General features: G+C 39.2%; 25 protein-coding genes across 47 annotated transcripts; 17 read left to right on the top strand and 8 right to left on the bottom strand.

The window, feature by feature from the left end:
• Positions 1 to 23,623: 23,623 nt before the first annotated feature.
• Positions 23,624 to 25,718, bottom strand: LOC113023410 (ecto-ADP-ribosyltransferase 4-like). Its single transcript, XM_026169409.1, has 3 exons — positions 25,652 to 25,718; positions 24,747 to 24,867; positions 23,624 to 24,466 (listed from the first exon to the last, which is right to left on the bottom strand). The coding sequence occupies exons 2-3, from the start codon at positions 24,858 to 24,860 to the stop codon at positions 23,624 to 23,626; spliced, it is 957 nt and encodes a 318-aa protein (XP_026025194.1). The 5' UTR covers positions 24,861 to 24,867; positions 25,652 to 25,718.
• A 4,935-nt stretch (positions 25,719 to 30,653) lies between these two features.
• On the bottom strand, positions 30,654 to 34,401 carry ftr84 (finTRIM family, member 84). The gene is made up of 7 exons (XM_026169278.1): positions 33,693 to 34,401; positions 32,790 to 32,885; positions 32,372 to 32,605; positions 31,977 to 32,133; positions 31,823 to 31,879; positions 31,655 to 31,708; positions 30,654 to 31,553 (listed from the first exon to the last, which is right to left on the bottom strand). Exons 1-7 carry the CDS (start codon positions 34,263 to 34,265, stop codon positions 31,021 to 31,023), a joined length of 1,704 nt encoding a protein of 567 aa, XP_026025063.1. The 5' UTR covers positions 34,266 to 34,401; the 3' UTR covers positions 30,654 to 31,020.
• A 2,604-nt stretch (positions 34,402 to 37,005) lies between these two features.
• tppp2 (tubulin polymerization-promoting protein family member 2) lies at positions 37,006 to 42,390 on the top strand. Its single transcript, XM_026170414.1, has 4 exons — positions 37,006 to 37,167; positions 37,960 to 38,151; positions 40,280 to 40,433; positions 41,283 to 42,390. The coding sequence occupies exons 2-4, from the start codon at positions 37,961 to 37,963 to the stop codon at positions 41,472 to 41,474; spliced, it is 537 nt and encodes a 178-aa protein (XP_026026199.1). The 5' UTR covers positions 37,006 to 37,167; position 37,960; the 3' UTR covers positions 41,475 to 42,390.
• Positions 42,391 to 125,877: 83,487 nt separating this feature from the next.
• LOC113023930 (uncharacterized) lies at positions 125,878 to 134,188 on the bottom strand. Of its 5 annotated transcripts, XM_026170413.1 has the most exons (6): positions 134,022 to 134,188; positions 133,116 to 133,167; positions 128,926 to 129,954; positions 126,996 to 127,151; positions 126,656 to 126,751; positions 125,878 to 126,405 (listed from the first exon to the last, which is right to left on the bottom strand). In XM_026170413.1, exons 3-6 carry the CDS (start codon positions 129,952 to 129,954, stop codon positions 126,088 to 126,090), a joined length of 1,599 nt encoding a protein of 532 aa, XP_026026198.1. In that variant the 5' UTR covers positions 133,116 to 133,167; positions 134,022 to 134,188; the 3' UTR covers positions 125,878 to 126,087. The 5 variants fall into 5 exon arrangements, with proteins under 5 accessions (XP_026026198.1, XP_026026196.1, XP_026026194.1 ...); XM_026170411.1 differs by having other exon boundaries at positions 128,926 to 133,167; XM_026170409.1 differs by lacking the exons at positions 125,878 to 126,405; positions 126,656 to 126,751; positions 126,996 to 127,151 and having other exon boundaries at positions 129,896 to 132,674.
• A 48,582-nt stretch (positions 134,189 to 182,770) lies between these two features.
• On the bottom strand, positions 182,771 to 265,892 carry tusc3 (tumor suppressor candidate 3). Its single transcript, XM_026170406.1, has 10 exons — positions 265,708 to 265,892; positions 223,912 to 224,081; positions 221,334 to 221,451; positions 219,041 to 219,181; positions 215,973 to 216,113; positions 215,673 to 215,762; positions 198,556 to 198,619; positions 195,374 to 195,448; positions 187,442 to 187,532; positions 182,771 to 183,074 (listed from the first exon to the last, which is right to left on the bottom strand). The coding sequence occupies exons 1-10, from the start codon at positions 265,810 to 265,812 to the stop codon at positions 183,059 to 183,061; spliced, it is 1,011 nt and encodes a 336-aa protein (XP_026026191.1). The 5' UTR covers positions 265,813 to 265,892; the 3' UTR covers positions 182,771 to 183,058.
• Positions 265,893 to 272,301: 6,409 nt separating this feature from the next.
• On the top strand, positions 272,302 to 663,528 carry LOC113023928 (zeta-sarcoglycan-like). The gene is made up of 8 exons (XM_026170405.1): positions 272,302 to 273,168; positions 480,636 to 480,845; positions 534,758 to 534,859; positions 562,126 to 562,213; positions 589,482 to 589,604; positions 591,896 to 591,968; positions 633,461 to 633,584; positions 662,339 to 663,528. The coding sequence occupies exons 1-8, from the start codon at positions 273,130 to 273,132 to the stop codon at positions 662,543 to 662,545; spliced, it is 966 nt and encodes a 321-aa protein (XP_026026190.1). The 5' UTR covers positions 272,302 to 273,129; the 3' UTR covers positions 662,546 to 663,528.
• LOC113023925 (uncharacterized) lies at positions 292,031 to 296,116 on the bottom strand. Of its 2 annotated transcripts, XM_026170400.1 has the most exons (8): positions 295,967 to 296,116; positions 294,982 to 295,106; positions 294,350 to 294,706; positions 294,042 to 294,261; positions 293,497 to 293,720; positions 293,174 to 293,321; positions 292,959 to 293,068; positions 292,031 to 292,726 (listed from the first exon to the last, which is right to left on the bottom strand). In XM_026170400.1, the coding sequence occupies exons 1-8, from the start codon at positions 296,004 to 296,006 to the stop codon at positions 292,418 to 292,420; spliced, it is 1,533 nt and encodes a 510-aa protein (XP_026026185.1). In that variant the 5' UTR covers positions 296,007 to 296,116; the 3' UTR covers positions 292,031 to 292,417. The 2 variants fall into 2 exon arrangements, with proteins under 2 accessions (XP_026026185.1, XP_026026186.1); XM_026170401.1 differs by lacking the exon at positions 295,967 to 296,116 and having other exon boundaries at positions 294,350 to 294,728; positions 294,982 to 295,019.
• On the top strand, positions 296,352 to 300,447 carry LOC113023926 (uncharacterized). Of its 3 annotated transcripts, none has more exons than XM_026170402.1 (4): positions 296,352 to 296,605; positions 297,507 to 297,879; positions 297,972 to 298,052; positions 298,628 to 300,447. In XM_026170402.1, the coding sequence occupies exons 1-4, from the start codon at positions 296,367 to 296,369 to the stop codon at positions 299,000 to 299,002; spliced, it is 1,068 nt and encodes a 355-aa protein (XP_026026187.1). In that variant the 5' UTR covers positions 296,352 to 296,366; the 3' UTR covers positions 299,003 to 300,447. The 3 variants fall into 3 exon arrangements, with proteins under 3 accessions (XP_026026187.1, XP_026026188.1, XP_026026189.1); XM_026170403.1 differs by having other exon boundaries at positions 296,366 to 296,600; XM_026170404.1 differs by lacking the exon at positions 296,352 to 296,605 and adding an exon at positions 296,631 to 297,230.
• On the top strand, positions 487,103 to 493,220 carry LOC113023924 (uncharacterized). Its single transcript, XM_026170399.1, has 2 exons — positions 487,103 to 488,303; positions 488,334 to 493,220. Exons 1-2 carry the CDS (start codon positions 487,833 to 487,835, stop codon positions 492,516 to 492,518), a joined length of 4,656 nt encoding a protein of 1,551 aa, XP_026026184.1. The 5' UTR covers positions 487,103 to 487,832; the 3' UTR covers positions 492,519 to 493,220.
• Positions 663,529 to 685,029: 21,501 nt separating the features above from the next.
• On the bottom strand, positions 685,030 to 695,484 carry LOC113023923 (uncharacterized). 2 transcript variants are annotated; one of them, XM_026170397.1, is made up of 6 exons: positions 695,422 to 695,484; positions 690,460 to 691,055; positions 688,604 to 689,068; positions 688,366 to 688,521; positions 687,251 to 687,343; positions 685,030 to 686,247 (listed from the first exon to the last, which is right to left on the bottom strand). In XM_026170397.1, exons 2-6 carry the CDS (start codon positions 691,024 to 691,026, stop codon positions 685,930 to 685,932), a joined length of 1,599 nt encoding a protein of 532 aa, XP_026026182.1. In that variant the 5' UTR covers positions 691,027 to 691,055; positions 695,422 to 695,484; the 3' UTR covers positions 685,030 to 685,929. The 2 variants fall into 2 exon arrangements, with proteins under 2 accessions (XP_026026182.1, XP_026026183.1); XM_026170398.1 differs by lacking the exon at positions 695,422 to 695,484 and adding an exon at positions 691,290 to 691,679.
• Positions 695,485 to 768,590: 73,106 nt separating this feature from the next.
• On the top strand, positions 768,591 to 821,908 carry LOC113023919 (ATP-binding cassette sub-family A member 1-like). Of its 4 annotated transcripts, none has more exons than XM_026170393.1 (49): positions 768,591 to 768,640; positions 790,555 to 790,663; positions 791,834 to 791,927; positions 792,712 to 792,853; positions 792,970 to 793,088; positions 796,805 to 796,926; positions 798,583 to 798,774; positions 800,293 to 800,382; positions 805,723 to 805,966; positions 806,086 to 806,225; positions 806,310 to 806,426; positions 807,190 to 807,384; positions 808,411 to 808,619; positions 808,701 to 808,877; positions 808,960 to 809,182; positions 809,413 to 809,634; positions 809,810 to 810,014; positions 810,120 to 810,233; positions 810,357 to 810,531; positions 810,670 to 810,801; positions 810,895 to 811,034; positions 811,145 to 811,282; positions 811,397 to 811,626; positions 811,804 to 811,876; positions 812,022 to 812,224; positions 812,352 to 812,403; positions 812,621 to 812,734; positions 812,970 to 813,118; positions 813,329 to 813,453; positions 813,701 to 813,799; positions 813,939 to 814,128; positions 814,415 to 814,509; positions 814,621 to 814,653; positions 814,766 to 814,871; positions 815,106 to 815,180; positions 815,759 to 815,928; positions 816,026 to 816,203; positions 816,329 to 816,444; positions 816,540 to 816,684; positions 816,823 to 816,946; positions 817,055 to 817,184; positions 817,293 to 817,476; positions 817,600 to 817,706; positions 817,855 to 817,996; positions 818,213 to 818,347; positions 818,476 to 818,579; positions 818,693 to 818,785; positions 819,006 to 819,249; positions 819,341 to 821,908. In XM_026170393.1, the coding sequence occupies exons 2-49, from the start codon at positions 790,598 to 790,600 to the stop codon at positions 819,482 to 819,484; spliced, it is 6,816 nt and encodes a 2,271-aa protein (XP_026026178.1). In that variant the 5' UTR covers positions 768,591 to 768,640; positions 790,555 to 790,597; the 3' UTR covers positions 819,485 to 821,908. The 4 variants fall into 4 exon arrangements, with proteins under 4 accessions (XP_026026178.1, XP_026026179.1, XP_026026176.1 ...); XM_026170394.1 differs by lacking the exon at positions 768,591 to 768,640 and adding an exon at positions 786,623 to 786,777 and having other exon boundaries at positions 812,621 to 812,725; XM_026170391.1 differs by lacking the exon at positions 768,591 to 768,640 and adding an exon at positions 786,623 to 786,777.
• Positions 821,909 to 822,208: 300 nt separating this feature from the next.
• spink4 (serine peptidase inhibitor, Kazal type 4) lies at positions 822,209 to 824,043 on the top strand. The gene is made up of 4 exons (XM_026170396.1): positions 822,209 to 822,276; positions 822,845 to 822,876; positions 823,027 to 823,139; positions 823,892 to 824,043. The coding sequence occupies exons 1-4, from the start codon at positions 822,225 to 822,227 to the stop codon at positions 823,935 to 823,937; spliced, it is 243 nt and encodes an 80-aa protein (XP_026026181.1). The 5' UTR covers positions 822,209 to 822,224; the 3' UTR covers positions 823,938 to 824,043.
• A 78-nt stretch (positions 824,044 to 824,121) lies between these two features.
• On the top strand, positions 824,122 to 832,510 carry stra6l (STRA6-like). The gene is made up of 18 exons (XM_026170395.1): positions 824,122 to 824,608; positions 825,030 to 825,102; positions 825,856 to 825,956; positions 826,522 to 826,652; positions 826,737 to 826,857; positions 827,081 to 827,126; positions 827,287 to 827,412; positions 828,076 to 828,149; positions 828,781 to 828,889; positions 829,018 to 829,171; positions 829,455 to 829,530; positions 829,666 to 829,747; positions 829,858 to 829,906; positions 830,163 to 830,280; positions 830,381 to 830,500; positions 830,904 to 831,067; positions 831,475 to 831,618; positions 831,735 to 832,510. Exons 1-18 carry the CDS (start codon positions 824,583 to 824,585, stop codon positions 831,953 to 831,955), a joined length of 1,935 nt encoding a protein of 644 aa, XP_026026180.1. The 5' UTR covers positions 824,122 to 824,582; the 3' UTR covers positions 831,956 to 832,510.
• A 472-nt stretch (positions 832,511 to 832,982) lies between these two features.
• On the top strand, positions 832,983 to 850,446 carry tdrd7a (tudor domain containing 7 a). Of its 4 annotated transcripts, none has more exons than XM_026170388.1 (22): positions 832,983 to 833,064; positions 833,699 to 833,926; positions 834,045 to 834,189; positions 834,353 to 834,467; positions 834,584 to 834,679; positions 834,862 to 834,890; positions 835,415 to 835,455; positions 835,724 to 835,894; positions 838,166 to 838,597; positions 838,760 to 838,956; positions 839,952 to 840,144; positions 843,251 to 843,362; positions 843,514 to 843,725; positions 844,398 to 844,532; positions 845,140 to 845,223; positions 845,361 to 845,495; positions 845,599 to 845,709; positions 846,279 to 846,450; positions 846,600 to 846,760; positions 847,328 to 847,521; positions 847,805 to 847,965; positions 849,679 to 850,446. In XM_026170388.1, the coding sequence occupies exons 2-22, from the start codon at positions 833,723 to 833,725 to the stop codon at positions 849,900 to 849,902; spliced, it is 3,324 nt and encodes a 1,107-aa protein (XP_026026173.1). In that variant the 5' UTR covers positions 832,983 to 833,064; positions 833,699 to 833,722; the 3' UTR covers positions 849,903 to 850,446. The 4 variants fall into 4 exon arrangements, with proteins under 4 accessions (XP_026026173.1, XP_026026175.1, XP_026026172.1 ...); XM_026170390.1 differs by having other exon boundaries at positions 832,985 to 833,070; positions 835,418 to 835,455; XM_026170387.1 differs by having other exon boundaries at positions 832,985 to 833,070.
• Positions 850,447 to 851,391: 945 nt separating this feature from the next.
• Positions 851,392 to 872,574, top strand: tmod1 (tropomodulin 1). 2 transcript variants are annotated; one of them, XM_026170384.1, is made up of 13 exons: positions 851,392 to 851,971; positions 855,246 to 855,323; positions 855,445 to 855,504; positions 855,730 to 855,866; positions 861,172 to 861,328; positions 863,353 to 863,469; positions 865,120 to 865,209; positions 866,546 to 866,676; positions 866,945 to 867,052; positions 868,122 to 868,265; positions 868,635 to 868,779; positions 869,428 to 869,527; positions 870,376 to 872,574. In XM_026170384.1, the coding sequence occupies exons 4-13, from the start codon at positions 855,744 to 855,746 to the stop codon at positions 870,392 to 870,394; spliced, it is 1,134 nt and encodes a 377-aa protein (XP_026026169.1). In that variant the 5' UTR covers positions 851,392 to 851,971; positions 855,246 to 855,323; positions 855,445 to 855,504; positions 855,730 to 855,743; the 3' UTR covers positions 870,395 to 872,574. The 2 variants fall into 2 exon arrangements, with proteins under 2 accessions (XP_026026169.1, XP_026026170.1); XM_026170385.1 differs by lacking the exon at positions 869,428 to 869,527 and having other exon boundaries at positions 851,416 to 851,971.
• A 1,667-nt stretch (positions 872,575 to 874,241) lies between these two features.
• On the bottom strand, positions 874,242 to 891,061 carry cplx2a (complexin 2a). The gene is made up of 4 exons (XM_026170383.1): positions 890,842 to 891,061; positions 889,412 to 889,495; positions 876,162 to 876,340; positions 874,242 to 874,920 (listed from the first exon to the last, which is right to left on the bottom strand). Exons 2-4 carry the CDS (start codon positions 889,440 to 889,442, stop codon positions 874,729 to 874,731), a joined length of 402 nt encoding a protein of 133 aa, XP_026026168.1. The 5' UTR covers positions 889,443 to 889,495; positions 890,842 to 891,061; the 3' UTR covers positions 874,242 to 874,728.
• A 13,410-nt stretch (positions 891,062 to 904,471) lies between these two features.
• gne (glucosamine (UDP-N-acetyl)-2-epimerase/N-acetylmannosamine kinase) lies at positions 904,472 to 930,011 on the top strand. Of its 6 annotated transcripts, none has more exons than XM_026170379.1 (15): positions 904,472 to 905,689; positions 916,545 to 916,568; positions 916,675 to 916,746; positions 916,983 to 917,131; positions 917,809 to 918,055; positions 918,553 to 918,760; positions 918,847 to 918,999; positions 919,106 to 919,318; positions 919,858 to 919,945; positions 921,699 to 921,909; positions 922,017 to 922,146; positions 922,233 to 922,454; positions 923,228 to 923,410; positions 925,640 to 925,756; positions 928,789 to 930,011. In XM_026170379.1, exons 1-15 carry the CDS (start codon positions 905,687 to 905,689, stop codon positions 929,022 to 929,024), a joined length of 2,256 nt encoding a protein of 751 aa, XP_026026164.1. In that variant the 5' UTR covers positions 904,472 to 905,686; the 3' UTR covers positions 929,025 to 930,011. The 6 variants fall into 6 exon arrangements, with proteins under 6 accessions (XP_026026164.1, XP_026026165.1, XP_026026166.1 ...); XM_026170377.1 differs by lacking the exon at positions 904,472 to 905,689 and adding an exon at positions 912,346 to 912,785; XM_026170380.1 differs by lacking the exon at positions 916,545 to 916,568.
• A 13,189-nt stretch (positions 930,012 to 943,200) lies between these two features.
• On the top strand, positions 943,201 to 955,664 carry clta (clathrin, light chain A). 2 transcript variants are annotated; one of them, XM_026170374.1, is made up of 7 exons: positions 943,201 to 943,526; positions 944,183 to 944,211; positions 945,253 to 945,370; positions 945,912 to 946,023; positions 950,460 to 950,513; positions 953,081 to 953,116; positions 954,496 to 955,664. In XM_026170374.1, exons 1-7 carry the CDS (start codon positions 943,349 to 943,351, stop codon positions 954,665 to 954,667), a joined length of 699 nt encoding a protein of 232 aa, XP_026026159.1. In that variant the 5' UTR covers positions 943,201 to 943,348; the 3' UTR covers positions 954,668 to 955,664. The 2 variants fall into 2 exon arrangements, with proteins under 2 accessions (XP_026026159.1, XP_026026160.1); XM_026170375.1 differs by lacking the exons at positions 950,460 to 950,513; positions 953,081 to 953,116 and having other exon boundaries at positions 943,204 to 943,526.
• A 4,554-nt stretch (positions 955,665 to 960,218) lies between these two features.
• On the top strand, positions 960,219 to 963,895 carry LOC113023913 (sialic acid synthase-like). Its single transcript, XM_026170373.1, has 6 exons — positions 960,219 to 960,616; positions 960,724 to 960,939; positions 961,254 to 961,353; positions 961,815 to 961,969; positions 962,689 to 962,955; positions 963,149 to 963,895. Exons 1-6 carry the CDS (start codon positions 960,485 to 960,487, stop codon positions 963,332 to 963,334), a joined length of 1,056 nt encoding a protein of 351 aa, XP_026026158.1. The 5' UTR covers positions 960,219 to 960,484; the 3' UTR covers positions 963,335 to 963,895.
• A 20,476-nt stretch (positions 963,896 to 984,371) lies between these two features.
• LOC113023912 (sialic acid synthase-like) lies at positions 984,372 to 992,293 on the top strand. Its single transcript, XM_026170372.1, has 6 exons — positions 984,372 to 984,640; positions 984,748 to 984,963; positions 985,404 to 985,503; positions 989,887 to 990,041; positions 991,084 to 991,350; positions 991,544 to 992,293. Exons 1-6 carry the CDS (start codon positions 984,509 to 984,511, stop codon positions 991,727 to 991,729), a joined length of 1,056 nt encoding a protein of 351 aa, XP_026026157.1. The 5' UTR covers positions 984,372 to 984,508; the 3' UTR covers positions 991,730 to 992,293.
• A 30,298-nt stretch (positions 992,294 to 1,022,591) lies between these two features.
• Positions 1,022,592 to 1,027,601, top strand: LOC113023911 (sialic acid synthase-like). The gene is made up of 6 exons (XM_026170371.1): positions 1,022,592 to 1,022,723; positions 1,022,800 to 1,023,015; positions 1,023,577 to 1,023,676; positions 1,024,093 to 1,024,247; positions 1,025,923 to 1,026,189; positions 1,027,111 to 1,027,601. The coding sequence occupies exons 1-6, from the start codon at positions 1,022,592 to 1,022,594 to the stop codon at positions 1,027,294 to 1,027,296; spliced, it is 1,056 nt and encodes a 351-aa protein (XP_026026156.1). The 3' UTR covers positions 1,027,297 to 1,027,601.
• Positions 1,027,602 to 1,032,211: 4,610 nt separating this feature from the next.
• LOC113023910 (sialic acid synthase-like) lies at positions 1,032,212 to 1,041,792 on the top strand. Its single transcript, XM_026170370.1, has 6 exons — positions 1,032,212 to 1,032,463; positions 1,033,080 to 1,033,295; positions 1,033,374 to 1,033,473; positions 1,039,848 to 1,040,002; positions 1,040,349 to 1,040,615; positions 1,040,741 to 1,041,792. The coding sequence occupies exons 1-6, from the start codon at positions 1,032,332 to 1,032,334 to the stop codon at positions 1,040,948 to 1,040,950; spliced, it is 1,080 nt and encodes a 359-aa protein (XP_026026155.1). The 5' UTR covers positions 1,032,212 to 1,032,331; the 3' UTR covers positions 1,040,951 to 1,041,792.
• Positions 1,041,793 to 1,047,270: 5,478 nt separating this feature from the next.
• Positions 1,047,271 to 1,066,067, top strand: slc24a2 (solute carrier family 24 member 2). Of its 2 annotated transcripts, none has more exons than XM_026170367.1 (10): positions 1,047,271 to 1,047,505; positions 1,048,507 to 1,049,634; positions 1,058,169 to 1,058,204; positions 1,058,556 to 1,058,673; positions 1,059,928 to 1,060,011; positions 1,060,856 to 1,060,935; positions 1,061,093 to 1,061,230; positions 1,061,448 to 1,061,537; positions 1,063,048 to 1,063,214; positions 1,063,327 to 1,066,067. In XM_026170367.1, the coding sequence occupies exons 2-10, from the start codon at positions 1,048,714 to 1,048,716 to the stop codon at positions 1,063,574 to 1,063,576; spliced, it is 1,884 nt and encodes a 627-aa protein (XP_026026152.1). In that variant the 5' UTR covers positions 1,047,271 to 1,047,505; positions 1,048,507 to 1,048,713; the 3' UTR covers positions 1,063,577 to 1,066,067. The 2 variants fall into 2 exon arrangements, with proteins under 2 accessions (XP_026026152.1, XP_026026154.1); XM_026170369.1 differs by having other exon boundaries at positions 1,047,272 to 1,047,505; positions 1,058,556 to 1,058,667.
• A 2,454-nt stretch (positions 1,066,068 to 1,068,521) lies between these two features.
• xpa (xeroderma pigmentosum, complementation group A) lies at positions 1,068,522 to 1,072,898 on the top strand. The gene is made up of 5 exons (XM_026170366.1): positions 1,068,522 to 1,068,943; positions 1,070,171 to 1,070,276; positions 1,070,796 to 1,070,961; positions 1,071,783 to 1,071,900; positions 1,071,995 to 1,072,898. The coding sequence occupies exons 1-5, from the start codon at positions 1,068,673 to 1,068,675 to the stop codon at positions 1,072,147 to 1,072,149; spliced, it is 816 nt and encodes a 271-aa protein (XP_026026151.1). The 5' UTR covers positions 1,068,522 to 1,068,672; the 3' UTR covers positions 1,072,150 to 1,072,898.
• Positions 1,072,899 to 1,073,616: 718 nt separating this feature from the next.
• kpna7 (karyopherin alpha 7 (importin alpha 8)) lies at positions 1,073,617 to 1,077,544 on the bottom strand. Its single transcript, XM_026170365.1, has 12 exons — positions 1,077,373 to 1,077,544; positions 1,077,129 to 1,077,272; positions 1,076,972 to 1,077,057; positions 1,076,542 to 1,076,710; positions 1,076,269 to 1,076,368; positions 1,075,978 to 1,076,060; positions 1,075,450 to 1,075,536; positions 1,075,179 to 1,075,355; positions 1,074,751 to 1,074,984; positions 1,074,195 to 1,074,377; positions 1,073,932 to 1,074,078; positions 1,073,617 to 1,073,771 (listed from the first exon to the last, which is right to left on the bottom strand). Exons 1-12 carry the CDS (start codon positions 1,077,436 to 1,077,438, stop codon positions 1,073,685 to 1,073,687), a joined length of 1,563 nt encoding a protein of 520 aa, XP_026026150.1. The 5' UTR covers positions 1,077,439 to 1,077,544; the 3' UTR covers positions 1,073,617 to 1,073,684.
• Positions 1,077,545 to 1,108,111: the final 30,567 nt, after the last annotated feature.

Raw genomic sequence — 1,108,111 nt, 5'->3', positions numbered from 1 at the left:
ATAAACACTCTTTTGATAATTTAATACCAATACTAGCTTTATTTTCTTAAGGACAGATACATGAGAAGCTAATTGGGAGATGTCCTTCAAGAGCCGTCTGTAATGACAAATGATACACAGGACACAGGAGACAATAAAAATCCAAATCTTAATAAAAAAAGTGTACATGGTGGTCGGGTGGCAAACTAACCAGCTGGATGGACGAGAAAAAAAGACAGGCAGAAGGTTATTTGTGCAGAAACATAATGAAGCAAAAATAAACAAAAAAAGTATGGCCAAAAAACATTGAAACTCAAGAAACTGCTGAAATACCCTCAACGATCTGGTGTAACAACCCAACTAGCGTCAGTGAACAGGGAAACACCGAGGGGGGGGGGGGGGGGGGGGGGGGGGGGGGGGGGGGGGGGAGAATGTTTACTGGGTTGCTCCTTTAGTTTCTCAGGTTGTGGTTTTTTCTGTGCCTCAACTTGAAAGTGTTAACTTGGACGTTACCTGTGCAACCTCACCTTTTCCCATGCCTGCTAAGGTCAAGAACCGCAAGGTTTCGTCTGCTATAGACAGACTAGCAAAAGATTTTGGTTTGAGCTCTACCGAGCTGTTTGCACAGGTTCACTTTTCTGTTCCCCGGTTAAGTTGGTTTAACTCTGTGCACCATGCTTTTCAGCCAGGTTTCATGGACTCTGTGTGCACTACGTCTCGGGGTACGTCCGGTACGGCTGCGAGTAGCGTGGTTCCATATCCAGGTCATCCGGACGCTGCTTGTATGAGTTTTCCTGTACCTGTGGCTGCCCCTAGACCCACTCTTTCCAAGACAGCTAATGATGCCCTGGACAACTTAAACACAGCAGCGATGCTAGATCCAGCCCACTATAAGTCTCTGTTTACTGACACTGTATTTGACTCCAACAACTTAGTTCACCCAGTCACTGTTTCTGTTCCTATGTGTCGCTCTCCACCTCCAGTTCCTATAACCAGGGCAGCGCGGGCCCAGCTTTCCCTTGCACCCGTATCAGCTCCTCGGGTGAGGGTGGCTGAGGTCCAGCTGGTCCCTGCTTCTATCCCCAGCCTGGCAGAGGCTCTGTTCATCCCGGCACCCGTACCTACCCCTCGGGTGGGGTTGATGGACATTCAGCCGTCACCTCAACCACAAGCGCACCTACCACTATACCTGGCATCTCTGTCCACAACGCAGTCTGTAGCTCAGTCATTAGCACAGTTTCTTGTTTTGTCACCAGTCCAGACTTTAGCACAGTTAGCAGCTCATTTACCCGCTCAGTCATCCGCTCCGTTGTCACCTCAGTTTCTTCCATTGCTTGTTCAGTTCTTAGCTGTTAGTAACTTTGTTTCCTGATCAGTCGGTAGTTCAGCAACTCGTCCAGTCACCGCCATCCTCTGCTAGAAGCTCTTGTGAGCTCACTCAGCCAGTTGAGGACAGCGTCGTGCTGACAAAGCTTGGACAGACTGTTAGCCCTGCACAGCCCCAGCCGTTGCCTTCTAAGCCGACTGCGCGCCCTGTGCAGCCACAGTTAGCGTCCCCTCAGCCAGAAGTCTCTGCACCAGCTGGCTCTGCATCTGTTTCCGCTGGGGGTTCAGGAGGACCCCTCCAGCCGCTCCTCGTCTCCGCTGGGGGTTCAAGAGAACCTCTCCCGCACCTCGTCTCCGCTGGCGGCTCAGGTCAGCCCGGCCAGCACCACCTCGTCTCCGCTGGCGGCTCAGGTCAGCCCGGCCAGCACCTCCTCGTTTCCGCTGGCGGCTCAGGTCAGCCCGGCCAGCACCTCCCCGTCTCCGCTGGAGGGTCCGAGCGGCCCGTTCAGCCTCCCGTCTCCGCTGGAGGGTCCGAGCGGCCCGTTCAGCCTCCCGTCTCCACTGGAGGGTCCGTGGGGCCCATTCAGCCTCCTGTCTCCGCTGGAGGGTCCGAGGGGCCCGTTCAGCCTCCATCAGCCTCTGCAGCTCCGCCTGGTCCAGCCTCAGCCTCAGAAGCATCCGAGACTTCGTCCTCGTCTGGTCCAGCCTCCGCCACGCCTGGTCCAGCTTCAGCCTGTGCTTCGCCTGGTCGAGCTCCAGCCTCTGCATCTGCACCGCCTGATCCGGCTCCGTCGCCTGTGGCTGCCACGCCACTGTCTGGTCCGGCTCCGTCGCCTGTGGCTGCCACGCCACCGTCTGGTCCTGCCTCGTCTGGTCCTAGGCCCACCGGGCCTCGGCCAACACGCCTGAGAGTGGATCGCCGCCGCCGCTGCCTTCCGCGCGGTCGGCCCCCTGAACTGCTCCGTCGTCTCCTTCGTCGCTGCCTTCCGCACAGCCGGCCTCCGGACCAGCTCTGTCACCTGTTCCACCCGCCTGGTCGGCCCCCCGACCGTGTAACCCGTGAACTTTTGTGCCGGTGGGCTCTGGGTCGGCCCCCTGAACTTTATTTGAACTATGGTCTTGTGCTCCTGTGTTTTCTGTTGTTCGTTTTTGTTTCCTGTTCTGGTCCCTCCGTCCTGGTCCCCCACCTCCCGCCCTGGGTGGGTTGTTTTCTGTTTTTGTCTTGGTTCTCGGGTTTTGGCTGTCGGGAGCCAGCCCTTGTGGGGGGGGGTACTGTCATGGTCCTGGGCCATGTTGGCCCAGTATTCTTAGTTTTCTTGTATGTTTGTATTTTGTTCCCTATTTAGGCCATGTTTCCTGAGTTGCCCTGTTGTGTTGTTCCCTAAGTGTTTTCCCTTCGTGGCTTTTACCCCCTGTGTGCCCCTCTGTGTATCTGTTAGCCCTCGTCTCTCCTTATGTTTTATTCCATGTTTCCCCTGCCCGTTATGTCTAAGTTCTCCCCGTGCTCTCTCTCCCCCCTGTGTGCCCCTCTGTGTATTTATGAGCCCTCGTCTCCCTTTGTGGTTGTTCCATGTTTCCCCAGCCCGTTATGTCTGTGTTTTCCCCGTGCTCTCTCTCCTCCTGTCTGAACCTCTGTACTTCCTGTTTGACTCTGCCCGTCTCCCGTCAGTGTTATGTTCACCCCGCCCTGTCTCGTTATGGTTATCTGTGTCAGCTGTGTTCCCCGTGTGTTCCCACTGTCCTCGTTAACCCTCTGTGTATTTCTGTCTGCGTCTCCCTCTGTTCGGCGTCGCGTTCTCCCTCATTGCTGTGTGGATTCCCTGTGTCTCCCTACGAGTGTTAGTTTATTGATTCCCAGTTTAGTTGAGTTCTGTATTTCCTATGTTCTGCCTGTCAGCAATAAAGCTGCTTTTGAGTTCATCCCCGTGTTTGTGAATCTTGCGATTGGGTCCTCCTCCCGCCTGCCACGCAGCGATCCATGACAGGAATGCAGTTTCAAAAGTGAAACAACAATCTGAACTAGAAGGCTAACCTCACATTTAACCTTTAATTTCAACTATAAAAATGTAGAACTGAACTAATAACCAGAATTATACATATAATAGACATGTATTATCTTATTTAATAGCGAAACCACATCACAACAATAAGGTTACTGGCTGATCTGGGCAATGATAATTGATTGTTCAAATCCATTTTTATGGTAGTGTTTTAAACACTAAAGTAACTATATAAAAATGCTTTAATGGATTTTCTATTCAACATATGCTTTTTTGTGTGCCTCCCATTTCTATTCATGGTACAAATATGCAGAAGAGTTACATTGTTGGGTGTGTGATGTGCAGAACAGATAATATATGTCAGTTGTGGGAAAAAATGTTCAGTAGTAACACATTTCTCATAAATGCTACAGGAAGTAATTAAAACGGCCAGTAATGCAGTTTCAAAAGTGAAACAACAATCTGAACTAGAAGGCTAACCTCACATTTAACCTTTAATTTCAACTAAAAAAATGTAGAACTGAATCAGTAACCAGAATTATTCAATTCAATTCAATTCAATTTTATTTATATAGCGCCAAATCACAACATAAGTCACCTCAAGGCGCTTCATAGATACAGAGAAAACCCCAACAATCATATGACCCCCTATGAGCAAGCACTTTGGCAACAGTGGGAAGGAAAAACTCCCTTCTAACAGGAAGAAACCTCCGGCAGAACCAGGCTCAGGGAGGGGCGGCCATCTGCTGCGACCGGTTGGGGTGAGAGAAGGAAGACAGGATAAAAGACATGCTGTGGAAGAGAGACAGAGGTTAATAACATATATGATTCAATGCAGAGAGGTCTGTTAATACATAGTGAGCGAGAAAGGTGACTGGAAAGGAAAAACTCAATGCATCATGGGAATCCCCCGGCAGCCTACATCTATTGCAGCATAACTAAGGGAGGATTCAGGGTCACCTGGTCCAGCCCTAACTATATGCTTTAGCAAAAAGGAAAGTTTTAAGCCTAATCTTCAAAGTAGAGATTGTGTCTGTCTCCTGAATCCAAACTGGAAGCTGGTTCCACAGAAGAGGGGCCTGAAAACTGAAGGCTCTCCCTCCCATTCTACTTTTAAATACTCTAGGAACAACAAGTAGGCCTGCAGAGCGAGAGCGAAGTGCTCTAATAGGGTGATATGGTACTACAAGGTCATTAAGATAAGATGGGGCCTGATTATTTAAGACCTTGTATGTGAGGAGCAGGATTTTGAATTCAATTCTGGATTTAACAGGAAGCCAATGAAGGGAAGCCAAAACAGGAGAAATATGCTCTCTCTTTCTAGTCCCTGTCAGTACTCTTGCTGCAGCATTTTGGATTAGCTGAAGGCTTTTCAGTGAGTTTTTTGGACATCCTGATAATAATGAATTACAGTAGTCCAGCCTGGAAGTAATAAATGCATGAACTAGTTTTTCAGCGTCACTCTGAGACAGGATATTTCTAATTTTAGAGATGTTGCGCAAATGGAAGAACGCAGTCTTACATATTTGTTTAATATGTGCATTGAAGGACATGTCCTGGTCAAAAATAACTCCAAGGTTCCTCACAGTGTTACTGGAGGCCAAGGTAATGCCATCCAGAGTAAGAATCTGGTTAGATACCATATTTCTAGGCTTTTCAGGGCCGAGTACAATAACCTCAGTTTTATCTGAATTAAGAAGCAGAAAGTTAGCGGCCATCCAGGTCTTTATGTCTTTAAGACATTCCTGCAGTTTAACTAATTGGTGTGTGTTATCTGGCTTCATGGACAGATAGAGCTGGGTGTCATCTGCATAGCAGTGAAAATGTATGCTATGTCTTCTAATGATACTGCCTAAGGGAAGCATGTATAATGTAAACAGAATTGGTCCTAGCACTGAACCCTGTGGAACTCCATAATTAACCTCAGTGTGTGAAGAGGACTCTCCATTTACATGAACAAATTGGAGTCTATTAGATAGATATGATACAAACCACTGCAGTGCAGTACCTGTAATACCTACAGCATGTTCTAATCGCTCTAATAGGATATTATGGTCGACAGTATCGAATGCTGCACTAAGGTCTAGCAGGACAAGCACAGAGATGAGTCCACTGTCAGAGGCCATAAGAAGATCATTTGTAACCTTCACTAAAGCTGTTTCTGTGCTGTGATGAGCTCTGAAACCTGACTGAAACTCTTCAAATAAACCATTCCTCTGCAGATGATCTGTTAGCTGTTTGACAACTACTCTTTCAAGGATTTTTGATATGAAAGGAAGGTTGGAGATTGGCCTATAATTAGCTAAGACTGCTGGGTCTAGAGATGGCTTTTTGAGTAAAGGTTTAACTACAGCTAGCTTGAAGGCCTGTGGTACATAGCCGATCATTAGAGATAGGTTGATTATATTTAAGATCGAAGAATTAATTAATGGCAGGACTTCTTTGAGCAGTTTTATAGGAATGGGGTCTAAAAGACACGTTGATGGTTTGGAGGAAGTAATTATTGAAGTTAACTCAGAAAGATCAATTAGAGAAAAAGAGTCTAACTTAACATCAATGGTACTAGGAGTAGCTGTAGATAATATTACATCTGTGAGATGATTACTGGTAATTTTTTCTCTAATGATAAAAATTTTATTTGTGAAGAAGTTCATGAAGTCATTACTAGTTAACGTTAAATGGATTGTTGGCTCAAAAGAGCTCTGACATTTTGTCAGCCTGGCTACAGTGCTGAAGAGAAACCTGGGGTTGTTCTTATTTTCTTCAATCAGTGATGGATAGTAAGATGTTCTGGCTTTGCGGAGGGCTTTCTTATAAAGCAGCAAACTATTTCTCCAGGCTAAATGATGATCCTCTAAATTTGTGACACGCCATTTCCTCTCCAGATTACGAGTCATCTGCTTTAGGGTACGTGTTTGAGAATTAGACCACGGAGTCAGGTACTTCTGATTAGAGACCTTAGTTTTCACAGGAGCTACAGTATCAGTATTATACATATAATAGACATGTATTATCTTTTACGACAAACAATAACAACCATTATATAATGGTTCCACAGTAAAAAAGAAAAAACAAAAAAGAATGGTATTTGTGATTAACAACAAGTTTTTTTTTAAAATTTAAAGTAATTTTATTGCTGTGTCTGGTTTTATTACTATGTGCATATTTGTATTGTACAGCACTTTTGTCTACCAGGTGTGTTTTTAAAGTGTTATTTACATAAATGATGATGATGATCTGGGCAATGATAATTGATTGTTAAAATCCATTTTTATGGTAGTGTTTTAAACACTAAAGTAACTATATAAAAATGCTTTTGTCCGGGTCCTGGGTCGGAGCGACCCAGGGTCCCCGAGCAGTTATGAATTATGTTGTGATATGTATTTGTAATTCTATGCTTCTGTTCGGTGTTCCACTTATTGTATGTGTAGCCGTGTGTGTGTATGTGTGCGTATATATGTGTGTGGATGTCAAGCACCTGCAGGCCTGATGGGCGTGGTCCTGCTAGAGGATTGGCCATGCCTGCTGCTGATCAGGCTCGTCGGGGGAGCTATTTAGGAGACCGATGGAGCTCCCACCGACGCGGGATTATTGCGACACGACACGTCACGGGAGAGCACGGGGATTTATTGTTGTTGGTTTCCATACATTGTAAATAAACGCACTGTTTACACACAGAGCTCCGCGCCTGGGTCCTCCTTCCCTGCATCCTCACGGTTTGCCCTGCCAAACCGTGACAGCTTTAATTGATTTTCTATTCATCATATGTTTGTTTTTTTATGTGCCTCCCATTTCTATACATGGTACAAATATGCAGAAGAGTTGCATTGTTTGGTGTGTGACGTGCAGAACAGATAATATATGTCAGTTGTGGGCAGGGCTGGACTGGGACAAAAAATTGGCCCAGGCATTTTGACTAGAGACTGGCCCCCCCAGGTATTATAGGAAAAGCCATAAAGCCTTTGAATGAAAACAGACGCTGTTGTAAAAGTGATGTACACTGTCTTGTTGGTATATGTATGATTTCCATACATTTTAGGTCAGATAAAAACTTTGGTTGTAATCTTCAGATAATTATTTAATAAAAGCGAGACATTTTAAATGAGAATAAGAACGTATTTCTTTGCGCCCCCTTTTCCCTGTTAATGCCCTACCTGGCCCCCTGGCAAAACTTTGCTAGATCCGCCCCTGCACAGTTACCAGCTGTCAGTGTAAAAAAGGATCCTGGTGTTATTTGTCTCTCAGAAACGTAACTATTTTTAAATCCCGGTAGCTCTGCAACCAAGTAAGCTAGCGCAATAATTTTTTTTGCATATGAAACTGGAGGAGTTGTACTTACATCTTATGCCATCAGCTTGTCCTAGGTCACAGTTTCCTTCCACATATAGCTTTGCAAAAACTGCATAAAAATCACTTGCAGCAACAAAAACATAATATTCCAGAAACACGCTTCGCCGATCCATCAGCTGTTTGTAACACTTCCTACGTCCATCAGCGCGAACTATCACATGACCGCATGACCTGCCCGAAACCGGAAGTGACGTCATTTTGCGGAAATGTAGTTTTTTACGATCGGGGCCTTATGAGCTTGTGTTTTACTTGTTATGTGTTTTAAAAAGTTATGTTTGACTTTATGACTTTCTGTGTCATTTCTGGGATGCTTAAGACTCATATTGCACTGCTGGAAATAGTTTATTTTGATGCATATGCTGTTATTTTGCAAATTTGCACTATAATATTTATTTTCGTTTTTCCTGCAGTATATAAAAATTGGTGTATTTCAAAAATAAAACTATGAAGACACTCAAAATAAATTTCCTGTGGTGGGAAACTAGTTTGTGTAACTTTTTTGTATTTACAGTTTTGAGGGATAAGCCTCTTAAATTTCTCTAACTAGAAATATATGTTAAAAAAACAAAAACGATTTTCAATTTTTTTGTAGTTTATTGCACTTTTTTGCAATTTATGTAATTACTATGCACCTAATGCAGACATATTATTAAAGTTTGGGCTATAATGGTTGTATTGATGTATAGCAACTTGAAATGCTCCCAAAAATGGCTCCACAGCATGTAAAAATATAATATAAGCTCTGGCGAACTTGGTTCTATGGTAGGTCTTAAAGGGTTAACTCATTCCTGTCACCTAAAAGGTAAACCTGTTTGTCCATCACCTGTTCAGCTCTGATGATTCAGTAAGGACATCTCCTGGTTTCATCTTCATGTTTCCCTCTCACCACATATCAAACCGACATCATGACCAGCAGCTTAATAGCTGTGGCTCCAGCAAACATCAGCTGATACTTGAAATTGATATTAAATCAATTCTAAAAACAGCTGATCAAGCTTAAACGTGCAGCTGTTGTTTAACGCGACATCCGCTGGTTTCCTCTTTCTGGCGCAAAGTGGGCGATAAACAAACAAGAGAGAAAAGCTGATCATTGATCAGATTCATGATCATGTTCATTGAAGTAGAAACAGGTGAGGGAGGGGGAAAAATGAGCGAAGAAGAGGCAGCTGACAGCATAAAGACAGAATAACTCAAGCTTTGTGTCTTTTCCATTGTAGCTGAAGTCCGGGACAAACTGTGCTCCTTTTTTAGCTCAATACAAAACGCGTAATATTTTCTCTGAATGCGGGACGATTCCGTCTTTTTACGGGACGGTTGGCAACTCTACTAACAAACCTTATGAATTAAATAAAGTTCACTATCAGTAACATCATAGCACCCACCCAGCTGTATAGAAACTCCGTCATGCTAGCTAGTACGCAGTACGAGTTATTGTAAACTGACTGTAAAAAACAAAACAAAAACTGACAGCACAACAAAAATAAACTCCACCTAAACTTGGTTTATATCTGACCCAGATAGACTGCAGGTCATAACCGGCGGCTGCCTCTGGTCTCTCCTTCTCTTGCCTCCCCTTTCTCTCATCCACCTGCTGTCCTCCACCACTTGCTAATGTTACTGAATCTGTGGAAGCATCGCGATAGCCATCACCAAACAACTGAGTTATTTTTACACACCAGCTAGCATCTGACCAATCCACCACCTTTCATTGTTTATACCGTTACCAGAAAAAAATAAAAAATCATCGGCCCATAAAAATGAAAAATCACCATTGGCCCACCGGGCAAATGGTTGTGGGAAAAAATGTTCAGTAGTAACACATTTCTCTTAAATGCTACAGGAAATAATTCAAACGGCCAGGAATGCAGTTTCAAAAGTGAAACAACAATCTGAACTAGAAGGCTAACCTCACATTTAACCTTTAATTTCAACTATAAAAATGTAGAACTGAACTAATAACCAGAATTATACATATAATAGACATGTATTATCTTATTTAATAGCGAAACCACATCACAACAATAAGGTTACTGGCTGATCTGGGCAATGATAATTGATTGTTCAAATCCATTTTTATGGTAGTGTTTTAAACACTAAAGTAACTATATAAAAATGCTTTAATGGATTTTCTATTCAACATATGCTTTTTTGTGTGCCTCCCATTTCTATTCATGGTACAAATATGCAGAAGAGTTACATTGTTGGGTGTGTGATGTGCAGAACAGATAATATATGTCAGTTGTGGGAAAAAATGTTCAGTAGTAACACATTTCTCATAAATGCTACAGGAAGTAATTAAAACGGCCAGTAATGCAGTTTCAAAAGTGAAACAACAATCTGAACTAGAAGGCTAACCTCACATTTAACCTTTAATTTCAACTAAAAAAATGTAGAACTGAATCAGTAACCAGAATTATTCAATTCAATTCAATTCAATTTTATTTATATAGCGCCAAATCACAACATAAGTCACCTCAAGGCGCTTCATAGATACAGAGAAAACCCCAACAATCATATGACCCCCTATGAGCAAGCACTTTGGCAACAGTGGGAAGGAAAAACTCCCTTCTAACAGGAAGAAACCTCCGGCAGAACCAGGCTCAGGGAGGGGCGGCCATCTGCTGCGACCGGTTGGGGTGAGAGAAGGAAGACAGGATAAAAGACATGCTGTGGAAGAGAGACAGAGGTTAATAACATATATGATTCAATGCAGAGAGGTCTGTTAATACATAGTGAGCGAGAAAGGTGACTGGAAAGGAAAAACTCAATGCATCATGGGAATCCCCCGGCAGCCTACATCTATTGCAGCATAACTAAGGGAGGATTCAGGGTCACCTGGTCCAGCCCTAACTATATGCTTTAGCAAAAAGGAAAGTTTTAAGCCTAATCTTCAAAGTAGAGATTGTGTCTGTCTCCTGAATCCAAACTGGAAGCTGGTTCCACAGAAGAGGGGCCTGAAAACTGAAGGCTCTCCCTCCCATTCTACTTTTAAATACTCTAGGAACAACAAGTAGGCCTGCAGAGCGAGAGCGAAGTGCTCTAATAGGGTGATATGGTACTACAAGGTCATTAAGATAAGATGGGGCCTGATTATTTAAGACCTTGTATGTGAGGAGCAGGATTTTGAATTCAATTCTGGATTTAACAGGAAGCCAATGAAGGGAAGCCAAAACAGGAGAAATATGCTCTCTCTTTCTAGTCCCTGTCAGTACTCTTGCTGCAGCATTTTGGATTAGCTGAAGGCTTTTCAGTGAGTTTTTTGGACATCCTGATAATAATGAATTACAGTAGTCCAGCCTGGAAGTAATAAATGCATGAACTAGTTTTTCAGCGTCACTCTGAGACAGGATATTTCTAATTTTAGAGATGTTGCGCAAATGGAAGAACGCAGTCTTACATATTTGTTTAATATGTGCATTGAAGGACATGTCCTGGTCAAAAATAACTCCAAGGTTCCTCACAGTGTTACTGGAGGCCAAGGTAATGCCATCCAGAGTAAGAATCTGGTTAGATACCATATTTCTAGGCTTTTCAGGGCCGAGTACAATAACCTCAGTTTTATCTGAATTAAGAAGCAGAAAGTTAGCGGCCATCCAGGTCTTTATGTCTTTAAGACATTCCTGCAGTTTAACTAATTGGTGTGTGTTATCTGGCTTCATGGACAGATAGAGCTGGGTGTCATCTGCATAGCAGTGAAAATGTATGCTATGTCTTCTAATGATACTGCCTAAGGGAAGCATGTATAATGTAAACAGAATTGGTCCTAGCACTGAACCCTGTGGAACTCCATAATTAACCTCAGTGTGTGAAGAGGACTCTCCATTTACATGAACAAATTGGAGTCTATTAGATAGATATGATACAAACCACTGCAGTGCAGTACCTGTAATACCTACAGCATGTTCTAATCGCTCTAATAGGATATTATGGTCGACAGTATCGAATGCTGCACTAAGGTCTAGCAGGACAAGCACAGAGATGAGTCCACTGTCAGAGGCCATAAGAAGATCATTTGTAACCTTCACTAAAGCTGTTTCTGTGCTGTGATGAGCTCTGAAACCTGACTGAAACTCTTCAAATAAACCATTCCTCTGCAGATGATCTGTTAGCTGTTTGACAACTACTCTTTCAAGGATTTTTGATATGAAAGGAAGGTTGGAGATTGGCCTATAATTAGCTAAGACTGCTGGGTCTAGAGATGGCTTTTTGAGTAAAGGTTTAACTACAGCTAGCTTGAAGGCCTGTGGTACATAGCCGATCATTAGAGATAGGTTGATTATATTTAAGATCGAAGAATTAATTAATGGCAGGACTTCTTTGAGCAGTTTTATAGGAATGGGGTCTAAAAGACACGTTGATGGTTTGGAGGAAGTAATTATTGAAGTTAACTCAGAAAGATCAATTAGAGAAAAAGAGTCTAACTTAACATCAATGGTACTAGGAGTAGCTGTAGATAATATTACATCTGTGAGATGATTACTGGTAATTTTTTCTCTAATGATAAAAATTTTATTTGTGAAGAAGTTCATGAAGTCATTACTAGTTAACGTTAAATGGATTGTTGGCTCAAAAGAGCTCTGACATTTTGTCAGCCTGGCTACAGTGCTGAAGAGAAACCTGGGGTTGTTCTTATTTTCTTCAATCAGTGATGGATAGTAAGATGTTCTGGCTTTGCGGAGGGCTTTCTTATAAAGCAGCAAACTATTTCTCCAGGCTAAATGATGATCCTCTAAATTTGTGACACGCCATTTCCTCTCCAGATTACGAGTCATCTGCTTTAGGGTACGTGTTTGAGAATTAGACCACGGAGTCAGGTACTTCTGATTAGAGACCTTAGTTTTCACAGGAGCTACAGTATCAGTATTATACATATAATAGACATGTATTATCTTTTACGACAAACAATAACAACCATTATATAATGGTTCCACAGTAAAAAAGAAAAAACAAAAAAGAATGGTATTTGTGATTAACAACAAGTTTTTTTTTAAAATTTAAAGTAATTTTATTGCTGTGTCTGGTTTTATTACTATGTGCATATTTGTATTGTACAGCACTTTTGTCTACCAGGTGTGTTTTTAAAGTGTTATTTACATAAATGATGATGATGATCTGGGCAATGATAATTGATTGTTAAAATCCATTTTTATGGTAGTGTTTTAAACACTAAAGTAACTATATAAAAATGCTTTTGTCCGGGTCCTGGGTCGGAGCGACCCAGGGTCCCCGAGCAGTTATGAATTATGTTGTGATATGTATTTGTAATTCTATGCTTCTGTTCGGTGTTCCACTTATTGTATGTGTAGCCGTGTGTGTGTATGTGTGCGTATATATGTGTGTGGATGTCAAGCACCTGCAGGCCTGATGGGCGTGGTCCTGCTAGAGGATTGGCCATGCCTGCTGCTGATCAGGCTCGTCGGGGGAGCTATTTAGGAGACCGATGGAGCTCCCACCGACGCGGGATTATTGCGACACGACACGTCACGGGAGAGCACGGGGATTTATTGTTGTTGGTTTCCATACATTGTAAATAAACGCACTGTTTACACACAGAGCTCCGCGCCTGGGTCCTCCTTCCCTGCATCCTCACGGTTTGCCCTGCCAAACCGTGACAGCTTTAATTGATTTTCTATTCATCATATGTTTGTTTTTTTATGTGCCTCCCATTTCTATACATGGTACAAATATGCAGAAGAGTTGCATTGTTTGGTGTGTGATGTGCAGAACAGATAATATATGTCAGTTGTGGGAAAAAATGTTCAGTAGTAACACATTTCTCATAAATGCTACAGGAAGTAATTAAAACGGCCAGTAATGCAGTTTCAAAAGTGAAACAACAATCTGAACTAGAAGGCTAACCTCACATTTAACCTTTAATTTCAACTAAAAAAATGTAGAACTGAATCAGTAACCAGAATTATTCAATTCAATTCAATTCAATTTTATTTATATAGCGCCAAATCACAACATAAGTCACCTCAAGGCGCTTCATAGATACAGAGAAAACCCCAACAATCATATGACCCCCTATGAGCAAGCACTTTGGTAACAGTGGGAAGGAAAAACTCCCTTCTAACAGGAAGAAACCTCCGGCAGAACCAGGCTCAGGGAGGGGCGGCCATCTGCTGCGACCGGTTGGGGTGAGAGAAGGAAGACAGGATAAAAGACATGCTGTGGAAGAGAGACAGAGGTTAATAACATATATGATTCAATGCAGAGAGGTCTGTTAATACATAGTGAGCGAGAAAGGTGACTGGAAAGGAAAAACTCAATGCATCATGGGAATCCCCCGGCAGCCTACATCTATTGCAGCATAACTAAGGGAGGATTCAGGGTCACCTGGTCCAGCCCTAACTATATGCTTTAGCAAAAAGGAAAGTTTTAAGCCTAATCTTCAAAGTAGAGATTGTGTCTGTCTCCTGAATCCAAACTGGAAGCTGGTTCCACAGAAGAGGGGCCTGAAAACTGAAGGCTCTCCCTCCCATTCTACTTTTAAATACTCTAGGAACAACAAGTAGGCCTGCAGAGCGAGAGCGAAGTGCTCTAATAGGGTGATATGGTACTACAAGGTCATTAAGATAAGATGGGGCCTGATTATTTAAGACCTTGTATGTGAGGAGCAGGATTTTGAATTCAATTCTGGATTTAACAGGAAGCCAATGAAGGGAAGCCAAAACAGGAGAAATATGCTCTCTCTTTCTAGTCCCTGTCAGTACTCTTGCTGCAGCATTTTGGATTAGCTGAAGGCTTTTCAGTGAGTTTTTTGGACATCCTGATAATAATGAATTACAGTAGTCCAGCCTGGAAGTAATAAATGCATGAACTAGTTTTTCAGCGTCACTCTGAGACAGGATATTTCTAATTTTAGAGATGTTGCGCAAATGGAAGAACGCAGTCTTACATATTTGTTTAATATGTGCATTGAAGGACATGTCCTGGTCAAAAATAACTCCAAGGTTCCTCACAGTGTTACTGGAGGCCAAGGTAATGCCATCCAGAGTAAGAATCTGGTTAGATACCATATTTCTAGGCTTTTCAGGGCCGAGTACAATAACCTCAGTTTTATCTGAATTAAGAAGCAGAAAGTTAGCGGCCATCCAGGTCTTTATGTCTTTAAGACATTCCTGCAGTTTAACTAATTGGTGTGTGTTATCTGGCTTCATGGACAGATAGAGCTGGGTGTCATCTGCATAGCAGTGAAAATGTATGCTATGTCTTCTAATGATACTGCCTAAGGGAAGCATGTATAATGTAAACAGAATTGGTCCTAGCACTGAACCCTGTGGAACTCCATAATTAACCTCAGTGTGTGAAGAGGACTCTCCATTTACATGAACAAATTGGAGTCTATTAGATAGATATGATACAAACCACTGCAGTGCAGTACCTGTAATACCTACAGCATGTTCTAATCGCTCTAATAGGATATTATGGTCGACAGTATCGAATGCTGCACTAAGGTCTAGCAGGACAAGCACAGAGATGAGTCCACTGTCAGAGGCCATAAGAAGATCATTTGTAACCTTCACTAAAGCTGTTTCTGTGCTGTGATGAGCTCTGAAACCTGACTGAAACTCTTCAAATAAACCATTCCTCTGCAGATGATCTGTTAGCTGTTTGACAACTACTCTTTCAAGGATTTTTGATATGAAAGGAAGGTTGGAGATTGGCCTATAATTAGCTAAGACTGCTGGGTCTAGAGATGGCTTTTTGAGTAAAGGTTTAACTACAGCTAGCTTGAAGGCCTGTGGTACATAGCCGATCATTAGAGATAGGTTGATTATATTTAAGATCGAAGAATTAATTAATGGCAGGACTTCTTTGAGCAGTTTTATAGGAATGGGGTCTAAAAGACACGTTGATGGTTTGGAGGAAGTAATTATTGAAGTTAACTCAGAAAGATCAATTAGAGAAAAAGAGTCTAACTTAACATCAATGGTACTAGGAGTAGCTGTAGATAATATTACATCTGTGAGATGATTACTGGTAATTTTTTCTCTAATGATAAAAATTTTATTTGTGAAGAAGTTCATGAAGTCATTACTAGTTAACGTTAAATGGATTGTTGGCTCAAAAGAGCTCTGACATTTTGTCAGCCTGGCTACAGTGCTGAAGAGAAACCTGGGGTTGTTCTTATTTTCTTCAATCAGTGATGGATAGTAAGATGTTCTGGCTTTGCGGAGGGCTTTCTTATAAAGCAGCAAACTATTTCTCCAGGCTAAATGATGATCCTCTAAATTTGTGACACGCCATTTCCTCTCCAGATTACGAGTCATCTGCTTTAGGGTACGTGTTTGAGAATTAGACCACGGAGTCAGGTACTTCTGATTAGAGACCTTAGTTTTCACAGGAGCTACAGTATCAGTATTATACATATAATAGACATGTATTATCTTTTACGACAAACAATAACAACCATTATATAATGGTTCCACAGTAAAAAAGAAAAAACAAAAAAGAATGGTATTTGTGATTAACAACAAGTTTTTTTTTAAAATTTAAAGTAATTTTATTGCTGTGTCTGGTTTTATTACTATGTGCATATTTGTATTGTACAGCACTTTTGTCTACCAGGTGTGTTTTTAAAGTGTTATTTACATAAATGATGATGATGATCTGGGCAATGATAATTGATTGTTAAAATCCATTTTTATGGTAGTGTTTTAAACACTAAAGTAACTATATAAAAATGCTTTTGTCCGGGTCCTGGGTCGGAGCGACCCAGGGTCCCCGAGCAGTTATGAATTATGTTGTGATATGTATTTGTAATTCTATGCTTCTGTTCGGTGTTCCACTTATTGTATGTGTAGCCGTGTGTGTGTATGTGTGCGTATATATGTGTGTGGATGTCAAGCACCTGCAGGCCTGATGGGCGTGGTCCTGCTAGAGGATTGGCCATGCCTGCTGCTGATCAGGCTCGTCGGGGGAGCTATTTAGGAGACCGATGGAGCTCCCACCGACGCGGGATTATTGCGACACGACACGTCACGGGAGAGCACGGGGATTTATTGTTGTTGGTTTCCATACATTGTAAATAAACGCACTGTTTACACACAGAGCTCCGCGCCTGGGTCCTCCTTCCCTGCATCCTCACGGTTTGCCCTGCCAAACCGTGACAGCTTTAATTGATTTTCTATTCATCATATGTTTGTTTTTTTATGTGCCTCCCATTTCTATACATGGTACAAATATGCAGAAGAGTTGCATTGTTTGGTGTGTGACGTGCAGAACAGATAATATATGTCAGTTGTGGGCAGGGCTGGACTGGGACAAAAAATTGGCCCAGGCATTTTGACTAGAGACTGGCCCCCCCAGGTATTATAGGAAAAGCCATAAAGCCTTTGAATGAAAACAGACGCTGTTGTAAAAGTGATGTACACTGTCTTGTTGGTATATGTATGATTTCCATACATTTTAGGTCAGATAAAAACTTTGGTTGTAATCTTCAGATAATTATTTAATAAAAGCGAGACATTTTAAATGAGAATAAGAACGTATTTCTTTGCGCCCCCTTTTCCCTGTTAATGCCCTACCTGGCCCCCTGGCAAAACTTTGCTAGATCCGCCCCTGCACAGTTACCAGCTGTCAGTGTAAAAAAGGATCCTGGTGTTATTTGTCTCTCAGAAACGTAACTATTTTTAAATCCCGGTAGCTCTGCAACCAAGTAAGCTAGCGCAATAATTTTTTTTGCATATGAAACTGGAGGAGTTGTACTTACATCTTATGCCATCAGCTTGTCCTAGGTCACAGTTTCCTTCCACATATAGCTTTGCAAAAACTGCATAAAAATCACTTGCAGCAACAAAAACATAATATTCCAGAAACACGCTTCGCCGATCCATCAGCTGTTTGTAACACTTCCTACGTCCATCAGCGCGAACTATCACATGACCGCATGACCTGCCCGAAACCGGAAGTGACGTCATTTTGCGGAAATGTAGTTTTTTACGATCGGGGCCTTATGAGCTTGTGTTTTACTTGTTATGTGTTTTAAAAAGTTATGTTTGACTTTATGACTTTCTGTGTCATTTCTGGGATGCTTAAGACTCATATTGCACTGCTGGAAATAGTTTATTTTGATGCATATGCTGTTATTTTGCAAATTTGCACTATAATATTTATTTTCGTTTTTCCTGCAGTATATAAAAATTGGTGTATTTCAAAAATAAAACTATGAAGACACTCAAAATAAATTTCCTGTGGTGGGAAACTAGTTTGTGTAACTTTTTTGTATTTACAGTTTTGAGGGATAAGCCTCTTAAATTTCTCTAACTAGAAATATATGTTAAAAAAACAAAAACGATTTTCAATTTTTTTGTAGTTTATTGCACTTTTTTGCAATTTATGTAATTACTATGCACCTAATGCAGACATATTATTAAAGTTTGGGCTATAATGGTTGTATTGATGTATAGCAACTTGAAATGCTCCCAAAAATGGCTCCACAGCATGTAAAAATATAATATAAGCTCTGGCGAACTTGGTTCTATGGTAGGTCTTAAAGGGTTAACTCATTCCTGTCACCTAAAAGGTAAACCTGTTTGTCCATCACCTGTTCAGCTCTGATGATTCAGTAAGGACATCTCCTGGTTTCATCTTCATGTTTCCCTCTCACCACATATCAAACCGACATCATGACCAGCAGCTTAATAGCTGTGGCTCCAGCAAACATCAGCTGATACTTGAAATTGATATTAAATCAATTCTAAAAACAGCTGATCAAGCTTAAACGTGCAGCTGTTGTTTAACGCGACATCCGCTGGTTTCCTCTTTCTGGCGCAAAGTGGGCGATAAACAAACAAGAGAGAAAAGCTGATCATTGATCAGATTCATGATCATGTTCATTGAAGTAGAAACAGGTGAGGGAGGGGGAAAAATGAGCGAAGAAGAGGCAGCTGACAGCATAAAGACAGAATAACTCAAGCTTTGTGTCTTTTCCATTGTAGCTGAAGTCCGGGACAAACTGTGCTCCTTTTTTAGCTCAATACAAAACGCGTAATATTTTCTCTGAATGCGGGACGATTCCGTCTTTTTACGGGACGGTTGGCAACTCTACTAACAAACCTTATGAATTAAATAAAGTTCACTATCAGTAACATCATAGCACCCACCCAGCTGTATAGAAACTCCGTCATGCTAGCTAGTACGCAGTACGAGTTATTGTAAACTGACTGTAAAAAACAAAACAAAAACTGACAGCACAACAAAAATAAACTCCACCTAAACTTGGTTTATATCTGACCCAGATAGACTGCAGGTCATAACCGGCGGCTGCCTCTGGTCTCTCCTTCTCTTGCCTCCCCTTTCTCTCATCCACCTGCTGTCCTCCACCACTTGCTAATGTTACTGAATCTGTGGAAGCATCGCGATAGCCATCACCAAACAACTGAGTTATTTTTACACACCAGCTAGCATCTGACCAATCCACCACCTTTCATTGTTTATACCGTTACCAGAAAAAAATAAAAAATCATCGGCCCATAAAAATGAAAAATCACCATTGGCCCACCGGGCAAATGGTTGTGGGAAAAAATGTTCAGTAGTAACACATTTCTCTTAAATGCTACAGGAAATAATTCAAACGGCCAGGAATGCAGTTTCAAAAGTGAAACAACAATCTGAACTAGAAGGCTAACCTCACATTTAACCTTTAATTTCAACTATAAAAATGTAGAACTGAACTAATAACCAGAATTATACATATAATAGACATGTATTATCTTATTTAATAGCGAAACCACATCACAACAATAAGGTTACTGGCTGATCTGGGCAATGATAATTGATTGTTCAAATCCATTTTTATGGTAGTGTTTTAAACACTAAAGTAACTATATAAAAATGCTTTAATGGATTTTCTATTCAACATATGCTTTTTTGTGTGCCTCCCATTTCTATTCATGGTACAAATATGCAGAAGAGTTACATTGTTGGGTGTGTGATGTGCAGAACAGATAATATATGTCAGTTGTGGGAAAAAATGTTCAGTAGTAACACCTCTCTCATAAATGCTACAGGAAGTGTTATGATCCGGCTCGAAATGACCGTAACAAGAGCGGTGTGTCCGTGACTTCCCACGCCCAAACAGACACAGTTTGTAGGCGGGGAGGATGGCAACAGCGCACACCGGGGGCGCTGTTGTATTTTGCTTACAGGGATAGAACAGTTTCAACGTATTCACATGACAAACCCTGGTTTTTCGCCGCTGATCTGGAGTGCAAATCACATAATGGTTATCGTCGAGTTTACATTCAACACTGTAAGGACCAGCAAACTGTGTTAGTAAACTGGACCCTACTACAGGCAGTAACATCAACACCCTCTCCCCTGGTTGAAAACTTCTATCCACAGCTTTTTTTGTCAAAACGAGCCTTCATTTTAGTTTGCACTTGCTTTAGGTTTTCCCCGGCTATTTTCCACGCTAGGCGAAGCCTGTCTCGAAGCTGACTCACATAGTCAGGTACACTACATGGCTCCTCCGGGGCCTCCGACAGCCATTTTTCCCTCAAAAGTCGGAGAGGGCCTCGGACCACATGTCCGAAAACCAACTCCGCAGGGCTAAATCCCAGCGACTCCTGTTTAGCCTCTCTAATGGCAAACAACAATAGGGGCAACCCCTCATCCCACTCTTTACCAGACTCCAAACAGAACTTACATAACATAACTTTGAGAGTTTGGTGGAACCTTTCCAAAGCACCTTGACTTTCGGGGTGATATGGACTTGATGTAACATGCTTAGCATGTAGTACTTTAACAACCTGTGCAAAGACTCTGGACATGAAGTTGGTGCCTTGGTCCATTTGAATGATTTTTGGCAACCCAATCACAGAAAAAAATTTGATCAAAGCTTTAATTACTGCTTTGGCTTTCACCGTACGCAGCGGAATGGCTTCCGGAAATCCCGTTGCTGAACACATTACAGTAAGAATATACTGATGACCGGCTTTTGTTCTCGGCAACGGTCCCACACAGTCTAGTATTACCTTTTCAAAAGGTTCACTCATTATTGGAATAGGAGTTAACGGCGCAGGTGGAATGGGCTTATTGGGTTTGCCCACCAACTGGCAGGTGGCACAAGATCGACAGTAAGCAGCTACATGTTTTTTAAGCCAGGCCAAAAGAAATTGCCCAGCACTCGGTAATAAGTTTTATTTATTCCGAGGTGCCCAGCAATGCCGGCATCATGTGCTAAGCTTAGCACCTGATCACGATGCTGAGATGGTACCACCACCTGTGTAACACTTGATGTTCCACTCTGATCAGAAGACCACCGCCTCATTAACACGTCATCCTGCAGGAAAAAACGGGGAAGGGTGCTTTCCCCAGCCGTGACAACGGCTGCAAAACAGGAACTCAAAGACTTGTCGTTTTCCTGAGCTCTTACCAAAGTTTCTTTATTCACATTGCCGCTCAATGCCGGTATTAATTTTAGCACACTGCATTTATCCCCCACACTGTCTTTCTCCCGTACAGAAGGTTTTTGCTCCCCAGCCACAAACGTATCTGCGATACTAACCACATCAGCAGAAATCACCGTAACAAGAGCGGGGTGTCCCGTGACTTCCCACGCCCAAACAGACACAGCCACAGCATCGGACTTTTAACAATAGTTTATTGACAACAATGGCACTCACGGTAGTGGGAGTGTATAATTTCGGGGTGAGCTAAGGCCAACACAACAAACAAAACTCAACCTAGGCTTCGGTTCCCCTCTGACCTGTTTACGGAAAAGAAAAGAAAGAAATAACACAGTCTGACCTCCCTGGTCTAAAAACACAGGAGAAAAGAAGGCTTCCCAACATAATCGGCAGCTCACCCCTACTTGCTCCGCACTTCACACACATACCCGACCTTTTAACCAAATAGCTATTGCTACGGCTGCTCCATCTGGACCTGAGGCAAGTGCACGGGAAGTCTGCCACACCCCCCGCACCGCTGCTCTTCGGTCGCCCTTTTATAGTTCATGTCCACAGCAGGAACCAGTTACATCAGGCCGCTCCTTCGGTCCACCAATCACAGCCGGGCCCCTGCACAGGTGAATTTGCATACACACATTAAGAAACAGATAACCCACCAACACAGGTCAGGAATGCAGTTTCAAAAGTGAAACAACAATCTGAACTAGAAGGCTAACCTCACATTTAACCTTTAATTTCAACTATAAAATTGTATAACTGAACTAATAATCAGAATTATACATATAATAGACATGTATTATCTTATTTAATAGCCCTAACTGAGGGAAACAGAAAAAGCACGAGTTTCTTCAAAAAACGTAAGCATATGATTTAAAACAAAAACAATCTGAATTCATGTTGTGTCTCAAAATAAAATTAATACATTTCTAATGACGATAACGTAAACAGAGTAACGATAGCTATTATTGTTAATACAGGTATTTTTTATTCAGCATTTAAAAGGTAAACAAATGACCTCAAGATTGTATTGATTAGAATTTATCACAGTTTACTGACAGTGGGTTGCAGCATAACAAAATAGCTTCACAACTGTAATCAGACTCTGTTTCAAATGCTGCTACAGTGATCGATGAAATGACTTTTAATTATTTAGTTGTTCTGACCTTTATGTAAGAACAGCTTACATCTTAGGTATTTTCATATTTGGCATCTCAAAGGTGCAGAAAATTTACACAGAAAAACATAACATCAACTTTTCTAACAGCACCCCATTATAAACTAGAAAGACATGAGGAGACAAAAACAAATACAAAAATACTGGTGGCCGACAGTGCTACACCTCAAAGATTCTACTTCTGCTGGCAGAAGAATCTTAATAGAGCATCTTTTCAAGAGCTTGAATCACATAACGAGACAGTATCGTCGTTTCAGAGAGTCGGGGCCTCGTTTGTATTTGGTCAGGTGACATTCTGAAGAACCATATGGGCCTTGACACAGGCTTCATGTGGACACGTCCACATCCGTGTGGATGCTTGTCTCTGGAAGCTGCTTGAAGTGGACCTGGAAGTGGACCTGGAAGTGGAGCTGCTGTCCTCTCCTTTCAGGATAAGCACAAATTCACCTGCTGGGATTCCACTAAATGTCACCAGGAAATCGTTGCTTCCTAATGACTGCATGAGACCAGGAGTAATATGCACTGTCAGCAGATTGACAGTCATGACAAAATAATATATAACTAAATCTTTACTGCAGAGTAGGGCAGGTGCAAAGACTATTTTTGCGGGATATTTAAGATATGAATATTACCTTCCATGAAATACCTTCAATGAAATATCATTGCAAGAAATGGCTGCCTTCAGGGTGTTGAATTAATTTCCTTGGCATATGATACAATGTTAATTAAGCTCTGCAGTGCTAAATAAATCTATATATTTGGCTATATGCTAAAATTTTAACTTTTTAATAGACCTTCCTTCCTTAAAAAGGAATCTGATCAATCTGAAGGCATTTGAAAATGAAAGTTTTTATGTGACTCAATACAGGCTTGTGGAAAACTACCTAAAGCCCATGGCTCGCAGAACTATTTTTAACAAAAATATGACGCAGTTGTTTTCTTATCAGTCCCTCATATCTCCGTGAAGGAATTTTGCCTGTCTAAAGCATATTGTTTGAGAAATCTTGTGGTTTGTTCAGATGCAACTTTGCAGATCTAATCTGTGCTGACATGTTCTTTTTAGAGATCAGATGTTTTCTCTGTCTTGAACTTTAGCATTTAACTCATTCACTGCCATTGAAAAACTTACGTTGACTGCCATTGACGTCTATAGACGTCAATTACGTTTTTCAATGGGAGGGGCTAGAATACAACCTCGGGCAGCTTGTCAGTGAATTTTGGTGATGTAAAGAGGCAAAAAACTGTCAAAAAAAACAAAGGCAAAAGAACAATGTACATGATGTGACAAATGATTTTACTTTTCATGTATGTTTGCATGAATGTATGAAAAACAAAACATATACATGAAGAATAAAACACAAAATGCAAAGATCAGCCTAATATAATCCACAATGTGGCTGCTGTAACTTAGATGGAAAGGAAGAACCATAAACAGCATTGGTTTTATGGTACACTTTCACCAAAACAAAAGGCAACAAAAGACAAATTAGAACAATACAAATAATAGTAAAAATGACCCAAAATCCATCTACTACTGCAGATATTGGATGCAACATATTGCTTTCTTTGCTATAAACACAGTTCATATTGCTCGTGAGTCTATAGCTGATTCTGCATTCCTTTGTTTCTGTCTGGATGTCAGTGACTTTGAAAATCTCATATGGGGGAATTAGGACCTGATTATTTTTTTTCAGGGCAGAGTAATATGTTATGTCAGCGCCAAAGCACGTTTGCACCTCAAAACATGAGATGTTCCTTGCAAAGTCCCACTCATCAGAGCCTAACATGAAGGTGCTAAACCGAACCTGTTTGTTAGAGATGTTCAGATGTAAAAGTGTCTCTGCTTGAAAATGTGTACTAACACATGTCACCTGGCTGTGTTTTAAAATCTGAATGCCTTCAGTTAGAAAAGAATAAAGTGAGCGTGACTCAAATGTCTCCTTTGGTTTCCCAGTTCTATTTGCAGACTTGAAGTTGAGGTTTACAGATTGCAACATAGATTTTGTGTACATATATAAAGCAGCAGAATGATCTTTCTCCAGGTGCTTGTGTTGAGGCTTTCTGGTGTGTTGCTCTGCATTTCTCCAGGCTTCACTGAAGTTTTTACAGCAGGATTCCCATTTTTGCATCATGGAATTATCATTTAAAACTGTAACTTCAAATACGCAGTCATAAAACGTGGCATCACTCTGGTAAAAAGTCAAATTCTCAGTAGATGTCTGAAATTAGGAGGAACAGCTTGTTAAAAATATCCAGCAGATGGCGATATGCATTAAATCAACAGCCAGCATTCATCTTCTTTTAGTCTTTTTTAGATAATGGCTTCAAGAATCACATTAAAGGTGTAAAGATTTCAAAACACTGGCTATGAATATTATGATAAAGTGCCATAAAAGAAACCAAAACATAGAAAACCCTTTATTTTACATCTAACTTTAGCTTGAATCAAAAACAAAATAGTGTAAATTATGCAGTATTAAATAATTTAAAGTGGTATACCTTTTTAACAGTATCCTGCAGGCTGAATGGTAGATGTGTGACAACAAAAATAAGAGTAGTAATGGCACATATGATTGTTTTTCTCTGACACACTCGCGACACTGAAGAAGCCATAATTCATCTGAAAAAAAAAAGAGAATTTAGTTTAAAGTGAATTATTTGTGTTTTCTTTTCTTTTGTGGAATTAATTGGCAAACCTGTAAAATGTCAGTGTATGTCATGTATCTTGGCACAAACCCCCCACCCCCCAACATATTTCACAACATGACTGTGTACAGTTTATTTGCTTGCTCTACACAATAGAAGTGTAATAAAAGCCTGTTTCAGTCTATATGTCTATATATACACATATGTCTAGACATCTATTTGCCCTATATATATATTAGTTTAAGGCATGCTGGGTTGTGTGATAACACTGTGGTGAATCAAAGTCCTACTATGTGAGAGAAAAAAGAGCTACTTGCATGAACTCAGCTTGTGTTGTGTGTCTTTGTAACTAAACTCTTTAGAAAATACGAATTGCCAGTGTTAGACAAAACAAAACTTGAAATGTTTAATAAAATACACCACTGCCAGAGGATCACATCATTAAATGTTATATTCAAATTGATATTGTTGCAGCTTGTCACAATGAGAGAACTACGTAGGTCCTAAATTCCTGACACAGTCTGTAAGTACGTAATTCCTCTAACATCAATGTTTATAAACTGTCATAGACAAACCAAAATGTAAATAGAAAATTAAATAAATAAAGTTTTTCTCTGTAAGATTTATCTGAACATATCACAGTAAACAGAGGGTAACAACATACTGTAATGTCTCTGTATTTATGTGGAATGGCTAGAAAAGACATTTAAAATATGCATTTCAAAATTCTGTCTATTTTCTTTTTCTTTATTACTTACAATATTATGAACAGCACTACAGTTTAAGGTGGTCTTTTAATTCCAGAGTGAAAATGCTTTAGTTCCCTTTTTGTGTTTTACGGTTGAAAGACTTGCCTTGGTTTTCTGCTTGAGCTAGTCACCAAACAGGATTAGCTAGTATTACCACCTGTAGGACGTCCCTCTTTGAATGTAAACAGTGATACTGACAGAACAAGTGTGCAGGAAAGTTTTCACCCACACGTAGTAAGTACATGTGAATGTGAATCTGCTGCAAACTGAGAAAACAGTTCAAAGTAAAAATTAAAAAAAATTGTAAAAAGCCATTCACTGAATGCGAAGAAGTTAATCAACAAACACAAAATACTGCGTAGCTATCTCATGCAATCTAAGATCCATTTTAGCTCTCCAACCTTTGTGAGAGTGTAGAAGAATTTGCACACAGCATCAGATTTCTTTCATACTTTTTTACACGTGCTTGCACTTACTATTGTATAATATTTATCGATATTCAAACCTCATATTACTTCAATAAGAGTTTCTGTCCTGATGCATGCTCAGTCATCCAGGCAAGGAAATCCCAAGAAGGGACGCAGCGTCATCCAATTGACTTCTTCAGTCTTAGCTGACTGCAAGTTTCCCCACCCTTATAAACAGTACCTTTGCACAATGACTGAAACTAGCACCAGTGGCGAACAAGGGGCTGTGAGGTCATTACTTCAGCAAGAGTAATAAACGTAGATCCAGTGGCAGCTTGACTTACATGCTGGGCTTCCATCAGTTTACTATGAAAGACCAGAGGTTTATCCATACTGTGCATGCATAAACAAGAAAAAAAGCTTCTGGCTTCTCAGCTTGCCAAGCTTAAGTCATTGTTAATTGGAGATGGAAACACCAACAAAGCAGAGACAGCTACACTCTCCTATAAAATAAGTAGAGCTTTCATCTTATCCTGTCAGAATGTCATTGTTTTATATGTGAAGCAGACTAAATAAGGGTTATGTTTATATGTGCAGATTGTGATCCTCTAGTTAGGGTGATGTTGAAGCCTAGAAAAAAAGAGCCATGTATCAGTGTACTGGCAGTTTAGAAACAGTGCCATCGAGTGATCATAAATCATACATCACAAATGTACTCCCATTTGTTTTTCATTTTTGTATGCCATTACATTAGAAACAGCAATTTTATTTTTAAAAAGCCACCGAAATACAACAGCAACAAAAACAAAACAGTTTACTTCATACTGAAATATTTAGATCATTCACAGTCCTGTGTATGATCTAAATGAATTGATGTTGTTAAAAAGAATTAAAGCTCCTAAAACAGAAGAATTTTCCATTCCCGCAAATGTAGAGAAGGAGCTGTAGAAACCCAGTTATTAAAAATAAGCTTATGCAAATGTTAAAGGCACTAGGAACATCAGCAATGAAACAATGCAATGGGAAAGGAGCAATTATAACATTATAATAATTGGCATGATTTTCATCATTCATCTCTTCAGTGTATTATTGTTCTTCAATAGAATAGCAATAGAATAGCATTACAAAGAACAAAAACACATTTTGAAAGAAAAAACCCACATAGACATGCAAAGGGTTTGAATATGTGTACATAGAGTACATGCAAGAAACAGAGGCAATCAGCCAAGCAAACAACTATGCACCACTCTCTATAAGCAACATAACAAGGTGGACAACATTAACATAACACTCAATATAGATTAAGTCAGAAGACCAATGGCAAAATGAATGCTTTGAATCAGCCTAGTAATGTCAGTTTTACAAAAAGGATGTAGAATGAAGGAATAGAGACAAAATATATCTTAGCTATATCTTAGAAGAACATGGTGTCAAAGTGCCTCTGTCTCATTTTGATATTTGCCAAATAACATATACATATACATATAGACCCAGGATATTGTTGACTGCATTGTATGCATTCAGACTATCTAATTTAATTTGGCATGTCTGCAGAAACCCACGACCACTTGTAAGGTCTCTTTTAAGGTTTTACACTGCAGCACACAATAAACATGTCGTGCATACAACACTGCAATACTTACTATAGCAGTTAAGTTTGTAATAAGACCACAAATATTATTAGACTAAATGTGTACAGTGTAGCATTTGATAACACTTCTAGAGTAGTGTGATGACTGATTGCCTCTAACGCTTGAACATTTGCATATGGGGGTATGGCCGTGCTTCATGTCTGCATGTGTGAGGTCAAGAAATGGCTTTTGGCAAATACTCTTATCCTCAATGATAAGAAAACGGAAATTATGATTTTTGGTAGTAATGCCCTTCGTGCCAAACTTCGGGATGCCTTTGGTTTTCTCACTAGTTCTTTCTCTGACACTGTTAGGAATCTGGGTGTCTTATTTGACAGCTCATTTAAACTTGATAAACAAGTGTCTGCTGTTGTCAGATCCAGTTTTTACCAGCTTCGCCTTATTTCTAAGACCAGGCATTATATCCGGTATAAAGACCTAGAAAAGCTCATCCACGCCTTTGTAACGTCAAGGCTTGATTACTGCAATTCACTTTATTGTGGTCTCCACTCTTCCCTTTTACATAGATTACAGACAGTTCAGAATGCTGCAGCACGCATTCTAACTAAAACCAAGAAGTTTGCCCACATTACTCCTGTCCTTGCTGATCTGCACTGGCTGCCTGTCAAATATCGTATTCAATTTAAAATTTTGTTGTTTACTTTTAAAATTACCAATAACACTGCACCAAGCTATCTTAAGGAACTTTTAAACCCATATGCTCCTGCTAGGGCTTTAAGGTCATCCTCACAGTTACTGTTGGTTCAGCCCAGATCTCGACTGAAAACTAGAGGTGATCGATCGTTTGCTCTAGTTGCACCGGAGCTGTGGAACAATCTCCCGATTGGCATCCGGGCGTCTGATTCTATTCATTCTTTTAAATCACGGCTAAAAACATATCTTTTTAAACTTGCCTTTTCTACCAGTTAAATGCTGGCTTGCTTGCAGTGACCTATTGACCTATTGTATTGTATTGTATTAAATTCTCTGCTATCTTTCCATTATTGGTGTCTTTTATCATGGTGGTACAGTCTTACCTTGCTATAACCTATGTGCTGCAGTTTACTCTTATTGGTGGCTTTTATCTGTGAACATAATCCGTTACTTTTATGTATTTGATGTTAATGTGTGAACTGTTTTATTTTTTATTGTTTTATGTAAAGCACTTTGGTATGCCCAAGGCTTTTAAATGTGCTCTATAAATAAAGATTGTTGTTGTTGTTGTTGTTATTGTTTTGTTGTACCTTTGGGTAATTTGTCATGCAAATCATCTAAGCAAATTGAATGCGTGTCCTATGACCCAAATTGGAAGTTAAAGGTAATAGCTTAAAAAAATATACAGTGAACAATAAAGGTAATCATTATTATTAAATGAGAAAGTTTATCTTTCTTTTTTCCCTCTGCTGATAAGGTTCTCCTGCCACTCAGATCCTTGACCAGAAAAAGCCAAAGAGAGCATCAGAGAGAAAAGAGGAAAAAGAAATAGGCTTTTTGTTTACTGAATGAGGTCCCTGTAAACCACATGAAAAAACTGCTGTAAGAGATGTTGTATGATGCAACATATTAATTAATTTCCTCTCAAAACATTATTATTTATGTAATTAATGTTATCTAAGAGGACATTACAAATGACTTGCATATTGTTCGAAATGAAAACAAATACTTCATTCGTTTCTAAAATGGTACTTAAGTTGTTAGCATCCTTTGATGCTAGATTAACTGGTTTGACTGGTTAGATTTACTGGAAAACAGAGAAAACAAAAGTGTCCATTTGAAATTCCATGAGCAGATGATAAATTATTATAAGAAGATATTAGAAAACAAAATCACAAACACACAGAAACAAAACAATAACAAAGACACAGCACTTTCGCTAAATATAATGTAAAATTGATTGTTTTTAAGTACAGCAATGAATACCAAATAATAATAAAAGCTGTTATAACATAAAATGTAGCACATGCTATGCTTAGGACACGTGTATCTGTCTTTTTTAATGACTGACAGACTGCCCCTAATATTAGCAAATGACAAATTCAGATTTTTTTTATTATTAGCATCCTGTCGAGCTGCATCACTGTGTGGTTTGGAGCCTGCAATGCGTCCTGTCATAGAACCCTCCAACGCATAGTGAGAGCTGCAGAGAGGATCATTGGTGTCTCTCTCCCCTCCCTCCAGGACATTTACAGCACCCGTCTCACTAAAAAAGCCCTTTGCATAGCGGCTGATCCCACGCACCCAATGCAAAGCTTCTTCAAGCTGCTGCCGTCGGGGAGGAGACTGCGGAGTCTCCAGGCCAGGACCAGCAGACTGAAGGACAGCTTCATCCATCAGGCTGTCAGGAAGCTTAACTCCCTCCCGATTCTGCCCCCTCTCCCCTCTCTCCTCCACGGTCTCACTGAACTCTGTCACACACACACAAACACACACACTCTCTGACTCACTCACTGGCCTGCACCAGTTACCAGTCACTTTGTGGAGCATTGGACTGCCATTACCTCATAAGACTTTGTTGTTACACTTTCTCTTACCGGACATTACTAAATCTCCATTTGCACTATTTGCCTATTTGCACTACTCTGCCTGGTTTACACTCAATGTCACTTACCCATTATATTGTATATTGTATAGCTTTCTTGTTATATGTAAAATTGTATTTATTTAAATTTTTACTTTTTAATTATTTTACTTGCATTTTTAATCACTTTTATATTTAAATATATTTAAATGTTCATTTGCTATTTATCTAGGGATTGAGAGTAACGCAATTTCTATTCTCTGTATGTCCTGTACATGTGGCAGAATCGACAAATAAAGTTGACTTTGACTTTGACTTTGATTATTATTATCTAACCCTAGTATTTTTCTCCAAGCAAATATTTGTAGATTTATAGCATTTCTACATTTAATACATTAATTCTAGAAAGTTTTACCTTAAAACGCATTTATAATTCAAAGTAATTTAACGTCCCGTGCTGACCAGTGGTTCAATTTCTTACTTTGCAGGAGTGATTTTGAGATGTATCCATGACTCCAGTGATATCAGTTTACATGTGCAAAAGATAGATCACCTTCTGACCAGACTAAGCCAGAGGAAAGATTGTGGCTGGGTGTGGTCAGAGATAATTTGACCCCGTTGCCCCAAACTTGGTCCACATTTGTTGTAAACAGGCAACTGTTTACTACGAAGTTTTCCTGGTGTAAATTTTGTTGTTGTATCCTGTGTATTTTGCTAGTATAACTGGTAGTATATTGTATTTTGCAATGTATGTCATTATTATTTACATATTGTATCGGTGTAAATTCTTTACTGGTAATGGGTAATTTTTGCACTTTTTAGTTAATAAGGCTGTTTTAGCTGGCAGAGGGTAACTGAGGAACCTACACCAAAGCCAGCATACAAAGGCTCGGTAAACTGAGCTTTGAATCTGTGGATAGGTGTCATAGTGCCTGACACTGAGTAAAAGGCCACTGTGTTTCCAGGATAATCTAGGTACACACCAATGCGTGTAGCCCTACCAGCACCAGGAAGGTCTCTGTCTACTTTCTTGTGCCAGGCAGAGTAACCAGAGTCTGAGCAAAGGAGACTCCAAGACTTGTCATTGTAGCCAAGCAGGCTGTGTGAATTCTTCCCTTTACGGCTGATGCTCCTGTAAGCCACCCCTATGGAAAATTCTCCACTCCATTCAGCTTCCCAGTAAAACCTGAAACCAGTGAGAGGCTCCTTGCACAGAACTTGGGAGTAGCCATCAAAGCGATCTGGATGATCTGGGTAAAACTGGGTTGTTTTCTTCCGGGTGACCTTCTGATTCCCATCTGTCAAAACCAGCTCTTTATAAACTGTGTTAAGATCAAAGGACAGCTTGCAGGCATCTGAAAACACAGCCACAACATACATTTATAAATGTCTTCTGTTTAGATAACATTAAAATGTTGCTCTTGAGTACTAATTCTGAACCATAAAATTTACTTACATCTCAAGAAGTCTGTTCTGTTTTTTGGCTCCTGAAAATCTACATTCGAAGGAACTGTTTAAATATAAAAACATAACATATGTTATAAAATGTGCAACAATATTATGTTTAAAAAAAATTGCCAGCCATGTACAAAATAGCACGAATGAAATTATTCAGCTCACTTACCTTTGAGTCGTTTGCTTCCATTTCTTGGCAACAATATGTACACGGGAGTTTCGCTCACTGTAAAAATATAAATTCAAGTATATATGGATTGCAGCAAAAACTAGTGAGCCAGTAAAAGGTAATTGAAGTGTTAACAATGACTAGTGGAACAAACCTGTCTTGGAGAGTTTACCCATTTCCTTTTTACAGATGTCATCCAGATTTTCTTTCATGTCACTGGCCGTTCTGCTCATCTCTCCAAAGGAGAACTGAGGGTTAATTAGCACTTTGGGGACCATGGCCTCAGGAGCAACACACAGGGTTGGGAAACTCTGTTTTTTATCGAGAAAAAGAAGTGTAATGATTTTTTACTAAAAACATAAATATATACATAAAGAAGTCGTGGTGTTGTTTTGTGTTAGTCAGTGTAACGAGGTAGCAAGAAATGCTGAGCATGCTATAGCAACAGGCGCTGGAAGTGATAAGTACATTAACTGTTTTTTCTGTGCTACATTACAAAGCAAGAAAGACAGACATGAATTATTGTAGCTCTGGCTGATTTTCCAGTACCTGCAGAAAGTAAATGTTGTCCTCCGTCTCGAGGATCTGCCGTAATTCTGCATCTTGACGTTGTAGCTCCATTATCTCCTGCTCCAGACGATCCACATAGCCTTCAGCCTGTGACATTGCTGATTGCATGTTGGCCATTATCATCTGATTGATTTCAGACTTCCAGCGTTCAACTGCCTGCAGCATTTCATGGAAGGTCTTGTCACTTTCTGCCTGTGCTCGCTGGGCTGCACTCTGAAAGGTAAAGACAGTTTTTTCCAGGAGCTTTTAGTTACAATAGTCATCCTTGATATTACCACTGGATTCCTTTATATAGTGGTATTAACATGTAACAGTTCTGTAAAAAAAAAAAAAATGAGACCATGTCAAATTTACTATGAAGAAAAGTAATTTATGTTGGACCAGGCTATGATCTTACTTTTAGAACATCAATATTATGCTTAAGTTCCTGGAGCTCCTTCATCCTCTCTTGAATGATGTTCTGGACTTCAGTTTGGGTGACCACCAGGACTTTCTGATAAAAGACAAGAATACAGGATTTTATCACTCTAGAGCAGGGGTCTCAATCTTTTGGCCCGGAAGCCACTTGCGGCCCACCCTCACCTCTACTTGTGGCCCGTATATTGACGTTAAGAAATATAATGCAATTTGGCCTTTGAAGTTACTTTTATCATTAGGGAGGATTTGTATGTTGTTAAGCGTAATGTTAAAATAAGGTATTCAAAGGGCAAAAAATGATTTAATATGAAGGCAATATAAGCAGAGAGTGCAAACATGTTGAGGGATTGGCTGTGTTAGTTCAGTGAGAGAGTTATTTGTAAAGAAAACAATTTTCAAAAGCAGTTAAAACTAAAGTGTACACTTGTGTCTGCATTTTTATTTTGTTAAATATGAACAAAATTATAGCAGAAATGCTGCCATGTGTCTGGCCAGAAAGAGGGTAAAAGTTTGTTATTTGGTTGTTCAATGAAAGGCTTCAGTTAGTTAAGAGCGAGAAAACAATTTGCGGTCTTGTTTGCAGTTTTGTCTTGTTATACAATATTTGAAATTTTGAAAAAAATAAAAGACTACATATTTGTCAGTGTTTTCTTCTTTGTTTTTTTGTTTTTGTACTTCTCAAACACTAAAGCGGCCCTCCAATGAGATGACAGTGACAGCAGTGACCCACAGCTCATTTGAGACTCCTGCTCTAGACTCCAGAATGACTCTTTTCATCATCTAATGTATGCAAAAACTGATGAAAACGTCATATCAAAATAAAAAGAGTATTAAAAGATTTTGAGATAGACTCAGCAATAACAACAATAAAAAAAAACCTCACTTGTTTCTCATTGCGTTCGTCTTCTGCCGAGGTAATGTTGTGGCTGCGGTGCTCTCTGACAGTACACAGCACACAAATACACATCTGGTCAGTGCGACAGAACAGCTCCAAACCTTTCTCGTGTTGTGGGCAAATCTTTCTGTCCAGATGACCCATCTCATCTACGAGTTTGTGCCGCTTGAAGGTAGATGACTCATAATGAGGCTTGACATGTGTTTCACAGTAGTATGCCAAACACATCAGACAAGACTTGACGGCTTTGTTGCGACGGCCAATGCAGAAGTCACAGTAGACTTCACGATTCAAGTAGGGGAAAGGAGTAAGCTCTGGAAGCTCTCGTTGTGGCTCATGGTATACATCTGGCAGGTTTCGCTTCAGGACAGGCCGAGGTGTGAATGTTGCACGGCACTGTGGGCAGCTGTACACACCAATGTGGTTGAACTGATCCCAGTAAATCTTGATGCACTCCAGGCAGAAAGTGTCACCACAGGGGATAGTGACTGGATCTCTCACTGTGTCCGCACATAGAAGACAGAAAGCCTCTGGTGGTAATGGGAACCCAGAATCAGCCATAATGCTCAATAAGATCAATATGGAAAATTATTAAGAATTCTTTGTGTTGACTAGAAGTCCATCAAATATTGGACTGGTAAGTCCAGTGTTGTCAGTCAGAATGATGTCCAGAAAACGTCCATCCAGATAACCTGCTGTGATCCTACCTCTCTTCAAACCAGATACTGCTGCTTTCTGCTGACATTTAAAGGGAAGGCTTTGTTTCTACAGTAAACAACCTGATAATGTCTTCCCACACAACACCTTTCCCAGCATGAGTGAAATCACTCTGGTCTTCACTATACACTGGAATTGGCCTACCAAGCAGGGATTTCAGGTCACACAGTGAGGTCAAGTTGTCAGCAAAATAAACTTTACCGTTGGCTATCTGTCACGGTTCTGGGTCTTTCTGACCCAGCTTTTTGAGTTCAAAACATAAGAACAAGAAGTTCTTGTTCTTATGTTTTGAGTCCTTTGTTGTACTGTTTCTTATTTCCCTAGGTTTCAGTTATGGTCATCATAGTTTAGTTCTTAGGTTTTGTAATATGGCTTCCCTGTGTTCCATGTTGTGTCTACTGTGACTTTTTGTACCATGTTTCGGGTTCCTATGTTCTGTCTCCCCAGTTGCTGTTAAGTTTTCGTGTCTAGAGTTCAGTCAGTGTGTTTCCTGTTTTACTTTGAAGGTCCGTGTATCATGTCAGTGTTTCTAGTTTTGCTTCCCTTTTCTCGTCTAGCCTGATTACTCCCAGCTGTGCTCTTCTTCTGTCTTTCATTCCCTTGTTATCCCTCAGTGTATTTAAGCCCTGTGTTTCTCTTTGTCAGTGTCGTAGTCTCCCTCATAGCTCTGTGATTTTCCCTGTGGCTCCTTGTGCTAAAAACGAGCCTCGGAAGTTCTAACATCCTCAATTAAAATGGTTTAATTAAATCAATAGGCTTAGTCAAATTTCCAAATATTTACTGCTGCCCTAATTTCATTCTTTTGTCAAACTTACATGTTTCAGACCAAATAATTTTAATATTGGAAAAAAAACAACCAGATTACATGTAAAATTCAGTTTTCAATAGCTCTACATGAAACATTTATTGCTTCTGAAACCTAATAACTGGTTATACCACCCTTGGCAGCAAGAAAGTGCAATCATGAGTTTGTGATAACTGGCAATGAGTATTTCACTTTGGTGTGGAGGACAAAGAGAAGTTAAAGACAAAGCTAAAATAAAAATCACACATGTCAGGATCTGTAGAACCTCAACAACAGATGAGACCAAACTCACTGACAGCTGTCCATCTGGAAAGGTTTTCTAGGCCACTTCTAAACCTTGTGCATGGTGACGCATGGACAAATGTGTCACTGTGGAGAGACGGTGAGAGCCACCATCCACAAATGAAGAAAACAGTAGCAAAGCCCCCCAGGAGTGACTGGCCTACAAAAAGTACTCCAAGAACACGTCAATGAATCATCTGACTGGACGAAAAAAATTATCCATGGGAAAGTCTCCACTGACCAAAGAACTCATTTGAGACTTGAGACCTTTGTCTCAGATCATTAAACAAAACATGTAAAGTCCTTGCACCTTTTCCATTTGACTGAGCACTGAGTTTCATGATGGTGTGTGATGTCAAAACAGTTTTCTCTGTTATTGCTGTGAACAAAATACAAAACGTGGGTTCCCACATGCCTCCATTGGCACGTCAACAAAAAGGTGAAAAGAAAACAAAAACAGTGCTGACATAACAATATATTAATCTTTAATTTTTACATCATTATTGTAAAAAATATATATAAATATGTAAGATTGGGGCCTTTTTATTTGAATTTGAATATGTTTTCTCTTCCCCCTGTGTGTACGTTATGTCTGTGTACACTATCCTCCTCCCACAGTTTGTAGACATCCATGCAAGCCAAAGAGTAATTATAAATTGGCCAAGCATGTGAGAATGCATGTGTGTGTGTGTGTATCTGTGTTAGCCTGTCTAACCAAGCACTGCCTAACATAGTTAAGGCTATAGGCATGCCTATAGCTAGGATAAACCCAGCCTGCCTGTGAAACACTAAGAACAATGACTGAAATAAAATTAAACCTTGAAGTTATGGGATATCTCCAAGTGGCCAAAACAATCGAATGAGCTTTCACACAGTGAAAGTCAGCAGCCTCAAGCAATTAATCATCTGCACATTTATTGTATTTTTGTGTCAAACTTTGGTGGCATAAAAATTGCTACTGTCCAAAAAATTTCCAGTCATAGGTATAGTTTTGAATCTTCAGGCACGTTATTATGCATTATATTTAATACAGAACCATTATTCTATGTGGTTGATATGACATTGCGAGAGAGAATAGTTATTCTTGTAAAGTGTCAGATTTATGTTGTCACTGGTCTTTGTTCTGTCAAGGGGCACTCTCATCTTTGCTCAAACAAGAAGGCTATTGTGAAAATGACAGCAAGAGCACGACAGATATATATCTGTGAGTTGAATTAAATATTCCAGTCAGAAAAAGAGCATGGTAAAAAATCATTTTGGGTAAAAAACTGAACAGCAAAATGTATTTGTGTACAAGAGAATTTTGGTAAAGGTTTAACTCCACAGAATGTTGTATAACATAACAAAGCCTTGAGCAAGTCTGTGAGAGAGGCAGGAAGCTAATAACAGTGAGCAGACAGAAGAGAGGCTGAGCACCCATGATGTCATTGACTGTGCTTGTCGGTACTCTCTCCCCCTCCCATTGCCTTCCATTTCTCCTTGCCTCTCTGCATCCTTCCATCCTTTACGTAACTGTCAGACAGCCTGGGAGTGGCAGGAAGGAGGAGAGGCAGAAGCGGAGAAAGAAGGAGGAGAGGCAGAAGCGGAGAAAGAGATCAAGCAGCTGTTAGCAATTCCGGATTTGGCTAACTATCCACACGGCATCCTTCCATTTAGCAGGTACATCTTATATTTTTGTGATTTAGTGCTTTACTGTTGTATCATTTAGTACCTGCAGTGCTGCAGTGAGAGGGCAGTAGAAATAATCTTGAAAAAAAATATATGGAAAGATTACATGTAATAATAGTTTGATGTATATTTTTACACCCACCAGCACTGGTAATTATTATTATTATAATTATTATTTTTTAGGATTATTCGTAAACTGAGATGACGCCATACTAAAATGCATTAGTTTTAAAGTGTTCATTGAAACATTTTCTGTGCTATTTGTTTTTATGGTTATTTTTATATGCAGTGAATATTTAATATAAATTTCATATCAGTGTAGCTCGATCAAAAGCCACATTTGGTAACACTTAACTCATGAATAAGTAAGTGTCAGTGAGTGTGATGGAGAGACGGGGCAGAAGAGAAGGAGAAGGAATGTGTTTGTTCATTCACTATAGACTGAACAGCAGAGAAGCCATTTGGAAATTGAGTTGATTGAATTAAATGGGCTTGAGCGCAGTTTTAGACACACTAGCATAATGATGGATACACAGTAAAAGTGTGTGTGTAAGACAGAGAGAAAATTAGATGCACTATCTTGGCAGCTATGTCTTGGCAGGCCAGCAGCCAGTTAACCTATAGTTATTACTGTAATTTTTTTTTACAAAATGTCTTCACAAAGGATATTTTATCCAAGCTATTTAAGGGCCTTTTTTTAGATTATTATTTTAATCAGGAGAACAAAGTGTTACAATCTTTTGTATTTGAATTGACTAAAAACTGCATGTGTTCATCTGTCAGCATGGCCGAGGGTTCGGTGTCTCTAGAAGAGGTCAAGACTTCCTTCCAGAAGTTTGCAGTCCACGGAGACACAAAAGCTACAGGGAAGGAGATGAACGGCAAGAATTTTGCAAAGCTCTGCAAAGACTGTAACATCACTGATGGGAAGAATGTGACTACCACAGACGTGGACATCGTTTTTAGCAAAGTCAAGTAAGATTTCATTTTGACTTTGCACAGCAAAAACATAATGGTTTGAATGTATGTCACAATGTGGTTATTGGTTTTCAGTAACTGAACAGTCAATTTTTAGTTAGTGACTCTCTGTTGTTTTGGGACTACCTTACAGAATAAACTTCATGATTCATGTAAATGCAAAGGATTTAAGACATCTCATAATCACATTATAGCATTGTAGCATCTACTCATTGCTTGTCCCTTGACAGTATACACTGCTCAAAAAGAAAGGAACACTTTGAAAATGCATCAAATTTCACATCATTGTGTAAATGATCAACCTACAGAGGACTGAATTCAAAGACACCATGAAAGTCAAGGTAAAAAATATGATGTAGTAGTTGAGTCCATTTTGCAAGTTCATTGCAGCAATTATTGTAAGAATGGTACTCAGTAGTTTATTTGTCCCCCATGTGCTTGTATGCACATCTAACAATGTTGGGCTATACTCCTAATGAAACAACAAATGGTATCCTTGGGAAATATGCTACCAGATCTGGACCAAGGCGTCACTGAGCTCTTGGACAGTGTGAGGTCCAACCAGAGAGCATTGGCTGGACAGAAACGTAATGTCCCAGAGGTGTTCTATTGGATGTAAGTCAGGAGAGTGTGAGGTCCAGCCAGTAGTATTGATTCCTTCATCCTCCAGGAACTGCCTGCATACCTTCGCCACATGAGACCGAGCATTGTGTGTGACAGTGGGTCCAAAGATTTCACCTCGATACCTAGTGGCAGTCAGGGTGCTGTTGCCTAGTCTGTCGAGGTCAAGGTGAAGTTTATTTATATAGCACATTTCCAACAGTTCATGCTGCACAGGGTGCTTTAAAAACTAAAATGTAACTAAAATAAGTAAAATGCATGACAATGATGCAATAAAATATGAAAGAAGAGGAATAAAACAGTAAGACATTAAATGCAACTAAAACAACTACAGCTAAGGTGGTTAAAAAAATAAAATAATATATGGGTCAACGTGAGCTAAAAGCCAGTCATTAAAAATGGGTCTTTAAAGATTTAAAATGTTCCATTGTTTGTGGATATCTTATATTTAGAGGCAGACTATTACAAAGTGTGCGACGTGCCACAGAGAAGGCTCTGTTGCCATGAGATTTATGTGTAGACTGTTGGATAACATTAGTTTTGAATTGGACTTCATGTTTCTTTCTGGACCATAAATAAATAGGAACTTAGATAGGTAAGAGGTAGCTTGGCCGTTAAGTGATTTTAAAGCAAAAAGTATGATTTTAAATTGGATCCTGTAAGGAACAGGAAGCCACCAGCATGAAGAGGCCAACACTGGGGTTATATGCTCGAGGTCTTTGCGTCACATCCGTAGATCAGACAATCACTGATCCTCCACTAAAGCAATCATGCTGAGTGATGTTAATTCAATTCAGTTTTAAATAACGCTAAATCACAACAGAATGTTGCCTTAAGGCAAGTTTTATATCGTAAGGTAGAGATCCTACAATACTACAGAGAAAACCCCAACAAATGACCACCTCTGAGCAAATACTTGCCAACAAAGGGAAGGTGTGCACGGGGTGCCTGCCAATCCTGGTATTGTACTGGAAAATTACCAATTAGGCTCTAAGGTGACAGACAGTGCACACAGGGGCCACTAGAGGATGTTGTTTCCTCTCATGGTTCCTCTTCAATCTCATGAAGACTATTTCTGATTGTTTGATCAGACAGGCAGGTATTAATGTGTGATCCTGGAGGAGTTGGAGTACCTGTGGAATCTCTGTAGGATCTAGATATCACCTCATGCTACCAGTAGTAACCCTGACCTTAGTCAAATGGAAAACTAGTGAAACAAAACTCAAAAAAAGATGACGAGAGAAAAAATGTCAGAGGTGTCCACCTGAAAAGCCATTCCAGTTTTGTGGGTTGTGTCATTGTTACCCATCTAGTGCACCTGTTGTTAATTTCATCAACACCAGAGCAGCTGAAACTAATTAACAACAACCTCTGCTGCTTAACTGACCAGATTAATATCCCTGATTAAAAGGTTTTCTGTTCATTATTTTGAGCAGTGTATATTATATTATTCATTTTGTTATTTCTCTCAAAATATAGTTGGCAACACTCTGTGTTTCCTCAGGGCAAAGTCAGCTCGTGTAATCACATTTGAGCAGTTTAACCAGGCCCTGACAGAGTTGGCTCCCAAACGTTTTAAAGGCAAGAACAAGGAAGAGTCACTTCAGCAGCTTTATGGTCTCGTTGTTGGTAAAGAACCTGCCAACATTGGTGTTACTGTGAGTATTAAGTCATAATAAACTCAAAATTTGCTGCTTAGAAGTCGGCAGCAACCAGCTACTACACTTATGCATCCCTTTAAACTTATATATGTAGTAGTAGTTTGACCCTCAACCATACAATTAAATTTAAACTGTAAAACAGATCATCTTAGGTAAAATTTGTTTAAGTGAGATTAATGTATTAACATGTTTTGTTCTCTTGTGTTGCACTTCCTATTACAGCTTGGTAATACAGTGGTAACAGTAGGGTAGCAAGGTGGAAACAAGACTGTAATAATGTGGTAATTTCTACCTTATTACAACTCAATCATCATAGTAATAACCACTTAAATTCCAAGTAATATCATGATAGCAGCAGTGGTTACATGTATTACACTGAAATTTATGTAATTGGATAATAAGTGCCCAAAAACTAGGGGCAAGATTGTGGAAATACACCTCAGTTATAAGGTGATAATGATGCTACCATGATATTACAAGGATAGTAATTGGTTATTACCTTGGTAATTGAGTAGTAATAATGTAGAAATGACCACATTATTATGTTCTTGTTTCCACCTTGTCACCCCACTGTTATCACTTTATTACTGAGCTGGAATAGAAAGTGATACTTGTTTTTGATGACCAAATCTTTGTGTAACTGTTTAGGTCACAAATCAGAAAAAATAGTTGACTGTCAGTGTGTTATTTTGGATCTAAAACTGGATTACCAAAGAAACTCTAGATACAAATCATTGCATCTTGAAAAAGACACTACAATACAGAGTTTTTGTTTTACTGGGTTAAAAGGGGAAAAAATTTAAAAAAAAGTTTATTATATCAGTATTCTGTCTTCCATTTTTTTAGAAAGCTACCAAGGCAGCAGCAGTGGACAGATTGACTGACACCTCCAAGTACACTGGTTCACACAAGGAGCGGTTTGATGACACAGGAAAAGGCAAAGGAAAGGCTGGGCGTGAAGACATCCCAGACACCAGTGGTTATGTGGCAGCTTACAAGGGCAGCGGCACTTACGAAGACAAAGTGAAAGAGGCATAACACTGCTAGCCATTATTGTGTTTCACCAATAACTTAGATAGGGGTACTAAACAGAAGTTAATGCCTGTTTTATTTAGTTAAACAAAACAAAGTGGGAATTTCATGATGTATACAGCATGTACAAGTAAAAGTGTTCTGTGTATTTTCTGCTGGAACCAAAAAAGAAACTACATGCTTCATATTGTTACTCTGCTTTGCTATACACTGTGCCTTACTAAACATATAGCCGTTAGTGTGAATACTATGATACATTGCTATGCTCTGTTAATCATAATGCAAAGGATAAAAACATAGCTGGTATCAAGAATGGCGCTATCTCAGTAGCTGCTCTGCGAGCTTTTCATTTTATATTTCAGTGCCTTTGTTACATGACCAATCAGTGCCCATTATTTTCATCATAGTTTCATAGTATGAAATTAATAGTTTTTAACAGTTTATTTAGAAAAATGCAATAGGCATGAAAGAACACAGTGCAACACTCTTTGATTATTAATAAAAACAAAAAAACAAAAAACACCAAGCAGCGAAGAACAAAGAGTTAGATTCTGGTACTGATGAAGCTAAACATATGAATTACTTAAACAGTTTTTTTTTTAACTTTCTTTGTAATCATAATGGGACTTTAAATCCTCCTATTACATCTCTTTTCACTATGTTTTGTCTTTTTAAGTTTAATGAATAAAGAATGCCCATTTTCACCATGAATGGAAATGTAATTTAAAAGAAGTGATTGCAAATATCTAAATAAATATCTAAAATGCAAAATTTGATCATACATGGGAAAATAGTTCCTTGTTTTACATGTCCTGTAATGTAACATTAGAAAACAAACAAACGAAAAGTCTGTAGGATCCTTTAAATAACAATTGGAACATATAGTACTCAGGAAGTTATAATACGTACACTACAAATGCAATATAAGTGATATGTAAAATATGTATATTTTACAGCATGTTTCTAGAAGAGTATGCCTGTGTGTTAAATAAAAGCAATATTGAGTAATGTGCTAGTCATTTAAATGTTTGAATAGCAAACAAATACAAATCCATACAAATGCAACACACACACACACACACACACACACACACACACACACACACACACACACACACACACACACACACACACACACACACACACAAGCCCATTCAGCTATCTTAGTGAGGACCTTCATTGACATAATGGTTTCCTAGCCCCCTTACCCTGAACCTAACCATAATCTAATTGTAACCCTCACACTAAAACCACATTTTGAGCCTCAAAAAGCCTTTAAACTTGTGAGGACCAGTGAGTGTGTCCTCACAAGTGACTGTTGGTTCTCACAATATAGTAGAATGCAGCTGTCAGTCCTCACAAAGATAGCTAGACAGGAACACACACACACACACTCAAAAGCTCTTTGTGAGTTTTCCAGCTCTGTGGAGGTAGAAGACAGGATAAGAGCCTCCAAACCAAATCATTAGAACATAACTTAAGGGCTTCCAGATCCACAGTGTATCCCAAACTATGTTCCAAGACATGTAGGATATAGTAATCAGTGGTAAATGACCAATAACTGTAATCACCTGTAGAATCAAGATTATGTATATAAAACACCCAGCACGCCCCTGCGGGCGGTTTATCCTTCAAGCTCGGGTCCTCTACCAGAGGTCTGGGAGCTTGAGGGTCCTGCGCAGTATCTTAGCTGTTCCCAGGACTGCGCTCTTCTGGATAGAGATCTCCAATGTTATTCCCGGGATCTGCTGGAGCCACTCGCCTAGCTTGGGAGTCACCGCACCTAGTGCTCCGATTACCACGGGGACCACCGTTACCTTCACCCTCCACATCCTGTGGAGCTCTTCTCTGAGCCCTTGGTATTTCTCCAGCTTCTTGTGTTCCTTCTTCCTGATATTGCTGTCATTCGGAACCGCTACATCGATCACTACGGCCGTCTGGGCAGGGATAGCTCAGTAGGTAAAGTGGTCGCCCCATGATCGGAAGGTCGGCGGTTCGAATCCACTTAACGGCTACCCTGAGGTACCCCTGAGCAAGGTACCGTCCCTACACACTGCTCCCCGGGCGCCTGCTTAGTGGGCTGCCCACTGCTTCACTGAGTGAATGGGTCAAATGCAGAGAAAAACAAGTAATTTCCCCATGGGGATCAATAAAGTATCCATTATTATTATTATTATTATTATTCTACTGTTTGTCTACCACCACTACGTCCGGTTGGTTAGCCGCCACCATTTTGTCCGTCTGTATCTGGAAGTCCCACAGGATCTTAGCTCGGTCATTCTCCACCACCCTTGGGGGCATCTCCCATTTTGACCTCGGGACTTCCAGGTTATACTCGGCACAGATATTCCTGTACACTATGCTGGCCACTTGGTTATGGCGTTCCATGTATGCCTTGCCTGCTAGCATCTTGCACCCTGCTGTTATGTGCTGGATTGTCTCAGTGGTATCTTTACACAGCCTGCACCTGGGGTCTTGCCTGGTGTGATAGACCCCAGCCTCTATGGATCTTGTACTCAGAGCTTGTTCTTGTGCTGCCATGATTAGTGCCTCTGTGCTGTCTTTCAGTCCAGCTTTGTCCAACCACTGGTAGGATTTCTGGATATCAGCCACCTCCTCTATCTGCCGGTGGTACATACCGTGCAGGGGCCTGTCCTTCCATGATGGTTCCTCGTCTCCCTCCTCTTTCTTGGGTTTCTGCTGCCTGAGGTATTCACTGAGCACTCGGTCAGTTGGGGCCATCTTCCCAATGTATTCTTGGATATTCGTTGTCTCATCCTGGTCTGTGGTGCTGACACTCACCAGTCCCCGGCCCCCTTCCTTCCGCTTAGCGTACAGCCTCAGGGTGCTGGACTTGGGGTGAAACCCTCCATGCATGGTAAGGAGCTTTCATGTCTTTATGTCAGTGACTTCTATCTCCTCCTTTGGCCAGCCTATTACCCCAGCAGGGTACCTGATCATGGGCAGGGCGTACGTGTTGATGGCCCGGATCTTGTTCTTACCATTCAGCTGACTCTTCAGGACTTGCCTGACCCTCTGCAGGTACTTGGTGGTTGCAGCCTTTCTAGCGGCCTCTTCATGGTTCCCATTCGCCTGCGGGATCCCCAGGTACTTGTAACTGTCCTCTATGTCTGCAATGTTGCCTTCTGGTAGTTCAATCCCCTCAGTTCTGACTACCTTCCCTCTCTTTGTTACCATCCGACTACACTTCTCCAGTCCGAACGACATTCCAATGTCATTGCTGTATAGCCTGGTAGTGTGGATCAGTGAATCGATGTCTCGTTCACTCTTGGCATACAGCTTGATGTCATCCATGTACAGGAGGTGGCTGACAACTGCTCTGTTCCGTAGTCGGTATCCGTAGCCAGTCTTGTTAATGATCTCACTGAGGGGGTTCAGGCCTATGCAGAACAGCAGTGGGGACCGAGCATCTCCTTGGTAGATCCCGCACTTGATGGTGACTTGTGCTATGGGCTTGGAGTTGGCCTCTAGTGTTGTACGCCACATCCCCATTGAGTTCCTGATGAAGGCTCTTAGGGTCCCATTGATCTTGTACAATTCTAGGCATTCCAGTATCCAGCTGTGGGGCATTGAGTCATAGGCCTTCTTGTAATCAATCCAGGCAGTGCACAGGTTGGTCAGTCTGGTCTTGCAGTCTCGGCTGACTGTTCTGTCTACCAGTAGCTGGTGTTTTGCGCTGCTGGTATTCTTGCCAAATCCTTTCTGTGTCTGGCTCATGTATTGACCCATGTGCCTGTTCATCTTAGCCGATATGATGCCTGACAGGAGCTTCCATGTAGTACTGAGGCAGGTTATTGGTCGGTAGTTGGAGGGGACCGGTCCCTTCTTGGGGTCCTTGGGGATCAGGACCGTCCGACCTTCGGTTAGCCATTCTAGGTGTCTCTCGTTAACTAGCAGCTGGTTCATTTGTGCTGCCAGACGCTCGTGGAGTGCAGTCAGCTTCTTTAGCCAGTAGGCGTGAACCATGTCAGGCCCTGGTGCTGTCCAACTCTTCATACTGGAGACCCTTTCTTGGATATCTGCCACTGTGATGGTTACTGGACCCTGTTCAGGGAGGTCGCTGTGGTCTGCCCTCAGATCCACTAGCCACTGAGCATTGCCGTTATGGGTTGCGTCCTTCTCCCATATGCTCTTCCAGTATTGCTCCGTCTCCAGCCTTGGTGGTGCTGTTCTCTTATTATTATTGTTCCCTTGCCACTGAGAGTACACCTTTGCTTGTTCTGTGGAGAACAGCTGGTTTATTCTCCTGCCTTCTATCTCTCTGGTGTACCTCCTCAAGCGGCTGTGAGTCTTTGCTTGGCAGTTTCCAAGGCCTCAGGTATGGACAGCTTGCTGTATTTCTTATGCACCTTCTTTGTCGCACCTTTCTGCAACTCCGTTAGTTGGCTAACCTCCCTCTGTGCTACTTTGATCTTGCCCTCTAGCCTCCTTCTCCATGGAGGGTACTGCCCCTTGTGGCTGTTCAACTTGTAGCCAAGCATCTCACTGATCACTGCTGCCGTATTGTAGATCAGCTTGTTAGTGTCGGTAATCATGGTTGTAGGTATTGTCCTTAGGGTATATATACACCCAGCACGCCCCTGCGGGCGGTTTATCCTTCAAGCTCGGGTCCTCTACCAGAGGCCTGGGAGCTTGAGGGTCCTGCACAGTATCTTAGCTGTTCCCAGGACTGCGCTCTTCTGGACAGAGATCTCCAATGTTGTTCCCGGGATCTGCTGGAGCCACTCGCCTAGCTTGGGAGTCACCGCACCTAGTGCTCCGATTACCACGGGGACCACCGTTACCTTCACCCGCCACATCCTCTCAAGCTCTTCTCTGAGCCCTTGGTATTTCTCCAGCTTCTCGTGTTCCTTTTTCCTGATATTGCTGTCATTCAGAACCGCTACATCGATCACTACGGCCGTCTGGGACAGATATATATCACTCACGACCCATGTTTGGTCTTTATTGGACCTATTTCTTAAGGATGCGACTTTCAGATACTGTTCACCTGCTTTTGATTTCCTGCCTGCTCTTTCTTCTTCTGTCTTCCATTTGTCCAGGTTCCTAAGAGTCTTTTTTATTTTATTTTTTGGAAAAACATGCTGAAATATGCCACATTTTTAGCTAATAGTTCTTTGGTGCAAAAATACTATTTTAGTCATTTCATGCCATTTTATTCTACATTTTATGTGGATTTCCTGTAACTGAATGAGAGAGTTTTGTAACAGGCTGTTGGTAAAATTCCTAAACATCCAATTAAAAATTGCTTCTTTGTCAAGTTGTTGGTTGTACAGTGTAGGGACCGTTACTCAAAAAGTAATACATTGCAAATTACTTGTTACTCTAAAAGTAGTGTAGTAAGTCACTTACTCACCAGACAAAGTCATATGTTACACTTCTCATAACATTACTTTCTTGCTAACTTGTAATAAAACCAACAACTCATTATCACATAATTACTAATTAAAATCATAAACCTTAGGCTACAGTCCCTATGATACAAATCCCTATTATAACACAAGTAACGACATATCTCGACGACTTTCTGTAATTAATTACTGAATTACAGTATGAATCGAAAATGTAATGTGATTACAACCAACACTGGTTTTGTAAAAGCAACACAACCTTTTTCATGCTTTATTCATTTATAGGTCAGTATTTGGCTTAACAAACAAAAAACATATTTCTGAATATGGTCAGGTGCAAGTGCTGGACTGAAAATAAGTGAAAAGGAAGCCAATGTTCAAGGAATATTTTTGAAAGAACTTTAGAAAATCCAAGAGAACGACTGCTCAAGATCATTTTACAAATTGAAAGAAAATGCAGAAAATGCAGGATGGAAGCCACATATAAAGACATTTATTTGTTTCTAGTTGCTTCCTAGAAAGACTGATAGGTACAAATAATTGAAAGTACAAACCTTGTCTAGTTCTTGAAGATTATTTAACATGTAAAGTTGGAGCTGCATCTTTTATAATATAAGTGGGGAAAAATGCGCTGAACTGCATCCAAATAATGGCTATGAGTACCTTCCTGGCATGCAAAGCCTGTTGATGTGAGAACATAATTTGAATAAACAGGGTTTGGTGTTTTCAGACTTTGGCATAAGTGGCCACTTATAATTTTCCATAGAAGTATGTAAACGTGTGCAAGGGTTTAGATAAAACAATGAAAATACATGGATTCTTAGTCAAATTAAATTCTTTGCAATATACTCATAGCAACTCTCCGTGAAATAGTCTCCTACATCAGAATGGGTGAGGAAATACAAGAAAAATACTTGTGGTTCAATACTACCACAATGTAGGGACAAAAAACACAAACAAACAAAAAACAGAGTGAACAGATGAACCAGTTGAAACAGTTAAAATATTCATTCATCTTTCATGAGTCCAGCAAGTCAAGATGCTGCAGAGATGCAACAGTACTGTGTAATTATAATTTTGTGCATGTTTTCCCACTTAACTTAAGACATGCATTCAGAATTACGATGTGTTAAAAGTGATATGTAAATATTATCTTTTTCTGACTTGGTAAACTTGCCATTGTGACTTTTACAGAAAAGTGACCAAGATTGGCAACTACACATGAAGTTGACACATTAAGATGCCATCAGATAAATAGAAAGGAGTGCAGGTCTGAAGAAGTCTATAGTGAAACTAGTACATGAAAGATCCAAAGAAGTGTACTTCATATAATTACAAAGCACTTATTTGTCCTCCTTGTTTTCCTTTTGAAGAAATATACCATGTGGTACATAATTCTATACAGTATAACTGGTATAATTACAGTCTCAGGGGTCATTATATCCTCCCTTAGTTATGCTGCAATAGACATAGGCTGCCGGGGGATTCCCATGATGCATTGAGTTTTTCCTTTCCAGTCACCTTTCTCACTCACTATGTATTAACAGACCTCTCTGCATTGAATCATATCTGTTATTAACCTCTGTCTCTCTTCCACAGCATGTCTTTTATCCTGTTTTCCTTCTCTCACCCCAACTGGTCGCAGCAGATGGCCGCCCCTCCCTGAGCCTGGTTCTGCCGGAGGTTTCTTCCTGTTAAAAGGGAGTTTTTCCTTCCCACTGTTGCCAAAGTGCTTGCTCATAGGGGGTCATATGATTGTTGGGTTTTTCTCTGTATCTATGAAGCACCTTGAGGCGACTTATGTTGTGATTTGGCGCTATATAAATAGAATTGAATTGAATTGAATTGAATTATATGTGAAAAACAATGTGCAGCAATTTTATTTTTTTTCTTGAGTTTTTGAGTTCTGCTGAGATTGTCGAGAAGACTAACACATGCAAGCCAAATCATTACAGAATTCCCTTGGTGTTTCAGGGCTTTAACACTGTTGAACTGTAACCAAATTAATGGCCAAAGGTAATCTAGAACCTGTATGCAGATAATTTGAATAAAGATGATGTTTCTTAGCTCTTGTAGTGCCAAGATTTAAATTATAGTTTCCATGGAAAGTTTTAGAAGCATGGGGATAAAAATGCAGAAGAATATAATGAAAATAAATTTAAGTGAAATTTAGATTCTTGAATGTATATTTACTGTCTTCCCTAACTATACGCCCGCTCCTTCTTTAGCAACACAGAGGTTGATTGAGCAGATGAGTGGCCATATTAGAAGAAAAACTCCTAAAAACATGGACAATCAAGAAAAGACCATTTTAGAAATGTTTTTAAGTTTCTGTTACAAGAAAAAGAGAATGTAGGGGTTTATGATGATGATGTCATGATTGAACATATCCGTTGGGATACAAGAAACTGTTTGTCTATTTGGCACATAGATGATGTTTTAAATTAAGTCACTTCTCATCCAGTCCTCTTTTGCTTTATTTCCAGTCCTAACCCTGTTATGCCTAATTTACCATCACAGTATGGTAGATTTCACATATTGTATCTCAGTATTAGGGCTGTTCGATATAAAGATATATATCGGATGACGATAAAAAAAACATCTATTGTTTCATTTTACGCTATTGTTTGTTTCGTGGTGTCGCAAAATAAACTGTTTACGGCATTATTTTTTCATCGTTTTGATGGTCACTGTAGTGGCTATATTAATTTCTTAAAGTTCTCTCTTTCTCTCATATTTAATATAACCACACTACAGACGGACAAGCGCCTATTTTTATACGTTTACATTAGCAGCAATGACGGTAAAACCATCAGGTGTCTGCTTGTTTATTTTCCACATAAACCTTTCACAATAAAGCTCAAGATCCTGTTGAGACTTTTCAAGATAAATTAAATCACGTGAAAGAGTATGCGGAGCAATTACGGATGAGAAGCAAAAAATAGCCGTGAGGTGCCAAAAAATAAACCTTAGACTCAAACGTTAGAACAGGCTTTTCCCCGCAGCACGCCGTGTAATTAATACTCACAAAGAAAACGGCGGCTGTTACAACTTATGTCTGAAAATGTATAGTTTCATCTGTAAAATCACTCAACTGCAGGTACACGACGCCCAAATGGAAACGCTTCATGCAAGTCAAGCTGCCCTAGATTCACAAAATTTACAGAAAATATAAAAATTTGGTGATTTATATCGTTATCGGGACGGTAGATGTTTTATATTTGCATATGAGATTTTGGTCATATCGCACAGCCCTACTCAGTATCATATCACACTGGCCCAATAAGTTTACCTTTCGAGATCTGTGAAACACTTCTTTTGCCTCAAATCATTTGGCTACATAGCTGCTCTGCTGCAACTCGTTGTAGCATTCCTTTTAGTATTTGCACAATAAATTACATATCTGAATGTACTTATTATTGCTTTGGATTCCATCATAGTAGCCCAGTATTCACATACATATCCATCTATTGTAGTTATTTATTCTATTTTTCTAGTAGTAATAATACAGAATACAGACTACTATGTAGTTTTTGTATTAATTTTTTAATCAACATATCACTATGTCACAATCACATCTACTTGAATACATTTCTTTGGAGTATAAAATATTTGTTTGTATAAGTAAAACAATGCAACAGACCTCAGAATACACATGTCCAATTCTTTTAATTGCAAAATACCAATGGAAGCTCACCTAACATTAAATAACTAAAATACAATGTTGCTGATTTTTCCACACAGCACCCAATTTTTAATGCAACCTAGAGGCTGGCTATTCTTGGGTAAAGTTTTTACTTTGAAAACTAAATGCCAAACAAATAGTACCAAGAATACTAACTATTCAATGCCATGTATTTCTAAAACAAAGGAATTGAAATGCAAATTTTACAAATAAAAGAAAAGTAGCTTCAAGTGTAGCTATGCTGAAAACAATTTGCAAATAAATAATTTCTTGTGAGTTTCCCAGCTCTGCGGAGATAGAAGAGAGCATAGAAACCACCAAGCCAAATCATTAAAGCATAGGTCAAGGGCTGCCAAATACATAGTGTGTTCCTGTCCAATTTCCCAGCTAAGTAGAACACAGTGATCAAAGGTACATAGCCAACAATTGTAGTCATCTGGAATATCAGGACTATATTGAAAGCCCTTCTCTTTACCAAATTGGATCTCTCCCTCTCTCCCTCGCCTGGTGATGGCTGTTTCAGTGCTTTAAGAACTGATATGGAGCAGAACGAGTTGATGATGACGATAAACACAACACAAGTGGTATAAATGCCCATTGTTATGCGATTGCACAAGTATATTTCTGATAAAACAGGCAGGATGGATTGCAACCACATTACACAACAAAAGCTCATCCTGTACCTTAAAGGTTTATACCTGAGATACAACAAGGGATGCACCACTGCAATATAGCGTTCTATGCAGACACTGCACTGAAACTGAACCCTAGCTGTAAATATTGTGTTGATGACTTTGTATTATTTCGGTATTAAAATAAAAACTTATAATCAATAAGGGTGGCCCCAGGAATCCAAAAAGTAGCTCTGCAAGGACCAAGTGGAACTCAAAGACTTCCATCTGATCTGTCCAGAAGACAGGAGATGATTTCATGAGCCATAGCACCCAGCTGTTAGCAGGCAGAGAGATCAAGACATAAGGAATGACTGCAGAATTAAATAGAAGAGGGTTCAAACAGAAACCACACTCAAAATCTGTGACGTTTTGTTTGCCCGGTGGTAGGTTTTTCATGGTTCCTGTAAATTGTGGTGGAAAAAACAATAAATGTAGTGCAGAGGAGTTCTTTTTAATCATGAGACTGATTTGACAAATGTATAAAACCAGTCATTATGTTTTTGACTATATCACTAAATTTAGTTAAAACAAATCTACAATAAAACACTCAAAGTAAATTTTAAATACACAATGATAAGAAAACACGATCAAACAAAGAATTTAATAAAGTGACAATTGTCTGTTTAATATGTAAACAAAAAGTTATACTGTTAAAAAAAAAAGCTACCTAAGAGAACAATTTCATAATTTGTTATTGCTTTACTGAGTAGATTTCAAAAGATGTAGCATAAAAAAAAGGAAAACTTTGTCCTACCTAGAATTTGTTTGAAGTTTATTATTAAATGTATAGTAGGAGTTCCATCAATGACTTTAGATGTGTTGAACTGTAACCAGATAATGCGCACGAGTTCTTTACAGGCATGCAAAACCTATGGATATGCCGTACAAATTTGAATGAAGAGGGATGGGTCCTTTTACCTCACATGCTAAATAAATTGGGAATGGAACTATGCAAAATTATGTAGCAAAAAGATATATTCAGACATTGTTTAATTTATAAAATAAGGCTATTTTTATTCATCTCTATTTTAGAGATGAAATTACAATTGCACAGGACAGATCCTTTAAACTGGACAACATCCTGGGTTTTTTAGACCAGGTTTACTAGGAAGAGAAACAAACGTGACTAGGATCTTAAAATTAAAAAAAAAATCTATGGACAGTGAAGTCAGTTTTTCCTTTAGCACCATCTGATGGTAATATCAAGAATGGCATTTAGTTATACACAATTGTCGGTAGGTTTATACTTAAATTCATATCCAGTCAGAAAAGTTGAGTTTTTGGAACTACTCTTGTATTTTTTTAGGAAGGTCAAACACCATCTTACTAGCTATCTGATAATGAAGCTGGCATTGTTTTCCATCTTATCAGGGATTGTGCCACAGCCCATTCCTCAAAACAGAATCAAGCTTGAGTGATTACACATAATTTCTGTGAAGGTTCTCAGACATCCAGGTCATCGTAGTCAAAGGAGCTTGCAAAGAAAAGCGTCTGGACTTCTTTAAGTTGCTTGAAGACGTTTCACCTCTCATCCGAGAAGCTTCTTCAGTTCTAAGGTCAAATGGTGGAGAGTCCCAGATATAAACCTAGTGGGAGTATCCCCCCACAGAGGGACAAAAGGACCCCCTGATGATCCTCTAATCGCCTGAGCCAAGGTGTGAAACTGGGTGTGGGTCCCAATCAGCCAGAGTTTCGGGTGAGTTCATTGTGAAACCTGGCCCCACCTTATCATGCGAATTCCTGAAATCAGATGGCCCAGGATGTGAGTGGGCGTTAAGGCGTCTGGGAAGGGATCTCAAAACTGGATTATAGATGGCAGAGAGTTGGTGTCGTAAACCACCGCCTCTGTTCAAAGATGGTCGCTCACAGTGGACATAGATGTCTTCTTTCACTCCTCTTTCAAACCATCTGTCCTCTCTGTCCAAAGTGTGAACATGCCAATGTTCACACTTTGGACAGAGAGGTGAAACGTCTTCAAGCAACTTAAAGAAGTCCAGACGCTTTTCTTTGCAAGCTCCTTTGATTACACTTAATGTTTACAAGGTCATTAGGATTCTCTCTCTGCCTGTGGGAGAAGTGCAGAGTTACTTCACCTCTGCAGAAATTCTCCAGGACAAAGCTGATTTTGACTTAAGGAAGTTACTTTTTAGACAAACATTTTTTTTCTTTTGCTACCTAAAGCTTAAATTGCTAGCAGTTTAAACATACATAAATTTTATCTCCAGATTATCTCTTAAAAATTAACATGATCAATCCATGCTAATATAGGTGAATGCATGTTAATATATTAATATTAATATAGGTTAATAAAATAACAACAAAACAAATCAAAAAAGCTTGTGACCCAAAAATACACTTTTTTTGTTGTACATAATAATTTCAATGCTGACAGAAGCAACATGAATGCAATAAAACTCAGTGGATGGCATTTCATTATTCAGAGAGACATAAACCTACAACAAAAGCAACCAAAGAGATTTTCATGGTGGTAGAGTACCCTTGACTCTCCCATTCAGTCGTTTGATCTCAGCCAACCTGAGCTGTGTTCTGCTGGTTTAACACCAGACTAAAAGCCTGATAAAAGAGAAAGAGACAGTGAATAGGTAGGTCGTGAGAAGATAGCATTTAGTGCAAACTGCCAAGGTATTTCCATAAAATATAAAATGCAATGTAAATAACATCAACGGCCAAAGAAAGAGAATAGCTTTAGAAAACATTATTTGTGAAAGGGAGCAGTTAATATATATATAATATTTATATATAATATATATATCATTAATTACCAGTGGATCGATAGTTAGTGAATAGCTGAAGAGGAAAGTAAGCATGCGTGTGTGTTAATGTGCTGCAACTGTGATAACTGAAGGCTGTGTGTGATGCTTCTGTTGAAGAAAAGGAAAATGGAAGAGGGCGTTTGCATGTTCTCCTCATGTTTGCTTGGGTTCTCTCTGGGTACTCCAGCTTCCTCCCACAGTTCAAAGACATGCACTCATTGGAGTTAGGTTAATTGGAAACTTTAAATTGCCCATAGGTTTGAATGCAGGAGTGAATGTGATTGTGAATAGTTTTCTGTGTCTACGTGTAAAACCTGTGACAAACTGGCGACTTGTCCAGGATGTACCCTGCCTCTCGCCCTAAGACAGCTGGGATAGGTTCCAGCGACCCTGAAAAGGATAAGCGGAAGCGAATGGATGGATGGATGGATGGATGGATGGATGGATGGATGGGTGGACTGTTGTGTTTTGAGGCAGTTGTGGCTTTGGAGCCAAAGCACGTCATCTGTCATGGTCCGGGTGAGTGGCATGTTGGTTTGCTGTGCTGTAGGTCTCCTCCCCTGGGCGGAGACCTTCATTCCACGTAGGATTCACACCTGAGGCTGATTATGCTGGCAGTATTTAAGACCAGCGTTTGAAACCACTTGTCACCTGAATGTCTGCTAATCACCATTAGTGCTAATCTGTTCATGTCTCTTGCTGTTGTTTGTATTTGTGCTAGCCTAATTCTCTGTCCTCAGATAAATCCATGGACCATGCCTGCAAACTGTCACTGTTAATTCAGTCTGGTCGCTAGTCGCTTCTGCCAACCCACTCCATTCCTGGCCAGGTACGGATCTCTCTACTTTTCCTCACCTGCCTGCTCCCCCCGCCTCAGCGCTCGACCCCATTTGGATTCACGACGTTGCAAACTCACCTGGACCTAGCCTCCCTCCGAAGCAATCTCCACCTGCTCACAAGTAAGCCTGAACACACTCACTACAGAAAAATCCTATCTTCAAAATCCACCCAGCTACCTTTAACTCTCCTCTTCTGTGATTACAGAGGACCAGCGCCCTCTGTCTTCCATTGGACTTTTAGATCCCTGCTCAGAAGATAAGAACCCCTCCAAGCCTTAGTGTCATAGTTCCAGTGTTGGAAAGGTTACTTTTAAAATGTATTCCACTACAGATTACAGAATACATGCCCCAAAACGTATTTTGTAACGTATTTCGTTACGTTACTCAGTGAAAGTAACGTATTCTGAATACTTTGGATTACCTATTATATCATGCTTTTTACAACTACATGAATGTACTATTGCTGTGTGAATTATTACTTTTACTAAAGGTTACTCGCCATAGCAATACCGACTAGATTTTTAAATCTTAATATAAAATGAGTTACAGCAGGTTGACATTAAGTAAGGCTGCACTTTTTGCAGCGATCTCGTATGGAGATCTGTTTCACACATATATAAAACAGGTCCGCGGCTCTGAACTGTAGTAAAGGGACCTCTAGCTAATACGTCGGGTTCTGTGTCGGGCTTGTAGCCGAAAACTAGCTTTACTTTGTTTGTGTGGGTCAACTTTGCTAGCGAGAGACAGAGAGAGGCGTTGAAAGGCTGCTGCAACGGAACTTATTGTTTCGGAGAAAAACACGAAAAAAGTGTACAGTCGAGTCTTAATAGCTTACTTACAACTGGGCTCGTCAGACACTCTTTTTGGCTGCAGTGGTTATTATTATACATGTATTTACATGCTTCTATCTCCCGCTTCTGGTCGGTGATGACTTTTCGACTCCTTTTTCTCTCTCCCTCGTGCTCACAGACACATAACAGGTATGGCAGTCCATTCTCCCTGCAGCATGGACTACACTGCCCATGAGGCTACATTCTTTAGGGCTATGCCTGTAACACTCTGCCTATTACCTTCATATTAAATAATTTTTGTGAATAATTTTTTTAAATATTTCTTCACGTCATTATGCGGGCCGCAAGTAGAGGTGACATGGGCCGCGAGATTGAGACGCAGGGATTAGAGCCTCTTAATGCGTGTTTTGTTTGGGGTGTGGAAACCAAAAATAAAGAGGGCAGAGCCGAACATATGAAACAGGAAAAGACTGTGGTGTCATCCCTTTATTTCAACAAAGTAACTGTATTCTGAATACCACCTTTTTAAACGGTAACTGCAACAGAATACAGTTACTCATATTTTGTATTTTAAAGGGAGACGAGTCTACGTACAGAGACGAGGTGGAGCAGCTGACGTCATGGTGTAAGGCCAATAACCTCCTCCTCAACACTTCAAAAACCAAAGAACTCATAATAGACTTCAGAAGGAAAAAGGCAGAGATCCAACCACTATTCATAAATGGGGACTGTGTAGAAAGGGTGGCAAGCTTCCGCTTCCTGGGAGTCAATATAGAGGAGAACCTTTCCTGGAGTGTGAACACCTCCGAGCTGCTGAAAAAGGCCCAACAGAGACTGTACTTCCTGAGAATTCTCAGGAGGAATAACATCACACAGAGACTGCTGGTGTCCTTCTACAGAGCCACCATTGAGAGTGTTCTAACTTACTGCATATGCATCTGGTACACTAGCTGCACAGGGGCTCAGAGGAAAGCACTCCAAGGGATCATTAACACTGCCCAAAAGATCACTGGCTGCCCTCTCCCCACACTGGAAGTTCTACACAATGCCCACTGTTTTAAAAAGGCCCAAAACATCATAAAAGACACCTCACATCCTGGCCACTCCCTGTTCGAACTGTTGCCCTCAGGCAGACGGTACAGGGCAATCAGAGCAAGGACTAAGGCTACGTTCACACTGCAGGTCTTAATGCTCAATTCCGATTTTTTGATCAAATCCGATTTTTTTGTCTGCTCGTTCACACTACAAATAAAATGCGACAGCAAACGCTCTCTAGTGTGAACGCTCAAAGCGGCCCGCATGCGCAAAAGAAGATGTCACACACAACGCGCTCTGTTTAGACCCAGAGCAACAGTATTGTTTGACTGATGGCCCTTAATATAAAGACTTCGGACTTCACGTTTCCCAATTTTTGCTTTAAGTTATTTTGTTATTTACATAATAATGTAAATAACCTAATAATGATCCTTATTGCCGTTTAAGAGAGGAGCGGTGCTTCAAAGGATAGCTGTAGATTTCTGTCAGAATCTGCAGATTATACAGTACAAATAAAATGTTTACGTTGTCTTCCCAACAGTTTCACTGACATCTACACTGGATGGCCAGGAAGCGTTCGCGATGTCTTCTCGGGCGCTTCTCTGGCGCTGATAATTGGCTTCAGTCTTGTGTCGGTGACGTAAAAGGCGGATTTAATGCGACTTGACCGTTCAAACAGCAGTCGCTTTCTAAAACATCGGATATGTATCGGATTCAGTACCACATACGAAAGTGACCCAGATCGGATTTGAAAATATCGGATTTGCGCCGTTCACACTGTCATAGCATGATCGGATATGGGTCGCATAGGGTCAAAAAATCGGATTTGATGCGCTTTCGCCTGCAGTGTGAACGTAGCCTAATAGACTCAAACACAGCTGTTATCCAACTGCAATAACACATCTGAATACTACAAAAAAATGTCCATCACGCCACTCTTGTGTTAATCTATGCACGGTCTGAAGCATGTGTGTGGGAATGTATGTGAATGTTTTACTGTTATATCTTATTAGTATTTTAAGTATTCTATCTATTTTATTTATTGAATTTTATTGTTTTATTTATATTTTGATATTGCTAGGGATGATGCAATGATCGGGGACCATTCTTAATTTTGTTGTTCTCATGACAATGACAATAAAGTTTCTGATTCTGATTCTAAATACGTAACGGTGGTACGTGTGTTCCGTTACTCCCCAAACACTGCATAGTTCCCACAGTCATAGTCTCCAAGCCCCTGTTCATAGTCAAAGTCTACTGCTAGTGAATTTTATAGCCCTTCATTGCCTGTTTCCTTTCCAGGTGTCAGTCAGAGCAGTTCCAGGACACAGTGTGTGTTTATCAGCCTTAACCTTTGTATATCCCCAGCCCAAGTGTACTCGTGTAGTGTCCCCACGTTTCGCTGTCCACACTGCAAAAGCACCGTCTTCGAATGTATTCTTTTTCGAGAGCGTTTTGTAAACGCTGCGTATTCCTTCAGGGAAAACGCTGTCTCAGTGTGGACGGGAGGCCAATACGGAGAGAAAACGATGCGTTTTCAAACGAAAACCAATTAGTGTGGACGTAGCCCAAAAATCCACATTAGTGTGTATTCATGTTTTTGTCACTTGCTGTAATAAATTCTTGTCACGTTCACCCGGTGTCTGTGTTGAATCAGTTTAGAGTCCAGTTCGCCCTATACGGCCCGCGCCGTGACATCATCTACCAATCACAAAGTTTGTGTTTTGATTTCTGACTCCTCTAGTCTGAATATCTAAGTGTCTTTAATGCCTCTGGCAATTTGAACCACAATTGTCCAAATGCATGAGCATGTGACAGTGGAGATTTTCAGTTTGTTTGTTTTTAACTTAAAAGACTGAATGGATCAGTGCTTTTCTATCTTCAAAAACACAAAAACTGGACCCTGATGTTACAACAGCTAAATGGAACTGATCAATCACTATTCGATTATGTAATGCAGTGCAGTGATATCAAATAATCTTCTGTGAAAACTATTGACTTCTTAAGATATGTTCTATCAACAAATTCCAGTGGATGGCAGCATTGCCAATGATTTGGCCTCAAATCACTGGGCAATGCTGAGATGTTCTCAACACCTACCGCTGTTTGTTAGTGCCCAGATTCAAGTTTCTCTGTGTGCATTTGTTGGTATATCTTGGTCCTACTGCATTTTGATAACATTTCATTATTCTCAGCAGAAAACAGATAGTAAGAGGTGGTTGGAGAAATGTGGAGAGCAGAGAGAAAGAGAGAAATTGCAAAGCCAATAGGAGGGAGAAGGGATGTAAGATGCTCTGAGTGCTGATGTAAGGCAAAACACAGAAATACTGCAAGTGAGGGAGTTTTTTTAATTTTTTTTATTTTGGAAGAGAAATGATAAGTCATGAAAGCTAGAGAGAGATATTCAACAGGTATCAGAAAAGCTTTGAGTGTTACATACAAGGCCCAGTAGAGACAGAAGTGCAAAGCCAGGAAGACCAGGTATGAAGACTGAGCTGAAATCAAGCTAACAATGAAGGTAATCCTTGTGAGAAGATTGGAGGGATTGGTGAAGAGATTTTTTTTATCTGTAGTGTTTATGTGATTGAGCTGCTTCATACCTAAGAGAGAAGCAGGGAAACATAGTAATATAGCAAAGGGGAAGAGGAAAAATAAAAACAAAAATAGAGAACAGGAGAATGAGTACAAACAAAGGTAAGAGTATATGTGTGGGTGCAAAGGGTGTAGTGTTAAGTGAATTACTCAAACATTCCCAACAGAGAAAGGGGTTAGTATGGCTGGGAAGGAAGTGAGTGGAGAATGAAAACGCAGAGTACATACTGAGTTAGCTTTGGCAGTAAGAGAGAAAATTGATGCTTAGGAAAAGGGACAGCAGCAAAAGAGAGATCGAGAAAACTCAGATGGGCAGAAAGAGACATAAATATGTGAGAATATGAGTGAATGAACAGGAATGAAAGAAATAAAGATAACAGGGAAAGGAAAGTTTGAGGACAAAAAGTAGGGATTGGTGGGAGAATAGGAGAACAATAGGTAAATGTATAGCTATAAGAAATGAGAAATCATCAAGAATGATGGAAAAAAATGGGATAAGAAACATGATTTTGTAAATAAGGACAGGGGCTCAAAGAATAAAAATAAACAAGACAAAAGAGGGAAGATATGAAAAAACAAGAAAGGGATGAAGGTGAAAGTAAAATAAGAAATGCTGACTGTTAAAGCAATAGTAGAAGGATGCATTACAGATGAGGAAGGTTCACAGTACTGGCATCATTTATGTGGAATTTACCCAAGATGATAAGGAAAATGAGACTATGTCAGGATATTCATTCACTTTTGGTAAGCTGCCATGATGTATTGTTTCTTTGTTTCTGAATTACTCCCCATTTATGACCCTGGAGAGAATAACTTTGTGTAGATAAGTTTCGACAGTATATGGAAATTGTGGTATGATGAAAGAGTCTGGTTAAGGTCTGACATCTTGAAAAGTTTGTTAGTTCTATATAACAATCAATTACAAAAAGGCAAATCGCATGAATTCATTTCAAGCTCATAACTTGTGTGATTGTCAGTAAATGAATTATCGAATGACCATTGCACAAGTCTAGAAATGTCACATATGAACAGAAACTCCCAGGACACAATTTAGTTCTAGTCCAGGTAGTAAGGAACGTAAGAAGCCTTCAAATGAACCTTTGGTGAAAAAAGTGCAAAAATTGGAATCAAGGCTATCTCATATTATGTAACTAAAGCCAGACAAGCAATCCATGAAATATTCATCGTGACAGAAAACAAACAAATTTACCTCGTGTTTTGATCTCAAGCTCCACTTGGACATGATAGATGGCTGTAGAGGCACATGAAATGGACAGAGTTTAGAAATGGATTTTAGTTTCAGCAAAGGAAGGTTGAGGAGGAGGGATGGAGATGATGTGGACAGATGCAGGGTTGGGTGGATAAAAAGGCAACACGTTACAGAGTGGAGGAGGTGTACATAAAAGAGATAACAGTGATTTACCACCTTCTGAGAAGCATGACGATGGATATTTTTTATGTATTTTTGGTGGATTTGCTCCAGCTGATAGCAGCAAAGATGAAAGGGAAGATGGACAGGGAGAGAGAAACTGGGGAAAGAAAGAGACTGGCATGTCAAGGCAATATGATGCAGTCTATAGATATATTAAATCAGCTTTTCCACAGAGAAAATACATGTAGGGAATATATATTTTTATACAGATCTTTTTCTTTAAGGTTTTGTCAGTACTTTCTTTCACACATTAAGTATAAATACACACAAAGGGGGGACTTTTCAGGGAATTACCTCAAACTAATACAGTTATACTGCAATGATAGACTGATCTAAAAGGTTAAACCAAAAAAATTAATAAAATAAGAAATTCAGGAAGATGTGAAAGCCTGAAAGGGACTGCTTTGGAAAACTGATGATGGAGACTGCAAAAAGCAAACTGAATGAACGTTTGCACTTTATGTGAATCTGACCGTGGCAGATGCACTGAAAATAGAAGAAGCAAGTGGAAAGGGATAGATGGCAAAGGCAACAAAAGAGGCGGGAAAGGACATGGATAAGTGATATGGTGTGTTGAGTAAGTCCTTGTTGAAATGGAAGAAGATATCTTCTTCAGGCGAGTCACAGAGACTGCAGAAAGATACATTTATCATACAAAATTGGTGTACTGTCGTGTGTGTAAACATGTATCCTCTATTCCTATTTTATCTCTACTTCATAGTAGTGTATGAATCCATATAATACTAAGTCTAACAGCTTTGAGAGGGCAAATTGAGACAAGACCGTTCCCTTTTGTCTTTCCATTTTCTATTTTTTGTTCTGTTTTGGGATTTAATTTTGCTTAATTTTTGTCCCTATTTTATGTTTTCTCTCCCTTTATATTTTCAAAAGCTCTGTTTATGCGTGATTTGTGTTATTCTGAAATAAGGACAACTTGAATAAGCCCTGTAGTAAGATGTATAGAATATTCAAAAGAAATCTGGATTAGGAATGTCAAGATACTAGACCACCCAATTTGAGTTTTTAAGAAGGGAATAGAGAGAATAGAGAATATAAGAAGGACTAAATTTTGATATTATTGGACATCGAACTTAAACTCACTTTGAATTTGTTGAATGGTTTTGTGAACCTATCTTTTAGGTATATCACAACTTGTTACTCCTTAGATCTGAAAAACATGGCAGGATAATTAGGATATTGCCCATTGCTTTTTTAATCGCTGAGAAAAGGTCTAAGGCAGATCTATGTTGATAACTGTACTAGTTGCCATTTTCCACACATAGCTTGAACACATGTCCCATTTGTTTTAAAGGTAAGATGTTGGAGCTGGAAGTGACATCACTCCTGAATTGAATGTGTTCTAGCAGTAAAGTCAAAAAAGCAAGGAAAAACTGGATTTGTTTTGATCGATAGCAAGGCCGAGTGATTCATGCATCACTGGTATTACAGCCCAGTGCTTGAAAACACAGCTGCAGCACATTCAGTGATAGAGCCTGGTCAGTGCTATGTATGTGGCTTATTTAGCGAGTCACAAATAAAGAACACAACACAAAGCTTTACAGGTTCACTAATGTATACATGCATCACTTCCATTACACAGGGAGAATCAAAGAGTCTGTGTTTGCTACTCGGAATAACCAGATGGCTAATATAAACTGCGAAACAATACATTGTACTTATGTTAGGCAACAATTTCCAGCTACAATCATACCCCCCCCCCCCCCAAAAAAAACCAAAACAACAACCCCAAAACAAAAGAAAACAAAGGAAGGCACATCAGACTTTTGTAAATGACATGTTTTCAAGGAGCCTATGGCAACACTCCACAGCCAAAATGTTGCACTAACTTCCGTGTTGAGCCAGTTTTAAAGACAACTTTTTCAGACTCATTAAAAATCAGTGAATGTCCCAAGGTAATGTTTGTCCCGAGTGACTGGGACATTTGGTACCACATTAATGCTCTCTCTTCCACTTTTTGTCTCCTCTGGTTTTAGACTTCTTTCTTCCTTCTATTTCTCTTTACTTTACTATCAGGTAGCATACAATGACAACAGCAGTAGTCCCCAGAGCAGTGCTATCACTCTCACTTCCTGCTGTACTTCAAATGAACTCCGCTGAAAGTAACAGCGGTCAGGAGTCAGGAGTCACAGTGAAGTTTCGGGAAATAACAATAATCACACAGTGTGTGTGTGTAACTTGTGTGCGTGCTTGTTCTTCATTTTTCAAAACAGACTGACAAAGATTGATAGAACAGCATGTGGCAACAGAGGTATAGGCTCTGCAGCTGATGAAAATGAACATGAGGACATGCTACAGTCTGGCCCTAGAAAACATGGATGATGACTGACATACAAAACAAATGGGACAAACTTTCAAAACAGACGGCTTCTAAAAAAATATGCTGTACCTGCGGTCTAAATGCAAAAGTTAAATTATTTCTTTGTTTAAAAAGTGATTTTTGTCAATAAGCCCTTTATAACTGGAAAGCTTGTTTATTTCCCCTTAAATGGTGTCACATTTGTAAGCAAAATGAATTTGTGTGTAGAGCAACACAGTTGAGTATGTGGGCTATGCCCACATAAAAACTTGTCAAATCTTGACTTTTGTTTTGAGCATCTGGTACCCCAGGTGCTGACAGTCAGGTGCCTGAATGATGTCCGATTAGCGGCATCTATGAGCATGGGCCCTCCTACATTGGTCAATTTTGTCTGCGCCAAGCATGCCACGTTTAACTGATCTTGACAGGACCTGTGCCATAGGGCAACTTCAAGCTGGTATCCTGCAAAACCAAATTGCAGTAGTATTTGAAATGAGCACTGGTACATCTTCAATTTAGAAGCCAAGTTGCATATAACGGGGGACGTGAGAGACGCAAAGTGGGCGCCCAAGAAGATGACACCACAAGAGGACCATTCCCTCACCTTGTTAGCACTTAGGAACTGTAACCAGTCTTTTACAGATTTGTTGTGCATGTGAAGGTTTGCAGGTTGATATGGCCAACGGCTCTCTTCCAAGACAATTTGAAACAGTCTGCAAGCAGCCGATCTTGTGTCTTATAGGGGTGCTAGGAGGCTTGCCAGAATTGCACTTCACCATCAGGCCTTTTTCTGCAGGTGTTAGCCGCATGTGCACTGGAACCTGAAAATGTGGAGGAACGTTATGTTCAGTGATAGTCCAGATTTTGAATATGGCAACTGGATTGCAGGGTCAAACTGTGGAGAAGATGCGGATAATGCTATGCTGATTGCTGCACTGATAGGTAACGCTTTCCAACCCAATATCACAGTATGTATTAGATACAGCCCACTGTGTCCATTTCACGCATGCGGAAGTTGCACTACACTGCAGTAACAGCAGAGGGAACTATTTTATTTCAACCCAACATGAAAATAATCATTGGAGACTGTTTAAACAGACATAATTAACAGATTTACATGTACTGTATTGCCAAGAATCATTGTCACAACAAAAAAATAAGTGACCAAACACAAATGCCCTTACTCTTACGGCCCAGCAAGAGTTTTATATAAAGATACTTTCATCCAACCATTTAAATTTGTGATTCAGGAGACAATGGCACCTCATCTGCACTACCAGAGACCCAACAGAGTTCCCCTGTTTACCTACAATACCTACACTGCTGTTCACAGACTGTAAAAAAAATGTTCTAAAACAGTAGGATGTGACAAATCAAAATTTAACAGTCATGCTACATAAGATGTTGTGCAAGCACTCTGCCCAAAGAAATCAGGGGCTCAATCAAGTCATGTCTTCATGTTGCACCTTTTGATATTTACATAATTATCCCTACTTGACCATGCAAGTATAGATGTGGGTTTGAAAAGAACTTACACTGCCATGACATCTTTCGACGTTGGAAACATCACTGACTAAAACTTGCAAGGAAGAAAGGCTTTTTAAATCTGTAATTAATGCAACCAAACTTATTTAAACAAAATTCATATTGTTACGGCCCTAGCTGGTCCAGTGTGAAACGAAGTGTTATTTAAAGTCTAGCATTTAATTAGCAAATGTAGCCTACAAAAGAAACGTCAGTCTGTGATGTGCCAGCTACAAGCGATTATGGTTCAAGAGCATAAAACAAGCTCTGTTTCTTCTCCATTCCTGGCCACCTGTGCTCACTGTTTAAAGCAAACTCAAAGCAAATCGATTGCTTCAAAGAGTTGAACTGGGTTAACCGACAAAGTTGCCAGCCTAGACGTTGGAGCATAATTGCTGTGTTCATTGGTCACTGTCAGAGATCAACTAATTGTAATCTGCCCCATGACGGCCTCGGTCAGAGACTACATATGCTGAAGTTTGTGGACACAACCATTTCACCTGACTCTGGCTACCACAATGCTTTTGCCATGTACCTCATCTGTGCCAGAACCCTTCGGGGAAGTACACTTTTCTGTGATCACCCCATTAGTGATAATCTTTCCCATATCTTACTACTTCTGTGTTATGGACATCATTAAATGCCACATATCCTTACTGCTCGTAATCGTTTCTGCACAATGGTTTTTTTGTAACAATCTATTTGATACAGCTACCGTTGCTGTTCTTTGTAATATTTTCTTCAAACAGCAAACATGCTTTCCAGTTAAACTGATACATGCCACTGCACATCAATCATGAATGTGAGTGGGTCAGAATATTGCTGAAACTGTGTTAGTGTGGATGTTACCATAATTCAGTGTCATTGTGGGTTTACTGGAAACATGGCATTGTGCAAAGAATAGAAAAAAATCTTTTCTAAGTACCCTTGGCTCGTGGTAAGGATCTGTGGGTTTCAGAAACCTCTAACTGCTGTCATCAAATCCAAGAACAAAACCAAAGATGAAAAGGAGACATAGATGGAAAATGAAACAAGATAGAAACCAAAGAGGAAATTAAAAGAAACAGAGAGTGACGACAGAAATGATCACGTCACCATATGAGGGTAATACTCAACAATCAGAGTTTTTGACACAACTTTATACTTCCAAGATACACAGAGGAGAAAAAAAAGTTAGAATAAGTCAGAACTTGAAGCATTTATAAAATAAATTTATGGCCAGGTTAAAACATTTTAATCTGTGGCTCTATTCGTGGTCATTACTGAATTAGTGATCTTTGGTTTCAACTCAAACCATTTAGAGTCATGGTCAAGAGTCTTGGTCAAGATGACCTTCTTTAGTTCAAATCAGCCATCAGAATATGGAAAAACATTGATTTAAGTAGCTATGGGTGCTTGATGAGCAGGTCTGAGGATTATACAGACTGCTGATCTGCAAGAATTTTCCCACACAACCATCTCTGCAGCTTATACAGAATGGTCTGAAAAAGTGCAAATATCTGGTGACCGATAGCAACATGAAAACATGGATCCATTCTGCCTATCAAAAGTTCAGCATGCTGGTGGTGATGTAATTATGCTATTTTGTCACACTTTGGGCCCCTTAGTATCACTTTACGATCGTGGCTCAAGAGTTGGGAGTTCACCTTGTAATCGGAAGGTTGCCGGTTTGAGCCCCGGTTCTGACATTCTCGGTCGTTGTGTCCTTGGGCAAGACACTTCACCTACCGCCTACTGGTGTTGGCCAGAGGGGACGATGGTGTGATATGGCAGCCTCGCTTCTGTCAGTTTGTCCCAGGGCAGCTGTGGCTACAACTGTAGCTTGCCTCCACCAGTGTGTGAATGGGTGGATGACTGGATGTGTAAAGCGCTTTGGGGTCCCTAGAGGGGACTAGTAAAAGTGCTATACAAACACAGGCCATTTACCATTTTACTATTTACTTTAGGGTTATACAGAGAAGTAATGTTGAATATATTGGACAAAGGATGTTAAATGTGGAGATGCCAGTCAGGACAAAATGAGGAAGTCCAAGAAGAAGATTCATGGATGTTGTGAAGGAAGACATGTAGAAAGTTGGTGAGACAGAAGAGGTTTTTTTTTCTAACTGATATTGATTTATTGTTTTTATGACCTTTTATAATTTTAACTACCTATTTACAATTCTGTAGTGTTTTAATTTGCATTAATCCAAAAGTCTCTCTCGTTGACTCTCTTTTGTGTGGCACTTTGAATTGCATTTGATTTGTTTCCAGTGCTAAATAAGCAAAACTTGATTACTTAATTGGCTTCTATGGATTTCGTTGAGGTGACTAAATCACTCAAACAATTTAGTTGAGTACACATAAATTGGAAAACATTCTTCAGAAAAACATGTAACAAAAAACAATTGAAACAGTTAAATAACTGCAGAATCATAGCACTGCAGTCAGCTGTACATTGTTTCATGTAAATTCAGGGAACAAGTAGTGCAGAGGTACTTTGAATAAAATGACGAGAAATCTTTGACTCTGACAGGATAAGTTGATTAAATATACATTGCAAGTTAAACACAGAGTTGAAAGAACACATCTCAGGGAATCATATGTAAAAGCGTATCTATTTCATCTATATTTACTGCTTTGGCCTTTGCAGTATGCCCCCTGCAAATCCTCTGACCACTTGAAATCAATATATGATGCAAATTTTAATTATAAATCTACACTATCTAGTCACTGCTACTTATAGCCCTTGCTCAGATAATACTGATCTGCCTCTGATACCTAACTTCTTGAGAGTTTCATTGCAGCTCAATAAAACATGTCCATATTGTTGTTTGGTTTGATTTGGAATGTAATTCTGTTGGATTCTGAAAGTTGTTTGCAGAGCAACACAGTGGGAGGAACGGAGCATGCTGAGCGTTGGTATGTCTAGAGTATTGAAAGAAATTTTGCTTTCAAGAGGTGAAGTATTTTATCTGGATGTATTGACTCTTTTTTTACTTCAAAATGTGTGCCCCACAGTCACACTTTTTGTGACTTCCACTGCGCGCTGCAGTTTCATGAAGCCCACAAACCCCATATTTTCCACTGGACTGTGTGGCTGCCACAGGTTTGATTTGTAATTAGTGTGATGAGAGATAGTGGATGTGAGTAATGTAATTCATTCAGAGAAGAAAAAGAAAAAGGTTAAAAGGAGTTTTATCTAAAACAGATGAATGGTGAAAATCAATGTAATTTCTTTGTTTCTTTCTTGAGTAAACTCAACTGTAAAGTCATTGACCCTGGCAGTAAACTCTGAGTTGAAGATTCCATCTTATTCTTTGCGCCCTGCAGCTGATTATCAACTGGGTAAACAGAAAGAAAATGTGTATTTTAAATATGACACTTTAATTACAAAATCCAACATTGCACATGTTAATCCAATCCAGGGACTACAAGTAAAAATATCTTTATGAATGTGTACAGTACCACTGTGCATTGCGTTTTTATTGGAAAAGATGGTAAAACATGGAACAATTATGAACCATTTTCTAGTGTCCAAGCACTTCTGAACAATGTCTTTTGGAGAGAAAAGACCAAAGTAGATTCATCTGGCTAAAATACACAGCATATCAGCAGAAACACTTCATACCAACTGTCACACAGAGTGGTAGAAAAGTAACTGAGCTTATGAGCTGTCACAGGCTGGGTCTCCGACCCAGCACTCTGAGTTTTCTTTGTATTTTTTGATATGTTATTAGTTTTTGTGTTATTTCCTATTTTGCCTTTAGTTTAGGCAGTTATTGGTTATTGTTCCTGGGTTTTCTATGTTTTGGGGTTTGGTATTTATTCATCACGTGTTGGGTCTGTTGAGTTGTGTTGTCATGTTTAGTTTTAGTATTTCCTGTTTTATTCTGACAATGTCATGTGTTCTCTGTTAATTGTATTTAGCTTTTCTCTCCTGGTCCTGTCATTAGGTTTATGGCTGTCAGCTGTTTCCCCATATGTTTCCACTTCCCCTGATTCACCTCATGTCTGTATTTAAGCCTTTTGTTTTCTTCATGCCATTGTCGGGTCGTCTGTTTATTCTGCCCTAGTTCTAGCCTGGTTCTGTTTATTTGACCTCAGTCTTAGTTACGGTTTTTTGTCTGTTATGTATTATTAGTCATGGTCTTTGCTTGTTATTTTCCACCACAGTCATAGTTTAGGTTTTGGTCTCAGTACCGTTTAGTATTTTGTTTCTTAGTGTCTTGTCAGTTTACTTTGGTTTCCTGGTTTACTCCTGCAATCATCCAAATAAAGGATCGCTTTCTGTTTAAACCTGCAACACCTCGTCCACATCTGCTTTTGGGTCCTGTTTCAAAAACACACCGGCGCACCCCGCCGTGACATGAGCAGACACAGGACCTGGGCACCTTGCAGATATTGAGTGGAACATGAACTCCTTTGTATACCAGAGTATGCTAGAGCGATTTGTCCAACACCTAAAGCTTGACTGAAACTAAGCCATGCAGCAGGACAATGATTACCAAGCACATCAGGAAATGACTGAAAAAGTAAAGAATTATGGGGTTGCAATGGCCCGGTCAAAGTCCTGACCTCAATCCAGCTGCTGTGGCAGGACATTAAAAGAGCTTTGAATAAAGAAATGCATGCAAAAATGAATGAACTGAAGCAACACTGTAAAGTCGAGTGGGCCACAGTTCTTCAAGTTATCACCTATAAAAGTGATTATATAAACTGCTCAATCATGGCATGTGCTTAGTTTATTACACACTGTTTCTGCATTTCACCTTAATTTTTGTTAAACTATTAGCAACACTGTAAAATATGTCATGTACTTTCATTCATCTAAGGCAGTCATTATGTAATTGTAGACCTGGTAAAGACCAGATGACTTTTCACGTCTTGAAAAGTAGAACCTTAGAAGTGAAAGGGGCTGTACTTTTTCACACAACTAATGGGATGATTTTGCATTTGTCATGAAGGCCATTCCAAATGATTTCACAAAAAGAGGGGCTATTTAGAAGCTGTTAAATTCACTGTACTTGTGGATGACGTGGGAGTTTTGTTTTTGTTTATGGTTTTGTTTGTGGTTATGGCATTTAACATTCACCTGACCGTCTAGTTAGGAATACAGGACCTCATGTGGTTTCTTTTGATTATTATAGAGGTATTAAATTATTGCCAGAATAATTTAATGCAAATGTTTGATCCATGCAAAGGAAAGATTTATTATGGCGTATACATTTGGAAAATGATCTGTTAAGTCCGTAGTGTCCTCCCTCAAGAGACTGGATGCTAGGTTTGGATCGTGTCCCAGCGTGTAAAAATTTGCTGACTGACATTCTGCAGAGTGCTGAAGCTTCCAGCAAAATCCCTAACGTCACCTTTAATCTCTCTCATCCTCCTCATTTTTCTCTATTTTCTAAACTGATTTTCTCCCTGCCCATCTCACTTTTTCCCACACGGCCTTTTTTCCATTTTATTTCTACTTTCTTTCCTACACATAGTCTCTTTTTCCATGAGAAATGAGTCCACTGTCAGCCGAGTTACTCCATCTTGAGTGGTGCAAAACGATTTCAAACAAGCACAAGAAATAGCAAAAATAGTCCTGATAATCTTTTGTTATTTGTAGCATAACTAGCATGAAAAAAATATTTTAAATCAACAGATCCATCCATCTAGCCAACCATTTTCTTAACTGCATACCAGTTTCATGGTGATGGGGGTGTTGGAGCCTATCATTGTTTCACTGGGCTTGGTCTGGCTGCTGCAACTATGCTCACTTACTACATGTATGTTAGATAAATAATTAATTTGTTACTCAATTGTGCCCATATATACATTGCATGCATATATACACACACCAAAAACTCAAAGCTGCAATAGCACACACTTTAATATTACCCATTGCAATCTGATGGTTATTAGGCATCAAGCGCCTAATCTTTAATAACTTAAATCAGATGTAATGCGATATGGTGACAACATCCAGAGGGAAATATCGTATACAGTATTGTCCGTGTGTGTGGGACAAGCTTGTAAAGACGCCTTGTGAAGTGGTGTGATTACAGGTGTAGTCAAAGCAATCACCTCCTACACTTTTGCAGTGTGTGTTAAAGGAGCATTTGTGTGTGTGTGTCTACGTGTATGTGTGTGTTCTCTCTCAGATTATAGCACTTTGTGGACTGTGAAATGGCAGGTTAATGGGAGCCGCTGTTCTCACGTCATCTATTTACATAAAGAAATGCACAAGCAAAAAGACGAAGAAAAAAGATTTCTTCATTGTATTCACAAAAAATGACTTCGTCTAATCTTCTGAGTCATGATTATAGCAAAAAACAAAACAAAAAAATACATCTGACTTTCCTATTAACACACAAACACTTGTACATTTAATGTCTTAATTGAAGAGACTGACTTATTTTGGGGGGCAGGCTGAAAAACTAAGTAAACTTTTGCGCTAATAGCTTCTCTGAAAACTCCCTCGAGACAATTAAGGAGAGAAGAATTGAAGTGTGGGTTACTGAAGCACCCATTACAAAAAAGGCATACAGAATATGATAAATGAGTGGGGTGTTTTTGAAAAAGTGTTTGGTCTGAGCTGTCTTCATCAAAACAGGACCTTTAGGTGAAGATGCAATATAAAGATGAATTAAGCTAGAATAGGCTACTAAAGTGGCAGCACGGTGGCATGGTGGTTAGCACTGTTGCCGCACAGCAAGAAGGTCCTGAGTTCAATTCCACCATCAGGCCGGGGTCTTTCTGTGTGGAGTTTGCATGTTCTCCCCATGTTTGCGTGGGTTCTCTCCAGGTACTCCGGCTTCCTCACACCGTCCAAAGACATGCAACTTGTGGGGATAGGTTAATTGGATAATCCAAATTGCCACTAGGTGTGAATGGTTGTCTGTCCTTATGTTTTAGCCCTGCGACAGACTGGCGACCTGTCAAGGGTGTACCCTGCCTCTCGCCCTATGACAGCTGGGATAGGCTCCAGCGCCCCCCGCGACCCTGAAAAGGATAAGCGGAAGCGAATGGATGGATGGATAGGCTACTAAAGTATTTCTAAAGACCTGGGTGATCATCAGTCTGTAATGAGAAAAGCTGTCTGAAAAGGGGGAAATTCTGGAATGCTTTTATTCTTCTACCTTCGAAAGGGGATCCTGCCAAGATCTTGCTAAAAAAGGGGGGAATCTTGAAATCCGGTCGTTAAGTCTGAAGCCACTAGCCGTCTCTGGACCTAAACTCCGCTGCAGGTCCATAAATCAAACGATCACTGTGGCATCACTGAGAGTTGAAAAACTGTCTAAAGTCTTTCATCTGTAATAAAATGATCAGCATTCTGCGCTACCATGTGTAACAATTGAGTTTAACATCCAGGCATCCATGAAAACGGAATTTATGACATTTAAGTTAGAAATTAGTAGCAAGTCAGCTCGCTAGCTTCCATCTAAATACAATATAGCATGTCCTGACTGTGGGGTTTTGGAAACAAATTAAAACGTACAGCTCTGTTATCACTTCCAACATAAATGAAGACAAAACTAAACAGCAGTGACGTTTGTAGGGTTACTGAAGTTTGGCTAGCTGGTATGTAATGATGTGCTACGTGACCGCTAGCAACACAGCTATGTGAGCAAAATATGAACACGCTAATTTTTTTCCACTCGATAAAAGTTAACGTGAGTGTTCGCGGTGGTCAGGAACAAATGTAATCTCATGACAGGATGCTGTAAAGGCACCAAACTTCAGCCAGGAGAACAACTGAGATAATCCATCCATAATACGAGGTTAGTCATTCATATACTGCTGCATGGGCTGGGCTGTAGTTACATCCTAAGGTTTTAAAAACTGAGCTTAAATAAATGATTAATAAAAGCCGAGGGAGGTCAACAGGGATCACTGACTGTTTTAGGAGCTTTTTGAGATTAAATAGAAGAAAATACAAAACATTAAATATGTTAACAACACAAAAGCCATATTAAACGCAGACTGCTTTAGGCCCGGAAGCAGGATTCGTCACGTCATGACGATGCATTAACTATGAAATGGATTAATTTGATATTGTTAAATGGGAAGGCATCAACAACTCAGAATCTAAAACAAACAAAGCAAAAACAAACAAAAAACAACCCTGCAATATGTCCCAAGTTTGCAAAAGATAAGCTGAAAAGAATGTTATATGAGATCATGAAGTGAGATTATGAAAGTTCATACATCCCAACTAAAAAACACTCTCAGTAACCACAACTTTACACTCAAAAAAACAATAAAAGATATGAAATAATGAAACCATCTCACTATTAGACACTAATTTTCAAACATGTTCTAAATTAACTTCCTTTTCTTTTCCTTTAAAGGTTTTACAATGAGTATTTCAAAGGTAAGACCTTAAACCAATCAAGATGTTATGGACTCACATGAAGGAGGCTGTTCAAGCAAGAATCCTAAAAATATTGACTGAACTGAATCATTTTTTGTAAGGAGTAATTGTCTAAAAATGTCCCATCTCTTCTTCTGTTTAAATAAAAGTTATAAAATATACTTCAGTTTTTAAACTGTCCATGGCTTGTTGCTCAGAAACTTAAAAAAAAAAAAGCATGTAAATAATAAAGGCTGACATGCATTTAATGTTGTAATGTCCTCTACTTAGTTAGACAGAACCCTTACTCACTGTTGTCTAACTATCCAGAGTGTGATGTGATCAGCAAAGCGAAGCTGTCCTTCTATGCCGTGCCTCTGTGTGTATCTGTCTTTTGTCCTATATATGCCTCAGTGTGTGGGCAGACAGCAGCAGTGTGAAGTATGCTGATGGTAATGAAGGCAGTAGGACCAGGGAAGAGGTGGAGAGGAGGTCAAGTAGTCCACAGTGAAACACACAAGCAAGCGTGCACACACACACAAGCGCACACAAATGCACACACACACACACACACAGACACAGATATATATACATATATTATGCCACCCTGCTGACTTAGAGGACAATGTAAATTTAGTCAAGTATGAGTAATAACATTGCACTTTGAATAACATACAGCTTTTCCTACACATACACACAACCATAATTTCCTTGGTTGTAATTTCTGACAAAGCAACACCAGTGTAGACCTCAGGCTCATAATAAGCGGAGGGTAAAAATAGAAGCACTGGGTATGCACAAAGCCCAGATGCTCTGCTTCCAGAAAATGCAAATTCTGTTACAGAGCTGTGCAGGAATGATGGGGTGTAGCTTTTTTCTTGAAAAGCAGAAAACAGACATGTAAGCCAGTCAGTAGCATTTACCAGCAATTAACTGCCACTAAGTTGTATTATTATTATTATTATTATTATTATTATTATTATTATTATTATTATTATTATTATTATTATTATTATTATTATTATTATTACAGAACTCAGACAATACAATTCATATAGTATAAAGTATTAGTGCTATCTCTCAATATTGACTCAATATTGAGTCTGTGTTTAAATTATTTCTTTGACTTTACCATCCCTGTAGTGTAAATACCAGAAATAGCTTAGTGAAGTCATAAATAGTGGAAATACCTAGAGATTGATGTGTGTGAGAATACATTAAAAAATAGGAAAAGAAAAGATTTTTCAGTGGCTTGAGAAGAATTTGAAACAATATGTCTTGTCAAAAAAACCCATGAAATAGAGATTGAAACTGACTTTATGACAAGTGGACCTGATAAAGAGGAAACAGGTAGGAGGTTTGAAAGCTGATGAACAATAGAGCGCCTCACACCAGAACTTCACAATATGTTTACTAAACATTTCAAAAAATATTAGTTTGGGTCTTTTTTCAGGGCAAATTTCTAACAAGTAAAGTTCAGTGAAACTTTGGCCTGTATGTCTTTGGATAACTTTTGGGTGAGGTGGATTGTTGAACACCTTCAGAAGTCATTTTTCACTTCACAGGTTCTTCACTAGTCAATGCTCATCATATTCTAACAACATTAGAGCTGGCTGTTTTCTCTGCCCCAGATTTGCCTGTGAGTGGGAGTGCGGGACTGCAGGGAATTTTGTCCAGGGGAGAAAAGCGCAAACTTCTAACTAGGTTTCTCAGGAATATAATGATGCACCTGTCCATTAACACCAAATCAGAATACCAGGTCATGCATTAGCTAAATGCACACACAAGAAAATATGTTCTAATGTACACTATACTTTACCATATTCCCTGTTCCTGTTTTCAGTTAGGCATAAAACCTAGTAGAGCCTGAGATAGAATATATATATACAAGATTCAAGATATCGTTTTTAAATTGTGTGTGATGATAGACACCAATACCAGCTCAAGCAGATTTAATTTAGGAGAAGGTCCAGCCAAGGTCAACAACAACAATATATTAGGCCTTGTACATGTGCCTAAGTATTTGACCTTGACCTTCACTTCACTGCGCCCAATATGACCCCCAAGTGTCGTCATATTGTTATATAAATTTGTAAAAAAGTCATGGATCTTATATGAATTTATTATACAGTCTGTGTAATATGTGATGACTGAAAAAATAATATTAAATATCAAATCAAAACATGATGACATCAGCACATTGTAATAAAAACATCATAAAACATAAATACTTTAGTATAGTCTTTGCACACCGGGGGGAGTTGCGCTGTCAGAGAACTGTTGTATTGCACTTTGATTTTTAGTTTTTAATGGTAAAAAAACCCCCCAAAGTCATAATTATATAGTTTTAAAATAGAGTCCTATGTATTAATTAGGATGATACTTAAGTACCTAGAAAATGAGTCTAAGATACCAGGAAGCGCCACAGCTCTCTGGCTGATACTGACTACTCTGCGAGTTCAAACATTTTTGCTTTAACTTTTTATTATAAAATCAATCATATTTACTCTTTTTAATAGCCCTGGGAAATGGTGCCTGGATTGGTTGTCTATACATCTTTTTTCACTGTTGCCACCAGCTTTTGAACAGACTTTTTTGGTTTGCTGTGGCTCGGGAGATAGAGCAAGTCATCTAAGTAGTTTGATCCCTGGCTCCAGTCTGTCTCCAGTCTGCATGTCTAAGTATCATTGGGCAAGATACTGAACATAAAGTTCCTCTTCAATGCTTTAATTGGAGTATGAATGTGTGTGAATGTTAGAAAGCACTTAAGTGTAGAAAAAAAGTGCTTGGGTGAATGAGATATGTTGTATAAAGTGGTATGAGTGCGTGAGTAGAAAAGTGGTATATAAGAACCATTTCTTTTCTTGAAGGGCTTCAAAACAGGCAACCAACTGTCATCCAACTTGGTTTTTCATGTGACCTTAGCATACTACTCAACTGTATTATTGGAGTTTAAAAGTATATATATATATTTTTTACTTTGTATTGCTTTATACAATAGCAGTGTTAGCCCTGTTGATAACCGTCTATGTCCCGAAAATGACTGCTCTTTTAAAAGTAAGCAAGTACCAGCCATCAATGACCTGTAACTTCAGTTTGAAGAATAGAAGCATTTGCCTCTTAGAATTAGACAAATGACTAACAACAGAACAAGTAGGATCCACTCAGGGATTGTTTTATGAAAAAAGCATAAGGAACATACTTTTTTTCCATCCTCCTCTTTGTAAAATAAGGAGTGTCGGAGGAGTTATGGCAATGAAAGGCTGAATTTTCAATGAATTCTCAATGTAGTTTACATAGTTATTTTCTTCTGTTCATCATTCCATGTGCTGTTTTGATGGTGACTACATTATGAGGAAAAGAAGTGATGGTGTGGTGCAACAGTTTTGTTTTTATACCAGTGACTGCTGGAATACCATTCAGAATCATTAGAAGGCAGAAGGTTATCTATTCTAGGTTCAATGAGAAGGACTATGAAGGGGCCTAAAAAATCTGGATATAAACATTATTTTTTTCTGTCTCTTCTTCATTTTCCTCTATTTCAGCCTGTTGTTACAACCTTTGAATGTCTTATACCTCTGTGGACAGCCTCAGTGTTATGGGATCTTTGTTATTGTTACATCAAATGCTGTTATATTAGAGGTTATCACTAGAAATTATAAATCCAATACAACACAACATAACTGGTTTAATTCGATTCCACGGCCTCCATTCTTACTATCATTTCCTGATGAGTAGCTTTGAACATTAACTTTTAAAAATCAGATGACTGCTGGGTGTGAAACTTAAGTAAAGCATCCACAACGTGTTGTTTTGATTAATACTCAATAAACAGAAAAATCGACGGGCAAATTAACACAGATATTTCAGTTCTCACAAAAACAAAACCATCACAAAAATAAAAAGTTTCAGTGATTGCTTTTACATTTTTTCACCGTCAGAGATGATGTAAGCTCAGGCTTCACAAATGCACAAATTTAGTCTCTGCATTAAAATGAAACTGCTATCAAAAAATAAAGATTTCATTTCTTTGTAAGTGAGCAGATTTACAAACAAAGAAGGGGATCAAATAATCATTTCCTACACTATAAGATCAAGGAGATATAGAAGGGTATCATGAGAGACAGGTCCTGGAAAGAAAAAGAGGTACAAGATGTCCATCACTGAGGCTCTAGAACTGCCAAACAAAGGCTCAAAGCTCTGGTCACTAGGTTGAAGAGATATACCAGAGAAGCAGAGACGAAGAGAATAAACCTGTTCTCCAAAGATTCCCCCTAGATGTACTCTCAGCTATTAGGGAATAATAGCTGAGAGTTGAAACTGAGCAACATTTGAAGAACATATGGGAGAAAGACCCATCACCCAACAAGAAGCAAAAGCCAGTTAACATTACAACAGTAGACTTCCAATAATGAATCTGTGGAATGAAAAACTGAACAGGGTCTGATATGATCTACTTGTACTGACTTAAGAAGTTAATGGCACTCCACAATCATTTGGCAGCTCAAATAAGGGGGCTGCTAACAGCAGGCAGTCATCAAACTTTTAATACAGGGCAGAAAAATTCTGATCACAAAAGGTCCCCACAAGAAACAACGCAAGTGACAGTTACAAATGATTTTCTTACGGCCTCTGACAGTGAAGTAGTCTATGCTTGTCGTGCTAGATCTCAGTGCAGTGTTGATCACAATATTTTACTAGTGAGATTAAAACACGTCATAAGTATTAAATGTACTGTGGTATAGTGGTTTTGAATCATATCTGTCTAACCAACTTCAATTTGTTCATGTAAATGGACCATGGGGGAGGTCTTGTTCTTCTTCACAGGATTCAGGTGCCATGCAGATGATGTCCAGCTTTATCTGTCCAAGAAACCAGATCACACACACCAATTAGTAAATGGAGCTGGCAAGGAAAAGAAGAAAACCCCAGAAGAGGTTCACGGCTGTATTGAAGGAGAACATGCAGAGGGGTTTGTGTGAGAAAAGAGGATAGTGTCACTACAGCAGCTCATATATAATATATATTCCTTAATCTAGGCCCAGATAAGCACATTCATGCCATACTCTGATTGCAAACTGTGGCACACCCAAAATGTGTCCATGTTTGTGTTAATCTTTTAATATAATTGATTTAATTTGTTTATTGGCTATTTTCTGTGACTATGAGGACTTAAAACAACTTTGGAAATGACTAATATCTGTAATATATTATTTTTGTCACAGGGACTCTACAGAAGAACAGAAAAAATGGAGCAACACCACAGGTGGAATTATTGATTTCAAGGCAGGTGTGCCCCAATTGCTGACTTCCGGCCACTACTCAGATCCAATCTGGAAGGCAAACCGAGTGCACTGTCTTCATTGCTCCTGAACTTTATCTGCAATTGCAGGAATTTTATCTTTATTATTGTGGCACCACTCCTGAGTCCCGTAACAGAACTTTTTTTTACTCTTCTTTCACATCAAAAAAAGCTTGATCTTCATACGATACTTAATTCCACATACATGTAGCTTCTCTTAGTCAAACGGTTTGTGTAAACACTTGTCACAGAGGTGAAAAGGCTTCCTTGTACAAAATGGATGAATAGACTGATCATGTTTTTAAATTTCATTTTCAAATGATTTTTAACTGTATTTGTTTTGATAGAAGCAAATACAGTGGCCTAAGAATCCTATCTATTTGCTGCCAGTGCCAGGAAGAAATTGGAAGAGTCCCAATTGGGTAAAGAAGTGCTGCATGCATTATTCTTGGTGTTGATCCACAGAGAAGAGTAGGGGAAACCTATTAAAGGGTGTAACTTGTGTGAAATAGCATTTGGAATGACAAAGTTCAGAAAATGAAGCTGCATTGATTTTCATAGTTGAGCACAACCATGTTCCATAGCTCTCAGTCTGGAGTATGCACTTATGGAGAACACGAAGTCTAAAGGTATAATTTTTTTTTTTTATCAAAGTTTAAGATAGATGATATAAAACTACAGAGCACTAACAATCTGCTGGCTGTTGCCACTCAAACACATATCATCAGCTCATAGATAGTAATAAAGAGACAATAACATACTGTGAAAAACACTAATGCCTTAGAACAGAGCACAGGCTCATGCCATGCAAAAGCTTTCTGATTGTCTTTGAGATGACTCTGCCACTCTGAGCTCAAATCTCAAGGTAGATAGGTGATGATTACCAGCCTGCAGATCATCATTTCTGCAAAGGGAAACTCACACATGAGTGCATTTATTTATACGAATTCGCCAGTGATCACTTGCAAATGCCCTTGTACACCAACATGACTTTCAAACACACAAACACACACCATCAGGCAAACACTGTACACCTTTGCAGACACAGTATAGATTTGCCATTCATGTGAAAGAATGCTGATTGACTCATAAGATTATATACAATAGTGTAAACTGAACTCTTGTGCTGTCATACCTTTTTCCACATTTAATTAGGGAATAATAAAGGGTGTCTGTAGTCCAACACTGTAATTACCACTCCATACTAAAAGTTCATATAAAATCAATGAATTTAATTGAATCATCATGCTATACATTAAGCATTGGTTCTTGAGATAAGCTTCTACTGGAAAAGACTGAAAAATAATGTGAACTATCCTCTTGTGCTTGAAACTGGCAACAAGAAGGAGGAAAAAAAAGTCAGCAGGCAACTGCTCTAAAAAATGTCAGGTTTTTGACGACATTTTGGCTCTCATCTGAGAGGTTTCTTCAGTTATAAATCAACTGGTGATCTAGGTAATAGAAATGAACATGGCCGTGATCATGTGAGCTGTCACACAAGCCAAGGTGTGAAAAAAAGGCATGGGCCATTACGGTCACCTGGTCTGACAGTTGAAACCTCTGTGAGATGCTGCCCCATCCCATCACCATGTGCGCTATTGAGGCCACATGTGGCAAGGTGTACACGTCTACTTGTAAAGAAAGCTCTTAAAACATATCATTATCCTAACTGGGCTTTCATGACAGAATTAGAAAAAGACTAAAAACAGCTTGCTTGTAAGGGTTTCCAGGATGGGCTTATTTTCTTGCCAAAAAGAATATTGCAGCATTGCTAAACTTTGAAAAATTGCATCTCAGCAAACTGCAAGACATGTAAAATAATGTACTTTGGACCAACAAGGCCAAAGTGGAGATGCAAGACTCAGTTTTGCAAGGATAAGTCCAGACCTCAAGCAAACTGAAATGCTGCGACCAGTTCTTTAAAGAGGTTTGCACAAACCTCAGTGAACTCAAGCAATGCTATAACTCCACAATGATACAAGAGCTTGACAAATGCATGCAGAAAACAACTACTTCGACTTATTGCTGCTAGAGGTGGTGCTATAGGCTATTGAATCATAGGGTGTAGTTAGTTTTTAATAGAAATGCATAGATTCCTGTTAAAATGTTCTTTTCCAGACTGCTGTATTCATATGAGTCATCTAAGTAACTGAGCAAGCAAACAAAAAAATGTTGTGATATGTAGATGAATACTCTGGAAAAGGTAAGGCAGTTGGATTGAAATTAATGAGAATTTTGGCATTATTGGCTGCATTTGGGGGCAGCATGGTGGCACTGTGGTTAGCACTGCTGCCTCACAGCAAGAAGGTCCTGAGTTCAATTCCACCATCAGGCCGGAATCTTTCTGTGTGGAGTTTGCATGTTCTCCCCGTGTTTGCGTGGGTTCTCTCTGGGTACTCCAGCTTCCTCCCACCGTCCAAAGACATGCAGCTTGTGGGGATAGGTTAATTGGATAATCCAAATTGCCACTAGGTGTGAATGTGAGTGTGAATGGTTGTCTGTCCCTATGTGTTAGGCGACCTGTCCAGGGTGTACCCCGCCTTTCGCCCTATGACAGCTGGGATAGGCTCCAGCGACCCTGAAAAGGATAAGCGGATGGATGGATGGATGAATGGCTGCATTTGTATTTTTAAATTTATGTCAACAGTCCAGAATAAAAAAAAAGAAAGAAAAAAGAATGGTAGGATGAACTAGCAGAAAGTGTTTTCTAAAAAAAAGTCAGTCATTTTTTAAATGGTGAAAATCTAATTTAGTAAGAGGGATGGAGGAGGAGATAAAGAGGAGGGAATGAAGTAGTTGTTCATGGGATATGTGCAATAGAGACAGAACTAAAGGAGTGACATAAACTACAAGTCTTTCTAATAGACTTTCTGTGTGTGTGTGTGTGTGTGTGTGTGTGTGTGTGTGTGTGTGTGTGCGTGTGTGTGTGTGCGCATTATTTAATAAATGTGTTTATTGCGAGTGTTCATTTCAGATAAGTATGCAGGACCAGAAGTGTGATATTACTATATTTATCCATATGATGGTCTCATACATATTAATCTGCATACTTTAGTGTGACTCCATACTATGCTCCCTACACTCCCTCTTGTACCCTCTTTTTGCACACTATGCATGAACATAAAAAGACACACTGACAGTATTTCTCATCTGTCCTGATAAATGTTGTTACCTGCTGCATTTCTTTCCTCTCATCATCTTCTCACCCCTGCTAGTCAATCTTGTTTTATGTCTGACATACAGGTTTTATGCACATATCTGTACTTATATATGTGTGAGGACCTGTCACTAACATAATACTTTGACGAGTTCCTTACCATAAATGCCTCAACCCACTAACTCAAATCCCAGACTCTTGAAGTTCTTTCTGACAACAAACAATCTAAATATTCTCATGTTCCAAAAATACTCAGTTTAATGTTCAGTTTTATTTTATAGCACCAAATCACAACAACAATTGCCACAAGTTGCTTTATACTAAGGTAAAGACCCTACAATAACACAGAGAAAACTGAAAAAAAAAATCAAACAATCCCCCTAAGCAAGCTCTTGGTAAAAGTGGGAAGGAAAAACTCTCTTTTAGCAGGAAAAAAAACCTCTGGTTGAACATGGCTTGGGAAAGGGAAGCCATTTGCTGTGTGACTGGTTGGGAGTTAGACAGGACAAAAGAAAAATCCACACAGTGAAAATATCTTTCAATTGAAGACTTTCAGGGTCTAATATTTAAATAGGACCTCACAAAGATAATGTGTGTGTGCGTGTGGCACTCACGCACACACACACTCACACGCACATGCACAAACATCTCAATATGAAAGATCACCCTGGTCCTTCTGCTGACAATGCACTATTGTGAAGTTTTCCCTTTTTTGTCCTCCCCCATTCTCTCACTCTTTTTTTTGGTTTCTCATCTTCTTCTGTTCTTTCTAAGTTTAATGCATTTTCACACACGGTGAGGTTCAAAAGTGCAGGAGATTCATAATACATTTTTATCACCTTGCTTATAAGAATTGCATTAATTTGCTGCTTCAAAAACTGCAAGAAGATAATGGAAACCAGAGAAGAAAAAAAAAAAAAGAAAAGAACGAGGGAAAAACCTGACATAGAGCAAAACAGAAACTTTTCAAAATGGGATTTTCATGAATTAAATAAGTGTTAGATTAGCACTATAGCAAATTAAGAAACGAGTTTCAAGGCATTTAAGTGCCATTATCCATGAGTCCAATATTTTCTGTACAATTTTCATATAAATTACAAAAGATCTACATAAAATATGACTTTAATAAATGCTTTTCCCTATGAAGTGTGGAGTCAGTGATTTTGCTTTGAATGCTCTTTGGTTCTTGATCAATTCATTTCATATGCATTACATTTTCTGTATCAAGTATTCATCAAATTGATACCAATTTAGAAAATTTCTCAAGCAGCTAAGGCTCACATTTATTTTTCAAAGGTTGTAACTTGACACTGATATAACGTATAAAGGGTTTCCTTGACACTCAGTTGAGTTTGGGACCAAAATATCATAAAATATTTAAGAAGCGTTTTAAATTTAAGTTCAGTCTCACTTCACTTGTTATTAGCCTAAGCCTGTAATGTCATTCATGGAGTTACTTACATTACCTTTTCCCCTGTATATTCTGTTCATAGCACTCATGATTGCACAAATGACTTCTTATAAAACACTGGCTTCCTAGGCAGGGATGTCCACCAGTCAGATGTCCTTACTTTGGCTGTGCTGCACAGAGCTCCGTTCTGTCATAAAGGTAATGCATTAAGAGCTGCATGTTTAGAATGCCCCATTCTAGACATCTCTGAACTCTCGAGCAATGTGTTAGTGTGTTCCAGAAAAAGTGAGGAAAAATGGATTTATTTAGCATCGTAGCAAGGTAGAGCCATTCAGTTATCACAGGGAATACAGCATAATACTTAAAAAAAATGCCACTGCAGCACATTGCTCTGTGTATAGATTATTTAGCGAGTCAAACAACAGTGGCTTTACAGATGACAGTGTGACTACTGCTTCCTCTCGACCTCCGCGCATCTGATTCCATTGCACTGTTCAAATCATGATTAAAAACCCACTTATTCAATCTTGCCTTTCCCTCTAGTTAATATTTCTTTTATGATTTTATGATTTTATATCATGCACTTTTATGCTCATTTAAATTCTTGTTTGCTCTGTACATGTTGCTTTCTTATGTATCAGTGACAGTTATCTGATTGCATACTTAGTACTTTCTTTGGTCCTATTTCTATTATCCTCCTCCTATTCTCTATCTTACTTGTTAAGCACCTTGGGATACCCTTGGTTTTTAAGTGTGCTTTATAAATAAAGTTTATTATTATTATTATTTATTAGGTTCACTGTGGCCAACTCAGGTTGCTGCTCCTACTTTGCAAGTAGGAAATCCGAGTTGAGGTGGTGTTCCAGATTTAATTGAGATATGAAATTTCAACTTTGATTTATTCAGGAACACGCCAGAAGTCATGACAGGATGGGAACAGGATGTATTAAAAAACAGAAACATTATAATACTAGATTGTAAAGTTATTCTCAGTGAAAAACAGATACAGTGGCTTGCAAAAGTATTCGGCCCCCTTGAACTTTTCCACATTTTCTCACATTACAGCCACAAACATGAATCAATTTTATTGGAATTCCAGGTGAAAGACCAATACAAAGTGGTGTACACGTGAGAAGTAGAACGAAAATCATACATGATTCCAAACATTTTTTTACAAATAAATAACTGCAAAGTGGGTGTGCGTAATTGTTCAGCCTCATTTGGTCTGAGTGCAGTCAGTTGCCCATAGACATTGCCTGATGAGTGCTAATGACTGAATAGAGTGCACCTGTGTGTAATCTAATGTCAGTACAAATACAGCTGCTCTGTGACGGCCTCAGAGGTTGTCTAAGAGAATATTGGGAGCAACAACACCATGAAGTCCAAAGAACACAGCAGACAGGTCAGGGATAAAGTTGTTGAGAAATTTAAAGCAGGCTTAGGCTACAAAAATATTTCCCAAGCCTTGAACATCCCACGGAGCACTGTTCAAGCCATCATTCAGAAATGGAAGGAGTCTGGCACAACTGTAAACTTACCCAGACAAGGCCGTCCACTTAAATTCAGAGGCCGAACAAGGAGAGCGCTGATCAGAAATGCAGCCAAGAGGCCCATGGTGACTCTGGACGAGCTGCAGAGATCTACAGCTCAGGTGGGGGAATCTGTCCATAGGACAACTATTAGTCGTGCACTGCACAATGTTGGCCTTTATGGAAGAGTGGCGAGAAGAAAGCCATTGTTAACAGAAAACCATAAGTCCCGTTTGCAGTTTGCCACAAGCCATGTGGGGGACACAGCAAACATGTGGAAGAAGGTGCTCTGATCAGATGAGACCAAAATGGAACTTTTTGGCCAAAATGCAAAAGGCTACGTGTGGTGGAAAACGAACACTGCGCATCACTCTGAACACACCATCCCCACTGTCAAATATAGTGGTGGCAGCATCATGCTCTGGGGGTGCTTCTCTTCAGCAGGGACAGGGAAGCTGGTCAGAGTTGATGGGAAGATGGATGGAGCCAAATACAGGGCAATCTTGGAAGAAAACCTCTTTTAGTCTGCAAAAGACTTGAGACTGGGGCGGAGGTTCACCTTCCAGCAGGACAACGACCCTAAACATAAAGCCAGGGCAACAATGGAAAGGTTTAAAACAAAACATATCCATGTGTTAGACTGGCCCAGTCAAAGTCCAGATCTAAATCCAATCGAGAATCTGTGGCAAGATCTGAAAACTGCTGTTCACAAACGCTGTCCATCTAATCTGACTGAGCTGGAGCTGTTTTGCAAAGAAGAATGGACAAGGATTTCAGTCTCTAGATGTGCAAAGCTGGTAGAGACATACCCTAAAAGACTGGGAGCTGTAATTGCAGCAAAAGGTGGTTCTACAAAGTATTGACTCAGGGGGCTGAATAATTATGCACACCCCACTTTGCAGTTATTTATTTATAAAAAATGTTTGGAATCATGTATGATTTTTGTTCCACTTCTCACATGTACACCAATTTGTGTTGGTCTTTCACGTGGAATTCCAATAAAATTGATTCATGTTTGTGGCTGTAATGTAACAAAATGTGGAAAAGTTCAAGGGGGCCGAATACTTTTGCAAGCCACTGTAAATATAATGCAAATCAACATTTCAATGTGCTAGGCGATAAACTTTGATACAAAGTGAAAGGCTTGTTAATTTTTGTTTTCAAATTTGTAAATAATATTGCAACAATTCCTAAAAAACTGGGATATTTTTTTATAGAATTTTTAAAAAAGTAAATTCTAACAATTGTAACATTGGGATATTTTGTCTGTGTCATCCAGGTCATGGTAATCTAAAGAGCTTGGAAAGAAAAGTGACTAGACTTCTTTAATTTTCTTGAAGACAGACTACCCAACATCTTGGGTCATTTGAGCTCAGTAAGTCACATATAAGGGTGGGGCAAGGTCTCTCAATGGGTTCACCTGAAACCTTGGCTGATAGTGACCAATGTTGGGGAGTAACGGAATACATGTACTGCTGTTACGTATTTAAAATACAAAATATGACTTATGATGATTACACGACGGTCTTTTCCTGTTTGATATGTTCGGCTATGCCCTCTCTATTTTTGGTAATTCCACGCGGGTTGCTGTATCCCCATGTCAAGCCTGCGTCAACAAAACACGTATCTCAATATGTGTTGTGTCTCAATCTTGCGTCTCATAATGACGTGAAGAAGTATTTTAAAAAATGATTTAATAAAGGCAATAGGCAGAGTGTTACAGGCATCGCCGAAAGAATGTAGCCTCATGGGTAGTGTAGTCCATGCTGCAGGGAGAATGGACTGCTATACCCGTTATGTGTCTGTGAGCGCGAGGGAGGGAGAAAAAGGAAAAGTACGAGCTGTCATCGAGCAGAAACGGGAGCTGGAAGCATGTAAATATCATAATAACCACTGCAGCCAAGAAGAGTACCTGATGAGCCCAGTTGTAAGTAAGCTATTAAGACTCGACTGTACACTGTGTTCGTGTTTTCCTCCGAAACAATAAGTTCCGTTGGAGCAGCCTTTCAACGCCTCTCTCTGTCTCTCGCTAGCAAAGTTAACCCAGACAACAATGTAATGCTAGTTTTCGGCTAGGAGACCGACACAGAACCCGACTTATTAGCCAGAGGTCCCTTTACTACGGTTCAGAGCCGCGGACCTGTTTTATATACGCGCGGAATAGTTTTCTATATGAGATCACTGCAAAAAGTGCAGCCTTACCTAATGTCCACCCTACTGTTACTCATTTATATTAAGATTTAAAAATCTAGTTTGTATTGGTATGGCGAATAACCTTCGGTAATAGTAATAAATCACACAGCAATAGTACTGTGTGTATTTATGTAGTTGTAAAAAAGCATGATAATATGTTAAGTAATCCAAAGTATTTGAAATACGTTACTCTCATTGAGTAACGTAACAGAATACGTTACAAAATACATTTTGAGGCACGTATTCTGTAATCTGTAGTGGAATACATTTTAAAAGTAGCCTTCCCAACACTGATAGTGACCCACACCCGTTTTCACACCTTCGCTCATGTGATTAGGTAGAGGATCAATAGGGGCTCCCCGACCCTCTAAGGGACCCTCCCAATAAGGCTTAAAATCTGGGACTCTCCACCAATTGCTCTTAGAACTGAGGAAGCTTCTCGGATGAGAGGTGAAACGTCTTCAAGAAACTTAAAGAAGTCCAATCACTTTTCTTTCCAAACTCCTTAGATTGGGATATTTTCAAATTTAGGGAATACAATATCAGTCAATAGTTCGGACATTGTTACCATACTTAAATGCTTAAAAAACAAAGGTTTGCAACAATGCATAGAAACGACTGGCAATAAAAAGAGAAAGGAAAAAAAACCCACAGATACAGCTGAGCATACTCACATCTGAGTCATGTACATTGTGATTCTATAGCAAGCCTTAAAAAGGTCAGCTCACCTGTTGATGGGACTGATCATATTGCTATAGGTTCCTGTGTTTTAAGGGAATATCAGGTGTTTTTCTTTGTGTTTAAAGCTTATTACAAAATGAAACCACTTCTACTACTCTGAATGCATATTTTATATACAATACCAATATGTGAAGCTCTCATTCTGTATGTTAAAGATTAGAACTGCTATAAGGACTTTACATAGCTTATGTTTGGCACCTTGGACATTTTTGTAAAAACAAATAGATAATCTAATGTGATATAGTTGAGCCAGGGCTAATTATAAAAACTGTATAAAGTTTCTAATTGTGACATAGATAATGCAGATGAACATCAAAAAAGATAATTACTTTAAACCCAATAAGAAATTACTATAATTCACAAGGGGCAATTACAATCTGAGACAACCAGCACAAATTAGTTATATTAATAGAATTGCACCACTGTCACAATGGTGTTTGTGATCATAATCAGGCCATAAGTATACACCACTGAAGAAGCATTTCTAAAAGGTAATTTGAAAGATTTGTTTGGCTTTAATTTATGCTATACAATCAGCTCCTTTATTCATTCATTGTGCTTTGCACACACCAGAACATATTTGTGCCTGATTGGCTTGCAAGCATAAAAAAAACCCCACTTTATATACAGTTTATCAACTGCTCTATGTCAACAAAGATAGTATGTTTAATGGGATGAAACCACAAAAATTACTCACTGTATTGGCATGGCACAGCAAAGCAGGGCTCATATTGATTTATATTTCAACTGAATTCAGCAAACTTTAATTATGACATTCTCTCTCTGTTTGAGTGCATCTTGACAGTTAGCTCCATATGTTTTTGAACAATGACATAACTGTCAGTTACTGGTGCAATTACTTTTGTGCATCTGAAAATGGGAAACTATGTATAAAAATGGCTGCAATTCCTAAACAGTTAAACCTCTTAAATTAAAGTCGACCATTTGCACATATTGCAAGTCACATATTGTTCGATTAAACCCATCCCGTTTCTTTTCTTGTATGTCATTTTACCCCACAGTCTCAATAAGGACTCTTGGTATTGAACATGTTGAAATGATACCTCAAGCTGTGTTGTATTCTCCATCACACGATATCATGCAGTATAAATGCAGTAATATAGGCATGCACATTCTATGTCCTCAGATAGAAAGAGAGATAAAAGTGAGATAATGGCAGAAGCAGAGGACTGACTTTACTGCAGATGATGCATCAGTGTAGTTGAATGGGAAGCAGGGAGAGCTGGTGGTGGGTGATGAGGATAAGATGGCTGTGGCAGAGGTGTTGGCAGGAAGACTGCAAGGATGAGTATGAAACCAAGCCCCAGGCCAGAAGTGGCCGGAAGGAAACAAAGAGCAAAAAATAGAGAGAGATCTGGTGACAATTAGGCACAGGCTCGCTCAATTTTATGAAAATGCAGTGTGAACAGACAGATATAAGAAAGAGACCAACAAAGTCAATAAATACAAAGAGCAAAAAAACCAAACAAACCCAAAACAATAAACAAACAAAAGCCAACAACAAAAACAAAGTAAGAAAACTATCAGCTCATATATGACTGTAAGTATGAGCTGAACCCAAATACTTTGGCTTAACTGCCATTACGTATCCTTTGTTACATTAATTACACAATACAGCACATAGAAACAAATATAGCAACAAAAAAGACGATAGAGGTTGAAAAATTCTGAGGTGAGTTACAAGCATTGAGCACTAGTATATGTTTGACATATATCAAATACCTATTTCTTAAAAAAAACAAAAAAAACCCTCTGCTTTAGGTCTTGTAATTGTCACAGGCTGGGTCTCTGACCCAGCGCTCTGAGTTCATGTTTGTATTTTTCTCATTTTGATATGTGATTAGTTTTTGTGTCATTTCCTATCTAGCTTTAGTTTAAGCTGTTATTTATTATTGTTCCCTTGGTTTTCTATGTTTTGGGTTCTTGTATTATTCTTCACGTATTAGGTCTGTTTAGTTGTGTTGTCATGTCTAGTTTTAGTATTTCCTGTTTTATTCTGACAGTGTCATGTGTTCTTTGTTCATTGCATTTAGCTTTCCTCCTCCTGGTCCTGTCATTTAGGTTTATGTCAGTCAGCTGTTTCCCCCATGTGTCTCCACTTCCCCTGATCACCTCATGTATGTATTTAAGCCCTCTGTTTTCTGCATGTCATTGTCGGGTCGTCTGTTTACCTCACCTCAGTCATAGTTCTAGTCTTCGGCTGTATTTCCACGTTAGTCATAGTCTTAGCCTGTTTATTTCCACCTCAGTCATAGTTATAGTTTTTGGTCTTAGTACCTTTAGTGTTTTGTTTCTTAGTGTTTTGCCAGTTCGTTTTGGTTTCCTGGTTTAACCCTGCCGTCATTTTAATAAAGCCTCACCTTTCTGTTAAGACCTTACTACTCCTTGTCCTCATCTGCTTTTGGGTCCTGTTTCCACACACATCGGCGCACCCCGCCGTGACAGAACGACCCGACCAGTATGGCCCCAGCGGATGTCTGCGAGGATTTTTTTGAGTTCAGCACTCAGGTGACCATTCTCCGCGGACAGTGGATTTGCTACTCCGCGTGCAGACAGGAGAATGAGAAGGAGTCAACCAGAGTCCAGCTAAAACAGATTTTGTCTGCATATCCTGCTTACGCGGCGGGATTGCCGGAGGATGTGCAGGATTTTGTTCGCACAGTTTTGCCACCGCAGCAGCATCAAAACCATGAACAGGAATCACTGCTGCTGCCTTGCGAGCCTGAGACGGTTCGGGTCGGTTCGCTGAGACTCGCCGCAGCGGTACCACCTCTCAGCTCATCAGTTTCCACACCCTCGTCACAGTCTTGCCACACTCTTGCCACGGTCCAACGCGAGGAAGCGCTGGACACCATAGATTTGGACCACGACGAACGTCAGACTATACTCAGCGCTCTATTGGAGGAGGAGCTCCGGTGGAAGCCATGGCTCATTCCGGAGCACGAGCACTCCTTCCGGGGAACTCGACTGGCTCTCGGGGGTCCCCGGAGCTGCCAGGGACTTCCACCCATCGCTCCGCCGTCTCCCACTGTCAAGAGAAAGCGGCGTGCGCGCCACCAACGCGCCGCACTACAAACGGAGGTGAGCGACTCTGTTTTTGCCCCTCACGTCTCCGCTAAGGAGGGTTCTGTGATTAAGACTGTGTTGCCGGTTGAGGGGCCCGTCTGTAAACTAATGAGCCATGCCAAGCCAAGCTCTGAGACTGAAATTACTTCTGCCACAGCGTTCGGGGTTCATGTGACTGCAAGTGAGGCTGCTAGCAGCAGCCCTACTAGCATGACAGCTAATGTCAACTCACAAGGGAAGACCTCCACGGACTGTGTTAATTTAACTTCTCCATGTATAGACCCTATTGAGAACTGTTGTTCCATAGAGTTTATTAATGAAACTTCACCAGTGCACAATGCAAATCACGAACCCCCTGGCGCAGTGTCCAGAGACTGTAACATTGTGACTAGCCCTTGTTTAAATTTATCTGTTAAGAATCAAAGTTATGTGAGTATTTTTCAAGAAAAGCAGCTTAACAACTCAGAGTCTGAGATTCTGTCTGAATCGTGCTGTACTGTGCAAAGCACCAGGTTGAATAGAGCTGAGAGAGAAGCCAAAGAGAACTTGGATCTTGTCCATGATGCTGTTAAATCAAAGACTGACTCTGTTTTAGCTCCTGTAACTGTGGTGCGAGAAATCAATATTCTGGATCCCATGGTTAATAAGTGTAACCCATCTTTACAAACTGTTTTTCTGAAGACCAGTAATGATCCTGCTCGGGATTTAAGATCTGTTAGTGATCCGGTGAACTGTGAATTCATGGTCAAGTCGGTGTCTTGTGCGTCTAAATATGCTCACCTAGAGATGGTCATGAATCGCACTAAAGGAGCAACGAATAACTCGGGCTGCATTTCTGAGTCTTTAAGTGTTAAGCAAACTGTGTTGGCTGACATGACTTCTCCCATGAATGAAACGCAGTCAAAGCCATGTTATGAGTCAGAGAACACTGTGTTTAGCTCCACTGAGAAGACAACCACTGATAACGGAAGCTATGGTAATAACTTGATAAAACAAAGTACTGTTTCAGGTGTTGCTTCCGTTGCTGGACCTCATGGAGCCAACGTTCCTGAGGTGGAAACTCGTGTCCTATGTACTGTAGGTTCCTGTGACGTGAAGGTTAAAAATAACAGGGTGTGTGACTCAACCGTGGAGACCAATAAAGAACTGCTAAGTGATGTTTCCACAGGCGGCACCCTGAACGTCATTCAGGTGGCCAGCTTGACACCCAGTCATTCTGAGAAATCTAGCACTATGACTGCTGATTCAAGGTCTGTAGACATTAATCCCACTCAGTTCATGGACACTTGTGGTAAAGAGGTGGGCACAGAGGACTGCCTTCCCCCCGCCCTCAACGAGTGTAAAATTGTGCCTCAGACTGTTTCTGTTCAGTCGCCAGCTCGGACTGCAGTTTTCCAGTCTCCAGTTCTGATATCCTCACGGTCCCCTCCTCAGCCACCACCTTCACCTGCTGAGAGCTCGGGGGAGCCATCTCAGCCGTCCGCAGCAGCCTTATCTGAGGACTCAAACAAACTCATTTCCCCCACTATAGGCTGTGTGTTGCTGCAACTTGAAAAGCAACCTGCCACGTCAGCTGGAGGGCCCGAGGAGCCCGTCCAGCCTCCTGCCACGTCAGCTGGAGGGCCCGAGGAGCCCGTCCAGCCTCCTGCCACGTCAGCTGGAGGGCCCGAGGAGCCCGTCCAGCCTCCTGCCACGTCAGCTGGAGGGTCCGAGGGGCCCGTTCAGCCTCCTGTCTCCGCTGGAGGGTCCGAGGGGCCCGTTCAGCCTCCTGTCTCCGCTGGAGGGTCCGAGGAGCCTGTTCAGCCTCACGCCGCATCAGCTGGAGGGCCCGAGGAGCCTGTCCAGCCGCCACCTGCGACCACCTCGTCGTCGCCTGGTCCGGCTGCATCCGATTCTTCGTCATCGCCTGGTCCGGCTGCATCCGCCTGTGCTTCTGCTACGCCTGGTCCGGCTGCATCCGCCTGTGCTTCTGCTACGCCTGGGCCTGCCTCTGCCTCGGCTTCAGCGTCGCCTGGTCCTGCCTCTGCTTCAGCGTCGCCTGGTCCTGTGCCCTCCAAGCCTCGGCCGGTACGCCTGACACTTGGGCGCCGCCGTCGCCTTCCGCGCGGCCGGCCCCCTGATCGCCATCGCCTGAGTCGCCGCCGTCGCCTTCCGCACGGCCGGCCCCCTGAACTTTTGACCTCTGACCTGCTATGCTCTTGACCTCCGGGTCGGCCCCCTGAGCTCATGGATTTTTGGACTGCTGGACCGTTGGCCTCCTGGTCGGCCTCCTGAACTTTTGAACTTTCTCTTGTTTTGCTGTCGGCCTCCGGGGCGGCCGCCTGAACCGCTTCGCCATTCGCTCCTGTTCTGCCGGGTTCATGGTCGCCCTCCTGAAGCTGGGTCTCGGACTTTTGTGCCCTTGTTGTTTTTTGGCCTGTGTGCTTCTGGTGCTTTGTTTTTGGTTTTGTTTCCGGCCCTCCGGCCTGGTCCCCCTCCGCCCGCCCCGGGTGGGTTGTTTTGTTTTGTGTTTGTTTTCTTGTTGGTTTCGGGCGTCTGGAATCCGCCCTTGAGGGGGGGGCTCTGTCACAGGCTGGGTCTCTGACCCAGCGCTCTGAGTTCATGTTTGTATTTTTCTCATTTTGATATGTGATTAGTTTTTGTGTCATTTCCTATCTAGCTTTAGTTTAAGCTGTTATTTATTATTGTTCCCTTGGTTTTCTATGTTTTGGGTTCTTGTATTATTCTTCACGTATTAGGTCTGTTTAGTTGTGTTGTCATGTCTAGTTTTAGTATTTCCTGTTTTATTCTGACAGTGTCATGTGTTCTTTGTTCATTGCATTTAGCTTTCCTCCTCCTGGTCCTGTCATTTAGGTTTATGTCAGTCAGCTGTTTCCCCCATGTGTCTCCACTTCCCCTGATCACCTCATGTATGTATTTAAGCCCTCTGTTTTCTGCATGTCATTGTCGGGTCGTCTGTTTACCTCACCTCAGTCATAGTTCTAGTCTTCGGCTGTATTTCCACGTTAGTCATAGTCTTAGCCTGTTTATTTCCACCTCAGTCATAGTTATAGTTTTTGGTCTTAGTACCTTTAGTGTTTTGTTTCTTAGTGTTTTGCCAGTTCGTTTTGGTTTCCTGGTTTAACCCTGCCGTCATTTTAATAAAGCCTCACCTTTCTGTTAAGACCTTACTACTCCTTGTCCTCATCTGCTTTTGGGTCCTGTTTCCACACACATCGGCGCACCCCGCCGTGACAGTAATGCTACTGTGAGGACTTAAATTTCTACATTTCAGTTAGCAGGATATCATAAGGAAATGTGGAACCAAATAAACACAGACTACAAACTCCTGATCACACAGAAATCCAAAATAATTAAAACATTTTTAACGCCCCCCCCATCATAGACTTTAAGTTGCAATTTCAATATCTCTCCACCATACACACCAACATTTTTCTTTCACCATCTAATATTTTCTCCTAATTATTAAAAGTTGCACACCTTTCTGCATTTTATTTACAAAATCGTAAAGCCCTGACAAATAATGCCATGGATAAATGTTACTGACTTGCCAACCAACTCAATTTCTCACCAATTTCCCCAATGTTTGGTTGTTTGTCCTGCTCACACTCCCTCGCTCAAAGCAGAGTGTGATTAATGGATTGCTGACTGAAAAGATGGAACATTTCTGAAATATATAAACTATATGGTATGTCACTCTACGGTCCATTTATTATTCTAAAAAGTCAATTTAAAGATCACACAGTGGAAATAAAAAAAGAGATCATGGAAATCGCTTCTGATTTAGTTTAGAAATCGAAATGACTCATGCACACAAAACACAAGTTTTAAGAGGTTATACCACTTATTGTGATGGTAGATTTGGCCAGTGGAGTGTTTGACCTTGAAAGTTGTGCCATTATTCACATCTACCAATCAATAAAACACTGCTGCCTTAAATGTAAGGCATTAACTCAATTAGATTATTCCCAATACAAATTAGAATTTTATTAAGACTGACAGCATCTACCACTACAGTGATGCACATTCTTTATTTTTTACTTTCAGTGTCTTCAGTGTCTCTCTTCTTCTGATCTACAAAGAATGAGACATATTTTTCTTTAAACTGAAAGAAATATACATCTAGAGTCACTACTATTCTAAAACTACTTATCTAGCTAGTTTTCTGGCTCATATATTTTAAATTATTTTAAAGGTTTTATCTACATTTTGCCCTACAGCTGATATTACCTGATGGCTGCATGTGGGTTCTGTAATGACCAAAATAACCGACTTGTTTCATGGGTTGAACAGCTGAACAGAAAGAATAACTTGTTGTGAAGTTCTCAGGTGTCCATACCGCCTATTCTAGAAAACCTTTTGCTCTGGGTGTCATGTGAAGGCTGTGTGCAGGCAGGAGTGGTGGTAAGAAGGACCCAATGCGCAGACACTCGGAGGCAGAAAGTAAACTCAAACTCAGATTTATTGGTAGATGGCAAGCAGCGAACTAGCAAAACTGAGAATACAAATACAGTGGAACCCCGACTTACAAATACCCCATTTAACAAAAAATTCAAGTTACGAAGGCAATTAACGGCAATATTTCTGCCCATGTTACGGCAAAATGCCCGCGTAACGAAATCCGCTGGTTCTGATTGGCTGAGCCCAGAATGCCTACAATGCCCACAATGCCTTCCGAATCATGTGACAACCCCCTTGGCTTTCGTACTTCGCTGTTCCACTTGAACGACATATTGTTGCAGTTAGCAATTAGCCTATAGCCTATTGTTCACTCAAAAGGCGCGATGGGTGCTTCGACTTAAGACAATTTTCGACTTGCGCAAGACCCTCGGGAAAAAATTAATTTCATAAGTTGGGGTTCCATTGTACTAAACTGAAAATAACAATAACCTGAACTGGCTGGCTGGCTGGCTGGCTGGCTGGCTGGCAGGCAGGCAGGCAGGCAGGCAGGCAGGTGAGGGTAGATGACGACACGGACACAGGAAAACACAGGGCTTAAATACACAGAGGGAGCAATCGGGGAATGAGAGGCAGGAGGGAAACACAGCTGGGACAAATCAGGGCTGACGAGACAAAGGAAGCAAAAGCAGATGCATTAATATGAGACACGGACTTTCAAAGTAAAACAGGAAACATAACACAGAGACGCAGGCTTGACATGGGGATACAGCAACTATGGATCACAGTCAGAAAACCGGAACACTAAAACTCTAACAAAACCCACACAGAGAACCTAAACTAAGAATAATCTTATAACCCATAAGGCAAAGCTAGAATATAATGAAATAAACAAAATCAAAGAACCAAAAACACAAAACACTGGGTCGACGACCCAGGCACCCTAACACTGGGCTCCTCTCAACCTGATGTCCACAACTTGAAACAGTACAATATTGACTTCCTAACTTTGGTACGAATGGATAATGACACCACCATCCCCGGTCGTGTTCCATTACTATAAGACCTCCAGAGGATACCAGCTCTTGACTCTATACTGAGCCTATTGAAGGCACAGTCCAGGGCCTTAACAGAAATATAATGAAAATGAGATCTCCAGTATGTTAGATAAGGATCCCATAGAGAGAGATTTCGTGCCAGATCTGTGCACAAACAACACTGCAGACCAACAGTTTGAGCTTCTGAAGCAAAACCTTACTCAACTTGGTCAGTAGTCTGATTCCAGCACTGGGTTGCAGCATTGGTTGGTTCTAGAAACCACTACATTTGAACTCCATTCATTTCGTTCTGCCACATATGGACTCATTTTGCTAGCTATTTTAGTTTTTTTGGGATGGAATACAATCAAATCACCATGGGTCAAAAACATAAAAGATAAACATTATTTATGCAGGCTCAGTTGCTTCACAGGTGAAAGTGAGCACTGAAAACACCTGTTTTGTTTTAGACTCATCCTATTTGGCACCCAGATTTGGTTTTTCCTTTTTGATGCAGAGATGGAAACTGTTTTGTTTATATCACATTTAAACAGAAAGCTATCCATAGTGACGAACAAAAATTAATTTAAAAAATTTCTAACAGACTTGCAGCAGTTTGATATGTAACATATTGAAAATATTTTTTTCCCTGACTAAGATTTTATTTTTGAAGAATTTTTAAAGAATAACATATAAAAACATGATTCCTGTAATAAAACAAACACACAAAAAGAAAAGAAAAGAAAAATTCCAAAACAATTCCAAGGCTGTCATCATTAGAAATTCAGTTTTGAAAATGACCCAAACTACCAGTCATCTGAATGGCAAAATTTTAGCAACAACAAAATAACTGTCTCACATTTATCATAAAAACTTAATTAGAGTTTGGAAGCTATCTCTGGAAAAAGCATCTGAGTTTTAGAAATCATTCATAAGTATGAAAACGAATGCCCCTGGATCCATTTCCCCAGAAATCAGTTCTGAAATCAGGTAATATTGACCACATCAAATATTTTTGAGGTTTTTAATATTGAAATATCATTTCATCTGAGAACCTGTTTAATAATCAGTTCTCTACCACTTAGATGCATGTCATTTGCTTGTAGGTTGAGCTGTACCAAACAGCTCAAACGGTAGTTTCTAAAGAGTACAAGTTCATTAGTACTGGTGGTCCACATTAATCTATTCTTGGATATCTTTCATTAACATTTTACCCTCAAAAGAAGTTACTGCGTTGGTGTAGACTATTAGATAATTTGACCCTTGGTACCATGTGTTCCTAAACACTGTAACATCACATTCTTACCCTATTTACACAGTAAATTTAAAGTAATTTGCATTTCTAGAATATTTTGCAATCTTTTGTCTCAAAATGAAGTCAGGTAAACTGTAACTGCAGACTATTGCATTACAAGCAAATATAATGTGCAATGCAGTGTATGTAGTTCAAAGTGTTACACTCAACACTGGTGGTAGAGACCTCTCAGGAGTAGGAAGACCACAACACATTAGTAACACAGAAAACACACACACACACACATGCACAAACACATGCAACTCAAAAGGCACAAGATACCAAGTCAAGTGCGATGAAAACAATGAGAGGAAGCTGTGACGGCAAAGCCAGACATCCAGACATCAGGATAATCAGTAATGGCAGCACGAGTCATCAGGAATAACAACTTGTAACATGTAGAAACAGTCAGTGACATGAAGGATCAGAGAGGTGAAAAAGTGAGTACATCAGATAATCACACATCACTGCCTTGTTTTCAGTGTAATTAGCACAGGTAATAGTCAGCTGATACTGCTCAGCTGATTAGGTGCAAGGGTGTTCTAATTGAGGTGGCTGTTTTGTACCATTCATGATGAGTTGAAAATACCTCCATGGTGAATGGGCAAGTCACATACACTTAGTGTTTCTTTGTGTGTAGCTTTTTAATGCAAATAAGCAAATTTATTCAGTCATATTCACTCTAAAATTTCAAATGAGAGGAGAAAATGAAAGATGAGTGTCTCTGTTTGTCTATCCATGTAAATCCATTGTTGTAGGGAACAATTTTACACCTGAGGAAATTAGCACATCTGCAGGAAGTCAGAACATGTTCTCACGTTCTGTTTAAAATTCAAGGAAGTGTACATAAGGCATTTTTTTAAGGATAGGGTTAAGTTTAAGTCATTGGTTAAGGGTTGCTGTGATTGTTAGGGTGTGGATAATTGTCTTAGGGAGTGATTTATTAGGAAGTCAGTTAATCCTCACAAAGAGAGACATAGGTTTGTAAAAAATGTTGAGTGTGTTGTTAGTGTTAGTGCTAGAGCTTATTGCATATTAATTACAGTTATGTTAGTCAGTGTTCTTTTTAGAATCCATAATGAAGGATCACAGACACAAACACAGAAATCCACCAGGGGATTTGCTACACATATGAATCAGAGAGAGGATTTGCACACTGCAGAGTAATGAATCCATATGGGAAATTACGTTTACATATTTATGTGCATGTTCTCAAGTGAGTACATACCAGTATTTAACCTCCCTCCAAATTCTTTTCATAGCAACAGTTACTATGCCTACAAGGCTGCCAAAGATTTATCAAAGTCCTGCAGATTCACTAGTTATGCACAACTTGAAGAAGAGGCAGCTGCTGAGATCAAATTGAGGAGAGTAATCCAAAGTCAATGACAGATCTACCTGAATCACTGACAGAGATGAAATTAAAAGAAGAAATGGAAAGAAGGGGAATATTCTGAACACCCACCCATCTAAGTCCAGATACTGCAACTAGATTCAGGGCAGAAAAGGATGTTCTGTCTGTCTGTCTGTTTGCATCATGTTGTGGTGTCCTGTGTGGTTACATTATAACTGTGTGATTCAACTCACTTTGGTGTGTGTGTGTGTGTGTGTGTGTGTGTGTGTGTGTGTGTGTGTGTGTGTGTGTGTGTGTGTGTGTGTGTGTGCTGCAAGTCAGAGGAGCGAGAAGGAGAGTTAGCCATATGCCAGGCCATATGGGTCTGCAGGGGTTCTGCTTTGTCTGCCTGAAGGAAAGTAAACATCTCTGAAACACACACAAACACACAAGTTAACATCGGGCCAAAATGCTGCTGTTGATGACACCATTTGATAAATACTCTCAACCCCCATGGAGACCAGAAGGGGAAGAACGACCCAAGGCTAACATTGTATTGTTTTGCAATTAATTTGCCTTATAGCATTTTACAGGACACAAAAACTAATAATCATCACACTGTGTGCACATACATATGTATAATAACACATAAAATCACACAATAGCTGCAAGCAGGTTGAGATTTAATCACAAGGAAATACTATTATATACAGTATTTATTCTGTGATGGACTGGAAAGCTGTCCAGGGTGTGTGCTTTCTTTTGTCCTGTGGCAGCTGGAATAGGCTTCAGTACCCCATGTGACTCTGAACTGAATAAGCAGAAGAAAGCGGATGGATGGATGGATACTTTTAATATTGTTTCAATATGTTTCTTAAACAGTAATTTTCAGATGCTATAAGGGAAACAGATCATTCTCTGTTCCGATTAATGACTTTTACTTATGAAATTCCTAATTTACTAAATATTTCATAATAACTGACCTTTCTGGATGTTAACACTTCGGTATCACCTGCTAAATTTCCTAAATTTTGCATGTTAGTAAACTGTTGCCTATTGAATCTATCTAATTATTTTCAAAATAAACACAGGTCAGATTACGTTTTAGAGGTTGTTGCTATTCTTAAAACGAGCTGTGTCCAAAAGCACTATTAATGAGAGCACTGAGCGTGGATCACAATGGTGGGGTTTTTTTTTATCTGAAAATACTGTTCATAAGGTTTTGAATAGCTCAAACGAACTGCTGGGTTCAACCTTTCTTATTACATCACTAATACTAGATGTGACCTATTATTTATGTGAAAAGAAAGCATTGGCTTAGTTTTGATTCTATGTTTTTCATAGCTTTTGGGAGAGCAACTTTGTTTAACTTCATCCATCACAACCACAGCCAATTCACAGTGTGGCAAACACAATACTCCCACCCAACAGAAGGCACCAAAACCCAACACACTACACCACAGAATCATCCTTCATTACCTAATGTGTTACTCTTTTTCTTTGTGTAATTTTGTGTTTATGTGCTTACTGAAGAGGAATTTCTGCAAGAATTCTGGCTGGCTACCGCACTTCTGTGAGGGCACGATAGGGTGCAGATTCCGTCATGGCTGTTTTATAACCATTTGTGTGGTGGACTGCCAGCTAACATCTGTTGCTTGGCACAGATTGTGCCAGCTTCGTTTTGCCTCCTTCATCAGTGGGTTGTTTTCATTCTTTGGCTTGTTAATGTCCACTTGGGGAGCAGGGTGGGGGGTGATTCTTAACAAAAATATGCAGCCCTTGTGAGACTCCAGCATTCTTTACCAATTTACTATAACTTTATGTCACAGTTGCCATCTGTGACCCTATCATTAATGGCTGGTATCTTTAAACAATAAGCCACCCTGCCAAGCCTTTAATGAGCTCTAAAATGTACTTATCTAATTGGCTCTATCATTCATACTTAATGGCTATTGTTTCAAAATGTAGCAAGTTAAACACACTGCAGGTAATTTTCCTTCATTTCCTTCTCTAAAATTCTTACTTTCCATGTACATTTTGTCCTAAGATTCACACCCTCCCATCCTGTCATCCTGTAATTTCCCCTTATTCATATCCTTCAATGTAGCAAATCATTTTTCTCCAGTCTCGGGGAGAAAATGAACGAGTATGCGATAATTCAAATATCGCTGGGGCCCAAGGTCATAACACATCATGAAGTAAATTGCAACTCAGAGAAATAACATTATTATAACCAATCAAAGTCTTCCATTCAAGATCATGTGCTAATATTGGTTTGGAGACTGGCATGCCACAACAAGGTGATTGATCATGTTTTTATGTTTGAGGTGAGTCTATGTACCACTGCAGAGATACATATTCACTTTTGCATGATTTCAAAATAAATCTTCCTCATTCAATATACAGCTTTAAACACAGGCTCTCAGTTTTAGTGTGGAGACTTTTGCTGTAGCTGTCAAAGCACATGTGTGGGGGTTTGCACACCCACATGCATTCAACCACACATAACCAGTATGCCTGTGTGTCTGTGTGTTTGCTGCAAATGCAGATATTTTCCTAGTGTGTTACCTTCGCGTTTGTGAATGAATGATTGCATTTTACAAAGCAAGATCAGATCAGAAGTTTTCCATAGAATGAATATGTGTGTGACAGAGAGAGAGAGAGAGAAAGTGCACAAGAGACTGGGTGTCAGTGTATTTAGTATTTTACAGTCTTCTCCTGTACCTGCTGTAAGCACTCTGGGATTTGAGTGGTACCATGTCCAATACGTGTGTGTGTGTGTGTGTGTGTGTGTGTGTGTGTGTGTGTGTGTGTGTGTGTGTGTGTGTGTGTGTGTGTGTGTGTGTGAGCGAGCTTGTGATACTTGGATTTCATGACAAAAATGTAGGATGAAAGGTTCTTATTTTAAACTTACTTCTCACCCCACAGCAGTTTGCACTTTAGCACGCCAGTCTTCAAACCTTTCGTTTCTCCAGGCAGATAGCATCCAATCACTTTTATCAGTTCTCTTCACATATCACCACAGTTTTCTTACTCTTTTTGCATGTTTACTATATCCCACCACTTGTCCATTCACATTTAGAAATACCTTACTACTGAACCCTTTATTCATATTTGGCATATAATTTCACACCATTTTCCCACTCATTTTGGTGAATACATTGTACATTTTGCTAGTGGTGTTTAAGCGCAACTTTGACTTAAGAATTACATTTTACAAAAGCAGAGCTATTCTGGAGAGAATTCATTTCAGTCACTGGATTTAGTTTCATTTCAACAGGTTGAAACAGAAAAAAACGAACCATTGACAGGTTGTAAATGTCAAAAACACTTCACTACAACCTCTATCCTGTAATGTGAAGCCAGCTTAACCTATCAAGGATACCTGTCACAAAAGTCATTAACTTGATAGGTCAACCAAAGGTTTATTAAACTAGCCTTGAGCATCTTCACATAAAAGGGACTGTTGGCAGGACTTGAAAAACTATTATTTTGGAGGCATTTTACGAAAACAATGCAATGTCTTCAAATCAAACTCCAGGAACACTCATTTAACTGAAAGTGTTTACATGAGTGACTCAACAAAACTGTGGCCTTGCTATTAGACTAAGTCTTGAACAGCCCTAACTAGACAACTACTGATGTTTAACTAATTCATTCAACATCATCATGCTTACTGAGATGATACAGAATATACGATTAAGACTTTTTTAGTACACTAAGTTTAGAAAGAACATAATTGTAGTCCTGTCCAAGATTATTTATTCACTGAGGTCATCTGGAAATATCTTACTTAAGTCTTACTCTAACTATTATTATGATTATGATTTTTTTTTCTCAAATTGTTAAAATTTTATTTTTGAACAAATTCAGAAGTCATTACTAGTTCTGACTGTTTGTAAGCCTGGCTACAGTGCTAAAAAAAGAACCCAAGGGTTCTCAGTGATGAAACAGTGACAAATAGTAAAATGTCTTTGCCTTACAGAGGGATTTCTTATAGTGCAACAACTTCTTTTTTCAGGCTAAATGAAGTGCTTCTTAATTAGTGAGAGATCATTTCCTCTCCAGTTTACAGGTTATCTGCTTTAGGGTAGGTGTTTAAGAGTTATTCCATGGAGTCAAGTACTTCTGATTTGAGGCTTTCTGTATCAGAGCAGCCAGAGTATCTAGAGTCGTATGCAGTGAGGATGTAACACTATTTGTAAGATAAGCGACCTCAGTGGGAGTAGAGTTTAGGTAACTGCTCTGCACTGTTTTGGCACATAGCACTGAAGAAGATAACATTTATATCCTTAAATTTAGTTACCACAATTTCAGAAAGACATCTATTGTAATGTATGTATTCCCAATTGCTGTGTATTTCATTATTTTCAATTTAAATATTATAAAGAAATGGTGTGACAAAAGAGAGTTTACAGCGAACACTATTAAACGTTTATTTCCTATATGATTTCATATGTGAGAACAAGAGTCAGAGTATGATTAGACGTGTTGTTGGGATCTTTAACATTTTGAAAGATGCCATTTGAGTCTAATAACAGACAAAATTCTGGGTTAAGGGTGTCATTTTCAGCATCTATATGGATAAATATTTTATCTGAATTGAGCATTAAATGAGATATAAAGATAAATCTGAGTGGACAGTAGATGACAACATACTGTTTTTTGAGTTTTCCAGTTCGGCAAGGGTAAGAGTTAGGCTTTCAAATTGACTAATCCTGGAATGCCTAAACCACAGGTGTCGAACTCCAGGCCTCAATGGCCGGTGTCCTGCAGGTTATAGATGTGTCCTTGATCCAACACAGCTGATTCAAATAGCAAAATTACCTCCTCAACATGTCTTGCAGTTCTCCAGAAACCTGGTAATGAACTAATCATTTGATTCAGGTGTGTTGACCCAGGGTGTTATCTAAAACTTGCAAGACACCGGCCCCCGAGGCCTGGAGTTTGACATCCCTAGCCCAGACCTATAAAGGCTCAACGGGACCCTAAGAGCCTTCATCAGGAACTCAGTGAGGATGTGGTATACAACACTGGAAGCCAACTTCAAGCCCATAGCACTGTTCGCCATCAGGCATCAGGCAGGTTCCAAGGAGTCAGCTGAATGGTTAGAAGAAGATCCAGGTTATCAACACCTACACCCTGCCTGTGATGAAGTCGCCTGTTGTGATAATAAGCTACTGACCTCAAGATAAGGGAGCTCCTGACAATGCATGGAGGATTTCACCCCAAGCCCAACACCCTGAGACTGTAGGCTAAGCAGAAAGAAGGAGGCCAGGGACTAGTTAGCAGAGGTGTGGACTCGAGTCACATGACTTGGACTCGAGTCAGACTCGAGTCATTAATTTTATGACTTTAGACTTGACTTGAAAAAATGTTCTAAGACTTGTGACTTGACTTGGACTTTTACACCAATGACTTGGGACTTGAATTGGACTTGAACCGGTTTACTTGAAAAGACTTGATATTTTACCCAAAATATAAAATTTAACATGCATATTATATAGAGATTGAAAATGTGACGTCATTCACGGGTAGAACCACAAAGGATTCTGGGAACTCGTGGCAAGCGGTAGTAGCGCACGCAGGCTTTCAATTGAAATCAGTCACACAGCGATAAAAAGAAACACAAAAATGTCAAGAAGCCGTTGTATGATTAACTGCAATAGCCGGTCGCATGACAGCCACGGGAAGCCGACGGGTAAAGAGATCGGTTGTTATCGGATGTCAGGGACCAAGCAGTAAAGCATAAAGGACACCGGTGGTTTTAATTCAAAAAACGGGTTTTATTGACCCAAAAATATGAAAATATATTTAACAAAGCCAAAACTTAAACAGGCAGACCAATAAAAGAGGTCAACTCAACAGACTAAACTCAAGATAATAATTAACAAAACCTCAAACAAACATATGGTAAACTGACCTGTTGAAATGACACACAGGGGGACTTAAATACTGGTTTAGCTAAACCAAATGACACACACGGGGGAAAACAAGATGGCTGCCATATAACCAACTAATACAAAACATTTAAACAAACATGAAACACCCCCCAGGCAATGAAGCATGTGGTGCAATCCAATTAGGCTGTCAGCAGTACTTCAGGTCTCCCAGCCCTTTGCCACACCTTTTGCCAGACAGGAGGAGACACCAACCCCCAGGTAACATGTGTGGCATGCCATCACACACCTCCCCTCTTCAGAGCTCTCGCTGGAACAGCGAGAGAGATAGTCAGCAGTAAGGTTCTCCTTGCCTGGTACGTGGCGGACAGTGAATCGGAATGGCTGTAAGGCCAGGTACCAGCGGGTAATTCGCCCATTTGTGTCCTTCATCTGCTCAAGCCACTGTAGTGCTTTGTGATCAGTTTCCAAGGTGAAGTCTCTTCCCAGTAGATAGTAGCGGAAGGAGTCCAGGGCCCACTTGATCGCTAAGGTCTCCTTCTCTACTGTGGAATACCGAACTTCCCGTGGAAACAGTTTCCGGCTGATGTAAGCCACTGGATGGCGGCCTTCCATGGTTTCCTGAAGGAGGACAGCTCCCAGGCCCCGATCTGAAGCATCAGTCTGTAATATGAATGGTTCATCAAAGTTGGGACTGTACAAAACTGGTTGCTTACTTAGTGACTGTTGTATGTCATGAAACGCTGCCACTGCCTCCTCTGTCCACTGGATGTAATTGGGGGAACGTGATCCCGTCAGGTCTGTGAGCAGAGCTGCCCTGTTGGAGAACTGAGGGATGAAACGACGGTAGAAACCTGCCATGCCCAAAAAGGATCTCAGCTGCTTCCTTGTTTGGGGCAGGGGGGATGATTCCATGGCCTCGATTTTGCTGACTTGTGGCCTGATAACCCCCTTGCCGATGACATGGCCCAGGTATTCTGTCTCAGCAGCGGCGAAAACACACTTTGACGGATTCACCGTCAACCCAGCTGAGTGCAGGTGGTCCAGAACAGTTCGCAGGTGTTCCACATGCTCCTCCCAGGTGTTGCTGTGGATAACAATATCATCCAAGTAAGCAGCAGCAAAGTCAGAGCAGTCATGTAATACCTGATCCATCAGCCGTTGGAAAGTTGCTGGAGCTCCATGTAGTCCAAATGGCAAGACTGTAAATTGGAAAAGCCCCCATGGTGTTCTAAATGCTGTGAACTCTCTGGACCGTTGAGTGAGTGGGACCTGCCAGTAACCCTTACACAGATCTATTGTGGTCAGGTACCTTGCTTTTCCCAGACGTTCAAGTAGATCATCAATTCTTGGTGTCGGGTAGGAGTCAAACATGGATATGGAGTTCAGGTACCTGAAATCAATGCAGAACCTCATACTCTCATCCTTTTTGGGTACCAAGACCACAGGGTTGCACCATTCACTCTTAGATCTTTCAATGATCCCTAGAGATAGCATCAAATCGATTTCCTTCTTCAATGAAGGCAGCAGACGTTCTGGGATCCTGTAACTTAATCGTCTCACAGAGGCACCTTCTCGTACCACAATATCATGTTCGACAATGTCAGTTCTCCCTGGATTCTCTTGAAAGACTGCTGATTTACACATTTCTCTCACCTGCTGCTGCTTGTCCTCTGGGAGATGGCTGAGATCATAATCTAGAGAGCCAGCAGGTGGTAGATATTGCTCATCTGCTTCATCTTCTTCAGGCACTCGCCGTATGAGCATTGCATCCGCCTTGTGTTCAATACGCTCCACCCACTCCTTCAGAAGGTTTATATGCAAGACCTTGCTGGAGCGCAACTGCCCTGGGGTGGACACCTCATATGTGGTGGGTCCCAGCTTCCTCATGACTTCAAATGGCCCCTGCCACTTTGCCAACAATTTGTTGTTGTCACTGGGGAGGAGCACGAGCACCTTTTGTCCTGGCTCAAACGCACGCTGACGAGCAGATTTATCATACCAAGACTTCTGCTGCTGCTGGGCCTCCACCATATGTGATTGAGCTAGTTCACCCATTTTCTCCAACCGTTCTCTCATCTGAATGACATAAGACAAAATGTTCTTGGATCCCCCCTCCACCTTGTCTCCCTCCCAAATCTCCTTTAACAGAGTTAGAGGGCCACGAACCTCATAACCATACAACAGCTCAAAAGGTGAAAAACCTGTGGAGGCTTGGGGGACTTCTCTATAAGCAAAGAGTAGATATGGCAGCCATTGATCCCAATCGTTACCACTGTCGTTGACAAACTTCCTGAGCATCTGTTTCAATGTCTGGTTAAACCGTTCTGTCAGCCCATCAGTTTGAGGGTGGTATGGTGAAGTTCTCAGACTCCGGATGCCCAACAACTGATAAACTTGCTTTAACAGAGTAGACATGAAGTTAGTGCCTTGATCAGTTAGTATTTCTCGTGGAAACCCAACTCTTGCAAAGAACTGCACTAAACAAAATGCAATGGGCTTGGCCTTTATAGATTTTAAAGGGAACACCTCAGGATATTTTGTGGCATAATCTGTTACAACAAGCATGTAACGATTTCCTGCTTTGCTCCTCTCAACAGGCCCTACAATATCCATTCCAAGACGCTCAAAAGGAGTGCCGATGACAGGGAGAGGTTGGAGTGGAGCTCTATGGGGGATTTTAGCAGATGTTATCTGACACTGTGGGCAACTTTTACAAAACTGAGCCACATCTTTGCTAAGACCAGGCCAGTAGAAATGATGTTTGATGCGAGCTGTGGTCTTGTGTTTACCAAGGTGGCCAGCCCACGGAATAGAATGCCCTAAGGTGAGAATGGCGTTTCTAACCTTCTGGGGAACCACCAGCTGCAGCACCGACCCCTGCTGACGATAGAGAATGTCATTTTGCAAGATGTACTCACTGTTAACCTGCTCCACTCCAGGTTCCTTTTCTTTGGCCTTCCGGAAAAGAGATATTAAAGATTGATCAGATTTTTGGAGTTCAGCAATTTCAGTTGGAATATTAAACCCTAGGGGTGACGGTGTTGGCTCAGCGTCTGTTAGTGTATCCACAGGTGAAAATTTGAATTTCTCCTGCCTTCTTTGTCTGCGGGTCTTCCGTGGCTTCACCACAGTTGTCTCAAACTCCTCATTAAAAAAAGGCAGGGCACTCAGGGTCTCAGAGTGGGTACTGACTTGCTTAGCCTGAGCTCTGGTAACAGCTACATTGCACTCCTCAGTCTGCTCAGACTCCAACAAATCAAAAAGCACAGGAAGGTCACGCCCTAACACGGCAGAGTAAGGCAAACTGTTCACAACACCCACATTCAGCAGATACATCTGGTCCTGAACTTTAATGTAGATGTCAGCTGTCGGATATCTTTTCTCATCTCCATGGACACAACAGATTGAAATTGTATCACTGGTGCGAACAATATTAGGTGGGGCAAAATCTGAGTGAATAAGAGACCGAGAACTGCCAGAGTCAAGAAGGGCATTGAGTAGAACCCCATTCACTTCAATCTGGCTCATTTTGATGGATTTGTCACTCTCCTGCTCAGGATCAGCATTAGAACGAGGAGCAAAACACATTTGCACCATTTTAGCAGAATTTCTTGGGCACATAGGTTTTGTATGGCCCTCTAATCCACAAAGATAACAAATGAGCTTCTTACCAGAGGCCTTTGGTGGTCTAGTGGTAGACTGAGAGCTCTTACTGGTGCTTGTATTTGCTGAATCCAGATGGTTTTGCTGAGGTATCTTCCGGGTGTCCCTCGATACCTTCCATGCATTATGGCTCCATGCTTGCCCCTTCTTTCTGGCAGCAACAAAAACATCAGCTAACCGAGCCGCTTCCATTGCTGAACCAGGGTTGTGTTCTCTGATCCAAACCTGAAGCTCAGGAGATAACATTCTGAGAAACTGCTCCAAGATTATAGTTTCACCAATGTCATGAATAGTTTTACCCTTTGGCTGGATCCATTTCCCATAAAGCTCCTTCAGTCTCGCATATAGCTCACGAGGGCTTTCATCTGGTTGAACGTCCAGGGATCTGAATCTTTGCCTATATGTTTCAGGGTTAATGTCATATTTTGACAGAATAGCTGATTTCACTTTATCATAGTCTAATGAATCATCAATGTCCATGTGAACATAGGCACCTCTAGCTTTACCAGTAAGCAAGGGTATCAAATGAAAAACCCAATCTGACTTCTGCCATCGATAAGCTGTAGCCATACGTTCAAATGTGATCAGGAAATGTTCAATATCATCAGCTTCAGTTAATCTTTCCAATCTGCCCTCTATTTGTAGGGGAAACTGAAATGCTGGTGAAATGGCTGGATTGGAATTAGTCATAACTGGTTCAGCCTGGGCCTGCTGAACAGAGGAAGAAGGATGAATATCAAACTCTAATGATTCAGAGCGAGCTTCTGCAGAATCTGATGGTGATGTTCTGACTTGGATTTCTGACTGCAAAAGTCTAAACTGATGTTGAAAGGCTTTAAATCGCTGTTCTTGTCGTGCATTTAACTCACTCTGTTTTGCATCCCGGATGTCCTGTTGTTCCATGTGAGCATGTAGCATATTGACTAGATCAGACAAAGTAGGCTCCTTTTCAACTCTCTCCACAACTTCAGTGACTCCTGAGGCTCCATTTTCCTCCTCTTCGCAGGTTTGCTGAGCAGATCCCTTTTTCTTTTCATTCTTGCCACCACGATGCATTCTTCCTCCTCATGGGGAAAAGCAGAAGAAAGAAAAAAAGAAAAAGAAAAAAAGACCTGTGTCCAATACTGGATGATCCCACCGCTGCCACCAATTGTCAGGGACCAAGCAGTAAAGCATAAAGGACACCGGTGGTTTTAATTCAAAAAACGGGTTTTATTGACCCAAAAATATGAAAATATATTTAACAAAGCCAAAACTTAAACAGGCAGACCAATAAAAGAGGTCAACTCAACAGACTAAACTCAAGATAATAATTAACAAAACCTCAAACAAACATATGGTAAACTGACCTGCTGAAATGACACACAGGGGGACTTAAATACTGGTTTAGCTAAACCAAATGACACACACGGGGGAAAACAAGATGGCTGCCATATAACCAACTAATACAAAACATTTAAACAAACATGAAACACCCCCAGGCAATGAAGCATGTGGTGCAATCCAATTAGGCTGTCAGCAGTACTTCAGGTCTCCCAGCCCTTTGCCACACCTTTTGCCAGACAGGAGGAGACACCAACCCCCAGGTAACATGTGTGGCATGCCATCACATCGGATTACGTCGTTGAAGAGAAATTGTTCGAGCCATGTTTCCGAAGTAACAAAGACGCGACGGATGGCCTGGATTGCAGCCATTCAAAGATCAAATATAACGTCCCAGAACCCTCCAGCTCACAGGTTAGTCTGCTCCAAGCATTTACACGAAGGTCAGTGTTTTTTAGTAGTTAATACGTCATTTTCATAACATAATTAGTGATATAGGTTACAAGCAAGTCTGGCGCTGAACAGAAATGGTCGCGCTATGCTCCTTTGTTTATTGTGCATAAATAGTGAATTGTCCTGACACAATATTGCGTTTCGCTTCTGTTATTATGGTACATTGACAAAAACATATACTTTTATTCACAGGATAAAACAGGTTTTTTGTATCACTAATTGCCCAGTACGATTACAGCATACAATATTATTGTCACTGCTACATTTCTGTGATGGGTACCAGAAATTATTTCCACTGCTAATTAATTACCGCTGAGCTCAAAGGTCCTATTAATAAACGGTTAAGGAATGTGTATTTATGACGACAATTTGTGAGACTGGTAAACTTATGATACGTACGATGGTCTTTCGTTCTACATGGTGCATTTCAAGGTCCTGTACCCATCCGTCGGTAAACTGTACCTGGGCTTGTTGCAGTGACCTGAAGTTACTAAACTTCATGAGTGTATGCACTCACTCCAAGAACCGTATAATTATAAATATGCATATAAATATGCTACAATGAGATAGCTGACTTCATCTAACTAGCAAATGTTGTCCAGGCTACGTTGGTGATGCAGTTTTTTTTAATGTGTATGATATTTTTGTCATGCGATTTTAAAGCCGGTCCTACAACCGCATCCAAGAATAACATGCAGCTTATCTCAGAACTGTCGGTGAAAATTATTCTTGGAGCTAGGTTTAATTGAGCTGCATTTTAAAGAGGTGCAATTTCACAATTTGTGTATATTTTCTAAGTTCACTATTTTGTCATGTGTTGAGAAAAACACAGATTTTAAAATTACATGGTCTAATATTTACATTTAGCATAACTGCAACATTATTTTTTCGTTTTTTTTTTTTAAAGACTCGAAAGGACTTGAAATTCAAAGTTTCAGACTTGTGACTTGACTCGGACTTTTACACCAGTGACTTGAGACTCGACTCTGACTTGCCTGACATTACTTGAGACTTACTTGAGACTTGAGGATAAAGACTTGAGACTTGCAAAACAATGACTTGGTCCCACCTCTGCTAGTTAGTGTCAGTACCACAGTCCAGGAGAAGACAACGAACATCCACAAGTTGTAGCAACCCCTTATTCTGTTATAGCACCACTGGGGGGGGGGGGTTGCCCTACTATTGTAGTAGTTGGATGAGTCTCCTAGTGGGTGTGTGAGTATATTGTGGCAGCCATTACATGCTGCTCGTGTGTCTGTTCCAAGAGAGACCTTACCATTGTAACAGCTTGCACCGGTGACTCCCCATCCCCGCACATGTATGTATGGACCGAGTAGAGCCGTGGAGACCTGGCTTGTATGGTCTTATGCTGCTAACGTCAAATAAAGGTCTGTTGTTTGATTTAGCTGACTGGCTTGAGTTATCCCACTAACCTTCACACCATATGCCCATCTGACCTGCTACCAGCTCCTTTCTTGCCAGACTGCTGTTACAAAGTACATCAGAAGGATGGCCATGACCAACCGCATGCTCAGTGAATACCTCAGGCAGCAGAAACCCAAGAAAGAGAAGCAAGAGGAGCCATCATGGAAGGATAGGCCCCACCACCAGCAGATAGAGGAAGTGTCTGTCATCCAGAAATCCTACCTGTGGCTGGACAAAGCTAGACTGGAAGAAAGCACAGGGGTATTAATCATGGCAGCAAAGGAACAAGCTTTCAGCACAAAATCCATAGAGGCTGAGATCTGCCACACCAGGCAAGACCCCAGGTGCAGGCTATGTAAAGATGCCACTGAGACAATTCACAGGGTGCAAGATGCTAGCAGGCAGGGCACAAATGAAACACCATAATCAAGTGGCTGGCAGTTCAGCCCTTGAATGATTTGAATTGCAATAAATAACTGGAAAAATTGGCGTAATTGAAGAGAGAGAGAGAGAGCGATATGGATATGTATTGCACTCACATAGAAATGACACACGAAGACAGCTGACCATTAGTCTTCTACAGTAGCAATGTTATATTTAATTATATTTTGGAAATTTGTACTCAGCAAAATGAAAATGGAAAGAAGATTTTATTTATCCCCTTAAGTTCATCCCTTAGACAGTTCTCAAAAACACTGAAGTCCTGGTGCAACAAACAAGATACTTGCCCTCTTCATATGCCGGTGCAGTCCAAACATAACCTCATGACCTTATCATTAGCAAACCTATAGAGAGCATGCTATCCAGTCAACATCAGAGGAGAGGCTGAATAACAAGCTGAGGCTTTGAAGTACTAAACTGCACTGCAATACCACAACCTCTGTTTCAACCACTGCATTCCACATGTCCAAGAAATACATCAATACAATTGTAATGCTTCCTCATGAGTTAAATTTTTGTCATTCCTAATGAATAAAAATAAAAATATTCAAATCTTAGTTAAAAAATAAATGTATGCAATGGATAGAATTATATATACAAAATATCAGCCTTCAAAAACTATTTTTCAGAAAAAAGTTGTGTGTTACCTCAATCATTTCCTAGGCCTGTGGAATCAATGCTAAAGTTATTATAACCATATTGTTTTTAAACAGCCGTCATCTGCAGCACAAGCTATATTATTAGCTTTTCTGTCAGTTAGTCCTGGGATTGTTGTCTAAGCCCTCACAAGCAAAAAGAACGAAATCATACAGTGACTGACTGAAACACTCAGACTGGCAGAAACAGAAACAGAGGAAAGCACAGGGAGATTTTATAGCTTGTTACAAAGTGGAGTCCTGGAGTTTCCTATATAACACCCTGTCCATGTTTCTGTTGCTCTATTTATGCATATCTTGTTTGGAAGAAAATCTAAAACAGAGAAAAAAAAAAAAAAAGAAATATGTTCCAAATGCACTGAAATACTGAAGTATTTGTATATAGTATTTGTATTTGTATTCTATTTTTATCTTATTGTATATTTATTTTATTTTATTCTACTGTATATAGTATTTTATTTTATTCTATTCTGTACAGTTGTGTACTGTATTTATTCTTATTGTATTCTAATTTTTGCCTCATAACTTTTGCACTGTCCACTTCCTGCTGTGACAAAACAAATTTCCCAAGTGTGGGACTAATAAAGGTTATCTTATCTTAACTTATCTTATCTTATCTTAAAACAACGATGATTCATCAACCCAATTAAACTTGCTATTTTCCCCAGATCTTTTATTTATTCCATTACTACTTTTTTTAACCAACATTTTTTCTGCTTTGATTTACCCGTTTACCCTTTGAAACTCCATTAAAAGGAAAAGAAAAGAAAGTAACTTGTTTGTAGCTCATTGCCCTGACTGCACGCAGCAGAGAGTGGCTTAAAATCAATGAAATCCTGTTAAGACTCTCACCATGACGCTTTGGAGGGAAAAGGCTGTTCTTTGCTTTGGATTTCTACATTTACTCAGACATACATCTCTTTTATCCCCTTTGGTTGCAATAAAGCAGTATATATTTTTTTCTTCTTACTTGATGAATTAAAACGTTATGTAAGACTCGGAAAGGGGTAGTGCTGGGCACAACCTATTGCCCCAGGAGTCTTGTAACAGCCTTTGCAAAATTACGTTACAATTGGTAGCATGCACACTTAGGGTTCGCCTAACACTTTTCTAACCAACCATAATGGTGTAACTGGTATATTTTTCTTCTTGTGAGTCATTTTGTGAGTATGGCACAAATTATTTGTGAGTAAGAGATTTGACAGTTGTCTGGTTATGATCAGACTGTGTCAGTTCAATACCATTCCAACATTCAACATGCAGTCCTAAAAGTTTATATAGTTGTAGTCAGAGGTTTACACATAATAATCATGGGGATTGATATCATGGTAATGTTGGGCTTTTAATTATATTTTTTTAAAATGTTCTTTTTCCAGTCTGAAATGACTGTACATCATACATCTTAAATAACTTTTAAAAAAAAATAGGTGCAAAAAAAGATTTCTTTTGGTGTTGGATTTACATACATAAATGACCCTTACCTAGTTGCACCTCTACTAGACACTTTTGGCATAGTTCTGGATGAATATTTGACCACTTTCACTAAGAGGACTGCTGATATAAGATTGGCTAAGTGTGTGTTTAAGAGGAGTATGCTGTATGTGTGTGTGTGTATGGATTGGGGGGTCCCAGTCCTTTGTGGGTCTTAAAGTCTGGCTGTGTGAGTGGCTGTGTGAATGGGGAGTGGGAACAGTCCATTTATCAACCTCATAGCTTGTGCAAAGAACCCTTCCAGCATCCTGCTGGTTCTGCAGCTGATGCTCATGTACCTCTTGCCAGATGGCAGGAGGGAGAACAGGCCATGGGAGGGGAGGGTAGATTCCCTGATGATGTTGACATTAGCATCCAATGTGAGAGCAGAGTCAAAATTAGCCGAATGTTCCTGATAGATGATTTAGCAAATGTCGCAAGGGGACCAAGAGCTTACATTACCCCAGGCTCAAATCAGTCAGGGAGCAAAGAGGGGGTTTAAGTTTTTTCTTCATCAATTTGGAGAAAGCTGTCAGTCATCCAACATTTAATGGAGTCAAAGCACCTATGCAGCTTAGAAACATCTTGGGATGTAAAAGAGATATATAACCAAATATCATCTGCATAGCAGTGATAGCAAATGTCCTCATAGCTCAATGTTTTTCATATCTGACCATTAAATCCTTTCTCTAGAAGTCTTGGCTCATCAATGTAAGCAACTGCATATACAATACAACTTTATTTATATAGCACATTTAAAAACCAAAGGTACACCAAAGTGCTTCTCAATAATACAATAAATTTAAATTAAATTACATATGGGGCAATTGCAAAGTACAAAATACACTGACAGATGGAAGGCTCTAATTACCCAGGAATGCAAGTTAAATATATGAGTATCAGAAGATAATTTACGAATTAAATCAATACATACATATGAGTATCAACTGGAAGGTTATTCCAATGATACAATAGCATAAATTAAGATTACCTAGAGGTGCAAATTTCATATTTCAGTCAAGCTTGAAAGTTCCATTTTTGGAGCAGGGTCTTCTTTCTTGGTCACCTTCTCAGTCCATGGCAATGGAAAACTCAATGTGGACAGTAATGCTGTGGACAGTAATGCAGGTCACCTGGGTTTTTCCTGAATCATAACCAATTTTTTCTCATCTGAGAAAGCAATTTAGGTCTTGTCTGTGAAGGTTCTCAGTCATACAGGGCATCGTAGTATAAGGAGAAAAGCGTCTGCATCTGCATCTAAAGGATAAAGGACACTCTTTCGAGGATGCCAATGTTCACATTTTGGACAGAGAAGAGAGATGGTTTGAATCAGGAGTGAAAGAAGCCATCTGTGTCCACTGTGAATGACCATCTTTGAACAGAAGTGGTGCCTTACCACAGCAACTGTCTGCCCTCTATAATCCAGTTTTGAGATCCCTTCCCAGATGCCTTAACGCTCATTCACGTTCTGGGGCATTTGACCTCAGTAAATCACATGATAGGGTGGGGCTAGATTTCACCATGGGTCCACCCAAAACCTTGGCTGATTGTGATCCACACCCGTTTTCACACCTTGGCTTGTGTGATTAGGCAGAGGATCAGTAGGGAGTCCATGACCCTTTTGGGGACACTCCCATAGGGCTTAAAACCTGGGACTCTTCACCAATTGCTATTAGAACTGAAGAAGCTTCTCAGATTAGAGTTGAAACTCTCTCCAGGAGGCATTCACAACTTCTGTAAATCTATAGTTGTCCTTTTAAGAACTACACCAAGACCTTTACACTGTTTTTTTAATTGGTAAATGGTAAATGGACTGTTTCTTATATAGCATCGGTCCCCAACCTTTTTTGCGCCACAGACCGGTTTATGTCCGACAATATTTTCACTGACCGTCCTTTAAGGTGTCGTGGATACTGTAAATACAACAGAATAAAACCAGTACCAGCACCAAAAAAAGATTTATTCATAACACAGAGGAACAGACCTAGGGAAACCGAGTAAAAAAAAAATAACGATAAAAACTGATAAGCCTCAACTCTCGTGGCCCAGTACCAAACGACTCACGGACCGGTAAAGGTCAGTGGCCTGGGGTTTGGGGACCTCTGTTATATAGCCCTTTTCTACTCTATCTGACCACTCAAAGCACTTTACACAACTTACCTCATTAACCTATTAACACCCATTCGCACAAACACTTTTTTTATGCAAGCGCTTTCTTTCTAACACCACAGATGGATGCATCAGACAGCATCTTGGGGTTAGTATCTTGCACAAGCAGACCGGAGCAGATGGGGATCAAACCACAAACCTTCTGATTAGTAGGTGACCTGCTCTAACACCTTAGCTAATAAATGCTGTCAAACAAATACTATTTATGATGACAAAGAGCAACTACTAGTTGTATTAAATCATGATCACTAATGAGAACTTAATAGGCCTCGGCCTTGCCAATTTAAAAGACACTCTAAAACCTTCAGCATCACTTATTAAAATATCAAAGTGATTTTAAGACTAGATATTTGAGCCTGCATGTATACTTTAGCCAATTCTTGTTGTTTTAGAGTCATTAGAGATGCTGGACCATCATTTCCTCCTGGCAAAAGAAGAGTTCAGATAAAGCATTAAAGCCCTCAAGTTACAATGACATTCATGCCCATGTTCAGTGTATGTAAACTTATGATCACCGCTGTAGGTGTGTAGTTAAAATTAAAATAAATGAAGAGTTTAAAGAAGGCTGTGGTGTGTGTTGAGTACTCACTCACAGTTAGTTTGATCCCATTTCAATATAACTTCTAGTTTGTTCATATATTAAATTCTATCAAGTTTTTTCTCTTTTCCCCACTTACATTTCTTTCACTTTGCTCGCTGGCATCTACAGCCTAATTTCTCAGTGAAACGTTTTGCTAATAAATTATTGGGAGAAAAACAAACAAAGGAAATGACTCAAACAATTCCTCTTTCACTTTGCATTAACCCAAGATGCGAATACCATTTACCCAGTAGAATTAAAGAACCACCACCTCATTTAGCATGGCATTGGAAGACATCTATTAGGATTGGCTGAATAAACTCCAGTGATAAATGAGAGGTTTATAAACATTCAGTTCTGCTTGGTTTAAGTCATTAAGCTTAAAAGGCCATTAGTTGAGCACCCCTGTGTGCACTGGCCAGGCCTCAACGTGATACACATGAGTTAGCATTAAGTTTGGCTTGCTGAGTTCTAAAAAGCCATAAGGGATTTTGTTTTAAACAAACTTCACAAAGCTTTATGAAATAATGTTTAAAGAGTAACAAAATTTTTAGCTCTAACTAAAGGATGCTTACCTTCAACCATGTATGATAGCACTATCTCTCTAATCCACAAGCCTGGTAAGGATCCTTTGGAACCTGGTTCGTACAGACCAATAAGTCTATTGAACGTAGATAATAAAATATTGGCAAAAATTCTGGCTATGCGATTAGAGATAGCTCTCCCAACAGTTGTGTCGGAGGACCAAACGGGATTTGTAAAAGAGTAGACAGTTATCTTTTAATATTAGAAGGCTATTCAATATTATATATACACATAATACTTAAAAAAAAATACACATAATACTTCTGATCAATCTGAAATATTACTTTCATTAGATGCAGAGAAGGCCTTTGACAGAGTTGAGTGGGATTTCCTCTTCTCGACCCTGTCAAAGTTAAGCTGCTTTACACAAAACTTAAGGCCTTGGTTAATACAAATAATATAACTTCTAGTCCTTTCCTCCTCCACCGCTCTACAAGACAAGGGTGCCCTTTGTCCCCATTGCTATTTGCACTTGTCATAGAACCTCTTGCCATTCAATTACGCTCTACAAAAGATTATAAAGGAATAAGGAGATTTGGTGTAGAACATAAGGTGTCTCTCTATGCACATGATTTGTTGCTATATATCACTGACCCTACTAAATCATTGCCAAAAATTATGACAGTTTTAACTGAATTTGGGAAAATTTCTGGATACAAAATCAACTTAACAAAAAGCATATTGTTTCCGATTAGTTCTTTAGAAAAATTAGATAGCGCTACATTGATCTCGTTTCCTTATACAATCTCAAATACCTTCAAATGTCTTGGAATAACTGTAACCCGTGAATTCTCTGGCCTTTTTAAACATAATTTTATTAATTTATACCATCAAACTGAACAGAACTTGGAAAGACTGTCTAAACTGCCCATCTCGCTTGCTGGCCGAGTAAATATCATTAGGATGAGCACTTTACCCACATTTTTATTTTTGTTTCAATGTATCCCAATATTGATCACAAAAACTTTTTTAAAGAAAATAGACCAGTTAATCTCTCAGTTTATCTGGAACAAAAAGACACCCAGAATAAAAAAGATATTTCTCCAAAGAGCCAAGATTACAGGAGGAATGGGGTTGCCTTCTTTTCAGTTTTATTATTGGGCCTGTAATATACGTTGAATGTCATTCTGGGGCGGGGAACATAGACCTGATCGGGAACGGATGGAAAGTATGACTTTTTTCTCCAATACTCTTAAATCTTTGGTTCATTCAAACTCAGATCTGGGTAAGCATAAATGTAAAAATCCGGTAGTGTCTGACTCACTAAAAATTTGGTCTCAAATTAGAAAGCCTTTTTATTGGCGTCAATGTTCAATCTTTACACCATTAATTCATAATCAAGCATACACATTGCTCTCAGGATCAACATTCCAGCTATGGACTTCCAAAGGGATACACACAATCAAGGATCTGTTTATTGATAATCTTTTTCCTTCGTTTCAACAACTTCAGCAAAAATTTTCCATAGAAAACAGAGATTTTTTTCAAGTATTTACAAATACATCATTTTATTAAAGAAACGTTTCCATCCTTTCCCAATGAACCACAAAAGCTAGTTTCAGATGATTTATTCTTAATGAACCCGCTAAAGAAAGGAGCTATTTCTAGGATCTACAACCAACTTTTGCAAATAGACAGTACAACTACATTGGACCACTTGAGAAATGCTTGGAGTGAAGAACTGGCTACTAACATCACTAAAGATCAATGGACTAAGGCACAAGAACTGGTTCACTCCACTTCTGTCTGCTGCAGGCACGGACTACTACAATTTAAGGTCTTGCATAGGCTCCATCTGTCTAAATTGAAGGTTTCTTTTTTTTTTTTTCTTTTTTTTTTGGCCTGTCCCGTTTGGCTCTTTTGCCATCAGAATTGTTGTCTAACAGCAAAGAAAGATGCCCAACGGATTTACTTTACCAAATTGACCATCCCAGCCTTGCCATAATGGTCCATTTGATTCACCTTTTATTGTTTATTTTATTTTCACTTACTGATTACGGGACAGACTTGACTGGGGGAAAGAAGGGGAGAAAGAAAGAGGGAAAGAGAAACAGCTGAGAAGAGGGACGGGGGAGAAGGGCAAAAGACAAAAACCAACAGAATGAGCAGAAGAAAAAAAAAAGAAAAAAATGCATACATCAATCACCTGGATCACCTGCTGAGAAAGAAAAAAGAAAACAAGCAGAAGAGAACAAGAGTAATAGAATAAACAACATCACAATGATATATGGGAACATGACAGTAAATACTAAATATTAAACATTATTGTGCAGCACATAAGATCAACAGAACACAGTGTGCTTTGAGGTAGGAGCCAAAAAGGGTGTAGTTTGTGGGTGTGATCACCCGTGTGTACATCTGTGAGCATGGACGCGCTTGTTTTTTTTTTTTTAAAAGGTTCCTTCATGTAATGATCTGCTAGAGGGTGTGGGGGGGCCACAGTCCTGTCCTCCAGGGCATGAAGCAGGTATGGCGGAGATCAAAACTCCAGACATCCAGAGGCCCCCAGAACACAAGAGACCAAGGAAGACCAACACAGGGGCAGCCGCGCCACTGTCCCAGAAAGAGCTGAGGAGAGTCCCAGATGAGGGCTCACTCAGCAGCCGCGGAGCAGAAGCCAGGGGGAGTTGCAGTGCAGCCAGCCGTGCCTGAGTGACCGAGCCCCAGGCCGAGAGGCCGGGGGCACCCCACCTCCGAAGTGGCCCGAGCGAGCCCCAGGCTCCAGGCCCCGATAAGCGACCTCCAAGGAGTGAGCCGGACACAAAGAACCACCAACGCACCGATGTCTGAGGGAGTCCGCCACTGGCAGGGGAAGTGGTGGTAGGGGGAGATAGGCCTCCAAACCTTGGAGGGCCTGAGATGTCCCCAGAGAGGTGGCGCCTGACACCCAACCTGACATATAGACACAGAAATACAGGCACACACATATACAAACATCCATTCCCACCCTCATGCTCTCATATGCACTTACTCCACACTCAACTTGAAATTGAAGGTTTCAAGGATGTTTCCAGGGGCTGACTCAAGATGTGATCGATGTGGCCAGAATTCTGCCTCATTGTCACATATGTTTTGGACATGTCCTAATATCGCTACCTACTGGTCTAAAATATTTAAAACTCTGTCTGATATTTTTTAAAAACAACTCCCCCCAGACCCAGTAATGGCACTATTTGGTGTAGCTACAGTTAAAAACTTAAATAATAAACAAATTCGTGCTCTGAGTTTTATAACATTGCTTGCAAGACGCCTTATACTTCTAAATTGGAAAAATAAAGCCAAAGTAAGTGAGCCAGTGAACACAAAAGATACACAAAATCTACAAAATCTATATTTGCAATGGCCATTCTTTTTATCCACTTGCACATATATTAAAAGTATATTAGAATAGGCATTTAAGAAAATATGCCAGTGTCCTTCTGCAGATTTACACATTAACATATCCTATGACATCATAGAAATGCCCTATGATTTATTGACGCTCTGTTTGTGCATCCAGGGAAGCAGCACCAAGTCTTTGCCAGGTAAAATTTACTACTCCTTTCCAGTGATATCAGGGCTTTCTTTGTTCTTGCAGTTTCTCTCTAAATGCTATTCCTTTCAGGAAATTGTAAGGTGGAAGTTTGCTGATTTGTTCTAATTATAGCTTTCCCCTGCTTTGTAATTCATTTTTATTTAGATCTTCAGCGAGTTGCCTAAGCCCAGTGTTGTTGAGAAGGTTATAAGAGTCAAAGAATTTATAAAGTTAAGACTGTCATCAGCTCTGTGATTTTGCTTGTTGACGTTTGCACTCAAGCTGGGGACATTTTAAATATGCATTTGTAATTAGCATAATGATTTCATTTGCTGTCTTCTGCACCACTGGTTCAGAATACAGAAACACAATAGGGCCTCAAAGCATTCACTGCTTGTGTCGAAAGAGTTTGTCTCGTGGTATGCGGTAATTTTGTCTGCGTTACTGGGAATGGTGTCAGCTGAGAACACAAGTTAAATTTAGTTATAGGTATTAAAGTAAGTGGATTAGGAAACCGTTGAAAAGAAAGCATGTGCTTCTGTCTGCTTTTATTTTGATTTGCATAAGACTGCAAAAAAGTTGTATTACACTGAAATATGCAAACTGAAAATTTTCACATAATAATTAAAGTGTAATTTGGTCATTTAGGCACGCTGTGGTTTGACTATGCATATTATAAAGGAAATTTTAGACTAGGTCAGCTCCCTCAGCAAGGATATTTAGTGGACTAGGTTGTCTTACGCAGAAGTATTTAATTAAGTTTGGCCATACAAAACAGCCTTATGCATAGACAGCCTCCACCTTGATAGCAGAGCACATTTAACCAAAAACGGGCTATTCATGTATATTGCACATTCTTCTCCAGGATCACTGGAGCGGCAGATCTTGAAAAGACAGTTTTTTCCCTGGCTTTATACAATCTTTTGATTTACGCTAAAACCACTGCCCAATCTCTTCTTATACTTTCTTTAACACCAATGTGTATTAACTTTAATTACAAATCTACAATAGCCATCCAAATACAGCCATTTATGAATGCAAAATGGTTGCTTGTGACACATTCTAAAATTTGTACTTCTTCCACACAAACCCCCCCTGTTTTATAATCTTTTAATCTAAATTAGAGTATTTACTCAAACATATATTTACTACATTTACTTCAGAAGAAAGCAGCAAGCCTTCATTTGATTACTTATAAAACAAATTGTTGTTTTTTTCACTGTAGCAATTCTATAGTTTAAACTCTCATTTGTCATATTAAAGTTGCCACATTATTGTTTTAATACAACGTCAAACCTTTATGTTTTAATTTCAAGTCATCCAGTGTGAGATAGCCTTCATTTTATAACATGGGCTCTTGTAAAATGTAAAAGGTGTAAAACCTTTGAAGGGAAACTATATGGAAAAACTGCTGGATTGAATATTGAACTTATCAAAATAGTGCTACATGCTTAACTTTCCTGGACATTATATGATAGAGGCTTGTGTTTAATGTGTTTTTGTTTGTGATGATTATACCCTATGAAATGATTAAAGAACTGGCTTTTATATGATAATATGAATTTATAGTCCAACCAAAATTTCATTTAACGCACCTTTAATGCCTTTTCTCGATGTCGATGGAGGTAAACGCCAGTGTCAATGAGCCCTAACAAGCGTTAAAGATTCTTAACGATTCAAGAAACCCTTGATAAGAGGTTGATTATCAGGATGGCAGGCCAGTATAAGTAGTTGTTTACTACTGGCCTTTGGCTATTTATGTGAAAGACAGGTAGAGAGACAGTGTGTCCTACTGTCCTAGAAAGTTTGGAAAAGAGTAAAGTGAATTTTTGTGTGTAAGTATTTTCTTTCTTTCTTTCTTTCTTTCTTTCTTTCTTTCTTTCTTTCTTTCTTTCTTTCTTATTCTTTTCTTGACAGGCATTTCTGTGCGTGGCTTGTGTGTGAGTGAGTGCTTGTATAGGAGCCTTCGGGGAGTTGAAGACTCTTGGGTTAAAATGTATTTCCAATCCACCGGGCTTAGAGCAGGAAACAAAAGCGGAATTGCAGTCACCCATGAAACAAAACAGACACTTTCTTTCTCTCTCTCCATTCCCCCACCTTGCTGCTATTTGTTAGAGACAGTGAGCCATTGCCTAGCCTGAGATTAGAGTGCATTGGTTCAGTAAATGTAAATGGTTCTACCGGTCAATTCAACAAGTGCTGAAAGAATCAGTCACTGAGAGATGATTTGAATTTTTGACACTTTAGAAGGACACCCCATTCATATGACACATTTAAAATTGTATTCCAGAACCATTTGCATTGTTGTCCTTGGAAGCAAATAACTGAAAAAAAAAACCCAAAACCCAAACTCTAAAACATTTGTCTATGTGTCTACCACAAGTTAAGAACAAGCTGGGCAAGCACTCTGAAGAGCTTTAAACAGTACAAGCAATCAGTATAGCTAGAAATGTAGTTAGCATATTAAACTACTCTTGTCTGTCTGACAAAAAGTATGTGTAAAAATCCCGCACAAGTTATTAATCTTTGTAAATAGTTAAAAATACAGTTGTGCCTTCATAAATGGCTGTATTTGGATGGCTATTGTAGATTTGTAATTAAAGTTAATACACATTGGTGTTAAAGAAAGTATAAGAAGAGATTGGGCAGTGGTGTTGGCGTAAATCAAAAGACTGTATAAAGCCAGGGAAAAAATTATTTGAACCACTTCAACTACTAACAAAGAAATGATCAGTCTATAATTTCAGTGGTAGGTTTGTTTGAACAGTGAGAGACAGTGAAAAAACAAACAAATCCAGAAAAATGTCTTTCAAAAAAGTTATAAATTAATTCACAATTCTCATGAAGGAAATAAGTATTTGATCAATTTGAAAAAGCTGTTTAGTGCTTGATGGCAAAACCTTTGTGTGCAATCATAGCTGTCAGCTATGTCTGGTAGTTAGCTACAAGTTTTGCACACATATCAGGGGGGATATTGTCCCACTCCTCTTTGCAGATCTTCTCCAAGTCATTAAAGTCGTGGCTGATGTTTGGCAACTCAAACCTTCAGCTCCCTCCACAGATTTTCTATGGGATTAAGGTCTGGAGACTGGCTAGTCCACTCCAAGACCTTAATGCGCTCCTTTTTGGGCCGGTCCTTGGTTGCCTTGGCTGTGTGTTTTGGATCATTGTCAAGCTGGAATACCCACCCGTGACCCATTTTCTTGGGTCACCCAAGATTTGATGGTTCTTGGCCCCATCCATCCTCCCTTTGATGCAGTGCAGCTGTCCTGTCCCCTTGGGAAAAAACACCCCAAAGCATATTATTTCCACCTAACTGTTTGACAGTGGGGACGGTGTTCTTGGAGCTATAGGCAGCATTCCTCCCCCTCCAAACACGATGAACTGAGCTGATGCTAAAATAGCTTGATTTTGGTCTTATCTGACCACAACGCTTTTACCCAGTCTTCCTCTGAATCATTGAGATGTTCAGGGGCAAACTTAAAATGGGCCTGTACATGTGCTTTCTTGAGCAGGGGGACCTTGCGGGCCCTTGGGATTTCAGTCCTTCATGGTGTAGTGTGTTACCAACTGTTTTCTTGGTGACTATGGTTCCAGCTGTATTCAGATCATTGACAAGTTCCTCCTGAGTAGTCTTGGGCTGGTCCCACATTGTCCTCATTATCATTGAAACTCCATGAGGTGAAATATTGCATGGAGCTCTGGAACGAGGGAGATTGGCAGTTATGTGTGGGTCCACAATCTTGTCCCTGACATCCTTGGAAAGCTCTTTGGTCTTGGCCATTATGCAAGTTTAAAATTTGGATAGATTGATTGCTTCCATGGAGAGCTGTCTTTTATAAAGGTAACGAGTTGAGAAGGATCCAAATGTCAGCTTGTTACCTGTATAAAATACAGATGGGAGCCAGAAATCTTGCTGATTGCTGATTGATAGGGAATCAATTGCCTATTTCCTTCATGAAAATGTGAATTCATTTATAATGTTTTTGAAATGCATTTTTCTGGATTCTTTTCTGTTATTGTTCTGTCTGTCACTGTTCAAATAAACTTACTATTGAAATTATAGACTGACCATTTCTTTTTTAGTGGAAAAAAAAATCAGCAGGGGCTCAAATAACTTTTTCCCTGACTGTAGATATAGCTACCAAAAGTACCTTAAACCTGGATTCACTCACTTGCTCTGTGACCTCAGTAACTACTTTTCCAGATAATTTTATTGTTTCAATCACTAGATTAAAATATCAAATACCAAAAAATACAAAGTTTATTTTGTATATTATGGTTAGTTAGAGACATAAATGATTCTCTAAGAAGCACTTAATGACTTGTTTAGACTACACACAGCCCTAGCCTACAACTCTAGTACACTCTAAGAAATAAAACTGATAATTACTTAAATATTTTGGTGCAACACTTTTACACTCAAAAATAATGAGTAGATGCAAAAACAATCACATCTCTTAAATACACCTTATTAATTGAGTAAATCCAACTAAAATGGAATAAGTTGTTATGAACAATTAAAGATGTTACAGTAACATACAAAATTGAGTAAATACAATTGAAAATGTAAGTCAAAACAACAGTAACCAAAAGTTCAAAATACATAAAATATTAATTAGGAAATGCTGAAATGCTTGGCACATTTAACCAACACCATTACAATTATTTGTTTTTAAATAATGGTTCAATTTACTTAATATTTTTAAGTTAACTTAAGCAAAAACATTAATTACAATTAAGTGTTATTTTTTTTTATATATATATATATATTTATATATATATATATATATATATATATATATATATATATATATATATATATATATATATATATATATATATATATATATACACACACACACACACACACACACACACCCCCCCCACAGGAAAAAAGAGCCACGTCAGTTCAACATTGTTCACAATGATTTATTTTAAACAGCTTTTTTGTGAATCAGATTTTAGCAGATTCCTTCTCTGAACACAGTGAGCTGAAATCTGTTCTACATTCAGTGGATAGAACTTGGATAAAATTTCAGTCACAACAGCCTTATATAATAAAATTGCATCCAAATTGGCATGCTTAACAAAACTCTGTAAAACTGGCATATTGATGCTAAAAACAAGAAAAATGTACCTGCCATACAAAGAATAAAAGTGGCTCAAGTGAACGCAGTGCTTTACCTTTTCAGAAAAGGTCAAATGACAAAAATAAAATTAAGATCCCAAAAAAATATAAATCCTGAAAAAAAAAAAAGAAATTTTGCACTGTGACATAGTTTTTGAACATCTTATTTTGATTCCAAAAAATTGGGAAGATTATAACTAAAGAGTGACCAAAAAACATCCATAATTTAAATAAAAAGGTTTCAAAAAGGATTGCGCTAAAAAAAACAAAAAACAAACAAACAGAAGATACTCTCCCATTTACACCTTAATGTGAATCTGGAAAGTTAATACAAAAACACAGTTTATGGTACAAACATTATTTATGAACAGGAATGTCAACACAATGCCGCAACTGAACCTTTTGATGAGCATTACATGTCACTTAACAAGTCTAACACTTTAAGAACAGCCCTGTGAAATTTTGTCTACAATGAACAGAGGTCATTTTTCAGTCTTTGAACCTTGACAGAAAGGTTTCCTGGATCCAGCTCCATGAACACTTTTTGAAATGCTTCAAATGTGCATTTGAAATTCTTGGGGTATTTCAGATCCAGAGCATAGCACAGTCCCAAAAGATAACAACAGGCTTTGCTCAGATTCCCAAGTTTGCCCAGAACAGTAACGCCTTCAATAACAATACCCACATCAGTAGGTTCGCCTGACCTGTCTTGATTCTGCAGCAGGTAAATCTTCATCACCTCCTCAGCCAAAGCCTCTTCAACGAAGACAGCATCAGCACCGTCCTTTAAAAAGAGAAAGAACTGTTTTCAGCTCACATATTTCCAAACATTGAAACAAAAAGTTTCATTTGTATGACATCACCGGTACTCATAATATGTGGACACTGCTCCAAAATCTTTGAGCAAATGCTATTCTTTTGTATGCTTTGAAGTGTTTGCTTTTTTTCTTTAGAACAGTATCTTAAAACTTTTCTATGATCTCACAAGCTAAAATAAACTACTAATATTCCTAAAACAGATTTATTGCACCAACCTCAAAGGTTTTGATTAAGGCACTTGGATCCTCTCCCAGATGGTCAATGAGACATTTGATGATGACTTCTCGTTTTTTCTCGATGGAATTTCCACTCTGTAAAACAGGAAGTCTCAACTGAGGCAAAATTTGCACATTTAAAACATGACTTACCATTTCTAGCTTAAACATAACTATTTTTTTTCTGTTGTTGACCTGTTTTCACACCCACCATCAAGGTAAGAACACCTGTGGAGCTAAAATATTGAACAGAAACCTAAGAAAAGCCGTTTTTAGTGGAAGGGCCTCTTCAATGCTGTGTTGGAACGTTTTTGTGGTTAGAAAATGCAATCTTCCTTACCTGAAGCAGAAGGTTTAACTGTGCTCTGTGGCGTTGTCCAGCAGCACCTTTCTTGGCTTGAAACAAGGACAGGAGTTTGGATGAATACAAGTCCAACGATGACATGAACTTTGGTTCAAGGTTCAGGGTCGTGATCCTATGAAACTCTGCACTGACCTGGATGGGAGAGGACAAAAAAACCAAGGACAAAAAATCTGAAGGCCAAAATTCTGATTCAATCAAAAAAAAAAAAAAAATCTTTAAGTGGAACTACCATTTTTTGCAACCTGGACCTTATTTTCTAACATGCAAAAGATTAATTTACTCATCCAGACATAAATCCATATAAGTGGAGTTGTTCAGTATGCAGACTAAAGCCTTAACATAAAGTATTATCTTCCACTAAGCTTCTAAATTTTATGTTATGAATTGCTTGCACTATTTCCCTGTGAGATTGTATAATCTTTGAGGGAAGAGGCGGAGCCAGGTTGCCCTCTGAACCATAGTCTGCCAGGCAGCGATGCGAGAGGAACACACCTCCACTGAAGTGGCGCAAATATTCAGAATCGCGTCAGCGGCTTTACAGAGAAAGCCTTTCAGCTCCTCTGGCAGCTCTGCTTCCTCCACCTTCCTGGAGATGACAAACGCTAGCAAGGCAGTGTTGTTAGTCACTGCAGCTGACTGAACAGTGCATTGATGTGCGCGATCAGTGAACCTTGCTATCAGCTGGTCAAGTTTGGCGGGATGGGCCGGTTGCTGTCCAACGACCTTGGTCATTTTGGTGCCGAAAACTGAAGCGAGGCTCGGCTCTAGAGGGGGAACAGGCAGAAAACTCCGGTCTGTGAAGCCCTCTGTGAAGCCCTAGGTAGAGACCGCGCTCTAATCTTCGCTGGCTCTGCTGCTGCCTCAGAGAGGTAGGTCATCACCGCCGGGAACTGGGGCCAGATGGGATCTGGGCAACGAGAGTGAGCAGAGCCATACCTTCCCGCCAGATCATCCAATGGGGGGGTGGAGCAGGCTGAGGGACGGAAAGTCCCTTCTCACCAGCTGCCTCCTGGATGATGCCAGGCAGATCCAGGAGCAGCGCACCAACAACTGGGAGCGGCGTCCTCGCCGACATGTGAAGGCCAGGGGTGGATGAGCATCCCTTGAAAAAGGCTGACCTCCACTGCTTTTCCTCTGGCGGGAGGAGCTAACAGGAGCGGCAATAGGATTAAGGTGTGAGGGCGAGGTCTGCATGGTGAGGACCGAGGCAGCCCACGCAGACGGCATGTCGGTCATACGACATGATGTAGCCGGTCTGGCAGGATGGACACAGACGGATGGTCTCGCTGGACATCTTCTGGCTGGCTGAAGAAAAACGGCAGTCGATTTCCTGGTCTCACCATAACTTATACTAGACCAGGGTGAGGCCCACACAGCAGGTGGGTGTGGAATAAAATACTTCAGTGCTGCGCGCACAAGGGGAATACCCACTTAAAGGGCTGCGCCTATACTCATAGAATCTGGGGTTACAATACGTAACCAACGTTTCATAAAAATATTAAATTACTCTTCACTCTTTACTCTTCAGTAAAATCTAGTCTGTCGTTATGTGCTCCAGAGTTAGATAAGTGAGACAAAGGCACTTTGCAATCAGCCCAGTCATTCTTCAGTCAGGTTACATTAGCTTAGCCTAAAACAAGTTAAGTGAACGGAAATTATTTATCGTTCCATAGGCTTGGGAATGGTTTCAATAAGAACCATTCTGGTTTTGATTCAGATTCCTCATTCTGATTCAAATTCCTAGCGATTCTAGAGTCTTATGACAAATTAAAGCAACCTGGCTGCTGCAAGATCATCAAAATCACTAGGATGGTAGCAACATGTTTTTTCTCACTTCTCTTATGATGGGGGATCTAACAGACCAAATTTTATTTACAAGTGGATATCCCTTTAAATGTACACTTACTTGGGAGACGTCAAACAACGCCGGCCATCTGTCCTTGATGTCGCTGACACTCAGCTGTTGGCTGATAATATCATGTCTTCTATGTGCAAAGGTTTTGCACATTAAATCCTTGATGGCTGTGCTGTTTTTCTTCTTACACTCATCAATCAGTTGTTGTCGCTCCAGCTCTTGCTGTTCTTTACCATCTTGTCCTGGATAGTGTGGCAGAAACAGCACTTCTCCTTTCCGCGCCTTCTTTATGTTCTTCGCTGGAGCCTTGTCATCAGGGTGCTTGTTCTTCAGTGAGTTGCAAGTAACCTCTGGAACTCCAAGACTTCGTAACTTTGACCTGTAATTTCCCATCTTGTATTTAAGACTATACATCCATCCCATCCAGCCATTACGACTGCCTGGCTCTGTCAGACACGGGTGCTTTTTGACCAGAGCCTCTGCCACTTCTCCAATCTGAAGGCCAGTAGGGTAGGCTGTGTAGCTGTACATATAATCAGCTAATTTTTCCATTATATCTGACTTGACTGAAGTATTGTTCAGCACAGTGCCATTTTGAACAAAGACTTCATTGGCATTTTTCAGTACAGTCTCTGTTGCCACAGAGAAAAGTGGAATGACAATTTCATCTGGCCATGTAGTCTTTAGAGGACTTTGAAGAGGGGAGAGTATGACAGTGTTGTCTGAAGACAGAGATGATCCATCTGTTTGGTCCTCTGTGGTTTTATAGGTTGAAGAGCTTGAACTTTCATTCAGTGAACTTACATCTGAGGGATTTTCACACTGAGGAATCAATGTAAGCACTACTGATGGAATGACCACAGCTTTGACTGTACCCCTATCTTTGATTTGGTTGGGAGAATGAAGTGTAAAGAAATCTCCAAATGAGTCATCATAATAGTGCAATATGAAATCCTCAACTAGCCCAAATGTCTCTCTCACTGTCTCATGCAACTCCTCAACAGTCCTGGGTATTCCTGAAGAGAGCACAAGCTTCTCACTCTGTTGTCCAAAAATTACTTTCAAGGCAACGGAGTCCATCTGCAGAATAAAAACCACAAGAAAAAAGAAAAAGAAAGGGGGTATCTCAGTCTTTCCCCTTACACTAACAAACAATGTGACGTTTTATTGACACCATTTGCTTGCCTTCAACACGATATGGTGTTAAGGGGTAAGTGTCACCAAGTACTCTGGGATGTATTAAGGTCATTTTCCCAGAAGGATCCAGAATAAATGCCCTAAAATGTTCATCATACCAGCTGTTGAGCAACTTCACAATGAAAAGAAATTCATTGCTTAAGACAACAATCTGTAAAATCTCCACAAAGTCAGGTAAGCCACAAGTAGATCCATGAGGCAAAACCATTCCTGAGGCATATTTAGTTCCATGATGAGTCAGAGAGTTGGTCAAATTCACATAGGCTTGTGTTGGATAAAGTTCCTTGAGACACTGCTGTATTTCTACATCAAGCAGTTCCAATGGAAGAGATGATACTTTAGTGACACACACTGATGGCTTCAATGCATTACCATCTGAATAGTATGCCATCATCATCTGGTGCTTTGAGGCAAGTGACAATAGTACATTTCTGAAGCTGTTTGTGTGTTTAACAACCTTCTTAAAGAAACTATGTTTACCCTCAAAGCGCATAGTCCAGAGGCATACTAATGGACCAAATCCTCTGATCAAGTCAGGATAATGCTCCAAAAAATGGTGTTTTGGAGTTAGTTTTTGCTCTGGGAAAACCTCCAATAGCCTGTTGCGATGTTCAGATATAAGTGTGTCCAAGTAGCAAATACTTTCCTCTCTGTGACTAGGGGACACAACAAGTTCAGTTATATCTTTTAGAGTCATAAGAACTTGCCATGCTTCATCATTTTTGGGAATCTTTTCCCCAATAATAAAAGGTAATAGTCTCAATAACGTCCAATTTTCATGTGCGTTGCCACCAATGCTTTTGCGAGTGGAAAAATTTAGGGGGATGATTTGGGGGCGATCTGTTTTATCGGTCCATTTGTAAGGAAATTCTGTTATGAAGTTATTGAGTTCAGTTAAGGAAAAGTAACGTTTACGGATAAACACATGAAGGCATAATGCTAATTCTAGTGGAATTATGCCTTCAAAAAGGTCGTGCAAAAGATCTGGAGGATACCCTGTGACAAAATGGAAATATTTTAATTTCCCCGTTAATGGACAACCTTTCTTCACACCACAAAAATGAACCGAGGAGGAATTTTCCTTTATGGTTTGGACATGTAGATCATAGTTCTCTTTTGTTCTTGGTGGAAAAGCTCCTGAACGAACTTCTTTTTGCTGAAAGTCTGAATGGTCTCCAAGGCAAAATCTACAGATGTAATGTCCAGAAAAGCTTTCCACGAGTCCACTAAGAGAATGAGCGCCAAGATTGTCAGCACAAACACAAAAAACAGTGCCCCTGATATATCTACCAAGCTGTGAACAAAAAATCCCGTCTCTCTCTAATGTTATGAGATCCTTTAAAAGTGGCTCGAGAACAGTTTCATAGCCAAAAGTTTTAACATCACTTGCCTTACACAGGAGAGCCAATTGAATTGATGTTAGCTGTGATCTCAGTTCAGTTGGTATATCAGCAAGTACCCAGTACACAGCTGTGACTTTGTGTTTTTTTCTTGAAGTCCCAAGTGGATTACAAATTTCAAAGTCATCCACATAGAGAACAAGGGAAATACTTAAGTCCTCAATAGCACAAAGTTGGTTTTGCTTGAAATATTGTCCATCGTGGAAAGAGGATAACTGTGAAGTGTTCAAATGTCTAGTTAATATACTGTTAACATCTTCTTTACTCAGTAACAGCTGCAAGGACTGAAGAATAGGCACATACTGAAAAGTGGAATTCTTTTCTGGATCCAAACAGTATTCTACTGGTTCAATAACACAGAAGTTTTCCTTGAAATATTTCTGTCTCTTATATCTTGAAGCAAAGGGACCATCAGGACTAAGGGCTGCACATAAAGGACTACAGTGACATATTTTTTCAGCCAATTCACTGACAAAAGACTGATCAATATTACAGTTATTCTTAATAAGAATATCACTTATTGACTTTGGAATATACTGAAGTGATAATGTGCAGATATAACTGAGCTGTTCTACCAAGTCATCCACACATTTACCAGAAACATTATAGATGCTTTCCAGTTTTAACAAGAGCACACCAATATTTTTCAAAATTTCATTTGTTGTTTCCCTTTCACAACCAAGTTCAGTGGTGACATCCAAGTCCTCGTGATCTTCTAATTCCAGTGCTGGTAAGACGATTTCATTAGATGTACTGACAGTTTGCTTTGAAATCAAGTTAGTTTTAAAGTGCTTCCATGAACAAAATCTGTGCTTTCGACTTCTGTGAGTCGCATAAGTCCCACAAATGTTTGTCTTAAACTCACAACCATCAAAAACACACTCTATGGTTTCATGGCTTTTCAAATGGGAATTTATATGTTGAAAATAGTCTTTTGTGTTTGGGTAAAAAGAGTCACAGATTTTACATCTAATAGTTGGAAGGACCTCACACTCTTCCGTTTCATGCGAACTGTGAGACCTAGACAAGTGTGAGCGTAAGGCACCCCATGTCTTAAAAGAGCAAGGACAATTCAAATGAAGACAGGGTATGGAATAGCCATGACCAAATGTACCATGTTTCACTCGATAATGTTTGAGTAGTGACACTTTTGATGACTCCTCATGTTTGCAGAGTTTACACTGCCATCTCATCACCTGTGACCTAAAAAATTGTGAGAAAATATGTCTCACAGTATGAAGATGACAGAATGGTGTATAACCATATTTACGCAGTTTTTGTATGATTAACTGATTGAATAACCAATACTCACTACCAATTCAGGTGGAGGATACAACTTACAAATAAGTCAACATGGAACAAAGTACAATACTTAACCACATTGAAATAATCTGAATCACATCACCATGCTGTATAAATAAAAAGATAGTATGGTGACACTAGATGACAGACCATGAACTCATCAATTTATTTACCGAACTGAAAAATTCTCAAAATTTAGATTTGGCATTTGTATGACTAAAATAACCCACCACAAAACCAGTATAAATATTTAGGTGGTATCACCATCCACTACTCAGCTTGTATAAAACAATATCATATCATTCCAAAATTTAACACATCAAGTCCTCTGAGTAAAATTACCTGCTTTACTTTGTAGTTGATGCAGATTTTTTTCCTGGTGGTGAAGATGGTGCTGAAAAAATACAAATCAAAACTTTATCATTACAAAACATGTCACTGAGTAATCTGCCATAACATCAATCTCTTACAAGAAATTTTAGCTTGGATTGAAATAAACATTTATTTATGTAAATTGGGAGTAACTATACTGGAAATGATGGTACTTTTGGCTTGACCCAAAAGACCAAAGCTTTTTTTTTTTCCATTATTTTCTGGGATCTGAAAGGAAGTAGGGCCCCGAGTCTAAATTTACTTAAGGCCCCATAGTACTTTGGACCGGCCCTGGATGAGGTAATCTGACCCGGGCGGTCCTCTCAGCGTTCTCTCAAAAACTGGCCCTGTTCAGGACAAAGCTGAAAGCAGCGTCTTATATGCTCTGAAAGACCCCACATAGAACAAGAAAGCTAAGCAGCATGGTTGCTGCTATGAACTGTTCCGCGGGCAGGTCTTCTTAGTTACCAAAGCCATTGATGACGTCTGTTCATCTCCTCCTGAACAACCTGACAGAGTGAGTCAGGCCGCGTGACTACCGCAGCTCCCGCACCGCGACTCAACAGGGCCATTTTCTAGAAATGTCTGAGCACACCTGCTTTCACGTGGTTCCTAAAATGCCCCCGATTAAACGGTCAGGTCGCTGGTACCGGGACATTCCAGTCAAATTACCCGGAACGCAGATAGCGACTCAGAACGTAAAAGGATAAAAGGGCGCGGTTTCCCGCCGCCTTTACTGGAAGACGGGTTGAAAACTTAAATTAACATGCACAAACACGCTGCGAAAAGTGAGCCACCATGACAAACGCTTTCTTCAGAACATGTTATAAAAGAACGGTGTGGATAAAGACAGCTAATGTAAGAATGGTCACTTACCTGAAAACGTTACCAAGTCTGCAGTGGATGTGTGTCTGTCTCGTTCAACGTGCAGAAAATCTCCCATGAGGCCATGCTCCTCGCGCGCGGTACATGCCAAAGGTCATTAGTCTTACTCAAAGTTTTAAGTTAGTATTGGGGGACAAAATTATATTGATTTTGAACCATTAATAATTAAAGTTAAAGACAATGATAAATATGAATACCAGTCTCTCAGTTATTTTGAGTACTTTCTATGAGATATATTGAGTAGATTTAAATAATGCACCCTGTGTTTCAAATACAGAATTTTTTCTTTTAAATAAACTTGAACAAAAGAACTCAGTTCAACTCAAAAACTGGTGTTGAAAATTTAAGCATTCTTTTCAGTATTTTCAACTCAAGATAACACTTTTGTGATTTTCAAAGATTTAATCAAGGTCATCTAACTTAAAATTATAATGATATTTACTAAGCCCCTGAATAATTTTTTAGGGTGTATATCAGGTGTAGCACAGTGCAGTGCTAAGTGAATAATTCAGAAACAACAGTGAAAACGTACAAATCATATTTGACAGGATATTATGTAAATCGTGTGAAAGGCAGACAAAATAGCAGCAAGTTCAAAAAACTGACATTACATTAATAGTTTTGGCACCATGAAGATCACTGGAGTAGACTGACAACAGACGTGCGAGTGAGGTGAGACACACAACATGGGAAAAACAACAGAGTATCAAAATTTGACTAAAAACCAAAGAATGTAGCACAAACAAAATTTAGACAAAAGTGTCCCTGTACATCTAAAAAGGGCATTAGTGTGTACTGAATTCTATGGTAGTCAATCTTCTAGTCAACATATTGCTCTTAAAAACCCAAACGTAAACCTCTTTTGATTTGATCAGAAGTTACAGCTACATGCTGTATGAGTTTCTCAGTGGGGGAGAGTGGGGTGAGTTGTGCCAGCTTTTACTTAAAGTGACTTTAAAGCAAGGCCATGACAGTAATGCTTCCAACTAGAATATGTAAATATATTTCAGGATGTTGTGCTTCTCTGGGAACAACAACTTTGGATCTGAAATATAGTATTTCATTGCAAATGGACCGGAGCCTCCTGCCTGAGGGAAGCAGGTCAAACAGACTGTGTCCAGGGTGAGAAGGGTCAGCTGTGATCCGGGCTGCACGGCCCAGTGTCCTGGAGGTGTACAGGTCCTGCAGAGATGGGAGTCTGCAGCCAATCACCTTCTCAGCAGAGCGCACAACACGCTGCAGTCTCTGTTTGTCCCTGGTAGTGGCTCCAGCGTACCACATGGTGATGGAGGAGGTGAGGATGGACTCGATGATTGCGGTGTAGAATTGCATCATCGTCCGTGTTGGCAGGTTGAATCTCTTCAGCTGCCTCAGGAAGTACATCCTCTGCTGGGCTTTCTTTATGACGGAGGTGATGGTGGGCTCCCACTTCAGGTCCTGGGTGATGGTGGTACCCAGGAAGCGGAATAAGTCCACAGAGGTGATGAGGGTGTCAGTCAGGATGACTGTGTGCTTCCTGAAGTCCACAATAATCTCCACTGACTTGGCAGCTTCAGCTCCCTCCACAGATTTTCTATAGGACTGAGATTTGGAGACTGTCTAGGCCACTCCATGACCTCAGTGTGCCTCTTCTTTAGCCACTCCTTTGTTGGTTTGTTGGTATGTGTTGGGTCATTGTCATGCTAAAGACCTATCCATCACCCATCTTCTGTTTCCTGTTCACCAGGTACATGATCTCCTGGTTTTCACACATCTAATGACTAATTCTCTTTGGAGCATTTCACTTTCTCCAAATACGGTGGTTCGAGTTGACGCATGTGACCACAGTACTTTCTCCCAAGCCTTCTCTAAGCAATTTTGATGTTCAATAGATACATTTGGTTGCATAGAAACAGGGTTTACCACAAAAAAGAAAGACAACAATAAACAGTGAATAGAACTTTCCTCTCCCTTATAGGCAAAGCTAAAGAGCAAATAACAGTGCAAACATGAACAAAAATAGTTACTTTCACTGTTTTATTTCTTTCTAATCCCCTAAGTGACAGTACACAGCTGTGGCACATAGAAATGGGTCTGCAAAGCTCCTAGCAGTGATTGTCAACACACTACCATCTCATACCAGGACCTTTAATAATGAGAGAAAGAAAAGAGTTTTCATTGCTGAAGCAGGTGCATTTAGCAACATCTGGCTCAAGCAGAGTTGTGTTTTAGAAGTAGTTTTCATTTTGTGGCATGACTTGTTAAGTCCCAAAAAGTTCATTCTGTTCATCTGGACATAGTGTTGTCGGTGGGAGAAACGTTTTGTCACACATTCAAGTGACTTCTTCAGTCTCAGCTGACAGCAGATCTCCCCAACCTTATAAATAGTATATTTGCATAATGACTGAAACCAGCCCACTGAATGAAGAATGGGCTGTGAGGTCAGTTCATATCAACATCTTTCCTATTAATTTCATTTTATGCTGCAGCCAATGAAAGAACTCGGGAATCTCTTCAAAGTACCATCTAACTCCTTTAAGGCAATATTGTTGTCTTTTTTATTTCCTCTCAAAGGTGTAATAACTATTTCAGCCTCTACTGTCATCTAAACAGGGATGTTATTCTGGTGTCTTTTATCTTGAGGTCTTTCTCTGTCATCTTGCTGTCTGCATTGCAGATGCTTTACTTATTTTATAAGTGTGAGTCATTAACATCAATAATTTGTTGCACATTCTCCTTACTTGAATAGAGCTGACAATCTATATTGATGAAGCTGGTCGCTGAGATAATTCTGAGAAACACAACAACAAGGAGGCTGGGAACCATGTATATCACTGCACTGTTTTCATAAGACTTGCCGTCTACAAAAAGTTTTGTTGCACAGCATATTAAGAAAGATGGATTGTTGCCTGAAAATAATATGCTTATTATGGACTGATGGTAATAGTATACCTACCCTATGGCACAACATTATTTAAACCTCAGACAGGATTACCTACCACTCACTCAGTTAAGCAAAAAAACAAAACAAAAACACAAAACAAAAGTGAAAGTGAAACCATATTTTCTTTTCTTTTTTAAACTTGGGTGCATTCTTCTTCACTGAGAAACACAAACTGTTGTTCTTTGCTGCTACTTTATTTTATTTATTTATATATCTATTTATATTCCATTCTATTTATTTCATCAAAACCCTGTTTGTCCATGTATTTTGAGATGCCTTCTTGAGCATTATTATAGCACAAAGTTGTTATTTTAGTCTTTTAAGCCACCGTTTCACTTACAAGCCTCTCTTCTCAGTCGTCGGTGCAGCCATAAGTACTGCTTCCTTGCCAATACAGTGTGTTTTGGGTTTCCTCATTAAGCTCCAGAGATTGTTGTCAGATCTGAGATGCTGAAAATGGTTTTGTGTGCCCACAATGATCCCAGAGATAATAAACCTGCTTAGTGTTTAAGGATGATACACTGTTTTTTAAAGCATTCCCAGGCAGCGAATTCTTGTGAAGGTAATCAAGTGACATCACAGACAGTGAATGCTTGTGGAGGAAAATAAGTGACAGATTGGAAAGAGAAGGCTACACATGGACGTACACATATTATTGGCCCAATAAAGGCCTGAGGCAATACACTGTCAGAATGAAGAGCGCAAATGGGAAGCTAGGAGAAATCATGACAGTCACAATACAAATCAGCTTTTCCACCGAGATGGACTAATTCATATTTTTGCATTTACACACAAACAAACACAAAGTAAGCTCTAACATGGCAGAGTAATAAATGGTCATTCACTGAGATGACTATCATAAGAACATCTTGACTCACCTCCTGTAAATATAAACACAATGGATAAGTTAAAATGACCTGACATTCTCACTGCGAGCTGGCAGCAGTGGGAGATCTGTGCTCCATATTTTTGAACGTGACAGCCGGCATGCCTAATGTGTGTCTGTGCAGGCGTGCGTGTATGTGTGTGTGTGTATGTGTGTGTGTGTGTGAGAGAGGTTGGGTGTTTTGCATGCAGGACTGTGCCTAAACAATTGATGCCTACTAGTTTCAGAAACTAGGAGCAGGAAAGTTACAGACAGCGAAACAAGATGTATAAAAGTTATTAAGTTTCATTTGGCCATCCCCTCCTCTTCTCTTCCTCCCTCATTTTATCTTTTGCTTTTAGCTGTAAGATTGTTCTCTTCATCTCCTCCCCCTCCATCTTCCCACTTCAGAAAATAAATGAAAGAAAACAAGCACATTTAGTGGTTATTGTCTTTCTCACTCCCCAGTTATGGCAATTCAGAGGTCTAGCAACACACACACATACGCACAGCAAAGCTAAGATACTCTGTCACACTTCAGTACATACATTTTCGCTTACACACATCCTTTCATACACATTCACACACACGGGCTCACACACAATCTGCAACTTGGATGGCACTGTAAACACATTGATAAAACCATTTCTATAATAAGCAGTGTTTGTCAAAATGTCATCCCTCAGCCCCACAGCCATTATCACAGCTTCAACATTTATAGTGGCTCTTTAAATAAACGGCCCAGGCCTTCACGGCCTACAGTGATACCCATCTAAACGCCCACGTACACACACAAATGCAGACACACTTATTGTCTCTTCCCACTCCATGTCTGACCATTACATTGTAGACTCTAATAGGAATCTACTCTTTTCTTTAAATGAGGATTGGCTTTTTTCCCCCACTTAGTTTTTCAACTGAAAAATATAATTGACTGTCACTGTCAAAATCGGCATCATCAAAACATGAAGAAAAAGCAGGATGTGGTATAGCTAACAATGGAAGGTGTGATTGTTCTTTTCATGTAAAAAAAAAACCCAAAACATATTTTGTTTGTGGACATGGCCGGCAACAATGCTTCTCCATTGTAGAAGGCTGCACTACACAATTTAAAATGCTGCAAAAGAAAAAGATGTTAGATATAATATTTTACCATCTTGTACGCTGTTTCGCCATTATAGCCCACAACTTAGCACACTTAATTGTAGCTTTAATAAGGTTGGAGCAGATTCCATGCAGCCTATTTTTAAAGTGCCTTCTGTGAAGAAACTACCTGCCCTTCCTCTCAGCATTGTCTCTTTTGTTAGGGTTACTTTTCTCTCTGTTCTAGTCAAAATGCAAAGGTTATCAAAAAATCTTACTGCAATTTTAGTAGGTGTGTGCCATTCATGTCTTCTCCTTAATAGTAGACCTGCAGTTTAGCACTTCCAAAGCATCTCATCTCTCATTTGCTGCTTGCCCTACAAAGAGCTCAAACTTTCCCAGTCACACAAGATGAAAGTCACATGGAGAATTTCGCAAGACAATATATTCATGTAAAAAATGGAATCCTCTTGGATTTCTAAGGTTTTTACATACCAGGACCAAATTCTTCTGGTCCTTATCAAGTTCAAGATCCACTCAGTGACTGCCAGGTGTTCAGGTCCTCTAGCTTCAAAATTGTAACCTAAGCTCTGTAGCCTATCGTGTACTTCAACATGCTGACTGAGGCCTGTAGAGTCTGAAATGCAGCTCTCGGATATTTTGCAGCTTCTTGTTTTTTGCTGGAATAGCGACTGTGAAGATTTCCAAATGTCTTGGATGTTTCGCTGTAGATTGATGGCCTTCAGAGTCTTTAGAAATGGCCTTATAACCGTTCACAGATTTCTGGATAATCAGCTCTTCTCTAAGATCATTGCTGATGTATTTTCTATTTGCCATTTTGTTAACACGGACCTGAATGCTCCAGAGCAGCAAACTGCCAAAACATCTGCTGAGTAATGATCAGTTGATCAGGTACATTTTATTAACAACACTTAGCTGCTGCTTACTCACTTAATTAAGCAGTAATGGTTTACTTTTTTTATACACTGCGTCTGTAGCTTGGGTTAATTTTCTTAAATAAATGATGGCACAGTGTAATATCTTACATTTTGTTGTTAATCTGAGGATTTTGCTAAATACTTTTAAAACCTCGGATACAGGAGGAACAATGCGGTTTTCGTCCAGGTCGCGGAACACTGGACCAGCTCTTTATCCTCTCCAGGATACTTGAGGGTGCATGGGAGTTTGCCCAACCAGTCTACATGTGTTTCGTGGACTTGGAGAAGGCATTCGACCGTGTCCCTCGGGGTGTCCTGTGGGAGGTGTTGCGGGAATATGGGGTGTCTGGCCCATTGCTACGGGCCATTCGATCCCTATACAACCGTTGCAAGAGCTTGGTTCGCATTGCCGGCAATAAGTCGGACTCGTTCCCGGTGGGTGATGGGCTTCGCCAGGGCTGCCCTTTGTCTCCGGTTCTGTTCATAATTTTTATGGACAAGATTTCTAGGTGCAGCCAAGTGGCGGAGGGCTTTCGCTTTGGTGGCCTCAGAATCTCATCTCTGATTTTTGCAGATGATGTGGTTCTGTTGGCTTCATCGGGTGAAGGCCTCCAGCTCGCACTGGAACGGTTCGCAGCCGAGTGTGAAGCAGCGGGAATGAGGATCAGCACCTCCAAATCTGAGGCCATGGTTCTCAGCCGGAAAAGGGTGGAGTGCCCACTCCGGGTCGGGGATGAGTTCCTGCCCCAAGTGGAGGAGTTCAAGTATCTCGGGGTCTTGTTCGCGAGTGATGGGAGAAGGGAGCCGGAGATCGACAGACGGATTGGGGCTGCAGCTGCAGTAATGCGGACGCTGCACCGGTCCGTCGTGGTGAAGAGGGAGCTGAGTGTAAAAGCGAAGCTCTCAATTTACCGGTCGATCTACGTCCCTACCCTCACCTATGGCCACGAGCTGTGGGTAGTGACCGAAAGAACGAGATCGCGGATACAAGCGGCAGAAATGAGCTTCCTCCGAAGGGTGGCTGGCCTCTCCCTTAGAGATAGGGTGAGAAGTTTCGGCCATCCGGGAGGGGCTCAGAGTAGAGCAGCTGCTGCTCCACATCGAAAGGAGCCAGCTGAGGTGGTTCGGGCATCTGACAAGGATGCCCCCTGGGCGCCTCCTGGGTGAGGTGTTCCAGGCATGTCCCACCGGGAGGAGGCCCCGGGGCAGACCCAGGACACGCTGGAGAGATTATATCTCTCGGCTGGCCTGGGAACGCCTTGGTATTCCCCCGGACAAGCTGGAGGAGGTGGCTGGGGAGAGGGAGGTCTGGGCCTCTTTGCTTAGGCTGCTGCCCCCGCGACCCGGCCCCGGACAAAGCGGATGAAGATGGATGAACTTTTAAAACCTGCAAGAAATAAGATGATTTTTTTTATTTTGTCCTGATATGGAAAACCCTTTTAACTGAAAGAACATGTACTTTGTTTTTCACAATTGTATATCCACAGCAAATACAGAAACAGTGTGATATTCAAGTCCCTAAATGTTAGCCATAACAGTACTTATGAATTGTAATAAATATAAAGCGCCAGAATAACTTATAGGGCCTTTTGCATGTTTAAATTGCAATAAAAAACTATTTAAACATGCAAATTGTTTAAATTGTTTATTGTTTATTATATTGTTTATTATATTGCATGCGTTCAATATAAGATCTGTGTTCAGTCCAGCAGTGCTGGGTGTTTGAGCCTGGTGGTCTATCAGTTTTGGCAGTTCTGTTTTCCCACACTGTCAAACTGATTCCTGTCGTCATCACATGATTCAGTAATTTGCTTACATGGCTCTCCTCCTTTCCACCTCTACCTCATCCTGGTACTCAAATGCCCTAATCATCTCCAACACTATCAGTGTCTAGACTCTGGGTCTTACTTCCTGCCATTGTTGGACTTCTACCATGCTATGTGGATTAATTAGATTTTAATAATTATTAATCATATTGTTTACTTTAATTTATTTCTCATTTTTTTCAAGTGATCTCTACCTATCAAACCACATTAAGTAACACATAAGATCATTCGAAACAGACGTAAATAAATGCGGCAAATCTATTTAAGCCACAGTTTACATGTTTAATTAAACTGAGTCTGATCTATGCCTGCAGTTTTTAGAAAATGGTTCAACTTCTGGAGCAGTGTGTCCCCCTACTATCAGGATTATAATTTGTACAACTGTTTTTAGCTACACACAAACATCTCCCTTGTGCATGAGGATGGTAGATTACTGCATTACTGACTATATAAATTTCTGTGTGGATAACACCGTACCTACCAGGACTGTACGGTGTTTCTCCAACAACAAACCTTGGATTACTCCAGAAATTAAAACCGTCCTCAAGCAGAAGAGGAGGGCCTTCAAATCCAGAGACAAAGAGGAGTTGAAAAGGGTGCAGAGAGAGCTGAGGGGACTGATAAGGAATGGGAAGGACAGCTACAGGCAGAAGATGGAGAACCAGCTTCAACAAAACAACGTTGGTGAAGTCTGGAGAGGCCTCAGAACCATCTCGGGCCACAAACAGCAGAACTCTCTGCCTGGGAGGGATGTGAGATGGGCAAATGAACTGAATCATTTCTTCAACAGATTTGATTCAGCCATGAGGCAGTCTGCAACATCGGCTGCAGACTCACCCACCCCCACTGCTGCTGTTCCACCTCTGACACCTCAGACTCTTCACACCTCCTCTATCCACCCTGCTCACTCCTCCCCACCCCCAACAACAGCATCCAATACACACTCAACACAAGCCTCCAGCCTGTCTCTCTCAACCACCCAGGTTAGGAGGGAACTGAGGAGGATTAATGGCAAGAAGGCAGCGGGCCCAGATGGCATCAGCTCGAGGGTCGTCAGGTCCTGCGCGGACCAACTGTGTGGGGTGATGGAGCACCTCTTCAACCTGAGCCTGAGGTTGGGAAGAGTCCCACAGCTCTGGAAAACCTCCTGTGTTGTACCAGTGCCAAAGACTTCATGCCCCAAGAACTCAACAGCTACAGACCGGTGGCTCTGACCTGATGAAGACCCTGGAGCGGTTGGTCCTGGCTCAGCTTCGGCGCCTAATAAGCTCATCACTGGACCCACTTCAGTTTGCCTACCAGCCTGGCATTGGAGCGGATGATGCCGTCATTCACCTCCTACATCGTTCCCTCGCTCACCTGGAGACCACTGGAAGCACTGTGAGAATCATGTTCTTTGATTTCTCCAGTGCCTTCAGTACCATTCTTCCCTCGGTTCTAAAGGACAAGCTGGTGAACTCTGGAGTGGACCATCACCTCACTACCTGGATTTTGGACTACCTCACCGACCGACCACAGTATGTGAGGACTCAGGGCTGTGTGTCGGACAGGGTCGTCTGCAGTACGGGGGCCCCACAGGGAACGGTTCTGGCTCCGTTCCTCTTCACCATCTACACTGCAGACTTCTCCCAAAATTCCACCCAGTGCTTCCTGCAGAAGTTCTCTGATGACTCTGCAATAGTCGGCCTCATCACTGATGGGGACGACAAGGAGTACAGAGGACTGACCCAAGACTTTGTGGACTGGTGCCAGCTGAACTACCTCCAGATCAATGCCAGTAAAACCAAGGAACTGGTGGTAGACTTCCGCAGGCACAAGCATTCTCCACTGCAACCACTGAACATCCAAGGTATGGACATTGAGGCTGTGGACAGCTACAGGTACCTTGGTGTTCATCTGAACAATAGACTGGACTGGACTCATAACTCAGACGCCCTCTACAGGAAAGGGCAGAGCAGGCTGTACCTGCTGCGGAGACTCAGGTCATTTGGAGTGGAGGGCCCACTCCTGAAGACCTTCTATGACTCTGTGGTGGCTTCTGCTATCTTTTATGGTGTGGTCTGCTGGGGCGGCAGCATCTCTGCCGGGGACAGGAAGAGACTGAACAGGGTGATCCGAAGGGCCAGCTCTGTTCTAGGATGCCCTCTGGACCCAGTGGAGGTGGTGAGTGACAGGAGAATGGCGGCTAAGCTGTCATCACTGTTGGACAACATCTCCCACCCCATGCAGCAGACTGTGACAGCACTGAGCAGCTCCTTCAGTGGGAGACTGCGGCACCCACGGTGTGGGACGGAGAGATTTCGCAGGTCTTTCCTCCCCACTGCTGTCAGACTCCACAACAAAGACTTCAACTGATCAAACACACACATACACACATGTGCAATAATACTAAGTGCAATAATCTTTTCTGTCATCGTTGTATTTTTACTCAGTTGTATATAGTATTTGTATTTGTATTCTATTTTTATCTTATTGTATATTTATTTTATTTTATTCTACTGTATATAGTATTTTATTTTATTCTATTCTGTACAGTTGTGTACTGTATTTATTCTTATTGTATCCTAATTTTTGCCTCATAACTTTTGCACTGTCCACTTCCTGCTGTGACAAAACAAATTTCCCACGTGTGGGACTAATAAAGGTTATCTTGTCTTATCTTATCTTATCTTAGATGACCTGTCCAGCTTTTTTTGCTTGTCAAACTGGCAGACCTGCTCCTGACAGTTCTTGGACGTTTTCTGTGCTGACTACAAATTTTTATGAATTGCTATTAATCTGTACTTCTACTGTAATTCACAGTGCTACTTACAGACCACTTTTCATGCAGTATATTATATGCTTACACAGTATGTTCAGAGAGAAAAGCAAACACTTTCCAGTTAGTATTTGTATGCAGGAACGAGGTCTTGAGGAGAGCAATAACAACAGAATCTCAGAGAGAAACGTTCATCTTGTTTGAAGTCATTGTTTTTCAGTCCTCGTGCAGGCCTACCACAACAGCAAGAAAGCACTCATAGATAACAGTCCAGCTTTCCTTAAATTTATCTGCTGCAATAGTCTTTGCATTATTGTGCAATAAATTCTTTCAAATGGAAGTAACCACGCTGCATTTATTTTGAAAAGCTTCCTTTAGTGCTTTTGATGTTAAGGAGATTTATTATATTCATTCACACTCACAGGCTCAAGTGGTCGAAGGTGCGTTATTGCAATATGCAGCATGTATTAGTAAACATGTCTTATTTGTATTTTATTCACTGTATTTTTTTGTGGGTTTTGCCTGTCCTAATATTTTTTTTCTTCTGGCCTTATTTTACAACCTTATGAAGGAATTATTGCAAGCTTCCAGTAAAAATGAAATCTTTTCAGAGGCTTGCCCTGAGGTCAGACCTGATGGGATCCTCAGAATATTAACAGAGAGACCTCAATGAGAGGCCACAGGGCTGGACAAGAGGTGAGGAAGACCAAACGAAAGAAAAAATTAACACTCGAGAATGTTTGAGAAAGGAATAGAATTGACAAAAAATTGACACTTCAAAAGAAAAAGGAATTACGTTATTGTGTTGGCTCAGTCAAATTGAGACACACACACACCTAAAAACCGAAGTGCAAACCCAGAAAATACAATTTCATCATGAAAGCAAGTATTGCAGCTTTTTACTGATATCTTTATTACATTATTTCATGACTACATTACACTTTTATAATTGTGTATCATTTAAAAGGGCCTTCTTTAGAAGAGTAAAAGTCAATACACTGACTCAGAGTCAATCATTACACAAGTAATAACTCATAAAAATCATTGTGGAACTAATGTGTTTGAAGTAGGTAATTAGACTTGGTTATCTAGACATTGTTTCCATAACCTTAAGTCTTAGAAATACATAATACTTTTACAAGTGCTAGATTTAATTTGGAACATATTATACAATGCAGTGAAAAAAGCCTTGATCCACTTTTCATTTCTTTATACTTTGTTTAGGACAGTGCTAGGCCCCCCTTTGTTTTACAAGAAAAATGATCACGCACGTGCGCGCACAAACACATCCTCCAACCACACACACCCATATTTTGCTCCATTGCGGTTTATTTCACATCTCAAACATTTAGTAAACAATTAAGCAAATACAAGTAATCTGCAATAAATTACAGGTAGTAAGAAAGTAACTACTAACTCTTTTATGCTACGTCTGCACCTTCAAAAAATGCCTCTCTGTGCAAAATAGGTTCGAAAACATAAACAACTGTGGGATACTGTTTGTCCGTGATTTGAACCGGGGAACAAATTGTGGCAGGATCATCCTGATATTATTTGTATCCTGCTGTAACTTTACTGTATGAAAAGCTAACATCTCCAAAATGTCAGGAGTAGTTAGTCATTACAAGTGTTTGTGACCAAAAATTCACGAATGTGGGATACTGTTTGTCCGTGATTTGAAGAGCCCAGCGCTGCTCCCAACGAAGGGAAAACCAATTATGCAGGGAAGACCTGCCTTGGCACTTGTGCAGGTGAGACCAAAGGTCAGATATGCTTCACCATATTTTCTAGTCTTTGGCTTAGAATGAAGTTGGTTTGGAAACATATTCAGCTATGCATCATCTCCTGCTTTGTGTTTCTGTAGGCGCCTGTGCTAGCAGTGTCCAAGCAATTTGGTTTTTTTTCCCCCTTTTCATTCATTATATCGCCTTTGGGCTTTTGGAGCCTTGACCTGACTTTTAAAAAGTAATTGGAAAAAAAGCACTATGCTGCTAAAAAATGAAAAATAGATACTTCCAAAATTCTGCCTAAATATGTATTTTACCTGGTTAATGTGCGTGGCGGGGCGTGGTCTGCAGTGCCGCTGCATGGGAGTCGGACGCACCTCAGCTGCACCTGCAATCATGCCTCGCCGCCTTAAAGTCTGTGCACTCTCTGCTGTTGTGTTGTCGGGCTGTGAGCTGAAAAGCTACAGCCGGGTGTATGCGTACAGCAACCGTATGTGTAAAGTGGTCAATAAAGAGATGCTGAAAAGCCGTGGTACAAAATCACTTTCATCTTTACGCAGGACTGTAAGCTGTCATCTGTGAGGCGTGAGCGGCGTTTGTTTTTAACCTAGTTCACGGTAGAGAATAGTTGCTCACATAATGTGGATCCGAAGATCCATAATTGGCCTATCTGGGGTTAAAAGTCTTGATAAATGCAAATTTGAAGTTGGCTAGGAAACAGGTGAGGAGCGTTCAGCTCAAAGAGTCTGGTTCCGACCAGCCTCCCTTGCTAGCAAGTAAAATCGATCAATTGCTGTTCGTCTTGCTTCGTTAACGGGAATAAGTCCCTAAACCAGCGGGGCCTGTGGAAGCGCAGACCCAACAGGCACCATTTTGTTTTGTATGCTGTCAAGATGATCCTACACTGCTTCAATAACGTTGAGATGAGGCTATGTGGGGAGTGGGGGAATCCATGACTGGTAATATACCATTGTGTGATTAAAAAAAAAAATCCAGGTAGACTGTATGGGTAGATTGTCATGCAGAAAAGTGAAGCCACTCACAATCAGATCCTTTCTAGATGGCACTGTGGATCAGATTCTGTGCTTTTGATCGACCGATGGCTGTAGACACTCACTGTTGTACCTCTACTGACCTACTCTGTAAACACTGATCACATTTTGAACCAACGATTTAAAATCTGGATCGATCACTCCTTGAAACCTGTTTCCACTTGTAACAACCCAAGTGGGTGTGTGAGTATAGTGTGGCAGCCATTACATGCTGCTTGTGTGTCTGTTCAGAGGGACCTCACCATTGTAACGGGCAGGCATCGGCGACTACCATCCTCTGCGCATGCATGTACGGACCGAGTAGAGCTGTGGAGACCTGGCTTGTATGGTCTTATGTTGCTAACGTCAAATAAAGGTCTGTTGTTTGATTTAACTGAGTAGCTTTGAGTTATCCGGGTAACCTCCACATCACATGCCCGCTAAACCTGCTAGCTACTCCTTCCTCACCAGAGCTGCTGTTACACACTGATTTCTAGTTCTTGTTTAAATTAGAATATGTCCGCCTATTCTTCTTATTTCCCTTCCTTAAGCAAGACTTCTTGATAGCCATTCTTCTATTTCCAGTGAAGCTTCAGTGCTGGTAGATTCAATTGGTTCAACTGAAGAACCAGCACCTCTCAGGTTCTGTGTCAGGTCTTCACTACATTTTATTTCTTAAGGACATGACTTTCAGATAATGTTCATTTGCTGTGGATCGTGTTTTATGCTTGCCACTTCGTTTGTCCTCCACCTGCCCAGTATCCTCAAATTTTTTATGGACAGTGCACAACATGCAGGGGATGGGAATACCTTTGTGGGTGCAAAAACTATTTTATGTCTGCCAAACTGTGTTTGGTGTTTTTTTTGGCATTTTTATAAACAAACATATGCGGTTTATTGCAGGATGCTACTAGAAGTGCCTAAAGATACAATTTAAGAGTTAGTCCTTTGCTATGTTGTGTGTTTTTGGAGACACAATAGTGGTTCAACCATTATGTACGCTGCCTTTTTAAGGTTGAGTAATTCATATGTATGTGTTAGGTGGCAAAATAATTTAAAAAAGAAAAAAAAAAGCGTTCCTCTAACAATGGTCAGGTATAAGGACTGGGCTGAAAACGTGAAAAAGCAACCAATGCACAAAATCTTTAAAATAACTTCAGAAAGTCTGGATAACTATTACTCAAGACCACTTCACCCACAACAATTACAAGAAAGTCTGGCTCCTTTGGAAGAAAATTGTAGAGAAATAAGTGGTTCCCCAAAAACTGGATTCTGTTTATCTGGACAAAGTGTTTTCAGAGGGAGAAACATTTTGTCGCTCATCCAAATGACTTCTTCACTCTCGGCTGAACGCCAGTACATTTGCATAATGACTGAAACAAGCACCACCAGCAGTCCTTTATATGTCACGAGCATCAGAACTGACACGCATTTTCTCTAAACGCCGCTTCTCTGTGGCTTTCAAAACTCACCCCGCGCCAAAAATTGGTCCACCCCAAGGATCCAATTCTCCAGCACAAACAGAGTAATATAGTGTATGCTGTTAAAGTGGAGATGAAATGCTACACTAAGAGGATTGCAATGATTTTTTACATTGGGGAAACCAAACAAACTCTAAATTGTTAGGCAAGGACAATCTATTTACACCTACAGGCCAGTGGATACTGTTTCACTGATGAGGATGTCCACATCCTGGACAGGGAGGAATGCGACCATCTTTGAATCGAGGAGGGGGCCTAAGGGTACATCTTTTAGTATCCTACAATGCTGTGATTGCAGCTATTCCCCAGCTCTCTGTGAATGGTACAGATCAATTGATCAATGGTCACAAAACTTTGCATATTAATGATCATGAAACTGACCTCATTGTTAGTCAGTGGTGCTAGTTTCAGTCATTGTGCAAATGTACTGTTTATAAGTTTGGGGAAAGCCGCAGTCAGCTGAGACTGAAGAAGTCACTTGGATGAGTGACGAAACATTTCTCCCACTGAAAATGTTCCAGGTGAACAGAATCAACTTTTTCTTACCTGGATGATTGAGTACATATCAAGACAACATAAGGGTGGGCTCAACTTTTTCACATGAACTGTACTTCAACCATATGTTCCTCAAATAACCCTTTCATTCTGTCCCCTCTCTTTCATTCTACTCCATTTCTTTTTCTTTAACTGCTTATATAATCCAAGGGCACAGGACGCTGAAGCCTATCCCAGCTGACAGTGGGCGAGGTGAGAGGCAGATGCATCCTGAACAGGTTGGAAGTCTGTTTCACAGGTCTGAAGCAGACAAATTCACACCATGGCCTATTTAGAATTTCAAAATTAACCTATCGAGCATGTCTTTGGACTGTGAGAGGAAACCAAAGAGCCTTTTCAGTACCATCCAGAAACAGCATTCTGTGTCAGTTTGTTATCCCATTCATTTATCCTACAAAAGTCATAAGGCTTGCCTTTAGGTAAGAGCCCTGAGCTTGGTCATATTCAGATGCCAATAAATGATACAACCAGGCCACTTCATTCGATTAATTTTGCCTCTGTCTCCTTCTGCTTCTCTGAAAATGAAAATAACCATTTAATGGTATGAGAAGTTTAAGCTGTGCAACATCCATTCTGCTGTTGAAGGCAGATTAGGTAAAGGTGTGGAAACCTTTAATCTTGGTCCTAAATTAACATTATTAGCACATGTACATCAGAGAGAATACCCACTAAGCCTGATTATACCAGAAAATCCCATTAGTCATTCCAATGCCAGTGACAGTGTTGCTTTCTTCGGGCCTCCAAACATATAAGAAAATTCATCACAGCTTGAGATTTTTTTTTTTTACTTAAGCTTAAATATATTATGAAAATTACTATTTTAAGAAATGTAATGAGACCCACTGTGTCATAATTAGGCACAGTTTTCCATGTAGTAATCTCTCCAAATGACTACCTCGAAATACTCGATGGTGTGTCGTCACAAGTATCCTTGCACTCTGTTATGGGTTAGACTTTATTAGTTGAAAAGTTTGTACACTATGTAATTAGACAAAAGAGAATGGAATTGTATTAATGCATTTTTGTATTTACATTGCTTGTAATTATAGAGTTAACATTAGATTTCTTTTCCCAGCATGAGCTTGCTCCTTAACTAAACTGTTATTGAGTTTTCTGATTTCCCTAAAAGCATTTAAAAATAGCATCAGAAGTATAAAATTACCATTGAATCTTTTCAGTACAGACCTTTGCTATATTAAAAGCTATTGTGAATGTGAATGACTTTGCTTCATCCTCCTAAAGGTATTAATCTGAAGGAGATTCTGTATCAAGTTCTGTATAAGAACAGTATAGAAAAAAGAAACTCAGAGTAACAGAATCAACCCTGTGTGACAAAAATACCAAAATAGTCACAATGCTGTTGCTGCTAATTAGTAATGCCTAATTTAGAATTAATGGAAGAATCCGATTTTCTTCTTTGTGTCTCCATGACAGTCAGAAAGCACATGCTCTGTGTAACCCTTATCCTTATCTAAATTATAATTGTAGCTCCCAAAGAAATCTCCCAGAAGACCCCTGAAGTCAGTTCCAATTGTGGTAATGATGTACAAACTCACACTGACTGAGTGATTGCATCTGTGACTATGGAGCAGAGTATTGCATCTTGACATATAATTCTGTTATTTGTCCCAGTTTGAGGCTTTTTCAATTTGGAGAAATGCTTATAAAATATGTCATATAACAAATTGTTGCTCCTCAACATAACCATACTGCATCATCTGCGAGACAAAAGTCTGAGACAAAGTAACATTTATATCTTTAATTAGAATTTTTTCTTTTTCATTCTTTTTACAGACAGACATGCATGCTACTTTTAGCAAAGCAACAAGTCTTCTCTGGCATTTTTGCCCAAGAATAAAGCTGCCAGCAGATGCTAAATCACCTGTTTGGGCTATTTTCTCCCCCTCATCTTCTCTCAAGATCCCTTCACCCTTTACTTTCTATTCTCATTCTCAGTTTCCTCCCATCTGACATTTGCCTCCTTGCTCAATCCTCCATTACCATTCAGTTCACTGATCTGATATTTGAACTAATGAGAACAATATAAAGTCAGAAGATGAGGTGGTATTCACTCTGTAATGAGCCTGCATGTACAGTATACTGCATAAGTCAGTGTGTATATCTGCATGTGCATATTTATTTATTTATTATCTTTTATTAGGTTTTAATGGGATGCTGTTGACCTACACTGAAAAAAATATGTTGTTGGATTTACTTAATTCAATGGTGGACATTTGTTGCACACAGATGTTTTGCTTTGGCAGCAACTTAAACAATTGAGTTAAATTAACACAATTTATTCATGTTCAATAAACCTGTGCAATTTGTGTTGATAAAATGTGACTTAAACATGTTTTGATGAAGTAATTTGAGCTCTTGGAATATTTTAATCCTTCACAATTTTTTCACTTTATCCCAACACCATTCAATAACTTTTACCCAATACTACTTGGTCACTTAAATACTACATGTTATCTTCAAATTACATTTTGCTATTATATTCTAGTATCAAATACACAATTTTCAAATGGAGGCCTTATAACAGATTGTATTGTTCTCTTCCAAGATGGTTGCTGGCATCCACCAGTAACCTTTAAAAACAAAATGTCTAATTTCACTGCATTGACAGTAGGTAAAGAATTAAACTGACATTACTCCACTACTGAATCTATATAAATCAACAGTTAAATAATGTCAGTTCTTCCGTGTTCTCTGGAATCAATCACAGCAAAGAAATTAGACTCTCTTTTGAAAAATGTTGGGAAAGAACAATACAAAACATTCTATTTAAGGCCTCTGACGTCAAGATTCAGTTAAACAACAATTATAACTAAACAATTTGAGGAAATGTTAGTTTCCATTAACATTAAATTAGGTTACTGAATTGGCAAACACCTTCCTATTAACATTACCCATTTTACCCCAATAACTAAAGAAATTAGCACTTGCAGGTCAAAAACTTTATTCAAGAGATGCAAAAATAACATTGATACAGTGACTGTCAAAAATTACAGCACTGATCATACTGTGACATCTTGGTTCAAAACAGCACACTTAGAAATATTCAACGTTCTTTACTTCAACTGAATGAAACTGAAAATACCATTTCACACGACCCATATGGGATATTTAGACTGTATAACTGTTCATGCTACATCTCTTCACTAGTAAAAGAAAGAAAAAATACAAAGAGAAATTTAAAAATGCTGCCAAACAGACAAACAGAGAACTTGTACAGAGCAAAAGGAAAAACAAACAACAACAACAAAAACGGCTCGTCCTCATGGCAGTTGCAGAGTATATAAAAATGAACCCTGCGATCTGCTCCTGGAATTGAGCTTCAAAAATGCAGCAGAACAAGTGTGAGATTTAAATGTCCTCTCACCTAGAGCTGATCACCTCACATGCATAACAGTGAGCTTTCCTTGCAGGAGCAGTTTTGTCTTAGTTGTGAGCTTTTCTTGAGAGCTGAGTTGCATCCAACTCCATTACCACCCATTGAATCACCTCAAAAGTGTAGCAGAGTTGTGATGGGTAACTCATATTGAAGGAATAAAAAAGGTCCAAACAGCATGGCTACTGCAAAGGTCACGTTATCCAGATCTTGAAGAACTACTATACCCTCGATGATGATGCCAACATCAGAAAAGTCATTGCCTGGCGCATCTCTGGAGACAGATGTTCATTGTGGTTTTCTCAATCTGTGCAGTGGCCTCAGTCAAGTCCTGGTTAAACACAAAACATTTCTTTAAGATTCCCTTTTAAACTCATCTCTTTTGAATCTACCAGTTCTAATGTTAGAGTAATTTAAACCATAGTAAATAGCTATAGCCAAAGAGTTGCCTGCCATGCTGCCATTCATGGTCTAACAGAGTTTCTAAGAGAGGGTGAAAAACATAATAATTTCAAATGCTTTACATTAGTTTTTGTTAGAAAGACACCGGCCCATCAGAAATCCAGGTTATGTCACTCAGAAGATGTTAGAATTTAGACTTTCAGCCCCACAATTTGGTTAGCTGTTGGTCAGTTGGTCTTTTTTTTTTTTTTTTTTTCAAACAAAAGCTAATGTAAATATTGGGGGGATTTTTCTTTGTTCACTAGAATGACAAATTTAAAGTTTTTTCACACTGATGTGACCCCTAATACAGGGGTAGGGATGGGGCCTCAAGGGCCGGCGGCCGAGTTCACTACTAGGCCTCATGTGAACTTCAAATTATTAAAGAGGACTACTGGTCCTAACCAGTCCAATGAGGATCAAGTGGATAACTAAATGCATTTTTAAATGTTGCAAAGCCACAATCTACTCATAAAACACTCACCATGAACTCCTGCACCAAGATGTTGCAATTGTCTTTCACACAGATGCAGAGCACTTTGATGAGACTCCCTTTGAGCATTAATGTCATCCTAAAGTATTATAACAAAGAAAACAGAGATTTGTGAACTTTTCAGTAGCACAGAAGAAAATGATCCCAGACAAAAACTTGACTTTTTAAACCAGTCAACATGCAACACCAGCATCTAGAAAGCAATATCAAAAATTCCTGTTTGACATCAACTTTATGGATATATAGTTTCCAGAACATATATTTTTAAAAAAAGATAATTTTTTCTCAGTGGGCCAGTAAATGCATGACAAAAAAGAATGGCATCCTTTCAGTGGAATCAGTACTCACAGGTAATAGTTGACTGTTTCAATGGATGCAGCATAAAAATCTTTTACTGACCTAATGCAATACATATACACTTTGTAGTTAAAGAATTTTAAAGTTCTTACTGTCATCATGGCAGCTACATCCTTTAGCTTTGTGCACTGTTCCCCCGATCACTTTGCAAACACTTTCAGCAGACTGTCAGAGAGAAACTCAGCTCCGTCAGAAACCTTGACTGTATGCATGGTTGGGATGCACTGGAATGCTGCATTTTATCTGAAATAACATTTTGAAATTTTGAAATAACAGCAGGCACTGTGCTTGGTTAATCAGTAATGTTTTGTTGAATAAAAACTGTGTTTCCAGATCTTATGGGATTAAAAAAATCCAAAGATGTTTGTTTCTGATTTGCAACCCAAGAACCCACAAGTTACAACCTCATTTTAGTTCAAGTGTGCATTAATGTGAGTCCAGTAATCACCTTTCTGACAATACATACAGGTATAAGTTAAACCTATGGCAGATTTTGGATTTCTCAGTTGTTTTAATAGGGTGGTCTATTTGTGTATGCATGCACCTAATAACTATAAAAAATCTATTATAATTAAGTTACAGAAACCTTAAGCGAAAATAGAATATACTTTCTTACCATAACACCTTGAACCCACAATCCATCAGCTGACTCCTGGTGAAATGCAGAATAGATGTGGTCTCTCAATGTGCAGCAAAAAAAACAAAAAGAAAAGGACAGCAGGTGAGGGCAGGAGGGGTAGGGATGTAAGCTAGCATAATGCCGCTAATGATATTAGCTAAAGCTGTTCAATGTCCAAAATCTCACTAACACCACGGTGCAGTAAATACACAATGTAACTGAAGAGTCAGTTGGCAAATCTATTCACACAGAAAACCAAATTATGTTATGAGTGCCTCGTAATTAGGTTTAATGTGATATTACGGCTCTTGTGCCAAAGACAAATTCAAATGAAAAAGCGCCAATTCTTTGACAACAGATAAAACAGCAAATAAGCTAATGGCTCTTTTTTAGCATGTTACATGGCGACACTCTAGACGTTTAACTACATTTGGCTGAAATATGGTAAATATTAATTCAAAAAATCAAGACATACCAAAAACGTAGAGTTGGCTGCTCGACTTGACTGAGATGATGCCTTTCTTGAACCACGATCCAAAGCCCGCGAGATGAAATCACGCGTGGTTTCACGAGATTTAACGTTGCTATCTTATTGACTTACTTCACCTGAACATGATATGAACAATTTAATACACCCTTTCTGCATATCATGTAGTTTTTACACTATATAGTTACATTTATCTTTAAAACATGAGGTAATTGTGTTAAATACATGCAAGATGCTTACATAAATCCAAGAGATGGCCAGTCCCTTTTTTTCAGTGTATGCATATTCAGTAAATACATATGTGTTTGTATGTGGGTTGATGAAATGTGTAATATAGAACAGTACTGAGGCTTTTGTCATTTTTCATTGTTTTGTTTTGTCATTTTTATCTGCTTTTTCTTACTTTATTAGGAAGGTTAGCTTATTTTTGTTTACTTTTTGCATCTGCCATCAAAAATAGAGACATTTGCAGCATGTTTCTATGTGACTCATTATTTATAAACTTCCTTTTTTTCTCCTCAGCTACATACAGTGTGCTAGTAACATGTACTTATACTCATATAAACACAAATTCCAACCACCTTTAAACAAAATGTCAGTTTTTTCTTTCTGTGTGCATTTTATTTTCTGTTTTTGACTGACAGGTCTTATTTAGCAGATTGTTTGTTACGATGGAGAGAACAGATAACGGGCTGAGCTGCATAAGCAATCAGCTTAACAGTAGCACGCACACAATGAACATGGATATTTTACACCATCATGTAAACACAGAGGCAGGTACACAAACAGCATGTTCTTACTCGCAGCTCATTTTTGAGCTGGCACTTGGCCAGGGTCCCTCCTCATCACATTTTAAACTCCATTTTCCATGGCGCATTGCTGCTGCAGGATACTATTTGTCCAGAATGTTAACAACCACCCAAAGTCTGCATAAAAAGAGAGAATTTTGGTACGGTGGGCGGCATAATGACGCTATCTGGAAGACAGGATGTGCCCTTAGCTGTGTGTCATACAGGAGGCAGAAAACACTTACAAGCTGGTAGTGTTGACATATCATGAAGGCTTATGACAGACCTATCCTAAATTCCCCCTAGTTACTGGTTGGGTCTTCATTAGACACCCTGCTGTTTATGTACCAATCCAATGTGGGGGTTAACGACACACCTACTCCACTGTGTCTACACCCATCTCGACAGGTCAGGGTGCACTATCAGAACTATGTCCTTTAAATTCTCCAACAGCTTTAACACGGTTTAACCTCCCCTGCTGTGGAATAAGATGACTGCCATGCAGTTTGACACGCATTTGGTGTACTGCATCATGGAGGACCTTATCAGCCTTCAGACAGAGTGGTGAGCAGTACTCGAAAAACAGGAGGGACTGTCCTGCCTCCTTTTCTCTTAACTCCATACAGTTTGAATTACATGGTATGGCCTCACAGACCATGTTACACTCCTCATAATGATGTCACCAGTTCAGATAGCATTTACTTTTGATGACTCTAACATGCCCGTGGGAGCGTGCACTGCTCTACTCTACTCGCTTTCAAATTCCACTCCTCCATGCAGTGCCTGTGCTGTCAATGTGTAATTTGTACAACCTCCTGGAAAAAAAAGTGCACTGACAAGGACTTTGAGAGGAGAGCTCAGCAGATTACTGCTACTGAGAACTAAAGGTCCTGAAGCAGTGGACTAACTGAACAAGCTCAGGTTTCAAGATGTCATAGGCAGGGGTGTATAAAAAAAGTAGAAAGGCGGTGAGCCAGGTGAGCTGCTAAATACGAGGTCAGCTATTATCGTCCCTTTTCTGGCAAACTCACTGGATAATAAAAGACTCCTGCTTCTTCTCTCCCTCTCTCTTTCTATATAGCTCCTCCTATATAGGAGATAGCTCAGTAGGTAGATTGTTCAACCCATGATTGAAAGGTCAGGGGTTCAAATCCACTGAATGTACCCTGCGGTACCCCTGAGCAAGGTACCATCCCTACACACTGCTCCCTAGGCGCTGGATTGGTGGCTGCCCACTGCTTCACTGACTGAATAGATTAAATGCAGAGAGTAATTTTCCAACGCGGTTTAATAAAGTATAGTATAACTATGTATACTTTATTAAACCCCGTTGGGAAATTATTCTCTGGACTTGTATCCGCCGGTGGTACATACTGTGCAGGGGCCTATCCTTTCAGGATGGTTCTTCAACTTGCTCCTTGTCCTTCTCTGGTTTCTGCTTCGTGAGGCATTCACTATGCACACGGTCAGTTGTGGCCATCTTCCAAATGTTCTAATGGATGTTTTTTTTTCTCATCCTGGAGAATGCTTTCGGCAGTCACAAATCCTCAGCCTCCCTCCTTTTGCTTAGCGTACAGTCTCATTTTGCTGGATTTGAGGTGAAACTCTCCATGCATGATCAGGAGCATCTTTATCTTGATGTCGGTGGAGGTATCTCCTCCTTTGGCCAGCTTATTATCCTAGCAGGGTACTTGATCACGGGCAGGGTGTAGGTGCTGATTTCCCAGATCTTATTCTTACGATTCAGCTGACTCCTCGAGACATGTCTGACTCTCTGCAGGTATCTGGTTGTTGCCTAAAATCCCCTTTGTAGTTCCCATTTGCCCATGGAATTCCCAAGTAGTTGTAGTGTGGTGGTTCAATCCCCTCAGCTCTGCCTACCTTCCCTCTCTTTGTTACCATCCGACTACACCTCTCTAGTCCAAATGACATTCCAATGTTGATGCTGTATATGCTGGTGAGGATGAGTGAAAAGATATCTTGTTTACTTCTGGTGTATCCATGTAGAGGAGGTGGTTGATGATTGATCCATTCAGTAGTCAGTATCCTATGGTGTCTCCTGATGACACCAGACCAATGGATGCCCTTTTTAACTGTATCTTAGATATACGATCTTGGATGGCAGAAAACTTTTTACAGCTTAACCAGGACAAAACTGAAGTTTTAATCGTCGGTCCTGAGGCTCAGAGAGAGAAACTCTTGTCTAAATTACAGGCATTTTCACTATGTCCTTCGCTACAAGTGAAAAACCTGGGTGTTATTTTTGACTCTGAGCTTGGTTTTATCCCACATGTTAAACATGTAACCAAAATTGGATTTTATCATCTAAAAAATATAGCCAGAGTCCGCCCTATTCTCTCTCGGGCCAACACGGAGATGCTGATGCATGCTTTTATTACCAGTTGCATTGATTACTGTAATGCCCTGCTCTCTGGTCTTCCTAAGAAGAATATTTCAACTTTACAACTTTTGCAAAACTCGGCAGCTCGTGTGCTGACGAAGACCAGAGGGCGGGCCCACATTACACCGGTTTTAGAATCGCTGCATTGGCTCCCCGTGTGTTTCAGGATCGATTTTAAAGTTCTTTTATTGGTTTTTAGATGTCTTAATGGTCTTGGGCCTTCTTATCTCTCAGATCTGCTTTTACCATACGAACCCTCGCGGACCCTGAGGTCCTCTGGTGCTGGCCTTTTAATTGTCCCTAAAGTCAGGACACATACTCACGGAGAGGCAGCTTTTCAGTGGTATGGTCCTCATCTGTGGAACAGCCTGCCGGAGGAGCTCAGGGCCGCAGAGAACGTACATGTTTTTAAGAACAGGCTCAAGACCCACCTTTTTAATTTAGCTTTTACTTAGCGTTTATTTATTTTATGCTTATTTATTCTATCCTGTTATTCTATTATTAATTTAGACTTTACCTAATATTTATTGATTTTATTCTTATTCATTTTTTAACCTTCTTACTCTATTTATATTTATATTTATATTGTATCCTGTTCTTATTTATTTTATCATTTTACCCTGTATATATCCTATTGTGTCATATCTCCAGTGTTTCCTCAGAGGGCGCTCTCTGCACCGGGGCTGTGATCGACTGTGGCTGCTGGGTCTCTGGGGGTCCTCTCAGCCTGGCTGGGGGGCTCCTTGGCCTCCCTCCTGCTGTGTGCCCAGCCTGGAGGCTGCGGTCTGTGACCGGCTCCCGGTGCAGACGGCTCCGTTATAGTGTTTCCTCACTTGGCTCATGCGAGCCCAGCCCAATTTTTACTCTTTAAGTGTGCGCGTGTGTGTATGTGTGTGTGTGTGGGGGGGGGGGGATATGTGTGTTTTCACATCATTTATGTTAATGAGAGTGCGGGGAGTGAGTTGGAGGGTGGGGTGGGCTGCTTTTAACTATGTAAAGCACTTTGTGCTACATTTTTTTTTGTATGAAAAGTGCTTTATAAATAAAGATTGATTGATTGATTGATTGATTGATTGATTGAATGTATATAAATACCGTATTTCCCGGACTACAGAGCGCACCTGAATATTAGCCGCACAAGCTAAAATCAGGGGAAAATCCTGTTTTGTACATACATTAGCCGCACCTGACTAAAAGCCGCAGGTGTTTCAATGTTGACTTATCATATGTAAGAGAATATGCACAAAGCGAATTGTCAGGAAAGAGACGGCTGTTTGGAGACATCACTTTTATTAATATTTTGAAAAACAAGTTATGAGTACATATTTGCATAACTTTTTAGGGTACATGTACAAGTACCGGTAATTACAAGTACAAAACATGTACTGTGCTTCATAAATGAGTAACAAATGTAGTACATAATAACCTACAGCACACCAGAAAAATAGATTCGGACTACCTTTTAGGCTCAGGTGCAGTGACACGGCTTTATCAAGAAGAAAAGTCAGTCATTCACCACCATCTTTCTCTTCTTCCTGCGCACTAAAACCACCAAAGTCCTCTTCTCCAGTGTCGGAAACGAACAGGTTCAGGATGGCTTCGTCATCCACTCTCCGCTTCTCTCTTTCATTGTCACTTTCAAAACCAAAGAAATCCTCGTTGTCAGTGTCAGAGTCGAACACCCTCAGAAGGGCCGTGGCAGTGTCCTCCTCTCCATCATGCAGCAGTCCAGCCCTTCGAAATCCGTTGGTGATCGTGGATGTTTTCACACTTTTCCACGCTGTCAGAATCCACCAGTGGAGTTGGGCATAACTTGCTTTTCGCAAGTTTATCACCGCTCATCATCCACACCTCCCGCTGAACGCGTAGCGCTACTTTGAAGTTTGTTTTTCGCGCTACTTCGTACGGCACTACGTTGCCTGGCGGATGGACATGTGACCAACATACCACTCTTGAACCTCGATCCTTCCGCCAGGCAACGTAGTGCCGTACAACAGCGGAACAAACAAAACAAATCCGCTCATGGACAATCCATAGAAAAGCCGCACCTGACTAAAAGCCGCAGGGTTCAAAGCTTGTGCAAAAAGTAGCGGCTTATAGCCCGACAATTACGGTAAATATTTGTGTGTGTATGTGTATTACTGTTGTTGTCTCTAGTAATACTTATAATACTCTGTTGCACGAACAACAGTGTCTAATGGCAAAATGGCAGACTTCGAGTGATGATAGGCAAATTATCTGCTGGTGATGATGGAGATGAAGTGGCTGGATTGAACTTTTCTTAACTTGAATACCAGTGATTGAAATGACTAACAGTGAAAGTGAAGGATATCTTTAATTTTAATATGATGGCTTGCAAATAGATTACAGGCTTGCCTGGGCAACCGCAGCCTGGAATTTTTGGCAGCAATAATCCCTCAGCTACAAAGCAACAGGAAACAAATGAATCACCACCTGTGTGGCTGCTCCTTCAATGTCAAGGTTGACATTGTGGTTAGGCAATTAGTGGTTACGGCATAGTTAGGAAAATTATTATCACTGTAAAGTCATTTAAAGTCATAAAAAAGATAATTGTTTAAGTGTGTCAATCAACAGAGAGGCTGTGCAGACACTTTGCTCCTCATCAGCTTAAAAAAAAACATATGTGATATGCAAATTACAAATATGCAAATAAGGTCTCACATTTTACACAATACTCTCCTGTAACTGTGGTAACCATTTCTTTGCTTGTTACAAACCACACACAGTATTACTTATGTATTATCTGTGTATGTGGGCATGCAGCATGAACCAGACTTGGTTTCTCAGCATAATAGCTATTTTTGCTCAGCATCTCTGTATTGTAGATGTACAGCAACTGTCTCTGCTGTGCCTCTGGAACCACAGCTGTCTTGGTTGCCAGGGCCCTGGGGGGTTGTTAAAGAAGCATCTCTGGGGAAACTGGAGACTGGGCTGAGAAGGTGGGAAGACAGGATCTCAAAGAGGTTAGAGATCCTTCAAAAGGAGAACAGACAAGTAGAAGAGCCAGAAAAAACACAAGACAAATGGGAAGTATGCTATTTTGTTGTAAATGGTTATTGAAAAGCAGGAAAAATATATATAAGTACTTAAATTTTATAGCTGACAAAAAACATGGAGGCCAGGTTTTTAAGCAGAGCTTGATGCTTTATGTAGTCCTAGCATTTAAGGTTTTACTGACCCCTTAGTGCCCTCTTAGACCACTCCCAACATTATCCATTTGCACAGTCCTTTATTATAAGCATACACAGCTTTTTGCCTAGTTTCTGTTTCCATTCCAGGCTACTGATTTCTTTAGTTTCGTTTGTTTTTGTTGTGAATAAGTGAATAAAAGCTCTTTGGTCACAATTCTCACATTTCTTATTTCCCTTAAATAAAGTGTGGCATTTCAAGCAAACAGTATATTATGTGGTAAAGTCATGGTAAAGCGCTACAAATTGTATCAATTTAGGTTTGTACATATAGCATTGGCCAGTCTCTTAAAAGTACCATATTGTACCACTTTAACATAATTTCATACATTCAAGTTTCACCACAAAATACCACATAGATGGGTTGTTTTTTTTTTTACCATGTCTACATACACCTGAGAAATGTACTCAGATGCAGGATTTCATCTTGTCCAAATAATTTCATGATTAACACTTGGTTTTCTGCACTATGAAGATGGTTCACTTCTCACAAGAGAATATTGCCTTGGTAACTTGTGCTGTAGACCTAACCTACTTCAGAACAGGTTAAATCTCAGATTAAAGATCAGCAAATATGAAATCACCATCTACTGACCAGTCAGTTTTCAGAACGTAGCACCAGCATTCCTGAAAGAGTCAGATCTCTGTGGGCAGATAGATGGAGAGTCTAAAGTCTAAATTTAAAGAGTCTAAATTTAATAGCATTTAAAGTCTGTCTTTCCTGCATGATGATCACTAATCAATATAGATTTTTAGGTGTACCTTGTTACTTTATAGTTTTTTTAATGGCACTCAGCAATTTTATTGTTCTAAAAACATTAATAAATCATCCTAAAACAGAGCAAATTTTTGTAATTGTTGAACTTATATCAAATGTGTACATAGACCAAGTCTGAGTTCGTGTTTTGTATTTATTCTTTACTCTAAGACTGTTAAACACAACCGAGGCTGAAGCAGGAATGACACCTAAAACTGTTTTTTAAACATTAATTTAATTAAACATCCATCAGATTCTCCTGTGTCTTAATGAGAGAGTGGTGAAAAGTCTGTAAAGTTAAACATTCTGCATTTTTGCAGGCTTTTTTCTAACTTCAAATTAATATAGTAATGTTCATTTAGTGCTTATAATTCTAAACTGCTGCACAGTGTTTTTCCATAATGCCACTGTTTTTGTGTGACAGCTGTGTTACTTTCTCTCTGTATTATACGTTTTGCCTTTTCATATTTTTCCCCATCATAAAATAAGCCGCTCTGTTATCAATACGCTTATCCATATTTTTGTGATGCTGCCATTGCCATCCCTTTCATGGGAATGCACAGGGGAAACCCTGGGTTAATTTACCTAGTTGATAGCTGGCTTTGTGTGACCGCTTGTCCTGACTGCTGATGCTGAGATAAGAGAATCCAGATAACAGAAAGGCACCCTGGGTACGTTGAACTTGTTTGGTAGTACAGGACCCTGAAACAGTTACAGTAGTTTCAGCGTCCATAACTAAATCAAACTGGGAAGACTGCCATAGCAACAGCAACCATCGGGAGGAGCAGAGGTCATCGTGCAGGCTACACGGATGAGAGACTCTGTGGTTTCTAACTTTATCTGAGAGTGATCGTTTTACTTTTGAATACAACTGAATTCTGAGCACAGTTGCTGTTTTTTGCCAGACTGTATCAGAAAATGTTGTGGTTACAAAAAACAATTTTTTTACTTTTACATAGTTTGCAAATTACAGCTGATGAACATATACATCCAGCGTCATGGAAAAACATATCTCTATGTGTACACAGACAAGTGATATCATGTATTTTCCCAACTGCACATCTTAACTAACTCTAGGTTTACTGCCTGAATCTCATTAAATCTTGTTTTTGTGATAGTCGATGATGAGTCGGACCTGGGTCTTTTGTGTGAGTGGCAAAAAGATTTATGTCACCTTCAACCTTTAAATGTGGATTTTTTTTTCATCTTTTGAAAGTAGAAATAATTAATTACATATATATAAACACTGATTAGCACACATCACATAAAAAATGCAAAATCATTTTCAGGAACACGCATGCACGGACACACACACACACGCATGCACACAAGTGTTGGGTAAGTTACTCTAAATTAGTAGTTACATTAGTTACATTACTAGTTACTTCTATCAAAAGTAACTCAGTTACTTCAAGTTACTCGTTACTTTCAGAGTAACTAGTTACAAGGGAAAGTAACTTTGGTTTTACTCAGAATTCTCTTGTTAACGTGTTGCTTCCGTAACTGGATACCCAGCAAGATTGCCAGTCTTCTAGCTTGCTTACTTGCCACAAGTGCACTGTGCCACCTACCAATAGAAAGGAAAAAATAATGTGCACATTTCCACGAGAGAAATCCCACGCCTGATTCTATCCTAGCCTGCTTTTTACATCCAACACCAAAATTGCAGTCGTGGTGCTTTCGATTGTACTCAGAACTCGGAAATTCTGCCTTCTGAATAGAAAGATGTAGATCAGACTGAAGATGAGCTGCATACAGAACTGGACTGGGACAAAAAAATCGTCCCGGGCATTTTGACTAGAGACCGGCCCACCATTATAGGAAAAATCATAAAGCCTTTGAATGAAAATAAACACTGTTGTGACAGTGATGTACACTGTTCTGATGGTATATATGTATCAATCTATCAATTGTTTGTTGCAAGACTTAGAAAAGGTTGCTACTTAGAAAAGTATCCTGGTGTTATTTGTCTCTCAGAAACAGTTCATAACTTCCCTTCAACTCATTCATGTTACCTAAAAGGTAAACCTGTTTCTCCATCACAGCTCTGATGGTTCAGTAAGGACATCTCCTGGTTTCGTCTTCGTGTTTCCCTCTCATCACATAACCAAACCGATATCATGACCAGCAGCTTTACAGCTGTGGCTCCAGCCAACATCAGCTGATAGTAGAAATTAATATTAAATAAATTCTAACAACAGCTGATCAAGCTTAAAAGTGCTGCTGTTGTTTACCGCGACATCCGCTGGTTTCCTCTTTCTGACGCAAAGTGGGGGATAAATAAACAAGAGAGAAAAGCCGATCAGCTGATCATTGATCAGTTTCATGATTAAAGTAGCAACAGGAGAGAGAGGGGAGAGAATGAGAGAAGAAGCGGCAGCTGTGCAGCAAAGACAGAATAAATCCAGCTTTGTGTCTTTTTCATTGTAGCTGAAGTCCGGGACAAACTGTTCCTTTTCACCTCAATACGAAACGCGTAATATTTTCTCTGAATACGAGACGATTCCGTTTTTTACGGGACGGTTGGAAACTCTAATAATTAACCTTATGAACAAAATAAAGTCCCACAACTTAGACATTCACATTACTCACACTCTCATTACACATACATATAGGATCTTGGGGGTGGGCACGATACACGGAATCCAAAGTACCATCAGGGTGTACACCCCACCCCTGGCGTCGTTGCCCACCTCTCAATGTTAAATACACGTAGACATTGAGGGCCAGCAGGAGGGACCATGCGCTTACCTGCTGCTCTCTGGCAGGTAGCTCCATGCCCTCCTGGGTTTTAAATGCACCTTAGAACACACATGCATCAACACTACAATGAGCGGGTGGAGGGAGGTTTGGAGTCTTCTCTCACCCCCATTCTCTGCGACCTGCTGGAGCGGGGGGGCTAGGAGGAGGAGTTGGCCATCCGACTGCGGTCTGGAGTGTGGGGCCTCCCTGCTGCTGCGGAGTCGGGGCAGTCTGCCTCCCCCCACCGCAGGGAAAAGGGTAACACCACCTGGGTCTGGGTGCAGTTCCCCCCCTCCAGGGGCAAGGGTACCTAGACCCGGGGCTTAGAGTACGCTTGGGGAGTGTGATCGTGTGTACAGCGTCTCTTTATGTCTGTCTCCACGTTGGTTGAGTGTGGAGTAAGTGTATATGAGAGCATGAGGGTGGGAATGGATGTTTGTATATGTGTGTGCCTGTATTTCTGTGTCTATATGTCAGGTTGGGTGTCAGGCGCCACCTCTCTGGGGACATCTTAGGCCCTCCAAGGTATGGAGGCCTATCTCCCCCTACCACCACTTCCCCTGCCAGTGGCGGACTCCCTCAGACATCGGTGCGTTGGTGGTTCTTTGTGTCCGGGGATGGGCGTCCAGGAGCAAACCGGCTCACTCCTTGGCGGCCGCTTATCGGGGCCTGGAGCCTGGGGCTTGCTCGGGCCACTTCGGAGGTGGGGTGCCCCCGGCCTCTCGGCCTGGGGCTCGGTCACTCAGGCACGGCTGGCTGCCGGCGGAGCTCACGGGCGCGTCACTGCAACTCCCCCTGGCTTCTGCTCCGCGGCTGCTGAGTGAGCCCTCATCTGGGACTCTCCTCAGCTCTTTCTGGGACAGTGGCGCGGCTGCCCCTCTGTTGGTCTTCCTTGGTCTCTTGTGTTCTGGGGGCCTCTGGATGTCTGGAGTTTTGATCTCCTCCATACCTGCTTCATGCCCTGGAGGACGGGGCTGTGCCCCCCCCCCCCCCCCCCCCCCCACCCACACCCTCTAGCAGATCATTACATGAAGGAACCTTTTAAAAAACAAAAAACAAACGCGTCCATGCTCACAGGTGTACACACGGGTGATCACACCCACAAACTACACCCTTTTTGGCTCCTACCTCAAAGCACACTGTGTTCTGTTGATCTTATGTGCTGCACAATAATGTTTAATATTTAGTATTTACTGTCATGTTCCCATATATCATTGTGATGTTGTTTATTCTATTACTCTTGTTCTCTTCTGCTTGTTTTCTTTTTTCTTTCTCAGCAGGTGATCCAGGTGATTGATATATGCATTTTTTTTCTTTTTTTCTTCTTTTTTTTCTTTTTCTGCTCATTCTGTTGGTTTTTGTCTTTTGCCCTTCTCCCCCGTCCCTCTTCTCAGCTGTTTCTCTTTCCCTCTTTCTTTCTCCCCTTCTTTCCCCCAGTCATGTCTGTCCCATATTCAGTAAGTGAAAATAAAATAAACAATAAAAGGTGAATCAAATGGACCATTATGGCAAGGCTGGGATGGTCAATTTGGTAAAGTAAATCCGTTGGGCATCTTTCTTTGCCTTTAGACAACAATTCTGATGGCAAAAGAGCCAAACGGGACAGGCAAAAAAAAAAAAAAAAAAAGAGAATAAAACATGCTCATGTGTTGTAAAAAAAAAAAAAATGAACAAAATAAAGTTCAACATCAGTAACATAGCACTCACCCAGCTGTATGGAAACTCCGTCATGCTAGCTAGTACGCAGTACGAAAAAGACAGCATAACGAAAATAAACTCCACCTAAACTTGGTTCATATCTGACCCAGATGGACTGCAGGTTATAACTTCTTACCTGAAGTTCAGTTCACCTGACGCTCGGACCAGCGGCCGCTTCGGGTCTCTCCTCTTGCCTCCCTTTTCCTTCATCCACCTGCTGGCCTCCACCACTTGCTAATGTTATTGAATCTGTGGAAGCTCCGCGATAGCCACCACACGAAGTAACGAATAACGAGCCTATCTAAATCCCAGTAACGATTAACGCGTTCCTGATTTTGGCATAATAACTAGTTACCGTGCTCGTTACCACAATAATAACGTAGTTACTGTAATGCGTTACTTAATAACGTGTTAGTCCCAACACTGATGCACACACACAAGAAAATTAAAGTCCAGACACAAAAATAAATAAATAGATTAGAGATCGTAACCATTTCATGAACTTGCATGAAAGAGTGCTGAATATGTACTATAAATATACAAATAAATAAAGTAATCAGCCTTCAAAAGTAGTTTAATTAATGCTACTGATTCTACATATTTGCAGCTTAGGCAAATGAACAAGATAGGCCAATACATCTGTGCGTGTGCATGTATGTCACTATCCTTCTTTAACATTGTTAGTGAATCTAGCAAGTGCGGAAGAAGGAGGTGGCAGTGGGTGACAAGAGACACAGTGTTGATATAATTAAAAACTAATTTTGAGGGTTATTACTTTTTCATCTGATTTCATCTAAATATGGCAGGTTGTTGCCGAGGGAGAGTGTAAAAAATATAGAGACAAGAAAAAAAGAGGTGGAAAGTGAAAATAGAGAGATGACAACAGAGACTGAGAGTCTCCATGTAATAATTAAAACTCCCTTTGAAGGCTATCCTTTGAAGGGTTCTTTTCCTCAACTTCCAGCACTGCACAGCTAAAAAGCTCTTCCCTTTAAAGTTCTAATGTTGATGATGATCTCAGACCCTTCCAGTTGTGGTACAAAATGTGTGTTTTGACAGTTTGTTTGTGAAAGAAAATTAGCTTGTTGCTCCCTGGCAGGATAGCCACTGAATTATCTAATTCCTCCCTTTGAAGTCTTGGAAGAAGGCCTTTGTTTGTGTTGGGGTTGGGGAGGGAGGAATCATAGCTGTCAGCCCCCTGGGAGACCAAGGGTGGAGCATATTTGGTTCCTGCCTTGGCACTTTAATCAATTTATTAATTATCCACAATTATACTGTTAATTAGGAGGTTATGGTGATTTGATGAGTTGTGATTGTTGTCTTTCTCAAGGTTCAAGGTTCTTTATTTGTCACATGCATAGTTATACAAGTATAACACACAGTGAAATGTAGCCTGACACGCTCCTCGACATGTGCAAAAATGGGGGGGGGGGTGTAGAGGAAGAACATTATATATATATATACATACATATAGTATATACACTGGGTGAATGTGCAGTAGTAGCAGCAAGCAGGTGAATTCTGTACATTAATATGAATAGACATCTGACTATTTTACAGGATAGACAATATAAACATATTTAAAGTTAAAGGAATTGAAATGTACATTGTGCCTTGGTTTAGAGTGTCTGGAAGAGAGTCCTGTCTCAGTCAATTATAGATGATGTGAGAGGGCGGGTGTGTGTGTTTAGGGCCCGGATGGCTTAGGGATAGAAGCTCCTCTTGAGTCTCTCTGTCCTTGCCCGGAAGATGCGGAACCTTCTACCAGATTGCAGAAGTTGGAACAGTTTGTTGCCTGGATGGGACGGGTCCTTCAGTATCTGCGCTGCTCTAGTCCGGCATCTCCTGGTGTAGGTGTCCTGAAGCGGGGGGAGAGCAATCCTGCAGCAGCGTTCTGCTGTACGGATCACTCTCTGGAGAGCATTTTGGTCCTTCACACAGCTGTTCCCAAACCACGATGTCATGTTCTGTGTGAGGATGCTCTCCACAGCGCCTGTATAGAAAATCCTGAGGATCTTTGGAGAGACCCTGAACTTCCTCAGTTGTCGTAGGTGATACAGGCGCTGCCTAGCCTTTTTGGTCTGGACCTGAATGTGGGCAGCCCATGTCAGGTCTGAGGAGATGTGGAGATACTTGAAGGACTGCACCCTCTCCACTGGAGCTCCATTGATGATGATGGGCTTGTAGTCTCTGTGCTGACCCCTTCTGAAGTCCACCACCAGCTCCTTGGTCTTGCTGATGTTCAGCTGGAGGTGGTTGTCCTGGCACCACGATGCCAGATTCTTCACTTCATCCATGTAGGCCGCCTCATCGTTGTTGGAGATGGCACCCAACACCACTGTGTCGTCAGCAAACTTCACAATGGTGTTGGAGCCGTGGGTGGCCACACAGTCTGAAGTGTAGAGGGAGTAGAGCAGTGGCGAGAGGACACATCCCTGAGGTGCTCCTGTGTTGATGGTGATGCTGTTGGAGAAGCACCTGCCCACCCTCACCACCTGAGTTCTGCCAGTGAGGAAGTCCAACACCCATGCACACAGACGGCTGTTAAGTCCCAGATCCCTCAGCTTTGTGAACAGTCTGCAGGGCACTATTGTGTTAAACGCTGAACTGTAATCAACAAACAGCATTCGCACATAGTTACCCTGTTTCTTGTCCACGTGGCTGAGAGTGGTGTGTAGGACGTGGGCGATGGCATCCTCTGTGGATCTGTTGGATCTGTAGGCGAACTGCAGCGGATCTGTGGTGTCTGGGATGGAGGAGGAGATGATGTTCTTTAGCAGCCTCTCAAACACCTTCATTACTACCGAGGTCAGTGCAACTGGCCGGTAATCGTTCAGGGATGAGGGTTTGCTGTTCTTGGGCACAGGGATGATGGTGGATCTTTTGAAGCATGTGGGGACCACAGACTTCGCCAGGGACTCGTTGAAGATGTAAGTGAACACACCTGCTAGCTGGTCAGCACAGCAGCGCAGCAGACGGCCGGTGATGTCGTCTGGCCCCGCCGCTTTCCTTGTGTTCACTCTCCTCAGTGCCGCTCGGACGTCATGCTCTGCGATGCTGGTCACCGGTCTCTCGCTGATGACGTCACTGTCCTCGGTAGTCAGGCGGTAGATAGCATTAGCCGCCTGGCTAACCTCGAAACGGGCGTAGAACCGATTCAGCTCATTGGTGAATGCAGAGTCGGCGTTGATCGGCGCAGTGTCCCTGGCTTTGTAGTCCGTAATGGTGCGTAGTCCGTGCCACATACTCCGTGTGTCGCCCTGGTGGAAGCGGGACTCCACACGTTCCCGGTACCGGCGTTTGGCATCTCTCACCGCGCGCCGCACGGCGTATGAGGCCGCTTTGTAGGCGCTCATATCGCCAGTGGCGAGACCCGCGTTGTAGGAGGCGGTCCTGGTGTTTACTGCAGTGCGGATCGATCTGTCCATCCACGGTTTCTGGTTTGGGAATGTGGTGACTCTCGCAGTGGGGATAATCTCCTCCGCTAGCATATTGACGAAGCATACTGCTACTTCCGTAAACTCGTTGATGTCGACTGCGCATGCTCTGAACATGTCCCAGTCTACGTCGTTGAGTGCGTCCTGTTGCGTAGCTTCTGATTGGGCAGTCCACCGTTTTACCTCCCTCTTGGTCACATCTTCCCTCCGTATGCTTTGTTTATACTGGGGAATGAGGAAGATGGCGTTGTGGTCAGACTTCCCAAAAGCCGGGTGTGAGACAGCTTTGTAGCCCTGCTTGTATGGCGTGTAGCAGTGATCCAAAATCCGATCCCCTCTCGTTGGACACGAGACATGCTGGTAAAAGTTTGGCATGACTTGTCTGAGGTTCGCTTTGTTAAAGTCTCCTGCTACAATGAGGGCTGCGCCCGGGTCCTTGTTTTGAAGCGAGCTCAGCACATCATGTAATTCGGACAAAGCCATACCTGTGTCCGCTTGGGGTGGGATGTAGACCGCCGTGGCGATGACTGAGGTGAACTCACGGGGCAGATAGAAAGGGCGGCAGTTAATGCTCAGGAACTCCAGATGTGGCGAGCAGCCGCTGGAGAGAGTAGAAATGCTCCTGGCATCACACCACTTTCTGTTTATCATGAAACACACTCCCCCACCTTTGGTTTTGTTCGACTCTGCTGTTCTGTCTGCGCGGAGCACAAAGAATGAATCCGACGGAGTTACGGCCTGGTCCGGCACGGTGGGGGTCAGCCATGTCTCCGTGAAGCACAGAATGTTGCAGTCCCTCATGTCACGTTGGAAGGTGACCCAAAAAAAAAAAGGAAGGTGACATTTGCTCTTAGGTCATCGAGCTTGTTCTCCATGGATTGTACATTGGCCAGTAGGATACTGGGCAGTGGTGCGCGATGCGCCTGCTGTCTCAGTCTGTTCCTAATACCAGCGCGTTTTCCCCGGCGCTTCTTTGTTCTGTGCCTCAGATGAGCGGCCCGTCCTTTGTTGTTCTCCGCGCCGCGTAGAATCTCTGGCGGCCAGGAAGGGTCAGGTTTAAAAGTGTCCAAGATTAGATGTGCAACCTTGGCACCGATGTTTACAAGTGATCCGCTGTCGTATACTATAAGACTAGAGGATTTTGGGATGTAAACCAGAGCAAAAAATAGGTAAAAAATAAGAAAAGTGGATAGTCGGAGCGGAGCGGTCAGGAAGGCGTCTGGACGTGGCCGCGCCATCTTGTTTCTCCATGTCCTTAGATAGGACAGAAAGGGGAAATGGAGAGAAAGATTGATAGGCTCTGATAATTTGGTGAGAATGGGTGAGTTAAAGTGAGTTAGAAAGAGTAGTGACAATTACTGTGTATTACATGTTGCTGTAGGACAAGTACACTTCACAGAAAATGAATCAGGAATGTCAAGAGTCAGCCTTGAAACCTAACCGTCCTACTCCAGCTGGGTATCAGCGTGACTGCATATGTGAGCCTGTATTACTGGGCAACACAGTGTACCCACTTGAGGTATTAGAACCAACGGCAGGCTGACAGGCCCCAAGGCCGTCACTGTAACAGCATGTAATTATATGCTGCATGGTACAGAGTGCGTGTGCGAATACAGCTGTGTAGGTGTCTGCCCGTGAGCGTGTCTCTTTGTATATGTGTGCATGACAAAGTGCAATTACAGGCTCACTGCCAGATAAAAAAAAAAAACTTCACTAACCCTCTCAAGTCAGTGACTGCAAAGAAAATGATCTTTTTCAAAGAAAAAAACCACGTAGAGAAATCCTGTTGAAAAAAAAAAGTAATTAAAAGCTGTAAAAGTTATATTTAGAAAACATGAGAGGAAAATGCAAATGCAATTTGGGTCTAGCAGCTTGTGTAGCAACCTTGTTTTTCCCTCTAATTTTCTTGTCTTTCACATACACACGACTTAAATAAATACACACGTACACACTTTTTCACAATGATATAAGCGTACTTTGTAACTGGGTCTCAGGGCACTGGTTGCTGGAGATGTGGTGTTGTAGGATGGAGGTTCTGATAACAGCTCTTCAGATCGCTGCAAGAGAAAAGTTGCTGTGGAAGTTGACTCGTGTCTCTTGCAGGATCTTTGTGAAGATAGGAAGAGTGTTTTTTACAGCAAAGGTATGGATGAGAAAGGAGTTGTGCGTTGGTTATGTTATGGGCAAGGTGGCCATGACTCAGTAGGTCGTGGCAGAGTGGGTCATCTCCTATTTGAAAGATTGGTGGCTCGATCCCTGATTTGTTTAACCCACATGCCAAAGTATCCTTGGACAAAATACAGAGCCTCAAGGTGCTCCCAATGCATCTATTGAAGTGTGTGTGTGTGTGTGTGCATGAGAGAAAGAGAGAGAGAGGGAATGTGTTTGAAAGTGCTTAGATGTAGATAAAAGAACTGTATGAATGTGTGTGATTGGGTTAATGAGACTTGTAGTAAGAAAGTGCTTTGAGTGCTCAACTGAATAGAGAGGTACCAGTCCATTTATCATTTATCTCCAGATTCTTCAAACTATATGCAAGTCATGCAGAGTAAAAGATACAAGCTAGTAATATAAATGATGATTTACTCCCCAAAGTCCTGTAGGTATTCAGTGTAGAGAAAAGAAAATTATATATGTGTAGCAGACTTTAGGACCATTCCCAGTAGTTGTGTATTTTGGACACAGTTCTTCGTTTCTATTCTATGCAAATAAGTATGAGCTGGTTCTGGATTGCTGGGGTGGGATCAATGGATTTGCATTTTCACTGATCTGTGAATACAAAATGAGGCACAGATGAAGCATTAAATCTACAGTCTACAAAGGTTTTAATCTTTCTGCTTTCTTACATCAATTACAGTCAGCAACACTTGCTAAAGGAATTAAACCCAAACGCCACATATGAACTAAAGAAAGTTAAAGTAAGACTGATGGAAATGTAGTTTTGCAAGTTTTTGGACATAGCCCAAGGAACGGGAAAGTTAATTTAATAGTGAGTTCATGGTGGTGCTAAAAAGTTAAGTGAAAAAGAGTGAAAGGAACTTTTAAGATTTTTTTTTTAATCGCAACATGTAGGGATTTTCATAAGAAGATAATGAAAGTTTGACAGTATAGATAACATTACATCTACTCTGTCCTTGACTTCACATATATACACCCACACACAAAAGGTTTTTTTAAAAAGATTTTTCCCATAGTGGTCGTGGTTATCAGGGTTTTATCAGAAATATAGATGAAATAGATGAGTTCCCCTGCAAGCAAAAGCACACATGTGGTAGATGGTTCTTCTGAACCCTGCATCTCATAAGATATCAACACCAAAATATTATGTTATCTTTAAACACTTTCTTTTAATACTTTTTTTTTAAAACAGACTCTGCAGTTACTCTGTCCCTTTCTCTTGTAAGGCTGCTATGATATACATTTGTGATTATGTTTGAGGCCAAACCCAGGCTTATCTTCATGCAGTGCCAAGTAAATGGTGATATACACTTAATGGCTACTATATTAGGTACAGCTTGTTAACATTGGGTTAGAGGCTTGTTTTTTGTTTTTTTCCAAGGTGTTGAAAATGTCCCTCAGGAATTTTGAACAAAATTGACATGATGGCATCACACAGTTGCTGCAGACTTTTGGCCACGATGCCAATCTTTCGTTCCACCACATACCAAAGTTGCTCTACTAGACTGAGATCTGATGATGGTGGAGGGCATTTGAGTTCAGTGAGTACAATTTATTGCCATGTTCAAAAAAGCATCCTGAGATGATGTGAGCTTTGTGACGGTGTTTTCCTGCTAGCAGCCATCAGAAGGTGAGTAGACTGCAGTTATAAAAAGACAGACATGATCAGCGACAATACTTAAATGCTGTTGCATTTAAATGATGGTCAGTTGGATAGTAAGTGGCCCAAAGTGTGCCAAGAAAATATCTTGCAGAAAATTGCACAACATTAGCCTGAACCTTTGACACAAGGCAGGATACACCCAAAATGTCATATTTTTTTAAGCCAAATTCCGATCCTATGATCGGAATGTTGCAACAGAAATCCCCTTGTAACGTCAGTTTCACGTTCTTAGCTGACACGAGTGGCACCCTGATTTGAGGTTTGATGTGTTGTGTGTTCAGAGATGCTTTTCTGTGTGTCTTGGCTTTAATGTGTAGTTATCTGAGTTGCTGTTGCCTTCCTATCAGCGCAAAAATCCCAGCACGTTAACAGATATGGAACTATTCATACCAAACCATATGACACATATCATCTATCCAATCACTTAAATCATCTGTCTTTTACCCTTTTTCATGCTCAGTTTAAACTTCAGCAGGTCATCCTGAGCATGTCTACATGTTGTTTAATGCAAACAGTCCCTGTAGGCGAACGGAAGCTCCCCTCTTCCTGGAGTGTGACTTCGTGGTATTGTGTACATTTGGTTTTGTTTTGTAGGTCTGAACCTTTGATCTGTCACCTGACTTGAATCTTTTCTTTACCCCTTATCGTCAATTAAAGTTTTCATAACTTTAATCCCAGTACTCTGTGGCCTTTGATCAGATACTTCTGCAAATGAAATTCAGATCTCTTCCACTAACCTCTGTTTTCCACGTCTTCCATGCAGTCTTCTGTACAAACAACATTTTTGTTATTGTTGATGGTTCTGTGATGGTTTACCCACTCAGACCCACTCTCTATGTCCACCATATGCTGGGATACTTTAAATACACCAACACAGAAAACCAAAAGAAAACAGGACTTGGAGTCATTACTTCAAACAATGCCTAAATACACTGAGTTGCTGCCATGTGTTTGGCTGCTTAAATACTTGCACTGATGAGCAAATAACAGGTAATAAAATATGAGCGTAAGTGGTTGTTAAAGACTTGTGCATGGAAACATAGAGTTATTGTCAATCCTCCAGTGATTCCTCCTGAAATAGCTTTTCTCACTGATGTGATTAGCGTAAAAGGCAGGAGCAATTAATTAGCCTATCCTAGCTGTCATGGGGAAAGTGGCAGGCTACACCCTGGACAGGTCACCAGTCTATGGCAGGGGCTAACACAGAGAGACAGACAATCATTCATGCTTACATTCACATCCACAGTCAATTTAGAGTCACCAGTTAACCTAGCAATCATGTTTTTGGATGGTGGGAGTATCTGGAGAGAACCTATGCAGGAACATAGAGAACATGTAGTCCAACAGTACCAACCACTGCATCACTACTTTTATTTATTTTACAACACAATTTAACTGACAAATAATTTAAACAAGAACTGCCAATTAACATAAAAGATACTTATTTTCTCCTGTCATTTGTTTCTTTGCTCTTCATATTTTGGGTTTAATAGGCTGTTCTACAAAATGAACAAACAATAGCTTATCAAAGGCGGCCAGCCAACAATTCTACAAAGTGACAGAAGAAAAAAAAGGGAGAGAATACTGCGAAGTAGGGCTGAACGATTATGGAAAATAATCTAATTGCGATTTTTTTTGCCCCAATATCGCGATTGCGATGCGATTATTTTTTAAGGTCTTTGTCTTCTGTATTATTAAACAAAGACAAGCAATACATCATATAGTATGGCCAATACTATATTACATTAATTTTAAACTGTTCTTTCCTGGAAGACAGACCTCTGTTATGATGACATGAGGTGATGCATGAATTGATGACTGACATTTTTATTTAACTTCTTCAATCACAACAGTATATTTGAACATACACAATAGTTTATTTTTAGCCTACAAACATCTGAGCATAAAGTGCTGACAAGGAACCCTGGTGTAAACATTAAAATGAAAGTCAGTGCAATGTGCAGATTGCAGAAATATACATAAACAAAATCAGTGGCTTTACCACACTCAGTTTTTCGACATCTGTGAACTACTAGACAGTCATTCAATTAAAAAATAATATTAAATAAATAAAACTAATAAATAAAAAATACACACATCTTACTGATCTCTGCAGTCAGTAACATTACACATAAAGTTCAAACATAATAGCAATTGTATAAACACACACACAAACACGCCTTTAAAATTTAAAGGCGTGAAATTGGACGGTCTAGTTCTGATTAGCGTCACCGCTGTCTCGGTGGAGTTTAATAAACTCGGCCGTCTGCTTCTTGCTATCTAAAATATAACCAGACACTGGTGTAAATTCTCGACTGTCTCATACTTCTGTTTAATAAGTTTTCTGTTTGATGTTTAGTCAGCTGTGTGAAAACCAAGGAGGAACCCACCCGGGGGATTAATAAAGTTTTATTTTATCTAATCTAATAACTTTAATCTCAGCCAAACCGATTTACTCACGAACAAACAAAACACTGAAAAAAGCCCAACAATAACATTTTTAGGTTGTCTAAGTGACTTATATATTACGTTTAACCCGAGCAGCGAAACTCCGCGGTGATCTGAAAATGATGTGCCGGGAGTTGTGCCGTTCTCGGCCGCATCAGTAACCCTCGAGCTCCCGGCTAGCTGTCGAGCTGGTGGGTAGCAGACGCCTCTGAAAACGTCGAAGCACTTTTGCAAATATGGGATATCTTGATAAACCGAGCAGATATTTGATGTTTACACAACTACTTTCTCGCCTGAAAATATGTTAAAAGTTTATTTTGTGACCCTGAAAGATTAGTATGAGTAATTTTAAAACTTAGTAGCGGCCGCCATTGCTGGAAACTGGAGTTTGGCTGGGCCGCGCTATGAATTCTGGGATATGGTAGTAATTTGGACAGCCTTCGGCGCGTCGCTGTGACGTAATCGGTCTACAAATGCGGCCTCAGGAGGATGCAGCCCATGAATTTGGACATGTCCAGAGTATAATCGCAGCCTTTGCGGTTAGAAAATTGCACTTGATCATGTCGCGATATTATCGCAAATGCGATATATCGTTCAGCCCTACTGCAAAGTACTCAAACTGCTAAATAATTCTTGCTTCTAACTTCTCTCAGTCTATCACAGCTGTTTCCCCATAAATCAAATATGCCTTAGCTAATAAATTCAACAATACAAAACATGCATGTACTCATGGATAAACACACACACACTTTGATACATTTACACAAACTCAAGAGATACAAGCACACACCACAGACAGTGATGCAACAAAACAGCAACAACTACAGCAGGTCTCTGATGATAATCATTACAGCTCTGGGTGCCTGGAGAAAGTGTTTGTGGCCTATGGGAGGAAAGGTTGATCCACAGTGAGGTGACACCATGCCCTGAACAACAGACAGCAGAAGAGTTTTTTCAAAGTTGGTCGTGGCACAGCAGTAGTTGAAATACAGGTCAGATAAGCCAAGAACATCAGACAGCAGAGTCAAATCAGACCTGACAGCAGGTTGCAGCATCATTTCTAAGAAAAAGGCTCCAGTGGCTGTGAGGCTGTTTAAAATTACAGGCAGCATGAGATTAGAGACATTTAAATGAAAGGTAAAATTGTGTGGAAAAAAAGAAGATAAATCTAATTTACACATTTCAGAAAACTGACTTTTTTGAAAAGTTATTTCAGTCCACATAGTTTATTCATGATTGGCAATGATGAACAATAGCCTTTTTTTTAATGCCAGATATCAATATCCCCAAAGAGTACAAAGTAACAGATAAAATAACACAACCAACCTGCAGCCAACTCTTGAATCCATTAGAGGATGGTAGGGACAGATCATTAGTTCTTTGTATTTCAGACTGTAAATAAAAAAATTAAAAAAGATGCTGTTCTTCACCAGTTGTTGTATGTGTGCGATACAAAGTGCAGACATGAAAGACAGGCTCCAGAAAAGAATTTATCTGAATTGCTATCTATAGAACCGAACCACCAATAACTCAGAAATGTCAGACCTGCCATCTTCACAAAATGCCACAAAGTGTATTTCTTTGATTTTAATGCTTAACTTGATGCATGGAAATTAATATTAGCAGGTACTAAAGAACTATAATAACCACTTCTTCTTTTTTTTTTTTAAACAACAACAATCATGTAACCCAGCTGGTGTGCTTTTGGACTGGAGCAGAATTCATGCTTTTGAGGCATATTACAGGTTTTTCCTAAAATCTATGAAAATATTTTCTTTTCACAGGGGTAGAGGCACATCCTGGCATAGGCTAGACTGCAAGCAGCCTGAGTACACTCTTGCTACCTCTAAGTGAAAGAAACTAGTAACCCCACATATTTACTTCAGTTCGGAAATCCACTTGATGGCATCTGATTTACTCATATTTACAAAAATAATGACCTGAGCTGATCTGAGCATTTCAGAAACTGCTGATCTGCTGGGATTTTTTTACGCCCAAGCATCTCTAGTGTTTACAGGGAACGGTCTGAAAAGGAGCAAGCATCCAGTGAGCAACAGTTCTCTGGATGAAAATGCCTTGTTGATGCCAGAGGTAAGAGGAAAATGGCTAGAGTGCTTCAAGCTGATAGTAAGGCAAGATTGATTCAAATAACCACCAGTTATAACCAAAGTACGCAATGCACAACAAGTCGAACCTTGAAGCAGATGGATTGCAGCAGCAGATGACTACATTAAGTGCCACTCCTGTCAGCTAAGAAGAGGAAACTTCTATTGTGGATAAGAGAAGATGACAAGTCTCACATTTCAGTATGACATTGTAGGGTCAGAATTTAACATAAACAACATGAAAGCACGGATCCGTCCTCCTTTGTGGTGTGGTACATTTTTTTGGCACACTCTGGGCACCTTAGTATTGTTTACAAGCCACAGCCTATCTTGGTATTATTGCTGACCACGTACCTCCCTTTATGACCCCAATGTGCCTGTCTTTTGATGACTGCTTCTAGCAGGATAATACCCCGTGTGACAAAGCTCTGATAATCTCAAAATGGCTTACTGAACATCAGAGTGTTTATGGTACTCAAATGGCCTTCACAGTCACCAGAACTCAGTCCACTATAGCACCTTTGGGATGTGGTGGAAGATTTGCATTATAGATATTTAGCAGCAAGTGTGCGATGCTATCATGTCAGTTTAGACCAAAATCCCCAAGGAATGTTACCGGGACCTTGTTGAATCCATGCTACAAAGAATTAAGGCATTTCTGAAGGAAATAGAGTGTGGAGTCTGGTACCAGCAAGGTAATGACTGAAGTGGCTGGTGACATGGTTTTTCAGTCAGTTTCATATTTGATGAGAATTCTAGATAAATGTGATTTTGAAATAAGGGACATATAGCAGCAAGGGTTCACTGCAGAACATGCAAAACCCAGTTACAAACAAAATATTCTCCTGTGCATAATATAAATTGTGTTGATGGTGTATTTTAAAGAGCATTAAAGGTCTAAAGGTAAAAGACAGACATTAAAGGTAATTGTAAATGTATGGCTGCTGTAAATACTGGCATTAATTTATATGCAGTGCAGTGGCCACAATGTCAAAGTAAATCTAATTTCTGAGATTTCATTTAACCTTGTTTTAATTACTGGGCTGTATTTACTGGAACTGGAGGTGGTCTTCTGATGGATGTTTACAAGGTTTATAGGACTGAATCTGTTGCCATCTCACAATATCAGTTCTGGGAGTAAAACATTGTATTACATGTGGCATTCATGCTAATTTTAGTGCAATAAAAAGAAAATAAATAAAAAAAGAATGTCAAGCTATTGTGCAAAACAGATGAACACATCTGGAAGCTGTGCAAGTTAATGGGCTGTATTTTTAGATTTTTGGGTACCTGCACGGAGGATACACATTATAAAGGACTCAATCATTTAATAGCTTAAATGGTCTTTACAGCAGAAAAAGTGTGTTTTGCTGAAAAGCAGTGTAATCTAAACTTGTAATTTGCATACACTAATGTAGCTGTGAAAGATTAGTGTGTAATTTTAGCCTGCAAACTGTGATTTTTTTTTTCTAACCAGCAGAAAGATTATTCTTCATGTAATTGTGTATTTTGTTCTACAACTGTCCTCTATCTAATATCCACATTGATTTTGCTCTCTTTGCAAATACTTATCCCCCCTGAAGGTGACATTTGTTCTGCTTTCTTCCGACACACGTAAAGGCCAACAGTTGAGGGAAAACAGATGGGAGATTCTGCTTGCAGTGCTGATGATCAGCATTGTTCTTCACTTTTATTCAAATATGTCGCAGCAAAGGGCCTCTCAGCTTCAGACGGCACTTAAAAACCCTCAAAACATAATGCCTCATTTTTGGCCCAATCAATAAGCTCAATATGGTATAACTTGAGGATAGATATTGCGGTGATTACACTTGGTCTCCAAGGAAGTTAGTATTTTCCTGCAAGCCTTAAGAGGGTGGGCATTTATCGAATTGGGTCACCTTTCATATTGGGTGGCTATGCGTATTACCATGCTGTTACACATATTTAGTTGATTACACCATGTCCTACCTGTAAAGAATAAGCCACTCTGTTACCTTTACTTAAGAACGTGTTCTGATGAACTCAAATACTTAACTGTGTATTTTGAAAACCATATTTGAGAAATGGAGAATGGTTCACTGTTCCCATGATTTAAAACAGAAATAGACAAGAATTGGAATATTTTTATAACATTTGTCAAACCCAGTCTATCTAAAGTACCATTTCTCTGTCTGCCCACACACAGCAGGTTACATAAATGGATCCATTGCACATCCCACTCACTGTTTTAGTGGGCAATACAAAAGTGAAGGAATTAAAAATGTATGTATTCTCTAAATGACCTATGCTTCTCACTTTCTGCAAGAAACATAACATTACTACCAACCATTCTTCTCTAAACTCAGTACACGAGCTACCATTTTACATTGGTGATGAGTTCAGTGGCAGTTTAAGGTATGTTTGTTAATGTATTTATTTACTGACTTAATTTTGGGCAGCTGGTTTGCCGTTTGTGTTCTGCAGCACACTAATCATTTTTGATGTTTATTTTTTTTCTATTACATTACAATCACAACCTTTGCCTTATTTCACCCAAGTGGTTTCAGCTGCATAACATGAAGTATAATTTAGCTGCCAGATGACAATATAGTATATACCCAGCAGCTAAAAGACACGTAGTCAGCATATTGAATATTTAGAAACAGCAGGAACAGAGACATTTACATAACATATTTTCATCTTAGGTTAAGACAATATGTTACAGCTACACAGATGGAATCACATGGTGAAAACTTGAGCGAAACCCATCATCCTGAGTCTCAGCTACCAACAAAAGCTCAAAGCCCTAACGCCTCAATTGCAAATGACTTGATTTATTTATTTATCCATGTTAATCCATATAATGTTACACAATTATGTATCATTGTCATAAACTTACACTCTGGCCATTTTATTAGGCATAACTCTTAACACAAGATGTCTAATCAGCAAATGCATCAACTCAGTGTATTTATGCATGCAGACATGGTCAGGACAAACTGCTAAAGGTCAAACTGAGCGGCAGAACTGGGGAAGAAAGGTGATGAGAGTGATTTTAACTGGTGTGAATGTTGTTGTCAGATGGACTGGTCTGGGTATTGCAGAATCTGCAGAACTACAGACTTTCCCACTAAACCATCTCAAGGGTTTGCAGAGAAAGGCCCTATTAAGATAAGCCAGAGATCGGAGGAGAATGATGTAAATGCTTCAAGCTCATAGGAAGACAAAACAAATTTAAATACACACTAGTTCCAACAACACATTGACCCCTTGATGCACATGGGCTACAGGAGCAGAAGGCCACACCAAATACCACTCCTGTCAGATAAGAACAGGAAACTAAGTCTACAATTCACATTGACTCATCAACACTGGACAATCTAAGGAGCTTGGAAAGAAAAGTGTCTGGAATTCTTTGAGTTGCTTGAAGACGTTCCACCTCTCATCTGAGAAGCTTCTTCCGTTTTAAGGGTCAAATGGTGGAGTCCCAGATTTAAACCCAGTGGGAGTTTCCCCCCAAAGAGGGACAAAGGACCCCCTGATGATCCTCTACCTAATCACATGAGCCAAGGTGTGAAAGCAGGTGTGGGTCACAATCAGCCAGAGTTTCGGGTGAGCTCATTGTGAAACCTGGCCCCACCCTATCATGTGATTTCCTGAGGTCAGATGGCCCAACATGTGAGTGGGCGTTAAGGCATCTGGGAAACTCCCACTGGGTTTAAATCTGGGACTCTCCACCATTTGACCCTTAGACCTGAAGAAGCTTCTCAGATGAGAGGTGAAATACTTTAAGTAACTTAAAGAAGTCCAGACGCTTTTCTTTCCAAGCTTCTTAGACTATGATGACCTGGATGACTGAGAACTTTCACAGACAACACTGGACAATAGAAGATAAAGAAAAAAAAGTTGTTTGGTCTGATGACTCCTTAATTCCAATGAGTGTCGAAGCTGTGATGTTCAGATTGTGGGGACAGAATTTGACATGCAACTCCGTCATGCTATTGTTCAGTATGGACAATCAATATGGGGCTATGCCATAAAGAATTAAGGAAGTTCTGAAGGCAAAATGGAGTCCCACCCAGTGCTAACAAGATGTACTTAATAAAGAGGGTTACTTAGTCCATGTTACTTAAAAATACTGAATTGACCTAGAGATTTTGGCCCCATTTTTATCCCCATTAACCCACCATAAATCTTTCGTTTCCAGTTTTACTTTTAACAGCATTTTTGAAAAATATGGTTCAATTCATGTTTACAACAATATGTCACAAATGATTAGACTGCCACTGTCACTGGTCAGTTTATATAACCACATAAAAAACTTCAGCGCTAAAGAGTCATGAAAAAACAACAAAGATACATGACATGCAAAATGGTGCCTTTATTGTCCAGTGTATGAAGTGACAACCAATTCTTATTCAGCTTGCAGATTTAATGGTAGTAGTTAAGTAAAAACAAAACAAAAAAACCCCTAAAAAAAACAAACAACCCAAAAAACAACAACGACACATACACTAATAGAAACCAGACCATGCACTTTAGACTCAGTAGTGACACTGCCTCCTCTTCAAGTATGTTCTCAACTCCTCTTCTTCTCACCTACCACCTCTTCGACATTTTTTCTGGCTGCCTCTACTGTGTTTGTTCACTTAATAAGGAAGCTGTGAGACAGAGATAGATTAAAATAAGTAGAGAAGGAAAGAGGGTAGAAAAAAACAAGGAGAGGGAAAAATAAGAGATATAAATAAAGTATTTCTTTGTCTAACCTTGTGTTACATTAAAAACATTTTCGTGAAACACAAAGCTAAAAGGAAAAAAGAAAAACACATTTGGAGTATAAACTGTTTCTGGAAGCATGTAAACAAGAAACATTTCTGAAACGGATTTGCATTTATGAAACAGAAATCTAACTGATGAATAGTTGAATTAGCCCTAAACATTTCTGTATGCCACTCTAACATAACATGGACTTAAGAATAAAAACAAAGCCACAATCAGACTTAAGTAATAGGAATTTAAAACTGTACTGCCGTATTTTTCATAGATAAGGCACAGCGGATTATAAGGCGCATTAAGCGAAAGAAAACAGTCAGATAAGTCAAACTTTACTCAAATCATTCTTCTTGCTTCCTCCACTTCTGTACCATTGATTCATTAATGTTGAATTCTCTCGCAGCTGCTCTATTCCCATGTTGTTGCAGTATATTAATGACTAACCTCATATTGTTGATGGATTATCTCAGTTGTTCTCCTGACTGAAGTTTGGTCCGTTTACAGCATCCTACCATGCGATTGCATTTGTTGCTATATCATGTTTAGGTGGAAACTAGTGAGCTAACTTCCTGCTAACTTGTAACTCCGTTAAATTTAATAAATTCTGTTTTCATGGATGCCTGGATGTTAAACTTAATTGCTACACCTGGTAAAGTAACAACGCTGATCATTTTATTAAGGATGAAAGAATTTAGACAGATTTTTAACTCTCAGTGATGCCGCAGTGTTCTTTTGACTTTGGGACCTGAAGCGGCTGGAGTTTTGGACCCAGATTACTCTGCAAGGCTCCTGACTACGGTAGCCGTAATGCTCCGACAACCCATCAAGTGGTGCGGCTTCGTAGCTTACCAAAGTTGTGCTAAAACAGTTTTTGACAGATTTGTGAATGCTGTGTGCCACATAAAATCTCTTCGAGGTCAATAAGTACGACCAGAATTCATACATAAGGTGCATCGTCAATTTTTGAGAAAATTAAAAGATTTTAAATGTGCCTTATAGTGCAGAAAATACAGTATATGCGGCACTGTATGCAAAAATTGCCATAAATAATGCCACTTTAGAGACTTTTTTCATAAAAGTTTCTATCCTTGTAAAATGTTTTCATTTTTATGACATTTTTATATTTTAAATATAAAATATTAACTAATCAGTATATGACAAGTCCCAATACATCCATCCATATTTTAGCAACTTAAAAATGGACCCTCAGCTAGGCCTTTTGAGACTGTATTTTAAGTCAAGACCTTGCTACAGTCTTACAAACCACATCACATATATTTCCAGCGTATGTAAAATATTAGAAATAAGTTATTGAGTAACCAGTGGAGTCCAAGTGCATTTCAAAAAAAGAAAATGTGCAATTCCTTTAAACCCAACATTCAACTAGTACAAAGAAAACCCAACATTGAAAGTGAGAATCTTTAATAATACATGCTAATTCTGATGTACAGTGGGGCAAAAAAGTATTTAGTCAGCCACCGATTGTGCAAGTTCCCCCACTTAAAATGATGACAGAGGTCAGTAATTTGCACCAGAGGTACACTTCAACTGTGAGAGACAGAATGTGAAAAAAAAATCCATGAATTCACATGGTAGGATTTGTAAAGAATTTATTCGTAAATCAGGGTGGAAAATAAGTATTTGGACACCTCAAACAAGGAAAATCTCTGGCTCTCACAGACCTGTAACGTCTTCTGTAAGAAGCTTTCCTGTCCCCCACTCGTTACCTGTATGAATGGCACCTGTTTGAACTCATCATCTGTATAAAAGACACCTGTCCACAGCCTCAAACAGTCAGACTCCAAACTCCGCCATGGCCAACACCAAAGAGCTTTCGAAGGACACCAGGAAAAGTATTGTAGACCTGCACCAGACTGGGAAGAGTGAATCTACAATAGGCAAGCAGCTTGGTGTGAAAAAATCAACTGTGGGAGCAATCATCAGAAAATGGAAGACATACAAGACCACTGATAATCTCCCTCGATCTGGGGCTCCACGCAAGATCTAATCCCGTGGGGTCAAACTGATCATGAGAACGGTGAGCAAAGATCCCAGAACCACACGGGGGGACCTGGTGAATGACCTGCAGAGAGCTGGGACCAAAGTAACAAAGGTCACCATCAGTAACACACTACAACGGCAGGGAATCAAATCCCGCAGTGCCAGACGTGTTCCGCTGCTGAAGCCAGTGCATGTCCAGGCCCGTCTGAAGTTTGCCAGAGAGCACATGGATGATACAGCAGAGGATTGGGAGAATGTCATGTGGTCAGATGAAACCAAAGTAGAACTTTTTGGTATAAACTCAACTCGTCGTGTTTGGAGGAAGAAGAATACTGAGTTGCATCCCAAGAACACCATACCTACTGTGAAGCATGGGGGTGGAAACATCATGTTATGGGGCTGTTTTTCTGCCAAGGGGACAGGACGACTGATCCGTGTTAAGGACAGAATGAATGGGGCCATGTATCGTGAGATTTTGAGCCAAAACCTCCTTCCATCAGTGAGAACTTTGAAGATGAAACGAGGCTGGGTCTTCCAACATGACAATGATCCAAAACACACCGCCCGGGCAACAAAGGAGTGGCTCCGTAAGAAGCATTTGAAAGTCCTGGAGTGGCCTAGCCAGTCTCCAGACCTCAACCCCATAGAAAATCTGTGGCGGGAGTTGAAAGTCCGTGTTGCTCGGCGACAGCCCCAAAACATCACTGCTCTCGAGAAGATCTGCATGGAGGAATGGGCCAAAATACCAGCTACTGTGTGTGCAAACCTGGTAAAGACCTATAGTAAACGTTTGACCTCTGTTATTGCCAACAAAGGTTATGTTACAAAGTATTGAGTTGTATTTTTGTTATTGACCAAATACTTATTTTCCACCCTGATTTACGAATAAATTCTTTACAAATCCTACCATGTGGATTCATGGATTTTTTTTTTCACATTCTGTCTCTCACAGTTGAAGTGTACCTCTGGTGCAAATTACTGACCTCTGTCATCATTTTAGGTGGGGGAACTTGCACAATCGGTGGCTGACTAAATACTTTTTTGCCCCACTGTATTTCACAATAACAAATAAAACCCTAACAATGAAAACACTCAGAGATTGTGCAGGCATAATAATATTTCTTTGAATTCGGTGATTGAGGCACTTAATAGCAATGAAAGATCCATCGAATTGGAGGAATCGCAGTATGCAAACAATAGTGCCACAAACCTGATATTGAATGACGGCGCCTTAGACATGACTATATTAGAAACAGCTCTGTAGTAGAAATAACTAAATGGGCTCAGGAAAACCATTTCAATGAATACCATTCATTGTTACATCCATAAATCCAAGGTTAAACTACCAAACCACTCTATCAAATATAAGCAAGACCAGGCAATGTTGCTATCCCCTGTGCATTTAAGATGGGATGGAATGAAATGGAAACTGTTTTTATTGTCTAAATTGAAACAAAACTTGAAATTCATTTTGGAAATCATGGTCTCAGCAGACCTATAAAGAAAAGGTTTATCACTTTCATACCACAATAAAGTCTCAAGACAATCGTTATTATATTTGAACTCCATCCACTGAACTAGAAGACTACAATTTGTGTCTTTTTAAAGGAAGAGTTCATAGTTCAAGCTTCTATTATTGTAAAGTATCTGCCTTGATGAAGACCCCTTGACATCCTGTTCAAAGGTGAGTTTCAAGAGTTTCAACAGCTAGGGGGTTTGGCTGCTGTAATGTTTTAAAGCTGCTCACGGACGGGTAAACTGAACCCAAACTCTGAAGAGTTGTGGGATATTTTCCGTTAAGCATTAAATCTATTATTATGGTGACCTTTAGCACACAATGGAATCAAATTGCTGTTGGTTGACTAGAAAATGGGTTTTAATGTAAAAGTGTGTTCACTACATGAGACCCTTTGGAGAAAAAACCCCTATGACTTTAACTATTTAATTGAGGAAACTTTTGTGTTATACTTTGTATTGAATATACTGCCTCTATGACTGATTCTTTGGCTCTGTGTCTTGTATATTTTGGAGAGAGTATTTTTGATTGAATAGCTGTCTTTAAATCAAGGCAGTAATTTGAACTGATGGATCTGTTTTGGCTCTGATTTTTGCATTGTGAAAGCAAAAACTTTGCAGTGATTTTATGTCAGCTTCAGTGATTTTCAGATTCATTGTTTGCTTGTATATTGCGCTTGAATAATTGTTGAGCTGTGGTGGAAGCATCTTTACAGTGGTGTGTGGTTGCTATAGTTACCTGTAGGGGTATCCATGGTACTTCGACCTGAAGATGGAGAGCAGGAAACTAAAGAAAAACACCACCAGGCCAAGGCCAACCAGGCAGATGACTGCAAGAAGACAAAGACAGACTTGTTTTACTGTGCATTACTGGTTAGAAGTCTTGTGCTATAATATCATTAACAATATTTCATTACACAACGACCTCTAGATTTTAAGTTACTACAAGCACATTTTATTCTTGCACATTTTCAAATTCATGACACCCTAATATGTTCTTTTATAATAACTTGAAAAAGGCCTGAGATTATTGTTTTTCTTCTTGGTTAAAGGCATTCATTTCAAGCATTCCATGCCCAATATAAACACAGAAGCAAGTGTTTCTCTGATCCACTTTCAAATTGAATATGCTTACAGGATTCAGACATAGCACACACTAAAAGCATCTTTTTATCTGCATGTTGGTAGTTTACATGTATAAACACAAATTTATAAGCGGCTAAACACAAAAACATACAACTCACTGGTAACATAACATGATAATAGAATATTACTAGAAAGGGAATATAAAACACAAACTAGACATTATGAAAAAAGTCTCCTTTAGCCTTTTTTCTTTAAAAATAATCCCTTAAAGTATGTGCTACTGTCTCTTTGTCGTGATAAACCCTGCTGGGTTACAGAAAATTATCTTTGAAGCCATTATCATCATATTTCCTCAGTGGCTATTCTAAAGTGAAATATACATAAGCATGACCTTTTATCTGCCGAGGAATTATCACTGTATGTGCAAGTGTATGAGTGTATGCACACCCCTGTGCAGTGGCTAATCCCTAAGAAGTACTGTGTTAAATTAAAACTGTCACCACCGACTGATATTGTTAATCAGGGATTAGGATGAGTACCTCTCCTGGAGACTAAATAGCGAGATATGTTCTTGTCCTTACACGGGGCACACACACACGCACGGGGTGTGCGTGCGTGTGTGTGCGTAAAGGAGAATTAGAGTGTTAGAGAACAAGAGGGTGAGTGTGGATGCACGAGAAAGTTGACATCAAAACATTTGGCTGGTAAAATATAAGATGTACTGTATAAGACTACATTTGCTGTTGTGATATTTAAGAGAGCAAGTGATATTGCACCCCAAATTCCCCCAAATCTGTGTAATAAAAAAAAAGAATGCAATTATTTGCAAATCTTATAAACCTATATTTTTTCACAGAACATAGAAAACCTATCAAATGGTTAAATTGAGAAAATTTATTATAACAAAAATTTGAGCTCATGTTGAATTTTATGGCAGCAACATGTCTCAAAAAGTTTGGACGGGGCAACAAAAGGCTAGAAAGGTAAATGGCACAAAAAAAGAAACATCTGGAGGAACATTTTCCAGCTAAATAGGTTAACTGGCAACAGGTCAACAACATAATTGGCTATATAAAAAGTGTGTCTTCGAGAGTTTCTCATAAGTAAAGATGGGCAGCGTTTCATCAAACTGGAAAAAAATTGCATCTACAAATTGTGCAACAATTTCATAATATTGTTCCTCAAAATAAAATTATCATCTATTGCAAATAATGTTATCGAACAGCTCTGAAAATATGCAGAAATCTCTGTGTGCAAGGGACATTGCCTGCAAACCTCTCACTCTCTGGTGGAGCTGCATTAGAAAAGCTATGATTCTGTCACAAAAATCTCTGCATGGGCTCAGAAACATCTACTGTATTGTAAACGGGTTTACATTACCCTGTTTTTACATTACTCTGATCATTTTGTTTATTCTACTTGCATTGCTCTGTCAATATATTGCTATGCTAATAGGGCACAAAACACTTTAACATTCCATTTGCACAAAGTACATTTTCAGTTATTTAATTTAAAATTTCAGATTTTTAATTTAAACATTACTTTACTTAATGTTTCTCTTTTGCACAGTCAAGGAGCCGTTCAGGACACACCACTCTTATGACTATGCATAAGACAAATAAAGAATCTTGAACATCTCCATCGCCTGTGATATCTCCATGATATCCACAAATGCAGGTTAACACGACATGCTGCCGTGTTCTCCAGGGCAAAGCTCATTTAAATGAATGGAGACAAAGTGGGAAACTGTTCTGTGGTTACATGAATCAAAAATTTGAAATTCATTTTGGAAAACATGGACCGAGCATACTGTGGATTAAAGAGGAGATTGACTATGCACCTTGTTATTAGCACATTGTTTGAATCTCTGATTCTGAGGGGGTGAATAAGTGCCTATGGAATCAGCAGCTTGCACATCTGGAAATGCATCACAAATGCTGAAAGGCACATACTGTATGTTCCTTTAAAACTTGTTCGTTTCCATGCATCAAAATTATGTTAAACCCATTACAGCATGTATCACAGCTGAACTGCTGAACTGACCTACCTGCAGTCTGGACCTTTCACCTGTTGAAAATCTTTGGTGTATTATGAGCCCCCCACCAAAAATAAATAAATTCAAGAAAAAGGTGGCACAACATTCATTTCCTACAATTCCAGCAATTGGTCTCCTCACTTCCCGGATGGTTACAGGCCGTTGTTAAAGGTGAGGGGATGTTATGCAGTGGTAAACATGGCCCTGTCCCACCTTTTTGGAGATTTGTTGCTGCCATCAAATTCAAAATGACTAAATTTTAAAATTTAAGCCTTCAGATTTGACATTTTCCATTGTGAATAAAATGATGGTTGAGATTTCCAAATCAGTGCATTCTCTTTTTATTTACGTGTTACAAAGTGTCCCAACTTTTTTCAAAGTGAGAATGCATACTGACGACCTAGTGCATTGACCACACGGTACAAATCACATGCTCACAGCACTGAAGACAGGGGACATCTGTCACAATGGTAAATTTAAGCTATTTAAAGGTAAACAGTTTTTTAACCTTAGTTTAAAAAAACTTGACAGTGTTTTTCTCATTCACACACACACACACACACACACACACACACACACACACACACACACACACACACACACACAGCAGCAACTTGGGATTCACTGTTTTCCCCAAGAGTAAGGGGAGAGGCTAGAGACTGAGCTGCTAAGACTGCGAGTGGTGGAGAATCCCCTCTACCTTATGTTCCTTTTGAGGTCAAATAAGGAATATACTGATGCCCAATTGATGAAAATATCCAAGTGTGCTACCAAATGACTTAATTGAAAATAATGTATATTTTACATAGTCTGCACAGAAAGTGCATGTGTCCTTGCTCTTCCAGGGTTGCAACATCCACATATACAGTGGGAACATCAGAACGTCTGTGTATCTTCATTAATTAAGTAGAAAGGGATGCATTTCCCTTACCTCATCAATTATGACTGAGAGATCTTAGTATGCATCCACGGATAATGATACACACACGAGGCATGCAAGTATGCCAAGTGATTTATGACCTTGGCGAAATGACAAGTTGTTTAAACTGAATGATTTCCCTCAGCGACAAAGGTGGTAATCCCTCTTTTGACTGTATGACTTGGCTCAAATCACAATATATTGGCATGGTAAAAATAAATTTACATTTCCCAAGCAAGAGGAAGTCAATAAACATATTAAGTTAAGCCTATTTAATTAGGAGGAGAAAATGAATAGACTGTAAAGCTAAATGATTCCTCATGTTTTCGGCAGCCAATTGCTAATCAAAGAATAAACTGTGAAGTGACTCCATCAGAAGATACAATCACACATAAGTCATTGACTTTACAACAAACCAAGCAGATAGAATAAAAGCCTCCTCCCCCATTACAAAAATATAATTGTTCACAGTGATTTCTTTTTGTTCACTAATATATTCTTTACTGGGGTAGGCTGGGGACAAACATCTTGGCTGGGCCAAACCAAATAATGAGAAAAGCTTCTTTATCTATATTACATGTGGATAATTCCAAGTCTGACTTAATAGAGTGACAGCAGGGTGTTGTAAAGAGACAAATGGGAGAGAGACAGAACCACTTCATTCTTCAGACACATGCTACATACACCTATTTGTATTTTTAAGGAGAAGCATTGATGCTGCAGCAGTGTAATGGCCCCAAACAGACCTCGAACAAGCTAAAAACCGAAGAAGAGTCAAATAAGTATTTGTCTTTTGGGAACAGCTGAAGTCAAGACAAAGCTAATTAACTATTTAAGCTCAAGAAACTACGAAACACTGCAGTACTGACTGGATAAGATACATGATCAGGTTTTGCACAAACTCTTTGCTGTCATTAGACCAACAATGTTGCCCCAATTTGATAGCATATTATTTTTATAAGGCAGATGATCTCCTTTGGTGACCCCTAAAGGTAGCAGCTAAAAGACAAAGGAAAATCAACCCCCCCATAATTAACTTACATTTGAAGAAAACAATATTCATTTTGGCAGTGTATACCTTTAATTCAAAGTTGGCATCACCCCATTTCCTGTACTGTGTTCCATTTTTTCCACCCCCTCCTTGAATAAATCCCAATCTATTAAATGACTTTGATACGCACGTGTTTTTCTGTAAATTGCATAGAAGATTTCTGTAAGCACTAAAATTATTGTGTTTCATTATAATGTAATCCTCATAGTGTGGTTCCTTTAATTTATGTAAATTAGTAGGTAGTATTTCAACAAAAGAGGCTGAATTGAAGTAGTCGATATACTAAAAATACTGCTGGAAATTATGGAGTCCTCTGCAGTGTGCGCATAATATGTCGTCATTTTACAGGTGATAATTAAGTGTGCCACCTACGCATGTGTGTGTCTCTATGTATGTAGAGTGGTATGTGTTTGTGTGATATTGGAAAAACAAGTCCTGATGTTGTTAAAAAAAATATTATATTTTTAAATGTCAAGCTTTAACATCTGAAGAAGTACTCAGGGTTGATACTCTTTCCCTTAGATATTTAGAGTGATCATTTAATATGGGACCTCACAAAGACAAGTGAAACACTTTTTTGAGTTGGTTTTTCATCACATTAACTCTAATTAAATCCCCTAGTGTGTAACCGTGTCTATGTGTTTGAGGTAATTACCAGAGAGGTCATCTAATATCCATCTCCTGCCATAATCTACAAATTATCCTCAAACTCTTGTAAAATATTAAGGGCTGTTTAGAGGCTTGCACTAATTTTCTGATATGATACCCAGTTTGAAGCATGCAGTCTGGTACAAAAAGTACCAGAGAGGAGAGCTCTATCTTAAAATGTATTTATTTAAAGTAAATATTGCAGGTGTAAATATTATGATAACTGCCAACTATTAGATGAAACCTAGGAGAAAGACATGTAAATTACTTCCATATTATCATCAATTTAATATGCATATTTAAGCAAATACACACATTAGAATGAAGTAATAGTGACAATATGTACATATACTTAATATGGAATTATTATAGTCAAGTGACCACTTTGCATCTGTAATGTGTCACAATCATAAGACTCCCAGACATTCATGTGAGGTCAGGGACCATAATTTCTTCCTAAAAACATGCTCCACTTTTTAGTACCACACCAAACCAAAGGTATGATCAAGGTGATTAAATAAATAGTCAAATGTGTGCACACCAAGCAAAAGTCCCCAAGGGGTGAAAAGTGAAGCACACATTATAATGTATTGCCAAAAATTGCAACTTCTCTAATCGCAACTTGAGGATGGCTGCAAAAGTGAGTCAATCTTCAGACTTCTGCTTTCACTGCAAATAAAATGGGTTCATAGCCTGGTGCAGACTGGAAGTGTTACAAGCATTTTAATAAAATTACTAGAATTATATTACAAATAGCATGGAAAATTATGGTTCTTAGCACATCTAAGAAGTATGTGCTTAAATTTTGGTAAGCAAAATTGATAAAATCCAAGCCTCTAATCTAAATATTAAACTAGTAGCTTTAAAAAACGAACACGGCTGCAGCCAAAACATCCTTTTTTAGTCTAAAACCAATGATTTACCTCATGGTGCGCGTTTAAAGCTAAGGGGTTTATTTAAAAACGGCTACATCCATATGTAGACTAGAAACCTGTATAGGAATTTCTTTTACTTATGTATTAATCACATTATTTTATTGTATGATGCCTTGGTGCAACTGGATTTTAACAAGTCTCACACTCATACAGTAAGACAAATGGTGGGGGTCTAGTAAGGAAGTTGGGGGAAGCAGACAGCTACACAGGAAGAATCTTTTGTCTCTTTGAGGACTATGGGAGGTAGCAAGGGAGTGTGAACCTTAAGGTGTGAAACAGCTGTGTGCTGCCTTTTGTTCCCGGAGAAGGTATTTAACTGAGAGCCATGCTAGGCTCAGGGAGACTCTGCTGACAGTCTGCCCCACGGTCATGTAGGCCAGTGGTCCCCAACCTTTTTTGCGCCACGGAACGGTTTATGCCCGACAATATTTTCATGGACCGGCCTTTAAGGTGTCGCGGATAAATACAACAAAATAAAACTAGTACCGGTACCGAAAAAAAGAAGAATTATTCATAACACATGTGAAAAGACCCAGGAAAACCGAGTAAACGATAAAAACGATAACAAAATAACGCTGAAGACCGATAAAAACCCTGAAAACTATACATTTGACACCTGAGCCTCAACTCTCGCGGCCCGGTACCAAACGACTCACGGACCGGTACCAGTCCGAGGCCCGGGGGTTGGGGACCGCTGATGTAGGCTCTCCACAAGCTTGGTTGTCTGTTCTTTGTGTGTTTTGATTAAAGAATGTTAGCTACCGCTCACCGCTCGTCTGCAGGCTTTATTTAATGGAAAACTTCCACAACAAACCTAAATCTTAAAGATTAAAGGAGTTACAAATTGTAATCCCAGACTCGCCTTAAATGTGATCAATGAAGTGCCCTTTACAAATATAATACAAACTGATCAACGTTTACTATTAGCCTCTACTCCACCTGACATGAAGTTTCAGATAATTGAGTGTATCATTTGACTATATATATGTCCAGAATCAGGTATGATATAATCTTTATTTTTTTAATCTCATAGTTTGTGCTTTGTCCTAGTGTCTTTATGTCTTTTTTTTAAACTTCACCACCCAGGTGGTTACAGCAGATGGCTGTCCAACCTTGGGTCTGGTTCTACCATGTCTTTGTGTTAAAAGGGACTACTTCCTTCCCACTGTTACCGAGTACCTGCTTGTAAAAAAGCCTACTAGTTGGGCTTTTCAAACTAATATTGCATTCTTTTACCTTGAAGTGACTGTTGTTTTGAAGTTGCATCATATAAATACAGCTGAACAGAAATTCTATTGATCCTGCTCTGGTATAACCCATGCTCTTAATAGTTGTGTTATATCGCTGGGGGAATGTGTATTTTTAAATTATTCTGAGCGTTATTATGTGAATCTATTTAGCATTTTACGTACATTAATTTAACTTTAATTGAATACCAATAATTTCCGTAAAACGTTTCCCACAACACTACTTTTAACAGTTCTCAAGTTAATACTTTTTAACTTTCAGGTCATAACTGAACTGTGGCATTAAACTTCTTTACTTGCAAATTGCATAGTTGGTGGCTGCATAATTAGTTGCTGCTTAGTAAATCAGATGTTAATTTCAGACAGACTGCGAGTGTAAATTCAGTAATTATCAGTATTTTTTTTTCCACCCATTGTTAATTGCAAAGATCATAGACGGATCCAGCTGAATACCATTAGCATTTCCATTAGTTTCTGTTTATGTGATATTCATGTAGATTAAGAACATATTTTGCATGAATGAGTTTTTTTCTATAAAGTCACAGAAAATTAACTTTTCAAGTTTATTAGTGATACCTGAAATATATTCAATATAAGGGATGCAAGTATGCCACAGCTCCAATGTATTTAGTTTCAGTTAGACAGATACATATGCACACACACACACACACACACACACACACACACACACACACACACACACACACACACACACACACACACACACACACACACACTTTGTCAACTTACTTCTTCTCTTGCCAACATCTCCCTTGGAGGTGGCAGCTTCATTGAGAAGCACCATCCCCATGGTGATTGCAGCATCTGGGGCAAGGTTGTCAAGGAAACAACAGACTCGTAAACACGAAAGAAGAAAGTAGAAATTTATATTGAGAGAAAGGTTAGTTAAACTATTAATTTTAATGACTATTGTGGTGTAGCAAACAGAACAGTCTATAGAACAATGAAAAATCTAAAAGAAAGAAAGGATGTTATATATTAGGGCTGCAACGATACACAAAATTCTTGGGTCGGTTCGATACTCTGGTGTCACGGTTCGATATTTTTTCGATACAAAAAAATGTTCATGCCTTTTTAATTTGTCATTTATTAAAATTATAAATATATATTTTTAACTCAAAAGTACAGTTTTTAAATGTAATGTTGCTGAAACAACAAAATATATAAAAAATAAATAAATCTATCTGATCGAGAAATCACTCATCTTTGGAAAAGAGAGTTTATTACAGAGAAATGGCTCTTTCCAAAATAAAAGCTATACTATACGCTTCTTCTGGGGTATATTCTCAGCAGCATATTAAACATATCAGGTCCCCATAAGGAGAATCATGTGCTAATGGCTGTCTAAATGACTCGGGTAAAGTTTGTAGCATGTGCGCTTGTTGTTTTTGTCTGCTTCCACTTGTCTTTGCACTAGGATGATGTCGGTGTAAATGTGCAGTCATATTCATTGTGTCCCCACTAGTGCTGTCAGTGTTAATCTCATTAAAATGACATTAACACCATAATGCGGCAAATCTCTGTTAACGAGTTACCGTGGATCGCCCCGTGCATGGGGGTGGACGGCGTCAACACGTTAACAAGCTAAATGCGCATTGCGTGGCACATCCGACATACTGTTTTACTTTTGTCCATGACGCGCTTACCACCAGGGTCATACTTCACATGAAAACCAAAATAGTTCCAAACGCCAGATCTGAATGAGGATGGAGGAGGTTCAATTTGCCATGTTGCAACAAGCTTAACTTTTGTCTCGCTAGCTTGCGCTGAGCTCAGTGGATCTGCGCTCGACAGTGCAGCCTTGGCGGAGTCTGAGTCGAACGCAGATTCACTGAGCGCTTAACACAGACAGCATCGTCAGAAGAAAAGTTGATAAAATAAATTAAAAATTTTGTATTGTTAGATACATATGCGTACTGAACCGAAAGCACTGTATCGAACGGTTCAATATCGATACGAGTATCGTTGCACCCCTAATATACACATATTAGGGGTGCAACAATACTTGTATCGATATATATACACACACAAGAAAATAACATAAGAGTAATAAGAATAATAACATAGCTAGTATTTTTGAACAACAAGTCTTTGTCTGTGCTCATGTAGAACATGCATAAAGTGAAATTATTAATAACACACAGCTGCAGAAAGACAAATCACTTTAATCCTAACTGCAAAAAGTAATTTGCAGTTAGGATTAAACTTTAATAATTGTGAACAATTCATACAATACTCATACAATATTGTAAACACTTATATATTACAGAAGCAAACATTTTTTCATTCAACACCTGAGCTGTTTTTAAATCACTTCAAGCACAGGCTCACATGGCTTAGGGCCTAATTACAGATTCTTCTCTCTAGCATGCTCTGCATACAAATGCACACAACTAGGCAAAGCCTGATGGGGTGCACAAACAAAGACTGCCACATGGGAACATACAGGGGAAAAACTAAGGTATTCTCTTGATGTTGGGGTAAAAGATATGGCATGCTGGTGCGACACAAAGACAAGATCTCAAAGTACAGCAAGGTGGCTGTTTGGGTGGCTATACAGAGTGTCACAAAAATTATTATAACTATAGACCAATCTGCATTGATATAAAGTTTCCATCATGTCAAAGCAACCACAGCTTTTTCTCTTACAAGGAGCAACTGAACTTGAAAAAGACTGTAGCAGGGCTGAAACTATTAAAAAAACAAACCAATAAACAAAAAAACAAAAACAAAACAGTCCCTTGGCCTGCAGGCATCCTACACCCTCATCAGTCTATAGTAACAAACATTATGAATATGTGAACCTTAGATTATGAAATAAAAAGCATATTAACTATGCAGTAGCTACCTGTAGGAGAGCTGCTTTAGAAACACAACTAAAACAGGTCTTTGTTTGTTGGATATTTTTACTTTTAAATTCTTTGCTTTGTTTAAAGAATATAAAATGTCATTTTGAACAGTCACGCCATGTTTGATAAACAATATAAAGCCCTGGAAACATAACAAATTAACACTTGTTTAACACTTCATTCGCACCAATATTAGTTGCAACTTTAGTATAACTAATAACCACCAAGATGCTAGACAGTCTACAAATTAATAATACCATCAAGGAAACATTTAATTGAGTATGGTTTTGTAGCTTAATGTGGTAACTGTTTCCGCATGCATAAATTAAAGATTAAGCAAGATTACATTCTTCTATGATGCTCATAAAATGTGCTCACTCCACCTGCATTAACAACAAAGGTAGCTGTGTTACCATTTCAGCAGGTGCGTATGTTTCATTTAGGTGTAATCAGATGGGCAGAAGACTGACAAAAAAACCCAACAAAACCCTGTGTGACCATGGACAAATAAATATAGCTTTGCAGCAGGTGTGACCTTGGACCTGTTATTTCCTATGGGGGTGAACAGAACAGCTAGGAATGAATGGTATCATTACCCACACACATACAGAAGCCCCACTGCAAGTACACATGGGTATACAAGCAGACAGAAGTAAACAAATACAAACAGAAAAATATATCCTGCCAAACAAGACCCCAAGAAAATACATGCAAAGACACACTCAATCATGAGCTGTTGGAATTTGGAACAAATCAGGCAAGGAGAAAAGTTGAAAAGAGGACAACCCATTGTCTTTGTATTGTGAATTTCTTCAGTCCAACAGAAAGGCCTTAACAGAGATTTTTGACTTTGTTGGAGGGAAAAAAGTCAAATAAAAACAAAAGGGAACACTCTTTCAAACATAAAAAGTTCTCAAAGGTGCTGTGGGTGAGGAAATGGTGATTTAAAGGAATCTGCTGCCAAGATGAGCTGCTGGACATTTCATGGAGATATATTACTCTAGATGATTAGCATTTTGCAACATGTGGCACACAAACAAGAACAATTTAATTAAAGGATACTCAGAAGAAGGATGATGTGAGACTCTGCCACAAACTGTGCCTGACTGCTGCCATGAATATAACTCTGGGGGGGAAGAGAAAGAGAAGAAAACAATGTCAGTTAAGAATTTTCTTTTCAGCGAGTAATTCAGTCACTAACAAACTCAAAAACTTCTATAATAAACAAAAGGACACGGTGGGATTGTGGTTCTGGAATTATTATGTATTACCACACAGTAATGCTACCAGTTCTTTGAAGGGCTAAACTGAATCATCAGATAAAACCACATTCATAGTTTAGCCTGTTTAAAACTAACTTCAGTTGTGTTCCCAGACAGCAGTTGTATACTCTTTCTGCAGTGTCCATGGAGCGTTTCTACCAGCTGGCAGTGTATTATAAATGCACTAGACAAACAAGCAAATAAACCTTAAAAATAATTGAGTAAAATCTTTCCCAATGTGACGTTCTGAGGGTGGCATAAAATGCATCATAGACAGGACGAACAGGATTTTAAGAGACCCGTCACTAGTGTTTTAATAAATGAATAGAAAGTGGGGATCTGAGTGGAGAAGTAATTGTATTTAATTGTATAAATGTGTGTTGCTTGAGTATGTTTCTAGATCAGAATTCATTAATGTGCTTGTTCATATGACTCAAGCCTGAGGAATTATCCATGTGGTGTGTAGGTGTATAGAAAGGGTACATTTTTCATGCAGTGGGCAGAGAGGTCAACCTAAACCTACATTACCGATCACACACACATACACATATGATTGCTCTGAATGAGAATTGGTATGTTTTATGCAGTCTGCCAAAGCTAAACTTCCCACTTCAGTACAATCTTCTCTAAATGTTGAATTAATTGTACTTTAAAATCTTTCAGAATGAATCGAATACAAAACAATAAAAAAACAAAATGGAAATAGTACAGGATCATCAAATCTAACCGTTCCAGAAACAAAAATTATAATTATCCTGATTTCTGTGCATTTCAGACACTTTATGATCAGAATCATCGACATCTAACAAATTGATCTTTTTTCCGCTATAGCTTATAGCCATCTAAACCTGATGATATGCTTGGATCAATGTCCCCGCTGAAGCTCATACTTCACTGAGATTCGAAGCAAAATGCTGGGATTCCAGCTCCTGTGCTAAGATGTCAGAGGTCTACTTTGACTAACATCTGTCTGTTAGAGAAAAAGAAGCAGACAAAATGAGGGTCTGAGGAAAGGAAACAAACAGAAGAAGGGAGAAAGTCTTTCAGAGTGTTTAACATTGTTGAATCCCTGCAGATTATCAGTGTCTAGGCAGATCAAGGGTCTGCTTTTCCACTTGACTGGTGTAGTGTTCATTCCTTTTCTATCAGACAAGAATAAGTATGGAAAGATGAATAGAAGATGACAAAAGAGGTGGAGTAGAGGGTGGACAGCTTTTTCTTGCTTCAGTGGAGAGAAGTGAAGAATTTTTGCACTTGAAAGCAGATAAAAACAATGAGGCCTCAGTGCTGAAACAGATCCTTTTGTTTTCGGTATAAACCTGTTATTCTCCATTAGCTAGGATTTTTAAAATTATTTTCGGCATTCTTTTCTTGCTGACTAGAAAACAAAGCTCATGTACTAGAACAATGGGAAACTGTTTGGAAATTTTCCTTACATTCCTAATCAGTACATTTGAAACTGGAAGGGGAATTTTGGTTCAGCAGTGGTAGCACTTTGGATAACTTCGGACTGCCTGTCTACTTGCAGTGAACGGCTCTGGGGCAGTGGCAAAAATATGTGGTGCATCTGGTCTGTAGTCTCCTCTTCCTAGTGCTGTTATTAGTCCATCCATCAGTGGCAGAGAAGAGAGAAGTTGTAACATACAAAGAGCTGAAGTGAAGCTGAGTGTTAAAAACAACGAAAAGTCTCCACCGCAGCTGCTGTCTGTACTTCTTTGAGGTTTTTGCCCCTCCTCAGACATCTCCACATAGACAACAGAACAGCAGATAGTGGCTTGCACCTTCACCATTCCCTAACTTCCCTGTTTTGTGTCAATAGAAAAAGCAATTTGCATTTGCTGGTGATGATACTAACCTAATACTCATATACAAAATGAAAAATAAAATGACAACTATAGAACACACCATTTGTGAACATACTGTAGACTCTTAATATCATGTTTACCTATTAGATGGGCACTGTGCCAGATATATTGACACTTACACTGTGATAAACCCATTTCAGATGACGGGGGTACTTTAAACCCATGATTTGCCCCCTTTAAAAGGTTAAAGCTTTTGCTTGCCAAGTTGATAATTGACCCATCACATGAGTTTCAACTGATAACCTCTGTAAGATATAGTTCAGACCAGGATATGCAAGACAAACAATCTCTAGCTGCCTTTTGTCCTTACACCTACATAAGCTTTTTGAATGAACTTCTGGTGTGTTTTTCAGTTAACTGTAGAGCTCTTCATTTTAATACCCACTAAGAAGCCCACTCACATTTTCAGGAGACTATTAGTTAAGCTCGTTAAGTACACACAACAGTATGAAAGGGTTAAAAAAAAAGAAGAAAAAAACCTGCCACAATGACAAAACAAATTAAACAAGTCCTAGAAAGTTTGGGAAACCACACACTGAAACTAATAGGTGCGTCAGTATCCAATGGGGATTTTTCTTTCATTACCGGAACTAAAAAAAACCCCCCTCCAAACAACAAAAAAAAACAACACATCCATACCATTGTTCCACTTGCTACATGTTACCCTTAAGCACAAAACAAGTCAATGCTTGGCGGATAAAACATTCTTCAATCCACGGTTGGGCACTTCCAATTAACCTGATGTATTAAAATGTAGCTGTTTAATTCATTAATGTGCGGAGCAGAACAGAGTGTGCATGTTTCAGTGTACGTAGCTAAACAGGTGTCCACAAAACACGTAAGTAAATGTTTGTAAATTAAACTGTTTAGAGAGAACAGCCTTTTGAGACATTTTGTGTGGCTTTTGTGTGAGTGTGCGTTAATCAGAAGGATTTACCTCAAAGTGATTTGGGGTATAAAAGCAGCAACCTTTAGTCTTCATGTTGCTGAGATAACAAAGACATTTAAATGAGCTAATGCAGAAGTCACATCTTGTAACTTTTTCTCTTACTTAAAAAACAAAAAACAAACAAAAGCAACCCCCCCAAAAACTAAATCCCATTCTCTGATCTATATAATCTATATAATAGATCAATGTACTTGGTGCCATTAACTAAATTTCTCTTATATTGTAAGGTTTGCAATATTATATGGTTATATTTCAAGCAAAATCCCACAAAAAGGTCAAAACATAATATTAGTCATTTGCTCAGTTCTGCTTCAGGTCTATCTGTTGCTGCTCAGTGCAATACATAGAAACCCTCACCCTGACATACTCCATAATCTGTGGAGTATGCCTAATATACAGAAACCCGTGTTAACATTTTTTGTTTTAAATATTTCTTGTTTTTACTTTTGTTTCATTTTTTTAAATACACAAGAAAAAAAATATTATATGATCGCTGGTGCCATTCTGGTGCACAGCATGCTGACACATACATTTTCTCCTTTTTAAATAGTCTCACAATGGCTTGCCTGCATAAATTTAGGCAGGTTCATGCTGGGGAGCGTCTGGTACAACTGCAGTCTACTACTGCTCCAATTAATCTGATGGATTAGTTTCTTGCTTTTTGGAGGGTTTTTTGGGTTCTTTTTTAAGACTGCCATGTCTGCAAATTAGGTTAAAACATTGTTTTGTATAAACAAATGATTTAAGTTAAGTAGAGTGGTAAATAAAAGTTGGACATGCGGCCCCACTCTGTATAGACAAGTTACATAAAAAATAACATATTCAATCGATCAATAGCTTGGGTATACATGTGATAACATTCTTCTTCAACAAGAATGAAGATGTGCACAGCAGTATATGCCGACTATGTTCATGGACCCATTTGAAAACACGGATATTAAAATCATCATTATACAAGAATAACCATCTGTAACATTATGACAGAAATTATGTATTTGCACTCATGTAAGTATAAAATATTGATTCACATTTAATATACATTTGTTTAGCCCAGCTTCTGAAATAACAGGTTGCATATGAATCAGCCTTCAATTACAGACAGGCTTTCATTTCCAAATAACAGATCTGGTGAATCCTCAAATTAAATTCTACATGAGTTTGAGAATGGCTGAGTGCATACAGTACATACACAACGTTTGGCAAACATTTAAATGCACAAACTCCAGAACTGCTGTAAATTTTCTGGGGGGGTTTTTGAGTTGGGAAAATCTTTCTTAACCACATGCACAGGAATAATCAAAAGCAGTAATGCCACACACTAATTGTGTTAAAGTTTTGCAAAATAAAAACACACAAAAAATAAATTACATAACTAAAACATGTCTCCAACTTCACACTTTGTAACCATTTCAAATGAACACCTCTATTACTTTAGTAAACAGAACGCCCTCAAGTTAAGGAAACAGTGGTATAGGAACAGCATTATTTATTTGTCGTGAACATGCCCGGCTATTGTCAGAGACCCAGCTTTGGGCTTCAGTTTATTTATTCATTTATATTTTAATGAATGTATTTACTTTCAGGTAATGGCACAGACACAGACTAAAATCAGGTATACATATATATACATATACGTATATATACACATATATACACATATATGTACATATATACATATATATACACATACGTATATATACACATATATACACATGTACGCATATACACATGTACGTATATACACATGTACGTATATACACATATATGTATATATACACATATATATGTTCCCACCAATTGAGCATTGCGTGGCACATCCGACATACTGTTTTACTTTTGTCCATGACGCACTTAACATCAGGGTCATGCTTCACATGAAAACCAAGACAGTTTCAAACGCCAGATCTGAATGAGGGTGGGGCAGGTTCAATTTGCCATGTTGCAAGGAGCTTAGCTTCTGTCTTGCTAGCTTGCGCTGCGCTCAGTGGATCTGCACTCGACATTGCAGCCTAGGCGGAGTAGTCGAACGCAGATCCACTGAGCGCTCAACACAGACAGCATTGTCAGAAGAAAAGTTGATAAAATAAATTAAAAAACAATGTGTATTGTTCGATACATATGCGTACCAAACCGAAAGCACTGTATCGAACGGTTCAATATCGATACGAGTATCGTTGCACCCCTAAAATAAATAAATAAATAAATATATATATATATATATATATATATATATAGACAGACACACACACACACCATTCAAAGAGGAATGCCCTGCAGCACATAACAACTTAATGTCTTAACAACAAGAAGTGAAAGCATTTAGAGGTGATTTATTCACAGCCGCTGTGAGACTGGTTAGGTTCATTGAACCCTTCATTTGAACAAATATGATAGTCTATTTAAGGGATTCAGGTAATGCTTTAAAATCTCATTATCTACTCAGTGTTTATGCAGTTCAGTGTTTACGCACTCCGTGGAGAGTTCAGTTTAATTACCCAAGAGTCAATTAAAGCCATTCAAACCCGTTTTCTTTTTTGAAAACATGTCAATCAGTGAAATGAGGTGACTTTTAACTTCCTAAATATGCAGAATTTTATTAATTATTTTGTTTTCAGTGATATATAGAGAAAGACAGCCAAGGTGAGGGACTTGAGATGACTTGCATTGAGTCAGAGATTTATAACAGACTGTTACTTGTTCTGCATGTGGCTGGGATTAGTAACAGACAATCAATCTGAAGAATGACATAATGGATGCAAAGTGAACTAAGATATACAAGGTAAAATAATTTTAATTATTTCATATAATTATTTTATATGATGACCACTATGATATGAGCCATAGCCTCTTATGGGACTTCTGAATCAAGCTCAATCAAGTTGTTTTTTGTTTAATTTTTGTTTTCTTTTAAATAAAAGTTTCTCATAGCCCAATGTCTGTCTTTATGACTAAGAGTTAGTTTATAGCCTACCGACACAAAATGTAAGTAGCTGATCTTCCCACAATAATAGCTATTTTTACCTCTGTAAATCTCAGTAAGGCAGGAAGTAAAAGTGTGTAGGAATGGAGACACTAAATTTTGTTAACGTGTGGTTTTTTTGTGAACTGCATATTTTCAAGGTACAGTTTCTTATAAATTATTTTTTAATTTGCCTTGGTGACCACTTTAATTTGACTCACCATGAGCCCTACAAAGCATGCCTCTAATCATCCTGGGACAGAAGCATTAATAGGCCAAGGAGAAATGATGCAGCCCTCCTGAAGGGAAACCACGGCAACACTGATGTAAATTTACACTGATGTACGTCTACATATACTTCAGAGTTTATTTCTTTTATTTTGGGGGCTTATTATTGACTGGAACAATGTGTCAAGTATCAGAAAGCTGCAATCTAAGATGCTGGCAGGCGGTAACAATGCAAAACTCTGCTTTTCATGACCAGTGTCTTTGTGACACTTTGTGACAATTTCAACAAACCAGTTGGTCTACATGGAGCCTTTTAATTTGAACATTTCAGCGCTCAGCCTCATTTAACAACAACAAAAAAAGACCTGCATTGTTTAATACATCTGAATACATAATACATAATACATCTGAGGGGGGGGGGGGGGGGGGGGGGAGGAAAAAAGAAATAATACAAAACTAGCCACCTCTTTGTTGAGTTCATCTTGTGCAAAGTTGTTTGAACTTTTGACCGTTCCAATAAACACAACAAAAAAGCAGACAAAAACTCAGGTTATATTGTGCATTCTCCATTAGTGTGTGTGGGTGTGTGTGTGTGTGTGTGTGTGTGTGCACGCTCACGCATGTGGAACCAAATGGAACCAAACATTCACTAGCAATGGGTATTGTATATCCATGCAGCCACTGACCAATAGGAAACCTGTCTTAATTGAAGGGCCTAACAGAGTGTCAGCCTAAAAGCTGTTACACTGCTTACCCACTTGCTCTGCTGCATAGTCTATAAAATACCGACAGCTGCAAGTGCTACCCCTCAACCTCCTTGTAGATACACCTAGTGTCATGGTCCTGGGTCGTGCGACCCAGTGTTTTGAGTGTGTTTTTAGTCTATTTTCATGTTTATTGTTTGTTTAGGTTCATTAAGTTATTCTAGCTCATTTGTAATTATATTACCCTTGTGTTAAGTCTCCCTTGCCCTTCATGTGTTTATGTCTGTGTGTCTTATGTAGCCAAGTTCATGTTGTCGTTTCTGTCATCTTCCCTTGTACTCAGTCTCCCTGGTTCGTGCGTCTACCTGTCATGAGTCATGTCTGCGTGGTTATGTTTAGTTCATGTCATGTCTAATCTCCATGTTTCCTGTTTTACTTTGAAAGTCTGTATTCAATGTCAGTGTATTTAGTTTCACTTCTGTCCTGTCTTAGGTTCATGTGTGTCAGCTCAAATTCAAATTCAAATTTTATTTGTCACGTACACAGTCATACACAGTACGATATGTAGTGAAATGCTTGGACAACTGCTCGTGACCTAAAGAAAACAAAAAAGGAAAAGGCTATGAATAAGATAGGAAATAAATATAAAAAATTAAAAAGGGTAAATTTAACTAGGAAGGAATAAAATATAAATTAAGGTTAAAAATGAAATAACTGTACAACACAAATTAGAATGAAGGGTAAATTTAACTGGGAAAGAATAAGATAAAATATACAAATTAAAGTTGAAAATAAAATAATTGTACAACAAAATACACAATATAGAACTATATAAGAATGTATGAGAAATATAAATAAATATATACACAATAACAGCAGCTGTACAAGTATTAACTGGAAATGAAGAATATAGTGACCAGTGTTGCGCAATCCACATTATGTCCTGTGCAGTGCAAATATGCTTAAAGTGATTTAAGTGATGAAGTGAAAACAATGTCCAGAATGTCCAGTGTGTGTGTAAGAACTGTATGTGTGGGTCAGTACTGTGTGGTGGTGTGATTGAGAGACCGTATCGCCTGCAGGAAGAAGCTCCTCCTCAGTCTCTCTGTGTTGGTCTTCAGCGAGCGGAATCACTTTCCTGACCTCAGCAGAGAGAACAGTCTGTTGTTGGGATGGCTGAGGTCCTTCACGATCTTCCTGGCCTTGGTCCAGCACCGCCTGCTGTAGATTGAGTGCAGGTCAGAGAGCTCGGAGCGGATGGTGCGCTCAGCTGACCGCACAACCCTCTGAAGAGCTCGTCTGTCCTGCATGGTGCTGTTCCCGAACCAGGTTAAGATGTTTCCCGTCAGAATGCTCTCTATGGTGCACGAGTAAAAGTTCCTGAGCACCTTGGAGGGCAGTTGGAAGTCTCTCAAGCGTCTGAGGTGGTAGAGACGCTGACGGGCCTTTTTCACCACGGTGTTGATGTGACAGGACCATGACAGGTCCTGCGTGATGTGAACTCCGAGGTATTTGAAGCTGTCCACTCTCTCCACTGGGCACTCGTTGATGACAGGGGTCTGGTAGTTCCTCTCCTGCTTAGTGCTGAAGTCCACTATCAGCTCCTTTGTCTTACTGACGTTTAGAAGGAGGTTGTTCCTCTGGCACCAGTTCTCCAGATTCCTAATCTCCTTCAGGTAGGCCGTCTCGTTGTTATCAGAGATCAGGCCCACCACGACGGTGTCGTCAGCAAACTTGATGATGGTGGTGGAGCTGGTAGTGGCCACACAGTCATATGTGTACAAAGAGTACAGCAGGGGGCTCAGAACACACCCCTGGGGGGCTCCAGTGCTGAGAGTGGTGGAGGCTGAGACATGTCCGCCCATCCTTACTGCCTGTGGTCTGCCAGTTAGGAAGTTGGAGATCCACTGACACATAGATGAGCTGAGTCCCAGATGCTCCAGCTTGGTGGTGAGTGTGGAGGGAATTATGGTATTAAATGCAGAGCTGTAGTCTATGAAGAGCATTTTAACATAATTCCCCTTCTAGTGTCCAAGTGAGTGAGTGATGTGTGGAGGAGATGAGAGATGGCATCGTCTGTGGAACGATTTGGACGGTAAGCGAACTGTAGTGGGTCCAGTGTGTCTGGTAGTGAAGAAATGATGAAGTCTCTGACCAGGCGTTCAAAGCACTTCATCACTACTGAGGTGAGGGCTACAGGGCGATAGTCATTGAGAGAAGCAGGGTGGGGTTTCTTCGGGACAGGAACAATGATGGACTCTTTGAAGCATGTGGGGATCACCGACTGAGATAAAGAGATGTTGAATATCTCAGTGAACACAGGAGCTAGCTGGTATGCGCAGTCTCTTATACGACCTGGGATGCAGTCTGGTCCTGCTGCTTTCCTGGTGTTCACTCTTTTGAAGGCTCTCCTTACTTCATGCTCGGAGATGAAGAGCACGTTTCCGGTGCTGGCAGTATCTTCCTGTCTGCAGCCGTTAGCGCCGCTAGCACTAGCATCGTTGGAGTCCTTAGCTGCAGCCTCGAAGCGAGCATAGAAAGTGTTCAGCTTGTCTGCCAGAGTCACGGCCGCGTTCGTCATACCGGTTGTTGGTGCTTTATAGTCCGTTATTGTCCTTAGTCCCCGCCACAGGCTCCTAGAGTAACTCTGTTGGAGTTGTGACTCTAGTTTCCTCCCGTAGCGCTGCTTCGCCTCTTTCACCGCCCTCCGCACGTTATATGACACGGCTTTGTACGGGTCCATGTCCCCCGTCGTGAGTCCCGTGTTGTAGGCAGCGGTGCGGGATCTCAGAGCGTCGCGGATGGTTTTATCCACCCACGGCTTCTGGTTGGGAAACGTTGTGATAGTCTTTGTCTTCACGGTATCATCCGCTAGTTTCCCGAAGAATCCCACAACCGCTTCCGTAAACACGTTGACATCATCATCGGAGCTGTTTCTGAACATGCCCCAGTCTGCGTCATCGAGTGCGCCTGTAACGCGGCCACCGATTGATCCGTCCAGCGCGCGACCTTCCTCTGAACCGGAACTGTGCTCCCATGTGTGGCCACTTCCCCTGATCATCCCTCATGTGTATTTAGTCTCTGGCTGTATCCCAATTCAGGGTCTGCAGCCTTAAAGGCCGCATTTTAAGGCCGATTACGTCACCGCGACGCGACGAAGGCTGTCCCAATTTGAAGGCTGCTCAAAATGCGGCCCTCAAATGCGTCCTTAATTTCCCTGAATTTTAAGGACGTGGCGGTGTAGACTTCGTGGCCCAATATATCCCAGAATGCATAGTGTGGATAATTTTGCTGAAAAAAACGGCGGATGAGGGGCGCCCGAAGAGTAAACTTTAAGTACTGAATATCATATCACTTATTTATGTGCAAATGTTTAATAACGAAGAACATTAAAACATTACTGTTGGCCACATGTCGGCAAAGTTATGTGACATAAGTGATGTTTGTACTAACTTGGTTTTAAAGCCTTTACTTTAAAATATATGCCGTTCAATAGCTGAGCTTAATCTTACAGAGAATGATCAAAGCTCATGTAGAAAGAAACAAACAAATGAACAAAAGATTTTCTCCTTCATTTCTGTCAAACAAAGCTGTATGAAACGTTTCCAGCTGTTAGTATCATGGTTGCTAGGCAACCTGGGCAGCGCAACGGAGGCTAGACAGTCCCATTTCACAAGCCTCGCACTTCCGGCCTTAGCGGTCTTTAAGTACGCGGCCCTTGAGGATTGTTGAGGCTGCGTACTTTAAGGCTGCAGACCCTGAATTGGGATACAGCCTATGTGTTTCATGCAGTCTGTGTTGCGTCGTCTCTGTTCCCACCTCCATGTTTTCACGGTCAGTCTTTGCAGTTATCACCATAGTCTCTGAGTCTTCTTAGTTTGTCACAGTACTAGTTTTCCCAGTTTAGTTATAGTCTAGTTTAGTCACGCTATTCCTGCTGTGTTTGTACACTTTGTCTTCAGCCATAATAAAGGCTCACTTTCTGTTAAAGTTCACTCCCGTCTACTCACTTGTGTACGCACCTGGGTCCATCACACACACCACCACACGGCCTGTCTCGGCAGACCGTGACACCTAGGGTTTAAGTTTGAAAATCCTAGGTGACCATTTTCGCAAAATATTGTGTTTACAAGATTTTCAGAAAACTTGACCTCTAACTTTGATGTTGACCTTGACGTCACTGATATTCAAGTCCATGATTTTTGCTATATTCACCTATGGTATGAATGTGAAATGTTGTCCTATGTTGGCTCTTTCCTGAGTTATTGTGTTCACAAACTTAAGTGTATGAGGTGCCGTAAGGGACATTATCATGGAGATAAGTATGTAGAACAGTGAGGTTGTTGTTTTTTAAAAAAAAAAAAAAAAAAAATTTCCATTTATCCAACGCAAAAGGATTGATATTCTAAGTAGCCAGTAATCAACATAACACACAAACACCGTGCAGGGAGGAGTGGATGTATTGCATGCATACAGACTACCAAAGCACCACACCCCCCTCTTGCCCCTGCCTGTCTTTTAATTCTGGCTGTATTGTCTCTCTGTCTTGTTCTGTGTAAAAGGCACTCTATTTCTCAGGCACTGTTGGTGCTCTCTGTAATTTTTCAGTCTGTTTGACAACAAATGGGTTACACCCTCATCTGATGTAGCTCTCTAATGTACCCTTCAGCTCTTCTTTCTTTTTCCCTGTCATTTCCACATCCCTCTAGTCCACTCATTTGCTATCTCTTGATTTTGAAACACTTTTATTCATGCCCAAAATAGCTTCTTCAGTTGAAGTTGATGGTATTGTTTGTGTGTAGAAATAATTTATTTTTTAAAAACCTAATTCATCTGTGCTAATGCATGGTATTGCACACATGACAGGGAGCAGTTTTGTACTTTTGCATTATATAATTGAATGAAAGTTATGTACATACATACAGTTTTTACTTTTCTTTATTTTTGTCCCAACTAAGTCCTTATTCAGTCTGTTTATCAGTTCAAATAATTACTTATTTTTGTCTTCCTTCTGCTCCTCTTTCTCCTCCATGCCCTGCCTACTCACTCCCACTCTGCCTGTGGTCAGCTAATTTGAAACAAACATACCTGCCTGACTATTCATACTTACAGCCAGTTTAAAGTCACCAACTAGCAAAACACCTTTAGATTGTGACAGTTAGGCAGACTATGCAGGCACAGGGTGAACATACAAACTCCATACTTGCAGGCGATTGAAACCCAAAGCATTCTTGCTTTGATGCAACATTACTAACCATTGTTTTACAGTGTCACCCTGCAGTTACACTTTCCATATCCATGAGTTCATGAAGGTCCACTTGAGTATGACTGATGTAAAATTCATCACCATAAGGCTAACATGAAGCTTCGTGTGACTCTGTGTTCCTGCCATTTTTTTAATGACCATGCTGACTATGCATGCCTACGACAGGCTACAAAATATACTTAAAAAAAGTTTTATAACAATGACAATGTGTGCAATGAGTATACTTTTGCTCTTAAAAGGTTATAGTGATAATGGTGCCCTTTACTTAATAACATTTCAAAGTGTTCCTAAAATCCTGCCATCCACTATTCTTTAACAGCAGTAACTCCACTCACATAGTTTGCAACAACATGCAATGTGTGCTTTTACTCTATTATTTTTGCTTTGTCTTGAATTTTGGACCGACTTATCTGACATAGGAGCAGGACTAGGCTTGGCTATATTTGACTACAAATGATGCTCGTCTTTTTTTCTTTACACTTTTGAACCACACCTTAACCTTCCTCTCTTGTTCTCTCCATCCCCTGATGGTAAATGGCAGTGAATGAGAAGATGATTCAGAAAGGATCAGTATCATCTTATCCTTTCTGTTTCTTCCCACCCCTTTTCATGTTACCTTTTCTCACCTCTTTTTCTAATCTCCCACATTCACCAGACCGTGTAATTCCTTCAAAATGATGAGCGAGCAAGACCAGGTACACTATATTGAAAGGATTTGTCAACTGACGAATGGTACAGTGAAGCAGATGAAATTGTAGTGTGTCTCACTATGGAGCCAAAAAAAAAAAAAAAAAAAAAAAAAAAAGCAAAAGCTGCTGCCTCAAAATGTGACAGAAACATAGTTTTGCTTTAACAAACCTATGCACAGAGGTTCATACATAGACTATACCCAAAATCCATGTACTCATGAATTACAAGAAGCATGCACATACCAAACACTTACACACATGCTGTGATATGGCAAACTCTGTCAAAAAAGGCAAGCTAAGTATAGAATTATGTCTTTTAAATAGATTTTTTTTTTTTTTAACTTAAAGTTAAAGAAGAATGAGGGATTCCTCGCGAACATTTTCTTCCTGTGGGTTTGAGTTGTTTAAAGTACTTTTTTTGTCAGTGTTTTTCTTATGTGTTTGACTTTGACCAACTCCTTTTTTCACCTTTATTGGCTGATTCAGCTGAACAGGAAGTTGTTTCCTGACAAGGAAACTGACGGAAAAATTGGTACATTTCAAACCACTACAAGCAACCTGCTAGTACAGCGGTCCCCACCCTTTTTTTGCGCCACAGACCATTTAAGGCCAACAATATTTTCACGGACCGGCCTTTAAGGTGTCGCGGATAAATACAATAAAATAAAACGTGTACCGGTACCCCCCAAAAAGAGAATATTTAATCATAACACATGGGAAAAGACCCAGGGAAACAGAGTTAACAATATAAAAGATATAAAAATAACGATTAAAAAAGCGATAAACACCCTGAAAACCATAAATTTCAAACCCAAGCCTCAACTCTTGCGGTACCAAGCGACTCACAGACCAGTACCAGTCCAGGGCCCGGGGATTGGGGACCGCTGTGCTAGTAGCCTAAGTGAAGCAGCCGCATTACTTAACAATATATTAGCTTCCTTGAACGTGAAACGCGGAATTCGGAAGGATGTCCTATTTCCCCTAAGCTTTTTATATTGGCACCTCAACTGTTGCCAATATACAAAAACTCAACACTATGAAAAAAGAATTCTAACAACATACAAGGAGTATCAATTTTTAATGAAAACTTCAAAATAAGTCAATTCGCAGATGATACATCTATTTTTTTTGAAAGATAAATCCGTGGTAGAAAAAACTCAATTTTCTCTAAAGCTTCTGGTTTATCTCTTAATACCAAAAAATGTGAACAACTCCCGATTCATACAAGCTCTGACTTCTCAATAGCTTCGGTTAGAGTTTAATGTAAAGTTAAATATTTAGGGCTGACAATATCTAAATGCCTCATTAGAAGAGAAGACACTAATATTTCTAACCGTATCATGGATATGAAGAAATCACTTAGCCACTGGTTAACCAGAGACCTCACTATTATGGTAGAAACATCCTATCCAAAGCTGAAGGTATCTCCAAATTGATCTATCCTTGTCACTCTCTATATATCTCCTCTAAAAACATTAATAATGCCAACACAGTTATTTTCCGATTTTTGTGGAAGAGTAAAACCCACTACATTAAAAGATCTCAGCTTGTTCAGGAATACAATAAAGTTGGTATCAAAGCCCCAGAATTTGAATCCATGGTTGGCACCCTCAGAATTAAATGGTTAAAATCTTGTCTGTCACAGAGCAACTCTGTGTTTCCACATCCCACAACCCTTGTTTAGTAAAATAGGAGGATTAGACTTTATTTTGAAATGTGATTTTGAGGTAAATAAAATCCCGATCAACATATCGAACTTTCCCAAAGAGACTTTGCAATGATATTGCACGAGTAAAACGATATTTACCCACAACTTCTCTCCTCATAATTCAACCTTATGGAATAATAGGGTAATAAAATGTAATCGAAAATCAATTTTCAAGAGCGACTGGTTTAACAAGAAGATTATATTCATAACAGATTTGTTGCATGAGAACGATGTCATTCTAAGTTACACAGACTTTTCAGAAGAATATTGTCTAAACTGTTCTCAAAGAGAATATAACTAATTTTGTAAACTGATCCCACTGCCTCTGCTTCATTTGATTAAAAACTTTATGATATACAATAACTTCTCATCAGTGCTTCCTAATTTATTGCTAGGACAATGTCAGCTGTTTGAAAAAATGCAATAATAAATGTATTAGTAGTTTCTTCAAATACAAAATATTTCATAGCTATGACAGAATGGTTACATAACATGGTTCTAATTTAGTTATTTCAGATACACTCGATAAAGCAAACTCGAAATGTATGAAATGGCCTATTCTACCTAAAGTTAAAGAAACACACTTTAAAGTCATAAACAAAATTAATCCTGTGGCAGAATTTCTAAAAAAGAGATTTGGCTTTGAGGTGGATCCGTGTTCTTTTTGCACTGATGAAAATGAAACCCTAGAACATCTTTTTTTTCTATGCCCTATCACACAATGCTTTTGGTGTGACTTAAAAATGGATTTCCCTAAAAATTAATGATGTGCCACCATTTGAATTACATCATATATTTTTTTTTATATGGATCATCTAGCATTGGGTGTCTCAGACATTCTTAACATCATCATACTTTTGAGTAAATATCACATCCATTGTGCTATATGGAGGAACACTAAGCCTTCTCTCCCTGGTTTTATTAACGATTTTAAGATATTTTCTTCTTCGCTAAAAAAGACAAAAAGCAAATATGCCAAAAAAAATTAACCAGGATATTGCCCGTCTCCTGCTATTCTAAATTTTGACTTATGCTGAAGCTAATATATTGTTAAGTAATGCAGCTGCTTCACTTAGGCTACTAGCAGGTTGCGGAGTAGACATCTGTGTAGTGGTTTGTTTGAAATCTACCACTTTTTCCTTCAGTTTCCTTGTCAGGAAACAAGTTACTGTTCAACTGAAATGCCTTGGTTTTCAGTGGAGTGTGTGAGAGGGTTTCAGTGTGAGAGTGTTTCAGTAGTGTGTATGAGAGATAAAATTTCAATAGTGTGTGTGAGAGCGTTTCAGTAATAATGTCCCTTACAGCACCTCATACACACACGCACTCGGCTTGCAGACACAAACATAATTTCTCAGATTCCTCCCTTTCTTCTATATGGCCATTTCACTTTCATTGTTCTGATCCTACTCTCCTCCAAGTTCATAGTTTTTTTCCATTTTCCTTCCATATTTTTATTTTAATTTCACACTTCAGTGGAGAAACCTAAATGATGACCTGCAAAGCTATATCTGGAAATACTGTGTGAGTAAGTATTTGCACACATATTGATAATAAGTGGCAATTCTCTAAAACACAGCAACTATATGAAAGAAAGGATGGTTGAGTCAAATTCCTTGTTTATGTGCACAAACTTTGTCAAATATAGATTACTCTAATTCCGGCTGATAGCTAGGTTAAACAAAAAGACCTGAAAGGAAGACAACATGAAAGGAAGAAAGCGCAGAAAAATGGGGGCGATCGTGGCGAGTTGGCAGTTTGTCTTTAATCGAAAGGTTGCCGGTTCGAGCCCCGGCTCGCACAGTCTCTGTCTTTGTGTCCTTGGGCAAGACACTTCACCCGTTGTCTACTGGTGGTGGTCAGAGGGCCCGGTGGTGGCAGTGTCCAGCAGCCTTGCCTCTGTCAGTGCGCCCCAGGGTGGCTGTAGTTACAATGTAGCTTACCATCACCAGTGTGTGAATGTGTGCGTGAATGGGTGGATGACTGAACATGTAAAGTGCTTTGAGGTCCTTAGGGACTAGTAAAGCGCTATATAAATACAGGCCATTTACCAATGAGAGAAAACAAGCAAGAAAGAATTACGGTAAAGAAAAAGTCTTTTGGCCAACACCTCTCTCTTTCCCACTCTGCTTGGCCCAAGATGACTCTGAGATGCCTCTAGGGTGATATTAACACAAAATGACTCTTCCCAGCTGTCCAGTAACATACGCACGCACACACACACACACGCACGCACGCACGCACATACGCACACACACACTGTCCCATGTCTGACCCGTTAGCAGGTGGTAATGGCACAGAGTCTATTTTACTTGAGGCCAATAACCTTACAGATGTTTTTATCACTGATCTAATATATTTTCACTTACAACCTGGTAAAAAAGATTAAACTTATACCTTAAAATACAGCTTTTAAGGTAAAAACATAGCTAAGTTCGATCGATTGAAGGACAGAAGACAGTACAAAGCCAAATAGAAACAAAACAACTAAAATGAAACCATATATATACATTTATATGCACTGGCAGGGAAGAAAGAAATGTAACTCATACCACTTGTCCATTCTGTGGATTTTTGTGGGCATAAGGAGGACCTCTGATGTGATTCCACATCTGACCAGATGTCATTGCAAACACCACACACTAGAGAGAGATAAAATAACAGATGAGAGAGTCAAGCATAGATAAGTAACTTTTCCATTACATAAAACATGACATCATATTTTTGTTAAAATGGGGAGAAAACTACACCCCTAATCTCATTTCACACAACGTCCCTGACATGTAAAAGTAGATAAATATGGAAAAACAAATATTTCACTCCAACCTAATGTTGGTGTATATGTATCATACCAGTGCAGCCATGGCCCATCCAGTCTTGTTGTATATAAATTCCAAGTTGTTCCTCCTCAAATACAGCAATCCTCCAACTAGAGATACTAAGAGCGCCAAAGCAATAGTTCCTGAATAATTAGGAGGACGGAAGACCCGAATCTGAAAAGCCAGAAAGAAAGTGAGATGAAAGTGAATAACATGGTAACATGTTGCAGTTGCTGTATGACTTTAATTTTGTAGTAGTCTGTATGTAAAATTATATTCTATATCTGATGTAAAGCAAAAATTTCCTATGATTTCTTACACATTCAAGATAAAACTCAGTGAGTGGATGAAAGTAACATTATGTATTCAGTGTTTTTTATATTTGAAATTTTTGAGGGTTTTTTATTGAAGGAGAAGCAAATATAAAGCTGATTTAAAATGTCAAATCATTTTCTGAACTAATACTAATGTGAGCAGAAAAGGGTCCTTGAAACTGTCAAATAATTCCATAATTTCAAATAATTTACTTCCAGTACTAAAATATGAATTTTACATATAAATTAAAAACTCCTTGCAGTTAATTTCTGTGACAGAGACATAAAAAGAAATTTAATAGAGCCACAACACAGCAAGCACAATTACTCCATCTAGAACAAAGACCATGAATCTGTTTCTGACAGAATACTCTTCCTCCACATAATCACACACTACTTTGTGAATTAAAACTACATTATTAATTATATAAAATAATAATAATAATAACTTGTGACATTATACTGGGGTACATACTCAGTTCCATTAAACTCAGTAATATTTGAGGATGTGATCAACCAAGGCCAATAAAATTAGTCTATGAAATTCTCTGCAATATGTTTTTTTTCTTCTATTTTCAGTGTCTTTCTTCTTGAGGATATTTCAGTGCGACTATAATACCAAACATTGTTATTCCAACAGATCAAGATGTTCTAAAAGATAAATGTGTAACTGGTGACAATTTTATTTGAGGTGATTGGTGTTGTGATTTGGTGTTATATAAATACAATTGAACTGGCTTGAAATTATTATATTGCAAATGAGAATGTGTTGACACTCTACAGCTATTAAAAGTTTGCCCTACAAATTTGCCATGTACCAGGCTGCAAATGCTTGACTATGTATGCATAAAGAGGAAAAAACATTTTTTTCCTGTTTATTTTAACATGGTTCTACTACACCCACACTAGAATCTTGATGAAAGGTTGAAGGAAAAAGCAAGAATAACTTATTGTTGTATTCCATCCATTCAACTTTCATTTCCAGAATACAGTGCACACATGACACTAAATGTCAAAGTCAAAGGACACTGATGTATGAATTATTAAAGCAAAAAAAATGTAGCTAGGTCAAGGGATGAATCAGTCTCGTGTCTACACATAAACAGCTTTGTTACTAGCAGTCGTCACAAAAATACATAATTTGTTTCCATTTATTTAGTTGAATCTAAGAAAAACGTAAAAGTTAAAGTATGGCAGGCATACAATTTTTGCAACAAAAAGGTGATTCCCAAAGCTATTAACTATAAGCTTGGCATATCTCAGCATGGTGTGCAGTATGTGCTTAAAACATAAAAAACAAAGCAAAACAAACAAAAAAACCCAACAGCTAGCTGATGAGCAGAATCTGAAATTCCTGCCCTTACAAGGAGAGGGAATGCAAACAGCAAAGACACAGGACTTAAGAAATGCATCTGACCTTTGAAGTTTGCTAAACAGGAAATAACCTGAATCGAAAGGTGGCCAACAAGAAGCCTTTCTTAAGTAAGGAAGGGGAAAAGGGAGACTGAGGTATGTCAAATTACACAAGAAATAAATTGAAAAAAAATATTGACAATAGGCCAAGGCCTTATGGAGCGATGACTCCAAATATGAAAGTATTGGTTCATTGTCATCAACATGTGTAGAGGAGATCATCGGGCCAGAGGTACAACAGTGAGTGTCTACAGTCACTATAGACAAAACACTGTGGATAATCTGTCATGGTTTGCATCAAACTGAATTTCACTCAGTTGTGATGGTGACCTTGTCAAAATCGATTTAATTACGAACACAGAAAAGAACCATTAGAGTTTGATCCACCGTGTAGATGCATCTGGAAAAGTATCAACTATATTTTTGGTATGTTATAGCAACTGCCTTATTTTTCAGCATGACAATGAGCCAAACATACTGCCAACAAATTTTATTTTATTGGCAGTTAAAGAAAATCATCACCATGACGGAGAATGGAACAAAAAGAAGCCAACAAACAAAAAAGTGCCTTCGAATGTCCTTTAAGAAGTCTGGACGTATTTATAAAGTAGTATTTATAAATGGAGAAGGCTGGAAGTATTTATAAAGAGTCCTTTAAGAAATTACAAAGAAGCTTTCCTAAGACTCCAGGTTGTGTTTAAGAATAGAGATAGTCATACAAAATAATGACTTTCAAGCCCATTAGAACTGCATATGCAATTTTTTCCTTACATAGTTCACCTCTATCTATATGTTACAATCAAACTCTTATTCCCCATTTTCCTAACAAAATATAAAGAAATGAAAGGAGATTGAAGACTTTTGCACATTACTGTAGGCTTCTAGAATATCCATCTGCTAGTCAAGGAAACTGCCAAGGAAAAATTATAAGTAACTTGTGCAAGCAGGTTACAAGCATATTTTTTGCTGGAATTGAAAACTGAAGGTTGAATTGAAAACCAAAGAGAGAGAGAGAGAGAGAGAAAAAACAACCTGGGTCAAAAACACCTCAGCATTACACAGTAATAGCCAATTTGAAGGAAAGCGTTGTCGGGGATGCATCCACTGAAGACAAAACACTTAGTCACATAGAAAAGTGTTGTATGAATTTATGAGTGAATGAGACTTGTAGCAGAAAGTGTTTTGAGTATATAAATACCAGTCCATTTATCGAAAAGGTCAATAAACTGCAATACACGGGATTTCAACAGTTCTAACCATATCTACAAAAACTATTGTGGGTGTATCTACACAGGTTTCTTCATCATTTCTCACAAACACGTGAATGTTTCTGCAATTGCACAAAACTGAATAAATGTTTTGATTATAAAGTACCTGAACATCTGTGCGGTCCGCAATCCACTTGGCAAGCTGTTCTGAGGCAAAGCCAATCCTTTGCAGATCAAATGTATCAGCCCTTTTTGGCTTTCCCTTTGCTGGGAAATGCATAAAGGTTGGGGCGCTGTTCATGTTCAACTAAGAGAAAGAGAACACACAATGAAGAAGATATTAAGTTAATGAATCATTAAATACACAAGGGCAAAATATTATCCTAAATCATAACATATTAGCAGACTGGTGGCATAGGCTTGAATTTGTTTTCATTGCTGGCATTTCCTCCAAATACTTCTATCATGTGGGATGATGTAGCATTTTTCACTTCCTCAGCTTTATTTTGTTATGAAGTTCGGCAAATAAAAATGCATATGTTGTCATTTAAATGTGGACACAGTAGTACTTCCAGCACAAACAGTTTCATGAATGAGTCATCATTAAGGTGACACAAACAACAAAACATTAGCCAAAACTTTCAGTGAAGATATCCTTACTGCCAGAGAGCATCAGAGAGCAAAGCTGCACTCACTCTGCTTTTGTATCAGTACCATTTCACAGGAGCCAAATTCTAAAGTGCTGCTGTCAGGTAAATACTGCATTTAAACTTCAACTTTTTGTTGAAGTTTCAAATCCTGTCTAGACTTTGCACCCAAGACATTTGAGACTGTTGTTAAAATTTATGAGAACTGTCAAGGAAAAAGTTAGTTATGTTTTATTATGTGAAACCTTTCAACTGCCAAAATGATCAAACAAATCTTTACAGTTATGCTATGTAACTTCAAGGACTTTAACCCTTTAAGACCTACCATAGAACCAAGTCCGCCAGAGCTTATATTATATTTTTACATGGTGTGGTGCCATTTTTGGGAGCATTTCAAGTTGCTATACATCAATACAACAATTATAGCCCAGATTTTAATAATTTATTATTCATTAAGTGCATAGTAATTATATAAATTGCAAAAAAGTGCAATAAACTACAAAAAAATTGAAAATCGTTTTGGCTTTTTTAACATATATTTCTAGTTAGAGAAATTTAAGAGGCTTATCCCTAAAAACTGTTAATACAAAAAAGTTGCACAAACTAGTTTCCCACCACAGGAAATTTATTTTGAGTGTCTTCATAGTTTTATTTTTGAAATACACCAATTTTTATATACTGCAGGAAAAACGAAAATAAATATTATACTGCAAATTTGCAAAAAAGCAGCATATGCATCAAAATAAACTATTTCCAGCAGTGCAATATGAGTCCTAAGCATCCCAGAAACGACACAGAAAGTCATAAAGTCAAAGATAACTTTTAAAAACACCAGTATAGGCCCTGAGGCCCTGATGGTTAAAAAAAAAAAAAACTACATTTCCGCGAAAATGACGTCACTTCCGGTTTCGGGCAGGTAATGGCGGACATGCAAAAGTTCGTGCTGACATCTATTCCAATGTAGGAAGTGTGATGAACAGCTGATCGGATCGGCAAAGCGTGTTTCTGGAATATTATGTTTTTGTTGCTGCAAGTGCTTTTTATGCAGTTTTTGCAAAGCTATATGTGGAAGGAAACTGTGACCTAGGACAAGCTGATGGCATAAGATGTAAGTACAACTCCTCCGGTTTCATATGCAAAAAAAATTATTGCGCTAACTCACGTGGTTGCAGAGCTACCGGGATTTAAAAATAGTTACGCAAAACAGAGCGAACCCGCTCAGACCGGCTTTAAAGGGTTAAGGAAAGTCCAAAAATCAGGTCAGGACCCTGCACCATGCTAAAACTCAATACTAAACAACAAAATACAAGACAGAGGACAAGAAGCAACCATTAAAACAATATAAGAGAAGGAAAAATATACCGAAATAGTAAGCAGAAAAGAACAAAAACAAAAGTAGTAAAAGCAAAAAAAATCTTAGCACTTAAAATGTTTTTTTTCTGGATTATTGTTAATCTAAATCATGATAAAAGAAAGAAAAGAACTAAAAACAGGCTTTATATCAATATGCATCTATTGAAAGTTCTAAGAGTATCTTATAATAACAAAACAAAAAAAAAAAAACCAAAAAACAAAAATGACAGCTATTTTTTTGACGCCTCTTTTCTGAGTTTTAAATATCTGGTAAAACAAAAACAAAGAAGGAACCAGTGGAGGAATAACAAGTACTAACAAACAATCTAGTTCTATCCTCAATCCAACAGATGCATGAACACACATCAAATTATCATTATTTTTAGTGCAACTTTAGGTAGTGAGTATGACAATCTAAAGACTGCAGAGGGTTTAAGCGAACCAGTTGAAAATGGTTACCTGCTGGAAAACATCAGCTCCCTCATCATAGTCCACTACCGTGAAGAATAGCTTGTTGGAGAAAGCAGATGAGTACCGCCATGAGTTTGCTAGGACCTGGTACTCCTCATTGGCCTGCCTACAAAATAAACAGGACAGACAGAAGAGATATATATTAATTTACTATTGTAAAATGCAACAGTATTACATTCACAAAACACAAGCATGTGCAAAAACATTTTCCATCAGTGCTATGCTCAAAAACAATCATTCTTTTGTGTACTTAAATTCCAAAACTTAAAGAGCCTAGTTAAAATTAGTATGTAGTATGAAACTGGGACAGAGCTTAAGAGTGATGTGGGAGTGAGGACTCCAGTGATTAGCCATCGTTTTCACTGCCCGATAGTCCTCTTAAAGCAGACACTCAGGTCACCATCCAACATCCATCTTACATTCTCTCCTTGCTCTCTTTTTCTAATGATGTCACACTAATGTTAATAAGAGAATGCTTGGAACAAGGAAAGACAGAGAAAGTGAAGACAAAAGACAAAAGGAGTGACATTAATGTATACATCTGTTAATTATACAGTATAAGTTTTATATAGTAGTTTATATAGTTTTATATAGTACGTATTATATAAGTTCCCTAGTTTGTTGTTAGATTAAAAACACATACAAACAAACAAACATTTAGAATTTAGATATTTTGAATGAAAGGACTTTGTATTTATGGTGTGTATGAAACTGTAAATTGCAGAATCTGGTTTGGCAATGATTTATTGAGTTACTGTCATGCAATTTCAGCAAAGATAATTTTATACGAACGCCAAAAACAGAAACAATAATTTTTTGTGTTGCGTTACTTTCATACACTGAGTCCATTCACTCTGTCTGCCTGCTGTGTGGTACTGACATGGCTGATGAATAACTTATCTAATCAAGTGACTGATGACGTAGAAGAGTGGCTGATTAAAGAAACCAGCCAGGTCAAGATAGAGAAGGTCAGTGATGATTTCATCAGCTGGCTGGATGCCCCTTTGGACACAACGATATGGTCAGCTACCTGGTTTTTACTACATAGCAAAGAGGAGCTGGCTAGGTTTACCATACAAAATGAAGCAGTTACAGACTAAATTTGTATGTAATTTTTACTACATTTTCAGATTAAGCTTGTTATTTGTGTAAGCATTCACTATTTGAGTTCTCAAACTGAAAATTCCTAAAAATTGTAATAGCCACTATTTTTAATATAAATTAGTATGACTGAAAAAAAAAATACCATCAAAAACCATCATCACAACCAACCATCAGACAAGCAAGAAATAATTAAGTAATATGCAGCAGACTGCAGTATCACACGTAACACCACATTTTGGGTTCTCTGACAAGAAGCTTTCATAACCATGGACAGCTCTAGAGCTGTCTCAATTATGAACTCCAGTGCCATGATAAGAACTGTCCATGGTGCTGAAATACAATTTAACACTTGTCAGGGCGTTAAAGTTGTAGATTCACATAAGAACAAATTTTCATTAAAAATAGAATGAGAGAAATAATTACTTCAGCCACTGCTGAATTTTAATTTTTCTCACTTGCAAAGAAATGAACAGTGTCTAATTTTCATGGTAGTTTCATTCGGATGGAGAGAGATAATATCTACCTGCCCCCCAAAACAAAACAAAAAAGCAAAATATATGACATAAAAGTTATAAATAAATATTTTTTTTGTTATTGAGTGAAATAAGTATTTGATCCAACCCAACCAGAATTCTTAATCAAGGTTTTTAGATAAAACTGGTGTTTTTTTTCTATTGATTAAGCACTGCTTCCAGCCAAGAGTGATACCATATATGCCCTATAGCTGCAGAAAAGGCTAACATTGTTATCTTTTTACAAAAAAAAAACAAAACCAGATAAACATAAGAGGTTTTTGGACAAAGTGTGTGTTCTCCATTCTTTAAGCACCGGCACCGTTTCAAAAGTACCGGTTTGGTACTGGTATCGGATAAAACCTAAACGATACCCATCCCTACTCATTATGCGTATAAAACATAGCTTTACACAGAATCAATTTCTTCCATTCCAACCTCTCCACCATCACGGACAAGACAAGAAAAAAAAAAAACTGTTGAAGAACCTCAGATTAGATTAGAGAGACAGTAATCTTAGAGAGAGTAATCTAATTTGTTATACAGGTACTTGACCTTGCTGTGTTGTACCTCATTCTGCTGCAAATGTGATACAGGTTGGATTTTTTTTTAAGTAGTAATTACAATTTAAGATTGCAGTTGGAGTTTTGTCTGTTGTTGTTGTTGTTGTTGTTGTTGTTATTTTTTTTAAATCTCCCTGTGCATTTAATGCTTCTAGTATATAAGTGGCTATGGGACTTGTTCTGTGGACAGTATTCATTTCCTTTTGGTAGTACAGAAGAAAAGAACATGAGTTTAAAGGACTTTTTCACTGTAGCCCACTGAGAAAACTCACAGGAGGGCATGACATCTTGGGCAATAGCGGGAAGGACAAAGGAATAGCTGTTACAGTAAGAGCTATGGCACATTGTGTCCTACAGTAGGTGTACTGCGCGTGTACGTGTATATACCTGCAGACAGAACATTGCCTTTGAGGCTGTAGGGCAGTGAACATGACGATGACAGAGTAATTTCTGGGTGGGGCCTTGACAAAACGACGGAACTTGTCCCCATTCATCCGGATAACTGAACGCCGAGAAGACCACTCCATCATCTGGTCAACTTTCTCTGACAGCAGGTTCTGAACACCCAGAAAAAGAAAGAGGTGGAAATAATACATCCCATTAGGATTTTATAGGAAAAAGAAGAACAATGCAATCATAGTTAAGTAACAATTCAGGGAAATAAGACCGTAGTATGTATGATCCTGCTTCCTTACATTTTATCTTAAAAAACGGCAATGTTTCTTCCAGCCTTTTCTCCTCATGTGAAACATGTATACTCTGACTGAAAGTCCAAGGGTGACTCAGTGGTGGGTGGTAGAAGACTTAAATAAAAATAGGTTTGACTACTGGCCTATAAATATTAATAGGGTACAAACTAATTTCCCCCTGAAAATTAGGGCTGTCAGCGGTAATGCGGCGTTAACGTGGTCATCACAATTAACGCAATTTAAATTTTTTACGCGCTCAACCCATCTGGAGTGCAGAATGAACAAACTTCGGACAAACTGCCCGACAGGGGCATTTCAGGGATTTCGACTCCAGATGGGTTAATTGCTAATCGCGTTAGTCGTGATGACGGCGCATTGACGATGACAGCACTAAAAAAAAATATAAAGTTGCCAATGTGAGATTTCTTTGCCTTTAAACCAGATGAAAGAGGTAGAGAGGAAAGAGGCAAAGAGGTGTGCCGCTTGTGCAGACGTATAGTGCGAGCAAAGTACTCAAACACGACTAACTTGCATGAGCATGTACGTGTCCACCATCCGGCTGAGTATGCAGCTATCACCACCTTCTGCAGCTCCATCAACAAGCATTTGGGCGGACTCTGAGGAGGGTGCATTTGCTCGCAGATGAAAGAGGATGCTGTTAAAACAGCACTATTATTATTATTATTTTTTTCTGTTGATGCTTCTATTAGCTCCATCGTTATTAGCAAACTTACTCATGGGCAAATAAATAAATAAATCATCCCTGTAAAAACAATTGACGATGGGCTCAGCCTATCGTCGATAGTCGATATATTCGTCCAGTTGCCCAAGCCTAGTTTACGATCATGCTTTCTAATTCTCACTGTCAGTTTTTAGAAGCCATCATATACACGCATCTCTGGTATTGGCAGAGGGACATTTAATTCAGGGTTGAAGCATGGCAGAGATCAGCGGCAAGCATTCTGTCATCACATATTACATATGTAGATTAACTTTTCATCTTACTGTCTCCATTACTCTCTCCCCAAATTTGGTAGCATTGGATCAAGTAGACAGTAACTAAATAATTTAGCATTGCACTTCACTCCAGCTACTAATTGGGCACAAAATCTTTTTTGCTCACTCTTACATGTACACACACACACACACACACACACACACACACACACACCAGGTCATAGACTTGGCTGAAGAAAGCAGAGCTGTTGTCTAAATCTCTCCAGTAAACTGCCTGGGGACAAGATTGACAGAGACAAACAAAAACTAAAAGGAGGAAGAGGAAGAGAGTGAGGCAGAAATAGGCAATACACACAGCTGCTGACATGTGTTTCTGCAGTATTGCTTGTGTGTTTTAGACAACACGCACACACACACACACACACACTCCTATATATACATGGCCCAGGAGAGCCATGTATAATGAGGAAGGAGATTCCCAAGGGAACACGAAAAGGCAACAATAAGTACTACACAAAAACACAAATGTATACACAATAGTGTGAATGTCCACATGAGGTACAAAGTGGTTTCTATACACCTCTGCTTTTCTGCCTTTGATTTATGTACCTTGTTGCTGCCCGTGTGCATTCACCCCCAAAAGGAGAACTGTCAGTCCTGGATGCCAATCATACTGCAGTAATGATGCACTGTCTAACATTTGTTTTACACACACACACACACACACACACACACACACACACACTGAAAAGATTCAGAAGTACTATGTGAGTATAGATAAGATTGCACACTATTTTTTCAGGACCATTACAGAGTAGCTAGTTTAAAAAACTACAAAAAAAACAAACAAACACTTTTACTTGTGCCAATTTTCAGGTATGAGCTGCTGTATGGAGGTCTAAAATGAGGGGCTGAAGCAGCAAGGAAACACAAAAGTTATTGAGACAATATAAAAGCAAGCCACAAAACATACATTTATATTTAAATTTAGATTTTGCACTGTACTACATTATTTTCTGACAACTAATTGGCATAAAACTGCATAATTACATTATCACACCATTTTGAGAGTGAAATTATGGGTCTTATGGCATGTATGATTAGCCTTACTGAAATTATTTTACAGCTGCACTGCTACCAGTATTAATGTTTTACAGCTCTACTAAACTAGCAATTTAAAGTAGTTTAATTTAGCTTGAAAGCATTTCTCAACTTGTCCAGTCCCACAGTTAAAATTCAATCAAGTAAAATAATTGCGTGGGCAAATAAGAGACTTATTAAGCTATATATGCGATTAACTGCACTCCAACGTTCCTGGTTATTTTCTTTGTGAATGTGTTTGAAAGTGAACATTTTTTTTGACAATGCAAAAGACTGTCATTAAATGTCAAATTTAGTCATTGTGTATGACGTGTAAGGTCAGATAGGATGACTCTTCAAAGACAGATGACGACAACAGCATACCCCTATACTGTGGTATGATAATGGGGCAAAGAAATGAAATGTTCCTAATAGCCAAGTGTTGGAGTGATATTTCACGATTGTCATTTGTACTTAGGAACATATAATCAATAATCTTTAGAGGTATATAATCAATTGCATATTGATAGGATGTCTGATCCTTAGCAGTCTGCGAAGACTGTTCTCTTTCTGATTTATACTATGGGAGGACACCTACTCTGTATCTGCTTAAGTGTAAGAGCCCTTTGGTTAGGTGGACCGCTGGACTCCTGTCACCAGCTTTTTAAGGAGGCGTTCACAGGGCCATATCTTGACACAAACACACACACACACACACACACACACACACTGCTCTTTGTTCACATATATGCCTGTGTAAGATGTCACATGTTAATGAGACTATGCATATTCATGTGTGTAAGCAATAAAAGCAGCCTGCAGGGGGACGCAAGTTGAAGTGGGTTGGAAACAACTGCTTCCCTCTCGCGAGTGAAAACTTGAGCTTTGTGTGACCTCGTTCCTGAGTGAGTTTCTGTTTATCCAGCAGTATCAGAGTTAAAGCTCTGACACCAAGTCAGTCACCTGATCCAAATCAAAATATCCACAAACAACGCTATAGGCTGGGCACAGGGGTTTATGTAAAAAATAGAAGCCCACAACATTCCAATGAATTCTACCTAAAATGCATATCGCAGGCATACAGTAAACTGAATACTGTTCTTGAACCGTCTAACATTCATCATTTTGAAATGTAGCATTTTCTTCTTCTAGCACTGAATAATTAAACATAGAAGAAAAAGACTTTAATTTTGGCTTTGCTTTGCCTTTCCTTTTTTTTTTTTTTTAAAGATGCCTTCAGATGACTAATGAAACCATACACACTGCAAAGTAAAAAAGTTAAAAAAAAAAAAAAATCTATCCTATGTCAAGGATACAGCACTTTGTGAAAAAAAACAAACAAAAAAAACAATGTTGTTGGGAAACTTCAAAAGACCCTTGGTAACAATAGAAAATGAAGCATAAACAGGTGCACATAAGAGAGTCATAAACAAGTTGAGTGATGCAAAAAAGAAACTTATGTGAAAAGTAACACATTGTAGTGCTTTCTTTGCTTTTTGAAACTTAACTTTGGGCAATACAAAATGTTAAATATAAGAATCACATCAATTTGTCACCAAAGCACTAGTTGTTATATGAGAGTCACAACACACACTTTGGCGTGGGCATGGAAATGAATCTTAACCAAGCGTGCATGTGTGCGTGTTATCCAGTGAGTAAAACGCACAAATGGTCTATAGATATCCTGTTTTATCCATCTCCTTTTGTATTACTAAATATGAATCCCTTAACCTCTCTGTAACACACACACAAAAAAAACTATAGTTCATAGGGTATGGAGCAAATTGTAACACTAGAAGTAAACCTAGAAATAAATATTTTCTATGTTCACAATTTTCCATTTTGCTCTCACTCTCTTGTCTCATCATATCTATTTCTTACTTAATCTCCAGTTCATTCTGTGCCCCTGCTTTTCTTGTTTCCTGAATTGTTTTATCCTCTTGTCAAACACCTCACTGTCATTTCACATTGCTTTCAGCGCAAAGCCACTACAGTGCTAAGAACTGAGTGTCATGACTTGTAAAATAAATACAACAAAAGTTACTTTACAACAAACCCACAAAGATCTTACTAGCAGTGCATCCCAACAGCACAGGAAGATAATTTGAAGAGATGTGATTAGACAGCCAGGAGTATGATGCATGACATATAAGGCAAGTGATTCATCCAGCAATGACCATGTAGAAAGAGGTTAAGTGGGGCATGAAAGAGGCCAGTTAGTTTCTTAGTCATCTAGTTGCACAACCATACACTTACTCTGCCAGCCATAAAACTGTTAGAAAATATATCAGTAAGTGAAACAAGGGACCAGTTTGTGAATTAAGAAAGCTAGTTATAAATTAATCTGTCAGCTATGTAGTGTTGAATCAAAAGCTGACATGGTCAACTTTGCAGCTGATAACACTTTTGCATCACTTTGTTTGACAGAGGTTAAAGTTCCCACCCAAAATAAAAAGGCAGCAAAGGTTTTCTGTGAAGAAGAATGATGTGAGAAAGATTTTCGAGGAACATTTTAAAGACTGATTCGACTCGTTCAGTCATGGCTGCTACGAGTTTTATTTTTGTATTTTTTTCTTAATAAAAGTCCTTCACCTCTCATTTGAAAAAAAATTGTAGTTTCTACTTTAGAAAAGCCACAGAGGTCAATTAGTTTAAATCTCTATTGTGCCACTTGAAATTCTCATTTTGATTTTCACTGTTTAAAAGATAAAATGCACATGCAAATTTTTTTTTGTCATTTCGAAAAAGCATGCACAGAGAAACAAACTGTCCTGTCTTCATTTTTCTGTCTTCAAAGACCAACTGAGAAGTTCCTTTGAAGAAATGTAGAGAGTACAATTTGTAACACTCTTCAATGATGGTGCCATAACAAGGGCACATGCACGGGAAGGGGTGGGGTTGAAATAAATGATTTAAAAGTTTCCTACATATGTTTGTATATGTGTGTTTCACATCAGCATTAGTCTTAAAACCTCTATGGAGTATCTTTATATACCTCGTTTGCAAACAGCCAGGGGTTTGATCTGTGAATACTCAACATAAAAGCTAACAGTGTTTGTTTCTCTCAACAATCCCTTGCTCCAGGCAGTCTTAACCAAGGGCTATTGTGAGTGAATGGGTTTCTGCTTTGGTCATCAGCCTCCAAACAGTTTGCTTCAGTTCTCCCACTGAAAGGGGGATTACTAGAAATTGACTTCATATAATAAAGGAACAAAGACTCGCTCTTCCTCTCTCATCATCAGAATCATGTTGCTTTTGTAAAACCCAACAAAGACTTATTCATGGTCAGTTTCTTGTAATCATAGTGTCCTTATGATGACCTTTCTGTGTTGTGCTAAAGTAAAGATACATAAAGGATACTCATATACTGATGCACTATAAAAGCTCAAGAGGACACAGGAATTGAGGAAGGAAGGAAAAAAATAATACTCAGTGGTTCTTTTCTTTTTATTTATTTATATTGAATAAGATATAATGAAAAATATAGGAAGGATGTTAGCAAGAGGTTAAAGAAATCAGGGTGTATAAATTAATTCAGTGGTGGGTACACAGCAAATTCAAAAGTGTTAAATTTTTTGGTGTTAATAGTCTCCTTGCAAAAGTAGAGTTAATTTTACTCTAAGCAGAGTCACATTCTTTTAATGTAACTCTGAGGTGTAAAATGATAGTAGTTAAAATCGAGTGTTAAAAATGAGTGTTTCTCTGTCTAATCTGGAGGTGTTACAATGGAAACATTAACTCCTGACCTCTTAACTCTGAACTCCTACAGGGGCTATGACACCAACAGAGTAAATTCACAGACTCCGCCCCCAGCACGGCTCCAATCGAAGCCGTTTCAGAACATTTGCTCTACATATTTGAGTTGTTTGCCATGCTTGGTAAGTCATTTTTTCAAAGATTGTTTCAATTGTTATTATGAGCTTTTACTTCTGTGGCTCTTTGGAGTTGAGACAAAGCTGTGTGAAAGGCATTAGCCATGTTGCTCGCTGATAGCATAACATTCTGTTTTAGCTAGCTGAAAGGTATTGTTTGCGGGCAAATACCACAGCCTTGAAAAAAAGCTTGCATGTGAATTTTCAGTCAAACTTTTGGTCAAATACACCTAAAACAATGTCTACAATGTGAAATGTTGGTATAATGGTGCTACTTGAAGCCTGAAAACGATCGCCCATAAAAATAAAAAAAAAAACCGAGCAAACAGCAGTAGCTGACGTCCTGATTGGATTCTACGTTAGCATAGATCCCTCCAGAGTTTTGTGCACACGGTTTAGGTAAAAATGAAAAAGGTTGAGGTTTTACATTTAGTTCAGTATTACCTGTTGCCTGCGTCCTTGTCTTTTGGGAAAATACTTTACACAAGTAATGGCTCAAAGAGGATTTTTTTTTTTTTTTTTTTTACACTGTGCTGCAATTGTTTACTGGATTATTTGTGCCATTAATTAGTGTCAACTAATTTTTATTCGATCTCCGCACAGGATATGCTTGTGAAGATGGAATATGGGGGAGAGCAGAAGTGCGTTGAAGTTCCACAAAGGGATGAATGAAGGACATGCATATTGTATTGAAGAAATAAGTGATGAGATGCTGTTATTTGCATTTACCATGTCAGACCTTTTGATAAACAAAATTCTAATGAAAGTGAGAACATGTATACTGTTACGTCTTTCAGAAAATGTTTTGAAATTGTGGTGCACAGTTCAGAATAAATGTTTTTCAAAAACCATTGCATCTTTTTAGTAAATGTTTATTTCCAAAAGAAATTTCTAGAAGTTCAGAACAGTAAAATTCCCGCTTTTTAGAATGAATTAGAAGATAACTCTTACGTAGTTAAATTAAAATACTCTTTGAGAGTTAATATATAAACTCTTAACACCAAGTGTTAAATTATCAACTCCAGACAGATTTGGTGTTTAACACTAAATCAGAGTTAACGTACCAACTCTCCAAAAAGAGTTAAATTAACACTCTCTGGTGTGGACCCATATAGACACTTTAATAGTGTTGAAATCAAATCCGACAGTGTTAATTTGGACATGATGGATTTGCTGTGTAGGGCTGCCACGATTAGTCGACTAGTCACGATTATGTCGACTATTAAAATCGTCGACGACTAATTTAATAGTCGACGCATCGTTTGAAGCTTTGTAAGATCACAAAGGACGCAGGAATGAGTACCGGTAGTAGGATTTAAGAGTGTAATAACGGACTGAAACAGAAGATGGCAGCACTGCATGTACAAGGATGCCAGCTGCCGTTAAACCCCGAAGAAGAAGAAGCTGTGTCCCAGAATTCATAGCGCAGCCCAGCGCAGTTGTCAACAATGGCGGCAGCTAGTTAGTTTTAACTTTACTCTTATTATTCTTTCTGGGGCACAAAATAAACGTTTAACATATTTTCAGGCTTGAATGTAGCTGTGTAAACCTCAAATATCTGCTCAGTTTATCAAGACACCACATATTTTCAAAAGCGCTCCGACGTTGTCGGAGACGTCTGTTACTCACTAGCTCGTTAGCTAGGCGGGGGCAAGGCTAACTAGAGCCGTGAGAACACCGGACTCCCGGCAAATCGTTTTCAAACCCACCGCCGTCTTTCGCTAGTCAGGTTAAACATATATATAAGTCACTTAGATAACTTAAAAATGTTATTGTTTGGCTTTCTTTAGTATTTTATTTGTTCCTGAGTAAATCGGTTTGGCTGAGATTAAAGTTATAGTTTTTGCACAGCTAAAACTGTCAAGCAGACAGCTGATTGTCAGAAGTGTGAGACGCTGGAGAATATACTCCGGTGTCCTGTTATATTTTAGAAAGCAAGGAGATTATTAAACTTCACCGAAACAATCTGCAAATTTCATTAAAAATTAATAAACTACCATCTTGTCTTTATTTTTAGTTAGCACAAACACTTCAAGCTGTAAGCTAATGATAGTTATGTAAGACCAGATGCTGCTGGTGCAATAAGCTGTACGTCCAATGGATGATGATCTGATTAGTCGACTAATCGCAAAAATAATCGGTGACTAGTCGACTATCAAAATAATCGTTTGTGGCAGCCCTAGTGGTGGGATAGAAAATAAAAAAAGAATCCTGCATGTGGCAATGGGTACTAACTAAGGGGATAAAAAAAAAAAAAAAAGAGGAAAGAACATATTTGAAAAATAACGTTTAAAAGAGGGAACAAGACAACATAACAGAGAACAATTATTAATATGGACACGTGAGCACAAAGCCATAATAAGAAAACTTTCCCCCAGACTAAAAATAATGCAAACATTTGTTTTGCATCAATTTGTCCATTTTCAAGCAGATCTCTCACACACACACACACACACACACACACACACACACACACACACACACACGTAATCAGGGAAATTCTGTGAACATGTTTTCAGGATTTTTAAAAGGTAGAGAACAGATAAGGTGTTAAGATGCTATCACATATAACATCAGACATATTGGCAGCATATCTGTGCAAGTCAGTTATTGCTCCTCTCTCTCTCACCTCCACTGAATAAAACAAGCATTCATTTTGCCGACTCCACACTTGTCAGCCCATAATCTGTGCTTCCCAGAAATATCATGACTTGTCACTAGACATGTTTGGGTAAGGATTTGTCAGCTTATCTGCCTAATAACAATTATTTGAAATAAATGCATTTTTCTGTTCCCTTTGTCAATCCGTCACCCTCTGGTGATTTAATTTTACTTTATATCTTTTCTTCTATTAGTGCCAATGGTTGTCTCTGTCAGCGATGCTTATAGAATATCTGAAGGTTTGCCTATTTTTTTTCCTTACAGATTACAGTTTTTTTCCAAACCTCCAAGGCAAATGGTTTGACATTTTAAATCTTCTGTCTTTTTCCCCCCATAGGGTGCCTAAGTCTTTTGTGTTTGTTAGTTTAGATTGTCTGCAAAGTTTCAACTGAACTTTTTAACTTTTTTTTTTTGACAGTTTAAATGCCCATTAACAAGAGATACAGGCCAAATGCGAAGAACATGAAACTAATAAAACAACATGCATCATGCGAATGACTAGACTGAATGTTCAAAGGGTAAATGATTATATTATGAAACGGCTTCATTAAGACCTGCGTTTAGAGCTCTGGGTAAAACAGTTTATGTAAAACGGTTTATTTCCTATTTGAATTCAATTTGACATCACTTATTTTTCAAACGAGTCACTCTTTGGGCCATATTTACCAAGCACGGTAAATATGCTTTTCATACAAGTTTCATATAAAGTTTTTATCTGTCTTGTAAGATTTATATATATCTTTTCCATATGGGGTGTTTCACTCAAGGAACAGCTCGCCAGCACAGATCAAAGAGAGACTTGGAAAGTCTGCATTACACCATAAACCAAAGGACTACATTTAATCTCTATGGTTGGTAGGGTTTTTCCTCTTTTTTTTGTTTGCTGATTTTCGTTTAAAAAAAGAAAAAAGAAAAAAAACCCAAGCAATCTTATGAGAATTACTTGTGGAACAATATTTTAACAAGAATTAAGAGGGTAAGTAGCAGCCAGGTGCTGATTATCAAATGCACTTGATTAACTAATCATCAGCAAATGTGACCATCACCTATAAAAACTGATGTTCTGGAGGATTTAGCTGTCTCAAACAATACTAAAGAGGAAATACATCAATATCGATGTTTGAGAAGCAGTTGTTGCTGCTTATTGATCTGGAAAGACTTCTAGGGCCGTGTCCAAACAATTTGAAGAGAATCATTGTGTTGTGAAAAAGATTATTATTTTCCAAATGAATTTGAAAAATATTCAAAATAGTTAAAATAATTAACCCCAAGGTTTGACCATGGAATGATCAAGGAGAAAAAAAAAACGCTTCTCTCTAAAACAGCACATATCAGGACAGAGCAGCTTTACAAGCACAACAAATCAGCACAAACACCTCATACCAACAGGGGAACACAGTGGTGAAGGGGTAGGCTTTTTTGCAACACAGTATCTGGGCATCTTGCATGTATACCAAAGTATTCCACAGTGAAATATGAGGCCATTTGTACAACTGTTTAAGCTTGGCTAAAAATGGATCACGTAACAGGATAATGGTCTCAAGCACAATAGCAAATCTGATGGCTGGGGAAAAACCTGATTGAATTGCTGTATAGGATCTTAAGACATCTGTGACTAAACAAATAAGCACAAATCTCAAATAAATAAAGCAACAGTGTAAAGAAGACTGTCAAAATCCTCTACAATGATGTGAAAGACTGATTACCACATGCAAAATAATTACTTCTATGTTATTTCTGTGTAGAGTGGTTCTTCAAGGTTTTGAAGGATGGTGCATACTTTGTTTTTAATCACACTGCTTCTTCATTTTGGTTTAATTTTCATTAAATAATAACATGTGCGCGCTACGTTAGGGCTGTGCGATATGACCAAAATTTCATATCCCGATATAAGAATTCTATCGTACCGATAAGATAAGATAAGATAAGATAGAACTTTATTAATCCCTCGGGTGGGTTCCTCTGGGAAATTCGATTTCCAAAAAAGCACAGCACCGACAGAAGTTACAGAGTTACAGAATATTTTATTTATATATATATATATATATATATATATATATATATACACACATACATACATACATATATATACATATATATACATACACACACACACACACACACATATATATATATAAATACAGAGACATAAATAAAATATACAAAGGGGATAAATAGAATAAATAGGAATAAAAAATAAAAAATAAAAATACAAGTGAATTGCACATTTCAAGTATTGAGGTCTATTGCACTGTTGACTATTTACAAAAGTATTGCACAAAAGGTATTGCACAGTGAGGTGAAGAGGCACTACAGCTTAGTTGTTCCCTCCTTTGTCCTCCTGTTTCCCCTCCCTCTCCCCTCCAGAGAGGAGTTAAACAGTCTGATGGCGTGTGGGACAAAGGAGTTTTTAAGTCTGTTAGTTCTTGTCTTTGGGAGAAGCAACCTGTCACTGAACAGACTCTTCTGGTTGTTAATGGCCGTGTGCAGAGGATGCCTGGCATTGTCCATAATGTCCATCAGTTTCTTTAATGTCCTTTTCTCTGCCACTGTCACCAGAGTGTCCAGCTTCATGCCGACCACAGAGCTAGCCCTCCTGATCAGTTTCTCCAGCCTGGATGAGTCCTTCTTTGCTGTGCTGCTCCCCCAGCACACCACAGCATAGAAAAGTACTCCAGCAACCAGCGATAACGATATAAATCACAAAAATGTAACATTTTTTGTGAATTCTGTGAATCTCGTGCAGCTCGACTTGCGGGAAGTGTTTCCAGCTGCGCGTCATGTAGCTGTATTCGAGTGTTTTAACCGATGCATGAAACGATACATTTTTAGACATAAGTTGTAACGGCCGCCGTTTTCTTTGTGAGTATTTATTACACGGCGTGCTGCGGGGAGAAGCCTGTTCTAACGTTTGAGTCTAAGGTTTATTTTTTAGCACCTGGCGGCGCTTTTTTACTTCTCATCCGTAAATAATCTGCTCTTTCACGTGATTCAGTTTATTTTGAAAAGTCTCAACAGGATCTTGAGCTTTATTGTGAAAGGTTTGTGGAACATAAACAAGCGGGCACGCGATGGTGTTACCGTCGTCGTTGCTAACCACAACGCATAAAAACAGGCGCTTGTCCGTCCATAGTGTGGTTATATTAAATATAAGAGAAAGAGAGAACTTTAAATTAATATAGCCACTACAGTGACCATCAGAACGATGAAAATATATTGCCGTAAACAGTTTATTTTGCGACACCACGAAACAAACGATAGCGTAAAATGAAACGATAGACGTTTTTATATCGTCATCCGATATATATCGTTATATCGAACAGCCCTACGCTACGTCATGCGCGCTGTTTTTAACTAATTTACCTAAGGACTACAATTGTTTGGGGTTTTTTGTGTGTGGGGTTTTTTTTTTTTTTTTAAATATGTCAAATACATAAAACATTACGTGACTGTATTTGATTTATATTCATCCTGTCCTCTACCCTTATTTTTCATTTCCCCCACCTTTTCAAATATAGAGCACCAATTGGTTTTATAGAGCAATGGTGCAGTTTGATTTTGTTATAAAGACATCCTAATAAAAAAAAATAAAAAAAAGAACTCAGGATGGAGACACAGGGCAAGGGGTGAGTCTGACAATAGCGAGTCAGTGCAAGAATCAAGGAGCATATGGTCACTATACTACTTCCAGCAATAAATCCAGGTGGATGGAAGGAGGATCAGAAAATAAATGAAAAAAAAAAAAAAGGATGAAAACAAGGTATGAGGGGAAAAATGAAAAAATAAATAAATAAATAATTTGGGCAAGTAACAAGTAACGATGACAGAGGGAGAGAAAGAGAATGTAATAAAGAAAAAGAAACTGAGAAAGAAAAAGTTATGAAGAAGGTCAGGCAGTCAGAAAAAAACTAAAACCTTATGTTACTGGGAAAGGGTCTCAAGTCTAATGTGAGTTAATATCAGTTTTAAACCTGAACAAGGTCAATATTAACTGAAATTATTAAAAATTAGTGGAATTCCATGATGAGGAAAAGGTAGGTCAATCATACAACTACTCCACAGGACTATTAGAATGAACACATACTGCTTAGCTTACCTGACTTTATACCATCGAGAAGGACACAAATGTTCCTTTGTGTTGAAGAGTTAATCATTAAGAGGAACTTTATTATATTGTTAAAGTTATATTTTCTGGAAGGGACCAAATCTAAATGAATTTCAGTGCACTGCAAAAAATTGTAGTTCTTTGCAAAAGTCTTGAGACACCCCTCATTTCTTTATAGTTTTCTAGGAAAATTGCAAATCTGTGCAGCAGTTTATTAAAACAATTGCAAACACACGTGGAAATACAGCATACAGGGCAAAACAGAGTTTGCACAATCCTAACAAGTTTGAAGGTCCGTCCTTCTCTCACCCCCACGTGGTCACGGAAAATGGCTGGCTCTCCCTGAGCCTGGTTCTGCTGGAGGCTTCTTCATGTTGAAAGGGAGTTGCTTGCTCAAATGGGGTGATTTGATTGTTTGGGTTTCTCCCTCTTTTTGTAGGGTTTTTACTTTACAATCTAAAGCACCTTGAGGTGACTGTTGTGGTGATTCGGCACTATATGAATAAAACTGAATTGAATTATTTAGTTTGACCACCTTTATTCTTCAATACAGCTTGAGCTCTTAGGAAAGATTTCTTGTAATTTCTGTAAATAGTCTCCAGGAATAGATCTCCAGACTTCCTGAAGAATGCTGCAAAGCTCTCCTTTGTTCAATTATCCGCCAGTATGATTCCACACAGCTTCAGTAATGTTGAAGTCCCAGCTCCCAGGACTTCACTAAGGTGTTAGAATGTGTTTTCATTGGTGTTAGGGATCATTATCACGCTGAAAAATTAAGAAGTTGGTAATCAGATGCTTTCCAGACAGCATTGAATGAATATATAAATAAGAATGAATTGAACTGAATATCTTACTAGACATCACATTATTTTCCTTCCCACACATAGTTGAAGGAATACAAGGCAGCATTGTAGGCCAAATTATTTATGGTTGCACATGGTAAACTTTTAAATTGTGATATATTACTAGCCAGCAATACATTTTTTGGGGGGAATGACGAGAAATAACAGTTTGTTCGAGACCAAAGACACATTGAAATATCCTCAAAAAGAGAAACCAAGGGGGAAAAAAAAACTAACACATTGCAAACAATTTCATAAGATTTCGTTTTATGACCTTTAACTTTGTAATATTTCAATGTGTTATTAACAGAGTTTATTATAAAACTGACCTTTATAAATCTGATTTTATTATAAATAACCCTCTGAAAAGGTTCAGGAATAAGGACTGGACTAAAAATAAGTGACAATTGAGCCAACGTCCAAAGACAACTACTGGAGAACTACTCCTCAAGACTACTGTAAAACATTTACAAGAAAGTCTGGCTCCTTGGAAGGAAAAAATAATAATTCAGGGGTGGCTCAAAACCTTTGCACAGCACTGTATTTCAAAACCATTTCAAAATCATTTTATTCTTAACAAGAATACCTAAGTGGAGCCCTAAAGATGTGTTAGCTGTTCCTTTAAATTTGAACAGAAACGAAGCGAATGTTAGATTGGCTTTTTTAATGAGTTAAGTTAAGTTGAGTAATTTCTCTACTTGAAATGTGCCTCACAATTTGAAGTGAGCAAAAGACAAAACAAACAAACAAAAATGTATGTGTTACACTGTTACTGTGGCAATATGTGCAATATGTGCAGCATTCATTTAGTATTTCACACACAATTTGAGTGTGTAATTGAAACTTTTAAAAGAGGAACAAAGAAAGGGCCAATCTTTACAGTGTGCTCTGTGATTTTAGAAGCACAATTCAGTTGTGGGTGGTATTGTGGTTTTATTAAGCACAGAAGCAATATGGTGGTACAGCTTGATCTACAACCCCCATCTTTCTTAATCCATCTTACAGGAAAATCAGAGGAAAAATAAGAAAGCAGAAGACTCAAGGACTTTAGTCAAATGGTGTGAAAGGCTATTGTGTAAAAATGAGTATGTAAAGATAAAGAATTTGCCATTTGACGCACTAAAACTATACAAAAAATAAAGAGATGAGATCTAAAGAGTGACAGGAGCATGTTAGAGAAATGTGTAAATCTGAAGGGTGTATATGTAGTCAGTCAGTTCTTGAAAATGCCATGCCAATAAAGTACTCTGGACTCAAACATATTTACATATTTGATTCAAAAATCAAACAAAGCCTGGTTCATGGCCATACGTTTAAAAAAAAATGTTAAAAGAAGGATGTAATCAGAAATGACACTTATTTATAAATGCATTCTGCCACAAAATCTCTTCTTAATATGATAACAGACCATATTCAAGAAATTTACAGCACCATCGACCATTTACTATTACATTTTTTTTTTTGGACACTATTGGACACTAAATCATGAATATTTTAAAATAATTATTCTGAAAGCCATTTATTTTGTTTCATCCCTTAATTAACCATTCAGTGCGTTCCAACAGCACAAGATCTATGGTTACAAGTAATTCAGTTCAGATACACTTCAGCACACTTCAATTAGGTGAGAAAGAAAAAAGTAAACACATTCCTTGTCCTGTCTAACAACAAAAAAATGAAGGTTCTTTTTTTTTTGGGGGGGGGGGGGGGGGGGGGGGTGTCTCAGTTTAAATTGATACACCTGTCTGAGATATACATCAATAGTTTTTAATAGGCTTTAATAGACTCCCCCTGGCTTCTGCTCCGCGGCTGCTGAGTGAACCCTCATCTGGGACTCTCCTCAGCTCTTACTGGAACAGTGGCGCGGCTGCCCCTCTGTTGGTCTTCCATGGTTTCTTGTGTTCTGGGGGCCTCTGGATGTCTGGAGTTTTGATCTCCTCCATACCTGCTTCACACCCTGGAGGACGGGGCTGTGGCCCCCCCACACTCCCTAGCAGATCGTTACATGGAGAAACCTTTGGAATACAAGCGCGCTGATCCACACAGGTATGCACGCAGGTGTTCACTGCTCGTAGACCCAAATTACACCTTTCTTGGCTGCTACTTCGAAGCACATCTGTCCTGCGTGCTGCACAACAACATTGAATATTTAGTATTTACTGCTGTTTACACTTAGCTAGATTAATGCGATGGTGTTGTGTTTAGTATGTTGCTTTGTTTCTTTTTTTTTTTTTGTCTTTTTTTGCTTGTTTTCTATTCTTCTCTCAACAGGTGATCCAGGAGATTTTTATTTTTTTTCTCCCCCCCTTTCTCACTGTCCCTCTCCCCTTCTGTTTTTCCTTTCCTTCCTCTTTCTTTCTCCCTTTCCTATCTCTCACTCATGTCTGTCCCGTCTGTAACATCTGGAAATAAAATATAATAAATAATAAAAACAAAGATCGACCAAATGGACCAATACGGCAATGCCACGATGATCCATTTGGCAAAGTAAATCCATTGGGTATCCTTGTTGGTCTTCAGACAACAATTCTGATGGCTAAAGAACCAAATGGGACAGGCGAAAAAAAAAAAAAAAGTTTTTAATAGGCTCAGTCAGGGCCAAGTGCACAACACACATATTTTTAAAAAGTATGACTGGCCTATTTTGCTACTTCATTAGCCTTTAAAATCTATTCCTAGTATTAGTACAGACTAGAGATGGCACGATACCACTTTTTTATGTCCGATACCGATACCGATATCATAAATTTGGATATCTGCCGATACCGATATGAATCCGATATAGTGTTTTTTAATCAACAAAACTGTTTTTTAAATATCTTGCTGCATTTTGTATAAGTTCATACTCAAGTTTAAAACAACAACTACACTAAAGCTATTCTGTTATACCTGTATGCAAAAAAAAATATTTCATATTTCAGCAATACTGATCAATCTAATAAACTTAAACCTACACCATCCTCCCTATTCTGGTATTTTAAAGAGTACTTAGCGTAAATATTAAGCAACCTAACTAATAGGGTTCCAACTCCCAGCAACAACAAAAATAAATAAATAAAAAATAGGGAACCACCCCTCACGCTCCACCTCATGATGCTTAATCGCCGTAATCAACCTTAATTTGATGCAGTGTGAAAAAAAATGCACAGAAATCAATTATTTTTCAAGAAATATTAAATAGATTCAACATCTTTCTTCAACAGAATTGCAGACTGCACAGATGGTACCTTCCCAAAGTAAAAAGTACTATAGCTTACTAGGGTATATATATTAGACTTAATAGTTACTATATACAATAATGGACTTCTATTCATTTTGCATCAAATTAAAACTTTGGGTGTCAGATAATTATTTATTAAAAGCTAGACATTTTAAATGAGAATAAGAAAGAAAAGTATGTCTTTGTGCCCCCTTTTCATGTTAATGCCCTATCGGCCCCCCTGGCTAAACTTTGCTAGATCCGCCCCTGCACAGTTACCAGCCGTCAGCTACATAGAAAAAGATCCTGGAGTAGAAAGTAAGATTAAATACATTCTAACAACAGCTGATCAAGCTTAAACGTGCTGCTGTTGTTCAGCCGCTGGTTTCCTCTTTCTGGTGCAAAGTGGGCCAAAAGCAAACCAGAGAGACGGACTCGCAACAGAAAAGCCGATCAGCTGATCGTTAAGCAGTTTCATGATTGAAGTAGCAGCAAGAAGAGGCAGTCGCTCCATATATCGTTTGTTAAGCTTAACGCAGGAATGCTTTACAAACATTCAGAGATGGACTTACACACTTGCTTTACTTCTCTCGGGGATAACTTTGTCAGAGATGAAATGCCAGGTTGCTAGCGAAGCTCCAAATGCTATCCAGACCACCGACAGGTCCCGCATGCCACAGCCGCTCTATCACGTGATGCATACTGCTCCGAGTGCTAACGTTCTGAGGTGAGTTACGGCGTGTTGCAAGTTTTGTGAGGTGCTTTCGTGATATTTAATGGATCGGATTAAATTTTTTATTTTTCTCCGATATCCGATCCAGTAATTTAGGTCAGTATCGGACCGATACCGATACGTAATATCGGATCGGTCCATCTCTAGTACAGACATACTCCTAATAAGCCTCATTCACATTTGATATACATTCACGCCTTGGTAAGCAGTTTCACTCATTCTCACAGCTTTCAACAATAATTCTATGAAAAACCTCCAAAGAATATCGCAAGTACACCTAGATCAATTAGAAATTTGAACTTTCTTCAAATCTACTGTCTATGCTCTACAATTCAGTTTCCTTACATTTTGTCTGGTCTGCGTACTTTCTTCCTCCATTCTTCTCAAGCAGTTTTTAAACTTCAACATGGATAATATCACTTGGATAACAATCATTTAAAATTTCAATCAAATAACAGGCTACTGAAAGTCACTACATCTCTGCTCAAATGAATCCAAGAGAGACTGAATGTCAGACAACAATTTGTTTTGTTCTAATGTATTACTACCATATTCAAACAAAATACACTGCAAAGGAAACTGTTGTGCATACTGTGGAAAAAAACAATACTAAAAAATATTTTCAACTAATAGTTTAACATAAATCAGGATTATATAAAGAATCTTCTAATATGATGGGTTACTCAGTGGATTTAGCATTGCTTTTCTAAGCAAGCTAAGAGTAAGCAAAGAGACAAGACTGAGCAACATAACCTGTGAGCAAACATCTTATCTAATGATGGCAACTTTTTTTTATTTTTTATGTTTAACCTTAGTTTAATGAAGCACATACACCAGAGTGGGGTGGCAAACAGGCTAAAGAGGCCATTTCAGAATGAGCCAGCATAAAGCCAATGCAGAGAAGCTGCTGTCCAGAACCTTTTTATTTTACTGCCTGGAAATAAAACCCATGCATTAAAAGCTTAAGCCCTTGTTCAATTGCTCAGAATGCAGAACTTAGAGCAACTGCAGTAATGTTATTTCTCATAGCCCAGCTGTCTTATAGCCAACTGCAAAGTGGTGTCAGTTGGGAAATGGTGAACTAGTGCTAAACAGATAACGGTCTGAGCTCATCAAGCGAGACTAATTGGCTGTTCAATAACAGTATGGATGATACGTGACCACGAGTTGCTCAGCTAAAATAAGAACTGCAATCATCGTAAATCAAGCTCCTTGTTAGACATGATCTGTCAGTCATAGTACAGTTTTTTTTTCTTTTTTTCCCAGTCAAGAGAGTCTTTGTGAAAGTTTTACTGCATTTCAGCATAGGCTTCTGTTAACTTGTTGTTGTTTTTGTCAACATAGGAATCAAAAACTTAAAATAAATAAAAGCGTGACATGACTAGAGATGGGAATTGGGAACCCAGTCCAATTACTTGAAATTGTTAGTCTGCTTGCCTATCAGTTCTGCTGATCAGTTCTACTTGCACTTGCGCTGCAATCAGCTGATTTCAGTTTGTGTGCCAGAGGAGGAAAATAGTGACACAGTGTGCAACGTGGATATAAATATTACTTGTATTCTTTTATTTATTTATTTTTTTTGCACAAAAGTGCAATGGTAAAGTGCAAACTGCATCCAGGACAGAAACAACCTCATTATACTTTTAACAGAATGTCAGCGCTTTGCAAGCATCTGCACAGATAGCATGCTAATGCTAAGCTAGCCAAGAACTCAAAGTGATGTTACAGTTGAGTGAATGCTGACCCCAGCACAGTTCCCTGACCCAGAACAGGCAGGTTTCAGCCTCTGTTTCTACCTGTTCATGTTTCTAAAATATAATCATTTAAAATATAATCACTATGGCAATCGCTTTCAAATCTCTTTGTGCCAATTTTCAAAGCTGCCTTGTCCAGTCAGCTTTCTCTTCATACCCAAATATTAGGAATAAGATCATATGTGGGTCCTCATTAGGATAGGGATTTGTGTTGGTCTGTGGGATTTTATCCTATAGTTCTCTATTGTTTAATGGTAATTATGACAATGCGTTAGGTCATTTTACAGAGAAAGCAATGTAACAAGTAGTGTAACAAATTGCTTGCTCTGGGAGTAAGTAACTTATGTCACTGGTGACTCCCAAAGCTGAGCCAATGAGAAATCAATGAGAACTGATAAGGATTCAAATAGATAAGTGATATTAGCACTGCAATCAATTCAATTCAATTTCAATTCAATTTTATATATGTAGCGCCAAATAGAGCTGGGCGATATGAGATTTTTTCATATCACGATATGTTTTTTTCATTTCAGGCGATAACGATATCTATCACGATATAAGCCAAATAACTATATTTGTAAGATTTAAATGTGCCGTTGCTCACAAGTAAAATGTGAAATAATCAGCAGCTTGTTTTTATTTAAATATTTATTTCCCATAATAAGTTCAACAGGGTAGATGTACTTAAGGAACATGAGACTTTTTCAGATAAATAAAGGCAAATATTGCAAACTACACAAAAGGCAGCCGCTAAAGCGTTTAAGTTTCAAAATAGAACAAACGAAACAGACTAAATTGTCAATTCCACTTAGAAACAAAATATTAATTCTAAAAATAAATCTTAGTTTGTTTTACAGAAGAATAGACAAAGCTGACTAACTTTTGTCAATATCAAATAAACTGAGAACTAAAAGGAAATTCTCAATCTCTCCTTGTTGTATAGCTGAGCTTTTCAAACAGTTTTAACAGTTACTTTAGTCTGACAAAAGCCGAATGACGAATTAGCGCTTCAAGTCAGAGACTGAGGCTACGTCCACACGTACACGGGTATTTTTGAAAACGGAGATTTTCCGTTTTCGTTTTAAAAAAGAATCCCGTCCACACATAAAGGCAGAAATGAAGGAAAACGCTGCTATGAACATGCCAAAGCAGCAGGTGGCGCTAGATTCCTAGCCGTGCAGAAATGTTGGCCAATCAGAAGTCTAGAAGCCTCGGTGGGAAAAAGTAAACAAAGCTGGGGCATAGAAGCAGAACCGAGTCGTATGTGTGGACGGACAGTAACTGTGTGTATATGTAAGCATTTAAACACTGCAGAGAGTAGAATTAACAGTAACAGTATTGTAGAAATTCATTTCACCGAAACAATAACGTGGCGCACAGTGTGACGCATGCACCAGTTTATTGTATTTCCAGACTTGCTTTCGGCACAATTTACAGTGCATGCTACTCTGTTTTTTGTCAGACTTGAAATAGCCGAAATACCTTCACACTACGGAACTTCTATGGCTCTTCCGTTCGACAATCTCTTCGGCATTGGAACCATCATCTGTTTTCTCTTCGGTCACGCTCGGTTGATTTTTCTAGTCGGCACACTCATTTCCTCCATTATGCGCTGGCTGCTTCCCAAACAAACACACGTGCGGCTTGGCACTTGTGCTGTACGTAACAAGTCACGCGACGTGACGCTGCGGCTGTGATTGGTTCGGCTCTGCGCTACTGAATTTGGATTGGCTGACCTTTTTTTTTTTTTTTTTGATTTTTTTTTTTTAGAGGACAAGAGCGGCGAGGTCTATCGCGATAGCTTAATTTCTCTATCGAGTAAAAGTTATATCGTGATACATATCGTTATCGTTCTATCGCCCAGCTCTAGCGCCAAATCACAACAAAAGTTGCCTCAAGGCGCTTTAAATGAATCAGAATCGCTAAATTCATATCAATTCCCATCCTTAGGTGTGAGATCACGTATTTGTCACCAGCAGTGTCCTGTGTTTTGATCATGTTGTTATTGTATTTAAATGATATACATTATGTATGATTCTTAGTTTTTATGTACCATGTATGTAATAGTTTTAGGTTTTTACTGCTCAAATAAGACAGTGGTGTTATTAGATTCATATGACTTAAATGAAGCAATGTGACTTCACTTTAGTTTTCCCAGATAACTGTCTTAAGTAAAAACTCTAAAATTGATGACACTTCATCCTGTCTAGAACTCCAATAGGGTCAAGAGCAAGAGTTTCCAAAATTAGTAAACTCATAGTAGTGAAAGGGAGAAATAGATGGAGGTCTGACAATAAAAGACATTTGGCATTCAGCTTTAATCTAAACTGATTTGGTTCATTGTGTCACAGTTGGCTCCGTAATTATTTGGACAACACCCATGTCGTTTTGCCTGTAGATTTAAAATCCATCCAAAATCCATCCACAATGGATTTAAAATTAAACATTCAAGATGTTTCAAGAGCACTTTAATTAAAAGAGTTAAACAACCACACTGAATTAACTTTTTAAAATCATAATCATTTCTATATACTCATTTCACAGTTCCCCATTCTCATATCCTCAAAAGTTTAAATACTAAGTGTAAAAAAATGTTTCTTCCCTTTGTCAGCTCTTTAGTACAGCCACCTTCTCATGCTGCTTGTTTGTGGGTCTCTCTGACTTCAGTAACTGAAAAGCATGCTCTATTGGGTTGAGACCAGGTTACCAACTTGGGCACTGATGAATATCCAGTTTACTTACTTGAGATATACTTTGGTTGCTTTGCAGCATGCTTTGGGTCATTACCCATTTTCAGTGTGAAGCTCAATCCAATTACTTTTGTAGTATTTCGCTGCATCTGCTTTTATATAACTATCATTAGCTTACAGCTTGAAGTGTTTAAGGTATGTGCTAACTAAAAATAAAGACAAGATGATAAACTTACACTTTTTGCAGATTTGGAGTTTAATAAACTCAGCCGTCTGTTCTTTGCTCCCTAAAATATAACAGGACACAGGAGTAAATTCTCTACAATCTCACACTTCTTTTTAATCAGTTTTCTCTTTGACATTTATTCAGCTGTGTGAAACTATAACTTTAATCTCAGCCAAACTGATTAACTCAGGAACAGATAAAACACTGAAAAAATCCAAACAGTAACATTTTTAAGTTATCTAAGTGACTTATATATCATATTTAACCTGAGTAGCAAAAGACCGCGGGAGGTCTGAAAATATGGCGTTATTTTTGTACCACTATTCTGAGCGCATGTAAAAACTTTTGAGGAAAAATTTATTTTGAGCGAAGAAAAGCTAAATTTGACTGACTTGCTGCGTGCAAAAAATGTATTTTAGTGTTTGCTATTATCCATACACACACACACACACACACACACACACACACAATAGCAGCCCCTCTCGCTCAGTTTTTGCATTTGCGCTTGCTCGCAATGTGTTGCTTGCGCTCTCAACATTTCTGCCCGTGCGCGCTCAACTCTTTCTGTACACAGTTATATTTGTGCCACAAAACCAGCCAATCACAGACTTGGATGCAAAAAAATCTGATTGGCTGTTTTGGTCTCCAATCAGATCGAAATGATGAAATGCAATATCCCAGAATCCATTTCGTCCAAAACAAACAAGGCAGTAGCGAAGGAACACAGAGTGGTGGAGTTTGAAATATTAGTCTTTCTGGGTCACAAAATAAATTTTTAAGATAATTTCATGCAAGAATGTTGCTGTGTAAACTTCAAATGTCTGCTCGATTTATCAAGACATCACATATTTGCAAAAGTGCTCTAACGTTTTCGGAGATACCAGTTACCCACCAGCTGACCGCATAGCTGGACAGGCCATTGGGCATTTGCGCGATGAGCCAATAATGATTTTTCATTTTTATGTTTGTTTGTTTGTTTTTGTAATGGTATAAACAATGAAAGGTGGTGGATTAGCCAATTGGTCATGATCAACTCCGGGCTGGACCAATTACAATATTGAGGGGAAAAGGAACGCGATTAGTCCCGTACTTCAGCTAGAATGAAAAAGACACAAAGCTGGAATTATTCTGTCTTTACGCTGTCAGCTGCCTCTTCTTCTCTCATGCTCATCCCCTTCCTCTCCTGTTGCTACTTCAATCATGAAACTGATCAATGATCAGCTGATCATCTCTTGTTTGTTTATCGCCCACTTTGCGCCAGAAAGAGGAAAGCAGCAGATGTTGCGGTAAACAACAGCAGCACGTTTAAGCTTGATCAGCTGTTGTTAGAATTTATTTAATATTAGTTTCTAGTATCAGCTGTTTGCTGGAGCCACAGCTGTAAAAGCTGCTGGTCATGATATCAGTTTGGATATGTGGTGAGAGGGAAACATGAAGGTGATACAAATCATACATATATACCAACAAGACAGTGTACATCACTGTCACAACAGCGTTTGTTTTAGTTCAAAGTAGGGCTGGGCCATATTATACCGTTCACGGTAATACCGGTATAATGTTAGGCAACGATAGGAAAAAGAAATATCGCGATAGAATATGAGTAAAACGCGCATGCGCAGTGCCTTTGTTTTCATACGCACATGGCCGATTGTTGAGTGAAACAAATGAACCAGAATTGGTTTGTAAAAATGGTGCAACTTCAGTGATGTGGAACTGGTTTGGTGTTTGTCCGTCAGATACATGACAAAGCACATTTTTTTGCAGAACATGCAAGCGGCCGTCGTTATTGTCGGACTAAGATGCTCTTAAATCTGGGAGTAATCTGGGTCCTAAACTCCATATACTTCAGGTCAAATGAACACTGCAACATCACTGAGAGTTAAAAACTGTCTAAATTCTTTCATCTTTAATAAAACGATCAGCATTGCTGCTTTACCAGGTGTAACTATGAAGTTTAACTTCCAGGCATCCATGAAAACAAAATTTATTACATTTAACGAGTTAGAAGTTAGCAGGAAGCTAGCGGAAGCTAGCGGAAGTTAGCTCGCTAGTTTCGCTAGCATGTTCTGACTGAGAGACAGAGATTTCTGAAAAAAATCAAACGTACAGCTCTGCTATCACTTCCTACATAAATGAAGACAGGAAACTAAACAGCAGTGACGTTTATAGGGTTACTGAAGTTGGGCTAGCTGGTATATAATGATGTGCTACGTGATCGCTAGCAACACAGCTATGTTAGCATAATATAAACAGTGAAGCTGGAGGACGAACACTAACACTTTTCCACTTAAAAAAGTTAACGTTAAGGTTTCTGATAGTTAGAGACAAATGCAATCGCATGGCAGGATGCTGTAAACGGACCAAACTTCAGTCAGAAGAACAACTGAGATAATCCATCCACAATACGAGGTCAGTCATTAATATACTGCAACAACATGGGAATAGAGAAGCTGCCAGAGAATTCAACATTAATGAATCAATGGTACAGAAGTGGAGGAAGCAAGAAGAATGAGTTTAATAAAGTTTGATTTATCTGACTGCTTTGTTTCGCTTAATGTGCCTTATAATCCCGTGCACCTTATGGTCCGAAAAATACGTACTGCACACTGCAGTTTAATGTTGCAAAGCACCTCTTTTTAACTTCAGTGGATATTATACATGGTTATGCTCAGGATATGTCAGCCCATTTCTACTGGAAATGCCTTTTGGTTAAACTTTCAGCAAGGAATTTGCATTTGCACTGTTACATTTTTATAAAGCTTTAATGTACATAAAAACCAGCTTCTTGTTTACGTGAAAATAAATGGAAGGTTGTGTTTTTGCGCTAGTAATGTTGTGGAGTTGTATTTTGTCTCGCCACAATTATATCGTCAGTTATATCGTTATCGCAAATTTTCAAATATATATCGTGATAAATATTTTTGGCCATATCGCCCTGCTCTAGTTCAAAGGCTTTATGGTTTTTCCTATAACACCTGGTGGTGTAGTCGGCCGATTTTTTGTCAGTTCAGCCTTATATATTACATTTAACCCGAGTGACCACCCAGTCAGCTGGAACACTAAAATAAATTTTTTGCACGCAGCAATCAATTCTGTTCACTCAAATTTAGCTTTCTTCGCTCAATATAAATTTTTCCTCAAAATGCGACACTTGCACCTGCAAATTTTTTTTTACATGCGCTCAGAATAGTGGCACAAAAATAACGTCACATGAAAACGATGTGGGATGGGAGTGCGCTGTTCTCGCCGGCTCTAGTGAGCCTTGACCTCCCAGTCAGCTATCAGGCTGGTGGGTAACAGACGTCTCCGAAAACTGAGCACTTTTGCAAATATGTGATGCCTTGATAAATCGAGCAGATATTTGAAGTTTACACAGCTACATTCTCACCTGAAAATATCTTAAAAGTTTATTTTGTGACCCAGAAAGAGTAATATTAAAACTAAGCAGCTGCCGCCATTGTTGGAAACTGGCTGGGTTGTGCTCTGAATTCTGGGATAGGTTGGGCCACGAAGGATACACCCGACCCATCTTTCAAATCTGGGGAAAAGGAGTACGTATTTGTTGGCCACATTTGGAGGAGTCTTCGAATTTGGACATTTGTTGCGTTGTTGTGATGTAATTGGCCTATAAATGTGGCCTCGAAGGATGCGGCCCCTGAATTTGGACATGGCTACAACACCACAGACTGCTTCTACTTCTTTTCTGGTATTTAACGGCAGCTGGCATCCTTGTAGATGCATTGCTGCCATCCTCTGTTTCAGTCCATTATTACACTCTTAAATCCTACTATTTATTCCTGCGTCTTTCAGGATCTTCAAACGATGCGTCGACTATTAAATTAGTCATCGACGATTTTGATAGTTGACTTAATCATGACTAGTCAACTAATCGTTGACTAGTCGAGGTTTATATTGTTAAATGGTAATTACTTTAGACTATACTTTTGGGGTCATTTTATGCAGAAACGTGAAAGAAAAGTTATTTAACAAATTATTTTCTCCTGGGGGTAATTAAGTAAGATACTGCATTACTTTTAAGAAAAGACTTCTCTGCAATATGTGTAATAATTAGTTTTTTGTGTAATAACCTCATCACTGAACACAAGAGGGGAAATATCTCCAACATGTTCAAACACCTGACCACACAGCATGCAATTAATTTGAATGTCACTACCATTGCTACTTAACATTAACATCTTTGAGTCAAACTATGGTCAAACTATGGACCACTGCAGCAGTTTGCTGGTGACCAAAGTGATTGCAAGGACGGTGATGCTTTCAGCGCAGCAATGGATACCATTTTGTAAAAATTTCATGTAGCAACAGCAAGCAACCTCCTACCAACAAATTGGGGGAATATGACCTGCAGTTACCAGGGGGTTGCTGATCAGTCTCTAGGCCTGTGTGACTGGGGCTTAGCAGTCAATTTTACAGCAACTGCCAATAACCAGTCACAACTGGTTGGGGAATACTCATGAAGTATCCTTGGGCAAGATACTGAATCCCAAGCTGCTCTCTGATGCGTGCATTGAAGTATGAAAGTGTGTGCCTGTTAGACAGAAAGCACTCGTGAAGTACTAAAAAAAAAATATATAGTGCATTTACCAATTTTTTTAGAAAGCGGTGGTTGAAGGGAGTCGCCAATTGATCTCTAGGACTACGGAGTCTTAGAGTTGAAATTTTTAGTAAATATATTTAGCTGGAGAAAGATGAGCAGATTCTAACATTAGTCTCACAGTACTTTTAGGTGTTTTTTTTCTGCTATTATAATCACGAAAATCAAACCCCAAACATAATCATCAACACAGCTTCTTCCAGCTGCATGACAGGCCTCCAAGACTATTTGACTGAGCAAATGAGAAGTAGCCAGAAACACGACAGCAATTACTGACATCCTCTGGACAAATACATTCTTTCAAAAAGCAATGTTAACATAATTTAATAACGCATTACCTGTTCAATTTCTTGGTATAGCCTTCCCTAACATGGACTAACACTAAATATTGTGCCCAGGTCAAAAAACAAAACAAAACAAAAAATCTGTCTCTCCTAGCTACTATCTGCCCTAACACATCTGTACTTACCCGCTTATGACAAGTGTTTTTAATATGGCAGACTTATGACAATCTCTTTTTCATGCAGAGGAACACAAAAGAACACGCACAGTTTTAGCCCCATTTTAACACTAGCTTTCATCCATTGAAGCAGAAAGAAAAATAAGAAAGAATAACAAGTTATCTGTGAAATTTAACATTAATAAATACATACATGTATACATCTAAAGGCATTCAGTATAACAATCCAGTACATAATGAAATGTACACATGTATATATGTTAGTCCATATAATATGGACTTGAATATGTTTCTGTGTGAGTGCGTATGTGGCCTGTGAACACATCAGTGTCACACAGGTCTGTCTGGGAGGATAACACCATGACGTCTTATCAGCCCCAAGCCAGACAGACACACAAACACGCTCTGAGACAAACATACACACATAATACACAGTAGAATAATATGGCACCTCATGTCAGCTATGTAGCAAGCCCTGTCACTGTGGTGGTGGGATGATGCAGTGGTGGGGTGTGCAGAAAGGGAACAGAAGCAGGGAGACAGAAGTTTAGGAATAAAGTTGTTTTTTTTTGTTTGTTTGTTTTTTTTTGGGGGGGGGGGGTCTAAAGGAAGATGGAATGAGAAGAGAGTTGACAGGAAAAAATAAAATATAAAGATATAAAGCAATATGGCAACAATGCATTTTCCATAATGAGTAATGAAGAAGTGTAGGGATCAGGGTTCAAAAGTGACAGCCAAGCACCAAATGCAGGTAGATTTTCTGTTTAGTAAGTGAATCTCTAAGGTTATGTTTATACCAAAATAGTAATTTAATTAAACAAAAACATGCCTTCTACCACGTTTTTGTGTAATTTGTGGGCACACCGCAATGTCTTTGTTACAGTTTAACAAACAAAGAAATTCTGCATCATGAGGTTGCTTTGAGTCTATAAAAACACAGGAGGCAGTAGAAGTGTTTTAAAGGCTTTGCAGCTGTCGAAATGGACTAAGTCTAAAGTTCGGTCTTACTTTGGATTTTAAGAGTGCCAAGAAACTTTAGAGAAAATGGTCACCCTGTGTACAGACACATACAAAATCTCTTCATAACCTCCACATTATAGTGAATGCAGGCTAAATTAACTTTTAGTTCAGTGTATGATGTAGACACTTTCATAGCAGGACAGAAATATCGTAGCTTCTCTATCAAACTTGTGAAAAGCTTGTCAATAATGTAAGAGTTCAGTGTTACTTTTCTCATTGTGTGTCTGCAGACTATGTTCACTGACTGCAAATGGTCACAGGCTGCAGAGTCACCCAAACAAATACAGGGTTCCTTAAAAGCCGGTAAGACTCAAGTCGGTTAAAAAAAAAAAAAAAAAAAAAAAAAAAAAAAAACAGCTTCAACAGAAAAAGTAGACTCAAATAATGACTGTTAATATTTGTCAGTTTTTGCGTTCATTGTATCATCGTCATCTTGTGACTCCATATTGTAAAGTGGGCCTAGGTCATCTCATTTGCTTAAATGCAACCTATAGAACGGGAAAGGAATGTCTTTTAGTTAATGTTTTAAATGTTTTTATGTGTCAAAAGACGACCCAAACTTTTGGTTTCCTACAAAAGCAGCATTTTTGCACATTTTATATGCAGTATGAAGAATTAATTATAAATCATTGTGTGCATCAGTACTTCTTGAACATTTTCCACATATTTTAGTTGTGCAATGATTATGATAACTGTGATCATTTTGGTCACAATAATCATCAAATAAAATTTTCATACCATTTCATCTCTAACAACATAATTATGAAAATGTTACATGGCAGGGCAGAAAAGGGTGATTACTGGAAAAAAAAAAAAAAACATGAGACATGACAAGAGAGCAGAAAGAGGGTGGATAATGGGAGGAAGGGTGGAAAATCTTTTTCCCACTCAGAAATTAGATACACATGCTGGAAATTCAAGGGGGGGAAAAACAGAGATAGAAAGGGAGAAATAACAGGGGTGGAAAATGACGTAGCAGCATGGGCCATCAGTCACTCCGAAAGCAGGCCTGACACTAGTGCATCAATAATTCAGATAACTATGGCTAATGAGCAAGATCCAAACAAAATAACCCTTGAATTAACTGGAAGTACAATGAAACATTTCTATGTGCAAAATGTGGCACCATTATGCCTTTTAGGGTTTGGGTTTTATTGGCAACAGAAGAAAAACTGGCAATTGGATACAATATTTATTTCTCTTGACCTGTAAAACATAAAAATGCATTTATTTTCACAAGAAAGAAATGACAGAGAGGACCAACTAAAAATGAGCATTCTGAGTATGCATATCTGAACAGAATAGTAAAGTAGATGGTCCATTCCTCCACAAAGTGGAGGAATGTAAAAGAAAATTAATTAATGAAAAAAAAGAGTGGTCCAATATTTATTAGTATTCCATATTTTTTCCAGTTCAAACATTTTAATTGTACAGGGTGACAATGGTGTGCTTGGTTTCAACGTAACTTTATTCTTTCATGAGTTATTTACAAGTTTCTCTTCGTTCACAGCCATTGACATGTCGAAGAGGTTAACACGTGAGGAGCGGATCGAAATTGTGTTGATATCTGGTGAACGCAGTAACCGGGTCATTGCAGCAGATTTCAATGCATGACACCCTACGAGACCACCCATCTCCCATGTTACAGTCAGCAAACTGCTTGCTAAGTTTCCTGAAACTGGTTCAGTGTTGGATTTGCCGAAATGTGAACGCAAGAAAACTGTCACTAATGAAGAAACATCAGTGGCTGTCCTAGCTTCATTCAGCAAGAGCCCACAGCGTAGAACTTGCCGCATGTCACTGGAGAGTGGCATTAGTCGAACGTCCCTTTGGTGGATATTAGCTACTCACAAATGGCACCCTTACAAACTCCAGCTACTGCAGCATCTCAGCGAGGATGACCCAGATCGGCGCACAGAATTTGCAGAATGGGCAAAACAAAAATTGGAACAGGACCCTCAGTTCACGCAGAAGATTTTGTTCAGTGATGAGGCAAACTTTTATGTGAATGGTGAAGTTAACAAACAAAACCACTGCTATTGGTCTGACACTAACCCACATTGGATGGATCCCTCCAAGACTGTTGGAGCAACAAAAGTGATGGTTTGGTGTGGTATATGGGGTACAACGATAGTGGGTCCATTCTTCATCAATGGAAACCTCAAGGCCACTGGATATTTGAAATTGCTACATGATGTGTTTCCCTCTTTATGCACTGAAGCTGGCACGTTCCCTGAGTTTTTCCAGCAAGATGGTGCACCACCACATTATGGGTACCAGGTCCGAGCATTCCTAGATGAACTGTTTCCTGGAAAGTGGATTGGTCGTCGTGGGCCAGTTGAATGGCCCCCAAGGTCTCCCAATCTGACCCCCTTAGACTTTTATCTTTGGGGTCATTTGAAGGCAATTGTCTATTGTGTGAAGATACGAGGTGTGCAGCACCTGAAACTACAGATACTGGATGCCTGTGCTGGCATTTCTCCAACACAATGGGCAGCACATTGAACACATTTTATAAGTGGTCAGAAACTTGTAAATAACTCATGAAAGAATAAAGTCAAGTTGAAACCAAGCACACCATTGTTTTTCTTGTGACATTACCAATAGGTTTGATGTGTCACATGGCCCTCTTCCTAATGAAAAAACAAAAGTTGTATCCAAGATGGCCGACTTCTAAATTGCCACCATGGTCACCACCCATCTTGAGGAGTTTGCCCCCTCACATATACTAATGTGCCACAAACAGGACTTTAATATCACCAACCATTCCCATGTTATTACGGTGTATCCATATAAATGGCCCACCCTGTATTATGGATTGCATTATAGATCATGGGGTTGTATGGAACACAGATTTTATCTATAACAAGATTTATGTCTCCAAGTAGGGGACATGATTGCTATAGCAATGCACGCCTTATCTCTTACCATCCAGGAAGTTCTCATCTATCCAATGAAAACCAGAGCAAGAAACAGTGGACCCGTAATAAATACAAAATGAAATTAAGTAATGCCAGCCCTCCCTCATTCTCTTGCAGAATTGGTCCTTCCTAATTCTATGGGGTTTATAATTCCATATAAAATGGAGAATCACTGAGTCACCCAGTCTTATAAAATAGTTTTTAGTAAGATAGATGAGGAAGTTCTGACAGAAATAAAGCAACTGTGACAGAAGCATCATCTTCACAGCATACATTCCTCCCAGTAATGAAATTGTTTGTGTCTTGCAGAATTTAATCTTTTATTTATTAATTTATTTTTCACTTAAAAGACTAAAATTAGACTCAAACACAAAGCTGCACTTCTTAACAATCACAATTCCGTGACATGTAGTGTTATTTTTAACAGAAATTGCTTAAGCCCTTTTTGGACAGTCTTTAGTCTGTTTTTCTCTAATTAATCCAGCAATGTGCCAAATAAATAATGTTTCCAGCTAAACTGGGTTAATCAGAGACTAATGCATGATGTCAAAAGCTACTGCAGCCTTTTCAAAAATAAAACCCTATTGACTAGATTCTTAAGTGTTTCGTGTAAATTTTAATATTTAATATTTTAATATTTTAAGATGGTAATGGATGCAAATTCAAGAACATAAATCAGCACAGTGCATTAAACATCAAAATATAACATGATACAACAAAAAGAACCACACATTTTCTCAGTATCTGCTGGTTCTTAAAAATCAATCAGCAAAATTTGTAACTTGTAAGCTAGCATTTCCCATGAACAAGTCAGACAGAAAACCAAGAGTCAGTACTGCTTACACAGCTTTATAAGCCCCAGTCTAAACTGTGGAAGTGGCTTGGGTTATGCCCTGAAGGGCCTACCCAGTAGTTTATTGGGCCTCTGTGTGCAGAGGTAGCAGTCTCTTATTATTCCCATCCACTTATTAGACTGGTCCCTGGGTGTGGTAGCAAGCCCACTACTTTGCAATCTCTATCTCTCTGAAGATATATAATTCTCTTGATATATAATTTCTTCTTGCCTGCCGCCCTGAACTTTTTTCTCTTTACCTCCCCTGATTCCACATACCTAGGTATAGGAAGTGCTTACACCGGTTCTTTCTTTGTGCTGCGGTCAGCCTTGAGACAGAAACACAACCAGCTCTAATATCTAGCAGAGCCGGTGTGATGAACGAGGGCTTACTGAAGGGATATAAATATTCTTTCTCTCTCAATGACCATTTCTTCCTCTAACTTAGTCACAAAAAGTAGGAATTAAAAACAAGGCAGGCTTCAGTACTGTTGCCTAAGTTATTTGTTTATTTATTTTAATTTGTTTTTTTGTTATCATCAGTCTTGATCAGGAATTTCAATCTCATTTCACATTTTACATTGTGGGAAACATAACTTAGAAACTTATGAAAATACAGTCTAAAAATCACACAATCTTTGCAGTCTTTTACATTTTCCAACCTTCCAGTAAGCCAAATGGTTTGCCGGGACTATTCTAGCCCCTGAGCTTTATGTTTGACACCCCCGGTCTAAATACTTCTCCTTTTACCACTAAAGAATAATTTATCAGAGTTACTACAGACATTTTTAATGCTTTACCTTACACTTTTCCAACACTCATCAGATATTGTCTATGTTGCAAATATTTGTAACATTCAGAAAACAATGATCCATCATTCATTCCCACTTCGCACAGAAGCAGCTGTGTGGAGGTGATAAATAAGCCAGACATTGAACTTCTCTTTCTAGCACTCTCTCACTGTCCTTTATTTTCATCACTTGCTCAAAGATTTTGTGGCACTTTTCATGTGTCACTCCCAGTGCAAAGCTATTGATCTGACTCTGAAGGGATTATCGGACAGCGTGTGCTGTTTTTAAAGGATATTGCATACACCCCATGATAGCTGTCTTTTAACTCTGCAAACCAGAGTGACTGTTTAGATCAACTATAAATAAAAATTTGATGTGCTCTGCCAGCACACCTTAAGAATTGGTTTTGAGGAATCAAATCCCAGCCCGATTGTCCACGCAGTATACATGCCAACAATAAATGTGCTAGAACAATGTTCAGTTTGTGCAAAATGTACAGTAGGTCACAAAGTTTTTATAGTAGCTACAGATTTTACCTATTTTTCTGCTTTTTTATTGTCACTTTGCTCTCGGAAGCGTGACTTTTCTCCTCTCCTTCCCCTTATCTTCCTGCTTAGTCTTGTGTCCTGTTTGTCTGTGTCACTTTTCCTGAACAGTCTCTCACTGTCGTTCTCTAAACCTATAGAATATGGATTTGATCACTGGTCTCTGAAGCTATGACACCTTTCAACGAGAAGTCTGGCTCAGAGGATGCCCGGGGACTTTCTGCGGATACACGATGGATGGGTGGCAAACCTGGAGGATCTTGTGCCTGCGGGACTGTCTATCGAGGACGCTGAGGATATTTACCTATTCGGAACCATGATAACGGGGTTCTTGCTGATCGGAGCTGGCTTGGCCCTGACTTATCGGAGAAATAAGAGAGCGGAACCGGCTGTTCAAACTCCCCCTAAGCTGACCGCTGGAATTGAAGCGATGGGGCGAGGCGCGGCCTCCCACACCGAACGCAGCATGGTTAACACCTTGGAGACGCTTACAGCTGCCGTGAAGACTCAAACTAACACCATTGAGCGTATGATGGGATACATCAGAGAGGGGCCTGCTCACAATAACACCCTTGAGCGAAAGTTGGATAACATCGCAGAACGGCTCACTGCAGCTGTGGGGTCTCAGAACCAAAAGAATGACAACACCACGGAACAGAAGCTTGATACCATCATGGGGAGGCTCGCAGCGCTCCAACGGGAAATCGAGGCCCCAGTGTCAGAGTGCTAAATTCGCTGCTCGCATAAAGGAGAAATCAACAATATTCTACATTTGGACACCACGGCGCCAGCTGCTAGGCCCAAGGCTGGAGCCCACCAAAACAACTCCCTGATAACGACTGTGTGATGACTATTCTTCCCATCCCATGAAGGACACCTGGATCGGCTGGAGGACTGTTTACTTAGCCTGATACGGCGAAGGACACTGTCTCAGCTGAACTATGGACACGCACACACATACACTTACACTGATAAGCACGCACTCATCCCCCTCCCTTCCAAACGCCTTCGATGCTTGTTCCTGCGGGGGAAGGCAGCGGGTCTGCGTGCCGCGCTGAAATGATAGCATGGTGCAGGACGACTGCTGTGTTCCTTCGAATCACCCCCCACCCCCTATCCATCCCCTGTGGCTTGTCATGTGCTCTGATGTTGTGATGTGGACATTAATGTGCTCTCTGTGCAGAGGAGTTTTTTTTGTTTCCTGTTCTCATGCTGTCCTCCCATAGGTTGCCCAGCGTGTGAAGAGGTCTCTTTTTTTCCTCTTGTACTTTTCCCAATGTTGTGTAATTTTTTCAGTCATAGTGACAAAGGAGATTTACTTCATTCTGTACGGAGGATGCAAACATGTTTCCAAATAGAGGTTCCAATATACTTTTCAAGAATATCCTAAGCCTTCTGACACACAGGCCAAGAAACTGGGCAATGACCTCCTGGCAATCTCTGGTTGCTAGGATAAAAGTGAATTTCCTGACCTGTTGGCAAAGGACTGCACCATAAACCTCCTCTTGATTGCTTTGGTTGCTAGCAAATTGCTGCTCTAATCCATAGCTTGCATAGTCAGACTTCTCCACAAACACCACTGGCCAAGTAAACAAGCTAACTTTTTTTCCACTCGATAAAAGTTAACGTGAGTGTTCTCGGTGGTCAGGAACAAATGTAATCGCATGGCAGGATGCTGTAAAAGGACCAAACTTCAGCCAGGAGAACAACTGAGATAATCCATCCATAATACCAGGTTAGTCATTCATATACTGCTGCATGGGCTGGGCTGTAGTTACATCCTAAGGTTTTAAAAACTGAGCTTAAATAAATGATTAGCGGTAATAAAAGCCGAGGGAGGTCAACAGTGATCACTGACTGTTTTAGGAGCTTTTTGAGATCAAATAGAAGAAAATACATAACATTAAACATGTTAACAACACAAAAGCCATATTAAACGCAGACTACTTTAGACCCGGAAGTAGGATTCGTCGCGTCATCACTGAACAACCGGATTCCAGTTTGCAAACCATCCTAACTTCCCTGAACTTCCTCCCATAGAATGTTCAATTACATTATTTAAGAATCAATAAGAGATCCCTTGTATGCAGACTGGACAAAATCTCAAAAATGTATTTTAATAAATACGAGCTAACATTTTTTTGGTAATGTGGGATGATGGGTGGTGGGTTATATAACCAGAGCTTAACTAAGTATTTTCACGCAACTACTGGAAGAAGGAAGGCCTGCTAAGGACGTGGTCACTGTTTTTTAGAAGGCAGCTCATAAAAGAGACTGGAAATACCCTTCCGAACATCATCAGGGATGGACTGTAAAGTGCTGCGTGGACAGTAGCAAAAACCTGACGACATAAAGAGGTGGAGGGGAGCTCCCCCAGACCGGGCAGATCTGAGGGTTTCACTGTGCCATTATGTTATTGTCAGTGCATATTATGTTTGTTTGTTTGTTAGGGGGTTTTTTTGTTTGTTTTTTTCATGTGGATGACTGTCATAATTACAAAACTTTCAAAAAATAAAATAAAATAAAATAATAAATATGAGCTAAAGCTAGTGCTGTTCGATATAACGATATATATCGGATGACGATATAAAAACGTCTATCGCTTCATTTTACGCTATCGTTTGTCTCGTGGTGTCGCAAAATAAACTGTTTACGGCAATATTTTTTCATCGTTCTGATGTACACTGTAGTGGCTATATTAATTTCTTCTTTTTTTGTGTGTGTGTGTCCCATTTGGATCTTTAGCCATCAGAATTGTTGTCTTAAGGCCAAGAAAGATGCCAAGCGGATTTATTTTACCAAGTGGATCATCATGGCCTTGCCATATTGGTCCATTTGATTGACCTTTATTATAATTATGAATTTATTTTATTTTCAGTTGCTACAAACGGGACAGGACAGGGAGAAAGAATGAAAGAAAGAGAGGGAGAGAAAGAAAACCAAAGGGGAGAAGAGACGGTGAGAAGGGGGGGGGGAACAAAAAAACAAACAAAAAACCCCCCAAAAAAACACCTGGGTCACCTGTATGGAGAAAAAAAGCAGAAGAGAAAGCAAACAACAAAGAGCAACATAATAAAAAAACCTGGCACCATCACAATAAACTAGCTAGCAGTAGATATCAGTAGATACTAAATAATAAACGATATTGTGCAGCACGCAAGATAGACAGCGCACAATGTGCTTTGAGGCAGCAGCCAAGAAAGCTGTAGTCCGCGTCTGTGAATACCCGTGTGTACACCTGTGTGGATCAGCATGCTTGCATTCCAAAGGTTTCTCCATGTAACGGCTATATTAATTTCTTAAAGTTCTCTCTTTCTCTTATATTTAATATAACCACACTACAGACGGACAAGCGCCTGTTTTTATGCATTGTGGTTAGCAACAACGACGGTAACAGCATCGCGTGTCCGCTTGTTTATGTTCCACATAAACCTTTCACAATAAAGCTCAAGATCCTGTTGAGACTTTTCAAAATAAACTGAATCACGTGAAAGAGCAGATTATTTACGGATGAAAAAGTAAACAAGAGCTGCCAGGTGCTAAAAAATAAACCTTAGACTCAAACGTTAGAACAGGCCTTCCCCCGCAGCACGCCGTGTAATAAATACTCACAAAGAAAACGGCGGCCGTTACAACTTATGTCTAAAAATGTATCGTTTCATGCATCTGTTAAAACACTCGAATACAGCTACATGACGCGCAGCTGGAAACACTTCCCGCAAGTCGAGCTGCCCGAGACTCACAGAATTTACAGAAAATGTTACATTTTTGTGATTTATATCGTTATCGGATGATAGAATTCTTATATCGGGATATGAGATTTTGGTCATATCGCACAGCCCTAGCTAAAGCTATGATCTAGTTCCAGTTAAGTGACTAAAGCCAAAAAACAAACAAATATGCAAACCTATGTGTACTTCTTTAACAAAAGAAAATTTAAATATTTAACAGCTTTACCTTTAACATTCAGATCATGTTATCCTTCACTACAGTTTAGAGTTAAATCATACATTGGCCAAAGCCAGAGGAAAGGGCAGTGAGGGAGAGCAGAAATTGGTGAGAGGAATACAAAGTGCTGCTTCACCATTTTGTCCATTTCCAGCTAAATAAGATCTTCCTCCGCCTCCTCCACCTCTCCTGCTATGGCCTCTGGCAGGCAACTGGGAAAATACATTTCTCACATTATAACCCCTCAATATTTCTCCTGTGGCTCATCGAAAGTATGGCTGTCTCTCACTCTGTGTGTGTGTGTGTGTGTGTGTGCTGTGTGTTTTGTTTGTGTGTGTGCGTGTGTGTAAGTGTGACTACCTCCTCTCTTCTATTTGGTACTTTATAAAGGATGGTCCAAAGTTAAATGTTGGCAGACAAAATACTTTAACTCCAAAGTTTTAAAGAGAGGCGGTTCAATGTCAGAGAAGCAAACTAATAATAGCTGGATAAATTTAAGCCGGGTAAGTAATTGAGAAATGCTTTTTCTGCCACTCATTAGGTAATGCAGAGGTGTCCTTGAGCCGGTCAGTGTCTAACAGACTGTGACTATAACAGGCAACTCCCCTGTGCATTTTTGTGAAAGTGAAGCAAAGCATTGTTGCAAATAAGCACTGATGCACTTACTACCCTTGCATGAATAATGTTACAAATAAGAATTTTATAATAATCTATTTTTTAAATCTATTCATTGTCATTGCCACTTAACAAGACATTACAAATTTGGTTTAAACCAGCCAGTTTCCCACAAACTACACAAAACGGATTATTTATATAGTAACACATTTTCATTTTTTCATTTTCATAAAGATACACAAGCCTGAAGTTGTTACTTTATAATTATTGAAAGTCTCCTAGATACAATATGGCACATTAATTACAGATACACCTCCCAAGCCATTAGAAGTAGTGACAGAAAGGGTTTACAGCAAGGCAAACTTGCCATTTTCAATTATTCATTCATTTGCTCACTCATTCAAGTACTTTTTCATCAGTGGCTAATCAGTTATTTATTCATCATTTCTTACACTCAGTCAGTTCTTTGTTCATTCATTAGTTGACACATTCAATTCATTCATTCAGATGTTCATTCACCTGTCATGTATTTGTCCATGCATTCTTTCTTATACTCATTCCACAATTAGTCCACTCAATTAATTTTCTATTCATTTTCAAAGTCAGCTCAGAAAAAAGGTGTTGATGAAGTGGTCCAACAGGAAAGGCACAACAGCATTCTGACTTGATCCAAGTCCCGTGGTCTATAAAAATATATAAATGCTCAACATACTATAGTCAGCAGGGTTCATCAGACTTTAGGTAAATAACTTCACCACATATAGCTAAAGGAAATGAAAGGGAAGAAAGTGATCTTGTGATTTTAATAATGGAAACCATTACAGGATAAAATCACAACACAAGTTACAATCAACTCTGCAGATAAACCAACAAAAACCTATTATTGAACTGAAGTTACCCACATACAAATCCACTGATCATGACTATGTAGACAAATAAAATTCCTACAATGGCAAAGGACTATAAAATCCAATCTGGTCTAGAACATCTAGATATCCCAGAGAGCTAATATATCATTTTTATACTTTTGTGGCTATGCTTATTAAATTTGAACCTGCTTATTTAATGCTTAATTCTGTATTCTGTGTTGTCAGGCAAGCATCTAGAGTCACAGGCAAGCATCTAATATGCCCTTTGTATTCATGTTTTAAAAAGTACAATACAAAAAAGTTTGCATCTTTTTTTTTTATTATAAAATAGGTCAAAATTGAAAACAAAAAACCTTGCACTTTTGCATTTTCAGTGCCAGTGGCACTATCACTGATTCTAATTGTTGGGTAAAAACTTTAGGAGTGCTAGTTTAAAGATGAATGTACTGCAAACAGTTCAAAAGCAGAATTAATGTAATTTTAAACATGGCTTGGTCTAAATTTACAGAATGTTAAGGTTTTAAAAATAAAGTGTTCCTGTTTCAACTCCCTAGTTGATGCTGGGAGCATCAGGCTTTTACTGTGTTTGTGTAGATTGTAGATTGGTAGCACAAAATGTCTGGCTACATATATTTAAAAATATGATGTTCTATCAATAAATAAAATAGGAAAACATATGATGGAAAAAAAGAGCCTGATACATGCTGTGCTTTGTAGCTCTTTTCTACACAGTCCGATACTCTTAGCTCCAGTGCTGAATGCTGACGAGTTTACCTAAAACTACTTCTAAATCTGACTAGATGCGGACTCCACTTCCTGCATCACCACCCAATATGATAACCATTTTGGTTGACAGTGCAGTCAAGAGCCATTTACAAAAGGTGCTCAAGATTTTATGACCAAACAAGCATGAGGTTCTACACTTTTATTTCTTTAGATATTTGCATCACAGATGATATCTACATTTGATGTTATCAAAAGCAATAAAAACTACATGTTCAAACAAAAACTACTAAAGCCTGTTGTTAAAATTTTAAGTCTTGACACATATGCCATTAAGGAGGTTGGAAACATAAGACTTTGTCATTAAACATGTTCATTAAACAGTTCTCAGATTTAACTTGGTAGCTCAGGGTTTCTTAGTTTTTGACTGGTCAGTTAGCCTAATTCTTTTTTCACATTTAGTTGATTTAGAAATTAGTCACTAGGAACATCCCTAGAAGAAAGGCAAGATGAAGTGCTTCAATCAAAAGAAATCTCTTGTGCAATGAGGTTAGACACTCACAATTTGATCTGCATGCAGGAAACAGTGTTGAAAGGGTGGTTCAGCTAGCTGTCATGCTCCTTGTTTCTCATGAAAACCCCCAAAATATCAGCCCACTGAAGGATAATTGCATAATTATGATTAAGGAACTGACCTCCCAGCCCATTGTTCCTTTAGTGGGCTGGTTCCAGTCATTATGCAAATGTACTATTTATAAGATTTGGGGAAACCTGCAGTCAGCTGAGACTGAAGAAGTCACTTGGATGAGTGACGAAACGTTTCTCCCACAAAACACTACGTCCATATTTAGTCAAAAGACTATGACTAGAACTAAATGGTAAATGGCCTTTCTTTGTATAGCGCTTTTACTAGTCCCCCCTAAGGACTCCAAAGCGCTTTACACACCCAGTCATCCACCCATTCACACACACACTCACACACTGGTGGAGGCAAGCTACAGTTGTAGCCACAGACTGTAGACTGTAGCCACAGACTGACAGAAGCGAGGATGCCATATTGCGCCATCGGCCCTTCTGGCCAACACCAGTAGGCGGTAGGTGAAGTGTCTTGCCCAAGGACACAACAACAGAGACTGGCCGAGCCGGGGCTCGAACCGGCAACCTTCCGGCAACAAGGCAAACTCCCAACTCTTGAGCCACGATCGCCCCTAAATCAAGAACAAATAATAAAACAATACCAACGTTGCACATCATCCCAAAATTGCTAAAATATGTGTCATATGCCTGTTGTTGATATAATTAGGAGGCTTATATTGTAACTCAGAACATGTATTACTTACTTTAATGAATCAAATACAAAGCTGGTGAACAGACCTTATTCATATTGTAAATACATTACAATGACTTTCCCCTCACTATCCTTTTGGATTAAACTGTTCCACTATAACTTCAATAAAACCACACCACCCTCTTTTACTAATCCGGCAACCGGCGCATCACAGAAACCTCAGCACGCTGCTATCAGTTGTGGGTATTCTGGCATCCTCACCAGCATTATTAAACTACTAATAAGTAAACCGTAACACTTCCTATTCTGACAGATTTCAAAATAAAGTCATTACTCGCCACACTGCACCAGTGTTTGAGTGAGCAGTGCCAAAAAGCACCAATAGAAACTCTTTCCAAACAAAACACACTTTGCATGCAGCAGCTGTTGACAGCCCGCATTAGCTTGCTCTGCTTATTCATGCGTGTCCTTTTGTCATCGTCAGAAACACAGGAGGGCGTAGTGACGCAGAAAACGTGACAAGCACACCTTTTTATAAGACTTTTCTTTAAAACACATATTGGCACCAATGGAATTTATTGCAACTAAGAAACGGCATGTCAAGAGCCTCTCTCTGAGTTACTTCCTGGGAATTCTGACTAACCCAGACTAGCTTAAAAAACACCGGTAGGTTAAACCTGCACATCCCTTTCAGTGAGTAGCGTGGCCATTTTACATGAAAAACACATTTTTACGGTTGAAACATTACCTCTTTCTTCTTCTGTCCTCCCCCCGGTGGCAGACATACCATTAGGCAGAAAAAAACAGCCAAGACCTGCAGGTTAACAATGGATTTAGCCCAAACAGACGCCATGACGGAAGGATGCTATGAATGCGAGACACGTCTCGACCAAGCGATTGGATCCTACGTTATCCAATCAGCGGAAAAGGATTTGAATATGGAGACCTCTGGGGTTTGTAGTTTTAACGTTCACAGTACTGTCCTGCTAATACGTTTCTAATCCATGCGTTGGAGGAGGCGTGGCCAAAAAACTGTATTATTTCCATGATTTAGGTTTGCCTCTCATTTATAATCTATGACCCTGACCTAAGTAGTTAATGAAAAAAGCCAGGCTGTAGTCACATCATGATTCTGTAGAATTATGATTTCAGGGCAACCAAGTGAAGGTAAAAATATGAAATAAGTACTTATTTGAATACATCAAAAAATACATTAACAAAACTGATCTTGCAATAAATATTGCAATAAATATTGCAATATATTGCAATAATATTATATAATAATATAAAAAATATTGCAATAAATATTGCAATTGCAATTGCAATATTGCAATAAATATTGCAAATATTGCAATAAATAAATAATCAACTTTTAAAGCAACATGCATTTTATATTATAATTGACTTGTTTATTCATTCTGTGGTCTTAAGTCACAGTCCGTTGGCAGTCTGTGGGCAGCTTCAGACCGCCCATCTACACAGAGAGAGAGAGTCTGTTTTCTGATGTGGAAGTATCAATAAATGTGGTACAACCGGTTTGTGGGTTTCCTTGTGCTGTTTTTGATCTGTCAGACAAATACAGAGAAGAGCAAAGTTAAAACATATAAGGAGCTGAGGTTAAACCAAGTGTTAAAAGCAATTAGATGTGTCCATAGCAGCCACTGCCTACTTTTCATAATGTAATTTTTGATCTTTGATTTCTTTTCTTTTTTTTCTTTGCACGTCTCTCGTTTGTACTAAACTGCTGTCACTTCTTTTCCTGACAGGTCCACTAGTCAACCAATCAGTATTTGGCCAATACACAGCATTATGCATGTTGGGCAATGTGCAGTTTGGATTTTGGAGGATTTCACAGGAGCATGTTTGTCTGTGGGCAAACAGATACAACACTGTAGCATAAATTAAACATTTATCTACATTTATAACAAGCTGCCCAGTACAACATAGCGTGTTAGGGTGAAGATGCTTTCCTTTCTAGCTGTCAGAAGGAGAATAGGGGTCTCTAGAGTGGATTGCACCGGACATGGGTCTTAACTTTTTTGGTCCCTTTATGCATTTTAATAGCTTTCACAAACTTAACTCTGTAATTTCTTAGCTGCAGTGGCAAGCTACATAAATTCTGTAATATGTTTTGCTTTATTATCTTAATTTTCTGTAGTACAAGATACACTTAAGATACACTTACACATTTTTTGCAAATTTGTGTCTGTACAGAACCCCTGTTTCTGAAACTGTTTCTGCTGCCAAGGCAGCTCTGCCTAAAACTGCTTTTTCCTAGCAAGTACCATGTAAAATAGTTAATCATATTCCTAAGCGAGTCAATTACACCACTCTGTCATGTGTTGGTCAGCCTGAGAAAGTTGAGTCAGTGTGTCGTGTGTATCAGCCAACAGCCCCAGAGACTGAATATTGTGTTCCTAAGCTTGTTACTCCTGTAACTGTATATTTTGAGACTAGTAATGATGCTTGTGCCTCCTGGTCAGATCCTTCTGAGACTGTTTCCCCTGCTGCGAAAACTGGATTCCCCCAGAGATTGAGGCTCTGCCCAAAGCCTATCCAGAGAATGAATTTGTGGCCTCAGCCAACTCTGGAACCCCAGTAGTCCTTGAACACAACTTCCTGCGTCTGCTGGGTGCTCAGCTGACCCATTCCAGCTTCCTGCAGATTCCGCATGCCTCAGTGACTTAGCCAGAGGGACCCGTGCCGCCTGAACCTGTGGTCTGAGGGGTCACCGGAGCCTACTATGTGCCCTGCGAAGTCCCAGCCTGTCGCCTGAGGGTCCCCACCTTTGTCGCCAGCCTTCCGGTTGGCCTACCAAAAACTTTAGTCTTTTTATTTTTATTTTTAGTGTAAAATATAAGCAGAGGGCAAGTAAACATTCCGTATAAATCAATCAAAAGATTGATAAATCAATCAATAAGTCTGTCAAGTTAAGATATATTTAATCGAAAACTGAAGCATGTGTTTTTTAAGGACTGAGAGAAGTTACTAGCTCAGTTCCAGTGGCTGTTGCAGACTGTAATGGCTTTCTGGAGAGAAAAAAACCTCCCCCAATGCTTCTCATCTAAACCACTGTTTTTAAGGGGAAAATGAATATATGTGTATGTGAATGAATAAATAATGAGTATATGAAAACACACAGACACAAACAAAAACCCGCGTGTGTCTGTGTTAAATTAAACGCATAATGGACTATTAAAGCCAGTGCACCATGAAACAATCAGTACATGTTACAGACTTGTTAATTCACAGTTCATTCACTCGATAGCGCTCAATCATGGAAACATTCCCAGACTTGTTGGCCGTGGCTGCAAAACGATTTCCTGGGAATTACCTTACTTGGTTATTGTTTAAGTTGTACTGCAGATTGCACCTTGTAAAAGTTGTGATCAGATGACCTCTGGAATATTTCTGTTTTCCTTAAATCTTTATTTCAAGATATAGAAAAACAGCATTGTATTGTGCCAGGAAATGCAATTTCATCTAGGGCTGCCACAAACGATTATTTTGATAGTCGACTAGTCACCGATTATTTTTGTGATTAGTCGACTAATCAGATCATCATCCATTGGACGTACAGCGTACAGCTTATTGCACCAGCAGCATCTGGTCTTACATAACTATCATTAGCTTACAGCTTGAAGTGTTTGTGCTAACTAAAAATAAAGACAAGATGGTAGTTTATTAATTTTTAATGAAATTTGCAGATTGTTTCGGTGAAGTTTAATAAACTCCTTGCTTTCTAAAATATAACAGGACACCGGAGTATATTCTCCAGCGTCTCACACTTCTGACAATCAGCTGTCTGCTTGACAGCTTTAGCTGTGCAAAAACTATAACTTTAATCTCAGCCAAACCGATTTACTCAGGAACAAATAAAATACTAAAGAAAGCCAAACAATAACATTTTTAAGTTATCTAAGTGACTTATATATATGTTTAACCTGAGTAGCGAAAGACGGCGGTGGGTTTGAAAATGATTTGCGGGGAGTCCGGTGTTCTCACGGCTCTAGTTAGCCTTGCCCCCGACTAGCTAACGAGCTAGTGGGTAACAGACGTCTCCGAAAACGTCGGAGCGCTTTTGAAAATATGTGGTGTCTTGATAAACTGAGCAGATATTTGAGGTTTACACAGCTACATCCTCGCCTGAAAATATGTTAAACGTTTATTTTGTGACCCAGAAAGAATAATAAGAGTAAAGTTAAAACTAACTAGCTGCCGCCATTGTTGACAACTGCGCTGGGCTGCGCTATGAATTCTGGGACACAGCTTCTTCTTCTTCGGGGTTTAACGGCAGCTGGCATCCTTGTACATGCAGTGCTGCCATCTTCTGTTTTAGTCCGTTATTACACTCTTAAATCCTACTACCGGTACTCATTCCTGCGTCCTTTGTGATCTTACAAAGCTTCAAACGATGCGTCGACTATTAAATTAGTCGTCGACGATTTTAATAGTCGACATAATCGTGACTAGTCGACTAATCGTGGCAACACTAATTTCATCTAATCCATTTTTCTTGGATAAGGATAAGGAAGCACTGCTTTAGTTAAATTAGGATTACTGGAACTCTCTCTGTCCCATAATTCTTCTCTGGGGCACTGAAGCATTTTCATGTCAATCCTCTATGTTTTTCTCAAAGTATCTAGCACTCAGCAGTGACCTATAAGTTGCTGTCAAACTTTATACTGCGAGGCAGGGGAAAAAAGTGACCCTCTCCTGAGTTTTTGCTCTCTTTGCATCTAGCAAAGCAAACAGCCGCACTTTGCATTTAAGTAGAATAAAACTCCTGTCTGATCTGAAGCTAGAGGAGCAGAGGGAGAGCAGAGGGAGAGCAGGGGGAGAGAGACACAGAGAATCATGTTAAGTCAGTTGCTGCTACTGCAGAACTCAGTCATGCTTCTTTAGACCAGTGTGACAGGTAAAATTACACACTGCATGTTTTGGATGGGGGTTTGTGTACTGACACAAAGCAACAAGGAGGGATACATAGAATCAGAGAGGTTAGTGTGAAAGATGGAAAAAATGAATTCCATCTCATTTAAGGAATTTTGTGTGCTCTAACTAAGTTTAAATAAATAAATCAATTTTTTTTGCTTATTTTTTGTAAAGTAAAAATTGCATTCAGTACAGTGCTAATCCATTTTCATTTTTATTTGAAGACATCTGCACAGAATGCATTTGCTGCACTGAGAGCCCAATTCATAGGGCCACAAAGGCAAGAGAGGAGAGGCCAACGTGAAGTTGCCAGTCAGTCTCCTGACGTAGGTTCTATATATAAATTTGTGGGGGAAAAAACGGTAGTCTGAGTTGCCAGGTGTCCACCAAGAAATTTAAAGGATTGAGAATGTTTTTGTAAAGAGGAGTGGAACCAAAATTTCTCCTGAATTGTGTGCAAAACTGGTGACCAACTACAAGAAACATCTTACCATTATGTTTGCCAACAAGGGTTTATCCACCAAGTACTCAGTCATGTTTTTCTTGAGGATTAAATGCTTATATCACTAAGTGACATGCAAATGAATTTATAACTTTCATGTAATGTGGTTTCTTTTCTGTATTTTTTTGGTTGAAACTTTTACTCTCTCCATTAAAATGAAGCTACCATAAAAATGAGACACTGTTCATTTCTTTGTATGTGAGCAAACTTACAAATTCAGCAGGGGATCAAATAATTATGTCCTCCACTGTAAATGAGAGGCAAAGAGAGAGCTTGGAAGCACAGACAGGAGAGGGGAAAGATGGGTGATGGCATTTCCAGCTAGCACAGTAGCGAGTACCCGCAACAAGGGTCAGACTCTCCCATATGAAAAATCACAAGGACTAAGAAAAGTGATTAATTGCTCTGCAACACAAAGTTTACAGGAAAAAAAAAACAGAAACAGTGGAACTAGATGGAGGTGGTTGTGGTCTCTGAATTGCAGAGCTGCAGGAAAAAGGAAAATAGTGCAGCCAACAGAAAGGTTGAGAGAATGCAACAATAAAAGGGAAACGAGAGAGTGGAGGAGCGAGAGAGACAGAGAGATTGGAATATGAAGGAACTGGAGGCAAAGATAGCAGCAGGGAAGTTAGAGCGAGTCATGTATCGAATGAGCGTACATAGGAAAAGAGTCAGACAAACAGAGAGGGAGGAGCAAAGAGATTGACTGAGGCATTCATTAATATGATGTTCGTTATCTCTGACGGACTCCCTCAACAAATGTTCCTCTGTTCTCTAGTGTGCCATTCAATAAGTCTATGGCTCTGTGTGTGTGTGTGAGACAGAGAAACAGAGAGTGGGAGTTATTGTGTGTTTTCCTATGATTATGTGTTCATCAACTCTCAGTCTTAGCTCTGTACAACAATAATGCACTACTGCTAAATATGATATGACTGTGCAAAATGATAAACAAATCTTTCTTGTAACTGTATGGCTATATGTTTTGTTTCACTTGGGAATGCGTTCTGTGACAATATTATGTATCATAACCACACATCTCTTAGGGCTAGTGATAGATGCTAAAGTCAATTATAGATATTAACAATACTTTTAAAGCACAGGTCTTGAAGATTTTTAGACTGAATAGTCAGCATTTCTGACATTTCTTCCCAACATCTTGTCACCCTATGTTTCCCATTTTCTTCCTGGTCTGTGCAACTTAGTGCTTGACAAGCCGTTATCGTCACCTCTTTTAAATATTCCTCTCATTCTTTTGTACCCAACTACATTGCTCTTCTTCCCCGTCAGCTCTGTATTAGTTTGCTTTGCTCTCCTCTGGTCATCATCTTCTCTTCGCTTTCTTTTCCTCACCTCGTTTTATGATTACACCTTCTTGCAAACATTTTTTAAAAGGTGTTTTATGGATGAGGAAAAGCCCTGGCAGTCAGCAGGCGGCGACAATTTAAGTAAAGGAATTAGGACAGTTTACACCATAACATAACAAAAAAGAAAGAAATTTTGTCAATCTATATATATGATCTATTCACTGACTCTTTTACAGTATTTTTCTGTTCCCAGGCAATCACAATATGATTCGTCTTCTGCAATATCAAAAGACTGATAGTGTATCAGACTAATGCTTTTGCATTGCATTTGTACTCACAAACACACTTCAAATGCAGACACACACAAAACCACACACAAGCTTCCCCAGACTTTCTGAAACAACCATCTTCCAACAGCCTCTGCATTTAAATACCCTTCTTGAGTTCTGTGGCAAGCAGCATTGTCCATTCATCTAATTGATTAGAATGCCCCCCCCCCCCCAATCCATCTCTCACTCACACACACACACACACACACACACACACACACACACACACACACACACACACACACACAGAGAGAGAGAGAAGAAACAGCTAACATCACACTCTGGGGCGTCAGACACTGAAATTATATACGTCAACATCATTGCCTATTTTCTAGTTTTCCATCTCCTATCTTCAGCATTTCTTCCATCCGGTCTCTCTCTCTCTGTCTCTTTCTCACTCTCTCTCCCCCCTTCTCTCTCTCTCGCCCTCTCTCTTTCCCTTTTCTTTCAGGGAGAGCTGATATCTCTGGCGGTTTGCCGCATGGAAGTCGCCCAGGCAAGGCAGAATATCATCTCTCTGAGCCGGACGTCTTCTCTCCATTTGCCCACCAGACACAGCACACTCACATTTACCGGGATTCCACGGGATATAACGGCATTTATCCGCTGACCGACTATCAGGAGAGTCTAAATCCCGGCTTCATTCCAGCAGAGGGGCGATATTTCTTAGTCAGATGTAACAACACAAAAACACGTAACGGATCACCAAGTGCGCAAAAGCCGCAGCTTAAAACATTACGCACGGCGAATTCTTTTCTTTTTCTATCTATTTTCAAATTCACCCATCAATTCTCTGCACGGACAAACCGGGGACTGGAGGCGGGGGGTACTTCCATGCTATGGAGTCCTGATTTTACCAAGCGACCCAGAGGGAGGCTTGAAACTGAGAAAATTCGTCGTGCCGTGCTGGAATATTAATAGACAAATCCTAATAATAATCAAGGGGATATCGCAGCAGAGTTTGGGACTCTCGAGAGCACCCCAACTTTTTTTCTTCCTTTTTTTTGTTTCCGTTTTTAATCTCTTCCCCTCTTATCTTCTCCGCCTGTGGGACTTGTATTTTCGTGACTGATTAGCAGTAAGCTACTTCACTTTCTGTCATGGACCGCTCGACGTCTTTGGATATAGAAGCGCTCAAGGTAAGACAGTCGCAGCATAGAGACGCGCACTTATTCCTGCAGAGAGAGTTGCAATACCCTTCTGTATGGGTGGATGAGTGGAGACACTGGTGGCGTATTGGGTGACTTGGAATGATGAGTGAATTGTCTTATGGCTGTTATTGGCTGGTTGGATTAATCCGCAAATGACTGACTGGTGCTGAAGGGTAAAGCTGATATCATGAGACGATGCTTGTTAACTGTTGGTTAGTTGGATGGGCGGCCAGCAGGTTGTTTGTTCTTTCTGGGGGGACCAAGTGACTTTTCGATGCTGGGAGGTTAACTGGTATCTGAAAGTCTTGAGGTACAATCATCAAATGGGGTTTAACATTCGGGTCGAGTAAACGGATGTAGTTGCAGCACTATCGAAGATATGCTTTCCCTCTCTCTCTCTCTCTGTTTCTGTTAAGTATAAAACCACACTCGTGCATGTTGGTTAAAAGAGGAGTGTGAGGGCGAGCGTGTGTCAGCATTCAGCGTGTAAGGTAAATTTCACTAAGCTTTGCTTGCACAAAGATTTGTTGCAGTGAACTGTTGTGCGGTGTTGGGACATTCGATCGACGGGACGAATGCGCCCGACGTGTAAATGAATTAGCAAACATTCATAGAAACAGATAGAGAAGTAAGACTGCCACCAGACTTATCATTTCTATCCCCTTTCTTGAGTTATTAATCTTACTTTTCATTTCCCTCGGTGTAATACAGGTTTTTACTGGCTTAAAAGTGAAGCTGGCGATTCCTAATGTCAAGGGGAAGAAATAAATACCTGTGTGTACTTGTGCCCACAGATTTAGGCTATGTGGCTGTGTAGACATTGCTTTCCCGACTATATTTGTGAAGGACGCTTATATAGTTCGCGCTATCCTTTTATTCTAGCCGTTGACATTTTTGTCCAATTTCCTAGGCATTTGCATGTCCATGTAGGTCAAATTCGGTGTTTTGTGGGATGAATCTTTTTGCACTTCACAATGAGAGCAACATAATGGGGAAAAAAACAATAATAAGACATTGCTTCTAGTTACGTTTGACCAGAGGTAAGAATTAATGAAGTACAACTACTTTGTTACTTTACTTGAGTAGACTTTTCAGGTATTTGTACTTTACTGGAATATTTGTTTTTCTGACAATTGTTTACTTTTTACTCCTCATATTTTAACACAGATATATTTCCTTTCTGTTGCTTGTTACATTTTCAGAACAGGCTCATTACTTTAGGTTTAATGCATTTGATCTGTGTTGTTATTTCACATCACTGTGGAATTCCCAGTATCAAACCAATTAAAACTGTAGTCACTATATTCAGGGGTTAAAGTCTGGAACAGTCCATTTTTGGCACAAGTTTAAAAGATGTGTTCATGATATTATCGAGTGAGCAATTCAGAAGAGAACCAAGCATGCAGTCTCTTTTCATGGTAGTTTCATTTTAATGGAGCAAGACAGAATATTAACCAAAAAATCTACAAAAAGCACATTACATAAATTCTATATCCTGTCATGGATGTCACTGAGTGAAGTGAGTTTTTGATTCTCAAGCAAAACATAACTCCGTACTTTGTGGAGAAACCCTTGTTGGCAAGCACAGCAGTAAGGCATTTCTTGAAGTTGGTCACCAGATTTGAACATCAAATGAGGAATTTTGGCTCACTCCTCTTTAAATAAACTTTAAATCCTTTAGATTTCTTGGCTGCTGATTGGCAACTCAAAGCTTTGGCTCCCTCCACAGATTTTCTACATATATATTTTTTCCCCTTGATTTTTGGTTCGCCATCAAAATTAACTATCATGAAAATGAAAGACTGTTTATTTCTTTGATGGTGGGCAAACTTACAAATTGAGAAAGAGATCAAATAATTATTTTCCCCCGTGAAGGAAATCACTTTTTTTTTGAAGCAGCAGGTAATTTCAAATGCAACATTTCTAACAGCTCAACAAATATCAGCTATGTTGGACTGGTGAAGAGAAGATGAGATGTTCATGGTCAATGTTAGGTTACATCAATGGTAGGAGAGCTCAAAATTCATTTAAGGTAAAGATTGGGATGCTGATTAGATTCATTCACTGAATTCCAGCCTTATAATGTTTAGGTGTCAGAAATCAGCTACACTTGCTCATGTAACATCGGCTTATGTTGAATTCTGTTTGGTAAATCCAGAAAGCGCAGTGAATATTGGAGCAGCAGCTCCAGCACATGGCAGCTGATGCATTAAAAAAATCCACTGCAGCTCAGAATAGAAAATATCGAAAATATTGTCCATATGAATTCTTTTCACCACCTTACAACACTACACTCGATTTTACTCATTTTTCTGTTTTGGTGCAGAGGCAAAGTCATTCACACTGTAGGAAAGAAAATAGAGATGAACTCCATTTGCTTTTAATCTCTGTGTGTTCTAGATAACACCTGTTCAAGCTGACTAAATAGTTTAGAATTAGAATTTGGGTTGAAGTAAAGTTTGTATTATTTTTTTTGTGACATGAAGTTCAGTTTCGTTTGAACAAAATAGCTGGTAGCTGATGTCCTCCAAAGAACTATATTTTACTTTTATACTTTGAGTGAATTTCGGAACTTTTTCCACTTTGAATAAAGAAGTTGAATCAGTACTTTACTTTTGCCAAATCATTTTTTTAAACAATGTGTATGTGTAAGTGTCCGTACTTCTACCTAAGTGAAGAATGTTTGTACTTTTTGCCACCTCTGTTAATGTTTGCTAGTCATTTATCACTCAACTTTCACTCAGTATTTTGGCTGTTTTTAATGCGGTTCTCTATTTATATATGCTAATTCAATTCATTATACATTTGAATTATATAATGAAAATACATTCACTCTAACTCTAGAGTAGGTCATTGTTAGCAGTCATGGACATGTATTGAAAGATAAGTAAATAATTCTAGTTAAGAAAGCTCACTGTAGTATACACATTAATGGCCATTAATGGCCACATACATTGTACACCTATTATACCACTGAGTTTTCAATAGGGAATACAATTTAGACACAGACTGTGGGTGGAAATGTCTATTTACTGCGTGCTGCTGCATTTATTGGTGACCAGTAACTAGATAAATTAACAAATCAATAAAATTCCTCCGAGGTTTGACATTTCAAGCAACATTTTATGTGATCAAATTTCTGAGAAGGGAACCTTGATACCGCACTGATGCAGAGCTCCAGACGGACTTGGACTCAGCTGGCTGGTTGCTGATTTAAAAGATCAAAATTGGCGTTCGGATTTTAAAATGACCTTAACTGTTAGCCAATGAAACTGACCTGCAGAATTTTGTGAGTACTAATGTTTTTGTCTCTGCTATTTTCTGGTGTCTATTTGATGCTTGTTCCTTTTAGACATGCACTCATTTCTGTTAATTTGATGAATCACTTACCGACTTATTAATCATCGGCAAAGGTAATTATTGATAACAAGTTTAAATAAGAACTCTGGGAACTTTGTGTAAAAATATTATGGCAATCTGATAGTTACATTTATGCAAAGATATATATGAAGACATATATATGCGCATCTCTGTTATGAATCTTTGTAAGTTGCACAGCTCACCAACAATCACAACTGTGTTGGATACACACCTAAACAGCAAAAGCAAATGTGTAGTTTTAAAACTTTTAAAACAGCAATGTGGTTGCCGCTAATGCAACTGAGCTTTTTGAATAAAATTCAGCATCGCATGTATTATTCCCATTCTCTCTGAATGACTAAAGGTAAATAATTAAGTTAAGCTGTCATTGCTGTCATTAGATTATGTTTTGTTAATCTCTGTACAGTGGAACTTACTGAATGTTACTGTGATTGCATATTAAAAGTTGGTGGCTCTAGTTTTATAGCGCTATGTTAAAAGAATAATGACCTTTCCTTTCCTTAAAAAAGTAAATGACCATGCAGGATTTCTAGCTGTTATTCTCTAAAAATAATGATCACCCGTACCTCCCATCCCACGTAAGAACTACTACATCACACTACATATTGAGTTTAAAGTATTTCCATCTAGTTCTGCTACGTCCATCTCTTTATCTATCTGCTTGATGTTTTCTGCAGAGCTGGTGTCATGTCCTTGGCAATGGTGACAGTCCCTAAGTTTGAGTGCATTGGGTTTTGGCACTCAGAAGTACTCACACATACACACTCCTGCAGTATGCTCTGTATAGTGAAGGTTTGAAGGTATGCACATCTGAGTGAGTTTATATGCAAGAAATCATAATTCATGATTAAATGCTGAAAAGTGTAGGAACTGCAAATGAATGTAGTGGCTTTTCTAATACAGCAAAAGTGTGTGTGTGTGTGTGTGTGTGTGTGTGTGTGTGTGTGTGTTTGAGAGGGAGAGAGAAAGAGAGAAACTGCACATGCTTACTGACCACATAGCCTTCTGGACTAGTGGAGACAAACACATGCAGTATATACACACAGCAATCCAATCTAATGAAAAACCAGATTTTTTTTCTTCAGTTAGTCAAATGTGTGTGTGTCTAGTGCCTGTGTGTGTGTGTGTTTCAAAAAGCACTCTCAGGAAATGAACAGAGAACAAGGACAACATCGGGACATTGATAAGACACTGCATTATATAAAATCTACAATTGGTATGTGTGTGCGTGTTTGTGTGTGCATGTGAATGTGTGTGTTTTTAACCAAAGACCTATGGGGTCATAAATCAGTGCAGGTTTCAATATCAATAGAGCAGTTTAAGTGGTATTGATCTTTAGTAATAGCTGCACCATAAATTATATACAGTATAATAAGGGCAGTCAGATTGAATTTGACCCTCTAGATCAGAAGCTCTGGACTTGCAACAGGCAAAGGAAACCTGGAGTTTATCTTTCGTAAGTCTACAGATTATGAGTTAACACTGATATAACTATAACTATACATTATAAATAGTGTCTATAAATTTGTGACTGGTGAAAAAACAAGGAAATGTAATTCCTTTTCTAGCCACCATAGAACATAACTTCTAAATTATGGTTAGTTAATCACAAAGTGGACAGCCAAATGAACCAACCTATGATACAAGCCTGAAACTGAATGAAACAGCATTTGCAATGTGGCTGTTTTCCCACCTTGGTTACACTCTTTCACTTAAATCCATTTGGTAACCACCCAGTGCAGCCACAGTTTTGCATTTCTGGCCACTGAGCAGCTCAATTGGAGCAATTGGGGGTTCAGTGCCTTTTCCAAGGGCACTTCAAAAGTAGCTGCTGAGGGATGGGAGAACATTACTCATTCATTTAAGTGAGCTGGGCTGCAGCTTGCCTCTCTAACCTCCAAGTTAGAGAGTGCAATTCTTCATCTGTGTATCACCAGTTCAGTTCAATTATGTTACAAGTGCAAAAACACACGTGAACTGATTACTCAATGTGCTCCAGTGTGAAATACATTATATTGTAGTGACAGTCATGTTTGTTGAGGTTGCCAATGTGACAGCTGCACAATTTGAAAGTGGGGGCCTCACTCTCAGCCACACTGACTTCATTCCTATTGTAGTGGAGACTTCCCAAACATTTGCATGCATCCTCATTTTCAGTTTTGAATCCATAACAGATAGGCTGTGATGCATTACGATTCCTGACTGTGGCATCACATTAATAACAAAGCCTTTCCGGGTGGCAAATTATTCCACTGCAATAGGCAGCTGAATGTGAATTTAACCACTTTGAAGTTTCTTAGCCATTGGAATTGGAACATCACACGGCATTGCATAATGTGCAAATGAATAGAAAACACAAGACTGACATATTAATATTTCTGTTTTTTTTTTCAATTTTGGTATTTAGACAAAATTGTTTGTCTAATTAAAACTAATCAACACTTGCTCAAATCAAGGTAACTTATTAACCGATACTATTTTGAACTAAGATAAATCCCTCCCTTCTATCATTCATTGATAAATTTGACACGGACTTACGTTACATTTGGGGTTAAAGTGATAATCAGTGTTGACTGGTAAGGTACTGATGTATTTTAATTTCACTTAACAGAGGAAACCTTTAGTAGCTAGCCAGTGTACTTCAGTTCTCATGTATGCAGAGTTAAAAATGTATTTCAGTTGATTAATATCACCATTGCCTCTGTATTGAACAGTCGTCTACTTTTCCCCCTACTTTCTAACACCTGGAGTAACAATGAAAAAATATTGAAAAAGATAGTCAACTATTAGTGGAATTACAGCAAAATGGAAGTGATTGGGAATAGCAGCAACTCAAATGCAATGTTTTAAATGTTTTAAAGCATGCTGCCACTGGATTCTCTGGAGTGACGAATAACACTTCTGTGGCTTGCAATCCGGTGGACGAGTCTGGGTTTGGCAGTTGCCAGGAGAATGGTACTTTTCCGACTGCACTGTGTCATGTGTAAAGGAGGGGAGATTATTGTGTGAGGTTGTTTTTCAGGAGCTGGGCTCAGCCCCTTAGTACCAGTGAAAAGAACTCTTAATGCTTCATCATAGCAAGACATTTTGGACAATTTCATGCTTCTGACTTTGTGGGAACAGTTTGAGGATGGTCCCTTTCTGTTGAAACAGAACTGCGCACAAGTGCGCAAAGTAAGGTCCATAAAGACATGGATGAGCGAGTTTGCTGTGGAAAAACTTGACTGGCCTGCACAGAGTCCTGACCTCAGCCCAACAGAACACCTTTGGGATGAGTTACAGTGGAATTTGTGAGCCAAACCTTCTCGTCCAACATCAGTGTTCAACCCCACAAATGCATGCACTTCTGGAAGAATGGTCGAGTTGAAGCTGTTAGAGCTACAAAGGGTGGGCCAGCATCATACTAAACCAAATGCATTAAGAATGGAATTTCACTCATGTTCGTATGTGTGTAAAGGCAGACTTGTGAATACTTGGCATTACAGTATATAAATGAGTACAGGTTAAAACTATTCCCAAATTACTCTAGGCTTCCTTTTTAAAAATTTTTTTTTTTTACCTTTTTCTTACTCATACCACAGTGTTTTTTAATTTCATTATAAATTCAATAATGCACACATGCCCACACATTCACTTAGAGATGGCCCGGAGCAGGAGTGTGCCATATTGAAGGTAAGTTTCAGAGTGAAGTAGTCAGTAACCTTCTTTATCCACATCAGTTCATTTTACAGTTAATTACCCAATTTTGCAGAAAGAATATTTCCATTACACAACATAGTGTGGTTGTGCATGTGTGTGTGTGTGTTACATAAATAGAATTTCACTCGCAATCATGGCTTTTCTGTGTTTATGTTTATTCATGTTTGTGTGCGTGTGAGTGTGTGCGGGGGTGGGTGTGCGTGTGTGTATTGCTTGGGTAGCAGTGTTTAAAGGTCTAATAGCTATGGGGCTAGAATTGGCCTTTTAAAGGTTAATTTACAGTGTTTAGACTTCATGAGTGTGTGTGCATATTGGAGTTTACGAGTTTTGTTATGTTTGCTGAGCAGTAAAGTAATTCACAGTATGAACCCCTCTCCTTCACATTGCTTGTAGGCATGTATGTGTTCTGTTCTATGTGTATGTGAACTTTAAACCACCTGACATTATGAATTGCTTGAAGATGAGCTAACACAGCTGTGCTGCGTAATAATTAAGGAAAATACACTGGTAGTTTGGAAAGTAATGCTGTTTTCTTTCTTCTTAGACTTAAAATGGACTGTTTTTTCTTAGCAAAAATGTTTCTTAAAAAATGTTTCTTGAAACAAGAACTAGAAACAGCTGGTCTAGCGCCATCAGAGGCTCCCTAAGAGAACCTTACCAATATGTATTTCCCTCTTTCCTGCAAAAACAAAGTAAATACAAAATACAGTTTTAAATAATGATTTCTTTTATTAAGGGAACAAAGTTATCCAAACCTACAGTACCTGGCCCTGTGTGAAAAAGCAATTGAGCCCTAAATCTAATAACTGGTTGTGCCACCCTTGGGAGCAAGAACAGCAATCTTCTGAGTCTTTCATATTGGCGTGGAGGAATTTTGGCCCACTCTTCTTTGTTTTACTTCAGCCACATTGATGAGCTTTCAAACATAAATGCCCCGTTTAAGATTATGCCAAAGCATTTCAATTGGACATCAATTAGGAGTGCCTGGTTTGGGCAATCCAAAATCTTCATTTTGTTTTCTTTATTTTATTATATTTTTTGTATTTTTTTGTGGTTGAGTTGTTAGTGCGGTTTGGATCCTTTTCCTGTTGCATAACCCAACCGTGCTTGAGTTGGGTTATGCAACTTAATTAATGGCCAGATGCATCAGGATTTTCTGTTACAGAGCAGAATTCATGGTTCCATCCGTTACGACATCAATTAAGTCATCAAGGTCCCGAAGCAGCAAAACAGCCTTAGACGAACATGTTGGTCTGTTGGCACAATGTTCTTTTTAAGAAATTTACACGAAATGCACAAAATGTAAAGGGACTCAAACCTTCCAAAAAGTTCAACTTCGGTCCACAGTATATTTTTCTAAAAGCCTTGCAGATCATCAAGATGTTGTTGTTGTTTTTTTTAAAATTTGAGATCTTTATGGTCAGCAGTGGTTTTCACCTTTTGTTGAATCACTAAGCTTAACTGAGGCATGTGAGGCCTGCAGAATTTAATTAAGCATCAGGGATATTTTAGGAATGCATGCAGCATACCTAAGTCACATTCGTCGATATACAAGAAATCATGAAATGGGAGTTGTCTGGGGATGCATTACTCAGTAGATACATGGGGAAAAAGGCAGAGCAGACTGCAGACATGTTTTGTTAGCAGAGAGAAAACATGGTGGGGTTGATCTTGGCCCTGGGGAGACTCTAGGGTCCGCATCACTATATGATTTAAACAATTACAAACACACACAGTTGGCCAGACAGAGTCCTGCAGACGACCACTTTATGCATATAATAACCATTGAGGAAATAGGTGTAAATGTGTGAATGCATTACTATATAAACCTTTTGCATCCACGGGCCTGTGGTGCATTTACTGTGTACTTGTCCCCAGATCACCACTCATGGCAGTAATCACTAACATACATACTCAGACACACACACAACACACACACACACACATATCCCAGTGGAGCCTAAAGCTTCCAAACGAGCGATCAGTCTTAACAATGACTGATGCCGCACCTCGCTACTTGCCACTCAACCTTTCCTGTGAAAGCCTCAGGGGGTGCGTGACAGTGTTGTGCATTTGTTTCTCATTGTGTGACCTTTATACCCTATGTTAGCCAGTTTTGCACAAGGGAATGCTCTGTCCACTTTATGTTCTCTCATACTCTTGCAACTACTTTCTTCCTTTTCCACAGCAATCACATCTGCACTTACTGTAGAGTGTGTGAATGAAAGGAAGAAAATTTGGGTTTTTGCTGCGTTAATAATGTGAGTGTATATTATAAAGTTATACACATTTTTGCAGCAGCATTACAGCATACGCAATACCTCCAAAGTTACAGTGGTTTCTTTTAAAAAATATTCTTCTATTTCTCCAGTTAGGCCGAAATAAGAGCACTAATAACAGTAAACAATTTTAAAACCTTGTAGTGCAGTGGTATGTTTATTACTTCTTTGAAACCGTTTACTAAAATCTTTTATTTCAGCTTGATACCTATCTGTCTAAATTCCAAAGTATAACTGAGAAAAGGTGAAATAATAAGAACTGGTGAAAAAACGCACTTTTTCTGTCACTTTGCACACAGCATTAAGCAAGAACAGCAAACAGAGAAAGAGTGGCTCAGCAACGCCAGATTGATCATTCTTATTTTTTTGATATTTTGAGCTGAGTGGAATTTAGTGAAATCATCCAGAATTACCTCAAACAGCATTCACATTCATCTATTGCTTTTTGCAGACATATTTCACTGGTAAACTGAAAACGCTGATCGACTTTTGATGCAAGGGGGAAATCAGGTAAGTGATTAAGATTCAGCCCCAGTGGGAGAAAAGGAAATACATTTACAAGCTTTCATATTAAATAATCTAATAGTTGTTGCTGCATTTTTAGTCTTGGCCAGAGTAGTGGCCCATACTAGCAGCATGTACACCGCAATGTCTAAAAGCAAAATATCACTTTGAACACTGTATCAGTGTAAATATCAATATAATTTTAAATGTTATACAGCAGACACAACAGGTGCCATGGTATGTCAGTGCATAAAGGATCCTTCCTCAGTTTAATGAAACATTTTTATGAGGAGCAGTATTATCAGCACTCTACCATGAAATGTGGCATATGAAAAATACATTGCAGTATCAGCATCATGATCAAGGCTCATGGCACAGTTCATCCTGGATATGTCACATAGCTCGACTACATGGCCTTGATGTTTTCTATACCCCTGATTCTGGCATTGACGCTCAAATGCTTGTTTCAGCTGACCTGTCACTGACATATTGAATGAATTATTTTCAGTATTGCAGCACTATTGAAATTGTGTTGCAAATGACCACAACAGTCTCTCCTTAATTCACTGAAAATTGCAATCAAGGAAATAGCGGGTGTGCATTTGTTCTGCAGACTTTCATTATCTTGTACATTTTTCCTCTGTCCACTGTGACTACTTCAGAGATAGTGGTTTTGAGAGATGTACAAATTTGTCTCTGTCCAAAAGAATGAAACGATGTGGTGCCATTTCATCTGCAGCATAAATGTCACAAGGCTGTTCACTGTTCAATATTAGATTTTAATTTGAGGTGTAGCTCACCATGAAGGGACCTTTACAGTTGTCATCATGTGCACTGCTGCAGGCTATGTCCCCCTGTCCAGCAATGACAAGTTAATATGCTGCTTTGCACAGTGGTGCTAAACAGTCTCAGATCTCAGTCATTAAATTCTTCACAAATTGCTATGATCATTTGTAGCTTATTGCAACATGACTCTGTTTCTCAACAACAATTTTATTTCAAAATTGAATTATGTTGTAATGACAAGGTAATCATGATCTGGTAATTATGTGGTCCAGCTATGACAAGCTAATGATCGCCTGTTTTGTCAGGTACACAAATCAGTGGCTCTTTGTTGTGGCTTTAGTGTAAATCTGGGCAAGCCTTAGCGCTGCACTTGGACTCATATTCTGTAATGCACACAGGCCATAAACTAAACTTAACTTAAATGGTAGTGCAGTATTTAGCTTAGCCACTCTTCAGAAAATCTGATTATTTTATACTGACAACACATTTTTCTCTAATTTTTACCTCATGATTGTGCAGGAGGCTATACCTCCAAATGCTGTAAGCAGATATGGACTTTTCACTCCCTGCATTCTCAGCCTCCAACTTGCACATGCGGCGTAACCTTTATTCCTTGATAACATTTATTTTGTCATTTCCCTGCAGCAAGCCAGCTATCATGTGCCCCAGCTTGGTTATCATTTACAGAGACTGTGGAACTGACACTGAAATGACAGGGTAATATTCGTCTCCTTATACACCATCTTGTCCTGTCTGTCACGTCCCAAAGCACAGACTTTGATGCCATTATGACATAAATTTTGCTCAATATTACAATTGAATTAAATATTAGGGTTAAATGATTTTGACCCAGGTTGATAAATACCAGCCTTGGCACTGTTAACACTCTAAAAAGTTCAGTTGTGTTAATTTTATTAACAAACAGTAAAAGTACTGAACAAATCTTATTTAAAGAATTTCACGATACTTCAATCTTGTTAGCAAAATTCTCTGTTAGGGTAAATGGGTTACGTTGGGTTGCTTTTTCAGTGACAAATTTGAATCTCTAAGATGAGACAAGATAGGATTCAATAAGGCATGTTATACTTTATTCATCCCAGCGGTTGTGGTGTCACAACAGCCAAAACACACAGCCTATATTAAAATAGCTTAATTACGCTCCCTGTTTTGTGAACATTTTATTATGTCCTTATATTGTTAATTTTTCTACTTTATTTAAAAATCAGTTTACTACATTGTGCTTTATCATATCAACTGTGATTTGATATGACAGCTGTATAAAAAATACACTATTAATTATAATTTTAACAAAGTAGGAAATGCTAGAAGCAGGTGATGTCCAACCCAAATGCAAAGAGCACTCAGAGAGTGCAATTCCTCCCGAAGAGCACTGGCTATACCAAAAATTTTATGTTTTATGATGTTTTTATTACAACATGATGACTTCAGCCTGTTTTTAATATATAACATGACGATTTTTGACATTGTAGGGCATTGCCTTAAGATTGCCCCTAAGATCCAATATATGCATTTGTGAATTGAAGATTGTTCAGCCTAATTGGATAGCGTTGTGTTAGAACCACATGACCACAGGACGTTCTAACTCTCTAAGCTGGAAAATAAGGTACAGCCAAAAATGCTGAAGATACGAAGGTGACACCATATGAATCATAATTTGAAACAAACATGACTGCAGGAGCCAGACAACCTGTGCCCCAACTCGCTCTGCATCAATGGTCCTTCAGCTGTACTGTCCCTGCAGTATTGCCTAGCATCTTTACATTATCCCACCAGCAGCAGTGCATTTATCTGTTAGCTGTATCTGCCTTCCTGTCCCTCAGCCCCCTGACAAGTAAATCATCTCTTCTCCTGCTGTGACAGCACAATCCTGATGTCTTTCACTTCTGCAGGCTAGGGTAGGCCACACACATGTTGAACACACACGCGCATGCACACACACATACACACATACACATTTGCAGCGAAAGGCAGGAACAGGCAAACACATTACACACATGCTGGGATCCATACGCACACACAAACACTTTTTGTCAGAGGGGATTCTCGTCTACTCAAGGACAGAGTGGTGACACCTCATCATGAGCCAAATGAAGCAAGAGCAGCACAGAGAAGAGGAGGGAAAGAGGAGAGATCGAGGGCTGGATGGAGCGGAACGACAGAGTAATATGGAGGAGGTTGAGTTGAGTTATATGCCAGCAAGGCGACCAACACCTGGTGCTAGATTTCAGGGGCATGAAATAAGCTCTGGGAAATGTAGAGGGACAGACAGAAAGTGAGGTGATGGGGGGAATGAAGTGTCCAGTCTAGTCCAGGTACAGACACCTCTAGACACCTTTCTCTCTCGCTCTCTTGCTTCCTTTATGTGTGCTGTTCTTATTTGTGCCAGCTTTTGCAGTAATTCATTGAAGACTGTGAGGAACTTAGTTTAATTGAGATAGCAAGTGTGACAAAAGGAGAGAGATAACATTAACATGTTTTCCACACCACGCTTCTCCTTCAATTTGCTTGGATTACATTCACAGCTGAAAAATATGCCTTTTCTAAACTCATTAAAATTGGATTTCATTTCCATTTTACAAAATGTAGCAGTCACCTACTTTACAATTTTCCCATCATATAGTGAATAAATGTTATTTTTCTTATGCATGTAATGTATCAATGTACTGCCTGATTTGGATTAGCAATTTACTTTAATATAAATACAGGTCTTGAGCTTTGTGCATGTGCTGGGTTTAAATGTGGCCAAATGTAGCGTCACATGTCACTAACGAATCAACTGATCTTGAAAGTAATTCAGGAGTATTTATAGTTTGTGATTATGACTGTGATCTTCCAGAGCCAATGTTATTTCTAAATAAAAACAGGGACCCAAAGGCTGGGGAAGAGAAAATAAATTGAGAGAAATGAAGCAGAATAGGACAAGGTCCTTGTCACTGTCTGTTCTCGTAACTCAGAAGTGGGAGAGTGAAGGACAGAAAGAGATGGAGTGATGGAAAGGAGGACAGAGGACTGTGTTTCACCTGAGAGAGCTACAGATGGATGATAATGCAGCAATAGACAGAGGGCAGAAAGGAGAGCACGCAAAACAGAAGAAGAAAGCAAGATCGAGGCAAGAAGTGTAGAGGAAGGTATATAGAATGCAAAAAAGAAAGCCAGAGCTGAGTGTAAGAATTAAAGGCAGAAAGTGAAGGTCAGAATGAACATAAAAGAGCCAGAAACAAAGAAAATGGATGGTTCCTAAAATTGTAAAATTGACTGAAAAATGCTAGCTTTTAACTTCTTGACCCAAACTCCTGTAAAAATATCCTTGGCTGCTGGCCAGATTTAAGCCTGATTCTATCTGCTAAATTGATTCAGATCCTGAAACTGGCAGCTAAGATAACCATGCGTCTTGTGCCATATATCTTATGTAATTGATATCTGTCTCTGAATGCGCTATCAGGGTAATAATCACTTAAATCAATACCTTTGAATTTGCAGCTTATGCTCGTTAACATATGTACAATTGATATTCTTCAGTGTGACTGACAAATAGATTCTGTTTTATCATTCCTAGGAAGGCGTGAGGAGAAAAGACGCACAATTGCCTCACTATAGTTAAGGAAAGTAGTGGTGACTTATGGGAGCAGATCACGCAGGAGTTCTTCAGTGGCTGGCAAACTTCAGAGTGAGGCTTCTACCCAGAAGGCAGGACTCTCACACAAATTAGAACATCAAGTAGTGAATGTGCACACACTCTTGGCTGAGATCTGACCACCCACAGAGGTCTCTGGCATCACATCTTTGATTTCGAATGTCAGAGCAGTGTGTGTCTTTTTTTGTAGTTAAGATAACTACAAATTAATAGCATGTTGCCAGTGAATTAAATTGCTGTATAATATCAAATGGCATCACATCATATGACCCCCTATGAGCAAGCACTGTGGCAAAAGTGGGAAGGAAAAACTCCCTTTTAACAGCAAGAAACCTCCTGCTCAGGGATGGGCGGCCATCTGCTGCGACCGGTTGGGGTGAGAGAGGGAAGACAGGATAAAAGATATGCTGTGGAAGAGAGCCAGAGATTAATAATAAGTATGATTCAGTGGAAAGAGGTCTATTAACACATAGTAAGTGAGAAGGTGGCTGAAGAAGAAATACTCAATGCATCATGGGAATACCCGAGCAGCATACACCTATTGCAGCATAACTAAGGGAGGATTCAGGGTCACCCGATCCAGCCCTAACGATATGCTTTAGCATCTTAAATATAAAGTTACTTGAGAGAGAAAGTCCCAGTTTTGGGCCCGCTCATGTCGTAGGGACCTGTGGTCACCCTTAGTTTTGATGAAACCCAAGGCTTGCAACTTCTCGCCATTTACTCTTTAGTGAAACTTAAAAATAATGCAAAATGGAAAAAGAGAACACTGAGTCAGTTGTTGTGTCAACACACTTCAAAAGGAAATTTACTATCAAATGTGACTGGTTCTTATTTGTGTCACACTTTGACTATCACTTGCCAAGTAGTTGGCAAGGGATAGTTGGCAAGTTAGAATCTTCCATGCCAACTCGTCTGCAAATATTTTATAATTTTACCAACAAGTGGCCACCTTTACTCTTTTCTTCCAACTAAAAGTAACGCCAAGAGGGTTCTCCCGGATGGACCAGCCGGCAAGCTCCAATAACCAACCAACCAGTCGAAGAATACACGTTATGCCACTGTAACTAGTTTAATCAGATGGTCTAGGCCTGTGTAACTGGGGCCTAAATGAATGTCTTTGTGTGTACGCATGTGCTCATAGAGACAACTATAAGGATTGTTGTTCTCTTCTATCATCAATACAACATCAAATAAAGCAAAACTACAACAATATACTGAACCTCCAGTGTGTTGATCAGAGCCTGATCCATATGTTGTGACTTGAGCTCATTATTTGTTCACTTGTTTGCTCAGAAATAGCTTTACATGTTGTTCATGTCACAAAAGAAGATGGACAGCTTATGTGTCTTTCATTCCTGAACTTAAAAACTGCATTGTGGGTAAAATTACTTATTCCTTTTTGTCATGACATGAAAGAGACTTATTTTTGATATTTTGTTGTGATGTTATTTCTTTTTCCATGCAGGGATTCTCTTGATCTTGTCATTCTACCTGCTTTTGATGCTTTGTGTGCATTTGTCTCTGCAATATTAATGTTTGATGGTATCAGGCTACGTGTGTGTGCTTATTTTTGGGAATGCCAGTGCCTGAATAGTTTGATATCAGGTGTTTGTTCTTTTTTTTTTTTTTTTTTTTTTTTTTTTTTACAAAAGACCCTTTAAAAAAATCTTTATGCCCTTACTGTCATTTTTGAGGGTGCAACAGTGTAGCATAGCACATTTTACCAACTTCTATACAAAGAAATCATTTTAAGAATGTCATCAGCAAAAAAAGCTACCTGGAAGAGAGAGAAACATTCTATTAAAGTTTAAAGAGCATCTCTTTCCACCGTAGCTCCTTACCACAGCATTCCCCTTTTTATTCTTTTCATTGCTAGTTTCAACCCTTTTTCTCTTTATTAGAAGGGAAACAGAGTCAAAAGGAAAAAACAGAGTGTTGCGCCTTTGATGTGTAATAGATACTCTGCTATTCCTTGTGAGAACCAGCTCAGTAGAAAAAAGGATTTTTTTTCTCAAACTTTTTCTTTTAATTTTTTTTCCTCTTGCATATTTTTTGTCTGTATTGACTTTTCCAAAGACATGAAAGAAAGTGCAGATAGTTTCTGTTTTAGATGGATTTTGGCACATGCATGCATCGACGTGTGTGTTTCTTTTTCAGTTTACATCTGTAAGTATGTGTGTATGCTCTGCATTCCTGCACTTTGAAGTTCTTTATGCACACAGTTTTTTGTAATTTCACCAAGAAGAGGCCATCTTGCCTTTTTTCAACTAAAAGTAATGTAAAAATAAAGACTTTATTTGAAAAAGCCCAAAGAGTATTGTTATTATTATTATTTTTAACTTTGCTGTTATGAATGGGCATTGATCACAGCAGCATGCTTTACTTGCCTCTCGGAGACCAAGGTCTGGTTGAAAAATAGATCTGCAGCTTGTATTAACTGTAAAGGAGTTTTTGCTGAATCTATTTATCAGTCCACCTTAACAACAAAAAGCACTTTTACACAAAAACACATGTAAACACATTAACCTCACGCTTTTTTCTAGATATGTGGGTATTTCATGAAAGTTTGCTGAAATGGAAAAACAGAAAATACATTCATATGGAAACATAAAATATGTTTTCTTATAATGAAAAAAATACAAAAGAAAAAAGACTAGAGCTAGGAACATGTATTTATTACAATTTTGCACTGTGACATTTTGATAATGTCTTCATCGAAAAGCAAGTCCCCAACACGTAGATCCTTAAAATTAAGGTTGATGTTTTAAGTTTGGAGTGAGTTTAGAGTTAGACAGTGTAACCTTGTTCATCCTCTCCCAGTCCAGGCAGTGAGTCGTAAACTCAGTCAAAGGCAATGCAGTGGTGTGTTATCTGCAGCCCATGTTACCCATTGAATTATTCTTTGTCTTTTATATCCATCTTCATTAAAATGGGGAACAGTGTTGTTTCACATCAATGATTTCAGAATAATTTTGTTTTGATGAAGACGTTAACTGATTGGAGTTAACTGTCTAGCTTGCCTGACACTAAGTATGTTTGTTTTTTCAGAGTTGTTTTAAACTAGTGACAGTATAGTTTAGGCCATGTTTGAGTTAAACTTATAGCCAGTTTCTGCTTAACAATACAATTTAAATTCAGTAGTTAGGGTTAGATTAATCTGTCGGATTGGTTTCAAGTGAGAGCAGTAGTTATGCTGATGTTGGTTTTCAGGAATTAAATGTAAGGCAATTTAATGTTGTCAGGGATACATGATTATGTGTACAATGCATTTGTGTGTGTGTAGGTGGTCAGGCAATCAGGAACAGTGTCATCCTGTTGCTATGAGACAGCTGGTCTCACCAGAGGGGGCGAGAGAGCAATAAGGAGGAAGAGGGGGGTTTTGCAGGACCAGCTGTAGGCTTTTGAAAGTTCTTGGCAATCATTTTTCTTGGAGGCTTACTATGAAAATGGAATTAATTATTATTTAGTTACAGTAGGTGTTTAAAGCATTAGGTTTCCCCCCCACTCTAACATATAATGTTAAAAAAATCTAAAGAGCAAACCTGTCACTGTTGGTGAATTCAGACACAAACATGTCAGTTTTTCCTTTTGTCAAAAAGAGTAATAGACTGACCTTATATTTTATATATAAAATAAAATATGCATAAAATATATAAAAGGTGGTTCCTATTAACCCATAATAGAAGAAAAGTGGTATAAGAGGTAATTTGTGCCGTTTAGTGTCATTAGCTATTTTATTTACATTTCAAAATATTTAATTCTACTTGCATTTAGCCTCCGTATAGGCCTAGTTTGCAACATTGTTCTTGAGAAGCTTCTGTTAATGGTATGGATCCATGCGTGGTATTTCAGGTTTTTGTCTATATAAGCAATTACAACTGCAATTACAAACTGAAAGCAAACCGCTGTCCTCCTGTTTTGGGAACAAATCCAACAGAAACACTCTGTGAAGGTAGGAAGGACAGAGAAGCGGAAGAGAGGGAATGGCCTGAGCACAAAGTGATACTACACTGCAAAAACAGCTATACTTGAAACAAGCCAAATATTCTTAAATCTGACAAAATTTTCTTGTTTTGAGCAAAAAAATCTGCCAATGGGGTAAGCAAAAGTTGCTTGACTAGAATTCTTAAAACTAGCAAATTAATCTAACTGCCATATGCCTTTTAACTAGACAAAATTGTCTAAAATGTATGCTTATTTGAAGAAAATATGACTTATTATAAGTAAAAGATACTTTGATATTTAGAAAATCTGTACCTAAAATGAGTATTATGCTTTCTTGAACAAGCTGTTTTCAAGAATTATTTGCTTACTTTAAGATTCGACACCTTAATTTAGATTTTTCACATAAAAAAAACACCTTACTATAGGACAAATTTTCTTAAAACTGAATTGTTTCTTTCTTGATTGAGCTAACTATAAGAATTATGTTTCGACTCTGAGAACAATAATCAGCAAAAATTCCTGAGAATAAGACACCATCTCTTCAAAAAGCTACTAAAAATAAGGGAATTCATCTTAAATTAAGACAGCAAAAGCACTCTTAGATTTTGCACTTTTATTGACACAGCAATGGGTCAGTAACTCACTGAGGTCTGTTCCAGGAGAATCATGTCTAAAATTATACATTTCAGCAGGGTACTGTGTAACATGGCCAATATAAGAAGTGCATATTCCAGATACTCTTAACATGAATAATAACAGTATAACACACTCATGGCTGGTATCAAAAATAAATTTTGCTGAAGCTTAAAACAATCACTATTTCAAATCCTATATTACATAACATTTTAGAAGAACAAGTTTAACGACCACACAAACAAACATGTGTTTTACATTTGAATAACTTTTCTAGAGAGAAAAAAAACAACCTCACTGACCAACACTGAGTCTGATAAACAAGGCAGATGGAGTCTGTCATCTGAGAGACTCACTCAATGAATGACTTCCACTCACCAAGCGCCTTCTTGTAAGAGGGGGTTGAATCTCGGTCATGGATGGAGTCTTTGAGTATTTCAGTTTGCAAGACAGACAGCAGCGTGGAAATGCACTTTGGATATGTGAGGTGGAGGGCATAGTAATATGCCATCAGATAGAGCAGTCCCTCATTAAGATCCTTCCGGTCAAAAGTGCTCACTGGTGTGGTTCCAACAGCTATCATGCAGTTGCCTTCAGAGACAAGCAGAACTGGACAAGCCAGGGGTCGCTGACGCAGGTAGCCTTCAGGGTCTTCTGAAGTCTACATGACAGAAAAAAAGAGGATTAGAACAAGACCGTAAGAAATACAATTTTTGAGTTGCATTACAGTTTAAAATAGATCAACTTTTTTTGTAGGTTTTATTAACATCAACATGTTATGGGGATCTGAACTTTAAGAATATTTGACTGACTCCACAGTAAAATATATAAAATGAAAACATGAGTAACTGCAAAATTCAACAATATATACACATAGAATATTGCAGCCTTACCTTTAGGACATGGAAAAAAGCCTCACTACAGATGCCCAGCTTCTTAGGTGGTACTGTGCTGGAAGGGAAAAGCACGGGAAGGGCTCTGAACACAGCTGCTGCATGTTCCACTGGTTTGAAAAAAGAAAAATAAGACAGGGCAACACCATTAAGCATTGCAAATAATGTAATCTGCAAAGCATAAATGTAGACAAATCAAGATACTGTAGCATTACCTCCATCCAAAGTTTTTGGCGGCTTCATAACTTTCTTCATGACACCATAAAACTGCACCTTCGAGTAGAAGATTTCCCATCTATCCTTCATCTCAGAAATGTATTTCAAGTTGGATGGTTGAATAATTCTCCGCAGCTCATCAAGGACCTGAAAAATACAGACAGAAACCCAACTGAGATAGATCTGTCTACCTCTGTATCTGGTCTTGACAATAAGTGATAACAATTTAAACATGAGGGCCAGTATTTAAGAAATTTGAAAATCATATCAAAATGTCCCCAAAGGAATAACAGGATGGCTAAAAGAAATAAGTGCTGCTTACATGGTCCAGTTCTCTGAAACAAGGATATGCCTCTAGTATCTTCACTGCTCTGTCCTGCTCCTTTATAGCATCAGAGTTAATGAATTGTCTTCTAGACTCAAACTCCAGGTTCAGCAGTTGGGTAACAGCAGCTTTGTTCGGTTTTTTGGTCTTGTATATTTCTTGAAGTGTCTTGTAGTGTCTTGCCTGGGTTTTTTGGCTGTCAAAGAAGTCAGCTGAACCAGCTAAACACACAGAGCAGAGGTGTGTAAATAATTTATTGCCACAGTAAGGCTTTATATATCTGTTATTGGTGCAAAACAATAATACAAAAATACCAAAATATTTCTGTAAATTAGATCAACAAATTAACTAACCACCTATCTTAAAATTGTTCATTAATCCTGTGAAGTTGTCACTATTAAATGGAACACAAAGATTCCAAGATAAACAGTGAAGTAGTTGTGTTCCATTGTTAGCAGAATTAAAAAAAAAAAAAAAAAAGGATCGTCCAAACCACATTTACACTCAGGCTGTAATAAGAGGGTGCATTATATTATACTTACATTCTTCATCACTGCCATCCTGGTGGTGCACTGGGGTGCCCATCGATCTAACTGGTGATTTATCTAGAATAATAGTTGATGCACTGGACTCCCCACTGCTGTCACTTTTTGCAACGCTTTCATTCCCATCCTTTCTTGGCTTCTTCGCAGGAGGTTTTTTGCCCTTCCTTGGACTTTTGACATTGGAGAGTCTCTTCATTAGCTTTTTAGCAACATGCTCCTAACAGGTACAAACGGTAAAAATTAAAAGATGATAAGATACATCACTCATGATTAACACAGAGTGGTATTGAGCAAATGCTACTTACCCACTCACCACACGTTTCTTTAAGCATTGGGTAGTACTCCATTAATCGCTTTGCCATGGCATCAACCTCATGTTTGCTGGGGTATCTGGAGTCTTCAGCTGCTCTTGCTATCGAAATCATGTTTGTCATGGTGTTTCTTACAAGTCGACAAAAGAGTTCCTTTGACAAAGGTTCAGCACACTCTGTCCCCAGCCGCTTCTTTTCAAAGTAGGAATGTCGAGCTTGCTCAAGTTCACTGTCTGTGAAGACTATGTACTCTGGGTTGGACATAGTCACAAACTTAGAAGTGCTGGGTTCCTCTCTGGAGAAGTCACCATCTCCAGTAGTTGTTAGCATTTTTTCAGCAGCAGTCTTGTTCTAAAATACAGTGTACATGGGGCTAATTTCACATAAAATTGCACAAGAACTTTAGGTCTCTACACATGAAAGAAAGTACAACAAAATATCAGTAAAGTGTTGAACAATAAAAAATATGTATATTTAATAAATGTGTGGGCCACTTGATTTAAATCAAAACTAAAGAAGATTCTACTGTCTATCTGTTAAGTGAGTATTGGTGGAATTACTTGAAACTGCATAAAACAAGCTGGTGTGTTCTCAGTTTTGTCACACAGCGATAGGACAGAACTTACTTCTTCACATTTGTGCACTGCAAGCCATAGAGCCCGACGCCTGAGGAAATGTTCAGGACCAGGAAACAGATCTTTGATGTCATCTCGTGAAAGTGATGAGAGCAGGTCTTCTCCAACATTTGCTTCTGCAATAGGAGTTTCCAATTATCACTACATTGCATCATCCTCATGTGCAAGCCAGCTGACAGCTTTGCTTGGGTAACAAACAGGATGCACAAGAAACATAATTTAATATTTGCCATTTAAAAACAATACTCTATTCCATTATATTCCCTCCTGACTGCTCCACAGGTTCTAAATTACCTTCCTCCCATTGACTGGAAAAAGTATTATATTTGTGATTCGCTTGCACCTTTCGTCCACATGTAAACAGCGTTTTCAGTCACTGAAAAAGGAGATTTCTAAAAACGCTTGCCAGGGTGGATATTTTCGAAAACTCCTTTTTTGCATTTAGGTGTGGACGAGAAAAACGGAGAAAACGCAGCGTCAAAGGTGTGGGCCTTGTGCGCCACGTTATTGTTTCGGTGAAATGAATTTCTACAATACTGTTACTGTTAATTGTACCCTCTGCAGTGTTTAAATACTTACATATACACAGTTACTGTCCCTCCAGACTGGGTTCTGCTTCTATGCCCCATCTTTCTTTACTATTTCCCACTGAGGCTTCTAGACTTCTGATTGGCCAACATTTCTACACGGTTAGGAATATATCGCCACCTGTTGCTTTGGCATGTTCCTAGCAGCGTTTTCCTTCATTTCTGCGTTTCCGTGTGGACGGGATTATTTTTAAAATGAAAACGGAAAATCTCCGTTTTCAGAAATACCCATGTATGTAGTGTAATAGCACTAGCATATTTAAATATGCTAATGCAACTAAGCTAACCGCACAAGCTAAGCTAACAACCGGGTATAGCCTGCCATGCTAGCGACTTACCATGCAACATAGCAGAACACAAAACATAGAAAAAACAAAACAGTCACATACCTTTCAGGGTGGCAATTGTTATTTCGTCCAGTTTCTCCATAGCATGCCTTAATTTCTTCACACTGTACCACTGTATCCCGGACCCAAAAATATTACTAATCCTGCAATCCAAATTTGAGGCGCGAAGCTAGAGGCACGAAGCTGGACTGTACCAACTCAGGAGTATGGGGTTGTGTACAGAAATGGTTTAGTTCGCTGTTTTATATCTATAAAATTCTATATATTTAAAGATTTAACTATTTAGTTAGATTATATTAAGTAAATACTGACATGTCGGTACTATTACTTAGTACAGCTGTTATAAGGCACCGAATTAGGATAGCCATTCCTACCCCTTAATGGAATAATCCTGGTCATCTTGGCTTTATGGGAGAAACGGTTCACAGACCAGTGAAACAAAATGATTTGGCGCTGTGTTATCTGCTTCGTTTTTGTGGGTCTGACCCTCAAATCCTTACTGAGTCATATTAATTCTGCACATAGCCATAGTCCAGATTTCCGTGTAGTTTGTGGCATAGATGGATGTGTCAAAGAATATCGTGTTTACAATTCATTTTGGTATCACATTCGTCGAACACACTCCGACCACCTTGGCAATGGACGATGCAGCGGATCGACTAGGACACAAAAATCTGTAAGGTGAGACTGACTATATACTTTGATATCTTTGAAAATAATCATATAAAGTATTCATGTTAGATTCCTACTTGTGTTTACAGCTTAACAGTAGATATGTTAATGCTAATTCCTTATGATCCACATCAATGCTATTTCTAAACAATTTTTCTGAGTGCTTAATTTCTCCTAATAGAGAAAACACAATTTTTATTTTTTTTTTTTACTTTTGTTTTAAATAAACCAATGGGCATGGTCCAGAGTCTCCTTGGTTGTTTGTGTTTATTAATATTCATTGTTTCAGTTAGTTTCCTGGTTATTTGTTAATTATTTCCTGTGTTTAGGTGTTCTCCGTGCCTCCCTTGTCTTGAGTCAAGTGTCCCTGGTTTGATGTTCATGTTTATTCAAGTTTTACTTTGATAGTCCCATGCCCTGCATCAGTGTATTCTGTTGCCCTTCCCCCTGGTCTCTTCTCATCTGATTAGTGTCAGCTGTGTTTCGTACCTGTCTGCCAATTCCTCGTTTCCCTGTGTGTGTGTATATTTAGTGTGTGCTTCCCTCTGTTCTTTGTCGGATCGTCTGCATTTTCTCCTCTGTGTCATCTGTGTTCCCTCCCTCAGGTTTTCATGTCTCATGCTCCTTGCTCCAGGTTGTAAGGTTTTTGCAACATTTTCAATGTTTCCTGTGTTCTTTAGTTTAGCTTTCCAGGTTTAGGTTTTTGAGGATTTTTAAAGCTCTTAAACTACAGTTAAGCTACCAAATATCAATCAGCAATAAATTAGTAACAATTTATTAAACTAAGTCTGAAAACATACATATTTTGGAGTAAATTATCAAATGCAGAATAGAATTATTTAGAAATGATCAGTGTAGCTTGTAATTAATATCTTTAACTAGTCAATTAATCAATTAATCTCAATTGCAGTTCTAGGAGGGAACCCTCATCAGCGGAGAACAGAAGTCTGAGTAACATGTGGGCCTACAGGACTGATCCAGTGGTCGAAAACCAGCCAACAAGCCAGCCAACAATGGATGCAGCTGTAGACACCAGATTGAACTCAGGAGAAGATGCAGTGATTGATCAAAACACAATACAGCATGATCCAGACAGTGTGTGCCTCGAACATTTTGGTACTTTTGACAATAATAAGACATTGTACTCTGGCTTCGATGATGGTGCCCATATCTCGCAAAGGCCCCTTGTTCCATCCCAGACCAACAATGATACCTCGACTCCAAACATTTCAGCAGCTTGTCCAAGCGGGTTCGCAGATGGAGTAGCATCATCCCAATCTATGGTGAGTCTATCACTACTGAACAATAACAACTTCTTTTGATAAAACATTTTACCAGTTTATAACACTCCTATATTTATTTCTCTTTTCTGAAGGATGACTCCTGCCACGATGTTCTTACCAGACAAGCAACAGCTCTTGTATTGACTGCAAGAGAGAAACATCGTCTTTCACAGGTTTGTGCTCATACAAAATTAGAATGATTATTTTAACATGTGGCTCTATTTTTTTTCATCATTTATTATTAACAATTTCCCTAAACTGTAACAGCCTTTAATTCATTCTGATTATCCTAATAGTAACTATGCAAAACCGAGCATCACTTGTATGTGCCTCCAACTTTCCAACAAATGACTATGACTGCCTTAGGTAAACTAAGGCAGTCATAGTCTCCAGCCATCCATCCATTTGCCTCCGCCTATCCTTTTCAGGGTTGCTCCCATCACAAGCCTTCCTCTGCCACCTAACTCTTAGTCTCAGTTTAAAAAGGAAAATTGTAATCTTAATTAAACTAAAAATTTGAGTTTTGCAAGAAATCCGAGAAGGAATTTAAAAAAAAATTTTTTTTCCTTCAGTTTCAGTGAGGGAAAAAATCTATAAGAAACAGTCAAATAATTCTATGCAGTTTTTTTGGTTGCAGAGCTACGTACGTTATTAGTCCTTACATTATAAGTTGTCTATTCGCTAAAAATAAATCTCTTTTAATAGCAAACAACTAAGATGTCGTTTGTCCTTTCTGTCTGTTTTTCAGAGTGGTGTGAATGATGTCGTTGCAGCATTACAACAGTATCAGGCATCGTTGGTCAATAATCTGAGAAGTCAGGTACAAAAGGTTTTCCAGCAGCATCATGGAAGTGGACTTGAAAAAGATGTTTTGGCAGTCTTCGACCAGATTGAGGATCCATTTGCCTCTGTTTCAACAACATACAGGCAGGATGATGTGATAAAGAGAAATTTCAATTTTGTGGAGTCCGAGGAGGTTTGTGTTGGGTATACTGCTGTCATGGGGAAAAAAAGGGAAAAAAAGATTCCTCACTACTGTGCCCAAATGTTTTCATTATGTTCCGCTTGTCAGAAGTTTGGAGCAGTTATTGTCCCATCCAAGAGTTTTGGCATTGATAGATGAGCAGAAAAATTTGAGAAATGAGTATTTATATGATATCATAGATGGAGAACTCATGAAGTCTCACCGTTTATTTTCTGCACACCCCTCTGCCTTACAGATTATCCTTTACTCAGATGAAATTGAAATTTGTAACCCACTTGGGTCTCATGCCTCCAAAAATAAGTTGGTAATGTTCTATTATACTTTGGGAAACATTAATCCTAAATATCGATCAAAACTACCTGCCATTCGTCTACTTGCCATTGCAAAAAAGAGTGCGCTTTCTGATTGATGCAGCCAAAGGTACTGAACACTACGCATTCATTCTTGAACTCATTGAGATAGTTCAGATTTTACTTGCTCCTGTCATCAGTCTGCAGACTATTAACAAGTTGAAAATCCTCATTGAACAGCACTTGAAGCACATGAAAGCCCTATTCCCATATAACAACATCACACCAAAACAACATTATTTGATTCATACACCAAGCCAAATTAAACGTTTGGGACCAATGGTCCGTCATATGTGCATGAGATTTGAATCGAAACATTGCTTTTTCAAACAATGGGCGTCAAAAATAAATTTTAAAAATGTTTGCAAATCTTTAATAAAGCATAATCAAATGTATGAATGTTGTCAGAATGTGGATAGTTTTGATCACCCCATTTTTTCCAATGAATGCACATTAGGACCAACCTCAGAAGTAAGCATAATGTCATACTTAAAAGAAAAAATGAGGGCCTTCCTTGGAAATGATGAAGTAAACCATGCAGTGACTGTTAAATGGCTTAATCTAAATGGTAACAAATACATAAGGGATAGGTCATTAATTGTTTGTGCTGTTGGTTCTAGTGGTTTACCTATATTTGGGCTTGTGAAAAATATCTATGTGATCAATTCATCATTGTACTGTTTTGAATTCCAGCAGCACAATACCATTTGTTATGACAAAGATTACATGTCATATAAGATAGAGATTCCAAACATGGCACAAGCAACGGAGCTGATATCCGCTGATAATCTTATGGATTTCACTCCATATTACAGTTTCACACACAAAGATATGACATATGCAGTCATGAAATATTACCTGTGTGATGTAATTGGACTACACATGAGTTCAGCAGATGTTTTATAAAAGGCACACTGCTTTACATGCATGAACTGTATTATCAGGTTATTGTTTTGGACAGTTTTGTTGTTGAGTTTTCTATCAAATCTGACAGTTGAATGCGATTGTAGCATTGCCACAGTGAAGATATGTGTACTGATACTTGTCTGATGCTGATCTATTAATCTGTTTGACATGGCCTAAAGTGAATGAGTTATGCCGTTTCTGTTTTTCAAATGGGCCTGTATTTCATGTTTATCATGTGCTTTTAGTTCCAGCTTTTGTGCATGTTTTGTCAAACTTGACAGCAGTTTTATTACACTTTAGTGTCAATAAATACATTTCTTAAACTGAGCAGCTGTTTAAGTGGCCTTACTCTTGAAATGAGAAAAATAATCTTGTTTTTATTAGGGAATTTCAACCAAACGGTTTTCATACCTTGTAACTGGTAAATAAAGCTCAAGATGAGCTGAAATATCCTTTTAAGGAAAAGTTAGACATATTTTCCTAGAATAAGATTTATTTTCTTGTGCAAAACTTGCTTGTTAAGAATATATTTTCTTTTTAGACAAAAAATAAGAAAAAATGTCCATAAACAAGGGTTTTTTTACTTTCTTGAAAATCGTTTTTTGCAGTGTAGCAAACTGTGTGAAATTATAGAGGCAGTAACAGATACACAGCAAATAAAAGGGAAATGGAGAAGAAAGGAAAAAAAAATATTTCGGAAGTGCAACACACAGTGACCCTGTAGCCAGAGGAAGTATTCTGTATACAGTAGCTGTGACACCACTCCAGTAACTAAATGCATTTGCTACTTCTCTGAATAGCTACCATCCACTGATGTTGTGAAATAGATATGGCATATCCTTGCTTACGGCCATACCACCCTGAACACACCCGATCTCTTTGATCTTGAATGATGGCATATGCTGATGTGTTGACGCTTGTCAGCTCATATTAAGACACTGCTGGTGTGTGAGCCTGCATAGGAGAAGTAGGCAGGGGTGTTGTGACATGTTACCCACTTGGGGACCAAATGCCTGGTTATTTTAGACTGTTATCTCTGGAAGTGCGACAGCAATGGATATTCTCGCTAGTGCACTAAGTTAACACACTTTTATTTCAAATGGTAAAAAGTTGTAGCAGCCATGATATTTATTTTGAGAGCAAAGGAGGAAGTGAGTCGGTGTTATTAAAAAATGACAAAGAAGTCCACAGAAAGACAAGGTTACAGCAGATGGATGGGTCAACAAAATATCAGACTTTGACGGGAAACTTCCAACATACTCATGAAAAGTGATCATGATGGTAACCATGACGACTAAGCTACCATAACCTTTATAAAGTAATTTTTACTCACACTGTGATCTTTCTCTTTTCTTCCTATTATGATTGAGGAGTGGGCCTGGCTGAGAAAAACAGTAGAAATCCCACGCTCATATGCTCATATCAACTTGTAAATCACAAGTTATATATAGGTTTTATAGTTTTGTATTTTCTTGTTAGTTTTTATTTTATATTGTTCTGCTTTTGTTTATAATTCAATTTATTTGCAGTTTTATTTGCAATTTAGTTTTTACAATATGTTTGCTCATTTTGGTTTAGTTTTAATTAGTTTCAGCATTATTGTTATTCTTTTTAAATTATCATTGTAGTTATACCATACAATACTGTCATGGTCCTGGGTCGGTGACCCAGCGCTTTTAGTTTGTTATCATTTTCTAGATGATGATTGTTTAAGTTCTGTGTTATTTTCGATCTGCCTCTGAGTCTGCGTCTGAATCTCTCTGTTTAGTTCAATGTCTTGTCTGGTTCCATGTATCTGAGTTTCCTGTTTTATTGTGAAGGTCCGTGTCGTATGTGAGTGTGATCAGTTTACGTTTCCCCTGTCCCGTCAGCCCATCCCCTGATTACTGGTGTGTGTATTTAAGCCCTGTGTGTTCTCCTGCCTGTTGCCGGTTCGTCTGTGTAACTCCGCGTCAGTCTGTGTTCCTCGGTGTCCTGCTCGTCTCTCTGCCTCTCTTCCCTTTTTTGTTTCATCTCAGGTTTGTCATTTAGCTTTCCCAGTTCAGGTCTTTAGTTTTGTCTTCCCTCTTGCCTGTTTTGCCTTCTCACCACTGTGTAAATAAACTCACCGGCATCTCATCCACTGCCTGCATCTTGGGTCCTTCTTCTAACTCCACACGGCTCGCCTCGGCAGCCGTGACAAATACCATATTACAATATAAACAGAACTTTCTGTTGTAGTCTATGAATGCCTCCACCCATTAAAGAATTTTTAGAATTTTTTTTAATGTAACTAAAAAACAAAAAACAGGAAATACTTTGAACCACAAGGAAGCAGTTTCTCTGTACTTCAAAGCTGCTCACCACCCAGAGATTTTGTCTTTGGCAGTTCCTGCGTCTCTCCAGCTCTGCTGTGATCAGCTGCTGTAAGTGTATGGGTTGAATTTGAGTTCAAATTCTTGAAGGGACAAGAACATTTAGTGGATGATGAAAATTAGGAGTAAACAGAAAACAGCAATAAAAGAGAAAATATCACAAGGGTGGAGAGAATGTGTGTGTGTGTGTGTGTGTGTGTGTGTGTGTGTGTGAGGGACAGAGAGATAACTGTTGTATGTTATCTCCCTCTCTATTCTATCTTGGGCTGAAGGCAATAATATGATGATTGGGATATGATCTATATAGGTTTGGCCTTGAGTAGGGATTAGTGTTGTTACACACACACACACACACACACACACACACACACACACACACACACACACACAGAGGGACGGAGAGAAGATCACACTTTAATCTAACATGCATTTAGGTGAGATAGACTATTTTGTCTTGTCCTCTAAATATGTCAGCTAGCACTCTCCTTACTTCACTTTCTTCTCTCTCTCTCTCTTTTTATACTTTCTCCTTGGTCCAGCTCTGCATCTTACAACACTCCCCTCATCCTTTGCAGACTTTCTTCTTTTCTGTCCTCTAATTCACCCTTATGCCTGTCTTTGCACCCCAGCCATCTCCACCTGCTTGCTTTCTCTTCCACTGCTTCCTCTTTTCCGATCTAATCTCTCTTTCATCCATTCCACCACCTTTCTGTCTTCCTGTCATCCCTTTATCTTCCCACCCCCACCCTGGGCACACGACACATATACACAAAGGTGTGATGAGAAGGCCAAGTGTGTGAGTGTGCATTGTATGTGTGTGTGTGTGTGTGTGTGTGTGTGTGTGTGTGTAAGTAAAAGTGTGTGTGAGCCAAGAATCTGTCACAGCTTGAGTGGTCTGACTTTTCTTGCTGTGGATCAATGAACACAAAGACTGGTGTCCCACACTGCCCCTAGGAATCTGTGTGTGCGTCTGTCTGTATGCACTTTCATGTATGTGTGTGTGTTTGTATGCGTGTGCATGTGTGCCCATGTGCGTGCGTGTCTTGTTTGGATTGAACTCCCCAAACAAGTGCATCTAACATATTTCCTGTCAACTCTGTGGTAGTTGGAATTGCTGGCGTGTTTTTTGTGAGTGTCCATATGTCTGCGTGTGTGTGTTTGCGTGTCGTGTGACCAGTGACCTATGTGGTTTGAGGCCTGTAGCAGTAATCCGTGTTGGGGCTGGACGAAGGAGGGTGGTGACGATATGGATCAATATGTCAGCAATGCATAGTTGTTCTCCATCTTCCTCCCTTCTTCTGTGATTGCCCTTTGTACCACCTTTTCTCTCTCAGTCGGCTCTTCCCACTTCTGCATCCAAACCAGTCCCTCATTTGAATTCTCTCTTTATCGTTACACACTCTCCCCCTTCCCATTTTTTTATCTTTCCTTTCATTTATCAAATCCTGCTCTCGGTGTGTAGATCATTTTCCTTGCTTCTTTACCTCATCCCCCCCCCCCCCCCCCCCCCCCTTTTTACTCATCATTCTTCATTGCTAGCCCCCTTCCCCAGATTCCTCCCCCATGACCACTCCCCATTTGGCAAATTTATTTTTCTCATTCTAAATCAACGTCTTCATCATCATGTAGCACTCTTTCTCACTCTTTTTTTTTTTAACTGAGACAGCCAGTCTCCTTTTTCCCTTCTCGCCCCCACTCACTTTCTCTCGAAGGCGGGAGTCTATTCCTGTGCATTCCCAATCTGTCACTGCTGCCCTCTGACAAAAAGACATATTCTATTTTCTTCTTCTGTCTTTGTCCTCTCTCTCCCTTAGTTCAGGTCTATAACTTTATTAGCACAAATCGAAGAGCCAGTAGTTTGTAAGATGAGTTCAACATGAAAATAAATGTTTTTCTCCCTATCACTTGATAAATACGCAACATGTTCATTTTTATTGTGTGTATCAAGGGAAAATAACTTTTTTTTTTTCACTGGGTCAAATGATTAGAACCGCCTATGCCAGTGTGATTCATGAGTCTGTTAAAAACAATTGCAGAACTAGTGTGAATATTTTTTCTTAATAGAGAGGTCAGCAACTACGCCTATGACCTTGACACAGGAGGCTGTGGTTCATATTATATTTCCTGGTAGTTTTTATTTTTCCTCTTACCCAGAGCTGCAATATTCTCCTTACCTGAAGTAAACTTTAACAATAGGTAGGGCAGATTACATGAACAGTTGTAAGGAGTGTGCGTATTGTACACTTACAAAAGAGGCAGCAGCATTAGGAAAACGTAGGTAAGAACAAATGACCTTTTTTATGGGTTTTGTTTTTGATGACCTCTATGCTCATAATATTAAAATAGGAAAAATTTACGATAGTAGCTAGGAAACCACAATGTCAAGAATACGAAACTATTACAAATAAGAACTTAAAAGATGGGCACCAGGTCTTTGGTCTTGCAGGTCTATATATGCTTGCCACTCATCACGTTGTACGGTGCTGTGGGACAATAATGATGTTACATCCACTTGCACGAGCTGCCATGTTGGTGTTGCTTTAGCCAAAATTGCATCTCTCAATTTTTTCAGCCTGGCATGTTGTGCTGCTGGAGCCACAGCTAAAAATTGATGATGATACGCTTGTGTGATTATGTCCCTTTTAAAGCACCTTGAGGCAACTGTTGTGTTGTGTTTTGGCGCTATATAAATACAATTGAATCAAATTGAATTTAAATGCTATCTTAATGACATTATGCAGACATTCAGAAATTCACAGATTATACAGAGGAGGATGTTGCAACAACAACAAAAAGGCTCAACATTGTCTTTGATTCGGATTTTGAGTTCTTTGCTATTCTTCTTCTATTCCTGTATCAGCGCTGATTTGCAATACTGTCTGAGTGGTGACACCTTTCATTCAGGAGAACGACAAGTGCTACCTGCATCGCCACAGCGTGCATAAATAGAAGTGGCTGTGTTATGAGTTACCTGCAGCACTCAAAGCTGAGCTCAAAGTCTTTCAGCTCTTGCTTTTGCACATGTAACCAGTTTAAAATTAAAACGACACAACACCTAAACATTAGCTACTTACACTGAAAACGTTTAACATTTTTATGACATTTTTTTGATAGATGGATATTGGTCACCAAGGCAAATATTGACAGAGATCTGTAGTGTAAAGCAGGATTTGGACTTATCCAGGTAACTTCATGGTTAACCCACGGGTTGAACCTTTGCATTTGCATGTAGACCTACCTTTTAATTTAGTTCACTTCCACTTCCACCTTGTATTAAAGTACCAGTCAAAAGTGCGGACACATGCACTCATTCATATGAATGGTCTGGTAGTGTGTGTGTGTAACCTCTTCATTCACAGTTGTAGCTAAATTAGCAAACCATGGGTTGACTTATTGAATTGGTAACTTTCTGCATGTAACCGCTTCATCCCCTATCTCATCCCCTCCAATTTACTTTTCTCTCATTATGATTAGGTCCCCGCTTTGACATATGCACACATGCTCACAAACATGTTCGTGTGCATAAACTAGCATCCTGTGTCTGTGTATGTTTGTCACATGTGACCATGATGATCTAGTCTCATATTAGGCATCTCCAGGGCTACACTTTCTTCCATTTTGGCTTTCATCTCCTTCTCTGCTCATTTTCTTCCCTCTCATTCTGTTCCTGCGGGACAGAGCTTCCACCTCTCATTTCTTTAATTATGCTTTTTAATTCCAATAAGCCTTAGGCAATGTTTTCTGAATTTATTAGTCCTCCTGACATACGATATGAAAAAAAAATCCCTTAAAGAGACATGTTGTTAATAGCATTCCATATTCTTGTTCTGTTAGTAATTAAAAAGAAAAACTAAATGGAAATTGCATTTACCAAGTGATAGGGAGAAAACCATTTATTTGAACAATAAGGCAATCACCCAGACACTGATAGTAGCCATACTGAGTGCCAAGCCACAGACAGGACTTTTGAAATTATTTACATTTTAAAATATCATGTTTACCTTATACACAAACAGCTGCAGGTCTTCTATGCTTCTCTGTGTCCTTGGGCTCAATGTTATGAAGTGTGTCTTTACAAGAACTGAAAAGAAAATCTAGCAGAAACACAGAGGTAATGAATTCACAACTCTCCGTCATCTTAGTCCTGTCTTCAATCTAATTAATATTCTGCTCACTTCAGCTAAAAATCACAGAGTATCCTCTTGCCTCAGTATCAAATACCAACAAAAGCACCTGGGCAGCTGTGCCGCACTCACCCTACAGGAAGCAGTAGTATTACTTATCTAAACAGGTAATTTAAATTTAGGAAAATGCTTAAAAAATATATATACACACATAATAATATGTGTTGGTTTTATGCTTAGAGTCGTTCTCTTGTTGGAAAACCTAAATCCATGACTTGTGTGCAGGGTTCTGGAACATGAGGTGTAAAAGGGCAGAACTTTATAATTTAAACATAAAATATACCATTTACATTGTTAGCATAAAAACAGCCTCCAAGTATGTGTACTTAACTCATGGTTTTTCAACTTTTAGTGGTGATTTTGCTGCAGTGCCTGAATCAAAGCAACCAACTCTATACTCCAGCTCACTTTGCTCTGGCCTTGAGATTAAAGGCAATTTTAAAGGCATTTTTCATCAGTAATCTAGACGGTATTTCATCTACATAACATTTAAGATGGTAGTTGTGAAAAACCTGCAGGCAGCCAAATATGACTGGACCCTTTTTCGAAAAACCCTGAGTCTCATATTGAGAATCTGTGTCTTAGTTCTTATTGCAAAGTAGGACATCCATGTTAAAATGCTGCGAGTGATATCCATTTTGATGTAGTGAACTACATTGTGCTGTCGCCATAATGTGGTCCAACTTGATGTTCATTAAGCAGTGTAGCTTGACATGGCAGATGCTGCATTTCTCTCTGGCCTTCACCTGATTAAGACAGCTGAGTCTGTGGTGTAAAAAGGCACACGGGGGAATAGTGTAACTCGGCTGCTGACTAAGGTTCCTGGCTGTAAGGGGCTGTTTTAGAAGACACATTAATTCAAACTCCTTCAGCGGTACTCCATGAGGAGGTGAGTACATTTATCATAAAATGCTTTCTTTTTAATTAGCCGTACGAAATGCGTGTCAGCATGCCTTTGTTTCTGGTTGCTAGCTTATCAAGTGCAGCTGTAGTCTTGTCCTGTTTTGTCACAGGAAATAGAACCCAGGCAACGCCTCCATCACTTTTCCTGCATTGTCAAACTAATTTCAGGCATTTGATGACAAAAGGATCAATTTGTTTGTGAAAAGAGGCTCAATGCGTCTGCAGGGTGCTATTTCAGGAGTAATGAAGAAGGATGTGGCTTCAAATGATAAAGGAAATCCACATCTCGTTAAAATGACTTCTCTTTATACTGGAAGGAAGTAGTCACTCTGCAGCAGGCACGCTTCATAGAAGTTGGGGATCAGGGGAAGTATGCAATAAAGCCATGGTAAATTAAAATCAATCACCTTTGATTGCTGTTTCATAGCTTCTGACATTTGCTCGTAAACCTTCCTTTGGCCCTCTATCACTATCTCCATTTTCTCCTTCTTTATCCATCCCACACCCTAGCTTACAGTTCATCTCCCCCTCCCTCTATGAAATTAGCAGCAAGGCACTCCATCCATCTATTCTCTTCCATTTATCCTTATCAGGATCGCCAGGTGGCTGGAGCCTATCCCAGCTACCATAGGGCGAGAGCTGGGTTACACCCTGGACAGGCACACCAATCTGATCCAGGGCTAAGACAGAAAGAGAGACAACCATTCACACTCACAATGTAAGTGTTTAGAATCACTGATTAACCTAACCCCACTAATTGCATGTCTTTGTTCTGCGGGAGTACCCAGAGAGAACTCATACAAACACAGGGAGAATATGCAAACTCCACACAGAAAGGCGGTGGTGGAGTAAAGTCCAGACCTTCTTGCTTTGAGGCCACCACTAGCCAGTACGCCACCATGCTCCCTGCAGCAAGGCACTTCTCCTATAACATTAAAACAAAGAACCTATATTTAATCTTTTCAATTTGATTTCCTATTAGTCGGCCTTTTTTGCCTATTTATGTGTGATGGGTATTGCTGTAGAATACCCTCTCAGGTCCCTTAAAACATGTGTAGAACTTGTATTAGACATCTTGCTTTTTCAGATTACACACACACACACACACACACACACACACACACACACACACACACACACACACACACACACACACACACAGAAACACTTGAACACAATGCTGTCATTGTGTTACAAAAATTCCTGTGACACAAACTGAAAAACAGATGAATAAGTAGTGAATTGCCTGTGTCCTCATACCTTGCCCTAGTAACACTACTATGTTCTCTTTCTCTCTTTCTTGCCCTCTCTCATGCAGTTGCTTTCTTTCCTGTACTGTGACTTGACTTCAGTTAGGTTTTTTATATATTTATTTTATTTTTTGTCTGAGCTAATGAAAGATGTGGAAGCTCAGCATTCATTTCTTTCTTTTGGAGGAGAATACACACACACACACACATTAAAATTTTATTTATGTGCTGCCCAGCTGTTCTCCTATGCACCTAAAATAATGACACCTCCACATGCATATGTAAGTCCCCATTGTATATGCGAATATATTTCTGATCTTGTAATTGTGCGATTGTGTATCTTACATAACGTTTTCTCACAGCCGCACTACCACCAGAATAATATTAAGATTAGTTAGGAAACTCGTAAAAATCCTTACCACTTAACTTCTTGACCCCTAAGAGTTAGCGGTTAATTGCGATTTTAATTTCAAGGCTGTCATCTCTCTTGTTAGGGTCGTTATACTGGAGAAAGTAATTTGATGCACATTCCTTGATGCTTTTTAAAAAAAAAAAAAAAAGTAATGTAAGTAATGGATTATGTAGATGCATTTTCACATAATTACCAGTTTACAATTTAAACCTTAGTCTACAAAGTGGAAAAGAAACATCACAGCCATAAGGCTCATGCCACCGATACTCCTCAAACCCCCTTGATGGCGGCTTTGCAGCTCTTTCAGTGTTAGATTTGATATTCTCGTGTGTGTGTGTTGAGATACCCACATGTAGGAAAGTGGTTTTGCCAATATATGTGTACTTCTTTGTGTCAGCATGTGTTGCAGATTATAGACTTTCACCCATCACTGACCAGACAGCACCCGTGGGTTCACTTACTCATCCTTGTTCTTTCCACAGTTTTACTGGTAACAACACACGGCTTTAAACTGTTGCGTCAAGACTTATCATAACTCTACCAAACATACACACACACACACACACACACACACACACACACACACACACACACACACACCTATCACATTATTTTGTATCTTTTCTTCTTTAGTTTTAGTTCCGTATTATTTACTGTTTATGTCAGTCCTCGTGGGTCATCTTAAGTATTCAGCATCATTGTGAATCAGCATCAGCCCTCATACGTTTTTCCAGCTTAAATATATTCTCATCAGGTCTGCTTGTTTGTGACCTGCTAATGTGTGCTTGCCCTTGGTCATTATTCAAATGAAGGCTATTTATAAATTTTGCATGTTGTTAGTTAGATCACCTGCAGGACTTTCTACCACCAGCAGCACTGTGCATCTTACCCTAATCCGGTTGTTCAGTGATGACACGACGAATCCTACTTCCGGGCCTAAAGTAGTCTGCGTTTAATATGGCTTTTGTGTTGTTAACATGTTTAATGTTATGTATTTTCTTCTATTTGATCTCAAAAAGCTCCTAAAACAGTCAGTGATCACTGTTGACCTTCCTTGGCTTTTATTACCGCTAATCATTTATTTAAGCTCAGTTTTTAAAACCTTGTAACTACAGCCCAGCCCATGCAGCAGTATATGAATGACTAACCTCGTATTATGGATGGATTATCTCAGTTGTTCTCCTGGCTGAAGTTTGGTCCTTTTACAGCATCCTGCCATGCGATTACATTTGCTCCTGACCACCGAGAACACTCACGTTAACTTTTATTGAGTGGAAAAAAAGTTAGCTTGTTTATATTATGCTAGCATAGCTGTGTCGCTAGCGGTCACGTAGCACATCATTATATACCAGCTAGCCAAACTTCAGTAACCCTACAAACGTCACTGCTTTTTAGTTTTCTGTCTTCATTTATGCTGGAAGTGATAACAGAGCTGTACGTTTTAATTTGTTTCCAAAACCCCGCAGTCAGGACATGCTATATTGTATTTAGATAGAAGCTAGTGAGCTAATTCCCTGCTAACTTCTAATCGTTAAATGTCATAAATTTCGTTTTCATGGATGCCTGGATGTTAAACTCAATTGTTACACCTGGTAGAGCAGAACGCTGATCATTTTATTAAAGATGAAAGACTTTAGACAGTTTTTCAACTCTCAGTAATGCCATAGTGATTGTTTGATATATGGACCTGCAGTGGAGTTTAGGTCCAGACACGGCTAGTGACGTCAGACTGAACAACCGGATAACCCCCAACCCAACCCAACCAAACCAAAAAAACCTCCAAACATAAAAAAAAAAAAATCCACACAAATACATGTTAAATAGATTTTTTTTACAGCAAACACAAAACTGTGATGATATTACTTTTTAATTGTGTAATATGAGCTCTACAGCCCAAAAAGAGAGGCAGGTGCAGCTGAAAGAATACATGTCATTTGATGGATTCTTATTTGTGACAATCAGAAGAAATAAGAACTGATATGGGATTACACCACACAAGAAAATACAATTCAACAAATTAATGAAAGCACATATTTTACTGTAAAGATTTTAAACATAACAATGTTATTTTGTGCTATCATTATCTGTCATATTATTGTCTGTTACTTTTAAATGACCCACAAGTAACCTTGAACATAACTTCAGGTGATTAGCATCACTATGTATTTTACCTTCAAAAAATGCCAATTAACTACATGAATGAATCTTAATCTGAATCACTTGCTGACAGTAGTTCTGTTGAGTAAGTTAGAAAACATTCAGTAAAGTTACATAAACTTCATGCATTATAACATATTAGTCATTTGCTATTAAAACACAAGTTATTATAATAATGATAATAATTGATGTGGTCTGTCTAAAGAAATCCTCAACAACATTTGGTTTTCATAGACGATAAACTTTATTGCCAGGCAGGAGGAAAAGAGGAACGCCACACAGAAGATTCATGGATTCTAAAGGACGACACACAGAGGGTTTGTGTGACAAAAGAGGATGCTATGGACAGTGTTGGGAAGGTTACTTTTAAAATGTATTCCATTACAGTTTACAGAATACATGCCCTAAAATGTATTCTGTAACGTATTCCGTTACGTTACTCAATGAGAGTAACGTATTCTGAATACTTTGGATTACTTAACATATTGTCATGCTTTTTACAACTACATGAATGTACTATTGCTGTGTGATTTATTACTATTACTGAAGGTCCCCGGCTCCGAACCGTAGTAAAGGGACCTCTGACTAATACGGGTTCCGTGTCGGGCTCGTAGCCGAAAACTAGCTTTACTTTGTTGTCTGGGTCAACTTAGCTTGCGAGAGACAGAGAGAGGCGTTGAAAGGCTGCTCCAACGGAACTTATTGTTTCGGAGGAAAACACGAACACAGCGTACAGTCGAGTCTTAATAGCTTACTTACAACTGGGCTCGTCAGGCACTCTTCTTGGCTGCAGTGGTTATTATTATATTTACATGCTTCCAGCTCCTGTTTCTGCTCGATGACAACTCTTACTTTTCGACTCTCCTTTTTCTCCCACCTCGCGCTCACAGACACATAACGGGTATGGCAGTCCATTCTCCCTGCAGCACGGACTACACTTCCCACGAAGCTACATTCTGCCTATTAGCTTAGCACAACAACAACAAAAAGGCGCTCTCTCACCCAGGAAACATGCAGAGCGAGAGCATCACCCTGTAACCATGGCAACTGTAACGCTGCCGCCTGGAACTACAGAACGTAGCTGTCAAACAAAACCGAAACAGTCCTGACCTGCCACAATATGAAACAAGAAAGTACCGCCGTGTAATCCATTTATTTCAACAAAGTAACTGTAGTCTAAATACCACCTTTTTAAACGGTACCTGTAACGGAATACAGTTACTCATATTTTGTATATTAAATACGTAACAGTGGTACATGTATTCTGTTACTCCCCAACACTGGCTATGGATAGGGGGAGATGGGCGCAGATATTTCCCTGTGGCGACCCCTAAAGGAGAAGTCTGAAGAAGGACAAGCTCTCCATGAACATTTTTTTGCTGAGTAAGGCTGCATTGTAAGGCTGAAACAACAAACAGGGCTGTTCCTGTTTGTGTGTCATTACAAATGTAATTATTTTTAAGTTTCTCCCAGATGATCATGTGGCTCTAAGGACTGAACAACTTTAAACTGTTAGCTAAAAAGTTAAAAGACTACATTTGCATGAGTATATTAGTTGTATTTATAATATCCTATTGTATTATATAACATGTACATATAACGTATAACATACCTTATACATCATGGCACAAATGCGTACAGTATTTTGGAGGCATTTTAAATGCATAAATCATCAGGTAATAGTCGCATAAATTTTGCAGTGTATAGTCATATACGCTGACTAACAGAGACACCTCGGGAAGGCTGTGACTCCGTATAAGACTTCCATATTAGGTATCTGATAGCTGAATCACTATAGCATTATACTGACTGTCAATCATAAAAGAAATAGGTGCAAGGGTGCAGACTCACATACTCCACAGTTGCCTAACATTCATACTGTAATACATAATATAGCTTGCAAATCTCATCTCTTCCTGGCTGCTCCTAAATTGATTTGTATTTCAAATTGATTGAATTGACCCCAGACAGAGAACTGACTTGATGATGTAAGCTGTGTCCAAATAGCAATCAGTCAGCGTCTATCTTAATCAGACCATATCCTGGCCATACAGGACTCCAGGAACTTCTCCTTTCAACTTATCTCTTTCACTTCCCCTTGTCTGCCTGCCAGACTGGAAGAAAGAGCATTGGACTGGGCAAATGCCTGGGCCTCTACAGGGTATTCAGACATACAGAACATAAACACCAGCACACACACACACACACAAACTATACAGCTTTTGTTTGGAAACGGTTTCATCTTCAGCCTATTATTTACAGTCTACTGGTGACAGCTCGCTATGCTGTGTACAGATCCAGAGCCGTGTGTATGTATGTGTGTGTTTGTGCATGCACATATTTGTGTGTGTGTGTGTGTGTGTGTGTGTGTGTGTGTGTGTGTGTGTGTGTGTGTGTGTGTGAGTGCACGTGTGATGTGGCACTCAGCACTTTGACTCTTAGTATTGATGTAGGCTTTCTATCGCTTTCTAAACTGGAAACTGGGGAAAGTGCTTTTGGTTAAACTTTCTCTTACACACATACAGAGCTCTGCATATGTGCATGTGTTTCCAAAACCTGTTGAGCCACTTTGATGCCTCAAAGCAGATTAACAGATTTTTGACATACATGCACATATCATCTCTTGTTATTAACTGTACGAGTAAACAAAGCATTGAACAAATGTGCATATAGCAGCTTTTGAGCATAAAATAGAAAACGCACAAAAGCTTTTTTACCTTTCAGCATACATACATTGTACAAATATGCACCTTTGTTCTGTGTGTAATTTTTGTTCATTTCTGCTTTAAAACATGCATTTTTATATTATAATTTTGTAAGTCATGAGCGTGTACACCAGTATTGCACATTATATATGTAATAGGCTTGGTTCAGAAGCAGAAAGCGTAGAGTCTTTACCTTACAATATAAAGTGCCTTGAGGCAACTGAATTGAATTGAATTGAGAAAGACACTTGATTGGTGCAACATGCAGCTTTCTCAGTTTATTGTGACATGGCTGGACCACTAAAAGTATAAAAGTAAGTTATTAGCGAGTTTAGATGAAGAGCAGGTGCTGCATGACAGTCTATGATGGAGGAGTGACAGCAACTTCCAATACATGAAATTATTTTCTATTTCTCTCCAAAGTCAAATATTTACTACTATGTACTATGAAGTTTAACGACATCGGTATGAGCTTTCAGTGAAACGTTAATAAATTTAAAGAACAAAATGCTATAGTCATGATATTATCTCAAACATGGCCATCAGCTTATTTTCAGTGGGAAACATCCCTCTTATGAAGTGTTTAACCCTAAACATGCTGACTTTTTAATAGATATAACACTTTCGGGTGTCAATTGTTAATTATAGGGTTAACAAGCAACAGTGTTTTAAATCTGTTAGCGATTAAGAATATTTTTTACAGAGGATATTAAAGGCTCTAAAGTTGTCTCCAAAAATAGGCAGCTGAATGAAGCTACAGACAGTCCACTTCAGCCATTGCCAGTGTAACTTTTTTATAAGTGAATTGATTTACTTAAAGTGAAATATCGCCCCTTTTAAGGCTCACACATGCTGTCCTTTTTTTTTTTTTTTTTTTTTTTTTTTTTTTTTTTTTTAAATGACATCAGAAACAGCAGTATGCGACATTACGTGATGGCAGAGCTTCAGTTCATCCTTTGTCATTTTTTTTTTAATAAATAGGACAGGGGGAATGAATGAGAGAAAGAGGGGGAGAGAAAGAAAGAAAACCAAAGGGGAGAAGAGACGGTGAGAAGGGGGGGGGAAGAGAGAGAGAAAAAAAAAAAAAGAACTCCTGGGTCACCTGTATGGAGAAAAAAAAAAACAAACAAAAAACAAACAAACAGAGGAGACAGCAAACAACAAAGAGCAACATAATAATAGAGAAAACAAAGCACCATCACAATAAACTAGCTAGCCATAGATATCAATATTTACTAAATAATAAACAATATTGTGCAGCACGCAAGATAGACAGCGCACAGTGTGCTTTGAGGTAGCAGCCAAGAAAGCTTTAGTCCGCGTCTGTGAATACCCATGTGTGCATACCTGTGTGGATCAGCATGCTTGCATTCCAAAGGTTTCTCCATGTAATGATCTGCTAGGGAGTGTGGGGGGGCCACAGCCCCGTCCTCCAGGGTGTGAAGCGGGTATGGAGGAGATCAAAACTCCAGACATCCAGAGGCCCCCAGAACACAAGAGACCATGGAAGACCAACAGAGGGGCAGCCGCGCCACTGTTCCAGTAAGAGCTGAGGAGAGTCCCAGATGAGGGCTCACACATGCTGTCCTACCAGGACAGACACTGTATCGTGAATGGTAGAATTATCAATCTGTTTAATTAGCATTTTAAATAATGTCTTTCCTCTTGATTTTGATCACTGAGTAAATGTTACAAAGCTCTTTAACTGTCATATTTCTACATCACATCTATTAGTTCAGCACTACAGATACATAATGACTGCACTATATTTTCCTCTTCTGACTTTAGGGACCAGTTAAAAAGACCCATCATAGCCTGGGTGCAACATCGTTGTCAGTCGATTGCAAATTTAAATGTAACTCGGGCCATAGTAGGCAATTACTTATATTTAAGCTTCTTTTAAACCATGAGTGTGCTGCAGAAAATGTGAGGATTGCAATGCTTCTCCTCTGTTTGTCTCACTCGATCTTCCTCTTCCCTAGTGATCATTGGTTCTATTGATGAGTAGAGTGAGTCTTAGTACATCAACAAGATCTGCAGTAAGAACTACTCGATCGGTTGTACAGCCCGGATGAGAGGATAGCTGAATAAAAGTGAGAAAGGAAGGAAGCAGGAGTCAGTGAAATAAGTCAGAAGGATGGTCTTAGGACAGCAATGCTCATATCTCGACTTAAATTGAAGGGAGTAACGAACAAGTGATAACTCTCCTCCTTATTCCCAATCCCGTTCCCGTTTTACTTTGAGAGCAGATAGCCAGACCTGGCCAGCATATCAAAGGCCATCTAGAATTTTGCCTTTTTACTGTCCTTCTATTGAAGTAAAAGAGCATACTGGGGAAGCAGTGATGAGGGTGAAAAGACAAGATTGGAAGAGGAGATGACATTAGATGAAGGGGAAAAGAACAGACGAGTAAGAAAAGTGATTTTAGGAAGGTTTTACACACACTGTAAAAATATACAAGACCGGTTTTTGTTATTTTGTGGTCCTGCAGAGTGGAATGCCTTTTCTTTAATGTCATGCAAGTAAATGAACTCGGTGGGTGGGTTCTTAATTTTTTGATGAATTACACTACTTCTATCTACAGCCTTTGTCAATATGAACCAACCCAATATCAAAAACCCTGTGCAATCCTCAATCTGTGATGCATGTATGCAGTGTTGGAAAGGTTACTTTTAAATGTATTCCACTACACATTACAGAATACATGGCCCAAAATGTAGTTTGTAACGTATTCTGTTAAATTACTCAATCTGAGTAATGTATTCTGAATACCTTGGATTTCTTGATATATTGTCATGCTTTTTACAACTACATGTATGTACTATTGCTGTGTGATTTATTACTATTACTGAAGGCTACTCGCCACCGAGCTAACATTGTTAGCTAGCGTTAGCTGAGGTTAGTTAATAGACCAGACTGTTAGACTTTATGGATAGCATAAACAACCTGCTAGCTGCAAATAGTCATGTACAGTTCTAAAAGCAATACCTACTAGATTTTTAAATCTCAATATAAAATGAGTAACAGTAGAGTGGGCATTAGGTAAGGCTGCACTTTTTGCAGTGATCTTGTATAGAAAACTATTTCTGTATCAGTAATATGTTTTCTTTCTGTCTGCTTTCAGAACTGCACATGATTATTTGCAGCTAGCAGGTTGTAATGCAGCCTTCAGTAATAGTAATAAATCGAACAGCAATAGTACATCGAAGATATTGAAGTGGCACATAACACAGGTAGCTGCCAAAACTAAAACAAGGTAGTTGCAATAGGCTAATAGGCTTTGAAAAAAGAACTTACTTCCAGATGTTTATTTAGGTTGGAGGTGGAGTCTTTTGATGCCGAGTGCAGCTTGGTTGCTGGTTGTTTTGCATTGAACGGACAGATTTTGCCCGTCTCTTTCTTTTTTAAATTTGAAGTGGTGTCGGAATTTCCAAGTAAGAAATGCAATTCTGCCTGTGCACAGCTGGCTCTAGTTGTGCAGGCTCCATTACAGAAATTTAGGTACACATACGTATGTTATATTCATTTTAATACATAAGGCGATAAATCAGGAGGATGTTAATCTGACTAAAAATGGTCAGGCATAAACCTCCCTTCCACGCTTGCCATTCATTGCAGAGGTGAAGGGAGAAGTAGAGGAAAGGAGACATGAAAGGAGATGACAATGGAGAAAGAGATAGGAGAGGAAGGGAGAGCTGAAGAGATGAGCAAGAGAAATGATGAGAAGACATGAAGATAAAGAAATGAAGAGAGGATACAGAATGAAGGGCGAGAGTGACTTTTGCATGAACTACAAGAAAACACCTGCAGCAGTACAACTAATTGAGAGGGAGAAGAGGTACAGATGAGAGCAGAGAGACGGGACTGTGGGCAGAGAAGAAAGAGCATGTTTGTGCATTACCTGACTCTGCTTCCTCTATTGTTCTCCACCTGTTTATTTAAATCTCATCTATCATTTTTTTGTCATCTGTCTTTTCAAACCAAGTTTTTCTACATTATGTAATGTAAATATAAACTTTAATTAATCAGTTTGGCCTGTTGTTGTTGATTATATTAAAGGTATTGCTGTTCACATATGCTCATCATAAATACTTGTTTTAAGTATATGACAGTAACATTGTGACTAATGTAAATTGTAAAATCTCAAGGTTAAAACTTGGTTCATAGTCAAAGTAAAGTTTAGGTTAGCGTTGAAAGTAATTATGGCTAAGACTCATGGAAATGAGTGCAAGTCAAGAAAAAGGGATGCTGAGTGTTTGTGTCTGTGTGCATGTGCACATCTGTCTCTCCTTCTCCCTCTGCATGTTTGTGTGTCTCTGTGTATATGGTTACATTCTGTTGCTTTGCAGTAACAGTTATCTCTGCCAGAGCTGTTTTCCCCTTTTGCTTTTTATCGATTGCCATCAGTTTGACATACACAGCTCTCCAACAGATAATTAGTATACACCGCTAAGCTAACATCTTCCTTCCAAGAGTGTTAATGGCCATGTGGGAAAAGAATTAGTATGCTTTATTTTCCTTTGTTAAAAAGTCATTCTGCAAAGAAAGTTAATTTTTTTTGGAAGTAGCTGCTCTATATAACATTGTACTGGTGTCTATTCATGCTTTGACTGCAGTACTGCAGATTTGGGTGGTCACTTTCGTTAGCTTAGCTTGCCTCTTTGACTTACTTTACATGAGTAAAAGAGAACTTCAGTGAATGTCATCTCACTATCGTCACCACTGTAATGAAGCAAACAACAACTTATATTTTCTTTTTTACGTTATTTTCAATGTCTAAGTGGTGAAGTCAATATATATCTGTGTGGGTGAGTGACAGAGAGAGAGAAAGACAGTGATTTAACTTTTAAGTGACTCTGAATGTGGGATGCACATCCGTCTCTAGGGTTTACAGAGAATGGCAGTTCTCTGGAAGAAAATGCCTTATTGATGCCCGATGTCAGAAGAGAATAGCCAGACTTCTTCAAGTTGACAGGAAAGCAACAGCAACTCAAATACTTGTTGCAACTCAGGTATGCAGAAGAGCATGTCTCAATGCAAAGCACACCAAATCTTAAAGCAGATGGATTCCAGCAGCAGACTTAATGCCACTTCTGTCAACTAAGAACAGAAAACTGAGACTACAGTTTGCATGAGCTCACCAAAATGACATAATGGAAGCTTGGAAAAGTATTAACTAGTCTGATGTCTCTGATTTTACATTTGGATGGTGGGGTCAGAATTTGACATAAGCAACATGAAATCATGGATTCATCCTGCCATGTATCAGCGCTTCAGGCTGTTGCTGTTGGTGTAAAGGTGTGGATTCTCACAAAGCTCAAGTCAGTTCAAACTGGTTTCTTTAGTTCTCTGTACTCAGATGGGCTCCACAGATCTCAACCGAATAGAGCATCTTTGGGATGTCGCGGAGAAGCAGATAATCTAAAGTAATAATGTATTTCATATGTCAAACACGCCAACTGTCAAACCAACAAAATTGAAAAGTTGCTAGATTCAATTCAATTCAATTCAATTCAATTTTCGCAAAATCACAACAAAAGTCGCCTCAAGGTTAGATGATATAAGCAGACCACACCAGCAGGTACCATATAGGTACCTGCTGTATGTGCTTCAAAACTGGCTATAATCATAACTGAAAATTCGTAATCAATATATGATTACAAATTTTCAGTTATGATTATAGCCATTTTTGAAGTACATGCATTGCAAACTCCAAAAGTTAATCAGACATTAGGACCATAACGTTAAATAACTGACTCTTTCCTTTGCTGCGTTTCTGCTGAGTTGTGCTTTTACTATTCATTGAGCATGATAACAATCTTGCTTTGTATGACTAATAGACATTTTAAACACCAGTTAATACACCACCTTTAAAAATGATGATGTATAAGAATAAAAAGTGATTGCCTTTCTCTTTTTTTTGCCTGTGTTCAGCGACTAGAGTTGCATTTTTGCTGCCAGAAAGTTATTTTCATAAATGCAAATTAAGATATTCAGCTAAGCTACCATATTTTTATTGCTACTTTAGTTTGTAATAGACCATTTTTTAAAATCTCAGGTAGTTTTACTTGTTCACAGAGCGTGACAGTACATTAACTTAACGAGACAAAAAAACAGCTTTCTCTGCCGCTGTAATGTCTGATATCAACATGGAAAAGCAGTTTGTTCCATTTCTGCCTCATTGCTTGGTATTTATTTTTCATGATGCCTGATGGGGTTCCCACAGATCTAAAAACACTTGTTTGACGCTCAGTAAATCCATTCATCTTTTCAATGTGTCCACAGGGATTCTTCGAAGTTAACAATAAAGATCTGACTCCATTTAGTTTTATGTAATTACTTCTTCTTCATGGTTCACAAAGCATGATAGCATGCAAGCTGGTTGAATGTTCGGTATATAAAACATACATCACAATGACTGCAACTGTGAGGGTAATATTATGAAACAACGCAAGATTTTTATCATTGTCATCCAGCTGTGTGAGCTAGAATTACAGTGTAATTACATATTTTATTAACAATTGTAAGCTATTCATAACACAAATAAAATGTTTGTAGCAACTGATATACTTAGAGTGGTAAAATAAAACAACTCTGTTTTGTGTACTTGGTAATCACCCAACTGTCTACTGAATGGTACTATATTTCACATGCGTCAGCAACAGAGGAGCTGATTCCCTGCAATGTTTGCCAATACATTTCAAATATTAATGTACCTCTATAACATTCTCACAGTCATCATATTGAGAATTAGAGATGTTGATTTGCTGACCAATGCTTATGGCTGAGTTGCACAAAAACAGGACAGTCTTTGTTATCACAAATACTGCACACTCACTGTTTTTGGTGGCTTTCCTTTATATCTAAGGAGTAAGTATTTTAGATTCTATCATGTGGTGAAAGGGTTCTGGCTTGTTTTCCTAGCACGAATATTACAAGCTTACTGAATCCTACGATACTACATGAACAGCATTGAGTGTGACTCGGCCTCCAAAAAATATTCAGTTATTTTATCAAATAATATTCAGTGCAAAGAAGCAGTACACACAGGATGAAAACGGGGAAGAGACTGTCAGCTTTCCAAAGAGTGGCTCAGGCAATATATACTGTAGTGTGTCTACTCAGCTAGAATTGTGTATCCTCTGACAATGGACTTAAATTATTTATAAATCGCTATTATTTAGGGGCTGGAGTATACCAATGAAATCACACACTTAACATTTATTGCTGACGGATATGACTCAGTGTTATAGAAACTTATTATTTGTGATAATGAAGATTTTAAGAATGGAGTAGTAATAACTGGTGCTTTTGGAAGTGCAGCATTGCTTGAAAATAGTAATAAAAAAATATGGTATTCATTCTCACAGCCATTTTTGGTTTCATTTGTCTAAAAATGAGACTTCTGAGCTACTTCCAATTTCATCAACTTTAGTTTTACAGTTTATGCTGATTTTGTTATTTAATTTCCCCCACATCTTTTATATCCTAAAGTAAGGTTAACGCAATAGCAATCTGTCAAGATAAGCAATGCAAACAGTGCTTGTCTAGTGAAACGAAAAAATAAAAATCCATTAGGATTAGTGTTGTTAGCATTAATCTCGTTAAAATGACATTAAAGCCAGAACCGCATCAATGTGGCAAATCTCTGTTAGCGAGTTAGTGCAGGGCTGCACGGCATTAACGCGTTACCACGATTAGCTCATTAACGGGTTAGCGCCGTGCAGCCCCACGCAAGGGGCAATCTGCGCTAACTCGCCAACGGAGAGATGCCGCATTAATGCGGTTATGGCGTTAACGTCATTTTAACAAGATTAATGCTGACAGCACTAATTAAGATATGTCAAAGTGAAAGCAGTCTCTCCCCGTTCTGTAAATTACTGCCATCTTGTCACTGCAGTTAGCTATTGTCTCTGTCTCTGTTAGCTATTGCTTTACAAAGAGACACTGAAATCTGTACAGGGCCAGCGTTGTGGTATATGTTTCATCAACAAGTGGCTTGAATATGTCAATCTGAGAGGCCAGTAGCTTTATCTGGTTGTTAGAGGATAAACTTCCAGTCTTTGACAACAAACTGATGGGTGACTAGCATGCTAGACAAGCTGTCACTAGCTCTGTTTTATCTGCTATGAGATCAGTTACAATCTTATATGGTGTGGAAACACAGCTAGCATTAGCAAGTAAGTGAGCAGTCTGTGATTTATCATTGTAGGTTTCCTGTTAACAAATTGTCCAACCTATGTGATGAAGGGGAGTATAGAGTGAAAACATTTTAATAACTCCTTCAGCATGTTAGCAACGAAAGCCTCGATGAAGGGGAGGGTATATCTAATCCCGTGTAATAAAAACCCCCAAATTGAACAGGTACAGGATCATTCAACTCTCTCAGATCAATCTCAGATAATCATTATATTTTAAAATAATGTGGGTTATTGCATAATTATATGAGATAAGAACAGCTACAGGATACATTTTGCACCCAACTTAGTGGATGAACCACCACAAATCACTCCAGAATGTTTTCCTTTTCTCTTAAGGGTAACTGCACTTCCTGTGTCCAACTGCAATTTAAGAGTTGAGGCATGTATCACACACACACACACACACACACACACGCGCGCACACGCGCGCGCGCGCACACACACACACACACACACACACACACACACACACACACACACACACACACACACACACACACACACACACACACACACACACACACACACACACACACACACACACTACTTTGAAGGATAGCATAGTCCAAAAGTGTGTAGAGTGATGACAGTCAGAGGATGAATGACCCAGAGGAGTATCACTGAGCTGACACACTGATAATTACATGCCAATCTCACACACTCTCATTTCCGGCATCACCATACACAGACATGCACAAACACACTATTTACAGTTACATACAGTACAAGAAATGATACTTGGCTCTTTACCAAATACATATGTGAACTCATCCCATAGTAATAAAAATACTATGTTCAGTGTGTTTTTGGCAGGAACAAAACTTGAGAGTATGGTAGACACACAAATACACACACAGACTTGATGTATTTTCCGCATTGCGTCTCTCTCAGAATTCCTAACTGTGTTCATTTAGAGGTCTCATCAAACTTTAAGCAGGCAGCATAAACAGCTTCAAATGGAATAAAACACCACAGCCAGTTAAACTGGGACTACAGACACACACATTGCACAAAAAGAAATACAGTATGTACACTCATCACAGGGACTATATCCTTTTGATACATGTATATCACAGATCTATCTATCTATCTATCTGTATGTATGTATATATGTATACACACACGCACACACAGTAAATATAGGCAGGGAAGTGCAGATGTTCATTGTCATTGTTATCAGTCTCAAGCCAGCAGTTTTGCTTTGTGTGTGTGGGGTGTGTGTGTGTGTGTATGCCTGTTAGTGTGTGTTTGTTGTTAATAGACAGAGTGATGCAGTAAGACATTTTTTCTGTCATCACCCTGTGTGCAAAATCTTTCTCTATCACTGCTTGTATCTTTCTAACTAATGGGGTAAAATCAGACTAAGAGCCCACAAACCTGAACTGTGATTTTTGAGCTCCTTGCTGATGCTCAGCCAATACAATTGCAGGTGATGCATTAAGAGGTCATTTAACTAATGAACAATAGACTCATTTACCCAGAGGCCTCCTTATGACTTTATTGATACCTGGCTCTTTAGAGGCCCATTGGCCCCTTTGAGACTAAAGTGAGGACATATGATCTGTTGTCCCAGATGCAATAGGGGACATCCATTGACTGTTAGGATCAATGCAGCATGTCTCACTTGTCAACTCATACTTCCTCACTTGTTTCAAGGTGGCTAGCTGAATCATGACATACTAACAGAGAAGGAGGGGAGTCTACAGTCATGATGATTTAGCTCTATGGAAACACTGTAGTCCCTGAGTTTTAATTTAAATTGTTTGAAAGAGGTGGACGGATTGAGAAATGGGTAATTTGGAGGCCATGTCAACACCTCAAACTTGTTGTTGTGCTCCTCAAACCATTTCTGAACCATTTTTGCTTTGTGGCATATTATCCTGCTGAAAGAGGCCACAGTTGTCGGCGAATGTGATTTCCATGAAAGAGCAATACTTAGGTACGTGGTGCGTGTCAAAGTAATATCCACATGGATGCCAAGACCAAAGCTTTCCCAGCAGAACATTGGCCAAAGTATAACACTGTCTACCTGCTTGGCCTCTTTCCATAGTCGCTTTGGTGCCATGTGTTCTTCAGAAAAGCGCCACAAACACACACATCATCTACATGATGCAAAATGAAAATGTAAATGTCAGACCAGGGCACCTTCTTCCATTCCTCTTTCCAGTTTCCGTGAGTGATGCTCACGTGCCCATTGCTCGTGCATCCACCAGTGGACAGGGGTCAGCATGGGCACCCTCATTGATCTGCGGCTTACAAATGTGTATTCTGACATCTTTCCATCAGAATCAGAATTAACCTTTATGGTGATTTGAGCTACAGTAGCTTGTCTGTTGCATTACACCACACAAGCCAGACTTTGCTCCCTACCTCCATTACTGCGCCTTGGCCACTCATGACCCTGTCGCTGGTTCACCACTGTTTCTTTGTTAGACCACTGCAAACTGGGAACACCCCACATGAGCTGCAGTTTTGGACCTTATGCTTGTATGTTTTTTCTGCTTCTTACACATCAACTTTGAGGACAAATTGTTCTCTTCCTCCATAAATATATGTCACCCACCCAAGCTGACACAATTTCTTTTTACCTAATCTTTTTGTTGAAAGATTTGGTAAAAAGTTAAAGCATATATTTTTTATAATATATTGACAGACCCCTTTTCCTTTTATCACGTGTCATGTAGCCTCATACTGATAGTTCAATACTGCCACTGAGTCAGTCTTAATGGGGTCAACTGTGCTATTTATTTTACCACTTGAAATCCTACAGTGTGAGGTTACTGAAAAGTGTCTTCATATGGGAAAGAGAAGTTAGAAGGAGAGGAATTGTATTTTGATCTGCTCAAGGATCAGTTTCACCATAAATAAATATTATCAATGTAACTAAAGATAATGCAGCACTTGATCCTTTTATTGATGTCACACAGATACATACAGGTCATTTCCTAAAAAAGGGAAATGAACTATTAACATTCTATTACATGTATGTGATTATTACAGATGTAATTCATATTTCAGAGTAGTAATTGTAAATTACTTCGTGTAATCAAGATGAGAGACCACGGCTATAAAAGCGAAGGTGGATTTGGGAAGCCTGTCGCAGCCATGTCCTGTCCGTATACGCGACCAACCCATTGCGGAAGGTGCAAGATTGATAAGGAGAGTTTTCAGAATTCAGCGTATATTGCGGGATAGACAGGATCCTTTAGCTCAGCGCGACAGTGTGCTCATAGAGACATATCGATATTCCCGTGAGGGTATTATTTACTTAACCAACTTGTTGACGAGGGGGTGCAGGACCACCACCTGTCTTTTTTTCCTCTGCCCTTTTCTTGGTTGCTGTTATGAACAAACTAACAGAGTATTACAGGCCAGTATTACCTTGCCAAGAGACGCAAAGCAATCTAAGAGATAAATATTACCATTCTGTGGAATACTCCTGTATTCCACTTTTACTTGTTCCCATGTTCTTGTGGGTCCTGTTGTGGCTCTAATGTGAAAGGGGATATAATATAACATATTATAATATAATATAATGCCATATGATATTGGACAATATAGTGTCATATGATAGATCTACCCTACCGCCTACTGGTGTTGGCCAGAGGGGCCGATGGCGCAATATGGCAGCCTGGCTACAACCGTAGCTGCCTCCACCAGTGTGTGAATGTGGGAGTGAATGAATAGTGGTATCGTAAAGCGCTTTGGGTGCCTTGGAAAGCGCTATATAAATCCAATCCATTATTATTATTATTATTAAATTACCTACGAGTTTGATTTGTCAGCAACTTTCTGCCAGCCCTCTCTCCTTGCTTTTGCAGCCTTTGCAGTGTTCTCTTGCGTTTTAATTAAAGGTCAGGTGTTGGGGAAAAACAACAACACAGCAAAAACAGATGGTGAACTAAAAAAATAAAACACTTTAGAGGCCACATAAAGTTCATCCACCACTTTGAGCTGTTGTTCACCTTAATCACTTGAAGTTCCTTATGCCAGTAACGTCTATAATCTTTTAAATCTTTTGTATATATATCATTTCTATTAATGAAAACTTAAAAGCTATGTGGATGTTGATAAATATCCATTTTCTGGGCTGACATTACATGTGAAATTCTGTTTATTGTTTAATACCTTCTCATAGTATGAAGTCAGAGCTTGTTTTCAGGCCAGCTGGCTCACTGTCTTGGCTCACCTGTCTGATGTAACTCATTGTAACACCTGACTTCACTGTGCAACCATATGGTACTCGTGTATGTGCGTGAGTAAATCCTGAGCCAATATCAAAACGCACACGTGTTAAAATATGGCTCATATTATACTTGTGTAAGTGAGGAGGTCTACGGTCAGCATTCTCTTTCTATTTGTAGGTATTTATAGTCATTGTGATGGACTGTGTGTATCTCAAAGAAATGCTTGGAGAAAGGCCTGGAGAAAAGGTCAGGGGAGAGTGTACGTGTTTTTGCATGGGAATGAATGCGTTTAAGCAGTTATGAATCCATTTGTGTGCTGTATCATTTTGACACATGTAGCATATGAGGCAACCTTGCCCTTAGAGAGAAGGTAAGCTTATGTGTTTTGTCAAGCTGCAAATTTGTTGAGATTTCAGGGTTAGTGCTTTGTGACTCAGCTTGGCCCTGAGGAGAAAAGACGATGGGCCAGTTAACCAGTGCAGATTATATATTCTGCCTCATGCAGCCTAAAAAGAAAAAATATTCTTAAAGATATTGCATTATAGTTGTTGCATGACTACAAGTTCTTGGGAGTTATTTGTTCTTATTGTTTTTTAGTGTAGATGACCCTAAGTAAAACCATGCTGGTGAATGAGTTCTCAGCTTATCCTTGCTTGAAATCACTTTTTATGCGAGTTTGTTGAATACGGCTATATTATATATAATGTAACATTGCACAATCTGAATGCTTATCCTCTCTAGAAATGTTTAATTTTACACATGAATGAGTTCAACTTTAGCTTGCAAAATCTGGTATATGTTGTAGAAACCAATGAACACACGCATGTGCATTATTTAGCAGCCCATTAGGTAGAAACCTCAGATGTCTAAGCACATCATAGCTGGAGAAAGTGATGGATGAATGTGCTGCACTCTTCAATTGCTTCAAGCAATGCTTTTATTTTCTTTCTTTTAAATATCCCAGAATAGAAATTATCTACTCAATAACATAATTGTGTGAAAGTTATTTTTATGCTGCCTTCACTGGTATATCAGTTCTGGTTTATAGCTACTTCCATTTATTCCTCACTCTCATCTCTAATGTCACATTTGTAAATTTGCAAATACTTCTGTCTTATGCCTGCTTGTATATGTAAGGCCTGCAAATGTCTCTGTGTTTGTGTCCCTCTTTGCCCTGTATGAAATGTTACATCTGCCTGTTTAAATGGCACTGACTTCACTCAGACACACTTTTGGGTTCTCATGTCTACTTTAATAAAAAAAAAAAAAAAAAAAAAAAGGCAACAGAAACAATAACACAATATAACCACACTAACACCCAAATGTACTGACATGGCACACACGTGGCACGAGCCATACAGCCTTTTTTTCTCTTCTTGCCTTGTCTGTTTTTCTTGACACATACCTGCTCACACAGAGCGTGGCTGGGCAAGTCTGTCTGTGTTAAAGCTTAGGTCTGCTTGGTTTAAAGTGAGTCTCACTCAGCAGCAGCTCAGCATCTCCATCAAAATCAATACAGAGAATTGGTGTACTGAATTCTCAGGGAAAGTTACAATATGGCAGTGTGTCTGCAGGTGCGCACGTACGTGTGCGTGGGTCAGGAGACATGATATTGAGCCCAAGAGGCAGGAGTGACGAGAGTAAGCTTACTGAATGCCATAATGGATTCCCGTTCACACTCCTCTCTGCCCTTACTCTCGCTCTCCTTTTTCTTCTTTCCCCACCGAACTCCTGAGATGACCCCACCTCCTCAGACTCCTGTCTTAAAACCTTAAGCTGTCTAATCTGCTATCCTCACACTCATCTCTTTTTCTCCTCTCATGCCTCCCATCTTGGTCCTCCCTCTCACTCCTTTTGTCCTTCGCCTTGTTTGACTTATATGTCCAATGTAAAGTGCCAGAAACGTCTTCATCCTTTGTTGATAGAGGTATGTTCTTCTTCAGAGGCCTCTTTTGTGCCTGGATTAAAACATTCGAATACATCACAAGTGGCTCATTTATCAAGACCTACCATAGATGTTCCCAGGACAAAGAGCAAAGCCTTCCATTAAAGGCCACTTTTAAGAAAATAGCAGCCCTTTAGTTCATCATTCCACGAGGGCCTCTTTAGACACCGAGTGTCTCTAATATGTCTGACAGTTATCTGATGATACTTTAAATGATTCCCGTGGGAAAACTGTTACTGCAGCAACAGCAGGAGATAAGATAAAAAGAACACATTAGGTCAAGAGTGTTTACATCCTTGTAATAGGTAGATAAAATAACACGTTTAAATAAATATGCTGAAAAAACAAGACCTGACAAGATTTACTTGCTTTCATGCAGCCTCTAACTGATTTGAGGTTCCCCAGATTTTAGTTATAGTCAACATAATGATTTATTGCTATACAGAAATGGGCAATGACTTATCTGTTTAATAAGTCTTAAGAAGTCTTATGCTAAGTTCTAAGTTAAGCCTCAGTTAGGGCTGCTCGATTATGGCAAAAATGATAATCACGATTATTTTCACTGAAATTGAGATCTCGATTATTTGACGATATTTATTTAACAATAACAATGTGTTGAATAATGACTTTAAAGCTTGTCAAAAAATAATATAAAATAGTGTGCAAATACTGATAACAGTGCAAATGTTTGCAATATAAAAAATAAATGAAAAATGTAAACATCTATGTTTAGTGAACTTTGCAGTGTTGCTCTGTGGTGCAGGTACGACACTGTAGCAAAGTTTACACACTATGTCTACTTGATCCACGTCTGACTCCGCAAACCCATAATGTTTCCACACCACTGAAGTTTTTTTTACCTCTTTTCAACCAACGGCAGTCACTCTCCTCTCCAAATAACTTCTGCTTAGCTTTCCGAGCTTCCCTCGGGTCCTCTTAATTGTTGTGACACGTGTTCGAAATGCGGAGAGGTGCGCTCGATTTGCCACACAGAGCAGCGCGAGAGTAAAGCACGAGGGAGGGGCTAATAATCGGCTCAGTCATTTTTAAGGATCGTTGAAAGCCCAGATCGTAATCGAGATTAAAATTCGATTAATTGAGCAGCCCTACCCTCAGTATCACCATATTTGCATTAGTGGGAAATTTGACTCTTGTATATGCTGTATGTGTTATATGTTATGTATGTTTCAGCAAAAAGGCATAAGGATACAAATTTTTACATTAAAACATTCTCTGATAAATATTGTTTATACAAGACTATGGATCAATTTTAACACAACTACTTTCATGTTTTTGTCTGTTAGCACAATTTACCAAAAAAAACCCCAAAACTACTGATGGATATACTAGTGGCTTTTTTAAAAGTCATGTTTTGGGTGTTTGTATTTGTTATTTGAGCCGCTTTTGAAATGCTTCTGTATCTAAAGATAGAGACGTCATCCAAACAGTGTTTTCAGGGAAAAAAAAGAAGAACACTATAGGAGAGCAGTTTAGTGTTTTGCTGACGGTTGTGTTCTCTAACACTTTCTCATTTAACACTAATTAAATGCACTACATGAGGAAGAGCATCTGTGTCAACCTTTGGGAATTTAAGCCTGGCATCATTTGAGTTTGGAAGCTTCCAGTCGACAGTGCACCGGGCAGAGGATCAGACTTAAAGGATTTCACAATGAACATTTCCTCACTGGCCATGGTGGAATTTGAGGGTGTTGCTCTGAATATCCTCCAGGTTTGCCTCGCAGAAAATGTACATATTGGTTTCTTAAGCTGAAAGTGAAAATCAATGCATCAAGGCTTCCTGGAAGAGAACTTGAGATATAGCTTCCTAGAGTCATATTCAGATGTCTTGATGTGGCGCCTGAAGTTTGTGCGGTTGTAAAAAGTGGATGGGCCATTTGTGGGCAGCCAATGTATAGTTCACGACTGCAGCAGACTTTTTCATTATCGTTCTCTATCTCTTTCAATGTGTCTGCTTTCTGCTCATACAAACCTGAGGGACATTACCATTTTAAAAGATGTGTGTACCAACCACAATATTTTCACTTGCTGGCCTTCAGGATTAACCTTATGTTCTGGTACTCAGTATCTGCAGGTGGGCATTGGTGGTAACACTTCCCCAAAACACTTTGGCACTGCCCAGACATGCACTTCTGAGATCTGTGATCAGGACCATTGCTACAGCAGTCCTGACCTGTACTGCCATGTTGCCCTGGCGACCCAGCTCCAGATGTCTCTCTCTGCAGGACTCCATAGTAACACGCCATCCTAGCTGGCAACAAACCTACCCTGCACTAATCACTGATAGCACAGAAGCTGTGGGGTAGATGGACTGTCAGCAGGGTGAGCAGAAAGTGTTATGAAGTATTAGGGTTTATCTGTAGATTCAGTTTGCTAGTTAGAACAGGCTGTATCACCCAGGTTGTAATCAATTTTACTTTTTCTGTTGCCAAATCTGTTTTTATTCCAAAGGGACTGGTGTAAAGTGGAACATTCAGGCCAGGCAGAATGGAAATCCATTGATTATCATATTGTCCCAAATGAAAAGTAACACTGATTTTGATTCTGTGAGGATTAGAAACATATTGAACCGAACACTTGAAGGGATACACTGAATGTGCTTTGAATGTACTAGTACTGTGATATTTGAACAATGATAATGAAAAAAGAGACCCTTTTAAGTGAGCTCTGTCTGGATTCATTATACTATCACAAATAGAGTCAGAAATATGTTGAGCTTAGTGACATTTTTCAAAGCTTTCAGCTCAGGAGGAGCTTTGGTAATGGACATTCCTTTATTAGATTTTCAGCCACTTCACAGACACTCTATGAAGCTTTTTGAATGATCGTGTTCAAAAAGATCTCTGTTTAGCAACATTTTGAAATACTGCATAATTGGGCTTGCAGCCTTCCATTGTCAAAAAATCTGAAATGTCACCCTTTTTTCTTCCTTATGTCAACTTAAAGTTGAGATTAATTCTGCAGTTGTGTTATACAGTGGCTTGCAAAAGTATTTGGCCCCCTTGAACTTTTCCACATTTTGTCACATTACAGCCACAAACATGAATTAATTTTATTGGAATTCCAGGTGAAAGACCAATACAAAGTGGTGTACACGTGAGAAGTGGAACGAAAATCATACATGATTCCAAACATTTTTTACAAATAAATAACTGCAAAGTGGGGTGTGCGTAATTATTCAGCCTCCTTTGGTCTGAGTGCAGTCAGTTGCCCATAGACATTGCCTGATGAGTGCTAATGACTAAATAGAGTGCACCTGTGTGTAATCTAATATCAGTACATACGGCTGCTCTGTGACGGCCTCAGAGGTTGTCTAAGAGAATATTGGGAGCAACAACACCATGAAGTCCAAAGAACACACCAGACAGGTCAGGGATAAAGTTGTTGAGAAATTTAAAGCAGGCTTAGGCTACAAAAATATTTCCCAAGCCTTGAACATCCCATGGAGCACTGTTCAAGCGATCATTCAGAAATGGAAGGAGTATGACACAACTGTAAACCTACCAAGACAAGGCCGTCCACCTAAACTCACAGGCCGAACAAGGAGAGCGCTGATCAGAAATGCAGCCAAGAGGCCCATGGTGACTCTGGACGAGCTGCAGAGATCTACAGCTCAGGTGGGGGAATCTGTCCATACGACAACTATTAGTCGTGCACTGCACAATGTTGGCCTTTATGGAAGAGTGGCGAGAAGAAAGCCATTGTTAACAGAAAACCATAAGAAGTCCCGTTTGCAGTTTGCCACAAGCCATGTGGGGGACACAGCAAACATGTGGAAGAAGGTGCTCTGATCAGATGAGACCAAAATGGAACTTTTTGGGCAAAATGCAAAAGGCTACGTGTGGTGGAAAACTAACACTGCGCATCACTCTGAACACACCATCCCCACTATCAAATATGATGGTGGCAGCATCATGCTCTGGGGGTGCTTCTCTTCAGCAGGGACAGGGAAGCTGGTCAGAGTTGATGGGAAGATGGATGGAGTCAAATACAGGGCAATCTTGGAAGAAAACCTCTTGGAGTCTGCAAAAGACTTGAGACTGGGGTGGAGGTTCACCTTCCAGCAGGACAACGACCCTAAACATAAAGCCAGGGCAACAATGGAAAGGTTTAAAACAAAACATATCCATGTGTTAGACTGGCCCAGTCAAAGTCCAGATCTAAATCCAATCGAGAATCTGTGGCAAGATCTGAAAACTGCTGTTCACAAACGCTGTCCATCTAATCTGACTGAGCTGGAGCTGTTTTCTGTGTTATTTGGTGTGTTTTATAAACAGGGAATACCAACATTTTCCTCTTTTGCTATGGGTTAACACTACACAGATACCTTTCAAAGTGATTAATGTATTTCTTCATTAAATCTCACAGCAAAATTACTAAGCAAATTATGTTTTCTATTGCACTTCTTATAAAGAAGGTTAAAAGACAATATTTGCTGCAGAGCAGTGCCCAGCAGCTGGAACTGCTCTAGTGTTTTGCTCAAGGACAATTTATCAAAGTGAATGCTTGCCAAAACACAAGCTTGAATTTGAATCCTCTTGAACTTGTATAATGCATGCACACATAAACACACAAACACACACGGGAGAGAGCGAGAAATGTAATTCCATCTTTCACATGGAATTATACTGAAACTCCAATCCTAACCTCTATTACTACTCATTTAACGTTTACCAGCCTTAACCAGTAACCCACCTTCACCCAAGCCATGCCTTTGTGGTAAGATTTAGTGGCCCTCATTTTTTTTCCTGAAATGATAAGCCATTCCCCTCATACAAAAAGATTTTCTGTAAGTCCACAGAGCATAAAAAATGTAAGTCCACACACAGTTACTATAACTCTCACTGAAGTCTTTTTCAGTATCAGCGTCCAGGGTGTGGGAGGGCAGGAATGGGTGTGGGAGGGCAGCAACCCCTGACGGGAGGTCCAAAGCCAGCATTCAGCTTAAGTGCAGTGACTGTCTTTCATACAAATAGCACAGGCTGCACACTTACAGCTGTTATATCAGCAGTTATATAGTTAAAGCATCAGCAAGCACCAAACACACACACAGATTTCCATGCTATAAGGCAGCTCGAGGCCTTTCTGTGGTTTTGACATGGGCTCTTGTGATGTGAAACAGTATGCCAGCTAGCTGGGTGGGAGGATAGAGATGTGTTCTTATACGCCTCAGTAAGGCTGTAATCCGTGACTCACACTGTGTGTGTGTGTCTGTGTGTGTGCGTTTCATGAGGTAAACAAATGACAGCTTCTGTTAAGGTAAACCGATATCAAAACATGATCTCAGAGTATGCTTGTACTTCAATACTTATTCAAAGACAATAAAGGACAGGGCAATGAAAAAAAACAAAACAATGAAAAGATTAGAAATACTTATTTTTAGAAATGCCATCTGTTTATAGAGCATCAATTTCCTTAAACATCCTTTGTTGTAAAGGTGAACCAGGAATTATTGCTATGAGTATTTCAGATAAATAAAGTAAACACAAACAACAGAGTGATGATGGAAACACTTTTCTTTATAGCTGTATGTTTCTGTTCGTCCAACTAAGTAAGCCTTCCTTTTAAAACAGCGCTTCTGCATATTCATACTGCCAAACATTAAATAACCCCAAGGCAGCTCTGAACAACAGCAGTCTTCTTGGCACCTTAAATAGTTGAGGGGTTAAGTGTCCTGCTCAAGGGCACCCACACAGTTTTTTGGGAGGAGTGAGTTCTGTTTATGTCTCTGTTGAGAATTTGAAAAGGATATCTTTCAAGCTTGTGGTTCCTTACTTATGGGTATTGATTTTTTCATGCATATTTTGTTTTACTTGTGCATAAAAAACCCAGTGCTGTGCTTCAGTTCAGTGCTATAATTCAATGTGGATGCTGCTGAATCGTGTCAACACATGTACTTAAAGAAATGCTAAAAAATAATGTAAATTAATACATAATAATGTGTAACAATCCATTTTTTTAAATGATTAATTTCATAAAATTATATTATTAATAACCATTAATCAGCCTTGTGAGCCTTGATGTTTACTTTATGTAAGCTGAAAGCAGAAATGAATTGTAAAACTTGTAACACTCTTCTTCTCTGTTTTATTCAAACTTTTGTTTTCTCTTACTTTTAGATTATTTAGAATTTTATGCTTTTCAAAAAAAATCTTTATTAAAAGACAACATTTTACCATGGGAATGTCGATCAAAGAACGGGTTAGATATCAATAGAGGGTAGGTGGTTGTGCTGAAATGGTGATTTGGAAGAGCAAAAGGAGAGAGAAAGCAATACATGCAAAAAAAAAAAAGAAGAAGAAAAAAAATGCTGCAGAAAGATCAGAGGCATGCAGAAGCTACTGGGTGTGACTTGAATAGTAATATTCCAAGAGACAAAAAGCAGTGTGAAGGGGCAGAGGGATGAGCGTAGTTTGACTTTTTCCCTTAGTTACAAGCAGAAAAAGAGAAGGAAGAGTAGCAGAAATCCATTACCAATGTTATCTAATGACTGCAGTTTCTGTTTCTGGATATTATGAGTTGCTTGGCCCCATGATGATTAATTATGGAAACTGCAGTTAAAATGATGTCTGTAACTGCACTTCTAGTGTTGGTAATCATACTGTACCACATACTGTAACAGCATTTCCTTGATTTTCTTTCCTACTTTTGTTTGGACTTATATTTGCTACCTGGACTGAAGTGAGCCTAGAATGTAGACATTTGTAGAATGAATTAGTTCTGTCTAATGTAGCACAACAGAAACTCTACATGATGAACTGAACCATTCCTTAAGGGAAGGTATACTGAGATTGTAAAAGAAACAGCAGCTCATCTGTAATCACTCAACCGATGATTCTCAGTTTTTGTTTTTTCTATTTATGTCTATAACCTTTTCAGATCTATAGCTCTGGGATTTATCTTCTGATTCCACTTATGGAGATGCACTTTTCATTTTCAAAAGTGGGACTGCTTTCTCTTAAATAGCTACATGTAAGTTCAAATGAGTAGGAGGAGAAAATCATATGCACCGTGTGTTGTGATGTGTCATGACAAAAACTGTTTAATATTACATGAGTGACACCAGGGTGCTTCCTCTGAAATGAGCTGAAGTGAAATATATGAACACTTAAACCAAGTTAGCAGCAATCTATCATTCACTGTATGGTTTTCTGATGTCGTTTTACAGTGCCCAATAATACAAATGCAAATAAAGCTCACCAATTGCCTAAGTGTATTTTTTCCCCAGACACCTGAAAGCCACACTCTTGGAGAAGACACGTGTTTAAGTTTAAAGAATCACAAGCAGAGATTTGTCTCTTTTTTTTTGTCAGATCTCAAATGTTAGTCGGAAACAGAACAATCGGAAATCTTGCAGTCTGAGCTTGTAGCATAAAATATGACATCAGTGAATTAGGGAGATCAAAAAGGCATGTTGAATGTCTGCCCAATTTGGACTGTCTCTTGTCTTGACAATGAAATGCCAAAAAAATCTAACCACAAAGGCCTCAAATGATTACAACTGCAGAGATCTCAACACAAGCAAGGCAATTCTTTTAAATTAATCCTGCATCCGAGCTCTTAGATCTTACAATCTTAAAAGATGTTTTGTATTTTCTGTGAAACAACACATGACCTATTGCACCATGTCATTATTTACTTAAAAAATAATCCAAAATACAGAAGCAGTGTCTGGAAAAACTAAGTATACTCCATGATTCAGTAGCTTTTTTCTAACCACTTCTAGCAGCAATATCTTGAAGTAACATGTTTCTGTATAACTTTATTGGTCTCTCACTCTAACCCTTAATTATTTTCTTTTTCAGCCAGTCTGTTACAGATTTGCTTGTGTGCTTGGACGCTTTGGCCTCACATCCGACTCTAGAATAATTTGGTATACAGAGGGGTTTATAGTTAACTCATTTACTGCACGGTTTTGAGCTACTAGTTGCAAAACAAGTTTAAATCTTCACCTCTGTATCACCATGCATGATAGCTAGTATGTGGTGTTTGTGCTGATATGCTGTTTTTGCTTTTTGCCAAAAGTGTGGCTGTGCAATATGGCCAGACTTCTCTGATCATGGAGTGAATCTGCTGGGTTATCCCTCTTGGGACGACCGGCAACTTTCTTGAATGTTTTCCTGTTTCTCACTGTAGCATGATAGACTTCAAATTGTTTGGAAATGTTCTTATAAACCTTCCCAAACTGGTCCGCGGTAGCAATTGCTTCTTTAAAATCATTGCTGATGATTGCTTTTCTACCCAATTTTAAGACCTCCTGAGGAGTGGTTTTATGCTTTATTAAATATTTTATTATATTCTTTTTGCTCTGGTACTTAAATCTTTAGACTTTCACACAGTTTGTAATTTCTTTTTACCATTACAGCGCATATTGAGAGCTTTTTGATTTCATCTGTTATCTCGATCAGCCTGACTCACTCTAGTTTATTTGTGTTTCATATCTTGTGATACTCTTGAACTTTAACGGAGGAATGAAAAGTCTTTCAAATAATATTGCCTTATTTTGTGTTTTGATGATGGTGTTGAAGTGTTCTGTCAAACACAATGGACCAAAGTCTCCATAGGTGTTCAGATGGGTGGAGATGTGGTGACTGTGAAGGCGAAGCATTGTTCACATAATTTACAGACTCATCAAACCATTCAGTGACCCCTAGTGCCCTATAGATGGGTGTAGAAGTGTTTCATCATTGAACAAAAGTGATCACTCAGAGCTACTTTGTATGGGTTGGCAGTGACCCTTCCCTCTAAGGGGCAAACCTGACCCAAATCATGACTGTAAAATGCAACATGTAGCATAACAGAGCTGAGGGTTTCATTAAATTGATCACTTATCTATATATTCACTTTACCAGACAAAAAAAATATCTATATATTTATATTTATCTTTCCAAGCTCCTTAGACTATATATTTAGTGTTTAATAAGTATAAATATATAACTCCAATGCACATTTTCCCTCTTCGTGTTGATATACACAGCCTCTTTTGTATGTCTGAGTAAGGTTAATGTGAAATTTTAATTTAATTAATCTACAATGGAATAAATGTTGAATTAGGATCTGAATATCAAAGGACATGGTTTATTATCTGCAGTGTATGTAAGTCAACTATGTGGGGCACCCACTGATGTTTACTTTATCCCATACATAGTGAGGTTTGACTCTGGAATGTTAAGATATGTCGCAGTCATATGTTTCCACTGCATTCATGTAAAGCAGTTTTTTTTAACGTGCATTCTGTTGACAGTTTTATTTCAAGTATTTATGTCAGAAGGAACATTCTTCATGGCCATACCTTTCTAGCCTACCTTAATGCTTCCCTGAACTCATCCATACACACAGAAGACAAAAGTCACCTTTCTTTCATCTGTTCAGCTGGCTTGTGAAGTAAAAAAGGTGATTTCCATAGGCTCTCTACAGTTGACTGGGCAAGTGGGAAGGCATTTTTATTAAAGGTGTTTTCCCATTTTCACATGCAGATGAAGAATTTGAGACACTACAAGATGTTAGGTGTGTGTGTGTGTGTGTGTGTGTGTTTGTTTGTTTGTTTGTGTGTGTGTGTGTGTGTGTGTGTGTGTGTGTGTGTGTGTGTGTGTGTGTGTGTTTGTGTGGATGCATGGATGGAGGGAGCTCCATCTGTGTGGGGACACACATCATTCAGCATGCCACCAACTGAAGCAGAACATTGGGGAAATTTTAATCAAGGCTCTCAGTGAGCCTTGTGGGCTAGCAGAGGTGAATGTGTGTGTGTGTGCATGTGCGTAAGTGGGCACAGGTATATTTGAAATAGCGTCTGGGGTATTGTGATGAAACATTAAGACTTCTGCCTGTGATAAAGAAGCAAATAGTCCTGTGTGACCCAAGAGTGGCTTCTTGGGAGAAAAAGAATAGAGTACTGTGGCTGGCTGTTTAAAATAGTTACAAGATATATGCATGTTTGGGGACCTCTATCTTGCCCACCAGTTTAAACTACAACCAATTTTCAGTCTCACGAGTTTCCACTGACCTTCCTTTTTCCTTGTGATATGGTTTAGTTTAAAAAAAAATCCTTGTGCAGTTTTAATTCTCCCTTTATCTGAAAAAAAGATATAAATTTGGCAAAAATGCTGTCATGACATACCGTCCCGTTTTGTTTCCACATTGTTGTTTAGAACCAGCTTTTCTTGTGCCATTTGCCAGATTTGGATTAGGACACACACACAAAAAAAGAAAGAAATGCATTTAGCAGTATTTTAGTAGGAGTGTCAGTTTGGGAAACTGCAGTAACTGCAACAGCACTTAAGAAAACATGCATGAAGATAAACTACAAAGGTCGAAGCTTTAATCTGTTTCCAGGCCCACTTGAAGATAAACTAGAGAGAGTTTGGCCTTTACACTCCTTACTGTTAGTTGCTTTCAGTGCCATCACTTAAATGTGTCACTGCCTACAGTGAGAATGGTGCTCTTATAGCATAGTTTTAGCACATTTATGCTCCAATATAATTCTGAAAGTGGCGTTTAGTTTACACACTGCTTTTCACAGATAAACACTCTCCAGCAAGGCTTTGAATGTGATGTCACATCATGCCAAAACGCACCATTTACATGGTCACCACCAACAGGCAGCCTGTGGCACAGAACCTCTCCCGATTGTGATTAGGGATCATTCTATAGAACATACTACATTACTGACAGCATCCCTCTAAATCTGCAGTCTCACAAAGTTTCACGGCCACTTTTACAACATCCTTACCAGTTTCATCATGTGTTGCTTCATGAGATATTTGAGCCCACTTCACTTTGCCACACAGGTGACAGTAATCAGGCCTGGATGAGGCTGGTGAAAATGAACACAGCTTTCCAAAAATTGTGGTTAATTACAGTTATTCATGTTTTAATTCATGATTTAACTGAGGGGGCAATTACTTTTTCACACAGGGACACGTATGTTTGGATAACTTTTTTTTAAAAACCTTAATCAATGAAATTATCATTTAGAAAAAAATCACTTTGTATGTACTTGGGTTCCCTTTGCCCAATATGAAAATGTATTCAATGATCTGAAACATGTAAGTGTGACAAATATGCAATAAAAAAAATCTATAATCAGCATTCCATCATAAGAATTAAAAGTGAGTGAATTGTTACCTGTGAGTTGGTACAATCAGTGCCACATTCATACGTTTGTTGGAAATACTAATTCCTGAAGTTCTCCTATCCACGTTTATTTGAAATAAATAATTTCTCCATTAGTGTTCTATTATACTTTGGATGTTGTGTTCTTTATTTTTTCAAAGCCATTTTAGCATACATAAATATTTGATTGCCTACCACAGCAGTGTAAAAGCTTCAGCCTTGAAAAGACATCTGAATATCAAATGCAGATTTATTACATACTAATTGTTGTGCAGTACTCTCAGCTTTGCATTTGAATGCTAGGTACCCTTAGAACTTAACTTAAAAACATTTTTCAGCAGATGTCTCTCAGTATGTGAAATAAACACCATTAGACTGTAGCCATTCTCTTACAACCTTCTGTCTTAGAAACTCCCGGCAACAGTCCGGTGACCCTCTATGTCAAACCTAATGCTAAATGTGCACTCAATGCTTTAAAATATCACAACAAGGATTTCTGAATATGTGTGTGATTGACTGAAAGTGAGAAGAACTTTTTTAGCCTTTTTTTCTTTTTCATTTAAACTGTTTGTGTGGACAAACAAGAAGTCGTGCTGGAGCCAAATCCGGAAACAGACACTCAGCACCATCCTAACAAACAGTTCGTACTTAAATAATTATCTGTACCACCAGAAACAACATACGGCTGATGAGTTTATATTGCTAAAGCTAGGTATTCTTAGTCATTTACTGACAGAGTGCAGAGTGATGTGGGTCATGCACCTGCTGAAATACATGAATTGTAAAAGTATAGGATAGTCATTTTGTTAAATGAGTTCAGTAAAACCCTTGAATGTAAAAATGTGCAAGTGTGCAAAAAAACACATCAATGCAAAAGTGACCCTTATTATGCATCCACAACAGTGTTGGTCAAGTTACTTGAAAAAAGTAATCAGTAACTAATTACTGATTACTTCCCCCAAAAGTAATCCCGTTACTTTACTGATTACTTATTTTCAAACGTAATTAATTACCGTATTTCCCGGACTACAAAGCGCACCTAAATATTAGCCGCACAAGCTAAAATCAGGGGAAAATCCTGTTTTGTACATACATTAGCCGCACCTGACCAAAAGCCGCAGGTGTTTCAATGTTGACTTATCATATGTAAGAGAATATGCACAAAGGGAATTGTCAGGAAAGAGATGGCTGTTTGGAGACATCACTTTTATTAATATTTTGAAAAACAAGTTATGGGTACATATTTGCACATGTAGTACATAACAGTAACCTACAGCACACCAGAACAATAGATTCAGACTACCTTTTAGGCTCAGGTGCAGTGACACAGCTTTAACAAGAAGAAAAGTCAGTCATTCACCACCATCTTTCTCTTCTTCCTACGCACTAAAACCACCAAAGTCCTCTTCTCCAGTGTCGGATACAAACAGGCTCATGATGGCTTCGTCATCCACTCTCCGCTTCTCTCCTTCGTTGTCACTTTCAAAACCAAAGAAATCCTCATTGTCAGTGTCAGAGTCGAACACCCTCAGAAGGGCCGTGGCGGTGTCCTCCTCTCCATCATGCAGCAGTCCAGCCCTTCAAAATCCGTTGGTGATCGTGGATGTTTTCACACTTTTCCACGCTGTCAGAATCCACCGGTGGAGTTGGGCATAACTTGCAAGTTTATCGCCGCTCATCATCCACGACTCCCGCTGAACGCGTAGCGCTACTTTGAAGTTTGTTTTTCGCGCTACTTCGTACGGCACTACGTTGCCTGGCGGACGGACATGTGACTAACATACCACTCTTGAACCCCGATCCTTCCGCCAGGCAACGTAGTGCCATACAACAGCGGAACACACAAAACAAATCGTCTTACGATATCACAAAAATCACGGACAATCCATAGAAAAGCCGCACCTGACTAAAAGCCGCAGGGTTCAAAGCTTGTGCAAAAAGTAGCGGCTTATAGCCCGACATTTACGGTACTTAGTTACTTAGTTACGTTTTAAAAACACGATTTACAACCTGAATAGGTGATAAAGCGATAGATCTTTCAGCCCAATTCTACTTTTTCTGCATAATCCATCATACAAAATGTAATCAAATGGAAAAGTCCCTTTTTAAAACTTGTTTTATTAGTTTTAACCTTTTAACTTTATGCATCAAGCAAAAATTTAATTATATGCAACATTCTCTGACTGGAAGAAATTTGTTTAATATTTACCCTACCCGCCTACCCTACTCCTGTAAAGCAGGACTGCGGTAGGCGGAGGTTTACCCTAGTGCAGGTGTGCCGCAGCGGTCAATGGAAGAATCCGCGAGTTTCTCTGTGAGTTTCCCATTACGTCGTAGCGCACTCGTGCTTGCTTGGAAGTTTAGGGGTTTTTTTCGCTGTAAAAAGAAGTTTTCTTCCCACGCACAACGGACGCTAATGTTTTTGTCACTTTTTATGGAATCAAACTCAAAATAAGGCCAGTACTTCCACGCTTTAAACACTGCACACTCACACTCTCTCCCACACTCGATATATGATCCACTGTTGATCTGCACACAGCTGTTGTCACGAACGTCGCACTTGCTTACGTCACTGTCATGAGACATTCTCGCAAAAAAATCACGGTTTTAGTAACGCAGTGACGCAGCGTTCCTATGGTAAAGTAACGGTAATCTAATTACCGTTTTTGCAATAGTAATCCCTTACTTTACTCGTTACTTGAAAAAAGTAATTGGATTACAGTAACGCGTTACTGCCCATCTCTGATCCACAATACCACAAGCTATTAGCTGCAGAAAGTACCTTCAGGTATTTCATCTTCCTTTCCATTGAGCTCCGATAAAGATGTTCACCTTGACCCTTGCCCTGAGATGCATTTTTATCTTACTCTCAACTTACTCGAGTTAAGATTTCAGTCAAAGAGCATAGCCATCGTTATTAAAGAGTATGTCAAGGTCTACACTGCTGGGAACATTTTTTCCCTCTTTATCAGATTTATTTTAGTCCTTTTTAATCTCTCTCTAGGGAGCATGGAGTAAAGGGCTTTGACAAGGACTTTGAGTCTTAATGTGTAGTGCTCATCAAGTCTTTATTGAACTCTGAGAATTTTCACTACAGGTGTGCATCCATAGGACCACAGATTTAACCAATAGATACTAATATAAGAGTTTTCTTGAAATGTATTTTTTTTTAAATATTGAATATGCTTCATAACTGATTGGTGACAATTTTCCTCCATTTGTTGTAATTAAAAGGCTGAAAAAGATGCAAAACCACCCAAAATGGGCTCAAACGCCAGTTAACACAAATTACTGCTTTTTTTTTTTTTTAATTTCTTATGCACTTGGGCATATACAAGTTGAACTTGAACATATGCACATGCATAAACAAAATACAATTACTCTTCCCTCGATGTTGCCAACAGGAATAATTTGCAAGCTGTGCTATTATTTTTCACTACTCTGGTTTTGTGCAATTAACATTTTGAGATGGCCCTTATCCATGCTCAGCCTCATCTCAGTCAGCTGTGCAGGAGACAAGACACTGCTTCTGTGGACCTCACAGCAAATGAGACACTTCTCCCACAGAAAACTAAAATTAAAAAATAAATAAATAAATGAATACATAAAATTAAAAAAATTGAATTTTCAACTTTCCAGTCGATCCAGGTGTACTTTTTTCTAAGCAGCAGTATGCATAATAATGATCTCCCACTGGCGCAAACTCTTTACTCTGTGCTTTATGAACTTTTACTCATCCAGAATGGAGGTATCCAAACTTGGAAGTTTTGATACCTCCTTCACTACCGTCTTATTAACTCGTGCTCTGTTGGTGCTAACCTCCTACCCCTGCTGTCTGTATTAATTATGCTCCTCTGTGGATCAGGGAGGATTTATTAGATAGAGAAAGGCTTAGGGTTGCTGGCATTTTGCTTATTAATGATGATCATGATAATCCCCTTTTCTACTAGACTGGGATTTAGTACCTGAGGAGATGATGCCCGTTTTCGTACTGTTAGCAGTAGATTACTGTTAACCCCTATATTTTGTGGTTGTCCCGTGTTCAGTGCCTCCTGTCTTTATCCCCTTTGTTTTATTCATTATTTTAGATACTGATGAGACCTCCTCCTGCTTTAATTCTTCTTCCTCTGTCGCTACTATTTCTTCTTCCGTAACTTCTTCCTTCTCATACTTTCTCATTTCATTTCAAGGGGTGCTTTCACTTCATTCCACAACACCTGTCATTTTCCTTCCTTTCTGCAACCTTATTTTACTCCTCGTTATCTTTGACAGGCGACACTTTATTACTTATTCTTCCACTCCTTTCTTTAATCTCTCCCCCCTGTTGTTTCATATAGACTTATTTTATCACTCTTCCCATTACAGTTTTATCTAACATGCAGATATAGAAGAGTCGGGACCTTTATTCCTCTTCCATTGACTTCTCATATTCCTCCATTGCTCTTGTTCATCCCTTTACTTTCTCCTCCCCTGTGCTTATTTAACAACGTCCTCTCAGTCATCCTCCCTTATTTTCACTGTCTTATTGTTTGTTTCCTTTCATTGATTTCTTCATCCTTTCAATGTCAGCCTTTCCTCTTCCTTTGTCACCCTTACATCTCTGTACATGCTCTTTTCCCCCCTACAGCTTCCCTTCATTTATTCCCTGCTCTTACTCTATTCTGCCTCTTGCTCTGTCCTTTCCCTGCCCCCACCCCATCCCCACCCACCGCTTCTTCATCCTTACCAGAAGTCCTTGCCACTGGGCCAAGCCTGCCTGTTTACATTGGCATAAATCTACCTCATCACACCATCACTTTACTCTCCTTTTTTCAACCGCTGCAATCCTTTTAGGCACCAGGCTCAACAATTAATAAAACTCAGCTATAAACTCTTTCATTTTATTCCAACCTCTTCTTTCCCCCTCGCTATTTTCTCAATGTCAAATGATGGTAAATGTTGGTGCCAGCTCTGACGTAATGGTACTACAGTTCTGTTCTCAAATCTAGCCTCCATCACATGGGGCTCTTCCAAAGAGATAAAGGGGACAAATATGAATTTTCTACAAAGATAGTATAGAGATTATGAAAATTAATTTAAAATACAGGACAGAATCAAATGCATCTCTGTAATGCGCCACAGACACAATGACCAGGGTGTTTAAAGATGTGGACCCTGTGTATGTAGCAGACCTGCTGAGGACTTATTCCCCTCTTCCTTTCCTTGTTCCTCTCTGATTACCTAATCAAGGATTTTAACTGTTACACACTTATTTTAAATCCAAAGGTCACCACTGTTTTGAGGTCGTAGCACCAAAACTTTGATTGAACAAGAGCCCAGGTCATCTGAATCAGTGGCTTGTCTTAAGTATCTGATAAAAAAAAAAAATTATAGGTGAGTTTTTCCTTAAGCTTTTGGTCATAAGTGTTTGTGCAAATACACAAATTTTATTATTTTGCCTCTGTATGCCAACATGGTGAATTTTAAATCAAATAGTGTGGTTTTGATTGAAGTGCAGACTTGCAGCTTTAATTTGGGGTGGTTGTACATAGTACCCCTTTTTTTCACGAGCTAAAATAAATGTAAAAAGAAATTAACACAATTTTAAATATAAAGATTTAAAAAAAAATCAGATTAACACTTTTTTTTTTAAGTCTACAACCCATAGACATCACCAAATGCTAGTGATGGCTACACTCTTATTGCAGTGTGTTTCCTCCCTTGAGATGCTCTGCCAGGCCTTCAACTGCCACCAGTTTGTGAGTCTTTCTGCATTCAGCTTATTATTTAATAACTGAAAAGAAAAGGCTATTGATTGAGATCAGATGACTGACGTGGGTATTGAAGGACATCCCATTTTTTTGCCCTGAGAAACTCTTGGGTTGATTTTGGAGTATGCGTTGGGTCGTTATTTATTTACACTGTAAACTACTGTTTGATCCGTTTTTCAACATTTGGCTGAATTTGAGCATTTCAGAATTAATAGTGCTATTTTTATCAGCAGTTGCATCATCGGTAAACACTTGTGATGTGGTTCCACTGGCAGCCATACATGCCCCTGCCATAACGTTTCCTCCACTGCAGATGATATGGTATGCTTCAGATCACAAAGTGTTCTTTTGCTTCTCTCATCTTAGATTTATCTTTTATCTTTATCAGGCAAAAATACAAAAAAAGTGTCTAAATATTTACAGACCTAAATGTATTTATGTATACTTGGCCACATGTTTGTATGTTGTATGTTGGGTTATGTACACTCAATTGTAATATCATAATATATATTTTATTGAAACTGTGAAGAACAGTCTATTTAAAAAAGTGCTATAGAAAAAGTTAGGAACTTGTATTTTCCCCTGATTCAGTCCTAGTAGAAGACACTTGCTTATTAGGTGAATGTGTAAACCACGGAGCCACTATTAAGGTACACCAAAATGATCAAGATTTTTCCACGGTAGACTTTTCAGCATGTCTCAACAGAGAAAGCAAAGATGTAACTGATGATATTAAAAGGCAAATATATACTGCTGAGCATTTCTTAGAATTCAAGTATCCGAGTGACTCATGACAGTGACCCAGACTCTAAAACTAGCTTATCTAGCCTACATATAATTGAGTAATGTTCAAAGTTTAATGCCTCTCCTGCCGTGATAAGCAGTATTAAAGGTGACCAATATTCCCCTTTCTCAGCTCAGTAAATTAAGATGTGGAATATTCAAGTTGCCTTTTTATCACCATCAATCATCTGTCTCATATTTACCTTTTGTGGATAGTGTAAGATTTTACAAATCCTTTAAGCGGCTTTGTTAATGCTTCAGCAGTGTTAACAAACTTTCTGCAAGGCAACTGGAAAACTGATAAGCCCACACACTACACTATCTGACATTCACTTTATGGGTTACAGCTAAGCTCAGTGGGACACACACACACACACACACACACACACACACACACACACACACACACACACACACACAAAATAACTACACTATGCTCAGCTCTTCAACTCATTAGTCATGTAGAGCAGAAGCAGTTGACACTTTATACTCTTGTAATAAGGGAATAGGGCTCTGTGTGTGTCTGTGTGCGTGTGTGTGTGTGTGTGTGTGTGTGTGTGTGTGTGTGTGTGTGTGTATGTACGAGTATGTTCCAGTGCTGGTGAGCATAAAGTAATTAGATTTAAGAAACACCTGCATCTCTTAGCTCTCCACATATACTGTAACTACACAAAGAGGTTGTGAAACAATGACATTACAAACCATTTGTATGTTACTTGTGGAAAATGGTCTTGTGCAACTCTATGGCACGCAAGTACATTGCTGATACTAGATTAATTCCATTTTTTTTATTTGCTCCACTCAAGGTAACGCAACATAGACCAAGAATAAAAGGTCAACACAAGCATGGCACGATCTGAACAAATGAGTTAACTGCCTTCATCTGAATTTTTTTGCATGGTTTTGCATAAAGATCCGGAGGTTAATTCAGAGTGAGTGACACAGTAAGCCGTGGGCGTTGAAGTTACAGAAGACATCATGAGCTTTGGTATTCAAAAGACAGATGATAAAGAATTCACAAGCAGGAGACGAACAGAGGAGTCCTGTACTTGAGGTAGGGGAGATGGAGCGACCTTTTCAAACCACAGTTCTTCCACTGCCATTGTACCCTCATTTGTCATACTTTGCTGACTCTACTTTCAAATGACACGGATCAGCATCAGTCTCAGAAAGGGTATGGTCGAGTTTCACATTTGTAACGTTTCACTCTTGTGCTTTCAGACAATTTACATCCATGTTTTACTTCCTTACAAGCTGGTTACTGTAACTCTAATGGTAGGTAGACTTGGTTATAGTTGTTCAGGTTTTCATATGCCCTTAAATTTCCTGCTTCTGATCCAATGCAGTGGAGCTGAATGGAATTTTATTTGAGTATCTCAATATGTCGTTCTCAGTACCATTATAGTGACATGGCTCTTCATGGCTGAAACGGGGTCTATTTTTAGCTAAAAAATCTAAACAGCTTTGAAAAAGCTTGTAGTTTTTTTGTTTTGTTTTTTGTTTGCACAATGGCATGCAAAGTTATATTCACCTTGTTCAATATTGGGATCGAGGCCCTCGGTTCTACAGAGCTCATGGTAGTTTAATCAAAAAAAGTAATTTCTCTTAATATTCAAATTCAAATTTTATTTGTCACGTACACAGTCATACATAGTACGATATGTAGTGAAATGCTTGGACAACTGCTCGTGACCTAAAGAAAACAAAAAAGGAAAAGGCTATGAATAAGATAGGAAATAAATATTAAAAATTAAAAAGGGTAAATTTAACTAGGAAGGAATAAAATATAAATTAAGGTTAAAAATGAAATAACTGTACAACAAAATACACAATATAGAACTATATAAGAATGTATGAAGAAATATAAATAAATATATACACAATAACAGCAGCTGTACAAGTATTAACTGGAAATGAAGAATATAACGTCCAGTGTTGTGCAATCCACATTATGTCTTGTGCAGTGCAAATATGCTTAAAGTGATTTAAGTGATGAAGTGAAAACAATGTCCAGAATGTCCAGTGTGTGTGTAAGAACTATATGTGTGTGGAGAGGGTACACTCCATGAGGTTTCTGGGCGTGCAGATCTCTGATGACCTCTCCTGGACTGCAAATACTACGGCGGTGGTTAAAAAGGCCCAGCAGCGTCTCCACTTTCTGAGAGTGCTCAGGAGGAACAACCTGGAGGAGAGGCTGCTGGTGACATTTTACAGAGCCACCATAGAGAGCATCCTAACGTACGGCATAACAACATGGTATGCAGGGTGCTCAGCTGCGGACAGGAAAGTACTGCAGAGGGTCATCAACACAGCCCAGAAGATCACTGGCTGCTCTCTGCCCAGCCTGGAGGTCACTGCAAACTCTCGGTACCTCAGCAGAGCTGGCAATATCATCAAGGACCACTCTCACCCCAGCAACCAACTGTTTGAACTATTACCGTCAGGCCGACGGTACAGGTCACATAAAACCAGGACAAACAGATTCAGGGATAGCTTCTTTCCCAAAGCTATCACCGTAGTAAATAAGCACAAAAACAATTGAACCTATTCCATACTGTCACTGTCATTATATTATGCTGCTATTCATACTGTCATTATATTAATGCTGCTATCCTGTATATATTGTATATACTATTGTTTGAGTACTTACGATTGTTTTTTTGTACTTTTTATATTTTACATTTATATTTATTATTGAAACTTGCACCAAGGGAGTGGCACTCCAATTTCGTTGTACTCTGTACAATGACAATAAAGGCTATTCTATTCTATTCTGTGTGTGGGTCAGTATTGTGTGGTGGTGTGATTGAGGGACCGTATCACCTGCGGGAAGAAGCTCCTCCTCAGTCTCTCTGTGTTGGTCTTCAGGGAGCGGAATCGCTTTTCTGACCTCAGAGAGAACAGTCTGTTGTTGGGATGGCTGAGGTCCTTCACGATCTTCCTGGCCTTGGTCCAGCACCGCCTGCTGTAGATTGAGTGCAGGTCAGGGAGCTCGGAGCGGATGGTGCGCTCAGCTGATCGCACAACCTTCTGTACAGCTCGTCTGTCCTGCATGGTGCTGTTCCCGAACCAGGTTAAGATGTTTCCCGTCAGAATGCTCTCTATGGTGCACGAGTAAAAGTTCCTGAGCACCTTGGAGGGCAGTTGGAAGTCTCTCAAGCGTCTGAGGTGGTAGAGACGCTGACGGGCCTTTTTCACCACGGTGTTGATGTGACAGGACCATGACAGGTCCTGCGTGATGTGAACTCCGAGGTATTTGAAGCTGTCCACTCTCTCCACTGGGCACTCGTTGATGACGGGGGTCTGGTAGTTCCTCTCCTGCTTAGTGCTGAAGTCCACTATCAGCTCCTTTGTCTTACTGACGTTTAGAAGGAGGTTGTTCCTCTGGCACCAGTTCTCCAGATTCCTAATCTCCTTCAGGTAGGCCGTCTCGTTGTTATCAGAGATCAGGCCCACCACGACGGTGTCGTCAGCAAACTTGATGATGGTGGTGGAGCTGGTAGTGGCCACACAGTCATATGTGTACAAAGAGTACAGCAGGGGGCTCAGAACACACCCCTGGGGGGCTCCAGTGCTGAGAGTGGTGGAGGCTGAGACATGTCCGCCCATCCTTACTGCCTGTGGTCTGCCAGTTAGGAAGTTGGAGATCCACTGACACATAGATGAGCTGAGTCCCAGATGCTCCAGCTTGGTGGTGAGTGTGGAGGGAATAATGGTATTAAATGCAGAGCTGTAGTCTATGAAAAGCATTTTAACATAATTCCCCCTTCTAGTGTCCAAGTGAGTGAGTGATGTGTGGAGGAGATGAGAGATGGCATCGTCTGTGGAACGATTTGGACGGTAAGCGAACTGTAGTGGGTCCAGTGTGTCTGGTAGTGAAGAAATGATGAAGTCTCTGACCAGGCGTTCAAAGCACTTCATCACTACTGAGGTGAGGGCTACAGGGCGATAGTCATTGAGAGAAGCAGGGTGGGGTTTCTTCGAGACAGGAACAATGATGGACTCTTTGAAGCATGTGGGGATCACCGACTGAGATAAAGAGATGTTGAATATCTTAGTGAACACAGGAGCTAGCTGGTATGCACAGTCTCTTAGGATACGATCTGGGATGCAGTCTGGTCCTGCTGCTTTCCTGGTGTTCACTCTTTTGAAGGCTCTCCTTACTTCATGCTCGGAGATGACGAGCACATTTCCGGTGCTGGCAGTATCTTCCTGTCTGCAGCCGTTAGCGCCGCTAGCACTAGCATTGTTGGAGTCCTTAGCTGCAGCCTCGAAGCAAGCATAGAAAGTGTTCAGCTCGTCTGCCAGAGTCACGGCCGCGTTCGTCATACCGGTTGTTGGTGCTTTATAGTCCGTTATTGTCCTTAGTCCCCGCCACAGGCTCCTAGAGTCACTCTGTTGGAGTTGTGACTCTAGTTTCCTCCCGTAGCGCTGCTTCGCCTCTTTCACCGCCCTCCGCACGTTATATGACGCGGCTTTGTACGGGTCCATGTCCCCCGTCGTGAGTCCCGTGTTGTAGGCAGCGGTGCGGGATCTAAGAGCGTCGCGGATGGTTTTATCCACCCACGGCTTCTGGTTGGGAAACGTTGTGATAGTCTTTGTCTCCACTGTATCATCCGCTAGTTTCCCGATGAATCCCACAACCGCTTCCGCAAACACGTTGACATCATCATCCGAGCTATTTCTGAACATGCCCCAGTCTGCGTCATCGAGTGCGTCCTGTAACGCGGCCACCGATTGATCCGTCCAGCGCGCGACCTTCCTCTGAACCGGAACTTCCTGTTTCAGCCTTTGTTTGTATTTTGGCATGAGGAAGATGGCGGCGTGATCAGATTTGCCAAACGGAGGGCGGGATTGTGCCTTGTAGCCGTCCTTGACTGTAGTGTAGCAGTGGTCCAGTGTCCTTTCACCTCTGGTGGGGCAGGTGATGTGTTGATAAAAGTTCGGCGCTGTGCGTTTGAGGTTGGCGCTATTAAAGTCCCCCGTCACAATAAGCGCAGCGTCCCGGTGTTGTGTAATATATCTGAACTGATCGATAATTGCTATAACATCACATCCTTTTCAGGTAAAAGAAGTCTGAAACACTAGCTTGCCATCTCTCTCTCCCTCTCTCTTTCCCTCTGTCTCTCTTCATCTCTTTCTCACTCGGCCCTCAGCAGGGAAAGCAAATTGAATATGCTGAATGGGTTTGTTTGACCCTTTAAATAGAGACCTGTCAGACTAAACCAGCTTGTACACATACACAACCCAATAGGCACACACAGAGACTAGAAGATATATTAACCAGTTAGTGTGTGTTTGAGACTTTGTGTGCACGGGACCTTGAGAAAGTGCCTGAATTCTGCTGAGTGATGTGTCATTGTGTTAGTATAATAGTTGACTTTTTCCACATACTGATGTGCAGAAGATTATTGAGCCTCAAATGTCTCATCATGGTCTCCGGTGTGTGATTTGGTGGTGACACAGTTGGGGCTGCATGGTGATAGGCATCTCTAGATCCCAGACATTTACCAAACAAATCAGGCAGGTTAGATGTGATTCACTCATCAAATAAAGTAGGTGGGTGACATTCACTTAACAAAGCCTTTGGGCAAGACTTTAACAGCAGGAATGGCGGGTAACATTTGCTAATCAGGACACGTGTGTTACATTTATTAAAAAAGTGGCTATTTTGTAGCTGTTGAAACAACAGACATCAGGAATGCACACAGACCTTATTTACAACAGTACCATAACTACTTTAGATATGATTTAATAACATTCTTTTCAGACTTTTAATTTGTGTCAGTGGAGGGAAAAAAAAGGAGGCTAGGAGAGACACGAGTGGAAAGCTATATTTCCATCTGGACTCCTTACAAATACTTGTAGTAGTTTCCTACAAATCTTCCTCAAATCTTTTTTTTTAATTAAACAAATAATTAAAATGTAATTTTCTAAAGTTTACGACTGACAAATTTGGACAAATTGCATCATTATTTAAATCAGATGAAAAGCATATGTTATTTTTGTTCCTGCTATGGGTATGAGAGTTGCTACTAGGAACATTAAATTATTTGGATTGCTAGCCCAGTTAACATCCACATTACCCATGGTGCTGATCAAAACCTGGAATGATGCTACTGTGTGTGTGTGTGTGTGTGTGTGTGTGTGTGTGTGTGTGTGTGTGTGTGTGTGTGTGTGTGTGTGTGTGTGTGTGTGTGTGTGTGAAGGAGAAAGAGGGGGAGAGGGAGAAAAGAGGAAGACAAAGTAACAAAGTTACATCTGTGGTTGGTCCACAAAGCACACAGAGGCCACTTTGTAAAGTAAAAGAATATGAAATAAGTAGTCTTACATATTGAAATATTAATGCTGTAAAATGAATTATTGAATAAAATCAACAATGGGAATAAACACTTTAATGGCCTCGATTTTTGTTTTCAAACCAACTACAATCAGTGTGCTCTTACTACATCCTCCTACCTGAGCAGCCAGAAAGAGAAGCCAGAAAGTGCAGACTTCCTAGAGATCACTCAAATAGCGACTGGCTAAATGGCAGTTAGAGCAAAGTCTGCCTTCAGCTACATTAGTTTTAATTTCCATCCATGATCAGAAAAACAGAGTGTGGCACAGTGCAATAAAATCATTTTTCTTAGCTCTAAAAACATAGCTATTGTATACATTACAGTGGGTTATAGTTACCAACTGCTTTTCTAAAGGTTGCAGTAGTTCATCTTTACTGTGGTACGGTGTTGTGACTGTGTAATTAAAAAAATAATTTTAAGCTTGTTGTGACCTTGTTTCCCAGTGCAGACTGGAACCAGATATATATATTATATACATTACACAGACTGCTGTGCTATGTAGCTGCTCTGAGCTTCTGGTGATTAATTAGTACATAGACAACATGGATATAGCTTGCACATATTTACACTCAAATTGACCCACACATGTTCCATGATCATCATCCCTTCCTCTGGGGGCTCATATGTCTGTCTGTGCTGTGTGTGTGTGGGTGGGTGGGTATTTTAGGGTGGGGTGGTGATGGGGTGACATTTCCTGTATCACGTACCACCGCCTGTTTGATCTTCCTTCTTTCATCTTCTCAGCAAAGAAACCTGACATTACAGGGTCTCTCTATACTCTCACTGGCTCCATTTTTAGGCCTGAGTGTGGCTGCCCCCCGTTAGTGTGTTTGTGTGCGAAAGCTAAGCCGGAAGAGGGGTGTGTGTCGGTGGTGGTGGAGGGGGGTGGGAGGTACATGAGTGTGTCCTTGCCACCTTAGGGTGAAAGAGAGCAAAGTGTACATTTCCCTTCTTCCTCTCGCACCCTGCATTAGCCAAAGTATTGGATACAGGAGCGAGTACAATGTGTGCAAGTTGACTCGGGTTATTCAGTTTGAGTGTGTGTTATCAATACCTACATTAATCTGCAGGATTCTCAGATTTTCCAACCTGATTTCCACAGAGGCTCATTGACATTCAAGGTAATACAGGCGATTCACCAGAAAAAACGTTTTCTAACCTTGGGAGTTTTGAAGAAGGAACAAGTCCGATATAAAACTGTAACATTGAAATTCCTTAACAGTAGAGTGAAACCGACATTTGTAAACAGCTCCTCATTATTATGTAGTAAATGTATAGTAATTGCTTGGTGCAGTGGGGCTTTTGTATTACTTGAAAAAGATAAATCTAGAACAAGGAATTGTTCTTCAGAGTTGAATATGCTGCCACAGTGGTAACTGATAAGGGAAAGTGGAGAATATTTGTTTTTTTCCTTCACATATCAAAGGTACAATGAAAAACACCAAAACAATGCCTCTCTTAGCCAACTGGAAGTATCTACTGAAAGTGAATATATGCAGTCATCCAACATTCTTATATGTCCTCAGGTATGACATTGAATGACTTCCAGCATTAGTGGTGCTCTTCTGGAAATAACACTGACTTCTGCCCCCTGTGTATACAAAGTTAAAATAAGTATCGTAACATAATGAGTGGGAAGTGGAATAGGTCAAAATAACTGACCTCAGTATAAATACAGCTGTGGCCTTCATAAAAGTCCATGACCATGTTATCTATGTATGGCTGGAGAATAACCTTCATCCATATATATAATACATTTTCTGAATATTGTCTCATAACAATGTTACACTTGATGTGTGGACCAGATATTTAATTATAAATTCTTTCCATTTCAACCTTTAACAAAAGGGATCAAGCGATACTGAATGTGCAAATTCCCTGCTGACTCGGCCTCAGGATGTCTAGAGGCAAGAACCAAGCGCACCCAAATGAGCGCACCAGAGGCGATCATGTGCGCATCACGCAGAGGGAGAGTGAGGGACGAAAAGCAGCAGCAGAGCATGGCAGTTGTATCGCAGTTTGTGTGATTCCGTGTGCGTTAATGAGACTACAAACATGCTTATAGTCACCGATACTGCACCTGCCACAATTATCAGTGCATATCTTCTGTGAAGCTTCATTAAAGACGGTGAACTAAACTCCTGGACTGCTGCAGTCTTTCTGACCGAAGACTTAGGCCAGACTTGTATACCCAGCACTTCCAGTATATATATATTCTACAAGTGGTCCTTCGAGCCGGATTATACAAGCTGCGCTATGGCTACACCCAGAGAGTTCAACGACAACCAGCCTGCACTGAGTCCCCGTCCCAGCAGGGTGCGACGCATTCCCGGACATCTGGAGGACTTTGAACTCACCTACCCAGCTCACCGTCTTTATAGTACCACAGTAAGACCAGCATCACCACTGACATCAACTTACGCAGCACCACTCAGCCCTGGGAGTTCCCCTAACTACCCTGCAGCTGGTCATTATGGTACGGCAAGTGCAGGGGAAAGATGGCAGGGGCTGGAAGCACGTTGGCAAACGATAAGCCAGCAGATGAAAGAACTTGAAGTGGAAATGGACAGGGTCAGATTGACTTCGTATCCACAGAGTGCACATCTGCCTCACCCTTCATACCGCTATGCAGCATTTCAGCCACATTACAGTAGCCTCCCCCATTTAGAACTGGGTTACCCTGTTCGGCCCCCCAGTCCAAGAGCTGCACCTAACATCCAGCACGAGGTTCTGCACGCTCCAACACAAGCCCCTGCTCCTCAAGTGCAGGTTGACACTGCCGCATCAAATCCAAAACCTGCTTCAGAAGCGATGTCTGTACCAGCCCCCGCATCCACGGCTCCTTCAGCCTGCTCGCCGCCGTGGCTAACACAGCCTGCATTGCCCTTCTCACTACCTCCTGCTTCTCTAATGATGCCTCAGCCAGTGTCCCCTATCACACCGCAGCCAGAACCACATGTGCCTCCGCCAGTGTTTCCTATCACACCGCAGCCAGAACCACATGTGCCCCCGCCAGTGCCCTCTACCACACCGTTACAGCCTGAGCATGTCCTGCCAGAGCAGCAGTATGATGCACTCCCCAGGGCCTGGCAGTCTGCTCCACTGCCATATCCACCTGTGCATCATCCTAGAAGACCCCGTGGTCAGCACTATTATCCAACACCTCACCCAGTAGATAGTTCACATCAGCCGAGTATGATGGAGATGGCGATTGCTTCATCATTTGGCATTCCTAAACCCAAACTGACTGTATTCAGCTCAGGGAAAGAGAGTGATTTTCTTATGCTCAAAAAGGGTCTAGACAGCTTACTTGGTCCGCACAAGCATTTAAGTGAAGACTATAAGTATCAGATCCTGCTTGACCATCTCACATTCCCCTCGGCACTTCAAGTGGCAAAGAGGTATGTCAACAGTCAGATCCCATACACAAGTGCCATGCAAGCGCTCACGCAGAGGTACGGACAGCCAAGGCAGCTAGTGCAGGGGGAACTGAAGGCCATTCTGAATTCCCCACCAGTCAGGGCTGGAGATTATCAAGCATTTGAGGACTTTGCTACCGCAGTTGGAACTCTGGTGGGAATGCTCAGCACCATGGAGGGCCCCTCATCGTCAGAGTTGAAGTGTGGGTCTCATGTGGACACCCTACTCACCAAACTCCCCACTAACTATCGAGATGCATTTGCTGAACATTGCTTTAATCGAGGAATTATCCAAAGTGGCAGTGATCGTACATACACTCTCCCTGATCTAGCGGAGTGGCTGGAAAGGAAGGCCCAGACATTGCAGGTGTCTCGCCAAATCACAAGCCCCTTCCCAGCTATACCAGCACATACTGAGTACAAGGACCGGAAAGCAGGGAGACAACAGAGGCTCAAACCTGCTACTATTCTGCTTGGGGTTCAGCAGGGATCGAAGCCCACTAATCCTTCTCCGAGCCCTGCCACTGTACCACACCTGAAGAAGAGGGACCGTTTCAAGCCCTTCTGTCCTTATTGTAATAACCAGGAGCACTACCTCAATGCCTGTGCTGACTTTGCCACGCTAACCTGTACTGCCAGAGCTACCTGGATAAAAGAGAAAAAACGATGTTGGAAATGTGGGAGAGGACATTCCCCAGTAAACTGCACTCTGAAGAAGCCCTGTGCAACATGTGGAGAACAACATCTGCACATACTACATGAAGTTGCTACTGCTGAGAGCATCCTGACCGTGAATACGTCCTCTAACATGGTTTTCTTGGACCAAGTCAGCCATTCTGGGCGAGTAATGCTAAAGGTTGTCCCCGTGCGGTTGCATAATGGGGAGAAAACACTGGACACATATGCTGTCCTGGATGATGGCTCTGAAAGAACAATCATACTACCTGCTGCCGTCCATCACCTTGGCCTTGTTGGAACAGAAGAGATTCTGTCCCTCAGGACGATTCGACAAGAAATCGTACAGCTGAAGGGAGCCACTGTATCCTTTCAGGTGTCAGGTATGACAAACCAGGGAGTGAAATACGACATTCACCAGGCTTTTACAGCCGCCGAAGTAACTCTGGCAGAGCAATCACGTGCCGCTGACCTCCTGACACAACGATACAAACACTTGAGAGGCTTATCCCTGCAGTCTTTTGACAAAGTCCAGCCCCCTGCTACTTATCGGTTCTGATAACCCTCACCTGATAATACCTACCCAGCCTGTGCGTACCGGTCCAGTTGGTGGCCCAGTGGCTGTGTGCACAATGCTGGGGTGGGCGATTCAGGGACCAGCAAGCTTTTTGCAGCAATCAACAGATGAGAGAAGTTGTCTGCATTTGTCCACTCTCTCTTCCTCAGATGAGCTGCATCAACACGTCCAGAGACTCTGGCAGCTGGACACCCTACCCTTCCACACCAACAAGGAGGTGACGCGATCATGCGAAGATAAAGCAGCCATAGAACGACTGGAGCAAGGGACTGTCCGGGTCACTGTCGATGGAGTGGCTCGCTATGCTACTCCACTGCTGCGAAGAAAGAATGCACCTGTTCTTCGGGCACCTCCCACAGCTGTGATGGCACTCCTCAGAGCGACAGAGCGACGTTTGTGTAACAGTCCAGATCAAGCTGCTGTCTACAATGAGGAAATCCACAAGTTGGAGAAAGCTGGTTATGTAGTAAAGATCAGCATGAATGAGGTGAGCAGCTCTGCGGAATCATGGTTTATCCCGCACCACATGGTGTACCACAACAACAAGCCCAGAATCGTCTTCAACTGCTCCTTTAACTACAGGCAAGCTTCACTTAACAAGAACCTGCTTCCAGGCCCGGTTCTTGGGTCAACACTGCTTGGCGTGCTGTTGAGATTTAGAGAGTATGCTGTAGCTATCAGTGGGGATATTCGTGGGATGTTCCATCAGGTGCGTCTTCTGCCTGAGGACCAGCCACTTCTACGCTTCTTGTGGTGAGATGGGGAGAGGGAGCGCAGCCCAGACGTGTACGAGTGGCATGTCCTTCCTTTCGGGACCACATGTAGCCCATGCTGTGCTACATATGCCCTGCAGTGCCATGTAAAGGATCACAGCAAAGACAATGGAGAAGTACTGCACTCTGTGCTCCATGCATTCTATGTGGATAACTGCTTACAGTCTCTACAGTCTCAGACGCAGGCAAAATACCTGATAGACAAGATGAGAGCCCTCCTTGCCAGTGGAGGATTTGAGATAAGGCAGTGGGCTAGCAACGCACCTGAGGTTATCTCTCACCTACCAATTGAAGCCAAATCAACTGAGTGTGAGTTATGGCTAACCACTAGCAAGACTGATCCAGAAGAGTCTTCCCTTGGTCTCCTGTGGCGATGCAGCTCTGACACATTGGGATACAAGCACCGTACCATTCCACGTACTGCACCAACCCTGAGATATGTTTACAGAGTACTGGCAAGTCAATATGACCCATTAGGTTATATCATACCCTTTACAACACGAGCCAAGGTTCTAGTTCAGGCACTCTGGAAGAAGGAGAGGGGTTGGGATGAGCCGATTGCTGACGAGCTCCTGTCCGTGTGGTTAGCATGGGAAAGTGAGCTGCCATACCTGCCAAACCTCAGCTTGCCAAGGTGTTACACTCCTGGTATCTCGGCTGGGAGCCCTGTGAACCTACACATCTTCTGTGATGCCTCAGAGAGAGCCTATGGTGCGGTTGCATACCTGAGAGTAGAGGCTGACAGCAATGAAGTTAAAGTGGCATTTGTGATGGCCCGATCTCGCGTGGCACCCAAAAGGCAGCTTTCAATACCTCGCCTGGAACTTTGTGCTGCCCTAGCAGGAGCACAGTTAGCCACAGTTCTGCAGACCGAGCTAACCCTGCCATTACAGACAACTACTCTGTGGACCGATTCGACCACTGTCCTCCACTGGATCCAGTCTGAATCCCAGCAGTATAAAGTGTTTGTGGGAACCCGAATAGCAGAGATTCAAGAGCTTGTTGGAGCTGAGAGCTGGAGATATGTTCCCTCTGAAGAGAACCCTGCTGATGACATCACACGTGGGAAATCCTTAAAGGATTTAATTAAGCCAAACCGCTGGACAGATGGCCCAGCATTCCTCCATCAGCCTCACGCTAGCTGGCCTACGCACCCCATAGTGAGCTCGGTGCAGGAGGAAGAGATCCGCGACACCACCTTCTGCGGCAACATTTCCACAAGCAGCCCGCTGATACCTGATCTGACCCAGTTCAAATCCTGGACTGAGCTGGTACATGCCACATATCACGCCCTCCACGGGGCGGCCGCTCTACCCATGACTGCCTCCAGTCAAAGGGAGGCAGAAATTGCCCTACTGAAAAGGTCACAAAGTGAGAGTTTCCCAGCAGAGTTGGCTGCATTGCAGTCAGGTAAACCTATCAGCCCTAACAGTCGCTTACTGTCGCTTTCACCTGAATTAGACCATACTGTAGGGTTGATCAGAGTTGGAGGTCGGCTCCGGAGGGCTGAAAATCTGAAAGAGGACACCATCCATCCTATAGTTCTTGCACCAGACCACCCTGTCACAACGCTGTTAGTGCAGGACTATGATAACCGTCTGTTACATGCAGGTCCTGACCGTATATTTGCAGAGATGAGGAGGACCTACTGGATACTTCGCGGCCGACAGATCATCAAGAGGCATCAACGCAGCTGTGTGGAATGTTGTAAATGGCGCAGCAAACCAGTCACTCCCCAGATGGCCGATCTACCAGCTGCACGATTACGCATCACTAAACCACCATACTGGTCCACTGGAGTCGACTGCTTTGGTCCTTACACCATAAAAATAGGACGGAGGCATGAGAAAAGGTGGGGTATTATCTTTAAATGTCTGACCACCAGATGCGTACATCTAGACCTTTTGTGCAGCATGAACACAGGTTCATTCTTGCTTGCTCTTCGGCGCTTTGTGGCAAGGAGGGGAAAACCCTTTGAGATTCTCTGTGATCGTGGCACCAACTTCAGAGGAGGAGAGAGGGAGCTCAGAGAAGATTTTGCTGCCATGGAACCAGTTTTGAAGCAACAGCTCGCTGAACAGAGTATTGATTTCAAATTCAATCCACCACTTGCTCCACATTTTGGAGGCACCTGGGAGAGGGAAATCAAGTCGGTCAAAGCTTCCCTGCGTGTTGTCCTGAAAGACCAAGCTGTCCCAGAAGAAGTGCTGATGACTATGCTCGTAGAAGTGGAGGGTATTCTTAACTCGAAACCCCTTGGTTATGCAACATCAGACATTGCGGACCCAGATCCCATTACTCCTAACCTTCTGCTTATGGGGCGGAGAGATGCATCCCTACCACAAGCAGTGTACAGCAAGAGTGACCTACTGGGACACCGCCGCTGGAGACACAGCCAAGTGCTTGCCGACCATTTCTGGGTTCAGTTTACTCGCAATTACCTACCTAACCTTCAGCTTCGTCACAAGTGGTGCATCAGTACCCCAGATCTCACAGTAGATCGAGTGGTCATGGTGATTGACCCACAGCTCCCAAGAGCCCTGTGGCCAGTTGGGCGGGTAACTAAAGTAATCTCCAGTGATGATGGCAAGATACGCACAGCTGAGGTTGACATCAAAGGAGTTAAATACATTCGCCCCGTGACTAAACTCATTACTCTTCCAAAAATGCCAGAGAATTGAAGGGGTGTATATATATATATATATGTATATATATGTATATATATTATCCAGCAAATTCCCTTAGTGAATTTGGGGGCGGCTGTGCAAATTCCCTGCTGACTCGGCCTCAGGATGTCTAGAGGCAAGAACCAAGCGCACCCAAATGAGCGCACCAGTGATCATGTGCGCATCACGCAGAGGGAGAGTGAGGGACGAAAAGCAGCAGCAGAGCATGGCAGTTGTATCGCAGTTTGTGTGATTCCATGTGCGTTAATGAGACTACAAACATGCTTATAGTCACCGATACTGCACCTGCCACAATTATCAGTGCATATCTTCTGTGAAGCTTCATTAAAGACGGTGAACTAAACTCCTGGACTGCTGCAGTCTTTCTGACCGAAGACTTAGGCCAGACTTGTATACCCAGCACTTCCAGTATATATATATTCTACACTGAATTAGTCTATCAACGCAAAGTATTTTATAGTTTATTCTGAGGGCACTGATGACATTCCTGCACTGGTGCATTCCTGCATAGTTTGAAATTCTTAAAGGTACAAAATAGAGATATGAATAATATAATGCAACTTTACATTTTTGTAAAAAAAAAAAAAAAGAAAGAAAGAAAGGCATGAACCCAAAAACAAACACCCCCCCCCCAAACACCCCCCCCCCCCCCCAAAAAAAAAACAACAAGAAAACAAACAAACAAACAAAAAATTTAAAAAATGAGTACTGAACACATTTGGTCCCAACCAAAAAAATATATTCTTTGTGACTTTAATTTCATTTTAAGAAGCAACTTGCAAATCCCTCAACATCCCAAGGAAGAAATACCTACCACTTAGGGTTAGGAAACAATTACATTCCCTAAAGGTTTTGAATTTTTTATTTTTATTTTAAATGAACCAAATTTTCTTGTTTTGTTGCTACATTTGAAACTTTTTACATGTCAGTACAAAAACCGTTGTCAGCCTTAGAAAGAACAAACAAAGCCCTCTAACGGGAATTGAATTGTCACTGGGCAAATCTTACCTTGAGGCAGCATAAGCATGTTCATTGTGAGATTACTTTGTAGCTGGTCAGCTATTAACATGTGTAAATATTCAAATTAAATATTCTTCAATTCATGGTGGCCTTGAGAGTTCAAACACACGCAACTTAAGAAAACACCAGCAAAATGAAAAAAGCACTGCAAAGCTCTGCTAAAGCACACAAACAACAAAGAAAGTTGAATGTGGAAGTGATAGAAATTATGGAAAAAAGATATGTGGTGTTGTGTGTTTTAATATCATGGCTCACATAATACTGTAGATATATGTTAGCTTGTTACTTCCGCAGCTGTTCTGTCATGTTATTGACAGGTTTTTGTATGTGTGTGCATGTGTGTGTTTGTGTGTGAGGTTTAGTTGCGATTTTTATTTCTGTTTTCGTTGTATTTTATTAAACTTCCATTGTGTTTCATGTACTTTTGCAACATTTTTTCGATTTGCTGGTGTTTTATTATGTTGCAGTACATTTCACCTCTCAGAATAACATTAAATTCAAAAATTTTCAGTTGTTCAAAACAAAATTTGAGGATCACACACATTCTGTGAGTTTCTTGGGAATAATGAGTAAAGCATACTGGCAGGTACGCATTATTCATGTTGTTGACAGTGATACTTTCCTTGCCCAAATGCAAACATAAATTACTGTCTGTCAAATTATCTCTGCCAACTCATCTACCATGTCCTTTCTTTTCCAAGACTGTGAAATCATTGGCAGTAGTTTTACCTGTGGAAGATCCTTTTGCTCTGATTTCAAAAGCCCAAGTGCTGCTAGTCAGCTAGGCTGGCTTGGCTTTTCCCTCACTGTGATTCCCTCACAGCAAGGTGGTCAGGTTACTGTTGTGGCTGTTCTTGATGCCTTCTTTCTACTTCATTACAGAATCTCTAATCCCACTCCAAAAACTGCAGCAGGTAAAGCGCTGGTTCATGTATCACTGCCCCAAGCTCACTGAACCTTCGTAGCAGAACAAGGACTGTCAGCTGCAGTCTGTGATCATGGAGTTGGAATTCATCTCTGAGATTAGACATATTGTATGTGGAGAGGCAGCTGATTATTTTGCTCTAGAATTTGCCACACATACAAATGCAAATCTGTGTGAAGCACTGTGCTGCCTATCCATTGAGTAGCCATGGGGAAACTAGAAGACTGAATACGATGTGTGCACACACAAATCTTTTGAAACACATGCACTCACAGTATGAAAAAGACACTCAGCTATCATGCTGTGAAAGGCTGTTGTCAGGGTGTTGTAACTGTGCCATAATGCTGTTTGTATCACTGCTCACACAGCAAAATAAAAGCACTACTTAGGTGACAGGGCTCTGCCTCTGTTTCTTTATCTTTCTCCCTCTTTCTCTCTACCCTTCATTGTTTCAGTTGATTTTTTCTTTTCTCTCCATGCCCTGTCAGTCTCTTATTACACCATGCCTGTCTTTCTTTAGTTGTCTCAATCCTTCTTCCCTCCCTTTGTCGCGTGTAAATGTCATTTTGTCAGCCAGTTGTCATTTTGCCTGCTGTCTCTCTCATGCTCGTCTCCTTTTTTACCCTCCTGAAAGACTAATGAGTGATTGCATGCTGAGGGATGGTTAAAATATGGGAGAAAAGGTAACCTAAACTGTGATAGCAAGCAAGAATCTGAGATACTGAACTCGATAAAAATGATTCAATGAGGAAAAGAAATGGCAATGTATTTTGAAACTTTGCAAAGTTGATGGTTACAATGTACATAACATCCCTCAAGTTAGTCAGAGGTAATTCTGTAAGGACAAAACAACATAGAAAAATAGATACATTTCTTATTGATCATCAGCTTGATTTTAAGGAGAAAAGTGGGCATGACCACCCCTTTGGAAGCTCTAGTCTTAAACAGATTTAAATATCCCAGCTTCACCATGATCTCCATTACCAGCTGCTCTCGCACTCAACACACCTTAAGTTGTACTTAAGCCCCTCGCCTAGCTTAGGGATCACTGCACCTAGCGCTCTGATTACTACTGGGACCACTCATGCCTTTATCTTCCACATCTTCTCGCGCTCTTCTTTGAGCCCTTGGTACTTCTCCAGCTTCTCGTGTTCCTTCTTCCTGATGTTTTTGTCTTCGGTATCGCTACATCTATCACTACGGCCATATTCCTCTAGTTGTCCACCACTACTACGTCCAGTTGGTTAGCCATCACCAGTTTGTCCATTTGTATCTGGGAGTCCCACTCGACCACCCTAGGGGCCGTCTCCCATTTTGACCTTGGGACTTCCAGGCCATACTTGGCACAGAGTTTGGCCTGAAGTATGGCCTTAAATAACTCAAACCATGTTTTATATTTTAGATTCACCAAAACAGCCACCATTGGGTTTGATTACTGCTGAAACAGTTTTCCAACAGTCCTAAAGGAGTTACCAGAGATGAAGAACACTTGTCGGCCCCTTTGCCTTCACACTGCCCTCACACTGCGGTCCATCTCATCCCAAAACATCTGGATTGGGTTTAGGTCAGGTGACTGTGGAGGCCAGACCATCTGGGGCAGCATCCCAATAGTAACTCAAATAACCCTTACACAGCCTGGGGGTGTGTTTGGGGTCATTGTCCTGTTGAAAAATAAATGATGTTTCAACTAAACCCAAACCGGATGGAATGGCAGGATGCTGTGGTAGCCATGCTGGTTCAGTGTGCCTCCAATTTTGAATCCCCAACAGTGTCACCAGCAAAGCACCCTCACACCATCGCACCTCCTCCTCCATGCTTCACGGTGGGAACCATGCATGTAGACACCATCCGTTCACCTTTTCTGCGTTGCACAAATACACGGCAGGTGGAACCAAAGATCTCATATTTGGACTCATCAGATCAAAGCACAGATTTCCTGGTCTAATCTCCATTCCTTGTGTTTCTTGGCCCAAACAGATCTCTTTTGCTTGTTGCATTTCCTTAGTAGTGGTTTCTTAGCAGCTATTTGACCATAAAGGTCTGATTTCCCAAGTCTCCTCTGAACAGTTGATGTAGAGATGTGTCTGCTACTTGAACTCTGTCTGGCATTTAGCTAGGCTCTAATCTGAGTTGCTGTTAACTTGTGATTTCTGAAGCTGGCAACTTGGCTGAATTTGTTTGGAGCAGAGATGACAGCTTATAGTGTATTTTTACATGCTGTGGAGACATTTTTTGGAGCATTTCAAGTTGCTATACATCAATACAACAATTATAGCCTTATGTCTGTATTAAGTGCATAGTAATTACATAAATTGCAAAAAAGTGCAATAAACTACAAAAAAATTGAAAATCGTTTTTGATTTTTTAACATATATTTCTAGTTAGAGAAATTTAAGAGGCTTATCCCTCAAAACTGTAAATACAAAAAAGTTGCACAAACTAGTTTCCCACCAAAGGAAATTTATTTTAAGTGTCTTCATAGTTTTATTTTTGAGATACACCAATTTTCATATACTGCAGGAAAAATGAAAAAATATATTATAGTGCAAATTTGCAAAATAACAGCAATTGCATCAAAATAAACTATTTCCAGCAGTGCAATATGAGTCCTCAGCATCCCAGAAACGACACAGAAAGTCATAAAGTCAAACATAACTTTTAAAAACACAAGTATAGGCTCATAAGGCCACGATGGTAAAAAACTACATTTCCGCCAAATGATGTCACTTCCGGTTTCGGGCAGGTCATGCGGTCATGTGATAGTTCACGCTGATGGACGTAGGAAGTGTTACAAACAGCTGATCGGATCGGCAAAGCGTGTTTCTGGAATATTATGTTTTTGTTGCTGCAAGTGCTTTTTATGCAGTTTTTGCAAAGCTATATGTGGAAGGAAACTGTGACTTAGGACAAGCTGATGGCATAAGATGTAAGTACAACTCCTCCGGTTTCATATGCAAAAAAAATTATTGCGCTAGCTTACGTGGCTGCAGTGCTACCGGGATTTAAAAATAGTTACGCAAAATGGAGCGTGTCCGCTCCGACCGGCTTCAAAGGGTTAAAGTAATGATGGATTGTTGTTTCGCTTTACTTAGCTGATTGGTTCTTGCCATAATATGAATTCTAACAGTTTTCAAATAGCTGTGTACCAGCCTGACTTCTGAAAAACACAATTGATAGTCCCAACCCCAGCCAAGAAATTCTAGAAATGACATGGCACACCTGTGAAGTGAAAACCATTTCAGGTGACTACACCATTGAGCTAATTAAGAGAAGGCCAAGGGTTTGCAGCACTATCAACAAAGCAAAGGGTGGCTACTTTCAGGAATCAACATTATAAAACATAATTATTTATTAATTTATTTTTTTGCTTCATAATTACGTATATCTTGTGTCATGTATTTATTTAGTATGTATTTATAATGTAGAAAGTAGAAAAACAATCGGAAAAACCATTAAATGAGAAAGTGTGTCCAAACTTTTGACTGGTAATGTGACATTTGAAAGGTTTTTCAGAGTGCTACCATCACCCTGGCAAATCAGCTTAACTATTCCTGTCATTACACTGCCCAGTCACTACAGACAGCAGAGTATAGACCTGGTACATATTAAAATGCCTGTTAACATAAAACTATTACTCAAATCCAAAGTGTTTTAGATTAAGACTGCTTTAATAAATCCTTAATTACTACATGCATGAGTAAGGGTGTGACAGCACAAAATATTTTCTGTTTATCTTTTGCAAATCAGCTCTTACACATGGATTTATAATCACATAGGTTTATAATCCCTCACTCCATCTCGACTGTCAGCTTTTTCTTTTATCATGCACTCTAAATTTACAAGAACACACACAATTCTTGTCAATTCCTAAGAGATAGTTTGTCCTTTTATCAAAAACATATTTATTTTCCTTTGGCTGCATCTCATTGATCTCAATTACCATACTGTTTCTGGCGAGGAACACATGCTAAAAGTCTGCGCCTGCACTGTGTTATTTTTGTTAGTAGATTACGCTGCCCCTCATTGGGTCTACTTGATAATGACCCACTAAATTGTAGTTTTGGTAGATTGCATTGGTCATTACTCAAATAAACTATGCTTATTGTTTATAAATTCAAACATTATTAGTAGTTCTTACACAGAACTTTTCACTTCCATTGGCATATTTTTTGGGATTTGCAGCTTCAGGCTAATTTGGCTCACTTCGTAAATCTGTAGTGTCCAAATTGCAAAGGCTGAAGCTTAATTATTCACTTGGTTAATAATTGTTTCTTGTGCAAATGCATGTTGTTTGAGGGCTGCCATTTAAGACTATGGTAAAGACTAATGCTTATGTTTAGGGTGTTCCAGTGTCTTCTCAAATGTGTTGTTTCATGTTGATGCAAGCCTATTAACATTACAAAAAAAGAGCTTATTGCAATATGCTGTATGTGGCAAAGCATACACCTTGATCAAGTCAGGGTTACGCATATTGGCAATAGGACAGGAAGTACAAGTGATATAATGTGATGCTTAGCTACTTTATGTTATTCAGTGTTATTGGCAGACAAAATATTGCTTTTCTCCACACTGCAAAAGCCATAAGATTAGCATTAAAAACCCATCTTACAACACACATGCAGTGTCAAACAATAAGCACTTGCCCTCTTACTCATACTGCTGTCTGTGTCTCACGTTCATAAACACACACACAAATCCACAAACACACTCACAAACACACACATGCAACACGCATCCCACTCCAGGGAGTGTATTGGCATTTCACTACAGCTTATTCTGTTATGACGTTACTGAGCCTCCCAGACACCTCTCAGACAGATTGGCTTCTCATCATTAAGACAGCTGATAATGAATTTAAAGCACGGCCCTTGGCTTTGGCATACCTGTAGAAAGCACAATCCCAGACGATGAAAGAGGTAGACACTATGTGCCTTGGCAAGACATCATAGCAGAAAATGTAAATAACTTGTGCTGGTGTGAGGGTAAATTGGCAGGTTTTATGAAAGGCAGTCTATCTCCATTGTGAGATGCTCCAAGAAATGAATGAGATTTGCTTTTCAGTGATGACCTGCAGAAATCTGGAATCTCTAAAGTGACAGATTGTTTAGAATACACAATATCTGGTTAAATTTTCCATTGACAGCCATGAGAGTGTTCGATAAGATTCAGTTATTTGGCTTGGTTACGTCTCAACACTTCATATGTCACACAACGTCAGCTGTCAATTACACTATAAAAGATTGAGATACAGTGTATTGTTTCTGCAGCCACGGTATAATTCTTCACACTGCAGGGGCATTTTCTGGATCACAGTGAAACGTCAGTAAGATGGAATACATGAATCAAAATGTTCTATTTTTGGAAACTGATGATTTTTTTTTTAATCCTACAAGGTTTTAATTGTCAATTTACTATCAGCAATCACAACCAGCATACAGTGCACTCAAACTAGTTATTACTAGTTAATTCTTTTAATGTGCTCTAATGGTGAATAAGGTTTTATAGGGTGTGTGGCACTAAGCACAACCTCAAACAGCAATTTCAATCGTAGCTAGTTGCAGGCTTTGAAATTCTTTGGGTTACTCATGCAGCATTATTTTTGCTCATGAAAGTGTTTTGACTTCTTCCCAGAAAGCTAATTGTGTTCATCAGTGTTTTCAGAGGGAGAAACATTTATTACTCGTCCACAGGACTTCTGCAGTCTCAGCAAACAGCAGGTTTCATCAGTCTTATAAACAACATTGTTAAATAATGACTAAAACTAGCACGAGTGCCTTACAATGAGCCACAAGCTCAGTTTCATAATTGTTAATATGCAACTTATGATGACCGTTGATCAGCGGCCATGAGTACTGTTCACATAGTGTTGGAGAATGGCTGCAATCACAGCACTGTAATATGGTGAAAGGTGAACTCTTAGACCCCCACGTTGGTTCAGGGATGATTGTTTCCTTTTCACAAAAATGGCCAAACCAGCGTTCCTCCCTGTTCATGATGTTAGTCGTTATCATGGAAGGATATGCCACTACCCTGTTAGACAACAGTCATTGTTTACCAGGTCAACTGAGATTGAAGAAGTCTTTTGCACGAGTGATGAAACCTTTCTCCCACCAAAAAAAGAGTTTCCTATTGAGCATGCATGTATTGACGTCTGTATATGTCATAACTCTATGACAAACAAGTAGGAACCTTTTCATTAACTTTATTCAACAGTGCTACTCACACATTTCATTTATTTTGGTGATGTCATGGTTGTAGGATATTTTACATCTGATTTTTGAATCTAATAATATGACTATAACCATCACCCCAATCTAAGCATGTGAGGAAACCAACAAATCATAGGGTGAAGAAAGCCATAGGCAGATAGTCACTGCATTTTCACAATCATTCATACTTCATATATTGTGTTAGCAGCCACGGTAAAGAACAAATGGCAGTGCATTAATGTTAAACACAACCGAATGGCGATAACGCTCCCTTATTTCCTCCAAGCTTAATAGCTCCAGCCCCAACCACCTTTCACACAAATGCTCTTGTAACTGTGTACAGAGAGCCATCATACATCCAACTGCTCTCTTGAACTATTATATTCACATCACTGGTCACGTTGCCTCAGTAAGTGAGTCTGGCCTTTTCATATCCCTTTTTAAATAATCATCTTCACAATATGGTGGCGTAACTTACAACCCTACCTCTCGCAATAATATAGAAAGAGGAGTTGTGTTGATAATCTTGTCTCTTTCTGGAAGTGAAACAGGACTGAAATTCTTTTTTAAGATGTTCCAGAGAACTAGACAACCATGATGACTTGCATCACCAAAGATATCCTAGTAAGATGCAAATATTTAAAGTAATAACGCTCGCTCTGAAACTGTAAACTGACAAAAAAATGCCCAACTGATAACATGCTGATTAATTAGATCAAAGAAATTATAAGAGGTTATTGCATTAATCCCACTAACTAATGTTAGTAGGATAAGTATGGATAGATAGATAATGCGGAGATAATTTATGATAATCTAGGAGTAAATCAAAAATAGATTGAATACCAAGGACAATTACTTAGTCTAAGTTAGAGAAAACAGCATCAATATACTGGATCAGAGAGAGTTAAATGAGATTTTCCACGGGATGAAAGGCAGCTTGCAGATAACGAAGTGCCCTCCTTGACTAGTGGCCAAAATAAAAGGAGGGACACAAAAGCACAAGAACACTGTCTCAAATAAAGACACAGTGAGAAGACTAAAACCATAAACAGGCATACACCATTATCAAGTGGATACTGGCTTTTGCACACTAATCCCAGTCAAATCCCTTTGGAGAGCAATGAGACTGGCACCATCACACAGCCATGTGTGTATAGAGTATGTGTGAGTCTGTGCCTGTGTGGCATAATGTGGCTAAGTGATCATGCAGAGTGTAAATCCCAGCGTTGAGTGTAAACCCTCCCTGAGGTTGTGTTAGTCTGTTGGAACAGCATTTTACAAACTCCTGGGAACCAAAGGCTGTAAATTTAGTCTGTCCCCAGGGGTGGTGAGTGAGGGAAGCGGGAGAGGAAAGAAGGTGTGTTGGGGGTTCGGAGAGCTCTGAAAGCATACAGCTCAATTGTGAAGTGAGGAGACACTAGAGAACAGCCTGCCACCCACACTTTGTACAGTGTGCCATTTTAGAACCGTGTGTTTCCCTCCTGGAGTAAAGTATTGGTAATTTAATCGTTTCTAAGAATTCATGAATGTGCTAATGTCTAGATGCAAAATACAACACATGGCAGGTTTCTGATTGAAAACTGGGGGAAACAGGTGCTGCAGCTAAAATTGCTGTTGCTGAGTCCCAAAGCAGGAAAAGCAATACATATTTGAAAAAAATGCTAAAAGTCTATCTATATATGTTTACTACATGAAATAAAGTAAAGAAGGCCACTGGAAGAGAGAAGGAGGGTGAAGTAAATGTAAACCAAATGTGGAGAGAAAACAACAAAAACCCAAATCAAATAAAGTTTTCAGGCCAAAGAGGGCTAAGAGTCCCCTGGAAATATGCAAGGCAAAGGCGAATGAGAAGAGGAATGAGGGAGGGAGGAGAATGATGTATAAAAAGCCAGTCCTGTCTGCTTGTGCCGCTTCCCCTCCCCCAGAGGATGGTGTGATGGGGTAGAGATGAAAGAGAGACTTTGAAGAAGGAGTGATCCTTCCCTCGCGCCCTCAAAGGAGGAGGAGAGGGATCAGAGCAGAGGCCCCTGACACAGCAAGAGATGTCAAGATACACGCACACTCAGTACTTTTCACATTATGCACTTGACTTCTTTTAGATGTACTTTTGAAGGTGACTTTACAGTCCATTTTATTTTGCTTTGAGCACAGCTTTTTCAAACTGACCATATGGGTGATCTTTTTTTACACTTCCTCAGTGCTGACAGCACTGAACTCCTCACATAAGTCATATTTCTACTTACTGCTGGATAGCAACAGAGGTGTTTGCTAAAACTGTTTTACTCCTCAGCACTGTCACAGCTTACTTCCTGACTCAGCTTCGCCATCATTCAATCTCAGGAGAGACTCGAGGATGACAAAGGAGGGGATTGTTCTGCACAGAGTGTTTTGATTCATGAATAAGCAATACTTTTGGACATTTTAAACCCAGAGTGAGTCTTTGGCGTGATCTCGGAAAGTGATTCCAGTTGGTGAAGTGATGGGCTGGAGTTTTTCCTTGCTGTCATAGGGTATAGAGGCAGGGTCCACTAAGAAAGGCCCCAGCTGGCTGGTGTATTCTAACTTAGGATGTTGCTGTGAGGTGATGAATCATTAAATTTAATAATATTAAAGTGGGGCTTCACATATTACAAAATACGTGTGTGAGATTGTCTTCCATTAGCTTAAGGTGCCCTACCTTGCACCGTGTGTTGGTAGCTATCCATTAAATATATTCTTCTATTAGATTAAGCCCTTGATAATCAGCTCCAACATCTTCAAGCACCAGAGGTTACTTCCAAATTCATCCATCTATGGCATCATCCTATTTTCTACAGTACATCCTTTCTCCAATAGCAATAGACTTGTTAAACTCAGTGCTTACTCAAGCACTGCATTTAAGGACATGGATGTATGTGACTGTTGATGTGCCTAATGAGACAATCACATGGGTTTTTTTTTTTGTTCTTGGTTGCAAGAGCCTTAAAAAAAGTAAGTATAGACAATTTAATTCTTAAGCTCAGAGTCACTGAGAAGTCAATTCAAAGCTCCACTGAAACATATTCTTCTTTCATGATATCCAGTGATTTCAGCTTAGTCCTAATTGCTTAACCTTTCCACTTTTCACTCGAAGACCTTCGTATTCACACTCACACTATTGAAGGCTGCACTCAACCTTTTGATGTAGTCACAGCAGTGGCGGTGTGGTAAGTTGAAAACTGTGAGATAAGCCAAATTTTTAATTGCTCTGAAATGTCACAGAAAAAAAGAAGAAAAAGAAACCCTGTGGGATCACCCAAGAGGGCCAGCAAACACAAAGAGTTGATGGATAAGGCAGAAATTGAGGAAAAATATCATTTTAAGCATATTTAATTAAATCTGAATGAAATTAAATTACATCCTCAGTGTTAAATGGGATTTGATATCCCCATTGTTGCTACAAGATGCTGGGTGGCCTAGTGATTTTAAAGATCATCTTCAGACAGCTGATGTTCAAAGTCATGTGCTAGGGGACACAACCCAGTCTGCAATGTCCAGGAATAGTCTGAATACCTTATTAATCAGTAGTTAACTCTGACATCTGGCTTTTTTTTAGTGAGAGCAAGCAAAACCCTCACCAATGTAATTACAATTAGAAATGTTTCATGGACAGTATTACAACCCTAAATATCATTACTGAAACACATTAGAACACTGTGAGCATGCTCCTTTTCCTTTTTAGAGGAGATGAAGTACAGTTGGTGTCACTGTGAAAGGCAACAGTTTTTAAGATGCCACCAATAAACTGTTTTTCTTTTCAAATTCCATAAGTATGAATTTGAAGTAATTATAATAATAAAAGAAAAGATCAACAGACATTTTAAAAATAAACATTGCTTATTCATTTAATAATTTAATAACGTCACCCCTAGCAAAGTACTCCTCAGATCTTGAATCAAATGGTGAATAGACTTTCTCCGTGCAAATGCATCCTCTGTAGTTCAATTTTAAGACAGTTTTAACATTGCCAAAAAATAATACATCACATATCAGAGGAGAGAATGGTTCAAAGACTGGTACAGTCTCTCTCTCCTCTTTGCATCTTCTGCTGTGTGTTTGCTTAGTGTAATGTTTGGAGGTGGAATAGCTCGTCTGAGTCAAAAGTGGAAGAAAATACATTGTGACAATTCCAGCGTTTATTTATTCACTTTGGTTCCAATGTATTTTGTTTAATATTGAATATATATTGTACATCCGTGTGTGGAGGTAGTGTTTGATTGCCTACCAAACACTGAGTATTACTTCATTCCAATTCTGATTCCAATCTAATGTGTGTAACTTTGACCACATATAGAATACTTGATGTGATAGGAAGCAACTAAGTACGGGGCAAAAAAAAAAAAAAAGATATTGTATGACCTCACTTTCTTGGTAAGAAGATGCGGGGGATGTGAAGGATATGAAAACAGAATACTGGCTTTGCTGATAAGTATGCTTCTTAATATTTCTTAATAGGGAAGATGAAAGTGTTTCAGCTATAAGACATAAACAGTGCTAGTTGAAAAAAAAAAGAAAAACAGAAAATAAAAACAGGGAACAAACCCTGTAGAGATGGACCTGACACACTGTTGTTGTGTTCACATTTGGGAGTGTTTATTGCAGTGTCTCTCGGTTCAACACACGATTCGCCTACTTTACAGCCGGTCTAAGCACACACTCTTCTCGCTCCGGTCTCCGGCTTCACTATCAATAAAGAGACTCTTCGTTAGGTAGATGATCACCACCTGTGGCCTCACCTGCCTCCTGGCACTGCCAGCTTGAGCTCACTGCACCACCCCTCCCCTCCAGCTCTGCCACAAACCCCAACATGTATAAAGGCCAAGTGAAGTACACCCACTTATCAACAGAGAGTAGCACAAGGATATGAGTGCGGTTACTAATGGCTGGTTGAACACATTGTGCAAGAGGAGATTCAAATCCTCATGCACTCCTAACTCTATACATACTGATGTTTGGTCAGAATCCCATCCAATGTGGAACGTGCACTGCTGCACAGTATAGGGACTAACGCATTATTAAGTAACGCATTACAGTAACTACGTTATTATTGTGGTAACGAGCACGGTAACTAGTTATTATGCCAAAATCAGGAACGCGTTAATCGTTACTGGGATTTAGATAGGGTTGTTATTCGTTACTTGGTGTGGTGGCATCAGCAAGTGGTGGAGGCCAGCAGGTGGATGAGGAAAAGGGAAACCGGAAGCAGGAGCAGAGACCCGAGGTGGCCACCGGCCCGAGTGTTAGGTGAACTGAACTTCAGGTAAGAAGTTATGACCTGCAGTCTATCTGGGTCAGATATAAACCAAGTTTGGGTGGAGTTTATTTTCGTTATGCTGACTTTTTTGTACTGAGTACTAGCTAGCATGACGGAGTTTCTATACAGCTGGGTGGGTAAATGGCCTGTAAATGGCCTGTATTTACAGTGGGGCAAAAAAGTATTTAGTCAGCCACCGATTGTGCAAGTTCCCCCACCTAAAATGATGACAGAGGTCAGTAATTTGCACCAGAGGTACACTTCAACTGTGAGAGACAGAATGTGAAAAAAAAATCCATGAATCCACATGGTAGGATTTGTAAAGAATTTATTCGTAAATCAGGGTGGAAAATAAGTATTTGGTCAATAACAAAAATACAACTCAATACTTTGTAACATAACCTTTGTTGGCAATAACAGAGGTCAAACGTTTACTATAGGTCTTTACCAGGTTTGCACACACAGTAGCTGGTATTTTGGCCCATTCCTCCATGCAGATCTTCTCGAGAGCAGTGATGTTTTGGGGCTGTCGCCGAGCAACACGGACTTTCAACTCCCGCCACAGATTTTCTATGGGGTTGAGGTCTGGAGACTGGCTAGGCCACTCCAGGACTTTCAAATGCTTCTTACGGAGCCACTCCTTTGTTGCCCGGGCGGTGTGTTTTGGATCATTGTCATGTTGGAAGACCCAGCCTCGTTTCATCTTCAAAGTTCTCACTGATGGAAGGAGGTTTTGGCTCAAAATCTCACGATACATGGCCCCATTCATTCTGTCCTTAACACGGATCAGTCGTCCTGTCCCCTTGGCAGAAAAACAGCCCCATAGCATGATGTTTCCACCCCCATGCTTCACAGTAGGTATGGTGTTCTTGGGATGCAACTCAGTATTCTTCTTCCTCCAAACACGACGAGCTGAGTTTATACCAAAAAGTTCTACTTTGGTTTCATCTGACCACATGACATTCTCCCAATCCTCTGCTGTATCATCCATGTGCTCTCTGGCAAACTTCAGACGGGCCTGGACATGCACTGGCTTCAGCAGCGGAACACGTCTGGCACTGCGGGATTTGATTCCCTGCCATTGTAGTGTGTTACTGATGGTGACCTTTGTTACTTTGGTCCCAGCTCTCTGCAGGTCATTCACCAGGTCCCCCCGTGTGGTTCTGGGATCTTTGCTCACCGTTCTCATGATCATTTTGACCCCACGGGATGAGATCTTGCGTGGAGCCCCAGATCGAGGGAGATTATCAGTGGTCTTGTATGTCTTCCATTTTCTGATGATTGCTCCCACAGTTGATTTTTTCACACCAAGCTGCTTGCCTATTGTAGATTCACTCTTCCCAGTCTGGTGCAGGTCTACAATACTTTTCCTGGTGTCCTTCGAAAGCTCTTTGGTCTTGGCCATGGCGGAGTTTGGAGTCTGACTGTTTGAGGCTGTGGACAGGTGTCTTTTATACAGATGATGAGTTCAAACAGGTGCCATTCATACAGGTAACGAGTGGGGGACAGAAAAGCTTCTTACAGAAGACGTTACAGGTCTGTGAGAGCCAGAGATTTTCCATGTTTGAGGTGACCAAATACTTATTTTCCACCCTGATTTACGAATAAATTCTTTACAAATCCTACCATGTGAATTCATGGATTTTTTTTTCACATTCTGTCTCTCACAGTTGAAGTGTACCTCTGGTGCAAATTACTGACCTCTGTCATCATTTTAAGTGGGGGAACTTGCACAATCGGTGGCTGACTAAATACTTTTTTGCCCCACTGTATATAGCGCTTTACTAGTCCCTAAGGACCCCAAAGCGCTTTACATATCCAGTCATCCACCCATTCACACACACATTCACACACTATGATGTTACTGATATTGAACTTTATTTTGTTCATAAGGTTAATTATTAGAGTTGCCAACCGTCCCGTAAAAAACTGAATCGTCTCGTAGTCAAAGAAAATATTATGCGTTTCGTATTGAGGTGAAAAGAAACACAGTTTATCCTATACTTCAGTTACACTGAAAAAGACACAAAGCTGGAGTTATTCTGTATCTTTGTTGCATAGCTGCTTCTTCTCCTCTCATTCTCTCCCCCTCTCTCTCCTGTTGCTACTTCAATCATGAAACTGATCAATGATCAGCTGATCGGCTTTTCTCTCTTGTTTATCGCCCACTTTGCGCCAGAAAGAAGAAACCAGCGGATGTCGCGCTTAACCATAGTAGCACGTTTAAGCTTGATCAGCTGTTATTAGAATTTATTTAATATTACTTTCTAGTATCAGCTGATGTTTGCTGGAGCCACAGCTGTAAAAGCTGCTGGTCATGATATCTGTTTGGATATGTGGTGAGAGGGAAACATGAAGATGAAACCAGGAGATGTCCTTACTGAATCATCAGAGCTGAACAGGTGATGGAGAAACAGGTTTATCTTTTGGGTGACACGAATGAGTTGAAGGGAAGTTATGAACTGTTTCTGAGAGACAAATAACACCAGGATCATTTTCTAAGTAGCTGACAGCTGGTAACTGTGCAGGGGCGGATCTAGCAAAGTTTTGCCAGAAGGCCAGGTAGGGCATTAACAGGGAAAGGGGGGCACAAAGATATACTTTTCTTTCTTATTCTCATTTAAAATGTCTAGCTTTAAAAAAATAATAATTATTTGAATCTTACAACAAAAAGCGCACATGATGCTGAATCATGACGGCGAACAACGACGGTTCAGGTGTGGGATTTCTCTCGTGGAAATATGCAGATTATTTTTTCCTTTCTATTGGTAGGTGGCACAGTGCACTTGTGGCAAGTAAGCAAGCTAGAAGACTGGCAGTCTTGCTGGGTATCCAGTTTTGGAAGCAACACATTAACAAGAGAATTCTGAGTAAAACCAAAGTTACTTTCCCTAGTAACTAGTTACTCTGAAAGTAACGAGTAACTTGAAGTAACTGAGTTACTTTTGATAGAACTAACTAGTAATGTAACTAAGTTAATAATTTAAAGTAACTTACCCAACACTGCTGCTGCACCATACCATTTTCCAGATAAAGAAGAACAACAATCACCAAAAGTCTGCAGGTGGGATGACAGATGGCATGATCACATGACTTCCAAGCAAAGACCACATGTTTCAATACCATCTGGGGTTACTCTTCTTATACGTTCATTTTTAACTTTTAACTTTCTTTTCTGTCACTGTTTGGTTAGGTTAGGGGTTTGATTTAAGAATTGGAAACTACTTGGCAAAATTTAGAAAAACATATATATCATAATGTTAACCACATGTTATGAGACAAACTGTGGTAGGACTTGACTTAAGCGGTCAAAGAAGTGCAGGAGACTGATGCTGTCCAGTGTAGCAAGTGATTTATTCACCATTTTGTGACCCAAACAATATTTACAAAGAAACAAATAAGAAACTCAACTCTATAATTAACTCAGTTCAAATAAACATAACTGAACTTATTCAACGGAAATTAAGGTCAAACTGCACGGGGCAGGGATAGCTCAGTGGGTAGAGTGGTGGCCCCATGATCGGAAGGTCGGGGGTTCAACTCCACTGAACGGCTACCCTGAGGTACACACTGCTCCCCGGGCGCTGCATTGGTGGCTGCCCACTGCTTCACTGGGTGAATGGGTTAAATGCAGAGGAAGTATTTCCCTATGGGGACTAACACAACACATACACACACACACACAGCTATACTGACCTGAACCTTTCTCTTGAAACACCTGAGTTCTTCTGCTTAAATAGTCCACTTAACCAAACAATTTCTCCTCTGGACTATTCCATTCAGTAGGTAGGTAAGATGAACATGATTATATTCAAACCTCTACTACTCCTCTTTACTGGCAACATAAACTCTGTGGTGTAAATAATACATATTACAACAATAAATCTATTTCTTCATAAACCCTCTAAAATCAACTTTATTAAATTATAAGAGTTCTTCCCCTTCTGGACTTCCTGTGACCTCAGATGAACCCAGAAGCTATAAAGCAGGACGTAAAACTACATTTCCTCCTTTTATTTCTGGAAGACAGGTAGGTAAGGTGAGTTCTAAACAATACAAATTAACAGTTGAAATAAAAACATGTTAACTTAACAAACTTGTAGAGATTGATTTAAACCAAGATGTTATATTATATAATCTGTAAAAGTGCAAAACATAAACAAACCTGGGATAGTAGATGTTTGCCTATTGCAGACCACATGTGAAATATGGTTAAATCAAAACAAGAATGTTAACTAAGAATATAGACAAATGGTCTTCTCACCCACTTTGTCACACAAACGTTTGTTGTTTTTTTCTAAAGCCTCCTCAAATCGATTCCAGACTCTCAGGGAATTCCCCTGACATCTGTCTGACTATCTTTCTCATTGAAAGATAACTGTAGAAGGAGGATACTTCTGGAGAGAGAACAGATTGGACTTTGCCCTTCATCTTATGATTACGCAAACAACATCATTATCTCTACCAGTGCTTACCATCTGATGTAGCTTTTCCTGGCATTTCAGCAGCAATTGATGTCACACGTCCAGCTCTCTCCATGTTAAGTGCCTCACTACATATTGATTAAGAACCTGTTACCTTGCATTGTTGTTGAATTCCAATAAAGTCCGCTTTCACTCCATGTCAATTTCTTTCCGGTACTCATATATACAGTCCCAACAATTCTCCAGGTAGTATTGGCGTAAGACATGCCATCTGTGTCCTGACATGTTTGTCCTTCATTATATGTGCGCATCTGTGTGTCTGTCTGTGTGAAAGTATGCATGCATGAAAGTTATAAAAATGATTACTAGATGATTAGATGCTAGTGGTGCAATGGATCACCGTTGATCCGTAATCCGAACCAATCCACTCCACGGTTCGGCACGTGATCCGAAGATTCGAAAAAGAAGAAAAAAGTATGCGTATGGTGCGCGTAGTCAGTCAAGCGATAGTTATGGTCAGCGCTAGCGGTCCAAGGGGAGGAGCAGAGGAGTTTGCGGTATTTAAACAGCCCTTTGCTGCCCAATCCGACCAGGCTAAAGTTATTACAAAAGCTACTGGGGTGTTTAGCTGCAGACGGGAAGCTGTATTCCGTTGTGCAAAACAAGGGGTTTAAACTAGTCCACGCGTTAGTTGACTCATTGACACCATGCAGCCCCATGCACGGGGCGATCCGCGGTAACAAGTTAATGGAGATTTTGCTGCGTTAATGCAGTTATGGCATTAACGTCATTTTAACGAGATTTACGCTGACAGCACTAGTTTAAAGTATGATGAACGTGCTTGAGCCACGCTATGACATCCCGTTGCGCGTCCACTTCAGTGACAAGATCACTACAAGCATGTATGAGCAGGAAAAGTTTAAAGTTATGGCTAAGCTGTCCCACGTATCTTCTGTTGCCCTAACTACAAATGGGTGGACCTCCAAGGCAACGGAAAGCTACGTGACCATGACCGCTCATTATATCACAGCAGATTGGTAGATAGAAAGCCCTGTACTGCCCTATATTGCACCTTAATTTGTTTTTATATAATTGCATGGAATGAGTCTTGAGCTGAATGTTTTTAATAGGCAAAAAAATCCATAAATAAGTAAATGGCGAGTAAAATTTTTGTCTTCTTCTTTTTTTCTGCTGATCCGAAAATTGATCCGATCCGTGACGAAAAAAACATGACCCGATCCGAACCGTGAGACTTATGATCCGTTGCACCACTATGAGATGCCCATTAAAAAGTCAGCAAATAAGGTAAACCATACATGTTCTGTCATTTGGGCTCAGGGAGTTGGGAAGCGCATCTGTAACCTGAAGGTTGCCGGTTCGATCCCTGGGCTCTCTGTCCTGGTGCCTACTGGTGTTGGCCAGAGGGGCCGATGGCGCGATATGGCAGCCTCGCTTCTGTCAGTCTGCCCCAGGGCAGCTGTGGCTACGACTGTAGCTGCCTCCACCAGTGTGTTAATGTGAGAGTGAATGAATAATGGAATTGTAAAGCGCTTTGGGTGCCTTGGAAAGCGCTATATAAATGCAATTCATTATCAGCACGCACATGCACATTAGGCCCAAACTCGTGAAGACAGCATATACAATGAGGCAATTCCTTGATACATTTATAAAATTACTTTCTTTGTGATATTTAACATACAAACCCAGCATTGAGGACAGATCACACAAACAAGCACACACTGGCACACATACACACAAACAGACAAGAAATCTTGATGAATAAATCAATACAGTTTTAGTCACAGTGGATCAATAAGTCTACAGTTAGTCACGGCTCAGGCTGTTATGTATTGAAGTGTGAGGTGGACAGGGAATGAAGAGGACTATGGATGATTACATTTTGGGAAGATGGTTGCATTTTCCTCCAAGTAGCATGTAACATGTCAGCGCTTGGGTTCAGTTGGCACTTGGTTCCATGAGAATGCAGCCATGAAGAATGGATTCAAAGGAGCAAAGAGCCTATGGACAGCCTATGTGGCTGATTTAGGAAGAAAAAAAGACTGCAGTAAAAATGACACACAAGAACTTCCATGCACCACCATACAGGCCTGCTGCACATTTATGTATTCAGAGTTTTTATACAAGCACTCGTACCCTGCCTTATGCTGTGTGCAAATGTGCCTGTGTGTGTGAGTACAGACTGCAGTACTGCAGCCCAAGTGATAGCTGAACACATTGTAGATTCCTTTCTGTGAATGTACTAAATACATCCAGAGAGGGAGACAAAAAAGAGAGTCAATGTGTGAGAGAGAGAGCTCTGATTTATTCAGTAGAACAGCAGGAGGTAGAGAGTGTGAAAGTCAATAATTTCAAAGTTTATTTGCTTATGCAACAGCTCCATTCTCTGATCTTCATCATCCTTCAAACTTTAGTAGTAGAGTCTAAACCTAGTAACTGCAGGCCTCTGAGTTAGTTGTATGTATGGCATGTTGTTGTTTCTGCTTAAGTCTGGCATTTTGTGCACATTCCACTGTATGTGCTCTGTTGTGAATGTGTGTGTGTGTGTGTGTGTGTGTGTGTGTGTGTGTGTGTGTGTGTGTGTGTGTGTGTGTGTGTCTTTGAGGTGAATAATAACTTTTTTCTTATTACCCTGGATACGGCACGGTGCTTTCAAGCTTCGCTCACTGGAGTTCAATTACTGGGTTCCCTCTGGCTCGGCCTTTATCACAGAATAAGTAGCTCCCCGATACTGTGTTTGTGAGTATGTGTGTTTGGATATATGTGTGTGAATATACGTGGTCACACAATTGCATAAGAAAGTGCAACAACATGCAGTGAGGTGTCTACACTCAGCATGTCTAAAAACAGCCAGGCATTGATGTCTGCACACACAGAGAGAATGCAAAATTTATGCATACAAGCACAAATACAACTTGTACAGACATATGCATCTGAGGCACAGGTGCACAATGATTACCTTTTTGTATTTCTCCCTCAGTGAAAAGCTTCACCTCCTACCCCCTAAGTTTTAAAACACTGTGTTTACCTTGTAAACACACAGATACACACAGATACACACAAAAGCAATGCAATGCCTCTGAACCGTGGGGACTTAGATTTGGGTCATCAACTCTACAATGAATGCCTGCAAAGGAGAGATAAATGGTGTCTTACTTGTTTTCACCTATTGTGATGTTGGTACACTGATTTTCCTAGAAAACCAAATAGAGCATTTTCACTAAGCGACCTGGTGGGCAGAAGCAATGGGCAGAACCAGCAGTGCAAAGGAAAAAAAACCAAAACACAATAGATTGTTCTCAGTTGAATGACCTTTATATTTCTATGAATACTAGAAGTGTGAACTCTGCTACTTTGCTGCCATAAGTGAAACATCTATAAGAATGTAAATCTTAACAAGTTTTACTCTATGGGTGAAGTTTTTCAAATTTAATGAATAAAAATCAAGAAGTCTTAACCACTGCAACATCATATCTATCTATCTATCTATCTATCTATCTATCTATCTATCTATCTATCTATCTATCTATCTATCTATTAGGGGTGCAACGATACACAAAATTCATGGTTCGGTTCGAAACTTTGGTGTCACGGTTCGATATTTTTTCGATACAAAAAAATGTTCATGCCTTTTTAATTTGTCATTTATTAAAATTATAAATATATATTTTAACTCAAAAGTACAGATTTTAAATTTAATGTTGCTTAAACAACAAAATAATAAAAAATAAATAAATAAATCTGATCGAGAAATCACTCATCTTTGGAAAAGAGGGTTACAGAGAAATGGCTCTTTCCAAAATAAAAGCTATACTATACGCTTCTTCTGGGCTATATTCTCAGCAGCATATTAAACATATCAGGTCCCCATAAGGAGAATTATGTGCTAATGGCTGTCTAAATGACTTGGGTAAAGTTTGTAGCATGTGCGCTTGTTGTTTTTGTCTGCTTCCACTTGTCTTTGCACTATGATGATGTCGGCGTAAATGTGCAGTCATATTTGTTGTGTTCCCACTAGTGCTGTCAGTGTTAATCTCGTTAAAATGACATTAATGCTATAATGGGCAAATCTCCGTTAACAAGTTACCTAACTGCGATAATGCACTAGTTCCCACCAATTGAGCATTGCGTGCCACATCCAACATACTGTTTTACTTTTGTCCATGACGCACTTACCATCAGGGTCATACTTCATATGAAAACCAAGATAATTCCAAAGGCCACATCTGAATGAGGGTGGGGGAGGTTCAATTTACCATGTTGCAATGAGCTTAGCTTCTGTCTTGCTAGCTTGCGCTGCGCTCAGTGGATCTGCGCTCGACAGTGCAGCCTAGGCACAGTAGTCAAACGCAGATCCACTGAGCACTCAACACAGAGAGCATTGTCAGAAGAAAAGTTGATAAAATAAATACATCGATATATATACGTACCGAACCGACAGCACTGTATCAAACGGTTCAATATCGATGCGAGTATTGTTGCACCCCATCTATCTATCTATCTATCTATCTATCTATCTATCTATCTATCTATCTATCTATCTATCTATCTATCTATCTATCTATCTATCTATCTATCTGGCAAATATAGTCCAAATATTCCAAATACAGCCAGTGAGTCAAACAAAACTTACTTAATGCAGTTGCAGCAGAGTTTTTTGATCTAATATTTATAAAACATATGCATTATTATGCAATTTTGGATTTAATAATTTTACTTGTAATTTTTAGAATATGTTTTGAAATGGTGATTTTTCTGAGTTTGTTTAGAAAAAAATATCTGAGTCTATATAAAAACACAAAACACACAACTTAATTGATAGGTGGCGATATATTGCTGTGAAGACATGTTGGTCAGTCAAAAGCCCAGAATGAATAACATGGTGCACAGCCTGACATGAGAAAAGGAGGTTATGGTGAACTTTGACGTTTTCCTTGTCCACATGTAAATGTAGGAATGTAACCTATGAAAATCTTGAGTCGGGCAGAGTTTTTATCAAAAGTTCAGTTTTAAGTGTCATTTACATGTGGATAAAAATGCCAAAGCACAAAGATAAAGCTAAGTTTATCCAAATTACCTGTGTACATGTGGATGCAGCCTATAGTGTTTTTGCTGGCAAATAGTGTGCCATGAAGATCTGTCTAAACATTTTCCTCAATTTTTGCTGATATCCCCTTGAGTTTAAAAAGTGATATGCGATCATATGTGAGTAAATCAAAACACAAAATCATAAACAATAAAATATGAGCCTATACTGAACCTTCTGGAAAGTCCCTAGATAAGTAGCAGTTATTATTCAGTCCCAAAAAAAGGAGGAAGATATAAACCTTAAGGGACAAATCAACAGGAAATGAGAAATGAATAACGATAACAAAAAGGAAAAAAAAGTAATATTTGTGTAGTGGATGCCAGGGATATAAAGAGAAGAGTGACCAGGAGACTAAATGAGAGATAATGAGAAAAGAAATGCAAAATAATGAAATAAATAAATAACAGGGAGAAGAAAGACAAACGACAGGGGCTGCTAAGTAAAGAACAACTGTGATTCATGTCAGTCAGGCTACTCTGTATCTTCTCATATCCACCAACTCATGATTTACCATGTCCTCAGAAAAGTGTGTGTGTGTGTGTGAAATTGTGTGAACACTTTATATTGTGCCCCTATGTGGAAATGGTGCCAAGGCTTAGATAAGGGTACAGATAAAGGCAGGTAGATGGGACTGTAAATCACACACACACACACACACACACACACACACACACACACACACACACACACACACACACACACACACACACACACACACATGCACCAGATGCAATTTGACCTTGACTTTGGCTGCTACCCTCTACCTCTCATGAACATGTTGTGTGTTATTATCCTTCTTCTCTTGCTGCTGAAAACTGATGCTTATCTACTTTACAGCAGATAACGCAGAGTGTATGGGAGAGTGTGAGAGAGTAACAGAGAGAGAGAGAGGAACGAGAGCTTGTTGCTGAGTAAGTGAAGGGGAAGAGATAGGACGATGAAACTGAGAAGAGTCTGAATAATAGATAATATACCCAAATAATGGATAGAATGATGGGCGAAACTGATGGGTATGTCCTACAAGTTTTCATTTGGGAAAAGATACGACCAAGTAGAAATCTAATGTTTGCATGTGTGAGCTGTGTATAAATTGATGTGTTGTTCAGGGGGCTCTCATAAGCATCAAAACCCACAGCAGTGCTACACATTAAGGTTTACTATATTTTTATAGCAAAGACTTGTGTCAAAAATGCCAAATACCAAAGGTTTAAAATGACTGGTCACATTCAAAATCCTGTTTATTTATCCTTTGATTAAATTAAAAGTAGCACTCTAATTTTTTGCACATAAAGGTCAGCTTAGTTGACTATTACTCAGCCTCTGAAAAATAATTGTATAATGTCTTCTGTGGTTTGATGTCACTGTAGAAATGTCAGCTTGGAGTTGAGACTGGAATAGTGAGCTGAAAAACTTCTGTTCCAATGTGCAGGTGTGAAGCATGTTCACAACGTGGTTATTTACTAGGCAGTATAGGAGCTAGCATTTCATGCTTCAACTGATAGTGGAGATTAAGTATGAGTCTTCTGGGTTCTGTTGATGTAATTAAAACACTTACTTCATTAGTTCAGGAAGTTAATGTGAATGTAGTACTTATAATATTGTAAAACATGACTGGTCTACACTCTTACAAGGGCTACAATAATTAATATACAAGGTATAGTCTGTATGTGTGTCCTTCTCCTGCCCTCTCTAAGCCAGTGCTATGAACAACCCTTCCTCCTGATTCATTATTGCTAAAGACATTCCAGAGCCTGTTTTTACCCCACCAATCCAAGATACAGGACTGTAGTGTTAGGAAAATTTCAGTGTGTCCTTGAGCAAGGCACAGAAGCAGGGATGCATTTGTCTGGTTCCTAGCAATGTTTCTTGTGGGAAAGACATTTGAAACACCATTTTATCATGTCAGGTTTCCCTCCAGTATGCAATGTTTAAATAAGTTATGCTGGCTACTGCTAAGCGCTTTCTCTGTGGAGAACATTAATAGAAGTATCCGATTATGTAAAATATCTAAAATTATGAATGCTGAGAATGATAATGCAATCAAATTTATCTGAATTGCGTTTGCACTTCTGTATGTGCATGTGTGTGCATATGCAAGTGACCAACTACCACCTACACTAGCTCTATTAATAAAAGTATTATCCATTGTGACTCATTCTAACGCCAACTCTGGCATGCTGACTCATACATATCATGCTCCACCAGCACAAGATGTTTCTGACTTCTAAATATTAGTAACTTCTCTTGACTTTATGCAATAGTCCCTCAGTTAAAGCTGATGTGGGGTTTTCCAAAGTTAAGTGAGACTAATTCATCAAGAAATCAATAGTCCCAAACCACGGTTTGCTCAGTATTATACTAATTTCTAAAGAGTTCTGGAGTCCCTTGGTCAAATCAGTCTTCTCAAGATAAAATTGTGCAACCCATTACAACTTAAATAGTCCCCTGGCTAGAGTTTCTGCGTGATAAAATGGAACTAATTTGTTAGTACTTGAGAGTGGAGAGTTTTCCCTTGGCCAGAGCTGCACCTATTATTTCTTCAACTAAAATGTTACTAATTCATTAAGATTCAACAGTCCCTTAGCTAAAGAACATCAGTCTTTTCTCAGGAAAACATGTCATTGATAGATGAAAATGTGCTAAAGCCAAACTGTTTTGCTTGGAACTAAACTAAATGAAATGGGTACTAATAATTTATCAAGTAAAGACCCCAAAGCATCAAAGTCATTAGTGTAGTAAGTAAGTACTTGGGAAAAATTGGATGAATAGCAACATGATAACTTACACAGTACTTAGGGTACGCAGTACTAGCTAAGAGAAACATGATGTTCTACAGATACAAATGCAGTTGTATTTTCTCTAGTAACAATTTTGTTACCTGCTATATAACATAGCGTAATACTTATTACTGAGAGGAATATTTTCACGTGTTACTTTGGAGCTTAAATTAGTGTGTGCACAGGAGAGTGCAGGTGAAGAAACAGCTCATCAACAAGAAGATTGCAAATAAAGAATGAGAGAAAATAGTGTTATATGTGGACAGCTAGCTAAACAACTGGAGTGGACACTTTTTTTTTTTTAGCTAGAAAGCATAAAGTGAGACACCAAAGCAGTTATGATGGCTTTGAATAGTCAATGTGAAATAATTAATAGATAATAACTCATGTGTGTTCCATGTAATCACATTTGGTCCTGCTTGGAGGCAGGAAGCAGAATCAACAGCACTTTTACTCTCATGGTCACTACTTTGGTTGCAAATGAAAATCTCCTATTGCTAAGATATTTTAACTGGTTGTCAACAGTTGGCAAAAACGGTAACCTCTAATCTACAGCAAGCCATAAATTATTATTAAATATAACATTCAGGTTTAGAAAACGTGACTATCAGGTCAGTTATGAGCTTTAGCTTCTTTGAATATAAGAATTTTACATGTAGCTTTGGTGATGAATAATTCCAGTATTGTGGCAACACTCGTTATTTAATTAAGTAATTGTGTATTTATTTTCTGTCAATTGTTCATAATTTTTTAAAGTGAAAAACTGAATGCAAACATACACAGACCATAATATACACGTACATAGTCAGGACCAATACTCACACACAAACTGCTTGGTGCTGACTCATTGAGATTAGAGGAGAATAATAATCCTATTATCCTGTTGTCTTTCTCCAGTGTCTTCTATTACACTTGACAAGACCAGAATGGAAGTGTTTTTGTGGCTGTGTGTCAATGCATGCGTGTATATGTGTGTGTTTGCGTGTATAAGAGAGAGAGAGACTGAGATAGAGTCAAATGTTGCAGGAACACAAAGAGCAGAAATGATGTGTTGGTGTGTATCAGTATGAGGGGAAAAAAGCAAAGATTTTCTTAAAAAATAGTTGACAAAGTTTGCAATCTATAGTAAATTGAAACATAAAATACAGAATTACCAAAAATTTAGTTTTTTAACACTGACCCCAAGTTTGTGTTACCAAATTAACAACAGATGCAGTAATGCAGCAAAATGTCTGCAAATATAAGGTTTCAATAGTACAAATGCGCATTATAGCAAACAATACCAATGCCAAAGCTTACTATTATATTATTATAAGATTTTCTTTCCTTATGCTAGTAAGTGCATTTAATATTTTTGTCTATATATGTGTGCAGTCAACTAGGAAATTGTTTAACAGCTTTTTAAGAATGTATAGAACCCATAATGTCCATTAGAGTCTATGGAAAATCGATAGTTGTCATGTGCGTAAATGCAAGCTCTAAAAGCATCAAATTGTTTCTTTCTCTCTTTCCCGGATACTCTTCTCCTGCACCCTCCTGCTCCTTTGTCTTTACATCTCACTCTTCCTCTGTTATGGTCTCTATCTTTGTGATTTCCATCGCTGCCTCTCTTGTCACTGGCTACATAATTTTTCCTCACTGTCAAATGATTTTAAACCTGTCTCATAAATTTTTTTCTTGCTGTTCTCCAATCCATGGTCTTTTCCATTTTTAATGTTTCACCATTGCTACTCCATCCTCATCACTATCCTTTGTTTGACCATGAAGGTGTTTAAATATGTGTTTGTGTCTTTTAACTGTTGCTCTCCGTTAGCTAAATATCATAAAAAGCTCTTTTGCTCATTTTACACACTCACTTACACTCACACACCTAGACACACAAAAAATTACCCCTAAAGGTGCAGATGGTGCCGGCTTAATGCTTGACACTTGCAGGTAAGTGTTGACCTATTGACCAGTAGCCTCTTGCTATAGCTGCTTCTTAATGACTTTATACTCATCCCTAGCCTTACTTGCCCCTTCTCTCTCTCACTCAAGAGAGCAAATCTATCACTGTTGTTCTCACTCCATGTCTCCCCCTCCATCTTCTGCTCTCTCTTTCCTTCCTTCTTCTTCTTCCATCAGTTCTGACCCCCATCTTATTTTTTTTTCTCAAACACAGTTATATCCACACAGCAGTGTCTGGCTGTTTCCAAAGACCTGCCTAGAATAGACAGGGTGGGACCAGAAATAATCACATATGCTCTTCTGCTCTAAAAGTGTGTGTAGGTTTACTGTTATGCTGTTAAGTAAATATATTTGAATTCCAAAATCTGAAGACACGAACATTTTTGGTTTATTGTATTTTTTTTTAAAGTGAAAAGCAAGAAAGAAACAGAAAACAGTAGAGAATCATTTTGATGTTTTCTTTTCTAAGATAACAGATAAAATCATGCTGGGTGGCATCATTATAGAGTCAAAAAGGCTGAATAGAGAAGAGGTCATGGTCGACAAATTTGTTCAACAAAATTTGTTCAGCGTTTTATTCTGTACCTTTGAGCACTTTCCATCACAGATTGGCTAAATCGGCAATTTGGAGTTTAGTATCCTGCTCAAGGGTGCTTCATCAGGACCAAACCACTGACCTTCCAATTAACAGATGACCTGCTCTGCTTCCTGAGCTACAGCTATCCCTAAAAATAGCAACACCATTTCTAATTTCTCATGTCTGACTGCAACATTTTTCGAAGCAAATTTAATATAAGGCATGTCCTACTTTCAAGGTATTGGATGTACTCACTTGCGCATTGTAGCTATGACAAAATATGAACTACTTAGCAATTTTAATGTAGCCACAATGCGTTTTAATTAAACCTTGATTATTTATAACAATTTCTTTGTAGTTCATTGCACTTTTCTGCAATTTATGTAGTTACTATGGACTTAATGCATATATATTGTTAGAATTTTGGATATAACAGTTATATTGCTGTATAGCAACTTGAATTGCTCCAAAAAATGGCACTACAGCATGGAAAAAATATAAAGATAAGTCTGGCAGTCTTGGTTTTATGGTGGGCTTAAAACAGTTGAAGGGGATGCCAAGTTTAGTTGGTTGCATGTTCACACTGAACTTGATCCTTTAGGATAACTGATGGTTATAATTTTCTCATCTTCATATTTACCACTATGTAAGAGTAAGAAAACCTGAAAAAAAAAGTTAAGATGAGTGCATTCACATGACCTGAATTCTGCAAGGCTGTATTTACTTCATGTATTATAGATTGAGTCTGTTATATAGAAAACACCTGGTGGGTATCATCACCTACCTCAGAGACAGTCCGCAAAAATGTATCTATTGAGTAAATATTAGGCTGCTTGGACATGAATGCAGGGGTTGTCATAGTAACTGGCCCATATGGGATGCTGAAAACTAAATGCCATATTTAGAGTTAGAAATTTTTGTCTGCTGTAGCAGGTGAGTAGAAAATTGATGGTGCCACTGAGGAAGTCCATGTGTGCGTGAATTCAGATAGCCGAGTCTGTAATCACTGCGTTTTAGAATAGCATGGGTTTGTCATATACTGTATATGATCAGTTCCTGGTCAAATTAGTAGAAAAAAAAGTAACAGTATATATGAACTTCCCTCCACACATTTACAGAAAGTGGGCCAGGGCTACAGAGGCAGAACAGATGGACTGTCAAGGCCCTAAATGCTTTCTGCAAGTCATTCTGCTTTAACATTAATTTTAATTGAGCATTAATGACAAAACAGCTAAATACTGTTAAATAAAAGTGTGGAACTAAATAACTTGTAGACTTGTAGTATTACATCTGACAAAAGATGAGAATGTTTTATGTCCGTAGTTGAGTATCACTGCAAAATGCTGCACCAGCAATGTAAAAAGGAGAGACCTAGGGAGGCTAAGACTGCTTTAGAGAAAGAAATAGGAGGGAGGAACGGCTGTATTGTGATGGCTGGAAACCAATTATCTACTAACAGTAGATTCTCCTTAGGGACCACTCAAAGACCAGCAGAAGAAGCTATGCGTGTTTGTGTGTCTGTTTGTGTAGGCCTTGGTCTGAATCTTTTCTTGGACAGGGCAGCTGAGGCAATTATATGTTAAAAGTTCCTATTCAGGGCTTTCTGAAAAAAAAGAAAAGAAAAGATTTGGTCAGGCAGAAGAAGGATAAAGTGAGTGCATTAAAGGGTAAGGCTGTTGATTTGTTGCATTTTCCTTTGGTCGACAGATTCCTTGAAAAGATCAAAGCCCAAAGTAACATTACTAATTAGTGTTGCTTCTGAATCTATGATGTGATATAATTTAGTCCTTTGTGCCACAAAGCTCCATTGATGAGAAAACACATTAGCCACAATGCTGAAGTCTGTTACATGGTCATTTATTACAATGAAAATTATAGCTTTCCTGGGTCCAGAACTTTGAATCTTTCTACTCCTTCAAGATGAGTGATTCATCTGGTATCGCAGCATTAAATAAATTTCTGAAATGAAAAAGTAATAGCACTGAAGTAAACTTTGAGAATCAACTGTTGTGAAGCTAATGTCAAGCTTAGTGCTTCAGTCAAAGTGGAGTAATAACAAGAAGAAAAAGTAATGGGCAACAGGGAATAATAGTAAGACTAATAACTGCATGGTAAATGTATTTACAGGCATATAAAATTTTGCCTGATACTACATTAAGTTAATACTTCCCTCTGTTCAATGCATATATTGGCAAGGTTAATTGATCTTTATTGATCACTTAGAAAAATGGCTTTAATGCCACAAACTGATTGTGACAGTTTTGTCAGATATCAGGCAAAAGAGGTATTGCTCATGTTCATGCTCAAATCAGAAATTCACTATCTCAGTTTTTTAGAATAAGCACTTGCACCTGTCCAAATGAGGATCAGTGATCCACTCCAGAAAAAGGGTATGTCACAGAAAGCCATTCATGAAACACCTGGCTGTTCACAGTATATAAGTACCCACAAAGACAACATATAAAATGCACTGTGATGCCTGGGTTAAGAGTAATAGACAAACGTGTAGCTCAAAGTTTGAGTTTCCTTGTAAAATGTGATGACCGGTAATAGAAATATACACATACAGATTTTATGCTTAACAAAACTGCCTACAGCTAAATATGGATTTGTTTCTTTAACCTTTTCGAAAATGGATCTGAAACACCTTAGACGAAAACAACTAACTTGGCAGTTAAATTTGATTCAGCGTGGTATGAAGAGAGGGTGTTTACAGAGATTTTTACTGTTATATTGACAGTCAGGCCTTGTGAGTAGAGGACACCGTGTACCAGACAGTCAGCCATATTGACTACATAAAACCTGTTTATGAGCACTGTAAACTTACTTGAAAATAACAGTGGGGGATGATGGAGAAGGCTTCTGTCTGCATATGAATGGAAGGTAAGCTCTTTGTGTGTATGGCAAACAGACGGTGGCTTTATTTGTTTGTGCATTCGGGTAGTTAGGTGCAGTTGTGTGTGTTGTTTATGTCTCTCTGTATGCGTGTGTCTGTGTGAAACATTAAAATTAAAAAGAAGGCTCTGTGTGTGCAGACAAGCAGAAAATACAAGGGGTAAAGTCTGTGTCTCTACAACTACACTGTTACAAAAAACATCTTAAAAAAACGGTAATATTCCGGCAGCTGGGGCGCCAAAATACTACTGTAAAATAACAGAAAATAACTTCCTCATAAAAATACGATTATTTCCAGTAATGACAATACAGTTTTTTGCGCTAATTTTACATGGGATCTTGCCTTTTCAAGTGATTTTAAACATTAAATTAAAAATCATTTTAACGTGATCAAACAATGAAATTACCTATAAACAAGGTCAATGAATGTGGCAATATGAATCATAATATGTAAATGTACAGAAATATACAGTTAACAGTTGGTTTACATAATAATTGATTGCATGCCCTGGGACAGACTGACAGAGGCGAGGCTGCCATATCGCACCATCGGCCCCTCTGGCCATTACCAGTAAGTGATGAGTCTTGACCATGGACACAATAACGAGAGTGTCCGAGCCGGGGATCGAACCGGCAACCTTCTGATTACAAGGCGAACTGCCAACTCTTGAGCCACGATCGCCCCAACTTTTGTTTATTGGGGAGGGGTTCTGTGCCACAGGGAGTCTGTTGGTGGTGACCATGTAAGTGGTGCGTTTTGGCATGATGTGACATCACATTCAAAGCCTTGATGGAGAGTGTTTAAATAGCAAATAGCAATGATAATAATACTTATGTGATGTAACACAAGCTTATAGGGCTCATGTTATATACTTTTCCATAGCATTACATTTGAATTCAACAGTTCAATCTTTCAAATAACGGACAGATATTTGTGAAATCATGATACATTTGTGAATGTATTTTAACAATCTAAATATGCATATGTACAGACAGATACATTTAATAATCATGACAATTATGTTTTATTACATTACAGTGATTTAACGTTAATTTACATTTGAAATGTGAAATCACAATCTATTTACGTAACTTTAATGATATTCTAGAAGAACAGAACAAAACTGTAAAATGCACAGTAAAATACTTTTATATTAGGATTTTTTCCTACAGTGCTGCCATACCCGCGACCTTGTGGTTGTTAGTTCACATTCACTGGCCGATGCTTAGCATCATGTTATTATGTGTCCCAACATCCAATGGCATGTCACATTGTTTTCATGGCCACACCCTCACCCCAGGTGCAGAGGCCTATTTCTGTTCAGGAATGTTGTGAATACTTTGAGATTTATATTAATTGCAATTCCTACCTCTACATTTATTTTTTAAAATATATAATTAGCACAGCGTGGCCGTGCAATTATATTTTCACTTGTTACCTCTGAATTATTGAATCAGACAGATTTCATTTATCTGTTTTTTGATAAACACAACATACCCATAGGTAAACTGACTTAAGATGGATATTACTAGAAAGTTTTGAACATAGGATGTGTTTAGGACTAACACTATTACTACTATGTCAAAATCTCCCAATGTAGAGTTCTAGAATGTCAAAAAGTGAATAATGCCCCTTAAAAAGAAACAGTAGATATCAACATTGAACTCAATGGATAGCCATCAAGTTGTAGCTATTTTAAATGCCTTAATTAATCCCTTAATTAAAATTTAATTTACCTTCAGAAGAAAGCTATTGGCAATTAACCACAGTAATAATAGAATCACTGGAACTTTAAGCAACCTCTTTTCAGTTACCTTAGGTTTTCTTAACCATCCCAGAAACTTTTTCTCAGGTTTTTCTGTATGCAAGTGTTGTGTTTATGTATGCACCAGGATGTATGGGAGTGTACTGACTTATGCTTTATATGTTAGTTTCTGACTGTGAGGCTGCATATTTATTTAAAAGAGTGGTAACCAAGTCAATGATATGTAAAAAAAAAAATCCTGTAAATGATGCAGAGGTGTTACCATAAAATTGTGGATCAGAATGTTTTAACATCATGCCGTGCCTCCTTATCACTGGCATACTGATGTACAGTTTTGAAAAATGTGTGTGTGCTTATTGTATGCCAGCCTGAGCTCTGTTATATTTCTGTATAAACGGGCACATGAGTGGGTTAAAAGGCTTACAGAGTGATGAAGAGAAGGGCCAGAGTGAGCGTGTGGATGACAGTATGAGTAACAGTAAAAACAGACAGATAAGATGTGAGTCAGGTAAAACATCTCTGTGACTGACTATTTGTGCATGTATGAGGAGTGGGCAAATGTTGTTGGCAAAGACTTGATTACTATTGTCAAGATAATATCTCACCTATACTTGTTGATATTTTTATCTGGCCACAGGCAGCATGTACAAATTGGAGTAAAAGACTGTCATCCATACATAGTTATAGAAATAAATTAAGGTTGCTCCTATAATAATAAAAACTATAGGCTAGATTGTAATTTGAATATTCATTTTTAGGGGGGAAATTGGATTGATTTGACTGTGTTACAACTAGGGCTGCCACGATTAATCAAGATTACGTCGACTATCAAAATCGTTGACGACTAATTTAATAGTCGACGCGTCGTTTGAAGCTTTGTAAGATCCCAAAAGACGCAGGAATAAGTAGTAGGATTAAAGAGTGTAATAACGGACTGAAACAGAAGATGGCAGCACTGCATGTACAAGGATGCCAGCTGCCATTAAACCTCAAAGAAGAAGAAGCAGTGTCCGGTATCGTAGCTGTGTCCAAATTCAGGAACCGTATCCTCCTGTGCCCGCATTTGTAGGCTGATTACATTACAGCAGCACGACGAAGACTGTCCAAATTCGAAGACTCTGACAAATGTGGCCGACAAATGCGCCCTTCATTTCCCCAGATTTGAAGGATGGGTCGGGTGTATACTTTGTGGCCCAAACTATCCCAGAATTCATAGCGCAACCCTGCTCAGTTTCCAACAATGGCGGCAGCTAGTTTTAATATTACTCTTATTTTTCTTTCTGGGTCACAAAATAAACGTTTAACATATTTTCAGGCGAGAATGTGACTGTGTAAATTTCATTTTCGGAGAAAATGCAGTGGTTACCCACCAGCTCGATAGCTAGCCGGGGTTCAAGGTGAGAACACCGGACTCCCGGCAAATCGTTTTCAAACCCACCGCCGTCTTTCGCTACTCAGGTTAAACATGATATATAAGTCACTTAGATAACTTAAAAATGTTATTGTTTGGCTTTTTTCAGTATTTTATTTGTTCCTGAGTATATTGGTTTGGCTGAGATTAAAGTTATGGTTATTACACCGCTGAATAAACGTCAAGCAGACAACTGATTATCAGAAGTGTGAGATGCTCGAGAATTTACTCCGGTGTCCCGTTTTATTTTAGATAGCAAGAAGCAGAGGGCTGAGTTTATTAAACTCCACCGAAACAATCTGCAAATTTCATTAAAATTCAATAAACTATCATCTTGTCTTTATTTTTAGTTAGCACATACCTTAAACACTTCAAGCTGTAAGCTAATGATAGTTATATAAGAGCAGATGCATGCTGGTGCAATAAGCCGAACGTTTTACGTCCAATGGATGCATGATCTGATTAGTTGACTAATTGCAAAAATAATCGGTGATTAGTCAACTATCAAAATAATCGTTTGTGGCAGCCCTAGTTACAGCTCAAGTGTTTTGTCTTTTTTATGTTTTCCTCTTTAAGTAGTATTTTCAAAGACTTCATTGCATTGTTGTATAGTTGCTGTTTATTGACATGTGGAGACCCTACAATATTACAGGATAAACCCCACCAATCAGACAGCCTCCTATGAGCAAGTGCTTGGCAAAAGTGGGAATAAAAAACTCCCTTTTAATAGGAAGAAAACTCCTGCAGAACCAGGCTTCAGGAGGCATAGTCATCTGCCGTGGCCAGTTGTGGCTGAGGGAAAAGACAAGAGAGCAGAGGGAAAAATGACAAAAGATACACATAATAGAAAGTTTAAAATGAATGATTAATGAGTAAATGCAATCGTTGTATATAAACACATGGAGAGTGAAAAAGAAGTCAGTATTTTGACCAGACATATTCTGGTCAAAAATAACTCTGAGATTCGCCACAGTGTTACTGGATGCGAGGGTAATGCCATCTAGAGTAAGCATCTGGTTATACATTGTGTTTCTAACATCTTTAGGGCTGAGTTCAATAACCTCAGTTTTGTCTCAATTTATAAGAAGAAGGAAAAAATTGAAGCCTTAATCCAGACCTTTATGTCTGTAATATATAACTATAGTTTGAATAATTGGTGTTTATTATCTGTCTTCATGGAGATAAAGCTGGTCTACGTGACAGTAAAATGTATGTAGTGCCTTGTAATAAGATAAGATAAAATAATATACTTTATTGTCATTGGACAAGACTGTACAATGAAATTATGGTGCAAAGTCAGAATACCGACCTAATATTGCCTTAGCATAAATGACCCCACTATCACTGGAGTGCTGAGCCACTGCATGTACATGCGTTGCCATATTGCCTAAGGGAAGCATGTATAATGTAAATAGAAATGTTCCCAGCACAGAACCCTGACTAACGTCTGTGTACTGTAGAAGACTTCCTGATCACATGAAGAAATTGCAGTATTTACTGTCTCAGTCTCCCCCTTGTTCATCTCTTTGTAAGTGAGCAAACGTACAAATTTACATGCGGTTCAGATAATTATGAAAAAGTACATACGCAACTAAAAATAAACTAAAGCGAACTAAAGCAAAATCACTGCAATATTTGTGGATAGAATAATGAAGAAGGAAGTCTTCCAAAGTCTTCAGCTTGACCTCAGATCAGCAGCATGATGGTTGAAACTTGGACATAATTCCAAAAGGACAATAATCCCAAATACACATCAAAACTTGTCAGTAAAGTTGTATAGTGTACAATCATTCCAAATAGAAAATAATTGTGGAAATAAAAGTACACTGGTAACAAATAATGTGTCAGTGACATGTACACCTTTGTGTGTAATTGGAACCACACAGTTAAAGTCAAACTTACTTTAATCTCCTGTTAACACTATGATTTGTGCAAATGGTTCAGTAAACACTGTAGCTTGTCCCAGGCTTGTCTCCAGCACTGATGTGTATTTGCTTTTATCTTTGGCTTTATTTAAGAGGCTGCACATATTGGAAATGATTTTGCCATCCGTCATCCACTTGTTCAACCATCTGCCATTAACAGAAACCTAAAATCTGTTTGTGCCTTGAGGACAGTACTCGGTTTCTGTGTTGTAGTGCAAAGCTAATAAGATTGTGTGTCATTGGTTACACTTAACAAATAAATATGCAATAATTAATTCAGAAATTTAAAATTTACAAATGAAGAACCTTTCATGTAATAAAAAAAAGAAGCATGTTTTTTTTTATTGAAAGAATTTGTACATACCAGTTTTATAAAAGGATTTATTATAGTGACATAACCTGATAAGTGTTAAGATTAACGTGTAAAATCATTCTTTATAAGGTTTTGGAAAGCTGGTCATTTAAAAGCTTCAGTAAAATTCTAAAAGGTTACAGAGCAGTCAGAATTAACAAATGAAGACAGAGTAGTTAGGCATAGTGTCATAAAGATCAAAAAAAGAAACGAGTCATTTGTCAGTCTGCATTTGTAGTCTGTTGCAAACATGCACATTAATGCGTTGAACCTTTATGTGTATTTTAGATGAGTCTCTTGTTAAAACACTGCCAGACAAAAACTAACACACAATTGTTACCCACATGTACACATGCAGTGACAGTGAGACACTGAGTTACCCATCCACAGACGCACACAGCATCATACAAAATTGCCTGGAGTGTCCCAATAACAGCAGATGGTATTTTTACTCCACCTTTCTCCCTCATTCTACTTGTCTGTGTTGTTCACTCCACCAGTCTCTTTTCAGTCTTTCTCCCTCTCTGATTTCCTTAGTTTGTCCATCTGTTGCTATGCTGCTTGGCCAACAATATTTTTGCTGTCTTTTTTTTTCTTGTATGCTCTTTTTCGTATTACTGTTTTTCTTGAGTTATGTCTCTTCTCTATTTTTAAAATGTCTTACGTCTGTCTTCTCTTCCAGTTTTACTTCTGCTGACTCTGTATGTTCTTCTTACCTCCAAAATTCACTTTGTCTTTCTTTCTTTTCAACTTCTTACAAATGATGTACACTTTCAGGACTAAATGCCTCTGTGTTTCCTATGGGAAGTTACGAGAGTTGACAAGGCCACTAGCACTGCCTTGCCATGCCACCTTGATGCTGTGCCAGGCTGTGTATTTGTGTCTATGTGTGTGCCCTGTGGACTAAGTAAACATCACAAGTTTGTGTGTTTGTCTGTGTCTATGTGTGTGAGTGTAGTATGTGTGTAATCGGGTTGACAGGGTTGGCAGCAGGCCCTTGCCACCTTGTCTGTATGCCAGTGTGGCTCAGCCGTTTTCAGTATATTATTTTCAGCCTACATTTGATGCTAAATTAGATTCAGAGATTATCTATCTATCTATCTATCTATCTATCTATCTATCTATCTATCTATCTATCTATCTATCTATCTATCTATTAGGGGTGCAACGATGGTTCGGTTCGATACTTTGGTGTCACGGTTCGATATTTTTTCGATACAAAAAAATGTTCATGCTTTTTTAATTTGTCATTTATTAAAATTATAAATATATATTTTAACTCAAACGTACAGTTTTTAAATTTAATGTTGCTGAAACAACAAAGGGAAATCTATCTGATGGAGAAATCACTCATCTTTGGAAAAGAGAGTTTATTACAGAGACATGGCTCTTTCCAAAATAAAAGCTATACTATATGCTTCTTCTGGGCTATATTCTCAGCAGCATATTAAACATATCAGGTCCCCATAGGGAGAATCATGTGCTAACGGCTGTCTAAATGACTCTGGTAAAGTTTGTAGCATGCGTGTTGGCTGTTTTTGTCTGCTTCCACTTGTCTTTGCACTAGGATGATGTTGGCGTAAATGTGCAGTCATATTCGTTGTGTTCCCACTAGTGCTGTCAGCGTTAATCTCGTTGAAATGACGTTAATGCCATAACGCGGCAAATCTCCTTTAACAAGCTACCGCGGATCGCCCCGTGCGTGGGGCTAGACGGCGTCAACACGTTAACGAGCAAACTGTGCTAACGCAGTAGTTCCCACCCATGTAATTGAGCATTGCGTGGCACATCCGACATACTGCTTTACTTTTGTCCATGGCGCGCTTACCTTCAGGGTCATACTTCACATGAAGACCAAAATAGCTCCAAAGGCCAGATCTGAATGAGGGTGGGGGAGGTTCAGTTTGCCATGTTGCAATAAGCTTAGCTTCTGTCTTGCTAGCTTACGCTGCGCTCAGTGGATCTGCGCTTGACAGTGCAGCCTAGGCACAGTAGTCGAACGCAGATCCACTGAGCGCTCAACACAGACAGCATCGTCAGAAGAAAAGTTGATCAAATAAATAAAAAATTTTGTATTGTTCAATACATATGCGTACTGAACCGAAAGCACTGTATCGAACGGTTCAATATCGATACGAGTATCATTGCACCCCTACTATCTATCTATCTATCTATCTACACAGCAAATTCAAAAGTGTTAAATGTTTTGGTGTTAATAGTCTTCTTGCAAAAGTAGAGTTAATTTTACTCTAAGTAGAGTCACATTCTTTTAATGTAACTCTGAGGTGTAAAATGATAGTAGTTAAAATCGAGTGTTAAAATGAGTGTTTCTATTTCAAATCTGGAGGTGTTACAATGGAAACATTAACTCTTGACCTCTTAACTCTGAACTCCTAGAGGGGCTATGACACCAACAGAGTAAATTCACAGACTCCGCCCCCAGCACGGCTCCAATCGAAGCTGAAGTGAAGCCGTTTCAGAACATTTTGCTCTACATATTTGAGTTGTTTGCCATGCTTGGTAAGTCATTTTTTCAAAGATTGTTTCAATTGTTATTAGCTTTTACTTCTGTGGTTCTTTGGAGTTGAGACAAAGCTGTGTGAAAGGCAATAGCCATGTTGCTCGCTGATAGCATAATATTCTGTTTTAGCTAGCTGAAAGGTATTGTTTGCAGGCAAATACCACAGCCTTGAAAAAAAGCTTGCATGTGAATTTTCAGTCAAACCTTTGGTCAAATACACCTAAAACAATGTCTAGAATGTGTGTATAATGGTGCTACTTGAAGCCTGAAAACGATTTCCCATAAAAATTAAAAAAAAAACGAGCAAACAGCAGTAGCAGACGTCCTGACTGGGTTCTACGTTAGCATTTAGATCCCTCCAGAGTTTTGTGCACACGGTTTAGGTAAAAATGAAAAAGGTTGAGGTTTTACATTTAGTTCAGTATTACCTGTTGCCTGTGTCCTTGTCTTTTGGGAAAATACTTTACACAAGTAATGGCTCAAAGAGGATTCCTTTTTTTTTTTTACTGTGCTGCAATTGATTACTGGATTATTTGTGGCATTAATTAGTGTCAACTAATTTTTATTCAATCTCCACATAGGATATGCTTGTGAAGATGGAATATGGGGGAGAGCAGAAGTGCGTTGAAGTTCCACAAAGGGATGAATGAAGGACATGCATATTGTATTGAAGAAATAAGTGATGAGATGCTGTTATTTGCATTTACCATGTCAGACCTTTTGATAAACAAAATTCTAATGAAAGTGAGAACATGTACACTGTTACATCTTTCAGAAAATGTTTTGAAATTGTGGTGCACAGTTCAGAATAAATATTTTTCAAAAACCATTGCGTCTTTTTAGTAAATGTTTATTTCCAAAAGAAATTTCTAGAAGTTCAGAACAGTAAAATTCCCGCTGTTTAGAATTAATTAGAAGATAACTCTTACGTAGTTAAACTAAAATACTCTTTTGAGAGTTAATATATAATCTCTTAACACCAAGTGTTAAATTATCAACTCCAGACAGATTTGGTGTTTAACACTAAATCAGAGTTAACGTACCAACTTTCCAAAAAGAGTTAAGTTAACACTTTCTGGTGTGGACCCATATAGACACTTTAAGAGTGTTGAAATCAAATCCGACAGTGTTAATTTGGACATGCTGGACTATCTATCTATCTATCTATCTATCTATCTATCTATCTATCTATCTATCTATCTATCTATCTATCTATCTGTCTGTCTGTCTGTCTGTCTGTCTGTCTGTCTGTCTGTCTGTCTGTCTGTCTGTCTGTCTGTCTGTCTGTCTGTCTGTCTGTCTGTCTGTCTGTCTGTCTGTCTGTCTGTCTGTCTGTCTGTCTGTCTTGTTCTTAGTTAGTTTCTTCTACCATATTCATTTGATTTCAACACTCTTGCAGGAGAAATCACCACAATTGTTCTAAATACCTAAAAAAATACAGGCGCAGCCACAGAAAATATTGGAAAATGAGGTGTTAAATGCCCAAACTGGTGTTCAGGCTGCTGTAATGTCAAACAGCATTTTCTCTACTCTCACATTCTGTCTCGTCACGCTTTCCTAAAATATAACACAAGTGAACCAACCAAAATGGCTCGGAGCTGAGAAGGGGAGAAAAAAAGTCTCTAAGGCTTCCTCTTTTCCTCTGCCACTTTATTTCCCATCAGCCTCTCACCCCTCTTCTTCATCTTTTTCCTTCCTTAACTCTGCTTTTTCTATCAACCCCCTTTCTCTTTTCTTTGTCCTTTTCCCTCCACCTGGCATCTTTTCTGTCTATCTCCCTTGTTCACCCTTTTCATTTGTCTCCCACTGAATCATTAATGCCTGCCATGTCATGATCTGTGTAGATGTGAGCTGCTTTCGGAATGATTATTCCTTCTTACTGTGTTCGCTTGATCTCCCACTTGCTGCTGCATATAGGCAGCACGCTCTCGACTTCTAACGCAGTTTATCATCAGACATTCGCAAAGAGGCTCAAATTAACATAAAATGACATAAATGTGCATGTAGCTGATTCAGCTGCATACATTTTTTTGCCATCTTCATTTTTTTAGTATCATTTCATCATTTCAAACTTAAACACTTGACATTATTCTGTGTGAAAAGACACTAAGATACCAGTACTGTTTAGATCCTATTCCTAGTCTGCAAAATACCAAAATGTGTTAAGTTCAGATGCCTCCATTTTAACTATTAAAATGCGCATCCTTGCAAATTATAAACCTCTTATTAATAATAATTCACGAGGCCAGATTTTCTTTATTAGCAGAACCCTTTACAACAGGTGTTTACTACTGTAAATTTAATTATGCTGAAGCATGTGTGCAATGTTGGTGGAGCATACAAGACATGCAAGAATCCATTTTCACGGTCTTGGTAGAATGCTGGTCATTTTTAAAATCAACTTCTTTTATAAATTCATGTCTTTCCACTCCACCCAGTACAAGTGAGATGAAGCTAATTTGCTCATGTTAGTGAAATTTGGCTGTTAATATATTCTACAACAGCTACTGACTGAAAGTAACACTACCAAAGTTAGTTATAGGAGAAAAGACATATCACTCTATCGGAGCAGCTGTGGCTCAGGAAATAGATCAGGTTGCCTCCCAACTGGAGCAGCCAGTCGTCCCCGATGCATCCATCGGAGTCTGAGTGTATGTGCTAATGTTAGACAAAGCCCTTACTGTAGGTACAAAAAAAACCCCCTGCTTGCATGAACGTGTGATTAGGTGAATGAGGGTTGTAGTAAAAAAGAACTTTGAGGGCTCAGTTAGAGTAGAAAGTAATTTAACCAGTCAATTTACCATTCACGCTGTCACTGTTAGTGAAATCGTGTTTTCTTTTGTTTGTCAACATGTCAGTAACTGTAAGTGTAAATGAAAGATTGGCAGATTGAAGCAAGTTAATACAGCATAGTTTCAGTTAAACATTTCCCCACTCTAAAATAAAAAAAATAAATACTTTTAAGCTTAATACTATACAACTGAGAAAGAACATCATCATCATATTTGTCACAAAGACTCATACCACTTGTAATTGTTCAAAAAGTAGATACTTTTATTTAATTATTTCATAAATATGCTAAAACATCAGCAAATGGAAATAAATAACAATGACATCTTTGTGTCATTTTTATCTTATTGACTTACTTTATCTTGATATTATTATTTTTTTAATGAGATTTTCTCCTTTATTTATACCAATATTGACTTTGAGAGGAATAAAACATATTTTGTGCTATTTTATGTTCTTCTGTTTGAGCACATGTAACAAAATGTTGTGAAGAGTTTCACATATTGTTTTTACAGATTGCAACTGTAATTTGAGTATTGGCAAAAACAACCAGAAAGCTCCCCAAAACAGCCTGTGATGCTGGAATTTTTGATAAAATCTAAGTCAAAACTAGGAACATAATAACTAAGGTAAAAACAAAATAAAAAATACACGGTTACAAGTATAAAGGCACATTTGTGAAAAACTCACTCATTATTTTTGAGATGTGTATTTCCGTGTATTTCACTTATTTGAGCAAAATGGATAGTTTTTGTCTGGAAATCAAAGAAATAGAACATGACACAAATGATAATTATAAAGAAATGATATACATAGACTGGGAAAATTCACTTGTTAAATCCAATATTTTTCCATAAAACCTTCAGAATCACATTGAGGCTTTTAACATAAAACCTATAATCAGCAGGTATCCATACTGATCATAAACTCCTGAATATTTGTTCTTAAATGACCAATCATAAGTTTGCTCTTAGCTCATGGCAGAAATGTTTATATTCAAACTGATTATGTCACACATGATCATGCATACACACTAGACGTTGTACAGTATGCAGAGTCTGGTTGAGCTGCAGTCTTATGTAACAGTTTAAAATGTCTAACAAATCTTAGCACTGCTCTGCCACTGTGAATAGCTGGAAAAGACAGAGGGAAGAGGGCTTGAATTAAGGAAGAAAACAGGGGCTGTATAAGACAGAGTGAAACCATAAGCAGCAGAATTAACAAAACATCATTATTAACATTGATAAAATGAAGTGTTACAAAGCAGAAAGTCTAGATGGAGGAGATTTCTGTTACACTGCCAGAATCCCAAGTGACTGCAACAGCAAACTTATTATTTTGATATAAAGTTCTAAAACATTTATATTTAGCATAGTCCTGAATACTCTCTGTTTCCTCTTTAATTTTCTACTACATGTTAGATTTTGGGGGGACAAAAATCCTTCCTTTGCTTAATCAAAGCAGCATTTGTTGGTCAGAACCTTGATAAGGCAGAGGATAATAACTCCAGTGTCTACAAATAGACAGTGAGAGTGTCACAAGTAAAACTGACACAACTGGAAATGACCACAGCTGAACTTGGAGAGTAGTCAAAGGAAGCGATAGAAGGATAACTAGAAGTGGTGAAAAACAAGATGCAGGAGATCGTCAAAAGCAGGAGAAGAACCTTCTGACTGGAAGAATTTGTTAACGTTAAGAAGGAGAGACAGAAGCTAATGACAAAGGTGTAGACAGCAGCAAGTTTAATATGTAAAATGAAGAAAAGGAGAGAAAGAAATGCCAAAAAAGGTGTTAGTAATTTGAAAGGATTTGTCTTTGGTTTTTATCCGTCTACTAAAAGAGAACGAAAATGCTCTCTTTCAGTCACAGGGAGCACGATACTCTTTGCAGAAATAAGAATCTCTTGTTTTTATTATCCATATATATTTATGAGCGTGGGTTTATGTGAATATCAGTATGTGTAGATTTTGTGGTGCTGCACTTTTAAAGTTGATTTTTAGTCTTCTGAAAAGTCATGCTCAGTGATTTCACATTCCTTGTCAGTGTCTTTTGTTGAAAAGTCAGCTAAATGTCAGCTTAATGTGTTACTTTCTGAGATGAATGAAGAAATATATGCTTTAATGGCAGCTATTGCCGAGTTTTAAGGTGCCATGTGCATGTGCGAGTGTTGAATGAATGTGAGTTTTCTCTGCATGACTTGCTGTCTGTCTTCCCAATTAAGCTCCTGTGTTTTTTCCTACACTCTGGTCTTAAGGCACACTTTGTTGTCAAACTTCCTATAATCCCTTTTAGGCTGCATCTTGTCTGACTCATGACAGCAGCTAACCAGAAATCTTGCTTGTTTTTTCTCTCCAGCTTTCTTTTTGATCCCTTCATCTCTCTAAGATTCTGTCTACACAACCCCCTCATCCAGCCAGACCCCCCCCCCCCCCCCCCTACCAGCATCACATGCCTGAATCACTTTCTCTGTTCTGTTTCACATAATAACAGCACTTTGTATTCTTTCCTCTTTCTTCTATGGCTTCATGTGTACTCTGAATGGATATTAAAGGTTAGGCAAGTCTTGGCTACTGTCTGAGCTCAGTAGGTAGAGTGGTGGCCCCATGATCGGAAGGTCGGGGGTTCGATTCCCCTGAACAGCCACCCTGAGGTACCCCTGAGCAAGGTACCGTCCCTACACACTGCTCCCCGGGCGCCCAGTGGCTGCCCACTGCTTCACTGAGTGAATGGGTTAAATGCAGAGAGGGATTTTCCCCACGGGGACCAATAAAGTACACTTTCTTTCTTCATCATTATTTATTAAAATGTTGCCCCACTGATATATTGTTTCCTTTTGAAAACAACGATTGCATTTGAAATTTCTTTTCCCACCTCAATGTGAAAGTAGATCTAAACAAAATAAGGTTATTTTAATGATCACACATTTTTGTGTATTTCATATGTCACTATATACAGCCTTCATCAATGTGGAAAGTATAGCAAAATGTAAAAAAGAAAAGAAAAGTAAAAATATATTAGCTGTGCATGTTCATGCTGAACAACAGACTTGCACTAGCACTGGCCATATTAGGTGATAGGTTTGTAGCTTGAACCTATTCGCTGGAACGTTGAAGACAATATAATTACACAGCAAGCAAGACACGAAGTAGGCAAAGTTCTTCATGTTTCTCGTGCACGGGAGAGAACCGGACAAACGCCATTCCTTCACTTGACCCCAGTTGCTCTCGTCCGCTCCCCCGTAACACTGCTCTTTTATTGAGGTTACATGAATATACATAGCTTCATTAACATATGACGTCTACATACAAACAAAGAGTACCTTTCATGTGCGTTGTGTAAGTGTGTGTGTGTGTGTGTGTGTGTGTGTGTGTGTGTGTGGGGGGGGGGGGGGGGGGGGGGGGGGGTCAGAGTGTGACCCCATAAATGACTTCCCTAAACCTGCTGGTTCATTCAAACCAAAGGCACTTAGAGTTTATCCTACCATAAAACAATAAGAGAAGGTACGACCTCTCCCATGCTCCCAGAGTGCTCTCCAATGCACACAAAGTTTGCAGGCTATCAAGGATCAAACCTCTACCAATCTACAACGAATTATAAAACTCTAAGCATATATAAGTAGATATTTCTAAGCATAAACGACAATCAACAATACAAAACCTAACATTAGGTACATCTATTCAGGTGCTCATTAACTCAAATATCTAATCTGCCAGTCACATGTCAACAGTTCAATAAATCTAGGCATATAGATATGGTCAAGATAAAACAATCATCAGAATGGGGAAAAAAGATTTTTAAGTGACTTTGAACGAGCCATGGCCAGACAGGCTGGTCAGAGTATTTCAGTATCTCCTGATTTGTGGATTTTCCCACACAACCATCTCTAGGGTTTACAGAGAACAGCTTCAAAAACAAAAAAGAAAATATTCAATAAGTGTCCATTTTCTACACAAAAATGAAATGCAGCAAAAGACCAGAGGAGAATGGTCAGAGCTGATAAGAAAGCTACAGGAACTTGAATAATCACACTTTACCAAATACCACATAAGATATGCAGAAGTGCATCTTGTGGATGCACAACACATCAAACTTTGAAACAGATGGATTACAGAATGGGAGAAGGACAGACTGTGTAACACTCCTATGAGCTAAGAACAGGATACAGACAATGTTTTCCCAGCTTTCTACATTTTGCATGAGCCATTGCAAACTGTAGAAGACTGGAAAAACATTGTCTAGTCTGATGAGACTTGATTTCTGCTCCAATTTGGCGTAAACAACATGAAAGCACGGATTCATCTCGCCTTGTATTAACATTCTGGGATGCTGTAGGTAGCTTAATGGTTTGCCCAAAGTGTGTTTTCTTGGCACACTTTGGGCACTTACTACCAAGTGAGCACAACTTAATCTCCACAGTCTACCTGAATATTGTTGCTTCCTGACCATCTTCTGATGGCTGCATCGAGCAGAATAATGCACCATGTCACAAAGCTCAAATCATCTCAACCTGTTTTTTTTTTTTCTTAACTCAAAGGCTTCTACAGTGACCAGATCTCAGTCCAATGAAGCTTTAGGGATGTGGTGGACAGGGAGATGTGAACCCAACAAATTGGCCAAAACTGTGTGACGCTATCTTGCCACGATGGACCAAAATCTCTAAGGAATATTTCCAGTACCTTGTTGAATCTAGGCTAAGAAGGAAAAGGGGGAACCAATCTAGTATTAGCAAGAAGTACCTAATAAAGTATCTGTTAAGTGTGTGTCTGCACAACAATATTAAACAAAAAGTAATGAAGCCATTTTGCTGCTGCTGGCAAATTCTACTTCCAATGTCAGCAGAAGTTGGAAGTTGCTGTGCTTTAGAAATGTTTGTACAGCCATCTGTGAAACAGTCACTGGTGACCCTTTTGATCGTTCTCTTACTCATCCCTGCTTAAAATGCATATCTCAGTTCATATATATACTAACACAATTGCACAATTATTGTGATTCCTATTCATAGCTTGTCTTTGCTTACTCACCCTTCCACTAGAAAGGCTAATGTATGGCTTTAGTTCTAGCTGATAGAATTAACTTCCCCTCTCGGTACTGTTGCTTTTCTCCTACTTGACATTTTCAAACATTTCTTTCATTTTCAGGCTCTCTCATCATCTCATTGTTGTCTGCTTATGTGACTGGGTACCACTCTCAGAGCTGTGGTTACTCACCCTTAAAATATGCAAGATAATGTGCAGGTTTGAATCTTTCAACTAAGATTTACTTCACTTTGTCATCAAATCTGTTGTTTATTCACTCATTTTCCTCTGCTATTCCACGTTGTTTGTTTTCCCCTGTGTTGGTGCAGGGTTTTCTATAAGTATACTGTGTTTTTGCCAATTTGCTACTAACTGCTTGAATACTTTTAATTTGAATTTTCTGAAATTCAGTGTTCTTAGTTGCTTCTGATACAAACTGCCAGTGAGTTAACAGGCAGTGGAAAAATAGAAATTGTACACAGAAACCTCCAAAAGAGGCTCAAAGAGCCAACAATGATCCTAAAGGGTAAAGTTGCAAATACAGACAGTTTTCCGATGCTTTAATGTGTCACTCGCCCTAATTTCATAGTGATTTATTAATGAGGAAAAATTACAGATAGAATTCTTAATATGACAGTAACATCCAAATGTGCTGTGTGCCAACCCACCCATTTTCTTGCAGAGGTTAATGTGGGGCTTTTTATTCTGTCTGCCCTTGCATTTATTCCATCTCCTGCAAACAACCCCTTAAATTTGTTTTCATTCCTTTATCTTTTTACTTTATCCCCTGCTTTACATGTTAATATGAGGATAACTCCAGATTACAGATAACTGTACCTCTCTCTCTCAAGTGAATGCCTGTTGCCGTTCATTCTTGTTCATTCGTTTGGTTTCCATCATTCTATCTTTTCACGTTTCCTTACTCTCTCTGATAATGTGACAATGGTAGATCTTTCACAATAAGCCTGATTGTTACAGTTTCAGCTACTCAAGAAAGGCTCCAATATAACTGTTAGGAAAAACAAAAGCTTATGGGGTACCACGGGTAGGATGCCACGTCTTTTCACAACAGCATACTCAAAGCGACTAATTATTTCCATTCACAGATTCTTAAAACCCTCACGACTCAGGAAACTCTTCTAATTGCTATCTGAGAGTGGTGACAAAAATCTGTGTTCGACATCCATATTTCGAATATGTCCAAGTTTCTTGGACATACTAACCATTTGTGAAGACTGCTTTTGGACTGTGAAGGATTGTTTTGGTGAATAAAGAAAAATAAAATAAAAAATTCTGGTTGTTAAAAAATTCAGTTGCTCGCCCAGTAACTTTTAGAAAAATAAAAAACTTAGAAGTCCATGTCCTTTCAGAACGGGATGCTAGATGCTGCTAATAATTTCCACTGATCCTTAAAACCCTTATGACTCAGGAAACTACTAATTTTTATTTATACTGACAGAGGTTACGTAAATCTGTGTTGGACCTCCAATTGTTGGGTATGGCCAAGTTTCTTGTGAAGATTGTTGTATTGTTTGTATTGTTTTGTTGAGAGAAACAACAAGAGAGGTATTGTTTTTTAAGAACAGCAAACAGCAAACCAAAAGCCTTTTTTTTCTTTGCATGCCAAACCTCCTTGGACCCAGTTAAAAACCCTCACAGTCATGTAAATGCATACAAACACTTTTTTCCACTCTTATTTAATCATTTCATTGTTCTTCTTTTTTGTTTTTTTCTTCTTCACTGTTGAGCAAAAGAGGGCCTTCTACAAAATGTGCCTGGAGCTGTACTATCAGCACTTAAGGACAGGAAAAGCCTTTTATGTTGGTTACTTGTCATTAAATTTTACAAAGGATTGGGATCAGAGCTCCAAAACAATGTGAGCCACCCTTTAATCTGAAAATACTTTCAGAAGCTGTGGATTGAATGCTGCTGCAAAAAAAGGTTTCCATTGTTTATTTTAGAGCCAATATTACGGTTCACAGTAATTTGAGGAAACAAGCACACAAACACAACATTATCACAGAGCACAGTTTGCCATCATAAGACACTTGTGGGGTAATCTTACATAAAGAGATTTACATGCTTAATTAAGATATAATTTTTAGACAAGCTGGATAGTTTGGTGTCTCAGTCCAATGTGTGTTATATTCTGTGTCTGTTGTAATCATAGCACTATGTTGCTCAAGAATTTATTCATTTATTTTTTCCATCTTTACTTTCATAGACACATGCCTACACGTGCCTACATAAATATACAAACAAATGCACAGATAACTCGTGGAACACATATATAGACAGTGATTTGAATGAACTAGACCAGGCTGACTCATGCAGGTATGTTAACAACGACAAAACAGGAGTACCACTTTATGCAAGTGATTTTTATCAACTCGCATTCAGGAAGGCCACACGCTGAAACAGACACACAACAACTGATTAAACCTGTCACGTGTCACCTGTCTGAATAGAGTGAGGCGGGAAGGAGTGAATGAAGAGGTAAAAAAAATAGAGAGTGATGGAATTTAAAAATATGACAATCTGTCCTTCAGATCCATTAGTGACTGAAAACAGATTATGTCACGGCTCTGCAGTTTTGCTTCACAACCATGCAGGTGACTAAAATTTTGAACAAGAAAAATTGGTTAATTTCTTGTTCTTTTACTTGTTTTATTCTTGATACCAACCAGTCCCTTGTTCTCTTTAACAGTGTGTTTACATTGAGCTTATCTGCGTAGCCAATTTAATGAAAAAACTTATATATAACGTCTTATTTCATTGTGTAATCTTCACGTGCTTTGTCCAAAGCACACTCTGTGTTGATTTAGTAGATAATTATATTCACAGCATTCACTCACTGTGTCTTTAGGGATTCGCTAGCTTAGCTTAGCTTAGCTAGTAGCTGACTCACTAGCAGCATGGCCTCTTTACCGGCCCCTCCTGCAACTTCGGCTTTGATCAGGTGACCCTGAGTCCTCACTTAGTTACAATGGTGATGGGGGATTCTCATGATGCACTGAGCATTGAGTATTTCTTCCTCAGTCACCTTTTTCACTCACGGTGTGTTTATACACCTCACTGCATTTAATTATTAGTTATTATTCATTTTTGGCTGTCTTTCACAGCATGTCTGTCCTGTCTTCATCCGCTACCCCCAGTTGTGGCAGATGGCCACCACTGCCTGAGCCTGGTTCTGCTGGAGGTTTCCTCTGGTTTAAAGGGAGTTTTTCCTTCCCACTGTCGCCAAAGAGCTTGATCATAGAGAGTCATCTTATTGTTGGGGTTTTCTCTGTATTGTTGTAGTGTCTTTATTTTCATGTGATTTGATGCTATATAAATAAAACTGAATTGAATTGAATGTTTGATCCAATGAGATTAAATGCTAAAAAGGTTATCTGTTGCTCTTGGGTAAAATATAGGAGGCTAAAATGTCAGCTCTGGGAAAAAAAAACAACAAAAAAACAACCAAAACCTGGTTTTAACACATAACTAATAATCTGACCAAACCCTGAATGTGTCTGAAAGAATAAATTGAGCCTTGGGGGTATTTTCCTCTATTCTACCATGCTGCTGCTTGTCCATATTTGACTAAGGGGATTCGGTAATGGCTTCTCCCCGTGTCCCAGAACCAAATAGTTTCCAACAGTGGCTGGCACATAGCATGACTGGGTATGCAACCGAGACGCCGTTATGGCCTTAACACAATGCCATTATCGCTGTAACACAGTGCTAATGCTCTCACTTGCTTGCACTCTTAAAACACACACACACAGACATACACACTAAGGCTGTGTCTCTCCGGAAACTAATGGGATGTGTTCCTAGAAAGACATGGATACTTAAGAGCTGGTTAGGGGCTGAAAGCAGATGGTGTGTGTGTGTGTTTGAAAGAAAGAGAGAGACTGACATATGTGAGTTCTGTTGTTTGTTTTTGCTTATGTTTATATACAGACTTTCTCATGAAGCCTCTAGCCACGGAAGAGTCTGCTGGTAATTGTCCAGCTATTTACATTTTGGTTAGTGTGTGTGTGTGGCTAAATTTCTGTCTGATTTGTTCTCTGCTCATGCTTGTGTGAGTCCCTAAGTGTGAATGCTCATGATGCTTTTTCACAGTAGTGCATCCTTCTGTGTCATACCTGCAAAATCAAGCTTGGCTAACAGTAGAAATACATTACTCTTATTTTGCACCTGAATCAAAATTGGGCTTAAAGTGACACATGTACCTTTGCTAAATATGATAACACACTGAAACACATCCACATTTTAAGTACAAGCATTCATGTAAATGAAACATACATTTCCATGCACACACACAAACATACAGACATAAACACACAATAGTGGTATTTTATAGTTTCAGCTTACATATCCATTCCGCATATATTCACATAGAGAACTAAGAACATGTGACAAAACCTAAAATGCTCCAATGGTGTGATGTTGCTGGTTCTTATCATCAATGTTGGTTAAAACAAAAAAGCAAGAAGAGTATGACTCCAGCGAGAGAGGAAGGTTAAAGTATTCAGACAGAGAGAAAGGGGTCTTCTCACCATCTTGTCATCTCATCTGTCCTTCTACATATGGTTCTGCGTTTGCCCAGCCCGTGTAATGCCAATGTAAGCTCGGAATTCAGAGACATGAATCTGATTTGCATTTTGCAGCTGCCATCTGTTCGAGGTCTATATGTGCAATCTGATACAAATTTAACATAAAATGTGGCTGTTTGTGATATTTAATAAACTGTTTCATTGCAAACCTCATTTTGTGCACTAATGACTTCACATTGGGTGTTCTGATAAAAATCTGGTTCAGTTAATTCTTATACCCTGTGTGTTCACATCGGCTTACTCTAGATGATTCAGATTACAGACAGGGCCTGGAGTTGTGCAATGTAGGATATTAAAAGAAATTTCCCTTTGGTATGAGAAGAAGTGGGAACAGTTCTCTGTCACTCTGTGTTTGACAAAACAACCTGACAGACACACAACCCGTCCTACAGTTTTAGTCTTTTCATTCACAGGAATTATATTTACTGATTAAAATTCAGACCATAAAATCAGGAAAAGGTTTCACACATCTCCAATCAGAGACAGATCCAATCATAGCAGATAATGAAGCAATAAAACTGCTGTTAGTCAACTGTAAACGGCACATGCATCGTGCATGTATTCTGCTTAATCAGCTGCAAACTGTAGATGCAGTGTTTATTCATGAAGCTTTACTGGGTCCACCTGCTTAACTTTTAGGTTAGCTACTAACAGCATTAGCAATGGCTTTAAGCTTTCCAGCTGTTTCAAATGTTTAGCTACTCCTTAGTCCCCTTCAAGGATGATGGTACCTGTTATAAATGCAGACTTTCCATAGTTTTGTAGGCTAGGTTTTGTGAGTTGGAAGCACAGCCCTCCGCTGTTGAAAAAAAAAAAACTAGGAAACTAGAAAAAATATAAAACAAATAATCTAGAAAAACAAATAAGCTCTTGGTACATCACCACTGACCTATTTATGTTTCTAATCAGTCTTACAGTCTTGGTGACTTGGTCGGTGAAGAAAAAACTGTGGATCTTGGTGATTTCATACTCATGAAACTACTTTAGTTAAACAAGAGCAGACAATGATGAATCCCATTTAAAATGGTTGGCTAAAGATGACTGTAGATCAAATAAGATTGTACTTGATGCTGGCAATAATCATTAAAATTAAAACCATGCGCACCTTTGCAAAAACAATGTCAGGCTGTGTAGTTTTCATTGATACTCTGACCAATAATGACATGTGGCTGCATGTTGTCCTTCAACCATTACATTACCTTCAACCATCAAGTGTCCAAAAAAACAGGCTTGCCTTCAGAAATACTGTCTTCTCAACTTACAGATTCTCCCCATGAAGATTCAAACTTGAGTCTGCCCCTTCCCACTCTTCATGAGGTTCCTAATGTTAGAATCCTCAATGCCCAAGCCAGTAGGACTGGCAGCAATCTTTCATGCTACCTTAGCAATCACCCAAAGCCTTATTTCCAGTTAGGGTAGGGTGACCAACAGTCCTCTTTTCCCCAGACATGTCCACTTTTCACGTTCTGTCCAGGGCACCCGGGGGGATTTTCGAGATTGAAGAAAATGTCCGGGTTTGTGACTTGTAAAAGACTATGACATTTTTGTTTCACCATTCATTAACCGCACAGAGAAGGCATCGTTTAAATATGTTAAAATCTTCTTTAAGCAAACAGTATTATTAAAGTTCTTCAAGACTTGGCCAAATGTTCTCTTTTTTGGAAATCAAAATATGGTCACCCTAAGTTAGGGTGTAGAAGACTCACAGTCTTCTACACCCTAACTAGAAATAACATAACAAATTTTTATTTGTTGTTATTTAATGTATTATCTGGCTGTCCCTAACTCACTTTTAATCTTGTTTCACAGTTATTTTATTGGATTTAGTGTTCAGTTCAGTTATTGTGTGTGACTTTAACATCCATGCTGATGTTGAACACGACAGCCTCAATACTACAGTACATTTAATTCATTGTTGGGATGAATGTGAATGGGTTTCTCTCAAAATGTAAATGAATCTTTTTTAATCACATTCTTGAGTTTGTCTTGACACATAAAAACTCTGTATTTAATACATTATCCTCAAAACTCTCTTTTGTCTGACAATTTCTCAATTATTTAAATTTAAATGTACAAAAATTGACTTCATAGCACTAGGGGGGAAATGTCATTACAGTAGATGTATATCTAAAAGTGCTCTAACTAAATTTAAGTAAAGGACACTTCAGTATTATTTTCACATAACACCATGTGCCAAAACAATGCAGAGGATCTAAGTTTTACTCTCTAGAGCATGGTTATTTTGTATTATTGTAGGGTACAATAAAAAAGCCCATTTAGGGCAACTGTTGTTGTAATTTGGCACTATATAAATAAAACTGGAGCGAATTAAATTGTTAATAGTGTAAAAGCCTCACTTCATACAGCATTTGATGTTGTGGTTTCTCTGAAAAAGAAGGCAGGAAATTAGACAGGTTCACCTCCCCTGGTACAGCAAAAACAATGTGCCTTAGAACAGATAACATGTGAGCCGGACAAGAAATGGTCTTTTACTGCTTTTGATGGTAACGTCAGTACTACGTTATATGGAAGGATTCAGTAATGCTTTGTATGAAAATATCTACAATTATATTTCTCTGCTCATTTCTTTAGAATGTCTCCTTTTACTGCCTTTCAAGTTAAATAGAGTCACTGCCATTGTGATTAAATTGTAAAAAGTTGGGGATCAAAACAACTTTTATCCACTATCCAATTTAGAGTATAAGTAGAATTACATCTTTCAGTGTTAAAAGAAACATGCAGCTCCTAGATACTTTGCGAAGACTTGATAACCCTTTCCCTTCCCTATTTATTTAATTACTAGTAGATACTTTTATGAAAGAAAAAGAAACCTATTCTGGAAATATTTGAGTTCACTGGGAGGTACAAAGTGGTGGATGGAAAATGAAATAAGGAAGCACATCTGGTGTTAGAATACACCCACTGAGACAATGAGAAGTTTATGGGGCTCTTCTGATTAGGACACATACACACACATACAAACAGGGGTAAAATGGCAACATCACGTTACCTGCAACTCTGTGCACTTCAGTGCATCGTGGTGGGTGTTTGATTGGATTTAAATGTGTTTTTGCTTTGTTACTTTGTTCTATTTGTGTTTAAGTACAGTATATCTCAGCATGGGAGTATATTTATTTATATGCTTATTCATGCGTTTCAGTTTGAAAATATCCATTGCTATTAGACTGCTATTAAATTCTTACTGCTTTTTACACAATACACAAAATCTGTGTTATCTTGTCTCAGTCATGCACTAATTAAACTCTGAAAGGTAGCTGTAAAAAACTGTTTGCTTGTGTGGATTCAAGCAGCAAGTCTTGGTCAGTATTTGAGCCCTCTTATATGCTGAAGTGTGCCCTATTTCATCACCCAGTTTGTAACCCTATTATTATTTAAAATGAAATTGTGATTATTACACACTATTACCAGTCTTGTTCTAGCCAACATTTTTGTATTTCCAGTTTAGGATCAGTGAGCAGAACGTAATGCGCTTTGTTGACATAAATATTTATACCGACACGAAGAACAACAACTTACCCATGCACTAATCACAAGCTTCTCACGTTTTGTGCTATAATCACTTTGTTGATGCATATTTCAGTGAGTCAAGTAAAGAAATAGGTTGAGATTACTGTTCCAATTCTTTAACTTTTGACTGCAGTTCGGAAACACTCCCGGGGTAGCCATTAGTGGCTTGAGAGGCTGTAATGAAAAGCTGGAGGGGGTCCCACAAGGTCTAGATGAAGCCCTTGCCACTTTATGCTGCATAGGCGTGAAATAATAGCATCCTGTAATTGCCCTGGATACTTTATGGGGGTGTGTATGAAGTCTGAGAGTTCTAATGACATGGCTGGAATATTGAATCCATTCTCTTTTTTCCTAAAATCTTTGTTTGTTTTTTTGTTTGTTTGTTTGTGCAAAGTTATGTAAAACAGAAGCTTGTTGAACTTTTAATGTATTCATGGAATCTCAACTAAGTGGGCTTTGTCTCCTCAATACTGCTGAGCAATTAAACATATTGGTGATAATAGAGTACAGTGATCTGCTTCTTCTTCTTGTTTCAGGAAAGGCATAGTGTGTCACTATTTGATGATATAATTATATATTGAAGGTGGAGGGTGCAGGGGGCTTTTAATAACTGACTGTAAAGTCCCAAAGTAGAAAAGCTAACAAGAGTCCAAAAAACATGACAAGGTAGGCAAAGCAGGTAGGTAAACACTAGGAAACAGAGAACATATCCAAAATGTGAATAGAGCAGCACAAGGACGAACACGAGCCAGAATGCATACACACACCACATTTAAAAAACAACAGGCCAGGTCTAGTCATACACTGATAGATCACTGGGAAATAACACAGATGGCAGCCATTAAACCAGGTGAGAATGCTGAGGGGAACCAGGGGAAAACACTGGAATTAAAGCTAACACTGAAGAAGAGAGAGTGGGCCTAAGGCCAGGGCCCACCCGCTTCAACAATGGGCTCATTTTAATAGCCCCAGTGAAGTATTTTCTTATTTTCAATGAATACGACTTAAATATTTAAACCATAATATAAAAACTCTAAATGTGTTTTCCTTTCTAAAATGAAAACAAAAGGCAGTGTTTATTAAGTTATCATTTGCAAATTCTGACTAACCCCAGCAAGCCATTTCACATTGATCAATACTGGTTCAGTTATCAAGTTTCTCAGCACAAGATGAAGCAACTTTGTGTGTGACGTGTATGTTTTACTAAGTCTGAGTTTAGGGTTTTGGTTGTAACTCAACCTCAGTGCATTTGTCACGAGACAAGTTCATGAATTTACAGTGCAATGCACAAATGCTCTCTGTGTTAGTGTGAATGTAGCTTACTCAACAATCTCAATGACCAATAATTTTCATCAGTTTTTATTAATAAACTTTTTATTTATTTAATTACTTTTTGAGAAAAGCAAGATAACACAAAAACTACAATACAAAATTTACAAAAACACAGACACAAACTATGATAAAATGTATTGACATCTTGTCAGTGAATAAAAATAACATGAAAATATTCTAGGAGAGATTCAATTCAATCAATTTCCTTCATCAAATAGTGCCTGGAAGTTAGGATTTTGTTTATACAATAAATATATAGGTTACAAAGAAAAAGAAATACATGTTTTTATTGTTTATTTGGAATTTATGAAGAGACATTTTTGCCATCCCACTATATATATTGATTTAATGAACATAAAAAGGATAAGATGACAAAATTGACATTCATGTCTGTGTTTTCACACATGAGCAACGTGAATGACCACTTATGGCCTGACAAAAGATTTCATACTTTGGATTTAGGTGTTTTAAGTGAAAGATTGGCATACACTGGTCTTCACAATCCACAGCAAAGTTTATAATTACAGATCAGGCATTGTTTTAAGAATGTATACACACCTTTAATAAATAGAAATTAACTGAATTCCTAATCCTGCACTTGCTTCAAAGTCAAATAAGGAGTTATCAAAGGGTTAAATGCAGACACAAGAACATTCACATTAAATATCAACACTGAGACAAATGACAATGGTAAATCATCTTGAAAGGCTTGCAGAAGTCATTAAAAAAACAAAAACAAATCAAAAGGAAAGAAAAAACAAACACAAACAGGAACTAGAACTTGAATAATACAATAAAAACTAAGGATCAGCATTACAGGGATGAAAAGAGACCTAATGAGTAACAATTAGAATCAAAAGATCAAACACTAAAATACAAAAGAACCTAAAGAAAACCAAACTTAAATATATTAATGATGGATTTCGTTTAGATCTTCCACTTGGCCTTACATCATATAAAGTATATAAAGCTTATAGTATGCCAGTAAAATGTGTTTAATTTGTAGCATGTGTTAGAAATCTGAACTTGATAAGTCATAATACATGATAACACAGCCTACTCTTACATATGATATGATATATTTATGTTTCATTCTACAAAACAAAAGGCTACAAAATAATAAGACAGACTTGCAGTTTGTGAAGGAGTGTAAGCATTATGTGTTTGAACTCACTCAGAAGACTAGAGATTAAAAGTATCTTAAAAGGCAAAGGTAAACAGTTGTATTATTATTATTATTTTATTATTATTATTTTCGTGAAGCCATAAATGTATTTAGGGAAAAAATTAATTACTATTTTTTGTGATTTTTGGATAGACCTGCTTCATTTTCTTTTTTGTTTCTGCTACTCTGTATGTCTGAGTCCTGGCTTGCCTTATCTGTTTTCCTCCATCTTAGCCATTACATAAATTATATTAGTGCTTTCTTGCTCTTTAGCAGACACCAGACAAGCAAAATATAGTGCATATAGTGCATAGGTCTGTTGTTTAATAAACACCTAGAAGTGCACCAGCAGAAATGTTTTAAAATGGTCCTCTATTATCAGTACAAATAACAAACTAAGGCTTCAACACAATCTATCTAATCCTATTCATTCAATCAGCCCATTTTAGTCCTCAGTCCTACGAATTTCACTCTGTTTATCCCGATTCATTTCAGGTTTAATATATCATTGCTGCAATAGAGTACTTTCTTTGAAGTGCAAGTATAAAACTGTTAAGCCCATAAAGTCAGCGAGTGTTATGTGGCCATTCTGTCATTCTGTGGTCATTTAGCTGAGGCTTCATCAAGAATTCACTTCAACCTTTTTTTTCAACTGGGACTGGGACAAGGCACTTGGTTTAACCTCCTAGGACCTGGCATCTACATATGTGGACATTGCATTTTGGGTTTTCTAGACCAAAATAATAAATATCCACTTACGAGGACATTATATTGCCACTGTTCTATCAAAATTTAAAGCTAATGTCCTCTGTTGTGGATCTCATTTTTCTTAGAAACAAAAATCAGGTAAAAATAATAAAAAAAAATCTCGCAATTCTTCGTTTTTACATTCATCAGGTCCCAATCAGCCCAAATAGCAAAGAGAAATTAAAAATGCATGCCATGAATGAGTTAAAAAGCAAAGCATTTATTTATAACACTCTAAAAATCTAATTAGTTCCCAGAACTTTAAAACATTATGCAAACTCGTTGCCTCAAATAAACAAAGTAGAGTGTACTTAAGAGGACTAAGTTACGACAACTTATTGTGAGTACACAGTACTAAGAATAACTTGATTTTTCTGAGTGAGCAATACTAAATGACAAAAATTTCAAGTTCAACTAACTTACTAAATTAAAACAAACTATTTTTTGCAACTTACCATTTTTTACTTTGATTACATATAAATTAAATGCAACTAAACCTTGAGCTTAAGTGGTTTCTGGTGCAACAGTACTCAATTAATATAAACACTGTATGTATAATAATAATAATAATAATAATAATAATAATAATAGTAATTAAAAACACTTCTTGTAACGGAGTTAAAATCAGCCCAACTTTATTTTCAAATGCAAAAACGTATATCAGTCAACATGCTGGACACTGTTCTGCTGAACAACAAAAAAGTATGTTGTAGCTGTTGTTATTCAATAATATTTTAAATATAATCAAATTTACAATTTATATTTGTTTGTTACACAGCTTACACCTTTAATAACCTTACCACAAAACAAAGATCAAATTATTCTGTAACTAAGTTTGAGCTTCCAATAACTTTGTATTGCAAGTTACATTACTGATATAATCAATATAAATTTTATTTATTGTTCAGCCACAACTCTTTAGCGCAAACAACACATTTGTTTTGCATTCAGACACAGAAGCTTGGTATGTTGTAATATTTTAAGAGTGGTTTGTTTCCCAGACCAGGCATTACCGCCTGAATGACTGTCATGGATTTAGGTGATCCAAAATGCAGTTGCCTCAAGAAAGTCTTTAACATTGTCCCAACTTCCCTTAAGTACAGTGGTAGTAGATGTTGATTGGAAAGGCAATGACCTTGATGCTGCAGGTGAACATCTTTACTGAAAACACCATCTGTGACGGAGCGCTCACCTCTCCTGGTGTCTTGGAAGGAAACAATCATAATCGAAAACACCAAGAGTTGAAGATCTCCTGAACCTGGCCTCTACCATGTGCCCCCAGTGCACCCTTCACATTTGGGTGTTTCAGGTCTGTCTGGCATCCTCCCCTGCCACTTGATCCAAGTCACCACCATGTGGTGATCAGCTGATAGCTCAGCTCCTCTCATCTCCCAAGTATGCAGAACATACAGCCACAGATACCTTACTGTCAGCATCTTTCAGCCTCACGCACTACCCAGTGCCCAGCTCCACTGGAAGACTTATTTGTATGTTTTATATACAAAATTACAACAGTAATATAAACTGTCAGATAATGAAGTAAAATATAAATTATAGTGAAGCAACAATAGACAGAGGCATAAAAGGGGAGCCAAAGCTCAGGTAATGCAGGCTACCTGAGTTTTAACCTATTTAAGTACAATATAGAGTAAATGCACTTAGTTACATTCCACCACAGAAAAGCAACATTTCCAGCTTACTTGGTTTTTTTTTATATAATTTAAGCCAACTCAAATAAACTGAGTTCATCAGCTTTTTGAAGAAAAATTACTGGTAACTTACTTAAAATGAGTGCTGATAACAAGTTCATAAAAAGAGTCTACTTAATATTTTTTATTAAGCACAATATTAGGCTTTACAGTAAATGAGCCAATTAACTTACAATTAATTGAGTTGTTTATTTTAAACCTTTTCTTCTATTATTAGAAATAGTAAATGTAATATGCCACTACAAATGGAAGATTTTTGTATTGGCACAAACACAAAGAAAAAAACATATTTCCCCATTTCTAAGATTTTCCACAAATCTTAGAGCAAATGTTCACTTTAATTCAACAGGCATTTCTTCTTAAATATAAATCTAACATAAATCTCTTACATAAAGACACTGCAAAGAATACCAGATCGCATGAATTCCTACCAATTCTGGAATTCTGGAACCATCCCATACAATGGTTGTGTATAGAATACCAATAATAAAAGCTATTGAAAATGTAACATCTATGAACAACGATAGTACTGTATGAGGTGTCCAAATTTTTTAAGACTGACAAATATCGACAGCTGCTGACTTTTTTATGTATCAAGTTCCCTGTAGAATTTCACAAACAGTACATTCTTGATAGGAACATACTGTGATAAAAGATTGAACTGCTCATCTGGATGAGTTGTCTTTTTGAACAGGACAGATAGCTAGATCGGCTGAACTACTGATCTGTGTTGAGGGACTTATCTGCATATAGTGGCAGTGATATAAAGTGATGTGCTAGCACGCTGAATTGTCACAGAGAATATTTTTTGATGCCACTACAAAGTGATAAACTAGATCGTAAAGACAGTTCAAACATGAAAATGGCACTTTTTTGCATGAAAGCCTACACATATGGTAATAGACTATGACAGATTAATCTCTGCATATTGTCAGCATCCTGAAGAAAAGATCCACTTTCTTGTATCTTTTTTTCCTTTTAATTGTACTTCACGGTAGACCTTGTCTACAGTTTAGAGTCATGTAATATGTGATCAACTAAAGCAAAGACTGAGAAAACTGCATGAGCATCAGTGAGGTACATCATTGCACTATTTATTGTACTCTGCATTTAAAATCAATCCATGTATAAAGGCTACAGCAGTGGCTGCCAAGACAGCATATATTATTAACTTGCTGGAGGCACACAGTAAATATTGGATGACTATTAGACATGAGAGTAGTTGGGAATATGCTGAGATGTTGTAAAATGTGAATGTTTGACTGGACAAAAAGATTGCATTGTACAACATGTCAGGCTGATATAGAATAATGTCCTTTAGAAATCTTGTACCTGTGTGATTTCCTCATTTTCTGAAACCTAAAAGAAATAGGGCATAACATGGTAGTTGAAATAGTTATGAACTAATGATCCTCAATTTGTTCACATTGTGACCTACACAAATCAGTCTACACAGAAAAATACACCAGAATTTGGGGATATGTTAAAGGGTATGTAACATAACAGCATTTAGAAAATTGCAGGTGGTATAGATGGTAGGGTTACTGCTGCAAAATAACCTTGGTACATGTTGGGTTGTTTGTTGAAATGCCACCCTTATGAGCAAAAACACAGCATGCATTCTCAGCATCATTTGTCCCATCTAAGCAGGCACAGCCGCACAGTGGGATAGCAATGTCACAATGCAGATGACTTTGTTATCAAAGTGTCGACATGATGTGATGCGGTGCGACTGTCTATCAATAAACTGTTTCTGTGCCTGGGCAGAAATGAATCACAGCTAGAGACGAGCCCAGCAGTTGGTGTCCACAGATGCAGCGTGGATGGTACTTAATGACTGTACTGTATGTATTATCCAAGTTGGTGCACAAAATAACAACAGCTGGTTACACTGGTTGGGATAGTAAGAAAAAATGTTGGTGTAACTGAGGTGTTGATTTTCTTTTATAGTCTTTTTTGAGGCTTTTAATGTTATTACATTCCATTGGATGATATTACTTGTGCTTATAATTTAGCTCATGCTCGTGTGGATAAAAATGCAGCTGACTGTACTTGGTGGATGCATCACTGAAATAACTTGAAAAGGAAAAAAATTGAAAGGTTTCAATATTACATTTTTTTACATAGAAAATTGGAACAATCAACCCACATGTGTAGGTAATATATATGCAATCCAACCGTGCAGGGGCCTCCTTACACTCCGGACTCTGTGTTGTGTAATTTTTGTGTTGGATTGGGGTGCAGAGTAGAGAGACCAGTCGGACACAGGCGTTGAATTTGTGGCTCGGACCGCGCCATTATTTAGACACTGGGGCATAAACCCCTCCAACTCTCGTGTTGGCCCTTGCAAAGCAATAACAGTAAACACTGCCTAAGTGCAACAACAAAACAACAACAACAAAAACCCACATTGTGTAAACATGTAATTAATTCACCTTTACAACATTCCTTGGTTTTATGTATCGCATTTGACATGAAAATAACATAACAAGACTACTACCAAACTCTAGCTGAATAGCTAATGCTTTGTCTTACAATACTTTGCCTGCATAAGTGCTCTGATAACAAGCGGAAATGTAGGCCATAAACACAAACTCCTCACACTCTAATCGGACAGTACATGAACATATCAATAAACGCAATATATACATAGTTTGACTGGACAATCGCCATCTTACAAAGTAGAATACTTATTTTTAAACAAAACCCATGCGGGATGTCACTGATGATGCTTACCAAACACTGAGCCAATATGGTGCTCGCGCGAGAAACTTGAACAACGGTGTCCTGTAGAGGACAAATATTCGAAATTGCACAAATCTACAGTGTATATGCAGTTCATCAGCGACACCCTGTGATTTATTTAAGTTATTACCTTACATATACAAAGTAAAAAAAGGAAAGGGCAGAACTGCTCACTACCACGTAGTTTTGTATGATCTTCAAGATGTCCAAATCAGGCATAATAATATAATGATCTGCCTAATATTGTCTTTGCCCTATTTCGCTAATAAAACAGCCCTTATGCATTGAGGCATAAAATTCAATAGACACCTGAAGGTACTGTGTGCTGTTGTATCTGACACGAAGATGGCATCAACAGATTTAAGTCCTGTAACATGCGAGGTTGAGCCTTCCATGGATGGGAGTTCTTTGTACAGCACATCCCACAGATGCACGATTGTATTGAGATCTGGGGAATTTGGCCTGTTGAACACCTCAAACTCATTGTTGTGCCTATCAAACCACTCCTGAATCTCTCTTGCTATGTGGCAGGGGGCATTATCCTGCTGGAAGAGGCCACAGCTGTCAGGGAACACGGTTTCCTCGAAAGGGTGTGCATGATCTGCAAAAATACTTAGGTGGTATATGTCAAAGTAACATCCATATGGCAGGACCCAAGGTTTCCCAGCAGAACATTGACCAAAAGCATGTTATTGCAAGCATGTTGACGCTCGGGTGCCCATTGTTGGCACATTTGGCACAATGGCCTCCAACTTTGCAGCCCCATACATAACAAACTGTGATGCACTGTGTATTTTGAGACCTTTCCATCAGAACCAGCATTAGATTTTGACAATTTGAGCTACAGTAGCTCATCTGTTGGATCAGATCACACGGGCCACCCTTCAATCTCTACGTGCATCAATGAACCTTGGCTGTCACCCATGACCCTGTCTCTGGTTCATCAGTGTTCCTTCCTTGGCCATTTTTTTTTTAAACTGTCCATGGCAGACCGGGAGCCTCCCACAAAAACCTCCAAAGGTGATTGACATATATATATCTATATATCTATATATATAGATATATATAGATATATATATTAGGGGAGCAACAATACTCGTATCGATATTGAACCGTTCGATACAGTGCTTTCGGTTTGGTGCGCATATGTATCGAACAATACAAAATTTCTTATTTATTTTATCGCCTAGACTGCATTGTCAAGCACAGATCCACTGAGCGCAGTGCAAGCTAGCGAGACAGAAGCTAAGCTCGTTGCAACATGGCAAATTGAACCTCCCCCACCCTAATTCAGATGTGGCGTTTGGAACTATTTTGGTTTTCATGTGACGTATGACCCTGAAGGTAAGCGCGTCATGGACAAAAGTAAAACAGTATGTCGGATGTGCCACACAATGCTCAATTACATTGGTGGGAACTAGTGTGTTAGCGCAGTTAGCTTGTTAATGTGTTGACGCTGTCCAGCCGCACGCACGGGGCGATCCGCGGTAGCTCGTTAATGGAGATTTGCCGTGTTGTGGCGTTAACCTCGTTTCAACGAGATTAACGCTTTGGAAAGAGCCATTTCTCTGTAATAAACTCTCTTTTTCCAAAGATGAGTGATTTCTCGATCAGATAGATTAATTTTTTTATTACTTTTTTGTTTCAGCAAAATGTAATTTAAAAACTGTACTTTTGAGTTAAAATATATATTTATAATTTTGATAAATGACAAATTATCGAAAAAATATCGAACCGTGACACCAAAGTATTGAACCGAACCGTGAATTTTGTGTATCGTTGCACCCCTAATATATATATATATATATATATATATATATATATATATATATATAACAGATCACATGGTGAAGCTTTTTTATAGCTTCAACATATGCCAGTCTCTCAGCGTCACTAAACCAATCATTAAAGCGGCCTGATAGCCAGATAACCCTTTTCCTTTTCTAGTAATAATCAGTAGTTTTAGTTATTCAGCTTTATTACTAATAAACCAAAAGATCACCAGTAAAACTACCGCTGGCTTTCTTGATGAGCAGTTGCAGAAATGCCAGTGGACCAGTATTTGTTACTGTAGGAAACACTGTCAGGATCTGTTGTTATTTGCAGTGCTGTGGTGCCTGTTTAAATCATTCTGCTGTGCAGATTTTGGATGTTTCTCAGAAGTGATTCAGTCTCGTCCCTGTGAGAGTGCTAGATTGCATGAGCAAACAGTCCCGTTAGGCAAGATGAGCACCAGCTACTGAACAATTCCCAAAAAAATGAAAGAAAATGATAGCAGAGTAAAAATAGCATGATCACATTAGATGATGTAACTGTGCTTTTTAACACCAATACCCACACTCATTTAACACAAGGGCACACACCTGGTAACAGCCACAAAATTGTTGTGGAAAGCTGATTACTTGTTTTGCTGTATCCTTACCTCTAAGAAAGGCAAACAGCTTTATGCTAGTTAAACTGGAACAAATCACCCTTTGACCAGTGCTCATCAGAATGGATCCACACAGTTAAACCTCCTCTTTTGTCCCTTTGGCACAGTGCGTTGACAGTCCAATTATTTAGCAGGGCAGTTGGCAGTGGTGCCCAAAATCAGGATAAGACTGCCTGTTCTCCATCTGGCTTTTCACATATTACTATTTATTGTAATTCCTTTGACTCCAGCTGTGAAAAATTAGCATAAAGATATTGCAAAATATTTTCTGTATTGCATGAAAAAGTACGAATAAAGAGAGAGAGAGAGAGAGAAAAAGAGTGAGTGAATGTTTGAAGTATTTTGGGGGATTTGGCTTGGATACAAAATTGGAGAGAGGAATTTCTCAGAGGAATGACTCTTTTAATGATTTTTGCATCTTCTCAGATTATTCAGTTAGACACCACAGACACAGTCCTGGTGTTCATATGTCTACATAATACATGAACTTAGACACACAGACATGTGCACACACACCACACTGAGCTTAGGGAATCTCTTTCATTAAAAAGATTGACTGTTAAACACTTGAATGTGAAAAATAAAATAAATATGTTTTGATCATTTAGCTTTGTGTAACTGTAAATTTCCATCTACAATGACAAAATAGTTATTTTTAACACTTTGATTAATTCACTTAAATTGAATTTAATTTTATTATATAGTGCCAAATCACAGCAGAGGTCACATCGAGGTGCTTTATATTGTAAGTCCCAAAAAGTGGATTCTGTTCATCTGGACGTAGTGTTTTCAATGCGAGCTGAAGGCAGGACAAAAGACAAACTTTGGAAGAGAGCCAGAATGTCTTGGAACAGGCATGTTGCAGACAGAAGCAGGACCCAAGATGCCGGACTCATCACACAAAAGTCAACTCAAAATGATTTCTTTATTATCATTAGTTTAATGCATATCCAGATATTGTTTTTTTTTACGGAGGACTAAATATGTAAAGTAAGTAATCAAATTAAAAATAAATAATTAAATGTGTCATAAATTAATTAAGATTGGAAAAAAATAATTAATCAAATACATAATTAATTAAATGTAAATTGATTTTTTTTAAACAGTGCATCATAAATTCATTTTATTTCATTTACTGTCAGCCTCACCCATCACATTATTAAAATACCGTATCAATTATTTAATTATTTATACAATAATTTACTTAAACATTTTTTTTTTGGGGGGGGGCATTTTTTTTTACCTTCAAAGTTAAGCTTCCACCCAAAAGGCACAGGAAAACCATCCACAGCAATATTAGTTAAATCCACAGCAGATCCGGATGTACATTCATGCTTTGTCGCATCTTTATTCAACCACTTTTCCCACACATGGTTGCTGTAACAGTACACTCAACAGCTGCAGCTCTCCCGCAGCCATGCACATCACCATCAACAACACCCACATACTCAGGACCCAGTACCGTGTATGCAGGGCGGGGTGATGAGCCGATGCAGCTCCACTGCAGCCGTGCCACAACCACGCCCGCCACATAGATAATTCAATGTTTTTAGTAAATACAGTGTTTACATTTAATTGAAACCATCTTAAGTCTACAAGGTCACTAAACTTAATATACTGTAGAGGGCAAAGGACTTATATTATAGAACAGTATAGAACAGTACCCCATGTTCTTATTCCCTTTTATTTATTAATTTTCCTAGATATTTTTATACACTCTAAAATACTGCAAAAAAAAAAGTATCACAAAATAATGACATATGCTATACAGTAAGTCTACATGATGTATCTTTAATATTTAAATACACGTACCTACACACATCGTTTACTGTTTACAGTACATGAGTTAATGTTTCAGATATTCATGTTGGTATGGTTAAAAGTTTGGAGTGAATTTAAAATTGTACTTATGCAAAGCAGATTTAATCACAAACTGTTGTAAATACCAGACTAATTAAAAATTGATGGAATTAGTAATTAGAAATGGCTTATCCAATGCAATGGAATCTATTAATCTACTCATGCTAGTCTAGTAATAAAAGGACCATTTTCAGAAATCTCTGAAACTATCTTTGCATTGGGGAATGGTTCCCAAATGCAAGTTTATCAAAATGAGATCACTGCTAATTTCAGAAGGAATAGAATTAGATGATATAATGTCTAAACTGTCAGCATCTGTTATTGGATTATAGTCTCACACGATACAGTTTTGAAAATAAAATAAGTGAAACAAATATAACAAAAAAACAAATCACAGAACAAGATTTAATACAACAAAGTGTACTACTCTCTGGAGTGATTGTTTTTGACAACTGGTCTCTGTATACCTATGCAGATGTAATCTGTAATCTGATCAATTTAAATCCAGTTTAAAATCTTTTTCTCTTTAAAATCTTTTACTTTTCATCTGTTGTTAAGATTACTTTTCTATTGGGAAAACACACACACATGCAAAACCCATGACTCACATGACGCACACATGACTCATATATTAAACATGTACAGTCATCTCTGCTGACCCACATGGATAGTTGTTTGGGGAACGTCTCCATTCAGCACCCTACCACTGTATATAAATAAAACATAATTCATATTTACACACACACACACACACACACACACACACACACACACACACACACACACACACACACACACACACACACACACACTTACATGAAGCAATGAAACATTAAAGATTACCTTACAGACTGTAGTTTTCTAGATCAGCAAGAAGAATATATGGTTAAAGACATAAGTCCAACAGTTTTGTCCCTGTGTTTTGTGTGCTGCAGTTTCATAGGAAGACAAAATTAGTTGTGTGTGTGGTGCTTTGACACAGGTGATACAAATGAAAAATTAAAGACCTTTTGTAATTGTAATCTAGTAATTGCAACCTTGCTTTGGGGAAACACCTCAAATTACACACATTTTGCCTCTCTATGTCTTTCCCATTTTGTCAACAGTGCTGCTGGATCTTCATGACCTTTCAGTCTCCTGAATCTCTTTCTTTTTTTCTTCATAATCATCAGACACATTGACCATGTGTGCATATTGGCAATTTCTTATTCAAAACATGTTCCCATGCTTTTTCTTTCTTCCAAACATCCAAGAGAGTGACTATTCAAGTCTAGTTGCACTCCTAATTATCTGTTGATTAGAAGATCTAGTTTCACCAAAGTGCCACTTTACAAGGTGCCTGCTGTTCACGTAATCTTGTGTGAAAAGGGAGACTTACTGTATGGAAAATCCGTGCATTACAAAATTTGATTTAATTTCACCTCATTTTTCCACTATGTCGCTGTAATGTAGAGGCAAACAGCAGATGAGGCCCATAGAGATTAAGTCAAAAGTGCCTTTGTGTTGCTGCAACAAAACACTATTTGAGGTTTCAGCTGGAGTACTGTAACTAGTAGACAGCCTTAAATGATCTCAATCCACTCTGTCTGCTCTTATTTGCATTTGGTCTGAGCATGTTTTGATTTCCTTTGTGTTTTCCTGGGATGAAATGATTGAGCACAGATCAGTGAGTGACTGTGGCAGTGGATTTGACGTATTACCAATGGAATGCCATCACTCTCCTTAAAAACATGTCTTGGGTCAAATGAGCCCCCACTAAATCAATACAGTGGGGCTGTTATAGGTAATTATTTTACTGAAGTAAAAGCTCAAAGAATGTTTTGTGCTCTAGTGATTTGGTTTTGTGGTAGGAATAGTTCATTAAGACTTTTCTCGGAAAAGAAAAAATCTGGGGAAAAGGGATACAAATATTCCAGCTCTGTATTTTCACTTATATAAACTGCATTTTCATTGCAGGAGCTGCTATCAATTGCTTTATGTTTATGATCTCGCAACGTCTTATGAGTAGATAAATCCATGGATTTATAAATTTAACATTAAATCCAGTAATGGCTCGAAATTTTAAAGACATATTTCCGAAATTCTTTGATACTACCTCTGTCTGTGTCCTTCATTATATGCAGAAAATGGTCCACTTCCATTTGCACTTTTACATTTTTCATGTGACTGGAACTGCCCAGAAGAGAAAAGCTTTTTCTCCCTTTCCCATCTCATCATTTCCCCCACCTCACTGTAAAGCTTGGTTAAAATATGTGTATGTGTGGTAATTTTTTCAGTAAACCTTAAGACTTTCTATGACTTCAGCCAAATTTGTGTTTAAATGCGGAAATTGATATGCAACAGGACATTAAAAAAGCTAAAATTGTTTTACATGCTGCAATTGTTTTACAACACTAAAATTTTCCTCCGGCAAATGGAACGTTACTCTTTCAGTTCGAATAGTCATTGGCTGAAATATCATGTACCACTGAGCCCATTCCATTTACATCCAAGTCTTCACAGATGACAGTATTTTTGACAGATAACATTGTGTGGTTTGGTTTCAAGCTCAAATTCCGCTTTTTTTCTTTGCACTTTCCTTTTTTCCATCATAGCTAAAGCTGAAATCTCCATTTGTAGTAGATATCTGTTTATTTAATTTAGAATATGTTGCAGCACATAGCCCCTCCAAAAATGCATACATTTCCAACTACTGGCAGTCTATAGTGTGAATAACCTAGTGCACACACGAGCACACACACTACACAGACACTGTAGCAGTCCTGCTGACATTGGTCATTAACAGGTGATGATCTCCTGCAGTGAGAGACGAAGCAGAAAAAAACCATATTTTTCTTTCTTTCAGAAACTGAGGGTCAAAACAAAGAGAAATGAATATTTCAGCTGCTCTGAATTCTCTTTACTTTGATGGTAGAATAATGAATAATTGCTCCAGAGGTTCTGCTCCCCTCTCGTTTGGGTGGTGTGCTTTCCAAGTATTAATTGGTTTTGTCGTATTTTGTCAATGGTTATTTTTATTTTTTCTTTCTTTCTTTCTTCCTTTTCGTTATTCCACATGTTAATCAAAAACATAAACAGGCAACATGCAAGCTGCTAATCAATTAGTGGCTATGTGAAACACCCTTGATGGTAACTGAAGCAAGCAAACAAACAAACAAACAAACAAACATAACCCCTAACGCATCCCATTCATTTTTTGAAATTTAAATGAAATTTCATAAGCCTCTTTATTTTTTAAACAAATGCAGTGCAATGTAAAATAGATCCTACTCCCTTACCAATAACTCTAAATCATGGAGTCTATAGAACAACTGAGAGGATAGCAGTGAAACTGAATAAAAGGCTGAGTCATTTATTTCATTCTTCACAGCTATTTTGAACTATTTTTGTCTTGAATATAGTAAATAGTACTACATTATAAAATGTTAAGACTTCAGGAGGAAGGTAACCTAAAAATGAACAAAATGAGCAGATTTTCACCCATACTTGCCCAAGCCAGATGGACCAACTTTTACCTAATATGGAGCAGATTACATACAATGACTGTGAAGAGACACTCCACATGGACACATATTTAGAAAACAACAACAACAAAAACCAACCAGTGATGACAAAAGATTTTATGAATCCTTCTTTATGTGGATTCAGAATCTCTTTAAATATGAAGTACTTAAATGTCTCTAACAGGTCACAGCTCATCTCTGCAAATTTTTGCTTGCCAACAATTTTTCTTTACTCAGTGTTATGCCAAATGACATTGCTGTGATTGGTTGATCTGTACCTGTTCATACCTGTGAAACTGAGAAGGAAGTGAGCGGTTCCAGGCTAAGGTTGTCCATTACAATGGCCACTGTGTTCAGGAGTTCAAGAGTTGAACATTACTGAACTTGAAACATTCAGAACACTGTCCTTAATACAAAACTACACTGGTAGCATGAAGAAGCCTCCCGTGAATATTACACGCTTTGCAGCCTGTAAAAAAAAGTCCTAAGAAAAAATGTTGGGAACTAAGTAATAGTCAGACATAAAAAGGGGGAGGAAAAGGTGACAAAGTAAACAAGAGAACTAGATACACAAGGCCTTGCAAATATAGTGATTAAGAATAGTCACCTAAGATATGAGTCAATTTTTGTATGACAAAGTATCTCAGCTGGATGGCACATAAAATTGCCTTTATTCCCCTTTAAAAGTAAAACCTAGGCAGTCCTTTTAACTTACTTGTAGTTCTCTGTCTTACCGTCCATATCTGCCACTTTCTGTCGTCATCCACAAACACGTTTTTTGTCTCCACCCTCTTCTGCTTCTGTGTGCCCCTCTTCATTACATTCTGATACAATCTGCCAGTCTTTTGGGCTCTTCAACCCCCAATTGCTCTTCTTTCTTCTGGTGACCAGGAACTTATCATCTTTAAGGTGAGAAAGGTGCAGAACAGAAATGGGTAAGTCCAGTTACCAGGGAATAAGGTGCAAAGAAAAGAGGTAGGGGTGAAAGGAAAAGAACAAGTAAAGAAAGGGAAGTAAAGGTTGAGGAAGTCTTCAAATAATGTAAGAGCAGAGGGAAATATTTGGCAAAGCTTCTGAGAACTGAAGTATTGATTCTACCTCACATCATTCTTTTTCTGTTTTACCACAAGTTATCCATACGTAGACATTAAGGATATTTTCAGCATTTCATAGATGCCTCTGGGAAAGTGTTTTGATCTGGCAGTTGGCTGAATAGTTAAATCCCTGTGCATTGAATTTGGCTCTTAGTACACAAATAGCTCTCAGTGATGTGCCATAGAATTGTCACAGGTTCTGCAAGTTTGTGTGTGTGTGTGTGTGTGTGTGTATGTGTGTGTGTATGTAAGCTCGTAAGCTGTCAGATTGATGCAGGGGTAATCAGCCTGGCTAATGAAGTCCTCAGGCAATTAATGAGTGTCTTAAGTCCACCTAAGATGAGACATATAGAACACACACACACACACACACACACACACACACACACACACACACACACACACACACACACACAGACAAATAAGCAGAAACATTGCTACACTATTTATACACAAAGCAGCACGCACACACACGGTAACCTCTGTGCTAATGCAGTAAACTTCTCAAACCACCCAAGTCAGCTTTTCCATTTAAAACCAATTACTGAAGGCATATTTCATTTTCTAGTAGATCTCCACTTGCTACACAGAACAAGAGAGCAAGTCATTGCAGCCATCAGTTATCAGTGACAATTAATCAATTCAATAATGCAGCTCAGTACAGGGAGTCAGTGAATGTGTCCACGGGGAACACACAGATGCACAGTAATACACAAATAAACACGCAGATGAATTAATTCACTCAAAAGTCTGATAGAAAATACACAGTCATTTTTAAGGGCACACCTGCTTTGTGTATGTGAGATGCATTAAAGTAAGTTTCAAAAACATCTATGACTGCTATACAGGATGTAAAACGTCTCGTACTCTATGACTGTTGGGATGGCTCCAGCCAATCCAAGGCCCCTTGCTTGGATAAGAAAATGGAAGAATGGGTAGACTCCTAAAGTCCATTAGTGTTGTTTCTTTCTATTTCACCTTTTCTCCCACTCTTTCCTTCAATTCCATTATCAATGGTAGCTACTTTTGTAATTACTTTCCCTGACTTTTTGACAGCCACACTTGTACATTTTGTTTCTGGCGAAATTGCCAGCTCTTTTAATTATCTGTGCTTGTTTGAAAAGAAATGCAAATATAAATAAAATTCAAATTTATTTCAGAAAAATTGGATAATGTGGAAAAAAACTTTGCCAAAAACTTTGTATTGTCGTCCATCCAGGTGTGACCATTATACCCACTAGCTGATATTACCCTACTCTTCACAACGGGTTAAGCTGATGTGAGCTATATTACTGTAGCAGGAATGTGATCACAAACCAAAATATTGGAAAGGAAAAAAGAAATAATGTTAGGTTTCACCCTGTGGGCTTAAGCTTTCAGTTTTTACCAAATAGTGGACAGGACTGACGGACAGGCATTGCCATCGCCTAGAGCTACAACACTAGTGTGGCTAAAATTCTATTTATATTCTAATTCTAAGTATTCTCTATATGGTTTGGATTACACAAACTGGAAGTCAAACAAATTTGTGCATGCATATTTCTGTGTTTAAATCAAATTTTCTCTGAAAAAAAAAGTCTTGTATCTAACACTGTGTCCTGAATCCAAATCCAATCATCTTTCTGCACATTACCTACAGATATAAACTGTTTTGCAAGCTTTGTGACTGAATGTCTCTGAAGTTTGCGTCACAGCTGTAGTCGGTGTCTTTTTGTCAAGGCAATGATGGAATTAGATGAGCTGCAGCGTTAACAATCTGGTGTCAGATGCTTTTTAGCACAATGCAATTGTTTTATTTTCTACAAGGTACTTTTAGTACAGTTGAAACTGCAAAACTAGAGTGTGTTTCTGCCGACAAATAATCTCATCTTGAATACCCTTTTCTGAACTATTAGCATGAGCCTGAGCTTCCGTGAAAAAAAGAAAAGAAACCTGCATACATTTCAGCCATGTATGAAAGGCTTGGCATTATATAGTGAAATATCAATAGAGGAAACCCCTTTTATGAATCCTCTGGAGCATAAATATTAACCGATTATGCACAAGACATTATTTGAATTTTTGCTGATACATTGTTAGTTTTTTTCTGATGGCTCACATACACATTGTCATGTTAGCTTTTGTTCTCTATGCACTCTGCATCTCTAAACACACATAATGTGTGACATCCTAATTTTACACATTGAGGTAGTCATTATTTTCACTCATACTTTTACCCATGCTGATGCAGGCAGTCACCTGTTGCTTTTGACACCAAAGAAATGCACAAATACGAATAAAATCCTCCTAGCAACCTGGCAAATAATTTGAGACATAGTAAAATTTTATTGCACATGCCTTGTCACTATAGTGTAAAGCGCTATGAGGTTAAGTCTTACAGTTAAAGTTAGTGTTTTGCCATCAGTGAGTTTTATATTTGCTGAGAGCTCCCGCTTTGGTATGCAACAATAAATCGTTATTCTGTAATCAAGTGAGTAAGAGTGAATACTTCCATTCTGTATTCTTTAAGCAAATTTATAGCACAGAGTACAGCAAGATATTACCACTGCTCTTGTTACAAGGTCAATTTCCATTGGGTATCACCCATATTTAAATATAAGCTTTAATTGAATACAAATGTACAATAAATGGAAATCTGTCAGAACAAAGCTTGCTGCCTGCATTATTAAACATGTTTTATAAATTTAACATAATTCTTCCTGGTTTGTTTGCCATATTGCAAAAATTAAATTATGGGTCAAATGTCATGATCCTGGGTCTGTTGACCCAGCGTTTTGAGTTTTAGTTTATGTAAGCCCTTCAGGTTTCCTAAGTTCATTTGTTATCATGCCTAGGTGTTTCTAGTTCTTATTATTTCCCCCTCGTGTTTCCAACTATGTTAAATCTTCCCTGCTCTTCATGCGTTTCATGTCTGTGTCTTACGTTGTCTAGTTCGGGTTGTCATGTCTATGTCTCATTATGTTTCCTGTTTTATTGTGAAGAGGTCTGGTGTTTCTGTGTTCATCGTGTTCAGTCTTACTCTCCCACTGTGACGTCATTATGTTCATGTGTGCCAGCTGTTTCCCCATGTGTTCCCACTTCCCTCATCATCCTTCTGTGTGTATTTAGTCCGTGTGCTTTCAGTCATTTGTTGTCAGGTCGTCTGCTCATCCATGTCTCATCCCCAGGTACCCATGTCAGTTCACTATGGTTAAGCTTTTTCATGTTTTGTTATTAGTTCACCCAGTTTAGGTTATTGTTTAGTTTTCACCGATGCCCGATTATTTTTACCCTCATTGCTAGCCTCAATAAACGGCTTGTTTTGTTTATCCACACTACGTTTTGGTCTGCGTTTGAGTCCTCCTCTGCAACACATACGGTCTGCCCCAGCCAGACCGTGACACAAATAACGCTAGCCTGAATGTTTTCTTACTTAAAACCCCCACTACACATTCTTTCATAGACTTTCTGTGTCTTTAATGTGTATACATTCAAAATCCTACATGCTTTTTGTGTTTACTTGAATGCATGTTGTGTTAAAATATTAAAAGAATGGGGAAAAAAATCACAGTAATTTCATTGTGCTTGCACAGTGGTTGTGTGGAAGCCTATTTTTCTTTCATTAAGCAGACACACAGGTGTTCAAAATGAACAGAAAGCGTAATTTTTAATACTTCTGTTATAAGAGTGTGGGAGCTTTTATTGACGAGAGAACAAATATTCTCCTTGCAAACAAGAAGATCATTTTTTAGTACATAAGTTTGCAAAGCGACATTCATGGTGGTGCTTATATTCAGTGATAACCCTCGGCATACGTTTTTGCATTCAGGTGAATATTGTGAATCCATACACCCTTATTACTTTCTATTGTGAGTGATGGCCTAGTCATCGGCAAGTGGTATGTATTTACCAAGAGCTATTATACATCCCTACTAGAGTGTGAATTTCACACCAACCGTGTGACTTGCTCACTGGTGGAGTAATTACTCATCGCATTCTCCATGAACTGAAGAGGATAATGAGATTTGTAAACAAAAGGCGGCCATTTTGGCAGCAGCCAACTCACTTACCATCCTCAATGGTCTCCTTTGACAGGTGTGTGTGAGCAGATGTGTGTTTGTGCATATATGTATTACCTGGAACAATAGATGGAGATAAAGAGCAATTTAGCAGTAAGAAGTTACCATTAATTCTCTTGTGTTCCCTTTTCTCTTTGATCAGATAAACTCACCAGTTAATCTGATTAAGAAAGAAAGATTCTGTAACTATGAAGCAAACAGTTGTTGAGGATGGAAGCCTGTCCAACAGGTATGCTGTTATGTGTGTGTGTGTTACCTTTTAGGATGTTAAAAGTTCCCATTCTCTGAAATGCAAATGCATGGATGTGTGTTGCATGCTAAATGTTGTCACTATTTAATTGTACTTTTCTGTTCATCTCTTTATATTATCACCCTGACAACTTGGTCTATCTTTTATGCTTTTATGCCATCCTGAGTTACTCCATTGTGAAAAAAAAAACATTGTCTGAGCAAAAATGGCCTTAAAAAAGCAAGAAATTAGAATAGAATAGAATAGAATAGAATAGAATAGAATTCAACTTTATTGTCATTGCACATGCACAGGTACAGGGCAACGAAATGCAGTTTGCATCCATCCAGAAGTGCTTTAGTGATATAGATATATTACAATATATATTAGCAATAATATAGATATGTGAGTATATTACAGAAATGGGTCTATTATGGTATGTTATAATGTACACGGTATGAAGTATGTTGTGAATATTCTATAACTATAAGTATGTACAGGCTGTAGTGAGTACAAGCTATGTACAGGATATGAACAGGATATAAATATGAAAAACTACAGAATATGAAAAATAACTTTACAGAATCTGGGATATACAGCTATACAGAAATGGGAACTATGCAAGTTGTAAACAGTTGTAGGATTAAAGATTATCGAATGTACAGAATGATTATTTACACAGAGCTATACAGTAGTGCAGTTAAGATAAGTGAGGGTGTAGATAGTTTCTACAGAGGCTATATAAAGTGCTAGTGGTTGTGAGTGGTGGTTCAGTCCATGTTATTATTGTGTTTGAGGGTACAGTTGTCCATTGTGGGTGTGTGTATGTTCAGTCCATGAGTTTAACGTGGGTCAGATGTCAGGAGGCAGAGTTCAGGAGTCTGACAGCTGTGGGGAAGAAGCTGTTCCGGTACCTGGTGGTCTTAGTCCGGAGGCTCCTGTGGCGCCTCCCAGAGGGCAGGAGGGTGAAGAGTCCATGTGATGGGTGACTGGGGTCTCTGATGATTTTCCCAGCCCTTTTCAGACACCGCTTCCTGTAGATGTCTTTTATGGCAGGAAGTGGTGCTCCGGCGATGCGCTGGGCAGTTTTCACGACCCTCTGCAACGCCTTCCGGTCCGAGGCAGAGCAGTTCCCGTACCAGACTGTTATACAGTTGGTCAGGATGCTCTCGATGGTGCAGCGATAGAAGTTCACCAGGATGTCTGAGGACAGGTGGTTCTTCCTCAGAGTCCTCAAGAAGAAGAGGCGCTGGTGAGCCTTCTTGACCAGCTTGGAGCAGTTGGTCGTCCAGGTGAGATCCTCGGAGATGTGGACTCCCAGGAACTTGAAGCTGCTCACACGCTCCACAGCCGTCCCCTTAATGTGGATGGGTGGATGTGGGTCAGCATTCCTCCTGTAGTCCACGATGAGCTCCTTGGTCTTCTCGGTGTTAAGCAGCAGGTTGTTTCTGTCGCACCACTCAGCCAGACGATCCACCTCCTCCCTGTAGGCGGCCTCATCGTTGTCACTGATGAGGCCAATCACCGTGGTGTCATCTGCAAACTTAATGATGGTGTTGGAACCATCAGCAGGTCTGCAGTCGTGGGTGAAGAGGGAGTAGAGGAAAGGGCTCATCACACAGCCTTGTGGTACACCGGTGTTCAAATTACTCCATAGTAGTGCCTCCATTTATGATGATTAGTTTCCTGTGAACTGGCTGACTGTAATCAGCACACTGGAAAGTGGAGAAGTATCACCTGGCATCAATAGGGACAACCAAGATAGTAAAAAAAAAAAAGAAAGAGTTAGGACTTCTGATTAACAGGACAATTTAATGTAATTTGTTTTCAAATCTGTATGCAGATACATTTTCTTTTCTTTTATAGTGCTTTTATATATCAGTTCAAGTCCTGAGCTATTAAAACACTAAAAGAACCAACTAGAAAAAGGGACAAAAAAATCAAGAGGCAGACATTAATGAAACTCTAAATGACTCTTCAAAACTAGCAGCATTCAAGGAAATGGCTTTGTTCTGTCAGTTTGTGGCCTTAAAACTGAACAAAGGCATTTTTGCTCACTAGCAGTCATACCAGATCAAGAACAGATGGTTTTCCTGTATGATAATTTCAGCAAACTGTACAACAAAATGTTAGATTATAGCTCAAACAGTGTAAAATAAAGTAAAGGTTGAGCTTCCTGATTTGCACTCATGTAATTTGATTTTTAATCTTTAGTAGATGAAAATAAAATTGACATGTTTTAAAAATGAAACTGAATAGCACAGTAGACACTCTTTTTGCTGTTGATTTATAATGTATAGACAAATGCTCTTTTTAAAAAATAATATTCCCTCTGTGCACTCAGTGAGATATAACTGGACCACATGTAAGAATGGCTGTAATTCTCAAAAATGAGTGAAATACTCTTATAGATTAAAGTTGAAATTCTGCCCTTTAAACACAACTTGACTGTTTGACTTACAATCGACTGAGGTGATGTACAAATGTATACAAAAAGGTGCCGTTCTATACCTGGGAGCTTGAGGGTCCTGCGCAGTATCTTAGCTGTTCACAGGACTGCACTCTTCTGGACAGAGATCTCCGATGTTGTTCCTGGGAGATATATATATATATATATATATATATATAAACAGTAATTATTTCTCAGTCATGGCAGCTGTTGGTGGGTGACATATAGTTTGACATGGGCGAAACTGTGATGGCTTCACAACTGGACTGGATCAGAGCATCTCCAAAACTGCAGCTCTTTCGTTCTCAGTGGTCAGTATCTATCAAAACAGCAGAATAGTTAGTGAACCAGCAACAGGATCATGTGTGCAGAAAAAATTGCAGAAAAAGTTCATGCTGATTCTAGTAGAAAGGTGACATTAAGTTTGACTCCCTCTTTTACTTTCCCTCTTTCAAAGCACATTTTTTCTTATATCTATGGTTTTAAAACATTGGATGAATGAAGCTTGGTTGCTCTCCACAGCATAAGAATAATGTGAAATAACATTGCTGGGGTTTAAGAATTTATTTCTAATGGATCTAATCCTTTTGTGATAGAATTCCTTTATTTTAGTGTGGGGTGAATAGTAATGCAAGTGCTATAAGCAAAAAAACACCTAACCTAACCTCACAAGTAATGCTGTTCTATAATCATATATCCCAACTGTATATTTCTGAGAGTAATTTTATGAAACAAAATAACAGTAACAGAATGCACAGTGTACAAAATCTGATTTACTGATCAAAAACCTAAACTAAAAGGAAGTAGTTTTGTGGTAAGTTCCTTCTGGCCGAGATTTGGTCTGTTTTGTACACTTTTATCAGCATCTGTTCTTTCTCTTCTTATTGAACCGTATTGTACCACGACAGTGCAGCTGCGTTAGCCATCCTGACTAACTATTTCCAGGATACTGTCATGGATGTCATGGTCCTGAGTCTGATGACTCAGTGTTTTGTGTTTGTTTATATTATCTTATGTTCTTGTTTATTCTGGTTATGTCTTTTGTTTAGATTTGCTATTTGTTAGGTTTTGGTTCTGTACTCCCTCTGTTCCTGTTCAGTCAGTTTTGAGTCTGTCTCTGCATGTGTGTTGAGCTTCCTGTTTTACTTTGAAGGTCTGTGTCTTACGTCAGTGTTTTCAGTTTTGTGTGCTCCACCGTCTCATATGTGGCTTTACCACTGAGAAAAACAAGCATTTGCTGATAGCATGTGCTGACCCTCATTTAATTAAAATTCAACTTGGTTTATTTTTAATTGATCACGAGATAGATTGTGGCCATAAACTTGTTTCCAGGTTCTTAAGTAAGAAAAAATTAAATTGAGAACCCCCGGGTTAAGATTAGGGGAAACACAACTGAGGTGGTTCTGCTGGCTCAGCTGCCACATCTCCTTAAGAAACAAATATTATTTGAAGTAATGGATTCCACAAGTCCACCACATGCAAATGGTACTACTAGTTTTTTAGGCCTGGTAGAAAAGCAAGTAGATAAACTACAACTGTGTCACACAGACTTGACAGATGAAATGTATCATCAGTTTAGAAGCTGGATGCAGCTGTCATGACATCACCAACTGATTTCTGAAGTCTTCTTTTGGAGCCTTGAGGGTCTATAAGCCTTTCCACTGTTGCCATCTTGGTTGCCAAAAAACAGATGTGAGAAGGAAGGGCAGGTCTGATTGTGAAACCACATTCTTATTGGCTAATGACTGACAGCTCTTTAGCTAGTAAGTGTGTGGGTTCATAATACTGACCAAGATTTGAAAAATATATTTAACTTTTTTTTGCATTCAATGTGTCTCATAACAAGTGAGTGAGCCCATAAATTCACAATGAAAGTGTTTACGTAAGTCAAGGCAGAAAGCCATTTTCTCATAGACTTCTGTAGGACCAAAATAATTTTTGCAACCACAGATTTGGTATCTGGTAGACTCCAAGGTTTTAGTCATTCATGTTTTGGCTTAATTTTACTGAGCAGGACACCAGGCCCATGTGTTATATTGTCAATACTATAGAATAATGTACAAATGATTTATTCAGTAATTACTGTGCGCTGTACAAAGACCATGGCTCTTTGGATACACCTTGTTTCAGTACATTTAGTCTAATCTATCTATGTTAGGTGCCAGGTTAAGCATGCTCAACTTGGTTTTTTTGAAAGTGTCTTTGTGTGCAAGAAAAATATAGTAGCAGTGAATGAGACAAAGTCAGTGGCGGGAGAGATAATGTTTCACTGTTCTGGAACATATCTGCATATCTGTGCCTCTTACAGGAAAAGAGAAATAGTCCAAGGCAGATGATGACAAAGTCGGAATCCAGGAGAATGAGAGATAAGAGAGGTCAAAGTTATTTTTTTAGAGAAGTAACTTCAAAGACCTTAATCTAAAAGTTTCCTTTGTCTTTCTGAAAGTCCTAATGGTAACAATTCAAACATACATCAAACTGCAGTTTGAGAGTTTTTGGGTTTTTTTTACTATTACTTTGTATTATTATTATTATTATTATTATTATTATTATTATTATTATTACTATTTTTTTTAAGTCTCATCTCTTGAAATTTGTCCTTTCCTTCAGTGTGTGCACTGTTGTGAGACAGCTGCAAAGCTGTGTGTCTGTGTGTGCCTTTTCATGGCACAGGTGGAGATGACAGCAGGTACTGGCAGAAAGACAAGGTTTAACAGTTGGAGAATCTGTACCGAACACTCACTGTGCCCTTAAGGAACACACATACCCGCACATTTGGATGCACCTTTTGTTGCACTAATGTCTGCTTGGGAATATTAACCAATATGCCTGTAATTTCCCACAGTAATGGCCGCACAATTTAAATAAACATGCTGCTGCCTCACAAGGGTTGTATCTCTGATTCTTTTTAAGGACTTTGGGGACTGACTACACTATATGTATTTTATAAGTAAATGTTGGTACATTTGTCTTATATTACCAAACATGTGTCCATACTTTTAATTTTACATATTCTTACATCCAGGCTAGACTTTTGTTTGTCCAGTGTGTATATTCTGTTTGAGTGGGACAACAGAGAATGACTATAAAACTCCTTATGGGATGGGAGAGCATTAGGTTTGTCTTACCTGTGCATTTTCTATGATGTATGGGCCCAATCTCTTCCCACACACTCCCACGCAGCAACTCAAGACCCCTATTTATTTTCTCTCTCTCTCTCTCTCTCTCTCTCTCTCTCTCTCTCTCTCTCTCTCTCTGTCTTTTTACTGTAGTGAAACAATGAGAGATGACTTGATTACAGTATCAGTCGACTATGATTCATAGAGAAAATAAGCATGCATGGAGCTGTAAAGGTGGCTGGACAACAGTAGATTGTTTTTGCTGCTGCGTGACTATTATACTGGATGTTAGATTAAGAGAATAAGTAAAAAGTATGACCTTTAACTAATGAGAGGTTTTATTTCGTAACTTTCCTATGTTTAGCTTCATATGTTTTGTAATAAATGTCTGTTCAGATGCCATTTCTGACTTCTCTTTAAGTTGTTAGTAGTATAAAATATATATTAACGTCATCCTCAGTCTTAGTTCTAATGCAATAGGCTGCTTCATAAGTCTTAAGTGTATGGGCAACTCAAAGGATTCATTTTACTTCAAATTATTTTGAAGTATCCAGAGTGTTGAGAATGTTTAAGTGAGAGTCCATTAAGTGTTTTAAATGGGCAGTGATCTACTGTGTTATAAATAGGCCAAATTAATTGATAGCTACAATTTGTAAGATTGCAATTTTAAAAAGAGTTTATTCATCATTCAAAATGATACTAAAATTATAAAGAGTCTTCTCATAGAATCTTTTTTTGAAGAATTAACTATGGTGCTATTTATTACTTCTGCCTCGCTTGTAAGACAATGACAGAAGGGGTGGGAGGTGGGGGGGGTGCACTCTTCGGCATTTATGAAGTGCATTTAACTAAACTAAATGAGGTGTGGGAATCAATAAGATCAGTGTTGTAGGGTGTAAAGGTGTGTATAGTTCTTGTAACTGCAATAAAGTTAACACACAGCATGAAGGCAGGGAAATATAGTAGGTGAGTGAAAGAGAGAATGAAGTGAGAGCCACAGCTTTACATTCTGTGAACGCGGGGCCCAGGTGTTCCCAGATAGCACTAAAGAATCCAGCTCCACCCACCAGGGACCTGGAACACATGCAGGTTGAGGGTATAGGTCATTGATTATCATATTATTAATCGAGCTGCAGAGATATTTGACGACTTTGGCAAACTATATGTCTAGTGTCCGCCCACTATAAAACTGTATACCTCACAGTGGAGTTGTGAGTCAGTGTAACATCAAATCTAGCCCTTGTCTAATATGAGTAGAAGAACAAGTTGCACTGCCCAGAGAGTCGATTTTCTTTTATATAGCGTGTGATTATCAAGTTTATGTTAATCCATGCTGATGGAGAGGTAGTCTTTTTTTTTCTTACCCAAGATTTGTTTGCCACAGTTGGTACGGCACAAATAGACTTCCTTATATGGACAACTATATGTCCTATACTGGACAACTTGATATCTATGCACTGTAGAAAGTACAACATAATCAAAAAATTAACTAAAAATCAGGGTATGCATACCCTGGCATAAAACAACATAGATCTCTGAAAGATAAAGATGTTTTACACATTCCACCCCTAAAGGTCTACGATAAACTTTTCAGACTCCATCTGTCACATTAAGCAAACTTTCAGGATCAGTCACACAGTTATAACTTACAATGTAGACACACACTCACTACTGCTCATCACAAGTTGCAGACTAGGATTTCATCAGAGACATCTCACTAAATTATGTCTTCTTTAACTCAGGCACTTAATTCAAACTACACCATAAAAGCGATTGTTTTTATTTTCTGTCATGTTTCACTTTATACATTTTATCTGTGAAAGCATAATGTCACTTTAAGGTGGCCTGTCTGGGTATTTTTGTAAGAAATCTCCAAATTGTCATTGATCCTACAACAAAGCTTCAAGCTAAATATGGATCTGTGCAGTTTTCCTTACTAATTTCCCAAAAGACAGCAGTGGATAAATTATTTAGAATTGATTTTCTGTAAAACACATTACAATATTTTCCCAGTCTTTCTGTCATAGTTTTGACATTTACTGACAATATGTATGCCACTTATTCACTGCATGCACTCATGTGTTTATGTCAGCATGTGTGAGTGTTAATAAACAGGCATAAATAAAATTGAATCCGCGGCTTATGTACATGAAAGCCATTATATCTCAGTGAGAGTGTATGACAATGTCCTCTCCATGGTGTGTGCCTTTTGATAGCTCATATCTATGGCTTATTCTGCTCTGATTGCTGCCTAATCACAACAGTGGCATCGTGGTGCAGTCCATTACTATAACACACACACACACACACCTGTGCATATAGAAGCAGTGTGTATGTAAACAGTCATTTATAGAAGAAACCTAACACAATATTATGCACACATGGTTAGTCATTTTGGCTAGCACTTATACACAGCTGCATGCACTTACACACAGACACATTTGCGCACCCCTTGTGGAAGTTGCTATTATGTCATATTACAGGTAATGAAGAAGCCCATATGCTCCTAGTCAGTTTCAAAGTGAGTGAGAGGGTAGATTGCTGCTGGTATCACTAACTTTTTTTGTTCTGTTTTAAACCCATATTTCTCCCTTTTATCGCTTCTGTGCATCGCATTTCTAATCATGGTTGCTCTGTCTGACTTTAAACTTTAAAAAGTTAAACTTTCAGTGCTTCCTTAGGTTGCACAACCAATCATTCAATCATCATGTGTTGCTTAGAAGCAAGATGGTTTGTTACTTTCTAGTTACTTTCTAATGTACTTAACACTAGCTTATCAACTGGTTGCTTTGAAGTATGAAAAGTTTAACTGAGGACCTAGTCACTGAATAATATTGACTTTCACTAGCTGGGCCCACATCCTCATTTTAGGTTTGACAGCATTTTAGTAGGTAAAGGTGAACACTTGGACATGAATTGAGCTGCGGTTTGGGGAAGGCCTCGAAGGGGACTGACGACAGCTCACGGGCCTGGCAGATTCCCGTGTACTACATAGGAGTGAAGAAATTAAAGAATTGAGAACAAGGAGGGAGCGACGGTGGGGCACATAAACGAGAATGAACAGCTTGCAGAACTGGGGGAACCTATATAGATGATAACCAGAAGGAGCATTTTTGGAGGCGTGGTCCTGCTCCGAAATTCCAATACATAATCTCCAATTAAAGGTTTCTAATAAGCACTTTACTGTGAATCACTTCTTGTGTTGACACTTGCATTCAAAGCTAAAGAATATCATCTTCAAGTACAGTACTTTCTTTTTTAATTGGTGCAACCCTACCAGAGCTAGATGCAGTTAATGGTGGACACACTCTTAAGCAACTTCAAGCATTTAAGATATTGTTTAGGCTTTTCTATAATAATAAAATATATATTTACACAACGTTATTCCATTACATGTTAAATGAAGCAGTGGAGGTTCCTAAGCTTCATAAATATGCATTTCAGCTTTAGGGTAATAGATATGCTTTATTTAGGCATGCCAGTTGAAAATTGCAGTATCATTCGGATATCGTTCATTCAACAGACAGATTAAATAAGAAGAAAATGACAGTAATGAAAGAATGTCAGATAATTACATAAATCTGTTGAATTAAAAAAAAATCTTTATGTAATTTTCCAAAAAACACACAAACATGAAAACCCGATGTTCATAATACTGTACACATAAGTGGACTAATCATTACTTTTGTAACTTTTAGGACCTTTTTATTTTTGGGATCCTCGAGCAGTTTCTACATTTCTTAAAATGCTCCACTCCTATAAGTGGATTACAACACTGGATACTGTTTCATCTATGATCATTTTACAGATTCTATGGTTATAGAGCATTTTAGTTTAAATGAGAGTCAGCAGTTATAAGAGTTATGTGATATGCCTTATTATTCAGATGTTTTTGGCCATGGTATTCAAACTGAGTCAAAACTTCCATGCAGTGATCATTGTTGAAAATGTTGAAACTGAATTAAAACGAACTTTTTCAGTATCTTTTTCTTACAGACAATAAAATATGACTACATAGTTGCATTTTGATCCGTGCCTGACTAGACTATAAAGTCTGGAAAATGCTTGCAAACACATAGACACAAATTTCAGCACGCTATTTGAGGTGCCACGAACATTGCCAATGCTTGTTAGGTATAGGTAATTAATCATGCAAATTACCTCCTCCTCTTTTGCCTCAGGGACAGATGGGGGGTCCTATGTTTGCATTTAAGTAGATGTTCACTATCACATTCCTCGTGATTAGCATATAGCTTGGCATATTAAAATGCAATGTACCCTAAATTAGAGACGCACAGGTTCTGCAGTGTGTGGTTTTTTTTTTAGGAAGAAAAAGTATCACTAGTGGGATTATCAACAGGAGGTTAAAATGTGTATGAGAGAACCATCTGTATACAATGCAAAGCAGTGTGGTCATATAGAACACAATTTTCTTCCGAGAGCACAGTGGTCAGGAGAAAAACAAGTGGCTATTGTACTAAAGCAGTTCCTTTAAATGCAGAAAGACTATATTTTGTTCTTGATATAAAAAAAATATATATATATAATAAAACATAAATTTAATTAAACGTAAATTAAAACAAAGTGGTCTCTCTGTTTAACTTTTAATCTCAGACAGTGGTGTCAGAAAGCTCCTTTCCTGTTTACATCCATTCTTTATATTCCTTCCTTTTATTGGTTGCAGTTCACAATTGTCACTGAAATCTCAGCTTGTTTCGTGCCCATAAGAAGCTGTTGCTTTCTCCATTTCATGGGCGTGTCTATTTCCCATCAACAATGCCTTGGGCTGAGTAACCTGAGAGGCTAGCAGCTTTTTTCTGGTGGTTTGCACATTGTGGATAAACCTCTCATGTTTCATTGTAAACTAACAGGAAGACCAGTGTGAGAGGGAAGCTGTTGATGGCTCTGCTTTCATTGCAATCCGCACTTTGTGAAGATTTAAAAATAAAAAAGCAAAACATAGCAAAAAAAAATGTGAATTAGGTGGAAACGTTTGTAATCAGATAATCTGCAGAGGGTCAGAAGTATACATACATTCACTTAAATTTTTTAGTAAGTGGCACTGAAGTTTCCACAGTGTATTTTAACTTGACAAGGACGAGGCCTATTAGCTTCTTCTTAGTGATCATGATTGAGAACAACTGGTAATTTCTCTCTGACATCACTAAACTATTGCAAACAACTTTACATCGGTGCAATGTATTTGGATGTGTTACCAAGGTCTGGAAAAAGACCTAAACTGTCACCCTCAGATTAGAGGAAACTGGTTCGGACATTTAGGAAAACCCAGGAACCCCCAAGGTTTAAGCCCGGAACAAGGTGGAGTTGTTAATACCTACTCTAGGACATTAACAAGGAAAGCTCTGACCATGATGGGAGGGAAAAGTAACTCTGAACACGTCCAGTCTAATAAAATAGGCAGGTTGACCAGGAGCAGGCTTAGCAGCACTTTCAGATTAGCATGTAATAAGTTTAATCAGCTGGTTTGCCAACATTTCTATTCATATTTTAATTCCCCTGTGAAAATTGACAGTTAACCATGTCACACATGGATCAACCATTTTAATCCAGCTGAATTCTTTGTTATTAATATTTGCTTTTAATATGCTTAAAAAATCAAGTTGTAGACCTGTGTTTCTAAGTGCATGAATAACTGTGTTTGTTTTTTTGTTTTTTTTCAGAGATACGTATCCCTCACAGAACCGTCACCACAAACGTGATTTATAGAGTATGATGCTGAACCTTAAACACTAAAAAATAAATTATTTAAAATGGGCTTTGTCTTAAATACATGCAGCAGTGATATTAATCTATTTAACACTGATGAATTACATTTTTCTGAAGAATTATTCATTTTACTTTTGATATTTTATGCATAATTTTCCGTTAATAAATTGTTATGTGTAGTGAGCTGTTCATAGTGTTTTATTATTTCTTTACCTAAAGGAATGGTTTAAAAAAATCTCCACCACTTGTTATTTTAATTTATTATATATAAATTATTATTGGTAATATAGTATGCACTTATTTTTCTATTTATTCTATTTAACACCATAATTCCCTCCACACTCACCACCAAGCTGGAGCATCTGGGACTCAGCTCATCTATGTGTCAGTGGATCTCCAACTTCCTAACTGGCAGACCACAGGCAGTAAGGATGGGCGGACATGTCTCAGCCTCCACCACTCTCAGCACTGGAGCCCCCCAGGGGTGTGTTCTGAGCCCCCTGCTGTACTCTTTGTACACATATGACTGTGTGGCCACTACCAGCTCCACCACCATCATCAAGTTTGCTGACGACACCGTCGTGGTGGGCCTGATCTCTGATAACAACGAGACGGCCTACCTGAAGGAGATTAGGAATCTGGAGAACTGGTGCCAGAGGAACAACCTCCTTCTAAACGTCAGTAAGACAAAGGAGCTGATAGTGGACTTCAGCACTAAGCAGGAGAGGAACTACCAGACCCCTGTCATCAACGAGTGCCCAGTGGAGAGAGTGGACAGCTTCAAATACCTCGGAGTTCACATCACGCAGGACCTGTCATGGTCCTGTCACATCAACACCGTGGTGAAAAAGGCCCGACAGCGTCTCTACCACCTCAGACGCTTGAGAGACTTCCAACTGCCCTCCAAGGTGCTCAGGAACTTTTACTCGTGCACCATAGAGAGCATCCTGGCGGGAAACATCTTAACCTGGTTCGGGAACAGCACCATGCAGGACAGACGAGCTCTACAGAGGGTTGTGCGGTCAGCTGAGCGCACTATCCGCTCCGAGCTCCCTGACCTGCACTCAATCTACAGCAGGCGGTGCTGGACCAAGGCCAGGAAGATCGTGAAGGACCTCAGCCATCCCAACAACAGACTGTTCTCTCTGTTGAGGTCAGGAAAGCGATTCCGCTCCCTGAAGACCAACACAGAGAGACTGAGGAGGAGCTTCTTCCCGCAGGCGATACGGTCTCTCAATCACACCACCACACAGTACTGACCCACACATACAGTTCTTACACACACACTGGACTTTCTGGACTTTGGTTTTGCACAACACTGGTCACTATATTCTTCATTTCCGATTAATACTTGTACAGCTGCTGTTATTGTGTATATATTTATTTATATTTAGATTTCTTCATACATTCTTATATAGTTCTATATTGTGTATTGTGTATTTTGTTGTACAGTTATTTTATTTTCAACTTTAATTTATATATTTTATCTTATTCTTCCCAGTTAAATTTACCCTTCATTCTAATTTGTGTTGTACAGTTATTTCATTTTTAACCTTAATTTATATTTTATTCCTTCCTAGTTAAATTTACCCTTTTTAATTTTTCATATTTATTTCCTATCTTATTCATAGCCTTTTCCTTTTTTTTGTTTTCTTTAGGTCACGAGCAGTTGTCCAAGCATTTCACTACATATCGTACTGTGTATGACTGTGTACGTGACAAATAAAATTTGAATTTTTGAATTTGAATTTGAATTTTATTTTACAATTCACACTAAAGAAGATTGTCAAGTTATGCCAGAAACACTCCAATGATATATCCAAAACAAATGCAAACTTGTGCACTCAATTCTTGTTTTTGTAAAAGTCAGTAAAGACATATGTTGTACAATCATTTCACCCTGGAAAAACAACAGTTCAGAGCTTGCCATGACATACCTGATGAGTGTACGAAAAATGCCTGACCCCGGCTGTACATTGCACAGACCTTAACTAATGAATGAGTCAAATAACAATCATATGGTAATGCTTTAAAATACTTTTGATAAGAGACTGAAAGCTATGGCAAACATGTCAGTCAGAACTGCTCAAAGCTGTTATGACCCAAGTGACAGACATCTAAGCTTTTTAAGTGTGACTTGAAAATAGTATGTTTTTACCGTTTGTGATCATTTGGATTTGCTTTTCTTAAATTATGCTTTTTACTTGTGATAACTTTTGCTGTTATTATTCAACTTTGAAATAAATAAGTGCAGCTTATCCTCTTTTAACTGTCAATAATTCCTTTTTTTTGTTGTTAGTGTTTTAGTCTTCTGGAACCATGCTGAGTACCGACTCTCTCTGCCTTTCATCATACTAACAAAAATTATTATCTCAACGAACCGTGGCCCTTGTTGTTGCCACATTCAAATGATTTTCTTTAGGGAAAACAAAAAGTCCAAAGTGGAACAGATATATTTTTATTTGTTTGTTTTTTTCAGCTGCAATGAAATGCAAAATAAACACACAAAGGCTAAACAAAACAAAAAATTATATCTCGATAATCATTGTTATAAGTGCATTGCACCTGAGCTTGGTGCATGCATCAGTCCATTTTCTGCTGTTCATCCAGGTCTATGTCACAGAAGCAGCAGTAACTGCATTTCACTGCTTCCACTTTTTCCAGCACAGGCCGAAGTCCTCCTAAGCCTTCCCAGAGACATGATCTTAGCAGCATGTCTTGTCCCAAAAGCATCCTCCCAAAACTTATCATGTAGGAGGTATCCAGGTGGCATCCCAGTCAAATGCCTGAACAACAGGATTGCTCCTTTTGATGCAGAACACCAACGGCTTTGACACACTCCTCAAAGACCGATTTGCCCATCCTGTCTCCGTTATCTTTCTCTTTCAGTCACTAGCCACAGCTCGTGGCCATATGTGAAGGTAGGAGCATAAATCATCCCGTAAATTGAAAGCTTGAGTAGCTCATTTAAAACATCTGATTTCCACATACCCGTTGAACTGCTTCCTCGTGGGAACTTTGGGTTTTCATCTTCATCTTTCTGTTGTTTTAAATGTAAAATCTCAACAGTGTTAGTGTTTTAGTATGAATAATATTCTAACTTTTAGTGAAAGGCTGAGTGCTTCACACATTTTCATTAGTCTCATAGCAACAGCAGAAGCTAGTACCAGCAATCTCGCTGAGCATCTGTTTAGTGCTGCTGGCTGAAAAGTGATACCTGGTGGGTACATAGGTTATCTCTGACATCCGTTCCAAAACATGAGAAAATATGAATAATTTGTTTTAAAGATGGTGTTTAATCAGGGAAGGATGAGCAAAGGAAGGAAGATACAGGGAGAAAAAGAGGAAGCAAAGAACTAAGGAAGGAAGGAGAGGATACAAAGGACATGTCTCAAGGCTTGCATCAGCATCCATGAGGGTGCTTTCCCTTCGCTCTGTTTTACAGCGCCAGATGGCCTTGGTCTTTAATCATGGTGTGTGTGTGTGTGTGTGTGTGTGTGTGTGTGTGTGTGTGTGTGTGTGTGTGTTGGGGGGGCATCTGTGCGTTTGTGTGTGTGACTGAGTGTGCGCCTGAAGCATTTTAGGATGTGTGCTGATGGAAAATGTGTGTCTACCTGGGTACAGATTGTGATTAAACATATGTTTATGTGTCAAGACCGAGTTTAATGTTGTCATTTAAAACTTAAAAAAAAATCCCTTTTCACTAAAAAAGAGGGTTCTTTAACCTTTGTTGTAGTGAGTCAAAAAAATGAGGGTGCTATTAGATGGCTATGTGTGAAATTAACCTATAAAATGCTCCTTTGGTTGTCACATCAGTCAAACTTGATGGACTGATGATTCCAAGAACACTAATAAATTAGCATTTTGGAGTTTTTTTTATCCTTCTCTGAATAGTTACGAACACTGTGACACTGGTCGTTGTAGTTATTTATACATTGTTACCGCCTGAGGGTGATGACAGACTAGAATAAATGGGAGGCAGGGAGGGCAACCAACATAAAATCTTTGCCAAATAAAAATATGAATCCATCCACTGTGGTGACCTCTTGGAAATAAGGAAGCAACGGAAAGCACCTGCCTAACATACAGTGACGTTATTAAGAGCAAGTCAGTGAGCTAGCATGTGCTGTTTAAGTGGCAATCACGCTTTTAAAAGTTCTAACAATGAAGCTAACAAAACATGTTAAAAGTCACTTCCTTTGCTTCTATTGGGGCATAACCAAATTTCTTGGCATCCTACTTCCTCCAACTATTAAATACTGAAATGCTATTGGCAGGACTGCGTGTCATGTCACCTAATGATTACAACACTTATATACCATATATTAAAAGATTAAACGAACACCCCAAATGACACCTTTGAAGTATGTTTACATGATATTGTGCATAGAGAAACAACACACAAAATTTTAGACTGGTAAACACACACACACACACACACACACACACACACACACACACACACACACACACACACACACACACACACACACATACATACTGGTACCTCTTACACGGTTTATGAAGCTTTATATAAAATGGATGCAGAAGTAGCATACAGGACACTAGAGATGTTGACTCTGTAATAACGCACTAATTTTATCCAAAACACAAATGCATGCAAAAAACATGCATATGCACAGGCACACACTCACACTTGCACACAACTACCAATCCAGTGGATGACAGCATGTTTTAACCCTGGGGCTCTGCTGGCAAGTAGACAGAAAACAGAAGGAGAAGGTGAGAGAAAGATGGAGTAAAGCAAGAGAAGGTGGGAGGGAAGCCAATACAGGTTGAGTGAGGAAAAGAACAAGAGGGCAAGAAACACATGGTAAACCGAAAGAGATGATGGTGCAAAACAAGAAAAATTAAGAGCAGAGGCTAAGGCGTAAGAAAAGTGAGTCATGGAGGCAGAGAGGAAAGGAGGCAATGTAGAGCACGAAGTTCCCCCTGAGCTGGGCTGCATTTGTAGTCAGAGATAGTGAAAGGAGGAGACAGCCGCTGTACAAGATAGATGAAGGGGAGAGTACAGCCTGAAGAAGCACAGAGAGAGAGAGATAGCGAGAGGTCTGTGATGTATTGTATGTTGCTGACCCTGGAATTGGGTGAATCCAGTCCAGTCTGGCACATTTTGACCACAGAAAGACAGACGTCCAGGATGACAGCCAAACACATACAGCCAATATGACAGTGTGTGGCTCTTACAGCTTTTGGTGGTGGGTTTGAGGAAGAGGTGTATGGGTTTGGATGGGGTGGAATGTCCGAAAGTGAAAGTTAGATGTTTGTTTGAAATTATGATTTGATTCTGCAACTATTTGTCTGCTGGAGGTGTAATGAGCAACTACTGATAAACTAATTAGTTGATTTAGGTCTAAGCCATGATGAGGACACAGGTGTTAACCTGGAAAGATCCTTCAAAGTGTTACTGCATTGTTTGAATAGTAAGTAGCTGATTAATAAGCCCTTAGCACTCAGGAATAGTGAGTGAGGCAGACCAGGAATGTAGACAGATGGGTGGAGACAAGCTTTTCGTAATATTTCCAACAAAATCAAAATGTACCAAGGAAATAACAAAAGTACAGCCACAATTCTCACTTCTTGCTTCTTTATTTTGTCCATCTCTGTGCCTCTCTTTTGTGCCCAAAAATCTCTTTAATGAAAACCAAGTGGTCAGCTGAGAGTATTAGGGTGTACCCATCTGCTGCCCAACCTCTCTGTCTCGCTTTCTCTTCCTCTTTTCACCCTCCATAACTCTCTCAACCCAATCAGTTTCACTTCTATCCAGCCAGTAGCTCTATGCTGCCCAGCTGAAGTCTCATCATCATTATCTCTCTCTCCCTTTAGCCACTATTTCATTTTTCCCTCCATCTGTCCATCTCCAATTTCCATTCTTTCTCAATGTCCTTTCTCTCTCTATCTGCTCTTTTTTTTGTCTTGCGCCAGGCCCTCATCCAGGGTACCAGCTGCAAGCCCTGCAGCCCTACCTTATCTCCTATCTGCCAAGCTTTTGCTATTTTTTAATGCAGGATGGAAAGACAGGGAGGGGGGGGGACTAAAAACAGAGAGGAGGCGAATTAATTAAAAATCAAACATCCATTTGGTGACAGATACTTGTCACATTCTATGTTATCACTCTGAACCAAGCAATAGGGAAATTGAGACTCTTTGGATTGATAATTTCATGATAATTTGTTTATTTGTTTGACTGTTTTAACTGTAATTTCCCAACTTCTATGGTAGGATGCACATATACATGCTCTTCTTTCCTACCAATATTATGTTCTTTTTGATACATTGAGGGACAAACTTTTTTTTAAGGACAAAACAAAGAGGAAACAAAGAGAAAGAGAAACATAGAATTAGGGAATTGTGTACGTCATAGATGTAGCGCTTTAAAAAAAACATATGCAAATGGTAATGGAAACATATTATGTACGGCAAAGTGAAACAGTAAAGAGATTGAAAGTCAGTGTTTAGTTTGACCAGCTTTATTCTTTAGGACAGTCTGAACTATCTTGGGCAAGCTTTCTTGTAATTTCTTTAAGTAGTCTTCAGGAATAGTTCTCCAGGCTTCTTGTCTCTTTCAACACAGTCCTACACTGCTTCAATAATGTTGAGATCTGGGCTCTTCCACTATGTGTTATTTTATCTTCTTTTCTGCATTGCCAGTGTTTAGGATCTTTGTCATGCTGAAAAGTGAAACTGATACCAATGGAATGCTTTAGAGATGGAATTGCACAGTGGATTAAATTGGATGGTTATTTGCTGCGTTCATCATTATTCCATCTGTTTTGATAGGGTCCCTAATGCCACTGGGTAAAATGCATCCCTAAACCATGACAGAACCTCTGCTGTGTTTTACAGTTCACTGTAGTCACTCACTATTGCACCTCTCTACTGACCACTTCTGTGTTCTTTAATGAGAATTTCAAATTTGGATTTATTCTCCATAAGACATGCCGCCACTGATTGCCACTCATTTTTGGCCTAATTTGGCAAACCTCAGCATGTTCTCCTTGCGTCTCTCCCTTAAGAATGTCTTCTTGACAGCCACTCTTCCACTGACACCATTTCTGATGAGGCTCCAGTGAACAATAGATGCATCTCTCAGGTTCAGTGTCAGATTTTTGCTGAGTTTTTCCCCCTTCCTTAAAGGCATGAATTTCAGATACTCTTTATCTGCTGCAAATAGTTTTCAGACCGGCCATTCCTTTTTTGTTCTGCTTTTCCAGTTGCCTTAGGTTTTTTATGTACAGACTGCGCACCAAGCTGAGATATGCCAAGATTTCAGCTAATAGCTCTTTAGGAATTACATTAATGTGGTAAAAGTACAATTTTATGCCTGTCAAACTGTGTTATCTTTGGCATTTTTTTGTAGATTCAATTAAAGAAATGTGAAAGAGTTATGTGTTTCAGTGGCTGCTAGTAACAAAGTGCCTAAAGATACAATTTAAAATTTGTTCTTTGAAAAGTAGCTTGTTATGTGTAGATAACTTTTTATACTTGAATGATTTATAGGTCAGTGTTAATAGGCTTAACAAACCTTAACAAAAATTTAAAAAATTGAATTAGTTTCTTTAAAAATGCTCAGGTACTGAGGTAAGACTGGACCTCTACAAAGGTTGGCGCATGATTCTTCAAAACCAATTAAAAATATCATAAAGTCTGGATCACTGAAATCAAATCATGTAGAAGTAAGGGGTGGCTCAAGAGTTTTGAACAGTACTTTAAGCAGTTATATATTAGTACCTCAAAAATATTTATTTTCACCAAAACATGTTTTTTTTAATATATTTTAGATGATACAGTTATAGTTTTCAAAACTGAAAAATGCTTCTTTATACACATTCATCGGTCTTTAATTATCATGTCACTATCATGTCTTTCGCAAGGAGTGTAAGCCAGTTTCACGTTTCTGCTATGTTTCAAAGAACAAACAGCCCTGAAAAGAAGTGTTAACTCATCCATTTGATTCCTACTGATGGTTGTATTTGTGCTCTCAGTGAGGTTACACACCTCTTTCATACACAGTAAAACCTCTGTAAACTGATCCATAACGTCAAAATCAGCAGCTTTTGCTACACATCATCTTCTCACTCAACATACAATCCTGTTAAACTAAAAAAAAATCAAAGGCCATATAAACAAGATCGTATTAATAATAAAAAGTGCTGATGTAAAAGAAAGGCAAGAAATACGTTTTTACTTCTTTTTTCTTTTTTGCAGGATAAGAAGCAATACAGGTGAAGTAAAGGAACTACTTTCAGTTATAATGAACATTGCAAGGAAATTAGAGCTAAAGGACCATGCATGGCTTCTCTAACCTGAAAAGATCATTACTTAAATTATAAGTATTATATTATATATTATATATATTATATTGTTTGGTTCTTTCGCACATAGGAAAGTTTATATTTGGCCAGTGTTGCAAGTGAATTGGCTTTTTGATTTTGTTTCCCATGGATGTGAAACCAGTGTGAGACCACATGCTTCTGGAGCCTCTCTGTTGTCAGAATGTACTGAAATGAGCTGGAACATTGGGGTACTCTGTGTGTGTTTGTGTGTGTGGGTGGGTGTGTTTGAGTTTGTGCCATGTGCGCTATATCTCTGTCCTCATCTAGCCCTGTTGTCATCTCCTTTCTGCCAGCTTTTTTATGCCCTCTTCTTTCATATGCTGTTTTTTCCTCTCCCTTGCAGTTTACACATATCTCCTTCATGCTTCCAATATATGCAAGAAATGAAAAAAGACAAAAAAAAAATGGAGTTAATGCACTGTCTATTCCATTAGGAAATTAAAGCTAAAATATTTGTGTGTTCATAATTTTAGTCAAATTTTATTCTTTCAGCATTGTTGCTTAAATAAAAACAAACATATATAAAAAACATATATGAGTACTACATTTTTTCCATCCCTGCTTCGATTAGTTGTGTCTGACAAATAAAGAGATCAGTATGAACAAAATAACAGGACGCTATTTTGCTTGCCGAACAGCAATATTTCCTCAAAATGTATTTCCACATTTAGCCTCACTAATAGTAGGACTGTTTTTTAATTCTTTATACTTTGTATTACATAATTATATGAAGGTGTTTCTGTTTAGCCAAGCATTTCAAAGTAGAGCTTATTTATCGCAGCAGCAAAACAACTTAGTATTTCATTGTTCATATTTGTTGTTTGTAATTTAGTGGTGTAATTCTAATGCACTGCTAAATTTGCTCAAATTTAGAGAAAACTGGGTATAGTTTGTTATAGCAATACCTATTTAATAGGAGCATATTTATAAATATTGGGATGAAGACCTGTTTTCCCAGGCATGAAAAATATAAATCAGTGCTCTGATGACAGTGACGGATGTGGATATTCCTACAAGAAAGCAAATGTTTCGTAGGTCCTCACATGCTCAGACACTCCTCAGAATTAGTTTGGTACTTCAGTGATCTCCAGAACTGGCAGAGAGAATGATTTTCATTACAGTCATCTCACCAATGCTAATTAGGCCAATAACTTGGATGATTATAGCCATGTGGCAGCATGCTGCTGAGCCAACATGTTTGATGAACATACCTAATCATTACATAAATTAGTAATTGTAACAGATGTAACAAAGGGTCATAGCCACTGTCCGACATTCAATATTAATTTTGCTAATAAATGAAGGGATACGGTTGCCTTCTTCTTGTGTGTAAGTGAACTGACAGTAATGTTCATCACACTGCTTTCATATTCATTGGTGAAAATACTCATGACTCATATAAAAATGCCTTTTAGAAAAAAGTCCTAACTAACAGCAAACTACCGTATTTCCCGGACTACAAAGCGCACCTAAATATTAGCCGCACAAGCTAAAATCAGGGGAAAATCCTGTTTTGTACATACATTAGCCGCACCTGACCAAAAGCCGCAGGTGTTTCAATGTTGACTTATCATATGTAAGAGAATATGCACAAAGGGAATTGTCAGGAAAGAGATGGCTGTTTGGAGACATCACTTTTATTAATATTTTGAAAAACAAGTTATGGGTACATATTTGCACATGTAGTACATAACAGTAGCCTACAGCACACCAGAAAAATAGATTCGGCCTACCTTTTAGGCTCAGGTGCAGTGACACGGCTTTAACAAGAAGAAAAGTCAGTCATTCACCACCATCTTTCTCTTCTTCCTGCGCACTAAAACCACCAAAGTCCTCTTCTCCAGTGTCGGATACAAACAGGCTCAGGGTGGCTTCGTCATCCACTCTTCTTCTCTCCTTCGTTGTCACTTTCAAAACCAAAGAAATCCTCATTGTCAGTGTCAGAGTCGAACACCCTCAGAAGGGCCGTGGCGGTGTCCTCCTCTCCATCATGCAGCAGTCCAGCCCTTCAAAATCCGTTGGTGATCGTGGATGTTTTCACACTTTTCCACGCTGTCAGAATCCACCGGTGGAGTTGGGCATAACTTGCAAGTTTATCGCCGCTCATCATCCACGCCTCCCGCTGAATGCGTAGCGCTACTTTGAAGTTTGTTTTTCACGCTACTTCGTACGGCACTACGTTGCCTGGCGGACGGACATGTGACTAACATACCACTCTTGAACCCCGATCCTTCCGCCAGGCAACGTAGTGCCGTACAACAGCGGAACACACAAAACAAATCGTCTTACGATATGACAAAAATCACGGACAATCCATAGAAAAGCCGCACCTGACTAAAAGCCGCAGGGTTCAAAGCTTGTGCAAAAAGTAGCGGCTTATAGCCCGACATTTACGGTACACACAGACATAAAAAGCCACAGAGTGTTAGCTGCTACACACATTTTTTTGCTGAAAGCATAAGGCATGGACACATATTCTGTCTCGTCATGTTTAATGGGCAGACACGGAAATGTCCACCAGGGGAAAGTGTACTGACTTAATGCAATTTTGCCCGTTAGCTTTGTCAGATAGACTGCAGCAGTGAAGAGCTTAACTTGCCTGGAAGTGTCAAGATGGGCCAGTTTAAATGTAAAGTGGTGGGGTGTTTAAAATAGTCTTGCTGACATTACATGGTCTATTCCTTGTCTTGTAAAGCACCAACTAATAGAGCGAGTGTCTTTATGTTGTATCTCCATGACTCTGCCGGCTTAGTTGTCAGTCAAAAAATGTATACTTGCTTGAACCCTTCAGAAGGTTTTGTCACTTCGGTTTTTTCATATAATTAGTTCCAGTAAAGCTTAACAATGTGGTCAACCTATATCTTTGCTGTCTTCCAGTTTTTGATTTTTGTGCTATTTTCCACAACAGCCTGGTGCTGTTTTTATTTCTGTGTGTGGCTTTTGTTTTGTATACATTTCATGTGTGTGTTTGAAAATTGGATGTAAATGTTCTTCTCTTGTGCCCGTCTATTTTACTGGTAGCCTCTTAGCAATAAACCAATGTTGTGTAAATGTGTGTGACTTTATGCTCTTATGCATGATTACTAGCTCTCGCTAGCTTTTAATTTTTTCATGTTTTCATACATACCTAATTGTTTCCATTATATACGTACTTTAAACGACTCACACAAGCATGTGAAAATGCTTGAAATGCTTCTAGGTCTTGAATTCACATGAACAGCACCATATTTGTTTTCATTAAAATGACTTGAAACTTAAAGATCTTCATATGAAACACAGTTAGACTCGGTTTGTGTATTTAGTTCATAGTTTCAGATTCATTGCTTTTGAATTGCCACAGTGTACATTTTTAAACATATTCCTGGATGGATAAAGGAAGACTGGACAATGACTGGACAATTTCGTTCATCTCAAAAAGGACTCATGAAATTGTTTACTTACACATCATACATGTAACAAAGTAGTCAGGTTTTGTTCAATTCTCTTTTTTCTCTAACTAATTAGAACAAGGGTACAAGAATGCCATCGTTATCACCATATCACTATGTAAGCATGAAATTGCCCCACCCTTGCATCTCGTGACCTTTATGTAACCACTGGTAATATTAAAAATTGTAAGATGCTGCATACCTAATCACCCAGGGCCAAACACATTTCAAATGTTAATCTCATTTTATCACTAAAAAAATACAAATGAGAAACAATGTATACGGTTATCTCATTAGGTTCATTCACGTATTGTGGATGTAAGAGTGGCATTTTCTTCCTAAATCACCAGTGACTGACACTGTTTTGACACCTGGGTTAGAAAAAAACACAGTAACAGTAACAAACATGTAAGCTGCTCCATCCTCTATTAGTATCATCAAGTGGTGTACAAGCAGATGTTCTTTTTTCGCTTGGTTTCTAGATAGCTGATCCCACAGCTAGGAAAATGACAAATTCACCTATAGGTTAATTAATGGCACACACCAAATAACTTCTTTGTTATAATTACAGTTTGAACTTTTAGTGTCTGGATCAAGCAGCTCTTTTTTGGCAAATTTTGAATTTTGACTCCTTCATTTCAGTGTGTCAAATACATTTTCAATTACCAAAAGTTAAACTTATCAATTTGACACATGCTGATATTTAGGGGTGTGAAAAAAGGTGGTTTTGCAGGCATCCCCGTAGCATCACAAAGGAAATTTGGGCCATAACTCAAAAATTCATATCCTAATGCTTAAAAAAATCACCCCAAATAATTAATTTATGACATTTTACATCCAAAGGGTTGATGGTCAGCTTCATATTGACACGATAATATTCTGCAAAAACACTTATTTAGTGCTATATTTTGGCAACAGGGGACATTGTGACAGTATTAAACATTTAGCTAGATGGCACCTGAATATAAAGTCCTTCAAAATCTCCACTAATTATTACATATATAACAAGAGTTTGAGTAGACAGTAATGTTAAAATACTCCTTAACTCATTGCCATAGGAATAAACTCATAGAGGTATAGAGTAGAGGTGTATTTTTTTTTTGTATTGTCATATATTAGCACTGGTTTCAGTTAGTTATGTGAATTCCTTACATATTGATCAGCGACAAACTTTCTTGTTTCTTCTATGTCTTATACATTATTTGACATTCAGTGTTTATCCTGTTAGGATTATGTGTCCTTTAGGCACAACACATGCACAAGTTCTTCCAAAAACAGACAGAGCTAATCATTTAAAAAATACTATTAGAAACTGGTAGGATATAATAGGTTTTCAAAAAAAATCTGCAGGGTATTTTTATTTATTTATTTAATTATTTTACCTTAAATATATTAATAACTCTTGGTTTTATTATTCTGAAATGATCATTTTTCATTTCCTTTTTCAGATATCCACCTGCCAAGAGCATGTGTTGTCAACTTTTTCAACTGAATTTATTTATGTGGTAATGCATGTTGTGCTCTGTCAGAAGATTATTGATGAAAAAATGGAGAAAAGCAGGCAGGTAAGATGAACAGGAAAGCTGGAAGGGATATTTTGGATGGATTGAGGAGGATGGAGGAAAAAAAAGTCACAGGAGGACATTAAAAACGAAGGAAAGAAAAGTAACGGAGAGAAAAGCAAGAAATACCAAAAAAAAAAAGATCAACAAAGAGAGCATAGGGGATAAATGGCACAAAGCGGCAAAGAGAAGAAATTTAGGAAGTAGTTTGTGTGGCTGTTTTTCCCTGTGCTTGCATGCGTGTGATTGCATGTGTGTATGTGTGTGTGTGTGTTATTGCAAGGGCACCAGATGCTCAGATGATGAATGGGTTGCTATCACAGAAACGGCAGTGTAGTGACACTGAAGACCTTAGATCACATGGCTGACATATACACACACACACACAAAAACAGCCATGTGCATTTTCTGCCATGACAGCGCTGCAGTAGAGCTGAAGAGTTATCTTTCACGTTGCAATACTCACTACTTTTTTTGTTTTTTATATTTTTATTTTCCCCATATTCTGTATGCAGTTTAGTTAAATATATATATATATATATATATATATATATATATATATATATATATATATATATATATATATATATATATATATATTCTAAGAGCAGATTTAGAAGTGATACAGCTCATATATGTGGATGACATCAAGCTGTATGCCAGGCATGAGTTTGTCATGAACTCACTGATCGACCAGGATCTACAGTGAAGATATCGGGATGTCGTCCAGACTGGAAAAGTATGGCTGAATTGTTGCAGAACAGAGGGAAGGTGATCCAGATTGAAGGGATGGAGTTGCCAAAAGGCAGAATAGCAGATATGCAGGACAGCTACAAGTACCTGGATATCCCACAGGCCAATGTGAACAACAAGAAGAGATGTATGCCACTTATATTAAGACATGAAAACTCTTCAAAATGCACACAAGTCATCACCTACCAGCATCCTGAGAAACAGAAAGAGAGAGGGTAAGAATTAACAAGTGGCAAAACCACAATCCAGATTGAGACTTCAAGTATCCACATATACATCAAGAATATGGCCCACTGAAAACCAGACACTGTGGTGGTTAAGAAGGGGCAGAAAATTGCAGTTGTGATAGTTGAGGTGATCCCAGAGGACATCAACATCAGGTAGAAGGAGCACAAAAAAAAGTGCCGGGGGCTGAAGGAACAATTGAGTAGATGTGAAAGGTGAAGTCCAAAGTGGTCCCAGTGGTAATAGGAGCATTAGGAGTAGTAACCTTAAAACTGGAAGAGTGGCTTTAGCAGATTTTAGGTACAACATCAGAGCTCTATGCCAAGAAGAGTGCAGTCCTTAGAACACCTAAGATACTGCGCAGGACCAAACTCCCAGACTGCACACATACTACCCCAGGATGTGAAAGGGAGATTTTTCTTTTTTCACAGCATCTTTGTATGTTCCTCCTTTACATTCTCCTCTTTTTTACTTACCCTGATGCTTTTAGATTATCCTAAGTATATTCATACCACCTACATGTTTTTCCACAATAGATTGCCGAAGGGGAAAAATAAAAAAGGTTTATTTTATGCCAATCCTGGGACATCTCTCTGATGCTTAACATTGTCTAGTATTTTTGATACTCACTCAAGTACAATGATACTTACTGAGATATGATTCAATGATTTTTGCACATGTGTCTTGGTATCATTGTGTGTATGTTTCTGTATATACTGTATACAAGCAGCAAAAAAAAGTCTTCTTTTCAAGATAGTTCTGATTTACTCCGACCTTTACCTGCCCCTTCCTATCCAAATTCACTAAAAGGTGAAATGTTTTTAAACACTTTTCATCTGTAATATAAGTCAAGCATTTATATAATTGCACATTTCATGTAAAGAGTAGGCATCTACAGTTTACTGCTTGTTGCAAATAGGTCACACGAGTGTGAGCTTTTTTTTTACTTTTGGCAATGCAACTTAATTCATTTACATATTTCATATATTATTAAGCTCTTTAGGAATTTTTTGTGGATTTGTCATTTCAAATATGGTCTGAAATGAATTGGTGTATTGGTTCAGCTTTAAGATGCCACTCAATAAGCATGGCCATTTATGAATTAATCACACACATTATTAGTATATTATTAATTAAGAAAAAAAGCATGTGCCAGCTTGCCATGTATTATTAAACTTATTAAACTTTCATTCATCCATTTTCTTCCTATCCAATACAGTGGCAACTGGCTGGAGCCTGTCCCAGCTACTGACAGGCAGTGAGAGCCACAGTAGTCCCTATAGATATGTTGACAGGCCATCACAGGACTAACACAGTGAGACAGACAACCACAGACTCTTACATTCACACCTATGACCAATTTAATCACCAATTATCCTAACAAGCAGCAGAGAGCCTGGAGGCACAAGGAGAACATGCAAACACAGACAGAGCCCAGACAACCAGGAACTTCAAAATAGTAACCTTCTTGCTGTGTGGCCACTGCACCAATGTGTAACTCTGCTCTGACGAAAAACAAAACAAAAAAACAGCGTTGTTACATTTGGAGATTTAACAGTTCTTCTAATTTTTCTTCTCCTGCAGTTAATCACAACTCACTGCTTTTCTCCGCCACACTTCACTGTTTAGTTCTATTTAAACTGCTGTGCTCTGGATGTGAGATCCTGCTGTAGTAGACGGGAACCTGGTTCATGCGCAGTGAACTCAGACGCAAACAAGAACACCTTGCCGGAGTACAAGGTTAACACTCTTTAAGTGTCGTGTGTGCGATTTTTTGTGTCCGTGTTCATGTCTGTGAGCAAAGATTATCTCAACTGTGTGTTTTTGTGTGAAGGTGATTGGCATCAGCGATAAATCACTTCCACCTCTCTCATTTACAAGCACCTCATTAGATTTGTCCTTTAACAAGCCAATCAAACAGTACTCTAATTAATAAATCATATCACCACGGTAACAGCAGCCACAGGTCAATGCATCCTGGGAAAGAGGCATCTGTTTGCTGCTTTTAGAAACAAGTGTATTTGTGTGTGTGTGTGTGTGTGTGTGTGTGTGTGTGTGTGTGTGTGTGTGTATTTGTGTGTGTGTTCCTATTTGTGTCGCTAAGAAAACTTTATTTTTATTTTATTTTAGTTGATATAGGTGCAGATTAAATGTAGATATAATGCCATATGTCTATGCATTGATTAATGAATTAATTAGTTAGCTAAATATTTTCACTTCGTCCAGTAATCACATTTTCATGCACTATTTCAATCATGTTTGACTATTTTTATCTTACAAAAGATGGTTAGTATTAACACAGATTGAGATTTCATACATTCATGCTTACAGCGCTGTACTTGCACTGCTGTGGACTTTATTTTTGTACTGTGATGTGTAAATAATTTTTATCCAAGCTTCCACTGAATTAGGATTTAACTGTATGTCATTATGGAAAGGTTCTTATTTAAATGGTTCATGTTAATTAAATTCATGTATGTCCCAAACAAAACTACTATATAACATTAACTTTTACTGTAGAAGGACCGATGACCATCTTACAAAACTAGGTCTGAACAACTTAATGAGATCTTTATCTAATTAAATAAAGTGGTATAACACTTTATTTGGGGAATGGGTGTGTAAAACAATGATATAATAAGATTAGGCAACAATATTTATTATATTATTTTCATTTAATATACACTATTCTGCAAAAGTCTTGAGCCACCTCTCATTAATATTTTTCTAGGAAAATTGAAAATAAGCTTTACATGGTGGATCAAAATCTGACCATACTTTTCTGCATTTGTAATTCTGTCAATTTTGACAAGATCCATGGCATCACTGGCTGAAATGAAGTCCCAAACCACGACAGAGCCTTCACTGCTTTTAAATCAGTGGCTGTAGATGCTCACTGTTTTACCTCTCTCCTTATACTGATGATGATTTGATCCAAAAATCTCTGTCACAGTCTGCCACTGATTTTCAGTCCAGTTCTTGTCTAATTTGACATAGGTCTACCTCACCCTTTATACCCCGTTTCCATTCTTTAACAATGGCTTCTTGACAGCAACCCTTCCACTGAGATCATTACTGATGAAGCTACTGCAAATCAAAGTATCCAGGCCAGATGCATCTCTCAGGTCTTGTGTCAGGTCTTTGCTGGAAAAATGTTCCCCTATTTCTTAATAACATAACTTTCAGATACAGTTCATCGACTGTTGGCAGATTTTTTCCTCCACTTCTCCAGTTTCCTAAAAGTTTTTAAGGACATACGTCCCACCATGCAAAAATATGTCAAGATTTTGGCTATTAACATCTTAGGAATCACCTTACTGATGGATATTTTAGTGATAAGTTTTTGACCCCAATACAGGAAGTTGATAAAAAAAAAAAGTCCTAATCCCAATCCTGTTAATCTTACCCAATAGGCACGGTCAGTGTGAGCCAATGTGGGTGAGGGGACTCCTTCAGTACTAACCACCTAGAAATCATCTGGGCAAAAAAGCACAAGGAAATTATAAAAATCACAAAACAATCATCAAATCACTTAAACGATACTCATCTAATGAACTTACTTTGAGCTAATGCTGAGTTTGTTCTTGTCTTTAGTCAGAAAAGGTTTGAGAAAGGATGAGCATATCTGGATCCAAAGATGCACTTATCCCTGTGTTCCGAGTTGATGATAATCACATAATAGGAGAGCAGCTGGGCATCCAGTGGAAGTGTGATGGAAATCAAAATCCTTCTGAATTAACCATCTAACACGGCATAAAATGAGCAGATGAAAGCAATAAATTCCAAACTCAATTTACAGGTTGGACTTCTGTTCCCCCTCTAGCGTCTCTGCTGGAATTTTCAGCTGTGAACCTCTTAGATCCAATCTTCTGAAACACTCATCTTGCAGAGGATAAAAGGGAAGAATCCCAAATCTCTTTTATACCCCACTTTATACCTGCTCACCCATTCTTCCCCTTCCTTCACTGGATGTCACATCTTCACATTTTGGACATTTTTACATCAACATTTATTATAACATAATCCCTTTGCAATTCAAATACTGAGGAATACTTTTATTTTTTTAAACTTTGTGTTTGTCAGTCATCATTTATTTATTTATATATTTTATAGATATATAAATGTATATATTTATTTTTGCATTTTATGAAACTTGTATTAAATCATACATTGTGTAGGTCAAACATTCTCTGCAGTTAGTGGCTCCAGTGTGTCACTTTCATGCCCATCCTGCACCACACGTTTCACTACTCAAAGTACTTTTCTCATTTATATATTGATGAAACTTATATTTTTATTTTTCTTTGATTAAGAATAAAAATGCTTTATTATTAGATAATATAGTAAAGCTCTGTTTTAGCACTCTGGTCAGTTTTACTCACATAAAACTTGATATTAAGACATTTTAACCTTTCTTTGCTATGTTGTAGAGGCAACCAGGGGGAACTTACTCAGTCTCTTCCTACCCCAGGTCACACAGTTTCTAGTTCCTAACATGAACAGCTTCTTTGCTAAGTTACCCACGAAGCTGCTCTTGAGTTTGGTGTCTTTTTCATGATTCACTGATTCATAGGTCAATATTAAACAACAAACTGAACTGAAAATGTTCTTGTACTGGACTGAAAATGAGTGGAAAAAACAGCCAATGTCCTTTGAAAAACTTTGAAAGACCGAAAGCCTGGAGAACTGTTGCTCAAGGCCTCTTTCTGGCTCCTTAGAAGCAAATTATAAAGAAATGAGGCATGGTTCCAAACTTTTATAAAGTACTGGAGATTTATGGCAAAGTAACACATCTTAACAAAGTGCTCAGGGGTTTAGCTCTGTTCTTATTTCTTTTTTATTTCTTATTCCTGTGTGGTTTATGTATGTATGCACTTTTGTACACTACTGTATGTGTGAAGAGTATTGACTTAATTATTGAGTTAAAGTGGTCATAAGTTTTATTTAAATTACCATTAAATCCATTGAAAACTCACAAAAATAATACATTTTCATACAGTTTCAGAAGCAGAAGGAGAGACCTTTTCAAAGACAAGTCAGTACGAGATTGAAAGGGTAAACAGGGATTTGATGTTCACACGCTGTCAAAGCATCAGAAAGCAACAAAGTCTGACTTTGTGTCAAAAAATACCAGAGAAAAGTATGTACCTGTTCAAGAATGAATTTTTAATTAATATGTCTTGTGATTTTCTCTGAAAAGAGGGGAGTGAGAAAGAGTAACATGATTTTCTTCCACTTATGCAATTCAGGGTGGCAGGGGCACTAGAGCTACTTCAGCTACCATAGGGTGAGAGGCAAGGTACTCCCTGGACAGATTGCCACTCTGTCGCAGAGCTAACACAGAGTGACAGACCACCATTCACATCTAAATTCACACCTGCTCCCAATGTAGAATCACCAATTAACTTAAGCCCACTAACTGCACGTGTTTAGACTGTTGGAGGAAGCCGACTACGCCTGCAGTCGTGTGAAGAACACACATATTCCACGCAAAAAGGCCCTGGCGAAATGGGAAATCACATCCAGATTTGTGCAGTGCTAACCACCATGTTACCGTGCTGCCTGAAAAAAAGGCTATTAAGTTGATGGAGACTAGACGGGGTAATCCAATAAAGATTAAAAACTTGGGAAAAGAAAATGACTAACAGCATTTAGCCCTTTAGAAATGAAAGAGTTGAAAGTGCTGTGTAAAGTACTTGAACAGTGTCTAAAGATGTTTTTTTTAGACAATAAAACAAAAGATAAAGAAATGAAAGAGAAGGAATCGTACAGTCAATTGCCTGTCTCCCTCTCACTAAATTCCATATCACCAAACTCTTTTCTCATTCTCCTTTTCATCCCCACTTTGTAAGCCAGTCTGTCCTCATTCCATTATATGGTGCAGGGGCTCAGAGGTTGATGTATGAGTGCTCCATAGAGGGACTTGGACATGAGAGACTGCTGGACATTCATCACATACATCAGTCACACATACACTCTTTGGTCAAAAGCATCAAAGGGAGCTTTGAGTGGAGCTGCTTGGCTGACAACACACAACTCAATTAAGATAGAAGGCATAAAGAAATGCAAGTACTGTAATACAGTGAACGGAGATGTGTGTGTGTGTGTGTGGTGTGTGTTTGTGGGGGGTTATTGCAGCTGGTGTTCAAAGAAGAATGAGGTTTAAGTGATGGTGCGACCAGCGTAGAAGAACAAGATGGAGTGAATTATGCTTCATGCTAATACTAAACATGTCTAGTACTTTTACATTTTATGGTCTAACTACTACTGTAGGTAACATGCAAGGGATAAATTTGTACAGTTTAAAGTTGTGAGTTCAAAGACATTAACACTGTAATGCAACAATGCCCTTGCCTTATAATTTATGGCAGTTTCAAATCAAACTCATCAATTATTATTATTTTTGAGTTACTAATTTGAAAGTTTTTTGGAAACGGGCAAAAATCCAAAAAACAAAACAAAATCCAATGAAATGAAATGATAGAATAAAAAGTAGCTACTAGGACATAGTAGTTTAAAAAAATGATGTCATCAGTGACCCTTGCATGCATCATAAAGAATAATCAGATGCATTTTGTGTTGTTCCCTTTTTTATTGTTTATATGCCTCTTTGCTGTTTTGGCCTGTATTTATTTTGCTTTTCTATCAAAGGCATGATGAAATTGACAAAAATCATTGAATTATTGTGCTCTTTTAAAAGGAACATTCTTAACGTAAAAGCTGGGGCGAAAGCTTGCTGAAAGTTCCAAAAGCATGATGGCTGGGTGGGTGGTGGGGTAATGATAGAGGAGGCCCTGAACGGGGTCATAAAGCCTGTGTGCTGATTCTGTCACCAGAAGATTTACATACACACACACACACACACACACACACACACACACACACACACACACACACACACACACACACACACACACACACACACACACAAGCATGTGATGTACTTACAGAAGGCGTCCATCACATCTCTCAGAGTATGACTCCCCTTGGAAATTGTCTTTCTCTCCCTCTTGTTATTCCTCGTTGTATTTTTATTCTCTAAGTGTCGCTATCTCAATCACACAGAGTGGTCTACACCATTGTTATACCCCCTCTTAGTAATAACACAGTGGGAAACAGAAACAGTTTTTTGGTTTTTTTTAGTCCCTTTCTCAAAGTCACAGCGATTATCTTCTCGACTGTAATGCCACACACAGACACACACACAGACACCAGCCAATGGACACTGACACACCATCACTAGGTTTCCTTACATGGTAGAAGGGACTCGTTTAGCGTTTTGTCATTGACGTATATAAATATGAGATCATGACTGTGTGACAGTGATAATGTGAGTTGACTTGTTTTTGTGGTGGTAAACTAGCTTGCAGGACGGATGACTACTTGCTATTTTTTTTCTTCATTTATTTATGTTTGATCAAGAAATAAATGTTAATAATAAATGTCAACTATGTTAATACTGGTGGTATTTTCTACTTCTACCCTCATAAAAAATGCAACATTTTTATGCAACTTATTGCTCACAAAAAACATATGACAGGGTTAGGGTTAAACACTGAAATATATATTTGGCAAATCACAGCCAATCATAATGATTTCCTTATGTTGTGTACTGTGCTACCGAGCTAAAAAGCATCCCAGAAAACAGTTTAGTCTCTCACCATCTTTTTTGGTGGTTTTCAAAGAGTTTTAAAAAAAGAGGCCACATTGCCAGCAAAGTCTCTTTCCATGAGGCTTTCCATCTATCTCCTCGTGATGAGAGAGCACAAGAGAGAGAGAGAGAAAGGATTTTAAGTCTGCTGTTGGTGTTGGCGGTGTTTAACAGTGTCAGCTTCTTGATTGACAGATACTGACTCAGCGGGAGGCAACATGCCAGAGAGAAGGGAAGAGAGGGAGGAAGGGAAAATAGAAATCAACAATATTGGAAGAGCAAGAAGGGGGCTGGAAGACAATTTAAGCGGAGAGAGAGGCAAACATAATGACAGAGAAAGAAACAAAAGGGAAACCGCAATGTGCTTTACAGATCTTACTCACAAAGATGCACACATAATGACAACCAAAATAACATTACTCTTTGGAGAGCACTGCATTTACACATTTTGCATATGGGACTATGTGGATTCTGTCTCGGTGTTATATCTGTCTCAGTACAGCATTCAGCTTCTAAATAACTACATAAACGGAGCTGTATGTTAAAACCAAATCATCATATTATTAGAAAAGTAGATTCTATTTCAGGACGTCGGTGACATCTTCGTGACAGAGCTGCTCAAGCCTTTGAAATACTAATGGACAAACTCTACAGAATTCTGTGTGGGGTGTTTTGTTCAGAGTTAAGAAAGATATACTGTAATAATAAAAATTGTTCAACTTGAATATTGAACATCTGAAAAGTCATGGGGTGTCATGAATCAGTGTGTGGGAATCTTTGCCAGCTGTCAGTGAGTAAGTGAGATGAGCGATGATTGTTGAGCCTCTAAACTACAGCTCATAGCTACTGTCTAACCAGCTATCAATCATATTTTACTCCTATTATTATTACAAAGCTGTCATCCCTTAATAATTTACAGATACTGGAGGTTTGAGCAAATACTGTAGAGCAGAAAGCATTAAGTCAGTTTGTAAGACTTTAAATATAAGGGTATCGCTGTTTGCACAATGCAGAAAAAAAAGTGTTGTATCCATTCAAATATTTAAGTGAGAATATGTCTTCTTAATAAAGATGATAAGTTGGTGGGCAAGAACATTATAACTCAAGCCTCATTTAATGTTGCCTGTCTTAGCGCTACCTCTAAAATGAAACTAAAATTGATTCTGAAACAGTACAGTGTCTTTTTGGTGTAAGCATGCAGTTCAGGTCTGCTGTGAGTGTGTGGCAAAAAGATAACATTTTTCTAACCATTATTTAACAATTTTGAGTAGCCAAGCAGTGTAAAAAGACCTTCTTCAATCATCTACCTGCTAGCAGCACATGATTATATAATAGCATGAGAGGACACTTGCTCCATAGTGGGGAAACATCCCAGTGGGGGGAGTAAACTTGCCAATCAGAACACAATGCTGATTTATTTATTTAATTCTCTGCCTGCTGTTTTTTTAGCTCTTTTTCAAAATTGAATTTTTTTTCTGGTTTTTCCCATTTTCCGTCTCCATTTTAATCACCCACTAATTAGTCTCGTGGGCCCCGAACAAACGAAAGACCTCATTCGAGGTAGATAAATCTAGACAGAGACAAATCTCTGTCTAGAGACAGTTTCGTTTCTATAAATAGAGATGACTGTAAAACATCCCTTTAGCTCCAAAGCAGGGTTTCAAAAAGCATAAACATCAGAACAACAGGATAAACAAAAATGAAGGAGGGTAGAAAAGAAAAGGCTTGTTTCTTTATAGTTTGCTGACAATCCAACATTGTTACAAACTATGGCTTGAATGTTTTAATTTGGTGCCAAGTGGTGAAGTTGAACAAGTATGGTAATGTGGTGGGTTGATACGTGTGTTAAGCATTTACTTTGAGCTCTGATCTTAACCAGTGAGTAGATGCCATTATTTAGGAGCTGGACTTCTCAGTGATAGTGCTATCATGTTGTCTTGTTTCTCTGTCCATCATAAGAAGGGTAGACGAGGACACCTGTTTGTGCTTTTACTTAAGAATGTGTTTGACCAGGAGAACAAGACCTGTCCTTTTTAGTCTTCCCTTTTTACACTCGGCCTACAGCAGAACCTCTTGAATCTGTTGGAATACTGAACGGCTCACTGCAAAGGAGCCCCGTTTGTGTGTCTGAATATATTTAGGTGTGACCACATTGTTTATATTTGAATACATCCCTGTGTGTTTGCTGGTGCATGTAGCTGCAGTGTGATTTTGTGATTGTGTTTACTTGTTTGTGTGGATTTTTTTTTTTTTTGGTGTATACATGTGTGTGTGTGGTAGAGGTGGTGCGTGTGTGTGTTGTCCATTCCAGTGGCTGAACACCTGAATGCCCACAGTGACAGAGAGGAATGGCAGGCTGTCCAAACCAACAACCAACAGCCAACAGCGAGTGCTCCCAATTCAGTTGGCTTAGTGTTTTATCACACTAGTGCAAACACACTCACACAAACACATGAAAACAAAAACAAAAAACAAATGTAGCATTGCGACATCAATAGTATTTTGCATGCGTAAGCGTTCAATCCCCTGTTATAATGACCAGCACACATCATAACAACTGATGCCTATAGTGCTGCTACTGATTTTGTTTGTGTATCCTTAGTTAACAAGGAGAATGGTCTTCCTAAAAGGCAAATAAGTCTGATATTTTTTAACTATCATAGTGAATAATGAAACGATAATGGATGGTGAGAAAACTGGTTGCTTTGGATATGAAATCAAAACAGACTGTGATAGAGTGAAGAAATGTATACATGCTTTAAAGTTTAATTTTACCTGGGCCAACTTTTATAAAATGGAAGAGGGTTTAAAAAACAAAACAAAATAAAAATAAATTAAAAAAGCAAAAAAAAAAACCAAACCCTGGGTCCGCTGTGCCTTTTATTATGTACAGTAACATATCATTTCTTCGGAGAATCTGGTCAAATCTTTGTTTGCAAGAGAAATCGATGAATTCCAGATTGAATGGTTGATCCCATTTAGAAATTCCTTTTTTTTTTTTTGAAACCATGGACACTCTCCTTTTCAGGGTAAAGTGATAATGTAAAGTTCAACTTAGTATGAATGACCGTTTCAAAAACCAGCATCCATCATGGTACACAAGTGCAAGTGGTTTATCACATGTAGTAGAAGCACAATGCCAAACCTTATTGTTTTCACATGTTTCTATAATTAAAGACTTTGTGTGCTTAGCTAACCTTTCTACATTTGTTGGAATAATTGTTGCATCTTCCATTTTTTAAGACCACAAAATTTGAAAACCTTGGTAATTAGTAATACATTTTGCTTTAATGATAAAACAATTTGTTCATTTCAATTCAATTCAATTCAATTTTATTTATATAGCGCCAAATCACAACATAAGTCGCCTCAAGGCGCTTCATAGATACAGAGAAAAACCCAACAATCATATGACCCCCTATGAGCAAGCACTTTGGCAACAGTGGGAAGGAAAAACTCCCTTCTAACAGGAAGAAACCTCCGGCAGAACCAGGCTCAGGGAGGGGCGGCCATCTGCTGCGACCGGTTGGGGTGAGAGAAGGAAGACAGGATAAAAGACATGCTGTGGAAGAGAGACAGAGGCTAATAACAGATATGATTCAATGCAGAGAGGTCTGTTAATACATAGTGAGCGAGAAAGATGACTGGAAAGGAAAAACTCAATGCATCATGGGAATCCCCCGGCAGCCTATGTCTATTGCAGCATAACTAAGGGAGGATTCAGGGTCACCTGGTCCAGCCCTAACTATATGCTTTAGCAAAAAGGAAAGTTTTAAGGCTAATCTTAAAAGTAGAGATAGTGTCTGTCTCCTGAATCCAAACTGGAAGCTGGTTCCACAGAAGAGGGGCCTGAAAACTTTGTCTCCTCAGAACTCTAAAATGTAATAGTAAACATGGCCCTGTCCTGCCTGTTTCATTCATTGCTCTCTGACAGATACAGTGGCATGCCCACAGCACTTGAAATTCCACAGCAGCAGTACCAATCAGCTATGCATGCATGTTAAATTACGCTTTGATCTGGATTTCAGCTGTGAACCAAAATTCCCAAGTTTCCTGATTTTCTTTTGGCAAGTCCATTCACTCTTCTATTTATTATCCACCCTTGCACCACCCCACCCCACTGGAAAACGTTCTACCTGGCACACTGCAGTGAGAATGCGTGTTCATACGCTGCCAGAAAAATATGGCGACAGTGTGAGTTGCAGACGAGGAAGGGAATGAGACTCGCTGTCGTTTCGATTTCACAAGGAGGATGTCGAACAAAATGCGGTAATTTGCAAAACATGCCGTAAAACTATTGCTGCAAAAGGTAGCAGTACCACGAATTTATTCCACTAGCTGAAAAGTCATCCACTGCACAATTAAGACTATTTTAAACTCCACATGTCAACGTCTAACCACGCACCAAAGAAAACGCTAAATAAACCAGCTATGATACCTGTGACTGTTTTTATAGACACTATCTGGACTTCTGTTTCTGTCATTTGCAGGCATTAGGGCTGGGCCATATCATACCGTTCACGGTAATACCGGTATAATGTCGGGCAACGATAAGAAAATGAAATATCGCGATAGAATATGGGTAAAACGCGCATGCGTACCTTTGTTTTCATACGCACATGGCGGAAAAAGCATGGCGGCGACAGAGAACGAGAAGGGCGAAAGCGGATCGGTGAATGAAACAGATGAACCAGAATTGGTTTGTAAAAATGCTGCAACTTCAGTGGTGTGGAACTGGTTTAGCTTTTGTCCGTCAGATACAGAACAAAGCACTATTTTTGGTAGCGCATGCTAGCAGGCCGTCGTTATTACCGTGTTGTTTGGAAAATACGGCACACTTAAAATCAATCCTTTGATTTTTCTGAAAATCGACAGTGCCCCTTATAATCCTGTGTGCCTTATGTATGAATTCTGGTTGTGTTTACTGACCTCGAAACGATTTTATGTCGTACACGGCGCTCGAAAATCTGTCAAATGTTTTAGTACGACTTTGCTAAGCTACGAAGCCGCATCACTTGATGGATTGTTGGAGCATTACGGCTATCGTAGGCAGGAGCCTCGCGGAGTGATACATATTGTGCTTCAACATAATATTACCGTATATTGTGTGTATAACCTCTTTTTAAGCATGGTTATGCTGAGGATATGTTGGCCAATTTCCACTGGAAATGCCTTTTGGTTAAACTTGTCAGCAAGGAATTTGCATTTGCACTGTTACATTTTTATATAACTTTAATGCACATAAAAAATAGCTGCTTGTTTAAGTGAAAATACGTTGATTTTTTTTTTTTTTTTTGCATGAATAAAGTTGTGGAGTTGTAAAGTATTTTGTCTAGTGTCAATTATATCGTCGGTTATATCGTTATCGCAAATTTTCAAATGTATATCGTGATAAATATTTTTGGTCATATCGCTCTGCTCTAGCGGGCATCACATTTTTTACTTTACAATTTCATATGTAATAAGCACAAAAGAACACCTTTTTCATTTCGGTTGTTTTGTTTTGTCTCGTCAATTGTTGCTTGATGTTGTTTTTTGCTACTATGATCTTTTGTTAGAGGTCAAGTGTTGACCACAGAGAGACAGATACTGTGACAGTATGTACTGAACTATAATCTGGTATCTGCAAGGAACCCACAAGACCTCCATATGAAGACAAATTTGCGATTTCTCATGTCATAATGGATTTTGAATGTCTCTTTTTATGCAAAATGTCACTGCTTGAAAGATGAACTACAATATAATGGAAAGATTTTTTTCTAGTACTATCTCCTGTCCTCTAATTCTCATTATTAGCTTTTTGTAAACTAATGTTGTTCATTTTGGGCTGCTTCTTCTGGGAGGTTGTGGGGGTGGAGATGTCACATGGATGGATCACAATCATATTTTTCTCCTGTTCATTTTTCTCATTTGTCGTCTCTTCTCCCCACTGTTCATATCCACGTGTCATCTCCTATCAGCTTTTTCTCGTATTTTGTCTTCTCTTGCTTAAAAAGATAGATAATATGATGGCGCTATCGTAGTATGTACTTAGGTTTGTCATATACACCACATCCACACCAACCTCATCATGCTGGCAGTTTTGTTCATAAGTGTGCAACCTCTAATTTCTATAGTTGAACTTATATTTTTGAATATTTGTCAATTGTAAAAGTCAAAGTGTTGTTTACGCACCTCTACAACACATACAACAGAGAAAATGAAGCAGACTAACTGAATTGAAAGAAATCACTGTTATGGAGCTGATAGTGAGCTATAATGGTATCACTTGCAATATAGCTATAGTGCCTCTTGTTTTTACAGCTGTCATGGCATTATGATATTAATAAAGTTAGGTCACACAGTGCAAGGCCTCTAGGCTGTGGTACACTATAGGATTGATTGATGGCTCTCTTGTCAGTTCAATCTACAAAATGCATTAGAAGAGAAGAAGGGACGAGTGTAGGGCAGAAGATGTGAGGGGGAGAAAGGGGAGAACAAAATTGATTGATTAGCAACAACGAAAATAGAAGAAAAAATGCAGTGAGGAAGAAAAGAAGGAAAATTTAAAATAATCTGCTAAAAAGGAAAATAAAAAATAGTTTAGCACAAGCTTATTTTATGTTATTTTGCTCAATTTATGTTACTTGATAAGAAAGGAAATGTGCGTTAGCAAGGATAACTGAAAGAGATAAGTGAAGGAGAGGTGAACAGGAGAATAATAAAAAAAAGAAAAGATTAAGCAACAATTTGTTTTTCTTTTGGCTTTTCTGTAGCAAAGGGCCTAGTGGGCGGACAGACAATATTTTGTCAGACTGCCGAGTTAGACTGATAACCTTGGATATCTCTGAGTGAAATGAGACATAAATACACTTGCAAGACAATGAGTGTGTCAGTGAAAGAGTGTAATGTGGGGTGTTCACAGGAAAATACACAGTGACAAATGGCACAGTCACAAAACTGACCACACGCAATTAAGCAGTGACATTATGCATCTGACTGCCACCTGTGGAATTTAAGAAAAAACAAAAACACATCTGATGTTCATTTTACCAAGTGACAGTGTGGCCCCAGTGAAACATGCAAAGATGATATATACACATCGACGAACAAGAATATCTATTGATTCCCATTCTTGATGCATGCATGGAGAAAAACGATAAGCACTCTTGGTCAGTACAGACTTCATTAAAGTTCAGTACACACATATCAGCACAGAGCTACACACGGTGTGCTATCGATTAAGTGTGGACTCTGAATTCAGAGATAAAATCATCAGCAGCCCATTTCTCTGTCCTATTCTACAGCGATGCTGTGCTATTGATTCATATGCATTGTGTCTGCACACACTGAACAGATGCACCCAAAAAGAGAAATAGCTGAAACTGCTGTGTCTGTTGCAGGAGATTTCTTTTCACTGTGAAAAGGCAAAAAATATTGTAATCCATTAGCCCATTTGACAGATATTAAGACCTCATTGCACTTGGCATTAATATGTGTTGCATACCCAAATTACGCTTGGATATAAATCAGTTGGGTTACATTTTGATAGAAGGTTGAATGCTTGTTTTTTTATGCACATCTAAAGTAGCCTCAGCTTTTCTTTTGCCAAAAAAAAGCAGATTGCAATATCTATCACATCCTTTCATCACCTCATTTAAATCTGGTATTCAAAAGTGTTTTTTTCTTCCTCCATTTAAACAAATATTGGCCTTAAAACTGACATGATTGCTACAGATGCTAATGGTAATGTTGATCTGCTCTTGACTCAGTCTTGGGCACAATTCTGCCTCATATTGATGTACTTCTGTTTTCTCTTGTCACAGTTTATTCATCCAGTATTTTTGTTAATTTAGTTGGAAAAGGGTTCCTGCCATGTAAAGGAAAGCACAGTAATACTGCCGTGTGATGACGCTATTAGATTATAGTTAATTAGAGTAAGATTTTGGATTAGATTAGTTAATATTGGTTTGGTTAAAAAGTTCTACTGATATCCTAAAATTCTGGCCAAGGGCTGAGGACTTTGGAAACACAATAGCTGTGTATGAGTTCAGGGGCTGCATCCTTCCGCATCCCGGCCCATGTAGACTGCGAAGGCCGGGTCCTCCGAAGACCGAGAAGGCTGGAAGTGCAAAGCTGTGAAATGGGATGGTCTAGCCTTCAGATTTGCGTCACAAGCAGTCTCGGTGGAATTTAATAAACTCAGCCGTCTGCTCCTTGCTATGTAAAGTATAACTGGACACTGGAGTAAATTCCCTACCATCCCACACTTCTGTTCAATCTGTTTTCTTTTTGACGTCTGTACAACTGTGTGAAAACTATAACTTTAATCTCAGCCACACCGATTTACTCAGGAACAAATAAAACACTGAAAAAAGCCAAACAATAACATTTTTAAGTTATCTAAGTGACTTATATATCATGTTTCATCTGATTAGCAAAAGACAGTCTGAAAACGATGTGCTGGGAGTCCGGTGTCCTCGCCAGCTCTCCGAAAACGTCGGAGCACTTTTCCAAATATGTGATGTCTTGATAATGTCTATTGTGTGTAAATGGTTTGGTCAAACCACTATAAAGGTTACCCTCCTGTGTCTTTGTGTTTAGGTCAGTTTGTAAGTTAGGTCGTGTCTACTTTGTGTGATTAGGTTTCTGGAAGTTACTTTTGAGTAGCGTTATATTTAGTTGACCTCTTTTATGGGCCCGATTATTATATTTAGAATTTTATCTTTTTAAACTTTTTGGGGTTAAAAAAAAACATTCTGAAGATATTTTTCCTGTGTCCTCTTTGTATTTGTTGCTTGGTACACTGGATACACTGGATTTAACTGAATCCAATAAAAAATACTATGTAATGAATAATTTAAATTAAAATTTATCTTATGCCTCATCTTATACTTAGTAATCTTCATCAGTTTGAGGGGCAAGACCATCTAAGAACTGGAGTTTAATCCTTAATGGAAAGAGGAAGAAAACAGTGCTGTTTCCCAAGACATCAAAGTAAATCTTCAGCCACAACATGTTGTTATTCTGACTCATAAATATTAAAGAGTCATTTTTTACATTATTACATTATTTTCAGTGCTAAAACTCATGGGTCAGACAGCCCTAGCCTTAAGGAGACAGAGGAGCTGAGGCCCCACTATCAATCCTCCTCAAGGTTAAGCTGTTAGCTTTAAAAGCTTGTTAATGTTTTTTTTAGACTTCCATGGTGTTTATACACTGTCATGGCATGAATAACTCAAGCAGACCTTGGGGTTTGCCTCTTACGTATAAGAAACAGGACCCCTGTGGAGACACCAATCACAAGCTGATAGTTGTTTTAGACGCTCCTCTCCCCAAAATGAAACAATAAAACTTAGACAAGCAAAGCCTGCATTTCTTTTTTTCTTTTTTTTCTGCAGGCTAAGGCAAAAGTCAGCATTTTTTGTTTATCATCAAGGCTTGTTGGGTATCATCATGTGAGACTATATAGAGAAAAGGCATTGCAGGGGGGAAGAAAAATCAACAGTCACTGAGGTGTTAAGGTCATGCAGTCTCAGCAAATAAAGACTTAATGTGTGTTTGTGTGTGTATGTGTGTGTTTGTGTCGTGTGTACGTAAAGAGAGAGACTGATAAAGAGGAAGAGAGAGATGTGCAAAAGTGAGATAGGAGGTGAATTAGGGAGAAAGCATGAAGGAACCAAGAGGGAATCTGAGGTATAGCGAGTGGGGTAAAAGAGTGAAAGAGAGTTAGGGAGTCAGATGGACAGAGATAATAGTGCCTTGCAGCCAGTGTCCATATCTCTTGCCACCAATGACTCCAATTGCTGCACTACAACTAATGGACTCTGTCCTCCTCTACCATCTTATCTGCCCTCTCTCTCTTTCTCCAGCCTCCCTTCCTATCTCTCAGTACTCAATGCTGTGCTATCTTTCCACTTTACAGCTCCACCTCTATCTCATTTTTATCATGCTTTGGTCTTACTCTTTCTCTCTCCTGTTATCTCACTCTCAAAACTCTAAAATGCTTCCATTCTTCCTCTTTTTTGCTATCTTATGTTTTTTGTATTTTCTGTTCTTCCTTCCTCCAAAACGCTGAAAGTTTAGCCTCTCCTCTTCCTGTTGTTGCTTATGCTGCATACAGAGACATTTCTGAACAATTTGATGCCCTACACAACTTTTTAATGTAACACTTCCTAATAACGACTAAGACTTTCTTTTAGTCATTTCCAAGTTATCATTGAGTTTTATTATGATAAGGTCTAATGCTGGAGTTTTTTGTTGTTTTTTTTGATGTATCCACATCTCAGGGTAACTTATTTCTAGTTTTCTTTTTAATGAGCTGCAGTATGAGATTGGCCCGGATCTAGCGCCTGTGGATCAGCTCCAAAAACTCTTATTTTGGATGCAAAATGTAGAGACCATTTATCTTATGCGTTGGCTAGATCTGACTGTATTTTAGTACACACCTGCAAATAAAAGACAAATCACAGTTATATGGTGTAATAGCTAATACCGATTGTACATTAACAGTGTTCCTCCAACTGGAGGCATCTGGTACAGGCTTACCTATGCCTTAAAATGGCCACAACACTGACTGAAAGGGAGAAATAAGATTCCATTAATTGCTTGTTTTTGAATTTGTTTCTTCACAGTCATAACATTTCTCCACATTTGTTTATCATCCTTGTATAACTAAATGAATACAAACATTCACAATAATAGACAACATATGTTCAGTATTTTACTAGGGCATCTACAGCTGACAAACAGGGATAATAAACCCTCTGCATTTCCATTTCTTAAAAAAAATGTCAGTATATAGATATTCTTCAAATAAAATTGAAGAATGAGAGAAATTTCTCAAAAAAAATGTTACATCTTACATGTAACATTATATTTGTGTCTCCCTCAGATGACCCAGGAGCAGTATATCCTTGCAGCACAGCCCAACCCCCTCCACCAGAGAGGGGCTTCAGTTTGTGGTGCGCAGGTTTATCCAGCAGTGGGAATCTATGGCTGGAGAAAGAGATGCTTGTACTTTTTCATCCTCCTCCTCCTCGTCACCATGATTGTCAACCTGGCACTGACCATCTGGATTCTCAAAGTCATGAACTTCACTCCGGTAAGAAGCGCGTGTGTGTGTTTATATCATTAAAGTGCCAGGATGTTATATGGGCTTGTGTTTATGTGGGGGTTTATGTGAAAAATCTGAGAGAGTGCATTTAAAAGGGCTTCTGTAATGTAATGGAACATGGGAGTGATGATAATTTATGTGTGTGTGTGTGTGTGTGTGTGTGTGTGTGTGTGTGTGTGTGTGTGTGTGTGTGTGTGTGTGTGTGTGTGTGTGTTTGGGGGGAGGGTTCTTTCTTCAAATTAAATCTTAATCAGTTGTCTTCACTCTATATGAAGTTTGTTTAGTCAAACATATATTATTACGGTTACTGATTCCACTTCATTGTCGTTCACATGAACACATTGTTCATATCTTTGTCCACATCTCTTGGACCTAAGCAAATACCTGCATAGTGGCTGACATTGAAACTATAAACTCTAGATTCATGTTCACTGTGGGAGGACACAATAAAGTAATCCAGGAGAATCAACAAAGACATTGAAGGCTCATCCCCAAACCTGTTTTTCTTCATTGTGTATTCAGTATAGGTGGTATTAGACTTTGCTCCTCTGTTCCATCATCACTGTAATTTTAACTGTGTCCTTATTTTTTGTGTGTTTTATTAATCCTGTTAATATATACACACCAAGGCTCATGTCCTGCTTTGTAAACACTTTCTAAGGCTTACATCATACACACATGCAATATCCATTATTGCCCCGGGGCCTAAGAACCTACACTGTGATAGTAGAATGTGAATGAGGCAGAATTTGACCCCTGTAAACCTCTAGTAAAGTCTTTCCACATAATGCCTTATGTTTCAGTAAGCAACTTCAGAATATTAAGATGGGAGAAAAAGGGTCCGAGAGGTGGATGGGTAAATGCCTCAGGGAAGACACAGCAAGCAAGAAGTATAAAAGAGATGAAGATATGGCATAGGCCATGCCGTTTGTGTGAAAATAACAGAGGCAGATACAAATATTTTTCACAGACAATCCTCAAAGAATTCTATATATCAAAATAAATACATTTATAGTCTTGTAAAAAAGTAGTTCGTTCAAACTGCCTGTTAGAGGTGTGACTGGTGTTATGTGATAGGTGGGTGCTAAGGAAGCTATTCAGTAAACTCGACTCAGGTGGTTAATTGTACTAAAAGCCATCTATGTTATGTATTGTTTATATGTGGCACCAATTATCAGCTATGTCTATGAATGATGCATATGATACACATGATGTTGTTTTTGCTGCTGCAGAAAGACAATAATTAATTTTTCTATTTTAAATGGACGATTCTTCAGGGCCTGCAGCATGGCTATTTCAGTGTCTCATGGAGGGAGGTGGGTGGTGGATGAGCTGACATATAGTCTGACATTCAGTCACTGGTGCAAAAACTTGTTACCAAAGTATACACTAACACATTCCAGCCTGAAAGTAGTTCAGGTCAGATTTTAGCAAAAAGCAATAAGCGAAATGCTAAGTCAAGAAGACACAGACGTAATATTGGAAAGGAGTTACTTATATCTGTGATAGATAAATAAATCAGACATGGGTTTATCTAGCATCCAGACTAAAACATAGTGACTGTATACCACATTAGGATCTGTTTAAATAAATAACAGGAGATGGAGCAACACACCTTATACACAGTATTATATTATTTTATCTTTTTAAAACTGTCACAGTAAACATGAATCTCATGTCAGAAAGAAGACATATTAACGTGTTACTTGTTAACCCACTGCTGGCTGCTGCACGTTTCTTTCACAGAAAAGTAAGTTTAGTGAGTTTGTGATTGACCTATGGAGAAAGAGAAAGCAAGCAATGGTGGGAATTTACTCAGAAAAAAAAGGGTGGTAGCAACTGGAGCAGAGGAAAGTTACAATTAGCAATTTAGACTATGAAGTGCCAGTGTAATAGCTGCATGATTTCCCTGCCAGCTTTAAGCCTGTTTCTTCAGTTGGTTTAGAGATAGAGATCAACAGATGAGTTGGAGCAGAGCAAAGTTATAGTTTAGACTGTGAAGTATTAGTATTGACTGCAGTTTTGAAGCAGAAGACCTCGGGCGCTTACTAATTTCCTCCAAAAAAAAAAAAAAACATTATAGTGCATAAAAGAGTGAACAGTGTAGAATTTCGCCTTCTAAAAATTCCAGGAGAGGATTGTTGCTCACTGGAGAAATCTGAATATTTTTTTGGAATTTCTTATGATTTACTAATTTCCCTTCTAACAGCCAGCTCTGAGTCTTCAGCTGGTTCAGAGATATGGATCGACTTATCTGAGAGGAGTAGTTTGTTAGTTTATGAAATCAATGAATAATTGAAAAAATAAGCAGCAACATGGTCACGCAGCACCCTTTTTCTTGATGACTATAACTTGTTTACAGAAAAATGCAACCATCAAGTATATTGCTTAAAATGCGCAGTGCATGATTTAGACCTCAAATCATGGTGCGAATAGCTAAATAGAAAAAGACTGAATTTATAAGTGATGCAATTCTCCATCATAGTTCTTTGCTTATTTGAAGATGTGTATTTATATTTACTGGAGCACAGCTGTGTGACAAATTAAGTCTGCCAGCAGAGAAATTTGGCAATATGAGTTTTTAGTAATTTAGCTGCAATCTGGCACAAAGTGTACTTTAAAAAGTGTTCATGCTGTGCTTACCAGGGAGCCTCCATTGTATTCCAAAAAAAAGCTGCATGTAGTGCAGTTACTGTATTAGTGAGCAATTCAAATACAATGGCTTTAAAAATTCCATTAAAATCAAATGTTTGCGATAAATTATTGAAACTTTGCTAAAGAAGTAAAAAAACAACAACACTATTTTCATCATGTAAATAATGTGCCTGTACTGTATCATTGTAATCACAGCAAAGTAAGTTCAGAGGTAGCTAATATATACCATTCAGCCACAACTTTGAAATCACTGGTTTATTCTTACATAGGTCCCCTTTGTGACAAAGGGGCTCTGCAGGTATCTTGTGGTATCTGTCAGTGGATGTTAGCAGAAGATTCTCTGGGGTGTATTATGTTGACTGATTTTGCAAGCACAGTTATCTGCTATTATTTTATAAGGCATATGCCATAAGAATAGAAACTCTTTAACTTACAAGCTCAGAAACACCAATGCACAACTAAATTTCCCTTCATAATTCCTAAATTTCTCTTCCAAATTTGGCTAGTGGGAGTTGGCATCATGTGTGGCCCAGTGATTGTCATTTTCATCATCACAATTCAAATCACATCTAGCTGGCCACAGTATAATGATGGCCTTTCTCAAACTTGTTGTTTTGTTTGGAGCTGCCAGATGTGATTGCCATTGTGATGTTTTGGGAAGAGAAAAAAAAAAGAGATTTGCTTTTGAAGAGACAGCTTTGGCAGTAAATTGGAGAGCAGGGACTGGTGGGGATATAAGTTTATATGTGTGTGTGTGTTTGTATTTGTTCAAGAGAAAGAGAACAAGAGAGAAAGCGAAGCTGAGGGAGAAAGAATATGTGCGTGTATTTGTGTGTGTGCCAGCAATTATTCAGCAATTGTTCATGCTGACGTGTGTATATGTCTGACGTGTGTGTGACTTTTCATGCCTGTGTGTACCGATACTCACATGTGATTGTGTTTATGTTCTCCCCTGAGTCCTTTGGGCCTTCACAGCAGAGAAATTCAATTTCAGTTGTCACTCACCAATCAGCCTGCCTAATTCCTGTCTGGACTTGAGCGTGGTGTGTTTGTGTGCATGTGTGTGTCTTAGAGTGTGCACTGTGTAGAGTGAGTGTTTTCTTTTTTACCTGCTTATTCTTTTTGGCTAAGCATAATGTAATTTGTAATGTGTTGCCTTGTGTGCTTCCATAATGACCCCTTTTAATATGTGCGTAAATTATTAAAATACTTCTGCTACAACATTAAGCCATAAACCAGATGCGATTTTACAACACTGAGAATTGCATTTCAACTTTGGCCTTACAAAACCATTGTCCAGTTTTGCTAAGTGTGTATGTTAAAACAGCAGAATTCGTTTTTATAGTGTGGTTGAAACTCCTGAGTTGAAACATTTATGTGTAACTTTGTGCAGAAGCTTTATTCTTTCACCACACCGAAGCGATAAATAGTCTATGAATAACTATAAAACTGTCAGAGGTCTGCAGTGTGTTTCAGCATTCATACACACACACACACACACACACACACACACACACACACACACACAGCTTTTATGCTGATAAAAATTTTACTGGCAGTGAGTGCAGTGGGCTTTTATTGTTTTTAAGTCCTGATTGGCTGCCAATCAGTGGGGTCATAAAATAAAATCGTATTCTTGTGGTACTTCTCAGATCAGTGTCACAAAAGGTTTTAAAACAACAATTGGAAAATCTATAAAAATCGCCATCATTAATTAGCAATGTGGTTATAGCTACATAAATAGTTTGAAACAAAAAAATACGACAGGGTATAAAAGAGGCCAAAACAATTCTAGCTCATGTATCTCATAAAACTAAGGGAACAGACAGACAAAGACAGCAATGACTACAGGTCAGGGTCATCAGCTTTGATTGTCGTATTCTGGGCTGACGTGACTCCCGTTAATGGCTTAATTTTGCTGTAAACTCAGCCAATTTACTTTAACCCCCTGAAACCCACCAAGATCCCAGCCAGGCACTCCACATTTCTCCTTAAAGGCCTGTGACTGAAAGTTTCTAATACTGTCTTTTGGATAAAAGCATTTTTGTACATACTATATTTTAACATACTTGAATATCAATACTTAGCAATGAATCAGGAATTTAAAAATGGGCCTGTGTCAATAAGATATTTTGCAGTAATTTATATTTTTACCTCCTAGTCACCACAAATGCTCTGGGTGGCATTCATCTGAATTAATTACTCCTCTGCTTACCTTTATTATTACCATGCACAGTGCAGAGTGTAAATGTTTATTTACTCTTTGATGATGGTGATACTGAGTTGAGTTGTTGAGGATATTGTGAGTTTTCAGTAAGTGCTGCCGTTTTTGCCAGAGTTGACGACTGTTCATGGGTGTTACTGAAACTTTCTTTGAAGTGGATCTAACATAGTCAGACTTGGAAAATTAGTTTATAAAGTCTCATATGATGCGATATAATTAAATGTTGATGCACATTTTCCTGTTTATGAGCCCTGACTTCAGTATTTTATCTGCATTCCATCTTTTCTTTGTATGGGAATACTCACTACAAAACTAAGTTGAGATTTTGGGCCTTAACGTCACCCTTTCATGAATGTGCGCTGTACACTGTTTCAGCATGAATTCCAGAGTAAACATTTGAGCAAGCATCTTCATTGACTTGAGATTGCTTTCATTTTCAAGATATGTATACTAGCTGCCTACCAAGAAAAATGTTTAACCAATCATGCTCACATCTCCACAATGAGTTACTGAGATGCAAGACAGTTTCAGAAGATCTGATGTGCAGTAAGCATTGGGTCCTTTAAATGTTTATGCCTTCATTTTTTGTCTAAAAAATCTTTATTATTGGCAAATTATTTCAAAATGTTTACTTCAATTACTTCAACTAAAGGAAAATTAGACTTACCTCATTGAAAATGAGGTACCAGTGCTTATATGTAAATAAAGATGTGTTGTTCTATGCCAAATTAGATTAAAGGGACGAGAAAGAGTGGAAAGCATTCTCTGTCTGAAGCTTTTAGTCAGTGCTGTTTAGCAGAATGTTTGTCATTTCCTTCAGGCAAACAGAGCAATAGGCACATGATCTCAATTAGTGGATGGATTGGTCTTTGCTGTCACAGCTGCATTGCAGTTTATGTTGATCAGATGTGCGTGTGTGTGTATGTGTGTTTCATACTAGACTTGATATTGAAAGCTTAATTTCTTTACCAAAGGAAAAAAAACTAATCTGAGTGATTAGTGTGGTAAAGAGAGACGAGCGATGGAAACAAAGGGAGGTTTGAGTGAGAGAGGCAAGCAGAGGAGATGGTGAGTGATGTATCGAAGAAGACGGGAAAAGGAAGGAGAGGGAGTGAAAGGAGGAAGTATGTGTTCGTGTCGTTTAAATATCGTCCCATCATCCATTCTCAGCCTCTCTCTCCTATTGGCAGACTCTGGGGTCCTTTGGGACTTGGAGAGGTGTGTATTTCACCATCTCATGAAATGGAAGGGAGCGGATGATGGGCTGACAAAGACAAGTGTGTGAAGCTTGATGTGTGGCTGTTAAAGTGTGGCATATATATATATATATATATATATATATATATATATATTGTTATGACCCAGTGATGTGTTTGGTGGTATTTTCCCTTTTCTTTCTTTTTCCCTCTCCTAGAAGGTGGACACCTAGGCGTGGCTGCTAAGTATCCGGGTGGAGTCTTTACCTATCCTCGGATTGGATAATTGATGGACCACCTCCAGTACTTAACGTCCGGATGACAGACACCTGGCAGTGTTTTTTTTGGGAACCCCGTTGACTCGATCACGGAGTTGTGTGTGTGATTATTGTAGTGCAGGCTGGAGTATTCACGTGTACCTCTAGCCTTGCCATGTAAATAATTGTAAATAAGTTAACCAGTGGCGGTCACTTTTTTGTTCCTTTATTGCATAACTTTCACTGTCGCAGCCTAGTAGGCGTGAGAAGCCGTTTTCTTTTGTTGAACAAGTTTTCTCCTGTTTTTCGTTAGATAGATAGGTAAGTGACTTGTCTTTTGTTTTGGCTTCTTTTTATTTTGGTGTAGGGAAGACTAGGGATTGTTTTATAGGGAGTTTTGTTTATTGTTTTGGCATTGCTCACTGCTGATGTAAATAAATGGCTGCTTAAATACTTAAAAAAGGTGTCGTTGTTGGGGTTTGTGCGTGGGTGGGAAGTGAGTGGGGCAAACTATTTGTTACGTTTATTTACTTGCCGGGACCAGAACGTAACATATTGGGGGCTCGTCCCTTTGGTGGTTCTTTTTGTGGCTTGTTTTCTTGGTTGGCGGTTTTTTCTTGTGTGGGGGGGTGTGTGTGTTAGGATGGAGTTTAAGTTGGAGGACTTCACTCTGAGCCCGTCTGCGGAGAAGTTGGACAGGTGTAAAAAGGCTGACCTCTTGCTTGTTGCTGAATTCTTTGATGTGACTGTGCCGTTGACTGCGAAGAAGAAAGAGCTTAGGGAGCTCCTGTGTGTCCAGTTGACGGACAGGGGGTTGTTTGGTGAGCCGGGTCCTGCAGGGGGGGTTGAGCTGGGGGCTGTTGCTGGTGTTTCTGCCCCACTGAAAAATCTCCCTGTTCCGCCTAGCCCTTCTGTGGAGGAGCTGCAGTTAACGCTGCGCATTAAGGAGGTGGAGCTAAAGAAACAGCAGTTGGAGGTGGACGCTATGCACTTGAGGATCAGGGCTCTGGAGGTAGAGAGGGGAGCCTCTGTGTCTGCCAGCCCTCCTGTACCTCGGTTAGCCCCGCAGTCACCATCCCCGCAGGTACCCTCCCCGGAGTCATCATCCCCGCAGGTACCCTCCCCGGGGTCATCATCCCCGCAGTCGCCATCTCCGCAGCCACCGGCCCCGATGCCAGGTGGTGGCTTTGATGTGAGTAAACACATCAAAATGGTGCCGGCGTTTCGGGAAACTGAGGTGGACTCGTATTTCACAGTGTTTGAACGTATCGCAGGTGCGCTGCACTGGCCAAAGGATGTGTGGTCTCTTTTACTCCAATGTAGATTGGTGGGGAAAGCTCAAGAGGTATGCACCGCTCTTTCTCTGGAGGACAGTTTTGACTATGATACGGTGAAGGCTGCTGTCCTACGCGCTTACGAGCTTGTGCCAGAGGCTTACAGGCAGAGATTTAGGGATGGGAAAAAATCCGCCAACCAGACCTATGTGGAGTTTGCCAGAGAAAAGAAAACTCTGTTTGATAAGTGGTGTCATGCTACAGAAGTAAAAACCTTGGAAGACCTGCGTGAGTTGGTGACGTTAGAAGAGTTTAAAAATCAACTACCAGACACTGTGGTAACCTACTTAAACGAACAGAAGGTTACGACTCTCGCCGCTGCTGCTATACGGGCTGATGAGTTTGTGTTGACACATAAAGTGATGTTTTCGGCTCCTGCTCACAGTTTTTCGTCTTCCGGTGGCCCGCCCCGATGGTCTCCAAGGGGCACCCGCCGTGCCATCCCCTCATCCGTTGAGAACCGCGTGTGTTTTTTTTGCCATGAGCAGGGACACCTTATTGCGGTTTGCCCTGCTCTGAAAAGAAAAGAAATGACCAGGAAGGGTGCATCTGCTTCCCCAATAAACCTTCTACAGATAAACCCTCCTCCTTTGGGGGAGGTGATGGTACCCGAAAATGATAAGGTAGATGAGGAGTTTAAGCCATTTGTGTCACACGGTTTTGTTTCCTTGATAGGGGAAGATCGGCGGGCTCCTGTCAGTATTTTGCGAGACACTGGTGCGAAACAGTCGCTCATTCGTGAGGGGGTTTTACCGTTTTCAGCTCAATCCTATTGTGGGGCTGATGTGTTAGCCTGGGGAGTTAGGATGTGTGTAATACGGGTTCCTTTACATTTGGTGCAGCTTTCGTCTCAGTTTTTGTCTGGTGAGGTTAAGCTTGGGGTGCGACCCCAGTTACCGGTGGCAGGTATTGACATCATTTTGGGAAACGATCTAGCTGGCTGCACAGTTTTTCCGTCGCCAGAAGTAGTTGATATACCACTTACAGATAATAGTGGTTTCGCTTGTGCTACATCAAATGCTGTTCCTTTGTTCCCCGTGTGTGCTGTGACACGTGCGCAGGCACGCAAACAGGGTGACGTGGTGGGTCTTAGCGACTTTTTCTTAAGCGCTTTAGACACACTGAGTTTGCAACCCGCCTGTGAAGGTACCCCTGTCTCTGTATCACTTCAGCCGGATGAGGAGACTATGACTCTGTCAGTAGATAAAGACAAGCTTATAGAAATTCAAAAAAATGATGAGAGCTTGTCATCTTGTTGGGCGTATGTGACCGAGCCTAAGAGTGGGAGATCTGCGTCCTACCTTATTGAGGATGGGGTGCTGATGCGCTACTGGACTCCCAGTTCTGGCTGCACCCATGAGGGAGTGCAGCAGATTGTTGTTCCGCAGTCGCTTCGTCCCCAGGTCCTAAGCTTGGCACATGACCACATTATGTCCGGTCATTTGGGAATCACAAAAACATATAACCGTGTCCTCCGTTATTTCTTTTGGCCTGGTCTCAAATCTGATGTGGTAAGATTCTGCCGCTCGTGTCACACGTGTCAGCTTGCCGGTAAACCAAATCAGGCGATTCCCGCTGCTCCGCTACAACCCATCCCGGTTGTTGGGGAACCTTTTGAACATGTCATTGTTGACTGTGTGGGTCCTCTTCCTAAAACACAGTCCGGAAATCAATACCTACTTACCATGATGTGTATTACCACTCGTTATCCGGAGGCCATTCCACTACGCTCATTAAAAACCCGTGGGATTGTGAAAGCATTAGTTAAGTTTTTTTCCACTTTCGGGTTGCCTAAACGCATCCAAACTGATCAGGGCACAAACTTTATGTCTAAAATCTTTGCCCAGGTCATGACAGAGCTCGGAGTCACTCATCACACTTCAAGCGCATACCACCCGGAGAGTCAGGGTGCATTAGAAAGGTTCCATCAAACCCTAAAAAACATGCTCCGCAAATTTTGCACGGAGTCTGGCCGTGAGTGGGATGAGGGGGTGCCACTACTGTTGTTTGCCGTCAGGGAGACATGTCAGGAGTCTTTGGGGTTCAGTCCAGCTGATTTGGTTTTTGGCCACACGGTGCGCGGTCCGTTACGTCTCCTGAAAGAGAAATTTCTCTCAGATAGTCATCGGCCGAAAGAAAATATTCTGGACTATGTTAGTTTGTTTAAGGAGAGGCTACATAATGCCTGTGCTTTGGCTCGTGACATGCTGGCAAAGGCTCAGGTTAGAATGAAAACACATTTTGATAAGAAGTCTGTAGTACGGATGTTCCAGTCAGGTGACCGTGTGTTGGCTTTCTTGCCGGTTGTTGGTTCTTCCCTGCAAGCAAAGTTTTCCGGTCCGTATGTCATTGAGTGCAAACTAAGTGAGACGGACTATGTGGTGTTAACCCCTGATCGTAAGAGGAAAAGTCGCGTTTGTCACATCAACATGCTAAAGGAATACATTGATCGTGACCGCTCTAGTTTGGCACCTGTTGTGTCACCTATTGTGTCGGTATCCGTTTCTCCACCCTTGTATAGTCCCGGCGATGACGGGTTGGATGACAGGCACACCTCTGTTTCGGGTGCGCGTCTTGGGAACTCTGAAATCTTGGCTGACTTGGATGCCTATTTGGCGCCCCTGTCTGATCCCGCTAAGTCTGATGTCCGTGAGCTCATTACAAACTACTCTGCTCTTTTCGGTGACATCCCCACTCAAACGCATGTATTAAGTCATGATATTGATGTGGGTGACCATAAGCCCATAAAGCAGCATGCATACCGGGTAAATCCCACTAAGCGGGCCATTATGCAGCAAGAAGTCCAGTATCTTCTTGACCACGGTTTTGCTTTCCCCAGTAATAGCTCTTGGAGCTCACCATCACTTCTCGTTCCAAAATCCGATCAAACTCCCCGTTTCTGTAATGATTTCCGAAAAGTAAATGCTGTTACGAAACCCGATTCGTTTCCTCTCCCACGTATGGATGATCTGGTCGATCGTGTGGGTTCGGCAAACTTTGTAACCAAACTTGACCTCTTAAAAGGGTACTGGCAGGTCCCCTTAACTCAACGCGCATCAGAAATCAGTGCCTTTGTTACACCCGATCATTTTTTGCAATATACCGTCATGCCGTTCGGGTTGAGAAATGCCCCCGCCACATTTCAACGACTGATGAACACTGTGTTACAGGGAGTCGTAAATTGCGAAGTGTATCTGGATGATATAGTGGCCTATTCCTCCACCTGGACTGAACACCTCAAGATTCTCAGGGAAATATTTGACCGGTTGCATGATGCCTCTCTGACACTGAATCTGGCTAAGTGTGAATTTGGAAAGGCGGTTGTAACTTATCTAGGGAAACAAGTAGGACAAGGTAGAGTCCTCCCTGTTGCTGTGAAAGTGCAGGCAATAGTAGACTTTCCAGTTCCACAGACTCGCCGGGAGCTGCGGCGTTTTTTGGGCATGGTAGGTTATTACCGTGGGTTCTGCAAAAACTTCTCTGAGGTAGTAGCCCCGTTAACCAGTCTTGCCAGTCCAAAATCGCCATTTGTGTGGACAGAGAAATGTCAGTTCGCTTTCGAAGCTGCTAAAGCTCTCCTTTGTAGTGCTCCGGTGTTGGCCGCCCCTGATTTTACACATCCGTTCAAGCTTGAGGTGGACGCCAGTGTTTTGGGGGCAGGTGCAGTGCTCGTGCAGGAGGATGACAATGGCATTGACCACCCAGTCTGCTTCTTTTCTAGAAAATTTCTAAAACACCAACTGCATTACAGCACGATTGAAAAGGAAGCCTTAGCCTTGCTATTGGCCTTGCAGCACTTTGAAGTGTACCTGGGATCTAGTCCTGTTCCAACCATTGTGTTCTCTGACCATAACCCTCTCCAGTTTCTATCTCGGATGCAAAACAGTAACCAGCGCCTTATGCGTTGGTCCCTACTCCTTCAGGACTTCAACATTGAGATCCGATATAAAAAGGGCTTAGAGAACGTTATGGCTGATGCCCTCTCTAGGGCTTAAATCAAACATCTTTGTGTGGGGTTGGATGTTTGATTTTTTTTGGGTGGGGGAAACTGTTATGACCCAGTGATGTGTTTGGTGGTATTTTCCCTTTTCTTTCTTTTTCCCTCTCCTAGAAGGTGGACACCTAGGCGTGGCTGCTAAGTATCCGGGTGGAGTCTTTACCTATCCTCGGATTGGATAATTGATGGACCACCTCCAGTACTTAACGTCCGGATGACAGACACCTGGCAGTGTTTTTTTTGGGAACCCCGTTGACTCGATCACGGAGTTGTGTGTGTGATTATTGTAGTGCAGGCTGGAGTATTCACGTGTACCTCTAGCCTTGCCATGTAAATAATTGTAAATAAGTTAACTAGTGGCGGTCACTTTTTTGTTCCTTTATTGTATAACTTTCACTGTCGCAGCCTAGTAGGCGTGAGAAGCCGTTTTCTTTTGTTGAACAAGTTTTCTCCTGTTTTTCGTTAGATAGATAGGTAAGTGACTTGTCTTTTGTTTTGGCTTCTTTTTATTTTGGTGTAGGGAAGACTAGGGATTGTTTTATAGGGAGTTTTGTTTATTGTTTTGGCATTGCTCACTGCTGATGTAAATAAATGGCTGCTTAAATACTTAAAAAAGGTGTCGTTGTTGGGGTTTGTGCGTGGGTGGGAAGTGAGTGGGGCAAACTATTTGTTACGTTTATTTACTTGCCGGGACCAGAACGTAACAATATATATATATATATATATATATATATACACAAAATTCACGGTTCGGTTCGGTTCGATACTTTGGTATCACGGTTCGATATTTTTTCGATACAAAATAAAATGTTCATGCCTTTTTAATTTGTCATTTATTAAAATTATAAATATATATTTTAACTCAAAAGTACATTTTTTTAATTTAACCCTAACCCTTGTGCGTGTTTTTTATTTTGACAGCGAATGCGCACCTGCGGACCACATATGTGCACCCCTGGTTATTTAGCTCATCATATCGCAGCCACAGAAATTATTTGGGGGGGCTAGACAGCATGGGGCTAGACAGCCAACACGTTAACGAGCTAACTGCGCTAACACGCTAGCTCCCACCAATGTAATTGAGCATTGCATAGCACATCCAACATACTGTTTTACTTTAGTCCATGAGCGCTTACCTTCAGGGTCATACGTCACATGAAAACCAAAATAATTCCAAACGCCAGATCTGAATGAGGGTGGGGGAGGTTCAGTTTGCCATGTTGCAAGGAGAGCTTAACTTCTGCCTCGCTAGCTTGCCCTGCACTCTTCCTTCTGACTATGCTGTCTGTGTGGAGCGCTCAGTGGATCTGCGCTCGACAGTGCAGCCTAGGCGGAGTAGTCGAACGCAGATTCACTGAGCGCTCCACACAGACAGCATCGTCAGAAGGAAAGTTGATAAAATAAATTACAAATGTATATATATATATATATATATGTATATATATATATATATATATATATATATATATATATATATATATATATATGAGAGAATGACCGAGCTAAGATCCTGTGGGACTTCCAGATACAGACGGACAAAATGGTGGTGGGTAACCAACCGGACATAGTGGTGGTAGACAAACAGAAGAAGACGGCCGTAGTGATCGATGTAGCGGTTCCGAATGACAGCAATATCAGGAAGAAGGAACACGAGAAGCTGGAGAAATCCCAAGGGCTCAGAGAAGAGCTCGAGAGAATGTGGAGGGTTAGGGTTAGGGCGCTAACCCTCATGGCGCTGAGAATATAGCCCAGAAGAAGCGGATAGTATAGCTTTTATTTTGGAAAGAGCCATTTCTCTGTAATAAACTCTCTTTTCCAAAGATGAGTGATTCCTCAATCAGATACAGGGCTTGCAATATCGCTAGCCCGACGTCCCGGAGCTAGCGATTTTTTTCAGACGGGCTACCAAAATTCTTTCTCTTCCCTGCCCGTCGGGCTATTGTAGGAAAAATATATGTCAATGCTTTTGCATTCTTTCAGAAATGTAGCTGGGTAATTATGTCATTGGCATCGGTGAGCCACTGTCAATATGTGACATATTGAAGTCGCGTTTGAATTTGCGCTTGTTTTTTTGCTTTCACTTTGCAATCGTGCGAACTGTGTATAGAGAGCGACAGCACTGATCTGTGAGTGATGATAATTTGTGCACCAATTCCTCTGACATCGTCTTATTAATCGTTAGCTTACTATGGAAACATGACAAGTGAAATCTCCCGCAGCAAGCTTAAACATGTGAGAGGTTGATCGCGCAGAGAATCGCTGAGCTTATGTGAGTGCGTGTGTAAAAGCATTTCAGTTCTGCTGAGCCAAATAAGACAGGTCAGGGTGAAGAAGTGACAGCCAAAGAAAAGCTTACCACAAAACGGAGAAGTTATGACAAATCAGACTATAAGGCAAAAAGAAAGTGCAGCTTTATGGTTTCATGGACAAAATAATTTCTGTGGCTGCAATATGACGAGCTAAATAACCAGGGCTGCACATAAGTGGTCCGCAGGTGTGCATTCGCTGTCAAAATAAAAAACACGCACAAGGGTTAGGGTTAAATTTAAAAACTGTACTTTTGAGTTAAAATATATATTTATAATTTTAATAAATGACAAATTAAAAATGCTTGAACATTTTTTGTATCGAAAAAATATCGAACCGTGACACCAAAGTATCGAACCGAACCGAACCGTGAATTTTGTGTATCGTTGCACCCCTAATATATATATATAGCATATATATATATATATATATATATATATATAGCATATATAGCATATATATATATATAGCATATATAGCATATATAGCATATATATATATATATAGCATATATGTATATATCGTGGCTCAAGAGTTGGGTGTTTGTCTTGTAATCGGAAGGTTGCCGGTTCGAGCCCTGGCTCGGACAGTCTCGGTTGTTGTGTCCTTGGGCAAGACACTTCACCTACACTTCACTGGTGTTGGCCAGAGGGGCCGATGGCGCGATATGGCAGCCTCGCCTCTGTCAGTCTGCCCCAGGGCAGCTGTGGCTACAACTGTAGCTTGCCTCCACCAGTGTATGAATGTGAGAGTGAATGAATAGTGGAAGTGCTTTGAGGCGTCCCAAAAAGTGCTTTATAAATGCAATCCATTATTATATGTATGAAATTCAGGGTCATCATCTTCCACACCTCTGAACAATTTTCTGTGTGGATGCTATTTTTATATCTTTTTTTTTTTATAAGTTCTTTTAATGAAAGTCTTCTCATGCCCCATAAGCAGGGCCGGCCCGTGGCATAGGCCATATAGGCAAATGCTAAGGGCGCCGTCCATCAGGGGGCGCCACGCCAGTGCCACAAATGTTGAAAAAAAAAAAAAAGTTGGTACTATTATTTCTAAATACAAAAAATAATCCCACGTTAATTAAAATGCAAAGTAAAGCTCATTTAATAGAAATATTATTTGTTACAACATTACACTACACTGCTGATGTAGGGGGGCGCCACCTAAAATCTTGCCTAGGGCGCCAGATTGGTTAGGGCCGTTTCTGCCCATAAGACTTGTGTCTGGGTACTGGACCACCTCCATTTTGACAAAATCATGGTCCCTCAACTTGAGTTACTTTTTTTGGGACAGAGGATGAATTCACTAGGAGACATATGATGGGTGAAGAATGTTTTTATGACCAAAAACCTCCTGTATTTTTAATGTTCTCTCAGGTAGCTCAAGATGGTATGCTGGCATGCACCACAGTTAATATCGTTTACACTGAATGTTTTCCCTAAGTCTAGTCTCACCCTTGGAGACCACTTCATGATGCACAACCCAGCAAATGGTGAAGAATATAATGAGCACTCTCCTGGTCTCACTCCTCACCTGAGGCACTGCCTTTAGCTTTGGAAACTGTGGACTCTATAAGAGAAAACTGCTTAAAACTATTTGAATGTAACTTCCACACAAAAAGTCGACTTAGTAGGAACCAGAAGTTGCTTCTTTTCTGCAATCACAGTACACAGAGAGATCTAAAAATAGCAGCTAGGTATGCACCTGTCTGGACATGCCCAAACAGTTGCCCGTGAATGGTAAAGGCTTTAGGTTGTTAGGACCCTCCTGTGTGCGGGAGGTTAGAGTGAACTCCCATGACCCCAGACCAGCTGTACTCAGCTCCTGGTTTAGACCAGCCACTGTCACCGTGGCTCTTCACACCTGCACTGTGCAGTTTATTGCTCACACACATACAGACACACATGCATGCACACATTTTTCTCACTTTGTCAGTAACAGTGCTGACCTCAGGTAATGGAAGAGTCTAGCATGAAATACCTTGTCTTCTGGTGTCACAAACACCCACACACACAAACAAAAACTAGAGTTAATGTGACATATCCATCAGACTGCTGACATATCTGATGTTAATCTCTCGAATGGCCAGTAAACACCCAAACTCACATACTGTGCACATTCTTACATGAAAGAAATATAAGTAAGGTTTGATATTTTTCCCATTTGAAGTAAATTTTATGTCAATATAAATTACTGTAAAAAAGTGATTAGTGTGGTAAAGAGAGAAGAGAGAGCTAAACAAGTTATATTGTTTCTTTTGCTCAAAGTAGGCCTTTTGGAAGATTTGGAAGACTAACATAAATGTGATTTACTCTCACAGATAACTTACTTCGAAGGATACTGTACATTTTCTGTCATTTCTAGCCATTTAATAAACAAAATGGTTGAAATGTCCAATTTAAGGTACAACACAATGTTGCAAAATGTCTGCCTCAGCAGGTCAGTGTCACCTCATGCAATATACAAAAACTTGCCAGATCCTAATTTGATCGAGTATTCCCAGGGTACAACAGATCAAGACCAGTCCACCGTGGCCCGATCCCTGCAACCTACATGACCTCAGTGATCACCTCCTAACATCCTGGTGCCAGACATTATGTAAATACCACTTCATTTGCAATAATCGGGGGGGGGGGGGGGGGCTGCACAATATTAGACAGGTGGTTTTAATATTCCAATGTTGCACTGATAAATGAAGCTTATAATACAAGTGGTGAGATTCCATGAGCACTGTGAGCCACTGTGAACACAGAATACTGAAGCTCATCAAGCTCATCGAAGCACTGTCGCCACACAGTTTGACAGACAATTTTCTGAGAAAACCACTCCAACAAAGAATGCACAGCACCAGGGAGAGGGGGAGGAAAAGAAGGAGAATCTCCTTGATTACCACTTTGGACAGAACAAAGACATCTTTTTATAGAGTCAGCAACATTTTAAGTTTAAACTTAGAGAGAGACAAGAAATATAACATTGAATCACTGTGATGTGTATTTTTATGCATAGACCCAAGAGTATTTTTGGCTCTGTAAGACAACCATGGAGTTTCTGCATCTTTATGTAATGTATAAATGTGAATCAGTCAGCAGTTTAGTCCTGGTATTTCCAGTAGCAATATTTAAAATAATAAAAAAAAAAAAAACAACAACGAATATGCAGACATAATCACAGGAGACCTCTTTGTTTTCTGTCCAGCTCTGTAAATTCAGTACGTGAGTGCTTGAACAAAGAAACCGGATTGTTCAATTTAGTGTGTAAGTGTGTGAAAGCAAATTACCCAACAGTCAGCAGTTTTAGCCTTGTTATCTTAGCTGGCATTCAACCAAAGATATAAACAATGATAAATAATGAACACACACTCATGTTAATGGACTTTGTTTGCGTGTGCGCGTTTGTGTGTGTGTTCGATGGAGATACTCTGAAATGGCACATTTGTTTGTGTGTATGCATCTTCAGGGAAATAGAGGTTTGCTGTTAACGTTTATGCTGACGTCCTAGGTTGTTTGCTTAGATGTTTGTATTTTTAACATCACATGGAAAGTTTAAAAATAAACTACAATCCCTACATTTATTGTGAACATTACCTTACCTTGATTATTGAGAGATGAAAGAGTATTTTTAAATTTGGCATTGCAAACAGGCAGCAGTCAAATATAAAAGGATAAAATGGCTGAGAACATTTAAAATTTTTTCTTTTACATTGTGTTGATAATTATTGCAGAAAATGCATAGGCATGCCTGGGCATGTTGTATTGGTCTCCAAACTGACGTTCTGTAAAGATGCTAACCAACACTCACTTTCAAACAGGCACTCACTGTGACTGTGGCACTGCTGTCGTACAGCTGTTACTCTGATTCTGCTCCCAGATTTAAAATTCCCATCTGAGTAAAAGCAGAAAAGTTAAAAAACAAACAGAGAAACAACAGTTGAAATATGTATCATGTTTTGCAATGCCTTATGACTGGGAAAAATATCTTAAACTTGATATAAAATATATATATATAAATAGACAGAGAGATCTCTACTTTCAATGAAAATAATATTTATTTAAAGAGAAACAGATGACCATATGAAGTAAATGTACTAAGACTGAGTGTACCTGGAAGGGAGCTAAACTTCAGCTGACACTTTGCATTAAATTCCTTAGTTGAACCATCATATGTCTTATTTATCCATTAGTAGAAAATATACAGATGTGATATAACCGGTATGGCCTTGTAGCGAGAGCTATCATGAATTGGTGTCAGATGTATTCCACATAGACTGAACAGATGCATTCTCTGTTCCATTGTGCATTAAATGATTTCTAGAGGAGATGAAACTTTGAAAATCCCCAAGGGGAAATTGGATCATTGCAGCGGCAAATGAGATACAGCGAAGGAAAAATAGGGTTATAAATAAGAATAGAGCCAATTACAAGATTTCAAGTATAAGAAAGCAGATAAATACAGTGTGTCAGCATATTCAGCAGGTATAATAATGCTGTATGAGTTATGGTGTAACCAAAATCTCCTACCATAAAACCAAAAAAAATCTCTCTCTCCCTCTCTCTCTCTCTCTCTCTCTCACACACACACACACACACACACACACACACACACACACACACACACACACACACACACACACACACACACACACACACACACACACACACAATATGGAGGACTAGGTGGAGTAACTTCCATGTTAGGTGAGTGGCTACAGTAGATCCCAGCAACAATATCTGAGATCTCTGTCCAGAAGAGCACAGTACTAGGAGCAGGAAAGATACTGCACAAGACCCTTAAGCTCCCAGGCCTCTGGCAGACAACCCGAGCTTGAAGGATAGACAGCCTGCAGGGCCAAGAGGGGAATTTATGCAAGCAAGTTATATGGAATTATGTAGCAAAGTCACCCTTCGCTTTGGCCTTCTCTCGGAGAGCTTCATGATGTAGTCACCTGAAATGTTTTGCACGTCACAGGGCCTTTTCAGGGTTCATACGTGGAATTTCTTGCCTTCTTAATGGGGTTGGGACAATCAGTTGTGTTGTGCAGAGGTCCGCCAGCTTCAGAAATCACAAGTTAACAGCACCTCAGATTAAATCCCAGATGAATGCCACAGTTGCAGTAGCAGATGTGTCTTTACATTAACTGTTCAATCAGGTCTTTATGGTCATTTAGCTGCTAAGAAACCACAAAAGCAACAAGCAGATGAGAGTTGTGTGGGCCAAGAAATAGAAGGAATGGACATTAGACCAGTGGAAATCTGTGCTTTGGTCAGAGTCACAATCTGAGATCTTTGGTTCCACTTGTAGTGTCTTTGTGTGAAACAGAAAAGGTGAACGGATGGTCTTTACATGCATGGCTCCCACTGTGAAGCATGGAGGAGGGGGTGTGATGATGTGGGGGTGCTTCTCTCGTGACACTGTTGGGGATTTATCTAAAATTTAAGGCACACTGAACCAGCAGGCCTACCGCAGCATCCTGCAGTGACGTGTCGTCCCCTCAGCTTTGCATTTAGTTGGACCATCATTTATTTTTCAACAGGACAATGTCCCAAAACACACCTCCAGTCTGTGTAAGGGCTATTTGGCCCAGACCTCCACAGTCACCTGATCTAAACCCAACTGAGATGCTTTGGGATGAGATGGACCGCAGAGTGAAGGCAAAAGAGACAACAAGTGCTCAGCATCTCTGGGAAAACCATTTCAGGTGACTGCCTCATGAAGCTCATCGAGGGAATGCCAAGAGTGTGCAAAGCAGTAATCAAAGCAAAGGATGGCTATTTTGCAGAATCTAAAATATAATACATGTTTTGAGTTATTTAACATGTTTTTGTTCACTAGACAATCTCATATGTGGTCATTCATAGTTTTGGTGCCTTCAGTGAGAATCTACAATTTAGTAAAATTGTAAAAAATTAAAATAGTCATGAAACTAAAGAAAAAACATTAAATGAAATGGTGTATCCAAACTTTTGACTGGTAGTGTGTGTGTCTGTCAAAACATCTCCAGCACTGAATATTCTCACTAATATTGGGCACTAATATATGCGTCGATCAAACATGGTCAGAACTGATTACCAGAGTACACCAGGGAAAAGAGGATTTTATGATCTAGGTTTCCAAGCTTGTATTTGTTTTTGGGTTTTTGTTTTTTTTTTGTTTTTTTTAAGATCTTCATGTTCATTGTTAATCCTAAAAACAATATAGTATTTTAAAGTGCATGGTCATCACTATCATCTACCATATTTGTTCTCCAGTGATCAAAGTCTGGACAACAAAGTTTGTACTTTCAAATGTACTATTTTATTCCTTAGTTGATATGAACCTTTTCTGCATTTGTACTCTCAGTGGCGCTGGTGGAGGATCAAAGTGTGGACTTTGGATTACTAAAATCAATGCACAAGTTAACACACGTTCTCATTCTGTATTTTGATATTTCTTTCATCTCTCACCCTGTATGATTTCTTATTCATGATGTCCTTTGATTTCTCTCTTTGTTCTTGCGCAATAAGGTGACTTAGAATGATCTTTGAAAAAAAAGGTTAGACTTTCTGGCAAGTTTAAATGATTAGTAATCTTTTTTAACTTTCTTTTTCCCTTTCTTCTTTTCTTTTTCTAAGGGAACTAGGATGTGAGCTTCTTTTCAGTCATGGTACTTTGTTTGTTTGGTGAAGCACATGGTGACAGAATTATATTCAAGTTGAAAAAAACAACAACATCTAAGCAAGTCAAGAACACTTCTGAGTAGGTTGATGTATCATTGTCAAGGTCTGCGACAAAAAGCCTCCAGGAATATAAATGCAGAAGCTTTACAGCAAGGTGAAAAACTGTTCGCCCTCAAGAACAGGAAGACTAGCTTAGACTTATCCAGAAAACTTTTAAAAGAGGCTGTTCTAAAGATGTTTTTCTTTGCTCAGATGAAACCAAGATTAACATGTACCAGAATCATGAGAAGAAAAGAAAATATGTAAAAGGGAAAAATTGAGCATGATCTCAAGTATACCATATTATTTGTCAAACATGTTGGAGGCATTGTTATGGCATGGACTTGTATAGGTGCCAGTCGAACCAGGTTACTAGTGTTTATGATGATGTGAGTGCTGATAGAAGTAGCAGTATGAATTCTGAGTTGTACAGGGTTCAGACCTAATCAGACAACACTTCACAGTGCAAATGGATAATGACCAAATCCTACTGTAGAAGCAACCCAAGAGTTTCCCATGGTAAAGAAATGAGATATTCCTTAATGGATAAGTCAGTAACCTGAAGTTTGCGCAACAGAGCATGCCTTTCAATTATTAAATACAAAACTGAATGCAGAGAGACTCATAAACAAGCAGCAACTGAAGGCTGCTACAGTAAAGACCTGGCAGAGGTTCTCCAGGGAGATTTTTTGGTTTTGTTAAGCATCTCACTGCATGTAGTGCCAACTAAGGACCCTCTGTCCATGACTCTTACCCTAACCATTCAGTCATTTCGGAGTGTTGAATGACCTAAAATGTGCCTGAAATGTCAAGCTAGTTAGACCAAATTTATATCACATCTGCTGAAGTTTATTAAGGTGTTATCAATTTATTTATAAACCAAAGTGAAACTATTCCTTTACATTAAAATCTCACATCTCAAATTAAATTAAACCAGTTCTCATTGGCCACCAATCATAATGATTGTGATTTGCCTATCCATTTATATCATTTCTTCTCATCATCTAAAATTTATACTGCAGAGATTAGACATAGTAACTAAGAACATAAAATGTGTAGGTTAAAAAAAGAAAATTATTGCAACAATGAAGCGTGTAAAGTTAAGAATATTAATACAAATACAATTTTGACCAGTAACCTGTTCAAAAATCATCGCAGTTAACATCACTGTTAACCATAAATCATGTATATAGTCCATTAAGCGAGGCTGAACCTCAACTCATTAGCACAAAAAAATGACATGAGATGCTTACCATAAGCAAAATGAACACCCAAACTCATATTCTGGTGCATTTCATGGGTGCTTATACTTGCTCTAGGTCTCACATTTTTCACACTTGGCAAACATATTATACACTGACTTATAAAATAATATCTGACCAGGGTGTCACTAAGCACTCATCATAAAATGGTGATCTTTAATGTCAATAGTACACTGCCATCATTTCATTTATATGTGTAAATAGAAAACCATTTTATAATAGGTTAAAGCTGTGCGAATTAAAAAACAGTTATCACCTGTGGTCATAATGTTTATGTACTTTCGCTGTCTGTTATTTCGTCATTTCTCCTCTTGCCCGAAATACCTTACTCAGCCGTAACTCATTGCAAACACCCCTCCCGCTACTCCTTTCCTCCCTCCTTTTTCCGGGGCTCCTGATTCCCATCTTTTTCTTTCATGCTTAATCTTTACTTGTCTTTTATCCATATCCCTGGCTGCCTTTCTCTCCATTTACGTTATTGTCTTTGGAAGCTCAAAAGTCTACGGTCTTTGTGGGAAATCTGTCAGTGTCTGTGTGTGTGTGTGTGTGTGTCTATATAGGACAGATTGCCAGACTTCCTGCCTGAAAACAGCGGGGATCAAAATAGATCAGTGATTTTTTTTCAGTCCTCCTCCTTTTTTTCCACCTCTACAAAGAAGATGATTGGAGAGTGTTTTATATTCTTTGTGAGATGCCCTCTTCTGGTAGAAGACAAAAGTGGAAGAAGAAAATATGCAACGAGGGTTTATGTTTAAAACACAATAAAAATAAATCAAAATTGTTGAAAAGGGAAAGTGAGGAATGAAAATGAGGACACAGGGAACCAGAAGATGATATCAAAAAATACAGAACGGGCAAGTGAAAAGAACAAATGATAATTGGTGGTTGAGGAGAGAAAAGTAGATGAAGTTACATTATAAGAGGAAATGATGAGGGGAAGAGGAAAAGTTATAAAAGTGATCTGATTGCATCTATTGTATCAGCGGAACAAACCCGGTGCGAAGATTTCAAAGCATTTGATTTGAACTGGTTCTGTAGTCAATTTCCTCTGTGTTCCTTTTGTCTTGCTCACACAGAAATACACACACGCAAATGCAGCACCCTTGATAGATCATTGCTGATGACTAGCAAATTATTGCCATTATTGTGTTTTCACACTGTGGGAAATTAATTTTTACTGGGGAAGTAGTATCGTATTGGCTACTGTGTAAATCAAATAAATAGACAGACACACGGCCTTTAACATGACAATGTTGTCCACAGTAGAAACAAAGTATTAAACACTACAAACAATAGTCTCCACCAAATGTTTGATTATTGTGATTATGTGGTTCTCTTGAGTAGTCTTTATTTATTACAACATTTTCCTAACAGAACCGTAGTTTGTGTCCCACCTTTCCTTTAATTTGCATACCAGCTAACATGTACACAACATAAAAAATATCAGCAAATATATGAAATACATTAAAGTAAAGAAAAACAATCTCAGTTTTCTTATCTGTGCTAGTGAAAACAGAAGACTCATGATTAGGGTTTACTGAACTGCACACTCGGACCAACCTGCTTTCGATGCCTTCCAACTACTTCAACATGAGCTGGGGGTTATCAAAACCTTAGAAAATCAAGGCATTTCCCTGCCCCTGCAGAAGGAAACAAAAGCAGTACGCACAGGTATTAATGTGGTTCTCCCAACAGAGCCTTCATTATGTGCATAGAATTAGAAAAGTGAAAGAAAGACACCACCCCCTCAATAAAAAAAGAACAAAAAATACTTTTGAGGTATACCAGGCTTGAGTGCCAAAAGATTTGTTCCCAACACAACATCCTGCTTCACTTCAGACCCAACAACACTTCAAGGATAGAAAGCCCAAACACAATGTTGTGTATACAGTCCAATGCAAGGGGAGTTAGATAGACCTATAGGGAGTCTAAATAACTACAAGTGCATGGTACAACACAGGAGATTGTGCTCTTCAGTTTACTACTCAGAAGCCCACCTGCATCTAAAAGATAAGGGGAACTCCTCCGAGGGCAGCAGTGTGGACATTTTGGACAAAGGAGAGAGAAAGAAGCCAAGCATGTCAAAGAAAAGAATGTCTCAGCCAGACATCTGACTGTTAACAACACATTTTTTCATCACCATTTACACTTTGAATCATTAAAGTGTTGGATAGTAACAAGCTTTGAATTAGTTTTATTCTTGAAAGAAATTTACTAACTTCGAGCCAGTTAGAACCGAGGAAGCATCCTAGTAGTTCAGTCAGAAAGAAGTTCAGATGTCTTCTACTTAAACACTGTTGGGTTAAAAAAAATATTTTTAATCAAAGCTTCTCAATATTCACCATGTCTGTGATTGATAATGTTTTGCTTCTAAATAATCAAATAAAATAATAAGATGATAATTTAAATACATTTTAAAATTCCATATTCGATATACAGAAATTTCCTTTGTTGCAGCAGTTGAAATATTAATGCCTATTTAGTAGCTAGGGGATAGCAGATCATTATCAATTAGCATACGTTTGACTTTGTAAGTGCTCTTTTCTTTGAATGGCTAAACCCTCTCTCTCGTAACACCCAGGAGTAGATTCACGGTATCATATAGAGTAAAATATTTACGATCTTGTTCCACCCTTAAACATGGCAACAGTATGCTGACTTCTCATTTGAAACATGTTGTTATTTGTTTAACAGTTTTACATCACACTGAGCTGCCCCAGTCATTATCTGACAATGTACATGATGTTGACATCCTTGTCACTGTGATATACTGCAGTATCGAATACTAATGTTAGACTATTATTAACTCTAGTTACATACTATGGTTTTGGATATGCTATCCCATATTACATTTTTGTTGACTGTAAACAGCAAAATAAAGAAGCCAGTGTTAATAATGCTAGCGTTTAAAAGCCCTGTTTTGCCCATGGACAACTTATCCAACTAGATGTGAACAATCTTTTAAGTTTCATCATCATCACTGGTGACCATAGATGGGCAGTAACGCGTAACATCTCCACATGTAATTATTAGTCATTATTAATCTCTTCCTCTCTACAGCATGTCTTTGTCCGCAGCATGTCTTTGTCCTGTCTTCATCCACTCACCCCAACCAGTCGTGGCAGATGGCTGTCCCTCCCTGAGTCCAGTTCTGCTGGAGGTTTCTTCCTGTTAAAAGGGAGTTTTTCTTTCTCATTGTCTCCAAAGCGCTTGCTCATAGGGGGGCATATGATTGTTGTGGTTTCTCTGTTTTCCTTGTATTATTGTAGGTTCTTTACCTTACAATATAAAGCAGCTTGAGACAACTGTTGTTGTGATTTGGTTCAGTCCCCTGCCCTAGTTACCACCTTTATAAAAGTGGATTCGATTATTTTTGGCTATAATGCACAGTGCCATGTTTGGGGAAAAAATCACTTCAGCAAAAACACCTCCAAAGAGTTGTCGAGTACAGTGGTGGAGTGATGATCACATGGCTATGTTGTTACAGCCATGGAATCTGAGCATGTTGCACTCACTGAATCTTCCATGAACTCCTCTTTGTCCCAAAGAATTCTAGTCAAATGTGAAGCCATCTGTTCAACACCTTAAGCTTGGCAGAAACTGGGTCCTGCAACAGGACAATGATCCAAAGCACACCAGGAAATCTACATCTAAGTGATTAAGGGGTGATCAAAAGTGATCAAGGCGTTGCAATGGCTCTGTCAAAGTCGGGACTTTAACCCAGCTCAATTGCTTTGAAGGGACCTTAAGCGAGATGTACATGAACAAATTCCCACAGATTTCAATGAACTGAAGTAAAGCAAGAAAAAAAGTCATACAAAAAATGATTACTTCAAGTTATTTCTGTTAAAGGTGATCTTACAGGCTGCATGTGGTCCACTTATTTTTTCTCAACACTGCATACAATCAAACTTATGTTTTTTTTTTCTTTTTTATATGACTACAGTTTTTAAGATGTTATAGGTCATATTCATCACAGATTTAAGAAAATGGTTTATTAATATTTTTATTATTAATTAAACTGAAAGAGATGAGCAGGCCACTATCACCTTTATGAAAAAAGAAACAAAACCCAAAACCCAGGAGCTGGTCACTAAACTGAAAAGTAAGTCAAAAAGTATAGGTAACCGAAACAAACACACATCTCCACAGACCAAGAGTAAGCAGCCATAACACACAGCTCACTAGCTGAAAACCAAAAAGGCTTTCTGGCACTGGATTCTCCTTTCTCTGGCCTTAAGTTCTCTGGTTAATTGCTATGTAGAGTCAGCTGTACTGGAAAAAGTGGCACCTAAGGCAGGACACACCCATACAGGGTAAGAATCGCAGAAGGCCCTGCCTGGCTGCAAGAGAGAATTATTCTCATGTAATGATATTGCTCAGTGTGAGCTATTGCAGCAATGCCATTGGCATTATATAACCGGAATTTGTTGATGGGATGCCACCTATAATGTCTGGTAAGTAATTATTATAAAAAAAAATACATTTCAAAACATGATTAACCACTGAAGGGCATAGCACTTAATGAAACACAGCAAACTATGAATGATTAGTTCTTGGGACAAACTTGCCACCTGCTTGGATAAAACTGTCTACACTATATTACGAAGTTAAATATGCCTTTACAAATTGTTTTATATGATACTGGATGCATGAGATCGAGTTAAAAAGAACTGTTTACGTCGGAGCTGCTCGTGTTTTTAACAGGGGAATCACTATTGCTTTGTCCTTGTTACGAACAATATATTGGTTACTGAATAACTCTCTGCTGAGAATTCTCTGCATTATACCCCTATTCAGAGTTTATCCATAGTCATGAAGGCAAATCCAATGAAAACACAAGAGCACATTCATCTCTCATTCATTTTCTGTTATGGCTGATTTTAGTTTCATATTGTTACAGACACTTGAACTTTTTTTTTTTTTTTAAGTTGCTCTAACAATATTAATGCAATACAAAAGGTTACAAAGCAATGTAAAGACATTAAAACAAAAAAAGTTATTAGGGGCTAAAAGGACTTCTTTAAAGTTTAATGGGACATATAATCAAATTTATTAAATAGTCTTTATTTATTCATTTATTTTTAATATCTCACTGGGGAACAGTCTGTTAATCCAAATTACCTCTAGGTGTGAATGTGCGAGTGAATGTGAGTGTGAATGGTTGTCTGTCCCTGTGTGTTGGCCCTGCGACAGACTGGCGACCTGTCCAGGGTGTACCCCACCTCTCGCCCTATAACAGCTGGGATAGGCTCCAGCGCCCCCCGCAACCCTGAAAAGGATAATCGAATGGATGGATGGATGGATGGATGGAACAGTCTGTTCTAGTGTTTTCAGCTCCCCACTGCTACCTCATGGAAACAGAGTTAGTTTCTTTCATCTTGTCACGAAACAAGATAACAAGGAGTCCAGTTTAATCCGATGGTGGAACAGTTGTTAATCCTCCTTAAGTGACACCTTTCGCCAAAGGCCTATTCTCCAAAATTACTCAATGAATCTAAGGTTTTTATTAGCCTGGTTAAGATAATCTGATTTGTTTAGTACTTCAAAAAGTTTAGTACTTCAAAAAGAGAGCACAAGAATGAGTTATAACAGCTGTACTCAGTCATCAGAGATGGCTAAAACTAGCCACGCGCTCTCATGATCAACATAAACATGATTAGTAATTCAATTAATTATTTTTATCATATAGTGCCAAATCACAACAACAATTGCCTCAAGCTGCTAATTATACTACTGAAGCAAGGCTAGTTGGAAGAGCTCAAAATTTCACCTCAGTGGAAGAAGAATTTCTGTGTAGTGGTGTAGAAAATTAGTCAAAGTGCTTTGTAATATTAATAATATCACACAAATAGCTGACAGAACAATAAACATGTATGCAGTCCTCATGCTGCTCAAAAGTTTTCTCTCCAATAGCGTGGCAATCAGTTGTAACAGAAAAAAATGAACCATATTACATCAACGCTACAGTAGCCTAACTACGTCATAAAATTTTGTCATGAAAATCAAAGTTAAGGATGATGTACAACAAAAAGAAGGATAAGGGTCAACTTGAGCAGCAGTGGTGGTGATATAATTTTATGGCAAAAAAAAAAATTGCTTGTTGGACATTTCCTCAGACCATTTCAAAGAGCTTGTGATGCAGCCTAATTTCTTTATGTTGCCCATAAATATGTGAGCGGTGTTCCAGGAAATGTTACTCTTGGCTGATAATAAGGTATAATTTCCTCCATCTCTTAAAGTAATAAATTATATAAAATTCTATTTGATATACTGTAACTATACATATACAAATTACAGGTTCCTCTCATAAGATTGAAGTAGCCATGTTTGGGGGAATTTTCAAATACAAAAGCCATTTTAAGTCCATTATCCAGTTAGTTTACACTGAATAAACCTGCTCCTAGGTAATTTTGACCTTAAGCATACACTGCTGGTTGAAAATCAAGCCAAAGTCATTTATTCCGTTTATTTGTTGAAGCGGAATATGTAGTGCTTTGTTGAAACTTGTTGCTGAATTGTATGTGTACTTGTTGTACCCTGTTTCAGCTGAATTTTAAATACTTTAGGTTTGATTTATTGTTTAGTACTTATTAGCTTGGATTGCTAGGTTCTAGAGGAACAATCCACACAAGGTAATGTTGCAATGGGATTGTACATCCTGACCAGCTAGTGATGTATACACAGTCGAGCCTCTTTGAAACAGCAAAGTTAACAGCAAGGTTCAACTCCTAAATGGCCTGTGCCACTTTGACTTTGTTGCGAAACAAGACAAAATGTGTCAAAGAGTACATTCTGTGCCATTTTGAAGTCAGCTTAGACACCAGAAATTCTCATTTGACAGATAAAGATGATAAAAAGACATCCCTCTGACATCCAACTGGGAGAAACTTACCATTTCTTTCCCCTTAGAGAAAGGAAGGAGAATCTTTCTGACATTTACTGCCATCATATTTGTTTCTTTTATGTCAGATAGAGAGGGACAGGGGTAAAGTAATTTTCTGATTGAAGAAGCATAACAGAAAAAAAAATAAAAACCAAAAAAGAAGACTGACATAAACTAACAAAAAAAAGTAGCAGCTTTAGAAATATTGCAAAGGCCAGTCACCATGTTGTTGTTTTTTTAGCCAGAAATGACTATTTTTGAACAATAGAAAGCAGCGCTTAGTATGGGTGCAACCAATAGACACAGATATACTTAATAATTAGTTCTAATTCACATTAATTAAAACAAAATCTCCTTGATTGATTCAGGCATTAGATTGATTTTCACCACCTGAATTTCATCGCTTAATCTGGGAATTTTTACAGTTTATGGGAACTGAATCTCTTTTGGAGTCAGTCCAGACATTAGAGGAACTGCAGTTTCTTGCATTTCCACATAGGCAATTTTTTTTTCAGCTGTTACTTATTGAACACTCTAACACTTATCACTAGAGTTCCTACTGGAACTGACTCAAGTATGCTCAAGTAAACTGTATATAACAGCCCTGTAATCCTTAAGGGGATTTAATGTTCCTTCAAATCTCCTCGGCATATGGTTGAATAGCCTGAGAAACCCCTTGATTTCTTATACGATATTTTAAATATTAAGTTTAGCAAAAGATCAGCAAAGTAACAGTGGTTCTGCATGAGCTGGGAAACGTTCGTTTGTCCTAATACAGCATCCTGCCAAATTCAGTCTCCATTTGCAGATGTTTATGCTCCAACAATCTGGACTACACCTTCTGTTTAGTTTGTACATGTCAAACACCTGTTTATTATAATTACAGATAGTGTCACAATTGAATACTATCAGTATGTGAGAAGAACTCTAAAAACAATAAACAATGTAAGATACGAATTAAGATAAATTTGGCAGTAAATCTAATGAATGATTGATTTTTGGCACATAGGAGTAGCAAATAGATAACTCTGTTGGCCACATAGTTCTTTGTAGGGCATTTGAATATGAATTTTCTTGGTATCGTTTTATTTTCTCAGCCATTCTTCAGTAGCCAGCGAAGAGTGACAGGAAAAGAGGGATGTTACGCTGCAGAAACGTGACCTGCTCTATAAACTTTGCTGTCATCAATCTGTATTATGTGCCTTTTAGGGAAGTCACAGGACTTCCAAGCTAAAAAAGAAAAAAAATGCAATCCTGCTCAATCTGGCAAAACATTCAGCTAACCCTGCAAGGCTGAATATTTTTACTCAGCACCCATTTTAAGCTTTTACTGCACATTAATTCAGTATTGCTGTTATAATTTATTGTACAGTGTTTGCAGCAATCACACTAATCAGAAAGTTGTACGAATATTAAAATAAATCTTTTTTTTTCAATTGTCAGACAGAATTTTCAAACATGGTAGCAAAAAAAAAAATCAAGATGGGAGAATAAGTATTTGATCTCCTACTGAGTTTTATGTGCATCAGAGAAGTTTTCCACAGAGCAGTTAAAAGAAACAATGTGCTTTTAAATTATATCAAATAATGAACGCATATATATACAAAACAGGACGACTGTTTTAACTGTATTAAGGTGTAAAGGAGCCAAGAAAATTGCTGTTGAAGATAAGGACAAATTACCAAATTACCTGTTTGACAAATGTGGAACACCAAGCTGCGGTAGAACTGGAAACCCCTACCCTGATTTAACCTAAGATTGAATCTACAGTAAAGTGGTCTGCACATGTATTTAAGAATAAGAAGACAGAGCAATTGCCTAAGTCAACAGCTAGTAGGAGGTCATTACTTACTCCCTGTAATGCACACTCTGCACTGTGAAGAGCTTTGAAACCAGCTTTAACCATGATGAAAAGCAGCTGAGAACAGGACCTCTTTCTTCTTCAGGAGTTTAGAAGGAAAATGGGATTTAGAGATTGATCTGTATTCAACAGTGAAGGATCTGTCGTCCAAGTGTTTGGACAACTGCATTTTTGAATGATTCTGGAACACAGCCAGCTACCATGAGGTTTCGATGATTTGCACAATTCCAGTAATGCCAAAATAGGAATTTAGTTTTAATTATATTGAGGTAACAGCTGAAGGTTTTAATGTTAGATATTATATGACAAACTGCAGACAGATTGATGGAGTTAAAAGAATTTGGAACCACTGTGTTTTCAGAGATGACAGATGGGATGTGACAATAAGTACTTTTCTATGAAGAAACAAGGGAAATCCTTGAACTTAGTGGGACTGTTTCTCTGTAAACTAATTACCATTCAACCCAGCAAGTTATTGTGAATATGATGGGTACTGACAGGTTTATAGTTGTGTATTTCCCCCATTAAATCAAAGGGAACATTTTTGTTTTGTTTTGTATGTACACACAGACATAGACAGTACAAATTACTGTAGGTTAATTGAACATGTAAAGGTTAGGCGTAGCTCGAACTTCTGGCTAAGGTATGTTGATAAGAGCCATCAGTCAGTCAGCATGTTTATGTGAACTTGTGCAAGTCTGTAAATGAGAGAAATACAATGACAAAGGATGAAAAAGAAGACATGTCCTCTCTTGTCACTTCTGCGAAAACCATCCTCATTATTGCTACAAAGGTCTTTCTGGTTGTTTTGTTACTTCATTGTCATGAACTGACTGCAGGCTGGATTGAACCACCCACTGCCTGTAAGACTAAAATTGCATGTTGGCACAATTTTATTTTACAATCACACTGAGAGAGACCCCACCACCACCACCACCACCATCCAATGGCTGGATGTCTTCTCAACATCCACTAAGACAGTGTTACAGGAGATTTACTCATTCTGCTGAATTTGTTTAATTGTCATCTGATATTTGTTGTCAACAAGGGATTGGTCTTTACACATATATTCCTTTTTATTGCACTGGTATAAAATAAAATCTGAATGTACAAAGCATAAAATCGAGTCATAAAGACCAGTGAATCCAGCTGAAGCTGGGCTTAAGCTATTTCAAGAATTGCCTCTCTAATTTTTTTTAGAGTCTTATGATAAGATTACAGTTTACTTTCCCCGGTGGAAATGAATTTATGTCACAACCTTTTTTCCAACTGCACCTATGGAACTGGTAGTGATTCATGAAAAGGTCTTCTAACTTAATAGACAAATCAGTAAGACATAGGGAGCGCTTAGGGAGTCCTACTATCAGTTTCATTGGATTTATTCTCACAAAAATACTAAGGCTACACTGCACTGAACGCTTTTCCTAAAATTGCCGTTCCTACTCTTTAATATTGCACCTTTTCTTGTTCACTTTATTTTAATCCAGGTATAAATTCTGTGTGAATTCTGACTTTTTATGAAGGACAAAAAAACAATTAGGAACATCAGATCAGTTCTCTGAAATCATCATAGATTTAAACGACTTTATATTCATACCATCTGTAATGATTTATTTAATCTGGTTTATATTATTTACGTTTTAGATTTTCTATCGGTGCTTTCTTCTACAGGGTATGTGGCACCTTTACACTACTTGTAAAGTGACAAGTAGACCTTGGGGAAAGAATGTTATATCACCAAGGTGATGCTACATTTATATACATCTCTGTGTGTATGGCTTCAGTGCACATGAGTCATCATTTATAATGTACAGAGTGCACACCCTTGAGAAAACCTCCTCACTTTTTCTGTCTCTCTCTCGACACTTTTGCTAGTGCACTCTCTGCCACTGATGCCCTTTCTTTCGCTCTGTCTTTCTCTGTCTCCAGTTCTCTCTGTCTCCAACTTCCTTTGTGTCTCAGTTTTTCTTCCTCTTTTTCCCATGTGTGTATCTCCCTGTTTCCTTTCATCTTTACTTCCTTCCTGCCACATGTTTCTGCATCTCTCCCAATTTATCTCTCTTGCGCATTGTTTACCCAGTGGCAGTCTGCAGTGACTGACAGCATACAAACAAAGAGTTTTTGGCTATGGGCTAAAGGCTACACACAACCAAGCACACTCACTTAGTCTCACTTACAAAGAAGATTTTACAAGTCATGTAGGAAATTTGCACACATCCATCTGCTCACTGACACTTAAATTCACATACTGAATGTAATACATATCATTGCTGAAGCAGCAAGGTGATGCAGTAGTTAGCATTATCACCTCACTGCAAGAAAGGTCAAGGTTTGAACCGCTTGATCTGGGGCCTTTCTACTTGCAGTTTGCATGTTCTTCCTGTGCCTGTTCCATCTAGTTTAGGTTTTCTGGCTTACTCTCACAGACATGTCAGGACTGTAAATTGGCCCCTCTTGACCCTAAGTTGTATAAACGCTTAAGAAAAATGGATAGACAAATGTGAGTGCTATGCGTTCTGCCCTTACACAAATGCACACATTTCTCTATCAGTATATTTATATATCACACTGCTGCAATCTGCTGCACTGTTGTATCATCTAGAGGCATACTTAGACATACACTAAACACTTGAGATGTGCAAAAGCACACAGTTTCACTGTTGGCTGCTATATACATGTTTAATGATAAATAGACTTAAATCCTATAAACTCAGCGCCTAATTTCACTCAGTGCTCAAGAAAGGATGTTTTTATATCCCCACATAAACTATTACAGATACAAAGAAGTTATATTTCAGGTGTGTATTAGAAATGTAGCAGCTGAGCTAGCGACTGGACTTTTCAAAGGTTTATGAAGATATTCCACTTCTCATCCAAGAGGCTTATTTAGTTCTAAAACCACAAGGTGGAGAGTCTCAGGTATTTAAAGCCTAGTGGGGGTTGTCCCTTAGGAGTCATTGATCCACTATTAATCATGTGCACCATCAATTAATACCTGGGACTCTCCACATTTTGGTTTTAGACCCGAAGAGGCCTCTTAGATGAGAGGTAAAACATCTTCAAAAAACTTAAAGAAGTTCAGTGGCTTTCTTTTCAGGCTCCTTCCTGAATGACTAAAAACTTACACAGACAAAATCTAACAACTTTTACAATTTTGTACTAAGGTTTAACCTGCATAAACTGATTTATGTTAATTTGTTTTTACTGCCACCTGCTCTTATTTAAAATAACATTATTGTACCATACCATTATTGTAACCATAGACGTGAACCGGACACACAGACTGTTGTCAGTTTAGGTGGGCTCTCATCTACCCATAACACAAGACGAAGGACATGTGCAGAGACAAATAATGCATCCGGATATTAACATGGACAGCAGCACACAAGCATCTACTATAACTTGTCTGTCAGCAGTGAAGCCAGTAATATTTTCCACTCTGTTTGATATTCAGGTCATATCAGTTCCAGGCAGACAAGTGACCACGTAGTAGGCATGGGATTTCAGCCATATCAACAGTCACTTGTCATTCAAGATAGCCACTGTCACGCATTATTTTTGTTATGTTGTAGTACAGATGTGTAACATGTTGAAAGTACACTGGCTATGCAGTTACATAGCCATTACTACTAAATGCCTGCTCACAAATAATTTATGCATCGTTATACATTATTCTGTTTTCTTATCCTCTTCTCTTTATTTTGTTATGCCACCAGTGGAGGACAGAGAAATGTCTCGGACAGGGTTGAAAAAAATGGCAGAAACAAAGATTGGGCAGAAAAGAAGGACAGAAATGGATGGGTGATGGATGAAACCAGACATATTTTGTCACTTGTTACTCACTGTGTCACTCAAAAATCAGATGCATCACAGACAGTAAAATACTGAACTTTGTCCCTTTATTTTCTGCCTGTTTGCCAACAATGGATCAATATAAACTCTGTGGATGAAAGTAGATGTATTTTTGTTATGCTTGTCACTCAGAAACAATCCCAACAGTGGAAGAAGACATGCTCTCTGTGTGGGTGCTCTTTGGAGGCAAATGATTGGCAGACTGGGGAGCTAGTGGCCACAGGATCCAGCAATGATGATCTGTCACCCACAAACCATTAAACCAGTCACATATGTGGTATCCAGGGTAGGATGGATGCCGGTCACCTAGTTTATTTTGGTCTGCGAGTGAAGGGTGTGAAGCAATATAGACTGACGCACTGACTCTGCAGCAAGACATCATGTCATATGAGTTGCTAATAATAATTTAAAGAAGGCGATACAGATGTAATGTCATTGTTACTCAAATACAAAAAATAAAAAATAAAATGAGAAAAATATGTTTTGGAAAGTTTGGTTTAGGTTCTTTTTCACAGCATGATTTTTTTTCTGCATTTTCATCCTTTCAGTGGTGGTTGTGTTCTAGTCATGCTTGTCATGTTTTGAACGCTAAAAAGCATTACTCGAGTCACATAGACACACAAAAGTGGTTTTACTTCCAAATTCTGCCTTCATTGAAGTGAGTGAGTGAGTGAAAGATGTGATTGAATATGACACAGTGTTGGCTTTCAGTAGAGTATGTCTTTGCAACTCCAGGCAATGTATGAGGTTTCAGTTTTTTTCTGATATAAACCATGCCATGCAACATCACATCACATGTGCATCAAGTGTAATTTAAACTCAGAATGTAGTGAATTGCTGCTAAATCAGCTGTGGAATTGTATTGAATGACATGGTTATTACAGAAATGTATTAACAGCTTCCAGTGACTTGATTTAGGCTTAATGAGAATTACAGCTAACATTGCCCATTATTTTGTGTACTCTATAAAAAAAACTATAAAAATGTTTCATCTGCTAGCACACTTATGCTGGACAAGGCTGTTGACATGGATGGCAAATGGAATGTAGCGGCTCAGATCAGACTAGGATCACATAACAGGGACTACTGTGTAAACTATATATATGTTATAGATAAAATGTGGTGGCTTCTCTGGCTATAGAGATATTTATTATCCCTAGACTTACATAAGGCTTCACTTCATGTAAGTCAAGCAGCCTTTCAAGAGTGAGTTGACATACTCATACCACAAGTTCTACTGGGCTGTGGTTATGTTTTTCATTTTGGGATTTTGACTAGCATTCCCTAAAGTACTTTGGCCCTCAGGCATGTTTTCTTGAGCAAACTCTGTTGAAAATAGTATTACTCTCTTCAGGTATTCAGGGAGAAGGATTGAAGTCATGCCAGCAGATTCAATAGCAGACATCAGCCCTGTATTGCCCTCTCACTGAAGTTTGCACCCTTAACCAAAGTTTAGAAATGCAGTAATATAAGAAGATTAACATCCAGTTTTTTCATTAAAAAAGAAAAAAAAAGAAAGGAAAAAAAGGAAGAAAGAGGGACTTTTGCTGAGTTTGTTCAGGTTGTCTGTGAAGGTTCTCAGTCATCCAGGTCATCGTAGTCAAAGGAGCTTGCGAAGAAAAGCGTCTGGACTTCTTTAAGTTACTTGAAGACGTTTCACCTCTCATCCGAGAAGCTTCTTCAGTTCTAAGGTCAAATGGTGGAGAGTCCCAGATATAAACCTAGTGGGAGTATCCCCCCACAGAGGGACAATCGCCTAAGCCAAGGTGTGAAATTGGATGTGGGTCCCAATCAGCCAGAGTTTCGGGTGAGCTCATTGTGAAACCTGGCCCCAGCTTATCATGCGAATTCCTGAGATCAGATGGCCCAGGATGTGAGTGGGCATTAAGGCGTCTGGGAAGGGATCTCAAAACTGGATTATAGATGGCAGAGAGTTGGTGTCGTAAACCACCGCCTCTGTTCAAAGATGGTCGCTCACAGTGGACATAGATGGCTTCTTTCACTCCTCTTTCAAACCATCTGTCCCCTCTGTCCAAAATGTGAACATTGGCATCCTCGAAAGAGTGTCCTTTATCCTTCAGATGCAGATGGACTGCTGAGTCTTGTCCTGTGGAGGTGGCTCTTCTGTGTTGTGCCATGCGCTTGTGAAGTGGCTGTTTGGTCTCTCCAATGTAGGGGTTTGGGCATTCCTCGCTGCACTGTACTGCATACACCACATTGTTAAGTCTGTGTTTTGGCGTTTTGTCTTTCGGGTGAACCAGTTTTTGTCTGAGCGTGTTGCTGGGTCTGAAATACACTGGGATGTCATGCTTGGAGAAAACCCTCCTGGGTTTTTCTGATACACCGGCTACACAGGGGATGACAATGTTGTTGCGTCTGTCCTTCTTATCCTCCCTCGCTGGTGTCTGGTCTTCTTTTCTGTGCCTCTTTGCTGACTCTAAGAACGCCCATTTAGGATAGCCGCACGTTTTGAGTGCTTCCTTTACATGTGTGTGTTCCTTCTTTTTTCCTTCAGGCTTAGAGGGAACATGTTCTGCCCGGTGGTGTAGGGTCCTAATTACTCCAAGTTTGTGTTCCAGAGGGTGATGGGAGTCAATGAGGAGGTACTGATCCGTGTGTGTGGGCTTCCGGTAAACTTCGATGTTGAGGTTGCCGTTCTCTTCAATGTGCACAGCGCAGTCCAGGAAAAGCATACAGTTGTCCTTTGTGTCTTCCCTGGTGAACTTGATGTTTTTATCCACAGCGTTAATGTGCGCAGTGAAGGATTCCACTTCTTGTGTCTTGATTTTGACCCAGGTGTCGTCTACATATCTGTACCAGTGGCTGGGTACTCTTCCTTTGAAAGAGCCAAGAGCCTTCCTTTCCACTTCCTCCATGTAAAGGTTGGCTACAATAGGTGACACGGGGGAGCCCATGGCACAGCCATGTTTTTGTCTGTAAAAGCCTTCGTTGTATTTGAAATATGTAGTGGTGAGGCAGAGGAGCTGTCTTCTTGTAGTTGTTTTCTGACAGTCTCTACTGCCTCCGTGGTGGGTATGCAAGTGAAGAGAGAGACTACATCAAAGGACACCATGGTTTCATCTGGATCCAGGGTAAGTTTCTGGACCTTGTCAGTGAAGTCGGTGGAGTTCTTGATGTGGTGTGGGGTGTTCCCCACGAGAGGAGCAAGGATGGTAGCAAGGTGTTTTGCAATGTTATAAGTGGCTGAGTTTATGCTACTGACTATGGGTCTGAGTGGGACAGCTTCCTTGTGGATTTTAGGAAGTCCGTAAATGCAGGGTATGGCATCCCACGGGTAAAGCGGTGATATGTAAGGCGGTCAATGATTTTGTCCTTTTCAGAGTCTTGAAGGCAAGATATAACTTTCTTTTTGTAGCTGCTTGTGGGGTCTCGCTTTAAGGCTTCATAGGTATTGTTGTCACTGAGGAGAGTAGTGATCTTTGTATGGTAATCTGTAGTGTTTAGGACCACGGTGCATCTTCCCTTATAGCTGGTAAAACAGTGATGTTGTGATCTTTGCTCAGGGAAGCGACGGCCTTCTTTTCCTGTATTGTGAGGTTGGACGGAGGGACTTTGGCACTGGAGAGGGTGGCTGAGACTTTCATCCTGATTTGCTCTGCTTCTGTCTGTGATAATTTATTAATCCGTATGGCAGATTCTGTGGCTGTGATGAGGTCCACTATGGGCAACTGTTGTGGAGAAATGGCGAAATTGAGTCCTTTGGCTAATACTCTCTTTTCAGGTTCAGTGAGATTCCTGTCTGTTCAGGTTGAAAATACTTAATCTCTTGAAGATGATTTGTAAGCACTGCCAACAACCTAGTACATGACTCCTACAGACTCCTGCAGATGTTGCATAAATGCTGAAACGTGAGATTGCTGCTAGCATCAAAATTGCAGTAAATCTGATTCTGTTTTACCTGGGCCAGATTATTTTATTATAACCCCACAACACCACTGAGATGCAGAAGACTCACAGTCTTCTACAACATGGATGCACTATTGATTAAATATGATCTCTGTGTTATGAAGGCAAATAAATGACGGCAGTTGTTCTGAATATCTGCAAGTCAATATTAGCATTTCTGTGCTTCTCACTTGGTACCTTTAAATAGTCCCTGTTCAGACTATTTAGCTAATGCAGTACATGAATGTGGGGGCTGAACCGCTGTTGGGATTTGTGTGTTGCTTTCAAGATGTAGGCTTTACCCTTGAAACCAAGTCGCTGTAGATTCAGACAGTATGTCTTCCCACGACTAGTTTTGCTTCTCTTTTGAAATAAAAACAATACTGGGCTACCAGTGATTGTGGAAACACCCTCAAGGTGACTGAAATTTTAGCACCTTGTACAATATAAATGAATGTATTATACATGTTTAACAACTGAGAAGCTAGTTAAAACATTTTTTCATTATTGTTAATGCAGACTGCTGTGTTTTTATAAAGTATCTGTTGAGTTTTGTTTTCTGGTTTTAGTTCATTTGTCTTTCTTTCCTCCCCATTTCTCTTGTGTTTCCTCCTTGGCATCTTTCTGTCTGTAGTGTTCCCTTATCTATTGTTACTTCCAATTTAATTTTGATAATTGCTTTTCCTTCTGCATTCAGGTCAATATTAGCTCCCTTCGTGTACATATGTGTCTTCATTTTCTGGTTGTTGGTTTATTTGTTCATCTTGCTTTATGTTAGTTTGTACCCTGCCTAATACATTGGGCTTGTTCTTTACACAATCCCAGTTCAAATTGTTAAAGAAGCGTGTGAGTTCTCTGAAGTAGTTCTTGGACTGGTGAAAACAGCAAGCAACAGAGCCAGGCCACTTCTGCAGTAGATTTGTTCACTGTCAATACGATTAAGTTAAATAACACTTCCTATTAGTGGTGCAACGGATCACGGTTGATCCGAAATCCAAACCGATCCCACTCCACGGTTCGGCACGCACGTGATCCGAAGATTCGAAAAAGAAAAAAAAAGTATGTGTATGGTGCGCGTGGTGGGTCTGTCAAGATGGTAGTTATGGCCAACGCTAGTAGTGGAGGAGCAGAGGAGTTTGCGGCATTTAAGCAGCCCTTTGCTGCCCAGTCTGACCGGGCTAAAGCTATTACAAAAGCTACTGGGGTGTTTAGCTGCAGACGGGAGGCCGTATTCCGTTGTGCAAAACAAGGGGTTTAAACTGTGATGAACATGCTTGAGCCACACTATGATATCTCGTTGCGCGTCCACTTCAGTGTGACAAGATCGTTCCAAGCATGTATGAGCAGGAGAAGTTTAAAGTTATGGCTGAACTGTCCCAGGCATCTTCTGTTGCCCTAACTACAAATGGGTGGACCTCCAGGGCAACGGAAAGCCACGTGACCGTGACTGCTCGTTATATCACAGCGGAGTGGTAGATACAAAGCCCTGTACTGCCCTATAGATTACATTAGATTAGATGAAACTTTATTTATCCCTCGGGTGGGTTCCTCCGGGAAATTCAGTTTCCAGCAGCACAGCACCGACAGAAGTTGCAGAATGTGAGCAGAAATATACCATATATACACATATATAAATACAGAGAATACAAAAGGGATAAATAGAATAAATAGGAATAAGAATACAAGGGAACGGCACATTTCAAGTATTGTGAGTCCAGAGGTGGGACCAAGTCATTGTTTTGCAAGTCTCAAGTAAGTCTCAAGTCTTTATCCTCAAGTCTCAAGTCAAGTCTCAAGTAATGTCAGGCAAGTCAGAGTCGAGTCTCAAGTCACTGGTGTAAAAGTCCGAGTCAAGTCACAAGTCTGAAACTTTGAATTTCAAGTCCTTTCGAGTCTTTAAAAAAAAAAAAAAAACGGAAAAATAATGTTGCAGTTATGCTAAATGTAAATATTAGACCATGTAATTTTAAAATCTGTGTTTTTCTCAACACATGACAAAATAGTGAACTTAGAAAATATACACAAATTGTGAAATTGCACCTCTTTAAAATGCAGCTCAATTAAACCTAGCTCCAAGAATAATTTTCACCGACAGTTCTGAGATAAGCTGCATGTTATTCTTGGATGCGGTTGTAGGACCAGCTTTAAAATCGCATGACAAAAATATCATACACATTAAAAAAAACTGTATCACCAACGTAGCCTGGACAACATTTGCTAGTTAGATGAAGTCAGCTATCTCATCTTAGCATATTATGCATATTTATAATCATACGGTTCTTGGAGTGAGTGCATACACTCATGAAGTTTAGTAACTTCAGGTCACTGCAACAAGCCCAGGTACAGTTTACCGACGGATGGGTGCAGGACCTTGAAATGCACCGTGTAGAACGAAAGACCATCGTACGTATCATAAGTTTACCAGTCTCACAAATTGTCTTCATAAATACACATTCGTTAACCGTTTATTAATAGGACCTTTAAGCTCAACGGTAATTAATTAGTAGTGGAAATAATTTCTGGTACCCATCACAGAAATGAAGTAGTGACAACAATACTGTATGCTGTAATCGTACTGGGCAATTAGTGATACAAAAAACCTGTTTTATCCTGTGAATAAAAGTATATGTTTTTGTCAATGTACCATAATAACAGAAGCGAAACGCAATATTGTGTCAGGACAATTCACTATTTATGCACAATAAATAAAGGAGCATAGCGCGACAATTTCTGTTCAGCGCCAGACTTGCTTGTAACCTATATCACCAATTATGTTATGAAAATGACGTATTAACTACTAAAAAACACTGACCTTCGTGTAAATGCTTGGAGCAGACTAACCTGTGAGCTGGAGTGTTCTGGGACGTTATATTTGGTCTTTGAATGGCTGCAATCCAGTCGCCTCTTTGTTACTTCGGAAACATGGCTCGAACAATTTCTCTTCAACGACGTAATCCGATAACAACCGATCTCTTTACCCGTCGGCTTCCCGTGGCTGTCATGCGACCGGCTATTGTAGTTAATAATACAACGGCTTCTTGACATTTTTGTGTTTCTTTTTATCGCTGTGTGACTGATTTCAATTGAAAGCCTGCGTGCGCTAGTACCGCTTGCCACGAGTTCCCAGAATTCTTTGCGGTTCTACCCGTGAATGACGTCACATTTTCAATCTCTATATAATATGCATGTTAAATTTTATATTTGGGGTAAAATATCAAGTCTTTTCAAATAAACCGGTTCAAGTCCAATTCAAGTCCCAAGTCATTGGTGTAAAAGTCCAAGTCAAGTCAAAAGTCTTAGAACATTTTTTCAAGTCAAGTCAAAAGTCATAAAATTAATGACTCGAGTCTGACTCGAGTCCAAGTCATGTGACTCGAGTCCACACCTCTGTGTGAGTCTATTACACCGTTGGATATTAACAAAAACTATTGCACAGTGAAAAGGCACTACAGCTACTTGTTCCCCCCTCCTTTGTCCCTGTTTCCCCTCCCTCTCCCCTCCAGCGAGGAGTTAAACAGTTTAATGGCGTGTGGGACAAAGGACTTTTTAAGTCTGCTGCATGGTCCTTGACTTTGGGAGAAGCAACCTGTCACTTGTTGTGGAAGTTTTCCATTTAAATAAAGCCTGCAGACGAGCGGTGAGCGGTAGCTAACATTCTTTAATCAAAACACACAAAGAACAGAAAACCAAGCTTATGGAGAGCCTACATGACCGCGGGGCAGACGGTCAGCAGAGTCTCCCTGAGCCTAGCATGGCTCTCAGTTAAATACCTTCTCCAGGAACAAAAGGCAGTACACAGCTGTTTCACATCTTAAGGTTCACACTCCCTTGCTACCTCCCAGAGTCCTCAAAGAGACAAAAGACTCTTCCTGTGGAGCTGTCTGCTTCCCCCAACTTCCTTACTAGACCCCCACCATTTGTCTTAATGTATGAGTGTGAGACTTGTTAAAATCCAGTGGCACCAAGGCATCATACAATAAAATAATGTGATTAATACATAAGTCAAAGAAATTCCTATACACACTGAACAGAATCTTCTGGTTGGTTATGGCCATGTGCAGAGGATGTAGAGGCTGCCCAGCATGGTCCATAATGTCCATATTGCACCTTAATTTGTTTTTATATAAGTGCGTGGAATGAGTCTTCAGTTGAATGTTTTTTAATAGGCAAAAAATACTTAAATAAGTAAATGACGAGTCGAATTTTTGTCTTTTTTTTTCTATTTTTGCTGATCCGAAAATTGATCCGATCCGTGACTTAAAACCGTGATCCGATCCAAACCGTGAGATTTTTGATCCGTTGCACCACTACTTCCTATTCAAGATACTTTTTTCAATTGTTTGGATTCTGCTGTTACCTTAGATAAACTTTAGCTAAACCTTGTTTGCTAAATGTCTGTATGCGTGTGGGAGGTGATTTTTAAAGCATTTTTTAAAAATAAAACCACATTTTGTGTTATTTCTAGCTTCATATGTGTAACTATAAATGCTTGAGAATACCTTGGGTGTTGTCCAAATATAATAATGACATTTTAATTACCCAACTGCATTGGCATTTATTGACTATTAAATTAAGAGGAAGGAGCTATTGACAAGAACAGTGCACATTATTATTTCTCTTTTGTCTAAGGTTCTAAACCTGCTATGTACAACTATAGTGAGTAAAGGATTAACAAGTAAAGTAAAATGAAAGATGAATAGAGGAATAGGAAGAGGTTAAAATAGAAGGAATAATCTGGAACAGCATTGTAAAACCTTGAATTAATGTGTAGTTGAGAGCAATACTACAGATAAGGCTACTGTCACGCCAGATACTTTTTCATGGACTGCATCTCGGTGGTCCTTCGAGCTGATGTGGTAGAGACAGTTAATAGTCCTTTTTGCACACGTCCTTTTTTTCCTTCTCTTCCCACTCACTGTCAGAACTTCAGCTTTCAGCGAGTTATACTTAATGGAGGAAACAGAGTGACTTCTTTTTTTTAAGTTACAGGTAATTTAAATTGCATCATTTCAAACAGCTCAGCACATGTTAGTGCAGTTCGGCACTGAATGCCTGCAATAGATACAGTTACTTTATTTCCAAAGGGGAAAAAATGATGGAAAAAGATGGAAAAAAGTGAGAGAGCAGTGGAGAGGAGAGATTGTTTTTAAAGGTAGGGATTGCTGAGCAAGCCCAACTGTAAATTTAAAGCTTACATGTACAGTTTGGTCCTAATTTATGTTGTTGTTTTTTTGTTCTTTTTTGATTGGGTTTTTTTGTTTTTGTTTTAAGCAGGCACTGGGTCGGATGTGTTGACATTATACAGATCCAGAGAGAAACACACCTGGCAACAAATTAAATGATAATAACTTCATGTTATTCAAATTTATACCAGAGAGTAAATGCAAGCTAAACTAGGTAATTAGCAGTACAGTTTTCAGTGAGGGACGTCTTGATGCATGCTCAATCATCTAGGGAAGGAAATCCCAAAAAAGTCAATTCTATTCAACTGGACGTAACGTTTTCAGTGGGAGAAACGTTTCACCTCTCATCCAAGTGACTTCTACAGTCAGAGACTGAAGTAGCTTAAGGGAAGAAATGGAAACTATTGCAGAATTTTGCAACTGTGAAATTGTGCTAGAACTATAACTTCCAAGCAAAAAGGAAGTGTTTCTGTCATATTTATATATGACAGAAACAGATATATATAAATCATTGACTGGAAGGAGTTTTAATGGAGTTCATTTACATTTACTATTTTAAAATAACTGCCCAAATAAATGCCTAAATGTGTTTTAATATACTTGCAGACTAATAGGAGTTGGTTCTGGAAGGACTTTGAGAGGAGTCATCAGTTTAAACTGATGATACCTAATTCCCCGTTTTTGCTATTTTGGCTTGGAGGTGTTGAAAAGAAGCAATAATGCTTCATGTAACATCTGCTTATGTGTTGTAATAAGCATTCAGCTAAATCAATGAAGAGCAATAAACCTCAGAGCACTAGTAGCACAGGTAGCTGATTAAGCTGGAGCTTTAAAAATAAATTATTAAGTGACTCGATTTCAATTTGAGTCAGATTTTCTACGCTGCACTGCCACACTGGAACCTAAGCTTTCCCCACCTGCCAAATTCCACTCTAACCCCTGAGGATAGCTCTATCAATAACAGTCTTAATTCCATTATAGTGGAGTTAAGACTGTTATGATTGATGTTCTGTGCTATGAACATTAATCTTTCTTAAACTAAAATAACCTATGCAAAGTTTAGGCAGAATTGCATAACAGAAACATGGAGACTTGTTGAAGTATTGAAACAAGTTAAATGATGAATTTCTAAAAATATACATTGATCTTGCACTCATTAAACCTCAAAATAATACACGGGTCCTTTCAGTAATGTGAGTTTTCGGCGCTCCAATGTCTTGAAAGTCGCTGACAAGTTTTTTTGAATTATTTGTCCAATTGTGAGTGGCAAGCATTCATCTAACCACTGAGCCTTGCAGGATTATTTCTTTTCTCTCCCCATTGACCTAACACTTTAGATTTATTTTATTTTTTTACAACAAGAGTGAGTGGGGTGACAGCTGTGGGGCAAGTAGACAAACACAAGTGTGAGAAGGCATTAAACCTCTGCTGTCATTTGTCAGTCAGACTGTCTCTCAGGCTATAGAGGTGAAGTGGGGCACAGCTGTTGGTGAAAGCAAGGTGATGTTAACTGCACTTGTCAGCTTGTCCCTTTGTGATATTCTGTGCAATTTGTGTGGATGAGTGGTTTGTGTGGACTGGGCAAAGCAGCAGGAAACTCTTTGCTGTCATTTGTCAGTCAAAGGTGATTCAGGACGCAGGTGGGGGCTCACACAAAGGAGACAGAGCAAGTGCATCATTTGTGGACACTAAGGGATGTCTATTCGTGTGCAGCTGTGGTCAACGCAACCCAGTACTTAAGAAAGGTTAATATTTGTCATCCTGTGTAGAGCAGTCTCTCCCCTGTAGCTACATCATCATAACAGAAAGTTCACTTACTAAAGAAAGAAAAGCCCTTCCAGAACGTGGGGCCAGGGTAAACCCTTAACAGGCTGACAGTTCATTCAAAGAGAGACAGACAGACAACCACACACATGCATCCACATTTACAGCCAATTTAGTATCTAACCATTTCTTGTAGACACAGGAAGAAACCAGGAGGTTTGCACCCACAATGCTTTTGGCTCGAGATGACAGCGCCACTGCATCACGATGCGTTTAGATTACAAAACTTGATTAAAGTTCATACTATTGCATGAGAGTGGTTGGAACTTTTAGTTCAAGGTTAGTTTAACTATCTGTTTTTATGCTTGGTATTGATCTGGTGCCTTAGGTTATAATAGAAAATGTTAAATGGTCAGTTTCAACTGCACCTTCAGTATACAATAAACAACTAATGTAAACAGAAATGAAAAGACTTCACATTCTGAGAAAAAGAGACATTAAGTCAAGCTGTCTAGCTTGTTTCTCTAGCCTGTCAGAGCTGCTGGAATGCCAGCATATTTTGAAGACACTATCTTGGAACAGTACTGTAATTACTAGTGTGTTTAACTTGAACTCTGTCAATTTCTTATTTCTGTGTTGAGAACTTTGTTAGGGTTGTTTTTTAAAAAAGTAATACATTACACCACAGAGAAAGTAATTCATTACATTACATTACTTTATTGTTACGGTGTTCAATTAACAGGTACAGCTATGGTCGCACACATCAACACGAATAGTATTGACACCACCACTGGTATTGGATCAATACCAGCATATGAACCTTTTCGTGGTGACTGTCATGTCTACTTTATTTATAGCCTATAGAATATTTAAATAACGAAAACTGACCCAGAGTGTTCAGAGTGTTATAGAGATACAGAGGTACAGTCTCCAAAAAAACTCAGTTACTGATGCAGCTCATAAATCATGACACACTGCTATTCCTTACATAAGTTACCCTTATAGGTAAAAAGTATCAGTATCGCTTCTAGCAATACTGGCCCTCTATTTACTTATTATCAAACTGATACAAAAACTTCTAGTACTGCACAGCACTACCGCTGATTTTAGCACAAGTGCTCAAGAAGAAGAAAGCTTGTTTGATTGACTTTTGTTTTCTTTCTATCTGCTTGATATGCAGATAAAATAATCATAGCAACGTGAAACTTCTGACCAGAAGCACAGTAGAAGCCTTGCAGTTTAAAATATGCCTTTTCATCTGGCTGTGATTGTTATTCCCTCGTCAATCTTCTTGATTCCACATGGTAAGTATGAGAACTGATTGTTCAGTTAACAACAAATACTTCCCAACATGCGGTCTAGCGTATGCAAAATTACTCTAGATTAAAGGAAACAAATAGGAAAGGATGAAAAGTACATTTTGGACTTTATATATTATTAACACATTACATCATTTATGGCTATAATTATGATCGCTTTTATAATAGCGGTTAGTCTCTGACTTTTCTACATCAGTGCTGATAGATGAGAATTGCTGCTGATATTTAACAAAAAAAGGCCTTGTAGGTAAGTGAGCAGTTAAGGAGGTTTAATTCTTTCAATGTGTTTTAGTGTGAAACAGATGGGGAATGTGCTGAGTTTGCATTAACAGCAAATGGCAGCAGCAACAGCAAATTAACAGAGCACATGGGAGAGGAATCCACAATGGCTAATTTTAAAACAGCATGAATTCGATATGTAAGCATGTCTCTAATAATAAACACATGGCTTTATTTTTTTTATTTATTGTACATTAAAAAGCCTGATGTGGAAGTAGGACAATATACTTTTTTAATGTGCAATATGGACAGTTATGGTTGAATTCTTTAGTAACTCTTCAATGGCTGCTTTGCTACTTGGCTGTTGTGAAAGCTAACTGGACACCTTGGTAATTTGCAGACATTAAAGCTTTACTTTTAACAAAATTTCAGCTCATATATACAAAACACTTCTCGATAAAGGAAATTACTTTGGCTGCACTGCATGACACGTGTGTGGTTTAACCATTTTAGACTCCATCCTTTAATCTGAGTCTGGCACTGTTAGAGCTGTGCTGGTGCACCATAAAATCGAGTGAGTTGTGTAATATGTGGAAAAAGCAAGCAAGAAAGATAAGAGGTGCAGTGGAAGAGTGAGAGAAGAGAAAGATAACCAATAAAAATGCTATAAGTTCATATTTTTTGCCATACATTCCAGAAGGAGCTCTTAAGCTATTAATGCCTCATGTGAAAAATTGAATGTGACATGGATTTTGCAGTTTGTAAAAATTCATAGATATGCCAAACTATCACCTAAAAATGGTCATTTATATTACTCACTAAGCATTCACAGAAATTATTTTGAATTCAACTTTTATTCAGTGGTATATCAAAATGAAAAGGTCCAAATTAACTTTTAAAAAAGTTAATATTTTGCCATACAACGCTTTTTTTAAAACCCTCACATAGTGTCTCAGTTCAACAAGCCAAGGAGCAACCAAAGCAGTTTTATAGTTTCCCAATTTGTGCATCCCTTAAGCAATTTTTCCAGCTGTTTTTTTCTAACCAAAGGTGACACTGTACTCACTCCCTCTTGCTCTCTGTTTTTCTCTGGGTCTACTTGCTGACATAAAAGGTTGTATGAAAAATTACAACACTCCTGAATATTAGAAGCCCCTGCAAAATAGTTCCCCAGCCTATCCATCATCGCAGGGACACACAGACCTATTATGTGTCTTTGCACGTGCATGTCTATGTTTGGACACTGAAAAGTCATTGTGGTAAACATGTCTTTCGTTTGTATGTGACTGGTGTGGGTGTACTGTGTGCATAACCTTGCATATGGTATTGTTTCATCTAATGGGACAGTTTACTAGTTAACCTCGTCATGATAAGGGAATCCATCATTCCCTTTAAAGGCACTGTGTTGAATAGGACATCTATAAATGTGCACATTCTGTTTACCGTACGTATAGGGAACACAAACACGCCCATTCTAGGTATGTTGCATCAACCCCACAGCACCCCTACCACAGCTATACATGGGATTCCCGACAGGATAGATGTGTGATTGCAAGTAAGGCCATCACACTGTTTCTCTATTAAGCTCTAGTACAGCAGTGTCAATATTGGCCTGGCAAAATGTCCAATTAGAGGTGCTAGGTGGGTTTGGAAAACATGAAGGAGGCTGAAGTTTTTCAGCTTTTCCTGCTGGTGAAGAACTCCCCCATAGCTATTCACACTAAACCAGAGTGGTTAAGTAATAGATAAACAGTTAAATGACAGAAAAATTCATGGGTTTTTTTTTACTGTATAGTATAGACATTTTGGTTAAAACAAGAAAATCTTCATCAAACAACAAAAACTTCAGGTTTTATAAATAGAGGACAATCTGGGCAGTGAATTACAGACCGTTTTCTGCTTTTCACACTTTTATCATGTAAAAGAACTGACATATGCTGTTGATATTGCACTTCTTTATCTTAATATAAAATATCCCATGAATTAAGTGTATAGTTAAAAATTGAAGTTTTACTTGTCCAGCCCACTTTGGCCCTCGATGTAAAATCACTTTGACATCCCTACTTTAGAAATATAGGTTAACTGGTCTTAAAAGCATTCTGGTATTTGAAATGCTGCATCATGTTTTCATGACTTGAGTAAGAAACAGTAGTTCATGTTTTGAATATCATGCTTTTTCTTTTATCATACCTGTGTGCAAGCAACACCATTACTACCTGGCAACTTCTTATTTATGGTTGTTACTCTTTCACAAGAAGACCCTTCATTATTGTATTTCACAGACTTTGCGGTTTTAAGGAAGTGTGTCTTTGACATTTGATATATCTTTTAAAATTTTCATATATGGCAGCCTTTTTTATATATTTGCCTTTCACCATTCTCTTTATTTAAAGTAAATAGCATTAGTGAAAAAGTAGTTAACCCTGAAGTGTTTTGTGTTTAAGGGTTTATTGATTCTGAAAACCTCCCTCAGGTCCTTCTCAGGCCAAGAGTGCAAATGAGAGAAGATTGCCTTAAGGGCTTTCTAACAGAATTATTTTCTTGTTCTTTTGCATCTGGTTTTCAGGTACACTTTGGTTTGATGTAGGCAAGAAAATGGCTTGGTTAGGTTTAGAACAATCGAGGTTCAGGGTTAAAATAACGTTAAAAAATATCTATTTCAAAAAACTATCTGCAACAATAGCTCGGACGTTTCATAAGCTCACACTTATTTCCAAAATAAGTCAGTACTAAGTAAGTATAGAGGCAAGGGAGTGTACTTTACTGTGTAATGATGACACAGAAAATGTATCTCCAGTAGGTATTTGGGGGACAAGCACCTGTAGATTTCTTAGCAAAGCACACTTATTTGAAAAAGACATACAAAACATGTAGATTTCCATTCTCTTATTAGCCATTGTAATTAAAGAATGTTGGCAGATAAAAGGTTTCTTTGGTCACTAACTCTTCCTACAGGATGAGAATTGGTAAACACATACATCTTCAGCTGCTGAAGGTTCTTATTGATATCACATATTAGACATCTTCATATTCTCTAGCAACCACATAGCACCAAGCTAAAATTATCTTTTTATACTTGTACCTACAACAAAGAAGGTATAAGGCATGGCTTGAAAAATATTACTTTTTTTCATTAATGAATGGTTACTGTTATCCAACTGTTATCCAACAGTAAGGTAGGTAATTATGTATTTATTTGGGGGGGGGGGGGTTCATCCATTACTCATTGTTTTCATTGTTTTGTCCTACAAATTTCTCCAAGTTGCTCTTACAACCAACTTGCACTATTACAATTTGAAAGGCTCTGCTGCTTTGCTGTTGCTAACAATTAATGATAATCAATGGGATCAGAATCACTATTTCCATGAACACTTTGTCAAACATTTTGAGCATGAAAAGGAAACTGGAAGCCAAGCAGGCAAGACTAATCTGTTGTCACTGAATAACACATATTTCAGTTGAAGCTGGAAAAGGTTCAATACAGAATGTTTTAGTTGCACCTCTGAAAAAGAAGTCACTTCACAGACTGTCTGACTCATAAAACTTCAAATAGCAATTGCACTGCGAAGTAATGAGACAGTAAGACAGTTGCCATCTCCCCAGCCTCTATTTACTTTGTTTAAAATTTCTTGATCATTTTTCCAATTTTTGTATTTTTTTTACTTCTTTTTTTTAAGCATTTTAACTCATTTCTTTTGATTAGTAAACCCTTCAGAGTTGTTTTTATGCTTAATAACTGAATAACTGACAATAATAACTGCTCAACAACTCTTACGGAATCAAAAAGACTCACCAAACTCTAACAACACTATATTCAACACATCTGTTACACATTTATGGACTCTGCACTCTCCTAACCACCGATCTGCTGACAGATTTTTAATTTGGTGATAGAAAGACATAAGACATGTAAAAATCTTGAACATAGGGATGTCCTCTGGTCTGAGGTGCTGGGGGGACCAGTTAGAGACCAGCAGCTGGACGTCAATGGTTGGACTGGTGGACTACTTCAGTGAAGAGTAGACGACGTCTGGCTCTGGTTTAAAGTCTCTGGTCTTGTTTGGTCTGATGGTTATTTGTCCATAACTGACTTCGTCAGTTGTCACTGCTGAGTAGACAGCAGCTGGATCACTGTCTTTTGTGTGCCACGGACCTTTTTTTTTTCCTTTTTCCTGGATCACCTGTTGAGAAAGAAAAAAGAAAACAAGCAGAAGAAGATGAGAGCAATAGAATAAACAACATCGTGATGATCTATGGGAATATAACAGTAAATACTAAATGTTAAACATTATTGTGCAGCACGTAAGATCGACAGCACACAGTGTGCTTTAAGGTATGAGCATTAACGTGCTTGTTTTTAAAAGGTTCCTTCATGTAATGATCTGCTAGAGGGTGTGGGGGGGCCCACAGCCCTGTCCACCAGGGCATGAAGCAGGTATGGAGGAGATCAAAACTCCAGACATCCAGAGGCCCTCAGAACACAAGAGACCAAGGAAGACCAACAGAGGGGCAGCCGTGCCAGTATCCCAGAAAGAGCTGACGAGAGTCCCAGATGAGGGCTCACTCAGCAGCTGCGGAGCATAAGCCAGGGGGGGTTGTAGTGACGTGCCTGGGAGCTCCTCCGGCAGCCAGCTGTGCCAGAGTGCCCGAGCCCCAGGCCGAGAGGCCTGACCCAGGTGGTGTTACCCTTTTCCCTGCGGTGGGGAGATGCAGACCGCCCCGACTCTGCAGCAGCAGGGAGGCCCCACATTCCAGACCGCAGTCGGACGGCCAACTCCTCCTCCTAGCCCTCCCACTCCAGCAGGCCGCAGAGAACAGGGGTGTGAGAAGACTCCAAACCTCCCTCTGCCCGCTCATATGTAGTGTTGATGCATGTGTGTTCTAAGGTGCATTTAAAACCCAGGAGGGCATGGAGCTACCTGCCAGAGAGCAGCAGGTAAGCGCATAGCCCCTCCTGCTGGCCCTCAATGTCTACGTGTATTTAAAATTGAGAGGTGGGCAACGACGTCAGGGGTGGGGTGTACACCCTGATGGTAATTTGAAGTCCGTGTATCGTGCCCACCCCTAAGATCCTATATGTATATGTTATGAGAGTGTGAGTAATGTGAATGTCTAAGTTGTGAGATAATTGATCTGATATACTACAGGAGCTGCCTTTTTACTCTATTAGAGGCTTGACTTTCTTCATACCCGGCATGTCTGTTTTAAAGGAACTGAATTTAAGCCATTTTTATCAAACATAGTCAGCAAGCTCATCAGAAACATTGCTTTGATGTGAGCAGAAGCACAAGCCTGAAGCTGCTTTTATGGTCGAGCAGAAGTAGGACAGCACGTCTGCCTGCAGTGAGCTTTGCTGTCAGATGGAGGCATTGTACCAAGTATGTGGTACAGCAGGTCTGTGGGCCACTCTTGTAAGGAGAGCAAAGTTATGACATACAAAGTGCAGAAGTGGAACTGAGTGTTAAAAACAATGAAAATTTCCACTGCAGCCTCTGTCTGTGCTTTTGATGCTGTAATTTTTGATCTTTGAAGTTTTTACTCTTCCGGGCGAACTCTGCTGTTGCGCCTTTCTCTATTTCAGCCCACTTGTCAACCAATTGACATTCGACAATCGCTTCTGTCATCTGCTTCCAGCGTCGCATAGTCAGGATCTTGGAGAACTGCATTGGGGCATTGGGGCGTGTCTGGGGGGGGGGGGTGAAACCCCCCCTGCCTCCCGTATCATGTACGCATATAGACACATTCATGAGACCATAAAACCAGATTTAGTCAGAGCAGTGATGCGCATATTTATATAACCCTTAGTTATCATAAGAGCTTTTAGAAATTTAGGGAAAACATTAATTTATAATTATCAAAATCTTTCTTGGCAGTTATTGTAATGGCAATACAAGTTAATAGCAGTTCACAGGCAATGCAAAGTGAAAGAAAGTTCATTTTAGTACAAAGCCTTTCTTAGAAGATGGTTGCCACAACACATCCTTCTTCCAGTTATCCTCTTTTTCATTTGCCAAACTTCATGGATTTCTTTGATATGTCTTTCTGACCAGCTAAAATTTGTTTCTACTGTTTTGTTTCCGTGTTGTAAACTAAATGGTTATCTGCCACTCCATTGCTTTGACTAGGATAAAGCAACTATTGCGTTAGCATAGAAAAACTAGAGCTCTCATGAGACTTTGTTGCTGAATGCCAAATCAATAGAATATGTGTATCCAGCATGACTTTATTTCCAGTTACACATTGTTTGTCATTATTTATTTCATAATTACATAACATAATTGGTGTTGAATCAAATGATAACGTAATAAATGATAAAAAATAATGAGTCTCCATTGATAATTAAATATAATATTTATATATTGACCATTGATGAACCCAGGATTTGAGAATAAACGCTGCTTGTCAGTGCCTAATATTACTCAGTATTTGGTATCTACAGAGCCTTAAAAGCTGTCAACATATTTTCAATTATTTCCATTTAAGATCTTCAGGTATATATAATTGTGTCAAGTACTGCTATTCACACTAATTGATAAAGCAAAAGAAAAAAAGCTTAAAATTATTTATTTATCCTCCATGTGTTGCATAGGAGCTTGGATTTTGTAAACTTAGCTCCCTTGTATGTTTGTTTTTATGAAATATATTTATTAGTAGACGAATAAGGGGCAACCACATTAACTATAGGCATTCAAACAATTTTGTGGAAAACACTCCAACTGTGCCAGCATGGGAGTGTTTTTCCCATGCTGACACAGTATGCACAATAAAATGAAGAAAAAAACTGTGTAACTTCTCAGATTACTGTGTGTTTGTCTGCTTGTGTGTAATATCATTGTACACTTTAATAATACATCGTTGTGCCCTTTGTAATATATATAATAGACAAGCAAAGCAAAACACTGGATGAGAATTTCATTTGTATTGTTTTGGCTTGTCATTAACTTTTTAAAAACTGTATTTTTCTATCTCGTACCTTTTTCTAGGATGGTATGGGGAATCTCCGGGTGACCAAAGAAGGAGTGAGACTTGAAGGAGTGTCAGAATTCTTATTGCCTTTATATGTGAAAGAGATCCAGTCTCGTAGGGTAAGAACACGTCCATTTGTGTGTGACCATTTGCATGTGACCATTTGGATGTATATGTATATATAACATTATGTGTGTCTGTGCTCTATACTGCTAAAAAAAGCCCTGCCCCATTATAGAAGAAAGATATATGAGTTGATTGCGTGCCTCTGTGTACACCTCTGTTTTCCAGCCTCTATAATTAGCAGACATCAGATGGTGTTCCCTGCAGTCAGGGTCTATTTGTTATGTGTGTAACATAATATAGCTGTCTCCATTCATCATACACAGAGTCATCATCGATCTCAGCAGCTAAGGCAACATGAAAACTTACTTTACAACAACACTTGTGTCAGTGTGTGCACATGTGCTTGTTTATGTTTTTATATGAAATCGAGCAGGGGGCTTTGTCATGCTGCTACAAAGATATTGTATGGGTGTATTCATGTTGAGCGAATGTGATTCGAAGAGGCTGATATTCAGTTGCACAATAAGAGATTAATGGTACGGTAAAGTAGAACAGAAAGAAACAGGACCATACATTTATGAATGATACCCCATTTTTTTATTATTTTTTTATTAGTGTTCAACTAAAATGCTTGGAAGATAAATGTGTATAATCCAAACATTGCTCAGATATGTTCTATTATCCAGATAAAGCTAATGGTTCTTCAAATCAAATTCAAATCAAATTCAAATTTTATTTGTCACGTACACAGTCATACACAGTACGATATGTAGTGAAATGCTTGGACAACTGCTTGTGACCTAAAGAAAACAAAAAAGGAAAAGGCTATGAATAAGATAGGAAATAAATATGAAAAATTAAAAAGGGTAAATTTAACTAGGAAGGAATAAAATATAAATTAAGGTTAAAAATGAAATAACTGTACAACACAAATTAGAATGAAGGGTAAATTTAACTGGGAAGAATAAGATAAAGATAAATATATAAATTAAAGTTGAAAATAAAATAACTGTACAACAAAATACACAATACACAATATAGAACTATATAAGAATGTATGAAGAAATCTAAATATAAATAAATATATACACAATAACAGCAGCTGTACAAGTATTAATCGGAAATGAAGAATATAGTGACCAGTGTTGTGCAAAACCAAAGTCCAGAAAGTCCAGTGTGTGTGTAAGAACCATATGTGTGGGTCAGTACTGTGTGGTGGTGTGATTGAGAGACTGTATCGCCTGCGGGAAGAAGCTCCTCCTCAGTCTCTCTGTGTTGGTCTTCAGGGAGCAGAATCGCTTTCCTGACCTCAACAGAGAGAACAGTCTGTTGTTGGGATGGCTGAGGTCCTTCACGATCTTCCTGGCCTTGGTCCAGCACCGCCTGCTGTAGATTGAGTGCAGGTCAGGGAGCTCGGAGCGGATAGTGCGCTCAGCTGACCGCACAACCCTCTGTAGAGCTCGTCTGTCCTGCATGGTGCTGTTCCCGAACCAGGTTAAGATGTTTCCCGCCAGGATGCTCTCTATGGTGCACGAGTAAAAGTTTCTGAGCACCTTGGAGGGCAGTTGGAAGTCTCTCAAGCGTCTGTGGTGGTAGAGACGCTGACGGGCCTTTTTCACCACGGTGTTGATGTGACAGGACCATGACAGGTCCTGCGTGATGTGAACTCTGAGGTATTTGAAGCTGTCCACTCTCTCCACTGGGCACTCGTTGATGACGGGGGTCTGGTAGTTCCTCTCCTGCTTAGTGCTGAAGTCCACTATCAGCTCCTTTGTCTTACTGACGTTTAGAAGGAGGTTGTTCCTCTTGCACCAGTTCTCCAGATTCCTAATCTCCTTCAGGTAGGCCGTCTCGTTGTTATCAGAGATCAGGCCCACCACGACGGTGTCGTCAGCAAACTTGATGATGGTGGTGAAGCTGGTAGTGGCCACACAGTCATATGTGTACAAAGAGTACAGCAGGGGGCTCAGAACACACCCCTGGGGGGCTCCAGTGCTGAGAGTGGTGGAGGCTGAGACATGTCCGCCCATCCTTACTGCCTGTGGTCTGCCAGTTAGGAAGTTGGAGATCCACTGACACATAGATGAGCTGAGTCCCAGATGCTCCAGCTTGGTGGTGAGTGTGGAGGGAATTATGGTGTTAAATGCAGAGCTGTAGTCTATGAAGAGCATTTTAACATAATTCCCCCTTCTAGTGTCCAAGTGAGTGAGTGATGTGTGGAGGAGATGAGAGATGGCATCGTCTGTGGAACGATTTGGACGGTAAGCGAACTGTAGTGGGTCCAGTGTGTCTGGTAGTGAAGAAATGATGAAGTCTCTGACCAGGCGTTCAAAGCACTTCATCACTACTGAGGTGAGGGCTACAGGGCGATAGTCATTGAGAGAAGCAGGGTGGGGTTTCTTCGGGACAGGAACAATGATGGACTCTTTGAAGCATGTGGGGATCACCGACTGAGATAAAGAGATGTTGAATATCTCAGTGAACACAGGAGCTAGCTGGTATGCACAGTCTCTTAGGATACGACCTGGGATGCCGTCTGGTCCTGCTGCTTTCCTGGTGTTCACTCTCTTGAAGGCTCTCCTTACTTCATGCTCGGAGATGACGAGCACGTTTCCGGTGCTGGCAGTATCTTCCTGTCTGTAGCCGTTAGCGCCGCTAACACTAGCATTGTTGGAGACCTTAGCTGCAGCCTCGAAGCGAGCATAGAAAGTGTTCAGCTCGTCTGCCAGAGTCACGGCCGCGTTCGTCATACCGGTTGTTGGTGCTTTATAGTCCGTTATTGTCCTTAGTCCCCGCCACAGGCTCCTAGAGTCACTCTGTTGGAGTTGTGACTCTAGTTTCCTCCCGTAGCGCTGCTTCGCCTCTTTCACCGCCCTCCGCACGTTATATGACGCGGCTTTGTACGGGTCCATGTCCCCCGTCATGAGTCCCGTGTTGTAGGCAGCGGTGCGGGATCTCAGAGCGTCGCGGATGGTTTTATCCACCCACGGCTTCTGGTTGGGAAATGTTGTGATAGTCTTTGTCTCCACGGTATCATCCGCTAGTTTCCCGATGAATCCCACAACCGCTTCCGTAAACACGTTGACGTCATCGTCGGAGCTGTTTCTGAACATGCCCCAGTCTGCGTCATCGAGTGCGTCCTGTAACGCGGCCACCGATTGATCCGTCCAGCGCGCGACCTTCCTCTGAACCGGAACTTCCTGTTTCAGCCTTTGTTTGTATTTTGGCATGAGGAAGATGGCGGCGTGATCAGATTTGCCAAACGGAGGGCGAGATTGTGCCTTGTAGCCGTCCTTGACCGTAGTGTAGCAGTGGTCCAGTGTCCTTTCACCCCTGGTGGGGCAGGTGATGTGTTGATAAAAGTTCGGCGCTGCGCGTTTGAGGTTGGCGCTATTAAAGTCCCCCGTCACAATAAGCGCAGCGTCCCGGTGTTGTGTCTGGTGCTGTGTGAGTGCCTCATGCAGCTCGCATAAGGCGGTGACCGTGTCCGCTTGTGGTGGAATATAAACGGCACTTACAATGACCGATGTAAATTCCCGAGGTAGATAAAAAGGACGACACATGATGGACAGTAGTTCCAGATTTGGTGTGCAGGAGCGTGTGAGAGGAACAACGTTCGCACTGTTGCACCAGTTGTTGTTCACCATTAAACACACGCCGCCTCCCCTTGACTTCCCCGAGTCCCGTGTCCTGTCCATGCGGTGAACCGAGAAGAACACGGCCGGCTGGATGGCGTGGTCCGGCACCGCTGGGTTCAGCCATGTCTCGGTGAAGCAGAGGAGATTGCAGTCCCGAATGTCTCTCTGGAACTTTATCCTGGCCCTGAGGTCGTCAAGCTTGTTCTCCAGTGACTGGACGTTGGCGAGCAGGATGCTAGGCAGAGGTGTGCGGTGTGCACGAGCTCTCAGCCTGTTCCTGACGCCGGCTCGCTTCCCTCTAGGCCGCCGCCGCTTCCCTTTGTTCTCCCTCGAGATCTCACTCGGCCAGCTCGGATCCGGAGTTAAAAACTTCGAATTGTGAGTACATTGTATACCAATAGAAACAAGAGTGTCACTGTCATACCTAATGTACCCAATGGTGATGATTTTGCCGATTTAGAAACGCTGAAAACTAACTTAAAAAACAAAGACAAAGAAAAAGTGGTCGGAGCAGTCGTGACGGCAGCCGACCTCACCGGCGCCATCATATTTCACATGAAGTGTGACAAGTAGGGTTGTAGAATAAGTAAAGGGGGATGAACACAAATGAAGGGGAGAACAAAGAAGAGAAGTGAAAAAGGCAGAAGTGTCATAAATGTTTTTAGTTGGATTCACATTCACATTGTTGCATAATATGGCATGATAATCCGAAGAAATTTGAAAGAATCAAGAAAAAAAATATTGTGGCGAGCTCAGACAAGGAGGAAACAGAGGTGTCCTTTGGTCTTGCTTCCCGCGAGTTAGCCAGGGAGCACAGCCGTTTATTAGCATTCACAGAAACACAACAACAACAAAAACGCGCTCTCTCCACCCAGAAACGCACAGTCGCCGAGAGAGCGCGTCACCTGTAATCATGGCAACATAACTGTGCCGCCTGGAACAACAGAACATAGCTGTCAAACCCCAAACAGCCCTGACCCGCTACAATATATATTTTAAAGTGTATTTGATCACTTATCACAAAGAGGAAATCTGTCAAATGCTTGTTTAAAAATTGCATTAGTCATAAATTAGGGAAATAATAAACTGAGCTCACATTTTTATACCAAAATTTGAACTTCTCAGAAATGAAGCAACGATAATATTCAAAATTACATTTATTTTGACTGATCCCATAACATTCAGCATAATATTCAACAATTATTCAATTTTCTGTTCAGGAATGCAAGTAAACTATAATTTGGCATCTCAATCAAAAACTAATAATGTGCATTGCTATTTTTTCTGCTTTTTTGTCCTCATTACTCATTCACTTGAGTTCATACATGAGCTGAAGTGATTGAATTAACCTACTCAGTAGTTTGATGTAATAATTCCTAATGGCATGCCGAAAGTAAAATGATTTACTTGATGGATATTGTTTCTAAACACTGTAGCTATTTTCTATTCAACAATATATATCTTCAGCGATGTCAGAGAAATTGCTGTTAATGTATTCCAGCATTAATATTTATCAAGTGTAATCTGCCATCTTACTGTATTCCCCTGAATACTTTATACTCACATCAGCGACTTTATCTCAATGTCCTCTCTCTAGTACTGCCATGAATGACGCAGTATTGTCTAATCTGAACATAGAAATTGAAGTACAGTGGTCCCTCATTTATCGCGGGAGTTGCGTTCCAAAAATAACCCGCGATAGGTGAAATCTGCAAAGTACCCAACTTTATTTTTCACGATTATTATAGATGTTTTAGGCGCGTAAAACCCCTCACTACACACTTTATACACTTTTCTCAGAAAGGCACAAACATTTTCTCTCTTGTTTAAACACTCTCAATGTTCAAACCTTTGTAGAAAAATAAGTCCAGTATTATAGAATGAAACCAAACAACATTTCGTCGCATCCTGTACAGGAGACTCGGCACAAGATTGATTGACAATGGTCTACAGCCACTCGGGACGCAGAACACAATGCGCTATAATAAAAAAAAAAAAAGGTGAACCGCGTTATAGCGAGGGACCACTGTACATGTTATTAACCTTGTCTCACGAAGTCCCTTAGTAAAATTTTCTTAGTAGGTATAAAGCCAATTTAAGTCACTTGAGTGATAACAGTTTGCTTATGCGTGTCTTTTTAGCAACACACTGTGTGCTTTGGCTGTATGTGATTTTCTGCTATTGTGTCTCTGAGTCATCATGTGCACCTTTTTACATAGCTTTCATACTTTTACCCCCAAATGTTTCTCCTTTACTTTATTTTGAATAGATATTGATGTTTTGTGTTTCTGTGAAGGCCGAGGTATATTTGTGTATTTGCAAGTTTGTGTGCTTGAGCTGTATGAATATATTGCTTTACATGAAAGCAAACAGCAGGTTGCCCTCACATTTTCTAAAGAGCATGCATGCTCTTATTTTGATATTGACAGTTGCCACACTTTTACTGTGAAGTTTGTTTGTTTGCATTCAGGGAGAGCATGTTGAATAAGAAGTATCCCCCCCCCCCGAAAAAAAAAAATCTCCTTAAGAACCTTAGGTCTACTGCTTGTTTTGTGAACTGATACAGAACCATAGTAAGGAATAGAAAAAGAAATAAGCCTAGGAGGAAAAATAAGGTGCAGGAGAAAATGCTGTGATAAGGGAGTATATTGCAAAGTTAATTTAAAAAAAGCTACAAATGTCGCTTTATCTTACACTGTTTAGCACCTGCTGGGCAGTACAAATCATCAGATTTTTCCTGGATACATAACATAAATTTTGTTGCATCTAATTTAAAGAGAAAACATTTCCCCCAAATGCAAAGGCTAAAATGCACCTGATGACAAATTTCCTTTTCAAAAGTTTTTTCTAGTAGACAGTCATTCCAAAGTTTGAATTGTGCAATGACATACCCCACAACTTCTCATAGAATCGAAGCGATCACTGAATAATATCCATAACTTTCCATGACACAGCATGCCCAAACCTAACCATAAAAAAACTACCATGAATAAATAAATATGCAATTCTAATGCCTTTACTCAGTTATATAAGCTGGCCCTAATGATTACATACTGGAATAAGCTTCCTTTGAAATCATAAACATATCACATTATTAATTGTTATACATGATATTTGGTCATCTTGTCTCTTTTCGACAGTCTGCAAGTATGTAATAGTTCAAATCACACCCATTCACAACCTTTGTAAATACAAATCATTTGACCGTGTTGTTTGTGTATTTATTTATTGGCACGTGGCTATAGTAGTACTAAAAACTTAAAAGCTCATTAAAGACAAAAGAACAGCAAAGTTATTAGCATACATTTTGTTTAAAAAAAACAACCAAAAAATATTCTCATGGGGTAGCTCCACATTTTTGATTTGACAGATTTTTACGCCAGATGTGTACAGGATATGTTATCCTGCGAAATTATAATGCAAATCTAAGACACTTTGAACATTTTCATGATGTGAAATACATCTCTTGCTCTGACAACACTGCTTGTTTTAGCTTGTATTTGCTCTGCAGAATAAAATGCAATGTAAATATAGAAAAATCCATAAATATCTATGCAGCTGAAAACATCAGTATTCTTAGTGCTGCTTAGTGGACTTTTTAATGCTTATGTATGCACAACCATCAGGGTTCTGTCACTGGAGTTTTCCAGAGTGTTCCAAAATAGATGTCTGCAATTAATGCAGATAGTGATGCAGTTCATCATTTATTATTTTGCTAATATTTCTCAACTGCGGATAACTTTTTTTTTTTTTTTTTTTGTCAGAACAAAACTTTTTATTAAATACATACCATCCCTTTTCTCTAGCAAGGTGCTTCCAATCTATGAAATGTAAATGAATGGTCAAGAAATGCACAGATACGGTAAATTAGGATTTGGTTTAAGTTTATTTAGCCAACTGAACTTAAATGAGTAGTCAGCTGTAGGAAGTTCTGCAATAAAAAAACAAACAAAAAAACCTCCTTAGACAAAGAAGATTCAAGTGTTGGCAACCATGGTAGGAGATTGCTACATTAATTAATACTCAGAGGTTTTGTATAGTTTGGGCGATACAGTATTTCTACAAGCCATCAAAAAGAAGGGAAGAGTTAGAAAAAAAACCTCACAAAAGTGGGGCCACAAAAACAGGGGAGAAAATCGAAAATAGAGCCTGAAATTGTGGGATCAGTGGGAGGCTTCAGCTCAGATACGTGTTTAGCTGTTCACCAGAAAAAGTCTAGGATTTGAAGAGGAAAAATATTTGATTGTGATAAAGAATAAATTTCAATCAGAACTGTGACAGATTTATTTTTCACTAAATGGTTTGTTCCCATAATATGAGCCCAATTTTCAACACAACTGTTTGGTGTCCAAAAGACAGTTTGATAATCCACAAAAGTAAATAAATACTGCAAATATGAAAAGTTTAATAGCTTTTTCAATTTTAGAAAAAAATATATGATATAAAGAAATGTAAAAGAACAGAGGAAAAGGATGAAGATGACATCCCTCCCACACAATTATGCCTTGCTCAAAACATCACATCTTTACACACAAACATTTTGCATAATCGAGGCCATCCCCCAGCAGTGCATTGTCAGAGCAGTAAATGGAACATTGTGACTCCAAGTGAGAGCTAAATACAGAAAACTGCATATAAACCACACACTAACAGAAAGAGAGACATGGGGAGAAAGTAGATTGGAGGGGTGGGTTGTATAAGCTGAGTGCAAGAAAGAGAAACATAATCGCTGAGAGAGGAAGGGAAGGAATAGAAAAAAGAGGGAAAGGAGGTCACAGTGAAGTAAAGAAGTGAGAGGGAGGCAAAGAGACACATGCAGGTATAAAGAACAACTTCAGAAAGACTGAAAATACCAGATCTAACTATGCCAAGTTTAACATCCCAACATGAATTGCAATTTTTGGCATGTTGTTTGTAGACCTCTGATTGTGTTTCACATTTTTATTGGGAAGGACAAATGGTATAAATACAGTGTATTTTTGTTACACCTGCCTTACAGGTAAATAGATTACTGTGTAGGCTGAGTGTGAGGTCAGATAAATCAGCATTGCTCACAAATTTGGCAAAATAAACCTTTCGGCAAACTTATTTAGATTTGTTTTTAAGCCAGGTTTTAATGATGTGCTCAGAGATTTTGGGGGAGAAACAGTTGGAAGTTATGCTGTTTGTGTGTGTGGGGGGTGTATGTGCACGTGCACAATTGCAGGTCATGATCATAAACCAGAAGAACAAATGAGGAAGAAAATAACACCTAGAGTACACCTAAACCATCAGCACACATTCCCAGTGTTTGAGTACTTCCCAGCATACTTGTATGGTGTACCCAGTACATATAAAGGCTGTGTGGGCACAGAATGAGGCCCGTAACAGATTAATGGTTAATCCAGGTGCCAGCCATGCTTGGAAGACACCAGACACATTAGTTTGTATGCATTCTGACAGTGTAGAGCTGCATAGTGTAGGACACTTCATTTGCTGCTTCCACTTAATTTATGCTGAGCAATTAATCAAAAATTAATTAAACCCAACATTCAGAATTAGTAATCTATGTGATCTGACTAATCTAAGTACTTCTGTTTTCTTTGTTAATGTTTTCCTCAGTGGATATGTTGTCATGTGACTCCACCCCATCCAGCTTGTGTCACAGAAGCAATATGAAAAAAAGCACTGAGCCTAAACCACAAGTCAAACAGCTTATACTAAACAAAAATGCAACATATTTGAACACATTTTGCAAAGATGAGTGTGACATGAATGAGGACCCGCACACACAGCTTACACGTTACTACACGTTTTATTTGTTTGTGGTTTCTTCCAACACTCGGTCGGGTGTGGGTGTGTGCCAGTCACACACACAACCACAGCTCAGGTCCTGGCACATCCTTTATAGTGGAGACATGACCAGCTGTTGGAGCTCAGGTGTGTGTCAGCCTCCTCCTCCCCTGCAGCTGAGCCACAAACCACAACCCGCCACAACGACATTGAACAAAAAGAAATTAAATGTAAAACCTGTGGAAAAAAACAGTTTTACTAATCAAAGGTAATACCATTAATCTGTTTCAGCATCTGGAGCACAATCATATTAGCAAAAAATATCCTAGCTTTAATAGCTGAGCAAATTTAAAGTACAAAATGTCCTTTTACTTCCCTCCTGAATCTAAAACTCGGTGTTTATTAGACTAAAAGTCAAAGGCTTTGGGATGATGTTAAAAGTAGCTTTCGGGGGTGCTTCATGGTGTTTTGGTGTTTTTCAACTTTTAGTCCTTCTGTATTTCACTCTTTCTATTTTACATCCACAAAGATCTTTCTCTAGTGACACACAGATACATGACTGCATCCGTTCACATACACACTCAAACACTGACTCTTGCCAGTAGGTCCTATAATTGTCCCCACAGGGACCCCATGACGACCTATCACCACCACGGGAGGCACACAGAAAACTTCATTTATTCTGTTCTTGCTGTCCCTCTCTTTTTGATTCAGCTTTTCTTTTATGTGCCTCTGTTCCCTTTTATTAGGCCTTTCTCTCTCTTCCCCCTGTCTATGACATTTCTTTCTCTCTGCCACTGTACCCTTCTTGCTACGTCGGTTCTTGGTCTGTATTTCTCTCTCAATCCTGTACTGATGCTAGCTCCCCAGAGACAGGCATAGTTAGATGTAGTAGACTGCCTGGATAGGGCTTCACTTCCTGGGAAGGAAAAAAAAAAATACCTGCACACACAGTGGAGATCTATATGTAAAAGGAGTTAGGTAAGATGTAGGAACAGTCATGTCATATGGAGCAAAACCTATTAAAAAAACAAAAGAACTGGAAAAGAGATGTGTGAGATTGAAAAATAGGAACGATGATATAAAATGACAACAAAAAAGTTCAAAGCAGCAATCATTAAAGAACTCCAGTCTTCCATGTCCTGTACTGCAGCTTCAAGGAATGCTGAAACATACAGGGGATGGGTGCCATAACTTTATTTTTTGCTGTTTGTCAGTTTTAGATTTATTACTCCTTCTTTCTGCCTCATACTTTCTCTGTGGTTCTCCTCTGGGGACCTGAGCTAGCTGAAACTTCTCCAACTCTGGCGCTGTAATTGAATAGCAGAGAGTTCTAATGGAGCATTAGGCTGTTCCTGTCTTGGCAGGACCTATTGATTTTGACTTTGCAGCATTGTAAACAGTCTCAGATAAATATAACTGAACGGATGCAGACCTTAGTATAAACTATGATTCTGAGGCTGTTGCTGTGGAACTGTTGCACTGTGGCTGGTATCACACGGTTTCGCTTGACGTTGATAGCATGTGACTTACGAGAGCTCAGGCTCACAACTTTCTCAGAAGAATAAATGCATGTAAAGTTCTATTCCTTTGTTTTTGTGTTTACATCTTTTGTTTATAATTAAGAAAATGTTTCAAAGCTCAGCTGTCAAGTACACTTGATTTTAATTGCAATCACCTGAAGCACATGGTGTAGGTTGGTTTCTTTATAGTTTTTCATTATGCTATTTTATTTGGGATAGAGCTCGGCATGCTTTTATGTCTACAGCGCTATTTATCTTTGTTCATTGTCGTTCCATCAAAGGGTCACCTTTCATTGAAATGAGTAAATGAATAAAATAAAGCATGATAAAAATTGGACACACTGTCAAGTACAATAGCTAGAAATATTGTATTTGAATTGTTTGTGATGTGGGTCATTGAAAGTGCACAGCAGAGAGAGACTGATGCAATTTAAGGGATATTAGACACTGTCAGTATTTCATTATGCACAGCATAGCAATAGCAATATATTTTTTTTAAAAATTCAGAACATATTTGACTAACTTTACAAGGTCCTTAAATTTTGTTAGGCTAGAACAGTCGCTCTCAAACTGTGAGGCAAGCCCCGTGTTAACCGGCATAGAGTCACTGCAAGATGTGCTCTTATATTCGATTCTATGTTTGTGTCTGTCCTGTCTGCGCAAATGTCCAAATTCCTGTGTGTCCATTGTATAAGTCTCTGATACATATGTGTGTCCCAGATGTGGTCATGACCCATGTAAAAATAGACTCCATTAACATTTAATAGCATTTTTTAGAATGTCAGAAGAATGAAAGTCACATTGGCCCTAGAGACGAGAGAGGAAACGAGACAAAATGAATGAGAATATTAATCCCTTGCTCTTAAAGACCATTCAATTCCTCCCTCAAGCTGCTGTCTCAGAGGTCACATCATCTAAAAGCCACAACAAATCCCCTCATCACAAAACTTGACTGAAGAGAAAGGGCACATCATGCCATACCATGTTAAATCTAAGAATTTTAATAATGCTGTCATTAAAATAAAAATCGCTTGACCTAAAGTCCATCAAAATACTCTTCCAAGTTTCTTGTCAAGTTGTACCTCTGCCTTTGGCAGCAAACCAAAAACCCTGCATTAGCCAACAAGATGGTGTTGTAGCATCCAAATGCTTTATCCTACATATTTATATGGACAACATCAAAGTGAATTAAACTAACTCAGCATAGAACTTTTAATTTGTGTGCAGAGTACTGAGCTCTACTGCACTTTCATAGCCACGAAAACTGCAAGGATGAATATAATTTAATTTAAAAAAAAAGCCTGCTAAGGAGATTAGTGTAATAATATTGGCCTATATTATTGAAACCTTGACACAATGTAAAAAGGAGAAAATAAGACTGGGATATTTTCCTAAGCCTTTCCTTTCTAAATCTGACTCAACATGCTAACTCTAGTGCTAATGTTGAAAAAGCAATACCTTCTCTTGAACAACTCATTTCCTTATAACCAGTCCTGGCTCAAGGCAGCACATCCCTCGACATCCATAATTGCTGCATTGCTGGCATAAAGACAGTAGTAACTATTGAGCACAAGGCTATCAACTCTGTGCCAGCACTCCAGTTAACATCTGATTTAGTGAACTACACACACTCAGGGTCATTCATAGCTGGCCGGGCATCTTCTTGAGTGCTGTTTTATTTTCGATTTCATTACCTAAATCTAAAGTTAGCCCCATTTAGCACTGTGCTTTTTCTATCCTTCAGTAACAACCATGACCTCAGATATATTATGGCAGCCATAATTTATGCAAAAAGAAGAATCGCAATGCTTCACTTTAAAGCATGAAGAGCTGATATTTCTCTGTATTTTCAACTTTGAATACCCTCCAATCTTGGTTTCTGAGTAGTAATTGGCATAGTGATCAGGCGAGCAGATAGCTTTGTACAGTCAAATTTATCTTTTAGCCCATAGCTATTTTCAATGATAGCATCAGTGGAAAATGAGGGCCTATATTAGGTAAAGGGACAGCCAAGATAGAGATGTTTCATTCTCAACCACGGAGTGCCCGTTTACTGAAGTGTTTTAAAGCATGTGTTGAGTGTAATCACCAGGTCATGTAGACTGCATAATCTGTCATGAGAGGAATTTAACTTCATGTGGCATGAATACAGCATGGTCACTTTTAAGTAAAGCGGTTGGTTTGGTATGGCCAAATCCTGTTAGCAATATCCACTCCCTTACGTCTTCTTTAAAATATGTTATAGATTCTGCTTAGCCAGTTATCATTCAGCACATACATATATACACACTTTTTAAAGTATATATACAATAAGTATGAAATTTAGTCTTCATAAAAAACTCCATTTACACACACTTCCACATGTATACAGACATATCTGCCTATACACTCAACTACCATTCATTCATATTTTCTATTTTGATGTGCTTGTGCTAAAATTACTCTCTGGCCTACCACTGTTAAAATATACCCAACAGACAGTCATTGTGTTTACGCACACCCAAGCACACACCTTGGAACCTACAGGTATTATGTTTTCACACATTGTTTCCATGGGAACACTCCACCGTGTGAAATTAATTAAGGGTGGACATTTGAATTAATTAACTAGGAGTGTGGCATTACACTTCTCTGGCCCTATGACATTAAACACACACTCACACTCACATACACACACAATCTTGCAGTAAGAAGACACACAGATTCAATTTAATTACCAGTGTGCAGATCACTGGTACAATGTGGATCATCCCAAATTACATATTGTACTATGGCTGCATGTGTGTGTATGTAACATTAATGTGAGTACAACAGTATGTGCTAACTTAGCTGAAGTGGCAGGCAGCTATTACTGAAGCACACAAATTTCCAGAAGCTAATATTCGACCAAATACCTGTGTTTTCAGTTTAAAATGGGCACAATTCCCCCACCCACTGGCTTGAAAGGCAGCTTTCTGCTCTGCACTGGAGCATAGGCAGCTCTAGTCAGTTGGAATTCATTGACGTTACAATTGTGACCCAGTTTCCCAGCAAAACAACACAAAAATAAATAAAAACTTTTGTCTCACTCGTGCAGAATAGCCAATTGTCCACCAGTGAATCTGCATACTCATCATAATCAAACTGAATATTGTTCCATGAAATTCAACGATGTGTTCACATTAGGCAAGTTCTCTGCAGGTCTGGTTTTGCTTTTACACAGAAGTAAATATCATTCATGCAAGCTATGTAAGCTATACTTATTATACACCACTGTGACGCCTTTATTCCGTAGCTAAATAGGTCATGAGCTGCCTATAGCAAAGTCCTGTCCTGGGCAGACCCATTTAATCTTAAAACCACTATAGTAGCATGCTTTATTTCTATGTGCAAGAAGGGGAATAAAGTTAATAATATTTTGCTAAGAACTTATTACAGGTGGCAAATTTCCTGTCATGATAAAAAACAGCCTCAGGATGAGTAATACAAATGCATGGGCAGAAACCTTAATGTAAACTGAAGGGACAGCAGTTAATGCTTAAGGTCTAGTGAGTAATTCAAGAAAATAAATACATTCAAGATATTTAAGTGTCAATGTGTGTGTGAATGGGTGGATGACTGGCTGTGTAAAGCGCTTTGGGGTCCTTAGGGACTAGTAAAAGCGCTATACAAATACAGGCCAGGCCATATTTAGACTCTGGTGTGTCTTTTCCCTGCCTTCAAAGCAGTAAAACTTCTTTTTGCTGTTTTGTTGTTTTAGGGATTGTTGGTTTGTTGCAATTCTCCAGTACAAAGATTTGTTAGATGAGGGAGTATGTGTGCAGTTTTCCTGAAGTCTGTTCGCCAAGTTATTTATCTAAGCTGGTGTTATCTACTATTCATTTCTTATGTGATCTTTCCATATTGCCCCAAAAATTCTTAACGTGCAGAATCGATGCTGTCAACAATTTCTTGTTTGTGCTTTTAGCAAAGTATATACATAAAAAATGTAAACATTCTGAGGAACTTCAGACAACCTTTCAGAAAAGACTGAATACATACATAATCAAATAGATATAACAGAATTGCACACTGAATGGGGAAAAGTTATGGCCAACCATATATGTCTCATTTGAAGCAGGTCTAATCCAATCCCCAGAATAGCTGCAGTCTTTCTTTTCGACTCTACCGACCTCAGTGCTTAGATAGATTTCTTAAGGTAATTTAAGCTACTTTAGATTTAATTTTTAATTTAATTAAGGAATGAAGACGTAGATAGACAGACAGACAGACAGACTGATAGACAGACAGATAGACAGACAGACAGACAAACAGATCTGGAGCCAGCGCAGTAACACAGCAATAGATCTGCCACTAAGACAATCCCTGTGCTGTACTCAAATGCCAAACTGGTACAACTGAGGTGATAACTGAAGAGCCTGTTTTCCCTTAAGATGTTGGAACTTGGCAGAACTGTAAAACAGGAAAGCCAATTATCATAGCAAAACAATGGAAAAATTCTAGGAGTATGAGGCTCTAAAGATGGCGTTTGGGAAATTCAGTATTCCAGCCAACAATAAATTGTCTGTAATTAAACTGGCGATTCATAGCTTAGCCAGAGGATTGTTCCATATGCTACAAACCTGAATTCTGAAATTACAACACACAGGATAATAAATGAAAATGCCCTTAAACTTTAATCCAAGGGCCAAATATGAGACACTTGGAAATTGAATTCAGTGAAATTCACTGTGTGTGTGTGTGTGTGTGTGTGTGTGTGTGTGTGTGTGTGTGTGTGTGTGTGTGTGTGTGTGTGTGTGTTTCATTTATTTTTTATTTTCTTCAATAAACAATGTTACAATATTGTTTATTGTCATATTTTTACCCTAAAACCCTCTAAGTCCATGATCACTGAATCATTTCTTTGACAGAGAATTACTTGAAAACACTTGACTACACATTAACTATTATTGGCAAACATAACGTATCAAAATCCAGGTGGGGTGTTGACAAAGCAACTGGTAAACATAATATGATTTCTCAGAGACACTAGTATGAAAGTGTTGGCTTGCCTGTTCCTGTTGCCTGTTTTATTAAACTTGATGCGCTATCTCCTCTGCATCATCAAGGTTTTCATTCCTAACGTGCTAAAGGTATTATTAAAAAGATTTTCACACTGCTCTCCTCCTTCTCTACAAATATGTTGGTGGTCAATAAGAGAAAATTTCTGTTACAATGATAAATCACAGAAGTTTATCTGTTTGCTAGTTGTAGCTCTGCTTCCACACAGGGCACCGCTCCTAGCTAATCTAAGAGCTGTGAAAGCAGAGCCAACTACACCCTGTCTAGCATCAGTCTCCGGCCAAAGACCTGGGTTTTATCCACAATACACATGTACAGGCACCCTTAAAAAGCTGCTGGAAGGTTCTAGTCATTGTTAATGTGGGACTGACAAACTTGTGAAATGGAGACACGCTACGGTTTCCAGTGGGATCCAAAGCAAGCGTGCTTCATGCAAAAATAGGAATGGATGCAAACAAGCAAAAAGCTTTATGACAGAGCACTGTTTGAGCTGAAAGGAGAGGGATCAGTTTACTTTGGTGTATTTTAATTGATGTCTATTTTTTGGTTTGACTAAGTACCCACTGCTTGTCCTGATAAACGGTAATGCATAAACAGTTGTTAAGACATACAGTACAACTGCTGGTTAGATCTCCAGGAAGATAAAGACCCAGATTACTGTGTGTGATATGCTGTAGAGTAAAACTATATAAACCAAAAACTTATAGGCAGTCCTAATATAAAGAGAGCAAAGACTTAAACTAGAGAGAGAGATAGAGAGGGACAACTTCATCTGTTAGGACTGGATTTCATGCAGTCTTATCTATCCACCCATCCATCCATCCATCCATCTATCCACCCACATGGAAGTTATGTACAACCTCTGATGCACTTAAAATTATTCAGTTCCTTATTTTTTTTAAAAAAATTCTGTTTAGATGTCAAAGAGTAGTGAATGCAGAGTCACGGTGTAAAGAAAATAAAGACTAGAAACAAAGTAACACAACAAAGGGAATTAAAAGTAAGGGCTAAACATTACATAGAGATCAAGGCAATATACACTCAACAAAAATATAAACGCAACACCTTTGTTACTGCTCCCATTCCCCATGGGATGGACGTAGAGACCTAGAATTCATTCCAGATACACAATATAACCATCCCTCCCAAACAGTGGTCACAAATCAGTCCAAATGTGTGGTAGTGGGCACATCTGCTATATTGAGATAATCCATCACACCTCACAGGTGTGCCACATCAGGATGCTGATCTGACATCATGAGTAGTGCACAGGTGTACCTCAGACTGCCCACAACAAAAGGCCACCCTGGAATGTGCAGTTTTGTCTCACAACAAAATGCCACAGATGCCACAAGCAATGAGGGAGCGTGCAATTGGCATGCTGACAGCAGGAATGTCAACCAGATCTGTCGCCCGTGCATTGAATGTTCATTTCTCAACCATAAGCCGTCTCCACAGGCGTTTCAGAGAATATGGCAGCACATCCAACCGGCCTCACAACCGCAGACCTCGTGTAACCACACCAGCCCAGGACCTCCACATCCAGCAGGTTCACCTCCAAGTTCGTCTGAGACCAGCCACCCAGACAGCTGCTGGAACAATTGGTTTGCACAACCAAACAGTTTCTGCACAAACTGTCAGAAACCGTCTCAGGGACGCTCAACTGCATGCCCGTCGTCCTCATCGGGGTCTTGACCTGACTCCAGCTCGTCGCCGTAACAGACTTGTGTGGGCAAATGCTCACATTCGATGGCGTCTGGCACGTTGGAGAGGTGTGCGCTTCACGGATGAATCATGGTTCACATTGTTCAGGGCAGATGGCAGCTGAGAATGTCCCAGTTCTTGCATGGCCAGCATACTCACCGGACATGTCACCCATTGAGCATGTTCGGGATGTGCTTGACCGGCGTATACGACAGCGTGTACCAGTTCCCACGAATATCCAACAACCTCGCACAGCCATTGAAGTGGAGTGGACCAACATTCCACAGGCCACAATTGACAATCTGATAGACTCCATGCGACGATGTGTTGCACTGCATGAGGCAAATGGTGGTCACACCAGATACTGACCGGTTCTGGGTCCCCAGACCCCCAATAGCGCAGAAAACTGCACATTCCAGGGTGGCCTTTTGTTGTGGGCAGTCTGAGGTACACCTGTGCACTACTCATGATGTCAGATCAGCATCCTGATGTGGCACACCTGTGAGGTGGGATGGATTATCTCAATATAGCAGATGTGCCCACTACCACACATTTGGACTGATTTGTGACCACTGTTTGGGAGGGATGGTTATATTGTGTATCTGGAATGAATTCTAGGTCTCTACGTCCATCCCATGGGGAATGGGAGCAGTAACAAAGGTGTTGCGTTTATATTTTGTTGAGTGTATATCAAAGGAATAAATAAGCTGAAGCTTGTCACTAGACAACTTTAAAATTAAGTGATGAGAGAACAGCTAAAGTTGGAGAACAGTAAGAAGAAAATAAAAAAGACAGATAAAAGAAATGTGTCTTTGTATGTATCCTTTATTCCGTTTGTCCTATTTAGGCTTTCTTACCTTTGGGTCATTGTTACTGAATTTCTTTAATATCCCATCATTTACACGGGAAGTACAACTGAATACTAAGCACAAGAGATAATTTGTCATCAAAATAAAACAGGAAATGAACTTGACACAGACAGAGGGAAAAACACAGAGATGAGACTAGGACATGAAAGGGAACCAACATCGTCAAACAAGAAACCAAGAACTAGAACTATAGTTCTTGAAGCACTAGGAAATACTGAACTCAGAACAGTATTATACAGAGCATGAACTTAAATTGTAAAAAAGCCCTCCAAAAATCAAAATGCCACGTCAAAGACCTGGATCATGACAAAAGCAGCACAATGTTGTACTGTATTTGTATTTTTTTTATGGTACACTGATAAAAAATTTAAAAAAGCAATAGATAGCATAGCGCTGTTAGCCAATGCTGAAATGCAAATAGTAGCTTACTATCTACTCCAATTGCAGTTTGTCAAAAATAAATGAAAAAAATAATCACAACATCCACAGGTTTGATATGTTTTAACAGCATATGTTGCAAGGAGATGGTTTTCATGAATGAGTGAATAAAATAGAATAAAACTGAGTACTGTGTACTCTGAAGGTTAGCAATGCTATACATTATATTTAATTTTGCAACTTGTTATAATAATCAGATTATGTTTTTAATCCAGAATCATTTTATATTCATTAAACTATTGAGTGACTCCTCATGTCCTCTGGATCAAGTCAACTGTAATTTGCACTTACCTGTAAGGAGGCAGTTATTATGAACAAATTAAGTCCAAGTCACTCTTGCATCTCTGTGGTACTTAGATGGCAGGCTGGAATTAGCATGAACGTGATGTGACACATAATGAAACATTGTATTCAGTGCATGTTACTAAAAAATAAATGATTTCCAACAGGTTTCTTTTTTTTAGTCCACGGGTTGGAACTATATTCTGTCCTTTTTGTCGTTGTCATCTCTTATTTCTCCTCAGTATGTAAATTCCCACTTGTCGCTCTCACACTCTCCTCTCATCTCTGTAAACCATTCCCATGTCCCATTTTATTCAATGTTTTGCCATCAAGAGAATCCACTTCATCTCTCTTATGTCCCACCCTTGTAAACCATTCCCAGTAATTATGAAGGCAGCAACTCGACTGGGGATTTCATCACATGGCTCAGAGCTCTGAGGAGAGGCCAACATCAGGAAATCCCTGTCACAGCAATGAGACACTAACAAACCACAAGATATACTGAACTGCTAGAAAATGAGCTAAAAAGCCCAGAGGAGCTCTGATTAAAACCTCAGTTTGGAAACGAAATGCAAGCACAAAGGTTGCCCCACTAAAGGATGTTAGAGATGGGGTTTGAAAAAACAATTATTTTCCTTGCTTGATTGTCTTCATGCAAAGAGTGATAAAATTGCATGGAATTTGCACGGCTAAACAAGCTTAGTGACTTATCATTTTGCAGCCAAAGAGCTAATTGTTACACTTAATTGGTTTTTGGCACAGAATAAATTATACAAATCCTATAAGATAAACACTCTAAAACTTTGGTTCATTGGAAAAAAAAAGTTCTGAAACATCTTGGAAATTCTGCCTGATTCCTTCTTCAAAGCTTTTCTAAGCGGACAAAGAATTGGACAGCATTTTTCTTGTACTGTTTAAAAGGCTTGGGTCTTTATAGAAAATAGGAACATGAAAATTCCCACCAGCCTCAAGCCCCCAGTGAATCAGAGTATTAAATTTGAAGCAGCCATATCCTTCCAACACTGCTTCTCTAGGGTAAGTAGGAAAGGCCTAGCATACATTATTCAGTGGTTATTACTATAGGATTGTGGCGTTGAGCAGGATAAAAGTAAGTACTGAGGGTAAAGTGAAAGACATTTAACTCACTGGTCACTTTGGAACAGATGGATTTATATTATTATAATTTCATTCTCTGACTGCATACATCAGTGACCGGAAAAACAAAACTATCCGGCTACAGACAGCGGTGGTGCTATTACTTATTTCCACATGAGGTTCAGTTATGTGCAATTTATTGTTTGCGCATTAGGCTCGAAATGGATAACCTTGAGGCAAAGGATAAACCAGCAATGATAACTGATATACATTAGCAGTAAACCTGCCGCCTGTAGGCTAACCATAGACCAGAGATGTAAGTATTTATTTCTGGTAGCTGCTACCTGATCCTGTCTGGCTTTGATGGAATGGATTGTCCTGACTTTGCAGGGGTGACGGGGTTAAACAGAAGCGTCTGTGTGGCCATTAAAGAAAAAAAAATGGACTCTCTCGCTTGCTCTCTCTCTGTCTCTCTCACACACGCACACATATATATAAAGCAGAACTCACACACACACACACACACACACACACACACACACACACACACACACACACACACACACACACACACACACACACACACACACATCCATGGGTTTAGCACAAATGAAAAGGGATCTGTTATGATCCCTTGGAGAATTGAGTTGAACAGGGACAGAAAGGAAACCACAAGAGGAAAGACGGATACCAGAGGAATGAAATAGATATAATGATTGGTATGAAATCTTCAATTAATTTTTTAATACAGTTTCATTCCTGAGATTGCTGTGCAGAATCTATGACTCTGCAGAACCAAGCTTAAACCCAGGTATTGGAAACTACCAAAGTACAAGTCCTTTAAGAGTAAAAAGTCAAATCAGGAAGTAGCCATATTATATTGTTTTCAGTAAAAAGTATTCAGAAACCGCAAGTCCGTGTTTAAGTGTGTATCTGTGTGTGCCGCTGAAGGTCTAAGAAACTGACCCTGATCAATAATCTATGAGCACCAACACGTCTGTGTAGGCAGGCAGAAATGCATGCAAGCAAACACAACATATGCATTTAGAAATATTCATGGACAGAATATAAAATATATTTTCTCACACATTGCACACACACTGTGCACTTCTTCCACATATTGACTCGGGCAAACAGCAGTCACCGTCACCTGCATACTTTTACAAACAAAAACTTGTACAGAGTAAACTTATTTCTCTTTCACCTCAAGTATTTGAACCACAGGAGAATATTTCATGGTAAATGGAGCATTGCAACTTTATCTTCTCTGCTCTCCTCACTACCTCTATCCTCTGCACTTATCTTTTCTCTTTTCCTGTCCTCAAGCATTCCACAGGACACAGGACTTGAGGGAGAATTTACTTATATGGCCATGATGTAGCCAAACACATTTGTTACTACTGATATGGATGTTCTGCGTGTCTCCCTAAATGAGATGTCTGAATTAGGTTCTCAAAGCCTGTTAATGTTTCAATATAAATGGCATACTTTATTATAAATGCCTTGCTTGTGAGGACATACAGTTATACAGACCAATGTGGAGAGCAAAAAGAGTAAATAAAATAAACATTATAATCACTATTTCTTTTAAGAAAGCTCCAGTTTGTAATGCAGTATTGTAAAAAGTGGTACATCTAACTTTAGTATCTTGAAGTATTTCTTTCTCAGCTGGCATTTATTTTCCTTGAGCTGTGTGACTTTGTTGACTGGTCGCTTAAGCACCATACATTATCATGAAGAAGCAGAAAGCAGAGGGCTGACGTAGCGACTTCAGTTTATAGATCTATTTGGTGTCTCTATCTCTAAAACAGATGCTCTGTGGTTTACCCTACTCTGCCTCCCATCTCTATCTTTCTCCCACTCTTCTTTTTCTCTCGTTGCTCTTTGTAAGATTTATCACTCTGCAACCCTGGAGCCGGGAGGTCCCTGCGTACACCTCTTGTCCCTCTGTACCCGTACCTCTTTGTCCCACCCTCTGCCCTCAGTGTTCTTGAGGCCCTTCAGGCTTTCTCACATTTTCTTAATTTTTCTTTGTCTCTCTGTGGTGAGTAATTACCTGCTTTGTGCAGGCTAGTCTTGCAATGAAACCTGGTGACACAGTTGCTGTGTTTCATTTGGTATACTTCTGCACTTGCTATTTTAAGTGCATTAGTGCATTCACAGTAGATGCATTGCTCTGAGTACAAGGAGGGTATGATAACGGTGAATCAGATGTGAGTAGAATGCTATACACTTCTTGACCCGAAAACTTCAATAGTGACTGAGCTGGAGTCACGAAAGTTAATTTCCCATTGATTCTCCTCATGGACATTTCAGAAAATTCTCATGTAAATGAGACAACTATCTATGAGGTCAATAAAAGCAATGAAGAAATTTGCTTTAAAAATGTCATTCCTTTTGACAGTGAAGGAACTGCTCATCCCATAATGCATTGCAATTCCCAGATTCCCCAAAGGACTTCTAACTTTCTCAGATTTAATCCGTATCATAATATTAATAGTATATCCTAGTCATCAGTGTGGTACAGTGCTCCATTCCTGACTTAATCACTCTCATAGCTAATAGCAAGTTTTCTTTGGATGGATACAAGATTGTGGTGGATTATCAAAATCCAAATAGAGAATATGAATGAGGTTTTTACTTACATAACCTATCTCTTGAGCTCTATAGTCACCATTCTGGCTACTTAGTAGAAAAGGACGAACTGCTAATTTTTAATCGATTCAATCTCATTCTTGTCTTGAGATTTGAACAGATTACACAGATCTCACATCTGTAGATAAAAGTCTTGTAACGAACACTGGTGACCAGTTAAATAGATGATAAGGCTTATGAATGGACATTAAGAAGCTTGAACATATTCAGTCCAAATACCCATACACACAAGGGCACTGCTAGTTTATTGTCTCTGGCTGTGGGAACAGAAAACACCACATTAGCACTGCATGCCACCAAGCACATTACTTATTTAATAGTCTATGCTAGATAACTGAATTAAGGTTGAAAGAGGAATTGGGAAACCCCCACAGGCATTTTATCATACAGTGTTTGATTAGTATTGTATTTAGCCCTGAACGATTTACTATATACTTGACTTAACTGATAAATTAAAACAACTTTGTAATTTTAACCGCATCAACAACAGAGCTTTAGAGGACATTTATAATGAAAAGGTTCCACACGTATCAATAGAGAGACATAAAAACACAGCAGACTAAACATAATCATTCTACTATATTGAGATCTCAGTTTTCCATAAATGAGTTTCCTCATATGTTGCATCACATTCAAAAAGTAACAATTCCTAAAGGTTTGAGTTTGAGGGGATATTGCAGAAGAAGCAGTCACTTGCATAGTCGGAGAGACAAACATGAGAATCGAGCTGACCAGAGACCAGAGATATAAAGCTTTTTTATTAGCATGACAGCCAGAAGTGTTGCTTGTTCAGCTTACATCCATAGCCATTTAGAGTCAGTCTGTTAGTGAGACAAGCAATCAGCACGACAGTCAGGAGAGCTAAAAGCTGTTATGATGCTGACGGCAAAGATGAATCAGTCAAATGCATCTTGTATGAGGCTTGACTATATTACTATCGAAACAGCTAATGTATGAAGTTAGACCGCTTGTGAGACCAATCATGAGAGACAGATAGGAGAGTTGAAAGCTGGAGTAATAACTAAATAAAAATCACTTTTGAACCATGTGTCCTGACCAGACTAGTCAGGCAGTCAGTGACATACCAATGAAACAGGAGAGCTGAGAGCTGCTTTTAGGACCCATCTGTACTGGGGACTGGAGGCTGTGATGATGAGCCACCCGTCTACAGCTTATTATTACCTGACTAATTACATTGGCTACCTCAGGCTGGCAGCCCTATGCCTGTATCCATAATCAAAGCAAAAATTTAACTATTAACTTAATTAATGGTGCAGTGGTGTATGTTGTGTCAGCTCGCAAGAGAGAGTATGGTGCTTGTGACTGTATTTGTTCCTCAGTGCATAGTTTGCATTATTCGATGAGATTTATGAGTGAGACGTTAACAACAAAACCAGAGGGACAATAATGGATGAACAACACAAAGCATATGTGAGATATGTATGGATATTTCCACGCTATACCTTTGCACTAGTACTGGTGGATTTGTTTTCTATGCATTTGATACGATACACATTGTATACATTTGTTTTTCCTTTTATTTATACCTTTTTCTTGCTACCCTGGTGTAAGGGTTCAGTGTTGCTCCAACCAAAATGTGTCCTCTAATAAATTAGCGGACCGCAACAATGTCTTTAAATTTTAAAAGCACAATCTGACAACCATAGCTAATTTACTTCACTAAAATAAAGTTTGTTACTTATTATTGTTTCATTGTAAACTTTTTCCCCCCTAAAATTTTGTTTTAAAAGCACTAGTTTTATATGTGTGTATATGTGTGTGCGTGTGTAACTCCGTGGTAACTTGCAAAGTGTGAAAAGAACAAAATTTATCTCAGGATAAATGTGTGTATTTTTCCATGCAAACAAGACTAAAATTATTTATTTATTTGTTTATTGCTAGAGGCCTAGCTCACATTTAAAGGAGCCAGTTTTTGCATATAATTGTCCTTTATACTGTTCAGGCTACTAGTGGTGCTTTCTTGTTCTGGGTAAATTGGAGCTAGTTTGATCAGTGTTAGGTGTCACTGCTAGCAAAGAGACAAACAACTCTTATTGTTTGCTGTTTGTGTGCTTTTGTGGCATAGGTTTTGGGCAATAGGCAAAGCTGAACATCACCAAATGGTAACTCAATTAGTATTCATACTAAATATGAACTATGATTGCTGAAACTGAGGTTTTTCTTAAACTTGATCTGCAGCACTCTCTTAGTAGCTTTAAGGGAAGCAAACAGTAACAGCAGGTTGAGTATTTATAAAGCAGCTGCCCTGGGCCCTTAATTATCTGAAGACTGCGTCTATAGAGCGTTCTTCAGATGGTAGGAACATGCTCTGAACTAGTACAGTGGGCGCTATGGGTAGATAATACATTGTAAAAATGTTGCCTTTATTTTCTACAGAGATAATAAAGGCTGCACACTGGAGTATTGTGTGTCAAATGAGTGAATAAAAGATCTTATTTTAATAGAATTAGGAATGCAAGTGACGAAAAGCTTTTGATTTTCAGTCTTTGATTACTGCTAATGTCTTTTAGGGGGAGCTGACAATTTTCTCATCAAGAAGGACAAGACAGTATTGTTACTTTTTCATACATCGTGGGCAACATTCAGCTGTCGTATAACGACGTTAGCAACTGTTTAACACGTAGTCATTATTTGGAAACTTTATATCCATAGATTATATATGCATTTAATAGAATAAGACTTCCCATCAATGGTTGCGCTTTAAAATGACAGAGTCCTGCGCTAACACAATAAGACCAGGCATGTTCGTCCACACCGCCCATTGAGCTGGAATGATTCAAGGCATATTACATCTGTCATAGTTTTCAAAGCACCCTTCGCTTTTAACAGAGTGGAAAGATAATACAGTGAAGCCTATCACACGCCCCGTTGAAAATAATTAATCCAGCGTACATGTGTTAGGAAATAGAAGAGAGACGCATTGCACAATAAACTGAGTGGAGCACTCATTTGTTGTTTAGCAAATTTGTTACCCGAGTCTGTATGAGTGGATTATGTGTTTCTGCGTACACATGCACACAAGCTTGAGTGCTTTGAACTGCACCTAAGTGCCCTTTCAGGTGTTAATGTTTGCATGTGTTCATATCTAGAATGTGCATTTATCAAAGTGTGTATGTGAGGTGTACAGTCATACGCAAACGTTGTTTGCCACATGTTGTCTTGTGTACGTGTAAGGCTGTTGTATGTGTGTGTGTGTGTCTGTTCATAACTTTGTGTACCCATAACACTTATGTTCATGTTTGCATTCGTGACTCCCAGGAGCCCCTGATGCTCTAAAATAGAACACAGACAGGTGTGCCATATTAGGAATTTGGTCTTCACTTGCATAAGCAGAACAATAAATATCCATCCATAACAAATAGCACGACAGAGAATGGGTGGGTGAATGAGGGAGATTCAGTCAGAAGAGGATGGAAAGGGCCCCCCCCCCATTTCAACGGATCAACGACTTTCCAATTTTAACACAATACTCATTTGGAATTCAGACCAGAATGCAGCAAGATATTAATTTGGGGAAATCAACAGAGAAATTGGGTCACCTGTGAGCTATTCATTTCAAGCAGCCAAAACAAATAAGCAATTTAAAGGGTAAGAGTGAGAGACGCAGGGCAGAGGAAGAGAATAAAAAAAGAAAATGATGCAAGTGCAGAGATGTAATGAAAGAGGTGGAAACTTGGTTAAGTATATAAGTGGGAAGAGTCAGCAGACTGGGAAGGGCTGGGAGCGACAGCCGAGGTAGCTCTGAGAGAAGGACCCAGAGAGAGAGCGATGTTAGATTGTTTTTGTAAGCCAATGAAAATGGCAGACATCAGGTTTGCATTCATTGCAACACATATCCACTCAATGTAAACCAAAGTTGTCCCAGTCAGACTTTAAAAGAGGAAAGCAGAGGTCAGGGTCACAGCTGTATTTATATCATTTAGGTTGAGAATAATTGGCTTTTCGCAGACATACACACAATTCAACACAAGCAAACACAATCACAGATGGATGCCATTTTGAATGGATTATGTAAATTGAGTGCAAAGGATCTGGTGCTGGCAGAGAGGAGAGGGAGTCAAGAGTGAACTGTGGAGGTTGATACAAGTTATGACAGTACTGGCTGGTTGGTTGAAAGGTGTCCAGTTAAGCAAGAGCCTACAAGGCACAGACAGAAAGTAAAGTAAATAGGTGTAAATGAAAACTATGAAGCTATTTTGGTATTCGTGGTTATGTTTGTGAGAGTCCAATAAATCTACATTTTGATGTTCTTTTAGTCATCTCTCTCTCCTCTTCTTTATAGGACAGTCCACTGATCCTCCAGTCAGACAGAAATGTGACTGTCAATGCTCGGAATGAACAGGGACAACTGACTGGTCAGCTAACTGTGGGTAAGACATACACCAAAGACATACAAGATTTTCTCTTTAAACAACCTCCAAACCGGATCATTTCTCTAAGGCATTGTTTGTACTTGAATTCCTAAATACATTCCACTGCTTTCTGTTTTGCAAATCGAATGCTATCTGTTTCCATTGGCGTGTTTCACTGAGGCTGAGAGCCGGGCTTTTTGGGCTTTTGTCTTGACTATATCATCTTTCCAAGCTCTTATTGAATTAGTGAATGTCCTACAGAATACAGAACTCAAAGGACATGTAGTGTCACGGCTGCACAGCAGTCGTGTGGTGAATTGAGTAAAGGATCCAAGATGCAGGCACTGACTGGGGTGCGAGTGAATATTTATTTGCAGAGGTGATAAGGGGACAAAAACAGGAGGAGCAGAGCGGGGAGTAAACCAACCTAAACTGGGGAAAACTAAAGAACTCAACTTAAACCAAACACGCACAGGGGGAGGAACAAAATACACAATGAAAGATGGCGGAGAGACGCAGACTAAACACCAGGTTACACAGAATGATGCAGACGGACATGGCGTTAAACAGACGACGCGACAGAGAGCACAGGAAAACACAGGGCTTAAATACACGGGGAGTAATCAGGGAATGGGCCACAGGAGGGAGACACAGCTGGGAGCAATAAGGCTAACGAGACAGGGGAGAGGTAAAACTGAACACACTGACATGAGACATGAACTTTCAGAATAAAACAGGAAACTAACAGACACAGAGAATCAGACAGGACACTGAACATGACAGGCAGACTCATGAGCAGACACAATAACACCATGGACAGACAGAGGGAACACAGAGAAGTGGGAGCAGGCAGGCAAAGAACAGAAACCTAACAAATGGCAAAATCACAACAGAATACACACTCGGAATGAACAAAAGCATAAGGAAACACAAAACACTGAGTCCTCAGACTCAGGACCATGACAGTACCCCCCCTCAAGGGCTGGCACCAGACAGCCCAACAGAAACACAAAAACGGACCAAAACCAAAAAAAAAAACCCCACGAACCAAAAAACAGAAAACGACCCGACCAGGGCGGGCGGTGGGGGTCCAGGACGGAGGGACACAGTCCGAAAAGGCCAAGACGGACAAGGTCAGGGGGCCGACCCGGAGGCCAAAACAGTTCAGTTCCAGGGGCCGACCGTGTGAAAGGCAGCGGCAGTGGGGCAGGTCCGGAGGCCGGCCACGCAGTAGGCAGTGGTGTGGAAACAGTTCTGGGGGCCGACCGTGCGGACGGCAACAGCGGCGTGGAAACAGCTCTGGGGGCCGACCGTGCGGACGGCAACAGCGGCGTGGAAACAGCTCTGGGGGCTGACCGTGCGGACGGCAACAGCGGCGTGGAAACAAGTCCGGAGGCCGGCCACGTGGAAAGTAGTGGCGGCGTTCAGGAGGGCGTTCAGGAGGGCGTCCACGGTGGCGGAGATGCCTTACAAAAGGCCTGGCAGATGACCGACGATGTGGAGGTGGTAGTAGGGGACCTGAAGGCTGCGTGGCCCCTGCAGCCCCAGGCGAAGCGGAGGCTGGACCAGACGAGGCGGAGGCGGAGGCTGGACCAGACGAAGCTGATGAGGAGGATGAAGCGGAGGCTGGACCAGACGAGGATGAAGCGGAGGCTGGACCAGACGAGGATGCAGAGGCTGGACCAGACGAGGATGCAGAGGCTGGACCGGATGAAGCCAAAGCAGACGCTGGACCAGGCGACGAGGATGAAGCCAAAGCAGATGCTGAAACCGGACCAGGCGAGGCTGAAGACTCTGAGGCCGCAGCAGGCGAGGGTGATGAGACTGCAGCTGGTGATGAGACTGCAGCTGGTGATGAGACTGCAGCTGGTGATGAGACTGCAGCTGATGGCTGGACGGGCTCCTCGGGCCCCCCAGCTGATGAGGCAGAAGGCTGGACGGGCTCCTCGGGCCCCCCAGCAAAAACAGTCTCAGACCCAGTGGGCACTGGAGCCCCTGGCACACACAGAACAGAACCAGCAGGCACACGGGCCTCTGGCAGGAACGCAACAGAACCAGCAGGCACACGGGCCTCTGGCAGGGACGCAACAGAACCAGCAGGCGCGCGGGCCTCTGGCAGGGACGCAACAGAACCAGCAGGCGCACGGGCCTCTGGCAAACACATGGCAGACGGCAGCTGCACAGAGCATTGAGTCTGCTCAGGCAGCGACGGCCGGGTGCCGTCCCCAGCTGGCTTCTTAACCGCCAGGGGTCCCGAGTCTGCTGGGGGCTGAGACCCAGCCTCTGGGGAGGCCCTGGGGCGAGTAACAGTCTCTAAATTAGCCAGTTTCTGAGAAACTAGAGTGGTTTTAATGGGTTTGTCTCTCCGCTTAAAATGGGTGCTAGGAACGGGATTCAAAATGGGTGGCACAGACACAGCCTCCAGTATGGAGGGAACGGGTGATCGGGCTAATGGCATAGATGCAGGCTGGGCTAATGAACTGGCTAAAGGCTGATGTACTGGTTGAAGTGAGACTGGAGTTGGTGGTGGAGTGGATGACACACAGTCAGTTACTGTTATGGATGTTTTGAAAATGCCAACTTGTGAGAGGTCAGTTACCACGAAGGTAGGTAAACGCCGTGTACTGTCTCTACTTTCACTATGAACAGCCCCAGAAAACACAGTCCCAGAAGCACCAGCGTCCTTAAAACTCACCACAGCTGGTCGCACAGGAGTCCCTGAATCCGGCTGTGGGGTGAAGCGCCGGTGGTGCGAATGTTTCCTCCCAACCGTTGACGGCTCCGACAGGCAGGGAAAAACCTCTGGGGGGTCGGGCCGTGAAACCTCCGGTGGGTGACTCTGAGACGGATGCTTTGTGGCGGTCGTAGTCCATTGTTGCTGGGCGCAATCCGCTACTTCCCGAGCTTGCACCGCTTCCCGGGCTTTATGCAGCTCAGCGAGTAAGTCTGTAAATCCCCGGACCTGGTGGAGATAGGGATTTCCGGCCAGGATTGCTTCAACGGCATTTATCCCCACAACCTTCGCTCGTGCATTGGAGGTGTGGGTTACCCAGTCCACCAGGCGTAGGGCCCGTGTGAGGTCGCTCTTCCCGGTCAGGGCCGCTGGATCCATCTTGTGGTCGCGTCGTACTGTCACGGCTGCACAGCAGTCGTGTGGTGAATTGAGTAAAGGATCCAAGATGCAGGCACTGACTGGGGTGCGAGTGAATATTTATTTGCAGAGGTGATAAGGGGACAAAAACAGGAGGAGCAGAGCGGGGAGTAAACCAACCTAAACTGGGGAAAACTAAAGAACTCAACTTAAACCAAACACGCACAGGGGGAGGAACAAAATACACAATGAAAGATGGCGGAGAGACGCAGACTAAACACCAGGTTACACAGAATGATGCAGACGGACACGGCGTTAAACAGACGACGCAACAGAGAGCACAGGAAAACACAGGGCTTAAATACACGGGGAGTAATCAGGGAATGGGCCACAGGAGGGAGACACAGCTGGGAGCAATAAGGCTAACGAGACAGGGGAGAGGTAAAACTGAACACACTGACATGAGACATGAACTTTCAGAATAAAACAGGAAACTAACAGACACAGAGAATCAGACAGGACACTGAACATGACAGGCAGACTCATGAGCAGACACAATAACACCATGGACAGACAGAGGGAACACAGAGAAGTGGGAGCAGGCAGGCAAAGAACAGAAACCTAACAAATGGCAAAATCACAACAGAATACACACTCGGAATGAACAAAAGCATAAGGAAACACAAAACACTGAGTCCTCAGACTCAGGACCATGACATGTAGTCTATATAGCATGTTTCAGGGGACTCACTAAAAAGGTCATGAATGAAAAGCTGTGGGAAACTATACCCATAAAGCAATAAGTTAATACATAAAGATAAATATGCTTTTTGAATTTATTTTCTGGTCTGGATGTCATATTTATCTTTCTGTGGTTGACCAGTGTAGGGAGGTCAACGTCAATGTAATATCTAAAAAAGAAAAAACAATATTATTAACCCTTTAAGACCTACCATAGAACCAAGGACGCCAGAGCTTACTTTATATTTTTACATGCTATAGTTCCATTTTAGGGAGCATTTCAAGTTGCTATACATCAATACAACTGTTATAGCCCATATTATAATAATATGTATGCATTAAGTCCACAGTAACGAGATGAATTGCAAAAAAAGTGCAATAAACTACAAAATAATTGAAAATCGTTTTTGGTTTTTTTACGTATATTTCTACTTGGAGAAATTTAAGAGGTTTATCCCTCAAAACTTTAAATGCAAAAAAATTGCAATAAATAGCTTACAACAGCAGGAAATTTATTTTGAGTGTCTTCATAGTTTTATTTTTGAGATACACCAATTTTTATATACTGCAGGAAAAAATGAAAAACAATCCTATGATGCAAATTTGCAAAGAAAACAGCATGTGCATCAAAATAAACTATTTTAAGTAGTGCAATTGGAGTTCTAAGCATCCCAGCAACTATTCAGAAAAGCATAAAGTCAAACATGACTTATAAAAACAACAGCATTGGCTTTTAAGGCCTACAAGTAAAAAACTACATTTTCCGCGAAAATGACGTCACTTCCAGTTTCGGGCAGGTAATGGCGGACATGCCATCATTTGCGCTGATGTCTGTTTCAATGTGGGAAGTGTTACAAACAGCTGATCGGATCAGCAAAGCGTGTTTCTGGAATATTATGTTTTTGTTCCTGCTAGCGCTTTTTATGCAGTATTTGCAAAGCTATGTGTGGAAGGAAACCGTGACCAAGGACAAGCTGATGGCATAAGATGTAAGTACAACTCCTCCGGTTTCATATGCAAAAAGTAAATTATTGCGCTAGCTTACGTGGTTCCGGTTCTACAGGGATTTAAATATAGTTACGCAAAACTGCTTTAAAGGGTTACATTAAAATAATTTTTTTTAGCTACTTCGTCTCAAATGTTTGTAATGCTGATTCTTTTAAAAGGAAAAATCTGACTCAAGGTCCTGCTACTTGCCATATAAATTCCCCAGTCTTTCATTGTGTGTTGTGTGACTTTTCAATTTAATACTGACCCAATTCCCAGTGTCTTTAACCCCGTGGCATTTTTTATCCACTAAAACCCTGTTCCTTGCCTTTGATTCGGTCTGATTGGTTTAAATGAAATGTTTGATGAGGTCTGGCTGTGCACTGATTCCAAAATATAATCTAATGTAAGATATGATTGCCACCATTTTCATACTTATACAAGATATAGCTGACATCATATTTTGATATGCAACTGTGTTTCTAAAAAAATAAAATAAAATATAGTGTTTTGTGATAACTATGTATGTCCTAATTTTATATGTGATCCACATTGTTGCTAAGATATGGATATATAAATACATTTTGGATCAGTATGTGGTACCATCCAAATGACTGGAAGGCCAAGTTTGAGCAAAGGCCTTGCCTATTATAGCAGGACTGAACCTTTTACAACAGCATGTCTCTTTGGTAAAAAATAAACCGGCTGCTGCAGTCTAGACCAGTCAGCCACTGAAAATATTTGGCACACAATCAAATTAAAAATAGATCACAAAAGGCCCTGGTCAGCTTTTTTATGTTATTAAAAACACCTGGGTGAGGTGTTCCGGGCATGTCCCACCGGGAGGAGGCCCCGGGGCAGACCCAGGACACGCTGGAGAGATTATATCTCTCGCCTGGCCTGGGAACGCCTTGGTGTTCCCCCGGATAAACTGGAGGAGGTGGCTGGGGAGAGGGAGGTCTGGGCCTCTCTGCTTAGGCTGCTGCTCCCGCGACCCGGCCTCGGATAAAGCGGATGAAGATGGATGGATGGATGTTATTTTATGTTATTACCGTATTTCCCGGACTACAAAGCGCACCTAAATATTAGCCGCACAAGCTAAAATCAGGGGAAAATCCTGTTTTGTACATACATTAGCCGCACCTGACCAAAAGCCGCAGGTGTTTCAATGTTGACTTATCATATGTAAGAGAATATGCACAAAGGGAATTGTCAGGAAAGAGATGGGTGTTTGGAGACATCACTTTTATTAATATTTTGAAAAACAAGTTATGGGTACATATTTGCACATGTAGTACATAACAGTAACCTACAGCACACCAGAAAAATAGATTCAGCCTACCTTTTAGGCTCAGGTGCAGTGACACAGCTTTAACAAGAAGAAAAGTCAGTCATTCACCACCATCTTTCTCTTCTTCCTGCGCACTAAAACCACCAAAGTCCTCTTCTCCAGTGTCGGATACAAACAGGCTCAGGATGGCTTCGTCATCCACTCTTCTTCTCTCCTTCGTTGTCACTTTCAAAACCAAAGAAATCCTCATTGTCAGTGTCAGAGTCGAACACCCTCAGAAGGGCCGTGGCGGTGTCCTCCTCTCCATCATGCAGCAGTCCAGCCCTTCAAAATCCGTTGGTGATCGTGGATGTTTTCACACTTTTCCACGCTGTCAGAATCCACCGGTGGAGTTGGGCATAACTTGCTTTTTGGGCATAACTTGCAAGTTTATCGCCGCTCATCATCCACCCCTCCCGCTGAATGCGTAGCGCTACTTTGAAGTTTGTTTTTCGCGCTACTTCGTACGGCACTACGTTGCCTGGCGGACGGACATGTGACTAACATACCACTCTTGAACCCCGATCCTTCCGCCAGGCAACGTAGTGCCGTACAACAGCGGAACACACAAAACAAATCGTCTTACGATATGACAAAAATCACGGACAATCCATAGAAAAGCCGCACCTGACTAAAAGCCGCAGGGTTCAAAGCTTGTGCAAAAAGTAGCGGCTTATAGCCCGACATTTACGGTATTTATGTTATTACAATTCATTGTTTTCTGTTCTTCTAATATACAATTCCTGCTTTTTTTGAAAAACAAATTATTTTTGTTATATATTATGGTTCTGAAACATGGAAAACACAGTAGGATCTATTTTTAATCATTTTTCATTTTGGTTTTGTTCACAATAGATACTTTGTGGCATTTTAAAACTGGATGTGATGACTGGGGCATAAGTGTAACCAAAGAATAAACCAAAGTATACTGTGTCCTCTCATGGTAGCGACTTTCAAATGTCACAATGTAGCCAAATCCTAAAAGCAACAATTTGATCATCTGTTTTCTGAATGAATGAATCCATTCACAAGATCAGTATTATGTTTTGTTTTCTTTCTTTCTTTCTTTCTTTTTTTTTATAAGACCAATGATAGTAAAACTAAAACCTAAACCATAATGACAGAATTCCCACGTCACAGATCAATGGGGAAATAACTTTTACTATATCTTCCAAAGGAGCTGTCGGCAAGTCTATATTGGTTCAGTTCTCAGACCTAGAAGACCAGTGTTTTAAAAGCAAGACTTGACTTTGGGTGGTTGGTGGTGATGCCAGAATTCAGGTTGCTGCAGACATGAAACATCATTTGCAGTCTGACAGGTGAAATAAATGGTATTTTGAGGAATAAACTTCTCATCCAAAGTCTTCCATTTGATGTTAATGCAGCATATAGATATTCATCTCCTGTAGGTCGTCCGGGCACTTGCAGTATTGATATACACAGACTTTCCATTTCTGACACTTCAAGGGCTTGAAATTCCTGACAGATCACCTCCTCCTGTGAAAACCCCCCCTAAAGCTCCCTTCCTCACTAAGAAAAGCATTTTAATGCTTATGTGTGTCTGAATAAGTATCCGTGTGCCTGTCTTGCAGTCAGTAGAATCAGCCAGTTTTCAAACTATACAGCTAGAGAACCCACTGCAACCAGCCTAGTCAGGCTGTTTGCAGTGGTCAGGTTTGGTCAGACATGTACTTGTTACCCTCTGTTACACACACTTGTACAGTTAAACTGCAGGTACAGCTTAGAGCACAGGTGTCGAACTCCATGCTTCCATGCTTGATCCAACACAGCTGATTTAAATGGCTAAATGACCTCCTCAACATGTTTTGAAGTTCTCCAGAGGCCTGGTAATGAACTATTTATACCATTTGATTCAGGTGTGTTGTCCCAGGGTGAGATCTAAAACCTGCAGGACACCAGCACTCGAGGCCTGAAGTTCCACACCCCTAGCTTAGAGCTTCGAATCCTTAAACACAGGGCACATGCCAGTAGGAGATCTAGCAGTAACCACATAACAAAAAAAAACCCCACAGATATGATCACATTTTGAAGTTCTCACAGACTGACTAATAACATAAGAGGGGAGGGAATGAATCTTCTTGAGGAGCTTCTTCTATCTAGCAGCACAACCGTTTGGTCTCATCCTGCTGCTGCTTCTGTGGTGACTCATCACCAGAATTATCACAAAACACACAAATACAAACATCCATCCTCTCTAACCTCATTTTCTTTTCACTCTCTTCATACAGCTTCTCAGCAGTTCTTAAAGTAAGGCAGTTATTTCCACTCACCAGAAACTTGCCAAATCTGAAGCAGAAAAGTTCCACTTCAGCAACCTCCTTATTAGTATTCATCACTAAAACTCACCAGAGGAACAGCTTGCTTTAGCTTGTACAAGAGGTACAAGATCATCATGGTTAGTGGTATGGAAAGGTAAAATGGCCACAAATGTTTGGAGTAGTGCATTAATATCCAGACACAGGTACACTGACACCTCATTATATACTGGATTGTTAAATCTGCACAGAAGAATAAGAAAAAAACAAGAACTAAGCTCCAAATATTTAAAAATGAATGGATAGCAAGACTGGGAAAGTCATATATTAGCTCTAGGTGAAAAAGAAATGTGTTGTGATGTTAAAACAAATATTATTTATTCAGGTAGGGCTCATATTATGTAATTAGTCGTATTTTAAATGAGAAATACCGTACAAAACACACAGCCCTTCTTCTACCTTTAGCTTGCAACCTCCTGAAGCATCATCTTTTGATTGAGAAGATCTGAGTACATTTGTTGGCCTTGGGCTTTTCGTCTCTGTTTTATTGCTCTCTTTCTTTCATCCCTCCATCCCCTCTCATCCGCTGTGTTGCTGTCAGCTCGTTAATGTGAGTGAGAACCTGTCATCTCTGTCTTCTCAATGGCCAACCATAAAGATGATGAGTGAACTTGGAGTTTTGAAGCCATACCCTTTCACCCACCTAGGTGATCATGTTCCAACATTACAGGCTGTGGAGTGGTGTCTAAACAGCATTATGGAAGCAGTTGTGCAGCATGAAAGACTATTTCCTATTGCATTGTGAGTGGTTGAGTTAAGTTGAGAATGTGTACATTACTTATATAAAATAGCACCTTATAATCAGTACAGAGAAAGTGGTCGTAGTTGGTTGATTGGAAAAAAAGAAGAGCTTATTCTTACATTGTTATACATTGTATCCTTTAATTACCCTGTAGTGGTGGTAGTGTGGGACCCATAGAATTGTAAGGCATGTTAATACACATTAATGGACATCCCACCTCCCAGTCTTATTATTTTTATTGTCTGGGCTTATTACTGCTATTATTATCTTGGCCATTTGCAGTCTGACAGACAGTAAACTAATTTTAATTATTGCCTGCATGAGTGAAGCTCACACAGGCACTTGGGGCAGCTTAGGCTTTCTTTGAGTGGGATGTGCGGGAAGGAGAGGAGGGGTCTGCAGAATGCACCCACGTTATACTAATGTGGTTGTGTTTTTGTATTTCCAATTAGCAAAAATGGCCAGAATTTCTATAAACACAGGGACACAGATGAATAATGAATATGTTAGACCAATGCACTACATTGAATGTAAAGAACACATTCATGTTGGGAATTTGCGAAAAAAAAACAATGTAGTGTAATTTGTTAATGCATATTTGTTAATATGCAACTACCTGTTGCATATTCTCCAAGTCGTGTAAGTGGGCATAGTATTGCCCGTGGGAGTTTGATAAGATGTAGTACAGAGGACGTAGGAGCTTCTTTCCTCTGTGTAGTACAGAGGAGTATACTGTAGTATAGAGGACATTTTATGATTCATACAACTTTCAAAATTGTATGAATTTTGAAATGACACACACCAAATGACACACACTTGTTTATTAAGTGTGTGTCATTTGGTACGCAGCCTGCAGAGTGCAGCCAAGTTGCACACTGCAGGCACCTGAACCAAAGGAAACAAGTAAAAGTTATTCTAAACTCATGCAAGCTGGGAAGTGTGTTTTTGTTGAAGTGTACAACAATTAAAATGTACAACTTTCTCTGAAATATTATGCAACGCTCTTAAATGTCTGTGACCTAAATCTTAAACACAAATAAAACACTGCATCTATAATATTGACATCTCCATTAACTGGTCAGCTCAATTATTGTTCACAGCACATTTTCCATTTAATTTACCTGTGCATCTGTCCATTGGGAAAGCTGGCATTCATTACAACTTATGTGGGTGTACATTTAGGTTCTGGCTATTGACTTTTCATTTTCCTACACGTGTTGTGCTGTTTGATGCAAAGGTACTGATAGCGCTCATTACCAATGTGGTTGCATTTGTCTGTAGCTCTCTCTCGCTCTCTGTATTACAGCTAATATTCTTGCTGCTCTTGCTATTGCTAATATTCTTATTCAGTCACAGTTAGTCTTGGGTGAAGAATAATCTGTGATTTAGAAAGAGCACATTAAAAAATGTTCTGCAGGTGAAAAGTTGCTTACATGTCTGTTTTTTTTAATAAAAAACTTTCAATATCAAATTTCTTTCTTTCCACCTCCCTTTACATCCTTTAATTCACACACACATGCCTCTTTCTTTTGCCGTTCTCCTTCCTTTTTCTTGTGTTATTTTTACCTTTCACGTTTTAGACATGCATGGACCTCCATCTCATATTAAACCAATGATTTCCCAACTGACCTTCATCTAAACTCAGACTTGCATTTATCACTTCATTATCTTTACCTTCTTATACTAATTATATTCCCTTTTATCTTAGCTGAATCACTCTGGCATTTGGCTGAAGTAGCTCAAAAAGCGGCTTATCAAAGCAGTAAAATTAGAGGGCTAAAAGGCAAAGGCCATACAGAATATTAATGATAATTAACAACTTGTAGTAAAATTGGTGGGAATTTTGTTGTAGAAAGTAAGATTATTTTTATGAGTTATTGCACTTAGCTCTGCATTATTGGCCTTACAAATTATATAGCTGTTAAACTTAAAAAAAAAAAGCTTTCATTCTTTTCAGTAACATGGTGTTTCCATGGTAGTTAAACAGTTGAATGCCAGCTAAAATTGGTTTCTGATTAGTGTGTGGAATGAGAACTTGCAAAGCCTTGCATAAAATTCAATTGTTCCATTACACACAGTCTAATTATGAATCTACATCTTTTCAAATCCCCCTCTGAGAAACAAATGACGTACATAACAATCATATTAAGCAGGGATCATATTATCGGCTAAAGAGAGATCTTCCTGGCTTGGCTGGATGAGAAATACAAAGATACCAAATAGTCTGTTTCTACATATGACTTTCCCCTCACCCTACCAGCAAAGTTCAGACAGCACGTCTTCCTCATTTTGCTGCAGCTCGAAGATCAAATCAATGGCTATAATGAGGCAATTAAAAATACATAGAGCAGCACATTAACAAACTGTAATACACTTAAGGGACCATCAAGGACTCAATAAAGGCATGGATTTACTGGCATTGTTGTCATTTATCCTTTTGATTGCACTTTAATTGCACAAAGTGTAATTGTCTGCATACAGTTTGGGTTTCAATATGGCAAATATTGTTTTCGTAACTTGCCCATATGTGTAGGCATGCCCCGAGGAATGGATTTAATGGACCATATCAAGTCATTCTTCTGCACCACTGAATTACGGCCTTCATGCTGTTGGTGGTTGGACACAATAATAAAATAACAGCTATGTTGTATTATAAAGATCAGCGTTCTCTCCTTGCTTCCAGCACTGCAGGATTTAATAATATTTTCCAATTTCAATAAAGACATCTTGAATAGCTTATGATTTTTTTATTATAATAAGTTAGTGACAATTTTGGGATTTAATAAAGGCAATTAGTAATCAAAACAATTTAAACTGTTATCCACATATGCAGCAGTCAAGACCCACATAAATATTTGCGCTAAATGAAAAAACTTATAATGCCTGTCATGTTTTCAGTTATCTTAGGAGTGGTGATTATTACAAAATAGATTTTATCCATGGCTAAATGACATACTTTGTGGGTTTGTTTACTCGGGTATGGTAGACATTTCAAAAAATAACAGAAAAATAAAAAGATTTCTACAAAACCCAGACTCGCATCTGACTAACTGCCGACGGGCATATAGTCACCACTCTAAGACTCTTTCTGAAAAAGAGAGAGAGAAAAAAATTGTCTCATGTAATAGCGTATAGTGTTGTTTTATTGGGATGCATTATATTATATGGCACACATTTTTTTTATTTTGTCCATGTTGTGTAGCTACAACATTATGGGTACTGGAGAATATTTTCCCTGGTAAACTATGCCTTGAAGAGAACATTATAAAAGCTACAAGATTATTTCATTGTTTATGCAGTGGATGGAGCTATAAACAATACACATTTGTTATTTGTGGGCAATAAAATATCCACAAAAAGCTGCTTGGTGGCATGAACCAGATGAAAAAAGTGTCTCTTTGGGAAATAATTAAAACTTTATATGTGTTATATTTTATAAGCTATAAATATTTCTTCATTCACTTTTTCTTAGCACACCATTTTCCATCTGTATAAAATCATTTCTAAGAGAGCTGGTGTTTAGGAACTATGACATTAATATGTGTTTAATAAGTAAATATGCCATCATCTTGCTTAAAATTAATTGTTCTAATTTTAGCTGGTGTGTGAAATATAATATCAATAAAACTTTTAGTTTGCAAAAAAAAACCCAAAACAAATCAAGGGCCCACACTTCATTGTAAAATCTTGTCTCTGTTTACATTGGATTAGCCGTCAGTTTGAAATTCTTTACACTAGCTGTGTCAATGTGAATCTGTCTGTGACCACGAGAATCATATATCAACTTCACATTCATGCTATATTTACCTTGATATGTGTTTGATGCCTAAGTCATGAACACATACTTTATAGATTATATTTAAGTTACACATAAGTCTTCAAAAGTAGGCTGTGTGAGGCCATGCACTGCTCAGTGTGATGCTTTTACGGTAAACATCATATTTTTTAAAGAGAGTAGCACCCAACCAAGACAAGGAAAAGAGTAAAATCATGGAATTTTTTTTTTTTTAAATACAAGAACTGATTACATCACATTTACCTTAAACATAAATCCTCAGTTGATCTTTTGCTGAATATAAAGTGTAGAGGAATATATACTCTATATATTTTGTTTACTGAATAATAACTTCTGTTTTCACGCATAGCCTGCCCCAAGCTACTAACATCACTAATTGTGTTAAGCCTGGCAGTAGCTGTTTGGTTGTGTTTGAAGCTTTAAATTATAAAGAAATATGTATAGCTGTGTGGCACAACCTTTGCATGTCTTTTCATCAGCACTTCTACCACTTCATCTTCCCTCCATCCCACAGCCTTGACACCAGAGATCGTGTTGATTAATGTAGATAACAAATGGCACTCATTTGTCTCTCCCTCTGTCGCTTTCTCTCCTCTCTTACTATATTAATGACTATAATCAACTCTAAATAAATAATTTGTGTCCTTCCGTGCATGAATCTCATCCTCCCACCTGTAGCAAATTCAGAAGTTGAATTAAAAACTGCTTTGCAGTGCAGTTCCTCCCATTCTCCCTAGTACCCTCTGTATGTTTTCTTTCCGGATTTATCTGTGTCTGTTTGTTACAAAACATCGAAAAAATACCTCGAAGAGATTTAAGGTGAGCTGTGGCGCACCAGAGGGCCTGTCTTTGTCTTTGGTAGAAAGACTTCAAATGATATGGTGACCCTCTTGTTTCCTGCTGTTGCATCATGGTCATGTTGCATGCTGTTTACTTTCAAAGGGCCAAAATAATGCAGCTGCTTTCTATTTCCCCCCCTGCTCTGCCACTTTTATTCTCTCACTCCACAAACACTGTCACATATTACTTTGTATATCTCAAAATTATTGTGGTTGACTTTCAAGTCAAAAGAAACATTTTTATTTTTACTTATTTCTTTATTTTTGTGTATGCTAACCAAAGCCTGCATATGCATTAAAATTTGCAACACTACCCTAATGTGAAAGCAGGTATTAGGAAACGATCATTTTTGCAGTCTAACTTGAGGTAATAAAGGAAAGACACATGGATCGGTTTTACATTGGTTTGCGACAGATTTGTGCTTCTGTACAAAATACCCAGATTCCCATACACACACATTGGGTGGCTGTAGCTCAGGAGGTAGAGCAGGTCACCTACTAATTGGAAGGTTGGTGGTTCAATCGCTGGCTTCTCCAGTCTGCATGCCAAGTATCCTGGGACAAGATACCAACCCCAAGTTGCTCTCCGATGCGTCCATTGGAGTGTGAATGTCGTTAGAAAAGCACTCAGTTTCGAGTCTTGTGAGAATGGGTGTGAATGTGGCATGTTGTACACAGTGCTTTGAGTACTCCGGGAGAGTAGTCCATTTACATTCCTGATTCCTTATGACGTTTCTTACATATAACAAACATCAGATGGGAAGAACAACAGGCCTTCCACAAAAGACAAAATGAATCACATTTCTTTAGGAATGGAGCCCACTAATCACTACTAAACTACTGGCATAATACATATTGAAACACACAAGGACTCCAAAACAAAACCTAATAGTGCTCTAGTCAGTATGTTGCTAGTGACAGAGAACAAGCAAGCAAGGTACATTTTGTCTTCTCACTAGCTGCTATATTGGGTTTCAAGTAATTTGCAGGTAGGCTTATGTTATCTAACATATATGGCCAAAAGTATTCGGCTGTGAGGGACATCCCATTCTTAATCCAAAAGGCTTAATATGCTGTCAGTCCACCCTTTGAATCTGTGACAACTTCAACTCTTGTGGAAGGCCACAAGGTTTAGGAGTGTGTTTATGGGAAGCTTTGACCATTCTTTCAGAAGTGCATTTGTGCAGGCAGACCCGGGGGAGAAGGCCTGTCTCGAAGTTACTGCTCTAATTCATCTTAAAGGTGTTCTGTCAGGTTGAGTTCACACCAGACTTGCTCATCCATGTCTTCATGGACTGTACGTTGTGCACTGGGGGCAGTCATGTTGGAACAGGAAGGGGCTATCCTGACTGTGGAATATTTAGTATCAAGGAAATTTCACAACTGTATTTGTTGCACAGGTAGCATCCTATCACGGCACTATGTTGGAATCCAATGAGACCCCAAGAGTGACCCATTATTTCACAAATGCAAGCAGACTGCATGCCTAGGTGGTTAATCTTATACACCTGTAACTTGAACACTAACTTGGGAATAAATACTTTTAGCAATATAGTGTATGTCTTCTCAGACTAGCCGAAATTCAGCACTGGTGTCTAGAGAAATCCAAACCTAGCCAATCAGTGTGCTTAAATTTTATACTAAAAGGTGAATTATTTTATCACCCCGAGCCTCAGATAAACTATAAAGAGATTACATTAACCACATAACAATAGCAAACAAGAATCCTACTTCTACAAGACCCAACCCGCAGTCATTGAAACTCTAGATTGAGCTGTTGGACAGCATGTTGATTACAGGAGCAATTTATGAGCTCCACAAAAACTCAAAACCAAAGGTCTAAAGTAAATACTATATTATAATATTGAATGAAAGCTACTGTCTCCTATAAAACATGATAAAGTTGTTGGCTTGCCCAATTCATCGTAACTTGCAAGCAAAAACCCATTTTTTATAACATTTTCATAACCTTGGTTTTCTGAAAGGTTGGAGGCTTTGTGAGGATCCTTGAACATGAGAATTTCACTTTTTCCTGTCATTCTTCTTCAAGAGCATGCAACATATAATATACTACATTTTGTGTGTGTGTGTGTGAGTGTGTGTGTGTGGTGTGTGTGTGTGTGTGTGTGTGTGTGTGTTTATTGTTTAATGTGTGGACATACTGCAAATTAATTTCCCATTGGGGACAATAAAGACCATTGGAACTATTTGACCACTGAAACTATTCAGCCTATTGATATCTATATTCTTTGAAGCATTGGATAAGCAGTAGAAGATGGATGGAAGATTCAGGATCAATTTTGTAATTCAGAACATACACAAAATTTATGTTACTTATATTATATAAAATAAACAAGAATGAATATCTGATAACAACTTAAATTGAGGTTATTTGTTGGGACTAGTAGAACAGCAGAGACTGGCTTTAGAGTTGTGATGCAGATTTTTTTTTTAAATCATCAATTATTATTATTAGTAAGATTATTTTGTCATCTTCATACATCGGATATATATTCTGTATAAAATATGTCATAATATTTAATATGAAAAAATGATTAATGTAATAAAATGACTATGTAGACAATGATTCATTAATGACCAATATTGAATTAAGTTAAAAACAAAACCACTAAAAAGTAAACATACTGTAAAGTGTGTGAATAATAGTGCTTAAACATTATGACTCATATACTTCACATGGACATGGGCACGTGTTCAGGTAGAATTTCTTACATCTAAAAAGATTTAATGCATATTTAATCTTGTCATGTATTTTTGATAGGCGTGTGATGCAATCTTGAAGCATGCCATGGAACGCTTCTTCTGCATTCAGCATGAAGAGCTGCTTTCAAAACATAGTGCTGCTGTGCCTGGTATCAGTGTTTGTTTTTTTTTCATCAAGAACAGCCTACAGAGCACTTTCACATACACATTCAGTTTTCTCAAGATTCTCCTCACCACACTCCTGACAATAACTGAATCCAAGAGGTACTTTTCTGCTTTTGAAAAGGATCAAGACTTTCCTGAGAAACACCATGACACAGGATCGTCTTAATGCTCTGGCTGTGCTCCCCATGGAGTAGAAACTCGTCAGAGACATCCCTGACTTTAATAAGAAGGTCATCTAAAGCTTTGCCACTGAAAAGGCAAGAAGAGCAAAGTTTCTGTACTGGCAGTCGAAAGAAAAAATGTTTTCTGTATGTTTTATCCCCAGATTGTTTTTTATGCATAGTTGTCACCAATTTAATGAAAATAACATATTTAAATTATGAAACTAAAAGAAAAACTCCTGATAGCTTCTATGTTCATTCATATTTGCTCTATGGATAGTTAATATTTAAAAACAAAAAACAGTCATTAGCAAGCATGAAAGATCAGTTAATATTTTTAAATTTCTTATTAATCAAATATTTATTCATTTATTTATATATTATTTTCTATACTTTAATTAGATTAGAAGCATTTTTTAAATATTTCAAAGAAAATATGTAGTGTGTGTCTCTGAAATATTTACTTCTTGCAATAAATCATATTGTGAAATTTGTTGAAATGACTGCTTGCCAACATTACTAGTGGCCATATTGTAGCCATCATGCGTAGCTAAATTATAGCCCTTAAGCAGTAAGTATTTGGCTACTTTGTCACAGCCAAGTCAATTTTCTTTCTGTTTTACTGATACTCAAGTATACGTGACATGCAGCGCGTAACACATGGGTAATAATAATAATCCACAACATTGTCATGTGTGTCTTAGGACTTTTTTGGCAAATCCTAGCTCATATGTCCAAGCATAACTTCACTTAACAATTGCAGTTGTCACTCATAGCAGCAAAACTGTCAGATAAAAGTAAGGTCAACTTTCATTCTGTATATTATGGGAATACAAAGTAGCTGTATACTAGCATTTTGAAGTGTCATTCACTGAAAGAGAAAATGTTGATAAAGCCTGTTCAATGTGATTCACAGCTGAAGAGCAGTAAAATTGAAGCTGATTGGACTTAAATGACAAAAAATGGCAACAAAGACACTATGAAGGTGCTAGATTATGGTTCATCAGGTGATCGCTTGTGTATAAAATGGGTCCCAGAGAGAAGCATAACAAGTACCAGCATTTATAAATGACTTTAATCCAACAAGTACTTTAGTAGTGCAAGATGTTTTTCAGTAACTCAGTAAGATGCAGTAATATTGAAGATATTCTTTTCAAGAGCTTTTATTTGTTATTGCTATCATTAAAAAGTTAAAGTGTTTTTAGTTAACAGATGGCAAGAAGTGATGAATAGAAACATATTTTCTTGGTGGGAGCAATGTAGTTTCACCTGCAAGCATGGAGCTAAATGCACCCTTCTCACATCGCGTTCGAAAACGAAGAAACATTTGGCTCAAGATTTGACTAAATATTTTAAGACATGGATTGTGTGTTGCTTAATGCAAAATGCAAAATTACCCCATAGGAGCAGTTCCCTTCGCAATACTCACAAAAGGACCCACTGGGCTTTTGAATATTCATTAAATTTGACATTCCAGACAGGAGGGGAGCTGACAGGCATATCAGCCTGACTCACTCAACAGAATGCTCATCTTAATCCACTGATAAGTTGTACCATGTCTGAATAACTAATTAGAACAGTTAATGAGTGAAATTCTGTCAAACTTATTTGCCTGACATACAGTGTAGCCGGAAACTATTCACAAAGCTTCACTTGTTCCACATTTTGTCATGTTACAGCCTGATTCCAAAATGGATGAAATTCATTTTTCTCCTCAAAATTCTGCACACAATACCCCATAATAAAAAAGTGCTTAAGGTTCTTGAATATGTATAAAAAATGTTCATATTTTTAATACATTAAAAGATTAATAAGTATTCGTAGTCAGTTTTTGCTCTTTGAAGCACCTTTGGCAGGAATTATAGCTTAAAGTCTTTTTGAGTCTGATGCTACAATATTTGCATAGCTGTTTTTCCCATTCTTCATTGCAGAACATATCAAGCTCCATCAGGTTGGATAGGGGATGCTGATACACAGTCATTTTCAGATGTTTCCAGAGTTGTTCGATCAGGTTTAAGTCTGGGCTTCTGCTGGGCCACTCAAGGGCATTCACAGAGTCTTCTCAAAGAAACTCTTTTGTTATCTTTGCTCTGTGCTTAGCATCATTGTCCTGTTGGAAGGCGAACCTTCACCCCAATCTGAGGACCAGAGTACTCGGGAACAGGCTATCGTCAGTGTTCTCTCTGTATATTGCTGCATTCATCTTTCCCTCGACCCTGACTAGTCTCCTAGTTCCTGCTATTGAAAAGCATCCTCACAGCATGATGCTGCCACCACCATTCTGCACACTAGGAAATTATAATGGCCAGGTGACGAGCTGTGCCTGGTTTCATCCAGACATAACACTTGGCATTCAGGCCAAAGAGTCCTGTCTTTAATCAGATCAGAGAATTTTATTCATGGTTTGAGAGTTTTTCAGGTGTCGAATTCTAGGTGGGCTCTCATATGCCTTTACTGAGGACTGGGTTCTGTCTGGCCACTGATTGATGAGGCCTGATTGCTGGAGTGCTGCAGAAATGGTTCTCCTCTCTCCACAGAGCAAGCACTGGAGGTCTGTCAGAGGAACCAATAACCATTGGGTACTTGGTCACTTCTCTGACTATGGGACCCCAGTTCTAGGATGAGTCCTAGTGGCTCCAAACTTTTTCCATTTACTGACCACTAGGTCTTTCTGACCTTGAATGCTGTAGACATTTTTCTGGATCCTTCTCACAATATGTGCCTCACTACGATCCTATATCAGAGTTCTACAGACAATTCCTCGCACTTCATGACTTGATTTGCGCTCTGACATGCCCATAGTTGACATGTCAACTATGTGACCTTGTGACCAAATCATGTCGAATCACATTAAATTAATTTTCCTCAGGTGGACTCCAATGAAGTTGTGGAAGCATCTGACAGAAGATCAGTGGAAATAGCATGCATTTGAGCTCAGTTTTGAGTGTCATGGCAACAGCTACTCATCTACGTGTTATGCTTTTGTTTTTCAATTTTAATAATTTTGCAAGAATTTCAAGCAAACCTTTTTCACTTTGTTAGGTTGTAACATGACAAAATGTGATAAAGGAAAACACTGAATGCTTTTCATATACATTTCTATTCACTGCTATAGATAGAAGAATAATTTGACATGTTCTTTGGTGTCTACAACTAAACTTTTGTGTCACATGTAATAGATATAGCGGTGGTTTTTATTTTTATTTTTTGTTTTTCTGTTTTTTTCCTTGTCTGTTTGTGTCACTCTATTATTTGGATGCCTGTTAATAAATTATTAGATATGCACATAGACATTTAATGGTTGAATTTCAATTAAATAAAGGAGGTGTGTGGGAGGTAAAACAATAATGCCCTTGTCTTGTACCTTATGTTACTAGACAAATCTTTCTGGGCCAAGTAGCGTGGCCTCAGTTTTAGTAGATCTTCCCGCTAATGCCTGAAAATGCCTGAAATTCCTCTAACCTTTTAGTCTAACCTGTGTAGCTGTAGAACAGGACCTGCCTGAAGCTCCTAGGCTGTACTCTGATTCGTAAAAGGTGAAAAGTGATATAGCCATTAGCTAGAACCAGCCAGGCATTGAAAGTGAGCAGAGAAATATCAAAACCAAAGCCCACATTTAAGCAGTAAAAAGACATTTGAGTATGAGTTATATAACTTTGTCTCATATAACCTTATTTTTACTCACAGAATCTTGACCTTAGGAAAACTGTAGAGATTTAACCATTGTCACCTTTCTCTATAAAGCCATAAGACAAAAACAATCTAAGTTTAGATGGATTTCTTGGCTGAAAATGTCATTGGTATTTACATAGGCACAAAGTCAAATCAGTATGGCCTGGACTGTAGGAAGAAAGCTGCTTATCTGACTCAAGTCATTCTACATTGTGAATAATATCAGTGAAGGACAAAGTAAAGAAAGATGTGGAGGAAGGATGGCATGATGAAAAAGTGCATTAAAAGAGATTTTAATTAAACATTCATCTTGACCTGCTTGGGAAAATTAACCATGCATGCAGTGTTTGCTTGGCTATGCCATACTCTTCTTTGTACCTATGCCTCGGGCCTTTTACAGTTTCTTCTTGCACCATATCACTTCATTGCTAGAAGCTCTAATTTAAAGGCTTGAATTAAAAATCCAGGAGAGCAAATCCATATAACTTTATTATGGCCTCAATGCTATTATGTGCAGTAGTAAAAAAGTTACACAGGTACCTCTTTAATGTGCCCCATTCATTAATAGCTGAATACAAATTGGGAATTCAAAATTTTACTACGTGGAACATTTATTAAAGTTTTTTTTTTTTAAACACAAACCGGGACTTCAAAGACAGACACTGAACTGACAGTTATAGTGAAAAAAAAAAATGGAAATATCTATGTGACAATAAGAATGAGCTATAGTGCAGCGGAGTCATATTCCTGGTAGGTAGTGGGGATTTGAATCAAATGGCATTTGCATGCTCAAAATCTCCCATAGGTGTTCAGTTGGGTTAAGAGATGTTGACTGCAAAGGTCATAGCATATGATTCACATCAGTTTCAGACTTAAACCATCTAGTAGCCACTGCCGCCTTAAGGTTTTGTTTTTTTCATGTCTGTGGGAGTAGGTTGACCAAAATCATAATAACATAAATAATAGAATAACAGAACTATCTTAATTATCCCCTTGCTCGGTACAATGTTTTTGAATCACCTTTTTGGCTGCTAAATACCAATATTCTCTATTTTCTCTTCATTTTTTAATTCTTGTTATTATTTGTTATTTCTTCTTTGCTGCTGTATACGTAACACTCAGCAGTCTGTGGCGTAATCATTCACCATGCTTCTTAACATTAATGTCTTTTCACAAGTCAGATATGACTCAGGAGCACACTCATCACACACGCGCTGCTGCTTTTTTCCCCATTATTTCATCTGTAGCACCTCTTTTCATCAGTGAGGTATTCTTAAAGCATTATTATTGCTGAAGGATCCTGCTGAGGGAGGCACTTGTGACAACAGAGGAGATTCTGTCAGGAAGTGATTATTTAAATCAGTGCATCAATTAATATGTCTGCCTAACGAGGAGTCGTGCTGTTATTGGTGACAGCAGAATTACTTTAGTGTTATCAGTGGGAGAGACATTTGCAGGAGCAAATTAATTGTTCAAATGCACTTCATTTACACAGATTTAACATTTTCTAACTGGGGATCACTAACAAGATGAACAAATATCAGCTAGTTATAAAAGTACTCCCTAGGTTGTTTGTAACTACATATTTCTTCACTTGATAATTTTGTTTGTTACCCAAAGGCTTAGAAACATGTTTGAAAAAACAAGCACAACATGAAAGGAACCTAAAATAACACCATTGGGTTATACCCTAGCAGGTTAATGCAAAAAGCTCATGTCATTTCAAAGTGTTTAGAAATTATTAGAAATGAAGGAGATGCATACTGTGCTTTTTTATGCTTTTTATGTTAGTCCTAACAGCCACTAACAATGCATTTTAAAAGTGACTACTTTTCTTTCATTTCACAGTCTAGTGTTATCGACTATCACATCTATTAAAGCCATAATCACTACATTTTGCAGCAGAAAAAAGTTACCCTGAACACACAATACATCTGCCATATTATTTAGCTACACTGTTAAAAAAAAATCCTAAAACAACGGTAATATTCCGGCAGCTGGGGCGCCAAAATACGACCGTGAAATAACAGAAAATAACTGTCCCATAAAAATACGGTTATTTCCAGTAATGAAAATACAATTAGTTGCGCTAATTTGACAGGGGATCTCGCCTTTTTCAAGTGCTGCTAAACATTAAATCAGGAACATGTTAATGTGATTAAACAATGAAACCATCTATAAATAGGAAAAAAAAACATCTTAATAAACGGTAATATTCCGGCAGCTGGGGCGCCAAAAAAAAGACCGTAAAATAACAGAAAATAACTGTCCCATAAAAATATGGTTATTTTCAGTAATGAAAATAGAGTTTGTTGCGCTAATTTGACATGGGATTCTGCCTTTTCCAAGTGCTTTTAGACATTAAATTAGGAACATTTTTACGCGATCAAACAATGAAATTACCTATAAACAAGGTCACTGAATGTGGAAATATGAATCATAATACGTAAATGTACAGAAATACACCGTTAACAGTTGGTTTAAATAATAATTGATTGCATGCCCTGGGACAGACTGACAGAGGCGAGGGAGCCATATCGCACCATCGGCCCCTTTGGCTATCACTAGTAGGCGGTAGGTGAAGAGTCTTGACCACAGACACAACGACGGAGAGTGTCCGAGCCGGGGCGCGAACCGGCAATCTTCTGATCACAAGGCGAACTGCCAACTCTTGAGCCACGAACGGCCTAAGTAGCAATGATAATAATACTTATGTGATGTAACACAAGCTTATAGGGCTCATGTTATATACTTTTCCATAGCATTACATTTGAATTCAACAGTTCAATCTTTCAAATAACGGACAGATATTTGTGAAATCATGATACATTTGTGAATGTATTTTAACAATCTAAATATGCATATGTACAGACAGATACATTTAATAATCATGACAATTATGTTTTATTACATTACAGTGATTTAACGTTAATTTACATTCAAAATGTGAAGTCAAAGTCTATTTACATAACTTTAATGATATTCTAGAAGAACAGAACATCACTGTAAAATGCACAGTAAAATACCTTCATATTAGGGGTTTTTTCCTACGGTCGCAGCGTTACCCGCGACCTTGTTGTTAGTTCACAGTCATTGGCCGATGCTTAGCGTCATGTTATTTATATTAATTGCAATTCCTACCTCTACATTTCTTTTTCAAAATACATAATTAGCACAGCGTGTCCGTGCAATGTTTTACACTGTGGCATGCAGAGAAATCTTAACATAGAAGCTCACAGAGAGAGATTGAGCTTGTTATTTAACCCCAAGCTGGTAGGGGGAGCTCCTTAATAAAACACTTGCCAGTGCAACAATATGCCTCAAGGTTCAACAACAGCACAACAGAAGTCACTCATGGTACAGCACTCTCTCTACAAAACAACAACTGTCAGTGACGCTGCACCACGGCGTAAACACAACATTCAAGATAACAGTTAAAAGTAAGTATTACATTTACAGTGATGTTATGTTATTTTACATTTGACGTGTCAGATCACAGTCCACTTATGTAAATGTAATGATATTCTAGAAAAACAGTACACATCTGTAAAATACACAGTAAAATAATTTTACATTACTATTTTTTGGAACAGTGTACACCACATCACTTTTCATTTGCATAAAATACATCAACTCAGGAGAGGTGTTTCTGCAAGCTATACCTGCCAATCTCTGTCAGTCCTCTAAGCGATCATTTGAATTTAATAACCTCTGGTTACTTTGTCTCATCATGTTGTTGCCTCAGAGCTTTAAGTTGACTATACATATTTTTTTCCATTTCCTATTAGTTTTGAAGTGAGCATTAATGTCATTGGGTGCATTTATTGTTTCACTTAAACACAACTCTTCCGGCAAACTCTGCAATCCTGTCATCTCAACACTGTCCGAAAATGTTTCGTACTTTGATGCAGTCATATATATACAGCAGTTTATCACAACCACAGTTTTCATGCAAAGTCCAATTTCCTGAATTTCCTCTTCCATGCAAACTGCCTTTTTGAGATCTTGAATGAAACTGTAACACTGGCTATTTGTCAATTGCTGTTTTCACCTGTAAATAGACTTTATGTAACTTCAATTATAGCTCGATATTGTCTTTGCTGGTGCCACTGCACTACTAAAGTCTGTCAGGAGCATCAGCAGGTTCCTTTTATTTCCTTTTCACTAAGTTTGGCCACTAAACTTTTCCATCTCCTGCAATTTTAGAATCCTTTATTCACCCCTACTGAGAAGACAAGAAGAGCAATTTCTGTGAATAAAACACAAATCTCTGGAAATATGCTGACCTGTGCCCATACTGGAAATCTGCACTACAAGATGTATTATAGAGCAAGAGCTGAAGAGCCAAAGAGAACTAGCTAGATGCCTGAGACAGCAACTAGCACAGCACATCTCCAATTTAAACTTCATTTTCTATTCATCTTTCCGTCTCAAACATAAACCCTCCTTTTTCTTCCTTTGATTCCTCTCTCAGCATACGTCTCCCACCTCTAACTGCCAACTTCCCTTCTATCTGCTACGTCTTTGCATATATTTGTAACACACTCATACACACCTCACTTTAGCGTGAGCTTTTGACAACACAAATCTCAATTGCTTTTTCACACAGTCACTGGAGGAGTGAGAGGGTTTAAGGAGATAGAGCTGGACAGGATAAAGGCAGTCAGAATGAGACGAGAAATAGAGCTTAATCCCAGATTGATAGGTGCTAATAACGTTTGATTATGACTGACAAGGCACTCTGACTTTCTAATTGACACAAAATAGCCGGGCAGCCTAGAGAGTGAAGAAAAGGGATAGAATGAAATGGAGAGAGACCTCTTTATAGATTCAGCAAGGATGGAAAGCCATCCAATCACAGGCCAAATCACAAAATCACCTGAATAATTACCTAGTAATTAATTGTCAACGTTTTACATTTCTATTAAAAAGCCACTACTTAATCAACTTTTTAAGTAGCTTTTATTTATTTATTTATGCTGTTGTTTCCTCATTATTAGGAACACTGCCTTTTTTTTTAAATTGTGAAATGTTACCACTAAGGTCCAAGATTAGAAATCATCTTTATCCGGGCAGCATAGTATATGCAGCCCACCTTCTTTGTTACATTACATCAAGTCAGCACATTGATGAGTAAATGCTTTTAAATGATTCAAAGTCTATATAAATGGAAACATGCATGCCACTTCACAGCTGGGTCCTAAAAGGATAAATAGGAGTGGAGAATATGTGCATCTATACAGAAAATCGCGCATGGGTACACACATTTTGGACACTGATGAAATATTAGAGGTAGTTATTAAGACGGTAAACTGAAGCTAGACTGAGCAAAGAGTCACGTGTATGTCTCGACTCACATTTCATATAACTTCTATATTGAATATGAAGAGAAATAAGAAGTGTTTAACTTTAGTCCCGATTTTAGCTTTAAGTTCATTTTTGTGCATAAAATTAGTGAAATGAATCTGACTATGCTCTCAGGTGAATAGTGTCGTCATTATTTTGGTACGCTGTACAGTCTTAAAGTCTGTAGTTTACAGTCAGTAAACTACAGAGGGGAGTAAAGTGTTTACAGATTTGAAGTGTCACTTCATGGAAATCCTTTCCAAGCCAACCCATGGATTGGGCTGGCAGAGCACTTCAGCCTTGAGAAAACTAAATTCTGCTTTAACACCATGGCACCTGAAGAAGAAAGCAGCAAACACACAGGGAAACAGAAAAAAAGGAAGGAGAGGTCACTCTTCAACGACTCACTTGAAACTTTAATGCATAACATGCCTACAGTGAAATGGGACACACCAGAGTTTTCTTCTTGTGAGTCTCACAGCACATGTTCACTGTTCCAATCCCCTACCCACACAAACACACACACACAGATGTGCTTAATCAAGGTGGAGGTGAGCTAGTAATACAGGTCTCTGCTGTTAAAACATAGCAGCCTGGATTGGATTAGGCTGTACTCACACTAGTCACGGTTTTCGTTGCACCGTTCCCAAGCATAATGTCCCTCCTACCCACTACCCACTAGCCTGCACTGACATTGCATTTAACATTCCAAGCCTGCTGCGGGTTGTTTTATTTTCGCTCCCCAGATTTCACTCCACTGAGTTTTCACCGTCGCTCCTTTCCCAATGTGAAAAGAGAATTGAAACCCTCTTATGCACAAGAAGACCTCTAACCAAGATGTGGCTATTCATATTGTAGAAAAGCGTTGTAAATGGCCTATATTTGTATAGCACTTTTCTAGTCCCTAAGGACCCCAAAGCACTTTACACAACCAGTCATCCACCCATTCACACACTGGTGATGGCAAGCTACATTGTAGCCACTGCCACCCTGGGGCGCACTGACAAAGGCAAGGCTGCCGGACACTGGTGCCACCGGGCCCTCTGACCACCACCAGTAGGCAACGGGTGAAGTGTCTTGCCCAAGGACACAACGACCGAGACTGTGCAAGCTGGGCCTCGAACCAGCAACCTTCCGATTACAAGGCGAACTCCCAACTCTTGAGTCACAATCGGGAACATAGACTTGCTATTCGCAAGACAAAACTTGGAGATTTTCTGGTTTAAAGCTCAAATCACTTTGGCTGCTCAAGCTAAACTAATGGTTCTATCAGGTGCTTTAGATATATGCAGAACAATACCAGATGCTAAGGTTTATGTGCTTTTATGACACATTCTGTTTTTCCCACTGTCTCAGGTTCAGAAATGGTGGAGGCTCAGTGTCAGAGGTTTGAGGTGAGGAATGCTGATGGAGAGAGAGTTCTGTTCTCTGCAGATGAAGAAGAGATCACCATCGGTACTGAGAAACTCAAAGTCACAGGTAGGGTTACACAAAAGCATAAAACAGACATTGACATCGCTGCACCTTCTCCCCACCTTCTATAACATACTAAAGGTAAAGTGTACAATTTGAATGAATACATGTGGCTGAATTCATAAGGAACTTATTTCTTTTATTTTTTTCATGCTTATTTTCAGTAGTGGACAGCGAATTCAAACTTATTCATGTTGAGTAACAAGGGTACAGGAATATACACACATACAGACACAGAATAAGCAGTTAAACAGAGTGCTGTTGATGAGTGCAGCCAAACAAGTTACGGGTCAGCAAGCAGAGCAGCTTTAGCAGAGTTGAGAAAGAGGCCAGTGCCATACAGTTAAAAAAAACAAACAAAAAAAAAAATATATATATATATATATATAATTAAAATAATGACACGGACAGAAGGGGTAACGAGGCAGATGGATGAGAAATATGTGACATGGCATGTAAGCATCACTGGGGGGAAAGTAGTTAGCTCAAATTAAAAAATGGAAAAAGTGAGAGGGGAAAATACTCTCACTCTGCATCATCTATTTGTCTTTTTCTCATTTATTCATTTGTGTTCTCTCGATCATTGGAAGTGAGAAAATCAAATGGAAGCTGACAGAAGATTATGAGTCCGCTCATGTCTGTTCACCTGTACACTTAAAATTTGTATGTAATACAACATGTACACCCAAAAGTTTTTGAGTGTATATTGCTACGAAACCACAAATTCAAACAAACTACACACACCTTAGCACACGTACACACACTAACCTGGGTAATTTGTTCATTAGAGGCACTCTGAAGGAATAAGGGTGCAGAAGAACAAGGGGAGGGTGAGGAGATCGAGGTCTATAGGTCACTGTTGCTGTCATTTGCTGTTTGAAGGAGGTGAACGAAAAGAGCGTAGATAGCAAAAAGAATACAAATATGGGCACATCATTCATTCAGCTCAGGCACTGAGGTCTGCCGGGTTATGCTGTGCTACTGTTTAAATTTTAGATTTATAGATTGATGTATTTTTCTAATGAAGATAGATCATATTTCCACATATCGCTGCCCTTTGCAGTAACAAGGTGTAAATAGATAATGAATCAGCCAATGCAAGCCAATACCATGGCAGCAAGTTTGGAGTGATACCGAGCTTATCCTCAGTTGACGCGTCTGAAACTGTAAACCCAGTATGAAAAGTTGATTTCAGTTTATCCGCTTTAAAAATAGTTCAAGGATTGTTGTGTTCAAGAACAAGTGTCATCAAACAAGCTCATAAAGTTTTCATGAGAGCAGAACAATAGTAGAAAAGACAGAGTAGCAATAATATGGAAAAGTAATATCAGCCAGAAGCTGTGGCATGGTTGACTAAGTTATGAACATCATAGAGGCAGACAGTCAAACAGGAGAACACAAAGCAAGGTTTGCCCTTATCTGCCATTTTACCTGTTGTTTCATTTACTTGGCAGTTCATAGGCATAGTTCAGTGTTCCCTGGAATGAACCACAGAAAGTGAGATTTAACTGAAAAATACAACAGTACACAATAACTTCCAAGTTTAGCTCCTGTGGGGGTTCAGTTGCAGCTTTTTGGAGATGTAGGTTCTCATCCTACCTACGGGACCTCCTTGAATCTTCTAGAATTAAACTTGGCATATGCTGCTTCAGTATCAAACAGCTCAGACTATGCAGTTTCTTATCTGTGTGCCTGCCAATGGGAAAGATAGCCTCATGCAGTATTAAATCCGCAGCAGTGCTGATATTCCAACATGCTGTCTGTGGTCTCAGCAAGAGCCAAAAATGAGCATCTGTTCACAGCTGCAAAGGTGGCTACTGCACACGGGGGGTTAAACATTGCATTATATCAGAGCCAGACTTTTCTTACAAGGAAAAAGCATGCACATCAGTTGCATGCTTGAATGTATTTTGCATCAGGAAATTTTGATTTTGGAGGAAAGTAATGCCATATGGTTATTATTGTTATTAACATGCAGGAACAGAAAAATACTGAAAACAGAGAAAAAAGATGGTTGAGATATAATTAAATACTTTAAATTGCTTTGTTAATAAGAGAGAAATATGATGCCTGTGGTTAAAGTGTTTTAAACATTAAATCAACTCTGATTTTCAGCACAAAGGACACATACTTCTTAACAGTGACAACCCAGTGGTACCTTGTTTTTGAAGGAAATTGTGTTTCTGACACAGAATACCTCAGCACCCTGGCGTGCATTTGAAATGTCTGCTAAGTTTATAACTCAAGAGTTCAGTGGTTGCTTTCCTTTTTGTAATTCGTTCTCATTCTCTCGGCAGGAAATGAAGGAGTAGTGTTCAGTCATTCTGTAGAGACGTCACATGTAAGAGCAGAACCTTCCCAGGACCTAAAGTAAGTAGTCTAAATAATTTTGTGAGCATGGATTTGTATGGGTGTGTGTGTCAGACAGGGAGACTGGTACATTGGTCCACTTAACAAGTTTCCCTTGTTAATATTTTAGTTGTGCTTTATTATTCATGAAGTCTATGTTCTTGTGAATAATTTCTAAGATAGTAACACCACAAATAACAATTTAGTGAAAATGTGGTTTTAAGTAAAAACTTAAGTGGGTGTTTTAGTTAGCCAGTCCTGCTGTACAGCATGCACATGATTTTAAGTAGTATACAGCAGAATGATGTATGCTGTTGACTGATAGTTTGTCAGGGCTTACGGAGGAAACAAAGGCCCTTTGGGAGCCAGTGAACAAGGCAGTGAATGGACTGTTTCTTTGAAACAAGCACTGAACACATGTATAGGTATATACATGTGTGGTATATACAGGTATATACATGTGCAGGGTATATCAGCAGCGTTTATTATTGCATAGAATTTCAAAAGATGATACTGATGGTGATGATGAGGATGGTGATGATGAAATTTGAATCTAAATGAAAAAAGGTTTTGTTAACCTTAACTGAATGATTATATTAATATGTAAATACCTTTTGAAATGTTATTTTATTTTCACTTGTTGGGACTTGTTAGGGCTTTTTTCCCCAGCTCGTTCTTCTCATCTCACTGCTAAATAGTCAATTTTAGTTTGTATAAGCTGGAACCACAAAACCAAACAACAAAACAAACAAATCAAACCAAAATGAAACAGGCTGTAGGGTTTGTTGTCTTTATAACAAGTATATATAACAAGGGTCACTTGCAAGTCATGACGTAAATTGTTTCTTGTTCAGCTTTTAAATATCACTCAATTACAGTTTTACTGCAATTAAGGTAAAGTGTCAATGGTGCTCGATCCTTAATTAGGTACAGTATATGGCTATTGAACCACTTTGGCAAATACTTAGAGTATTATTATATGCTGAAGAGTTTTCACTTAAAAAATTCTGTTTTGGTTTTGTGACAGTAGATTCGGTGTTATATGAAATGGTGTAATGGAGATAGACGTAAATTAAAGCAAAGAAACAAGGTACATTTTTGAACCTTGGACCGTAGTTTTGCTCCTAGCATGATGCACAGATTTTACTATGGTGAATTACACAGCAGAAGATAGCTGACGTTAGTCCAGTTCAATGCTGCTTCTGATAATAACTGGGTTGGAGTCAAGAACATGATTCAAAATTCAAATTAGTAAAAGAAAAAACTAACTTTACATGTAGACAATGACAGACAAACTAAACACAGTGCTCAGACAGAAGCGAAATCCGGATCACAGCCGAGGTAGAAGAGAAAAAGAAAACAACACAATGCCAGAAAGCAATTGCACTTTACACAAAGACACAATCTGGCAAGTGAGAGATGGTAAGCGGGGGTGATGCTGCAAGGACTAATCAGTGAAGTACATGGAGTTGAGTGGAGAGAAGGGGCAGGTCAGATGACTGGTGGAAAAGACAGACAGGTGGGAGTGGCAAGGTCTGAAATGACAAGAGAGCTCGGTCACTGGAGGACACAAAGCACACTGAATGATTGACTAACTGAATGGAAGGAAAACTAAAATGGTGTCAAGCTTGAGTGTTGGTCACTTTGCCACTGCATTCGTTTGGGTCACAGCAGCTAACTGTGTAGTTATGTGCATATCTTTTTCTCATACACCCTCTGAAGTGAGTTTCAGGTATTTTTAAGAGGCATGCTGCATTTTTTTATTACTAGTGTCTTAGCCTCATTTGGGAATTGTCAGACAGGATTAGGCTGAAGGGGCTTTTTGCCAGAGAGGAAAACACAAACTGAGGGAGAAGGTGAAAAAGATGGAGTCAGGGAGGACTGATGTAAACTGAGGAACAGATAAGGGGTGGTGGAAACAAAGATGCTCTGAATGCTCTATACAACAGAAAGGATTAGAGATTGTGGATGAGATATAATTGACTGGACAGATGATGTTGGAAGGAAAAACACTGAGATTAGACATTAAATAGGATAGACAGTGGGTGAAGATGGCCGAGTAGGGGTGATGAAGAGGACAGTCAAAAGATACAAGAAGAGCAATAAAGAGGACAGAAGAGGCTAGAAGGGGGACGAAATAAAAAAATGCAGGAGGTGAGGATGGAAGTCAGGCTGTGGAAGAATATATAAAATCAAAATTGGCTCTGACACAGAGACTAAGTTGTAGGAACAGCAGATAATAGGATACAGCAAAATATGCAAGCTTTTAGTGAGTGCAAAATAATGACCTTTCTTTTACATTAAAAGTATAAAGAAGTTAGAAATGCAGAAACACAAGAATCAGACTAAGAGACAAACTTTTAACTGAAAAAAATACCTGACTGGAATGTTTAAATGGCTTAAAGCAGGGGTGTCCAAACTTTTTTCACTGAGGGCCACATACATAAAAATATAGGAGGGGCTGGGCCACTTACTAGAAATTAGGTATATAACCTTAACTTTACTGTATTAAAGTTAGAAAAATCACTTAAAAGTGGTCAAATGTGTTATATTGTCGAATATAATTAAAGACAAAACTTCCTTCATCACAGCTTTCCATAAATGGATCTTTATTGATTGATTCAGAAAAAGCTTTGTTAGCTCATTCTCAGAACAGCAGCCTCAGATTTCTTCTTAGACAGAAGATTTACAGTACAGAGAAAAAAAAACAATAAAGGGGAAAATGAGACAGGTATATTTCAAGTTTGTATTTAAGTTATTAGGCTTAGCAAAACATCTATTAATGTCTGTTTGAAACGATTATCAACATTAACAGACTGAACTGGACTTAATAACACCAAGCCAACCCATGGATTGGGCTGGCAGAGCACTTCAGCCTTGAGAAAACTAAACTCTGCTTTAACACCACGGCACCTGAAGAAGAAAGCAGCAAACACACAGGGAAACAGAAAAAAAGGAAGGAGAGGTCACTCTTCAACGACTCACTTGAAACTTTAATGCATAACATACCTACAGTGAAATGGGACACACCAGAGTTTTCTTCTTGTGAGTCTCACAGCACATGTTCACTGTTCCGATCCCCTACCCACACAAACACACACACACAGATGTGCTTAATCAAGGTGGAGGTGAGCTAGTAATACAGGTCTCTGCTGTTAAAACATAGCAGCCTGGATTGGATTAGGCTGTACTCACACTAGTCACGGTTTTCGTTGCACCGTTCCCAAGCATAATGTCCCTCCTACCCACTACCCACTAGCCTGCACTGACATTGCATTTAACATTCCAAGCCTGCTGCAGTTTGTCTTATTTTCGCTCCCCAGATTTCACTCCACTGAGTTTTCACCGTCGCTCCTTTCGCAATGTGAAAAGAGAATTGAAACCCTCTTATGCACAAGAAGACCTCTAACCAAGATGTGGCTATTCATATTGTAGAAAAGCGTTGTAGATGGCCTATATTTGTATAGCGCTTTTCTAGTCCCTAAGGACCCCAAAGCACTTTACACAACCAGTCATCCACCCATTCACACACTGGTGATGGCAAGCTACATTGTAGCCACAGCCACCCTGGGGTGCAGTGACAGAGGCGAGGCTGCCGGACACTGGCACCACCCGGCCCTCTGACCACCACCAGTAGGCAACGGGTGAAGTGTCTTGCCCAAGGACACAACGACCGAGACTGTCCAAGCCGGGCCTCGAACCAGCAACCTTCCGATTACAAGGCGAACTCCCAACTCTTGAGTCACGATCGGGAACATAGACTTGCTATTCGCAAGACAAAACTTGGAGATTTTCTGGTTTAAAGCTCAAATCACTTTGGCTGCTCAAGCTAAACTAACGGTTCTATCAGGTGCTTTAGATATATGCAGAACAATACCAGATGCTAAGGTTTATGTGCTTTTATGACACATTCTGTTTTTCCCACTGTCTCAGGTTCAGAAATGGTGGAGGCTCAAGAACATGATTCAAAATTCAAATTAGTAAAAAAAAAAAAAAAAAAACTTTACATGTGAGACAATGACAGACAAACTAAACACAGTGCTCAACAGAAGCGAAATCCAGATCACAGCCGAGGTAGAAGAGAAAAAGAAAACAACACAATGCCAGAAAGCAATTGCACTTTACACAAAGACACAATCTGGCAAGTGAGAGATGGTAAGTGGGGGTGATGCTGCAAGGACTAATCAGTGAAGTACATGGAGTTGAGTGGAGAGAAGGGGCAGGTCAGATGACTGGTGGAAAAGACAGACAGGTGGGAGTGGCAAGGTCTGAAATGACAAGAGAGCTCGGTCACTGGAGGACACAAAGCACACTGAATGATTGACTAACTGAATGGAAGGAAAACTAAAATGGTGTCAAGCTTGAGTGTTGGTCACTTTGCCACTGCATTCGTTTGGGTCACAGCAGCTAACTGTGTAGTTATGTGCATATCTTTTTCTCATACACCCTCTGAAGTGAGTTTCAGGTGATGTTGGAAGGAAAAACACTGAGATTAGACATTAAATAGGATAGACAGTGGGTGAAGATGGCCGAGTAGGGGTGATGAAGAGGACAGTCAAAAGATACAAGAAGAGCAATAAAGAGGACAGAAGAGGCTAGAAATTAGGTACTTTACTATATTAAAGTTAGAAAAATCACTTAAAAGTGGTCAAATGTGTTGTATCGTTGAATATAATTAAAGACAAAACTTCCTTCATCACAGCTTTCCATAAATGGATCTTTATTGATTTATTCATAAAAAGCTTTGTTAGCTCATTCTCAGAACAGCAGCCTCAGATTTCTTCTTAGACAGAAGATTTACAGTACAGAGAAAAAAAACAATAAAGGGGAAAATGGGACGGGTACATTTCAAGTTTGTTATTTAAGTTATTAGGCTTGGCAAAACATCTATTAACGTCCGTTTGAAACGATTATCAACATTAACAGACTGAACTGGACTTAATAACAGGAGTGCATATAATTTTAGTAAATTATTCTGGTGAGTATCAGCTGCGCTGGGTATGTAAATCGGGCCATCCAGCTGCGGTGCTGATCGCCACTCGTGGCAAAAATCCAGACAAATGTCACTTGATTAAGGAGCAAATCTGCATCAGATGACATCAGCTGACTACGTGTGCGTGCGCTGTGCACAGCGGTGTGTACTCTGTGTGTCAACAAGAAAAACGGATATAAGAAAGTGGTGCGCAAAAGCAGGGTAGTGACAGAATTGATGCGCATAATTGATATTTGAAGCATGTGTACCTGCATATGCATGCTTATTAACACACGGGTACTGTGGAATATATTTTTTACTCACCTAAAGTGCTCGTGCTCTCGTCCACTCCCCGCAAAAAAAATTTGCAGCTGTGCGGTGTCTGAGGCATCGGTGCTCTCATCACATGCAATGGAGTAAAAACGAGTCTTCAATGCGTCGCATAACTGGATTTCTGGACATGCTGACGTTGTTGAAGTCCTTCACTTTTTCCGGGCATATTATTTCGGTGACTTTAACGAGGCCGTGTTTTATGAGGTCTCCATCTGAAAAAGGCTTGCCATGTCTTGCAATGAGTTGGGCGACTTCATAGCTGGCTATTGGAGCCTTTTCCTGGATAATCTGAGCACAAAAAAAATACTGTTGCTGACCCCGCAGGATAGCTACAATTTGCTTTAATTTCTGCTCTCGCTCAGCACTAGTGTAGAATGCATAGGCCTGATGTTTGGTTTCATAATGACGTCGTACATTATACTCTTTCATAATTGCCACAGTTTCAGTGCAAATCAAACAGACACACTTCCCCTTGAATTCTTTGAAGAAATATTCACTCTCCCACCGTGTCTGAAATTTTCTGCACTCACTTTCTACCTTTCGCTTCTTTGGTTCTGCCATGTTTAGTAACTTGGGGTAAATTTCTTCTGTGATTGTCCTTTTTGGTGGAGCAACTGCCTTGATCAACAGCAGCTCCCCCTGGTGTTAAAACTAAGAAGTGCAATGCACTCAAGCAAAAGTTGAAGTGCGGGCCATATTCTATTCTATTTATAAAATTACTTGCGGGCCAATTAAAAATGGACCGTGGGCCAAGGCCGGAGTTTGGACACCCCTGACTTAAAGAATAAGTAAGGATTATTACAACAGCAAATTGGAAAAGGGTTATTGTCCCATTCTTTTCTGATATAGGATTCTAGCTGCTCAACAGTCCTGTGTATTCTTTTTTGTATTTTTCTTTTCATAATGCACCATTTCTTTATGGTAAAAGAGCTGGATTGTTGTCAGGCTAGGCCAACCACCTGTTGGCAATGCAGTGCAGGCTTGAAACTTGCCCATACAGATTTCTTTAGATTCTGTCTGTCTTTTTAAGAAATTATGCACCATAGGTGATGAAATATTCAAAGTGTTTGTAATTTTACATTGAGGAACATTATTCTTGAATTGTTCCAATCTGTTGATGCATTTTGTTGCAGATTGATGAACCTCTGCCCATCTTCAAGTATGAGAAACTTTGCTTCTCTAAGATGCTCTTTTTATACACAATCATGACCGGCTGTTTCTTTTCAGTACCATTAAGTTTTGCATATTTTTTTGTTTCCCTATCCCAACTTTTTTGAAACATGTTATTGCCAACAGATCATTCAAAATGAAGTAATATATTTCATGAAAATGTCTCAGTTTAAACAGTTGATGTTTTTTCTGTCTTCTGTTGTAAATAAATCATTTTATCCAGTTAGCAAATTATTAAATTTTATTTTATTTGCCTTTGGCACAGCTTCATAACCTTTGGGAATTGGGTTTGTATTTTGAAGAATATATATATCACCACAAATGAATGGATAACTCTTTTTCACATATTTTTTCTTTCTTTTTTTTTTAAACTACAAGGGGTTCCCCTTGATTGATTTTTTTTTCTCTTTTTTTCTTAGGGGAATTTCAAGCAAATCTTTAAGGACTAAAGAAAGTTAATGTTCTAGAAAAAAAGTAAAGTTTTGAAACAAAGACAGCGATATTAAAGGAGTGTGGGATAGATATACATTTGGTTATTAAATAATAGTTGGATGAAAAGCAAATGTAATACATGAAATAGGGTCCCATATAGTCTCAGGGATCAAAAGAGAGCAGGGGAGATAGAGAGTGCTGGAGAAAGGTAGATTAAAAGGAGTTAGCTTAGCTGAAGTAAACTGAGAAGTGATATAGGGAAGTTTGGAGGTTAGGTGAGGATAGAAAGGTGCTGAGAAAAGGAGGCATGAGAACACTGGGTCAATGCAGACGAATAAGACGATGACATCTGTGATGAAGGTAAAGGAAAAAGAAAGTAAGCTTAGCATGCCAGTATATGATATTAAAATATCAGCACAAAAAATGTATTTGGGCTGTTTTAACAGACCGTATCTAATTAGCATGATAGACGTGACAAAATGAGAACAAATGACCACTTTTAAGAAACACTTAATGTATTAGTGTTGCTTGAGTGACCTTGTCATCATCAGTGTCACCTTAGTACAGTACAATATCAATACACTGATACTAAAAACAATTAGCACATACATCTAACTCTGTATGCAAACACAGCACAATGACATTACTCACGTACGATAACACATATACACTTAACAAATGTTAGCACAGCATTGAAAGCACAAAATAAAAGGCAACCCACACGTTGCCAAATTTTTATACACACATATATAACACGTACATATGGCATGCATGACGCGAAACCATTTATCACCCTTCACACAGCAGTGCAGCCATATGAAAGCATAGACTACCCTTTGCATCTACTGAAGGGTTAATGGAAGTCAAAGAAAAATAGCACTGAAAAAAGGGGCGATTACATGCTTCAAATAATACCCCTCCCCCAGTCCCTCCGTCCCATCATTAGCTGTCAAATGGTAGGGAAAGAAACAAATTGCTGGAGCACAGAGGTGTATTCAATATAAGCCGATCTTTTAGATTACTGGTGGATATCAACACAGAAAGAGTCTCTATTCCCAACTCTTTTTTTAAACAAATGTTTATTTTGAAATCATATTTTTGTCCAAATCTTCAGATCCTAAATATGACCCCCACCCCACCACTCCCACCCCTTCTTGTTATGAAAGGAGAGTGCTATGCAGTGAAGGTAAATGGGACATGTAATGAGAGGACTGAAGTCCATTTAAAGCTAATGATCTATCTTAGCGTTTAACAGCAGGACAGGGAGAGAAGTAAAGAGGGAAACCTTGAAAAAAATATGGCACACACTTTACATGATTACATGATGAAGTGCAGGTCAAAAAATCCCTATCAATTAGGGCTGGGCGATATATCGAGTTTTTTAAAAATATCGATATATTTTTATACGAGATATAAGATGTGACCATATCCTTTATATCGATATATACGTTATAATTATAGTTGTGGAGCCGCAGGTTTGCCTCTCTTTCGTCCACTTTTGCCTTTACGCAACGTTACTCCGCCTCGCCTCTCCTTCACTGAACACAACTCCCCCTCCTCCCTCATAGCTTCACCTCCAGGCAGCGACAAGATGAACATGGCAAATCTCCGTTAACGAGTTACTGCGCATTCCTCCGTGCGTGGGGCTGGATGGCGTCAACGTGCTAACGAGCTAACCACGCTAACAAGCTAACCACGCTAACGCCATGCAGCCCACAGGGGCTGCACAGCCTAAAATCCTTTCATTTTCTCAAAAGTTGACAGCGCGCCTTATGTATGAATTCTGGTTGTGCTTGATGACCGCGAACTGATTTTATGTGGAACACGGCGCTCAGCAATCTGTCAAAAAATGTTTTAGTACGACTTTGGTAAGCTACGGGGCTGCACCGCTTGATGGACTGTCGGAGCGGCTACCGAGGAGCCTCGCGTAGTAATACGCACTGTGCTTCAACGTAATATTACCGTATTGTGTGTGTATAAGGACCATAAATGTCACCTGTTAACAAGAGACATGGTTACAAAGAGGATTTCAAACTCAAGGCTGTCAGTCATGCAGTAGAAGTTGGGAACAGAGCAGCTGTGAAATCTGCCTATGTTATTATGCTCAGCGTCTTTTAGTTTACATTTTGACTGCACAATTGTGAGCTTTTTGTTATGGACAAAAACAACATACTATTTTTATTTATGGAGCATTATTTTTAATAAATGCTCATAATTTATTTTTGAGTAGTTTTTTTCATGTACATCTATGCTTTATGTTAATAAAAGTGCCTGTGTGACATCTGGGACACAGCTTTGACTAAGAACTCTCTTTTTGTTCTTACTTTATGGCTTTAAAAAAATATCAAGATATATATCTTATATCGCCATCCAGCTAAAAAAATATCGAGATATGAATTTTGGGTCATATCGCCCAGCCCTACTATCAATAAAAGGAGTGTATTTGCAACTATTTGGTATATAACCTCTGCAAATTAATATTTTACGGACACATGTAGTTTTCTGTGAGTAACTTTGCTTCTTTGGACAGAATGACAGGACAGCAGATACAAAAATAGGTTAAAGACTGGACGAAACACATAGCATCAAGTTGGAACATTCAGTGTGTGAAAAGGCTATTGACAGTTTAAAGAACTGCTCAGTTATATAATTGACATTTTACATCTTGAAATAGGAAAAAGTTTAGCCATTGCATTTGCAGTCCATTACTGAGCCACACTAGAGGTAACTGTTAGTAGACTTGACGTTATGGAAAGTGCCATCACAGTGACCACAGCAGAATGCCGTTAAGATTTCTGTCTGTGTTGTTTGCTTCAGGAGTCTTTCAGTGGATAGCAGATGTGACTGCAGCTAGAGAGACATCATACAAGAGCAGGAACTGGGTTATGCTAGTGGTACAGAAACAAAATGCTCAGAAGTCTGCCTGCCAGAGAACATTCAAGGAAAGCTATGCCGTGTGTTTTCAAAGCCTCTAGTGTGTTCACCACTTTAAGCCATGTTCAAACTCTTTTGCTTTTTCAAACTGCTTTTCCACTTTAAAGTGTATGCGGCCGCAAGGCAAACGGAAAACAGTTGCTTTAAAAAAAAAAGTGCTGTGCCTGGCATCTTTTTAAGCAGCTCAGTTCAACATCTTATAAAAGCATTCATGACAGTGATTGACTAAATACCATGAAAAAGGAAGTTGGGTTTGACAATTTGTATGCTGCTGACAACAACAACAAAAACTGAAAATGGAGAAAGTAGCTGTAGAAAAAAACTGGTGCATGTTTTGGGTTGGTTTTTTTTTCTTTCTGACGGGAGCACATTCACTGTAATGTGGGAATTTCTAAATGTTTAAGAGTTGTAGCTGGTACAGTTTACTGATAGAAGCAAAGGGTCACTGCGATAAGAAAACCGCTTTTCATTATCAGTACAGCATGTTGCTGAGACAGCGCTTTACCTATGAGAACCACAGCAATACATGCACACCCTTAGATAGATGAGAGCATTTGCCACAACAAAACAAGGATGGCTATGTAAAATGGCTGAACAATTGTTGACAATAATTCTTTTTCCTTTTCCTTTTCCTTTCACCAGTCAAATATTTTATATTTCAATGAGTCAGTATCTGTAATCATATGATCACATGTATCAGTAGTCATATTAGAAGACTCTTTATATTACCAGCGTTTTGCAAATGCCACTGTGTTGGAAGTATTTATGTTAAATGTAGGATGGTGCACACTAAAAACACTTGTCAGTAACAGTTGCATTCACCATAGAAAATGCATAGTTTTTCAGATTTTGCTATTGTGTCTTTTTATGTCTGTTAGCCTTGACCCAAGGATTCATGTTTTCAGCAAGTCTGAGTGACTTCATTCACAAGGTATGGTCAGTAGTTTTTGTTAGTGAGATATCTCTGCAACACTTATCAGGAGCAAATGTCCACTGGCAGTCAATTAAGAAAAAAGGTGAAATTGCAGGGAACGATTCAAAGAAATGTTTTCACATAAAAAGACCAGGTACAGGTCAAATAAAGATAAAGAGATAAAGTTGAAATCATTGTGGTTGTAATGGTCAACACTTCATTGTATATGTTGCTATTATTTTCTTTATATTACTGTATGGTCTTGACCTCAGAATATAAAGTAACTTGAGGCAACTGTCCTGATTTGGTGCCATATAAATAAAACTGAATAGAACTGAAATTGTCTGACTGAGCAAGGCTTTTATCAAACCAAACACCCGTCAAGATCAAACCTATTTCTTTGTACTTTACCATTCACATGGTACTTCTCTATTTTGTCATGCTCCTTTCTGGTTTTGTTGTTGTCCACTGGGATTGTCACATCTATCACAACTGAAGTGTTATGCTCCTTGTCAACCATCACTATCTCTGGTTGGGTGACCAGCAGCTACTTGTGTGTCTGGAGATTAAAGTCCCACAGGACATTGGCCAAAGGTGGTTCAGAGGTGACTCTCACTGGGATTTGGGGACTTTGAAACCACATGTGTATCTATTCTATCCCAGCCACCTAGCTGTGCCTCTCAGTGTATACTGTCCCAGTTTGCAGCTTATATCCTGGTATATGCTGGATAGTCTCTGGGGCACTTTTGCACAATGTGCAACTTGGGTTCCTTTGGCTTTGGAAGACTCTAGTGGTTAGGGCCTGTTGCTATGCTGCCTTGATCAAAGCCTCTGTGCTGTCCTTTCAGCTATCCTTAGGCACTCTAGATCAGGGCTGCCCAATCCCAGTCCTCGAGAGCTACTATCCTGCAGCTTTTAGATGCATCCCTACTCCAACACAGCTGAATCAAATGGTTTGATTACCTCTTCAGCATGCCATCATGTTTGGCAAAGGCCTGATAACAAGCCATTCATTTGATTCAGCTGTGTTGGAGTAGGGATGCATCTAAAAGCTGCAGGATAGTAGCTCTCGAGGACTGGGATTGGGCACCCCTGCTCTAGATGAATGAGTACCTGCTGTTAGCAGCCCACCTATTGGTGCTTTTCGTCATTCATGGCATCTTTTTCGGCCATTAGGCATGGATCATTTTAGGTCCCGGTGTTGTCCAGCTCTTCTAGTAGCACTGGACCAGTCTACATGCTACCCAGGGAGATGTACTGGTGCCCGGTTCATTCTCAGCCAATGGTTGAGTGGTTTTTGCATCCTTGTCCTTGTGCTTTTGCTGTAGACGGTCACTCCAAACCTCCCTGTCTGATTTTTGTTGGACCATTTATAGTCCATCACATAAAAATGATCAGATGCCTCACTTCATGCACCCCAGGTGCTACTGTTAACGATGTAAACACCTCTGTCCCTCAGCTGCTTCATCAACGTTCCTCAGTCACCACTGTTGTGGTGCATGATGAGCAAAATTCAATAAAGGTCAGTTTTATTGATATAGCATCAAATTACAACAACAGTCGCCTTAAGGTACTATATGTTGTAAAGACCCTACAATAATAAAGAGAAAACCCCAACAATCAGACAAACCCATATGAACAAGCAACTGATGACAGTGGGGAAAGAAAATCTCAGTTTTATCAGGGACAGGGCAAAAAAGACATACAGTGAAAAAGGTGAATAAGGGAGAAATGCTCAGTGCATCATGGGAGGACTATTGCAGCACAGCTAAAGGACATTCTGCAAATACCACACCAGTTTTCCACAAATAACAAGCAACCAGTAAGCAATCGGTAAATACTTGCTGCTTTTGTACACATTAAACAAATGAGTCATGTATTATTAATGACACCCTCATTAGTAATAAACTGGCTTTTATCCCTTTAATGGAAACCTGGCTTGATTATACAGGTACCACATACCTGACTGAAACAGCGCCCATTAGTTATATACCTAAAACAGTTGTAAATCTGTGTTATTTCACAATTATCTGAATTTGAATAATTTAGGTTTAATACTTAATTACTTCTATCTCCTGCTGTATTAATCCTTATTATATATTAGAGTTTAGTAAAATCATTTGATTTTAAACATGTGACTGAACCCACCCATACAACAGGTCACCTGTTGATGTTACAGTTAGAAATGTTCTAAATCAGCAATCCCCAACCCCTGGGCCACGGACCGGTACCGGTCCGTGAGTCTTTTGGTACCAGGCCACGAGAGTTGAGGCTTGGGTGTGAAATTGATGGTTTTCAGGGGTTTTATTGGTTTTTAGCATTATTTTTTTAAAATCTTCTTTATCGTTAACTCAGTTTCCCGGGGTCTTTTCCAGTGTGTTATGAATAAATCTTCTTTTTCTGGGTACCGGTACTGGTTTTATTTTGTTATATTTATCCGTGACACCTTAAAGGCCGGTCCGTGAAAATATTGTCAGACAAAAAAACAGTTTGTGGCGAAAAAAAGGTTGGGGACCACTGTTCTAAATGTTGCCATCTCTGATCATCATTGGATAATTTCAGAAGTATCCTATTCATTTGTGAAAATAAATACCAGCCAATTTATCAACAAGCATGACATCAAGGCAAGTATAGTTTAAGTGTGATCTAGGTATGGCTGACACATTGCAGTGCACATTGCTAGTACTATCTATCACCATATGATGAAATAATGAATACTTTTTTTTAATGCCATTTCTCAAATTATCCATCCTATTGCTCCCATCAGAGCTGTTAATATATGTGGTACCTAAAATGCCTTAGATAAACTGTAAAAAGGTAAAGATATCAAAAAGAGAACTAAGAGAAAATATAGAATTTTTTTTTAATCTATACGAATGCATTCCATTCCTGAAACAATGAAGTCAAATCCTTCAGTCAATCCTTTATGTCTTAACTTATTAACATAAATGTGTGTCATTCTGCTTTTTAATTTTTATTCACTGAGAAATTGGCTACTTTTTTCTACAGTAAAGTTTTCAATATTAGAGCCAGTATCTCAGCCCCGTGCTGTAATTTTGTCTTTGACTGGTTATTGTTCCAGGAGGTTGCTGTGGTCTCCTCTTAGGTCCACTTGAGAACATGGATTTGATGGGAATCTTGTGGCAAGTGGTTGTCAGTTTTGAGTTCATTTGTCAGGCTAGAAAACACTGAGTAATGGTTGTAAAACAGAGTTACAGTAATCCAGACAGAAACACAGAAAGTTACAGTGTATATTGTATAATTTTAGAAATAAAAATCCAAATGTTCATCAGAAGTAGTAAGAAGTAAGTATTTGTATTATTGTAGGGCCCACCTTACAATATACAGCACCTTGGGGCAACCATTGTTGTGATTTTGGACTGTATAAATAAAAGTGAATTTAATGAAATTGAATTGAAAAGTAATACCAAGATTCTTTGCAGATGGTTTGATACTGCTGCAGAGAGGATTTACTTCCTTATTAAGGTTGCCAGGTCAGGTTAAAGACATCCAATTAGTAATATCAGTGAAGCAGTCAGTGAGGTAGAAAAGGCTGTCCAGGTTGTTAGGCTTAACAGAAATGTATAGTTGCATATCATCAGCATAACACCGGTTAGAAACAACACTGAAGACGTTAAGTGGATGACCCACTGAAAACACATATTAATAAAAAATAACTAATCCAAGGATTAATCGTTTGCTTACCCCACACAGGAGAGGAGTGGATGAAAACATATAAATCTTAATGTCTGGTAATAAGTTTATTGAAAACCACTTGAGATCAGTTAAATTATCTCTCTGTTAGAATGCCTTGATGGATGATGTCAAAGGCCACAGGCAAGTCAAGTGGAACTAAAACAGAATAGTAATTGTTATCTGAGACCATAACAGTCTCATTAGTAGTTTTTTAGTAATGCTATTTTGGTGCTATGATTTTGACTGAAACCATGTTCAGTTTGTCAGATATATTGTATCCCTTAACCAGTAATGATTCAACAGAGAATACTAAATAAATAAATATATACACCAACAAACAATGTACCAAAAAAGTTGAAGGAATCTCATGCAGGAAAAACATCATGCAGATTCTAGTTGACATCAGGTTACTGCAGGTCTCCAGTATCATCTAGTTGGCTCCACAGCAGAGGGAAACAAGCTCCTGCTGTCAATATTCTCTGTTTCTATACACCTTTCATCCTCTTATCCCTCCCTCTGAGCCACCTTCTCCTCTGCCCGCCCTAGGGTCATAAGGGAGCTCTCTAGGGAGAGTTAGCCCTAACTCAGACAAGGGCATTGGAAAGGGATTTGTGCACAGTGCTCCTTCTTCCTAGTCATTGCTTTATTTGGATGCATCTATCTAGCCTTCCATCCAAGAAAGTCAAGAAGACTGCAGTGGAACTCAGTGCCCCGTCAGGCTAAGGGGTATGGGAAAGGATTTTATTTAGAATTGATTATTTAGAAAAGATAAGACAGACAGCAGTTTACAAAAGTGGACTTTGGCAGCAAGTTTCTCAGACACAAAACAGAATTACATTTTCTAAAAGAAAAACAGCCAAAAGACTGTGCACTATACTAACAATAGATATGTCAAAGAATTTTAAAGCTCTTGCAAAACAAGGGTTTTTTAAGCTCCTTCACTAGTAGCATGTTTTAGTTGCAAATATAAAAATATAAAAAAATTTTCTTTGAACTAAAACTAATCTATGCAAGTACTATCCTTAAACTCCAGACTGAGGGAAAACATCGTGGCAGTTTAAATCCACACTGAAGGTTTTCATTAATTTACATTCACATTGACGTACATTACATTTCAGGTGCAGTATTACAGGATTTTAGCGACAAGTAAATAGAATCATTAGAATCACAAACCGTAAGACTAAAACGTAGTCATTAATGTCACTGCACTGAAGTTGTAAATGGGACAGTTCCTAGGAATGGACTCATTAAGCTTATAAGATTGTCCAGTAAGATGCCAACAAAAACAATGTCAGGGAGAAAGGGCAACTAACAGTTATCATCAGGATGGAGACACAGCAACACCTATCACAGACAGACCTTGGCTTCTATATCTTAAAATATAACATAGTTAAATTTACCCACACAATAAGCAGTATAGGGCATTAGAAGTTTTTCTGATTTTTGTTATGGAGCATTTTATATTTGAATCATCTTTATTTGGAATCTGATAGTTGCCACATACACAATGAAAACTTCTGAAAGCACAATAAATTATGTCACTTCACTAAGATCAGTTTTTCTGGTATGCTTACACACTTTCATCTAGGAAGCCATTGTATTTTATATTAAAATATTTACTCCCCCCATACAACTATTTATTATGAATATTTGAAGTTGGGGGAAAAGAAATTGGTTCTTAACATTTTTCCCCCTCAGCTACACAACTAATAGATCACAGAAAAAACATGTTCCATGTTTCACACAACTAAAGTTGAGTTTTGTGATCAGAATGTATCCTTAGTTCTGTAATATTCTTCTTTTTAATAAAAAAAATGATTATTTCTACTTTAATGGCCAAAGATCAGTTGTTCATTGAAAAACCTGCAACACAGTCTGTGTTGAAGCACCCTGTCTTCCAGTGCAAATTCTCACAGCAGAGTTTTGACCATGTTTTCCGGGAAGCCCGATTGAGAAGCATGGTGTGGAATGACAAAGTACACAACCTAATTAGCTCAGTTTTTTGTTTTATTAAGACTGAGGTTTGTGTCAAAGCCATTGGAAATCACTGAAATTTCAGATGAGCCACATTCTCTTTGCACTTTTCTTTTCAGACTGCAGTTCTCTTTAAAGAATGGCAGAAAGAAAGGTTAACTGAAAAGTTTGACAGAAGAAGAAGAAAAAAGTTTTGTTTGTACTCAATTCATTTTTGTCTTTAAGTTTTCAGTCATGACCACAACAAGCAGTGCTGTCTTCAGAGCAATTTAAAGAACAATATTTGATATCTACAACTGTGATGCTGATTGTATTTAATAATAATTGTTTTATAAACAAAAAACAAAAAACATTAGAATTCTGCTTATGAAGCCTATTTTTTAACTGAATTGTTGACTTGTGTTGCGGCCTCCTGTCAGTTTGAGTAGCATTAGCGTTAGTACTCAATATATCCCGAGTCTTTCTCTCAAACACTAGAGTTTTCTGTAATCACGTAAACCAAAACCAATTTTGAGCTCCTTAAAGAAAACGCGTACACATACAATCTGCTGTTGTGTGATTGAATTTTGGATGCATCGATCACTTTCTTTTCCTTGGTACAACAAGGACAATCAGTCCAGCCCTCCTTTGATCCATCTCTTATTGAGTACACGCACAGGGAAATCACTGAGAACAAAACGAGAGAGGGAAGGCAAGCCAATTTTCAAGCAAGGATGGTTATGGGAACAATCCATAACATATCTGAATTTCTGTTTTTTATGTTGGTTATACTGCTATGTTGTGTAACTGAAGCAGTTATTATTTCTTTCACATCAGTAAATAAAGAAAAAGTTGCCGAATGACTGCAGAAAAAACGGTCAGATGTTATAATGATATGGCTAGGGGCAATGCACTACATTTGTTTTTACTAGGTCCACTCTAGGACTCCTGCTTTTAGAATTTTAAGCTTTTACTCACATTTTATTCACTGATAGGTTTTCAGCAGTAGAAGTAACAAAGTAAAATTTCAGTTACCTACTTACTCTTTTCTTTTTCTGTCAAGTACGTTTGACTTTGTTATTGTACTTAAGAACAATTTTTACAAATCTGTACTTCACTTATGTAATTTTTTTGAGAACTTTTTACTTTTACTTCCTAAAAATATCTGTACTTTCTACTCCTTACATTTTAAAAATAGACTTGTTAATTTTGGTTTAACGCGCAAGTTATTATTTCGTCACCTCGAGCCTCCAAAAAGACCTGATGTGTGCCAAAGTCAGGCGTTAAAAGTGGGACGGTGTTTGGTCTTTTGAGGGGGGTTCCACAACACCAGAATGACTGCAGGTGTCTGTAAGTTGCAGTTGCGGTACTTTGGCATCTAGCTAGTCCTACATAAGAGTAGCGAACATAAAGGAAAAAACTGTAGTTAGTAGTTTGTCACACAGTGTGTTGCTAGCTAAAGGTCCAGCTGCTGTTTTTCAGTGGGAGAGAAAAGAAAGACAACGAGCTAAAGAAACAGCTAACTTCTCTTAGAGTTGGAGAAAGATAAGAAAGACAGGACAGAAGGGGAAGAACAGAGGTTAGTTTTAAAGGTAAGGACTGCTCAGTAGTGTTTGATAAACTATTTAAAGCTTACATTTGTTCATTTTTTTCCATGAGAGAAGACAAATATACTGAAATGATAAGCTTTCACAATTTATTATCGAACGGTTAGAATTTCAGATTAGTTTTACATGGCACCATGGATCTTCCATCTCTCTGGCTCAGAGACAAGTGCTGCCACACGCAGGCAACAAACACTTTTATTGCATGTGGTAACGATAGAATATTAACATGATTGGTCAAAATGTTGGAGGAAAGCTTTTAGACCCCATGTCAGGCTCACGTTTCATCTCATGCTCCTTCGGACACTGCCTATAAGGAGATGATGTTTCTCACATCACCATGGCAACACTGCCATTACCATGGCAGCAACCTCTTGCCCTCTGATCAAGCCTGCATGAAGAGATAGGAAGGCAAAGGTGCTTCTTTAACCCTCTACTGAATGCCTTTTTAATTTTTTGGGAAAAACATATTTCACCCTATTTTGGGGGAGCTTTAGGGTCCCTAATAATATATAATCACCCAAACAGATATTGGGTTGTTGCTTCAAGGCAACATTGTGCGACAAGGGTAGTCAAACACCAAGTTAGACAAGACAAGTGGAAGCAGACAAAAACAACAAACAAGGAGTCATTTAGACAGCCGTTAGCACATGATTCTCCTTATGGGGACCTGATATGTTTAATATGCTGCTGAGAATATAGCTCAGAAGAAGCGTATAGTATAGCTTTTATTTTGGAAAGAGCCTTTTCTCTGTAATAAACTCTCTTTTCCAAAGATGAGTGATTTCTCGATCACATAGATTTAATTTTTTATTACTTTGTTGTTTCAGCAACCTTAAATTTAAAAACTGTACTTTTGAGTTAAAATATATATTTATAATTTTAATAAATGACAAATTAGAAATGCTTGAACATTTTTTTTGTATCGAAAAAGTATCAAACCGTGACACCAAAGTATCGAACGAACTGTGAATTTTGTGTATCGTTGCACCCCTAATATATATATATTCCCTTTAACCTCATGTTAATTGGCAATTCTATCTGCAGAAAGCTTAACGTGGAACCTGTGCCACAGCTCTTATAAGACAAGCAGAGAAAATTTACCTATGTCTGTTTCAGATTTTAGTCTATAAATCTAGAAATTGTCTAGGAATTGCGTATATGATACCAAAGGTTCCTTGTGATGTGATAGGTCACCAGTGCCTTCCAAATTAGGAGTGATCGGTCTAGTCTTTTACAGTCGATATACACACACACACACATACATATATACACACACACACACACACATATACACACACACTCACACATATATATATACACACATATATACACACACACTCACACATATATATATACACACACTCACACATATATATATACACACACTCACACATATATATATACACACATATATACACACACTCATACATATATATCTCTATATATATATATACACACATACATATACACACATATATACACACACTCATATATATATATATATATATATATATATACACACACACATACATACATATATACATACATATATACATACATACACATACATACAGGGAGTGCAGAATTATTAGGCAAATGAATATTTTGTCCACATCATCCTCTTCATGCATGTTGTCTTACTCCAAGCTGTATAGATCGAAAGCCTACTACCAATTAAGCATATTAGGTGATGTGCATCTCTGTAATGAGAAGGGATGTGGTCTAATGACATCAACACCCTATATCAGGTGTGCATAATTATTAGGCAATGTCCTTTCCTTTGGCAAAATGGGTCAAAAGAAGGACTTGACAGGCTCAAAAAAGTCAAAAATAGTGAGATATCTTGCAGAGGGATGCAACAGTCTCAAAATTGCAAAGCTTCTGAAGCGTGATCATTGAACAATCAAGTGTTTCATTCAAAATAGTCAACAGGGTCGCAAGAAGCGTGTGGAAAAACCAAGGCGCCAAATAACTGCCCATGAACTGAGAAAAGTCAAGCGTGCAGCTGCCAAGATGCCACTTGCCAGCAGTTTGGCCATATTTCAGAGCTGCAACATCACTGGAGTGCCCAAAAGCACAAGGTGTGCAATACTCAGAGACATGGCCAAGGTAAGAAAGGCTGAAAGACGACCACCACTGAACAAGACACACAAGCTGAAACGTCAAGACTGGTCCAAGAAATATCTCAAGACTGGTTTTTCTAAGGTTTTATGGACTGATGAAATGAGAGTGAGTCTTGATGGGCCAGATGGATGGGCCCGTGGCTGGATTGGTAAAGGGCAGAGAGCTCCAGTCCGACTCAGACGCCAGCAAGGTGGAGGTGGAGTACTGGTTTGGGCTGGTATCATCAAAGATGAGCTTGTGGGGCCTTTTCGGGTTGAGGATGGAGTCAAGCTCAACTCCCAGTCCTACTGCCAGTTTCTGGAAGACACCTTCTTCAAGCAGTGGTACAGGAAGAAGTCTGCATCCTTCAAGAAAAACATGATTTTCATGCAGGACAATGCTCCATCACACGCATCCAAGTACTCCACAGCGTGGCTGGCAAGAAAGGGTATAAAAGAAGAAAAACTAATGACATGGCCTCCTTGTTCACCTGATCTGAACCCCATTGAGAACCTGTGGTCCATCATCAAATGTGAGATGTACAAGGAGGGAAAACAGTACACCTCTCTGAACAGTGTCTGGGAGGCTGTGGTTGCTGCTGCACGCAATGTTGATGGTGAACAGATCAAAACACTGACAGAATCCATGGATGGCAGGCTTTTGAGTGTCCTTGCAAAGAAAGGTGGCTATATTGGTCGCTGATTTGTTTTTGTTTTGTTTTTGAATGTCAGAAATGTATATTTGTGAATGTGGAGATGTTATATTGGTTTCACTGGTAAAAATAAATAATTGAAATGGGTATATATGTCACGGTCTGGCTGGCAGACCGTGGGGAGATGGGGAAATAGGACCCAAACCCAAACTCTTCAGTGCAACAGTGTTTATTTACAAGGTGGTGAAGTAAACAACAATAAATCCCCAGTTTCCCAGACTCCCGTGTAGTGTCTTCTTCCCAAAAGTCCCCGTGCAGTGCTCTCTGCCCCCTGCACTACATACAGATGTGCATAGGGGCAGTGCAGACAACACACCAAATAATAATAATAACAACAACAACAATAATAGTCACAGTCCCCACTGCCCACGGACCCCGAGTCCCCAGAGCCGGGTCCGTGACAGTACCCCCCCTCTAAGGGTCGGCTCCCGACGACCCAAAACACAACAGAAACCACAACCCAACCACCCCAGGGCGGGCGGCGGGGGGGAAACAGGACGGAGGGCCGGAAAACCCCAGTTCAAAAGTCCAACCACTGCCATGGTGGCAGCAACAGTTCTTGCGGCCGACCCAGTGGACCGCAAGCAGGCAAAACCCGCTATGGGTCAGGCAGTGGTGGGAAAACCGTTCGGGCGGCCTACCTCCAACCCCGTGGTGGGAGCAGAACGCTTCAGGCGGCCTGCCACGGATCCGGTGGCGACGGCGTTGCAGTTCCGGCGGGCGGCCACGGGTCCGGTGGCGGCGGCAGTGTAGCTCCCGCCTCAGCACAACCCATGATTCTCGATGTACCGGCCGGGCTGCAGGACGTGGCGGCCGGGCTGCAGGACGTGGCGGCCGGGCTGCAGGACGTGGCGGCCGGGCTGCTGGACGTGGCGGCCGGGCTGCTGGACGTGGCGGCCCCTCCGGCACGCCGACCTCCAGCTCTGGCTCAGTGGATCCCTCCGGACCTCCGAGCTCCTCCGGTGGCAGCGCGGGCTCACCAGGCTCACTGAGCTCCTCTGCTGGCAACGCCGGTCCCTCCGGCTCGTTGAGGTCCGCCAGCAGCGGTGCGGGCTTCTCAGTGGGTGGCTCGCTGAGCTGCTCCAGCTCACAGTGCTCCTCCGGCATTAGCTCGCTGGGCTCCCCGGCTCACTGTGCTCCTTCGGCATGCCGTGCTCCTCCGGCATTAGCTCGCTGGGCTCCCCGGCTCACTGTGCTCCTTCGGCATGCTGAGCCCCTCCAGCTCGCTGAGCACCTCCGGCTCGCTGAGCACCTCCGGCTCGCTGAGCTCCACAGCTGGCGACGCGGGCTCCCCCCGCTCACTGAGCTCCTGCTCGGGCAGCGCGAGCTCCACCTGCGGCTCCCGCTCGCTGAGCTCCTGCTCGGGCAGCGCGAGCTCCACCTGCGGCTCCCGCTCGCTGAGCTCCTGCTCGGGCAGCGCGAGCTCCACCTGCGGCTCCCGCTCGCTGGGCTCCCCGGCTCACTGTGCTCCTTCGGCATGCCGTGCTCCTCCGGCATTAGCTCGCTGGGCTCCCCGCCTCACTGTGCTCCTTCGGCATGCTGAGCCCCTCCGGCTCGCTGAGCACCTCCGGCTCGCTGAGCACCTCCGGCTCGCTGAGCACCTCTGGCTCGCTGAGCTCCACAGCTGGCGACGCGGGCTCCCCCCGCTCACTGAGCTCCTGCTCGGGCAGCGCGAGCTCCACCTGCGGCTCCCGCTCGCTGAGCTCCTGCTCGGGCAGCGCGAGCTCCACCTGCGGCTCCCGCTCGCTGAGCTCCTGCTCGGGCAGCGCGAGCTCCACCTGCGGCTCCCGCTCGCTGAGCTCCTGCTCGGGCAGCGCGAGCTCCACCTGCGGCTCCCGCTCGCTGAGCTCCTGCTCGGGCAGCGCGAGCTCCACCTGCTCAGCAATTTCCAGGGGGCCAGAGGCAACTGAGGCCTCCAGTTCAGCCTCTGGGGAAGCCCTGGGGAGAATCTCAGCCTCCCGATTGTCTGTAGTGGCAGGCTCATGTTCTAGCACTGGGTCCGCGGCTCCTCGTACGGTCAGTCCAGAGTCAGCTGGTTCTTCCCAAACCACAGGAGTGAGGTGAGCTTCGGTTTGACGAGGATGACGCCGGCGCCGTCTCTTTCGTGTTGGCGGGGCAAAGGAACCTGTCCCCTGTTCATCTGTGACTGGATTAGTTAAAATGATAGGGTCCGGTTTACTCACTGTGGTGACCAGCACTGTCGGTCTTTGGTCTGCTGACACAGAGGTCATTGAAGACGTGAGAGGAGATGGAGTAGGGCGCCGTCCTCCTTGCAGTGGAGGGTCCAATAGGTGAGCAGCAAGCGGCGGTGGGAAAACCTTCCGCCTATTAAGAAAAAACCAGGCAGCGAGGGCTGCCAGGGAGGCAGCCGCATCCTCCTTGCCTGGACAGCCTAAACCAAACAGTTCAAAGCTAGAGCTAGCCCTCAACACAGTTACAATTTGAATTAGTTTTGCAATGTCCAGAAAGCTCATGGAACAGGTGGTTGAAGACAGGAAGGCATCAAAAAATACGACCTGCATGTGTCTCTGATGTGGATCCGCCGCCTGGATAATGCTCCGACAGTATTTCCAGAGCTGGGCGAGCAATTCCTCCTGTGAGACGGTCCTTGAGTCCGCTGGGCCCATAATGGCTGGATTATTCTGTCACGGTCTGGCTGGCAGACCGTGGGGAGATGGGGAAATAGGACCCAAACGCCGGACTCTTCAGTGCAACAGTGTTTATTTACAAGGTGGTGAAGTAAACAACAATAAATCCCCAGTTTCCCAGACTCCCGTGTAGTGTCTTCTTCCCAAAAGTCCCCGTGTAGTGCTCGCTGCCCCAGTGTCCCTGCACTCCCCGTGCTCACTGCTCCTTCTCGTCCCACACTCCTCCTGAGGGGAAAACAATAGAGGCAGCCGTTAACACTTATCCCAGCAGGCATACACTCACACTTGACTTGTTTGAAGACTGACGTGTAGTCAAACGCAATAATCCAGCGTCGGTGGAAGCTCCATCGCTCATCTAAATAGCTCCCCCGACGAGCCCAGATGAGGAGCAGGTGTGCGGCCAGGACTTCGGGTGTGGCCAGCCCTCAAGTTAGACCACGCCCCAGGGCTGAAGGTGCCTGTAACTTGGCCACAGCAGAAAGGCAAAACACACACACACACATACCTGCCTACATACAGATGTGCATAGGGGCAGTGCAGACAACACACCAAATAATAATAATAATAATAATAATAACAACAACAATAACAATAATAGTCACAGTCCCCACTGCCCACGGACCCCGAGTCCCCAGAGCCGGGTCCGTGACAATATATTTGTTTTTTGTTAAGTTGCCTAATAATTATGCACAGTAATAGTCACCTGCACACACAGATACCCCCCTAAAATAGCTAAAACTAAAAACTACTTCCAAAAACATTCAGCCTTGATATTAATGAGTTTTTTGGGTTCATTGAGAACATGGTTGTTGTTCAATAATAAAATTATTCCTCAAAAATACAACTTGCCTAATAATTCTGCACTCCCTATATACTTTACACTGGAATAAAAACTAACTTTCTAGGGCTGAGTCCATTGCATATGTCAGTTACTCTATGCCATCAAAACAGTACTCAAGTAAACGTTGTCCCCCATATCGCTACAATCGTCATGTTTCAAAATCAAATCTATTTCAAAACATCTTTGTGGTGAGTTTCACCTAGCAGCTGCCAGTTACCTCCAGCAACCGCTGGTAACTGCAACCTGTGCCAAATGTCTACAATTTGTATAAACAAGGAAATTAAATGTGGCATGCTGCTTTACATTTGCTGCAAACAAGCACTGAAGTGATTAACATGGATGCCCTTCTTCCTATTAGAGCTTCTTTTTTTGATAGAGCTTTGGAGCATTTCCTCATGAACAGTGTTGTTCTGTCATTGTTTGTCTTTGCTGATTGTTGCTTATTTTTGTTTATCAACTGCTGTTTATCAGTGGTTGCTGCTGTAGACATCTTGGGGGGGATGTGCAAAAGGAAGAACAACAAGTAAATATTCAACAGTCTCACCATATTGCAACACATCTGTTCTTTTTGTGAAATTTAAGTGCGTGTGTGTGTGTGTGTGTGTGTGTGTGTGTGTGTGTGTGTGTGTGTGTGTGTGTGTGTGTGTGTGTGTGTGTGTGTGTGTGTGTCAGTGCCAATAGCTTACTGTGTGTGCATTTGAATGTGTGGGTTTCAAAGATAGACGGTGTTTATTATCTGATTTTGTGACAGAGCCAAATGTTCCACTGTGGATAAAGACTATTGTAAATGGCTACAGGCTGTTTCAGCTAGACACTGGCATCACAGAAAATAAATAACATTAGAAATTATTGAACTTACAAACACATAAATACACACAGACATCACAGATTCAAAAACCTCAAATGTGTACACACACATGCTCCTGTTCCAAACAGAGCAACAGAGAGGTTTATAGTGTTCATGGTGGGATTTCAAGGCAGGAGAAAAAATTTGTTTTTTAAAAAAGGAACAAAAAAACCAAAGAAAAGGCAGTAAAAACATGACAAAGACCACCCTGGGGACTCTAAAATGTATCATCCCTCATGTAGCCGTAAAGTTTTTAGAACTAAAATTTGAAAAGGATGCATTATCTTGGCAAAGCCAAGCATTATGTGATCATCATTATTTGTATGTCTTTTTCTCAGCAAGGTTATGCAAAAAGTACCAGGCTAAATTTCAGGAAACTTAGTGAAGTAGTGGAACATGAGGGGAAAAAATTCTGGATATTCAGTTTGCTTGAAATTGCAAAATATATCATTGGCCTTTGTTCCCTTTGAGATCACATGTAGTTATTGTTAATATATTTCTGCAGTAGGCCCTCAAACAAAACGTGTAATGCTGTGGAATTTTACAACTGACTTTGAATTAATTCTATTATTTGAGTTGCAATAAAATATATTGCATGTATAAGTTCACATTTAAATAGGATGTGTATCAATAAATGAATGAATGAAAATATGTTTAAATTAGTGGAATGTTCAATGACTAATGAGTAGAGGAATATTTTCATGAGAACTGCAGGTCAAAATAATTTTGACTTACCAGCAATTTTTACAACATTAAATTAAAAACTCCCTTTAAAACAAAAACCACTGAGTGCACGACTAAGATAAAATATATAATAACAAAAGAGGAAAATGAAGTGGTGGGAAGGCGTGTTATTATACCACCAGAACGTATCTGTTTGTACATTTTAGTTAACAGAGAGTGAGCACAGCCAGAATCTAGCCAGGAGGTAAGGGACGAGGAGGAAAAATGAGAGAAACACTGATAGCATGACTGTAGGAGGGCAGGCAATGAGGCAGAGAAATGAAGAAAACTAAGCACAGAGCTGATCTTGTGATTGCTATTGCTTTTGTGGAGGATTTTGTTTCTCCATTTCAAAGTATTCTCGTTTTTTTTTTTTTTTTCTTCTCTTCCCCATGCTTTGGTCTGATTCCTCAAGCATTTTCTGACTCTTCTTTGTGTCCACCAGAGGGAGGAACGTATATAATCTTTTCACCTATTGTTTGGTTCAAATCCTTCATTTGCTTCATCGATCCATCGAGCATGTCTTTCTGTAATTAGTTTTCTTTGAATACTGAACTAATAAATTCTACTGATATTCATTTTTGTTAAAGCTCTGAATTAAATAATAGCATTGAGGTTCAGAGCTCCCTGAATCTTGAAAGATGTAGATGTTTTCTCTTCACTTATTAAACTTTTTCCTGTACCTACTTTCTCTAAAAAGCTGAGAAAATTGCTCACAAATATATTGTCATCATTTCCAAAAGGTTTTTTTCCCCACCTCAATTGTGCAATTTTACAATGATTGAATATGTAATCATGAATAAGTGCCACAAATGTAAAAAAATAAATAAATAAAAAAAGCTAAATAAACATGAAAATCCATGAGTGCAAATAGGGATATGTATTCAAGTTGTTAAAAACAAGAATCCTCTTTAGTTTTTTAATGCGGACTAATTGGCACCAAAGGGAGGTAAGATATAAAGGATATGAATTCAAAAAAGAATCTAACATCAATACAACACAAACTGTAGCTAACTATTTTTGTATCTATTTCCCACTTTCTATTTTTTATTTTTGTCACTATGGTTGATTTTATGTTAAAGAAACCTCAGGACCATCAACTTCTGGTTAGCGTATAAGTGTGATGCAATAAATATACACGCAATAAAAAACTGTGCTCTTATTATCACTACCAAAGGTCAAGGCAGTGTTTTCTGTACAAGTGGAACAGTGGGGTTAGGTACCATCCCAGGTGCACTTTATCAGTTTTTATGGGACCAGAGTGACATTCACAGTCTCATACCCAACGTATGCTCTTCCATCTATATAATCAGTAATGTGCACAGTTAAAGTCAAACACTGCAAATACACTTCTGACCTGCCCTCACTTTCCTTGGTGAGGACACCCTGTCTTTTCATTTTATATCAGTTTCCTTAATTCCAGTATGTTCTGCTGTGACAATTATTTATCAAATTACCTTCAGTGCTCTGTATTTGTGCTGTTCTTATCGATCTATTCCTCACTGCTGCAGTAAATATTTGGCTTCCCCGTAGGGATAATTAAAGTTTCATCCAATCCATACAAAATACAAGATTACATTTGCCAGGCATACTAAATAACAAGGACTGAAATACAATAGCTACAGATGTCACTAATGCAGCAAGGGATTGTAGCCTCTTTAAATGATGTCTTATTCCAACTGTCACACTGAGCCTAAAGTCTGCTAACATGATTTGTCTCCTCATAAGCAGCTGTGTGACTTCTAAAACTTTAAGAAAGGCTTATTTTTACATGTAAAAGATGCACCTTAGGAATGTAAACATGGTCAAAACAACCTGTTGACATGCACGCAAAAGCATCAGAATAGTGTAGATGATTTACATGACTTGAAATGGATGTTTATGCCATATGGGGTTGCCTGAGTGTTTCAGGAACTTCTGATCTATAGGATTTCCGTACGCGACCATCTCTAGGGTTTACAATGATGGTCCAAAAAATACAACATATACATTGAGCAGCAGTTTTCTCAGCAGGCGTCAAAAGGTCATGGAGAATGATCTATCTTGAGCTAATAGGAAGGCAACAGTCACTCAAATATTACTTTTTACAACCAAGGCACACAGAAGAGGATCTGTGAATGAATAACACATGGAGCAGACAGGCTACAGTAGGGGAGGACCACACTTAATGCTGCACTTCTGACAGCTAACAACAAGACACTGAGGCTACACAGGCACAAGCCCACCAAATTCAGACAATAGAAAATTGAAAAAAGGAGTCTTGTCTGTGGTGGTGCAGTGACATTTAGTTAGTACTACTGGCCATGTTGACCATTGTTTAAATGCTACAGCCACTCTGAATGGTGGTGCTCTTGCTTTCAATTGCTTTGTGACCACAGCACATCATCGCCTTCTGGTATGATCACCACAGCTCATCTCTTCTTGCAGTAGGAAACAGAGATACCACACCATGTCACAAAGCTCAAATAATCTCAAACTGGTTTCTTGGATATCAAAATAGGTTTACTGTACTCACATGGCCTCCACAGTCACCCGATTTCTATCCAACAGTGCACTCTTGGGATGTGGTGGAATGAGGGATTTACATGTGGAATGTGCAACTGACAGATCTGCAGCAACTGCGTGAAGCTGTCATCTCAGTATGGACCACAATCTCTAAGGAATATTTTCACCACCTTGTGTAATCTATGCCATGAAGAATTAAGGCAAAAGGGGAACCAAACTGGTGCTAATGATTTGCACCTTCAGTCCCATAAAAATGTCAAATTTGCCTTAGATAAGAATAAATAAATAAATAAATAAATAACAAAATAAACTAGACTAAATATATAAAAACAGAAAAGCTACATTTAATTTATCTCTTTAATTTTTAAAGTCTATTAAATTAAGAATATGACCTACGGAATTAAATGTTTGTTCTTATCTGGGAATGCTACCTACTCATTATTTAAAAAAAAAGCCATGTGGCATTACAGAAGGAATAAACCACAGATGGGTAAAGAGAATACACATTCCAGAGACTAAATGCAGTGTAGCCTTTTTATTGCTTTTGTGAGACAGTCTAATGTTTTTCTGTGTTGTCTGTTATGCTCCTTTGTATTACTGTGAGACAGTAATAATGAACCAAAGAATAAGATACCCTGCTGTTTTTCTGACCTTATGTCTAGTCTTTGGAGAGAAGCAAATGCACATACCTTTCTTCATTTGTTATATCTTTAGGCATCAAGAAAAACAAGGCTTGTTTTGTTGTTTTTGTTTTTAAGCAAACAAGCATGTAGCTTTGCACTATAGCTCAGTAGTATAAGTCTTTTTCTCATGGGGTGAATTAGTTTATATTCTACAAAAGATACAGGATTGCAAAAGTTGAACCACTAATTTAAGTTTTGTTCAGAGAGAAATGGACTTCAGTGTACAAGCAGAGTTATTTATGGGATTTTCAGTATTCATTTTCATTGTTCACATCATCGCATATATTTTAAGTTGAATATTCACAGTCAGACTTTGTCATGGTTCCAAGTGGTGCACCCGTAAGTGCATGATTTCCCCAGGTTACTTTTGTTACTGTCACAAAGTAAGTCAATGCTATGTCATTGTGAAAATGCACAATAATTTTAGCAATCACTGCTTTGTGAATCAAGAACATGAACAAAAATGCAAGATAGTTATTCTGAAATTTGGAATTTTATTGCATATTGTGCAACACGGAGAAGCGCCATGTATTAATGGAGACACACATTGTACAATGACTTTAACCTTTTTTTTTTGACATATCCATTTGCCGACCCTATTTCTTTCTTACTTGCCATCTTTTTCATGTAAATTGCTCTCCAACTCTTCCTTTTTCCTTGCAAAAACAAGTCAATGAACAATGGATGGAATGGTTAAAGTTGTGGAGGAGTGAAGCTAGTCTTTCACTACTGATTAAATTATCAGCTTGGCACCCCATCGGAGGCACAAAGGCATGAAATTGCTTGACATTTTTTCTCCCTGTGCACTCTGCCATTAGCCATTTCCTCAGCTACATTTCACAGCAAGGAGGACAGCGAGAGCCTCAGAAAATCATTTTTAGTAGTAACCTAAGGATTTGTCAGGCAATGTGTATCATGCATAGGGACACAGAAGTATGGGACATCATGATGAGACAGCTGTATAAAGGCACTAACTTCTGGGAAGTATGTGATTAAGTGGCTGATTGTTAAGATACTAACTGAAAATAAATACGCTAACACCCATTGCTAAATCTTTATGTGTCTATTCTCACAATATGCGTACATATAAAATGTAATTTTACCATCAGGAGCCAGATGTATAAAAACTTTGCTAAAACTTTCTGTATATAAAAAAGCAAATGTGATTACACAATATTTTTTCGGATTGTCAAGATTTCTCTTGTAGGTTGTCCAATAATAAAGCCATCATCACCTATAGTTAATTCTTTCAAGAAAACAATTAAATGAAGTAGAAAATTACTTAGAACTCATTTAATCATTTATGCCTCTCTCTCTGTGCAAGCTGGGATCAGCTCCAGCCCCCTCATGACAGTGAATTGGATAAATGGAAGAGATGGACGGATGGATCATTTATAACTTAATTTGTGAATGCTAACCAAAAAAAAAGGTGATGAGCTGAAATCCATTGTTAATAAGTCAAATTCCATCCCGTATTTTTTATCTCCATTTTTATTATATCAGGTTTAACTTGCTAAACACACACATCAGCACAAAAATATATATTTCTTGATCTTTTATGGCACACAAACATACACACACATTCTTTCCACAAAGACAAATGTCTAATGTACCTTAACTTTCTCCTGTCCCACCTCAATAACTCAGTAGGGACTCAGATAACTTTTTAAAACACCCCACGGCTTTCTCTTCCCACTCTTTTTTTCACACCTGCAGGATTCATGGTGCAATTTAAACAAGCTGCATCGCCCTCCTTCACCCAGACACAGACTCACTGAAAAAAACAAAGAAAAAGGTAGAGAAGCTTTAAAATGCCATGTTTCTGGATTCTGCCTCAATTTAACTCTCTAAAAGTCAAAGACTGACGTGTTTCCCCATCTTCAGTCCTGTCTCAATGCATCACTCAACACCATTTTTTAAAATTTAAAAAGTTTTTAAAGTGCTTCTTGGATGGGGTTGGACCACAGCGACAGGGGCACTGAGGCAAATGATGGAGCATTTAGCGTGAAAAGGTTAAAGGTTTGCGTCCCAAATGGCAAGGTGGCGATAAGGTGTTGGCCTTCATAGTTCTGAAGAGGAAAAGGGCAGGATGAATGTCAGCCAAGTCTTCTGGGAAATATAAATCACACTAAAAAACCCAAACTTGAATATTTTTTGCACAACTTCACTCATTGCTTTCAGAAATACACCATACTGGGTAATTTCTCTTGAAATGCAGATTCATCTAAGGCATTGGATGGAGTTCTATAATATCCATCTTGTCAGACTTCTTGGACATTTTTTTTACACTTGGACAGTATGAATTCTTGGAATAAATTAAGTGTTGCTTCTTTCCAGTGGTAAGAAGCAGGAAGGACAAAGGAAATTAATCCTGGGCTCCTCCACATTCTCAATCTGGTCAGAAATTCTCTGACCTGCTTTACTCTTAATTTACAAAATTACACAGTTGGACAGAAGTTATTTTCACCAAACTAAAAATGACAGTTTTTTGCACAGTAACGCTATAGCATCAGATCTTATATATGCGTGACACAAATCCCTGCCGTTACAGGAAAAACATATTCAAAATCTTTTTCACTAATTGAGCATTGCAAAGTTATTTCAAACTACTCCAAGGAGCATTTTAGAGGAAAAAAATGATGAAAAAAGAAATAAAATTGTAGAAACTGATTTTCTGACCTGCTGAAATGCATACACTCAGTTTGAGCATTGCTGACGTTCTATTGATTTTTTATTTATTTATTAATTTTTTAGCTACTAGCTTTTTTAGTAGCATGTTACTTTTTAATTCAATTCAATTCAATTCAATTTTATTTATATAGTGCCAAATCACAACAAAGGTCGCCTCAAGGCGCTTTATATACTTTTCTGTCATTTGGCTCTCAGTTTGATAGCTGTTTCTGGCCTGGTCATAGTTTACACTTTACTGAGATATTCTTCTATTAATTAATTATCTTCACCCATAAAACAATATAGCTTGCTTTGGCATGCTTGTGTTTTCTCCTGTCTGAGGTCAGCCATTGGTTGTGCAAGTATGTATACAAAGATGTATTAGGGGGTTGTTGTTTTTTTCATTTTATCTATAATTGTCATAAAATGCATGTTTACTAACAAATGTGACTGCTAATTACATGAGTGCATTACAAATGCTTTACAAACAAATTGCTTTGTATAGTGTCAAACCCACTACTGGCCTTTTCAAAAAAAAATCTACTTTCAGAGTTTGCAATGGCACAAAAATACAAATTGTCTTAAAGCGTGGTTTGCAAATTTTTCTACAATGCAAGTTTCAGAAATGGATTTATGTTATGAGTGCCCAGAATACAAGAAAATTAAACTCAGTGGCTCAACAATATGACTCCGTACAAGTGTTGTACGGAGTCATAAAAGCAGAAAAGTAAATAATTATGAGGGCTGATGTTCACCTAGGTAATCCACTTTAGTTTTTTCATATTATGAATACTAGCACACTGTCCTCACTGGGACACACATAAACTGGAGATTTGTTAATAGTCCTGCAATTATATATTTTTTTCAGTCTTTCGCCCGATATGATGTTTTTACTTCAACCAGTCATTCACTCCACAATGCTTTCATAGCCAAACAATTGAAGGAGTTGCCAGTATATATCCTATTGAAGTTCTTACAGATATCAAAAGTCAAACCTAGTCTTCTTTTTTTATTAGTGTTAGATATTGCAGATGAAAATTATGATAAATGTGTTTATAATATTATAAACACATGCAGTGTTGTTTTTCTATTTTCTATATGCTAATATTAAAAAAAAATCACGTTGATTTATTTCCATCCAGCTTATCTTGTCAGATTGGACAAATATGGACAGTGCATTAAAAAGGCATTGTCACAACTGAAGGTCAAAACAGATCTATGAAAGGCAGGAAGGGATTGCTGGTATATGGTAGAGAGAAAAGGGGGAGGAATACTATACGAATTGGAAGCTGAGAAGGAGGATAGGCAGTTTTCTGTAATAATAATGAATTGCAAAGATAACAGCATAGCTGCAGACTCCTGTTATCTGCACCATGAAAAACACAACCTTAGAGCGCTGACCAGAAGTTTTATGCCGTGTGTGTGTGTGTGCATATTAAAGATCTTGTATTTCATTATGGTTTTTTAAATCAAGAAAGGAAAATAGTAAATTCTGTGTATTTCAATTGAATGTCCATATGGTTTGACAAAAAACAAAGAGAATGCATATAAACTAATATGGGGGCTTTGTGAAGCTGTATTTACTCATTGTGAAACAGTGTAAAGCATGGCAGCATGCTCACAATGATCATTTTAACACGCTGATGTTTATGTTTGATGATGTTTCGCTGAAAAATTCTTACCCTAATCAGTATCAACCTGCTAACATGTACGAGCTACAATTTAAACAAAGTAAAGCTTACATTGATGGGATATGTTTTTAAAGTTTTTAAATTTGTTTGTTTGTTTAGTTTGTTTTTTATCACAATTTATCACTCAAAACATGTATCCACTCTCTCTCTGTCACTCTTGGGGAGGCACTTCAAGTCCTTGAAATGAGGAACCAAAGCTATGTAAAACACGTGTTCTCAACGATATTAATCGGTCTGCTGTTTGTTGCAATCCACTTGGCAATTGTATCAGTCAATATTTCCGAGGTAGACTTACTTCGGTCAAAAAAGAGGACAGTGGCAAAAAATACATGTAGTATATACAGTCTTAATGCAGTGTGGGTAAAAATGTAGGTAAAGTAAATGATCAGTCATATAGCTGATAATCAAGCTACATATCCTTGGGGTGTAATTTGTTTTATAACTATTACATCAAATTGATCCATCCATTATCACTAATCCCTGAATTATGAAACATGCAATGATGTGAGTTATCTAAAGATTGAATTTGATACCCACCCATTATTTGTCACAGATTTTGTCACAGAGTCTTTCTTTAAATTCACAGAATGCCAATGGCCATTGAACACATTAATAATTTAAAATTGCACAGCATTTGTTTACAGTTTTTGAAAAAATGGAGGTCCAGCATCCTGCAGAAATTGAGTTCTAGTGATATACAAGTGTAACACCCATTCATAAATAAGAAAATAATTTTTCAAAGAGTAATTGACCTCCAGAATATCCTTTATTACGTAGAATTTCTTAGGTTAATCAAGCTGAAACTTGTATGAGATCACAAACTCAATTTTTCAGCTGTTAATCGATGTTCATTGCAATTTTATTATGAAACCCATCCATCCTGGTCATTCTCCCAATAATCCATCCATGGAACATTAGTGTGTGTGTGTGTGTGTGTGTGTGTGTGTGTGTGTGTGTGTGTGTGTGTGTGTGTGTGTGTGTGTGTGTGTGTGTGTGTGTGTGTGTGTTGGGCAGGGTGGGGTGAAGCTAAAACTGTAAAGCTAACTTGTTCCTTCAGTGAACGAAAATGAGGCATGATGCTAGAAATGACAGAAAGAGGTGCGAGTCGTAGCAGGATAGTATGTAAGTGTCTGCTTGTCCATCACAGCTGGTTTCACCTTGCAGAAGCATCACTATAATTGCTTCAGCTGTCAAACCAGCCAAAGACTCTCACATCATCAGATTTGACTGGGTCTAAAACTATTTCTTTCTCCCTTGCTAGATGTCTGTTTCATCTTCTGTTTTTTACGTATGCATATGTACCGTCTTATATCATGATCTATCTATTGATCCATTTGGTTTCCTGCCTGTCCTACCATTTGGTTATCCTTTTCTCAACCTATGACTGAAGTAGCGTATACTCTTTGCACGGATCAATAAGTCAGACCCAGTGTGAAGTGTCTGCTTACAACACTTATTATGTCACTTGGATGCTCAGTACTGCACGACAGCAAACCTCCCATCACATTTAATCCACCTCATGACTCCTCTTCACCTTGAATACCTTCACCTTCAGCTAGGCAAGAGTCATTTTTAACTAATAAACTAAAATAAATAAATGCAAATCAAAATTTGGATTTAGGGCTTCTGTTCAGTGTATATTTGCTCTAAAAATCTTAACACCAAAATTAATAAGTATCCAGTATGGTTGAAATTTCTGAATGGCAGACGCATTCATAGTTTTACACCATAAAGTAGACCATCATATGCTGGTTATTATTTAAATAATAATTTATTCAAAATAATAAAAGCAAAAACACACAGATATCGAACTCCTCACCACATGCAATACGATAGGAACAGCTGAATGCAATGCAATAATGATACACAGTAACTGCTGTACTTATTACAGAGTGGTCACTTGTATCCTTTGTTTCCTTCCTCATTGTCCCAACATCTTAGAATGTGTTAGTTGAACATGCCTAGTATTAGAGTAGATTAACTAATGTGTTGACTCTCAGATTTAAAACTGTATTGCTTACCATTTGAAAACTGGCTTAACAATTAAGTGGCCTACCAGGAATGCTCAAAGAGTTCCAGATGGGCCAGTCTGTATTCTTTTCAACCCAGACTAAATACCAAATTGACCTCAAAGAAACATCTAACGGTGCGACAGAAGACATTTACTCAGCTATGAAGGTTTTAAGAGACAGCTACAAAAAGAAAAACCACCAACTTTTTTTTGGTAGGTTTCCATTACAAAGCCAAACATTTTGAATGCTAATAAAAGTGATTAAATGTAAAAACAACAAAGACAATACTGAGAAACAATGACAATTTGCTCTAATGTAGCTTTTCATTACATCACACAATGGGAACAACACACCAGGAGTAATTTAGTCTAAAAAGTATTGAGTAGTAAATTGTGGTGAAATTACTTAATTCTGATGCAAATCAGCCTACTTCAAGTATTTCTAATTCAGGAAACATTATCGTGATGCTAGTGATCTACTCTACTTTAGCACTTAATGAAGTAAACGTCTGAAATGAAGTGAATCTGCATTTGAAATTAGTGTAATTAAGACAATTGTTTTCATTTTGTCTCTAAACATGAGTTTGGAAAAGCAATGTCCACCTAAAATTACTTCTCCAGAGAGTAATTTTAAAAGGAACACCTTTCTGTTACAGAAACAACATCAGGTGAAGCATAAACATCCTGAATATAAACCTGATAAGAGAGTCGAAGAAATGTTTAAACAGAAATATATTCTAAATGTTCATTACTTGAGTGCAGCTAAACATAACAACAACATAATGCAGTGGGCTGGATGAGAGAGGTTCTAGTTTGGACACATAGAAAGTGGGGTAAGTCGCATAGTCTTAGGAAACTTAAGACAAAAAGCAATAGAATTGCTTTTTTACCCTCACTTCCTTGAACAAAATGTTCAAGGAAGTGAGGGTACAAGTTTGTTAGTATATATATATATATATATATATATATATATATATATATATATATATATATATATATATATATCTTTGGTTTGAGAGCAAAACTCTGACTTGGAGTGTAGTTGTGGGGCAGGGTACTCCTGGGGTCCGCCAACTGCGTTTTTCACTCAGCTGTCCAGAGAATTGCAACCTTGGTCTGATTCCACACCATGCAAAAGCATCATGAATGGTGTTGGACTGAGGGCACTGCTATGTCATCCTCATGGGCTGGTAACAGAAGAGGCAGGCAGCCTGGGGATGCTTCAAAAGGTGTTGCAGAATAGAGTTGTGTGCATACTCAATTCAAGGCCAATGTAAGCTTTAGGTAGATTGCAGATTGTGAGTAGATCGTTTGCATCATCCCCATTACTTTTTGGATGATACTCAAGCTAACTTTAGCATGTAGTGCTTTAAAAATGTCTTCTACACTTGAGAGATAAACTGGGAACCTCTGTCAGAAACAGTGTCACTGGGGAAACTATGGAAGAAGAAAACATGCTGTAGTGAACCGATAAATTAGTTGTCTCTGCAGTGGAGGACAATTTGGGTAGTAGTAAAGTGGGCTGCCGTTGAGAACGTGTCTACAACTCTTTAATAACACTTATGGAGAAGCTGGCAAAACCCAGGATTCACTGATGCCGTTTTCTGGGAGAGGGAATTTAGCCACTGCTCTCATCTTTTCTGGATGTGCTTTCATTTACCCACTCTGAATTATATACCCCAAAAATGAGACTAAGAAGAAATGTGGTAATGGTTCTAGGGTCTATGACTCAGCGTTTATGTATTCTGGGGAGACATCTGGGAAGACTCTTTCCGTCTCCCCAATCAGTCATGTTCCTATATTTGTTTCTCCCCGTCCCAGTGCCAAGCCTGTCTGCCTTTGTCTTTGTCTCCATGGGTATCATACTTTTTGGGTTTTCTTGTCAGTCTCTCATCCTGTGTTCAGTGTGTTGAGTTTTTCGTCCCCTGTCCTTTTAGTCTTTATTTGTTCCAGCTGTGTTCCCTCCTGTTTCCCATCCTGTTGTTATCCTGTGTGTATTTAATAGTCGTACATTCCTAGTTGCAAAATCATAGTTCCTAGCTTATCTTTTGTTTGTTTCTATTAGTGTTTTCATATTTTATTTCGAGTACCATATTGCAGCAAATAAAGCTGCCTCCTTTAGTTCACTCTCTTTGTTTCTGAGTCCTACGTTTGAGTCATTCACCTGCCTGCCACACAGCTTTACATGAAACATGGAGCTTTGACACAGAGCTGGTTTTCTAGGAGCCTCTACAATAGCTTCCTCACATACTGTTGATACCCAGTATGAAAAAGATGAGGATGTCATCAAGGTATATAAACACTGATTCTCAAAAGTCATTTACTGGGGTTTGGAAAACTGCTGGAGTAATGGTTAGTCCAAATGAAATGACTACATATGCAAAGTTTCCTGGGGGTACTGACTGCAGTTTTACATTTATCTTATCAATACATACTAGAAATGATAAGCATTTCTGAGACCCAAATTGGTGAAGATGGTGGCTCCCTGCAAACGCTATAAGGTTGTACTGTTTGAGGGGAGGGTGTGTTTATTCTTGATTGTGATCTGGTTTAGACTTTTATAGTCAATACATGTTTTGCTTCCACTGGTGAAGAGGATAGCCATAAGATTGCTGCTTCTAAGGACTCCTTAACCTATTTTTCTATAGCGTCTTTCTCTGGCTGTGACAGATTCTATAATTTGGTCGTCAGGATGGGTCACGGTCATAGTGAAAATGTGTCATGTGCAGTGTTGGTCAAGTTACTTGAAAAAAGTAATCAGTAATTAATTACTGATTACTTCCCCAAAAAAGTAATCCCATTACTTTACTGATTACTTATTTTCATAAGTAATTAATTACTTAGTTACTTAGTTACTTTTTAAAAACACGATTTACAACCTGAAGAGGTGATAAAGCGATAGATCTTTCAGCCCAATTCTACTTTTTCTGCATAATCCATCATACAAAATGTAATCAAATGGAAAAGTCTCTTTTTTAAAACTTGTTTTATCAGTTTTAATCTTTTAACTTTATGCATCAAGCAAAAATTAAATTATATGCAACATTCTCTGACTTGAATAAATTAGTTTAACATTTAAACCTATTTTCTACACATTCCAGCACATAAAATAAAATATTTTTTGTGTTTACGCTCACTCTTTCAAATAGATGCAAGTAAAACACAGCAGAAAATAAATAAAGTCAAAGACTCAGCGGTCCTGTTGCTCTATTTTCACCTGTAAAGCAGGACTGCGGTTACAAGTAACGCGTTACTGCCCATCTCTGGTCATGTGTTGAAAATGAGAGTGTGTTGAGGCACCTAGACCACAGTAAACCTCTGGCAGAGAACAGAGGTCAGGATGGAGAGTGGCTAAGGTCAAATGACAGCTGATATGGCTGACTGAAAGCAAGTGGAAAGACAAAAGTAACACCAACTTGCACGAGAGACTACATTGGAGCTGTTTAGTGGCTAGCTAATCCTTAAATTGTCCATTAAAACTGTTAAAATTATCTCGGAGAGCAAAATTTCACCATTGCGATCCAGTGGTCACATGAAGCTGCAGTAGCATAGCTGAATAATCAGATATGCTGCCAGAGATTGACATGTCTATGAGCAGTACTCTCCCAGAGTAAAGAGGTCATCAAACTCAGCTAACAAATCATTAATAGGCATGGGTCCTAATGGCTAAATAAACTTTCATGAATAAATGTATCTATTTATTTTTTCTAAAGGCCTTCTCTTTAAAAGACTAACCTGGGGAGAATCTATAGAAAACAAGCAGGGTTGATGACTAAAAGGAAGCAATTGCTGAAGCAATTACCCACTACCAATATAACCTCCCTCAGCCTCAAGCATGGGGGAAGAAGCATCACAGAAGGGAGGTGGGGAATCTTTTTAGGCTTGTAGGGGTTTTAGCTGCGGACTGAGACAAAACTAAAAGTGCTTGGTGAAGCTAGAGATTGGAGGAGAGCTCTGATTACAATAACTTGTTTTGGGATGTGATTTTGTTCCAGCAATGTGCAGATAATCTGTTGACTGAGTATAATCCTTGGTTAATAAGGTAATTTTTTAATTGATGCAAAGCCTGTACCGGAAGCATCAATCTAAAACCACCCTCCCCTTGTACATATTCAAGATCATTGCAGCTGTGTTTGTCCATTCTTCCAACTGGTTCAAACATGACTACCGTGCCTTTGTGGTTCTCCTGTGTCTCATTCGATCATTTTGTCATAATGAACTCAAAATGGATAGACCTTTATATGTAGTCCACAACTGCAAATCAAATTGTTTATTAACAGAGGCTAATCTGAGCAGTGAATAATTGTTGCAGACAACTAATGAGTGGGCTAGAAGGTCAGTGTTCAGTGTCCAGTTCCAGTGAGATTGGGGGATCCACAAAACCTTTTCAGAGAAGCCTTGAAGATCTGGAGCACATACCAAGGGGTTTCTGAAGACAGAAACAACAGATAAGTTACAAGGAATTAAAGAAAGCATGAAACAAGTGAAGCTTGATATTACTGCTACAGCAGTTGAACAACCTGGTAAAGGTGGATGAAAGAAGGTGGTCTTTATATACAAAGGATGAATAATGGAAACCAGGTGTACACTGCCTCCCAGTCTTGATTAACTGCCACACCCCAGAGTGGCAACCTGTTATGCCTTCATGAGCAAGAATAAGGGAGAAAATGTGAGTGAAGGCACAGAGACCATGACACTACTAAAGTAGCTTTTTTTTCTGTCAGAGAATGTTTAATTTTTCAGATTGAATCTTCAATTGTTCATTTTTTTCCCCACCACAGTGCGTGTGTCAATTGTGTGAATAAACAGTTTTCAGCTTCTACACAGTAAAAGTAAATGACTTTAGCCCGGGGACTGTAGTCTAGTGAGGACATTAACAGTGGAAGCTTGATATCATCACCAAAGTGCTCCTGGCCAAGGGCTTCTTTCCTATTTCTTTTTTACGTCCATCTGTTTTTTGAACACAGATCTGACAAACATCATGAGTTCAGTTAATTTAGTCTTTGGCTTGAACACTTTATCCTTTCAGCCTCTCCGTATGGATTGGGAAACCAATCTTTTGAAGTGCCCTTGAGCAAAGCTTGTCTGGAAAACTTCCCCTATACTGAAACATGTTTGTTATTTGGTCTTTGGTGTGTATGTGGTGTGTAACTTGTTATACTTCACATCAAAAATTGCTCTTTATTCGATTTAATTTGCCAATATGTCCTTGAGCGAAGCATTGTGCTTATCTTACTCCACCAAACTGTTTAATCACCTTGTATTATTTTCAGCTTCACACAACCTTACCTACTGACCCTTCAATGTACCTGTATTCTCTGAAAGAAAAATACGTTTCTGCTCACTAAAATTAAATTGCTTTTTTTTTTTATCAAAACCTGAAAATGGATGTGTCGCTCTGTAAACATTACATTCTGTTTATTTTAATATGTATTAAACATGTGAAAAAAAAAGACTAAATAAAAAGTTTAATACAATTTTCTATGAAACTTTACTGTGCAATGCTAAAAAAGGAGTGTACTTTTATTCATTGATTAGCAAAAATGGCTGTCTCAACAAGCTTTTCAAGAGCTTACTTGATAACCCTGAAACAGGGAAGTCTAAATACATGGTTATGTTAGTGCTTATTACAAAGTAATCACAAATTCATTGATTTCATGAAATTTCTTAAGAATATAGTAGGGCTCTATCCAAAATTTTCAGTGTACATTAATCATTAAATGAGTAACTGTGAAAGTTCAAATTTTGTGTTCAAGAAGTTGTATTTTATTGAATGTTTTACCTTGTTTACCTACAGAGTACGATGCTCCGTACTCACTCAAGAGTAAATATTCAGTTGTTATACAAGAACCTTTATTGCTTTTGATTGAAAAGCTGGTGGATTAAAAAACTGTGTTCACAAAACAGTCACTGAGAAAGTTAAAAAAACAAAAACAAAATCATCTAATGGCAGCTGAAGCATCAACCTAAAATCACCCTGCTCATGTTCATACTACAAATCCTTGCAGGTGCGTGTGTCTATTCTTTCCAGTGCTTCCAGCATGACTAGACTGTGCTAATGGTTCTCAGGTTGGAATCCCCAACTCGGACCCTAACTCTAGAGGCCCCCAGAGGTGTGGAGGTCAGTGCTGGAGTGGGAGATTTTACGGCATCTTGTAGAAAAGACCTCCTCTTGCAGTCCTCAGAAGGAGAGGTGAGTGTGAGCTTACATTGTATTTGTTTATGCATGTGTGTGTTTGCATGTAAAACTGTTTGTGTACATACTGTTATGTTTTACTGTGTTGGGTATCTGTGAGTGTTTGGAAGAGAAATGGAAGTTAGAAGCTAGGGTGGGCGATATATTGAATATACTCAATGTATTGTGGACTTTTCCACGTACAGTGGTTAAAATGGCTTTATTGTAATCATCGAGTATAAGTTGCCATGGTTATATTAAGCTGTCTGCAGGTAATTTACTGAGTTTTTTTTATGAGTTTTTTTTATGCCAATGCTGCGAATGTATTATTAACCCGTAAAATGTTCACTGCGTTGAACATGGGTGTTTATATACTACCAGACAGGGACAATATGGTGACAGCGGGAGTTTCAGACAAGTGAGGGAATGAGACTCACTGTCGTTTGGATTTTACAAGGAGGATGTTGAACAAAATCCGATAATTTGCAAAATGTGCAGTTAAACTATTCCTGCAAAACGTAGGCGTACCAGAAATGTATTCCACCAGCTGAAAAGTCATCCACTGAAAAATTCAGTCTGTTCACACACCAAAGAAAACATTAAATAAACCAACAGTGATACTTGTGACTGTTCTTGGTCAGTCATTTTTATAACCACTGTCTTGACTTTTGTTTCTGTAATTTGAGGTCATCACATTTTTTATTTTACAATTTTTATATGTTATAAGCTCAAAAGAGCACCTTTTTAATTTCGGTTGTTTTATTTTTCCCCGTGAATTCTTGCTTTATGTCCTTTTTTTTCCTTACTATGATCTTTTGTTTGTTAAAGAAAGAGACATACTGTGACAGTATAGTCATTTGTGAAAAACCTTGGTGGGCAATGGATGGTTAAAAAGCGGTTAAAATGAAAGATTTTAATTAATTCAGTTTTTTTGTATTTAAAGTAGAAAAAAAAAATTGAACGGTTGATTTGAATGAGTACACAAGTGCAATTTTAGGCACCATGTGGTTGAAAATAACATTGCTTTTTGGAGGTTATTTAAAAAATATCGTGCTAAATATTGTGTCTCGTGATATAGCCAAAAGATATCGCGATATTAGATTTTCCTTATATCGCCCAGCTCTATTAGAAGCTGACAAAAATAGCTATATTTATATGTGAATACAAGAGAACACAAACCAGTTGGGTGTTTTTGTTAGTGTGTGTGTGTGTGTGTGTGTGTGTTCTTTAGACTCTGTGGCACTCTATAGTGTTGGGCCCGCTTCATTAAAGTACCTTATTAGGCTAATGACCGTCATCAATCCATGCGACCTTGTCCTCCTTTTTCTCCCCTCCTCTGCTCATCACTCCTTTCTTCCTCTTTTCTATTTGGGAAAAGTGACTTCATTAAAGCTGGTTTGATGAGATTCCCTGTCAGTTGTTGCTGCTGTGTGTGTGTTTGTATGTGTGAAGTGTCATTGTTAGCCTGTTATCTCACTGTCAAGCTCTTTGCATAGCAGCCTGCCACATTGCGTGAGCACCGAAGCAGACTTAGCCATTATCCTTATGTGTGGCTGTAAGTGTGTGTATGTAAGTGTGTGTCAGCCTGCCATATTGCATGTCCGCTGGAGCATAGTGTGTCATTAACTTACTAATTAACAGAAGAATGACCCCCACTCGTTGCACTCACTGTCATTGTCAGTCACACTCACAAACTGACTTCTACTACAAATACACACACTCACATTTTCTCACACACACACCAACAGACACAAACAGGTAAAAGTTGGGTTCTCTTCTCCATTTCTCATTTCCTGTGTTTTATCACAATCTTCTCTCTTCTTTCTTCTCTTTCCTTCTGCTGCTGTTGATTCTTACTGCCTTATTCTCATTTCCTTATCTTTTTTCTTCCACCGGGCCTTACTTGGAAAAAGTACATAACAAAAGCTACATATAACATGATACTGTGGATACAAATTCTAACTTTAGCATATGATAAGAATACAGTAGTCATAATAACAAAATGGGAGAGCTAGGACAACATCTATAGGATTACCCCAATATATGTAGTCATACGGACTATACAGGAGTGAAATTGTTGATGATGTGTAGAGGGCATGGTGAGGTTTAGTGCACTGTATTGTCGTTATAGTAAAAATGGCATAATAAAACTAAATGAACATAAACACCTGTTTTGCAGACAGTGTAATGTGTTTGTATCTGGACAATAGTCCATTTATCTAAACAGTAATTGCAGATCAGGCTTTGACAAATTGCACAGACATTTTCCACAGTATTGTGCTTTATTGTGCAAATTTTGAAGTCATGTTTAATGACGTATGAAATATATAATGTAGGTATCTAACCGCACAATCGTAAGAGTGTCTGTTATTTCACAATACTATTTTTATTGCCAGGACTAAATTATTTAAAATGTTTGTATCTCCAGCTAACTGGAAACACTGTCACTTCATAGATACTAAATTACCTTTGGTTTATTTAAACCTGGCATATGTTTAGTTTTTAGGCTAACAGCATTTTAACTTTAAACCCACACCACCACAGTAGAAATTCCGTTTAAAGACATGAGTTTGATGAACCAGATTTACTAGTACTTTTCTGTTAATTGCCTGTTCCACCCAGCAGAGGCTGTCAGTGTTTTTAACAATGCCCAGTCACTCCAGCTTGCCCCATCAGCTCACTTGTTCCACTTTACTTATGCTATGTGTATTCGTACTCTCGGTTCACCACTTCACTTGGTAACTCAACTAACAATCCAAGAATCTTCCACAAGACACAAGCAAACAGATTAAGTTAAAATTATTATTTTAATTAATGATATTTTTCCAGAACCAATAGAGGGAAGAATTGTAACTTTTAATCTGTTTCTAATATAAATACTGTAAAAATCTAATACGCTGCATTTAAAGTACTTTCAAGACATTGCACCTCGCTGAAAGAAAGCATGACCACAACAACAGAGCTGTCAGGTGAAACAATGGAAGGGATTATCCATCTAGTCTAAGAAGGAAACCAATATCAAAAATTTATATCATTTACTACACAGAATCAGTTCTATCTATGATTTGGTTCAAATACAAACAAAATGAGAGGGTTATAAAAGGAAAATATTCAGGTAGACAAACGATATCAAAGGATATCAGTGGACTAAAGTGAAGCAATTTTGGTCATTGGATGACTGGATGAAAGTAATGTTTAACAGTGATGAATAACAAATCTGCTTTAGCAGCGGAGGTGATACTAAAACTTTTAAAACTGAGAAAACAAGCAGTTTTCCTCACTCATTTATGATCGGGATTTTTTATGCCATATAAAGGATCAGAGCATGTGGGAATCATTACATTATCAGTAAATGCACAGGTACATGCTGAAATGTTCTCATTCTGTCCAAACATTAGCTGTAAATTTGGGTTAATGAAGATGAAGGATTTTTTCAGAATGATAATCCCACCAAGCAATGTTTTTTTTTTTTTTTTTTTCGTTGTTGTTGTTTTCAGAAAAGGCATTTCAGCTCAGTAATATGATGACAAGTAAAAAGTCTGGATGTCAATCAGAAAATTGTTTTTGAAAGGAAAGGATCTATCCTGGAAGAAGGATATTTTCCCTTTACTTCAAATAGAAAAAGAAACAAAAAACATCCTAATAATTAAAATAATATGAATACATTTTTTGAGGAGTGCCAGAGGGAAGCCAGAATGTTCAGCTACTAAATAAAAAAGCGTTTTATGTTGTATTTATTATTTCTTTTGTGTGTTTATTATTTTACCCATGGGTTGTAACTTCCACTCAAAAGAGATTTTCAGAACATATAGTTTTCACTCAGATGACAGCAGTCTGTGTGACATACATGGCAAGCTTACAGGGAGTTATAAAGGAGGTTATGAACTTATTGAGTGTTCAGAAGTATTAAAAATCCCCAAGGACTGTCTGGTTCCAGTGAGTGGGTACTCATTCGAACAGTGAAACATTTCTAGGGACAGAGAGTGCGTGAGTCTGCAAGTTCAGTGGCATTTGTTTTTATCCTGTTAGGATTGTTGTTAGGATGTGTGTCATGCATGGAGAGGAGACATTCAATTGCCTGCCTTGCAGTGCCGATGATATATTTAAGATTGTCTTTTAACCAAGTTCATTGTCAGAGAGCATCATGAAAGTTTTATTGCGAGACAGATGATTTTGAATATGTGCATATTGCTGATTTTTTTCTGATGTGGCTTGTGTGACTACCATGTAGTTGTTTCTGTACATTCTTACAGCTTCAAAGAATAAGAAAATAATTTTGACAAGGCTTTTCCCTCTTATTTCATCTTTCCCTCTACAACTTTACTTTTCAGCAAGTCTCTCATTCTGTCTATCATTGAATTATTACCTCATCTTATTTTCCTTTCTCTCATCATTTGTCTCATTCCTCACCTTTCCTATGCCCTACTTCTCCTTTCTTTTCTCCTCTTGTTTTTTGTGTAACCTTCTCTTTCTACATCTTCTTCTCTTCCTCCACCTCCCTCTTCTCCTCTGCAGCCCCTCAGTCCTTCATCTCTCAGTAACCCAGCCTATCTAATTAACTTTCCACTGCTAGGGTTATACATCACTGTAGCTGTCACTTCACAAGAAAAGGGGAGGGGAATTTTAATTCTTACCTCTTTTCTGTCATCTCTTCCTTTCTCTCTCACTCCCTCTGTTTCATATGTTTAGTCTTTGGTCTCTTTGTGGTCTTTGTTCATCCATTATCTCTCTCTGTTTCTGTCTCCATCTCTGTCTGTCATCCCAGCATAAATAGATGTCTCCCTATTGATGGTGAACATTAGCATGAGGCAGAGTGTAACAAGGGTTTTGGTGTGGGCCTTTAGCAAGACTTGATACCATGAAAGGCTTGAGAAAATGAAGGATTTGTGGTGCACTGCTTCTCAACCTCCTCACCCTTTATTACAGCACTTGTCAGCTTTAGATTAACAGAAAGAAAAACCTTGTTCACCAAAGGTATAAGTTTTGAAATGCTAAAGAGGGCTTATATAAAAAGCTTTAAATGATCAAAATATAGAAATGAATAAGGTCACACTTGAAAAGAATACAGCTTGAGTAGAAGATGTGAATGAATCTAAGAATAATTACTGTGGAAAAACGTGTTATCATGGTAAAATCTAAACTCCAAACAGTATCCTTAAGAGAACCGTCTGAAGCTGCAGTTTTTTACTACTAGAGTGCAGGAGCACATAATGCTAATGGTTCAAGCAAGGGTCTAAGGCTGTGGCAGGCTTTTGCAGATTTCTACAGAGTAGCCAAAGGGAACACATGTTCAGCTGATCACTGTATCTGAAAGTGAGTCTGTTCCACAGCAGGAAGCACAAATACTCTATCAACGTCCAAGTACGGTGCAACTCCACAACTTTAATTACCAGTGCCATGGCTAAATACCCGGGGTCCAACTACAATTCCTTCATTTTGAAATATCATCAACCTTTTTCCAGAAAATGAAAGATGGTGGTAGCGGTTTTTATATGATTTTTTTTTCTTTGGGAACCCCTCATAATGAATTAACTTATTAAGCTTGTATTTATTTTCTGTAAGGAGTACATTATATTTGGGGTGTCACCCTGGTCAAAAACATTGTGGCTTCATGTCAATCTTCACATGGAATAATTAATCATGGGTCAATACTGAAGCTTACAAAGTTTCCACCTACTTATTTAATGGATTAGGTTTGCCTGCATTGATTTCAGTCTGAAATACATACCTTGCAAAAGTCTGGAGCCAATCATCTTTGCTTTACATTTTACTAGAAAAATAAAGAATAGGTGCAAAAATGATGAAACTATAGTATAGAAGGCAAAACCAAGTTTGTACAATTTGAAGAGGCTTGTTGGTATTTTAAAGGGACCACCTTTATCCTTCAAAACAGCCTGAAATGTCTTAAGCAAGATTTCTTCTGATTTCATAAAGTAGTTCTTGAATGACATCCAAGGTTTCTTTTTATGTTGGCTGTCTTTTGTTCCCTTCTCGGTCAGGACGAACCCACACTGCTTCAACAATGTTGAGTTCCAAACTCTGGAGAAGTCCATGAATGATAGTGTTTCACTGTGTTTTTATATTCTTCAGGAGTATGTTTGAAAATCATTGTCAATCTTAATAATAAAGCCATGGCCAATCAGATGCTGGCATTGTATAGTAGAGCAAAGGCTAACTGTACTTAATGATAATTCCATCAAGTTTGACAAGATCTCCAAAACCACTGGATGAAATCCAGCCAAAACATGACAGATCCTCCACCAAGTTTTCTATATGGCTTTAGACACGTGGTGTTGACCTCCTGTCAGAAGAGAAATGTCAGTCTTGGCTTTACTTGATCTCAGTGTAACATTTGATACAGTTGACCACAACATATTACTCAAACTACTGGAGAGCTGGGCAGGTCTTTCAGGAACTGTACTAAACTAGTTCAAAACATACATAGAAAACAGGAAATACTTTGTATCAATAGGTAACTTCACATCTGAGCAGACAAGTATCACATGTGGAGTTCCCCAAGGTTCCATCTTGGGACCCCTTCTGTTTAACATTTACATGGTCCCACTGGCACAGATTATAAAGAACAACAAAATAAACTATCACAGCTATGCAGATGACACACAAATATATATCACAATGTCACCAGGAGACCGAGGCCCTGTACAGGCTCTTGGTGTCATGATCCTGGGTCCTTTTGACCCAGCGTTTTGTGTTTTCTCTTCGCGATTTTGGTTCTGTTCTTCCTCTGGTTAGTGTTTACTCTGTTCTGCCCGTGTGTTCCTGTATCTAGTCCGCGTTTCTTAGTTTGTGTCCTTTCATGTGTAAGTTCCTGTTTTATTGTGAAGGTCTGTGTCTTATGTGAGTGTTTTCAGTTTGCCTCCCTAGTCTCGTCATGTTAATTACTCCCAGCTGTGTCCCCACCTGTATGTAATCCCCCTGTGTTCTCTGAGTGTATTTAAGTTGTGTCTTCTGTCATAGTAGTGGCTGGTTCGTCTGTGTTGTTTCCCCTCGTTCTCCCTGCGTCTCTCCGTGTATAGTTCTCCGGATCTCCCTGCATCTTCGGTTCTGGTTTGTGTTGTTAGTTTACCCAGTTTAGGTTTCAGTTTCATGTTCCTAGCGCCTTTGTTGTTTGCATTTTTGTTGTTAATAAACACTCACCTGCACCAGAGCTGCCGCCTTTTGGTCCTATATATATTCCACACGGCTTGCCCCCGCAAACCGTGACAGAACGAACCAGCCACCATGGACCCAGCGGCAGTAAATCCGTCCGAGGAGCTCCAGGACGACATCACATACAATGTGGAGATCCTTCTCAGCCTATGGCTGGAACATCCCCCGGAAGAGCTTCGCCGCGCAGCAGAAGACCGGCTGCAACGGCTCTTTTCCGGCCTGCCATGGCTATTGGACTCGCTTCCTCCGACCATGCAGGCTTTTCTCCGGCTCACACCGCACCTTCTCTCAGCCACTCCTGCCTCGCTGCCCGACTCGCCGGATGTGATCTTGCCCGGCCCGTCGGAGCCGTCTGCGGGGAGGAGACGCCGATCGCGCCGCAAGCGCGTCACCCCACAGCTGGACGTTCGGACTTCTAATTCGCCGGCTGTGGTGAGTGAGGACTGTTTTCCATTTGCGGACTGTATGACTGTTCATTCAGGGGCGGTGTTCTGTGCGGCAGATGACTTTGTGAACAGCATATCACCTCCCCCGCAGCCACTCTCAGCCCAGTTAGCTCCCGCGCAGCCACTCTCAGCCCAGTTAGCTCCCCCGCAGCCAGTGCCACCCTCAGCTCCGTCTCCAGTGCCACCCTCAGCTCCGTCTCCAGTGCCACCCTCAGCTCCGTCTCCAGTGCCACCCTCAGCTCAGTCTCCAGTGCCACCCTCAGCTCAGTCTCCAGTGCCACCCTCAGCTCAGTCTCCAGTGCCGCCTGTAGCGCAGGCCCCAGTAGCTCCAGTGCCGCCTGTAGCGCAGGCCCCAGTAGCTCCAGTGCCCCCGCTACCCGTAACTCTGGCTCCAGTAATAGTGGTCTCACATACTCACTCCATGCAGGGAGAAAGTATAATTTTACCTCAAGGTGCTTTTTGTAGTTCAGCCGCCTTTGGCACAGTTTGCCGCTCCAGGGCTTCCCCAGAGGCTAGGTCCCAGTCCTCAGCTGATTCTGGACCCCTGGAGTTTAAGCAGCCACCCGAGGGACCGCTCCGGCCTTCGTCTCTTGTCTCCGCTGGAGGGTCCGACGGACCGCTCCGGCCTTTGTTTCCTGTTTCCGCTGGAGGGTCCGAGGGACCGCTCCGGCCTTTGTCTCCTGTTTCAGCTGGGGGGCCCGAGGAGCCCGTCCAGCAGCCTTCCTCGTCAGCTGGTGGTTCCGGAGAACCACACCAGCCTCATGCCTCGTCGGCTGGAGGGTCCGAGGGGCCCGTTCAGCCTCCTGTCTCCGCTGGAGGGTCCGAGGGGCCCGTTCAGCAACCTTCCTCATCAGCTGGGGGTTCAGGAGAACCGCACCAGCACCATGCCACATCAGCTGGAGGGCCCGAGGAGCCCATCCAGCCACCATCTGCTACGCCAGCTCCAGCCTGTGCTTCGTCTGCTGCAGCCTCATCGCCTTCGTCTGCTGCAGCCTCATCGCCAGCTGCAGCCTCATCGCCAGCTGCAGCCTCATCGCCAGCTGCAGCCTCATCGCCAGCTGCAGCCTCGTCTGGTCCGGCTTCATCCGAGTCTTCGTCTTGTCCGGCGTCATCCGAGTCTTCGTCTTCGTCCTCGTCTGGTCCGGCGTCATCCGAGTCTTCGTCCTCGTCTGGTCCAGCCTCTGCTTCAGCGTCGCCTGGTCCTGTGCCCTCCAAGCCTCGGCCGGTGCGCCTGACACTTGGGCGCCGCCGCTGCCTTCCGCGCGGCCGGCCCCCGGACCGCCATCGCCTGAGTCGCCGCCGCTGCCTTCCGCACGGCCGGCCCCCGGACCGCCATCGCCTGAGTGGCCGCCGCTGCCTTCCGCACGGCCGGCCCCCGGACCGCCATCGCCTGAGTGGCCGCCGTTGCCGTCCGCACGGCCGGCCTCCCGAACTGTATCCACGTCGCCGCCGTTGCCGTCCGCACGGTCGGCCCCCCGAACTGTTTTGGACTCCTGTGCTGTCGGCCCCCTGGCCGGCCCCCCGAACTGTTTTGGACTCCTGTGCTGTCGGCCCCCTGAACTCTTCTGTTTTGGACTCTGTTTTTTTTCCTGTGTTTTGGTGTGCTTCGTTTCTTTTGGTTTTGGGCTCGTTTTTTGTTTTTGTCTTTTGGCCTTCTGGTGCTCCGGTTTTGTTTTGCTTCGAGCCCTCCTTCCTGGGCCCCCGCCGCCCGCCCTGGTCGGGTTGTTTTCTGTTTTTTCTGGCTGTTTTGTTTCTTGTTGGGCTGTCTGGAGCCAGCCTTTGAGGGGGGGGGTACTGTCATGATCCTGGGTCCTTTTGACCCAGCGTTTTGTGTTTTCTCTTCACGATTTTGGTTCTGTTCTTCCTCTGGTTAGTGTTTACTCTGTTCTGCCCGTGTGTTCCTGTATCTAGTCCGCGTTTCTTAGTTTGTGTCCTTTCATGTGTAAGTTCCTGTTTTATTGTGAAGGTCTGTGTCTTATGTGAGTGTTTTCAGTTTGCCTCCCTAGTCTCGTCATGTTAATTACTCCCAGCTGTGTCCCCACCTGTATGTAATCCCCCTGTGTTCTCTGAGTGTATTTAAGTTGTGTCTTCTGTCATAGTAGTTGCTGGTTCGTCTGTGTTGTTTCCCCTCGGTCTCCCTGCGTCTCTCCGTGTATAGTTCTCCGGATCTCCCTGCATCTTCTGTTCTGGTTTGTGTTGTTAGTTTACCCAGTTTAGGTTTCAGTTTCATGTTCCTAGCGCCTTTGTTGTTTGCATTTTTGTTGTTAATAAACACTCACCTGCACCAGAGCTGCCGCCTTTTGGTCCTATATATATTCCACACGGCTTGCCCCCGCAAACCGTGACACTTGGTAAATGCATTGAGGAAATTAATGACTGGTTGTGCCACAATTTTCTCCAGCTAAGCAGAAACAAAACTGAAATAATAGTCTTTGGAGCCAAAGAAAAACAATTACAGGTCACCAGAGAACTTCAATCTTTACACCTAAAACCACCAACAGGGCGAGAAATTTGGGTGTAGTGATGGAGGCAGACCTAAAGCTCACTAAAGACCTCTGAGGTCTTTGCACTGGCTGCCTGTCCGTCAGAAGATAGACTTTAAAGTTCTGATGCTTGTCTATAAAGCTCTGAATGGTTTAGGACCAAAATACATCAGTGACCTCCTGACCCAGTATGAACCTTCCAGATCCCTCAGGTCATCTGGATCCTGTTTTTTATCAGTTCCCAGAGTCAGAACCAGACATGGAGAAGCTGCATTCAGCTTTTATGCTCCATATATCTGGAACAAACTCCCAGAAAGCCTCAGATCAGTTGAAACACTCAGTGTATTTAAATCTAGGTTGAAGACTCACCTGTTCTCAGCTGCATTTGAATAAACCACCAAATTCAAAATTTACATTTCAACTACTGAATTCATCTACTGTTCCTTTCTTGCTTTTTTTTCCCATTTTAAATCATGATTTTTATTTGTTTTGGTTTTTTAATGTCTCTGTAAAGCACTTTGAATCACCTTACTGTTGAATTGTGCTAAATAAACTTCATTTTATCGTTCCATGAGACCAGTTCCCACTGATTTTTAGTCCAGTTCTTGGGTAAGTTGTGTAAGACTACCTCAGCCTTTTCCTTCCTTAAGGAGAAACAGGGAGTAACACTTCCATTGAGACCATTACATTCAGTAAACAGTAGATGGGCCAGGTGTATCTCTCAGGTCCAGTGTCTTTGCTGGATTTTCTATTTCTTAATGACTTTCAGATGCTGTTCACTTACTGTAGAATTTTTTTTTAAATCTGCCACTTCCTCTTTTGTCCACCTCTTGTCCAGTTTCAACAAGGGAAAAAATATGTGTTTTTGAAAACAGTTTTTTCCCAAGTCATCTATAATGCGTTGGACATCAGCATGTGTCATTTAGTTAGATGCCTTTTTATGTTTAACAATTCATATGTCAGTGTTAAGTGCCCTAACAAAGAAAAAACATTCCCTTGAAAATGGCCAGATACAAGGACTGGACTGAAAATGAGTGAAATTTCCAAAAAAAGAAACCAAAAAAGTTAATAAACCATTGCTCAAGAGCACTTAAAAAATTAGAAGAAAGTATAGATCCCTGAAAGAAAAACATAAAGAAATAAGGGTTGGCTTGAGGCTTTTCCTCGGTACCATTCTCCATTTTATTTCTACCTCATATGACTTGCTAAACTCAAGAGAGTGATAATGTCCACAGTATAATAAAAGTGACAAAATCCACATAGGCTTGGGTGGATATAGTACATGGATCAAACACAGAAATATCAACTGGGAGATTGCAGTTAAATAAAGACCAGTCTGGTTTGAACAGAAACAAAAGTGACTTTTCATTTGGGATGATAAAACCTAAGTGCTATATTAAACCTTAATAAGGATCTGGAAATGGGCAAAAAAAAATCTGAAACATAAAAGGTGGCAATCTCATAATTGCAAAACACATATCATATAATATACAGAACTAGAAAAAATCAAACACAACCAGGCACACATGGTGAAATGTGCTGAGCATAATCTTCAGAACAAAACGAACAAAAGTAAAAGGTTATCCAAAGTAGTGCATTCAGTAAAATGAAGTCAATTTGTTCAAATCTTAATAAATTTTTCATGGATTACACTATTTTAAATAAGGTTAAAAATATGCTGTTTTTAAAATAGATTAAATTAAGAGCACATTATGAAGATAGATGATAAATATACCCAAAAAGAGGTCAAATAAGATATGAAAAAGTGGCATATTTATTGCATTACTTTTTTGCCTTCATGATTGCCTTTGATGGCCTTTGGGACACTGAAATGCTGGTCATCCAGTTCATATTCACCCCCCTGAGCTTGTGGAGTCTCTGCTGTCATCCTGAGTCAGCCAATTCAGTGCATCAGGGATTCATTTGTGGCCTGTTGAGCCTTGACCAGAGCACACACAGGCATAGCCAGATAGCTCTATCATACTGTGTCCTCAATGTCAGTCTCATCTACTCAGTTTGTCTATTTTTTTTTTTTAATGAAGTCACTGTCACCAAATCTGGTTCCAAACTGTGTACCTCTGTTAATGTTTTGAAATCATATAAGCCTATAAATTAAGTATGATGATGTTAAACTTTTTAAACGTAACCTACAACATCCATCACTGTGTATCGCAGTGTTTTCTGTCTAGCCAATTTCTCTTATTTGCTCTCACATGAACCACCTTCGTATTGTTTCTTCCAAATAACATTCACTTTTTTTCATCTACAGTGCCTCTACCTACATGGAAAATATATGTGTCGCGGGGTCCTCTCCTAAACTTCTCCCAACAAATGCAGGCGTAGTCAGGAAGCATTCAGTGTGGATAGTTTATTCGGCCGGCCTCCCAGGTGCACAAAAAGATTATTTACAAAGAAAATAGAAAACTAACTCAATTCAACACAAAACAAACATCTGTACAAAACACAAGCGGCTGAGCCAGTCTGCATGTTACCCTCTCTGTAACATCTCACATAATGCCCAGGTAGGCCCTGACAGCCTTCTTTTATACCCCATTGCCCCTCCCACTAGGCATAATAGTCATCCCTTCACAATTTCTTTTCCCAAAACACTCTTTTTTTCCTCAGCTTATTTCCAGCTGTATTCCTACAATACATATATATGTGTATACAGACATTTATGGCCACTTCCAGGCAGTCTACAGTGTTTCACAATAACAAAAAAACCAAACAAAAATAATGCAGTTCATGTGACCTTTCAAGCGCGTGCGAACCCACTATTTGAACCCCAGAACACCATACCATCGGCTTGCATAACCACTCGTCTTATTGGCGATCACAGAGAGTATGCGACCGGCTTTATTAAAGGTAAGCAAAAAAGAATATGTTGGCCACCCTCTGCTCAAAATTAGGGATGGGTATTAATAAGATTTTCACAATTCCAATTCCATTTTCAATTCTGTTTAACGATTCTATTCTTTATCGATTCTCTTATCGATTCTTTTTAAAAAAGGAGAACACTAAGATCGATTAGCTTAGAACTTTGTTTTATATCTTCTCTTTGAACAAGATAGAAATTTAGGAGTAACATGGCCTTACAAACCCAACAGTGAGATCTTAAGAGATCCATAGCCTACGGCTCTTCAATGGGGTGTCACAGGGTCCCCAGGAAAAAAAAATTGTAAATGTAAAATAATTAAATAAATATTCTTCTGTAGCAATAACAAAGTATAAAATAAATTATCCAGTAATGTCCCTGCCTACAATTAAACGCATTCACTTACCGAAAATCGGGGCATCTGCTGTGGCAAATGGGTGCAAGCCTTTTACCACAAACCTAGTCACTGCTCGGTGACATTCGTCTATCATGGCCTGAAAGGAGACGCTACCGGTAGACTGCAGCGAGAACTGCCAGCATCTGAGCCAGCCAGACTCTGTCTGTCTCTCTCATCATGGTCACCTAAATGCACAGTAATGGCAGGTTTTGTAATAAGGCAGATCGCACTAACATAATATGCACTGTTAGTTGATTATTTACCTTATTTACCAAACTTTTGAGCGTTTGAGTCGCTTAGGCGCCGTGTTTCCTCCCAGGTAAATGACGCTCCGCAACGTGATGACGTCATTCGGGGCGACTGGAATCGATAAGGGAATCGTTTGCAAAAATGGCAAACAATTTCAAGGAATTGAAACAGTGGGAACGGGTTCTCAACAAGAACCGGTTTTCGATACCCATCCCTACTCAAAATATACCTCTCACCCCTTTTTGTTTATCCTCCCGGTCGACTAAAAGACGCGCAGCCACGGTAATTGTACAACTAATGGTGGTGGTGCGTGTATGCGCCCAGATCAGCTGTTTGCGGCCCGGGACGGTGTAACTCCGTCACATCATGTATAAATCTTATAAAGTTGTATCTGTCTTGTGTGAAACTTGTATGAAAAGCATACAAGAGTGTAAATAGATATAAGATCCCTTGAAAAATTATATAAATGAAACTTGTATGTTTTGGATACTTCCTAAAACAATATATGAAATGTAATGAGAAAGTGGCCACTTTCATGAGTAAATCATATAAGCCTTATATGATTCACTATATGAAGTAGGCCACAACGTATGCAAGTTTTTTATAAGTTTTTACTATTTCTTTTCCATATGGGTAACACTGGCCTTTCCCATGATGATGTTCCAGACGTACCTTTTGTGGAGCAGTTTGTACTTGCAAAGTATTTTTCTGTAGTTTCTCTTTCATAAAAATGTTCTCCTTCTGATGTCTCTCCTTGGTCTGTGCTGTCATTCTGTTTCCCAAGAGAAACACATCTGTAGAACCTATGCCTTTATATATTATGATTGACGGATTACTGTTATGTTAGATTACTCACATTATCACATCATCAGACCTTATGTTAATTTGCCCTTGTAAATCTGGCCCCTAAAGAGATGGGATAATAAGCAGCTTGAAAGGCAGGAAAAAAAATAATTTTAACAAATGGCATCCAGGGTTTATTCTAAAGATCATACTGTACCCTTGAGCCATTTTATCACAATGAAGCCCAATGATGCAATGTCTAGAGAAGCTCCATTTGAAAACGGTCCATTATGAGGAGATGTGTTATCCGTATAGAAGAACATCTGATTGATACCTAGATTACAGATTCAAGTTCATACCATTTTTTCTGGCATTTATGAATGTTACAATCAGTGACATTTTTCATATAAATTTCATATTCTTTTACTGCTTCATCCAACAGTGGTTTTGCATTTCGCATGACCTTTTCCAGTTATCCCCAGTTAACCACATCCACCTCAACATGACCCTGTGAAACCGAAAGAATTGTCTATACTGGTTAAAAGATCAAGAAAATAAACATATTACAGTGTTTTCTTTCATATCTGCATGAACCGCATGCACACTCAACAATATTCTCAGCTTTTTATAAATTTGAGCTGCGGTCTTGTTCTAATACAGAACTTGGACTTGCTTTTTAGTTAGTTTTTTTTTTAAGCAACTAATATCTTCAACAATTTTTAAACTTTTTATAAGTTAACCATCAGATTGAATCCCTGAATTTCCTTCAGTAGTAAGTTTGGTGGGGTATAAAGGTTGTTTGGGTTTTTTACATGGGCTCCTGGTAAATCCACCTACTTATTAAAGAACATTTATCATGACCCGTATTTCCCTTTGTGTTCCACTTTGGGCAACACCTAAAGGTATTGCAGTGATACCACACAGGAATATTCAAATACATTAGAAAAAAAAATCTCAGCTCTGTTCTGTAAAGATTCACGACTGAATGGCAACCAAGCTTTTCTTTAAAAACAAAAAATACATAGATTCTAAAAAGAAGACTTTATCCAAAAGCATTCCTTTTCATCCAGTCTCATACAAGCGTTCCTCGACTGCTGACACCATCAAATGAACAGAGAAGAGCGGATGAAGGGAGGATAGAAGGGGGATCGGATGAGCAGGAGGTGGAGAAGGATGGCAGAAAATAGATGTTTCTGTCGATTTTGCAGGAGAAAATAAAGGCGTGCAGGACAGCAAGGCTTAAAGCCAAATCAATGTTGTCAGCAGCTGGCACTTAAGAAGAGGCCATTAAAGTTTAAAAAGTTTGGAAAGCAGTGCTGGAATTAGGGCCAAATGGGTTAGAGGTAGGGGAGCGCTGGCTTCCATTAAAATCAAAGCCAACGAGAGCTGACAGATCCTCTCAGGATTCTTGCAGTCCTCCTGTGTTTTTTTATTGTCTTCTCCCCTTTTGTCATCTCTCTCTCTCTTTCTGTCTCTTTCACTCTCCCTTTGTCGACACTTTAGTCTATGTGAGCTTTCTATTCTTTTAATTATTGTTACTTCTCACCTTTGCGTCTTCATAACTCAGAAATCACTGTCCCTCTGTGATAACCACAGACTGTAGTAAAAGATGGACAGAGCTTTTGGGGCTAAAGTAGGAAGTCCCTAAACCTGTTTTCTGGGCCGCTCCTCTGGTTGCAAAACTATTTTTAAATCCCTGTAGAACCAGAACCACGTAAGCTAGCGCAATCATTTTTTTTGCATATGAAACAGGAGGAATTGTACTTACATCTTATGCCATCAGCTTGTCCTAAGTCATGGTTTCCTTCCACATATGGCTTTGCAGCAACAAAAACATAATATTCCAGAAACACGCTTTGCCGATCCGATCAGCTGTTCATAACACTTCCTACGTTGGAATAGACGTCAGCGTGAACTGTCGCATGTCCGCCATTACCTGCCCGAAACCGGAAGTGATGTCATTTCGCGGAAAATGTAGGGGTTTTTTTGGGGGGGTTTTTACCATCGGGGCCTCATAAGCCTATACTGGCCTTTTTATAAGTCATGTTTGACTTGATGCTTTTCTGAATAGTTTCTGGGATGCTTAAAACTCAAATTGCGCTGCTGGAAATAGTTTATTTTGATGCACATGCTGTTTTTTGGCAAATTTGGCAAAAAATGAAAGAAAGAAAAGGAAAAATGATTTTTAATTTTTTTGTAGTTTATTGCACTTTTTTGCAATTTATGTAGTTATTATGGACTTAATGCATACATATTATTAAAATTTGGGCTATAACGGTTGTATTGATGTATAGCAACTTGAAATGCTCCCAAAAATGCTCCCAAGCATTTCACTGCATATCGTACTGTGTATGACTGTGTACGTGACAAATAAAATTTGAATTTGAAAATGGCACTGCAGCATGTAAAAATATAAAGATAAGCTCTGGCGGATGTGATTCTGTGGTAGGTCTTAAAGGGTTAACTAATTGAAGGTTGATAAACCTGAGTATACGTTAATGCGATGGTCAAATTGCTAGCATATGAGCATACACAGTCCCTCGGTTTTTGAGTCAGATCAACTCCCTTTCATTATATCTTCAGTTTGAAGCTGCACATCAGGACTTTAATAACCAATGGGCATATCCATATCCATCTTTTTATATACAGTCTACAGTTATAAGTGAGACTGTTTCTATCCGAGAACAGAAAAGTATTTTGCAATAATGTCCGTGTTTATTGAAAGGAAGAGAGAAATAACATATTCAAGTTAATTTCTATGCAAATTAAACCTTGAAAGAAAGTCTTGACATTGTTTTTACTCAGATACTTTGTTATTGTTTTGCGGACACCCTGGCCCTAATAAGGGAGCATAACAGTTTGGAGGCTCATGCAGGAACCACTAAAATCAGTTTGGAAGGAGTCAAGTTGAAAGGAACATAAATGAAATGATGCAAGAAGACATGTATGCCACATAATATGCACTTACTTAATTGTCTATTCTATTTCATTTTTTTATATTCTGTCCCACAGGAGGTACTCACCATTTTACTCACCATTCACATAATGAATGGTGAGTAAAATTAGAGTAAAATTACTCACCCTTACTCATCATTCACATAATGAATGGTGAGTAAATTCCCAACATTTTGAACCACTGGACTTGTATTTTCTAAAGCAATGCACTTCTATCATTAATGTGGCTTCATTTTATCTGGATGACTGCTTTAATGTTAACATTTTAAAGAATTACAAATAACTTTGGTAGGTGAGTGTCTGTGAAATAGGGAATACGTAAGCACTTAGATGTGGGAGTTCAGTAGCTCAGACTAGTTATTAAAAATTCAGAGCAGAGAAGACTGCCAAATGAATACATAAAAAAAGTGAGAAGTGTCTGAAGTAAGCTGAAGTTTGCAGTGAACAAAGTCACAGGAGAAATTTGTACTAGATCAGGTCTGGCTGAGAAGAAAACAGTGGAAAGACAAAGCCTGACCGAGAGCGCGAGGGATGTTGGGAGCACAGCAGACGCAGAGTAGGCACGTGCGGAAAACAACAGATGAAGTCGAGTAACCAAGCATACAGGATTCAACATTTCAGTCAGGAGCAGTAAACATACAAGGAACCAACAAACTTGACATAAGTAGCCAAGTTTGCTACCAAACAAGCACACAGAATAATCTAGCGAGCACTGAATAAACACTGGGGTAGATATGCTACTGAGGCTGATTGAGTGATTAAATGCATCTGTGCCAAACTGGTAGTTGCCAAGAGCTGGAAGGAGGTGCTACACAGGGCAAAATACAGACACAGAAAAAAAAAGCAGGGGCAAGAAGAAATGAAAAGGAAGACACAGAAGTCCTCATGAAGACTGAGCTGCATAGCGTTGGAGGTGAGCAAAATTAATAAGACACTTTTGTTGTTACGTAAAAAGTACAGAAATATGTTCCAGTAAGGCAGACCTTCCCAAAGTGTGGGGCCCGCCCCCTAGGGGGGGCGCAGAGCCATTGCAGGGGGGGCGCGGCATGAAAAGGGAAAAAACAAAACAACGCTTGGACACTGCTAGCACGGGGCGCCCACACAAACGCAAAGCAGGAGATGAAGCATAACTGAATATGTTTCCAAACCAACTTCATTCTAAGCCAAAGACTCGAAAATATGGTGAAGCATATCTTCCCTTTGGCTTCCCCTGCAGAATTGGTTTTCCCTGCGTCGAGAGCACGCGCTGGGCTGTTTAAATCACGGACAAACTGTCAGGGCTCTGTGTGCGGGCAGGCGGAGATGAGGATCCAAATGCAGGACTCGGAAAACGGAATGCAACTCAAAACCTCAGCTTTATTGCTGGCAAGAAAACAAAACATGAAGTGAAGACTGAACACTGAGACCAAAAAAGACACAGGCATAATCTGATGGTACGATGCAACACTGGGTTGAGGACAACACAGGGCTAATATACACAGGGTGGTAATCAGGGAATGGGTAACAGAAGGGAGACACAGCTGGGGGAGATCAGGGCTAATGAGACGGGGGAGCTAAGCTGCACACGCTAACATAAGACAAAGACTTTCACAATAAGACAGGAAACAAGAACCACTAAATAAAGATGCAGACACGACACTGAGAGACAGACTAGACACTGAACAGAAACTGCAATACACATGAGAACCCAAAACCTAAGAACTGATCCCTCACCAAGAATAACAGAAACAGATCTATAATGATAATAATAATAAACAAAGCACCAGAACATCAGAAAACAATCCATAACGCAAAAATAAACCAAAATATAAGAAATTCAAAATGCTGGGTCAACACTGACCCAGAACCGTAACAATGGAGCAAAATGTGGGTGTGTGTGGTTGGAGGATGTGTTTGTGATTGTGCGTGTGTGTGCGTGCGTGCGTGGGCGGGGGCGAGGGGGGGGGCAAATATTTTTCTTTTAAAACAAAGGGGGGCCCAGCAAAAAAAAGTTTGGGAACCACTGCAGTAAGGGAAGCTACAAACAATTAGAATGCCCTTGAGTAAGGTCTATGAGTTCTAACAGTGGCAGTTTTCCAGTGAAACTACAACTTTGTAAATAGAAATCATTCATTTATTTACTAAGTGGGAACAAAATCAACTGCAGTGATGTGTTTTCCATAAATGCAAGACATATAAATTCCATGATGACTTCCCCATCTGTGGGCAGGGTGTTAGTCCCATTTTTAACAATTTATTACATGCAGAAATCACACAAACCATTGTAGTTTACATACTGGTTTGCAGACGCTAAAGAGCTTTTGCATGCTCATACATTGGTGTAGAGTTTGCTTTCATTTGCAAAATGTGTAATAATGAGAAATAGAAAGTGACTTCATGTTGCATATTGCTGCTTGCATGTTGAATATTACTGCATTTGTTTATTTAACCTGGCGTCCACATATGTGGACATCACATTTTGGGTTGTCTAGACCAAAATACTAAATTTTGCTCTACAGCGGCCTGATATCACTTACGAGGACATTATACTGCACTGTTCTATCAAAATTTAAGACCAATGTCCTCATATGTGCATCTCATTTTTGTCAGGAACAAAAATCAGGTAAAAAAAAAAAAATCTGGCAATTCTTTGTTTTTACATTCTTCAGTTCCCAATATGCCCAAAGTTCAAAGAGAAATTAAAAATGCATGATATGGAAGAGTTCGGGTCTTAGGAGGTTAAAGATATCATTTTTTCTATATGTAAAGGTGTGAATGTGGTATACCAATTTCACACCTCCCCTGTCACCAGGAAGTGGAATCCACAAAGCTGTATTATCATGTTGTTGGCACAACAAAACCATTTGGTCTTTACTATGACTGCTATTATTACTATAATCATTATATAGGGAGTGCACGTTAATTTTTGTTATCATGGTGATAATAGGAACTAGTTACTATGTTTAAATACAATTTTTAGATAACTGAATTTAATTTAATTAGTTCAACCACATGTATTTTAAGTGTGGGCTGTATTTTCTCACCTCAGGAGCAAGAGCTGTGTGAAGTCTGAAGCAGTCTGAACAAATAAGACAAATAAAAAAAAAATGAAGACCAAAATCTCTAAATGCAGAATTAAACCTGATAAAAACCGACAACTTTTTTCACTTGCAGCTTTTTTGGCAAAGTTTCTTGATCACCTTAAACTCTTTCAAAAGATGTCTACAATACCCAACATGGCACATTTGCACATCTGTATGTGCTTTCTACCAGTGAGTTCAGCGAGGTGAAATCAGGTCAGCTTACACAAACTTTTGACAAAGTTAGGTTACCATGGAGTTTTATTGTTTGTTGACACAATGATGGGGCTTATTAAGAAACTGTAGCCTGGAGGTATTATTGGGGTGGTACACTGGGACTAAATTTTTTTTTTCCTCACTACTTCATGTTTTACCTGCGGGTAAGGGAGAATAGTAAGTAAATTAGAATGCTGGCAGGGGGTAACTCGCTGTTGTACCAAGTGATGCTGTGCTGTGGAAGCCTCACAAACATATAACTATATACAAGTTAAATGCAAAACATGCACGCAAAATCTTCAACCCACAGATGAAGAGACGCACATGCATTTTTATGCACTGATACACACACATACACACAAACATGAACTCAAAGGACACGTCCACAGCTGCCCCCCTGCTCTCTTGGTCTCCAGAGCCTTTCTGTTTACTTCCAAAACTTGTTTTCATCAGAGTGTGAGGAATAGATTAACAGATATCTGCCAATAGCTCTAAGTAGTGTATGTTTTTTCAAAGGTGTGATTAATGGAAATTTATTAGCCTACTTCACACTCCCTGAGGTGATCGTCATAGATGTGTTTGTTATTTTGTCACTCTCGGTCTGAGTGTTTCATTGTGTGTGGGAGTTTTGTCTGTCTGTCTGTCTGTCTGTCTCTCTCTCTCTCTCTCTCTCATTTGTTTTACCATCTGTCGCTGCATATGTTTGGGGGCTCATTTATTCTGCAGCTCTTACTTCCTGCATTTGTTGTGTGTTTGTACACATCATTTTTATAGTCTCTCTTCTTGTATACCTGTAGAAGTTTGGGTGAATGAATTTGTCTATGCCTGCACCTGTGTGTGTTCTGAATGTGTTTGTTTGTATGGTACAGTAGAGTAGGCTGATATTGCTTTATGTCCCTGCTACATCTGGGTTACTAAACTCTCAGTCTCTCTCCAGCCTCTGTCATTTAGTCCGTTGTCAGCTCCCATTCCAGCGTCCGTCCATTCAACAAGCCTAATGGTCTGTGTAATACACTCAGAAAGCTTCACAGCCTCCCACCTATTGGTGTTGTTGGAGTGTGTGTGTGTGTGTGTGTGTGTGTGTGTGTGTGTGTGTGTGTGTGTGTGTGTGTGTGTGTGTGTGTGTGTGTGTGTGTGTGTGTGTGTGTTCCATGTCCAAGTGCAGGGGGAGCAAGAGAGGAAAATAAAAAGAGAATGGGAGGCAAGGTGAGCTAAGGCTAGATGAACATAGAGGTTGAACTGAATCTATTTGTGTGGGCAGAATTCTGTGTGTGTTGTGAAGTAGTACTAGTGTCCTTTCAACCTCTCTTCTTCTACTCTTTTATCCTTTTATCCTCTCAGTCAAAGATTATCAAGTTAACACAGTTTTTAGTATTTTTCAGTTATGATTCAGTTTAAGTCAGTTGATTATATTTTGACACTGGAAACCGAATATACTTATTCAGTTTCTCGCTGAAAAGGTTGATATGAAGATCAGTAAAATTCTCACATCTTTCAACAAACAGACAAAAAACTTTCTATGACTACCTGAACTCACAAGTTTCCATATTTTATCAGTTCATTTTATCAGTTCCCTATTAAACCCGGGGTATTTCTTAGCAGATGCCAGACATAATTGCAAAATGAAAGAGAAGTTCATAGGGAACCAATCAAATTCAGATTAGCCCATGGTTATTATAATAATAATAATAATAATAAAAAAACGTATCTATTACCATTTTATTTATTATTATATTTTTGATGAAGGCAGCTACATTGCTTTCATTTTCCCAATAGCCACAGCTCATTTCTTCCTATACATGTCATACATTATGTGAATACTTTGGGGCATTCGATACAATAAATAAATGCAAGAATGAATCCATAAAACCCATTGCAAAGAGAGCCCATTCATTCTGAAATTACCACTTGGTTTTGTGGATGTGCCAATAAGGATTCGCTTTTAGCAGATGAAAAAAGTAGATAAAGACAGCCAAGAATGGTTTGAAAGGAAAAGGTAGTTGTGTAAAATCATTTTTAATATAATTTGACAGCTGCTTTAATGACAGTGATGCCAGAAACTATATTTATACACCTTTTTAGGACACTGACAACTGACAAGTATCATGCTACTTACACACATTCAAGTGCAGAAAGTGTCCTCTAGGTATTTGTAAAAAATGAAAGATGGCATTGTTTGCATTTAATGGAAAACCTTATGGCGGTAATAAAATAAATTCTTGAAAAAAAAACTTTTTTCTGGCTTTTTTACTCTTATGTGCTTTACTTTTGCAGATGCAATTTTGCACCCTCGTTTTTGTCCTTAACTATTCTTCCTCATGCATCTGGTTTCATCTTAAATACACCTAAAAAGGTGTCCTAAAAAGATGTTTTTTCTCCTTTGAAACAACTCCACTGTATACAGAGAGCTCTTTTTCTCTCTCCTGGTCTCTTTCCAGATGTTCTATCTCTGATATGTCCTCTGATGTTTTGCTCTCTCCACCTCCCTTCTTTTTTAATCCCAGAAAAATCTTGTCCTTTCACCGCCACCACGTCCCCCTTCTCTCTTTCAGCTAACTTGCCTTCAACCCTTTTGTTCCTTTGTTTTGCCAAAGGAAATCATCCATGAAAAATGCTTTGAACCCCCATAATTGCTACTTCCTGCATGTTTCCGTCTTCTCAATGCCTTAGCAATGTGCTTGCTAAACTGCTGCTGGAAAGAGATGGGTGTAGACACATTTCCATTCATACTGTATCCACATAAACAGCCACCCACACAGACTTGTATATTTGGACTGAAATGTGCAAGGAATGCATATGACACACAGAAAACCAAAATTGCTATTTTTAGAGCTTTAGATTAACTTGTAAGATGACAATGTTTATATTTTATTTTAATTTTTTTTGTTTTATTTTGGAGACTACATTTTTTTTTAAAGAATTCTGTACATTTAACTTGAAAGATGGAATATGTAGCTTACCAAAAGAAGTAGCATAAAAACCAAATTTGGACCAAAATGATGTTTTATCTTTGAGGACTATTTTAACTAGGTTATTACCGCATAACTGTTATAAACACACTATTACATACAAAGCGGAAAAAACAGCTGTAACTGTTGGCCAAAGACAAAAGGAAGAGGAGAAGAAGAAGGCATGTTTGGTGCCAGTGAGAGAGAAGGAAAGGCAGGACTGCAAAGGTTAGAGGAACAACTTTAAAAATAGGCTAAATGATGATGGTAAAGAGAGAGAGTTTGCTGATAGGATGGAGAGAAGGTAGATAAATTGTGTGCGCAAGAGACTAGACAGATGTGTGAAGCAAGGCAAGAAGCACTGGAGATGGATTCAAACTGTTAGTCTTTACTGTTTCAGTTCGCTTATATGTTATTTAATATTTAAATTAAATTGGTAGTGTTTGTCAAAAGAAAGAATATTGATTCTTCTGTTTATAATTATACCATTTTTTTTAATAACAATGACTATAAAAGTGAAATCTGAACTGGAGTGCTATTTAATCATGACAACGTGTACTTTGTGCAGTCATGGTAGTAACTTCAGTGCACCCCATGAAAATTAATAGTTTAATCATAAAAATAATGTGTAAAACACACACATTTTAATGTAATGAAGGCATGTCAGTAAGTACACGTATAAACAGAAGAAAGAATGAAAAGCACTTATTCATACTTGTTCACAAACAATATTATATTCACAGACACATCCTTTCCCACACTACTTGTTCTCAAGCACACACTGTCTCACGTGTATAGACAGCTAACGTCGAGCCACCTAATACTTACAGACACTTTCATTTAGAATGAATGTCATCACTAATCCGATCTTAAGCTTCATCAAATGACTTTCTCCCCTTTCTATCAATCCATCTGTCTGTCCATCCATAGTCTCACTTCTGTTATCCTTATTCCTTCACATAATCACCGTACATACATTTCTCTTTCTTGAATTTCCATCTTCTTCACTTCCTTTTTTTATTGATCTCTTCCTCGCTCTACCCTTCCTTGTAAGCCATTGTTACCCACTAATTGCCTTTTTGTCTTTCCAATGTCATATCCTCTTCTCCCCTTGTTTTCTTCCCCATTATTTCCTACTCTTCACCTCTATTTCCTCCAACTTCATCCTCTCTTTTTGCTGCACCATTTTGTTGCACTGATGTTTCTATTGTTTAGAGGAGAACCGATTTCCATTTCCTCTCTTAAACATGCATGCACCCAACTCTTGTCGCCGCCACATTCGAGTGCCGTACCCAAGTTTGTTTTAGATGTAGCTTTCTGTTACTGTGGCAAGTAGGTTGTTAGAATTAGATTTGGGCTCTGTTGCCAACCGTGACTGAGTCCTGCTCCTGTAAGGCTATAACTGAGCCCTGGCAGCTTTTGTTGGAAGCCAAAGGGAAGATGACAGGTGTGCACCAGGGACCTGTTAAAGGAATACCTTGACATTTAGAGATACTGCTGTATTTTCTTTTGTTCTATACATAAGTAAAGAAGTTCACACACCCGTTTTTTCACTGGCTCTTTAAGTGTCTCCTTTTCATTGTTACTATGTCTCATTAAAACCAATAGGCATGACAGGCTAATGAGATAGCTCTACACAGCTCTGTTAAAGAGGTTGCCCATTTTATTTAACACAAAATCATCTATTTCTTTTTGCCCATCTATTTCTACAGAGACAGAACTATGATATTAGTAACTTCTATTTTGTATTAAAGTCATTTTATCTACACTTGTTGGAGGCTAAGCGGTTCGAAGCTGTTGCCATTTTTTGTGTGAGACCAGTTACCATGGTAACGGTTGTGTGCCTTTCTTTAATGTTAGTAGAAGAATTATTATACCCTTTTTCACAAACACAATGCCCATGTTAAACTGCCCTACAGTAACAGAACAGACTGACTCTCCGCTTGTAATTTCCAAATTAAATGTCTGAACGGAACCGATCACTCCCCACTCTACAACTTGGTAGGCTCTTGACTGCAGAGTTACTGAAAATACGAATAAAAAGAAAGAACTTCTTTTAAATAAAATGAAATTATTAAGTGATGCTGAAGCCTATTAAGATACGAGGGAGCGCATTGGGGCTGGGAATAGCATTTACTGTAATCTGACTATTAAAACATTGATCAGGATTCATTTCTCATTTCAGTAAAATATACATTGTTGAGTGATGCAGAATTGATTCGATTATGACTTTATGAGTGTATTGCAGCAAGTGTAGGTAAAGGTAGTACTATAAACCATTTTAGAGATTTTTTTTATTTTTTTATTTTGTCTCTTGTGTGTAATGTTGATAGAGATCAGGCCATGTTTTAATTTTATGATTAATTAATTAATGTTGAGATTATGAAATTCCAGTTTTTATTTATTTATAGGAATTTGAGTCTCTTAAGTATCAAAGAAATCAATAATTTCAAAAGTTCTGCAGATTTGTCTTCATGTTAATGCATGTACTGCTTTTATTGAAACAGATACTCAAAGGAAACATAAGCAGCACACACAGAGCGCTTGAGTGTGTGTGTGTGTGTGTGTGTGTGTGTGTGTGTGTGTGTGTGTGTGTGTGTGTGTGTGTGTGTGTGTGTGTGTGTGTGTGTGTGTGTATACACTATATGTACGGATGTTGTTTATACAGCTCAAGATGTGCCCCGTCAGCTAACGTGAAATCATTAGTTATACTAATTGGTTCCTCACTACCGGCGTATCTTAATCCCTCATTCCTCTCTTCCTCTTTTTCCTACATTCATCTATTTCCCTCCTTCTGTGTCGCCTATCTTCTTCAAACCACTTCTGATATGACATTTTGTCTCTCACTCTTTTATCTGACCCTCCTTTCCATCTCTTCTTCCTTACTCTTGCACTCATGGCAATTATATTCACACTTTTTCACTTCCCTTGTCCTCATTTCTAAAATGAAGTAGACAAATAACAGGGATGCAGATGTCTGCTGAGATTACCGTCCAGCCTGTGGGTATGTGTGAGAGAGCGAGAAATAACAAGCAGAGCTTCCTTGAACATTACAGAGTAAATAAATAGGCAAGTGAAGCTGTCAATAGAAGCGAAGATTGTCTAATGATTATTGCTTAAAACTCACCTTGTATCTTATGAAGACAGGAGAAAATAAGGCAGACAGAGCAAAGGAAAAAACAGATAGTTTTTAGAAACAATTGTGTTTTTTTTAGCTGTCCACAAAGTTGTAATTAAGGCTAATACATCAATAGCTGAAAATGAAACTGTGTTCTTTTTTGATTACTGTAATCTCTTGTGATTCTTTAGAACATGATTTTTGTGACTGGGAAGCCACATCACTCTGTGCAGCCTGATAGTGGATTATACAGTATGTTTTCAGTAACTGTGCTTGATTATGGTTCAAAATGTATTTTCAAAAAATCAAACCAAGGTTATCATGTTAATCTACTGAACTACTTCTGATCTTATAATGTTCCAACATTAGAGTGCAATACATTTTTGATTTTTTGACTGGGTATTTCACTAAGCTTGTCTGGACACATAACCCAGATCCAGTGACACCAACAAGAAGCTGCTAAAAAACAGTGATTAAGTCCATCAAAGGATGCATTAAAATAAATTAAAAGTGGCCTTTATTGTTTTGTTGTTTTGTTTGGTTTTGTTTGGGTTTTTTGTTTTTCTTTTTGTTTTGTTTGGGGGGTTTTTTGGAAGGAGGGGGGGGCGGTGTTTGCTTGCTTGCTTGTATGTTTGTTTGTTTGTTTTTTTGGGGGGGTGCATTTTTTGTATCAGCTTGCTGAAAACTGTACAAAGGTTCAAACACTGGAAATTATTTGTTTAGCTAACTTGACATCCAGATATAGCAAAGAAGTGTTTAAGTATCAAATATTATTATCCTTATATTTATTTTTGTGTTAATATCAATAAATATTTACTTGATTTTAGAGAATCCAAAATAAACGACAACAAAAAAAATCACTGAACACAGATTTGAAAATATGTTTTTTTGAGTGATCTCATGTTCAGATATGAATATTTGTTGGATGCTTTTTTGGTATTCAATAATGTTACTGACCTTGCCAACTAATATAATAATCAAATTATTCTCTTTTAGAAACAAGACACATGGAACTTTGCTGGCCTTTTGACCCTGTTCTTACTTTATTTTTATTTTAACTTGTTTGCATTTTTCTGTGTAATTTTGAGTATGAACTACTTTTGGACTTATTGAGATTTTTCCCCCCCTTTCAATCTGTAGTGGTTCAGTCCAGTAGTGGTGGTACTGGCTTAACCAGTCAGCTAGTACCACCTTGTTAAATGCTAATTGGTCAGCATTTGCAAATGTGTGATTGGTCCACTTTCTTCTGTTTCCTGTTTTTGTGTTTAAACACAAACTGTTTGATATTGTGTAATGAACCTGATGAAGGCCACAAGGCGAAATGCGTTGGTCACCCAATAAAGTTGTTCCCTAATACTTTAAGTTTCTCTGGAGTCTTCACATCATCAGATCTTTGTCTTCTCCATGCACCTTGGAAGTAAATGAACTTGTGCAAGTAAATTTTGTTGGCCTTTCAACCCTTTAAGAAGTCTGTTAAATTTCAAATAAGCATATGTTTTTAAAAGAAACTATAGAATTCAGATTCAACAGTTTGTGATCATTTTTTTTTATTAAATGTGGCGCTTAAATCATCTATCTTAGACAGTCTTATTCTTTTAAGTCTGATTTGTGATAAGTGTGATACAATATCAAATCACCTGGAAAAAAAGAGCTGCTTCCAGTGTGTTTTTTTTCTGTTGCATGCTAGTACTTCACTTCTCTTTTCTCCCACTGATTTCCTTCCATTTCTCATAATCTATCTTGCTCTCTGCCTCATTCACTCCCACCCTACCTCTTTATCAAAAGAGACCTGTTCTACATAGAAATTCCTTTTTGTGTCTTCATAGATCTTTCATGATGACAACCGTAGTCAACAGCAAGAAGTAGTCATTGCCTTCAGCAATGTGACCTCTCTTTCGACGCACCAAGCATTCCTTGGTTCCCTTTTTTTTCTTTTTCCCTTTTTCAAATTCTCTTTGTTTGTGCATTACTTTCAGCACCAAGACCATCCCTAAGAGCTTTGCCCCCTACAGCTGGATTCTTTGTAACTTTTGTTTCCATGTTTTATGCATGTTTTTTCTTTTATGTTTACAGATCTTTCTAGATGCCAACACTATCAGACTGGGCAACATTCCCCTTGGTAGTGCTGTGGATCCCCTGGAGGGAGCGCCTGCAGGTACCACCTACACCAAACAGACTGTGTACGAGCTTTGTGCCTGTGCTAACGGCAAGCTCTACCTGTCCCCTGCTGAGAAAGGCTCTACTTGCCAAACCACCAGTAACTTTTGTCTCTGGAGCTGAAAGCGGGAGGTCGAAATACACAAGGGACATATGGACGATTGAGTTTGAAGCTAATATAGCCAACAGACTGAATCACCATGGATTTATGGCTTGATGGGAAGCTTTTGCCAGCTAACAGACTGAATCAGCATGAACTGTAACAAGGCGACAATTTCATGTCTGTTCACCAATCAAATAATATGGATTACAGCTTGGCAGGAAGCTAATGGTTGCTAACAGGCCAAATCAACATAGACTGTAGCTCGGTGTTAAGCTAATGCCAACTAAAGGACTAAATCAACAGAGACTAGAGCTTGAGCAAAGCTAATACCAGCTCACTGGTTGAATTAATGTGTTGGTGGGTAGCCAATGCCAGTCCAGAGCATGGATAACTTTGTGGGACACAAAAGCCAACAAGATCAGCTGATGGGTTTCATGCTTAGACCACTCTTGGACATATGTGAGCAGTCTCATTCTGGGGCTGTTGTTGAGTGTCTTTCCCATTGTTTAATTGCTGCCATGATGATTGCTGAAGGTCGCAAAGACTTTGGGTTTTTTTTTTTATGAACAGCAACCTTTGTGTGTTCAGAAAATAGCCAACATGTCCTGACAAAACATACACTTGTTGCTATAATATGATGAAGGAACACATACTTGGCAGTGACATGGACATGAAAACTTGGTTATCAGTTGGCTAACAGACATCAATGATGACATTTGTTTACCCCAGTGGGTAGCTAACAAGAAAATCAAAATATAGTTTTGTCTCTAGGGAAGCTAAGGCTAGCTAACGGACCAATCTATACCAGAAAGGCCTTCTCCCTCTATTTCCTCTCCAGCCCTTCAACTCAAACATTGACATGTGACTCTTCTGCATTAATCCGCACCTGATAGTAAAAATGTTCTCTATCCCCACTTTTCATATGATAACTAATGCAAATTATTGTGATTTAACCATTGTATTCACCAGCTTCTTTTCCTAGTATTTTTTTTTACATTCTTCATATCTATTTTTACTTTCTTTTAGTTTTTTCTGATGAAATCTTTTACTTCTTCTCTTTTTTCCCAATCAATGTTTTTGTATTCCTTTATCATTTCATATTTTGCAAATGTGCCCCTCTCCATGCGCTAGTTATTTGTTCTGTCTATGCACCTACTAGCACTGTTCAGGTAAGGAAAAGGCCTATCTATTTCTTCCAGCAGTGTAGTTTAAAAATGAAAAAAACGCCACATACAGACTGCTTCGACTTCCTCCTCCACCATTGTCTCCACGTCTTTTGTTTCTCACAAGTTATTCTATGTGGACATATGATGGTTAGCTACAGACAGCAAATGGAACATAAAAAGGGAGGAGAAAATGAGATATCAGTCTTCGATCATACTCAGGTAGGTGCTGTAGCAGACAGACCACTTTCTGGTATAGGGCCAAACTTCCAACGCCAGGCAGAGGCAGCAGTCAGCTGAAAGACAGACCAATTTTAGTCCTCTTATGGGGTATTATACGTCTTCATCCAGGCTGTCTTGTCGGTCATACTGTCTTTACATCTTTTTTGCTTGACCTTTCTGCTTTTCATGCCAGGTTTGTGCTCTTCCTTCTCAGCCACCAAGAGACATTTTCACTCTTTGTGCTCAGTCCATTTTGTCCTTTCTGTATTTTATTGCAGTATGCCTGCCACTCACTATTCATTGTTTATCTTCCCAGTTAAGAAGCATCTCACCTGTTTATCTCATATTTTTATCCCAATCATCAATCAACTAGCATACATTAATGTTGTTTCCACATCCTATCCATTATGCTTTCTCCAGTCTAAGTTGAAAATGTCCCTCTATAGTCATTCAAAATATCTCTAAATCTGGGCAAGAAAATATGGAAATCTTGGGAAATACTATTTTGGGGTGTATTTTTGTTTTTTATATTATTCAGTCAGTCCCAGAAGGGGGATCAGTGTGAATGGCCATGAGCTGGTTAACCTGGTGCCCAAAATCTGTAATGGCTGGCGGAAAAAAAATTTGTGTGGAAGAAATCCCCCTGCAAGAAGTGATGGATGGGTTTGGTTTATATGTGTATGGACTCAACGAGAATAAGGCCCTGCAGCTTACTTTCTTTTTTAAACAAAGCGATACACAGGTGCCTTTGCTACTGTTGGTAAAAGCACATCACAGTCTGAACATTCACACTACCCTCAGTGGACCATCTGCAAGTGTCTCTGAACTATCTATTTTATCAATCTACCTATCTAGTTTGTTTTCCCTTTCTGCCCCTTCCCTCCTGGTTTTGTAGAACTCTCAGTATATCCAGCTGAACAATGAATAATTCAATCATTTAAAGTTTAATTTTCTGATGTGTTCCCCTATGGTTTATTCTTGATAATAAAAAAGCACAAATTATGCCATGTATATAACAATACCAATAAAATACAAAATAAAATAGTATTGTTTTTAAAAAGAATCTCTTGAACTGGTGTTGTAATTAGTATGTAACCATCACTTTTTTATGTTCCTAACAATGTTTTTTTAAGGTATATAGAACATCGAGAAGCACTTGGTCAGACAAGAACACAACTATCTTCTGGGACTTTTTATCTTGGGAAAGCTATACCATATTTAACCCTGCTCTTATCCTTTTCTTTGTCTGCTACCTTTTACCTGAAGAACTTGGTTTCAACAGGAGAAGAATTTGAAAGACCGCTGCCAGCTGTACCGCTCAATTACAGTCTGACAACTCACTTTAACAATACATAAAGCAGAAAGGTTGGTCTTGCACTAGAATGCAAACATGGCCAGAACTGCTACCAAAGACAAGCTGAGAATATAACTGTCTGTTAAGGACACCATCACTTTGCCACGTCATTCCAAAGAAAATAGTTTTATGGGTTGTTTTTTTTGCTATATTATTAATTGAACATGAATAAAACTAAATGACTATCATTGCATCATTTCAGATGGACTTTGACTGGGCAGTTGTGACACCTTGATGCTTTTCGTTGTCAGCTCTTCTGCTGTAAATTTGCTGTTGTGCTTGGGATTCTTGTCCTGTTGCATGGCCCAGTTTCAGCCAAGGTTAACCTTTTTCTCCCATAAAGATCACAACTGACATCGTCCCCTTGTACCCTTGATTTCACATTTTGACCTCTCAGTGTTTATCAATAAAGATGTGGTTTGACGACCATTAGCATACTTTCCAGGATTTTCTAGGGGTAACTACACAGGCAATGACCACCCACACTAACTTTTGATGCACACCTAGTTATTTTGTTATGTAAGCATGCCTGAAATGTGGATGAAACTGCTTGGTTCAGAAAAGAGCTTTGAGGGTTACTCCTAGTAGGCTTTCAAAGGATAAAGGGCATACTTTCAATCAAATTGTGTCAGATTTTACTCCAGAGTTCATGGTTGACTCGGTGACTGCAAGGTATCCAGATCCTGGCTCTAAAATACCCAAATCATCACCCCCTCCTCCACTGTGCTTGACAGGTGGTATGAGGTGTTTGTGCTTGTATCCAATGTTTGTATTTGCTCGGATGTCTACTAATGGGAAGATTGGCAACTCACTTGAAAGTTTTCCATTTGTGAATAATCTTTTTCATTGTAGAATGTACAGTTGTTTGAAAATGGCCTTATAACCTTTTCCAGATCAATGGGAAGGAACAATTACTTCTTTAAGATCACTGCTGATGTCTTTTCCCATTGGGTATTGTGTCAACTCAACTAAATGCTCAAGCAGGGGTGATTTTAGGATCGAACATTTATGGAAGCCAAGCCCCCAATTATAATATCACACATATTCCCCTTGCAATGGACTATGATGCTGGCAAAACATATTCAATCATTTTCACATCTCAGTTTGTACTGTCGTGTAAAAAAAAAAAAAAGAAAAAGATTCTGAATGAATCATCACAGTTTTTACTATAATACAGGGTGGATACTTGAGTTATCAAACTTGAGGCAAAGGCATGTTGATCAGGATTTCTTTAAGTAAAGTTAAAGAACTATTTTTAGCAAATACGAGGAGAAACTTGCACGGTTTGTTTCAGAGTCTTTTCACCACGTAAAGGCACTAAGAAGGGCAACAATTAAGGCAGTATCTTTTTTGAAGTAACAGGTCATTTTAAATGCAATGTTTCGATCAGCTTGTACTGAGGTATCTCAGAGATTAATTGTGCAGCTAAACTACTGTACACTGACAGAAATGGGGAAAAAACTTTAGACTGGTCCGGCCCACCTAAGATCAAAGTGGCATGTACGTTGGCTTCAAAATGCATTTCACATCCATGGTATAAATGGTATACTGTTAGAGCAGGGGATGGAAATCAGCCAAGATTGCTCCTGAAACTTCTGCTTACATCTTGTTGAATTCAGCTGTGTGACTCCACAAAGAGCAGTAAACCTCAGAGCAGAAGCAGGTCAGCTCATCACACCCTGTACACCAAGAAAACATACTAGAGCTTACAATAGGAATGAATGTGAGTTGTGATCGTTTTCACCTTGCTCAGCTACTAAAACAGATCTTAGGATTCTGCCACCTGCCAAATGTCACTTTAACCCCTGAGTATACACATTTTTCTATAGAGGTAAACTCACCCTCTAAACATTTATTTTCGTGTCTTTCAAAAATCATGAAAAAAATTGTTTACAGACACATGTAACCACATAGATGCTTTGGGGCAGAGCAACCCTGACCAGCACATTCAATTGTCATTTATCAGTGAGGCCGGTGGGTCACATGACCCTTAGGCTTCCTGACAGTAATGGAAGGATGTTATATGCTCTAACCTATTTTAAAAATGTACAGGTAGAACCATTTAAAATTGTGTTGTGGTCCTATAAAGACAAGTGATTCAGAACCTTATTATACCTAAACCTTATTTGTATAGAACCTTATAGTGATGCAAGATACAATGACAACTTGTGGGAGTGAAGTCTATTATCTTGCATTATAGTTTGTTTTGAAGGGCACTTATGAAGGAGGCCAAATTTACTCAAATTGGCTTTAATTAGTGTGAGGTTACAATCTTAAAAATGACAATGTTGTGAGTGTAATTTATTTGTCATGGTGCCTGGTGAGCCAGGGTTTTGAGTTTTGCAAATGTTTAGAATATAATGTAATATAGTGAAACAATGTGACAATTCAGATCAATAGCAGGCAGCTGAAGGAGAATCATGTAAACAAGCTGAAATCAGACCCCATTTCCAGCAATCTGGTTATTGTGGTGGGAGTGAACTTTTCATAAGTTCTGGGGCGATCTGCTGCATCTCCCCTGCTTCATCGCTGCTCCCTGTAGTTGGCGTGCTCTGTCAGAAGTTGACTAATTACTGACACAATACCGCTTGACAGTATAAAATAACACGGCCAACTGATTCAGCATTGTGCCCTCATTCAATCCACTCGACGGTGAGTCAAGTTACTTTGTTTGTTTTCTTATAATTAATAATGCAGTCAGTGAGCTAATGCTAGGCTAGTGAAGCTTAAATTTCATTACTGGTTTTGATTTCTGTTTGAAGCTGTAGGTTTTTATTAAAGATGATATTCTCATATTATAACAATATGAAACATTTTTGTTGCCTAAGCAACAAAACATAAAAAGTTAAATTAACAATTAAAGAATCCTTTTTCTTATTAAAAGTGCTCTCCTTCTATATTTTGTTTTTTGTTAATCATTTTTTGTTATTTGGATGTCACCTCTTTCCAGGACCGTGTTCAGTGGAATGTCTTGTATAATTCTGTCAAGATTTGCACAATATAGTAATTTTTATTATTTGTTAATGTGGTTTCGAAGTTGTTTATGCCACCTATTCCTAATTCCCTAAAGTGGTGGCAGAAAATTCAGATTCTCAACAAAAAAAGGAGAATGGGCCAAATGTGGTGTTTATGTGGGGTCCACAAACTGCAAAATCCAGGCAGATTTTCCATTTGGCAAGTAAATCTTGGAAGGCCACACTGGAAGGTGCATCCATCAAAATATGCATGTAATAAAAAACAATGCAGAGAGTCTCTACTGTGTCTTGATGTCACATTTTTTTTTGCACTCCTTCTGTCCTCTGCGCTCTGTGTTAGAGTTTGAGACATAACAGGCTCATTATTCTTTTTCCCAACACTCATTACTTTTTAGCCTTTTGTTTTTTTCCCTTCTTTGTCAGCTTGTGTTTACCTGCCTATGTTCCCTGGCTGTATCGCCTAACTTCTGTGTTTTCTCTACCCTGTTTTTGTTCCCCTTTTTGCTTGATTTATACTTGGACTTACCTACTTTTTCTGGATCTCCAGCTAATCTTTGTTTGGCTACCTTTATTTTCACCACAGTGTAAGTTTTATTTAAAAAAGTTTTATTCATTTGCCTGCCCACTTCTTTGTCTAAATTTGAACTGAATGCTGCATTACAAAACAGACAGTAGATGACTCGCCATGTACTCAAGTGACAGCATTTACTGAGGTGCTCCAACAAATCTCTACTTATTGATGACCCAAGTTGTACATATGCACAAAGAAGAGGTCTAGTACTGCCGGTGTGTGATAAATGTGTGTGCTTGAATGACAAGCACTGCCAACAGAGGTGCAAGATAATACTCTCATTTCCTCCTTGTACATTAAGACACATTACTTATAATAGGAGAATGGTTAACCACTATGGTCACTACATATGAGAAAAGAAAAGAGTACAGTGGACATGAAATGGGAAGAAGAAGAATGACACTGGTTAGATAAAGGTCCTATGTTTCCATGAATATAGAACATATTTTTGGTCATTCTTTAAACCACAGGTATGTGAAGTGAAGGTTACCTTCAATCATGGCGGCATTAATCAGCTTTTGTTATCCTTTCCAAATATAGCAAATCACCATAGCATTCTGATGTGCTTAAATCCCAGTCCCAGCTGTAAAAGATAAACTTAAAGAAAAAAAGATTTTATGGCTCCCAGGACACACCACAAAGAGCTATTTATGTTTCTTTGTAGTCTAAAAACACAAATTGCGCTTCCAAAACACCAATACACAGTGTTCTTTGTAATGACAGGCATCAACAACTCTGTTACAATTCTGCCTATTTTCATGTGTGATTAAGCTGGTTTTTTGATGTTAGAGAGCATGCAAAAATACTACAATTATGTGACTAATAGGAAAAAAGAAATTATCTGCTCATGAATGCAGGAGCTGATGACGTTTCAAAACAATTCGATTTACATGACTGGCACAGTGATTTTGTACTTAGTTTGACTATTCAGTGACACTTATGGAAATTTTTTGTTGTTATAAAAAACAAAATGACATGTTTTCAGAAACCTGCCTCCTTTCAATGAGAAAGGGAAATAACTGTGCACTCTTGATTAGGAATGATGATACACATATATTACAATGTTGAAATTTCCTGATGACCTATACAATGCATGGTATCCAGAGGATGTGTTTGTATCATGTTCAAATGAGTCCACCAAGATTTTTTAAAGATGTTTAGTTTATGAGAATAAATATTTGTCCATTTTCAATAGATTGGAGGTGATAGTCATCTAAAAGATAAGAAAATGCAGAATTCATCTTTGTAAAGAATTATGATGTAGATGATACAAGATTCAAGATTCTTTATTTGCCACATGTATAGTTAACACGCAGTGAAATGTGTCCTGAAACGCTCATCGACTGTGCAAAAAGAGAAAACTGTATACAGTAAGTGAATTATATACAAAAGAGGACATTATGTGTAGTAGGTAAGTGAATTATATACATTAAGTAAATTAAATTAAATAATCTGGAAATTTTAAATTGGGATTCTGAAAATGTACTTTGTGTGAGTGGAATGTTCAAGATTCAAGAAGTTTACTGTCACGTACACTGCAAAACACAAATGGTTACGTGTCTTGCAGACGTTCAGCTGGAGGTCGTTGTCCTGGCACCACAATACCAGGTTCTTCACCTCATCCATGTAGGCTGCCTCATCATTGTTGGAGATGGTGCCCAACACCACTGTGTCGTCACAATTCACAATGGTATTGGAGCCATGGGTGGCCACACAGTCAGAAGTATAGAGGGAGTAGAGCAGTGGTGAGAGTACACACCCCTGTGGCGCTCCCATGTTGATGGTGATGCTGTCGGAGACACACCTACCAACCCTCACCACCTGAGTTCCATCAGTGAGGAAGTCCAACACCCATGCACATAGACGGCCGTTGAGTCCTGGATGGGCACTATTGTGTTAAACGCTGAGCTGTAATCAACAAACAGCAATCTCACATAGTTACCCTGTTTCTTGTCCACGTGGCTGAGAGTGGTGTGCAGGCCATAGGCGATGGTGTCCTCTGTGGATCTGCTGGGTCGGTAGGCGAACTGGAGCGGACCTGTGGTGATTGGGATGGAGGAGGAGATGATGTTCTTCAACAGCCTTTTGAACATCCTGTCTTCCTTCTCTCACCCCAACCGGTCGCAGCAGATGGCCCCGCCCCTCCCTGAGCCAGGTTCTGCCAGAGGTTTCTTCCTGTTAAAAGGGAGTTTTTCCTTCCCACTGTCGCCAAAGTGCTTGCTCATAGGGGGTCATATGATTGTTGGGTTTTTCTCTGTATCTATGAAGCGCCTTGAGGCGACTTTTGTTGTGATTTGGCGCTATATAAATGAATTGAATTGAATTGAACATCTTCATTACCACCAAAGTCAATGCAAGTGGCCAGTAGTCATTCAGGCATGAGGGCAGGATTTTTTATTTATTTATTTATTTTAGTTGTGAGTTTCTGAAACACAGTTTGTGGCTTCATTTAACGATCGCAAATAAATAATCATAGCGTATCATAGCCATACCCTGAAAAAAAATATTTTTTTACCTTTTTAACCTTATTCTTACAGTATGTGACCTTAATGCTCATGTTCAATTTATTAGTTCTGACAGTGATTCAAAGTGATCCTGAGACATTCACATGCATACATTAAGTGGTATGAGTGTTAAACAAGTTAAAAGAAAAGTGTTTCAAGTTTATAGCACTCTTAATCGACCGTGTGGGTAAAGCTGTGAAGTGTTCCGCATTGTTTGATTAAATACTGATTGCTGTTATCACTGAATGTGTATTCTCAATTGCTGTTGTCAGTCTTTTTAGTTTTTCATAGTGAAGTTCTAAAGTCAACAACAGTAAATACAAAACATTGTTCAACTTTAAAACATACTGGGAGAAAACTGCGAATGGACTGTGTGTCTGTGTGTGTTTGCAAAAGGGAGGAGCATCTAGCTCAGGGGTGGGCAATCTCAGTCCACGAGGGCCGGTGTCCCTGCAGGTTTTAGATGTGTTCTCGAACCAACACAGCTGATTTAAATGGCTAAATTAGCTCCTCAACCTGTCCTGAAGTTCTCCAGAGGCCTGGTAACGAACTAATCATGTGATTCAGGTGTTGACCCAAGGTGAGATCTAAAACCTGCAGGGACACCGGCCCTCGTGGACTGAGATTGCCCACCCCTGGTCTAGCTCATAAAAGAGTAACAGGAAGGGGAAGTGGAAATTATCGACAGTGGAGCTATTTGTTAACCCTTTACAGCCGATCGGAGCGGGCACGCTCTGTTTTGCGTAACTATTTTTAAATCCCGGTAGCTCTGCAACCACTTAAGCTAGCACAATAATTTTTTTTGCATATGAAACTGGAGGAGTTGTACTTACATCTTATGCCATCAGCTTGTCCTAGGTCACAGTTTCCTTCCACATATAGCTTTGCAAAAACTGCATAAAAATCACTTGCAGCAACAAAAACATGATATTCCAGAAACACGCTTCGCCGATCCATCAGCTGTTTGTAACACTTCCTACGTCCATCAGCGCGAACTATCACATGACCGCATGACCTGCCCGAAACCGGAAGTGACGTCATTTTGCGGAAATGTAGTTTTTTACGATCGGGCCCTTATGAGCTTGTGTTTTACTTGTTATGTGTTTTAAAAAGTTATGTTTGAGTTTATGACTTTCTGTGTCGTTTCTGGGATGCTTAGGACTCATATTGCACTGCTGGAAATAGTTTATTTTGATGCATATGCTGTTATTTTGCAAATTTGCACTATAATATTTATTTTCGTTTTTCCTGCAGTATATAAAAATTGGTGTATTTCAAAAATAAAACTATGAAGACACTCAAAATAAATTTCCTGTGGTGGGAAACTAGTTTGTGTAACTTTTTTGTATTTACAGTTTTGAGGGATAAGCCTCTTAAATTTCTCTAACTAGAAATATATGTTAAAAAAACAAAAACGATTTTCAATTTTTTTGTAGTTTATTGCACTTTTTTGCAATTTATGTAATTACTATGCACCTAATGCAGACATATTATTAAAGTTTGGGCTATAATGGTTGTATTGATGTATAGCAACTTGAAATGCTCCCAAAAATGGCTCCACAGCATGTAAAAATATAATATAAGCTCTGGCGAACTTGGTTCTATGGTAGGTCTTAAAGGGTTAATACTGCCACACACTTTATGTCATTGATCATTTTTATGATTTCATCGTAAACATGGTAAAAATCAGTGGATGTGCTTTTATTCTTTCTGGTAAGTTGTTGTTGTTTTTTTTTTTTTTGGGGGGGGGGGGGGTTGCTTCTTTTTTTTTTTTTTAGTATTTGCACCTAGACAATAAGCAGGTGCATAAACGTGGTAGCTGTCAAGTAATGTTTGCAAATATTAAAATACAATTCATATCACTATTGATAGAAATGTTAATATTTGAAGGTATGCATTCACTGAAAAAGTTTTCTTTTTATTTCTGCTTATAGCTCTCAATATTGTGGAGATAATGACACTCAATGTACAAGGTGAAATTGGGGGAAAGGTGTCATTCACATGTTCAAACTGGAACATTTGGTTCAGTGTGACCACTAATAATAAGTACCTTTGTGAAAGTCCATGCTCAGATAAAAAACACATAATCATCACTGCTGCACCTGGAAAGACTAAACATCAAAACAGAGTAATCCTAAAAAACAAAGGGAATGATTTGTTAGTGACTTTCAATAATCTTAAATTGGTAGACTCAAAAAAATATTACTGTGGAGTTGAGAGACTCGCCTCTGATCCACTTATAGAGATCAATCTAAAAGTTGTACACGGTGAGTTTCTTTTCTTTCTTTTCTTTCAAGAATTAAACAAAACAAATCCTTTGTTCAAATCAGAAGGAACTTACAATCTTAATTTATTTATAAATGTATGCTGCATTTGTGGTTCCAGGTCCCAAAAAACCTGCTAAGACAGTCACTGCTGGGTCAACTGTGTCCTTTGCTGTTTTAAACAGAACGACTATGCCTTCAAGCCATTTGGATATTATTACTAATTTGTCTGTCCTATCCTATATAACACCAACTACACCACCCATTCAAAAAGATGGTAAGAACACACATGAACTAAATCAGTGGTTCACATGCTTTCTTCATGTTGTATTCTGTGCATGCACGTTATCATGTTCAGTCAGAGTTTGATGTTTGCATTTTCTTCAGTTTTCAGTAGTTTCAGATGTGAGTTCAAATAAATTTCTCTGATGAACTGTTTCAATGATAGCACGATAAAGAATATACTGAATATTATGAAATGTGATAAAGATTTTGTTCTGAATAACTTTATTTTTTTCTTTGTTGGCCAGGAATTTTGCCATATTTAATTTTAGGTATCATTGCCATAACAGTGATGATAGTATTGATGGTCATGTTGAAGTTTATGCAAACTTTAAAAAAAAAAATGGGTAAGGTCACACACACCACCACAGACATTGTGCATGGAAAATGTGGTACAGCGTCCATGACACATTTCCTGTTGTACATTTGTAGAAATTGTGTCTCCACAGGAAGATGCACATGTGGTAAGTTAGTTTGCTTTTTCTTTTCTTTAGATGTCTGTGGGTGGGGGTGGGGGGTGGGGGGTGGCAGGCTGGTGTGTGCGTTTGCATGCATATTATTCAGTTAACAGTTTTGTTATTTCACCAGTAACGTCTATTGAGGTAATATATTGATTACTGAACTCTCTAAAGCTTAATTCATAAATTAAAATATTGATAGCTAAAACCTTATAATGCCATCTTCAGTAACAAGATAACATCAGCTGTGTTTAATAAGGATGGCAGTGACTTTTATGTCAATGCTTTCAGCATGGTAATAGCATTTTTATGTTTTACTACTTTTTTTCTCTTTTCTATCTTTAAAACTTTAAGGATTTTACATATGATGAAACTGGACCTGAAGACCAGCAGACTGCGAGGCCAATGGTCTTGAGTGCAAGTCTCACTAGAATGAATGCTGATGTTGACTCTGAAAGTCTCTATGCAAATTATCTCCAAGACAGTCAATAAGCAGTGATAAACGATTCATTGTACTCTTTTGCTCAACTACTCAAACATAAAACTGAACACAATGAACAAAAAAGTAATTCTATATATTCCCTTGTTTACCTACCACAGGCAACCTGAACCTGACAACTGTGACAGGAAATAATTAGAAGGGAATGCTGTTAAAATTTCATTTTTCTTTTCTTTATCATATAGCAGTGTATTGTGTAACGCATGTATGAATGCAAATAATTCCAAAAATTAAGTCCAAGTCTATTCCAAATGATCAAAATAAGGATTGGAAGAAGGATTACTATCAAAATAATCCTACAAGCAGATAGATGTTCTGTACACAGAGCATCAAACATGTGCTTTATCCTGTGTTACTGATAAGCATTTTCATATTTTCCATCATTATACTGTAAATGAACGTCAATTTCAGAAACACAAGCAGAACAAGAAAAAGAGAACATGATAAGGAAGGTGAGCAAGAAGTTTTAATTCATATTCAGGTCTCAAAGATGAATAAAATAAATATTTACCAGCACAAACAAATATCCTGCACTGTGCATTAAACATCACATAGTTTCTTAGTGAGTAGACTGAACAGCACAAAATCTAAGCACAAAACAGCACAGTGCTATGAGCACAAAATCATCAAAAACCTTTTAACTTATAAGAATTAAAGTAATCATTCACTTGTTCTGGAAAATTTGATATTTTTTAAGGTAAAAAAAAAATACATCATACCGAAATATTCAACTCAGTTCAACTCAACTCGGTTTTATAGTGCCAACACATAAGAGTCAACTTGATATTAAAGACTCTTTAGTATTACAGAGAATCAGATGATAAGCAAATACACTGGCACAGTAGGAAGAACGAACTCCCTTTGAACAGGAAGAGACCTTTAGCACGGTCAGGGAGATTTGGCTGTGAATAAAAGCAGGACTCAAACTCATTTTATATCGAGGACAACATGCAGACCACTTTGATGCTAAGTGGGCAGCACCGGCGAAACTCCCCTTTCTGTCAGTGTAAAGATGTTTCATTACACATTAAATGCCTCAATATAAGAAAAAGAATTTCAGTTCCAAAAGGATGTCTCAGTCTTCCAACATGATAAAGAAATACTGCTTGGTAAATGAAAGAAATGTGTCAGCATGACTGTTTGGGCTTAAACTGTAAGAATTAAATATGTATATCTGTTAGCTCAAAACTGAACCCACTGAAAATGTCCTTATTGTGGACTCATTGCAAAAAAGAAAAGAAAAGAAAAAAGAAATCATTATAATCAGTAGGATGTTTTCTGTTATTTAGTTACTGTTGTGTAGTATGGGCCCAGGCCTTCAGTTTGACACCTCTGAATGAAAGTGATAGGCTTTTTTGTATTTATTAAAGAGACATTATACAGTAGACTTATGTTACCAAGCATAAACATTAGAATTGTTTTTAACAGTGTAACTTTGACAGCTGCGTCTTCCTAATAAATCTGAAATCTGAGTGTTGTACTGGATTCTGATGTATAATTGTCTCCACTGGTTCTATATTTTTTGTGAAACTGACTTCATGAATTGAAATTCCTATTGAAATTCTTGCCAAACAATGGCCATATTATTTTTATCTGTCCAAAAGCACAAGGTAGACCAAGCCAGATGTTTCAGATTTGCATGAAGACAGCATCTCTCAAGCTCAGCTCTGGTATGTGACCTTTTTTTTTTCCTTGGCCTGTTGCGGTGGTTTTCACTCCTAACTGGTCACGGCAGATGGTTGGCCCTCCTTGACACTGGATCTGCTAGTGGTTTCTACCTGTTAAAGGGAGTTTTTTCCTTCCTACTTCCAAAATGCTTGCCCATATGTGTACGTCTGATAGTTGGGATTTCTCTGTATTAATGTAGGGTCTTTACCTTACAATATTAAGTGCTTTGAGACAACTGTTTTTGTGATGTGGTGCTATATGAATAAAACTGAATTGAATTGGGAGTAGCTCTTGCAGAAGATCCCTTGATTTAAAAAAAAATATTTTATCACCTGTTAAAGTTTACTTTTCTTGCGCTTTGTGATTTCTGTGAAGGTTAATTGGTCATTTTTGTTCTGCAAGTGTTGTAAAGTCAAATTTTACAAATCCACGAGTTTTCTACACATTACACTGCAATCCAGGAGGAACTATGGAGGAAATTATGGGTTTTCAGCAATGGTGCTGATCCACCTGCAAACATGAAGACTGTAAGGTGTTATATGGGCAATATTGTGGGTGAGCTTGGTGAGCTGATTAAGACCAATGGGAGCACAGTGAAAGGATTAAGTTCATGGAGCATTGCAGTGAGACGTGACAATACTCACACTTCCTGGACCACAATGTGACCATAACTGGCTTCAAAACTTTTCAGGAGACAGCAACCTTAATCTGAGCTGTAGGAAGAAATGTGGATTACACTAGTTGGGGAAGTTGTGTAAACCTGGATATGTAACTGTGAAGTGACATTTTTGTGGCTTCAGGACTGAACTGCTGTTGAAATGCACTCCTATTACTCACAGAGAGAAATCATCCTTTCTGTTTCAATCTGAATGTGATTTCAATCAACACTATGTGCATTCCTCCATTAACTGACGCAACAGTCGCTCTAATGTGGCTGTGGTGAATGGCTGTAGATATTTAATGGATCCAGACTGCCCTGTGCACCACTTACTGAAAATGCAGCTGAACATTTTCTCTGGCATCACAACACACGCAAAAATATTTACCATCTTTTACAATAATACCTGCATTCATTTTATATTTAAGCTTACGCCTATTTAAGCTTTAGATTTTTTTTTTTATTGAATATTAAAGATGACATTAAATCTCTCTTTTGACATTTTCCTTTTTGATGAATGATTTGGTAACAAACCAAAATGCTCAGAGTAATACACAGCCAGGTGTTTTGGCTGTTTTATGAATTTCTGTTGTATTTCTTCTGCCAGTATGTTTTGTTTTGTTTTGTTTTTTTACTCTTGCTAGATTCATTCACACACAGAGGCAGCTGAAGTCACCTTGGCAGCGGGTATGCCCTCCAGTAGCTGATCTTGTCAGACTCAGAGTGAGAGCAGCTTGATGTCGTTGTTATTGTTGTTGTGTACATCACCCACCAGGGAAAGAGTATGTTGGCCTGGGATGTTCACTCTGTTATCAGTGACAGTCAATGACACTGCTACTAAGTGAAAAGGATTAGCCATCTGTTTCTCTCTCTGTCTTTCTTTCACTCTCAGTCACTTCCAACCATACACTATACTGGTTTTGTTTGAAGAAGGGTGCAAGAAAATTTAAGGTAGATTCATTAAGTAGGTGAGATGAAAACTGCCTGAGGGTACACACTGCTCAGTAAAATTAACAGAACGCTCAATCATCACAGTGAAACACCAAGTCAGTTAAACTTCATGGATATCAATTAGTCCAGCTTGAAAGTGTAAACCATTATGAATCCGTTTCACCTGCATGGAAATGAAAGTGGCAACAGGTCACTGGAAAAGCAGCGGCAACACAACTCCTAAAAAATAATTACAGGTGATTGCCACAAACCATTAGCATCTCCTTTTCTCTCCTGACCTTTTTGTTCTATAATTTTGCTATTTGCTAATGTTCCTCTCGCTTCTGTTGCATGAGACATTACCTGCAGCCACTCAGGTTTACCCAGGGAGTCCAAATGCTTCAAGATACCATTGCCACGTCTGCCAGTTGCAAGGTTTAGTGTGTCTCCCAGTGCAGTCTCAAGAGTGCGGAGTAGATACCAGAAGATGTGTTGTTACATTTAATTGCAATTTACAACAAAAAGCAAATAGATATTTTTGATTTTAAAAACATGACTGGTTATTAAACTATGAAGGATAGCTTTGGGTATAATGGTTATTAAAATATATTTATTCATTTTTAAAATATTAATTCATATTCTTTGCCAAATTAATAGTGTGGACTGTTTTAGGCAGTATTACACATAAGTTTCTTTTTTTCTCTCCAGTTGGTATGGACCCCCAGTCTTGCTAAATTATCCTGTTTCTGACTCATCTGCAGAAATATTTTGAAGGACTTCAGCCAAATTTTACTAGTCCTTTATTTATCAAGGTAAAAAAATCTCATTGAGATTAAAAATCTAATTTCCAAGAGAGACCTGGCATCATGGCCACAAACGTCAAAAATACATGTACCACATAAGTACATTTAAAACAAACAAAATTTAAAACAAATACAATATCCCGTTCAAACATGTGAAAAATATACAATAGCAAATCAATTAAGAGTGACATTAAAAACAATCGCACTGAGTAAAAGAGTTATCCGGTTCCTTTAAAATGGACTTAAACTCCCCCAAGGTAACTAATTCTGATAATCTTCAGTTCCTTCTGCAGATTATTTCAAGAAACACAGACAGAATATTTAAAAGCCTTTTTTCCTCATTCTGTTATTTATTTACAACGACACATTCTGGTTGAAATATACATTATATACATTTGTGAGCATGGTGGTCATTTAACATGAACCATGAGATCAAGTAGCTAATAAACACCTTTACGATCTGTGTTCTAAAATTAGATTAACCCAATAACAAGCATACCTAAAATCCTTTAAGCTCATAATTACAGACTTGAACTTCTGATGTTGCATGTACAAAATGATTTGTTCCAATTAAGTTAATTTACTTCCCTGGACTCTGAAGCTGAGGGGGTGGGGGTGGGGGGGGGGGGTTGGGCTCATGACAACGCTCCCCAAATCTTTTTATGAACTTCAAACCCTCTTACAAGCAGCTATCAAAGCCTAAATATGGCTTCCTGCCTCCAATCCAGCTGAGGCCATGCATATACTCTCTGATCAGGATCCTGCACTTTAAACTCAATTTAATTTCACTGAAATAGAATAAAGATTATAAAGAGATTGCTACTCAGTGTGCAGTATGTCATCTGTCTAGAGCAGTAACAAGGGCTAATTTTATCTCACTGCAGTGAGATAAAATTAGCTACTTGATCTCATGGTTCATGTGAAATGAACAGCATGCTCCCAAATGTATATAATGTATAATGTAAATAACTTTAAAGATTCAGTCACACAATAGTAAACATAGAACTGCAACCTCCTTGCAACCAGGAAAGATCATTGCAATCTGTCTAAAACTGAGAGTGAGTAGTTGCAGTGATCCACTGGTTGCCCAGAGGTTTAGACTTTGGGTTGCAAGGCAATTGCACAGGTCACCTGGTGGAAGGCAATTCAGATTGCAGTCATTCAGAGTCCGTCTGTACCAGTGAGTGCAATTCATCTGCTCTTCCATTTATTTCCCCAAGTGAGCATGGAATATAATCAATCACACAAATGCAAACTCTGCTTGATTTAGCACCAAAAAGCACCTTATATATATGTGATAGTTACAGCTAGGGAAAGAAAGTAGACAGGGAGATGTTATTATAACAAAGACATTACTGGCACAGCTGCCATTAGATCAAAACTCTGATCTCAAAACTCTGATCTAAAACGTTGACTCTGTGCCTTAACCCTTTACTCACTCTTCACTCTAAGTGTTTAGAGTGAAGCCCCACATATTTATGCTTTGCATTAACACTAGTATTTTATTAAAACAGAACAGAGCTAAACTGAACTTTATGTGATGAGATAAGAATCCCAACACATTTTGTTCTCTGTACAGTGGACAGAGCACGCTCCAGTATTTCAGGATTTTAGTAACATTTCTACTAAAAACTCATTTCTTTTCTCAGCGGTGCACACACAGCGCAACTTCTATTTTTCTTTTTTTACTTTATTTGATAAATGTCATGTCATAACAAAGTGATATATGATGCTGATTGTCTATTAAAATGCAGTGATTATGGTGTGACGTGTTGGATTAATGCAGTGGTTCTCAAAGTGTGTGGCGCCCCCCACTGGTGCGGCGCAGAGTTCTGACAGGTGAGGAGCAAGTTACCTGGCAGGAAAGTCATGCAGCGCTAATGTTTAACATAGGAATCACTTTTATGTCAGAACAAAGAAATTCACAGCAGTTACATTTATAATATGCGCATCCGCTGAAAAGCTGCAGCCGTGTGTGTAAGTTGACAGCCACAATAAAAAAGTGTACTGAAAAGTGTGAACATGTGGTCGGATCTGTCGTGCATCATTTACAGTGGTGCCGAAACCCAGGACTGGGACACAAGAGACCGAACCACATACTCACACTTTTCAGTACACTTCTTTATTGCAGCTGTCAACTTACGCACGCGGCTGCAGCTTTTTAGCTACAGCCTACGCACTAACCCTAACCCCACTGAATCATACTTCTTATTAATCTCTGGCTCTCTTCCACAGCATGTCTGTTATAGTGTCTTCCTTGTCTCACCCCAACCGGTCGCAGCAGATGGCCGCCCCTCCCTGAGCCTGGCTCTGCTGGCGGTTTCTTTCTGTTAAAAAGGAGTTTTTCCTTCCCACTTTTGCCAAAGTGTTTTCTCATAGGGTGTCATATGATTGTTGGGTTTTTCTCAACAATTATGGTGGCCACAGTGAAGAGGTTAACAAGTTGAGCTGATTAATGGTAGAAAAACTATTATAATAGTATAACCAATGACAAAAAACTGCAAGCGTGTTGCTTTTGTTCTTTCTTGTAAACAGGGGACACATGATATGAGAATAATGAAAGAGAATAAAATGAACTGCTCCATGGCTTCATGTTTACTGCATGATAGATTATAAATCTGGCTGGAGGGAAACAGAGCCGAAGGGAGGACATCTGTGGTGCACTTGTATGGACAGTGGGGAGGTAACATCCGAGGCCCAGCCTTGCTGAAGGCCTGTTCAAGGTTGTTATATTCTAAGGAAAGCAACTACTCAGCTCAAACAAGATCCTTAACTGAAGTCAGGGTGGACGGAAAACAGGTAGCAAGAAAGAAATTACCCCACCTACCAGCTGATCAATCAATGATAGGATTATTGAGACGAGGGAAATTATATCAGGTGATATAAGTAAAAAATCTTTGTTTAAAGTTGTGACTGTCATCATTTCAGAGAGTGTGTGGCTCTGTTTCTTACTTAGAAAACTTTTCTCAAAACCACAGTCAACCAAAGCCTGATGTGAAAGGAATTTATAGCCTGAACAGAGTCAGGCAGATAACAGGAGAAAGGGCAGGAAGTTTATTTGAGAGCCACAAGTCAGTACTCCTGCCATTACTGATGTGTGAGTCTTTTTTAGCTTCATTCTGATGCAATAAAGGTGCTCACCCACTTGGATCTTCCACCGAGGTTCAGTAGCAGAGAGGCAAGCTCTCTGGAAATGCATTGGCTCCTCTTGTTGTGGAAAGGTGGAAGGAAAGTGGGTTGATAGCACTTTCTGTTGAGTCATTGTCTTAAGGTTATCATCAGTTTTAACAAACAGGCAAACTATGGAGTGGAATGTCTTGGTGTCTTTATTTAATCATCGACACTATGTGAATACACTTATGGGTCATTCCACCCTGTCCATAGCTTTTCATACACTGCAAGGATGTGAAAGGCTACGGAAGACCCGGCCAGACCATAATTCCCCAGGTTAATATATCAGGCTTCAATTACAATAGAGAAAACAGCACAATGCAGCACAGCTTTGGCAATCAACACACAGATCCCTGCCTTTGAAGTGGTCACTTTAAAGACAGGGACTAGGTCTGAGATGACTTTATTTTCAAAATGACACTGTTGCATGAACGTGGCGAGAAAATGGCTATAAGACAGGGATCCATCTGCCACCAGTTTTTTTCGATTGAATGGGGTCAAGTTGGTAATTACATTCAATCTGTTTGCAATAATACTGTGATTACTTGTGATAAATCTCAAATCTGTTGCCTTTGCAATTCAGCTGTTTCGTCTGCATCAGACTTGTAGTGCTGTACAGACCCAGGGATGGACACTACCAGTGAATCACATGAAATCAACACGGCAGAAACAACTCTCAGCCACAGACTAGGCCTTATCTAAATTTATAAACAAACAGATGCACCAAGTTCATTTTAATAATGACCAGCAATCTGCAAGCTTGTGGCTCAAAAATGATGGAGAAGGTAATGTACTCAGTGTAAGCATGTGTTTTACACATGTGTTTCTTGCTTTAAACAGCATGTCTGTTCACAGAAATGAGAGAAAACTGAGGAAAAGTGAATATCTATATGATATAAGGCTGAACTCTTATGTTAAAAATTGCTAGGGTCCATGTATTGTCCTGACAATCACTCTCATTTTCCAAACCATCTGAGTGTTTAAAAAATACTCTTACATGGTAAATGGAGATGGGTTTATGCACTAGGGCTGTTGTTTGACATCCCACAGTTAGAATGCCTTGCTTTGAGGAGCATCTTTGAACAAATGTTATATGTATGGTTTGTTGGCTTTGCAAATGATGGTGAAGCTGCTGTGATTGGCCAATGGAGAGGAACAGCAACGTTCCTAAATGAAAAGATCGACTTTATCCTGACCCCAAATTATTATATCATTCACAGATTTGTGATCCATGATGCTGTAAAACACATTACAGAGCTAAGTAAACTTAATATATCTGTTACTTTTCAAACTGTCTACTGATATTGGTAAATTGAACAAGTTGCCTCCTTCCCTATGTGGATATTAATAAATTTGTGTTGAAAAAGTAAATAAACAAAAAATAGAAAAAAAACCAGTGGTGATGCCGACGGCAGGAAAGCAGAAAAAGTCCCTCACAGCAGACAGTTTTCTTAGAAATGTACTCAGTTATATTTAATCATTCTTTCTTTAAACTGACTGCATTTTGTGCTGTTGCGTTTTGAGATGATTTCCTATTAAATATTGATGTTAAATAGCACATCTCACCACATAGTGCTAAGTGGACATGGGATTTAATTCTGGCATTTTAAATTGTTTGTATTGTTGCTTTTGACTTTCAGTGTCTGAAGACAAAAGCATATTGTGCATATTAATTTAACTAACCCTAGTGCACTGTAACATACTATTTGAATAATAATATAAAAACCAGACAAAAAAAACAGAGTGTGTCAATTAAATATTATTCAGAATTTTACGTTTTTAATCCCCGAGTCACCTCAAAAACTCTAGCCACCTTTCATCTGTAGTGAGGGTAAGCTGTCAGTCTACGGTTTAACTCAGCTGCTAATTAGGGATGGGTACTGGTAATGGCACCGGTTCTGACATAAACGGTAGTAACCAGACCGAAAAGCAGCGCACATTTCGGTGCTTTCTTTCAGTGCTTTTTTCCCCCCTGAGATGTCACACACTTTGAATTCTAGCCAATCATTTTACCTTTGCAAGCATAGTAGGCAGGCCCAGGTACGTACGTTCTTTTAGAGCAGAACTACAGACTAAAAATGCCCAAGGTGAAGCGCTCAAAAGTCTGGCTATACTTTACAGCAAAATATGCAAACTCAGCAGCCTGCAACAAGTGCTTTAAGCTGATACTGTGATTCTGTGCAAAGGAGTTAAGTCCTGGAATCTGATGAAATACCTGGCGACGTATAGCATTATGTTAAAAGCCGAGAAATGCACCGTATTTGATAGCTTGTGGCGAGACCTCACACCGTGCACATCTACTGCGAGTGTGGTGCCTGTTATCGGTCCCGGAGTTAGCAACATCCCCCAAGAACCCGAAGAGGAGAGTCCTGGCCCCTAGCCCTGCCAGTGTAGCAGAAATGATGACGGATGATGATGATGGCAGCAGCAGCCGTTCTTCTCTGCGTGAGTACACTCAAAAAAATAAAACATTAGATTTACTTAAAAAAGTTATGTCAAGTGGTTCCACACAACTGCTTTAAGTAACTTTTAAGAAATGTTGTTACTTAGTTTGAACTCAATACTGTTAAGTTAGATTTACGTAAGTGTATTGGCTAAATGTAACTTAATTGCAATGCTTAGCTGATACTTATCTTTGTTGCTTTAAGCCTACATAACTTGTTTAGGCAATATCTTTGTAATACTGTTACTTAGCTGGTACATAACTTTTCTGCTTTAGAAGGACATAACCTGGTTAGGTAGTATCTTTGTAAAACTGTTATGTAGCTGCTACATAACTTTGTTACTTTTGAATTATATAAAATTGTTAAGTAATTTCTATTCAATACAATTACAAATAAATCATTTACACTGGTTACTTCCATACAAAATAGCAAAGTTTCTTAAAAGTTACTTAAAGCAGTTATGTGGAACCACTTGACATAACATTTTTAAGTAAATCTTAGGGAGATCTTTTAGGAAGAAATGAAGACAGCACCCAAATTATCAAACACAATCCTGCCTTTAATAAGCACATTCAGTGCATATAAAATACTTTTTTCCAAGCACAACAGCTTAACACAAAGTGCAATCAATGCAACTTGTTACAAATTCCAAGTGAATATTTTGTGCAGAAAATGTAGATCAGTATAAAGTGCTAACCAACTTGTCGTCAAACTAAAATGATTAAAAAAAATGATCCAACAAAGTCCTGTCTTTACTAAGCACATTCAGTGCATATTAAATACTTGTTGACAGACCGAAAAGACTGTAGAGCCGTAGCTTAACACAAAGTGCAATCAATGCAGACAACTTGTTACAACTTTAACTAAATACTTTGTGCATAAAACAATATTTTACTTCAAAGATCAGTGAAGTGCTAACCAACTTGTCTTTCAACTGGTCCAGAAAGCATCCAAATTATCAAAAAAAATCCTACATTTTACAGGACGTTTCAGGAATTATTTTCAAACACTGATAAGCATGAAAGAGCAAACTAAACTCATTTAAAACAGTGAAAATTGGCTGTTTTGTTCAAAAACTGTACTGTAAAACAGTGCTACTCAGTTTTTCAAGTTATGGTTACATCCCAAGTTGCAGACAGCTGCCAAATGTCACATTCTTTGAAATATCAAATCACAGCGGCCTAACCGCTAGAACTTTTTAAAATGTCTGTCATTTTCTGTATGTTGTCAAGTAGCAGTAGAAGAAGTGCAACACCAATTTTTTAAGTAACAGTATTTTGCTAAAATGCAAATGAACATTATTGTTCTCTAAAACTGGTGAATGTTCCCAAGAAACAGTACTGACAATGAAAAAAAGTGTTTATGAACAACTTAACTATACCTGAACGTAAAGCATTCAAACTAAGTTAAGCAATAAGGGCCTCCCGCTTCCTCCTCTTTATTCAAGGAGTTTGTTTCTGAGCACTTGAACTTTGTTTGATAGCTTCTTAGCATCAAGTCCCATCAGTACTTTCTGAAAAAACTCAAAAGTGTACCTGAGGTTGGATGGGTAGCTCATGTTTAAAGTGTAGATCAGGCCGAATAACAACACAACAGCAGTGGCAACATCAGGAAGATCTCTGAGCACAGCGACACCCTCAATTATGATACCAATGTCTTCTGCCGGGTCAAGGTCACGCTCTCCTTCTGGTTTGATGACGTAGATGCCAATGAGCGTCTTCTCCATTTCACTTTCGGCCTCATGGAAGTCCACATCCTAAAAAAATTAATAAGTAAATAAACATAATAATACAAGTTGCAGGGTTTCATATCAATTAAAGGGATATTCCACCCAAAGTGGAAATTTGTCTATTACCATAAATTGCCAAGAGTTAGATAAGTGAGAAAAAAGCATTTTGTAACCAGCAAAGTACATTTCTGATCTTATACCCATTGTTCCTGGTGAGCTCAATAATCATGTCGACTGCAAATGAAAAGTAAAAAGTAACACGACGGATTTGCAGGAGGAGGAGATTTAGACTTGGGCCTACATTACGGTTACGCCAAAGCACCCTGTAACCCGCCATGGCATAGCACTTGGATACAACAACAGTGGTTGAAAAAGCCTCTGGTTTCCATAAATAAACACATATTCGAATATCCATGCACCATGCAGCGGCGGCTTACAGTGTTGTATGTGGTAACCATAATGTATTCCCAAGTCTAAATCTACTCCTCCAAATCCTTCAAGTTACTTATTACTTTTCATTTAAAGTCGACATGATTATTGAGCTCACCAGGAATAATTCGTACCATTAAAGAGTCATTTGCAACCAAAATGCTTATAGTTCCCATTCACTCCATTTTTTAAATGCTAGGCAAAAGCAAATAGACTGCTGCCGGATCAGGAGAATTATTGCACTGGTTACAAAATTATTTTTTCTCACTTATCTTACTCTGGGTAATATGGTAATAGACCAATTTTCACTTTGGGGTGGAATATCCCTTTAAGCTGCAAAACAGTAGACAGCTCAGAGCGAGATGAGAGGTGTTGGTCCATCATCTAGATTACACGGCAGAACAACAAAGCAGAAAGACACTCAGCCCACATTACACCCCAACTGTAATGGCAAGGGTCACTCCCGCATAAGCTTGTGCTTTTATATCTCCAATAATGTTCTAATTTTAACTTTTTGTTATAATCTAATGAATGTGTGTGAGGAAAAATTACCGTCAGTTAAATTTTTATTACTGGAAATTGTTTCTATTTGATTACTTGCCTGATATTCTTTGATCAAGCTGTTCGGATCTTCATTGAGGTAGACTGCAAGTCCTTTCAGCCTACACACTCTTCTCATTGCAACTGTGTCGTTCTGTAAAACATAAAAGCAAATTTTACTTAGCTAAACTTTAAAGACATTTTCAGTTAACTTCAGCAAAATAAATGTATATAATGCTTTGAGAAAAAAAGTCCATGACACACTACAGAAGAACAACAAAATTTAAAATAAAAAAAATTAAGGAAAGAAGGAACATTATCATTTGAAAAAATGTGACGAGCAAAAAAAGGTAACCACAGGATCCCAAAAAAAACAGAAACCCGACCAAAAACAGCAGCATGAAGAATCCAGTGAGGAAGAGGGTGAACAAGAGGTCACACCAAAGCCAGCCTGAACAGAGGATTTTTTTTTTTAAAGTAAACCACTGAGTCCACTGATCTAAGGCTTAGGAGGAGAGTTCCAGAGTTTGGGGGCCACAGCAGCAATGATCTGTCACTTTTGGTCTTTAGACTGTTGTGCACTACCAGGCTTTGATCACTGGACCTCAGGGACCTGCTGGGGGTGTTGGGACTGAGAAGATCTCCATTGTATGATGGTGCTTGTCCATGTAAGGCCCTAAGGACCAGAACCAGGATCTTGAAATGAACCTTGAAGTTGACCAGCAGCCAGTGACGCTGGAAGAGAAGCGGGGTGACGTGGGTGTGTTTGGAGGACTTGAACAGGAGGTTTTGCAAGGACAAATGAAAAAACAGTTGTAGTACTAAGCTCAGAGACCTCCCTTTATCCCGTCTTGGTTTGAAAGGTGCCTGATGGCAGTTTATTCTAGCTTCAGCTTTTCTACTGTAAATGCCAAAATTCTCCCCAGGGAGCCGCGGCAAATCCCGTTTTGGAAACGCTACTGTCCTGTAAAAACAGCTTTTAATTCTGGCAATTTTTTTTATAAAGTATCCAAATCAACTTAAAACTTTATTACTGTGACAACACTATCATGAAAAGGACAAAGAATAAACAATCCCATAATACCAATATTAAACTTTACCTTACAATAGAAGGAGACAACAAAATCATATGTATTAAAAGAGGGAATGAAGCATTGAAAAAAATTAATTCCAAACCTCATCAATTGCAGCCATGATTTCTGTGATCTTGCGTCCAGATGTTCCTCCCTTGTTTCTGAAGACTTTGGTCAGTTTGGTTGTGTTGTTGTCCAGCTGTGCCATAAATGTGGATGTTAGCGGGATCGTAGTGATGCGCTGGAATTCAGCATTTACCTGTAAAATAAACAAATGTTTAGCGTGATGGGTTTAAAATATTGCATGTGGAGTGCATTTGCAGATCAACTGATTCAGTTACCTCACGTGGAGAAAAAAGAGCTGGCCATCGGCTTTTAAAGTCAGCTACGAAGGGCATGTCCTGAAGAATTTCTTGCCTCCGGTGAGGAAAGGTTTGGGCCATTTTTGCTTTGATGGTTTCATTGTTGTTCTTCTTCTTGAACTCTGAAAGCAGCACCAACCTTTCTTCTTCCTGACTCTCTTGGGTTTCTCCAGCTGGATAATCAGGGCAGAAATTCACCTCTGCTCTCCTGGGTTTCTTGACTTGGTTGGGATGCACATTACTGTTCCCTCTTCTTTTGAGAGAATTGATGACCAACTCACTACACCCTAAGTTCTTCAGTTTTCCACGATAGTTTGACATTTTATACTTCAAACTGATCTTCCATGCAGAAAATCCAGTTTCTGAACCCTTCTCTTTCAAGCATGGATGCTTTACAACCAAAGCTTGGCAAACATCACTAAGATTGCTGTCTGAAGGGTAAGCTTTGTACTAGAGATGGCACGATACCACTTTTTTATGTCCGATACCGATACCGATATCATAAATTTGGATATCTGCCGATACCGATATGAATCCGATATAGTGTTTTTTAATCAACAAAACTGTTTTTTAAAATATCTTGCTGCATTTTGCAAGTCTGCAAGTTCATACTCAAGTTTAAAACAACAACTACACTAAAGCTATTCTGTTATACCTGTATACAAAAAAATATTTCATAGTTCAGCAATACTGATCAATCTAATAAACTTAGACCTACACCATCCTCCCTATTCTGGTATTTTAAAGAGTACTTAGCGTAAATATTAAGCAACCTAACTAATAGGGTTCCAACTCCCAGCAACAACAAAAAGAAATAAATAAAAAATAAGGAACCACCCCTCACGTGCCACCTCATGATGCTTAATCGACGTAATCAACCTTAATTTGATGCAGTGTGAAAAAAAATGAACAGAAATCAATTATTTTTCAAGAAATATTAAATAGATTCAACATCTTTCTTCAACAAAATTGCAGACTGCACAGATGGTACCTTCCCAAAGTAAAAAGTACTATAGCTTACTAGGGTATATATTAGACTTAATAGTCACTATATACAGTAATTGACTTCTATTCATTTTACATCAAATTAAAACTTTGGGTGTCAGATAATTATTTATTAAAAGCTCGACATTTTAAATGAGAATAAGAAAGAAAAGTATGTCTTTGTGCCCCCTTTTCCCTGTTCATGCCCTATCGGCCCCCCTGGCTAAACTTTGCTAGATCCGCCCCTGCACAGTTACCAGCGTCAGCTACGTAGAAAAAGATCCTGGTGTAGAAAGTAATATTAAATAAATTCTAACAACAGCTTATCAAGCTTAAACGTTCTGCTGTTGTTCAGCCACTGGTTTCCTCTTTCTGGTGCAAAGTGGGCCAAAAACAAACAAGAGACACGGACTCGCGACAGAAAAGCCGATCAGCTGATCATTTAAGCAGTTTCACGATTGAAGTAGCAGCCGGAGAGCGAGAGGCAGTCGCTTGTTAAGCTTAACGTGGGAATGCTTTACAAACATTCAGAGATGGACTTACACACTTGCTTTACTTCTCTCGGGGATAACTTTGTCGGAGATGAAATGCCAGGTTGCTAGCGAAGCTCCACATGCTATCCAGACCACCGACAGGTCCGGCATGCCACAGCTGCTCTATCACGTGATGCATACTGCTCCGACTGCTAACGTTCTGAGGTGAGTTACGGCGTGTTGCAAGTTTTGTGAGGTGCTTTCGTGATACTTAATGGATCGGATTACATTTTTTATTTTTCTCCGATATCCGATCCAGTAATTTAGGTCAGTATCGGACCGATACCGATACGTAATATCGGATCGGTCCATCTCTACTTTGTACTTCATAATTTCTGAAGACAAGCTCTCTAAAATGTCAGACTTGAGCTTTGGTTTTAGGGTTAAAAGTGTTCCATTGGCTTGGAATTCCTGGTTGCCTTTTGTCAATTGCAGCTCTACATCGAAGCTAAACTCAGGTATGCGAAAGTCCAGTGGCCAGGCTTCTGATCGCAGCGTGGAGTTTGCTGAGCTCGAGGAGCTTGATGACCTGGATTCTGGCGATGACAGTATATCTGTGTCATAATCAGGGTTGTGGCCAGAGCAGGGGCTACCCAAGTTAAATGAGGACACACTGCTTTCATTACTACCAGTGGATGTTTCTGGAACACCTGTTTTAATCACTTTTATTTTGTCCATGTCTTTTAGATCAAATGTGGATGTCATGTTAAGGAACTGATTAAAATCTGTGTCCATGTACTGCAATCTGAACTGTTCAGAAACTCCGCACTGATTTTCAATCTCCGCTTTGAGCTCGTTAACATTCTTTGGTATCCCCAAAGGAAGGGTTAACTTGAGTGCGTTGTTCTCCCCCAGGATTATCAGAAGCTTTGTTGGGGCTGTCATTTCTGATGTCCCAATCTCCAACTGTTACTCTAAAAAATAAGTGCAAGAACATGAGCAGGTGGTTCCCAAACTTCAGTACATGTTACATTTTTTTAGTGGTATTCAGAATTTTGCAGCACAATTTTTTTTCTAGTATTTTTACAAGGCTTGAAACATATCCGAGTAGATTTAAGTTCTGGTCCAACTATTTTTAAGAACCAAACTTTGAGAAGAACTGCTATACAGCACAAAAATTAAATCGGCAACATGGACATTAAAATTACCTGAACAGTGTATGTATCTCTTTAATGTAACCATGCGAGAAGCTCCGACTTGGTAGTCACAAAGTGGATAACAATCCACCAGATCCTCATGTGCAACAAGAGAAATTTCCTTTGGAGATGGGTCAATTTTGAAGGATCCATAGTGTTCAGTGTACCACGAGCTCAGTTTTTTTACTATAAACACCAACGAATCTGCCAAAATACACATCTGCAGGATTTCAGCAAACTCTGGCAGACCCCCCAGTGATCCATGTACTATTAACATGCCCTTCCTGTAGTAGATGCCTGCAACAGACACACTCTGGGCAAGGCTAACTACAGCTGTGTCAGGGTACTTTTCAGCAAGACAATGTGCAATTTCACGTTTGAGAAGTTCTACTGGGACTGCCGAGACTCGTGAAACCTCAAAAGTGGCTTTGCTACAGCCTGATGAATGCATGTAATGGCCAATCATGAGCTGGTGTTTGGTTGACAAAGACAGGGTTATGTTTTTGAAGCAGTTTGTGTGTCTAGCAACTTTTTTAAAAAAATGTGTGCTTTGCCTCGAATCTGATTGTCCATAATAAGGCAAGTGGACCAAAATGGCGAATTATTGAGGGATAATGAGCCAGAAAGTGATGTTTTGGCAATGGTCTTCTATCTGGGCATACTTCTTTGTACCTTTGATGGTGGTCTAAAATCTTACTCTCCAGGGGCCCGTTCTTCGTACCTCGCTAAGTAGGTTAGCCGGATTAGATTGTTGACGATTTCGCGTGATCCTGGATCAGTCGGTTCCCCGAAGCTCATCCGGGACTTGCTGTCATAGCAACAGAGCCGTAAGCGTAAACCTGCTCGGGAGCAGGTTTACTTTATGTAAACAGGATTAGATCGCGGCCACGCAGGTATGTCCGCTTCATTTATACGAAAGCAACAGCGATATTTTTCCACTGTTTCACCATAAATAAATATTATCAATGTAACTAAAGATAATGCAGCACTTGATCCTTTTATTGATGTCACACAGATACATACAGGTCATTTCCTAAAAAAGGGAAATGAACTATTAACATTCTATTACATGTATGTGATTATTACAGATGTAATTCATATTTCAGAGTAGTAATTGTAAATTACTTCGTGTAATCAAGATGAGAGACCACGGCTATAAAAGCGAAGGTGGATTTGGGAAGCCTGTCGCAGCCATGTCCTGTCCGTATACGCGACCAACCCATTGCGGAAGGTGCAAGATTGATAAGGAGAGTCCTCAGAATTCAGCGTATATTGCGGGATAGACAGGATCCTTTAGCTCAGCGCGACAGTGTGCTCATAGAGAGATATCGATATTCCCGTGAGGGTATTATTTACTTAACCAACTTGTTGACGAGGGGGTGCAGGACCACCACCTGTCTTTTTTTCCTCTGCCCTTTTCTTGGTTGCTGTTATGAACAAACTAACAGAGTATTACAGGCCAGTATTACCTTGCCAAGAGACGCAAAGCAATCTAAGAGATAAATATTACCATTCTGTAGAATACTCCTGTATTCCACTTTTACTTGTTCCCATGTTCTTGTGGGTCCTGTTGTGGCTCTAATGTGAAAGGGGATATAATATAACATATTATAATATAATATAATGCCATATGATATTGGACAATATAGTGTCATATGATAGATCTACCCTACCGCCTACTGGTGTTGGCCAGAGGGGCCGATGGCGCGATATGGCAGCCTGGCTACAACCGTAGCTGCCTCCACCAGTGTGTGAATGTGGGAGTGAATGAATAGTGGTATCGTAAAGCGCTTTGGGTGCCTTGGAAAGCGCTATATAAATCCAATCCATTATTATTATTATTATTATTAAATTACCTACGAGTTTGATTTGTCAGCAACTTTCTGCCAGCCCTCTCTCCTTGCTTTTGCAGCCTTTGCAGTGTTCTCTTGCGTTTTAATTAAACTCTGAAACTCCTGAAATCCCTCACTCATGAGTTCTTGCTCTGCTGCCGGAAAATACCGAGCACGCCCCTTCGACATTTTCGCCGACCAATCAGCGGGTTGCCGATCAATGTTTCTACTATCGATGCGTAGCCCCTTTTACGACACCCAGTGATGTCACATTCCTGCGTCCAGCTGTAGTAATCGTCAACAGCAGGTGTGTTCGGGGAACCGGATTAGCGAGCTCACGGTTAGCGCGATGATTTGATCTTGGATGTGTCATTTGATCTTGGATGTAGTAAGCGACGTACGAAGAACGGGCCCCCGGTATGCAACTGAGTCACTGTTATGAACAGGACACACAACAAGCTCAACAATATCCTTCAAATCTAGTAGAAGTTCCCAAGCTGGTTCGTTTTCAGGTATGTGTTGTCCAATAATAAGTGGCAGAAGTCTTAGTAAACACCAATTTTCATGTGCATTGCCACCAACAGTTTTTTTACTAAGAAAATTGTGAGGCAATTTCTGAGGGCGATTAGTCTGATCCCCTCCTTTGTAGGGAAATGACTGAACAAGTCTATTTAGATTTTCAAAAGTGATGTACTTCTTGCCTATTAGTATTCGAAGGCACTCAGCTATCTCAAAAGGCACAATACCTTCAAAAAGGTCATGTGCAAGATCAGGGGGGAATCCTGTAGTGACCTTGAAGAAAGACAGACTGTCTGCTAAGACACACGAGCTTTTCACACCACAACAAGCTACCCCTGTCTCACGTGCAGTTGCTATGTGTACACGATGGAGCTCCTCAGTTCTCAGAGAAAAGTCACTATTTGTAGCTTTTGATTCAATTTCTGAGCGTGTAGCAGTACAAAACCTGCAAAAGTAATCTCCAGAAAAACTTTCCACAAAACCGGCCAATCCATGAGCTCCGAGGCTGTCTGCCACTACATATTGGACAGTGCCTTTAAAGTTGACCCCTAAATTGTCAATGAACACTCCCTGCTGCTCTAAAATGACAAGGTCTTGCAAAAGTGGCTCAAATATTTTTGAATAGCCAAAGGTCCTAAGGTCCTCACTTTTGCACAAGAGAGCCAAATAAATAGAAGAGAGGGATGAATGACTACCTGGTGGCAAGTTACCTAAAATCCAGTAAACTGAGCAAAGTTTATGCTTTTTCCGTGATGTCCCCAATGGATTGCAAATTTCGAAATCATCAACATAAAGACAAAGAGATTCTTAGTTCACCGCCTGAGAAAAACTCATTATTTTGAAAATGTAGACCATCTTTATATGATGTATACTTTTCCTTATTTACAAAAGGATTCTGATTGTGGCTAGTGACAAATTTGTTCAGTATGTTTTCTTGTTTAAATATCTGCTGTAATGATTTTAGAATAGGAATATACTGAAAGGTCCTCTTGCTTTGGGAGTCGAGAATGTATTCAATTGGATCAATTACTTCAAAATGTTTTCTGTAATACTGTCTGCGTTTGAAGGCAGTGGCAAGTGTGCCGTCCTTTTCTATGGCTTTTAACAAAGGGTTAAAAGAAACTGCCTTTGTCAGTTCTTCAATAACAGGCTGGTCTAGACAAAGGTTATGATTCTTGAGTATGTCTACAATTACTTGATTTGTCAAAGGCACTGATGCACAGCTTATCAGGTAGTGCAATTCTGAAAGCAACTCGTCAATTGCTATGCTGGGAACATGAAAATAGTTTTCCAACTTAAGTAAAAGAGATGCAAAATTAAGTTCTATTACATTTGCCAAATCTTCAGTCTCACTTGTAGTTGTATCGTGATCAATATTTGCACTTATGTCCTCTTCTACAATAGTGTCTGTACTGTCATCAGCTGATGTTTGGCCTACAATAGTGTTAGCAATACCGATTTTAAAGTCTTTTAAGGTATAAGGATTGTGTTTCCTATTTCGATGAGACTTGAATGTACCATAGATATTTGTTTTGAAAGAACAACCCTCAAACATGCAATGCACAGTCTCGATACATTTTAGATGGTTGTTAATGTGAGAAAAATACTCCTGCTCCGAAGCTATGTTGCAGCAGGAACACAAATGGCAGTTAAATGTTGCCAAACTCACAGACTTGTCTAGAGTTCTTTGGGTATGTGATCTGCTTAAGTGGCTATGTAGAGCATTCCATGTTTTGAAAACACAGACACAATCAGAATAGGCACATGGATACTGCTGTCTACTATGAACTAACCTGTAGTGTTTTAATAACAGAGCTCGTGATGACACCACTTTTTTGCACAATTTGCACTGCCACATCAACGTATCTGGGGGAGAAGCACAAAAGACATTTTCATTACACTGTCCCTGAAAAAACTAAATAATTTGCACATTGTTAATGTTTCATATTAATCAGTTTTATTTTTAATATTGTATGCTACAACAATGAATTTATTGATCTACATCATCACCACTGCATATTGTGTAAATGTGTGTGTAATCTGACATTAAAAGTCGAGTGAGAAATCCCATGGACATTGTACAACATTAATGCAGTTCATCTTACACCAGCTTACTAAATGCTTTCTGCAAGCTACATCAAAACGTAAGCTGAAATATTAGACAGAAAATACACCCTAACCTGTCTGCTAGCGAGGAGCGCTTCTCCACTGTTGTTGGCTAAAGTGCAACGCAGTCAGGCGTCCGAGTATAAACTTGGCGCGAAAGTGCGTGCCGGACCGAATGCGCTGCCTGTACCGACGCTAGCGCTACACTACATTTGGGCTGAAAACAGAGCTTTGCTATTGCAATGGAGTCCCCTCCAAAATCATTTGGAAACTCACGTGCAGCAAGTCCACGTTAGCAAACCTTTACCGGGCAAAACCCTGCCTGTACTCTTTTCTTAGTAGCACTTGCGACATTAACTGACGTGTGAACATATATATGTAGACGGGCTTTACAAGAAAAATGACTTCTTACCTGATTTTTGGACAAAAATGCGGCTGAACCAGTCCACATGGCGAAGAAATAGCAAGCTTGAGAAAGAGGGTGGTGCGCATGCGCATTGGCCCTTATTTAGGCGGGCTCTGCACGCAGCAGTATGTGCAGAGGGACAAACCTGTGAATTTACTCAACAATGTTACGTTGACACAGTTCAATGACTTTGTGTAACAACAAAAAGTAACAACATTTCATTAAATTTGCACAAACACTTTAAGGATTTTTGCAAAATCGAGTTTATTAAGAACAAACAACAAAATCTACTTTAGTAAAAGCAGAGATAGGCTGAGTTCATTTTTTTGAGTGTAGCTTAATGTTGTTCGTGTGTAATTTAAGTTGAGTAGGCTAACCACGTTATTACATTAATGCATGTAAGGTGAACTAGCAAACACTGTCGTAGTTACATGCGGTTGTCTTCTTGTTTGATGGCAGGTACTCCCTTCACCCTGGCCAAAAAGGCTAAAATGACCAAAGAAAAGTGGGAAGCAGCTAAACATGAGAGGTTTTTAGACAAAGTTTGTGTTTTTTTTTCCCCATTGATTAAGCACTGCTTCCAGCCAAGAGTCATACCATATATCCCCTAAAGCTGCAGAAAAGGCTAACACTGTTATCTTTTCACACAAAAAAAAGCTAAACATGAGAGGTTTTTGGACAAAGTGTGTGTTCTCCATTCTTTAAGCACCGGTTCCAGCACCGTTTAAGCACCGGCACCGTTTCAAAAGTACCATTTTGGTACTGGTATCGGATAAAATCTAAACGATACCCATCCCTACTGCCCATAGGCTGGGTCTTTACCTCTATTTACTCTGGAAGAGACTGTCAAACTTTGTCAGTAAGTCAGTAAAGCTCACTTCTGACACCGGTACTGGGGTGAGTTGTTGAGGATATTCATTCCCGTCAATAAGCTCTGCTGTTTTTAGACCAGGGGTCTCGAACTCCAGCCCTCAACGGCCGGTGTCCTGCAGCTTTTCCATGCTTCCCTGTTGCAACACACCTGAATACAATTAGTAGGTCATTAGTAAGACTCTATAGAACTTAACCGAATGCTGAAGTGGCAATTCAGCCATTTGATTCATGTTACAGAAGCTCATTAGTGAATGAACATAGTGCAATAAAAGTACTTTTAAAAGTTCATCTACATGCCAAAAAGTCAAGCAGCATGGTGGCGCAGGGATTAGCACTGTTGCCTTGCAAGAAGGTCCTGAGTTCGATTCCACCTTGCTGTGTAGATGTTCCTTCCACAGTCCAACAGCATGCAGTAAGTGTGGTTAGGTTCATTGGTAATTCTAAATTGCTCACAGGTGTGAATGGTCTCCATGTGTTAGCCCCGCCCAAGGTGTACCCTGCATTTTGCCCTATAGGAGCTAGTATAGGCTCCAGCCTCCCTGCAACCCTTAAAAGGATAAGCAGAAGAGAATGGAAGGATGGATGCCAAAAAGTGGATTCTGTTCATCTGGATGTTCAGTGGGAGAAACATTTCATCACTCATCCAGGTGATTTCGTCTTAGCTGACTGCAGGTTTCCCCAACCTTATAAACAGTACATTTGCATAATGATAATGGTCAGTATTTTGGTTATTAATAATAATTGTCATGACCACTGATCAAAGACCATTGCAGCCATTCCCCAACTCTCTGTGAATGGTACTAATGGCCATTGATCAATTGTCACTGATCAATGGCTTTTGCTCAAAGATTAAGGATTAATTCTGAAAAACGGCTTTGATATAAATTCAATCAGTTAAATGTTTATTCCTAATAAAAGCTCATGATGTTTTACTGCCAATCGATTTCTATACACACATGCAAGCATAGACCTACATTTCTGAAGCTTTATATTACCTTATATACAGTTCAAAATAATCATAAGAAGGATAGTGATACTATAGTCATGTCTTTCCAAGCAACAGAAGTGCTTTAGTGGTATTCTCCTATATCTATATGAATTAGAATCCTTTTAGCAGTCTTTAATATGTACTCTTCCAGCTCATGCATGTTACTGAAAGGATGACTCTTGGAAAATAAGGGGAAAATATTTTCAAAAGGGCATAAATATTTAAAAACACATTAAAGTCCTTCCTAGGAACTCTGTTTTGTGGTTCACATTTAAAATCACAGTGGTATATTGGAAACAGCAATTATCATGTTTTTATCTTTATTGTGTTGTAATCCCCCAAATTTGAGAAAGATCTTAAAAATAATTGATTGACCTTTTGTCATTGAGCCACTATCTCAAGGTCTGTTAGTAATTTAAATTTAACACAATACTAGGTCATTCTCCAAAGTCCAGTTTTATATTTATTGTCCTAAATATTTATGCTCTTTTGCAGTCTTATTCACACCATGCCCTTCCGTTCCATGCAAAACCAATGTTCAGTGAATAAGAGAACATATTAATATTTTATTCATTGAAATCCAATGTGTGATTTAAGTTTATAATCCTTACTGAAATACCTTGTACAATTTCTTAAATGATAAAACAGTGAAAACCAAAATTCTCCATTTGAGGACTGGCATCCAAAGCACACAAAGTTAAAAATTGTTCAGAAGTGTTCATATTCTTTTTGAAACATAAACACACTTACATGCAACTTGTGTTTCCCATTTGGAATAAAAGAAATGAAGCAGTACTGCTCATTGAAAGCACCACAGGAGTCCCTTTCATTTGTTTAGATTGTTTGTAGCATTTTTATAATTGAGCTGATCCCATAGCACCCTATGGTGAATTCCCTTGTTGCTAGAGAAAACTGAATTGCTAGTCCACTTTGCTGTTCAATTAGTTTTTCTTTCTTCTACTTTTTGTTTTTGTTTTTAATTATACATACTTGACTTTGGGCTTGCACCATCCATCAACCAGAGCTTCCCAAGTCATACTGTGATACCAACCTCTGCATTCAACACTTTCATATTTTTTCTCTACAGGAGATAAAATAAAAAGCAAAATGAGTAATGTTTATCCGGTTAAAAAAAAAATCCCTCAAAGTGCCTGTTTTCTGTGGAAGTTTTTGCCTTTTGTAGGACGTGTCAAAGCAGCTGAAGACTAAGGGTGATATAGTAACTCCATATTCAGTTAGTTACCTTCCAAAGGGGTTGTTTGCATCCCTATTCACAGTTTTAATGTAGTTATAATTTGCTCTCTGGCACTTGTAATTCAGTTCTTGTACTACAACTGAAAACTAATTGCATGTGCTTGGGTTTGTATGTGTAATGACTTTACAGTATATCCCTTGAAGTTTGAATCAACTTGGATGGATATGTAAAAGTGTTTGTGATTCATTTCAAGTGCATCCTCCTGTGAGGGAAGAGCCACTCGTGTTTTCAATCTTTGATTCATTAGCGGTCATCTGGCTTTCGGTCGATGCCATTGACCAGAGGCATGCCTGGTCATGCCTGGTCACGTAGGCCTCTTAGTAAAAAGTAAAAAAAATAAAACCATGTTTACCTTTACTTGTGTGCAGTCATTCTTCCTGTAAAGACTGAGGTCAGTTTATTTTCTCTTCCCAACATTTCCACCATAAATAGCAACTTTTTGTCTCCCTCCAGGCTTTTCAACCATGAGACAGTACGCTTTTTTGTATTTGTTTCACATTTACCAGTACACACATACATATGAGTTTTGATTTCCAGCTTCAAATGCTGCAACTATTAAGACCACCACTCTTTAAAATTTTGCATTGTGTTAATTGTTTAGGTGGAAAATGTGATTTCTTTAGGTTTTAAATGTTTTCTACTTATTTTTAAATTTATAATTTGGTCACTTTTAAAGAGAGAGAACAGAAACAAATTCTAGGTAGGGCAAAGTTTTGCTTCTATGTTATAGCATGCACATTTAAAAAAATTTAATACAAATTACAAGAAATTACAGAAAATGGGGAAAATAAATGGCATCAGGTGACAGATAGCAGGGGGAAAAGGAAACAAGGATTAAGGCTGATAAATGCTGTGGAAGAGTAAAAGGGAAAGAGAAATGATGATAATGGAAAGTGTTTCTACTCCAAGAACACCTATTAACCTGTCCCCTCCTATCCAACCCTGAGCTTTCAGCATTGTACAGGCAAGAAAAGGAAACGATGGACTGAAAAAAGGGGAGAAAAGAAAAAGAAAACCCTTCATTTAGTGTCCTGTCCTGATCTCATGAGGAGGAGAAATTGGAAATAGAGACATGGCTCATGAGACCTTGAGGAAATTAAATACTGAATTCAATGGGCGGGCTGACTCAATCACACCACACATTTGAAAAATGACTTAGGAATTGAAACCATTACCACTTTGCTGGGGATGCGATGCTCTTGTAGCTATTTCTGGTTAACTAGGCTCTGGCATAAGCCAGGTCAAACACACATATGTGCATATCTGTTCAGATAAAGAAGCATAAAGACATACAACAGGACTGCAATACCAACACAGTACAGTTTCTTTGACACTTACAGTATTTTTATTGTAGCCAAGACCTCACACACACATACACATGTACACACATAAAGCCTCATTTATAAGCCAGTCAAGATTTCTCTTTTATATACAAATATTTATATGAGTAGCTGTTTAATCCAGTAAAAGATCAGTGGAGACAGAAAAAAAAGAGGGTTTTTTTAAGATCTTATGGGAGAGTAAGATCAGGAGCTGAATTTAAGAATTATGAGGAAATGTTCAAAAGCTGTAAAGTTAAATTTAATTTGGATATCTCTAGAAAAAATAAGTTGGAGTTCTCATTAGAAATGGTCCTTTCCTTACTTTAGCCTTAAACTAAAACATAATAATAAAGTCTGTACTCTGACATTTAATGATTTGCCGTAGTGCTGTGCTGCAAACAAGTAATTTAATACAAACACACACATACACACTGACATATATTTTTTTGTTTTCGTTTTGCCTGGACTGAACCCTGAAACAGAATAAATGTGCTTAGATGTTCACACCAGAAGAAACAAAGCAGAATCCTCAAATAGCTCTGAGCCTAAGTCCTTGTAAGAACTACAAAGAAAAATGAAAAAGTATAATGTAAAACATACAGATCATTTTTATTATTTGCTTTTAATGATATCTTCTGTATTGAGGGGTTATTATAGTTTCTCTCCTGAGCCTCTCAAGAGTGACCCGTGAGTCTGACAGCCTGAGGGTAAAATATACTAAAAATCCACTTTTGTGGATGAAATACTGTTTTTTTACTGCTTCTATCTACTCCTATGTAAACAGCAATAGCACAAAATGCATCACTCTACTTCTTAAGCATCATTTGCATCAAACTATTATCCTGATTTACTTTATGATACTTATCTGTAAAGATTTCTAATGGGATATGTAACACAAGACATCAAACTCATCGTACTGGAACTAATACTCAGATAACTCGTGCAAATTCTAAATAACTATTAAAAAACATACATTTATATATTGCTTACCTTTGTCTTTGTCCAGAGACGTTCTGCAACAGGATGAGCACAACTTTAACTGAAAATCTTAAGACAATGAATTCTGATTTCCATTAACTGCAGCATCTTGATATATGCACAAAAACATGCCACAGGTAAGCTGGAATTAACAAAATATAAAGGAAGAATAAGCGGACAAGTGTACACACATTGCTTTGGAGTAAATCAAGTTTATGAGAAGCTATGGAGATTAAAATACGGTGATGAAGTGAACACAAATAAAACATCCAGTATTATTTATTGCATTTCTTATTATCATCTAAATATTTATTCAGCTTACAAATGCAGCAATATTGATATATACAGTTTAACATTCATAATCAGTCTTGTAAATAATTGACTGTGTATTGAATTTATCATGTTCTTATTACTGTTTTCACATTTACTTATTTATTTAATTATGATTATGCTAATGCTGACGCTATAAATTCCTGCAGTTGTGCAAAATGATGGCTGCTCAGGCTTTGTTGGAGGATCTTGCCAATATATTTATGCTGTGACCATTTTATATTTTTTGCTTTCCTCAATGCAGACCTTGCAGAGTTGATCGAGTCGATTTTGTTCCATTTTTCCATTCAGTAGTTTCTATTTGTTTCACAATTCCATGAATTTGACATTCAGTGAAATTATGCTACTTCTTTGCTGTTTTTTGCATTGCCGGTTCTAATAACTTGCGGTTTAAAAAAAAATGACTGTCTACATCAGTTTATTGCTAGAGACGGGAGTGGAAGCCAGGCTTGTACATAATGACTGACATTTATGAAAGAGGACCCCTATCTGTTTATTTAATAAGAATGCGTAAGCACGTCTCTGCCTTTGTGTGTAAATACAGTTCTAGTTTTCATGCTTCTGGTTCTAGGTAGTGTGTGTGCTCAATTATTATTATGACTTAATGGAGCTGGCCCGTCATTGCTAAAATTTGTTTCAGTTGTGTGTTTCCTGCATTGATGAGTCATTATGTTTTTTTGTGAAAATAGGTTTACAGTCAAACAATTCAAACTAAGCCAAGAGAGTGAAAAAGATGTGGACAGATTAAGCAGCTACCACAAAAAATGAAAGGTTAAAACGCGTATTAGTTAAGACTTTGAAACTTTGGAGTTCTTACATTTATGACATCCATCCATCTTCATCCGCTTTGTCCAGGGCCGGGTCGCGGGGGCAGCAGCCTAAGCAAAGAGGCCCAGACCTCCCTCTCCCCAGCCACCTCCTCCAGCCTATCCGGGGGAATACCAAGGCGTTCCCAGGCCAGCCGAGAGATATAATCTCTCCAGCGTGTCCTGGGTCTGCCCCGGGGCCTCCTCCCGGTGGGACATGCCTGGAACACCTCACCCAGGAGGCGCCCAGGGGGCATCCTTGTCAGATGCCCGAACCACCTCAGCTGGCTCCTTTCGATGTGGAGCAGCAGCTGCTCTACTCTGAGCCCCTCCCGGATGGCCGAACTTCTCACCCTATCTCTACGGGAGAGGCTAGCCACCCTTCGGAGGAAGCTCATTTCTGCCGCTTGTATCCGCGATCTCGTTCTTTTGGACACTACCCACAGGACGTGGCCATAGGTGAGGGTAGGGACGTAGATCGACCGGTAAACTGAGAGCTTCGCTTTTACACTCAGCTCCCTCTTCACCACGACGGACCGGTGCAGCGTCCGCATTACTGCAGCTGCAGCCCCAATCCGTCTGTTGATCTCCGGCTCCCTTCTCCCATCACTCGCGAACAAGACCCCGAGATACTTGAACTCCTCCACTTGGGGCAGGAACTCATCCCCGACCCGGAGTGGGCACTCCACCCTTTTCCGGCTGAGAACCATGGCCTCAGATTTGGAGGTGCTGATCCTCATTCCCGCTGCTTCACACTCGGCTGCGAACCGTTCCAGTGCGAGCTGGAGGCCCTCACCCGATGAAGCCAACAGAACCACATCATCTGCAAAAATCAGAGATGAGATTCTGAGGCCACCAAAGCGAAAGCCCTCCGCCACTTGGCTGCGCCTAGAAATCCTGTCCATAAAAATTATGAACAGAACCGGAGACAAAGGGCAGCCCTGGCGGAGCCCATCACCCACCAGGAACGAGTCCGACTTATTGCCGGCAATGCGAACCAAGCTCTTGCAACGGTTGTATAGGGATCGAATGGCCCGTAGCAATGGGCCAGACACCCCATATTCCCGCAACACCTCCCACAGGACACCCCGAGGGACACGGTCGAATGCCTTCTCCAAGTCCACGAAACACATGTAGACTGGTTGGGCAAACTCCCATGCACCCTCAAGTATCCTGGAGAGGATAAAGAGCTGGTCCAGTGTTCCGCGACCAGGACAAAAACCGCATTGTTCCTCCTGTATCCGAGGTTTGACTAACGGACGAACTCTCCTTTCCAGCACCCTGGCGTAGACTTTCCCAGGGAGGCTGAGGAGTGTGATCCCCCTGTAGTTGGAACACACCCTCCGGTCCCCTTTCTTAAAGATGGGGACCACCACCCCGGTCTGCCAGTCCACAGGTACTGCCCCTGATCTCCACGCAACATTGCAGAGGCGTGTCAACCAGGACAGCCCTACAACGTCCAGAGCCTTCAGGAACTCGGGGCGGACCTCATCAACACCAGGGGCTCTGCCACCAAGGAGTTTTTTAACTGCCTCAGTGACCTCGCCCCCGGAAATTGGCGGGTCATTCCCCTCATCCCCAGACTCTGCTTCCTCCTCGGAAGACGTGTCAGTGGGATTAAGGAGGTCCTCGAAGTATTCCTTCCACCGCCTGACAATTTTCTCAGTCAACGTCAGCAGCGCTCCGCCAGCACTATACACAGTGCAGGTAGAGCACCGCTTTCCCCTCCTGAGACGTCTGACGGTTTGCCAGAATCTCTTCGAGGCAGTCCGAAAGTCTTTTTCCATGGCCTCTCCGAACTCCTCCCACACCCGAGTTTTTGCTTCAGCCACTGCCCGAGCCGCATTCCGCTTGGCCTGTCGATACCTGTCGGCTGCCTCCGGAGTCCCACAGGCTAACCAAGCCCGATAGGACTCCTTCTTCAGCCTGGTGGCTCCCTTCACCTCTGGTGTCCACCATTTGGTTCGGGGATTACCACCACGGCAGGCACCAACCACCTTGCGGCCGCAGCTCAATGCAGCAGCTTCGGCAATGGAGACGCTGAACATGGTCCATTCGGACTCAGTGTCCCCAGTCTCCCTCGGAATGCTGTTGAAGCTCTGCCGGAGGTGTGCGTTGAAGATCTCGCGGACTGGGGCCTCTGCTAGACGTTCCCAGCACACCCTCACTACGCGTTTAGATGCACCAGGTCTGTCCAGCGTCCTCCCCCGCCACCTGATCCAACTCACCACCAGGTGGTGATCAGTTGACAGCTCAGCCCCTCTCTTTACCCGAGTGTCCAGAACATATGGTCGCAGGTCTGCTGATACGATTACAAAATCGATCATCGACCTACGGCCTAGAGCGTCCTGGTGCCACGTGCACTTATGGACACTCTTATGTTCGAACAGGGTGTTCGTTATGGCCAAACTGTGATTAGCACAGAAGTCCAATAACAGAGCACCGCTCGGGTTCAGATCAGGGAGGCCGTTCCTCCCAATCACGCCCCTCCAGGTCTCGCTGTCGTTACCCACGTGAGCATTGAAGTCTCCCAGCAGGACAACAGAGTCTCCAGGTGGAGCACCCTCCAGCACCCCCCCCCCCCCCCCCCCCCCCCAGGGACTCTAAGAAGGCTGGGTACTCTGAACTGCCACTCGGCGCATAAGCGCAGATGACAGTCAGGACCCGTTCCCCGACCCTAAGGCGCAGGGAACAAACCCTCTCGTCCACCGGGAAAAACCCCAACGTACCGGCAGCAAGCCGAGGGGATATTAGGATACCCACCCCAGCCCGCCGCCTCCCACCAGGGGCAACTCCAGACTGAGACAGAGTCCAGCCCCTCTCCAGGAGACTGGTTCCAGAGCCCAAGCCATGTGTAGAGGTGAGCCCGACTATATCTAGCCGGTACCTCTCAACCTCACGCACTAACTCAGGCTCCTTCCCCACCAGAGAGGTGACATTCCATGTCCCTATTGCCAGTCTTGGCAGCCGGGGGTCAGTCCGCCAGGGCCTCCGCTCCTGGCCGCCACCCGGCACACAATGCACCCGACCCCTATGGCGCCTCCTGTGGGTGGTGGGCCTGCGGGAGGATGGGCCCATGTCTCCTCTTCGGGCTGTGCCCGGCCGGGCCCCATGGACTAAGGCCCGGCCACCAGACGCTCGCCCTCGGGCACCCTCCCCGGGCCTGGCTCCAGGGCGGGGCCCCGGTAACCCTATCCCGGGCAGGGTAAACTGTTCCCTCGGTGTCCTTTTCATAAGGGTCTTATGAATCGCTCTTTGTCTGGTCCCTCACCCAGGGCCAATTTGCCATGGGAGACCCTACCAGGGGGCAAAAGCCCCCAGACAACATAGCCCCTGGGATCCCTGTGACACACAAACCCCTCCACCACGATAAGGTAGCGATTCAAGGAGGAGTGGTCATTTATGACATGACAATCATAAATGCACATTTAAAGTAACTGAGACTACAAATTTGGTTGAGGTGAAAATAAATAGAAAACAGGCTCATTTTTGGTCCCAAGAATTTAGTCTATGTCATACATAATACATAGTGCAAAGTAATATTACACTAATACCAGACTTGTATATATTTAGATACATTATAGCTGATGTTTTTCTGGGTGGTTCAGTTCCATTTTAAACCACTATTAGGGCGACTGTGGCTCAGGGGGTTGGGAAGCCGGAAGGTCACCGGTTCAATCCCCAGGCTCTCTGTCCTGGTCGTTGTGTCCTTGGGCAAGACACCTTACCTTACCGCCTACTGGTGTTGGCCAGAGGGGCCGATGGCACAATATGGCAGCCTCGCTTCTGTCAGTCTGCCCCAGGGCAACTGTAGCTACACCGTAGCTTGCCTCCACCAGTGTGTGAATGTGAGAGTGAATGAATAGTGGCATTGTAAAGCGCTTTGGGTGCCTCGAAAAGCGCTATATAAATGCAATCCATTATAAGCTAGTTTGACAGTACAGTTTCTTTAACTAGTGTGATAACTGAGTACCCAACTTGGATATATTTAAGCATGCCATTCCTGAGTGTGCTTGAACAGGTTGGATATGAAGTACAAGAACACTCAAGATGCAAAAGTGTATTGCTTTCTGTACAGCTTCCTCCACAAAAATCACTGCCTTAGGTCATTAACAGGAGAGGAAGTTGGGGTGCTGATACTGAAACTGAAACATACTCAACCTAGGTCACAGTAACACCCAATAAAAGGTATTAAACAAAAGAAATCAAATGCTTTCCAATTCTAAAAAGTCATTTATTCAGTTATGTGATGCCAATGATAAGACATTGTGCTACTTACAGGGAAATACAGTTTTTTGAACAGTGACATGTTCACAGCTTTAACCGTGTATACAACCACAACAGATTTTAAATAAAACAATCAGTATGCAGTTGAATTCTTGAAATGCGTGTCAACAGCATGTCTTTTATCCGGTCTTTTTTCTCTCACCCCAGCCGGTCGCGGTAGATGGTCGCCCCTCCATGAGCCTGGTTCTGCAGGAGGTTTTTTCCTGTTAAAAGGTTTTTTTTCCTTCCCACTGTTGCCAAAGTCCTTGCTCATAGAGGGTCATATGATTGTTGTTTTTTCCTCTGTATGTATTATTGTAAGGTCTACCTTACAATATAAAGCGCCTTGAGGTGACTGTTGTGATTTGGCGCTGTATAAATAAAATTGAATTGAATTGAAAACAAAGTTTACATATTTAACAATACTACATTCACTGTCAAGGAATTATAGTCACTTTTAAACACAGTCCTCTAGTTTCAGACTCTCATACACAACTGACTAAAAAGCTTTTTAATGGACAGGTGTGTGCAGTTCCTCATAAATTAGACTGGTGAAAGGTCTGAAGTTGATTCTAAGTGTGGGATTTGCATTTGGAAGCTGTTGCTGTGAACCAAAAACATTTAAATGCAAATGAAGGTAATCCTTAAACTGCAAAAACAAAACAAATTTATCAGGGAGATAGTGGGAATATTAGGACAGTTTTGCACATATGAAGGAACAACATAAAAAGACGCATGTGCTCATGAGGTAAAATAGTACTGGATGTTTTCAGTGTCTTTTACCTGGTAAAGTAAAAGGGGAAAAAAAGACTTTGCAATATCCAGCCAAGTGAAGAACATTTTTTAGAGATGTGAAATCATTATACAAAGGTTCAACAAAACATGAAAATCTGCTATCCATCTGAAAATTAGAAAAGTCGAATAGAAAATTCAGATCACTTTGGAAAACAATTTTTTTTGACAGATAAAGATTAGAGGAACAGCTCATAATCCAAAGTATGTTAGATCACCTGCAGTCACAGTGAAATAAGCAGGATGGCATTGAAAATAAAATCTATGAAAGTTGTGCCACTAACCAGATATTTCCACTTGTATGTATGAAAAAAGACAATTACCAAAAGAAGGTAGAGGTGTATTGTATGATAACAGATAGGCCTATAAAACATTAGCATTACATCACACCAAGAATTAGAGACAGCTCTAGACACTTACAAATAGTTTTTGGGCTCTAGGTACTCTGGCTTCCTCCCATAGTCCAAAGACATGCAGTTAGTGGGGTTAGGTTTATTGGTGATTCTAAATTGGTCATAGGTATGAATGGTTGTCTGTCTCTCTGGTTGCCTTGTGACAAGCTGGCAACCTGTTCAGGGTATGCCTGCCTCTTCCCCCCTTTTTTAAATATATATTATTTTTCTTTCTGTCAACACCAGATAATTGTCTTCACAGGAAATATAGACACAGTTTTCACTGAGGAAAAGAAACTTCAACTCTTGTTTAGTCCTTTTCTTTTTCCTAACTGTTGATAACAGCAACAGCATATCTGTAGACATACTCAAACCCAACGTGGCAGCAAGGGGAATTTGTGTTACAGATTGAGTTTCCTGTTGGCTTTAGGATCGTGTGTGTTTTTGTGTCTGGGTGTGTGTGTGTCGTGTGCATGAACATGTGTACTTGCTTTCACCTGAACCAGTACATCCTCTTTCCAGAATAAGCTGCCCTGCCTGTCAGGGGAATGTGATCAACGTGGCCACCATATGGCAAGGCTAATGATTAATGTTTACCTGGGCCAGAGCGCACACACAGGTTTCCAGACACATCCATAAATAACCCTAGTAGATACTGAAACTTGTGCACTGGGATATACGCATGCCCTTAGATTCAATAATGCACAAATTTCCTAGATCTAGTAAACACTTTTGGGTTAATCAAAAATGAGATTTCCTTCCATTTGTGTTGGTGCATGACATCCTGAGCTAAGTCTTCTGGTGCTTTACTGTAGGCTGGAGGATGTTGTAGAAAGAAAATTCTCAGGTTAGTCAACACTTTTTAAAGTATCTTTGTGCATACCAGCAGCTACTTATGGAGTTTATCCTTCAGATTCTGTATCAGTAACACATTATAACCTGTAAAGCCAGCATATTCAGTTTGATTTGTGTTAAAATTTTCATTTCTGTTTCTGCATTCACCTTTGTGTCTTCCTACCAGCTGATTCAAAGTGAGGTAAACAAGACACTCTAATTAGTCTATACTTGTGAATGCAATTGCCATAATTATGTGATGACTGGCAAACAGTCAGTACTCCCCTCCAGTGAGTATATCTTGGAAAGGCTCCACAACTCTTTGGCAGCTTGAAAAGAAATGGATGAATATTGATAATTAATAAATGAATGGCCCAGAAAAGAAAATCAGTGACTTAGTATTTGATTCTCAACAAAAGACCTTATTCTAGTGATTCAAGCCTAAACTTAAGAAGTTTTCCAGCATTGATGCATGCTCAATCATCCAGGTAAGTCAATGTTTGTGTCGGGGACCCGATCCATGGGGTGGACCGGGTGTTTTTGAGCAGCGTGTTTTTGGGTTTAAAAGTCATGGAGATGCTGTGTTTAGAAAAAATGCATCTCAACTGTTCCAACACTTTTGACAAATAAGGGATCACTAAAGAGAGGAGCACAACTGCTGCCTAAACCAAAACCCTTATTAATAATTTATTTGCACTTTTCAATTGAATTCTGTTAAAAAATTAATAAATAAATATCTGCTGATTGTTTTTCTTTTTCAAGAGATGCCATTTTATTATAGGCAAAAACAAAAGGGAGGGCTCAAATGTGGCCATGGTTGAGACAGTTTTATAAAATTCAGAGTCTTTATTTTTTAAGAATTTGCAGATGCCGGGAAGCAGGAACTGAGGGCTGGATCCTCAGGAACACTGAGGAAGAGGAGAGGGGAGTTAATCCAGTTTCAGGAGAGAGAGATCTGCAGAGATGATTGTTGACAGGGAAAACATTGAGAAACTATTGCTTACTTGAGAGTTCCAGGAGGGCCAGCAGAGAGGGGTAGGAATCTGAATGTAGGTGAGTGTTTTAAGGTAAAGAAGACCAGTCTTGTGGAGTCAGGTAAGCTGTACAGGTAAGTGATATGTTCCTGATTCAGGCAAGATTAAGCACTGAACAGCAGCAGACTATCTGGCAAAGACCGGAGGCTCAAACTGATCCTTAAGTACTGGTGGTTGATTGCAGCTTGGTGAGAAATGGGTGTGCCTTCCTGGTGAATGGGAACTCAGACTCTGCCCTGCAGGTGGCTGGAGGGCCTCCCCATCCCACAACCTGGACTCAGAGGAGGAACAAACTACAGTACACAATAACTAGCTCAGACTATGTCACATTTTCATATTCACATCATAGTCTGTGTCTGACTAGTTGATCCCAGTTTTGTATTTTTCAGTGATAATGTGTTTTGTAACAGGTTTTGTAACACATTATTATTGGGTTATGTGTCAACTCAGTGACTTTATGACATAGACAGCACTAACAATGTCAAGGTTACTTAAGAAATTTGTGGATTTAATTGCTACCCCCACTCCAACAAAAGCCATATTTTTTTCTCTATATATGCCATGCTTGGATGACCTTCTTAGCCTTATGCACCTCTTCACCTACATTCATCATCATTTTTGCCTGTCGGACATTACCTGCACATTACAAAATACCCATATCCATGCACTCACATATTGTCACAGTGAGGGCATAGAGGGGTTGCCTTCCATTTGCATGTGTTTTATGGTAAGCTGAAAATTACATTTGTTGATGTTCTGGGATTAGCTTATTTAGGATTTACTGGAAAGCAGTGGGTTGTCTAAACAAGCCAGAGAGGATTTGGGCTGTGGGGGGACTGTGCATGTGTGAGAGTTTGTGTATGTGAGTGTGTGTGTGGGTACATATTAAACTGCATGTGTAATGATGTGCCTATGTTTACCTTGCTAAGTCTGCACTCTTTGAGTTTCCCTTTATGTATGAGTGTGTGTATCTCTGTTGATGCGAGATTGCATTTGCGTACATATCTCTATGTGCATGTGTATATGTGGGAGAGAGATAATTAAAATGTTTATTCTGTGTGTGTGTGTGTGTGTGTGTGTGTGTGTGTGTGTGTGTGTGTGTGTGTGTGTGTGTGTGTGTGTGTGTGTGTGTGTGTGTGTGTGTGTGTGTGTGTGTGTGTGTGTGTGCCAGTGTATCATTCTGGCACAAACAGAAGCAGTGGAAAATTTGGATAGGTCATGTGCATTTTTCCCAAACACGCCTCAAACTTTTGTAATCCTCTTCTAACATTTCCTCACACGGTCTGTGCTGTGAAGGCATTGGTGAAAGCTGACATAGTCACAGACTGTATAGAAAAGGAGGACAAAGCTAGAACTGCATTACCCCATTGATTTGTGAGCCCTTGATTTGACACATCTCTTAGAAACATGCTCATAACCATAATTCATGACGTAACCTTAGTGAGAAAACTGCACCCATGCACTATATCTTCATGTTGCACAGACAGATTTCTGCTAAGTAGTGCTAAAATATGAAATTAAATATTTTTTTATTTTAATGTATCCTTTATAAACGTACTTTTGGCTGATTTTTTGTGCGTTTGTTTGCGGTTATTGCATTTGAGTTCAGAGATCATAAGGTTTAACTCTATCTATATGTCCAACTGGCTACCAAGAGATAGGAAGTTACACAACACTTCATCCATGATCATGTACTATCATAGTAGCTAAATATATGCTAAACTGTTTATTTAGAGGTCTGTGGAAGCTGGTGTGTTAAAATATCTCCTGGCTAAACATTTAAGAAGCAGATTTATTGAGTTTTCCTACTTTGTACTTTGTTTTTACACAAAACAGTTAAAACTAAAAAGAAATTCCTAACATTACTTCTATGTTATTTTGTGTCACTTTTGCATTACATGGCCTGCGGTGCATTGTCTCATAATTACAAGTTAACAATATAAACCTTTGACAACTGACAAACAACATATATTTTTTGAGTAGGTACAGGTGGAGGTTTTAGTACAGTGGAGGCCACTATAAACCTGGCAGCTCATTGCTGCTTTTGATACCTGTTGAAAATCCAGCTTTTGCTGATTGGTTCGGGGTCAGCATACACTCATCTTGAGCACCACTCTGGGTTTGGGGGTTTTACGCTTGAAAAGAGAGGGTGCCAGGTTAGCAGCACTAAATAGTTATATCTGGTCTAGGTGCAGTGTGCTCATGTCTCATCATATTGCCTTTTTGTGGATAATAGACACATTAATATCTATATTATGAAGCTGAAGGGTTTTTTTGTATTTTTTTGCTATCCTCTCATTGTGCAGAGAACTTATGTAATGCAAGTACTGTTATAATTGTTTGATAAGTTAATGTAATGTGATCATTTTATTTAAATGATGCATTAAATTAGGATTCAATGAGGAAATGCAAGATGATTATGGTAATATAAAGTTAACAATATATTAACAATATTAAGTGTAGCGTCATTCAGCAGCCAGCTAATTTAACACAATTACCCACATGTACACACATATGCATCATTTGTGAAAACAGGCAAGTTTTATAAACTACCAAAGTTTTAAAGAAGCAGCAGCAAAGGGATGACAGCTGCTTGGCTGCACTAAGATTAATTGTTGCAATTTAATCCCTCTTATGCTAAAAGGAAAAACAGATTGATTCATTTCAACAAAAGAAAGTCACAATTCCTCTTACGTCCATATGTTTTTGGAAAGTGACACTTTTGTAATTTTGCCTCTCTACACCAGCACTATAGATTTTAAATCAAATGATTTAAAATCATTTGTACATAAGGAGCTTTGAGAAAGTATTTGCCCATTCCTCATTTATCACACTTACAGAGAGTCTTAGAAAGCTTTTTTGCAGTGGGGACAAAGGACCTCCTGAACTGATCAGATCTGCAGCACAGTGACAGGAGCCATCTACCTTTGTTCCTCTGCCCTGCCAGGAGGCTGTGGAGAGGGTGTTTTCTGTTGTTCATTATAACTTTCAGTTTATTCATTGTGCTCTTCCCCACCACAGTCTTAAGCGAGTCCGGTTTCCTGCCAAGCACCAAGCTGTGTTTTTTTCATCAGCATGTCCAGCCACTTGCTATATTTGTCCATCAGGCTGCACTCTGAACAGCATAAAAGAGACTACTGGCCACCACAGACTAATAAAGTATGTGCAGCATCTTATCACATGCACCAAAGGATGTCAGCCTCTGCAGGAAGTAGATGCGGCTCTGCCCCTTCATGTAGAGAGCAGGGACTGGTTCAGCTTGTTATTCAATAGGAGCCCCAGACATTTATAACAGTGCTCCACCTCAGTGTCCTTCACATGGAAACTGGTGGATGGAATGGCCTAACTCTTCTGTGATCCACCACCATCTCCTTAGTTATAGTGGTTTCGAGGGGGAAACTCTAGAACAGTACCAATCTCTACAGGCTTATGTTCAAAGTTTACTTTGTTAGTCCTAATTTATCCTATATTGTCTAGTGTTCTAGTTTAGGTTTCCTGTATTCTCTGTTTAGTTCCCTGAGTATTAATAAGTTTCCCTCATATAGTTGCCCTCTGTGTCCTCCTCTGTGTGTCTGTGTTTATATTGTGATGTTAGTTCTGGTGCCGTGTTCCCACTCCTTGTGTTCCTCATCCCAACATGTGCTCCTCCAAGTTCTCTTTCCCCCTCCAGGCTGCCTCTGTGTACTTCTTGTTTTACTTTGAAGGTCTGTGTCTCATGTTAGTGCATTCGGCCTCGGATAAAGCGGTTGAAGATGGATGGATGGATGGATGGACAGTGGCTTTCAGCTTGGAGCTCTCACATGGATACCATTATTATCCAGTTTCTTTCATAATTTTGAATAATAAACACTGACCCTAAGTGACCTCAGTGTTCTGGGTACTTTTGTGGCCTCCTGGAACAGTCGTTGATGCAATACTAGAATCATTTTGATACATCAGCCACTCCTGGGAAAGTTCACCACTGTTCCAAGTTTATTCCATTTGTGACTAGTAACTTTCACCGTGATTCATTGCAAACCAATACTTTTTTAAAACATTATGTATGCTGCATATAAGTGCAATATCCATAATGCTGGAGGAGGAATTTATTGGATGTTAAATATGTAACTCTTCCTGCAACAGGAGGCAATTTGTTAAAGCTGCTGTCACAGAGAGAGATGCACTGGATCCCAGCACTCAACACAATGTCACCTGCTAGACTGAATGATGATTTCAGTTGGAAATGTTTCCTCTGAACCAGTCTACATAAAATATAGAAATAAATGTTTACTACAAAAACAGATAACCTTGTTCAAACGTACTACTTTGTTTTTGTTATTGTTATTACTGAATATATCCAAAATTGGGAAGTGAATTACTATGTGACTCTTCAAACTAATCATCTGTCAAACTGCTGTATATAAATGACATGATGTCCTTTTTGTTTCATGTTTTCATAAGGCCAGGATAACCTGGTGAAATTGAGGTTTGTGCTCCCCTTTTACCCTTTGGTACTTGACATTGGAGTTATATGAGTTTGGTTTAGTACCACAGATTAATATACTTCTAAAGCACACCAGAGAGAAAAGCAGGAACATATTACAACTTGTAGTAAAGGTCAGATTTCTCAGTGCTGGTGTACACACACACACACACACACACACACTGACAAATACAGATAAATATCTACAAATATGGTCAATAAACAACAAACAATGTTGATAGTATTATAAACTTGCAATTCTAAACTTGCTTTCCCTCTGTGTATTTCCCTGTTAATGTTGCTGTTTTTGTCCTCACATCTCAACTGTCTGCATTTAGCATTTAGATTAGTGCAAACTTCGATTAAGATGGTGTTCCATTTCAAATGCAAGCTTAAAAGTAAGGCTAAGACAAAAATATGCAAAACAAAAGTAACTGGAGTAATACAAATCCCCAATTCAAATTCTCTGCCTCTTTTTTGTCTTGGAAGCATTATGGAGTGGATTATTGTAGATTATAATCACAGGCAGTAAAAATTGCAGAAACTAGACTTTTTGTTAAACAACTACTTCTTATTGTCACTTAGTGAGTGGGGAAAAGAGAGATAATGGAAAGAGCGAATGCGTAACATCACTAACAGCTGTCCAGTAAGTGCTAATCTTATTTGGACCTCTCTGCTAATAAGATGTTTAAGTGGGTTTAGTTTATTTAAATGTGGGTGGGAATGTTTTGGGTTTAGGTCTCTCCAGACCTGGAACAATTTCCATTTAGGTGAAATGACGAGTTTCTTTCATGTTCTCTAGAGGAAAGTAATTGAAAGGCACTTTGTCTGTCCTCCCTGCTTCTGCATTTTTTATTTTTATTTTTTTGCCTGAAAACTCGTCGTCCCCATCTTCCTCGACCGTTCCGTTTCACTTGTGTTATCCTGTGACTAAATCCCCTTTTTCTTCTTGGGTGAAGAAAGGAAGTGTGTCTCTCACCTCACATAACGCATCACACAAAATCACATCAAAAGAAAGAGAGAGCTTTGTGAATAAATCATACATACGAGTGAGCGAAACTACCAACATGGTTCTCATCACATTTTACATTATTTAACACTCACCGACTCCCTGTGTGTGTGTGTGTGTGTGTGTGTGTGTGTGTGTGTGTGTGTGTGTGTGTGTGTGTGTGTGTGTGTGTGTGTGTGTGTGTGTGAGTGAGTGAGTGAGAGAGAGAGAGAGAGAGAGAGAGAGAGAGAGAGAGAGAGAGAGTGTACTAAGCTATTAGATATATATATATATAATATATAATTAACATAAGGCTAATCTCATGCAAGATGACGCAGCGTCTTAAACCATGAATGGAAACCCAACTAAACTGATAGTAGGACACTGCTGACTAAAATTTCAACAATAACCTTTTTTTTTTTTGAAATCATGTTTCTGTCTTCTGTTAAAAGATAAGTGTGAATTTTAAAGTTATACTTCTACCCCCACACTCGAGACTGTTTTCTTGTTCTGGATGATGAGAAGATTATTCCAGCTGGGTTACAAGAAGATAGCTGTATCCTCGTCCTCGAGGAAAAAATGAAAAGTAAAAATGCTAGCCTGTGTTCTGTCCATAAAACAAGCTCTTTGGTCTACACTGTGTTTCTTACTGTTAACTTCTGTCATTGTGCAAGGCCACTGAGGTAATTTCATGCTTGGTTGTGGGAAATCAGACTTTGGATCTTGCCAGATACCCAAAAGATCCAGATTAGGATTGGTTTAGGACTTAATCAGGCATCAACACTCCCTGTAAATTGCAGAGGAAAACAACTACCAGAAAGTTTGCCAGACTGTAAAATCAGTTGCAAATTGGTTTGATTACAAAATTGGGACTGAAGTTGGGCCAAAGTGAGTGACCATGTAAAAATAGCAGATACGGTAAAAACATATATACAATCAATTGAATGCATGTATTGCAATTTTCCCTGTGTAATGAGTATTTTTGGTATCATATTTCTTTGTAAATTTGCTTTGTATGTGACCTGTGGACAGTATACTTTTTGCTAAACCTCAATAATTTAACAAAGGGGTGTAGTATCATTGTATACTTGTTATTATAATTATAGAATAAGATACATAATTTCTTTTTTTATTTCAAATTTTTGAATTCTTTTTTTTATTTAATTTCCATTAAAAGCACTGGGACAGCTCTGTGTTTCCCTATGTAAGACACAGTGCTACAGGCATGCCTTAAAGCCATAAAGGCCTGGATAACTTGTAATTTTATACTTCTAAATCCGGACAGTACCGAGGTTATTCTACTTTGCCCTTATACCTCAGAAACATGGCATCCAACCAGAAACCTACTCTGTGTGGCATTACTCTGTCCTACGGTAACACTGTGAGAAGTCACTGGAGTTATTCTTAACTGGGATGTGTTCTTCAACATGCATGTTAAATAAATATGCAGAATTGCTTTCTTCATTCACTCTAGTGTAATTCCTTATTAGGCTACTCAGTCCAACTGGCATCTCAAGCCATTCTACAATTTTATTTAAAATGTCACACTTTTGGAGTACTAACAGGGACTAAAAAGAAAGATCAGATTCCTCCCTACACTCAATTTGGAACTTAATTTAAAGCCCTTCTTATCACGTACAAAACCTCATCATGGCTCGTCGCATCTTAAAGATTTTTTAAGATCTGTAAGATGTGAGGGGGCCTGATTATGTTACTATAAGGCTAATAATAACATATTGTCCCAGTAGAACACTTCTGCTCTCAGACTGCAGGGTTATTTGTGGTTCTTAGAGTTTCTAAAAGTAGAATGGGAGGCAGAGCCTTCACCTATCAGGCCACTCCTCTGTGGAAACAGCTCCCATTTCAGATTCAGGAGACAGACATACTCTCTACTGTTAATATTAGACTTATAACTGTCATTTGTGATTCAGCCGATAGTTAGGATTGGATCAGTCCTCAGTTATGCTGATATAGGCTCAGGTTTCTGGGTGTTTCTTCTTCACTCACTACCGCTGCTACATGTCATAAATACTTTGTCTTCTGTCTCCCATAGTTTGTGTTTTGTCCTCGTCTCTGTGTGCCCTTCTTTTTTCTTGTCTTTCCCTTCATCCCGAAGTAGGACACAACTGTCCCTCCCAAAGACTGGTTCTGCTGGAGGTCTCTTCTTGTTTAAAGAGAGTTTTTACTTCCTGTTGTTACAAAGTACTACTTGTAGATGATTGTCTGATTGTTGGGGTTTTCTCTCTAATATTTGTGGGTCTTGAACTTACAATAGAAACTGCCTCTAGGTTATAATTATTGTGAGCCAGTGCTATATAAAAAAAAACTTGAATTGAATGTCAACTACAAAAAGTGCTGGACAGTTTGTCAACTATGACTATGTTGTTTATGAGAGACAAAATGCACACAAATGCTTTCATGACTACTCCAAACCCGCCATGTCACTTTTAATTATAGTTTTCATTTGTGCGGCACCATGCAGGGATGTATTGTGTACAGTTTATCCCCCAAAAGGAAAAAATGGATAAACTTATCTGTCAAATTAAAAGGACTTGGAGGAGGTGGTGCCTTTGTAGAAATGAATCTTCCTGAAAAACTCCCCACTGTAATGTAATGGATTTGAGTTTAATTACAAACTTCATCACACACATACATACACCGGTGTGCAAAAACACACACTCAAGATAAGAAAACAAACACAATCCTTGTTTGTACTGAAGTAAACACACAGAGTAAATTCTGCCTCTGTTTCCAAACAGAGACAGAAGGACATCTATACACCAGAACACACAAAAGCATCTCGGCAAATAAGTATAGAAATATGCAAGTACATAGACAGCACAAGTGTGTGTATTTGTTGTGTCTAGTAGAGAGAAATTGTTATAAAGTTTTTGTTATTATTATTATTATTATTATTATTATTATTATTATTATTATTATTATTGTATTAAAGGAGATGACACAGAATAATCCACGGACTTAATTTTTATTCTGAAAGCAAAATTGTCATGGTCCTGGGCCAGTATTCTTAGTTTTTGTGTGTTTTGTATTCTGTTCTCTATTTATGCCTTGGTTCCTAGGTTGTTTAGTTAAGATGTTCCTTATTTGGTTACCTCCTGTGTTCCCCTTTATGTATCTGTGAACCCTTGTTTCCCCTCCTTGTGTTTTATTCCATGTTTTCCGTTATGTCCGTGCTCTCTCCTCCTGTCTGAACCTCTGTGTACTTCCTGTTTTATTTTGACAGTCTCTCGTCAGTATGCGTCATGTTGTGTTCACCCCTGCCCTGTCTCGTTACGGTTATCTGTGTCAGCTGTGTTCCCCATGTGCTCCCACTTCCCTCGTTTACCCTCTGTGCATTTATGTCCACATCTCCCTCAGTTCAGTGTCGCGTTCTCCCTCGTGACTGTGTGCCCTTCCGTGTGTTTCCTCGTAAGTCAGTTCCTTAGTACTTCCCAATTCAGTTTCGTATTATTTTGTGTCGCCGTTATCTTTTGTCAGCAATAAAGCTGTATTTTGAGTTCAGTCCTGTTTTCCTGTGAGTTTGCGTTTGGGTCCCCATCCTGCCTGCACACAGCCTGATCATGACAAAAATACTTTGTTGCCGTAATATGATTAGGGCTATTTTATATTTTGCCCTTGGTTTATTTGAAAGAAGTTTGCGTAACACAGTGAGCAGAAATAAGTACGTGCTATGGTAGAGGGCATTAATCTCCTTCTCTTGAATTTTTCACAATAATTACAAGGCCTGATGCTGAAACCTCCATTGTCGTGTGTCCTTTGGTAAACCTTGAAAGGGAAAATTGGGGCTTGCGTTTGTGATGACAGAACCTGACTGACTCTAGTCGATTCCAAAGTTAAATGAATGCTTACATAACTTTAGAAATGAATGCGGGGGTATGTGATAGAGAAGCATTCCTTAGATTCTCAGCATCCCATTTACTGAGAATGACACTAAGTCCCACACAGTTTGCCGCTGAAGAATCATTACAAGCAGAGCAGTTCCCTTCTACAACTCTTTAGAGAAACCTTTTGTAATGCAGCTTACAGATGTGAAAGAATAAAGTTAAAAAAGCTCAGTGTCTACAAGTAATATCATTCAGTATTTTCCTGGCACCGACTAACATCCTTTCTAACAAAATCTCATTCTTAGCAAACTACAGTTCTTCAGATAATCATTACCATTTGAATATGACCACATTTAAACTCCAGTGTTTTTAAAAATTAACATTTATTTGCTGCCAAGGAGTACAGGTAGGTACAAACCAGAAGGTCAGATAGGCAAAGGTTATGACAAAGAAGGCATGATGATTGGTTTGAAAGTCAGCAGTGTCCTACTATCAGTTTAGTTGGGTTTCCATTCATGGTTTAAGACGCTGCGTCATTTTGCATGAGATTAGGTTTGGATTTCTGAGTCTACAGAAATACAGATTTTCATGTTCTGTAGCAGACCTGTAAACCTTTTCTTCTGCAATCCAAAGGGATATTACAGGGACTACAATCATATATCTATTACCCAGGGATAGCCAAAAGGAGACAGTTCATGCAGTTTACACTGAAGAGATTATTTTATTTGTATTGTGTATTACTAAGTAAAACACTTGCAAATGGGCAACTTGCCTTCCATAGTCTTAGTGAACAGCATAGATAGTATATATTGCATATCTGCAAATCCCTGTTTTGATAGCATGCATTAATTTGAGTTCTCCTATATTTTATTTTTTGTCCTTGTTAATATCATGTTTTTTGACCAAGGGGAATATTAATGCTTCATCCAAGCCTGGATTTTGCAGTATTTTGGGTTAGCTCTTATGTAGGGATGTCATTTGTATTATTTTCATTTCTATGGTTATTTATGTAGGGAGGGTTACAAAACATTACACAAAATACACACAAAATACACACTTTTGTATATTTTAAACATACATACAGAAAAATCAACTTGAAACCTTCTGATTTTGGTGGATGAATGGCTGTGTGCTTAATTCATCTTTCCAAAAGATGGCATTTACCCTTGGGGTTTTCCACTGAACTCCAATGTAGATGATAAAGTAAATGAAGCCCCCCCATTTTTTTCTACTTTTTCTGCTTTCTTTTGCTAAAGGAAAAAGACACAAAAGCTTTCTCATGTGGCTATTCCCTCTACTTTCAGCATTGATCTTTGTTTGAGGAAGCTCCTTCAGAAATGCCTGCAGGTGAGAATAAAAAGACAGAGGCTGAAAAGAAGGAATGCCACAAGAGCCTTATATAAGATGCTCAGATGGTATTCACAAAAAAAGGCGGGGAGGGGGGGGGGGGGAGTTGACAGTTGTGTTTCCCAAAGTGGAAGATGGTGTTATAACCTGATGGTAAGGGAAGAGTCACAGGAGATACTCAAATTCTCTTGCAACTTGTCTTTAGTGAAAACACCAACCTATAGAGATTCTCTTTCTTTCAAACCTGCAGAGACACTTAAAAATGCTGTCAATGAGAAAGATGACACAGTGAGTTGATACTGTCATCCTCAGTGTGTGTATCTATGTATACGTGTGTGTATGTTATATGTGTGTAAGTCAAGAAATGGGATTTTTATGTCAGCAGCCCCGTACAATGTGTCACAACACATTGTGATCCAAATCCATCACTGAGAATTCTTTCCCATCATCTATCACAGTCTTTGATAGCTCAGAGTGTGAGTGGCTGAAAGGGTCGTTCACTGCTGGCTGCCCTCCATCAAAGACCATACATGAAACAGGGAAAAGTAGAAGAGGGGAATGCTTTCAGTTCAGGATGAAAGGGGTAGAAACCACATCTTTTACTTTATATTTGTTTAATTTTTGTCTTTACTATTTTATCTTTGCTTTATCTTTACTCTTTACTTTTGGAAAAATAATAGTCAAACAAGACACGTCACATGCCAAGATTAAAATAATAAATAGTCAGTTGCACTTCAGCCTCTCCATCTGTCATGGTGCTGGGTCTGCAACCCAGTATTTATGTTTCAGATCTTGATTTAATATTATTTGACTATTGTTGGTGCTGGTTTAGGTTATTTTTCTGTTGTGCTTAGTGATCTTAGTTCTTCCTTCCTCTGTATTTTTCTATTTTTCTTAGTCTGTGTCAATTCCTATGTCTTCTCTGTGCTAGTCCTGGTCCCACGTCCCATGTCTAGTCACCCTTGTCTCTATCTTCCCTGTGTTCCTGAGTCAGCCATGTCTCAGAGTGAAGCCTGTCTCTCTGAGTCTGTGTCTTTGCGTATGTCTCGTGATTCCTGTTTTACTTTGACAGTCCTTGTCCTATGTCAGCGTTTACTGCCTTGCTTCCTCCCTGTCGCGTGATGTCTGATTAGCCCCAGCTGTGTGTCCCTCCTGTTTCCTATCCCCTCAGCTTTTGTTTGTATTTCACTTTCCTACTGTAAATAAAGCTCACTTGCAGTAAAGTCAGTCGTCAGTGCCTGCACTTGGGTCCTTCTCTCATAACTCTATATGTCTGCTTCTGCAGCCATGACAGCATCACTTATGTCGTGCTTTGAAAAGTAAAGGTCTGTGTGTTCAATTATCATTTTCTTTTGTTTGTTAACACGAGCAGTTAGTTATCTAACTTCCCTAGAAATAGTAATATAAAAGTTTAAAACGTCAAGAAAAATCAAATACAATAAAAAAAATCAGAAATACTGTACAGCAAAATAGGTAGTAACATTAAATGTATTGAGGTCATGCAAATTAGGATTTTCAATGCAATAATTGTTTTGTTAAACAGTTTATCTGTACATGCAGTAAACAAACAAATAGACAAAATCAGTATTTCCCAAAATATTTTACCTTTTCTTTGTTGTTATTGTTGGAATTCTGACTTCACTGAGAGTTTAAAAGCCTCTTTATGTTTCTTTGATAACATCATCAGTCTGATCTGCCAAAACAAGAAGACCAGACACTTTACACTTTACTGTGCTTCATGGAACTCTGCTTGTAGAGAAATTCTCTATGAAACATACCAAACCATATATCAAAGATTCGTTCTCACAAGGCAGAACCAAAGCTATGATTTCCTCATAAACTGCAATGCAAAGCCTGATAGGGACACGAAAAGAAACAAATAAAAGACAAGACATAATGAATCTGATGAAGAAAGATTTACTTCCATCAACAGTCTTCCGTGGGTGTCAAACAAATCTGGAGACATCACTGAGAGCACCACAATTTCACCATCTGATCTGAGTCTTTGGATAGATATGATGACTTTTGAACATTTAAAAACTTAGTTAACATTACTTTAATGTCAAATTTATTCGAAAACTTTCATCTTTATCATGTATCAATGTTTTAGGGGGGGAAAAGAAAGTAAGAGTTATATTTCCCAAACCGCATGAGCAAAAAATCCCATTCACAGTAAGCCTATCTGTTACAGTAGACCCCAAGGGCCACAGCGGGTAGCTCTGCATGTTCGATTTGGCAGATTTTTTTATTTTTTTTTTACACCAAATGGCCTTCCTGATGTAACCCCCGAGGGATTTGTGTCTGCTCCTGGGACTAAATGAGGAACCTTTCACTTGTTAGGCGAATGTGTAAGCAACTATACTATGAAGCTTCCATTAGATAGAGGATAATTGGAAATAATTGCCAGTATTAATCTTCTTTATTTCCACAAGTGCGAAATTTTCTTGTTTTAACTAACTGATGAAAATGTAACATACCCATGAGAAAACTGTGTACATGTAGATCAAATCAGTCTTCTAGCTTCAAAACACTTCACAAATCACACAGAAACACATGAAAGAAGTGCATGATTTTTGCATTTTATGATACAATTTGGAATGTGTGAAGCCAAATTAGGGCATCCTTGTATGACTTTAGCAATGCTAAATCTGATCTTATTTCTCCCAGACTGGGACAGATCAGAATAAATAGTGAGAGAAGGCATATTTTTATGGCAGTATAATGATGATTGTCTGCGCACCTAAAGCGGTCACACACAAAAAACACAGTCTGTTAGTCACTAAACCCTTAATTCAGCAGTTTGAAACTAGGCCATTAGTGTATGAGAGAGCCTGAAAGGGAGGGAAAACAAGAACATGAAGGCCTGTGTGTGTGTGTGTGTGTGTGTGTGTGTGTGTGTGTGTGTGTGTGTGTGTGTGTGTGTGTGTGTGTGTGTCCTGCAGCTGAAACAGAGATAGCTGTGTGGCCAGGACAAGTTGTATTCTCTTCTAGTACTTATATCACCTCCTGTCCCTGACTGTATATGTGCACATGTATTCATATCTGCAATGACAGCAAGATTAAGTAGTTTTTTCAAATGTTAAAAGTCAGCATCTTCATTGTGTATGTGTACACCATCTTCACCCCTCCTCTCTTCTTGCATACAGTAGTTAATCCCCTGGATTGCTATTTAATTTAGTGCATTGATTGCTGACAAATAGAAGAAGTGTGTGCCTCATACTGGTCTGTCAATCAGCACTTGTATGAAGGTGTCTCCTTTGTGTGTTTGTCTGTGCAGAAAGGATGATATCAATTTACATATTAATAGCACTGAAAAAATAAAAATATATGTGTATAACTGGTGAAGCAAGGACAACGAGGAAATAGTTTTCTCTGTTCAGTTTGTCTGCATTAATTTCTGTATGGGATTTTGCTGCTGAGTGAGTTTTTGGAGCATGTAACAGAATAGCAGAACAAAATAATAAAATCTGCAAAACCAGTATTTAAAATTACCACAATGAAAGTATAAGCTAATGCCTTAGTCACACATGCATAGAAACCTGTCTATACCTGTGTGCCCTATCCAAGGAATATTGCATATTGCTTAACAGGATGGCGAAAGGTTGCTGGAAGTTGGTGGTTGCTGCCAGGCAAAATCAATCAAAAATCTGATAGTGATTAAAAACAAAGTTGTGCCTTAAAACCACAACTAGCAGGTTTTTCCCTAGAGTCCAGTGGTTGCCAGATGTTTACTAACTAGTTTATGGGCTTGTGTGACTCAGGCTTTAGCAACAGATTCAGAGTGAGTCATCTACAGCAACCACTCACCAACTGGTCAGGAAATAGATAATATTTTCCCTAGCAACTGGTTGCAGACCAATTTCTAGGCCTGAGTGACTGGGGCAAGACATTTACACTTTTTTTCTAAGAATTGCAGGCATATATACTTAGCATTAAATCACTTCCTTTTATGCATCAGCATTTCTGTTCAGTCATATTTCTGGCCATATCCAGTTTGGAGTTGGAGAAATGACCAAAAAAGACAATGTTTTTGGCTGATCATTCCAATATGCTCAGAAGCCACTGATATTTATTCTGTTTGATGAGTTTTTGTGCAATACCACGGAACCAAAACTTCAAAGGGAAAACTTGCCAGCAAAATTCAAGATAACTGCTATTAGGAACTATTACTTACTGTGCGTACACTGGATAGTGTTATAGGTTTTATATAATGATATTTTGACGAAGAAAGGGTAAAGTAGAAGAAAATAGGGACAGAAAATGCACACTGGGAATGTCAAAACAGATGTTGCTTAGCAACTATTTCTGGCTCATTAAGGCTCATTTCAAACAAAATTCAACATCAGTGCTCTCTCTGTTTTCCAGCGTTGGTGTTTTATTGCCTTTTAAGTGTGATAAATCATTCAAGGCCAAGCAGTTTTATTCTGTTGGTTCTGCAAATGTATCTCTTAGATTTTTCTGAAATTATTATACATCATTATTTTGAACAGCTTCTTGTTTAAATATATGCTTACATCTTTGCACAGCCTTAGGCACAGGCTTGTGCTCAGGTCTAGGGCCTTCTTTCCATTCTTTCAACATAGTTTTGTTTAATTTTATATGTGGATTAGCATTTAATTTCTAACTTCATGATATATAAATATTTAGTCAGGTGGTTGCCTCACTGAGAAAATGGAGGTAATGAGCTCATCACTGTTTGGTGTGTCTGCCTGCCTTTCAATAGTATCCCATAAAACATTTATTTTACAGCGCAGAAAGAGGGCTTAAACCAAAGATCAGATGGCAATTTGTTATTTTTATAACTTTGGAAATATGTTGGAACTTTTTTAAGCTTGTAATTTCTTGAAAATGTGGGCCTATTTGAGGTCTTATTTTGTTTATGAGTTGATTTTTATGATTTATAGAAACTCACACTCATGGAGCGATTGTGGCTCAAGAGTTGGCAGTTTGTCTTGTAATCGGAAGGTTGCTGGTTCAAGCCCCGGCTCCAACAGTTTCGGTCATTGTGTCCTTGGGCAAGACACTTCACCTGTTGCCTACTGGTGGTGGTCAGAGGGCCCGGTGGCACCAGCAGCTGTGGCTACCATTTAGTTTGCCATCACCAGCGGGTGGATGACTGAATGTAGTGTAAAGCGCTTTAGGGTCTATAGGTACTAAGTAAAGCGCTATACAAATACAGGCCATTTACCATTTATAGCACATTCCTAATTAGCATAGGTGTCAAATAGTGTATTTTATTTTGCTAAAGCAATAAATGCTTAAAATTACAATTACTAGGCTGAAAAATTTCGATTCTGGATTATGATATTAAAAGGTTTATAAGCGTGTGCAATGTTTAGAATAAAAATGTGCAAACAAAACAAACACACATGAACAACTCATCACTGTGTTATTGTTGATCACTTCCAAAGTTCGTTGCAGCATGCAAGAGTTTCCATGAGGTGAGTGGAAACATTTCTCCAAGTGGTGAAGACGGCTGCACGAAGGGCATTTACTGTCTGAAACTGTTGTCCATTTTTGTAAACTTCCCTTGCCATCCATCCCCAAAGGTTCTCAGTTGGTTGGTCCAAAAGAGTGATGTCATTATCCTGGAAGAAGCCCCTTGTCCTGCCAGCATTGTGTACTGTAGGGTTGTCCTGTTGAAAAATCCAGTCATTATCACACAGACGAAGGCCCTCAGTCATGAGGGACGCTCCCTGCAGCATCCAGACATAGCCAGCGGCCGTTTGATGCCCCTGGACCTCCATTGTTCCACTGAAGGAAAAAGCACCTCACACCATTATGGCACCCCCTCCTCTGTGGCACTTAAAAAACATCTTAGGTGGGATTAAGCGTCATTTTCAATAAATTGCATGCTCAAAAATGTTTTGTCTCACTCCCATTTCTTCTTGTTGCATGTTGAAGCTCTACTTGTAATCTCTTTAAGATCCAACCATGCAAAATGTGATTTTTTTTGCCAATTTTCAGGTTGTCTTAAACTTTTGATCGGAACTGTACCATGGCAGTTCAGCATAAACCAGCTACCAGTTAGTTTGGTAATGATCATGAAATGATTACATCCTAGTTAAAAAAAAAGGTTTTGTACATTGAAAATGTAGAAACAAACAGTTTTCTCATTTATTGTCATATGAGATATACTTTGGTAATATAGTGTGTGGCCCATCGTTACGTGCAATTTAGTCACCGTACAACAACTGCAATAATTTGGTCTGCATTGCTGGCAAGAAGTTGGACTTGTTTATGGTGGGTGTTGACTCCACAGGGGTATCCTTTGTCACTGGTTCTGTTCATAATTTTTATGGACAGAATTTCTAGGCTTCTCTGCTAGAAATTGTGGTCCTGTTGGCATTACAGGACCATAACTAGTGGTTTGTAGCCCAATGTGCAGTGGAAAGAATGAGAATTAGCACCTTCAAGTCTGGCCTGGGAAGATCTTGTTCTCCTGGATAAGCTGGAAGAGGTGGCTGGAGAGAGGTCTGGGATTCTCTGCTTAGGCTGCTGCCCCCGTCCATAGATAAGTGGAAGAAAATAGATTAATTGTATTTGTTTAATTTTTTTAATTATCTGCCGTGTAAATCTCACCACCAGATGTAAGCTACAACATTATCACAATACTTTATTAATTCATAAGGAAACTATGTCAATGGACCACCATGCCAAAAACCAAGCTTGAACCAGGGACCTTCAGATCTTCAGTGTGACGCTCTCCCAACTGAGCTATTTCGGCAACTGTTGTAATTCAAAGAGCAACTTATCAGATTGATACTGTCATTCCAGTTATCTCAATAAAAGATAAATGCAGATGATATTCTTGCGTGGACCAACAAATATTTTCAACTCACTCTCCATCAGTTGTTGGTCTGCTCGCACTCAGGCTGATTTAAGTTGCTAACTAAAAACAACCTTCAGAATTTAATCACTTGTATCTTTCTCAACCCTGTGGAAGAAGGAGAAATTTAGCTGTTTCTTTATAAGTGCTCTTCTGGTATTTTTACTGCATTTAAAGTATTTCGTTTTGTGATTAGATTGTGATTGTGTGATTATTTTAATTTATAGAAAGATGGGAATTTCATCAAAGCATCAGAGTATTTTTCTGAATTCCTCTCTGCTGCCTTACCTAAATTACACCTTTCATATTCTTGGTGATTACATTTAACCTCCTATAGTCAGTTAATGTACCCACTCACTCCAAATATCACATCCCTCACCTGGTTCTTTCCTCTGGGGAGAACTTGAGGTGGTAGCTGTACACAGCTCAAAAATAAAAGAAAAATAAAGAAACACTTATAGCATCAAGTCAGTAAAACCTCTGCGATGTTGATCTGGTCGGTGAAGTAGCAGAGGGGGTTGTTAATCAGATTCAGCTGCTTTGGTTCTCTTGAAATTAACAACAGGTGCAGTACAGGGGAAACAATGAGACCCCCAAAACAGAAACTGGTTTTACAGATGGAGACCACTGTAAAACCAGTTTCTGACTGTTTTGTCACTAGTTTTGTATTTGACTCGGAATACCTGAACCCTACAGAGGTTTCGCAGTCTAACACCTCCAGAATGACACATCAATACATCAATACAAAGTTTGCTGTGTTTCCCAGCACAGTCTCATGACGGAGATTCCAGGAGACAAGCAGTTACTCTAGGAGATCTGGAAAGGGACGTAGAAGCGCCGTAACCAGCAGGAGCAGTATCTGCTCTTTTGTACAGAGAGGAAGGGGATGAGCACCCTCAGAGCCCTACAGAATGTCCTCCATCAGGTCACTAATGCGAAAGTCTCTGACCGGACAATCAGAAACAAATTTCACGAGGGTTGCCTGAAGGCCCTACATCTTGTGGTGGGCCTTATGCTCACTGCTTGGGACCATGGAGCCCAACCAGAATATAAAATTTGGCGGGTCCACTGCCACGCTTTGCTTTTCAGAGATGAGAACAGGTTAACCCTGAGCACATGTTACAGACATGAAAGGGTCTGGAGAAGCCGTGGCGAACACTATGTTGCTTGTAACATTCTTCTACACGATCAAATTCCAGCAGTTCTCTCCTTTCCGTGTCTGTCATAATGAGATCCTCTATCCACAGCTTCTCTTCGGACACTTCACGCATGAAGGTGAGTAAAGCGCACAATAATAATTAAACAACAGACGAGTAATCGTTTTGAGCTAAGCTTGCAATACCGCATGCGGTGCAACAGTCTGGCTATGACCGAAAAGATGCTCCAGCTTTTTTTTTCACCAAACAGGAATCAGTCCAACAGCCTGTAGGTGTGTGATTTGGTATGAGGCTCAGGTGTGTGATCAGCAGGGTGGAGACCTCAGGCACACTCTGCCACTGGAACACAAAATCCCACACATCCACAGAAAGGCTCTCACACCAGTAGAAGAGGGACAAAGTATAAGGCACAATTTTTATTTGAAGGACTAGGGTCTCAGGTTTGCAATGTACTTTCTACGGCTTTATTTACATTTGGCGAATGGTTTGCAAACAGAGATGGGCAGTAACGCATTACTGTAATCCGATTACTTTTTCAAGTAACGAGTAAAGTAAGGGATTACTATTGCAAAAACGGTAATTAGATTACCGTTACTTTCACGTAGGTTCACTGCGTTACTGCGTTACTAAAACCGTGATTTTTTTGTGAGAATGTCTCATGACAGTGACGTAAGCGAGTGCGACATTGGTGACAACAGCTGTGTGCAGATTAACAATGGAGAATATATCGAGTGCGGGAGAGAGTATGAGCGTCCAGTGTTTAAAGCGTGGAAGTACTGACCTTACTTTGAGTTTGATTCCATAAAAAGTGACAAAAACATTAGTGTCCATTGTGCGTGGGAAGAAAACTTCTTTTTACAGCGAAAAAAAAACCCTAAACTTCCAAGCAAGCACCGAGTGCGCAACGACGTAATGGGAAATTCACAGAGAAACTCACAGAGAAACTCGCGGACTCTTCCACTGACCGCTGCGGCACACCTGCACCAGGGTAAACCTCCGCCTACCCTACTCCTGCTTTACAGGTGAAAATAGAACAACAGGACCACTGAGTCTTTGACTTTATTTATTTTCTGCCGTGTTTTACTTGCATCTATTTGAAAGACTGAGTGTAAACACACAAAAAAAAATTATGTGCTGGAATGTGCAGAAAATAGGTTTAAATATTAAACAAATTTCTTCCAGTCAGAGAATGTTGCATATAATTAAATTTTTCCTTGATGCATAAAGTTAAAAGATTAAAACTAATAAAACAAGTTTTAAAAAAGAGACTTTTCCATTTGATTACATTTTGTATGATGGATTATGCAGAAAAAGTAGAATTGGGCTGAAAGATCTATCGCTTTATCACCTATTCAGGTTGTAAATCGTGTTTTAAAAAGTAACTAAGTAATTAATTACTTTTGAAAATAAGTAATCAGTAAAGTAACGGGATTACTTTTTGGGGGAAGTAATCAGTAATTAGTAACTGATTACTTTTTTCAAGTAACTTGACCAACACTGTTTGCAAATGTGGCAGACACTTTGATTAACACGTAAAACACTACCATAGAAACCTGCTAGCAACTAAAGCAATCACATGGAGGTTTTCAGTACAGAATCATATATAGTACCTCTTTGTGGCTAATTATACACCAGAAACCACTTGCCAGCCATTGCCGAATACACACCAGAACTGTTTATAAATACTTTATAATCATGATTTGCTGATTTGTAATGTCAAATGAAAAAAAGTGCCATCTGCAACAGAAAGTTTGTGCCTGGTTGTTCTTTTGATGTGGCCCAGAAACAATGCAGTGTTAGAGAAGGGCCTGGTTTCTCTGAACAAAAATTATCAAAGTTTAGAAAGTCAGGAAAATATGCTGAGGATACAGATGAAGAAAACAAAAGAGGCTGACACAGAGACAAAAGTACAGATGCTATTAAAGGTTTACAAAGACAGACGGAATGAAACATCCCAGAAATGAGAATTTAATGAAGACATTTGGCACTTGTCATTTTTATCCATCTGCATCTCACTGTACCATTTCTATTTATCTCTTTTATTCCCTTAACCAAGTTTACACAAAAATATTACAACATAAAAGGATGCGTTCACTTAAAATACACTCAGCACTGTTAAATTATTCACAAACACAATGCAAAGTGGAAATAATTACTCCAGCAATCACTGACAGACTGACGCAGTACAAACAGCAATAAACCTGTTAGTGCTTCTACCTTGTAAACAGACACAGTACACATGCATACAAAGCACACATATACATGTGCATTTCTGGATGTGCATTAGTCTACACACAGAGCAAACCATTTTACACAAGCTTGCATAAATTTGCAAGACACAGACAAATAAACATGTGAGATGTAGGAGAGAGCAGGGGGACATTTTCAGTTTAATAGCTATCAAGGTAAATTAGTTCAAAGTTTATTTCTTTAAATTATTGTCAAAAGTGAGATAATGAAACTACATCACCCACACACAGAAGTATACACTATGTACAGAAGGACAATTTTCATTTATCAGCCTCAGTGTTTGGTAAGGGAATAGGAGCCTGTTTAAATGAAAACCACCCCACAGAGAAGCAGTGGCAGAGCAATTTTTCACACACAGGTGTACATAAGCACAGGCACTGCACACACTGTATGTCTATGTAGACGCTCAATGAAAACATGCACTGCAAATAAATGATCAAAAAGGTGTTCAATTGCTAACAAAGGTAACACAAATGTGCATAAAATGTCTCCTGAAAAGAAAGAAAGAAAGAAAGAAAGAAAGAAAGAAAGAAAGAAAGAAAGAAAGAAAGAAAGAAAGAAAGAAAGAAAGAAAGAAAGAAAGAAAGAAAGAAAGAAACTTCAAACTAAAATAAGAAAGTTCATTTTTTTTCTTTCTACATTTCAACATGGTCACAAATTCTGTAACCCTTATGAAATTATTCTCACCAGAAACTTGGGGTCCTATATATATATATATATATATATATATATATATATATATATATATATAATGCTTTTGATTTCTTTTTCTCAATCTTTAATGAATGCCAAGTTATTTTTTTATCTCAAAAAGATAAATTAAAATCAAGTGGAGCAGCATGTGATAATAGGCACTCGGTGTATTGAGTGTGTTATTGACGGTGTGAAAACAAAGCCTAAGGCTCATTATTTCCCTTTCAGTGACTAGTAATGTTACATTAATAAATCTGTTTGCTTTACTTACGGCTGCTCTGCCAAAGAATGTTTCATTGTCCGCTGTGCAAATTGTACTGGTACGTGGAACTGATCATATTTACTTCCAAATGGCTGTGAGTGCTGTCACAGTGCTGTTCAATTATATTCTGCATGTATTGGGGTGTATGTGTGTTTGTGAGAAAGGGAGCATTGTCTGTCCTGCCATGTCATGGCCAGAGGAAGTATTAACCAACTGGTAGTTACATCTTCATCAATTTCAGTCTTTTCTTTGTGCAAAAGAGAATTACTAGCTAAGTAGACTAGATGTTTACAGTTCAGAGAATTCAGTGTTGTAAAATAGAACCCACAAACTATTTGCTGAACAAGAGTCACTAATGTTTCTAAATCGGCATATTCAAAGTGAGGTTTTGCTAGTGTAACGATCACTGGACAAGATAGAATCAGGTTTTACTGCTAGCTTTAGCGAGAGTTTCTGTTGCAAACTAAACATTTTAAACTATCAATTTAGAGCAGGGGTGTCCAACTCTAGGCCTCGAGGGCCAGTGTCCTGCAGATTTTAGATGTGTCCTTGATCCAGCACTGCAGATTTAGGTGTTCCTGTGCCTCACTTGTGTTCCTTCTTGTCATCCTTGTCTCCAAGTTCGTGTGTTTCCTGTTTTACTTTGGAGAGTGTCGCATCCTGTGTTCAGTGTTTTGAGTTTTGCTTCCTCGTTGTCTCATCTTGTTTGATTAGTCTCAGCTGTGTTCCCTGCCTGTCTATCATTTCCTCATTTCCTTGTGTGTGTGTGTATCTATATATAATGTGTGTTTCCCTCTGTTCTTTGTCGGATCGTCTGCGTTACCTCTGTTTGTCATCCCGGTGTTTTCATTCAGCAGTTCCTCCTCAGTGTTTCATGTCTCAGGCTCCTCGTTCCCGATTGTCAGGTTTTGCTATGTTTTCAATGTTGCACTTGTTCCTTTGTTTAGCTAAACTCCAGTTTAGGTTTTCCTTCATGTTTTCAGTTCCCTGTTTGCCTTTTACTTTGTAGTGTTTTCTCCAGCCAATAATAAAGGCTCGTCTTTTGTTAAACAGTCACCTCCACTACATTTTGCCTGCGCTTGGGTCCGCGTTCTGTCATTTCTATACATTGGAAAATGGTGACAATTTCAGTTTTGATGACTATAATAAAATATGGAACCTGTATGCCACGCTAAACTGTGCAATGCAATGGTTGGAAATGCTTCTCCTTAGCAAGCATCTGATTGCAGTTTGTATAAGAAGCAACCAGTTTTCCAGGTTTGGGTCAGTCATTGCCAAAACTGCTTCCTTGAATAAATCTTCCCCTTTAATAGTGCCATGTGTGGCTTGCAGTTGCAGAAACATAAGTTGTTGTTTTTGGGGTTTTTTTATAAAAAGCCAACACAAGTATAGTTAGTTGAGCAGCATTTGTATGTCTAATTGTTTAGTGCAGGTGAAAGAGGAAAAAGTTGAAAATCTTGCTATGTTGCTGAAGGGTTTTCTGTTCTTGTTTGATGGTTTGTTTGTTTTTCCACATGCTGTATCATATCTGAAGAAGCTCTCCAACAGTTCTAGTTTTTCTGCAATAGGCTGAAATTTTCTTTAAATAACATTGCCCTTGTCAGAGGCCATTCAGGCTGTGCGCTCTTTACCCAAACTCTGTCAACAAGCATTAACATATTCAAGAGCAGCTCAAAATTGACCACATCCCCACAAGAGGACAGTGCCTTGGCCTTTAATTCTTCAACAACAACAAATAATTGTTGTCAAATAAGAAGAATTTATTTTAGAAATTTAAATATTACTACTTTACTTTTCATTTCTTGACACCCATAATGTAGGTCAGCGATGCCATGTTGCACATTTGTGTCTATTTGCATAACTCTTTGGGCACACTGAGAGAAGCATTATGGGAATTCAGCCAATGCAGTGGCTATGGAGGCATATTTGTGTCTTCTAAAGAGCCAACAGCAATTCACCAGATGTGACTATGCATACATCGAAGCTGACTGGCTGAATAATTGGACGTTTTTTGTTTTTATTTTGCCCACAGGGAACCATACATAGCAACAACATGTATATGTGGTCTGCAAAGCTCTGCGTAACACCTGAGGACTACAAATGCAGGACAACGAAACTAAGTTTTGCCTGGAGATTTCACATACACGCACGCGCACACACACGCACACACCATGCTCGATAATATCCATTTTTTGGTGTGCTTTTTTTTTTTAAATTCCATTTAAAGAGCACTTAGATTGCACATGCTATGTAGTTCTCTACAGGGACATTTAAATGCCAGATCAATTGTTAATGTAATTAATTACAACAACAAGCATTACAGCTTTAATTAGTGTGTTTGTTTAAACAAACATGCTGTTTTGTTGTTTGGGTGCTTTCATAAAGCCTTTCCATTTAATATTAATCTCTTGTATAAATAATGTGACCTCCAAAACATTAAAACACATTTGGAATTTGAACATCCCAAAGGTGCTCTACTGGATTGCAATCTAGTGACTGTGGGGCCATTTAAGTGCAGTAAACTCAGTTTCATCGTCAAGAAACCAGTCTGAGATATCAGCTTTGTGACATGACACATTATCCTGCTAAAAGCAGGCAACTTGGGTACGCTGTGGTCACAAAGGGTTGGACATGGTCAGCATGCTTTCATGCTGTTTACACCAAACCCTACATCCCATCCCAAAATCTGAACATTCTAGAACAGGTGTGGGCAATCTCAGTCCACGAGGGCCGGTGTCCCTGCAGGTTTTAGATCTCACCTTGGGTCAACACACCTGAATCACATGATTAGTTCGTTACCAGGCCTCTGGAGAACTTCAGGACATGTTGAGGAGCTAATTTAGCCATTTAAATCAGCTGTTTTGGTTCGAGGACACATCTAAAACCTGCAGGGACGCCGGCCCTCGTGGACTGAGATTGCCCACCCCTGTTCTAGCAGATATCAAGACTCCAGACATCAGGCAACAGTAATCGAGTCTTCTCTTATCCAACTTTGGCTGATTGGATATTTGTGTTAATGAGCAGCTGAAAAAGTATACCTAATGAAGTGACTGCTGAGCGTATGTTTGACAGGGTGTACACTGGTTGTCAATGGTTTGGGGCAGTTTTTACACCTTGGCTCATTTGATGAGAGACATGAATAATAGTGGATCAATGACCCTCTTGAGGGAAAACACCCACTAGGGTTTAAACCTAGGAATCTCCACCATCAGTTTCAGAGCTGAAAAGGCCTCTCAGATGAGAGGTGAAACATCGTCATGAAACTTAAAGAAGTCTATTAGCTTTCTTTCCAAGCTCCTTAGACAGATGTCTAATTAACCAAATAGAGAGCTGACACTGCAGTTAAAAAGTTTGAGTTCCACTGATTTTCCTGCTGCTGAAAAAATTTGGTAAAATATCTTAGTGACTGGCTCCCAAAGATGGGATTACTATGTTGTATGTTTTGGTCATGCAACATGGATCTTGTAAGCCTTTTATCTGCAAAAGCCAGAAGCAGACTTACATTTCATTTGATCTAATTCACTACGTGAACATTCATTTTTCTTTCTTTGGAGTTTTGAACCTTTCTCCTATCAGTGAGTGACGCAAACGTAAAGTAGATTTTTTTCCATGTAATGTAAAAATTGTTAATTAAATCTGCATGTTTAAATAACAAACGTAAATGCTTGACTTTAATATCGATATCAGACTGCTTTTTGTGTGTCATAATATTATCTGATTTAAAATTCAAAAAAACAATAATCAGATGTAGTGGCCACATACACCTTAAGAAGATGGGAATTACAGGGAAGGTTGTATGGAATTGGCCTTGATAAGACTCTGGCGCCTGATATCTGAGTTTGTGTTGCCACCTCATGGTCAGCAGTGGAAATCAACATGACAAGGCAAATGTGTCACTGGCATTTGGGTAACTAAAATGAGGGCATAAAATTGGCTTAGAACACTCTGTAATGAACACTCTCATAAACCCAATTACTTTAGGAGCCAGCCTGAGAATGCAGGGAAGCACTGCTATTTTTCTAGGTTGGTTTAAAAAAAAGTGCAAACACTGGATTTATTTTTTTTTTTTTTTTTTTGTACATGTACATGATCGAATTCCAGATAAATCCATTGAGCAGCCCCGGAAGAGTTCTACTGCCAAAAACAAGAATGCAACTATTTTCTCTTTCAATTCCAGTTAAACAGTTGTGATTCTGAGGTATTACAACAACATTAAGCTGTACACAAATACTTACTGAGCCAACTGTAAATTTTTAGTAGCAGTGTAAATCTTTTTTTTATAGCAATTCCAAAATGTAGAGATGAACACAGAGTATCGAGTACAGTCTTTGGATTGTACTTGAGTTAGGTTTAGTAGAACTGAAGAGCAGCTTAGCAGAGCTTCACTGTTTGCTGTTCTCATCAAATACACTAAGGATGTAAGCACATATGAAAACTCTCTGATGAATATTGTGCCATAATTCAAAAAGAAATTGAGGGGCGCAAGATGGCTTATCTCGTTACGAGTTCATTCTCAGTGTCATTGCTTGGTTGCATGTTGTTAGATCAAGCTTTTTCCTACTCGGCTATGATTAGCTTGGCTTTTGTGGGCATAATCATGCTCTTCCATGTCTTCTACGAAGGGAACCTTTTTCTCCTTTTACCACGTCAGTCTTTTCCTCAGACTGATATGACTAAAATGTTTTTAGTGTGACACTCAGAATACACACTTCAGAGTGAAGTATAAATGTTTGAGTAGAGAAAAACGGATCAATAAACACATTGTTGAGTAGAGGGAGACTTTGAAGTCCCTGCTATCATCGACTTCCACAAAGAAAGAAAGAAAGAAGAATCGCAGAATCGAAGACTTATTAGACACTATTTTTAGTTACATCAAGTTTAAAAAGCAGCTGCATAGCTTTGCTAGCTAGCTATAACCGTTATGATGATTGGCTCACACAAGTGCTAATATCATAACTTTACTTTCTAATTTAATAAGTTTAGCTTCACTTTTTACTCTGTGCCAAAAACGAGATTGTTAATATGATGATTAACCTGGAGAACATTTTTTCCCCTCAATTATACAAAATGAACTTGGATAAGGACATTTCTTGTGCAAATGTCAATCATACAGACCTACTATTGGAGAACATTTGAAGCCTAAAATTTGCATAACATTAACAGAAGTTCCACTTTTAAAACTTTCCTCGTACTGCTTAGGCGTGCACATTTTCAACATATACCTTCACTAAATCCAGTCAATTCTTTGTCTGCCTGCCTTATTAATATCAACAGTGAAGACTGACTTCAATTGCTGCAAATCAAAAGACATCCACCGATACTTCCTGGGTTTTTCAAAGCTCTATGCTGCTGAAGCACAAACAAAATCATTGGTTTAATTCCACCAATGTGCTCCCTTCTGCATCAGGAGAAGTCCCTTCCTCGTATGAATGTTTTTTTGAGCTAAAACTCCAACATGCCTTTTTAAAGATTAGGCTTCCAGAGCTACATATAATAAATAGACAGTCTCTGCCTTTTACCTCAAAGGTGGGACAGATAAAGGCCCTGCAGTTCAGTTAGGTAAAAAAAAAAAAGCACACACAAACACACACAGCGAGAAAAGTGGATGGATAGACCACCTAAGTAGGTTTAGACTCTCAGGTACTGCGTGTCCTTTGAGTCCTTAATTATTGCACAAACTTGCAATTTGTTACCCTAAAGGAACATCAGGCTCACCAAGCTATTATCCTGGTGCATGTGATGTGCTGCGGTGTGACTTTGACTCTTATAGTGATGTTTTTGCCATTCTATCTCCTGCAGGTTCAGTCTCTGTTGTGACAGTTTCACGGGTAAAGTGTTGACGTAGATAATAAAATCTTAAAAGAACCCTTTTAAATGTTCATTCTGTGCTTTCTGATGAGTTTCTCTTATCCCTGAACAGACATGTCATTTAAAAGCCAAGCAAAAACTAAATGAGTAAAGATCTCACAGGAATATTCTGGAAAAATTTGCACTTCAAATGTACATTTTGTCAGGTGGTCTGTGATTTGGTCCGAGCTGTCAGCACTAAGACGAACAGAGTGTTTGATTTCATACTTCTGACAAAAGGATAGCAGCTCAGCTGTAAACAGAGGAATGCTGGACATTATTCAAAAGGGGCAAAATGAAAGGAGGAAAAAAACGGTTTGTATTCTAATCGAGGAATACTGCTTTTTTTCAGGAGTAGTAGAGTTAGTACCAGCCTGCTGTTTTATGTTCTGTTTTAATCAAACAGCGTGTCTGAAATGATTGACAGACTGGCTTTTGCCCCACACATCGGTGCATAAACAAGCTGGCAACTGACAAGGTCTTCATGTGGTTGCAGCATGAGTGTGATCAGTGTAAGCTACGTGCGATGTAATATTTATGATCTCAAGTCTCTCAGATCCTCTTCCTTTGTCATGTGGGAAAGCTTCTGTGATTGCAATCAGTTCTCTAAAAACGTCCAGAACTTACTTAAAACATCCTCATTCAAACTCTTTTTTTTTTTTTCACTTTTCATAACAAAACAGTGATAGCAACTTTCACGGGCCCACACAAACAAACATGCATAACACAAGCAGACTTTCCTGTGTATCACATCTGCTGTCAGGCTACAGTCCTCGATGGTTTAGGCTCATGGCAGGTTGTTTAGCAAGAAGTGTCCCTCCATTTGTGTGTGCGCATGTGTTCTCCATGTGAATATCTTCCTGCCTGCTATGAATAATTAGTTTTGCCTTCATACTGTTTGTCACACTGTGTTTGTGTGCGCCTCTATTTGCGTGGGAGTGTTGGCACAAACACTCTTTCTCATTTCTTTATATAGAAGCACATCAAGCTGGCAGCTGGATATTTTGAAGGAAGTCTCTGAGGTTCTGATTTAGGAAAAGTAGGGATAGACTGAAATATGTGCATGTCTCTGTGTGTGTGTGCGTGTGTGTGTGTGTGTGTGTGTGTGTGTGTGTGTGTGTGTGTGTGTGTGTGTGTGTGTGTGTGTGTGTGTGTGTGTGTGTGTGTGTGTGCCCTCATAACACTACACAGGTGCAACCATTCACTTGCACACACCACTTTATAATTTGCTCTCTCCCTTGACAGTGTAAAACCACTCCACTTCAAGTTCCACTTAACCACCTTTTGCATCTCTATAGTAATTTAAAAGTTAATTGCCACTGTAATCAATTATTGGTTGTCATTCCACTACACGGTGAGTGTACCAGAAATACATCCCCACTCTCCTGTCTCAGGGCAAGAACGTGTCTTTGGAGTGGTGTCTTTATTGAGATAAATGATCCTGTACTAACTATTTAGACACATTATCAAATCCAGGACACAGGAACAATTCTAACACTGGCCCTGAGCCACGCTCAACTCGACTCTGCAAATGTCACCTTGATCAACCCATCTTGGATGAATATGATACACAATCAGATTCTAACAGAGCAAGGGCTTTTGAGGGGATGTATATTATTTTGTAATGTATTTAGGAAAGGACACTGTAACCTTACTAACTGTTAATGGAAACTCAAAGATTTATACAAATCTGGACTTCTCTGAGAACCCATTCTGGCTTATTAACCATCAAAACATAAAAGATGATTTTGGTAGACTTACACAACATGCTGAACATTACACACAGTACACATGACACACACACACAGACACACACCTGTTAGCACTTTAGCATTTAACAAAATTTTTTCCTGTTTACATATCAATCTGACCAACAACAACATTAACAATATTATGGTACTTCAATATTCACTTTGTTTTAGCTCACTTTGGGCTCTTTGCATTCCTGGGAACTATAAAAAGTGTTGGAGCAAACAGCAACAACATCATATTAATCAACGACTTCAGCAACTGAGACTATAACTGCTTTGCTAATATTGACAGCTGTAATTAAGGCTTTCGATTCTTTGTTAAATTACTTTTTTTGCCATTTTTATGTGGTTAACTGTTATACTAGGACCATAAAAAACATAAATTGTTTTCATTGTATTTTACCATTGCTTCTCAGATTCTGTCCTGCTGCATTTTCCCTTTTTCCACCATCCTGACTGTTGTGAAAGCATTCATTAGGCAGCAACCACCAGGCAGTCATAGAGAACCAGACATGCTTTGAACAAGTGGGTATTTTTCACTATGAATGTTTTGCATGTGACGTTTTATATTTTACAGTATTTTGTTACAACTTTGTATCACATGTACAGTGAGTTTTTTCATTAATTGAAACTATGTATCGATTGAGTAGTTTGTATTGCTTTAGTTTAACTTTCCCATATAACGATTTTTTGCTAAGTCTCGATTTCAAGATATGTTTCTATATATACAAAAATACAACTATATATAATTTTGTGCTTATGAAAAACTTTGCTGGAAACTGTGAATCCAAGTGACAATTGTTAATAACACCAATACAATGAGCTGAAAGTACTCTGTACAGTTTAGAATGACAATGAGAATAAAAATAAGAAACTTTATTTATTGCAAATTTAAAAAACAAAGTTTTTCACAAGAAAAGATAGGAAACAAACAGCAACTAAGAGGAGAAGGTATGGAAATACAGTCAGCACAAGATGAGTAAACGTGAGGAATAAAGACTATTTTAATTAAAAAGACAGATAAAAGCAAGTATAAAATAATTAAAATAAATTAAAAATGATCACTAGGAGAAGCTCATAGGACAATAAAAATAACAACATTGAAATAGATCAAGATGGATGCAATGAAAAAGCCGTCTTGTAAAAATGCGTCTTTAAGAGGGATTTAGAAAATGAAAGTGAGCTTTCCGATATTTGTTTATTTGTTTATTTATAAGGAACCCCATTAGCTTCCACAACAGTGGTTGCTAGTCTTCCTGGGGCCCAAACCATCAAATACCATCGAATAAAATGTTACACAATGAGTTGGATGCAAAATATCCACATAATTTGGCTTTTACTTCCACAATAAGGTTTTACAATTCTGAATATGATCTCCTCGGGGAAATTATTCCAAAGAATGAATGTCCTAACTGTATTTTGCTGATTTAGCAAAATACTGGTTAAATAAAACAGTCATTGTATAAATTGAATAAATTGGATGGTTACAATCAAGTCTGTAAAATATGACCATGTCGAAGGTCTAGAGTGTTGAGTATAGTAAGGCTAACAGCCCTGTAGTTTAGCTCAATAATGGCCTTGAAATGGCATCCTATTAAAAGTAGTGGAGGAGTACAAAGCAGGAAGAATTGAGAAAAGGATCCAATAAGCTGGAAAAGGTGGAGGTATGGGGATAACATATATTAGGAGGAGAAGTAGAGGACAACAAATGAGGAGTTTAGGGACGGGCATGGGAGAGTGTGAAGAAAGACAAGGTGTCTGAAGGGAAGAATAGAGGGAGCAAATGACGGTTGAGAGATTGGGGTTTAAAGAGGAAAATGGATAAGGAAGAGGAGTCAGGGGGAGAAGTAAGGTGTCCGGGGATGCAGGAGTTCATTACAGAAGATTGTAGATGCCTGCGCTCTATGGCAATTATCTAGATGTAGTGTAAAGGAGGGGAGGTGGAGTTTGCTGTGCCTCTCAGGGGCTTGGCAGGTAACTGATGCTGTTGTTCTCCATGGTGCACCCCACCAACGTGTGTGTGTGTGTGTGTGTGTGTGTGTGTGTGTGTGTGTGTGTGTGTGTGTGTGTGTGTGTGTGTGTGTGTGTGTGTGTGTGTGTGTGTGTGTGTGCACTAACAGCACTGTAGTCAGGACTAATTGCCTAAAGTAGATGTAATGTTGGGAAAAAGAAGGAGTAAGGAACAAGAAGCTGCAAGTGTGAATGTGTGTTTTCCATTAGTCTCTTATAAGCCCTATATGGGATAACAATATCAGAAAAATAACATCTTCATATTTTCTAACAGAAACTTTTTGATCAATTTATACACTTCTTGATGCAGCATGTTTGTAAAACAAAGTTGCACAAAGCAAAGGACAAAAAATCCCTAAGTCTAAATTTACACCTAAATTAATTTAAATCCATTGTTGAGAAAATGTGCAAGAATCAGTTGAAAGTATAGCAAATATGAGCCACTCCTGTTTTCTTCATATTTTAATAGGAAAAATGAAAAATAGGTCCAGCAATTAATTTTTAAAATGTGCAAGTGTACATGGAAATACAGAATAAAAGGCAAGAAGAGAGTTCCTAAAGTTCTACAGTTCTGATTTTGAAAGTAAGTATTTAGTATGACCACCTTTATTCTTCAACTCAGCCTGAACTCTCTTGGGCAAGCTTTCTTGTAATCTCTGTAAGCAGTCTTCAGGAATAGATCTCCAGGCTTCTTGAAGGACATTCAAAGCTCTTCTTTGGATCTTGGCTGCCTTTTGTTCTGTTCTCTGTGGAGATGATCCCACATTGATTCAACAATGTTGAGATCTGTGGGAAGTAAGTCCAGGAGTAATGGCGTTCCAATGGGTGTTTTTCTCTCCAAGTATGCTATTACTGTATTGGCAATGTGTTTGGGATTGTTCATAATTAAAATGAAGATGCTGCCAATGAGACACTTCCTAGATGGAACTGCACGGGGGATCAAAACCAGATTTTTCTGTGTTTGTATTTCCTTCTATTTAAATAATCAATTATCTCCTACAGATATTTATTAGCCCTGGAAGTTCTTCCTTTGTCCTCCACCCATCCAGTTTTATCAAACAATTTAAAGACAAACTGCACACAGTGCTAAGATATGCCAAGTTTTGGAATCACCTTGCTGGTGCAAAAATACAATTTTATGCTTGTCAAACTGGATATGAAAGTGTATTTTTTGTAGACTACCCCAAAGAAATGGGAACAAATCATGTTTTTGGAATATGCTGCTAGAAACAAAGAGCATAGAGATACAATTTAAAATTGGCTGATGAACCTTGGTTCATCCCTTAAGTTAGGTCCCTTGTTGTCCTTAAATGATTAATGGAAAGGGGTGCAAATAAGTGGTCCGCAGGTGCGCATTCGCTGTGAAAATAAAAGACACGCACCAGATAAGAAGTTGCAACGCACGTTTGCGTACATAAGATTTTCTGGGGGCGGACAGACATTTGTTTAGAACTCTTAAAGATGTCGAAGAAGAAAGCTCCTTTAAGCAATTACTTTGGTGTTTCTCCACCTCCAAAGAAATGTCAGAAGGAGTCCGGACCACAAAAGAAGCGCATATTCTCGGAAAAGTAGTTGCAGGAGGTGAGCTGGCTTCAAAGAAATGATGAACGCACAGAGATGTGGTGCAGAATATGGCGTGAAAATCACACCCTAGCGGACAAAAATAGTGCCTTTTATATGTAAGCAAACGCGCGTTGCAACTTCTTATCGGGTGCGCGTCTTTTATTTTGGCAGCGAATGCGCACCTGCGGACCACTTATTTGCACCCCTGTTAATGGATCAGAGAGAAGAAAAACTTCTGAAAATGCTGAGCTACAAATACTAGACTGAAAATAAATGAAAAAGCAGCCAATGACATTCAGAAAGCACCGAGAACTACTGCTCAGGACCACCTATATCAAACTCTTTTCTGTTTGTGGGACACATGCAGATGAATTTTATCAGAGTAGGCTAGATCAGTAAAACTCGTGCATAATATTCTTTCAGTGCAAGGCTGGACTGGGACAAAAAATTGGCCCGGGCATTTTGACTAGAGACCAGGATAAAGATTGACAATGTGACGTCATTCAGGTGTAAAACCGCAAAGGATTCTGGGAACTTGTGGCAAGAGGTACTAGCGCACGCAGGCTTTCAATTGAACTCAGTTACACAGCGATAAAAAGAAACACAAAAAATGGCAAGAAGCTGTTGTATTATTAACTGCAATAGCCGGTCGCATGGCAGCCACGGGAAGCCGACGGGTAAAGAGATCGTTGTTTTTTTTTATCGGATTATGTCGTTGAAGAGAAATTTTTTAAGCCATGTTTCCGAAGTAAGAGCCGACGGATGGTCTGGATATACCAAATATAACGTCCCAGAACACTCCAGCTCACATGTTAGTCTGCTCCAAGCATTCCCACAAAGGTCAGAGTTTTGTAGTAGTTAATGCGTCATTTTTCTTAACATAATTGGTGATATAGGTTACAAACAAGTCTGGCGCTGAACAGAAATTGTCGGTCTATGCTCCTTTGTTTATTGTGCATAAATAGTGAATTGTCCTGACACAATATTGCGTTTCGCTTCTGTTATTATGGTACATTGACAAAAACATATACTTTTATTCACAGGATAAAACAGTTGTTTTGTATCACTAATTGTCCAGTGCGATTACAGCATACAGTATTATTGTCACTGCTACATTTCTGTAATGCTTCCAGAAATTATTTCCATTACTAATTAATTACCGTTGAGCTCAAAGGTTATATTAATAAACGGTTAACCAATGTGTATCTATGACGACGATTTGTGAGACTGGTAAACTTACCTTTGTTCGTATGATGGTCTTTCGTTCTACACGGTGCATTTCAAGGTCCTGTACCCATCCGTCGGTAAACTGTACCTGGGCTTGTTGCAGTGACCTGAAGTTACTAAACTTCATGAGTGTATGCACTCACTCCAAGAAGCGTATAATTATAAATATGAGCGTGGTGAAAGTTGGGCAGCACGCTGACGTCTTTTGTCCACTCTGTGTGCTCGTAAGGGTCTGACCCTTTCACACCTTTGATTTTTTCCTCGTATCTTTTCTTTGTCTTTTCGTCGAGTCTGTCTTTGTACGGACCGGCATTGTTCTCCTTTTGTTTTGTACATTCCTTTGTTGTGCAGCAAATAAAAAACAAGAAGGTATTGGAACCGGAGAATGAACGTTTTGCGGTGCCGCAAATGCTTGCATTTGATGCGGTGCTTGGATTGTTTTGCCACGAGTTCCCGGCATGCAATGTGCGAAAATCACGTGATTGCTAAACAAGGGGGAGGGTGCATCCGGCCTCCTCGGCTGTAATTGGTCCAGCCCAGAGTCGATCATGACCAATTGGCCAATCCAACACCTTTCATTATATATACGCTAAAAAAAAAACTAAAAAAAACCATCGGCCCATAAAAACAAAAAATCGCCAGCGGCCCACCGGGCAAATGCCCGGTATGCCTGATGGCCAGTCCAGCTATGTTTCAGTGTAAAGAGTATAAGTCCATTCTGATCATGTGACCATTTAATGACCATCACTGAAAAATGTCTTCTTGAAAACTGGTTCAAAATTCAAACATGTCTCATCAATGCCACTCTTTTCATTTAACAATGTAACATAAACAAATATCAGCTTAATTCTCTACCTTTGGTGTGGAATGGCAGGGTCTCTGTAAGGTCTTTTAGATAAGAAGGCTGTGAAACTAATGATAGACCTTTGGCCTGGACTAATGAAAAGCATATAGATGATTTAGAGCAACATATGCTTCCATGGAGATACTGTCTTTTTCAGGGAACCCCTTGTATATTTCAGCAAGACAATATTAAACCACATACTGCAGAGTCCAGGTGCTGGACTGGCCTGCCTGTAGCCCACACCTTTTACCAAGTGATAACATTTGGCACACCATGCAGCTATAAGACAAGAATGGGAAAACATTTCTCTCCCAAAAGTTTGGTCTCCTCAGTTCCCAGACATTTACAAACTGTGCTTAAAAGAAGAGGGGATTCTACACAGTGCTAAACATGGCCCTGTCCCACCTTTTTGGAGACATGTTGATGTGTTCTTGGTTCTTGACTTTTTATTATTATATTCAGTTGTGTTTTGCAGCTGAGGAAGAGCAAAAGTGGAATAACAACACATTAAATAATTGCAAAGTGTGTGTTTACTGTGCTTTACAGAGAAGAGAAAAGTGATAACCAAGATTAAAGATGGTGAAACAGAGCTAACATCCTAATGATAATGATACTATCTTTTGTTTATTCTGCTATCATCTGCCCATCATCGTTATCTGCTCTATATGGTATCCACTCGAGTATTCTCTAGCAGAGGTGTGGACTCGAGTCACATGACTTGGACTCGAGTCAGACTCGAGTCATTAATTTTATGACTTTAGACTTGACTTGAAAAAATGTTCTAAGACTTGTGACTTGACTTGGACTTTTACACCAATGACTTGGGACTTGAATTGGACTTGAACCGGTTTACTTGAAAAGACTTGATATTTTACCCCAAATATAAAATTTAACATGCATATTATATAGAGATTGAAAATGTGACGTCATTCACGGGTAGAACCGCAAAGGATTCTGGGAACTCGTGGCAAGCGGTAGTAGCGCACGCAGGCTTTCAATTAAAATCAGTTATACAGCGATAAAAAGAAACACAAAAATGTCAAGAAGCTGTTGTATTATTAACTGCAATAGCCGGTCGCATGACAGCCACGGGAAGCCGACGGGTAAAGAGATCGGTCGGATTACGTCATTGAAGAGAAATTGTTCGAGCCATGTTTCCGAAGTAACAAAGAGGCGACTGGATTGCAGCCATTCAAAGACCAAATATAACGTCCCAGAACACTCCAGCTCACAGGTTAGTCTGCTCCAAGCATTTACACGAAGGTCAGTGTTTTTTAGTAGTTAATACGTCATTTTCATAACATAATTGGTGATATAGGTTACAAGCAAGTCTGGCGCTGAACAGAAATTGTCGCGCTATGCTCCTTTGTTTATTGTGTTTATTGTGCATAAATAGTGAATTGTCCTGACACAATATTGCGTTTCGCTTCTGTTATTATGGTACATTGACAAAAACATACTTTTATTCACAGGATAAAACAGGTTTTTTGTATCACCAATTGCCCAGTACGATTACAGCATACAATATTATTGTCACTGCTACATTTCTGTAATGCTACCAGAAATTATTTCCACTACTAATTAATTACCGTTGAGCTCAAAGGTCCTATTAATAAACGGTTAAGGAATGTGTATTTATGACGACAATTTGTGAGACTGGTAAACTTATGATACGTACGATGGTCTTTCGTTCTACACGGTGCATTTCAAGGTCCTGCACCCATCCGTCGGTAAACTGTACCTGGGCTTGTTGCAGTGACCTGGGGCCCGTTCTTCGTACGTCGCTCACTACATCCAAGATCAAATGACACATCCAAGATCAAACCATCGCGCTAACCGTGAGCTCGCTAATCCGGTTCCCCGAACACACCTGCTGTTGACGATTAGTACAGCTGGACGCAGTAATGTGACATCACTGGGTGTTGTAAAAGGGGCTACGCATCGATAGTGGAAACATTGATCGGCAACCCTCTGATTGGTCGGCGAAAATGTCGACGGAGCGCGCTCGGCTCGGTATTTTTCGGCAGCAGAGCAAGAACTCTTGAGTGAGGGATTTCAGGAGTTTCAGAGTTTAATCAGAACGCAAGGGAACACTGCAAAGGCTGCAAAAGCAAGGAGAGAGGGCTGGCAGAAAGTTGCTGACAAATTAAACTCGTAAGTAATTTAATAATAACAATAATAATGGAGTGGGTTTATATAGCGCTTTTCAAGGCACCCAAAGCGCTTTACAATGCCACTATTCAGTCACTCTCACATTCACACACTGGTGGAGGCAGCTACAGTTGTAGCCACAGCTGCCCTGGGGCAGACTGACAGAAGCCAGGCTGCCATATCACGCCATCGGCCCCTCTGGCCAACACCAGTAGGCGGTAGGGTAGATTTATCATATCACACTATATTATCCAATATTATATTACATTATATTATATTATAATATGTTATATTATATCCCCTTTCACATTAGAGCCACAACAGGACCCACTAGAACATGGGAACAGGTAAAAGTGAAATATAAGAATATTCTACAGAATGGTAATATTTATCACTTATATTGCTTTTCGTCTCTTGGAAAGAGACCCTGGAATGATCTGTTTGTTTATAACAGCAACCAAGAAAAGGGCAGAGCAAAAAAAAAGACAGGTGGTGGTCCTGCACCCCCTCGTCAACAAGTTGGTTAAGTAAATAATATCCTCACGGGAAAATCGATATCTCTCTATGAGCACACTGTCGCGCTGAGCTAAAGGATCCTGTCTGTCCCGCAATATACGCTGAATTCTGAAAACTCTCCTTATCAATCTTGCACCTTCCGCAATGGGTGGCTCGCGTATACGGACAGGACATGGCTGCGACAGACTTCCCAAATCCACCTTCGCTTTTATAGCCGTGGTCTCTCATCTTGATTACACAAAGTAATTTGCAATTACTACTCTGAAATATGAATTACATCTGTAATAATCACATACATGTGATAGAATGTTAATAGTACATTTCCCTTTTTTAGGAAATGACCTGTATGTATCTGTGTGAAATCAATAAATGGATCAGGTGCTGCATTGTCTTTAGTTACATTGATGTTATTTATTTATGGTGAAACAGTGGTGGAATATCGCTGTTGCTTTCGTATAAATGAAGCGGACATACCTGCGTGGCCACGATCTAATCCTGTTTACATAAAGTAAACCTGCTCCCGAGCAGGTTTACGCTTACGGCTCTGTTGCTATGACAGCAAGTCCCGGATGAGCTTCGGGGAACCGAACGATCCAGGATCACGCGAAATCGTCAACAATCAAATCCAGCTAACCTACTTAGCGAGGTACGAAGAACGGGCCCCTGAAGTTACTAAACTTCATGAGTGTATGCACTCACTCCAAGAACCGTATGATTATAAATATGCATATAAATATGCTACGATGAGATAGCTGACTTCATCTAACTAGCAAATGTTGTCCAGGCTACGTTGGTGATACAGTTTTTTTTTTATGTGTATGATATTTTTGTCATGCGATTTTAAAGCCAGTCCTACAACCGCATCCAAGAATAACATGCAGCTTATCTCAGAACTGTCGGTGAAAATTATTCTTGGAGCTAGGTTTAATTGAGCTGCATTTTAAAGAGGTGCAATTTCACAATTTGTGTATATTTTCTAAGTTCACTATTTTGTCATGTGTTGAGAAAAACACAGATTTTAAAATTACATGGTCTAATATTTACATTTAGCATAACTGCAACATTATTTTTTCGTTTTTTTTTTTTAAAGACTCGAAAGGACTTGAAATTCAAAGTTTCAGACTTGTGACTTGACTCGGACTTTTACACCAGTGACTTGAGACTCGACTCTGACTTGCCTGACATTACTTGAGACTTGACTTGAGACTTGAGGATAAAGACTTGAGACTTACTTGAGACTTGCAAAACAATGACTTGGTCCCACCTCTGTTCTCTAGCCATATGGAAATATGCATATTAAAGAGAGAGCATTCTCATGGTGGGAATATGGAAATGATGATGCTAAATTTAGTCATTTATCTGCATTATGTTTTCCTAAGGTCCCTTTGCATTTTGGGCTGCATTTTAAAATAATATAAAGAAGAAAATGTAAAATAGAAAATGCTAAATCTGCATACCACATATTTATTTAAAGGAAGAGTTTTCACTAACTGCACTGACAGAATGCGTATTAGAATAACGAGAAGGAATTTATATCAGGGGGGGAAAAAATGACAATTAACTCAAAAGATGATTTCATATTGGCTTCTGCTGGAGGATTTTTCCCTCGTGGCAAGTCCCAGCTGCATAAGATGACTCATCCACATTTTAATTTCCATTACATTTTTACTTCTGACAAATGAGGGGAGAAAAATAATTTATTTTTGCCAACTAACCGTTCTTGGGGAGAAGGAAGAAAGCAATATTTACTTCCTCTTTTGTCAAAAATCAAAAGTAATTTGAATTTTTGCTTCATCTCAAACCCCATAGTGCAAGAAGCAGAGCTTTCAGTTTCTTAAGTTAACATTGCTTTGACATTCATTATGAATAGAATAGTAATGCTGGCTCAGGATTTGTGTTGCATCAAGGGGAAAGAGACAATGAGAGAAAAATAGAAATGGTAAGGCGAGTACTGCACTGGATTCAAAGTACAAAGTCGAGTCAAGGGTCAACAAGATTACTTTGAATCAAGGGAAGCCCTGAGGGGAGAAAAAAGTGTTGGTGTAGAAAAAGAAACCCTCAGCAAGGCACTTTATCCCAGAGATCAATGCCTAGGGCAGGATTCTTGGATTTCCAGAATCTAACAGTCATAATACTATTAAAAAAAAAATTAGTCCTTACAATGAAAAGATCCAAACAACAGACACTGAAAATATCATAGCTTCAAGTTGGCCAACTCAAAGCCTTAACACACATCCAATAAAACAGAGACTATTGTGTGTAGCATCCATAAAGCTACCATATAAAGAAAAATTAGGCAGGCACTTTTGGAAAGTCTGGTTTAGAGACGAGGAGAAAAGATGCATAAAAATGTGAGCTTTTACATATTTAGTTTGTGTAAATAGTCAGCACCAATTTCTACGTGCAATCATGATGGTAAAATGATCAAAATGTTCCCTCCCTGCTGAAATCAAGTTATAATTAAACTGCATAAGCATTAAAGTTTGTTTTAGTGGCAGATGGAATTCCATCCATCCATCCATTCGCTTCCGCTTATCCTTTTCAGGGTCGCGGGGGGCGCTGGAGCCTATCCCAGCTGTCATAGAGCGAGAGGCAGGGTACACCCTGGACAGGTCGCCAGTCTGTCGCAGGGCTAACACACAGGGACAGACAACCATTCACACTCACATTCACTCGCACATTCACACCTAGTGACAATTTGGATTAATCAATTAACCTATCCTCACAAGCTGCATGTCTTTGGACGGTGGGAGGAAGCCAGAGTACCCGGAGAGAACCCACGCAAACACGGGGAGAACATGCAAACTCCACACAGAAAGACCCCGGCCTGATGTTGGAATTGAACTGAGGACCTTCTTGCTGTGCGGCAACAGTGCTAACCACCGTGCCACCGTGCTGCCGGCAGATGGAATTGTAGTTGGTAATTTATTCAAAGTAGCTGTTGGAGATTATCCAACACATTAGAGTAGATGATGAAGTTTGGATCATTTTACCTTTCAACTGTTTTCTTTTTCATATACACATAAAGCCATCAATCATCTTTGTGCTGTATTTATGTGATGTATGTGTCGTTTGACTGTATAGCTCTTTATGTGGTTGCTCTTTTTTATGCCATTGTCCACCAGTCACTAACCACTGGGCAAGTCTTTTATGAAGAAGGTAGGAGTGTTGGGATAAGCTGAAAGACAGTATTAAGACTTCTCCCTAACGGTCATTTTGACATCTCTTTCTCTCTCTCTGTCCCTCCAGTCTACTAATTTAGTTCATATTCAGGCCCTGCGCAATGACTCAGGTTATATCTACCCACAGCAACTCCAGGATATTTCCCAACCATCTAAATGTCAGCCCAGTGGAGCAATAATGCTACATAACCATCTGACTCACCAAGACACATTTTTTTGCCAAGTGGACATGAATATATGTAGGAATTCTGGTACACATAGACAATAACACACATAAGTGAGCACACTGCCATGCTAATACTCAAAGTACCCAAATGCAAATAATGAAGTGATATCCTGACAGACTGTCACTCAGTGGCACTTGGCTTTTCCTTGTGAAGAGACTCGCTTGTGCTTATATATAAAGTGCATAACATCCTGGTTTATCAGCCTGTGGCAGAATGGGGCCTGGGGTGTTTGGCCTGCAATAATGTAGCAAGCAAGCATTACTTGGCTTAGCTTTTCTTAATCCATGCATCAAGCTATGATGTGTGTATGTATATAATTCTCTTTTTAAAAAGATTATTGAGCCTATAATGCATTTTGGGGTTAGCTTGAAAAAAAGGTACCATCATAGGTCAAATGTGACATATTTCCACGAATATTTAGTATCCACAGATATCAGTGTAATTCCATAAATGTTCTCAATACAAAACAGGCAGTACAATTTTAAGCATAAAGATAAAATACATTTGAAAGTTGACCTTATTTGACATTGAAGTGGTCAGAGGTCCAAAGGAACGTGATACTTACAATTCCTATACCGGTATATCATTCTCTGTACGCTTATATGATGTCACTACAAACAATGGCAGTTAGAAATACTGTTTTAAATAGCATTATTATCACTTTAACCTTCAGATCAATTTATTTACCTTAAAATAGAGATCAAAGGACAAACATGACATAATTTTTTAAAAATCTTTAAATGCTACTTACTGTAAGAATGATAGTTTTTGGGTTTCCAAGGCTTTTTTTCAGTTTTCAACCAATGAATCATTAAATTAACGTTGGTGGATGTAAGCTGAATTTTAATATATTGTTAACATGTTACATTATTCCACCCAAGCTGTCAGGTTTACATATCATTACATAACATTATTTATCTAAAAAATATATTTTTTACATTACTTGTTAAAAATGTAACCTTACACATTGTATTTAATAGCTTAAACATTTTACATCAAATTTGTTTAGCCTTTTATTACCATTTAAGAACGAGTCATCTCATGGGGTTTCGTACTGTAAGATAAAGGCTTTACATAATGATACATACAAGGGAACCCAACAAAACCCTTTAAGCAAGCACTTGGGGACAGTGGGGATAAAACAATTCTCTTTAACAGGAAAAAAAAAAAGCGATAGCAGGGCAGCCTTCTGCCTAGCCTGGATGAGGTGACAAAACAAAGAGAAAAGAAGAGCAGAGAAACATTTTGTTTATTTGTGGTGGAACAAGGGCAGGGATAGTGGGAAGAAAAATATATGTGCAATATATATTCAAGATTTCAAGAAAAGCGTATTTCAGGTTTGTGAATATTTTATGAGGAACGAAATACATTGCAATACAAATGCATTTTGGTGAATAACACTGAAAGTTTCCAAATATTCTTTTTTAAAAGAAAACTCCAAAGGCCACCTCTAAGTGCATGACTTAAACATTTATCTGTCCAATACAAATAGTAAATTTTTTTACATGAGAAAAGAAAAGAAAAGAAAAGAAAAGAAAAGAAAAGAAAAGAAAAGAAGATGGTGAGATGTACAGAAGGAAAAGTAACTTACAACAGACTCTGGCAATTAAGAGCACCTCGTTAAGAAAGCTCTCAGTGACTAATGGACAAAACACACAGGCACAGACACACACCACAGGGAATGAGTGATGGCCAAATGTAGACATTTAGCAACGTCAGTAGTTAGATCTTTGCATCCTCCCTCTCCTTCATTTTTCCTTCCCTCCCCCACCTCGCCCTGTCACATTCACAGATTGCAAATAATGAAATCTGAAAAAATAAAAATAATTATATTACTGAACCACTGAGGTTTCAGAGTTCCCTCCAAATGGTACTGAATAATAATTGGATCTATGTTTTAGAGTTCATCACCACCAAGACATCCAAAAAAAAAATGGTGCTGAATGCTGAATGCTTCACAGTGTGCCACTAATAACAGTGCACTGCCTTTGTTTCTGCTTATGAAACAGTTTAATTTCATCACTTCTCTTCCAAAGAAAATCCTCACTTAATGCCCATGCTCAATATCAAAATTTAATTTGGGTAAATAGGTTGCCGCTGTAGTATCTCAATTAACGGGAATGGGATGCCTTGCTTCTGCGTGCAGACTCACTTTGTGATTTGAGATGATTATAGTGAGATTTTTTTCCTCCCCCAACAGTCTACTCTAGCATCACAGCAGTGCCATTGTTGCTCACTGAATTTCAATTCCTTCTCTCTGTTTGTAATGCCGCAACTCTAATCTGAGAGTGGCTTGTGTCCAGCTGAAAAAATAAAAGATTCTTTGTTTTCTCAATAAAATTACAGTCGGGTTCAAGACATGTTTGAGACATGCTGCTATCCCGTTCTGTATTCTTTCCCTTGTGAGGCCTGAATCCACCACGAGCAGCCTCATGTTGTTACAATCAATTCACTCGCACACACCGTGGCTTGAGGCATCTATATTTATACACAAGTCGTGTGGGTCACAGAGAGGGCCAGGCTGGGTTGTTTGTAGTCTGGAGATTGAAAAATCCAGCTTCTGATTGGAAGGTCACAACTCTGAGTCACAGTAAGGGATGAGAACATGGTGCAGACCTTAAAGGTTCTGTCAGTGAAATATGTCTCTTCAGGAGCATCTAGTGGCTGACATTATAAACTACATGAACATCTGCGCCGACAGTCATCCATGTTTTACTTTTTACCATATTGGCTTTCATGTTCACGATAAACTCCAGAAAAGCATAAGAACACAAAACAAAGTGACTTGAGTAACATAATGTCAAATTTCTCTTTTACTTGATGCTTTTCATTTCTTCTTTATTCAAATTTTTACAGGGACCTTTTAAGCCTCCTTTTCCTGTGATATTTTTATCATGACTGATGAAAACTGAAAATGTTTTCTAGGTAGATAACGTGGGGAAAATAACATCTCTTGGCATTTCCTGCAGCTGTGAATACGTATTTTGTCCTCAACGACTTTTCTGTCTGGCTGAAAATAAAATATAAAAATGGCTGCAGTAGTTTTAAATTAATTTCCTAATCCAAAAATAAAGATGGCAGTTCAACATGACAATGTTCTGTGCTCGATTGTGTCACAAATAATCAAAATGTTCACAGTGATACTATCACATCCTTTATTTTGTAGAGGTGTGATTGTTGATCAAATGCCTATGTTGTTTTTGCATCCAAAATGTTCTTTAATTTTTATTTAGTTTGGGAAGCACAGTGGAACAGTGGATTAACACTGTCATCTCACAGCAAGACCAGGATTTGAATCCACCAGCCAGCTGGGGCTTTTCTGCGTGGAGTTGGCAGGTTCTCTTTGTGCCTGCTTGGGCTTTCTCTGGGTACTCTGACTTCATCCCACAGTCCAAAGAAATACATGTTAGGTTAACTGGTGATTCTAAGTTGTCAGTAAGTGTGAATTGTTGTCTGTCTGACGAGCTGTCCAGGGTGTATCTGACTTGTTGCCCTAGTATAGCCCTACGCCCATTGTGGCCTTGAATTGGATAAAAGAAAAAAAAGGATTCATTACATTTTCATTTTTAGCTAATCACAGTTTCGGTTGGTTCTGGCTCAAACTGGTAGACCAAAGGGTTATATAGCATAAGGGTAATAGAAAGAGAGAAAGGGACAACTGAGCCATAAGTTAATTATAATGATCTCGTCCAACAGTGACGAAATCTTATGCAGTTGTGACAATAAATAAATAAATACTTGTTGAATTTTTTTAAAATATCTATGAAATTGTGCACAATAGCCAAACGAACCATTGTAGCGAAGACATTTTTTGCTTTAGAAAAAAAAATTTCCAGTTGGGCAGGATGTGCCTGTTGAAAAATCTTTCAATTGCAGCAGTCGCAAACTGAGGAGTTACTGCCATTGATCAGCAGCATTTACAAAGTGGCTGTAGCTCAGGCGGTAGAGCAGGTCATCTACTGATCGGAAGGTTGGTGGTTCGATTCCTGGCTTCCCCTAGTCTGCATGCCAAATATCCTTGGACAAGATACTAACCCCAAATTGCTCTCCGATGCATCCATCGGAGTGTGTGTGTGTGTGTGAATGTTACTTAGAAAGCACCAAGAAAAATGTGAATGGGTGAATGCACAAGTTGTGTAAAGGGCTTTGAGTGCTCAGAAGAGTAGAAAAGCTCTATATATGAACCAGTCCATTTACAAAGTCTCTTTTTGAAATTACAGGCACTGTGTGCAAGGATATATTACGGATTGCACCTTTAGTTGGAACACCTTCTCCCTGAACAATTTCTGTAGTGTTGATTGCGGCGAGCTTCCACCAGCAGTAATTGCAGTTCCATGGTGTGAGCTGAAACGAAGTCTGTAACTTTTAACAAGTTCAAGAAACAATTGATGTGCTTTAGAAACTCTCATTGCAAAGGTATAAGCACTTTCAGTTCAACCAATTTTGCTCTCGTACGCCATATGATTTGACTTCTTTTTTTTTTTCTTTTTTTTTAAATTGCTTACATGTGCCTGATGATTTCCAACCATAAAAATAATGGCACTTGTGACTGCCCAGAGAAAATGATAGGAAATTAGATTGGAGAGTGAGTTGGGGGCACTTGGATTGGCATGAAAATAATGTCTGGCTATGGGTATAAAACACCCAGCACTCTAGTTAAGAAAAAGCAATAATTTCTTTCCTATCATTTTAGTTTTGATTTTGAAGTTTTGATTGAATCACTTTCTCATCGGGTGACACAATTACATTTTTAATGGGAAACTAAATTGAGTTGAAATTGCTCCTTGCATTAAAAAGGAAGTGCCTGCCACTTTGATTGAAGAATAAAATCACATTTCCCTCCTGCTTTTTTATGTTCACGCTACCTGTCTTTAGGGATTCATTTTAACTTGACACTGTTGTTTATATTCACATGGTCTTTTGTCAACTATGGCAGCTTTTGAAGTGGCAGTCTGAAATAAATGCAAGCACTTACCAACCCAAGCAGATTAATCACTTTATTCCTGTGTTGGTGCTGTTGGTAAAGTTTTACTTCCTTTATAAACATCCGAGTTCTCGTCATCAATAACGGTTGATATTGTTTTATCACTCCACTTTACAATATCTTTTTGAAACATGCACATACGCCGCACTCACTTTTCACATCCCACAAAACCTACAGTGACAGATGATGATGGTATATTCTGATAAGATAAATGATGATACGCCTGAACAGCTTAAAACAGGAGACGCAGACTGAGAGAGGAAAAAAACAAAGGTAATATTAGATAAAGGGGAAAAAATGGCTCTGGAAAAGCAATAAGGGGCAGTCATGAAGAGACAAACGGGAACATTAACAAAAAGTGGGCGCAGATCCTAAGATGGAAAAGATCTGGGATAAATCATCAGGCTCTAAAATTATGAATTCTTTTCAGTTCACCTTTTTTCCCCCACTCACAATTCTGATTAAAAGAAAACAGCTTTGAGGGAAATGAGAGCAGCATCTGCCTCAATAAAGACTAATCTTTCCACTCATAGTTCACATTCTCTTGTGTTTGTATTTTTTCATTCAGAATATTTTTCATTCTTATTCACTTAGTTTTATATATTTTTTTAAAAAGGCCTAATTTCTCAAATTAATCCCTTAAAGTCTGATGAGGCAAAATAGGACACCAAGAAAAAGTTAAGGGATTAATTAGGGAGAGAGTGTGGTAGACCTAATGTAAGCATGTGTTTAAGGAAGAGAGTTACACAGGAAATAAAGAGAGCAATACCCTTGTGAGACCTCAGTATTTACTGCACTGTTAAGCAGCACTCATTTATCTTATGAAAAAGCTCACACATACACACACACGCGCACACACACACACACATATCTATACATATGGGTGTGTGTTTGTGTGTGTGTGCTGATTAGCGGTATATATAAATGGCCCAGTGAGGGCCTTATCCCCAGACAGCTCCTCTAATTGGCTTCATCTAAATGAATGGGTTGAGCCAAGTTCTTTATTTCCTGGCACTACTAATGCTCGATATTTAATAGTGTAGTGCCACACACAGGTACGTCCACGGCAGAGTGTGCATATATCTATAAAGCACAAATTTCTTCATCGGCACTGCATTCAGGCTACTACATTTGGATTTGTGGGACAGAAAAGAAAAATTTGCACGATAAGTAAAACTGAGCTTCAGCTGCTGCTGAGAAACACTCAGGATTCATTTTGCATTCACGAGCACGAAGCGTAACAATTTAAGCAATGGCTGTGGACAGCTTTGCAAATCAAGAATAACAAAGACATAAATACTGTAATCACCCTGGACCACAAGGCAGGCGGGTATAAGAGAACACAGCATTGTGGGGAGAACAGAATGGAACAAGTAAAACTGAAATAACAGAGGTAAAAATCTAAGGAGAGGAATGAGTGGCGCATAGTGAGATAAAGAGAAAAATAGATGGTTTAGGTGTCATATACCATGATTAAAAAGCTGGACTAAAACAAGCAGAGTAATATCAAAACAGAAAGTGGGTCCGACAAAGGGGATAGAAATGAAAGAAGGAAAGAAAGGAGAAAATAGCTCCTGAGGTCCTGAGAGAAGCTGTGAGCTGAAGTTATCAAAGGCACACGGAACAGAGAAAAGTGCAGCAAGGCCCTTTTTCTCCACAGGGGTTTGAGATGACCAAGATCATGTTTGTCAGTAACTTCACACTTACAACTGGGAAAACATTTTAAATGGAAGTGTAGTCTCAATAAATGAAAATGTGCTTCTTATTTGGCAATTTGCATGGCAACTCAAGAAAGAAAGATAAAAGAAAATCTAAATGAATTTGTAGTTATGGGAACGTGGAAGCATTGTATCCAAGTTTACTTGCAAATTCATATAGACATTCATAATAACAACCTTTTCTCATCATTTTTCACTCACTCAGCTGGTAAATGTTTCCCCCTGCTGCCAGTCCTCAATGTAAAAGTACATCCAGTACGTTTTATAGTCAGCTTAAGTGTCTTCACAGCTGCCCTGACCCCATACAGTGACAAGAAAATGCTGACAAGACACAAATGTTATTCTTTAGCGGTAAACTGTACTGTACCCTGTATGTGTGTGTGTGTGTGTGTGTGTGTGTGTGTGTGTGTGTGTGTGTGTACACACGCACGTGTATTGCACATTAAGGGGACATATTCCCTTCTGAGGCCAGAGAGTCCCTACCATATTAATCATGCTAATGTCAAGATGAAACAAGGGATTTAGTTAGGCATTTAGCAGTTATGGTTTGTGCCCACAAAATGAATGTGAGCCACTGTAATTTCCTGAAACTGCAGTGACAGGAACCTAAACCTAACTCATTGTGAGGGGCACATGAAAGTCCTAGATTGAACTCCAGTCTCCAGGCATTTATCTAAAAACGACACTACTGTGCTATCTCTGCTGGGCAACAACTTTAGCAAAATCTTATATTTTAACGGCCGTGTAAATATCAGATCATAGAAATACAAAGTTGGAAAGAACACCAGTTATAAATATGTGTTTGCTCATGAAGTTTGTGAAAAAGATCTGAAATTCGGAGTGAAGTTTATCAGTTTATCGAGGTAACTCGAAGACCTAAGTTAATTCATAATGCATGCATAAACAAAGTCAGTGTTAATGAGCACACAAAAGCAATCCTTCCCTTCATAATGAGCATAAATTCTTATTATTTCCTTCCATCATTCATCATCTAGCAGTCTCCTCGGTCACATCAATAAGTCATGCACATCCTTTTTGGCCATAACACCACCTAATACATCAGCAGGGGAAGCAAGCTGGTGAGAAAATCTGTGTACCCCTTAAAATATTTATCAGCTCTGTGTTCAGCAGCTGTTAACCTGCATGTACTTTGTGGAGGCATGCTGTGTGCACACGTGTGTGTGTGTGTGTGTGTGTGTGTGTGTGTGTGTGTGTGTGTGTGTGTGTGTGTGTGTGTGTGTGTGTGTGTGTGTGTGTGTGTGTAGGCTATAAACTGCTTATGGCTCTGATTACCTGTTCGAATGCTATAAATATTTGAAATGCTTCAAATTCAGTTCTGAAGGTCAGTGATGATGGAAATGATTATGATGATGGCGGTGATAATGATGATGATGATATTTACGTGATTTAATCTTGTAATTACTAATGGCATTTGATCTCATTTCATTTGAGTTTTTGCAAAGGTTTTTCACTTAAATGTCCAGTATGTAAATGAATTTACTCTGAAAGGACTTGATGTTTTGCAGTAGCACAGCAGCCAATACCAAGTGGCGTTACGTTACTTTGCTTATGTTTTATTCTTTATTCTATTTATCTTTATTATTTTTCCAGTGTTACTTCAGTAGATAGCTCTGCTTGTGGTATTGGTCTTAACTATCAATTTACACCATTTCAATGCTGTATACACATCATTTAAGTAATAATGCAGTCAAGTAAATGCAATAATAAAAAGCTTCAAAAGTGATGTTCATGCTAGCGTATCTGATACTAAATCAAATCAATCAATCAAATATCTATTTTTCAAATTGATATAGTCGTGCTGCAATTACTGGTGGTATAGTTTTTTGGGTTGTTTTTCTGAGTTCCAAAACTCAATAGATTGTGTTAATTGTAAAGATAAAATGAAAAAAAAAAGATCTTTTGTTTTCCTTAAATGTGTTTTGTTTTGGATATATGGAGGCGTAAACTATGTAATGAAAAATGAAAATATGAGGGTAAGTATTCTAATCATAAAGATAATAAAATTAACTCAAAATGACCAGTGTATTTCTATAACATACACTGTTATTAGTTCATTACTAATTATTTACTTTTTTCTATTGTTTTCTATTGTTTAGCTAAAGGACATTTTTATTGTTATTTAACTGCAGATTGACAAAGATAATTTATGTAACATCATAGAGCAGTTTAGCCTAAAAATGACTTTGCCCACTTTTTAATTTATTTATTTATTATTTATTTGTTTTGTGCTTTTAATCAAATACATTTTTTTTAAAAGAAATATAAGACCAGAAATAGCCTTAAAAACATAACAAAAGCTTGAATGATACTGATAAAGAGCATCCTCTGCAAGGCCAAATGCCCTTGCTTTTTTATAGAAGCCTTTTAGATCTGTGCAATAGGTTAGGCCTTACACTTTGCTCTATGTCTTCATTATCCATCCATCCATTCGCTTCCGCTTCTCCTTTTCAGGGTCGCGCTGGAGCCTATCCCAGCTGTCACAGGGCAAGAGGCGGGGTACACTCTGGACAGGTCGCCAGTCTGTCGCAGGGCCAACACACAGGGACAGACAACAACCATTCGCGCTCTCATTCACTCGCACATTCACACCTAATGGCAATTTGGATTTTTCCAATTAACCTATCCCCACAAGCTGCATGTCTTTGGACGGTGGGAGGAAGCCGGAGTACCCGGAGGGAACCCACACAAACACGGGGAGAACATGCAAACTCCACACAGAAAGACCCCGGCCTGATGTTGGAATTGAACTCAGGACCTTCTTGCTGTGCAGCAACAGTGCTAACCACCGTGCCACCGTGCTGCCTGTCTTCGTTATGTTTTTATGAAATGAACCATAACAGATTTGCATAACAGATATTGTCTAGCTGTCTTTCAGCAGCACTGAAATATATATTTCCCCTTAGCTCTTGCCTTGGTGGATGAAGGCTGATAACCTTCAGGAATAAGAGGTTTGCAGTCAGATCTTAGTGTCTATTCAGGGCATCCAAGATAAAGCTGCAATGACTGAATAGTAAACATCATCAAAGAGGCAAGAGACAAGTTTATTTCCATCTTGAAAATGAAAAATACCATGTTTCTATTCTAAGTCACTTGAGTGCTCAATTTTCCCTAGCTGAAACTGCATGAAAACTTATTTGTTGCAAAGTGAAGTATTGCTTTGAAAGCAGGACAGGCAGGGTGAGAGTGGAGAAAAACTAGTAGAAAGAAACAGGAAGAACAAGGGAGAGAAACTAATTAAGGAGTAAGTGGCAGAAGGAGAGACGAGAAGGAGAAGGACTTCAGTCAGAAGGCTTTACTTCGCTGTATGGACGTGTGTGTGTGTGTTTGGACATGCTTGTCTAACTTCTAAATCCTCTGTAAAGTCAGAGGAGTCTTTCATTCCCAAGATGAGTAAACATTGGCCCACGTTCTGTCATCACAACTTCAACAAAAAGCTGCCTGTTTGTTTTTCTCTCTCCCTCTGAGGCAAAAGCCCATTTTATGGAGAACAGATATGAAGAGTAAAGGATTGAGCTGCACCAAAAAAATAATACTGTTTTAAAAAATTGTGATTATTGTTCCTCTCTACACCTAATGAGAAAATAGAAGAGGAGGCGAGAAGGTAACATCTGTAGTCCATAATGTTCCGGCTCCCTCACACAGTCTGGGATGCACACCTCATAAATAATTCATGTTCCAGATGTAGTTATTATTAAAGGCATGGTTATGATTTCTCATATTCTTACTATTCATATGCAAAGTTGGTGATTGGTTAGCTAGTAGGAGGCTTTTTCATTTTCTGTTGCCTAGTGGAGTGAGATATTCAGCATTCATCCAATTACAGGTTTATCACATCTCCTTCCATTGCTATCTTGTCATTCACTCCCCACAGCACCCAGTGAAACCTGCTGGAATGCTGTTATCATATCAGGAAATACATGCACCTTATATGTCTCTGCTAGCATTAATATACATAATTAATCCTAGCAGATGCTAGCAGATTAATTAATATACAGATTAATTAATTTTTATATATATATATATATATATATATATATATATGAAAAATTCCCCACTCGCCCCTGTGGGCGGTCAATCCTTCAAGCTCAGGTCCTCTACCAGAGGCCTGGGAGCTTGTGGGTCCTGCATAGTATCTTAGCTGTTCCTAGGACTGCACTCTTCTAGACAGAGGTCTCAGATGTTGTTCCCGGGATCTGCTGGAGCCACTCGCCTAGCTTGGGAGTCACTGCACCTAGTGCTCCAATTACCACTGGCTTTACTCTCTGGTTTTACTTTCTTCAGAGTTTAAATGGTAAATGGCCTGTATTTGTATAGCGCTTTACTAGTCCCTAAGGACCCTAAGGCACGTTACACATTCAGTCATCCACCCATTCACACACTGGTGATGGCAAGCTATATTGTAGCCACAGCCACCCTGGGGCGCACTGACAGAGGCGAGGCTGCCGAACACTGGCACCACCAGTAGGCAATGGGTGAAGTGTCTTGCCCAAGGACACAACGACCGAGACTCGAACCGGGGCTCGAACCGGCAACCTTCCGATTACAAGGCAAACTCCCAACTCTTGAGCCACGGTTGCCCCATTTTAACACATAAAATGAGTAAAATTGAATTACTTGGACGGTAAATCCTATTTCTGTGTTCGTTTCCAAGATGAAGAATAATTACAGAGGTAAAACAACTTTGGTCTGTAACAGTTTTTGTTTAGTTTTTTTAGGAGGATTTTTTATTATTATTATTAGCAGCATGAGAAGAGTTCACAGATCCTTAAGCCCAAAACAGTACAATCTTTTACAAACGACTAAACAGCAACAGTGCTGGTAAAGCAAGACACTACAATAATTCTGAAAGTCTAACACAATCTTCAGTTGTGTTAGACTGAAGATTGTGTTTAGACCACTTAAATGTTCAACATTTAAATTAATGTAAATGTTGTGATGACTGAAGCCTTGATAATAGTGATCTACTCTGTGTAGAAAAAATATGAAAAACCTCAAATTTGAGCTATTCAGAATTGCCTTCTTTCAAAAAATTTCAAATATGGAAAACTGGGGCATTTTACATCACAGGATTGTGGTTTAAAAGTTATACGAATACAAAGTGCAGTTCAGCAAACTTTCTAAACACTTTGCCTCTCTTATTCTCCCCAGCCCATTTTGAAAGCATTAGTATCTTTACTTTTACAATTTTTTTTCACTCTAATGTGTTTTCTGCCCTCTGGAGTACCAAAAACCAACTGAGAATAGTTTTTGTGGGTAATCAGACTTACTGAACTGAATCTAAAAACAAACAAGTGGTAGTAGATTCTACTGACCTTGATCATCCTTCCCTGGTTTAATGAAGTTTTCTGTTGAACCAGGAGATGAAGGCGTCTCCTAAGTGGTCAGGACACTGCATTAAAGCCAAATAGCTGAGAAGTCTGCAAAATGCCTTTTTTACTGGCTTTTCCTGAAGCATATCTGGGATAGAAAACCTGATACCTGGGCAAGTTTTGGTTTCTGAGTCCATGAATTAATAAACAAGCCATATAAATTTGATTTGAAATAGTAGCTGACAGGAAGAAATTCAGCATTAGATCTGAGAGTCCTGGATGTTATATAAATGATAAGTCAGATTTAAATTTGCAAATCTTATGTTCTCCTGTCACTTGTAGATTCAAATTTTTAAAGCACATTTTAAAAAACATGATTTATATATATTTTGTATTTTAGGTTCTAAAATAAAGTCATAAAAATATAGGTTTGTACAATGTTGGAATGACATGACATGTACAGCATGTCTTCAATGTATGACCAGTTTAAATGTATGCCATTTATAGGTTGTCCTGTGCTTCTTCTTCTTCTTCTTTTTTAAGAGGGACTAGCAGATTCCATGCTAGATCAGTTATATTTGTCCATAACCTGCTGGAAACCTTTTTACAACGTACTGATATTCTTAAGAGATCCTAAGAGTTCATATTGACATGATAGCATCACAGCTGCAGATTCATCATCTGCCATGTTATCATGGTATCATTGGCTGCACTGGAAGGTCTGTGACTGCAAAGGCCATTTGAGTGCAGTGGGCTTACTGTCATGGTCAAGAAGCCAGTTTAAGATAATTTGATATTTCTGATTTGGTGTGTTATCCCACTGGAAGTAGCCATCGGAAGATGGGTGCAATGTAGAGATAGATGTGGTCAGCAACAATACTCATCCAGTCTGAGGCATTCAAGCAATGCTCTATTGGTAGTAAGAGGTCCAAAGTGTGCCAACAAAATATCCCAGCAGATGATCAGTTTCTGAAATACTCAGACCACCGGTACCAGTCTGACACCAAAAACCATGCCGTGTTCAAAATCATTTGAACCATCTTTCTTTTTCCTATTCTGGGAATGTCAGCAGGTTGTCCTAACCATGTCTACCTGCCTAAGTTTACTGACTTACTGAAATGTTATCAGCCAATTTGAAGGACACGTTAATAAGGCACCAGTAAATTATAGATTACTATTAAAACTTTCCACTCTATAGATACAGAGTACCTGCAAGGATTTTTTTATTAAGAAATCACACATGGTGCCTTAGTACCTTGTTAATTTTCTCATATTGGATTCAACCTTCTGACCTTTTATCTCTGACTTTTAAAGTTTATCTTTTAACTTCAGCACCTTACCCCCTAATTATACCTATTTATGTGTGGGTGCCCTTATCCATAAAATATGAAATGCATGCATGGTACGAACAGACTTCTGGCTCCTGAAAATGAGATGTGTCCGTGCCACAGTTATTACAGATTTAATTGACAGTGTAAGGCTTCTTACCATAGATTAAGTTCTGTGAAAATAAGTGCTGACCTTACTGATATTCATTATTTTGGAGTTCAAGTCAATTTATTCTTTCATGTTTTCTTGGAAGGAACTTTTTATGTAAAAATGTGAAAATTCAGTTTTCTCAGTTTTATATGCAGTTGCCTAACCTCATCCAAAAGCTAGGAACAACAGTTTAAATGTAGGACTATCGCACAATGTTTCATTTTAGAACTTTGTTTGCAAATCTAACGTACAGTGTGGTGCAGAAAAAAGATGTCCCCAAAAGATTGTGAAATTATTATAAGGATTTGTACCCATTGGCTCTAACACTGAACATACCTTACAAGCGTGCTTTGTGTGCTTGTACAAAAACGTTCACTCTAAATCCAATTACAATTGTTTATTAATTTTTTAACACATGTGCTGTGGTGTTGCATGGAGAGAGAAAAAATAGCTCAACTTTATGTATCAAACTTTACTGAGTTATGATTAAAGACAAGATCACACAATTCCTGTGTGATACTGATACTTCTCCCTATTCAAACTGCTCTGCTTTGGCATTAAGCAGGACAACACCCTGGATCCTCACGACCCACATGAAGATGACACAATCTGGCTTATTGCTGACATTTTTTTTTTGTTTGGTCACTTTTGATTTATTTTTTCCTTCCTATTAGCTTGAAGCAGTTCAGCCATTCCCCTCTGACCATTGGCATAAGCAAGGCATTTTCACCCCAGAACTGTCACTAACTGGATATTTTCTCTTTACTCTAATTCTCTTATACAGCACTTTGAGGAGCCACTAATTCTACTCACGAATACCCTCTGCTGGAAGATGTGTGAATTGCTCAAGTTCCAAAAGTAGTCCTTTGTAATCAGAATCGGCCAATAAACACGATTCTGATTCTGATTGTATCAAATCTGACTGTTTAGCTGAAGGCAAAGGCCCTGAAGTAGAATGCCATTCTTAATATTATAACTTGGAATTTACAAACCAATCTACAAAGTGCATGGCCATTGATGTGGCACAGCTCACTTATAGAAATGCCTGTACAGTGACTGTATTCATGCATTGAAGGAGGTCATTCCATCAAGGCTGAATCCAATATGATCAAGCCAATCAATGGTCAATCAATGGTAACTTTATTGTCCCTAACGGGAAATTGATTTGCAGTATGTCCGTACAAACAAACAGACAGCCAACACATCACATACACTCACCAAGATAATATAATAAAAGCCTGATAAAACAACCTAGATTTTTCATCAAAAAAGTGCAATGTGCAATGGCAACAACACTTACGGTTTAGTGTTGTTAACTATGATAATAGCACTAGGTACAAAAGACAGTCTGTGTCTCTTTGTCTTCACTGCAGTCACTTTATAATGTGTTGTCGTTCAAGCATAAAATTGGCACCTAATTCAAAGGATGAAGTAATGTTGTGTCTACACATAACAGAAAACATAGCAAAGAAATCGCTCATTTTAAAGTGTAGCTTTAGGCACTTTGTTACTAGTGTCTGATGCAAAAACATATAATTTGTTTCTTTAGTTGAAATCATGAAAAATGTCAAAGATAACAAATTTTGACTTTGGCTTAAGAGGGCATTTTTGTATCAGCAAGGTGATTCCCAAAGAGCTGTCAGTTTGGCGTGTTGTCTGTTCCGAAAACATTTAAAAAGAAGTGGCAAGCCTGAAAAAATTATCCACAGCAGATGATACTGTATCAGAAAGTCACGTCTTTAAGAAACAGGGGAGAAAAATCCAACAAAGACCTGACACAGGACCTGAACGCTCCATCCCTTCAGTCGAGCCACCTACTCTGTGATCAAGCATAGGAGAAAACAGCCAGCTGAACATTATCAGTCATTGATTGGCTTTGCTGGAATCTGACCTTAGTATTACTGAAACAGTGTGGGATCAACTGGACAGATCACACCAGCCAACATACAAAAAAAGAGCTTTGGATTTGCTTCAAGAAGCTGGTATAGCTATTCTTGAAGACTACTTAAAGAAAGAGAGATCAGGCTGTGTTGAAGAATAAAGGTGATCATACCAAATATTGACCTTCAAGCTTGTTAAACTACGTTTAATTCTTATATAATGTATACCCATTGTGTTTGCTACACGTGAGGGGTGATAGAAGACTTTTGTAAAGCACTGTATACTGGACAGAAAAGAAGCCACAAATAGGGCCCCATTAAGACAATAAATTAAGAGTAACATTACATGTGATTCCTTCTAGTCTTAGGGTCATTGAAATTGTAGGAGCCTAGATGCAGTTTGTGGAGTTTATATGATTAACATAATTTGGATTGCGTGTCTCTCATGTTTCCTGTTTTACTTAGCATCATCCTCTGCTTGTTCCAGGGTTCCTTGTCTCAGGTTTTCCTGTTCTGTGTTTCATGTCTCCAATCAGGTTTTTAGTTCCTTTGTATTGCTTTTGTAGTTGCTTACTTTAGTTTAGTCTTTGACATTTTCCTGTTTTTGTCTGTCCTCACTGTAAATAAAGGCTCACTCACAGTTATGTCTGCACTTGGGTCCTGTCTCCCTCTGCTCCACACATCTGCCACTGCAGATGTGACATTAAAGAAGAGAAAACAGAATGTTGCTGTTTTTGTGGAAGTCTCATTAAAGGTTGTAGAGCAAAGTTGCATCAAACCTGTTGGTTCCACATTTTTCTATCTAAATTCTAAATTTGTGCTTTACATTGAAGTAAACATTTTGACGTGTAAAAGTTTCAGTACTACTTAAAGCAGCACTGACTATTTAAAATGTTAAAATCAATGCCTGGTTCTGCTTGGTTAACTCTTTCATTTTTGCAACTGGGGAAAAAAAAACCCTCAGAGTAAACACCCTTGGATGAGGAAAGGCAAGAAAACTGATTCTTTTCTTTTTCAGTAGATGATTTGAGTGACTGTTCCATTTTACCTGAAATACAACAGCTATCAATCTTATTTCAAGTCTCTAATGTAACTTTATTTCTCTGGCTGTGTGAATTAATACTTCAAACCATCAAAGGCTTCATGAGTATTTTGCAATTAAATTTCCTTGGATTGTGGGAACATGAAGTCTAACATATTTAATAAACTCAGGACTTAACTCTTAAAACACATTTTAGCAGGCTGACCAAATCGAAGCTGTATGACAAAGTTGTAAAATACACTACATTTGTTGACAATCTTCAGCTGAACTGAATCAAATGTAAAAATCTGTTGTTATAGTAAAAGCAATGCTCTAACTCTGCTGTGAGAGTATGTAATACACTAAATCAATGGAGCATTTTTCTAGGATGACAGTATTTCTCTGTAAATGTGACTAATTTCACACTATTGATGTCAACTCTGCATTCGCACTGATGCAAGAGATAATCTCACTAGATCATCAGGAGTTAAAGATCAGAGTTAAAGACACTCTGTGTGCGTTAAAGAGTTAAAGACAGCATTAAATAAGCCTCATTACTTCATACGTCATATCTTTGTACCTTTTAGAATGGTACAAAGTGGGAAAGGTCGAAACAAGTTTTTAAAAAAGGCAAATACAATAACCAAGTGAACTGAAAATGTATACAGATGTTTTGTTTCACAAAAGTGCTTTTCCAAATGTGGTGCAGCAGATGGCGCTAGAGACCAGCATTGCCATTGCTGCTGGTCTTGCTGTTGCAGCTGGAGTCCAAAGAGAATAAGATGATTCATTCCACGGATCCAGACCTTCATGGTCATTTTGAAATTATATTATGTAACAAGTATGGACAACAACATATACATAGACTCTACAAGAACACACAGAAAAACAAATGCACACTAAACTGAAAGACTGTCCTTCATGAGAGGACACAATGCACCTGGGACCAACCAGAGCAGACTACACAAAGATACTGTGGCCTTCATACAAAAACAGCACTGACGGGAAAATGCTGCCAGTGAAGCATTACCAGGAATAAGATGCTGTTACCATAGTAGAGAGAAGAGGTGAGGAAAGAAAAATGTATCCTTTTCTGTATGAGATTTTTCAGATTAGCAATATGTATGTTTGGAAATGGTAAATGGCCTGCTTTACTTAGTCCCTATGGACTGGGGTGCAGGGCGTAATGAAGTTTTACTACTGTTAAAAATATTGTTGAAAAAGAAATGTCATGAAATGTGTTTAAACATGTCGATCAGTTAATATAGGTATATATTTACTGATCGACATGTTTGTCAACCAATAGATTTTGTCTATTTATATAGCTAAATGTTATGATGTGATAGAAGTGACCAGAGAACTCAAAAAAACTGTGAAGAGAACCACAGTTCATCAGATTCTGGGGTGGCAAAACTCTAGTCTTCTTTAAGGGAGACACAAGGACTACTTGAACAGATGAGAGAAAATGCTATTAGTGAGGCTGCAGACATCATTCTTTAAGTTTAATAGTGTTTTTGTCCTTTTGTGCAAAGAAGAAAAATTGGAGACCATTCTTCTAGTTTCAGTTCTATTTTAGGAATATAAAAGCAAACTACTTTGAGAACACATCGTCCTCACATCAGGCTAAAGGAAATGAAATACAAGACTGACAGCAGAGACGTTCACAACCTATTGGTAAATGTAGCTGAAAGAAATGAGAGTTATCTGTTCCTACTTTTCACCTAGAGAATTTCATGGAGTTTCAGTATGAGATATCAGGCATTTCCTTGAGGCAACGGCCCACTCCCACAAACTAACTGCTCGCATGACTGCTTAGGTAAGGCTTCATTATGATACTGCTGCTTGCTGCAAGTTTTTCCTGTAAAAGAAATAACTAGCCTCAGCCTCAGTCACGTTGTCAAACGTTTTTGGACTCGCTTGTTAAATATGTTTTATGTATACACACATCAGTGTGTTTTGTTCAGTGTGCTGTGCATGGATTTGACACCAGGATAAGGGATTCTTCCAGGTTTCATGGAGACTAAGAGGCTGACTAAATCATGATGGAATCCTGTAGCTGGTTCCCGGGTTCCACTGGCCAAAGCCATCACATGACAGATTTATTTATATCCCCAAATCACTGGCTTCGCCAAAAATCGCCAAACCAGCTTTCAGCAAACCAGCTCGGGTTCACAGCAAAAAAACCCTAGCACAAGCATGTGCGTTTAGATGTCTTTTGGGGTCATCATCTTGCTATCAAATATACCCATTCTTAACATTTTTTCTTTTCCTTTTTAGACTTCTCTTTCCATTTATCCTATTATCAATTCAACATTTAATTTACAACTTTTTTCTTATATTTAGCTTTAACTTGTGCTTTTTGTATCTTATTGCACAATAATAATATTTTCTAAATACCTCACTGTTATACCAAGACATTTTAAACCTAAGTCTTTAATCAAATAACTTCTTAAGGAGGGTTTTTGGCTGAGAGATGGCGCAGGTTGCCATGCAGTGGTTTTTAGCCCTTTTCTCCTCATTTCTCTGCTTCTCCCCTCCTTCTCCTTGTCTCTCACGTGGATGCGGCGAGAGCAGCATGAGGAGGAACGTTAAAAAAAGAAAAAAAGGCTCATCTTTTTTCACTGGGGCAGCTGTGCTGGTTTGCTGTCCCCTATTTGTGTCCTCTCTTCTCACAATCTATACACCTCTGCTCTTTTTCTTCATTTTTCCATGCTTCCTTCATTTTTTTCTCGTTTGAGTTGTTCAGCTTTGTCTTTTTGATCTCAACTAGGTTTTCCTTTAATTTGCTTTCACTAACATTGTAGCAGATCTGAAACATGTGCAGGCAAGTGCAGGTTCCAATAAAAGTGAATTGTGTGTTTTTGACAGTCGCTGGACTGGAAAAATGAAAATCTACTCATGAAATTGAAGTGAATAAAAGATATTTCTGAGGCTTGAACAACTAATCTTTAAAAATGTAATTGAAATGTTTTTCTTAGATTATGTTTTGATCTAAGAATCAGCTATCACCATCACAATGATGATCAGTCACATGTTTACACACATCTGGCATTCTAGCTGTCTGTTATTATGCATCATATGGTCAAGCGGGTCCCACAACAATTTATTGGTGTTGGTGTGCTACCTGATTCACTAGAGACAGAATGTCAGATGACTGCTTCATTAGAGACAGAATGTCAGATGACTGCTTCACTTTCTAAATAGTTGTTACAAGTTTTGGAGCAGTGCTTTGGGTCACTGCACTGTTATGGGAGGAAAACAGCTCTCATTGATGTTTGTCCACAGGGTGTGGTGCTGTGTTAGAAGGGAGTATGATACAGTAGCCTTTATCAAGCACAAACGTCCCACTTTACCTTCATTAAAATACCCCAAACTCACAATTTTCACAATGCTTTTTTTAGTCACCTTAAGCTGTCTCTTTGTAAAACATTACAATCCCCCCCCCCCCCCGATATTCCATCCAGTATTATTTTTATTTAATTTTTTTCCCCACTCGCCCCTGTGGGCGGTCAATCCTTCGAGCTCGGGTTGTCTACCAGAGGCCTGGGAGCTTGAGGGTCCTGCGCAGTATCTTAGCTGTTCCCAGGACTGCGCTCTTCTGGACAGAGATCTCGGCTGTTGTTCCCGAGATCTGCTGGAGCCACTCGCCTAGCTTGGGAGTCACCGCACCTAGTGCTCCGATTACCACGGGGACCACCGTCACCTTCACCCTCCACATCTTCTCGAGCTCTTCTCTGAGCCCTTGGTATTTCTCCAGCTTCTCGTGTTCCTTCTTCCTGATATTGCTGTCATTCGGAACCGCTAGATGGATCACTACAGCCGTCTTCTCATGTTTGTCTACCACCACTATGTCCGGTTGGTTACCCACCACCATTTTGTCCGTCTGTATCTGGTCCCACAGGATCTTAGCTCAGTCATTCTCCATCACCCTTGGGGGCATCTCCCATTTTGACCCCAGGACTTCCAGGCCATTTCAGCACAGATGTTTCTGTATACTATGCCGGCCACTTGGTTATGGCGTTCCATGTATGCCTTGCCTGCTAGCATCTTGCACCCTGCTGTTATGTGCTGGATTGTCTCTGGAGCATTTTTACACAGCCTGCACCTGGGGTCTTGCCTGGTGTGATAGACCCCAGCCTCAATGGATCTTGTGCTTAGTGCTTGTTCCTGTGCTACTATGATTAGGGCTTCCGTGCTGTCTTTCAGTCCAGCTTTGTTCAGCCACTGGTAGGATTTCTGGATATCAGCCACCTCCTCTATCTGCCAGTGGTACATACCGTGCAGCGGCCTGTCCTTCCATGATGGTTCCTCCTCTTCCTCCTCTTTCTTGGGTTTCTGCTGCCTGAGGTATTCACTGAGCACTAGGTCAGTTGGGGCCATCTTCCCAATGTATTCTTGGATGTTCGTTGTCTCATCCTGGACTGTGGTGCCGACACCCACCAGTCCCCGGCCCCCTTCCTTCCGCTTAGCGTACAGCCTCAGGGTGCTGGACTTGGGGTGAAACCCTCCATGCATGGTAAGGAGCTTTCTTGTCTTTATGTCAGTGGCTTCTATCTCCTCCTTTGGCCAGCCTATTACCCCAGCAGGGTACCTGATCACGGGCAGGGCGTACGTGTTGATAGCCCGGATCTTGTTCTTACCGTTCAGCTGACTCCTCAGGACTTGCCTGACCCTCTGCAGGTACTTGGTGGTTGCAGCTTTCCTAGCAGCCTAGGTACTTGTAACTGTCCTCTATGTCTGCAATGTTGCCTTCTGGTAGTTCAATCCCCTCAGTTCTGACTACCTTCCCTCTCTTTGTTACCATCCGACTACACTTCTCCAGCCCGAACGACATTCTGATGTCATTGCTGTATATCCTGGTGGTATGGATCAGTGAATCGATGTCTCGTTCACTCTTGGCATACAGCTTGATGTCATCCATGTACAGGAGGTGGCTGTAGTATCCGTAGCCAGTCTTGTCAATTATCTCACTGAGGGGGTTCAGGCCTATGCAGAACAGCAGTGGGGACAGAGCATCTCCTGGGTAGAGCCCACACTTGATGGTGACTTGTGCTATGGGCTTGAGCTTGATGTTGGCCTCCAGTGTTGTCCGGCACATCCCCATTGAGTTCCTGATGAAGGCTCTCAGGGTCCTGTTGATCTTATATAGTTCTAGGCATTCCACGATCAAGGTGTGGGGCATTGAGTCATAGGCCTTCTTGTAATCAATCCAGGCAGTGCACAGGTTGGTCAGTTTGGTCCTGCAGTCTAGGCTGACTGCTTGGTCTGCCAGTAGCTGGTGTTTTGCGCCTCTGGTATTCTTGCATATATACATATGTATATTTAGAATATACATATATATATACACATGTATGTGCATGTCCAGACGGGCCTGGACATGCACTGGCTTCAGCAGCGGAACATGTCTGGCACTGCGGGATTTGATTCCCTGCCGTTGTAGTGTGTTACTGATGGTGACCTTTGTTACTTTGGTCCCAGCTCTCTGCAGGTCATTCACCAGGTCCCCCCGTGTGGTTCTGGGATCTTTGCTCACCGTTCTCATGATCATTTTGACCCCACGGGATGAGATCTTGCGTGGAGCCCCAGATCGAGGGAGATTATCAGTGGTCTTGTATGTCTTCCATTTTCTGATGATTGCTCCCACAGTTGATTTTTTCACACCAAGCTGCTTGCCTATTGTAGATTCACTCTTCCCAGTCTGGTGCAGGTCTACAATACTTTTCCTGGTGTCCTTCGAAAGCTCTTTGGTCTTGGCCATGGCGGGGTTTGGAGTCTGACTGTTTGAGGCTGTGGACAGGTGTCTTTTATACAGATGATGAGTTCAAACAGGTGCCATTCATACAGGTAACGAGTGGGGGACAGAAAAGCTTCTTACAGAAGACGTTACAGGTCTGTGAGAGCCAGAGATTTTCCTTGTTTGAGGTGACCAAATACTTATTTTCCACCCTAATTTACGAATAAATTCTTTACAAATCCTACCATGTGAATTCATGGATTTTTTTTTCACATTCTGTCTCTCACAGTTGAAGTGTACCTCTGGTGCAAATTACTGACCTCTGTCATCATTTTAAGTGGGGGAACTTGCACAATCGGTGGCTGACTAAATACTTTTTTGCCCCACTGTGTATATACATATATATATATATATATATATATATATATATATATATATATATATATATATATATATATATATATATATATATATATATATATATATTAATCAATACCTTAAAGGCGCCATACATCTATGAAGTTGTATTTTTCAGTTCTTTAATCAGCAGAGCAACTTGTAGCCTTTTAAAAATGTTGAACTTTATGTACCACAGTGTGCCACTGCAATTTAAGATTGGTTGCTGTCATTGGGCCTCTCATTAGTATTATCTCTGTTTTTTTAGTGATATTGCATTTAATAGCAAATGTGTTTTTCTTTTGAAAGCAGGCTGTTTCTCACACAGCCAGAATTTTCAGCTCTAGTATAAGGTGTTGTACTTTTCAGCTGTTGTACATTACATAAAATGAGCTGTGCATGTTAATAATTAACCTCTGAAGGTACCACAGACAGATACTTTTATCACTGGCATTTACAGATAGACTTGTTGGTTTTCAAGTTTCCAGTTATCTACTGAAAATTACTTGAGAAAAATGAGGAGACTGTTTGTTTGTTTGTTTGTTTTGTTATATTTATAACTTTAAACTTCTGTTTTGTCATTTGTGTTAATGCAAATTATCTTACCAGCAATAATTTTGTCTCTCTCACTCTAGAGAGGATCACGGGGGTTATTCAATCCTTTTTCTATAAACCTCTCTCACTCAGTATTAAGTCCTCCACACTGCCAAAAATAGCCACGGGTTCTCCTTTGGGAACGACAGCAGAGCTTTGCTGTAATAATCTGTTTGTATATGTCTGTGTACATGCATGCGTGCTTGCATCTGTGTGTGCCTAGTTTCAAAAGCGTTTACAGAGACATCTTCCCCAACACAGCATCATTTAAGATTGAGAAAGAATAGCTGTCAGCTGTGTTTTATTACATGCAGGGGAACTTTCACAGCTGAAACCAAAACCTATTAGGAAATAAATTCCTTTAGCTTTTCTAAATAAGTTATCTCTGAGCATGGCATTGAACTTGGTTGATGAGACTCCCTGTGTGTTGCTGGTTGTGCGTGTGGTTGTGCATGTGCGTGTCTGTGAGCATGAATAACTTGCACAGGACATAAATGTTGCTTGATCAGCACAAGCAGACAGAGGCCCTGACAGGAGAAAACAACCGCGACAGCAGAATCACAGAAAGAAAAATATAGGACAAGAATTCCAAATGGCGGGGTGAAAGAGGCAGAACAGAAAGAGGGGGTCAAAATAACATAGCATTACTTCCCTGCAAACAGTGTGCAGAGATTCCTAAAATGGCTGAAAGTTGTCAGCGGGGGTGAAATGTTTAAAGAGACAGGAGCAAAATAAAGGAAACGAAAAGAAGATCTGAACACATAAAAACAGGTTATCTCTGCAGAAACATTCTTAAATTATGTTCCTGTTCACCTTTTTAGACTGTGAGACCACCAGCGGTTAACATAGAATACATTAAGATTACTTAAATAACAACATATTTTATGCTTTTATAGCTAACTTTAGCTTTGCTTGCATGCATAGATATAATGTAATAATGACACCACCTACAGGTTACTCATCTGTTTTGAGTTAAAAATTATCAGGAAAACTGGTGAACCTAGCTCTACATTATAAAAGCTGGCATCAGCCAGCAGGTCTCCTGGGTTCAGTCAAACAAATTACACCCATTGTTTTTCTACTTCATCTTCCTTCAAGCTCTACTTGCACTGGGCTTTTTGAAAAGAATTTTGAAACAGGTTTTTTTTTTTTTAACATTCAAGGCTCATATTTTGACCACTACTTAGATGCATTTTACACAATTTCAAATCTTCTCGAGCAAAAAAGACTAAACACCCTTAATTTTGGTCTCGCCCACAGTTAAATCAGTGTGTTTGACATTGGTAGGTTTGTTACATTTAATCTTGAACCCAGTAACCTTGTCGCCTTGTTACTTTCCACTCCCCTGTGTTACAGGCTTACTCTTAGTCTTTTAAACATTTAGCACAACACTGAGGCAGGACAACAACACAACAGCAACTTATTGTTTTCAGTGAGATCGCTCTGTAGTGAAACAAAGTTACAAATGTGATCTCGAGCGTTACCTTTGAAAAAGTAAAGAGCATTTAAACAGATGTTAAATGGTGCGGCTGGGATACCACATGCAGTGTAGGGACCTAAATACTTACTAAATGTTAGACTGAGAAAAGAAAAGCAGACAGACAGAGAGAGAGAATAGGCGGAGGTCAGTGTGGTCGCCAGCTGTTTGAGAAGAATAGACCGTTATATAGAACAGAGGGCGGCAGATGGCTAGTCAGCACTGACACACACACACACACACACACACACACTATTTACACATTCAAATGACAAAATATGAAAACTTGCCCACTGTCTGACTTATCACATATAATAACTTCTATATCATTTTAGATGTTTGAGGTCCCTTTCCTGTATTCCTCACACATTCAGCACAATGGAGGTCAGTTAGAATTATTATATTCTGTGAGAAAGTCCATTTTACTGACTCAACCATTACTATAATTGTGACTGCTTTGTTTGTTTGCATAAAATATCTACATTAAAATTCTAATATAACACAAAAATAGGGTAAACTAGACTCCAGTTTCTCTTATTCTGCTATATCTAAAAAGCAGTGGCACAGATCCACAACAGCTGGTTTTTATTATTCCCAGTATGATTTATGTTTTGTGTCTGGGGCAATCGTGGCTCAAGAGTTGGCAGGTCGTCTTGTAATCGGAAGGTTGCCGGTTTGAGCCCCGGCTCAGGCAGTCTCGATCATTGTGTCCTTGGGCAAGACACTTCACCCGTTACCTACTGGTGGTGGTCGGTAGCGCCAGTGTCCGGCAGCCTCGCCTCTGTCAGTGCGCCCCAGGACGGCTGTGGCTACAATGTAGCTGCCATCACCAGTGTGTGTGTGGATGACTGAACGTGTAAAGCACTATACAAATTCAGGCCTTTAGATTTTCAGCTTTAATCTGCAGATGTTTCTTTGATGGTTTTATTGGGACTTATCTGTTCTTCCAGAGGCTTTTTGTTTGCCAAAAGCTTTTATTTAAGTCACTATTGTTTATTTCACCTTCCAGTTTACTTTGTGTGTCTAAGTCCTGTTTAAGTCCTTTTTGTGATCACGACATAAAACATGCAAGCAGCTTACAGTAAAAGTGCAACTCTAATGCATAAATTTGTCTCTGTGACCTGCTTTCTGTGACCTGCAGAAGAGTCTTCTTCAGAGTTATCCAAACATGCAAGACTTGTTGCATTCCAAAAGGATATCTGATCATGTGGCATAAATTATCCACATTTATAAGGAAAGGAATTCCTGTACAAGGTCGGGAATAAACTGACAAAAAGTAACATCGTGGTGTGGTTTACAGCCCATTGGCAGTGAGTGAGAAAATATTTTAGGTCATCAAAGCAATGAAAACTTGAATGAAAAACAAAGTGCAACAGTTTAGTTGACACTTTGCTGACACCTGCTTGCTGATTTTGTGAGGAGTTTTCAGTGAGTGCAGCTGCGGTTAAGATATCCACTGAGATAAAATCAAATCACATATAAATATGTTCACATAAACATCCTTAAATTCTCACACATACGCTCTGGTCAGGTCAAAGAAAAGTTTACAATAGCAGCCTACTAAAAGCACACTGTAAACACATTATGCAACATACTGTATTCAACAAACAAGTTTCACCTAAGCTAAATCATGTGATTTCTTTTGATGAATGTTTTCGTACTATCATCAATCGAACTTGAAAGGAAATGTGTTTCTTTTCTTTTCATATTGCAAGAAAAGGTGTCAAGGACAGGAGAGGTGTTATGAATGTTTCATTTATGAGTTTATATATCTGTAATATTAACTGTAGCCCATTTATTTAAAAAAAAAAGGTACTGATCTTTAAAGTTTCCTGTGAGAATGACCTAAAAACAATAAAAAAAAAAAAGGTTTTCAAATCCTTGCCTGAAGATAACCGTATCATCTTGGTGACACAAATTAATCAAACATGGCAAGATGTAAAGTCTTTTCATGCCAGTAGGTCTAATTATATCCAGTTTAACTCCATATTATTACCATATAGTGTTAATAAAAGATCGCTGTCTTTTTGATGAAAGATTGAAGTGTCATTAGCACCAGATACCTCGTAATTAGTGCTAAGTAAAAGACTAATAAGATAAAGAAATGTCAGGATGGCTCACACCTTGCAACAGGCCGAGATAACATCAGATAATCTCATTAAAAGGCTCCAAAAGAACAAAGACCACAAACACAGTTGAGATGTCCAGGTCAACGACTCACATTAGCGGAGGCGAGGCCTAACAGAGAGATACTGTCTACAGCTGCCTGTGTTTACACACACCAACCACACCATAAACCTAACTTAACCCTTAGCAAAATGTAAAAGTTTAAAAAAAATTGTAAATCAACCATCATAATGTTTTTTTAAACCTTTTCTTGTTGCTTTTTTGGTGTCAGACTATAAACATGTCCTTCTCGTGACTAAAGTTGGGTGTTTTAACATAGAAGAAACCCTCAGTAGCCATACCAGAAACTACAGTTGTCCACTTTTCACTTGTCACTTTGTCACTATATGAAGTTAATGCTATATTTTTCCCATGCTTTTATTTCAAAGGTCAAGACTTAACTTTTCACACCCTTCAAAAGGGCCTTTGATATCATTTTAGAGATGATTAAACAAAGTATAAACAAGCTGTGAAGCCAATAAGCTTATTATAAGCTTCATCATAGCTGGATTTGTTGCAGAGATGTTATAATGGGAACCAAAAAATAGAACATTTTATAATTGTGTATGGATCTATTTGTACAGTTGGTCCCAAAAGCTGAAACACTTGTTTACCACTTGCTTAGAAATGCTTGCTTAGAAATAAAGCAGGACATAGGGCACATAACAGAATACAAATTAGTTTGGGTCATGACTTGTGAGAATACATTCTTTCAGATGGTTCCCAGAAAAAAAAATCAAAAATCTGAAACCCAGTGGAACAACAACAACAACAACAGGCTCATTCAACAACTGCGAATATGTAGGTCGTCCCCAGTGGAGTGAAAGAGCTTCATTGCAGCTACATGGAAAATCATTATTCAGTGTGTGAGTTACTGGTCATGAGTTTATGCAATAAATCAACAAAGAGACAAAATAAAGGAAAACAATGCAGTTTGCATTTTTGTCGCTAAGATTTTGAGATATTTAATAGCAACTGATAATAGCCCACATGATCAAAAAACAACAACATACACATATACACCTTACATACACACAAGAAAGCAGCTCAGTGACCACACTGTACTCAACACAAAATTTGTACGGTCACCCAAAGCTTACTTATGTGCCATCCTGGTGATTTTTTTTCTTTAGATCTTTAAATTACAATACAGAAAAGTTTATTTATTCCTTTGACTCTGTCATAGGTCATGGATTCAAAGCTGTGATCCTTTCTCGACCCTTTCTTGTGATTTAAAACCCCAGGTCCTCTTAGAACTTCTTGCCACATTAGAGCCAATTAAATCTGATGTATTACTTATCCAGTGAAGCACGGATTGACCTCGCAGCATATATAGTTCATTCTGAGCTGAGCTTGTGTCAGTTTCTGCTGTTGATGTGACCTGGTTGGATCCACAACACACAACTTGTTTAAAAAGGAAACAAACAGCAACGATTCTGAGATTTAATCTTAAATTATCTGCAGCTATGGATCTTTAAATAAGTGTTGAAGTGTGGCAATGAAAATAAAAACAAACATGTTAAGTGAACTATTAACAAGTCATTAGTTGACAGATGAAAAGCCTCTTTGTTTATGATTATGAAACAGGAAAAAGGAAAGGGAAACAAAACTGTTCTAAAACTATGCGGTATAACTGACTCCACGTTAAATGATACTGTAAGTTTAAGAAATGTAAACTTAGTATCTCTGTCCTGTTCAGATTTAAAACATGCTTTAAGTGATAAATTATTCAAGCGTCTTCGCTGCTGTATTTATGCCCAGTAACCATTTCCAGTAGTCTCGGCGTCTTTATTGTTCTCATCCGTCGGCTAAGCAGTGACATCATTCCCCTTTCACCCAGTTCTCCGTCGGCTGCAGTGCGAGGTAACTTGCGGTCAAACCGCGATGCGTTCAAATGCCGTTCTTAACCTCCGAAAACCGTAAGATTAAAGATGGAAAAAGAAATAGAAAAAGAAATATGTCTGTCCCTTGTTGGGCCTTTAAAAAATATTTAAATGAATAACATACACAATAAATATGATAAATATACATATTGTAACACAAAAGTCAAACACAAAAAATATCACAGGGCACAGACTGCAGTAGAATAAAGTACCATTTTTTAATTTATTTTTTTTTTTAATAACTCCAGCCAGCCTCCTGCTTTAGGCAATGATTAAAGGCAATGACTTCCACACTGATGTTATATTCCATTAATGATGTCCACAGATAAATCGCTAGTACCTTCATCTAGATGTAGATACTAGCACACATCTTTAACGTGGGCTCATTTTTCCAGATAGGCTAAATATGTATGTCCGCTGACATCTGACAAATATGAATTTAAAGACTACGCTGATTGTGTTATGCATGTGTCTTTAGGACATTCTGCATTTTTCACTTCCTGAGAAGAGAGGAAGGTAAACTGCATTCTGTGGAGCACTTAAGGAACAGTGACACTTGCTGCCATAATCATAAATGATACTGCCCTACACGAATGCCAGACAATAGAACACAATAGTCCGGAATTTAGAACAAGTGGGGGAAAGAACCTCATTATTATGTTATGTTACTAATGTTTTAGTCAATCAAATTTCCCACAGCTCCTTAATGTTACATAAGATGTCTACGTTGCATGCAGGGAGTCGGTATAACAGAACTCCTGAATACGGGAGTCATTTGTGTAGCCTGCTGCACAGTTAGGAGAAAGGTGTCCTATTGTATTTAGACCAATTCAATGTTATCTGTGACAGTCATTAGATAAATATATGCAAATATAAGAAAAAATAATAATAAACTCCCGTGTCGTGTTTATCTCGCCGCATTGCTTAGTGCAAAAGACCACGGGTGTAATGTGGCACTGACACGGTTTTAAAAACCATGCAGTTTTAGGGCAGTAATTTCTTTAAAGCACAGCAAACAGATGTGACACATTTTTGCGATGCGGAGTTAAATTTAGGTGATATGTACACCACCCCCTCCTACTCTGCTTTTCTCCATCATTCTCTGTGCCGAGGTTACTATCGGACAAACCTCCCTTCCTCCACTGCCCGGGTTACTATCGGACAAAATCATCCTCCTTCTCCTCCTGTTCTTCTTCATTTTCATCCTGACCTGTTTTATTCCTGTTTTTCTGGACCCGCATATTTTTCAAGCATAGGTACTCCTTAAAAATTACGATATGTTTCTCCAAGGACGACAATTTACGAGCTGCACGGCTGAAAGTGAAACATGTTGCATGTTAATTAAATCCTGCAAAAAGAGAGAGACCCGGGTTACTATCGGTCAACCCGAAAACGAGGAAGCTGAGACACATTTGGTCCCTTATTCAAAAACGAAACAAAGAAACGATTCATTAACTGAGACAAAGACACATTAAAATATTTACTCACAAAAATAGGAGATGAAAAAATCAGTAGATATGCTTTCAGTTGCATAAGCGAGAGAATCAACAAGCTGTATTTTAATGGAAACCCACATTCAGAAACCCAGAATAAAAACTGCCTGCAAGAAATTCTTGAGAAGTCCTTATCACTCAGGTCAACCTTGACATGGGAGCCTTGTTCCCCTGTTAAGTCCATGTCCTTCTCTTTTGTGTTTTTCACATTTTAGACACAAGTAAGTGTCTCAGATAACAAGCTTTATATGATGATTGTGTTGTGTTTTTTGAAACAGCAAACTACACCAGTGACACTGATATGTTTTGTTTTCAAAGAAGGCTTTAGTCCCGTGTAATAATAACTATGGTCTTTCTCAATGGTTTCAAGGTTTTAACCAGTTAATTAAATTAATCATTTTCAATGCCTTTTCTAAAGAGACTGACTAGATGTGCACCATAACTGTGGACCCTTATTATTATCTCAGAGTTTCCATCACAGTATCTGTGCAAATTGCGCTTTAGCACAAACAAGGCTGCTAACATTGGCTTGATTTCTTAGTCACAATGAGTCACAATAAGAAAAAAGTATTTTCTGGCATATTTCCCTTCCATCACTTTTTCACATTTTCAGTGGGAAGTACAAAAATGCTATGACAATGACATTTAGGAAAAATAAGAAGTCACAGTGTCTGGTTTCAGAGTATTTTAAGACAGCAAGAATAAGAGGAATAAAACTGACTTAAAAAATCACACAGCAAAATCTAAACGGTGCACACGAGTACAGCATTTTCAGCTCTGCCCAGTCCAGAGGGATAGTTGGAGATGCCTGTTTTCATTAGAGTGAGGTAGGAGGATTGAGAAACTGTGTGATGTAAAGTTAGTTTCATGAAAACTGATCAGAATATCTGTCGTTCCTGTGAAGTGTTCTTCACTTCATTTATTGCAATTATATGTAAAGGGTTGGTGTCTTTATTACCACTGACTGGAGAACAATAGTTTGCCATGGCTGGCACAGTGTGAGTTCGCTTACTTGATCACAATACTACAAGCTCTTGGGAAATTAATGTGCTTTTGGAATCTCTTCTAATTCAGACTTGTGACCACATGAAGATATGACCGTTGGCTTGGATCATTCAAATGTTCTTTATTGGTAAAAAAAATAGTTAGTTAGTTACCTTTGTACTGGTGATATATATACATTATTGGGTTGCCAGCTCACCAATGTATGCTATTGTACTTTCAAGACACATTCCTCTACAAATGCTGTATCATTAACTCTTACTTTTCTTGACAGTGCATTTATTAAACTGTTTTTTGAACATTAGAAATTCATTAGTCTTTATGTGTGAGAATTCTGCTTTATTGATATGGAAAACAAACTTTGCAAGAAAATGGGGGGTGGGGGTTATCATTTTGGCCCCTCGGTGGGCTACAGAGTTCAACAAGGACCAATTTTGTCCCCAATAGTTTTTAATCTGCATGTTTATGAATTATCAAAGGCATTCAGAGCCTATAACACTAAGTGCATAGTTGGTAATATTATGTATGCAAATGATCTTATGGTATTTAGTCCTAGTAGTCTCTAATTCTTCACACGTTCTGCTTATGGTGTGGAAAACAGTATAGAAATACAGAGAAACAGACACAATGCCAGAACACTGCACGATGATTTGTAGAAACAAGGAGGACGAATATCAAAGATTTTCAAGTTTAAATAATCAGATAATAATCTTACTGTCTGTAATAAGGTTAAATATCTTAGACATCTTTCTGCAGATCAAATGACCAACAATGATGATATTTAAAAGCAATGTCGGATGATGTATACACGAACAAACATCCTCTTACATAAATTTAATGCATGTACAGGCTGAGTGAAGATCTGTCTAGAGAATATTGCTCTATATGGCTCATCTGTGAATGAATCATAGGAGAATGAGTTTACAGAAACTTCATGTAGCTTATGAAGTATGAAGAACTTTGAATGCTCAGGTAAATTGGAAAAGCACTATATAAGAACCAGTCCGCTTACCATTTAGTTCATAATGAGGCTCATATTACTGAGGAAACCAGTCTCAGTGCATGTGAGACATTTGTAACTGCTGGAGTCAGTACATTTGAAGCATTATTAAGAATGAGATCAGTGTGGAGGTTAATGGATCTAAGGTTTGGCACCATATCAGTCTTCATTGTGGAAACACTGGTATAATTGTCTCTTTGTAGGAAGGTGATTTGGGTGTCTCAAACATTGTGGTGTATGATTTGTTTTGTTTCAATGGAATAAATAAAGATAGAAGATTATTGTTGGTTTCACTCAAGATTACTTTGGATAGCCAAAGAAAATGGACAATTATTGGAAATATCAGTTTTGAGAAAAACACTTGCTGTGGTTGGACTCTCGTTTTTAATGCAGACACATGTTTTTAAAAACTATGGAAACTTGAGCAAGGTTTTGCTATATTTTTTACATTCTTTTACACAGCAGAACTGTGTCACAATGTGTCTCTTTATGGATAAAATAAGCTGTTTTCAATAAAGAGATTACACATCTTACATTTTATTTCAGTTTCCTTTGTTTCAAAGAGAAAAGAAACTACGATTTATCCAGAGAACTTAAAGTGTGCAGCTCAGTCAAAAGCTAACTGAAAGACTAATTACCTTAGTGTTTGTGTACGCTGCCTTCAGTCCAGCACTGACTGAGTTAACAAAACGTAAACACAGACTCTAATGAAACAATGAACTGTCCAGAGATGTTATAGTAAACTGAGAAGGAGACATGCATCTTAGGATCCACTTGGCTTTGTCAGACAAGCGTTTGTTTTGTCTTTAAGTACTCTGAGAGCTTTCATTTAGATCTCTGTAATGCCTGCTGGGTGAGTTCTGTAGCCCAGAAGCAGTTTAAATTGTCCCTAGTTAGTCCAAAGTCTTCAGATAAAATAAACAGCTAAACAGGTTATTGTATAACTCAGTCAATTAATTACTGTTTCTGTATGACCTAGATAACTGTGATCCATCTTCACCGATTCACAAAATTCTGGAGATTCTGTAACTAATTACTGTGACAGACAGGAGATGGTGCTTTAATTTCACCCCATGCTTAGAGAACAGTTATAGTTATATAGTTAGTTAAATAGAGGTGTATAATGTTTCTTTTATTTTTTAAAGCTGAGTAATATGAAGTTTGCAAGATCACAAAGGACGATAAGACTCTGGACAGATTCTGCAGTTCATTTAGTCAGAATTCATTGCAGTATATCAAAGGACATGTCATTGCCAGATGATTGTCATGTTCTTTGTACGTCAGAGAATCTGTGTAATACATCATGCACCCATCTTGCAGCTTTTCTCAAACATCAACAAAGGCTTACCAGTAAACAAATAGAATCAGTGTTGGAGGGGATTGCTGGTCTTTATCCCTTTGATACAGACCAGAGAGAGAGAGAGAGAGAGAGAGAGAGGTCCAAACTTTTATCTTGCAAAAACTTGACAGTAGTAGTGCTTAATTTGTCAAAATATGTTTTTTTTTCTTACAGCAGAAGTTGTTGCCAATTGTCACTGACGTTGTGGACATGCAAAGGTTTTAGAGTTGTTCCTGAATGGAAGTTTGTTGGACAGCAGAGCTATCCAGTTATCCATATTTAACCACACTTAGCAAGTTGACAAAGGTTTTGGGGCTAGTGAGCAGGCAAAGTAATAGAGATAGTGTTCTCTCATTAGAATAGATTGTAACAATTTTTCTTGATTCTTGAATGGTAAATGGTAAATGGCCTGTATTTATATAGCGCTTTACTAGTCCCTAAGGACCCCAAAGCGCTTTACATATCCAGTCATCCACCCATTCACACACACATTCACACACTGAAGGCATTGGTTATTAGCATTTCATTAAAGAGCCCGAGTTTACAGATTCTTACAGATTCTGTTAAGATTAAACAGAATCTACAAGAATTTCTGTTTTTGCTTCTCTTTACATTCAAAGAAAAAGAACATTTAAAAAGTGATGATGTGAAAGTTGTTGTTTTTTGTAAACTTGGGCACAGTCACTGATCAAAGTGAAAGTGATGGCCAGATAGACGCATATGAATGACCAGCAGCAACTTGTGGCAGCTATAATTAAACTTTTGAGCTTAGTCAAGTTACACAAGTTATTAAATATTAACATTGTTCAGTCAGTCAGTAAGTTATGAACAGGCCACATTAAACATATCTGACCACAGTGCAATACAAAGCAAAGAATTACAAATAAAAGCTTCCTAGTTTCAGAGTTTGGTGAAAGACATCAAAACTCAAACTCATCTCGAAGGGGATTCTGCTGGATTGCATCCCTTTGAAGTGGATCTATTTACTTAGCCCAGCAATGTTATCCCAGCTGACTGTGATAGCACTGCTGCAGCTCTGAAAGAGGATAATCTCATTTCTTATCCAAATCACTACAGCACATAGTTGCTGTACAGCATCTACTGTTTATTGTGCATTACCAAATCACTCCACGTGACCTGGAGTGGTCTTAGCCTGCCGTGATCTGAGTTTAGGTTTGAAGGATGAAAGCAGCAATTAGAAATGAAGCAATGACAAGCTAACATCCATGCGCTTTCTAAGCCGCTTATCCTTTTCAGGGTCACAGAGGGCCGGAGCCTATCTGTGCACACATTGGCCAGGAGGCAGAATACACATATACAGATAGAGCCACATTAAGACTCACCTATAGTATTGCGTTTCAGGAAGAATACAAGTGTACAGTTTGTTGACTGAACATCCAGTATTGTTGCAACTCCCTTGTTTATCTACAGGACCTTTTGAAATAGAAACTGTTCTGTGTTTGTATAGGCCTTTTAAACATTCATTCTCTAAATTATCAATATATCCATGCCCTTTACCCACACAACATATGGATATGGAAATGTTATATTTACAGAATTTACAGAATCTAATACATATTGTGTTCTACATTTTTACGATTATGTTGTATACCTAATATCATTTTAAATTTCTTGAACTCAATCCACTGTGCATAATTTTACTTAAATTATCAAGAGAAAGAGATAATAACGCATTATTATTATTATTATTATTATTGAATGGATATAGAACAATGGTCAGTAATCTGATTAAGTCTAAAAGAAGTGTTGTTGCTAATTGAATTTTTCCATGAATCATCCACTTATTGAAAAGCGGCACAGTGCACAGAGGCGCGCGAGTGTCGCTGGCCCTTTAAGACATGTTTTGCCTCCGCACGTGCTTTCCTTATATGGAAGCAGCAACAAACGGTGACCGTTAGTTACCTCTGCTGCTGCTCTTCTCTGCTCCGCATCGAGCTGCGCTATAAAACCCTGGCGGACAAGAAAAAAACATTTTGTCAGCCAGTGAGAGAGAGAGCAACGGTACACCGTAACAACTGAGGAGAACATTTTATTCAACCTTTGAACGAAGGATTTCAATTTATGAGAAGGAGTGGATATAAACACCGTGCAGGATACAGGTCGGTGATTTGGAAGCGCAGTTTTGACTTTTGTGAGAAACTGTGCGTTTCTTTGTTTAACAAAGAGTGTGAGAATATCTCTTTTAAAGAAAAAAATTCATATTACTATTTATGAAGACGTTGTCATCTTAATATTCTCAGTCCGCGTGAGTGAAAATTTAGTTTTCTTCTTTGATGAAAATTTATATTGTTTAATTATTGGCTAATTATTAGTCGACGTTTTTGCATTAACGTCGCGGAGTTAACCAGTGACGTTAATGTGCCTGAATAGACACTTTAAGTTTAAGTCAGTACTGTTGGGGGTTTTTTTAAGTACAAGTGAATGCATTTTTTCTTACCTTATTTTTTGCTCTTTTGTGGCGCAAGTGTCTTATGTGGTGTTAAAAAAAGCGATGTCAAGGTAGCTATAGTCAAGTACAGGACTTCCGGTGAGGTATACCAAAAATAAAAGGCAGTTTGTTGCAATGTCCTCTTTTGCAAACCCTTAAAGAAAAACTAAAGACGTAAAAACAAACAAACAAAAAATATCTACATTCTTCCTCAATTAACGCAAATCCACGACAGAGCGCTTTGCATGGTATAAGTTGTATGTATAGGTGGTCTTTGTTACATCGATATTTTCTCGTCCCATTTGTTGCCTCTTAATGCTGAAGGTTTGCTCACCCTACTTGTGCCTTCACTTTGGCTTACTTGATGCTGCTGCTGTGGGTCAGCGTCGCAAAGCTGATGACCGCCAGTAACCTCAGCTCAGTAACACAGTGAAACAGAAGCACAAAACTCTGTCATACGATGATTTGAAGTCTGCTATATCGTTGACATTTGGTTGTAGTGCAAAAGGTGGCCAATTTCAACTATGACTATTAACTATATGCTGCTTATAATTTCTTCCTTTATTTTAGTTTTTTGTTGTCAGTGAAAAAAAAGTCTTTTTCTTTTAAATCTATGTGTATGTGCGCAGTGGTGACGAGAATGTAGGGTTTTTTTTATGTGTAGCTATGTACGCAGTGATGACGAGATGCATTACTGTAGGTTGTTTTTTTCATTCGTGATTTAGGGAAGCATAAACGCGTCTTTCCAGTAAAGCATCGACGATTTTATATTTCTTTTTTTCTTAATATCGAAAACGCTCTCTATAAAAACTCTTGAGTGATTTGTCAGGTGTTTTACACAAAGCAAGACAATGAAGTCAAGGGGGGGAAATCATGTGTGAGAGTGATATAACACGTGAGCGAGGATTGATGGTAAACAAGTATTAAAAAGAAAAAAATTTGTGTGTCTACCACTAGAGGCGCATTGGCTCTGCACTGTACGGGCTTCTCATCACTAAGCAGAACCGCTCGTGTCTCTCTGTATGCGACGCATTTCCACCACGTCGTGTCTCAGAATCATACAAATCCCGGAGGGTGGACTGATCGATAATGATTTATCGGGATGTCATGTTGAGCTGGTTGTATTATTGGAGAAAATATAGATAGAATTAAAGGTAAATGAATGCAAAGGTTTGTAATTGGCAATAAGGACGCAAACGCGGGGTTCAGTTGAGGGGAAGGGGGGTGGGCAGTTACAGAACAATAAATTTTGCCAGTAAAAAGACAAAACATATGTTTTTCTTTTTAAATCCCATGTATTTAGTAGAAAAGAATAGTGACATCTATTCACTGTGTGTGTTAAATGACGAAATGCATAGAAAGAATGCATTGTATGCATAGTTCACCATCTGCTACAGCACCATTGCTGTCTCTGATATGGTAATAAGCATGGTGTTCTCCGCATTCACCATCAGCTGTGATAAAACACAAGATCGTGCTGATGATGTTTTTTTGTCTTCGGGGTTTTCAGAATTCTCCCCCACATCCTCAGTGAATGGTCATCACAAATGGTCAACAGCGTTAAAATAATAACGAAAAATCAGACAGCTGATGTTTTGCTTTTAGTTTAGTTTTTTCAGTGAAGAGGCTCTCAACATGTCAGTTCCAGGTATCTTACATTGTGTCTCTGAAACTGTTATATATGCCCCCGAGTTCTGTTATTAAAATAAGTGACTCATGGAGAAAACAGATGTAGGAGTACAGCTGAATAAGGACAGGGGTTAGAGTATTGTTTGCTGTTCCCAAAGTTCATGTTAGTTTTTAATTGCGACATTTAATGCATTTAAGTGGATTTACTGATTACTTATAAATTCGCTGCAAAACACCTGAGAATGTGGTTAGATTGACTAAAATGTTATTTGCTTGAAATAGCAAAAATGCGGTGTAAAACCATAGAGAAGTGTATGAATGGCTTAATAAGGACAAGGTTTTTCAGCCCACAGGCAGATCAGTTAAGATCGTGTTTCAACATCACCCTGTCCTTGACATTGTTATTTTGTCATCCTGCTCTTTGTGAAATCCAGCCAGCTTTTCTCTGTATAAAGGACTTCTGCGTAATAAACAGCACAGCATTAATTCTCCCACCAAAAATAATCCAACTTCATCACCAATAAAACCATCAAATCTGAAAATACATAAAGTGCATTACTGTTAATAGTTTTTGAGCTCAGTGAAATGTTGAGATGTCAGGAATGAGCCCTTATACTATTTTTGATATGTCATGCTACAACGTCTTCCTCTCTAACTGCAGTTAACATCAAGTAAAATAGATTTCAGTGACCTTAATTAATAATTGTATCAGCCTTGAGCAGCAGTGACTCTTAAGTTCTTTATTAAAGAGTTTTTATGTTAACTTTTGATCACCAGGAGACCAAATTTACTGACTAATTCTTGATAATGCCGTGTTTCAGATTTCCAAGGCTTTCTTGTTTTAATTATTCACATTGATTAATTTTCTATCATCAGTTGTTCCTGGTATTAAAAAAAAGAAACTGAAATAAAACTATAAGTGACTGTATAGGTAGTCTCATTAGATCGCGTTGCATAAAACACATCTGAGCAAATATCCAAGGACTTTTTGAGCTGCAGATAGAGCAAACAAATAGGCAGGGAAAGGTTTCCACCCACGCAGATTTTCACAAGCATTTGAAAGAAACTCTGATTAATCAGTGGATTATTTTGTTTTAAACAATAGGAATAAATGGGTTTACGGTGATAACTTTAACTTTTAAACGAGACACAGTATTGTGTGCGATACTGAGTGTTAACAGGATGAATTTTATTTTGTGATTAAAGAAAAGAAGGGATTGGAGGGGTAGGGGGGTGGTAGCTAACAACTCGTACCAGATGACGAATTTGCCCCCCACCCACCCAGTCATTCTCCCAGAAGAAGCGTCACTTAACTTTGGTACAGACGGGGCTACATGAAGTGGACCTGAGTTTGCAGGGTTTAGCACCCTTCCTCAGTCAGTAGAGTTGGCTTCATTTGTCGACTGTAGCGATACTTTCGGCTTGGCTCTGAGTTTCAGATTGAAACAGTTTGTTAAATAGGTGAATGTTTTTGCCATCATTATTATTTTTTGATTTCTTGTTTCTATGTTCATGGCCTACTGTCACATGACGAGGCCGAGTTTACAGCCATATTCGGTAGAAATGCGTGATCTTGGTAATCATGGTTTTGCTAATGTAACATGTAACAACTTCCTGTTCTTTTTTTTTTTTTTTTTTTTTTTGTGCGTCAGTGGGGTATATTTTTTGTCATCCGTGTCTTTATCCACAGGGAATAGAGGTTTAGTTAGTCAGTTAGCTGACTTTGTTTAATTAGTGGACTTTTCACGCGGAGCAGATTGTTATTGATGAGTCCTTTATACAGTGTTTGATCCTCTTTCTTGTCTGTGTGGATTCACAGTGAGGAGCAGGAGCGTGCTCAGTGAGGTTGGGAAGACGGCAACATGGCAGTCTCCACTCAGCTGGGTTTACTGCTTTGGAAGAACTTCACCTACCGACGGAGACAGACTGTAAGTAGCAGTGTAGCTCAATTGACTGATTAATCCTGTATTTGGGTATTTGTTTTATCTGTTTGTCGTGACTCTTAAAATGTTTTCCTATTTATCAGTGTTTCACTAAACCAATTTTTTGGGGGTTAAATACCTTTTATTCAGTACCCACAAAGAAATTGTGTACCTTTTATTTTTCTTCTTTCAGTTTGGTTTTATCGTTGCTATAATTTCCTACTATTGCCCATGGTATTGTTCGTCACAAAAAAGACAGATCCATCGTTTATGATTTCCCAGCAATGCTTTGTCTCACTTTTTAGTTGGTTTACTTTAAATGTAATCTTTGAATGTGATCTTCCAATGCCACATGCCTAGTCATAAAAGCATTGCAGAAGCTTGTTTATACGGGTTATTGCATTGCATAGCCCAATGCAATGGCAACAGTGTAATTGTCCTTTGTGCCACTTGGAAAGAAAAGTGCTGCTGTTTACTGTGAATCAGTTGAAGACAGCTTGATGACACAATTATGTGTCAGATCCATTATCCAGTTACTCTTGTGTTGGTTGATGCCTACACACTCAAAGTTATGTAAATGAAATTCAGTTCCCAAGTGTTGAATAGTATTCCATTATAAATGGAGAGGCTTCTCTGTGTACAATTAAGCCATTTGTCCATCAAGTCGAAAATGCTGCTCAAAGTGACGGCTTAGCTGCGTGACTTTCGGTCCAATTATTTGCAACAATGGGATACAGTACATTTTCTGAGACGTTGGCTTTGTTCTTTATCCCTACATTGTATGTCTAGCATGCTGTTAAAGCCTGTGTCAAAAGCAGATGAAGCGAGGAAGCCATATGGAGCAGATGGACAAATCCACAGTCCTTAAATCCAGCAGATCTCTCTGTCTCACTCCATCTCCTCTTATTAACCCATATACTTTACTTTAGAGTCATGCTGGGATTAATGTTTGAAGAGCAACAGCTGATAGCCCCTTTCCTCACGCACTTGATATTTTTCTGTCTTAAAGCACTAGAAATACCCTTAGATGAACTGTAAATACACAAACACACAAAAGCAAGGTAAAAAATAGATTACCCATTGTTTTGGGATGATTAACTTATTTTTTCACATGAAGATTTTAAAGCCTGCTTTCTTTTCATTGATTAAGCTTTGTCATCATCCATTGTGTCTTAGATCCAGTTGCTGATTGAGATCGTCTGGCCCCTGTTCATCTTTTTCATCCTGATATCAGTCCGAATATATTATCCGCCCTATGAACAACATGAATGTAAGTGTTGTTAAAAGCATCATCTTAAAAATTTCTGCAAGTTTTTCCTACTTTTAAGTGAACTTGGTATCATCGGTCTGAACTTTCTAACAGTTGTTCTGCATTTTATAAAAAAAATTTCAGGAAAACTATGCCAAATGGGTTAGATCACTACTTTACTCATCCAGGGAATTTTTGTTTTATTCATAGAAGAATCTGTTGGACTTGCCAACATTTACTTGCACTGACTGAACATGTGATAAGACTCGGGGAATTACATTACTGGCTGTCAATACAGCTGGTTTCACAACTTTGGCCCCATTTAAGTCAATAAGATTGCAACTCATTGATTGAAAGCACAAAATAATCCTGGTAGTATTCATAAAGATTTTTTTTTCCACTTTTGAAAAGGAAAGTTGTCACCTCCAACAGAATTTCCTCAAATTTTCAATTCAGCTGCATCGCAATTAACCCAATAAACTCATGACAGAAAGTTAATCATGGCTGTGTCAACTTTCTGACAATGGTTGGCTTTCTCTTCTTATCTTTTGTATTATAATAACTGGTTCTACTCTGTCAGTTGTGGTTATATCGGTAATGTTAGCTCATGAGAGTTCAAATTATGTTAAAGATAAAATCAGCACTCTTTAATACTGATGTTGCAATGATGTATATGTTCCCAGTTGGTAGTTTAATGCTATCAGGTTTTCTTCTGCAGTGTCTGTCATCTGTTTTATGACTTAATTTAACAAAAGCTGATATTATTACATCAAATTATATCTGAATTTGTATGTATATTTTTCAGGTCACTTCCCAAACAAGGCCATGCCTTCAGCAGGTACTCTGCCCTGGGTACAAGGTATCATCTGTAATGCCAACAACCCCTGCTTCCGTAATCCCACACCTGGAGAGAGTCCTGGGGTGGTGGGAAATTTTAATGATTCTATGTGAGTACTTTGGCTGTCAAATGTATTAATATTTAACAATTTATGCACTGATTCACAGAATTCAAACAACACATTTTTTTTGTTTCATCCAATTCTCATCCTTCTCTAAACACCAGAATCTCCCGTCTGTTCACTGATGCCAAGAAGATCCTGTTGTACACTCAGAATGATAAGAGCTATGAAGGCTACAAGGGACTGCTAAGAGCCCTCAGGAATCTTCAGAAAAACACTGCTCGTAAGTTTGTGCCTTTGATTATTTGGTATTTTTTGTGTTAGTAAGTGTTTGAGGATCAGGTGACTGATCATTGATCACCCTTTAACCCACTCCTCCTCCCTTTTTACTCTGAAAAAGACCCAAGAATATATTTCCAGGTACAAGTAAGAGCTGTAATGTCTTGTGATCTGCAGTGAGATAGACTTCAGTCGTTGCAGATCAATACACTGACAAAAATATGCTAAACGTAGATAAAGTGACTTAAGATCACGTTTGCAGTGTACCAGCTCGTGCAACTAATGGTACCCTGAGTACTCAGAGGCCCCTTATCTCAGTCCACCAGATGTCATGGGCCCGTTTTCTGAGCAGCTAGTGGGTGTTGCACTTCTCCACTTTTATGTGTCGCTGGTGGTAGCAAAGTCTAAACTGCCCTGACAATCACAGCATAATCATAATAAGGATTTTCTACTTTGTCTGGATTGGAGTATTGTTTCTTCCTGTCTGTTACCGATAAAGTTTGCACATTTAGGGGGGAAACATATAATGATGTTATGGAAAAAACATTATTAAAGGATAAAAAGGAGGACCAGAAGGATGGCATTTCAGGACAGTGTATAACAACATTAAACAGCAGTGATGTAACTACTAACCTCCCTTAATTGGTGATGTGAAACGAGGAAGTCTAATTAATCTGGCTGCTCTTTTGTTTGACTCATTAGTGTTTCCTTGCTTTTATACTCACACAATAATAAGTACATTTATTTTCTGATATACTGAGAAGCTAAAGCAATTATAAATTATGCAATAAAACACGGCAATCAGTTTCTTGTTATTTTGGGTACCTTAGCTGACTTTTTGTTAGCCTGGAGATACAATTCATTATGCAATGATTCCTACAAAGCAAAGCATGGTTTGCAAACAAATCAGCTCACACAAAGAAAATATGGACTGGCAGTTTTCAATTGTAAAGATTTCTCAGTTTCCATGCCTTGTGTGGCGTGTGATATTGTATTCCTTTTTTCTGTCAGAATTTCTTTGGAATGCCTTAAAAACCAGTGATATATCTTATCTATCTGTGCGTTATTACATTTTATTTTAAATGGAGTGAACAGGGAGCCATGGGGTTTCTTTTTAACACAGTTTCTCTGTATCTGTGCACTTCATCATAATTGCTTTGTGAAAGCGCAGCGGTCTGATAGTCGTCAATCCCATATTCCACTCAGTATCTCTTTTAATCCACAAAAGGAAATGAGCTGATATAGAGCAGAGACAGCGCTGTGTGATGCCAAAGAGGGCAAACAGAGCTGGTGCTGCTTCAGAGTGATGCTATAAGAATAACAGCCTAGATCAAAGAGCTGAGAGTGGAGCCTCTCACATGTTGGTTAATAATTCAGCACTTGTAGGGAGGTCATTTCAATAAGACCTTAACTGATAAAGGTGGATTGTGAAGTGTTGTGGACACGGATAAGCTTTTTGACTTTAGATAACAAGACAAGTGGATGACACTGTATGTTATTTTCATTGATCAGATCTAACAGATATCTGTGGTGTGAGATGACATGGACAATTACATCAAAGTAAACAATTCATCAGTAATTTGCAATATCCAATATGCTGCATATTGCCATTGCTATATATGCAATATGTTTTTGAAATGTGTTTAATATCATAAGAGTAGATGAGAGGTAAATATATTTTGATTTTGATTCCTAACCATATTGCTAATCTTCAGAGAAGTAAAGCTTAATTGCAATTGCATAGTGAATCTTCCACCGTCTTCAATCTGCCTGACTGCTTTAAAAGACTTTATTTGAGTGTTGTTTTGTTTTTTGAGCCCGAGCTTTTGAAGTAGAGACTTTAACAACAGTTTGCAAAGACACTGAAAAACTTTCAGAACAGTGATTATAGTTCTTATTATGTAACATCAATAATCAGTGAATGGAGAGTGATCTACAACACAAATAGGCTCACATGCCAACATACTCGTAGACAGTCCAGCAGGTTTTTTCCCCCCTTGAGGTTAATTTCACCTTAAGTCTGTTAGATGAGTTTTTGTGACAGATTTGGTATCACAGAAATGACAGCTTGATTTTGAACTAGTTTGACCAGTGATGCCACGGTCGCTAAGGTGTGTGATGTCAGTACTGTTTAATTACAAACAAGATTGATAGGTAATGCCAGGAACACGTACAGACTTGCAAATGTTAATATGGGACTTGCCCTCATATCAGGCTGGCACCAACGCAGGAAAAACACACATAAACAAATACTTCAAAAACTGTTCCTGTTCCTGATAAGTGATAAGTTGCTGACTGCACAAAGTACTGCTAGATTTTCCATTTCAACAAGGTTGCACCATCCACACTGGTGTGTCCCGAAGGGTCTTTGGATGCGGTGCACCATGGGAGCTTTGACTTCCTACTGGGGCGCTGATTAGACCTTATTAATACTCCCTAGCTGTTACCAGCTGGGACTTGAGGTCACACATAGACAAAGACACACAAAGGCACACAATTAGTTGTACATGCACAGGTCCATAAGGACTGGTAAGGGTATTTAGGACTTTAAAAGGATGTAGATGTTAAAACTTTCACCCTTACAAACAATTCACACACTACGGCGCGTAGATATTGCAGGCAGTAAAAAAAGTGACAACACACATGTGCCCTCAAACACACAGAAACACACTGTTCCCTTTCATTTCCTCTCGGGGGATGTTCAGTTCAGTCGAGACAAGTGTTTCCTGTCTGCATGAGTTTGTGTGCGTTTGCATCTGTGCTTGTTATAAAAACCAGAGAGCAGAAAAAGATTTACTTAAGATAATGGGAAAGGAATGGAAGATGAGAGGGGTTGTAGGAAGATGTTTTTTAAACAAGCATTCCTGATTTATAGTTGAGAACAGACTAGATGAGAGCAGATAAAAACAGAATAGACGGCCAGTAATCAGGCAGGGTGGTAAAAGAATGCGTAAACCTTTTTTTAAAGGGAAAAAGTTGATATAAAAGTATGTCGTTCCACCAACAATCTATTCTTGCGAACTGAAGGAGTTCCTGTTCTTGCTACATGATTATTCTAGTTAGTAGTTTCATTCACGGCTAGTAAATAGATGGCTTTCAAATGGTCTAAAATGTTAGTTAGAGGGCAGAACGCTGTGTGAAAGGAGAGATGGGAAAATCTGGGGAGATAAATCCTTATAGAGGAGAAGAAGACACAATATTTAGTCCAAAGTTGAATGCCCTGTAGTAACCCTGAGTTCCAAACCTGGAGCTGAGGAATAGAGAGAAGTCAGTGTGTGTGCGTGCATGTGTTTAACCACACAGCTTACTCAAGCCAGTTTCTGAAATGGTTTGACTTCACTGGAATGCAGCAAAGTACAACGAGTGCAGATGAGACATTGTGTTTCTGGGTAAAGCCATCATTGTTCATTTCCTTTATCTTTTTTTGGAATTAGCCAAAAAAACAAGGATTATCTGTGTGTGGAGGTCATTTATCATCGAATCACTGAATCTTTAATTAAGGCCTTTAAATTTTACAATTGTGAGATTGAATTTTGACAATATAAAAACAGTCTCTTTGCAGATATGTGCTTAGGTAGAGCTTATAACTTTTTGAAAGCAGTTTGTTTAAACCTCTTCTCCTGGGATATCTGCTATTTGTCTTTATGTCAGAATCAACCACTAGAAAGTGGTATTATTATTATTATTTTTAATCAGTGTATCTGGATTTCTTTCCTTTAGGTTTCAAGCTGAAAGACTTTTTGCGTGATGATGAAACCCTTTCTCACTTCCTGCATCACAATGCGTCACTTCCTCGTCACGCCCTGAAGCATATAGTGGAGGCTGATGTCAATCTTGAGAAGGTAAATGAAGACAGTTGTCTAGAATCATTATTATTTATTTTAAAATCTTTCTTCAGTAACATTCACCAATGGGTTAAATGTTTTCGTGCAGCTTCTCTTACCACCTGAGAACCACTACCAATACTTGTATCACTGTTTTTTTTTTTCTTTTTTATGAGATAATCATAACCACCCCTGGCCACAGTGTTTGTGAATAAATCCAGTGACCTTGGCTTCATAGCGTCTATTGGGCCACTGTATTCTGCTGTGGCACAGCTAAGCCCTTAATACCCGAGAGAAAAATCAGAGTGGGTGAGGGGCAGATGGGTGAAGAGGTTGTCCCCTTATCATTAGTCTTTTTGTTCAGTTTGTTTTTTCTCTAAACACAGTGTAATGGAAAAAATTTAAATGAGGTCATGTATGCTTATATATATTGTTTTTTTCTTTTTTAAGTCAGTAATTGAATTATTTTCCATTATTTTTACATTCAAAACTCCCTTTTCTGTTGCTCCCTCCCTCACTTTTAAACGATTCCTCTCGTCTTGTGTTTAATTTTCCATAATTCAGAACATGCTCATGCGCAGGTCAACACACAGAACACTTCTTCTATGCAAACAAACTCCATAGAACATACATTGACTGATCTGCCTACCCTCAACAACAGCTCCCACCTCAGCACATCACATCATCCTTGCTTAGCAGTTGGAGGGCTGAAGTCACATGGCCGCTCCTCCTTCCCCACATTTCTCCTCACGTGCAGAGACCAAAGCTCAGAGACAAATTCCCACTCTGGGATCATGTTTTACCATCTGTTCATCTCATTCCTCTCTCCCGGACAGCTATTGATCAGATAGGGCGATGTCCTTTTGGTCAGAAATTTCATAAAGAGCATTATTGAAGGAGAGGAGAGAAAATTCAAGGAAGTATGTGTTGCCATATATTGCTGTGTCCTTTGTTGTATAAAGTGAGAGTGATTCCCAGTCCCTCGACCTGTCTGCTGTAAGCACTGATGTTTTCCCAGTGAAAACACTGGAAGTCGTGTATGTCTGTGCAGATTGTGAAGTCTAATCGACATGATGGCATAACAAAAAATGTTAAAGGACATTTACAAAACAAGACACTGACACAAATACACACATTTCTACAGTCTTGAGGAAAAGGGGCCTTAATTGTGGCTGCAGCTGCTTAATAAAATTTCTTTCTATCTTTGTGAGTTTTTAAAAGAGAAAAAGAGGGATAATTTTTTAAGGCAAAATGAATTTCTTGGAATTGAGTTTTGCTTGGAGTACTGGAGTACTTTTAACGTTTGTCCAGTTTGTTCTTGGCTTACCCAGCATCGCCATTCAGAACGTTTCTTACCTCATAATTGCTCAATAATATTTTTTCTGGGAACATCATTGTTTTGCTTACATGGTCAGCTTTCAGGAATTTATCAGTTTGTGCGTGTTTTTTGGATATTAGTCATATAAGAGCCAGTAACAGTCACCTAGCAAACTTTGTTATTCACCAAATTTTGATGCAGTTTTACTTGTAAATCCATCGTAGCTTAACTCAATATATAAAACACACACAGACATTAAAATTCTCCTGTTACATTATCTCACCTATGCATTCTTTTTCATTATTCTCTATATTATCTCAATCCTGTTTTGTCTTTTTTCCCTCCTCTCTTTTTAGGTCCTCACAAAAGGTTTCGGCTTCCATCTCAGAGATCTCTGCAACACCACACCACTGGAGGAGTTTGTCCACATTGCTGACCGCAACGTGTCCCGCATGACTCAAGAGATCATCTGTAAGAGTTCCAGTGATTGGCTGAACAAGGCCCAGAGCCACTTCCTGTCTAACTTGGACTTCCTAAAACCTGTTCGGGTAAGTTGAAATCCATGAAATGATAAGTTTAGAATGGATCTTAATTTTGACATCAAATGTAATATTGCTAATAATACCTATATAACGTCTTATTTTAGTATTTCTGGCATAAAATGAAACATAAGAAAACAGATGAAAAAAAGCAACAAACTTGTAACTCAATAGTGTGTCAGAGTACAGCACTCTAAATCTGCCATCTGTGTTTACATATTTGACCGGGATGTGGTATTTTGTGTACCTGCCCGGAACTAGGAAGACATGCCCTTCCTGTTTAAAATGGAAAATATGCATTATTGTCACGGAACTGTGACGCTTCGTGGTTATAGTAAAACTATTACTAGTGCTCATGTATTTATTCAGATATCCCCAAAGTGTTTTTCAGTCAAACAAAGTACTTTTTTTTAGAAGTCCCTAGCTTTCTTTTGCAAGGAGAATCACAAATGTTCTTTATAAAAACACCTTTTGACCACTGACTGGTCAAAAGGAATTATAGTTATAACCACAATCTCTTATATTTTGTGCTCCCATGTCTATTTTTTGTTTGCTTTGGGGTTTTTTTTTTTCTTTTCAGCTTAACCTCCCTTCTCCCTGCATGTTTCCAAAACGCCTGCCCTATCCCTCCAAACCCATGATAGAAATGTGAGTCATGATTGGAAGGATGGGAAGAGGTCAGCCAACATTATGCAGCACAGAATGTTCAAACAAGAAACAAACACAGGAGGAGAGAAATGGAGAATATCTCTGAATGTCATCATTGTCAGTAAAGTTAATAACCATTGCTGGTGTTGTCTTGCTCACTCGCGTGTAAATAAGGAACATTTCTGGCTCAGAGAAGCGTGATTTTATCAAGCCAAAAAATCATGTGTATGTCTTTTTAATTGAGTCTTTAAAACAATGATGCAAGACTGGGAAATTTTTCCAACAGGAAAAAATTTGAATTGCATAATATGAAGACCGGAACTTGCATAAGTCCGTTTCTCCCCATTTGTGCATGTGTATGTGCATGTGTGTGTGTGTAAAACAGAGGGACAGTGGAGAAATTGTTATGGCAAGAGAAAGTCAGGCAGACGAGCGAGCAACTTAGAGAGAAAGAACTTACTAGAAAGTTAAATTGTCTTTCTCTCTTCTTAGAAAGCCACTCTGTCTTCAGAAGCACCTGTGGTTTATCGAATTTCAGACATTCCAGCAGCTGACAACTAAATGTGATATATGAGAACACTCTCACGCACTTGTATACTCACAGCAGTCTGACAAATGGAAACCTAGGTCAAACTAACATTGACCTGTTGTTCTTTCTTGGGTCCCTCTTCATTCACCTTTGACCCAAATGTTATTCTTCCTCTTTACCCCACAACTTTCTCACCTTTCTCTGCCTGTGTGATAAATCTTTTCCTGTGGTCATTAGTAGTATATTATGCAAGAACAAAAGCAATTAGAAAATAGCCAATCAATTTTTATTTGTGCAGGCTACCTTAAAAATCTCTACAGCACAGTAACTGTCCTCTTTGTATCTCACAGAGGGATGTGAGGTCTGATCCAAAAGACATTCAGGAAGTCTCAGCTGCAACCGACAATCTTCTGGAAAGCCTGGGAGCACTGGCCGTTGAGGTAAACACACCGCCGATGTATACAGATAACGCAACCCCCCCATGTTAACATAACACGAACAAACAAGGTTACTGAGGTATTTGTGTCCAAAGTTCAGTCCCCTATAAAATCAATGCTTACCAAGAACCAAATCTCACTAAAGATATTTAAAGTTAGGGTCGAGGTAGTAATAAGTAATAGAAAGCACACTGTGCACTTTGATTCGAAAAGGTTGTTCTTATATGAGTCTTTTATAACACCTCATATAAAATCAGATCTCCTCTACTGACACAGTGTGCTCTGATTTACTAGGGTCCCTCTGTTTTTAAGCGATTTTGCACCACAGATCACGTTATTGTACAAACAGTAGAAAATAAATTATAGTCTAAAGCATAAAAAACTGCAGTAATGCATCTTGTTGAAGCTTAGATAAAAGTAAGCAGGCTGTGAAATATTCCTGTAAAAGCTTTGCTCAGCAGGCAACCAGGTGCACTGTCTTCGCTTGTCTCACATCATTGCAGACAAGCAGTATAGAATCACGTGCATGCACGCTCACTTCCACGTCTGAGCTAATGTATCTTAGCGTTGCTGGAGTGTAGTTAGAAACGAGAGAAGCTACAACAGAACCTTCTTTCTCTCAGGCCCCTGCTTGGTGAGTTGGCAAAACATAAAGATCCAGTCGTGAATGCAAGTGTGTGTATGTGTTGGTGTATGTTCCTCCTAAGCAGCTGCAAGAACACCAATGTACTTCTGTCTTCTCCTCTTCTCAGCAGCTGATGTTGCATTATTCCACTCTCTGTTCTGTGTAAATGATTGATAAGCATAATCTCATGAAATCTTTTTTAAAAAAGAATTTCAACTGAAATCATTCTTGCACAACTTCCTCTGTGCTTTACCATGATTATATTCATTTTGGCCACAGCTGCTTGGAAACTTTTACACGTCACTGGAGACTTGGTTATGTTTTAGGTTGCTGAAATTGGGAATGAATTGCTATCATGCAGTGGCGTAATGACCAAAAAAAGACTATAATTCTTTTCAGTCTGTTACTTTGTTAGAAGCAGATTATATGACGTTGCTTAGCTGGCTGATAGATGAGATATGCAGCTGCCAGAATGGAGACGTGCAATCATGTACCCTCTTGTTCCCAACCAAAAATCATTCACAGCCTGTGTTTCAAGCCAAGGCTTATCACTATTGAATGGCATAAAGAGCTTAATGCATTTTCAGAATTTTTCTTCAGGAGCAAAGAAAAAGCCCTTTTCCACATTACCAGCCCTGTGACAAACCTCATGAAAAAAAGTACAGATGTTAATGTTTTTAATGTGTCAGGTTTATATTGTTGATTGTCATTTATGCTTAGAAATATTTACTCATATATGCTTAGAAGTATATAATCATTTGTAGATTGAAAGAATGTCTCATCCTAGGAGGTCTGTAACAACTCTGTGTAGCATGAAGAGGGGGGTGCGTTCACTCCTCTCCAGAGTGTTCTGGCATAGATCACTCTTGGGATCATGAGCAAGGTTGTATCTTTTCTTGCTGATACATGGTATAGCAAACACATCTATATCTGTTTTACTCTAAGTGCCTTTTGTTTAGATGAACTGCTGGACTTCCAGACCAGCAGGTTTAGGGAAGTCGTTTATGGGGTCACACTCTGACCCAACGCACAGGCAAGGTACTCTTTGTGTGTATGTAGACGTCATATGTTAATGAACCTATGTATATTCATGTAACCTCAAAAAGAGCAGTGTTACGGGGGAGCGGACGAGAGCAACTGGGGTCAAGTGAAGGAACGACGTTTGTCCAGTTCTCTCCCGTGCACGAGAAACATGAAGAACTTTGCCTACTCGTGTCTTGCTTTGCTGTGTAGTTAAAATGTCTTGAACGTTCCAGCGAATAGGTTTAAGCTACAAACCTATCAAATGTTTGTTTGGGGTTTTTTTTTTTCAAAAATGTCTACTTTTTAAGCTACCTCGTGGCTTTTCATTAAACACTGGATAAGTAGTATGAGCGAGCCTGGCATTATGGAGCAATGAGATGTAACTATTCTTATCAACCAGCATCTCATAACTACATGGAAAATTATGCAAAAAGAAATGGTCCATGTCAGACTTACATAATGGTCGTTGTCTGAATCAGACATCGCTGCCTTTTATTTCTCTGCTAGCCATGATGAGTTTAAATTTTTAATGTATTGTTAAACTAATTACTTAAGTACTTTATCTGAAGCCTTTTCTCAGTTTGTAAGTAGATTATTTTGGTTTTGCTGAGGAGGCAGGCATTTGTGCACTAATAATCTGGAATCCCCCCTTAGAATTTATACTAAAACCTTCATTATGATTGGTGGCAATTATTGAAAAGGGGGTCATGAATTGTCTTCTCTGGCAAGACTGGCAAATGCAGACTATTTGTGAAAAATTGATTTAAAACTCTTTTTAGAGTTTTTAAAGTCAGCTGAATCTCTTAACATGACCAGATGAACAAGAGAGAACAAGCTTATAACTTAACTTTTTTGACTCGTATAGTGTTCATTAGAATTTTTCACAAAGAAGCCCAGTTTACAGTGCATACAGCAACATTCTTAGCTTATTTACTCTTTCCTGCTTTAAAATGATCAGTGTATTGTTATGTGTTTTTCTAATAGGTTTACGTTATTAGAAAGAACAACTGTGTGCACCTGCAACTCCCATTCTATTGTTTTGTCTGAGAATTTGGATCTCTTTGGAAGTTATCTAAATGTATTTTATACTTGTGACTTGATGTTCACAATTATTTTAGGATTGCCCTCCGAGGGTCTGTTCTCGTCTAAATAGCTGTGTGCTTGAGCGGAAACTTGAACTTTAGTAACCTGTGTAGACTCAGCTGTGGGGTTACTCTAGGATGATCTTTCTCTGCTGCCTCCATGTCTGTGTCGATGTGCGTGTGTGTGTTTTTGTGCAAGTTCCTGCATGGATGTGTGTATTAGTCACCTAGTCACCCAAGATAACATGGGCAGTAACCCACTAGGGAAATGACACATTAATTTAGTCACACAAAAGCGTTTTCAGCACAAGGCAAGTACGCACTCATGCAGACCTATATATAAATTTTGCCTGGTGGCTACATGCAGTGTTAAATACAAACACACACATACACATATGCACAGCCTGATATTTTTTTAATGTACTTTGACAGCCACAAAACAAAACTTCCTAAAAGACTCTGATATGCACCCAGTCAGCACTACAGACAGACACATACTGGCAGAAATAATCACCCACAGTTCTTTGTACATGACAGAGCAGGAAAGCATGTGACCATTTGATGTGGCTGCAGGATCAGCTGCAAAGCGACCGCATACAAAACGAGCTCAGCGAGTGCAAATGTAGGACGCAACAGGTCTTTAAATTACGGCTCAGTTTCTCTTTGTTTGAAACTTACGTTGAATATTTGTTTGCCTGGCAAATAGCGAATAAATAAATGAATAAAAATGACATGGAGCAGCTGATATTAAGTGACAAAGATGACAAAGAAAATTGCAGATTTCAGTCTAAAACAGGAATGCGTGGCATTTCAGAAAGCCGTGTGCGTTTCTACTTGTCTGGCTTGAATGTGTTTATATGCGTTTGTGTGTGTGCATGTGTGTTTCTGTGTCAATGAGCATGTACTCAGTAACAGTTGTCAGAATAATAGGGCTGTACTTGTGGAGCCTGCGGATGTTTGCCAGTTACGAGAACGCCCGATAGTAACCTTTCTTTGTTCTTGTACCTTCCTCTGCTTTCTGTGCTCATTTCTACCTCCTGCTGCAGCCTCTCACACACTGTCTTGTTTGTTTGTTTGTCTTCAGTTTCTTTCTTTCACATTTTTATCTCATTTTTTCAAGAAAGGGTCTGATTTCTTCATCCTCCATGCTTAAAGCACAAAGCTCAAAATTACCGTATGCCCTAGTACCCCCCTTCCTTTCACAAAAGTCCCCCTTTGAGTGGACTTGAAATGCTTGATTTTTTTTGTGTGCGTGTGTGACGCTGGAATTGCTGAAGTTATCGTCTGTTTTCTTTCTTTTTTACTTTAACAAAAGACATCCTTCTCTGTCACGAGTCGGTGACATAATTGCGTGTGTAGGTAGCTGATGACCAGTTTGGAAACTTAACAGTGAACTAGTGTGGACTTGTCTGATGACCTATAGTAACCTCAGTGTGAACCAGAATGAACTCCCTGCTTCCTTCACTTTGATGAAACAATGCAAATGTATGTTGACATCACAATAATTCCAGTTTTTCTGGAGATTAAAACTGGAAGGATATGCAAAAGAAGATAATCTTGGTCATTTTATATTTGTTACATTTTGTGCCAATGCCAAACAAATGTTTAACAGAATGATGAGTGAATGTCACAAAGTTTATCTAACTTAAAAGTCAATTTCCCTTTATCTGTGTGCACATTAAAAACACATGCATAAGCAGCAGAAAACTAGCAGAGATAACTGCTGTTGAAATGCAATGCAAGTTCTGTGTTATTTGTTACAAAACGTACACATGTGAGATGTACACTATGATAAATATCATCATCACAGCTGCTTTTTATGTAAGTTGCTCAGCAGTAGCATGCAAGTCACGTGCAGAAATACGTGTTACATTTTATCTGACCTCTCCTCATGCACACACATACTCAGGCATAACGATAGACCAGGAACACCAGTTAAATTTATCTGAGGCAGGCAGACAGCTAAGTGTCTCCACCCCTCAGTGCAGCACTTGACTTCCACGTCCAGAATACCAACCATAGAGGAGATGATAACCTTCAATATCTTCACACCTCCTGCGTCACACACAGGCACTCAAACATTTTATATTACTGTTGTCACAAATGATCCCTTTTCAAATAAGGATGTGGGCATATTATTTTCATTTTTCTCGTTATCTGTTTAATCATTCAGGACATTTGAGAATACCTGAAGAAGAAATGTGTGCAGAGCAACTTTGAACACATATGGGATGACACTTGAAGTGATCAGCGGTGCATTAAAAACACTCATGTTGTCATTCAGGATGAATTTCAACCATGTGGATCTGCATAATTAAAAAAAAAAAAAGTGACAGTCTTAAATATATGCAGTTACTTTACTGTAAAAAGGCAATATGGTAAAAAAAAAAAAAAAAGCCTCCTGCCTGAAACATAAAAATTGTTCTAATATATTAAGATGATATTTTGTGTCTAAAATAGGTCTTTTCAGGAGTATTATCTCTATTTGTGTAGACAAACCAAAGATTGTCAACCGATTTTTTGAGGACATGAGAAGTAGATCTCTAATTTGACCTACTGCCACCTAGCAATCATCAATATGTTGACATTTCTATCTGCCTCTCTCTACTACAGCTTTCCAGCATGAAGAGTTGGAAGGATATGCGAAAGGAGATCCTGTATCTTACCGCAAATGCTACAGGGTCTCCAAATCAGATGTACCAGGCTGTGTCACGTATCGTCTGTGGACATCCTGAGGGAGGGGGCCTCAAAATCAAGTCTCTCAACTGGTATGAAGACAACAACTACAAGGCCCTTTTTGGAAACCACGGCAACGATAATGACAGTGAACCCATTTCCACTTACGATAACTCCTCCAGTAAGTGTCCAGAGCTCACCTATCAATTTAGTTTCACAATAGTACAGTTTGTTAGTCAAATATTTTGTTGTTACTAATACAAGGTTCACCATTTAAATGTCTCTATTTTTATTTTTCAGCTCCTTATTGTAACAATTTGATGAAGAACCTGGAGTCCAGTCCCATTTCCAGAATGATCTGGCGAGCTCTGAAGCCCCTTCTCATGGGGAAGATCCTTTATACACCAGACACTCCAGCAACACAGAGGATCATCCACGAGGTATAGCTATCGCTTAACATATAAAATCCCCATTAGAGGTGTGTATGAACCATTAAATGAAATTATCTTTGGTGGGTCTTTCAGGTTAATAAGACCTTCCAGGAGCTGGGTGTGCTGAGGGACCTTGGAGGGATGTGGGAGGAGATGAAGCCCAAGATTTGGAACTTCATGGAGAATAGCGAGGAAATGGACATGGTCAGGGTGAGTGCGTGCAGGGGCATTTTCCTTTGGCACACATCAGCACTGTCTGCTTTGTGTGCTTCCTGTTTACATGAAAGGATCGCCTTTACTGAAATGTAATTATGTATAATTATATATCTGATGTGACCTCAATAGCAAAGAGTGTTTATGTTCTGGGATTTTTTTGATGAATTTATTTGAAGCTATCGAAATGAGAATTTGGCAGCTGAGGAAAAAAACCTCGTAAACCAAAACTAAGAACTGATCTCATTTAGGCCACACTTGTTCTCGTTCAAATAAGAAAAGAGCCGGACCAACCACACATGTGCTTGGTTGACTACTTGTTCTGCCACGATTAGTGAGCATCGTTCTGGATTCATCCTATTGGAGTCAGTTTACTTGTTATTATGTTCTCAAAAATACATCAGTGCATGGCTGTGCCTGAGAAATCTGTTCAGCATTTTCATGTGGGAATTACATAAAGCACCACCTGGTGGTGAAGGGTTGTAAAAATACTTTGATGTTACTGACTGATAATGAGCTGCATTTTGAGTTTAATGATAAGTTGCTGTCAGGGATAAACTGCCTGAACAAGCAAGAATGCATGCAGGAGTTTTTCACAGTTTGGCATTTTGCATCACAAAAAGAAGAAGGTTAAAAGACAATTTAAATGAAAGAAAAAAGAACTTTCAGCTTTTCCAGCATCTTAAAAAATTTTTCTATCAAAATCAGCATTGTTATTTTGATTTTATTTGTTATTAAATGTTATTTTTTCTTTTTGCAGACCCTGCTCCAGAATAATGCCAGCGCTATGTTCCTTAACAGCCAGCTTAGTGGGACTGAGTTGCGCGTGTCAGACATAGCAGCATTCCTCTCTAAGACCTCAGTTAACAAAAAACACGCAGGATCGGTCTACACCTGGAGAGACGTCTTCAATGAAACCAACCACGCCATACAGACCATTTCTCGTTTCATGGAGGTTAGTGTTAATAAAAGGATGTATTAGCAAAAAGTGCACAACAAACTGTCATGTGCTGCCATGTTTTTTGAGATTTTGGGATTAAAGCCATAATAACGTGAGTCTGAAGTTATGTCTGTAGAATAGGTGTTCATGCATGCAGAAAAATAACAGCTAATTTCACATTTTTTGGCATCACAGTACAAATCTGCCATCATCTTCGACTGTTCAGTGCATTTGAACTGCTTTCAGATCCTCACAGCTATTTACTTCCCATATATAGATAATTTTATTACTGTAATTGATCATTTTAGTGTGAATCTCAATGTGAATCTGACCTGGTTTTGTCTGACCTGTTGTCTCTAGCCACTGCGGATAATGTTATTAAATGCACAAATGCAATACAAATCACTTAAAAAGCCTCACTTAGGGTCAATTACATGTTCAGCAAAATCACAAACAACTCACTGACCTACTGACTGTTTCACCCTTTAAGATCATATGATGTGTGAAGCTTCTTGCACTGTGAACTGTGTCGAGGACAACCGTACACAGTCAAAAATGACATACATATGTAGCATATGGTGTATTTTAATTGTTATCGTCCACCCACATTTCATTATGCTTTCTAGCTTTCTGTTGGCACAGTAGAGACTTGCTGTGGGAGGATCTGGTACAAGTCTGCTTCTGTCAACTAAAAAAGTCTGAAGCTAATCTGTAGGAGCTCTCAACAAATCAGCTAAACAATCCTGGTGTGGTTACAAAAGCACCTGAGTTTGTGCAATCAGGTGTAAAGTTCATTGCTGTTTTCCAGTTTAAATAAATGTAATTCTGAGAAACTGTGTGACTACTTGAGCTGAAACTTTTTTAGCATTCGTAAGAGCTGAGTAGTTTGTTTTGGAGCTGTTAAGGACTTAACACTTGAACTGGATGTCTGCAGGCTGATGGCGTCTTCAGTATGAACACTTTTCAGATAAAAGTTATTGCAAAAGTGCCTTTTTTCTAGCTAAACTGTAATTAAAACCATTCTTTATCAAAATCCTTCAGTGTGTGAACCTGGACAAGCTGGAGCCAGTGGCTAATGAGGAGCGATTGGTCAACAAGTCCATGGGTCTTCTTGATAACCAGAGGTTTTGGGCTGGAATCGTGTTTCCTGACATTGCCCACAACAACAGCACTGACCTGCCACCCAATGTCAATTACAAAATTCGTATGGACATCGATAATGTGGAGAGAACAAACAAGATTAAAGATGGGTAAGTGGCCGTGTTGACCAGACGTTTTTTATTTATTTTCCCTTTTCCTTTGACCCTCTTGATTTTCATCTTGTTTTGCAGATATTGGGACCCTGGTCCCAGGGCAGACCCCTTTGAGGACCTGCGGTATGTCTGGGGTGGGTTTTCCTACCTGCAGGATGTAATCGAACAAGGAATTATCAGAGCTGTCACCGGCACCAAGCAGAAGACAGGAATCTACATTCAGCAGATGCCCTACCCCTGCTACGTTGATGATATGTAAGTGAATGCTGTGGTTAAAAAAAGAATGTGTTTCAGTTCTACAGAGGATATGTGTGTAACATTCAATGCGCTTTTTCAGATTCCTGCGTGTGATGAGTCGGTCAATGCCTCTTTTCATGACCTTGGCATGGATGTACTCAGTAGCTATCATCATCAAGGGAGTGGTATACGAGAAAGAGGCACGTCTCAAAGAGACTATGAGAATCATGGGACTGAACAACGGCACCCTTTGGCTCAGCTGGTTCATCAGCAGTTTAATCCCCCTGCTGATCAGCGCTGGGTTGTTGGTGATGTTATTGAAGGTTGGTGCAGCCACAGGCACACACACGTATGCCCAATATGTCACCATGAAGGAATGTCAGCAAATTATAGAAAACAAGTGAACATGCTCGCACTGATCATTGCAGATGTTCATACTCAGCACAATTAAGTCACTCTTTTTCCATGATGTCTCCAAATTTAATTAAAAGGTGGAAAACAACTGACATCATTCTTTTCTCTCCCTGTCTCTTTTGTCTGACGTCCTTCTCAGATGGGTAACCTGCTGCCTTACAGTGACTCCGGCGTTGTGTTTCTCTTCCTGGGATCGTTTGGCGTAGTTACCATCATGCAGTGCTTTCTCATCAGCACGCTGTTTTCTCGTGCCAACTTGGCAGCCGCCTGCGGTGGCATTATATACTTCACTCTCTACCTGCCCTACGTGCTTTGTGTTGCCTGGCAGGACTACGTGGGCTTTGGAGCAAAAATTGTTGTGGTGTGTTGAATAGATTTAATTACACACTTATGAATACAAACATGATTCTTTTGCATTTTGTACTCTTTGTCTTAAAATATTACTTCTATGTTTGAATATAGTGATTAAAAACAAGCTTGCTGTATGCAGGCATAATTTTCTGTCCTAAAATTTGAATGCTCTTTCATTTTCACAGAGTCTCCTTTCTCCTGTGGCTTTCGGTTTTGGATGTGAGTACTTTGCCCTCTTTGAGGAGCAAGGAGTGGGAATACAGTGGTCAAACCTACTTGCCAGCCCTCTAGAGGAAGACAGCTACAACCTGACCACCTCCATCTGCCTCATGCTGTTTGACGCTGTGTTGTACGGAATAATGACCTGGTACATTGAAGCTGTGTTCCCTGGTGAGTTGTGCAAAAACTTTGCAGTTTGGGTATTTTTCCCTTTAGCGGACAAATTGATAATTTGAGCAATATGAATTATTTGACAAGCAATACATTCTGTTACAGGTCAGTATGGGATCCCTAGGCCCTGGTATTTTCCCTTCACTAGGACATATTGGTGTGGAGAAAAAGAGAACAAGAACATCTCCACCCCTCTGTCAAAGAAGGGTAACGCTGATGGTACATATCATAATCATTATTATCATAATTTTTAGATATACAACACATCTTCACTTTAAACTACTTAAAGTTTGGATGGCATACCAGGATAAATTATGCTGTTTTTTTGTGTCTGATTTGCAGCTGTCTGCATTGAGGAAGAGCCAAGCCACATAGAGCCAGGTGTTTACATTGAGAATCTCGTGAAGATCTACAGCCATGGAAACAAACTGGCCGTGGACGGGCTGTCCCTGAGATTCTATGAGGGACAGATCACTTCCTTCCTCGGACACAATGGAGCTGGCAAAACCACAACTATGTAAGATAGTGCACATGTTGTCTACAGTACTCCCAAGTTTTGCTGAGCTGAGAGTTTGACACTTGATAAAGGATTTAAAAGTTTGCTCAGCTGAAGTGTTGACTGTATTTTTGTGTTTCCTTCTTGTTTCTGATCAAGGTCAATCCTGACAGGGCTGTTTCCACCCACCTCTGGCACAGCCTACATTCTCGGCAAAGACATTCGTTCTGAACTCAGCACAATCCGGCAGAATCTGGGTGTATGCCCTCAACACAACGTACTTTTCAGCATGTACGTATGCGTTACTGGGGGACAGACTTTTGTGGAAACTTTCAGTCTTTTGTGCTTTGGCTGTTAAGTGAACTGTTGCTTGCTGTAATGCAGGTTGACAGTCGAGGAACACATCTGGTTCTACGCCCGCCTGAAGGGTCTTTCAGAGGAGAAGGTGAAGGCGGAAATGGAACAAATTGTGAATGATGTTGGACTGCCTCACAAACGAAAGTCTCGCACAAGCACCCTGTCCGGTCAGTTTAAATTTGATTTATTTCAGTGGGCAGGTTGTGCAAAGGGATTTTCTGTTTAACGCTTCTACAGAAAGTCTGTCTCTGACTTTTATTTCTTGATGTCTTTTTAGGTGGGATGCAGAGGAAGCTGTCAGTGGCCTTGGCTTTTGTTGGTGGTTCAAAGGTTGTGATTCTGGATGAACCCACAGCTGGTGTTGATCCCTACGCACGCAGGGGCATCTGGGATCTCTTGCTCAAATACAGACAAGGTAACTAGATCTGATATTGTCTTAGCTTGTTATTTTTGTAGTTTTACATAGAATTTGAGTCAAGAAATCCACCCCCAAGAATGAAATGACAAATTCAGTTTTTTCTATTCTTAGGCCGCACTATCATCCTGTCCACTCATCACATGGACGAGGCTGACATCCTGGGTGACCGCATTGCCATCATTTCGCACGGGAAGCTGTGTTGCGTAGGCTCCTCTCTTTTCCTGAAGACCCACTTGGGGACAGGCTACTACCTGACCCTGGTCAAGAGAGACTATGACTTGACACTACAGTCATGCAGGAATTCTGCCAGCACAGTCTCCTATAGCAAGAAAACAGAAAAGGTACAAGAAATGTAAAAAGCAATATTAAGCTTTTTCAAATGAAGAAAAAAAAACTTTCTGTATCATTAATACAGAAATATACTCTACTATAGTAAAATAGAAAATATACATGCTGATTGCTAATGAAGGACAACTGATTTAGTCTTCCCTCTTAACATTGTCTTGTCTTTTAAACAGGAGGACAATGTATCAGAAAGCAGTTCAGATGCTGGTCTTGGCAGTGAACCAGAAAGTGAAACCACTACTATTGGTAAGAATCAATAACAAAGTGGCTGTCTTTCTTATAAAATTAAGCCCACATTATCAGTTTGAGCTCCAAAAAGGAAAGCTGTAATGTAAAATGACCTCTGTCCGTTTACTAACTTCTCACTCTCTCTGCTTTTTCTTCCCCACAGATGTCTCCCTCATTTCCAATGTGATTTTCAAGCATGTCCCTGAGGCTCGCCTGGTGGAGGATCTCGGCCATGAACTCGCCTATGTCTTGCCCTACCAGGCTGCAAAAGATGGCGCCTTTGTGGAGCTCTTTCATGAGCTTGATGACCGACTGACTGACTTGGGAATCTCAAGTTATGGAATATCTGATACCACCCTAGAAGAAGTAAGATACTACATTTTCATTTGGTTGGAGTTAACTTTTTTACATATTTATATGTCATTTGCATTATTTTTTGCAGTCTGTTTTCACCTTAGCCAGTATTTTAATTTATTTCCCTCTAACTCTTCAGATTTTCTTGAAAGTGGCTGAGGACAGTGGAGTGGATTCAGTTGAGCTCTCAGGTAAATCTGGGATATTTATTCCAACATTTCCACACCTAACGTCTCCTATGCAATCTACATTATAACACCATTTGTTGGTAAACATTAGATGAAATAATTAGAAATTAAATGCTGTGTACACTGAGTCTTAAATAAGAAGCATCAGGGAACATAGAAAAGACAAAACAATGGAATTTAAATAGTTTAGCTCAGCTCACTGATTCTCATGTGGCTGCAGATGGAGTCGTGCCCACCAGAACCCGTCGTCGTCATGCGTTCGGAGATCACCAGAGCTGCCTGAAACCCTTCACTGAGGATGACTTTGATTTCAATGACTCTGAAGGTGACCCAGGTAGAAATGGATTACCCAGCATGAAGTGCAGTGATAGCAAAGATCTTTTTCGCTATCATTCATCAAATCTTTCAGCCTATGCTTGTACCTAAAGTTTCATTTTACCAGATATATAAATATAAACAAAATTACAAATTTGCAGACATTAAGTTATTACAATCCATGTGTCACAAGTTATGTTTCCATGTTGTCACACTGCAGTTTTGCTGATGGGTATCATGTTGTCTGTGTTCAGAATCCCGTGAGACCGACTGGCTTAGTGGAACAGATGGCAAAGGGTCATACCAAGTGAAAGGCTGGAGTCTGAAGAGACAGCAGTTTGTAGCACTACTGTGGAAACGATTCCTCTATGCTCGACGATCTAGGAAGGGCTTTTTTGCCCAGGTATACTGGCATTAAACCCACATATATGGGCTCTACACACAGTGCTAGCCATTATATGAATGTTTATGCCTCGCTCAATCATGAGGCTCTTCCTAACTACTAACTTAATTGCCCCTTGGGGATAAATAAAAGTCTTTCTGATGCTGATTCTGATTCTATAAAATAATAGCTGTATTTTTCTCTTTTAACATCAGTGCTGTTATCTTTCAGATTGTGCTTCCGGCAGTGTTTGTGTGTATTGCCTTGGTCTTCAGCCTGATCGTTCCTCCATTTGGAAAGTACCCCAGCCTGGCTCTGGATCCTGGCATGTATGGAGAACAGTTTACCTTCATCAGGTAAGATAAAATCTGTCTGCAAAGAACTTTAATCCATTGTTTTGCAAAATAGCCCATTTTTCTCAGCCCATTAAAGATGTAAAACGTTACATAACGCTGCCTATCCTTTAGTGTTCTTACCAAAGCTGTAAATGCTAAGTAGAATTTTGTGACGATGTTCTTTTAACATGTATTTCTCCTACTTTTAGAGATAGTTTAAAATGGCATGTGTTATTAAAAGGAATGTGTTTTGTTTGTGCCTTTGCAGTAATGACATGCCTGAAGACCCTCATACCAACAATCTGCTTGGAGCTCTGACAGCAGAACCTGGCTTTGGAACACGCTGCATGGAAGGACAGCCAATACCGTGAGTTAACTTACATTTAGGAAAAATATTTAGATCTATATTATAGATCGTGTAAGAATCAGTCAGAATTTCAGGAAGAATGCTTAATGCATATGGACAAATTGGAGATTTTAATATGAGCGCCCTCTTTATGCTCCAGGGACATTCCCTGCACTGCAGTTCAAGATGAGTGGTCGGTCCCTCAAGTCTCTCAAAGTGTGAAGGACATGTTTGACAAAGGAAATTGGACCATGCAGAATCCGTCTCCATTGTGTGAGTGCAGCTGCGAAGGGCGCAAGAGGATGCTGCCCGAGTGTCCATCTGGAGCTGGGGGGCTTCCACCACCACAGGTTAGAGTTCTTTCCTTCTCATTGTTACCAAAGCACTTGCTCATAGGGGGTCATATGATTATATTTTCTCTGTTTTCTTTGTATTATTCTAGGGTCTTTACTTTACAACATAAATTACCTTGAGGCGACTGTTGTTGTGATTTGGCTCTGTATAAATAAATAATTGAAATTGAGATGGCAAATAAAATCTAAAACCAGTTAAAACAAAAGTCATATAATAAGTGTGAGCAACCAACTAGATGAATAATGAACACGAAATAACTGATTTGTCTGTTTTTGTATCCAGATGAAGCTCAGTGAGACAGACACTCTGCAGAATTTGACAGGCAGAAACGTTTCAGACTATCTGGTTAAGACCTACGCTCAGATCATTGGCAAGAGGTAACACTCCTCTGACATGTTATTATTATTTACCTTGATTTTTTTTTAATGCAAATTGTTCTCATTCAAGCAACTATCAAGCACTGAGTAATTTCTTTTCCTTTCTTACAGCCTGAAGAACAAGATCTGGGTCAACGAGTTCAGGTACAGTAACAGACATGATGCATCTTTAGTTCCTTCACAAATCAATAATACTGAGTGAGTGCTTCTCCGCTGTGTCCTTTCAAAGTATTAAAATGGCTGTAATCTATTGCAGATATGGCGGATTCTCATTAGGTGCAAGGAGTTCACAATTTCTGGCCCACGCAGATGAAACTGATCGGGCAATTGCTCAGCTGAGGAGACGTTTCCATCTTGAAAGAGTAAGAGATTTTATTACATTATGTACTACATAATCCATAAACCGTTCCATAATGGCCTGCTTTGATTTTGTCGGGATAAGACTCTTACAGGGGGTCTGTCTGTGCTGTTATAATTACAGCTGTACTGATGATAAACATGGTATCTTATTACAAGTCTGAGCAGTGTCAGTTTACACATGTGCTAAAAAAAGACTTGGCTCTCTTCTTCTGTCTGCTGCCTCGCCCATTCTCCAGGGAGCTGCAGCAGATCGTTTCTTTCACAGTCTTTCCAGTTTCATCCAAGGATTGGACACCAAGAATAACGTCAAGGTTAGCACACACACGCACACATGCACACACGAGACAGCAGTTATACAACAGCACGTGGCTCTGGACATTACAGTTAAGCCTCCTTGATCAATTCCTTCAACAGTGCCATTGTTAAACCTGCAGCTTGCACACAAAATGTGTAGTACTCAACCTACATGCTATTTATGTTGAGTATGTCATAGATAATGAACATTACATAGATTCCCCTCCACATTGGTGAGATTTATTGCCCTATGTTTTCTTTCTTACAGAGTATCAAGTAATGTGTATTTTTCTTGTACTTGTACTTTCACATTTTAAATGCAAATGGTGTCTGGCACTATTTGGTGTCCAAAATAACAGCAAATGCACTATAACATTAGAACCTAAGTGGGTTTTTTTAAGTGCTACTTTGACTGTGGAAAGATAATAAGTGCTCAAGAGGGGGTAAAATAAATGAATGCTGTAGACTTTCTTTACTCTTACAGACTTGTAACACTTAGCTGATCTCCAAGCTGCTGTTTTATGTCTAAGCTCCTTTTATTTAGTCTCTAATGTTACATCAAGTGAAACTCTCACAATTGCCTCTCTTAATGCAGATTTGGTTTAACAACAAAGGCTGGCACAGCATTGGTTCCTTCCTCAATGTGATGAACAACGCCATTCTACGGGTCAGTCTGCCAGGTGGAAAAGACCCCACAAAGTTTGGCATCACTGCCTACAATCATCCACTCAACCTCACCAAGGAGCAGCTCTCACAAGTCGCGTTGTGAGTATTACAGTGACTACAGTGCTGAATTCAAAGGTTTAACTATCTCTTTGGCCTCTCCTTACTCCCATTGTGTCTTTTGTTATTTCTTTTCCAGGATGACAACATCGGTGGACGTGCTCGTGTCCATTTGCGTCATCTTCGCCATGTCCTTTGTGCCCGCCAGTTTTGTGGTCTTTCTCATCCAAGAGAGAGTGAACAAGGCTAAACACATGCACTTCATTAGTGGAGTACAACCCTTCCTCTACTGGCTGGCCAACTTTGTCTGGGATATGGTAAGTCATTTTAGTTTTTCGAAACTTAAGGTTCATTTGGCTCAAGACTTGAAAAAGACTTGAAAACCACAGTCGTGATACAACATCTAGCTTATTGAAAGTACATTTTTTTATCCCATTTGCAGTGTAACTACATCGTTCCCGCCACACTGGTGATCATCATCTTTGTGTGTTTCCAACAAGACGCCTACGTCTCCTCCACCAATCTGCCTGTGCTGGCTCTGCTGCTGCTACTATATGGGTAAATTAGGCACAAACACAATTTCTTTGTCTCTTTCCGTTTTTGTTTATCTTTAACCTGTTTTCATATAAAATTCTGTTTGTGTCTTTTTTCAGATGGTCAATCACCCCTCTGATGTACCCAGCTTCATTTTTCTTTAAAATACCCAGCACAGCCTACGTGGTTCTTACTAGCGTCAACATACTGATAGGAATCAACGGCAGCGTGTCCACATTTGTTCTCGAGCTGTTTGGAAGCAATGTAAGCAGTTATTAGTAGCAGGAGACTTGTAAATTTGTAAGGAATTACTCAAAAATATCTAGAGTTGCAGGTTTTTGAATGACTGACATTGAATTTTCAACCTTTCTTGGCTAAATGCTGCCTTCATTCCTCCTTCAGGAAATCGGTGGCATTAATGATATCCTGAAGAATGTGTTCCTCATCTTCCCTCACTTCTGCTTGGGAAGAGGACTTATTGACATGGTGAAGAATCAAGCAATGGCTGATGCTCTGGAGAGATTCGGTAAACACAGCAGGCAGTTGTTAACTACAGCAATAAATGTGTTCTTATTAGTTTTTGACAAGGTACGAAAAATAAGTGTTTGTTCCTAAAATGTATGTCCTGTTGTAGGTGAAAACCGGTTCCGCTCTCCTCTGGCCTGGGACATGGTTGGAAAGAACTTGTTTGCAATGGCCATTGAGGGTGTTGTCTTCTTCTGTATAACCGTCCTCATTCAGTATCACTTCTGCTTCAAGGCCAGGTGGGGGAAACTTATTACATACATGTGATTATTCTGTTTTAAATGCATTAAACTTTGTTCTCCATATCACAACACTCAGACTTAACTCCTTTCCTCCGTAACTTTCAGGTCATCCACTAGTCATCTGAAGCCCATCGGAGAGGAAGACGAGGATGTGGCAAGAGAGCGACAGCGGATCCTCAGCGGTGGAGGACAGTCAGACATCCTGGAGCTCAGACAGCTCACCAAGATTTACAAGCGTAAACAGAAGCCAGCAGTGGACCGGCTGTGTGTTGGCATCCCTCCTGGAGAGGTATTGCTGTCTTTTAGCTTTTATACATATGAGGATGAGTAATTTCTTTTTCAGTTAAGGATTAGCAAATGGCATTTTGAATGTGAAATATTAAGTAGAATATATTCTTCCTCTTTCCTGCAGTGTTTTGGTTTGCTGGGGGTGAATGGAGCAGGAAAAACCAGCACCTTCAAAATGCTGACAGGAGATTCTGTGGTAACAAGTGGCGAGGCCTACCTGGCTGGCAAGAGGTGAGAGACAAGAAAAGACGTCATATCATACGACACTATGTAGATTACAACACTACTTAATTCATGAAAAGGTGTTACATTTCAGGTTTCTTTTTCTTTCTTCAAATCACTTAAAAAAACCACTTTAATCTATTTTCTCTTACTGCAGTGTAACCACAGAGATAGATGAAGTCCATCAGAACATGGGCTACTGTCCTCAGTTTGATGCTATCAATGACCTACTGACTGGCAGAGAGCATCTCGAGTTTTATGCTATCCTGAGAGGAGTGCCCGAGAAGGAAGTCTGTGAGGTCAGCAACAAGCATACACACGTGATACATATTTGCCTTTTACACGTAAACTACACCTATAATTCTACTTGTGCAGTGTTGTTGTTTGTTTGGGTTTTTTTCCTATTTTATATTTCAACTAGACACTTTACCTGATAATGATAACACTTTCAGCCATGATATGATGTTTCAGCCAGAAGTCAGTTTAACACACGCAAAACTCTAACCCTCCACTAGGTGGCAGACTGGGGCATCCGTAAACTGGGTTTGATGAAGTATGTGGACAAGGCAGCTGGCAGCTACAGTGGAGGAAATATGAGGAAACTGTCTACTGCTATTGCTCTAATAGGAGGACCACCTGTTGTGTTTCTGGTCAGTGAAACTAATAATAACAATAATAATAAAGCATTGCTGAATGTTAAAGCTCCTAAAGTCAGTGAACTGTCTCGTAAATATGATTGTGTAGCAGCAGCTGAGTACCTGCTCTTACATGTTCGCAGGATGAACCAACTACAGGCATGGACCCCAAGGCACGTCGTGCTCTCTGGAACGCCATCCTGAGCATCATCAAAGAGGGGCGATCTGTAGTCCTGACCTCTCACAGGTTCGACAGGCCCTTCCGGTCCATGTGTTTGTTTACCTGGACATTCTTTCTTTTTTTTTCTTTTTTTTCTAATTCCCCCCTTATGAATATCTTTCTTATGTGTCTTGTAATAGTATGGAGGAGTGTGAAGCTCTTTGCACCAGGATGGCCATCATGGTCAACGGCAGGTTCCGCTGTCTGGGCAGCGTGCAGCATCTCAAAAACAGGTCAGACCACAAAAAATCACCTCTCACAACATTGTAGCTCACAAAAAGTCGTTTTATACTTTTAGCAAGATTAATGGTATTATTTTATGTTTATGACTATATATGGCAGCAATCCTGATTCTGTATTTCTGTCAGCTGATTCATATGAAGGAAAGACTGGTCTTCAGCCCCATAGCAGGGGAAAAAAACTGAATGTATATATATTTAATATACTTGTTAGATTTGGAGATGGCTACACAATCATCCTACGGGTGGCGGGACCAGACCCAGACCTTAGGCCAGTAATGGACTTCATAGAAAGGGAGCTACCAGGGAGCACGTTGAAGGAGAAGCACCGCAACATGCTCCAGTACCAGCTTCCCTCATCCCTCACCTCTCTCGCCCGAATCTTCTCCCTGCTCTCAAAGAACAAAGAGGCTCTCAGCATAGAGGACTACTCTGTTTCTCAGACCACTTTAGACCAAGTAAGCAAACTTACAAACAATCATTATGAACATCCAACTTCAATTTAAGCATGCTCATTTGTTTTTCCTCTTCTTCGCCCTCCTTTTCCAGGTGTTCGTAAATTTTGCCAAGGACCAAAGTGACGAGGACCACTTGAAAGATGTCCATCTGAGCAAGCGGGACGCTGTTGTAGTGGACATTTCCCAGCTGAACTCTTTTCTCACAGACAACAAGACCAGGGAGAGCTGTGTCTGATTCCACAACATACCATCTGTGGGAGTTGCAATGCTTCGCCCACCCTCCCCACGACCGAGAAAAGATGGACCACTAAACTCTGGGGAGACAGACTGCGTTCATTTTTTTTTTCTACTTTTTAGTCTTTTTCAATTGTCATCATTTCTCAGTGGACCTGCATTTCAATGCACAGCCTCTTGAAAAGGCAGAGACTGCAGGTATTGTGACAGACACTGAAACAATGAAAGCTCAATGCAAATCAATGCAAGAAATATATATATAATTATGTTTAAGATGACGAGATATTTCTGTGAGGGTAGGAGACAGGTGCTTCTCCTTCACTAGATTGACAGAAAGAAAGGAAAGACTCAGAACACTTGAACTGACAGCAGAATTTTAATGCTGTATTAGACTGGAAAGCATGTGTAGCCTAGCTACCCACTCAATGGGCAAGACCCAGGGGACGGCAGAAGATCTCTCAGTTTTAAACCCCTTTCCTAAAGTAGTTAGCTGTGGTCAGTGAGGGTGTTAATATATTTGCCTGTATGGAGAAATCAGGATGATATAAAAAAACAAATTTGGATCAGTCACTGCCAGCTGTTAAATCTGTTCAACCTTTTTAACCTGGTTAAAAACAGACTGACTGCTTTTTTATTCAGGGTCAAACCTTTCTAGATTTCTTTTCATTACCAAGCGCAGTTTGGGGGATTTTTTTCTATATCAAATGATGGTTAAAAAAAAAGCTTTTACAATCCACTTTTAGTCACAAATGTGCAATCATCAGCATAGTAATTTTTACTAATTACATTTTTAAAGGTAATTTAATTCCTCCAGGCAAACATAACCTTGACAGAGTTACTTTTCTTCAAATAACAATTAAGAACTGCTAACCAAGTTGTTTTGTTTTTATTTGTCGTACTTGGTGTCCTTGACATTGTCCAGCATAGTGCCTAAACTGGTGGAGACAGAAATTTGAGCACTCCATTAAAACAACAATGTATGTAGGCTGCCAAGGAATGTATAAGACAGATACTAACATGCATCAAAGCACAAAAAAAGCCCAATTTCTTTGTGTGTATAGAGAAACTTGACTGTTTTGTTTTAAAGTGTGTCCTTCATCGTGAAAAAACAACAACAACAACAAAAAAAATCTTGTGGTTCTTTGTTATATGCACAAGATGTACAGTCTGCTATGCTGGCTTGTTGTTACTCACTCTGTCCTGTTCGGACAAAGGAGGGCTAAGGATTACTGAAGAATTTTTGAAAGTCAAATGGAAATATATAGTGCATGCTTTCCAATGGGCCACACACCTGGACTGTCTGGCCTTTTTTCTGTGTACCAAAGCATGCCGCCAGATCTGAGTGTGACCAGGATGTGCTTTTATAAACATCAGTGCGAGGGTACCACGGAAGCTTTTCAGACCTGAGCCAGTGCCGATGTGGATGTTATGTACAGTAGCAATTTTGTGACGTCAAGTCGAAAAAAAAAGATGTTACCAGTGGAGTGAACAAACAGTATCTGTGCCAAATGAAGATGAATATGTATCCTTAACCAACCAGCATAATCTGGAGGAGGCAAATGTTTTTTAAAGTTTGTGTTGTGCTTTTATCCATCAGCTCAGTCAAAATCCTCCTATTCTCATTGTCAACAGCGTGAAACAAACTTGTGCTCTCATTCAGTCTTATTTAGACTGCAAGTTCTTTCTATCCTCTGGTCATGTTGCCAAATTCTACTCTGTCCACGTCCATAAACTGCCACACTGAAGGTATCTGTGCTGTCAGTAGCTCTGATATAGGACAAGCTGTTGAGATATTTTGTTTATAAGAGCTAGTCAGTAAGCCAGGCTAAAATCGAGGACCATGTCAATTAATACTTATGCTTGTAATGCTTTATAGTTCAGAAGTCCAATCCAGGCTTTAAGGTGATAACAGGTGCTCTGTTTCACGCGGAATCTCGTTAGGGGGTTCCAATATCTCGGGGATAACTGCTCTGGAGCTGACTCTGTTACCAACACAAAGGGTCTGATCCCCATCCCACCAAACCCCTGTTTTAAATTTGAGCACTTTATAGGTTTAGTATAGTCTTTTATTTCAACTATTTTAAAGTGGAAATCATGGCAAAAGAGACATGTAAAAACAAATCTCTGCACTGGAATACAGACAAAACAAAGTTAATCCACTGCATAAAACGATTTGTTTGAAACTTGAAATAGAGAACAAAGGCTTACATGTGATCGTGAGAAATGAGTGAAATAGTCAAAAGCAGAGATAGTAGCAAGTTAACGAGAGAGCGAGACAGTACTAAGGTAGGGATTTTTCTCTTCTCATGCTCAATATTATTATTTGTTTACATTTTTAAGTATTATGGCCGTTTGTGGTTGTTACCCATTATGTATAGTTATTCTTTACAGTAATAAATTCATACATTTTCAAAAAAAAAAAAAAGGTTCACGATGTGATTACTTTGACTTTGCTTTCACAGTACCTGTGTGCTAGATTAAAAAAAGAAAAAAAGGGTGGGCTTGTCACATGGAAGTTTGTAGCTACTGGATGAACAAAAGATCAGTTTATGTTTGGGTGTGTGGGTTAATGTGTGCTGGTGACTAAGTTTCTAGAGATTTCATGCGTCTGTGTGTCCATTTTCATCTGCTCTGTTCCCACACACGTATACACACCCACCACACACACATTTTATTTGCCTTTAAAAAGAGAAGCATACTCACGGGTTCCTGTCACTCCGAGTTATTCACCCACCAACATCATGACTGGGAGAGTTGTTTTTCTGGGACTTCTGCTCATCTGTATGACTGCAGGTAACAAAGAAAAGCCCTCTATTCTAAACAAACAATCATTCTTCTGTATGTGGGGTACTTTTAAGTGAAATTATATTTGTGTTAGATCGGGGTTAGTTAGTTTGGGGAGCAGCTGCAGTTGTAGAAGCACACTGACATAATGAAGTTTTATTGTTTTACAACACTGAGTTGAAGGGTTTATGCTTCAACACTGATCACCAAAAACAACAGTCAAATGTCACAGACAAAATATCTCTGTAAAGTATAGTTAAGTTGACTTCATTATAAATAGGAAATACAGAATACTTGGTTACATATGCATACGCATTTTGCAATATGGGGCTGTTATGTCAGGTGTGTCAGTTTTACTTTAGTTATTAAATTCTATGCACTCATACACTTAGTGAACATTTTACATATTAACAATACAGCAGTAGTAGTTTCTCATTCTAGTGCACAGTTTGAATCAGTGTAGTTACTTCTTTGAAGGCCAAATTTTTTTTTTTGGCCTTTCTTTATTTCTTGACTATTATATGAACTATTTTTAAATATATATATATTTTTAAAGTTTTCTTTGGGTTTTTTTAAGGTGCAGAAGAGAGGTCTGGACTCATGAGAAAGGTGACATATTTTTAAATAGAAACTTTATATTTGAGTACTTTCGGGGATTGGATTTGTTTTAACTGAAGCTACAGCTTTGTTGCTGAAATGTTGTTAGTATTATTGTATCTATTATAGAATATAAATGACAAATGTTTACCTTTCTGCCAGCCTACTTGTCCTGACACGGCAGAGATTGTGGCGTGTCCTTTGAACCTCTCTCCTGTATGTGGCAGCGATGGAAACACTTATGCAAATGAGTGTCAGCTGTGTGCCCAGAGACAGTGAGTACACACAGCTGCTCTACACTCCCAGTATTCACACATTACTTCAACATCACCCAAGCCTGCATTAAGGAGGATATAATACTTGCACATCCATCTGTTTGTAAAAAATAAATTAAAAAATAAATTAGACAAATAATTGCTTCATGATTCAAATAATGAAGCTTTCCAGGTCATTCTTGATTCATTTTTACGAGTAATAAGCATGTAGATGTTAGTGATTTTTTAGGAAAGTAATAGTTATATCATGGGAAATGATAAAGTTCTACATTTGAACAGGTAATTTAGCAGCAATGCTCTTATTCAATATTGCCAAAAATACTGACAAAACTATAGAAGATAGGATTAAGATAAGATAAAATCCTTACATAGGAAATATTGTGAGTCTGAGTAAAATAAATAAAGTCAATGCTGCGTTAATGTGAGGGTTTTTTTTAATTATCAGATAATGATTAAAGTAAAACATTATCTTATATAGGCTTGAATCTTCCTCAAATGACAGACAGATTTAGCTACAGGAAAGTAATGCTATTTTAGGATGATGTATTTCTTTTAAAAAAAGATCTCTGTCTCTGTTTCTCCCTCTTTCTGTTTGTTCATGACCCGGTAACTCCTGACACATTTTATCTCTGTTCACAGATGAAATGTGACCTGTAGTTAACATGACCTCATTTTCACTCTTTATCATATGTTAAACTAAAAGTCATTTGACAGAAATCATCCCAGTCATGTCGTTATTATTTTCTTATCAGATCAACGAAGGTGGACATTATGATTGTCAAAGAGCAGAGCTGCTGACCTCCACACCTGGTGAAGTCACTGTCAAGGGCCCAATCAGAATCAAGTGAAATGATTCCAACTGTTTTAAATACTTACCGCAATCAATAAATATCATTCAACAGTGTGCTTGGGGTATTTTCTTTTGTTATCCACCAAATTCACATTTCACCAAAGCAGACAATAATAAGGAGGGTGAAACAGACGAAAGATTGAACAAATGTTTCAGTGAAGACAATGCTGAATAGAAGAAAGAAAGAAGAGATTTGTTATTTAGAGACAGGAATCAGTGTAACATTCCTTTGTAAAGTGAAGACACAAGGTGAATGAACACTTGGTTATCTAACTGGGTGAGCTAACTGTTTACACTCCTTTCACTGAGTAACACAGTGGTCGATAGTGTATGTGTGTGGCAGAAAGAGTGACAGAAAGAGGAAGGACTGGACAGACAAAGAGTGAGACCAAACGAAAACAGAAAAAACACAGAGGACAGTAAAACAGCAGAGTTATAAAAGTGTTGAGTCCTGAGGCCAAAGGTCAACTTCATATTAGTCACATGACTAAAACCAGGAAAAGGAGAAGTGGGATCACTCCACAGCCTGCTTTATCTTTACAGCACAGCAGAAACAAAGTTTTCTGGACAGTAATGAACCAACTTATCGAAAGATGATTAGAAACTTGCTGGAACATGAGTGAGTACAAACTTTAAACACTAAATGTTAAATGTGTTACATTACAGATCTTTACTTTGTTGTAATCAGCTGTATATTGTTGTCGCCGTTCGAGTTTACAAACTGATTCTAGGAGTTTGAAACAAAGACACAGGGACAGAACTTGAACTGACTTTATCAGTGCACTATGAACCCTTTTTATTAAATGCTCTTTTATCTCTATCTGATTTAGTAAGTAAAGCTTTGGTAAGGTTTTGTAAGGCTTATTCCACTCAGATCAGCACTTTAGTTTAAATAGGCTCTGTCCTGTTGGTGTCTTTTTAGTCTATCAAATTAATTTGTACTCAGCAGAACAAAAGGGAACAAACTAGGTGTTCCTTAATTTGTCATGTGTTACAGTGCATTATGTTACATTGTGTTCATAGTATCGTTGTGTCTCCAGGGTCTCCCCGGATGAGGATTGTCACCAAAGAGTGTCTGTGGAGCTAATCTTGCATCTTTCACTCATACCAGCAGTAAGCTATTCATTCATTAAAACTGGATCTTAGACATGGTCAACTACAACACTGCCTATAATAAGACCATATTAATAATGCAGAGTTTCAGAAACTCCCTTAATAATTGAAATTTGTTTTGTATTTGAACAACTCAAGTATGTAGTGTCCCAACTTAATTTCAGCCAGGCCTATTTTATTCAAAAGATGTCTATTATCCATGGTGGGGTGTTTTTTTTATTATTAACTTTTTTTGTAGAGAATTGAAAAATATTTGTAATGCAAGTAATGTGTTAAATTACGTTATCAAAAAAAAAATTATATTTACTATACCACCCAACAGTGGCCAGAAATACAAGCCAGAAACTGTCACCTAACTCAAGAAATGAATAAGTGTTGTGTGTGCTCACAACAGAAAACTTAGCACTCTAACTTTGAATGGTAACTTTAGTCACTTTTACTGAAGACAACATTGAAAAAAAATAAAAGAAAGTCTGGGGTGACTCTAAACTTTTGCATAGTATTGTGTAACCAAGGATTACGAGTAGCACTAGCGCAGTGCTACTGGGAATGCAGGGTAACAGCATAGCAACATACAAAAAAACTGCTGCCACAATAAGTGAGCAGCACTGACTGGTGCAGCAATATATAAGGATCAAATAAAGCCTTTATAAGAGACCCATATGCTCACCCTATTTCCTTGTTCACACAGTTGATGCGAACATGACATTATTATTTATTATAGTATTTATGATGTGATATCTTTTCATCCAGGTGTTGATTGCAGGGGTGCTGTCATTCCTTCAGAAACGAGCCCAGAGGCTGGCCATTGACGACAGACTGCCATTCCTAGATCGACGTTTTGCTATAGTTGTGTAAGTCAACAGGAGTAGTAACAACAGATGGGTCCTCAAGTCAGTGTCTTATCTTTTATTATACAATAGAACGAGACGTAAATATCAGTCATAAGTTTGTAGTTTTAAACTAATGTATTGGTGTAAAAATTAATTAAGTATGCAATCATCTAGGTAAGGAATTCTCAGAAAGTTGATTTTGTTCTTCGTTTTCAGTGGGAGAAAGTTTTCGTCACTCTTCCTCTCATGACTGAAACCAGCACCACTGATGAACAATGGGAACAATTACTCGTCAGCCCGTTGTTTGTCAGTAGTGCTAGTTTCAGTCATTATGCAAAACCACTGTTTATAACGTTGGGGAAACCTGCATTCAGCTGAGACCGAAGAAGTCACTTGGATGGGTGACGAAACCGTTGTCCTACTGAAAACGCTACGTCCAGATGACCAGAATCAACTTTTTGGGATATCCCCTACTAAGTTTCACTGACATCCTTTAAGAATCATTTACTTGTGTCTGTATGACTACAGCATCACTATGGCTTTTTCTGTACTTATGGTTGTTTTTCTATTAATCATTGTGCCTCAGCCCTTTGGATACTGTAGGCAGCCTCAGTAATCGTTGGTCTTATGGCTTTGCCTTTGGGGCCGTATCAAGCAGCGTCTTGCTCCTGTTCTCTGAAAACTATGTCCCGTTCACTGTTCCATCCTGGGCCAGAGGTACATTGTTATCCTCTTACTTTTTTACTGTAGAGTTTCCAAGAATTGTGTTGATAGATACACTGTTCTGACTGTTATCCTCAGCTTTTCTGTACCTGATTGGAGCTTTAGAAGTGGGCTTGGTTTATTTCCCTTTCTTTGCCTGTCTGTCCACACCATTCAGAATGACAGGGGCAGTGCTGGGAATACTCTACTCTCTATTTTGGTAAATATTCAGACATAGTCTATGTATGCATGTTTTACAACATCATTTAAAGCTTCTCATAAACTAAAACAAAAATAAACTAATGGTTAATTTAAAAAAGGAACTAAAAACACAAAATATAATAAAAAAAGTTGGAGATTAAATAGATAGATTAACTGGTTGATGTGTGGGTGATTTAATTTTATTAACAACCGTATTACACATTTGTGTTTTTATGTTGTAGGATAGGAATTACAGCCTGGGAAACAGTCACTTGTCCCAGTGGTAAGGTAGGAAACCCAGCAATGTACCGTCCATCAAGCTTTCACAATATTCGACCCATGTTAATTAAAGGCATTCAAACTCTGCTGAACATTTAGCTATGAAGTTGCCTAGTGCATTAAGCTTTGAAGAACACATTTATGATTGTCTGTGTTTATGGTTTTAAAGATACTGGGTAAATACCAAAAGGTGATTTCCCAGTGGCCCCGTATGCTCTCCCTCATCTTCCTCTTCGGGCGATTTATTTACATCCTGGTCAAAGCTATTCGAATACGCCTGCACATGGAACAAGAGGTCAGAAATACCAATACATGGATTGTGATGATTCCTACTAAATACGTGTACAACATAACGTCATTACTGCCATCAAGAATATTATGTTGTTGGTAGCAAATGTGTGTGCATGTGCCCCATTCTGCCTGTAAACACAATAGCTCACATATTTTTTAAATTCTGATAAAACTTTGTAAGGGTGTAGAGTGGGGATGTGTTAACATTACATTAAAATTTGACTTACATTCACCAAGGTCTTCAAGTTGAACTTAATGATTTATTGGTTAAAAATGGACAAAAAGTCTCATTACCTCATCACACAAACTATTATTCTTACCAGTGTAGTTTGTATTTTCAACACACATACACATTTTACTAAAAATAATTACAATAAAAATTATGTCAGGTATTCTCTATTGAAATGGGCTTCAGCAGAGCAAACAACAATAGCCTGCAGTACAAACTTCCATACATTTTAAAAAAAGAACAAAGAAAACAAAATTCATACATTAAAAATACAAAGATAATAAAATGAATACTACCCAGATAGTAGCTGCCTTGGTTGAAGTCGATGTCAGTTGCTATCTTAATAACGTTTTTTTTTTCATAATAGATTAGAAAGTTACAATTTTTTATGAATATAGTGAATTTTGTCCGAGTATGAGTGTCTGAATCTGTTGCCAGGACTCTGCAGAGCTAACTGAGCGACACCAGGTTCAGCATGTTAAGAGACTGCTGCAAAAGACACCCGGACATAGGTAAATACACCCACTCGTGTACACGAATGAAATTGGTTTAAGGCTGCCGGCAACCAGCGCCATCTTACCCTTCCTCCCGTACAGACATTACACAGACATCACATGGGGAAGACAGGTCAGAGAGGTAGAACAATGGAGGAGAAAAAGGAACTCCACCCATACTGATACTGAGCCGCTAAAGTGAGATCAGTTTGAGAACAAAATAGAGAACAGAATAGACATCCCCCCTCATTGCATAGACAGCATGCATCTGTTATCATGGTTCCGAATAGGTAGATGTTGTTCAATCTCCTCCATCAAGAGTGTCACCAGTATTTGTATTTTTACAAATCTTCAGGGTATCCTAGTTTCATTCTAATATAAAATGTGACTCAACATTGGATGTTAAGTTTTAATGACTGCATTTTATAGAAACCGAGTTTCAGACTGATTTAAAGTCCAGTCTGCTGTGTTCAAGCCATTTCAAAAGGTTTTAGTATCAAAAATGTGAGAGTTAACAATCCAGCTAATTGAAAATCACACGTGTCACAGTTCTGTAGAGAATTTTCAGTGCTGTTAAAAAAATGCTGCAGCTGCTATTGAACCTAAGAACAGGACAAATTGAAACTTTTCATCCATGTTTGTGTTGCAGTATGCCACTTACCTGGTTCCAAAGGAGGGTTTATGAGTGGGACCCCCACTTCAAGTATCCCAGCAGAATCATTGGCACTGTTGTAATATCCCTAATAGGCCTATATACGGTACGGAAAAATATATTTTATGATTTTCTTGAATTGTCTAATTGATTCCCTTTGTTTGGTGTTATTTAAATGATTTATACTTCTTCTGCAGGGACTCCTATATTCATTTATCTTTTCCATTCCTTTAGATGACACTAGCAGACTACAGTGTCAGTAGTTCTACTTTTGACAAAATTGAAACTTGGAAAAATACACTGAAAGATGTGGTTACTGCATGTAACGAGACAGAATCCCTGGGATACATGGTACCACAGCTGGAAGAATTTATCGTTGTGGCCAGGAGTAAGTAGTCCCTTCAGACTTTTAAAGGGGGAGCATTTATGAACCCTGTGATTAATATCACATATTATGTGTAAAGTGGATATCAGACACATTTTATTTCCTGCTGTTTTGAGAGTTAATATTGCCAGTAGGAATTACCAAATAAACCTCTATTAGAAAATTGAATAATATTTTTGTTAAATATTAGGAACACAATGGTCATCGCCATTTATAAGAATACAAAGTAATATACAGTAATATAAAGTTATGTATGTTTGAATTTATGTTTGTTTGTTTATTTAAGAATCCTGGCTAGCCACCACCATCTTTGCCAGTCTTAACTCTGTTGCCTACACCTTCCATGTTTTGGCATGTTACAGGTAAGAAATTTAAGAAACGGGTATAATGACTGTTAGCTATATTTAGTTTACAGCAAGACTACCATTTCTACTACCAGCAAGCAGACAAACAGATCTGAATTTGTCTGTAATTTAATGAGCTTACTGTTGCTTTAGGAAACACTTAAGGAGGCTCTGGAAAGGACAGAAAGTATTTCTTCCTGAGAAGTTTCATAAGCCTAGATCTGCTACGAGTGTGGTAAGCAAAACACTTGGATGCAAACACGCATACTGTAGAGCTGAAGTGATTTTAAATTATTGCATTCTTAACAAAGTACACAAAAATGTTTGTGCCATGAATTTTACCAGGCTTCCATTGCAAGATACTCGGGCTGGCAAATCGCTTTCACACTGTGGGGTAAGCTTTTCTTACCGTAAACTTTCAAAACAAGGACAACTGGCCTGATCTAAATAGGACATCCTGTATTAGGACTTGAGAACCAAATCTTAAGAATCATTTTCATACAGTAGCTTTCATCAAAATGCAAATCTATGTAGATGTAATCTATGCCAATAGATGAAATTAATCACAGAAAAGCTGTCTGACTTATTATACAGGCAGCTATTATAAGGAAAATATTTTTACAGTTGTTAATTATTTCTGCTTTTTTTAGGCTACCTGATTGTCCATTTTGTCCACTTCCTGTTTGCTTTGCTGATTGCTTACGTGGTGGTTCTTCCTATACTGAATGGGAAAGTGCTTAGCATGCTCTCCACACTGGGAACTATATTGTAAGGCTGTTTTTCTTTCTATAAGTGTGTTGCTATGATTACATATATAAATTAATGTGCACTCTGGCTGACCTTTAATGTTTTTCTGTGTCTCTTTTAGTCTGACCATCTGCATTGTAATTAGCCTGGTGATTCTTCAAATAATTTTGGTTCAGATCTTCTTCCTTCAGAACAAAATAGATGCCACAGACAAAGAGAAACCTCTAGCCCTCAACAACAGGTAGGTGTATCTCCTATAAAGTGTGTTCTTGAGTCACACCAACACTCAGATCTTTCATTTGCCAGCAATTCATCGTGGTAGAAAAATGCCAAAAGGCATTTTAAAAATCCCAAAATCTCTCGTAAATCTCACATACTCAGTAAGTGGCTCATTAGATAGCAGATACAAAATATTTAAAGTAGTATGAAAGCATTATTGGCACTTTTTCAAGGAGATTTGCATATTCACAAGCAACCAGATGACCACCAGAGTCATAAAGAATTATAGTTAATATTTAATAGTTAATAGATATATATTGATTTCCAATGCTAACATCACTTAACAATTTTTTTCAAATATTAATAAGACAAAAGAATTTAACTCAAAGCACATTAACTTGAAATCACATTTTCCCCCTTTTTAGGAAGGCATTTCACTGCTTCAACTACTTCTTCTTTTTCTACAACGTGGTTATGGGGATGACCACCTGCATACTGAGGCTTCTTTTAAGCATTGTGGTGGGAACATGGTTGGTGTCTCGCATAGACCGAACTATTATGCAGCGGGGGTATGAGAACATGGATGCTGGTAAGCTTAGATTCAACTAAAAACATATAGTTAAGAAAAAAAGATCACAGCCAAACCTAAACTCTTTGGTATTTTAATATACTGCAGTAATAATGAAAAATAATTTTATCATTCATATTATTTGATGTCCAGAAGACCACATTCAGATGCATCCACGAGATGGCAGCATTTCAATGAGAATTACAAGTTACTTTGTCTCAAGGCAAATATTGGTATCAGTCAAATATTGATTAAAGCTAGTAAAAAAACAACAACAAAAAAAGATGTTATTTCACAAATAACATGTAAAAGACATGTAAAATGACAGCTTTGTGCTCATTTGTTCTTATGTTACTGCAATACCCTGTCTGATGGTGTGTGAATTTGTATCTCTGAATATTGATAATTGTATTTCCCCTTTTATCCAGGCTACACTACATGGATTGGGATGATCTTTGCTGACCATTATCACAACAACCCAGTCATGGTATCTTTCTGTCAGATGCTGGTGTCAAGTACGCTGCAGAGACACAATTCATCTGCTTACTCCACATTCGACAATAATGTGTCAGGTCAGTGGTGTGTCTGTGTGTCTCTTCCATTTATAGACACCTTTATACTGCTTTGACCTTTCTGTCATCTGATCTTTCTCAAACTTCTGTTTTATTATCACTTTCTGTTTGTTCAGAACCCCCTGTGAACAGTCGGGCCAGGAGGCGTTGGGCTTTGCTTTACACATTACTAAGGAACCCTCCCCTGATCATGCTAAGAAAGCACCACCTCTCGTCATCATCTCCCCCAGCAGACACAGTGCTGCAGGCTTGGATTTTGGCATCTCAAACACAGAGGCAACAGGCATTGTCAGAGCTGCCACCAGAGATCAAATTGCCACCAGAAGAAGACTGTTAATAACACATTTGATTCCGGTTCTTTAAAAAAATATAAGCTGGAATCCAATGAATGACGAAGACCTTTAATGGAAACTTGTTATAAAGCAGAAGGAAGTTTTTCAGCACTGCCATAATCTCACTACCTGTTATGTCACCAGCTGAGAGTGCCATAAATAAGTTTAGAACAACTTCACTAATTTGCTAGTTAGTGAATGTACTTCTTTTTAATGGAGTTCTGTGGCCTAGGGTCTGTGGGTTTTATGCGTGTATTGTTTTTTACAAATACATAGTTTTTACTCAGACTTGGCATAAGAATTCAAACATGAGTTCATGCCATCTCTTTCCCTGACTCAGAATGAAAGCATCTGCTGTGAAGGCAAATTAAAAAAATATATAAATGTATAAATGCAGGGATAAACAAACCTTTGTATATTGTCACAACCTCTATAACATCTCGAGTTGGAGCTGGCCATACAGTTACTTGACCTACACCACACAGCTATTGTGCTTGTTATTTTTATTTTGTCTTGGCAGCATAAAATCTAACTGCTAATAAACACTACTTTTCCTTAAATGTCTGGTTGTGTTTAATAGTGAGCATTCATACAATTTTTTATAGTAGTACATATATAGAAAGGCCAGTGTAGGTTGTAGGTTGCTGAAAATAAAATCAAAATACAAATTAATAAAATGATACCAGAAATCCTAGAGTTGATGTTATTTGGATTAATACTTTGAACAATTAATCAAGGATAATGTATACCAGATGCAAAATTACTGGTATATTGTATGAATGATGCAAAACAGCATACTAATAATAAATTTACAACAAACATTTGCTTTGAGAATAGTGAAGTCTTTTTCTGCGATAAAAGTTTAAATTTTCCACAACACTTAAAAGCAGCTTTTCAAAAAAATTGATTAAACCTTTTTTGTGTGATGTAAGAAAATATGTGTTAGCTAGCTAAATGTTTACGAGACAAATAAAAAAAAAAAGCGACGTAATGTTTAAACGTATATGAGGCGGTTCAAAATTGCGCTGTTCAGGATAATTAACTACTGGGAGTTGTGGGCGTGCGCGAGATTTTGAGTTCGCGAGAGAAGAGTTTCCAGGCGTTTGGTTAACAGGTGCAGGTACTATTAACTTTTAACCGTCTCCCTGTCGATAAAATTACCAAATTTAAGTTGATGTTAATTGCGCAATATAGATGTTTTTCGCTGGTTTATGGTTTATGTCAACTGTGGGCCGAAATGAAGGACTATTTCCGACCTCTGAACGAGCTACTTTGTACTAACAGTTAGCCGTTAGCCAACTCCCGCGGTTTGCGCCATTTTTCTCCATGAGGATTAAAAAGGAGTCCAGTAATGAGGCACTGAGATTTTGCTCTTTGCATCAATGATACAAACGTGGTATACGAAAATCTCACACACCAAACTTATTGGTGAGGTTTTCGACACCTGAAACTCCTACCTAATCGTTAGTCACTCCTGTGACTCCCTTTACAGGCTAAATTCATGAACCTGAGTGGAAAGAAAAAAAAAAAGATTTCGGACATAATGAGTGTGCCCCAAACGTGTTGGTATGTTAACTTAGGGACCAAAGATTTGTAGATTTTTTAAAGTATCCAAACTGTAAAATATATCAGAGCTCTTTGAAAATAAGAAATGTGCTGTTGAAGCTCACATTTTTGTTACAATGTTATGTTTTTGTTTTTTTTGTTTTTTTTTTTAAAAACATGTTTTGCTTTCCGTTTTTTCTCAGTTCAATGCAAGTCTGTTTGCCAAGATGGCAGATGCCGAGTTCGTCAAGAGGATATTGCGGGCTGTCCTCCAGTCCAGCAAAGACGGCGTGTCAATTGACAACCTTCAGTCGGAGTACCGGTCACTGTGTGGAGAGAACATCCCACTGGAGAAGCTGGGCTTCTCAAAGCTCGAGGACTACCTCAGAAGCATTCCCTCCGTTGTGAAACTTGAGTACGGCATGGGTCAGGTGAGTGTATTGTTTAAAAAATGTTTTCCCTCTACACTACTGCCTCATCAAAGAACTGGGAGACGTATAACTGCTAGAAATTTTTATTAAACAATTTTTTTATTAATCTTTACCTTAGTTACAGTGCTTAGCTGCAGTGTATGAGGAGACTGCCAACATTGCTCAATTGGTTGCCAGGCAGAAAACCTCGAAGAAATCTGGTCGCTCCCAGATTGTGAACTGCAAGATGAGATTCAAGCCTCCCAACTCGTACATGCTCAATGGTAGGTGTTTCTTAGTTGGAACAACTAATTAATCATGGTCTCGTCTTAGACAGAAGAAAAAAAAGATTAATGTCATAATGATTGGGCAGGTTTTCATACACTGTATCTGTGGGGAAACATTGGTCATTATTTATATGGTTTGTTTTTCTTTCCTTGGTTTTAGTGAGGCCAAGGACTTCACTCCGCCAACCTTCTGCTCATAGTAAATGTTATTCATCAAAAAACCGTTCTTGGCCCTATGGTGGCTATAGAGGTTTCAGTGCCTCAGGGGACTACAGGTTAACAATATCTTCTTTACTTATTTATTCAAGGAATTATAAGCAATATTTAGACAATAAATTCAGCTTTGCAGAAATTCTTTGTCACACTCTGTCATAATCTTCTCAAATGCTAGGAAGTTGGACCAAGGTTTCAGCTCCATCACACCAGTTGAACACCGACAACCAGCTCCTCAACCAGCTTTAAAACCAGCATGTGTTACACTTAACAGGTGAAGATACACTTGTGGGCAAATTAAGCTTAAGCTCTCCTCAAAAAAATGTACTGTGTAATTTTAGTATGTATAGCCTTTAAGAATCATAGCTACATGAATGCAAAATTCTGTGTCCTGTTGAGTGACAGCTTATTGTTATGAAATCACATTGTGCTTTAAGATATCTATGTTGCTAACAGGAAAGAGAAGAACTTGATGAACTCCAAAGGTATTTGAGATTTTTCCTCTTTTTTTTTTTTTTTTTTTTTTTTCTGATAGCACAACTTTCTAAGTTGAATCCAAGTATAACAAGAGTTACACAAATATAGTGCTTTTGCATATATCTGCTTTTAAACTGCTCTTTGGGCATATTTTTTAGATCTTTTCAAGTCAGGCTTAGAAATGTATTACTAAAGAAAAGTACAAACAGTACCAAGCTTGTTAGCAAAGTGAATTTGGCTGTGCAGCATCACAATATATAACTCTTGTAATCAGCTGCACAGATGACAGTTTAACCAGCACCATATTGAAGTGTTTGACTTTTTATCAGCTATAGTGCTCAGAACAATGTATGGTCACAATAATCATAGGATCTGAAATGAAACAAAGTTTTGCTCTAGTGCTAATGATTGATTTAAGAAGTTAATACAGCATATGTATAAAGATTAACAACAAACAGCAGTGCTCTGCTTTTGAGACTGGCTTGTATCAAAGTGTATTTACTTAATTTCTATCTTTTCAAACATTTTTCAGTAGTGAACCTACAGCGAGTATCTATGCCCAGCCAATCCCAGGTACGGTCTGTTGCTGTTAATTTTGTCAATATTAGAATACAAAGTGCTCTTTAGATGGTCAGGACAATCTTAATACTTCTGAGTAAAAAAATACACTTAGAATCCATATTTATACTATTTCAGTTAAACTATTTGATCACTGAAGTCACATCAGATGCTTTCTGTTTAAGAAAATAACTTTTGCATAGTTTTGATAATATGGTATAGTAGAAAGTTTTAACCCATAGGTGGCAATGCAACACATGATCGTTCAAATCCCTCCATGCAGGATAGTGAGTATGACGTGGAGCTGGTGCAGAGTCAAATAAGTCAGCTCCTGGAGAAGTACTACAGTGGACTGTGGATGTCAAAACTCTCAGAACTCTATTGTGATACGTTCAGTCGGAACCTCCATCCTCAGGTGCTCAGGGACATGGCAAAGTGGACACACGTGTGTACCGTAAGTTGAGTATTTTGGGTTTGTTTTTTTTTTTTTTTTGTTTTTTTTTTTGTTCTTTTTAATGTCTTGTTTTATGTTAGGTTGTAAACCCAGTGACAGTTTTCAATTTCACACTCAGTTCTGCAGTCTCAGAATCAATTATTTTGAAAACTTGTAGTTTAAAATGCCAAAAAAGGGTTAGTAAGGGTGGTTGTGGACGTATCGTGATGCCTTTTAAAAAAAGTACTTTTAGTCAAGTTTTTTTCTTTAACAAACTCTTAGGAAGTGATAGTATTTTCAGTTGAAATCGTTACCAGTACTAGTTTTCAGACCTATAGCAAATGAAAAAGTAATGCTAGGCCTCAGAGTTGTTGAAGCTAGCTTAAGAGAGGTGGCAGTCAATGAGCAGCAGTATGGCTTCATGCCAGAAGAGTGCACTAGAAGGAGCTTCACTGTGGCCTTTTCTCAATTCTAAGTACGCGAGTACGCACTCGCGTTCTCGGGGAGACCGGACTTGCCGAGACCGCACGGGAGTACGGACTTGCCGAGAACGTGAGCACAGACTCGCGATTTCTACATTTGGAACACCAGCGTACTTGATGATGTCACAGGTCCGGAGTTTTTACTGCTGTCCCCTCTTAATTTAACTGAGTAATATGTTATGAAGCTTAACTTTAATCACAGCCAAACCGATTTACTCAGGAACAAATAAAACACTGAAATAAACCAAACGTTAACTTTTAGAAGTGATCTAAGTGACTTATATATCATGTTTAACCTCAGTAGCGAAATAAAATAAAAATAGTGTACATGTATGTTTTAATAAAAACAAGCAGGTGAGATGTTAGAACGCTTTTATTTATATTTTAGTGGACACTCAATACAATAGGCAGCTGCTGGGGTTTGGGGTTTGTTTAACCTGAGTAGCGAAAAGACCGTAGGGGGGGTTGAAAATGTTGCGCCGGGAGTCCGCTGCTCTCGCCGGCTCTAGTGATCCTCAACCTCGCTATCGCCAGTGTGTGAATGTGTGTGTGAATGGGTGAATGACTGAATGTAGTGTAAAGCGCTTTGGGGTCCTATGGACTAGAAAAGCGCTATACAAATGCAGGCCATTTACCATGCAGGCCATATCTGCTATAGAGCTGGCGGGGTCACAGACGTCTCCAAAAACATCAGAGCACATTTTGAAATATATGATATCTTGATAAATCGAGCAGATATTTGAAGCTTACACAGCTACATTCTCGCTTGAAAATAACTTAAAAGTTTATTTTGTGACTCAGAAAGAGTAATATTTAAAAGTTTTTAGCCCCGCACGTCCGCCATTACTGCATTTGAGTTTTGGACGAAATGCATTCTGGGATATTTAGCTGTACCAAGTCCACACAAGTCACCACCGATGCATGCTTGATAAAACGGGCGGAGCGAGAACACATCCGGGACTTTTTCGTGTTCTCGGCTTGATGCGTACTTTGATTTGGAACAGTACTTGGTCTCCGACTGATGACGTATCACGAGAACGCATATTGAGACAGGCCCTGTGTCTCTGTGGATGTAGAGAAAGCATATGATAAGGTGCCAGCTAACTATTGTACTGCACGAGGAAGTCAGGAGTGGCAAGGAGAAGCATGTGAGGTGGTATAGGATATGTATGCGGACACTGAAATGGTGGTGAGGTGTGTAATGGGAGTGACAGATGGGTTCAAGATGGGGATGGGATTACATCAGGGATCAGCTCTGAGCCCCTTCTTGCTTGCAGTGTTGATGGGCAGGTTGACAGATGAGGTCAAGTAGGAGTTTCCCTGGATGTCATCTGTGAGCACCAATCTGTAGTAAAAGTAGCGAGCAGGTGAAGGAGAGTCTGGAAAGATGGAGGTATGCACTGGAGTGAAGAAGAAAGTTGGATGCAAGACAGAATACACACGTATAAAATGAGAGGGAGGTAGCAGAGTTTAAGATGCTCAGAATTTCACTGGGAATGACCAGGATAGACAAGATTAAAAATGAGTCAGAGTTTGAGGAGACAAAGTTTGAGGCAAGGTTGAGATGGTTTGGAATTGTGCAAATGAGGTACAGTGGATTTATTAGACAAAGAATTTTAATGGAGCTGCCAGGCAGGAGTACATGTAAGATTCCTGGATTTAGTGAAGGTGGTCATGGAGAGGGTTAGAATGACAGAAGGGTGTTAGAGATGGGGTAAGTTGGAGGTGTGTTGCGGTCTTTGATTGTATGCTTAACAGCTTTATTTAAGATGTTCACTTTTTTGTGTGTCTCATTTATCTTCTTCCAAAGGTAGAGGAACTTTCCACCAACCGAGCCGACCAGCTGGTCTACCCTCCTCTGCCTACCAAGAAATCTCCTGTTCCTTTAAAGAGCACCACCAGCACTTCACAAGCATCGCTCAACAATTTAAGCACTACCAGCACACATTTTTCTTCATGTCCCTCAACACCTGAAAGCCCTTGTACACAAGTCACATTCAATCCCACTTCTGATTCTACACCATGTCCTCCATCAAAACCGTGTGCTGTTGTCTCAGCTGATGTTCGTCAGAAAATAAAGGAGCTCCTTTCCAAATACAGCCAGGGTCTGTGGGCCCATGCTATGCCCAAACTTTTTATGGAGGCATACAAGGTGCCATTCCCTGAGCATGTGCTGGACAACTTGTCTCTTTTGCTTGATATATGCAATGTGGAGTACCCCTCGCCACATGACAAGAAGAAGGTAAGAGATTGATGCAGTGTAGGTGACGTATAAGTTGAGTAAACAGCAGTAGGTGTTCTGATGGGTAACACAGAAACTGTAGGGGTGAAAATGGTGATTGTTTGCAGCTAAAACAACAATGATTTTAACAATGGTTATGTTTTCGTTCTTTCCTGTGATCAGGCCATCCTCTACAAATCAAGCAGAGCAGACATAAAACCCACAGACGGTCGAGAAAACCAGCAGGGTATAAGGCATCCTCTTCCTTCTGGTCTGAAGGTCCTGAGTCCTGTGGTTCCTCCCTCTTTAGTTCTTCCCTCAGTGCAATACCCATCAGTGCTGGTTACTGAAGTCAAGACCACCAATGCCGTTACTGTAAGGTGAGACAGACTTTATTAATGCAGACATTTTTGTACTACTTAATGCACTTAATGCATTATTACTTAATGCATTATTAAATCTAAAAAATAATTTAAACCCAGTCAACAAAATGGAAGAGAAAAATCCAAAACCTTTTGTTATCAACATACCGTGGTTCAGGGGGTTGGGAAGTTCATCTTGTAACCGGAAGGTTGCCGGTTCGATCCCCAGCTCTGTCTGTCTTGGTAAATGGCCTGTATTTATGTAGCGCTTTGCTAGTCCCTAAGGACCCCAAAGCGCTTTACATATCCAGTCATCCACCCATTCACACACTGGTGATGGCAAGCTACATTGTAGCCACAGCCACCCTGGGGCGCACTGACAGAGGCGAGGCTGCCGGACACTGGCGCCACCGGGCCCTCTGACCACCACCAGTAGGCAATGGGTGAAGTGTCTTGCCCAAGGACACAACGACCGAGACTGTCCAAGCCGGGGCTCGAACCGGCAACCTTCCGATTACAAGGCGAACTCCCAACTCTTGAGCCACGATCCTGGCCGTTGGAGTAGTTCTCACCTACATATTGGTCGTTGTCCTTGGGCAAGACACTTCACCTACTGCCTACTGGTGATGGCCAGAGGGGCTGATGGCGTGATATGGCAACCTCGCTTCTGTCAGTCTGCCCCAGGCCAGCTATGGCTACAACTGTAGCTTGCCTCCACCAGTGTGTGAATGTGAGAGTGAATGAATAGTGGAATTGTAAAGTGCTTTGAGGGTCTCGAAAAGCGCTATATAAACGCAATTTATTATTATTATTATTATTATTATTATTATTATTATTATTATTATTACATAATATCAATTCAGTCTTTTTTTTGTTTGTTTGTGATTTATTATGACTAAAATCATGTCTTGCAACCTTCATTATTTGGATTTAATTTGAAAATACAAAAATGTTTTCCCCCACAGTAAGTTATGACAAATTGAAGAGTGAAGTGAAAATCTGTCTTTCTTCAGGTATGTAGGTGAGAATTACTCCAACGCCCAGGAAGCCATGGAGGATGCCATGCAAACCTTTTACAGCCAAAACTCCATTCAGCATCCTGTGTCTAATCCCATAGTTGGTCAGCTTGTAGCTGTCAGAGGTGAGGATGGAGCTGAGATGGCCAGAGGGCAGGTGTTAGAGGTTAGAGGCCCCAACAAGGTCAAGGTAAATTTCTTGAATTTATTTATTTTTAACCATAGTTCTGTGCTAGTGTGTTTATGAGTCCTTAAAGTCCTAAATGTTTATATTTAAAATATCTAGTTGCACCCACTACAATTTTAGTCACCCTGAGAGTTTCTGACACACAATGTCACTGTTTTTGTTGTTGTTGTTGTTGTTTTTTTAATCCCCTTTATGCGTCTCAGTAAATTATATTGATAGAGCCAAGCTTTTTAATTTGGCTAAACCATCAGGCAGTTTTTATAAGTGTAAGAGCATTTAACTGTCCAAAAGTCTTGATCCATGTCTCATTTCTCTATATTTTGCTGGGAAAATTGGAGATGGTGGCAGTGATTTATGAAACATGAATAGAAGTAAAGCATATACAGACTTGAAAGTCAATATTGGTATGCCCACATGTTACTCTTTAACACAGACTGAACTCTGTTTCTTGGAATTTCTTTAAGTGGTGCTCAGGAAGAGTTCTCCAGGCATATTGAAGGTCATTCAAAGCTCTTCTTTTTGTTTCATTCTCAGTCTAGATCAGCGGTCCCCAACCCCCGGGCCTCGGACCGGTACCGGTCTGTGAGTCGTTTGGTACCGGGCCGCAAAAGTTGAGGCTCAGGTGTGAAATGTATGGTTTTTATCGGTTTTCAGCATTATTTTGTTATCATTTTTATCGTTAACTCGGTTTTCCTGGGTCTTTTCACGTGTATTATGAATAAATCTTCTTTTTTTTCGGTACCGGTACTAGTTTTATTTTGTTGTATTTATCTGCGACACCTTAAAGGCTGGTCCGTGAAAATATTGTCAGGCATAAACCGGTCCGTGGTGCAAAAAAGGTTGGAGACCGCTTGTCTAGATGATCCCACACATTGGTGGATTAAAATCTAATGATACTACTGTTTCCCTTTCTTTAGAATTAGTTGAAGAAGATGAGTTTGATAGTGTGGCTGTTAGTCTATGTAAATAAAAAAAAAAAATGCAAGTTTAAGGACAAGTGACTTACGAAAATGGCATGCTTACGCAAATTAAGATAGGCAGCATAGTTTGCTTTGAAAGTATTTTAAACTTGACACACTGGAAAATTTGTATTTGCATGGGTTTCTCCAGTTTCTCACAATACAAAGAAATTTGAATTTATTGTTCTGTCTCTGCCAGAAAGTGTAATTTTGACCTCTCCTGCAACAAAAAAATGTATTTCCCTTGGATTAGTTCTCCATACTGTGCACTCTCAGTTGGGTTCAGCTATGGTTTCCTCACTGCTCTGTACAGTCAGTAAAATGGCCAGTTCTCCACATGTTTGGTCGCACACTCCCACCTCTTACCCACTCTGCTTTACAGGGAGTGCAGAATTATTAGGCAAATGAGTATTTTGTCCACTTCATCCTCTTCATGCATGTTGTCTTACTCCAAGCTGTATAGGCTCGAAAGCCTACTACCAATTAAGCAAGAAGTGTGTGGAAAAACCAAGGCGCAAAATAACTGCCCATGAACTGAGAAAAGTCAAGCGTGCAGCTGCCAAGATGCCACTTGCCACCAGTTTGGCCATATTTCAGAGCTGCAACATCACTGGAGTGCCCAAAAGCACAAGGTGTGCAATACTCAGAGACATGGCCAAGGTAAGAAAGGCTGAAAGACGACCACCACTGAACAAGACACACAAGCTGAAACGTCAAGACTGGGCCAAGAAACATCTCAAGACTGGTTTTTCTAAGGTTTTGTGGACTGATGAAATGAGAGTGAGTCTTGATGGGCCAGATGGATGGGCCCGTGGCTGGATTGGTAAAGGGCAGAGAGCTCCAGTCCGACTCAGACGCCAGCAAGGTGGAGGTGGAGTACTGGTTTGGGCTGGTATCATCAAAGATGAGCTTGTGGGGCCTTTTCGGGTTGAGGATGGAGTCAAGCTCAACTCCCAGTCCTACTGCCAGTTTCTGGAAGACACCTTCTTCAAGCAGTGGTACAGGAAGAAGTCTGCATCCTTCAAGAAAAACATGATTTTCATGCAGGACAATGCTCCATCACACGCATCCAAGTACTCCACAGTGTGGCTGGCAAGAAAGGGTATAAAAGAAGAAAAACTAATGACATGGCCACCTTGTTCACCTGATCTGAACCCCATTGAGAACCTGTGGTCCATCATCAAATGTGAGATTTACAAGGAGGGAAAACAGTACACCTCTCTGAACAGTGTCTGGGAGGCTGTGGTTGCTGCTGCACGCAATGTTGATGGTGAACAGATCAAAACACTGACAGAATCCATGGATGGCAGGCTTTTGAGTGTCCTTGCAAAGAAAGGTGGCTATATTGGTCGCCGATTTGTTTTTGTTTTGTTTTTGAATGTCAGAAATGTATATTTGCCTAATAATTATGCACAGTAATAGTCACCTGCACACACAGATACCCCCCTAAAATAGCTAAAACTAAAAACTACTTCCAAAAACATTCAGCTTTGATATTAATGAGTTTTTTGGGTTCATTGAGAACATGGTTGTTGTTCAATAATAAAATTATTTCTCAAAAATACAACTTGACTAATAATTATGCACTCCCTGTAGTTCAGAATCCCATGCTCACCTTGGCAGTTAATTATTATTATTATTATTATTATTATTATTTTTATCTAAATACTATAACGTATACATTTATTTATCTATAACATCTGTCTAGCTCTGGCTCATGTTATAGCATCTTTCATGTCAAAATATTTGTTTAAAATTCAGCACCCCTAGAAATTCAGTATTTGATGAATAAGCCCTGTGTAGGAATATGAGATGATGGTTTTATTTTAACAGAGGTAAAAGGATTTTTTTTTTTTTTTAAATGCCAAATTACCCCCTTTTGTGGTTCTAATGTTAAACTAAACCAACTTTATGTACACTTGCAAAGAGTGCATTCTTACTTTTGAAAATTAATACTCTGTATGTTTTTGTTGTTGTTTTATTGTAAGTTTAGTCTCAAATTGTGTGAGACTGATGTTTAAGCTCCATCACAATACAATGTGTATTAAAAGGCGTCCAAAAGTCTTATAATATTTAGTGTGTGTGTGTGTGTGTGTGTGTACACGTACGTAGACATGTGAAACCAAAGAACCTCTCTGTGTGTCTGTCAGGTTTACTACATGGATTATGGCTTCTCTGTAGAGACTAACATGAAAAATCTGCTGGAACTACACAGGGACTTTCTTTCCCTGCCCTTTCAAGCCACTAATGTTCAGCTTGCAGGTATGTAGAACATTAGGAAATTCTGTTTAACTGTTTTATACAGAACAAACGCAATCTCTAGATAAAGGAAGTGTTTTTAGGAGTTTCTGTTACCCTGATGCTCTTGCCATTGTCTTCATCTTTTTCCATTTCTTTACTATCCTCCTGTCAGGCCTAGAAAGATTCAGCTCCCATCCATTGGTGCTCTCACTTATGGATAATGTGGCAATTGGAAAGATCCTGCTGATGGAAACATTAGAGCCATGCCAAGAGAGTGAAGTACCTACAGCAGTACTTTATGATACTTCACAGGATGACGACCTCAACATCAACTCCGCCTGCCTGAAGGTTCTACAGGACAAGACCATGAACAACCCTCTGTCTGTAGGTTTACATATTATTGAGGATATACCTTTTTTTTTTGTTTTTTCTTTTTTTTTTTTTCTTTTTTTTAAATAAAATGTGGTCAGACAATTAGTTCTAGTGGGGAAGACTTAGATTTGTAATTATTTTCCTCCCCTTTTCATATTTTTCTTATAAACTCAACATAACCACTAAGTGGTGCTGTGTTACCCGTACTTTATTGTGTCTTATGTTATAGTAGGGGTGTGTGTTTGCGTGTGTGGGTGGTTTGGAAACTGCAGTTTTATATTCAGCTTTGGGCAAAGTGATTTGTTAGCCCTCAGGCAGAGCTTGCTGCTTGTTATTTTTCCTGAGAAACACGTGTTACTTGATTTAAAAATGCAAGAGTACAAAAATAACTTTGGGAGTGCAGCAAAACTTTCATTATCTTCATTGTTTTTTGTTTTTTTTAATGTATTGTAGTAATAAAATTGCTTTTTTTAAAAATGAGTTCATTATTCTTCAATAAATTAATCTGGGTTTCATTTATTGAAGCATAATGCACTCATTTTAGCTCATCAAATGGCCAGAAATAAGATGAAAATGCAAAGACTGTTTTGTGCGTGAGACTCTAACCATTATCATCATTGCTGCATCACACAAGTTTTTGATGAATTCTTCCAGCATTGTATAATATGATACTGTTGCCTGTAGGTAAATGTTACCTATCAGGATGTGTCTGTCACAAATGTGTGTCAAGATGGCACCTTGTACTGCCAGCTCCCTTCCCGTGGAACTGCAAGACTGAGCAAGTTACTAGAAGAAACAGAGGCCTACTTCATTTCCCAGGTATATAATACTTTATAGTACATACATTCATGGACGAGTGGAAGACAATGGAATAAGGGTATTTCCACATACTATGTGTGCAGGATTGTATTTTTTGTCATGTGTTTTTTTTGAGAAGTTATAAACGGTGATAAAGATAAGGAGGGGGAAAAATACATTCCCCATACTGGGCCTCAGGGACAATGAGGTTTTTGTGCAGTTGTTGTACCTCACATTGGCTGTTTAAATTGCTTTTCAGAAAGATGCATTTACTTTAAATACAAAGAACAATGAATGCAAAAAAACATCTAGTTTAAAAAAAAAAAAAAAAAAAAATTCTTGTTGGAGGTTTTTCCTTAAGGATGACCTTTGAGCACGAATGGCTTCCTTTCTTCTTCTTCTTTTTTGTGCCTGTCTTTTATCTCGTTGACAGTGCATTTGATCCCCACCAAAGACTTCAGACACTTGTCTGTCATTTACTGGGATTTATTCATTATTTGTACTTCTCACAGATATGAGTTCCTTGCAACTGCTGTTCCATCTGTGGAATGGGCGAAGCTTTCTAACACTGTTACTGGGTTTTTCTGTTTGTTTGTCGTCCCCCCCCCCCCCCCCCCCCCACTACTAGATCACATCTGAGTTCCTGGTGTCTAGGCCCTTCATTGGCAAGTTCTGTCTAGCTCGCTACAAAGAAAAGTGGGCCAGAGTTGAGGTAGGAATCAAATATTGGCAATGTATTTGTTTGAAGACTTAAAAATAATTGAAAGAAATGTTTTGAGAATGGCAAAAATCATGACCAGTAAGTTTTTCTTCTTCATCTTCATCATCTTCTGTTGCTTTTAATTTTAGATCACCAATATGTACGGTAACAGAGTGATGGAGATTTCTGTCATTGACTTTGGTGTCCCAGCAACACTAGAACTCACTGATCTTCGGGAGATCCCCCCTCTTCTTTTGAAAGACTTCATTATCATCCCACCACAGGTTAGTTACTTGTGTTTGTTCTAGGTGATGGAGAGATCAGTGGTCAGACAGGCTTCACGAGTTTTGTAACACATGTAAAGGTTTGTAAGTGTGTCTTCTCCAGGCTATTAAATGTCGCCTAGCTGACCTTCCTGTTCCTGAGGGTGACTGGAGCCAAGAGGCCATTCTGTGGGTGAAGGAGGCTGTTATGGGCTCTGAAGCCTGTAGAATGAAGGTACTATCTACATCAAAAAATAGACTTGGTAAATGCTGCTGATAATAAAATCTTCACTTTGAAGCACAGTAACTTGTAATTGCATTCTGGAATAATGGCCAGTGTGAAAGAAGTGATTTTTGACAAATTTTCAGGTAAATGGAATGAAGTATCTCTAAACAGGAAAGATTTGACTGTTGAGACATACCATAACCAGCATTGCTAGTGGAAGAGCTATGGACAGCATCTACTAGCACTGGTCTAACGATCCACAAACCATGAACTTCTGATGGATAATGAGAATGTGTTGGACCAAATATGATTTGTGTTGGCTCTTTCACTCAAAATGCACAGAATAAAGGATCTGCTGGCACTGTATTAGTGCTGTACATCACAGGGCAAATCACAGGTCTTGTAGGTTCTAACAGTGTGTTAGACTTCTGGTTGTCGTATTTTGATTCATTAGTAGACGTGCAGTTAAATATCAGTTAACTCCAAAGTGCAACTGTGTAAAGCAGTCACGATAAATTTAAGCTCTCAATTTGTACATTTTGTCCATGCATTCTTTTAACCATTCTTTTCATTTTCAGATCTTGAAATTAAACCAGGACACAAAGGACACGCTTGTCTATATGTATCTTTTCATTGGCGTTGGCGGTCAGCATTTGGACGATAGCATCAACCATCACTTGGCCCAGTCAGAGTTGTGGAAGAAGCTCACAATACAAAACAACACAATCACCAGTTGCAACATGAATACAGGTAATGGTGCGCATCATAAACATTCTGGGTCTGAAATACTTCCTACCAGCAGTAAACATTTGACCTGAAACTTTTATTTTTTATTTTTTTTATTTAAGCTCATAATCTCTAATGTAATATTTGGAATGGGGTGCTGTTTAAACTTGTAGGTCTCACTCCTGTGATGGAGAGGTCGTCTCTCAGCAGCTCAGTCTCGAATCCCGCTGTGAAGGCTTCACCGCAGCTACGTCACATAGCAGGGGGCGGGGATGCTACCACCAAAACTCAGACGCAACTACTTCAGCTGCCACCTCTGCTGGATCTCCCCTTGGTGCGTGAAGATGAGATAACCTTCTATTGGGAGTAAAAGATGGCTGCAAGAATAGTCTGTGTGCTTGAATAGTCTCAAGCACGCAGCCCTGGCTTTAAGCACAAAACTCCTCCCTACCACTCCTTTAAATGCTTTTGTTGCCAGGGGAAGCCAATCTGAAAAAAGTTGGTTTAGAGGGGAGCATGGTGAAGCCAAAGTGGTTTGTTTCAGAGAGAATAAACTGAAGTTCATCAAGGCTTAGTTTAAAATAAAACAATTGTTTTGCATGGTGAAACATGCAGTTACTCTACTACAGTCCAACAATAAAACTGTAACATTGAAGCATTGAAAATGAATAGAGTTTTCCAGTTAAAAGTTCAACATAATCTTGCTGTTCAAATTTGGTGTGTGTGTGTGTGTGTGTGTGTGTGTGTGTGTGTGTGTGTGTGTGTGTGTGTGAGCAATTTCTCACATCCATTTACAGATTATGGTCAAATTAAATTAGTAAAGAATATGGGTTTGGGGTTATTCCATACCCAAAAAAAGCTGGAGTACCAAGAAGTCATTTTCCTTGTCCTCTTCTTTCAGCCTGGTCAGAATATAGATGTGTTCGTACCAGTGGCATGCCACCCTGGTTACTTTGTGCTGCAGGCTTGGCATGACCTGCATAAGCTGGTGGTGTTGATGGGGGAGATGATGCTTTATTACAACCAGACAGGGAAGACCAACCCAACCACCACCATCCAGAAAGGGCACATCTATGCTGCCAAAATAGACAAAAAGTAAGTCGACACATGGCTGCTAAAGGTCTGTCAGTTTTTCCCGAAATAAATCAACTACTTCATTTATTCTCTCTCCTTCCCTAACACATTGTTGTCTTTGTAGCATATTTTTGAGACTCCAAAATTATAAAAGATATTCTTAAAGAATTCTTCTTTTATAAGTTTATATTAGGAGGAAAACCTTCAACTGCTTTGCTGTGTGATGCCAAGGTTCACAGTTTAAAATCAATAAGTTGCTATTGTGTCAGGGTCAATGGCTTAACCGATGTTTACCTGTATGTAGTTGGCACCGTGTGAAGGTGAAGGGGAGTCTTTCCAATGGCTTGGTGTCTGTCTACCAGCTGGACTACGGTAAGCATGAGCTAGTCCACAGTACGCTCATCAGGCCCTTAATAGAGGAGTTCAGACAGCTGCCCTTCCAGGCTATGACTGCACAACTGGCAGGTGAGTTATTGTCTTCATATAGCTTCACTGGTTTTTTACATATAGATGGATAGTAGGGGTGCAACGATACGCAAAATTCACGGTTCGGTTCGATACTTTGGTGTCACGTTCGATATTTTTTCGACACAAAAAATGTTCATGCCTTTTTAATTTGTCATTCATTAAAATTATAAATATGTTTGAACTCAAAAGTAGTTTTTAAATTTAATGTTGCTGAAACAAAAAAATAATAAAAAAATAAAATCTATCTGATCGAGAAATCACTCATCTTTGGAAAAGAGGGTTTATTACAGAGAAATGGCTCTTTCCAAAATAAAAGCTATACTATACGCTTCTTCTGGGCTATATTCTCAGCAGCATATTAAACATATCAGGTCCCCATAAGGAGAAGCATGTGCTAACGGCTGTCTAAATGACTCGGGTAAAGTTTGTAGCATGCGTGCTTATTGTTTTTGTCTGCTTCCACTTGTCTTTGCACTAGGATGATGTTGGCGTAAATGTGCAGTCATATTCATTGTGTTCCCACTAGTGCTGTCAGCGTTAATCTCGTTAAAATTACTTTAACGCCATAATGGCGCAAATCTCCATTAACGAGCTACCGCGGATCACCCCGTGTGTGGGGCTGGACGGCGTCAACACGTTAATGAGCTAACTGCACTAACGCACTAGTTCCCACCAATGTAATTGAGCATTACGTGGCACATCCGACATACTGTTTTACTGTTGTCCATGGCGCGCTTACCTTCAGGGTCATGCTTCACATGAAAACCAAAATAGTTCCAAATGCCAGATCTGAATGAGGGTGGGGGAGGTTCAATTTCGGGTAGCGTTGAGGCATTTGCCATGTTGCAGCGAGCTTAGCTTCTGTCTCGCTAGCACGCAGTGTAATAAATACAAAGAAAATTGTGGCAGTTTCAACTTATGTGACACACTCAACTCCAGGTACACGACGCCCAGCTGAAAAAACTTCACGCAAGTAGAGTTGCCCGAGATTCACAGAATTTACAGAAAATTTAACATTTTTGTGATATATCTCGTTGTCGGGGCGATAAATGTCTTATATCGGGATATGAGGTTTTGGTCATATCCCACAGCCCTAGGTACAATTATGTCTACTATTGGAATAGCAAAATTCTGTTTGAGGGTTAGCTACCATCTGAAACCTGGAGTGTCCTTCATGGGACTGCTTGCCACTTGCAAAGAAGTGTTCAACAAGCAAATCTTGTTGCATGTGACTTAACTTGACAGCCCAACTTAGTAATCAATCAATTTATTTATAAGCACATTTTAAAAAGGTAAAAAGTAGAACAAACACAAAGAACAAAACAAAAACTGAGTCAGAATTAAAAGCTAGTGAGTAAAGATGTGTTTTCAGACAGGTTTTAAAGATGTCAAGTGTTGGAGAGATCTTAGTTTGAAGAGGCAGACTGTTCCAAAGTTTGGCCTATTTTAGCCTGCTTCAAGGAAAATCAGAAGCAACTTACCAGCTGACTGAGTTCTATTTGGAGGTTTTGTTAGTTGAAAGATCAGAGAGGTGTGACGGAGATCATCCATCCATCCATCCAAACATAGTCACTACTACCAATCAATATAGTGGAAGCCAAAATGCAAAAGGCCGTGGGGCGGGGGGGGGTGTTGTAGTAGACATGTCCATGTTTTATATGAAATCTGTGGTGTACACATACTAGTTGTTTCCTTTTCCTGATCATACAGGTGTAACACAGCACCAATGGTCAGAGGATTCCTCGATGTTATTCAGAAATCATGTAGAGAATCGCGCACTGGTCGCAGTGGTGGACAGTGTGCAAGATGTGTCGGAGGTCAAAGGTGAGCCTTGGGAGCGCAGGTTGACAGTTTACCTAGTGGACACCACAGTGGATAATCAGGACCTTTGGATCCACACAGTTATCACTGCGATTGATGTCGAGCTGTCTTGAACTTCCTAGAATGGAAACACAAGCATGGGGATAAATGTCTTCTGTTCTGTTTCAGTGTTCATTATTCTGTACGAAGACTTTTGAGATTTGGTAGGGTCACAGTCTTGAAGTTAATAAAAATTTCCTGCATTTTTCTTTTGGTTCTAGTTAAGCCATATGTGTTCTTTATTGCATGTTTTGCTTTTTCTTTAAGCTGAGCTGACTTTGCAGAGTTTGATATTGCAGTGAATCCAGCTGTTTATTTATATAATATATATTTGAAATGTATACTTATGAAGAAATTGTTGTTGTTTTTTTTGTGGGGGGGGGGGGTTTGCATGTGCGTCCATACCTTCTGGCTCAAAAAGTTTAATTCTGATTACAATTTTCTAGATAGGGTCATAAATCCATTAAATTTTTCCTTATATCAACAATGTCAGTTTAACGGTTTGTTGGGCAAATATTGGGGGGGGGGTGAGCAATTTCTTGTCAGCAGATTCTTGCAAGTGTGATGTGTATTTTCAAAATATAGAAAGCATGCACCGTATAAAGATTTCAAGTTTAACCTCTGCCTTCCAGTATCATTTTGTATAATGGACAATATAGTTTAATGTTGTAAAGTTAGCGTTTTCACATTTAACCCCTGATTTCACTTTTACATTTCACATTTCTACCTTTCTTCTAACCTTTAAAAGGCACTTTTGTCAAGCAAAAGAGCTGTCTAGTAAGTTTGAAATATGTTGTTTTATAATATTAAAGGAGCTCAGATTATTCATGTCCAGTTATTTAAAATAGGTAATGGATAACAGGTATCAATCTTAGTCCTACATAATGTCTGTGTAATCAAGTAAACATCTGTCATGTTACCCTGACCTGACTAACTGCATTACAAATGTCTTCAAGTAACTTTAAAAAGAAAAACACATAAAGTTAATATACATGAAATACAGTAATATTACCTTTAAAGCAAATAATGCTCAGAGTGAGCTGCCTTGGGAGAGTGCTGCTTGTTTATCAGGTGCTTTATTAAACAGCTTTGAGTTTTGCTACATAATATTTAGCATTGTTGTTGTTATTATTATTATTATTATTATTATTATTATTATTATTATTAACTTATTTAATCACGAAGGTAGAAAACAAAAAACTTGGTCCTATTAAAACGGTTGATTTGTAGTCAAAATATTCTGTAACTGCACATCCCCCCCCCCCCACTTATTATGAACTGTAGCTTCACCCACATTAGAATGAGTATTTTAAACAGTTTTATTTGGCTGTCTGTACAAACTGAATCAGACTGAATTATAATTTCACAATTTTAATGGATTTGAGTGGACTTAAGATTTCAGTGTTAGAAACATATACTGTAACGTGTCTGCACAAACATCTGTTACTCCACTTATTATTCTACACAGTGTTTTAAATACAAGTACTTTTTAACAGACAGTCATCTGTCTGCGCTTCAGCCAACCTAAATTTAATTTGGTGCTTATTGCAGAACCAATATAAACGGATTGGTACAGATTTGCTCTCTGTACTTGTAAGAATACAATAACTTATTGCACAGTAAAATAATAGGGATCCAGAGTCCAGCACTTAAGCGGTTAACAGTCACCAAACTAACCGATATCCTACCCAGACTCTTGCAGCTTTAATGTAAACCATAAACGTTATCGTGAGCTACGCTACATAGTGAACCATTGTCCGATAATGGAGGCAGCGCATCTTCGTGACATCACAGGAGTGACACAGCAGCCGTGAGCGAGGAGAGGAGGAGGATCTCTTCCCCAAAAGTTTGGTTTGCCCTTTGCTGGAGATGAGATTCAGTCCCAACAGGTCCACAGAGAGTCGACCAGAGCCGGGGGAGGAAACTTTGTGAGCGCTGAAATCTTCTGGATTCAAGATTGTCCGCGGGTCATGGACGGTTTGATTTAGGGGAAATTTGGCGGATTCCCGGAGTTGCGCGCTTGCAGCGGACCGTACTTCGCACTGCTGCGACTCCAGGCGGCTGTGAAGGAAACCATATCTGGTCAAAGTATTCGTTGCTGTCACCCAGCGGGACCAGCCGGCTATAAATAGCGCTGGAGGAGGTAGGGAAATTAATGCATATATTATACTGCGGGCAGCAAAGCAGTCAAATAAGTTAAGGTCACTTCTCCGTGTTAAAACCGTGAACCGGATTAGTTTAACATTTACTTAAAGTGGGAAAGTGGTTTTCTAGAAAAAATGAACACCAATTATAAGTTCCCTGTTTCTGTTTTTCATCATTTGGCTGCTGCAGGTTAAATATTAAACTGAAAGATGCAGATTGGGTGGGTTTTTTTCTTTTTATTTTATTGTGATTGTATTTGGACCAATCATAACTACATCTTTTAATTTAATTTTTAAAGTTATTACAACTTTGCAGAAACAGGAGTTCCGAAGTATACAAAAGTTGCTGGTTTTCTGTGACCTCCACACATCCACTCTAGAAATAACTAAGCTGTGGAACTTCTGTTTGTCAGTCATTTTTATTTTATGAGCACAGCTCTTAATGGTGCTTCAGAAGTCTGCTGTTTACCTCCTGGTTTAGCCATGTATTATATTATTAGCTGGAGTATAACAGCACTCATTGGTGATATTACACTTAACAAAAACATTATGACACTTTGACCTCTGCAGAATGAACAAATGGCCTGACCCCAGGTCCAAGGTAGCAAGTGAGCTACTTGGTCTGGTATACAGATCATGATATATGACTCTGTGCTGGCCCCAAAGCAAAAAAAAAAAAAAACAGTGGCCACAGATGTCCTCAGCAAAATGAAGGATTATTTAACGTGTGGCCTTTAATGGTTTTGGTTGTATGCACACCTCAATGCCAGGTCTAAATCTACGAACCAAACTGTCTTTTCTTTGGAGTGCCAGTAATAAAACACGCCATCCTTTCCACAGAGCTTATTTTCTGCCACATGCATTGTGACATGTGGCTGAGTAAAGGAGAACAGTTGTCTCTCAGCTGTTGTCTGCTGGGACATTTCAGATATCTGTGCAATTTTTACAACTGCTATCTTTCCTTTAGATTGTGTGGCACAAAATTAGGGTTTAATTCTTCTACTTTCTCAAAAATGAGCAGAGTTAAGTGTGATTATTGTAGTTTTATTCCATTTCAGCATCAGACCTAGAACAAACTGAGCAGCTAAGATATGTTTGGGGTAATTTAATCAATTAAAATCACTTTTAATTTACTTTTTTAGATATGTAGAGTTATGCTTATATTTGAATGTGAATCTGTGAAGTAGTTATGCACAAAGATGTTGTGGAGGTCATTTCAGCAGCCTGTAGAAGATGGCAACAAAGGCTTCACGTACCATTTGTATGCTGTTTGAAAGCAGTTAACGAGGAGTTGCAAAAAGAAAAATCAAGTTACTTTAATATTGCTGCATGAGCTTATTTCTGTGATGAATATTTCAGTTTTCTTCACTCTGAGAGCATTTGTGAATATTGCAGAAATGTCTGCGTACTTCATGACTGAAAAAAAAATCTTGCCTTCACCCAGGAGTAGCTAACTTGTATACACACAGTTTTAAAAAGACTTTTATTCTGAAATCTTTTTATCTTCTGCTCTCAGTTAGTGAAAGGCTGTGCTCATGCAAGACCAGTTGCCCTCCCAAGGTTTTACACATATCTGACTTGATTAATTATCCCGTATCAGTGGGCTATTCTTAGACGCTTAAGGATTGGATAGGCCTGCTTTCAAGGGCAAGAGGCAAGTTAGATGTTTATGACTGCAGAGGGTACGTTCTGGTTCAGGTCATTTTTAGTTGTTTTGCTCTTTCTGCCCAGTGAATGTCCTGTAATGAAGCAGAGGCTTATAGAAATGTTCTAAATACAGGCAAGTGTCTGTTCGATATCATCAGAACAGGTTGCAGTCTTCCAGTGGGCTTGCAGTGCTATTTGGAGTGCAGCCCAGTTCTTCATCTCTGGTTTTGGAAACTTGTCTTGACATGGAGTGAAAAGAGAAAGCAGAACAAAAGAACAACACGCTTGACCCCGCTTTTTAGGATTAAAGCCAAAGCACACTTGGTGACATCGCTAAGATCAAAAAGATAAGCTTTCTTTCACATTTGTGCTCCTCAAAAACACAATTTTCTGCACTTTGAGCTCCAGCTCAATATTTTCTGCCTAATTTGAGATCATTCCCATCGCCTGATACAAGCTCAGTGAAGTTATAGTTAATGTTGTTATGTGGGCATCCATCGGTAGCAGCTCAACACTTGTCAGAGTCTGAACTACAGCTTTAAGGAACTTGGGGCTTAGTGACCGTGTGCGCGCCCAGTGTTTGGTGCTCTGGTCCACAAATGTTCCACTGCAGCTCATCCATTTTCAGTCATCTGGTCACAGAGCCAAGACAGAGTTCGAGAGCAAGATTTGGAATGAGTCTTCATAGCTGTTTGAGAAAGAAACAAGAGCAAGACACGTTTACGGACAGCATATTTGACCTATCCAACATTTATAAAGTTTTCAGGGCAACACTTGGAGAAAATAAGCAGATGATCAGCAGCAGGATATGTGCAAAATTACCAAGTGTCAAGCAAATAGGTGAAAACTTGTAAGCAAATCCAATTCAATCAGACAACTGTTTTTTGTCTAATTGAATCAAATTGAAATGGTGACAAATAAATGGAAAAATTCTTGCAGAGAAGAACAATAAAACACCTAGGAAGGCTTCAAAATATTTCTCCTTAAATAATAATTAACGGTGCAGTTTGTTCACCTGTCTGCATTTGTAAACTCATTCATATTTAGTATTAAGTCATTCAAAAACCTGCATAAAAGCTTAAAGATGCAGTTATATACCAGACTTGTCTTGGCTAGGAGCAGTTCCATCTAGCAATTCTGTTAACAGCTTAATTGTATATTTGCTGGCAGATGGGAATTGTTAGCTTTGAGAAGGCCTAGGTTAGCGCTTTTTATCTTTCCACTCTGTGCTAAGTTGTACTAACCTGCTGGCTGTAGCGTCATATTTAATCTAAAGATGTGAGTGTGGCACATGGAAACCTTTTGAGGACATGAAAATGAACACTCCAACAGCTCTCAAAAACTCTGTGACGATATAAGAGAAATGGAAAGAAGAACATTTAAAGCATTACCAGTGAAAATGTTTGACAAATTCTCATACATTTCTTTTGCACTCAATGAATTTCGTATTTTCAAGCCTTCTGTATTTCCGGACAGTTGCTTTCTGAGAAATCGGAGTAGTAGAGAAGAGATGACAAGCAGAGAAATATGATGTTTCACTTCTTTCCATGTTCATGACGTACTATTGTTTTCTAATTCTGCGAGCTATTAATCTCTCTTCACACTATTTACTTGTGCCTCTTTCAGGTGTAATTGCTTTCCCAAGAGGGCTACGGGCACTTGGCTGCCTTTGCTGTTATTTTACCCGAGGTGGGGGTCATTAAGGTCAGTCTGTCTTCTGAATTCCACTGTTAAAGCATTGTGTTGCTTTTCTCTGATCCTTCAAACCCACTGTTATTCCAACATTCATTTTAATTACTCACTTCTTGGTTGTTTCCATCCATAGATATAATCTAGGCTCCTGATCTCCTACAGTTTGCCTTTTTCATTTGGAGGCGTTGCTGAGGTGAGAGAACAGTTTGAATATGCCTCACATGTTGAACACATCCCAAGAATAACAAAGAGCAAAGAGAATACAAGAAAATGATAAATACGGTTATGCTTTATTGCCACATATATTCCCTCAAACAATATAACTCTCAAATTGATTGCCATCATTGCTCATAATTGATGTGTAAATATTTTATTTCTGTTGTTTTCCAAGATATTGTACTCTTCTTTCCCCCCCCAGGTGTGCTGTCCACAATGGCGCTTCTGAGGAAGGAGATGGAGAAGTACAGAGACATAGACGAGGACGAGCTGCTGAAGAAACTGTCAGAAGAAGAGTTGCAGCGGTTAGAGGATGAATTAGAGGAGCTGGATCCTGATGTAAGCTTATAACATTGAAGTCCATAAGGAGAAGCTATGTCAGTATGCTGGTATCAGTGGGGATTAATGGGGGCATACATGCTCAGCAGACAGCACGATGTAATGTATCACATTGTATATCACTGGAGCTGCAGTGTGCTTTCGTTTGAGTTGCTGTTAGCTGGTAATTTCTGTTTTTAAAATAACATAAATCTTAGTTTTTATAGTGGTAGTACAGTAGTAATTGTTAAAATATGTTTGAAGGAAAGGACTGAAAACAAAAGTCTACAAAGCCATGGCATTTATGGTCAGGAGTTTACATAAACTCATCATGGGAATGAATGTCGTGATACTTTTGAGCTTTTAATGATTTCTTTAAGAAATTTTTTCCCAGGGTGCATTGATTATAACCAGGGGTGCACATAAGTGGTCCGCAGGTGCGCATTCGCTGTCAAAATAAAAGACGCGCACCAGATAAGAAGTTGCAACACGCCTTTGCGTCCATATAAAAGGCACTGTTTTTGTCCGCTAGAGTGGGATTTTCACGGCATATTCTGCACCACATCTCTGTGCGTTCATCGTTTCTTTAAAGCCAGCTCACCTCCTGCAACTACTTTTCTGAGAATATGCGGTTCTTTTGCAGTTCGGACTCCTTCTGACATTTCTTTGGAGGTGGAGGAACACCAAAGTAATTGCTTAAAGGAGCTTCTTCGACATCTTTAAGAGTTCTAAACAAATGTCTGTCCTCCTCCAGAAAATCTTATGTACGCAAACGTGCGTTGCAACATCTTATCTTGTGCGCGTCTTTTATTTTGACAGCGAATGCGCACCTGCGGACCACTTATGTGCACCCCTGATTATAACAGCATATATCTCTAATGACTTGTAAAAACAAGAATTGGGTGCACAAGCAGCAATTTATTTTGGATTTCCTCTGATCCACACCGGCAAAAGTATATACAAAATAAAATATACATACACTCACATTTTTTCATAAGCGGTGCTGAAGGTTCCATAGTCTCTTTTAAATTGACAAAGCCAAGGCCTACAACTGGTACTTTCTTTGCCAGCATAAAAAGGATTTGTTTCATAGCAGTTGTCTATTGCTCTGAGTGTTGGTCACTACTCAGAGCAATAGAAAAGAGTAGATTTGCACAGGTTGGGAAGGTCTCTTGGAGCCATTTCTAAACAAGTGCACATTCCAAGATGATTCAAAACAGTTATGCGCAAGCACATCTTGTCTGGATGTGTCACCACTTTGCCAAGGTCTGGAAGAAAACCCAAACTGTCACCCTCAGATGATGGTTGTTCAGGAAAAACCCCAAGTTCAAGGTTACCAGAAACCAGAAACTACTGGAATACCAACTGCACAGGGAAGCCAGTTTTTACATCGCCATGCCCTGAGAGGGTCCCACATGGACAAGTTAAAATCCCTCTTGGTAAAGGTTTTTTGGTCAGATTTGACAAAGATTGAGCTCTTTGGCCACAATGGCAACAGGCATGTTTGGAGAAGTAAAGATGAGGCTTTCAAACCTATGAACACTGTACCAACTCTCAAGCACGGTGGTGGTTGCATCATGCTCTGGGGCTGTTTTGCTGCTAGTGGTACTGTTACATTACTCAAATAGATGGAATTCTTCAACTTTACTCCACACTAGACTAAACATGGACAGAATTGGGTGTTCCAAATAAAACAGGTCAGCATTAAGCTTCTTTAATGGCCTTCCCGAACCTCCAGCCTTAACCATGTTGAAAATGTTTGGGATAACCTGTAAAGCTGGTTCTGTGCCACAAAATGAGCCAAAATAAATGAGCTCCACCAATTTTGTTTAGAAGAATTTGATTAACATCTATTCCAGGTGCAACTTTCTAAGGGACGTTTAACCAAATATTAGTTGGGGTGTAATCCACACTTTTGACCTTGTGTGAATTAGAGAAAATCCTAAATGAATTAAATTCTTTATTCTTTATTTTTATGTTTTGAAGTCATTAAAGATAGATGCTGTATATTCATTCCACCCTGGAAAAATATCAATTCAAATAAATCATTTAGAGCATTTACCACAATGAGCTTATGCAAACTTTGGACCGCGACTGTATTAGAAGTTGCTGAGCGCAGATTAGATTCTCTGTGTAAAAGTATTACAACTAAACATGAAGGTCTTTTGTGTCTGCGGCAGGGTTTGATTCAGTAATACATGTAAAAATGGTGAAACAAACGAAAAACGAAGAGTGACAGTGTGAAAAAGTAAAATACTAACCTTAAATTAATAACCTCTTGTTACTGTTTAGTCTTCCCTGTTATTCAAAGTATTTCTCCTTTTGTATTAAGTACAGCTAAAGCACTTATAATACTACATCAGCACTCGTGTTTATTCGCTGCTGCTTTTTATGATATGTTTATTTCTGCATTTGATTCTCGTCCACCGACAGACCACCGAGTAATAAATCAGGGGTCAAGGTGTGGACAGCTGCTGCAATAGCTGCCAGATGAATGTCTAACTCCTCATAAAGAGACCGGAGTCCCCCTCAGTGCCAAGGGGATGACTCGAAGGGTATAATGTGGAGTAGATATGTGTGTGTGTTTGTTAGCGAGGCTCATGCCAGCAGTGAGTGACTGCAGGGACTCGCTGACGTAAACAGAGGAAACAGAGAGAAGCAGTGCGTATGTCCTTACCTTGTTTGTGCCTGTTTATGAGGGTCACCTGTTACACAACAGTAAAGTGCCCATTTGCTCTGACTGTAACATTCCCAGCACGGTTTCCCACATCGGTTCCAGTAAACAGACTGAAAGTTTGCACGCATGTCTGCCATTATTGATTATTCAGCAACAATTACAAGAACATTTTGTGTTTTACAACACACAGTACTGCCTCACAAGTGTACTGACCCAAGCTTGCTTCATACTCAGTTGTTTGTGTGGATTAATACAAATCACACGTAGAAAAAGTTCCAATCAAAGTGAAAAGTTTGGCATAGATTAAACCATCAAAATGGCTCTGAGACTGCAACTTCCCATTTTCAAAAAGTTGTAGAGAGCCTGTAGCTACAGAATAGATGGATATTTTCCTGAGGAGGTGGAGGTGGTGTTTTGCTGGCAGGTATTATTGGATATGTTTATTAGAGCGTGAGAAAGTTGAAATCTGTGCTGATGTTTGTTTGCATTTGTTGCAGGTGGTCATTTTTATTTGCATTGTGCATTTTTATATGCTGGTATCTGAAATGAATCTTGATGTGTCATATATCTTGAAATGATATCGTCTCAGCTTCAGGCTCATAGACACATAGACACACGTATTGTACATGTGACTGTTAGTTGATGGGAGAGAAACAGAGGCCGACTCATGCTGTTAAAAATAAAATACTGGGACTGAGCGCTGTAATCTAAAGCTGATATAAGCTTTGTGTTGGTGATATCTTAGATTGTGCTGACTGCGCAAAGTGTCGGGTATGTTCGGTTGGGTTTTTTTTTTTTTTTTATTGCTGTACAACCAGATTATTATTTGGAAGCTCCTAATGTAAGGAGAGAGTCTGACTGAAGATGAATAACAGTGAGAAGCAAAAAGAGAAACAGACTTATAAAGAAAGGGAGGCCCCTAAGTGCTGAGAAGCAGATAAGATATGCAGCTATAAGTAGCACTTCTAAGAGCATGGTTTTGAATGTTGCTTTAGGTTCAAAATAACTTGGTGTGCACTAATGGTCTGGGAAATTTCTTGGTCCTGTGTTGAGCTAGAGGAGAGAGAGAGAATTATATGGTGTCATGCTGTCTAGGCCTGACATCATACAGTTCACTCAGCAGCTCATAAAACTTGTTACAGAAGAAAAAAATCAAAGTCATTTGTTCTTAGCTTTGTGTTTTGCTTCAAAATATTACAAGACTTAACTAAAAGAGAAGTTTGAACAAGATAAAGAAAATAAAACCACATAAGCACCTGTTCGAGACCACTTTAGCATGAGATAACTGCTGACAGAGACATAGGGAAACATAAACTAAGTGATCCGGTGCCAACACAGCTACTTACTGACTTTAATCCTAATATAAAGAAAGATATGCTATGCTGTGCTTGAAGGATGTGATTGAAAAGCCTGATTAGTGTAATTTTATCATAGACTTTGCACTGCCCTGCTTTTGCAGTCAAAGAAGCTGCCCTCTGTTGACCATTAGAAAGAATGCAGATGTAAGTCACTTCACTTTTCAGAAGCTACATACATCTTGACACCTCATGAGGTGAGATATGAGATACTTGGTTGGACTTAGTTAAAGCACTCAGAAATGCTTTAATTCTTTGTAGTTCAGATTCAACATGGTGCAGGAAACATTCCTCTGGGATTTTGGTCCATGTTTACACGATAGCATCACACAGTTGCTTCGGATTTGTTGTCGGCACATCACCGCAACCTGAAGATGCTCAATTGAGCTCGTGTGACTGTGGAGGCCATTTGTGTGCAGTGAGCTCACTGTCACTGAGATGGTTTGAACTTTATGACATGGAGCGTTAATGTTGCAGCAGCAAAAAATCTCATCATCTCACATCATCTCATCTGTTCTTAGCTGACAGCAGGTGTGGTCTTGTGCTATAAAGCAGAGATGACTGTGTGGGGAAAATCCCAGTCGATGAGTACTCACTGAAATATTCAGACCAGCCTATCTGGCAAAAAGAACAATGTTACATTCAAAGTCGCTCAAACCATCTTTGACTCCAGTTCTGGTGCTCGATTTAGACCTCACCAGGTAGTCTTGACCATGTCTGCATGATTGAGACCAAGTTGTTGCTATGTGATTGGCTTCTTAGCAGGGATAGCTCAGTAGGTAGAGTGGTGGCCCCATGATCGGAAGGTCGGGGGTTCGATTCCCCTGAACAGCTACCCTGAGGTACCCCTGAGCAAGGTACCGTCCCTACACACTGCTTCCCATGCGCCCAATGGCTGCCCACTGCTTCACTGAGTGAATGGGTTAAATGCAGAGAGGAATTTCCCCACGGGGATCAATAAAGTACATTTTCTTTCTTTCTTCTTTCTTGGAGCGTAATACAGTCTCTGCTACCAAGTTCTGTGGGAAAAAAAACGAAAACCTTTTTAACATGATAGAATAAGTAGAAAGGCACTTTGGGAAACTCAAGGATTCATTCTCTGGGGAATGAATGTTGAGTTACATTAGGCTGGATCGGAATTGTAAAGCAGGGAGCAAGTCTGGCTAAAAGCATCGAAAAATTCCTTCACACTTCACACATAGACTTCACACATAGACTGGTCAAATTAGCAAAAGTATGGGTTATTTTTCCAACATGCAATACCAACATATTGTAAATGTTAATCCGTGTCTAGAATGCATTGTTGCCTGCTGGGATGCGCCAGAAGGACCAGACAAAGAAAGCACCAACAGGGACGTTTCAAAGAGACAACCTCCTGGCCCATCTGGAGAAACAGGCCAAAGAGCATCCTGACAAAGAAGACCTGGTGCCCTATACCGGGGAGAAGAGAGGTAGGAACTGGTGTGTTTAATAAAAATCAAGTTAATCAGGCAAATCTTTTCATGATTAATCTTTTTATTAAGATATTATTGTTATTATTATTAATAAATGAAAGCTGTTTAAAGCTTCCTTAAACATGATTTAAATGATGGTGTTACTTTGTAATTAAACAAATATCTCTGGACTCTTGGATGGATTTCAAAAAGGCAAATTGATCAGTGAAAACAGCCAACCTGTAGCTCAGGTGTTAACACTAAAACTCGGTTTATCAGAAATCCACAGCGTAGACACAGACTTGACTGGTGGTGAAGAACTTCAGCCATGTCAAACTCTTTAAACTCTGTAAAGTTTCTTTCTGTTTTTCTGACTTTTGTTACGTTCTGATTTGCTGGTGTTGTTGCTTTGGGACTCACTCCACTTGCCGCAGCATTTGCCGTGCCCTCAGCGGTGCCATGACATTTAACCAAGACAGGTCACACGTGACTTTCCAAAAACTGCTCTCACAACTCCTCTCACAGAGCCACGTGTTCATATGAGCATCAGAAAAAATGTCTGGCTGAAACTCGAGGAGCAAGCCACACAAATACAGACATAGCAAACCTATCGGTAAAGACATCTCTGGGCTTCTAGAGTCAGCCGCTTGTCAGGTGTGACATGAAAGCATACTCACCTCACACAGCTTGTGTAACAGAACTGATTTTGGCAACTGGACTGACCTTGTCTTACATGTCCTCACCTTAGACTGACAGTTACATTCAAATTCCATACTACTGTATGTACTGTATTCAGTACTAGTTATAGGTTCTAACAGGTTGATGGTCTTCACTGTTTTTGTAATTCACATTTACTTAGCTTTTGTTCTGTCTTTTTTATACATGACTTTCTATGACAAAAGAGTGAGCCTTTGTTAATGGTAGTAGCAATGAAAATGATTGCTGTGTTTCAGGAATAACAGAGTGACAGACAATCATTCATGTTCACATACACACCTACACCCGATTTAGAATGTCCAATTAACCTAACATGGGAGGACCGCAGGAGGAAGCCAGAGTATCCAAGGAGAACCCACACAGGCACAGAGAGAACATGCTAACGTCACACAGAAACACCCCGACTGTCTAGTGGATTTGACACACCTCGCTGTGAGGGGACAATCCAAAGTTGTTTATGCCATTATTTTAAGAAATAAAACAATATATCACAGAGTTATCATAGATTTTTTTAAATTATTATTTTCTTACTAGTTTTTAATTTTACTTCATTTTGACTTTTTGTTAATTCTGTTTAGTTTCAGTTTGTTTCCAGAGTGGGTTTGCTTGTTTCAGTTTAGCTTTTATTGTTTGAAAATGTTTAGCTTTCATTCGTTTCAATCTTTAATTCTTATTATTTCATTTACGGCAAACGCCAGAGGCAAGAACTGTGAAAAATGAGTGTAGATACAATATAAATACAAACCTTTCGACTTTTTGGCCTCAATAGAAGCATTCATCAAATCCTCATCAGGCAGTTTATAATAAATGACAAGGAAAACACATTTCATCCGTAATTGTATTTTAGTTTAGTTTTCCAAATTCACAAAATCTTTTCCATCAGTTTTATTTTTTTCCAAAGGTGTAGTTTTGTTTGTTTTTTCATTTTAGTTCACAAAAATATGTGTTCATGCCTAGTTTCAGTTTTTATTACTTTAGTTTTTAGTTATATTTTTAACTTTAATAACCTCAATACACAGCAGTTCAACAAATTCAACCTTAGAGAGAAATTCAGTGCATATACTATGAAGCTGCATTTCCACTACATGCGGTCACACCACACAGAATGTATAGAAATTTTGGGTAATTTTGAGAAAAAATGCTACTTAAGAAGCAAATCTGTAGCCATAGAGGTCCCTAAATTGACAAAAATCCAGGAAAAAACTGGAGTCTGTCAAATGTAACTTGTAAGCTAAATGCTAAATTAAAGTTACTGATAATTGTCATTGTAATAGTAGTGCTTGCAGTCACTTACTTTGCATAAAATATATCCCCTCATATTGCAGGGAAAGCCTGGGTGCCTAAAACAAGAGTGGATCCAATCATAGAGTCTGTGACTCTGGAGCCGGAGTTAGAAGAAGCCCTGTCCAGTGCTACCGATGCTGAACTCTGTGATATTGCAGGTAACTATCACACAACATCTCTCTGTAGGCTAATTTTTCCAAGAAAATGAACAAATAAAAGTACTTAAGTTTAATTGGATTTTACGTCTGCACATGTAGCTGAACTGTAACTTTTCTCCATTTCAAGAGTTGTTTCTATATATTTCTATATGAAGGTTTTAGGCATGCTCTCACTAATGAATGTAAGTAGACTACCATAGGTGTAACTAGCCCTTGTTAATCTAACTTTCACTCATTTCCTCTAGCACTCCTTTCATCTTCATTCCACTCTTACCGTTCAACTCTTCATCATCATCATCCGTACCTTCATTTTCTGGATCTTTCTATCTATTAGTTCATCACCGTCCAGGGTATCTGTACGCTGCACATAGTCCTGCATGGAACAACACTGGTCTTCTGTGACATTTGTGCTTTTTGTTTTACTTTGTAGTCGTATTGTTGCATGTGCGGACCGTGCATTGTATTTAACAAAAAACTTGGTTCATGCAGGGCGAGTGGACCTGCTGGTACATTTTTTTGCATAGTGGGGAAGGACGATGTAAGCTACATCACAAAAAATTGTAAAAATGATATTAATGACGATGTAGAAAACACCCAGTGTTTTATCAGCTTGCAGCTTGCAGGTGGCGGCAGTTGGGAATGTAAGTGCATGACACCGCTATAGCAGGTATGATGTGATATGACGCAGCTCTGCTTTACACACTGCAGTTATTGTCATTTGCTGGATTTTGTCTGAATAGTGTTTGAAGTTATTTTTCTTTGCCTTAAAATATAAAATAATAACTTTTTCGATGTCCATACCATCAGGAGAAACTCGAGCTGCCATTAAAACAGTGTTGCTGATGTTTCAGGGTTTTTTCTGTCTGTTTTGTTTCTTTGTTTTTAGCCTGCCTGAGTTATTGCAGTCAATGTGCTGAACTTATTATATTAATGATGACAGTGAGTTGACTTTGTGGGAAGTATACTTACTTATACCATGTAAACACATTTAGTTTTAACCACTGTCAGAGTAATTACAAGACGATGCATACTTCATGTGTGACAAAAATATTATCCAACCCTGCAGCTGTTAGAAGACGGAGATTTAAAATGAGAAATGCTCGTGGTGAACAAGCCTCTTAGCTTGTTGCAATACACGCACTTCACTGCATTCAGTAATCGAATAAACAGTCAGATACTCTCAATCTCTCTGACAAAGAAACAAGGCAAAGACTCTCTGTTAATTGTGTCCTCAGAGTAACTGCTTGGCTGGAAACATATTTCAGATTTCCTGCTGCCAGAGCACATCATAGATTTTTTTTGCCTTGGCTGGCTGATATCTCATTATTTTTTTTATAACAAATAAAGTATATTGCACATTGATTTGGCTTCGGCCTGCTAAGAGCAGAAGGTCAGCTGTGGTTGCAGAAGTCAAAGCCAGTACACGGGAGCTGAATCCATACAGTGTGCAGGTTTTTTTCTTTCTTTTTTTTTTTTCCTCATGCTTGCCTTGATTGCGATGCTGAAAGCGACTGGTGCATGGTGGTCTGGTCTAAGGTTGCAAGCCAATCAATAAGTCCACTCAGTGTCAGCACTGCTCTCTTGCTTTCTCTTTCTCGATCCTTTTTTTTTCTCAAATGTTCATTCTTCAGTCTCCTTCTCTTCTTCCAGCCATCCTGGGCATGCACACGCTGATGAGTAACCAGCAGTACTATGAAGCCCTGGCCAGCAGCACTATAGTCAACAAGCAAGGCCTTAACAGTATGTGAAACACATACACGCTTGCACTCACCTACCGAAATGTATACTACTGGACACAAGTACACATGAATTATAGGGACTTTCGAGGAACAAGTAAAAGTACTCTAAAATAAAGCAGATCACTCAACTAGTACCAAAAAAATTGCATCATTTAAGAAAAATGCTGCAGTTGGATTGGAATAAAGTGTGATCTCATGTTTGCAGAATGTTTATTTTACCAGAAACAGTGTATGCTCATATTTTTTCTGTTTTGCACTTGATACATGCACAAATAATGTAAAACAGGTTAAAGTAAAATAGATAGGTAGATAAAAGAGTATAAGCACACATACATTTTGCTATTATCCTGCCAGGAATACACTATCGCTGGTTCATCTGTTTGCACTTCATGTTATGCTACATCGTGTAAACGATTGAATTGTGGGATTACTTTTAGCTCTCCTTCACAGGTTAATGAGCTATTGTTTATCTTGTGTGGTGGCTCATCCTATAGTTACACTTCCAGCTCTAAACAGAGACTGAGCATCTCACATCCAAATATGACTACCTTATAAAGCAACCCACAGTCTCCTGCTGAAGTTGTCACTCTGTTTTGAGTAGTGATACAGAGGAGGGCACAAAAACCCTTTTTACAAAAGCATTGGTCCATATTAACCTTAATGACTGAATCTCAGAGATTTGCAATCCATTACTAAAGTAGGTGCACATTTCTCGTGCTGGTAAACCAAACGGATTCTAGTTTTTCCGTATTTTAGATCTTCTGCTGCAGAGCACTTACAACGAGGTACTCTGTGCAGCTTTTGCAAAGTATAAAAAATATCATTTTGAAAATCTCCTGAGGTTATTGTAGCCAAATACTAATACTCTGCCTGTACTGTGCTCTGCAAAAAACTATCGTTGGAAGTACGCTTAATCACCTTCTTAAGATTGATACCAATCCCCTGTCAGTAAAATAAATGTGAAGCTACACAGATGTTTAGCCTGGATTACCATAAAAAAGGGGGCAAGCATGGAGAAGAAGAACAGCATTTCTGAACCAGCAGAGTACTCCACGACCAAAAGCAACACTGAATGTGGAAAACTATACTTTCACCAAATAAATGTGTTCTCTTTGCTTGACACAAGCAAAGTCTCAAGCAATCATCCAGAAAATGCTGTTTACAGTGTTTAGAGTCGCAGATTCAGAAATTGAGTCAACTACTTAATGGAGAGGTTATTTTTTGTGCTGCTTTTGAAATGAGATTTAGTCCAATCAGACCCTGAGTAAAGCAAATTTATCCATCAGCAGTCTGATTTTGTAAATATATTTTTATATTATACGTGTGTTGCACCCCAGGTGTGATCCAGTGTACCCAGTACAAGCCAGTCCCTGATGAGGAGCCCAACTCCACTGATGTAGAGGAAACTCTGTTGAGAGTAAAGAGGAATGATCCCGACCTGGTAGAAGTCAACCTCAATAACATCAAGGTAAGAATGCTGGGTTGTGTTAAAAAAAAAAGAAAAAAAAAGAGAGAGACAGTGCAGGTTTAATAATCTATATCTATTATAAAAATTATATTTAAATTTGGATGTATATTGGATTTGGTTTCAAGTTTTATACATAAACTTCAAGCATTTGTTTCTTTATGAATCACAGCAATTAATATTTTTTTTTACTGTTTATGACAAGGGAAAATGCAAAAATACATAGAAATAAGTTTTTCCAACATTTAATTTTTTGTTTTTCTGCACCCAGAATATTCCTATCCCAACTCTGAAGGCATATGCCGAGGCTCTGATGAAGAACACAGTGGTGGAGAGGTTCAGTATTGTAGGAACAAGGAGCAATGACCCTGTAGCATTTGTAAGTCTAATGCTTTTCAACCTAACTTGCTTTTTTTTTCAGTTCTCTTCCCTTTTTATCTTAACAGCTTCCCAGTTTTTCACTTTTTATCATTAATGGGGATGAGTCCTATTTTGACAAACAATATGAAGATTAAAATAAACATGTGGTTTGACAAAGTTCCTCCTAAACAGATCAAAATACACCAAGAGGGTAAAAAAGCAGGGCGTAAACAAAAAGAAGAAAAAGCTCTGCAGAACAAGAGCAAGATATCCAAACTCAAGGCAACAAGGAAAATTCGTCCCAACAATACAGAAAAGAAATGTGACGCAAATAGGAGTACATGTGGAGTCAAGCAGATGATCAGACAAAGGGAAAATGGTAAATGGCTTGCATTTGTATAGCGCCTTACTCAGTCCCTAAGGACCCCAAAGCGCTTTACACTACATTCAGTCATTCACACACACAGGCAATGGCAAGCTACATTGTAGCCCCAGCTGCCCTGGGGCGCACTGACAGAGGCGAGGCTGCCGGACACAGGCGCCACCCTCTGACCACCACCAGTAGGCAAACACGGGGTTAGTATCTTGCCTAAGGATATTTGGCATGCAGCCAGGGATCAAACCACCGACCTTCTGATTAGTGGCTGACCTGCTGTGCCACCTGAGCTACAGCCACCCCCCCCCAAAAAAGAAAAGACTTGCATATACTCAGTGGCCAGATTTTAGAATGAGACATAGGTGGACATAAGTGGCAGATAGCACAGTGGAAGGAACTCGGATAGGCGAAGACACAGATGGAAACAAGCAGGAAATGAGAAGAAAAACAAAGACAGGAAGTGAGGGCACAGATGACGCACAAGGAATAGCAGTTACCAAAATGAAGCAGGAGATGGAAACAAGCAAGACGAGGGAACTAACACAGACAAAACAGAGACTAAGAGTAGGAAACAGTGGAGACATTTGTACAATATGAACAGAAGAAAAACCAAATCAAAATCAAAACGGGGACCAAACCACAACGAAAGCCTGACAAGAGCAGCCTGGCTTCAAAGCTGCTCCTGAATACAAAGTGCTGTGTGTTTTCTCAGGCCCTGGCAGAGATGTTGAAAGTTAACACGATGCTCAAGAGTCTGAACGTTGAGTCCAACTTCATAACAGGGACTGGAATCCTGGCCCTCATAGAGTCGCTGCAGAATAACACCACACTACTGGAGCTCAAGATAGACAATCAGGTAAAAGCTCACACCCTCCATAGAGTACAGACAGATTTAAACACACTGGAACAGTATGTATGTGTCATGCAGTGTACACAGTTCATCATTGCCACTTTGGTCTAATGCTCGCTGATTGCATTGCAATGTCTCATATGCCATAGTTGGACATCTGTGACTCATTGCCCACTAATGCCTACTTTTATTTCTCTCCTTGTTCTTGGCCCTTTCTTTTTTGCTTTTCAAGTCCAGTTATTGATTGAAATCAACTTTTTTTTTTTTTAAACCCTCAATCCCACCACTGATTTTTTTTTTTTTGCCTTTAATCATCTACTCCTCTCTCGTCTTCCTCTCTCCACCATCCTTTCCTGCACTCTCTGTGAACTCCAGAGTCAGCCCTTAGGCAACAAAGTGGAGATGGAAATAGCCAACATGCTGGAGAAAAACACCACATTGCTGAAGTTTGGGTATCATTTCACCCAGCAGGGTCCACGCCTCCGGGGCTCCAATGCCATGATGAACAACAATGACCTGGGTGGGTACACACACCTGCATGATCACTGTATGGATGTGGCATTAGGTCTCGAACTGACAGAACGTCAAGTAAATACTCAAGTAATATTATTTTCATTCTTTTAGTTATGTCTTTAGTTAGACGTTAGTATGGGCACGAGTGCACTTTATCATCACTATATCTCCTTGAGTTCTACTTCAATCAGAGGCTAATAGAAGAATGAGAGTGATATCATCAGTTGGTTACTCAGTAGAGCTGCCAAACAGCCTCAGCCAATCATAACAGTACCTTCCTGAGTTATGACCTCAGCACTAAGAAAAGCCTGTGAGCGTGAGAGAGAACATAATGAAGCGAGTGAGTGGAGTGTTTCCTGTCATGCACAAATTTTACCAGTAATTGTTGTGTTTGCTGACCTGATTTCCAACTTTTTTCCCCCAAAATATTTACTTTGTACAACAAACTAGGGCAGAATAAATCCTCTCTGACTCGATTGCTGTAACATTCACGCTACAGAATGTAGCTTCAAAACTAAATTAGATGTGGATATGATTTTGTTTGTGTTTTGTTTTAAATGGTTTTACTATCTTCTTGTATTTTGTGTATATATATAATGTTCAAAACCACTTTACATCATTTATGATGCTTTCTCTTCCCCACGTCATCTTTAAGCCCGGGTCGTCAGGTCGGAGACAGACGGCTCTTTCACCCTCACTCTATCTGTCCCTGAGCTGGAGAGGGCCTTTGGGAAAAAGTTCAAGTCTAAGACTAAGTAAAAAAAAAAAAAAAAAGTACAGTACAGTCACACACTGTATGACCGCTCAGCCTTGCCTTTCTGCTGCCAACATCTCCCGGTTCTTTTCCGGACTACCGGAAGCTCTGCTGCCTTCTGTCATACTCTTCTGAGAGTTTCTATTGCTTGTCCACATCTTCACTCTTTTAATCATCTCTAGCTTACGGAGACTGCTCTTTAGTCCCACGGCATTCCTGAAATAGTGCAAAAATCTTGCAATTCTGGAAACATGTAGATGAGATAACTACCTGTATAAAAAAAGAAAGAATCTCATAGCACAGAATTTGACTTTGAAATTATGCTGTATTTTTCTATACTGACTTTGAGTGATTAGTCTTTGGTCTTTCTGCTCTTTTCATCTGCATTTTTGGAGGAATTTGGTTCCTCCTGTTTTTTCACTCCTTTCCAAAGCCCCAAAAGTGGACCCACAGGACTCTCATGGAGTCTCTGATCACCTTTTAGTAATTAGTTTCTGGTTGTTGAACATGCATTATCACGTGATCTTGAGACAGAATTTTCTTCAGAGCTGATATATTCTGTTTTATTGTGCACAATAACCACAAAGTAATCACGTTTAAGAAGACGCTGTCCTGTTCTTTCCACTTGCTTACGTTTGTCCTGTGTATTTATTCACAAAGAACTCTTCTTACACGTTGCAGCCACCAATTTGTTGTGATGTTCTTTTTGCCTTGCTTTTTTTGTCAGCTATCTTGCTTCCTGTCAGTTAAAGAGGTCAGCTTTGCTGTGCTGTTGCTTAAGATGATGAGGTTGATGTTGTCTTTCATCTTTCTTTCTCCTGTAACCTTCCATTTTCCCTCTGTCTACAGTAAGAAAGAGAAGGCTTGAAGGAGGACCCATTTTCCCAAAGTGTCGGACAAATGTGTAGAAACCAGGGCTACCTTCAACTCCTGCCATCTGTCACCCCCTTCCACTCTATCAGGTTCAATTGTTTTGGTTTCAGAGACAGTGTCTGAACTTTTTCACTCACAGACTTTTACTTAGTAAATGTTAAATGATCCATTTGGATTAATTAACAGATCCTTCTGAGTTTCCAGTGCATGCAACAACAAAAAAAGTGACATTAATATTATTACTTTGTGCTCTGAAGTTTGCATTTTGACATATTTTCTAGGCTTGGACAGCTATAACTGCAGCTTTTTGTACAAACCAACTCCTACTCTGTAATTTTGAGTCTTTCAATGCTTCCTCAGTGAAGGGCTTAAGGTCTGGTTTTGAATGTGGTCCCATATGAAAAGTGATGGGCAACTTTTAGCAGTCTGCTGAGTTGAATTTTAATAGTTATTATTATTATTATTACTACTGTGCTGTAAATGACTGGTGTTGTCACTACTGCTGTTGCTTCCAGGACACCTTACAAGACTACGAATTTCTGCCATGTCAGATTATTCATTTAAATTGAATTGAGAAAAAAAATGAACATCTGGTTTTGCCCCCATCTTCTGATGTTTTTCTCTTTTCATTTTTCAGTGTGAAAAAAAGTATTTAGTGACTCATTTCGATACTGAGCTACACAGATTCTTGAGCAATTTACAAATGGCTGTATAAACCTGGCAACTGTGAGATTTGTCACTACATACGTATTTATTGAAACAGACCTGGGAAAGAGTCAGAAGCCATTCATATGACTTGGTTTGATTATGCTGGATAATCAAATAACCAGTAGTAAAAACGTTGCTGTAAAAGAAAATGTACTGTCAAATTACACTGTGACGTTATCCAGTGTTTATATTAGCACTCGCTGCCTGTTAATGTGCAATATTCAAATGCCAGTGTAATGTGCTTTATATTTTCCTTTAAATATCCAGCGAATACGGCACTGTTATATAGAAGTGTTTACAGCAGCGGCATTGTAAGAGCGCCAGAGAGAGAGAGAGAGACAAGAAGCTCAACAAATTCTGAGAGAAATTCCCAAAACTAAAGATGGTGTTAGAAAAAAAACTCCCAGAGAGTAAAAAGCTTTTGAAAAACTTTGTGATGGGACAAAATCTGCAAAGAAATGTAACAATTTTAAACATAATTTGATGAGATTCTTTACATGCAGTTTTTTAGAATAAATGTTACATAGCTGCCGAGTGGCAAGAGGGTTTTTGCTTACAGTCACCAGATTATATTAACCCAAGCAACTTGTGAATATTTGAATGGATTTGTTTTACACTTTCAGCCAGGTCTGGTTTGTTGATTGTTTGTGTTGATTTGTATTTACTGGAGCTACAATGTGTGTTTTAGTATGAAATGACTTTTTTACTACAGGTTTCACATTAATCCCTAAATCCAGGTTTGTTGTATTTTTGTATGCAGGAAACCTTTCATGTCTTTGCAGCTTTCAGACTATAACAATCCCCCTTATTCGTATGAAAAACAGACTATTTACAAGCATGTCTGGCTATGACAGGTACTGCAAATCAGAGATATGGTATTGCACCGTAATCCTTTGGAGATCAAAATGAAATGGTTCTCATCATAGGCCAAAAAAACACCCGAATAAATGTTGATTTTATGCTGCTGTATACTTTGGAGCAGATAGCGGGATTTCTCATAACTTTAAAAATCAGCAGTGCAATGAGGGAAAAGTAGAGTTAGCTGTTATATAAGCAGGAATTAGAACAGTTCCAGTAGAAATCACAGGATGGTTTGTTAGCTTTTATTAGCTGTCGATGAATTATTTGTTTTAGGAAACGTTTATGTCTTCCTAATGTGAACAACTCTTGCTCAAAATTCTGATTGCATGTTTAAGGGCTAATAACACATTCAGTGTTATTATTTATCACCACTTTGTTACTGACACTGTCAGTAACAATGTCCAGTGAATGGTCGATATCTTCATTATAAAGATGAAGAATTGAAAGCTAAAAGTGAAAGAGGACTCTGCTCTCACAGTCTCTGTGTGTCATGTTCTTTTCTCCTGTGTAGGGCTTTTTTCATATTGTACTGCTTGACTCGGTTTTTTCATAGATAGTTCACATTTTTTTGTTCTGTTTTATGAATTAAATAAAGCTTGAAAATTGTCTTTGTTTATACACCTTCAGCACATTTGATACAAAGACCGCAGGGCCCACAGTGCCACTCTGTGGCGAAAGAGAAGAATTACACCAAGCTGGTGAAGCTTTCCATCCCTCTTGGCTCTCTTGGCTACGGTCCTCAATGGTGGCGCTTGGTTGCAATTGATTTTATACAGCAACAAGGAAAAAAATCCACATGTCATATTTATGAAAAATTACAGGTTCTCATTGTCATTCCAGGGAGGTTGTAAGAATGATCTGGAAAAAATTTTTTATTTTAATTTCATTGGAGGGAAAAATTACAGTTTTATGCATCATTTGTTTCAGTACAAGGTTATTACAGTTAACTGGACTAAACTAAAACGATTTTAGTTAATCGTGATAAAAAATAAAAATGAGACTGATTCAGTAAAAGGGCTAGATGTTACAATCCCTGATAATTGTGGAATGGAAATGGAATTTTATTATTACAAAAGTAACAAATGAAATAAAATTCAGGAAGGAAGGTCTTTAGTTTTTGTTAATTTGGTGAAATTCAACATGGCAAACACAAACACATATTTATATTCTATTATGGTACCGTGCAGAACGTCTTAATTGTTCCAATCTAACAAATACTGCATGTATACTGAGACTGTAAAGTGCAACTTACATCATGATTTAAATATGGAATCTCACAAATAAGACAGCGACACACTTTTATGTGTGAACAAGGTTTTAAGTTTTTATTGAATCTCAGGCAGAAACATACATGATAAACCTTTATTGCTCATGGCAACCTCATTGGACCATCATCACATCTAAGCCAACAATAAGAAACTGAATCAAGCATCACTTTAAATCGTCTTTGAAAACACACCAGCTTTTTTCTGTGTAGCTAAATTAGAAGGCAAACTGCAGTATTCACTGTGTGTCTGTGCGTATCGAGGGAAGGCGGTCTTTTTCTCACAAATCATTGTATAATGCGAAACCTGGTCTTATAATTCACTCTCGGCTCAACGCTGCTTATTCAAAAACACATTTTTTTTTATTCACACTGTTTTGTTATTATTCTTTCCCTTTTAAGTGATCCTGATGGTAATAGTATATATACTGTAAATTCTGGTTTTATGGCTGAAAGCTTAAGGTTTTTGGCTATTATATGAACAGCCAAGCAGTCATTCTTCATCAAAACAATAAAATAAAAAAAGAAAAACCCTGCAAACATGTAAATTAAACTTCCTGAAAGCATACATATTTATTTATATATATATATTTCTTTTTATTACTAATAATATTAACGGCTATATAGACATGAAAACACAGTCAAACTCAGGTGTTATTGCCATATTATTTTTTGCATGATAACAAAGAGGATAAAAGGAGACCGAGATGATGGGAGCACATATTCACACGACTAACTCTTACAGACAAATGGCATGCAGGACGCGAAGAGACACAGAATGTGAGAATGGAAACATTTTAAACACTATACTACATGAAGGGCATTGTGGGAGTGTGTGGGGAAAGTAGACGACAGGTTTTACAGAGATTTTAACATTGTGTGCAAAAGGTTTCACATTAATTTTAGACAAGGCTGAACATAAAACGAGCTTTAGGAGCACACAAGAGTAGTCTTTAAAGTTCCTTTTTAAAATATGGCTTATCAAGTTATTACTTTTTTTCTTTTAAAGACAGACATACAGAATAATATTTTTAATATATAATATTTTTGATTGTTTTTTTGCCCACATGGAGGGTTGTTATGCACTGCCTTATTTATGTACAAACTGAATGAATATGGTGTACAAGGGTATTATTTTCCAGTGGTGCAAGAAAGCTTTTGCATCCCTTGCAGGGGACAGAAAAGGGAGTTTAAAACTTCTCAGACTAGAAGGATAAATCGTCTAAGATTTGTCTTTGCCCTCTGCTTGCTGTTAGCTTTCTAACATAACTAACGTTCACATGGCCGGTAAGCCAGCCTAGCTTAGTCCAATGGCTGCAGTTCACACTGTTGGTGCATTTCTTCATCACAAAACCTTGACTTGCCAAACAACATAACACCTTGCCAAAATGTAACTTCATGTTATTTGTTTAGATGTGTTTGAAAAATGAGAAAAACTAAATTAAAGTAACTGTAGCCTGTGAACTAAGCTAGATAGTGTTAGCTAGCTACCTAGCTTACTTCTTGAGCATGTCTTGCAGTGGGCCTGGCAGGTATTTCATCACTGTGTCCATGATGCTTTCTTCCTCCTCCTCATCACCACAGCCAGCTGGCACAGCCTTCTTAGGTCTAGTCAAGCTGCCCGCTGCAGACTCTTCTTGGGCAGCTGCTGCCTCAGCCTCGGCCTCTTCACGCTTTTTCAAGCCATACTAGAGTTGAAACAGAAACACAAGTTTGCTGATAAGAGCTCAGACAAAAAATACATTGCAAATTTGTATTTGACAAAAGCACACAAAGAAAAAAAAAGCATCCATTTAAAAAAAAAACATGTTTCAATCAAAACATCATGGAAAAAGAAGTATTATTGCGCTGTCAGCCAGCTTTTTAAAGAGTGAGTGCTTCTTGTGAATCACATTTTTATAGACGCCTACACACTACATTTGTAAGATGCCATTTCTGGTTGACAAATGTCAGTCAAGTAATTTGGTAATCATAAAATAAAGCAGCTATGCATGTGACACTGCTAGCTTTGACATGCTCCAGCAAGGACATGGACATAGTGTGGGCATTTTTCACACAATCTGGCACAAAGGAATGAAGCTGTGGAGGAAACTGACAGTATCCTTTTGGTGACAAGCACTTTAGGAGCTGTTCCTCACTCTTTGTTTTCCTCCGGGAGAACTTAAGAAGTATAGACGAGGTGACGAACCAAGGGAGGAGTGCTGCTTTTCAACCCGCTGATTCACAGTGGGCTATTCCCTTCAGACCTGTCCCACCCACAGACTGCCTGCCTTTCACACTGCAGTGAAGTGGTTACACTGCAGCCACTGCAGTTTCAGCGTCTCTACAGCCCTGACTAGTTTGTATAAAAGAAATACAGTGTGTAATCATGGAACAAAGACAAACGTCCAAATAATGGCCTAATAATGTATAATGTAGCTTCAATTGTATCCTGGCTACCATTACTGTTTCTAAATCAATCTAATCTCATCTCATTTTTCAACAGCTTTTTACTTCTCTACAGCTCCTTCCTGATCTACTGATCTATTTCATGGGTACGAGAGCTTTAAAAATAGCACAAAGCAAGCACAACAATGTCACGGTAGTCTATTTTAAACAAGTTTTTTATATATATATAAATAAACAGTTGTGCTGTCAAGCCACCAAGATGAGAAGCCTTTAGAAGGTACGTGAAAAACAAAAGAGAGAATGGCTTCTAAAAATCCAAGTTTTTTGCCCATATGCATCTCTCGCGCAGTAAGCAGTGCTCATTGTATGACATTATTTAATTCTACATTAATTGTTTCTTTATTGTCTTTGTTTTGGTGGTTGTTTTCCTTACAAGACTGACTGACTTACTATAGTTCTGTTTGTTGGGTTGAAAACTGTAAATTTTACTTTATGACTACCTTAGCTAGCCACAGAGCAAAATCCATTTTTTTCATTATACCTTATCTCTGATGCCTTGTCTCATCGATTCCCTCTCAGCCTCCATCTTGGCATATTTGTCCTTCCTCTCCTCCTCCTGCTGCCTCAGTGCCTCCTGTCTCTCCTCCTCTTTTTTCGCTGCATCAGGGTCCTCTTCCTTTTCCTCTCCACCAAGCATTTTGCCAACATCAGGAGGGCCTCCTGAGAGACACGAAACAAAAAAGAAACACATTAGACACAACAACTGCTCCAGCAGGCTTTCAAGATTGAGCTGTCAAATTAGTTTGCGAGACACGAGATGACAAGCAGATAAACTGACTGAATGAAATAGAGGCAGATGTATTTCACAAACACAGGTACAACCTTCAGCATTTCACCTTAGAGCTATTATTATCTGCCAGTATCCAATGCTATTTGACATCAAATGCAAAAACATTTCCGTTTTTGGTCTTTTGTTGGCCCTTTTCACTCACTATTTGATTTTCTTAAACAGATACTGTCTGAGCAGTTATTAATGGCACCTCTAATATGTTTACAAGCTGATTTCAAAGATTGTTTTAGCACAGCTCCTTTGCTGCCTGAGTTAGTTACAAGCATGGTTTAAATTAAAATGTGGTACTTCCAGCTACACCACAAAAGCAAGGGCTTACCTTTTCTCATGATTAGCTTTGGACACCACAGTTCTTCTTATTAATCTAGCATGCCATCCACTTTGTTGAATGCAAACACTGCATTACAAGGGCACCCAATAAAAACAAGTACTCTACTGTAGTGTCTTCAGTTACCCACAACTGACTGAAATTATTCCTGATGTCTTTACTATTTGTATTTTTTTTAGTCCTGCACAGTTGCCGTGGAGCACCCATAATTTCGCTTTATTGTCATTGCTCTTTGTTGGCTCTCTGATTCTTCTATTCTAATTCCAACCAGATACTGTTTCACAGTCCATTTGGGGAACATGTGTTTATAGTTGGTGCCCTCACATGTCGTGTCACAATAAAATAGAGGGAAATGGATGTCTGCATTGACCATGATGTTCACCCTCTGCTGGTAACACTTGGTTATTAATTCAGAACTCACAGTGTGGCCCATTTTGCTTGATTTTGGGAAATGAAACCAAAACATATCAGGCAAAGCCTATTTAAAAGACCAGTGCAGATGATCTGGTCCCAACAATCATCTGACTCATACAAAACTGAGACACATTTTGATGAAATGGACAGCAAAGTATACCAAAAAAGGCAGCAAAATAGAACCTTATGCTGGACCCTATTTAATATTGCTGGAAAGGCATTTGCAAGTTCCTTGTAGATGAGATCATTAAAAGCCTTTTAAAAATAAAAAAAAAGCAAATATTGACGACTGGTGGCAATTAAAACATAGCTGAATTTGCCCTTTCCTTCTAAATTCCAGTCGTCCACAGAGCTCTGTGCTGAAAGCAATGAATTTTATATTAAACATGCTTCCCTGAAGTCATGTTATCATAAAACACTGGATACATGTTCACTATTATGCAGATGATACCCAGCTGTTATTATCTAAAAAGGCAGAAAAATGAATACTTCACGTGAATGGATGTCTTAAAGACACAAAGGTCTGGATGACCTATAACCTTTCACTTCTAAAATAAAACAAAGCTGGGATTATTGTTTTTGCCCCTAAAAATCTTGAATTGAATGTAATAAACTTCTCCTGATATACAAAGTTTTAAAAAAAAGTCAAACAACATAGAAACCTCATAGAATCACATTATTTAAACAGAGCATTTGGCTCCCACACAGCATGTTTGCTTGTGGTTCCTAGAGTTTTAAAAGTAAAACAGGAGGCAGAGTCTTAGGTTATCTGACCGCTCTCCTATGGAACCATCTCCCAGCTTGTATTTGGGAAACAGACACGCTCTCTACTCGTAAAAGCAGGATTACAATTTTTCTATTTTTCCTTTTGAAGAAGCACATAGTGAGGGCTACAGCAGGTGACGCTGACCTATCCCTTTGTTAATCTGCCTTATGCTGCTGGAAGATGACCCATGATGCACTGAAAATGACTTCCTTCAGCTAGTAAACGCCATGAAATGCAGTCTTTTCTCCCACAGTTTGTGTTTTGTCCTTGTGTCTCTATGCTCTCCTTTTTTTCCCTCTTCTCTTTCCCCTCATCCCATAACCTGTCCCTGATGAGTTTGGTTGTGCTGGGAATCTTCATGTTGAAAAGGAGTTCTTTTGTCCCACTGTTGCCGAGTGTTGCTGCCAGGTAAATGCCTGATGGTTGAGTCCTTACCTTGCAATATAAAGCACACTGAGTTAGTGCTATGTAAATATAACTGAACTGAATGGAATTCTGCATTAACTAAGTAGTTTAAATGTTAGTGACCCCAGTAATGGCTGCAGTCCTAATAAGTCTCAATGTGGAATTTGAGGAACATAGATGATATCAGATAGGCTATGGATCAAACGGTTTTTGCATAGCACACTGTTGATGTATACAGTTATTTGCCAGATGACACGGCAATACGCTGTTTCTGCAACAATCAGAAGCAAACAGGAAAAAAAGACGTACTCATGAGACTAACAGTATAATCAGTATGACACAGGATGAAAGAATGGTGACAGATTTCAGAGAGTACACAGTTCTGTATATTAATCTACAAGGCATAAGCCTTTGAATATGCTTTGCACAAATCTGCTTCCTGTGCCTGTCAGAGTTATACATCTAATAAAATAATACCTCCTGATTTCAGTACAGAAAATGTTGACTTCTGCAAACACGAACAATAGAAAACAGTAGAAACAGTCATCAAGCATCATGATATAAAAGATTAGGAGAAAAACCAGTGGTCTGAAGAATCTTGGCAAAGACGGGAGGAGATAAGTAGCGAAGAGGCGGAAAGAAGAACTGGAGAATAAGGAATCTAGGATATCAAGGCAGTCTACATCCGAACATTTTGACACAACAAGAAGGGAAGCAAGAAGAGTGTGATGAGAAGGAGAGAATCTGTCAAAAATAATCGTCCAATTTGTTGAAGTGTTCCAGTTAGTGGGATTATCCAACAGTTCATGTGAAGTTACAGTGTGACACAGAGAGAGGGAAAGTTGGAAAGGAAGCAATATGGAGAAAGTGCTCAATGAAGGAATAAGTTGTGTTAGAAAACAGTGAAGTAAACGAGAGAGTGAGGTTAGAACGAAGAGTGGGATTGAAAAGGTAAGAGGCGGGCAAGGACGTCGGACGAGAAAAATCAAGCAACCAAGGCACAAGACTGACTACTCCTTCAGTCTTCCCCTGGTGCTGTTAGTTTTTCTGATTCATCAGCATAATAAAAACAAACTGTAGCAAAATGTAGAGAGAGATAAAAGACATCTAAGGCAGAAGACGAGAAAAGATGAGTTGGCAATGGGCGAGCACAAGGGTGCTGAAGGACAGAAAACGAAAAACACATTTTTGTGTTGGGTAATTAACAAAACACAAATGACACCAGTTTTTCTGCTCACATCTCAAAATAAATTGCATCAAATATTCAAACAGAATTTAGCATAAAAAAAAGCAACCTGAGTAGTCACAAAACACAAGTTTTAAAGGATGCCTGTATTTCCATAAGCAAAAAAGGTTATCTGGGCTTTGTTAGAACAGACTAATAGTAAAACTGCGGGACAACACTCGTAACATTGAATCATTACAGCTTGTATGGAGAAGTAGGCTTATTTGCCCTCTTAGTTAACCCCCAAATTATAAATTTTTTTTTGCAAAAATTCTAATTGTAATAAAGGCCCTACAGCTCATTTGATCTATAACCTCAATAAAAATACATTTAAAAAGTCACATTTTTTATTTTAAGTCACATTTAATACAACAGATTATACACATTATAGCACATATAATTTACAACTTATAGTCCTAAAATGGAAATAGGGTACGATTTAGCACAGAACTACTTTAACTGACAAGATGCTAACTTAAGCGTATTGAGTGTCCTCATTTTCTTAGTCAGATCCACTTCTCACTCGTGATTTAACTAAACAGGATGGTGACGGTAAAAAAGCTCACAATAAGGCTTCAAAACAGGACCTCAGCTAAAGGGCCGTGGCTACACTTAAGTATGCTGAAAGATCGCCTAGAAGAACACAATATCAAAATCTAAAGCTCTCCAGACACAATGAGGAAGAGGGCGATTGAAAGACATCAGTCTTAGAAATGTTACAAGGCTATTTCTAAGGCTCTGGGGCTCCACAGCTTCTCAGAGACTTTATTACAAAGGAAGAAGACTTAAAACAACAGTAAGACTCTGACAGCTCAGGTTGCAAACACACACTGTGCCAGTGCTTATGTAAAAAAGTACACTCAACGGAATAAGCTCCAACTCGTGCATGAAATGGAACACATTAATGTTCTAATGTTAAAAAAACATAAAAATAAAATCTATAACAGGGAGGAAAAGTTTTCTAACCCTGGAGCTACACCACCTACGGCTGGTTTCACCTGCTTATACTTTGCTAGGCTTGCAAAAATAAGGGATTGACAACTGGAGAACTAGTAATAGCTCTAGCCCAGGGGCTAGGAAAGAAGACTGTAATCTCAAGACAGTTTGAACAGGTGTTGTATGGGAAGTGTAGAGCAGCAAAGCTACAATTATTAACAAGCTCAGTGGTTCTCAGACCTTTTTCCCACTGCAGAGGCTGAAAAAGTTCATACTCCAAATTCCTTCAGTTCTATCATTCAATGAGAATAAAAACAATCCAAACTGAATTTCTTCTATTTCTTTTTCCATCAATACAAATTATGTTCATGCAAGTTAGTTTCACTCCATATCTGTGTTCCCTGCTTATCCACACCCAACCAGCAGTGAGTTTATTCTCAACCAAGATTTTAAGCATTGCAATAGCAGCACTTTTTTCAGCATTTAAAGCAATTTATCAACAGCATTAATGAGCCACTTGTATTAAACTGAAAAGGACAGAGAAAGTCAGAATCTCTTTATTAAAGAGAATAAATTCAGAGGGAAGGAAAGAAATACAAGGTAAAGTGAGGTATTAGCTGCATCAGCATTGGATGAGCAGCACATAGAAGCCAACACAGCAACATCTGGCAGAGCATGCTATACTTGCTCCTTTCAAGTCTGCATCTGTATCAGACAGTGAAAGAGAGGCAGGTTACAGCTAAAGTCCTTAGTTGTCAACATATATGGTCAAACATGAGGTTTTGCATGGTTATGCAATTTCTTTTTATATGTCTTTGAATGCAAGTGATAAATGTGCACACATGTTCACACGATGATAAACATTGTATTGCTTTCATATGTGCTGAGAAAAGGTGCCATTTAAATGTTAAATGGACTAGCAGTTATAGATATATAGTACTTTTATCTAACATTCACACACACACTCAAATGGATGCATTGGTGGTAACTCGAGGTTCCGTATCTTTCCCAAGGATGCTTCACCACATAGATTGGAGGAACTAGGGATCAACCGACCTTCCAATTAGTAGAGAACCTGCTGTATTAAGTTAAAAATTTTTGAATGTTACCAGCCCAGACAATGATTACTAATAAACACCACTATTCTTTGACCACTGGTTTAGTCAGGAAAAAGGCACTGCACTATGCGAAACTATGGAAACTGAAATAAATGTTTACATGAATCGATACTGTCAGTGTCAGAAAATCCCAGATAAACATGGACTTCAAGATCAGCTTATGGCCCAGATCTGGAATATTTCCAGCAGAAGCTGTGTAAACAATGCCGCTGAATCCCGTCAGTAATGCAATGACTCACAACTAGCTGAGCCTCACTGTCAAATAATTCCCTAGGAAAACACGGTGAAAAGGGCCCTCAGCTCTTATTTTAACAACACTAAATCAAACCAAAATAAACTTGGTCTGGTTTCACAAAATCCTATTTGTGCATTCAGATCATATTTGTTCAAATAGAATAAAGGACGATAGCTTTAAAACTGAACAATGAGTCTGGCTGTTGTTTTGTAAGCCATTTGCCACAGATACATTAACGCCCTTTTAAACCAAAGTAAATTTATTTAGCTTGCTCTTATCACAAAGCTGTGGTGAGCTATGTTTTTCAATTAAAATCAGTAATATCAGCCACTTTATCCATAACAGACATAGACATGCCCTGCTGTGCCACTGGATATTGTAGATAATCTTGCTACTGACCACATCGAAAATACAATTCCAAGATAATCCAAGTACAACATTTTAAGTCATTTCCTGTATCACCTCTCTTTTTAATTAATATACTATGATTTCTTTCCTCCATGTTTGGGCATTTCCTGCTTAATAAGAAGTGTCATTTCTTTAATCCCTTCCTTCTGAAAGTTCTTCAGTAAATCTTTGTTAAATCCAAAGTCTTGAGGGAAAGTGGCAAAGAAGACTAACCTTAGCTAACTCTCACAGAGTTTCAACTTTTGACAGAATCAGATAAACAGTACTTATCTCTCTTTTCCCACTCAAAGTTCTCGGGCAAATCCCCTCTAAGCCCAGTGTGTGGCGAGAAAGTTCACAAGTGTGCTGTAAAGATTTCCAGCAAGTTTGGCCTTTGGGATATAAGTCATTGTCTCAATAACAGCTTTGTGAGACGGTGGAGGAGATGGTGGGGAGCATGTTAACTGTGATTTTGATTTTTTTTTTTTTTGCCTACTAATTGGTAGCAGCTTTAATGCCAGCTTATATTCCTCTCCCAAAAGTGTCCCAAGGAAGCATCTCCACCCCATTACACCAACAGCAGCCTGACCGTTGCAGCTAAAGTGAAGATGGGGTGAGCAATCTTCAATTTTCTAATTTTGGTTAGCCCATGCAAACTCTACTCTCAGTTTCCTGTTTTTAGATGTCAGGACTGGCAGCCGGTGTCGTCTTGTTCACTGTTCAACATGTGTGTTCTCCTGCATTCCTTCGTTTTAAGGTGGTTATTTGAGTTACTGTTGCCCTCCTATCAGTTTAAAGCAGTCTAACATCTCCTCTACCACTCACTGGATATTGTCTTCTTTTTCAGACCATTGTCTGTAAATCAGAGATGGTTGTGCTGGAAAATCCCAGCAGATCAGCAGTTTCTGAAATACACAGACTTTCATTATCGTTCTGTCAGTCTTCTTTTTATTCTGGTGCTTGATTTCAACTTTGGCAGGTCGTCTTGAAAATTTCCACAAGCCTGAACGTACTGAATTGCTGCCATGTGATTGGCTGATTAGATAGCTGCGTTAACAACCAGTTGAGCTTATGAGCTGTCTTCTAAGCAAGACTTGAGATTCGTTCTGAAGGTACATGGCCATTTCAGCACAGGAAAAATGGTATTAGTAATAAAAATGCTGCAGCAGCATGTAACAATCGTCAGGCTATGAATTCGAAAAGTGATACTTTCTGTGAATTTGCCTTTCTCAGAACCCCTCCCCCGTCTCTCTCTTTCACTAATCATGCCTTATACGGTGGAATAATTTAGTTGTTGAATCTGGATGTACCAAACAGACATGCAGTCACGCACACCTTGCACTCTAGCAAAAGCTCAAGGTCACTTTTGCAAATGATTTGATTTCTTGGAGTTAACACAAGAAGAAAATGGGAAAATTATGTGTGGGTGCCAGCTGTAGACCTCCACACCAATCAAGTAATGACAGCCTCACTCCCTTTGCCAATCATATTAGAAGCTTGCTAAATGTGATTATCTCTACTTTGAGGCGATGGGGTGAGCAAGCAAAATCTCAAGGTGTCTCTTCTGTTCATTCCACCTCAAATAACACAGTTTTGTCAGACTTAACTAATGAAAATGTCTTATGATCGCATTTATGTGTTAGAGTAAATAACTAAATATTATTACAGCAGAGAAACGATGGGGTTTCATATTTTTACCAGGAAAAACTAGCATGTTCCCATTTTGTTTACAATATGTAGAACACTAATTTGCTGAAGCGGTAAATTCTTTGTAGTTTTTAGCCAACAGTTAGCAGTCTGTGTGTAAGCGTGTTTGATCATGGTAAAATGTGGTCTTGGAGTCTTTTACTGCAGCAGGAACTACCAGATATGTGGTGAAGAAATTATTACTGGGTGCTCATGGGTCAGACGATGGTATCTAGCCTTAATGGTTTCCAGACAACAGCAGAAATGAGCGATTCAGCTATGCTGGCATACTGATCTTTTAATTTAATGATGAAGGAACTGTGTGTATTTAATTATGAGACATTATTCATGTTATGGTCTCAGGTCTTTGACCAAGCATTTCAAGTTTGGGACTGAGTCTGATTTCTTAGCTCCAGCTTTTGGTTATAGTTTGATTTTCATTGTTTTCATTAGTCTATGGCCTTCTGGTTTTTCCATATAATTGTCATGCCTCAGTGTTTAGTTTCTTTGTTCTTGAAATCTTTTTTATTTGGTTTTATTTTTCAGTCTTACCTTGTTTATCCCCCCTGAGTTCTCTATGGGTTATTGTAAAAATTTTCACCACTATTGGCGATTTCCTGTTTGGTTACCTCCTGTGTTGCTTTGAAAGTCATACGTTCCTTGCGCTTTTATTTATTTATTTTTTAACCTCTTCTTGCCTCTTTTCCCATTTTGAGTATATAGGCCCAGACTGTTCTTTTCTCCTTTGTGAGAGCATCTGTTTAACCTCCTCTGTGTTTCTAGTCAGTCTTACATTATGTTTTACCACCTGTTCATGGACTTTTGCCATTCATGGACTTTGATCTTCACCCAAACAAAGGTCAGCTTTCTGTTCATTGGTTTCACATGCAAGTCTCCATATCATTCACAACATCTGACAAATAAAACAAAATACTCAATATTAAGCATGCACTCTATTTAATTTCTAATTCCTGCCTTTTATTCTTTGGGTGTCATATTGATGATTATATCAATATGATTATATCAATATCAATAATTATTCCACTGTGCCGATTCAATTAGCTGTCTACTGTCCTACTGCAAAGTCCCCCTAAACAGATCTTTAAAGCTGGCCTTCAGGTGTACTTGAACTTCACACCTGTAAAGTTTCATGACTGTGTTTTGCACATTTGGTGCCACCAACAGACAAACACATAAACTCTAGTGTACACGCATTGCAAACTTCTGTGTAAAGACAATCTTCTTGGCACATCTAACCTTCCCATAGCTGAAGAAATTGTTGAACAAATGGAAAAAATATAAAACTTGCGTTAACGTGCGTTAAATGAGTAATTAAATGTGACTATTGACTAGACGATTGCACTTCTGACTTTTCTGCAGATGCAGCAGTCATGGTGTCACTGCTGTTGCCTGAGGCCTTCAGAGTTTGATTGAGCTCCAGACCTTGGGACTAAATGACTAGCGCATTTAACAGCTTCCCATTCTGTCAAACTAACTTCAACTTTTAGTTAGGAGTCAGGAGGTGCCAAGTCAGCACCCAAGCATTCAGAGGTTGAAGCAATCACTTAACAAGGAGACAAAAGTGGATCTGGAATTTTAAGATGCATTACTCTGTACCATAGCTCAGAACTAGCAACAGATCTTCACGGATGAATCATAATAATAAAATCTAATCTAACTGCATAATTTTTTGTTTCCATAATGGAGATTTTTAGGATGCTGTGGGCTTTTAAACTGTAGTCCAAGAAGCTCAAGGTACTGTATAATTTAATTTAATTTAATAATTTTTTAAAATGAGATAAACATGCCTAAACATACCTGTTCAAGTGGTTGTAAGCACCCCTCATCTGTATGTGCCCATCCGTGCATGCCATTTTACTCTGAGAAGTTCCTTAAGTTGGATTAAAATACTTGTTTCATCTCATTACATCTTGTTCTTTTCTTTGCATTTCTTTTGCTTCTCAGTAAGACGGAAATTTATAAAAACAAAAGAAGTTTCATTGTATTTTAAAATGTCTGCATCACCAAGCAGGTGCCTACAAATTTTTCAGTTACACTGTTTGTATATCCCATCTAGGAGCTTTCTGCAGCTTGCACACAGCAGCAGTATAAAAATACGTTGGTAGGTTTTCATTTTTTTTTTTTTTTTAGTTGTTGTGTGAGGAAAAATATTATGTCTGGGAGTCGCGTGACCAGCGGTGTCGATTGTGGCAAATGCAGCAAACTACCCAGCACTCTTCAAGCTTTGGATCTTAGTCCTGCTGAATCATCACAGTTAAACATCGCTCTGTTTTCTTTCAAGTATCTGTAACTAAAGAAGCCTTGGAGGATTACTTAATGCACTGGCAGCATCCTCTGTCACACAGACTCTCATCCGCACATCGCCAAACATACTCAGCAAAACACTCAGTGGCAGGATAGCAAATCCAAAAACAGGTAAAAAAAAAATCATCACTGGATGGAAACGAATGCTGTAGAAATGAAGAAATGCTGCTTGATTTATTCTGTTATCTGTCTCTCAGCAAGCTACCTTTCTGCAGATTGTTTAAATTGTCTCATTAAGGTTGTCTGAATATTGACTTAAGGAGAAAAGAAATAGTCACAGGAATAAATGGAGGTCATATAAATGTTTCTGTCAGGAGTTTTTCAGTGTATACATGCTAGTGTGGATTTTAGAGGTCAACACTAACAAGGTCAACACTCCCGAGCCAGCTTTTCCAGCTCTTCTGAGGGAACACCAAAGCTTTTCAAAGCCAGAGCTTCTGGGTCTCCTTAAGGTTGCCCATGACTACACAACCTCTCGGAGACAACATTGTTGAGGAGTTCTAATCAGATCCCCAAGATACCTCAGCTAGATCCATTCTGGTAAATGGACTGGCTCTTATATAACACTGTTCTACTCAAAGCATTTTTAACTTCCAACATGGTGAATGGCCTGTATTTGTATCCTAAGGACCTCAAAGCGCTTTACACATCCAGTCATCCACACACTGGTGATGGCAAGCTTATAGCCACAGCCACCCTGGGGCGCACTGACAGAGGTGAGGCTGCCAGACACTGGCGCCACCGGGCCCTCTGACCACCACCAGTAGGCAACGGGTGAAGTGTCTTGCCCAAGGACACAACGACCGAGACTGTCCGAGCCAGGGCTCGAACCGACAACCTTCTGATTACAAGGCGAACTCCCAACTCTTGAGCCACGATCGCCCTTACTTGTAAGCATATTTCCCCAACAGCACCACAAGATGTTCCCTCTAGTCTAGTGCTATGGAGACCAGGCTTTTGTCGAAGTCTCCATTTTGACATCCAGGATATTTCTAGCCTGACAAGCTATGCCACATCCCATGCTAGGCAGGCTAGCCTAAATATGTGTTGGAGGTTTTACATTGACACCATTTCACATTACAGGTTGTGCATCCTGACCATTTAATAGGATATGTTTAAGCCTGTAAGTCATTGTTTGACAGCTCCACACATAGCAGGGGGGGCTGGGAGCAGTGTGTTGCTGCACAAGTTGACAATGTTGAAAAGGATGACAAAACTGAAATCAGGAACAGTGATATTTATGGCACGGTCAGCATTTTGATTGATACTTTCCCTGATATCTCATTAAGCACAGTGCTGCACAGATTAAATTTAGAACTGATGTTGGCGCTTGAGTCGGTACCTAAGTTACGCTCATGTCATAGAAATCCACCCAGTATTACTGAACATATTTCAGTCTCAATTAGACATCCACTGTAAGACATTGCTAATTAATAAAACATGTTATTCTGTTTCTTTTCTTTTTTTAATTTCATAGCTGTCACTGAAGCCTCGGGGAAATGCAAGAAGGGAAAGAGGGGTTTGACACATAACAAAGGTCACTGGTTGGAATGAAACCACAAGCACTGTATAGCTCAAACTGCTAAAGCACGGAGGAGACTCAATGATCCAACTTAATTAATTAAATAATATTTCACAAATATTGATTTACTGATTTTCAGGCTCTGAGCATCAGATTGATAGCTGAGCTCATTGATTAACTGGCTAACTGGCTTGCCTCCTTCATTAACCTTTCACCCCCCCTTAGGGAGCTTTAATGATGTTTTGCAGTGTCAATACTTTGTGGACATTTTCGTGGAAAGAGGTCACTGTGTCCAGACTGGAACTACAGCTTGTGTAACATACAAAGGCATTAACAGCAATGCATCCCAGAAGGAATAATTATTAAATATTAAATATGACACCCATCCTGATAATCGTCAAACTTTCTCTCTGCATCCTTACTCTCTCACCTTTCTCTCACATATACAACAAGGATCTGTTCACGCAGACAGGCCTTTGCATTCACTGTAATTTATCTTTTATAAGGTGCACACATCTATATAACACACTACCCCGCCCCTGCACTGGCAGTGTACACAGATAAACACCCACACTGTCAAATCTATTCCCAATGTCTGCAGGGGGAGTGCAGCCCAACCTATGCAGAGCAAAACTACATCCAGTGCAGTGCAGTTGATTTAAGAATTCACAGCACAGCTGCACAGCACAGGAGCTATGCAGAACAAGGCAGCGCTTGCATCCTTTGCATCCCAATGAGGAGTTGGGGCTATGCTTTAACTCCAGCTGTAACTGCCTAACATCTCTGTAACCTGGACAACAGCTCAACATCATGCACGACTGACCAGGTATGAGTGAAACCGCTGCATTGTAGCTACTGGTACCACTTTCCTGCCCTTCACCTTGAAGCTATAGCTGACGAGAAGGATGAATTACAGAGCTATAATGAGGATTAATTAGGGGGCAAATAATAGCTGAGATAATATTCTAAGGGATAATACCTGAAGGCTTTAAAGGACAAAAGTCAGCATTAATTCTTGGCAAAACCGCTCTTCTCTATCTCTCTTGCCTCAAAAGGTGCCACTGGTTGGACTTGAAAAGCCGAGTCTGCTTGGGTATTAAAACCATGTGAAAACCTCATGCATTAAAATCAACCTACAGTAAGGCTGCCTCCATCCTCAGAAGGTGACATTTTGGAGATACGCGGCTTTTTCACTTGACAGACGTATTATTGGTATATGACTAGATCTATCACTGCTGCTGCCGCCGTCCTATTTCATCTGCAGCGGTCCTTAACCTGGTTCCAGACTGATATGCTGGCCATAAAGACAAGGTTAAAACACTCAGCAGTTCTTGACAATAATGAAGCACTGGCCAACAGAATGCATTTATTGAAACAAGTTATGTTGCAGCCTTGGAGGTTTTAAAAAACAGTTGGCATAAAACAAAGAGGAAATATGATGCTATAGAGAGTAGTTTGATGTTGGATGCAGTCCAGTGTCTCCATAACTATGAGGCCAGTACCAGTATACTGCTGCTACTGCCGCCAAGCATCCTGTTAAATCCTTTACGCTGCAGTGCTGTTAAATCAACCTCACGCCGGGCAGTCTACTCACCTCCCAGCGCAGCTTTCATTACAAAATTCATGATGAAGCAGTTCTGTGTTCTCCTCCTTCAGTGGTCGCGTTACAGGGACAGACCTGCAGCCAGGGAGACAGAATACACAAGCTGTGACTGTAGGAACACCACTGTTTCACTCCAGTGATTCTTACACAAGTTTGATGGGATGGGTTTGGGGTGGGGGTAGAAATGACGAGGCACAATGCGGACACAACACGATGTTCAGACGGAGATCCCTGTTTGGTAAAGGAGTCACTCTAAAGAGAATATCTTCATATTTAGTAGCTCTCTGGAATTTTATTTCCATTAGCTGCGCTAAAAATGTACAGAAACCATCTCAAAATGTGAATAAAACAGGGAATAGTTAAACTTCGAGCAGTTAAAACATCGTTACCCTTCAGGATAACACTGTGTCCTGAGTTTGGTTGAGGCACCTGTGCCCTCAATTTACAACTGCGCTCTGTCTTGCGCATTTTATGCTGACAGTGCTGGACTGCCTGCGATTTGTCTTCACGGAGATAACTCCCAGAAGCAAAGGGAAACAAACACGGGGTCAAAGATGAGCAAACCTAGGCACAATTTGTGTCACTGCATGGGTCTTAGAAAGATTGACCACACTGCTTTTAATATGCATTCTGCTGATTTCTTATAGTACGTCTGATTCTTTTGTGTGAGTATATTGGTAACTGTGGCGTTTTCCTGCATGTCTTATTCCTATAATAATCATTTACATTGGATTTGTAGGTATTCAGAACAAATCAGCAGTTCATTTAAAACTTTAAAAAGAAAAAAGCTATGATTCTCTACGCTGCTGCTAAGGGGCTCACAAGTGGATACTTTGTAGTCATTTCAAAAGATTATAATGTCCCAAAGACATTTCTACAGCATTCAAAGCCTGAGTTAAGTCCCTTTTTAGGACATAACAACCATGTAAAGTTCTGCAGCATTCGCACCATCCCACTGACATTGCAATACACACTATAGCAGAATTTTTAAAAAATCCACTTGAGAACTTGCTGCACGGTTGCGGCATCGCTCTTTCGTCAGCGATTTTATGCTCAGATGCTCAAATCATTTCCTGGATTCCTTCCTCTTCATCGGTCTCCTTAGCTGCACCTTTTTTCCTTCCCCCCATATGAACCCTCGCAGTTAACACTGTATTATTATCTGCAGCATGTCGCCACAGTTCGTGCACAGAATGTACTATCTACTCTACAAGCTTAGAGCGATGCATCCCCTACTCTTTTCAGGGGACACAACTTACACACATGCCAGTGTTTTTGTTTCTTTGTTATTTTTTGTTGTTGTTTTTCAGTGGACGGAAGCATCGGCATCTTGTACCAAGTGCCCGGACCTATCACGCACCCTGTCCCGTACAGTGAAGCCACACGTCAACATCCCAGTGGTTGCTCGGGACATCCTTTACCTTGTTTTTGATCCTCGTCCAAGTCCCTTCTAAAAGCTTCGTCGCGGTGTTAAAATCTTCTCTCCTTCAAAGGGAAGGCGCAAAATACAAGCCGTGTGTCTTAAAGGCTGGCTTGTGTCTTTCTCCGTGTCTCACCGCTCACGCTCTCAGTTTGCGGACATGCCGGGCTGCAGCGGTGGAGGAGGAAAGACTATTCCTGCAGGACGAGGGAAGAACATGCAGAGGGAGAGGGAGGGGGAGGGGGCAGGAGGGATGCTCATGAATCTAATCCGGGCTAACTGGAGGGTCTATCTAGTTTCCAAACTCCATTTCTTTTTCATTATAACAACGTTAAAAACTAACAGTAACAGTAAGTAACAAGAGCGCCTTAATTACCCGGTGCAACGTGCAAGAAGTAAGCTATAACAGCGTTGGTTCGTTACCTCAGATATTCTCACACCTCTTAACTGATTAGCTCTTGATTCGTTATTATTCACAATTCAAAATTCGTATTTTTATTATCTCTTTATAGAGAACGTAATCATAATGTAAATACTACGGCACAGGAAATGGTTAACATAAATAATTCATACATAGATAAATACAAACTGACCTCAATTGAAATGACCAGTGTTCACACACAAAAGAAACATGCTCCAGATTTGTTTGTTAGTATTTATCAATTCACATTAAACAAAGTTCATTATAAACAACAACAACAACAACAATAATAATACTAATTAATGAATAACTAAAGCTATGACGAGATACTAAACAGGTATTATTGAGTAGATATGACGTCTTCCGTCATTGTTGAGATCAGACTGTTGCAAGTTTTGTTTTTAGTGAGTCAAGCCAGATGTTTTGTATCAGTTGTTTACTGTCATGATGCTGAAGGAGTCCTCATATTATTTCCTCGATACACTGTGTCACAGTACTTACAGACTAGCATTTATATAACACTTTGGTGATCTTATTGACTACTAAAAGAGTTGTCAAAGGAGCTTGCAGAGAAAAGCGTCTGGACTTCTTTAAGTTGCTTGAAGACGTTTCACCTCTCATCCGAGAAGCTTCTTCAGTTCTAAGGTCAAATGGTGGAGAGTCCCAGATATGTAGTCAAAGCTCCTTTGACTACGATGACCTGGATGACTGAGAACCTTCACAGACATACTAAAAGAGTTAAGACACATTTCACATGCATTCATACAGTGCCTTATTCTGATTTGTGACCTTATACACTTTAAACATTTTATCTGCTTCTCATCCATAATCAGTTTAGGGTTAACAGTTAACCCAACTGCATGTCTTTGGACTGTGGAAGCTGCAGCTCCTGGAGGTAACAACAACATAACATACAATTTGAAACAAGAACTTTCTCACTGTGAGGTGACAGTGGTTACCACTGTACCGCTATGTCCACACCAGTTTATGTAGTACTATGGATTTAAAGAAGCAGGATAACAAGTAAAGTAACAAACACAACATGTTGTAAAAGAAATGTCAACCTTCAGGGATTAAAAAATGAAGATAGAAATACCAAAAACTGCAGTTCCTGGAATAGCCACTTGAAGCTTGCTCAAAAAGCACAGACACAAGTACGGCCAGAGGCTCCACATATTTCTGACTCTGCCTCCTGGTCTCACTCCATAGCTGCAACATGCAGATGACGCTCTGTGTAGGCTCTTGTAGGAACTCCAACACACAACAATGCAGGCCCTTCAAGAAGTCTATGCTCCAGTTTTGATGAGATTTGATGAGATAAATTTTAGTAACTGTTTCTTTGCAATGCTCGGAATTGAGTAGGGAGGCCGGTACCATGACTTTAGTTCACAGTCTGAACTTGTATGTTTTAGGTTTATTGACCATTCATAAGTCAGATTCACGCGTACTTATGCAGTGCTTTGTGACATTCAGTGTGCATGGTGCTTTTCTCACACGCACCCACACAGTAATGGCTGCGTCAACTGGAGATTCAATATCTTCCCCTTCTTTAACCTGTGGACTGGATGAGTTCAGATCAATCTGTATGCTGGGCAACCCGCTCTATTTCTCCTGAGCCACAGTCTGTGTGAACAATGTCTGGAGCCAAAAAGTATCCACATTTTCATCCAGAAAGCATATAGAGGTATCACAGCAGCTGGATCAGGTCAGTTCTTTTAGGTTTATAGCTTGTTTTGTCTCCACCTGAAATCCACATCTTCACCTGTTCCCTGTTTGCCTACCAGCCCACCACCATATTTGCCCTTTCTCCTCGTTGGTTTGTAATGCTCTGTGCCACAGTTTTACTGCCTCCTGGGGCTGTTTGTCTGTCTATGCTTTGGTGTCAAGCTGTTTTACTGTGTGGACCCTTGTGTTTGCAGGCATTTGTATATTTCTAAGGTTAGAAACTCTTAATTGTTCCAGTCTGTCCTTATGCGAGTCTTTCTCTCGTACACACCCTAGGAGATGACCCACATAAAGGACAAAGTATATATTTATCACCTGAACTTAACCTTGTTTCAGATGCTACGGGCCTAGTGAACCTCCAGCTCTAAAAGAAGATTTTTTTAATGCCCTTGTAACTACTTATAATGTCCGTGCTTTTTTTTTTTTTCATATTGCAACATTGACACACTTTGCAGACATGGTGAGACAGACAGGCAGAGAGAACACTATGCACCAAAGGGAGCTTGTACTGCTGAATCTGCCATCAATTAATCAAGACATAGGAAGCTGTGTCCAGTCAGCACACTCTGACACACACATCCATCATGCAGTTTACAACCTAAGAATATTTAGTAACAATAGCATCCCGCATACGCACGGAGATACGCCATTGTCCCGTGATTGTCCTCCATCACTACAATGTGTTTCTTCTAATTTGGGTTGAGGCTTCTACTTAGACACCTCATTATTCAGCAGCTTGTAGAGTCACCTTTAACTGTAGTATTCATTTTCTGGAAGATGTTAACCGTCTCTGTTCTTCTAAAGGAAATTTGGCCCACTATTCTTCATAACGTTAACTCAGTCCATTTAGGGTTTCAGGCATTTCTTTATGCACAGCTCGATTAAGGTCCCATCACAGCATTTATTTGGGTTGAGGTCAGGATTTTGTCTGGCCTACTCCAACACCTCGATTCTTTTCTTTTTCAGCCATTGTGTTGTAGATCTTGCTGGTTTAGGATGATTGTACTGTTGCATAACTAAATTTTGGTCAATTTTTAGCTGTAAGGCTGATGGGCTCACATTAGGCTCTAGAATAATGGGAGGTCAGAGTCAACTCATTACATATATGGTGCACAGGTCCTGTAGCTGAAAAACAAGTCCAGATCAGCACCCCTGCACCACTGTGTGGGACAACTGGATGAGGTAATTGTGTCTGTCAACACTTTGGATTTCTTTTTAGCAATTTCTCTGAGCATTTTGTGGTTTGACCTTTGGGTTAATTTGCTGGCGTGTCCACTCTGGTGAAGATTTTCAACAGTTTTTTTGTTTTCCACTTGTGTATAATCTACTGTAGAATGATGGATTTCGGACTGTTTGGTCTTATAATCCTTTTCAGATAAGCAGAAACAATCGGTTCGCTCATGATGTCTTTTCATTGGCGTCATATCAACACACACCTGAATGGTCCATTCTAATTCTCACAGTGTTCGTATTTTTTTTTCATTGCACCATAGAGTCATTGACAACTTCATATATTTATTTATTTACATGACTGTACAACATCATAATGTGACCTCAAAAGTTATCTTATCCAGCATCTTAGTTTACAGTGTGAACATCTGCCGTTTAGCAATTTTGTCAGGTTTGAAGGTATGTGGCTAGAAAATCTTCATCAGAGAATAGTTATAAGTATGGAATAAATGAAAACGGCAGCAATGTTAGAATAAATGAAGGATAATCAGCAATGGCCTTCAATTTATAAACTTCAATTTCCATTGTAGAAATTGTTACTTGGACCTGGTCTACTTAAGCTGGTGCCACAGGAAATAGAGAAGCTGACAGTAAAATACAACACAGTGGGTGCTAAATTTCTGGCTTATGGCACTGCTGCTGTTGAATTATAGATTATGGCACATGAAGAACCTTAGTGCTGCTGTACCATTTCTTAAAGAAAGGTTTGTTTGTTTGTTTTTTTAAAGCCAGCTGTTAATTTCATTGCAGACAACTCTTCTTCATAGCTGTATGTTTAAATGCTGCCTGCACACATCAGTAAATATGTGGATTGTATCTTCTTAGACAACCCAAATCCACCAATCCCATCCCCCTAGACTGATTGACTAACCAGTAGGCCCCTGTTTTATGACCTTTTACTGGTGGTCCATTCAATACTTAAAAAACCTCCTCCACAGAAATAAGTGTGACCTTTTCACATGATGAAGAATAAGGGTAAGCGTTATTATGAAATTAAGAATATAAACACCTTGAGGTTTCGTGATTTGACACTAAATAAACTGAACTAAAATGAACTGAAATAAAATGAACCGAACTGAATTGAATAAGATTAAAATATGTATTTCGTTGAAAAGTTATTTCTGTTTTATTGTTATTTACAATTTTTTTTATCACATTACATATGATATCCCTGCTTTCATTTCTATCCCCTTGCAGACCCAAGCAAGTTTCTACATAGTTACTGTCCTAAAATAGCATAGAGCATTCATGCATCACCTCCTGTGTGTTGTCAAAGGTGCCTCTAATGATCTTCACAATGTTAAAAACGTAAGATCCATTCTACTTCCATAATTGTAGTCTTAAAATGTTAAATAGCATGATTCACTGGGGACATTGTGCGCATTAGTCATATTTAAAGTCCCCAGTGAATCAGTGCATTCACAAGGTGATAATTGCATGACAATGAAATGTCTATGTCTCTAGAGCAGATGTTCAGTATTCATATTTTAAAGAACAGATTACAATATTGATGACTTCTCAGCCCGCCCCTTTTTCTTAGTGCTGTATCATTGCCAGCGTTTCCTCTCTTTCAGTGGTAGGTCATGTTATTTATTTATTTATTTTTTCTGAAGGGCATACTGGCCTCTCTCCGGCTATTCTGTGAAGTCAGAGGGGAGGGGTGGTTTTCTTTGGATATTAGTCTGCTGTCCATCATTCCTGCTGCACTCTGAGGTCCTCAGAGATGCTGAAAGAATGAAAGGGAGGAGGTGAAGTGAGGGATAAAAAGGAGGGGAGGGCAGTTGAGGGATTGCATGTAATTTATGTGTGTGTCTCTATATGTGTGAGTGTGTGTGTGTGTGTCCATCAACCTCTGAAGTCCCAGACATTGGGAGGTGTGTACTGCTGCAATGCGTAAAGGCATTACAGCTTCAAGCAGTGAGCAGACACTGAGTGTGACTGACTGAAATGCTGAATGACTGACTGGTTGACTGATGGGATCAGAGTTTCATACAGTACAGTTCTCTTTATGAAAAAAAAACAACAACAACCTGTCAAAATAGTTAACTACCGAGCTGTCTTTATAGGTTTTATAGGCTTTTACAGCCCTTGCACATCTCATAATCACAGACCCACTGGTCTGCTTCATCTTGTGATAAATCTACTTTATTGTTCTGATCTTTCCTCATCAAACCAATCTAAGTCAGCCCTAGAGTTAATGCGATGATCTTCACTATGTTAAGAACACTAAAAAGCATTCTTCCAATCCACCCTTTGTTTGTTTTTTTCTCCCATATTCACAAATTCATATGAACTACATGGTTTCTCCCTTCAAAACTACACTCAGAAAGTAAAAGTAAAAAAAAGTAAAAAGAAGAGAGTTGAAAGTGCTGGCGAATTATGAAATTTTATATAGAAATCATTACTTACTAATTAAGAGAAGAGAAGAGAACAGAAGGTGCAGCAGGTGATTGAGAATGGCTATTTTTCCTCTTAGTTCAGGAGTGCAAAAGCTGGGCGTGAAGGATTGCAGGAAAGCCATTCAGCGGTGTCCAGTCTGCACTGCTGCTTACCTTTTTTTTTTTTTTCTCCCAGAAGGAGGGTGTTTGATTTAATTTCATCCTTCCTGTCAATGAAGGGTGGTTCAGCTTTCTGTTGTTCAAATGTATATCTTGTGATGCACATATATACTTATTTTGAACAAAGGTAAAAATTTTCCTCAGTTATTCGTTATTTTAGCTTTGACACACCAATGTAAATGCTCCATAGCTGAGACGTTCATACTCGAGCATGATGTCACCATAGCTTGCCATATTGTGGTGTCAGAAGATCATTAACTTCCTGAGGTCTGACAGCAGGGCAAAGGAGTGGTGAGGGAAGCATCTCAGTGTGACAGCTGGAAACACTCCAGTTTGAAGAAACACACGGACAGATTTTAGAAAAAATATGAGGAAAGGAAAGGAAAGGATTAAGTCATAGCCGAGCTACAGTGCAGTAATATTTTTCCTCCATCTGTCTGTGAAAAAAACATAATTTGGACTTGACATTTCCAACTGAAAGCACAGCCAAGACTCAGAGCTGATTTGTTCCTTCACTGTGCTCTGGTGGCAAGGTCACTGGACACTATTGTTTACCAGTGCAAATTTCTTGCAACCTTCAGTATCCTTTTGAATCTTCCCCTGTACCTGTCTGAAGGCATAAAATACTGCAGGAGGCTGGGCTCCCCGCTCTCCTGTACAAAAATGATTGGAAAGCATCCAGAGTGAACGCATCATGCCCCAGAAAGCTAGTGCAGTAGAACTGTCAACAGGACGGCTGGAGCTGAATTCACACCCACCACAGTACCAAATATGAGCCTGCAGCTAGTGCAGTGGACGGGAACCTCAGAGATTTGGGGCTTTTCTGAAGACATTTGAGCTACAGCTCAAAAAGCCCTACTAAGAAACAGACTAACAGTGAAGGGGGTCTAAGGAATTATCTTTTAAGGATTCAATCATTGTTAATCTTTTGAATCTGATGCGTCAATTTCCATTATACAAAATGGACACACGTGATTAAAAATGAATGATGAAATGCTTTATGGCTGTACGTGACAAATTATAAAAGACATTGTGGTTCAAGTGCAGTTTAAGTTTAAGCTAGATCAAAAGCTACTGTGAATGCTCAAATTAGCCTGCTCTTATAAAGTGACACCCCCTTCTCAGCCCCTGGAAAGGAATGAAAAACAAAGCGCAGAGAATCAGGTCCAAAGTGTCTTGTTTCCTGTGGGGAAGCATTTTCCAGTGCACTACATCTGACAGTCTGACTGTCTAACCAGCTTCTCATTTAAGATACCAGAGAGAGCTGCTTGCTGTCAGACATTCTGCAGTGCAGTCATTCACACAAATATTGAAGAGATAAATGCATGAAAAGCAAGGAAATAGGATTTTAGTTTTTCAGGAGCAATCTAATCTTTTTCATGGCTTCATTTGTTTAGAGACCAATTAGACTGGATATTTTTTAATTTGTTTTTAAATTACATCTACCCCCACATCAACACCAGGATGTGGGGGTAGAAAGTATGGGCAAAAAGCAGAGCACAACAGACTTGTGATTCAGGTGAGAGAGAGAAAATGTGAGTGTGATACATGGGATAAGAGACGCACCACCCCCACCTTTTAGAGACTGAGAATAGTGTGTTTGTATGTGTGTGTGTTTTTGGCTGGTCTGTGAAGTCAGCCTAATTAATAGCCAGGAGTGTTTGGCTTAAAGCAGTATTCTTAAATTAGAAAAAGCTTTCTGGTGTCCAGCTTGCCAGAATAAAGCAGCCACATTACTGCTATGTTCCTGAAAGATATGTAAAATATCTTTTCTGAATGTTTTACTTTCCTAAACAAAATAACACAAAGCTGTATTCACATACTTGTCTTTCAGTCTGCCTGTCTATCTATTAAATCGATGCTTCATTGCAGCCCCAGTTGCACAGGTCTACAGACTGGTTGGTGACCATCTGCCAACCATCAGTTGCAAGGGTATAATGTGTATTCTCCGACTGATGTTGAGTGATTATTGGCAATATCTGTGAAATTGATTGCTTAAGCCCCATTGAGACCAGTCGGAGACTCCCTGGTAACCACCAGTGAAAGTGTATTCCATGACCAGGTGACTGGCTGCTGGAGGTTACCTGCAGTTGCTAGTGTGAAACTGGTTGTAAAGAGATATAAAGTGATCTGCCCAAAACCTTGCGATTGCTTTGATTGGCAATATTTCGCATGGAAGATGTCAACTTGTCTTCAATCAAAAACTAATCACCAAGGGATAGTGAAATTGAAAAGTACCACTTAAACCAGAAATGGAGAATATTTGCCTTTAAAGGAAAAGTTGGACCTTCTGAAATGTGATGGCAAAACTTCTGCTTTGTAGATGAATATTTTCAGTGCAAACCATAAGCAGCATTAATTATGTTAACTAATAAGTTCCGTAACAGTTTTCGTCAACAACTTTTCTTTTTTCTGACAAAAAGGAAATGATAACTAAATAAAAACTAAGGCATGGGGACAAAAACTATTACGAAATGTATTGACATAACTAAAAATATATTGGAGAAGCAACATCCAATCTAAACTAATTAAGTTGGGTAGAAAGGCAGGATAAGTTTGGAATTGACCCGATCAGAAGTAATCTCCTTGTGTTGTAAGGTTATTTGCTTGGGAGGAAGAGAAGAGTAGACATATGGGCACATTTTGCATTTCATGTCAAGGAAAATAAAATGCTTCATGTCAGTCACATTTCTGGCTCTAAGCCTCTGCAAGATCAGTATTAACCACACCAAAGGGGAGGACTCTAAGCAATATGGTGGATTGGTGAATCTAAAGATGTGTGGGTCTTTTGGTATGTGCATGTTGATTAAAGTAGCCTGACTGTAGTGATCAATACTCTATGGGTCACTATGGTCCTTTTACTGCTTTTATTTCACGTGTCAGTCACCAATGTGCGTTGTTTCTTTCTCTCTGTCTCACACACTGATCCACAGCACCTATCCTTTGAGGATAAAGATTCTGCTGACAGAACAATCTTGTATTAACCACCCCATGGCTCATGTCCAGTGTGTGTGTGTGTGTGTGTGTGTGTGTGTGTGTGTGTGTGTGTGTGTGTGTGTGTGTGTGTGTGTGTGTGTGTGTGTGTGTGCGTGTGCACGCATTTCTTTCATGTATCATTACTGAGTATAAGCCCTCTTGGGTGTACTGACAGTAGTGTCATTAAAACATTTTTTAAGTATCATTTTAAAAGTATGAAAAGGTTTACTTCCTGCTGCCAACATTGTCACTTAGTGAACCATACAAATCCTGCACAAAATGTCAGAGACCCAAAAGTACAGTGAAGTCATGGAATATGATGCACTTCTCATTAGGCTTTAATAAGAAAATATATGAAGTCATAGAGTTAAAAATTAGGACGTGAGAGTTTTTTAAGTTTACTTATTATTTCAGTTTTGTTAGTAACCCATATATGAGAAAGCATTGTTTTTTATTCTTTTTGATGATTGCACAAGCTTTTAGATATACAGAAATGTTTGCATTTTCAGTGAAATTTGGTTAAAAGCCTGAGCACTAGAGCCCCACACAATGCTGTCTGTTCTATGTGCTGAGCACATATGATTACTCTGATTTCAGCAAAACATTCACCAAATTTCCAGATGACACTGCAGTGGTGGGGCTTATTTCTTGGGGGAGGAGTCTGCTTATCAAGATGAGGTGGAGCAGCTGTTTCAGTCGTGCAGAGGCAGAAACCTGATCTCTAACATGTCTAATACTAAAGAAGTGCTCATTAGCTTCAGGAAGACATTAAAAATATTAAGCCTTTATTTATCAGCAAGGTGTATGTGGACAGAGTCACAGACTTCTATTTTCTGGTGGTTTCGGGGAAATAAACACCACAGAGCTTCCTTTACTTCCTGAGGGTCATCAGAAAGAGCAAAAAAGAGTGTTGGTGTCCTTCTACTGCTGCTCCATATTTGAACATATTGCTTCTGTGTGTGGTTCTCCTGTTCACAGCGGCACAGATAACGGAGCTCCAGAAGGTTATCAATATAGCCCAGGAAAATAATTTCTTGCTCCTCTCCCTACTCTGGATGACCTATACATGTCTGGCTACCTCAACAAAGGGCAGTGACATCATAAGGGATACATTGTTAATGTCAGTTAGATAGTACTGAAAATTTTTTAAAAAAAGGATAAAAAGACTGAAAAACCATTTTGGTCCCAGAGCAGTACAAGCATTAAATGCTGCAAAAACAATATCCATATAATTGTGCTTGGTGCAATAAGAGATTTGTGTAGTTTGGGAGAATATAGAAGGGTTGTGTTTGTCCTGGTGTGGTTTCATCTCGTAGATGGTTTTATATAGTTTATATTTTTATATAGGTTTTCACATGATTGTTGTGATCTTCACACTGTTGAGAAAAACATTTAATTTCGTTGCACATGTTCCATGTTACAATGAAAAAGATATTCTATTCTATTAAAATGAAAATACATTACACTTTTGTTGACATATTCAGAACAAGCAGTCCAAAGCCGCTCACGCTACGCCTTTCTTCCAGAATGGGTCTTCCATGAATCATTTTATTGATTAGGCTTTCTGTCTTATTCTGAAGATGCACACACAAACTGCTGATGCAGGGTTTCCAGTGTGCTGGAGATCTGTGAATACATTATATATACACACTCAGAGGGGCCATACATATTTGATGACTATAAAAAGGTAAGACTGGGGGAGAGCTATGATGGCTCTCCTGCCCTTTCAGGTTGAACAACACAGCTTCTACCTTACTATGCATCACTATGTGTAATAGCACATAGATTTTCATTAGAAGCAGCGCAGCAAGGATGCTGTCTGTCATTACCTTGATTGAAAACCGAATTTCTTGCAAAACAAGATGCATTTGTTATATATGCATCTGTCCTTTTTTTTTTTTTCATGTCAGCATGTTAGTAAACATCCTTTATCTGCTAAACCTACATGCTTGCAATTTATGTTTACTGGAAATTAAGGTTTCGCCCTTGAATATTTGCAACTACAACAAGGTGTCAGTGAGTGATTTGTGATTAGATATTTAGTGACTGTCTAGACTAAGCTTCAGCATTCTCTGCCCTACTGCATAGTCTGTGTGATAAGCCGAAAACGCCCATACAGCCTCTCCCTGCTTTACATGTGACTTTGCAGATATGATGTGTGCCCTTGAAAGAAACCTTGGCTTGCATTGCAGTCACGATGATGGCTATGAGAGCAGCAATGTGGCTGCGCTGCTGCTCCCCTGTGGACAAAATGAAGAAGTGCAACTGCAGAGGTTTTTTTTTTTTTTTTTTAAAATGTGCTGCAAATAGTTTCAGCGTAAGTACAGAGGGGAAAACCCATTGAATGACTAAATATGAGCTGAGCTCCTCTAGCACTGTTACCCACGGCTATGATAATGATGATTAAAATGAGAGATGTGTTATGAGGATTATTTTTGTTAAATTTTATGTGTGACAAAACCAGAACAAGATAGGACTCTTTAAGATAGGAGATCTTTATCTCTTCCTTTTCCCACCTCTTCTTCTGCCTTTCCTTCTTTTTCTTCTCTTACCTGCCATCTCTCCACCAACCTCTCTCCACTTTCCTGGAATCCCAACTGCCCATATACTCATCACATTCTCAAGAAACAAACAAGTAAAGTCTCCAAATCAAATTGGGAAAAACTGCAAGAGTTTGTTAAACTCATCTTGGTCACCACTAGCCTCTTTGGCATACAAACACTTCTGCAGATTAACTACCTGTCAGTGCCACTGACCTGCTGATTAAACCCTGCTCTCACTATTCAAATAGAGTTGGTAAAACTGCTGTTGGCTTCTAGGTTCTGATGCTTGAGCCCAAGCTCTGGTTTAGTATGACAAATTTCTGACTAAACATCTTAGGGAAAACTTTGGGTTCAATGTGAGTTTAAATTTTTTTTGATGTGGGCTTATTGTGAATTTGTGGGGGAAAACACCCTAATTAAAAACGAGCCACTACTGAGAGCATATTGTGTGTTACTGTGCTGGCTGCTCACACCCAGATATCAAACTGCTCCAAATCTGTCAGCAGCTCTCAAAAGGAAATTACCCTGTTCTTCGGTGAGCGCTCTCAAATAAAAAAAAACAAAAAAAACAGGCATCATTCTTTTTTTTTCCAGACAAAAGAAGTCTGATGCTTAATTCTGGATTCTTTTCCTTTATTTATTCCTAATGCACCTGGAGGGATGTATTGACCAGTGAAAGCAGATAGTGACAATGGGCCATAACAACTGATAACATGTGTATCTGGGTTTTGTTTGTCTGCTGTTTGTTTTGCTGATCTCGTGTAGGTGTTTGTCTTCAGGAAATCTGACACTCTCTGTTATCTCTCAGAGCCACTGTGATAAGCTTCTTTCTGCACCCCAACTGGGTTAGCCACGAAGAGAAATACAACATAGAGATGCTCAAGCCTGCAATGGCATGGATATAAAAGGAAGAGGTGGTGTGATTAAGGAAAAAAGAAATGCTTTGTGGGTATCCTGGAGCACATGCTCACAGCTGGATAAGGAAGGAGGTGTAATGTGTAAATGGGCTCACGGCCCTCATTTCTTTGCTGGTCCTTTGTTACCATAATTTTAAAATCGTTTAAACTCCAACAAATTGTTTGTCAGACCAATTTCACTGTATAAAGATTTTACATTTACAGGTAAAAAGAAAGGTACTGTCTTTGCGAGTTGGTCTGTAGAAATGGTACTATGCCTAGAACTGTAGCTTTAATCATGCCTATGCACAAAAGCACATCCACATGATGCAGTCACAAGTTCCCCACATGACTGTGTCACTCAAGCCTATTTTCCCTCATTCTCTCTCTCCCATCATTTACAGCAGATGGCTTTTTAAAATCATTGTCAGATATCAAAAGCTGTCATTTGTGCAGGATTAAAATACCCAAATGTACACATTTTCCCAGTGTTCAATTTATTAATCTGGTAAAAACACTGATATAAACTTGTTTAAATGGGTAACATTTTTTCATCAGAGATTAATTTAACATATATCTGTGCAAATTTTATGATTTTAATGAATATAGTTTTTTCTCTTGATACATTTTTCTACATGTTTTCCAAGCTCCTCAGCAACTCTTCAACTGCCAAATGGTACAAGTAAATCTGACACTGAATGCAGTGGACTGCTCTTTTACACAGGCAAGCACTCTCATGCAGCTTCTGTTTTCTGTTTTGGCTCATTTGGTATTTTTTTTACCCCTCAGCCATAAAAGTCTAATGGGGTATTGTTTTCACCATGCTGGGCGGGTGGATTGGCAGGCAGCGTACACACCAAAGTTTATGAATGTGATAACTTGAGAATGAGGCCTCATAGGAATTTTCAATTTATACTATAGGTGCATCATCTAAAAATCTTGGACAAGTTAGAATCACTGCGATCTTGACTTGGTCAAAGTCAAAGTTTTCATAAAATCATCCAGGATTTTCACATTTATACAACAGGTGCATCTACTAGGAGGCTAAGGGATAGCACTGGTGGCCACCAGTATTTTTTAATATATTAAAAATGATGGCACCATGTCGGTTGTGACAGCACATGGGACAGCTTTTACCCAACCACTATCAGGCTGTTTAATTCAGAATACACATCATAATTGGATATAGTACAAAAGCTGAGCACACCTTAGTCGTCTATAGTTTTTAAGTAATGTTCTCACACAGTGCAATATCATCTTTTATTTTATTGTTCATTATGTAATAGACAGTTGCATTACAGTCCTTGAACCAGGTCGACATAATTTCACACATACACAATACAACACTGCCGGGTGTTTTGTGAAATCTTAAGGCTAATTGGGAGGAGGAAAGAGCAAAGGGGGGAGGGCATGTATTAGTGTATCTCCTAATGCATTTCACACACTCACTCCTTTACTTGCTTCCGTGACTTCACAGGCCAGTTCAGTGCTCAGTCATACACTTTTCATGCTTTTCAAACGTCTTTCCACCCTCTGCTGAGTTTCCTCTAAGGGTCCATCCAAACCACCATGATGCAGTCAGTTCATGCTACTTCAGTCCTGCTTTTCAGGGAATGAACTCTGCAATGCTATAAAATAGTTATAAAATAGCATCAGTCATTGTGGGGGCTGCATCCAAGACGAAAACACTGCTGTGTAAAGGTACTGCTTAGAAAGACATTCATTTATGTGTTTCTCTAGCTGACTAGGTTCATGCCCAAAGAAATAATGTCGTCGCAATGTTTTCCTCAAGGTTAAATCATTGTAACCTGCTAGTGCTACAGTTTCTAGATTCAACATGCGTGTTGCACTATGTACTGTAACATAGTTTTAAATCATTTTTAACAATTCCAAACCATGCGTTCAGTTTTCATTTGCACAATATAACCAGTGTGTACAAATCTTTCCAGAAGAGATGTGCAGCATTCCGATTTCCCCCACCATATTTGACTACGTGTAAAGTCTAACTGCGTTATCCATATGCGTAATTTCGTTTAATTCTACGTTGTTGCCAGGTTTTTTGACGTATCTTAGCATTCCCCTGGAGTAATGATAAAGCTTAGGGGGGAAACTCAACCAATAGCACTTCCGGGTAGGGTTCAATAAAACAAAAGCTTAAAAGCGTGCACAATTGTGTTTTTAGGACAGTAACTTTACAAGGGTAAAATAACACACACACACACACACACGACCGGTATTGTTACAGATTGTGTTGAGTCCCGCCGTGTAAAAGGCGTTGATAGTGAGCGCTCTGGCTTTTATTTTGAAGGTCCAAACTATGTGCATCTGGTGTCGTCGCGATTTGCTTCATGTTTGTGTTAGCTTGAAACCCCCTCGTGTGAGAGCACCAATGTACAGTACTGGGGACGTAATCACAGAAACCCAAAAGCGGAATAGAAAAAAAGTGTGGCCATCGATGGTTTTAGCGTGAGATGAGGACGGCGTTTCTGGAGGTTTCATGGTGAGTTTCTGTAAGTGGATTTCCACAGCAATCTGATTAAAATGATGGCTACACAGATGGAAACTTCACGGAACTTTAGTATAATTTCGCCAGCTAACCATAGCTAGCTTGGAGTGTCAGGCCACTCCGAAACGTTTGTTCACTTTTTGGGGATTGTCCGGATAAAGTGTCACTCACTCAAACTGGGAAACAGCGCCCTGTAAGGGGTGTGCTGGTGTTAGCAGCACTCTTAGCTCATTTACTATATTGATTTCTAACGTGCTAGCTAACCCTAGCATAAGTTTCTGGCTAAACCAGGCGACAGCCGCCCTCATTTAAAACAGTTAAACTTCCTTGAGACAGCTATTCGTTTGAACATAAGGCGAAAATAACAAATTAGTCCGATTGTACCCGCCCGAGCATGTCTTGAATTCTTTAAACATTATTTTACGTTTAGAAAAGTCCGAAGGCAATCATTTTAATCTTTATCTAGTCTAAAAATATTTCTGGTTGCAGAAGGATGACTTTCTGCAACTGAGTTCAGCGATACGTAGTGGTGATTAATTTTTAAATAGAAATCAGGGCAAGCACTTACAAACTGGCATTATGTAAGGGGCTGTTAAGTTAACGGTCAGTCACTGGGTGTCCCTGTACCCTCTGAGCTTTACTGGGCGTGTATATTTTTACTGACCTCCTGAAAACAACTGAAAAAAATTATAATGGTTAATGTTGGCATTTAGTGTGTTATGTTGCGCCGATCGCGCCGGCCACCTATAAAACATCCACACAAGAGCATTGATGTAATTTGAGCAGGTGGGTGTGGATGAAAGTTCCAGTTAGTAGTGTAACCACATCTGCAAGACACCAGTGGTAGAACCGCCCTAAAAAAGCTTGCTTTCTTAAAAACGACATTAGATGGCAGTGTGGTATTAATGTAACGTCTCAACTTGTCTGAACTGGATGACTTGAAGATTATGGTTGGTTGGATAGAATACTCTGTCCATTTTTTAGATGTCTGAATGTTGTGTGTAAGCCTTTACAGGACAAGTGAATGAATATCATAATTGTAAAGTAAAGATCCTACAATAATACAAAGAAGACAGCAGAAAACAACCCCAACAGTCATATGACCCTCTATGAGCAAGTCGGGGTTATGAATGAGTGATGTAAAGGTGAAATAAAAATACCAGAGTGTAATGGATTGAAAATTGTAATACTTTATAAAGTATTCCTGCATATATTCAAACAGGTGTGATTACATAGCAAACCAGTAAAGAAGGATGGAAGCAGGATGTGTGCACATTTCCTGATTTATTGCTTTGTTTGCTCAGAAAAAGTATGGGAATAGTTGCTGCATATTTAAGAGTCATTTATGATTGTGTTTTATGATGTAAGCTCCACCACCACTGTCCCACCCTTGTAGATAATTATAGTCAAGCAGTATTTACTCGGTCTTGTTTGAATGCTTCAATATGTTAAGACAGTGGTTCCCAAAATTTTTTGCTAGGCCTCCCCACACACACACCCTTCTTTAACAACAATTACCGTAAGCAGATAATTAAGCAATAAATTACAGGTAGTGCTAAAATAAACTACTAACTCTTTTGTGCTACGTCCACACCTACATGAGTATTTCTGAAAACGCAGCTGTTTCTATGCGTTTGGGTCTTTCGTCCACACGTAAACGGCGTTTCGAATCACTGAAAACTTTGATTTTTAAAAACTCCCTTTTTGTGTTTACGTGCGGACGAGGAATACAGAGTTCGTCACGCAAGGTCAAAGGTATGTGCCTTTTTTTCACGTCACGCTGTGCGCCACGTTATTGTTTACATGAGCTGAATTGCAGAATGGCAGATAGAGACAAAATACTGTTGCTGTTAATCTGACTATCTGCAGGTTTTACACGTTTACATATACACACGCAGTTACTGTCCCTCCATTTAGAAAGGCAGAGGCGTCACGGTGTAATTATTTTACGTGTAGTTGTGTTTTTTTCCTGTGTAATAATATTCAACATTGCTATCAATACATTTTTCAAAAAATGCCTCTCTGTGCAAAATAGGTTCAAAAACATAAACAGCTGTGGGATACTGTTTGTCCGTGATTTGAACCGGGGAAACAAATTGTGGCAGGATCAGCCTGATATTATTTGTATCCCATTGTAACTTTACTGTATAAAGAGCTAACATCTCCAACATGTCAGGAGTAGTTAGTCATTACAAGAAGTGTTTGTGAACTAAAAATCAAGAATGTAGGATACTGTTTGTTTGTGATTTGGAGAGCCCAGCGCGTGCTCGCGACGCAGGGAAAACCAATTCTGCAGGGGAGACCTACCTTGGCACTTGTGCAGGTGAAGCCGAATGGAATATGCTTCACCATATTTTCACCACCATATTTTCACCATATTTTCTAGTCTTTGGCTTGGAAGGAAGTTGGTTTGGAAACACATTTATCTACTGCATATATTTATATTCATCTCCTGCTTTGCGTTTGTGTGCAAGCCCCGTCAAAAGTCTGTCCATTATGCTAGCAGTGTTCAAGCGCTTTTAACCTCTGTGTTAAGAGGAGCTTAAAAAAAAGGTGTTGTGACGGTCTCCGGTATGAGGAAGATTTGGTGTGCGTTCTTTTGTATGTGTTTTTGTTCATGTGTGTAGGTGGGTCTGTGTGTTTTTAAAGAGCATGAAGAAAAGCGAGTAGAACAAGATCATCAGTGCTGACAGTTGGCCTGTGCTTTGATGCCACGTTTACTGCTGTAGAAAACGGATGTACTGATGATTTAGATGTTTAAAAATAATGTTAGTAAAAATTTTGTATCCAACATAACAGCTCTGGGTCTGTGGCTCTGTGCTTTACTGGCCCATGTATATTTTTACTGGCCTGCTGAAAACAGCTGAATAAATTATAACGTTTAAATATTAAAGCAGTTTAATTAATTTATTATTTGATTTTATAAGTGTGCATCTACATTGAAACTAATCTTGAAACAGTGGATGTGGTATAATCTGTCAGCAATTGGAGGATTTCTGGGCTGAAAGCTTCATGGACAGAGAAATAGAGAGCTACTGAGTGGGCTGTGGGCTGGAAATCTCTGTACAACACGTTCAAGTCTTTGCTGCACAGTGTAAAACTATGTCCACACAGGAAGACCCTTACATTCAGTTCTTGGTCAGCTTAATGGGAAAAAAATGCAGATTATCCATGATGCCCTTTTACTCTCCTGGTCTTACCTGGGAGCTGCTTTTGACTCTGTATTGCTATTTTTGTGTTATTTGTCAGTCAGCACACCTGATCTGTATAATTTGTATACCAGGATGTTCCAGCTGTATGCGGATGGTAATGTATTTGCATAGTTCTTAATAGAATTGACAGCTTGTTGAGGCAGTGCAAACCCTGATGTCAAATATTTAACTATCATGTGTCATAACCATTATACAGTACCATAAGTTTGGTAATGGTATTCTCAGTATTTCCTTTACATGGAAGTGTCACTAAGGTTACATCGTAGTTGTCTTTAAGGTCCTCAACTGTCATTTTGTCAGGCTTTATTTGCAGTTTTTATGAGCAGTGTGCAGGAGAGAAGCAATCATGTAACTACGTCTGGCCTTAGTTGTGACTGCTCCCTATTCTTTGGAAGACGGTGTGCTATGCTGGTTGACATTATACCATTGTGTTACATAGACTGGTAATACAAGAAAAGCCTAGACTGCAAATAAGGTGTTGGCATTTGGTGTGGTGTGGACTTTGGCCTATTTGTGTCTTTGCAAACATTTTAACTGCACAACAGAACTACAGAAACTGGGTACCTTTGAAAAGGAAAGCAGTTAGATCAACTTTTAAATTCAAAGATTACTGTCATGGATGAAGAGTGTTCTTCGTGTGGATTTCTTTGTGTTGCAACATATTTACTTAGGGCAAAGCAGGAAGTACTTCCCTCTGTGCTTTTTAATGAAGACTTTATATATCTGAATGAACATTTTAGCTGCTGTTGTTCCTATTTTTCAGTGTTCTGTCACTTTTTTCCCTGTAAATAGATAATTTTTCTAAGTTACCTTGAACTCCTATGCAAATTGAGTGAAGCAGGATCCTGCAGGTCCCTGAACTACTTAAATAAACAAAGTCCTACGGAGCCAGTGAGCACTATGACTCTCAATCCGGTATGGCAGAATGGAGTACGGTGCATCATATTTGTCTCCGTTTTAATTTGAACTCCTACAGTAATTCAGTCTTATGGGAGTAGGCGGCCACTTGGGACGGTTTTGACACATGATGTAACAGCTTGCACACACATTCCAAGTTCAACTGCAACTTTCCAAGGGTTTGTCTGTGCCAGTAAGTGGGTGTGTGCACTGGCATGCAACCAGTCTTTATCAGACAATAAAAATGCTTTAGAAGTCTTAAGAGTTGAAATAACACAAGATAAGAAAACTGAAATATTCTCTTACCTCATGAACACAGACCGTAACTCAGACAAGAGAGGCCTACAGTTCTTTAGTTGTTTGGGATTCTTTTGTGAGCTCTTGGATGAGTTGACAATAGACTCTTATTTTGATTGGCTGGCCACTCCTGGGAATGTTCACCACTGTTCCAGGTTTGCTCCATTTATGGAGAATGGCTCTCACCATGGCTTGTTGCCGTCCCAAAGTGTAAAAATGGCTTTGTAGCCCTTTTTACACTGATAAATGTCACTAACATTGTTCTTGAGTCTCTTTAGATCATAGCAGTAGCAGAATACGTTTTTTGGTATTATTCAGCACAGAAGATTTGACGTGATTTTCATCGGTGCAACACAACTCTGTTACTTAACCAAAAAAATCTATTTTCCTTACAAATGTAAAACATACTGTGAATAGGCATTGTCACCGTAAACAAATAATTGACCAAACACAAATTACTTACTTTTTGTAGTTATATAAGTGATGTCTTGAATCAGTAGGTTAACAGTCAACAGCTCTTGAATGAGTTGACAATAGACTCTTATTTTGGTTGGCTGGCCCCTCCTGGGAATGTTCACCACTGTTTTATTTTTAATTTTATTTCAGAATATGTGCTTTCTTTGGTCAATATAATGGCAGTGAGAGATGTTTCAAAAAAGAAAAACCTGTTTAAGAAAGCAACTGAACAATGTGTTACACTTCCTTTTCTTTTAACGTGTTGTGTGAACTTGGGAAGCTTGTTGTATAGGTGGCATGTATATTAGCTGTTTAGCACTGCCTTTGCATATTATTGATTTTGCATAAAAAGAAAGTCCTGCTTCAATATTTATTGAAAAATACATTACATTCAGAATTATTTGTATTTATTGAATAGCATAAAGACCAATATATTTCAGAAATAAGCGGTTATCTCTTTGTACACCTTCTAACATTTGGAGATGAGTTCACTGTTGCATTCAGTGATTGATATGACTGGCTTTTGAACTGTACACAGATTTCAAGCTAGATTCTCAAACTCCTCTTTAGCGTGTTTTTTTAAAGATACGTTCAAATTTTTGTATAAGACCACGCAGCTTTCAGCTTCACCTATTGATCTTCAGTCAGCTTGGGCCCAGGCAAAGCTGGATCCTTTACAAGTGGTATAATATTTGCGTGTTTGCATGCTAAAGTGTTAGCTGTTGATGCAAGGACGAGCTGTCAATTCAGTTTCATGCTGACAGCAGATCCTGATATTGTGATTTTTCACTACATAAACATATCTGTTTTCATTGCTTCCTTAAAGCCGTTTTAAGAGATGCAATGCATAGTGACGTTTCTGTCAGTTGTGAAATGTCCCTCATTCATGACTTTATTCAGACATCCCCACATAATTAAAAACTATAGTATGGTTGCCTCCTCTTATGATTCTCTCTCAAGTCTCATGCCCTATAGGGAGAATGGTCAAAACCTGTCTGAACATGAGAATTGCCTGAGTTGCACATGTCTGCTTACAAAAGGTTAATAATTAGACCCACCACTGAATGTAACCTTTCCCTACTGGTCAGTTACAAGTCGAGGTTGTATTTGTATCCAGCTATTTGACTTTGATAAATACTTTCAGCTTCATAGGAATAATAGCGTGCTGCTTTAAATGTGAATGTTGCATGTTTTTAGGCACATGGCCCAGCACTGATGACCGTTAATTATTCAGAGAGAGAGAAAAAGGATCGTTAGGGCCTAACGGTAAATTTCAATCTGTTTTTCTTCTTCTACTGACATAGGTAAGCTGTGACACAGACTAAAAGATTAGTTGTCAAATAATTTGTTAAACATAATGTTTTAGTCTTTTTTTTTTTTTTTAATCTTTGTATTTTGAAAAAATATAGGTAAAAATATATTTGTAAAGTCAATGTTTATATGTATAAATTCAAAGTCAGTATTTGCAGTAGTGGTTATTGTATCAATATATTGTGCATAAATGTTTTCCTGTAACTATCCCTACTATGACCCCTTTAATCATTCATTTAAATTGACTTAATTAATGTAATTCAATTTAGTTTGTGCAGTTCAATTCAGTTTCATGCTGACAGCAGATTTGGTTTGATAATCACTGAATTAATTGGAGTATTTTCTTGCACCTTTTAAATGTACAGTGGCAGCTAAACACTATTTAAAGCTGCTTTAATATTTTTTGAAATTATTAGTAAATCATTACTATGCGTTTTCATTTTAGTTTAACATTGCATAGATGTTTTTTTTTTCTTTCTTTTTTTTAAACAGGGTCATGAAAAACAGCACTTAACAATTTCATGTCTATTACTGCAATAGGGAATTACTTTATTTTGTCATAATAACTAGAGGCATATGATATAGAGTATGAAGTGCCAAGCCTTTGTTCTTCATTGTTTGCTGTCACATACTCGGTGAATCATTGGCATTATTTCAATTGAACCCTACCCTCGTCTCCTGCTCCTCCCCCAGCTCTATGTCTGTGTCGCGCTACCTCTCTCACTTCCTTTCTCTCCTGCTGTGTGCTGGGTTGCGCATGCTCTCCCTTCGTTCCTCAATACGTCCATGATAACGGCAAAAACAAATCCTTGGATAATAAGAATATAATAATAACAATCAAAGATTGCTTTTTAGCCAAGAATCTGTAGAGGTGTGGCATGGATATGCATCTGGGTTCTGTGCAGATAAGTCCTCACGTAAGTCAGATGGGCCTTTTTGTCATTTAGCATGATACCATATATTTTTTTTTTGTTCGTTTGTTTTAAATCATCATCTGATTATTGCTGCTCATTTTCTTTTCTCCCTTCTGTACGTTGAGCATCTCTGTCTGCCTCCTATTGCTGTGTCATTCCTGCCTTTGCGTTCTGCATGCATCCCTGCCCCCTCCCATACCTTAATGCTGGCTGCTGATGCTGTCTTGTGATGCTTGAGTGGAACCAACCGCATGCTGAATACAATTTAGGGTAAATTACAGGATTTACCCGTGTATGTAACACCAGAATTAATGTTGCTTTAACTAAATCACAGATATAACACTTGGCATGAATACTTGGTTGAAATTGGGTTGAAGAACATGGTGCACCACACTGCTGTGATAGCTGATTGAATTCTTAATAATTAAAGTGAGGGTGCCTTTTCCTGCAGCAAAGCCCTCATTCTAAACAAAACAAAACCAGCTTTTCTATTACTTAACGGTTAACAACAGACATCATCCACATTTCTTTCAAGGTACTTGATTTTGGAGGCAATGATGGAAAGCTACAAAATGCTACTGAAAACATACTATATTTGAAAGATGTAGTGGTCCAGGCCTGAAAGTGAAGCCAATGTGGATACACCTTATACCTGCTATTTTAGCAGAAGGAAGTGGATTGTGTAGAACGCTATACATGGAAAATAGCGCTACTACCCATTTGATTTGTGACCCCAGTAAACACTTTCAGTGGAGCTCAGTGGCTAGATTCATGGCTCTGTCCTTCAGGGTAGGACCATCTTATGATACTTCAGCTTCTCAGTCTCAAACCTTGATTGTCAGATGTGGTTTCAATAGACTAGCTGCAGTTATTTCTTCAAGGCCATGCTTAGCTTACGGTACTAGTTTCTCTTGTGTTATTTCCATTAAACTCAAAAGTTTGCAACAGAGGCAGCATAATGATAACAACACACTGACTATCTGTGAGTTGCTAGCTGTATGTTCTGTGGAAGAAATATTGGCTCAAGTTTTAGGATTTCTGCTTTAAAATGGTGTTAGCACCTGACAAGAGCAAGACTGTTGATTTAGAGCTATATGCTAACAAGTGAAATGTTTACATCTTTACCGTTGTACTCAAATGCCAAGGAAAAGAAAATGTTAAGCATCACTGCTTTAGTTACATTATTGTATAACGATAGACTAACTTGGTTGTAGTTTCATATTCAAATCTTTCTCAATTTCACGATTTATTTGCATTTTTATATGTAAACATAGGTTTAAATAATTTGAATAACATCTATTTATGATTTTATTTAGATTTAACACACTATATTGTATACACGATATAGTGTGTGTATACACTATACATTGCCCTTGGTGCTAAACAAATTTCCCCTTGTGGGACAATAAAGTACTGAATTGAATTCAAACTTGTTTTTTTTCTCTAATCTGTAACCATAACATTATTCTATAAGGCAGAGATCATAGAAATTGATAAAATTAAGAACAAATTTGACAGCTCGGAACTTTTACCCCTTATGTCCTTATGTAAATTGGTCTTATTTATCTTTAGTGACAAAGGAAGATGAATGTCAAGATTTGAACAGGCTCATCTTTTACTATTGTGTTTTTAGGTGTGTCATTTATGTGCCTATTGCATCCCTTAAATGACATCGTTCAGGTTGTTTCCTTAAGACTAGCAGGATCTGGAACTACCTGTTTAAGCAGCAGAAAGACACAGAGGATGTTTCTTAGACAGTACTACAAGGCAAGATCATCACAACCAGGGCATTTTACATTAGCAGTCAGGATAAACAGGCGCACAAAAGTGTTTAACCCAGGGTAACTTAACCCAAGCTAAAAGGAGTATTTCACAGGTCATATGACCTCCTCCACAAAAAACGATCCCTATGAGTGACAGCTGTTCTACAGAAGTTATCAAATGGTGATTGAAAATCTATAAAGAACAAATAAAAACCAGTGGGGCGAACGTGGTTGGGAAGCGTATCTGTAACCGGAAGGTCGCCGGTTCGATCCCCGGGCTCTCTGTCCTGGTCGTTTCATCCTTGGGCAAGACACTTTACCCTACCGCCTACTGGTGTTGGCCAGAGGGGCCGATAGCGCGATATGGCAGCCTCGCCTCTGTCAGTCTACCCCAGGGCAGCTGTAGCTACAACTGTAGCTTGCCTCCACCAGTGTGTGAATGTGAGAGTGAATGAATAGTGGCATTGTAAAGCACTTTGGGTGCCTTGAAAAGTGCTATATAAATCCAATCATTATTATTATAAAATGCAACACTGGCAGAAGAAATTGCTGCATAAATCTAGTTATTTATCGTGCAGAGCAGTAAGATAAACATTTTAATTCCAGTTAATTAATGTATGGCCTAGCATATTTTCAGTGCTGCTTTTTATTTTTAAGGTGATGGCTACACATCACCTCTGAAATTGCTCTGAAATTTTAAACTGGATCCATTTAAAAACTTGAAGCTTACTGTCCCACAGTTTAATAAATGAGTCGATAAAAGTGATATCAATTTCAGTGATTGAACGGGCATTCTTAGTGTGGATTAGTAACTGTAATTCCTGCAGTTTAAAATAAAGTTGCATTTAAGAATGAATTTGTCAATAGGTGGTGATTTGTTGCTGCTGATCTCTAATCTTATAGCACAAAAAACCCGGGTTAACCATAAGCTTATCTGGATAAGCCAAAATCCTGATTCATAATAATGGCCTCTGGACTACCCCCCTGTTAATACTTATATTGTCTATGGCTGCATTTGTGTTGCAGTTGAACTACCTGGACACATTTTAGGGTTGGTCATTCTGAGTTGCAGAATTATGATTTAGATATGTTTTTACTATGTAGAAACTTGGACTAAATTCTATACGCCATCCAAATTGTTTGTCTTGTAGTTTTGTTAAGCTCTTTCACAGAACATCTCAAGCACATTATGGACAAACAGGGTTTTGAAACCTTCATCCATGCCACGGCTCCTCCTCCACCTTATCCTGGACTTTTTAAAAAAAAGTATTTTTTGAGACATTTTTTGAGACTTTGTAATTTGACCAACTAAATGTAATACAAAGTTCTGGCTTATCCAGATAACTTTGTAGTAAAAAAAACAACAACACATTTTTGCACATGTCGAGGAGCGTGTCAGGCTACATTTCACTGTGTGTTATACTTGTATAACTATGCATGTGACAAATAAAGAACCTTGAACCTTGAATATTATATGTTACCAGCATTAGTGATATACCTCATTTGCCTAAATATATAGACAGACTGGTAAAACACAACTGATATGGTTTCTTCCTTGCAGCAAATGGAAGCAATATTGTCTAGTGAATAAACAGAGCTATCATCATGTTGGAGGAGCTATAAATCCTTTAAAATGACATATTGCAGGATCTGGTATTTATTCAGAATAATGGGTGAATGGAAGAGGAGCAATAATTTTTTTCTCACAGAAGACAGTATGACAGTTTACATTTAAAAAGTACTATAAATTATGTCTTTGCCAATCCAAAGTTCTCGCATACGTCTTTCTGTGTTTCTGTTAAGCTGAAAGTGTTATTAGCTGCATAGCTGGTGCTACAGGTTTTCTTACGTCACATTACTAGGTGCGTCACTTTGGCCTTGTAAAGTAAAGCACTGTTGTAGAGCATGTTTTCTGTCGGGTAAATAATGTGTTAGCGTGTGTTCTTCATGTTAAATATGAATCATTTTTAGTGTAGTTTTGTTTATTTTCATGCTTCAGCCTCTGAATATTTGGAAGGCCCAAGTGAGTATGATCTGTGGGTGTTGTGTATAAAGAAAATAATGTATAAGATAATGTTTTACACATTTTTATTTTGATCTTACCTACAGCATTTTTATTTTTCCCCCAGGAGCAGTATTTTCTGAGAATGCAAAGGAACAAAGAGAAGAAATCAATGGAAAAGATGGGAGAGTCAAATCAGGTATGATTTTATGTCTTGGCTCAATTAAAAAAAAATGTATATAGTTGTTGTGAAGCAGATGCATATGTAGTATATAGTTGAAATTCAAGGATGTGTGGAGATGATAATATTCCTTCAGACCTCAGTGAAATAACTGAGAGACGTATTTCTTTGTTTTGCATACTAAATTAAAATGACAAAAACTGTCTGTGTGTGTCTTTGTGTGCGTGTGGTGGTTACACTGTTTTCTGGTTTAGTGTAAGAGGAAACTGAGGGTGTGTGTGGCAACATGCAACAGAGCAGATTATTCCAAGCTGGCCCCCATCATGTCTGGGATCAAATCCCACCCAGAAGACTTTGAACTGGAAGTTGTGGTGCTTGGTTCACATCTCATTGATGACTACGGGTAAGACGACCCAACTTTTTTCCTTTGCAAATGCCACTTTTTCTTTTCTTTTTCACTTGTGGACCTTCAGAAGATGCTCACAAAATAGCCAACAACATTTTGTTTGCTCGGTGACCTGTAAAATAAATGAAGAGTTGAAGGACACCAGTGCATCCAAACCACATAACTGATTTACTAGGAGTAAAATTACATAGCAACTCATGGGGTTTGGTTACTGAGGAAAAGATTACAGTTGTGGAGTGACGGCAAAAAAACATTGATATCAATAGTGAGTTTGAGATTTGAGAGATTTGTGATATTTATCCAGTTTTGGTGTCTAACGGATGGGATTCGAACATTTGTAAAGGAGTCAAACAACTGCACAGACAGTATAACAATGGTCTGCATGTTTTAAGCAAGACCGAGTATATAAGCCTAGAATATTCATAGAGACATGTCATATTTTCCATACTCACTCAATATTTGTGTGCAAAAGATAACTCCGATAACTTGGTCAGCATTTAAAATTTGAATCTCACATTGCCAAGTTCCAAAAATAAGCTTCCAGTCTTTTTTCTTTCTTTCTTGCATCTCAAAAACATTGCAAAAATGAAACCTTTTTGTTGCCATCCCATGATTTGGAACTTTCAGTATACATTGTGCTGTTTGCAACTTACCGAAGTGTTTTGTTTTTGCAGGAACACTTTTCGGATGATTGAGCAGGACGACTTTGACATTGGCTCGAAGCTCCACACTATTGTGAGAGGAGAGGACGAGGCTGCCATGGTGGAAAGCGTTGGGCTGGCACTTGTAAAACTCCCTGATGTTATACAGAGACTGAAACCTGACATCCTGGTCGTACACGGTGATCGTTTCGATGCTCTCGCTTTGGCTACTGCTGCAGCATTAATGAATATTAGAATACTTCACCTGGAGGGAGGAGAGGTGAGGAAACCCAGTTGAACAGTTTCTCCTTCATTAGAGGCAATTACATTTCTTGAAAGCAGCACACAATGAAAAGAAAATTAAAATATGGGGGCAATATTGCATCATAAGTACTTAGATTTTTTTTATGCATTCTGCCAGTGCAGAATCTTTTCTTCTTTTTGTTTTACCCCTCAGCTGTAAAAGGCTGATGGGCTGGGCAGGTGGACAGCTTGGACACCCAACTATGTCATAACAGTATCTCAAAAGTTGTCACCTAGAGTTATCTAATTCATACAATAGGTGCATCTTCAAAAACATGCCAGAGGAGTTTGAATTTTGGTGACCTTGACCTTGAGATCAAGTTCAGCGGTCAGGTTTTCTGAAAATCTTGTGATAACAAAAGAAGGGAGTCACCTAGAATTTAAAACATAGGGGACACTAGCTACTGGAGGATGGGGGTGGTTACATCAGTATTATTATTATTTTTTAACTCTATCCTGTGCTGCTTGTTCCAGGTTAGTGGTACAATTGATGACTCAATCCGCCATGCTATCAGTAAACTGGCCCATTACCACGCCTGCTGCACACGGATGGCAGAGCAGCACCTCATAGCTATGTGTGAGGACCACTCTCGTATCCTCCTTGCTGGCTGCCCTTCATATGACAAGCTGCTATTGTCTCATCACAGAGAGGACTACATGGATATCATCAAAAGCTGGTTGGGTATGCAGAAATATATTCACAGGACAAAATTATTTAATGAGAAATAAGTCTACGTTTGTATTTTATGTGATATTTGCATCTTGCAGATGACAAGGTCCAGGAAGGTGACTATATTGTAGCATTGCAGCACCCGGTCACGACGAACATCCAGCACTCTATTAAAATCTATGGGCTGATGCTGGATGCGTTGATTTCCTTCAACAAGAAGACTCTCATCCTCTTTCCCAACATTGATGCCGGTTAGCTCCACCTGTGCTTACTGTTTTTAAAGTCCTCTTTTCAATAAGGTTTGGACACTCAAACAAAAGTTGAGAAAAATAACATAAGCATTTCTCCTATAAACAGGAAGTAAGGAGATGGTACGTGTTATGCGAAGAAAGGGGATTGAGCAACACCCAAACTTCCGAGCAGTGAAGCACATTCCTTTTGAGCAGTTCATCCAGCTTGTGTCACATGCTGGCTGCATGATTGGAAACAGCAGCTGCGGGGTACGAGAGGCTGGGGCCTTTGGCACACCTGTCATTAACCTGGGAACAAGGCAAACAGGCAGAGAAACAGGTAGGTGTAACAAGAATGTCAATTGCCCTGAGCTTATCTCATACAAAGCTTCACAGGAGCTAAACAAAGGCGCAACGTTTTCTTCTTCTTCTTTTTTTTTTAAGTCACGCAATATCAAGAGGAAAAGGTGAAAACAAGTTACAGCGGGAATGATTATCCCATCATGAACTTTCTCATACTATTCCCATAATATCCGCTATCAATCCCATCTCCAGGAGACAAACACCCAGCACTATTAGTAGACAGTCAGGTCATCATAGTCCAAAAGACTCCACTGAGACTCATGTTTTATTTATTTTTTTAGTATATGTTAATGATTGAGTAATATAATGTCAGTATGTGTGGTATAGCTGGAAAGAATCATTTACTGGGACATGAATTAATTGTCCTTGAACATTTAAAGGATTGAGGCTGCTGGAAGACAAAATAGTACAAAAACATCAAGGTTATTTTCCTCAACCTGCCAAGCTGTATTGTTCTGCTAAATCTGTCTCAGGTTGTTTTTCTTATTAACTTGAGGACATTTTTTTTTCTCCCAGGTGAAAATGTTTTACATGTCAGAGATGCCGACACTCACAATAAAATCTACCATGCTCTGGAGCTGCAGTTTGGAAAGAGATACCCCTGGTATGGCCAGTGTACAATCTTCATTTGTCTCCTGGGTGTTTGACCAAATTTTTAACTGTGTATTTTCATTTGCCAAGCCTTCTTTCAATGAAGGAACTGCTGTATATTTTCAGTAACTTTACTTACAGTGCCAGTTAAAGTCCTGTTGAACAGGATTTCAAAAATATGTTGGAAATTACAGTCTGTCATTATCAGTTTGTCACATTCAAGTTGTGTGACCTGTTTTTCCTCTGCCAGCCAGTACTTACTTTTTGCATATCTATCAAATGAGTCAGTTGATGAATTGTCTTTGTTAAAGCCCTTTAAGATATTAGAAGTAGCAGGAAATGGCAAGATGTATATTAGGGCTGCCACGATTAGTCGACTAGTCACGATTACGTCGACTATCAAAATCGTCGACGACTAATTTAATAGTCGACGCGTCGTTTGAAGCTTTGTAAGATCCCAAAAGACGCAGGAATAATAGCAGGATTTAAGAGTGTAATAACGGACTGAAACAGAAGATGGCAGCACTGCATGTACAAGGATGCCAGCTGCCGTTAAACCCCGAAGAAGAAGAAGCTGTGTCCCAGAATTCATAGCGCAGCCCAGCTCAGTTTCCAACAATGGCGGCAGCTAGTTAGTTTTAATATTACTCTTATTATTCTTTCTGGGTCACAAAATAAACGTTTAACATATTTTCAGGCGAGAATGTAGCTGTGTAAACCTCAAATATCTGCTCAGTTTATCAGGACACCACATATTTTCAAAAGCGCTCCGACGTTTTCAGAGACGTCTGTTACCCACTAGCTCGATAGCGAGCCGGGGGCTAGGCTCACTAGAGCCGTGAGAACACCGGACTCCTGGCAAATCGTTTTCAAACCCACCGCCGTCTTTCGCTACTCAGGTTAAACATGACATATGAGTCACTTAGATAACTTAACAATGTTATTGTTTGGCTTTTTTTTAGTATTTTATTTGTTCCTGAGTAAATCAGTTTGTCTGAGATTAAAGTTATAGTTTTTACACAGCTGAATAAACATCAAGCAGACAGCTGATTATCAGAAGTGTGAGATGCTCCAGAATTTACTCCGGTGTCCTGTTATATTTTAGATAGCAAGGAGTTTATTAAACTTCACCGAAACAATCTGCAAATTTCATTAAAATTTAATAAACTATCATCTTGTCTTTATTTTTAGTTAGCACAGACCTTAAACACTTAAAGCTGTAAGCTAATGATAGTTATATTAGAGCAGATGCTGCTGGTGCAATAAGCTGTACGTTTTACGTCCAATGGATGATGATCTGATTAGTCGACTAATCGCAAAAATAATCGGTGACTAGTCGACTATCCAAATAATCGTTTGTGGCAGCCCTAATGTATATCCTATGGTATGTTTAACATAACACGTTTTGTACAGAATCAGGTCAGGCTCATTAACCAACAATAGACATGCAGGTGAATGTTATATACGTCTGTGATTATTGTGTGCAGTCTTAGAAAGAAGAAAACTGTGTTACTTTACCAAACTGTTCGTCTATAAGGCAGATTTTATCCAAATTATTTTTAAAAAAGGGGTTATGGCAGAGTCACTGTCTGTGACATAATTTAAAAAAAGGTTTGAGAATCAGGAGAAGGTAATAATGTAACAATGGGTTGCACTGAACTGTATTTGGAGTCAAAACAAAATTTTAAAAAATGTTTATATTAGCAAATATGCAAATATGCAAACACGCAAATATGTTTGTTTGTTTGTTTGTTTGTTTAAATCAGTTCTAAGATTTATGGTGATGGCAACGCAGTGCCTCGTATTCTCAAGTTTCTCCGTTCTATTGACCTGGACGAGCCTCTCCAAAAGACCTTCTGCTTCCCTCCTGTGAAAGATCCGATTTCCCAGGACATTGATCATATCCTAGAGACACAAAGTGCTTTGGCCGTCGACCTGGGAGGGACCAACCTCAGAGTGGCCATTGTCTGCATGAGGGTAGGCTGGATGAACACTAAACTTTAAATGTTTTTTTAAATGTTTCTTCATTTTCACTTTCAAAAGCTTTTGTCTGTTCTGCTGTTTTGTTTTTTAAACTTTTCCAGGGCACCATAGTGAAGAAATACAGCCAGCCCAATCCAAAGACTTTCGAGGCCAGAATGGAACTCATATTAAAGATGTGCAATGATGCCATGCGGGATGCTGTGGGCCTTAACTGTAGAATACTTGGTGTCGGTATGAAAACACACTAATACTAAAACACATTTACACATAGGAAAAAAACCCAGCACAACAATTTCAGATTTATTTCTGCTCTTTAGGAGTGTCCACTGGTGGGCGTGTAAACCCCCAAGATGGTGTGGTCCTTCACTCCACAAAGCTGATTCAGGAGTGGTCTTCTGTGGACCTAAGAACGCCCATATCAGATGCTTTACACCTACCCGTCTGGGTTGACAATGATGGCAACTGTGCTGCACTGGCAGAGAGGAAGTTTGGTCACGGCAAAGGAGTGGAGAACTTTGTCACAGTCATCACAGGAACAGGTGAGAAGTTTTTGTTTTTTAAAGTTTTTCAGATGAGGATCTTCATCTATTTGCTTGATAACTAGTGGTGCAGATGAACGTGCTTGAGCCACGCTATGATATCCCGTTCGCGTCCACTTTAGTGGCAAGATCGTTCCAAGCATGTATGAGCAGGAAAAGATTTAAGTTGTGGCTGAACTGTCCCAGGCATCTTCTGTTGCCCTAACTACTACAAATGGGTGGACCTCCAGGGCAACGGAAAGCAACGTTGACAGCTCATTATATCACAGCGGAGTGCGATATAATGAGTGGTATGGTGCATTATTGTAGGGTCTACCTTGCAATATAAAGCGCCTTGAGCTGACTGTTGCTGTGATTTGGCGCTTTATAAATAAAATTGAATTGAATTGAGTGGTAGATACAAAGCCCTATACTGCCCTATATTGTACCATAATTTTTTTTTAAATATTTGTGTGGAATGAGTCTTGAGGTGAATGTTTTTAACAGGCAAAAAATACTTCAATAAGTAAATGTTAAATTTTTGTCTTTTTTCTTTTTTTGCTAATCCGAAAATTGATCCGATCCGTGACTTTAAACCGTGATCCGATCCGAACCATGAGATTTTTGATCCGTTGCACCACTAATGATAACTGTGAGACCTGTATGAATTCAAACAAACTGCGATGATGATTTTTACAGCTGAAATAATATTTACTGCCTTATTCTTTTTGTAAATTACATCGTCTGGTTATTTAAGTCTCAGGAAGTAAAAAATATTTTGACTCTGTGTGCAGGTATTGGAGGAGGAATTATCCATCACAATGAGTTGGTCCATGGTAGTACCTTCTGTGCTGCTGAGCTGGGTCACATCATGGTTTCCCTGGAAGGCCCAGAGTGTATGTGTGGCAGCCGTGGCTGTATAGAGGCCTATGCATCTGGGATGGCCCTTCAGAGAGAGGCCAAAAAACTGCATGATGGTGAGAGATTTTTTTTGTTTTTTTGAATAGTGGATATTGGCTATGCGCTTACCAACACTTGGCTTTAGAAACCTTTGAAAATGTAAAAATTGAAATCTCTCCACAAAAACATAAACACAAAATAAATCTTTATCCAGCAGATAATCTTTTACAAGTTTTCTTACGATACCAGAGCAACAGAAAGTGCAACTAAATTTTACACCATCAACTTTTTTTTTTATAATAGAGCATTGGCAGGATCGCCTCTAACGAAATGAAAATACTTTGTCAGTGTCGTCAGGAGCAGGGTTCATATCCATGTTGCTTGTATGCTGCTGTCATGATGACAGACTATCCAAGAGTAGGGATGGGTATCGTTTAGGTTTTATCCGATACCGGTGCTAAATCGGTACTTTTGAAACGGTGCCGGTGCTCAAACCGGTGCTTAAAGAATGGAGAACAGAAAATTGGTCCAAAAACCTCTCATGTTTAGCTGGTTTTTTGTAGAAAGATAACAATGTTAGCCTTTTCTGCAGCTATGGGGCATATATGGTATCACTCTTGGCTGGAAGCAGTGCTTAAACAATGGAAAAAACACAAACTTTGTCCAAAAACCTCTCATGTTTAGCTGTTTTCCACTTTTTCTTTGGTCATTTTAGCCTTTTTGGCCAGGGTGAAGGGAGTATCTGCCATCAAACAAGAAGACAGCCGCATGTAGCTATGATGATGTTTGCTAGTTCACCTTACATGCATTAATATAATAACGTGGTTAGCCTACTCAACGTAAATTACACACGAACAACGTTAAGCTACTCACGCAGAGAAGAACGGCTGCTGCTGCCATCATCACCCGTCATCATTTCTGCTACACTGGCAGGGCTAGGGGCCAGGACTCTCCTCTTCGGGTTTTTGGGGGATGTTGCTAAATCCGGGTCCAATAACAGGCAACCCACCCGCAGTAGATGTGCTCGGTGTGAGGTCTCGCAGCAAGCTATCAAATACTGTGCATTTCTCGGCTTTTAAAAAAAAAAAACGCTATACGTCGCCAGGTGTTTCATCGGATTCGAGGTGTTACCTCCTTTGACAGTATCACCTTAAAGCACTAGTTGCAGGTTGATGAGTTTGCATCTTTTGCTGTGAAGTACAGCCAGACTTTGACCGCTTCGCTTTGGGCATTTTTAATCTGTAGCTCTGCTCTAAAAGAACGTACGTACCTGGCCCCGCCTACTATCCTCGCAAAGGTAAAATGATTGGCTAGAAGTGTATCACAGCTGAGGAAAAAAAAGCACCGAAATAAAGCACCGAAATGTGCGCTGCTTTTCTGTCTGGTTACTACCGTTTATGTCAGAACCGGTGCCATCATGGCACCGGACACCGGTACCCATCCCTACCCAAGAGTGTGAATGTATTGACACTAAGTGGTAGCAGCAGCAATCAGCATTATAGTGCAATAGTACTGAAACAGCATAAGTTCAATGTAAGCACAGAAGTAGCCTAAGTAGTGTTTACCCAGGAAATTTTAAGCAGATGCTAACACATGGCTCCTTCTTTGAGTGATAGAGATTTAACCTGCATTGATAGATGGAGTGGTCAACCTTTTATCCCCAATCATGTTTCTGACCTGTTGCCAGTTAATATTAGTATAATTAGTTCCCAACTTTTGAGATGCGTTGCTGGCATCAAATTCAAAATGAGCAAATATTTTTCATTAAATAGTAAAGTGACTCTGTTAAAATGTTTGATACGATTTTATATCTTCTGTTTTGAGTAAAATGTGGGTTTATGGGTTTGGGAAAGTGTTGTATTCTGTTTTTATTTACATTTTACACAGAAGGCCGGGGTGGGTTTTTTTGTTTGTTTGTTTGTTTGTTTTTAAATTGGGGCATGTATTTTCTTGATGGGGTAGAGAAAATTGTACCTCAACTCTTATGGTTTTATGTTGTATTCTATAATCTTTTTAAACAAATATATATTTATTGAGTTTTTGTTTAGCAACTCAGTCATCCATCACATGATAATCTGGTAAACAGTGAGATTGGTATTATTTAGATAAAACTGTATCCTGCAATGCTAGTTCCTGTTTCTTAAGCTGTAAAGTCAGTTTAAATCCAGCACAGGAATGAACGACGTCAGGAAGTAATTAAGCATAACCCTTCTTGTTGTATGTCTCAAGTGGCTTCATTCCATTTATCATTATCCATGTTCATTATCCATGTGTTTTTTGTTTGTTTGTGTGTTTGTTTTTTACAGAGGATCTGTTGAAGGTGGAGGGGATGGATATGAAACTCTCAGAGCCAATCACTGCTGCACATCTTATCAGTGCAGCCAAAATGGGAAACTCCAAAGCCGACGCTGTTCTGACCAAGGGTTAGTTCACAAAGGACACAGAGAAAATAGTAGAGAATAGTAGGTTCACCTAGCTTGAAAATGGGGTTGACAATATTTCTACCTCAGCAGTGGTCTAAATTAGAGATGGCACGATACCACTTTTTTATGTCTGATACCGATATCATAAATTTGGATATCTGCCGATACCGATATGAATCCGATATAGTGTTTTTTAATCAATAAAACTCTTTTTTTTTTTAATATCTTGCTGCATTTTGTATAAGTTCATACTCAAGTTTAAATAAACAACAACACTAAAGCTATTCTGTTATACCTGTATGTAAAAAATACACTGCACCCAAAATATTTCATAGTTCAGTAATACTGATCAATCTAATAAACTTAAACCTACTCAATCCTTACTATTCTGGTATTTTAAAGAGTACTTAGCAGAAATATTAAGCAACCTAACTAACAGGGTTGCAAACTCCCAGCGAAAAAAAAAATAGGGAACCACCCCCCACCCTCCACCTCATGATTCTTAATCGACGTAATCAACTTTAATTTGATGCAGGTTGGGAAAAAATGCACAGAAATAAATTATTTTTCAAGAATAATTAAATAGATTCAACATCTTCCTTCAACAGAATTGCAGACTGCACAGATGGTATCTTCCCAAAGGAAAAAGCACTATAGCTTACTAGGGTATATTAGACTTAACAGTTACTATATACAGTAATGGACTTCTTACATCAGATTAAAACTTTGGGTGTAAGATTCAGATAATTATTTATTAAAAGCTAGACATTTTAAATGAGAATAAGAAAGAAAAGTATGTCTTTGTGCCCCCTTTTCCCTGTGAATGCCATATAGAGATTGACAGACCACGTGATTTTCGCGCATTGCATGCCGGGAACTCGTGGCAAAACAATCCAAGTACCGCATCAAATGCAAGCATTTGCAGCACCGCAAAACGTTCATTTTCCGGTTCCAATAAATTCTTGCTTTTTCTTTGCCCCCCCAAAAAAGGAATGTACAAAACGAAGGAGAACAATGCCGGTCCGTACAAATACAGACTCGACGAAAAGACAAAGAAAAGATACGAGGAAAAAATCAAAGGAGTGAAAGGGTCAGACCCTTACGAGCACACAGAGTGGACAAAAGACGTTAGCGTGCTGCCCAACTTTCACCACGCTCAGATTTATAATTATACGCTTCTTGGAGTGAGTGCATACACTCATGAAGTTTAGTAACTTCAGGTCACTGCAACAAGCCCAGGTACAGTTTACTGACGGATGGGTGCAGGACCTTGAAATGCACCGTGTAGAACGAAAGATCATCGTACGTATCATAAGTTTACCAGTCTCACAAATCGTCTTCATAAATACACATTCGTTAACCGTTTATTAATAGGACCTTTGAGCTCAACGGTAATTAATTAGCAGTGGAAATAATTTCTGGTACCCATCACAGAAATGTAGCAGTGACAATAATACTGTATGCTGTAATCGTACTGGGCAATTAGTGATACAAAAAACCTGTTTTATCCTGTGAATAAAAGTATATGTTTTTGTCAATGTACCATAATAACAGAAGCGAAACGCAATATTGTGTCAGGACAATTCACTGTTTATGCACAATAAATAAAGGAGCATAGCGCGACCATTTCTGTTCAGCGCCAGACTTGCTTGTAACCTATATCACCAATTATGTTAAGAAAAATGACGCATTAACTACAACAGAAGACTGACCTTTGTGGGAATGCTTGGCGCAGACTAACATGTGAGCTGGAGTGTTCTGGGACGTTATATTTTGTCTTTGAATGGCTGCAATCCAGGCCATCCATCGCCTCTTTGTTACTTCGGAAACATGGCTCGAACAATTTCTCTTCAACGACATAATCCGATAACAACCGATCTCTTTACCCGTCGGCTTCCCGTGGCTGTCATGCGACCGGCTATTGCAGTTAATAATACAACAGCTTCTTGCCATTTTTGTGTTTCATTTTATCGCTGTATAACTGATTTCAATTGAAAGCCTGCGTGCGCTAGTACCTCTTGCCACGAGTTCCCAGAATTCTTTGCGGTTTTACCCCTGAATGACGTCACATTTTCAATCTCTATCGGCCCCCCTGGCTAAACTTTGCTAGATCCGCCCCTGCACAGTTACCAGCCGTCAGCTACGTAGAAAAAGATCCTGGTCTAGAAAGTAATATTAAATAAATTCTAACAGCAGCTTATCAAGCTTAAACGTGCTGCTGTTGTTCAGCCACTGGTTTCCTCTTTCTGGTGCAAAGTGGGCCAAAAACAAAGAAGAGAGACGGACTCGCGACAGAAAAGCCGATCAGCTGATCATTAAGCAGTTTCATGATTGAAGTAGCAACAGGAGAGGGAGAGAGAAGAGGCAGTTGCTCCATATATCAGTTGTTAAGCTTAATGTGGGAATGCTTTACAAACATTCAGAGATGAACTTACACACTTGCTTTGCTTCTCTCTGGGATCACAGATGAAATGCTGGTTGAGGCTACAAATACACACAGCCGCTCTATCATGTGAGCACACTGCTCCGACGTGCTACGGTTATGGGCCGAGTTACGCCATGTCGCCAAGTTTTGTGAGGTGTTTTTTTTTAATATTTAATGGATCGGATTACATTTTTTTATTTCTCTCCGATATCCGATCCAGTAATTTACGTCCGTATCGGACCGATACGTAATATTGGATCGGTCCATCTCTAGTCTAAATCTGATTTATTTTCACATGTACACAACAGCCTGAATTTAACTTAAGAGTCAATACTATAAATAAATTACTCGTGGACATATTACTGGGCATCTTACATTTACAGTAGGCATTATTTGAGTAGGAGTTTTTCTGTGGGGTTAACACAGCCGTGTGTTACCGTTTATAACACACCCCTTTTGTTATATGAAAGAAATCTCAAAACCTGGCATACACGTGGAAACAGATGGAAATAGGCAGCCTGTTATTTAGATTATGTGGTAATGTTTTAAAAGATATATTTAAAAAAAGATAAAATATAACTTCCTTATGTGTTCTTACCCTTTTTAGCCGCCACTGCACTGGGTGTGGGCATCATCAACATCCTCCACATAGTCAACCCTTCACAGGTGATTCTGTCTGGAGTCTTGGCCTCTTACTACCAGGCGCCAGTGCAGCATGTCATCTCGCAGAGAGCGCTCTTCTCTGTCCAAAACATCAAGGTTGTAACATCAGACTTGGAAGAACCAGCTTTACTTGGAGCAGCCAGCATGGTGTTAGACTATGCAACCAGAAGAATATATTAAAGAACAAAATCATTAAAACCTGCAAGGCAGTTTTGTCCCTGTGGTCTAACAAACATACAAGTACAGTTATTATTTTCCAAAGTTGAAGTCTGTTAGTCGGATTAAAATCCGGAAACACATGTGAAGTGGGAGTGGGTCTAGTGCATGGGCCAGAAATCCTAATTCTCTTTTGTATAGTATCGAGGTTGAATTAATCTCCAAAACTTATCTGTACAAGCTAGAACCTTCCTTCTGTGCTTGTGGTGTGGATGGATGGAATAGTCTATTTATAGAAACCTTGTGACCAAATTATAGCTGAATCTTGCTTCTGTTGCTTTCTTTCTATTGTAACTTTAGTTTTCTATCAATTTTGTGCGGATGTTGCATTTCCAATTGTATGGAACATACACAATTTACATTTTTAGTTTTTTTTGTGTGTTGTTGTTGTTCTTCTTCTTCTTCTTTTTTATGAATGAAATAATCTAAAATGGTATTAAGTAACTTTAAATATACACCAATCTGTCACAACATTAAAACTACAACTCACTTACATGAAGAATACCCAACAATGTGGTAGTAGTCCCCAACAGCAGCACCAGCCTTGCCTTACTATAAAGATTCAACCCACAAGACCTTTGCCCCATTTAGAGGACAAGTGGGACATGCAGAGTACTAGGCAGGTGGTTTTAATGTTGTCGGTGTTTGGTGTATAATAAACATGATTAAAACTGCTTTGGATCTATGGATGCTATAGTATGGTAAGAGGTTGGGGGGGTTGTTTGTTTGTTTGTTTTGTTTAAGTTTTTCCCAGGCTTGTTATGAAGATGTTATTCTTCTGAAGATGTACAACATGGTTTTTATGTACACCTTTATACTGCATTGCACAATACATGCTATTTGTAAGTTTTAAATACATTTCTGTGGATGTTTGTTTAATATTCATCGAGAAAATAAGTTTTAGACAATTGTAAGAAAAAGACTGAAGTTAATTAAGTATTTATTATTCAACTTTTTAGTTAGTGTCCAAAGAAAAATTGAAACTGCATAGCAGTTCAAACATTTTTTCTTTGCATCTTTGAAATGTTACAGTGAGTATACATCTAAGGTGTCATTTGACCAGATTAAAATATTTACTGTTTAGAAGGCAAAACACCTATTTAATCAATTTTTTCTTTCTTTTTTTTTTTTTTTTATTAATTTTCAAATTTTGATGTCTTCAGTTTTGTTTTAAAACTTATAAATGTTTAATTTATGCATTAAACATGCATTGAGGTCTTTATGAGGTTTTCACCTGAAATGCTTTTCCAGTGGACCTGAAGGAATTCCTACAAATGTTGAGCACTCGATAGTGGCTCCTCTCCTATCTGTTGACCAGATCAGTTTTAATATTAACGAACAAACACTGAACACTTTACGCCGATTCATCTGCTTGTTAACGCAAATATCTAATCACGTCACAAAGCTCAGAACTTCTTAAACTTGTTTCATGAACACGCCAGTGTAGTAAAAAAAAACCTCCAAAGTCACCAGATCTCAATCCAACGCAGCACCTTTGGGATGTGGTGGAAGGGGAAGACTGGCTTCATGGATGTCTAGCCGACAAATCTGCAGCAACTGCGTGTGGCTATCAACATGGACCAAGATGTTTATTTTATCTTGTTGAATCTGTGCTAGCAACAGTTAAGCCAGTTTTGAATCTAAAAGGCTGTTGATATTTGTGTAATAAAGAACTTTTAATTACCACCGTTTGCAAGTTTCACTGCCGAGAATATGAGGCTGTTTTTTTTACACCTTTGTTCTTTTTGCTCATTGATGAAATCAATGACTGAAAAAGCAAGAATTAATAAGTCAAAAAAAGCCAATGGTGATAACTTCTAACAAGTTAGGTCCAATGACAAATATAAAGATGAATTGCACTAAAAATGTATGCAAAATTCTGCCAGGCAGTTGTTGAAAGAAAGTGCATCTTGTAGTAGAGTGTAAGTCTATGAAAAAAAATCAAGCTATCAATTTTCATCTCATTTATGATCCCTTTCAAAGCCACCAGGGCCCGTATCCCTAAAGATTCTGAGAATCCTCTCAGAGAGCTCCTAACTTAACCTAAAAATTCCTTGCCAGGAGTTTTAGCTTAGAAGTGATTCCAGAACATTTTCAGTGAACTCTGAGCAAGGAATGGATGGAAAATCCTATCTTAGTGAGGAGGTGTGGTTGACCCCGTTGCTAGGTATGAGTCATCATTTCAAAAGCCGTGATTGGTTGATCCTACAAGTTTGATGGAAATGAGCTTTTGGTGATAATGAGCAAAGGATGTACCCTCAAATCAATAAACATAATTATACACTCTAATCTTATGCTGACTGTAATTGTAAATAATATTTCACATTCAAGAAAATATCTGGAAAATGAATAGTAAGCTGTAGGGGTTATAGCCTAACATTAGAATCTAAAATATGTGAAAACTTAAACTCATTACACCCTGTTCAAATAATGATTCGTGTCTTATTTGCTCATATTAATATCCTAGCTGACATATTTTGTACTTTCACTCCCATATGGACCCTGTTGAAAACAAGATGGCCTATCTCAAGGGGCTGTCCTTAATGAAGTAGAAATCACAACGTTACAAGTCCAGTGTGGTCTTAACGAGGGTAACACGGCTCAGCTTTTAGCAATGTCTGTGATTGCAGACCCAAGTCATCACTGCTGCATTGTTGCATTTTCCCGGTTGCCAAATACCTCAGGGTTGTGATTACTTTCGTCTCTGGTGTAATAGTGTTGTGGCGTCGAGTTGGTGAAGTAATTGCATCTCTAAGGAGATCCACCACAAACATGATTCCTGCACGATCCAATCTGTAGCTTCTCAATAATTCCCTGTCATCCAGTGTTTGCAGGACATCTCTCCTGCCTCTTCTGTTGGCCATTTTGTGCAGCTGCTTAGGGGAACTCCTAAGCCACTAAAAGTCCTCTTCCCTGCTCTTAGCAGATCTTGCCTTAGGAGCCCTTTTAAGCGTTAGGAATCTTGAGGAATAGCTTTTATATTAACTGGGATTGTCGTGTCACTTTTAGGGGAAATTCTAAGAAAACGTCATGACTCTGAGAATTTTCTTAGAATTTGGCCGCTAGGAGCCACTTTTTGCACAAAGATTCTTTAGGGATACGGGCCCAGACCTCAAAAATAAGCCTTCCTACCCTGACCCCCTACTGGCCGCAGTGAAAGGCTACTGCCACCAGATTTTTAACTGTTAGATGGTGATTTCTAACTGTTAAAAGGGAGTGTTTTTCTTTCCACTGTTGCTAGTACTTGTTGTTGGGGTGGAATCCCCAAGAAAGATCTGCCGACTTCAAAGGACAGAAGAAATGTGTCTTATCAGACATTGGTGATCCAAGCACACTGACATAAAGGCTCTTAAAGGCTCTTAGCATGCCTTCTGTTGTGTGGGTGTTTTCGGTGTATTCTGACTCTCTGTTGAATTCAGCTGCCACGCATTTTTCAGTGTCCACCTGTCCCCAATCAGCTGCCCAACAATATAAATGCTGGATAGGAGCTACTTGGTTAGTTAGTGTGTGAACTGGCCTTGAAAGTAGAGAGGTGTTCAGGTGTCCTTTGTGCATCTGTCCTTGAGACTAGTGTTAGTTGGGTGTCAGTTTGGGTTTGCTGAGGTATTTTTCGTTGCTGCTATAGTAGTGTAGGCTTCTCTTTGTGTTGGGTCTTATATATATATATATATATGTGACCTATATAAAAAACACCCAGCACGCCCCTGCGGGCGGTTTATCCTTCAAGCTCGGGTCCTCTACCAGAGGCCTGGGAGCTTGAGGGTCCTGCGCAGTATCTTAGCTGTTCCCAGGACTGCGCTCTTCTGGACAGAGATCTCCGATGTTGTTCCCGGGATCGGCTGGAGCCACTCGCCTAGCTTGGGAGTCACCGCACCTAGTGCTCCGATTACCACGGGGACCACCGTTACCTTCACCCTCCACATCCTCTCGAGCTCTTCTCTGAGCCCTTGGTATTTCTCCAGCTTCTCGTGTTCCTTCTTCCTGATATTGCTGTCATTCGGAACCGCTACATCGATCACTACGGCCATCTTCTTCTGTTTGTCTACCACCACTATGTCCGGTTGGTTAGCCACCACCATTTTGTCCGTCTGTATCTGGAAGTCCCACAGGATCTTAGCTCGGTCATTCTCCACCACCCTTGGGGGCATCTCCCATTTTTGACCTCGGGACTTCCAGGTTATACTCGGCACAGATCTTCCTGTACACTATGCCGGCCACTTGGTTATGGCGTTCCATGTATGCCTTGCCTGCTAGCATCTTGCACCCTGCTGTTATGTGCTGGATTGTCTCTGGGGCATCTTTACACAGCCTGCACCTGGGGTCTTGCCTGGTGTGATAGACCCCAGCCTCTATGGATCTTGTACTCAGAGCTTGTTCTTGTGCTGCCATGATTAGTGCCTCTGTGCTGTCTTTCAGTCCAGCTTTGTCCAGCCACTGGTAGGATTTCTGGATATCAGCCACCTCCTCTATCTGCCGGTGGTACATACCGTGCAGGGGCCTGTCCTTCCATGATGGTTCCTCGTCTCCCTCCTCTTTCTTGGGTTTCTGCTGCCTGAGGTATTCACTGAGCACTCGGTCAGTTAGGGCCATCTTCCCAATGTATTCTTGGATGTTCGTTGTCTCATCCTGGACTGTGGTGCTGACACTCACCAGTCCCCGGCCCCCTTCCTTCCGCTTAGCGTACAGCCTCAGGGTGAAACCCTCCATGCATGGTAAGGAGCTTTCTTGTCTTTATGTCAGTGGCTTCTATCTCCTCCTTTGGCCAGCCTATTACCCCAGCAGGGTACCTGATCACGGGCAGGGCGTACGTGTTGATGGCCCGGATCTTGTTCTTACCATTCAGCTGACTCCTCAGGACTTGCCTCTACCCTCTGCAGGTACTTGGTGGTTGCAGCTTTTCTAGCGGCCTCTTCATGGTTCCCATTCGCCTGTGGGATCCCCAAGTACTTGTAACTGTCCTCTATGTCTGCAATGTTGCCTTCTGGTAGTTCAATCCCCTCAGTTCTGACTACCTTCCCTCTCTTTGTTACCATCCGACTACACTTCTCCAGTCCGAACGACATTCCAATGTCATTGCTGTATAGCCTGGTAGTGTGGATCAGTGAATCGATGTCTCGTTCACTCTTGGCATACAGCTTGATGTCATCCATGTACAGGAGGCCTCAGGTATGGACAGCTTGCTGTATTTCTTAGGCACCTTATTTGTCGCACCTTTCTGCAACTCCGTTAGTTGGCTAACCTCCCTCCGTGCTACTTTGATCTTGCCCTCTAGCCTCCTTCTCCATGGAGGGTACTGCCCCTTGTCGCTGTTCAACTTGTAGCCAAGCATCTCACTGATCACTGTTGCCGTATTGTAGATCAGCTTGTTAGTGTCGGTAATCGTGGTTGTAGGTATTGCCCGTAGTGCTGCATTAACATCATCTAGCAGACCTTCTGAGGGAACTTCACGTAATCTTGGTAACCGGCTACGCGGGATCCAGGTTTCAAGCTTGGCCATGATCCTATTTTTCAGGTCAGTTCCTCTCGCACTCAACGATCCTTCTCCTATCGCACTTGGGGCTATGTACCCAATCTCGGGTGGGGGTGATGATATCTCCCCCCTGACCTGGCGTCCTGACTCCTCCTTGCCGTAGCATTTGTGTTGTACCTCGTCAATCTGTAGCTGTGAGAGCAGTCCCTTCTTTCGAATGTTGGAACACTGAGCTACTAGTTGTTTCGCCGTCATTGTGGATGTTGGGTATCGAAGAATCCATAGGTCCCTCATCCTATTCATGTAGCCCCTTCCGCCGGGGTTACTTGCATAGTAGCATTCCAACAACGCCCTGTTTTCGTCTCTTGCCCACCGATGCCTTCTTGTTCCAGTAGCCCACTTTTCGTCAGGGTGCCCTGGTTCCTCAACACCTGACGCGGACCTTGTTGATCCGGGCGACGTCCGAGCCGGCATGCCTTCATATTTATCTGTCTCGCTCATGTCTGCGGTAGGCTTGCTTAGCATAGGGGGTCTAGCCTTAGGACCCTTACTGGATACAGACGCCCCAGGCAGGAATCGAACTTGCGATCCTCTGTTCCAAAGGCGTGTAGTCTAACCACTACGCTATCCAGCTGCTATATATATATATATATATATACACACACACACACACATATACATACATACAAACATATATATATATATATATATATATATATATATATATATATATATATATATATATATATATATATATATATATATATATATATATATATAGGGCAAGAGACGAAAACAGGGCGTTGTTGGAATGCTACTACGCAAGTAACCCCGGCGGAAGGGGCTACATGAATAGGATGAGGGACCTATGGATTCTTCGATACCCAACATCCACAATGACGGCGAAACAACTAGTAGCTCAGTGTTCCAACATTCGAAAGAAGGGACTGCTCTCACAGCTAGAGATTGACGAGGTACAACACAAATGCTACGGCAAGGAGGAGTCAGGACGCCAGGTCAGGGGGGAGATATCATCACCCCCACCCGAGATTGGGTACATAGCCCCAAGTGCGATAGGAGAAGGATCGTTGAGTGTGAGAGGAACTGACCTGAAAAATAGGATCATGGCCAAGCTTGAAACCTGGATCCCCCGTAGCCGGTTACCAAGATTACGTGAAGTACCCTCAGAAGGTCTGCTAGATGATGTTAATGCAGCACTACGGGCAATACCTACAACCACGATTACCGACACTAACAAGCTGATCTACAATACGGCAGCAGTGATCAGTGAGATGCTTGGCTACAAGTTGAACAGCCACAAGGGGCAGTACCCTCCATGGAGAAGGAGGCTAGAGGGCAAGATCAAAGTAGCACGGAGGGAGGTTAGCCAACTAACGGAGTTGCAGAAAGGTGCGACAAATAAGGTGCATAAGAAATACAGCAAGCTGTCCATACCTGAGGCCTTGGAAACTGCCAAGCAAAGACTCATAGCCTTGGCCAGCCGCTTGAGGAGGTACACCAGAGAGATAGAAGGCAGGAGAATAAACCAGCTGTTCTCCACAGAACCAGCAAAGGTGTACTCTCAGTGGCAAGGGAACAATAAGAGAACAGCACCACCAAGGCTGGAGACGGAGCAATACTGGAAGAGCATATGGGAGAAGGATGCAACCCATAACGGCAATGCTCAGTGGCTAGTGGATCTGAGGGCAGACCACAGCGACCTCCCTGAACAGGGTCCAGTAACCATCACAGTGGCAGATATCCAAGAAAGGGTCTCCAGTATGAAGAGTTGGACAGCACCAGGGCCCGACATGGTTCACGCCTACTGGCTGAAGAAGCTGACTGCACTCCACGAGCGTCTGGCAGCACAAATGAACCAGCTGCTAGTTAACGAGAGACACCCGGAATGGCTAACTGAAGGCCGGACGGTCCTGATCCCCAAGGACCCAAAGAAGGGACCGGTCCCCTCCAACTACCGACCAATAACCTGCCTTAGTACTACATGGAAGCTCCTGTCAGGCATCATATCGGCTAAGATGAACAGGCACATGGGTCAATACATGAGCGGGACACAGAAAGGAATTGGCAAGAATACCAGAGGCGCAAAACACCAGCTACTGGTAGACAGAACAATCAGCCGAGACTGCAAGACCAGACTGACCAACCTGTGCACTTCCTGGATTGATTACAAGAAGGCCTATGACTCAATGCCCCACAGCTGGATACTGGAATGCCTAGAATTGTACAAGATCAATGGGACCCTAAGAGCCTTCATCAGGAACTCAATGGGGATGTGGCGTACAACACTAGAGGCCAACTCCAAGCCCATAGCACAAGTCACCATCAAGTGCGGGATCTACCAAGGAGATGCTCTGTCCCCACTGCTGTTCTGCATAGGCCTGAACCCCCTCAGTGAGATCATTAACAAGACTGGCTACGGATACCGACTACGGAACGGAGAAGTTGTCAGCCACCTCCTGTACATGGATGACATCAAGCTGTATGCCAAGAGTGAACGAGACATCGATTCACTGATCCACACTACCAGGCTATACAGCAATGACATTGGAATGTCGTTCGGACTGGAGAAGTGTAGTCGGATGGTAACAAAGAGAGGGAAGGTAGTCAGAACTGAGGGGATTGAACTACCAGAAGGCAACATTGCAGACATAGAGGACAGTTACAAGTACTTGGGGATCCCGCAGGCGAATGGGAACCATGAAGAGGCCGCAAGAAAAGCTGCAACCACCAAGTACCTGCAGAGGGTCAGGCAAGTCCTGAGGAGTCAGCTGAATGGTAAGAACAAGATCCGGGCCATCAACACGTACGCCCTGCCCGTGATCAGGTACCCTGCTGGGGTAATAGGCTGGCCAAAGGAGGAGATAGAAGCCACTGACATAAAGACAAGAAAGCTCCTTACCATGCATGGAGGGTTTCACCCCAAGTCCAGCACCCTGAGGCTGTACGCTAAGCGGAAGGAAGGGGGCCGGGGACTGGTGAGTGTCAGCACCACAGTCCAGGATGAGACAACGAACATCCAAGAATACATTGGGAAGATGGCCCCAACTGACCGAGTGCTCAGTGAATACCTCAGGCAGCAGAAACCCAAGAAAGAGGAGGGAGACGAGGAACCATCATGGAAGGACAGGCCCCTGCACGGTATGTACCACCGGCAGATAGAGGAGGTGGCTGATATCCAGAAATCCTACCAGTGGCTGGACAAAGCTGGACTGAAAGACAGCACAGAGGCACTAATCATGGCAGCACAAGAACAAGCTCTGAGCACAAGATCCATAGAGGCTGGGGTCTATCACACCAGGCAAGACCCCAGGTGCAGGCTGTGTAAAGATGCCCCAGAGACAATCCAGCACATAACAGCAGGGTGCAAGATGCTAGCAGGCAAGGCATACATGGAACGCCATAACCAAGTGGCCGGCATAGTGTACAGGAACATCTGTGCGGAGTATAACCTGGAAGTCCCGAGGTCAAAATGGGAGATGCCCCCAAGGGTGGTGGAGAATGACCGAGCTAAGATTCTGTGGGACTTCCAGATACAGACGGACAAAATGGTGGTGGCTAACCAACCGGACATAGTGGTGGTAGACAAACAGAAGAAGACGGCCGTAGTGATCGATGTAGCGGTTCCGAATGACAGCAATATCAGGAAGAAGGAACACGAGAAGCTGGAGAAATACCAAGGGCTCAGAGAAGAGCTCGAGAGGATGTGGAGGGTGAAGGTAACGGTGGTCCCCGTGGTAATCGGAGCACTAGGTGCGGTGACTCCCAAGATAGGCGAGTGGCTCCAGCAGATCCCGGGAACAACATCGGAGATCTCTGTCCAGAAGAGCGCAGTCCTGGGAACAGCTAAGATACTGCGCAGGACCCTCAAGCTCCCAGGCCTCTGGTAGAGGACCCGAGCTTGAAGGATAAAACCGCCCGCAGGGGCGTGCTGGGTGTTTATATATATATATATATATTAGGGGTGCAACGATACACAAAATTCTCGGTTCGGTTCGATACTTTCGTGTCACGGTTCGATATTTTTTCGATACAAAAAAAATGTTCATTATAAATATATATTTTAACTCAAAAGTACAGTTTTTAAATTTAACCCTAACCCTTGTGCGTGTTTTTGATTTTGACAGCGAATGCACACCTGTGGACCACTTATGTGCAGCCCTGGTTATTTAGCTCGTCATATTGCAGCCACAGAAATTGTTTTGTCCATGAAACCATAAAGCTGCACTTTCTTTTTGCCTTATAGTCTGATTTGTCATAACTTCTCCGTTTTGTGGTAAGCTTTTCTTTGGCTGTCACTTCTTCACCCTGACCTGTCTTATTTGGCTCAGCAGAACTAAAATATATATCTGTCTGTGAAGGTTCTCAGTCATCCAGGTCATCGTAGTCAAATATATATACTGCTGCTTTTACACACACTCACATAAGCTCAGCGATTCTCTGCGCGATCCACCTCTCACATGTTTAAGCTTGCTGCGGGAGATTTCACTTGTCATGTTTGCATAGTAAGCTAACAATTAATAAGACGATGTCAGAGGAATTGGTGCACAAATTATCATCACTCACAGATCAGTGCTGTCGCTCTCTATACACAGTTCGCGCAATTGCAAAGTGAAAGCAAAAAACAAGCGCAAATTCAAACGCGACTTCAATATGTCACATATTGACAGTGGCTCACCGATGCCAATGACATAATTACCCAGCTACATTTCTGAAAGAATGCAAAAGCATTGACATATATTTTTCCTTCCTACAATAGCCCGACGGGCCGGGCAGAGATAGATTTTGGTAGCCCGACTGAAAAAATCGCTAGCCCCCGGACGTCGGGCTAGCGATATTGCGAGCCGTGTATCTGATTGAGGAATCACTCATCTTTGGAAAAGAGAGTTTATTACAGAGAAATGTCTCTTTCCAAAATAAAAGCTATACTATCCGCTTCTTCTGGGCTATATTCTCAGCAGCATATTAAACATATAAGGAGAATCATGTGCTAACAGCTGTCTAAATGACTCGGCTAAAGTTAGTAGCATGCTTGCTTGTTTTTTTTCTGCTTCCACTTGTCTTTGCACTAGGATGATGTCGGCGTAAATGTGCACTCATATTCGTTGTGTTCCCACTAGTGCTTTCAGGTTAATCTCGTTGAAATGACCTTAAAGCCACAACACGGCAAATCTCCGTTAACGAGCTACCGCCGATCGCCTTGTGCATGGGGCTAGACGGCCAACACATTAACGAGCTAACTGCGCTAACACACTAGTTCCCACCCATGTAATTGAGCATTGGATGGCACATCCAACATACTGTTTTACTTTAGTCCATGACTCGCTTACCTTCAGGGTCATACGTCACATGAAAACCAAAATAATTCCAAACGCCAGATCTGAATGAGGGTGGGGGAGGTTCATGTTGCAAGGAGAGCTTAACTTCTGTCTCGCTAGCTTGCCCTGCTCCTTCTGACGATGCTGTCTGTGTTGAGCGCTCAGTGAATCTGCATTCGACTACTCCGCCTAGGCTGCACTGTCGAGCCTAGGCGGAGTAGTCGAACGCAGATTCACAGAGCGCTCAACACAGACAGCATCGTCAGAAGGAAAGTTGATAAAATAAATTACAAATTTTGTATTGTTCGATACATATGCGTACCGAACCGAAAGCACTGTATCGAACGGTTCAATATCGATACGAATATCGTTGCACCCCTAATATATATATATATATATATATATATATATATATATATATATATATATATATATATATATTGTTTTTCTAATTGGTTCTTAATTATTGCTCACCCCCCCTTTCCTGGCCCTTGACGGGGATAGACCAGAAGCCATTTTGGTTTCTTCTGGTTTGACTCACATTCTGAGAAAAGGGGCAATGATCAGTGAGAAGCTGTAAAGCATCATGCCAAGAAAGACCACTGCAAATTTAATTTTTGTTTTGAAAGTGTTAAAGAAGGCACATACAGAAGGTTCAATGTATTTTTTGTGGATCTAACGGTAAATGGATTGTCTCTCATACAGTCCTTTTCTGCTCCAGTGATGCACTCAAAGTGCTGTATAGAACATGCTTCATTCACCCATTCATACAAGTGCTTTTTTTCTATGCCCAAGTGCTTCCTAACATTTGTACACAATCAAACACTACTGAATCAAAGCATTGCAGAGCAAATTGGGGTTCAGTATCTTTCCCAAGGATACTTTGGCATGCAGGCTGGAGCAGCTGGGAACCACCAAATAGTGGATGGCCACCCTGTGTTCTTTAGAACACAAATGATAGGGTGCCAAAAGAGGAGTTGTGGTACTACATAAGGAAGTCAAGAGTGACAGAGAAGTATGTGAGGCTGGTGCAGGACATGTTTGTGGACAGAGAGACACTGGAGGGGTGTGTGGTAGGGGTGACAGATGGGGTCATTTCTGAGCCCCTTCTTGTTTGCAATTGTCATATACAGGTTGACAGATAAGGTCAAACAATGATGGCTTCAGCATATTGGACAGAGGAGGCATGAGTCTTAGTGGACTATGTTTCTAGACAACATTGTAATCTTAAGGGAGCAAGTGGAAGAGAGCCTGGAAAGAAGTGGAATGAAAAACAATTACATTTGCACAAATAAAAGGGGGATCTAAAGGTGTATGAGTTCAAATACCTTGGGTCAACCATCCAAAGCAATGGACAATGGGCAAGAGAGGTGAAGAAGAGAGTACAGCCAGGGTGACGTGGATGGGCACAAGTGTCAGGGGAGCAGTAGTGAAAGAGAAAGTCTAAATAGTAGTCAGACCTGCTTTGATGTACTGTTTGGTGAAGGTGGCATTAGCAAAAAGACAGGGGTGGAGCCTGTAGAATTCCAGTGGCTAAGATTTTCATCACGAGTGACTAGGATGGACAAGATTTACAAAGAATACATCAAAAGGGCAGCTCAGGTTGAGGAGTTGGAAGACGAGGCTGAGTCTGGGTTGGACGTACGGAGGGATAGTGGATACGCTGAGCAAAAGATGTTAAATATAGAGCTGCCAGTCATGAGAAAAAAGGAAGACCTCAGAGGAGGTGCATGGATGTAGTGAACAAAGACATGCAAGGGGTTGGTGTGACAGAAGAAGATGAAAGAGATGAGCTGCTGTGGCAACCCCTAAATGGAGAAGCTAGATGATCTGCTGCACTACAGGTCATGTGGTTCACGACTCTGTTGCCTTCTTTCTGGAACCAAGCAGCACGGTTTCTCCCACTAAACACAAACTGGATTCGATTGCCTTGTAGTAAATAAATTGCCCATTGTTTTACTATTCAATTCCATCATCGCATTCATGCTTTGTAGTTGTAGCAGTTAATTTTTGTGAATGTGCTTGAAGAGGCTTCCTGTCTAAAATAATGATGGACTTTTTAAAAAAATCTTTACTTAGTTTAGCAAATACTTACATAATGTAGATTGCAACAGTAGTTAAATAGGGGTGTTTGGGGCATACCAGCTTGTAGTCACAAACATAACTGACTGTCTTAAATGTATTGTTTAAGAGATTGCGACTATTGTGCAAAGCTATCACCTGTGAAACTGTGAATACTGTGAGTTTAGCTCAGGGGTAGGCAACTCCAGGCCTCGAGTGCCGGTGTCCTGCAGGTTTTAGATCGCACCCTGGGTTAACACACCTGAATCAAATGATTAGTTCATTTTCAGGCCTCTGGAGAACTTAAAGAAATGCTGAGGAGTCATTTAGCCCTTTAAATCAGCTGTGATGGATCATGGACACATCTAAAACCTCCAGGACACCGGCACTCGAGGCCTGGAGTTGCCTAGCTGATACAGTAAATTGCAGCATAATATTAATTTAGGTAAAAGCATTGTAAAGGGCGATTTTTCATGGAGAAGTCATGGCGATGATAATATAGTCTTTTGTCAGTAAAGTAATTCATATTTCAGTAGTGTACAGTTCACTCAGCATATGTATTAGTAATTCAAATCAGTTGTGGTGGAGTTTTTGAACTTCTTTGAATGTTATCTTTCAATTACTATAAAAATAAACAAACTAATAGTTTAAGTCTTCCCTTAGTAACTCCGATAGTATTCCTGTTTTAAAAGAGCAGTTGCACCCAGCTATATAACCTGAGTCAGGTGAACGCTTGCCACCTGAGCCCTTTGATACTGTCAGAACTGTAAATAATTAACCAGCGCGGAATTATACTGGGGCGGGACACAACTGCTGGCAGGGTTATGAAGAGGAAGCTGGAAAACTTTTTGACAGAAGACGACAGAAGTCTTAGTCCTAAGACTAAAATAACTGGAATAACGGTCTGTGATCGAATAAGACAGTTCAAGACAATTTTCCAATATAAGGGTTAAGCAATATCAGGGAGTTAAATCAATGACAGGCCTTGTAAAGTTAGAGGGTAAACGAAAAACCTGAGGAAATAAAACAGAAAAAAATGCTGAAATTTTAATTTTATTTTTCTTATCTGACGAATTCCCAATCATAGCTATGCAAACAGTTGTGTGTTAAACGTGCAGCAGATTAAAAAAAATACTGCAGATTTTTCTCTATTTCTGACAACAGCACCCAGCAGGTCATGGGATCCGCATGAAACGCTTTCAAATATTTGATTGGTCCCGTTATGAGAAAGTTGTTACATGATTGGCCATGACTACTGCCAGTAATCCATTCTTGCTTGTGATTGGTTACTCTGATGTTTCCGCTACGCCAGCTTTTACCGTTTTCCCCTTTCGTCCTTCTTCCTGCTGGTCTAATCGGTTTCAGTGGTGCTACACCTGCTCGTTGTTTCACAGTTTTATCCCTCTATCACTACAGACAACATGGACGATTTTGACATGCTGAACGCGCCCAGTGCTGGAAACGGTGTCGGCTCGGAGGAGGACCCCGCTGCCGCTTTCCTGGCCCAGCAGGAAAGCGAAATTGCGGGCATTGAAAACGACGAAGGCTTCAGCATCTTGGACAGTGGAGATGTCCCCTCTTCGCTAGGAGACACTAACGGTGCGTGGCTGTTATCCTCAAGCGAAGAAAATGTCGCTGTATGTTGTCTGTTTGGCGTCATTAGTGATAGAGGATTTTGTGTACGTGTAACTAAACGTTCAACATGCGGTTAATCTAGACGCTATTTTGGCCCTGAACGGACACTAAAGCTAAGGCTAACTGAGCTAGCAGATTAGCCAAGTGGACATGGTTAGCGTTGATATTAACCTGTGTAAGATTACTTTGAACTCACAAGGAACACGTACAGGTGAAACTTGAAGTCCTTTATTAATACATGCTATTTTATGCTGAAATAAGCTACTGCTGCTGGCACTGCCACTCATTGCTTTCCAATTAACTTGATTGCTTGCGGCTACATTTACAGCAGTTTGTGTCAGCCACTTAGGAAATGGGCACAGCTTAACAACCTTTGTTCATGACTTACTCATTTCCTCCAATCTAGCCTCAGTTGTAGGAATTGTTGGTCAGAAATGCTGACATCCATTATTACGAAACAGGAGTGCATTTAGCAACAGTAATTGGTGCTCCATTAGACAAGTTCAAGGCATGGTAAAAATCTCTTTTAGGACATTTAATATTTCAAGATGTTTTGTCATGTTTATGCCTTAATTTGTCTGCTTGATTTCTAACTGCAGTCTCACCTCTACCTGTTTTAGATGGTGCCATCAATGGAGAGCTTCATGGGGTAATGTCATCTGCTCTTTAGTTATCATGTTGGAAATCACCTTGTGTTTGTTCCTGTGTTTTGTGTGTATAAGTGCACAAAGGATTAAAATCTTTTAATACAGAAATTATTGTTTGTGTATGCACTAACGTATAGTGTTAAAGGAAGAATAAATAGAGGGATGAAAAGGATGGTCTGTACTAAATGCCTGCACCATAAAGAAGGATTTGAATCTACAAAACAAAAAGATAATCTCAGTGTGTTGAAGTTGCTTCATAGTACAGGGCCCACAGATGCATTGATATACAACAATGAGTGGGGCCTTTTCTGGTACAGACCTATTTGAAATTGGTAAGACTGCAGACTTTCAGCACCATGGCTGCTCATGGATGACCTGCAACCAGTTCAGTGACTCAAAGTAGTGCCTGATGGCAGGCAATTGGCCTTCAGTAAAGATCAAAGGGGGTGATTTATTAAAAAAAAACAAAACATTTCACTCTGTACAGCTTACTAGCATCAGTTTAAAAACATGACATTGAAGATTCTCATGTTTGGATTTAAACTTCTTTGCTTCTTGACACATTTCATTTTAGTTATGTTCCTTGATTTCCTGGATAATTGCTGTTTGTTATATAAATATAACAAACAGCAATTATCCTTGAAATTCATTTACTTGAATACTAAGATTTGCTCAAGAGATGTTTATATATCAATTCTGCTGAATTTTCACTGTGTGCGTCATTGGAAAATACTAATTTCCTTTTAACATCGTAACAGTGATTTTTAGTAGCCGAGCTTTTGAATATTTGTCTGTTAGTCACTTCAGCTTCCTTTTCCTGTGCTGTCATTGCAACATTTCTTCCTTTCCTGTCAGTGAGAGAATCTTCTAAGAGTACATGTACGCTATGCGTATTGGGGTGTGGGGGTGCGGAAGCCAATTCCACTTTAATGACAACTTTCACATACGGGTTAGAAAAATGAAACACTGAACATGAATGGATAAATAGCCAAATCATTGGAAATATTGATAAAACTGTGCTTACCATTTTGCTCCTTTCTCAGGAAAGCAATGGTCCATCAGATGCCTATGCAGCAATTTCTAATGCAGACCGACTGCAGGCTGAACCAGAAAGTCTACGTAAGTGGAGGGAGGAGCAAAGAGAGAGGCTGGAGGAGCTAGGTAAGCACCCAGAAGAACACTTTATTATAGGGTAGGACAGAACACTGATATGTGAGATGTGATAAGTAAAGGTGGAGATTTGGGCTGTGCTATATCACATTGTCAACGATAATATTGGTAACAATTTTTACATGATATAAATGATCATGTTGCAATACCGTTGCTATAGCAATGCAAGGGGTTTACTTTGTGAGTGACAGTGTGTGAACCCCAGGCATCTCTGATCGCTAAGCATTAGATCCTTATGACATTTAGTACCTTTTTAATAGTTTTTGATCTAGCCACTTTTGTAACATCAACTTGTCTTGTTGTGTCACTGTATGCAAGTATCATCAGAAATATTATCGCAGATTTTTTTATTGAAATATTGTTGTGTAAATGACCTTCCTTTACTGGATATTCCACATACAGTGTTAACCAATTATTTCTGTCCCTGTTTCCTTTCACATCATTATGTTCATCATCTTTTTGGGGATGTTTATTCTTTTATCAGTCTCTGCTCTTGAGCGTGATTTCTGTATTTTTGCGTTTACTTCTGCAGATGCTAACTCTCGCCAGCAGGAGACGGAATGGAAGGAGAAGGCCAAGGTGGAGCTGGAGGAATGGCATGCCAGGCAGAATGAGCAGCTGGAGAAAACCAAAACCAATAACAGGTACTGTAGTCAATGATAGTCAACGCATAGAAACAGGATGGAAGATCAATAAAAATGAAAGAAGACTGTGGGGATATGTGAGTTATCCCAGCTTAAAAAGAATGTAGATCTGTCGGTTGTGGCAGGGGAAGAAATGATGGCCATCCGGTCACTCAACTTCTGTATCCTTGAGTAAGTTTACAACTAATTACTGAAATTTGTATCCATATGTTTTTTTTTTTCAGGAAGAATCGGAATAACCTATCCTTGAATTTCAAGAAACACAGTATGCTGGTCTCCCCATTTGTGTGTGGCATCAGTTTTTGTTTCAGTTGTCCACAGGTTCATATTTTAAAGAAAATCCATTCTCTCTAAGGGGAAATCTCATGTGGCTTTTCACCACCTTTTTAGTTAAAATGCTATTTGACCTCCACTTATTCTTCACACTAAAAGGCGCACTTAAAATCCTTTAATTTTCTCAAAAATCGACAGTGCACCTTATAATCTGGGGCGATTTATGTATGAAAATGGACCCATTCATCGATAGTGCACCTTATGGTCCAAAAAATACGGTGGAACCCCGGCTTACAAAGACCCCATTTAACGAAAAATTCAAGTTACGAAGGCACTTAACTGCAATATTTCTGCCCGTGGTACAGCAAAATGCCCGCGTAACGAAATCTGCTGGCTGAGCCCAGAATGCTCACAATGCCTTCCAAATCATGTGAAACTCCTTGGCTTTCGTACTTGCGTTTCGCTGTTCACGTGAAAGACGTATTGTTGTTGCAGTGCGCTATTTCGTGTGCTTTTCGTTTGCAATTAGCCTATCGTTCATTCATAATGTGGCCGAAAAAACTTTCTGCAAGTGAAAAGAAGAAGCGTAAAGTGCTCTCGATGGAAACAAAGAAATTATTGATAAATACAGTGGGGCAAAAAAGTATTTAGTCAGCCACCGATTGTGCAAGTTCCCCCACTTAAAATGATGACAGAGGTCAGTAATTTGCACCAGAGGTACACTTCAACTGTGAGAGACAGAATGTGAAAAAAAAATCCATGAATTCACATGGTAGGATTTGTAAAGAATTTATTCGTAAATCAGGGTGGAAAATAAGTATTTGGTCACCTCAAACAAGGAAAATCTCTGGCTCTCACAGACCTGTAACGTCTTCTGTAAGAAGCTTTTCTGTCCCCCACTCGTTACCTGTATGAATGGCACCTGTTTGAACTCATCATCTGTATAAAAGACACCTGTCCACAGCCTCAAACAGTCAGACTCCAAACTCCGCCATGGCCAAGACCAAAGAGCTTTCGAAGGACACCAGGAAAAGTATTGTAGACCTGCACCAGACTGGGAAGAGTGAATCTACAATAGGCAAGCAGCTTGGTGTGAAAAAATCAACTGTGGGAGCAATCATCAGAAAATGGAAGACGTACAAGACCACTGATAATCTCCCTCGAGCTGGGGCTCCACGCAAGATCTCATCCCGTGGGGTCAAAATGATCATGAGAACGGTGAGCAAAGATCCCAGAACCACACGGGGGGACCTGGTGAATGACCTGCAGAGAGCTGGGACCAAAGTAACAAAGGTCACCATCAGTAACACACTACAACGGCAGGGAATCAAATCCCGCAGTGCCAGACGTGTTCCGCTGCTGAAGCCAGTGCATGTCCAGGCCCGTCTGAAGTTTGCCAGAGAGCACATGGATGATACAGCAGAGGATTGGGAGAATGTCATGTGGTCAGATGAAACCAAAGTAGAACTTTTTGGTATAAACTCAACTCGTCGTGTTTGGAGGAAGAAGAATACTGAGTTGCATCCCAAGAACACCATACCTACTGTGAAGCATGGGGGTGGAAACATCATGCTATGGGGCTGTTTTTCTGCCAAGGGGACAGGACGACTGATCCGTGTTAAGGACAGAATGAATGGGGCCATGTATCGTGAGATTTTGAGCCAAAACCTCCTTCCATCAGTGAGAACTTTGAAGATGAAACGAGGCTGGGTCTTCCAACATGACAATGATCCAAAACACACCGCCCGGGCAACAAAGGAGTGGCTCCGTAAGAAGCCTTTGAAAGTCCTGGAGTGGCCTAGCCAGTCTCCAGACCTCAACCCCATAGAAAATCTGTGGCGGGAGTTGAAAGTCCGTGTTGCTCGGCGACAGCCCCAAAACATCACTGCTCTCGAGAAGATCTGCATGGAGGAATGGGCCAAAATACCAGCTACTGTGTGTGCAAACCTGGTAAAGACCTATAGTAAACGTTTGACCTCTGTTATTGCCAACAAAGGTTATGTTACAAAGTATTGAGTTGTATTTTTCTTATTGACCAAATACTTATTTTCCAACCTGATTTACGAATAAATTCTTTACAAATCCTACCATGTGGATTCATGGATTTTTTTTTTTTCACATTCTGTCTCTCACAGTTGAAGTGTACCTCTGGTGCAAATTACTGACCTCTGTCATCATTTTAAGTGGGGGAACTTGCACAATCGGTGGCTGACTAAATACTTTTTTGCCCCACTGTATGAGCGAGGTCCTCCTCCACCAAGAACTTCGTCTTCAGCCAGCATCGTCTCACTCAAAAGGCGATGGAAAATTTTGACTTACGAAAGACCCTCTGGAATGAATTTTTCGTAAGTCGGGGTTCCACTTTATTAAGTTTCCCAGACACTGGAGTTATTGTTCACTGCATGTCTTCAGTCATTAAAATTACCTATACCTAAGACAAGTCTATGCAATTTGCTGTTATTTCAGGAAATTTAATAACTAATGTGTGATATTTTAAGGAAAACAAATGGAGTCAAATATTTCCTGTGAGGTAAAAACACTTTTTACTGTGTCTTTTATTATCACAGGAGGGTTCTGTATAGAGATGCACCGATTGCAATTTTCTTGGTCAGTTTAGATATTTTTCTGATCTGCCGTTACTGATTTTTGCAGGCTTTTAACTGACAACAGTTACAAACAAAACTCCACCTTTCTTCTGTGTAAAATAAACTGTAATTGTCAATAAACTTGACAATTACAGGATCTTTTTTTAAAATTTAAACTACTTCAGTGCAGTATAAATAATTATCTGAAAATAAGCTGTTGTACACCCACATTTACCTGAAATGACTTCACCAGATAACAAGACATTGTCTTCTTTTTCTCTGTAATTTTCCTCATAACCGCTTTGATCCTTTGCTCATCCTCAGGCTGCCTCTGAGCTCTGGATAGCTTTAGCTACTTTTCCTCTGTTAGTTTCTTTAAAATGTCCATGTTTAAATATCTCTTTAGATTTGTTGTTCTGAACGTTTTTGTTTTCTGTTTGTTTGATTAAGCCACCCTTGTTTCTTATCTCACTTCCGTGCTAACAGTGTAGCATGTGGGTAGGTGTGCAACTAATAGCCTGTGCTGCTGTATGTGAGTCATACGTACATTAAAAGGACTGGCTTATAATCGGTCATATGGGAGTCTGACTGATCACCAGACAAGGTGTAAAACACTGAAAATAAGCTGATTCCAATTTATGAACGGTCAATCGGTGCATCTCTACTTTTGCATTCATGACTTGATGCAGGTAATTTACTAAAGGTCATGACATCTCACGACACATCCTGTGGGTGACTAACAGTTTTCGAGGTAATCTGCAGAGCTCCTTTTACCGTATTCTGGCTTCAGAAACGTATAAGGTGTAGAACAGGGTAATGGGTTTTAAAAATAGTGGCATTGTAAAGCGCTTTGGGTGCCTTGAAAAGCACTATATAAATCCAATCTATTATTATTATTATTATTATTATTATTATTATTATTATTATTATTAGTATGTCAAATGCAGAATGCACAAATGTTTTTTTTTTTTTTTCTTGTGTATGTGGGCGGGAGTTAAACGATCCCAGATTGGAAAAATGTTCTTTTTTCCTCCATGGTCCCTTTGTGTAGTGGGTGATGACAAGCCAAAAATTTAAAAGCACAAATGGCACTTAAAGTGGTCTCGTCTACTCCTCAGCACAAATGCGAATGATTCAAAAGTTGCGCTTACGTGTCAGACACTGCACTGCTGTTCAGCACAGCAGCTGTTTCACCTGTCACATGATTTTTCTTACAGCGTTGCATGCACTGATGTGGGGTTACGCTTATTGTTATAGCTATAACATACTGGGTTAAGAGATTCCACTGTTAGGCTAATTAGTTAAAAATGTGTCAAGTATTCAAAATGTGAGAGGTATGAAGAACTAAAAGTGTGTTGTGCATGACTGGTGCAATGGCATTAAAGATGTAAAACTTTCTTTAAACAGTCTTTAAATCCCTCTGACACTGATCAAACACCTGATTGGTTATATTCCTAAGCATATTATTGTACGGTAACTTGCAGTGCTTGTGTTTCCATTCCTCTTCTCCCTTTTACCACTTTCTCTCTTTTCTCCTGCCTTCTTGCTGCTCTGTCGTTTGGGCGGATATTTGTCCAGGGTGTTGGATGAAGACTTCTACAAGCAACCCTTCTCTGAGCTCATTGGTTATGTGTATGTTGCTCCAACTAACATCCTCCTCTTATTGTTTATTTGTTTTGTTTTTTTTCCCCCATTGTCAACAGCCATTGACATCACATATCTCTTAGAGCATCAGTTTACCTTCTTTCTGCTGCCATGTGTTACTTTCTCCTTCAGTCATACATTTGAAGTGCTTGGATTCATAATCGTTACTTTACCTATCCAGCTTGAACTTTTTCCAAATATAAACTGCATTTATAATTTGAACTCCATATCCATATCATCTGCATGACATTTGTGAGTTTGATGCCTGTCGGTATATTTCAGTAACGCATGCCATCACATCCATGGAAATCAAATGAATACTTTCACAACTGTGCCCATGTTAATTTCTCATTCATTTCTCTTTGATTCTCTTCAGCAACTCATTATCCAAATGCATTTCATAAATTTCTAACAATTAACACCTGCTTAAACCAACTGCGTAAAAAATTAATGAAAATGTTTTGGGTTTTTTTCCACTTAACAACTTTATTAATGTTGGTTTTCTTGTTTTACTTACAAGTAAGATATGTAGAGATGGGTTGAAGCAATTGTGTGTGGTTTTTCTTTTCCTTAATCTCATATATTATAATCATTGCCAAAAGTTTTGAGAATGACACACTTACTGGTTTTCAAAGTTTGCTGCTTCATTGTTTTTAGAATTTTTTAAAAAAAAAATTTCTCAGTTGTTTCTGTGATGTAAACCAGTATAATTACAAGCACTTCATAAGTTTCACAGGCTTTTATTGGTAATTACATCAACGTTATGCAAAGAGTCAATATTTGCTGGCTCTTCTTTTTCAAGGCCTCTGCAGTCGCCCGGGCATGCTGTCAGTCGACTTCTGGGCCAAATCCTGAGTGATGGCAACACATTCATTCATAATCACTGCTTGGAGTTTGTCACAGTTAGCAGGTTTTTGCTTTTTCACCCACATCTTGAGGATTGACCACATGTTCTCAATTGGATTAAGGATAGTTTCCTGGTCATGGACCTTAAATTTCAATGTTTTGTTCCCTGAGCCACTTAGTTATCACTTTGGCCTCATGGTATGGTATTCCATCATTCTGGCAAAGGCATTGTTATTCACCAAACTGTTCTTGGGTGGTTGGAAGAAGTTGCTGTTGCAGGATGTTTTGGTAGCATTCTTTATTGGGTGAATGCCATAGGCCAGGAGTGTTGAACTCCAGGCCTCGAGGGCCGGATAGATCTTCACACTCGTGACACTCACGGTTAACGAATTCTTTTGATACAGTTTCCCCATGAATTACGTTTGTTTCAGGATAGGAAATCTGTCCTTCTCTCAGATTTGAAACTTTCAAACGCTTTTTTTCCTCTCGTATTCATTTGTTTTCACGGCAAAGAAGGAAATTGCTAAACTGAAGCAGCAAACTTTGTGTAGACGGTAAATCATTTCACTTCACAATGGTACTTTTGAGGTTTCTTAGTATTATATAAACATCAGCCTATAAATGATTAAGAAAACCGTAATTATTTAGAAACACATGCCAGGTTTTTTCTTAAATGCTGAATGAGCCTGGAGTTCGTTTCCAGGCAGTAGTAATTATTGCATTTATTTATTTTTTTATATATAAGAAATGTGAAGATATCAAATCGTGGATACACAACTGCTTCAAACTGAGCTGTGTTCATGCTTTATTAGAATGTTAAGATGACCTGCTGATACGCCCAGCTAGCTATCGAATAGCTTGAGCTGTGCAGCCTTTGGTTCTGCTATCAAATTACTTGGGTATATCCATTAGCCTTCATTGTGGTGTGCACGTTTTGTTGCTGTCAGCTTAGTTGCCAAATGTAAGAATTTAGATTGGTGCAAAACCTGGTTTCATGTAAAGAAATTCCAGGCCTCTTGTTATTCCTACATTGCCTCCAGCATTTTAAAGTGTTTAGTTTCTTTCTTGTTGAGCTGCTCATCTGAAAATTAGCATCATGTTACCGCTGTCTTTGTGTTATTTGAATAGTCCTTTTCTCAAAATGTGCACACCCGTGGAGCTTTCCAACTTATTGTTGTACTCACCTAAACACAGAATGAAATTTTAGTCTTAGTAATGCAGAATGACACTGAATCTTAATCGCTCCACTTCCGTCTTCCTCCATCTGATTGGTGTCACTCTATACCTACTATTTGGAGGAAGTGAGAATTGGAGTGTTATTTGCAAATGTAGGAACATTGTGTGTTTATAATTCATGAAAAATGTGAGCTGTTGGACTCTGTAGATCAGATTACTGAGATGATGCAGATGGTTAAATTTATTAACTTTATTACAGATTGAGAAGCTGATATTTTATTTACAGAAAACATAGAAGATCAGTTCAGTTTAGCAAACCAAAGGCTGCACACTAATCATTTTCATTTTTAGGAAAATAAAGCCAAAAGAAAAATGTTGCTTTTGCATGCTGACTTTAAACATCTGCATTTGAGCTCATTTTTGTTGTCTTTTATTTCCCCCCCCCCCCCCCCCCCTCTCTTTCTTTCTCTCTCTCCTAAATTCTGACTTGTGAAACTGTTTCTCCCTGTTTTCTTTTCCTATGCACCTTAAAGCACACATATTAACCATCCTTGCTACCGCCTAGACCAGTTAAGTAAAAATATAAAACCCCAGAATTTCAAAATACTTTATCATTTTCACAGGGGTTAGATGCAGTTCTGTCTGTGTATGTGTTTATAGTGCATTGCAGAGGTACCCAGTTGAATAGCACAAGAGTTAGATCCAGAGCCTAGAGTTTGGTATAATGTTCCTCCTGTGATGTTGTGGTCCTTCTAGTCCCTTGTGTATTGTAGATGGTTGTGAAAGTGAATGCTCATTAGCTTCTCACCTGCCCTATTTTTCTTTGTGTACTGTGTTTAAGTTATTAGCTCAGGTGGGGTGGAGACTACAAAAGATCCTTTTAAGTAGAACCAAAGAATAGCATTGAGTTTCATGTTTGTGGATGGGGTGTCACAAGAGTTTAGCCATATCTGTGGCTTGAATCTCAAATTGCCTTGTAATAGTGGAACTGATCAATTTAATTTATTTTAATTTGTTTTTGTTCTTGTTTGCATTTGTTTAACTACATAAGTAATCTTTGTAAAGGCCTTTTTTTGGTCTTTGATGGATTTAATGAACCCACACCCGTGCCTAAATATTTTAAAGTTAATTATCTGTTTGGCATTTGAGACACATAATTTCAACGTCAGCGCATTCCTTGCCACAGCTGAAACACCCCGCTTTTCTGCTTGCCAATGCATGCTTAATGCATTTTTTTTTTTTTTTTTCGTTTTGTTGTTTTTCTGCTAGGCTTGATTAAAAATCTGAACATGTATTACTGTTCCTATTAATCAAGGACAAGTATACAGATAACTACATATCACTATACTTGGTTCTTGTTGAGTTCCTTAATGAACAGCAATTTTATCCAGCCAGAAACACATTTTTCTTAATTTATTGTTGTTATTGTTATTATTATTATTATTATTTGGGGGGTGGGTTGGTTGTTTTTGGCTTGAGCTTGATATCTCATTGTTGTGTATATATCTCCCCCTGATGTTGAGAGTAGAATATACAGGTGACTTGCTGTATTCTGTAAAGTGGGGGGCATGCCACAGGTAATGTAGCCGGGAAAGCTTGTTCCTTGTTGATTACTCAGTTTTGGGAGTAAAGATAGATGGATGTTTGTGTGTAGTGATTGGACTGTCCAGCCCTGAGGTAGACGCTGCTGAACTAAAAAAGTCCAACCCAGACAAAATCAGATGGAAAAACTGAGTTTTTAATGCCAGGCTTAAAGTTCAATTTCAGTGTAACCAAAACTGAGAACTTGAGTCAAAATTTCACTGTTGGCGCCTCTGACTTTGTCTAAAGAACTTGTATGTGATGTTAGTCAGCAGAGATCTTCTTCAGGGCTGCACAGCTGTGTATCTTACGACTTCACACACTGATGGGCTCGCTCTTCTGTCTTTTCCTCCTTTAATGCTTACAGGGCGGCTGAGGAAGCCATGATTTCAGATCTGGATGAGAACAACCCAGGCACAGAGTGGGAGCGGGTGGCACGGCTCTGTGACTTTAATCCCAAGTCCAGCAAGCAGGCTAAGGATGTGTCCCGCATGCGTTCGGTCCTCATCTCCCTGAAGCAGTCCCCACTAGTCCGCTAGACACCCAAGGCTGCTCGGGAAATCATTCCATATCATCTTTTTCCATGACACGTCAACGAAACCAACTTCTCATGCCCCTCCATTTGTATTCTGATATCAAGGGGCACTTACACCCCTGTGTCCATATCTGTCAGTCATGCACAGCCTTGTTTCCCCACCTCACAGGGTATAGTCACTTGCCTTACCCTGATGTATTTCCTCCTGGCAGGGCTGTAAAGATTAGCCTTGATGTACCTGCTCACTATTTTCTGCCCCTTAAAGATTTTACCTATACACCTCTTTAATAAATCAGTCAAGACTTTGTTTCCCTTGTTTAGTAAAAATGAAATCAAGGACAGATCTACACAAGGTCTCAAGGTGTGTGTGACAGTTGTGCAAGGGTGGTGAGTTGGGACACGAAAAGGGAAGGGCTGACATTTGTTTGGGCCAACAGCTACACTACAGTGCTTTACAATGCCCCCCCCCCCGATATCATTCCTATAACGCTGTGTTGTCACTGTTAATCTGTCAGCCTCATTAATATTTTTACTTTTGAGAGTTGATATTACATGGTTTCATTCACATTTCTTTCTGCAGCATGTCCAGTACAAAGCATTTCTGATTTTGATTTGAAGGACCAAACTCTTCAGACAGAACTCCAAATTCAGTGTGTGTACTTTAAACTGTGTGTAGAGCCTGCTTGTGGCATATTGTGTTAAACTATGCATTTCTTTTGAAAGCCTCTCCCCCTCCTAGTCAGGAACTGAACTGAAGTCCAGTCATTACAATAAATGTGACCTATTTGTATGTGTGTTTAAACCTCAGCAGTGTATGTACTTGATGCGTGTACCTATGTACATAAACAGAAGGCAATATATATACATTATATAAAACATTTATGTCACTAAAATTAGACATTTGTGGGTTTAAAGAGAACTAGATCCTAGCCAGATGTTGGTTGACCATGTTTGTTTGATGTCCATTTGATTTCAATATCAATAAAAAGTAAATTAAAGATGTTGTTCTGCTGTCCTTCAACTTCATATTGAATATCTAGTCTTTGTTTAGCTTTTTTATTTTTTATCTTGAGGTCAGAGTATAACTCGATATTGCTTCAAACTAAGGGGAAAACAAATCTCAGATTTGCATTAAATGTTTTTATATGAACTTTACCACATTGAAGACTCCTTTTTACTGTCATCTAATGTAAATGTATTGATCAACATTTTTATTTATTTTTTTTGCAACAATGGTGACATTGCAACATCACGCCGATGTCATATAAAACCTTAAGGTCACACCACGGTCTACCTGCTATTAAATGATATGAACACCTATGTACTATTACACTATCAAAAGTACACAACCCCCCATTATTGGGAGACCGTTAACAGAACGCAATGATGTAAAAGTCTCAAACTCATATTCTCATACTCACAAGATGAATAAGTTTCAACAGACAGATTTTACTATTTTACTTAGAACTCTGTTCAAAATGGTTTGGGTGTTCATATGTGGAAGTTGCAGATTGTAATTGCTCCTCAGTCAGATGTAAGACTCAAAAACCAGTCTTATTTGTAATCATCTATTGTCCACCTGAGCCTTACAGAGTTTGATTTCTCAGACTTTTCATCTGATTTAGTGCTCAGCTCAAATAAAAATCTTTATTTTGGGCAATTTTAACATCCATGTAGATACTAAAAATGACAGCCTCGACACAGCATTTAATCTGTTAGTAGACTAACAGATTAAATGCTGTGTAGATTTAGTAAAATGTAAAAGAACCCACCCACCACTTCAATCACTCTCTAGATGTTGTTTTAACATATGGCATAGAAACTGAACCTTTAATAGTGTTTCCTGGAAACCCTCTCCTGTGTGGTCATTTCCAGCTAACATTTAAATTTACAATAATTGATTACACAGCAGTGGGGAGTAGATTTCACCACAGTAGATGTCTTTCTGAAAGTGCTGTAACTGATTTTAAGAATATAATCCACCTACTGTTGTCATCTTCAATGCCCTATACCAACATAGAGCAGAGCAGCTACCTGAACGTTACTCCAAAAGAGGTCGATTATCTTGCTAATAATTTTACCTCCTCACTACGTACGACTCTGAATACTGTAGCTCCGCTGAAAACTAAGGCCTCAAATCAGAAGTACCTGACTCCGTGGTATAATTCTCAAACACGAAGCCTAAAGCAGATAACTCGTAAGCTGGAGAGGAAATGGCGTGTCGCAAATTTAGAAGATCATCCTTTAGCCTGGAGAAATAGTTTGCTGCTTTATAAGAAAGCCCCCTGTAAAGCTAGAACATCTTACTATTCATCACTGATTGAAGAAAATAAGAACAACCCTTGGTTTCTTTTAAGCACTGTAGCCAGGCTAAAAAAAAAAGGTCAGAGTACTGCTGAGCCAACTTTTCCTTTAGTGTTAACTAGTAATGACTTCATGAACTTCTTCACAAATATAATTTAACCGTTAGAGAAAAAAAATACTCATAATAATCTCAAAGATGTGTGGCTACTTTTAGTACCATTGATATTCATTGAGTCTTTTTCTCCAATTGATCTTTCTGAGTTAATTTCAATAATTACTTCCTCCAAACCATCAACATGTCTTTTAGACCCCATTCCTACAAAACCACTCAAAGAAGTCCTTCCATCAAATAATCCTTCAATCTTAAATATGATCAACCTATCTCTAATAATCGGCTATGTACCACAGGCCTTCAAGCTGGCTGTAGTTAAACCTTTACTCAAAAAGCCATCTCTAGACCCAGCAGTCTTAGCTAATTATAGGCCAATCTCCAACCTTCCTTTCATATCAAAAATCCTTGAAAGAGTAGTTGTCAAACAGCTAACAGATCATCTGCAGAGGAATGGTTTATTTGAAGAGTTTCAGTCAGGTTTCAGAGCTCATCACAGCACAGAAACAGCTTTAGTGAAGGTTACAAATGATCTTCTTATGGCCTCTGACAGTGGACTCATCTCTGTGCTTGTCCTGCTAGACCTCAGTGCAGCATTCGATACGGTTGACCATAATTTTCTATTAGAGCTATTAGAGCACGTTGTAGGTATTAGAGGTACTGCACTGCAGTGGTTTGTATCATATCTATCTAATAGACTCCAATTTGTTCATGTAAATGGAGAATCCTCTTCACAGGTCAATTATGGAGTTCCACAGGGTTCGGTGCTAGGACCAATTCTGTTTACATTATACATGCTTCCCTTAGGCAGTATCATTAGAAGACATAGCATACATTTTCACTGCTATGCAGATGACACCCAGCTCTATCTGTCCATGAAGCCAGATAACACACACCAATTAGTTAAACTGCAAGAATGACATAAAGACCTAGATGGCCTATAATGTTCTGCTTCTAAGTTCAGATAAAACTGAGGTTATTGTACTCGGCCCTGAAAATCTAAGAAATATGGTATCTAACCAGATTCTTACTCTGGATGGCATTACTTTGACCCCCAGTAACACTGTCAGGAACCTTGGAGTCATTTTTTACCAGGACATGTCCTTCAACGCACATATTAAACAAATATGTAGGACTGCTTTCTTCCATTTGCACAACATCTCTACAGTTAGAAATATCCTGTCTCAGAGTGACGCTGAAAAACTAGTTCGTGCATTTATTACTTCCAGGCTGGACTACTGTAATTCATTATTATCAAAAACTCCCTGAAAAGCCTTCAGTTAATTCAAAATGCTGCAGCAAGAGTCCTGACAGGGACTAGAAAGCATATTTCTCTTACATTAGGTTCTCAATAAAATGTTTAAAGTTTAAAAATTTGATATGTTTTATGTGTCCTATATTGTAAATACAAGATGTGTAGGATATTTTTGTTTTGCTTTTTGTTTACAGTTTACACAAAGACATAATTTCTGTAGTTTTGTTGGTATGTGGTGTACAGAGTAAAAAACACAGACCGTAAGTTGTGCCTGAAGTGAAAACTCAGCTTTCAGGTATTGTTTGAGAATTATAGACATTTTTGTAAGTATTCCCCATGCTTGACAAGTAATACCATTGCATTTCCATCAGTTGAATTGATCAGACTAGGTCTGTTAAATCTGATGGCTGAGCAAAAATCTATTACTATCACTAATGCTTGAAATGGTGTGCTGTTTGCAACGGCAGGTGCCTACTCTCTGGACAACAGAACCTACAAGGCTTTGTTATAGTGGAATATAATAATGTAATACCATAAAAGCTGTTGTGGTATCAACATAGATTGAATTAGACCCTTTCATAAGGTCAATAATACAAGTGAAACTTCACGAACTAAGTAAACATTGTTTGGTTTCCTAGGGGCATTCTTTCTTTGTCCTCTAAGACAATGATAATGGAAGCTTCAAAGTTTGAAGTTATATGGGAGTTATAGAGATGAATTAAAGTAACAGAGCAACTGAAGATAAAAATTCACTGGGAGCAGGGAGTTATTGTGTTTACAGCTTTTCACTGTGAATAAAGAGCACTGTTTGCATCGCAGAGTCTGCGTTTTGGGTCCTCCTTTCCCCACATCCCCACGGTCTGCCAGCCAGACCGTGACAGATTTACTCATGAAAGTGGCCACTTTCTCATTACTTTCATACATTGTTTTAGTAAGTATCCAAAACATACAAGTTTCATTATATAATTTTTCAAGGGATCTTATACCTGTTTTCACTCTTGTATGCTTTTCATACAAGTTTCACACAAGACAGATACAAACTTTATAAGATTTATATATATCTTTTCCATATGGGATGACAAGCATGACAATTGTAGGTGTGGTGTCACAACTTTTTATATAGTGGTTCTGATCCATTTTATTTTCCATTTGTTTGTCTTATCATGTCAGTTAGATTTTACGTTCTTTGTGTACACGTGGCTTATTGGTTTGTTGAATGACTTAAAAAAAGCCACACCTCTTCCTAGAAAGCTTCTGAAATGAATTATCTGTTTGGAACTTAAACACTTGGCACTTAATGACTTCATTGTCAATATATTCTTTGCCAAATAAACTTCTTTTTTGCTTCAGCAAAATGCATGCCTTATGCATGTCTTTTGTTTTTATTGCACAAAGCACAAGAGTGAAATAGTAGAATGGAAAATGCATGCAGGACATAAATCCCTGTAGCATACTGCTAATACAACTTTAGTTTTTTGTACACATCTGCACAGATGGCATTCTAACACAACACAAAGCGAACCAGAAACCCGGAGTAATGATAGAGCTTAGTGCATGTCAATCTCAACCCACCAGCCAGAGCTTAGCTAACAAACTGGTAACAAACTGCGTCAAAATGCTTCAGTCGTGCAATCAGGCTTGTAGCCTCTGTTTCTATCTGTTCTGCCATTCATACACCACACAGCAAGCGATTACACAGATTATCCCAAACTGCAGCAACATATACAGAACCACAAAGGCTCAACTGTAGAAATGATGACAAACAAGGACCACTCCACACTATCAAGACCAGCACCATTTATGGAGGAAACATGGTGCCTGATTGAAATTTGGCAGAAATTGTTAAATGACCTATTTAGATACAGGATCATCCAGTCATCCTCAACGATCTATCTGGGCAGAAGAAACGGACCACTGCTAGTTCTCATGGATAGAAAAAAATAAAACAAAAAACAAACAGTAGGTGTATAAGTCAAACCTGAATAACATGCAAATTTAGGTGTTGCAGAGGCGGGCCTTCCCAGGATTATAAGTAGCAATGTGTCCAACAGCATCTTCCTCTTTCTTTCAACCTGGAAGCGTTCGTCATTTGAGATTCAACTGTGAATTTGACTCCACTCAGAATTTTAGCCTGTTAACTTTCTGTCGCCACTATGTCTCTGCAGTTTGAACTGTGTCCTGGCAGAATGATCGGGGGCTCCCATCCATGTTTCATTATTGCTGAAATTGGACAAAACCACCAGGGAGACATTGAGATTGCCAAGAAAATGATCAAGATGGCAAAGGTAAATTTAGGATGTGATAGTCTGCCTGTGAATGATGATGAAAAAATATTTGAACTGTAAAATCACTATCTTGCCTTGCTATCTCTTCTCATCTCTTCTCTTATCAGGACTGTGGTGCTGACTGTGCCAAATTCCAGAAAAGTGAATTAGAGTGCAAATTCAGCAAGCGAGCCTTGGAGCGCCCCTACAATTCAAAGCATTCCTGGGGGAAAACGTACGGTGACCACAAGCGTCACTTGGAGTTCAGTCATGATCAATACAGGGAACTAAAAAGGTATGCAGAGGACATCGGCATCTTTCTCACCGCCTCTGGTATGGATGAGGTATGAGCTGCAAATAACTATGTATTATCAGGAACATTCACTTTAAATGTTTTATTACTTTTGATGCGGTAATGTATGTGTAGCCCTGAAAAAAACAAAACTTGGAAGAAAATGTACAAAAAATGATGATAATGATTTCACCATGCACAGAGCATCAGAAATTAATGAAAGTTTCAAATTCTGTCCTGAAAATGTAGAATTAATAGTGTTTACATTCTTTTTCATACTGTAGGCACATAACTAACACGTAGAACAGTACATATATCACAGATCACTGATGATACTCTGTGCCTCAATTACCTTGATATTCATAGATGGCTGTGGAGTTTCTCCATGAGCTGGATGTGCCGTTCTTCAAAGTTGCGTCCTGCGATGCAAACAACTTCCCATATCTGGAAAAGACAGCCAGAAAAGGTACAGGCCTTTGTTGTATTACACCTCAACAGCACTCTTACCTCAATGTTAAGGAAACATGAAACTGACAGTGTGCAGTGAGTTAAACACTGTGTAAGAAGGTGGGTGTGGTCCTTTGTAAAAAAAAAAAAAAAAGAACGAAAAGAAAAATGAGAAACTGCATTGGACAGGTATAAAAGTGGGCAGGATTAGACGAGCTGTAAATGGAAGTTTGTTTGCTGTTTGTATTGCAGACTATTTCAACATGTAGCTGTATAAATCCAGTGGGAGTATAAAAATAATGACATAATACATTTTAAATATGAATTAATTATGTGTAATTAAGGTTAATAAATAATTAATTGTGAATTATTTACCTATAATAAAACAATTATTAATATGTTTTATTTATTGCTTAAAATATTAACTACATTTATTAATAAGTCTGTTGGGTTACATATATACAAATCTATCATTGTCAGGGCGACCAATGGTGGTATCCACTGGGATGCAGTCCATGGAAACCATACGCCGTGTCTACAAGACAGTAAAGGAGCACAACCAGAAATTTACTCTCCTGCAGTGCACCAGCGCCTACCCTCTGGATCCTAAAGAGGTCAACCTCAGTGTGATCAGGGTAAGATGAATGAACATCATCATCATCTCCTCTGGGTAAAATGTGGTGAAATAATCAATATGCCAAAAACTACATGAAATGTACAAGAAAATATTTTTATATTGTTTTTACATATGATTGTATCAGCTATATTAGCTTTTTATTAGTTATAGATTTGAAGTGGGAAATAGGTTCAGCAGATACTATTTTGTTTACTCCAAGAGTCAAGGATTTGCTCTAATCAGATCAACATAAACTAGTCTAAATTCAATTCCTATCTGTCCTTTATGTTCACATATACTTAGAATCTAATGATTAACATATATCATGAATGAAAGCTTCATTGCAGTAGTATACAGAGAATACAAACTGCCAGTGCACTGTAAATGGCACATTACTATAAACATTAGCGGTTTTATAGTACACAACAGCTAGCTAAACAATTACTTTCAAATCCAGCCCCTAAATGTTACATGATTTTACAGTGTCATATAACACAATCACAAAGTAGATGCTGATTCTGGAGAGAAGACACCTGTCAATGAAAACCCGTGATTGTGTTGGGCAGTACAACACATTTGACTGTAATATACTCAGACTTGTGTTTAGATTTTAAATTAAATTGTTTGTGTATGTCTTAGCATTGTATTGTATGACAGTTACAGGTACACAAAGAGGCAGTGCGTGCAGCAGACAATAATACTATAGGCTTTTTTATTTTCTACTTCTTTTTTTTAAAGAAATACCAGGAGGAATTTCCAGATGTTCCAATTGGATATTCTGGTCATGAGAAAGGGATCTACATCACTGTGGCTGCTGTGGCGATGGGAGCAAAAGTTGTGGAACGCCATGTGACCCTGGATAAGACCTGGAAGGGAAATGACCATGAGGCATCCCTGGAGCCCTCTGAGCTGGCAGAACTGGTCCGAGCAATACGACTGGTGGAAACAGCAATGGGGTCACCAGTCAAGCAAATGTTACCATGCGAGAAGACCTGCCATGATAAGGTCAGTTTGAGTCATTTGACTTGAGTTTTGAAATTCTACCATGTCATAACACTATCAAACCAGTCATTGTTAACTGTGTTTACGTCCACCCTCTTCAGTTCACTGAACATCCATAACTGTACAAATTTGCAAAACGTACATGAGCTGGATTAAAATACATCTTTTATGTATTTCTATTCTTTTTCTACTCCAGTTGGGCAAGTCAGTCATTGCTAAGGTGAAAATCCCTAAAGCAACAGTGCTGAGCCTGGACATGTTTGCAGTGAAGGTTGGTGAGCCAAAGGGTATCCCTCCAGAACATATGCAGCAGCTCGTGGGGAAGAAGATCAAAGTGGACGTTGAAGAAGATGACAGCATCTTGGCAGACATGATAGAATAAAGGATCTTCCCAAACTATTGGGACAGAGAGGCAGGCAAATAGAGAAGGGTAGAAAATAAATATGAAGTAAGATAGGCAGGTAGCTAGAAAATGGACAGATAATGATATCATGTGTGAACAGTGAAATGCATATGGTAAATTAAATGTGGGATAAGACAAATATAAATATTATTGAACTTGAAATCTACGTCTTTATGTAATTTGAGTAAATGTAATAATATAAATGTAAACACTTTAGAACGTAGATGTATATTGAAATTAGATCATGATGCCAACTCTGTATGCAGTCATAGGCTATTTTCTGAATGCCACAGGCCACATTTTTCATTCTTCGCTAGTTTGATGTCTTCTCTCCCTGCCTATTTTTTCCAGGATGGAATCATAACAAAAAAAGCTATGGTTAGTTACACAGGATGGTCATATGCATGTATTGCATGTGTCAGGAATATTATTGTGAAATTATCTGGGGGACTGCATATACACATGTGGGGCTTTAACTGTAATCAAATGTTTCTGTAATATTAATACTTCAAATAAACAAGGCTTTAGGAAGCTGTTTTCTTGACTTTTCATCAACAGTTTACAAACAACATTGAGACATTCCTTTAACTAAAGGAGCCTATAAATTGTAAAATGATCAAATGTAAAATAAACATTAAAAATATAGAAAAAGACAAAATTAAAATAACTGTTGTTGTAGTGTAATAAATTAGTTAGCAAGACATATCTTTTTCTGTCCTCATGTTTCCGATTTGTCTGCGTTCTTAACAAACTAGGTGTCATCAAAATTATATATCAAAAGACAGAAAAAACATTTCTTGGTCTATTGAGTCTTGATTTCTGCAACAAAATTTGGAAGGATCAGATTTGGGAGTAAATGACACGAAAGCATAGAGCCATCCCTCCTCAATGGATCAGACTGCTACTGATAGTGATGTGCGATACCACTGATTTCCTTTCCGATACCAAGTACTTTTCAGGGTGGTATCGACGATACTGATCCGATACCGATACTTTATACAAAAAAACGTATTTTATTTATTGTATCTCAAATTATAGCGTCATAATGATTACAGGACATCAGATTACTTGTTCTTATCACTTAATAATGCAGAGTTCATCATATGGAAATAAAAAAAACTGAAGTTGTGCGCTATTTGAACACCTCGCCTGCCTGCAGCACTAAAGGACTCTGTGAGAGACGTGTGTCTCGCCCTAGCAGCACCTGTCCCTCTCCTCCTCTTCAGTTCGTCTCAACATATGCGCCTCATATTCTGTGATATGATTTACTCTGAGGTGTTTGACAAGGTTAGTGATGTTGCCACAACCAAACATGCCAACCCTCCCGATTTTCCGGAGCCACCATTCTCCCGAATTTCCACCTGGACAACAAAATTGAAAAACCATTTTGCAGAATTCATAGCGTGGCCGAGGCAATTCCAGTTTCCAACAATGGCGGCAGCTACTTAGTTTTAATATTACTCTTATTTCTCTTTCTGGGTCGCAAAAAACCCCCAACTTTTAACATGTTTTCAGGTGAGAATGTAGCTGTGTAAACTTCAATTATCTGAGCCGATCGACACATCGTCTTCAAACCCCCGCAGGCTTTCACTACTCGGGATAAACATGATATATAAGTCACTTTGATAACTTAAAAATGTTATTGTTTGGCTTTTTCAGTGTTTTGTTTGTTCGTGAGTAAATCGGTTTGGCTGAGATTAAAGTTATTAGATTAGATTAAATTAAATTTAACTTTATTAATCCCTCGGGAGGGTTCCTCCGGGGTTTTCACACAGCTGAATAAACATCAAACAGAAAGAAAGTGTGAGACGGTCGAGAGTTTACGCCAGCGCCCGGTTATATTTTAGATAGCAAGGAGCAGACGGCTGAGTTTCACTCCACCGAGGGAACTCAAGACGTACTACCCGGCTTTCTTTAGACCGCGAAGGGCGGGTCCTCAGGTGGAAGCAGCCTCTGAATTTGGACATCCCCGCTGTTTCGGTGACATTTAACGTATTTTATCCGATAAATAAACCCTGTAAAATGTGCCCTTTTGATTGTCTCCCTAATTCTGAGATCTCAAGGTTGGGAAAGTATAGCCACAACACCTCACTCTTGGAGCACTTTTTTGCCACATGTATAGCAAACCACGTCTCAGCTGTTTGTGGAGGTAAAATACGTCCGCACAATTGGGCTCAGCCATTGTTGTGAGTGCGCGCGCCAAGGGGCTGCGAGCCTTTTATACAGCCGTATTTCGCACATGACTATGATAGGCGGAAGAGGAAGTAGTTCCTTTGAATGTAGACAATCCGAATGTTATAGTTTCTTTCCACTGTGTTGCTGTTAATGATAAACTAGAAATTAACCCTAAATTACTAAAAATATCGATATTTTAATGTGAGAATCGATTCTAGAACATAAATGACTGGTATCGGAGGAATCGATATTTCAGGATCGATCCGCACATCACTAGCTACTGATGATAAAATAGTGTAGGTGGTACTTCTTTGCACACCTTGAGATCTTTGTGAGCATTATTTATCCACCACAGCCTGGGTATTGTAGCTGATTAAGTCCATCCCTTTATGACCACAGTGTGCTCATTTTCTGATGGGACATACCATATTACATGTACCAAGACACAAAATTCCAAAGATCTCAGTTTGGTTTAGTGAACATGTGTCTTTAGGAAAACTAAAGTGGGCAAAACTAAGACTAAGAACATGGAACATGGAATTTTTATAGTTCCTTCATCATCAATTTCAGTCAGGTAGCTGCACTTCTCCCTTCAGCCAAAGTGCCCTTTGTTTGACCTCCCAGCCCATTGTTGCTTCAGTGGGCTGGTTTCAGTCATTATGCAAATGTAAACTGTAAGAAATGTACGTAAAAATTACCCCAAATAACTGTAAAATGGCAACGGTAAATTACCATTAAATCAAAAATGATTAAATGATTGTAATATCTATATTAAATTTCTGTATATTTTAGTTTTACACTGCTATTATGTTGAAAATATATTAATTTATAGTGGTGCGGTTGCCCCTCTGTTGGTTCTCCTTGGTCTCTTGTGTTCTGAGGGCCTCTGGATGTCTGGAGCCTTGATCTCCTCCATACCTGCTTCATGCCCTGGAGGACAGGGCTATGGCCCCCCCACACCCTCTAGCACAGGGGTGCCCAATCCCGGTCCTCGAGAGCTACCGTCCTGCAGCTTTTAGATGCATCCTTGTTCCTACACACCCGAATCAAATGAATGGCTTGTTATCAGGCCTTTGCCAAACACGATGGCATGCTGAAGAGGTAATCAAACCATTTGATTCAGCTGTGTTGGAGTAAGGATGCATCTAAAAGCTGCAGGATAGTAGCTCTCGAGGACTGGGATTGGGCAGCCCTGCTCTAGCAGATCATTACATGAAGGAACGTTTTAAATACAAGCGCGCACATGCTCAGAGGTGTACACACGGGTGCTCACACACACAAACTACACCCTTTTTGGCTCCTACCTCAAAAGCACACTGTGCGCTGTCGATCTTACGTGCTGCACAATGATGTTTAATATTTAGTATTTACTGTTATATTCACATAGATCATCGCAATGATGTTGTTTATTATATTGCTCTTTTTTTTCTCTGCTTGTTTTCTCTGTTTTCCTTCTCAACAGGTGATCCAGGTGATTGATAGATGTATTTTTTGTCTGCTTATTTAGTTTTTTGTTTTTGTGCCCTTTATCTCTGTTCCTCTACCCCGCTGTTTTTCTTTCCCTCTTTCTTTCTCCCCTTTCTTTTCCCCAGTCAAGTCTGTCCCGTACTTAGCAAGTGAAAATAAAAAAAATAAATAAAAAAACAATAAAAGGTGAATCAAATAGACCAATACAGCAAGGCTGGGATGGTCCATTTGGTAAAGTAAATCCGTTGGGTATCTTTCTTCGCCTACAGTGTTTTTTTTAACCCTTTAATGCACAGCATGAGTCACAAGTGATTGTTTTTTAATCTTCCTTATCATTGCAAAAAAAAAAATACATTCAAATTTAGAATCTCGGGGATTCATCAGTTAACTTGGTTTGATCATTAAACATATTTTTTCTTATTAGTTAATTGCTTACTCCTCTCCTCGAACTTCCACCATTCATGTCTATCCGTTTATGACCACTGTGTACCCATCTTCTGATGACTACTCCCAGAAGGATGATGCACCATATCACGAAACTGTGATCATGTTAAACTGGGTTCTTAAACATCACAATGACTTAACTGAACTCCATCAACCTCCACATTCACCAGATCCCAAACCAAGGGCACCTTTGGGATGTGGTGGAACAGGAGATTTAAATCATGGATTTACCACTGTTCAATCTGTTTGAGTGTGGTACCACCTGCTGAAATTAAAATTAATTGATAAAAATGAAATGCCCCAAAAAATAATGAAATAATGTTAATAAAATAACTGGTGTAGCTTGCAAGGTCAAGAGCAGTCAAAGAGTATATTATTAAAGCTGTAACAATCAGTTTCTTTAAAAAGTCTCATTTATATGCACATTTTGGAGAAATTGCATCACGTGTCTAAACCGTTACCTTTACATTAAAAAAAAGAAGAAGCTTAGACGAGGAGGGTACTATTATTGTCACAAAGAGATAGCTGTCTGACTGTGAGGTACTGCAACAGCAGAGGGCACCAATACTCCTTGGTGGCGTGTAGTCCGCCAAACCAAGACAGTGCCACTTCTAACGGTCCAGACTGACTCAGCTTAGCAAGGGAGTACCAGCAGCACCCTGCACTGAACCAACAACCAATAGCGGTTTTTGATACGGGCGACACGGGTGGTTACCCGGGGTGGCATCATGGTGGGGGGCGGCATCATTGGCATTGGCAAAAAAAATTAATTACTCGTACTCATGCTGCCCCGATATCATGCCAGTGCATATCGGGAATGTCGTAGGCACCGATTGGGTTTCTATCGCCCATTTGCTGGGAGTAAGGGCGCCCTCCGTTTGCATTTGCATAGTAAGGGGGGCGCCAGAGGGAGTGTTTGCCCAGGGCGCCAAACAGGCTAGGACCGCCACTGCCAACAACCTTCTATTTCAATGCAAGTATAACATTAGACATGAAATATCAACTGTAACTATAGTTCGCTTGGTCAGTTTTCTTGTTGCGTTGAAAGTGTTCCTCTGTCACAGGCTTTGCCTTCAGTCCTGTTAGTTTTCTGGAAAGTTCATGCTAATGCAGCAGGTTTAAGATTTTAGCTAGCTCTACTGTAAAACAAACACCTGTTTAATTTACCAGGAGCAGGTAAGACAATGTACCTTTTTGATTTATTTAGGGTTATGTATTTCATTGTGACCTGCTTCTGCCATCCTGACTATTGTAGAGGAAATTTAAAAAATGGCATGAGTTGGGTCAGTCATATTCTCTGAATAAGCTCACTACACTCCTAAAAACTGAAACAATATTATCTGATGAGGGTATTCCCAAGCGGATGATCTGATATCCTCGTGTTGGTGTTGTTCCCAGACCCAGAAAATGTTGTTCCAGGTTCAACATTGCAAGTGACCAATCACATTGTTGTGATGCCATTCGTGCATTTGTGAAATTCCAATGTTGCAAGGACAATATCAATTCTGCTTACTGTTTATTAAAGGGTTACGGTTAGGGTTAGGGTCAGGGTCCGTTGATCGGCGGACAGAGGCGGTTTCACGCAGCTGAAGTACAGTTTTTTGTTTTACGCTGGTTTTTCCCGAAGTCGCAAAAGTATGACGTCACAACATTCTGATTGGTCATTTGCAATGTTGATCCTGGAACAACATTTAGTATGATGATCTGGGAACAACACCAACACGAGGATATCAGATCAACCATTACCAAGCTTTGTAAGGCGGTCAAGATATCCAGGCTGTTTTCTGCATGTCATAAAGGGCCATTGATTACAACATACTCCAGAACACAGTCCTTCATACACATGTTGAACTATGTGGAGCTCAAGAAAAAAATTTTTTGGACAAAGTGAGAATGGAAAAGATCAGTTTGTATACTATGTACCTCTTAGAGAGACTTTGAAATATTTGTTAGACTCTGATTTGTGGCAGAGATGTGTAACAGGTGAGCATTCAGCTCAGTCTTCATCGATGTACTGTGTGACATTAGTGATGGTAAGATGTTCAAAAGTAGTACTTTTTTTTTTAAACAAAATCCATTATGTTTCAAACTACTGCTATATCAAGATGCCTTTGAAGTTTTTAATCCTTTAGGTTATGGAAATAAATAGATAAAACTGTAGTTAAAGGAACCTTGTTTTGCATGCTGGAGATAATTTGGGCTGACATTGCACTGGTGGCCTCTGCTTTAGTCGTACACATCATTTCTGTAGATACTGTTTAATGACAAAATCTGTTTTTCAGGGTGGTGATCCAAATCAGTGTGGAGCAGAATGCACAATAGAGATGTACAACTCTCCTGTTGAACACCTCAAGACTGAAGGTACACCAGATAAAGAAGGAGTAAAGTTTGAGTTAGTTTTCAACTGTTTAAAATATTTTTATCTGTCAGCCAGGTTTGCCATTTTGTTTAGGACACAACAGGGCGACCGTGGTTCAAGGGGTTAGGAAGCATATCTGTAACCGGAAGGTTGCCGGTTCGATTCCCGGCCTCTCTGTCGTGGTTGTTGTGTCCTTGGGCAAGACACTTTACCCTACTGCCTACTGGTGTTGGCCAGAGGGGCCGATGGCGCAATATGGCAGCCTCGCCTCTGTCAGTCTGCCCCAGGGCAGCTGTGGCTACAACTGTAGCTTGCCTCCACCAGTGTGTGAATGCGAGAGTGAATGAATAGTGGCATTGTAAAGCACTTTGGGTGCCTTGAAAAGTGCTATATAAATCCAATCCATTATTATTATTAACATTTTTACGGCATTTTGTCATATGAAGCTGCGCTGTTTCTTAATTTTTTTGTGAAAAACAAAAGATTGGTTCACCCATTCCATTCTGAATCGGAGCATTAAACAGTTTAAATACTCTGACTCTGATACCCCTTTAAAGCCGTGTGAGGTCAGTCCTCAAACAAACTCTCAGGACAGTTAATACAAACTCGAAATTTTTAAGGCTTTTGTCTCTCATAATTGGTGACAAAGTGGAAGATGGAACAGATGATTTTTGCCCCACTGCATCCAGACTGCAAATGAATCGCACATGTGCGAAGCCACTGCTGGCATGTGATGTGCAGCAGCAGAAGAAAAGGACCTGTGAGGCTCAATAACAGAGATTTAATTAGAAAAGTAAATTTTGCGCCAAAAATATTATTTTTTTCTGTATCTATACCTACTGAATGTTTTCAGTCAGTACTAAAAAGGTATCGTGTTTAGGTACCCAGCCCTACTTGCATTTCAATTCAATTGCAATTTTCATGTCAACGATACAATTCAATATCCCAATGCATCTTCTCCAAGTGGTGAAGATGGCCACATGAAGGGCATCTACTGTCTGGAACTGTTGTCCATTCTCAGTTGGATTTAGATCAGGGAAAGACGCAGGATGGTCCATAAGAGTGATGTTATTCTCCTGGAAGAAGTCCCTTGTCCTATGGGCATTGTGCACTGTAGCATTGTCCTGTTGAAAAACCCAGTCGTTACCACACAGACGAGGGCCCTCAGTCATGAGGGATGCTCTCTGCATCATCTGGACATAACCAGCAACCGTTTGACGCCCATGCAACTCCTGAAGCTCCATTGTTCCACTGAAGGAAAAAGCACCCCAGACCATTATGGCGCCCCCTCCACTGTGGCGCGTAGACAACATCTCAGGTGGGATCTGCTTGTCACGCCAGAAATGTTGGAAACCATCAGGGCCATCAAGTTTACATTGTTTTCTCATCAGAGAATTTGTTTTTGAAGCCCTTCAGTCTCAGATGCTGTTTGCTGCAGTCATCACCACTAATGGCCTTAATTTGGGTTGAGGATTTTTTTGGGTCTTCCACTTGACTTTTTTGTTCCATAACCCCCAGGATCATTTAAGAAATTCCAAATGACTGTCTTACTGCGTCCCACCTCAGCAGCGATGGCACGCTGTGAGAGACCATGCTTATGCAGTTTGACCACGTTCAAAAAGGAACGTTTTTTTTGCTTTTGGCATCAGAACATCATTGTCATTTTCTGTGACTACCTGACAGAAAATGACAATGAATCCACATATTTGCATAGATTAGGCCTTTTAAAGGCATGTGGTCCTAAACTTTTGATCAGCTGTAAAACAGCCTGTCTCAGTTTAAGTTTGTTAAATGTAAGTTAAATGTTGTCTACCTCCCATTTCTGCTTGTTGCATGTTGTTGGAACCCTGTTAAGATCCAACCATGCAAAAGATGATTTTTTGCCATTTTTCAAGTGGTCTTAAATTTTTGATCAGGACCGTATTTAATAATGGATTAGTTTCTTCTGAATGGATTAAAAATGCTTTTTGTCCGCATTGCAATGCATCACAATTGTAAATCATTATACGATTGGTCAGCTCTATTAAATGTAAGATTGTATTTATGCTTGATACATGTCTATTTGTTTTTGAAATGGGCAGTTTGCTTTATTGTGCTTTGTATTTGCTTTCAGACTGCAAGGAAAGAATGCTAATCTACACCGAGCATCAGAAGAACAACATGCAACTCCTCAAACACATTGGATCCAAAACCTGTTCCAATCCCTCAGACACCATCAGAGACTGTTTTGAAAGCCCTCTACTATCAAGTCTGGATAAAAAGAATCTTTGTCAACCACTGCAAGTATCAAGCTTTTTAAATTTTATTTGACTGTTTATTATGTACTTATTTGTTTTGGTTGTATTAAGTTTGATATTAATTAGATCAGTGCCTTTTTAGTCATTAATTTGATTATTTAATATTAACTGTTTAATTTAATCATTGTCTCTACTGGTTTTTCATTAATGTTTCGAACAAATTATAACAAAAAGTCATAGAATGTAAATTTTATGCCAATCAGCCCTATTATATTTATTGCCTCATTTGTTGGAGCTAAATTTTTCAGACGACATTCTGGCTAAAACAGCTGCCAATAATTTACTGTAAATATGAACTTTTGGATAAAAAAACATGTTTTGTATTATACAGCTCTTCTGTGCTTTGTCAATAGGAGTAATGTAATGTAAACAAGCCCCTTATGAAAGTTTTTCACTCTATTGCCAGAAATAGCCAAAAAATATAAATTGCCAATATTAAGCAATCCAACTGTTCCTTCGAAAGGTTGGAAAGACAGAAAGCAAAAATGTCAACAAAAAGTACCGTTAGTTTGATATTTAAGCTGAAAAAATAAAATAAAATAAAATACAAAGATTTAAAGTTTTTTTTTTCCCCCTCAGCAAGGATTGTGACTTTAATGCATTTACATCAAAGTTTGTGTCACAGTTCTGGGTCATTTTGACCCCGCTTTTACAGTTTCTTATATTTTGGTATATTTCTGTATTATGATTTATGTTCTGGTTCTTTAGTTGTGCTATTTTGATTATTATTCTAGATTTAGATCAGTGTCAGTCTGCATCCTTATTTCTTGTTTCCTGTTTTACTTTGAAAGTTCGTGTCTGGTGTCAGGGTGTTCAGTTTTACCTGCCTCCTGTCTTGTTAGCCCAATCCCTCCCAGCTGTGTCTCCCTCCTGTTTTCCATTCCCTGATTACTCCCCTGTGTTTCCTTTGTTCTCTGTCGCGTCTTTAACGTCTGCTCACCCTCATTCTCTCTGTGTGTTCCGTTTGCCTACCTGTTAGTTTATTTGTTTTCCCAGTTCAGTTAGTTTTCTGTAGTATTTTACTGTAATAAACCAAGTTTCTTAAGGTCACCTCTGCCTCCGCGAGTCCTGCGTTTGGGTCCAATCCTGCCTGCCTGCGTTGGATGAGCTGCACGAAGCCCGCGAGGTTCTTCAAGCTCGGGAGCTAGCAGCCTTTGCTCGCTCCCAGTACTCCATGCTGAAGTCGCAGCAGCCACAGCAGCAGCGAAAGGAGCTCGCTGTGAAGCTGCATGAGCTTCCTGCGACACAGCAGCGGCAGAACACGGAGCTTTCTTCAACGGACTTTGTTTACCCTGAGCCAGTTTCTCCTCTAGCTGACAACCCCATATCTGACTTTTCAGGCTGTGGCAAAACTGAACTTAGAGGTTTTAAGACCGTCTCAGCTGACATGACACTGATAGTTCAGATGCTGTTTATTCCCATTCTTTGGACGTTAAAGAGTCTTCTGCTTGTGCTCTTTCGGAGCCTGGGAATATAAAAACTATCATTCCAGAAACTTTTTTTTTGCCGGGGAAGTCAAAAACTGTTTTTCCTGAGGCTGCGTTGGAGTTAAGAGACGGTGTGTATTCTGCTCCTCCTGAGCCGGGGAATATTACTATTACACAACCGTCACTCTGATCATCAGCTCAGGTTCAGGCTCAGCTGTCTTTACCTCAGTTAGCTGCCCAGCAGCCGCCAGCTCAGTTTTCCACTCCGCCACCTGCTTTACAGCCATCATTACTGCTTTCAGCAAAGCCGTTAGCCCACTTAGCCGCCCGACCTGTAGCTCAGTCTGCAGTGTACCTGCTACCCCTTAGCTCAATCATCTGCTCCTCCACCAGTTTCATTCTCACCTCAACCAGCACTTTAGCCTTCAGCAGCCCAGTCTCCTGCTGAGCCACGCTCTTCACCCATTCATGCTAGAGATGGACGGATCCGATATTACGTATCGGTATCGGTCCGATACTGACCTAAATTACTGGATCAGATATCGGAGAAAAATAAAAAATGTAATCCGATCCATTAAATATCACGAAAGCACCTCACAAAACTTGCAACACGCCGTAACTCACCTCAGAACGTTAGCACGTCGTGATAGAGCGGCTGTGGCATGCGGGACCTGTCGGTGGTCTGGATAGCATTTGGAGCTTCGCTAGCAACCCGGCATTTCATCTCCAACAAAGTTATCCCCGAGAGAAGTAAAGCAAGTGTGTAAGTCCATCTCTGAATGTTTGTAAAGCATTCCTGCGTTAAGCTTAACGAGCGACTGCCTCTTGCTCTCCGGCTGCTACTTCAATTATGATCAGCTGATCGGCTTTTCTGTTGCGAGTCCGTGTCTCTAGTTTGCTTTTGGCCCACTTTGCACCAGAAAGAGGAAACCAGCGGCTGAACAACAGCAGCACGTTTAAGCTTGATCAGCTGTTGTTAGAATTTATTTAATATTACTTTCTACACCAGGATCTTTTTCTATGTAGCTGACGCTGGTAACTGTGCAGGGGCGGATCTAGCAAAGTTTAGCCAGGAGGGCCGATAGGGCATGAACAGGGAAAAGGGGGCACAAAGACATACTTTTCTTTCTTATTCTCATTTAAAATGTCTAGCTTTTAATAAATAATTATCTGATAGCCAAAGTTTTAATTTGATGCAAAATGAATAGAAGTCCATTACTGTATATAGTAACTATTAAGTCTAAAAAAAAAAAAAAAATTATATATATATATATATATATATATATATATATATATATATATATATCCTAGTAAGCTATAGTACTTTTTCCTTTGGGAAGGTACCATCTGTGCAGTCTGCAATTTTGTTGAAGAAAGATGTTGAATCTATTTAATATTTCTTGAAAAATAATTGATTTCTGTGCATTTTTTTTCACACTGCATCAAATTAAGGTTGATTACGTCGATTAAGCATCATGAGGTGGAGCGTGAGGGGTGGTTCCCTATTTTTTATTTATTTATTTTTGTTGTTGCTGGGAGTTGGAACCCTATTAGTTAGGTTGCTTAATATTTATGCTAAGTACTCTTTAAAATACCAGAATAGGGAGGATGGTGTAGGTTTAAGTTTATTAGATTGATCAGTATTGCTGAACTATGAAATTTTTTTTTTTTTGCATACAGGTTTAATAACAGAATAGCTTTAGTGTAGTTGTTGTTTTAAACTTGAGTATGAACTTATACAAAATGCAGCAAGATATTTAAAAAACAGTTTTGTTGATTAAAAAACACTATATCGGATTCATATCGGTATCGGCAGATATCCAAATTTATGATATCGGTATCGGTATCGGACATAAAAAAGTGGTATCGTGCCATCTCTAATTCATGCTAAACAAAGAGATGCACTCATTAAGACGGTCGTTCCCTCGAAATCTGGCTTCTCTAGAGACTATAACTCTCCCCAGGGCCTCCCCAGAGGCTGAGCTTCAACCCTCAGCTGACTCTGGACCCCTGGAGACCAAGAAGCTAGCACAACCCGTGTTACCTGAGAACTCAAAACCCTCTCAGCAATCATTCTCTGCTGAGAGCCCGGGAGAGTTAACTCAGCCACCTCCGCCCTCTGTTGGGAGTTTCTGCGAACTCTTTCAGCCAGCAGAGGACTGCACCCTGCTGTCGGTGCCTGAATCAAACCTATGTGCTGCTCGGCTCCAGTCCAGCGTCAACCTTGCCAGAGGTCCCGGCACCTGCTGGTTCAGTTTTGTGCCTGCCAGAGGCATTCGCACCTTCTTGTTCTGTTTTGTCCCCGCCAGAGGCCTCTGTATCAGTTGGTTCCGTTCTGTGTCTGCCAGGGGTCTCCAAACCTGCTGGTTCTGCTCTGTGTGTGCCAAAGGCCCCTGTGCCTGCTGGTTCTGTGACTGTTTTTGCTGAGGGGTCCGAAGAGCCCGTCCCACCATCACCGTTGCCTGCAGTGCCACCACCTGCGGCTCCCATGCGTTGCCTGCAGCGCCACCACCTGTGGCTCCCACGCCGTCGTCTGCCGCTTCATCCTTGCCTGCAGCAGCAGCTTCAGTGTCAGCGTCCTCATCCACGCATGCAGTGTCAGCATCAGAATCGCTTGGTCCCGCCCCTTTTCCCACAACTCCGCCCAGTTCTCTGATGACTCTGCAATAGTTGGCCTCATCACTGATGGGGACGACAAGAAGTACAGAGGACTGACCCAAGACTTTGTGTACTGGTGCCAGCTGAACTACCTCCAGATCAACACTAGTAAAACCAAAAAGCTGGTGGTAGACTTCCGCAGGCACAAACATCCTCCACTGCAACCACTGAACATCCAAGGTATGGACATCGAGGCTGTGGACAGCTACAGGTACCTTGGTGTTCATCTGAACAACAAACTGGACTGGACTCATAATTCAGTCCAGTTTGACACTACAGGAAGGGTCAGAGCAGGCTGTACCTGCTGTGGAGACTCAGGTCTTTTGAAGTGAGGGCCCACTCCTGAAGACCTTCTATGACTCTGTGGTGGCCTCAGCCATCTTTTATGGTGTGGTCTGCTGGGGTGGCTCAGTCTCGTCCTATCCCCGGCAGAGAGCTGGGGATAGGACGAGACTGAAGGCTGATCTGCAGAGCCAGCTCTGTTCTAGGATACCCTCTGGACCCAGTGGAGGTGGTGAGTGACAGGAGAATGGTGGCTAAGCTGTCATTCCTGTTGGACAACATCTCCCACCCCATGCAGGAAACTCTAACAGCACTGAGCAGCTCCTTCAGTGGCTGCGGCACCCACGGTGTGGGACGGAGAGATTTCGCAGGTCTTTCCTCCCCACTGCTGTCAGACTCCACAACAAAGACTTCAACTGATCAAACCCACACAAACCCACACATGTGCAATAAGACCAAGTGCAATACTCTTTTCTTACAAAGTTGTATTTTTACTAAGTTGTATATAGAATTTGTATTCTATTTTTAGCCTATTGTATATTTTATTCTATTTTATTGTACTGTATAGAGCAGGGCGATATGGCCAAAAATATTTATCACGATATATATTTGAAAATTTGCGATAACGATATAACTGACGATATAATTGATGCGAGACAAAATACAACTCCACAACATTACTAGCGCAAAAAGACAACCTTCCATTTATTTTCACGTAAACAAGAAGCTGGTTTTTATGTACATTAAAGCTTTATAAAAATGTAACAGTGCAAATGCAAATTCCTTGCTGAAAGTTTAACCCAAAGGCATTTCCAGTAGAAATGGGCTGACATATCCTGAGCATAACCATGTATAATATCCACTGAAGTTAAAAAGAGGTGCTTTGCAACATTAAACTGCAGTGTGCAGTACGCATTTTTCGGACCATAAGGTACACGGGATTATAAGGCACATTAAGCGAAACAAAGCAGTCAGATAAATCAAACTTTATTAAACTCATTCTTCTTGCTTCCTCCACTTCTGTACCATTGATTCATTAATGTTGAATTCTCTGGCAGCTGCTCTATTCCCATGTTGTTGCAGTATATTAATGACTAACCTCGTATTGTGGATGGATTATCTCAGTTGTTCTCCTGACTGAAGTTTGGTCCGTTTACAGCATCCTGCCATGTGATTGCATTTGTCTCTAACCATGAGGAACCTTCACGTTAACTTTTATAAGTGGAAAAGTGTTAGTGTTCGTCCTCCAGCTTCACTGTTTATGTTATGCTAACATAGCTGTGTCGCTAGCGATCACGTAGCACATCATTATATATCAGCTAGCCCAACTTCAGTAACCCTACAAACGTCACTGCTGTTTAGTTTCCTGTCTTCATTTATGTTGAAAGTGATAGCAGAGCTGTACGTTTGAATTTTTTCAGAAATCTCTCAGTCAGAACATGCAATATCATGCTTAGGTAACTAGCGAAACTAGCGAGCTAACTTCCGCTAGCTTCCTGCTAACTTCTAACTCCGTTAAATGTAATAACTTTTGTTTTCATGGATGCCTGGAAGTTAAACTTTATAGTTACACCTGGTAAAGCAGCAATGCTGATCGTTTTATTAAAGATCAAAGAATTTAGACAGTTTTCAACTCTCAGTGATGCTGCAGTGTTCGTTTGACCTGAAGTCAAATATACGGAGTTTGGGACCCAGATTACTCCCAGATTTAAGAGCATCTTAGTCCGACAAATACGACAATAACAACGGCCGCTTGCATGTTCTGCAAAAAAATGTGCTTTGTTGTGTATCTGACGGACAAACACCAAACCAGTTCCACATCACGGAAGTTGCACCATTTTTACAAACCAACAATCGGCCATGTGTGTATGAAAACAAAGGCACTGCGCATTCGGTTTTACTCCCATTCTATCGCGATATTTCATTTTCCTATCGTTGCCTAACATTATACCGGTATTACCGTGAACGGTATAATATGGCCCAGCCCTAGTACTGTGTATATAGTATTTTATTTTATTCTATTCTGTACAGTTGTCTACAGCATTTTATTCTTATTGTATTCTAATTTTTGCTGTATAACTTTTGCACTGTCCACTACCTGCTGTGACAAAACAAATTTCAGATAATCAGAGAGCACTACTTAAGGCCTGTGGAGCTATGCTTCTGGGCCCTCTGGCCATTTTGGTTGCCATACCTGTACGGGCTTGCATGCCTTTGTGACTTGTATGTGCATTTTCGTTTTCATGTTCAGACTGCTTGTAGGGGAGAGCTGCCTTTTGTTTTGACACCCTGTTTAATCCTGTTTGTGTTGTTAGGTATGGTTATAGGTTGTATATTTTGTTTTCTTTGGAGTTAGGTACGTTTATTTTATTTTCACATCAGGGATGTTTTGTTTATGTTGGCCTTGGCTCTCCCTGAAGTTATACCTCAGTCGGAACCCAAATTTCATCACTAGCATTAAATTAAACCTTTTTAAAAATATAATCTTGGCTCCTCCTTCACTATCCACCTTCATGTTCGTCCCTCCAAACCCCCTAAACTAGCCAGGGGACATAACACAAGTATTTTGTCTTCATATCTAAATACTGTTAAAGAATAAATATATATTCTTAGTACTTACTTTCTGATCATATTGTTTTATGTATTTTAATAATAAAGGCCTGTTTAAAGCAAGGCCAGCTTTGACTCACAAACCAAGTGCTCAGCCAGACTGAAAAACAGGAAGTCTTGTGCAGAGCTGCAGAGGCATATTAATAAGAACAGGAACATGCAGACAGAAAAAAAGTGGAACTAAGCCCCCCCCCCCCCCCCCCCCCCCCACCCACACACACACACACACACACCCACACCAAGTTAGGCCAGAAGAAGTTGTTTTGTTTGAAACTGTGTGACATATGACCAGTGTTGGGTGTAATGCGTTACTAAGTAACGCGTTACTGTAATTAAATTACTTTTCCACTGAAAAAGTAGAGTAACTAATTACTGTTCATTTTTAGGTATTTTAATTACAGTTACTTACAATGTACTTGCGTTACACTGTAAAATAATTAAACTCGCTGAATATCATTATTTAATTTCAATAATTTATCTTCTAAACGTAGAAGTAAACTCTGCTGCTTTAACATCATCCACGTCATTTCGTGCCAGTTTGCTGCATAGTCGTATTCTAAAGCGGAAGATGTCAGACTCGGCTGAAGCTAGTGGCTGTTTTATGAAATGGACATCTCTTCCCTTTTCTAAAACAAGCAGACAATAACATTACAGTAATATGTAAGCTATGTCCTGGGGAGAAAAGACTATCGGCTGCTGTTAATAGCACGAGTAATCTACTGAAGCGTCTGACACGAAAGCATAGACGAACACTTCTGAGTGATCCTTGTTCATCATCCATGGGTAACACCGCAGCAACTCCTGCTAAGCAGGCAAAACTTGATTTTACTTCAGCAGCACAGAAAGCATCTGTAGGTGAGCTTAAAAAATGATTGCAGGCTACATTGTGGAAGACATGCTACCGCTGCGTACTGTAGAGTCTCCGTCTTTTAAAAAAAATATTTATTATTTAAAGAGTTTAATTTTAATTAAAAAAGTTTGTCCACTACAGGTTTATAGGGAATTTAAGAAGTGCATCCATCCATCCATTCGCTTCCGCTTATCCTTTTCAGGGTCGCGGGGGGCGCTGGAGCCTATCCCAGCTGTCATAGGGCGAAAGGCGGGGTACACCCTGGACAGGTCGCCAGTCTGTCGCAGGGCCAACACACAGGGACAGACAACCATTCACACTCACATTCATACCTAGTGACAATTTGGATTAATCAATTAACCTATCCTCACAAGCTGCATGTCTTTGGACGGTGGGAGGAAGCCGGAGTACCCGGAGAGAACCCGGGGAGAACATGCAAACTCCACACAGAAAGACCCCGGCCTGATGTTGGAATTGAACTCAGGACCGTCTTGCTGTGCGGCAACAGTGCTAACCACTGTGCCACCGTGCTGCCAATTTAAGAAGTATTTAGTTAAATTACTTATTTAGCAATTAACTTACTTTTCTGACACAGTAATTAGATAAATATTTTAAATACAATATTGACTAAGTAATTCGTAATTAATTACTTTTTTAAAGTAACTTACCCAACACTGCATATGACTAATTATATATACACATTTTGGCTTCTAAGGCCAGAGATCTGTAAATGGCTTTTGGCTGTGCACGTCTCTCTTCCGGAAGATGACTGAATAAAATAATTATAAATACTTTGACTAACTGAGTCGTCTTCTCTCTGTCCAGTAAAAGAATAAAAGAACAGATTTAATAATACTAAGAGAAAAATCATTTGTATCTACTCATCAGGATAGGGATTTCTGTTGGCATACGGCACTGTATTTACATTTATACTGTTAACTGGTAATTATGAGATAATTAATTTGAGGTCATTTTTAGAGAAAGATGTACGCCATTGCTTTTGGAAAGGTATTCTGTGTGATATGTGTAATAATAACTTTTGTTGAGTAATGACCCTAACACTGAGCACAAAAAAGAACGGTAATACTTCCAACATTCACAAACGTGTGAAAGAAGTTCATTTGCAAGAATATCTTTCTTGCTATATCTTTGATAAGCTGCTTAGAGAGGGTGGTGACTCAAAGCAAAACCAGTAAGAATGAGAATTGATAAGTGATATTGATAATGAAATGAGAATTACTAAATTCTTATTAATTTCCATTTCTACTCCTGATGACACCCAATTTGTGCTCCACTGGATGAGTCAAACCATCGATGCGGTCAGTATATTTTGTCTTAGACTCCCTTGTGTGAAGCTGGAGGATGCTAACATTTTTCCACTCGATAAACGTTAACGTGGGGTTCCTGATGGTTAGGGACAAATGCAATCGCACGACAGGACGCTGTAAACGGACGAAACTTCAGTCAGGAGAACAACTGAGATAATCCATCTACATTACCAGGTTAGTCATTAATTCACTGCTGCATGCTGGGCTGTAGTTACGTCGTAAGGTTTTAAAAACTGAACTGTAAAAAGAATAGAGGTAATAAAAACTGACAGAGGCCAACAGTGATTGCTTACTGGTTTTAGGGCTTGTTGAGATTAAATAGGAAAAGATACAAAGCATTAAAACATTTTAAAAACACAAAGACCTTAATAAACGCAGGGTAGTTTGGGCCCAGAAGCACGGTTCATCGCGTGATCACTTAAAGAATGGATATGCAGCCTAACTAGACTAACAAGTTTGCTTCAGGACAGAAAATTCTGATCAAGACATTGAAATATCAAACTGACACTGGCAAACAGAAACAAGCTTTAATAGATTATGTGTGGTATGATCACCTCCAATCACTCATCACAACATACTCAGCACTGGTTTCAGAGAACAAAATAGAACAAACTTTTTTCTTTAAAAAGACTAAAACATTTTAGAGGATAAAAAGTATAGTTTGCAAACTACACTTAGGCTTTAAATGTTTTCTTTCTCTGACAGTGGCTCAAATGATTGTGACAAGAAGCCAAGGCATGACAGTTTAATGACATAGTTAGTAAAATGTCATAGGTTAGAAATACAAAAAGTATTTGTTGTCACCACCCAATGTGATTCTTGTCATTCTTGTCACACAAAGAAAATGTTTTTTTCTTCTTTCCAGTACTTTTCAAGGTGACTAGCCAGACAGTCTGTTCTATATTGTTATTATTATTTCTATTATTATTACATTTTATGTGTACAATTTCAAATCACAACAACAACTGAAGAAGAAGCTCTCAATTCATCATGGGAAGCCCCCAAAAGCCTACACCTATTGCATTGTCACTAAGGGAGAATTCTGGGTCAATTGCTCCAGTCCCAACTATAGGCTTTGTCAAAAGGAAAGTTTTAACCCTAATCTTAATAGTAGAGAGGGTATCTCTCTTCCAAATTGGGAGCTGGTTCCACAGAAGAGGGGCCTGTAAGCTGAAGGCTTTCCCTCCCATTTCACTTTAAAACACTTTAGGAACCACAAGTAAGCCTGCAGTCTGTAAGTGAAATGCTCTCACAGTGATACTGGAGGCCAAGATAATGTCATCCAGAGTAAGAATAGAGGCCTGGTAGAAATTATTTGATTCAGGTGTGGTGACCCAGGGTGAGATCTAAACCCTGCAGGACCATGGCTCTCGAGTAGTGATGTGTCGGTCGTGAACGAAATGGCTCTTAGAGCCGGATCTTTGACGTTAACGATGCGAGCCTTATCGCGAGCCGTTGGGTTTTCTTTTCTTTTCTCTCACCCTCTCTCTCGCACTTTTTTTCCTCTTCACTCTGCACACGAGCCTTGTGCTTTGCCCTGGGATGACGGGGGACGGGCGGTAGTTACACTCGCAGTAGCACAGGAACGGAGCGGGAGAGAGAGAGAGAAAGAAAGCCAGGGACAACAACGTCACATTAGAAAGGTATAGTAATCGTCCACAACTATTTTCAGTTGCGGATGATAAAGGATTCAGAAAGTTTATTGATGCAGGCCCATATGACAGAGAATGTGCATCTTCTTTTTGTTTTCATATTTCAATTTATATTTAATTGTGTTGTGGTTTGCAGTGTTTTGTGTTCTTTCACTTTAAATTTGTTTATAAGGAAAAAGCTGAAAATTTCTTTTTAGTGAGCCGAGCCGAAAGAGGCGGTTCTCTAAAAAGAGTCGGAAATCCCATCACTACTCTCGAGGACTAATATTCCCTACCCCTGATTTAGATTGACATTTGTAAAATGCAAATCAAGAGTTCCAGTGAATCGCAGCCAAATACAAATTCAGTGCTCTCTATATATGTTGTTGTGGAAAAGCAAGAGAACAGGTTTCTATTGGGCATGAGGCTGCTTGTTAGTCAATTGCCGGTAATTACCTCTAAGCCAAGAAAATGAGGAACTACACTACAAAAGTACTTTGCCAGCTACACATTACACCTATAATAGCTGCTTGACTCTGGAAACCCATGCCATGAATGTCCTGGCACACAGCTTTTGTGTTGATGTTACTGTCAGAGTTTTGGAACTTTGCAGTTATCGAATCAGCAGATTGTTGGCAACACAATGCGCTTCAGTTCCTAGCTGAGATTCTGTCGTTACCAAGTGTTTCTCCTTTGCAAGAATCACAAAGAGACCTACAATTTGTGTCTTGTTAAACCTGTAAATAACTCCAGTAGGTATTTTCTTTTTGTGATGCTTCTTCACCCTACTCTGGAATTCAAGTCAAGAGCCAAACCCAAAACCACAGAGCACACTATCTGTAAATATTTGTAATTAAGTATAAACCTAGCATACTTTAAAATGTTATAAAAAATACTGAAATTAAAAGTAGCAAAATTAGAAAGTAGTAGTGATAATTTTCAAAGTACTTCAAGAAACTAGAAAATTGTATGTCAGTGATATATAATAATATCTGGGATTAACATATATTTTATACTTCTTTTATGTGTGATTTTATGTAGAAGTTACACAAAAACCTAGACAGGTCTCCACTGTTAGTATTTATACATGTGTTGGCTGCACATTTGGTGATGTGCCTTTACAGTTCAAGCAACTTGCACATCAGTTGATGTAAAGATGAAAAGAATTAGAAAGAAAGTAGAGTATCCATCTTTTAAAAAAAAAAACACTACTGCAAAAAGAAAATCAGCTCTGCAAACCTAAGTTGATCATTTTGATCTGGACGTAACATTTTCAGTTTATTATTTTAGTTGATACTTTTAGGTGTTGAGACATGGAATGAAGAGATTTGCATTTTGATCTGACTTCAGGATCAAAATCTGACTTAGATAAACGTGACAAGTGGTTGAAGCAAGGAATTCAATTCAATGATAGTTCTCATGGATTAATCAAACAAAAAACATGAAGTCAAACCTGAAAAGCATGTTGCAGGTGTTGCAGAGGCGGGTCATCATAGGGCTATAAAAGACAGTGCATCCAACAGCATCTTCCTCTTACTTTCAACCTGGAAGCGTTCGTCATTTGAGATTCAACTGTGAATTTGACTCCACTCAGAATTTTAGCCTGTTAACTTTCTGTCGCCACTATGTCTCTGCAGTTTGAACTGTGTCCTGGCAGAATGATCGGGGGCTCCCATCCATGTTTCATTATTGCTGAAATTGGACAAAACCACCAGGGAGACATTGAGATTGCCAAGAAAATGATCAAGATGGCAAAGGTAAATTTAGGATGTGATAGTCTGCCTGTGAATGATGATGAAAAAATATTTGGGCTGTAAAATCACTATCTTGCCTTGCTATCTCTTCTCATCTCTTCTCTCAACAGGACTGTGGTGCTGACTGTGCCAAATTCCAGAAAAGTGAATTAGAGTACAAATTCAGCAAGCGAGCCTTGGAGCGCCCCTACAATTCAAAGCATTCCTGGGGGAAAACGTACGGTGACCACAAGCGTCACTTGGAGTTCAGTCATGATCAATACAGGGAACTAAAAAAGTATGCAGATGACATCGGCATCTTTCTCACCGCCTCTGGTATGGATGAGGTATGAGCTGCAAATAACCATGATTTTCATTAAAGTTTTATTACTTCTGATACCTTTCTGTTTTTCTTAACCTGATAAACAAAACTTAGAACAAAACGTACAGTGTAGTGTAGTGTAGTGTTGTCTTATATGATGATAATGTCACCATGCATAGACTATCAGCGATTAATGAGAGTTTTGATCAAATTGAAGTGAATTAGATGACCTTCACAGTTACCACATCATATTTTGTTCCTTAAATATCAGGTTGTATTTACCTAATTTTAAGACCTACCAAGTACCAAGTGATTTTTTTTTTTATTCTTTCCTGAAAATTCAGAATTAATAGAATGTTTACATTTTTTTTACATGAATGTAGCTATATAACTAACACATAGAACAGTACATATATCACAGATCACTGATGATACTCTGTGCCTCAATTACCTTGATATTCATAGATGGCTGTGGAGTTTCTCCATGAGCTGGATGTGCCGTTCTTCAAAGTTGCGTCCTGCGATGCAAACAACTTCCCATATCTGGAAAAGACAGCCAGAAAAGGTACAGGCCTTTGTTGTATTACACCTCAACAGCACTCTTGCCTCAATGTTAAGGAAACATGAAACTGACAGTGTGCAGTGAGTTAAACACTGTGTAAGAAGGTGGGTGTGGTCCTTTGTAAAAAAAAAAAAAAGAACGAAAAGAAAAATGAGAAACTGCATTGGACAGGTATAAAAGTGGGCAGGATTAAAAGTGTAACAACGGCGATAAATTTCAAACAATAGCAATGGTCTCCTTCACCGGTTCTCTAGTTTTTAAGCTATTTGTGGCTATTTTCTATTCAATTATTGATTCAGATCATCAGTGTAAAATCAGTGAGCTGATGTCATGCATGAGAATGTGTCTCTACAAGCTGAAGGGAAAAAAAGGCCTGACCATATATGCTAATTTGAGTGTTTGTGTGTGTGTGCCCCGGCCCATGGCGCCCCACATACATCCATGTGCATGCGCACAAACACAAACGCGCACACACACACACACACACACACACACACACACACACACACACACACACACACACACACACACACACACACACACACACACACAGTCTCTGTTCTTACGTGGCATGTTTTTTCACATATGAAAAGAGAGAGAGTATGCATAGTATGCAAACGGCCAAACAGCCATTATAATTCGTCATACAATGAGAACAGGACAAATCAACAATTGACAATGACTAATTAATATTAAAATCTGTAACATAATGTATTGTTTGGAGTTTAGTCTGATACTGTTACTATTTTTTACAATTTCTTCTTGGAGCAACTGTAATCCACATTTTTTTGCCCGTGATGCCGCCCCCCACCACGATGCCGCCCTGGGCAACCGCCCGTGTTGACCGTATCTAAAACCGCTACTGGGCGGCATCACAGGCATCGGCAAAAAAAAAAAAAAATGCTCGCACTGATGCTGCCCCGACGTCATGCCAGCGCATATTGGGAATGGCATAGGCACCGATCGGTTTTCTATCGCCCATTTGCCGGGAGTAAGGGCGCCCTCCGTTTGCGAGGTGCGCCTGCTGCTTGCGGCACAGGGAGAAGAGGGCGGGGTGGCGGGGGATTCTCTGGCTGGCTGGAGCAACATCTAATAGCCAACTCACAAAATAAAACAAAATACAACCAACAAACACGAAAACACCAGACATTATGTTACAGACTTATAATTTGCACCGATGTTTTTTCGAAATTCTATACGCGAAAAGTGAGCGCGAGAGCCCTCGGTGCGCCTGCTTACTGCTGAAGTCAAAGTAAACTTTATTTTCATCTCCGCTACAGTACAGTATATAGAGAGAAATCCCAGAAATAAACCCTAGACAAAGTGAATCTGTGAACCAGGGCCGTGCAGAGAGGTTTAAAGGGACGGGTGCTCAAAGTTAAAAAGGGGCACATTGAACCAGGTTGAATAACAACAACACACATTCATCAAGAATCTAATATGGGAAGGGCAGGGCTGTGTTGATCTGAGACTGTGGACATTAAAAAGTCCATAGGAGAGATGGTAGCTGATTAAACAAGTGTCATGAGATAATAACAAAATGCAAAGATTGGTGACAGCGCTTGGAACCATAAGGCAACAAAAAACTGTGAGAAATAATTTAGGCTCTGCCTGTGAATCACTCTTTGCTTCTCTTCTTCCTTCCATCCCATCATTTCATATATCACTCTCCACTTGCTGTCTATCTGAGAACAAGGCACAACTTGTTATTGCAATAAACTATAATCTAATTATCCACACCTAACAACTCTTGCACTTAATCTATAATAAATGATGACAGAAAAATGTTATAGCCCTGCCTTTAGTAGCCTCACACAGCTCCTGCTGTTTCCTCCTCATGTCCTTACCAGCTATGTCTGGACAATGTTATATCATGAGTAATAATTAAAAAAAATCTATATACATAAAACACACACATGCACGCGCACACAGTGACATTTTAGACCTTCTTCAGAATACTGTATATACTATGGGCATCACGGTGCTGATCCAGAATCGTTACATTATTATTTATTACTAGAGCTACAATAATAAAGCAATGAGGAGGGGGAAGTAATAAATATGAAATAATGTATTTATGATGATTCCATTTGTTTCACTATCCACTCTGTGCAGGGGCAAAGCTTATTACATCTTTAAACTGTAGAGATACAATAATTTTACTGCTGTAAAATCCAACTTTTGTCTTATTTAAAATATAAATCTAATATAATCTGCTTCTTAATGTATGTTCTTTAAAATACAGCGTGTGTTTTTTAATATATTATAATTATAATAATGCATAATTATGTGGACATGCATATTAGATCGTTTTTTAGTGAAATATAATCCCTCCAGAAAGGCAGGAAATGCCCAGAAACTTACTTTAAAACTAAACACGTTCCCTAAAACGGTGACAGAGCTGGAGTGCAAAATTAAAACCAATGGAAGATGGACAAGAATAGTTCAAAGCCATCAGGCGCTCAGTTTAGAAAAAAGAGAAAAGAAGAGGAGGAGAAACGAGCAAAAGATACAGATAAGCAGATGTGTCATTAGATAATGGCAGGTCATGTATCCTGAAACAATCAGAATCAGAATACTTTATTAATCCCCAAGGAAATTATGTGGGTTACAGTTGGTCTAAGAAGGTTTAAGAAAAAATAGTAACAGTAACAGACTAAACTCCAAACAATACATTATGTTACAGATTTTAATATTAATTAGTCATTGTCAGTTGTTGATTTGTCCTGTTCTCATTGTATGACAAATAATGATGGTTGTTTGGTATCCGTGTGCATACTATGCATACTCTCTCTCTTCATGTATGTGTGTGTTTCTCTGGTGAAATTCAGTATGGTTCCGACAACAGTTTTATGTCAATGTACAATCCTTAATATGTTTTATGTGTGTGTGTTTTTAACAATAATATAAAATTATGCACAAAAGGAATTACTAGTGTAAAAAAAAGTGGTTTTATTTATATATGTTTAGATATAAATATATGCGATGGCCCCTAGAGACAAAGCATGTACAAATTCCAAAACACATTTCTAGCTTTAACTGAACTTCCAAAACAGCGCTACCTAGATCACTTAAATTACACAATTGAAAGCATATGTGTATTGTTTGTGTATTTATACACAAGCACTTATATATATTCAAATAATTGAAAAAAACCCTGTTCATTTACCTGTTATTACCACACACCAAATCCGGTCATTGGTATTTCCTGGCTTGTGTAGCCATAGGTAACAAAAGCTCAAAACTGCGCCTATGGGAACACTTCTGTTTTCTTTTGTACTTGTTTTGGAGTTTTTAAGTGTTTTGAAGTTTGTACGTGCTTTGTCTCCAGGGGCCACCGTAAATATACCTTTATTTATTCACTCCACATAAAATGTAACAAATAAATCATACAATACAAAAACCACCTATTCACATTTCAACTTTTAACTATTTAAATTTTTAGCTTTTTCCTTTTAAACAAATTTAAAGTGAAACAACACAAAACACTGCAAACCACAACACAATTAAATATAAATTAAAATATGAAAACAGAAAGAAGATGTATATTCTCTGTCATATGGGCCTGCATTAATAAACTTTCTGAATCCTTTATCATCTGCAACTGAAAATAGTTGTGGATGATTACTATACCTTTCTAATGTGTCTAATGTGCTTCGGAGTGAAGCAGAAAAAAGTGTGAGAGAGAGGGTGAGAGAAAAAAAAACCCACGGCTCGCGTCGTTCACTTCAAAGACCCGGCTCGAAGAGCCGTTTCGTTCGCGACAGACACACACACTAGTAACACCCTCACGACGGTCGTGAGGAAGCAATTGATGATCGGTAGCTGGTCGTGAGGTGTTAATCGCTTCTCATTACCCCACGTATACTACACGATGCACAACGCACGATGAAGGCCAAAATCGGGCCGATCACTAAAATGGTCGCACGACTCAAAAATCGGCCCAAATGGGCCAAAAATCGCCCAGCATAACGCGACTGAAAAAATTGCACAGTCTATGCCCTGCTTTACTTTAATGACATCCCGTGGCTCAAGAGTTGGCAGTTCGTCTTGTAATCAGAGGTTGCCGGTTCGAGCCCCGACTCGGACAGTCTCGGTCGTTGTGTCCTTGGGCAAGACACTTCACCTACCGCCTACTGGTGTTGGCCAGAGGGGCCGATGGCGCAATATGGCAGCCTTGCTTTTGTCAGTCTGCCCCAGGGCAGCTGTGGCTACAACTGTAGCTTGCCTTTGCCAGTGTGTGAATGTGAGAGTGAATGAATAGTGGAATTGTAAAGTGCTTTGAGGGTCCCGAAAAGCACTATATAAATGCAATCCATTATTATTATTATTATCCCATTTTTTCAGTCTGTTCGGTTACATATATATCAACTCTATCAATGTCAGGGCGACCCATGGTGATATCCACTGGGATGCAGTCCATGGAAACCATACGTCGTGTCTACAAGACAGTAAAGGAGCACAACCATAAATTTACTCTCCTGCAGTGCACCAGCGCCTACCCTCTGGATCCTAAAGAGGTCAACCTCAGTGTGATCAGGGTAAGACGAATGAACATCATCATCATCTCCTCTGGGTCAACTATGGTGAAAAAATCAATATGCCCCTATTCCCCACTTTTTTACATTTTTTAATACAGTAATTCATTCTGACTGTGTGTTCTGCCTTTGTTTTGTCTAATTTAGTTTACATGTTAAAAAGATACCCACCCTATGAACTTGACACTTTAGTTTCCACTGCCATTTTAGGATTGATTTTCCACTTCAGATTTTATAATTACTGGGATGTATCAGATGTGACTCCCTTGTAGAACATCACACAGATCCAATTAGTAACCAGTGTTAACACTTACAGGTACATAATTGTTCAACTTTATTTTTTAGTTAGACTGGTAGACAGTGAAAAACATCCTTTCAGGATCATGATGGACGTTCCCAAAAGAGGCAGAAACAATATGAAATGTAATTGAAAATATTTTTGCATTGTTTCTCACATACAATCATATTGTTTCTCACATATGATTGTATAAGACCACTGTGTAATCAATTTATTTCAACAAAATAATTGTATTCTGAATATCACCTTTTAAAATAGCAACTGTAACTGAATAGAGTTACTCGTATTTTGTATTTTAAATACGTAACACCGGTACATATATTCCATTTCTCCCCAACACCGTTGACAGATGATGTTGACAAACTACATTAATGTTTTTCACAGATGCTTAGAACATAATTATTAACGTATATCATGAATGAAAGCTTCATTGCCGTAGTATACAGAGGATACAAATGGCCAGTGCACCGGGCATTTCATGGCACATTATTATAAACCATAGCAGTTTTATAGTACACAACAGCTAGCTGAACAATTACTTTCAAATCCAGCCCCTAAATGATATATGATTTTACAGTATCATATAACACAATCACAAAGTAGATGCTGATTCTGGAGCAAAGACACCTGTCAATGAAAACCAGTGATCGTGTTGGGCAATACAAGACATTTGACTTTAATATGCTCAGACTTAGTCTGTGTAATACTATAGGTTTTTTTTTTTCTTTTTCCTTTTTTTTTTTAAAGAAATACCAGGAGGAATTTCCAGATGTTCCAATTGGATATTCTGGTCATGAGAAAGGGATCTACATCACTGTGGCTGCTGTGGCGATGGGAGCAAAAGTTGTGGAACGCCATGTGACCCTGGATAAGACCTGGAAGGGAAATGACCATGAGGCATCCCTGGAGCCCTCTGAGCTGGCAGAACTGGTCCGAGCAATACGACTGGTGGAAACAGCAATGGGGTCACCAGTCAAGCAAATGTTACCATGCGAGAAGACCTGCCATGATAAGGTCAGTTTGAGTCATTTGACTTGAGTTTTGAAATTCTATCATGTCATAACACTATCAAACCAGTCATTGTTAACTGTGTTTACGTCCACCCTCTTCAGTTCACTGAACATCCATAACTGTGCAAATTTGCAAAACGTACATGAGCTGGATTAAAATACATCTTTTATGTATTTCTATTCTTTTTCTACTCCAGTTGGGCAAGTCAGTCATTGCTAAGGTGAAAATCCCTAAAGGAACAGTGCTGAGCCTGGACATGTTTGCAGTGAAGGTTGGTGAGCCAAAGGGTATCCCTCCAGAACATATGCAGCAGCTCGTGGGGAAGAAGATCAAAGTGGACGTTGAAGAAGATGACAGCATCTTGGCAGACATGATAGAATAAAGGATCTTCCCAAACTATTGGGACAGAGAGGCAGGCAAATAGAGAAGGGTAGAAAATAAAATAGAGTTACATAGGCAGGTAGCTAGAAAATGGACAGATAATGATGTCATTTGTGAACAGAAAGGGATATGATGCATTTAATGAGGGATAAGACAAATGTGAATATTATTGAACTTGAAACATATGTCTGGGTGAAGTTACATGGCAGTTATATGACCTTTATGTAATTTGAATAAATGTAAACACTTTTTTCTTAAGGCCACAGGCCTTTCATGAGGAAATACTCACACTACCAGCCTTGTCCAAATTGAGACATCTATCAGAGTTTCTCAACCAGTGATAAGATTCACATATTTGTCATACTAATCCAGTTTGACACAATTTCTCCCAATTATACAAAACACCTATATGTATGCAGCGCATGTGTCAGGAAAAATATTGTGAAATCATCTAGGGGACTTCATATACAATTTCTCTTAATCATCCAGGTGTCACATGTGGGCTATAACTGTAATCAAATGTTTCTGTAATTTTAATACTTCAAATAAACAAGGCTTTAAAGAGCTCTGTATTCTTGATTGTTCATTAACAGTTTACAAATAACACTGAAATCCATCCAGCCATCCATCCATTCGCTTCCGCTTATCCTTTTCAGAGTCGCTGGAGCCTATCCCAGCCGTCATAGGGCGAGAGGCGGGGTACACCTTGGACAAGTCTCCAGTCCGTTGCAGGGCTAACACACAGAGACAGACAACCATTCACACCTATGGGCAATTTAGATTAATCAATTAACCTATCCCCACAAACTGCATGTCTTTGGACGGTGGGAGGAAGCCTGAGTACCTGAGGAGAACCCATGCAAACACGGGGAGAACATGCAAACTCCACACAGAAAGAATTGAACTCAGGACCTTCTTGCTGGGCAGCAACAGTGCTAACCACCGTGCTGCCCCCAAACTTTACCAAATTAACAAAACAGAAAATGCTATTGCATGCTACATTCAGGCTGTTGATACAGTCTCATTTTGTGGCTACCCAGAAAATTACCTATGCTTTATTGTTTTCTTTTGGTGATTATATCACAGTGATTATATCGCATCTGCAGATGCTTCTCAAACCTTCTATCAGATAGTCTGTACCTTTCGAAGAAAAGCACCAATCCACCTAAACTCAACAGCCATTTCACTGGTGCACTGGATGGAGTTGGAGTGTTGTATTGCATGTACATCTTTATGAGATTTGGGAACAGATTCAGAATCTCAAGATCATACACTGAGGGCTGGTTCTCAAATTCAAACAAGTCAATTCCGGCTGGGCTGGCTGGCCGTTGGGACACATAAACATTGTCAGTTGCAGGAGCAACTTTATGACACTCTGCTGTGAGAAGTTCCTTCATCTTTCCTTCTTCCTTCACATGCTCTCTCCAACAGTCATCTCTCAGTCAAGGAAGTTTAAACTTGGGACAAGTGGCGGCTGCGAGAAGTCCTTCTTAGCTATCCAGAACAGCATCAAAACAAGTCTTGATTGCCTGTAACATACAATATGATGCAACTAAGAATAACAATAATTTACTATATAATTAGCTGTTGTAATTATTTTGTAGGTTTTACTGCCCTAAACCATCTTTTGTGCTCTCAATACTGTATGAGATTTAAATTTTGTTGAGGCTTCTGTTGATATTATGATTAATATTCATGATTAATGATGATCAATATCCCTGATATTTAACAAGGGGTGGATATTTAGTTTATTCTGTCTTATAATTGCACACACAGCTTAAAACAAAGGGTAACATCCGCCCACCATGAATGGACTAATAAATTCAACAAATCCACTCAAAGCAATCTTACCTTTACAATGACATCTGGTTATTCTAGAGAGGGTCATCTTTCAGGGCAAGTGTCTTTGACATCATGCTTGTGAGTATTGGTAGTAAAGCTCCATAGGTCACTCATCCACTTGTAAGATGTCCAGAGCTACTGTCAGGGACTTCATCACAGTGCAGTACTCTTTCAAGAATTTGTTCTTCCTTTCGTTAAGGCACTTAATTCTCATTTTTAGACACAGGGGATTAAGTTAATTCAAGGGAATTGTGATGATTCTGGCAATGGCCCCAAAAGGGAATTCCACCTTTTGGATGTGGGTACCATTAGCTTCCTGCAGCTGACTTCCTCCACCTGTTCAGAGGCTAATGTTGATTGACATGCTTTAGGCCACAGAGCAGAGCATTTTGCAATGCTACTCCTATATACAGCCTTTTTGTCTGCACGGGAATTTAGATGTTTGTCAACTTGTTGAAATCAGATTTATTGTGTGCGATGAACATCTGTACTGTGGAGGGCGGCTAAACTGTGAATAACCAGATGAGGTTGAAAGAGCTTCTATGACATCAGTAAAAGTTGATTCATCGTCATCACCTTCTTCATTTTCAGATTCAGACTCCAAATCCAGGGCTGACATACTCTAAATGCTTTGGCAAAATTGGATGCATTGACAGTTACAGTGGCAACCTTGAAGTCCATATGATGGGAATCTCTGCTCCATTTACATCATAGGTATGGCTGCCTCTGATTCTCTTGCATGCTAGGGTGACCTTGTTGCAGTGTTAAGTGGAATGAATCCAGTAAAATGTTACACCCATAAAACTTTTATTATTTACTGTCAAGATGTTAGCAGTGGTGGAAACAAAGTCTACCTCTCAGAGTGTAGCCTTCAAATTAGAGTTTATTATATCGTATTCTCTCTCAAGGTATCTTACAAATCACTTTCTCTGGGGCAGCTTGACACCACTTTTAGTCTGTATTTTTTCTCTGATGTGTTGGAAATTTTTCGCTGTAGAAAGAAGTTTTCTTCCCACGCAGAGTGTACAGCGGACACCAATGTTTTTTATCACTTTTTGGTACTCTAAAGCTTTAAACGCTGCATGGTCGTACTCTCCCCCACACTCCCTATTATGCATTGTTGATCTACACACATCTGTTGCTACCACGGATGTCGCACGCTCGTACTTCATTATCATGAGACATTCTCAGAAACAAAATCACAGTTTAGTAACGCATCATTGCAGCGTGCTTATGGGAAATTAACAGTATCTAATTACTTTTTTTCAAAAGTAATCCCTTACTTTACTCGTTACTTGAAAAAATAATCAGATTCTGAATTTTTGACATGAAAGGAAAGTTGGAGATTGGCCTATAATTAGCTATGACCACTGGGTCAAAACATGGCTTTTTAGGCAGTGGTTTTACTGCTGCCACCTTGAAGGCTGTGGTACATAGCTGATTATTAGAGATTGGTTGATCCTATTTAAGATTGAAGCATTCATTAATGGCAGAACTTCTTTGTAGGAATGGGGTCTAAAAGACACGTTAATGGTTTGGAGGAAGTAATTACTGAAGTTAACTCAGGAAGATCAATTGGAGAAAGAGTAGCTGTAGATAATGTTACATCTGTGAGATGGATAGGAGTAATTTCTGAGCCAAGGTGTGAAAATGGGTGTAGATCACAATCAGCCAAGGTTTTGGGTGAGCTCATTGTGAAACCTAGCCCCACCCTATCATATGTGAGGCCCCACCCCACCCTATCACCTTCTCGGATGAGAGGTGAAACGTCTTCAAGCAACTTCATGACCTGGATGACTGAGAACCTTGACAGACAAGTCATTATTAGTTAAATTTAAAGGGATGGTTGGCTCAACAGTGCTATGACTTTTATTCAGCCTGGCTGCAGTGCTAAAGATAAACCTAGGGTTGTTCTTATTTTCTTCAATCAGTGACGAATAGTAAGATGTTCTAGGATTTTCTTATAAAACAACAAGCAGGCTAAATGATGACCTTCTAAATTTGTGACGCGCCATTTACTCTCCAGCTTACTAGTTATCTGCTTTAGGCTACATTTTTGAGAATTATACCAGGGAGTCAGGTACTTCTGATTTGAGGCTCATTCTTGACAGCAGCTACAGTATCCAGTGTCATACGTAGTGAGGAGGCAAAATCAGTAACAACATAATCAACCTCTGTTTTAGTGTTCAGGTAGCTGCTCTGCTCTGTGTTGGTACAGGGTATTGACAGTGATAACAGCATGCAAATTATTTTCTTAAACTCAGTTACAACACTTTCAGAAAGACATAGTCTGTGAAGAAATCTACTCTCCACTGGTTTGTAATCAATTATTGTTAATGTAAATGTTATCAGGTGGTGTGTGGGTTCTTTTACATTTTGATAAAAGCCAATTAAGTCTAATAACAGATTAAGTGCTGTGTTGAGGCTATCATTTTTAGCATCTGCATGGATCTGAGCTGAGCACTATCAGATAAAAAGTCTGAGAAATCAGAGAGACACTCTGTGTCATGCCCAGGTGGTGGCACAGCTGGGGCAGCAGTCGTGTGGAGGTGAGAAGGAGGATCCAAATAGGAGACAGCGGCAGAGGTGCAAGTGAGTTTATTTACAGTGAAAAATAACCATGGCGAGGGCAGAAATGAACATAAACCTAAACTGGGAAAAGCTAATAATAACAAAACCATAACTCATGAAGGTACACAGAAAAGACATGGAGAAAGCAGTGCGGAGAGGGGTAGAGAGGGACAGAGATATGCAGAGAAACACTGAGTAACACAGAGTAATGCAGACGATGCGACAAGGAACACAGGCAAATACACACTATAAATACACACATGGTAATAAGGGAATGACACACAGGAGGGGAGCACAGCTGAACCTAATTCACAAGACAAGACACAAACCTTCAAAGTAAAACAGGAAACACACAGACCGTTTTACAACACAAACTCAGGGACACGAACAGAGCACAGAGGACAGACACAGGTAGGGCTGATAAAACACTAAACACAAAAACCAAACCCTAAGAACTAATACAAAATATGAATTAACACAAAACATAAGATGCCCATACAGAACATAATTATGACATGACTCATCGGAGGCTGCTCACAGTGAAGTTGGCGCTGGAGAAATGGCATCACTAGCTGTAGGGAGCCGAGTAGCCTACTATAGTGACAGATCACAAGAACCTCACTTACCTTACAACCAGTGTTGGGAAGGTTACTTTTAAAATGTATTTCACTACAGATTACAGAATACTTGGCCCAAAATGTATTTTGCAACGTATTCCGTTAAGTTACTTAATGAGAGTAACGTATTCTGAATACTATGAATTACTTAATATTAGTGCTGCCAGCGTTACTCTCGTTAAAATGACGTTAATGCCATAACTGCATAACGCTGCAAATCTCCGTTAGCGAGTTAGTGCGGATCACCCTGTGCGTGGGGCTGCACAATGTCAACGTGTTAGCACGTTAAAGCATTAGCGCTGTAAATGTGTGAAAGGTTTCTGCACTTCTTTATAAACAAGGTAGCCTCGGCTAGGGCGCAGATTATTTTGCCCACATCTGACCCCTCTGATCTTCCAATTTGCTCAGCTGTCTTTCAACAGTTTGAGTCGGTTACTCTTGCTCAGCTACAGGAGGTGGTGGATCATTTAAAGCCTGTAGGCTCACCTTATGATCCTATCCCTCCCCTTTTTCTGAAAGAAGTTTTTTCTACCATAGGTCCAACTATTTTAACCATTTTAAATAGCAGCCTTACTTCAGGTGTGGTTCCAAAGAATTTCAAAGATGCAATTGTGCAACCACTTCTTAAGAAACCTGGGCTAGATACAAACACAGCGTTTGAGAACTTTAGACCAATATCTAAGCTGCCCTTTTTACATAAAGTCTTGGAAAATATTGTATATGACCAATTGATCTCATACTTGAATGCACAAAATGTTCAGGAGATTTTTCAATCTGGTTTTAAAGCAATGCATAGCACTGAATCAGCACTTTTAAGAATTTTTAATGATATATTTTTATCATGTGATTCTGGTGAAAGTGTCATTCTTATTTTACTCGATTTAACTGCTGCATTTGACACTGTAGACCATGAAATTTTAATCTCACGTTTGGAGCAGTGTGTCGGTATAACAGGTGTGGCTCTGAAATGGTTCAGGTCTTACTTAACAAAACAAACCTTTTCAGTTCGCTTAGGAAACTGTGAGTCCTCCCGTGCTCCGTTGTCTCATGGAGTACCACAGGGTTCCATTCTGGGCCCTATCCTGTTTTCACTTTATTTACTTACATTGGGCTCAATTTTTAGAAAACACAGACTCTCGTTTCACTGTTATGCAGATGACTGCCAGATTTATGTTCCTCTTAGAAAGAAAGATGGGTCGTCTGTAAATCGTTTACAAATATGTCTGGAGGACGTCAAGTCGTGGTTGGCGCTAAACTTTCTTTGTTTTAATGTTTCTAAAACTGAAGTAATGGTGTTCAGACCTGCCTCCACTGCTGTTCCGTATGTTGATTTGCAATCCCTGAAATCATTCTGTAAACCAGAGATTGTTAATCTGGGTTTTAAAATGGATCCTGAGTTTAAGCTTGAAAGCCAGATCGGGTTGGTTGTAAGGTCTAGTTTCTTTCATCTGAGGCAACTGGCCAAAATTAAGCACTTTCTTACGAGACAGCAATTTGAAACAGTAATCCACGCTTTTGTAACCGTTCGGCTGGATTACTGTAATTCTCTTTATTTTGGGGTGAGTCGATCTTCTGTTTTTCGACTGCAGTTAGTCCAGAATGCTGCTGCACGCCTTTTAACTGGCACTCGTAGATATGAGCATATCACCCCAGTTTTAAATTCACTTCATTGGCTGCCCGTGCATTTTAGGATCCATTTTAAGCTGCTTTTATTTGTTTTTAAATGTTTGTCCAATGCTGCCCCTGTGTACCTCTCTGAGCTTCTTCATCCATACATACCTTCCCGGTCCCTCAGGTCGGCAGACCAGCTCCTCCTAAGCGTGCCCAGGACTAATAAGCTCAGAGGGGATCGGGCGTTTGCTGTGGCAGCACCAAAATTGTGGAATGAGTTGCCTTTACATGTTAGACAGGCACCTTCCTTATCTGTTTTTAAATCACGTCTTAAAACATATTTATTTACCTTGGCTTTTAGCACAGCAGGACTTGTTGATGTCTCTTAATACGTTTCTTATTAATTATATTATTTTTAATTTTAAGATATTTTATATGTAATTTAAACTGTTTCCTCTCTGTTTTATATTTGTAGCACTTTGGTCAACATTGTTGGATGTAAAGTGCGTTATAAATAAAGATGCTATGCTATGCTATGCTACATAATACATCTTGTTAGGGTGGACAAGGTTAAGAATTCGGCTTTCAAATTAATTGAAACTTTGTCTGGAATCATTTAAGCAAATATAATTATGGTGCCGTAACTGGGTTTCTGTAAAGCAGAGTACATCAATATGTTGATCAATTATTAAATCATATACCAACAGGGACTTAAAAGAGAGAGACCCCATGTTTAATAGTCCACATTTAACTGTTTTACTCTTTGGTGCCACAGAATAAATTTCAACAGGTTTTTAGAAAACGAGCTGCTCTATCCAAAGTGGGATGGATTCCGTCTCACTTAACAAGACAAGGTTTTCCCCAGAAAGTTATCCAATTATCTATAAAACCCACATTTATTTTTGGATGCCACTCAGCCAGCAACATGTTACGCCTTGTAAGACTGGGGAGGGGACCGATGAAAAGTATCCAAATTGTTTTGGATTTTAAAAAAAAGGAAGTTGCGCCCCGGGCGCAATTGACCCGTATTAACTTTGCATATGTTGTTATGCATGTGTTGCAGTGCTCTGCGTTTTTTCTTTCTTTTTCAGTGTTGTTATCCTTGCAGTGATTGCATGTTCTAACTGCGTATATTTGTTGATGTGCACTGTTGAGACTCCGCCCACTTCTAATCACTAATTGGACATACCTGGGAAGGCACATACCTGTGCCTTCCCGGGGTCGGTCACGGCCCTGGCGGAGCGCCGAGAAGACGATCAAACTTGACTATCTAGAGGAAGTAAAAGTCGGAAGGCACAGAGGTGAATAAAAGGGCCTGGCAGAGCAGAGAAAAGGCGAGAAATGGAGTGGTAGCTGGTGGCAGGCAGTTGTCGTGGGGAGCAGCACAGAAGCCAGAAGAGGCAGCCTGGGAGGTGAGAGGACAGAGGACATTCTGAGAGAGTGGAGTGCGACTGGTGGTGGTGGCAGGTTGTGGAAGGCCCGGCGTCCTGGGCTGAGACAGAGATGAGCAGAACCAGAGGATATTTTGCCAGCGGCTAGACCCGAGGACAAGGAAACGAGAGCCCTGGTACACGCTTGAGCCTAAGGCAGAGGCGGGCGGAGTTTGGAGCGCTGCCCTTGTGGGTGGGTGCCGGAGAGGAGTGATGTAGAGCGGGTGTTGGGAGGACGCCACCGGCTTCACAATGTAAGTAAAGGAAATCAAGGTATCTAAACCAAGGGCGTAGATTTGTGCAGAAAATAGGTTCAAATGTTAAACAAATTTCTTCCAGTGAGTGAATGTTGCATATAATTTAATGTTTGCTTGATGCATAAAGCTAAAAGATTAAAACTAATAAAACGAGTTTTAAAAAGAGACTTTTCCATTTGATTACATTTTTTATGATGGATTAGGCAGAAAAAGTATAATTGGGCTGAGAGATCTATCGCTTTATCACCTGTTCAGGTTGTAAATCATGTGGGTTTTTTTTTTTTTCAAAAGTAACTAAGTAATTAATTACTTTTGAAAAACGTAATCAGTAAAGTAACGGGATTACTTTTTTGGGGAAAGTAATTAGTTACTGATTACGTTTTTCAAGTAACTTGACCAACACTGATTAGCACTAAGGGAACACTGAATGACCTGGTGGGTTTTGTCCATAAAACTACTCATCTAAGATTACCACAAAGTAAAAGATCTTTCAGTAAAATTATGCAACATTTTAGGCACACTATACAAACATTACTGATGAGTGCCTCATCAGTAATGTTTTCAGACCCCACGGCGTCTTTTGCTACTCAAGTTAAACATGATATATAAATCACTTAAATAACTTAAAAATGTTATTGTTTGGCTTTTTTCAGTGTTTTATTTATTCTTGAGTAAATCTGTTTGGCTGAGATTAAAGTTAGTTTTCACACAGCTGAATAAAATGTCAAACAGAAAACGGATTAAACAGAAGTGTGAGATGGTAGAGAATTTACTCCAATGTCCTGTTATATTTTATATAGCAAGGAGCCAACAGCTGAGTTTATTACAGCAGTGATGCAAATCTGAAGGCTAGACCGTCCCATTTCACATCCTCACACTTCCAGCCTTCTCGGTCTTCAGAGGTCCTGGCCCATGTAGACCGCGAAGGCCAGGTCCTCTGAAGGATGCAGCCCCTGAATTGAGACACAGCTATAGTGACGGTCTAGCCTTTGAATATCAAGCCAAGAAAGAAATAAGTACTTAGTTTCCAAATACGCCGGTTTGTCCACTTGCAGGCCAAAGTGTCATGTTTGTTTTATTTTTGTGAAATGTATTTTTATTCTGTCCCCTGCGTGCGTGGTTCTGGTACACGAAGTGACAGATAGCTAAACATATGCCGTAAGCACTGAAAGCGTTGAATGATGAGTCAGGCGTGAAAGTAAAGTTGAGGGCTGTTTACTTGTTTGTCTTCATCAACGTACAACTTACAGTGATTTCCCAGAACTTGTGAAACTACAAAAAATACAAAAAGAAATATGCTCAATAAAGAATTATGCATTTGCTTCACATGGCGAACAGATCTAGGCATTTATATATAAATCTCTCCAAATATGCATAAAATCGATAAAATATACACCACTCACTACTTATAAAGATGAAACACAATTCAAACTTACAAACAATGCTTCTCCATGGCATAACACAGGTGGATGCTTAAGGATTAAACAGGGAGACTTCTGGTACGCCTTATTGTCCAAATCCCAATACTAAAATGGCTTCCTGCATTACCCCACTCATGTGACTCTAAACATCCAATAGGAAACTCTTCCTGTATCACCCCACTCATGTGACTCTAAACATCCAATAGGAATACAAGCCAAACCACATAAAAATTCACTTGACCGCAGTCTCCAAGCTAACCACTAGGAGATGTTAAAATTCTCAATGTGCACATAACATTACAATTTTGTAAGATGTTTTAGTGTTGAAATATAATTTTATTGTACATTTATGTTCACCAGTTCTACGTTATACCTGTGTATGTTAAAAGGAGTACAGTAAACATCTGTAAAGAAGAACTCTTGTGTCTCTCATGTATGTGTACAAACCAGCACAGGCATCTTTCTCACAGCCTCTGGCATGGATGAGGTACAAGAAAAAATGAATCCTGTGTGCAGCAAATTTCACTTCAACCCACAGAGGACAGTATGGTACTGAGTATTGATGCACTGCCATATTCCTTAAAGCTGCAATGAAAGAAAACATGTTTTAAATACAGAGATCCAAACTACAGGAAAAACCTTTAGACTTAAGCCATTGCAGTCAAGAGGTTCTGCTGTGTTGTGGGTGGAATTTTAAATATATGGTTTGTGTTGATTATCCTCCTGGACAAGAAGGTTTAATGCAATTCAATGAATGAATAATATGATCTTTTAGTCCCACAGGTGGGAAATTTTGTTTCGTTAGCAAAAGTGCAAAGTTATGTAGCAGAAATTAGAAAACACTGGAATGGAGTAGAATAAAATACTATGTACAATAGAATAGAAATGCTATATTCAACTGAGTAAGATAATAATTACTTTTATCCTACGTTGAAGCACCTCTGTACTGGTCGTTGTGGTGACTTCCAAGATAACAATCCCAATCCATACAGCACAATGAATCACACAATTTATTGAGAATGATGTAAATCCTATGCAATGATCTATGCAGTCAACAAATCATAATCTATATAAACAACTGTGAAAGATATTGGCAATATCTTTTGCAGAATACTGTTCAGGCCTTCCAGTAGAACTAGAAGTACAACTAGTAGAGATTTAAACACTCAGTGCCGAGACACATAGCCATTATACCAGATATACTCCATCATAGCTTTTTTTTTTTTTTTTTTTTGTTATGTGTGAATTTTTCAGTGTGTATACATGTATCTGATATCTATAGATAGCTGTGGAGTTCATTCATGAGCTGTATGTGAGAGAGAACTGGAAAAAACAGCCAAAAAAGGTACAAGGCTTTTCATTGAAAACCTCAAATCTTATCTGAACTGACGTGGGGAAACAACAAATCTGCAGTTTGAAGCGCATTTTATAGCTGATCCCACCTTGTGAGAGTAGTTCTTGGTTTGAAAAACAAAAACCTCTTATCTTTGATGTAGACTGCATGTGAAAGCTGAAAAAGTGGGCAGCATTAAAAAGTACAACAGTAAGATGTAGAGCTAAATTACAAATACTGCAAAACTGAATTTTTTATTTCTTTTAAAATACCACCCAAATCTTCTCTTGTCTGCTCTGTTATGATGGGCTAATTTTTATTATTTTAAGTACACACCCATGTTCATCTGGATCACATAATACATCTTATAATATCAGGACCACCTATGGCAGGCGCCACATCCGACTCTTGAGTCCTTATACTGCAGCTCGGCGTGGTTTGGAAAAATAAATTAACCCTTGGAGGGTCCTTAAAAAGACATCCACCTTTGTGCCTAAGGACAATAAATGTCCTTAAGACCCTCCAAGGGTTTTAAAAAGAGACTTTCGACTGGGTGTCTTACTTTGTTGTTATCATTTTTTAAGAGTTCAAAATGTGTTCATTACATAAATAACTTTTAATTTTCTCTGTAGCACTTTGTGAATTTCATAAGCAGAACACTATAGTTGTTTATACAAAGCATAAAGATAAAAAAACAAAACCCCCAATATATACAGTTATTTTTATTTTAGATGTCAACAAGTATTTGCGGCTCCCGGTGTTTTCTTTTCCATAGAAACATGGTCCAAATGACTCTTTGGGTGTTAAACGTTGCTTATCTTTGACCTATGGTGATTTCCACTGGGATGCAGTCCATGGAAACCAAACACTGTGTCTCCAAGGAGCGCAAGCAGAACACCACCTTCCTGCGGTACACCAGTGCCTACCCTTTGGACCCTAAAGTGGTCAATCTCAATGTGATCAAGGTGTGCGCTTAGTCATCACAATGACAGATTATGTGCTTTTATTGTAGTATGTAATAGTAGTAGTAAAAAAGGGAATGTTGCGGTTACATGAAGGTTCACTCTCCCTGTTGAGGCAGGAAACCGACAGTTGCATATGAAAGTTTTATTGATCTTAGGTTAGGGCAGGTGTTAGGAATTTCCCCAAATATTTCATGGCCTTTAGTTTCACCACTCAGATTAACACTGTCCTTGGTGACATCTACTCATGGTGCTTTCTTAGATAATGAAAGACAAAGCAAACTATTCACAAACTGTCACAATGTGAACATTGCAAGACCTTAGCCTAAGGTCATGAGGTATCAACTGTCAGCTACAGATCCACAATGTATAAAACAAATCTCATGTTTTCTTTACTGTGCCCTAATTTATACATTTTTATAAATTTTGACATTGTTCTGCTCTAGTACTGTGCAGTTTGGGCTCTTTGTACTTGACTCTTCACAAATAGTTTAGTCTCTGGTGCTTTTTTAAAGATTTATTTTCCTCTACGGTTATACCATTAATAGGTTGTATTATTAAAAATAAAAATGTTTCAGTTTTCTGCATGGGGAAAAAAACAGAGCCAAAACGAGTGCTACCCTTGCCTGTTATAAAGGTCAATTGGCTTAGCATGCCTTCTTAAAAGAAACCCCGACTATGACAAGTTACTCTAAATATGTTACAAATTATCTCCATTACATAAAAACATACTTGAGAATAACTACAATTGTTTTGTTATTCATTAAATCTTTGTTGTTTAAAACTATTTTGGAGCCGTGGGAGCGGCCATGTTTTTTTTTCGCGCACAATGCATTCTGGGATGATGACATGTATTGGTTGTCGGCAGTATAAGCGCTTTCGTTCACCTAACCGGTTTTTTTTTTTGTTTTTTTTTTTAAATAGTGTAGCGGTATTAATTAACTTGCCTATTAGTGACCTGGTTACGACTTGGTAGACCAGCACTATACCGGGAGGTTAACAAGGGCTGCACAAGTGCCAAGATAGGTCTCCCCTGCATAATTGGGTTTCAGTTCGTCGGGAGCACGCGTTGGGCTCTTCAAATCACGGACAAACAGTATCCCACATTCTTGATTTTTAGTTCACAAACACTTGTTGTAATGACTAAATACTCCTGCCTTTTTGGAGATGTTAGCTCTTTATATTACAGTGGGATACAAATAATATCAGACTGATCCTGCCACGATTTGTTCCTCCTGTCTAAATTACGGACAAACAGAATCCTATTGTTGTTTATGTTTTTAAACCCATTTTACACAGAGAGGCATTTTTTGAAAATGTATTGATAGCAATGTTGAATATTATTACACAGGAAAAAAACAACTACATGTAAAATAATTACACCGTGACGCCTCTGCCTTTCTAAATAGAGGGGCAGTAATTGCGCGTGTAAAAGCGTGTATGTAAGCGTGTAAAACCTGTCAGATTGACAGTATTTTGTCTCTATCTGCCATTCTGCAATTCATCTCGTGTAATGGGGGGCGCAAACATTTTTCTTGTAAAACAAAGGGGGGCCTAGCAAAAAAGGTTTGGGAACCACTGATCTAAACTAAGTACTGGTTGACTATTTTCATCCTCTCTCTCGGTTTGCTCTGGTTCAAACTGGAAAGATTGAACAGAAGCCATTTCCAGTGCGCTGCTAACTGTGAACTCGATGCGGTGCAGCCGTAAGACGTCACTACCCAGAGTGCATTGAGAAGTAATTAGTGATGGGATTTCTGGCTCTTTTTAGAGAACCGGCTCTTTCGGCTCGGCTCACTGAAAAGAGCTGGCTCTTTTGGCTCCGAACCGGCTCTTCAGGTTGTTTTGTTGCTTTAAATAATTAATTATCAACAACAATATAAAATTATGCACAAAAGGAATTAGTAATGTAAAAAAATGTGGTTTTCTTTATGTATGTTTATATATAAATATTTATGGGGGCCTCTAGAGACGAAGCATGTACAAACTCCAAAACACATTTCTAGCGTTAACTGAACTTCCAAAACAGAGCTACCTAGATAACTTAAATTACACAATTGAAATTCATACGTCTATTGTTTTTGTATTAATACATAAACACTCATATATTCAAATAATTAAAAAAAATAAAAAAAATTCATTTACCTGTTACTACCACACACCCAATCTGATTGTTGATACTTCCTGGCTTGTGTAGCCACTAGGTAACAAAAACTCAACATGGCCCCTAGCATCCTGGAGCACTCCTGTTGTGTTTTTGAGTTTGTACGTGCTCCGGAGTTTGTACGTGCTTTGTCTCTAGGGGCCACTGTAAATATACTTTGATTTATTCACTCCACATAAAATGTAATAATTTTATAATAAATTATAAAATACACAAACCAACTATTCACGTTTCATACATTTCAACTTTTAACTACTTAAATTTTCAGCTTTTTCCTTTTAGACAAATTTAAAGTGAAACAACACAAAACACTGCAAACCACAACACAATAAAATCTAAATTAAAATATGGAAAAACAGGGGGGAAAAAAGAACGCCCAGATCTTTAATTAAGGCAAAGGTTGGCATTTAGAAATATTAATATCACACTCAACTGACTGCGTTTTCTTCCCATTGCACTGATGGGTGGACAGTTCTTAGGTGCCTGTGCATGTTATTTGTGGAGCCGGCTCTATATGATGTAATTTTCTTGTAGACTCTACACTCTGCCTTTGTTTTGTCAATAAGATTGAAATGGTTCCAGACTTTGCTTCTTTTCTTGATGTCACTCATTTTCTTTACTGTACCTTTCCAAAGTGACGGTGTTGTCACATTGGAAAGGTACAGTAAAGAAAATCAAGATACCATTTTAAATGTCCTTTTTTTTCCTTTTTTTTTTTTTTAAACATTAAGAGTCTAGGTCTTGCTCTCAGTAAATTAGACAGAACAGTTAGCTCAACAGTTAGTTAAATCCATTCCTTAAATTTTATATGACATTACACTATCACAAAGCTTTGTAAGGTACTATTGTTTGGACAGAAGGAACCTGACAATGAAAGACTAAACAAAACCAGTGTTTTTGTTGAGCAGTATCTACACTCAGATTTTATGTTTAGATGTTAAATTGTGTGATAATGTGTGACCGTTACAATCATACAACGGTCATACAGGCATTCCATGCAAAAAACAATAGTGATAGATTTTTGTCAGGTCCATCCATTAATTTTTAAAGTACCTTTTGAATTTTCTGTCCCAATTTTCTTGTGTCTCTTCCAGCCATCACTGGGCAAGAGGCAGGGTACAGCCTGGACATGTTCCCAGTGCGTCACAATTAGTGATTAGTGTCGGTCGCGAACGAAACTGCTCAGAATCGGGTCTTTGAAGTGAACAAAGGGCGCCAGCTCCTTATTGGGAGCCGTGTTTATTTTATTTTATTTATTTTTTTTTCTCACCCTCTCTCTCTCTCTTTTTTTTGCTTCACGGCGCATTGTGTTTTCGCTGAGCAGAGGGGGGAAAGGCGGTGGTTACACTCGCAGTAGCACAGGAACAGAGCCGGAGGGAAAGAGAGAGAAAGAGACAGCGAGTTTTTGTGTTTCATGTTAAATTTGTTTAAAAGGAAAAAGCTGAAAATTTAAATAGTTAAAAGTTGAATTGTGACTAGTTGGTTTTTGTATTATATGATTTATTTATTACATTTTATGTGGAGTGAATAAATAAAAGTATATTTACGGTGGCCCCTAGAGACAAAGGTGTCAGGGGTAGACATTTGTTCAAACACAAGTAAGAGAAATAAGACACTGCAGACCGACTCGGAGAGTATTAGAAACGTGCACACGGGTGAATGCCTCTGAGAAGACACACACACCGAGTGCAGGCTCGGTTGCTTTATTTATAGTGAAAGTAAGTTTACATAGTACTTCCTCTTTTAACAGAAAGGGGAGAGGTCAGGCATTATCTCAGCTTATCTGACCTTGCACACATACACTGAAAATAACAATGCAGAAGTATATCATGCTTATTTGACATCACACACTGAAGTAAGGAATGCATTATGTTCTCTTTAACAATAAGCTTGGTTATGTGAAAATATATGAACACATAAAACATAAGGCACACTTGATTATATTGTATTATAGAGATTTGGTTATATTGTATAATGTAGAAAATCTCTTGACAAAAGGAGATAAAAACTCCAAAACATGTACAAAACACAACAGAAGTGCTCCAGGATGCTAGGAGCAGTGTTGAGCTTTTGTTACCTAGTGGCTACACCAGCCAGCAACGACTGGATTTGGTGTGTGGTAGTAGCAGGTAAATGAACTTTTTTTTTTTTTTTTAATTATTTGAATATATATGAGTGCTTGTGTATAAATACACAAACCATACACATACAGTACAGGGAGTGCAGAATTATTAGGCAAATGAGTATTTTCAAATCAAATCACTTTTATTGTCACATCACATGTGCAGGTACATTGGTACAGCACATGTGAGTGAAATTCTTGTGTGCGAGCTTCACAAGCAACAGAGTTGTGCAAAATACAATAATGTAAACAAGCAAAATAAGCAAAAATTTTGTCTACATCATCCTCTTCATGCATGTTGTCTTACTCAACAGCCTACTACCAATTAAGCATATTAGGTGATGTGCATCTCAGTAATGAGAAGGGGTGTTGTCTAATGACATCAACACCCTATATCAGGTGTGCAGAATTATCAGGCAATGTCCTTTCCTTTGGCAAAATGGGTCAAAAGAAGGACTTGACAGGCTCAAAAAAGTCAAAAATAGTGAGATATCTTGCAGAGGGATGTAGCAGTCTCAAAATTGCAAAGCTTCTGAAGCATGATTTTTTTTTTTACTATTTAATTTGTAAAAATGTGTATACACACACACACACACACACACACACACACACACACACACACACACACACGTAGGAAAATATTTAGTATACACATCCAGAAATGCATACACTATTATATATTGTACATATATTTATTAGTTTCAGGTTGGCCATTCTTGTATTTTGCTCGTTTGTGTTGTTGTGTTTGCACATCTCTGTTGCTTGTGGGGCTCGCACACAAGAATTTCACTCGCATGTGCTGTGCCAGTGTGCCTGCACATGTGATGTGACAATAAAAGTGATTTGATTTGATTTGATCATCGAACTATCAAGCGTTTCATTCAAAATAGTCAACAGGGTCGCAAGAAGCGTGTGGAAAAACCAAAGGCGCAAAATAACTGCCCATGAACTGAGAAAAGTCAAGCGTGCAGCTGCCAAGATGCCACTTGCCACCAGTTTGGCCATATTTCAGAGCTGCAACATCACTGGAGTGCCCAAAAGCACAAGGTGTGCAATACTCAGAGACATGGCCAAGGTAAGAAAGGCTGAAAGACGACCACCACTGAACAAGACACACAAGCTGAAACGTCAAGACTGGGCCAAGAAATATCTCAAGACTGGTTTTTCTAAGGTTTTATGGACTGATGAAATGAGAGTGAGTCTTGATGGGCCAGATGGATGGGCCCGTGGCTGGATTGGTAAAGGGCAGAGAGCTCCAGTCCGACTCAGACGCCAGCAAGGTGGAGGTGGAGTACTGGTTTGGGCTGGTATCATCAAAGATGAGCTTGTGGGGCCTTTTCGGGTTGAGGATGGAGTCAAGCTCAACTCCCAGTCCTACTGCCAGTTTCTGGAAGACACCTTCTTCAAGCAGTGGTACAGGAGGAAGTCTGCATCCTTCAAGAAAAACATGATTTTCATGCAGGACAATGCTCCATCACACGCGTCCAAGTACTCCACAGCGTGGCTGGCAAGAAAGGGTATAAAAGAAGAAAAACTAATGACATGGCCACCTTGTTCACCTGATCTGAACCCCATTGAGAACCTGTGGTCCATCATCAAATGTGAGATTTACAAGGAGGGAAAACAGTACACCTCTCTGAACAGTGTCTGGGAGGCTGTGGTTGCTGCTGCACGCAATGTTGATGGTGAACAGATGTCTGTGATGGTTCTCAGTCATCCAGGTCATCGTAGTCAAAGGAGCTTGCAAAGAAAAGCGTCTGGACTTCTTTAAGTTACTTGAAGACGTTTCACCTCTCATCAGAGAAGCTTCTTCAGTTCTAAGGTCAAGATAAGATAAGATAACCTTTATTAGTCCCACACGTGGGAAATTTGTTTTGTCACAGCAGGAGTGGACAGTGCAAAAGTTATGAGGCAAAAATTTGAATACCCCTCTCACCCCCATTCTCTGCGACCTGCTGGAGCAGGGGGGCTAGGAGGAGGAGTTGGCCGTCCGACTGCGGTCTGGAGTGTGGAGCCTTCCTGCTGCTGCGGAGTCGGGGCGGTCTGCCTCCCCCCACCGCAGGGAAAAGGGAAACACCACCTGGGTCTGGGTGCAGTTCCCCCCTCCAGGGGCGGGGGCACCTAGACCCGGTTTGTAGAGTACGCTTGGGGAGTGTGATCGTGTGTACAACGTCTCTTTATGTCTGTCTCCAGGTTGGTTGAGTGTGGAGTAAGTGCATATGAGAGCATGAGGGTGGGAATGGATGTTTGTATCTTCCTTGAGGTTTATTACCAATTGTAAATACCCAACCCATCACTGTGATTTGTACTTAAGAGTAAAATGGCCTTCTTTGGCCATTAGAAGACAGGGGCATTGGTACACTTTTATTTACAAAGCTATGCTTGGATTGCTGCCTCCTTATATTTGTACTTTGGTCACAAGGACAAATAGTGGTTCTTACTCCTTGCGCTCAAATGATCAGCTGCTGTTGTCTGTTCCCCTTGTCCGCACAGAGCTGGGTAAGAAAGCCTTTGTCCACTCTGCGCCTTTTTCATGGAACATGTTACAGAAAGACTGGAAACTAACTGAATTGTTGTCTTTAAATGTTTTTAAAACTAAACTCAAAGGCCTACAGGCTGCCTCAATAATGTGTAATTGTTTTGTGTAATTTTAACTTTGTTTGTTCGTATGTATTTGTCTTGAAATGTGCTGCCTCTTGGCCAGGACTCCCTTGAAAAAGAGGTCTTTGATCTCAACGGGATATTCCTGGTTAAATAAAGGTTAAATAAAAAAAATAAAAAATGTCCCTGTATATCTGTGTCTATATGTCAGGTTGGGTGTCAGGCGCCACCTCTCTGGGGACATCTCAGGCCCTCCAAGGTTTGGAGGCCTATCTCCCCCTACCACCACTTCCCCTGCCAGTGGCGGACCCCCTCAGACATCGGTGCATTGGTGGTTCTTTGTGTCCGGGGATGGGCGTCCAGGTACACACCGGCTCACTCCTTGGCGGCCGCTTATCGGGGCCTGGAGCCTGGGGCTCGCTCGGGCCACTTCGGAGGTGGGGTGCCCCCGGCCTCTCGGCCTGGGGCTCGGTCACTCAGGCGCAGCTGGCTGCCGGCGGAGCTCACGGGCGCGTCACTGCAACTCCCCCTGGCTTCTGCTCCGCGGCTGCTGAGTGAGCCCTCATCTGGGACTCTCCTCAGCTCTTTCCGGGACAGTGGCGCAGCTGCCCCTCTGTTGGTCTTCCTTGGTCTCTTGTGTTCTGGGGGCCTCTGGATGTCTGGAGTTTTGATCTCCTCCACACCTGCTTCATGCCCTGGAGGACTTTCTCAGCAGGTGACCCAGGTGATTGATATATGCATTTTTTTTTCTCTGCCCGTTCTGTTGGTTTTTGTCTTTTGCCCTTCTCCCCCGTCCCTCTTCTCAGCTGTTTCTCTTTCCCTCTTTCTTTCTCCCCTTCTTTCCCCCAGTCAAGTCTGTCCCGTATTCAGTAAGTGAAAATAAAATAAACAATAAAAGGTGAATCAAATGGACCATTACGGCAAGGCTGGGATGGTCAGTTTGGTAAAGTAAATCCGTTGGGCATCTTTCTTTGCCTTTAGACAACAATTCTGAGGGCAAAAGAGCCAAACGGGACAGGCCAAAAAAAAAAAAAAAAAGGAAATTGGAATCAGATAAGAAAATTGCAATTGGTGCATCACTAATTTTCCAGTCTTTGATCACTTAAGCTAACTAGCTGTGGATTTTAACTTCACATCTAATGAGCAGATATAAAAGTTAGTTGCAAAAAAAAAGTGAACAGACCTCCCGCCCAGAATGTGTCCTATTCTCACAACATGAAAAATCAGTTTTTTAAAAAAAAGGCTCTGTAGTTTTCCAATTAAGACAATAAAGACTCACACAGGAAACAAAAAAACAAAAAAACAGAATAAATACAGTACACAACTGTACAGAATAGAATAAAATAAAATACTATATACAGTAGACTAAAATAAAATAAATATACAATAAGATAAAAATAGAATACAAATACAAATACTATATACAACTGAGTAAAAATACAACGATGACAGAAAGGATTATTGCACTTAGTATTATTGCATATGTATGGATGTGTGTGTTTGTTCAGTTAAAGTCTTTATTATGGAGTCTGACAGCAGTGGGGAGGAAAGACCTGCGAAATCTCTCCGTCCCACACCGTGGGTGCCGCAGTCTCCCACTGAAGGAGCTGCTCAGTGCTGTCACAGTCTGCTGCATGGGGTGGGAGATGTTGTCCATCAGGGATGACAGCTTAGCCGCCGTTCTCCTGTCACTCACCACCTCCACTGGGTCCAGAGGGCATCCTAGAACAGAGCTGGCCCTTCGGATCACCCTGTTCAGTCAAATGGGGGAGAGTCCCAGATATAAACCTAGTGGGAGTAACCCCCCACAGAGGGACAAACGGACCCCCTGATGATCCTCTAATCGCCTGAGCCAAGGTGTGAAACTGGGTGTGGGTCCCAGTCAGCCAGAGTTTCGGGTGAGTTCACACACTCACATCCTGGGGTCAGATGGCCCAGGATGTGAGTGGGCGTTAAGGCGTCTGGGAAGGCATTCTTAAAGTCAGCAAAGAGGCACAGAAAACAAGACCAGACACCAGCGAGGGAGGATAAGAAGGACAGACGCAACAACATTGTCATCCCCTATGTAGCCGGTGTATCAGAAAAACTCAGGGGAGTTTTCTCCAAGCATGACATCCCGGTGCATTTCAGACCCAGCAACACGCTCAGACAAAAACTGGTTCACCCGAAAAACAAAACGCCAAAACACAGACTTAACAATGTGGTGTATGCTGTACAGTGCAGCGAGGAATGCCCAGACCTCTACATTGGAGAGACCAAACAGCCACTTCACAAGCGCATGGCACAACACAGAAGAGCCACCTCCACAGGACAAGACTCAGCAGTCCATCTGCATCCTAAGGACACTCTTTCGAGGATGCCAATGTTCACATTTTGGACAGAGAGGACAGATGGTTTGAAAGAGGAGTGAAAGAAGCCATCTGGCGATCGTGGCTCAAGAGTTGGGAGTTCGCCTTGTAATCGGAAGGTTGCCGGTTCGAGCCCCGGCTTGGACAGTCTTGGTCGTGTCCTTGGGCAAGACACTTCACCCGTTGCCTACTGGTGGTGGTCAGAGGGCCCGGTGGCGCCAGTGTCCGGCAGCCTCGCCTCTATCAGTGCGCCCCAGGGTGGCTGTGGCTACATTGTAGCTTGCCATCACCAGTGTGTGAATGTGTGTGTGAATGGGTGGATGACTGGATATGTAAAGCGCTTTGGGGTCCTTAGGGACTAGAAAAGCGCTATACAAATACAGGCCATTTACCATTACCATCTATGTCCACTGTGAGCGACCATCTTTGAACAGTGGCGGGGGTTTACGACACCAACTCTCTGCCATCTATAATCCAGTTTGAGATCCCTTCCCAGACGCCTTAACGCCCACTCACATCCTGGGCCATCTGACCTCAGGAATTCGCATGATAAGGTGGGGCCAGGTTTCACAATGAACACACCCGAAACTCTGGCTGATTGGGACCCACACCCAGTTTCACACCTTGGCTCAGGTGATTAGAGGATCATCAGGGGGTTCGTTTGTCCCTCTGTGGGGGGTTACTCCCACTAGGTTTATATCTGGGACTCTCCACCATTTGACCTTAGAACTGAAGAAGCTTCTTGGATGAGAGGTGAAACGTCTTCAAGTAACTTAAAGAAGTCCAGACGCTTTTCTTTGCAAGCTCCTTTGACCATGGTGAACAGATCAAAACACTGACAGAATCCATGGATGGCAGGCTTTTGAGTGTCCTTGCAAAGAAAGGTTGCTATATTGGTCGCTGATTTGTTTTTGTTTTGTTTTTGAATGTCAGAAATGTATATTTGTGAATGTGGATATGTTATATTGGTTTCACTGGTAAAAATAAATAATTGAAATGGGTATATATTTGTTTTTTGTTAAGTTGCCTAATAATTATGCACAGTAATAGTCACCTGCACACACAGATATCCCCCTAAAATAACTAAAACTAAAAACAAACAAAAAACTACTTCCAAAAACATTCAGCTTTGATATTAATGAGTTTTTTTGGGTTCATTGAGAACATGGTTGTTGTTCAATAATAAAATGATTCCCCAAAAATACAACTTGCCTAATAATTCTGCACTCCCTGTAGTGGTCCCTGTAGCCTTAGATTTTTGGCATAGTTGATGGAAGCTACTTTTTACCACAATAGACACCTGTTTATCCAGTTTGAAGGAACTATCCATAAAAACTCCAAGATTCCTAACAGCATCAGTGAGGTGAATAGCAACCTCACTAATTATCCATAACTGTAAATCTGCAATTCTGTATATATTTTTACATAAACATCTTAATATTGCATACTCTGTATATATTATCACTGTGACAGTGTTGCAACTACTTGCACTTTAAATTCTTATTACACCCACACATTGTTTTACCTATTTAATACTTTGCTTTTAGTTAGACTTTCATTGCTCTGTGTAACCATTTGTGTTGGGCTGTGTACATGACAATAAACTTCTTGAACCTTGAGATAAGCTTATCTCTGCAACACTTTTGTGTGTGCCTGCAACTTTTGAAATTAGTTCGAGGAAGGGAAGGTTATTCCTGGAAAGGGCTGAATGCAACATTAGCATTTAAATCCCTGTAAAAAAACAAACCAACAAAAAAAAAAGCCCGCACTTTTCTATTTTTGCTCTATGCTTTTATTATGCATTCTTCCTTTTTTCTCCCCTGTTCCTTTTTCTTTATTTTTTCTTTCCCATCCTACCTTTCAGTTTGGACATTGACATACTGCACATGTACTATAATAACAGAAGTGCCATGAATTTGAAATATGTTGGTGATGTATGCTGCGCCGGTGGCGGAGCAATCGTGGCCGCGAGCCGAGCCGCCAGATTCTCAATCCTCTGCATCTGGCGCTCGATACACTCCTGGAGTTCTTCATGCTGGCAGCACAACGCTTCCTCCTGCTCCCTCTGTGCAGCCGCCAGTTCGGTCACCATTCGGGCTAGCTCCTTCCCAGGCTGCCCCGGTCCTGGGTCTGCGTGCCCCGCTTCTGGGTTTTGACACCACTGTAACAATACCACGGCACACCCAACTATATGGTAACACTTTTCACATACACTTTATTCTTACAGTTGCTGTTTTACAATCGGCTGCAGCTTTGCAGCTTGCAGCCGCGCACATCACCAACAAACAACAATTGCAGCAAGACCCAATTCAGACTTTAAGCCGGCGAAGCATGATTGCCGATACCGCTCAGGTGCGTCCACCAGCAGCACCGCAGACGAAGCCCCGCCACAGATTCGCATATGTTGCATTAGTCCTTTACACGAATAGCCTGTCTTTCCTGGAACTAATTTCAAGAGTTAAAGGTCCACATAAAAAATCTTGACAAGATAAGCTTATCTTATTGTTTGATTTAATGGCAAATATAAAGCCACACCAGTTTGCTACTATTTCATGTGGCATGGTTTCAATTGTGGCAGGTTTTAGACTGGTGTTAAAGCATAACATTTCAACCTTGTCACCGTTATTTATAGCATAACCTGATATGCATAATTGTATAAATACTTTTAATTTACTTCAAGCAAAACATTCTAGGGGTTTAACCTATAAAACATTTTTAGTTTGAATAATTTTTCAGTGCATTCATAAAATTCTTTCAGATTTTGATATCTAAATCCCCTAACATGTCAGACAGTGAGGCAGCCCATGTAAAGTAAGACAATGGAGAGTATTAAAATTGTGTTTAAGTGATAATAATAGTAAATTTAAAATATAAGCTGTTTATTTTATTTTTCTTATTATATTATGTTTTATATATAATATTTCATTTTTAAATAAATGTATATAATTTATATAAATGTAAAAAACAAACAACAGTTTTAAAGCTGTTGATATAATTAAAATAAGCAAGCATTTTGTCATGAAATTGATGTTGCCATATGAGACTTTTAATTCGAAGTAAAAAGATAACAATAATGCAAAGTATATTTTACTATCCAGAGGGGTCTTTATTACTGGTTGAATTTTGGACCTCTCTCTCAAATATAGATCTAAATAGCTGAATTCAGATTATAGACAGTTGCATTGCATGTCAAGTGGTACAACCATTATAAAACTGGGAAAATATTTGCATATCATAAACTCTTTTCTTCATCTAAGGTATATGTTTACTACACCCAAAAGCAAATGCAGCTGTCCACTTAACAGTCTGTTTGAGGTGAATACACTGTAAAAAACAAAGTTTTGTTTGCTTTTCAAAAAAGGCGTTCCATCGCAGCACATGCCATCTGCTCAACGGTCTCAAATTTGCATAAAAATAATGGTATCAATTTTTAACATGTATGAGTGCTGTGAAATTTTAGCTTCATGTATCTAATACTTTAAGATATACTTTTATGAGAAATGGTCAGTTGACCCACTGGCCTTTCTTTCACACATTAAACACTCATAAATGTTTGAGGATGAATATCTAAAAGACTATTAAAGCAGTCGGTACTCTGATGTAATTGCTTCTAGTGATCTGTAGGTTCCAAAAGTGTTGGAAACATTGCACATTTTTGTTATCACTAAATACTAGCATCGCAAAATTGTTGAACATTCATGATGCAACCCCCCTAAGATATGGCATAATCAAAAGCATTTAGTAATGCAGTACTGCAACATTTATTGGTAACCTTATTCAGTTTCATATTTTCTAATAAACCATGAAATGTATCTGTCAAACATTATCAGCATTTTGTTGAATTACTAAATTTCTTTTCTTATTTGTAATTCTTGAATTTTATGTTATAGTACACCTAAGGTGGTGAAAAGTGTGTCTGATGAAAATGTTTAGCTGAAGAGGACTTATAGAGGACGTTTTATAATAACATTCACGACTTATGAAAACATCAACAAAATTCATTTTTGTTTTCCCATTTAAAGGGCATATTGCAGACAGCATATTGTGGCTCAAAAAACTCTGATAATGATGGAAAATCAGTTGTGCAAAATTCATTTTTGAATTTCTTTTTTAATATTTTGTTCAAATAAAATGAAAATATTTGGATTCAATCATTCAAGCATGTGACCTTCCGTCTGATAACTTCATTGGCTACAACAAAGCCAACAACCATTAAAATCACTGTTAGTATTTATTAAATTTTTTTTAGCTTAAAGAATCCCTGATAAATACAGAAATGAACCAAAATAGAATTAAGTGTTCAAACTTGGTGTTATGAAAAATGTTAAAAATCTGGTGTAGGTTAAGGTAGGGATAAGTAAATATGAATTCTTGCCTATGTGTCCAAAAAAAAAATTTGTGGAGGCGGTACTTTGGGTGTATAAAGTACAACATACAGCAGTAACCACTTCCTGTCCTCTCGCAACTCGAATGCTTTGGTCGTTTGCAATCTGAATTTGAATCATCTGTTCAATTTCTCTGTTAGCAGCATGCCTCTTCAGTTTGAATTCTTACCTTATTTGTGAAATAGATCAAGTTGTTCCCATAAAAATGATAAATGTTTAGTATTTATATGTTGTTAATCTATCTGTGATTTCTGTATTCTTTGTTTTCTGCACAGCTGGGCAAGTCAGTGATAGCTAAGGTGGCCATTTCCAAAGGTACAGTGCTCAGCCCCGACATGTTTGTCGTGAAGGTTGGTGAGCCAAAGGGCATCCCTCCAGAGAACATGCAGAACCTAGTGGGCAAGAAGATCAAAGTGGATGTGAAGGAAGATGACAGCATCTTGGCAGACATGATAGAATGAATAACCTTCAAAACTGTTGGAATAGAGGCAGCCAGAAAGAGAGGGTTAGAAAATGTAGAAAGAAATTGGACAGGTGATGTGAACAGATAGAGAAACAACAAATAAGGGAAGAAAATATGGGCTTAAATGAAGATAAGGTGTGTATCTGGTCAAATTAATGGGAAGAGCGGAATTGTCATTCCTCTGCATAATTTGCACAAATAAAGCAAATTAAATGTGAACATGTCTGTACTTCAGAATTAGAATGCAGCTTAAGGTGCTCTATCTGTATGCTTCCATGCACTGTTTGCATGTAAAGGCAAAAATATCTGCATATTCTCATGTTAGGAATGAATGTTTACATTTATAGCATCAGATGCAAATATATCTGATATGCAAACATTTCCCCCAAAATAAGGAAACAACTGTGTATGAGATTTGTCAAAACTGACACATGCACTTTATAAGAATATACAAACACCTTCACTATTTTGTGAGTGATTTTTTTCCTGCTTCTGTTTTCCCAGCACACATTATTGGGTGATTATGGTGATATATGGTTATATAGGTTCCACACCAATCAAACACACCTTTACCACCTCTGTCATTTTTGCAGGCTTTACATTTGGAGAAATGATTATGGTCCTGGATTTTTTAATAATTATCCTTTAAATAAAAAAGTTCTGAAAACATCTAGTTTGCATCATCTTTATTCTGGAGTGATTCATCCCTTCCCATCCAAACATTTAAATATGGCAAAATGTGTCAATACAGAGGCTTCACACCAATTAGACACAGATTAATAAACCCAAGATGGTAACATTAGATATAAGTATGCAGTACTGAGTATAATTAGGTGTTAGGTACACATCAGTGTGTAATTTACAAACACAGTTTACAAAAACAGTTTATAAGTTTAAATATAATAATGACATTTTTTAACCTTAGAAACAGTGGAATCAACATTTAAACAATCGTCTCTATTAATTGTTCATGCCATCACAAAAATGGTCAAATCATTTATATACAAAATAGTTAAATGTACATTTATAACTAAAACAAATTTTGTCAAGTTTTATAAACATTTATTGCAATCCATGGCTAATTCAGGGAGCTAATAGTTGTTAGTGAAATACAATGGGTGACCTCATCAAAAGTGAAGATCATCTATCGCTTAAGCATTTGTTAGTGGAAGGCCAGCAGTACCACAAAAGTCTCGGCTATTTTTGACATGACAAAAGAGAAAAGAAAAAAATGGAAACAGGCAAAGGACAAAGTGATAAACAGCATACAAATCTTTATTGCAAGAGTCAACCTTAACCCGCTTCAGCTTTACAGAATACTGCAATGAGAGTGTGAAGGATTGGGAGGGGTTTAGGAGAGAAGCATTGAGCAACTTAAGGCACAGGCTACTCTCAGCTTGAATATACTGAACCTCCTGCAGTAAAAATTCAACGTTAATTAGGTTATGCTTCTGTGGACTCATTTTCCACAGCAGCACAGAAGCTGAGGGGCAGCTCGTCCCACAGCATAGCTTAAAGTTCATTGTTAGCATGGAGGAATTTGGGGCAATTTGGACATTTCATAGGTTTTGCTTTAAATAGTAAACTCAAACACCACTTTAATGTTGTAAAACATTGGGTTGTAGGTAACAAAAAAAGCTAACTATTATAAATAATAAATAGTGTTACATTTCTAATTAAGTTGGCAAGCAAATAGCACGTAAAGTTTACTCTAATGAAAAAGACATGAGCTAAAATGAATAATAAAATTCTTACTTTCTAACTGCTGCTTGCCAGGTAAAAATTGCTGCAGCTTCAATTTGTTTCAATTTAAACCCAACTACAAGACAAAAACAAAAAACAAACAAAAAAGCTAGCTAGTCATAGAATCAAAGAGGATATTTGGTTATTATTTCTGTTTACAATTCCTATGGGGTTGACTAACAAACTTAAAAAAAAGCTGCATTTTCTCAATTCAGTTTTTTTTTATATAGTGCCAAATCATAATACCAAATGTTTCAAGGTGCTTCTAAGAAAAAAAAAATGTTTCGCAGTCATTATCCTCTAAATAGCAGGTCAGGTTAGCATTAACTGTGGCTATTGACTATTAAGTATTTTCAAATACAACTTTCATGTAAAAAATCCAACTGTCAAATTAATTCACATAGAATCAATAAATAGTACCTTTATCCTGTGTCATTTGTTTCTCCAATTTTCTTTCTTTTCATCCTTCAGCAACACTTCCAAATTCTTTTCAGGAGTCATTAATGCAACGTTAGGGTAAACTAAAATTCGAATTGAGATCTAACATTGATGTTAGCGTTGATGTTAGTGATGGTGGCTCTGTTCCGATCTTTCCCCCAGCAGCACCGCAGACCAAGCCCCGCCACAGATTCGCATATGTTGCATTAGTCCTTTACACGAATAGTCTGTCTTTCCTGAAACTAATTTCAAGAGTTATAGGTCCACATAAAAAATCTTATCTGACAAGATAAGCTTATCTTATTGTTTGGTTTAATGACAAATATAAAGCCACAGCAGTTTGCTACTATTTCATGTGGCATGGTTTCAATTGTGGCAGGTTTTAGACTGGTGTTAAAGCATAACATTTCAACCTTGTCACCGTTATTTACAGCATAACCTGATATTTCATGTAATTTTAAATATATGCCTTTTAAACATGTTAAAAATCATTTTTGTAGTCTTTCTGTGATAGTTGAGCATGACGAACAGTAATGGCTGACTTAAAGTTATATGCATTGTAAACTCCCTTTACTTGCAAGGGAGCGATAGCATACACAGTGAACGTCTATGTAAGTGCGTATCAGGGCAATCTTCCTGAGCCTTTTTATAAACGTCTTTTCTAACGTTATCCTGGGAACAGATATGTGTGTGACACTCTTACAGAGAAACAATTCAGCTATATTGTGTGCTAGTACATGATCTGGGAGATTCATTCTCTCAGCTTACTAATAGGTGCCTTACTTAAAATGTCCACCCTATTGTTTTCCAGAAATACAGGGTGAATACACGGTGCTAGGCATGGTGGTCACTGACATTAAATGCATAATTGTATAAATACTTTTAATTCACTTCAAGCAAAACATTCTAGGGGTTTAACCTATAAAACATTTTTAGTTTGAATAATTTTTCAGTGCATTCATAAAATTCTTTCAGATTTTGATATCTAAATCCCCTAACACGTCAGACAGTGAGGCAGCCCATGTAAAGTAAGACAATGGAGAGTATTAAAATTGTGTTTAAGTGATAATAATAGTAAATTTAAAATATAAGCTGTTTATTTTATTTTTCTTATTATATTATGTTTTATATATAATATTTCATTTTTAAATAAATGTATATAATTTATATAAATGTAAAAAACAAACAACAGTTTTAAAGCTGTTGATATAATTAAAATAAGCAAGCATTTTGTCATGAAATTGATGTTGCCATATGAGACTTTTAATTCGAAGTAAAAAGATAACAATAATGCAAAGTATATTTTACTATCCAGAGGGGTCTTTATTACTGGTTGAATTTTGGACCTCTCTCTTGAATATATAGGTAAATAGCTTAATTCAGATTATAGACAGTTGCATTGCCTGTCAAGTGGTACAACCATTATAAAACTGGGAAAATATTTGCATATCATAAACTCTTTTCTTCATCTAAGGTATATGTTTACTACACCCAAAAGCTAATGTAGCTGTCCACTTAACAGTCTGTTTGAGGTGAATACACTGTAAAAAACAAAGTTTTGTTTGCTTTTCAAAAAAGGCGTTCCATCGCAGCACATGCCATCTGCTCAACGGTCTCAAATTTGCATAAAAGATAATGGTATCAATTTTTAACATGTATGAGTGCTGTGAAATTTTAGCTTCATGTATCTAATACTTTAAGATATACTTTTATGAGAAATGGTCAGTTGACCCACTGGCCTTTCTTTCACACATTAAACACTCATAAATGTTTGAGGATGAATATCTAAAAGACTATTAAAGCAGTCGGTACTCTGATGTAATTGCTTCTAGTGATCTGTAGGTTCCAAAAGTGTTGGAAACATTGCACATTTTTGTTATCACTAAATACTAGCATCGCAAAATTGTTGAACATTCATGATGCAACCCCCCTAAGATATGGCATAATCAAAAGCATTTAGTAATGCAGTACTGCAACATTTATTGGTAACCTTATTCAGTTTCATATTTTCTAATAAACCATGAAATGTATCTGTCAAACATTATCAGCATTTTGTTGAATTACTAAATTTCTTTTCTTATTTGTAATTCTTGAATTTTATGTTATAGTACACCTAAGGTGGTGAAAAGTGTGTCTGATGAAAATGTTTAGCTGAAGAGGACTTATAGAGGACGTTTTATAATAACATTCACGACTTATGAAAACATCAACAAAATTCATTTTTGAATTTCTTTTTTAATATTTTGTTCAAATAAAATGAAAACATTTGGATTCAATTGGACTTTAAAGGGTTGTTTGAGATTTGAACCAAAATATAATTAAGTGTTCAAACTTAGTGTTATGAAAAATGTTAAAAATCTGGTTTAGGTTAAGGTAGGGATAAGTAAATATGAATTCTTGCCTATGTGTCCAAAAAAAAAATTTGTGGAGGCGGTACTTTGGGTGTATAAAGTACAACATACAGCAGTAACCACTTCCTGTCCTCTCGCAACTCGGATGCTTTGGTCGTTTGCAATCTGAATTTGAATCATCTGTTCAATTTCTCTGTTAGCAGCATGCCTCTTCAGTTTGCATTATGTCCCGGCAGAATGATCGGTGGCTCCCATCCGTGTTTCATCATTGCTGAAATTGGACAAAACCACCAGGGAGACATTCAGATTGCTAAAAAAATGATCAAGATGGCAAAGGTAAATTAAATGAAATTTTGTCCTTAAAGAGCTTTTCAAGAATATTATTTAAAAAATACTTCTCTTCTCTTCTTAGGACTGTGGTGCCGATTGTGCAAAATTCCAGAAAAGTGAATTAGAGTACAAATTCAGCAAACGAGCCTTGGAGCGCCCCTACAATTCAAAGCACTCCTGGGGGAAAACGTACGGTGACCACAAGCGTCACTTGGAGTTCAGTCATGATCAATACAGGGAACTAAAAAAGTATGCAGAAGACATCGGCATCTTTCTCACCGCCTCTGGCATGGATGAGGTATAGGATAAAAATTATGATTAATAGGAGTGTGCAGTGAATTTCACTTCAATCAACAGGGACAGTGTGGTACTCAACAATGTGCTGAGTATTGATGCAAGAACATGTTCTGTTGTGTTGTGGGGGGAAATTTAAATTTTGTAAAACCCCATCAAGGGTTAAGTGGACACAAAATCAAGGTTTATTGCAAATCAATATTAAGTTGATGTCAATAATTACATTTATCCTCTGTCCTTGTCATTGTGGTCTCTTCCAAGATAAAAAAAAAAAAATACTCCACTCCACATAGCACAAGGAATCCCTCAATAATTTGAGAAAATGATGTGAATAGTATGCTATGACCTATTGAGACACCGTAACCTGTCTGAACACCTATGAGAGATAATGGCCAAAGGCAAAATCTTTTGCAGGATAATGTTCCGTCCTTCCTGTAGATCTCGGGAGATTTACACACTCAGTGCCGAGACACAATAAAGCCATTAGGCCTGATGTACTCCATCTTAGCTTTCTTTGGTTATATGATTGAATTTTTCAGTGCATATATGTACCTGACATCCATAGATGGCTGTGGAGTTCCTTCATGAGCTGGATGTGCCCTTCTTCAAAGTTGCCTCGTGTGATGCGAACAACTTTCCATATCTTGAGAAAACTGCCAAAAAAGGTACAAGGCATTTTGCGAGTACTTCAAATCACTCTCACCTAAACTGTCATGGGAAACAGCAAATCTGCAATGTACAGTGCATTTTATAGCTGAACCCACCTTGTGGGTGTAGGCCTTAGTAAAAAAAAAACAAAAAAACCCCCCAGCTCCCTGATAGAGACCTCATTTGAGCGCTGAAATAGTGGGCACCATTAAAACGTACAACAACATGACAACAAAAAATTACAAAATACTGCTACACTGCTATTTTATTTATAAATATCACCTGAATTTTCTCTTTTATTCTGAATCTGTCAGTTTCGTTTGTCTGCTCTGTCATGATTAGCTTATTTTCATTATTAAATTTAACTACCGATCTTGCATTTATGCCCATCTAAACAGTATATTGGATTACATAATACATATGTCATTGTCAGGGCGACCCATGGTGATATCCACTGGGATGCAGTCTATGGAAACCATACGGCGTGTCTACAAGACCGTAAAGGAGCACAAGCAGAACTTCACCCTCCTGCAATGCACCAGCGCCTACCCTTTGGATCCTAAAGAGGTCAACCTCAGTGTGATCAAGGTAATATTGGTGAATAATTTCCTCATACTCAGTCATCATGTTCTCTGATTATATGCTTTTATTGCAATCCATAGCAGCAAACAAGGGAACGTTCATGTTCCAAAAAAGGCAATCCCTTCAAGCAACATTCCTCAACACTTTTAGTAAAAATGACAATTCTTAGGACACTACCTGAACCTTCAGTTTCCCCATTCGGATTAGTCTTGTCCTCAGTGGCAGCTACTCATGGCATTTTTTTGTTTTGTTTTGTTTTTTCTCTCCTTTGTTTTTGGCTCTAGCTGTTGCTGCACACATGAAGTTTGGTTTTAGTTAGTTTCTTAAGCATAGGAAGATTTCCCATTGCCAATTATGTTAATTAAAAAAATTCTGTCAGACAATTCTATTTTATAATATATTTTCAATTTTTCACTTATCTTATTTATTCTTTTTTTTTCTTTTCTTTTCTTTTTTTTTTTAAAAATGTGGCAGCAACTGACACTTCTAAGAAGCCATTTGACCTCACTCATAGCTACTCTCTGGTGATCTGCTCCCACAGTGCAAGGAGGACTCACAGTTCTAACTCTTGTGTTATCACTTCCTCAGGAATCTTCTTGAATCACTCTTCGCACCACTAATTATATTTAGCATCTATCAGCAATCACAACACTGGAAATGCTTTTAACAGATCAAACACAATAAATGTGAGATTAATAATAAAGACATTTAGTAAAAGTAATTATTTGTAGTTCTACTCTGGTACTGAGCCGTTTAGCCTTTTGCACTTGACTCTTTGCAAAAAGTTTAATCTCCAGTGCCTTTTTAAAGATTTATTATTTTCTGCAATTATACCATTAATTGCTCCTATCATTAACGATACAGATTTTGCATCTTTGTGCAATTAAGGAAAAGACTGCCCAAATGTATGCTAGCTTAGCCTCTTATAAGGATCGGCGGTATTAGCATGCCTTCTGAAACATACCTTCTTAAAGTTACTAATTCCAAACAGATCCCACATTATATATCCCACTGTCTATACCATGGAAAATAGCAGATCAAGGGTCTATGGAGCCTTGGCAGTTTCCAGCTGGACCAGTTAGTGACCGGTGTTGTGTCCATTCAAGTAATCACATCACTGTGGTTGCTGAGAAGGTTTTAAACTGTCTAAACAATAAAGAAAATTCTCTCTGGAATATGGTGAACAGTCCCAAAGGAAACTAAAAGTCATATGAAATGGAGCGCACTGGAGAGGTAGAGTGTGGGATTGTTTTTCCATCTCTTCATACATGGCACACTGCCAGAGATGAAGACTCATTAACCACATTAGTAGAGCAGGTCATTGTAGTAATCATTTCGAAAGTCCTTCTTGTCAACTGTAAACATCTTGTTGTCAACAAGAGAACAAGACGTACAAGCTAACACAACATTTAGCTCAACAGTTACTTAACTTCAAATCCATTCTTTAAATGTTATATGATATTACAGTGTCATCTTACACTATCACAAAGTTTTGTAGGTACTGTTTTCTAGAGAGAAGGAACCTGCCAATGAAAGACTTGAGAAACCAGTGTTTGTTTACACACTTTGCTTAGATGTTAAATTAAATTGTGTATGTGTGACCACTGTATTGTATGAAAGTGGTGGGTACACAAACAGGCAAACAAGTTTTTTACTCTGATTTTTCCATTTTTTCTGGAAGACATTCCAGGAAGAATTTCCAGATGTTCCAATTGGATATTCTGGACATGAGCAAGGCATCTACATCACTGTGGCTGCTGTTGCAATGGGAGCAAAAGTTGTGGAGCGCCATGTGACCCTAGATAAGACCTGGAAGGGAAATGACCATGAGGCATCCCTGGAGCCCTCCGAGCTGGCAGAGCTGGTCCGAGCAATCCGACTGGTGGAGACGGCAATGGGGTCACCAGTCAAGCAAATGTTACCATGCGAAAAGACCTGCCATGATAAGGTCAGTTTGATTCATTTAGGATGAACTTTAGCAAAAAGCTAAATGTTGAGACTGGAAGTCTGCATTTCAAGCTTGATTTTTTATTATTTCTCACAAGTGCCACTTCGTTAATTTAATTCAATTCAGTTTTATTTATATATCACCAAATCACAACAACAGTTGCATCAAGGCAAATTATATTATAAGATAAATAACGCTACAATAATACAGAGAAAACTCCAATAATCACATAAACCCCCATAGCTGAATTAAGGTGCACTAAAAAAAATTACTGGGGTCCCTTTTGTACAACCACACACATTTCACATGTCTTTGTGCAAGATATTTCTCTGTTATTCTGTTCCAAATATGTCTATCTTTTTACTTTAAGTGCATATGTGCCAGAAATTAGACACTTGGTTGATGTTACATAATATAAGGTTTATAGTAAGTCTCATTTCATGTAGGGTCTATCCATCACGTTTATTTTAAAGTACCTTTTGAATTTTCTGCCAAAGGGGGCTTGGGCCTCTCCCTACCATCACTGGGCATGAAACAGGTTACAGCCTGGACAAACAGAGAGACAACAATACAATGTCACATCCATGATCAATTTAAAATCAATCATTAACCTAAGATGTTCTTGCACTTTGGAAGAAAACTCACTGTGGGAACTTGCAAACACAAATAGATTCATACATTAATAGTGCTAACAATTTCAGTGCCACGTTGTGTAATAGCAGCTTATAATTACCATAAAATACATACTTATGGTATAAATTTTATTTAGAGAAACAAAGACTAAACCTTGGCAACATTTGGCAATGTGGCAATACCTTATTTGTGAGATAGATCAAGTTGTTCCCATAAAAATGATAAATGTTTAGTATTTATATGTTGTTAATCTATCTGTGATTTCTGTATTCTTTGTTTTCTGCACAGCTGGGCAAGTCAGTGATAGCTAAGGTGGCCATTTCCAAAGGTACAGTGCTCAGCCCCGACATGTTTGCCGTGAAGGTTGGTGAGCCAAAGGGCATCCCTCCAGAGAACATGCAGAACCTAGTGGGCAAGAAGATCAAAGTGGATGTGAAGGAAGATGACAGCATCTTGGCAGACATGATAGAATGAATAACCTTCAAAACTGTTGGAATAGAGGCAGCCAGAAAGAGAGGGTTAGAAAATGTAGAAAGAAATTGGACAGGTGATGTGAACAGATAGAGAAACAACAAATAAGGGAAGAAAATATGGGCTTAAATGAAGATAAGGTGTGTATCTGGTCAAATTAATGGGAAGAGCGGAATTGTCATTCCTCTGCATAATTTGCACAAATAAAGCAAATTAAATGTGAACATGTCTGTACTTCAGAATTAGAATGCAGCTTAAGGTGCTCTATCTGTATGCTTCCATGCACTGTTTGCATGTAAAGGCAAAAATATCTGCATATTCTCATGTTAGGAATGAATGTTTACATTTATAGCATCAGATGCAAATATATCTGATATGCAAACATTTCCCCCAAAATAAGGAAACAACTGTGTATGAGATTTGTCAAAACTGACACATGCACTTTATAAGAATATACAAACACCTTCACTATTTTGTGAGTGATTTTTTTCCTGCTTCTGTTTTCCCAGCACACATTATTGGGTGATTATGGTGATATATGGTTATATAGGTTCCACACCAATCAAACACACCTTTACCACCTCTGTCATTTTTGCAGGCTTTACATTTGGAGAAATGATTATGGTCCTGGATTTTTTAATAATTATCCTTTAAATAAAAAAGTTCTGAAAACATCTAGTTTGCATCATCTTTATTCTGGAGTGATTCATCCCTTCCCATCCAAACATTTAAATATGGCAAAATGTGTCAATGCAGAGGCTTCACACCAATTAGACACAGATTAATAAACCCAAGATGGTAACATTAGATATAAGTATGCAGTACTGAGTATAATTAGGTGTTAGGTACACATTAGTGTGTAATTTACAAACACAGTTTACAAAAACAGTTTATAAGTTTAAATATAATAATGACATTTTTTAACCTTAGAAACAGTGGAATCAACATTTAAACAGTCGTCTCTATTAATTGTTCATGCCATCACAAAAATGGTCAAATCATTTATATGCAAAATAGTTAAATGTACATTTATAACTAAAACAAATTTTGTCAAGTTTTATAAACATTTATTGCAATCCATGGCTAATTCAGGGAGATAATAGTTGTTAGTGAAATACAATGGGTGACCTCATCAAAAGTGAAGATCATCTATCGCTTAAGCATTTGTTAGTGGAAGGCCAGCAGTACCACAAAAGTCTCGGCTATTTTTGACATGACAAAAGAGAAAAGAAAAAAATGGAAACAGGCAAAGGACAAAGTGATAAACAGCATACAAATCTTTATTGCAAGAGTCAACCTTAACCCGCTTCAGCTTTACAGAATACTGCAATGAGAGTGTGAAGGATTGGGAGGGGTTTAGGAGAGAAGCATTGAGCAACTTAAGGCACAGGCTACTCTCAGCTTGAATATACTGAACCTCCTGCAGTTAAAATTCAACGTTAATTAGGTTATGCTTCTGTGGACTCATTTTCCACAGCAGCACAGAAGCTGAGGGGCAGCTCGTCCCACAGCATAGCTTAAAGTTCATTGTTAGCATGGAGGAATTTGGGGCAATTTGGACATTTCATAGGTTTTGCTTTAAATAGTAAACTCAAACACCACTTTAATGTTGTAAAACATCAGGTTGTAGGTAACAAAAAAAGCTAACTATTATAAATAATAAATAGTGTTACATTTCTAATTAAGTTGGCAAGCAAATAGCACGTAAAGTTTACTCTAATGAAAAAGACATGAGCTAAAATGAATAATAAAATTCTTACTTTCTAACTGCTGCTTGCCAGGTAAAAATTGCTGCAGCTTCAATTTGTTTCAATTTAAACCCAACTACAAGACAAAAACAAAAAACAAACAAAAAAGCTAGCTAGTCATAGAATCAAAGAGGATATTTGGTTATTATTTCTGTTTACAATTCCTATGGGGTTGACTAACAAACTGAAGAAGCCCTGTGTTATTATATAGGTACTAATGTATGACATGAACCAGCTTGTTTGCATTTTCTGTCTTGGGGTTCTCAAAATATACAGAAACAAATAAATAAATAAGAAGTACAATCTGTACATCCTTTAAGAAACAAATATGCAGACCAGACAGCAGAGGACACCACAGAACATCCATGTATCATCCACCAAACAACACCATAACACTCCTTGAGTGTCTTTAAAGCAAGTCTCTTAAAAAAACTCTTTGAAAAAATGTTAAAGAAAGGGAAAAAATTGTGTCCCTTTGTTTAATTTCAGGTCTTCCCCGTTTAAGGCCACCTTCCCTTCCCTGTGAGCAATGATTCTCAAACTGTGGGCGCCCTCTACTGGTGGCCATCCAGCCATTTAAGAATGGGTGCAGACAACCAGAGGAAAATTATTGTGAAATTACTTTGAATTCATATAATAATTTCTTAGCAAAAATATAGAATAGTTAATTGATGCTGTTGTCCCCATCTAAAAACAAAAAAACAAAACACATCTAACCTCAGATCCTTTTTCATTAATAACTGTTGATTTAAAGAACACAATAATAAATACACTTAGAAGGTGGAGGTTTTTGAAAAAACAACACTAACTCTTATTGGCTTCTCTTCAGAAATAGAAGGCTTGATTAACTGGTGTATGAGAATACTGTACTTACATTCAAAGCTTCACTGACTATTCACACAGTTCTGAAAGTATGTATCAACCAACTGACTCAAGATTTCAAAACTCTAAACACAGTTCTATTTGTCTCACCAATATTAACTTTATAAATCTTTAAAAATTCCATCATTTAGATGTGTTTGGTCGAGGTAGAAACACTGGTGTTCAAAATGCAACATACTGAATACCAATTAATCTTACTCATGTTGTGCCTGAGCGCACTCAATTGGAAGGACAATTCAGCCATGTGTCAGGATAAAAACAAGGCCTCAAGTGACTTATACAGGTGTTACGAAACAAGATGGAGAAGCAAGAGCACAGAGGAAGAGTGATTGGAAGAGGCCTGTGAGGCAACAGAAGGCAATGTTCAAATTGTTATTGTCTTTTAAACGGACCAATTTGTGTAGCAAAAACAAATAAATATTTCTTATGTTATCTTTGTGATTTTATTTGTAGTATTTCCTGCCACATCTACATTAAATTAAAGTACTCAGGTTTGCTACATACACTGAAAAGTTGCTCATACATGTTCTTCTAGAACCATTTTCTTAATTCTGTTGTATAAACAAGTTAAACATGAATTTTCAGTTTGTCTGCACTGAGTCATCTCAAGTGGGTGGATTTACTTATTTAATAAATTCTTCAGACATTGTTTGCTTTGTGTTAAGACTGTCCTCTCTTTGTTTTACTTTCTGTTTTAAGACCACAGGCTGTTTATGTGAGACCAGGACCTTCATGTCTTTGAATAGGCTAAATCAGTTACTGCTGTTGGGCAGGGCTGAACTGAGATAAAATAATCAGCCCAGGCATTTGTGGTCCAGGCGACTCACCATGATCTCTATATATCATTTCATTTTGTTTGACTATTGATTTTAACATAGGTATTAATTGGGTCGGTACAATTGTTGTTGTGTTATTTCTCAGTTGCACTGCAGTGTGTGATAATAATTAAAATCTACTATTAGCAAATGGTTTATGGTCAAAGCAGCCATTGATTTTACCCGAATCCCTGAATCTATCCCTTCCTAATTATGTCCCTCCATCTATTTTCTTACCACGTGAAGGTGAAATTCACGTGGTGAGAAATTCACGTGTCTCTTCCTCAGCACCAGCAGCCTTCTCTGATTGTAAAGCTTGATTATTAGATGCTGCTGGTACTTCTGTTACAGTCACAGCCAGACCGATGCTAACATGTCGGTTAATCTCTTACCTCAAAGCACACTGTGTTCTGTTGATTTTATGTGCTGCACAATAATGTTTAATATTTAGTATTTACTGTCATATTCCCATATATCATTGTGATGTTGTTTTATTACTCTTGCTCTCTTCTGCTTGTTTTCTTTTTTCTTTCTCAGCAGGTGATCCAGGTGATTGATATATGCATTTTTTTTTTTGCTGCCCATTCTGTTGGTTTTTGTCTTTTGCCCTTCTCCCCCGTCCCTCTTCTCAGCTGTTTCTCTTTCCCTCTTTCTTTCTCCCCTTCTTTCCCCCAGTCAAGTCTGTCCCGTATTCAGTAAGTGAAAATAAAATAAACAATAAAAGGTGAATCAAATGGACCATTACGGCAAGGCTGGGATGGGCAATTTGGTAAAGCAAATCCGTTGGGCATCTTTCTTTGCCTTTAGACAACAATTCTGATGGCAAAAGAGCCAAACGGGACAGACAAACAAACAAACAAACAAACAAACAAACAAACAAACAAACAAACAAACAAACAAACAAAATAACATGTCGGTTAATCTGACACATTTAGCTGCATCTCATATTAGTTTCTTTCAGTGTCCTCTCTCGGCTTTCCAGCTCCACCTTCTCGCTGCTTCTTCCACACCAAACATTTTCTTCAAGGTGCAGCGAAGGTAGGAGAGGGGCCGGTAGCGTTAGGACATTTGATTGGCTAATCCAGTTTCACTAATGAAAATGAACGAATGGGCTGCTGCCATTTCTTGTATGGCTGGTGCGCAGCGGGCACTTCAGGCCGTCCCATCGGCCCAAAAGTGAGTCGGACTCGGCTCACCGGGAAAATGCCCGGTACGTGCCCACTGGGCTAAATTTCATATATATATATACTTTGCTTGTAGCTTTGAGCTTTGGTTGGAAAGCTCAAAGCTTTGATTGGAAAATGTCTATTCAACCACTTGTTTCACGGGAAGTTTATAAATATAAATGTACATATCCATAAATGTGATTTTCCATAGCTATAAATTTGTCGATGCAAATAAAAACAGAACAGAATGGTTGCTTTTATTTTGAAAGAAAATCCGCGATTGCTACGTTGATCCACAAAGGCGGAAGTTGCGGCACATCCTGTTTGTGCATGACGTTAACTGTTCCGGTTATCTACCCGGGTTGACACTTTTTAGTTGTCTTTATTACTTTCACTGGTTGTACTCGCTTTCTTTTCTACCAACAAAATGCCGTTAGAGTTTGAGCTGTGTCCCGGTCGTATGATCGGAGGGAACCATCCGTGTTTCATCATAGCTGAGATTGGACAGAACCACCAGGGAGACATTGAGATCGCAAAGAAAATGATAAAAATGGCAAAGGTAATGTAAAAAAGCAAACACGTATCGGTTTGTCTTTTAGGTATATTTACGCACAGACAATCAAACACACGCACGCACACGATATACCGTCTGTTTCCTGAACTTCATTCATAAGAAAGCAATATGACACGTTCCTCTGCTTCACCCAAGCAAATCATAAACTTTTCGTTTCAGACATGAAATCCTGAAAGCAAAGTTGGATGCTTCATTTAACCAGTTTATGCCATTTAAACGGTGTTTCTGGCATAAGCTGCAAAATATTAAATTACTAGATTTATGAATGGAGTTTGGCTTCTCTTTCTGTGCCTGTCCTATAGCGCCCTCTTGTGCCTGCTGCTTGATTCAAACCAGACGTGAATTGTATTCAATTGTAGTAACATTTGTCTTAAATTCGTTAGCTGTGTTCATGTGCCCATTAAACCTGTTATGAAGGATTTTTATCATGTCCACATCTTTTTAGTACAACACTTACAATTTTTTTTCCCAGAACACTATCAAGTTACAGGTATTTATCAAGTGTGTCTTGTAGGATCTTAAAAGATACGTGAGAGCAACTCAAGAAACTAGTACCATTCAAAAAAAACAAAAATCAAAAATCTTATCCCCACCTCCTCAGGACTGTGGTGCAGACTGTGCCAAATTTCAGAAGAGTGAATTAGAGTTTAAGTTCAACAAGAAAGCCTTGGCCCGCCCATACACCTCCAAACACTCCTGGGGGGAAACCTACGGTGAGCACAAGCGCCATCTGGAGTTCAGCCACGATCAGTACAGGGAACTGCAGAAATATGCAGAAGAGGTGGGGATCTACTTTACTGCATCGGGAATGGATGAGGTAAGGGAGAGTTTTGTTCATAGTATTATGGTACTTTACTCAGTGGAGAAGTTTAACCATAAGCTTTTCTGTCTTCAGATGGCGGTGGAGTTTCTTCACGAGCTTAATGTGCCTTTCTTCAAAGTGGGTTCTGGAGACACCAACAACTTCCCCTATCTAGTTAAAACTGCCAAAAAAGGTGAGAGTGAAATACCATGTGTGGAGAAATGGCTCAAGTTTGAAACTCAATCATCGGCATCAGTGTTCAATATATATATATATATATATATATATATATATATATATATATATATATATATATATATATATATATATATATATATATATATATATAATAGGGGTGCAACGATACAAAATTCACGATTCAGTTCGGTTCGATACTTTGGTGTCACGGTTCGATATTTTTTCGATACAAAAAAATGTTCATGCATTTTTAATTTGTCATTTATTAAAATTATAAATATATATTTTAACTCAAAAGTACAGTTTTTAAATTTAACCCTAACCCTTGTGCGTGTTTTTTATTTTGACAGCGAATGCACACCTGCGGACCACTTATGTGCAGCCCTGGTTATTTAGCTCATCATATTGCAGCCACAGAAATTCTTTTGTCCATGAAACCATAAAGCTGCACTTTCTTTTTGCCTTATAGTCTGATTTATCATAACTTCTCCGTTTTGTGGTAAGCTTTTCTTTGGCTGTCACTTCTTCACCCTGACCTGTTTTATTTGGCTCAGCAGAACTGAAATGCTTTTACACATGCACTCACATAAGCTCAGCGATTCTCTGCGCGATCAACCTCTCACATGTTTAAGCTTGCTGCGGGAGATTTCACTTGTCATGTTTTTTAGATTAGATAGAACTTTATTAATCCCTCGGGTGGGTTCCTCTGGGAAATTCGATTTGCATAGTTTGCATAGTAAGCTAACAATTAATAAGACGATGTCAGAGGAATTGGTGCACAAATTATCATCACTCACAGGTCAGTGCTGTCGCTCTCTATACACAGTTCGCACGATTGCAAAGTGAAAGCAAAAAAAACAAGCACAAATTCAAATGCGACTTCAATATGTCACATATTGACAGTGGCTCACCGATGCCAATGACATAATTACCCAGCTACATTTCTGAAAGAATGCAAAAGCATTGACATATATTTTTCCTTCCTACAATAGCCTGACGGGCAGGGAAGAGATAGATTTTGGTAGCCCGACTGAAAAAATCGCTAGCTCCGGGACGTCGGGCTAGCGATATTGCAAGCCCTGTATCTGATTGAGGAATCACTCATCTTTGGAAAAGAGAGTTTATTACAGAGAAATGGCTCTTTCCAAAATAAAAGCTATACTATACGCTTCTTCTGGGCTATATTCTCAGCAGCATAAGGAGAATCATGTGCTAACAGCTGTCTAAATGACTCGGCTAAAGTTAGTAGCATGCTTGCTTTTTTTTGTCTGCTTCCACTTGTCTTTGCACTAGGATGATGTCGGCGTAAATGTGCACTCATATTCGTTGTGTTCCCACTAGTGCTTTCAGGTTAATCTCGTTGAAATGACCTTAACGCCACAACACGGCAAATCTCCGTTAACGAGCTACCGCCGATCGCTCAGTGCATGGGGCTAGACGGCCAACACGTTAACGAGCTAACTGTGCTAACACACTAGTTCACACCAATGTAATTGAGCATTGCATGGCACATCCAACATACTGTTTTACTTTAGTCCATGACTCGCTTACCTTCAGGGTCATACGTCACATGAAAACCAAAATAATTCCAAACGCCAGATCTGAATGAGGTTCAACTTGCCTGTTGCAAGGAGAGCTTAACTTCTGTCTCGCTAGCTTGCCCTGCGCTCTTCCTTCTGACTATGCTGTCTGTGTTGAGCGCTCAGTGGATCTGCGCTCGACAGTGCAGCCTAGGCGGAGTAGTCGAACACAGATTCACTGAGCGCTCAACACAGACAGCATCGTCAGAAGGAAAATTGATAAAATAAATTACAAATGTTGTATTGTTCGATACATATGCGTACTGAACCGAAAGCACTGTATCGAACGGTTCAATATCGATACGAATATCGTTGCACCCCTAATATATAATATATATATATATATATATATATATATATATATATATATATATATATTATAAAAAAAAAAAAACACCCAGCACGCCCCTGCGGGCGGTTTATCCTTCAAGCTCGGGTCCTCTACCAGAGGCCTGGGAGCTTGAGGGTCCTGCGCAGTATCTTAGCTGTTCCCAGGACTGCGCTCTTCTGGACAGAGATCTCCGATGTTGTTCCCGGGATCTGCTGGAGCCACTCGCCTAGCTTGGGAGTCACCGCACCTAGTGCTCCGATTACCACGGGGACCACCGTTACCTTCACCCTCCACATCCTCTCGAGCTCTTCTCTGAGCCCTTGGTATTTCTCCAGCTTCTCGTGTTCCTTCTTCCTGATATTGCTGTCATTCGGAACCGCTACATCGATCACTACGGCCGTCTTCTTCTGTTTGTCTACCACCACTATGTCCGGTTGGTTAGCCACCACCATTTTGTCCGTCTGTATCTGGAAGTCCCACAGGATCTTAGCTCGGTCATTCTCCACCACCCTTGGGGGCATCTCCCATTTTGACCTCGGGACTTCCAGGTTATACTCCGCACAGATGTTCCTGTACACTATGCCGGCCACTTGGTTATGGCGTTCCATGTATGCCTTGCCTGCTAGCATCTTGCACCCTGCTGTTATGTGCTGGATTGTCTCTGGGGCATCTTTACACAGCCTGCACCTGGGGTCTTGCCTGGTGTGATAGACCCCAGCCTCTATGGATCTTGTGCTCAGAGCTTGTTCTTGTGCTGCCATGATTAGTGCCTCTGTGCTGTCTTTCAGTCCAGCTTTGTCCAGCCACTGGTAGGATTTCTGGATATCAGCCACCTCCTCTATCTGCCGGTGGTACATACCGTGCAGGGGCCTGTCCTTCCATGATGGTTCCTCGTCTCCCTCCTCTTTCTTGGGTTTCTGCTGCCTGAGGTATTCACTGAGCACTCGGTCAGTTGGGGCCATCTTCCCAATGTATTCTTGGATGTTCCTTGTCTCATCCTGGACTGTGGTGCTGACACTCACCAGTCCCCGGCCCCCTTCCTTCCGCTTAGCGTACAGCCTCAGGGTGCTGGACTTGGGGTGAAACCCTCCATGCATGGTAAGGAGCTTTCTTGTCTTTATGTCAGTGGCTTCTATCTCCTCCTTTGGCCAGCCTATTACCCCAGCAGGGTACCTGATCACGGGCAGGGCGTACGTGTTGATGGCCCGGATCTTGTTCTTACCATTCAGCTGACTCCTCAGGACTTGCCTGACCCTCTGCAGGTACTTGGTGGTTGCAGCTTTTCTAGCGGCCTCTTCATGGTTCCCATTCGCCTGCGGGATCCCCAAGTACTTGTAACTGTCCTCTATGTCTGCAATGTTGCCTTCTGGTAGTTCAATCCCCTCAGTTCTGACTACCTTCCCTCTCTTTGTTACCATCCGACTACACTTCTCCAGTCCGAACGACATTCCAATGTCATTGCTGTATAGCCTGGTAGTGTGGATCAGTGAATCGATGTCTCGTTCACTCTTGGCATACAGCTTGATGTCATCCATGTACAGGAGGTGGCTGACAACTGCTCCGTTCCGTAGTCGGTATCCGTAGCCAGTCTTGTTAATGATCTCACTGAGGGGGTTCAGGCCTATGCAGAACAGCAGTGGGGACAGAGCATCTCCTTGGTAGATCCCGCACTTGATGGTGACTTGTGCTATGGGCTTGGAGTTGGCCTCTAGTGTTGTACGCCACATCCCCATTGAGTTCCTGATGAAGGCTCTTAGGGTCCCATTGATCTTGTACAATTCTAGGCATTCCAGTATCCAGCTGTGGGGCATTGAGTCATAGGCCTTCTTGTAATCAATCCAGGCAGTGCACAGGTTGGTCAGTCTGGTCTTGCAGTCTCGGCTGATTGTTCTGTCTACCAGTAGCTGGTGTTTTGCGCCTCTGGTATTCTTGCCAATTCCTTTCTGTGTCCCGCTCATGTATTGACCCATGTGCCTGTTCATCTTAGCCGATATGATGCCTGACAGGAGCTTCCATGTAGTACTGAGGCAGGTTATTGGTCGGTAGTTGGAGGGGACCGGTCCCTTCTTGGGGTCCTTGGGGATCAGGACCGTCCGGCCTTCAGTTAGCCATTCCGGGTGTCTCTCGTTAACTAGCAGCTGGTTCATTTGTGCTGCCAGACGCTCGTGGAGTGCAGTTAGCTTCTTCAGCCAGTAGGCGTGAACCATGTCGGGCCCTGGTGCTGTCCAACTCTTCATACTGGAGACCCTTTCTTGGATATCTGCCACTGTGATGGTTACTGGACCCTGTTCAGGGAGGTCGCTGTGGTCTGCCCTCAGATCCTCTAGCCACTGAGCATTGCCGTTATGGGTTGCATCCTTCTCCCATATGCTCTTCCAGTATTGCTCCGTCTCCAGCCTTGGTGGTGCTGTTCTCTTATTGTTCCCTTGCCACTGAGAGTACACCTTTGCTGGTTCTGTGGAGAACAGCTGGTTTATTCTCCTGCCTTCTATCTCTCTGGTGTACCTCCCCAAGCGGCTGGCCAAGGCTGTGAGTCTTTGCTTGGCAGTTTCCAAGGCCTCAGGTATGGACAGCTTGCTGTATTTCTTAGGCACCTTATTCGTCGCACCTTTCTGCAACTCCGTTAGTTGGCTAACCTCTCTCCGTGCTACTTTGATCTTGCCCTCTAGCCTCCTTCTCCATGGAGGGTACTGGCCCTTGTGGCTGTTCAACTTGTAGCCAAGCATCTCACTGATCACTGCTGCCGTATTGTAGATCAGCTTGTTAGTGTCGGTAATCGTGGTTGTAGGTATTGCCCGTAGTGCTGCATTAACATCATCTAGCAGACCTTCTGAGGGTACTTCACGTAATCTTGGTAACCGGCTACGGGGGATCCAGGTTTCAAGCTTGGCCATGATCCTATTTTTCAGGTCAGTTCCTCTCGCACTCAACGATCCTTCTCCTATCACACTTGGGGCTATGTACCCAATCTCGGGTGGGGGTGATGATATCTCCCCCCTGACCTGGCGTCCTGACTCCTCCTTGCCGTAGCATTTGTGTTGTACCTCGTCAATCTCTAGCTGTGAGAGCAGTCCCTTCTTTCGAATGTTGGAACACTGAGCTACTAGTTGTTTCGCCGTCATTGTGGATGTTGGGTATCGAAGAATCCATAGGTCCCTCATCCTATTCATGTAGCCCCTTCCGCCGGGGTTACTTGCGTAGTAGCATTCCAACAACGCCCTGTTTTCGTCCCTTGCCCACCGATGCCTTCTTGTTCCAGTAGCCCACTTTTCGTCAGGGTGCCCTGGTTCCTCAACACCTGACGCGGACCTTGTTGATCCGGGCGACGTCCGAGCCGGCATGCCTTCATATTTATCTGTCTCGCTCATGTCTGCGGTAGGCTTGCTTAGCATAGGGGGTCTAGCCTTAGGACCCTTACTGGATACAGACGCCCCAGGCAGGAATCGAACTTGCGACCCTCTGCTCCAAAGGCGTGTAGTCTAACCACTACGCTATCCAGCTGACTTAAAGGGACAGTGGCCTTAAACAGAGAGGATGAATTAGGTGTTCACTAAGAATCAGTAGAATTTAAATCAGGATTCTTAAAATTATATATATATATTATATATAATATATATATATATATATATATATATATATATATATATATATATATATATATATATATATATATATATTATATATAATATATATATATAATTTTAAGAATCCTGATTTAAATTCTACTGATTCTTAGTGAACACCTAATTCATCCTCTCTGTTTAAGGCCACTGTCCCTTTAAGTCACATTTCTTCTGGCTCCCCCTTACAAATAAAAGATTTGAGCAGCACCTGATTGAGGCTTCTGTAACCAGAGCCAGAGTTGTATACCTAAGATTATGGTTCTGTGAATAGTTGCTGTTATACAGCAGTAGAATGTTAGGAAAAAACTGTGAAATTGTTCAGCTAAAGTTGTTTAAAACATGAACTTAATGCTCAGAGATTACCTTTGCATATACATACCTCATCATTTAACGCTTTGGTTTTGTTTAATTTGACCATCCATCATTTTAATTAGATGTAGATTAAATAGATAGACTATATTACAGAAATCAAGAAAAAGCACAGGTACACTTTAAAAAGGAAAAAAAGAGAAAACGATAGACAACTCAATACATGCACCATGTAATATATAAAATGTGTCTTAAAGGAAGCATACATTTATAATTTTATAAAATGTGACACAGAATTACAATTTAATATTTAGAATGTAATTTAAACTTTAAATATAGTTGGACCTCGAGGAGTCTGTGTCTGTTTTCATTCTGCATAAATATGGAATACATGAACTCTACACTGTACAAGCAAGGCAGTGTACAATAACTCCAGAGGAATACTGAGGGGTGTCGTAGCGCTTAGCTTACTGCCAGTAACATGAGGTTTCTTATAGTGTTAGTGTTGCTGTCTTTCATTTGCCAGGACGCCCCATGGTGGTGTCCAGCGGGATGCAGTCCATGGAGACGATGCGTCGGGTCTACAAGACGGTCAAGGAGCACAACAAAAACTTTGCCATCCTGCAGTGTACCAGCGCCTATCCTCTGGAAGCTGAAGATGTCAACCTCAGAGTGATTACGGTGAATCTTCTAATTCAAACTGCATGTGGGATTATTTTGAAGGGTGTGTTCCTTTGGGTATGAGCAAAATAATCCAGAGAGTCCAGAATGATCCAGTTTTACAGGTTATGAAGCTTATTTTTTATCCCTCAGCCTGAAAGGCTTGGGGTATTGTTGTCACCCTGCCGTGTGGGCTGTACTTAAAATGACTGGTGATCTGCACAACAGCATTTTTATATCATGTCAATAGCAACTGCCTGTAGCATCTTGTCAAAAAAAACCCCACATGAACATGAGTACATGTTGCAAATTGTAAAATGACTAACTTTTAAGAATAACATGTATGTCACCCATTTGTTGGCTGCAGGAATACCAGAAGGACTTTCCAGATATTCCCATTGGGTATTCAGGCCATGAGTCTGGAGTCAGTATAACAGTGGCGGCTGTGGCTCTGGGAGCAAAGGTTGTTGAGCGCCACATAACCTTGGACAAGACGTGGAAAGGAAGTGACCATGAAGCATCACTTGAGCCCGCTGAACTTGCTGAGCTGGTTCGCTCTATCCGACTGGTGGAGAGGGCACTGGGAAGCGGAATCAAGCGGATGTTACCCTGTGAGAAGCCGTGCCACGACAAGGTCAGAACGCCTTTCTCTAAAAAAAGAATTAATTAAAAATACTCAGCTTTACTGTTTAGCAAGCTTTTCAAGCAAATGTCCAACTTTTTCCTTTAATAATGTTGCTTTGTTTGCTGTTCCTTCAGCTGGGTAAGTCAGTGGTAGCCAAAGTAAAGATCCCCAAAGGAACAGTTCTGACTGAGGACATGTTGACGGTGAAGGTGGCAGAGCCCATGGGCGTTGTAGCTGAGGACATTTTCCAGTTGGTCGGAAAGACCGTCAAAGATGACGTGGAAGAGGACGACAGCATCGTGCCTGAGGTCGTCGATTGTTATGCCAAGAAGGCAAAGTACTGAAAATTGAAGGGAAGACCGAAGTCACTAGAGAAAGTGTAGTTGATTCATTGAAGGTTAGTTCTGAAGGTGCTTAATCTGAAACGTGGATGAGAGTAAGGGTTATTTTTCTTGGTGTTGCTGAAAGGCATGGGTGATCAGTAATTTGTTACATAATTGGACAGTTCATCAGATGGTTTTAATGTTATCACGTGCCCCTGCTTTAGTTCTCTTTAGCCAAAGAGTTTTTACATTTTCTACAAGTGGTCTCACATAATGCACTTTCTGGCAAACACTTTGATCTCAGCATCCGGTTTAAGTCCAACACTTTGAGAGATGGCACAAGAGTTGTTACCGCTAACCTTGCGTTCTTTGTGCTACCGTTTTTGCCTACACTTGAGTGATTATATAAATGTTGAATAGGCACTGCTGTGGCCCCATCATCTCATCCCATAGCAGTGAGGTCACGGAGGCTATTTGCTCTTTGTGTACGACCTCATTGACCAGCTGAGGTTGTCAACTTTTGCCAGAAAGAAGTTGTATTTATATCGTTTCTTCAGAAAGAGGAAAATGAGACTAATGCTGAGAGGGAAGCAAAACTAAATCAGACACCTTACACGTTACACATGCATTTGCCCTTTTACCCATTCTTGATTCATTTATTTTATTAATTTCTTTTGGTGGGGGGGTCATGAATTGAAAATTCCTCATTTTTGTTCCGGCACTTATAACACACTGCACTTCTACTTTTCAGATTAAAAATGTTTGTTTACACCTGTAAATGTCAACATTTTGATATCTGTTGAGGTCTGTAATGTAATGGAAGAATGAAAATTTTTCAAATTAAAATTTTGCCTCAACACTGATGTTGTTTTGTTTTTTGTTCTTTACATAGATGAACTAATTCTCATGGATGAGAATGTTCATGTCATGGATCATTTACTACTACTACTATAGTTGTCATATATGAAGATATAATAAATTCCACATCTTGGGTAATACACATTATTTAGAAATGGAAAAATAAGAACCTGGGTTTTTAAATACTGAGGTGAATAATTATACTATTTTCAAAGTAAATGCTTAGTGAATTCTTATAGATGAGTTTTTTTTTTTCAAGTAAGTCTCTAATACACTCTTACATTGTACTTGTTATTTAAATATATTTCATACTATTTCTGTTGTTAAGGTTTAATATTTTTATGCCTGTGTGCAGCTTTGCTTTAGTTGAACTTTTTCCACATCACAGTTAAATCATTTAGATAGATTTGATACATTAAATAAATTTGACTGAATATTTACTTCATGACATGTTGAGCTGGTCAGTTAAGTAGTAAAAGGGGTTATTAATTAGTTTCAGTTGATTTAGTGCAATAATGAGACAACCCCCCAAAACAGCTATGATTTGGGGCCGCTGAACTTTTTTTTTTTTACCCCCCTCATATTTTCTGACTGTGTTTGTGTTTGGCTTGGGTCAGTGTCACTGTGATACCATGAGGCAATACCTGGATCATACATAGGTTGCGCAAGTTGCTCATCTTCTCCAGGATGCCGCATCAATGCGTTCCATTGCCAGAAGGTTTGCTGTGTCTCCCAGCACAGTCTCAAGGAGATACCAGGAGACAGACAGTTACTCTAGGGGAGGTGGACAGGACTGTAGAGGTCCTTAACCTGAAAGCAGGACTACTCTCTAGTACCTTAATCATTAATCATAAATCAGTGCTTCATGATCTGTGAATCACTGTGAAACATGTTTTTATGTTAATGGAGTATTTTCTGTAAATGAAAGGTTTTACATTGGGACTGTAAAAAACTAATTTCATTCTCCACTAGATGGAGATGTTTGCTCTGGATCCTCCCGTAACTCCATTCACAGCATGACTGCCATTTCAGTAAATGTGAAACATAATTATATCAGATAAGAAACTTTTGTCCTATTGAGCCCCCTGAGCCAGAGCTGAACCAACTTGCTACTGATTTCCCTGACAATATCATAAAATATATAACGTTCTGGTTTTGTGGTGTGGGTCGGAAATTAAACTGAAGCTAATGCAAACTAATCACTACTCTGGTCTGGCCTTCTAACATCGTTCCTAGCTACTAATATCACAATCTTCATGTGTAACAGAACTTTATCAGTTTGCTGTTGAGAGGAAATACCCTGTTGACAAAATAAGATTCATCTCTAACTGCTGTCGACAGAAATACGAGGAGAAACATTTGCTCCACAATCTTAAAATAAAGTGTCAGCTGCAGAGGAAGCAGGTGCAGTCCTGTGGTAAATGTTGGTTTCGTTCCAGTAAGAACGAAGAATACAGAATTTACCCATTCTGTATGCTAAGTGATTATGCCAAATAACATGCAGTATATATTAGGGTTATATACTGCTAGGGTTATATATACTGGGTTATATTAGTTTTTTTTTTTCAAGTAAGTCTCTAATACACTCTTATATTGTACTTGTTATTTAAATATATTTCATACTATTTCTGTTGTCGAGGTTTAATATTTTTATGCCTGTGTGCAGCGTTGCTTTAGTTGAACTTTTTCCACATCACAGTTAAATCATTTAGATACATTTGATACATTAAATAAATTTGACGTAATATTTACTTCTCTGGTTGAACACTGTAGCTTAGCAGCCGCAAAGAAATGTGAGATATTTCTAGCTTTGCATTTCTCCAGAAACCGCAATCTGCATGGTTTAAATTCATTTATTTGTTATAGGGAACTAAGCTCAATAGTAACAGTTCAGCTCAAGGCTTAGTGTTATAAGCTATATGCATTATAGGGTTTACGTTACAGTGAGAAGCCTTATTCATGACAAGTACAAAGACTGTATCTGACCTGCTCAGAGGCCAGTATAAAACTCATGTGTGAACAGGGACAGTCCTGCAAACTTTACTGTGATCCTAACGATTGAAATGTTTGAACTGAGCATCATTATCTGCTCAAAACATGCATTCATGAATTTGCTATACATTAGTGTCTCTATCTGCAATCTGAAAATGTAAACTCTACAGTGGATGATCTGGTTACGCTGTTATCTGATGCGAGACATTTTGCTAGCATGGGTCTCCTTGTCCTGTCAGACAAAAGAATTACTGCAAATCAATACAAATTTATTTTAATTGGTCACTGTAACCCTTTAATTAAACATTTTTTTCCTGTTTGAATCATCAGTAGGCTGCATCATAAATATTTGGTGAATTATTATTATTGTTATTGTTTTATTTCATATCTTTGGATATATATAAATATACAACATATAATATAAAATACATTTGAATTTCCTGGTCATTTTCAAATGTTGTGTTCAAACCTTTCAGTTTTTCAACAATTATTCTTATGTCAAATGATTTCTATATTTCTATTAACAGCTAAAGCTGATAAATTTGCCACTAACAGTTGAGAGAGACTAACAGCGAAAATTACATTTTCTTTTTTAAATGAGTGTTATATCTAGACGTCTTTATGACTGTAAATTGCTTTTGTGCCTGGCAGGTGTGGTGATTGAAGGGGTGAGCTTATTGAAAGGTCACTTTTTGGAGAGTAAGTGAACTCAGCTATTCATAGACTCATTATATAGATCTCACCAATTACCTGGGCCGTCCCTGTTCACAGAGAAAATGTCCCTCCCTTTCCAACTTAGCTGCTATTTCAGACAGGAGCTTTTAGCCAATAAGCTGCTGCTGATCCTAGCTTCACAGAGGAACATCCATTTTGCGTTCTTTTCATTGACCTAGGAAGGAAAGAAACCCACTTCAGCTCTTAACCTAATATAAAAAATATATATGCAGTTAATTGTGCAGCTTATTTTTCATGCAAAAGTTCTGCAGGTATATTTATGTTTGCTTAGGTTTGATCAAATTCAGTCACCCAGATGTGGCTAGACCTTTGCACGGAATCTACATCTATTTAAGGGTTATTCCCTAGCTTGTGTTATTGCTCATTGTGATTGCAATTATTTACATTTCAAATTATATACTAGGTGTACCTCGCCTACCCCAAAGGTTAGGTTAGCTCGGCTGATTATGCAACACATTTAGCCTTGCTAGGACTTTACATAGCTCTTAATCTCTCAGCTACAGATACACAGTCAGTACAGAGGTCAAACTTGTCTGCACAAAACCAAGTGTCTCTTCAGGACATGGCAATACTATGCTTTCCCATGTGGAAATATATAACCAGAGAGAATGCAAAGTTTTTATAGTTTGTAAATTCCTTTTTCCTTCCTTCCTTCCTTCCTTCCTTCCTTCCTTCCTTCCTTCCTTCCTTTATGTGACATGGTCTTAGAGAGTATCCAAACCACCTGGACAAACATTAGAAATAATATCTTTCTTATCCTTTCAAGAAAATTTAACAAAAGTCTCAGTCATGATATTAAAATGTAATTAAGATTTTAAATAGTCTTGGTTTGGTGAGAAAACAAAGAAATGAAGATGCAAATTTTGCTTACAAAGGAAAATAAGCAGTCCACCCCATTAAGTATACTCCCATTTAATTGGATAAGAGCAATTGGAGGTGAGAAAGGTCCCATAGGATTTAATCCCAGCAGGGTTTGTGGTTTGTAAGGAAACTGAAACAGCATTATTCGGATTATTCTTATTCTACATGTTATTCTGAATACACGATTCAAAATGAGTATGTCTTTACCAATGTGTGAATGTGTGTGTGAATGGGTGAATGACTGAATGTAGTGTGAAGCGCTTTGGGGTCCTTAGGGACTAGAAAAGCGCTATACAAATGCAGGCCATTTACCATTTAGAAGAATTTTCTGATGAGATTTTTTATAACGAGGCTAAATCTGTATTTTTTTGGTACAATACATTTGCCTATTACATGCTTATTCTCCCTCATACATCTGTCTTAGAGACATGCTAGGTAACAGAAATGGCAGCATCATTTGATCTTGCCCTCAGGTAGCTGCTCCGGCTTAACCCTGACCTGACATTAAGACTGTTTCCTAAGAGTGGGTGCGGCATTCAAAGCCCATTACATACATTCAGTAAATAAAAGACAGCATGGTGATATCACTTCCATAACAACTTGTTATTTATGACATTAGCATAACTGATCAATCCCAACATCCAAACTACTTACCTAATATCAGATGGTTCTTGTGCTGCCAAAACAGCTCTAATGTAAATTCTTTGAGAGGGGGAGGGGTTAAAGGTCAGTTTTGTTTGACTGCTAAATCTTAGCAGTGAATTGCAGAGTGGGACATCTTTGGATCCCACTACATTGAATGGATCTTCCAAATGCTTGATTGGATTGGGCTCTAGGGAGTGTAGAGGTCAGGTCATCAATTTGGACTCTTTGTTATGTTCCTCAAGCAGTTCCTGAACAGCTTTTGCAGCTTTGTACTGTCCAGCAAGAATCCAAGAATTCGCCACTAAAAGGAAAATATATGTTTGTATACATCATAGCCTTTTTATTTATTTATTAATTTATTTTGAAAACCAGTCTAATATGCACACAAGATATATGCTGAAGTTTGTTACAAAAACATAAAATCTAAAGTTTGGGGGAAGAAGCACCCAAAGGCATCTTGTTTCATGAATCATTCTGATCTATTTAAACTTGGTATTTATACATCAGGTTAAATGTTTTTCTTAAATTGTTTTTGGTTTTGCTACCTACAAAGTAAATGTTAAGTTATTTAGGTTTCTTCTCTGTTAATTGAGTTTTTTGGTGTGGGAGTAGGGGAGATTAGGTAAGAAAAAGCAGAGCTGCATCATATTTCAAATATGAAATGTGAAATTTATGGTTTGTCCATCTTTGTAAGAAATCACAGTAACTTATTTTGTACTTTCAAAGTATATACATACCTCAGAATCTATTCTCTCACATGTAAATATGTTTTATGCAGCTTAATAAGGTATCTAACCCTCTAAGAAAAAAATTACTTAAATTAATAAAACTAAATGGCAAAATGACATCCTATAACTTTCATTTTTTTAAATAGTTTGGCATCCTATTTATAGGTTATAAACCTCTAACGCATACAAATATCATGCAGCATCTATTGTGAACTGTGCTGCAGAGTATTGCATAACAGAGTAAGTAGGATCATTTTCAAGCGCTTTATACACAAGACTGTGATCTGATAATTTCAGCCTCATCAAGCTGTAAGCTTATTGTTCTCAATCCATTATCTGTTCACTTGTTTGTAGAGCTAGGAAGGAATTATGCAGGTGATTTGGAGAGGTGGGGCGATAGGAAGGGTGGCCAGAGGAAGCAGATACGATTGACATATATAGTGATCCTCATTTTTTAACAGTGACTTGGCGACAGAGAGGACAAGGAAGGAGGAGAAAGTAAAAGGAGGTGGCCAGTGTCAATGGGGGAGGAACACTGAAAAAGAGGGAGGAGCTCCTTCAGGACATGCTGTCCTGAAGCTTTCTGTGCTTAGAGAAGAAAATCTCACTGAGGATTTACTGTTGAGACCTGCACTGAACACCTGGGATCATTTTGTTTTAAGAGTCAATTTACAGGAATATTCACTCAGAGATTCAGGATCTGACAAGCTGTTGACTGCTGTACTTTTCTCCACTGAACTGGAGATATCCAAGAGTGGTATGAGAACCTAAAAGATGAATGTGTGTGTTTGGTGTGTAGCTGCAATTTGTCTTCACTCTAATAACCTAAAAGATTTAGTATTCATCTGACAGCAAATTGTTGCTTGTTTAAAACATTTAAATGATAGAAATGAGACTGCACAAAATTGTAAGACTTCAGAGATTATTGTTGCTTTTGTAGAATAGAATAAGTGTTTAATAACTCTAATGTGCAAAATAATCTCATCAGGTCTCATTTTTCATTCTGTTCATTTTGTTGGTGCCTACCTTTTGGTACCTGTGTGCAGGACGTGAGGCTAATCTAAGTATATCCTATGGGGGATTAAAAAGCTCTCTAATGCGATTTCACTAATGTTCTAGCTACAGTTAAAGAAAAGCTTTCACTGCATCTTCTCAGGACCAATTACAACACCAAAATTACAAAAACTACAAGTGAAAAAAAAATGTTGCTATATGTGATTTTAACTGTTATTTAAAATTAAGTTCTACCAAAATAAAATTATATATTTGAAGGTTTATGTGTTTGAATAAAATATGATTCACTCTAGATTTGAGAATAGCTATTTCTGAAGCTGCTTTTTAACAAGGGTTTTAGTTTGTGACACTGTTACAAAAACAATACTTGCAGGGATGCTTGAAAGGAAACAAGAATGCTTGAAAGACTAAAGAATCAGAAGGGAACAACTCATCAAACACTTGAGTAAAGTTAAACCAACAAAGTTTCTCTCTGAGAAATAGCAAAGAAGTAGGTGAATGGGCATACTCGAGCCAAGGAGGCCACAGTAAAGCTAATAGCAGGAGTGAAAATGTTTGTTTTTTTTAAGGAAAGAAATAAAAGGAAAAAAAGGATACTCATCAAAATTGCTGATTATTATTGTCATTGGACGGCTCGTGTGATTTCCATTTGATAGATAAATAGTTAATTATTATGCATATCTTTTTATGTCTATATTTCATTTGCACACTTGTATTATAACTTCTGTTTTCTCTGTCTTGCAGTGTGTAATATGGGGAAACCTTTAAATGGCATAGATCCTGGAATCAGACTGAAGGGCTTCCGTTGTGTTTAAACCTGGCAGCAGCATGCAAACCAATTGGTAAACCGCCGTGGCCTGTCAAACCCCCACCCTTATAGCCAATATCACCACCAACCCAGCTTTTGGGGGATTCCAGACACTTCCACTCTGACAACCTGCACCAAACAGAATGGATTTCATCCTACCCATAAGAAATCAAGACCTGATAGCATATTCCAGCTCACCACCTCGCCTGGGCCCTCAAAGTAGGAGTACCATGCACTTGTACCATGGTGTCAAGAGAAAGCTACGGCCTGGACGGATTTTGGGCTTTATCATCAGCCTGGTGGTTGTCTGCACAGTCTGTTCATGGAGTGCCTTGATGCTGGCCAAATCAGTGACCACTCAGGTAGATTCAGCTGCTGAACGCTCAGCTGAGGGAGCAATGCCCCAAAGAACTCTTCTGCAGTACCGGAACCTTTCAGCAGCACCAGAGGATACACCAGTGGCCATGAAATCCTCCAGTATAGAGATGAATCATGGGGACTACCCAACGGACTATTTCAGTGTGGAGGACAGGCGCCAGGGCTACGTAGTGCTTCATATGTTTGGCATGTTGTACATGTTCATAGCTTTAGCCATTGTCTGTGATGAGTTCTTTGTTCCTGCACTCACGGTCATCACAGAGAAGCTGGAGATCTCTGATGATGTAGCAGGAGCCACCTTTATGGCTGCAGGTGGGTCTGCCCCAGAACTCTTCACATCTGTTATAGGAGTCTTCATCTCCCACAGCAATGTGGGTATTGGTACCATTGTGGGATCGGCTGTCTTCAACATCCTATTTGTAATTGGGATGTGCGCCTTGTTCTCCAAAGAGGTGCTGAATCTCACCTGGTGGCCTCTGTTCAGAGATGTCTCATTCTATATCGTTGGCTTGCTCATGCTCATCTATTTCTTTTTGGATAATCAAATTGTGTTGGAAGAAAGTGTTAGTCTGCTGCTATTCTACACCTTCTATGTAACTTTCATGAAGTTCAATGCCAAATGCGAATTGATCATCAGAAGCATTTTGGGCAGCAACCAGGTGGACGAGCTGGAGAATGCACAGAAGGTGAGCTGACTCCACCCATCCATCCATCCATCCATCCATCCATCCATCCATCCATCCATCCATCCATCCATCCATCCATCCATTTATCCTCCCTACTCTTACCCAGATGTTTTCTACTCCACAACACCCTTGATCATTGTCAAGCGACAGCTTTGTATAGTCTATAAATATTCTTCCAAGGTTAAGTTCCAAAACGTAAAACATAAATAAATAAATAAGTAAATAGAAATGCCAAAAAATTTCACAAAAGATTTCATCCACACTTCAATCTACTGGGTCAAACAACCATGAAGACTTTAAATTAAAAGAGTGTATCAGGAGAATGAGTCTTACATCTCGGATACTAAAACTAGGGAGTTTCTCAGAAAGAAAAATGCCTAATTTGAAATGAAGAAACTGATTGATTGATAGATAGATTGAATGATTTACATGAAATCAATTAATCAAAAAAAAACAACAACATGTATATAAAATTAACCAAGAAAAGTGCACTGTAAATAGGTAAACAAAGAAAAAGGACACTGAATCTTCTCCAGCAACACTATACCACTTGATTTGCATAGGAAAGGAGTGGTACAAAGTATAAGCTTCAAAATGGTTTATTTTGTTGTTGTTGTTGTTGTTGTTGTTGTTGCTCTTGTCATTTTGTTGTTTAAAATTTTTCAAGTAAATTACATAACAGGGAAAACTTACATAGACTGCTGAGCCTTAGAATAATAGCATTCATGGTTTGAGAATTTGAGAGGGTGTTAAAAGAGACCTGAGTACTAAACAGACTGCATTCTATCATCCATCAAAATCTCCTTAATTTCACTTTCAAAGGATATAAACATTTGTGCACCTGTGTACTTCAGATGATGTTTGATAGACAGCCAGATTACACCATATTCATGCTGACTAAGACCAGGCTTCATCTTTAATCATTACTTTTAGTAATGGAGTTCAGACCAGAGTCCAGCAGGGCTCTTAGAACACTAGTGATGTAACAGAGCCAGTCAATGTCCCCATTTAAACTGGATTACAAGACTTAAGATTTTTTATGTTTGAAAACGTAAGTAAGTTAAAGATTAGATTAATCTGTCATGCATTTAATTTCATTCAAATTTTGTATTTTTCATTAGGGTTTTACTGTATTCCCATCTATCGAGATCATCACAGGTATTATTGAACATTTGCCAAAGACTTGCATCAGCCAAGTTGGTGGTCCAAACTACTTAACCACAAAGTTTTGCTTGAACAGATTTAACATATACACTCACTTTACAATTTATTTCAGATAATAACAGGAAAAGGCATGTCATGCAGAAATTGCCACCAAAGTGCCACACTAAGATTTTTTTGTGATGACTTAACCATCAATTGGACTCTTTTATTGTTAATTCCTTCATGTATTCCATATAGTCTAAAATGCCAAAACTGAAGCAATGATGTGAGAAGGAAAAGTACTAGTACAAACCTCCGTGTGCATTTCTCTGCTCTGTTAAGTCCTGTCCCTCATTTAGCTCTCCCAGCTGTGTCCTCACATTAGAAAAAAAGTGGGCGGGAGCTGTTATCTATGATAGAGTAATGTTTGGCCCTGTTTTTTTTTTTTTAATTTAAGCATCAGTTTCTGTCGTTATTCACATCGTTAATCATTTAAACAAATGGAATCAGAAACAGTTGTTCAGTGACTCACCATCTATCCTATTATTGTTTGGGTACAGCTGGAGTTGAATCTGTTGCTCTGCGATTTCTTAATCATATGTGTGTAACCTCATCTGCCATCGTCCACTATCAGTCCATCAGGGTCATATTCAATCCATTGCTATACATGCTGCTTCAGTAATACTCACATTTCACATTGCATATTAGCTCTTGACCTCTGATGTGATGGTATTTGCTTTAAAGTTCCGCCCATGAAATTTTCTTGTAGGTCTAAACAAGACAAAATGTTCTCCAAATATTACTCCAAGTGGTTTTATTTCAGCATTTTTGCCATTAATGGCAAATGGCATATGAAGTATGATATAAATATATTTAAGCTTTTTCAACACAATTTCTTAAGAATTAATTTCCATTGTAGAGTTGTTATATTTTAGTTCATACTGAATTATTTAAACCTTTGATTACATACACATGTGTGCTAATCAAACTTAATATCACTGTTATTACAGAAGCTCTGTTTGACATCTGTGCCCTTCTGGGAATCAGCTGTTCCCCAAGCTGCCTCACTTGAACCAAAGAACAGCTTTCTTCTTTTGCTGTCCAGCACTGGATGTCAAGCTGTCTTGCTCTCATGTGTTGGTAGCTCCTAAATAATCCCTCAGGTTAATGCTCTCTAATCCTATTAGAGCCACTAATAATAGTCAGGTGGTACCTGGAGGAGCAGGAATCAGCAGATCTCAGAGAGAAACAATCCTGCACAGTTCATTCTCTGCCTGCAGTTATGCTCATAGTGCTGTGAAGCTTGTATTTTGTATGTACATTGGACTTTTTCAAGTTGGTTTGCTCAGTGCATGCATTTCATTCGGGTAGCAGGAGATGATGAGAAGACTTGCTGGTTTGCTTACTGATGGGACTAAAGATGCTAATTCTTTCTAATCCCCTTATCAACTGCTTACCTGCAGTGACGACAGCAAACATACATTCAAGCACACTTTCACACAGTGTCTGCAGAGCACTGAAGAAATGTTCAAATTACATTTCTCTCATTTACTACAAGGCAGCAGAGGGCAGTGTGATTAAACAGAAAAGACCTTTCCATTAGTGCATGAATAAAGAAGGAGGATATTTTGGAATTGCATTGTGTTGTCCTAGATTTTTAATACTTTTGCTGTGGTTCATAAGTACATTTTTAAATGCTTGTTACCCAGAATGCAAATTTGATTTGATTTATATATGATAGAAATTGTAGCTGATCTTTTCAGGTTTTTAGAGCGAGTCAGCGTGCATCTGTGAATATTTTATTATTTATTTATAATAATTTTTAAAGCAGTAAGGATGATATCACAGGTGAGAGTGGAAGCAAGTTCTTTAACAGCACTTTGACCTGTGAGGGTTTCTGCAAGACTTCACATGAGGGCTTGAAAATTGCTGGTCTAAAAGTGGTGATGTTGATGATTAATCCTGACTAAGTCCCACAGCTCAAATGGTCAGGAAGAGAGAGACAGAGGGGAAGAGAGAGGAAGAGAGAGAGACGTGTACTTTATGTAATTTCAACTTTATGTTTATTATGAAAACATGATCTGATTTTGCATCAGTGACATGATGGTCAGTAGAATGATGGGAAATCCATGTGTAAACGTGCTGATCTGAGGTCAGCACTTTACATCTTGGCTGTCTTCCAGTGTCTATAGTTTCCTGCTCGGAGAAGATGAGATCACCAAACTTGAACAGCAGCTTAGTACAATAAATTGTTTAGTAAATCTTTTAATAGCTATAGCTTTAATAGCTAAACAATAGCTATACCAACATAAGGAAAGCTGACCCTGAAAAGAAAAACAAGACTATATGCACTTACTAAAGTTATAGCTGTTAATCCAGAAACTGGCCTGTGCTGAGCTGGTGATTTTTTACATAGCACAGAGGAAGTGCTTAACACTAAATATCACAAAGTAAGTCATCTAAAAGAAAAATGTGTAAAACATGTTTTTCAACTAATCTCATAGCATCCCTTGGTGCAAGGAGCTCCACCTCAACTAGCTCTACCATAGCTGAGATGGAGGCGAGTGTATTATTTCCCAATAAACCCGTAAAAAATATGGAAACCAGTATGTTATTAACATCTGTTTTACATATCAACAGTCCAAAATCAAAACCTTTACACATATACACATACAGTGGGGCAAAAAAGTATTTAGTCAGCCACCGATTGTGCAAGTTCCCCCACTTAAAATGATGACAGAGGTCAGTAATTTGCACCAGAGGTACACTTCAACTGTGAGAGACAGAATGTGAAAAAAAAATCCATGAATCCACATGGTAGGATTTGTAAAGAATTTATTCGTAAATTAGGGTGGAAAATAAGTATTTGGTCACCTCAAACAAGGAAAATCTCTGGCTCTCACAGACCTGTAACGTCTTCTGTAAGAAGCTTTTCTGTCCCCCACTCGTTACCTGTATGAATGGCACCTGTTTGAACTCATCATCTGTATAAAAGACACCTGTCCACAGCCTCAAACAGTCAGACTCCAAACTCCGCCATGGCCAAGACCAAAGAGCTTTCGAAGGACACCAGGAAAAGTATTGTAGACCTGCACCAGACTGGGAAGAGTGAATCTACAATAGGCAAGCAGCTTGGTGTGAAAAAAATCAACTGTGGGAGCAATCATCAGAAAATGGAAGACATACAAGACCACTGATAATCTCCCTCGATCTGGGGCTCCACGCAAGATCTCATCCCGTGGGGTCAAAATGATCATGAGAACGGTGAGCAAAGCTCCCAGAACCACACGGGGGGACCTGGTGAATGACCTGCAGAGAGCTGGGACCAAAGTAACAAAGGTCACCATCAGTAACACACTACAACGGCAGGGAATCAAATCCCGCAGTGCCAGACGTGTTCCGCTGCTGAAGCCAGTGCATGTCCAGGCCCGTCTGAAGTTTGCCAGAGAGCACATGGATGATACAGCAGACGATTGGGAGAATGTCATGTGGTCAGATGAAACCAAAGTAGAACTTTTTGGTATAAACTCAACTCGTCGTGTTCGGAGGAAGAAGAATACTGAGTTGCATCCCAAGAACACCATACCTACTGTGAAGCATGGGGGTGGAAACATCATGCTATGGGGCTGTTTTTCTGCCAAGGGGACAGGACGACTGATCCGTGTTAAGGACAGAATGAATGGGGCCACGTATCGTGAGATTTTGAGCCAAAACCTCCTTCCATCAGTGAGAACTTTGAAGATGAAACGAGGCTGGGTCTTCCAACATGACAATGATCCAAAACACACCGCCCGGGCAACAAAGGAGTGGCTCCGTAAGAAGCATTTGAAAGTCCTGGAGTGGCCTAGCCAGTCTCCAGACCTCAACCCCATAGAAAATCTGTGGCGGGAGTTGAAAGTCCGTGTTGCTCGGCGACAGCCCCAAAACATCACTGCTCTCGAGAAGATCTGCATGGAGGAATGGGCCAAAATACCAGCTACTGTGTGTGCAAACCTGGTAAGGACCTATAGTAAACGTTTGACCTCTGTTATTGCCAACAAAGGTTATGTTACAAAGTATTGAGTTGTATTTTTGTTATTGACCAAATACTTATTTTCCACCCTGATTTACGAATAAATTCTTTACAAATCCTACCATGTGGATTCATGGATTTTTTTTTTCACATTCTGTCTCTCACAATTGAAGTGTACCTCTGGTGCAAATTACTGACCTCTGTCATCATTTTAGGTGGGGGAACTTGCACAATCGGTGGCTGACTAAATACTTTTTTGCCCCACTGTATATTTGTACTCTCTTAGGTACTCTCTTTGGTTCTCTATTTTACAAATGTATTATTAGAAATACCAAAACAAAAATTACTGTCATTCATAAAATTTTATTTAACACTCTGTAGTCACAGGAAATGTCACTACTGAAAATCACATCTTGGAAAATACAGGTTAGTTATACATTTTTGAGTCTGCTGGCATTAAATTTTAAAAAGCTGTGGTGGATGGTTGTCGTGCAGGGCAGGTTTACGTGTAAACAACTTGCAGAAGAATTTCATGTAATATTATCACAATGTTTATAGAAATTGTGGGCAAGATATTTTTAGAAATCTCAAAATACAGCATGTGGGCTGAAACTGTGCTGCAAAGAGAAAAAATTACTCCATTATTTACAATTTTATTAAATGTAGATTACTAACACAATAGGGATTTTGTTATTATGACACATAATAAGAGCTTGGTAAAAAAGTAATATGTTATGTAAAATGCAAAAAAACACCCAAACTTTATAAATGATAGTTACTTGTCAGATTGCAGTATCTAATTAACAACTTCAATCAGAAAATAAATTGAAATAAAAAAAAAAAATGCTTCTTTCAAAGAGGAATTACCAAAGAACAGCTTCAGGCTCAACAGATTCTACAGCAGGCTGCAAGTGTCTTCTGTCATGCAGCCACTCTTATGAGCCATGTGAGCATTAGCTAACATGACCTAATGCCAAGCTGGCTTCTGCTTACAGTGCTCAGAAATCACGAGGCCAAGAAAGACAGGTGACAACAAAAGGCAAGCTTCCTTAACTTTAGGTTTGGTCCTTCATTTGACCATGTTTTTCTCGCTATCATCACCATCATTATTATTACCATTATCATCATCATCATCATCATCATCCATATTATTATTTCATTTTATATTTTTTTTTTGTTACAAGGGTAAGATGAATGCTGTGAAGTATTCACATCTTCCATCTTCAACCATCAAATGGTTTTAGAAGATTGGCCAAAACTTTCTAAAATTATGTTGTTTAGCTGAGTTTAATAAGTCTAATGAGAAATATGATACAATGTTTGAACTCACAACAATATAAAAAGGAAGAAAAGGCTCTGACTGATAAGATACATAGTTTTACTAGATTTAAATTGAAAACTGATCTCTATCAAGATTAGACACAATTGTTATTACCAAACAACCAGGTGGACCAGAGCAATTTGGTAGTGATGACTTCAAAAAACAATACTTAACCACCCGTGTCTTGGTTTAGCAACCCTAGCAGCGGCAGGTGTTTTAATTAAAGGGATTATCTGCTCAATCTCTGAAGACTCAGTCATGAAAACGTGCCAGGTGTGGTATTTTGTCTGTGTTTGTATATTTCTCAGAGACCACTTTAGTGCTCGATTTTGTTCATGAGATACTTGTTGAGTATAAGATGACTTTGTGGCTCCAGAGTGTGCCGGTTTAATGGTTTAAGCTTTTGCTTGGCAAGTGAAATGTTGCTGGTTTTGTTTCATTTGGAGACATAAATTCCATTTTGGTGTTGTGGCAGGAAGGGTACCTGTTGTTAAAAACAAAACCAACCATCAAGTTAGTTAGAAAACCCTCTGTTGTTGAGTTTAGCATGTTCACTCTGTGTTTGTAAAACGCCTCATTTAGATCAAGTGGAGACCATTTAGCAATAAGATCACACCAGCAGTGACAACAATGAGGTCTTGGACCACATCCAGTATTGAAACTGTACTTTATTATGATGTCACTTGCATCATTTACCAGTACAAATACAGGCCATTTACCATCATTTACACTACTTTATGGTACCATGGCTTCCTCTTGCACAGTTGTGACCCAGTCAGGTTTCTGGACCACACTGTCATGATTATAAACAACAGACAAGCACAATCACACAACAAATAGGTAAAAGGACCAGAAAATCTATATTAATCTAATATTCGTCTAAATGGTTTTTGGGGGTTTTTTGGCTGTTGCTTTGCTAATGGAGCTTTAATTGCACTCAGGATAGTAACTATATCTTCTCATTTATCTTGTTCTTTGGTTCTTTGGAAGCTATTTTACCTTTAATAAGATTTACATCTTTGGAACAAAGTGAGTAAAAATACAGGATTATCATGTTTATACAAACCTGTCAGAAGTAATATTTTGGGAGACAACTTTGGAACAGTAAACACTGAGAATTTATATTATTTTAATTTGCCTTTCACCTTGGAAATGGTGCAAAAAATCTTCTATAGCCTTTAATATGAATCCAATTTGTGATTTTTTCCCCCCTCCAAAGCCAAATGGTTTTGTAGTTTGTAGTTATGCTGCTCATGGTTTGTCCTTTTAGTCTGTGTGCATGTTTTCTTTTCTTTGTTTTATCCTTGCTAGTTTTTCTGGAGTAAAATCCAGCTTTTTTGTTTTCTTTCACCACGGCGTGTATACCTCAGTGGCACAGTGTGAGTTAGGACTGAGGGAGCTTTGACATGTATGTATGTATGTAGCTATAAAGTGACATGGCTGGGATTGAGATTAGTGTGAGATCCTCCTGTGTGTGTAGTCTTCGTGTTGGAAAGATACCTAAAACGTGCAATGGTTTGCTTTCATGAGGAAGTTTAAATAAATACTGGACATGAACAACGTGATGTAATCTCCACTGAAGTTATACATCTAATTTCCCTCGGGATGAATAAAGTATTCTGATTCTGATTCTGATTCTAAAATAGCTGGGATACTGAAAAAGAAGGTGATGATAAATCTTGAGTAAATATTTTTTAATCTTTTCATTTTTGCATAATTACTTGATTAATGGTGTCTTTACCCTCCCTGCTGTTAGAAATAATTTACATATACTTGATCTAAAAATGCCTTCCAAAGTGCTTTGTGAATAACTCAAGCTGAGGTCCTATTCTTTCCCTATTCCATCACCATTTCCATGTTTATTTTAATTAACATTTGTTTAAATGCAATCCAATCCAGTGCCACAAATACAAAAAGTGTTGGTGGCATTTTATTAAATATACTGAATATACTGACTACATATTTGATATGTTTATTATATTCTCCATTACAGTAATCTATTATTATGTCTATTATTATATTTTTATTATATTATTGTTTCTGTGTTCTTTCCTAAAGGTAAATGCCCCAAGTGATGACGAGAACAAGCTTACGGTAAGTTTATTTGTACTGTTTTATAAGCATAACATAGTATACCGCTTCTATATTTCACTATATTTCAAATCTTTCAAAAATGTTTATTTAAAAATGTGTTTCTTGTGCTTTCATTTAATTTTTAAATAGTAGCTTAACGTCTTATTATCTTTCTTTTCCCCTTTGGAACATTGCAAATTTAATTGTATTTATTTAAAGAACTGAAGCTGTGACCGGCTCCACCTGACAATGGTTTAAGACTATAATAAGCCCATGAGTGGACACAGAGAGAAATAATGATGCGTAAAATAAGTGTGCATTTACATTTGAATCCATAAAAACATTTGGTATTTGTGCTTTTATGTTTTACAGGCTAAACCCAGGCTGCAGAGGGAAGGCAGCTGTGCTTCTCTACACAACTCGCTGATGAGAAACAGCATCTTCCAGCTCATGATACACACACTGGATCCCCTCAGTAATGAGGGTATGAGTGAGCATGCGCAGATACAAATCACGTACACTCTCACAAACATTATAATCTTCCCAAATTCGAAATGTTTCAAATAAACACAGAATGTGACACATACAATGTGCTGACATAAAGATTACATTCCTTCACCACAACAAATTCAAATGTGACTTTTATTGAGATTAAATAAAAGTTAATAACTTCAGGTTTCCAAGAAACAGATTAAGCCTAGCCCAAGATCAAAAGGATATCCTATGAAAGGTTTATATCTAGGATTAGGCTTAAGAGCATAGACAGTTAAGAGAGTTGCAGAATGGCTGCAATCACAGCATTGCAATAAAGATGCACCCTTAGGCCTTCTCCTTGATTCAGAGACGGTCCTTCCCTTGGCCTCCTTGACTCCCCGCTCAAACCAGCGTTCCTCCCTGTCCAGGATGTGTATGTCCTCCTTACTGAAAGAGTGTCCACTGGCCTGTATGTGTAAATAGACTGAGGAGTCCTGACCTGACGAGGTGGCTCTTCTGTGTTGTGCCATCGGCTGAAACAGAGGTTGTTTGATTTCCCTGATGTATAAATCATGGGAATCCTCCTGGCATTATACTATAGTATAATACCAGGGGACCAGATCCTTGGGGAACACCAATTTTTGGTGCAGCCTGTTTTGGGGTTTAAAAACAACAGAGGCGCTGTGTTTAGAAAAATGTGTCTCAGCTGTTCCAATACTAACCCTAGCCCTTTTTTCCACTTCTTCCATGTACAAGTTGGCCACAGTGGGTGTAAAAGGGTAACCCATGGCATGCCCATATTTCTGCCTGTAGTAATGACCCTTGTATGTGAAATATGTGTAATGAAGACACAGTTCCAAGAACAAACACACTGTTTCTGCTGAGAGTGGTCCTGATGCTGAGGTTAGGGCCATCCTGAAATCTCTTACGAACTACAAACAACACAAGTTAAGAGAGATGTAACATCATACGAGACCATTGTTTCATCTGCCTCCATGATGACACCATAGCCACTGATCAATGGTCATGACAATTTACATTGTTCATTCAGTGGGCTAGTTTCAGTCATTGTGCAAATGTACTGTTTATAGGGTTGGGAAACCTACAGTCAGCTGAGACTAAAGGAGTCACTTGGATGAGTGACGAAACGCCTCCCCCACTGAAAACGCTACGTCCAAATGAACAGAATCAACTTTTTGGGATTTCCATAACTGGATGATTGAGCTTGCATTAAGACATGTTGCATTAAGGACTGTTTCTTTTGTTTTAGGACATTTTAAAGAGAAGGCTTCAATCCTTCACAAAATGGCCAAGAAGAAGTGTAAAGAAGACGGTGCCACTGCCAACGGAGTAGGTGTGTACCAGTGAATACTGAAACGCCAATGTACTTTTGGTCAACCACCAATCGATAAAGTGACAAATCAGTTGTGCAATTATTTATCAGTTTATAGATGAATGATTGAAACGGCACACAAATTTATCAGTATGTTAATTTAAAAAATAGTGGAATAGATCATGGGCAGGCTACACAAGAAAGAATTGTTCAGGCAATAAAGCTTTGAAAAGGAAAACTAAATGCTACCTTTTCATTTCACGAGAAGACTGAATCTTTATTTTTTTTTAATGTTTTCCCTCATTAATGTAAGTAATGTGACTGTCCCTTGCGTCACTGATGTTAAAGAAACAGTTAAAATGACAAAAGTTGTATATTTTTATAGACAGTGATTGCATTAATACATTTATGGGTCAGGCTGTAATTTAGAGGGTTTTTTTTTCTAGTTGTGGATTAATCTCTGATTTATTTCATTTAATACATTTTAGTTGAACAGCTGATCTGTTATCATCCAAGAAGTTTTACACAAAGATGCACAAACTGCTTTATACTTGTAAAAAAAAAGTAAACAAAGAGATTATCTTTTCTTTTTCTCAGTAGAGGAGATTAAACATGATCTTTGATTATTTTATTTCTAATTTGTTATTTTATATTAACTAACTATATTATAATTACTATTGATAAATTATTGCCATGATATTATTGCTCTTTTTTTATTGTCAGTATTGTCCCTCTATCTTTCTTGTTTCTTTCTTCTTCTTTTTTGTTTCAACACACCCTTTATTGCTTGTTTTAAGCACAGTTTTTAACTGTGCTATATAAATAAAATGCACTTACTTTTTTTTTACTTACTTTCTACCTCCAGCTGATAAAAAGATCACAAAAAGTACAAATGTTGCAGTGGAAGTTACACCACCAATGAATGGTGCTGCAGGAGGAGATGAGGTATGGAAGCATCACTCCTTTTCAAAAGCAAAATGTTTGACCTATAAACAATCAGGAAATTTAATTTAGTTATGTTTACCCAAAGAAATATGTCCAAATATATTTATGTACAACATAGGCACAATATTACAATGTAAGATCATGACCTAATCCTCAGGGTGGTGAGGAAGATGAAGATGAAGACAAGCCTTTGAGCCTGGCATGGCCTGACACTCCCAGGAAACAAATCACCTACCTCTTGATCCTGCCAATCATCCTCCCTCTCTGGCTCACGCTGCCTGATGTCAGGAGAGAGGTAGATATACACATAACCAAATATGAAAATACAAACTGAAACCCTATTTGAAAATAGAGTAGAGCTCCACAGCTCTACTGAGTAACACACACAGCTTTAGTTTAGGGGTATAGGGCTGTGCTTTGAATGCTCTCTACTGCTTGATTTTACATGTTAAGTTAGATGAAAAAGAAGTGATAGACTAAGAAGCTACATTGCTTTATTTTATGTTTTTTAGACCTCAGAAAGGTTCTTCCCGGTCACTTTCCTCGGCTCCATCTTTTGGATTGCGTTCTTTTCCTACCTGATGGTGTGGTGGGCTCATCAGGTATTTCCCACACAACGCACTCACAAACAAATATTAGAGTATGATTGTTTGCAGCATACAACAGCCTTGTTGTCTATACACACTATATCTGAGGCCTTTCTCGTCAGAGCGCGGCTGTCAGGGTGTTAAATGTGTGACCGTGGGAACTAATCCTGGCTAATCTGTCTTGAGCCACAGTCAGATCAACCTGTAGCACTCTATTTTAAGAGCACAAGTGCAGCGACAGGACAAAAGCACAAGGTTACTGACAAAGTGCACCTGCTAATTTAGCTTCTACAGGTGCAGCACGCCACGTGAAAAAGCATTGCCAAAAGTGCAATAAGAATTGGTCATTACGCTCTCACCTGTGAGTGGCAATGCGTAAATAAGTACATTTTCAGATATTGAAAGCCTCATGTCATTTTTAGTTTTTAAAGCAGCATCCATGGACTGATTCCCTTTATCTTCTAAAATACATGAAATATAATTGTTCTCTTAGGTTTGTTTTAATGAAAATATTATAATATTTTTTTGAAATAGGATTAGATTATATTTAAATATTATTATTTTTTTGTATAGCAGATTTAACTCAATGCATGCAGATGAATGTGTGTTATCCAGAAATATTTATTAATGAAAAAAAAAGAGGTTGGATGTTCTACCTGTGTCTGTGTGAGTGTTCCCCAGGTTTTTCCCAGAGTCCAAGACATGTATGTTAGGCTAGTTAGTTATTCTGTCTTGGCCGTAGTTGTGAATGTGAGTGTGACTGATGCTGTCTTTTATGTTAGCTCTGGAACAGACTGGTGGTCCAGGGCCACGTATCTTGCCCTGTGACAACTGGGATAGGCCCCAGCACCAGTCCAACCCTGTACTGGATAACCAGAAACTAATGGATGGATGAAAGTCAACCCATAAAAAATAAACTGATTAATACAAAGAAATAAGAGAATATATCACTCTTTCAGCCAGGGACTCTTTTCTTTATAGACTTCATGTCTATATGTATTAATTTTAGAAGTGTTATTAGGTTGAAGAAAGTAATGTTTTGTGCATCATTTTCAGTAATATGCAAGCCTGAATGCATGAAACTGCACACAGCTAGAACTGGACATGTCTAATCAGCTACATTTATCATCTGAAACTTAAAATGTTTCTTCTTGGTGATTTTTCCTGATACAGAAGATATTTCTCAATTTCTGAAATTCTGTGTGAGGAACACGAGCAGCTGATACAGTGTGCAACACACACACACACACACACACACACACACACACACACAGAGAGAGAGAGAGAGAGACTTACAAACTCTGCCCTTAGTGACACTTGTTGACTAAACTAAATGTAACGTCACGTCACAATTACTGTGAAGTGTAGGGGCCCTGTCTTTCACTTTCATGCATACGTCTGAATGACAGAGTTATCATAACTTTAACCTATGTTTTCCTTGACAGGATGCTGTCACATTAGTAGATTTAGGTTTTGTGTGGCTGAAAAGAACTGAAGATTTGAGTTGGAATATTATTCCTTTTAGGTTGGAGAAACTTTCTGGATCACAGAAGAAATCATGGGTTTGACAATATTAGCAGCTGGCACTTCAATTCCTGACTTGATCACCAGTGTGATTGTAGCTCGAAAGGGCCTCGGTGACATGGCTGTGTCCAGCTCAGTGGGCTCCAACATCTTTGACATCACTGTGGGGTGAGTCTGCCAATAAACAAGAACACACAAGCCATTCATTTTTAAATAAGAATGTGCCAAGAAAACCCAATTCTTCTCTGTTGTCTTTTCTATGCCTCTGTCCTCCCTCCAGTCTGCCATTCCCCTGGCTCATTTTCAACATTATCAATGACTTGAAGCCAGTGGAGGTGAGCAGCAATGGCCTGTTCTGCGCCATCGTCCTTCTCTTCCTCATGCTGCTGTTTGTCATCATGTCCATTGCCGCTTGCAAGTGGAGAATGAGCAAGAGTCTGGGCTTTCTTATGTTTTTGCTGTACTTTGTTTTCCTTGTTGTCAGTGTCATGCTGGAGGACAGAATTATTGTCTGCCCCATTACAGTCTGAGGGAGGGACTCTGGTTAACTGCTGGTCAAACAGCAGAAATTAAGCATAACAGCACATATTGACCATTACATAAAACAAACATATACACACTGTCACTTAATATGCACACAGTAGAGGTCTGCATAGCCACTGTCCACACACAGACATACAAGTTTGCACCCACACACACACACACGCACACACACACACACGGTTGTTGATGTCAGCTAGGCAGAAGCCGTGACATAAATCAATCTTGCAAATTCAGGCTGGTGCATCACAGGTGTTTATCCGTGGAAAACAGACCTGTGCTTCTTTTATGGATTTCATGCCATCGAATAAGAAGAATTCTCTTTCTCCGACGTGACTGCAAGCAGTTTCCTGTGTTGGCTGAAACATGCTGAAAATAATTGATTGTCAGTGAAAGAAAAGCCAGATTGAAATGTCAGCTGAAGATCTCAGATCTCAGCTGATTTTGGTTTGTTGATGAAGATGTCTCAAACCAAGTATGAGACATCATTACTCTTACAAGCAGATATTTAGTATATAAGATCATTATGAGGGCGATGTCCAATACTCCACGTACTTTGCTACATCAGAGAAATGTTATGTGTTTTTAAATACATTTTGACATTTGGGGTCATATTTGGCAGAATCCACTGAAATCTATTGTAGCACATATCAAATACTAAATAGTTGCTGCACATGGATAAAACTGGCTAAGGTTGTCAGTACTGCCTAAATATGTATATCCCAACTATCTATAACGAGCTTGTGAACATGACTTCTTCGGTTCTGGCTGCCTTTACATTGCATGACTTTAGTGAAGGGTTGATTCCCAGAGATGCAGTTTGGACAACGAGTGCTGGACTAAAGATTAACAGAGGTTGTTTTATTTTACTTGTTAAACTTCAAGGTTATTTTTCAACTTATATGTTCCTGAAAAAAGAGTGTTCAATATAAGCGATATCACTGCTTTTCATCTGTATTATTTTGATGTAAAACAACTAATGTACTGTAAAAGATAACACAGATTTGTGTTATTTCTGTTAGACTTACAGGCTGTAAGCCATTGTTCAGTTAGTGACATAACGCTGAGTAAAAAGCAGGGAGTTTTACATCCCTAGTAGTAGTAAGAAAACACAGTACAATGTTTCCATTCAAATGTATGCAAATGTTAAAATTTTTTCTTCGGGATTGAATGGAAATGTTTAAGGAGGTTGTAATTTTAAATACTTACAGAAAAATACAATAAAGAAATGTTAAACTGAAGAAAGGCTTTTACTTCTTTGGCATTTTCTCTGATGGTGCGAAATTTTTACTCTATTGTTGTTGTTTCATGAGCAAAATCCAACTACTGTGGCCCATTTAGTAACATGGGGCCTTGCTAAAAAGGCAAGTTAGTATCCATATTGTCCATCTTGAGCATTTTGCACCACCTGTTGCTACCAACCGCCTGTCCTCATATACAGCATAGACCACAGATGGCTTAAAATCTCTTCTAACCTGCCCCAAAATACTCAAAATAAATAAATGACACAAAAAAAAGTTCTAAAGGAAAAAAAAATTTCCCCTCGGTACTCAGGAGAATTTGAAGCAGACTTTAATCTGGGCAATAATTTATAATTCTTGAAGAAATGAAAAATAGTTTATCTGAATTTCAGGAGCATGTCCACACCGCAAACAATGCCCTTTCGGTCATACACCTATAAATGCCTACACATATATTTCTGCATTCCCTTCCATTTTTCTCTAGTCAGCCTCTGCTGATTCTTCCCCAAACCCAAACGTTGTCTCTGGCCTACCTTGTTGCTTCATTTGAATAAACCTTTGTCATTTGGGTTGGGGTCCTTGCTAGTTAAATGAGCTGTAGACCATTATCACCTCCCTCTGCTGTTAATTCTTGGAAGTGCAAACATTAGCATTTAAAACAAGTAAAAAAATAAATAAATAATGGAAACAATATATCACATCTTTGTTAAAATTATTCTTGGATTTTTTTTTAAATTCTGTATGCTAATATTGAAAAGATGTCATGAAAAATATCAGCTTTATTCAGGTACATATATATATATGCATATATATTTCTGATTTTTCTTTTCATTGTACTTTAACTTTATTCTTATTTTTTTAAAATAAGTGTACAGTTTATTTCCATAAAACTGATACCAACTATTCCGAACGTCAAAATGTGTGTTTATTGTGTATTTTTATGTATACTACTTTTTTGTAATCGTTAATTGAGACTAATGTGATTGTAAGCGTTTGTATGTCAAAGTCATAACAAACAGCAGCTTATAAAACTCAGCACAATGTTCTCAGACTCCAGCTCAGATTTAGCCAGTCTATGCAGTATCACTACTACATTTTTCGTGCTTTGATGGATCATAAGAATGTGAGGAATGTATGTGAATGAGTGCATTTAGAAAGATTCGTTCCGACCAGTTTCAACAACAATGTTATAATGTTCTACTTGAAACATGTATTATACTGTAAAAACATATATAATTTATCTCTGTATAAAATGTTATATGGTCAAATAAAAAAAAATAAAAAAAATCAATGTCGGTGAACTTTTTTAGTTAATATTAAGAAATAGATGCTCCCGACAGCCTTGTCAGCCTAATTTAACTGCAGTATATTTGCAATTTGTGAATGAAAATCATATGAATTACTCTGCAGATCTTGGAATACTTTGCCTGCTAGATTCTTAACAAAATGTGACATTGACATATTTAAATCACGTAAATAGGGAGGTCAGTTTACCACTCAACCTTCCTCATAACACAGATTAGCAGTGTCATCCATCAGGATGTGGTTTGCTTTACATAGACACAAGCCTCTTACAAAAGCAGGCATGGCCCGCTGCAAAGACCAGTGAGATGCAACCAAGATTAAATGGACAGCTGAGGACAGCGGTAAAGGTTGTTCTTGGGGGATATCTGAGGACATTTCCTCACTACCTATAAATTTAGGTTGTGAGTAACTCAAGTACCTGTCTGCCAGTTAACAAGCTACAAAATCACCCCAGCCAAATTCCCATATATGTATCAAGTGTCTTTGTCAGTAACTGAGTAAATGTGTGTGCTATTGATTCCTATAAAAGAATGATCATTTTTGGGGTGGAACTGTTTTAGGATTACAGAAGTTGTATACAGATATAAGTATGATGACATTTAAAATGTGCTTGTTAGGGAGTAACTGAATAACTGAACTGAATATAACTAATGTTGAGTGTGGACACACACAAGCTAATGAGTTTTGCCCTGTAAAGATTCAAGGGCATTAGGTCAGTGAAAGTCGTAATGAGTGGCATTCTGGTGCAGCGATAATGAGTTTACATTCTCACAAAACCAGGATTAAGAAAGATTTATAATTTGAAATACTATATTTAGAAGCCATTAAGGGTGCAAGTGTTTTACTTTTGTGCAGGTTCCTTTTCATATTGGAGATCGTTTAAAAAGAAAGAAAGAAAGAAAAAAGAAAGCAAGATTATTTAGGAAAAAGAGTTTTGAATGGTGTGAGATATCATATTAGCCATAATTCCTCTGACTAATACTTCTGGAAATTACAAATAATTTAAAAAAATTACATTCACATTTCCATGACGCTTTCCAGTCAAAATGCTTTACTCTTACATTAGTATGACAGGACTGGTTATAACTGTTGGATAAATTAATAATAAATTAATAATAACTCAGCAGAAGCACAAGCTGATTGTCTCCAGGCCATGCTACGCTGATGCTGTAATTTTCGGCAATCTTTAAGAAGTTTACAAATATAAAGCTCTTCTTTGATGTTGGCGGTGTTTTGCTGGTTTGCTCCACTCTCTGCCAAGATGATCTCACATAACTTCACTAATATTGAGGTCTGAGCTCTGGGGAAGCCAATTCATGACTGATAGTAATGTGTGTTTTTCTATTTGGGAATGCTTTCGCTGCATTACCAGTGTCTTTGGGATCATTGTTAATAGTAAATGGTCTGGTTCTTATGTAGCACTGTTCTACTCGAGTATTCAAAGCACTTTATATGACATTACTCATGGACCCATTTAAACCCATTCATACAATTTTTTAAAATGCTATTTCTACCTAAGTGCTTTCTATACAGACTACAACGAAAGCATCTGAGAGCAACTCGGGGTTCAGTATCTTCCACAAGGATACTTTGGCATGCAGACTGGAGCAGCTAGTAATGAAAACACCAATCTTCTGATTAGTAGATAATCTGATCTTCCAATCTGAGCAGCCAATCAGATGTTTTCCAGATGATAATACACAGTGGATCAGAATCTTACCATACTTTTTCTGTTTGTACATCCATCAATTTTGACAAGACCGCTGACTAAAATGTAACACCAAACAATAACAGTGCCTCCCTTGTGTTTGACAAATGACTGTAGGCTCTGCTTAGCTCTTCTTTCCTAATATCCACCATCAGGTCCATAAACCCTGTTGCTACTGAAGGACCATATACACCTGTCAGGCCCTGGGTCTGGTCTCTGTTGTTTCTTCAAGACATGACTTTCAGATACTGTATGTGTTTCAGGCCTGACAATTCTTTTGAATGAAGAAAAAGTCTGGATAGCTGTTACTAAAGAGTAACTGAAACATTTTAAGAAACTCTGGCTCATTGGGAGCTTTATTTAAGGATACATTGTATCCTTTCTTTTTGACTAAGTTTAGAAAATAATAATAATAATAATAATAATAATAATAATAATAATAATAATAATAATAATAATAATAATAATTGGAAATATTGAATTTCTGGTTTTACAATCACTAAGCCATAAGAATCAAAATGAATATGCAATATTTTATTATATAAAGTGTAATAAATAGATATGTGGACGTTTTTGAATTCAGTTACTATTAGTCCGATAGCGGTGTGCTTTACTCCACACGGGGTCAGACAGAAGGTGGCGGTATTGCCCCCGAAAGCTGTTTGAAAATCACCAAAAGACCCAAACGAAAAAGAAGCCGGAAGCATTCAGCTGTCAGTTTTGTAACAACAATCTAGTGCTGGACTTTGCATGGAGCGAGAGGGACCGGGGCAAGTTCTGCAGAGTAATTTAATTCATTGCTCTGCCGTGATCGCTGTGTTTAGAGAGCACCATGGATCCGTCACAGGCCGAGACAGTGGATGGTGGTGCTTCGAGTCCCAAACTCGAGCTTTCCCCGGCGATGCGGGCTAAAATCGAGAGGAACCGGCAGCGGGCGTTGATGCTCCGACAAGCCCGTCTTGCGAGTCGTCCTTTGTCCGCTGTGGAGGGCGCAACAGCGGCCAAAGTTTCCAAGACCATCGACTCGGGAGCTGGGTTCTTTATCGACGAGGAGGGAAATATAGAGGGAGAGCAGACGATCAAGGTAGTGGTGCATCAGCCAGGTGTGTGTTTAGTTAGACAAATACGTGCTCGTCTCGTACTTACATTACAGTTTTTCTCAAATGCTAAAACACATGTCACAAACGTTACCACCAGGTCCCCCAATGTCCAAACACAACACCCTTCTCTAAAGCTACATAAACACAACCACACCTTCCCACTGCAAAACTCAAACTCCCACACCAAGAGAGCAGCTCGAAGCTGTCAAAACTGTAAACACTATACACAGCATTACACACTACAGCAAAACAATTGAAAACACAATGCTCAATTTGTGAGAAGGTTCTTTGTTTCATAACTGCCAATGCATATTTTAACGGATCGTCGTAGATCTCTGCAGAGGATTAGGCATTTAGATTTGTGAGTTTCATATGAGTAGTATAAATCTATAGAAAATCCTGCATGTACGTACACTACTGTAACACAACTCAATGCAAAAACAGAATCTATTGCACACAACAGTAATCTTGAAAACATGAACAGCGTGTGAAGTTTTTTTATTTACGTTATTCACACCACACACACACCACAATCACTGTGCGGCATCATGTCGCTGAGCTGTTGCTCGCATCTCGTCCGTAATGATGGTGCGAGGTTGTCTTGCTCTCCCTCCTGGACCTTCTCCTCTCCCACGTTGGCCTTCTCCTCTTCCTCGTTGGTCGCTCCTCTTCCTCCTCTCATTTGAACTCCTCTTCCTCATTGGCCTGCTCCTCTTCTTCCAGGGCCAGCTCTTCTCCCTCCTCTGCATCAAATTCCTCTTCCCCTGACTCTGCCTTCATCCATTGTGTTTGTTTGGACTCTTCAGCATACTGTGCACTCTGAACTTGCTTTTACATGTGGGTACAGCATTAGCAACAAGTGTCTTCAATTTTGAGTCATTGTGTGTAGTGAATGACGCCAGGTGTGTTCCCTGTGTTCAAAGATTGGTGACTGTGGCAAGCATTTTGCATCACATGGGCTTTCATTTGAGAATATGAGCAGAGTTGTTTTGCAACATGTGTTTTAGCAAGGAAAAATGTGTTTAGATTTATGAGTACAGAGGGTTGTGTTTTGTGAATTGTGTCTTCATGTGACATGCGTTTATGGTACTGGAATATGGTGGCTACATTTAGTAAATGTGTTTAGACTACTGGTCATTTGGGTTGCAGGATTGGCTTTTGTGTTTTAACATTTGAGAAAAACTGTATTTACCTTTGTTCTTGATCACTGTGGGTCTGCGTTGTTTTCAGCTCCAGTGATTGAACCAGAGTACCTGATGTGTGATGAATGTCAGAAACCCTTTATGGACTCGTACCTGAGCAACAGCTTTGACCTGTCTGTGTGCGACAACTGCAGGTATACACTTACACACACACACCTGATGTGTTTGCTGCAGTCTGTGTGCACAATTAATACGTTTATATTTATTCGATTTATTTGGTGACTTATATTTTAAAACTTTGAACCATAAACACCTGCAAGCCTCACTGATTTCCAGTGTTTAACAGCTGTTTACAGTCATGCTCCCTGAGATCTGGAAGAATTTGGAGGATGAATTAACACCTCCTCATGTTACATGTTACATGTACTGAACCTTTTTTTTTTAAACAAAACTAAACTAAGGCTTCATCATGACGAAATTTAAAAAAAGGATGATTTGCTGTCATTTACTGTATTTGCTTGTGCATTCTATATTAAGCATTAAGATACCTAAACATTTTGTGTTGGTGTCCATCACAGTCTATGTATTTAGGGGCTTTAAAGTGCAATGTTTTGGTCATTTAGTTGCCTCAAACTTTTTTTGTGTATAACTGTCAACTTTGTTTTATATAGTCGTACAACTAAAGATCTATTTTAAACCTATTTCCTTTTCAGGGACAATGAGGAAAAGCACAAGCTGATCTCCAGGACTGAGGCTAAGCAGCGCTACCTGCTGAAGGACTGTGACCTGGACAAGAGGGAGCCTCCTCTCAGGTTTATACTGAAGAAAAACCCCCATAACCCACGTTGGGGAGATATGAAGCTCTACCTCCAGCTGCAGGTATGAAAATATGCGAAGGGCAGTTCATACAACTTTTTTAACCTATATTCACGTTATGCTAATATTCTTTAGCATTCAGTGTTGTGTGGCTAGACTGCTCACTGTGAACTTAAATATAGTATTTCTGTCTTAAAAAGCTTAATGTATGTGAAACTTTATTCATATAAAAAAAGTGAAGTGATTGGTTTGTAAATCTTCACTAAAAACAAGCAGATAATTGTTTTGTTTTGTTTTAAGTTTACAATGCACACGTTTTATGACACAAGCTTACCAATTAACTGTAATTTTAACACACTGTGTGTTAAAAATCGTTAGTCATTAGATTTGTGATAACATAAATAATGTGAAAATACTATTACCCAAGAAATGAGAGGCTGAGGTGTGAGTAAACCAAAGTACCGCTAAATGTTCAGGAAATGTATTAGGGTGTATGTTTTGTAGATTATGTAAAAGTCTCTTTTACATAATCTTAAAGTGAAGAAGATGGTAAAAGTGATTTAAACTTGCAGTCTTTCTAATGGACAGCAGGGGGCGATTCCTTTGGTTACAAAAAGATCTATGAAAAAAAACTTAGTTCCCACTTGGTTTAGTAACTTATTAATCACTTTTAAACATTTAGAATTTACTAGCTACAGTGTGGCTGACTAGTCCTCGGTTTTCCAGATATTAGCTTCAACCCAAAACCAAAGATGGCTGCAGCGAAATGCTTAAATTTCAACTTTAAAGCAGAATTTTACAATTCCAAGGGGGGCATCATGGTGCCAGTGTCCATCTTACCTGTACAGTCTATGGACCTGCTAAAAGGTTTTTGTATATTACAGGTGGAGAAAAGATGTATGGAGGTGTGGGGTTCAGAGGAAGCTCTAGAAGAAGCCAGAGAAACAAGAGAAGAGAACAGAGAGGTGCAGAAACAAAAACGCTTCAACAAGAAGGTCAAAGGTTGGTGTTTGCTTTGAGCCAAAATTCTCCCCTCCCAAATGGGTTACACTGAGCATTGTTAAACATCAGCTGTGTGTCTCTGTGCGTGTATCAGAGCTACGCAGAGCAGTAAGGAGCAGTATGTGGACCAAAAACACCACCGCTCACCAGCATGAGTACGGACCAGAAGAGGTTGTAGATGAAGAGGAAGACCTCTACAAGAAAACGTGCCTCACTTGTGGACATGAGCTTAGCTATGAGAAAATGTAGAGACACACGTCCACAAACACTGTTAAAGACTGATGTCTGGTGCTTCGACAGGAACGCAAGTTTCCAAATTCCTATTTGTATTTTTTCCATTTATAATAAATAGCAATAAAATGCTCCACCTAGATCACATAATAGGGGCCAAAATCACCATTGTATTCAACACATTAGCAGTAAGTTCTTTTTTTTAATGGCTGTTGCACATCTTAGCTTGATTGCTGACTCAGTTGTATTTTTAGCCATACCTATGCACATTGCTTTTCATTGTTCTGCATCATTTGAAATTTGGCAAGTCAAGGAAAGCATGATACTGAAACTTGTGTAAAATGTTGTGTAAAAAATTGTAGGTCTTCCTTGTGACAAATAGGACATTTTCCAAAGCTGCTGCCTTCTTAGAAAAAGTCATATCTTAGGAGGGCAGTTATGAAAGAAGTCTGCAGCTGTTGCCAGATGTCTAAGACTAGAAGTTCACATCACCTGCTGTAGTTTTGTTTTCATCATGGCTTTATGCTCAAGGCATTCTGGGAGTCAGTCCAGTGCCAGTCTGCCAAGAGTATCAATTTTCAATTGATAAAGACATTATCAAAGAGCATTGGCCAGATGCACCAGTGCACACACTTCAGCCTGGTCTGACCATTGTGAATTTTCACATCTTGGTTTTTATAAATGTTATTTTGTATTAGCTTTAAGGAAATGTGTAAATTTCTTTATTTGTAATGATGTAATTAAAAATTCTCTAGTTGTAAAGTTCTGAAAATGCTTTATTTATAGGTCCCTTCTGTTAGCTAGGTTGTCTGTAATGCTATTCTACAGAGCAAAGCTGTAGTTTGTGATCAGTGTGCAGCCACATCTCAACTACATTTCAGTGGTATGTGAAGAGGATGGGTGGCTTTGGCAATTCATGCTTTTGACTTAGTCTTCTACTTCCTCACAGTGCATGTGAGGGGTGGAAAGTGTACTTCATTATACTTTTTGCACGTCAGAGTGTCTGAATTACTAGTTCAGAGTGTAGTCAGCCAGACTTGAATGCTTAAATTTCAGTAAAGGAGGGATTGCCAACTCATGTTCAGTTTTAATAAACTTCAGAGTCACTACCAACTGTAGGAAGCAGGACATGATCCTGACAGTTTAGATACTGGTGGATGAAGCAGGTGGGGACGGGATAAAGGAGAGTGCCACAAATGTTCGAGAGGCAGAAATAAAGCACCTTTAACTGAGGCCAATTTTCTTGTCAGTCTTCTGCAAGCTAATGATTTGCCCAGAGTGATACAGAATAAGTTACAGCGCAGAAAAGTAGTAAAGTGAAACTAGCAACCCGAATTCCAGCAATGCAGTTGACGTCTAGCCCTTACTCAAGTTTACACTTGAGAAGTTGCAGATTTAACCGTTTTAAATGTTGGAAAACTTGTGACATTTTAGTTTGCTGTGGTTCACAGGTGCAATGAGATTTGCCCAAGTTACCCATGACTGTTTAGTACCATTGAGATCATTCCTTTATTCAAATTTTCAACATGAATTCAAAACATACAGAGTCAGTTTTAAAATTCAAAGGCTTTCTGGACATCAGGGCTTTGAAAAGCAAATTCATCCTCTGTTGCATCAACCTTCTCACCATGAGTGTCACTCTAGATCGAGAGGGGAAGAGAGAAAAAAAAAAAAATTTTTTAGTCAGCTTTCAAATCAAAATGCAAAAATAAAATACAAATATTAGTACAAGTTCCCAACTTCAGATTACAAAGTTTAAGGCTTACATTATAACTGTTCATCCACACAGCTAAGACTTACATCACTAAAGTACTTCTCAATTATGTTATGTGCAGCCTGATACACCATTTCATTGTCATGGTTCTGCAGCATCTCAATGCGGTCCAGTCCTCCCAGCTCTTCAATCAACAGGCTAAGCTTCTCCATCTCACCAAGCTTTTCTGCAGCCTGAAAAAGTCACAGCCAACCCCACCAAACATAGTATCATTTAGACTTAAATCTCACTGCATTTTAATTTAGCCAGATTAATGCATTTTATAATCTGCGACATCTTCTGCCCTCACCATGAAGATGTTGTTTATGGCATCCAATATGACCAGAATGACTTTAGCATCTTTGACCTGAAGTAGGTTGATGATTGCTTCCAGAGCACCACTCTGCACCAACTGGACTACCTGCTCCACAGTAGCCCCACTAGTCAAGTTTGTCACAGCCCAAACAGCTTCCCTCTGAGTTTTGAAGTCACCCTGAGACGAGGAAGAATATTTACAAAAATAAAATATTTGGCAGCTGAACAGATAAGCCCATTGTTACTTGTGAAATTGGACAATTTTCTGTATTAAAGAAAAGAAAAAAAAAAAAAGAACCTAACATACTGATGGCTAGCTTACTCAGAATCTGAACGGCACTAGTGTTTAAGTGCCAACTTTCGGTGTTGATTTCAGCCCATTTATCACAACTTCACTTGGAAAAGAACTAAACTCCTACACTTCATTGTGGCCTTTATCCACAGAGTGATGGCTCATTAAAACTACGTTGGATCAAGTAACCCAGTAAACACAAAGGTGGTGTACACAGTTTTACACTTTGAATTCAGACTACAGATTGAAGGCTACTCACATTTCTCAGTAAGTGTACTAGAGGAGGAAGCAGACCACAGGTGATCAGCTGTTGGATTTGCTTGCATGGACCTGCAGCAATGTTGGACAAGGCCCATGCTGCCTCCTTCTGAATACTGGCCTTTGGATGCCTCATTAACTTGGGTAAGACATTTAGAACTCCAGCATCAATTGCAGTCTCAGTCTGTAGGTCAGAGCCACTCACTATGTTCCCAATGGAGCGGAGAGCTGGGGTCTGGTTGTCAAAGATTTATGAAAAAAAAAAAAAAAAAAAAAAAAGTATATGAAGTGATCATTCATATTCAAATGCAACACTGAGTAATGACAGAGGGGAAAGTATTAAATCTTCGTATCTCATGTCAGATTTTTAACTTATGCTCAAGTGACAGACCCTTAAGTTCAGAGTAGGGGTGTGTGTATATACACTACCATGACACCAAGCTCCTGGTGACTCATGAGCTCCACCAGTCGAGGAACAATACCGGTTTTCACTACAATTTCAATGCGGTCATTGTCACCATCAGAAAGGTAGGAGATTGCCCAGCATGCATCAGATAAGATGTCCTTGTCACTTAGATGAAGCAGCTGGACCAGTGAAGGAAGCATCTACAGAAGCAGAAGATGTAGCTTATCAACTGGTGGATTTGGAATTAAGATGTGCAATCTGATCACGTGTCAATACAACAGTTCCTGATCTTACCTGCTGGACTGCAGACAAGGGTGGAAATGGATTCTTGTTTCGACACAGGTTGGACAGAGTCCATGTCAGGTTACGCAAATAGCCAACCTAGAGTTAGAGTCAATTACAGTTTAGACTTGAAGTTTCTTTCACCATTTTACTAGTTATCTGATAATACTATTTTAGTAGCTTTTAGTTGAAGAATCATGCAGTTGAAGTATTATTAATAATAATCTTCCTCATTAGAACTTATTTGATCACATTTGACCAATTTGATGCACTCATTGGCATTGAAAGCCATCAACATGAATTACTATACACTAGAACCAGTTAAAGGCAGTCAAGTTCCTTTGTGGGAACTTCAGTTTGACAAATTAAAACCATAGATTTTTCAGCATAATGCATTTTAACCACACTGCCAAATCATGACTGGTTTAAGTGCAAAGCTAAACCTAGACTCTACCAAGTGCAGGACAATCTCAAATCCAGAATATTTAGAAGTTATCAGAAAAAGAGGACAAACACAAACAAAGCTTGCATAAAACTGACCGGTGTGTCTGGAGAGATTCGAGACAACAAAGCTGGGATGACATTGCACTCAATCAGGACATCGCGATAAGTTGCACCATCACCTGAGGAGTAGTTACATTGTAAGCATAACAATGAAACTGAAGTAGAGGACTGGATTTTATTTTCCATATTCCTTTGTTTAGTGGGAAGACCACAGAGTTACTCAGCAACTGAGGCGCTTTTTGAAACTCATCTCAGATTCCCATTTTCAACACCCCCCTTTGTTAGAGCAAAGCCAGACATGACAATACATTGTATTTAAGATTTAACCTGCAATGTTCCCAAGAGCCCAGACAGCCTGTTCACTAATGTGCAGCATTGGCGAGGACAGCAAAGAGATGAAAGCTGGTACAGCCCCATGTTCCACCACCTGAGGGTAGACACACACATTTAGTCTGCTCTGAAAATGGCTTGAGGAGGTTACAAGGTAAACCCAAAGCAGACATGTGACTATAATATGTTGAATATTGACAATATCCAACATGTTGGTAGATTACTGTGAAATCTGTCCAACATAACATTAATATCAGACAGCTTTAATACCTGCTGTGTATGCCAAGAGGTCCCAGAGGCAATGTTTGTTAGAGCCCAAGCTGCTTCAAACTGCAGAGTTGGCTCATCGTCCATAGACAGGAAGGACACAAAGTTAGACAGCAAACCAGCATCTATAATCTCCTTCAGAGGAGGGTTACGCTCTTGAGAAAGCAGCTTCCTGAGGAGACGATTAAAAAAAAATAAAAGTTAAGGTACAGGCTTTACTTTGCTCAGTTCACTTGTACCCAATAAATTCTTGGGTGTCATTAACATTGTATAAACGCCCATTACGGTTTCCCCACAGGTCCCATGTGATCCCTGAAATTGATGTTTTTCTTTACAGACAGACTGAGCTGGTAATCATCTGTGAGATGGCAAAAAGCAAGGGTTACATTTGAAGACAGTATCAGACAGATCATAATCATCCCTGAACACTCACCGGGCTGCCTGACAGCCTCGGGTCTGGGACTTCCTGCAGTCGCTGTTCACGTCTTTAATTATGTCCTCAATGGATAAGTGGGTCACCTGGATTACAGGTATGTTGTTAGAGTCTGTGCTAGTTTTAGTAGAGTTATTAAAGGTTTCTGGAAACTTACCAGCTCGTTGGGGATGTAGTCTGGAGACAGGGCCTCCTCGTCCGGGATGGACGACAGCGTTATATTTCTTCTTTTCAAGAAATTTTCATTCTTGTGAGCTTTGCGCAACTCCACGCATTCCGTGATCCTTTTCTCCCGAAGTTTCTACAGGAGTAGATGGTGTAGCTCAGATAAAATAACCCATTACATAGAACCTAAAAAAATAAATAAATTTAAAAAAAAAAAAAAATCATAGTCAACTTACTGCTGGATCTTTCCCCTTATTCTTAAATTTGGAGAGCCGTTCGTCGGTAACGTTTTTGGTGGGCATGTTGGCCTTTGAGCGCACAGTAATCCAAGCTCCTGAAATAAAAACTCAGTGAAACCAACCGCCGGGTGATTATATTTGTCAAAGCCGCCTCAGGTGAATCAAGTTAGATGTGATTATTGGAGGAGTCGTGCTGATTCATTCAAGCGCAGCTGTGCAGGTTTCAATTAAGTAACGAACTTTAGGGCTCCCGCAAGGTCACTTTCAGTCTACAGCAAGAATAGAACGAACTGCTTCTTTTAAAAATATTCGCAAAAACAATAAAATAAAATAAAAGCAAAAAATGTAATTCTACTACAGACTGCCCTTTACTAGATTTTAATTTTATACGGATCATAGCTCAAATTAAAGGCTGGGGATTTCCATTTTTAAATATTTTTTTTCCTATAATGCACTCTGGAATACACATGATACATGCATAATAATACATATATATATGTACACAGTTATGAGAAATAATTAAACGCTAGCAGCCTAAATTCCTCGCACTGGAAATTCTGGGGGCTGCAGACGCTTTTGCGTAGGATTAATCTTAGACGGCAGAGGGCAGCACAACATAACAGACAAACTGCTTGCATTTGATCAAAAGAACTGTGACGAAGTTAAAGTCCCTGCTAAATAAAAAGAAGATTTTAAATGTATAATTAATTAGTTCGTGCCTATCGAACAGTTGGTTTTAATTCAGCTGTTTATTTTAGTATGAAGAATAAAAGAAAAAGAAAAAAAAGGTGGAGCTAAACAGTGAAAATGAGAAAATAAATAGATCGAAGTAGTGAAAGAGAAGAAAGTCACTGACAGAGAAAGCTAGCTAGAGAAAAAGTGACAGTGATGGAGTCTCGTCTTCCTCTGTAATGACCAGGAAGGGCCGAACAATAGTCAGAGGTTTCCCTCTGACCAAGTTATACAGTAATCACTTCCTCTTGATAACACTCACACACGCAGAGGGTCATGCGACTGTAAGGGCTCAGACTCATGTGCTGTACTGTGCTGTATAAACACACCAATTTTTTCTACTTCCTCGCCTACAATCAAACGCACAACACAATGCTCATCACAGTTGTTTCCTCTAATGCAGCACCTCAAGAGTCTTTCCCAGACCAACTGCCTCTCTTCTACACACACACACACACACACACACACACACACACACACACACACACACACACACACACACACACACACACACACACACACACACACACACATACATATATATATATAAATAGGGCATGCAAACATAAATCTATCCAGCTCAGGTTTACTTTAAATGTGCTTTATATATACAGATAAAACAGCTCAGCCCACTGCAGCTCGACCTCTGCCCACCTGTATAGCCCACTGAGAAGGTCACCAAGCAGCTACAAGGCAGATGTTATACTGAAAAGGTTTTTATACTGAATATTATACATCAGTGTCAGTCATTCGAATGAATCATTAAAAATTTAATTATAAAACAAGGAAAAAGAATGTAAATTCTCCATTTGTGTCATCCTTCCCTGTGTCTGTTTCTCCGGCTCTGCTGTTTTCTCAGTCCTGCTTCACTGTTACTGTCAGATGCAGGAAACCACAGAGGATAATAGAGATGAATGACTTCTCATGCTCTCTGACAACTTATTTTATTGTCATTGAGAGGTCAGAATGTCCTTGAGTGGACAACCAAGCAGCTGTGAGCCTTCAGCAAAAGTGTTATAAGAAACACAAAGACTTAAAGCATCCCTCTCTATGAAGACCCACTTCTTTAATGAAATGTGAACTTTCTGGACAATTACCTGGTGAATTAGAGTGTGCTACCATGTGTGTGTTTCTGTTGGACTTTTGACCTGGAAGTGCTTATGGTTCCTCAGAGACACCCCTGAGGGTGTGGAGTGTTTCTGTCCTGCCCTGTTGCTTTGACTCGTTGTTCGTGTGAACAATGTGGAGTGATTGGAGGAAATTCCACTGTGCAAGTTCAAGGCATTCACACAGTCACACCATACATACAGAGCCCACATACAAGTTAGCAGGAACGCTTGCTCTTACACAACACAGTATCATATATCAGGAACTCCAATGCAGACCTTAGCAGAAAAGTATTAGTTCAATTTTATAATTTATCATAAAAACATTTCTTACCAAATTACAGATGTAAAAATGTACTGAAATGACTAAATATCACTTTCAATTCAATTTTAACAGTTTTCCATAAATAAAAACATTTCAAAAAAGTTCAAATGAAATGACAAAGCAAGCAAACACAATAAATGCATTTTAGTAATTAATGAAAAAACCCACAACATATATATTAGAAATGCTAAACAGATAAAAACTGAGAAGGGAAAGAAAGACAGAGGTAGATATAGACAAGGGAAACAAACAGAACGACAAGGCCAATATGATATATATGAAGAAAGTAGAGTTTCTTAAAATGCGCCTCTAATATTTTGCCATATAGGCAGAGTTTGTGGACACATGCAAAGTGATTTCTCATATTTGGGGACTTTCAGTACTGTAAAACCAGTCCCTTTCATATTTTTCCTTTTACCAGGTTAAGTGTACTTTAATGGCACGGACAACTTTTACTATATGATGAAAGTGCAGCATGACATTTACGCTCACAAAAAGACACATAATCATTACGGTGATTAATGCATTGTTTATTAATGCTTTATTGGTCAGTTGTGAGGTATTTCTAAAAGATTTTTAGTACCAAGATTTTTGTTACTGAATGAGCGGTACAGCTTTTACTGGTACAGCATCTGGGCTACAAACTACAAACTGCATTTAAGAATTTATTAGCAGCTGCTAGAATGAGAATTGCCATTTACACTCAACAAACATTTCATTAGGTACACATCACTACCAGTGGGTTTGAACCTTTTCCCAACTGCCTTCGTTGTGTCATAGATTCAACAAGGTGCTGGAAACATTCCCCAGAGATCTCAGACGTCCATACTGACATGATGGTTGATCTGGTTGCTGTAGATTTACCGACACCACATCTGAATCTCCCATTCCACAAAATCCACCACATCCCAAAGGCGCTCTTCTGGATTCAGGTTTGGTGACTCTGAAGTCCATTTGAGTACAGTGAACTCACTGTCACTGTTCAAGAAACTAGTTTGAGGTCATTTGAGCTTTGCAATGTTGTTGCAATATTTTTCCAAATTTGTTTTGTCTATTTTTAATGAGTCAGTGTGAACTGTAGCCTATGTCCTATTCTTACATCAGTTGCACCACGTATGGTCTTCTGCTGCTGTAGCCCATCTACTTGAAGGTGGTGCCTTCAGAGATGCTCTTCTGCATACTTTGGTTGTTACTGTTACAAGTTATTTTTTACTTATTTGAGTTACTGTTGCCTCTCTGTCTTTCTGTCCCCTGGCCATCAACAAGGAAGTTTTTCAGAGCATTCTCTGTAAATGGCTGTGAAAATGTGAAAATCCCAGTAGATCAGCCATTACTGAAATAATCAGACCAGCTTGTCATAAGCCAAAAACCTGCCACATCCTGAGTGATTTTACCTGTCTTCCCAATTCTGTTTGAACTCAGTTTGAACTTCAGCAAGCCTTCTTGACTATGTTTACATGCTTAAATGCATTGAGTTACTGTACTACAATTTGCTGATTAGATATTTGTGTTAAACAGTTAAACAGGTGTATCTACTCTGTAGTCTATGACTGTATAAGTAAAGGTGACCATTTACCTTTATACAACATTTATACATAACATTTTTACTAAAAGCCTCCCTAATATCCTAATAATGACAGTTAATGGCTTACTAGCAAAAGGTAAGTCTAAAGTTCTAAGTATTTCATTACCTTTTAGTAACGTCATCATTTATGGCTTATAAACCCTGTGCAGGGCTCTCAATGTTGCAGCTTAAAAGGTAGCACATGTTTAAACTGTGGCTTGTGCATTAAGTGTGATAATATTGGTAATAATCCTTTTACAACTTCCCTCCCTTCCTCCGTGCTGGCCCTACCTTCCTTCAGTCTGTCTCCCTATAGATCTATCTTATCGTTCGTCTCTTTTGACTTCTCTCCCTCCCATCCTCCCCGATTCTCAGAACAACTTGAGGTGTCTATGGGAAATCATTAGTATAGATTGCTCTGCAGTGCTGCATCAATACACACACACACAAACACACCCACACAGACATCAAGATAACATGCCCTCCCCACTTCTAGCAGGGGAGATATGTTGCAGCCCTCTTTGCTGTTTAAAGTGCATTACCAAGGACAGATTCTTGGCAGGACTTTACTTGTTCTAAGTGTGTTAGTCGCTATTGTTTTTTAGAAATGGCCTGGACGCAGTCGAACAAACGCATTTCCAAAAACGATGACAAACACTCGTGCAGTGTGGCAAAGACAAAGGTGTCCCTTGTCTGTCTGTGAAAGTCAGCGGTTCTCAGATATCAAAGCCGAGGAGAGAGCAAGAACCACAACAGGATATGGGTTAGAGTGACAGAGAGAGATTTGAGTGTGTGTGTTTATGTGAGATGTGTCAAACATGGAGGGAATTTCCATTGAGAAAACCAAAAATTTGATACTGATATTAGACATCTTTCAAATTCTCAAACAAACTTACATGAATGCTTGCATTTTTTTTTATCACTATGCACAGTTTGTACTTGCTATCAAGCCTCAGGTACAACCAATTGCATTTCAAACATCTCTCTTTTTTGCCCTTCTCTTTCTCCTTCTCGCTCTATGTCAGATCTGCATTTAGCTCCTGCCTATTAATATTTCATGTTGGCCCTCCAATACCTGCCTATCAATATCCCAGACATGACACACCTCAGGTGCAATCCATCATACTCATTACTGACCAGGCTGCAGAATTGTGTTTGTGTGTGTGCATGTGTTTGTGTGTGTTGATGGATCATTTCTTTTTGCTGACAAAGCCATAGTTGTTGGTCTATATAGACAGACTCAACAGCTGGGAGATCGAAAGCCATTCATCATTTACTTTAAAACTACACATTAACACTGTTACGTGTGCACATAAATGCATAGACATTCACATAAATACACAACAGATGTTTACTGTCAATCAGGCAACTAAGGAAAAAAATATATGAAAAATTAAGAAACACTGAATACATTTTTTTTAGCTGGGTTTAATTAACGGATCGTTTCATTCTTTAATATTAGTAACCAAAATTGATTTTTAAAAAAATGCAATTCAATGCAGCTCTTTGCATTTCTGGTGTACTGTATGAAAAAGATATAAAGTAGTCAGGCTTTAGTATGGGGAGAACCAAACAATTTGCCTGGATCGTGTTGCCCTGCCGTCATACTCCTCTGATGTCAAATGTGTTGAACAGACTTTTCTGCCTTCATGTTATTGAAATGCTTAAATCCGGAGAGCTAAGCATACCTGCTGTGCAGCCATGCACACCACATGTCTATACAGTACTTTTAGCAGATAATTCCCTGATTTTTTCCCATGTTGCTACATTAATATGTATAAATATACCAAGTTTATGTTGCGGTAAACACAAAATCGGTCAAGTTTGTGTGTATTTATTTTGATGAATTATAAAAAACTGGCTGTTCACTGATACCAGCTGCAGTCAGACCAGTTGTGGTTAGGAAATTTGAAATGTTTACATTGGCTCTGTGAACTAGCGAGAAAAAGAATATTTCATGAAGGTTTTTGACTTTTATTATGCTACACTGATGCTTGGTGAGAATACAGAACTGCTTCAAAGTCAAGGTTGAATTTTCCATTTTAGATAAAATCACAGCTACTGTTTCAGGAAAGTTATTCACTGCAGAAATCCAATTTAAGTTTTCATTTTTCTCAGTCAAAGATGTAAACTGCACAGGAGGTCAAACCAAAAATAAGAGTGTTCCTGAAACATGAAGGCAACATAAGTACAGCGTTTTGTCCTGAAAAGAAAGATACTGCTGTGCCAACTTGACACAGATGTGCGATAGTTAACACCTGTGATAACTGTTTGTGGATGTAGTAAAAGGGAATGAAGACGTTTCATTATATTGTTCTTGGGCCAGTCCAGTCAAACTATCATCAGCATGCAAATGTTAGTCTTGTTTTAATCCATTTGTGTGCTTTCAAAGCAGCTGTGCTATTTCAGCACCTTGGTGACACGCTGTAAAACGTGGAGTTTGTGGAAAAAGTGCACCAATTAACCCAGTCCAGTAATGGTGCCATGGTTCTTACCCATCAATCCATTTTATTAACCCATTTTTAGCCTGCGCACCTGTTGGCCCTAATTTGTGGCTGCATACTTAAGCAAATAAATCCACAAATTAACAAAGTTTAGTTAGGCTCTGAGCTGTATAGGCTCTGCTCCTGAATTATACATTGATTTGTATTTTTCAAGTAACATGCAGCCTCGGAGAGACCAAGTGGCATTATCTGTGGATCAGCCAACTCCCCGTAACAAGAAAGGGAATCAAAGCAGTGAGAGAGACAGGGCGGGGCGGAGGGGGTGCAGAGATGCATGGTAGAGAACTTCAAAGGTGAACACAGAGTTCACACAGATATGAGGCTCAGACAACAGGGCAGAGCCCACATAGACATACAAAAAAGAGACGGGGCAGAACTAAGAACATACGTACAATATACAGAGTGTGTGTGTGTGTGTGTGTGTGTGTGTGTGTGTGTGTGTGTGTGTGTGTGTGTGTGTGTGTGTGTGTGTGTGGTGGGGGGTCTGCATTGCCGATACTGTCAACAATAACTTCTTTCACTCTTGTTGTGAGTCTGTGCGTACCAAAAAAAAGAAGCAGCTGGCAGGCTGTCAAGAGAAGTTGGGGGGCTTTAGGAGTCCAGTCAGGTCTTTGGAAGGTTAGGTGGTGGATAGATTTTATTGTGGGGGTCTGAGCCAGGTATCAGGTGTATCTAGGCTGAGAGGCCCCTTACATGGGCATCCTATTCACCTGCTGCCTGGATCTGGACAAAGACTGGGGCTCTGGGGCTCTGCTAGGCCACAGACAAACCAAGTAACCCTAGAAGGTCTTAATGGCTCCAAGATGAAGGGAAGATGGTTGAAAGATTACAACATGGGAAAATGTTGGGTTAAAAACACGGCTTTTTGATGATCTGAGGTGCTGCCGTCACCAACGTGACTTGTTTCCCACACTGCTATTTTAAATGTTGATTCTCAGAAACCAGTTCAGTTTTTGCAAGACTACACCTGGTGTTGCCAGTTTCATTACTTGTGTGATTAAAAAATGTAAAGACCAAATTTATCTGATTATTGCAAAAAAAAAGCAAATTGTGCCTTTCATGCACTGAGCACTCTGATCAGTTTATAAAAAGCTTTTTTCAAAATTTAATATATGAATTTTCGTTATTTTTATTTTTATTTTTTTTGTACACATCTTTAAAATTAATTATTATTAATTATCAGTGTTTCTTTTAATTTTGTTTCTTTAATTGGGGCAATGCAGAGAGACACATGTTGAATTTGGTTTAAATTAGTTTTGTGGAAGGGATAGTAAAAATGAAACCTTATTAGTGTAGTTAGTAAGTAAATTGTATTTATATAGCACAATTAAAACCAAACTGCTTTATAAAAAACTAGAATAAATAGTTTCCTAAAAAATGTATGCTACATGTATGTACAGTGTTTATGCAATAACTCAATAGCTCAACAGCAGCTAATTCAGAAATCAGAAGTTTATAAAAGCTTGACAGAAGAGGTATGTCTTTAGCTTACAGTTCTCGTCTGTATCAGGTGACTGAGGAGCTCATTCCAAGGTCTTGGTGCAACAAATACACTTTGACTGTGGGATCATCCGGAGTGACTGAAACACAGACTTTAAAAATTTCAAAGGAGTATAGGGCACATCATATCTACCACATATGCAGGTGCAAGACCACATAAGGCTTATACTGAATTCTGTAATGCACAGGGAGCCAGTGCAAGGCTGCTAACACTGGAGTAATGTCCTCTCTCTTTTCTGTCCCAGTCAGTAATCTGACGACAGCATTTTGGGCTAGTTACTAAAAAAATACTAAAAACAAGCAATAGATGACTAATTCCAGTATACCAAGCAGTACAGTAGACAAGTTTAGATGTAACAAAGGAATGCTTAAATGTTTTAAATAAGGATTACTCCGGAGATTGTTCTTAGTCGGAAAAATACTGCATTTATTTGTTTCCAAAATTTCTAATTTGCATAAAAGATTATCCCACAGTTCTTAACCTTTGTTTGAATAAAAAGGGTAAAAAAAAAGTCCAGGTTAGTGGAGAGGTTAACCCTATAACCCCATGTTTCCAGCTAAAATTAGATAATGGTATTGCCCAAATTGCCCAATTGGTTTTAAGCAGAATAACAGTAATTATAGAAAGTCATAATAGAAAGGGGAGATGGTTCACATGTTGTATTAACAGGCATATATGTGCACATTTGTATTATGATACTCTAAAGGTGAAAAAGTTCAAACCTAGTACACTCGCTCACCACAAGCCTTGCTAATAATGGCATGTGTGATGTCTCACAAAATATTAACCAAAACAGTGGTTTGCGTCTTATTCATGTCATATAATAAGTTATTAAAAAAACTCTTACAGCTGTTTTTGATTGTGAAGTTGGAAAAATCCAAGTACATCAAGGAGTGAACAGATGAGACTAGGTCTTGTGCAAATACTTCAAATGCTCAGCTGTGTTGGAATGATGGAAAAAATTGTTTAATGTAATTCTATTACATCTCTGTGTGTGTTCTTGTTGAAAGAGATTGTGTGTGTGTGTGAAACCGATCCTTGTTTCAGCACCAGCCTCCCTGTGAGACGCCATTAATAAAGTTTATGAAAGAAAAGACGTTTTGATTTCTGCATTGTTCAGTATGTTTTGCTGCTGAAACATACCTACTGCAGTAAAGTAAATCTAAACAATAATTATCATACCTCACTGACATACAGACGTACAGAACTTTTTGTTGAGGACTAAATAAAAACAAGGTCTAAGGCTATACTCACACCAGGCATGTTTGCCTTGTTCCGTGCCAAAGCACATTGTCCCTGCTCCCATGCTGACATGCACTCACACTTCTCGTAACAATCCAGCCTCCTGTCTCTAACTCGTAGGCTCGCTTTCATAAAACAGTGCCGACACGCACCTTTGAAAATCACACTTCAAGAGAAAAATGAATTTCAGGATTTCATGCATTTTTTGGCTTTATTGGGGACATTTTATAGACAGTGAAACACCATCCTTACATGCCTTATATACATTTGTTAACTACTTAACAAAGCAGTTTTTCATGAAGGCAGCTGTACTGGGTGAACATTCATGATTATACTACATGAAATCTAACTGAACCACACCAAGACTCACCTCTTCAAGCAGTCCAGCGCACAATATGCTTTCCTGCACCTTTGCAGAAACCACACTTGTCAAACGACTTTGGAAGTCAGATGTGCTCAGGAATGATACAGATCAATTAGTGTGATTCATATAATTAGGTCCATCTTTGAAAGATAAATTAGGTCCATCTTTCGCACATTTGAAAATATTTCCATATTTTTACAGTGGCACGGTTTTTTGTAATTTTGGCACCGAACGCTACAACAGTGGATTTCAAATCAAAGAAAATATGACTGAAGTGCAAGTTGTGAGATATTTTGGCCAAGACACTTTTGCAAAATAGATTTTTAATCTAGTCTAATCAATCCATTTGCACAAAGGTCTGATTGTTGGGGTTTTTTAATGCTGTGATGTCTACATTACAATATAAAGTGCCTTGAGGCAATAGTTGTTGTGATTTGCTCCATAAATCACAATTAAATTGAATCAAATTTCACCCAATAGAGTTTTCTGTGATTAGTTTTTTGATCATTATTAAGGATTACCGAATTTTAAAAAATCAATTTTAGAATGCATTAATAGTAAATTGTGGGCTGTTTTGCAAAAAGGGATTGTTTGCAAGGAAGGTTTTATGGAATTGTGTAGACTGCACAAACTGTGACATTACGTTGACAGAGGATTTCTATTTTTTTTTAAAAAAGCTGCAGTTATAGGAGATGAAAAGGTGAAAGCTGCGCTGGGGAATGATGAGAGAGAGAGATGCAACTATGGTTGGTAGAATGAAAAAAGTGCAGACATCAAAGGGTAGAAACAGCTGGTCAGTGCATGTGTGCCTGTCTGTGTACATGAACACACCTTCAAAGAGGACCCTGGACCCTGATTTCAACATGGCTACAGGGACACGAACACTCATGCACCCATGCACCACTGTCCCACATACACATGCTGCATTTGCAAACCCCACCTGTCATTGCATCTGTGCATGCGCCTGTATGAGTGTGTGTGTGTTCCTTGTCCGTGATTAAAGCACACAAAAGTCACACAGATAAATCACTAGCTCTGTGGATGTTCACGGGGTATGCGTGTCCTGACATGTCCAGGCCCAGCACAAGAGATCGGCCTGGAGTTGCTGGAAGAAAGAACCAGACTAAAAACGGAATGCAGGAATATTTTTCCTTGCATACGTGTACGTTAGACTTTGTCTTTGATGTGGTGGAGGAATTTTATAGGAAGTATTTCACTGTTAATATTATTTTTTAATTACTTTCTCACACTACTCTGTGACACTGAAGTTAGCAGATTATTACATGAAGGAACCTTTTAAAAAACAAAAAACAAGCGCGTCCATGCTCACAGGTGTACACACGGGTGATCACACCCACAAACTACACCCTTTTTGGCTCCTACCTCAAAGCACACTGTGTTCTGTTGATCTTATGTGCTGCACAATAATGTTTAATATTTAGTATTTACTGTCATATTCCCATATATCATTGTGATGTTGTTTATTCTATTACTCTTGTTCTCTTCTGCTTGTTTTCTTTTTTCTTTCTCAGCAGGTGATCCAGGTGATTGATATATGCATTTTTTTTTTCTCTGCCCGTTCTGTTGGTTTTTGTCTTTTGCCCTTCTCCCCCGTCCCTCTTCTCAGCTGTTTCTCTTTCCCTCTTTCTTTCTCCCCTTCTTTCCCCCAGTCAAGTCTGTCCCGTATTCAGTAAGTGAAAATAAAATAAACAATAAAAGGTGAATCAAATGGACCATTACGGCAAGGCTGGGATGGTCAGTTTGGTAAAGTAAATCCGTTGGGCATCTTTCTTTGCCTTTAGACACTGAAGTTATCAATGTGCCTCACTGGATTCTCTCTAGATATTCCAGCTTACTTCCAAATCCAAAGATGTGTTTGTTAGAGTCAGTGATTCTTTTAAATTGCCTGTGTGTGTGAATGGCTGTCTATCTCTCAGCAGCAGATTATCAATCTGTCCGGGCAAGGCCGGGGTACACGATTCTTGCGACAGAATTGGACATTGTCCAATTCTTGCGGCATTGCCCAAAGTTCATTCGTGAATAATCAGCAGAAGTAGACTGATTTAAGTCCCCACAACATGTAATATATGTATGAATCACAGACACACACACACACACACACACACACACACACACACACACACACACACACACACACACACACACACACACACACACACACACACACACAAGCAACCATGAAAGGAAACTGTTTGTGTATGTGGGAAGGTGGTGATCACTCATATCCTGATCTTCTGATAACAATGTGTGTGTGTGTGTGTGTGTGTGTGTGTGTGTGTGTGTGTGTGTGTGTGTGTGTGTGTGTGTGTGTGTGTGTGGTTTTTATCAGTGTTTAAGATGTTTTCTATTGTCATAGTTGCTGTCTGCATTCAAGTAGATCTACAGCAGTATGTATAAGACACACATTCCAGAGCTCTTCTGCCATTTGTTCTCCAAACACACACACACACACACACACACACGCTCACCAATGCTTTTACAAATATTGTCTGTCACCTCCACATGTTCTAACTCCTCAGGTATGGATATTCTCATCACAGCCAAACGCATCCCGGTGTCTTTCTGTACTTCTTTGTTGAAGTTTCTCTCACTATAAATGAAATCATCGGCTAGATGGAGGTGACACAACCACAAAATAGACATGATCCTGTCTGTGTGCTTGTTTGTGCCTGTGTTAACAAAGCAACAATGACCAAAACTAATCATTTGTGTCATGTGTACATTCAAGTATTTTATTAGGGCAATATCATTTTTCAAGGGCATTTGTCCTTTTTATTGTTGTCAATTATTATGCAAAGACTCAATTCAAAATAGTCTCTAGGTCTTGGTTATTTTGGGTTCATCTGTCAATGGGGAAACCAGAAACCGATGGCTTTGAAGCTGCAAACAGAGGAAAATAAATTACTGCAATTTCTGTGTCAGTGATGCCATTTGTCACCAAAAAGGTGACAAATGGTTACAAACAATATATACACGTTATTGAAATAATATTAGCATTTCATTTTTAAACATCATCATTATGGATACTGTGTTGTCATGACACCCATAGTGTGCAAGATATAATCCTTTATATTTGAATTCGCAGTTTCATGTTTCAGAAAAGATCACACAGACAAAAACCCTGAGGAAATCTGTTGTTGTTATATAGTCATGTTTTGTTCTGAAAATTTGGCTGCTGTCTACACCTCTGTGCACTCACATATACTTTGAGAAGAGGTTTAATAAAACCTCCCTGTCAATCTTTCACATTTGAGGCTTAAGAGTTGTCACACTAAAAGGCAGAAATCACCATGCTTTGATAGGCTCTCCACACTGAACAGAAATCTGAACACAGCATGCTTGGACATGTGTGTGCTTATGTGTTTGTGCTTTCAGTGCATCATGATGTCAGGTTCCACAGCCAATAAGGCTAACTGATATCAACTCCGTTAAGTAGCAGAGGGGATTGGTAATCAGTTTCAACTGCTTTGGTGTTAATGAAATTAGCAACATGAGCACTAGAGGGGAAACAGTGAGACAACTGGCAAAACGAAATGGTTTTATAAGATAAGATAAGATAAGATAAGATAAGATAAGATAAGATAAGATAAGATAAGATAACCTTTATTAGTCCCACACGTGGGAAATTTGTTTTGTCACAGCAGGAAGTGGACAGTGCAAAAGTTATGAGGCAAAAATTAGAATACAATAAGAATAAATACAGTACACAACTGTACAGAATAGAATAAAATACTATATACAGTAGAATAAAATAAAATAAATATACAATAAGATAAAAATAGAATACAAATACAAATACTATATACAACTGAGTAAAAATACAACGATGACAGAAAGGATTATTGCACTTAGTATTATTGCATATGTATGGATGTGTGTGCTTGATCAGTTAAAGTCTTTATTATGGAGTCTGACAGCAGTGGGGAGGAAAGACCTGCGAAATCTCTCCGTCCCACACCGTGGGTGCCGCAGTCTCCCACTGAAGGAGCTGCTCAGTGCTGTCACAGTCTGCTGCATGGGGTGGGAGATGTTGTCCAACAGTGATGACAGCTTAGCCGCCGTTCTCCTGTCACTCACCACCTCCACTGGGTCCAGAGGGCATCCTAGAACAGAGCTGGCCCTTCGGATCACCCTGTTCAGTCTCTTCCTGTCCCCAGCAGAGATGCTGCCGCCCCAGCAGACCACACCATAAAAGATAGCAGAAGCCACAACAGAGTCATAGAAGGTCTTCAGGAGTGGGCCCTCCACTCCAAACGACCTGAGTCTCCGCAGCAGGTACAGCCTGCTCTGCCCTTTCCTGTAGAGGGCGTCTGAGTTATGAGTCCAGTCCAGTCTATTGTTCAGATGAACACCAAGGTACCTGTAGCTGTCCACAGCCTCAATGTCCATACCTTGGATGTTCAGTGGTTGCAGTGGAGAATGCTTGTGCCTGCGGAAGTCTACCACCAGTTCCTTGGTTTTACTGGCGTTGATCTGGAGGTAGTTCTGCTGGCACCAGTCCACAAAGTCTTGGGTCAGACCTCTGTACTTAGGGTTGCCAACTCCCTGAAAAATAAATAAGGGACACCTCGTGGCCAGGGCCGGGCGACCCAGTTGTCTTCACCCTTCCCAGTGTGGTGAATTTTCTAGCTCTTTTTTTATGTGTGAAATTATTTTTTTAACCCTTTGACTTGAATTTGATTTAAGTAGATGTGTATTCTTTGTGATATGAACACATATGAAACAAATGATCATTTAGCCGTTTATTTTTAGCTCAAAATGACAACATTAATACAGTAAAACAGGTCTCTTTCTTAAACAGAGGCCTGTCATGCTTAACTTTTGAGAATATAAGTAAATCTTTCTTTAAAAGAACTCTGTCCTGCTTAACTTAAAATAATAGAAAACAATAGAAAGAAAAACATTCTTGTAACAGTGCACATTTAGTGCATTTAGTACAATTGGCTTCAGTTGAGGTATTATTTCAGCTTTTCTAAAGCTAATCAGCTGCTCCTGTTTGTAAACCCGCTTGTTCCCATGATTACGCATCTTAACTCATCATCATTATTCATCTATGTATTACTTTTATGTATTAGTCATCTATTTGTTGTAATCATCTATCCTTGCAGTTGTTTATTACACAAAATAAATTATATTATCACACTTCTGGCCACATAGCGCTGATATTCACTGCACATGCCCATATTAACGTTTTCCAGCCAGGTGTTTTCCTTTTCCCATTCTTCCCTTTCTCTGAGGGGAACAAACATTGCTGCTCTAATGCTGGGCTTAAGCTGGGCAGACACTGTGCGATTTTTGGCCCATTTTGAGACGATTTTTGAGTGATCGGACCGATTTTGGCCTTCATCGTGCGTCGTGTAGTATACGTGGGGTAAAGAGAAGTGATTAACACCTCACGACCAGCTCCCGATCATCAATCGCTCGTGAGGGTCTCACCACAGCCGCTCACACTGCACACGCGCAAACACGTAAACGTTGGTGTAAAAGACGGAGCAGCACGGCTGTGCAGCGTGTGATCTGGACACAAGCGATGGAGGCACAACTTGTAGAACTTTGGAAAGCTCATCCGAGCCTTTTCGATGTGGCATCACAAAATTATCACGACCACAACAACCGTGAAAATAGTTGGATCTACACTGCTGCTTAATCACAGCTGCCTGATCAATGTTTTTCATTAGCAATTTAGCAAAGTTGATGGTGGTGGTGTGTCTGTGTGAGTGAAAGACAGAGAGAGAGAGATTTTCTGTTATAACCTTCATTTTATGGAGGCACAGTGTGCGCACTCAGGTCGCATCAGAGCATCGGGCGGTATAGTGTGAGACCTGCATCGTGACCTACCAACTTCTAACCCCTGCGAGTCAATCGTGCAGTTTGAGCAGGAGCTGAATAACGTGACTGAAAAAATCGCACAGTGTCTGTCCAGCTTTAGGTGTACTGTCGTCCGAGACTTGCACCGCAGTGTCGGCGTTTGTTTCCCTGTTGGCCATGCTTGTTGTTGTGGTCATCTGTTGTCTTCCGGTATTTTCTCCGCAAGCGACCTTTCCTCGACCAATGAGATGAGCGGTAATCTGAATTGTCATACTCGAATTGTCATAAGTGTGCTGTCAGCTCATTGGTCACAAAGCAGGAGAGGGGCTGGGAATTATGTTTTCAAACAAAGTGTTAATTCCATTAAAAGTTATAGACTACTTTTGATTCTCACTGTATTACGGGACAAAGTGCGTCCCTTATTAGCTCAATACGGGACGTGTACTTTTGTTTCGAAATACGGGACGATTCCGTATTTTAAGGGACGGTTGGCAACCCTATCTGTACTCCTTGTCGTCCCCATCAGTGATGAGGCCGACTATTGCAGAGTCATCAGAGAACTTCTGCAGGAAGCACTGGGTGGAATTGTGGGAGAAGTCTGCAGTGTAGATGGTGAAGAGGAACGGAGCCAGAACCGTTCCCTGTGGGGCCCCCGTACTGCAGACGACCCTGTCCGACACACAGCCCTGAGTCCTCACATACTGTGGTCGGTCGGTGAGGTAGTCCAGGATCCAGGTAGTGAGGTGATGGTCCACTCCAGAGTTCTCCAGCTTGTCCTTTAGAACCGAGGGAAGAATGGTGTTGAAGGCACTGGAGAAATCAAAGAACATGATTCTCACAGTGCTTCCAGCGGTCTCCAGGTGAGCGAGGGAACGATGTAGGAGGTGAATGACGGCATCATCCGCTCCAATGCCAGGCTGGTAGGCAAACTGAAGTGGGTCCAGTGATGAGCTTATTAGGCGCCGAAGCTGAGCCAGGACCAACCGCTCCAGGGTCTTCATCAGGTGGGATGTCAGAGCCACCGGCCTGTAGCTGTTGAGGTCCTTGGGGCGTGAAGTCTTTGGCACTGGTACAACACAGGAGGTTTTCCAGAGCTGTGGGACTCTTCCCAACCTCAGGCTCAGGTTGAAGAGGTGCTCCATCACCCCACACAGTTGGTCCGCGCAGGACCTGACGACCCTCGAGCTGATGCCATCTGGACCCGCTGCCTTCTTGCCATTAATCCTCCTCAGTTCCCTCCTAACCTGGGTGGTTGAGAGAGACAGGCTGGAGCCTTGTGTTGAGTGTGTATTGGATGCTGCAGTTGGGGGTGGGGGGGAGTGAGCAGGGTGAATAGAGGAGGTGTGAAGTGTAGGCCGGTGGGTCCTACAGATAAGAGCAGGTTCATCTCAGTATAGTGACAAATATGAAAGGGTCTGGAGAAAGCTTGGATAACACTATTGTAACTTCGTTACAGCGTTACAGGTTTAGTGGTGGGCTCAGTGATGGTCTGGGGAGGTATATCCAGGGAGGGACTATCACTGAGCTAAACAATGACACCTTGATTGCCATTAGGTATTGGGATGAAATCCTTGGACCCACTCTCAGACTCTACCTGTTGAGGTGGATCCTGGGTTCCTCCTGGTGCACGAGAATGTCCAGCCTCATATGACGAGAGTATGCAGGCAGTTCCTAGAAGATCAGTGAAGTCTTGGTCACCTGACCTAAATCCAACTCCTCTGGGATATTATGTTTCAGTTCAATGACATGTCACACTGTTCAGTGGCTCAGTGATGGTCTGGTCCAGATCTGGAAAGAGATCCCCCAGGATACCATCCTTTATCTCATTAGGAGCTTGTCCCAACATTTTCAGGCAGCAATACAAGCACATTGGGGGCACACAAATTACTGAGTAACATTTTAAGTCGCTGCATATTTTTTTATAACTGTTTGGACAAAAATGGGGAAGTTAATATGTATTAAAATAAAGCACACCCACACGTATCTAAACATTTTCTAAAGTGGACTGTAAAATTCATTTCAGAAAATTAGTTTTGGGCAGTCAGTCTTTTCTTATTAAACAGCACAGAGCTAAGATAGTAAACCCTGCAGGACTCACTACAGTCCTATAAAAAACTATAATACATGATTCAATAGCTTGGGGAACAATGTTTAGTAATAAGCAATAGCTTGAAGTATTCATTTTCATTACTTTATCAGTCTTTCACATAATTCAGGAAGAATTTAAGCCCACCTTTAAAAAAAAATCAGTTCATTGAGGTTTTCAGACATACACAGCTTTCTTAAGGTGCCAAAACAATATTTCACTCGTGTTGAAATCTGGACTTTGAGTGGACCAACATTGCAGTTTCTTTGAGCACTGCAGGTTCTGGCCTGGGAGTGAGTTTGGTGATGCATTTATTCCTTTTTGCATTGTGTTAACACAACCAAATCCTCCAAACCATCAAATTATGAAAATTCTGCTTCTATAGAGGTGATCACACTTGCTGATGATCAGTTAATCAATTGCATTTGACTAGCAGCACCTTGCAACTTACTCTCTTAATTACTGGCAGGATGTGTGTAATTTTGTACATGATTGAACAGAGTCCTGTGAAAATGTCTTTTTTCTTTTTTGTTAGATACTTGTATATTCCTTTTTTAAACCTGCCAGTGTCTATGAATGAAAAAAGTAAGTGCTCATGTTAATTAATGTGTATTGGTCTCCTTTTTTTTAAAAAATTCATAAGAAATATTAACATTAAATACCAAAAAATACCACGACTTCCACATGACTAAAAAATATAAACTTTTGTTTGTGTTTGTTCAATATTTTTCTTTCTAACAAACAGTTTCTTGGCAATAATTCTTATACCACTGGAAAGCCTTTTTTTATTTCCCCTTTAATTTTGCCACATTTGTAAAGAAAATGCTGGGTTGAGCAGCAGAGTTGAGTATGTGGGTTGCACTCATGTAAAACTTACCAAATCTTATCTGCCAATACCAAACAGCTTATTCTGCTACTGACACTTGTTTTGAGCTTCTGGTACCCCAACAGCTGACAATCAGGTCGCGTGACCAAAGTCCAGATTCTGCCTACAGCAGTTGGATCATACGGTCAAAGTGTGTAGAATACACAGAGAAGGCTATTATGATTGGGCCACATCTCTCTCAACGGAAAAACCAGACTTGTCATAATACAGAGGAAATCTCAATGCTGGGAGATATCAAAATGAGCATGAGGAGGTGGTGCCAGGCTCTTGTGACTGTATATGTTTTTTCCACATCCTACTGTTTGTTAAAAAAATATATTATTAAATTGGCAATATGTCTTGTTTCTTCAGAATTCAATCATCCAATCCAATAAATGATGCCAAACAAGAGTCAATAGCAAAATAAGCTGTTTGGCATGGGTGCAACCCACATACTCAACTCTGCTGCTCAACCCATGAATGAATCCTTACAAATGTGGCACTATTTGAGGGGAAATAAACAGGCTTTCAAGGTTATTGCAAATAAGCATTGTTACATCAAAGAAATAATTGACAAAGTACAAATTTTGTTATTTTTTGAACTAAATTTAGATCACGAGATCAAAAGCTTGATGTGTAAGACGGTATATAACTATATCAGAACATCATGCAATCTACAAGTGTGATTAAAAAATTCAATCACGCATGAAAACACTTAGCTACTGTAGTTACAAAAAGAGAGCACTTACTGAGTATTAAGAAAGCAATAAAAAAAATACTCAGGTAATGAAATACAAAGAAGAAAATGTAATTTTAAATGTCTGTTTTCTGCAGTGGTTTCTCTTATTTCTTTAAACTGAATCGTCAAAATAAATGTTTTTTCTTTGCCTATAAGGCAAACAGGGGAATTAACTACTTACAGCTGTGTGAATATTTCTCACTAACTACTAAATTTCTACAGCCTTTCTAGCATTTAGAGAGGTGTGTGGATGAAGAGAGATAGCAAACCTCTTGGAAGAAAAGCTTCATACAAGCACAGGTGCACACTGAAAGAGCAGAGCCAATACATGTTAACACATTTAGCATTGATCACAAATAAGAGATAATCAATTTATCTCCAATTGAATTCACATCAAGCACAAGGGGCGACCCACACAGGGGAAATGCATTTCAACAGAGGAGCAGAGGCGTTCTTCTACTCCACCACTGATGGTGTGCTTGATGCACATTTGTCATGTCGAGACCTTGTGAAAAATTCCTACCAATTATTCAGTAAAAATCCATGGCCTCCTACTCCCCTACTGTTTGTGGGAAATCTCTGCTGTCATTTCTTTTCTCCCTTGTCACTTCCCATCAACAGAGCTTTGTCCTCCATGTCATAACTAGTCACTGGGGTTATTGGGTATTCATGATTACTATACAGACTGTGTAGACGGCGAGAACACACATAGGCTTCTCCCCACAGATGAACACACAAATGCTATTCCATTGATCTGTTAATCTAGTGGGTTGGAGAAGTGCAAGAGTCTCATTTAGTTAAAATCATTACCCTTCCCACAAGATAGATAGAGATATAGGGATTTAGAGAGAGAGGAGAAAACAAGGACTTGGAAAGACAGAGTGGGGCACACAATGACACAGAACCGATAAAATAATCCCGATGCAAGGAGAGAAAGAGATAAAAAGTTAAACAACGTGAAGGGAAATTTCCTTTGCCAATGCTGCTTCACAAAAAATCTGTTTTCCTGACTTTTTCAGTGTTTTTTCTGCCTCCCTGCCCTATGTTCTGTAGGCTCCAACATATCACATGGACTGCAAAGGGCTTTGCAGTGGGAATTCATTGTAGCGGTCGATAGCGCTTGGTGAGTGATCTATCGACAAAGTAGGAGCGTGTGAGAGAAGAGTTCAATACACTTCAATTTAGCTCCACTTGCTTTAATTACTTCCACCATGTGTATGTGTGTATGCGTGTCCGTGTGTTAGAACACATGAAACTAATAATAAAATTACTGATCTCGGGGTTTGTTGAATGTGTAGACAGGGCTTACGGAAAACTGTGTAATGTGATTGAGTGCAGTTTTATAGAGCATGTCATCAAAGCATTTTCCTTCAAAACTGTCTGAATTCTTCAAGGTGTGGAAACATTCCTCAGAAATGTTGGTCCATATTGACATGAAAGCAACTTATAGTTGGCGCAGAATCTCCCATTCCACCATATCCCAAAGGTGGCCTGTTAGACTGAGATTTGGTGACTGTGGAGCCCATTTCAGTATAATTAACTCAGTGTCATGTTTGAAAACTGAGTTTTAGTTATCCAACAAAAAGCAACCATCAGAAGATGGGTACAATTGGTCATACATTTAAAGCAACAACACCTGGGTAGGTTGTGGTGTTTAGAAGATGCTCAGTTCCCACTGAGAACCCCAAAGTCTGCCAAGAAACGTCCCCCACACATTATACTACCTGAGCCATATAATGTGTGGGCTACAGGGCTGGATGGATCCAAGCTATCTTACTGTTTATGCCAAATTCAGACCCTACCATTGAAATGTCACAGCAGAAAGTGAGACACATCCGACCAGGCACCATTTAAAAAAAAAGACTTTTAAGACTCTTTTGTCTAATTTGTTTAATTTCTAGCCTAAGTTTCTTGTTCTTAGCTGACAGGAGTGGCACCCATTGGTCTTCTGCTGCTGTTGTCCATCTACTTCAACATTCAATTTGTTGTGCATTCAAAGATGCTCTTCTACATATGTTGAAAGTAACAAATTACTACCTTCCTGTCATCTCAAAGTTGTGTGACCATTCTCTTTTCACCTCAGGTATCAACAAGGTATCTGCACTGCTGCTCACTCTTTGACCTAACCCCCCTCCCAAAACAAAACAATACAGAGCTGCCTTAAACCTACATTTTTTTTCCAAAGGCCACCACAGGAGGACTCCCCGCAGTCTGATTTTAAAAATGTCCATGAGAAAAAGCCCAGCAGCCTTTCCCTGCTTGTAAACACATACCTGCTGGCTTTTTGATATTGTTCACTGCTTTCGTGTCATTTTTAAATCAAAGCGATGCTTATTTTGTAAAATTACTGTTCCCAGCGAGCGTGGGACATTCATCGTTTACTCAGTCAGATCAGCCCCTTGGTAGTCATGTCAGGTTTTAAAACACCAAGCTATTGATGCCAGAAATGCACAGCTTGAAGTTTCACAGCAGGCTGTCACTAACAAGTGAGTAAGTGGACATTTGCCACACTAACCTATGATTCTTTATCCTTAGAGTTTTTATGTTTGGATCACTCTTTGAAACCCCAATAAAATGCCTGTCTCACCTTTGTGTCGCTTCACAAAATGCTATGTTGTTAACACTTGTCCCTGCTGGCGAGAAAATACTCACTGCTGCTGCTTTTTTCAGCAGTCATCAAACTCTGACTGGTGTTTACAACTGTCCAGTCATAAGAAGAATTAACAAGTCTACTAGGGTTTGATGCACCACAATGAGGTAAAGAAGAGGACACAGACTCCAGACATGGACAAGCAACATAAAGGTGAGAGTTATGATTTTTTTTTTCAAAGAGGAAGTATTAGTTTCCCAAGAGAAAAAAATTCAGGGATGGAGAGTATCTGTTTTGCACACATAAATCTTTAAATTAAAAAGCAAAGAACATACAGTCCCTTTATTTTACAAAGGAATCTTCCAGGTCTGTTTCCTCTGTGGTGAATGGGTTACTCCCAAAAAATGTAATTGCGCACACAATATGTCCTTTTACTTGCTTCTTTTACATCAAGCTAACAAAGCCAAAACAACTGGAAACTGACCTTTCAAAGTAGTTTTTTAAATGAAACTGAATAATATCAACTCAACATATTTATCTATATAGTTAAAAAAAAGATTTTTTAAATCAAATGTTATCTTTTATATGCTGTAAATGGTGAATATTATATTCTACTCAAGCATAATATTGGTAGTTATCATCCTCTTAGCATTCATATTTGTTCTCTTCTGTTTTCTCTTAAATGCAAATTAGATTTTTCTGTTTTCTCTTCCTCATTGCACTCTTTCTCCCTGTAGTCCCCTTTGTGTCGTATGCTAATGGATAGTTCCCCTCCTATTAAGAATTTAAGAGTGAATTTGTCCACGAATCCATAACATTGAGCAAACATGTTCACAGTAAGCCTCATAAATAATTTTACATCACAAGGGTGGAGAACCACAGGGGATTAAGTGTCTACTGTCTTATCTTTAATCCCTTCTTTTCCTTCATTACTTCCCCCCCCCACATTTTCATTGTTTCTCAAGTTACGGTATCACTTCCCATCTATAAAATGTAACATAAGTTAAAAAGGGAAAACAATCCAATTTATTTGATCTAGAAGTTTCTTTTTTTTTTCTTAAGCTTCACAATGAGGGGAACTAAAGGTTATAAAACCCACTATAAACAGCAACCTGGCATCCGAAACCCATCTGTAATCCACAAGTACAGGTTCTTAACTTGATGAGTAAAATGATTTGAGACTTGTGGTAGTATTGAAAATTTCAATGCAGCCACTCTGATGTGAAAGTTAACAATATTATATTCAAAATGAAGCTGATTGAAAATGTATTTCTGTGATCAAAAGAAAATTGTACAAGTATCACCTAAGGGGCAGTTACTGGAACACTGACCACTTTGCACTACACACTAATTTTCACCATTTTGGTCCAGACAGGAATTTGAATTGTGCATTACACATTCCTGCAGATGTTTCTTAGATTTATGATGTAGTGCAATTTGCACCACTCTCTTGCACAGTCTCAGCCTTACTGTTTTTAACTTTCCTTCACCCTAACCTCATCTATCATCAGCATAAAAATTGGATTTATTTATTTAAGTATTCTACTTACCAATTTTCTTGCCTTCATATTTCACCCCACAATAGACTTGTGACTTGCCCAAAGTGTCCAGGTTTGCACTGTTACAACAGGGACAGGCTCCACCACCCCCATGACACTAAAACGAATAAGAAGTGAAGACAATGGACAGATGGATGTAAAGGTGGACATTTTTTTTTTGCCTAAGGATGAACTGTGATCAACGTTAGTGACCTCAATGATGTTTTCAATCTAGTAAAAATAAAAGGGACAATTTTAGTTTCTCCAATATTTTGGATTTTGGCCAAACAGCTTTGAAACTTTCCCATCAGCCACAGCTAATAGAGTACTAACAGACTAAGACAAGATGGTAAAGATATGTAAATTATTTAACTCTCTGAACATAAGTATATTAATATTACCGTGTCAGCAGAGCATTTAGCTCAAACCATTGCTGTATAGATTCACAAAACTAGCTAGCTGGATACAGATTTACATACTGCACGTAGACACATGGCATGTTTTTGTGTGCTTTTTTCTAAGACAGAAAATATGATATACACTTTGTGTCTACTACAGAAAGAATCAGCCAGTGTACTAGCTCATGTAGTGCATGCCTGCGCACTATCTTCCCTGCGATCTTCTGCAACCTATAATTGACTTTTATATGCATCTACACACAAGGAGGAGGGTAATTCTAGCTTGAGTCTTCTTTTACTCTACACTTGAGTTCGCTGTTCTTTATTTCAAATAATTTAATAGCAGTACAAAAAAGGAAAACAAAGAAAAAGCTAGAGTGGCTGAGGTGCTTTTATTCTTCAGTCAGTTTGAGGTACGAGTACGACTAAATGCAGGAAATGAACTTAAATTATCTTATGGTCCAAAAGAAAACATCCAACCTGGCTAGCTTAATGGGTTATTTTGCTTGACTTCTTTCCCACAATGTGCATTTCCTGTACAGCTTTCAAATACCTCTGCTCCTGTTGTTTTTTTAGTCACACCTGCAGGTTGGACTGAGTTTGTCATCCACTTTATACCTCTGTTTGTGCAAAAACATGCATTAAATGACACCACAAGCATCATTCAGTCATCTAAATTAATTAAAAAGAAGGCAGAAATTGCAGTTAGAGGAAAAACCACTGATTTTATGAACTCTTGCACTGCCAATTATGCCCTGTTGATATGTTTGCATGACTTAAAAGGTAAGGTAATTAAACTACTGCCAGCTGCTAACTGTCAGCAGCCTCTATAAACTAAGAAAACACTGTGATTGTGCAAAAAAAAAAAGTTGATTTTTAAAATAAAATCCGTAGAATGTTTTGATCTTACAAAACTTCACCTTTCGTTTTTTTCCCCAATCTCGTGTCCTACCCATGTCTTGTATAATTTGTGGTTTTTAGGTGTGTGGATATGAGCTGAAGTCAGTGGTTAGATGGGTATTTTACATGGACTCTACCTTCTGCTTAACAACATGTTCAACGACTGCTTAAGAACTGTTGATGATAACAGGGTTGAAAATGTGCGCACCGGTGTGAATCTTTCATCTGCAATATGTCAGGTAACACTCTTTCATTGAAACAGACCCAGCAAAAACAGCAGGAGGGTGTGGAGTTGCATTTCAAGTACACTTGGTTTACTTTTTCCTGTGATGTGGTTTACCTCAGTATTGTTGTGTCTTCTGAGATAATTTATCGCTTATTTTTTTCTAGTTTTTTCATGTCCTTTACGCTTTAGTTTCTGTTATTGTCAATGCTTTTGCTTGTAAATTTGTGAGTAGTTTTAATGCATTAAGTAATCTATATAATATGTATTAGATTAACATCTATTGACCAAAAAAAGCCATTTGAACTTGTCCTTGGTGGAAAAAATATTAAAAGAATTAAAGGAAAATTTAGAAATTATTTTTTAAAGCTTTATTTTTTGGAAAGACAGAATAGAAAGATTTTGTTAAAAACAACATGGCCAATGGCAGAGACATACGCAAACGGCTTTAAAGCTGTGTGGCTACCCCCTGGTTTTAGTTCTCTTTATCTGGGACTTCCATTTGGTGCACAGTAAGGCCTCAGTCACACAGAATACCACTAGATCCTCCAGTTGCAAGTCAAAAATCAGTATTTCCCAACCAGTTGGCTGTTGGTTCCTGAAGGTTGCCAGCTGATGCTGGGTGAAGAGGAGACTGCACTAAGATCTCCTTGTCATTGCTTTGGTTGCAAGCAGCCTGTAGTTTGCATGAAAAACATCAGCTGGTCTACAAACACTCTCTGAGATGTAGAGAAGTTGGAATAAAAGTGACAAACAATGGCAATTGTGAACATTCCCCTTCAAAGTAAAGGTGGTGCCTTGCCACTGCAATCAGCATATTTCAAAGGGTAAAACATTTATTTTGAAGGTGAATGCAAATCAGAACATTTCAGATTTGCGTCACACTTTTGACAGTTTGACTACCACTCGGCAATTAGTCTATAAACAAGTCAAACTACAGGATTACTTTGGCAACCAAAGTAATCACAAGGAGGTTTTTGGTCCAGCAACATATACCTCTTTGAGACCAATGCTAGCGGCTGCTGGTAAACTCTACAAACAACTTCCCAATTGAACACGGCACACACACTTCTCCTTAGGTTGTGCCAAAGGCTCACTGACCAGTCTATGCCTGTTTGACTGGGGGCTTTAGCAATCGATTTCACAACGACTGCCAGCAACCTTCACTCATAACAGATTGCTGAGTATTCATTTTCTCTTCATTACCAGTGGTTGCAAAATGACTCTGCCGAATGAGTGTCTAGGTCTGTCTGACTGAGGCTTAAAGCTAGATAAACATCTACACCTACGAGATACCACCAACAACCTTACAACAACATATAACACACATCACAACTGGCAACAGCCACAACATTTTTATTTATTTTGAGTTGCGTTGCTGACCATCCAAAGAACACCATTCCAGGATTCACTCTCCCTTTTCTGCAGTTTTACTTTCCACTGATATTTATTTAGCTGCCAAATGTTCCATCATGATATCCAACCATTCGATCTATTGGTACTCATCAATGCATCTTTAATCAAACTATATATATTTTTTCAAACTTAGTACCTTGAGATCATTAAAATGAGAGAAACTGAAAATGTTCTCATTAAGCTAAAAAAAGATCCCCAAAAGGTCCATCATTAAGGCAGGCTAAAGCTCAACTACTCAGTTGTTTCTTTCTAGTTTGAACAGCACTTAATTAAGTTTATTAAGACGTATCTATCAAAAGGTGGATGAGTTCATAGCTGTCTAATATGTCTAAGAATTTGGGATGAACACTTTTTCTTCTGTGAATTCATCGCAGCTGAGTCACCCCCACAGAACCATTAATCTCACACACAGAGACCTGATGAAAGCTTGAGTACGCACACCTTAGGAGTGTGTGTGTGTTGACGTCTGCAGGAAGAACACCTGTGTGGATTCTGCTTGTTGCACATACGTACCAGCACACACACTTTATTTTTAAGGGAATACGTTATCACTGTTACGCTTAGAGCTTATAGTTTGTCAGAACAGTACATTTAGAGGCACATTGGCTTAAAAGTACTTTGCTAAAGAAGCAGCGTTTGAAGAAGGTTAAATTTAATTTACTTTCAGCGTTCTGCCCACAAGTTCAAAATTTTGTGTCAAAATAAGGTACTATACTCCTGAAGCAGATAATATTGAATTTTCTTGTTATTTTAGTGGAGATATAAAACGTTTAGCCTTCCAGGAGAAACAACAGTATGTGTAACAGAGTAAGACAAATGCCTCAGAGGAGCTTTTTTTCCACTACTTGGAAGAGAAAGGCGAGAAACATTAGTGGGAGGTTTGACGAGATTTAAAGAATTTTACCACATTTTTTCCCCTTGTTTTCTATGATGATTCCTGCATGGATCCAGCAGTGGAGATCTAACCAGTCAGTGGAAAACCCCACAGAGGATAGACGGAGAAAGAAGAAACAGGATTGAGGCATGGCAATGCACACACACACACACACACACACACACACACACACACACACACACACACACACACACACACACACACACAGGCCTTCACACATCAGTCAGACAGCCCTCTAGTCAGGAGAACCCCTGGCTCACCTTCACACAGATTCACAGATCACACGCACACACACGCACACACACAGAAGTTGTGCTGACATGAATCTGTGCAGTCACTTTGAGTCACATAAACATGCCTCTCCCTCCCTGCAAACACACACACACACTTCAAAGGAAGATTGTAACCCGACAGACCAGCAAAGCACTAAGAACCCATATAGTTTTTTTCCTCTCTATTTTATCTTCTCCGAAACCCACCTGTTTCTTGAAAACTTTTAAGTCATACATGCCTCTCTCTTTTTCCTAGTTTTTAAGATGTTTCTCTCTTGCTGTGTCTGACATGAAGTTTCAGTCAGTATCCATATGCTGGTACTCAGGTACCGTTTGTGTGATGTTCTTTTCCTCTTAGCCTACACTGTACACCCCTATCAGAGGATTATACACACACTGAACCGTGTCCTAACTAGACACAATGTAACCGTGCTCCAGCCTGTACAACTGGGCAGATATGAACGAAAGCACTATGTAATCTTATCTGAAACATGTTGCCAAGCTGATGAGCCAGTATGCTGGCACCATCCTATGCATGACAGTATCTCCTTGATGTGAAATGCAGCTGGACACATAAAAGAATATCAGGCAAATAAGAAGGAGCTGCTCTCTTCCCAGTTTCACACCAGCCAGATGTTTCAGGGTACAGGTAGTCTTCCATCAGTACTGTACAGAGTTAGGCTTTGTTAGGCCATTTTAGCCTTGACCCCAGTACACAGGGGTCCTGTGGATGTCACAACAGGGGGTTATTCAGGACTCCGATAACTATAGAGCCTGTTCAAGCACTTAGCCTGCACAAAGTAGATTAAAGGTTACCAAACATTACGTGGGGGGCAAATCCCTTAATCACACGTGGGCCTCAGGTAATTCTAGTCCCGTGTGAAGAGTACTTAAGGTGTGCTAAAGTAATTCTAAAGATTGACATGTTTCTTGGTTATGCTAACTAGCCTACTCCAGTTTCACTCTCCTTTAAGAGCCTTAATTAAATTTTGTTTGAATTATTAAACTTTAACAAACAGATGCACAGAGTAATAAAACATGCTTACCTCAAGGGCCATTTACAAGCTTTTGATCTTCATGCACAGCTTTTATCCAAAGATAGATTTGGATTATTTTGTGGACTATCCTAAGCACCTTTGCCTTTAATTCATTTTGCTATACCCACAAAAGCTTGCAGTGCACTTTAAGTAGCATATCTGTAAAATGTTATTATAGCTAGTTAAGTTGCTAATTATTGGTAGCTCCATGAGATGTTTGAAGAAGGAGCGAAGTTAAGTTGTTCTCACTGGGAACTTTGTTTTTGCCTCCACAGAGGTTTAAGCCTTTACATAATGTTTATATAACCACACAATAATATATAGAATCTGTACAAAAGGAGCCAGATTTTGGTAATACAAGCTTCAGTAGAGGAGGCTTTGGGAAAAAACAGTAAATGAAGAACACATTCACTGACGTGCAATCTCAAAAGCACTCACTGTCATCTTATAGTAAACAAGGAACGGGAAGTCTTGCCCCAGACTTCTAGTTATCTGTTATTTGCATATCTGCTGCAAAGTTTTGCAGTTGTAGAAACATTTCATCACTCATCCAAGTGACTTCTTCACTCTCAGCCAACTGCAGGTTTCCCCAACCTTATAAACACTGCAGTTGCACAATGACTGAAACTAGCACCAAGTTGCAAGCTCAGTTTCATGATCGTTAATATGCAAATTATCATGACCACTGATCAGTGACTATGAGTACTATTCACAAAGTTGGGATGGTGATGATGAAAGAGTTCAGCAATGGTCATTCCCTTTTCACATATAAAGCCTCCCTGAGTTGTCAAAGGAGCTTGCAAAGAAAAGCGTCTGGACTTCTTTAAGTTGCTTGAAGACGTTTCACCTCTCATCCGAGAAGCTTCTTCAGTTCTAAGGTCAAATGGTGGAGAGTCCCAGATATAAATATATATATTTATATCTAGATATATATCCCTGAGTTCCATCAAGTCAAATGCAATCAACTTTCTGTGATTAAGAACTGATGATTTCATAAGACTGGGCCTTTTATAGTAAAAAAGGGGAACTTTAAGATCATAATTTTTGAACAGCTGCTAACTGGACTTTGAAGTGAGCAGCTAGTAAATAATCCTTTGAATTATAGTGTTTGGTCAATATCGATACTGAACTCAACACACCGTGTTGAATGAAACCTGGGAAATATTCTGTGCAAAATGCTTTAAACACTACTAAACAAACATCATGCTTTCTCGTCTTGATGCATTCTCAATCATCCAGGAAAGTAAATCTCCAAAAGTTGATTCTGTTCATCTGGACGTAGCGTTTTGTGGGAGAAACGTTTCGTCACTCATGCAAATGACTTCTTCAGTCTCAGCTGACTGCAGGTTTGGGAGGTCCCCAGCCCATTGTTCCTTCAGTGGGCTGGTTTCAGTCATTATGCAAATGTACTGTTTATAAGATTTGGGAAACCTGCAGTCAGCTGAGACTGAAGAAGTCACTTGGATGAGTGACAAAACGTTTCTCCCACAAAACGCTACGTCCAGATGAACAGAATCAACTTTTGGAGATTTACTTTCTCCTTCATCGTACTCGTCTTTGTCATGTTAGCTTTACCTTTTTAGTAATACAGATAACTGAACACTGTGATTGATAAATGATTAAGGCAGTGAAGACTCTAATGATGATTAAAGCTGGCTGAAAGTCAAACAATGGACTGCAATCTCTCTTTAACTTTTGCCATTGTGAAATTTGACCAAATCAGTTTCAGGTGTGTTAAGAATGAGGGATGACTCACACAGGATATGTGAATGAAAGAGCCATAGCATTAGCCCTGTCAATCACGTGTCTAGTTGGAGATCACAGTAACTCATTGCCCCATCTCGCTGTCTTCCGTACTTCAAATTGTGATCCATTTAACTACAAAAAAGATGCTAAATATTTTTTTCCAATTCAGGCTTTTTTTTTTTAAAACAAATTTTGTGGACGTTGTTAACTGAGAGAGGGCTGATAATCCAGCTATCAGGTTATCTGTGCCATGTAATATGTATAGCATGATGTATAGTATATTGAAGGGGAAATCTAGCAATATTACTTGTCAAAAACAATGTACCAGTTTTTTAAATGACTATTTTAACTGTATAAATAACTTAAATTAATATCAGTGTATAAATCAGTACTATGTGCAGCTCTTGATGTGATTATTAAGAATGGAAAAATGCCCAAATGATGTCATTTCAGTTGTCTTGCTTTTTTTTGGAGAGTAACAAATATTAAAGTTGAAATATGGGAATTTTTCTGTGTGTGTGATTGAATCACAGAATAGGGTAGCTTTCAACTTTTACTTCCTCGTATCTTCTTTCTTCCTGTTTTCTGGATATTGCCCCTGCCTCCCAGTAGACAGGGACTGACAAAAAAGGAGGCTTCTAGAAGAGCTGAGAGGGAGGAATCACACACGTGTGCTATGCAGAAGTCTTATATAAACTTTTTTCACACAAAAATGCTACACCACCACAGTTTAACATTGCAAAAGACTTAAAGTGCATCTATTTCTTATGGATGTCTATTTTTAAGGTTAGTGATTGGTTGTTCCAGACAAGTTCTCCAGATAAATGTTGTACTAGTCATAAAGAAGTCAACGTTTTTAATATC

Source organism: Astatotilapia calliptera, chromosome 6, assembly GCF_900246225.1.
Source record: "Astatotilapia calliptera chromosome 6, fAstCal1.2, whole genome shotgun sequence".
Lineage (NCBI taxonomy): Eukaryota > Metazoa > Chordata > Actinopteri > Cichliformes > Cichlidae > Astatotilapia > Astatotilapia calliptera.
This window is presented reverse-complemented; position numbering and strand designations above follow the sequence as displayed.

Excerpts from the sequence above, each read along its gene's own strand:
- LOC113023410 (XM_026169409.1), bottom strand. The coding sequence starts at position 24,860 with ATGGCTTCTTCAGTGTCGCGAGTGTGTCAGAGAAAAACAATCATATGT. Across the intron at positions 24,467-24,746 it reads TGCAGGATACTGTTAAAAAG|ACATCTACTGAGAATTTGAC; the intron begins GTATACCACTTT and ends TCCTAATTTCAG.
- ftr84 (XM_026169278.1), bottom strand. The coding sequence starts at position 34,265 with ATGGCTGATTCTGGGTTCCCATTACCACCAGAGGCTTTCTGTCTTCTA. Across the intron at positions 32,606-32,789 it reads ATAATATTGATGTTCTAAAA|AGTGCAGCCCAGCGAGCACA; the intron begins GTAAGATCATAG and ends TTTACCTTTCAG. Across the intron at positions 31,554-31,654 it reads CAGAACAGACTTCTTGAGAT|ATGCCTGCAAGCTGTCCTTT; the intron begins GTAAGTAAATTT and ends CTGTGTTTTCAG.
- tppp2 (XM_026170414.1), top strand. The coding sequence starts at position 37,961 with ATGGCCGAGGGTTCGGTGTCTCTAGAAGAGGTCAAGACTTCCTTCCAG. Across the intron at positions 38,152-40,279 it reads ATCGTTTTTAGCAAAGTCAA|GGCAAAGTCAGCTCGTGTAA; the intron begins GTAAGATTTCAT and ends GTGTTTCCTCAG. Across the intron at positions 40,434-41,282 it reads CTGCCAACATTGGTGTTACT|AAAGCTACCAAGGCAGCAGC; the intron begins GTGAGTATTAAG and ends CCATTTTTTTAG.
- LOC113023930 (XM_026170408.1), bottom strand. The coding sequence starts at position 132,664 with ATGAGATGGCAGTGTAAACTCTGCAAACATGAGGAGTCATCAAAAGTG.
- tusc3 (XM_026170406.1), bottom strand. The coding sequence starts at position 265,812 with ATGGCGTCTGTTTGGGCTAAATCCATTGTTAACCTGCAGGTCTTGGCT. Across the intron at positions 219,182-221,333 it reads GAGCTGATGTTTTCCAGCAG|TTGAACATGAACAGCGCCCC; the intron begins GTAACCATTTTC and ends TCTTTCTCTTAG. Across the intron at positions 187,533-195,373 it reads AGATGTTGGCAAGAGAAGAA|TCATCTGCCTGGTTGGCCTT; the intron begins GTAAGTTGACAA and ends GTCTTCTTGCAG.
- LOC113023928 (XM_026170405.1), top strand. The coding sequence starts at position 273,130 with ATGGACCGCTCGACGTCTTTGGATATAGAAGCGCTCAAG. Across the intron at positions 534,860-562,125 it reads AAGAGATCCAGTCTCGTAGG|GACAGTCCACTGATCCTCCA; the intron begins GTAAGAACACGT and ends TCTTCTTTATAG. Across the intron at positions 589,605-591,895 it reads TGAGAAACTCAAAGTCACAG|GAAATGAAGGAGTAGTGTTC; the intron begins GTAGGGTTACAC and ends TTCTCTCGGCAG.
- LOC113023925 (XM_026170400.1), bottom strand. The coding sequence starts at position 296,006 with ATGGAGAAACTGGACGAAATAACAATTGCCACCCTGAAAG. Across the intron at positions 294,707-294,981 it reads CAGTGCACAAATGTGAAGAA|AACAAGACTGCTGCTGAAAA; the intron begins GTAAGTTCTGTC and ends ACTGTATTTTAG. Across the intron at positions 294,262-294,349 it reads AAGAAACGTGTGGTGAGTGG|GAGCATGTTGCTAAAAAGCT; the intron begins GTAAGTAGCATT and ends TGTACCTGTTAG.
- LOC113023926 (XM_026170402.1), top strand. The coding sequence starts at position 296,367 with ATGATTTGGCGCTGTGTTATCTGCTTCGTTTTTGTGGGTCTGACCCTC. Across the intron at positions 297,880-297,971 it reads TAGCATCATCCCAATCTATG|GATGACTCCTGCCACGATGT; the intron begins GTGAGTCTATCA and ends TCTTTTCTGAAG. Across the intron at positions 298,053-298,627 it reads AGAAACATCGTCTTTCACAG|AGTGGTGTGAATGATGTCGT; the intron begins GTTTGTGCTCAT and ends TCTGTTTTTCAG.
- LOC113023924 (XM_026170399.1), top strand. The coding sequence starts at position 487,833 with ATGGAGTTTAAGTTGGAGGACTTCACTCTGAGCCCGTCTGCGGAGAAG. Across the intron at positions 488,304-488,333 it reads CGGAGTCATCATCCCCGCAG|TCGCCATCTCCGCAGCCACC; the intron begins GTACCCTCCCCG and ends TCATCCCCGCAG.
- LOC113023923 (XM_026170397.1), bottom strand. The coding sequence starts at position 691,026 with ATGACAGCCCCAACAAAGCTTCTGATAATCCTGGGGGAGAACAACGCA. Across the intron at positions 688,522-688,603 it reads CTCTTTTTTCTCCACGTGAG|GTAAATGCTGAATTCCAGCG; the intron begins GTAACTGAATCA and ends TTTATTTTACAG. Across the intron at positions 687,344-688,365 it reads TCATGGCTGCAATTGATGAG|AACGACACAGTTGCAATGAG; the intron begins GTTTGGAATTAA and ends TATGTTTTACAG.
- LOC113023919 (XM_026170393.1), top strand. The coding sequence starts at position 790,598 with ATGGCAGTCTCCACTCAGCTGGGTTTACTGCTTTGGAAGAACTTCACC. Across the intron at positions 796,927-798,582 it reads CTGATGTCAATCTTGAGAAG|GTCCTCACAAAAGGTTTCGG; the intron begins GTAAATGAAGAC and ends CTCTCTTTTTAG. Across the intron at positions 814,129-814,414 it reads GGGGGCTTCCACCACCACAG|ATGAAGCTCAGTGAGACAGA; the intron begins GTTAGAGTTCTT and ends TTTTGTATCCAG.
- spink4 (XM_026170396.1), top strand. The coding sequence starts at position 822,225 with ATGACTGGGAGAGTTGTTTTTCTGGGACTTCTGCTCATCTGTATGACT. Across the intron at positions 822,277-822,844 it reads GCTCATCTGTATGACTGCAG|GTGCAGAAGAGAGGTCTGGA; the intron begins GTAACAAAGAAA and ends GGTTTTTTTAAG. Across the intron at positions 822,877-823,026 it reads GGTCTGGACTCATGAGAAAG|CCTACTTGTCCTGACACGGC; the intron begins GTGACATATTTT and ends CCTTTCTGCCAG.
- stra6l (XM_026170395.1), top strand. The coding sequence starts at position 824,583 with ATGATTAGAAACTTGCTGGAACATGA. Across the intron at positions 829,531-829,665 it reads CATGTTTTGGCATGTTACAG|GAAACACTTAAGGAGGCTCT; the intron begins GTAAGAAATTTA and ends CTGTTGCTTTAG. Across the intron at positions 829,907-830,162 it reads AATCGCTTTCACACTGTGGG|GCTACCTGATTGTCCATTTT; the intron begins GTAAGCTTTTCT and ends TGCTTTTTTTAG.
- tdrd7a (XM_026170388.1), top strand. The coding sequence starts at position 833,723 with ATGGCAGATGCCGAGTTCGTCAAGAGGATATTGCGGGCTGTCCTCCAG. Across the intron at positions 838,598-838,759 it reads CGCCACATGACAAGAAGAAG|GCCATCCTCTACAAATCAAG; the intron begins GTAAGAGATTGA and ends TCCTGTGATCAG. Across the intron at positions 847,522-847,804 it reads GCTGCCAAAATAGACAAAAA|TTGGCACCGTGTGAAGGTGA; the intron begins GTAAGTCGACAC and ends ACCTGTATGTAG.
- tmod1 (XM_026170384.1), top strand. The coding sequence starts at position 855,744 with ATGGCGCTTCTGAGGAAGGAGATGGAGAAGTACAGAGACATAGACGAG. Across the intron at positions 861,329-863,352 it reads CTATACCGGGGAGAAGAGAG|GGAAAGCCTGGGTGCCTAAA; the intron begins GTAGGAACTGGT and ends CTCATATTGCAG. Across the intron at positions 863,470-865,119 it reads TGAACTCTGTGATATTGCAG|CCATCCTGGGCATGCACACG; the intron begins GTAACTATCACA and ends CTCTTCTTCCAG.
- cplx2a (XM_026170383.1), bottom strand. The coding sequence starts at position 889,442 with ATGAATTTTGTAATGAAAGCTGCGCTGGGAG. Across the intron at positions 876,341-889,411 it reads AATGAAAGCTGCGCTGGGAG|GAGGCCCTCCTGATGTTGGC; the intron begins GTGAGTAGACTG and ends CGTGTCTCTCAG. Across the intron at positions 874,921-876,161 it reads GACAAGGCATCAGAGATAAG|TATGGCTTGAAAAAGCGTGA; the intron begins GTATAATGAAAA and ends TTTCAACTCTAG.
- gne (XM_026170377.1), top strand. The coding sequence starts at position 912,747 with ATGGATATGCATCTGGGTTCTGTGCAGATAAGTCCTCAC. Across the intron at positions 918,056-918,552 it reads TTCACCTGGAGGGAGGAGAG|GTTAGTGGTACAATTGATGA; the intron begins GTGAGGAAACCC and ends TGCTTGTTCCAG. Across the intron at positions 923,411-925,639 it reads GGCCAAAAAACTGCATGATG|AGGATCTGTTGAAGGTGGAG; the intron begins GTGAGAGATTTT and ends TGTTTTTTACAG.
- clta (XM_026170374.1), top strand. The coding sequence starts at position 943,349 with ATGGACGATTTTGACATGCTGAACGCGCCCAGTGCTGGAAACGGTGTC. Across the intron at positions 943,527-944,182 it reads TTCGCTAGGAGACACTAACG|ATGGTGCCATCAATGGAGAG; the intron begins GTGCGTGGCTGT and ends TACCTGTTTTAG. Across the intron at positions 944,212-945,252 it reads TCAATGGAGAGCTTCATGGG|GAAAGCAATGGTCCATCAGA; the intron begins GTAATGTCATCT and ends CTCCTTTCTCAG.
- LOC113023913 (XM_026170373.1), top strand. The coding sequence starts at position 960,485 with ATGTCTCTGCAGTTTGAACTGTGTCCTGGCAGAATGATCGGGGGCTCC. Across the intron at positions 960,617-960,723 it reads AAATGATCAAGATGGCAAAG|GACTGTGGTGCTGACTGTGC; the intron begins GTAAATTTAGGA and ends TTCTCTTATCAG. Across the intron at positions 961,354-961,814 it reads GGAAAAGACAGCCAGAAAAG|GGCGACCAATGGTGGTATCC; the intron begins GTACAGGCCTTT and ends TATCATTGTCAG.
- LOC113023912 (XM_026170372.1), top strand. The coding sequence starts at position 984,509 with ATGTCTCTGCAGTTTGAACTGTGTCCTGGCAGAATGATCGGGGGCTCC. Across the intron at positions 990,042-991,083 it reads TCAACCTCAGTGTGATCAGG|AAATACCAGGAGGAATTTCC; the intron begins GTAAGACGAATG and ends TTTTTTTTAAAG. Across the intron at positions 991,351-991,543 it reads AGAAGACCTGCCATGATAAG|TTGGGCAAGTCAGTCATTGC; the intron begins GTCAGTTTGAGT and ends TTTCTACTCCAG.
- LOC113023911 (XM_026170371.1), top strand. The coding sequence starts at position 1,022,592 with ATGCCTCTTCAGTTTGCATTATGTCCCGGCAGAATGATCGGTGGCTCC. Across the intron at positions 1,022,724-1,022,799 it reads AAATGATCAAGATGGCAAAG|GACTGTGGTGCCGATTGTGC; the intron begins GTAAATTAAATG and ends TTCTCTTCTTAG. Across the intron at positions 1,024,248-1,025,922 it reads TCAACCTCAGTGTGATCAAG|ACATTCCAGGAAGAATTTCC; the intron begins GTAATATTGGTG and ends TTTTTCTGGAAG.
- LOC113023910 (XM_026170370.1), top strand. The coding sequence starts at position 1,032,332 with ATGCCGTTAGAGTTTGAGCTGTGTCCCGGTCGTATGATCGGAGGGAAC. Across the intron at positions 1,032,464-1,033,079 it reads AAATGATAAAAATGGCAAAG|GACTGTGGTGCAGACTGTGC; the intron begins GTAATGTAAAAA and ends CCACCTCCTCAG. Across the intron at positions 1,033,296-1,033,373 it reads CTGCATCGGGAATGGATGAG|ATGGCGGTGGAGTTTCTTCA; the intron begins GTAAGGGAGAGT and ends TTCTGTCTTCAG.
- slc24a2 (XM_026170367.1), top strand. The coding sequence starts at position 1,048,714 with ATGGATTTCATCCTACCCATAAGAAATCAAGACCTGATAGCATATTCC. Across the intron at positions 1,049,635-1,058,168 it reads AGCTGGAGAATGCACAGAAG|GTAAATGCCCCAAGTGATGA; the intron begins GTGAGCTGACTC and ends TCTTTCCTAAAG. Across the intron at positions 1,061,538-1,063,047 it reads TGGTGTGGTGGGCTCATCAG|GTTGGAGAAACTTTCTGGAT; the intron begins GTATTTCCCACA and ends TATTCCTTTTAG.
- xpa (XM_026170366.1), top strand. The coding sequence starts at position 1,068,673 with ATGGATCCGTCACAGGCCGAGACAGTGGATGGTGGTGCTTCGAGTCCC. Across the intron at positions 1,070,277-1,070,795 it reads TCTGTGTGCGACAACTGCAG|GGACAATGAGGAAAAGCACA; the intron begins GTATACACTTAC and ends TTTCCTTTTCAG. Across the intron at positions 1,070,962-1,071,782 it reads AGCTCTACCTCCAGCTGCAG|GTGGAGAAAAGATGTATGGA; the intron begins GTATGAAAATAT and ends TGTATATTACAG.
- kpna7 (XM_026170365.1), bottom strand. The coding sequence starts at position 1,077,438 with ATGCCCACCAAAAACGTTACCGACGAACGGCTCTCCAAATTTAAGAAT. Across the intron at positions 1,076,711-1,076,971 it reads CGAGGCTGTCAGGCAGCCCG|GAAGCTGCTTTCTCAAGAGC; the intron begins GTGAGTGTTCAG and ends TCGTCTCCTCAG. Across the intron at positions 1,076,061-1,076,268 it reads GGCTCTTGGGAACATTGCAG|GTGATGGTGCAACTTATCGC; the intron begins GTTAAATCTTAA and ends ACTACTCCTCAG.